Consider the following 942,570-nt stretch of genomic DNA (forward strand, 5'->3'; position numbering starts at 1 on the left):
ATCTTGTGCAGCAAATCAAATCGCTGTCTAAATGTAACGACGTAGCCAGTGACCAGAAAGTTTTAGATCTTATGAAGAGAAGTCCATAAAAAGCCGAAACATTCAGATACATTATGTTAAATACACTGTTAAAAACAATGCCGTAATCGTAAAATGAAAATATGAGCATTGTTTTATAACACAGAAGCATTTTAAATTTTATTGTCAACAAATATTGCCGATTTATGTGCTTATTATAGATTTTCTTAAAATACGTATTTACATTTAAAAAATGTGAAAATATGTGTTTTTATGTGAAATAAGATTCAGTTTTTACACTTGGGGATGCACAATAGGAATAATGAACTTCGTAACTTGCGTTAAAACTTACGCAAAAAAATTATGTAATTACATAAAAATCCGCTCCCTAGTCATGACTCTCCCACAATTTAGTCACCTGTACCATTTTGAATCTAGTGATTACTATTGTTATTCTGATTTCCTCTTCTGCCACCAGTAACGCAAAGAGACAAATAATTCCACCACCAACAGAACACCCCCATGTTGTGTACTTTGTATTACCATTTTGGCTGCCAAAGTTATTAATTTCTTGGTGGGATGGGGTTATTTGTGTAGTGGATTAGCTGCTAGTATTTCACTGAGGCTACAGAAGTTCGAATCCAATGGAACCCAGATTGGAATATTTTCCTGAAAACTATTTAGCTTCAAGAAGGGCACGCAGCTGGCGCGCTGACTTCGGGTAATTAATGGTGGGAGGCACAATTATCAAGAATATAGGCATGTAAAATGAGGAACAACTATTGATGCAAACATTCCTATATAATACAATATTCACAAACACACAGAAATAAGCAGAACAATAATAGAGCTTGTTTCTCATATACATTTTTGAGCGAGTCTTCTTTTGTACGGAATTTTCAATAATATTGACTAGTAAAGAGAAATAGAGAACTTGATTCATAATTAATATTTTGAAGGAGTGTTTTATGTAGAAAGCTATCATAAATAATCACAAGTTAAAAAATTAGAACTTGCTTAATAAATATTGTTACGAGGTATTTGTGGATTTGCAGAGGTGAAAAGTAGGTGCGGGCTTGAATGGGTCTAACTACGAAATTAAAGTTACTTAAAAACTTTCATTAAGGTTATATTTTTGAACTTAACAATTAATAACCAACAGAGTAACAACAACAGAGTAACAGGTACCAAGTAGCAGGAAAACAAGTTAAGAGATTACATTTGCTGGGCTTCAAACCTTGGGTGAATAATTCATGAGCTCCAAGCTCCACTTTACCAATATGCAACCAGACTACCTGGGGCAGAATTCCCCTGAAATCAAAGAGCACTTGCTCTCACCTAACACATTCCGGCCTTCTAGAGGCACTCAAAACACAATTCGAAACGAACGAACCGGCTCTCAGTTACTCACGCCTATTTAAGGCATCCTCGACTTTTACAATCACTTGCCTGCAGGCACAACTTACAAATTTACACAGGGGTATCATGTACCCAACCTACTGGGCCTACTCATAAAGGAACAGGTTAATTACATGGCCCAAAATACCAAATTGACTGGAGGCGTAGCTTGCACTCCTAATACACTTTTAAAACCTACTCGGCACTAGGCCGCTTACACAAGGGCTAATCCCATACTAGGGAGGTGACTCGTATAAGAAAACTTTATTACATTAAGAAAATAAGAAAATCGGTTATGAAAACGTAGTCACCTCAAAACAATATGAGTGGGAGCTCGAGAGGGTTAGGCACTCTCTATCCCAATTTGTAGTTAAAGAGACCGAATTTTTACCAAATGTCTTTTACATTTTAAAGGTAGGTTACATGAGAAAAGTTTCGAACCTGCCCCGTGGGTTAAACTGCTGAGCTAGCAAGAAATAAAGTTATTAAACGGCCATTACCTTGTCGATGAACTGCTGCCCGAAGAAAGAGGCGCTTCCCGCCCCCTGTTACATATTCACACCCTAAGCAAGATGTCGATGGAGTGGCACCGAGCCATGAACCTCAGCAGTTTTATACCCACAAGGAAGCTTCGAGACTTTTCATGAAATAAAAGCGCCACACCCCCTCCCTTTATTGGCTAACACCAAAAGTTACACCAAACATGAACAAGAAACCTGGGATTGGAGGAAAATTAATTTAGAAAATTCGGGATTGGCTGGATTCGAAACTGGCGGAAACAGAGATCAATATTGCCAACCCAAAAAATTAAAGAAAGAAATTGAACAAAGAACAAACTTATGGATACAAAGTTTCTTCAAAAACAGTCCCTTCACTTCGCACCGAAGTGCACAATCGTAGTCTTTTCTCTGTAGAGACATGTAGAAGAGAATGTCCACACTTCTTGATACAAGGCAAAACAAACACAAATCGAAATAGACACAGTTCAGAACACTTCAAAATTACAAAATTTACAGTGGTGACATCTTCTGGGCAACTATAGAGTTGCTTCAGTTATTAAAGTTCAGGGTTTCTCCTGTAGGGGATTACTAGTAGGCGTACAATTTAAATTTGCGGGGTCGGGGTGTACCAACCGGTACAGACCGCCCCCCCACCCAAAAGTCCTTCCAAGGGTGGCACCGAAAACAGTTGAAGAAAATTATTTTCCAAGATGAAGTCCCAGATGGTTGTAGATAATGTAACATTAATTAAATTTCAGCTGCGTTTAAAATAGATTTGTTGGAGTATATGGCAATGACCTTCCGAATATCCAACGTTTATAGAAGAAATTTAAAAAACTATTTAAAGCATCAAGACATGTTTAAAGTCTTCTTTGTTTTGAATAAAATAGTTAGGAGTTAGTTGAACTCCGGCTTGAGAGTGTCTTTGCTGTGGTTGGAGAAATTTTCAAAGTAGTTGAAAGCCGAAAACATTACTTCTTGAAAAGAAAAAAAAAGAAAATTTCAAGTCCACCTGATGGTGATTGCAAGCCAAAATGCAATAAATGTAGATCAGGAATGTCCGTGTAACTTCTGTATGCTGCTTGGTCTTGACGGCAAGACCTGCCGCCGCTGCCGATGTCTCACCGAGGCGCTCGGACCCCTCAAGTACCCTGAGACACCGCTCTCCCGCACAATGAGAGGGGTAGTCGTGCTGCACGCCGCCGATGCGAGATTTGTTTCCCGTCCACAAGTAGCGTGCGGGAGGTGCGCCGCACATCAGCCTTGGCCGGAAGGAGGACTCCGGCGCGCCGTACACTGGTAGACCTCGCTGGAGTGGAGTGGGCCCGTACCCCACCTCAGTGGCGGTACGGCACCGCACGGCCGCGGGGCACTGAAACAGTAAGATCTCGGCGGCAGAATTTTGTTGAAATATAATGTTTTAGGGTACAGTCTTGGAGTTGGGGCTGAGGGGCCAGCGGCGTGGAAACTTTTATTTCATTTTAATTTGCCACTGGTGAGGTTTAGCAGGAGACGGGAGCGTGGTAATGGCCGAATGGAGAGGACAGCAGAGTACCCTCGGAGGGGGTTTTACAAAATTTATACAAAGCAGATTCAACCAAATGTAAAAATATAAGGGACAGAAGGCCTTAAAATGAAACTAAAAATATAACCTTCAGGATTCTTACAAAATGATAAAGACAAAGTTAGCACGGAAATTACACAGCTTTCACCTGCGACAGGTGAACCCTGAATATCCTCTCGGTGGCTGAATTGCTTAGTAACAACGTCACCGGGGTAAGGAAATCTAAAATGATGCACGGCCCATGAAATCAGGGGGCAAGCTTGCCCGCGGAAACAAAATTCTTGACCATAACCAGGTCACCTACCTTCAGATTGGTGGGTCTCCGTCCACGATCATATCTTTCCCTAACCTTTTCATGAGAAACGTTAAGGTTGGCCTTAGCCTTCTTCCAAAGATCTCTAATATTATCTGGATCTATTGTCTCCGACAGAATGTCACTAAGAGACCAAAGGTTAGAGAGCGGCGTGTTGGGTACAAACTTAAACATTAATGAAGCTGGAGTAAATTTACGAGATTCATGAACCGCCGAATTCAAAGCGAAGGCTAACCAATGAAGGGATGTGTCCCACCTAGAAGGATCGTCGCGATGATAGGCAATTAGCGCCGACCGGAGATTACGATTGACCCGTTCAGCCAAAGATGGTTGAGGATAATACGCAGAAGTAGTTACATGCGAGATGGCTAGATCAAAACAGAATTTACGGAAAAGATTTGAAGTGAAAGCTTTAGCATTGTCGGACACAATACATTGACAAGGACCAAAAGCAGCAAAGATGGAATTTAAACAAGAAATGGTGGACTGAGCGGTAGCCAGCTTAGTCGGAAATAACCAGGAAAATCTAGTGAAACCATCCACACACACAAGGATGAATTTATTGGCATTCCCTTTTGATTGGGGGAAGGGTCCGACGTAGTCGATATACAGACGTTCCATTGGGCGCGACGCTTGATGAGAAGACAATAGGCCTACCTTAGTGGACATGGTGGGTTTACTAAGCAAACAAGATTTACAAGCTTTGATTAGTTCACGAATTTCACCGTCCATACCTTTCCAGATGAACATTTCACGGATCTTTTCACGAGTTTTGAAGATGCCTAAATGCCCCCCCCCCCCGAATGGGGTCTCGTGATAGTACTTGAAGATCATGGGCACAAGAACGGCTGGAACCACCACTTTCATCTTATTATCATGCCTCGACGGGCAACATAAAACACCATTCCTCAGCACATAAGGGACAACATGTTCCCCAGAAGAAAGGGTTTCCATGATAGGGACCAGCGTCGGATCTTCACGTTGATATTTTTCAAGATCCCTAAACAACATGGAAGCATCCGTTAGTATTGCGTTTACGCCAATAAGTATGGACTCGGGAAATGAAGAACTGTCTTCCTGTTCAAGGGGCTCTACCTTATTAGAAAATATACGGCTTAGTCCGTCAGCAACCACGTTTTCAGTTCCTCTTATATGCCTAACATCAAACTGGAAGTCAGAAATCCTGATGGCCCAGCGGGCTATACGATCCGTACGGCGCGGCCTAGCTAAGTCCCAACTTAAGGCTTGGTTATCTGTCTCCAAGTCAAATTTGACATGTTCCAGATAGAGGCGGAACTTTTCTAGAGCAAACAAAACTGCTAAACCTTCAAGTTCGTAGATGGAATACTTGGATTCTTGGGCCGATAATGTCCTAGAGGCATAGGCGATGGGTCGTCTCCCTAGTTCAGTCTCTTGAAGAAGGACTGCAGCTACCGTCGACGACGACGCGTCGGTTTGGACGATGAATTTCTTATAGATATCAGGCATGGCAAGAACAGGGGCATTACACAGAGCTAATTTGAGATCTTCAAAAGCGGCTTGTTGAGAAGGTCCCCACTCAAATTTGACGCCTTTCCTACGAAGTAAGTTCAAGGGCGCCGCTCTATTGGCGAAATTTGGAATAAATTTCCTGAAGAAATTCACCATACCAATGAACCTGGCAATACCTTTGATGTCCTTAGGAGGTTTGAAATCACGGATGGCCTGTGTTCTAGAATGATAGACTGCGACACCATCGGGCGACACAATATGCCCTAGAAATGACATAGAGGGCTTAGCGAATGCAACCTTGGACAACTTCACCGTTAACCCTGCCTTACTAAGGCGACTTAGGACCTCTTTCAGATGATCAAGGTGTTCTTCAAAGGTCTCAGAAAACACGACGACATCATCAAGATAATGATACAAGTATTCAAATTTGATGTCGGAGAAAACGCTGTCTAGCAGTCTCGTAAGCACGGCTGCCCCCGTGGGGAGCCCGAAAGGCACGCGGTTGTACTCATACAAGTTCCAATCCGTGGCAAACGCTGTCAGGTGTTTAGATTCCTCTGCTAGCGGTATCTGATTATAAGCCTGATGAAGGTCTAAGATGGTGAATTTAGCCTTTCGAAACCATGAAAAACAAGAGTGAAGGTCTGGAAGGGGCACAGATTGTAACACCACCTTCCGATTGAGAGCCCTATAATCAATCACAGGCCTGAAGCCACCTTGGGGTTTTGGAACCAAGAAAATAAGCGAGGAATACGCCGACTTAGAGGGCCGAATATTACCATCTTTTAACATTTGATCTATGATCTCTTTCAGAGCCTTCATTTTGGGCGGAGATAGCCTATACGGTGGAAATCTAACCGAAACGGAATCCGTAACCTCAATCTTGTATTCGATAAGGTCAGTAACACCAAGGGTATCAGAAAAAACATCAGGAAATGACTGACACAACTTACGAATACTATCAGCCTGCTCCTCAGGTAGATGTCTAAGGTCTAACAACATCTCATCCTGGGAAGGCGAAACCGATGAACATGATACAGAGCTACACTTTAATAGAGGGATTTTGACGTTAGTAGCAAATTTGAAGGTGCACGATTTGCTCTGAATGTCGAGCACAAGACCGGTGTGTGACATGAAATCAGCTCCCAATATAATGGGGCAAGACAAGTGCTTAGCCACAAACACTTTCATTTTCCAAGTGAATTTAGTAATTCTAATTTTGAGATACAGAAAACCTAAAATTTCTAAAGGAGATGAATTAGCCGAAACATATCGAACCGAGGTCGAACAAACATCAGGAAGATTACCCACAGATTTTAATTTAGAGTACCACTCGGCCGAAATAATGGAACACATACTGCCAGAATCTAATAGAGCTCTTACAGGCTCGTTATTCACTTCAATTTTAAGAAAAGGTACTGGTGCGTGGGAATCCGCCGCAATCCTTAGACATTCCTTAGGGCCTTCAAATGATAGATTAGAAGACTGACATTTCCCCGATCTTTCGCCGAATTTAACCGGGGCTGAGCCTTGTGAAAAGGAAGTCACGGACTCAGCTAATGCCACTAGTCACTTGTTATTAATGGCATTGGTGGAAGTAGCCCCAGAAGTTGAGCAGGAGGGGGTGCTATTCGAATTTGGGCAATTCTTGGCGATATGAGCAAATGCGCCGCATTTAAAGCAGCCTTGGTATGACCCTGCTCCATTATTCGTCCTACTAGATTTAATTAATGGACACTTATTGCGAAGATGGTCAGGCGACCCGCAAGCATAACATTTACGGGGTGTGACTGGTCGGCGAGGTGGATGCCGAGGATTACTAAAAGAAGGAGGGGGTTCCCTCGCCACACGTAGTGTGTCGGCATATCTAACGCCTTCGGCTGACACAGCCATAGCCTCAAGCTTGGAAAAGGTTTGCGGGCGTGACGCAAAACATAAATATGACCTATAGGATGGTGAAATCCCTTCCACAATAGCCTGAACAATTTGGTCTTCCGGAAAATGAAGAGCGAACACCCTCGTATAGAACTTAATGTCTTGGATGAAGTCCACAAGATTTTCATCCAGACGCTGTACACGGTAATAGTACTTTTGAATTAGAGAAGACCTAGCCCGGGCTGGGATGAAGTTAGCCAGGAGGTGTACATGAAACTCTTCAAAGGTGGATTGCTCAGAAATGGCTCTTACTATTTTGTCAGAGAGGACTCCAATGGAATAGGGATAAATAATCTGCAAGATTTGACACGGAGAAAGCGAAAATACAAGAGCGTGATCTTGGAATTCAACTAAAATCCTTAGGAATGAAATAACATCACTGGTAGAGTTGACCGAAAACTTTGAAGTGCCCCTGAGCAACATTGCTAACGGGTGAGGCAAACTGATGAACCCAGGTGACATAGTAGGTAACTGTTTAAGGGGTGGAGAAGCCCCTTCCGAAGGGGCATTATTCAACTCAAATTGGGGGATGGAAGTACGACGACCTAATGAGGCCGATGTCGGTTGGACTCCTACTGATTTCCTATGTTCTTCCCCTTTGGAAGATTCTTCCTCGCTAACTACATTTACCAGAGTCGGTTGGTCGGATTTGGGGGGTATTGCCCCAGTTAACAACAGGTTAACCTTACTGGACAGTTTAGAAATGTTTTCGAGAAGAGCACTAGCCTCTTTCCCCTGAATGTCACTCAATTTCAGAGAAAATAAATCATTAACTCTAGTGTAAAAATGGAATAGTCTAGCTTGTACACGTTTACGTTGATTTGGGGATGGATTCCCTTCTTTAAAAAACTAACTACAGATGCTAGCTCAGTAGTATTGTCCGTGATCGTTTAGAGAGAGTCGTCGATCTCTTTCTCACCCAAGGTTGGGATGGTAATAGGCAAATCAAGGGAATCTTTAAGTTTATTGGAATCCACCGCAACCGTGCCTCCAGATTGAACGTTTCTAATAGATAATTCATAAATTAATTCCTCCTTACGCAAATAGAAAGGATGGAGGACATCGCGAGAGCCGGACATGATGACAAAATATATACAAATTTAGAAAAGAAAAATTTCCAGCAACGGAGAAAATTGTTAGAGTTCGGATTAAATGCAATTACTAGTCGCCAAAAGGGGCTTAATTGAGACCCATTCAACCACGCTCTGCTACCACTTGTTACGAAGTATTTGTGGACTTGCAGAGGTGAAAAGTAGGTGCGGGCTTGAATGGGTCTAACTACGAAATTAAAGTTACTTAAAAACTTTCATTAAGGTTATATTTTTGAACTTAACAATTAATAACCAACAGAGTAACAACAACAGAGTAACAGGTACCAAGTAGCAGGAAAACAAGTTAAGAGATTACATTTGCTGGGCTTCAAGCCTTGGGTGAATAATTCATGAGCTCCAAGCTCCACTTTACCAATATGCAACCAGACTACCTGGGGCAGAATTCCCCTGAAATCAAAGAGCACTTGCTCTCACCTAACACATTCCGGCCTTCTAGAGGCACTCAAAACCCGATTCGAAACGAACGAACCGGCTCACAGTTACTCACGCCTATTTAAGGCATCCTCGACGTTTACAATCACTTGCCTGCAGGCACAACTTACAAATTTACAAAGGGGTATCATGTACCCAACCTACTGGGCCTACTCATAAAGGAACAGGTTAAATACATGGCCCAAAATACCAAATTGACTGGAGGCGTAGCTTGCACTCCTAATACACTTTTAAAACCTACTCGGCACTAGGCCGCTTACACAAGGGCTAATCCCATACTAGGGAGGTGACTCTTATAAGAAAACTTTATTACATTAAGAAAAGAAGAAAATCGGTTATGAAAACGTAGTCATCTCAAAACAATATGAGTGGGGGCTCGAGAGGGTTAGGCACTCTCTATCCCAATTTGTAGTTAAAGAGACGGAATTTTTACCAAATGTCTTTTACATTTTATAGGTAGGTTACATGAGAAAAGTTTCGAACCTGCCCCGTGGGTTAAACTGCTGAGCTAGCAAGAAATAAAGTTATTAAACGGCCATTACCTTGTTGATGAACTGCTGCCCGAAGAAAGAGGCGCTTCCCGCCCCCTGCTACATATTCACACCCTAAGCAAGATGTCGATGGAGTGGCACCGAGCCATGAACCTCAGCAGTTTTATACCCACAAGGAAGCTTCGAGACTTTTCATGAAATAAAAGCGCCACACCCCCTCCCCTTATTGGCTAACACCAAAAGTTACACCAAACATGAACAAGAAACCTGGGATTGGAGGAAAATTAATTTAGAAAATTCGGGATTGGCTGGATTCGAAACTGGCGGAAACAGAGATCAATATTGCCAACCCAAAAAATTAAAGAAAGAAATTGAACAAAGAACAAACTTATGGATACAAAGTTTCTTCAAAAACAGTCCCTTCACTTCGCACCAGAGTGCACAATCGTAGTCTTTTCTCTGTAGAGACATGTAGAAGAGAATGTCCACACTTCTTGATACAGGGCAAAACAAGCACAAATCGAAATAGACACAGTTCAGAACACTTCAAAATTACAAAATTTACAGTGGTGACATCTTCTGGGCAACTATAGAGTTGCTTCAGTTATTAAAGTTCAGGGTTTCTCCTGTAGGGGATTACTAGTAGGCGTACAATTTAAATTTGCGGGGTCGGGGTGTACCAACCGGTACAAATATATGTTCTTAATAAATGTTACCGGTATATTACTGTATAGGTTATATTATGCATTTCATGACACGGCGTGTGAAGAGCTCTATCACCAGGTGTACCGCTTGAACAGTCTGCATTGGGAAATGTCGTTCTCTGAAGGAATGCCCGCTTTCTAATCTCATTTCTTAATATAAAACCATCTACCGCCTTCTCCTGATTTAACGCCTTAACAGCCTCCGAAAACTACCAAACTCCACGTGTTAAGGAGCCTTAACATCTAGAACGAGAATTTTTATGGGGAAAATGGCACTTTTTCCCCTTAAAATTATTTGCGGGGTAGAATACCCCTTGCCCCCGCACCCACCCCCCACAAAGTTGGCGCCACTGGCAAGTAGTCTATAATCAGTGATGAATATTTCGACTCAGAGATTCCTGGATGTGAATGTCGACGTGTACAAATCCTTTATCGGCTACCGAAAAGCTTTCGATTGCGTGTTTCATGCAAAACTTGCTGAGGTTTTGAAAACTGCTGTTGTTGGTGCTGATCATCTACTTATCATCACTCCGCTATCTTGGAACCAAACAGCAGAGGTCAAAATATCGGGAGACACGACTGAGGACGTAGCTATATGAAGAGGCGTGCCACAGGGCTGTGTCCTATCCCCTCTCCTTTCTCGTATCTACCCTGAGGCTGTGTTCGGAGAAACTGTTGAGATTGTGAACCTAGGGATCAGGATAAATGGTAATGTCATTAACAACATGCGCTTTGCTAATGATACCGTTGTGTTTCCCAGTAACCTTGTTGATCTTCAGATTATCATTAATAACGTTGTAAGGATGAGTACAGCAATTGGCGTATTCATGAATATTGACAAGAACAAACTGATTGTATTTTTCAAAACACCAAAGCAGACCTCCCTGCACATCAACAATAATTATTCAACAAGTGTCATCCTTCAAATACCTTGGGACTGTAGTGACTGAGCATTGCGATCCCAAGAATGAAATATTATCCAGGACTCGGAGAGCCAAACATTCGTTCAACGGTAGAAGAGTATGCGGGCTTATTCTCCAGTTAGCTCCTAGTTCGCGTGTTGCGATGCTATGTTTTCCCTGTCCTTCTGTGTGGTTTCGAAGGCTGGACGCTCAGTCCTTTGCTGGAGAGGCAAATGTACTTGTATAGAAGAATGCTTCGAATATCCTGGATGGAAAAGAAGACCAGTGAGGAAGTCCTCAACTTGTTAAATAAGAAACAAGAGCTTCTAACAACCATCAAGGAACGACAGCTGAGATACGTCGGACACATCCTGAGAAGTGAATGACACGACCTTCTTCAACTCACCCTCGAAGGGAAAATTGAAGGAAAACGATCTGTGGGGAAAACAACTGGCTTAAAGACCTGGTATGGCGCTGTTTCACGAGTTATCATAATCAACCACCACTGCGAGACGGCGTACTAAATGAGTCTGATTGACTCATGAAATATGTCCTTCCTTTTTTCCCGTATATGTCCCCTTTTTAACGACACGAAAAGCGTCTGGGCGGATTTTCCGATAACTTGACAAATGTCCTCTTTTGGGGGGTTTTAAAAAATTATTTAAATTTCGCGCGGTGTTTAATTACACAGCACTTTTTGTTTACAACTCTTGTTTGATCCGTTTTCTCTCTAGCTCAGCGTGGTTTAGAGGTTGCATCTGTGCATAAATTGTGTATAAATTGAGTTCTGAAAGTTTTACAAAGTATTATTTTTACGTAAATACGAATTATTCTTTTGTATGACAAGTCATAATGTAAACACAGAGCTAATATTTCCATTGCTTGATTCACAGTGGACGAAGGACAGAAACAGGTTCACAATTGAGACTGTGAAAATTGTAGTGTGTTTGCAGTATAACTTTAAACATTTCTGTTGCATCCAGTTTCACTACTAAATGTTGGAGAACAAAATACTTTACAGAAGATTTCGTCGTCAAAAAAGTACGAATGGGACATGACAAACAAAAGTCAATGCCAAAAGTGATAGGCCAATGCTCTGCGATACAAGTGATTCCATCTGTAGACTGTGTCTTCTTTTTTCAGGTTGGTAATATGGCATCCCAACCCGGATCCGAAAATAAACACGATGTATTTTCATTAGTTAAAAATAATACCAGAGGCACGAATAAGGCCAGGAAACTTGTGAGTAATAGTGGCCTTTTCTTTAGTCTCCTCGTCATAGAGAAAAGTGACGAACTGCATAACAAGTTTGTTTATTTTAAACAGTCATGGTGCCTTAGTGACATCAACGACAATGAGAAGTTTTGATGCAAATCTTGGTAGCCCGGCTGTACATTTGAAATATCTTCATTTCAGTTTCGGGGTGTGCTAGCCTGCCGGGATTTCTATTGAATATTGTTGGGGGCGGGAGGTAGAATTACCATAGCATGTGCCAAGCTCGACCACGATTTGCCTTAAATTATGATGCATTGTTCGTAATTAGATCTCACGCCATGAAAACACTTATAATGGCGGCCGCAGGAGAGGAGCAGTGTATGAAGCCATCACTCTCCTGGTCCACCTGCCAGTCGAGTACAGTCTCCACCACAAGTAACATCAACTTTATAGTGTTTGAAAACTGACAACGACAATTTTCACACTATGAGAACAACGATTATCGTGATTTCTCATGTTGACCCGGCATTGTCTATGATTTTAAGGGCAAGCAAATCTAGGAGTAGTATGGTAAAAAAAAATTAGAATTTCCAAGACTCAACAGCTTTATTGACATAAATATGTCTTATGGCTGGGGGTCGTCCGAAAATTTGTGTAACGTAACGCGACAAAAAGTGTGACGGATGTGAAACCATAGCAACCGTGTAGGCAGTGATGTAAGGTAGTGTTACCTAGCAACCGTGTAGGCAGTGATGTAAGGTAGTGTTACCTAGCACCCGTGCAGGCAGTGATGTAAGGTAGTGTTACCTAGCAACCGTGCAGGCAGTGATGTAAGGTAGTGTTAGCTAGCAACCGTGCAGGCAGTGATGTAAGGTAGTGTTACCTAGCAACCGTGCAGGCAGTGATGTAAGGTAGTGTTACCTAGCAACCGTGCAGGCAGTGATGTAAGGTAGTGTTACCTAGCAACCGTGCAGGCAGTGATGTAAGGTAGTGTTACCTAGCAACCGTGCAGGCTGTGATGTAAGGTAGTGTTACCTAGCAACCGTGCAGGCAGTGATGTAAGGTAGTGTTACCTAGCAACCGTGCAGGCAGTGATGTAAGGTAGTGTTACCTAGCAACCGTGCAGGCAGCGATGTAAGGTATATTACCTAGCAACCGTGCAGGCTGTGATGTAAGGTAGTGTTACCTAGCAACCGTGCAGGCAGTGATGTAAGGTAGTGTTACCTAGCAACCGTGCAGGCAGTGATGTAAGGTATATTACCTAGCAACCGTGCAGGCTGTGATGTAAGGTAGTGTTACCTAGCAACCGTGCAGGCAGTGATGTAAGGTAGTGTTACCTAGCAACCGTGCAGGCTGTGATGTAAGGTATATTACCTAGCAACCGTGCAGGCAGTGATGTAAGGTATATTACCTAGCAACCGTGCAGGCTGTGATGTAAGGTAGTGTTACCTAGCAACCGTGCAGGCAGTGATGTAAGGTAGTGTTACCTAGCAACCGTGCAGGCAGTGATGTAAGGTATATTACCTAGCAACCGTGCAGGCTGTGATGTAAGGTAGTGTTACCTAGCAACCGTGCAGGCAGTGATGTAAGGTAGTGTTACCTAGCAACCGTGCAGGCAGTGATGTAAGGTAGTGTTACCCAGCAACCGTGCAGGCTGTGATGTAAGGTAGTGTTACCTAGCAACCGTGCAGGCAGTGATGTAAGGTAGTGTTACCTAGCAACCGTGCAGGCTGTGATGTAAGGTAGTGTTACCTAGCAACCGTGCAGGCTGTGATGTAAGGTAGTGTTACCTAGCAAGGTGTAGTGTAGTGCACCTGAGGTCGTATTATGCACACATTATGCAGAATATTTACTCTTTGTCATATATTCATTCGACAACAGTTTATAATGCCAATAAGAAGGATTCTTTTACATCGCACCGACACAGATGGGTCTTCTGACGGCGATGGGAAGAGTGGGAAGGAACGGACCGTATGCTTGATTAACAAATATCCTCGTGAGAAATCATCTTGAGGACTGCCGACATTATGCTCGAACCCATCACACAGGTTCGTGAAGCAGACCACGCAGTCAACTCGCACGGTAAAATTATTAATATTCATTTCGAAATCGCCTGTCTGGAGATCGTGATCATTCAAGTCTACACGATATGACACAGCGGTTAGGTGGTTCGAGTCCCATTGGTGGATACAAAAACACCAGATGGCCAGAGGTCGTGGTATATAATTTCTAGTTACTAAATTGGAAGCCAAAACCCTGGGCATTCCAAAACTCTCCACTATGTTCGTATGGAATGGAGGCATATGACGCTGTAGATGGTGATTCGTCCGTCGGATGGGGACGTTAAGTCTTCAGCAGACGCCTTTGTCTTCATCGACAGGAGTAGGCTACGTGGCTACAGCGGGTGTCGCCTTCCCTCTACCTTATCATCATCCTCATCCCACACCCAGATGCGCAGGTCGCCCATGGCCGTCAAGGAGACAGATCAGCAGCAACCGACACTGCTGGCACCAATAGACATACGTCTTCTTCTTTGTCGCTTTCCCACATTGGTGGGGCTGTGGGTGCGAATTATATGTATATTGCTCTGTTTTACGGCCAGATGCCCTTTCTAACACTAATACTGTGTCGAGAGATGTACTCACTATTGCGTATTTCTGTGGTGGTTCGAAATGTGGTGTGCTATGTATGTGAAGATGAGATTGTTGGAACAAACACAAATGCCCAGTTCCCCGAGCCAGAAGAATGAATCAGACGGGAATAAAATCCTTGACCCCGCCATGAACTCTACCCAAATAAAATTCTTCAAAATTCCATTTATTACCCTCATTCCATAATTGTAACAGTAGATCTGGCACTTCCCTTGCCATTCCCATCAACCACTCTTCGCTGTGGCTGGGTCACGACTTTGGAATTCACTTCCAGCTCAGAAGTCTAATTCAACTACAAAATTCAAAATTGCATGCAGAGATTACCTGTTGAATACCGCTGATTGTCTTGTGTGATTGTGGTAGGTAGGCCAGTAACAGTGGCATTGTTCTATACAGCTGAAGAACACTGTTGTTCTTATAATTAACATTAGGTTATTATTATATTTTTATTGTTATAGAGTAGCTGTACATGATATTTAGCTTTTAACTCGTACCACACTTGTATTTCCGTCACTTCATTATGTATTGTGTTCTAGTTATGTAGTTCAGTTTGTATGTAACTTTTTCATTACAACATTTTCTCATTCTTTTTTTTTTTTTTTTTTTTTACTTTTATGCTCCGGATTTCTTTTTATCTTGTTTTTATTTGTTGAGCTTTGCTTTCATTCTTCTTTTCATGTTCTCCATCTGTGTTCTTTAGGTTAGTTATCCTTGATTTCATAATAGAACAGTACGTCTCTTTAATATATATGTGAAAATGAAAATCTGCAATTTGTTTCCAGTCATTCGACCGGGTCAGGAATAAAATGAATGAAGCCCCATCTTGCGGCGAGGATAGGAATTGTGGCGGCTGCCGAAGCCTGTCGCGCTCCTCTGGGGCAATGATTAATAACTGACAGATGAAATGAAATGATATTGGAGAGTGTTGCTGAAATGAAAGACGACAGGGAAAACCGGAGTACCGGGAGAAAACCCTGTCCCGCCTCCGCTTTGTCCAGCACAAATCTCACATGGAGTGACCGGGATTTTAACCACGGAATCCAGAGGTGAGAGACCGCCTGAATCACAGAGGCTTCTTTATATATAATATGTATTAACTTGTAATTTATAAGGTTAAGTGTAAGAGAGAGCCACGAGCCCTAATTTCGCCACTGCTTAAGTCAAATAAATAAATAATGAATCGAACCCGGGGCCTTCGGAATAGTAGACCTCGACGCTGAATATTCAGCCAAGGAGACGGACAACCAAAAGCCATACTCTAAACAAATAAAATCTCGAAGTCGAACGTCAATTGCATCAAAACGTGTCTGATCTTGGTGGTCTGTAATGAAGACTGTGCACCTCGGAGTTAAACGCCCATGACTATGATAATGAGAGACACTCAGAGTCTCAGCATGTCACACAGCCATTCTGGCAGCTGGATGTGGCGCCGTATGACTCATAGATTGACCGAGCGTCGATCTCACACTCTGTTGGCCCGCCAACAAGAATGTACATGGCACGAGCTGGATACGTTCCGGAATTCGCATTGCTCTCGTCAAAGGTCTCCACCAAGTGCTGTCACTGTAAATGATCCCTTTTTATCATTATCTACAACAGTTGTTGTAAAGAAGGACTGAACACGTAACCCACTGAAATAGTGTAAGTGTGGTCTTGTTCCTCTACGGCGGTCGGGTATGAACCGAGGTGAATCTTCGTAGAGAGCTTAACGACCGGACAAACTCATCAGTGGAGTTAAAGGGATGAAATGAATGGCGTGATATACGTTAGTAGGAACGGAGAAGGCGAAGCCCGGTGCCGGCACACAGCCTACTCCTGACGAATATCGCCAAGAGGTCTGATCAAGGTTGTACGTCGCCATTCGGCGGACGATTGACCATCAAGAGCGTCATATACCCTCACTGCAGAGAGGCCAGGGGTTTGGCACGCAGGAATTGTATACCACAACCTCTCGTACCCCGCCGGCCAACGCGACTCGAACCGGATATAGACCATATAGACTTGTTGCTATTTTGCTTAACGTCGCACCGACACAGATATGTCTTATGGCGACGATGGGATAGGAAAGGTCTAGGAAGTGGAAGGAAGCAGCCGTGGCCTTAATTAAGGTACAGCCCCAGCATTTGCCTGGTGTGAAAATAGGAAACCACGGAAAACCATCTTCAGGGCTGCCGACAGTGGGGCTCGAACCCACTATCTGCCGATTACTGGATACTGGCCGCACTTAAGCGACTGCAGCTATCGAGCTCGGTGGGACCATATAGACCTCGCGCCACGAGTGAAACATTATTCAACTATTTTCCCAATACAAGTTGTTCGCTCCCTCCTGTTCTACTGGGCACAACTCAAGTACGGAAATGTCCTTTGTTTCTCGAGTGTGCGAAGACGATGCCCAACATAATATATGTTCATCGTAGGACACAAAATGGTGCGTTTGATTGGTCCTTTTTTGCCTTTATCGGTGTTTTTGGCTTATTGCTTCTTTAGCAATTTTTTAGGTCTGAACGGCTTTTTAGCAACTTTACCTTTTTCGACCACATTTTCACTGCTCATTCTCCAATCGAATCACCATTGGTTCATCCATCACCTCCTAAACGTCTTTTCTCTAGTGCCGTATCTGGAAAGACAGAAAATGAAATGAAAAATGAAACATGCTTTAAAAAACCAGGAGTATCAATTTATGTGCAAGATAAGTGAAACATTGACTAGTATAGCTTGGAAACAATTCTCTAAACTCATAGCTAAATAACGAAATATCGAGCTCGATTAGTACTTGTGAGGTGTGGCTATGAAGTTATCTACGTCTATTGAAAACCTACAACCTGTTTTCCAGTCTTTGACCGGGTCAGGAATGTAATGAATGAATCATATATAGGCTGTTATTACGATGGGTCGCCACTCCCAAAGTGATCTATATTAATGAGTGATAGATGGTATGAAATGAGAATGGAGAGTGTTGCTGGAATGAAATATGACAGGGAAAACCGAAGTACCCGGAGAAAAACCTGTCCCGCCTCCGCTTTGTCCAGCACAAATCTCACATGGAGTGGCCGGGATTTGAACCACGGTATCCAGCGGTGAGAGGCCGACGCGGTGCCGTCTGAGCCACGGAGGCTCCTCTACGTCTATTATTATTATTATTATTATTATTATTTTTATTATTATTATTATTATTATTATTATTATTATTATTATTATTATTATTATTATTATTATTATTATTGTACCGGGCGGTACACCTCCACGCCGCTTATTTAAAATTTGCGCCAGTTGAAACTCCCCTGCTGGAGGAAGTCTGAACTTTATCTACGGTATTAATTTTCTACTTTCTCAGAAGATGTCACTACCTGGAAATTTTGGAGTTTTTGAACTGTGTCATTTTCGACGTATTTTTGTTTTGCTTGTAGTAAGAAGTGTGAACTTTCTCTTCTAGAGGACACTACTGAAGATCAACAATAGTGCACCCTAGTGCGGAGTGAAAGAACTGTTTTTTTTTTGTTTTTTTTTTGAGAAAATTTAATTTCAAAAGTTTGTTCTTTGCTAAATTTCCTTCAGTCATTGTTTAAGTTGGCAATATTAACTCTTTCTTTCCCCTTGTTTTGAATTTAGCCAATCCCGAATTTCTTAAATTAATTTTCCACCAATGATGTGTTTCTTCTTCATCTTGTGTAGGGGTTTTCTTAAACCACCAATAAAAGATTGTGGGCGGGTGTTTTCCTTCCTAAAACGCCTCGAACTTTCCGCGAGAGTATATAAACTGCTGATTTTAGGGTCTCTGCGCCACTTCTGTTCCATCTTTTCGTGTGTAAAGTACATAGCAGGGGGCGGGAAGCGCCTCTTTCTTCGGCGGCAGTCAACAACCAGGTAATGGCCGATTAATTACTTCTTTTCTTTCTTGCTCAGCAGTTTAACTCTCGGGGAGGGTCCGAAGTTTTTCCATTATGTAACCTTCCTTAAAATGTAAAGAAACTTGTATCTATTCTATCTTTTAAACTACATATTGGGATAGAGAGTGCTTAACCCTCTCGAGCTCCCACTCATATTGTTTTGAGGTGAACTTATTTTCTCAACCTATTCTTCCTTAACATTATGTAAATTTGTTTCTTTCTAAAGTCACCTCTTTAGTATGGGATTAGCCCTTGCATCAGTGGCCTAGAGCCAAATTAGGTTTTGAAACAAATACATTAGGAGTGCGGATCGCCTCCTCTCAAATTGTTATTTTAGAGGTCATGTAATTATCCTTTCATCGCTTAATAGACCTCAGTAGGTTGGGTATTTTACCCCTGTGCTTACGTCCTTAGAGGACAGCTTGAAAGTAGAGTTAGGTGTGGCCTTGTGATAGGCTTAAAACTTTGAGAGCGGAACGCTCTTTTGCAATTTGTTTCTGCGTGCCTCTAGGAGGTATTACTGTGTAATTCGGAGCAAGTGCTCCTGGGCATGATTGGGGTTTTCTGCCCCTTTGCTAAACCTTATGTACATGTAAATTCGGACTAACTGCTGGAGAATTGGAAGTTCGGGGCCCGAAGCCCAAAACCTGTAAATACTATTGTTGCTCTTTGTTGCCTTGCTACTCTGTACCTGCCATTCTTGTTATTTCTGAGTTTGAAAAGAAAATATAACCTTGTTAAATTTTAAATTAATTTTACTTTCGTAGCTTGAGACCTGTTCACCACCCCGCACCTTCTTTCACCTCTAACTACCACAAAAACACGGTAACAATTATTATTTACATAGTGTTGTACGGAATTTATTTGGTATAAATCGTGGTCGTATAATTTATTATTTGTGTGTTGTGTGAGGTTATGTTACGCCTGCTGTATATATATTAATAAGAGTTTAATGTACGAACACGTAATTAACATTACCTGTAAATATGATGTATAAATCCAGTGCAATGTTGTGCAGCACAGAGCAATGGACTAGAACAACAACAAGAGTTGTATAGAATATTCTATTCATTTGAAAATAGGTTATTGGAGACTCAACAAAATTCCAGAAAATATTTTGTGTCATACATTTCTAGAAGCCTGGCCGGGCAATGTATATAAAGAGACAGTCTTGGGAGTGGAGTTGAGTTGTTAGCGAAACTTGCTAGTGAAAGTCGTTAGTCAAGTGTGTGAAGTCATGTTGTGATTTTATTGTGTTGTTAGTTGGTTGACGTGCTCATATGGCAGTCTGCGTAGTAGTAGTAGTAGTAGTAATTTGTTCAAGGTAGCGGTTCATTAATGTGTATGTATAACGTATATATAATTTGTAAAAAAAAACCAGTTCACACAATTGACATCATTTCGTGTGTGCGTCTTTGCAGTTACCTCAGTAAATTAAGGTGGACTGCCCAAGAAACGTGCTTGATTCATTAAACTGACTTGTGGAATGACCGAGGTATGAAAGAATGGCCAATTATTGTTGTACTTAGATTATAATTACTTATTAGAATTACTTTCCGAGCTACTATAATGTTCAAACATTATTGTATTTGCATTATAATTATGTATTAAGTAGTTGAAATACCACTTCTTACCTGTGTACAGAATATAAACATAACCATGTGCGAACGACACATCCCTTACAACCACCAAGAATTTCACCATTTTCCCGCCAATCAATAGTATCATTATGGTCTGAGATATTGTAGTCGGTCTTTCATTACGTGTAGGTATGAAAGGGAAATGCTCGTTGGTCATCTTACCCAGTCGACGAACTAAGTGAACCATTTGTTCATATTAAAATCGGCTCATTATTAAATAAGCTCACCGGACAAGCATCATTAAATAGCGTGTAGCTCCGCCTGGATGCTGTCAGGAAGTGGAAGTACGACGCATCCATGTTAAGCCACTCACTGAAGATTTCATTTCGCAATTCCACCAAAGTGCGGGCATGCTGATGTCGGCGTTTTACCCGCTGTTCCAACATGTCTCAATGATTTTCAATGGGCTTCAACTCAGGTAATTTTTCAGGCCAATCCAGATGTAATAGAATGGAGCAGTGTTCATAAAACCAGTCACATATGTGCCCAGCCACATGAACTTTGCTGTTGTAACCTTGAAACCTCTGGGTATCGATAGCATACTCATCATGCAGGTGTTGACCTGATCATCCAGAATGTTTAAATAAACACGCTGGTTCCTGTTAGTGGTCATCTCAGTGAGCAGGTCCAGACTCAAAACATCACAGACCCACCTCTGGCTTGAACCTGACTTTACACACATCTAGGATGAAATGCTTCATTTGACCTTCGGTGCACTGGACGATGTGCGCCATTGGAACACAGACAAAAGCGTTATTCGTCAGATTACATTACGCATGCAGTTCCCGTCGCAATGTTGGGATGGACCTTCATTCACTGACTGCAGTAGTTCCTGTCGGGTTTGGAAACGATTTTGATTCACAAGCCGTGAAACGCGTCTCTAGTCCGTCTCAGTCAGGACCTCTTTCCGACCACATTTCTGACGTATTTCGTGGCCACATCACTGCTTGTAGACACGCTGCGAAACACCAACAAATCCAGCAACTTCACGCAACGTGTGGCCATGGGCTCGGCCACTCTGTCACCCATGTTGTCGTGCCCTGTGCTCATGTAGAGGCGCCATCTGTGCCGGCGTACTAGGGTGACTAATTTTTTATCTGGTGAGCTTATAATATCGATTATAAGTCCAAAAGTTTTGCAATAATTCATCTTCATGCAAACATTTTTTATTTAACCCATTGGGGCAGACGTTGCTGGAATACTGAAAGTTGCTTTAAGCAGGAATTATTTTCAAGAAAGTTCTCTTACTAAGCACACACTTCGAAATAAAGAGAAAGAAGACGATTGTGATGATGAGGACACTGATGATAATAGTGATAATAAAGGAAAAGGAGAAGAAGAAGAAGAAGAAGAAGAAGAAAAGAAGATCTCAGTGTTTCTTTGCCATTACAGCTTTATGATTTTACTTAATTTTCTAAACCTACTACACGTTCTGTCGCCGTGCAGACATCTCAAGAAGAGATGCAAGATGAAGTAGAAGAAGATTTCAACGCTTCCTTGCTATCGAAACAAGTTAAGTTTGTACCTGGAAACGCTACTGCTGAAGCACGTATTACATCAAAACAAGTCCCGACACATCAACTGTCTGCATGCAGACTCAAAGTTCACAACAAGCCTCCGTTACCCCATGTAGACGTAAGATACTGCAAAGACCCCAACATACTCGTAAAACGTTTGCAACTGCTAAGAGCCTGTCAAGATGCTGGTTACACAGAGTATAAAGCAGATATTTTTGAAATAGAGCAAGAATTACGTCGTGTCGGTATTATTATTGAATAATAGCTCTTCAAAATGAAGGCCTTACCTGTAAGCTCTCTCTCGACAGTACAACAGCCTAAACACCTTCCTACCCCACTGTCGGCAGCCCTGAAGATGGTTTTCCGTGGTTTCCCGTTTTCACACCAGGCAAATGCTGGGGCTGTACCTTAATTAAGGCCACGGCCGCTTCCTTCCCACTCCTAGCCCTTTCCTTTCCCATCGTCGCCGTAAGACCTATCTGTGTCGGTGCGATGTAAAGCAAATAGCAACGAAAAAAGAAAAAAAACACCTTCCTACATTCCCACCTCTCACCTAAGTCATCTCATTCTCTTTGTTATAAGCTACAAATACAGTACCAGTACGCGCACGCGTGTCGTTCTCTCTGCACTATACTCAAATTTATAGTCAGAAATGGAGTGGAGCAAGGAGATTACTCTGGACTTAATTAATGATATAATAGAAAGGCCTTGTTTGGGGGATGTCACATCAAAGGAATACACAGACAAAGCGAAGAAAGCCGAGTTTTTCCAGGAACTCTCAATTATCTATAATATTGTTCCCGCGAGTAAATGGGAAAAAACCTAGCGTCCCTCCGCTCCCAGTACAGTCGAGAACTGAAAAGAATTCAAAATAGTTGGAAGTTTGGGGCAGGAGCGGACGAAATTTATAATTAAAGAGGTTTGCTTTTGAAGCAATGAGCAGGATGAGGGGAGGAAATGTGCCTAATAAAACTACATTTCTAAATCATAACAAGAAGCAACAGTGGCAATAACAAAGGCCAAATCCTCTTCATCTAAGTCCATTGTCCTTGTTTGAAGATACTAGACACCACCTAAATGTATTACCACAAATTGATACGATGAACTACCTGTATATAAACAAAGAAAGTCAAGTTTAACATGTTTATTAAGTGTGGACACAATGTTAAATGAAACAGTATGTTGATGGTGTCGCCAGTTAACATTTAACATGTTGTTAAATGTTAATCAGTGGAGACCGGCCTTTAAGCAGAGTAAAACTGGGCCAGACTCCACCACAACAGTGTCTCTAAGGATAGGGCCCTTCAAGATGGCGTCTGTGTGTAGTTAGGCTCGCTCTCGTATGCAAGGATATGACTGTGACGTCACGTTACTTGTCTGTCGGATGGAGACATAAAGCCTTAAGCTGACCTCTTTTAAAATCACAGATAGCGACTCTGAAGTTATACCCCTCCAACATAGCAACGGGAGGGGCATCTGACGGTAAAACTGGGCCCAAGATAGCGTCTATGTGTTAGGCCCCTCCAGAATGGCGGGCGGGAAGGATATCTAACCGTAAAACTGAGTCTCTAGGCCCTGTGTAGTTACGCCCCTCCAAGATGACGTCGGGAAGGGCATATGTGCTCCCTCTGGTGGGGAGGATAAAAATTGCTATGGGAAGGTCATCTGACCGTAAAACTGTGCCATGTGTAGTTGAGCCCTCCAAAATGGCGTCGGGAAAGGCATCTGACGGTAAAACTAGGCCATGTGTAGTTAGGCCCCATCTATGAGGTTAGGCATGTTCTCACATGCGAACCCCCATTGCCCTACTACTCAAAATGGCGTCGGGAAGGGCATCTAGCCGTAAAAGTGAGGTTAGGCCCTCTCCATGAGGTTAGGCTTGCTCTCTTATACGAATCCTCATTGTCCTACTACCCAAGATGGCGTCGGGAAGGGCATCTAGCCGTTAAAGTGAGGTTAGGCCCCTCCATGAGGTTAGGCTTGCTCTCTTACGCGAATCCACACTGCCCAACTACTTAAGATGTTGTTGCGAGAATCCCCATTGCCCTACTACACAAGATGGCGTCGGGAAGGCCATCTAGCCGTAAAAGTGAGGATAGACCCCTCCATGTTGTTAGGTGTGCTCTCTTATGCAAATCCCTATTGCCCTACTACTCAAGTTGGCGTCGCGAGAATCCCCATTGACTACTACACAAGATGGCATCGGGAAGGGCATCTGAACGTTAAACTAGCCCCTGTGTATTTAGGCTCCTCCATGTGGTTAGGTGTGCTCTCTTATGCGAATCCTCATTGCCCTTATACTCAAAATGAGGTCGCGAGAATACCCATTGCCCTACTACTCAAGGTGGCGTCGAGAAGGGCAGCTAACCGTAAAAGTGAGGTTAGGCCGCTCTATGAGGTTAGGATTGCTCTCTTACGCGAATCCGCATTACCCAACTACTTCCCAAGATGGCGTCGAGAAGGGCATCTAGCTGTTAAAATGAGGTTAGGTCCCTCCAAGATGGTGATTGTCCACGTCGGGAAGGCATCTGCCCGTAAAACTGAGGTTATGTCCCTCCAAGATGGCGAATGTGAGGTTAGGCTTGCTTTCTTGTGCAAAATGCACGTCGGGAAGGGCAACTAGCCGTAAAAGTGAGGTAAGGCCCCTCCAATATGGCGTCTGTGAGGTTGGGCTCGCTCTCTTATGCAAATCCGCGAATCGACATAGCCCTACTACTAGGGGCCAATGACCTCGGGCCTGTACACGCATTGGTATACTACTAGGGGTAATGACCTCGGCCGGAGGAGGAGGTGGTACCAGAACCCTTGCAAAAGTACTACTATTATCGACTACAGTTTTTCGAAGAACATCACCTAGAATATGAAAAGCTAAATATATATATCTCGAATAATCTCTGAAGTCAAAACTAACTCCGTATATCGAGATTTGTAGATTATTAAATTCAGTCGTAATGTGAGAACAGGGAACAGTTCAGTGGTCCCGCGGTAGGTCCATCGCAGTGGAGCACGGAACGGTTCCGTGAATTTTCATCAATATGTTAAAAATGAATTATGTAAATCGGTTTAGTAGGAATTGCAGGCAGACGGTCCTGAGAAATATAGATGAACGGTTTCGGCACTGATTCATCTCGGATATGTGAAAATAGAACTCAATACGCAGTCAACGCGTTCGGCTGAAGAGAAAGGGAATGAGATTTTTTATCAGCCCCACTCTACGCTAGAGAAACCAATGATCAACCTTGTGAAGAACGAAGGTAAAAATAGTAGAAAGGGGAGGGCAACAACGGGTATGAAAATGAAAACGAACTATCAAGAGAGATCGAAATGAAAGTGTTCCCCGGGTCCTCAGGAGGATATTTCTCTTTGTTTTAATTCATTACAAGTGATAAACTGTATTCACATTAGCACACATGTACGATCAAGTTCCTTTACCGCACACTTCTTGGCCTACACAGTCTTACACAATGTAGGGTAATGATAATAATAATAATAATAATAATAATAATAATAATAATAATAATAATAATAATAATAATAATATAGTAATTATTTCCGTTCAAATACAAGGGGAACGTAACATATTTTAACGTGATAATTCTTTAGTTGCTATAACATGACGGGAGATATTTCAACAACTTGATTTTTCTTTGTACATAACTTTATCCAGGATTGTTTAAAGAAGCCTGTGTACGAAAGAATATTGAGCAACGTAATACATCATAACAATATTGCCAGATATTCAGAGTTAAAATTCCCATAGGATTGCTCAAATTTCCTTCATCTACCTAATTTTTCCCACAACTCAGTTATTTATTTTCTTGAATATCAAACCAAGCTTCACACTGTCATAATACACCGAAATAAAAAATAGTGATATGAAACTAAACAGAAAGAGTAATTGTTGTTCTCCCACTTTCTCAGGCGATACTACTACTAATCACAGTCATAAACACTTCACTCTTAATATTTGCGCGTTACAGTGGACACTCATCAGATGTCGGCAGTTTGTATTATTATAGTTTGAAATGTCAAATATTAACGCGCTATGGTTATGCATTCGGGAGACGAGTGGCTGTTCTCAGAATGGTTCTCTGTGGTTTCCCGTCTTCACCTCCAGCCAAATGGCCGGGAAGCTCCTATCCAAAGGACACAGCCGATACTTTCCACATTCTTACTCCATGTCATTCATCATCATTAGCTTCATCACATCCTAAACCGAGGTTGGTGACGGGAAGGACATCCTGACGTAAAACATGCCATAACATTTCACCTCACGTCATCCCCAACTCCGTGTCAGATCGACTGATAAGGAAACAGTAAGACAAAAGTCATGATCGTGGACAGGGCGAACAACAACAACAACAACCTGCCACACATGAGCAGAGTAGTTGGATGTAGGAGATTCAGAACCTAGGAACTCTAGTCTGGAAAAATAGAGCAATCCTTATGCTGTTAAACATGCCACCTACACATTCATTGAAAATATTATTGAACTACAAACGCATTCGAAACTTTGAGCATTTAATTATAAGTATTACGGGGATACCCGTGGAGCAGAAAGAAGGTGCCGGGGTGAATGCGTCTGTCTACAATATCAAAATTAATTTAAAACTTGAACTGAAGGTTATATTTCTTTAGAAAACAACAACTTAACAATTTTTCACCTAGTGAACATAACATATCAGGTACAAAAGCAATCTTGAAACAAGACTAGGAAAATCCAAGATCAGAGAACTTTACAGATTCTGGGCTTCAAGCCCGTAGTTTTACAATTCCAGAGATACCGGATCCAGTTTACAAAACTTTAATTAAAACAAGGAATCATTTCCTCAAGGGCAGAAATCCCCTAGTTCAAGACCACTTGCTCCCAAAATACAATATCTAGCCTTTTGGAAAAAGAGCTAACAGGCTCTCAGTTTCTTACGACCCACTCAAGGCAACATTACATCAAAATTTACAATCTCTTGCCTCTCAAAGCACAACTTACAAATTGAAAATAATTTTATACAAGATACCCTACGATGTTGCTACAAAGAATAACTGATTATGGACTTATATTCCAGTATTTACATTTATGTTCGTGTTGTGTATCGTAAATCAGCTGTTTGTTTTCGTAGCAATTTGACACCACCGTCTGACTTCCGGCTAACTGTCAAGTCGAAACTCATAAAAACGGAACCTAAAATTAACCTACTATATAACTACGGAACGAAATATTAAACTAAGCTACTATAAGATCACCTGTTACACACTATTCACTACAATATAACGCGCAATACTATTAAAAATACTAAACAATACATTTATAAACTCTACACTATGAAATATAGACGAACAAAAACCTTGCACAAAGACACACAAAGACCGCGGAAAAAACTGAGCACAATACAACACACAGCTGATAGCACGTGGTTATAATAAACAGCAGATCGACAACGCTGCTAACCGGAACTGGAGTCTAACGCGCTCTATCGGAGCGATCGGCTGCCTATGATTGGCTGTTGATTAATTCGCTTGCTCTCCGCCAAAAGGCAGCGTTCAAACGTCAAGTCGAAACTCATAATAACTGAACTATAGTATCCAACCTACAGGGCCTTTGCAAAAAAGAGCAGGTTAAATAAACGGCCCGAACACAAACTGAATGGAGGCGTACTATACACTGCGCTCCGAGATAATGAAAAATTAAAATCCTACAGGGCTCGCGGTCGATGAAACAGGGGCTATTCCCAAACTACTGAGGTGGCTCGCATGGAAATTACTTTAACACATTACAGGAGAACACAGTTACAAAAGCGTAGTCACCTCAAACCAAGATGAAGGGGAGCTCGAGAGGGTAACTCACTATCTATCCCCGATTTACAGTTAAAGATATTATGAAGTTTTTACATTAGCCGAAAGAGAAGTTACATTTTAGAAAAGTAGGTTTCATAGTTAGAGATTCGGACCTTCCCCGCAGATAAGGTAGCGGAGACAGCAAGAAGGATAGAATTTTATGTAGCCATTACCTTATAGATGTACTGATGGCCGAAGAAAGAGGCGGCCTCGCCTCCTGCCTTAACACACACACAGCAAGACGATGATCAATTGGCAAGGAAACATGAAAAGCCGCAGTTTATATACCCTCAGGAAAGGTACGAGAGGATTTGGGGCTAATCAGTACACACCCTCTCAATTTTATCGATTAAGTTCAAAAGTTACACTCAAAATCGAACAAGAAGCCTGTGGTAGGTTGAAAATTAATTACAGAAATTTTTGATTGACTAGATTCAAAACTGGCGAAAATAAAAGGAAGTATTGCCAACCCAAAAATAAATGAACATAGATTCAGTTATGGAAAACCTAGGAATATGAAACTTCCTTAAGTTATAAGTTCTTCCACCTTGCACCAGAGTGCATAATCAGTTTTTTGGTAGTGACATCTGATGATCTAAGTTCCAACTTCATGTGGTATCAATTTCACCTTTTGACCGATAGAGGAGTTCATTAAGGCGCTTATTTTGAATGCGTGGCGTTGAGGTGTACCACCCGGTACAATAACAATCTATTTTTGAGAAGCTGGTCACTTTGTCGCGAATAGTTTCACAGTTTGAGCAAGACTAGAGTACATCAAAACGTAACCATACTTCACTACAGTAAACGAAAGTATCGCTCCCATTTCAATACGGTAGTTCATTTGTCCAACACATAAAGAAACAGCGTAATATTTCATATAAATACGATATGGTGATGTCAAAGTTCCCACGTTTCTCCAGACATTCTTAAAATTTACCCTTTTTCCCACGATTCCACAACCACGTCAATATTTCCCTCCTCCGTGGCAAATTTCCCTCAATCTGCCAACACTGCATCGTATTTCTATTCCCCGAGACAGTTCATGGACTACTACGTATTAGATCCTTCTCCATTTGTTTCAGAACGCACGCAGTTATGACACATAATACGAACTCTTTGACATAATATCACTACTACTGCTACTAAAATGTTTCATTCCTCCCCTGAAGGGGGAGGCGGGCCTCCTAGACGGTGACGCCGTCTCTCGGGCCAGGAGATTTGTCACGAAGATGATAGCGGAAAGCAGGCATGAAAACGTGCGATAACGTCGGTAACTCACTCTGGTGGCTCGAAGTGCGCACTAACAACCAGTATCAACAGCTGTGAAATAATACAATGTCAAGTGTGAATAATATTTAATTATTTGAAGGAAAAATGACTGGAAGAAGCAGTACTCGCGCTATGTCGTTGTAATAATTACAGACGGCAAAGTACGTGAAATTCTTTCTACAGATTTCCGAAAAATAAAGAAATGTGAGAATCAGTTGAAATGTTAGTGTATTAATACATGACACATGTGTGACAAGTTGTTATTTCTCCTTGGCCCATAACTATTTGCAGCCCTCAAAAAAAACCTTTGTAAATAAAACAAATGATTTCTATACAACTCAACAGAAAAATGTCAAATTACAGACAGAAACACATGTTAATGTGCATGTGGATCTCATTCCGGAATCAGAAGCTAAATATACTCAACCAATTTACTTGGCCACAGCTTATCTACCCATTCCATTGTGAACCTCTGAAAAAACTTGACAATGAAATTTCTTGGTGACATTGATAAAATTATAAGGAGTTCCATTAAAGGAATTATTGGATTATATCCGGCACAGGCCAGAGCAAAGTGTAGCTTCCACTGAAGTCCCAGTCTCATCCATGGCTATAACTATATGGAAGTTGCTGGGGTATCGACGGTGCCGAATAATGACATTCGGAGCACAAATAGTGTATGAGTGTTATTAAAGGTGTTGTTCATAGGGTCGATTGTGCTGCAGTGGCACATTCTGGCCCAGTGAGGAAAGCAATGGCAAACTACTTCAGTCATCTTGCCTAGTATTCCTCATTTGGGCTCTGCCATCGGTTTTTGCTGTTTCCCTCTAACTGCATAGCCTTTGGTGGTGCTATTTGAGGATCCAACCAGCCTCTGGGCTGATCACCTAACAGAGAGACATACTGACGCCCCAGATGCAATGATTTACTCACGACGCGGTCTCAGAGGACTTGGAAGTTTCAAAGCTCAGTGCGAGGCTTTCACTCAGAATACGAATATTTGCAAAAGGCTGATACGCGTGAGAAGCCACTAGATAGCTCCATTAGCTCCGCCATTTGTCTTGAACGCCTGCCGCTTAGCGAGAAACAAGTTAAACATCTCGAAAACCCTCTTCCGAAGCTCATCCAAAAAGTACTCCGCGAAGATTTCTTTAGAAGTTGGTGGACATTAGCATCCAAGGGTAAGGGGAGTGATATTCATTTCCCAGTGTAAGAAAGGAAACGTTTGGATTAGTAATAAGACAGGTGTGTTATGTGGACAATGAAGAGAAGCAATTAAAATGAACTGTAGTGCCATCCCACTTCGATCTCTTGCTGGAAGGAGCCGTAATTCATCCCGATGCAGAAGATGTGACGAGTACGAAATGATACCTCATGCAGACGTAAGGCAGGGCTGATGAGAATCAATCGGCACAATAAAGTTCGCACATTGGTTGCTGGAATACTCCGTAAACAAATGGATCCACAAGACGAGCTGATATTGTTGTCATCGACCGGGCGACTGATCCCACTGAAAGATTCGAGGAAAATTATCAGCAACCTCGCTTAATGTGTGAGAAGGAAAAGACTATATATGAACCATGCATTGATGATTTCGGAAAGAAGTACGAGATTTCAAAAATGGAAAGCCATTGGCCTTAAGATTCGCGCTAGACGGACAATTCCTAAGGAGACGGTAACTTCTTATGAATAAACAAATTCCTTGACACCATTATCCAGACCATTGCGTTGAAAAATTCATTGGCGATTGTTAGAAACCATTCCTGCTCCCTGACTTGAAGTACAATGTATTGGATTTTCCTTTTCAAATAAAATCTGAAACAGACAATCCGCCTGATGGTCGCCAATTTTAATATTGAGTTATGACTCAACCGTTGGTTAATTCAAACATCATATGAAATACATCTTATTCACGTGAACTGATTAGGAGGCCGATCTTTCGATTCCGTAATAGGGGTGGCTATCAGGTAGATTATCTCTCTATAATTGTCGTATGTGCATAGTTGTCACTCTACATACATAATCTCTGGTTATAAAACAATATCGTATGTAGGCTATGCCTAAGTGAATTTAATGGAAATAGGGTTGCATGGCCTACAGTTGAATGTAAATTGTTACAGTAATGTTTCATGTGTAAACTTTAATTTGCAGGAAATAGCACACGTACAGTAGGCTAAGTTACTTTTAATGTATATAGTTGTCATTTTTCTTACGTTATCTGAAAATTGCAGACATTATCACATGCAAGTGTAAGTGGACAATGGATGTCAAGCTTTATCTCGTGACTAATAAAATGTTATAACCCCAGATCAAACACCGTGTACTTGAAAACCTGTTCCATAACTCCTTTAAAACTTAAAGGCAATATTTTTTTTTTCGTATACAAGTGAAAGTGGTGATGATCACTGTTTTAAGAGAAAGAAGAACTAGGCAACCATCCTCTATCGAACACTAATCGGAGAGAAGAGGTTCGACACTTCGAAAAATGAAGACATCGGCCAAAGAAAGACGAGGGCCATGAAGGGCGTGAAAATGAAAGACACCCTAGTCCTCGCGACCTAATAGCGGAAAAGAACAAGAGTTGACCAATGGTGGTCGGATAGGGTAGATGAAAGTGAGGAGCCTGGCACAAGTAAGTGGAAGCAATGCTAATTCTCAAATAAGGGCCCCGTGGTCGCCAGCTCACGCTTCCAAGTTAAGATCCCCTGGGGCCCCTTTGAGTCGCCCTTTACGACAGACAGAGGATACCGTAGTTGACTCATGAGAAATTTCGACATCTCTAGCGGACGATGGCTGTACGTAGTTATAACCCGGAGCCGCTGGATAGCGTTAGTGGCGCTGACTCGTCGGAAAGATGTGCATTTTCGAGAGAGTTTCTGCTCTTATCTTTGTAACCTATTTGGCGTCATCAACTCCCGACAGTGTAGTAACCATGGCAACCAGTCTGTACATACCAGGCGTCATCTTCTCACTGTGCGCTTTCTTCCTGTAACTGAGACAGTGTTGTTAGGTCTGCAAATAAAAAAAATCGCTAGATTGTACGTAAAAATTTCGGGAGTTTTAATGAAAATTTCGGTAGTTTAGCTAGCACTGAAATGTTGTAATATAAATTAAAGAAGTCAATAGTCATTTGAAGTTATTATGAGAAAGTATACAATTTCACTCACCGTGCTTTCTAGTCACTCTATTCTTCTTCTCCAGCCTTCCTGAAGATGCCAGGTGTATAATCTGTGCGCCAATTTTGAAGTCATAGCAGGATGCAGATTTTGTATTCTATATGCGGATCGGTGATTTCCGTTCGAATGATGGAGTCAAGCGTGAGTTCCGAGTTCGATAAGAGAGGAGAGATTACGTAATTCGAGCCTAAAATGAATGCGAGGAAGTGCCGAACGAGTGTTGCTATCGATAAAACGTCACGCAGCGACACGAGGAAAAGTTTTCGGCACAAATACATTATGTACCATTAATCGCTATTATTCTTTTTCCCTAAATTTGGATTAGGAAAAATTCGGGAGATTTTTTGTTTTTTCGGGTTTTCTGGTGTGTTGCAAAACAAATCGGGAGACCTCCTGAAATTTCGGGAGAACTGGCAACACTGAACTGAGAGTTTGAGAAAATCTCGTATCAAGTAAACCCCATTCTACTACTCAGTCCTGAATGAAGTGGTCGGAAAACGAACCCAGAACCTTGGAATAAGAGACACGCACGCTACCTCTACAACATGTCTCTCATTTTCTCACAATTCATGAGCTGTTCCGAACGACGAAACAACATATCGGCCGCACATAACAAAGTTCAGTTCCAAAATACAATTTTGAAACAAATCAAATGGAGGACCAGACTGCCCCAAACGAGCAGACAAACACATCACTCACAAGGTGATTCAAACATTTATTACACATGAATAAAACACTGCATATTTACACATTATGTGCAACAAATTCGGAGGTACACCAAAACACGTGTACTGCTGCCGGTCGCCATGTTCAGTGTCTGTGTATAAAACAAAAACGCAGCAGCACATTGCCAACTGTTACAAAATGAAATGCGGCAGACGAGTACCAACATAAAAGCCGCAACATACTCCCCCCTTTGAGGGATCTCAACACTCAAAATCAAAGTCAAGTGTTCATGTTCATCACGGACAAATTAATAACAAAAGAAAACTCAGATAAACATATACAAATATACAACTATACAACATCTTTGGGCAATGGACACAATTTCACTATGGCACGGCGCAAAAGACCAGTTTTAGTCTTTACACTGACCACACGAGTAATATTGTCACAGCCAGGATGGAGCTCCTGGATTATACCAGTTTTCCAAACCAGAGGAGGAAGGTTATCCTCCCCCAGAAAACACTAAATCTCCCACAGTTGGAGTCCACTTCCCTACAGAAGACCATTTACGTCTTTGTTGAAGTGATTGTATGTATTCTTTTGACCACCTCTGCCAAAAATCGTGATACAGCTGTTGCACCAAATTCCATTTAGTTAGACAGGAGTGGGAGCTGTTGGATATGTCTGGAGAGGGGATAGAGGTCAATCGTCTCCCTACTAGAAAATGTCCAGGTGTCAAATAGCATTGATCATTGGGGTCGTCAGTCATTGAACAGAGAGGTCTCGAGTTCAACACAGACTCAATTTGATACAAAAGGGTACTCAGCTCTTCAAAATTAAGAATGCATTTTCCTAGGGTCCGCTTTAAAAGTGATTTTGTGGATTTTATTCCAGCTTCCCAAAGTCCACCGAAATGAGGACTGGAGGGTGGAATAAACTTCCAATTCACATTAAAATTAGATGAATATTCCTCTATTTCAGTAGAACTACCCTTAATAAATCTTAATAACTCATTGTTGGCTCCAACAAAATTTGTGCCGTTATCACTCAAGATGAGATTTGGAAATCCTCTACGCGCCGTGAATCTTCTAAATGCGGCGAGGAAGTCCTGAGTCGTTAGACTCTTCACCGTTTCAAGATGTATTGCCTTAGTGACAAGACAAACAAAGAGAGCAATGTACGCTTTAAACTTTATCTTACTCCTCGGGTTATCACCTTTAATGATGATTGGGCCACCATAATCAAGACCAACCTTAACAAAGGGTAATGATGGCTCAACTCTATACGAGGGTAACTGACCCATTATGTGAGTGGTGAGTGGAGGTTTGCTCCTGAAGCACTTGTAACATGAATGGATCACACCACGAACAACTGTCTTCCCACGTGGAATCCAAAATCTGTTACGCAAGGAAAACAATACAGCCTGAGGGCCGGAATGCAATAGCATCTCATGTTCATACTTAACAATCAGTTTAGTAACAAAGTGTTTCGGAGGAAGAATGATGGGGTGTTTTTCATTGTATTCCAACTGAGAATTCATGAGTCGACCACCGACTCTCAACAACCCGTAATCATCGAGGAATGGATTCAAAGTTTTCAATGAGCTCGAAGAGGCAACTACATGATTAGACCTCAAGTCATGAAGTTCCTTTCCATACTCAATAGCTTGCATCAGACTTATTATTTTCATTTCACTAATCATCAGTTCTTCAGAGGTGAGTGGACCAATGACACGAGCATCCTTAGTGGAGCGAACATTGGTAATAAATCTCAGAACATAGCTATAAACTCGCTTAAGTTTGAGAAAGGACGAAAACTTCTCTAACTCAGGTGGGTGCATATTAACTAGCAAGACTCTCAAAGAGGGTTTCGATTCTGCATTCACAGCAGATGGTGAATTACTGGCAACAAAATCAGGGTACACCGGGAATAATTCGCGCAACCAGGATGGACCATGCCACCATACATCAAGAGAAAACATTTGTGAGGGTAAAACACCTCGAGACAAGTGGTCAGCTGGATTGCTGTGGGTAGGTACGTGTCTCCAATCTGAGACTGAAGTGAGGGATTGAATTTCAGCAACTCTATTAGCGACGAAGGTTTTTCAACAATTGGCGGGTTTCTGTAACCAACACAGAACTATCGTGCTGTCAGTCTAGCAGTATGTTGAGAAAGGAATGTGCAATTTCAACGATTCAGTTACCTTACTCATTAGGCGAGAAAGCAATAAAGCAGCACAAAGCTCTAAACGGGCAATAGATTGCTGTGTTAATGGAGCAACTCTCGATTTAGAAGTCAACAGGATCACTGATACCTCATCATTATCAGATACTGTCCTAATATACACACAAGCACCATAGGCAGCTTCTGAAGCGTCAGAAAAGCCATGGATTTCAATAACCTTATTCTTAGCAAAGGGCATTACATTTCTTTGCACTCTGAGGTCATTAAGCAAGGGGAGCTCACTGTAGATAGCATTCCAAATTTCAATAATTTCAGATGAAGGTTCTAACACAAAATCCCAATCAATTTTCAACTGCCAAAGAGACTGCAGGATAAGTTTACACTTAACTACGGCACATCCTAACAATCCAAGGGGATCAAATATGGAAGCAATGATAGTGAGAATGCTTCTCTTAGTGACTTCCTTAGGTGCTTTCTTCAAATTTATTTGAAACTGAAACTCATCACATTTAGGATGCCACACGATACCTAGTGTTTTAATAGCTTCATCCTTAGTAAGGTTACAAGGTGACAACATTTCTCTATCCTCTACAGGGACATTGGCAAGAGCTTCTGGACAATTTGACGTCCACTTTCTAAGATGAAAATGTGCACTATCAAGCACAGAAGAAATTTCTGATTGAAGCTCCTTAGCTTCTTCAACTGAGCTAGTACCTGTCAGCAGGTCGTCAACATAAAAACAAGAGCGAATGATCTCTGATGCAGTGGGGTGAGATTCCTTGTGTTCATCAGCAAGTTGAACTAGACATCTCGTAGCAAGAAAAGGGGCGGAACTTGTACCGTATGTGACAGTAGTAAGACGGTAGTCCTTGATTTCTTCATCAGTAGATTCACGCCAGACAATTTTCTGAAGATTTCTGTGGTCAGGATGAATTAGCACACATCTATACATCTTAGCAATGTCAGCCGTAAGAGCAACAAAATAGGTTCTGAACCTTAAAACAATGGACAGCAAGTCAGGCTGAATAGTAGGACCAACCATTAACATAGAATTCAATGCTATCCCATTTGATGATTCACAACTTCCGTCAAAAACAACTCTCAACTTGGTTGTAGTGCTAGAATCCTTGAGCACACAATGATGGGGCAAGTAAAAGCTTAAAGAGTTAGAGGTCTCTGGAGGTGCAATTTCCATGTGACCCATTTCACTGTATTCACGCATGAAATCTACATACTTCCTTTTCAAGTCTGAAAGCTTAGCAAATTTATTTTCCATCTGTTTGAGCCTTCTAACTGCATTATGCTTAGACTCAGCCACAGGTGGCACTTCCGCACGAATAGGAAGTTTGACAACAAACCTACCAGAATCATCTCTTTGAACACTATTCACAAAGTGTTCTTCACAAGCCCTTTCTTCAGGAGTAAGAACTGGTTGATGAAGTTCTTCAAGCTCCCAAAACCTTTGGAGTTTAGTGTCAATAGAATCAAGTTTTACAAAATTGGCACGACGAGCCTTGGCATTATTCTTAATGCACGATTCAGGGAAAGTGCCTGAGAGCACCCAACCAAATTCGGTGTCTAATAAGGCGGGATAACCCTTCTTATGCAAAATGTTAGAAGACACAATTTCATAGTAGACATCAGCACCTAGCAAAATATCAATAGTAGAGGGCTGATTAAATGTCCTATCACTCAAAATAATATCATCAGGAATAACCCAATTGGAACAATCAATTTCCTGCGCCGGAAGTGGACTTGTGATTGTGTTCACTACTGCACAGTTCAACTTCAATGTATATTCTGATACGTTGGAGAATAAAACAAGGTTACATGTGGAACTTACAGGAGACACATTCGAATTGCCTATACCAACAATAGGTAGACGACAAGACCTAGTACGGATACCAAGCTTCTTGACAAGATCAGAAGTCACAAAGGATAATTGACTCGCAGAGAGTAACAAAGCTTTAACTAGTATAATCTCTCCTGAGCTATTTTTTATTCCTACACACGCTGTGCTCAGCAAAACATTAGAACCTAGTCCTGAAACAACCTTCATGGCAGTGGGTGAAACAATTGCAGAACTTGTAGCATTCATATTATTATTGTTATTATTGGGACTTGTTTGTTCCTTGTGAACCAATAAGTTGTGAGGCCCATTACACTGGGAGCATTTGTTTTGCTTACAATGTTTAGAAACATGAGAAGCGGAAAAACAGAGATAACAAAGTTTATTTTCCCTCACAAACTTGCGACGGTGATCAATGTTTGCTTGTTTGAACTTTCTACAATCAGAAATGCTGTGATTATCAAGTTTGCAAAACCTACAATTAAAGGAAGTGCTATTGTTGGCAATGTGAAGGGCTTTTAGGTTGGATTTTAAGTCTCGTTTTTGCTCAATAACAGGTTTCTTGCATTCTGTTAGCTCTAATGTTTGACATTTTCTTTCCAAGAAATCAATCAAATTATTTAGTGTGGGAATATCAGTGGAGGCAAATTTGTTTTCCCATTCACTCCTATGGTTGGACTTGATCTTACTTAGAATCAATTCCTGTAGCAAAATTTCATGTAGTGGAACCTGACCCTCTAAATTGTCAACAGCACTAAGATTAGATTTTACTTGGTTTATCAATTTGCGATATTCAACGGAAGATCCACTAGTACAATTATGGAGATTGAGCAAATGTTTTACATGCTGTGAAACAATCAAGCGTTTGTTATTGTACCTTTCATCAATTAAATTCCAAGCAACAGTGAAATTATCAGCACATATGGATAGGTTATCTAACAAATCCCTGGGTTCGCCTTGAAGAGACGACAATAGGTAGTGTAGTCTTTGCACATTGTCAATGCGGGCATTGTTAATAACCAAGCTTTGAAAGGTGTTCCTGAAACTCACATATTTTGTCAAATCTCCTTTAATAACAGGCAATTCAATGGGAGGGAGCTTCAAGCTACAGTTGGACCGAGTAGAGTTATCAGAAATAATGGATGCATTGCTTGGACTTGTGGGTCTCTCAAATGAGCAAAGCAATTCTTGAATCCTAGCAACTATTTCATGATATCTGTTTTCAAATTCATCATGCTCTCCAAAGTGAGTTTCGCTAGACTTTGAGTCTAATTCACATTCTAGATACTCCCTAACAATGCTGAATTCCTTCCAAATTTCTGGCAGCCTATTTTGCCTAGAAATTAGTTCGTGATGGTTGATGTTATCTTGCTTTAAGTAATTTTCAAGGTGAGTTAATGACCTTTTAAGTAGACCACGTTTTTGAACAGCCTTTGCTTCGGATTCAAACACCATGATGAATGGTTCAGGTAATCAATTATTGACAAGATAATAATAGAAATCAATCTTACAACAATGGTGACTATACAAACAATAAGCTCTATATTCAGTGCACTGCATTCATTTTGCATTGTTAGAATGAGTGACAGTCTTTGAATGGAACCAACAATGTAGGTAGATGCACAAAAGCATGAAATAACGTATAATAAACCACGTACGTTCTAAAATATACAAAATACACAAAGCGCCCCAACAAATTATTAGCACGAAATCGTATAATGCCCATGAGAAGTCAAGACAAGTCTGTTATTCTATACACGGAAAGTGCTAGCAGTAGGGTTAGGATATCAGGCAGGATGTCTACCCTAGTCAAGATAGGAACAATAAAGACAAATGGAACAGACTTACAGTACATGGCGGTGCTGTATCATCAATCATCACTACCACTGGAAACACTCCTTGGCTGGAATCACATGCCCAAAGTGACTGGAAAGTCCAAAGGATGACGTCTGCGATGTAATGTTCACTGGAGTCCAAATTCCAAGTAGCATTTAACATCTCGAACATCAGGGTATCAGATAAAGGCTGGCGTAAACAGCTCACAAGAACAAATGCAATAAATAGCACGTGGTAACTTCCACAGATTGTTAACGTGCGATATCAAAGCAGTTCCAAAACAATGTAGACTTCGTTGAAATCTCAATATGACGAATTCAAACATTCGTAGTAATTAGCCTTAAGCACGACATCCTGGTGCTTTTATACAATAACTGTTCACGATGCTTTTCGCGCCAAGCTCGTTGCTATGTTCAAACGGCGATTGCAGGCAGCAATTCATGACGATAACAATTTTTAGGTGACTAGCACAATGTTCAAAGTTCACAATGATTCTCATCGCGGCCCGGAAGGACCAAAATTTTATGTTGCGAACGACGAAACAACATATCGGCCGCACATAACAAAGTTCAGTTCCATAGGCGCACAAATACAATTTTGAAACAAATCAAATGGAGGACCAGACTGCCCCAAACGAGCAGACAAACACATCACTCACAAGGTGATTCAAACATTTATTACACATGAATAAAACACTGCATATTTACACATTATGTACAACAAATTCGGAGGTACACCAAAACACGTGTACTGCTGCCGGTCGCCATGTTCAGTGTCTGTGTATAAAACAAAAACGCAGCAGCACATTGCCAACTGTTACAAAATGAAATGCGGCAGACGAGTACCAACACAAAAGCCGCAACATGAGCCTTACCATATTTTTGTGGATACATCGAAAGTCTTTTTATCTCCTCTATGTGGGAGTCAAAAGATGCAGTATCTATGCCCGGGCATGTCGTAAAAGGCTACTAAGACGGGAGCTCGTTCTCTCGTCTTCTAAGACCAAACACATATCCGTGGTTCTATGATTTTCCGTGTAGCGGAAGAAAGGTAGGAGTGCGATGTTTTGTTATGGCAATAGATGAAATTATGTATGCAACTTGCGCGACGTGTGATATAAGCACGAGACGTTCTCAGGAAAAGAAAGAGAAACCTAACTGTGTCAGGGTTACGCCTGACTAGCGCGGTGGTGAGCTGTGGGAGCGCGAAATATGAAGTGAATCTGTCTTCCTCAGGCCAACACAATCCAGATAGATCATGATATGGTGCATATTTGACAGGCTTTGGCGGCGACAATAAAGTGCTTTTTAAGATCGCCGTCAATGGAGCGGCTGGTAATGAGCGGCTGGCCATGCTGATGGCCTGTCGCCCGCGGCGGCGGCCAGGGATGCCTAAACTCTCACCTTTATTTCTTCAGCTGCAAAACAATTTCCCTTTCTTCATAGCATCTAGCCTAAATCTACTCTTATCTGCATGCCCATTAACATTCTTACCCCAAAATCCCCCCCCCCCTCCTCTGTGTGGGAGCGTAGCAGAATAAGGCCACAGTCTTTTATTTAGGGCGTTCAAAAATATATTTATTTATTCATTTGTTTATTTATTATTTATTTATTTATTACACAACACCGAATTAAAAAGAATTTAAAATGAAAAATATACAAACCGAGCAACTGGCTCCGCGTAGCTATGAGCTAGTGGGTTCGAACCCCGCTGTCGGCGGCCCTGAAAATAGTTTTTCGATGGTTTCCCATTTTCACACCAGCAAAATAATTAAGGCCACGGTCGCTTCCTTAACACTCCTACCTCTTTCCTAATACTATCGTCTCCATAAAACCTATGTGTGTCGGTGCGACGTGAAGCAAATTGTAAAATACTGTATATATACAAATATTTCCAAAGGACATAAATACACACAATATAAACTGTAAAATCCCATATTTATAACAACATAAACAAAGGAAAATTCACTTAAATGCAAGAGAAGAGACAGGAAAGCACCGGAAAGAAAATTAAGTTATGAGAAATATCATGCCAGAAGGAAGGTTACGGTAGGAAGATATCTATGCCCCTTATAGTCGCCTCTTACGACAGACAGGGTATAGCGTGAGTGTTATTCTACCACCCCAAACGACAGGGTTTCTGTTAAGTGACATGGGTGGGATATGTATAGAGATGGACATTTGGGTAAGAGTAAGACAGATGAAGCGCTGGCCTTCATAACTCCAACCTGGCACGATCGATCCTGGCTCAGTCCGATGGTGTTTGAAGATGCTCAAATACGTCAGCCTTATGTCGGTAAATTTACTGGCAGGTAAAAGAACTCCTGCGGAACTAAATTCCGGCACCTCGGGGTCTCCTTAAACCGCAAAAGTAGTTTGTGGGACGTGAATCCAATAGCATTATTATTAAGAGAAAAGCGGGAGCAGGGAATGTAATAGAGGGTCCATATTCTGGTACTACGGAAGGGAACGTGTTTGATCCATGCTTTGAGGTTTCTTTGTTTCATTGTTACTGTCTTTCTATGAAAGATATAAGAGGTGTGCATGGGGTTATGCTGTAAAAAAACATAAGAATAATGTTGTTTGAAGCAGCCGAGCAGTCCACAAAGCTACCAGAGCCGTAAACATGGTCCTCTTGTGCTGGGTTAATAAAAGTAATAAGAACTCTGTGATGTGTGTGATATTTATGTGCAGGAAATATGTTAGTATTGTGATGGCAACAGATTTCTTGAGCTGGGAATGGAGACGCCATTTTGTGTGTAGATGAGTAAGGAAGCACAGTGCTGCCATCAGGTGGAGAAACAGTCCAACAAGGTTAAGTCTGGTGCTCCTGACTGTCCGTGTTCAAGTGGAGTCAACACCTACTAGATAATAAGGCCCGTGGTGACGTCACGCTAAGGAGGCGATTTCAATGCAGAGAAACGCGGAACATGGTTAAACACAGACATGATTTTAATATTTTTTGCCAATGGAACAATTTATTTACTAACAAACAGCGTTTAAATTTTGAAGGATATTGAATAATATTGTCGTTATTACCATATTTTAGTGGCTCTGCCATTAAAGAAAAACAGCAAACAGTTGTAAAACACGACAGCATTTTGCAATGTTAACTTACTTAGGCCGAATTGCTAACAGCACAACAGGATGTTACAAACATATTTAATTTAAATAGGCATTACATGATCTTAAAAGAAAACTTGCACGTAAAATATTAGCTTAGGCCTAATATCTAAGCTGATGTAGCATCACTGGCAGTATTTGCACATGACCCTTGAAGTTCATGTATGGTTTGATGAGAATTTCACCTACCATCGATGTTACCAATTTGTCATTCTGTTCGAAACCTTGAACTTTATGTTTTATGTATTCCAGAAAGTATGTAAGTTTCTGTCCTAATATTGCACTACCATTCAGACTGGAGCCTACTCTTTTAAAAGTATTGACATGTGGCAACGTTAAATTGCTATATCTCATAAATTTGTAAAATTCGCACGGCGCAACAGCCCTGAAGGTCTTGGCCTTGGCTCTGCTCGGCCCGAAGGCCTGCAGATTACGAGGTGTCTTGTGTTCGGCAGGACGAATCCTCTCGCCCGTTATTCTTGGCTTTCTAGACCGAGGTCGCTATCTCACCGCCAGATAGCTCGCAAATGTAATCACGTAGGATGAGTGGACCTTGAACCAGCCCTCAGATCTAAGTAAAAACCCTGACTTAGCCGGGAATCGAACCCAGGCCTCCGAGTAAGAGGCAGGCATTATATCCCTTCACCACGGGGTCGGCCATACATTTGTAAACATGAGGAAATATCAGACAGGAGGTTGAACAAATAACAAGAGAATCATACTCATACTCCTTTATGAACTAAGAAATGTTTTAACTATGACTATTAAATTAACTGTGGGGACATCATCCTCGGTGTTCAGTTCACCAACTAGGACTAGGATAACTTATTTTTTGAATCTTTGTACACATTGTTACACTCATTCTTTGTTATACAGCTATGATGTTTTGTAACTAAAGAATATACCGCATTTGTATTAGTAATTTTGTCCACATATACATTAGAATTTTTTTTTTCTATTTGCTTTACGTCGCACCGACACAGATATGTCGTCTTATGCTGACGATGGGATAGAAAAGGCCTAGGAATTGGAAGGAAGCGGCCGTGGCCTTAATTAAGGTACAGCCCCGGCATTTGCCTGGTGTGAAAATGGTAAACCACGGAAAACCATCTTGGCTGCCGACAGTGGGACTCGAACCCACTATCTCCCGATTACTGGATACTGGCCGCACTAAAGCGACTACAGCTATCGAGCTCGGTAGAAATATTTTATACTTTAATAAAACCCGTTTAGAATAAAGACCCTGTCTTATTAGATATGCTATGCAGTATGGTTGCCTTGATGTATCGACGTAAACAGAAATTACTTACGTTCACTTCATCACAGTACAACAACCATCAGGTAACAACACGTATATTGTACTCTTCAGCTGTGTAAGATTGTGGATTGAAATTCTGTGTATGAGATATGTACTATCTTCAATGGCTCTGTTTATTGCTCCTCTTTCTATTCACATTTTTGCCTGGTTCTTCTCTACACCTGCCAGAATGTGACGATAAATATGATGGACAGTTGGGAAAGATATAAGGCACTGCAGTCTCTGAGAGTCATGGTCTTGGAAGAGGAGTAGTTAAAAGTTTTTCCTGAGGATCACTTCCCATAAAATATTAGCGACTTTAAATGTCTGTGGCATACCTGTAAAATAATGTATCAGCGTGAGCCTACACCAGCAGCTCTTGTGGGTGGTATGTTTTAATGCGTATAATAATAATAATAATAATAATAATAATAATAATAATAATAATAATAATAATAATAATAATAATAATAATAATAATAATAATAATAATAATAATAATAATAATAATACCGTTGAAATAATGTATCCCATGATTGTAAGCTAACATAACCTTATATCATTGCAGAGTAAATATGCCTACATATCACCAGGTGTTGCGTGTAGTTAAATACGTCATAGGCCTATACTCATTATGGTTGTGTGAGAATGTAATAATAATAGTTACACACCATTGAGTTATTAGTAAATCTGTAGTCTTGTCTTGAAATTGCACGTAAACAAATCTGCCGCATAAGCTCGTCTTTCGTAAACTAAATGCATGCACTTCGTTTTCACTGTCGGAATTCTCCTTACAGTTGAGTACCCAACACATCAGTACCATTATGTACAACGGTATTAGCAACTGGCACCATTAAACGAATTAAAACTCTTCTAATTTCATCGTTACGTTGCCAAACTCATTGCTGTGTTATTACTGAAAGGGTTCAAGCTTGCCTCCCGATCCCGACGTCACAGTACATTCCCAGAACGGTTGTGAGGCCTTATATCTAGGAGGTGTTGGTGCAGTTCAACCAGTCAGAGATGATGTGAAATAAATAGTGCGGAAATTAATTACAGTACGGTAAAGTGTCATTTTCGTACTCTTGAGTGGTGTCAAATTTTCCTATGGGAAAATCAAATGATCACAAACATCTCTTTCAAAAATTAAACTGAAACCGCTAACGATTAATTTATTTCCACCTAACGAATCACTTTTCGAGAGACATTTGTGTGGAATTTGGAGTTGACAAGTGTGGGATTCAGTGCAAGGAAACGCGGAGGGGGGGGGGGGGGGCGTCCATGAAACTACCACAACATGATGAGATGAGGCAATACCTCAGGCCTATCGAAACTGCCCACACCTTGTGTTTGTTTTCATTTATGTAAGTCATGTTGCTACCAAATATTTACAGAAATTTTAATATTATTGATCGAAAATTATACCTATTTATAACATTAAAAATACTATAGGACCTATTTCAGTGCCGTAAGCAGCTGTTTGTTCATAAAAAAGCGTATGTATTCGAACAGTTCCGGTGGTGATAAGGTGATTGTCCTCATGTTCTTCTCAAAACTTGTTCTACTTACCTGCGGGTGTGTAGGCCTATGTGCTGTGTGCCCGGATATAACTCCAATCATAGGGGCAGAGCAAAAACTTCAGTGTTCACATTTCCAAAAGACCTAATATTAAGGTAAATTGGTTAGGTGCATTCACAGGGAAAACTTCGAAGCAAGTGATAGTAGTGCTGTGTGCATTAATCATTTGATATCAAATGTATTCTCAGGGAAGATATTGTACCCATAATAGGTGTTTATCCAATTCGGGTGCCACGCAAACTTCTGAGGTTACCTAATGATGCCTATCCTAGGATTTTTCCCAATCACCCAATGACCTAACTATAACATGAAATCAGTCCCGGAAATATCTGAAAAATGGTGACTCAGAATTACCGACTGTTAGTGTTTTACAACGGAGGTACGTAAATGAAATCTAACCCCATTTCTCGTGAGTTGAAATGAAGTGGATTCTGGCGAGTTGAAATTTTGTTCGATATGCATTTGTTTGCATGTTTTACGAAATAGGCTGTGATTAATGTGTTTTATGGTATTTCAGGTAAGGTTAATATTGTTATCCGTTGACATCTATTTATCTTATTTGCTGTTCGGAATTTCATACGTAAAATATTTTTATAGTGTGTGTATTTTTCAACCTCACGTTGATAAAAATGTGCTCCCCCCGTTATTTTCTCTCTGAAATTACAATTTCGCGATGACGTTGCTTTTGGTGCATAACTATTCATATTTTGAGTTAATGACTTGCATTTCAGGACGTTTGACTTGTGTAAAGAATAACTCAGAATTACCACACATAATCTTACCCTTAAACTCTCATGTCGCTTACCGATGTCCGCCATGTTTTCCTGGGTTACGGATGTAATAGGGATGTATTGAAACACTCCGAGAGATGCCTCACGAGTAGTACCCGGTATGCGCTTGTCGATCGTCATTTGATTGTATGTATGAAGTTAATATCGTTACGACAACAAAGACAACAAGAAAATTGTGATGCCTGACTATTGCTGTGTCCCAAGCTCGATCGTACTCATACCATTAATTTCCTAAGCAGGATCCTTTCCGTAAAAAGTGGTTGCATGCGGTTCGTAGGCGGGACCTACGAAATAAAAATGTGACTCCTAAATATCAAGGCCTGCTCGAAACATTTTACAGTTAAAGATTATGTCATTACTGAAACTGGTAAGTAAGCTGATTAACACTAATTAAGAAATAATTTTATAATAAGGTGGTGACACTCTGAGTAGTTAATATGACCTATTTCAATAATTTTAGGCGAAAGACGAAGACTTAAGGGGGAACGCTCTACCTTCGATATTTTCATGGTGTGGCACCGGTACCTTGGAAATAACTCCGAGAGCAAGAAGATATAGAAGTAGGAAAACAGCCATAACACCGTGTGCGGTACCCTGAATGACACAGTGACCTGTAATTTGACACTGGAGCACCATCAATTTCAGACTTCCCGAAGACGAAATAATTCATTAATTCCAAATTTGAAATCTTTATATTTGTCTTATGAACCGAAACCAGATCCTGAAACTCGTGCGCTGCGGGGAAATGAAGTTCAGTCGTACTGGATGTAGCCCCAGGCACTCCTGTCACACCAATGTACTTGCAAAGAAAAGAACAATACCGTATTAGGAATGTTTTCAAAATGCTATTTGTACCGTACTTAAAGAATTCAATCTTAACAAAAACACTCAAAGAAGAAGTTGCTGCATTTAGTCCTTACCTTTCAATCAACTCTTGCGTTTTATCGGATATTTTTCCGCCCTTTTCTTCAATTCTGCTTCCAAATCTGCAATCGCCATTGCACCTATACCATTTCCCGTCTTGTTAAAAACATTAGCAGAATATGGTAACCTCATTTTCATGCATTTAAAGGTAAAGTTTCGTTTCGATGATCACAAATGAAGGAATACTCCATATAAGTCTCATGTATAACAATCGAGCAGCGGAAGGCGCATACCGGGTATTACCGTTATGCTGCCTAGCGGACAAGTTTTACGTGAGACATTCCTATTGTAGTTGGTCTTGAATGAGCCCTCTTTGACACAAGAACCTTCTATATGTCTTTCAGTCATAGCCATCCATCAATATTTCACATCACAGTCTGCAGGGTTGCTAGGTAACATCGCTACACACATTTTGTTTCGCTGATTTCAGATGAGCCCGAGCCATAAGACATATTATGTGAATACGTGGTATAAGCAAGTATTCAACGTTAGTCGAACCCAGCATCCCCCAGCCCTGATCGGAAGCTGAGGCTACGAGTGCGACATTAACCCGGAGATAAAGTTGAGTGTAGATAGCCATCAGGGTTCACGCGCCATGCATGGCAATGAGCTGTAATAGGCTTCTTCCTTTTGTACCATTTATTGGTCCTGATCACTAATTATGGCTGTCTTGGGTTCGGACGTAACAGTGTAATAGCTTATAACGTGATCGCCTTGTCCTTTACGTTGATTGAGTGTGCACGCTAAGCAGAAACTTGATAGTCAGATACCAAGAATGCTGCCAATTTTTTGTTTTTATGTCAGTGGCGGATGGAAACAATTTAGGCTCTAATGGCAGTCTAATTAATAATAAGTGATAAATCTGAGGATGAAGCTGAGAGACCGTAAACCATACAGGGATATACATGTACACAGCTCTGATACTTGTGTGCATTAATTAATTTACTAGTGGACCCGTGTTGTACTTATAAACAGGTCAGATAACTCGCCTGTTGTACTCATATTATTTTACCTGCCATTTTCAATAGTTTTATGGAACAATTAATACCGGTTGCAGAGAGGCTGCATCCCTGACGTAAAAAAAAACCCATGGCACTACAGCCCTTGAAGGTCCTTGGTCTACCAAGCGACCGCTGCTGAGCCCGAAGGCCTGCAGATTACGAGGTGTCGTGTGGTCAGCACGACGAATCCTCTCGGCCGTTATTCTTGGCTTTTTAGACCGGGGCCGCTATCTCACCGTCAGATAGCTCCTCAATTCTAATCACGTACGCTGAGTGGACCTCGAACCAGCCCTCAGGTCCAGGTAAAAATCCCTGAACTGACCAGGAATCGAACCCGGGGCCTCCGGGTAAGACGCAGGGACGCTACCCCTACACCAGGGAACTGGCCACTGACGTACACCTTGATATTTCTTCCGTTAGTTTGTATCCTAGATCCAACACAATTCTCGTCCTTTTATGCAGACTTTCGATAATTTGAATAAGATCTTTAGGGTACCCATTTTTTACCATTATATTCCATAACTGTTCTCTATCTACCCTATCATAGTCGGCAAAGGCGACATAAGTATTCAAGTTGAATTCTCTTCTCTTCTCCAGTATCTGTTTGAGGCTAGATCCACATTGTTCTTCCAATAAAAGATTGTGTGCAATGATTTTAAGTCTGTTGTTTATTGTTTTAGCATACATTGTATAGCCAACATTTAATAAAATTCCTCGATAGTTACTGTAAAAACTTCGATTTCCTTTCGTAAAAACTGATATTATTTTAGCTTCCCTCCAATCTTCGGGTATATTTCTTATTTTCCAACAAAGATTAATTAAATATAACAATCTAAATTTAAGAATCATCCCACCATATTTGAACAACTCCATATTTATATTGTCTAACCCTGGTGCTTTTCTATTTTAGAAGGATTTCAGAACAGTATTAAGTTCTTCTATATCTATTAGGTTAATTCCTTCAACGTCGTTATCTATGTCTTGATCTTCCTGACTCTCTCCATACCCTCCGTTATGCCACAATTTTTTGTAGTGCTGTATCAATGATTCTTCTTCGATTACATTTATATTAGCAATTTCTCTTTCATCACTGCTGAGGAGCTTCATTAATTTATACACCATGGATATCATCTTCCTATTGAGTTTATTAACCTATCCCATGATTCTTGCTTGAGTTTCCTCGTTAGTGACTTGATCTTGTTCCTGCTGTTTTTATATTCTTTCTCGTTTTGTGGAGTGCGATGCTGTATCGTTTTCAAGTATAATATTTGTTTTTGCTTGACAGCTTCTGAAATTTCTTTATTGCATATTTTAAGCCCAGTTTTTCTCCCAAATTTCTTTTTCATTCCAATGGCTTCATCTGCTGTCCTCTGAATTGCTGAGGTTATGATTTCCCATTCTTTGTTAATATTAGTACTTGACGGAATCTGAACTAAATACTGTTGAAGCTGATTTTGATATAAGTATTTTATTCCGTCATCCTGTAGTAAATATACCTTATAGATTTCTTGTTTTCTGTGTATATTTCTACTCAGCCTTTTCCTCTATTTAGCAAGAATTCTGATTTTTGGAATGTATAAATCGCTGCCTCTATGTACTCTGACATCTGTTACATCTGGGCCCAACTTATTTATTGACCATTATGTAGTCAATAATTGACCGCTGTCCTCTTGCAGTCCATGTAAATTTATGTATGTCTTTCTTCTCAAAGAAGGTGTTAGTAATTTTTAATTGATTATAGGATGCCAATTCCATCTATAATTTACCATTTTAATTTAAACTTGGTTCACCTTTATTTCCCTTTATTTCTGCAATTGGTTTGTTGTCAACTCGAGCATTGAGATCACCAGCCAGAACAACAAAATCACTCTTATATATGCTATCTAACACTGATTGAAGAACTTCATAAAACTATTCAGATTCTTCCCGTTTGTTTTCTTCAGGAACATTTACGCCTACCAAGGTTAATTTCCCTCTCTCTCTACCTTCAACCTCAGCACTAAAATCCTTTCATTTATAATGGTGTAGCTTTCTATTTTGTTTTTCCGCTTCCTGTCTATTAATATTGCGACTCCTGCTGCAGCTCTTTTATCATGTGTAACTCCGCTATAAATCATACTGTATTTATCAATTTCTTTTGTCTCAGTAATTACAGCAACATTGATTTCTTTCCTAGCCAGCTTTCTATCCAGTTCGTCTTCTTTGTCTTTTATGCCTCTCACGTTCCCAGTTCCCAACTTTAATGTATCTCTAATTCCAAATCGTTTGTACTTTGATCTTGCCTTTGTCGCCATCATAGAATCCGTCCGGTTATTCATCTGAGATTTATGAGTGAGGTAAGTTTTTGAGTGGAAGAGTTACCAGCCCTTCGCTCAACCCCCAACCTGGAGGACCAGGCACTCTTCTGTCGGGGTTACCATACCTTAGCCGAGGGACCCAGTTTTAATAATAATAATAATAATAATAATAATAATAATAATAATAATAATAATAATATTTGTTTTACGACCCACTAACTACTCTTTTACGGTTTTCGGAGACGCCGAGGTGCCGGAATTTAGTCCCGCAGGAGTTCTTTTACGTGCCCTAAATCTACCGACACGAAGCTGCCGTATTTGAGCACCTTCAAATACCACCGGACTGAGCCAGGATCGAACCTGCCAAGTTGGGGTCAGAAGGCCAGCGCCTCAACCGTCTGAGCCACTCAGCCCGGCCGGACCCAGTTTTAAGGCGCCAGGTACTCTCCCTTACCCATCCCCATGAAGGGGGGGGGGGGGGATTTGCTGGTTACATTAACAGATGGACTATCAACTAAAGCATTTCTTCAGTTTTAATGGCAGCACTTACTCGACATCAGTGCAACCGCCAAGGCTCAACAACCAGCCACTGACCCTCTTCCTTTACCGGGCTTGGGACCGGCACTAGGAAATCCGAGTCATTCCTATGGGAGTTAAGAAGAAGAAGAAGAAGAAGAATGTCCAACCCCTGTTCCCTTTCTCTACGGGGTCGTGTACGAAATGAGATGAATCTTCGTAGCGAATGTTTGCGGCCGGATGCCCTTCCTGACGTAAACCTCATCAGAGCAATTATAATAATTTCGTGTGGCCGAGTGCAGCCCTTGTAAGGCAGACCCTCCGATGAGGGTGGGCGGCATCTGCCATTTGTAGGTAACTGCGTGTCATTGTGGTGGAGGATAGTGTTATGTGTGGCGTGTGAGTTGCAGGGATGTTGGGGACAGCACAAACACCCAGCCCCCGGGTCACTGGAATTAACCAATGAAGGTTAAAATCCCCGACCCGGCCGGGAATCGAACCCGGGACCCTCTGAACCGAAGGCCAGTACGCTGACCATTCAGCCAACGAGTCGGACTTAAACTCGTGTCCTCATCCTGAGGTTGTGCAGCTCTTTTCAGGCACACCCCCATTGGAGGTGAGCTGCATGTACCATTTTAACCACATACCAGCCCTCCTGCCATTCTTAAATTCCTGACAGTACCGGGAATCGAACCTGGGCCCCCGAGGACGGCAGCTAATAACACTAACTGTTACGCTACGGAGGCGGACATCAGAGCAGTTAAAGAGATGATATGAATGATGTGATGTATCATAGTAGGAAGGGAGAGGAGCCTACTGCTGTCTGCTCAAGGCTTGACGTCTCCGTCCGACGGACGAATCACCCTCACACACATTCTAGCCCTGCCGGCCAACATTCTGATGGTGAAAATGTTTTCGACCAAACCGACTAACCACGGTGTCGAAACACGCCTTAACGATCATGGCGAGCGGATAGGATGGTTTTACGTCCCAGTAGTCTTTTCGGAGACGCCGAGATGTCGGAATTTGTTCCGCAGGAACGCTTTTATATGTCAGTAAATCTACCGACATTAGGCTGCCGTATTTGAACGCTACCCCTGTAGGTAGAATAACATCCACGTTATCCCCTGCCTGTCGTAAAAGGCGAGTAGGGGCTCTCAACTTGGATGTCAACGGGTCCCTCGCGGGGTGTAGCGTTACTTCCACTTACTTGAGTCAGGCTCCTCGCTTTTTCTGTCCTACTCGACTGCCATTGGTCAGGTCTTGTTCTTTTCCGACCCCGATGCTGTTAGTTTTCGAAGACCTAGGGAGTCTTTCATTTTCACGCCCTTCATGGTCCATCTCTTCCTTTAACCGATACCTTCATTTTTCGAAGTACCGCATCGGATCTCTTCCATTTTCCTTCGATAATCACCACCACCATGTTCGAACACTTTCAAATGCTACAGGACTGAGCGAGGATCGAACCTGCCAAATTGGGCTTAGAAGGTCAGGTCCGAGCTACTTCGCCACCGAAGTCCATAAGGCGCACAGAATAACGTGGAATTACTACAACAAAAGAGTAACATCGCGTTAATACGAGTACACAGTTACTACACTACACGGCCATTCTTTTGCCGCCTCAGAAACCACATCCCTTGGAGGTCACTCTAAAATTATAGATACCGAAAAGCAAGAAAGGAAAATTCTCCGGAAAATATATGGTCCGACGAGAGGAAATGGAATGTGGATTACGAGCAGAACAGCGGACTTCTACTCATTAACCCGCCAGTGGTTGCTAGCTGAACTGTACAAGTTGCTTTACGTCGCACCGAAGATGGGACAGGAAGGGACCAGGAGTGGGAAGGAAGCGGCCGTGGCCTTAATTAAGGTACAGCCCCAGCATTTGTCTGGTGTGAAAATGGGAAACCACGGAAAACCCTCTTCAGGGCTGCCGACAGTGGGGTTCGAACCCACTATCTCCCGAATACTGGACACTGGCCGCACTTAAGCGACTGCAGCTATCGAGCTCGGTAGCTGAATTGTAACACCAGTGGTTGCACGTGAGACTTTCTCTCACATGAATCTTCATTTAAAATAAATATATCTTCTATAAGATTGCAGGGCGTAAAAGTGAAAAGAATTACGGAAATGGGATGTAAAGACTGCGTTATGCAGTTTAGATTTTTAAAAATGATTATCCATATATTACAGAAACAAATTACTCCTTAATGGAAATTAGTCATTAATTCAGTCACATGTAAGTACGTAATATTTAAGAGTGCCGGCCTGAATGGCTCAGACGGTTAAGGCGCTGGCTCTCTGGGCCCTGGTTGCCAGGTTCGATCCTGGCTCAGTCCAGTGGTATTCGAAGGTGCTCAGATACGTCAGCCGTAGCTTCACAGGCATATAAAAGAACCCCTCGCGGGACAAAATTTCGGCAACTCGGCATCTGCGAAAACCGCAAAAAGTAGTTATTGGGACGTAAAACCAGTCACATTGTAATTAATATAGAACTTTCTGACTGTCACAATACAAAAGCAAGAATAAAGCACAACAGGTCTTCTCTCTAACATTTGAGCTAACTGGAGTTTGTAACAGCATCTCTTTCCCAACATTCTTCATCTACTCAGTTTTTGAAGACTCGTTTATCAGTAAATGCAAATGGAGAACGTTACGCGCCCGACTTAAGTCAAATACTAACGCCTAAAACAGGAGAAAGTTTCCCTCTCGACTTCAACATAACACCAACGCCAGTGGTCGCGCGATGAGAGAACCTCTCACACAGGTGGCACGAACTCGTACGAATCTTTGTTCCAACTAGAGAAGGGGATGCTCATCGCCTTACTCACGACAGTTATAAACTCAGCTAGAAGAGGGAACAGTCACCTCTCTCGCATTGCTGAGAAGTAAACTCACAATAAAAAAATAATGTGAGAGAAAATCTCATAGGCTATAGCGACAATTCGCGGGTTAACTGACAGGTTCATTGATGCCGTACGCAAGAGACGCCTGAAATTCTATGGCCATATCTATAGAATGGACAGCGATAGACTCACCAAAAGATTAAAAAAGTAATCAACTCAAAGAAGGAGAAAATAACTTGCTAGAAGAAAGTAAGAAATGGATATCACGGACGACATCATAGAAGATCGTGGAGCCAATAGTAGCCAAGCACAAATTCGTGGAGAAACTGGTAGAAAGTGGTCCACAGAACGGAAGATGCAACACAGTGCATTCACGAAGAGTTTTTTTTTCCAGTATCCAGTATTTGGGAGATAGTGGGTTCGAACCCCGCTGTCGTCAGCCCTGAAGATGGTTTTCCGTGGTTTCCCATTTTCACACCAGACAAATGCTGGGGCTGTACCTTAATTAAGGCCACGACCGCTTCCTTCCCACTCCTAGCCCCTTTCTGTCCCATCGTCGCCATAAGACCTATCTGTGTCGGTGCGACGTAAAGCAACTTGCAAACCTAAAGAGATTTTGGGAGGATAAGAGGGCGAAAACTATCAGGCCAACCAACAGGTTCAAACGCGCTCTTTGAATAACACATAACGAAGAAATAATAATAATAATAATAATAATAATAATAATAATAATAATAATAATAATAATAATAATAATAGGCCTAATAATAATTTTAAAATTTAGCACCAGCAAGTATAAATATTCAACTCTAGCAAGCCAAGAATAACGGCAGAGAGGATTCGTCGTGCTGACCACATGACACCTCGTAATCTGCAGGCCTTCGGACTGCGCAGCGCTCGCTTGGTTGCCCAAGACCCTTCAAGGCTGTAGTTCCCTTGGGTTTTTTAAGTATAAATATGTGTAAAAGAGATTTCCAGTTGTAGAGGAAAACTTGTCCTAAGGTTCATTCTCACTCAGCCTCCAACAGAAACGAGAACCTGTTTAATTTTTGGGGTCAAAGGTGGTCGGGCGTAGAGGAACGCACTGTTTCCTACTTTCTGCCGAGGTTACGAACAATGGAATCCTTTACCTCCCACACCTTCAGCAGTTTCCCTGGTCTTTATGGATATGGCTTCTCCTTTTAATAATAATTATAAATATAATAATAGCAATAATAATAATAATAATAATAATAATAATAATAATAATAATAATAATAATAATAATAATAATAATAATAATAATAATAATAATAATAATAATAATAATAATAATAATAATAATAATAATCTTATTATGGTAATAATAAATACTTTGAATTCGTCTTGTCGTTAGGACTAGTTTGCTCCCACAGACTTCAGCATTGCGTCTCCAACCCATGATATGCTGTATATTCTAAGAAGGCAGATTCTCCTTGAACTTCAGAAGTTCGCGGTACTGTCGCATATTTCAGTAGCAGGTTAACAGGACAGGTGCCCACCGTGGGACGTATCAGATAGTGTGTTACCGATGCTTCAAATGTAGATATACTTCTCAGAATCTGCGGACACAAGTGAATGCGAACTATATCTCAAATAATACCGAAGAATATTCCTTTGAGTTGACGTAGAACCTTCACCAGTAGTTTGATCGAATGATGGAAATTTGAGGATACTCCTCGAGCTTTAAGCGATCTTTTAAAGAGGACAATTGAAGGCTGCTACCTTGATCTACAACTTAATGTAGACCGAGTTCGATAGGTGCCGGGGCTGTACCTTAATTAAGGCCACGGCCGCTTTCTTCCACTTCCTAGGCCTTTCCTATCCCATCGTCGCCATAAGAGCTATCTGTGTTGGTGCGACGTAAAGCAAATAGCAAAAAAAAAAAAAAAAATCTTAATGTAGCATATTTCTATTTAGTTTGTTTCGGTTTAATTCACAGGATAGTCATAGATGATTTGTGATATGATCTCGAGTTTCGAGAAATAGGAGAGGCAGACACAGCTGCCAGCTTGGATTCGGGGGATGGTGGGTTCGAACCCGAATGTTGGCAGTCCTGAAGATAGATCCCATTTTCACACTTTAATTAAGGCTACGGCCGCTTCCTTTCCACTCCTAGCCCTTTCCTATCCCATCGTCGCCATAAGACATATCTGTGTCGTTGCGACGTAAAGAATCTTGCAAAATAATAATAATAATAATAATAATAATAATAATAATAATAATAATAATAATAATAATAATAATAACTTGCAACTTGAGAATACGTGCAATGAGTATGGAATGAAAATTAGCCTTTCAAAGACTAAGCTGATGTCAGTAAGTAAGAAATCCAAGAGAACTGAATGTCAAATTGGTGATACAAAGCTTGAACAGGCAGATAATTTCAAGTATTTAGAATGTGTGTTCCCCCAGGATGGTAATATAGCAAGTGAGATTGAATCAAGATGTCGTAAAGCTAATGCAGTGAGCTGGCAGTTGCGATTAACATTGTTCTGGAAGAAGGAAGTCAGCTACTGAAAGAAACTATCTTTACAGCGATCTGTTTTCAGTCCAACTTTGCTTTACGGGAGCGGAGGCTGGGTGAACTCAGGATATCTTATTCATAAGTTAGAGGTAAAAGACATGAATGTAGCGAGAATGATTGCTTGTTCAAACAGGTGGGAGCAATGGCAGGAGCGTACTCGGAATGAGGAGATGAATGCTAAGTTAGGAATGAACTCGATAGAAGAAGCTGTACGCATAAACCGGCTTCGGTGGTGGAGTCATGTGAGGCGAATGGAGGAGGACAGGTTACCTAGGAGAATAATGGACTCTGTTATGGACGGTAAGAGAAGTTGAGGGAAGCTAAGACGACTAAATGCGGTCACAGCACTAGATGCAAATAGAGGATTGTAGCGTTGTAGCGACGTTTAGTAAATTCACAGAGGCTTGCAGACTGAGCGCTGAAAGGCATAACCGTCTATAATAATAATAATAATAATACCGGGCGAGTTGGCCGTGCGCGTAGAGGCGCGCGGCTGTGAGCTTGCATCCGGGAGATAGTAGGTTCGAATCCCACTATCGGCAGCCCTGAAAATGGTTTTCCGTGGTTTCCCATTTTCACACCAGGCAAATGCTGGGGCTGTACCTTAATTAAGGCCACGGCCGCTTCCTTCCAACTCCTAGGCCTTTCCTATCCCATCGTCGCCATAAGACCTATCTGTGTCGGCGCGACGTAAAGCCCTTAGCAAAATAATAATAATAATAATAATAATAATAATAATAATAATAATAATAATAATAATAATAACATCTTTGCTGCATCAACAACATAAAATACTTCACTTTCAAGCAACAAATCGAAACAAGAAACAGATGTGCCAACTGCTCCATCTCAAAATATGGTCATCCCGCACTAGTATAGCAGCCCGCTAACTACTGCCCCGAAATACGCCCATTTTTCGTGTTTCCTAGCCTCTTAATTTTATTCCTCAGTGACTGAATTTCTCAAACAGTTACCTCATTTGTTATTCATAACCTAAAAGAAGCCTCGCTCATGTCAGTTCCGTGGTTCCTGCGGTATCGTGATCAGTGGGAGGTGATTCGCAGTTATACAGGCTAAAGAGATAATGTATTGTAGATGTTGTGGAAAAAGAAGAATAATATAGAAGAAATGCCAACGGTTTTAAAAGGATTGTCGTTATACCTATTCCGAAGAAAGCAGGTGCTGACAAATGTGGAAACTACCGCGCCATTAGTTTAGAATCTCACGCTTCCAAAATGTTAACATGTGTTATTTAGAGAAGAATGGAAAGATGGGATCGAGCTGAATTGGGAGAAGACCGATTTAGCTTCGGAACAAATGTAGGAGCACGTGAAGCAATCCTGACTTTACGTCTCATCAAAGAGGGTAGAATTAAAAAGGACAAGCCCATGTGGACCTGCATGGCATTCGTAGTTCCAGATAACGCTGACCAGAACAAACTATTTGAGATTATGACCAGACCGAGAACGAAGGATTATCTATAATGTGCAAAAAAAAAAAAAAGAGTTGAGGGCTATGAAGAAGAAAGGATTGAGGTAAGTCTGCAGTTTGTCCCTTCTGCTTTTCAACATACACTTACAGCAAGCGGTAAAGGAAACCAAAGAGGAATTGGAAAAGGAATCATAACCCAAAGAGATTAAATGAAAACTCTGAAGTTTGTGTTACAGAAGATCTGGAAAAATTGCTGAATTGTTGGACACAGTCTTGGAGAAGGAGCACAAGATGAAAATAAATAAATAGATAAATAAATAAATAAATAAATAAATAAATAAATAAATAAATAAATAAATAAATAAATAAATAAATAAATAAATCCAAAACAAAAGTAATGGAGTGCTGTCCAACCAAGTCAGGTGATGCAGGAAATATTAGATTAAGAATTAAAGTAGATGAATATTGTTACTTTGGCAGTAGAGTGACTAGGAGGGCAAATAACGCAGACTAGCATAAGCACTGAAGGCCTTTCGTAAGGAAAGAAATTTGGTATTTTACGTCTATATAAATAAAGTTCTAGGAGATCCGTTGTCTGTAATTTCGTATGAGTGGTTTTTAGCTTTCGTGTCTGTCCGTCTATCTGTTTGTCCGTCTGTTCCACCATCACGGCGAAACTTCATATATAGAGCATACTCATCCAGATAAAGGTTTAGATATGCATATGATTTTAAAATCACTGCACAGAATAGGGGATCGTAGGGAAACCACAACAGTTTTCTTCCATTTTCTCTTATACTATTCATTTTCTCTAAAATTCGTGGGACTACATGTTAAATGTCCCCTCATTTTAAACAACTTCGCTTACTCTTCAAATGACGGAGAAAATTACTACTTTCTGCGGGTTGCATGCTCTTCAAGGAGTGGCCGACAGACTGACAACTAACCTACCGGTTAGCATGGCAACGTCTCAGGCTGTTTGCCAGCAGGGAACTAACATAGGCTAATGTCATTTTCGTCAACATTCCTGTAAAGTCGTGGTTGTTCCTTGCGTAGAAGGCGAGAGACGCGTCATCCGGCCATTCTGTGGGATATTTGCGGAATCCTGTTGGAAGTTACAATCGTCTTCGAATAGCTCTAAAGGGGCTGTTAATATTTGAACAGTACCGAGGAGTGTAGCGCATGATTTCACACCGTAAGGTGTCTTCTGGCGTTTGTTATAAATTTTACTGTATTTCTCTTCTACTTCTGTTTTCCGCTTTAATTTCTTGCCTCTGTCTTGCCTCTTTAGGATTAAGTAATAGCACCATAACTCATCTTCTCATCTGTTTACCTAAGAATCCCTGCGCTTAAATTTCTCTTCTGCCTTCTTATATCCGTAACTCATATTATTACAATTCAGTGAGGAATATATCATTTTACAATACATCCACTTGATATTTACATATTTGTCCCATCCGGCTGTCCTCAGTTTTAATTTTAATTTCGTGTGGCTATTTCTAGCCGGGTACAGCCCTTGTAAGGCAGACCCTCCGATAAGGGTGGGCAGCATCTGCCATGTCTAGGCAACTGCGTGTTATTGTGGTGGAGGGTAATTGTGGTGTGTGAGTTCGAGGGATGTTGGAGACAGCACAAATACCCAGTCCCCGAGAAAAGGGAATTAACCATTTAAGCTTAAAATCTCCGACCCGGCCGTGAATCGAACCCGGGACCCTCTGGACCAAAGACTAGCACGCTAACCATTTATTCATGGAGCCTGTCCTCAGTTATAATCCTATTTTCTATTAATTTAAACTTTCTTAACTGTTCTGCTTTCTTCTTTAATTACTCCGTATGTGTGCGAGTGCTAATTCAGAAACCTGGACACTCTTTCCTTTCGGGGAATATTCGAGGATTTTCAAATGTATAACTTTTAGGCGCCGGAAAATGTCGAAATATGAAGGCAGTTTCAATAATGGTGGAGAACTTCGTTTCGTAACTGCTTTCTCCACGGTAAGTATTTCATAAAGCAGATTACACAATCGTTGCTCAATTTGGAGAGATCTTCAACTTTGCTCCTATGTCTTATTGTCGTATCTCGATTCTTTATAATTTAGATAGTGCAGCATTTCTCGGTTACAATCAAATCTCTCCAACTCGATTGCGACTGGCGTTAGGAAAGGGTGCCTGTCATTATAATGAAAACTATCCATCTCTATTGTGAATAGCAGCTGGCAAGTGAGCCTGCCTCGACTGTGAATGGCAGTAGGATTTGTGGCCTGCCATTATCATCTAAATTCCCCCAACGTGCACCTTACATCGGAAACAAAGAATGGGGTCTTCCCCGTTTAGTTTCTCGGATAACGCTAAGAGACGTACAATGTAATTTCACTACGTGTGCAGTAACTTAAGTAGAACTCCGTATACAAGGTATAATACCGTAGCGAATCACGGGTACATTTGCTAGTCTTAGATTTTTTTTTAATACTTTCGTCTTAAGTGTGGGACTGTATGATATTGAAACGTGGACATGGACAACATGTGACTCGCAAATAAAAAGAGAACAGAAGATTTCGAAATGTGGTGTTACAGAAGAATGCTAAAAGTGTGATGGATTGATCGAATCACTAATGAAGAGATACCGAATCGAATTGATGGGAAAAGAACGACTTGGCGAAATTTGGGCAGAAGACAGAACGATAGGAAATATCTTAAGACACCCAGAACTTGTTCAGCTGGATTCTTTGAAGGAAGTGTAGGCGTAAGAACGGCAGGGATAGATTGTGTCAAACAGATCGGAGTAAATGTATCTTGTAGGAGTTACGTGGTTACCACAGAGTATGGTAGCATGGAAAGCTGAATCCAAACAATAACATGAAATGAACAACAGCAATGATCCGAATATGAGAGGCCAAAACGCGATGTATTCAAGTCGAGAGTAAACAGATGTAAAATTAATTATCTGGCAAGACACGTAATCGATTTCCACTTGGATACTTTGTAATAACATTTAACATAATAAATCCTTCAATGACGCGTGTACTCCCGCGGCTATAACTAGCACAAATCAATCACCGAGATTTCATTCATTCATCATGAGCATCTCGGCGGATTTCTCTGCCGGTGCAGTTTATTGAACATTCTATTGTATGAAAATTTATTGTGTGTATACAGACTTGAAACATACAAGCTGACGCAAAAGCCAGCTTCCCCTTACGCAGTAATTAATAAGGAGACAAGACTTGCCTAGATTTAGGTTTAATTCGGTAACAATAGTTGGCAGCACTACATGAACACATTCAATTGTCCATCGTCAGTCGTGAGTCAGATGATGTTATTACTGAGTTGTTGTTACTGTTGTGTTGTGTTGTGTTGTGTTGTGTTGTGTTGTGTTGTGTTGTGTTGTGTTGTGTTGTGTTGTGTTGTGTTGTTACTGTCGTGTTGTGTTGTGTTGTGTTGTGTTGTGTTGTGTTGTGTTGTGTTGTGTTGTGTTGTGTTGTGTTGTGTCGTGTAACGTTCTTTGAAATGACACACACGTTTTCTTTTCCTTTTTTCCAATTTGCTTTACGTCGGACTTACACAGATAGGTCTTATGGCGACGATGGGATAGGAAACGTCTAGGAGTAGGAAGGAAGCTGCCGTGGCTTTAATTAAGGTACAGTCCCAGCATTTGCCTCGTTGAAAATAGGAAACCACGGAAAACGATCTTCAGGGCTGCCGACAGTGGGGTTCGAACCCACTATCTGCCGGATGCAAGATCGCAGCTGCGCACCCCTAGCCGCACGGCCAATTAATGGTGGAAGTAATTCAAAGAAACATCGAGAATTCATTATGAGACTTCCTGATATACCGTTACCATTTCGGCAGCATTTACGGAAACTTAACCTCAAATTTGAAAGAACGGCAGACATTAGATTTTTAAAAAGTTGTTTTACGTCGCACAGACACAAATACTGTAAGTCTCATGGTGACGATGGGCTAGGAGTGGGAAGGAAGTGGCCGCCGTGGCCTTAATTAAGGTACAGGTGTGAAAATAGGAAACCATGATAAACCATCTTCAGGGCTGTCGACATAGGGGTTCGAACCCACTATCTCCCGAACTCAAGCTCACAGCTGTCCAACTGTAACCGCACGGCCAACTCGCTCGAGTCATAATGTTGTTCATGACCGACACAAACCTCTGTGCAGCGACTGTGGCTGGGGGCGTTAAGATAACATCCACGATGTCCTCTGCCTGTCGTAAGAGGCGACTAAAAGGAGTCCCAGGGAGTGTAGGTTGGCGACCACTGGTCCTTTAGCTGAGTCCTAGCATTGCTTCCTCTTACTCGTACTAGGCTCCAATCTGACCTCCCTTGGTCAACTGTTGTTCTCTTCCGATCCCGGCGGTATTAGATTTGCGAGGCCTAGAGAGTCTTTCACTTTCACGCCCTTTCTTTGGACGATACCTTCATTTTTACTCCTTGATTAGTGTTATATAGATGATGGTTGCACCACCACCACCTCGAGCGCAATCTATTTCCCAAACGTTGTTCTGTCTCTTCCTTCTTGACACCTATTTCTGGTAGGTCCTTGCAAACCTGTCTTTCTTCTTGCAGAAGGTATTCTGTTGGCCAGCCTCTCTTGATTCATCCTATAGAAGGCCAATCCCTTTTTCCTCATCATCGTTGTAATTTTTTCGATGGTTTTATAAAGTTCTTGATTCGAACTCAACCAGAAGATATCTTGGTACCTTTGAGACTTTTTTGGACTCGAGACTTTTCCAAGGAATGTTCTTTCTCTTTTCTCAACAACCGAATCTACCAGCCTTGTCGGTGCTTCTGCTCCATAAATCCACTCCGTTGTGTCCTCTGTGCAGAAATGTTTTGCTTGCTGTGTAAAGGGGCCTAACATCTAAGGTCATCGGCCCCCAGTAATGTTTTTACTTGGCTTGGATGGAAATGGACTTGGACTTGTATAAGTCGTGGCATAGTCTGAAGGCCATCTCCATTCTCCCCACTCTCTCTTTTAAAGCTTCCTTTCCATATCCATTAGGAGTAAGAAATTACCCCAGTTATTTAAATTTATGAACACGATGGATATCCACATTTTTTTATCCGTTGTGCCCAACTAAGGAACGTGTGTGAACTTATTTAATACAACGTTTCTACTTATCTTCCCAAAACCTCTTCATCCTTTCTCTTTGCGTTCTTCCGTCCATCCTGTAGCTTGATCACAAAATGTGTTTGTTTATGAGATTTAAATTTTTCTTTCTGTCTTGCAAGATTTCTTCAATTATACCAATTTTCTGAAGATCTTCGTTTATTCCTGTAAGCCAGTTGTGATTTTTTTTAGAGATACTGCGAGATTTAGTATTTTCTCTGTTAGCTTATTGTTATCCAAACTGATCAGGTGACCATAGAATTTTAATCTTCTTTTTCTAATGGTGTCTGTGATGGTGTCAGGAAGGACAACCGGCCGTAAAGTCCTGCCATATACCTTCATCTCACCGAAGCTGCGGCCTCGAATCAAAAAATTTATTATTATTATTATTATTATTATTATTATTATTATTATTATTATTATTAGGTGGTTCCGTGGTGTAGGGGTAGCGTGCCTGCCTCTTACCCGAAGGCCCCGGGTTCGATTCCCAGCCAGATAATGGATTATTACCTGCATCTGAGGGCTGGTTCGAGGTCCACTCAGCCTACGTGATTACAATTGTGGAGATAACTGACGGTGAGATAGCGGTCCCGGTCTAGAAAGCTAAGAATAACGGCCCAGAGGATTCGTCGTGCTGACCACACAACACCTCTTAATCTCGAAGCCTTCGGGCTGAGCAGCGGTCGCTTGGTAGGTCAAGGTCCTTCAGGGTAGTAGTGCCATGGGGTTATTATTATTATTATTATTATTATTATTATTATTATTATTGAAAAGAAAATCCCCGCGCTGAGTGGCTCAGACGGTTGAGGTGCTGGCCTTCTGACCACAACTTGGCAAGTTCGATCCTGGCTCAGTCCTGTGATATTTGAAGGTGTTCAAATACGTCAGCCTCGTGTCGGTAGATTTACTGGCACACAAATAACTCCTGCGGGACTAAATTTCGAAACCTCGGTGTCTCCGAATGTAAAAGTAGTTAGTGGGACGTAAGTCCAATATATGATGAAAAGAAAACCAAGTGGAGTGGCCGCGCGTGTTAGACTCAAGTTCTGTATTCGGGAGTCGTCTGGGTACGAAACCCACCGTCAGTTGTCCTGACAATGGTTTTCTGTGCTTTCATGTTTTTACTTCCAGGCAAATACCATGACAGTTCTTATTCATAGGCCACAGCAGATTCCTTCCACCTCCTTTCTGAGTTTCATTCACCATAATTCATTTCATCTTCAGTAGATCTTCAAATAAGGTTAGCGTCAGGAAGGGCAACCTGCCGTAAAACATGCCGTGTTAATTCATCTCACCGAATCTCCGACCTCGAATCAAGAAAATGGGACTAAGAGATTTACAAATAATTCTCAAAAGTTAGGAATGGACAGTAAACGACTGGCGTTATGGGCATTACGAACCCAGAACCGTCGAGGACGACAGAGAATAAGAGATGACGACAGGAAGTACGATAGGGGCGCTCAGAGTCGTAGCCAAGGGGAAAGCAATGTATTACTGGCCCTTGGTCCAAGACTAAAGGAAAGAGGGAAGGAAGTAGATCATCTGAGTGTACAACTCTAGTACTTTTGTGAAAGATATAAACAATCCAGAGGTGGCTAGTGACCGGTCGTCGCCCTGGACGCACAAGAGTGACCAAGCAGGGCCGGCGCCGGCCCGCACGCGCTAGTGTCCATTAATTATAAATACAACATTAATTTGCCTCCTTATCCACAGGAAGAGCAAACTGTGCGAAACAGAGTTGCCAAGTTCTCTCCACGTGCGTCGTGTCAATTCCATGACCATCACAGCTGTGAGCACGAGGCCCACTCAACTAGTTCATTCATAACTCTCAAACTTATCTAAAACAACACTCCGCTTTGTTCAGACTTTCCTGAAATGAAGGCAGGATGAATCACGGGTAGACACATAACAGTTCACTGAAGACAAACCTCAACATTTCCGTTGTGGAGATTGCAAACTTCCTATATCAATGTTTGACAATCTGCATTAAGACGTGTCCAACAGCAAAAAGGCTATTCATTTTAAAGTCAGCCCTGTGGTAGCATGTGGTTTAGAGAACGTCTGAAATACACCCATCTGTCCGAAATTGAAAAGATTACATCCTAAAGAGAGTTCTGTGTTCTAAATTCACGACATCATATTTTGTGTATGCACTAGCGAATGAGCATCCCTTCATCGAACAACTAAGACTGCAGTTACAGTGGGTAAAATAAGTATTCATACACTGCATGTGCGGCTTGTCACATATCTTTAATGAAAACACAATACTTCATGTCTAGTACATGAATTATATTTCTTAATGAAGCGTGAAGAACCACCCACGGATAAAAATAATGTTGTCTTTACAACAAAACAAAACGAATATAATTTTCTGTCCGCAAATCTACTATCCATACCTGTTGAAACACTGGCCTCAGACACACACAGTTTGACATCTGGTCATCTATAACTGCTTGAAGTCTTCGTGACATTGAGCTTACAAGGTTTGATGTTGTTTTCGACCACTCCTCCTTCAGATGATCGATCAAGTCTTCTTTAGACGAGCATGTCCGTTTATTTACTCTCCGTTTCAACAATGCCCACTGATTTTCTATGGGATTGAGTTCTGGGTACTGTGGAAGCGTTGGAAGTTGCTCACAAAATTTACATAGCAGCCATTCTTTTGTTATACGAACATCATGCTTAGATGTTGTCTTGTTAAAAAATGAACGCGTCCTCAAAACTGAATTTCACAACACTGGCCAGCAAATTATCACGGAGTACGTTCACATACGCTGTGGCAGTCACACTACCCTCAACAAGAAACAGTTCTCCCACCCCAGCGTACCTCATGCTTCCTCACGCCATGACATGAGCGCCGCTATGCTTGACACCTGGTACAATGTCCTTAGGGTCAAATTCTTGATTTGGTTTACGCCACACATACCTTTGCCATCAGATCCAAAAGGGTTGAACTTGCTGTCATCCAGCAATGTAACCTTCTTCCAGTATTCCATGGGTTTGTCGAGATATGAGCGAGCAAACTCCAGTGTTTTCACCCTGTTGCGATGGTTAATGAATGGTTCCTTTCTTGCCACTCTGCATTTTAAGCCAGCTTCGTGAATGTATTTCCTTACGGCTTGAGGTGTTACTTCCTTGCATGTTGCTGTTGCGACGTCTTCAGCAAGCATTCGGGCACTCATGCCCGAGGTTTTGCACCCTTGTTGTGCTACGTATCGCGATTCTCGGTCCGTTAGAGTTCTAGGACGTCCAGACCTTTGTACATTCGCCGTAAATCTTGTTCGTTTGTATTTGTTACCAACATACTGGACAACAGCATGCGAGAAGTTCAGTTTTTAAGCAATGTTTCGGTAACGAGGTCCCTCTCACCATAAGGAAACTACTGTATGTTTTCCTTCACAACAGTCTTCATATCACACCATAGTTTCAGGCACTAATACTCACTGTTATACTAGATACACGATGAATGATTTGTTTTTAGCCGTCAGTCGGCGAGGTTTATGTACGATACTTGACTACGATCTAATTGTATGAAAACTTTTGTGTGTGCCGTTAAACAATACTTTGTTATGAATCAAGGAATATAGTGCGCAGAGCCAATGTACGTTATGTCGAACAGTGCTTCTGTAATGTTACTATAAACGGCTTACCGATAATTCCCGTTTGTGTATCGTTTGAAACCGTACGTGTATCAATAGTTATTTTACCAACTGTATTGCTACACAAGGATAAGATCTGTTACGTACTATGAACCTCCTCTGTGATGTAGTGGTTAGCGTGATTAGCTGCCACCCCCGGAGGCCCGGGTTCGATTCCCGGCTCTGCCACGAAATTTGAAAAGTGGTACGAGGGCTGGAACGGGGTCTACTCAGCCTCGGGAGGTCAACTGAGTAGAGGTGTGTTCGATTTCCACCTCAGCCATCCTGTAAGTGGTTTTCCGTGGTTTCCCACTTCTCCTCCAGGCGAATGCCGGGATGGTACCTAACTTAAGGCCACGGCCGCTTCCTTCCCTCTTCCTTGCCTATCCCTTCCAATCTTCCCATCCCTCCACAAGGCCCCTGTTCAGCATAGCAGGTGAGGCCGCCTGGGCGAGGTACTGGTCATACTCCCCAGTTGTATCCCCCGACCAAGAGTCTGAAGCTCCAGGACACTGCCCTTGAGGTGGTAGAGGTGGGATCTCTCGCTGAGTCCGAGGGCAAAACCGAACCTGGAGGGTAAACAGATGATGATGATGATGACGTACTATGAATCGAAAGAGAGAACAATAGCGAATGGAATCAAGGTTTATACAAACCGCGACATCTCGGAACGAGGTTTGCAGTTCATGGATTTCATTTTAAAGTATGTAAAATTAAGAATTACCATGAACCAGGCTGACAGTGCTCTTGCATTCTTGGTCGAAACTACTGCGATAGATGTGGTGGAAACGTAGACAGAAATCTCCAACAGAGTTGTGTACTGAAATTTAATTACTGGATTATGAGTGTTTCTTAAAACGTGTACATGTTCAGAAATTTTCGCTCCAACGTTTGCACAAACATTCCGTGTCCCGATTATACAAGATTATATTTCTAACTCCTATGTCATAGTATAGAGTTTAAAACTGGTTCTTGCCGGGCTGAGTGGCTCAGACGATTAAGTCGCTGGCCTTCTCACCCCAACTTGGCAGGTTCGATCCTGGCTCAGTCCGGTGGTATTCGAAGGTGCTCAAATACGACAGCCTCGTGTCGGTAGATTTACTGGCGCGTAAAAGAACTCCTGCGGGACTAAATTCCGGCACCTCGGCGTCTCCGAAGACCGTAAAAGTAGTTAGTGGGACGTAAAGCAAATAACATTATTATTTAAAACTGGTTCTTCCTGTTTCTGGTAAAGTTGACGATTTTGATAATGAAAGTTTGCATCTGCACCACCAATGTCCAGCCTTACACAGGGTAAAACTAATACATTCTGGGCTTCCGGTGGGAAAAGAGCCCCTGCCATACTTCATTATATTGAATAATAATAATAATAATAATAATAATAATAATAATAATAATAATAATAATAATAATAATAATAATAATAATATACACACTAATTTTGAAGTTCCAAGTAATTCACGGCGGATGTGAAGGCGATGCTTCTTTTTCTACCGCTTTTCCCACATGTGTGGGATCGCGGGTGCGCGGGTGCCCTCCCTGACGCCAATGCTATACTGAACCCTTGAGCCTGTAGAATTATGGGTTCAATATGGAGGGATGTAAACACTATTGCGTGTTTCTGTGGTGGTTGGTAGTGTAGTGTGTTATCTGAATATGAAGAGAAAAGTGTTGGGATAAACAAAAACACTCAGTCCCCGGGCCAGAAGAATTAATCAGAAGCGATTAAAATCCCCGAGCAGGCCCGGAATCGAACCCTGAACCCTCTGAACCGAATGACCATTCACCCAGTGAGCCGGACATGTGAAGATGATACTGAAAACAAAAATAATTCAGCAATTCTCTATTTAACACCCAGCCGCAGGCTTCCCCGTAGTAAAACTAATATTGTAAAGTGACTTTAATAACAATAATTAATTAATTAAAATGAAGCCAGCCTACATGAAGAATCCTGAGATGTGCAATAAGAGAGCACTATCATAGGGAGCTAAGATCCGACACTATCAGACAGGTTTTTTTCTTGCTAGTTGTTTTACGTCGCACCGACACAGATACGTCTAATGGCGACGATAGGACAGGAAAGGCCTAGGAATGGGAAGGAAGCGGCCGTGGCCTTAATTAAAGTACAACCGCAGCATTTGCCTGGTGTGAAAATGGGAAACCACGGAAAACCATTTTCAGGGCTGCCGACCCACTATCTCCCGGATGCGAGCTCACAGTTGCGCGCTCCTAACCGCACGGCTAACTCGCCTGGTCTACCAGACAGTTGAAAGTCCAGAAGTTTTATATGGATCACAAATACTGAGCTTGAGAATTAAAACCTGAAAACGAGAACTGGAGAAACTAGAAGGAAGGATGGGGAGAAAGATCTTAGGACCCATTAAACAGGAAGGAACGTGATATCTCAGAAAAAAATGAAGAAGTGCATAGCAATGTGGGCAAAGTAATGGACGTCATCAGGAAAAGGAGGCTGACTTACTTCCGTATGTCTGACAGCAGGTATACCCGTAATAATGTTAATTATGTCAATGTCAGTAATGTCGCCTACTCCCTTATTCCCATTCTGACAGTTAGGACTAGAGGAGGGAGCATTGCACGTGCCTTTAAACGCTGTTGCCACATTCCTGCATTCCTTTCTTCTTCCTCACGTTTCCACCTCACTTGTTCGTTCGTTCAGAACGCTCCGGAGTGAGAGGTTTGGCAACTCCAAGCAACTCGAGCATCTCCATGTCAACCGCCAACTCCCTTACTCCCACCCACCCAGGCAGGCAGTAAACGGATCTCCGTCTAAGAACTGTCAGAATGCTTCTTTCAGTATTACGACCATAGTTTTGAATCTCAAAAGAAAACCTAGATGGCACCAAGCAGTAGTTGATGATTTGAGGCTGAGCGGGATAACGAAGCAAGATGTCCTAGATAGACACATCTTTAAACAAAAACTCCCTGGAGGGTACATGAATATGAGGTCAAACCAGCAAAATGCTCATATTAAGAGAATGAAGGACGCGAGGGCAAGGAAACGTAAACATGGTTCGAAACCTAAATGCACGTGGTCCAATGAGGCCGTAACGATGTTTAGAAATATTTGACCGAGCTCGATAGCTGCAGTCGCTTAAGTGCGGCCAGTATCCAGTATTTCGTAGATAGTAGGTTCGAACCCCACTGTCTACAGCCCTGAAAATCGTTTTCCGTAGTTTCCCATTTTCACACCAGGCAAATGCTGGGGCTGTACCTTAATTAAGGCCACGGCCGCTTCCTTCCCACTCCTAGCCCTTCCCTCTCCCATCGTCGCCATAAGACCTATCTGTGTCGGTGCGACGTAAAGCAAATAGCGGAGAAAAAAAATGTTTTCACTACTTCTACGGTTAGTCCCACAAGAGTTATTTTATGTGCCATTAAATCTACGGCCACGAGAATGACGTATTTGAGCACATTCAAATACCACCGGACTGAGCCAGGATCGAATTTGCCAAGCTGGGGTCAGAAGGCCAGCGCCTCAACAGTCTGAGCCACTTAGCCCGGCAAAAGAAGTGACTTTTATCTACATTTTGATATGAAAAAATCTTATATTACAATTGGCATTCAACAATCACTCCCAGGACGCACGGCTAGACTGATTCATTCTTGCAGCATTCCATTTACGAAAATTGTTATAATTTTTTAAAAAAATCATGCATATTTTTGCATAATATTTTCCAGCCCTATAAAGATAAATTTAGAATTTCTGGTATAGTTTCCAAGGTGTACAAAACTTTTCCGTATACAGTAGGCCACAACGTGCTGGTCAGCCACTCTTGACTGTCAACAATGTGCTGGTCAGCCACTCATGACTGTCAACAATGTGCTGGTCAGCCACTCATGACTGTCAACAATGTGCTAGTCAGCCACTCATGACTGTCAACAATGTGCTGGTCAGCCACTCATGACTGTCAACAATGTGCTGGTCAGCCACTCATAACTGTCAACAATGTGCTGGTCAGCCACTCATGACTGTCAACAATGTGCTGGTTAGCCACTCATGACTGTCAACACTGTGCTGGTCAGCCACTCATGACTGTCAACACTGTGCTGGTCAGCCACTTATGTCTGTCAACAATGTGCTGGTCAGCCACTCATGACTGTCAACAATGTACTGGTCAGCCACTCATGACTGTCAACAATGTGCTGGTCAGCCACTCGTGGCTGTCAACAATGTGCTGGTCAGCCACTCATGAATGTCAACAATGTGTTGGTCAGTTACTCATGCCTGTCAACAATGTGCTGTCAGCCACTCATGACTGTCAACAATGTGCTGGTCAGCCACTGATGACTGTCAACAATGTGCTCGTCAGCCGCTCATGACTGTCAACAATGTGCTGGTAGCCACTTATGACTGTCAACAATATGTTGGTCAGTTACTCATGACTGTCAACAATGTGCTGGTCAGTTACTCATGACTGTCAACAATGTGCTGTTAGCCACTCATGACTCTCAACAATGTGCTGGTCAGCCACTGATGACTGTCAACAATGTGCTCGTCAGCCACTCATGACTGTCAACAATGTGCTGGTGAGCCACTCATAACTGTCAATCCACTAAATCCAGAATAAAACGAAGTTTAATAGCACATTATTGTTTAACCAGAGTTTAAAAACGATAATTGGCAAAATTAAATTAATATTTTTCAAAAAGGTATAATGTAGAACGCCACTACAAAACGAAATGTGCTCATTCCCATGAGACTGTTGTAGGTGATGGTTGACTTACAATGGTTACAGATAAGTTCTAAATACGGCTTTCAGAAACTCAGTGAACAGAAAAAGTCTCATAACACTACAATACTGTGCAAAGTAAAGCATAAAACTTCTTGAATTAGTATCACCTTTTACTGACTGAATAAGAGGAACATTTTGTGGACTTTCTGTTATTTCCACCCACTTGGCCACTTACATTCCGTATCTTTGTACATGGTAACACAAAAAGTGTAACGCGTCGCCTTTCTTTTCTTCTTTATTTCTGTCCTTCTTAATTCGTTTATCCTTCAGGGTTGGTTTTTCCCGCGGACTCAGCGAAGGATCCCATCTCTAACACCTCAAGTATGGTGTCCTGGAGCGTGAGACTTTGGGTCGGGGTATACAACTAGGAAGGAGGACCGGTACTTCATCCAGGAGGCCTCACCTGCTGTGCTGAACAGGGGCCTTGTGGGGGATGGGAAGATTGGAAGGGATAGACAAGGAAGAGGGAAGGAAACTTTCGTGGCCTTAAGTTAGGTACCCTCCCGGCATCTGCATGGAGGAGAAGTGGGAAACCGCGGAAAACCACATTGAGGATGGCTGAGGAGGGAATCGAACACCCCTCTACTGAGTTTACCTCCCGAGGCTGAGTGGACCCCATGTCCGTTAACATCTAAGGCATTTCGTTGAATGGTGTGAAGAGAGCTTCGTAGTCACAACTGAACGTCACTTCCTGTCGCGTGCCGAGTGTGTTCGCGCTCTCGCTTCATTGTGATGTTCGTTTGGTACGTAAGCTGCCCGCACTTATGCCAAGGCAGCCCGGCCGCACTGGGCTGGTCCAAAAGGGCACTCAGCTACACAATTCTGTTTTAGAACATCCTTGTTCTCCTCATTGAGTATATTATCCACATTTCAATATTGAAAATGGATGACTTGATACTGAAGGCGTGAGTTAGGCATGGTGCTGACGTGGACAGCCCATTGAAGTAGATGATTATTGCATTAATGCCCGTGGAATTGGCCACTTCCAAGATACCGGTGTTTGCTCCACATTCCACGTATTTTCTACCTGTCGAGACAGTTGTAACTTATCAAGCTAGAACAGGGTTTGCCAGACTCGGTCTGTCAAGGTCACTGTGCACAGGCCGCCTTAGTGAGAGAACGCAACCCCGCTGAACACAAGTGTCGTGACGCTTCCTGTAGGAGATGGCTGCGTGTAGCGGAACAAAGCGAACACCATAATCGCAATTTGACCCTGTAGGGGAGAGTGAGTTGCTCAAGGGAATTCTGCCTACTGTTTGCTGTGCACCAATACAGTATGTATCACACTACTCAGTACCGTACTATTGGAAGACCTTTTCTATTTGTTTACAAAAGCTTCCCTCGGTTGATGGTCGCCACAATGAACAAAGCATAACGAGTCAATGCAATTTATAATTTCGGCTTATTATGATCATTTTTAATTAATGCTATTTCTTTTCACGTCCCACTAACTACTTCTGTTTTCGGAAAAGCCGAGGTGCCGGAATTTAGTCCTGCAGGAGTACTTTTACGTGCCAGTAAATCTACCGACACGGGGCTGACATATTTGAGCACCTTCAAATACCACCGGACTGAGCCAGGACCGAACCTGCCAAGTTGGGGTCAGAAGGTCAGCGCCTGAACCATCGGAGCCACTCACCCTGGCGATCATTTCCGAAAAATATTATTATTATTATTATTATTATTGTTATTATTATTATTATTATTATTATTATTATTATTATTATTATTATTATTATTATTGTCCGGCTCCATGGCTAAATGGTTAGCGTGCTGGCCTTTGGCCACAGGGGTCCCGGGTTCGATTCCCGGCAGGGTCGGGAATTTTAACCATCATTGGTTAATTTCGCTGGCAAGGGGGCTGGGTGTATGTGTTGTCTTCATCATCATTTCATCCTCATCACGACGCGCAGGTTGCCTACGGGTGTTAATTCAAAAGACCTGCACCTGGCGAACCGAACATGTTCTCGGACACTCCCGGCACTAAAAGCCATACGCCATTTCATTTTATTATTATTATTATTATTATTATTATTATTATTATTATTATTATCAATATGAGACTTGGGAGAAGTAATCCAACCTTCAGAACTCAGTTGTGCAGCAAACAAAAAAAAGGGTCTCTAAACTACAAAGAGCATACAGACTAACTTGGAGAAGATATAGTAAACATTCTATACCCCGAAATGCAAAATTAAGACATTGTAACACTGTAATCAAGCCTGAAGCACTATACGCTGATCACTGGGGGATTAAGGATGTAGAAAATCAAGAAAGAAAAAAAACCTTCTTTATCTGTTTACCCTCCATGGTTGGCTTTTCCCTCGGACTCAGCGAGGGATCCCACCTCTACTACCTCAAGGGCAGTGTCTTGGAGCGTGAGCCATTGGGTCGGGGGATACAACTGGGGAGGATGACCAGTGCCTCGCCCTGCTATGTTGAACAGGGGCCTTGGGGGTGGGCGGAAGGGAAGACTGGAAGGGATAGACAAGGAAGAGGGAAGGAAGCGGCCGTGGCCTTATGTTAGGTACCATCCCGGCATTTGCCTCGAGGAGAAGTGGGAAACCATGGAAAACCACTTCCAGGATCGCTGAGGTGGCAATCGAACCCTCCTCTACTCACTTGACCTCCCTAGGCTGTGTGAACCCCGTTCCAGCCCTCTTACCACTGTTCAAATTTCGTTGCAGAGCCGGGAATCGGGCCTCCGGGGGTGGCAGCTAATCACACAAACCACTACACCACAGAGGCGGACATCTATTTAATTCTAAATAAAATATAAATCGCGACGATTTCCATCTTCATTTAAATGTTTTATTTACGATATATAAATAATGATTTGTGTACATTGTTTCATAGCGTGGCAAGTCTTAACGTAAACGGATATGCGTTCAGGTATTATCGTACGAAGCGTTCATAAATTAGGTTTCTTAAGGCGATGTAAGCTGGGTTCCGTTATTCAAATCCTGGTCACTCCATGTGAGATTGTGCTGGACAAAGCGGAGGCGGGACAGGTTTTTCTCCGGGTACTGCGGTTTTTCCTGTCATGTTTCATTCCTGCAACACTCTCCAATATTAATTAATTTCATCTATCAGACATTAATAATTGCCCCAGAGGAGTGCGACAGGCTTCGGCATCCGGCACAATTATTATCCTCTCCGCTAGATGGGGCTTCAATTCATTCCATTCCTGACCTGGTCGAATGACTGGAAACAGGCTGAGGATTTTCATCTTCAAGGCGATAGACACTGCACAAACCTCCCTCGGTCTCACCTTACATGTGCACAACGCAACAGCAATACAGAACTAAAATACGTCGGTGCACACACGAGAGCACCCCTGGTCTAGAACAGCATTATGGTCCGTGTGTAGGAGTTGTAAAAGTTGTTTATGCAGGCCTACTCATACAAGAGTAGGGCTACCTAACTGGGGCGCGCGGCTGTGAGCTTGCATCCGGGAGATAGTGGGTTGAAATCCCACTGTCGACAGCCCTGATGATGGTTTTCCGTGGTTTCCAATTTTCACACCAGGCAAATGCTGGGGCTGTACCTTAATTAAGGTCACGGCCGCTTCCTCCCAACTCCTAGGCCTTGCCAATCCCATCGTCACCATAAGACCTATCTGTGTCGGTGCGACGTAAAGCCCCTAGCAAAAAAAAAGAACACTGGGGCTAGGTGTGGGAAGGAAACGGCTATGAATGTACCCCGACTCGCAGCTTTCAGTGCTTGCGAACCACTTATACGATGGCTAATAATAGGATTTCAACCCACTTCTCTGAACAATCACTGAACGCTGAAAGCATCCCGTTCCAGTCCATAAAACCTGCCTTTGATTCACGGATGAGTAAGGAATCGAACTCGAGCTACGACAGCTGACAAGATAAACCGAAGTGAGGAGCGCCTCGGTTGGCCACCACTCCGGGAACAATACGGTAGGCGACTCTGAAACAAAACAAATCGTTGAGACAGCACCTTGCCACACATTCACTTGTTCGCAGAATACACAGCGGTAGTTCTTCGACTGCTCGATATTGACATGTTTCAAACTTGGATGAGCTGTCATCATCACGTTCAGGCTGATGTTAGGGCAAGCCAGTAGGATTATTGCCCTTCACCTGTCGAAGAATGAAAATATTATTATTATTATTATTATTATTATTATTATTATTATTATTATTATTATTATTTAATAATAATAACGTAATGCCGGACTCCTTGGCTAAATTGTGAACGTTAAGGCCTTTGGTTCAGAGAGTCTCGGGTTCGATTCCCGGCCTGGTCGGGGATTTTAATGGCGTCCGATTAATTCTTCTTCTTCTGGCTCGGGGACTGGGTGTTTTTGTGGTTGTCCCAATACCCTCCTCTTCATATTCAGACAACACACCACACTATCAACGACCACAGAAAAACGCAATAGTGATTACATCCCTCCACATAGGGTTGGCGTCAGGAAGGTCATCCGGTCGTAAAACAATGCCAAATCCACATGCACGACACAGTTTGAACTCGCGACCCCAATGATGCGGGAAAACGCCAGGAGAAGAATAAGAAGAATGTAATGTCCAAGCAGATATCTACATGAGCAAAAGCTCGGAAGAACTTTATTCGCTAACCGAACGATTGACTTCAATAGCACGGAAAATACGTATGAAATTCAATGCATATTAAGCAGGGCTACGAATGAACGACTCACGAATCACCAAGAAAATCTCCCCCATCTTCAAGGGAATCCGAGGTACGCAGGCTAATGGACAACCAAAATAATCACACAGAAGTCAGTATTGACCCACGGACTATATATAGATAGAAAAATCAACTCACAACAAACGTTCGCACCCAAGTGACCCATGGAAAGAAGTTTGAAACTCTAAACCCCATGAACACAAGAAAGACGACAGACCCATAGCGAGAGTATGATGAGGTTTCGCGAAATAAGAAGACTAATGCCGCCTCTGTGGTGCCCCGAAATTTGAAAAGTGGTGCCAGCACTGGAACGGGGTCCACTCAGCCTCGGGAGGTCAAATGAGTACAGGTGGGTTCGATTTCCACCTCAGCCATCCTGGAAGTGGTTTTCCGTGGTTTCCCACTTCTCCTCCAGGCAAATGCCAGGATGGTACCTAATTTAAGGCCACGGCCACTTCCTCCCCTCTTCCTTGTCTCTCCCTTCCAATCTTCCCATCCCCGGACAAGCCCCTGTTCAGCATAGCAGGTGAGGCCGCCTGGGATAGGTACTGGTCATTTTCCCTGGTTGTATCCCCCGACCCAATGTCTCACGCACCAAGACACTGCCCTTGAGGTAACCTTCGACCCAATGTCTCACACTGCCCTTGAGGCGGTAGAGGTGAGGGTGCGAGGGAAAAACCAACCCTGGAGGGTAAGCAGATTAAGAAAGAAAGAAGGAAAGAAGACTAATAAATAATAATAATAATAATAATAATAATAATAATAATAATAATAATAATAATAATAATAATAATAATAATAATAATAATAATAATAATAATAAATGTTACGGGGTTACCCGTGGAATGCAGAGGTGAAAGAAGGTGCCGGGGTGAATGGGTCTAACTACAATGTCACGAATTAATTTAAAACTTTAACACAGGTTATATTTATTTAGAATTTCAAAAAATCAACAAATAACAATGTAACAGGTACCAGTAGCAATAAACAAGTCTAGGAAAGACAAGATTGGTGGTATAAACAGATCTTGGGCTACAAACCCTCACTTTACAATTTCTGAGCTCCTAGTTCAAATCTACAAAAGAGCACAATTTTACACAAGGGCAGAAATCCCCTAATACATGGAGCACTAGCTCCGTAATTTACAATATCAAGCCTCCTAGAGGCACTTTTACGACAATTGAGAAAAAGCTTACGTGCTCTTCGTTTTCCAAGCCTATTCAAGGCGATATCAGAACATTACAATCACTTGCCATCCAGGTACAACTTACAAATTTGAAACAGGGGTTTCTAGTACCCAACCTATTGCGCCGTAGCGGAAAAGAACAGGTTAAGTAAATGGCCCGAAACACAAAATGAATGGAGGCGTGTACTTGCATTCCTAAGTATGAATTCTTAAAACCTAAAGGGCACTAGGCGAAGAAACAGGGGCTATTCCCAAACTATGGAGGTGACTCGTATAAGAATAAATTAAGACTTTACGGAAAGGAAGAAAACCAGTTACAAAACGTAGTCACCTCAAACCAATATGAAGGGGAGCTCGAGAGGGTACATCACTCTCTATCCCCGATTCACAGTTAAAGATTTTATGAAGTTATTACATAAGCCGGCAAAAGTTACATTTTCAGAAAAGTAGGTTACATAGTTAAAGTTTCGGACCTCTCCCTCGGGTTAAACTGCAGAGCTAGCAAGAAATAAAGATGTTAATTGGCCATTACCTTGTCGGTGTACTGCTGCCTGATGAAAGAGACGCCGCCCGCCTCCTGCTTTGATACACACACTAGGTCAGATCACGATCAATTGGCCAAGAGACGTGAAAATTCGCAGTTTATAAACCCTCGGGGAAAGTTCGAGACCTTTCATGAATAAACCAGCCACGCTCTCTCACTTCATTGGTGAATTTAAAGTTACACTGAAAATCGAGGAAGAAGCCTGTGATAGGCGGAAAATTAAGTACAGAAATTCGTGATTGGCTAAATTCAAAACTGGCGGAAAGAAAAGATAAAGATTGCCAACCTAAAAATAAGGAACATTAATTAGTTTAAAAAACTTGTATGTGTATGTCTAGTCCTCTGCCCGAAGGCTGGTTGGATCATCAACAGTTCCGCCATCAGCTGTCATAGATGGCTTAGGCATCACTGAGAGGCGTACTAGGGAAATGAGGAGTGAGGTAGTTTCCCGTTGCTTTCCTCACCGAGCCAGAAGTTGCTATTACACATCAGTCTGCCAAGCCCACTGAAATGCATGCACCAACTGACCCTATGAGCAATATTTTCACACCATTCAAAGCAGGGACTGGCTGCAGAAGGAATGGCATTACTAGCATCACTCATACTTCAGTCTCTTTCATTTTGTCAAAGCCAAGGATAAAACTGAGACAGATCAATGAAAGTAACAAAATTGCTCTAGCCCATACCAGAAGACAAAGCGCACTGTAAACACTAGGTCCCGCCAGCAATGTGAATACAAAACTTCTTTAAATCAAAGTTCATCCACTTCGCACCAGGGTGCATGATCATAGTTTTTGTAGTGACATCTGTTGAAGAAAGTCCAAACTTCTTGATGAAGGGCAAATAAAACAAGTAGAAATTCACACAGTACTGGCAAAGCCTACTAGATACTAGAAGGCCTGGAGAGAAAGCCAATTTCTTGCATTAAAAGCGGCGTAATAGTTTTTCTCTTTTCCAACGCTAGGTTCGCGTTTATGATCTGTTGTTTGGCAGGAATTCTATGATTACGTGTGTTACAGCAACATGATTTATGAGAAGAAATAACATATTAAACTTCTTTTTTTTTTACCGGGCGAGTTGTCCGTGCGCGTGGAGGCGCGCGGCTGTGAGCTTGCATCCGGGAGATAGTAGGTTCGAATCCCACAATCGGCAGCCCTGAAAATGGTTTTCCGTGGTTTCCCATTTTCACACCAGGCAAATGCTGGGGCTGCACCTTAATGAAGGCCACGGCCGCTTCCTTCCAACTCCTAGGCCTTTCCTATCCCATCGTCGCCATAAGACCTATCTGTGTCGGCGCGACGTAAAGCCCCCACCAAAAAAAACCCTTCATTTTATAAGGTAAGGCCTTATCTAACATGAAATATGAAGAGTTTCGACGATTTTAAATTTATTTGGTCTCACGGTTTCCAATATATGGATGCTTGCTGAGATGCATTTAATATTTGTTTAGTTATGTGCTTCCAAATTACCGTGAAGGTGGTGGTGGTTATTGTTTTAAGAGGAAGTACAGCTAGGCAACTATCCTCTATATAACACTAACCAGAGAGGAAAACTGGAAGGGACCCGACACGTGGAAAATGTAAGTATCGGCCAAAGGAAGACAACGGCCACGAAGGGAGTGAAAATGAAAGACTCCCTAGCCCTCGGAAACCTAATAGCGTCGGGGTCGGCAAAGAACTAGAGTTGACCAAGGAGGGTCGGATAGGATAGATGAAAGTGAGGAGCCTGGCACGAGTAAGTGGAAGAAATGCAAGGACTCAGCTAAAGGCCCTGTGGTCGCCAACCCACGCTCCAAATTTCAGAGACCCTGGGGCCAATTACCGTCAAGTTTCTCTTTGCATTCTGTAGGTTAAGATGGTTTATTTTTGCGTGCCTAACTGCACATCTGACACAGCGAAGAAATATACACAAATATAAATGTTCATCTTTTTCCTAAAGATCCGAGTTTACTGGAGAAGTGGAGGCTTGCTATTTCTCGACAGGGCAGCAGAAAAGGATCTCTTTGGGCTCCTAGTGATAACTTCTAGTGATAACTTTGTCGAATCAGATTACAGTGTAAGTACTGTGAGGGGAATTCTGCTCCCCGACAAAGTGCCGACGCAAATTCGTCTTCTTTGTAAAAATTTATTAATACTTACAACGCGGGCGTTAGGTTATCTCGGAAAACATAACCTTGTCCGAAAGCTGAAATTCCTTACCGCTCCAAAGTTTAAAGAGACGTTTCAGTGCCGCGACTGTGATCAAGCACACATCACATACGTTGTAATCACACAATTTTTTAAGCCTGTTCTTGATAATAATGCAAAGAAAGTGACTAATGACTGTGATTTATTAAACAAATTCAACAGCAAGCCTCTGAGCAGGTTTTTTTTTTTTTTTTTTTTTTTTTTTTTTTTTTTTTTTTTTTTGCTAGCTGTGTTACGTCGCGCCGACACAGATAGGTCTTACGGCGACGATTGGAGAGGAAAGGGCTAGGAGTGGGGGGGAAGCGGCCGTGGCCAGCATTTGCCTGGTGTGAAAATGGGAAACAACGGAAAACCATTTTCAGGGCTGCAACAGTGGGGTTCGAACCTACTATCTCCCGAATACTGGATACTGGCCGCAATTAAGCGACTGCAGCTATCGAGCTCGGTCTGAGCAGAAAAGTGTTGACATTATAGAAATAGGGAAAAATCGGGTGAGTACTTCTATTTAGGCCTATTTCCCTATTCTTTATTCTTGTGTGATAAACAAGTGCAAAATGAAAGAAATCTATGAAGTATAGTGTGTTCTAAATTGTTTTATATATTTATATCTGATTCACACCCGGCATAATGATTTAAAAAATGTATTATTTCGCGTTATTGTATGAATCTTCAATGTAAGGATATAGACAGAACATGAGAACAACAGAACATAAACGCGATCCAAGCGGCCATTGCATGAACTACTTTGTTCGCCCAGAAATGCGTCGGCTTGTCCAGGCCTTCTATTATAGCGTAGGCAACGGTACTTGGAAGCTTCACAATAACAAAATTACGTCAAATTACTGTAGTGACATCTTCTGAGTAAAGGTTCAAGTAGGTCTAGTTTCAAGTTCACTGTTTCTCCTGTAGAGGAGTTCTTTTAGGCGCAAGATTTAAATGCGCGGCGTTGGGGTGTTCCTCCCGGTACAATAATAATAATAATAATAATAATAATAATAATAATAATAATAATAATAATAATAATAATAATAATAATAATAATAATAATAATTGTTACGGAGTTCTCCGTGGTAGTTAGAGGTGAAAGAAGGTGCTGGGATGAACAGGTCTCAACTTACGAAATTAAAGTTAATTTAAAATTCAACAAGGTTATATTTTCTTTTGAAGATCAAGAAATAACAAGTACAACAGGAACTTGGTTATATAGCAACAAAATAAGAATGTACAATTACAGTTTATTAATGTATATTGGGCTTCGAGTTCACAATCCCTGAGCAATGAGCCCAACTTTACTTATACACGAGGTTTAACAAAGGGGCAGAAAACCCCAATCATGCCCAGGAGCACTCGCTCCCTATTACTCAGTAAAGGCTGCTCGAGGCACACAGAAACCAAATATAAGAAAGAGCAACCCGCACTCAAAGTTCAAGCCTATCAAAGGCCACACCAAACTCCACCTTCAAGCTGTCCTCCAAGCACATGAAAACAGGGGTAAAAATACCCAACCTACTGAGGCCTACTCAATAAAGAAACAGGACAATTCCCAAAATACCAACTTGAGAGGAGGCGTAACTGCACTCCTAATACACTTCTTTAAAACCTATTTGGTACTAGGCCACTTATGCAAGGGCTAATCCCATACTACGGAGGTGACACGATTGAAAAATGTTATGACATTACGAGTAGAAGGGAAACTGTTATAAAAATGTAGTCACCTCAAAACAAAATGAATGGGAGCTCGAGAGGGTTAGGCACTCTCTATCCCAATTTGTAGTTAAGAAAACAGAATGTATACCAAGTGTCTTTTACATTTTAAAAATAGGTTACATGAGGAAAATTTCGAACCCGCCCCGAGGGTTAAACTGCTGAGCTAGCAAGCAAATAAGTTATAAAACGGCCATTACCTGATGGTTGAACTGCTGCCCGAAGAAAGAGGCGCTTCCCGCCCCCTGCTACATAATCACACAAAGAAAGATGTTACTGAAGTGGCGAGGAGACCAGAAAATCAGCAGTTTATATACCCTCGCGGAAGATTCGAGACGTTTCATGAAGGATTACAACCCGCCCACAAAATTTTATTGGATAACAGCAAAAACTAATACACCAGACGAAGAAGAAACACCTTATTGGTGGAAAATTAATTACAGAAATTCCTGATTGGCTACATACAAAACTGGCGGAAAGAAAGGATTATATTGCCAACTCTCAAACCACAGAACAGAATTTAGCAAAAACAAAACTTATGAATGTTAAATTTCTTCCGGATTGTTCATTCCTTTACACCAGAGAGCGTTATCAGTTTTGGGAGAGACATCTGTTAGAGAATGTTCAAAGTTCTTGCTATGGAGCAGACAAACACGAATCGAAATTGACATAGTTCAGAACACTTCAAAATTTACAGTAGAGACATCTTCTGAGAAACTTTAGAATTAACATGGTTGTTAAAGTTCAGGCTTCCTCCAGTAGAGGAGTTCCAAAAGGCGCAATGTTTGAATTAGCGGCGCGGAGGTGTACCGCCCGGTACAATAATAATAATAATAATAATAATAATAATAATAATAATAATAATAATAATAATAATAATAATAATAATAATAATAATAATAATAATAATAATTGTACCGGGAGGTACACCTCAACGCCGCGCATTTAAAATTAGCGCCTAAATGAACTCCTCTGTTGGTCAAATAGTGAAACTGATAACACAACAAGTTGGAACTTTAATAAGAAGATGTCAAATACTACGTAATTGTTTTGTTGTGAAGTTCCTTAACTGACTGAATTTCTCCTTGTTTGGTTTTGCTGTGCATCGGGAAGTATGGACGTTTTTCTACGGATGACACTACCAAAAAACTATGATCATGCACCCTGGTGCAAGGTGTAAGAAGTTGTAATTTAAAGAAGTTTTGTATTTCTAGGTTGTCCATAACTGATCTATGTTCATTTATTTTGGGTTGGCAATACTTCATTTTCTTTCCGCCAGTTTTGAATCTGGCCAGTCAATAATTTTTGTAATTGGTTTTCAACCAATCCCGTATTTCTTGTTCACTTTGTATCTGCCAATAAAATTTGGGGGGAGGGGGGTTGTCCTGATTGGTCTTGAATGATCTCGAGCCTTCCCTGAGTGTTTATAAATTGCGGCTTTTCGCGTTTCTTGGCCAATTGATCGTCGTCTTTCTGAGTGTGTGTGTTTAAGCAGGAGGCGGGCGGCCTCTTTCGTCGCCAGCTAGAACATCTACAAGGTAATGGCCACATAAATCATTCTCTCTTGCTAACTCCGCATTTTAATCCGAGTGAAAGGTCCGAATCTTTAGTTGTGTAACAAACTTTTCTAAAATGTAAATCTTTTTTCGGCTAATGTAAAAATTTCATAAAGCTTTAACTTAAATCGTGGATAGTGAGTGAGTTACCCTCTCGAGCTCCCCTTCATCTTGGTTAGAGGTGACTACGTTTTGTAACTGTTTTTTCCTTCTGTAATGTGTTAAAGTTATTTCTATACGAGTCACCTCAGTAGTGCTCTGTGAATTAGAGATTTGTGCCCTTGAATAAATTTGTGCTCTTTTGTAAATTTATTTGAGCTGGGAGCTCAGGAATTGTAAAGCAAGGGGCTTGAAGCCCAGGATCTGTAAAGTTCACTAATCTTGTATTTTCCTTGAATTATTTCAAAATTGTCATTGTACCTGATGTTTCATTATTATGAAAAATTGTTAAGTTTGAAGTGCTAAAAGTATAACCTTCAGTTTAAGTTTTAAATTAATTTTGATATTGTAGATAGACCCATTCACCCCGGCACCTTCTTTAACCTCTTTCTGCTCCACGGATAACCCCGTAATAATAATAATAATAATAATAATAATAATAATAATAATAATAATAGTGGCGTGTGGCCTCCGATGAGGCCAGGTGCAAGTCTTTTGATTTGAGGCCCGTAGGCGACCTGCACGCCGTGATGAGGATGAAATAATGAAGACGTCACATACACCCAGCCCCGTGTCAGGGAAATTAACCAATTATGGTTACAATTCCCGACCCAGCCTGGAATCGAACCCGGGATCCCTGTGACCAAAGGCCAGCACGCTAACCATTTAGCGACGGATCCGGACAAAGTAAACTCGTGTCCTCATCCCGAGGTGGCGCAGCTCTTTTCAGGCACATCCCCAATGGAGGTGAGGTGCATGTACCATTTCAACCACATACCAGCCCTCCTGTCATTCTTAAATTTCTGGCAGAACCGGGAATTGAACGGCCCCCAAGGATGGCAGCTAATAGTACTAGCCGTTACGCTACGGAGGCGGAAGTAATAATAATAATAATAATAATAATAATAATAATAATAATAATAATAATAATAATAATAATAATAATAATAATAATAGTTACGAAGTTTCCGTGGAACAGAGAAACGTGAAAGAAGGTGTGGGCTTGAATGGATCTATCTACAATATCGACATTAAATTAAAACTTTACAATAAAGGTTATATTTCTTTTCAAATCTCAAACTTAACAAAACTTTTCACTTAGTGAAATAACAAGGTTACAGGTACAAAGCAATGTAGATACACGAGCTTCAAGCTCCAAATTACAAGTTTATAACGCCGCTAATATAGCGTTTAGATCGACAAGGAGAGGAACTCCCAAGACAGAGCACTTTGCTCCAAGCCTTCCAGAGGCACCCCTCAATGTTACAGCAATCTCAGAAAAGAGCTTTCATGCTCTCCAACTTCAACCTAGGAGGCTGTGCTCCCAATTTCTTACAGCCTACTCAAAGCAACATTACACAAAAACCTTACACTTCTGGCCTCTCTAGGCCCAACCTACAATTTACAATTTTGTACACAGGGGTACATATTACCCAAACTACTGGGCCTTCGTGGAAAAGAAGAACAGGTTAAATTACTGGCCCGAACTCAAAGTGTTTGGAGGCGTACACTTGCGCTCCAAGAAAACCAAGTTTAGAAACCCTATTTGGGCTTGCGGTCCGATCAATGCAGACTGAGGTGACTAGAAGGAAGGTTAACTAAAGTTTTACAGGAAGAGAAACAGTTACAAAATCTTAGTCACCTCAAGATAAATTGAAGGGGGAATCGAGAGGGTAACACACTCTCTATCCCCGATTTACACTTTACGTCTTTTATGACATTTTACATTAGCAGGAAGAAAGTTTACATTTTAGAAAACAGATAGTTGCATAGTTGAAGATTAGCTACCGCGCGAGTTGGCCTTGCGGTTAGGACCGCGCAGCTGTGAGCTGGTATCCGGGAGATAGGGGGTTCGAACCCCACTGTCGGCAGCCCTGAAGATGGTTTTCTGTGGTTTTCCATTTTTACACCAGGCAAATGCTGGGGCTGTTCCTTAATTAAGGCCACGACCGCTTCCTTCCCATTCCTAGGCCTTTCCTATCCTATCGTCGCTATAAGACCTATCTGTGTCGGTGCGACGTAAATTAAATAGCAAATAGCAAGTGATTTCAGCGCTGACAAGTGGAAACTATTGGAATTTGCGATCCGAATGAAAAACCGAATGCAAACGGAAACAATCGGTTGAAACGGTAGCTGACGATTATCGAATAATTCGGTAGTTTTCATTCGATAGTCCCGTTACTACCGCAGAAGAAAGTCGTGTCTACAGCGAAAGGGTCACCATAATCACATATCTAAATTTCTCTAGTAATAATCGTATTATCAATTTACCGCTAATGTTACTGTTAATTTGCGTGAAAGCAATTATTTTCCTTCATTTAGGACAAAAAATACAATGCAATTTCGTGGATACTATTCGTTTACATAACCACCTAATTGAAGTCAAATGAGGGGTTTCATGATGATGTTACAGAAAAGTAACCGGTGGCATACTAGCAAGTAACATGTAATACACAGTACTGTGCCATCCCTGCTCATCTCTCCGACAAGGAGTTCATTGTCCCAGGGATACTCTCCCCATTGTGTCCACCATTTTGATTTTAATTGATCAGTTGCTCCTAACTATTAACACGAATCCTATTCATATTGTTGCTGAGTGAGAAATAGGAGTTAAATGATTGTCGAAGTGTTGCTGCATGAAGTAGCCACACTTCCTTCTCAAAGCTCATACCTCTCTCAAACAACGTACAAGTGTTGCGGAACTCATTCGCAATGCACACAGCATGTTATCCGTGGTTAAAAGCGGCTGTAATTATATCAAAGACGGTTTATGTCGCTCCAAAAACTAAGTGTCGCTAATTTATTAGCTACAGCTCCAAGTGCGGTCTGTTAATTGGGGAACTTTCTACTGTCACAGTCTGTGAGTGCGTGGGAACTACCGCCTGGCACCACTCGAGCTTCGACACGCCGATAATCGACAATACTGTGTAGCACCCACACCCACAACACTGTGAAAGAAACGCACCATGTTTACTTGTTATAAGCCTCTGTTTGCTGAAAAATAACCTACGTGTCGTTAATAACCTAGATATATATCTCTTTTGTCTGTACATTGCTCAGAACAAGTAACAATGTAATGCAATTAATTTTTCGTAATTTCTGTCTGTCTGTCTGTCTGTCTGTCTGTCTGTCTGTCTGTCTGTCTGTCTGTCTGTCTGTCTGTCTGTACGCGCATCACGAGAAAACGGGTGAAGAGAATTAATTAAAATCGGCACGTAAAGTCGGGGAACAAGTCGCTATAATATAGGCCATAAATGATTTTATTCACGCTGAGTGAAATGGTAGTTTAGGAGAAGGCCTAAAATTTAATTCTCAGATATTTATGTTATTAGTGATCCTATCGATAAATACCGTACTACATAACCAAAGTTCTCTTTCTTTCTTTCTTTCTTTCTTTCTTTCTTTCTTTCTTAATCTGCTTACCCTCCAGGGTCGGTTTTCCCTCGGACTCAGCGAGGGATCCCACCTCAACCGCTTCGAGGGCAGTGTCCTGGAGCGTTAGACATTGGTTCTGGAATACAACTGGGTAGGATGATCAGTACCTGCTATGCTGAACAGGGGCATAGAGAAGGATAGGCAAGGAAAAGGGAAGGAAGCGGCCGTGGCCTTAAGTTAGGTACCATCCCGGCATTTGCCTGGAATAGAAGTGGAAAACCACGGAAAACCACTTCCAGGATGGCTGAAGTGAGAATCGAACCCACTCTACTCGTTGACCTCCCGAGGCTGAGTGTACCCCGTTCCAGCCCTTCTACCACTTTTCAAATTTCGTGGCAGAGCCGGGAATCGAACCCGGGCCTCCGGGGGTGGCAGCTAATCCCACTAAGCACTACACCACAGAGGTGGACCATAACCAAAGTTATATAGTATTATTAAATTTCCGATTACATATGTCTTATACATTTTTACCGTACCAGCTATGATAACAGAGATATTCATGAATTTGGATTTTGTTGCTCTAAGTCCATATCAGCGACGAGTCACGAGAAAATGGGTAAACAGATATTAATGAAAATCGGTATGTAAAGTGTGAAGATCCTGTGGCTATAGTCACGATATCAACAGTCAGGTAAAACTACTACATTGTTTTTTATTTTAAAATACCTCTTTTCGGAGGCTTTACTTGCACCAGAGCGGCTTGCAAACAGCGTCATCTACAGCGCATGCGTGTACTCTGCCGTGGCCATATTGACATAAACCATAGTTAAGTAGAATTTCAGAATGTGCAAAAGTAAGTGTACATATACATCACCCGTTTATATCTGTACATTTTAAACTCTGTTATAGTAAATAGCAGTAATTTTTTGGAATAAAATAGCTACTTTTTTTTTTTGCTAGTTGCTTTCCGTCGCACGGACACAGATGGGTCTTATGGCGACGATGGAAGAGGGAAGGGCTGGGAGTGCGAAGGAAGCGGCCGTGCCCTTAATTAAGGTACTGCCCCAGCATTTGCCTGCTGTGAAAATTGGAAACCACGGAAAACCATCTTCAGGGCTGCCGACAGTGGGGTTCGAACCTACTATCTCCCGAATACTGGATACTGGCCGCACTTAAGCGACTGCAGCTATCGAGCTCGGTGAAAAAATAGGAATAGTAGTGATAATTATGCATGCTTTGCAAACAGTTATGTAATATTACTAAAACAGAGTTTTATCCCGTGGTATACTACCTGCCACTTGAGCACATAGACCTTAGTCTTTCTCCCCTATTATTGCTGAAGGTACCGGGCGAGTTGGCCGTGCAGTTAGGAGCGCGCAGCTGTGAGCTTGTATCCGGGAGATAGTGGGTTAGAACCCCACTGTCAGCAGCCCTGAAGATGGTTTTCCGTCGTTTCCCATTTTCACACCTGGCAAATGCTGCGGCTGTACCCTAATAAGGCCATTGCCGCTTTCTTTCCATTCCGAATCCTTTCATGTCCCATCGTCGCCATAAGACCTATCTGTGTCGGTGCGACGTAAAGCAAATGCCAAAAAAAACTGAAGGTAGTGCTTTTCTTACTGTTCGGTTCGGTTCAGTGTCGCTAACCGTAGAGTGTAGGGACCCCACTTGCGGATACGACGTCTTACAGTTACTGTTAATCTTGCACGTTGGCACTGTGTAGTCGTGACTTGCGAGATTTATGTATTGCAACTGCCGTATTATGAAGCTCACTAGTGTTACATTTGCTGGTATAAGTAAAGCATATTTTCTTTTTCTGCAAATCTGTTTGGGTAACACGAGGCAAGTAGAATTGTGGCATGTTCGAATAATGTTGGTGTTGAATGAGGAACGCAGCATTTTAATAATACGGTCTTATTTCGTCCAGTTCGTACGTATAGAATGCAATTAGGATGTATAAAAAAGAGAAATCTGCAAGAACTCCTCCCAAACGGAAAGCAGCATTACCTCTTATATAAAGAGCAGTTCAATTGAAATGGAGGGAAATTTCGTCATCAACCTAATCTAACCTAACCTAACCTAACCTAACCTAACCTAACCGAACCTAACCTAACCTAACCTAACCTAACCTAACCTAACCTAACCGAACCTAACCTAACCTAACCTAACCTAACCTAACCGAACCGAACCTAACCTAACCTAACCTAACCTAACCTAACCGAACCTAACCTAACCTAACCTAACCTAACCTAACCTAATCTAACCTAACCTAACCGAACCGAACCGAACCTAACCTAACCTAACCTAACCTAACCTTGCCTTGTCAGGAATTTGGTACGGTTTGCAGACTTAGGCTTTGCGTATTCCTGTTTACTTACGGCATTTGTACATGTAATATATTTGCGTGTGAGTATTATTACAACTTGGTTTCACTTAAGTCCGACAAGTAAGAGCAAATTTTAAGAAGGGAGCTGAATTACTTACACAGGGCAAACACCGAAGAACATGGTTATAGTAATGCGAATATCGAAATACATGCAGAAATATATAAAATTAAATTAAGCGAGGGTGAGAGAGAGTGGGCCGATTGCAGGAAAGATGACTAGACAACGTCTGCCTACAATGTCTAAGTTGTATACGATGTTCCATTGCATGCACAATGTTCAGCCGGTGTTCAGACAGACGTAGTTTAAAGTTTCAATATTAGTTCGAAAATGGAAATAGAAGTATCTTCCATGCAACTCTTTGCTTGTCACGACCTGGTGCGCGCGCCAAACGTTAATCAGACGTCGTCTTTCTACATATTTCTCAAATATGGCTAAGCACTAGCATGAATTGCCAACAAATAGGAATACTGCTTTCGGTGAAAATGTAATCTCATATAATATTACTGACACTAAAGCGACACGCCACCGTATGAGGAAGTGCAGCTTTTATTATAGTGTTGTTACGGTGAGTGTAGGTAATCCAAATAGCTTTGGCGAAGGGAAGATGAAACTATAGTACTGTGTAACCGAATGAGTTGTATGAGCCATATAGATGTAGCTTGTTTCCTGGAGATAATAGGTTCTAAACGCACCATCGGCAGTCCTGAAGATTGTTTTACGTAGTTTCCCCATTTGTAGAGCAGGCAAATACTGGTGCTGTTATTATGGCCACGGCTCTTCTTTCCCATTCTTTGCCTGTTCCTATGTCATAGTTGCCAAAAACATATCTGAATTAGCACGATGATCAACCGAGAAAAGAAATCCCTTATACAACCTGCTTTGTAGTGTAATAACTGAATCCCTCCCGGTTGGTGTACGTGACAGCCCTCTGACGATCGGGACAAGATATTCTGATACGCATGTAGTCGATGTGACCTATAACTCCAGGGAAATTATCCCAAATATAATAAAATATATTAGTTGCCAAGAATTGTAGTCAAGTTGACAGTTACCGGACTGTCCCTTCTGACATATGTTTCATGTAAGATAAAAACTTTCCAGCCTGTCAAACACACAACAATTTCAATATAAATCAAAACACCATAAACATACCTGTAAACATCCACACTATTATACGAAATGTTTCGTATGTTTCACGATACATAACCTCTAATTGTGAATCACTCCTAAAATTTGAGGTTAAACACTTTTCTCGGTAGTGTTTAAGCATGGCCGGTTGAACATGGATTTTAAACAGTGTGTAAGTCATAAATAACGTCTGTGCAATGCGGCAGCCATTCTTAGACATTGTTTAACTGTAAATATCGTGTATATTTGGGCCCACGAGAGTTGGAGTCTGACGTTTAGCGCCACAGGCGAGGAAAACTTGACTAACGCTGCTCGAAAATGGTCTGTTGCTATGGCAACGATAACAGCGATGCCACATTTAAGGAAGCTATCGCCAGGTGGGTTGGCTTGCTCTCAGTCGCTTTTGTGATATTATTCGGAGTGGTGCTGTGTTAGCTGCTGCTGGTTTATGTAATTATTTAAGTGTTTGTTTCCTGAATATTATTTTCGTTGTTAGTTTATTTTTTAAGTTAAGCAGTGGCTAGTTGAACAGTTCTATTCTCTATTTAAATGTGCATTTGTGGAGGTTATTGTCAGTTTAGTGAATATGACATCTCATATTCATCAGCAATGACGTGTCCTGTCATAAATGCCGGAATTATTAGCACGAGGTTACGAACGGGTCAGAGTTTGTTGAATTGCATTATGCCAACAAAGTTGATTAAATATGCAACCTGTATGAAAGGGTGATATGCCTCAGAGTGACGTAACTATGACAGCTCAGCGTACTTCGTAGTTACTGTTTTCGCCTCTCAAATGTCAGACTTCCGTTTCTGCAATCGGCCCAGTGCGTATTTACGTAATTCTTGATTGACCTTGAAAACTGTCTTAATTATGAATATCTTGACTGATCATTTATTTGGGTAAGGGAGCCTTTATTATTGATGCTCACAATGAGGTTAGTTTGTTGATAGTTATGCCTCGTGATTTCAATATGTAACTAGTCAAGTTGGCTGCAGTGATGAGTGATTCTACCGCGCCTTGGTGGGAAGAAAAGTTAAAGTTACTGGCCCAAAAATAAAAATGAAGCGGAGGCGGATACTTGCACTCCTTGAAACTTACACTTAGCCGCTTAAAACCCTAGTTGGACTCACTGCCCGGCGTCCTATACTACTGAGGTGACTAGATGGAAGAAAGTTAAGTTACAGGCTGAAAACGGTTACAAAATCATAGTCACCTCGAAGTCAAGTTGATAGGGAACTGGAGAGGGTGTCGCACTCTCTATTCCAGAATTTAAGCTAAGTGTGTTTCGGCTTGTTTGAAATTTACAGCAGAAATTTACAATTTAGAAAATAGGAAATTTAAGGTTACGTTATTAAAGATTGGAAACCTTCCCCTCGAGCTAGCTTTCAGAGGCTATCACATAGATATTAAATAGCTGCCATTACCTTAATCTACAGAAAAGCTCGAGGAAGGGCGAGACGCCTCCGCCTCCTCTATTAGCACACACTCAGTAAACTGGACGAGCACTAAGACAAGGAAGCTCGAAAAGGTACCAGCGTTTTATACCCGAGAGGAAGGTTCTAGAGAGATCTAGACTAAGGCCCAATTATTATTGGATAATTAAACAAATAGAAGATGAACCTTATTGGTGGAAAAATACACATACAAAATTCCCTATTATTCAATTTTGAAGTTGGCGGAAAGAGATCGAAGTGTTGACAACTGTGATACACAAATAAACAAAGACGTATCAACTCAGTTTAGTAAACCTCAAAATAACAAATTACTTTGTAATCTTAATCGTTCCTCTTCACACTAGAGGGCATAACATACGGTTTTTTGTAGAGACATCTGTGAAGAAAAATCCAAACTTTTTGCTCAAGATGTTGCAAGGCGCCAAATTTGAATGAACGGGCCGGGTGTTCCCTTGCGGTACAATATAGATGAAATATTTATGTCGTCTCTCGTGATAGAAATACTTATTCTACGGATGATCGATCCTTCCACGAAAATGTCTTTTTACTACTAGAAATACGTAACTCGCCAGCTCATTGTTAATACCAGAGACTTACCGCCCTCTAGCTGTTCTGTGTGTACTGTTAACGGGCAATGGTGACGGTACTGAAGAGAATGAAAGGGCACCACGTGAGATAGAATAAAGGTGTGATGCCACGGACGAGAACAAGTCTTAGGAAGATACAGAGCAACGTTCTAGCTTTGTGCAAGCTTCCCTGGACTTCTTTGGCAAGTGTGTTTCGATCCATTACTGACAAGTACTCTTTGTCAGCGGGATTGATAGAACACCATCCCAAGTTTATTTTAATTGGCTTCCGTCTACTGTACATATTGCCCACACAAAACACAACTCACCGGTCCACAATAGGCTCCCACGGATCAATTTTAGGACTATCACTTTCAATCTCAAATACTGGACCAATAAAATGTACCACAACGAACCCATGACCATGAATACAAGGCTGACATTGACGATCTTCCTTTGTTACAGTACACCCACTCAAGTTAAATATTTCCTTCTATAATATAATTTAATAACATACGTCAAGGTGAATCGTGACACGGTTAAGTGACACTAAAGACCTTCAAGATGTCTGTCACTTCAGCGAACAGAGACGTGGAGTAGGTTATCACTGACACAGGTATCATAAGCTTGTCGTCTGAATGCCTTCGTTAAAGTTAATCGTGAGAATTTGAGATCAATGTTTACTTCTTGACTATCGCCTCATTTCAAGAAAGAATTAATATAAGAGAAACTAATAAAAAAGCACAGCAAAATAAAACTATGCCATGAAGGCTCTTGCAGAGCGGAAGGCAAAGGCTTACGCTATTAGTAACTCGGGACTAAGTGGGGCCTAGCCTTTTTTCAGTGATTTCAAAGAAGTTGGAAATTTATCCTTCGTCCTCCGTGTAACAACCAAACCTTCTTCCTTGTGGGGTTAAATTTTCAGTTTTATTATTTTCCTGTAGGTTTCGCTTTCAATATAATAGGAGGAGCGCCAAAATGACTTGTGCACACGGCCCTAAGCACCCTAAATTCGGGCATGTGTGGCTAGTGGAAAACATCTGTTTTTTACACAATTAAATTATAAATTATGTTTAAATCTTTAATGTGCATACGAGGTTAGATATACCCATGTAAAGTACACTTTAGCCATCCTAAAAGTGCTATTTCTACAAGCAGGACGTACCCGTTCTTGACGCCGGTAATGAAATGAGTTTATTTCGCAAATTTGTGAATTATCAGGACGTACCAAGAACCGGCCAAACACTCAACCGAACAACACTTGGCTGGCGGAGCTTTGCAACCTGCGTTTTAACGCGTAGAAGCGCTATTTCCTAGAGAACTATTCGAGTTACAAATTAAATGCATACGCCCTCTTTTCTCTTAGAAAACTGAATAGTAAGCGCACGTGCCGGACTTTAAATTTTATAGCCATTCGTCCATTATTTTATTCTTTTAACGGATGGAACGCGAGCATGTTCAGTAGCCTAAATCCCTAATGGCCGCCTTTTGAAATGAGCCCGCGTTTGAGATAAATGTCCGAGGTACAACCATACCAAATTTCAACTCAATTGATTCAGTTGTTTCAATGAGAAAGAAATAGACACAGTCTCATTTTAAGAAATTGTGTGAATTTCTTTTTGCAAATCATTTCGCCAATAATATATTCTGAGGATACAAAGCTGGAGCAGGTATGTAACTTCAAGTATTTAGGATGTTTGTTTTCCCAGGATGATAGAATGGTAAGTGAGATTGAATAAAGGTGCAGTAAAGCTAATGCAGTGAGCTCGCACTTGCGATCAACAGTATTCTGTAAGAAGGAAGTCAGCACCCGGACGAAACTGTCTTTACATCGGTCGGTTTTCAGACTAACTTTGCTTTACGGGAGCGAAAGATGGGTGGACTCCGGATATCTTATTCATAAGTTCGAAGTAACAGACATGAAAGTAGCGAGATTGATTGCGGGTACAAACAAGTGGGAACAATGGCAGGAGGGTACTCGGAATGAGGAGATAAGTTAAAAATGAACTCGATGGATGAAGCTCGGATGAAGCTGTACGCACAAACTGGCTACGGTTGTGGAGTCATGTGAGACGAATGGAGGATATGGGTTGCCTAGGAGAGTGATGTACTCTGTTATGAAGGGTAAGAGAAGTAGAGGGAGACCAAGACAACGATGGTTAGACTCAGCTTGTAAAGATTTAAAGGTAGGAGGTATAGAACTAAAGGTCACAGAACTACGTGGTTACAAATAGAGGATTGTTGCGGCGTTTAGTAAATTGACAGAGGGTTGCAGACTGAAAGATGAAAGACATAACGGTCTATTATGAAGATGTATGTAAGTATATATTTTCAGGTCAATAAATTATAGGTAGTCATTTGAGTTTCCTTCTGAAAACGTTTGTGCAAATTTTGATTAGATTTGAAGTTTCGGAAGACGGACACAGTCAAAACCTTCTTCAAAGCTGCCGACAGTGGGGTTCGAACCCACTATCTCCCGAAGGTGACAGATACGTGATCCAAACCACACAGCCACTTACTCGGTGGATATAAGTTCACTTAAGGGACAAATGTGTAAGTTGTACGCCCCTTGGCGATTAAATTGCCTGTTAATTAAAAGCCGGGTTGGTCACAGGTGCTGCGGGACACAGGAGCAAGGCGTTGTTCTCACTAAACCGGACCTGCCTGGGGAACTATTACAAAAGCTCACTGAAGATCGCCATAAATACTTGACGGCGACCTTGCGAGTGTGGACCTCTTAACAGTTTGTTAGAACTCCAGGAAAGGTAATCTTGTTACAAGTATTACCAGATTATCACTCACGAGGTAAGGATCCATTAGGAACTTTCATCCGTCACCAATACATGCACTCCGATAGGCTTGCATGGGACGAAAAACGTGTGATTTGAAAAATGCTAAAAAGTTCTATTACACGTATTCCTTTCTAATCTAATCTGAGAGAGTTATGTTACTTAACCATAGTATATACCATTCGGAGCCTTCTACAGGCAGCGACTTTCTACAAAGAACCTTTTTTTTTTTTTTCATCCTCTATGTGGGTTTAATCCCAGTATATCGTCGCTGCCGGGACAAAACCTCCTATGTGAAATATTTCAGCTTAGAACTTTGGTTGGTAAGGTTCTGTCATGTAAGGTGCAATATTGTGTGAATATTGTCAAGGCATTCTCGCTCTTCATAATGTATGTGCTACGGGTCAGTATATCTCCAAAAATATTATCACATAGGAGGTTTTGTCCCGGCAACGACGATATACTATTCAAGCCATGGAAAAAGTCTAAAAGTTGAGGAGTCTAATTTTTTGTTTCAGAGCAAACAAGAACCGCTTTTAAGCTAAAAAGAAACAGCAAATCTAGTGACTGAAATTGGATGTAAAATATAGTAATACGAAAAACTCATTCTGATCGTTTCATATATGACAGGACTCGTGCACCATACACTTTCACCATGTGTTACGTGTAAACGTAAGAACAAAACAAGGTGTCCACCTCTGTGGTGTAGTAGTTAGCTACCACCCCCGGAGGCCCGGGTTCGATTACCGGCTCTGCCATGAAATTTGAAAAGTGGTACGAGGGCTGGAACGGGGTCCACTCAGCCTCGGGAGGTCAGCTGAGTAGAGGTGGGTTCGATTCCCACCTCAGCCATCCTGGAAGTGGTTTTCCGTGGTTTCCCACTTCTCCTCCAGGCAAATGCCGGGATGGTACCTAACTTAAGGCCACGGCCGTTTTCTTCCCTGTTCCTTGTCTATCCCTTCCAATCTTCCCATCCCCCCGCAAGGCCCCTGTTCAGCATAGCAGGTTAGGCCGCCTGGGCGAGGCACTGGTCATCCTCCCCGGTATTGTATCTCGCGACCCAGAGTCTCGCGTTCCAGGACACTGCCCTTGAGGCGGTAGAGGTGGGATCTCCCGCTGAGTCCGAGGGAAAAACCGATCCTTTAGTGTAAAGAGATGAAGAAAAAGAAGAAGAAAACAAGGTTAGCGAAGAATAAGCCTAAATATTATACAAAGTTTATATAATTTAGTTAAATTGGAAACACGGTAAAATCTTAAGCCATTACAAGAATTGTGCAATTTTCATTAAATTATATTGAGATTTTTCTACAGCCTTTTCCGTTGCATACTGGAACATTAACTTTTAAAAATTTAGGTACGACTATTTAACTTATAGTTAGCATGGTTGTCAATTTCTAGGACTAAGTTAGCCTAAGTTTACCAGAATCATCAAACCGTTGCAAAAGAGGATATCCACAAACAGTTTCATATTCATAAGTTTAGTATAGATATATAGTTAAGACTGATGTGGCTCAAAGAGTTCAGGAGGTTTAGGTCATCAAATTACAGTAGCTTTGTCTTTAGAATGTCTACCCGATCAGGAGCAAACTGCGAATTGAAACGTCGGCCATACCAATGCTCTCTGTTGAATCACTTGCAATTTGCCAATCAGTGAGTAAATGAGTAGCAGGATTGTTGTTGTTGTTGTTGTTGTTGTTTTAAGGGGCCTAACATTGAAGGTCATCGGCCTTTGCAGGATTGTGAGCGCGTGCAGGGGAGAGCAGAGTACCTCATGGGGGAACAATGTAAGTACCTAGGTGTTAATATTAGGAATGATCTTCATTGGAGTAATCATATTAACGAAGATGATAATAATAATAATAATAATAATAATAATAATAATATTATTATAATAATAATAATAATAATAATAATAATGTCATTTGATTTACGTCCCACTAACTACTTTTATGGTATTCGGAGACGCCAAGGTGCCGGGATTTAGTCCTGCAAGAGTTCTTGCACGTGCCAATAAATCTACCGACACGAGGCTGATGTATTTGAGCACCTTCGAATATCACCGGAGTGAGCCAGGATCGAATCTGCCAAGTTGGGATCAGGAGGCCAGCGCCTCAACCGTCTGAGCCACTCAGCCAGCCAAACAAAGTAGTTAAGAAAGATTACAGATCTCTGTTGTAGTAAGGATGTAAAGTCTCTGGTAAGACCGCAGTTAGAGTATGGCTCCAGCGACCGCCTCCGTAGCGTCCTCGGTGACCCGGGTTCGATTCCCGGTACTGCCAGAAATGTTTAAGAATTATAGGAGGGCTGGTGTATGATTGAAATGGTACATGCAGTTGACCTCCATCGGGTGTGTGCCTAAAAAGAACGGCCGTGGCCTTAATTAAGGTACAGCCCCACCATGTTCGTGGTGTAAGAATGGGAAATCACGAAAATCCATCTTCAGGATTGCAGACAGCGGGGTTCGAATCCAAAAACTTTAAGAGTACCGGTAGTAATTGGGACATAAAATCATTACATTCGCATATTATTTAGTTCACGGGGTTTTGTTTCAGATCTTCTATTTACACACACAGCAGAGCACGCTGCCAACCACTGCAGAAACACGTAGTTATTCTATACATCCTTCTATACGGGGTTGGTGTCATGTAGGGCATTCGGTCGTAAAACCGGGCCAAGTACACTCCCTAGGTCTCACAAACCTAACAACGTTGGGGTAGAATCAGAGTAAGAAATGGGCATCCATATCCCATGTTCAAGGAGCTAGGAAAATTAGAAGTCTGGCTAGGTCTCGCAACCTAAATACTGTCTGGATTGGAAGACTGGTCCGATAGAAAGATGAATGTGATGAAGCTGGCAGAAGTCCATGGAAGCAATGTCAGACATGGCTAGGGGCCCAACGGCCTCAGGTTTAGAGCTAGGGTTACCCCTTTCAGTGGCCTCTTACGACAGAGAGGGAATACGTACACATATCATACACCCCAACCAACGGGCAAAGGTTGTAGCACAGGTACTCTCAGAAGGTAACACAAATTACAGTCATAAGTAACGGCAAGCGTAACATGTAAGAAACTACAGCAAGAAGAAAGTTCACAAACTATAGCACATTTTAAAAGGCTGCGGTATCTACCAACCCACAACCATGAACCAGTTAGAGGCGGGCAACTCCTTTCTCAGAAACTGTAAGTGGGAATGAAATGAAACATTATCTTCCAGTAACGAGCTGGAATAACACTGAGCACGGGGGCGTGTTTCTCGGATGACGAAAATACGCATTATAGAATCACTCTTAGCTGAAAGCGTACAGCATGTGAATACCGCCACTTCATCCATGTTGCGGCGCGAGGCCAACATCACGATAGGGTAGTTCGAAAGATATACTGTACAAAGAGAATTGCCATATAGTGCCATACGAAATGGCCACGAAATCGGATCAAGAGCGTTGGCCTGCTTGGCTGTTGTGGTTAAGCGTAGAATACAATAACAAACCGTCGACATAAATGAGTATTTATGACGGAAATCCTTAAAATGAAAGGAACCTGTGGTAGGTTACAACCTCATTCTTCCACCGAGTGAGTTGGCCGTGTGGTTAGGGTTGCGCACCTGTCAGCTTGCATTCGGGAGATAGTGGGTTCGAATCCCACCGACAACAGCTCTGAAAAGGATTTTCCGTGGTATTGCATTCTCACACCAGGCAAATGCTGGGGTTGTAACTTAATTAAGGCCATGGCTGCTACCTTCCCAATCCTAACCCTATCCCATCCCTCCGTCGCCGAAACCTTCGAAGTGTTAGTGCGACATTAAAAAAACTCATTCTGATCATGTTTTTAAACGTATTGTATCCCCATGAATACGACTATAATTGTTTAATGTAATCATTTATTTGAATGTAGGGGACATGTAAATTTTTCCCATTACCTTATCATGACGTTCAATCGCTTCGTACAATCTCCCTGTCACCTGATCATATGTTCTCGCGCAAAATTGCTTTCTTTTGACAGCTCGAAACCTGGCTTCCCTTTATGAACTTGCTGATGTGCGTGCGTGCGTGCGTGCGTGCGTGTGTATGTGCGCGGCGTGATGCCCAGCCAAATCTACGGCATGCAGATATCTGAAATTTTTGACATAGATAGATGGAAGGAGGTCCAAATGCACCTCGAAGCCGGATTTTTAATTCTGGAGAACGTGTTTTGGGTTACGGCAATCCAACGTGCTGCGACAAGGGTTAAATGCATAGATTCACAGTCGTTATATAAGATAGGTAATACAAGTCAAGAAACCATTTTAAGTGCTTGGCATAGGAAGCCATTTTCGTTCCCTGACATGGGGAGCCAAACTTGGTCTGTAATATCCGGAAGTGTTTGTCGGTGTGTATGTGTGCGATGCCCAAACAAATCTACGTCACGCAGAGATCTGAAATTTTTGTCATAGGTGGGTACTGCATTTCACCAATCACGGATGGCTGTGTCAAAGAGAAATTCTTGCTCCAAGAAATGAAGCTGTCAACATTATCTACAAGTGACTTTTACAATAACTACCCGGTGTTCTAAAAATTTCCAAGTCTATTGACAACGTGTAATACAGATGAGGCTGTCAACTACAAGACAGAGCTTCTGAGCAACTTGGAGTCACCTGGAGTACCCACCAACATGTAGGAGTGGATGATTGTGGCATGAATAATTATCTCTCTCAGGAATATGAATCCTCCTTCCCTCTACAATGGAATATAACTCTAAGTCAAGAAACTGTTTATGCCGCGGGTGTAGTGTTCATTCCTCAAATTCAAATAATCTCTTCGGATATACCGTTTCAATTTAGACATCTGCAGTTCCCACATTCCCACATATGTGCATCAACAAGTGTAGTTGTAGGACTCGATCATTGAAAACAGTGCTTCACTTATGTTCAATAATTGTACGTGGGTTATTCAAGAGTTGGAAAGGCAATCGTACTATACAGCTTAGCTCCAAATGAAAGGACAATTGATATAGTTTATCCGGAAGCTCTATTATATTGTTTTAATATTATTTGTACCATCCACCAACCTATTACATCTTAAACATTGGAGTTACAACATTTAAAAGAATAAAACAACGTAATTAATGCAATTTATGTAAAAACTATGTCTGTTAATAAATATGTTTAATCTGCTTTCAAATAAATGGTTTTAAAAACATATAGCTGTTGAATTAATAAACACGGGTGAAGCCGCGGGTACATGCTAATAATAATAATAACTAAATGTCTTCTTCAAAATCAGGAAAGAAATAACAAATTGGCAGTTTTTTAGGCTTTGTATAAACTGAAAGGATCGTTTGTGAGTCTCTAATATAATTTTGCAAAGTATGCAGTTCTTCTGTAGTGCCATTAAACATTTCTACAAATCTGTTTACAGCCTTGTGTTTCTCACACCATCTTGTTTCACCAAGAGCTACAAATTGAGAATGCATATTTTTTTTCTGGAAGTCATCTTCAGCACAGTATTCTGTAATGTCTAAAAATAATATGTTAACTGGTCCTATACAGTTCCATATCATAGATACTTCTAACAAATGGGAAAGAACTAAATTGAGAGTATGTGCTGTATGTGTTTCATATATCAATTACAGTTTCTCGCCCACATAAAAAAAATCATTTTGAATAAGAAATGTGCATGTAGGTCTACTATCTCAATTTTGGGTTTTCAAATAGTGTTTAAGGACTTCAACTCCAGAACAGGCTTGATACCAAAGGAGAACTTTGAAATTACCGTCATTGTGAAGAGGCTTGGCGAGTGCGATAGGCCCACTGGTGCAGCCACCTCTCAAGGTGATTTCTTATCGAGCACATAGAATCAGAGTTTCTACTATGGTGGTGAGGTTTTTTTAACAATTTTCTAGATTTTACTATTTTCTGTACTGATTGCTTGTATGACATTTTGAATTTTTCTTGACATCACAGAAGAAACAAAAAAATCAGTGTTATTCTGCTTCTTCATGTTTCTCAAATGTTTCTTTTTGCATGCTTCCAATTCATGAATGGCTTCTTCGCAAGACCCAAGTTGTTGTTAACCATGACCACTAAAGCCACTTCTGAAGAGGACACAAACTCAGAGAAATGGGGACCAATGAGGTGATAAGCACCATACGTTCACACTCTGCTGTACCTCAAAAGCTGCCTGTCATACCCAATGGGGATTATCCACACTCCAAAACGCACATTATGGCAAATTGTTGTGCAACCACGCTTTGCCCGTAAATAAGATGGTCGCTAAAAAGGCAGGATCAGTGTCCACATGCTGTAGGGTCTATCGACAGAATGCCACCCGGGCTTCGAAATCATGACTATGGAGTTTCTGATGCAATGCAGATGTCATGGGTGAAAGTGGTGGGTATCTGACACCCGGCTGATGCTTGTCTCCAATTTAATGGCCCATGATTCGCGGTAAAAAAACAACTTGCGTGTGATTTGAACTTTTGAGCACTGTCCACTATCACATATCCCGTCGCGCCCTTGCCATTTGAGCTACTGCGAGGCTTGACATGTAGCACACAGTTCCCAGCCTATATAATGCCTGTTCCTGTTCTCTATGTGCACCTCCTGTTGTCAGGTACGTGTTCTTTGTATCTGTGCTCATTTTACGGGTTCATTTGAGGTACGTTAAGGAATTAATAGTGACACTCATGATTCCTGCTGTCTTCTATCCCATAACCACATATTCTTTTATTATTATTATTATTATTATTATTATTATTATTATTATTATTATTTCTGCCTCTGTGGTGTAATTAGCTGCCACTCCTGGAGGCCCGGGTTCAATTCCCGGCTCTGCCACGACATTTGAAAAGTGGTACGAGGGCTGGAACGGGATACACTCAAGCTTCGAAAGTCAACAGAGTAGGAAGAAGAGGGGGGTTGATTCCTACCTCAGCCATCCTCAAAGTGGTTCTCCATGGTTTCCCAATTTTCCTCCAGGCAACTGCTGGGGTGGTAGCTAACTTAAGGTCATGGCTACTTCTTTTCCTCTTCCTTGTCTATCCCTTCTAATCTTCCCATCCCCTCACAAGATCCCTGTTCAGCATAGCAGGTGTGGCCACCTGGGCGAGGTACTTGTCATCTTCCCCAGTTGTATTCCATGACCCAAAATCTCACGCTCCAGGACACTACCTTTGAGGCGGTAGAGGTGGGATCCCTCGCTCAGTCCGAGTGAAAAACCAACCCTGGAGGGTAAACAGATTAAGAAAGAAAAAAGGTTAGTATTATTATTATTATTATTATTATTATTATTATTATTATTATTATTATTATTATTATTACTATTATTATTATTATTATTATTATTATTATTATTATTATTATTATTATTATTATTATTATTATTATTATTATTATTATTATTATTATTATTATTATTATTATTATTATTTGGACCAGACTAAAGAGTAACTGGATGGGTTGCTTTATTTCTAGAAAATAGATCTCAGGGAATTAGAGTAGGCGAAGCTTTATCTGACCTTGTAATATATAAGAGGGGAATTCCTCAAGGCAGTATTATTGGACCTATATGTTTTCTTATATATATAAACTAGCGCTTTGCCCGCGGCTTCGCTCACGTCATAGTTGAGTTATGTCCCATTATATTATTTTATTTCCCATTTTGTTTTGAAGTTCACCGAACCAACCTTATGCGTTCATCGACTTTCGTAAGAAATGTATGAGATAAACGTAAATGATGTGTTTTCCCGTTCCGGCTTCGGCCGGAATTGAAAAATTTCACGTGTGTTCCGAGTTCGCTGTTAAATAAAATTCTCCTGGAGAACACCCTGTAATAACAGTAGCTTCTATTATATTTTTTAACCCCGTCACACGTAATCTAGTGCCGTTGTACAACATAGGTGGTTTGAGGTTACGTAACAACATTACAGGTGCTCCTACTTTCAAATTAAGTTTGTGAGATGGGAATCCTGGAGGATTAAGAGTATTTAGGAATTCTACTGGATAATTGACAGCATCGTCCGTTTGTAATACCTTGTCGGCCGATTTATACTATATCTCTTCTGCATCAAAATATGTAAGCAATGCAATATCAATTGCATTAGCAGTCTCATTAAAGTAAATCTGCAAAAATCCAGGATCTTGATGAGCATGTGGCAACAGACTGCCTATGGAATGCTAAATTTGACCTTGTGCTTTGAAAGTTGGCATAAAGCCGGGTTGGATGACTTGCTTAGCACCAAAAGATGTCATTTGAAAACAGCTGCTATATTTTCTAATTCGATCAAAAAAATGATCATGATCTGGATGGGCACTGTACAATGGTTCAGGTGGAGATTGGAGTGGTGGCAGCTGAACACATGCCTGGTGTTTCATCTTTCCACTTGAGAGCCATTTATGGATCATTGTACCAGTGGTTATCAAGCTGTTATCTTCCTAATTAATTTCAAAATCGTAAGACATCCCGGAACGAAACTTAATTTGACATGGACGCAATCGTCTTTCTTTTCGGACCCCAGAGTGATGTTGCTCATATCGCGTTTGAATTGTCCTGTGATATTCGCGATTATTTTGCTGGTGTGTAGCTTCCGCTGCTCTATGAAACTCGGGATTATTTTTCTGGTAGCGGAATGGAAATATTTTGCCTGCTGCGTCAACTCACATGTTCCACCGTAAAGTTGAATCTTTTGACACGAAAAGTCGGCACTCTTCTGAGGAGGAACAGTTATTACCAAGATGATTTTCGGACAAAATGGAGACAACTTACGAAACAATAGCTTCACGAACTTCTTTATTCCGTAACTGAGTAGAATATAAAATGTAAGAAAGAGATCTAAATAGACACGCACCGTCACCTACAATAGAAACAATGGTATGTGGCAAGACTTCCCCATTAATGTTTAGATAAGTTACTGCCATTATACTGTGTGCGTCTGCAGTCTGCAGTCTGTTATTTAGCTGTCTCCTTGAAATATCACACACCAGTACGTTGAATCTTCTGGTATGAAATGTTGGTACTCTTCTGAGGAGAAATAGTTATTAAGTAAGGATTGCCAAGGTTCAAACCCTTATTGCTCAAGAGTTCTATCACACTCACTTCATTACTGGTCGACAATATTATGCAAGTTGCCTTCGATCTCTCCTTCGTCAATATGAGCGACATATCTTCGAACCATAGGCAGCTTTCCTAATGACGCATGCGCGCGCCGAACTGGTACTTTCGCCTAGCGTTTTACCAGTTGTACGGAAGAAACACTTCATTTAAACTGTAAGTGGCTGCAAAACTCACTAACAAAATATAAAACTGCAATAAATCTGCTTGATAAAGCAGGAAAGGCCACTAACAGGGAGATTCGAACCTGCATTCTTGCAGTCTGTAGCCCGTTGACTTAACAGTTGCGCTATCAGCGCAGCGTTAAACTTCTCATTAATTCACTCACAAACATTCGTATATGTGCCTATATACTGTTAATTGTATTTTATTTTCTTTAAGAATTTGGTTTATTACCGTCTTAAAATACGCGGAAGCGAAGTTAATTGACTCGTACACTTATATGTTGGAAAGTGCCGCGGCCATTTTTAATTGACAAAAGCCAAAGATTCATGCGCGCAAGGGAAGTATTTCATCTGGAAATTCTTAAAAATAAATATATTTCCGTTGACTTTTCAATAAATGCTAGATTTTTTGCTGTACTATTGAGACGATTTGGAAGATTGAATGAATATGTATGTACAATTTGTACAATTTGTTCAAAAACGGAGATATTGAACATAAATGTAAAATCACATATCGCCCCTTTTAAATCGGAATTTTAAAAATTTATATTAAAATAGTATTTACGATATATGAAAATAAATATCTGAATGAATATTAGTACAGTATTTTTCACAGAAACGGAGAACTTCAACAAAAAGTAAAATCACATTCACCCTTTTAAAAAACCCTTTCTTAGTGCGCATCTAAGCTACGGTAGGAACATGTCCTCAAATTTTCATGCAATTATCTGCAGTAGGCTTTGCTGTGCGTTGAGTATCAGTCAGTCAGTCAGTCAGTCAGTCAGTCAGTCAGTCAGTCAGGACATATTGCTTTATATATTATATAGATGATATGAGTAAAGAAGTGGAATCAGAGGTAAGGATTTTTTCGGATGATGTTATTCTGTATAGAGTAATAAATAAGTTACAAGATTGTGAGCAACTGCAACGTGACATCGATAATGTTGTGAGATGAATAAACGGGATTAAAAGTCAGTTTGTGAGTTTTACAAATAGGAAAAGTCCTCTCAGTTTCAATTACTGTGTTGATGGGGTGAAAGTTCCTTTTGGGGATCATTGTAAGTATCTAGATGTTAATATAAGGAAAGATCTTCGTTGGGATAATGACATAAATGGGATTGTAAGTAAAGGGTACAGATCTCTGCACATGGTTATGAGGATGTTTAGTAGTGATGGGCAAGGCTCTCGCTCGAGACTCTCGAGAATGACGTCGCAGATCTCGAGACTCTCGCTAGAATCTCGAAACGGATCCTTATGTAGTGCAAGCTGTGCGACGTACCAGTAACTACGACTGTAAACTTGATAGTATATCATTGGCAGTTATTGCGTGAAATAACGTTCTTATATGAAAACGTGTAAGCCAATACATTTTGTCAAAAGCTTGGAAAAGTACTGCATGTTCAACTATGAATACCTTAATACCATTAACGAAAGTGAAAACAGAATGTTAGTATCTTAAAATGTTCACGACTTATTTCTGGTGGACATCTTAGCTGAATAACCATGCATAATTTGTGAATAACTGTAGGTAGAATGTACACCTACTTGGATACTAGAGGCGTGCATTGTTCGAACCTGAGACGAGGAAGATGTGCTTTGCTACGTATGCAAACCCCATTACACATGAGTGGAACGTGTTATCTAAAATGCCCGACTTTGCTCCAATTCTTTCAGCAGGGGTGATGGGCAACGCTCTCAAGACCGATTCTCGTGCGCTGCGAGCTGTACGACGTCCCAGTAACTTCGAGTGTAACATTGATAGTTATCATCATCAGTTCTCATATAGAAACGTGTGTGACGACAAATTTAGTCAAAAGCCTAGGAAGCACTGCATGTTGAACTATGAGCTCCTTAATACCATTAACGAAAGTGAATACAGAATGCCAGTATCTTAAACTGTTCACGAGTTATGTCAGGTGGACTTCTTAGCTGAATAACCCGTATAATTTGTTAATAACTGTTATTAGGATGTAAACCTACCTGGATGTCTGACAATCGTTGTCGGCAGGGTAGCTTCTTGTGATTCAGACCGGGCTGGAGGTGTTCTGTGACGATTGCTCTTCATTGATATTATGCGTTTGTAATTGCCGGATCGTCCCAGAAGTATTTCTGTCGACGTATATTAATTCTTTTGAATAAGCAACACAGCGGGCATCTCTTCAAAATGACAGACATCCACGACTTACGCTGCGTTTCTGACATCATCTTCAAGTTTTCGCGTACAATTAGACACAGTTCACATTGCACCGTCATATATAGAAGTACTTACTTAATTATGACGCGAATACTCTATAACATTGTAAGGAATTATTACCTTCCTCACGAAAATATCGGCAAACACAAGCAGTGGTCATATGTTATTGAATGCGGGGTCTGATAACGATGTACACCTACCTGTCGAAAGAATTGGAGAAAACTGACGCATTTTAGATTACACATTCCACTCATGCGTGGAGCATGAGCATACAATGTCAGAATTCGTATCCTTTATAATTATGTTATACTGGGTCAAAATAGACCTGGGTAGAAATGAACGCCCTAATCGCTTGTTGACACGTATGTACGAAATTGAGAAGGCCCGTGGTTGACTATTCGCATACTCGGCACAAACGACATTTAGCTCCGAATACCTGTAGGCCTACGACACGCTGCTCGCCGTATAATGCGTGGACAACGCGCTCGATAACTCTCGAAATTTCTCGCGAGAAATAGTGCCTGCGCTAGTCCCGAGAAATATCGAGACCTCGTCTCAGACTGCCCATCACTACAAAAAGGTTTCATTCTCGATCCGAAAAATAGATTTGAATCACATGCACAACAACCCGCTGAAGTATATGAAGAAAAAACCGACATTCACCAACCATTGAGTACACCCTTGATGACATCAAGGTCATAGGGCTCATGCTGGGTGAAAGGGGCACCGAACTACAAGTCACCTACTTACGTCGCTTTGGTGCGCCGAATGAGACAATTGTGAGCTGGGGCATTCGTACAGTGATTGCCTCGATATTGTGACATTTTCCACATATGGGTTTGGAATAAATGATCTTTGATTCATGGCGAACATAATTCATAGCAATAATATCTTTGAATGCGACGCAATGACAACCTATCACATTACAATTTTATTTAAATTAAATATGTGATAACATAATTTATGAATGTGGAATAATACATTATAATTCACACCATGATTTAATATAATATTGCCACATTTGTGTTTAAGAAGCTACGCATGGAAACTCAGAGCTCAAGATAGGACATGACTGAAGTTGTATTGCACTGCCCATTGTTACTCCTCACTTGATTGAGACCACTTGGTGCACTCGTAACCGCCGTGTTATCGTCACCATGTAGACAGGTCGCGAACAGTCGTACGGTCGGATTACCAGAATTCTAATGTCGGAGAAAGAACTATTAACCGTCATTCTCTGCTATATTGCATTTGCAACAATTTCTTTACCTCATATATTTTTCTAATTTAATTGTATTTGACCTACATAACAATGAGAGGTTATTTTTCAGTGTGCGATGGATGTGAACGTATTCATAATTTGTGATTGTGTCATCAAGATGGAATAAATACGTGAGGCGTACAGACATGGCCCAGGATGGATCACAACACGACACCAGACCCCGGTGGTGGCCCGTTCACCGAAAGCTAAGTCCTTGTTTCATTATTTAATAATCAGTTACTGTCTTTCAGGATGTTGAATTTCTGACAATTAGTGTAATAAATGAGATATATGAAATTGATATCAGGTCATAGAGAGAAGTAAAAGTATTCAGGGATACTAATCTACATTGAACAACCTAAAGCTACGAGAGATTTAAAACAATTTAATTGTACCTCAGTTCATATAGTTGAATCTGTGGAAGTCATTCATCAATATATATTACGTTCAATAATGTTGCATTGGTCGGGCAAAAATTAGGATCTTCGAGATAATTATACTTCGTAGAATTACTTGATTTTGTACCTGCATGGCAGTGTAGAACAGAAATTTTATTTCAGTGTAGTGTAGCAAGAATTATAGTAGAGTAGTACAGGAATTTAATTACAGGAGGAGCGAAGACTGATAGCTACGTGTTTATTGTGAATCTACATTTTATTGACATGGAGAGGAATTGAGTTGAGTAGTAGAATCTTCACTCATGAAAATGAGTAGGTCGTTTGCAGTAATGAATAAATATATGAAGGCGACAGATTATAGTGATCTTCGATATGAATCAATATAGATATTGGGAGCAGTGTGTCAGGTTCTGCTCTAGTTAATTTTTTAAGGTATATTCTACAGAAACCTGACCAGATCCTGTGACCAGCATCATAGTACTGTGCATGTGCATTGATTTATTACAACTATTCGTCACGGGGTGATCCAGCATCAATCCAGAGTGGCTATACAAATGAAGTGTATTTGGGAATGTATTTTCATCCATTCTAGGAAACGAGCCAACGCCACTTTATTATTCCTGCTCACATGTTCGCGTATAATTCCGTTATAACTTTCAGATGGCATATTTGTGTATCGTACCTTCAAAATGAGTTCTTTCAATTTAACGATATCAACATTGACATTAAACTACGAGATTTGGTAGAGGGAAATATCAGTAGTATAATACAGGGATTCTGCGGCCTCCTCCCGCGGGAAATTTGAATTTTGGCGGGAAATTTGAATTCTGGCGGGAAATTTGAATTTTGGCGGGATATTTGAATTTGTAAACAAAGCCACGTGCTTTTTGACAGCTGTCATCGACAACAACGCATCGCTAACCTCACTGCTGCCATCTTGACGGGCCTAAACCTCAGTAGTGCCAACTTAACCTAACTAGCGTGAGGTAAACAGAGCCACGTGTTTTTTTGACAGCCACGTGCTTTTTGACAGACAACAACGCATCGCTAACCTCAGTACTGCCATCTTGACGGGCCTAAACCTCAGTAGTGCCAACTTAACCAAACTAGCGTGTGGTAAACAAAGCCACGTGCTTTTTGACAGCCACGTGCTTTTTTGACAGCTGTCATCCGCCATCTTTAAACCACAGAGCACTGTGCTGCCCTCTTTATCGTAGTAGATGTAAAATTCGTCACCTGTCATCGGCAGTGCTGCCATCTTGGCGGGCCTAAACCTTAGTGCTACCAACTTAACCTCACTAGCTCGAGATAAACAAATCCACGTGCTTTTTTGACAGCTGTCATCCGCCATCTTTAATCTATAGAGCACAGTGCTGCCCTCTTTAGCTACTTACCTTTGAAATGTGGTGGCGGATAATTTGAAAAATGCTTTTTGACAACAGCCATCTTGCATCGCAAACCTCAGTGCTGCCCTCTTTAGCTAGATACCTGTGGTGGCAGACAATTCCACGTGACAGCAGCCATCTTTGAGCACAGTGCTGCCCCTCTTTGTGGCGGCGGGAAATTCCACGTGCTCTTGTTTGGAAACAAATTCACGTGCTATTTTCTGACAGCTGTCATCCGCCAGCTTGCATCACAAACCTCAGTGCTACACTCTTTAGCTAGATACCTTTGAAATGTGGTGGCGGGATATTCTACATGCTCTTGTTTGGAAACAAACCTATGCGCTTTTTTGACAGCTATCATCCGCCATCTTTAATCCAGAGAGCACCGTGCTGCCCTCTTTAGCTACTTACCTTTGAAATGTGGTGGCGGCAAATTCTACGTGCTCTTGTTTGGAAACAAACCCATGTGCTTTTCTGACAGCTGTCATCCGCCAACTTTAATCCAGAGAGAACAATGCTGCACTCTTTCGTTGAAATGTGGTGGCGGCAAATTCCGCGTGCTCTTGTTTGGAAACAAACCTATGCGCTTTTTTGACAGCTATCATCCGCCATCTTTAATCCAGAGAGCACCGTGCTGCCCTCTTTAGCTACTTACCTTTGAAATGTGGTGGCGGCAAATTCTACGTGCTCTTGTTTGGAAACAAACCCATGTGCTTTTCTGACAGCTGTCATCCGCCATCTTTAATCCAGAGAGAACAGTGCTGCACTCTTTAGTTGAAATGTGGTGGCGGCAAATTCCACGTGCTCTTGTTTGGAAACAAACCCATGTGCTTTTCTGACAGCTGTCATCCACCATCTTTAATCCAGAGAGAACAGTGCTGCACTCTTTAGTTGAAATGTGGTGGTGGCAAATTCCACGTGCTCTTGTTTGGAAACAAACCTATGCGCGTTTCTGACAGCTGTCATCCGCCATCTTTAATCCAGAGAGAACAGTGCCGCACTCTTTAGTTGAAATGTGGTGGCGGCAAATTCCACGTGCTCTTGTTTGGAAACAAATTCTACTCGCTCTTCAGCTGTCATCCACCATCTTTAATCAAGAGAGCACCGTGCTGCCCTCTTTGTGGTGGCGGATAATTTGAAAAATTCTTTTTGACAAGCAGCCATCTTTAATCCAGAGAGAACAGTGCTGCCCTCTTTAGCTACTTACCTTTGAGGCGGTTAATTTGAAAAATTCTTTTCGACAAGCAGCCATCTTTAATCCAGAGAGAACAGTGCTGCCCTCTTTAGCTACTTACCTTTGAGGCGGTTAATTTGAAAAAATTCTATTTAACAAGCTGCCATCTTTAATGAAAAGAGCATCGTGGTGCTATCTTGCGGGTAAATTTTACGTCACAGCTGTCATCCACCATCTTGCATTGCTAACCTTAGTGCTGCCCTCTTTAGCTACTTACCTTTGAAAAAAAAATTTATTTGACAAGCTGTCACCTGCCATCTTGCATCGCAAACCTCAGTGCTGCACTCTATGTGGTGGCGGATAATTTGAAAAAATCTTTTTGACAAGCAGCCATCTTTAATCAACAGAGCACCGTGCTGCCATCTTTAGCTACCGCCATCTTACATCGCTTACCTCGCTGCTGCACTCTATAGTTGAAATGTGGTGGCGGTAAATTCGAACAAGTTTAATCACGCATCAGGAAAGCTAGAGTAAGCACGTGCTGCAGTGATGACGTCATCATGCATGTTTAGACTTGTCCGTTTTCTTAAGAGTAAGTCGGTGTAAAGGAATGTGCTAGCGGTAAATACGAACAAGTTTAAACATGCATCGAGAAGGCTAGAGTAAGCACGTGCTGTTGTGATGACGTCATTGTGCATGTTTAGACCTGATCGTTTTTCTTAAGAGTAAGTCGGTGTAAAGCAATGCAATAAGTACAACATTTTTTGAATGCGATCAAATATTTATTTACAAATGTACTACAACAGTGTTCGTTTTTGCTGCTGACAAGGTTGGTGTGCTTCTTAACAACGTATGCTTCTGAAATGCCTCCTGCAACATTCAAATTAAACAAAGCATTTAGAAATATATTATACTAAGTATGTTATGCTTTACAGAGAAGATCATATACTTCTTACCTTGCTGTTATTCCTTTTCGGAATCATCATCATCATCATGAGGTACTAGAGAAAGTTCATTCATACACTGTGTACAGTGTTCAATCCTCGGATTTGGTCCATCCCAATCATCATCACCATTTTCTCCTCGATGCTTGTAATGTCGTTCACAAGTTCTGCATAAAGCTACTTCGATCGACATCTTACTGTGTAGAGGAAGGATGTCCCAAAAATTATGTACGTAAGAGGCAGCGTACGTATATAAAAATCCTGGTGGTAAGTATTGAATAAGATGTTTCGGCATCGACGATCTACGTTTATAGAACATCTTAATAGCCTCACTCACTCGTGAAAGATAAATAAGATGTTGCGTATGAGCATGCAAACAGCATGCACATTTACAGTTTTGTTCCATAGCGTACGATGTCGAAGCACACACTAATGAAAATGATAAAGATCTATTCTTATTTATAGTCTCGTAACAATATTCGTTAGCGGATGGTAAGTAACATCACTCATATGAATAATAAGACAATAGGCTGCTGTGTTAGCAGCAATGTTTTCAGATGTTTCAAATTCAAAACGAATATCAACTGGAGATTATTTTATAGATTCTTCATGATAAGAGCAGTCTATAACTAAAATCGGTGCTTTATTTTTAAATTCTTGAGGTGTAAATAGCGGACGATCTTCTTTCTGATAATACGATGATTGAAATTTACAAAACATGTCATAGAGCATCCCAAACTTATTTTTCTCAAAGTTAATGTCGATGTTTTCGTAGGGATACGTAATCCCGTTGAGATATAGTCTAACGTGTCTTAATTTGCAGTGATCAAACAGTGAGCTATCTTTTTCGTGATTGAATTTACGATTAGTTTGAAATCCAAAAAGAATGTACAAGGGCTTCTAAGTAAAACGTGATGTTTTAACAGCCCAGCTATGCTTGTTTGTAGGTGGTAACACAGGATATTCATGCAGCTCCCAACTTCTAAAACGTATAGGTAATGGTGTATCATTTTCTACAATCTTGAGCAATCGAAGTTTTTCACGATCAGATAAGGTTACATGTGGAATCCGCCACAGTATACGATGCAGTGTTATTTTCGATTCTACAGGTGTTTCTACTGCTTTAAGAGAATTGTAATCACTTCGATCACGGATTAGAATAAGCTCTTGTTTTGCGTTGATTATAATACGTGTAAAGTCTTCTGCGAATCCAAAAATATGTTTCAGTGATAACATACCCGTAAAAGTTCCATCCTCATTAATCATCCAGTTGTTAGTAGCTTTTGGACACCATCCAGCCATCCGCAAAAGATTACTTTCTTCATCACAGAAAGAAGGGTAGAGTTTCATTGCACTTGTAATACCAACATTCTTCGTTCGATCTATTTCAACATTATTTAATTCATATCGCGCTTCAGAAAAGAGAAAAGCTAGAGCATGGTTGTTTAGTTGTGAAGTGCTTGGTCCACTTCCATCAGACTTTTCTAATCGTCCTTCAATATAGAGGTAGCTTTCGTGTGGTAAGGTGTAAACATCTTGTTGATTAATAATAAAATGAATTTCATCATTGTTATTTAATCCAAACGTAAAAGGTTGATAGGAATGAAGCTCACTTCGTACTACACCTTCACGACTTTCTACTGTATTCGTAATGTCTAGCATTTCTTCCATTCTGTTGTAGTAGTGTATATCCTAAATCTTGGAGTATCTGCTTATGGGTATCTGTTAACTCGATGAGTCTCTGCACACATGTAGTATGTCTTCGGAATGTACACCGTGTTTTATAGATGGTTTTCATACTGGTTTAAGATGTAGTTTGTAAGCTACGTACGCGTGCTGATCTAAATGAATAAGCTGATTATGTTTATTTACAAGTCTAAGAGTAATGTTGCTAATGTGTTTTACAGACACAGGATGATAAAGAACTACTGCTGGTTTCTCACAAATAGTATATCCACGTTCCTCTGTAACAATAAAGTCGTGCAGGACGTGCGAAGGTTGTAGATTACTATTCAAGTCTGTAATAATATTACAAGTAATGTTCACATTATAATCATCGAAGAGTTTTATAGGTTGATCAGACTCGTAACGTACTTTCGGTAGGAGCTCCCTCGATGAAAATCCAAGCAGTGGTCCAATCGAATCAGGTTGTGATTTGAAGTCAATCTTAAATGATGATTCAATAACACATTTATGTGTGATGTTACTTATAGTGATTGAGAACTTGTAATTATGATTACTAAAACTATCTTCCCCAAACTGATCAATTAACGTACTTTCAATATAGTCGTGAATATCGTCTACTGTATAACTACCTGAGGGTAGTGTTAGCACATACTCATCGTAATAGAACTTGTTTACACCATCATGCACATTATAGATTTTATTGTAGCTTTCAAACGATACCAGTCCAAGACTATGCGGCTGATAGCTAAGTTCGATTGGTGGATTAAAATAGACGGTTGTTTCAGGTCCTTCTCCACGTACAGCAAACGTTCTTTCACTGTTCGTCATCACGTAGACACTAATGCACTTTCTCTACTGTCTGGGTTTGATATAAGAACATAAGACATAATGGTCCGCACATGCGTGTATTAAAGTTTTGCACACGGTTTTTATTGTAAACAATGTCCGCACTGCTTCCGAAATAACGTATGAGCTCAAAAGGAGGCGGTAAGTCTCCATAGCTATCAAAATACCATACTTTAGATTTACGTTTTACATAAGCAACGTAATGAGTTCCAGGTCCACGACTGTCGTCCAAGTTAATTACGGCACTTTCACGTTCACGTGGGCGTGCTGGTAGTTGATCGCGCATATACACTCCTCGAAAATAATGAATTCCTAGTTGTTTAGCAAACGTAAAAACTTCATCATGCGTTAGAGCTCGATATGGCAGTGCATTCAGTAGACGTTTTTTGGAGAAATGTAGATACCAAGCCCTTTCTTGTATGGCGCTAGCTTCATGTTCATACCTTTGCCTCGTAACGCAATTGCCTCCATCGTCTTGTTATGACGTTCACTCTCTTTCAACTGTTGTTTCGCTTCTTCTACAGCTTTGACAGTTCTCGCTACAGCACTAGCACCACCTAGCAATGACCCTAAAGCTGCTAAGCCAGCAAACAGCGCAGGAAGAAATCCTCCTCGTTTTGGTACAGGAATAATTCGTGCACGTTTACTAAATATTGCTCTGCACTTTGGAGAAATTCTCGCTCTTGCTGCGCGTAACGCTTTAGTAATAGCTACACGAGGATTGTATTCCCCTCGAATATCTTTTTGCGCAGCCTTTATAACATCTTTCCATCCAACAGTTTTTACTTTCTTCTTCATGTCGTTTGGATATCGTTGTTTTACCATGCTGGACACGACTTTACTAATCAAGAGCAAATCATAAACTAACTGTTACCTCTTGTTTCGTTTAATATATATATTACTATTACGTACTTTATGATTCAGTTACCATGAAGATTATAAAGCAGCAAGACACGCTACTTGTTACCGACATTGTACCACATCTCTTACCTAGTTCTAGTACAACTACAGGAAAATGTCATGGAACGTTGTTTCCTTTTACTGTTCGATGTATGATATCAGGCCCGTCGGGATGCGGGAAAACAAATCTTTTACTCACACTTATTATTTCTGTAAATGATGTACGCTTCGAGAATATTTACCTTTTCGCGAAGTCACTCTATCAGCCGCTATATACTATTCTACAAACTGTAATGCACGATCTAGTTAAAGATGGAATAAGATATTTTAAATTTAATTCGCATGAGCAAGTACCATCGCCAGACGATGTGCTTCCTAATTCTCTTATGATCTTTGATGATGTCGCAACAGAACAGCAAAACGTTATTCGTGCATTCTTTAGTATGGGTCGGCATAAATATGTTGATTGCATCTATTTGTGCCAAACCTATTCTCGTGTGCCTAAGCAGTTGATACGCGACAACGCAAATGTTATTGTGCTTTTTCGGCAAGATGAGCGCAACATGCGACATGTGTATAACGATCATGTTAACACTGATATGACATTCGATGACTTTAAACGTATGTGTGCTAAATATTGGTCATTACACCGTTACAGCTTTTTAGTTATTGATAAAGAAAGTGATGTACAGCATGGACGATATCGCATGGGTTTCGATCATTTTATATGCATTAACACAGAATTACAGTAACTACTTGATTAAAAACCATCATCATGTTAACATCTAGCAAGCAGATCACAAAACATATCATCCAAGCTCGGAACAATATTCGACGGAAATTTAAGGAGCTTAAACGTATTCAAGCAGACACGGATTTATTTTTAAAAACAAAACTAAGAACACCACTCAAAGAAATTTTTAATTCTACTTCATTACCGCAGTCTACTTCAAGTTTTGCTTCTATGCAAACATCATATCATAAAGAGAAGCATGAAGAAGAAAAGCATGAACAAGATAAGGAAGAGAAGAAGCAGGATGTAGATCAGGAAGAGGAAGAGGAAGATAAGGAAGAAGAACTTAATGATACATCACCAACTAAGCGTGTTGAGTTTTTACCTACAGATGTTATTGCTGAAACACCTACTACATCGACGCAAAATCTACCATCTTTGTCTGAGGTTATGATTACACCAGAGTATCGCAATCAGTTTAGAACTTTTATTCAAGATACCTATGGATCTCTCTTTGCACCTTATATAGAAAAACTTTTTACAGGACAAACTGACACTACCTACGGTATTCGCTACGAAGATGACTGTTTCCGGATAGGAAATTCAAATGTTAAGATTAATAACAACAAACTCATTGTAAAAGGTGTTACCTATAAACCTACGAAAGGACTCTTAGAACTTCTTTTCTCACGAATACCTGACAAGGATATAATTTTACAAGATGATCTTAAAAAATATAAAGCAATACTTTTTGCTACTGATGCAACACGACGTAATTACAAGAGAACAGAAGCTGTAAATGCGAATAAGAGTTACAAGTATCGTGAGTTTATTTCTAAGCTGTTTCCGACTGCACGTAGTCTTGATGTTATCTACAAGCCTCTGTTGCCGTATGTGGATGTAAGATACTGGAATGACCCAAACTTACTCGTTGAACGATTACAAGTTTTAAGAGCATCGCAAGAGGCTGGTCACACTGGTCACGGATCAGAAATTCTAGAAATAGAAAGAGAAACGTTATGCCGGTATTATTTTGTAATGGCTCGTCAAGAGAAGATCTCACCTGTAAAGGTAAACATCGCACATGAGTTACATAAACCAGCACGTCGCACCTACTGTCGCAGACGCGTTATTACACGAGGAAAAGATGATCTCTGGCAAGCAGACTTAGTAGAAATGATTCCATATGCCTCTAGTAATAAGGGGTATAAGTATCTACTTACTGTTATCAATGTGTACTCGAAGTTTGCTTTTGCACAACCCGTGCGTTCTAAAACAGCAGCTCAAGTTAAAGAAGCATTTAAACATATTGTTGAAGAATCGAAATGCTGCCCAAGGCTTCTTCAAACTGATCAAGGTAAAGAGTTTTACAACAAGGATTTTTCTTCTTACCTCAAGTTACTTGGCATTCAACACTACTCTACGTTCAGCAATCTCAAGGCAAGTGTTGTAGAACGCTTTAATCGTACACTCAAAACAATGATGTGGCGAGAATTTACAGCGCAAGGTTCATATCGTTGGATTGATCTGCTACCTAGACTTTTATCTACCTACAACGATACACCTCATCACACTATCGGAACAAAGCCACGTCTTGTTACAAAGAATACACCTCGTATAAATGCTATTCATCTTGTAATTAAAACAGCTGATCCACGTCGCCATCGCTTTAAAGAAGGTGATTTTGTTCGCATCAGCAAACACAAGTCTATCTTTGCAAAAGGATACACACCTAACTGGAGCACTGAAATTTTTCAAATCAGAAGTGTTAAGCTTACTAATCCAGTTACGTATTTACTTCGCGATCTCAGAGGACAGCCTATTGAAGGAGGATTCTACATCGAAGAACTGCAGAAAACAAAATATCCTGATCACTATTTAGTTGAACGTGTTATTCGACGTCGTGGCAATAAACTGTATGTTAAATGGCTTGGTTTTAATAACAGCTTTAATTCATGGATTAATAAAGAGGATGTACTTTAAATCTTATGTGTGTTTTCTTTTAATCCTCTACGTTTCCTTTCTTCTAAGTCACTAGGATATGCTGTAGGATTAAACAACACATGTAATATGTTTTGACAATTCATATTTATTTTAGAATATATATATACATTTTTATCCTTTGTTTATTTTACGGTCTTTGACACTCAGTTTTCGTTTTATTACACCAACAACGACAAGTGCTGCTATATTCTTCTGAGCAGCTAAAGCACTAGGTAATAACACATACACACACAGCATAACTTTACGAAGCAGATTTTAACAGCTACACGACATACTCTATGCGGGCAGCATGTAACTACGTGTCAGGCGAACGTGTTCTAGGGCCGCAGGGGAGATGAAGCACGAAGAAAAGAAGATCAATCACTCTATTGATGAGTCCACGCCCAACATGCTTCCTCATCTTTCTCCCAGCACGTTTCTTCACCTTTTCCTTGTTTACTCTCTCCACAGCCATGATAAGTGTTTATAAGCGAAGACAACTCGTTAGTTTAGGTCCGTGATACAGTTTAATTAGTTGACATGTACGGCACTGTCTCACAGAAGGTCTTCTACCTAAACTCACGTGTTCATGATGTAAACTACACGTTTGAAGCTCTGACAAAACAGGATCTTGAGTCCACTCACGAGGCACCTTATCCCAAATCTTCTTTACAGCATTCGCAGCTACATTAACCAAAAATGCCTTTGGTAATGCATTTAACACTTCTTCTGTAAAAGTGTTTAGTTTCTTTTTGCATGCGTAAAACTTTACGATCGCCTTTTCAACTGCGTTACACTTAGTATCTGTTAGAAATGACATGATGTCTTTACTCTAGAAATGTTTTTTACACTAAGGTTATTTCGACACTGCAGTTTACATATGTTGTTCACTTCCCGGCATCACTGCGACACAACCAATCAAAGAGCATGCATACATGTTGTAAAGACTGTTTACTTGTTTCTCTACTATGCTCTTTCGGAAGAGTTTTAAATGATGGGCACCCCAATTCATGCATGTCGATAACTTCACACGATGATGGTAGAAAATAACGCAACCATTCTTTCTTTTCACAACTCTTTAAAAGAACAAGATCTGTTCTTGACAAATGTGCATTCATCATTAAAGGTTGAAAACGATAAGGTATTCCTTTTTCTTCCCACTTCAAACCTAAATTGTTTTCAATCCACTGAGTCTGCTTTTTATCTTCATCTGTTTGCAAACAGTAAGGGAACGGTGGACTAAATACTAAACTAACAAGTTTTGGTGCCCACAACACACTGCAACCTAACACAGCCACCTCTTTAAACACAAATTTGTTTCCGTTTACTTTAAAGCCTTGCACATCAACTATTAATGTTTTCGTCATGTTTGCACTCCACTCTCTATCACTGTTTCTCGAAGACTAAAGCTTTTAGTCAACGAACGGGTTTTAACATGCACAATAACGTCATCACTGCAGCACATGCAAACTCTTGTTTTTATGATGCATACTTATTGCATTCCTTACACCGACTTACTCTTAAGAAAACGGACAAGTCTAAACATGCATGATGACGTCATCACTGCAGCACGTGCTTACTCTAGCTTTCCCGATGCGTGATTAAACTTGTTCGAATTTACCGCCACCACATTTCAACTATAGAGTGCAGCAGCGAGGTAAGCGATGTAAGATGGCGGTAGCTAAAGATGGCAGCACGGTGCTCTGTTGATTAAAGATGGCTGCTTGTCAAAAAGATTTTTTCAAATTATCCGCCACATAGAGTGCAGCACTGAGGTTTGCGATGCAAGATGGCAGGTGACAGCTTGTCAAATAGATTTTTTTTCAAAGGTAAGTAGCTAAAGAGGGCAGCACTAAGGTTAGCAATGCAAGATGGTGGATGACAGCTGTGACGTAAAATTTACCCGCAAGATAGCACCACGATGCTCTTTTCATTAAAGATGGCAGCTTGTTAAATAGAATTTTTTCAAATTAACCGCCTCAAAGGTAAGTAGCTAAAGAGGGCAGCACTGTTCTCTCTGGATTAAAGATGGCTGCTTGTCGAAAAGAATTTTTCAAATTAACCGCCTCAAAGGTAAGTAGCTAAAGAGGGCAGCACTGTTCTCTCTGGATTAAAGATGGCTGCTTGTCAAAAAGAATTTTTCAAATTATTCGCCACCACAAAGAGGGCAGCACGGTGCTCTCTTGATTAAAGATGGTGGATGACAGCTGAAGAGCGAGTAGAATTTGTTTCCAAACAAGAGCACGTGGAATTTGCCGCCACCACATTTCAACTAAAGAGTGCGGCACTGTTCTCTCTGGATTAAAGATGGCGGATGACAGCTGTCAGAAAAGCACATAGGTTTGTTTCCAAACAAGAGCACGTGGAATTTGCCACCACCACATTTCAACTAAAGAGTGCAGCACTGTTCTCTCTGGATTAAAGATGGTGGATGACAGCTGTCAGAAAAGCACATGGGTTTGTTTCCAAACAAGAGCACGTGGAATTTGCCGCCACCACATTTCAACTAAAGAGTGCAGCACTGTTCTCTCTGGATTAAATATGGCGGATGACAGCTGTCAGAAAAGCACATGGGTTTGTTTCCAAACAAGAGCACGTAGAATTTGCCGCCACCACATTTCAAAGGTAAGTAGCTAAAGAGGGCAGCACGGTGCTCTCTGGATTAAAGATGGCGGATGATAGCTGTCAAAAAAGCGCATAGGTTTGTTTCCAAACAAGAGCACGTGGAATTTGCCGCCACCACATTTCAACGAAAGAGTGCAGCATTGTTCTCTCTGGATTAAAGATGGCGGATGACAGCTGTCAGAAAAGCACATGGGTTTGTTTCCAAACAAGAGCACGTAGAATTTGCCGCCACCACATTTCAAAGGTAAGTAGCTAAAGATGGCAGCACGGTGCTCTCTGGATTAAAGATGGCGGATGATAGCTGTCAAAAAAGCGCATAGGTTTGTTTCCAAACAAGAGCATGTAGAATTTGCCGCCACCACATTTCAAAGGTATCTAGCTAAAGAGTGTAGCACTGAGGTTTGTGATGCAAGCTGGCGGATGACAGCTGTCAGAAAATAGCACGTGAATTTGTTTCCAAACAAGAGCACGTGGAATTTCCCGCCGCCACAAAGAGGGGCAGCACTGTGCTCAAAGATGGCTGCTGTCACATGGAATTGTCTGCCACCACAGGTATCTAGCTAAAGAGGGCAGCACTGAGGTTTGCGATGCAAGATGGCTGTTGTCAAAAAGCATTTTTCAAATTATCCGCCACCACATTTCAAAGGTAAGTAGCTAAAGAGGGCAGCACTGTGCTCTATAGATTAAAGATGGCGGATGACAGCTGTCAAAAAAGCACGTGGATTTGTTTATCTCGAGCTAGTGAGGTTAAGTTGGTAGCACTAAGGTTTAGGCCCGCCAAGATGGCAGCACTGCCGATGACAGGTGACGAATTTTACATCTACTACGATAAAGAGGGCAGCACAGTGCTCTGTGGTTTAAAGATGGCGGATGACAGCTGTCAAAAAAGCACGTGGCTGTCAAAAAGCACGTGGCTTTGTTTACCACACGCTAGTTAGGTTAAGTTGGCACTACTGAGGTTTAGGCCCGTCAAGAGCGGCAGTACTGAGGTTAGCGATGCGTTGTTGTCTGTCAAAAAGCACGTGGCTGTCAAAAAACACGTGGCTTTGTTTACCTCACGCTAGTTAGGTTAAGTTGGCACTACTGAGGTTTAGGCCCGTCAAGATGGCAGCAGTGAGGTTAGCGATGCGTTGTTTTCGATGACAGCTGTCAAAAAGCACGTGGCTTTGTTTACAAATTCAAATATCCCGCCAAAATTCAAATTTCCCGCCAGAATTCAAATTTCCCGCCAAAATTCAAATTTCCCGCGGGAGGAGGCCGCAGAATCCCTGTATTATACTACTAATATCTCTTTAGTGAATATCTGGATGTTACTGCCATTGATGTAATATTAATTTTATATGTGTTTTAACTGGCAACAACCTGAAGGCGAATGCTGATAATGATGTGAGGATTTTGCTTTAGAACCACGGGCGAACGAAACGATAACTCACCAAATCGTATATTTCATAATTTTCAAATGGAATTTCAAGTCATTTCCTTGTAAAATTGTCAGGTATAGCATTTTTAAATGTTCTCATCCGTAGATTTAGTTAGTGTAAAATTCTTCACATGGACTAACTATTATAATTATTTGTATAATGAATTTGATTTAACATATATGTCATTGTTTAGAGTATGGCATCGTTAGAGATCAGTATACCGCCATTATCGTCAACTTCTCTCATCATATCAACAATGTAATGTTGCGCCTCGACAACAATGCCAAGAAGTATGTCAATAAACCAGTCATCCCATACTTAATTCTATTATTTATATTTATCGGCAAACTTTTCATATCCCTTCATTTATATTAAATTACTGCTGTTGTACGAGACGCCTGTGTCTCAGATATTATTATTATTATTATTATTGTACCGGCTGGTACACCTCTACGCCGCACATTTGAATTTTCTGCCTTAAAGTATTCCTCTACAGGAGAAACTCTGAACTTTAAAAACTAGATCAACTCATTAGTTTCTCTTAAGATGTCACTACAGTAAATTTTGTGATTACGAAGTTGTCAATACTGTGTGGAGTTCCACTTGTTTTGTTTTCCATTGATCAAGAAGTGTGGACATTCTCTTATAGATGTATCTACTAAAAAACTATGATCATACACCCTCGTGCGAAGTGAAGGAACTTTTCTTGAAGATATTTTGTACTCATAAGTTTTCTCATAACTAAATTTCGTTCTTTCATTTGTGGGTTGGAAATACTAATCTTTTCTTTCCGCCAGTTTTGAAGTTAGCCAATCAATTATTTCTGTAATTAATTTTTGACCAATCGTGTCTTTCTTCTTCAATTTTGATGTGTAACCTTCAGCCAGCCAATAAAAGCCTATGGGTGTGGCTGTTTTATTCATGAAAGGTCTCGAATTTTCCTCGAGGGTATAAAAACGGCTGATTTTCTTGTCTCTCGACCACATCATCAACAGTTAGCTTAGTGTCTGGACGTGTAGCAGGAGGCGGGAAGCGCCTCTTTCTTCAGGCAGCAGTCTTCACTAAGGTAATGACCGATTAATATCTTTATTTCTTGCTAGCTCAGCAGTTTAACCCGCGGGGAAGGTCCGAAACCTTTACCATGTAACCTATCTCTTAAACATCTAGAATTCTGTAAAAACTATATCTTTAACTGTAAATCAGGGATAGAGAGTGCCTTGCCCTCTCGAACTCCCCTTCCTCTTCCTTAATGTGTTAAATTTATTCTGTATACGAGTCACCTCCATAGTTTGGGAATAGCCCCTGTTTCATCGGCCTAGTGCCTCTTAGGTTTTAAGAAGTTTCATTGAGGAATACAAGTATACGCCTCCATTCATTTTGTATTTTGGGGCCATTTACTTAACCTATTCTTCTCTGCTAAGGCCCAGTAGATTGGGTACAAGATACCCCCGTTTCAGTGGTGTAATTTGTGCCTTGATGGCAAGTGATTGTAAGGTATGGTACGCCTTTAATAGGCTTGGAAAAGTGAGAGTGGGTCAGCTCTTTTATGTATTGGAAATATGCCTCTAGGAGGCTTGACATTGCTAGGTGGGAGCAAGTGCTCCATGTTATTAGGGGTTTTTTGCCCTTTGGTAAATATGTGGTTGTGAGCTGAGAGCTCAGAAACTGCAAAAATTAAGGCTTGAGGCCCAGATTGTTAAATTGTCTCTAAATCTTGGTTTTCCTGGTCTTGTGCCTGATTTGACTTCTTGTTATTTGTTAAATTTTCAAATTCTATGTGAAAATTGTTAAGTTTCGCTATTTTCGAAAATATAACCTTTAATGAAATTTTAATTCATATCTTGGCTTTGTGGATAGACCCATTCCAGCCCGCACCTTCTTTCACCTCTGCATTCCACGGGTATCCCCGTAACAAGTGGTAGCAGAGCGTCGTTGAATGGGTCTTATTGAAGCCCCTTTTGACGGCTAAACATTGAATTGAATTTGAACTCTAACAATTTTCTCAGTTGCTGGAATTTTCTTTTCCAAATTTCTAAATTTGTCTAGCTTTTGCCATCATATGCGGCCCTCACGAAGTCCTCCATCCCAGCATTTGCGCAAGGAGGAATTGATTTATGAATTAACCATTAGAAATGTTCAATCTGGAGGCACGGTTGCGGCCGATTCCACCAAACTTAAGGATTCCCTTGATTCACCCGTTAGTATTCCAATTTTTGGAGAGAAAGATATTGATGAGGCTCTCTCCACTATCACTGACAATACTACTGAGCTAGCATCTGTAGTTAGTTTTTTGAAGTAGGTGATCCATCTCCAAATCAACTTAATAGAGTACAGGCTAGACTGTACTATTTTTTTAATAGGGTGAGCTATCTATTGTCTCTTCAGTTAAATGAACTTCAGGGTAATGAGGCTAGTAATTTTGTAGAACACCTTTCTAAAATGTCCAATAAAGTTAGTCAGTTGTTAACTGGGACAGTTCCTCCCAAGACCGATCAGGCCAAGGTTGCAAACATAGCTAACGAAGAGGGTACTTCCAAGGGGGAAGTAAGTAGAAAATTCGTAGGAGTCCAACAAACTTCTGCCCCATTAGAAACTGAGTCCGGTCATCGTACATCCATTCAACCATTTGTTTTGAATAATGCACTCTCTGAAACAGCTTCTCCGCCCCCTAGGCCTTTACCTACTATGTTACCCGGGTTCAGTAGTTTGCCTCATCCTCTAGCGATGTTGCTTAGGGGTATTTCCAAGTTTTCCGTTAATACCACTAATGATGTCATTGCATTCTTAAGGTTTTTAGTTGAATTCCAAGATCACGCTCTTGTCTTTTCTCTTTCCCTGTGTCAGATTCTTCAAATTATTTACCCTTACTCCATACGTGTACTCTCAGACAAAATAGTAAGAGCCATAGGTGATCAATCATGTATAGAAGACTTCCACGCCTACCTGTTAGCTAATTTCATTCCGGCTAGGGCAAGGTCCTATCTAATTCAGAAGTATTATTACCGAGTACACCGTCTGGATGAAAATTTTGCCGACTTCATTCAAGACATTAAATTCTATACTAGAGTATTTGCCCTTCATTTCCCAGAAGATCAAATTGTTCAGGCCATTGTGGAAGGAATTTCACCATCCTACAGGTCATATTTGTGTTTCGCGTCGCGTCCGCAAACTTTTGCCGAGTTAGAGACTATGGCTGTCTCAGCCGAAGGAGTTAGATATGCCGACACCTTACGCATCGCGAAGTAGCCCCCTCCGTTGTCAAGTAATTTTCGGCCTCCACATCGCCGAACCATTACACCCCGCAAATGTTATGCTTGTGGGTCGCCTGACCATCTTCGGAACAAGTGTCCATTGATTAAATCAAGTGGGACAAGGAATGGAGCAGGGTCATCCCAAGGCTGTTTCAAATGCGGATCGTTTTCCCATATAGGCAAGAATTGCCCTAATACTAATAGCACCCCCTCCTGCTCAACTTCTGGTGAAACTTCCACCAATAATAAAAAATGATTAGTGGCTTCGGCTGAGTCGGCAAATTCATCTTTCCAAGGCTCAGCCCCAAGTAAACCATCCGAAATCTCAGGCTTGGAACATGGTAGAAAGTCTTCCAACCCTACATTCGAATGCCCAAAAGAATGTCTTAGGATTGCGGCGGATTCCCCCGCACCTGTACCTTTCCTCAAAATCGAGTTGAATAATGAACCAGTTACCGCTCTATTAGATTCTGGGAGTGCATGTTCCATTATTTCGGCTGAATGGTACTCTAAATTAAAGTCTGTCTAAGTTCTCTGATTATTGTTCGTCTTTGGTTCAATGCATTTCGGCCAACCTTTCTCCATTAGACAGTTTAGGTTTCCTATATGCCAAAATTCGCATTTCGAAATTCACTTGGAAAGTAAAACTGTTTGTGGCTAAGCATTTGTCTTGCCCCATTATATTGGGAGGGGATTTCATATCGTTTACTGGTCTAGTGCTCGACATTCAGAGCAAGTCGTGCACCTTCAAGTTTGCCAATAATTGTAAAAATCCCCTTACTGAAATGTAATTCTGTGTCATGTTCATCTGTTTCGCCTACCCAGGATGAGATGTTGTTAGACCTTGGACATCTACCTGAGGAGTAGGCTGAGAGTATTCGTAAGTTGTGTCAGTCGTTTCCAGATGTTTTCTCCGATACTCTTGGTGTTACTGACCTTATCAAATACAAGATTGAAGTTACGGATTCGATTCCAGTTCGATTTCCACCTAAAATGAAGGCTCTGAAGGAGATCATAGATCAGATGCTGAAAGATGGTATAATTCGGCCCTCTAAGTCGGCATATTCATCGCCTATTTTCTTAGTCCCGAAACCCCAAGGTGGCTTCAGGCCTGTGATTGACTATAGGGCTTTAAATCGGAAGGTGGTGTTACAATCTGTGCCCCTGCCAGACCTTCACTCTTGTTTTTCATGGTTTCGCAAAGCTAAGTTTTTCACCATCTTAGACCTTAATCAGGCGTATAACCAGATCCCTCTAACTGAAGAATCCAAACATCTTACAGCTTTTGCCACGGATTGGAACTTGCATGAGTACAACCACGTGCCTTTCGTGCTTCCCACGGGAGAAGCTGTGCTTACGAGACTGCTAGACAGGGTCTTCTCCGACATTAAATTCGAGTACTTATAACATTATCTTGACGATGTCGTCGTACTTTCAGAGACCTTTGAAGAACATCTAAATCATCTGAAAGAGGTCCTTATTCGCCTTCGTAAGGCAGGGTTAACTGCGAAGCTATCTAAGGTCGCTTTCGCTAAGCCTTCCATGTCATTTCTAGGGTATATTGTGTCGTCCGATGGTGTCGCAGTGGATCATTCTAGAACACAGGCCATCCGAGACTTCAATCCTCCTAAGGACATCAAAGGTATTGCCAGATTCATTGGCATGGTGAACTTCTTCAGGAAATTTATTCCTAACTTCACTAACAGAGCGGCGCCCTTGAACTTACTTCGTAGGAAAGGCGTCAAAATCGAGTGGGGGCCTTCTCAACAAGCCGCTTTCGAAGACCTCAAATTAGCTCTTTGTAACGCCCCTGTCCGTGCTATGCCTGATTTCTCGAAGAAATTCATCGTCCAAACCGACGCGTCGTCGTCGGCGGTGGCTGCAGTCCTTCTTCAAGAGACTGAACTAGGGAGGCGACCCATCGCCTATGCATCTAGGACTTTATCGGCTCAAGAAGCCAAGTATTCCATCTATGAACTTGAGGGTTTGGCTGTCTTATTTGCGTTAGAGAAGTTCCGCCTCTATCTGGAACACGTCAAGTTCGACTTGGAAACGGATAACCAAGCCTTAAGTTGGGTCTTAGCTAGGCTGCGTCGTACTGCTCGCATAGCCCGCTGGGCCATCAGGATTTCTGCCTTCCAGTTTGAGGTTAGGCATATAAGAGGGTCTGAAAATGTTGTGGCGGACGGACTAAGCCGTATGTTTTCTAATGATGTAGAGACCTCCGAACAGGAAGATAGTTCTTCACTTCCCGAGTCCATACCTCCTGGCATAAATGCCATTCTAACTGATGCTCCCATGTTGTTTAGGGATATTGAAAAATATCAACGTGAAGATCCGACGCTGGCCCCTATTATGGAAACCCTTTCTTCTGGGGAATATGTCCCTTATGTGTTGAGGAATGGGGTTTTATGTTGCCCATCGAATCATGATCAGAAGATGAAAATTGTGGTTCCAGCTATTCTTGTACCCATGATCTTCAAGTACTACCATGAGACCCCGTTAGCGGGACATTTAGGCATCTTCAAACCCGGGAAAAGATCCGAGAAATATTCATTTGGAAAGGTATGGACGGTGAAATTCGTGAATTGGTAAAAGCCTGTAAATCTTGTTGGCTTAGTAAACCTACCATGTCCACTAAGCAAGGGCTATTGTCTTCTCATCAAACGTCGCGCCCCATGGAGCGCCTCTATATCGACTACGTAGGACCGTTCCCCCAATCAAAGGGGAATGCCAACAAATTCATCCTTGTGTGTGTAGATGGTTTCACAAGATTTTCCTGGTTGTTTCTGACTAAGCTTGCTACCGCTCAGTCCACTATTTCTTGTTTAAATTCCATCTTTGCTTCTTTTGGTCCGTGTCAATATTTAGTGTCCGATAATGCTAAAGCCTTTACCTCCAATCTCTTCCGTAAATTCTGTTTTGATCTATCCATCTCACATGTAACAACATCAGCGTACTATCCTCAACCATCTCTGGCCGAACGGGTCAATCGTAATCTGACGTCGGCTCTAATTGCCTATCATCATGATGATCATTCTAGGTGGGACACATCCCTGCATTGTTAGCCTTCGCTTTGAATTGGGCGGTTCATGAATCTCAAATTCACTCCAGCTGCATTGATGTTTAAGTTTGTACCCAACACGCCGCTCTCTAACCTTTGCTCTCTTAGTGATATTCTACCTGAGACAATAGATACCGATAATATTAGAGATCTATGGAAGAAGGCTAAGGCCAATCTTAAAGTTTCCCATGAAAAGGTTAGGGAAAGATATGATCGTGGACGGAGGCCCACCAATCTAAAAGTAGGAGATCAACTCATGATTAAGAACTTTGTTCCCCCGGGCAAGCTTGCCCTAGATTTCTTGGGCCGTGCATCATTTTAGATTTCCTTACTCCTGTTACATTATTAGTGAGCAATCCATCCACCGAGAGGATATTTAGGGTACACCTGTCTCAGGTGAAACCTGTGTAATGTCATTGTTAATTTGCCATCTACGTTTTGCAACAGTGTGAAGGTTATATTTGGTTTGAGAGGCCTTATGCCACAATTTATTTTAATTGTTATAGAAATAAGCCTTTGATGTACGATCCTCCCCTCTGGTTATTCTGCTGTCATTTTCCTTGCGGCCATTACCAAGCTCCCGTCTCCTGCTAAACCATACCAGTGGCTATAATTTTCCACGCCACTGACCCATCAGCCTCACCAAAAAGATCGTACCCGAAAATAAAAGTCACCAACAAATTCTGCCGCCGAGATCTGACTGTTTCAGTGCCCCGCAGCCGTTCGTCGCAGTACAGCCGCCGAAGTGGGGAAGGGCCCACTCCACTACCGTGATGCGCGTGTACGGCGCGCCGGAGTCCATCTCCCAGCTAAGGCTAATGTGCGGCGCACCTACCGCCAGCTTATCTAGGGACTGTAAATAAACTTCGCATATGCGGCGTCCTTCACCACGACTACCTCTCTCATAGTGCGGGAGAGAGGTATCTCAGGGTACTTGAGGCGTCCGGAGGACCTCGACTGGACATCGGCAGCGGCGGCTGGACTTGCCGTCAAACTTTTCGTAGTGTGGTTGGCATTCTACGGCAACAAAGACACTCTCCAGCAGGAGTTCAACTAACTCCCAACTATCTACTTCAAAACAAAGGAGACTTTAACAATTTTTTGGTGCTTTAAATGTTCTTCGAAATTCTTCTACAAAACTTTGGAAATTCTTAATGTGTCCTCCATATTCTCCCACAATCTATTTGCAAGGAAGCAGAAATGTTCTTCTATTGATTAAATTTTGTTAAAAAAAAAACTTCTTCTATGTCACCCCATGGAAGGACATTTGGGGGGGGGGGGATCTGTACCGACTGGTACAGATCTACACCGCATATTTGAATTTTCTGCCTTAGAGTACTCCTCTACAGGAGAAACTCTGAACTTTAAAAACTAGATCAACTCATTAGTTTCTCTTAAGATGTCACTACAGTAAATTTTGTGATTACGAAGTTGTCAATACTGTGTGGAGTTCCACTTGTTTTGTTTTCCATTGATCAAGAAGTGTGGACATTCTCTTATAGATGTATCTACTAAAAAACTATGATCATACACCCTCGTGCGAAGTGAAGGAACTTTTCTTGAAGATATTTTGTACTCATAAGTTTTCTCATAACTAAATTTCGTTCTTTCATTTGTGGGTTGGAAATACTAATCTTTTCTTTCCGCCAGTTTTGAAGTTAGCCAATCAATTATTTCTGTAATTAATTTTTGACCAATCGTGTCTTTCTTCTTCAATTTTGATGTGTAACCTTCAGCCAGCCAATAAAAGCCTATGGGTGTGGCTGTTTTATTCATGAAAGGTCTCGAATTTTCCTCGAGGGTATAAAAACGGCTGATTTTCTTGTCTCTCGACCACATCATCAACAGTTAGCTTAGTGTCTGGACGTGTAGCAGGAGGCGGGAAGCGCCTCTTTCTTCAGGCAGCAGTCTTCACTAAGGTAATGACCGATTAATATCTTTATTTCTTGCTAGCTCAGCAGTTTAACCCGCGGGGAAGGTCCGAAACCTTTACCATGTAACCTATCTCTTAAACATCTAGAATTCTGTAAAAACTATATCTTTAACTGTAAATCAGGGATAGAGAGTGCCTTGCCCTCTCGAACTCCCCTTCCTCTTCCTTAATGTGTTAAATTTATTCTGTATACGAGTCACCTCCATAGTTTGGGAATAGCCCCTGTTTCATCGGCCTAGTGCCTCTTAGGTTTTAAGAAGTTTCATTGAGGAATACAAGTATACGCCTCCATTCATTTTGTATTTTGGGGCCATTTACTTAACCTATTCTTCTCTGCTAAGGCCCAGTAGATTGGGTACAAGATACCCCCGTTTCAGTGGTGTAATTTGTGCCTTGATGGCAAGTGATTGTAAGGTATGGTACGCCTTTAATAGGCTTGGAAAAGTGAGAGTGGGTCAGCTCTTTTATGTATTGGAAATATGCCTCTAGGAGGCTTGACATTGCTAGGTGGGAGCAAGTGCTCCATGTTATTAGGGGTTTTTTGCCCTTTGGTAAATATGTGGTTGTGAGCTGAGAGCTCAGAAACTGCAAAAATTAAGGCTTGAGGCCCAGATTGTTAAATTGTCTCTAAATCTTGGTTTTCCTGGTCTTGTGCCTGATTTGACTTCTTGTTATTTGTTAAATTTTCAAATTCTATGTGAAAATTGTTAAGTTTCGCTATTTTCGAAAATATAACCTTTAATGAAATTTTAATTCATATCTTGGCTTTGTGGATAGACCCATTCCAGCCCGCACCTTCTTTCACCTCTGCATTCCACGGGTATCACCGTAACAAATATTATTATTATTATTATTAAGTGCTAATTATATGTCGTGAGAACCTACCCTTATGAGATCAGAATCTTATGTCTAGCTGGAGTTATGCGATATTTACATTGTCATGCGCAAGCCCTGCATGTATGATTAGAGTTATTTAATGACATCCTACATATTTGACAGTAATTAGGTTTCGATTATATTTAACATTCACATATTATGATAACCAGGTTTGCTAGGATGCCGTCGTATGTTATTGGTTACGTATGATTATTATTAGTGTGACATTATTTGATGCAATTAGCACCCTCATTCATTTGTATTCATTGTTTGGGATACCTGGCGCTTAACGTACCCATTTGACACACTGATGTCAAATTGATATCCGAACTTTCGATGCCATTTGTCACAATACCGATAGAGACATCTCTTCGCTCCACTAACTTAATTAAATCACTTAAAGTATTTTATCTAGTGATGGGCAACGCTCTCGCTCGATGCTCTCGAGACTGACGATCTCGAGAATCTCGAGACCGATCCTCCTGTAGCGCAAGCTGTGCGACGTACCAGTAACTACGACTGTAAACTTGATAGTATATCATTGGCAGTTATTGCGTTAAATAACGTTCTCATATGAAAACGTGTGACCCAATACATTTTGTCAAAAGCCTGGAAAAGTACTGCATATTCAACTATGAACCCCTTAATACCATTAACTAAGTCGAAACAGAATGTCAGTATCTTAAAACTGTTCACGACTTGTTTGGGGTGGACATCTTAGATGAATAACAATGCATAATTTGTGAATAACTGTAGGTAGAATGTACACCTACTTGGATACTAGAGGCGTGCATTATTCGAACCTGAGACGGGGAAGATGTGCTTTGCTACATACGCAACCCCCATTACACATGAGTGGAACGTGTAATCTAAAATGCCCGACTTTACTCCAATTCTTTCAGAAGGGGCGATGGGAAACGCTCTCGAGACCGATTCTCGTGTGCTGCGAGCTGTGCGACGTCCCAGTGACAACGAGTGTAAGCTTGATAGTTATCAGCAGTTCTCACATGGAAACGTGTGTGACGATAAATTTTGTCAAAATTCTAGGAAAGCGCTGCATGTTGAACTATGAACTCTTTACCATTAACGAAAGTGAATACAGAATGCCAGTATCTTAAACTGATCACGAGATATGCCAGGTGGATTTCTTAGCTGAATAACCCGTGTAATTTTTTAATAATTATTATTAGGATGTAAACCTATCTGGATGCCTCACAATCGTTGTCGGCAGGGTAGTTTCATGTGATTCAGACCGGGCCGGTGGTGTTGTGTGACGATTCCTCTTCATTGATATTATGCGTTTGTAAGTGCCGGATCATCCCAGGAGTATTTCTGCCGATGTATTTTACTTCTTTTGCATAAGCAACACAATGGGCTGTGCTATATGACATCTCTTAAAAATAACCGACATCCACGACTTACGTTGCCTTTCGGACATAGTCTTCAAGTTGTCGCGTACAATTAGACACAGTTCACATTGTACCGTCATTTATAGAAGTACTTACCTAATTATGACGCGAATACTCTATAGTATTGTAAGTAATTATTTCCTTCGTCACCAAAATATCGGTAAACACAAGCAGTGGTCATGTTATTGAATGCGGGGTCTGAGAACGATGTACACCTGCCTGTCGGAAGAATTGGAGCAAAATGAAGCAATTTAGATTGCACATTCCACTGATGCGTAATGGTGGTTGCATATGCGGCAAAGCGCATCTTGCCTCGTCTCGAGTTCGAATAATGCACGTTTCTAGTATCCAGTTACGTGTACCTACAGTAGCCGTCAGGTTCTGTACATAAACCACTCATTCGTGTACCTACCAGAGCATACAATGCCCGAATGCGTATCCTTTATGTTATACTTCATCAAAATAGACCTCGGTAGAAATGAACGCCCTAGTCGCTTGTTGACACGTATTTACGAAAATGAGAAGGCCGTGGTTGGGTATTCGCATATTCGGAACAAACAACATTCAGCTCCGACTACCTGTAGGCCTACGACTCGCTGCACAATGTGGGGACAACGATCTCGAGATTTCTCGCGATAAATAATGCCTGGCTAGTCTCGAGACCTCGTCTCAGACTGTCCATCACTAATTTTATCTGCTTCTTTGTCACTAAGGATTGTTTTCTCTGTATTATCACAGGAATTATTATTTATATTTTACTCTGTATTGTAATTAGTAGGGCTCGTTAACAGGATTTTTTATAAGTGTCCGAAGACGAGTCCGAACAAAATGCCGGGACAGAACTTCCTGTGAGGAATGTTTCAGCTTAGAACTTTGGCCAGTAAGGTTCTGTCATGTAAGGCGCAATATTGTGTGCATATTGTCAAGGCATTCTCTCTCTTCATACTGTATGTATTGCGGGTCAGTATATCTTCAAAAATATCATCACATAGGAGGTTTTGTCCCGTCAACGACGAGATGTTCAATCTGGATCAATGTAGGCCAGGGAAGGGTGGGTTTGATTTATCCTTTTTCGGCATTTTTGGGCTTGGTCCTTTTTTAGGTCTTAACGGCCTTTTTTTTTCAATTTCTTTCGACTACATTTTCACTGCCCATTCTCAATTAGAACATCTATCTCCTCTTACACATCTTATCTCTGGTAAATACATGTATTTGAACCATTTATGAAAAGAGAAAATTAAATGAAACTAGTGCTTGAACAAACAAGGGATATCAAATTATGTGCAAGGTAAGTGGTATATTTAAACGAGATTTTTTTTTAAAGATTCGAGCATGAAACCTTAACATTCATTGATGTGCAGGGAAATTTCTCGACATTTCGCACCCTTCTGTCTGAAAGCAGATGATCCTTTACACAACCTGAATACAACTATTGTGATATACTGCAAAGCCAGCTGAGGCAAGAATTCCGATTTCCAATTTTTGTAACTGTAGTGTGGTTAAGCCACATATGAATCCAGTTATATTAATTTCAATTTCTTTCTCCAGGATGTCCGTTGAGGGTTGGCTAAGTTCATTCAGCGTCGAAAAGTATTTCATTCTTAATTATGCAAGTTCTTTTAACAAAATCAGAATTCCTTTTAATTATGTAGATCTAAAAATATATAACTTACTGTTTGAGTAACGTTTTACATTCATAAATGTTTGCACTCCATGTCGTATACCATTTTCCTTCACTAAATGGGCAATTAAAACAAATTAGGAATGGACTTTGATCGTATTTTTACGTCCTTTTTGCCAATTTTTAGGTCCTATTTGGATATGGTTTAAGTCTTTTTCAGGCTATTTAGATGTCTTCAACTTCCTATGTCTAATAATTAGATTAGGTGCCGTACTAAATTTATTTCATGATATACTTTGTCGTTTTGGCAACCTCAATCATTTCAGTAATAAATAATACGGCTGGCAATGGGCTCTACACAATGTTGGCGATTACATTGATGGACTGTTCAAGTTTCAGGAGTTCTCTCTCTGGTACCACAATAGTTGTCACTATTAAAGTAGCAACCATCGTGTATGAACTATTTAACGAATGACACAACAAACTCTTCATATATGCGAACATCGAACCATTCGAGCAAACTCTCAATTATTACATTAACACGGAACGGATTGGAAATGAGAGACCAGACATTGACCCGAACGTTCACCGGTCGGTTGACAGTCTTAACTAGGACAGGACAATAAATTCTCAAGGAAGTGAGAAACCCTGAGGGAGCTCTAGTTTGATAAGTGTAGCGCCCCATACTCTCGCTGTATCGTACTTCATTGATGACGTCCTGGTTGTGAAGCCGCTGCTGCAGATCCTCCAGTTTAGCGGTGCGCAGTTGCATTTCGTTCCTAGCACCTGCTTGCTGTATCAGTGGAGCGAGATGTTCTTAGACCTTCCTCGGGTAGCTGAAGGTCCACGGCTCTTAGCTGCGTAGCTTTCGTCCTGTTCATTCGCCTACTGTACACACATTACCCCTCTCATACTGAGCCTTCTTAACGACGTGTAACGTACTTCTGATGCGTTCATTTTGGATATGATCATTCTTGGAAACTCCTGCTAACATTCTAAGCATCTCGGCGCAAAATTTAGGCGACGCTTGCAATGCTCTAGAATGTCCAGTATTTCGATGCATAAATCGGTGTATTGATCCCTTTCTTCCTTACTTTGCCTCTTTACCCTAATTTTTGTACAAGATTGATTTAAAATAAAATGTAGATGTCATTTGTTTCTTTTCCTACGGAAAAACAAATTCAGTGTCACGCATATTTTCAAGTGAGTCGGCGATTATGCAGACTTGATAGATTTGCTTTTACGGTAATATACCAAACTCATTTCAGAAAAACAATTTACAGAAAGAAAAATCTGGAATACACGGCAAATAAAGTAACAGCTGGATAAACAATAATAGGATAGAAATGGTGGAGGAAAAGAGTCCCATACTGATGGTTCCTTGTAGCAATGTTTTAAAAATAACACATTTATTTTAAAATGTACATAAAAACACACAATATATTATCTTAAAATAATTCATTTGACATATTAACAAAACTACATATGAATTAATAAAAATAAAATAAAAATAAAAATAGTAGTTGTAAATATAATACTTTAATGCCAATAAACCAATGTTAAGTGTAGTTCAGGAAACTCTAGAGGTAGAAGTGCTGAGAATTACTAGATGCTATTGACATTCGTTAGCATTAACCAGAGGAATTTTCTACAGACACTAAATTTAAAAAAAATAAAAAATCAGACTGCAAAACTTTGATATATCTGAACGTGAGATATACTGTAGAACTAGCCTGAAACTACAGTACGCAATAAACAGGTTAATCATACAATTTTAATTTCTATGCACTGCTCTGCACGTATTTCACAGTACTATAATTTTCTCATTTTAATCAATCTGTAGTTAATCATTAAAGGCACTTCTGACGGGAGGATGACAGTTCACATGGTCTTGTCACCTCACATAATACTGCTTTACTTTCATAACTACAAAATTTTTTAAGTAAGAACCTATCTATAACAATAGAAATATTCTCTTAGAAAAGAGTGTTAAGCAGTAGTGCCCAAACCTTCAAACTGTCAATCTAATGTTTAAGTAACAGGGGCTATGTACAATTCAAATCTATAAAAACAAATTTATATTACAAGACAACAAAAATACAATGAAAACAATTTACTACAAGTATGTGTTTGATAGTTACAGAAGAAATTGAACAATTTGATAAATGCTTAAAAATCTGTAGAAAATATAGGTCTTAGGTATCATTTCAATATAATATTCTATTCTTTCTTGTGTACAGATAAAGAAATTAACTTTGGATAATGCTGTTCATATTTGGTTTGGTCAATGTAAAGTTTCAAAGTTTAAAACTTTAATGAAAAGAATTCTAATAGAAACCTCTTATGAAGGGAATACAGCATAAAATTTCTTACAAACCCAACTTTCAAAAACAACTCGCAGGCTTACAAATACCAGGTGTAACAAAATTCAATACTCTTCTAGTGTTGACAGAAGAGACCAAATACCCACAGGTTGGAAATTAATAATAAATGAGCGACGTGATCAAGAATGTAACCACCTCGCACCTGATACTGCATTACTCCAAATGTTTACGATCTAATTGGTAATCTTTCAGCAACTAAACCAGGATTTCATTCCGAAGCTTGTATTGCAGCAGGAGGCTGCACTTTTGAACAATTTTTGTAAAAGATTACAATTAATTGAAAATTTTCCATATTAAATTTTGTTACACTTTGTATAAGATATATTTTACTCATTAACAAATAATTAAAATTTACACCAAGCAAATGGCTTCTCATACAAATCAGCTGCCACTAAAGTACATGACTGTTGAATAGACCTATAAAATTGCTCCATCAGAACCCAAGTTCGTACACACTGAAAATCCAGTACCTCAAAGTAATGTACAAAGAAAAAAAGTACAGAAATAAACCTGATAAACAACTAGAGTTTACAAACTTTAAGGAAAGAATAAATGATCAAGAGATGTATGTATTGTACCAAAAAGTGCCACATTATCTGAATTTCTATATGCATTGGACTAAAATTGAAGTTTAACTGATGGACTCTGGTAAATATTAAATTCTCAAGAAACTTACACACAGCTAGCTAAATTAACATGTATGGTCTCAGTAAGGAAAAACCACATTCTAATTCCAATTGCACAGGAAAAATATTTTTTAAAGATATCCCTGAGACTTTAAATGACAATATTGAGAAATGTATGAAAATCAGTGCAGAGAAGAACAAAACAGTGATAAGAGAAAGAAGGAATCTATAGTATTAGTGGACAAAACCTTGAGGTTGTTGAATGTGTGAAATATTTGGGAAGTGATAATGAATGATGCAAGTTTGGATAAGGAGATCAGCAGAAGGGTACAAGTGGGAAATATATTCTACCAGAGTGTAAGGAACTTCATGTGGAACAGAAAATTCAAAGAAATGTAAAGAGATAATGTACAAGATTTACTATACCCCTATATTAACGTATGTATCAGAGACTTTGACACTGACAACAAGAGATGAGAGAAATTCAGGTCAGCCAGATGAAGTTCCTGAGGAGTATGGTAGGGTAGACAAGGAGAGGCAGTAAGAAATAAGATCATAAAAGAAATAGGGGTGAGAAACAGTGATAGGATGGAAAAGAATAAATTGAGATGGCTTTGGACATTCTATGAGGATGGAGGGATACTAAAGCAAGTGTTGGAGGTGAAGATAGAGGGGAAACTCAGAGCAAGATGGGTAGACTGTCAAACACTAAGAAAAAGAAGATTGGACTGGAATACAATTACTGAAGAGGAGTGGTGGAAGGAGAGGCAATGGTGGAGAAGTGCCACCTGACCTGGCAAGAGCTGGACAAGGGGAAATGACTATTCCTGATACCATACAGCCAGCAACTCAACACTCTAAAGGGCTTTTGAGTGGGGCACCTTAAATTCAGTGTCTCCTCTGTAAAGAATTTAGTTTAGTAACATGTTTCATATACTGAATAACTAAATTGTAAGTAACATGGATGGTCAAATTTTACGGTTGGACCATGCTTGCAACGACACAATCAGAGGGCGAATGGGTGCATTACCAATTCATGAAAAAAATAAGTATGGGAGAGATGCTCCAGTGGTACAGCAAGAACAACATTAAAGACCTAAGCAACAATGGCTGGATGCGACTAAATCTGATCTAAAATGCATCAACATACAGCCAGCTGATGCGTTGGTTTCATAGAACAAGATGGCACTCTGATATCCAAAAAGCAGGCCCAGCACCTGCAGAATAGCATTAGGAGGAAGATGGATGCGTACAGTATATTGTGCACCTGAGGTAACTTGGATATTAAAGTACAAAAAAAATGGGGGAAAGAGGTGCAAGTCAATTACTTGGGCCTGTTTAACAAGACATTACATATTTGAGTCTTCTGAATGCTTTGGAGGACAAAGCTTTACCTGTTGCTTTTCACAATTCATCATCTATTAAGTAACACAAAAAAGTACACAGTTGGAAACCTTGGCCTGGCCAAGGAACTTTATCATAGTTCAGGGTGTTGGAACAGGTTTCACTCATTCGTGAGGTTAAGTGACACACAGTCTGATAAGAGAGGCAGGGGCAAACAATGCATTTGAGGAAATGATAATTGCATGCGAGAGACCAATACCTGTAGATGACTTGTTTCCTCTAAGCTACAATTACTATAATTTTAATTAACAATAGTACACATTAAAACACACATTCCATTAAACAGTGCCTGAACCACCAACCTGCATCTTTCCATTTCACGAAGTAACTTTTGATTGTAAACCTGAAGTTTGAGCTCGTACTCAAAGGACTTTAGATGCTGTTCTAGATTCCCTTTAAGGATGTTATAGAAATAGATTCCCATAGAGAACCTGAAATATTTGTCCCAAATAAGTAAATGTATAATACCAATATAATTGGTATCATTTTAAGGATTCTAGATATTTGTTCATAAGAACCGTGGATCTCCCAGACATTTCGTCCACCTAACACATTCGTCTAGTAAGTTTATTGTCCACACATTTTCCTTCCACTAAAATATTTGTTCCATTTGTCCACTTTCTAATTGTGTAGTCTATCAATAACAAAGAATCCATTTAAAATAATGATGTAAATATTTAAAAGCCTAATTTATACGAGTGTTGAAATGGACTACGCTCTAATTACACTTACACCTACATACAGAGCAACCCAAACATCTGTTCCCTCTTTTAGAAAATTAACATGACACTTTATGTAGGCAATCGATCATTCTCGCAAAATATAATAGATCTATATTCCATCGTACATGCTCGAGATGTTTCCAATTTTAATACACTTCAAGAAACGATCACACAGAATGACAAAACTTTGATAAACATGTTCATTCCATTCAGTCCATCAAAATCAATTTCAAATTCTTGTGAATACATTTTTCCTCATATGCATATGATGTAATGAGGCTGTACTGCACCCCAGTCGTCATATATATACACACACACACACATTCTGAACGAAGGAACAAAACGTGAGACTTAAGGTATTCCCGTGATTTTTCACAGTGATACCATGATATTGTGATACGAGCGATTTAAATCCGTGAAGCACTTACGTCTTTTAGAGAATATACCGATGTGTGTATTCCGAACTAAAGAATGGCTTGCGTAATTATGCAGGGTAGCTAAAACGATATAACGATATTTTGAAATGTAATGAATCTGAAATATCTGACCTAAATTGGGGCGTACAAGTGCGGTGTTGTTAAATTATCGGCCGAAGATGCTGCAGTGAATCTTTATGTATATGTCCATCTACGCATAAGCAAGGAAAAAACCAACACATTATAAAGTTTTTGCGTGCGTGTGAGACAAATTAATGAGAAAAGTAAAATTATTATGGATTATCCTCGACCAACAGAGTTGTTGGTTAAAGAACGGGCTAGTGACAAGGATTCCAAGAAGTTACGTTCGACAGGATTTCGACCCTCGAGCCAGCAGTTTATCGAACTGTTGTCAGCCCACTTGTCTCAGAGGTTTTGGATGGTTACAACTGTACAGTTCTTGCCTATGGCCAAACTGTAACAGGAAAGACTTTCACAATGGAAGGTGAAAAGTCTGATGACCCAGCTTGATGTGGCATGAGGATCCTCTAATGGGCATGAGCACTAAGTCATTTTGATGCATTTGACTTATTTCTTCAGGTTGAATATTCTGAGAGTTTCATTTTTGGAATTGTACAATGAAGAATTACTGGATTTGCTGTCTCCAGTTAATGCCAGCGAAGATGCCACTAAAGAAAGGATCGGTCATTGTTCATGGCTGCTAGAGATTATAGTGCACAAGAACGAAGGGTAAAAAGGCAGCGACCACGTTGAACACTCATTCGAGCCGGTCACCATCATAGAACTCGGAAGGCAATGAATCTGGTGTATCTAGCCGGAAGCGAGAACACTGGGCGGCCAGGTGCCACAGAGAAGAGAGCCCGCGAAAGTTGCAACATAAATGAAATGGCGGCACCAGTTCCTCCACTTCAGCATAGAAGACTCCAAAAATTTGAGAAAAATGTTTTTGTATGACCGTCAAAAATTTAAGCCATGTAACAAATCGAAACCCACAGTATCAGACCACTCATCTGTTCATATGAATATTTACTTTTTCACTATAGAAGTGAAACACTAATCAATGACGTTGAGAAATATAAACAGCTACCATGGTTACTTGTATTCGCAATATTACGCACACAATAAAAAGCCACGCTTCAGTAGCACTTTACTATCGATAAACGCCATTTTACACAATTCTGACTAAATAACGACCATGGAAAGTATTATCGAAAATTATCGGTACTGGTGACAAGCGAACGACAAACTAGTGACATTGGTCTGTCGATGGTGGAATACAGCGACATTTCTCCATATTCAGGAGTGACTAGTTATCGTGCTGGCACGATATCTAAGAAATTTAATTACTTATGTAAGCTTCCAAGATTACATAAAGTAACTGCCTTGGACAAGACCACTTTAATCTTATTAGCAGGTGCATGTGAGAATAACCCGCAAGTTCACACGTCGAACATCTAGAAGCAGCACTGATGAATTAGAAAATCGTTAGTGATACGTCAAGCTTTCAACACTATACCTACACTCATACACAGTAGTTTTTCTTAGCTTTCCATCTTCACTGTAACAGGAACCATACTTCACTCTAGGAAGATATACGTTATCATACATCAGAGACACTTGTTTAGTATTCATTTATTACTTCGCGCGCGACATTTCTGCTTAAGAAACCCTCGTATACATTTGTGACTTAAGTTCCCTTTCTTGTGGGTTAGTAAGCATTCGACAAGATCAGGGCCCTTGAGCTGACAATACTGGATGGAACAACTACCGCTCGAAGTTAGAGAGCCGTTGTGAGCGGTTTAACAGACGCCAGAGCCAGCACCTCCTCGCATACCCGCTTGTAGCACCAAGCGTCCCCCTTGAGCCGCTTGCGGCGGACGCCAACAACAGGTGCGCTGTTCCCTGCAGCCACCAAACAGACCTCTAGCTCGAAAGATAGCCTACAAGATCCTCCAGGTCGTGATGTGAGGTCTCCGGCAGTCTCCCTCTCGAAATGTGCCATCTTCCCGCGCAGAGTCAATCTGCAACACATGACAAATATCGTTTATGAAAAAAAAAAAAAAAACCGTTTTATATCTTTCAAACAAAATGCAAGGTCGCGGTGCTGATCGGCACCAGCTGGAATCTCGCGTACCAACAAAACCACCCCGGTCTGATCCACCCAGCGTTGCCAACCTCTGAGATGGTCAGAATCGTACAATAACCCCCAAAATACAGTGTTTTTCAAACCATTTAAATACCAACTTTTTAAAGTCTCTTTACAGACGCAATAGCTCACTTACGCATCAGCTTGCTTCTGAGGCTGACTGGTTCGTTTCTTGGTTAATACTACGAAATTTCCTAAAAGTCTAGTATTTCTGGTTCGGGTCGCACGTGAAACCGGACGTTCCGCGGATTACCTGTAACACCATGGCTAGGTGTGCCACTGCCGCAACTCCACATTTAAACAGGTTAGGATGGAAAATAAATAAAAGTCGTAGTGCTAATATGTGAGATACAGTATCAACGATACGAAAACAATTATTTAGATTACTGGGTAATTTGTAAAGAAGTAGTCAGCATGACGAAATCATTAAAGTGACTTACATCTTAGCTGAAAACTGTCATGTACAACTGTGCTTCTGAGCATGTTCTCGGACGGTTTGGAATCTTAACACGTACCACTGACCCGAACACACTGAATGCTCAGTAAGTAGCCATTCACCGTAGAAGTAATTAGCATATTCCTGTTTTTGACTTTAATGAGATTAATTTCGCTGAGTATTCTTTATAAAGTGACAGGGTTCAATACAATATATCAAGTAAATGATATTACATAAGTCTTGAGACTAGTTTCAGCCACTTAGTGGCCTTCTTCAGCCAAATTTAACAAATTATGTGATAACTAAAACATATGTATAACAGACGAAAGCAATGCTGAAGGAATAATTATAACATTCTTTCACAATCAGTTTTCGACGGAGGGAGTGACAAAACAGAGTAAAATTCTGGAAGTGTGGGAAACTCGCATTCATCAAAACGTGTTTTTCACCTCCTGTAACTTAGCCCAAAATTAACCTTACAACAGAGCAGGTTTTAATATCATTCCTCCAGTCACCGTCCACCTGCTGAAGGCGAATGATATGATCCGCTGATTACAGTACAGGTGCGAAACAGTGAAGTAACTCAGATAGGAAAGAGCCCATTCTTAATGAATTCCCTTTGGGAATCTCATTTGAAAAGTCTCTCTTTCCAACTTGTCATCTATGATAGAACATGACTTGCACGAATAAATGAACAAAAATCTACACGTTTTAAGGGGAAACAATACAAATTTCACTATAAGTCACAGGATCGTACAATAGGCGTACGAGTACACTGTGTGGAATTATCGTGCATGTACGATCCAGGTCGTACGGTTGGCCACCAAGCAGGGGTCGGGGTGGTCACTTTACAGGGGAAGAACGAGTAAGATTCGTAACTCTCCCCGTACGATAAAGGAACGGAGGACCGATCCTTTTAAAGTATAAGCAGAATAGAAGGGCTATGAAAAGCCTTGCAAACTTACCTAACGCACAGACTGGTGACGAAGTTACGGCTCTAGGCCATTTCTTACACTTAACCACTTATACAAGAACATGTCAAAAATACCCCCTCTCGCTTAATCTCGAAAACCATTAGATTAGGGAGAGGGTATTGTTTATTGTAACCGTTTCATAATTTGTGATACATGCAGTATACAAAATTAGGAGTAACCTGAGATAACTATTAAAAATTGTGTTAATAAATGGTACATTCGATGAATAAAACAGATGATTGGAGATTGAACAGAGAAAGAATAGTTTAAACTGAATGTTGGATTTGCGTTGATAGATGGCATTTTGAAAGAAAAACCGAAACATCTATGGATAATGATATATTTTCAGATTATAAAAAAAAAACTCAAAGAATCTCAATATTGTTTTTACGGACTATTGAGAAAAAGGAAAAGATAAAAATTAGTATTCGGCAATACGGCGGACCAATAGAACTATGACAAGGTAGTTCCATACTACACCTCAAGCCTACGTACCTAATGGCTCTAGACTTCAACGGAGCTATATTGTCTTGGTTACCTAAGGTACAATTCAGCTCCTGGCTGACATGTATCACATCCATTCCTTCCCTCAGTTTCCTACTCCACATTCCCCTATTAATGTTAAATAATTTTGCGATTCTCCCCGGGTGCATCCATTCTCTGTTCAATAACTTTACAATTGTATACAACTGATTTTCGTTCTCAATTTTCTTTACATCCTTTTAATCTATACATTTCTCGTATTTGCTTTGTCACTGGACAATCTTTTATAAGGTGTGCCCATCCCATTTCTTCAGAGCATAGTAAAGATTTATTTTCATCTCTGTTTTGCCTGTATGCTTTATTTTTATGTATCCCCATTAACCACCATATTATACCCCTAATTCCATTTTTTTGTTATAATCTCTACATTTATCCTCATTCTCCCACTTACATAACAAAATTCTTCTAATGGCCTCTTACTTTTACATTGTGCATCAATACATTGCTTTTCAATATCCTTAATCCTTAGAACTTTTTTTTTTACATAGTCTCATCTTCTCTATACGGTCTCTTTTCCAGTAATATTCCATTCCTATCGTTTCCAAAATGTTCCGTACCTCATCCACCCAGTATCTTTGACTTGACAATAACATGATTAACATCCTGGAAGATTAATAATGCACAACTGATAACAATGACAATAATAACAATAATAATAATAATACAAAATAGCACTTCTAAAACTAACCCCAACACAAAGTTTGAATTTAAGACCAACATTTCACCATTCACTGAAATCTCGCGCATCTCGCAAGCCGTTTGTACTAGTCTTGGCTACTGAATGCATAATTCGAAGCAGTGTATCGATTCATTCAAGTGTCCGAGTGAATCGATTCACAGGAACGGCGAGCTCACAGCTCATTACCGGGACACTGGACGTCGACGGGGAGCCGAGCTTCCGCTGCAGCGAGACAGTGAATCATGGCACACCGAAAGAATCGTGGGAGCAAGCACGGCTCAGTGAGACACAAGATACTCCTTATCGGTACACTGGACACTGGCGGGGAGCCGAACTTCCTCTGAAGCAATACATACAGAGTCATGGTACACTGAAAGAATCGTGTGCTATAATGGACTCTCGAGCTCAGCTCAAATGAAAGTAATAACCACTTGCATTCACTGTCCTCTTCTTACAGGGAGGTTTAAATAATAGATGGATTTATTTGCAGCATTAAAACGGTGGTCAAAACAATAATACAGTAGCTAGTAAGTAGGCAAGCTATTAGGTTATACTATTTATTAGTTTAATGAATCTTAGTATTAGAACTTAGTTGACATGTTACAATTAATTAATTCGACTCTAGCCTGCCCTATGACAGTCATGTACATGACCACTCAAAAGTACCAGTTTTATATTGGGAAGACGGCTCAGTGTTCTCAGTTCGTATGTCACATCGTTGCACAAGACTTCAATCATATGTGGACAGTAAGTGAGCCGACTGACGCAATAATTTAACCAACAGACGTTGAATCTGAAAATCAGTAGGCTACTGTACATCTCGGGTAGCCTATACAAAATATGACTATTTAAAAAATCCTCTGCTTAAAGAAAAATACATATTTTCAAAAATGACTGAGCGAGTTGGACATGCGGTTAGTATCGCGTAGCTATGTGCTTGCATTCGGGGATGGTGGGTTCGAATCCCACCGTCGGCAGCCTTAAGATGGTTTTCCGTAGTTCCCCATTTTCGCACCAGGAAATGTTGGGACTGTACCTTAATTAAGGCCATGGCTGATACCTTCCTAATCCCAGACCTTTCCCATCCTGCATCGCCGGAAACCTTCGATGCATTAGAGTGACTAGCACTTTCTTTCTAAGAAATGAGTTCATAGTATGAAGACCAGATGGCAGCAGCGAGCACTGAATGCTGTTGCTGCTGTCTTACCAGTACATACTACACAGATGCAGTAGGAGGGGTGACTAATGTGCCGTGAATCGGGTCACTGTATCGATTCAGTAACGTGAACGGAATCAAATGAATCGATTCAGTAAAATGAATCGAATGTCCCATCACTAGTTTGTACTTTGGCAATCCACCTTAAATTTCTTAAAGGAGCAGAGACTGCGAAACAGCGGTTGAAAGTGTAAAGGTATAGTGAGAAGAACAATACCACCTGAGTTGGAAGAGAACAAGAGTTGATCAAGGGAGGTTGCATAGGGGAAAAGTAAACTAGTGCAATTAAATACACACATCCATGCGATAGAATCTAAAATTAAACTGGTCAGACTATCTTCGAGGTTGATAGCAAAGTAGTGTCGTCAGTTCCTGCTTTGTCAGCAGCAGGCGCCCCAACAGCGTTGCCACAATTCGAACTATAGTCTTAAAGAAGTACCTCAGGATCAGGAAGTTGATTTTGGAGTTCTATATATTAAACGTACAATTCGCTGTGAAAGCACGTTTGGTCTGCTAACTGCGGAACGATTATACCTGTAGTGTTGACTCCTGGATTTAGATATAAGCCGGACACTTCAGGCAACATTCCCCTGAATCATGTGGATAGTATGGACTCTGTACACAAAATGGCTGAAAACCTACTGTAGTTAGGATTAGTGAGGGTCATTCCATTAGACGAATATTACCACTTAGGAGATATGGAGGCTAGATTACCCGATGCAAGGAAAGATCTTCCTGTAAGAGAGATGCATGCTTATCTTTATTATGAATGTGTTTGAAGTGTAGCATTGTATGAAGAGAAATGCCGAGGATAACCGGGTAGCACGAAAAACCAAAAGCCTTTGAAGGAGAACATTAGGGATGTGATGGGTAAAAGAAAATAGACTTAATCGAATCGGAGGGAAAAAAGAAAAGCGCAGTGTACCGTTTAAAACAATAAAATGATGATATATCTGGAAAGATTCTGTCTCCTGGTATGAACTACATCAAGTTTGTTACTTTCATTTTTTTCTGTCTCAGTTTCATCCTTGTTTATGACGATGTGAAAGTGTTGCACAAAGGGCCCGTTAGTGTACGCATTTCAACGGGCTTCGCAGACTGATATGCAACACCACCTTCAGGGGCTTGTGGGGAAAGCAACGGGAAACCAGCTCACTCATTTCCTTAGTGCGTCTTCAGTGACGCCTAGGCTACCTGTGACAGCCGACTGGACTTACTGAGGATTCAACGAGCCTTCGGGCTGAGGAATTATAATTTCTTCTAAAATTGTCTTGAGGGAAAGGAATTAATAAGACATGTCATAAAATATCCCAGGTCTTTACCTCCTGATTTTTGAAGGAAATGTCTGAGGAGAAAGGTGAAATTCATGTCTAGAAACGAAAGTGACAAAAAACAGACTACGTAAGTTTCATTAGTTACAAATCGATGGAAACACTGGCAAACAAAATCGCACATCGGACTCTCGAACTCAGAGAAAAACTGAACACATCGCATGATTTAATTAATCTTTTTTACAGGAATCAGGAAGAAAATCGACTATCATCTCCGAGTATGGTACTGTAGATCTAAATTATAGTATCTAGGGAATTTTATTTTTTGTGGTAGTGGAGGAATGATTACAAGTTTTTTTCCCTGCATTTACGAAAACGTTATTCATGAACAGTCCCACAATTTTGATAGATACTAGTTGATGTACCCGTGCTTTGCAACGGGATTCTCAGAAAGACTGACTGTGGTTTCCGTAACTAAATTCAACATAGGTCATTACAAAAACGTAAGCAGGAAATAAGCGATTAAAAGCAATGTCATCATATAAAATACTCGATCAAATGAAAAACCGCATTTTCTCACTTTTAACGAATAGCACTACGGTGCTGATCTAACTGCTCAAAGTTCCAGAGCTTGAATGACCGGGTCGCAGTCAGCCGAGAACACTCCTCTGCCATTATTCCGTTAAATATGCACACTGCTCATTCCAGTCAGTGCCTCAGTGTAGGGACTGAATAGCTCGATGGCTATGATGAACCAGTGTGTTACGTATCAGTAGTATCAGAAAATTTGTGAACTAGAGGAGTGGCATGCTAAAGAAAGTCATGTAACTCCCCAGCTACTTCCCGCTAATATTCAGGCAGGCTGTTACACTCTGTACGACCGGGCGAGCTGGAGTAGGGGCGCGCAGCTGTGAGCTTGCATCCAAGAGATAGTGGATTCGAACCCCACTGTTGGCAGCCCTGAATATAGTATTCCGTGGTTTCCCATTATCACGCCTGGGAAATGCTCGAGCTGTGCCTTAAATAAGACCAAGGCCGTTTCCTTCTCCCTCCTAGCTCTTTCCTATCCCATCGCCACCATAAGACGTATCTATGTCGGTGCGACATAAAGCAAATTTTAAAAAATACTCTTCGCAGGAGTAATTCTATCTATCGGAGATGAATGGCAACAGAAAACAAAGAAAATCACAAACAACGGTCAACGTTTATTATTGTTCAATTTCATGAGCTTTCTATAGCGGTATTATAGGCCTTCGCATTTTTTTTTGTACTCTGTGATATTAGGGCGTCTTAATAAAATCATTTATAGCGTAGACTGTAGCTCTTTATTTCCGACTTTACATACCGATTTTCATTCAATTCTGTTCACCCATTTTCTCGTGACTCTGCGCTGATATGGACTTGGTAACAAAAATCCAAATTCATGAACATCTCTCAGAAGGAGGTAGTAGAAGTGGCTGTTGCCGAAGACGATGCGGATCGAGAGCGTCATGACGGCGCTTTCAAAAAGAGCAGTAGCCGATCGGGTCGTCATAGTTGGAGAAGAGTCGACCTGCTCGTTCTTCTCAATGGTTTAGACGCTGAAGAGAAAAACGTCTACCTTCAGAAGAGAACGAAGGGCGAGGCTGGTTGCTGTCACTAGTCTACGACCTCCTACAACCACCAGGACTCCCAGCGATTACCAGGGTCGGTACTATTCACCCACGCGTTTACCGGGTGCGATACCCCCTCGGCACCGTTTGGCCAAGGAGAGACCAAAATCACCCCACTCCTGAGCAAGAGTGAGCCACTTCCTGAGCAAGTGGAGGTCTTCCTTCGGCCAGACTCCACCCCACAAGCCATGAGAGAACCAGGCATCAAGTGCTTTCTGGCTCTATATGGGGCTGACATCGCGAGGGATACTTTGGATTTCTTGAGGTATAAGACGTTTGTCACTTCAACGAGCATAAACCTCGCCCGTTTGCCACCGACGGAAGATGCCGCAGGCCACCATGCAGCAAGGTGCTACCTCAAAGTGCAGAAGTGGAGGGGAGTCAATTTGAATCCTACTATCTTCTCAGGGACTCTCCCCCATCCTCACCACCACGGTACCCGCACCTCCTGCCCGTCTGCGAAAAATTTCATGTAAACGCAAGATAGGGTGCTCCGGGATCTGCTCGTGCAGAAAGGCTGGGCTCCACTGCTTATTCCTCTGCCAGTCATGCGGTGGCAAATTGCGCATTAACGTCCCGGATGTGGAGCTGAAATGCTCGGACGATGAAGATGACCCAACTAGACATTGGGCGCCTCTCCCAGCGTCCATCACAACCATCGAGCCCAAGCCCGGGCCAGCTAAGATAAAAAGAAAGGTATGATTTGGCAACCAAAGCAGAATACCTACATGATTTATATTAGTTTCCTTTTTTGTGTAAATGTAATTTACCATGATGTTTGTACAAGCATTTTAGTATGTAGGTATATAAAACAATGTTTGATGATGACGTACTTCCCGATAGGTATATTATCTTTTTCTTTTTTATCAAACATTTTTTAAGAATAACAAATGTGACTGTTTAATAAATAAAACTATAAGAAGACCTGAGAACAGTTTATTTGCATTTCCCCCAAAACCTACTTATGACTGTTTTTAGTTATCTGTCATTTTTAACCGCTGGGCCTATAGGTACCAGTGTGGTCTCAAATGAAAGCTAATTAAATTTAAATTTACTACAACTTTATATAATATTTGAAGCGGGATGCGTATTTTAGAAGACATTTCACAAAATAAGTGACTATTTCGAAAAATAACTTTTTGGAAAAATGCCTATTTTCGAAGAACTGTATCTTGGGAAGCAATGGATGTATAGAGCTACCCCTGGTCTCAAATTGTAACAAATTTAGTCTACTTTAAAAGTATATAGAGTGACTATACCGGTCAAACCCTTCCTTCACTGAGATATTTAGCAAAACCTGAAAAAAGTCCGAAAATTTCATGGTTTTTTGGGTACACCGCCGCTCGCACAACACTTTGGAAATTGCAAATCTGTTTTTTTAATATTGGTTTAGGTCCTAACATATAAAAAATGCAGAACGACCTGACCTTTTGCAAGCACGGATGGACATCTTGACTGGACTATAAGGCGTTCTCCAGAAAATCGCAGAGAAGTTTTCGTGTCCAATATGTACCGGTGTGTTGCGATCATGAGCACGAAACTGCGGTGGTCGAGTGGTTAGCGCTCAAGCTCCGTAATCGCTGGTTCGGTGGATCGAGTCCCGGTTGTCGTTTTGTTGGGTTTTTTCCCCTTTCATATATATTAAAATACTGAACCCATGACCTTTGTGCCCTAAGAACATTATGCATTATGTAACAATTAAATTAAAAGTTGGATTCTTGATAGCATGGATTTGACACGTGACGAGGGGGTGATTACCTTCGGTCCCACGCTCTGGGGTACGTGACGTCAACCACACGTGTCGACGGCGGAAGAATCTCAAGTCATTTTTATGAACTATTTCAAAGCGCGTGTACATGGCGTGACCACGCCAAGTCAAAAAAATATAGTGCCTATCAAAGGAGGTCAATCATCTCACAAATCGAACCCGTAAAATTTTTAAATGTACATGAACACTACCGTCAGAAATGTAGCAAGCATGTAGTCACTTTCAAAACTCTTGAAATTACAGTTTAGGTAAGTCAGAAAATTTAGAGAAATTTTCTTGGCGGCAAAGGGAGAGATCCGAAGAGAGGGGGTAACTGCTATAAATATGAAGGGACGCCATGACGAAGCTTGAGTTCGACAGCCGTAGCGGAAGGACGTGTTCCTCTCGCTCGCTCTCTCTCTCCTCGCCAGGCGCTCTGTACTTTCCCAGTACTAGTCAGGCAGCTGTACTTGTTAGTACATCTTCGAAAGAGCATTTGTCAGAGCTGAGCACTTTTCAGTGCTCGCTATTTCTCTTTCAGGAGGACCAGGATGGAGAAGCCGACCCTACCAGTGAGACTGGTCGACTACGACTACGAAGGAGCCGTCGAGAAGCTACTAGACGCGATCGACACGATGGATCCCCCCCAGCTATGAACGCCCGGGGCTGGTGGTGTTCAACCGGCTGGGGGAAGACGACCACCAGGGGACGCTCCACGTATTCGACAACCTGAATGCGACTGCGGAGTACATCGGAGAGCCACTCCTGCCGATCATCGGCATTATGGTTGCTACCTGGGCGATTATCATTCGCCCTAACGACGCAGCCAGCTTCAGGGTCTACGAGGAGCGCGCGTCCCAGCAGTTCCAGGTTGCCCGGCTACCAGGACTCAGGGAGCACCTGGACGTCTCGGGCTACCAGGAGGCAGCCTCGCAGACGGAGCCAACGACCGAGGACGACGGCGGCGCTCCCGAGCGCCGCGACGGCGCGACTCCAGTTGGAAAGCTGTACTCCACTAAGTACACGCAGACCAACAAGGCGACAACCAGGGCGAAGTGGTCGCAGACGCAGGCCTACCAGGAAGGGCCTGTTACCCGGGCGCAAACCAGGAACGCGCCCGTGATGGTGGAGAGCAGCACAGCGGTGGAGAAGGACGCCCCCTGGCGTACTGAGACTGCTGCCCAGGTCCAGCCAGCCTGCACGTCTGTCGAGTTGCAGACCTCGATGTGCGCCCCCCAGGACAGGGAATGCAGTCGAGTGTTAGCACCGACCGACGCCACCGCCGCCGCCAGCCAGGAGAAAGAAGAAGATGGCGACGCAGAGGAGCCGGCAGCTACCCCGGGGTCACCAGGCCGGGAAGAGTGCCACCAGGGCGAGGCCTCTTCCCCCGCCGAGAAGCAACCCTTGGGACCGATCGACGCCACCGCCAGCCAGGGGAAAGAAGAAGATGGCAACGCAGCGAAGCCACCAACTACCCTGGGGTCACCAGGCCGGGAAGAGGGCCACCAGGACGAGGCCTCTTCCCCCGCCGAGAAGCAACCCCCGGGAAGAGGAAGAAGAAGACGACGCCGCACCAGGAAGCAGAAGGCGTCGCTGGCTCACCAGGAGAGGACCGCCAAGCCGCAACCCAGGACTGCTCCCAGGACAGCAGTCAACCGAGGAGCCAATCAGGAGAGGACCTCAGCGGGTAGCGGCAGTCAGATGAGAGTAAAACGTCCCCCTCAGCAGCTCTTGCAGTGTTTCCGCTGTCTGAGGTGGGGCCACCGTCAAGTTAGCTGTGGACTCCAAGTGAAGTGCAACCGCTGTGGTGGTGATCACCACTACACGGCCTGCGCAACACTTAAGGAGGCGCCGGTGTGCGCCAATTGCGCGGGGGGCCACCCGGCCTCCCACCGCAGTTGCCCAGTCTACAGGGCCATGGCGCGGGCAGAGAGGAGGGAGGCCCGGCGCCATGACCCACCCCATTCCAGGAGGCCCCCGCCTCGGCGGGCTTGGCCTCATTCTCCGGGATCGGAGACTGGGTACGAGGTACCCCAAGGAGGTGGAGTCGTGCGACAGGCCCTAGTGGTACTCGACGCATGGCTCCGCAGCCGGCAAGGACCGTGCTAGTCATAGCAGTGCCCAGACGGACTGATCCCCAGACGATGGAACGGCGAGGAATTGGTTTATGTTTTGTGCATGTTACCTGTTCCTAACTAACATAACCTCTGGTCTTTTTCCAGCCCACATCCTTGCATGTGCTATCAAAAGATGTCAGGTTTTACATGTAGGCTCTTTCTTCTTTCTGCCTATGTGGTTTTTCCCTGACCCTTCAATACCAAACTTCAATACCATATACCTAATACAATATCGCCTGGTAGCGTGTTTGACATGGAAACAGGCAGATACTCCTTGTATCACTTCCCACTCTTCCCTGCTATCTCTTTCTTCTTCTTAGAAATAATAGCATGTCGGAGGCCATGTAGATTGAGTCGTTGGTCACGCGGGGGGAGCGGGCTTCGGGGGCCCCCCCCGAAAAAAAAAATGACGAAGCTTCCTTCTCCGGCATTTGTGATACAAAGCGGACGAAAAATTGTTGAGCTGCTCTGCGAAATCAAACCAACGAAAGTAGACTGAGTTCAACTGCAGATTTTAGCCATTGCGGCTAAGTCTTGACTCCATGAGGAGATAGTTTTCTTGAGTGAAATAATTGTACCAGATAGGACGGTCAAAGTACTGAATAAATTCTAATGTGATTAAGTAATTCGTGTGCGGAAATAATTATAGTCCATCGTGTGCGTTCAAGCAAACAAGTGAAGGGTATTTCTTTTTTGTATGCTTTATTCCAGGAAACCTGAAGAAACAATAATCAATTGTGAAGCCATGAATGTAAAAATGGCTAAATAAAATGCCAGGGTCGCAGGTGAGCCCTAAAACGAATACTGGCATGAAGACATGAGGTAGGCGATTTTCCATCTTACTACCTCTTATATCCTGTCTCGTGATTTCTTAAAGTGTATTTGAATGGGGATATACGACGCAGTGGTCACCCTACTAAGTTTTGTAAATGTGAGAGTACGACTAAAAGTCATTTGTTTTATTTTCCACTTGGATAAAATTTTGAAGTCTTGCGAGGGCCGTATAATGTTGTAAAAAGTTATTGAATAGGGTTCCGAAGTGATATCACGTCCAATGTAGATCGTCATCCGTGTGAGTGTACTGCCTATATTTTGTGATGCCAAATTAAGATGTTCAGTCGACGTAAAATTCTTCTGTCTGCAATTTGACGTTAATAATAATAATCCATGGTCACTCATTTTCAATCGAGTGGAAGCGCGCTGTCGAGTGAGAGCCAAGGGTGATGAATTTGGTCACGGAGAGAAACGTTGTATTTAATGCCCATTTTAAACTGTGTCTGACTGACAATAAAAGATCTAGTGGAATGTTTCAGTCATTTCTCGTAAAAATCAAGTTATTAAATACGATATCATTTATGCGAAGTTATTCATGATTAATGCATTGTGCGATATTAGACGTCGGGATTTCTAGTGGGGATTTTATTCCAGTTCTTTGTCGATGATAATTGTGGAGCTGGGAAACAGAGGTTAGTTTTGTGAATCAGGTTGGACCTGTCATTGAAGCCGGGACACGGAAGCCCGAGGAATGTTTTATATGAGTTGAGATGAGATGTGCGAATCAGGTTAGAGTCCTGTCATTTGAAGCCGGGACATGATAACCCGAACAATATTTATAATGTTGAGAATGGAAAGAAATTCATAGAAATCCATAGCGGTATAATTGGCGACGCGTATCATTAGTGTGGGCATCTTGAAGCATATCTGTGCATTTTGTTGGTTAGAATATCGTATTTGTTTAATCATGTCGGCAGAGTTTAAAGGGAGCATTTTGAGAAGTCAGTCAGGTAGAACGAACCGGGTGGTTTATGTAACTGCCAAGCGAGCATGGGGTGAGAGACCTCAGCTGTGATAGCGGGAAGAAGTGGAGTTGAGATTGTACTGTAATTCTCGGCCAGGGGAAACGTTAAAATGCTGGATTTAGTTGAAATTCATAGCCGGTAATGATATAAGTATTGTGAAATACTGTAAATGGGGACGTAGTGAACATTTGAAATCACGAACTTTGAGTATAAGGAACAGAGTAACCCAATTTCAGGGTTGTCCGAAATATAGAGCGATGGTCGTGACGATCGGTTTGTCTGCGAGGGGTGTGCAAAATTCAGTGATGACGAGATATGACATCGTAATTATATGGCGAGTTGTTTGGTTTGTACGTAGATTATTATGATATCCAAGTGTTAATAACGGTTAGGACTAGATTAGATTTTTAAGCATGATATCACGAGATAGGATATATGTAGCTGGACATGAATTATGTAAAATTCTTTTCCAGCCAGATAAACATCGCAATATTGAACTCACATCACAGCTGCGTAGGAATTTGTGAAGAAACCAGAGTCCGCGGAGATAAAATTTACTGATCTTTAACATTTCATTAAATCATTTAAATTTATTTAATTATTAAATTCAGTGAAACCGCATTTTGAAATAACTTTAATCAAGCGAATAACTTGGAGATGCATTCTGGAAATTTTAGTTTGTTTTCTGGGGAATATTAACATGTAAAGTAACGATTAAGGGGACATATGCGAAGGAAATGGATTTTTCTGCCACTAAGTTTGTGAGCATTGCTATTGTTGTAATGATTGAACTTTGATTGATTGAGCAGTGAATGTGCTGGGGATAGTAAAGTGGAACTTTGGTCATAAACCGATGTAACTTAATTGTGTGTAGCCTTCAGCCTAGAAACATGGATGGTCAGGGGGTCATCAACCTCAGTGACTTAGATTAGGGCCATATGCCATCGTAGCATCATTTCCTTGCAGTCATCATCCACAGTGACTTTAAAGTAACTTAGAAGAGTAGATGTCGGTCCATGACATAGACGCAGGTCACATCGATTCAATTAAGGGTCCATGCCGTAGAACCACTGTGTGGCACACACGGATTGGACGGCCTTAATTATACTCAGAGTCCAGAGTTCGTGTTACGAGGGCTGGACCATAACGAATCACTATGATGGTACATGTGGTCTCACATGGAAGCCGAATTTAAGGATTTCCAGACTTTCCTTTCTTAAATGATTAATAATTGAGACAATGGTTTCTAGTAAGAATGCCCATCAGGCGATTACGTTAAAGTCTCACACCAGTGTTCTGACATTTATGTAAAAATGATTGTGGTGTCCAGTGGACAAGATTGATTTCTATGATACCATTGACATGCTTCAGAAATTTCCTGAATAAACAGGAATCTTTTAAACAGACCTTTCATTCCGGTAGATAGATTAGAATTAATGAACCCTACCTTTACCTCAGCAAGTGACGAAGAACCCGAAACGACCCAAGAGACAGATCTCATGAACTTTGCTGATAGGTAAGGAAGGTAGGTATCCCTCAATATGGACCTAAAGGGTTCAATACGAAGGTAAAGGTGTATTTGCATGAACTTTTATTGGATTTCCAATGTTATTTGACTCTTTACTAATGTTTATCATTACAAAAATTTCTTAATCTGTTTACCCTCCAAGGTAGGTTTTCCCTCGGACTTAGCGAGGGATCCCACCTCTAGCGCCTCAAGAGCAGTGTCCTGGAGCGCGAGACTGTATCGGGGATACAACTGGGAAGGATGACCAGTACCTCGCCCTGGCGGCCTCACCTGCTACGCTGTACAGGGGCCTTGTGGAGGGATCGGAAGATTGGGAGGGATAGGCAAGGAAGAGGGAAGGAAACGGCCGTGGCCTTACGTTAGGCATTTGCCTGGAGCAGAAGTGGGAAACCACGGAAAACCACTCCGAGGATGGCTGAGGAAGGAATTGAATTCCCCCCCCCCCCAGTTGACCTCCCGAGGCTGAGTGGACCCCGTTCCATCCCACGTACCACTTTTCAAATTTCGTGGCAGAGCCGTGAATCGAACCCGGGCCTCCGGAGGTGGCAGCCAATCACACTCACCACTCCACCAGAGAGGCGGACTACAAAAAAATATATTATTTATAATTATCAACACGTTAACGACCAAATGCATAAAGTTTTCCTGAAAATGTATGCCTGTCGTGATATGTGATATCCCTAATATCCGACTGAAATCGGGTAAGGTACCCGGAACTGCTTTGCACCTGGACGCTCTGACCTGCAATATTTATGAAAGAATATGACCAGTGTTGAAAAAAAAAGATGAGCGGGACTCGATCCAGTGATCCAGCGATTACGGAGCTTGAACGCTAATCACTCGACCGTCGCCATCTCGTGCTCGCGACCACAACGCACCGGTACATATTGGACGCGAAAATTCTCTTGCGATTGTCTCGAAAACGCCAGAGTAGTACGCCTTAATATTTGAACATTATCTTGTCCTAATGGACTACTAAAAGTCTACGAAGTTTAAAGATAATCCGTGATCCGAACGTCGTGGTCTCCGCTTGGCAAACATGTGTCGTGCGCTGCACTGTGCTCTGGTCGTCCGCGAGTACTTTTAGTTGTAAGCGGAGGGGATCAGTGGTGCGCTCTACCGCTACAACTGGATTACTCATTAGTAAGGCTCGGATGTTTAGGAAACGTCATTTTTTCTTTGACTGTTTTATTACCTGATTGGATTTTGATGCAAATCAGGTGATTTTTATTTTCGAAACCGACTTTCAACCTATTGGGTCGTGTTACGTACATTTAGTACGTCTTGAAGAGATGTTAAGTACAGAACAAAAATGGCCAACCAGACACCAGTGGGATCCGAACCGACGCGAAATCGGGAGGTTGTGGGTTCGGATCCCACTGGTGTCTGGTTGGCCATTTTTGTTCTGTACTTAACATCTCTTCAAGACGTACTAAATGTACGTAACACGACCTAATAGGTTGAAAGTCGGTTTCGATTACAATGCGGTCGTGAAAATTCAATATTCATTGATTTTTATTTGTCATATAAATGCATATTTTGGCTACTTTTTGTCATAAGGTCATATTTCGGCGGTCTGGCGACAGCTCTAGCTGTGCAAAGTCATCGTCAACTTTCCAAATGTGAACTAGTATTCACAAAACTACTTTTCTGTATCACATCGGTAGTTAATACAAGTGGAATACTCTGTCTCTTCTATCAAGTTTGCGCAGGAATTGTTTTCCTACAGTTTGTCACCAAGTCTGGCGTATATTAAGTCGAACTTTGGAATTATATCGAGTGCAATTAGTCGTTTAGAAGCTGCTAGCTTAGAAATTCATGCAAATATTGAAAATGTGAGAAGTGTTGAACTTTCAGCACAACAATCACATGGAATATTTGGCGTCAATGTAAAATGGAAACTTTAAAATGTGCTTAATCGAAGTGACGCTTTTCATTGTGTGTGCAAGATAAATGACATTCTTAGAGGAGAAGGTACCAGTACGTTTCAAGATGAATGCATACGACAGCAGTGATTTAATATTATTTAAATATGCAGCAATAACGTCTTGCGACGTAGAAAGGAGCTTCCCTTCTTACAAGAATGTGTTAAGTGATAATCGGAGGTCTTTCGCGCCTGATTCGAAGGTGAACATTGTCACACACTTCAATTCCACCAGCGGAGAAGATTGAAAAAGTTACGCGAGTTTGCACTATGTACTATGTATCGAAAGACGTCTACTTAATTCGTTTCGTGGTGCTCAATTCAAACTAACGCATTACATGTAATCTGGGCTTAAACGTTCCAAAATATTTTTTAAAAATAGATTGATTTCTAGTTTTCTCGTATTTCGAATCAACAATGAAGGGTGCAAACATGTTCAGACTTTTAACATGTTGTGTGATCTTATAATCTTAGCGAATTTAGTACTTTATAGCTATGTATTCACAAATGTTTCATAAGTAAATCGAGGACAATAGACTGAATAACTGCTGAACATGTATATTCAGAAAATTAATATGTAAGTAAGAATAAACAATTTAGTTAACAAATATGTATCAAAGGAATTGAAGTTTCGATTTATAACTTATTTTAAAACGACCATATTTAGATTAATCATTTTCGGGTCAAATTTAATATTTTTACGTCATATTTCGTCGCTTTTGAAGTCATATTTGCTTGCTTATTTGGGGTATTTTTTGGTCTTAAACATCCGAGCCCTACTTATCAGTATTACTCGCTCCGCTCCCAGCTCTACTTAATACATAAAACACAATCGAGGAAAATGTGTTTAAGATCCACGAAAAGGAGCTGAGGTACAAAATCTAGAAATCTTTGTAACTCCTTTTCCTTTTTTCAGCGTACTTTGAACAACATCCTCCGAAAACTATGCAGAACATGGGGTTCAAGTGCAACAACTCGTAGTTGCTCTGTCCTGTCTCCAGCTGACTACTGTCCATTGCCACAGTTAAACAGTGAAACAGGTCGACACTCAACAGAACCACTCCATGTGTTTGATCACTGGAACTATCAAGAGCACTCCAGTTCAGTGGTTTCTAATCCTGAGTTACATCCCTCCACCACACTTTCATAGATGCATTATCAGTTCATTCATGAACATCTCACAGGCAGACTACGTCGAGGCTATTCGCTAAGGACCTTAACGGCAATAATTTCAACGTAAACAATGGCCACACTCGAATCTCTGGGGCTCCATGGCGTGCTTGCATCACGGAATGTGTCCCTGAATTTGTTCTACTTCGAGGAATTAAGCCAGTTTATCAGAACATTGTAAATGAGGGAGATAATTTGACAGAAATGTGGGAATGTGATAGTATAAAATCAGAAGAATACAAGAAAATAACGCAAAATTACCAGAAATAATAGAACCATTAAATCCTAGAGACGCATTTTTGGTGGAAGAACAAATGCAACAAAACTCCGAGCTAAAGCAGATGATGTAAATACAAAAATACACTATTTTGATAGTAGTTTATATCCTACTGTGCAATTTTATTATTATCCTGTTGGCCAGCCTATAAAAATTTACAAACCAAAACATCATGATTCATCATGGTAGGGTCTTATAAAATGTAAAATTACAGCCACAGCATTACGAATTTAAAAGTGTAATTTTCACACATTAAACAGAAACAGGTCACCGTTCCCGTTTTAAAATAATTTTCAGTGTACAGATATTTCGCACACCCCGGTGAGAGCGCGAGACTAGTTAAAGAGGCGGCCGGTACCTTGTGATTTATTCCCCCCAAGAAGACAACACCAATATGCACAATGAGTTATGGCATCTTGAAAGGCGTACTTAGCTCCGGCGATATCGACTGAACGTTCAATTAACACTTTGTCATAAATCATTTATTATCTCGGCCCCGCTCTGCTCGCCGTAAGAGCAGATTCAATTGTGGAACATTCCGTGGGAAGACTCGACCAAGTGGTGGTGTATTTAAGCTGCGTGAGAACAAACCGTTAAAGTACTTTGTTTTAAGGTTACTACTTCTAGTTTTCCAACGAACCTTTCAACAAATTCGAAAATCAAATATTAATCCTAACTACAGAGTATATGCCTTTACCATTCAGTCTGCAAGCCTCACTCCATTTGCAACTAACTCTGAGGCCTTGTCTTTGTCTCCTACGTAACCTATCCTTCATTCGCCACACCTTATAGTAAACTATCATGTACTATGAAAAGCCTCCGTGGCTCAGGCGGCAGCACACCGGCCTCTCACCGCAGGATACCGCGGTTCAAAGCCCGGTCAGTCCATGTGAGATTTGTGCTGGACAAAGAGGAGGTAAGACAGGTTTTTCGCCGGGTACTCCGGTTTTCCCTGTCAGCTTTCAATCCAGCAACACGCTCCACTAACATTTCATTTCATCTGTCACAGTCATTTATCATTGCCCCAGGAGTGCGACAAGCTTCCGCAGCCGGCACATTTCCTATCCTCGCCGCTGGATGGGGGCTTCATACCATTCCTGACCCGGTCGAATGACTGGAAATAGGCTGTGAATTTCCATTCATTTCATGTACTGTGAATAACGCAAGTAACTACTGTAACTAGTCTGAATCAAGAACTGAATATACCACCAATTCTCACGTAAGGCCGATTGTCACCACCAAAACGTTTGATTACCTCTAACAAAATTTCCATACTCCCTCTGTACGGTTAGCATACTTTCCCTTCGTACTGTGTCAACTACTTTCTACGAAACAAACATAGCTGCATATATGTCTAACAGCAGTAAGTAATAAAAACCAAATACGATGATCGGTTGATTTCAAAAGCTATTCAAAATCTTACATAATGGTAGTTTAGATACTAGCCACAGCGAGACAAAAGCCTAACCGTAAAATACTCTCACTTTAGATAGTTCTGAGCATTATCGAATCATCAAGTTTAGAATTCCCTGTAAATTACGCCGTTAAACGGAATACGGCACACATCACCCACATATTGACGTATTGTAAGAGGCTCGAGATTTGAATGGTCAAAATAATAATAATAATAATAATAATAATAATAATAATAATAATAATGCATATATACATCATTATAGACCGTTATGCCTTTCAGCGTTCAGTCTGCAAGCCTCTAAATTTACTAACCGTCCCCACAATCCTGTATTCGCAACTAGCGCTGTGGCTTCAGTTCTCTTACTCTTCCTAACAGTCCATTATTGTTGCCATTGATGCTTTCACGGTCCGTACTTAGACATGATACTGTATAGGCTTTTGGGCTTATGCCGTGTCAAGAAAATAAGGCGAAATTCTTTATGTTTCGCAGAGAAGCCCAAAAGCCTATACAGTATAGAGAGTCCATTATTCTCCAAGGTAACCTATCCTCCTCCATTCACCTCACATGATCCCACCACCGAAGCCGGTTCATGCTTACAGCTTCATCCACCGACTTCATTCCTAACAGCATTTATATCCTCATTCCGAGTACCCTCCTGCCACTTTCCACTTGTTTGTACCAGCTATCATTTTCGCTACTTTCATATCTTACTTCTATCTTATGAGTAAAATATCTTTAGTCCACCCAGCTTTCACTCCCATAAAGCAAAGCTGGTCTGAAAACAGACCGATGTAAACATAGTTTCGTCTGGGAGCCGACTTCCCTTCTTACAGAATACTGTTGATCGCAACTGCGAGCTCACTGCATTAGCTTTACTGCACACTGATTCAATCTCATATTACCATCCTGGGAGAACACACTTCCTAAATTCCTGAAATTATCTACATGTTACAGCTTTGTATCACCAATCTGACATTCAATTCTCTAGGCTTTCTTATCTACCGACATCAATTTAGTCTTCGAAAGGCTAATTTTCATACCATACTCATTGCACCTACTTTCAAGTTCCAAGATATTAGATTGCATGCTTTCGACACAATCTGCCATTAAGATCAAGTCGTCAGTATAGGCCAGACTGCTTACTGCATTTCCACCTAACTGAATTCATCCCTGCCACTATACCCTTCAGCAGATCCAGGTAAGCTACGAATACCAGAGGTGGAAGATTACAGCCTTGTCTAACCCCTGGAAGTACCCTGAACCAAGAACTGATTCTATCAATTCTCACTACAGCCCGGTATCCTGCCATATGCTTTCTCTAGATCTATGAAACAAGTATAACTGCCTACTCCTCTCATAGCATTTTTCTATTACCTGTCGTATACTGAAAATCTGACCCTGACAGCCCCTCTGTGGTCTGAAACGACACTGGTTTTCATCCAAATTCTTCTTAACCACTGATCGCACCCTCCTTCCAAGATGCCAGTGAATACTTTGCCTGGTAATCAATGAGATACCTAGATAGTTTTTGCAATCCTTCCTGTTCCCTTGCTTATAGATAGAAGCAATTACTGCTTTTGTTCAATCTGAAGGTACCTTACCAACACCCCATGCTAACATTACTCTATGAAGCCATTTCATCCCTGCCTTTCCATTATACCTCACCATTTCGGGTCTAATTTAATCTATTCCTGCTGCTTAATGACAATGGAGTTTATTCACCACCTTTTCCACTTCCTCAAGCGTAATTTCACCATCATTTTTCCTCCTCCCCATGAGCTTGTTCGCGACACACCAGGAAGATCCCATTTTGCGTTGAGAAGATTTTCAAAATATTCCCTCCACCTGTCCCGTGGTTGCCCTGGGATCTACTATGAGTTCACCTGCATTACTCAAAACACTGTTCATTTCCGTTTTCCTCCCTTCCTAAGATACTTTATTACTGTCCAGAAAGGTTTCCTTGCTACTTGACCTAGCCTTTCCAGGTTAACAAAATCTTCCCAAGACTTATTTTTGGATTCAACAACTATTTGTTTCGCCCCGTTTCTTTCATGTACAATCCCTGGCCAAATTATTAAGGCCACTCTGAGATTATTTAGAAAAACAAATATATCTTGTTTTATATTTTAATTTTCTTGTGTTAAGTGTACAAGCAACATTTGTAAACATTTATGAACAAGACACATTACAGTTTTAAAGCGATTACACCATGTTGAGACTAACAGCTCAATATTTTGTCAAGCCGCCTCTTGCTTTAATTACTTTTTGAATTCGCGAGGCATGCTGTCTATATTGTTTACAGCCATTTGCACCAAATGTTCATTTGAATTCCAATGCCAAGTGATTCTCTCAACCAATGTCACTTTGTGATTCTTTGCCAATTTGACGCTTTAGCAGCTCCCAGATGTTCTCAATGGGGTTCAGATCAGGTGAGTTGCCAGGCCAGTCTAGTAACGGTATTTTATTGTCACCCAGAAACTTTTTCACAGATTTTTCAGTATGACATGGGGCGGAATCTTGCATAAATATTATTTCTTCATCATTTGGATACCAATCGTGTAGCTGAGGGAGGAGTTGTGTTTCAAACACCTTTTTTATATTTCACTTGATTCATCATCCCTTCGACCACGTAAAGGCGTCCAAGTCCCTTAGCACTTATCACTGACCAAATCATTACAGATTGAGGATGTTTCAAAGTTTGTACAATACAGTCTTCATTATATTTTTCATTAGGCCTACGTTTCACATACCGTTTCCTGTCAGACAATACCTCGAAAGTCGATTCATCGCTGAAGCACACCTGCAAAACAAATTACAGTGCACGCTAGACTTTGCTATAATCAATATATTAATGTGAAAATAGTTTCCAGAACTGATACTCACCTTCCTCCAGTCATCAGCAATGAAGTTCCTGTACTTTTAGGCCCACTGGAACCTTTGATTCTTCATCCTTTCTGTGAGCTTTGGTTTCTTTGCTGGCCTGCAGCTCTTGATGCCAAGGTTCTTCAATGTTCGCCGAACTGTCCTTTCAGATGCTGGAATTCCCACCTCATTTAAACTATCCGCCACATTTTTATTCGTTGCAGTTCTATTTTCTTTAATTATTTTTAATAATTTACGTTCATCTCTTGGCGAAATGATCTTTTTCCGACCACAGGAACCTTTCCTCCTAGCGCTCAAAGTCAAGCCCTTCTCTGGCTTCTTTATTCTTCGGATTGACCGTTGCGAAACATTGCATTTTCAGGATATTTCAGTTATATTATAGTTATTTTTTGTTAAAAGACGAGTTATTACAGCTTTTTGTTCTGTTAGGTCTTTGAGCTTGCCCATATCAATATTCAGAAATTCCTCTGAAAATTTTGTCCTGGTGAGGGAACTGCCAAAACTTATTTGAAAGAAACTGCGCCAATGAACTAAATCACAATAATTTCACCAAAGCCAACTTCACAGACCGCACTAAACAATGACCAGAACATTTTCAGGGAATAGATATGTCTGGACTACTTTGTTAATTTGTTACATTATTGGCAGTTTAAGAACTGGTCAACAGTCAGGATTACATATTATTGGCCAAAAATAAATGAGTGGTGCATTCCAAGTGTTAAATGACCATGAACTTTACAATAAATATGGAAACTAAAAGCATACTGTATATTTTACATCTTTTCTTGGTGGTGGCCTAATAAGCTGGCCAGGGACTGTACCGGCACGTAAAATTCCCTATCTGCATCGGCCCTTGTTTGGAGCCATTTCTGATGAGCCTTTTTTACGTTTACAAGCTGCTCTCGATCATTCCACCGAGATGTTCGCTATTTCCCGTCTCTAGACAGTTGTTCCTAGGCATTCCTTTCCCGTTTCTACTACACCCTGTATTGTCACCCATTCTCTTTCTGCACCCTAAACCTGCTTACTGTCCACCGTTCGGAATTTCTCACTAATCATATCCATGTACTAATGTAATTTCCTCGTCCTGAAGATTTTCTATCTTAATTAGTTTCCAGACAGATTTCACTTCCTCTATCCTAGCCCTAGAGATAATTTACTACAGATCAGACAGTGGTCTGTATCATCGAAAAATCCCCTAAAACCCCGTAGATTCCTAACAGATTTCCTGAATTTGAAGTCTTAAGATGTAGTCTATTATGGATCTGGTACCCCTACCCTCCTATGTGTAGCGGTGAATGGCCTTATGCTTGAATGTATTCGTAACTGCTAAACCCATACTAGCACAGAAGTCCAGCAAACTTCCCATTCCTATTAGCTTCCGTATCTTTTACACATTAACCGATCACTTTTTTTTTTTTGTATCCTTCAGTTCTATTTCCATCTCGCATTGAAATCGCTTATTAGCACTATCTTATACTTGATGTTGACTCAGCCAGTTCTTTCTTCCATAAGCCCCATTAATACTGATAGCTCCTCATCGAATTCCATTTAGTTCGCCAAGTTGTTTCCAAGGAGTCCCTCGCCTGTCGAATAGGAGTGGGACTCCGTTACTTCCAAAGGTCCGAGGCTTGCTTAAAATGTTCTGAGCTCTAAATTCGTGAAGGAGGATGCTACCCTGCTTACACATAGTCCAAGTGAGGATCTCTCCTCTAACGTGTTAGGGACCACGGTGGATTGTATAGTCCTAGCCGCCTGAGCACAAGGAAGGCCATAACACAGAATGTCCGAGATGCCCACTACCATTCCCTACCAACTGGTATCCCGACTCTCAGGACCACTCACTAAGCCACTCAGCCGTTGCCCATGGTTCACGAACTAGGACGTGACTGCAGTAACCCTAATAATAATAATAATAATAATAATAATAATAATAATAATAATGCGTGTTAACATCCCTCCAATCGCAGCGGATTTTAAGGTGATCACAGGGAATAAAATATATATTGAAATGGCATAAATATGAAGATAACAATACACTTTTGCTGAAAATGTTCATGGATTGTTAGGTTCGCATAGCCCGAAGAAGTTAACTTGAAATGGAGACGACACGTAGAGGCTCTTCTACTTACAATGATAATCTCCATACTCAGCAAATATAACAGATGGCCTAATAGTCTTATTTCACACAGTTAATGAGTAAGAACGACTGAACGGCGGCCAATATGGCTGAGTTAATTCCCTTGGGGAGATAAATGAGCCAATCCTAAATCATATCCTGGAGTAGGATGTTATCTCTCGGTGACCTTGAAGGTTAATAAGTGGATCGTGCGAGGTGCTGAGTCTGAATACCCACATACAAGTAATTCATTGTACCTCAAGGCAGCGCGGCTTTTTCACCTTAAAAGTTGCGAGCATTATGGGTAAGGTTATTAACCTTCACTTAACCTTATAAACTAAATCCTACGCCTGCTTTCTACACCGCCCAAGTCTTCATGTTACACCTTAATACTGTTATCCACTGAACAACAACGCCACAAAGTATTCAGTTATTTCATGCCGTCCCAGAACGTGATCTAGTGGTCATGTAATTTAACATCTATAGACAGATGCTTTAGAATTTCACATTATTAGAGCTTCACTTACACGATCCAAACATAGTGGCGCCAACAGTAAACCAGAGTGCGTATCTAAATTTAAGAGACCGGATCACAAAATAAGCCTCACTACGACGTAAAGCAAATCCTAGAAAAAGCTGCGACGTCAAGGAAATTCTAAAAATAGTGTCATCTAGGAAGTAAAGGACAGTCGTTCAAGTCCTTACTAATATAAATCTGAATTTAGGCCTGTTTCTCTTTCTTTCACGTAAAATTGAATTTACCATCGGTTAACATATAGGTTACTTCTTATGCTGTCATTTAAGGGGTTTATGCAGCAGGAAAATTTATACCTAGCTGGATAAACTATTAGTTGTATTAAAAATGGAACCTGCAAAGTATACTTTGAATTAAATTTCATAGAAAAATGTTTATAAGTGGTTTTTCTCCAATTCGAACAGCTTTCCAAGGAAGAAAAAAACACTTCTCCCTCTGCGAAAGGGAAATTATCAAATATGTCTTCCGATCATAGCCATCCATCAACGGTTGCTAATTTCAGATGACAATATAGCCTGCACGGTTGCTGGATAACATTGTCTGGCCGTCCATCCATACCTGCACGGTTGCTATGGTTACCCTTCCGTCACATTTTGTCAAGTAACGTTACAAAATTTCGGATGACTCCCAGGCATAAACCATATTAATGTCAAAATATTTTCGTGTTTCGGCGTGTGCTTTATTGGATGAAAACCAATATAACAGGCCAACTGTTAGTCTTACAAACAAAAGGAACAGACAGTCTTTAGGGATTTTGCCGTAACATTAACAAAGAGGAGAAATTACCGTATTTAAGTTACGCGGAGATTGCTCGGCGTCTTCAGAAGAGAATCAGGTGTGTTAACGACTAAGACTTCTCTAACAATGACAGTTGGAACTTTAATATCACTTGGCCATTTGTACATTGTGAATGATACTCTCTGCGAAGTCTCCGCGAAACTTTTGAGTTTCTACTCCGACACGGCAAAATCTCAAAGATTATCACACGTCTACTAATACAAGTTGTGAAAGTACTAATCTAAATAATCCAGCAAACAAAATATATATTGCACAGATCGAAAAAATACAAAAGAGAAGTTTAAAATACTTTTCAAAAAACCGGTAATTATCCACACATAGCATACAACGAACTACTTCTAAATTTTGAAATAAAAAGCTTGGAATGAGGAGGCAAAATGAAGTTTCTGTAACAAAACTGAATTCTATTATTGACAACCCTGACTTTATGCCTCTTGAGCTTTTACGTGCCCCGCTTTAATAAAAATGTCAGAACAACCGCTCACAAAAAATCCCCACTCTACAGGCTATGCAATGTCTACAACAGTGCAGTTCCGAAAAATAATTCTTTAGACTTCTATGTACCTCTAAACCTATTTTTACAACAATTCACCATCTCCGCGAAAACTCGCATTTTTTTAATGCTGATTTGAACCACAAAAAGTATTATAAACGTTTCTACATTAAGCCCTATCCCATAAATGTAATTTATAAGTGTTAGAACTAGAAGAAAATAGTTTAGATATGAAATTACGATTTAATTTTTTATTTTACTCTTTCATGTAAAGATCAAGTTAGATTAGATGTGAAATACTGTTCCTTTCTTATTGTAAATACGTATATTAGAATAGTTTAAGTATTAGGTTATTAAACTGATTGAAACATTTAAAGAAAACACGTGTACACATTTGCCACTGTAATTGGGATTAGAAATCCTGTAGTGCGCAGTAAATAAAATGGACATACAAACTGGATTTATAATTAAATTTCCCGTACTAACAAATATGCATTTTTTCGTAACTATAACGATTTACGAACAGAAATTGCGTTTTCTTCTTACGTGTAAGGAGCATCTTGAGCATGCGGCCGAGGGTACTAACAAATCCAGCACGGAGCTGTTGTTGGTTAGTATTCATACAGAACTCGAAAGTAGTGATGGGTTGCGAATAGAATCGCGAGGAATCAATTCCATATGCCTGGGGAATCGGGTACCCGATTCCGAGGAACTACTAGCACCATCTATGATGCAGATACGTAAACATGTGCAACACCAATATGTTCTGTAATGCGAGTTCGTTTTGCTTTATAACCAGGCTACTTTACAAGTCATGCCTACTCTCATGATAGTGTCCTGGAGTTACATACTCTAATGCGACTGTAATTTTGATCACAGAATATGATTCTCTGTTTGAAACTATTCAAATTGTCTGAATTGTCAACAAATCAAAACTTGTAGGGGGCTTATGACATAATATAATACTAATATTTCAACAAAATACAATTGTACTAAAGAGACAACCTTAACTAAGGCTAAGCAGTGGTGAAAACAAAAATAGTAACTAAGTTTCACATAATATTTAGCAGTAGTATGAAACGTTCTTTTCCTACCAACTTTCCCACACCTGTGCGGTCGCGGGTGCGAACTGTATCGCACATGTGGATTTTGGCCTTGTTTTACAACCGCATGACCTTCCTGAAGCCAACTCTATACGGAGGGATGTAATCACTATTGAGTTTTTCTGTGGTGGTTGGATAGTGTAATATATATATATATATATAGATATTACTAGCTGATGTACCCGTGCTTCGCTACGGGATTCTCAAAGACTGCCTTTGTGGTTTTCCTACCTGAAGTCGTCAGAAGGAATGTAGTGATTAATCCCCGACTTTACATACCGATTTTCATTAAATTCTGTTTACCCATTTTCTCGTGACGGCGCTGATATGATCTTAGCAAGAAAAATCCATATTCATGAATATCTCTGTTATCATACCCGATACGGTCAAAATGTATAAGACATAAATGATCGGAAATTTAATACTATGTAACTTTATTTATATAGTAATTGTCCATAAGACCACTAATAACAAATATTCGAGAATTAAATTTTAGGCCTTCCCCTAAACTACCATTTTTCTTAACGTGAATAAGGTTATTTATGGCGTAGATTGTAGCGACTTATTTACCGACTTTGCTTACCTATTTTAAGATCGGACCACTAATAACAAATATTTCCAAATACAATTTTAGGCCTTCCCCTAAACTACAATTTCTTTCAGAGTGAATAAGATTAATGGCCTAGATTGTAGCGACTTATTCCCGGACTTTACATACCGATTTTCATTCAATTCTCTTCAGCCGTTTTCTGGTGATGCGTGTAGACAGACAGACAGACATTACGAAAAATTTTTAAAAAATGCATTTTCTTGTTACTATGGACATGACTGATACAGAAATACCATTGTTTTCAAATTTTGAGCAATGTACAGACAAAACTCTTATTTTATATATATAGTTAAGGTGAGGTAAGGTAATTTGGTGATACTGTTTTGAACGAATGCCACCACAAAACCTGTTCTGTTGTCAGCTGGGTGTACTGGGTTTTTCCCTTGTCCCGCGCTCAGGTAAAATCCTTTGATTCTTTCACTTACTGAGGTATGAATTTTGTCAGCTGTAGTGATTTGGCAAGTGCAGACTTATTAAATGCAGTGTACTATTCAAGTGAAATAAACTGTGGCAATATACAGTTTGTTTTAGTTAGTATTGGTGCCAAACTGTTCCTACGAAAGCGAGTTATTCTTTTGCATCGAGAGAAATGTTTAATGCCATAACAATTTTCGGCACAAACCTTAAGATAATACCGAAATATTTAAACAGTTTCTACTCAGCAGATGGTAACCCACAATAATGTTATTTTCTATTTCCAGCTTGGTTCATTAAATGTCTGAAGTAATGAGAATTTTATATATATTTCAGTCGTAGGTAGTGTAAATTAACAAATTTCATCATCATTTTCAGAAAATAGACTCACCAAATTAGCTTACGGTCAAATGCCAAAACAAATACCAACATGAAACGAAAGCGTCGACAAGATGATAAACCTTAAGTGTACAAGCAGCACAGCAGTGCAGACTTAGTGGAGGCGGCTAGATTAGTGACTGAAGGTAAAATGACAGTGCACCGAGCCTCAAAATTCAAAGGTTTTCCATGGTCGTCTGAAACGTGAAACGTGCTACTGCAATAACCTCTCCATCGACGTTCTACGAGTTTCTGCAAACTTCGTCGCATGTACATCTCCACATACTCTACAATTTTATGTTTCTACTGGACTACATGCTATTATTATTATCTACTCTGGTTATCAATACTTCTTCCTATCATCGGAATTACCTTAACTTTTGCTCACCTGTCGTTACCCTCCGACATTTTGACACACTGACTGCTGTCGTTCTGTCTGCCTCGCACCTACTACGTCATCTGCCACGTCACATGATCTTTCTCGAATGAACTGGTCTTCGCTTCCGGGCGTGTATATATTGGACTGCTTGGCCCATCTTGGGGGGTACAGCTCTGGTTTCCCTTCAAAACGAATAAGCTCTGGTTGGAGAGGGGAACACACATAACACACGCCCGAAATTTTTCGGCTGGGTGGCCATCATCTTTAATAGCTCACTCAGTCGGCCCACTATAAACACAAACAGGCAGACGCCTAGTTGGCAGTCGCCTATCCTCATCATGACCTACTGCCTCATCCCTGGCGTGGAACTCCACATTCCCGAAGATCACATATTTGAAGACCTCCAAGCAGACGACGTTCCAGTTCTCAACGCCTTCAGACTACAGGACGGTCAGACCGCAGCACCATCTACTCACGTTTTAGTCCAACTAGAAGGAGAAGCAGCCCAACGCCGCCTGTTCACCACCGGAGCAAACATCCATAATAAAACCTACGCAGTGGTGCCAACCCCCCCATGCATCCTGAACCAAATAAAAGCCGACCCTTATCACATCCCCATCATCCAGGTGCCCCCATCGCCCCTACCAACCTTACCCACAACAACAACAACAACAACAACAACAACTACCCTCACAACCATAACTCCGTCAACTTGTACCCCCTCCCCAGACATATTCACCACCGTCACAACTTCCCACCCATCCCCAGTAATGTCATCATCCCAGCAGACCCCAGCCACCCCACCACTGCAATTTCCGCCGGACGCCGCAGTCTCACCATCAGCAAACCAACAACAGACGCCCCCACCAGCCGTCTTCAGCTGTGTACTACGTGGGATATCTCCAGAAGTTACCGAGCAAAACATAATCCAAGAACTACGGAAAACTGGAGTCAATGTACTTAGAGCCATCAGAATTTACAACAGCCATGGACCTACTTTCATGATGCGCCTCCAGATGCCCAGTAAAGAAGACGCCCAGCACCTCATCAGTACCGGCGCACAAGTCTATGGTCGCCGCCATCGAGTAGAGCCCTCCCACTCCCCACCCCTACCCCCACAAAACCGCCAACCATCGATCAATTCACACCGCCGCCCCCAGCCAACCCTCCCCTGTGTTCCCCCATATCAACAACAAACTCCGTTCCCTCTCCCAACTGGACCCATCCCTCTACCTCTCCAAACATACGACCTTCTTCGCCTCCTCATTCTATCTCTCCATAACATCACCACCACCCTCCAGTTCCTAACCTCCCATAGCTACCCCGGACCCTACGTCCGACCGACTTAGGCACATCATACTCATCTTTAAGAATTGTATCACCTCCTCCATCAGTCTGCATTGTAAAACTCACCAAAATATCAATAAAGTCTTATATACCAGCACTTAGACAAGACGCAAATCCTCTCCCATCTCCTAACTCTCCACATCCTTTACCCACCTCCTTCTTCCATCACATCTCCCCAACCCGCCCGCATCTCTTGGCCAGAGAGAGGGCGACACCCTCTAGGTGGCCCGCCCCACCCCTTCAGGGTGGGGAATGAAAGCATTGAAGCAAGCAAGCAAGCCATCTTGGGCAGATCACCGCTGCATTCTCGAGGAGCACTGGTTTCAAAAATCTCTGAAGACTCTCCTTATTTTTTGTTGCCGGCCGGGTGGCTCTACATCTTTAACTCAGCTCCCCGCCGGACTCTAAAGAATATAGGCCTGACACCGAGTTGGAAGTCGGCCGTTCCCACACCATGCGCACCTGTGTCATCCCCGATGTTAATCCTGCCATATCCGAAGAAGAGATTTGCTACGCCCTTCGCACCGCTGGCTACCCAGTCCACGATGCCCACCGGATGTTGGATGCCTCAACTTCATCACCATCATCGCAGGTTCTTCTTTATCTACCTACGTTGGACGACTGGAAGCGCCTCCTTGACACGGGAGTGTCTATTCACGACCGTTACTACCTAGTGGAGCCTACCAGCCAGCCTATATTAGCCCAGCTTACAGCAGATCCCACCACATTGCCTGTCGTCAATGCGCCCCACCACAAGCCTCTGCTACAACAAACATCGCCCTCCTTTCCCCCTCATCACACACCACCTACTACTACCACCGCGACCACTACGATGTCAGCCACTACTCGCCACCATATTCCTGTTACTACCGTTACGTCATGCCATCCTTCCCCTGTAATGATATCCTCCCTCTCTTCTACCCTGACTTCTGTACAACCTCGTCCCCAGCAAATTCCCGACAACATCCTAGACTCCCCTGCCGTGTCACCACCAGACGACACCACAACAGCCGCCGCAACATCGTCGCAACGGTCGCAACCACCACCTCTGGACACTATGTCAAGCTGTGTCATCCGCGGCGTAGAACCTACCATCTCAGAACGGGAAATTCTCCAAGAACTCCAGGAAGCAGACATCCCCGCTCGTCGTGCGTTCAGGATTTACAACGCTTCCGGCCCTACTTTTATGGTCCGAATTCACCTTCCCACCGCCAATGATGTGGAACAACTTATCAACACTGGTGCCTACATCTTTCAACGTCGCTTCAAAGTGGAGCCCTCACGTTCCCCACCCCAACCTTTTCGTCACACTTCCAACACTCCCTTTCGTCGCCCCCGGCCAGCCAGTCCTTCATTTCAACCTTGTCAACCCGTCCGTCCACCCCTACCTCCACCTAACTTCTTCTATCAACCTCCTCTGCAACTTGAACTCCTCAGACTCCTCACCACCTCCTTATGCAATATAACCGCAACATTACACCTTCTAACTCTTCAATTCCATCCTAGCCCTCTCATCTAAAACTTGTCAATCCTTGCACTCTCCTCTAAATATTTAATCCTTACACACATCTCCGATCATTCAATACTATCCGCACACACCTCCTAATTCCATACATCAAATTACCCACCTCCCTCTTTTCTCACATCTTCTCAACCCCGTCATCTCTCCTGGCCAGAGAGAGGGCGACACCCTCTAGGTGGCCCGCCCCACCCCTTCAGGGTGGGGAATGAAAGCATTTGAACAACAACCATCTTGGGCAGACTGGCATCATCTGTAAAATAGTGTGAGTGTGTGTGTGTGTGTGTGTGTGTGTGTGTGTGGAGGGGCTACGGACCTCGCACGGCTTGCCGTGTGCTGCGCCATTTTCTTCCCTACCAGCTGATGGAGTTATTCTGAAAGGACTTTGGTGAGCTAAACATATCATTTACTAAACTTGTTTTGGAAACTTTAAACTCGGCCTGTTCGGCATTTTAAGTGATGGCATGCTATGAAAACTTTCAAGGCCTTGTTTCGAGTCTAACTCTTTGCCACCTTCAAACTGATTACGATAATTGATTTTTAGTGCTGAATACTTGGTGATGTGGACTGAGCCTAAACATCGTCAAACCGAACTTTCTCAACCTTAGATGATTCTGGAAAACATCTATTGGCATATCAAACATTCTCCAGCATTACGCAGTCGGAATTCCCTTTCTTTTCATCCTCACTTGTCCTTACTGTACTGATCCTCCTTTTTACCCTACCCTTTCTCTTTTTTAGGTGTGTCTGCTTTTTATATTTGGGCGCCCTGGAGGCGTATTCGGTTTTTTAGTGTGGCCAAATATTTCTTGATCTTCATGGTGAAAGTGTACTTGTTCCCTCCAAATTTGATTAGATAATATTAATAATTATCATTTGAGGTGATTGTGTGTGTGTGTGTGTGACACCTCTCTTTTCAAAAAAAATAATTGAGAAAACTGGTTTTGTGATCTAGTTCCATTATATGGTCGAGACTCACGCTGACAGTGTTCTATGCCAACGATTTTTGTAATTTTGTCAAAACTTATTTGTGGCTTAGTCCCCTTTCGAAAACTTTTCCTCTAAACGGAGACCCGAGCTATTTTGCCTTTGTAATCAATGTCTGGGATTTTTGCTCGGACTATATCTTCTTGGTTAACAAGGTGTATATTGTGATAATCTCTCTCTCTCTCTCTCTCTCTCTCTCTCTCTCTCTCTCTCTCTATTGCTCAATTTAATTTTGTAGGGTTTAGCTTAACTGTCCCTTTGCTACTATTCCTAAAAAGTCCAGGTTTCATTTGAGGATCTATTTTCTCCAAAAATGTTAGTATGTACTGTATTCTCGTTAAAGCTGCTGTTCCAATACACTTGGTCATCTAAAATTTTTTTGAAAGGTGGTGTTCTTTTTTGATGTTTGGTACCTACCACGGTAAACCTCTCCTACTATCCACCCCTCCCCCCCCCCCCCCCAGTACTGCTTCCGCTCACTCTGCTCCTTTCTTGTTTGATGTGATCGACTCCTCGGTGCTGTGTTGCCTATGCACAGACATCGTTTGGTAGCTTTTTCTTACAACCGGGATGGAAAGATTAGTTTTGGAGAAAGCTCTCAAGATATCTTAACTATATTGCACAATACGTCGCAAACGATGGCTCCAAAACAGTGAAGAAAGAATTATTGCAGATGGTATCTTACCCAAACTTGGATAACATGCGAAATCATCAACAATAAACCAAACCAGTTTAAATTCCGTTCATTGTTCAATCCTGCATTTATTTCAAGTTTCTCCCATACCAACATAATAGGTAGATTTAGAAAGGCTGGAATAGTGCCTTTTAACCAAAATGTGCTCTCTTCTGTAACTATTGCCTCATCTCTCACAACTGAGATCTTTCTCAAAAATAAGAGAATCTGCAGACTCCAATTCCAATGCCGAGCACTTCCTTCAGCTTCCCAGCGAACCAAGACGTGAAAGACTCACAAAAAAAAAAAAAAAAAAAAAAAAAAAAAAAAAAAAAAAAAAAAAAAAAAAAACAGAAGAGACTCTTCCGCGAAGTGCCACACCCCTCCCGAGCAACGACAGTAGTAGGAAAGACGATTTAGCAGCGCTCATGTTGCCTTACTGATTCCTGGACCTTCAGGTGTAAAGTTAGATGATTGAATATGTGCCATACGCAAAAAAATCGTACTCTAATGATTCAAAACGCAAAACTGGGGTAAAGCGGATTCAATGCAGCTTTAGTACACATACTACGCATGAAGATTGCCAATCAAAAGATTCTGATGACAATCGTGTGAATGTGTCACGTGTGTTGTGAAGACTCTTCATAAGACGAAGGCATGTAGTTATACAACTCCTGAAAGTAAAAAGTGTTCTAAAATAACTATCACTAAATTACCTATATGTATCACCAAATAATCTGACTCAATTTAGTTGCACAAAATCATAAAGAGTTCAAGACGAAATAACTGCAAGAAGACATTCATGATCAAAACCTTTAGTTAACGTTTTGTTCTACATGATACATGGAATTTAAAGGAAATAAATCATGTATTTCCCCCTTTATGTTGCTATAATCCAAAAAGTATCACCAAATTACCTTACCTATAGTGTGTTGTCCTAATATGAAGAGGAAAGTGATGGGACAAACACAAACACCCTGTCCCCGGACCAAAAGAACTAATCAGAGGCGATTAAAATTCCCCACCCGGCCGGGAATCTAACCCGGGACCCTCTGAATCCAAGGCCTCAACGCTGACCATTCAGCCAACGAGTCTGATTAATTTGAAATGTTCATTGCAAATTACATGTAACGGAAGACAGGTATGCTACGAAACAAGTTGTGTATGTATTAAAAATGTGACTTAATTTTACAGACTTTATACGTTTATACTAGCGATACTTTAAAACCACATTAGAAAAATACAGTATAAGCATGAATCCGCTATTTGTTTTACGTCGCACCGACACAGATAGGTTTTATGGCGACGATGGGATAGGAAAGGCTTAGGAATGGGAAGGAAGCGGCCGTGGCCTTAATTAAGGTACAGCCCCAGCATTTGCCTGGTGTGAAAATGGGAACCCACGGAAAACCATCTTCAGGGCTGTCGACAGTGGGGTTCGAACCCACTATCTCCCGGATGCCAGCTCACAGCTGCGCGTTCCTAACCGCACGGCCAACTCGCCTGGTATAAGCATGAATAACAATGTCGATTGCTACATCCAGTGTCAAAATGTGTAATGCGATTTCCAGACTACCCGGTTAAATTGTTATTTCATTATTATGTAACATAATAATTCATTCATGAAAACCATTAAGACGTGCAATTGAAATGGGTGTTATACTACTATCATATTGTATACAAAAGAAATAGTAAATATTGCACGTTCGAATTTGTCCCACTTAATATTACGGACGACTCACTCTAGTGAGTGCGCCCAGCACACTGGTGACGTCATCAGGGAACCGATTCCTGGCATGCGACATTGAGTGCGACATCGGAGTCATAGGAACAGATTCTCGCGATTCCAGGCGTCATTCGCGCACATTACTACTGGAAAGGAAACCACGGGTAAGCTGAAGAAATTGCACGGAGTCCAGCCAACGGCCGTAGCCGTGTTGAAACACCGGATCCCGTGAGATCTCCTAAGTTAAGCAACACTGGGCGTGGTCAAGATTTGGATGGGTTGCCATGCGCTGTTGGTGGGGGGGGGGGTAAGGGAATGGAGGAGCGGAAAGGAACTGGCCACCCTACCGCACGTAAACTCCGGCTCAGGCACACCTCTGCGGAGGTTCGGACCTGTCTTCGGGCAGAATACACCCTTACCTTACCTTCCCTTCCGAGTCCAAGATAGCGAGTTTGATCTCTGCTCTGTCCGGCGATATTTGAAGGCGCTAAAATACGCTCGTGTCAGTAGTTACCTGTACTGAGGAACACGATTTTGCCACCTCAGCGAGTCCGAAAATTGTAAAAAGCAGTTAGTGGATCGTAAGACCAATAACGATTATCATCATGTCTATGTCCGTAGCGTTACGGTTAGTGATATTAGCTGCCGTGCTCAGAGGTCTGGGTTCGATTCCAGGTACTGCAAGAGATTTAAGAATGGAAGGAGGGCTGGTATGTGATTAAAATGGTACATGCAGCTCACCTTCATTAGGGGGGTACGCCTGCAAAGAACTTCACTATCTTGGGACGAGGACACGAGCTTTTTTATTATTTTATTACTTGCTGATGTACGCGTGCTTCGCTACGGAATTCTACATTGTATACCGAATTCTAAGTTAGGTAGTCTGCACGTTGTGTAAGATTGTATTAAATTGCATAGCTCTCAACGTTACCCTAAAAAAGCGTCAGGGAAGTCACCAAACGTATTTTCTGATGTTAAGACTGGGTTAGAGAATTTTCAGTGTAATGGTAGGCCCTCTTGTCTACCAGTCACAATCATGTTAGGGAGTTTTCATTATAACGGCAGTCACTCAGTTTCCAACTGCCTTTTTACATCCTCAAGAAAGACTGTCTTCGTCGTTTTCTCAATTGAAATCATCACAGGTCATTACAGTGACGCCAGTAGGAATGTCTCGATTAAAAGCAATGCCGTCATATGAAATACTCGATCAAATGAAAAACCACACATTTTCTCACTTTTAACGAACAGTAGTATGCTGCCGATCCAACAGTCCAAAGTTCCAGAGCTGGAATGACCAGGCCGCAGACAGCCATGAGCCGTGAACAACTCTAAGTTTGGGGAGGGGGAAGGTAATAGTGTATAGTCCCAGAGGAAAAATCTATGCACTTTTACTGAATCTGTTTAATACGAGTACCATGAGTCGGAAAATCTCAATTCACTACACTGACGGGGAGGGGGGGGAGGGAGGGGGATGATATCTGACCATGCAAATTCTTCCAAGCCAGAGGAGAACCCCCCAACTCCACCTGCCCCTCTTCGCTGCTAATTTGGAAAAGTTAAGAGGAAGCTTTTCTTAGAAAACTGCTCATTTCAGGGTTGAATTTTGAGTTGTATAGTGAATTGTGGTGTTATAATTCGGAATAAGCCGAAATTTTAATTCTAGACCAGGTTATAAGAGAGCCTCTGCCATTATTCCGTTAAGTATCTGCCCTGATCATTCCAAACAATGGTCAATGTAATGTTACTGTTGATCATTTTTACGAGCTTTCGATATTGTAGGCCTTCACATTTAGTTTTCTTCGGGCTCTTAAATACCACTCTTATAGTCGGTAAGGTAAAACCGAATAAAACAAATGATCGGAAATTTTATTCTCTAACTTTTGTTATGTAGTACTTTTCGATAAGACCAGTAACATAGGTACTGGAAATTTTAATTTTAGGCCTCTTCCCCTAAACTACTATTTCATCCAGGGTGAACAAAATTGTTCTTATTCTCTGACTATGTACAGATTTTTTTTAAATTCTAATGACTTTTTCGTGGCTCGGCGCTGATATGGACTTAGCAACAAAATGCAAATTCATGAACATCTTTTATATTCGATACGGTAAAAATGAAATGGCGTATGACTTTTAGTGCCGGGAATGTCCGAGGACATGTTCGGCTCGCCAGGTGTAGGTCTTTCGATTTGACTCCCGTAGGTGACCTGCGCGTCATAAGGATGAAATGATGAAGACGACACATACACCCAGTCCCCGTGCCCGAGAAATTAACCAATGATGGTTAAAATTCCCGACCCTGCCAGGAATCGAACCCGGGAACCCTGTGACCAAAGGACAGCACGCTAACCATTTAGCCATGGAGCCGGACTTTCGATACGGTAAAACTGTGCAAGACAAATGATAAATTTAGTTCTGTATAACTTTAGTGATGTATTTATCGATAGGACCACTAATTACCTAAATATTTGAGAGTTATATTTTAGGCCTTACCCTAAACTATCATTTCACTCAGCGTGAATAAAATGATTTATAGCTTAGATAGTAGTAGCTCATTCCCCGACTTTACATGCCGATTTTCATTCAATTTTCTTCAGAAATGCCATTCTTTTTTAAATTCTGAGCAATGTACAGACAAATCTTATTTTATATATATATACACACTAATAAACCCATCAAGTACTTAGGGGCGTGCATTTGCCTTCCTCTGTGCCATTTTCTTCTTTTTTTTTTTTTACTGTGGGTTTCCTTTCTGTCTTCAGACCAAGTTGTTCCAGTCTTCTTCGATCTTTCCTCTTGGTCAACTTGCCATTAGTAAATTTTGGATTTGAAGATTGCCCTTTTTTGGACATCTGCTGGTGTAATGCCTGCCTGTTTCAAATCGGCTTTAATTTCGCCAATCCATTTCATTGTCTCTTTTAGCTTTACCCCTATTTTCACAGAATTCGACTGTGTTTCGTAAGTCTGTCTGGATGCATTCTTTGAATATGACCACACAATCTTAGCCTGCGTTTAATGTCACAATATTTGTGTATTGTTTGATTTCCTGTTTGCCTCTAAGTTGGTACTGTCCGTTGGTGAGTTTTTGGCCTAGAAATATTTCTTAAGATTTTGCGTTCCTTTTTCTCAATGCTTTCATTGTGTTTTTCCTGTTCAAAATTAGCGTTCCTGATCCATAAAGACATTCTGGTTTAAGGACTGTACTGTAATGTCTGTTTTGTATTTTATTATCGTATTTCCCAGTTGGTTCAACGATTGTCACCATCTTTGATGTTTCGAACAATTCTGGTTTATTTCGTTTCGCGGTTAACTTATTTCCAGTCACTCCTACCCACCGAAGTCCAGCCCCCGTATTCACAAGTATTTCCTATTTTCTCTTTCTTCAAATGCGACCATTCACTAAGCGAGAACTAACGGAAATTGCTGAATATCTATGAATATATGTAGTCATAAAATAAATAAAATTAATGGAGCATACTGGCAAACAAAAAGACCCTTACACAATTAAGTGACAGTATTGAAAAACTCAATTTACCAACACTAGCTGCACCCCACGTCATTAACTTTAATACTTAATCGCCTCATTGCTTCAGCAGTTTAGCAAACCGACTACTAGACAAACCAACGATACACACCAACAACAATTCTTCACTGGCCTTCTGAGGATGTTATATCCGCTTGGGTTCAGTTCGGAAGCGCTACGAGTGAAATATCAGCTCCTGCGACTACGCTGTGTGATGTATTATGGTTTTAAATGACTCACAGTGCCTAACTGGTAAGGCCTTACCTTTGTGTCTACTAGACTCCTCTGTAATCTATCGCCATTCCATCATTTACTTCAAGCTGGTTAGTACGCACAGCTCCCTCTATGTACCAGTGGTAAAGTGGTGGCCTTCGGATCGCAAGGTTGCAACTTCAACCGCGGCAGAGATAGTTCGAATTTTGAGGGCAGAATAATCAATTCGGCAGGCACTCTACGCCGTGCGTACATCTAGTGCTTAACCGACAAGAACCCCTGCGGGTGGAGGCAGTACAATACACCCACTGTATCCACTGCATGTCGTGAGAGGCGACCAAACGGGGACCCCAGGACCGTCAATTTAGGAGCGTGGGTTGGCGGCCACGGGGCCCTAGCTGAATTTGGTATTTCTTGCATTTATGCCTCGTTCCTCACTTTCATCTTTCGCATCTGATTTCCCTTGGCCTGTGCTTTGTTTTTAAATGGAGAAAGGGCTAGATTGGGAAGAAAGTAGCCGTGGCCTTAAGGTACAGCCCAGCCTGGTGTGGAAATGGGAAACCACGTAAAACCATCTTCAGAGCTGCCGACGGTGGGATTCAATCCGACTATCTCCCGAAAGCGAGCTCACAGCTACGCGACCCTAAACGCACGGGCAACTCGCTTGTACTCTTTGGACCTCGCTGGTATTAGGTTCACCTCTCTATTAACCTTGAGGTTCACGAGGCCTAGGGAGGCTTCCTCTTTCACACCCTTTGTGACCCTTCTCTTTCATTAGAGAAAGGCTGCCCAATTGTATTTCTTAAAACAATCACCACCAACAACTCTTTGGATTACTGGTAATTTCATTCTTCGAAGGTTGGACCACTTCTACTTGTCCTCTAATTACTGTTAGAGGATTTCCGGTCGTACAGTCGCTCAAAAAAGAATGAGCGCATGATATTGTAAAAATTCTTTGCAGGTACACTAAACACTTGAACCTGTAGAAACAATGTTTGTTGCGAATAACCACGGAGTTCGCATCACAATGGAGGTGAGTTATATTTTGACAATAGTTAAAATTAAGTCTGATAGCATTTAATGCAAGGAACATAAAATACCAAACGCACATTCTTTTTTATTCAACAACTGTGTATCGTTTTAAAATAATGACCACCACCACCCGCCAAAATTAAAACTCAGCCGTAGGTCGTCAGAGATCCGTTTCTCTGCCATCTGGTTCAATAAAACGGAACATCGAAACTAAAATACAGGCAGCTTACTTTGCGTCGAATCAAAATCCCTGCATACGGTAGTAGAGGCCATATTATTATTATTATTATTATTATTATTATTATTACAATTGTAGATATTGTTCATAGTACGAGTACCCTCCTCCCAGCGACCATTCTCGCAATTCCAGCAGTGTTTCAATCTCCTCTCCTTAATGCATACACAGAACATGTAGTAAAGAAACAAAGATAACTTTGGGGAAGGAAAACAAAAGAATTGTCAATATTGCAGTTTGCACAGAAGTTACCAAGTGGTTTGGACCATGTCTGAAAACTGAACACTAACTTACAAGAAATGTAATGGAAATAAGTAAAGTCAGGTTAGAAAATATCTGAACAAAAATATATATGTAGCCTATACGAACACTCGTTCTTTGACAGAATACCACTAAATTTTAGCAGACAAATGTAGACAAGACCAAGCAGGGAAAGGCTATCTGAAGAGGGCAAACTTACTCAACTCCAATGTGCTAGATATATACTATTAGCATTGTTTTCTTTTTACCAGAAGATGTAAGGATTGCGGTACTGTAAGGAAATTAGGTATGGACGAAAACTGGTGCATAAAGAAAGGTTAAAAGTCTTATACATGGTCGTTTGGAAGAATGCCCAAGATAGGTATGTGACAAATGAAGAATCCAATCGAATTGGTACAGGCATTAATTCGGAAAAACTGGACCAGAAAAGACAAGAAATGGTTTGCTAGAATGCATGTTGAAGCATCCAGGACTTCTTTACTAAATGTTGCAATGCCTACTGAAAGGACTAAGGTTAATCAACGCTAGAATATGAAAGATTAGAATAGACGTAGACCGTGAAGAAGTTCGAACACTGTAGTCCATCTAAAAGTTAATCGGGTTAGAAAGTCGAGAAAGATGTCATAATATCTTATAAATAATCCTACATTTAAATGGTAATCATTTTGTCACAAAATCAACGGTACTAGTATACGTAAGTCTTTTTTCCTAGTGGCTTTACGTCGCACCGACACAGGTCCTATGGCGATGATGGTATAGGAAAGGGCTAGAAGTTGGAAGGAAGCGACCGTGGCCTTAAGGTACAGCCTCGGCATTTGCCTGGTGTGAAAATGGGCAACGCACGGAAAGACATCTTCAGGGCTGCCGACAGTGGGATTGGAACCCACTATATCCCGGATGCAACCTCACAGCCACGCGCCTCGGACCGCACGGCCAACTCGCCCGGTACTTAATAGCTGCCTCTGTGGATCAGTGGTTGAGTGTCGGCCTCCGGATACCAAGATAGCGCGTTCAAACCCAGCAGAGGTAGTTGGATTTTTGAAGGGCGGAATAAAGTACATTCGACACTCCATGTCGTACGATGTCGGCATGTTAAAGATCTCAGGTGACATCTGGTGTTTACCCAACAAAATTAATCAAATCTTAGCCAGACGCCCAAGCGAGTTTCGGTCTACTCTGCCATCTGGTAGGACTGGAGTAAAACGGAACGTCGAGCAGACAGCCAGATGGCGCCAAATTAAAGTGTCTGCACACGGTAGCTGAGGCCATACGATTATTTTTATTATTCGTACACTTAATTGCTGAACAATAGCTGGAAGGCTCGCTGATAGTGAGTTAGAATATTCTTGCATATGCACTGTAGCAGTACACGACAGTTCTATTTTTTTTTTTTTAAACGTTATACCAAAAATATTTTTACAACAAACAGAATATCACGCTCTACGGAACTATTTTAGTAACATTCTAAATATGAATGTCAAAATATAAAGGATTTAATGCTTGTGTGCCGTTTATAATGAAAGCTAGAGTAGTATGTAGTATGAAATCTTTGTAACCTACATAGAATATTTTATTAGTACATACGAGGAAACTACCGGATTCCTGCTCAGCCTCACTCATTTAGTCGCGCTATGGTCAACCTACGTAACAACGGCAGGCGCGCGGGGATGTTCTGGTATCTTTATATTGATCATACTACCAAGTGTCATTGCAACTGCAAAGTGACCTCTTTAGGCATATTTCCAGCACGGTCTTTACACCGTCAACCGAGTGGAACATGAACATAACTAACGTTGAAATAATACGAATAAGTCGAGTCCACACATTCAATTCTCAACGTCTTCACTTTTCCATTAGCACTTAATGGGACTCATCTGCGGCCAACCAACCAGGCCCAACATTTTAACAAGGACAAAGCACACACTATTTGGTTAATTCACCATAGTACTAGCACTGTAGACGAACAGGTAGCAGCATTAACCACTAAAGTGAGTTATGTAAACGAGCGGAGGCTTCGAGCACTCCACAATTAACTCCCCGGCACCTACAGTTCACTTAAATCTCTCTACAGCCATTACGCATAGAGCTGCTGCTGCTGCCGATTATGACGGGGAGTATGATAATGGAAAGGCTTCTATTTTATGGAGTCTTAACAGCATTGCCTGGCCACTTTACAACGCTGAGGATGAATAACAAGCAGGAGGTGTAGCGAGAAATGAGAGGGTCTATACTTAATTATATTATTATTATTATTATTATTATTATTATTATTAGGGTAGTAGTAGCAGTATATTTAGTCATCGACATCACGCACACTCAACAGCACAAAAATTGACCGGCAAACAAATATTTAATTTCATACATTCTCGAAACGCGGGGATATTAGTAAACCGTGGACAGCCGGTGGCCGAAGAGGTGACAATACTTGGAATCCTACCACATGCACAATATGTTCACCTTATCTCAAACGAGAGGATTTTGGAGCTGAGGGCCCTGTGGACGCAAACCCACTCTCCCAAGTTTAGAGCCCATGAGGCCCCTATTAGTCGCCCCTTACAACAGGCAGTGTACACCATGGGTGTTATTCTACCGCCAGCGCGTGTCCAGTATTTGTGCGGTTGAGGGTAGATTTCATAATAGTAATAATACCTCTTTTTTAAAAAATTAGCACACAAAAGTCGAAAATTAAGTTCATGGGAGACATGAGACCAAGGCAAGATGATTGTCTTCCGTCAATCCTCTTCAAGTGCGTCCTGGAAAAAGTGATCAGAGAATGAAGATGGGAATTCCGGATAAAGAGACTTTCACGATTTTCTTTTTGAAAGACGAGTATAGCGAGGAAACTAGCTGAAAAAATTCAAGAGAAAGCAAGAAATGCAGGGCTGAGAAGACAGTTCATGACTAGTATGAAAGAAGCTCCAAGGAAAGATCAAAAGAGTTGAGCTTCTAATAATTTCGAGAAAGAACACAAGAGGGCGCGTCGGAAAGAAATGTAATTTAATAGCAGGTGAGTAGAATGGAAGCCGGCCCCGTGGTGTAGGTGTAGCGTGCCTGTCTCTTACCCGAAGGCCCCGGGTTCGATTTCCGGCCAGGTCAGGGATTTTTACCTGGACCTAAGGGCCGGTTCGAGGTCCACTCAGCCTACGTGATTAGAACTGAGGAGCTATCTGACGGTGAGATAGCGGCCCCGGTCTCGAAAGCCAAGAATAACGGCCGAGAGGGTTCGTCCTGCTGACCACACGACACGTCGTAATCTGCAGGCCTTCGGGCTGAGCAGCGGTCGCTTGGTAGGCCAAGCCCCTTCAAGGGCTTGAGTGCCATGGGGTTTTGTTTGTTGGTTTTGAGTAGAATGGAAGTAGCGCAAAAACTGCTGAAGTTTATCTACAACAAATACAGTATTTGTTATCCTAGATCTGCATATAGTCGAAAAACCCGAATGATGGTACATATATTTATACAACTTTCTTTACATCGCACCGACACAGATCTTATGGCGCCAATTGGATAGGAAAGACGTAGGAGTGGGAAGGAAGCGACCGTGGCATTAAGGTATAGCCCCAGCATTTGCCTGGTGTGAAAATGGGAAACCACGGAAAACCATCTTCAGAGCTGTCGGCAGTGGGGTCGAACCCACCATCTCCCGGATGCAAGCTCAAAGCTGCACGGCCAACTCGCCCGGTGAATACTTGTGCCCAGGAGAAGCTTTGAATATGACAGGAAAAGGACAGGAAGAAAGGAAGGAGAAAAAGATGCTCAGCAACATTCCGAGTCCAATGACTCCAATGACGGATAGTGGGAAGAGGAGACTCAGACTTTTTAGGCTACCGGATGAGAGACGGATTAGTTAAGCGGATGAGGATGAGAAAGAGTTCTACGAAGAATAAACACGTGGGTGAAACTAGTCTTGATTTATTCAGAAAATGGAAGTCAAAATGGTTTTGAGAAGTGACAACTGACCTGGCCAAATCTAACTGGAAGAAGAAAATGCAGACAGATTTCCAGGGGAGTGGAGTGGAGCCAGTAAAAAAAAGAAATAGGAGAAAGAAAGGATATTTGCAGAAAGTGAAGTCAGAGGCGGCGAGGCATGAAGTAAAGGCTTTCAAGTTGGTTCATACACGGCAAACCGAAAACATAGAATATTCTACTTAACCAGTTGTGTGTTCAAGCTCAGTCCAGCACCGAAATAATCAAAAGTGCCGGCTGGTGATGCCTGTCGTACACTTCCAAGATGAGCAATAGTCATCAAATACAACCATGAAAAATATTGGCCTCCACTTAATCTGCTACTCATTTCACATGGAGTCATGAAGATTTAAAACGAAATGCAGCGGTGGCATGTCTACATCTGAACTACAGACTGGCCCAAGTACACCCTGATAACCTGTGTCCAATGTGTTCGTAGAAAAGTTTGTATTAGTATCCAAGGATTGAGGCAGACCTCTGGACTTATATATACGTAAGCATTTGCCTCTGAGAATGGACGAAGCTGGAAGAAGGACTGCTACAGGAATTCAGATCATAAGGCGGTGCAGTTTCCTAGTCCTATCAGAGAGTGCGCTGTGTCGCTCAACTGCTACTTGCACACCTTTCCGATAACCGTATCAAATGTATGGTATATTTATGTAATGATATAGTAAAACAGGACACGTCCTGAACATTATCGGTATCTCCATCGTACGTTTTCACGGATGAATATTCAATACGTTACAGACTTACAACTTTATTATGACTATTTCAATGAAGAAAGCTCTGTTATGTTCCACACTCCTCAACAGAGCGACAGTATCTACCGGTGGTACTTACAGCCTATGAAGAGTATTGGCCTTCGGTCCATCATTGTCTGCAGGAGTGGCACATAGCGAACGTAACATTGTCAGCAGTAATGATTGGGTTTCGTGGCCAATTTGGCTGCCTCTCGTATTAGCCAATTCCCCCGTTGGTCTCTTAAGCCCCGGGCGGGCTAGCGCTACACTACGGGACTGGCTGACTAATTCTTACGGACGAATTGGAAACATGGGAGGTTGTTTTATAACATGAATTATAAAAGAAAGTTCGTGAAAATGTGTAATTAGACTAATCTTCTCCCTGCCCTTATCTCCGGCCGGAATAAAGGCCAAGTACGCATATTTGATAAAATTCGCACCCGCGACCCCAACAAGGTGGGCAGAAGTCGGAATGGAAAAACAACCTATAAAAGATTACTTATTGAGAAAAAATTCAGAAAAGCATCTCTTCGACACTGAAACTTTCGCTTTACTGGCAGCTTCTAAACTATTAGCCATAGTATATTCTATGAACTCTCCCTGTTAGTTCTGTAATCGGCATTGATACCTGCCATATTCTATTCAGTTCTTCAATAAGCTTGCGACTGTAATTCCACCAATTATTGTCAACAATGAAGACAAGACAATCACTAAATTCCAATAATTGAACATAATTTGTTGTTACTTGTGAATTACAGACAAATGACAGAGTGTCGATGCTCAGGGTCCCTGACAACCCAATGGATTTTGAACATTTATTTCAATAAAAATTAGAGTAAGATTTGCAATTTTAAACAGGTTTATTTAAGACATTTCATTTCCGCTAGTTTGCTAGTGCTCGTGCATGTTGAACGTACGAATGCACACAATACCATTGCCTCAAGTTGTTCCTTAACCCTACACTGCGCAGTGGGTCTCACGAGACCCATACTACTTTTTGCATCCCTGAGTAACTGAATAACCGATCTTCCACATGAGGATGGTGTTCCTTGTGAGGCCTGGACTATTTGGACATTTTAGTTCAAAAATCATCCACCATAGACCAACAAAGGGATCATCTACAAAGAAATTTTATAGAGTTTCCATGACAACAGCCATTACTCCAAATACCTGTGTTTCTCTTGTTGATAGGAAGTGCATAGAGTGACAAATTTCAGTTGTTAAAATATTTTCTGTGTTACTGAGGACTTTTAGGATAATATACACATGGTTTTTTGTGGAATTATGTTTCTTTACAGCAGAAAATTTAGTGAAAACTGTTTGTTCCTTGTGAGACCCACTGCTCAGTCATGAATATTTTTATGGAGACCATGTTAGAGGTTATATGATTTTGTTATTATTGACTTGGTTTTGTTCAGGGACCGAAATGTAGTGTTTTTAAATTGCTTGACAGTGTTTCAAAGTGTGTTTATGCCTTAATAATATTTGTATTGTATTAAAAATATCATGTAATGACAAACTAACTGATAAACAATTGTTTGCTGCACTGGAAGAAATTCTTGCAGTAGCTGAAAATAGTGAAGATGGCCTGGATTATTCAGATGATAGTGATGAAGAGTTCAGGATGGAAAATATACCCTTTTCTGAGGACATAACCCCTAAGGCTTTCTCCAGACAACCACCAATTGGCCCTGAGCCTAACCAATCAACATTTGGTACCGAACAACAACCACCTACTGAGCTTTATTCCAATCAGCCACAAACATCTGTCAGTGTAGAGTCTGTCTCAGATGGTACAAAACAGAGAGGTCCTAAGCGTATTTCTACCTTAGCAAATCAAACAACAAAGTGAAATATAGGAATGTTATATGGAAAAGAGGATGTATGCAATGGGCTGACGAAGATCTCAAATTTTCTGGCACAACAGTGCTACCAGATGAAATATGTGAGCTGGATCTGTTAGTCATAAATGCTTGGCTTTTGTCTAAGAGATGCCTTACTGAAAAAGGGATACAGACTATTATGACACTTGCTGAGTTCCTTGCTGATCTTGGTGTAATACTCTGCAAGTTTGGAAAACCCATTACTCCCTCACGGGGAAGGCTTAGATTTGAAGTTGAAGTGCAGCTACAGCTAAAGGAGAGGAAAGGCCCTACTACACCAGCACCACCACAAGATGTTCGGAGTGATTAACTTTCTCATTTGCCATTATTTACCGAGAATCAGCAGCGCATTAAATTGCCTGGTTGTAGTGCCAAAACACATTCTAAGTGCATAAAGTGTGCATTATATTTGTGCCTACACGATAAGAAAAACTGTTTTTACAGTTATCACACTAATTGAAATTGAGTAGACACGATATTTCCCACTGAAAGGAAAAAATTAAATTTATTTTCAAACTGATCCTTGCTGCAGATTTTTTTTTTACTTCTTATAAAATGCTATTTATTCGGGGCGTCGATCCATGTGGATCTTTTGCCCCTACTGGCACCATATTGAATTAACCTGCGCGTAATTGGAATGGCGGTAATGTGGAATGTTGTGTGTGAGTAAAAGAAAATTAAAGACGTCACAAATACCCCGTCCCCAGGCCAGGGATATTAATCATTACAATTAAAAGCCCCTAACCCGGCCGGGAATCGAACCCGGGGCTGCCGGGTGACAGGCGGACGCGTTGCCCCCTACACCGCGGGGCCGGACATGTAATAGCCTACTATCTATGTGATAATTAGACTTATAAAAGGAAATCAAACATACATGCTAAATTTACCTGATTGTGCAATGCATTATTCATAATCAGCGTGAATGTTCATTTATCGTATTAGTTTTTTATTTTTCAAACAATGTGTTTTGTACATGCTGTATATATGTGCCCTTTAGTTTCTCGTGCTTTTTGCTTTGAAAGGTTAATTTTTTAATCGCATCTTTAAAAAGACCCCTGCAATAAAGTATTTATTTCTAAGAGTTCTCAAACATTATTTTACCCTCAGTGCGCAGTGTTCCTCCTGAGACCCAAACCCCTTTTTAAGCCATAATCTTCACATTTTGTAAATATAATTTTTTAACTATTTTTCCACAAATTAGTACATTATAAGTCATAAAATATATTGTTTTCATTAAAATTTGAAAAATTGCGCAGTGAAGGGTTAAAACGGAGCAGCACGATGCCACGAGAATATGTATCCAAGCGCCGACGTGAATCGCACAGTTAGTACGCTCAGCGGTCACCAGGTAGCACTAGCGCTCAGAGCCCGAGTGTTCCACAACGTAACTATGACGACTTGCGGGATTGACGTTCTATAAAACTAGTAAACCCAGTCTAGTCTGGCAGAGAGCACTCCGCATAGCCTACTTCACTACGGGTTGTGATTTTAACATTCTGAAATATGGAGAAAGAAAGAAAAATAGCACTCTTACCTTACAGCCGCTCAAAATGAAAATAAGTGCACGGTATTGTGAAAGTTCCGCTTAGAAACAACTGAACTGCAGATGTTGCGAGTATCCACAGGGTTTGTATATAGGGCCTACAAAGGTGAATTACTAAGTCTGATACATATTAAATGCTAAGGAACGTGAGCTAATTCTATTTTTGAGCGACTAAGCAGGAAGCGTTTATACGACTTTTAATTAAGCATTTTATACCATTCTAAAGAAAACAGCTTGTTAATTCTGCATTTCCGGGAGAGAGAAACTGTGTGGGCACATAGCCCACTCCTGTTACTCCATATGAACACTGTAGGTTTGGAATTGAATCCAGGCTTTTGACACGCTATCTAGTGATTAGAAATTTTATACCACCAACTCTCCTACCCTGCCGGCGAAAATATTTTCCACGAACGGGACTCAAACCGGCAAACCACAGCGTAACGCCTCAACAATCATGGCCACTAGGCGGGGATAGGTACGGTAACGTCCTTTAATAATATTAATTGAAATTAAAATCACATTTGCATAAATTTAGCAAAATAACAATGTAGGGTACAAAGTAGGCCTAAAGGCCCTAATACGAATTATACACTTGATCTACTCTATACAGGCTAAGCCATAAAAATTATATTAATGCATAATCAGAAGAATAAAAATACACAAAACGAGACATGTTCATGACACTGTGACACTGTTCAAGGAAATCACATTTTGTTCAGCTCTCCTAGGGCTTATAAGTACATTGCAAAGCTCTGGGCATTTTAACTTAACAGCCAACACCATTTAGAGGCTGTGAAAACCCCTGTTAAAATTTCCAGAAGAAAAGTAGAAAGGAATATAGTTTTATTCGATAAATGAAGTACAAGTCTTTATAAACAGTTCACGTAATATCACTACTGCGACATCCCCCCGTGGGTGGGTATCCTCTGCCCGTCACAAGAGGCTACTAAAAGGAGGACGTGAGTTTGGCATCGTTTCTACTTATGTCACGAACCTCACTTTACCTTTCCTATCTGACCTCCCTGTGACAACTCTGTTCTTTTCCGACCCCGACAGATTAGATTCCCGAGGTCTAGCCTCATCTTGACGTCCTTCGTGACTTACGTTTCTTTTGCCGATGGCTTCATTTTTCGACGGGACGGATCTCTCCTTTTATTCCTTTGATTATTAATAGAGAATAGATGCCCACTTGTACTTCCTCTTAAAACAATTACCACCACCTACTCATGTCACTACCCGTGTGATATTTTAAGTATGGACATTCAATATATATTTCAAAACGAACTTCGGGTAATGTCTGCTGATCGCCAAGGACTGTTTTTCGTTTTTCTCGAAAACGTGTTTAAAACAAGCATCTTCGTGTGGGAACCAAATGATAGTATATGACCGTGAAATGTAAAACAGCCCGATTCCAATCATTATGATCACAAAATTTGCACGAATAACACGTTTTAAAAATAATGTCACAGATTATTTCGTAGTTCCTTGAATACTCATGCTACACAATTTCAATGTCATTTGCACCGTAATTTTTCAAAGTTAACTATATTGCGCATGAGTACGGGAAAGGAAAGCCATCACCGGGTTTCCACTATTCGCAACCTCGGCTGTAGATTTGCCCGAGCCGTCTTTGTGGTAGGCTGAGTGAATCTCAGAGCCATGTGCGTATCTACATGCAAAAATATAGTTTGTATATTTTTTCAACTTCGAGGAGAACCGAACGCACGTCTCTCCGGGTGAATAGAGCTCACCTTTACCGCCTTGGCTACGGAACCCCGATATCGAATGTATGTATGTCCAGGCCTTAATCCTGATCCGGGGTCGGGGATGATGATGAGGTGAAATTATAGGGCATGTTTTTACGGTCGGGTGCCCTCCCTGTCGCCAACCTCACTTGAGGAGCTGATGAAGAAATGAAGAGTGAAACTGGATAAGGAGGTGGAAGGAATCTGCTGTGGCCTATACATATGAACTGTCCCGGCATTTGGGAAACCACAGAAAAAAAAGTATTCTCAGCGAGGCTCGAACCCACTCTTCTCCCGATTGTGGAACTTAACTCCATGACCATAGCGCGTTAACAAGCTCGACCACTCCACTCGGAGTACGGTAATACGTGAAATTTTAAATCCCTTCTCCGAGGAGAATTCATTAACGGTTCAATGTTGCCGCTTGTAATTCATTAAACCAGTAGCTAAACTAACACACTGAAGGCTGCCTTAGGGCTGGCTGTCACATCGTCGTCAACGACCTGGGTAGCTTTTTCGAGCCAATAGATCCTAGTTTCCGCCAGCCCGGCTCAGTGGCTCAGACGGTTAAGGCGCTGGCTCGAACCTGGCAGGTTCGATCCTGGCTCAGTCCGGTGGTATTTGAAGGTGCTCAAATAAGTCAGCCTCGTCTGCAGATTTATTGGCACGTTAAAACTCACGTGGGACAAAATTCTGGCACCTCGGCGACTCCGAAAATCGTAAAAGTAGTTAGTGGGCGTGAAGCAAATAACATTACTATTATTAGTTTCCGCTAACCCCACCTTCCTACGAATATTATCGAACTGAATGGCACGATTCTTTACTACTAGTCCTTCTGTTCGAAAGTTTACGGGTTCGATGAGGGCATTCGCTTCTCCAGCGTCTGATAAGATAGCTTACAGTTCTTTAATTGTATTTGATTTATTTTGTTATTTATTAGGGTTCTGCTGGAGAATACGATGGTAGTTCAACAGACGAAATACGGTGGAAAATTTCAATAGCAAAGGATGCTGTACCAAAGCTGACAAACTGGAAGGATAGTGCGATAAGCAGACACGCTAAACTAAGGCTGCTGAAGAAGTTATTTCGGACAATGACAACTGCCTTCTTTCCGTACTCAAAAAGGTATGGAAAATGACACTTTCCCATACCGCAATTATTTAAGCAACTATTTCATTAGAAATTATTCCTGATCGGTTGAACTGTGCTACAGCAAAACTGGTATCTCTGCATTTCCATCTGAAATAATCTGACGCTATCACCAAGTTGACTTATGTAGGCTAATCCACTTCCGGCAGATAAAATAATATCGCATACATTTCAGTATATCATACATTTCGTATTACCTTCATGAATCCTGGACCGGATAATCATGTTCAAGACTCTGGTAGTTAAGTGGACTGTTCACTGCTTCAAGTAACATTCACTTTTATATTTTATTACCACACAACTCTACGTACACAGCTCTTATGCCTTTCTTAGAGACATGCTCCCAACAAAACAAAAGGTCACTGCACGAGTCAAACATGGATGACTGCGTGAGTATATATAATTAAATGTTGAATTTAAAATGAGTAAATTCACCATAGTATGAAATAAAGTAATGTGTTCAACAACCTAATGTGATAAGTCCACGTTACTCTATATGGAATCTCATTCGTAACAAAATATTCTTCCGCGGCAGTTCCATAAATAACTATACGAATTTATTTTAATAGTGCGGAAACTTGGGCGATTAGAGCAGAAGATGTGGTCAAAGAGGAGGATGTTAAGGAAGTCTTGGAGAGAGGGAAGAACTAACACATCAAATTTCCGGTTAATTTAATGTGAAGAAACGCTATCCTCCATTTGTTACCACAGAATGCTGCAAATCTTGGTCATATAGCTCCTCGGCAAGAAGGTAACCTTAAGAAAACCATTGTTACCTGAAAGACTAAGATCTGAAGGAAGATGCCCCATGCGATGTACAGACCACGGGAAAAAGAAAACTAACAGAACGCTGGGTCAATCAAGCCATGAAGCAGAAGATCTGCTGCAATGGAGTTAATTAGTCAAACATGTTACATGTTAGGTCACTGAAAGACTGAGTTAATAATGATATACTTAACTCAAAACTCATACATTGTCTATTCGACATGTTTGCGACAATAACAGCCAAGAAACTCATAAGGTTTCACACCATTTGAAGTTCGCAGATGGAAGAGAGTTAATGAAATAGAATCAAGATGGTTAAAGTCGGTATCATAGAAGAGATGTACTCAAATTTGCGAGTGATGCAGCTGGTTACTTTGAAACCGAACTCTCCTTCCATTTAATAAGTGTTCCAAAACTAAGGATTAAACTAACAAATGTATTTTGAACTGCTTTTGAAGTGCAGGAATAAACCAGTAAATATTTCATGTTACTGAAAGCTGTTAATCAGCCCGCCTGGTGGCCATGATCGTTAAGGCGTTGAAGTGTAAACAGTCTAACACCGAGGTTAGCTGGTTCGTGTTCCATTGATGGAAAACTATTTCACCATTAGAATGTTGGCCGGCAGGGTAGGGGAGATGGTGATATACAATTTCTGATCACTTGTTTGCGTGCCAAAAGTCTGGATTAAATTCCAAACTTCTCCGTAGTGCTCATATGAGTGAGGAGATGATTATTCGTCCGTCGGATGGGGACGTTAAGCTTTGAGCAGACCCCTTGGTGCTATTCGATAGGAAAAGGCTGTCTCAGCACCGGATTTAACCCTCTCCTTTGTACTATCATATATCACGTCATTCATTTCATCTCAAATTCTAATGAGGTTGACGTCAGGAAGAGCATCCGGTCATAAAAACCCGCCACAGCAGATTCATCTCACCTCATACCTGACCCCGTAAGAGAAACAGGACAAGGGTTGGACAAACAACATAAAGCCACATAAAGAAACCCAAGTGACGCAGCTGGAGATGTAACCATGCTGATCAAGACACTCCCAATACCTGCTGACCATCTGAATGGGCAGCAGACTTTTTGGCAGTCTAACGGGTTGTAAGCACCACTCTTTTTAAACCTACCAGGAAAGGCACATTTGCAGTCTCGAATACATGTATTTGTGTACAGAGATACAGTTCTAGCGAAATTCCTTCCCTTCAGCGAAAACAGATCGAAGGAATAACTTGTCTATATCCAACGATCCAATATGATTGTGTTCCTTCACCGATGTAACGTACTTTCAAAGCTACGAACAGCTGAGACGGTTTCTGAATGCCTGCAAGTTGATTTTGGGAGCAGCACATTTTATTTATTACCTCAGCACCCCACGACATTATAAATTATTCCACTCTACAGTCATTTCAAAGCTAAAAGAGTATAATTCAAGAATTAGTCTATTCCCAAAAGACATCTTAATTTTATGAGGAAATGGCGAAGTGGATATCTCATACACAAGTGTACAATCTCAATGTATCCAGTAGGTGCCTACACGTGTGGTCATCTTATTAGTCCGTATTCTGGGGTCGGAAATAAGTAATCCACATATTTTCGAATGAATGTGAATATCATCCGACAGCAAAATATACTCACGGTAGCTAATGAAAGTCGCGGTTACTTAAGATCAAACCATTCAATTTTAATTCGAGACTTATTCTATGTATTAGCAACTGCAGCTGTGGAAGTAGGGATACCAAGGATTATTTAATTACCTCTATTGCCATGTCCCAATGATACTCTTTCTGTTGCAAACAAGTATCCCTCAGGTGCAATATCTGCCTTCCCCAGACAATGAAGTAGCGCTGTAAGTTTAAGGCACGCTACCAACCGTAGAATAAGCAGCATTCCAAATAAGGTTATCCGATACTCGCATGTTCGGTTCTGCCATCACTTCGTGGGTGCATCGCCAGATTCCCAAACAGTATGATGCAAGACTGTCTACCTTGATGGACGTCGAATCTGATTAAGACATTTCTCGAAGGTTATTTACTCCCAGTTAAATATTCTGTACTGGCATCACACACAGCATAATTATCATCATCGAAGACAAAGCTAGTGAATTCAGTAGCCTTTGCATATCGCCTCTGAAGCACAGATAAGGTTCATATACACAACTGTTATCTTTTCAATACGGTGGCTGGAGCTGGAATACGGCATAATTTGTTTTTGTTGCATAGGCTCGTCACGTCTCAGCGATTCAGATACCATGCTCAGCTTCAGAATGATAAAATTATTTGGAGGGCAAACGAAAGAGGTCTATCCTTTGAATATGAAGACATCAGCAAAAATAAAAACCGAAGCGTCATGAAAGACGTTAATAAAGCACTCCTTAGGTCCCGCAAATTTAATACCGTCGGGCTGGAAGATAATGAAAATGAAAATCGACAGTCAGTTCCCAGCCATTCCACCGGATCAGGAATGGAATGAAGCCCCCATCTAGCGGCGAGGATGGAAATTATCGCACTCCTCTGGGGCAATGATTAATGAAAGATTAAATAGAATATTGGAGAGTGTTGCTGGAATGAAAGATGACAGGGAAAACCGAAGTGCCCGGATAAAAACCTATCCCGCCTCCGCTTTGTCTAGCACAAATCTCACATGGAGTGACCGTGATTTAAACCCCAGAACCCAGCGGTGAGCGGCCGGCGCGCTGCCGCCTGGCTCCCTGGAAGATATGGGGGAAAACGAAAGTGAGAAGACACCAGTTTTAACTTGGGTCCCTGTAGTCACAAAGACACTTTCAAGTTGGAAGCCCATGAGTGAAAAGAATCCAATAATCGCGCGGCTTCATCTACCACACGCAGGAATGTTAATTCGGCACCATTTAGGCGGCCTATGAGTCAATTTTGACGTTCCATTTTACTCTACAAGATGGTAGAGAAACTGGATCTCTGTTGGGCGATCTATGGCCGAGTTTTAATTTTATCGGATAAACACCAAATGTGTCACCAGAAATATTTTACTTTACAAAAGCGCACAACGTGGATTGTCTAATGGATTTTTTTCGCTCCTCATGAATATGACTACCTCTGCCGGGTTTGAACCCGCTATCTTCTGTTCCGGACGCCAACACTACCAATGATGCATATAGGGAGCCAACAATGCGGTAGTAGAAATTTTGACCACAAAATCGCTATTTACTTTGGTTTTCTAAGTCCAGTTAAGCTAAACGTGCATGATTTAGGCTTTCTACTTAACGTCGTGATCAGGACATCAAGCTTTCCTAGCGGAGACCGATGTTATTTTAATTATTTTAATTATTTAAATTAGGTTATTTAATTATTTTAATTGCTATAATTTTATTTCACATGACTACGGACCCTAATCATGCCTGGACCAAAGCGTTTTTCAGCCCTGTCATATTGCCTACGTTCACAAAACTATCGTGACCATTACAGAGATGTAGCAAAGCATAGTGTAGCAAAATATTCCTATCCGGAGCGTACATCGGACCGAGCGAGCTGGCAATCCTGAAGGTGCTTTCCGTGGCTTCCCATTTTCATATCAGGGAAATGCTGGTGCTGTAACTCCAATTTTGTTTGCTACTTGTTTAACGTCGCACTAACAAATCGAAGGTTTTCTGCTAGTTGCTTTACGTCGCACCGACACGGATAAGTCTTACGGCGACGATGGGACAGGAAAGGCCTAGGAATGGGAAGGAAGCGACCGTGGCCTTAATTACGGTACAGCCCCAGCATTTGCCTGGTGTGAAAATGGGAAACCACGGAAAACCATCTTCAGGGCTGCCGACAGTGGGGTTCGAACCCACTATCTCCCGGATGCGAACTCACAGCTGCGCGCTCCTAACCCAAGGCTTAACCGCACGGCCAACTCGCCCGGTCGAAGGTTTTCGGCGACGGCAAGATGGGGAAAGGGCTAAGATTGGGAAGCTAGCAGGCATGGCTTTTGCCTATGTTGTCGGTATCCACAGGGTTTTCATCTAGATGAGAGGTGAATTTTTACTTTTGTCTGCAGTAGTAAATAAGACGTAATCTTATGAAAAGTGAGCAAGCCGACTTGTAGCTGTAAGCTTGCATTCGGGAGATTGTGGGATCGTACCCCATCGTAAGTAACCTTGAAGATGGTCTTACGTGGTTATCTATTTTCAAACCAAGCTAATGTTATGGCTGTACATTAAGACCATGCCGCTTCTTACCTGTCGTCGCCGAACTTAGACAGTATAATACAGTAATCAAACCTGAAGCGTTACATGCTTCAGAAACCTTAATCATTGGTGGCAGGTCTCTAAACAGACCGAGAAACAGGGAAGGAAAACGTTAAGAACAATTTTTGGCCCACGGATATGGAGGAAAAACATCCCAGGAAATGTGTCATTCTGAATAAGGCCTCACATTATATGGACACATTATCAGAATGAACAGTAACAGACAGACTAAAATAATTCTCAACCTGGATCCCAGGAAATGTGTCATTCTGAATAAGGCCTCACATTATATGGACACATTATCAGAATGAACAGTAACAGACAGACTAAAATAATTCTCAACCTGGCTTTTTCATCTAAAACCAAGAACAGAAACAAACAGATCTCCAGGAAATCAACATCTCGGAAGACCTTGTAGAGAACAGATGTAAATTCAGAACCAAAATCGACAATCACCAGTTTGAAGACAAACCCAACACCAGAGCCACTATAACTTGGACAGAAGAACAAAGGAAGAAGCTCAGCGAGAGGATAAGATTTTAGGAGAAGGCCAAACACCAGTTAAGCTGGTTCAACCGAGCTCCGAAGTAGGGCAAAACGATGTAAATAAATAAATAAATAAATAAATAAATAAATAAATAAATAAATAAATAAATAAATAAATAAATAATTAGGTGCTCAACTAGGAAATCCAAATAAAATCATTAGATTGTTTAGCTTTCGGAGATGACATGGCGTTAATTACAGACTCGATAGATAATGTTCAAGAACATACGAGAATTACAGAAAAAAGCGGCCAAAATAGGATTGCAAATATCATTTGAAAAAACTAAGTTCATGACAAACATCATTAATGCCCCTCAAAATATCACAATTAACAATCACATAATATCTCTGACAATACTTTAAATGCCTGGGAGAATGGATAACAAACACAAAAAGGTAGCGCTATATATATATATATATATATATATATATATATATATACAATAAATATATACAATAAGAAATTCTACCCTGGAACTTGAAATTAATACATTATCAAACAGTGGCCCGGCCATAAATTTGATATGCAGCAGAAACTCTTGAACTTACAGGAATTCAGGATCTTGAAAAACTAGATCAAGTTGAAAGAAGAATTTTGAGAATGCTGGGACCCATAAGAAACAACAACGCCGAATTTAGACTACGATCGAACAGAGAGCTATATTGAAAAGTTAAAAAGCCGACAACTAATGAGGCCTACATAATTATTTACAGTGATTTTATAATTTTCACTACTATTACTATTTTATTCTAACAGACAGACAATTATGATTTAGCCTAACAATATTCAAAAGTGCACAAATATAACAAGTAAAAAATTAACAGACTTTTCACACTGTCAAGTTATACTTAGCAATGTTTTATGGTCATTATGACCGCGGAAGAGCTCAACGCATTCACAGTACTGTTGTCGATATGGCTGTCTCGTTTTTGGCCAAGAAGGTCCTCCGAAAAACATGTTCTACATTAAAAACACTTGAAAAGGAAGACACACTTGAAAAGGAAGACATCACCTGCAAGCTGGTGGACGAGCGGATCCTTCCGATCAAGTCAGCAGTTTTAGAACCAACATAGGGAAGTTACTTCAAGTAGTTTGTTTGGGCGCGGTGTGCATGACTACACTTTGTACGTGATTGAAAGATACTGCTTCTCGAATAATCACCATCATTAGCAGCAAGCAGCGGCAAACTTAATATCTTTATGAAGACTTCCCAACTCGCAGTAGTAATGACAGGACCCTAAATTACATCTCGATCAGGAATCTGTCTAATTCGTGAGCGGTGCGGCTGACAAGAAGTTGCGATAAGCACATGCATGTGACGTTGACATAGTGCGGGAGAGGTAATTGGCGGCACGCCGCGCTTGGCATGCACGGGCGAGAGCCCGGGGTGTCACGTCCGCTCGTTCTCACACTCGCATTACACATTAGCATAGTGCTCCAAACACTTGTCACAAGCCAAGGTGCCTGCCTGCCTGCTGTCTAAATAATCTCACAGGGATCATGCGAGATACTCTTCCCCTATGCGCGTCTTGGACGAAACGAGATACGGAAAGAATTAAAACAAATGACTCATTTCATATGGAATATGAAAACTGACCTGCTAGTTTGAGTGAAACTTAATAGCCGATACCCTTGAGAATTTACAAAATATCCATTATTAAGAAGTATATGCTATTCAGAAAAGAAATCTTTTGGGACATTCTCCATATGAAACAGCTGCAGTCTATCAATAGCATAAAGTTTACTATTAGACTTCATGCAGTAAAAAAAAAAAAGAGTAGGGTACGTGAACAGAATGCAATGGAACCACTACTAGATAAAACTGAAGATACACTACGCTGATTTTCCTCTTTACTTTAAGGAAATCTGATATCGAAAGTACGTGAAGTGAAAGCACTTTCAAGTTAATTTTCTAAATGCATTCCTACTTCTCAAATAACGACTTAAGTCCTCGTGCATCTCCGATATGAATAATTTTTTTCACTTCTAGCTCCTTATTAACCAACTTACAAGAAATCACTTCATGAGCTTCTGTTTCCTTATCTTCATCCTAGTCCGAGCCAGACGCCGCCACGCATTGAATGGCACAGTCAAATTCCATGGATTTGCTGTGAATACAGCTGCGTCGATAGACTAGAATCAAACTGTTTTGAAAGTTCAAGTTCAGATTTAACGCTTTCATTTTTACAGCAATCACTTCTGAAATTCTGTCTACGTCCGTTATATGGAAAATATTACCCAGTAATAGTTATCTTGTAGTGCCCGCGTCCGTTACTGAGAATGTTCGCTTTCGGGAACGTTTTCTTCCATATAGAATATGTTCATGATTGAATTTCTGCCGGGAAATTGACAAATTTCCATTATCTACGAGAGAAAAGTATGCTATTCAGAAATATTCGTCACTTATGGGGAAGTGGTGGTAATCTCAAAATTTTCACATGTGTTTATAATGTAGTAGGGAATAAATTAACATTTCATTGCCATACGTGTAACATCTGCACAATAAATCAAACTGTCTGTCCATCCATAGTTAATAACACAGGTCTATCCAGCTAGTCTTGCCTTTAAATAAATAAAGTGTTGATTGCGTCCTCAGAAATAGCTACCCCTGTGGGTGGGGGCGACAGAACAAGGCCCACGGTAACCCCTGCCTGTCGTAAGGGGCGACTAAAAGGCGCTCCAGCAGGTCTTAACTTTGGAGCGTGGGTTGGTGACCACGGGCCCCTTAGTCGAGTCCTGACAGCCTCCACTTGAGCCAGGCTCTTCACTTATCTACCCTGTCCGATCTCCCTTGGTCAACTCTTGTTCTTTTCCGACACCAACTGTTTGAGTACTCGAGGCCTAGGGTGTCTCAATTCACGCCATTTGTGGCCTTCCGTCTTTCTTCGGCAGATACCTTAATTTTTCTAAGTGTCGGATCCCTTCCACTTTTTCTCTCTGATTAGTGTTATATAGAGGATGGTTGCCTAGTTGTCCTTCCCCTTAAAACAATCACCAGCACCACAACTACCTCAGAAATAGCTATTCGCGCATCATTAATCTGTGTCCAAAGCTGAACAAGTTTTAAATTTTGAACGAACCTTTGAGTGATTGCGTTGTAATTATGTTCCACTACATGCAAGGAAATATTTTAGTTCATTATCTGTAAACTGTATGAATTTGTAAGAGGTATGTGTATCACACCCACCCTAATATCCATTCCTCTCTAACTATACTCTTATTCCATGTCAATCGGGGAGCGAGACTAAAGCATACCCCACAGTTGTCGGATGGTCCAAGCGTCGAGACTGACGACGTTGCACGTCTCGTTCCCAATCCGTATACAAACGTTAACAGCCTGTCTTGTCACATTCTTTTCCTTCTCACGCACTATAACAAATTTTAACTTTGTCCTTGTATAGAACGTGTTAATTCCCGATTGTTTATGACCCAAAAGTATGGAAAATTGTCACTATGTTCCCTAAACTTTGCTTTTCTGATATAGATGATTTATATATAATTTGAATATTCTTTTCAATTTCAGACACGCGAGTGCTTCTTGTGGTGATTGTATTGCTTCAAAGTGGATTAGTCTTTTTGATATCCAGCATAAAGAGTACGGTGCAGACGACCACGAGACTGCATCAGAAGATTGCAAGCATCCAGCAGATGATTTCTGTTATGTCTGCGGCCAGTTTATTAAGACAACAGCAAAGAAAGTACTCTGCACAACAGTCTTCTAAAACGTGAGGCCTACAAAACATTTCGGCATGCATGTTTGGCACCTCAATTCGCCTGTGAATACTGTAAACGAATTTCGGAAGGTAAGGGCGCATTTAGTTTGAAAATATGGATTGAAATAAATTTCACGTTTAACTTAATATGCTGTTCTTCAGCAGGATGGTACAGGGGTGAAAAGAGGCGCATGAAGTTTGGTGTACCAACGATTTGGAGGGAGCCCACTGATCAAGCAATTGTTACTTCCGTACTGTGGATCCTTCAAAACGTAGAACTGGCAAGAACGCTCTTGGTATCAGACCTTCCTTCATCCAACGCCCCAGTACCGCATGGTACAGACCTCCCTGTGCCCATTTCGTCTGAGAAGAAACAGCAAAGTTCGGATTCAGAAGTCATTGGTTAGTCAGATGATGCGAAAGTTGTAGTTGCCGACTTTGTAGTGGAGAGGAACCCATGCTGATGAAATGAAAACCTACAACTTGTTTTCCAGTCGGTGACCGGGTCAGGGGTGGGATGAATGAAGCCCCCATCTTCCGGCGAGGATAGGAATTATGCCGGCTCCCGAAGCCTGTCGCACTCCTCTGGGGCAGTGATTAATTACAGACATATGAAATGATTGTGGAGAGAGTTGCTGGAATGAAAGAAGACCGGGAAAACCTGTCCCGCCTCCGCTCTGTCCAGCAAAAATCTCACATGGAGTGACCGGGATATGAACCACGGAACCCAGCGGTGAGAGACCGACACTGCCGCCTGGGCCACGGAGGCTAGGGATCCATACCTTAGTCAAAATGAGAGGAAGAGTCAAACTTTCTCCGCTTCTTTTTTCCTATCGAAAAGGTCTGTTTTTGACATAGTATTAACCGGTTTGTCGGATTAAATTGGAATCATCTTGAACCTGAGTGGCGCTCTTCATGTATAGCTCATCAGAGCCTCAAAGCTGCGCTACTACGTAATGGGAACGAGAATGCATCTGTTCCTATGGCTCACGCAGTGCCTCTCAAAGAGAATTACAGCAATATTAAGATCTTGCTAGAAGCCTTCAAGTTATCGGAGGCTTCAAGATGGGATTTCTAACGCGGTTTTACCAAGTTCCCCTGTTATATTTGGGATAGCAGGAACAGCATGGAGACTCTGGCCTCAGCGGACCGAGTTCTCTGTGGGGACACAATATTAAGTGGGAATCACTGGTAGAAAGCAAGAAGGTGCTTACGTCTCCACTGCACATAAAGCTAGGGCTTAAGTAAGCAATTTGTAGGAATTTTAGACAAAGATTCAGCAGCTTTCAAGTACCTTCAAACTTTCTTACCTAATTCCTACGAGGCAAAGGTCAAACAGGTTCTTGTGGGACCACAAATAAAGGAGATCCTTCAATGCAACAAATTTCCAAAGCCTGGTGAAATGGGAAAGTTGCTTGGACAAGCTTCAATGCAGTTGTTCAGGGCTTTCTGCGTAACAAGGCCGAAAACTATGAGCAACTGGTCCCGAACTTAGTGAAGAACTGGAGTGCTATGGGCTGCACAATGTCGCTAAAGGTCCGTATGCTTGATACTCATCTTTATACATTCAAGGAGAATATGGGAGCTTGCTCGGAACTAGGGGAGCGCTTCCATCAGGATATGCTGCGTTTTGAACGCCACTGCAGTATAAGGAACGTATGGTGGGAGACTATATTTGGGGGTACTTTCGTGAAAGTGATTTAGAGTATGAACTTAAATCTCGAAAAGCAACACATTTCTAATATACGCTAGCGTTTATTTTCACTACGTTTCATGCATTTTTATTGCATTCAACATATTTCTTTCTCTGCTAGTTATAACTGAAAGAAATAAATTTGTCACTGTTCTAAATAAAATTAAGTTAATTTCACTAATATGAACGTCGTGCTTACAAAAACAAAGTTTGACATGAATAATTATGTTTCCCTACTTTTTCAGACATAATTAGAAAATAACACTTGTTTTCCAATGACAAAAATTGTACTACATGGTATAATGGAGCTAATATTTTCGTGACAAGGACCAAAAGCACAAATGTTTGTGCCCTTCCATTCGCACCTTCGACTCTCCACATCTACTTAACTGATCTTCAGACTGATTCCTGTGGGAAATGCAACAGCACAAATGACCATTTCAAATCTCCATATACGTACGAATAGAGTTTAGGCAGACAACTCGAAAAGTACCAAAAAATTGGCAATTATTCACGATTACAATCTGTGAAAATAATGTAACATTATAGCGAAACTAGGACATTAGTGTACTTTAAATCATTCTGTATAATTATACTTGAATATATATAATACTACGTGCCGAACTTTGATATTAGTTTGCTTCTAATCAGTTAATATTATTGACTGCATTTTAATATGAACTTTACACTGTTACACAAATTACAAATTTATCAAGACAAAATGTTTAACCACACAAACCTGCTGACTGGTTGTGCAGCCCGAAGTTCCTAGAAATTGGGAGGGAATATTTTATTTTGAGGTTAACACAGTGTTAGAAAAGGAACGAGTTGGACTGTCCGTTACACCAAACATATACGAGTTGGATTTGTACGAGCCTGTCAACTTCAGCCAGTTCACTGTACTCACCGCCCGAGCGGGTCGAGTGAGAGCAGAATATCTGGTGCGGATGACGTATGAAGCTTAGGCCCGTCATATTCACCGAACTGAGCACGTGAGGTATAAAGTAATGAACGGTGATGAACAATGTGTGATACATTCTACTCCAAACCATTATTTCCACAGTCTCTACACGACGTAATACGTGCTCCACCGATAGTGCTATTTCCTGAAGCAACGCATTACGCTCTCGCATGGCAACAATATAACCTATTTCAAATCAATTACACTGTGCGGTTTTGGTCGCTGTGATTTTGCCCTGACGATGGTTTTTCCATTTTTACACCAGGCAGATTGTGGGGCTGTATCTTGATTAAAGGCAACGGTCGCTATCTTCTTGATCCCTTTTCCATTTTTGCATCGTCGTTAACTTCCCAATGTTAGTTCAGTTCGACGTTAAACCAATACGAAGAAACATTTAAAGAGCAACAAACAATAAGATAACTAAATTGACTTACATGACGTGGCATCCTTAGTCCTCAACAGATCACTGGAAGACGACGTATTTTTATCACTATAGTCTTAAAGGTATACTGTCTTTATTCTTCTTCTTCGTTTTGCCTCATGACTGAGGCGTCGTGACTATCATAATATTCAGCCCTCTAGCCGATGAACCAGACTCCGCCATTCTTCTCTACCTAAAGCTTTCAATGTGGTTACTCTGAGAGAACACTGTAGGGGGCCGTTCACCATGTCAATCCATCGCGTTGGTATTCGTCCTCGTTGTCTGGTTCCCTGGACTTTGACCTCAACAATCAGCTTTTGAAGACTACCATCTCGGCGCATTGTATGTCCAAAGTAGCGTGCAATCCGCTGAGAGACCTTACACGATAGACGAACTTTTATCTGAAGTTGGTTCAGGATTGATGTGTTCGTGCGATGAGCTGTCCAAGGAATCCTTAACATTTTCCTCCAGCACCACATTTCAAAGCTTTCTATCCGTTCACGATCACGTTTGAGGATGGTCCACGTCTCAGCGCCATACAAGAAGACTGAGAAGACTAGAGATTCAACGAGCTTCTTTTTTGTCTTAATGGTGATATCTTTCCAGATATTCCGCAGACGGATCATTGCTACCTTTGCTATTTCAATTCTTCGCTTTATTTCATCTTTGGAACCACCAGAATTGGATAGTAAGGAGCCTAGGTATACATACTGATGTACAACTTCACACCCTCCAATCTGTTTGATATGTGGACTGTTGTTGTTCTTACGATCAACAATCATGACTTTGGTTTTCTGTCGATTTAGGCGTAATCCAATTTCTAGGCTTGCTTCCTCTACTCTCTTGATCAGCTCTGTCAACTCCTCTTCAGATGATGCTATCAAGGTGGTGTCATCAGCAAATCTCAAGTTGTTGATCTTGCATCCCCCAATGGAAAACCCTTTGTCCCAGCCATCTAATGCAGTTCTCATTGCATATTCACCATAGATATTGAAAAGTAACGGTGACAGGATACATCACTGGCGAACTCCAGCCCTTGTACGAAACTGCTTAGACTGTTTGTTTTGAACCTTCACAGTGGCTGTATTTTCCTTATACAAGGACTTGAGATCAATCAAATGGAGTGGCAAACCCATGTCATCCAAAATTTTCCAAAGATGGTTCCATTTGACAGTATCGAAGGCCTTTTGGTAGTCAATAAAGCACAGATATACCGGAACATTGAATTCTCTAGCCTTTTCTATGATTTGTCTTAGGCTTAAGATCTGTTCTCAAGTACCTTTTCCTTTCATAAATCCAGTCTGGACTTCAGAAATTTGATACTCAGAAATGCCCGGAGTCTCTTGTGCAGGATATGAAGCATAACTTTACTGGCATGTGAAATCAAAGCAATTAAGCGATAATTTTCACATTTTTTCCTCGATCCTTTCTTGTGGATTGGGACAAAGATTGACTGTACCCATTCCTCGGGCCATCTTCTAGAATTCCACACTGCTTGGCAGATTTTCGAACAGCATTTCAATTCCAACATCGTCTGTAGCTTTCAAGACTTCTGCACTTATTCCATCAGGTCCACACGCTTTTCCAGTTTTCAGCATTTTCAAAGCCATTTCTACTTCATCTCGGAGGATGTCAGGTTCAGGATCTGACTGCTTGTCTATCTTCACTTGGTCTTGTGCATTACATTGTTCACTGTACAGATCCTGGCAGTACAATCTTCATGTTTCCAGAACATTCTCTATATCCACATCATCCCCTTTGAGTTCTGTACATTCCAGGAATATGGCTTGAATTCTCGAGTGATTATTGTAATTTTGTCAAAAAGATCCTTGCTGTGGTTTTGATTTGCATGGTCTTCAATCCCAAAACAAATGTTACTAAGGAAATTATTCTTATCTCTTCTACAATAAGACTGAATCCTATCAAGATCAGACATTTGCTCTTTTTTTCTTTAGTGTTAATGCCAGATTTAAGGCACCTTTCTTCTACAAGCTGAAGGCTCAAGTCAGAGATCCACTGTTGCCTTCTAGTATTTGGTACTCGAGATTCATTCAAAGAGGACTCTATCCAGTTTTTAGTCACATTCCACAGCCCTTCTGCAGTTGTTACTGGATCCTGTAATATGGAGGCTCTTCGCGCCAATGATTCCTTGAAGACGACATATTAACTATTTGTGGTATCCTGTATAATCTTTTAACTGGTGTTTGTTATTCTTATTTCTGTTCTAAGAAGCTGATGATTACTGCCACATACTGCACCTGGACAAGTTTTGGTGTCCATTACAGAAGACCTCCATCTTGAACTGATCAAGATGTAGTCAATCTGATTTTTATATTGACCATCAGGCAATGTCCATGTGTACATGTGCCGTATGTGATGCTTGAAGACTGTATTAGTTATAGTGAACCTGTTTTGAATTGCAAACTCAAGAAGCCTGTTCCCCCGTTCATTTCTTTCTCCAATTCCGTATCTCCTTTCGATGTTTTGACATGCTCATCATGTTGTGTTGAACCAATTTTGGCATTGAAGTCTCCCATAACAATAGTTATTTCTCTGCTTGGAAAAGCTGAAACAGTAGCATCAAGATCTTGATAGAAGCGGTCGATTATTTCATCAGATGCATCCGCTGTTGGGGCATAAACCTGAATGATGTTGATTAAAAGTGGCTTGCATTTGAGACTTAGTGTTGTAATGCGATCATTAACAGGTTTATATCCTTTCACTAGGCCATTCAGTTTGTAACTGATCACAATTGCGACCACGTTACTGCTTTTTTCTTCATTTCCAGGAAAGTAGACCCAATGATTACCACACCTAAAATGGCCATTGTTTTTCCAGTGAGTTTCACTTAGCCCAGCCACTCCTATATTATACCTTTCCGGCTCTTGTATTATCAGGAGAAGTTTTCCTGTCTTTGTACCGAGAACCAATTAGAACATAACCTGACATGACTCCCGCACTTGTTTATTCAAGTCAAAACCATCACAATAACGCGATAAAAAGTTTGGAGAGATTAATGACTAATTTACGCAAGCGAGTTAGTTTGTTTCGGACCGTGGAGTTGCGATCTTTTATTCAGAAGATGGAGGGTTCGAAGCCTACTGCCTCAGGCTTTCGTGGAATCTCATTTTCATACCAGGCAAACGTAGGCTCTACCTCCATTAAGGCCACGGTCGCTTCCTTCCCAATCCTAGCCCTCTCCTCCTCCATCGTCACCGTAAGATCTGTGTCAGTGCAACGCAAAAGAAAAAAAATCACATTTTCGTTTGTGTACTTCACATCTCTTGAAACTGAAACAAAACTTAAAAACGGCTTGTTGTGATGATTGTTTCCTCTCCCAATATACTGTGATTGTCCTTAACTCAAACATCATTCAAATATGCAGCAGGCATAACTTGATATATTAAAAGCTTGGATTTTACATTCAAAGAACTTGCACTTGACATTTTAGCTAAAAGCTGAAAGATCAACATTTCTGTTTTAACAAAGAGTATGGCATCTGATATGCCAGCAGATGCTTTCATCCGACCCGAATCATGGATTCCACGAAATAGCTAAGTTTGGAACTTCGAGATAAAAGAAACCAGCCACAGAGGTGAAAATAAAATATTTAAAAAAGCAAACGAAACAAAAAAAAAGTCTGTAAGATCAGCGAAAAGCAGGGAGAGGACAAGAACTTCCACCACTGTGAATTGAAGCGGAACTGTGCGACGTGTACCGGACGTTTCTTGTAAACAGAGAGCCGAATGAAAAAAGTAACACGGTATGTTCCCATAGACATCCGCAATATTAGTATCAAATCTAGTCGTGATTCAAAAAAGCTCATTTTCAAGCGTCAGACGTATACGCCTGCTTCCACGGTTAAGATATACAGTGCTACTTACCTCCTGACCTAGGACAACCGGAGGATGTAGAAAACGTGCTCTTTACTGTAATCTTCTGCTGATTAAGTGATAATTATCTTACGTGTTGAAGAGACCGAAATAAGCTCAAAACATTACCAAAGGAAAATTTGCTGTGAACAACTTTATAAGATAAATAATAGCATTTGTTTTATATGGTGACGAAGGGACAGGAATGAGCTACGACTGAGAAGGAAGAGACCATGGCCTCAAGGAACAGCCCCAGCATTTGCTTAGTGTGAAAATGGGAAACCACCGAAATCCTCCTTCGGGGCTGCCAACAGCCGAGTTCGAACCCACAGTCTCTCGAAATGCAAGCCGACAGCTATGTGACTCAGACCAGGTGGCAAACTAGCTCGCTCAATTTCAATTAAAACAATTACTAAAGGTCTTGAGTAAAATGAAAGGTAATACACATATTTTGCTGGCTATCTCTACTTTATGCTGCGCGTTTCTCCCGTTAAAATCTGGAAATACTACTGTGATACAGTGCTCTAATCACACAGTTCGAGTTTGTATGGCATAAATGAAACCAAATGCGCAGGAAGTTAAAACGAATAAAACCGAGTTCATGCGCATCACCAACGCCCGTGAATGCGCTCGAGCTACAAAAATCTCGCATTTGATGAGGTCCCGGATTTCAAACATCTTTGTATCATTATTTCCGAATGCATTTCAGAAGAGGAAATAGAAATTAGACTCCTAAATGCGAACAGATAATACTTCGCATTTAGAAAGCTATTAAAATCGAAATGACTAAGATAAAATTCTAAAAGACACGACAAATAGAACATCACTTAATCTTCACAATTTTAAGTATTTCCTCCAGCCAACCAACAGTTTTATTAAATACGGTTGGACCCACGCGAGTCACAATTCGTCGAAGATTGAAGCTATTTACACTTGAAACATAGACATTCATTTGCATTTGTTGTTTTTTCTGAAAGTTTTATGTATCACTGTTTTCGTATATGTCTGATCTTTGTGTTATTTTAGCCACCTCTATGCTAGGTCGAAACATGTCCTATGTAGCTTTTTGGACAGGCCATTTATCAAATGGCCAACGTGTACTGAATAGGTGGACTTTATACAATTAAATTTTAGAATTTAATTTTATTTATTTATTTTTTGTTTGCTATTTTCTTTACGTCGCACCGACACAGATAGGTCTTTTGGCGACGATGGGAGAGGAAAGGTCTAGAAATGGGAAGGAAGAGGCCGTGGCCTTAATTAAGGTACAGCCTAATGTGAAAATGGGGAAACCACGGAAAACCATCTTCAGGACTGCCGACAGTGGGGTTCGAACCCACTATCTCCCGAATACTGGATACTGGCCGCACTTAAGCGACTGCAGCTATCGAGCTCGGTAATTTTAGAATTTTATCTTAGACATTTAAAGTCAATACGGAACCGGAATGAAATTCATTACTTGTAACAAAAAATAAATAGAAATTACTATTCGAGAACATAACGTTCAGGATCTACGATACAATTATTCCACCAGTTCAGCTGTACGGTACTGAAAATTGGGGTTCAAGTACGAAAAGCAGCCGGTTACTACTCACATCTAGGTCCTTCGCAGCAATCACGACATAATACATGTAACAGCTATAATCCGAAGCAGACGTTTGATCTGGTTTGGGCATGTTCTACTTCATGAAGGTCTAATAAATTGGACACTCGCTTTGAAAAAAAACCTAAGACAGAGTAACACTTCCTCAGTGTACATCTTCGATCATAACAATAACCGTTGTATTCAGGTTTCAAGACCACCGAGAACATATTAAATAGGCGCATACGCCCGAGTCTCAATTTATATTTCTCGACCGAGTACATTTTATAATTCACTGTTCATCGCCGTAGGGACGAATTTGAGTTTTACGATCCACGACACATAGCCTAAACATAAATGTCTGTGGAAATGTACCCGAATTGAAGACAGTAAATTAAACGATCAATATTCACTTGAACATAGTAAAGATGAAAAGATACACGACTGATAAACAATTCAAACGTCAATAAAACTGTGTGTGGTTTGATTCGCTATATAAGGTTATGTTTTCTTTCATAGCCTTAAACGGCTGAGTTTTCAATTTCCCCACAGCAATTTCTCCAAAAGAGTCATTGATATTACGAGGAGTCATACAATCAGTATTAACTACTGCCCAATGCTGCACTACAAACTTCCTTCAAAATAGCAGTCCCCCCGGTCTATTTAACAAGCCTGTCACCTCAGGTAATAAAGCTTTTGAGTAGTACTTTCTTTCGTGAAGAACATTTCTAATAACTGATCCTAGTTTTCACTTTAAGCTGCATCACGCATCACTACAGCTGACGACCGAATGAATCCCAATAACTGTTATATGAAGGCAGTGAATGCCCTATATAATGATTGAAGTTTATATCCTATGAAGTAGCTGAGAAATCTCACGTATCTACGCAGCAGTAAGGATAATGTTGTCCAACCAATCTGAATGAATGTGCTAACCGTCCCTGCCATTAACAGCACAGTCACAATGCTATCGTCTAAATACATGGCATTTAGTCCTAAATTGTCAATGAGTTGGGTTAACGCAGCTGGACTTTTGTCCCTTCTATGTTTCTGTAGAAACGTATAATTTCGCATGACGTGAAAACGATATCAGTGCCTGATCTCAATATATTATTGCAGTTTACAATTTCGTAAATAGAATGCTGAAATGAGATTCTGATGAAAAACTACCACATTCCTAAACCTCTATTCATGATCATAAATAGAAGAATATATACGTAGTCCTATCGTAAGTACGGTTTAATAAGTTCTAAGGTCTAATTTAAAACGAACTATTGCAAATGATGTTTAATATTAATGATGGCCGTTAGCGAATCATAGCGGTCACCTGTAGCACTACGATAGCGGTACATATAGCATCTATAGATATATGATCTGCTGCTTTTAAACGATCCTCCTTGAAAGGATCCAAACTGTATGAAGTTTAGCGCAGTGTTTAATCTGCACGATGTCTCCGTATATAACCTCATACTGTCTGAAGATCCAAAGAGCTTCCATGACTTCAAAATTCGCAAATAGGATAATATTTTAGAAAATGTGTATCGAATTATGTAACTCGAGGAGATCGATATTTCCAATTGTGACGAAATAATATTTCCGAAACTCTGCTCCTAGACTAACAATGACACTGTTTTGAACGTTTCTTGGCCCGCTTCACACGAGGTTCCGGGTGACCAGGAACACGGGTCTCACAGTGTGAAAAGGGGCGCGCTCCGTGAACATCGGTTAGAGAAGTTTCTGTTTATTTTTGAAACATTAATTCTTGTATTTCTATCTTAGGAGCAACGAGGAATTCGATCTTTGATTCCTCTCAAATTGGATGGGACCTTACAATGATTGAACCCGAGACTGGAGTGATGTTACTGCATTTGTTGTTGAGAAGAAAGGAATATGGGTTCCCCTTCTAATTGGGGAACGTCGAACGACGGGACGATCTTTGACAGCATGGATCATCACTTCAACGTAGAAAATACGCATTATTTCATTACTTTACTGTAGTAAACACAATATCGAACAGAAGAGCTTAAATGTAACGAATAAACGATTTGCATTTTCTGAAAAATCGGACAGAAAGGATTTACTCATCAAAGTGCTTGAACTCCAAATAGTTGGAGCCAGTGAAGGGCAAACTCGACCAGTGTGGTCGAACTGGCGGCCCTCAAAGAAATGTTAAAGTTATCAAAATATTAAATCAAAGGAGGGGAAGTACAACCATTCCCTCTGAACTCATCCTGCGATGAGTGAAGCTATCGGCGAAAGGAAGAGAGGGACCACAAAAGACGACCGCAAACGTAATACCGTCGAGGTAAGAAAACAACGAGGTGACAAAGTCAGACAATTAGAAGAAATGCCGGACTCAGCCAGGGACTACGTGAACTGAGCCCCAGAGAAGACGTCCCTTTTAGTTGCCTGCTGAGACTGACAGGGTTTGCTGGGGATGCCCCCAATCACAGAGGAATATAATTAAATGACCCACCTCCAATTCGCATGCAACTTTTTGCTTCGTGTTAACGAAAGTTAAGATTCACCATCCCATTTCACAAAATATTATACATCCAATGAATAAATATTAAATATAATTTTCCAGTGTCAAATAATATGCATACACAAGTTGCCTATAATTAATGGAAAAGATGTGTAAAAACCTGAGAAATATTTAAGTTAGAATGTCATTTCGAAATGCCTGTAAAACGTATTAACAAGTGTAAGAGGGTGATCGATATTTAACTGCACGGGCCGGGCTGAGTGGCTCAGACGGCAGAGCGCTGGCTAAGTTGGCTGTTCGGTGGCATCTGAAGACACTCAAATACACTAGTGTCGTGTTTGTATATTTAACGCCGGGCTGAGTGGTTCAGGCGCTAGCCTTCTGACCAACTTGGCAGGTTCGACCCTGCTTCGGTCCGTGGTACTTGAAGGTGCTCAAACGAGCCAGCTTCGTGCCGGTAGTCTTACTGGCACGTAAATAAACTCCTGCGGGACTAAGAAGTCTCGGCCGCTCGGAGTCTCTTAAAACCGTAAAAGTATTTAGTGGGACGCAAAACCAATACCATGATTATCATTGTAACACGTATGCACGATAGAAGGGATGTTTTTCATATGTCCTTAAGGTATGAATCGTCGAACATATTTTTCTTTTAAATCGGTCTTAAGAGAATCGCTGCCAACATTGGTTCTAATGAATTAGAGTAGCCACAGTTGTTCCAGCTTTGTACTCTTATAAGTACAGATTTACGAAGTAATATTTCACTCAACTACGAAAGTATTGTTGGAGATAAGTACTAATTCCCCCGCCCTCGATGGAAAACAATTGGACCATGCTGATATAGACAAGGCACGCACGGTTTTATTATTTTATTTTTCGTTAGTTTACATAGATAAACGAGGGTTCAGGACCAGGAAGAAAGTAGCTATGGCCACAGCCCTAGTATCTGCCTGGTGTGAAAACTGCGAACCACAGAAAACTATCTTCAGGGCTGCCGATAGTGGGGTTCAAACCCACCATCATCTGAATGCAAGCTAACAGCTAAGCGGGCGTACCGTGCAGCCAAGTCGCTCTATACTTCTAGAGTACACAGCTGGAAACTCCCACGAGAAAAAAAAAGGGGGGGGGGAGGCAAATCCCGTGTACCGCGACTATTTCGACATTTGAAGAGATTGGAGGAAGAAACCACCAACGGAAACACCCGACTATTCCTCTGCGACTTTAAGGTTCCCCTCCCAGGTTGGGATGCGAGTCACCAGGCGTGCTTCCTGCAAGCAGAAAAAACACCGCTAGGAGTCCAGGTTAGCTAGCCCAGAATACACTAGTCATTCATGTTGCCGCATTTTGGGATAGTGGTTTTACTGTTAGTTCTGGGAAGCTATGACTATCTAACGAATGTAACACTATTTTGCTGTAAAATGCACCAAGGAATATTTTGTTTCATACCATGTCAAATGTCATTTCTCTACTTTAGTGTCGTAATGTTTAAGATATTAAGTTCTTCATAATAATGCGGAAAGTGGAACTTTACGATCCTGTAGTTACTTACGGCAATCATATACCAACATAAACAATTAGAAACCTTTTCTTAATATAAGTAAAACAGCTAATTCGATATCAGATGGATACACAGTCATGCAACATCTATCGACTGGTATCAAATTATATCGATTGTTTCAAGGCCTGTTTGAATGGTGGCCCTGAACTAAGCATAATGTGTTCATCTTTATATTAAAATAAAAGTAACCAGAGAGTTACATTAGTAACCTTTTATTTTTATCTTTACAAACATAGAATCGCTACCGTCGCTCAATGCATTATGAAGTGTTTGAGCCACCACCTTCTCTAATAACAGTAAGACAAATTTTTTTCTCGCGATCTTCGCGAACACTTGATTCATTTTCCACCGCCACGGTATTGGGTTTCCGAGGCCTAGGAGTTTTTATTTTCACGCCCTTCGTGGCCCTTCACTTCCTTTTTTCCGATACCTTCAAACCCCGAAGTGTCGGACTTATCCATTTTTCTTCTCATTAGTAAAAAAATAAATGAAATGGCGTATGGCTTTTAGTGCCGGGAGTGTCCGAGGACATGTTCGGCTCGCCAGGTGCAGGTCTTTTGATTTGACGTCCGTAGGCAACCTGCGCGTCATGATGAGAATGAAATGATGAAGACAACACATACACCCAGCCCCCGTGCCAGAGAAATTAACCAATTATGGTTAAAATTCCCGACCCTGCATGGAATCGAACCCGGGACCCCTGTGGCCAAAGGCCAGCACGCTAACCATTTAGCCATGGAGCCGGACTTCTCATTAGTATTACTAAAGGATGGTTGCCTAGGTGTTCCTCCTCTTAAAACAGTAATCACCACCGCCAAAAGCTAATAATATAGACGTTACATTTAAATAGCAATCCCAGTTGCTGTTTTTGAGCCACATCTTATATTCTAAGTGTATTGTCAGTTGCCCAGGTGAGTTTCATTTCGTATCACATCCCCACAAGTAGCAAATATCTGGAATCTATTTTTAAACTGAAAATATTAAAGTACTTTTGTTCTGAACCAGACATATTCTACAGACTAAGGCTCGCTGCTCCTGCCACACATTTCTGTTTCGAACCAGTCTTTACAACTCTGCGTAAGTCTTTCATTTCATCCTCAGAAGCAGGTTCTTGGGTCGTCTTTTCCTGGCAATTCTTTCTTCAATGATATATTTTCCTTTAAAAAAATCAGTGACCACAGTTTTTCTCCCATCTCTCTACGGACTTCGGCATTACTGTTCATTGCAGTCACACTTATCCTCTGTGCATTCCCCTCCAGATCCACATTTCATCTGCCTCTAATCTTTTCTTCTGTTCACAAATATTGATAATGAAAGAACATTTATAATCATAGAATTAAAGGAATTACTGTGTAATATTTAAATTAGTTACTAAATATAATCCCCTTGCGCCCTTGCGAATTTCTCGCCATCTGGTTTCAGCCATCGGAACTGACGAAAATTTCTTACCTGATGCTGACTGCCTGAAAAACTTCGTGGTGGCACTGTATCTACTGGTACAAGCTTGCCTGAAATAGCCTGTGAAAAAAGATTTGTGACTGGACGACGAGAGGCTCCTGACGATATGGCGCAGCAATACCTGCTTTAGTTTTCTCCTCGTTTGGAAGATAGGGCTTAAACTCTATTCCATCATGTAGATTATTATTTTGGAAGTTATTTTTAATCATGTAGGTTAAATTTAACATCTTTTAATTTTTCTCTGAATGGCAGGCTGGACTTTCGAATGGTTGAAAAGTGAAAGTCACTTTTCGTATTGTGGTGCATTTTTAGTTTGTGATGAGGATCATTCGAGAATATTTCTTTCGAAATACTCTTCTTCCTGTTGGATAGCAGTCTTTTAAACTAATTTACCTCGTGTATAGCTTTTCTGAAATTTTTACTCGCTGTGTAGAATAAACTTATCCCTTGAAGAATTTTTGGGTATTTGTGCCCCTTTAGGATTTATTGTATAGTGTAGTATGTAGTGTTATATGGATTACTGCGTACCCTTCTTGATCAATATCGATGCTCAATAGCCTATGGTCTATTCAAGTTCTTTTTTTTTTTTTTTTTTTTGCTAGGGGCTTTACGTCGCACCGACACAGATAGGTCTTATGGCGACGATGGGATAGGAAAGGCCTAGGAGTTGGAAGGAAGCGGCCGTGGCCTTAATGAAGGTACAGCCCCAGCATTTGCCTGGTGTGAAAATGGGAAACCACGGAAAACCATTTTCAGGGCTGCCGATAGTGGGATTCGAACCTACTATCTCCCGGATGCAAGCTCACAGCCGCGCGCCTCTACGCGCACGGCCAACTCGCCCGGTTATTCAAGTTCTATTTTTCTGTCTCTTTACTAGGTCATCTCTCCTACCAACCAGCCCAGAAACGCGCAATAGAGAACACATCCCTCCACATCGGCTTGGCGTCCCACATTTGCGATACAGTTCGCACCTGCGACCCCAGAAGGGTGTGAGAAAAGCGGTACAAGAGGAAGAAAAAACAATTTAATGAAGTTTAGAGGAAGGCCCAACCATCGTCAACGTTTTCCTGGGATTATGAAAGCTTTTCAGCAGTTATCGCTTGTCATTTTAATTAACGTACTTCAAACGTCTTTCTTTAATCTTTTTTCATTATGAAATCCATCCACACTTCTACTTTACTCGCTTTTGTCCCATTACACAATGTCTGCTTAAATTTTTTCCACAGCTTCTATAGATAAAATCTTGGAGCTCGAGACTTACCAAGAATACTGGAAGGAGGAAAAAACCTTACCGTCAAGATCTAGATTCGAATCCAATAGGCTGACACTCTTAAGATCTTCGTTTCGCATCGAAAATCAAGGAAGAAATTAGTAGAATGATTCAGTTCAAATAAGGTTCAAATCACAGATGGGTGCAACAAAATGTAGAAGTATGTCCAGATGGAAAACAAAAAGCAATTAAAGCTAGTCTGGCGGCTCATGACTCATCCACGGATCACCGCGTCCTCTGCCCATTGAGAACACGACACAGCACGACACGGTGCTACCGCTGAGTAGCGCGGCCACTGACGGCCACACTTCATTCACAAATAGCGTAGAGCCGCTCCGAAAACATCAGCCCCTCCAGTAGGGTTGCCAGGAGAAGCCAAAACCTCGTGTTTATGAAACAGTACAAAAACTTCATTTATTTTCTTTCCAAACTTCATTCTTTAAGACTTTCAGAAATTCCCCTTTCGAAAAACTAAATACTTCACCAATCAGCACTATACACAGTCTTCATTCTGCACGTTCGTCATTTATTGTGGTTGTAGGCGTACAGTATAAAGAAATTAAACTAGCAATATTGAGAATGAATTTCAATTGTAACAAAGGTTGTAATTCTACGCACTTTCCGAGTGCACTGCAGTATTTGAAGCACGCAAACGGGAGTGTAGGTAAATACATAAAGCAGTGTTCTGAAATAATTATATTTTATTGTAGATGCGAAAATTACATCTCAAATATTTTCACCTACAAAAGTACTGAAATTAAGCGATTCTCCTTCACGTAAATTAAAGAGACTCTGTAAGAAAAGATATGTTCTTGGATTGCACCCATAGAGAGCAAACTAACAATGCGAAACAGAACATTTTCTACTGCCAACTGAGAGACCATTGCTCACAAAGCTGCTTCATATTCATTATTTTCTCCTCCATGTCTTGAGTAGAGATTTCAGTTTGCTCGAATGAGTCGTACAGCATTTTGCAGTTCATAGACCAAATTTCCCCGTCCCTGAATGATTGTGGTAATATTTTTCAAGTGGTAAAACAACACTCAAGAAAGCAACCTGATGGATTGTTTCTTCTCATCAAAACTTTGCGCAATGTAGGACATGAAACTCAAGTAAAAAGATAGCCAAAACGACACATCAATTGTCACATCCCTTTTTTCTGCCATCTACAGCTGTAGCATTTCCATCTATTCTGCCTTAACAAAGTTCCGCAATTCAGTTGCTTTTGTACACCAGTCTCCTATCGAGGATCGATGAAGAAAGAATCCATCACAGCCTGAAAAATTTCTTCCAATTCATGAATCGTTCAAATTCTCCTTTCAGTTTGTACAAAAAACTGAAAGTAGTTAGTAGGTCGTAAAACCAATAACAGTATTAAAAAATAATTAGTCGGATCTGAAAATGTGAATGTTTCTTGTTATTTGCAAGTGATGCGAAAGTGATTCAAGTCCTAAAACATACCATTGTATACTGCAGCAAATGTGCGCAGAGTAGAACTTTTATCAATGGATGTTCGTGCTAAACTTAAGCAGGACATAAGCGATCTTTCTGTGTATTCTGAGCTTCTGGACTAATCTCCAGATAGGACTGAAGAAACCATCGACCAGGTTTCTTTCTTGAGTATTGTGTATTACCACTTAATCATACCACAATCACTCAGGGACCAGGAAATTTGGTCCACGAACTTGCATGATGCCGTATGACTCATTCGAGCAAACTAAATCTTTATTGAAGACTTGGGAGAAATAACGAATATCCCAAACCATGTAACGAAGATTCCTTGCGAAAATTGTCACTTTTTGTTTTACCATTTTCGGAGACGCTGACATGCCGGAAATGTGAACCGGGGGAGTTCTACGTGCCAGTAAATCTGCCGATACGGTGTTGGCATATTTGAACACCTTCAAATACCACCGGACTGAGCCTGAACTGGCCGGACTGGCTCAGAAAGCCAGTGCCTTAACCATCTGAGCCACTCAGCTCGGGAATGTTCAATTTTTTGCCCTACCTAGGATCCGGGATACTTTTAAAGACGCCTGTGTTGTCTTTTGTCCTGAGGTACCAAATACGATATCTGTTCACTCTCACATCTTCAAAGTTTGGTACTGGCATTTGTGGATTGAATACTGATTTAGGCCAGGAAATGTATGAGTGGAGCAGTACTCTAAGATACTATTTAATGTTTTTAATTCTTATTTTCCTCTCTTTTTTACATCTGACGCCGTATAAACCGTGCTGCAGGTCCGAAAAAAAAAGCATCGGGAAGCGGATCCGGACCGGAGTCCGTCCTTTGAAGACCTCAGGTCTATATGATGACACTGCTTTTATTCATCAGATAACTCATTTTACTAGGCCTATATCACAGAAAATCCAATTATAATAGCTGCCCTAATACGAGGAAAACCACAAAGGGTTAGCCTATTGATTACTTCATAAGGGAAATAAAATACTTTTAATATTGAACCCTACCCGCCTCTAGGTTAGACACAGCTATCACTCCGGCTAGTCAGATGTAGTCCCAGGGTATCCACAAGCAAGAAAAATGTTTAATTTTTCTATAAGTCAGGTTTTAGGTGAATTCCAAGAAAGACAACGACCGTACGCGATACCATCCGATGAACGTCTTCACCTTACCACATAGATTCGCAAACATCTTCGACCATAATTTCATAACGCAACTCACTTAAAAATTACCTTACATTTTAAGTCAGTCTGCTATCTATCACTATAAATGATCACTCATTGAATTATGAAAATAATCAAGAAACATTTATTAAACTAATGAATTATTGAAAGAAATGATAATGAATAACTTCATGAACTCTATAATTATTGTCTCAAAAATAAATATTATTCCGTAGAAATTAAAGTTTAAGTTAGCGCTAGCTTATTTTTAAATTATCACGATATTATGAATTCAATATTTCTGAAATGAAGTCAAATCTTCCCCAATTATCCTCGAAAATTTAAGTTATTCATATGCATTAATGTGACAATTATTTCATCATGAAGAAAAATTCGGGATTTCTCCACACAATTTACACATTTTACAATGTTAAAATCTGAATTCGTTAGCGTCGAATATAATCTTATGAAAAACATTATGACGACTGACTTGCTAAGGTTTTCGACCCTAATGCCACTTAAAATTACGGATCCTACTCTAATATCTCTTCATTTAAAATTCTAACTTAAAATATAAAACAATACTCAACATATAAAGTAACCTATCTCCCTATTCTACCTGTATAATTCTTAATTCATTGTATCACGGCTCAATATGTGTTCAGCCGCTAAGCTTATCTCACATATATTACGTTGCAAGAAATTCACCAAGTATCTGCGGTGTAACATCTCGGTATTATGATTATACGCCAGTTACATATGTCATCTTGCCTACCTCACATTCTATATTTCTGAGACTACGACATGAAACACATATCTATCTATTAACAGCTGTAATTACATCCATATCATCTTCAATTCTCAACTATATACGTATTTTAACCATCCATACCTTATAAGTTACTCCTGCGGCGTATTCCTTTTCAGTATTTGCATCGTCTAACTGCATTCCATGCATATTTAACGTCTATTCATCACATATTGAACCCTTAACTTACCGTCCCATCGTTGGTCGGCCACTGCTGCTACAGTAGAGCAATAATGAACACTTAAATCTTGGGGTCGTTGCGGGAATGTTTCGGTCACGATCTTAACCAAACGATGGGGTTCAGAAGAGAGCCTAACTACTTGAAATGAGGAGCAAATATGTGCTTACTAACTTTTATTAAATTCTTAATGGCACAAAAAATTATATGTATAAATCCTTGATCAACAATTAATTACGAAATGTTTCAACGCAGTCACATTGCATAGCGTCTATATTTTCTTTTATAATATCGAAGACTTTGCTTCGGTGAAAGTAGGAATATCTTAAATTAGTGGACGGCGAAATTGAAAAAGTGAAAGAAAAAACAACTGAAAATTCGGGCACCTATTAATCCAAACGATAACTGAGAATTAATCCACACGAATCTGACCTTCAACAAATAGAACGCCTGATTTACTCTCAATTAAGGTTATCCACCAGTCGAATACCCTTTCGGATACGGAACACCCGCCGAATGGACCCTTAATCGAACCAAATTGACTATCAGTTGCTTTGGATAGGTTGCGAAATATTATTGGAAAGCATGGTGTTCACTACAAGTTAACAGCAACATTCACAATTGAAACAAAATTCCACCATGTATTCGTCATTTCACGACACCCTTAAGTGATAAAATACAACCGATGCTAAACGTGCATCACCCAAACAGCTGTTCAGAAGGAAACAACAATACGACACGCGAGGATCTTACGTTACGTCGTTCTGAAGGAACAAAACTGCGAAAATGCAGGAAACACTTATTCATCACGCATTTAGAAGAAATGCCAAACACTGAAGTTAATTAAAAAGTGTCAAATCACTTGAAAAATATTATAAAACCGACTTTCAGGTTATGAACCGTTACGTTACGTTTAATAAACTTTTAAAGTCCACAGAGAAAAATATACACAAATTATAGAGTTGAAGAATTCTTTCCTACTTAACAATGACTACCATCACAGATCCATCTACTTATTGTTTGTCCCAACACACTACCTACAAAGCTATCAATTAATCGAATTCAACTACGTATAAAATGAAAGAACGACAAAGATCGAAAAGAAAATATATTCCTGGCTGACGAATCGAATCCACATTCGTAACTCAAGTCTCACACTAATACATTGAGTGTCAATATGCACACTATTAAAGCGAAACGGACGTCAGAACGACAAAACAATTAAGTCCGTAAAATAAAATAAAATATCGAAGTTATTTGAACTCAACACGCATGGAGAACTACAGCAAAACATTCAATCACCATTAGCTCAGCACCCAATGTTGGACAACCCTCATTTGCCGATAACGGTCCCATTAATCTTAGGGGACACCTTCCAGCTGTTGGGAGCTGCGCGCAAGTTTGGCCTCATTGTTACCGATCTAACCCTCTTCATATTTCGTATTTTACTGCAGATGCTACCATCGCCCAAGTCACTTCGAAAAAACATCTAATCTAAGACTTGAGTATGTACAGCTGACATCCCAGACCTATCGTCGGGCCTACTTAACATCTGTACACCCTAACACTAACCTCTATGTACACGTACCCTACTAATTCTATCGTTGAGCGTGAACTAGGACGTCTCATCATCAGTATACTCCTAGGATAACATGTGACGTCCTAAATCTATTGTCGGGCGGAAACTGGGTCGTATATGCTTCTCCTAGCATATCAGGCGAACCCGTAATTTCAAACAAACTCTGATATTTTTAACTATAAGTCTGGTCGCAAACGAATAACACACAACGAAACAACTCTTGCCACAGAAGGAATACAAGTCGAAAAATGCAATAAGTTTCTATCTTGTTACAAAAACAACGTGAACTTGAAAATAAATATCCCGTGACGAACAATCCCCCAAGTCAAACACGATCTCGGCCTGCGCAATGAAGTTTAGGAAAGAAATAATATCTTCCAACACACGTCTACATTATGGATGTCGTCAAAAATAATAATCATCACCAGCGCAGAAATCCATATTATAATTTTAGGATGACGCCCTCAGATTGCCTAACGTCATTTTCCACATATGCATATCCATGACTATCCAGTGAAACTAAATTCAATAAATTTACACAGTTAAACATATCGCTTTAAAAACGTCGAATATCTCATTCCACAAATGCTCCTATTTACTGATAAATTACCGCCTTGTAATTTATGAACTCTGCTGATTGGAAACTCGTCCTTACAACCAAACAACACCAACCGTGTATGCAAAGTGCTCTTTTATCCTTGAGGTCATATTATTCTAATATTCATTACTGGCTTTACGTAACTAGTCACTTGAAATTTTACTACCAAGAGTTACCCACCAAAATCGTTTTTCACTTGGGATCTTATTTGACATTTACTGTGCTTCATACAATAATTATCTCGGACCGACCTTCTCCAGGTCCCAGCTTTCGGATTGTTAGCGGAATATACTACAGCCTGCCACATAAATCTCATATTTAATATACAGCCTGTCCCAAAAATCCTTCCTCGGCAAACATAGCCTGTCTCAAAAACTCATTCTCCTCGCCTCCTCGCGGCGGTATTACGTAAAATCCAGGCTTCCTTTTGCCTTAAACATTTCTACCATTCTCATCTCCACATATATAAATTCTTCGCTCTCAATCCATTTATCTTATATTTCAAGATCCTTTTCAAATCTCAATCATCTTGTGAAAAAACAATAACCTTTATAAAATACACCTATTTTTACTGCTACAACTTTCGGACCTCGAGAATACAACAACACACCGTGATTTTCCCTATCATCGACATACACGATGTCACAAAATTTTACTTCCCATGTACAAAACATAACTTTATCGAATTTCACTGGAATTTTTCTAAATGCCCGCAATCCTTGTAGGACATACTTGTTAAATCCACTTTTAAAATTCGAAAGTTTTATCCCGCGGTAGACATTATTATTATTATTTCTTTTTTCGACAAAAATTTTCTGAATTCAAACGATATTCGTAATTAAGACATTCACCACGACTACTTTATCATGATCACCTTACTAATTTTCCTCACTTCGGACAATATCTCGAAGAACATTAACACAAGATTTAAACGTCGCATTTTATAGTTTCTTGATTTTATAAAAGTAAAGATTTTCACACGCTGACCAGAAATATAATACTTTCGCATGATCATTACAAAATACCAACCCGACACACGCCTGGAAATTTGGTTGGGACAAACAACATTCTAACAACAACATTATTAAAAGTTACCGACCTGTGATCGCAGCCATCGCCTTGGATTCTGGCTGCATTCAACCAGCAAACCTCGGGTGTTTAGCCTGCCATGGCTAACTTTATCATCATCTTCTTATAAATATATACAGCTTAGATTACACAATATTCTATAACACACTTTCGACACGGTCACCTTGTGATGAGCTCGCCCTTGAAATGGCGAATGACACAATTTTCCCAGGAGTCTGCTCTGGTTAGGCCAGGTGTTACAAACAGATAAGACACCAGACGCAGTGGCTAACTTCAAACTCTTCTACAACAAAAACACGCTGAATACCGAGAGAAATTCAATTACTTCTAGACCTTCAAAGTTTCATTAGCGGCAGCTCAAAAAAGTTTCTATCACCTTCGATTAAATAGTATATTTTAACCATAGTCACGAACATGTACTGAGTTATACTGGAGACCAACGTTTCGCACTTTCTTCTGACGAGCGTCGAGGGCTTCGCCGCTCCAATAACCAGACGGACACACTGAGAAATATACAGAGGGAGGTTTCTTTTATACTCTTATGGGGTGACGCCACTCACACCACTAAGCTTGATTATGCAATCTGCTAATTTCGCGTCCAATAGACCGATTTTTCTGAAATTTGTTCCATGATTCCGGACAGACTTGTGATTTATTTAGATGTTAATCTCATAATTTTACCCCACTCGCAACAGGTAAAATAAATTTCTGCCCGGGCGTTTCGCGGGATTTCTTCATCCACTGACCTCGGCAAGTGTAGGCAGCCCGCGGGTCTGACGCGGATTTGTCTCTAGGCTTAACTGCATTTATATTTACCCTGGGGGTTCTGTCTTCACGTAGAGTTTAAGAATAATTTAGATTATTTATTTCCGGATTTACTGTGTTGCCAAAATCTCTTGTTACGAAGAATTCCATGAATTTGAAGAATTGTTGAGTACTCGAGGTCCACCGAGGTGTCACGGTATTTCACGAGCTTGCGGCTCGGCTCGCCACGGGTAAGTTCGTTCTCACGCGACAGAGAGGCTCTTGAAATGCGAACATGGCTGCTCTCAAAAATAAAAGTAGCTTGTTATTTGAGATAAATATTGAAAAAATAAAAAATAATTTTCTCATCGTAGATTTATGGGTTTAATATATGTCTCATTAACTATCACAACGCGTAATATTATACTTAAATCATCTCTTAAAGCTCCATATTATTTATAACCTTCAATTAATACCTTCTTAACTTCCTCAATATCTATGTTCAACACGTATAACCTTCTTTATATCATTTGCTACTATTGAGACATAACGTTTTTCTCCGCGTAAATATTCCTTTTCATTGACCAATTCACTATAAAATACAACGCATAACCTTAAAATACCGTACATGTACTTTTAACACTAATATCCGGCAAGGAATAACTTGATTCTAAATCATTTCTCAATACGCGATCCACACAAGACGTAATCTAAGATTGGATGGATTTACGAAACTCATAGATATTATTCATCATTTGACACTCTTTGAAATCAGCTGTTATATTACTTTCCTTCTTAACCGTATTCTCATTTACCTCGTTGAATCACTTGTTAATACGTAACCGTACTCCACGAGATGTCCTTTAGTTCTACATTGACTTAATATATCATTAGTAACTTAAATATAATGCACTTCATTTCACTGTTTTCACTTGCACGCTTAATTATCTCATGCTTCGGCTATTCTATTCTACCACATATACCGCATAAACATATGAATTAAGAATTATATTACTTAATATAAACACTTAGCTCGTCTTTCGTCATCTCGGGCCTCAATTGCTCTTCTTCCGTTCGTCACATGGCTGGTACTGTGGCCATGGTTCGATGACTGGCTGGGTTCCTCGTCTTAGGTTGATCTGGCTGGGCGACATCCTTCTCTCATCTCGGGTAGTTTTAACTGCTCGGATGATATCTCCCTCCAGGTCGGTCCATCTGGGTGTTTAGCAGACCATCTTTTTTTAAAAACTGCCGATAAGATCAAATATTTCTGAGAAGTACATATTCATTTTAGATTTTAACTAAAGTAATATTTCTTCTAAGCTATTATTTTTTCAGTCTTCTTTCGATAAATAATCGTCCAATTCTTTAAGTTCCAATTCTTCAGAATTTAAATTATTTAATTTCGGATATATTATTTCTTTTAAGACTTCTCCTTTAATGCAGTAATTCAATGCTATTGCTTCCTCTTCCTGCGGCTTCCAGTTTCTGTTTTCGTCGTTTAACCGATCTTGTACTTCGCGACAATCAGTACACGTATTTGGATGAATTTTCGTAATTCTCAGTGTATTTTATATCCTCCACTTATTTTTATATATTGTTTCGCTGTCTTCTTCAATATTATGAAAGCTTTTCCTCGGTATTTCTATTAGAATCTTGGTAATCTCCTTATTTCCACAGAGCGATGTCAGTCCACTTCTTATTCTCCCGGGTTAATTTTTTCAAGTGATTTTTTCTCGATAATCTATTCTATTTTACTTGTTTTTGAAACAATCTACTTGACTTTACTCTGTTCTGCACCGCCTTCGTAATATAGTAGTTTCGAGTAAGTCATGGCCTCCTATTGTGTTTAATTGTTAAGACTTTGTTATGTACTCCTTTTAGCTCGAGTGGTCTATACCTTCGGCATGCACCATTTTGGAAAACGTCCATAAATGCAATGGGCACAATATTAATTAGAATTTTTTAAATGTTGCAATATTTATTAATTTCTTGTAAAACAGTAGTAGGGAGTCTAAACCTTTTGAAATTATTCACAGACGAATGTGTGATTCTTCTGCGCGCACCGAACAAGCTGCCAATAACTTCCCAGTTAGTCGACTATCCTTAGTTCATGGCGCCTGTTACTAAGAGCCGCAGAAACCAAGAATATGAGGCACTCAAGGCATCTGCCGGGAACTGCGACAACATTGCAGTTCATTTTTATGGCGTTCTTCCACTGGGAAGAAGAAAGACCAGTCTCCAATAGATGTTTTCTATAAACGGAAAAAATATTTTGTACCGGATTTTACTCACTTCTCTTTTGAGGAACTTCCTCTCATCCCCTAGCCAGAGATTAAGCTTGAACGTTACTGTTTGGTTAATATTGTAGAACTGTATACAACTATTCTAATATTCTAACAGTCTTTAAAACACACACGTTTGTATCGGGCGAGTTGGCCGTGCGGTTAGGGGCGTGCAGCTGTGAGCTTGCATCCTGGAGATAGTGGGTTCGAACCCCACTGTTGGCAGACCTGAATGCTTTTCCACAGTTTCCAATTTTCACGCAAGGAAAATGCTGGAGTGTACTTTCAGTAAGGCCACGGCCGCTTCCTTCCCCCTCCTAGGCCTTTCCTATTCCATCGTCGGCATAAGACCTATCTGTGTCAGTCATCATCATCTGTTTACCCTCCAAGTTCGGTTTTTCCCTCTGACTTAGCGAGGGATCCCACTTCTACCGCCTCAAGGGCAGTGCCCTGGAGCTTCAAACTCTTGGTCGGGGGATACAACTGGGGAGTATGACCAGTACCTCGCCCAGGCGGCCTCACCTGCTATGCTGAACAGGGGCCTTGTGGAGGGATGGGAAGATCGGAAGGGATAGGCAAGGAAGAGGGAAGGAAGCGGCCGTGGCCTTAAATTAGGTACCATCCCGGCATTCGCCTGGAGGAGAAGTGGGAATCCACGGAAAACCACTTCCAGGATGGCTGAGGTGGGAATCGAACCCACTTCTACTCAGTTGACCTCCCGAGGCTGAGTGGACCCCGTTCCAGCCCTCGTCCCACTTTTCAAATTTCGTGGCAGAGCCGGGAATCGAACCCGGACCTCCGGGGGTGGCAGCTAATCACGCTAACCACTACACCACAGAGGCGGACATCTGTGTCAGTACGAGGTAAAAAAAAGTAGTGCGAATATCTGCAGCGAGCGTAAATTGTATCCATACAGACTGCTACTTATTTACAGTATTTGTAGAATTGAATATAGCATTGAGAATGGTTCCGCTCGACATTATTCTGCAAGTAAAATGGGTAACTACAAGAATGGTTGTACCCATATGGGTCACGCTCGAGGTTCAGTGGTCGATGAAGCATAAGGATGACCGTGTCCAGGTACTTTGATCTGAGGCCATCTAGGCTGCCTCCGAGTCTCCGCTTTACTCCCAACACATGGCAGAGACACGGGCGATCTACGGCTGAGTCAGGTACCCAACACTGAATGTGTCATCGGAAATCGACATGGAGTGTCGAGTGACCTTTTTTCTCACTCTTGAGAAATCCGACCAGGCTCTTTTCTGCCTGCGATCTTAGAATCCGAACGCCGACAAACTGTCACTGGTCCACAGCGGGAGCTCTGGGAAATGGCTGGACTACCACTTTGCGTGGAAATAAGTCTCCGATGACTCAACTGCAGCATCACATTGCTCAATGAAGCAGAGCTGATTACATTTACATTAATTAGTGACTGTCTACCTTCATTAGTCGTTTAACTTAACACTTGTTATGCGAGCGCGAGCTCAAGTGACATGCATAATTAACTAGTACAACACACAGCCCTCAACACTGTTCCAGTACAGTGCCACAAGAAAACCTGGGATTTCAACGCAAGTAGGCCTAAATACCGTCAACATCTTATTCAATCTAGTTTATCTACTTATTAACGTAGATCACGTTTTTAGGAAGGCTTACTTTGTTAAAAATGACAAACGGGCAGAGTTATCAACAGCCGTATAGCGAGCGCATGCATGTTCTCTGTTGTCATATTTACTATAAAAATTCACAGTGTCAAAAATAAGTGTTTATACACTCATAAAAGAGTTAAGCATATACCAGATTCTGATCTGTTGAGTGGAACCGATATCATTACTTTGTTTGAAACTCACAACCTATATATCTGACTGATTCATCATCGCCGAGCCAAAAATACTGGACATAAAGAAATGAAATTTTGGGGATAAATTTATATTACAATGTAGGTGCTCACTAAGGGAGGATTTTGGGATATTCCGTCGCTATGGGGGTGAAAAGGGGCGGTGAATTCTTAAATTGAGTATATATCTCAAAAACACCATTTAAAGACGTGAAAATTTGCATTTGGAAACTCTTGAAAATAAGGAAACACGTATATTTTTGTTTTCACAAAATCCTCTTTAAGAAAGGGGGTGAAAGATGTTGAAAAGGTGGTTGAATGCCTTTTATGAGGATACTTGTATCTCAAAAACGGAAGATACAGCCATAAAAATTGACATTTGGAATCTCCTTTAAAAATAAACTGCTACTTTTTTGTTTTTGTAAACTCTACTTAAGGGGGCGTGAACAAGAGTGCAAAGGAGTGTATTTTTAATATGAGTATATCTACAGTATATCTCAAAAACTTAACATGTTACAGACGTGAAAAACTTATTTTAAATCTCTTAAAAATAACACATTTTCGGAAGAAACTCTTAAGGGGGTAAAAATGACTGAAAAAGGGACTGGATTCTTTTCATGAGGATACTTATAATACTGAAGATATTACCTGACAATTTGTATTTCGAATCTTCCTTTAAAAACAAGATTCTTTTGTTTGCGGAAAGTCCAATTAAGACGGGGGGGGGGGGGGGGTAAATGGGTTGTGTTGAATTCTTTGTATGAGGATACAAATAAGTGGACTTAGGACAATACACCCGTAAGGGGTTTTGACTGGAATGAAATATGCATCTATATGAAGCTGTTTGAAGTACGAAGTTAAAATTTTAAATGATATCCTAGGTATTAAATAACAGAAGGTTTGAAACAAATTTAACCCCTCTGGTTAAGATACGAAAACAAATACTTTCTTTCCTTCCTCCGAAACGGTTTAACGTTTGAAGACAAAATTTCAAATATCGGTATATATTTTAAGGCCTAGGTGTGAAATAGGAAATATTTTTAAACGTTCCACCCCTGAAGTGTTAAATAAGGTTAGCTGCGTAAACGGAATTATTTATCCCTAAAAAACAGTTTTGACGTACAAAGTTGTCATTTTACGAGAAGGGTCCTTTTATATGTCCCAGGTGTAAAATATTGTATACTCAATATATGTCTCCCCTAAGGGGTTTAGACTGAGGTATGAGCGATGCTATTAATGCCATTCCTTGTGCAGCCAGTCCCTGCTATGAATGGTGTGAAAACGTTGCTCATAGGGTCGGTTGGTGCATGCATTTCAGTGGGCTTGGCAGACTGAAATGCAATAGCAACTTCTGGCTCGGTGAGGAAAGCAACGGGAAACTACCTCACTCCTCATTTCCCTAGTACGCCTCTTCAGTGATGCCTAGGCCTAGGCCATCTATGACAGCTGATGGCAGAGATGTTGAGGATCCAACCAGCCTTAGGACTGAAGACTGAAGACACAAGGGGTTTAGATGGTGGTTAACTATCAAAAACAATATCCATTCTTCCGAAACCTTTTGAGGCACGAACTTAATTTTTTTGACTGAAAGGTGGTCTTTTATGTATATAAATAATTAAAAACACTCACCCCTTAAGAAAGTATTGATTCCTCCGTTACTGTTCCATGCACAAAATCAAAATTTGACAGGTTGCTCGCTTTTACATCCTAGATGTTAAATAAGTGTTTGAAACATTCAAATTCTTCCGTATTGGGTTCAAATGAGTTAGATAAAATAACAATTTCCCCAAAACCGTTGAACGTATGAATGAGGGCGTATTTTAAAGGCTCAGCTGACAGTGGACTCTCCTAAATGCAAAACTCTGAATTATAACTTCCAGTTTACAAGCGTAGCGAAGCACGGGTATCTTATTGTATATATATATATATATAAATAATATAAAGCAGAATGTCCATCTGTCCTTATACAAATCCATACCGTTCCACCAATCTGAACAATTTCGTATACTAACCTTTTAGGACCCTGCGGATAACCCCATATACAAGAAATTTTAATAGCTCTCTAGTTTCCCTAGATGTAGACCCTTTGGCAAATTAATATAGGCGAAATATCGAATTTGCGTACAAGGACTAGACAAAGCTCATTTTAAGCCTCATGACGCGAAGAACAAAACTCGGCAAGCCCCGCAAACCATATTATGGAGATATTGGCATCACACTACCCCGCACTAAGAATCGAATGAAAAAATGACCAGCCGTAACCATGGCAACGTCAGTTCAAGGATTCTACAGTAGAACACAGGCCTGGTGTTCGAAGTAGGCACGTGCGTAAATGTAGGCTGGACCAAGGAGAGATTCTGCTACACATATGGCTGTCTGGAAAAAAAGCATTGTGGGAGTAAGCAACCCCTATGTGTGGAAGGGGGAGAGAGGTTGGCATATAAAAATAATCGAAAACAGTGTCGAATCTATAACTTTAGGAGTCGCTGAAGTGAACAGCGACACTCCGTATTTCGTTTATGTCCAAGTTCATCCGCATCGGCACGGGGGTGAGAAGGGGTGAAAAAGAAAATATCCAAAATAACAGATTACGGATGAATGTGTGTATGCTGCAGCATAGCGCTCAGCCAAACACAGTAAACATATGGCTTACTATCGGAAAAAATGACTGGGGACAGGACTCCCCTTACACCGTGAGACACTGGATGTCATTTAAGTACCACTTCAGCTGCACAGGCATGGTGAGAAGTGGTAATTGAGAAAATGTCCAAACGAACTCAAGTTTAATTAACGAGAAACAAAATCTATACGTAAAACCTGAAATTAAACACACACAAACAATTTAAACCACAAAATAGTTCGTTGAAATATATGTCATCACAATAAAGAAATCTACAAATATTAGCTTCACACATAATTAACAGGTATTAAAATACCTGAAAGGAAAGCCTTAAAGTGTCCGGACAGCGCCGGGTAATGTAGCTAGTAATAAATACCACGAAAAAGTATACTTCTGTAACTTTGGACCCAGTGTGAAAAGAAAAACACCGAGTATGTGACTAAACCAAACAAATTAACAAGCCTCCTCAGAACATCACAAATGCAGCCACATGAGTCAAAAACGAGTTTGTCCTCAACGAACCCTGAGGCACTCTTGAATGCGACCAAATCATTGAGCACCTCTTGAGGCAAACAGCCCAATTCCTTGATAGCAACATCTTTTAGTGCCTGCAGCGTTAGTGACGGATGCGTTGACGGTTGGAAATTGTTCTTTTACGAAAGGTGAACACATGCTTTATGCAGTCCATGTCCGAGGAAGATTATGGCCAGACCATTCTGCGGATCGTGCGTGCGATGTGAACTAGTGTTGGCTAATGAATGCATGATTCGAAGCAGTGTATCGATTCATTGAAGTGTCCGAGTGAATCGATTCACAGGAATGGCGAGCTCACGGCACACGATTCAGCTTACTCCCAGCGGACAGTGCTCAGTGGCGTATCGAAGGAATCGTGAACGAGCGCGGCTCAGTGAGGCATGATACACACGGCTCCTTATCGGCTCACTGGACACGCGGAGAGCCGAGCTTCCGCTGCAGCGAGACATACAGTGAGCCATGCTACACTGAAAGAATCGTATGCTATAATGGACTCTCGAGCTCAGCTCATTTGAAAATAATACCCATTTGCATTCACTGTCTTCTTGCAGGGAGGTTTAAATAATAGATGGATTTATTTGCAGTGTTAAAAAGGTAGTCACAACATAATTCTGAAATAGCTAGTAAGTAGGTAGGCTATTAGGTTATAATATTTATTAGTTTAATGAATCTTAGTATTATAACTTAGTTGACATTTGACAATTAAACTCGACTCTAGCCTGCCCTATGACTAAGAGTTATGCTCATGACCTTTCAAAAGTACCCGTTTTATATTGGGAAAAACGGCTCAGTATTCTCTCAGTCCATATGTCACATCGTTGCACAAGACTTCAATCATATGTGGACAGACGCAATAACAGTATGTTGAATCAGAAAACCAGCGGGCTACTGTACATCTCGGGTAGCCTATACAAAATATGATTACAAAAATTCTCAGCTGATAGAAAAATACATATTTTCAAAAATGACTGAGCGAGTTGTCGTGCGGTTAATATCGCGTGGCTATGCGCTTGCATTCGGGGGATGGTGGGTTCGAATCCCACCGTCGGCAGCCGTTAAGATGGTTTTCCGTAGTTTCCCCATTTTCAAACCAGGAAATGCTGGGACTGTACCTTAATTCAGGCTATGGCTGCTACCTTCCTAATCCTAACCTTTCCCACCCTGCGTCGCCGGAAATCTTCTATGTACTAGAGTAACTAGCATTTTTTCTAAGAAAGGAGTTCATAGTATGAAGACCAGATGGCAGCTGCGAGCACTGAATGCTGTTGCTGCTGTCTTACCAGTACATACGTCCGACTCGTTGGCTGAACGGTCAGTGTACTGGCCTTCAGTTCAGAGGGTCCCGGGTTCGATTCCCGGCCGGGTAGGGGATTTTAACCTTAATTGGTTAATTCCAATGGCACGGGGGCTGGGTGTACGTGTTGTCTTCATCATCATTTCATCCTCATCACGACGCGCAGGTCGCCTACGGGAGTCAAATAGAAAAACCTGCACCAGGCGAGCCGAACCCATCCTGGGATATCCCGGCACTAAAAGCCATACGACATTTCATTTTCACCAGCACATACTACACAGATGCAGTAGGAGCGGTGACCAATGAGCCATGAATCGGATCACTGTATCGATTCAGTAACGTGAACGGAATCAAATGAATCGATTCAGTAAAATGAATCGAATGCCCCATCACTAATGTGAACTAGCTTTATCACCTACAGTCTTTGGAAAAAAACAACACTTGTTATAGATCGGAGAGGGTTGTGTTTGTACACTGCAGCCGTCAAGTTTCCGTCAATGTGAACCAGTGGTGCATGGCGGCCGATATCTGCTTAGGACAGTGCTGAGCCTTCAAGCTGTTGTTGGTGACATTCGACTGAGAATGATTCACTGTAACGTTCCGCCTCTATCTCCATATGCGATGAGCTGTCATGAGGGTGTAAACCAATACGCACTTCACCAGTGAACAACGTTCTGGACCACTGATCACGTGACCAAGTCTGATGTGCTCTATAGTGATGGGATATTCGATTCCGTTCACGTTACTGAATCGATACAGCGATCCGATTCACGGCATATTAGAGTTACCGTTACTATTGCATCTGAACACACTACGGGTATAGGCCTGAGGTAGGGTTGCTAGATCGAACTAAAAGTCGTGGATTAGCCTACGTATTCATGAATCCATGGGCGACTACCGTGGCCGTAAAGTGCAGCCCCAGCATTTGCCTGGTGTGAAAATTGAAAACAACGAAAAACCATCTTCACGGCTGTCGACGGTGGGATTCGAAGCCACTATCTAGCGAATAAAAGCTCATAGCTCCGCGACCCTAACCGCATAGCCAAATAGCTCGGTCATCTTTGAAAATGTTTTTGTCGGCGGATTATTTTTTAAAGCTTCATATTTTGTATAGGCTACCCGAGATGTACAGTATCCTACTGGTTTTCCGATTCAACACCTTTTCAGTAAAAAAAAAGTGAACTCTAGTAAACTCGTCCTCATCCCGAGGTGGTGCAGACTTTTTAGGCACTCCCCCGTTGGAGGTGAGCTGCATGTACCATTTCAAACACATACCAGACCTCCTGCCATTCTTAAATTTCTGGCAGTACCGGTAATCGAACCCGGGCCTCTAACGACGGCAGCTAATAGTGCTAAGTGCTAACCGTTACGGTACGAAGGCGAACATCTTTTTAATTGAGTTATTGCAACAGCCTGCTCACTCGATGTCAACGTGCACCGGTGATACCGACAGTCGATGATTCAAGTCTTGTGCAATTATGTTATATACGAACTGAGAGAATAGTGAGAGATCCTTCCCAATATAAAACAGGTAATTTTGTCATGGCCATGACTCAGACATAGGGTAGGCTAGAGAGTTGAGATGAATCAATTGTCGAATGTCAACTAATAATATTAAGATTCAGTAAACTAATAAATAGAATAGTCTACCTACTTGCTAGCCACTATGGAAGTACATTTTAACTACTTTTTTAACGCTGAAAATAAATCAAACTTATTTAAACGTTCCTGGATGAAGTGGACAGTGAATGCAAGTGGTTATTTTTCAGATGAGCTGAGGGAGAGTTCGTTTATACAGCTTTTCACGAGAGTTTAATCCTGATGTAAACAAATAGGCGGAGCACCTTGCCTTTGCACGTGGAAGTAGACGTAGTTGATTGGAGAAGCAACCATCGCACTCACGCGACTGTATGCGAGCTCGAAGAAAAGTAGTACGTCGCATTAATTTTATTTTATTTTATTTTATTTTATTTTATTTTATTACATTTAGGGAGTTTGGAAGAGTACGTATTCAAATTAAAATATGGTTGTCATTTATACCACTATATAATATATTCATGCTTTTTTCAAAATAAAATAGTGATTAAATAACGAGAAGTGAAGGCACAGGGCGCGGTACAGGAAGTCTTCTCATAGTGGGGAAAAGTCCCAAGCTGTAAAGCGTGGAGATAAGGTGTTGCATCTTGCAGCAGCAGTCCGTGAGTATTCGTAGTGAGAGAAATAGAGCAAGAGGTAGGACCATCGCGTGTAGTGAAGCACAAAAGAGGAAAACCGCTCAGAAGTGACCATAGGCAGTGCATTATGAATGTGTTCAAAAAAATAAGTGAACAGAATCCAGGTTTAGTGGTTTATTCAGAAGTTTAGATCTTCGCACTGTTGGCGCATGCGATGCGCAGACTTGTAAGTCCGAACACGAGACGTTGACGAGGTAGAGGTCGGTACTACACGCTCAGCGAATCGCAAGTCTTTCTTTCGCGGAGGCATAGACATATCATGTTTACATCAGGATTAAACTCTCCTGAAAAGACATATAGCGAAGATTCTTTCAGTAAGCCATGTAACTTTCTGTCTCACCCGCAGCGGAAGATCGGCTCTCCGCCAATGTCCAGTATTCCGATTTTTTTTTGTGTGGCCTCCGAAGATAAGGAACCGCGTGTGTGTGTCTCTCGCTGATCCGTGAGTGCGCCACTCAGCACTGTCTGCTGCGAGTTAGATGAATCATGTGCCGTGAGCTCTCCGTTGCTGCCATTCGATTCACTCTTGACAGTTGAATGAATCGATACACTGCTTCGAGTCCTACACTCAGCTGCCAACACTAGTGCTCTAGCCCAGGACCTCTCAAACGCCCAAAATCTCACGCGTGCAAACTGCGGCGCAGAGTTCCTGTGCATAGTGCATCGGTCCCACTCGGCTCAACTCGGACCAACGCTTCGTCTCTGGGCTACTCGGCTACGCCCGGCTCGGATTTGGAGCGCTATGGAGCAAGTGAGGAAGAGTGGGAGCGAGCGAGACAGGCGTGGAGAAAAAGAGACACAGCGCTATTGCTCCAAATCGATGAGTGTGTGTGTGTGTGTGTGTGTGTGTGTGTGGGGGGGGGGGGAGTCTGTACTCTGGTCAACCAAGCGAAGTCGTCTTTTGCACCGTGCATGCACCCTGAGAAGCCCTGCTCTAGCCACCCTGCGATTTCTTCGAAGTGGAGGAGTCCTGAAGGGTCTTCTTGAATACAGTCCCTCATCATGGAGACTACTGTACACAGTTTGGGTACTTGCAGTAACTCTTGTGGAGTCTCGAAGCTTGTGGCGCAGAGTAGTTGCTGAGCGTGTAGGGTGTCTACGTGCAGATATGCGTACACACCGGTCTTGAACGGCCGCTTTGTGTGAACGGCCCGCGCGATGTCGATCTGCTACTGAATTGCAGTCTTGGAACTTCTTCGAAGCTCTATTTGAATATTGGTAACAAGTAATAGATTAAATTGAACAATGATTTTTTTTTTTATCTAATAGCAGAGCTTCATTGCAGAAGAAAAAAATACGCGACTCTTATAAATTGAGATCATGTACAGTTTAATAAATATTACGCCGATCTGTCTGTTAGGTCATCACTCAGAGAGCTGGTTGGATGCTCAAGTACCAAAACCAAAGGTTATTCTGTTATAGGGATACAGCAAAACCCGAAGACTGAAAATGCAAGACGATGAGCGAGGTAATTTACCATTGCTTTCCTCCTAAAGATTATATACTTAGTGCACTTTTTTTCTTTTTTTTTTTTTTTTTTTTTTTTTACGCAAGTACCTCTTTGTCTAAGAACTTGTGTTAAAAGCATATCACGTTATTCAAATCGATGTGAAAGATCGCGGTCAATCTAACTGAACTTTACCACAGGTTTCTAATCCTGTTCCAGCTGGATGCTACTTCAGTGATTCAAAAAGAGTATCAGTGTGAACTAAATCAGGACAGGATGGTTCACTATCCTACAATGTAGCCGTAGCATCTTACGAGTAGATTTGTGAAGCAGTTCCATGCTCTCAGCAACTCCACGTCACCTGTTACGACCTATTCAGCTATCGATGTGCGCTTTAGACGCAGTAATAGGTTTTCGTTTTGTCTGTTAGTCTGTTACAGTCTTACTAACACGTGAGTTTCGGCGACGCAAAGACGGGAAAGTGAGGGTAGCAGCCGCAGCCTTAAAGTACAGCCCCAGAATCTGTCTTGGAAAACCATCTTTAAGCAACCAACTCGCTCGGTGGACACACTAGACATATCAGCGAATACTGATGTAGAGACATTACAGCTAATGAAAGGTGTGCTCCAAAGGTCGTGGTCGAAAGTGGCGGTGTTATCTGCTCTGATGGAATAAGAAGCAAAATGTGTTACAGCTGTGTCGCAGGTCATCTGGATGTAGAATACGTCACGTGAGTGTTAGGAATAAGTGAATGCCCGCAGAATCCAGATATCGTACAGACTAAAGTAAAGTACGTGCTATCACGTCATACCGCACGCCCCGAGCTGCGACGAAATTGCGAATGCGCGCGCCGCTCGTTATTGGGCCATGTGACCTGAGAGATATTTCAGTTGAGTCTTTGGACTTTCCTCTTTTCAAGCAAACTTATACTTGTCAGCTTTCATAATTTTGAAATTATTGAAGATAGTTTTGTGCACACTTCTATTTGGGATACTGGATTTTACAGAGGAATCCAGTACTGGAAGAGAACGACAGAAGTGTTAAGTCAAGCGACAGGTTTTCTTTCCGTACTTAAGGCACCTACCGAGATTATAAGAAAATTGTTTCGGAGTTGTGGTAGAAAGCTTCAAAACATTATATCCACATCACTAGTTTTCGTCTCTGTCATATTTCGATCTCGTAACCAAGTTCACAGAAGCCGTGCATTTTCCAAACTGTTTTGTGTCAGGCAACCGAAGAAATATTTAACTAAACCTACCTGGCATATACCGTAACCTAGAGCAACTCCTCCTGTGGGTTGGGGCGGTGGAATACCATCCACAGTAACTTGGGAGTGTGGGTTGACGACCACAGGGCCCTTACCCGAGTCCTGTCATTGGCCGGCTTCTCACTCACCTTTCCTATCCGACCTCCCTCTTGTCCTTTTCAGTATTCAGGTTTGCGAGGCTAAGGGAGTCTCACGTCCTTTGTGCTCCTTGTCTTCCTTTCACAGATTCCTTCATTCTTCGAATTTGGCCCTCTCCCTACTATCATATCACATTCATTTTATATCATTAAATCCTCTAATGAGGTTGATGTCAGGAAGGGTGTCCGGTCGATAACACTCGCCACAAAAATCCATCCCCACCCCGTACAGAAGTGGGACAAGGATTGAACAATAATGTTATTGGCTTTACGTCCTAGTAACTACTATTACAGTTTTCGTACACGCTGAGGTGCCGAAATTTAGTCCCGCAAATCTACCGACACAAAGCTGACGTACTTGAGCACCTTTAAATATCGCCGGACTGAGCCAGGATCGAAACTGCCTAGTTGGGGTCAGAAGGCCAGCGCCTTAACCGTTTGAGTCACTCAGCCGGCGATTGGACAAAAAAAAAAAACTGTAGGCGAGTTAAATTGCAATTCGTACATTCGTATCTTCACAGAACGACATTCACTTCAGTTTTAAGACTTTACAAAAAATGTTAACAGAAGCAGTATTTTTATAGGGAGCGGGCGAGTTGGCCGTGCGGTAAGTGGCGCGCAGCCGTGAGCTTGCATCCCGCAGATGGTGGGTTCGAGCCCCAGTGTCAGCAGCCCTGAAGATGGTTTTCCGTCGTTTCCTATTTTCACACAAGACTACCTTAATTGAGCCCACGCACGCTCTCTTCCCACTCCTGGGCCTTTGCTATCGAATAGTCACCAAAAGCTATCTGTGCCTGTGCGATGTAAAACAAATTCTTATTTTAAAAAAATAGAAATACATTGTCAAGTCCGCCTCCTTGTCTCAATGGTCAGTGACGGGAGTCCCAAATTCGATGTCTCGCCTGTTCGGGGATTTTAACCGAGCCTACGCGTTGTACGATGTATATCTATCCAGACACGCAATGGTGAATATATCCCTCCACATAAGGCCGTAAAACTGGACCAACTGCACCAGCAACCCCATTCGGAAAAACGGTGCTGGAGTAAGATACCAAAGCGTTCCGAATAAGCGATTTGGGCTTGTTTCCTGGCGCAAAACAATTTCATTCTTCGCCAGAACGTTGATAGGCAGATACGAAGTTCTTCCTTGATGGACAAAGTCCTGGTTTTAACGTACTTCAAACATTAAAACGCTTGTGCACATAAAATTTGGAGATCTGGAGTAACATGCTTAAAGCTTTCTGTGAAACTGTAGGAAACTCTTTCATCGATAACCGAATACGTCACAGGAATGTTTATGGAATTTTACTTTAGATGGCCGATTGCACTTCAATTCAGCCACTTACACTTCTTTCAGGCTGAATAAATTATCTAAACTGTTTGGGTACTGCATGATAGGCCGGATATGTCAGATTAACTAGGGTAAGCATACCGACACATTAGCGCCTTGCTTGACAGCTCTCCACTAAGTTACACTTGGCGTAATACTGACCTAGTCGGTCATACAAGACCGGACCCAACTGGGCCTACGAGTACCTCCATCCCTATGCAATCCCCGCACACATTTCTACACATCCTGCGAGTTTAGATTTTTTACGTCGCACCGACTCAGATAGGTCTTACGGCGACGATGGTATAAGAAGGGCTTGGAAGGGGAAGGAAGCGGCCGTGGCCTTAAGGTACAGCTCCAGCATTTACCTGGTGTGAAAATGGGAAACTACGGAAAACCATCTTCAGGGCTGCCAACAGTGGGGTTCGTACCCACTATCTCCCGGATGTAAACTCACAGTTGCGCGCTCCTGACCGCACGGCCACCTCGCCCGGTAATTGTGCATTTTCTTCTGTACAGTCGATACCTTCATTCTTCACAGGCTCGAAAATTCCCTCTTTAGCAACTATAACGAGGGTAATAATCTCAGTTTTACCCCATAAAACAGCAATAACCAATATTCACACACACACACACACACACACACACACACACACACAGAGAGAGAGAGGGAGTTAAATTGTCGATCATATAGAAGTGCAGTAAGGGTAAATGGTCTAAGTGTCATATTTGATGTATAAGCCATTAAAGTTCACAATAACCACAGCCTGGGCTGCAGCATTAGAATGACAAAGATATAATAGAAAGTGAAGTGGAGGGGTGAAAGAACATTACACCATTGTCCTGGCGTAGTGACAAATAGCCTCAGTTCTCGATCAAGTGCGCATTTCGTAAGATACCAATTGTTTTTGCCTATTACCACAGTAAAACGTTCGAAGAACTTACAGTGAAGCGTTTAATATTTTATAGTCAGGCTTTCCAGACTAATTAGGTATTTTCTATCGAGGAAAACATTACAACAGGCCCAATATTTCGATGAAAATTCTGCACTGGTCAAATGTCTAAACTGGCCTTGACTCAAATTACGCAATTTCTTAATGCAAGTATGAAGCCTGCTATCAATAAAGAAAAAGGAACGTAATTAGCAGAGCTGACAGCTGAATCTCAGTGCCTGAAAACAGACTCATTCAATAATCGGGAATGAGCAGAGTTTTAACCAGTTGTTTCGGACAAGTGTATACGGATACGATAGGTTGCATAAATCATGGCATAAATCAGCACGTTCTCGAAAGCAGGAACACGCCAGACGGAGAATTCAATGTACATGGCTCAAAAATATAGCCTATAGCACATTCAAGTTTAGTGAGCTTTTATTTTGCTATGTGTATGTCAATGTATTATAAATACGAAGGGTTTGTACATAGAAAAATAATATGTAGTCATCTGTGTAAAAACAACGGAAATGCAACAAAAGCACGAAGTTGGTAATGCGGGATATTGAGCAAAATTATCGCTGATGTGGCAGATCAGTACAATGTGTCTGATATGTACGGGGTGTGAAATCGAAGTATGCAACATTTGAGCAATGTAGGAGTCACATTAAATATTAAGATTTTGTTCTCTTTCTCTCTAATTATTTCCTCAATACTGAGAAGTGTGGTCTCCATGGAGATATTGCTTTGTCTATCTTTCCATCGTTACCGGATCTGAGCCAGGACACAAAGCCTTCATGAGGGATGTTCCAGTTACTTTTTGTGGGGTTCACGCTCTCTTGCGAGGGATATTTCCTGTAATGTTCTCAGCACGTCGGAAAATATGACCAAACAACTGTCTGCATTCTAACGACAGCCTCGTTTTGATGTTAAGATTCTCCAGAATAGAATTAGTTATACGGAATATTCTTTTCCAACACCACGTGTCAAAGGAGTCGCCAATTTGAGAACACTGAGTTTGTTTTATGGAGCGAGCCTTTCAAGATGAAAAAATTGCGTCGTTCCCATTACGGAGCCATATTCTTTTTCTACTTGTTTAATGTCGTACGAACATCGAAGGTGGCCTTAATTGAGATACAGCCCCACCATTTGTATAGTGTGAAAATGGGAAACTACGGAAAACCCTCCTCAGGGTTGCTGACGGTGAGATTCGAAACCACTCTACCGAGCGCAAGCTCACAGCTGCGCGATTCTAACCGCACGGGCAACTCGCTAGTTATTTCATGATTGAACACGGTTGAATACTTCCAATTGTCGATGGTACGATATTTTCAATCGGTGAAATCAAATGGTTCCTACTAGTAACTTCATTTTTTATATGAAAAAAAAGTCATCGGGAGGAGCATATCTCCCCTAGTGCACAGTCACTGCAGTCTAGTCAGCGTTTTGGAGAGGTAATATTTCTGTTACCACACTGGGGGGAAATGCTCGTTATTTTAAGATTTAAAAAGCCCGAATACCTTTCAATTTGTACTGCATTGGTGTTCGCGGCGATAAATCCAGATACATGGATTGACTGTACTCGTCACTTCTTAATTCTAGCTCCAATTTAGCAACTCAACACCAGAAACAAAAAGACTACAAGTAGGTAAATAAGATGCCGAGTCCCTGAAACATCACACGCCTATAAGTATTAAATAATTTAGTTATTTATTCATTCCGTAATGCCACTCCATAAAATGTTTAGGTGATAGTGGTGTTTATTAGGAGCACGTTTCCGGAACGCAGCTAACTACAGGATGGGCGGAAAAGTAACTAGATATTGAAATTCACGTTGAAGTTTTATGTTTGCCGAGATTAATATAGTATGTACACTGTTATATGGGAATATGACTGCACATCCTACAATTCCACTACATTTTGATGTAGGCACCTGTGGAGTCGACCAATCTCCTCAAACGACCTGGAATGGAATCCACAGCTTTCTGGAGGAAGTTGTGTGGGACGTTGGTAAGAACTTTCCAAATCCGTCCTTCCAATTCGTCCAATGGTTCGTCCAGTACAGCTCTTTTGCTCAGCCCCGTAAAAAAAGTCACAGGATGTCAGGTCTGGATATCTTGCAGGCCATTCATGAGGTCCACGTCTCCCCAGTCAAACGAACTGGAAACGTTTCATCCAACCAGTTCCACACATGTGCAAAGTGGCGCGGTGCGGCGTCTTGCATGAAGATAATGTCAGAGGTATTTTCCCATCCAGATACCGTGGACCAAATGTAATCCTGAAGCATTTGAAGGTAGCGTTCCCCGTTCATTGCGTCACGCAGGAGATATGGGCCGATCTACATCTCCTCCACCGCAGTTCCAGGATCCTGTGCCGCCTAGTAATGGCAATTGTGCCGAATGATGAATGAATGATGAAACCTCCCACATGGAAATTCGAAATTTTAATTCTTTACGCAATACTTGACGCACAGCTCTCACGAGCTGCCTGGCGATTTGATTTCCCCGGGCCACTTTCTCAGAACTCCGAGACGTGGATGGACGACCTGGTTTTGCTGCATCCTTTACCGAACCTGTGCTCACTAGCTTCGTGTGACAATTCGCTGTTGTCTCCGGACGAACTGTCGCATTCCTTTTCTTTACCGTACGCCACCATCTCTACACAAGAACGATCGAATTCCACATCCTCATAGCGCGAAGCAATCTGTGCTCGTTCTCTTACTGTAGGGCGATCCGCCATCCTTGTTATTTGAGTGTACCGCATCTCGCGGCCATTTGTATTAAGCGGCATGAAAAGTTATCCTATTTTCTTATTTTTAAAATTTGTTTTACGTCACACCGACAGAGAGGTCTTACGGCGACGATGGGATAGGAAGGGCCTAGGAGTAGGAAGGCAGCTGCCATGGCCTTAAGGCACAGCCCCAGCATTTGCCTAGTGGGAAAATGGGAAACCACGGAAAACCATCTTCAGGGCGGCCGACAGTGAGGTTCGAACCCACTGTCTCCCGGATGCAAGATCACAGCTACGCGCTCCTAACCTCACGGCCAACTCGCCCGGTATCCTATTTAATGTTCTGTATGTTTGCGCTATTTCCAATGTTAATACATCAATATTAAAAACTGAACAGCTATTTAATAGTTAATTCCCTGTACATCATGCACATAACGTACGTCTCTTCTGTTGGGGAAACAAGGAAGGGTGGGGTGGTTTAAACTGGCTTTAACCCCTTCCCCCTGAATAACTTTGCTTTTTTAACTGAAACATAAAACGCTGCCCTACCCGAGGAAAGTTCTTAATTAATTGAGTAGGTTTATAATGATGTAGGGTCCATCTCGTTTCCATCAACTATGGACCATGTCATTTCAACCGTCTCCTTTGGGTTCGATATTTGCCCAGTACTTCTGCATTCGTTCTCTGTGTTCCCTTCTATGTCCAGGCCTTTCCTGTTCTTAATTTTGGCTTTTCCTGGAAACCACACCATGCTTGAAGAACACGCTCCAGGATGTAATTACGTGTGATCCGGAGTTCTTCGACATCTTTCTTGTTCATTGTGAGCATTCGGCAGCGTATACGACCTCTGGTCGGATGGCACTGCTGTAGTGCCTTAGCTTCGCATTGTTGCAGACACCGTATACCATGATCTTGGCCAAGCGGCCGAGAAGTGATGCCATTTTCATTTTGTTAACGCGTGACGCGAAGGCTTCTTTCTCGAAGACCTTGTTCTATCAACTCTCCCGAGTACTTAAACTTTTCTGCACGCTTTATTTTTCCTTGTTCCAACACTAGATCTAGTCGCCGGCTTGATATTTCTTATGAACTCCGTCGTCTCGAAGATCTGGCGTCCTGCCTTTCCTCCTTGTGCCCAAAGCTGATTAGTTTCTTTTGTGTCTAGGGAATCAGAAAAAAATGCGAGATCTGCAAATGCTACACAATCGATGGCAAGGTTTAAGTTTCTGTAGTCTACTGACCGCGTTTTCGATTCCTTCCTTAGTCATATTTGCGCCACTCACGGATGACTTTCTCGAGGACACAGTTGAAGAGTGAAAACCCATCTTTTTGCCTAACTCCTGTCTGTCTCAAAGATACTTTAAATCTCTGCCCTCAATTTTGGTGTCTGAGGGTATGAAGGATAATCGCTCTTGTTCTCTAAGCCACATTATTTTAAGATTTGGATTAAGGTGGAATCCTTAATCGAGTGATAGGCCTTCTTTAACTGAGCTTCAGATAAGAAAGGCTGGATATCAGATTGAAAATCCGCTCGGCACATGACTATTTCCTGCATCCACCTTGGTACTTTCCCAGCTGTGGATCTAGTTCTTCTGCACTAGCCTGTAGAACTTTCGAAATAACTTTGTACGTTATTACGAGGAGAATGATGCCAATGTAGTTGTTCACGACCATCTTCTCACCTTTCTTGCGGCGGGGGTGAAATTAAGCCAGAAGTCCAACCATTATGAAGTTCTCGCTTTCCCTAATCTTCACGATAATACCGTAAACAACATTATTATTATTTTAATAAGGTAAATAATAACAATAGACACAATGAAATGGATTGGAAAAATCAAAATAGATCTGAAAGAGGCAGAAAATTACACCAGCAGATGTCTAAAACCAGGTAATCTGCAGACCCAAAATTCACAAATGGCAAGTTGACCAAGGGGAAAGACCAAAGAAGACGAACAACGTAGTCTGAAGACAGAAAGGAAGCCCACAATAAAAGAATGAAAGAAATATGGATATAAAGGAACGCAAATTCACGAAGGGCGTGCAAGCCTATTACCATCAAAGTCAGAAGAGAAGGGGCGTCAGGTAATATTCAAGTGCGGTAAGCACAAGTGGAAAGGGTAGCAGACTCAGCTAGGAATCCTGTGGACACCAACCTACGCTCGCAAGTTGAGAGCATCATACGACCGGCAGGAGATAGTACCGGCGTATTCCATGCCCCGCAGTGGCCCGGACTTGTGGGGCAATCACACCACAGCTCGTACAGAATAGATACATTTTTTGTCGAATTCATGCAATAATGTGGACAGAAAGAGAAATGAAGAGCAAGTACAGTATATAGTTTTGTGAACTTTGAGATGGTCAGGAAAATAGGTTAAGTGAAATGTTCCTCACGTATAAAATTAAGCCTTCAAATTAGGTTAACCGAGTTAATTTCTAAATATATGGGCTACACGAATGGAAAAAGCGATGCTGAGAAACTCCGAAAGAAGGCGTCGCGCCGTTGAATATCAGCACCCGAGGCCTTTCATAGATCCTGTCCTATAACGTTCATATCCCAGGTAATTCGATCTAGTCGATGGGTCAGTGAATACGGCCCTTCCACAAATTTCGCTCGTCATTTTTCTTTTCTTACTCATTGATGGAATTTACCCCCCTCCCGCAGCACTCTGCATTTTACAAAGGACTTAGTATCTCGGAGCACCCATCCTTCAAATGCATAATTCTACCGCTTCGAAGTTTGGAATGTTGCCCTCTTGCTTACAAACTTGAGCTTTGGCTTATTTCTTTGTTCAGTATTTCTCTTAATATATCCATTACTTGTTACCACCAAAAAATACACTTCTTGAGAATGTATAACTAAATATCCACCAAGGTTATGTTCGTGCTCAATACGTCTCTATTCACGTAAAAACGATCTGTATATTGAAAGAATTTACTAAACCGTTATCTCCAAGTCCAAGTCCGTTCGTCCTAGTGGACCGATTTGCTTCATTCTTGTTTCTCTCCGGAATCATCAGGCATTGATAGGTCTCTAAATTCAGTCAAGTTTGATTCAATGAAGTCGTACAGTCGCACACTCCAATTGTTGCAGGCGAAGGCTTACCCTAGCCTGGGATACATTCTGTACTTAGCGAGTTGCATACGTCAAGATATCAGTGGTGACACTTCGGACTCTGTTTTTGTCCAAGTTCGGCCTCCATCGGCAAGCGGGTGATGAGGGGGTGAGAAAGAAAATGTCCAAAATGATCTAGATTATCACCAAATTCGCAGCTGAGGTTCTCTAAGTTGACTGCTACCAGTCCCAATGACAGATGGAATCGTGCACATCACATCTATGGCGCTACGTGTAATTACATGAAGTTACCACGTGTTCTTTTTTTTTAATTTGAAAGGATCTGTTACATCCCAGATAACCTGAGCTCCTACAAGATCTATAACTAAAACTCTAAATTAAACACACAACAATGACTAATGCTAGAAAATAGTTTGTAATAATCAGAGCGAGTGGCTATGCGGTTTGGGTCACGCAGCTGTGAGCTTGAGATAATGTATTCGAAACCAAATGTCGACAGCTCTGAAGGTAGTTTTCCGTGGTTTCCTATTTCATACCAGGCAAATGCTGGGGGCTGTACCTGAACTAAGGCCACGCTCGCTTCCCTCCCACACCTTTCCTAACTCATCGCCGTCGTAAGACCTATCTGCATCGGTAACTGTAAGAAAGTTCGTAAATTATCAAATGTCACAATATAGAAGTTACGAAAGGATCACTTCACACTATAACAGAAAAAAAGAAATCCTGAAAGTAAACTCTCAAAAAATTGCCCGGGCAGCGCATGTAGCAATTTTATACCAAGACACGTTATCCGACCTATTGATAACGAATACTGTGGTGCAGCACGGGTCCTCTAGTATTCTTATTAAACTGAAGAAATAACCTTAGAAGGCCAACTTCCTTGCGCCCCTGTAACCTGAAAGTCGTGAAGATTAGTACAACTGGCAACGTACTGATAGGCTGGAAGAAAAGTACATAACTTGCGTATTAATATTCCCGTAGAAATAGGTTCTAACTGAATTTGACTGTGCTTAATATCAAATTCACAAACTGTTACGGCGTTGATGGTATCCTCAGTGATTTAATAGGGCCTGCAGAAAGCTACAAGAAAAAGTATTTACCATGTACCTAGGATTAGTAATGCATTTTGGTAAACTAATATCTCAACTACGGTTTATTTGACCTTCAAATGCCTCGGTGATGTGTGCCGGGCTTCAAGTTAGTGGAACAGTTTCCACATTTTCATTTCCTAGACACAAAAGCAAGGAAACAAATAGGTTCGTACCAACTTACGAAAAGATTTGTATCTAATGCAAACACTCCATGGCGAGGACAATATAGTGGTGAGAAATTCAAACAACTAGATGGTACTATTAAACTGACCGAGATTTAATTGAACGATAATAGTGCCCTTGTAAATTTCCCAATTTGCCTTCTACGGGATAATACTACACCAGTTGAAAGACAAGATCCGAATCGCAGAGAGAGAGAGAGAGAGAGAGAGAGAGAATATTTGGAAAACGAGTGCTGGAACTCATAACAAGAAGTTTTTTTAAATTTTCATGTATTTATGAATTTTTCCCATTGGCAGTACACTATGGGTGACTCATCAAGCAGCAAGGAAAGAATGCAAACACTGGTACGTTATTGCTTAAATTGATATTCGTATGTTATATATTAACTGACGCATATGGGAGTGGGTTCTTACGTTTCTTAATATGTTGTTTATTTGTGGGGAAAACAATAACATCTAAAAAGATGATGTGCGGCTTGCAGTAAACCGACCGTTTGACAGCTGAGCAATGCATCCACAGCTTAAGTTATGAACAGCGTTCGGATGTCGAGTGTAAACGTCTAGATTTGACCAAGGTGTAAAAACGTGCAGTAACTACAGTTCGGCAAGAAGACAGGCTGCAGCAGAGAATCTTCAGCCCAGGAATGTATTATAATCATAATCTCATGTGCATGTAACTATTAAATACAACGTAGGCCTACCATACGCCAAGCTTCTCGATAGTCAATAAATTCAAGAAAAAGTAATGTAACTATTGCAACTTAACTCCTCTGGAGAGAATCTTACATGTAGACAGTGATAGTGTATATTTAAATATTGGAAAACATTAAGGTAAGCTATACATACGTCGATACGTTTTCGAACTGGATAGTAGACATCCAGCCAGGACGACGATCACGAATCTCATTGCGGCGTGACTGAACCAAGCCGATGGCTCTTCAGAAGAAAAAAATGGCAGCAACAACAAACGGACTGTGGTAACATAAGAATTTACGCGAATACCCGCGATAAAAAAACGTCTTTACTCCCCCCTTGAGAAAAAGCACGACGGATAACTTCCAACAGAAAATTCAAACTATGCCCAACACACTTTAGAGGCGCTGAACACCGGAAGTGAGAGTGGCAGAGCAACAACAAGGGTAGCATCCCATGAGAGTGCAGCACAAATACCACCACCGACGTTCATTTAACAGCAGTCTACTTCTTAACAGTAGAGGTGGAAGTAAACTTTATTTTAGTTTAGTCAACCTTTATTGTATAATACTCGTATTGCTGGTAATGTTTTACAGGTTACGGATGTAACTAAGATACAGTTTCTACATAATTCTTTTCTTCCACGTTCTCTAGGAACAAACTTACAAGAGAAGTTGCAACAGACCAGTATTGCAATGGCACTTTGTCGCGCGCCTGTCTTTACACAGACTGTTCACAGCGTGATAAAATGATCCATGATTGTTGTTTAAGGGGCCTAACAGCTACGTCATCAACCCCTAACGGTACGAGGTGCAACGAAATGAATATTAAAACTTCAAAATTTATCCACTGACTAGAATCTAAAACGAATGATGAAAAAACTATAGTGAAACAAATACGAACAGTGGATCTAATTCGCAATGTCAATTTCTGGGGTGGTGCTTATCTAAAGGGGTCCAAAATCCAGGTCACTGGCCCCTCAATGGTACAAATCACTGGTAAAGCAGAACCAAGGTGCTCCTCCTATAGTGGTATTAATCACAGGTAGTGTACACCACGGTATGTCACACAATGGCGCCACTCACAGCTAACAAACCCATGGTGTTTCGTACGTAAGGGTACTACTCACAAGCAACGCAGACCCATGGTGTTCCTCACAGGGTGGAACTAATCATAGGCACTGTAGACCCACGGTATACGACACATTCTGGTACCACCCAGGGGTAACAAATCCAATGGCGTTCTTCACATAATGGAACTACTCTCAGATAACGCAGAACCCTGGTTTTCTTCACACAGCAGTACTAATCACGGGCGCCACCCAAACCCGAGCTGTTTCTCGCAGTGTTACTGATCACAGGTAACGTAGACACATGGAGTTTCTCAGAAAGTGATACTACTCAGATAGCGCAGACCTATTCTGAACACAAGGGAACCGACACATTCCAGAGCAGCGTGACGGCACATGGGCATTAGTCAACGCAGCCGAATTCCTCCCCCCCCCCCCGCGCCAAGGAATATACACGATAGTACTAAGCACGAAGTTGTGACACCTGCACGGAGATGGAATGTGTTGACACTTGCACGGAAAGACAAAAATTCCCGGAAATTACTAAGCATGGCTATTTCAAACAGTGACAATTGCACGGAGGCCCAAGGAGGGTTGGAAAACCAGAAACAGGGGAGGGGAAGGCCCACCCGGTAAGTGGAATTCATTGCTACAGTTGATACCTGTGTGACAACTAGTGTTCAGTGTTGAACTGGTGATAATTGCTCTGCAGCTATGGAGTTCACAGAGACCGCCTTTGTTGATTTACGATGGACATCAGTATATTGTGGACTATACCAATAAAGATCAAATGACGTATTTGGCGGTGTGTATATTTCAAGAAAAGTAAATGTAAAGGAAGAATAACAACGAAAAATAATACAGTTTTAGGAGAGAAGTCATGTTTGCATTCCGGACGACGCGGCGAATGAAGTGAAAAAAAAAAAAGTGTAGTAAATGAAAAAAAAACGTGCAAGGAAAACTGTTTACACCGAAGAAGTAGGCCAGCTCTTGTAACATCGCTGCCATCACATAGAAGTGCCAAACAATCATTACATCGTATCCGACGGAAAAGAAAAGACCCGATCGATTTTGGCGGTGTAATAATACAGGAAAGACACATAGCAATGAACGACGGTGGAAAATTCTTACTTGAAGACGACAACAGGGGGCTTAAAGTCAGGATATTAGTGTTTGCCAGCGAGAAAGGAAAATCTGCTTTACCAAGTTGCTCTTCCTTCTTTGTCAACGGGACCTTCAAAAGTTCAAGCAAGCAGTTTGGGCTGTTATTTAACATCCACGCCGATCTTGGAAGTTCTTGGGAAGAAACCAACACGATACCAGCTGTCTACGCGCTGTTACTAAACAAGAAACGGGAAACCTTATGCTCGTTTCTTCGAAGCTGTTAAAAACAACGTACTAGGATGGAACCCTGTGACACGTATTATGGACTTCGAAATCGCCATCGTCCAATCAGCTAAAACGCTGTTTCCTCAAGGTGAGATTTTTGGTTGCAACTATCATTTTAATCAATGTAGATGGAGGAAAGTACAAGATTGTGGCCTTGTTACTGCGTACAGGGAAAATGAAGGAATTAGACCTCATATTCGAATGTATTCAGCACTAGCGCTCATTTCCCTAGAAATGATTGATAATGGTTGGCTATGTATTCAGGAGAGCACGCCTGAAAATCAGAATCTACAGTGTTTTGCGACTATGTCGTTGGTTAATGGCTGGATAAGGAGCACATCCCAAGGAATATGTGGAACTGTTGTGGAAGGCGGCATCGGACCAATAACGTTTCTGAAGGCTGGAACCAAGTTTAAACAGTTTAATTTCGAGAGCGCACCCGAATGTATATTCGCTGATCAAGACTCTTCGAGATGACACAGAGAGAAGGAAGAAACAGCAGTGAAGATCGATGAAAGTATTTCAAAGGTCTTAAAAGTACTTGAAGTTGATGGCAAACTAAGATCATTCCTAGCTTGTGTTGCTTACGCTCAGAAACTGCAATGAAACTACCCTGGAATATCACAGGATTTGTAAATCATGCAATTATTGTAAATATAGAAATATTCTGAATCTCAATTAATAAAGAGAAAACGTGACAATGAAATACCACTGCATAACCATGCAAATATCTTGAATCAGCACTCAAAAAATAAAAAACTTTAACTTGCATAAAGTGAAAAAAAATATATGTATGAGGAACGCAAAGAGACTACCTCCCCGTGGTGTTCCCTGGAAACGGCGCTAAGTCAGCTAAATGTCTGTTACAATGAATAAAATTAACCAGAAAAACAAACCCCATGGTGCAACAGCCCTTGAAGGGCCTTGGTCTACCAAGTGACCGATGCTCAGCGCGAAGGCCTGCAGATTACGAGGTGAGGTGTGGTCAGCACGACGAATCCTCACGGTAGTTATTCTTGGCTCTCTACACCAGCGCCACTATCTCGCCATCAGATAGCTCCTCAATTCTAATCTAATCACCTCGAACCAGCCCTCAGATTCAGGTAAAAATTCCTGACCTGGCCGGGAATCGAATCCGGGGCTTCCGGGTAAGAGGCTGGCACGCTACTCCTACACCATTTATAAAATGAACGGTTACTTATAAATTGCATCTAAATTCACTACCGTGATTACCAGAGCTAGGATTTTTGGTGACGCGTCATTTTTTAATTGGTTCTAAATAGACATTGCTAACTTGTATAGAAATCCTTACGATAGTTCCCACATTGTAGAAATGCTAATTACCGAGAAAGTGGCCGTGCGGTTAGCGTCGCGCAGCTGTGAGCTTGCATTCGGGAAATAGTGGGTTCGAACCCCACTGTCGGCAGCCCTGAAGATGGTTTTCCGTTGTTTCCCATTTTCACAGTAGGCAAATGCTGGGGCTGTACCTTAATGAAGGCCCCGGCCGCTACCTTCCCAATCTCCCACCCATCCGTCGCTGAAAACCTTCGATGTCTTAGTGCGACCTTAAACAAATAGCAAAAAACATGCTAATTTATTAGGTCATTGTCATTTTTTGCCATTTTGTATTATGTCATTTTATAAAGTTGTAAGTCATTATGCGGTCATTTTATGGAATTTATTGTCCGGCTCCATGGCTAAATGGTTAGCGTGCTGGCCTCTGGTCACAGGGGTCCCGGGTTCGATTCCCGGCAGGGTCGGGAAGTTTAACCATAATGGGTTCCGAGTTCATTCCGCTGGCACGGGGCTGGGTGTACGACCCGCAGGTCGCCTACGGGACTCAAATCAAAAAGACCTGCACCTGGCGAGCCGAAGACTATTTTATACTTTTTGAGTCACTTTCTTGCATGTTGAAGCATTTATGCGTGTGGTATTGGTTTTCCAGGAGAGGCCAGTATTTATGTGCATTTTCGTCAAAGTATCTATCAAATTAGATTAGGTATCCAAAATTTATGTTAGTATGACCATTCTACTTCTGAATCATCAGGTAGAGTGAAAGCTCCGTGCAAGTGTCACCATCCTACTTCTGACTCATCAAGTAGAGTGAAAGACTCCGTGCAAATGTCACTATGCAAGTGTTTCAACCCCCTAAGCACAGGCAACGCCCATATCCGTGGTGTTCCTCGCATAAGGCTCCTAGGTAACGTAGATCCATGGTCTTCATCACATGGTTGTACTAATCGCAAGAAAAGTCAACCCACAGTGTTCCTCACGTAATGGTACTAATCACAAGTAGTCTCATGGTTCCAAAATCATCCCTTGGTCGCCCCTTTTAGTCGCCTCTCACGACAGGCAGGGAATACCGTGGATGTATTCTTCTGCGTCCCCCACCCACAGGAATTAAAATGAGCGATTCTGAACAGGAATACGACAGTTTCCTCGTTCGTGCTCAAAATACTATATCCACAGCATGCATGCTTTAATATAGACAACCAAGATTCCATACTACATAATATTTTAGCTTCCATTATAAACGATAAAGAAGTATCAAAAACTTTACATGTTAGTAAAATGGTTTTGTAGAGCGTGAAATTTCGTTCGTGTTGTCAAAATCTCATTTTCGGTATTACGTGTTTCACGTAACTTAAGGAACTATTGCATTTCAACAGCGTATATGCAAGTTCATCACAATCAGCTAACTGCCTCGCGCCGCCCGGTTATTTTTCAACAAGTAGTTGTATCACTGCCATTATTTTACGGGAAAATGATTACCAGCATTAATTTTATATGTTAATGGATCATTCACTCACGTTTCATTCAACTCTGTCTGGTCCAACTCAAAAGCTATTTCCTTCTTAAATCCTAATTCTCGGTAACAGACCATGATGTGGGGGTCAGTAAAGCAATCACAGAATTATATTCTATTTGCCATACATCATCTGTCCCGAACAGTCCCTGGTAATGAAACACGTCGCCAAGATACTTTTTTTTTTTTTTTGCTAGGGGCTTTACGTCGCACCGACACAGATAGGTCTTATGGCGACGAGCCAAGATACTATGTGCTACTGTAAACTGTTTCAGGATAACTTAAATATTATGTCCAGGTGCAAAATCCAATGAATCAAAACTTCCGTTGTTAAAAGGAACAAACTTTATAATTAAAGCTACTGTTATTTAATTCATTATTTATTACCTTTGTGTTACCTGACGTCGTTAAGGCCTCCTCTTACACAAAACCAACATTAACAATTACGTTAAACTTACAGTTGCTAGGAATTAATTTCAAACAGCCTATAACCGGATAATTGCATTCGAAATTTGGCAATATTGTTACCGTTTTATATTCGACAAAAGGAGGTGAATTATATTTCAGTTGTGCGGAACCATGCATTTGCAATCTTGTGCTGAAACAGGGCTATCGATTGTGTTATATTTATAGTGTTACGGGAATTAAGCGCTGCAGATGGCGCGTTCAGACACTTAATGCATGGTTAAGCAGGTTTGCTAACCAAAGACCGAGCTACTTCACTGTAACTCTGAAATTTGTTGAGCAACATATTCTAGTGATTGTTTAGGACCGGGCATTTTATTCTTGAGTGAGTATTATGTAATTAATGCATAGTGTATAGTGTTTGGAGTTTATAATAATTCATTGTGTAACTATTGCGCCGGCTTGGGACTAAATTTCGGCACCTCGGCGCCTCCGAAAACCGTAAAAGAAGTAGTGGGCAGTAAACCCATTATTATTATTATTATTATTATTATTATTATTATTATTATTATTATTATTATTATTATTATTATTATTATTATAACCTTTGGCTTTGCTTGATCTTTCTTGAACACTATAAATTGTGGGCAGGCATGTTTGAAAGTATTTTGAGAGAGGGAAAGAAAATACTATACCTGAATAAACCCACAATACCATTTAAAACTAACTGATGCACGTCTTACGAGTGACAATAGACTAAAAAGAAGTGTTTTGAATGAATGAATGAACTAAGTGAATAAACCACACCCAACAGCGTAGCCATGTTTGAACTCCGCATACCGTGATTTCCGAAGTTAGGCTACATTGGGCATTGTCAGCACTTTAATGGGCAGAAAGAAACTGGCCAGCCTACTGAAAGTTGGCCCTTTGTCGCCAACGACCAGGTTTCGAAAATGCAGTAGTTAAAAAGTGCCACTTATGGAAGAAACAGCCCCCAAGAACATTCTTGTTGAATGTAACGAGCTAAAAGGACTTAAATTATGTTCTTGGTACCCCAACAGCTCATACATGTAATTTTAGAATACAAAAACAATTCACTGCTCACTCACTGTGCTACGTACCACATCAACTTTTGGAAACAAAAGAGAAGTGCTGAGCGTGGGAGGAGGGAAGTTTGAGGATCCGTGAGGTAAACTAGGTAAAATACAGGTAACACAAAAAACCCATCATGGAACACGACAGAACAGTGAAAACAGATCAAATAGGCCCTAACTTTGACGGTGACTGTACCACGAGAACATCAATCTACATCGAAAATGCCACCGTGTACATTTCCTAAATGTGCTGTATTCCTTTTCTTTTTCAGAGAAGAAATTCAAATTTAATAGCTAGAAAATAAACCACACTTAGGGTAACTCACAACAGTAATATTTTCTAAATAGATTCCAGCACAGCCACTACTGAATCCCGTACGACCTCGTAAGGTAAGCAACGTAAGTCACCGGTTGGGTCTCCGGTTGATTAAACGCGGGCTACTGACCTGGAAATGTGGTTGTGGGCACTTTTTAAGCATGTTTGTAGTTCTACGTGATCGTAGGCATGGGACCTCCAAATCTACGTGGCATCAAATCAAGCAAGTGACTCTTAAATCCCACGTGTATTGGTCTAGAACATCCAGTGACAATGTCATTCATTATGAGGTCGTCGCCCCTCTCCTCCGCTTTACAGTTTTAAGGGGAAGTAAGACTTTTAAGTGAAAGGTGTCGACAAGGAAAAGGGAGGAGTCAAGAAATGCCTGAAAATAAAATACTTCCGATACTTCGCCGACCTAAACCTATCTGTTTCGAAAAAGAAGAGTCGATCAAGAGGCAGATATTAACAGCCTGACACAAATACGAGAAGGTAACATTTAGACACGGCTAGGGATACGTGGTCATCACATGAACAGTGAACTCCTGCTCAGGCGACCTCTTTGGAGGGTAAGACCTGCCTCTCAGTCCCATGGGAGCTGCGATGTTCCGGATTATACGAAAAAGAAAAAAAAGTCAACTAATCCACAGCAACCTTCAGCTATAGATTGGTAGAGTATCAACCCGTCCCAGTAAGTTAGGTAAATGTGATAGCCCGCATACCAATCAGTGACGACGACTACAGCATCGACAAGCAACCAACTGATACATGTGCAAAATTGATGAGAACACGTCTGCCTGCTTCTCACGGCTCGAATTGGGTTCTTAACGAGTACGTGTGAAAATGCTGAGCTCAAGGATTTGTTCAGCTTCCACTAGTACGGAAGTGATACAGTTTCACGACAATTATATTCCCAGGCTGGACTTTACCAGTTCATTATTTACAACAACTACGTGACGATGCGAAACCTCTTGTATTCTAAGTTAGCTGCAAGAAAAACTGAAGTGAAGTGCGCACTACAGAACGGTTACACCTTCACCGAGAATTAAGACCAACAGCACAGAGCTCAAGTATATTACAGGCCACCAGAGAACACTATTTGCGATAGGAAATGTTTAAAATTCACATCAAATTCTTAACTTGCCATGGCATGGCTATTAGGAGGTCCACGACAGCAGGTTCATCGTAAAAATACTCCTTAGGGTGGAAAATCCAGAGATTAACCAATATGCCTACAGTACATTGGAACAGATGTGGCCAAATTCAGAGGAACCCGAGCAAAGTCCTCGCGAAACGTCAAGTTTCCCTAGTTTGTTTCTTTCACGCGGTAAAAATCCACAAGATATCGTGTCTTATTCCAGGCCGTGAAATTATAAATCTAAAACATTTCACATATGGTTTTTAAAACACACAACTACAAATATTAGAAGAAAAAAAAAACGGTAACTACAACGTAAGTTAGAGTAATTTACTCATACGTAAACTGTTATCATCCCGGGTGGCTCATAGGGAGGCTCGTCGGACTTGTCCGGAAGGTTTGAGGGAAATAAAATACCTCTCGCGTACTGAAAAAGTCTCGAGGCAACCTCAAAGACTTACTCCCTCTCTTTATCGTACAAGTTGTTTTCCGTCGCACCGACACATACAGGTCTTATGGCGACCATGAGACACGAAAAGGCTAGGAATAGGAAGTAATGTTATTTGTTTTACGTCCCACTAACTACTTTTACGGTCTTCGGGGACGCCGAGGTGCCGGAATTTAGTCCCGCAGGAGTTCTTTTACGTGCCAGTAAATCTACCGACACGGGGCTGTCGTATTTGAGCACCTTCAAATACCACCGGACTGAGCCAGGATCGAACCTGCCAAGTTGGGGTTAGAAGGCCAGCGCCTTAACCATCTGAGCCACTCAGCCCGGCAGGAATAGGAAGGAAGCGACCATGGCCTTCATTAAGATACAGCCCCAGTAATTTCCTGGTGTGAAAATAGGAAACCACGGAAAACCATCTTCAAGACTACCGGTACTGTTAGTGGGATTCGAACCCACAGCTGTGTGATCCTAACCGCGCAGCCAACTTTCTCCGTTTCCACCTTCATCTGTAACGGGGAGATTACACTGATCGATCGCCACTATATTCAACTTGCTAGCGTTACGGATTCATGTAATAATGCAGCTACGCCAGGCCATGGTAGATATAGTAATTTAGCTCGGTCATCGGATTCTGGGGAACCAAGATCATGCAGGAATTATCGGAGCCTTCCAAATCTCTTCGTCCAAAGTACAAACAATTCATTAGTGGTATTTTTAACCAATACTGGAAAGCCAATTTGGCACTGGATTTGCAGTCAAAAGAAACATTCAGTACTCAACTTTACTTCTGCAGGAATTTCCATACTGTCAAATAAGGAAACAAAGCCTATACACTAATAAATGTACATGCACCCACAAGTAATTACAACCGGAAAGACTTCAAAACGTAGGACTTCTTGCACCTTCTAAAGAAACTACAACCAAAATTCCAAACATTAAAAAAATCTGTTCCCTGTGCGAATTTTATTTTTTTTATTTTTTTTTTTTTTTTTGCTAGGGGCTTTACGTCGCACCGACACAGATAGGTCTTATGGCGACGATGGGATAGCAAAGACCTAGGAGTTGGAAGGAAGCGGCCGTGGCCTTAATTAAGGTACAGCCCCAGCATTTGCCTGGTGTGAAAATGGGAAACCACGGAAAACCATCTTCAGGGCTGCCGATAGTGGGATTCGAACCTACTATCTCCCGGATGCAAGCTCACAGCCGCGCGCCTCTACGTGCACGGCCTGTGCGAAAATCAAATGATCATAAGTGTGCCTCCCGGTCATGGCCATCCATTAACTGCCACCCATCCTTACCTTACATCACTGGGTGATACAGTGATAGAAACCTTGATAAATTAAAAACAAACTGGATGACAACGAATGCGATGAATGATCTCTACTTTCCGTCAGTAAGTCAGGTAAAGATACATAACCAATTATGACGATAATAGCAATACACCTCTATGATGGCCCAAATGTTTCGAATTCGGGTCACGAGAAGTCAAAATGGTCTTGATTGGTACTGTAGAAAAAAGGCTTACTAATACCAATCGTTTGCGTCTTTTAGATAACAAAATGATACTGATGTAACAGATGTGAATATGAAAAAAAAAATGCATGCATAATTTGAAACAAATGGAAAATGAAGGGGCCCAAAAACACGATAAATGTGATGATGCTTGTGGTTTAAATGGGCCTAACATCGAGGTCATCGGCCCCTAATGGAACGAAATGTTATGGCCATTTAAAATCTAGAATCTTCCACTGACCATATTTGAAAACATGAGGGCGAAGAACGAATGGATGGCTATGAGGTTAAAACAATCAGTGGATCCCACCCGCAATGCCGTACATTCCCAGAAACTAGCGTTAAATAATAGTATTACTGACCAAGGGATTACGTCTAAAGCATAATACTGTATCGATGACAGCTTGTAGTCGAAACGGGTCCAAAATCCAGGTCATCTACCCCTCAAAATGATACTTATCGCTAGGAAAGTAGAACCATGCTATTTGTCACGTTGCGGCACTAGTCAAAAGTAGCGTAGACTCGCGGTATTCCACACAGTATGGTACTACTCACAGGTAATGAAATTCGCACATGCAACACAGACCAATGGTATTTCGCACACTGCGGCGCTATTTACATACAACGCAAACCTATGGCGTTGCTCACATAAGTGGACTAACCACAACGACCCGCACAATCCCGTGGTCTTCCTCACATAATGGGTACTAAGCACAGGCAAGGCAGAACCATGGTGTCGCTAATCCCATGGTGTTGCGCATATAGGGGTACGAATTACAGGTACTGTAGAAGCCGGCAACGTACTCTATTGCTACTAATCACAAACCTATTTGGTACGTAACATAGTGGTACTACGCGCAAATAAAAGCGACCCATGGTGTTCCCCGCGTGGTGGTAAATATCACAAGTAGTTTCATGGTTCTAATAAAATCATCCCTCGGTCGCCCCTTTTCATTGCCTGTTACGACAGGCAGGCGATACCGTTGGTGTATTTTTCGTTTGCATCCCCCACCCACAGGGGGGTTGTGTGTTCGGTCTGCGAGAGGTATTTTATTTTCCTCAAGTCCGCCGGCAAGATGGTAGGACCCCGCTATCCGCCACCTGGGACGCGCCACGTGGGAGTATCATCAGTATCGAAAATAAAAAAAAAACAAATTAGTTCAGTGCTGAGACAATTATAGTTTAGGATAAAAAGAATAATTTAGCTCAAAAGTGTCGAAGTTATAAAGCCTCAAAATACGGCTAAAATGCTCAGTATACAGCGGTTAATACGTTGTAAATATGCCAGTGTTCAATGTGTTTATTAGTTCATAATCATATACAGTACTGTGAACTGCTTTTTTTTTTTTTTTTTTTTTTTTTACTGTCTACAAGGTACGCTATGCCCAATAACTGCGTAATTATATTAAAAAAAAAAAAAAAAAAAAAAACGGCTTCATAGACTGTAGAAGAGTTTGTCACTATGTCCCATGGGCATCTCAATAACAGGCTATATATTAGGCAGAAATCAGCGTTCTTCCTTTTCATCCTGTACGGTACTGTTTGAGCAGAAGGACTTACTTCAATGCTAACATGATCCGAGTTAAGTATGTTGCCTGTTAAATTCTGTATATACACTAAATTTTTCTGAAATTAAGACCAAATCGGGCACGTTCCCATCTCTAGCTAGGAAGGTCAGACTTATTTGTCGAAGATTAAACTCACTCATTATCTCTAAAAATGTTAATACAAATTCACTTCTTTGCTTAATGACGTTACCTGGATCAGGAACCAACTCGCACTGACATGATGAAACCACCCGCAACCATAACTGTGTCACTAGAGTTCAGCTCGTTCGTTGAAAACACAGCACCCTGGCAAGGGGGTGACTTTCACAAACTCATTCCCAACAACAGCTATACCCGTAATACGTAGTACAAGACGCGTCTTAACACAGTGCTGGAAGACGGAGCAGCTGTAGTTAGTGTCATTGCAAAGGTGTCCGACTCGTTGGCCGGATGGTCAGCGTACTGGCCTTCGGTTCAGATGGTCCCGGGTTCGATTCCCGGCCGGGTCGGGGATTTTAACCTTCATGGGTTAATTCCAATAGCCCGGGGGCTGGGTGTTTGTGCTGTCCCCAACATCCCTGCAACTCTCACACCACAATAACACGCAGTTACCTACACAAGGCAGATGCCGCCCACCCTCATCGGAAGGTCTGCCTCACAAGGGCTGCAATCTGCTAGAAATAGCCACACGAAGTTATTATTATTATTATTTATTATTATTATTGCACTTGTCCATTCGTTCAAACCGCTGTGTTCTATTGTATGTAACTCACACGTGAGAAATTAGGCAACTCCCAGCAACAAGACCCGGCCAGCAGGCTTATCTCCACGACAACCGCAGTGTGTCCGCCCACATTTCCATGGCAACCATGCCCCTACTCCCTTCTCACTTGCAGGTAGACAGGCAGTAAACGGACCTCACTCTAAGAACTATCAGAACGCATCTTTCAATATTACTACCCTAGTTCTTGCTTCAAAATTTGTGCTAGTTCTGTCTACACAGCAACGAGTACACCCTTACATCATGCACTGAATGTTTATCTTTGCGAATATATAGCAATACTGACACACCCATTTTAACCACCCCAGATCTAATAGATCCTTCAACTATCAATGCGGTAGAATTCGCAATTAAGGAACTAAAAAATTATAAGGCATGTGGTGAAGACCTAGTCTCTGCAGAAATCTGGAAAAAATGCAGGGAAACCAGCAATCATAAATCTGCATCAGCATCTATTCAAAATGTGGATCACAGGAAATCCCAGAACATTGGACCTCAGGCGTAATCCATCAATTATTTTAAAAAAAAGAGAAAACTAATCCAGTTAATTAAAGAGGAATAACCCTTTTTGGACTGCACTTACAAAATTTTCTCCTGCATAATTTACAACAGGATAAAACACATTCTGGAACCATAACTTGGAGAATACCAAGGAAGATTTCGCCCAGCGCATACAGAAGTTGCCCAGACCAAATTCTCAGCCTGAAACTAATTGAATATTAGAAATAAAGCTGTTTAATTCATTCACAGATTTCAAAAAGGCTTATGATAGTATGCACAGACCCACTCTTAGATCAAATGGCCTTCATCCTAAATTAACAAAAATTATTGAACTTTAACCAACATAATTTCAAAGGTAAAGTTCAGGGGAGAAATGTCAAATGCTTTTACTATAAATACAGGCCTCAGACAAGGTGACTGATTATCCCCACTGCTTTTCAATATGGCTCTAGATTACATCATGACATTTTGGCAAAAATAAAACCCACCTAAAAATCAAAATTGAAGCAAAACCCTCAATAAGGAAAAACTGCCTAGGGTTTGCAGATGATTAAGCTTTCTTAGCCACTGAAATGGAAGAAATGCTCAGATCACCAGTCACCAGAAAATTGCATTAAAAATAGGATTACAAATATCCTCTGAGAAAACGGATCATGCCAATGAAACCCCTTGACATAAACGAAGTCATATATGATCAAAAAATTAACAGTCCTACAATATAAATACCTTGGAGAAATCATTATGCACAACTTAAGCGAGAAAGCAACATGGATAAATAGAACCAACAAAATTAAAAAAAAGCACGATTTCTAATCTGGTCATCTTAACCACAAATGCTTGTCTATAGACACTAATATCCAACACTACAAAACTGTAAGTTTGCCCGAAGCCACTTACGTTTGCGAAACGTTGTTCCAAATTAAAAAAATGAAAGAACTGATCAGCTCCTCAAAACTGAAATAATTATCTGAACGTGCATAAATATAAAGTACCAGGTTGAAGGAGTCTTGAGAATCCTCCCCAATGAAACTATCGAGATACTGACCCAGTTACTAGCATGACGAAGAAAAGAATCTCTTTCACATCTTACGATTACCAGAAAACAGGATTTTACAACTAATGATGAGAAATCTGTGAAAGAAGACAGGAGGGCATTGGATCAAAGAAACTTAAGATCTCAAAAACAGTTGGGACTCGAAATTATAGATGGAGAGAACAAGAATAAAACTACCACCCTTCTTAAGGATCGAAAATTTTCAACTGAAATGATTCACAGAAGGCCTGTAGAGATTTCAGATGAATTAAGAACACTGCGGTCAGAACAAATTAAGTACTGGACGGACAAGAATAAAACTGTACAACCTTCAATGAAAAGGTCCAATGTGACTAATAATAATAATAATAATAATAATTATTATAATAATATAATGTCATAGTTACCAACTGCACTATCGAACCAATACTAGGTCACACAAGTACAGTCGTATTCCTTGTAATATATCAAGGCTCATTATTCCGACAGTAACACAGCATACAGAAATGGGAAGCGTGCGAGGACACTTAGGACCCTTTCTTTGTGAACAGGAATATTACAATCGCCCTGCACGTCTCCCAAAGAGACAAATCCTCGGAATGAGGAATGTGAGATGAAGAATGCAAGTACTCACCCTTTCTGTCTACAATCAATTCCTTTGCTTATCAGTGCATGTCGCAGTTGCTCCAGGACATGTTCAGGATTGCTGCTGTGAGTTGTCGACACATTACACACGTCCTGGAAGAAAACCATAAACTTCAAGTTACGACTGAACAGAAATGTACTAAGAGAGGTGGCCAGGTTAGACTGGACAAGGGGATAATTACCCTCTTTAGAAATGCAGAGGAACTGTTATCTTTATAGTTTTGGCTGCTAAAGGCATTAACAAGGCATTAAAAAGTCAAAGTATTGAGGCACCAGTCACATCAACTTATTTGACATTGACATTATCATGCTCAGAACTGGTACCCTATCCAAACATAAGCACGAATTCAGCACCTTCCACCTTCATTGTGGGAACCTTCATAATCCTAAACATGCAGTTGTCCGATTCTAATGGTAGTCAATCTACTAAAACAGGGATCTATATGAATCATAACTGAACATCTTTCGAGTCCATTATAGGAACCTTCGGAATCCTCCATCATGGGTTTTAATCCGATTTTTAAAGGGAGTTGATCTTCCGTAATACTACTATTTTTTCCGTGACTGTCGATATGAGACTTCCAGTTTTACGTAGCAATCTGAACCAACCCACCTGCACTGAACGGGAAGAATTTAATTCATACCCGAGTGCTTGTTTAAACGCGGTTCTAGCGCATATGCTGCAAGAGTGACGCTTGCACTAGCCAGCACGTCCCCATATCACCTGATTCACAAGTGTTCGGAATCAAACTACGCAGACTACTTATCTCATTGTTCTAAGCAACAATCCAGTATAAGAATATCAGGAACTTAGCAGCTGTCTATCGCCACAGTACTATCGTTTTGAAAATAATCACATACGCATTATCGCACCTACCTGCAATAAATTCATCAGAATACGTCAGTCAAGCTTTCTTGCCCTCAGTTGTCTTCATTAAAACCTTTAGTTAACTCTATTATACTGTCGAAGCCGACAACACCTGTAGACTGCTGTCCGAAGAGTGTTAAAAATGATCTTTGAAGTTCAAAGTTTGAACTATTCTCGAAGACTCAAAGACGCTTACGAACACTGAAGTGCGCCTGCGCTATGATTTGAATGTATCTTATTGATACGCAATTTTCTGTTTCGACATTGGTTGTTCCCCTCCTGTTCCTTCCCCTTTCCTTCTCAAGCGTAGCCTACGTGGCTGGTTGTGTCGAGCTGTTTACTTATCGCTCGATCAGAACATCAACTTAGGGGTCCTTTTCGAACCCGAGGCTGGAGCTGGGAACGGTAGGAGCGGAGCGGAGCAGTTGTTTTCGCTCGTCCTCCGGAGACCTCCGGTAGCCCTCCGATTGAATTCACTGGCGGAAAATTCAAATGCTTTAATGCGGGCAATGTTGTAACGGTGATCTTAGGAGGATTTACAATTTAGATTTCGGTACTAATTCCACAGGAGCATGTGTTTTTCTACGTTTGTCATTCAAATGCCGGAGAGAGAGAGAGAGAGAGAGACCGCAGTCGTTTCAAGATTGCCTTATTACTTGTTACGCTATGAATAACTGATTTTGATCTGTTGAAATTCAGTTTGCGTCCGCCTCTGTGGTGTAGTGGTTACTGTGATTAGCTGCTACCCCCGGAGGCTCGGGTTCAATTCCCGGCTCTGCCACGAAATTTGAAAAGTGGTACTAGGGCTGGAACGGGGTCCACTCAGCCTCGGGAGGTCAACCGAGTAGAGGTGGGTTCGATTCCCACCTCAGCCATCCTGGACGTGGTTTTCCGTGGTTTCCCAGTTCTCCTCCAGGCAAATGCCGGGATGGTACCTAACTTAAGGCCATGGCCGCATCCTTCCCTCTTCCTTGTCTATCCCTTCCAATCTTCCTATCCCCTCGCAAGGCCCCTGTTCAACATAGGTGAGGCCACCTGGCTAGGTACTGGTCATCCTCCCCAGTTGTATCCCCGACCCAGAGTCTGAAGCTCCAGGACACTGCCCTTGAGGCGGTAGAGGTGGGATCCCTCGTTGAATCCTAGGACAAACCTACTCTGGAGGGTAAACAGATAAAAGAAGAAGAAACTCAGTTTGCAATAGGTGCAGGTGGATAGAATAATGTAGATAGAATATTGCCATATATTATGCCCTTGCAAATGCATTTACAATATTATAATAGTTAATAAGTAATAATTATATTCCATTGCATGTGAACAGGTGCTATATACGATGCTCTTACATAAATTATACTCGTAGCTCATTTATTACTGAAGAGAAAGAACTTATTGGAATTGTTTATATGCTGTACCGGGCTGAGTAGTTCAGACGGTAGAACGCTGGCTAGTGGTTGGGACGGAGCGGTGCGGAGCGAAGCAGTTGTTGTGACGTAATCACCCGGTTGTACCGAGTGAACGTACTGTAGCGGCACGTTTAAACACGTTACTGGTATGACAACGTAAAGGTATTTCAGCCATCTATTCAATGCACTTTTCTCACAACAGAACTGTTTCACTTAATACAGCAATGTTGTTTTCTGCTGCTGAAGCCGACCTGCTCATTTCATTCTTGTGATGCCTCTTGATATGATCCCACAGATTTGATGCACTACCACCCGTCGCGAAAATGCTACCGCAAAATTTGCATTTTGCTGATGTTTATCATCACTCATCAGTAATTTCAAAGAAATGCCATGCATCAGATGGTCTTCGTGGCATTTGTGGTACAAATACCTGTAAAAATTTATTAAGTTCCTTTAGATATTCTAAAAGCTGAATACCATCTAAAATGGGATTAAATGTCTAACTAATACCACAATTATTTTCTAATATACTTTGCATTATCTACAAAACACAACAAGCAGAGGAAATATAGACGCAAATTTAATAAGCACAGACTGAATACAGGTGCAATTAACTTACAAGAGGAGGCCACGACGTTCGGATCACGGACTACCTTCAAACTTTGTATACATTTGGTAGTCCATTAGGACAACATAATGTGCAAGTAGTAAGGCGTACTACTACGGCGTTCTCGAGGAAATCGCAAGAGAAAGTTTCGAGTCGCAATATGTACCGGTGCGTTGGGGTCACGAACTGAAACGGCGGTGGTCGAGTGGTTAGCGTTCAAGCTCCGTAATCGCTGGTTCGAGTTCCGCTTCTCGCTTTATTTATCAACACTGGTCTTTTTCTTTAAAATTCTATATGTTCGGGGCGTCGACCCATGTGGATCTTTTGCCTCTACTGGCACCATATTGTATGAAACTGAGTGTAATTGCAATGGCGGTAGTGTGGAATGTTGTGTGTGAGGAAAGGAAGTTTAAGAACGCCACAAACACCCCGTCCCTAGGCCAGGGATATTAATAATTACAATTTAAAATACCTGAACTGGCTGGGAATTGAGCCCGCGGCCGCCAGGTGACAGGCGGACGAGTTGCCTCCTACACCACGGGGCCGGACAACACTTGTTATCTATCTATCTAGGTGTTCTGCCTTATGGCAGGTCTTGTCATGGGATGAACCTCTTCCACTGTTGCCTGTCCTGCGCCAAGTTTTTCATGTCCGAATATTTATTTCCTTGGATATTGTCCAACATTTGATATTTTTTCCTTCCTCTTCCTCGTTTGCCTTTCACCATTCCTTCTATTCCTTCTTTCAGTAAACAGTCCCTCCTCAAACAATGTCCGATCCAATTCATTTTTCTCCTTCTAATGGTGTGTAACATACTTCGTTCTTCTCCAACTCTTCGTAATACCTCCTCATTCCTTACCCGGTCTTCCCATTTCACTCATTCTATTCTCCTCCATCCCCACATCTCCAGGGCCTCCAATCTTCTCTCATCTTTCTTTCTCAATGTCCAAGTCTCTGCGCCATACAGCGCTATGCTCCAAATGTAACACTTAGCAAGTCTTTTCCTCAAATCTTTCTTTAGTGGTCCACAAAATAATTTTGATTTTTTCCTAAAGCCTTCTTTTGCTACGGCAATTCTTTTCTTAATTTCTGTTGTGCAATACATATCATCTCTGATCATACTTCCCAAATACTTGAAGTTACTGACTTGCTCTATTTTTTCTCCTCCTATACTAATTATCATACTTTTGGTCTTCTTCTTATTAATTCTCATTCCATATTCTTCTAGTTTCATGTTGAGTTTATCTAACATTTGTATCATTTCACGTTCGCTTTCTCCCATCACAACCATATCATCTGCAAATCTTATACATTCTACTCTCCTACCTCCAACACAAACTCCACTATTTCCATTAAAACTTTCATTGATTATTTCTTCGAGATAGATGTTGAACAGTGTCGGTGATAAAGAGCAGCCCTGTCTTACACCTCTTCCTAATTCAATTTCTTCACTCAACTCATCTCCTATTCTCACTCTTGCTCTCTGGTTTAAATATATATATTACACTTCAAAGGTAATATAATAAAAAAGGTGTATTCGATTTGCATGGACTTTATTGGATATATATAAATATATATATACACTGACTGACAGAGCAAATGCAACACCAAGAAGGAGTGGTCAGAACTTTATGCCAATTGCAGGGTAGACTGACGTCACTGAGGTATGCTCATGATGAGAAATGCGCCGCTGTGCTGCGCACGTAGCGAACGATAAATGGGACACGGCGTTGGCGAATGGCCCACTTCGTACCGTGATTTCTCAGCCGACAGTCATTGTAGAACGTGTTGTCGTGTGCCACAGGACACGTGTATAGCTAAGAATGCCAGGCCGCCGTCAACGGAGGCATTTCCAGCAGACAGACGACTTTACGAGGGGTATGGTGATCGGGCTGAGAAAGGCCGGTTGGTCGCTTCGTCAAATCGCAGCCGATACCCATAGGGATGTGTCCACGGTGCAGCGCCTGTGGCGAAGATGGTTGGCGCAGGGACATGTGGCACGTGCGAAGGGTCCAGGCGCAGCCCGAGTGACGTCAACACGCGAGGATCGGCGCATCCGCCGCCAAGCGGTGGCAGCCCCGCACGCCACGTCAACCGCCATTCTTCAGCATGTGCAAGACACCCTGGCTGTTCCAATATCGACCAGAACAATATCCCGTCGATTGGTTGAAGGAGGCCTGCACTCCCGGCGTCCGCTCAGAAGACTACCATTGACTCCACAGCATAGACGTGCACGCCTGGCATGGTGCCGGGCTAGAGCGACTTGGATGAGGGAATGGCGGAACGTCGTGTTCTCCGATGAGTCACGCTTCTGTTCTGTCAGTGATAGTCACCGCAGACGAGTGTGGCGTCGGCGTGGAGAAAGGTCAAATCCGGCAGTAACTGTGGAGCGCCCTACCGCTAGACAACGCGGCATCATGGTTTGGGGCGCTATTGCGTATGATTCCACGTCACCTCTAGTGCGTATTCAAGGCACGTTAAATGCCCACCGCTATGTGCAGCATGTGCTGCGGCCGGTGGCACTCCCGTACCTTCAGGGGCTGCCCAATGCTCTGCTTCAGCAAGATAATGCCCGCCTACACACTGCTCGCATCTCCCAACAGGCTCTACGAGGTGTACAGATGCTTCCGTGGCCAGCGTACTCTCCGGATCTCTCACCAATCGAACACGTGTGGGATCTCATTGGATGCCGTTTGCAAACTCTGCCCCAGCCTCGTACGGACGACCAACTGTGGCAAATGGTTGACAGAGAATGGAGAACCATCCCTCAGGACACCATCCGCACTCTTATTGACTCTGTACCTCGACATGTTTCTGCGTGCATCGCCGCTCGCGGTGGTCCTACATCCTACTGAGTCGATGCCGTGCGCAATGTGTAACCTGCATATCGGTTTGAAATAAACATTAATTATTCATCCGTGCCGTCTCTGTTTTTTCCCCAACTTTCATCCCTTTCGAACCACTCCTCCTTGGTGTTGCATTGTCACTGTCAGTCAGTGTAAATGAGAATGTACATATTTCATACTAGCTGATGTACCCGTGCTTCGCTACGGGATTCTCAGAAAGACTGACTTTGTCGTTTTCCTAACCTGAAATCAACATAGGTCATTACAACAACGTAAGTATGAATGTAGCGATTAAAAGCAATGCTATCATATCAAATACTCGATCAAATGGAAAGCCGCACGTTTTATCACTTTTAACGAACAGTGCTGCGGTTAGATTGCAGTGCCAATCTAATAGTCCAAAGTTCCAGAGCTGGAATGACCAGGCCGCAGATTGCCATGAACACTCATCTGCCATTATTCCGCTAAATATGCACACTGTTCATCCCAATCAGTGCCTCAGAGTAGGGATTGAATAGCCCGAATGCTATGATGATCCAGTGTGTTACGCACCAGTAGTATCAGAAAATTTATAAACCAGGGGAATGGCATGCTAAAGAAGAAAGTTATCTGACTCCCCAGCTACTTCCCATCAATATTCAGACAGGCTGTTACACTCTGTACGACTGGGCGAGTTGACCGTGTGGTTAGCGGTGCGCAGCTGTGAGCTTGCATTCGAGAGATAGTGGATTCGAACCCCATTGTCGGCAGCGCTGAAGATGGTATTCCGTGATTTCTCACTTTCGCACCAGTCAAATGCTGGGCCTGTACCTTAATTAAGGCCTAAGGCACTCCTAGCCCTTTCCTATCCCATCGTCGCCATAAAACCTATCTATGTTGGTGCAACGTAAATCAAATAAAAATACTCTGTACGCAGCAGTAATCCTATCTACTGGAGATGAGGGGCAACAGAAGACACAAAGCACATCACGACAAACAATGGTCAATGTAATGTTATTGTTGATCAATGTTATGAACTTTCTATATTGTAGGCCTTCACATTTAGTTTTCTTTCGACTCTGTGATTTGTAAAATATTTTATACCATAAACTGTAGTTTCTTATTCTCCGACTTTACATACCGATTTTCATTAAATACTGTTTACCCATTTTCTCGTTACTCGGCGCTGATATGGACTTAGTAACAAAAATCAAAATTCATGAATATCTTTGCGATCATAGCCAGTACGGTAACAATGTATAAGACATGCATAATAGGAAATTTAATACCCTTAGTTATGTAGCATTCATCGATTAAACCTCTAATAAGAAATATTTAAGAATTACATTTTAGGCCTTCCCCTAAACTACCATTTCACTCAGCGTGAATAAAATAATTTACAGCCTAGACTATAGCGACTTATTTCCTGACTTTTCATACCGATTTTCATCAAGACAGGACTAATAATAACAACAATATTTGAGAATTAAATTTTAGGCCTTCCCCTAAACTACCATTTCACTCAGCGTGAGGAAAATGATTTATAGCCTAGATTGTAGAGGCTCATCCCCCGACTTCACATACCGATTTTCATTAGACCACTAATAACAAATAGTTGAGAATTCAATTTTAGGCCTTCCCCTAAACTACCATTTCACTCAGCGTGAGCAAAATGATTTATAGCCTAGATTGTAGAGGCTCATCCCCCGACTTTACATACCGATTTTCATTAAATTCTCTTCAACCGTTTTCTCGTGATGCGTGTACATACATACAGACAGACAGACAGACAGACAGACAGACAGACAGACAGACAGACAGACAGACAGACAGACAGACAGACAGACAGACAGACAGACAGACAGACAGACAGAAATTACGGAAAAGTAAAAATTGCATTTTCTTGTTACTATGGACATGACCGATACAGAAATACCATTATTTTCACATTCTGAGCAATGTACAGACAAAATTCTTATTTTATATATATAGATATTCGCCTTCTTCATACTTATAAAGTAGTATTTACAACGTCGCTACCAAATCCGTTGCGCTCCACTACTGGAACTGCAAGCCAGCACACATTCAGTACTGTGCCTCCGTCCTCCGCTCGCCCACCGAAAACACTGACTGGTTTCCAAGCAACAGTTTACTACCGGAGAATACCGGACGAAGCGCTGCACTCGCACTACCGATTGCAATCATAGGAGCAACTGCTCCGTTCCCAGCTCTACCCGAGGCTGCTGGGCTGCGAGCATCTGACTGTGAGTGTAAATCGCGAGTGTATGTTGTTTGTGTATCTTGAGTGAAAGATGAATGCTTGTGGCAGCGAATGGGCGTGTAATAGGGTAGGAGTTGTGTTTCTGCGTGTGCTGTGCTTTGTGCATGCGCCGGGCTCGTAGCCTAGGGGCCAGATGAAGGCCGTTCCTTTCTTTCATTTTTTTTCTCGTAATTTGTATTACTTTTATATCACTTTTGGTAACAGACGTTATGTTCTGCTCTATAATACGAGGCCAATAGAGGTTTATTGTTGTAAGGTGCTTCAGTTATGGTCTTGTAAATATTTTGCTACCTTAGAATAAATGACAGATGAGTTAAGGATGGAAAACTCCGTAACCTCTCTTCCCCTCTGGGTATGTTCCTTTTTCCTCGGTCCTAATGTTAGTGTCTTCTCAGGTGGTAGCATTATAGCGTGGATTCCATCTGCAAATTCAGTCTCCTCTTATTACAAGGAGCAAATGTGACCGGACCTGTAAATGAAGATAAGATACGCGAATGTTTCGGTCTCGAACTGCTACGAACCGAGGAGCTGAGATATGAACTCAGTATTAGGGGCGTTTCTTCTGCTGGCACATTAGACGATGCCATTAGATTAATTCGTTCCTCGTTAAGTAACCCTGTTAGTTTATCAAGCTGTTAACCTTCTATTGTTCTTGAAAGTGCGTTAGGTCGTATCGGGGTTTCTCTGTCTCAAATAGAGTCCACGTTGGACGAGTTTAGTCAAGGTGATGTCACTCGAAACCAGATTCATCGTATTAAAGTTCGCCTGCTTCCTTACAGGAACCGTGTGTCTGATCTCCAGTTATTTGGTGATAGTATGGGTGATGCGAAAACAGTTTTGTGGTCTGGTAAAATTGAGTCGCTTTTGAGGATGGGAGATAGTCTTGTTTTCTGTCTCTGTTGAAAATAAACCTGGTGAAGTTACTGAACAGGAGATTCGCAACCACAGCGTTTCATCCGGCGGTGATTCATGTGCGACCGAGAATGTTTCTTCAGTCGTTAATTTCACAAAGCTATCACACCCGCTGCAATTACAGTGACAGAATTTTTCGGACAGAATAATCTATACATGTAATACCCCTTTTATTAAAGAAAGAACAGGCAATAAATTCAAAATTACTAAACTATGTTGTACAACTGTCCTAAAGTTGTGAATCCTCCCCCACAAAGTTATGACATTAACCCCATAGAGAATTTATGGGATATACTGGAAAACAACATCCGGAAACTTCCCATAAATTCCAAAGCTGATGTGAAGAAACAGCTGCAAGAGGAGTGGAGAAAAATTGTCCCATTCCACCACATCAAAACTCGGGGAGAGCATGCCGAGACGCCTGACTGCAGTGCTTCGCAGGGAGGGAAGAATCACGAAGTATTAATATTCCTACATGGACTTCATCTTTCATATTTTTGTTGTACTTGCGCACTTTTGTTCCAATATTTATGAACAGGCAATTTCTTATTATTTTAATTACATTCATAAGTTACAAATTTTTTGTGTATCATGAATGAAGTCCATGTTTATTTTTTGTATCTGTATGTGTAACTATTCATTCTGAAGTAAGCAAAATTAAACTATGTATGTTTGTTATTAATCTCATTTTTTAAATTTAAATTTCAAAGTAACTCTGGCAGTCCGAAAAATTATGACGGTCACTGTACTTATTAAAGAGATGGAGTCTTAATCTGTAGAATCTATCGAACAAGTTAGAGTTCGCAAGAACTCTAACTGAATTCCTCGAGCACAGTGCTATATATTGAACCCTTTGGTCCATATTGAGGGATACCTTTCTTACCTATCAGCAAAGTTCATGAGATCTGTCTCTTGGGTCGTGTCGGGTTCTTCGTCACTTGCTGAGGTAAAGGTAGGGTTCAGTAATTCTAATCTATCTACTGGAATGAAAGGTCTGTTTAAAAGATTCCTATTTATTCAGGAAATTTTGAAGCCTTCTTTTATGTCAATGGTATCATAGAAGTCAATTGTGTCCACTGGACACCGCAATCATTTTTACATAAACGTCAGAACACTGGTGTGAGACTTTAACGTAACTGCCTGACGGGCATTCTTACTAGAAACCATTGTCTCAATTATTAATCATTTAAGAAAGGAAAGTCTGGAAATCCTTAAATTCGGCCTCCATGTGAGACCACATGTACCATCATAGTGATTCGTTATGGTCCAGCCCTCGTAACACGAACTCTGGACTCTGGGTATAATTAAGGCCGTCCAATCGGTGTGTGCCACACAGTGGTTCTACGGCATGGACCCTTAATTGAATCGATGTGACCTGCGTCTATGTCATGGACCGACATCCAATCCTCTAAGTTACTTTAAAGTCATTGTGGATGATGACCGCAAGGAAATGATGCTACAATGGCATATGACCCCTGACCATCCAAGTTTCTAGGCTGAAGGCTAAACACAATTAAGTTACATCGGTTGATGACCAAAGTTTCCACTTTACTATCCCCAGCACATTCACTGCTCAATCAATCAAAGTTCAATCATTACAACAATAGCAATGCTCACAAACTTTGTGGCAGTAAAATCCATTTCCTTCGGATATGTCCCTTTAATCGTTACTTTATTTTTTAATATTCCCCAGAAAACAAACTAAAATTTCCAGAATGCATCTCCAAGTTATTCGCTTGATTAAAGTTATTTCAAAATGCGGTTTCACTGAATTTAATCATTAAATAAATATAAATGATTTTAACGAAATGTTAAAGATCAGTAAATTTTATCTCCGCGGACTCTGGTTTCTTCACAAATTCCTACGCAGCTGTGATGTGGATTCAATATTGCGATGTTTATCTGGCTGGAAAAGAATTTTTACATAATTCATGTCCAGTTATATATCTTGTCTTGTGATCTCACACTTTTAAAATCTAATCTAGTCCTAACCGTTATTAACACATCCTAATAATCTACGTACAAACCAAACAACCCGCCATATAATTACGATGTCATATCTCGTCATTACCATTTATGAATTTTGCACACCCCTCACAGACAAACCGATCATCACAGCCATCGCTCTATATTTTGGACAACCCTGAATTTGGTTACTCTGTTCCTTATACTCAAAGTTCGTGATTTCAAATGTTCATTACGTCCCCAATTACAGTATTTCGCAATACTTAGATCATTACCGGCTATGAATTTCAACTAAATCCAGCATTTTAACGTTTCCCTGGCCGAGAATACAGTACAATCTCAATTCCACGCCTGTCCCGTTATCATAGCTGAGGCCTCTCATCCCCCAAGTTCGCTTGGCAGTTACATGAAACACCTGGTTTACTCACAGTTGACTGGCTTCTCAAAATGCTCTCTTTAAACTCTGCCGACCAATTTAAACAAATACGATATTCTAACCACAAAATGCACAGATTATGCTTCAAGATGCCCACACTAATTATACGCGTCGCCAATTGATACCGCTATGGATTTCTATGAATTTCTTTCCATTCTGAACATTATAAAATATTCCTCGGGCTATCATGTCCCGGCTTCAATGACAGGGCTCTAACCTGATTCGCACATCTCATCTCAACTCATATAAAACATTCCTCGGGCTTCCGTGTCCCGGCTTCAATGTCAGGTCCAACCTGATTCACCAATCTCATATCAACAAAACTAACCTCTGTTTCGCAGCTCCACAATTATCATCGACAAAGAACTGGAATAAAATCCTCACTAGAAATCTCGACGTCTAATATTGCACAATGCATTAATCATGAATAACTTCGCATAAATGATATCGTATTTAATAACTTGATTTTTACGAGAAATGACTGAAACATTCTACTAGATCTTTTATTGTCAGTCAAACACAGTTTAAAATGGGCATAGAAAAACGTTTCTCTCCGTGACCAAATTCATCACCCTAGGTTCTCACCCGACAGCGCGCTTCCACTCGATTGAAAATGAGTGACCATGGATTATTATTATTAACGTCAAATTGCAGACAGGAAAAATTTACGTCGACTGAACATCTTAATTTGGCATCACAAAATATAGGCAGTACACTCACACGGATGACGATCTACATTGGACGTGATATCACTTCGGAACCCTATTCAATAACATTTTACAACATTATACGGCACTCGCAAGACTTCAAAAATTTATCCCATTGGGAAATAAAACAAATGACCCTTTTAGTCGTACTCTCACATTTACAAAACTTAGTAGGGTGACCACTGCGTCGTATATCCCCATTCAAATACACTTTTAGAGATCATGAGACAAGATATAAGAGGTAGTAAGATGGAAAGTCACCTACCTCATGTAGTCATAGGGCTCACCTGCGACCCTGGCATTTTATTTAGCCATTTTTACATTCATGGCTTCACAGTTCATTATTTATTTTCTTCAGGTTTCCTGGAATAAAGCATTTAAAAAAGAGAAAATACCCTTCACTTGTTTGCTGGGCGCACACGATGGACTATCATTATTTCGGCACACGAATTACTTAATCACATTAGAATTTATTCAGTACTTTGACCGTCCTATCTGGTACAATTATTTCACTCAAGAAAACTATCTCCTCATGGACTCAAGACCTAGCCACACTGGCTGAAATCTGCAGTTGAACTCAGTCTACTTTCGTTGTTTGATTTCGCAGAGCAGCTCAACAATTTTTCGTCCGCTTTGTATCACAAATGCCGGAGAAGGAGACTTCGTCATGGCGTCCCTTCATATTTATAGCAGTTACCCCCTCTCTTCGGATCTCTCCCTTTGCCGCCAAGAAAATTTCTATAAATTTTCTGACTTACCTAAACTGTAATTTGAAGAGTTTTGAAAGTGACTACATGCTTGCTACATTTCTGGCGGTAGTGTTCATAGACATTTAAAATTTTTATGGGTTCGATTTGTGAGATGATTGACCCCCTTTGATAGGCACTATATTTTTTTGACTTGGCTTGGTCACGCCATGTACACGCGCTTTTAAATAGTTCACAAAAATGACTTGAGATTCTTCCGCCGTTGACACGTGTGGCTGACGTCACGTACCCCAGAGCGTGGGACCGAAGGTAATCACCCCCTCGTCACGTGTCAAATCCATGCTATCAAGAATCCAACTTTTAGTTTAATTGTTAATTTATACATAATGTTCTTAGGGCACAAAGGTCATGGGTTCAATATGGTGCCAAAGATCTGATTTGTCAAATCATTTATCCACATGCTTCTGGAAACTTAGCCAGTCGCATAGCTGTGGCTATGCCTGAGCGTGACTCTTGGGGATTTCCATGAGAAACTATTACGTGAATGTATTCCTATTAAAGCACTATCTTCTCTAGTGCAGCTATATTTCTTTAGAGAACAAAGAAGTAATGAATCACTTTCAGAGTATGTAGGGGACATCAATGTTTTCGAGTATTCCGCCTTTAGTATTCGGAAGGTGAGATTGAGAGTTCTACTGCTGAACGTCTGAGGCCCGAGTCTTACTTGCCATTTACATTAAGGCCTAATTCTTTCCTTGAGCTAGAAAATGCTTGTGTTGCTGCAGAAGGAGTGAAGCATGTGGACTCACCCCGTAATATTGATTACCATCATCTAGTAGCGCTTCTGCCGCTGCTTCGCCTTCTGTAGATTAAACACGACGTTGTTTTCTGTGTAAATCGGTAGATTTACGAAATGCATGTCCTCGACCGTTTTCTAAACCTGGCACTGGTAACTCCGGTTCTCAGCCCACTGAACGGATGTCACGAGTATGGGTCTGACACAAATTTACGTCCTCGCTGTCCTGTCGTACCCAATCATCTAGCGGCGATCGCAGCAACAGGAGTTGATTATAGCTCATTCCACGTTAAGAAAACAGAATTGCTCTTATGGACCTACAAGGAGTTGATGCTGATGATGCTTGTTGTTTAAAGGGGCCTAACATCGAAGGTCATCGGCCCCTAATGAAACGAGATGGACGACATGATATGATAATTAAAATTTTAAAATGTATCCAATGATTGGAGTTTAAAAAAGGTGATGAAAAACGGTTATGAGGTTAAAACAATCAGTGGATCTAATTCGCAATGTCTTATTTCTAATAAAATAATAGAAAATACAGGTGACAAAGGAATAAGGCATTGCCTGGAAAACAGATATATATAATTCAAGTTAAAAGTTAAAATGACACATTAAAATACGCAACACGAACTAAAATTAAGTCAATGGGATAAAAGCGCAGATAACACAAACACATCAGGACAAACGACATCATTACACACGATAAAAAAGACCACTGTCCCTCATAAAACGGATGACGAGGTCTACGGACTGCTCGTCATCGCGCAGGATCAGGGAGATGGTACGCGGGAGTTTTAGACTACGGCGCAGACCGCCCAGGTCCACGCACTCCGTAAGGATGTGTACCACGGTAAGATGATCGCCGCAATTAAACACCGGAGGGGGTTCTCCTTTCAATAAATGGGAGTGTGTTAGTACACCGTGGCCGATCCGAAGACGACATAATACCACTGCTTCCCTCCGAGAAGTCCGAAGGGAAGTCCTCCATACCTTCGTTGTAACTTTTATCGCTCTCAGCTTATTCGGAAGAGGAGTGGCCTGCCACTCCATCACCCAATGGGACATAACCAGATGTCTCAGCTGAGAGCGAATGTCACTTGCTGGAACCTTGTAAGGCAACGGGGGCAGTGTTACTGCCTCCTTGGCAGCCTTATCTGCTAACTCGTTTCCCTCTACACCCATGTGGCTTGGGAGCCACAGAAACGTGATTCTGGTGCCGGCATCCGAACACCTGGCCAGCAGGTGAGATTGTTGACCATATGCAACAACTTCCATCTGGGTCGTCTGTTATAGCTTGGGGTTGGAGTGCAAAATAGACTTTGAGAACTGTTGAATTTGAATAATTACTCCTGTTAATAGAATGTTTACTCATTCTTATGAGGTAATTCGAATTATTTTGTGCTGTTCAGAATGCGTAAAATAGGTAAAAATAGGTTGTACATCAATTTACGTATTTTTAGATATTATAGGTTTAACAATGTTGGCCATATTACATAATCGTATTCATGATTTCCGTGAAAAACAAAATAGGTCACTACGGGATAAGCTTTTCCTGGCTTCAGTATTACTAGACATCCCGTGCAATACGGAACACGCAACCCTGAAAATAATGACATGTCTTCGAAAACACCAAAATGTAATCTATTCAAGTCAGGGCTAATGAGCACTGAAAAAAAAATAGTATGAGCTCCATTAGACCTCAATGTAAATGACCCGGTCAGCACTACGTTTCACTTTTCCAATCATCTGTGTTTTGTGATGTAAGTGGCATGTCCTTGTGTTCTTACATTATGAAGCTTTATGCATTCGTTACGTTCGGCAAGCGACCAGCAAATCCCGGTTTATTGTATAATGCTAAACCATGATCACATCTTTATGTGAAATATATTTACTCGTCAAGAAATACGGAGTAGTGGTGTTTACCTAGTATTCAAGAAGAAACAATTTTTATCCGTATCGAGACATTTTACAGTTCCTCTTTATTATTTGTGTCTAACGTATACGTCTGCAACCGAAGAGGAATTTTATTTTTTTACGATCTGCTTTACGTCGCACCAAACACAGATAGGTCTTATGACGACGATGGGATAGGAAAGGGCTGGGAGTAGGAAGGAAGCGACCGTGGCCTTAGTTAAGATCAGCCCCAGCATTTGCCTGGTGTGAAAACGGAAACCACGGAAAACCACATTCAAGGCTGCCAACAGTGGGGTTCGAAACTACCATCTCCCAAATGCAAGCATCACAGCTGCGCGCCCCTAACCGCAGGGCCAACTCGCTCGGTAAAAAGGAATTACAGCAAGTATTAGCATGGTTCAAATTGTAGCTCAACATCACCTAGCTAGTCAAGCCAGGCGCCAGCCTGCCGCGCAATCAGACGATCCGACAATCCGCCAGTTCGACGGAAACGAGCTAGCGCTAGTTGGTTGCAGGCAAACTACGGTGAGGGAGAATTTACTTGGTGACTGACAGAGCAGGGGCTGACGTCACCTGGATGTTTAGTAGCTCATCTTCCTGTTCATGAACAGTAGTTGGCTACGACTGTGTGGTGAATAGTGATAGGATATTCGATTCATTTTACTGAATCGATTCGTTTCATTCCGTTCACGTTACTGAATCAATGCAGTGATCCGATTCACGGCACAGTAATGTTTAGCACTACAAATAAATTCAGCTGTTATTTAAACCTCCCTGTAAGAAGAGGGCAGTAAATGCAAGTGTGAATTATTTTCAAATGAACTCAGAACGAAAGACTGTCATAGGGTACCATTCTTTCAGTGAAGCATGGCTCTGCATGTCTCGTCCGCAGCGGAAGTTCGACTCTCCGCCAATGTCCAGTTTTCCGATAATGAACCGTGCGTGTTATGCGTATCAGTGTAGTGTTGGCTACTGAATGCATGATTCGAAGCAGTGTATCGATTCATTGAAGTGTCCGAGTGAATGGATTCACAGAAACGGCGAGCTCACGGCACACGATTCAGCTTACTCCCAGTGGACAGTGCTGAGTGACGCACTCACTGAACGTTGACGGGGAGCCGAGCTTCCGCTGCAGCGAGACAGTGAATCATGGCACATCGAAAGAATCGTGAACGAGCGCGGCTCAGTGAGACACAAGATACACACGGCTCCTTATCGGCTCACTGGACACGCGGAGAGCCGAGCTTCCGCTGCAGCGAGACATACAGAGAGCCATGGCACACCGAAAGAATCGTAAACGAGCCGGCTCAGTGAAACACAAGATACACACGGCTCCTTATCGGATCACTGCAGCGAGACATACAGTGAGCCATGCTACACTGAAAGAATCGTATGCTATAATGAACTCTCGAGCTCAGCTCATTTGAAAATAATACCCATTTGCATTCACTGTCCTCTTCTTACAGGGAGGTTTAAATAATAGATGGATTTATTTGCAGTGTTAAAAAGGTAGTCACAACATAGTTCTGAAGTAGCTAGTAAGTAGGTAGGCTATTAGATTATACTATTTATTAGTTTAATGAATCTTAGTATTATAACTTAGTTGACATTTGACAATTAAACTCGACTCTAGCCCGCCCTATGACTATGAGTCATGCTCATGACCACTCAAAAGTATCTGTTTTATATTGGGAAGAACGGCTCAGTATTCTCTCAGTTCATATGTCACATCGTTGCACAAGACTTCAATCATATGTGGACAGACCCAATAACAGTATGTTGAATCAGAAAACCAGCGGGCTACTGTACACCTCGGGTAGCCTATACAAAATATGACGATTAAAAAAATCCTCAGCTGATAGAAAAATACATATTTTCAAAAATGACTGAGCGAGTTGTCGTGCGGTTAATATCGCGTGGCTAAGCGCTTGCATTCGGGGGATGGTGGGTTCGAATCCCACCGTCGGCAGTCGTTAAGATGGTTTTCCGTAGTTCCCCATTTTCACACCAGGAAATGCTGGGACTGTACCTTCATTCAGGTCATGGCTGCTACCTTCCTAATCCTAACCTTTCCCACCCTGCGTCGCCGGAAACCTTCGATGTATTAGAGTAACTAGCATTTTTTCTAAGAAAGGAGTTCATAGTATGAAGACCAGATGGCAGCTGCGAGCACTGAATGCTGTTGCTGCTGTCTTACCAGCACATACTACACAGATGCAGTAGGAGCGGTGACCAATGAGCCGTGAATCGGATCACTGTATCGATTCAGTAACGTGAACGGAATCAAATGAATCGATTCAGTAAAATGAATCGAGTGTATCAGTGATCCGTGAGTACACCACTCAGCACTGCCTGCTGCGAGTCAGCTGAATCGTGTGTCGCGAGCTCGTCGTTTCTGCGATTCGATTCACTCGGACAGATGAATGAATCGATACACTGCCTCGAATCACTCACTCAGTAGACAACACTAGTGATGAATGAATAATGGTGCTCAGCGTTGTGAGGCAGTTTCTACGATAGTGGAAGGTGTTAAGGTGCTCAGTATCAATGTGATATACTGTGTGTGTTATACACAGAAGTGAGAAGTGATATCAATGTTCAATTAATCTGATCGTGAAATATGCATATCCTGGTGTAAAGAAAGTTATTTTAATTTGCATTATTCTTCAGAAGCGTTTTTGTTGTCTATAGTGTCTTGTTTATGGAACAAAAAGAGAAGGCGCATCATCTTCGAAGCAAAGCACACGAATTGATATACCTCTGAAATCGATAAGACTGGTGTACATCTTATTCCAGCTAAGTTTTCTGTTTGTTTTTGTTTTGACAGAACATGAACGGCACTTAACATACACAAGGATAAAATTGTAAATATTTGTAAAGAGAAGTATAAGAAAGAGAAGGAGGGCTGTTCATCAAAACTGAACGAGCCCCAATTTCATGTAAACATAACTGATGAAATTGGACGGAAAAAGGTCCGTGTGATTCGTTTACCTCCCAACCACTGCCACTTCAACCCGATAGATCATGGACAAAGGTAAGGAATTATATAAGCAGTCAGGACAAGATAGTTTTATCGAAGTCTAGGATCTGATTACTAAAAGGATTAACGAAGACGGTAGTGAAAGCTGGAAGAAAGTAAGTTTTCTAAATATAGAAGAGGCTTAGAGATACCACTTTGGAATCACTAAAGGCACTACCTTTTCAAGATCAACAGTCTTTATAGCATCTAAACACTCGCTAGAGAAGTTGACTGCTTCGATCTACATACCGTTCCTCACCTTAACACTGGTTCCGAGGGCAACAGATTCTCTGGCAATTACCGTTTGTAAGATTGCACTCATGTGGACCGACACCCACTCTACATCCGTCGACGACGGGCAGAGCTACGACACGACAATGCATGAGCAGGAAACATAAAATTCGACTTGTCTCATCTGTAAGCTCTAGTGGTACATTCTTGGGCGGTGTGCTTCACTGTCAATCTATTAGCACCACAATCGCACTGCGGAGAGGGTAACTTGTTCCACCTGAAGAACAAAGAATGTTCACACTCACCATAGCCGGTCCTAATACTTTTTTTTTTTTTTTTTTTTTTTTTTTTTTGCTAGTTGCTTTACGTCGCACCGACACAGATACGTCTTATGGCGACGATGGGATAGGAAAGGCCTAGGAGTTGGAAGGAAGCGGCCGTGGCCTTTTAAGGTACAGCCCCAGCATTTACCTGGTGTAAAATGGGAAACTACGGAAAACCATCTTCAGGGCTGTCGACAGTGGGGTTCGAACCCACTATCTCCCGGATGCAAGTTCACAGCCGCGTGCCCCTGACCGCACGGTCAACTCGCTCGGTCTAATACGATTTAGCCTGGATCATATCATACGGGGTAGATCGAATCGTGATTGATGGCATGTTACGTAATAATAATAATAATAATAATAATAATAATAATAATAATAATAAGCCGGGCGGGCTGGCCGTTCGGTTAGGGTGGCGTAGCTTATTTTCGGGAGATTGTGGGTTCGAATCCCACCACAGGCAGCTCTGACGATGGTTTTCCGTGATTTTCGATTTTCCTCTCGATTCTAGTCGAGAGACCATTGTTGGACTAAGTTGAAGTTACCAGAAACTAACCTCTCAGCTGTCGTAGTGGAGGATATCTCTAATGTAGCATGATGAGACATGCATCGGGTACATCAGCATGAAAAGGAAGGGCTTGATTTAGATGTACAGTAGCTAGTAGTAGTCTTTATCAGACCATTATACCTACGAAGCGTCGCGACGGTGTGGTGGAGGGATAAGACTTAAAACCGAAAGCCAGTGAGTAGAGGAGAACTTAATGGTTTCGGAGATAAGCCGGAAAGTGTTGCTAATTTGGACATCTATCTTTTGTGTGTGAGGGCTGTTTAGCCACAGTATTCAGTTGCAGAAAGAACGAAGTTCAAAGCCGAACAGTGAAGAGTTATAGCAGCGGAGCCCCATGTTGTTCCCTACAGTTTCTGAATGGTGCTGTTTGAAGTACTTAGAATGTATATTGTGCTGCAAAAGAATTTTATCAAAAAACACACCGAGATCCCCGTTAATCAATTTTTCAAATGGAAAGAGCAAACGTCAGTTTTATTCATACCCGGTTTGAGTCACCATTTGAGAAAATAGTTCCCAAGAACTGTTAAACGTCCCGTGAGCGTTTCCTCAGTGCTAACAAAGCGACTATTGTGCAGTAATCAGCGTAACCAAACTTTTTCGACTGTGATGCATGCAATCAGCTATGTATAACGTAAACAGAAGTGGGGCACGTAGACTGTAGTTCAGTTTTTTCCGCTTAGTATTTGCACGTTCCATCACAATCCTAAACAGCCTGTTACTCAATATGTTACTGATGAGGAGGGCGAGGGCTACAGCCATGCCGGGGATCACTGAGTAGTTTGTATATCAGACCCTCCCTCCATACAGCACCATAGGCAGCCTTGACATCAATGAACGTAACAGATTTTAAGGCGTTGCCGGTAACCTGTATGTTGTTAGAGACAACACCTGGTCTTCTTCTTCTTCTTCTTCTTCAACTTGGCGTTATTCCGCAGGTGCAGGGTGCGATCCGACGCAGCTGAGCAATCGTCATGTTTGCAACTAAGGTGTCTTGTCATCGCTGTCTCGGCCTTCCTCGTGGGCGCTCACCATCGACAGTGAACTTGTATGCATGACGAGCTACGGTACCATTTGCCTCTTTCAGGAAATGGCCGTGCCATCTCAGACGCCCTTCTCCCATTTTTCTTGAATGGGGAAATCTCACATCCACTGCCGGATCGTGTCGTACGTTATGTGACCAAGTAGTGAAACTCCAGAAGACCAACGTAACAGGCGCATCTCCATCATGAGCAGACGGCGCTCGGCGCTCTTGGCAACTGGCCAACTCTCGGTTGCTTACAACGCCGTTGGGCAAACTACAGCGCGGTTTGAAGTGGACCGGCACACCCCTCCAATGACTCCTCTCCATCTAAACCGCGCCTGCTTTCACTCTAGCCCGTACTTCCTGATCAATGGCACTTTCACTTTGTAGGCGGGATCCTAAATATTGGAAACAGTTTTACTAGGTCTTGACCACTGATTATGACGGTGGATGCGCTCGGGTCAGTTACCCGATATACGGCCTCAATCCTGCTTGCTCTATGGGAATCTCTTCAAGTAGTTTTCGAGAAATTATGCCTGTACCGGGACGTACACCTAAACCCCGCGCATTTAAATGAAGCGCCTTGAGGAACGCTATCACACAAAAATTGAACCAACTAGTGCAAGAATTTGGGACGTTAATCAACAGATGTCACTACTAAAGTGATAGAGTAATGTGTTATTTTAAGGTTTCATAAACTGACTGAATTTCTTTTGTTGGTTTGGTGTTTGCAACAAGTATTACAAGTAACAAGCTTTAACAGCTTCATTTTAAGTAATACTAATCCCGTATTGACTATAATCAAGTAGTGAATATTCAAGATAAACTTAAATATTATAACCAAATGGTCCGCCTATTCAATACAATATATAATTTATTATACTTAGTACATGTTTCGTCCCCTAAGGGACACCATCAGTTATAATAATAATAATAATAATAATAATAATAATAATAATAATAATAATAATAATAATAATCGTATGGCCTCAACTACTGTGTGCAGACATTTCAATTTGACGCCATCTGGCTGTCTGCTCGTCAATTTCGACGTTCCGTTTTACTTTAGGCCCACTAGATGGCAGACCAAGTAAACCGAAACTCTTTTGGGCGTCTATGGCTGAGATTTTAATGAATTTTGTCGGGTGAACACCAAATGTGCCACCAAAGATCTTTTACATGCTGACATCGTACGACATGGAGTGTCGAATGGACTTTTTTCCGCCCTTCAAAAATCCGACTACCTCTGCCGGGTTTGAACCCGCTATCTTGGGATCCGGAGGCCGACACTCTACCACTGATCCACAGAGGCAGTTATAATAAATTACCATTAATATATCAGAATACAAAACAGATATTATTAAAATTGGAAAGACGCATTACAGTATTGATGTATGCATACGACATTTAAAATAAGATCTTAGAAATTTTGTTAAAATTGTAAGTCATATGATAAATAAAAACAACTGAATTGTCCCTTATACTCTTGATGATATTCTTGGAAAATACCAGTTGCGCTTTATAACATCTTAAATAATCAGTTGTTGTGAATAGCACACTTGACTTATATCTCTTGATGAAAGATTTGTTAGATCTTTGATATGCATTCCTTAGATAGTATATACAGTGGCTCAAAAAAGTATCGGTCTGCCCATAGACGTAGTATGAACGGAACTGTATTGAGCCGTATCCTACCGGCCCATAATAATAATTGGAATATTATTTGACCAAATATGTGAAATATTATTCAGAAAAGTTACAGTCTAACATGTGAAAGCATCGTATCCTAAGATAGTTGATACCGGATGTTGAGCAAGACAGTGGATCGCTGGATGTTGCTTCATATTTCCGTATGACCATGAGAAAAGATAGCGTACCCAAGCGTTGGCAAGGATCGACACGTGTATTAGATGCTGACCAAGCAAGATATTTCAGCCAATGGGAACTTAGGGAATTGGCAAACCTGGAGGCTACACCGCGCCAAATATTAATTCCAGGATGACCAACGTGCTCTGTGGATAAAGTCAGTTTCTGTAAGAGATCGGTTTTCCACAGTTTCTGAAGTCAGATATATTTGGAAATGTATTATAAAAATTGGTGGAAGAGATTTGCTAGTGTTTGAGCTGTGTTTTGTAAATATATTCCAATAAGTATTATGTCATCATACATGACGAACTCTCTGATTGGTGGTTAGTTCAGACACCCGGGAACCCCAGCATTATTGGCGTCACCGAAGCCTCCTCAGTAACCCTAGCTCTGGAGAGCGTCATTCTGTAGTAGAAATTTGAGCAGTACGGATGTACCAACTCCGTCACTCTGTAGTAAAAGTTTGAACAGTGCGGATGCACCAACTCTGTATTCGGTAGTAAAAATTTGAGAAGTACGGATGTACCAACTCTGTATCTCCGTGGTAAAGATTTGCACAGTGCGGATGTATTAACTCTGTGGCTGGTGATCGTGATTAACGTGGTATCATTCCTGTAATAGTAACTGGTTATCATTGATACTGTAAATTGTGCAGTCGCAATATTTACTGTACTTGAGTAAATTAAATAGTACAATTTTGGCAGAGTTTACTGTCAATTGATAAAGACGGTGTTTTGTGACCGCTGAGTAACAAGTGTAGTGGAAACGTGCTATTCTTTCACTATTTCGCGACGGGCGCGTATTCGCGTGGAACTTCCGTACCGAACCGTGGGCTGCTTTTTAAACTGTATTTTTACCCTTTAAGTGAAGTGTGTTATATATATGTGAATCAGTGTGTTAGCCGATCTGGTAAAAGAAAGGGTATTGCGGCTCGCAGCATTAAGCAGCGAAGAGATCATCAATAATAGTCTTCTGTGTTCCAGTGAATTATTTCCAGCAAGAAGATGGATACGTCTGTAGAGGAAGGAAGTGCATTCCCACATGTTAATGCTGTGATTAACATGGAGTAGACCCATAAAGCAGTGGGGATGTAAGCTGCTATCCTGGTTTCCCGAGAGTCATGTAAAGTAAGACGCATGTATTATTTACGGCATGATATGTAAGTTATGTTAAGGTACTAGGGCAGTGTAGATAGAATTTTAATTTTCATTTAAAGTAAGCATGACGGCATGTTTGTTTAATTTTGTTACTATGATAGATTCGGATACGAGATTAATGCATGTTTATTTTATTTTCATTTTGCTTTATGAGTAGATGTTTGGGAAAATGAGGGATTGATAGGATCAGTTATTGTTGTAAATATAGTACTTAGCGTAGGATATTCCGAGTTTTCCTTAAATATATGCTAGAAGGGCTAGATCGACAGGTTCATTTTTATATTACGTCAAACACGTATCAATTCATTTTATTTCGGTTATTCAGAGACAGGTATAGCTATTTTGCATGATGCATGGTTTTACAGAAGCTGCCAGAAGGAGCTGCAGAACGTCGTTGTTAAATTAAGATCTGTGAAGTTAAGTTGGATTCTGTTTGCCTGATGGTCTGCCAAGGACTCGAACTGCGTCTCATTATGTGGAAAGGCCAGAGGGATTCATGAGGAATAATGAGATAATAATTGCATGCTGAATTATAATGTATTGGTGCAGGCTGATGGTATGCCTGACAAGATAAAGAGTATTGTGCAGATGTGTGTGCCTGCCTAGTGTCTTCTGAGTGTATACTGTGATCAGAATGGACAGTGATAATTCCAGACTATTGAGTCTGATGTTGTTAAATGGCCCAAGCATGCCAAGAAGGAATAAATATACGTGAGTTTCCGTATAGCCGATGATGGGCGTTATCTCATGGCAAGCTGATTCCTGGCCTGTGTCATCGGTATGGGTGAAAGAGACAGTATTTCCTTGTGGCGGCCTCGGGAGACAAAATCAAATCTTTAGCATAGTGGAGTTCAACATTTATTTACAGCTCGTAATCTACCCGGAAGTACATGACGGATGACCGCGCTGTTGAGCGCTCAAACGCAGCAGAAGGAGGCAATGTTGCCCATCGCTTTCTTCATCATATCAAGGATTATTTATATGTTTTCCCTTACAGGATGGTTTTACATTATTATTTATGATTGTATACCTTGTCTCATTGTTTTTAAAGGGAACAGCCCGAGTGCTGAAGTATTGTTGGTTTATCTAGTTCTGTCTAGATCTTTTGTAGTGAACCGGGATTCACATTAGAAGCAGTGTAGCATTTAAGACTTTACTCGATATCCGATGTATATATATGTTTAGTTTGATTATTTGAATTGTTGTATATATAGTGTAGGATTTGCCCCTAGTATTTTGCATAGCTTACATAGCGTCCGGTGCGTCTTAATTATTTTTCTTTCCGTCGTAATTTTTCTTATAATGTAACTTTTATTTTACGGAAATAGTTTGACGACTCTCGGGATTAACTTAATTTGGAAACCGTATCGTTGGGATGCGATAGTGTGAAACTCCATACGGAAATACCACATGGCAGTGTTTGCATACACTTGTTGCCATACAACATAAACATAGGACTATAAGAAGAAGCTCAGTCTTGATTTATATAAATGTTCTTTGTTGAACTTGTTTTTAATGTCAAATTTGTACAATCATTCTATTAATGTTTCTGATTTCAACTTATTTCTATACTTTGAGTTTATTTTTTACAAATTTTTATTTTTCTTGATTCAATTTATTTTCGTGTGATTTGATCGGGGATATTTGTTAATAAATCCATCTTACCCCCTATGATTGTTTCTCATTCGTGTTATACCTCCATTTCCTGTCATTGATTGCTATTTTAGTGTAGAACTTCGACTTTTTATCCTGACCCAATCGACAACCAACCCACACTCTGCCCAACCCTGAGTTAGTCGGATGTTCATACAGGAATGGAGGCATCGTCCTAGAGGGTATTTACCCCTGGGTACGGTACAGTATGGTACAAATAATGGTGAATATAATGAAATTATACGAATGCAGATATGTAAGACAGTCCAGTACATCAGTAGGTTGAATATAGAGCCAAGAAGATTCACGCAGTTTTCAAACGGACCAGTAATACAACGGCGTGCGTCATTACACGCCAAAAAAGTATTGGTTCAGTACACAATATCGTCGTGACGTCTGGAGCATCTGGCTCATTGTGTCTGTGCTGAAACGTCGGAAGGTAATATTCAGCACTGTTTCCGTGTTCAGCTAGCAATGGGAAGGAAAATGAAAGAAACAACCGTGGAAGAAAGGAGGATTGTAGTGCGACTATTTCAGGAAGGTAAATCTTTCAAGGGCATAAGTGAAATTATTGGAAGAGCTGTTACAACTGTTAAAAATATTGTGTACAGGTACAAAAGAACAAAGACAATAGAAAATAGACAACGAAGTGACCGTCCCTCAAAGTTATCAATACAAGACAAACGGCAAATTGTGCGTGAAGTGGCCCAAAATCCTCAGCTAAGTCCGCCGAAGATAGCAGCTGTGTTACAACAAGATGTAAGAATGCAAGTGTCATCTTAAACCATCCGAAATGTGCTACGTGAAAGAGGATATGCGGGCAGAACAGCCCGTAGGAAGCCGTACATCAGTAAGGCTAACAGAGAAAAGAGACTTGCGTACGCTGAAGAGCACAGAAATAACAGCTATGAGGATTGGAAAACAGTCGTTTTTACTGATGAGAGTAAATTTAACCTCTTCAGGTCAGAGAGACGAGTGGCTGTGCGGAAGAAGTAGAATTGAAGAGAAGAACCTGACAGCTACTGTGAAACATGGAGGTGGTTCCCTGATGGTGTGGGGTTGCATGAGTGCGAATGGTGTAGGTGAATTACCCTTTATGAAGGGACTAGGATCACAAAGCATACATTAACATCCTCAAGACACATCTTCCATCAAGTGTACAAAAAATGGGACTCTCAGCAAAGTATGCGTTTACGCAAGATAACGACCCCAAACACACATGCCCTGAATACGAGCTGTTATATAACACACCGCGTTGGATGGAAACTCCACCACAATCCCCCGACATCAACTCCATCGAGAATTTGTGCCACTGTTTGGAGCAAAACGTGAGAACGCATGCAATATCAAACAAAGCTGACCTGAAAGAAGCCTTACTCACCGAATGGAATAACATACCAACGAAAACTACGGAAACCTTGGTACGATCGATGCCGAATAGGTTAGCTGAAATTATAAAGAGGAAAGGAGGACCTACCAAGTACTGAAACGTTGAAGAAGGATCAAGAAATTGCGTTATGTTAATTCAGACCAGTACTTTTTTGGTGGCAAATGAAAATGGTTGTTTTAAGTTATGGCTTTTTAGTTATATAGGCATGGAAGAATTATGTTTTTCTTACAATGTACATGTTACACAATATGATAAATAACCAGGGATTCTAGTATATGCCAATTTTTATCATCATTCCCTTAGATTCCTCGTCCTCATATGTAGCATATCTCGACAGACCAATACTTTTTTGAGCCACTGTATATTGAATGCTTCAGAATTTAAAGTCAACTCTAGGCCGTAGTGGAAAAGTTCTTTGTAGCAATGAATATTATTTTATCTGAAATAAAATGAAAAATTAAGTGTAAGTAACGAGAAATGGAAGATGAATATAATGTAATATAATAGTATTTACTTACTCATTATTGGCCCAGATGTGCGGAGGACTCACTTCTGTCGAGGTAAGTGTGTATCTGTTTTAAAACAAGTACTCGTAGTTCCTACGCTGAGCGGGGAGTGTGGAGGGGAAGTAGGGGAGTGTGTCCTAGGGTGAACGACCTGAGTGTCACCAAGCGTGTGACGTATTAAGAGTCTTGACGTTTCTTCCTAACTATCGCTTTTATTAGTTCTACATATAAAATGTTATACTTCTCAGAAAGCTCATTGATATTATTTGTTGGATTGTTTCTTTGGTCTAGATAAATGTAAATTGACAATTCAATTGTTTTTATCTATCATATGACTTACAATTTTAACAAAATTTCTAAGATCTTATTTTAAATGTCGTAACCATACATCAGTATTTTAATGTGTCTTTCCAATTTTAATAATATCTATTTTGTATTCTGATATATTAATGGTAATTTATTATAGCTGATGATGTCCCTTAAGGGACGAAACATGTACTAAATATAATAAATTGTACATTGTATTGAATAGGCGGACCACTTGGTTATAATATTGATGTTCAACTTCAATATTCATTACTTGCAACAAGTATTTCAAAAAAGGTTGGACTTTTCTCCATAGATGTCTCGATTTAAAAACTCAGGTCATGCACTCTTGTGTAAAGTGGAATAACTAGAAATTTAAAGAAATTTGACTTTCCTTATTTTTGATACTTCAAGGTTTGCCACACTTCTTACTCCTCCCGCCCGCTGGGAGTCTGGTCAATCATAAATTTTGTGTATTTAATTTTCAGCCAATCATGGATTTCTTGTAACTTTTTGTATGTCCAATAAAATGAGAGGGTGTGTCCAGATTTAGTCCAGAGCCTTCTCGAACCTTCCCCTCGGATATAAAAACTGACGCCTTTTCGAGCTAACTTGTCTTATTGATCGTCGTATTACTGTGTGTTTTAAGAGAGGCGACGGGGTTCCTTATTCTTCGGCGGACAGAACACCAGCCCAGGTAATGGCCACCAGTTTTCTATCTCTGTAGTAATCTCCGCAAACTGAACTGGAGGGGAAGGTTCCAATCTGTAAGTATGTAACAGTCAATTTCCTAAAATGTCAACTTTCTTCCTTCTCATGTAAAATTTCAAGTAAGTCCTAAGGACATAAAACTGTAAACCGGAGATAGAGAGTGCGTTACCCTCTGGAATTCCCCTTCAATTAATCTTGAGGTGACTACGATTTTGTAATTGCTTTTGTCTTGTAAATTGTAAATTAACTTGTCCATCTAGTCACCTCAGTAGCTTGGGATTAGCCTCTGCGTCATCGGGCCACAAGCCCAAGTAGGGTTTTAATTTCTAATTTCGAGGAGCGCAAGAGTACGCCTCCATTCATTTCGATTTTTGGGCCAGTAATTGAACCTGTTATTATCCACGAAGGCCCGGTACAATGGGAACTCGATACCCCTGTGTAAACTGAAAATGCAAATGACATGGTGCTGTAAATTGTAAGTTGTGCCTAGAGAGGCCTAGAAATGTAATTTTATTGAGCAAAGACGCCCTAATCTTTAATGTAAACTTAAAAGTTGCCTTAATCAGGCTGTAAGGGTTGAGAGCTTCACTTCCTCGGTAGAATTATAGAGCCTTGAGGCTCTTTTTCTTCAAATGTAAAATATATTGGTGTGAATATTGAATAGTGCCTTTGGAAGGCATAACTTGTAACCTTTGGAGCAAAGTGCTCTTGAAAATTGTGATTTAAATTTCTGTAAAAGAAATTGGGAGATCCCTCTCCTTGTCTATCTGCTTTAACGCAACTGTAGTGTTGTTGGGACCTTTGTAAATTATGAGCTTGAAGCTCAAGTTGTAACCAATCTGGTCTTGATTTTTCATTTTTTTCCCTATTTAGGGATAATAAACTAGCTCTGTACCTGAAAAAACTTGTTTTTTGCCTAGCAAATTGTTAAAATTTAAGATCTGGAAAGAAATATAACCTGGATTTTAAAGTTTTAAATTCATCTGTGACTATCGTAGATAGACCCATTCCAGCCCGCACCTTCTTTCACCTCTGTGATCCACGAAAACCCCGGAACAATGTCCAACAGAAGTTCAACTAGTTTGTAGCATATATTCATAAGGGCAACCGGTCTATAGTTCTCTGGTCTATCATCAGGCGTCCCAGGCACGTAGCACAAGAGGACTACGTCCCAATCCTAAACCATGTATTGATTCAGGATGCACAAGGTTCTAGCGTGTTCAATACGAATTGAGGATAATATACTGCGATTTTGCTACGAATGAACGCCAGTGTTCCCATTGAACATTATAATCGATAATAAAAATGCTCTTAGAATTCTTCTGTCAGCAATTTTTTCCGATGACATTACAAGCAAGATTACCCCGCAAGTTACCAAGTCCGAATAGCTCAACAGACGGTGACGCCGTCTCTCAGGCCAGGAGATTTGTATCGGAGAAAGAGATGTACGGTGAAAGTGAGAGGGTTGGCGGCCGTGGTGTATACTAGGAACTGTTCCGGCATTCGCCTTATTGCACGAGAACGGATAAGCACGGAAAACGATTCTCAGGACCGCCCACGGTGGGGACCAGCCCCTCTCCGTCTCCCGAATACACAGGCGTAGAGCCGTGGCCACGTATGGGCAGAGCTACCAAACGGGATGCTGAAAATACATATTTGATGGTTAATACAGTAGGCTACTTTTATTCTTCATATGCAGAATGACAACTATCTTCGCCTTGCGGACAATGACAGCCGCTCACGTAAGTATTCGTCCATCTGTCCTTTTCATATACTGAACACCACAAATGCATTACAAATCTTAGGCTACGTTCAGAAACAAATGCGCAGTGGATATGCAATGTATACTTACAATAATAACGGCAGAATACACCCTCTTGCACGTCAAGACTCTTTCATAAAAAATGAGTGTGGCTAGGCTAGAAAATGGCAACGTAAAAGTATTCGTCCGCCTTATGCACTGGCTTGTATAACGACAACAGCATCGCGGAAGTCAGACACATCACCAACCTCAGTCACTTAGTGATACGGGCAGTGTCGGTGAGTCAACATCCAGTGCATGCCCCGAGTACAAAGGGTAAGATAAGGGAACGAACTATTGTTGAACGCCAACGAATTATCCAACACCTTCAAACTGGTGATCCTCAAAGAGTAATTGCTGATATACTAGGAATGCCGCGAATTGCAGTGGCAAGTATCATTCAGACCAATGCAACTGCACCCTACAGAACAAGAACGGGGCGGCCAAGCAAACTGACAGCACGAGACCAGCGAAGCATTATACGCACCTGTGCCTCGAACAGATGTACTGGGAAGAACATCGGCACCGACAACGTACGACGTGCCTTACATAGAGCTGGTTTGCTGGGGGACCTACAAGCCGGAAGAAGCCCTGGATGAATGAGCTGAACCGTAAGAGTTGTGGTGTGTTCTAGAGGGTGTGTGTGTGACGTGACGGTTGGTAAGAGTAGGTCTGTGTCGTATTTTTAGGAAAAGTATGTACACTCAGAATATGATCTCGCCATCCACCAAGAAAAACACAAGGCATAAACCAGTATACTAATCCAACTGATGCAGTACCAATCAACGCACGTGGTGGCGTAGCAAAAGGGGTGTAACAACACTCCAAAAAAAAAAAAAAAAAAAAGGGGGTATAAGTCCGTCCGTGCACAAGTTCACAGGTAGTTTTCAATTTTCAAGGTGAAAGGTTTTCAGCAGAGCGCATAATGGAAGCATTTTCACTGAGTCCATATATTCAGAGGAACCGAGGTAGGTACCAAATTTTGAGGGCAAGGAAAGGCGTACGACAACAAAAAAAAAAAGCAAAGAAGAAATAGTTTTTTTCATAATAACAATATATTAACAAAAAAACACCCAGAAGAAACATTTACAAGCCAAAGAAAACAACAATCATCCAAAGGTCAGTCAGTTCTGACTTCCAAAAGAGAAAAAAAAAAAACAGATGGGACGACCATGTTAATTTTCTGATCTGTTTTTCAAAGAGAACAGCTAGACTCGAAACCTTCAATAACAATACAACCTCTATTACATGAGGAGTGTCCTACACAAGGAAACAGAAATTTACGTATGAACACGAAAAAACATTAAAATTTGAAAGACATATGGGCCACTGTACAATAATACATGTAGAAGAAAAAAGGCGTGGATGGGATGCGGAATAGGAAGGTGGGGAAAGTGGAGGGACGTGAAAGAAAACAGTATCAATGGCTGCCAACAGGGATTTGGAAAAATAGGATCAGTCAGTATCGAAGAAATTCCAAAATAGCAAACAGAAGCTAGGTGATAGTTCAATTGATTCTATTCATGCGTTTGCTCGGGAAAACAGTTGAATTTTGATGGTTCATATCGCAACAATCACTTGACGTATCACAAAGTCCAACTTCGGAGTGAGATGGTAATGTAATTCCAAAGTAAGGTACCGCTATCAATAGCTGCAGTTAGCTTATTATCAACATGAACTGTCATTGATAGCCAGTAACGGCAATTTGAAAATTCAGAAAGTGCAGCATTAAAAGAAAGTTCCAAGAACAAGATGGAAATGAAATAAATTAAAGTTTTCGCTCACCCGTCCAGCAGTCGTAGCTTTTTCAATGGTATACAAAAACACATTTTAAAAGAAACATTGCACACAGTCCAGCTGGTAGCAAAATAAAAGCAAATCCTCCCTCCACACAGATCGTCGTGTTCATCCCAACTCGCTGCTCAAGCACAGAGCAGGCCAATTTATATTGAGGTAGAAGCGTCCAGAAAGGACGAGAGCATACAGTACCCAATGCGCAGCGAAACGGTAGGGGAAGGAAAGAGGGAGGGTAAGCCGCACGAGCAGTTGAAGCTGGACGGGCGAAGAGAGCACAGGCAGGTTAGTAGCGGCATATGCAGCGTAGTAAACGTAGAATCCATAAAACAGTAGAAAAATTCAGAGCACGTTATAGAGTACCACCAAGCAGTACTTAAGGAAGCGTGTTATTTACTGACAAGAGCCAATTCTGTTTAGTTGATTGCTCTGGAAAGCGACATGTATGGAGAAAGGCGAACGCCGAGCTCCAAAGTGAAATCCGCAACCAACCGTAAAGTATAGAGGTATGTGGTTGTATATCGGCGGCTGGGGTAGTTAACTGCCGTATAATACCTGAACGGATGGATAGCATGCTGTATTTGAATATATTAAAGTAACACTTAACACCCACCGTAGCAAAATTTGGTCTTCATAGTGGGTGCTCGTTACAACAAGACAATGACCCTACTGCAAGCACACTGCTAGGGTTGCTAGGGGATGGCTATTCTACAATACACATGATGTGCAGTAGACAACACCCCAGTCCCCAGACTTAAACTCCGTAGAGCATTTCTGGGCGGAATTAAAATGTAAATTGAGGAAGCAGCGTATTACAAATAAAGAAGTTCTGAAGCAATACTTCATGAAAGAATGGCACAAAATACGCCCAGAAGTGACAGAAAAACTGCTGACAACCATGCCGAAACACCTTCAAGCCGTAATTGCTTCCAAAGTATGTTCGACGCGCTAGTGATACTTAGGAAATGACTGTATATTCCTTGAGTTCTTATTGTGAATGAATACTTTTGCAACGTGACTTTCCTGCAAGCAGTGCGATTGTTTTTTATTTGCTCCAAATGCCAGTGCTCGGAGTGCTATACATTATGTTCTTAGATGTTCAGATGGCAAATAAAACCGTGTCGTCTCAAAACTCACGAGTCTCAAAACTCACGAATTCCAGGAAGAGGATTACGAAAGAGTAAGTTTCTCTACCTGCGCCAGTCTCAGAAGTCATGAGCAGAGCCAGTTCTCCTTTGAATGGATAAATGTCCACCCTATTAGTGATGGGATAATCGAATACTTTTAATAATCACATATTTAAATAATCGAATGAATAATAAAATAAAATAATCGAATGAGTTTCAAATATCATTCGGTTATATTGCGCGGAATAATAGGATGCGTCATGGATTTTTCGGTTTAAGTGTGTCGGGTAGAAAACCGATTGAAATAAGCGAACAGATGAACGCTTACGAAAATTTGAAATACGCCTTTTCCGAATGAATCTCCAAATGTTGGAATTAAATGAGTGAATTAATTGCCTTGACCTCTAATATCTCTAAATAAAATTTCTTATTCAAGTAAATGCCGCCTTCTGGCCGCATTATGGAACTAAGCCCCAGTACTAACAACTGACAGTTGCTTTTAACTAGCAGCGGGCAATATACCTACTTTAATTTTATGTCGTCCGGCTGCACGCATAAATGGTGATCATGCTGGCCTTTGGTCCAAGGGGTCCAGGAGGTCCCGGGTTCCGTTTGCGGTCGGGTGGGAGATTTTAACTTTCATTAGTTAATTCCTATGGCTCGGGAACTGGGTGTTCGTGCCGTCTTCAGCATTAGACTTCATCTTAGGCAGGGCCCCATCCTCACAGACGTGCAGGTCGCCTATACCGCGTCAACTCTAAAGACCTACACCAGACCTCTCCGGAGGCCACACGTCAGTATTATAAATTTATGTGAAAGGTAAGAAATTCATTATATTAACTTTAAGACAACAGGAAAATATTTTTAAAATAATGATAATAATACACCTCGGTCTCTTTCATTCACTAACCATTATATTTTTCCCCGTGGGCTGGGGTGGCAGAGCAACATTCACAGCATCCCCTGCCTGTCGTAAGAAGCGACTAAAATGGGGCCCCAGGGGCTCTTAAATTATTTAAGAAAACACTAGATGAACAACTGATAGACAATCTGCTACCTGGGTGACTGTCCGAAGTCGGTGGAAAAACATGGGTTGAAGGAAAGCGTGAGTCATCGCGCACTTCATCCCTCCTGCAGTCATCGCAAGCACCTGCTGTCCGGATTCGTGAATTTTGAGACTCATTAGAATGTTTGCTTTAGCTACCAGTTTGTAGTCGTGAGTTTTGATACTATTCTTTACTAATTATAGCCCGTGAGTTTTGAAACTAACCAATAAAAGATACTGTTATTTGCTTACAATTAACAGCTTTATGATATTGGTGCTATCGGCTATTGTCCTTACATGACGTGCGTGGACGAGTACTTATACGAGCAGCTGTGTTTAAACACTAATGACCGGTGGTGGCTGTTATTCTAGGAAGAGGAATGCCTGATTCACTGTCGGTCCCACTTCAAGCACTGCATACAATATTGGGATACGGAAAGAGAAATAGCGCACTAGACTTTAATATTCCAGTTGAGAAATGCAAATATATTTGGTTGATTCTTATTTTTCCATTTTGTCCTATATTGAACACTACAGCTATGCAACTCGTTTAACCTAACGCCTGAGTTGTAGTTGCGGTATATTATCAAATGTTCCAACTTTTCAGTTAAGATAATTCACAAGGGAGTTAGCACAACTTGCGATCGCAACTGTAAAAACTTTCTGGTTTGTATTTAAGTGTTTTACATGTACAATATTTACCATCGACATTTACACTGCGCATGTTCAGGCACCGAGTGTTTGCGAGGATGAGCACGTCCACAGAGTATAAAGCGCTTATCATAACACTTCATGAATGCTTGCACACGGCTTTTGAACATCTGGTCTGAAGTCAGCGAAGACTGGAGAACAGAACTGATTGTGTAAAATGCACATCAGCAATGAAATGAATCCCTCGACGATGGTGTGAACTGATAGTCGTTAAGGAGCATGTGATCTTCAATCCGCTTCAGCACCGCCTTGAACTGTTGGAAGAATAGCACATCAAGTGGCTGAATGTAAGGTGTGCACCCAGGAGGGATGGTCCTGACTGTATACACCATATTTTGAGGTCGGATAGCATCGATATGCGTTCTGTCACGATATGTCCCGAGGGAATCAACCAGAAGAAGAAACTCCTGTGCAGCATATGGGAAGTAGACGTCTTGAAAGAATTGCGTCATGATTTGTTTCGTGATTACGCCGGACTTTGAAGCAACTTGAACCAGATTTTTCGCACTCCAAAATGACCATTAGGCTCCTGGTAAATAACCAGCAATGTTGGACACACGTATCCACTTGTCGAAGTAACGGGCTGGATGGTGTAAGAATGAGTTGTTGCGTGATCACTCCGCACCGAACTTCTTACCGACTTCTTTCCCTTGTAATGGAGAGTTCGCGATGAGTGACGTTCTTTTCGTATACCACGTTGATCAGTATTATAAATCTGTATACGATCCATGGTATTCATTAGGGACATTACCTCTTTGCGAAACTCGTCACATTGTTCCTTCACGTCACCATCTGCATTCCAGGCTTTAGTGGTTACAAATTTTGTTCCTGCCCGTGAACCAAGATGGTGTCTCTGTTTAAACCGTGCAACCCATCCATGGATAGATCCAGTGAATCGAATCATTCCTATATCTCGAGGCTTTTCTAAGCCCCAAACACGAACATCCCTGTCGTGAACATTAGCGCCTAGAACAGTTCTCGCCACCCGGAATTTTCCCGTTACATAATCGTCAAGCAGGGGAAGTTTTGAGCGCTGGCCTAGTTCCCCTTTTTCTACTACGTGACGTAAATATCGGAGATGAAGTACGTCTTGCACCATACAATATCGTTTCTGTACTTATTGAAGCTTAATCGTTTGGTTTTCCCAGAATCTTGGAATGAAATTAAGTCCTTTGCTGCCCGGCTCCATGGCTAAATGGTTAGCGTGCTGGCCTTTGGTCACAGGGGTCCCGGGTTCGATTCGCGGCAGGGTCGGGAATCTTAACCATCATCGGTTAATTTCCCTGGCACAGGGCTGGGTGTATGTGTTGTCTTCATCATCATTTCACCCTCATCACGCCGCGCAGGTCACCTAAAGGCGTCAAATCAAAAGACCTGCACCCGGCGAGCCGAACGCGTCCTGGGATCTCCCGGCACCAACAGCCATACGCCATTCCATTACACCTCCTTTGCCTTTTCGAAAGATACAACACCCCACCTCTTCCTTTCCGGTGGGCTTGGCAGATACGCAGACGACTGGCTTCCATCACTTTTTATTGACGACTCTTCCTCATAGGCAGGTTCTGGATCGTCCATAATGTTTTCACAGTCAGATAAGTCTTCCTCCGCGTATTCATATTCTTCAGTATAATCTATTGTATTTTCTTGATGTATATTATTATCACTGTTTGCCACTGTTTCGTCTATCACACTGATTATGAATGCAGCTGCATATCTTTCACTTACTGTAATTTCTCTGGATCTCCGTTTGTGTTTGTAATGGCGAACAATTATACTCATTATATTGGCAGGATTCATTATCACACGATTACGGCGGCAGTGACTCGCTACAAAATTGGAAACACCACAAACATAAGGAACTTTATGAACGGTATTAAATATACTAGCTCCCTTGCTCTTATGCGGAATGTCTGTCTGGTTTCCCAAGATGTTGCATCGGCAACTGTGTCGGGTGACCTTGGACACGGCGTGGCGTGTGTCAACCATAGCATACATGTAAAATACCTAAAGTAGCTAGATAAAACGTTTACGGTGTCTAAAGTTACTAAGGCCACGACATCATGTCAGATATGATCTACTTTGAGCGGAATAGCGAATCTCCGTAACTTACAGTGTACTTGGCGATGGCACTTAATTTATACAGTGTTTTTTGCTAGTTGATTTACGTCACACCGACACAGATAGGTCTTATGGCGACAATGGGATAGGAAAGGCATAGGAATTGGAAGGAAGCGGCCGTGGCCTTAATCAAGGTACAGCCCCAGCATTTTCCCGGTGTGAAAATGGGAAACAACGGAAAACTATCTTCAGGGCTGCCGACAGTGGGACTCGAACCCACTATCTCCCGATTACTGGATATTGGCCGCACATAAGCGACTGCAGCTATCGAGCTCGGTATACAGTGTTGTAGTCAGCACCTCGAACATATTCATACAAACCACAAATCACCTGCAATTGCGATCGCAAGTTTTGCTAACTCCCTTGTCAGTACTGGACCTGGACTACAACACACACACAGTTTAAGTTGTTCCAGCAAAGAGATTATCACATCGTTCTAGGGATGTTGTAATAATGCTTCAGCCTCGACGACAGTTGAGCGTTAACCCGTATACTGGGGAGCGCGACTTGAGTCGCTCGAGGAAATAACCAGCCAGGTGGGGAGAGCGACTTCAGTCGTACGCTGCTATTTTATTTTTTTCCTCGACTCTCAGCTTAGCCAGAGTTATGAAATTCAGTCCTCGTTATCTGCATGCCCTTGTCATCAAGTGGTATTTTTAGTAAGTACTTCCGCTTAACAGAAACAGATCAGAGAGAGCTGTATATCATTCAACATAATTCGTTTCCGTGCAAAAGCGCGCTATGTGTTCGCCTCGCACGGGAACTAGGCTAATCAGATGCGTCCTTGCTATATGCTTACTCGAATGCTTTAGTGTTTTATGAGACTGGGAACTGTATTGTATATCAGTGTGAAAAGGAGTACTGTGATTTCGGGGAGGAGTGAATTTGAACTTATAAATGCGTTGCACGTCTGTTGTTTCATGAGAGTACTTTTCAGTCATAATTATGTCTTCTAAACGACATCGAGTTGAAGAATTACGTGATGACAGCTTGCGTTCACTTGTACATGAAATGTTGGGAGTTTAGCGACGAGGACAATGACTTCAGTGACTTCCATTCAGATAGTGAAGATAATTCGTTCTCTGGAGAAGGAGGCACATGTGGTACAGGACAGCATTCTGGTGCTATCACAGCGAATGGTCGCGGGTTCGAAAGTAACACCTCGGGTGACGACAGTGACGATGGAGAGATACAGGCAGATTCAAACTGCAGTGATATGTCAGGGCCTATTACGTGGGTAGAAGATGGACAGAAAAGGAGTAGATTTCCAGCAAAGTTCATTCCTGGAGTAAAATGACATTTTATGGATGTAAAGACTCCAGAGGATATTTACGAACTATTTGTGGACGATACTATCTGTCAGTATATTGCTGAGCAAACTAATATTTATGTGCAACAGAAAATACGTGGGAAAACACTGGTGCAAAAATGAAACGGAGGAGTAGGGGAAAAGACTGGATACCTACAAATAAGGATGAAATAAAACTTTTATTCGGACTTTTGCTTCTTCAAGGGATTATCCACAAACCTACAATGGGGCATTATTTTTCTCGTAACAAGTTACTTGCCACGCCCATATTTTACGAGACCATGACGGAAAAGAGGTTTTTCCTTCTCTTGAAATTTCTCCATTTTTCTGACAATGAGGCCTACGATGGGCAGATGCCTCCTAAACTATACAAGGTAAAGCCAGTCTTCGATCACTTTGTGAAAATGTTTCAACAAGCTTACATCTCGGATGACCAGCTATCCATAGACGAAAGCCTTCTTCTATGGAAAGGTCGCCTTGGTTGGAAGGTATACATTCCAAAGAAAAGGTCCCGGTTCGGAATGGAATCTTACAAAATTTGCGAAGCGAAAACGGGTTACGTGTGGAATATGTTGTGGTACACGGGAAAATCAACAGAACTCAAGAGTGAAGTCCATGGCATTGATCTATCACAGTCTTCCAAGCCGACGAGAATTGTGTGTACTCTGGCAGATAATCTACTGAAACAAGGATATCTGATAGGAATGGACAACTACTATAGCAGCCCTGAATTATACGACCTGCTAAATGACCTCGATACTGACGCAGTGGGTACAGTAAGAACCAACCGAAAAAATCTCCCTAAGGAACTTATGAGTAAAATGCTGAAGAAAGGAGAGGTAACGGCTGCTTATCGAAAGAAACTCATGATTCTAAACTGGAAGGACAAGAGAGATGTTTGCATGCTCAGTAGTATCCACGATGCTGAAATGCGAACTGTCCGTATCAGAGGAAGGGACGAAACCAAAGAGAAACCTGTAGTTTGCATAGACTACAATGATACTATGGGGGGAGTTGACCTTTCCGATCAGTACGTCATTACGTATTCCACAGCAAGGAAGCGAATGAAGAAATATTACCAGAAAATTTTCCGGCATCTCCTGGACCTCGTGGTATTCAATTCATTCATCATTTTCCGGCAACATGGAGGAAAATGCAATCACCTGCAGTTCAGAATTCACCTCATCGATAAAATCCTCGAAGAGTACACAGGTTCAACCCCCGCTGAAGCAATGCCTGTCCTTTCAGTTAGACCACTTCCTGCTGCTCCCACAGAAAGATTCAGCGGTAGGCATTTTCCTGATGTGAACCCACCATCGGGAAGAAGGCAGCATGGTGTGAAGACGTGCATGGTGTGTCTGGCGAAAAGAGAGAGACGTGAAACAATCTACAGGTGCAGTGACTGCGACGTCGCTCTCTGTGCAGCTCCGTGTTTCCGTGCTTATCACATGCAAGATGTGTAAAAACAGTGCGTGAGATGTAAACTGTGTGACTAGTGTAAATAATATAATTAGTGAAATCAGTACTGATGTGTAAATTCATTTCGATAAAGAAGTAATTATTGTGAGAAGACGATTAGAACCAGCCTACCACTGTAAGTACTTTCAACTTATTACTGCGATTGCAAACCCTGCATGAAATGTATTTCTCTCAACTGCGGTATTTATTTCAGAAATTGTAGATTAGTTAATGATAAAGTGTATTTGCAGTGTACAGGCTTTTAATTTTCTTGAAATTAATATGAAAATATAAATATTCCGAAAAGAAATTTATATTTGTAATTTACATAAGTTAGTACGAGACTTAGGTCGTTTTTGCTCCAAAACTAAAACACCCACAAATATTAACAAATAGGCAAAAAATCACTTTATACATCAGAATTAGGATATACGTAGCATTTTATTATCAAGTTTATTTAAATTTGGAAGGTTTCTTGAATTTATTTGATTATTTTTCGAGTTACGAAAATTCGTCCCCACCAGAACGGAGTTACCGTATCGCGCGCTCCCCAGTTAACGGGTTAAGAAACCGAAGACTGCCTAGTATTCACGCATTTCTAATACACAGGTGCCGTTACTAACTAAAAATGTCATTCTGTCATCCTGTACAGCACGAGTCCTAGCTGCACGAAAGACAGACGAAATTGTGCAAAACATGGAAACGCTAAGTACAACCACAAACGTACAGAAGCGAAGGTTTCGGTTCTGGAGTCAGAAGTTGAATCCCTCAAGAGTAATCGAGAGGTTTCGACAAAGTTAGAGGATGCGGGAGTCAGAATCGAAAGCTTAGATCACAGGTTGGAGGCCTGTGAAGAAATAACTCATAAGCTATAATCAAGGCAACTGAAGCGCTTGAAATACGGGAGCAGAAGACCGAAGAGTTGGAAAGAAAACTATGCAGTAAACTGGAAGAGTGCGTGGAGAGACAGTTTAAGACTAAGTTCATCGCGGATGTCAACGCGGACAAGATAGATGAACTGAGAAAGGGAGTTGAACTGTTGAAGACGCACGAGGACAGGTCCGGTACTCGAGATATTGACTTTGAGTATAGGGAGTTCGAGACCCCAGAGAACAGAGGGTTGAACAGGATGAAGGAGGAAAATTTGGCAGCCGATACGACAGCTTCGAAACTCCACATGGCAGATGGATCATCGTCGGCCTCTGCAAACCATGCTACGTCTCCTGTAGTTCATTTTAATAGGATGTCAGATGACAAACCTCCCAAGTTCGATGCTCGAGGGCAAATCACGCCCAAATGGTTCATTAGGGAGATAACGAATTACATCCAAGAGAATAGGATACCTGCCGAAAAACAACTACGGACAGTGGAAAAAATCTTGAACGGAGCGCCAGCGATTTTGTTCAGGGCGTTTCTTAATACCTTTGATGAATTCATGGGGGTACCGCCAAGCCTTTTAACAAAAGTATTGGAGTATGGAATCGCAGCAGAATCTCAGGTTGGAGTTATACTCGAGACGATACTCTACTTCTGCGCCAACAAAGTATTCCGAGTACTTCACCGCACAATTTCATAAGATGCGCGAGTTGGATAATCCGGTCTGCGAGACCGAGCTAATAAGTGCCATTGCGAAGCAGTTGCCGTTCGAAATTCAGCGAATGCTGATTGCTTCTAATGTACGCACGGCAGTACAGGCGGAAGGTCTGTTAAGACACCTTGACCAGACGACCCATCATAGGGAATGGTAGGCACCAAAGATCGTCAGAGCCGCAGGTAAATAACATAGAAATGGGGACAAACCCGAGAACCGAGTCCACTAGAGAACAGAGCACGAAAACCAGTCGTGAACTAACGAGTTCTAATCAGGAAGGCAAGAGAACGTATGAGCAGAATTGGCAACACAGACCGTGGAACCACCGAGGGGCATTTCAGGAGAAAAGAAGACCGCAGTACCGGAGAAACTTCCAGAGAGATAGGGGATACACAGGATATGAGGGAAGGAGGAATGACAGTCGGCCTTACCCGTACCCAGGACGGAACCCAGACCAGCACAGAGCTCGTCAGAATGCCAATAATTAATTGGAAGAACATCAGGAGTGCAGGCGGTATATAGATGAACTAAATAAACGAAACTGGAAGGATGCTATCCAAAATAGAAATCCAGATGAACAAGTTTCCGGAGCTGAGAGCATACAGCTACAGCAAGCCAGATCGGAGCGCAAATTGAATCCGAACGCGAGCCAATTTGAACCTTGTTCGGGGCTAAAAAAACCGCCAAATTTTAGAGGGGGTATGGACGATCGCAAAGATCGATTCATGGATTGCGACCCCGGAGGAATTGATTGACGACCCACAGCCTCTGATCGCCAAGGGCATCAGACAGTTACTCATTATCTTTACTAGGATTGGGAACTTAAAGGTACGCTCACTTATTGATACAGTCGCTAACATCTCCGTAGTTTCACATAATTTAATGGAAGAGTTGAAATCAAAATTTAATATCCCTATTATTCCAGTTTCAAGTATCAAATTCGAGGGATAGTTCCGGACAAGAATGTCGTTTGTAAGCAACAAGCTTTACTGGAAGGCGAAATTGGTCAGTAGACCTTTCCACATTCATTCGTGGTGATGGCTAAGATTAACTACAATCTTATCATTGGGGCTGATTTCATTACTGAGTATCACGCTGTGATTGACATGGGAGACAATACAATCAAGTTCAAGGGTGAAGATATTATAGAGGACGCATCAATGGACCCTCTGGAGGCTACAATAAATAACGAGGAAACTGTATGGAACACAGAGGTTCAAATTTGGGACAACGAACAAGTAGACGCAGCAGGCACTGACATAAAAAAAGATTGTCGGAACTATGGGAGAAGATGACGGGGATTGTGAGATGAATATTGAGGGAAAAATTAATGAAGCAAACATAGATCCAGAGGGAAAGGTAAAATTAGCAGACATTTTCAGAAAACATTGGGACACATTTGGCACGAAACCGGGGAAGATCAAAAATTTTGAATATGAGTTAAATGTTAACGACCGGGCGAGTTGGCCGTGCGCGTAGAGGCGCGCGGCTGTGAGCTTGCATCCGGGAGATAGCAGGTTCGAATCCCACTATCGTCAGCCCTGGAAATGGTTTTCCGTGGTTTCCCATTTTCACACCAGGCAAATGCTGGGGCTGTACCTTAATTAAGGCCACGGCCGCTTCCTTCCAACTCCTAAGCCTTTCCTATCCCATCGTCGCCATAAGACCTATCTGTGTCGGTGCGACGTAAAGCCCCCTAGCAAAAAATGTTAACGATTGGTCCCCTTATAAGAGAAAGGTCGCGGTCGCGAAAAAATTCTATCCGCAAGTCAGGGAGGCTATTAGGGACATGGAGAAGGAAGGTCTTATACCTAAGTTCCCTACGCCATTCTTGAACCCGTTAGTGGTGGTCAGAAAACTCGATGGTTCCGTGCGTGTTTGTCTGGACGCACGGGCCATAAATGAGAGACTGGTACCAGAATATGAAAAAGTGTCAGACATTAAAGAAATTTTAAAGAAATTCAGCGACATGAGGTTCTTCTCTACGTTTGATCTGACGTAGGCCTTTCATCACATAGTATTACGAGAGAAATCAAAATTGTTAACTGGATTTTTATTTGACCAGCAAACATACGTTTTAACAGGCTTCCGTTTGGTATTAAGAACGCTGGATCAGTCCTTATCCGCGCTCTTGATCGAAACCTCAGCCCTAAAGTCAGAGACACAACTATTCGGTGTGTGGATGATATTTTAATAGCCACAAAAACTCTAGAGGAGCATTTAGGAATTATCGATGAGTTCCTCACAGATTTGGGGGAAAATAACTTCAAAGTAAATCTACCCAAATCCAATCTGTGTCAAGAAGTTCTGTTTTGGGGTCACTTAGTTGACGGAGAATGGGTACGACCTAATCGCTTGAATTAGAAGCAATCATGTCATTCCCAAAACCTACCAAAATTAAACACATTAGGCAGTTCCTCGGTACGTGTCAGTTCTTCGCGGATCATTGCCCGGAGTATACATCGGCCGTGGCACCATTGCTACATCGGCCGTGGCACCATTGCAAGACCTCCTCAGAAAGAACAACCGTTGAAAGTGGGATTCGGCATGCGAAGAGGCTTTCATCATACCAAGCAAAGGCTATTACAGAGCGTAAAACTCGGATATCCAGACTACGAATCAAAATTTATCAATCACACGGACGCTTCCCGTATAGGGATCGGGGCGGTCCTATTACAAGAAGGACCAGAAACTCTAGCAAGAAAACATACATTGCGTTCATGAGCCGAAAATCGCGGAAACATGAGACGAAATACACCATCACCGAGTTACAGATGTTGGCCATCGTCAACGCCTTGCAATATTGGAGAAAGATAATCTATGGTTTCCCGATTATCATTCGTACAGATCACAAGGCATTAACGTTCACAATGAAAACAAATATGTCAAGTGAGAGGGTCAGCCGTTGGGCTCTGTTAGTTCAACAGTTCGATCTTAGCGTTGAACACTGCCCAGGGAAATTGAATGTCTTGGCGGATATATTACGTCGTAACCCAAACCCAGATGATTTCGCGATACATCGCTTGGAATTAATTGATTGATGAGGATCGTGAGGTTCTAGAAAAGTTGAGGGAAATCGGAACGCTGCAGTAGAGGGGCGAATTTACCAACTTAATGATTGATTGATTTATTTACCTAGAAACTGCAATCTGGCAGTCCCGAGTTTATTGGAGCAGGAAAAATAGCTCCAAATTACCATTACTTCAATGGGATTCTGCACAAAATCGTGGATGAAAACCATACGAAGCTGAGGATAGCCGTGCCTTCGGAGGTCCAAAAGGCACTGGTAAATGACGTTCACCGAATCATAAGCCACGGTGGAATAGAGAAGGTGTTGTCTACGATCCAGGAAAACTTTGTATGGAATAGAATGAACGAAAATGTCAGAGATGTATTGCGAACATGTGACATTTGTCAGCGAATTAAACCTAATCCATTCTTGCTTAAACAATCGCCGCGTCCATTGTTAGCTACTGAGCCAAAAGAGATGTTTGCAATGGACCTGTATGGCCCCTTGCCAAAGGCCCGCAGGGGAAACAAATTCATTTTAGTAAGCTTAGACATGTTTTCCAAATTCGTGGCGCTATATCCCAAGCAGAAACCAAACTCTAAACTTGTATTGAAGGGAATAATATTTCACATAATCCCAACCATGGGTAAGCCGAAATTCATCTTGACTGACCATGGAAGTCAATTCACGTCGTTGGCATTTGCAAACGAATTACACCGGCTAGACATCAAACATGTACTGAGCTCAATACGGCATCCTGAAGACAACTCGCCAGAAAGGATCATGAGGGAGATCGCCAAGTTCTGTAGGATTTACTGCTCAGAAGCGCATTGGCGATGGATTGTTGTGTTACCGATAATCACGGAATGTATCAATACCCCCATGCACGAGGCTACGGGACGGATACCTGCGGTGGTTCACCATAACCAATTTCCAGCCAGAACTTGGCATGAAGTCATCGTTTGCCCGACGGATCCGCGAGAGTCGCAAGAGATGTGCGTGACTAAGACGCGTGAACACCTACAAGTGCAAGCAGATAGAAGGTTGAGGAGGCTGAGGAACAAGCGGTTTCATTGCCCGTTGAGTGTAGGCGAGCTTGTGTTAGTCAAGAAGCCGACGCCATCAAATCCAGAGCAAAAGGTGTACCACAAATTTTCTCGACTTTGTGGGACCATTCAAAATTATTCACAGTTACGAGAATAATTCCTACAAAGTCCAGAGCCTGGATGGTACCACGGAAAGTGTGTACAACGCCACGAACCTTAAATTGTACCACACGCCAGCAGAGGGTATGGAAGAAGAAAAAGACGGGGCAGAAGAACATGCGGAAGGAGAAGAAGAAGAAGATGCTGAAGGAGAGGAAGAAGCCATGGAATTAGATGTCCAAATGATCCGGCCTACATTAATAGCCAGGACCTGCTCGGAATGTGGAAACCCAGACAGCGATGTCATAGAATTCATAGAAATGGTTCATCACTTACAACAAGAGAATGAGGCACTTCAAGGAGAGAATCATCAACAACGGAACGAGATTGTTAATGCCAAAGAACTGATAGAGTTTAGAGGGATGTCAGAAACCAATTGATGACGCTATATTGATTCCAAAGTTATTAAAAATTTCATGTATGCACAAAATTTGAAAACGCAGCGCGGGAAATAATGCCACCTGGTGGGGGTGTGATAGGCGTCATTCAATAGTAATTAATTATTGAAGAATATATGTTTCATTTTCAGAAGCAAGAATATCTTACTTTACATATTGTAAGTACAGGCCAGGCCGAGATGGTATTGTGAAACCTGCCACAGACTGTTGTCTCCACTAAGATTAAGAAATACAATGGCCAGCAGAATTAGAATTCTCAAAGAAATTGTGACAAGGGGGAAGAGAAAGGCAAGAGTTATTTCCAAGTCAGTGGAAAAATTTCAGAGCCGCGGGCGAAATTATAGTACGAAACACCGGATGGGCCGTGTGCAGATTTCCTAGAAATGACGTCAGGGGCTCTCCAATGTACTAGCGAGGGATGAACGCAACGTTGGTACTTAAAGAAAAAATATGAAACTTCTCAGTCCCGCGTAAGCTTGGACCAATCGTAAAATTCGCAGGCCAGAAGCAGGCACAACAACTTCGTATTGTAAGAAGCACTATCAACATTAACTCCACGGATAAAAGTTATAGAAGGAAGTGATTTATAAATTCGAGATAAGGTGAAATTTAGATGCCTCATAATATAATAAAAGCTATTAAATGAGGGAGAATGACCGGAGTAATTATGAGAATTCATGGACGCTATCCGTTGATTGGCTGCAGGCAAGTGACGCTACAAACCGGAGCGAAATCCCCGCCTGGAATACAGGAGCTAAATTCACGATTATGTTAACTACCAGCGAACGATATTATTTGAGAATTGGCATAGAGGCTAAAATAACATAATTACATCAGTGGATCCCAAGTTTAAGCTACTGGCAGGGCCGCATTTAGTCGTATGAGGATATTGGAACTGCATGCCCTAAGATGAGCTCTCGTGAACTTGGAGGGGAGGTAAAACGAATATAAATACAGGGTCGTGGAAACGGAAGTACTTACTTGTGATAAATTGTTCGTGCTGTTACTACGCCAGGGTGCGTAACTGACTTGTGATAAATTGTTCGTGCTGTTACTACGCCAGGATGCGTACTTACTCGTGGAGAATTGTTTGAGATTTTATTAAGTTACGTAGCACAGTGATCCAGGACGTGCATTAGTTCGTATTACAGTCTTAAACAGTATACTAGCAGGAGTTCGAATATATACAGAACTCATTAAAACAAAACCTACGGATAGGAGTGCGAGGTTTCATATCAAGAATAGGAAGTACGTTACGTGAGAACGGTCGTGGGTGTTCGACGGAATTTCACCAAGTAAACAGTCAATTAATAACTGATACCTGGTCAGCTACGCAAACGTGAGACAGGAGAAATCGAGTGCGCGCCGGACCGCTGAAAGTGATACCGAGATATTACGTGTTCCTAGCGTCCAGGAAAGGAACGAATAATGTATATTTACATTAAGTGGGCTAGATAAGAAGCCAAGAGTGTTAAATGTTAAAGTTACAGTGCAAATTATTACAAGTGCAAAAGTTATCTGTTTTGTTTTTATAAGATATAAAATGTGTAATCATAAAAAGTGTCAAGGATTACCTCTTCAAGCTGGCATGAATATCAGTAGGATGCAGTGCTAAAGCCGGATGGGGCTTGGCTCTTCGTCCGGTTTAGCAAACTACAGACTGAGATGAGTATCCCTTAATATAAATTTGTAGATTGCTATCGTTAGCGGGAGGAAATCATATTCTTTAATTATGGTAACTTGATTGTGAAACGAGCCGTTTCCGGGTCGCATAAATTCATAGATAGATAGACAGACAAAGGGACTAATTAATATGTACATAATTAGATCAAGCACTCATCATAATTTTGATTATTTAATTGAGTAGAGTAGGGTTGATTTGTTTATTCAAGTGCTTGAATGGTTTGTGATTACATAGGAGCACGTTTCACGTAAAGATAAGATTAGTATTCATTTTAGAAGTGCTCAAATGTGGTTTGTTTCAGTTATCGGAAACTTTATAGATATCAAGGCATGTAGTAGGATTATCCAGAGGTAGAGGGTTGCCAAGTGATTTTAATTGTTGTGGGACGGAATGAAGTCCATTGAATTGTCCGTAAATATCAATGATTATTTGTGCCGCGAAGTTTCGCCAGTGGACAGAAATATAATATTCAGTAGAAGTATCGGAGTAATAAATGAACATGGGTAATGTGTAAATACGTGTTTAATAATAATGCTTTGTGAATAATGGCACGGGCCTAGTTTGATGGAATGATTGCAAGTTAAAGTAATTTCAAAGTGGAGATAAAACGTGGCGTGTATACTTTAATTCGGGCAGTAAAAGTGAGTTTTCCATTAATTATTGATTTAACGTTTTTGGACTCCATAATAATTATAAATATTTGTCAAAAGCGATAGAGGCACTTGTACATGAGGGTAACGCTATGTTGAAAGCCCAGAGTGGTTTGAGCCAAATTTTGAGGTCGGAAGTCGTGTGGGACAAAAATACGGCATGAGATGAAAATGAATCGTACTGATGTTGATGAAGAAATAGATGGATCTTGGGGCCTACATCGATATAATATGTTGATTCCGGTGTCATGAGTGGTAGGAGTCCACGCACCGAAGATTAATTAATAAATTAAATGTTTGAAGAGTTCCAGTGGAATAAATGAACTTCAGAATGAAATGGAAGGAATAATTTAACACTTGCAGAGATTGGATGTATTTCCCCAACTGCGAGGTGCCATGGGATTTGAGATTTGCCTTGGGAGGACATTGTGTTCCCTTAAATTAACGACAGTACGAAAATAAGGTTGCGGGTTCGAATACCGTTATTATGTCCCAACCGATATGAAATCGGATCTTGGTGGCGCATATTGGAAGTTAAGATATGTGACTAAATTCTAAAGATTGAAATTAAAATATAAATTTTCGAAATAATAATAATAATAATAATAATAATAATAATAATAATAATAATAATAATAATAATAATCCAGGTAAATCGTGTTTTAATTGATTGATCAGTGCCAAACTAGACCGGAATTGTAAAGGGTTATATGTTAAACATAATAATAGTTAACTGCCACGTAATATTGAAATTAAAATATAAAATTTCGAAATAATAATAATAATAATAATAATAATAATAATAATAATAATAATAATAATAATAATATACCAAGTAAATCATGTTTTAATTGATTAAGTGCCAAACTAAACCAGAATTGTAAAAGGGGGTTATGCTTTAAACCTAATAATAGTGAACTGCCGTGGAACACTTACATTTAAAATATAGAATTTTCAAACTAATAATAATAATAATAATAATAATAATAATAATAATAATAATAATAATAATAATAATAATAATAATAATAATTTGAAGAAGTTTAAGAAAAAGAATTTATTACATTATTTCTGAGAATAATAATAATTTGAAGAATAAGAATTCCTTAAATTATTTTGAGAATAATAATAATAGTGAAAAATGAAATTAAAATATTACATCAGTGAGGATTACGGGTTACGATAATCATGATCTCTAATAATAATAATAATAATAATAATAATAATAATAATAATAATAATAATAAAATTTTAAAAATTTTTTTAGTAATTCGGATGATGACGTTGAATGATACTAGGGAAGTCAGCTGGCGAAATAACGTAATAATGTCACGTTGTTGTAAATAATAAGTTTGTTATTTGTAAAGTGATGGCAAATCCCTACATCTGGACCATTAGGTTAGAGTCCCTTTGTCGTTTCCTTCAATTAACGATTAGCATATCTTGTTTAGGAACCCGGGGAGAGTTTTGTAGTATCCCGGGTTGGTATCGTCTCAATAAAAGTGGAGGCGATGACATGATTCATGTGACCGCGCCCACTTGGCCAACAGGTAATTGGTCCATGACCATCAATGGTCATTGTGTTCACAAGGGTCGAACTGACACTTTCAGAAATCAACGGTTCCACCACCCAAATGGATGGGTGGTAAGAAGTGTAAAATATTATGCAAAATTTTCAGGAATGATTTGCCAAATAACCGGAAAATTAAGGGTCAACGAATTTTGTTGTGTGTAAAATTTTTCAATATAAATAAAATGCTCCTTTAGCATTTGCAGCCGGGCTGAGTGGCTCAGATGGTTAAGGCGCTGGCCTTCTAACCCCAACTTGGCAGGTTCGATCCTGGCTCAGTCCGGTGGTATTTGAAGGTGCTCAAATACGACAGCCCCGTGTCGGTAGATTTAATGGCACGTTAAAGAACTCCTGCGGGACTAAATTCCGGCACCTCGGCGTCTCCGAAGACCTTATAAAGTAGTTAGTGGGGCGTAAAGCAAATAACATTATTATTAGCATTTGCAAGGAAACAGTTCCAGGTTCTTGTTCTTGTAGCATAGTAAACCCTTGGTGACCGTTTAAATATCCGTCCCCATTCCTAGACCGGAGCCTTCTTATTTTTCCCTTTGATCTGATTTAAAATATTTTTTATGTGTTTTTTATGATGAGCCTTAAAGTTAATGATTAGAGTGTCCCGTTCAACCCTGTAGTACTGATTGGATGGCGCCCATACATTTAATTGGAGATCTTATATCTTCATAATGTTTTCTATTCTTTATTAGTTGCGATAGATTCGGACCGTAGCACCCCCTGAGATAAATGCTGGTTGGGACTCAGGTTTTGAGCGGGCACAGTACATTGTTTAAAATATGCTGTAACTTAAATTATGACGGTGTCGTCACTGCCGTGAATACCAATTTGAAAATATGTGCGAATATGAGGTTGAAAATATTCTTATTGAAGTGAGTTATAATTTAATACGTTTTTTATTACCTAAATGGTCTTATTTATTTATCTGATCTGTTTGCTTGTTATATTTCCACTTATCAAGTGAGTTTATAGAATACTAATGTTGGATTTAGAGAGACAACTGGGACTGAGATAGATATTATTTTTGCAGCTGGGGTAACACATTTAATATGTTCACCGCATGCCACTGCAATCGACAGCTGTGGTACTTCCGAGGCTAACCTAGTTTTCACCCTCAAACCAGTCATATTCCTGAGAGAGTCGTGAAATAAACCGAGGCCCGCCGGACGGAAAGCCATGCTAAACCCTGGGCTACAAGAAGGTGCGACTCAAATAACGCTGAATATCACAGCGATAACGGCATTCTCCTGGAAACAGAATGGTCGCAGTTCTGCTTCCTCTTAGAAAACAATCACCACCACCACATCACCTGACTGTTGTAAAGTTGTCTCTCATTATTTATTATGATCTTACACGCGACAATCTGAATGTTACTCCTTTTCAAATCGATATCACACATTTTGTAATCAATCCATTCAAAACGTTACCACAGGAACGTTGAAGCAAGTGCTCTATGGTTTGAATCAATAATATTACAAATGACAGAATGAGCTGTCCAAATACATCAGTTTCGTCTTGCAAGATTTAGAGAACGTAAAAGAACGCCTACGAAACAAAACAAAATGCGGGCACTCAGCGTCTCCGAAAGCTACAAACGTAGTCAGTAGGGCGTAAAGCCATTATTATTATTATTATTATTATTATTATTATTATTATTATTAATTCGTTATGTCCAAAAGTTAGTAATTTAAAGAGAGGTTACAACGGTTCTCTTCAAACACGTCATGATGATGTGGAAAAGAAGTCACACTTTTTGGTGTCAGGCCATCCTGGCTTGTACGATAAGCGCTTGCAGGTAACCCCCTGCAACAATGTACATCTTGATATACACTGGCGGGTCTCGGGTAACTGATTCAGACCTCAAAACGATCTATGTAGGATGCTCATTCGTTGTGTATATTAAAATTTCAGAATTTTTGAATAAGGGGTACAGGCTAGCACCTTCTACCGCCATTTTTCAACCCGAACTCTTTGCTATAGAAAAGGCAGTAAGGTGATGCTTACGAAACACCTATAGGCTTAGTGCTCAAATATCCGGTGATTATCAATCTTCCATCACCACCGTAAGAGACAACTATAATCTATACCCACTGGTCTCACACATTAGGAATTTAATCTTAGCCAGCAGCTTGCATACCTGTTTTAGTTGGGTAAAAGGTCATGCTGAAACTGTTGGAAATGAGAGAGCGGACATGTCAGTAAGATCCTCAGCTCGATAGGACACAGATTTCAGCTTCTCCACGTATCTCACGTGAAGAAGATACTTAGAAGTGAAATGGAAGAGAGATAGAACTCTGTAGCACGAAGGGACATGTCACGCGGGAGTTGTTCTTTTAGCAAACGTTTAACTTCAAAATCTTTAACCCACTTTTATACTTACACATGGACATGGTAAATTAAGAAGTTATTTTCAACGGTTTACAATATCATTACCAGAAGGATACCTTTGTAAGTGCCAATCAGAACAAACAGTAGCTCATTTAATTATCTATTATCCACTACACGCTATCAAAGGAAAGAACACCTCGGTTACTGCAATGTATTTTTCTTCTCCGCCAGTTTTTTATATATTTGTGAAAAGGTGTTGTGCTTCAGCTTTGATCTATTTCGTAGGCAATGTTTTTAACTCACTGTAATATTCTTTGCAGTATTTTGTTCTACAAGGTACTGTATTAACAGCTTTTAATATTGCATTGTTATAAACTACGGACCCAAAATATCTTTAGGTAAAATAGGGCTACCTTCCTTGGAGAATAAGTATTCAAATAATAACTGCACCGGGGGTACACCTTCTCCGTCCCGTTAATCTGCGCGCCTTATATAAGGCCATCTGTGTTATGGAACTTGAAACTAATGTAACGCAAGATACCTGGGTTGCAACTGTAAGATGACTCTACCATCGGCCTAATTGCCCCCTCTGAGAGGATTAAGGACAATTAATTCTTAAGGAAATTTCAATTTCCAATGTTGGCAAACCTTAAGTTTGTAAAGATTGTTTTGTTCTTATGTCAAAGTTGCCAACACTCTTACTGCTTCCTTCTTCCTTAGTTACTAACCAATCAGGAATTTCGTGAATATTTCCTCTAGCCAATTAGAATTGGTGGTGTGTACAGGCATCCAGCCTATCTGTAAAGAGTTCTGGAAACTTCCCCTCGTAATGCTATGAAAGCTAGGCACTTTAAGGCCATATTGTCCTCTTCATCGCTCCAGTTCAGTGAGTGCGGTGTGTTATTCGGAGGCAGGGGCCGTAAGTTGGCGTTCGGAAGGCCTACTACAGAAGGAAGTGGCAGAATTTTCTTAAACATGCGATAGTTACAGCAGATAACTTGAGGCGGAGGATTCAAACGTCTTTCATTTTATGTATAGTTCTATTCGATTGTTCAAATGTAGATTTTTGGCAACTCTGAGGACTCTGTTCAAATCCCGGCTCGAAAACATGTAAACTAAGGGAATAAAGTGCGATTACCCTCTGTTGATTCCCATTCAACTGGGTATGGGGAAACTAAAATTTTCTAAACCTCTTAAATTCTTAAAACAGTTTTGGCATTTAATATTTCTCGTTTAGTCACCCCTCTGTAGAACAAAGCTTCGAGCCATAAGCCCGCTTAGGGTTTTAAGGTTTTTTCTAAAATGAGAGCAAGTGTTTCGCCTCCTAGCCTTTTGTTCATGGCCGATAATGTTAAACCCTTTCTGTCATTAAGGCCATTTAGAATGGGCAAGCATTGCCCCTGTTTATAGACCAGTGTGTAGAGAACTGTGACTGTAAAGAGGCTGGACTATATTAAATTTTGGAGCTCAGACCCCTAGGCTATGTAAATCAAATCAGTGGAACAAACATGCTCTTATGTTCGGGGCTACAATGCTCATCCACTTGTACATGATCACGTTGATAATCTATATACCGGTATATAAAATAAGAGTTTTGTCTGTACATTGCTCCGAATTTGAAAAGAATGGTATTTCTGTATCCATCATGTCCACCGTAACAAGAAAATGCAGTTTTTACTTTTCCATAATTCCTGTCTGTCTGTCTGTCTATCTGTCTGTATGGATGTACACGCATCACGAGAAAACGGCTGAAGAGAATAAAAATCGGTACGTAAAGTCGAGAGGTGAGCCGCTACAATCTAGGCTATAAATAATTTTATTCACGCTGAGTGAAATGGTAGTTTAGGGGAAGGCCTAAAATTATTTCTCAAATAATATTTATATTATTAGTGGTCATATCGATAAATACTACATAACTAAAGTTATATAGAATTAAATTTCCGATCATTTACGTCTTATGCATTTTTACCGTACCGGCTATGATAACACAGATATTCATGAATTTGGATTTTTGTTGCTAAGTCCATATCAATGCCGAGCCCCGAGAAAATAGGTAAACAGAATTTAATGAAAATCGGTATATAGAGTCGGGGAATAAGAAACTACAGTTTAAGCTATAAAGAATATTATTCACCCTGGGTGAAATGGTAGTTTAGGGGAAGGCACCTAAAATTTAAATTTTAAATACCTATGTTCTTGGTCCTATGGAAAAGTACTACATAACAAAAGTTATAGAGAATACAATTTCCGATTATTTATGTTTTATTCAGTTTTACCGTACCGACTATGATAGGAGTGGTATTTCAGAACCGGAAGAAAAAAAATAATGTGAGGGCCTACAATATCGAAAGCGCGTAACATTGATCAACAATAACATTACACTGACCGTTGTTTGTTTTAATGTTCTTTGTCTCTTATGCTGACATTCAACCGAGTATAACAGCCTAACTGAATATTGGCGGGAAATAGCTGAGGAGTTAGATAACTTTCTTCTTTAGCATGCCATTCCTCTAGTTCATACATTTTCTCATACTGCTGGTACGTAACACACTGGTTCATCATAGTATTCCAGCTATTCGATACCTACTCTGACGCGCTGTTTTGAATTAGCAGTGTGCGTACTTAAGTCGGAGGCTCACTTAGTAGTAGTAGTAGTAGTAGTAGTAGTAGTAGTAGTAGTAGTAGTAGTAGGAACTGGTCTAGAATTACAATTTAGGCCTATTCCAAATTGTAGTACTACAATTCACTAAATAACTCAAAATTCAACCCTGAAAAGAGCCGTTTCTTAAGAAAAGGTTCTTCCTCTTCACTTTTATTAAATCTACATTCATTTTATTCCATATCAGCAGCGAAGATGTGGCTTCTTCTCTGGCTTGGAGGAAAAACTGCCTCCACGTCAGATAGTTATTTCCCCCGCTAGTGTAGTGAATTGAGATTTTCCGAGTCATCGGGTACTCCCAGGAAACAGATAAGTAAACGGGCATAGGTTTTGCCCTGGGACTATCCACTATTCGACCCCCCACCCCCACCCCCCGCCGAGAAAAGGACGAAGATTATTCACGGGTCACGGATGTCTGCGCCTTGGTCATTCCAGCTCTGTAGCTTTGGACTGTTAGTTCGGCAGCGTAGTACTGTTCGTTAAAAGTGAGAAAATGTGTGGTTTTTCATTCAATCGATTATTTCATATGAAAGCATTGCTTTTAATCGCGCAATTCCTACTGACGTCATTGTAATGACCCAGGTTCATTTCAGTTGGGAAAACCAGTAAGAGAGTCTTTCTTAGAATCGATTAAGGCAGGCGGAGAGTGAGTGTCTGCCATTATAATAAAAAGTCCCCAACCTGACTGTGACTGACGGCAGGCAAGCTGGCCTACCATTACAATGAAAATTCCCTAATCCAGTCTTCATATGAGAAAAGCAGCTGGTTCTCTCTAATTTTGTACCTGATTTATGACTAAGTTATTGTTGTTGTGGGAACTGACGAGCTCATTTGTATATTGTTGTTGTTCATTCAAATTTTCTAATTTATCACAATTTAAACTAAGAAAAGGAGGAAAGAAAGAAAACTTAAAAATGTAATGCCTTAACTTATGCCAAATAAAATAGAGACAATACGCGACACTTACGGATTTAGCCTTGCTAAAATGGGAGACAATTCGACGGTGGCGCTCCTAGTGACTTGACCTGAAAGAATCGCGCTAAATTCAAATATCAATGGAAATGTATATACGGAAATGGATAAATAAATTACGTCTAGAAAGAAAGTGTTATTGAGATATTAACTTCGAAGTTGCTAAAGCAATTCTGGATAAATTAATGAAGAATTATTTAAAAGGTTATTATTCAAAGAGTGAAATTAGACATATAAACAAGATGTGAAATGGACTGCTGTGAAATGGTTTGATCTTTCATTTATGCATTACATTTTTAACTTTAGCATTCCTGCCTGAACGTTCACGGCTAGATTTTTCTTTTTTCTCATTTAAAAGCATTGTATCATCATATTAAAACACTTGTCAACAAAAATATTGGCACATTCCTTACACACATGATGCAATGAATTAACATTTATACGCTGGACAATTTTCCTCTTAACATGAAGCCTACTAACAGAAAGAAAATCTATAAAATCCCGGCTTTAATCTGAGAAGAGGGATAAAAGAAAGAAAAGTATGAAAATATTGTCGATAGTGATTGTTTGAGGAATATTTACGTACAATTAGAGTAAAAATGTAACATACCCTTGACTTTATAGTCGAGGAATTTTGAAGTCGCTGGCCTGGAAATGATCTGAACAGATCTTATAATTCTTATATATGCGTAACGTCCCTTCTTTCTTTTACACCTTATCCAGATCACTTCTGTGACATTTCAAAACCCACAGATCACACCTACAACAACACATCGGTATTGAAGGTTAACTGCTGCACTATACAATAAAATATGCGTATTACATTTTAAGCCAATTAAAATATGGGTCGTGCAGGTCAAGATTATGAAGTACTATAAAAATCTCTGTAACCGGAAGAATATATATGCAAACACAATATTACTTACATTTTCTTGTCACGAGGGAACCTGAAGAACGACCGCGCATTCTTCTCTACTTCATAATTACTGCAGCCAAACACAGCACATATCTTTCCCCTCATGTTGAGAGGAGATATCAAGGAATGACACACGCTACTATTTAATTATGTCAACTCACTGAAAACGCACAAATAACACCAAAAACTTCACACAAAAATACACGTGCTGTTATGACACAATCAGCAGTTTTCAGGTCAACTCGCTAGAGCGAACTCCAATAGCTGTCCCTCGATATCTAGCTCAGTGTCGCGTATTGTCTCTACTGTATTTGCTTATGCTCTGGTCATTTCCTTATCCGCCTAATCACCCCGGCACCTTCTTACACCTCTGCGTTCCACGATATTCCCGAAATAAATAATAATAATAATAATAATAATAATAATAATAATAATAATAATAAAACATATGTCCAACTAAGGAGCATGTTTGAACTTATTAAGTACAATGTTTCTTCTTTTCTTCCCAATCTCTCGTTCACCGAGTTATTTACCTTTCTGTGTTCTTTTAAGTCTCTCTGCAAACTTACGTTTGCTTACTAAGCTTCTATATCTTGAATGATTTCTTCCGTAATACGAAGTTCTTGTAAATCTTCGTTTATTTCGATTAAGTTAACTAATCGTTGAGATTTCTCAGCGTTAGTGCTAGGTTTAGAAGTTTCTATGTCAGCCTATTGTTATCCATTCCCTCTCTTCTTGTTTTTCGATGTGTGTGTGTGTGTGTGTGTGTGTGTGTGTGTGTGTGTGTGTGTGTGTGTGTGTGTGTGACCTACCTCTGATTTGATGACTGAGATGTAGTGTCATAATTTTGCATTTCAAATGTAAATATGTTGCTGTATCCTTTCCGGGTGATTTTGTAAGCTCTTTGCAGTTTAGCTGTTCTTTGCTTCCTGATTTATCCCTAGAACTTGAAATGATCTACTTGGAACATTTTTCCAAATTTGGTTATTAATAGTTGATTATCGAATCGTGATTTAGCTCCTTCCAAATACTGCGTCTTTTCAAATGAAACTTGGAGTCCGCTTTTGGCCGCTATTTCATGAAGTTTTCTTTCTATGGACTGGATTGCTTCTTGTCTGTTTTCGGAAAGGTTTGCAAGGTGATCTTCAAAAGCTAAGCAATCGAGGTGGGGTTTCTTTGACCAATTATTATCCCTTTAGTTTCGTTTTTTTTTTTTCCACTGAAGAATCACTTTTTCCAAACCTAGATTGAATAGTTGTGGGGATAATCCGTCTCCTTATCGGACACCGGTTCTGATTTCGAACGGTTCAAAAATTTCCATCAGAAATAGAATTTTTGATCTTGTGTTGGTAAGAGTTTGTTTACCAAGCGAGTTGGCAGTGCGGTTAGAGGCGCGCGGCTGTGAACTTGCATCCGGCAGATAGTGGGTTCGAATCCCACTGTCGGCAGCCCTGAAGATGGTTTCCGTGATTTCCCATTTTCACACTAGGCAAATGCTGGGGCTGTGCCTTAATTAAGGCCACAGCCGCTTCCTTCCAACTCCTAGGCCTTTCGTATCCCATCGTCACTTATAAGACCTATCTGTGTCGGTGCGACGTAAAACCACTAGCAAAAAAAAAAAAGAGTCTGTTTCATAAATTCCCTTGTTTCCCTGTCGACTTGGAATTCCTCTAATGCGTTGATCAGTGTCTGCCTAATTATAGAATTATACGGCTTTTTGAAGTCAACAAAGGTGATCACTGTTTGGTTTTGAGAATTTGTAGAATGGGTTCTTAAGCTTACGACTTGTTCTGTGCAGGATCTTCCTTTTCGGAATCCTGCCTGATAATCTCCAATGAGGCGGTCTGTTCGTTTTTTAATCGATTACGTAGGCCTACGTCTTACTATTATTATTATTATTATTATTATTATTATTATTATTATTATTATTATTATTATTATCAAATGAACGTATTTTGTCACTTGAATTAAACTGAATGATTTTATTTTTATTTTACTTACAATTTGTTTACGTCGCGCCCATGCAGATAGGTCTTATGGGATAGGAAAAGGCTAGGTGTGGGAATGATGCGACTGTGACGTTAATTAAGGTACCTTTGCCTGATGGGAAAATGGGAAACCACGGAAAACCATCTGCAGGGCTACCGACAGTGGGGTTGACAGCTACGCGATTCAAACCGCGCAGTCACTCACTCTGTGGTATTAAGTTTTCACTCTTAGTTCTTCTTCTTCTTATTTCCGATGAGGCCTGCTAAGGACCACGTGCCAATTTCAATTCAGTTCGTCATACTTTGTTGTTTTCTCTTCCGCTCCTTTCAATATTCTTTCATCCTTTCACTATGCTATTTCTTTCTGTCCTCGGACCACTTTGCACAAGGGTTCTTGTTCAATCTTCCTTGGAATCCTTCCATACCTCCTACCCTCTTTCTAAAAATTTCTCTGTCCATAGTTTCTTCTTCTCTTATATTATTTCTTTCTAAATCTTTCTTTACTTCTGGAATTCAGCTAGATGTTGACCTTTTGTCCCAATGGTACTTGAAAATCCTTTATGTTAGTCTGGAATCATCCATTCTGTAAATATGTCCGAAAAATTGCAATCTCCTTGTTCTTACAGTGTTTGTTATGTTTTCTATGTTCCTGTATATTTCATCATTAGATCTTAATTTCCATACTTCTGTTTACACAGGGCCTAAGATTTTTCTCATTATTCTCCTTTCTAGTACCTCAAGTTTATCTAATCTATAGTTTAGGACCAGGCATTCGCTTGCATATAAGCATTCCGGTTTCACCACTGTAGTGTAGTGTCTTATTTTAAGATATTTAGAGACACTTTTTGTTATAAAAATTCTTTGTGATACCATATGCTCTTTCCATCTTGTGTACCCTTTCTACTGCAGAATGGTCTACAACATTTTCTTAAATTATTTTTCCCAGATATTTGAATTTCGTTAGTCTTTCCACTGGACCAATATCTGTTGCCAAACATTTTGGAGCGTTCTTGATGTTTGTAATACATTTTGTTTTTTTCTACGGACATTCTCAAACCTGTCTTGTTGGGTATTTCTTCCAAGAAATTGATCTGTGTTGTTGCACTTGTTAGATTTTCTGACAATATAGCAACATCGTCTGCAAATGTTAGGCAATTTATTTCAATGCCTTGTTTTTTCTCCCCGAAGTTACCGGCAAAATGTTTTGTTCTTTAAGCTTTACATTCCAAATTCTTACAATTTTCTCTAGAACACAGTTGACAAACCGTCACCTTGCCGTCCCCCTGTATTTATCTTAATAGGTTTTGATATCTCACCCATAAATTTCACCTTTGAAATTGTGTCAGCAAGTGTTTCACGTATTAGGTTTGCCAATTTAGTTTTCACTCCAAATTCACGAATTGTTTTATCTATGGTTTCTTAGTTCATTATATAGCTTTTGATTAAAACAGATGAGAGTGAAGGTTCATTCGCAATGAAAACCTTAATACTACAGCGAGAACATAAACGCATGAGACCAACATAAGCAGTCACCAATAAGTCATAATGAAGACTAACATCGCCACAACAAATGAATCCGATTTAAAAAGGATGCTTCCACGATAAATGACGATGTAACAGTGTCATTTATGTTTCAAGGATGTATTAGTTTGTGTTTGCGGTCTTACAAAGAAATCTAGAAGTAGACGAAGACGATGAACCAAAAGAATTTCCACAACCTCTAGCGCGAAATTGGGGACAATGACCGGGAAAAATTAACAAATTATCTTTATTGGATTTATATTTATTTTCTTGCCATAAAGACAAGGGTGATTTTGAACCGGAACGATCAATTTCTCATAGACTGATTCCATTTTAGTACGTGTTCTTGAATGTTCCTGCGCCATAGTTTAAGACATACAGACCACAACATAAACACACGGGCCGCAACCCCATTACATAACAGCGCGGGCAAGCCCCCGCTACCTGGCTGTGACATAAACTTTCCAGAAACCTCGCGAGACAGCCAGGGCTTACGCCAGCCAGATAGGCTAGGATATAAAAGGCCAAGATCAAGGCCACTCTAGTAGTGTAACTCTGCCTGGGAGACTGATTACCTCGGATCGAGTAGGGGTATTTCAGTCGCCTTGACAATGAATACTGCAATGTATTCGAAACGTCGGCAAACTGTACGTGATATGCGTACAAGTACAACACGGTTCAACCCGGAAAATAAATTAAATAAATGAAAGCTCCAAGTTTGCGAACTGCCACGTTATTATGTTACGTTTACGTTCACGTTTGCGCTTACGTATTTTGTTGTGTATGCTTTCTAACATGAGTTCAAGGCGTCACGGTAACGTTGTGTTCGCTTTCAGTGTCTGTTGAGAATAGGCCTTGGGTCAGAAGCTTCCCACATAACAATTTTGAAGTACTGTATTACATCCCTGATACTTTCATGCGATGGGCTACATACGAGTACGAAGCATGTTTGCAAGTCGTGAATAGCACACAGCGACATTATTTTTCACAAAACCGGCTGCTCAGAACGCCTTATACACAAGTTTCCACAAACAAGTAGTGTCAACAACAAGAGATGAGGAGACAGAGATATGAGGTGATACATGAGGTGGACAGGACACGCAAAGCCATTCGGTGATATTACCACATGCAAAGGTGAGTCCATTCCCATCGGCCATTCACCGGTCAATTCAGTGGTGGCAACATACCAGCATCGAAAACTTAAAACGTACACCAACATTTCAGTTCGAATAGACTGACTAATATCTATGAGAATTCAAGAAAACTCGGTTACTCACTTTGGCAGGGACGATTACAGGTTGAGGTGGACCAGTGGACGTCGCCGCTCTCTGGTTTCTTCTCTTCGGCGTCAGCACATTTCGCACTCGACTGAGACTGCGCTCGAGGCTGTCCAGGACCTTGCGAGCACATCGTGGAGAGCCTGGCAGTGGACTCATACACCCAGTCGTGCTACCGTTCCTGCAACAAAGACAAACGTCCTGAAGAAAGGAGAAAAAATATTCTAGAAAGCATTATGGCCCAACATCAAATTCTGATATGTGCTGAAGGCTCTCTCTGCCGGGCTGAGTATCTCAGGAAGTACAGCGCTGTCCTGAGCCCAACTTGGCAGATTCGATCCTGGCTCAGTCCGGTGATATTTGGAGGTGCTCATTTCAGCCTCGTGTCGGTAGATTTACTGGCACGTAACGCCTACGGGACAAGATTTCGACCCCTCGGCCTTTCCGAAAACCATACCGAGACGTATTATATGACATCACTCTACTTCCCCTTTCTCCGGAGGATTGCACGAACAATCAGACCGTGTCACATTGCTACTACACTAGGTCGTGCACAAAGACAGATCCCCAAGCCAGCGCGGAATAAATATCTTTCCGGATAAGGTGAGTTAAGAAACACCATTTTCAATACATTACTTTTCCCGCGATCTATTTAAATTCGGAGCTCTTCTATTTTATGCCATATTTTAATATATTACGATCTCTTGCTGGTTGCAGATCGTGAGGCAAGTTGGCCTAATCAGAAGACCGCCATTTTATATAACAGAGAAGCTACCATGGGACCTTTGCAATTCAAACAATCAACACATCCTTTTACTACAATCTAAAGAGCAATATTAGCAAGTCAAATAGTCAACACGGTCTTTTACCATTCTGCGAGCTAGAAAAAATAGTAATACAGATACTGAGGGACTCGCTGCAAATCATTCATTTCCACCTATACCTGAGAACGTGAGTTACATTCCTCCCCAACTAACCCTGGAAAAAAGAAGATAACAGCATTAACGAGTAAATGTTCATCTTTTGATATTTTTAAACCATTGAAATTGAAACTGTATTCCGGATCCAAATGGTCACCCTCATTGGAGGACGGATGATTTATTTCTTTAATAAATCTCTCTCTCTGAAGATACTCAATACAAAATTCAAACAACAAATACCCGAAGACTGGAATATACTGTACATAGACTTTTTATTCAAGACCAAGTGTTTTTAAAAAGTGCCTCACCATAGACGCTTGAAGATATTTTTCAAATACGCTTGAAGATATTTTTCAAATATGTTTATTAGTAAATAAGTTTTTTAACATCATGTAGACGCGAATTTTAATTTATGTATCCTTCTCACAAATGTCTGAAGACTGTTACAAACATTGAGTTTTTTATTCATGCCACCTACTGTGATTACGAAAAGTGTATCACCACAGACGCTTTTAAATATTTTAAATACGTATATTAGTTAAGTTTTTTAAACACAACTGTAAACGCGAATTGTAATTTAAGTATCATCCACACATTACTTTACCCCCCAAACTCACCCAAGCACGCCCCCTCCCCCCCTTTTCCCCTTTTTTTTAGAGCACCTAGGGCAATAGTTTTTAGATCCCAGGGGACATAGTTTTAAGGTTTAATGTGCTTACAGTCCAAATGTTTACATCTAAGCTATCTTTATACATCTGGTCGAAACATGTTCTGTGTGTACTAATGTATTTTTAATTTTCCCCAAGGCAAAAAATAAAGTAGCGATTAGGTGGTTTTTAAATTAATTTGCTGATTGTACTCATCGATACGGTCATGAAGTGGACGGCTTGCAAAATATCACCTAACAACCCTCTTCATTAACAAACAAAGTAAAAAAAAAATTAAATGGCGTATGGCTTTTAGTGCCGGGAGTGTCCAAGGACATGTTCGGCTCGCCAGGTGCAGGTCTTTTGATTTGACTCCCGTAAGCGACCTGCGCGTCGTGATGAGGATGAAATGATGATGAAGACGACACATACACCCAGCCCCGTGCCAGTGAAATTAACCAATTATGGTTAAAATTCCCGACCCAGCCGGGAATCGAACCCGGGACCCCTGTGACCAAAGACCAGCACGCTAACCACTTAGCCATGGATCCGGACACTTACAAAGTGTGACTTTGGCATTGTATTTAAAATATGATCCAGGCCCAGTCTCCAAATTAGGACACTAATCTTTAATGGATGAATGTTAAGTGTTCACAAGACCCAATACATGGCATGTAATATACCGGATGCCCAAGAAAATCCTATTCCCATCGATGGACAACAAGTCACCAAGTGTCAGCAGTACAGGTTCTTGGGTATATAGTCCAGGAAAACTTGAGTACAACATTCAACACCGCTTCGCAGCAGTGTGGCTGAAATGGCCTGAAGAAACTGCTGTAACATGTGACAGAACAATGCCTGTGGAGTTGAAAGATCAGGTATACAAAGCAGTAAGACCTGGACCAAGATACAGAGCCACATTCCAGCAGCACAGATGACCGAAATAAAGATGCCGAGGTTGACGTACGGCGTTACAAGGAGCGAGAGAATACGCAACGAGTGTGTGCGAGGTAGCCTTGGCGTACGCGACATCCCTGATAAGCTGCAAGAAAAGACACAGCACTGGTTTGGGCATGCTCGAAGAAAACCCTCCGATTACATCGGGAACACGGTATTGTACCTGCCCGTAGCTGGGCGGAGATCCAGAGACAGATCCAAAATAGGGTGGGTGAATGCAGTTGCCAAGAACATTCGGTGATGCAAACTCTCCGAGGATGATGACATCGACAGGGAGAAGTGGAAAGCTTACCCCACCACCATGTGGGATAAAAGCCAGAGAAAGAGAGAAAGATAAGTGAAAGCGTATAAATGTAATACTAGAAGTTATGTATTCGTTGTGCCCCGTTCTAGATGTACGGATAATAATAGGATCATGATACCAGAGTGGCACTGCTACTGGCTTCACATCAAGGCGGCCGAAAGTCGAATCCTGCCCTATAGCCTACAAGCTGGATTTCTGAAATGGAAGATCACGTCCTTAAGATTCGGATTCCACGTCAAACCGGAGATTACGATATAAAGTCACGCAAAACTATGGTCGTAATATTGAAGGATACGTTCCGCCAATTCTTAGAGGGAGGTCAGTTTACTGCCTGCCTGGGTGGGGGGAAGGGAGTACGGTTGCCATGGAGATAAGCCTGCTGGCCGGCAAGTGTTGCTTGTTGGAGTTGCCAAACATCTCGCTTCTGGGTTATGTACAACGGAACACAACGCTCTGAATGGATGAATGAATGAATGAATGAATGAACAAGGACGAGTTGACTGCCGTAGGGGAAGCACGTACGTGCCTCTCGCTGCGCTCTCTCTCTCCTTTCACCGAGAACTTCGAGAGACTACACTACCTGTCCCAACCGGTTACCGCCTCTCGGTACCTAGGGTTAGATAAGGATTCTGTGGCCCAGGGACCCCCGTAACAAGGGATAATCCCGCGTCCACTAGTTCGATTTCGTATGTCCCAACAGTTACACACACGGGACCAGGCTTGTTTTTCTAGAAAGAGCAATGTTACGCTTCGTAAAGAGCAATTTGTCGGCAAGCCTGGAACCATACAGACAAAACTTCAAGAACTTCAAGAAATGACGGAGAGTGAGGAGCTGTCGTTATTACGGCACTCTGACCACTCTACGGCCGTCAATACATCAGCGGAGGGGAAAGCGCAGTTATCACAGCGCCGCCCCCTGCCAAATACTCCCACCGGCAATATATTGTTTAGTAATAATATATTGAATATGTCTGCAGGGTGGAATGCTACAAGCGCACAGAGCTTGTCGCTACCGGCCCTCGCTCGGGTCAATGACCCGGCCGAGCGGGAGCTGGAGGTGACTCAGCGCCTAGCGTGCTCCGAGAGCAGGAAGCGAAATGTGCAGGAGCTGGGAGCAGGCCTTGCCCCTGACTCACAGCAAATAAACCTGACGGGAAACGTTTACCTGACGGTGCAAGCTATGCGCAACTATGCGTGCGCCACCACCACCACGACATCTCCGATTACCACCCCGTCAGTACAAGCCAGCTCGCACATACCAGTGCAGCCGCTCCCCAATCGGCCGGCCAGCCACAGGGCTGACCCCCGAAATAAGAGCAGGCGAAGCCTGGAAGCTGAGCTGGAGTGCGTGACGTTGTGCTCGGGCGACCGGGAACCGGGGCTAGCCCCTGATGTGCCGGAACCCGAACACGGGAAGGAACAGTCGTATGGCTCCACTGAGCTAGCGGCTGCGGAGCAACACCAACACAAAAGGGAGGCTAATCCTCCCCCTAACACGAACCGAACCCTCAAACCCAACCCAGTGGGTCAGCCAGTCGGACGCCGGGAAAGCGGGACCCAGTTCCGCAAACCCGAGCGCGAAGACAACAGCGCACAAGGGAAGGAATAAGAGGGAGAAACGGACTCGGCGGATGGCGCCAACTAAAGTCAAACCCCCACCCGCGCGAGCGGGAAACTCGGACTCGGAGTCGGACGAGGCCCCACTGGTGATCGACCTTTCAGGCGCATCCCGGGAGGCCGAATCTGAGAGCTCCGAGGGAGAGAGACTCAGCCAGCACGGGGTGACCGAACCTGAGGTCCCAGCCACCCAGCCGGGAAACCAGGGTGACGGCTTCAGGGAGGCAAAAGGGAGGAAGAGGGGGAAGGGAAAGGGGAAAGGAAAAGTAACTCAGCCCCTGAGCCGCAAGGCCCAGGCAGGCGGGAGAAATAAGCCAAGTACCCGAGTCGATAGTAGCACCGAAACATCTATCGGCTCAACCCAACCCCAGCACTCCACACACAAGAGGCAGACTCGTCTGAGCCCACCTCCACCACCACAACAGAAGAAACAGATCACCCGTAAGGGGTCAACCCCCCCACCCCTTACGGTCTACACTACCAACACTACGACACTCGAAACGGAGCTCCTCAAAAAGCTGCCGCATGAAGAGAGAAAATATTATTTCTCTAGGCCGAGAGTAGACGCACATGAAGCGATCCGGCTACACATGACGAGCTTTGAGAGCTATGAAACCGCTATCGAAGTGCTAAAACGGCTAAATATTACATTTGTAAGAATATTGCCCAATGGCACTATGAAGCGGTTCGTAGTGAGGACCTCCGTTAACGGAAGTAATGCGGACGAAATCCAGCTTGCATTGAAAGCACAGGATATCCCCGCATTCTCCGTTGTGCGGATGCGAGCAGGGAACAGGCCAGCCAAGAGCAACCTATTCCTAGTTGCAGTGGCGGACACCCCAGACGCGGACAATCTGCGGAAAATGCGGATGTTCGCGAACATGCTGGTGTCGGTCGAGCCATACCGCCCCCCAGCCACTGGCCCCCAATGTGGAGTGTGTCAGAGGCATGGCCATCCAGGGGCGGCGTGCCGACTGGAGCCCAGATGCCGCAGATGCGCCGCCTCGCACTTGTCCCGCGACTGCCCCCACGGCAACGACCCCGCGTACTCTAAGTGCGCTAACTGCGGGGGGAAAACACGCGGCCAATTTTAAAGACTGTCCTAGCCGCAAGGACTACGAAGCCGCTCATCAAGGCAAAGGGCCAAAGGGTAATAAGCGTGGCAACCCTAAGGCCCAAGCAGGCCCCTCAGGCACAGGCGCTTCACGCAAAAGGAACCCAGGCCCATCAGGTACAAAGGACCCTTCAGGTCTCGCAGGCCCGTCAGGCACAAAGGGCCAAAAGCAAGGTCCTTCAGACAACCAGCGCCCACCAGGCGGAGGCATTTTAAATTTCAAGCCCGTACGGACGGTAGGCAAACACAACCACGGGCCCTCAGCCCAACCAGCCCCCACCACCGTTCGAGCTAAGACCTCAAACAAGAACAACAAGAAGGCCCAGCCCCAAGCAAACAAACAAAGGCAGGTTAAGTCCACGCCAGCACTTCCCGAGCTGCTAGAAGGCCCACCCCAGGCCAGCTCCACCCCCCGCAGAGAACCTGCCGATAGTCAGCCGGCATCCGCACCACCACCCCCCTCGCCCCCACCTCTCACCACACCAGTCTCACCAACTACACCGTTACAGGCACAACAGCCAGCGGGGAACATGGCAGTAAGGGCGTTCAGGGAAAGGATAGAAGAAATCCTGAAAACTTTCTTTCCGAACCTGAACCTGTCGGTAGCCATAACCACTGGGGTTATGATGGCCAACATGCTCCCCTACCCCTGGCTAAGGGACCTGGCTAATGCAATCTCCGAACTCCTAACCCCGGATGGCTGAACAACCCAACGAAGATAATAATAATAATAATAATAATAATAATAATAATTGTTCCGAGGTATCTGTGGAACAGCAGAGGTGAAAGAAGGTGCGGGGGTGAACAGGTCTCAGGCTACGAAATTAAAGTTAATTTAAAATTTAACAAGGTTATATTTTCTTTTCAAAATCAAGAAATAACAAGCATGGCAGGTACAGAGTAGCAAAGCAACAAAGAACAATTACAGTATTAACAGGATTTGGGCTTCGAGCCCCGGACTCACAATTCTTGGGCAACTAGCCCAACTTTACCCCAAAACATGATTTAACAGAGGGGCAGAAAACCCCATTCATGCCCAGGAGCACTTGCTCTAAATTACACAGAAAAGCCTCATCGAGGCATACACACTCAATTTTCAAAAAAGAGCCACTCGCTCTCAACTTTAAGCCTATCAAAGGCCACACCAAACTCCACCTTCAAGTTGTCCTCTAAGGACATAGACACCGGGGTAAAATACCCAACCTACTAAGGTCTATCAAGTGAAAAAAAAGGTTAATCACATGACCTCCAAAATAACAATTTGAGAGGAGGCGATCAGCACTCCTAATACCTTTTGTTTAAAACCTAAACTGGCTCTAGGCCGCTAATGCAAGGGCTAATCCCATACTAAAGAGGTGACTTTAGAAAGAAACGATTTACATTACCTTAAGGAAGAATTGGTTGTGAAAATAAGTTCACCTCAAAACAATATGAGTGGGAGCTCGAGAGGGTTAAGCACTCTCTATCCCAATATGTAGCTTACAAGAGAATAGATACAAAGAGTCTTTACATTTTAGGGAAAAGTTACATGGTGGAAAAACTTCGGACCCGCCCCGAGAGTTAAACTGCTGAGCTAGCAAGAAAAGAAGTTATTAAATGGCCATTACCTTGTTGTTGAACTGCTGCCCGAAGAAAGAGGCGCTTCCCGCTCCCTGCTACGTACTTTACACTTTGAAAGTTGGTACTGAAGTGGCGCAGAGACCCGAAAATCAGCAGTTTATATACTCTCGCGGAAAGTTCGAGGCGTTTCGGAAATGAGAACACCCGCCCACAAAAACTTTATTGGCTAGGGTTAAGCAAGATATTCAAGTTGGAGAAGATACACCTGATTGGTTATAAATTAATTAAAGAAATTCGGGATTGGCTAAATTCAAAACAAGGGGAAAGAAAGGGTTATACAGCCAACTTAAACAATAACAGAAAGAAATTTAACAAGGAACAAACTTTTGAAATAAAAATTTCTCCAAAAAACAGTTCTTTCACTTCGCACTAGGGTGCACCATTGTAGTTCTTCAGTAGTGTCCTCTAGAAGAGAAAGTTCACACTTCTTACTACAGGTAAAACAAAAATACATCGAAAACGACCCAGTTCAGAAACTTCAAAATTTCCAAGTAGTGACATCTTCTGAGAAACTTGAAAATTAAAACATTAGATAAAGTTCAGACTTCCTCCAGTAGGGGAGTTTCAACTGGCGCAAAGTTTGAATTAGCGGCGTGGAGGTGTACCGCCCGGTACAATAATAATAATAATAATAATAATAATAATAATAATAATAATAATAATAATAATAATAATAATAATAATAATAATAACAATAACAATAACACGCAGGAGCTTCGAGTTCTAATATGGAACTGCCAGGGCGTCAGGTCTAGGAAATATGAACTCGAAGCCTTCCTAGCCGCGAACACAATACACGTAGCTCTCCTAACAGAGACCTTCCTTCCTCCCTCCGGGGAGGAAGTTCACTATAAGAGGCTACAAAATGCACAGAAGCGATAAGGCTAACAAAGTTGGAGGAGTGGCAGTCCTGGTAAGGAAGGACATCAAGCACATGGAGGTAGACATACCAGAGCTGGTCACGCTGGAGGCATGCGGAATAGCCCTACCAGTGCAGGGAACACTTATAAATGTCATAGCAGCATACTCCAGACCGACAAGCCTTAACACTCAGGACATAGAAACAGTACTAGGGCTAAATCGAAACACAGTGCTAGGAGGGGACTTAAACCCGAAACACGCCACCTGGGGATGCTTGAAACCAAACCCAGCAGGCACAAGGCTGTATGACCACATGCTATCCCAGGACTATGTGGTAACAGCCCTCAGTGAGCCCACGATCCTAGCACCGAACGATCACGTATCCGACATACTTGACATAGCCCTATTGCGACATATTCCTCAAAGGCATAGCATCAAGGTAGTGAACGACCTGGGGTCGAGGCACCAACCAGTGATATTTACACTAGATGCGAACCCAGAGGAATATGAGAAAAACCTCAGACGCCGGCTCAACTATAAAGCAGCCAACTGGGGCAAATTCGAACGCAAGCTAGACACACTCCTACAGGGAAGCGAAGGCATGCTAATAGACAGCACAGCCCAAATTGACGAAGCAGTCAAAACCCTCGTAGAAGCAATTCAAACAGCCACAACTGCGAGCATACCGCTAAGCAAACACAAAGAATCCCCCCTTTTCGAGATTCCAGCTCACATAAGAGAGTTAATACGCAGGCGCAACAGCCACAGGTGCAACTGGGCTCGACATCACAGAGACGAAGACCGCGAGATGAAAAACGAACTTAACACGGAAATACAAACTCAACTACTGGAATAGAGGTCGCAAAAGTGGAACAACCACCTCAGACTTTTCGACACCAACACCAGGCCAGTGTGGAACTTAGCGAGACACTTCACGCGAGAAACACACAGCATCCCTACCATCAAGGGACCTAACGGCCCAGTGTACGAGAACCGTGATAAAGCCGAAATCATAGCGGACTCCATAGAGGCGGCTTTCACTCCAAACGAAATACCATCTGACCCAGCCTTCATCAGGCAAACTGAGGCAAAGGTAGCAGAATTCCTTGAAAACGCACCTAAGCCGGAGGTTAAGAGGACAAATAGGTCATCTTAACTCCAAGAAGGCGCCTGGCCCAGACGAGATCCAGAATATAATAATTAAGAAATTAACTCACAAAGCCCTAACACTACTTACCAGCATCTTCAATGCAATGTTCAGACTTCAATATTACCCTGAACAATGGAAGAGGGCTAGGATCCTCGTATTTGGAAAACCAGGCAAAGACAAGTCAGACCCCAACAACTACAGGCCCATCAGCCTTCTGGACGCTCTCAGTAAAGTATTCGAGAAAATACTACTGAAAAGGTTAATAGGGCATATCAAGGAAAAAGGTATAATTCGCAACGAGCCGTTTGGCTTTAGGAACGGACATTTTGCCCCACAACTGCTCACTCGATTCATAGAACAAGCCACCATACGTCTCAACAAACGAAGAGACACAGGAACGGTTTTCCTTGATATCCAGAAAGCATTTGACAAAGTCTGGCACGAAGGCCTACTAGCGAAACTAATAGACCACGAATTCCACCCAGGCTATATAAAACTTATTAAATCCTACCTGGAGGGCCGAGAGTTCAAAGTAGACGTACATAACACGCTGTCAAGTACACGCAGGATTAGAGCGGGCGTAGCCCAAGGGTCCCTTATCGGCCCAATCCTCTTCGTCCTGTATACAAACGACATGCCTACTACAGAACTCACTACCACACACCTCTACGCTGATGACACCGCTATCACAGTTCAACATCCACAGCTAGCGTGCGCTCGAAAGAGGCTACAAGTAGCACTAAGAACTCTCGAGCCATGGCTAACGAAATGGCGCATCAAGGTCAATGTTGACAAGTGCCAAGCAGTGCTGTTCACTAAGAAGAACAGACTCATACGCAAACCAGTCAACATAAAAGCGCTAAAGCTTTTCAACGAAGATATAGTGTGGCATGACAAAGTCAAATACCTAGGAGTAGTCCTAGACAGAAAGCTCACCATGCTACACCACATCAATGATATCCAAAGAAAAGCACACATACGACTTAGCCAGCTATATCCTATACTGAACAAAAAGTCCAGTATTAACACGGAAGTAGCCATACACATGTATAAGGCCCTAATTCGACCAATAATCATGTACGCAGCCCCAGCGTGGGGGTTCACTGCAATGACGAACCTGGATAAGCTGGAATTAATACAAAATAAATGCCTACGAGCAGCGACCAGACTCCCTTTCGACACGCCAATACGCCAACTACGCAGTATTGCGAAAGTCAGCTCAATAAGGCACCAAATACGTAAACAGACACTAAACATGTACAGAAAGTCATGGAGTAATAAGATCAACCCGTTAATAAGCGGGATCGGATGCTACGACGTCGATCTGTACAAAAAGTATCCTACACCGAAGCACATTCTGTTCAGCCACAGGGTTGGGTGGGCGAGAGGCCGATAGCCAACCCCCTCCCGCCACGCTGACACCTATATACCACATTAACCCACACACTGCAGACACCTATGTAAATATGTAAATATGTTTCAGCTGTCCTAGACCCAGGGACCAGGCGAGGAAGATTGACAAAAAGTACAACCTAAGAAGACGACGGCAACGAAGCCAGACGGCCAAGGACGTATCAATCCACCCCCGCCCCCCTACAGAGACATGGGAGCGGAACACCAGCCCGCGCCCTATAAACAGCACTAATATCTATCTGTCTAATAAGTTATCCCACTCCTATCTAGGTTGAACGCCGGACACGAGAGCAGGCAAACAGCCGGCACTCCAATGAGAACTTGTATATACATATGTTATTAATAACCTTAGTTTTAGATCTGCAGTGACAAGTGTGTTCAAACAACACCGCATAGAGGGACATCGACAGGAGGAAGAAGATAGCCCCTTGCATGCAAGGCTTGGCTCTAATTCCCCCCTCTCCAAAAGGAGACTTGGCACCAGGGACTGCTGGCTGCTGGACAATGGGACGAACCTGTGGCCCAAAGCCCAGACGCTAGCAGACCCGAGCCGACCCGGCAGTGACAAGAAGGACTGATCCCCATAATAACAAAAATTGCAAGGAAATGGTTATGATTGCATGACACCTATTCCTAACTAACACAACCTCTGGACTTTATCCAGCCCACATCCTTGCATGTGCTATCACAAGATGTCAGGTTTTACATGTAGGCTCTTTCTTCTTTCTGCCTATGTGGTTTTTCCCTGACCCTTCAATACCATACTTCAACACCATATACCTAACACAAACGCTTGCCGTGGTAGCGAGTCTGACTCGGAAACCGACAGATACTCCTTGTATCACTTCCCACTCCTCCCTGCTATCTCTTTCTTCTTCTTAGAAATAATAGCATGTCGGAGGCCATGTAGATTGAGTCGATGGTCACGCGGGGGGAGCGGGCTTCGCCCCCCCCCCCGAAAAAAAAAAGCTCTGAATGAAAGAACAAGTGAACGGAAGCCAGGGGAAGGAGAAAGGAATGCAAGAATGCGGCAACACCGTGCAATGGCAGTACAGTTGATCCTTCCTGCAACCCTATCTGTCAAAAGAAGCTGGCACTCAACCGTCCGTATGTTACACGTCCGAGCAGAAGAATAAGGTTCGGTACTCAGCAATCGAATCAAACCCTACCACACCGTACCATACAATACCAGGGGACGGTTTTGTTTATGTTGTGTCGTCCATGTTACTCCTAAATTATCAGCACCAATCAACTGTATGAACCTGTTTCAACTTTATCTCAGCCACGAGCTACCGCACAGCACGCCTGCGCGTATTTTCACCTTTTTCAACGTTAAATAAATAGCAATAATGTTAGTCGGTGAGCACATAAGGTTTTTCACGTTTGGACCGTATACTAGCACAGCTACATGTATACAATTTTTTTGCTAGTTGTTTTACGTCGCACCGACACAGTTAGGTCTTATGGCGACGATGGGACAAGGAGAGGCTAGGACTGGGAAGGAAGCGGCCGTGGCCTTAATTAAGGTACAGCCCCAGCATTTGCCTGGTGTGAAAATGGGAAACCACGGAAAACCATTTTCAGGGCTGCCGACAGTGGGGTCGAACCTACTATCTCCCGAATACTGGCCGCACTTAAGCGACTGCAGCTATCGAGCTCGGTACCTGTATACAAAAAGTAAACAGGATCGGAATACACACCTCGAAGGGGGATTATACCTTTTTTAATGTAATATTTTAATAATGTTATTTGCTTTACGTCCCACTAACTACTCTTTTACAGTTTTCGGAGACGCCGAGGTGCCGGAATTTAGTCCCGCAGGAGTTCTTTTACGTGCCAGTAAATCTACCGACGCGAGGCTGACGTATATGAGCACCTTCAAATACCACCGGACTGAGCCAGGATCGAACCTGCCAAGTTGGGTTCAGAAGGCCAGCGCCTCAACCGTCTAAGCCACTCAGCCCGGCATGTCATATTTTAAAATGCTCCAAACTGGTACTTGGAATAGAACAATACACAGCACGACGTAGGATTTTCAAAAATAAGCTATGATAATCTGCTAACTAAACCTTGGCTTATTACTTAACCCTGCCGACTGTTCTAGCTCAAGCATGCACATTTACTGGTTCACAAATTACAAGTCGTACTTGTCTTTCACACAAACTACAAGAGATGGCACTCTGGGAATTCAGTGTTCATTCTTCCGTCACCCTTTCATATCGTAAACCCGAGAAACAGCCAGTGGCAGATAGCGGGCAGAACAATGAATTTAATAAGTATAAAACTTGCAAAATGATTTTGACCCTTTTGTAAATCCTACGCACGATCAACTTGCAGCTCAATTCGAATTAATATCAGCGCAAAATGTCACGAGAAAGTTGATATACATGTACTCAAACATTTTTCAGTTGCTAGGTTCGTGACATTAATAGCCTATACTTCGGTGAACTTCCGGCTAAGTTCGCTGCTACGTGCTACCTATTTTTGTGATCAGCTGTTTTCACAAACGAACTATGGCCAATCAAAACAATGTAACTAGACTAGTCAATATACAGATCCCATTTGATAGACAAAAATCTGCTGGTGCAGTTGAAAATACCTTTAGCTTTAATTGAAATATGCCCAGACTTTAGTGAATATAAACTGTAAATGTAAAAGGAAAGTAATTAAAGCTAAATCTTGTTGTTTGTTTAGACTAAAACTGGGTTCTATCGTCAGTCCTACTCGATATATGGGGTTACTCCAACACGCAGTGGAAAAAGAGAGACATTTCCGAAAACAAGAGGGTTAACTAATTCATGAACTCCTAAGCCGAAGAAACAAATAATAATAATTTTAAGTCCCACTAACTACTTCTGTCGATTTTCGGAGACGCCGAGATGCCAGAATGTAGTCCCGCAGGAATTCTTTTACGTGCCAGTAAATCTACCGACACGAGGCTGGCGTATTTGAGCACCTTCAAATACCACCGGACTGAGCCAGGATCGAACCTCCCAACTGGGGTCAGAAAGCCAGCGCCTCAACGGTGTGAGCCATCAGCCCGACCAGAAGAAACGTGAGCATGAAGTTCTACTACGCCGTTCTAAGGGAGCACAGCGTTAGGGTGAGCGTACTCGCCAAGACCCACCCATCAAGTCGCCACCCACATGTCAGATTATATCGTATCCAAACTCCAAGCTCCACAGAAAACGCTGATTCGTGAAATACTATCCCAAATATACGACAGAAAAAAAAATCACGAATGAGATACAGTATAAACGGCTGGAAGAAAAATCTATGCAGAGGTCAAGGTGTCTTAATTCGAGTGGTAATTGAAGTGGATAGGGGGATATAACCTCCCCATTTTCCACAACATATAAACTGCGTTGGTGATTGTCCAATTCGGAATTGGCTGCTTTATGAGGCCAGTTTAAAGTCAGATGACAAATGTGGCAGCTACGCGTAGGCAGCACCCTCCCCCTCCCGACTTTGATGTGAAGATCTCCGTCCTCGTGCACGAGAATTTGCATATAGAGTGGGTACATTAGTACAGTGAGGGTGCCTCGCCAACCACCGACAGCCTGCGCCTCCTCAGCAACACACTCGCCGAGCTATTTTATTGTCACTTCTACCACTCAAGACCCCCAAAACGGCTCCTCCGATATTTAACCGCCACGCGTAAATATGCACATGATGACAACTTGTACGATAGTCTTGGGCGCAATACTGCGAGGTTGACAGCGATGATAGGTCGATGTAACCCAAGCAAGTGTTCGTCTTGTCCTTCCCATTTGCTTGGGTTCGAAGGACAAACGGGTGCTTTATGCTTGATGCTCCAAGCGCAGTGACGGACAGGTTATTTAGTGGTTTAGTTTTTGAAGATTAGTTTATCATTAACGGTACAGCATGTACAGTGCGTTTTCAAAAATACAGAATAAATATAAAAATCTATATCCTTTGATATTGTTGTAGGTTAGAGGACTTTAACAATGCATAAATTGTATGAAAGTATTTTTTTTTTTTTTTTTTTTTTTTTTAGGAAATCAAGATATTCAATAGAAAATTGACTACATACATATGTAGTATCTTTGCCATAAATATAAATTTTCGCCAAAACAACTTGCATATTTTTAAACAGAGAAAACTTAATTTTAAATGTTTCTTTTGGTGTGAATACGACATTCAAACTACTTAGGCCTAATCTATTATTACACTATTATAAATTATCATTTTACATCGTTATACTCTACTTAGGAGCTCAACAGAACCAGCTTAGCTAATGTCTTGGCCTTCTCCTTCCAAAATCTCTTCATCCTCTCGCTGGGCTTCTTCCTTCGTCCTTCTGTCCAAGTAATAGTGGGTCTGGAGTTGGGTTTGTCTTCAAAGTGGTGATTATCGACTTTGGTTCTGAATTTACATCTGCCCTGTATAATGTCTTCAGAGTCCGGCTCCATGGCTAAATGGTTAGCGTGCTGGCATTTGGTCACAGGAGTCCCGGGTTCGATTCCCGGCAGGGTCGGGAATTTTAACCTTAATTGGTTGATTTCGCTGGCAAGGGGGCTGGGTGTATGTGCCGTCTTCATCATCATTTCATCCACATCACGACGTGCAGGTCGCCTACGGAGTCAAATCAAAAGACCTGCATCTGGCGAGCCGAACTTGTTCTCGGACACTCCCGGCACTAAAAGCCATACGCCATTTCATTTCAATGTCTTCAGAGATGTTGATTTCCTGGGATAATTCCTTCCTCCATATTCCCTCTATATAGGGCATAACGATGTAAAAATAATAAAATATAATAGTGTAATTATTATTATTATTATTATTATTATTATTATTATTATTATTATTCGAACAACCCTTTTGAGGGTACGATAAATCAACTTTGGTTACCTTTCTTTGTAATTAACTTTCTTCGTTTCCAAACTTCCTTCATTTTCTGAGAATGTTGTTTCTTTTCCTCTGTGGTCCATTTTCTTCCAGTTGTTAATTTCTTTTTCTCCTGAAATCCTGCCTCTCGTGTTACTTCTCTGAAGCATGTTCTGTTTTCTATTGTATCTATTTTAATTCCAGCGTTTTTTCATATCTTCAATTTCAATGAACCACGTTGGCTTGGATTTGTAACTGTTCAATAAGTTGAAGATTTGTTAATTCTATTGTTATTCATTCTATAAATGTGACAAGAAACTGGAGTCTTCTTTTCCTCATTACATTTGTCAGTTTTCAACTTTTAAATATAGCTCTCTGTTTGATCGCAGTCTAAAGTCAGCATTGTTGTTTCTTATAAGTCATACTTCCACCGTCTCTTCTGATACACTAATTGATCTCATGATAACCAATAATCCACACAAGGTTCTTAAACACGGTCAAATACCGGTTCCTGAAATATCAGCTCATGACCTTATATACTTAGCGTATTTGCTAACAGTTCCTAAATATAGGTCGAAATACGTGACTTTTAGAGACTTTAAAAATACAGATTTCCATCACCTAAAAGAAGATGCATGCAAATGTCCTTGGGATGACATAATACTAATGAATGATATAGATGAAAAACTGGAAAATATTAATTCTCATATTCATGGACTTCACAATAAGCATGCTCCTAAGCGCTGTGTGAAAGTAACACGCCCGCCCTGTCCGTGGCTGACAACTGAAATTAAATCTCTGATGGCTCAGCGTGATTCGTTACATAGACGTTACAAACGAAATTTATCAGCTGACACATTTGAACAATACCGTGTACTGCGAAATCGAATTAAACAAATTATCCGCAATAAGAAATTCGATTACTTCCGGGGTCTATCCAATACTATAAACGCTGATAGTACTTGGCGACAACTTCGTTCATTAGGTATTGGAAGGCCTCCTATGAACCATGCTAAACCAGAAATACCGCTTGACGAGATTAATAGGGCCCATGTTTCGAATTTCGAACTGTTTCAGAGTCTGAAGTGAGACGAGTACTGATTTCAATTAAATCTCATGCAACGGGGGCTGATGAAATCCCTATTTTCTTTATTACTAACATTATGGATATAATATTGCCGGTTAATGAATGCCTCACCCGTAGTTATTTTCCGACAAAGTGGAAATATGCACAAGTTGTCCCAGTTCAAAAAAGGTCGCCAGCTAATGTAGCATCTGACTTTCGTCCTGTATGCATTCTTTCAGCACTGTCTAATGCTCTAGAAAAATTCATCTATAGCCAACTTGAACAATACCTGGAAAAATATTCTCTGCGTAACCCCTTCCAATATGATTTCAAGAAAGGACATAGCACAGGGACGGCACTACTAAGAATTACAGACGACGTTAGACGAGCTATAGATGAGCGGAAAGTGACTATACTTATTTTACTTGACTTCAGTAGTGCGTTTGACACAGTAAATATTGACATATTATTAGCGAAACTACAAAGATTTAATCTGAGTTCCTCTGTTATTCAGCTCTTTGCTTCATACCTCACCAATCGGCGACAACGTGTTGTCATAAACGGCATCACCACAGACTGGAAGACGAAGCAAACAGGTGTCCCACAGGGATCTGTGCTTGGACCTCTTGGGTTTACTCTATATATCAATGATATATCTTCTCAGTTCAGTAACTGTAAGTATCATTTATATGCAGATGATCTACAAATATATTATCACTGTAAAGCTATTGATATTGAGTTTGGAATTCATCAGATGAATTCTATTTTAAATCTGATTAGCTCCTATTCTAATAAGAACTGTTTATTAATTAATCATAAAAAGGCACAAGCTATTATAATAGGACAACAAAGGCAGTTAAATATCCTTAATACGAAGTTATTGCCTTCACTTTTGCTTTGTGGTGTAGCTATACTGTTGTATGTCCGGCGCTCCCTTCTCGCTCCGCCAGCCAGCTACACGCGCGCCAAGTGTCATTCTTCTAGCCTCGACGCGCAGCTCTCAGTGCGCGTGCCTGAACCATCGTGTGTGTAATATAAAGAGGAACTCCCAGCCTGTCCAGAGGCCCACTTGCCCCGGTGTCCAGCTCCAGAATACACCCTACGTCGAGCACGGAGGCTACTCCTCTTGAAAATGTGCTTCGGCCAGGTGGACTGAATTTCTGGCAGTACGAGGTCTCACCTCTGGTCACCGCTCCTCTTCCGCTGCCCCTATCCAATCATACTATTACATACCGTAATATTTCCCTAATTAATGCAAGCTCCCTTGGTTTCGCCAAGTAAGAATTCTTCCAACATTAAACTCGCTTTTATGAACTCAACAAGAAAGGACTTTCCAAAACATTTATGTCAGTACTTCTGATAGTTTTCGACTATCGACTTTTCATACATCAAGGACTATTTTTTCGAGATAGAAGTGGATGTAAATACTGTAAACTTGTATATAGTGTACAGAAGATAGACTCTTTCTCAAGATTCTTAATTCATTTTGCTTCAAGTTAAATTTCAGTTTCATTTGTGTAAATAGTGTATTTTGCATTTGAAGCGAATAATAAAGTTGTGTTTTGTAAATCTCAACCTTGGTTACAACATATACCATTTCAGAAGTCGGTAACAAATCTTGGGATTATCATAAATGACACACTAGATCGGAGAGAGCACATAACAAGCATCTGTAGGAAAATTCACTCGTCCTCTCAAAACTCGCCAATCACTTCTTCCACTAAGCTTGAAAATTAAACTTATCCAGACCCTCATATTTCCCATACTTAATTATTGTGATATTGTAATGATAGATGCCACCATGGAACAGACATTGAAATTACAGAGGGCAATGAACTCATGCATTAGGTTTATATTTTCAATTAAATTTTCAACTCATATCTCCCTCTATTATGAAATTCTCTCCTGGTTAAAAATCGATAAACTACGACATCTTCACATTGCAACTCTCGTATTTCGTCTGTTGAATGAATCTAAACCCCAGTATTTATCCTCAAAGTTTAATTTACTCACCTCCTCTCATGAAAACAGCACACGATCGACTACTACACTCTCAATTCCTGTGCATCGCTCATCTTCATTTAACCGCTCCTTTCAAGTGTCTGGTGCAAGGCTATGGAATTCCCTTCCAGTTAGTGTTAGGAATTGCACTCCCTTAGCGTCCATCCAGCGGTCTTGCCGAGATTACCTATTATATGTATAACCAGCTTGTATAAATGGCAGTATGAATGGAAGAATGATTGAGGTTAGGATTTATATTTGTTATATTATTTCATTATTCTGTTTTATGAAGTTTATTAGATATGTGGTTAAGTGTAAGAGAGGGCCGTGAGCCTTAACTTCGCCACAAATGAAGGCATGAAAATAAAATAAAATAAAATACTGTAAATATTTTTTAAAATTATAAATAAATAAAACAATTTCTCAAAATACTTCTTTCAACTTTTTCTATTTTTTCAAGATCCCCAATTCTTGTAAGTTTAAGGGCGTCTGCTGCATATAAAATTTCTGGCCGGGCCATTGTTTGATGTGTTGTGTTTGAGTCATCAGTCCATAGGCAGCTTTCCATGCCACTCTATCCTGTGTTAACCTTTTCATTTCTACGTAACTACTGCATCGTACATCTGCTCTAATCTGCCTGTCATATTCATACCTCGGTTTACCCCTACCGTTTTTACCACCTACACTTCCTTCAGAAACCAGCTGAACAAGTCCTGGGTGTCTTAAGATGTGTCCTATCATTCTATCTCTTCTTCTCGTCAAATTTAGCCAAATCGATCTCCTCTCGCTAATTCGATTCAGTATCTCTTCATTTGTGATTCGATCTATCCATCACACCTTCAGCATTCTTCTATAACACCACATTTCAAAAGCTTCTATTCTCTTTCTTTCTGACCTAGTTATCGTCCATGTTTCACTTCCATACAATGCCACGCTCCACACGAAGGTCTTCAGAAACATCTTTCTAATTCCTATATCAATGTTTGAAGTGAGCAAATTTCTTTTCTTAAGAAAGCTCTCCCTTGCTTGTGCTAATCTGCATTTTATGTCCTCTTAATTTCAAGTTCCAGGATGGAGATTTTTTATTGTATATATCTTCTGTCATATAAAACATCCTTTCCATTTTGTTTACTCTTATATCAATAGCTACCATTTCTTTTGTGTTGTTTGTTATCCATTCTCCCAGGTATTTAAAGCTTTTTGCTATTTTGCTTTACGTCGCACCGACACAGATATGTCTTATGGCGACGATATGATAGGAAAGGCCTAGGAAGTGGAAGGAAGCGGCCGTGGCCTTAATTAAGGTACAGCCCCGGCATTTGCCTGGTGTGAAAATGGGAAACCACGGAAAACCATCTTCAGGGCTGCCGACAGTGGGGCTCGAACCCACTATCTCCCGATTACTGGATACTGGTCGCACTTAAGCGACTGCAGCTATCGAGCTCGGTAAGTATTTAAAGCAATATGCCCGAGATATTATGTTATTGTTAATTGTGATATTGTACCCTGGTGGGGTGTAGGCTACGTCATTCAATAATAATTATTTATTAAGGAATATAATTCATATTCGCTAAACAAGAGTATCATACATTGTACATGGTAGTTTGTAAGATGTTGTGACATCCACACAGACTTTTGTCTCCACAAGGGATTAACAATTACAATAACAAGCTGAAATTAGTATTCCGAGAACTCTTAGCAAAAAGGAAAGAGAATGTGATGGTTATTTCCAAATCCAACAGGAAAATCCACTGCCCCAGGGTCGGCCGATATACTGACCAAGGGAACACATCACGCAGGACTTCTTGGAAATGACGTCATGGATAATCCAAGGCTGGAGCAGCACCTAGAGAACAGAGCTTTTGTCAGAGCTGAGCACTTACCAGTGCTCGCTTTCTCTTTCAGGATAACCAGGATGGAGAAGCTAACGAATCCAGAGAGGCCGGCCAACTACGATTGCAAGGGAGCCGTAGCGAAACTACAAGCAGCGCTCAGCTCGGTGGCCGCCCCCGATTTTAGACTCCCGGCGCTGTCGGTGTACAACCGGTGGGGGGAGCACACCTACCGGGAGACGCTCCGCTTACTCGAACTCCTTAATGCGATCGCGTATTTCATCGACGAGTCGATCTTCGAGACCCTCGGCGAGGTGATCCCTTTCTGGGCGGCCATCATCCGCCCTAAGGACGCAAGCCGTTTCAAGGTCTACCAGGAGCTGGCGTCCCAACAGTACCAGTTTGTCCGGTTACCAGGACTCAGGGAGCAGCTGGATGTCTCAGGCAGCAAGGAGGCAGCCACCCAGACGGAGCAGAAGACCGAGGACGACGGAGCGCCGCAACGGCGCGACCCCAGTTGGATCGCTGAACTTCACGAAGTGCACGCAGACTAACAAGGCTGCCAACCAGGAACGTCGACCACCTGCCAGGGCGAAGTGGACGCAGATCCAGGCATACCAGGAAGGACCTGTTACCCGGGCGCAATCCAGGAAAGCGCCAATGACGGCGGACCCCAGTACAGAAGTGGAGGAGGTCGCCCCCTGGCGTTCAGAGGCTACTGTCCAGGCCCAGCCTGCCAGCGTGTCTGCCGAGTTGCAGACATCAATGTGCGCCCCACAGGACAGGGAACGCAGTTGGGTGTCAGCGCAGACCGACGCCACCGCCACCAACCAAGAGGAGGGAGAAGACGGCGATGCAGTGGAGCCACCCGCTACCCCTGGGTCACCAGGCCGGGAGGAGGGCCACCAGGACAAGACCTCTTCCCCTACCGAGAAGAGATCCCCGGGAAGAAGACGCCGCCCCCGAACGTGGAGAATGAAGAAGACGCAGATCCACCAAGATCGGGCCGACCAGCCGCAACCCACGACTGCTCCCAGGACAGCAGAAGACCGAGGAGCCAACCAGGAGAGGGCCTCAGCGGGTAGCGGCAATCAGGTGAGACTGAAACGTCCCCCTCAGCAGCTCTTGCAGTGTTTCCGCTGACTTGAGGTGGGGCCACCGGCAGGAGAGGTGTGGGCTCCTGGTGAGGTGCAACCGTTGTGGGGGTGATCAACACTACACGGCCTGCGCAACACCAAAGGAGGCGCCGGTGTGCGCCAACTGCGCGGGGGCCAACCGGCCTCCCATCACAGTTGCCCTGTTTACCGGGCCATGGCGCGGGCAGAGAGGAAGGAGGCCTGGCGTCATGACCCACCCCCTTCCAGGAGGCCCCCGCCCTGGCGGGCTTGGCCTCATTCTCCGGGATCGGAGACTTGTTACGAGGGACCCCAAGGAGGTGGCGATGTGCGGCGGGCCCTAGTGGTACTACACGCATGGCGCCGCAAGCGGTAAGGTCCGCGCTTGACACGGCAGTGCCCAGACGGACTGATCCCCTCGCAGATGGAAAGGCGCGACTATGGTACATGGCTGGTGCATGATACCTCTTCTCAACTAACACAACCTCTGGACTTTTCCAGGCCACATCCTTGCATGTGCTATCGAAAGATATCAGGTTTTACATATAGGCTCTTTCTGCCTCTGTGGTTTTTCCCTGACCCTTAACACCACAACATGCAAACAAGTCTTACAATACACTTGGAAAGGTTTGTTCCAGCGGTCACTACGTTCCAGTACGTGTAACCAATACTCTGTCACGCTGTAAAAGTTCGTCGAGCAGTTACTACATTCCAATACGTGTAACCATAGTAATTTGTACTTTGTAAAATTCCATCGAACGACCACGATGTAAGTGCATGTAACCAATAAAACTCTGTAACATTTGTGAGAGTTGTTACTACGTGTTTAGGGTAGTGTAACCAATCGACTCCATAAAGTTTAGTCACCAGCAGTAATTGCCTACCGGCAAATATCTAGCAATTCATAAGCTTTTGCGAAAGTGAGTAAAACTAAAACCTACTATGTCAGGATCAATGTAAGACAATTTTAGGAACCATGAAGTTTCGCCTGTAAACTTTCAGAACGGGAGGATGCCTGGTCGGTCTCGCGGACGTTAGCAGACAAGGACGCACACATTACGGGAGTGCTGGGATCGGGAAACGAGTGCGCGCCGGGCCGTTAAGGTGATCGCGTTATATCACCAGTTCCTAAGTGCCGGGAAGGAACGAAAAATGCATGTGTAAATTAGGCGGGTCAGATAAAGAGCCATAAGTGTACACTTTCATTAAAATATTTCCGTGTGTATAATTTTCAAAATGTTAAAATTTTAATTCTTAAAAATGTGTAACTCTCCAAAGTGCATTGGATTACTTCTTCAAGCTGGCATGAAAGCTAACACGATGCAGTGCTAAACCGTGAAGGGCCATGAGGCCTTTCGTCCGGTTTAGTAAACTACAAGCAGAGACGAGTACAACACCAAGTTAATTATGTAGATTTGTTACGTTAACGGGGGGGGGGGATCAAATTCTCTAATAATGGTAACTTAAGCGTCATTCAAGCCGCTTCACGGCTCGTATAGTTCAGATCTAGGTAGACAAAGGGACAAAAATAATATGTAAAAAATTGTATTGTCCCCGTCAAATCTGGCGATATTTAGTATATTTCCAACAAGTGGATATTAAAAATTTTATTTTCTGCCTGGAGCTGTAACTTGTCATTTGGGAAGTAGTGTGGCGAGCTGAAAACAAGTTTTTTTCGTCATTCAGAGGGGCGACGTATTGATCGAGCTTCGACCAAGGCCAAAGCAAATCACGTGACGTGTCCATACTGCCTGACACGCGCGGACGACAGACAGCTTGGTTCCAGACTAGTCTGAGCCAATTAAAGGAGACCTGATGACCAATTACAGTTCTCGTTGAAATACACGCCTCCCAAGCCGAGAATATAAAAAGCCTCGTTACGAGCAAATCATTCTCTGACTGTTCTGCTCTGTTCTACTCTGCTTTGAATGTTCTACGCTGCATTCTGAAGATTCTATACTTGCTACGACCACGTGGAGGAGTAATTTTCAGCGCAAGCAGACGCCCGTTCTGCCAACAATTCAGTGAACTAATTAGCTAACTCCTACGGCGTAAAAATCTTCTTAAAATCCAAGTTAAGTGGCTATCTAGAAGAATTATCAAAATTCTGCGTGTGTTTGTGCCCATATTTATGCTTGCCATCTCAGTTAAAGCTTACGTCCGGAACTTAATAGAAGTCGTCTCGAAAGCTGCAGTACACCAACATGGATAATTCTACAATCATCTGCAACTCAACGTCATCGAGGGATATCGACGACCAAGTCTCCATGGATCTCTAAAATGTGAGGCGTCTCTGGTTATGGGAAGGAAACTGACCGGGAAAATGCTGGAATGATTGACTGCTGCCGGGGATCGAACTTCATCTAAAACTTGAGTACCACTTAATTCAATTACTGTCTCATCTTTTGTAAACTAGAGGTCTTTCTTCTTTAACTCGTAGAGCTATTAGTTTTGTTGTAGTTAGAAGCATTTCATTTTTCCAATTCTTAAGGTGTCGTGGTAGACGAGTCACATGTGTGAATGAAATCTTGAACCTGTTAGAGTAGACATGTAGTTTGTCTTTGGATGATTCCCGTGCTTTTGAGCTAAATATTTAAAAATCACTGACCACGCGATAAATCTACTTTTGTGTAATGTTGAATTTTATCGGACTTGAATTTACGTGTACATTTTGTGAGATAGGGTCGAACCTAGAGTCTTTTCAAGATCACTTGCATTCCTTAGGATCGAGTCATCTGATTTTATGATATTTCACGAGGATCAGTAGATGTAATAATCACTTGACTAAAGATAGAAATGACTAAAGATCGGGTAAAAGAGAATTAAATGCTCGTGAGCCATAACTTTACAGTAGATTCCTTATATGTGAGATTGAATGTGCTCTGTTTATGAAGTGTCTGGAATATGACCAATCCTGCGGGATATTTGTTAGGTAATTGAGTTATTGGATGAGTTATTTATGATGATTGACTTATTCTTGTGTTATTGGGAGCGCAAGATAAATTATAATTATTGGAGCACGTGTTGCGTGTGTATTTCACGGACAGGGAATAATAACAATAATGCGATTGAGGCTCACGGACGCGACAGTTTCACCTGGCAACCCATGCACTGGTAGTGATTACGGATTTTGTTGAAATCTTCGATTATAATTTCAAAGTTAGATGATTTCCATCTGTATGAGAAGCATATTATTACCCAAGTGATATCCCTAATTTCGATCACTAGTCACTATTAATATCTAATAAAGATAATTTCTGTACACGAATAATCTCCTACTGGATATGACGTGCCCTGACCATTCTAAAAATCAAAAGTAAACTTGCAGGAATAGGATTCGATGTAAATATTGTATATAAAATACGTGATTCCCAGTATGAATGAGTGTGTGTGTAAATATGTGTATTTTTCTTGTTTCATGTTTGTTCAATTTAACTTAATCTGGTCATGTGCTAGTGACGACGCAGATTACACTCATCGTTGTGTGCTACCTTAAGAAATAATTTTCGTGCACGTAAGGGAAAATTTGATAAATTTAAGTCGAGGAAGACTAGGAAAGGATTTATGTTTGTTGATGAACGTGATTTGAAAGGAAAGATCATCTCGTTATCATCACAAAGGCAATCGATTTGTAAAATGAAATATTAACTAGCTCACACGTGGATATCAAAGTTTTTCTAACATATTTATATTTGAATTTTGAAGTCTTTTGAAATTAATTTGAAACATAAAATGCCATGCAAGGATCAGAAGTAGACGTTCACTAGCTGCATAATCACTTTGAATACTGGTGATAATAAGTCACAATAATTAATTGGAAAATAATTATTTGGAGTAATAATGACAATTGCTAAGTGAATGATGTTGTGAGGAATTAATTAGAAACACGATCGTGTGATAGTGAAGAACGTGTTAATTAAATAAGGAGAGAGATTGATAATAATAAAAACAATAATTAATTTTGAAGTTTTAAAAATAAATTTCGATTTTCTATTAAAGCTTATACTGGTGTTATGGACCAGTGTTAAATGTCTTAAATGATAAAACTTAGTAGAATTCAGCTTAAACCACGTGTGGAGGCTACTTTAAAGTCATGAAGCCTTTAACTACTTTATTGTAAAAATACTAGCAAGAAGTTATCAAGTTATTTTGTGAACATCTTTATTGAGTTTCTGAATTTCTTTCAGCCGATTATATTTTGATTTTTAAGGCGGTAGGCCTAATTTTTCTTTGATTTTCGTTACAGACCAGTAAGGCTGTCCATTAAGAAATACGTGCTTCTCAAAGGAGGAAGAAATAGATGTTATGAAAGTTCCAATGTTAAAAAAATTAATATCAGCCAGAATATTTTTATTTGCGATTTGCTTATGTTAATAAATGTCAGAGTGATGTTTTTAAAATTTATTTTGAGCTTGGTCATCAACCCTTTTCCCTTAAATGCCTCTAAAAAACAATAGCCAATGAACGAACAGTCCCCATTGGGATCTCTCGCTCACTGGCTGGCCTTAGCTAGGCAATAATGGGGGCAGTATCAAGCACTCTTTATATTCTTGTTCAATTTAGTAGAGTAGATTAGGGTTGGTTTTGTTTGTTTCAAGGGTTTGAAGTGTTCGTTTATTGTTTGTGACGGAGTATGATTCAGTTCAGAGAATTTTAGAGTCACAGTAGAATTGCTCCAGATGTGTTTGTCTGACTTAGGTCAGTTTCTCGTGATTTTTATAGATACTAAGGCATGTTGTAAAATTATCCAGAGGTACAGGGTTTCCAGTGAATTTTGATATTGTTTAACAGGAATGATGTTCGATTGTTTTGAATGTAAATATCAGTAATTATGTGTGCCGTGAAGTTTCGCCAGTGGAAGTCAAAAATAAGAATCATCAGAAGTATCGAAGTGATAAATAATAATACACTGTGAATAAGGCACAGGCAGTGGCGTATCCTGGAATCTCCACTGAGGCATGCAACTAGTGACCATGCAGTTAACACAATGTATTAAGTAAATTTCAATTCTACTCACCCTAATTACATGTAGGTGAACTCGAGTCAAACAGTTTTACTGTAAGTTTCTGGATTGAACGTGCGTACATAATTCTTGTTTTCTGTTTTTAAATTTACGAGGGTCCGCCTCTGTGGTGTAGTGGTTAGTGTGATTAGCTGCCACCCCCGGAGGCCCGGGTTCGATTCCCGGCTCTGCTGGAACGGGGTCCACTCAGCCTCGGGAGGTCAACTGAGTAGAGGTGGGTTCGATTCCCACCTCAGCCATTCTCAAAGTGGTTTTCCGTGGTTTCCCACTTCTCCTCCAGGCAAATGCCGGGAAGGTACATAACTTCAGGGCACGGCCGCTTCCTTCCCTCTTCCTTGTCTATCCCTTCCAATCTTCCCATCCCCCGCAAGGCCCCTGTTCAGCATAGCAGGTGAGGCAGCCTGGGCGAGGTACTGGTCATCCTCCCCAGTTGTATCCCCGACCCAGAGTCTGAAGCTCCAGTACACTGCCCTTGAGGCGGTAGAGGTGGGATCCCTCGCTGAGTCCGAGGGAAAAGCCAACCCTGGAGGGTAAACAGATTAAGAAGAAGAAGAAGAAGAAATTTACGAGGGAAGGTAGAGGTCTCCCGGCTTTAACTATTTGAATCTTTTCATCAAACGAACGGCCAGTAAATGGCTTTTCAAACTGATTTACAATTATATCCGTTTTAGACTCATCCATCGTTAATACCACATGTGCGCAAAATATAACAAAACACCGAAAACACAATGAATTAACTCACTAGTTAGCCACAACTCAAGCACTGGAGGTAAGTCACCCCAGTGGCATTGGTCAGTTTCGTCACATTGGATTCTCGCCGGGGGGTAAAGATGCCGACTTTCTCCAACTTGCCAACAGATGGCAGACGGTAGTACGGGTATGGGGTGACAAATTCTGACCAAGTTTCAATTGCAGCGACATCGTTCGGAGGGTTTCAGAACTACGTCTGCCACTGAATGCAATTTTAAGATTGAATGCCTTTCATCCTTAACTCCTGCATTCGCTGTCTCCTCCTTCCTAGAGTGGAGTAGACGGCGAGACCACACCCGCACCACACGTAGTCAAGCAACGGAACCAATACAGTTGCGCGGACCTTTTGAACTTCTGAGAGATGAAATCGTTAATATTTGACTTGAAACAACCTAAAATCGTACATCAGACAGTTCTTTGTGTTATCATAACGCATGCAATGAATGCCTTGCATTCAAGGAGAATACGCCCCTGGGCACAGGCCTGATTTATATAACGATTAAAAGTAAATTGAATGTGGAGATAACATGTGGCATGTGAAGCCTTTAATTCGGGCAGTAAAATTGATTTTAATATTATTTGTTGACTTAATGTTTTTGGGACTCAATAATAATCTTAATAATGTGTTTAGAAGTCATAGAGGAACTTGTATATGATGATCACACTGAGTTGAAAGCCCAGAGTGGGTTAAGCCCATTTTTATTTTGGAAGTCGTGCGGGACAAAAATCCGGCATGAGATACAATTGTGTCGTACTGATGTTGATGATGAAATAGATGAATCACAAGGCCTAGGTCGATGTTATATGCCAAATACGATGTCATGAGTGGCAGAAGAGTACACGCACCGAGGATTAATGAATAAAATGATTTGAAGCGTTCAAGTGGAATAAATGGACTTCAAAAAGAAGGAAGGAATAATTTAGCACTCGCAGGGACTGGATATTTGGCTTGGGAGGACGTGTGTACGAAATGACAGTACGAAGTGAGGTAAGGTTGCGGTTCGAGTACCGTTATTGTGTCCCCACCGATTTGAAATAGGATCCTGGTTGTTCATAAGGGAGTTAACATGTCTGACTAAATCCTAAAGTTTGGAAATTAAAACTTAAAAATGAATAATAATACCTTCCCTGGGAACAATGTGAACTTGCCGCGGTAAGGAGGCTTGCGTGTCCCAATGAAGCAGATAGCCGAGCCGCAGGTGCAACCATATCGGATGGGTATCTGTTGAGAGACCAGACTAAGGAATGGTTCATCGAAAGGGGGGTAGCAGCCTTTCGGATGTTGCAGGGCGGCAGTCTGGATGATTGACTGATATGGCCTTGTAATAATACTTAACATGGCTTCGCTGTGTTGATACTGCTACACGTCTGAAAGAAACGGGAAACTACAGCCGTAACTAACTCCCGAGGACATGCAGCTCTTTCTGTATGAATGATGTACTGATGATGGCTTCTTCCCGGGTAAAATATTCCGGAGGTAAACTAGTCCCCCATTCGGATCTCCGGGTGGGGACTACACGAGAGGGGGCGATCATCAGGAAGATGGATACTGACATTCTGAGAGTCGGAGCGTGGAATATTACAAGTTTGAATCGTTGTGATTGGTTAAAGAATCTGAAAAGGGAGATGGATAGACTAAAGTTAGATGTAGTTGGTATGAGTGAAGTACGTTGGCAGGAAGAACAGGATTTTTGGTCAGGCGACTACCGAATTATCAACACAAAATCAAACAGAGGAAATGCAGGAGTTTGTTTAATAATAAGAAAATAGGGCAGCGGGTAAGCTACTACGACCAGCATAATGAATTATTGTCGTCAAGATAGACACCAAACCAATGCCCACCACAATAGTGCACGTCTATATGCCTACTAGCTCAGCGGATGATGCGGAAATCGAAAGAACATATGAAGAGATAGAAGATTTAGTAGAATATGTAAAAGGTGACGAGAATCTAATTGTGATGGGAGACTGGAATGCAGTGGTAGGCCAAGGAAGAGAAGGTAATACAGTAGGAGAATTCGAACTGGGACAAAGGAACGAAAGAGGAAGTCGGCTGGTTGCATTCTGCACTGATCATAATTTAGTCCTTGCCAGTACTTGGTCCAAACACCACAAACGACGGCGTTATACGTGGACGAGACCTAGAGACACTGGAAGGTATCAAATACACTTCATTATGATTAGGCAGAGATTCAGAAACCAGGTGTTGGATTGCAAAACCTTCCCAGGAGCAGACGTGGACTCTGACCACAACTTGTTGGTCATGAAATGCCATCTGAAGCTGAAGAAATTAAAGAAAGGAAAGTATGCAAAAAGATGGGATCTAGACAAGTTCAAAGAAAAGAGTGTGAGGGATTGTTTCAAGGAACATGTTGCAAAAGGACTAAATGAAAGGGCTGAAGGGAACATAATAGAGGAAGAGTGGAGAGTCATGAAAAATGAAATCAGCAGGGCTGCTGAAGAAATCTTAGGAAGGAAGAAAAGATCAACTAAGAATCAGTGGATAACTCAGGAGATACTAGACCTGATTGATAAACGACGAAAATACAAGAATGCTAGAAATGAAGAGGACAGAAAAGAATACAGGCGATTAAATAATGAAGTGGATAGAAAGTGCAAGGTAGCTAAGGAAGACAGGCTGAAGGAGAAGTGCAAGGATGTCGAAGGTTGTAAGGTCCTAGGAAAGGTAGATGCTGCATACTGGAAAATCAAGGAAACCTTTGGAGAAAGGAAATCTAGGTGTATGAATATTAAGAGCTCAGATGGAAGGCCACTTCTAAGGAAAGAAGACAAAGCAGAAAGATGTCAGGAACATATCCAACAGTTGTATCAAGGTGAAGATGTAGATAATTTGGTTCTGGAACAAGAAGAGGCTGTTGATGCTGATGAAATGGGAGACCCAATTTTGAGGTCAGAGTTTGACAGAGCTGTGAGCGACCTAAATAGGAACAAGGCACCTAGAATTGATGACATTCCCTCTGAATTCCGAACTGCCTTAGGAGCAACCAGCATGGCAAGGTTATTCCATTTAGTGTGTAAGATGTATGAGACAGGAGAAGTCCCATCCGATTTTCGGCAGAATACCTATTCCCAAGAAAGCCGGTGCTGACAGGTGTGAAAACTATCGCACCATTAGTTTAGTATCTCATGCCTGCAAAATTTTAACACGAATTGTTTACAGAAGAATGGAAAAACAAGTTGAAGCTGAGTTGGGAGAAGATCAGTTTGGCTTCAGAAGAAATGTAGGAACACGTGAAGCAATCCTGACTTTACGTCTGATCTTAGAGGATCGAATCAAGAAGGACAAGACCACGTACATGGCATTCGTAGGTCTAGAAAAGGCATTCGATAATGTTGATTAGACCAAGCTATTTAAGAGTCTGAAGGTGATTGGGATCAGATACCGAGAACGAAGAATTATCTACAATCTGTATAAAAATCAATCTGCAGTGATAAGAATCGAGGACTTTGAAAAAGGAGCAGCAATCCAGAAAGGAGTGAGGCAAGGGTGCAGTATGTCCCCCCCCCCTCCTTTTCAATGCTTACATAGAACAGGCAGTAAAGGAAATCAAAGAGGAATTTGGAAAGGCAGTCACAATCCAAGAAGTGGAAATCAAAACCTTGAAATTTGCCGATGGTATTGTTATTTTATCTGAGACTGCAGATGATCTCGAGAAGCTGCTGAATGGTATGGACGAAATCTCGGGTAAGGAGTACAAGGTGAAAATAAATAATTCCAAAACAAAAGTAATGCAGTGCAGTCGAACGAAGGCAGGTGATACAGGAAATATTAGATTAGGAAATGAAGTCTTAAAGGAAGTAGATGAATATTGTTACTTGGGTAGTAAATTAACTAACGATGGCAGAAGTAAGGAGGACATAAAATGCAGATTAGCACAAGCAAGGAAGATCTTCCTTAAGAAAAGAAATTTGCTCACTTCAAACATTGATATAGGAATTAGAAGGATGTTTTTGAAGACTTTCTTGTGGAGCGTGGCACTGTAGGGAAGTGAAACATGGACGATAACTAGGTCAGAAAGAAAGAGAATAGAAGCTTTTGAAATGTGGTGTACATAAGAATGGTGAAGGTAAGATGGAAAGATCGAATCGCAAATGAAGAGATACTGAATCTTATCGGCGAGAGGAGTTCGATTTGGCTAAATTTGACGAGAAGAAGAGATAGAATGATAGGACACATCTTAAGACACCCAGGACTTGTTCAGCTGGTTTTTGAAGGAAGTGTAGGTGGTAAGAACGGTAGGGGTAGACCAAGGTACGAATATGACAAGCAGATAAGAGCAGATGTAGGATGCTGTAGTTACGTAGAAATGAAAAGGTTAACACAGGATAGGGTGGCATGGAGAGCTGCATCAAACCAGTCTATGGACTGATGACTCAAACAACACAATAATAATAATAATAATAATAATAATAATAATAATAATAATAATAATAATAATAATTTGTACCGGGCGGTACACTTCCACGCCGCTAGTTCAGATATTGCGCCAGTTGAAACTCCTCTACAGGAGAAAGCCTGAACTATAAAAAACTGTATTAACTCAACAGTTTCTCCGAAGATGGCTCTGTGTGAATTTTGATGTGTTTTTGTTTGTAATTGATCAATAAGTGTGGACGTTCTCTACCAGATGTCTCTACTAAAAACTATGATTACGCACTCTAGGGCGAAGGAATTAACTTTCTTGAAGAAATTTGGTATTCTTAAGTTTTGTCTTTACTACATTTTGTTCTTTTTATTTTTTTGGGTTGGCAATATTAATCTTCCTGTCCGCCAGTTCTGAACTCAGCCAATCCCGAATTTATTTAATTAATTTTTGACCAATAGTGTATGTCTTCTTCGATATGGATATGTAGCTCTATGCTATCAAATAAAGTTGAGGGGGTGTTTCTATTCATTCTTGAAAGGTCTCGAGTTTTCCACGAGGATATAAAAACTGCTGATTTTCTTGTCTCGGGGCCACTTCTGTAACATCTAACTTAGTGTGTGGATATGTAGCAGGGGGCGGGCGGGAAGCGCCTCTTTCTTCAAGCAGCAGTTCTTCAACAAGGTAATGGCCTGTTAACATCTTTATTCCTCGCTAGCTCAGCAGTTTAACTCTCGGGGAGGGTTCGAAACCTTTTAGTATGTAACCTACCTTTCAAATATAAATTCCTTTCAGTCTATGTAAAAACTACAAATATCTTTTACTGTAAAGCGGGGATAGAGAGTGCTTTACCCTCTCGAACTCCCCTTCATTTTGAAACTGAGGTGACTACGTTTTTATAACCGTTTCTTCTCTTCCTTAATATATTATAGTTTTCTCACACGCGTCACCTCCTTAGCTTGGGATTAGCCCCTGTGTTTCGGCCTAGAGTCACTTAGGTTTTAAAGGTGTATTTTGGAGTGCAAGTTTACGCCTCCAGTTCCTTCTGTACTTTGGGCCAGTAACTCATCCTGATGTTTTGTTTTCTTCATGCAAAGGCCCTGTAGGTTGGTTATTAGATACTCCTGTTTCACTGTATGTGTGCCTTGAGGGCAGTTAGGAGTAAGGGTTGTTGTGGCCTTTGATAAGGCTTGTAAAATTGAGAGCAGGTCCGCTCTTTCTGGTATTTTGGAAAGTGCCTCTAGGAGGCTTAACATTGTAGTTAGGAGCAAGTGCTCCTTGGCACGATGGGGTTTTCTGCCCTTTTGTTTAATTCTGTACTTTGGTAAAATTGGGCTAATAGCTCAAAGATTGTAATTGTGGGGCTCGAAGCCCAGATCTTGTAATTATCCCCTAACACTTATAATTTCTTTGTACCTGATTTTGACTTGTTGTTGACTTGTTAAGTTTTCAAATTCTATGTCACCACTGTTAAGTTTTGAAAATATAACCTTCGTTGAAATTTTAATTCACTTTTCGAACTTGTAGTTAGACCCGTTCCAGCCCGCACCTTCTTTCACCTCTGCTGATCCACCAAAACACGGTAATAATAATAATAATAATAATAATAATAATAATAATAATAATAATAATAATAATAATAATAATAATAAAATAAACAATATTTATTGTGAATTAATTCTGATGAGATGTTGACAGTGAATATATATTGACTATATTTGTAAATACAGGAGATATGAGTGGAATTTTGTAAACAATATGAATTTATTAAGGATGAGCTGTGTGTTTAATAGAAAAAATTGTTAGCGTAAATTGTATAGTATTGTATTCTAGTAAAAAAAAAAATCTCTTGTTAATCTAAAATGTAGTGCTTGACAATAATGTATTTTAGTATACCATTTGCCACCGAGGAAGACACCTCATTTAAAAATAAAGAGATTTTGATTTGATTTTGGAGTCAGCTGGAGAAATGACGTAATAATGTCAAGATGTTGTAAATAGATGATGATGCTTGTTGTTTAAAGGGGCCTAACATCTAGGTCATCGGCCCCTAATGGTAGGAAATGAGGCGAAATGTTATGATAATTTAAAATTCCATAATCCTCCACCGGTGAGAATCCCCCCCCCCCCAAAAAAGAGGGCGAAGAATGAATGGATGGATATGAAGTTAAAACAATCAGTGGATCCGAGCCGCAATGCCCCACATTCTCAAAAACTAGCGTTAAACAATAGTATTACTGACCAAGAGACTGCTTTTTTTTTTCCTTTACGTCGCACCGACACAGATAGGTCTTATGGCGACGATGGGATAGGAGAGGCCTAGGAAGTGGAAGGAAGCGGCCGTGGCCTTAACTAAGGTACAGCCCCGGCATTTGCCTGGTGTGAAAATGGGAAACCACGGAAAAACTATCTTCAGGGCTGCCGACAGTGGGGCTCGAACCCACTATCTCCCGATTACTGGATACTGGCCACCAAGAGACTGCTAGACTGCTTCTATAGCACGATGCTGAATCAATTATGCTTATAGTCGAGACGGGTCCAAAATCCAGGTCATCGGTCCCTCATAATGGTATTTATCGCTAGGAAAGTAGGACCATGCTATGTGCAATGTTGTGGTACTAATCAAAAGTAGCGTAGACTCGCGGTATTCCACACATTATGGTACTATTCACTAGTGATGGGACATTCGATTCATTTTACTGAATCGATTCATTTGATTCCGTTCACTTTACTGAATCGATACAGTGATCCGATTCACGGCTCATTGGTCACCGCTCCTACTGCATCTGTGTAGTATGTGCTGGTAAGACTGCAGCAACAGCATTCAGTGCTCGCAGCTGCCATATGGTCTTCATACTATGAACTCCTTTCTTAGAAAAAATGCTAGTTACTCTAATACATCGAAGGTTTTCGGCGACGCAGGGTGGGAAAGGTTAGGATTAGGAAGGTAGCAGCCATGGCCTGAATTAAGGTACAGTCCCAGCATTTCCTGGTGTGAAAATGGGGAACTACGGAAAACCATCTATAACGGCTGCCGACAGTGGGATTCGAACCCACCATCCCCCGAATGCAAGCGCATAGCCACGCGATATTAACCGCACGACAACTCGCTCAGTCATTTTTGAAAATATGTATTTTTCTATCAGCTGAGGATTTTTTTAATAGTCATATTTTGTATAGGCTACCCGAGATGTACAGTAGCCCCCTGGTTTTCTGATTCAACATACTGTTATTGCGTCTGTCCACATATGATTGAAGTCTTGTGCAACGATGTGACATATGAACTGAGAGAATACTGAGCCGTTCTTCCCAATATAAAACAGGTACTTTTGAGTGATCATGAGCATGACTCATAGTCATAGGGCAGGCTAGAGTCGAGTTTAATTGTCAAATGTCAACTAAGTTATAATACTAAGATTCATTAAACTAATAAATAGTATAACCTAATAGCCTACCTACTTACTAGCTACTTCAGAATTATGTTGTGACTAACTTTTTAACACTGCAAATAAATCCATCTATTATTTAAACCTCCCTGTAAGAAGAGGACAGTGAATGAAAATGGGTATTATTTTCAAATGAGCTGAGCTCGAGAGTCCATTATAGCATACGATTCTTTCAGTGTAGCATGGGTCACTGTATGTCTCGCTGCAGTGAGCTGATAAGGAGCCGCGTGTATCTTGTGTCTCACTGAGCCGGCTCGTTCACGATTCTTTTGGTGTGCCATGGCTCTCTGTATGTCTCGCTGCAGCGGAAGCTCGGCTCTCCGCGTGTCCAGGAGCCGATAAGGAGCCGTGTGTATCATGTGTCTCACTGAGCCACGCTCGTTCACGATTCTTTCGAAGTGCCATGATTCAATGGGTGATATGAATAAAAATGAGATGTAACTCGGAGACAAGTCTCGAAAGAGGATTGAGACGGAAGTCACTTGCGAGACAGAACTCGTCATGTATATGAATAAAGTTTGTTTCTCGCTAACGAGACTTGTCTCGTTCCGCTTGAGACGAGTCTCGCACACTGGTTCTGGTATCTGTCAGCTGACGAGTGAATTAACAATCAGAGAGCTACGAAAGTGTTGGATTTAAAAGCGAAAAAGATTGAAAGGCGACAGTGTGTTCTCGAAAAAACAGAAGAACTCATTTCAGTGCAAAAACAGATTTTGCAACTGCAAATGGAAAATATTTTACATGAAAGGGAGAAAAGAGCAGAACAAACAAGTAAAACCGAAATGGAACACCCACCGATATATATATATATATATATATATTCATTTAGAATAGTTCTTGACAGACTTTTCTTCTTCTTCAGTTATGTTTCACTTGGGAGCCTATTCTACCTATCAATATTCAGTAATCACTAGTTCTTATTTCACTTCTTTCTAGGCTTACATAAACGTAGTGGCTCGTACACTTAGTATACTTGAACCCCAGCTTGGGATCGACTGATTTAAGGTTTCTTTTCTTGTAAGTTTCCTTCAAGATATTGTGTAAGAAGTTACATTGTATTTATCATCACATTTAGGATCCACATACAAATGCATAATTTTCTGCGGTCATTGAAAGTCATTCAAACACTTTTTAAACACGCTTTGTACTTCATTCTTCACGAATATGAGAAGTTTATTGATCATACTTGTGCATAGCTAGGGGTGTTTCTGCATATAATGTACTTTTTCTACAATTTGTTTTACGTCGCACCGACATAGATAGGTCTTATGGCGACGACGGGACAGGTTTAGGAGTGGGATGGAAGCGACCGTGGCCTTAAGGTACAGTCCCAGCATTTGCCTGGTGTGAAAATGGGAAACCACGGAAAACGATATTCAGGGTTCCTCACAGTGGGGCTTGAACCCACGATTCTTTCGGTGTGCCATGGCTCTCTGTATGTCTCGCTGCAGCGGAAGCTCGGCTCTCCGCGTGTCCAGTGAGCCGATAAGGAGCCGTGTGTAAGCCCACAGCCGCGCGCCCCTAACCACACGGCCAACTCACCCGGTATATAATATACAACCAATACCTATATACTGTTGCACAAACTGTCTAAATTTCAAACTTTCAAAACATAGAAATAATACAAAATGCTGTCCATATTCATTAACGAATATAACTAACAAGGGAGTTGTTTGATTTGGACCGGACAAATTGCAATGAAACTTAGTAACATGCTGAGCTATAGACATCCGGAACTCAATGGTGATAACCGTTCTGCCATGAAATAACATTTTCGTACCGGTATTTATCGACAGTAAATTTTTGCTCCAGTTGTACATGGAACGTGGTGTGTAGATGGCAGCGATTTCAATTAAACATGGTAGGATGATCAATTAAGACATCAGAACATCGCTGCATGATTGACGTTGTTATATAGGTTACCCGCAGTGTGACAAAATGAATCACTCTCATCAAGAATCCGAAAGTTTAAGGCTATTTATAGCATGCAAGTTTATATACAAATGGCGAGGATTTCATATTACATATTTTAGCTTCAATTGTAAACGACAAAGAAGTATTAAAAGCCTAATATTTTGAAATATTCATATCCTGTGCATGTTAGTAAAATGGGTTTGACGAGCAAGACATTCTGTTCATGTTGTCAAAATCTAATTTTCACTCTATAGCGCACTGTTTAATGTAACTTTAAAATAGAACTATCAGTGCATTTCTACAGTGCATACGCGATGTCAATAGAGCTGCAAAGCACCCAGCTGTTCTTTAGCAATTAATTATAACAATGTCGTTGATTTTATGACAAAGTGAATATCAGCAATAAATTTAAGACAGGTGGATTGACAATTCGTCGAAGTTTCATCGAAATCTGTCTGATCCAAACCAAATGCTTCCCTCGTAGTATTCGGCGCAAGTGAGATTTTGGTGCGATGGTTGAGAAAGAGCAGCACTCATAGAGGCAGCAAATCATTGGCCGAATAATGTCATTATGCGAATCTGTTAAATGTTGTGAAACCAGATACAGCATATTTTTTCAAGGGCACGGGCCGCCGGTTGAAACTTTTAAATAAACTTAGAAACAGTGCAATCGAAAAAGGCATGGGCAGGGAATTTTACGGCACTTAAACATAAATGGGATAGCTTACACCAGGACCAAAGATACTAGCACATTCGTTCAATACCATTTGGCCAAGATGTGATAGAGAGCGATAATTTTCAGGCTTGAAAAAATATCCTTCCAGATATCAAAATGTGAATAATAATAATAATAATAATAATAATAATAATAATAATAATAATAGGTAATAATTTCGTGTGGCTATTTCTAGCCTGGTATAGCCCTTGTAAGCCAGACCCTCCGACGAGGATAGGTATCATCTGCCGTGTTATTGTAGTGGAGGATAGTGTTGTGTGTGAGTTGCACGAATGTTGAGGTTTAAGGTTAAAATCACCGAGCTCGATAGCTGCAGTCGCTTAAGTGCGGCCAGTATCCAGTAATCGGGAGATAGTGGGTTGAGTCCCACTGTCGGCAGCCTTGAAGATGGTTTTCCGTGGTTTCCCATTTTCACACCAGGCAAATGCCGGGGCTGTACCATAATTAAGGCCACGGCCGCTTCCTTCCAACTCCTAGGCCTTTCCTATCCCATCGTCGCCATAAGACCTATCTGTGTCAGTGCGACGTAAAGCAAATAGCAAAAAAAAAAAAAAGTTAAAATCTCTGACCCGACAGCGAATCGAACCCGGGGGCCCCCTGAACCGAAAAGTACCACGCTGACCATTCAGCTAGGGAGCAGGACAAAGTGAATAATGAAAGCCTTGAATAATTGTAGGTCATATCTTAAACATAGCTATGTTTTGTTTCGGCCTTTTCCGTGATTGTGAATTAATTTCATTTATAAAATGTTAGTCGTATTTTGTGAATAGGAAAAATGTTAACGTACAGAAAAAATCACAAATGTAGAATAGATTAAGAATAATTAAATTAATTTAATAATTACTAAGAAAATTATCAGAATTGTATGTTGCACGGTTTTGTATATTTCTGGTTTGATTTTGAACATCTTAGACTTTATGATGCACGTAACTCCTATCGCAAATGGCTATCATCGTCATCATCTTTATCATTATTGTTATATGAATATCTCGTGTATTGGCTCCAGAAAATGTGCTAACCATTCCACATTTTCTTTCCGGTAACGGTACAGATCTTTATAATCATGTTCGAGAGAATTTCTTCGTGCTTTATAAATTTTTCTTCTCCGTTGTAAAACCATCATAAACTCCGCCATGACGTTTTCAGCCTGATTCTATCGGCTTAAGTCACCTTCTGGGCTGTCTCAAGAAATTCTGAGACCAGTCTCCATTCAGAGAGACTAAACTCCAGTTTATTTATATACATTTGGAGATGTGTCTCCGGGAGAATCCGCTAACGAGCTGTGTCTCAAGGAGCAAAGGTCACTGCTGAGACATCGCTTTTTTATTCATATACATTTGAGACATGTCTTAATATTTATGAGACAAGAGATACGTCTCCGGTTTATTCATATCACCCCTGTCTCGCTGCAGCGGAAGCTCGGCTCCCCGTCAACGACCAGTGAGTGCGCCACTCAGCACTGTCCACTGGGAGTAAGCTGAATCGTGTGCCGTGAGCTCGCCGTTCCTGTGAATCGATTCACTCGGACACTTCAATGAATCGATACACTGCTTCGAATCATGCATTAAGTAGCCAGCACTACTATTCACAGGTAACGTAATGCGTACATGTATCACAGACCTATGGTGTTTCGCACATTGCGGCGCTATTTACAGGCAACGCAAACCTATGGCGTTCCTCACATAAGTGAACTAACCACAGGGACTCGCACTACCCCGTGGTGTTCCTCACATAGTGGGTACTAAGCATAGGCGACGCAGATCCACGGTGTCGCTCATATAGGGGTACGAATCAACAGGTTCTGTAAAATGCATCCTGAGCCACACACTGTCGCTACTAATCACAAACCTGTTTTGTACCTAACATAGTGGTACTACGCGCAAGTAAAAGCGACCTATGGTGTTCCCTGCGTGATGCTACTAATTACAAGTAGTCTTACGGTTCTAATGTGATCATCCCTTGGTCGCCCCTCTGAGTCGCCTCTTACGACAGGCAGGGGCGAAGATTATAATGATAATATTGATGGCATATCCCTACATCTGGATGTTCAGGTTAGAGTCCCTTTGTCGTTTTCCTTCCGTTAACAGTAGCATATCTTGGGTTAGGAACCCGGGACAGTATTGAATAATCCCGGGTTGGTCTCTCGGGAAAGGTGAAGGCGACGGCATATTTATGTGTTCGCGCTCACCTTTCAAACAGGTAAATGGTCTCGACCACAAATGGTCGTGGCATTGTCATGAGGGTCGTTATTCAACCCTTGGCAATCAACGGTTCAACCACCCAAGTAGATGGGTGGTCTGTAGTGTCAAATTTATGTCTGTAATTTTTCAGGAATGATTTGCCAATTCGGCAATAATAACGATCAACAATTTGTGTGTGTGTTCCTGTCGATATTTAAATAAAATGTTTCTTAACCATTTGCAAGGAAACCGTTCCAAGTTCTTGTTCTTGTAGAATAGTAAACCCTTAGTGACCGTTTAAATATCCGTCCCTTTTTCCTAGGGTAGAGCCCCTCGTTTTTCCCTTTTCATCAGTTTTTAGTGTAATTATATTTGTTTTTATGATGAGCCTCAACATTAATAATTTGAGTGCCCCGTTTAACCCTGCAATACTAATTTCATCACACCCACATATATATAATTTTGCTATTTGCTTTACGTCGCACCGACACAGATAGGTCTTATGGCGACGATGGGATAGGAAAGGCCTAGGAATTGGAAGGAAGCGGCCGTGACCTTAATTAAGGTACAGCCCCGGCACTTGCCTGGTGTGAAAATGGGAAACCACGTAAAACCATCTTCAGGGCTGCCAACAGTGGGACTCGAGCCCACTATCCCCCGATTACTGGATACTGGCCGCACTTAAGCGACTGCAGCTATCGAGTTCGGTCACCCACATATTACATTTGAGATTCCGTATCTTCATTTTGTTTGTTTGTTTGTTTCTTTGTTTCTTTGTTTGTTTGTTGTTTGCGTTATATGCTCGAACCGTAACAACTCTGATATAAATGCTGGTTGGGACTCAGGCTTTAAGCGGGTGCAATATTTTGAGGGGCATTAATGATGTTCGTCATGAACTTTGTTTTTTCAAATGATATTTGCAATCCTATGTTGGCCGCTTGTTCCTGTAATTCTCATATTTGTTCTTGAGCATTATTATTAATCTATCATTTACACCTCCGTGAAGGAAAATGAAAACATGCATTGTTACTGATATGCAACATCGTATATAACATTACATTTTGCATGGTACTACACGTACTAAACGTTCTGGAGGCATCCATGTCTCCCATATGCTAACAAATTGGGAGACTTCTGTTGCCTTGCGAAAGTACTGCAGTCATGCTAGACTTGCCCTCCATTGAATAACTCTTTCAGTCCCGGTGTACAGTATACTGTACATCAAAAGGAAGATAACGCGCTGTCCCTTGTAACCTCGCCCCCCTGCACCATGCATTTGTTTACATCGACCTTACATCGCTGACAATGTCTTATAATACTGGAATAACATACGATCATTTGGAAACTCGTTTGTAATATCACCCACGCGTTATCTTTTTCCCGATTTTCTTTGTTTGTATGCTCAGCGCAGTCAGGTAGTTAATTATCATGATGTAGATGCAGTGTAAACAGAAACCATGTGGAAGTAATTCCTATTCGTAGCAATCCACAGTGGCTGCAGTAGTAGCCTTCAACTGTGTTACCAACCAAGAAATATTTCCTCCGCTAAATTTTAGTTGAAAATCCACTCAATTCCGAATTAAAACAAAATAGCATATAACAGCTTCTCGTAAAGAGGAAATTAACTCGACGATCACCAATTTTAGAACAGGGGGTCACAACCTCGTAAGTTGATGTGCTGGGTTGAGGTTCTGTGGTTTCATATGAAGCCGTGGTACCATTCCTTCTCAAAATGTCTGATGGCATTTTATGATCACAGCAACACTTTGTTCACTCAATTCAATCGCGCTCGTATGGTAAACAATAGCGAGAGACATTCGAAATGCTTTCACGTAATGTAACTGGCTGAGAGCTCTTTCAAAAACAACAATGGGCCAATATTCTAACTCTTTCAGAGTAGCCGAAAGAATCTTCCGTAAAACTGCTGCATAGTCCACTTTGCAGCTCAGCAGCAAAGCACATAAGGACATTTTCAGATCTATTTTGAAAGTTATTTTCACTTTCATCACAGATTTCATTGTTTCTGATCAGTTTTCAAATAAGCTCTTCAACTTCATAACCAAGAGATATATCTACTAACAGCAGATCACCCTTGCATCCTGGAACAACAGTTTTCTGGCGATCTGGTCAGCAGAGTTCGACTCGAATGATTTATTGACTTTCCAACGTTTTTCCAAAGAGGGTTTCCGAAAAACAAGTTAAAGCTTACTAATGATATCACTGTAAATGATGCACTGAAGCTTGGTAGAGAAACATTTTTCATTTGACTCTGTGGTTACTTGAAAATGGGTCATTAACTCAAGTCATTGGGAAACGACACTATTTATTGCGACTTGAATAGACAGCCATCTTGTTTTACTTTGCAGCACCTTTTCTTTCGGAATAGACGTACGATAACACACACGGCACACCCAGCTCGTCGCGATTTTAGTAACGATTGGAACAGCAAACAAATGCTGACTGAGGCTGAGACTGCGAGCCAGAGATGGTGTAGAAAATGAGGGGGTATTATTGACTTTATGCGATGAATCATAATGCTGGGTCATCATATTTTTGTTATAGGCCTACAGTATGCTATGCGGCATAAGCTCAATTAACAACGGGCGTATGGTATGTTCTATTTAGCAAGTATAGCACGTTTTATAGAAAATCCCTAACCATTCATTTCTTTCAAGAATAGAGGTAATCTGTATGTTCCTACGAAACATGTGCAAACTTACTGAGATGTATTTCAGAGAGAATACATGTAATGGTTTAGACTGAGTTGTGAAAGGGAACATACCCAATGATGTCACAGCTCAGTTGTACGATTTTTTTTTTAGTTTAAGCTCAAATGCTTTAGATATTAATCCAAAGGACACGCACGTATATCGCCTTATTAGTGTAATTTCATCACTGTACTTGAAAGTACGTGTGAAACATGGTGTAAAAGGCTCGAATGGAAACAGATTTCACCAGATCGGTCTAAAAGATGTGGTTATTTTTAAGCATTTGTAAACTGATATACCAGTGTTTATTTTTCTTAACAGTAAAATTAAGGACCTAATAGGTCTAATTAATCAGAATTATTGCTATTATTTCCAAGTGCTTTTAATTATTTGAATTATCTCCTGTCCAATACTCCCGTTTCGGCTACTATTTTACATTAATGCATCGGGGTAGTGTAGGGACGAAGATGGTGGCGGCTGCACGCTTCCGGCTTCAGAATCCTGTTGTTCATTGCCAGTCTAAATCTATATGTCTGAGTTGGACGGACACGCCCGAATGAGCTGGGACATATCGAGACGGAGTGGTGGGGAAGAAGACTTACGTATGCGTGATATGGACGCAGTCCGTCGAACTTCTTACTAGTGAAATAATTTACGAATTTACAACTGAGCAGAGTTATGCTTACTTACTCGTACTTATACGATTCTTGTTCTGGTGTACTGATTTGGTACATACACTTGTTCTGCTATGTCCCATGGCAACTTTCAACAACAACAACAACAACAACAACAACAACAACAACAACAACAACAACAACCATCATCATCATCATCATCATCACATCATCATCATCATCTATGGCCTGGTGTAAAGGCATAGCTCAAGAGCGTGTGGTTGTACAAGCGAAAGTATCTCTAAACCAAGTGTTAGAGTCAGTGCATAAAGATGTACAGTATCAAAGTGTCACAACATGTGTCGATGATCAGAGTCGACAATTTGCGTTGATACACAAAAACCGTGAAAGAGCATATATATGTGCATTGTAACTATTGGTCATCGGGCTCACTGCAAATGGTAATGCAGTCTTCGCTATCGTTCACCACTGCTTTTGTTCTAGGATTATGTAATGTACATCGGGAATCTCCCAGCAGTTCTTAATGTTTTGAGTGTGCATTGTATATTTTTATATATTGATGAAGTGTTCATATACTATTGCTCGTCAGAATATGGTAGTTAGATTATTTAAAACCAGTGGAGGCGTAATTGGAGAACGTAGGGGCAGTTCCTACCTGTTTAATCGTTTTCAGAGGATTAGGTAAGGCCCGCAGCAACTTCATGTACACGCCCCGTGAGAGAGAATTATCGTGCTCTATCAAAATTCGAGGGATCGATTTTGGTGAACTCTGGCGCCCAAATTACGGACATTTCAGTTAATAATTTTATTTATTTTTCTTATATTTGATTATATTAAGATTTCAATTAATGCCCAAACGTGAGATGATTGTATATGCACAGCTGACACTCAACTCTAGAGATAAAATCATTGTATGACTATATACAGCTGACCATAAAGGTCACGAACAGCTACACAATGATCATAAATTTTAATAAAAATATAATATAGCCACATCAATTCTAAGAAAGTAAAACATTCTCTACTACAAAAAATACGAATGGTGATGCAAAATGTTCAGAAAGTCCCGTATCTCAAAAGAACATATCACGCAGAAAGTCGGCAGAGAAACCCAGTTGACAGGAGCTTCGAAATTTTCAATCCATTTCCCTTAAAAGTAGATAAAACGATGTAGATATTCATATCGTATCGTAATATAATAATTGAATCGGTTATTTGAGAAAGTACGCATGTCAATTTTTGGACAAAATAGGTTTAATACATATATGTTAAAATTATATGTATTTCCATTCTTCAGAGAGAAACCATACATGTCCAACTCATTAAAGGGTTTTACTGGGACCTTAAAATTTTTTCTCCCGACCTAGCGTTAATAGGCAGAATATATCTGAGGAACTTTAATAACAGATATGACGAGACATTCTCTTGGCGTTATTGTTAACAAGGAGGATGTTCCTGAGTAACTCTAATATGTGATATTGTTAAGACCGTCAATATTGGAAAATGTTCTGAATTTTGACTTTAATGTTGTTGGATGAAGAGAAATTTAATAGTACAACAATTACATAATTAAAGTGTGATATGTAGTGCGGTTAAATGTTGGCAAGTATTAAATAACCTCACTTTGTTTGTTTTTCGTTTTTTTTTTTCTCTATCAAGAGTTTATTTGAGAAATCACAGATGTCCATAACTTTCAGCCCCCATATCACTCTTTTTTGAAAACCTATTTTTGTTAAAAAATGATCACAATTATTACAAAACATCTGATAAATAATTGGTATAAAAACCAGACACAAATTCCAAACATTAGTAGCTGCATGCAGCTATTTCAACTTTTCTCAAAACTGGTAGTATTGGACAGGTGTGCTTTGTCAAATAACCGATTCAGTTCTCAATGAGCTATAAAACTCTGCCTATAACCTAGCAGAACTTCCGAATCTCTATGATATTCACATCGTAAATAACTAGTTCGTAACTGTAGATATTTTTGTTTGCAAAAAATATCTACAATAACATCACACACAACGATGTCCTCTATGATGGTGAAGAAAAATATAGATTGCGATACAGCAAACATGTTCTAAAATTAATATCTTACAGCAGAGAGAAACCAAATAACTGGGCTTTCCCAGATAACACTGCAATGTTGAGTTGTGTAGTAAGATTTATTCGTATATTTTTGCACCAGTCTGCTGGCATGCGAAAAGCCAATACATTCCATAGCCTTTTTTATTCCCCCGTTTTTATCTAGCGCTTTATCTTGTTGGTGTTTATGGACACGGCAGCCGTATATACACCACATTGTATAGCAGGCGGGGCATTTTACATGGCTTTGTGGTGGTCGCAGGATAAAGAGAATGCGGCTAAATGATGGTTTGTACGTCACACACACATATATTTATCTCAACCCCTTTCCCATCCCTACAGTGGAAATAAAATAACAAAACAGACGCTGTACTCCCTATGCAAATGTTCGGATCAATTACCATTTTCCGGTACCTGCTTTGCATACTCAGGATGTTAGTCATTTTGGTCATATTTGTTACGTGGAAAGGCAACATTGAGGGAGAAAATATACCTCTGTGTTACATAAAACCTAGCAGTTAACACAACCCTTTCATGACATAACTAAACAAGCTTCCGACTGTATAAGGAGAGGTCAATGGACGCTTGTCTGGAATATTGCATATTTCCTGGAACTCACTATCGAGACAAATTTTCAGTACATACAATAATTGTGCTCTCCCTATGCATTGTATCAGAGTTCTGTGTAATATTTTCAAGTGCTCTGGAAATTCAGAAAACTGTTCTTGTGCCAGGCAGATTCCCGCAGAGGATGAATTAGGTCTGTCCTGTCATGCGTTCGGTAGCGCAGTCAGTTGGTCGCTAGGCTTCCGGCAACAAAGTACTATTGTGGGACAAACTTGTGACATCCAGCATCTATTAAGAGACCATTCGCAATTAGAAGTGACGCTTAACTTACGTCTTAATCCATCGTGCTCGAATTGTCGTCAGCGTTAGTAACGCTACGATCGCCGTCAACTTCTATTGCTTGCATACCGTCACTTGAGTTTCTGTCAGTCCCGAAATGTTCTGAAACGTACCGCGGGTTTCTGGGTTTCTCTAATCCTTGTTTCACTTTCTTATTTTGGAGATTTTTTAGACATTTTTCCTGAAATTCAAAAACAGACTTCAATATTTTACAACTTAATCTCCCAGTTTTTAAAAATCTTTATGAATTCAATTTGTTTCGTGATTTTATCCGTGGAAACGATGTAAATGCTTTAAAATGCGAACCCACTCGCGAACTTCTCCACGATTTTACGTCGAGCTACATTCTTACACTGGCGGCGACACGTGATTTTATATCCATTTTTAGCAGCCATCTTATGTTGTGTAACGAAGTCATGGCACGTGACCCGTTCGAATATTTCTTACACATTCATGTTTGGTATTCACAATTCACACATCTCCGCCTTTCTATATTTCCAGTGCTCTTTCAGCTCGGACAGGAATTCGGACCACTCTGCGTCAGTTATTCTTGTCGCTCTTTCCGGATGACTCTTTATTATCCTAAGTGCCCAGGCCCTGAAGCAACTTTTTTCTTGAACCAGTACCTCAGATCATCCTTCACTGCAGCTGACCATGGAGCAGCACATTTCTAAGTCTCAAGATCAGAAGCAAAATCGAAGTCAGTATTTTCTTCTTTCCTGACACATTAAACAACGTTAATTTCAAGATAATATTCAGCCAATCTAGAGCCTTAATTAAAAGACAAACTATGTGAAAAGACGTTCGACATTCACATACTCCGAGAGTTGGCTGATGGCGAAACCTCACCAGAAGTACCTACTTAGGTTATAAAGTTCATCAAGCTTCCATCTGATACAATATGCTAATCTTTAGACCTGTCTACAAGAATTATATGATTTGATCCGGCTAGAAAAAGACTTGTACAATTTATAAAAAATCATTGGTGTCCAAATTAAGCAACGTACGAACATGTCTACCGAGTGGCATCCAAATGTAAACAACTGTCCGTACAATCGTATTCTGAACGACAAATAACATTCCCGTCAACTTACAGCCATGACAACAATGGTTGTCCGTGCCCGTATCAATCCTATCAGTCCAACATCAACTGGCACCGTGATGGCATTCCGCAATGAAGATTCTCTGCGGTGGAAGCGATAAGAAGAACGGAAGCTCGCCATTCTCAAGCTCATGTGGCAAGACGGCGAAATGTGCATCGTTCTGTTGTTCCTCAGATGTTTATAGAGTCTGAAACTATAACCTGCAGAGCAAGACAAGGACGATCAGGTGCGAAAATCGTTATCTGGCCATAAGGGCAAGACAATACCACCGCCATACTCGACGGCACTTGGCATCGGACCTCACAGCATTCACTGGAACAGTTATATCGCGGTAAAGAATATAAAGAAGGGTCAGGTAGAGAGGCCTTTATTGTCACAGATCTGTTGTATAGGTACCTCTGCCGCGTGTGCACAGAAGACGGTGTCTAGAGTGAAATCATCATGTCAACTGAATACACGAACAGTGGGCCAATGTTCTCTTGGGTGAGTCCAGGTTCGGTCTCCAGAGTGATTCGATAAGGATTCGCATCTGGAGGAACCACGAACACTACTTAGAGCCCTCCAACCTTAATGGAGTGCGAAGGCTTAACATCTTTCCGTGACGTAAACTGGCGAAGTTCAATAGCTGTCACGTATTGTAACGAAGTTGTGGCACCCGGTGCTCGATTGTTCAGAGGTGCTGTGGGCCCATACTTCCTACTGATGGACGATATTACCCGTCCTCCCCCGGCTTAATCCGAGAAGACATGTTCGGGATGCTGTAGGAAAACACTCTGCTTCACGTCAACATTCACCACTCACGCTCCAGGAGTTACGGGACTGAAGACCCTATTTGCAGCAGGCCTGTATTGCTGTCAGGGATGGTCGTACGCCATACTGAGCAGGCGAAAACCGTTTTCCTGGCGTTGTGCGACTGGGACTACATTTGGAAAACACTAAAATTTACTTTCGGTCTTTCATAGAAAAAATTATGAGAATGATTACTTTGTTTATGATTTATATACTACTTACAAATGCATGTTCATTCACTTCGTGCATGTCTACCCGTTAGTCCCGGGGATGAGGCGAGATGAATTTATATGGTATGTTTTACGGCCGGGTGCTTTTCCTGTCGCCGAGCTAATTTGTGCATATCTGTATATATTGCTTTAATTCTGAACAACAAATAAGTGTAAACGTTTGATAATCGCCCTAGATTACTTGCCTTCTTCAGTGTGAATGAAATGTAATCTCTGCACAACGATGTACAGTTTACACATATAAATTAGTACTATAACGTATGGATGACCGTCTCTGGCTCAGACTGTTAAATATCACCATTTCACAACTGCATTTCTGGTTCAAAACTGTATTACTCGATAATGAAATACATACTGGATATACTGTCTCATGGATCTCAAGTTTCCTCTGATAATTACAGTTTAGATATCATAAGCAACCGACATCGTCTTTGAAGACTTCATAGGCCGGCAGATTTCTACACGTAAACAGTAGTTCGGGTTGACCCGACACCTGGCTAGAACCAGTAAGCATATTATTTTGTATTACCGTACGTATATTTATTTGCTTGGTAAAGCTTTTTTCTATGGTATAACTTATCCGCATGTGGACCTGTACGAAAGTGAATATTTCATCTCTAGAGATTTCAACGCTCAAATGACTACTGTACAGTTTTCATGAAGCATTTTATAGTTCATTGCTGAACTTTACGTTGCAGGATACTAATTATTTTCATAGATAGAAGGTTTATCTTTTTAATATGCTCCATTCTGTCATTTCCTTAACAGAATGTCACTATACGAACTTAGTTCCCCATGAACATCACGATTCTCACAACTGTCATATAATTTAAAGTCACAGCAGGAATAGTACACTATTCTTGAGCAAGTCTGCCAACAAGAGATAATGCACACCTCCGCTAATTTGGTATGTACCATTCAGCAGGCAATCGTGAAAATAATTTGGCTCCCCATCAGTGACGTTTGGAGGAATTTTTCACCGATAAGCGGTGGTATTCTCATAAGAGATAGTTGTACATCTCGATGCTCCAAATACTCTGGTCGTTCGAAGAAAGGAAACAAAGACCAAGATATAAGCACAAAAACGTACTTTTACTACACAGGATTTCACTACCTGTACCAGAGCAAAACATATAGGTACTAACAACTTAAACACTCTCCCCAAACAATAAAAACTAGTGCTGTGAAATCAAACAGAAGTGGATCAAAACTATTCAATATTAGTTGAATGATCTCGAGTAAACAAACTTCTGGTGCAAATCGATTGCTCACGACTTCGAGCCTTCCTTCAATGGAACCATTCTCGGATAAGGTATTCAATCCAGACACCGGGATGACCTTGACTCCTCATATAGTACTCTAATCATGATGAGGGGAATATGGTGAGGCTGAATGCCTTGCCGAGAGCGATGGAGCGCGTTCCCTCAACTGACAGCCCCTCTACACTGAATTCCACACTCATTTGCATAAATGAGCCCGGGAGTATCCCCGCATTATACTTCACGACGTGGATCTCAGCCTCATAAACCAAGGGTTAAAGTTCTTATCCAGCCATTAGTCACCTTATTAACACTTTTAAACAACATAACGGTTTCCAACTAAGACGGCTTACTTCGCTAACGAGAGAAGTGTTTGCGTTCGGAAGCTCCGAATTGTAAGAAAAGTTCATATATATGGATGTAGGTCGTACGATTTCGGTGTGCAAAAGAACTCTGGTGACATTTCGTGTTCATCTAACAAAATTAAACTGAGCCGTCGATCCCACAAGAGGAACCCGACTTCTTATTTTTTTTAAATTGTTTTACGTCGCACCGACACAGATAGGTCTTACGGCGACGATGGGATAGGAAAGGGTTAGGAGTGGGATGGGAGTGGCCGTAGCCTTAATTAAGGTACAGCCCCAGCATTTGCCTGGTGTGAAAGTGGAAAACCATCTTCAGGGCTGCCGACAGTGGGATTCAGACCCACTATCACCCGAATACTGGATACTGGCCGCACTTAAGCGACTGCAGCTACCGAGCTCGGTAAGATCCAATTTACTCTGCCCTCTGGCCCAGTTGGCGTCAAATTTGAAAAGGCTACAAACGGTAGCTGAGGTCATACGATTATTATTATTATTATTATTATTATTATTATTATTATTATTATTATTATTATTATTATTATTATTAATTCAAGAATCAGTCGATAGAAGTAATGACACGCCCAAAGGACAGTTAAGTAACTTTTACATACGAGGTTTCTGTGTACAAATTGAATGCCATAAGTAATTACAGTATGGTAAAGAACGTAAACACAGGAAATGCGACGTAGAATGAAGTTACCTTCCAGAGTTAAAAGGGAAAGCTGGGACGTCGATAGCAGTGAAGTTCTACCCCAGAGGGGGACGTTAAACGTGGCTGACCTGGGTTGTAAACTTGTTGATTGTAATCGCTACAACGGGGCGGTTCTCAACCAAATGGTGACAGGCGGAACAGGAAGCACCGGACGAGCGGGTCAACTTTTCCTCCCTAATGTCTGTTTTGAGATTACAACCGACAGGATCATGTGATTAATAGCCGCGGTCACTCAGGAATGAACATTAACATTTCCCAAAACAAACGACGGTATAAACACTACAAAATAGTTTCACAACATAAAGGTAAATCATGCGGCTCACTTCATAACAAGGAGCGTCAAGTGGCCAGGATAGTTAAGACGTCAAGTCTCTATGGCCTGACACCGTGGTTACCTGGTTCAAGTCACATTGGTGGGAGAAGAAAAAAAAACCAGGAAAGAAACCATCAGAATATTGGCCGGCAGGGCAGAAGTGGTGTCCCCAGTGCTCATACGGAGTGAGGGCATATGGCGTCCCACGGATGGCGACGTTAAGCCTTGAAGAGACCTGTTGGTGTTATTCAAAGAAGTAGGCTATTTGCCGACATCAACTTTCACTCACTCTCTCTCTCTCTCTCTCTCTCTCAAAACCCAGATGCGCAGGTCGCCCAAGGGAGTCAAATAGAAAGACCTACATCATGAGACTCTGACATGCCCTTGGACACGGGCTGGCGACGACGCATTAGCTGAGTCCTGCCATTGCTTTCATTTGTGCCAGGTTCCTCACTTTCATCTATCCTGCCCTACATCCCTTGGTTAGCTCTTGTTGTTTTTTTTCCCCCATACCGACGGTATTAGGTATCGAGGTCTAGGGAGTCTTTCGTTATCACGTTATTCATGGTCCTTATCTTTCTTTGGCTGATACCTTCAATTTTCGAAGTGTCAGACCCCTTCCAGTTCTTCCCCCTCTGCTTAGTGTACTGTAGAGGATGGGTTGCCTACTTGTACTTCCTCTTGAAACAATCACCATCACCACTTTATGGTTTTCGGAGACATCGAAGTGCAGGCATTTTGTCCCGCGGAAGTCATGCATGTGCCGGTAAATTTATCGACACAAGGCTGGCGTATTTGAGCACCAAATACCACCGGACTGAGCCAGGTTCGAACCTGCCAATTCGGATGCATGAATTCCGTCCAGGAAAGATGGAGGCACGTAGTTATCAACACCCCTTCGAGAATATTATTCCAGTCTAATATGTAAAATAATTAACAACATGCCAAAATCGTAATATACACTACAGCCCGTATATAAAGGACAATGTTAAAGAATCATCTGCTTTTCACAGTGGTAAAATATAAGGGTGTACCTCATTTCTCTACTGGCGACTAATGTCCACCTGAACGGTTATAAAATAGGTATAGAATATCCACTGCAGTGCCAGTGTCACAGCCATGTACAGTCGCTGAGAAAAGGAATCAGCGCATGCTATTGTTTATTCCTCGCATTTAATATTTTTCCATATTTAGTTGTCATTATTATCAATCGATAATTCACCTCCCATGCACTTATAGATAGATACAAATCGTTTGGACCAGAGTTAGTAAATAATACGCTAATTTCAGATGACCCCCAGCTCTAAGACATGTTTATGCCAAATTGAATATAAAGCACAAACATAACTGTTCAGGCAATGAATATTGTCTCTTTCTTGATCTTTTTCCAATAATCTGGAGTCGACACTAACGCGGATTAAGCCCAGTTTTACGAACGGATGCCCTCCCTGGCGAAAACCGTATATGGAGAGATCTATTCACTAATTTATGTTTCTGTCATAGTGAGAAGTGTTGGTGTAGATGCGTATCAAGGCTATGGTAAGACACCTAGTCCCCAAACCAGATGAAGTAGGCCTAACTATAGCATACACCGTTAAAATACTCAATCCCACCGGAAATCGAATCCACGACCCTCTGACCGAAGACCAGAACGCTGAACATTTTCAGTCAAGGAACCGGACGTCAGGCAATATTGAAAACGGATTGCCTCATACAGCGTACTGTATAACATAACTTACGCAAAATAGTGTTACGTGATAATGCAACTGTCGGCTCTGTTGTAGACCCTTCCGTACTTCCTGGAAAAGAAGAGTGAGTTGGGCAGGAAACCTCCCGGTCATGTGACAGCCTCTCCCGCTGTGCTTTTCGTCTCGTGTCTCCGTGAATTTTCTGGAAAGAGAAACTAGAACTTCCCATTCTGGTAACATCCAGAAGATACTAGAACTTAATCACCTGGCGTTCAGCAACTGATCTTGAAAGAACCTCTTTTCATGTTAACAGTTTATGGAAAGCCCAGTGGGATCAGTCATCAGCAGTCAACAGACAGTCTAAAAGTGTACAAGGATTTGATCTTATAAGGCGACAGTTGAGAATCCTCAATCGGATAAGAACTGAAGAAGGCAGATGTGGTTATCTATTGTGCAGATGGGATTGGACTAGCTCTACAAGTTGTGATTGTCGTGCCCCTTCTCAGTCAATCCACCACATTGTTGCTGACTACCCAATTCGAGCTTTCAAAGGAAAGCTAATGGACATTCACTGCACATCGGATGAAGCAGTTGATTGGGTCAAAAAACTAGACCTAATGCCAATCCTTATGCAACCAGTCCCTGCTATGAATGGTGTGAAAATGTTGCTCATAGGGTCAGATGGTGTATGCATTTCAGTGGGCTTGGCAAACTGATATGTAATAGCAACTCTGGCTCGGTGAGGAAAGCAACGGGGAAACTACCTCACTCCTCATTTCCCTAGTACGCCTCTTCAGTGATGCCTAAGCCATCTATGACAGCTGATGGCAGAGCTGTTGAGAATCCCACCAGCGGCATCGCTGACGGACTGAACATACATACAGAGTTGTATTGCACGGACTTGTGACTACGCACATTTTTACTGGAACTTTGTATATATACATGCATATACATTCATCATGCGATAAATGAATAAATGAACTAGGTATACCAAAGTAGGCTCACCGCGCACGGTAGCAGTGTTGATCGTTGTTGAGTTGTGTTGTTGTCTTGCTGAGTTATATATGTTAAGTAGTGCATATTGTGTACAGCAGTCACGTGAGTTGATTGTGCGAGTTATCTGTCTTGTCTGGAGTCGAACCAAGTGTACATTTTGTCATGCGTTGAGATGGTCAACAGACGTGTGTTCGAACCTGTCTTGCATGGAGCTGTTGGGTGAAGTTGCTGGTGCGTGCGAAGCCAAGTGAAAGGTGAAACCTGTCAATGAAGATTACGGAAGGATCGCCCGTTCCAGGTAAATAACAGCCAATCGGAGACCCTCCGTAAGGTCAAGAAACTTTTGTAAATGGTCACTAATTAGTGAAATTTGTCATTCATTGTCAAGTATAACTGTACGTAAAGTGCGTAAAGTTTGATCAATAAAACACCTAATGTTTTATTCGTAACAGTATGAAAAGAGAACTGTACACGATCTTACCGAACAAATGTGTTTGTTTTCTCGTCTTTATCACGCAAAAGTTAATGTTCGTTCTATAATAAAATGAAATTAAATCATCAAGGGCAAGAATATGACAAAACACATTTTAATTCAACTTCAAACTTCATTTGAATGAAAACGTTGTTGTTTGGCATAAGACAATGAAACTGCGGTATTGCGGTATGGTCTTTGACATGGCAACACGCTTGTAATCTTTGATATCGAATCGGTTTCGATTTTCCATTTTGATACGAACAAAATGAGAGTGGACATAAAAGTTTTATTTTTATTTGACTTTGCAGACCCCTTGAAGCCCTTCCACGGACCCGCGTATGGTCCATGGGCCCCAGATTAAGAACTTCTGCCTCAGGCTGAAAATCACACTATTCGTCAGGTAAATCTTAGTCGAAGAAATACGCAGTTCGAAAGATCTCATTGGAAACAGTTTTAAGTTATTTCATATAAACTTCACGACTTTGTAGATGAATGTACGATATTTGATCGAAATGATATTCCACTGCGATTAACGTAGTTCAGACGAAATTAGAATTTTTAGCACAGGCGATTCTATTATCTGGCCGAGGAGGGGGAGGTGTGCGCAGTGTGGCGACTGGCGAGAGCGCGAGTGTATGCAGCAGGCTCGGCACTTTATGGGCGCGGTTTGGAAATGCTCGCTTGTTGGTAGTATACGTGTACAAGTTAAGAGCTGGGGTTACCAACTTTATTGTCGCCCAACACGGACGGAGATGCGACCCCCATGAGCCAATTACGCACACGCTCGGATGGTTTGCTATAAATACAGATCGCCCGCCGGTTAACTAGCCCTTGTCGTCGTAATCTCCGGCGTGTTACGACTACCACTTAAATAAGACCATTCCCTCATACACTCCTGCTTGAAACTTGCTCTTCCAACACGCATTTCCTCGCTAGCATATTTGCACTAAACTAAGAGAGTAAGGACACGAAACAAGCACGCAGTGTTTTAACCGGCAGAAGATTATTTAAATAATTGATTTCCTCATTACTAAAAGGAAACTGTCGCATCTCAGAAATAAATAAATAAATAAATAAATAAATAAATAAATAAATAAATAAATAAATAAATAAATAAATAAATATTATCACTGCCACAAATCAAAACCACAACCCTATAGTGGAGTAATAGTAAACTAGTTTCAGAAAAAGAGCATGCATTCTAGATAGCACGTAGAGAATTTAGAGAATTGATAGGTTCTTTCTGAGAGAGAGAGAAATAAAAAGGAGAATTAGATTGTATTCATAATTCAGGTTTAGAGGCATTAGCTCGAAACTGTGATATCCACTTCAGAGGTGAGGGATGCAAAGATGAACTGGGGATGGAGCGAGGAGGGCACTCCCATCTTGTCTCTGGGGCAAAGAATCAAAATGGAACAAAGTGGGAACAAGAACACGTCAACACAAGATGGAGACGAAACACACCTTAACACTGTCGTAACGACGTACAAATATGAAGGTAATTCTGTTATAAACATTCCTTTTTATTGTTTTGTTTTATTTTTCATCCAGTTCTCGAGAACTGCTTGAATTTTGCATCAAAATTATATCGAAAAAGACACTAACAAAGAGTGGCAGGTCATAAAGAAATGTATATATACAGTCGAACCTCGATATCTCGAACCTTTATTAATCAAATTTTCAGTATCTCGGAGTAACTATTCTTCACGTGGTCGTCAAGATAGACACCAAACAAATGCCCACCACAATAGTGCAGGTCTATATGCCTACTAGTTCAGCGGATGATGAAGAAATAGAAAGAATATATGAGGAGATAGAAGATTTAATACAATATGTAAAAGGTGACGAGAATCTAATTGTGATGGGAGACTGGAATGCAGTGGTAGGCCAAGGAAGAGAAGGTAGTACAGTAGGAGAATTTGGATTGGGACAAAGGAACGAAGGAGGAAGTCGGTTGGTTGAATTCTGCACTGATCATAATTTAGTCCTTGCCAATACTTGGTTCAAACACCACAAACGACGGCTGTATACGTGGACGAGACCTGGAGACACTGGAAGGTATCAAATACACTTCATTATGATTAGGCAGAGATTCAGAAACCAGGTGTTGGATTGCAAAACCTTCCCAGGAGCAGACGTGGACTCTGACCACAACTTGTTGGTCATGAAATGCCATCTGAAGTTGAAGAAATTGAAGAAAGGAAAGAATGCAAAAAGATGGGATCTAGACGAGTTGAAAGAAAAGAGTGTGAGGGATTGTTTCAAGGAACATGTTGCACAAGGACTAAATGAAAAGGCTGAAGGAAAGACTATAGAGGAAGAGTGGAGAGTCATGAAAAATGAAGTCAGTAGGGCTGCTGAAGAAATGTTAGGAAGGAAGAAAAGATCAACTAAGAATCAGTGGATAACTCAGGAGATACTAGACCTGATTGATGAACGACGAAAATACAAGAATGCTAGAAATGAAGAGGGCAAAAAAGAATACAGGCGATTAAAGAATCAAGTGGATAGAAAGTGCAAGATAGCTAATGAAGAATGGCTGAAGGAGAAGTGCAAGGATGTCGAAGGCTGTATGGTCCTGGGAAAGGTAGATGCTGCATACAGGAAAATCAAGGAAATCTTTGGAGAAAGGAAATCTAGGTGTATGAATATTAAGAGCTCAGATGGAAAACCACTTCTAGAGAAAGAAGACAAAGCAGAAAGATGGCAGGAGCATATCCAACAGTTGTATCAAGGTAAAGATGTAGATAATTTGGTTCTGGAACATGAAGAGGCTGTTGATGCTGATGAAATGGGAGACCCAATTTTGAGGTCAGAGTTTGACAGAGCTGTGAGTGACCTAAATAGGAACAAGGCACCTGGAATTGATGACATTCCCTCTGAATTACTGACTGCCTTAGGAGAAACCAGCATGGCAAGGTTATTTCATTTAGTGTGTAAGATGTATGAGACAGGAGAAGTCCCATCCGATTTTCAGAAGAATGTTGTTATACCTATTCCCAAGAAAGCCGGTGCTGACAGGTGTGAAAACTACCGCACCATTAGTTTAGTATCTCATGCCTGCAAAATTTTAACACGTATTATTTACAGAAGAATGGAAAAACAAGTTGAAGCTGAGTTGGAAGAAGATCAATTTGGCTTCAGAAGAAATGTAGGAACACGTGAAGCAATCCTGACTTTACGTCTGATCTTAGAGGATCGAATCAAGAAGGACAAGCCCACGTACATGGCATTCGTAGATCTAGAAAAGGCATTCGATAATGTTGATTGGACCAAGCTATTTATGATTCTGAAGATGATGGGGATCAGATACCGAGAACGAAGAATTATCTACAATCTGTATAAAAATCAGTCTGCAGTGATAAGAATCGAGGGCTTTGAAAAAGCAGCAGCAATCCAGAAAGGAGTGAGGCAAGGCTGCAGTTTGTCCCCTCTCCTTTTCAATGTTTACATAGAACAGGCAGTAAGGGAAATCAAAGAGAAATTTGGAAAAGGAATCACAGTCCAAGGAGAAGAAATCAAAACTTTGAGATTTGCCGATGATATTGTTATTTTATCTGAGACTGCAGAAGATCTCGAGAAGTTGCTGAATGGTATGGATGAAGTCTTGGGTAAGGAGTACAAGATGAAAATAAATCAAAACAAAAGTAATGGAGTGCAGTCGAACGAAGGCAGGTGATGCGGGAAATATTAGATTAGGGAATGAAGTCTTAAAGGAAGTAGATGAATATTGTTACTTGGGTAGTAAAATAACTAACGATGGCAGAAGTAAGGAGGACATAAAATGCAGACTAGCACAAGCAAGGAAGAGCTTTCTTAAGAAAAGAAATTTGCTCACTTCAAACATTGATATCGGAATTAGAAAGATGTTTTTGAAGACGTTCGTGTGGAGCGTGGCATTGTATGGAAGTGAAACATGGACAATAACTGGCTCAGAAAGAAAGAGAATAGAAGCTTTTGAAATGTGGTGTTACAGAAGAATGCTGAAGGTGAGATGGATAGATCGAATCACGAATGAAGAGATACTGAATCGAATTGCTGAGAGGAGATCTATTTGGCTAAATTTGACGAGAAGAAGAGTTAGAATGATAGGACACATCTTAAGACACCCAGGACTTGTTCAGTTGGTTTTTGAAGGAAGTGTAGGGGGTAAGAACGGTAGGGGTAGGCCAAGGTATGAATATGACAAGCAGATTAGAGCAGACGTAGGATGCAATAGTTACGTAGAAATGAAAAGGTTAGCACAGGATAGGGTGACATGGAGAGCTGCATCAAACCAGTCTATGGACTGATGACTCAAACAACAACAACATTTATTTCTCTATTACTCAAAATTCGGTTACACGAATTTCTCTATTTCTCGAATCAAACATCCCCCCCCCCCCCCCTTGAAGCAACAAATACTCTGTAACTCGAATTTTGTGCAACATTAACTGTGCAATACGGCATTTGTGGTTTGTGAGGAACAGTTAGCGAGTAAAGAAAGGGTTACAGTAATGCTGGGAGTTATAGTTGGGCCCACGAGAGTTGAAGTCTGACATTTGAGCGGCGAAAGCAGTAACTACGAAGTACGCTGCGTTGTCATAGTTACCTCACTCTGCGGCATATCACTCTTTCATACACGCTGAATATTTAATCAACTATGTTGGCCTCATGGAATTCAATAAACTTTGACACGTTCCTATGCTCGTGCTAATAATCCCGGCATTTAAGGCAGAACACGTCATTGCCGATATATATGAGATTTCATATTCACTAAACTGACAAAAACCTCAACAAATACACTTGTTAAATTGAGAACAGAACTGTACAATTAGCCACTGATTAACTTACAAAAAAAATCCTAACAACGAAAATAATATTCAGAAAATAAACACTTAAAATATTACATAAACCAGCAAAAACTAAACACTGCTCTACAGTACGCCGAATATCACAAAAGCGTTGCATCACTGTTATCGTTGCCATAGCAACAGACCAGACTACTTTTTCCCGCCGGTGGCGCTAAACGTCAGGCTTCAACTCTCGTCGGCCCTAATATAATATGACGGGAACTGAAAAACGAAAACTTCTAGTGATCGGAAAATCAGCGAAGTCTCGCTGTTTGTCGGGTGTGAATTAATTACCGGTCACGCACGAAAGCAACCCCAGAAGTCGCGGATGACAAGCTCCATTTACGAATCTCGGCTGCCTGCTATTGACGAGAAGTTTCAACGTGAAGGGAGGAAAGGTTAATAGTAACAAACAGAAGAGATAAACGGATTTTTTCCAAAGGCCTTGTTTCACTACTGTGTGTACTGTATCTTGTCTTCCATAAAGTTACTATAATATGAGTTATAAGTAAAGTGATGCAGTAAAATAGTTTGTCTTTATATTTTTAAATACTGTTGAAAACAATGTATTCAGTATAAGCCCGTAGATAGGCTACATAGATTAAATTATGTGCTATCCATGCTGAAAAACGGTATTCTCTACATCTGGAAATTTCGATAATTCGAAATAAAATTTAGCTCCCGAGGTGATTCGAGATATCGAGGTTCCACTGTAATATATATAAATAACACAGTTTCCTGTAAAATTCTACCTGCCTTCAGTGATTACAGTTAGTTCACTGCAAGAGCAAAAAAGCAAGTCAAAAGTGTTTTGATGCATTGGTTTCCCCCAGATTTATGAAGTACTGTACGTATTCTAGATGGACAAAAATTCAGGAATAATGCTTAAGAAAAAATTGCTTCCGGCAGGCGCCTCTGCCGGGAAGGTGTAGGAAAGCGATACCGAGGGTATCCGCTGCGTTAGGATTTATAACCTCAGATCTCCAAACGGTGTACAATTCCAGTTCTATATTCAAGCGAAGTCTACCACTCGGCTTCAGAGAGAGAGAGAGAGAGAGAGAGATTTAATGTCCTTACCGGGCTGAGTGGCTCAGACGGTTGAGGCGGTAGCCTTCTGACCCCCAAGTTGGCAGGTTCGATCGTGGTATTTGAAGGTGCTTATATACGTCAGTCTCGTGTCCTTAGATTTATGGCACGTAAAAGAACTCCTGCGGGACTAAATTCCGTCACATCGGCGCCACCGAAAACCTTAAAATATTAGTTAGTGAGACGTAAAGCCAATAACATTGACATGTAATGTCCTTTAAATTTCTGAAGATTTTAGGAAAAGCCGGGGAGTCGATATTTGTCCTGATGGAGTTCTTCTAAGTGCGTAAGTCAATGATACGAAGTGTCGCATATTAACCCCTTCAAACGCAACCGACCTCAGATGCGATCGAAAACCGGTTGCAGCAGAGGGGGTCGGCTACAGACGGGCGGTGTAAGTTGCACTTGGATGGGGGAGGTACCAACCGTTTGGGTCACCGTTCCTCGGTATGCGAAATATCCCAGGTGAAAATCGTTCTCAAAACAGCAAAGCGCAAAACCAACAAGGCATGTTACTATTTACGAAACAAGCATAAGTCGGCAGTGGGAGCCCCAAAATCTCGTTGTCAAAAGCTTCGGTTAGATCTTAACGTTGTGAAATGAAACGCGAAATGCATATGGGAATTTACGAATGACGCTTTTGATGGCGATACTAGTAGACATCTTAAGGGGAAGTATAAATTATTCTGATTCATTTTTTGAAAAGTGTTTTCTCAAAGCAACTGGTATTGCAGATATTATTCAGATCCGGGTTATTTAGGTAGGCCTATCTAACAGTGTCGTGGTATTTCATTTACTTATAATATTGCGGCATCGTGTATAGATCCAACTACTACTACTACTTCTGCTAATAATAATAATAATAATAATAATAATAATAATAATAATAATAATAATAATAATAATAATAATAATAACTGAAATCAAAACAGGGGGTCAAACAAGGTGATGGGCTGTCTCCGGTTCTCTTCAACTGTGTTTTGAAGATCATTTGCGAATGGCAAAAAGAACTCGATAAGAAGGGACTGCTCAACCTAGTTTATATTGGAGATCAAAAAATGGCATCAAGATCAACTGCCTTGCATTCGCAGATGACCTCGCGATCCTGTCTAGAAACACTGCCACAGCTACAGAGCAGATACACATACTAAAGCAGGATGCAGATAGAGCAGACTACAAATTTCCTATGAAAACAAATATATGACCAGCATCAAAACATCCCCTCATCACTTGATGACAGAGCGTGGTAAGATAGAAAGGGTTGACAGCTTCAAGTACCTCGGAGGAATCGCACAGCTGAAAACTAGCAAGAGAGATGTCAACTACACCAGACGAGAGAAGATGGCCGTTGCTTTGTACAGGAAGAAAGCCATATCAAGGCGAGCTAAACTAAGACACTACAGCACAGAACAGAGTGGCTGTATGCCAGAGTATGCCTCCGAATGACAGGAATGTCGGGACTAAGAGAAGCCGAGAAATTTGAGGAGGATCCTCCGCAACATAATGGGTCCAAACATCGTGCATGGCCAGTGTAAGTTACGATGAAGCGAAGAAATATACCAAGAAAGTCAATGAAGAAAAGACGATTCAAATTTTATGGACATCTGTTTAGAATGAACGAGAAGAGGCTGACAAAACAGATTTTTAAAATACTTGACAGTAGACCTAAAGTTTCCTACCAATGGTTCAGGGAGGTAAGAAAGGATCGTGAGCAGTGTGGATTGAATCGGGAAAACATCCTAAACCGAATAAAGTATAGATCAGTGATCTACAATGTCAGAGGCTTCCATGACGAACAGAAAATGAAGAGGGGATGGACAGAGGAAAGAAGACACGCTGCCAGAGAAAAACATACCAAGATTTTGGCTGCAAATAAGGCTTCCAGTAACGTGTGATTGCTGTTTAACGTGGTCTCAAATGGTCGTAAACGAAAATAAATAAATAAATAAATAAATAAATAAATAAATAAATAAATAAATAAATATCGTCGCCATAAGACCTATCTGTGTCGGCACGACGTAAAGCCCCTAGCAAAAACTAAATAAATAAATAAATAAATAAATAAATAAATAAATAAATAAATAAATAAATAAATAAATAAATAAATAAATAAATAAATAAATAAATAAATAAATAAATAAATAAATAAATAATGTTATTGGTTTTACGTCCCACTAAATATTTTCCAGTTTCCATAGACGCCGAGGTGTCGAATTTTGTCCCTCAGGAGATCTTTTATGAATTTGAGCACCCCCAAATATTGCCAACTTGAGCTCGGAAGACCCACGCTCTACCGTCTCAGTTGTTAGGTACGCTGTTTTGTAATAGGATCTTGATTTGTAATTTGGACTGTTAATGGGACGGTGTCTATGGAGAAATCAAATCAGTATACGAACTGAAACAGGAAAACATACAAAACCGAATAACGGATTACCTTGTAACCGTACAACAGGGTTACAGATTCCATTCAGTATTTATTATTATTATGATTATGATTATTATTATTATTATTATTATTATTATTATTATTATTATTATTAACCCGATTCATTAGATTTTATATATTCTGTTTCACATCATTTAGACTGTAATAATTAGGTATCACGTATATTATTGTATTTAATCATAGGTTAAGTGAAATTTATTTGTAATTATTCTGTATTGTAGTAAGTGCGATTTGTTGGTTTCATATTGTCATGCTGTGGCTTGTAACTCTGGCTAGATGAGCTGGCATAGTATTTTGCAATCGAGGCTATGTTTAACTGTGCAAGTAGATTTCCCGGTGACGCATTCAGCCTAGTCATTCTCAATCCGCTTGGGTACGCTTAGACAACACATGACTGATGACATCAGTGCGTGGGCACGTGATTGCGACCAAGTGTCAGTATTCGCCAGCTACTGTATGTTGAAGTGGAAGGGATGGACAGTGAGTAGGGAGATGAGTCATCATCGCGAGGTTATATAAGTCGAGGCAACGGTGGGGAGAGGTATTCTGTTCAGATTCAGTTCATATTATTCAGATCATATCGTGCAGATCATATGTAACAGTCAGATGTATCAAATGGAAGAAGTGGTCTTAGTGTGATGGTCAGAGCTAAGAGTTGTGTTTTCAAGAGGTCTTGTAATCATCGAGGAGGTCTACAAGTGGTGGTTGTATCCGAGCAGAGACGGGTACTATGCTGATAAAGAAACATCATCTTCTTGTGAGGATGGACTTCACAAGATGTTTCAAAAATATTTTCAAATTTCTTATAATATATTGAGTGGACGTAATTACATTGGAGCTCCCTACACGCGTACATGGTATGTAGGCCAACTCCTTGTTATATAAGAAGATAACAGCAGACGGCTCCCGACTTCAGCTCATAGGTTTTCCCAAGAATTTCAAGTTCAACAGCGGTGAATGCAGACATCAGGTAATTAAAGCATCAGACATGTTATGCATTCATAACATGAAGAAGAATGTAATCAGCGGCGATATCACATCTCACTTCAAGTTCATGCCAATAGCTTTTTTGTTTAGATTAAATTTTCCTTTTATTAGTACCGCAAATCTCACGATATATTTTTTTTGTTAAATTAAAAGACGTCAATGATTGTTCATTGTGACGTAAATTATAGTCATAAACTCAGTTTTATTTTTATTATAATAAGTGATTCCAGCTCCATGTACAATCCTCAATTGTGGAAATGCAACAGTAATTTAATATTGCCCTGATCCATATCCCTGAGCAGAGACGGGTACTATGCTGATAAAGAAACATCATCTTCTTGTGAGGATGGACTTCACAAGATGTTTCAAAAATATTTTCAAATTTCTTATAATATATTGAGTGGACGTAATTACATTGGAGCTCCCTACACGCGTACATGGTATGTAGGCCAACTCCTTGTTATATAAGAAGATAACAGCAGACGGCTCCCGACTTCAGCTCATAGGTTTTCCCAAGAATTTCAAGTTCAACAGCGGTGAATGCAGACATCAGGTAATTAAAGCATCAGACATGTTATGCATTCATAACATGAAGAAGAATGTAATCAGCGGCGATATCACATCTCACTTCAAGTTCATGCCAATAGCTTTTTTGTTTAGATTAAATTTTCCTTTTATTAGTACCGCAAATCTCACGATATATTTTTTTTGTTAAATTAAAAGACGTCAATGATTGTTCATTGTGACGTAAATTATAGTCATAAACTCAGTTTTATTTTTATTATAATAAGTGATTCCAGCTCCATGTACAATCCTCAATTGTGGAAATGCAACAGTAATTTAATATTGCCCTGATCCATATCCCTGTATATTGCCAGATATGTGAGTTTATCACCTCACGCCTTGAGATAATTGATATAAGAGGTATGCTCTACCAAATTTTGTTGTTTTTCTTAAAAAAGCAACTGGCGCTCAAACAAATGTTATTTATATTGTGTGGAAGATATGAAGGTATAAGAGTAGTGGTTGGAGTAGACACAACGTGTCGCCAGCAACGTGGGACTCGAAAGGTTCAGAAAAAGTGTTTCTGAATGGCAATATACATGGATCAGTTCTTTTAATGAGTACACACATGTTAAATTCACCGAGTAATGTTAGGAAGGTCATTTTGTTGAAGTTTGTATTTAAGGGGTAATGTCAAAGGAAGTGCAAGGGGAAATAGCTTTGAGATCGCGAAAAATTAGTAGGAAACCGAAGATGGACAAGGATAGCAATATGCAGTCAGGTGATGAGGCTGAGGTTATTGTGTCCAAGGAAATCCAAGGTGGTAACATAAATAGGAAGTTGGTGACTAAGGTGGGACCTGCTGAAAGTCAGAAAATAGTAGAAACTGAGGAAAACGCTGTCATGCAAGATCAAAGTAAAGGGGTGATTGACCTTGGTTTATTTAATTTGCTGATGTCCAAAATGACTGAGCAGAATAATGCTATGAGTGAGAAAATTGAAACGGTCATTAGTGAGAAAATTGAATTTCAGAATAATATTATGAGTGAGAAAATTGAATCTCAGAATAATATTATGAGTGAGAAAATTGAATCTCAGAATAATATTATGAGTAAGAAAATTGAAGCGGTCATTAGTGAGAAAATTGAAGCTAAGGGTATTAGTATTAATAAGAAGATCGATGATGTTAGTAATAAGATAAGGTGTTAGAAATAAGTAAGCAAATTAATAATTTAGAAAGTAAGGTAAATAGGGAGTGTAGTGACATCAGAGCTGAGATGGAATTGGGTCGGAGCAATCTCCATACGGAAATAGAGCAAGTTAGTGAGACATGCATCAAACAAGGGCATAAGATTGATGAATTAGGTGCCAAGATCGAGTCTAATAAAGGAGAAATCAATGAGTTAGTAGAAGAAAGGTTTGAAAAGATAACCAATACAGTGGGGTAAGAAACTAGGAAATGTATTAGTAGGGTAGAACATGTGGAAAGAAAACTTGGAGAAGTAGGTAATCTAGAGAGTGAACAAAAATCATTATCACAGAAGGTGAGAGAATCGGAAGAAAAGTTGCAAGAGGAATTAAGAAAAATTCAAGAAAGGGCTGAGGAAACAGTGGAAGAAAAATTTCTGAGTTGCCAGAGAGTACTCCAGCAAGAAGTGCGTGATAGTAAGAATGTATGTGAAATAATTGTAAATAATGGTTTAATCACTAGAGATCATGATTTACCTAAGTTTTCTGGGAAAGAATTTAACCCGATGGAATTTATGAGAGTAGTAGAGAAGAAATTTGCTGTTCAATTAAGAGACAATATTATTAGCTGGGAAACTGTATTGGAGATCTTATCTAATGCTTTCGTAGGAGAGACTAAGTCTTGGTTTCAAGTATATAAAAGCTCGATGTCTAGTCTAACTGAATTTAAGGAGAAATTCATGGCTAAATTTTGGAGTGAAGGTGTTCAGAGTAGAGAGAGAGAGAGAGTAATGTTTGGCAGGTATAATTCTAACGAGGGTGTTAGAATGACTGAATACTTTTTGGCTCATGTTTTGGTGTGGAGAAATTTAGAATGTATTGGACCTGAGGCTGATATAGTTAGACTTATGGCTAAGCACTATCCCGATAGAATAAGAGAAGCTGTTTGTATGCAAAGAGTGGGGACTATTAAGGAAATGGAGATTTTGTTGGAAAGTTTTGATGCTTTAGGTAGTAGCTTGAATAATAGTAGGACACTAAATAGGAATGTAGAAGGAAGGGGTAACCAATCTAATAATCAGGACAGGCCTATGAATAATCGTAACTACAGAAGAGAATATCAGGAGAGACCTAATAATAATTTCCACAGGGAGAGAAATTATCAAAATAGTTCGGAAAATTTCAGGACTGGGAGGCGTGATTATGGTAATCAACCAGAAGCTGGGAGGCGGGAGAATACAGGCCATAATAATAATAATAATAATAATAATAATGAAGCTAGAGGAACTAGGCAACAGGGGAGGCCGACTGAGGTGTGTAACCAACAAGTCGTAACCGAACCAAGTACTTTACACGCGCAACGGACTGTATAAACAGGTCACTGAGACAGTCCGTAAATGGTGAGTTCACGTATAAGGTAGATAAGTATGTTAATGTCGACCAGCCTATAGTTGTAAGTGAACATGATTGTGACCTAAGTAGCAATAATTCAAATGTTTTAAGTGACGACTTAATCGTAGACAATAAATTTTATAAGTGTAATTTAAATTTAGATATAAGGCAAGATTTGTTAAGTGATCTTATATTATGTAATGATGATAATTTAAGTAGTGTTACTGTTACACCGACGATTGAACTGCTGATATGGGGCAGAAAAGTTAAGATTTTGTTGGACTCTGGTAGTGAGAAGTCATGTGTAAATTCCAAGCTGTATGAGGAAGTTTTGAGAGAGAAGTATGAGGTAGCGGAAATTCCAGTGAGGAATACGTTCATCGTAACAGCTGTTGGAAACAAGTCTCAAAGAGTGAATAAACAAATAGCTGTCCCCATTAACATAAGTGGAGAATGTATTTTCCAACCATGCTTAGTTGTGCCTAATTTGGTTTATGCCGTTATTTTAGGTACCGACTGGTTAACGTGTCACAAGGCTAAATTAAATTTTGATCTGTGTAATGTCAATCTTATTTGGGGAAAGAGTAGCAGGGAAGTCAGGTTACCATATGATGTTTTGTCAGAAATTAGTTCTAGTACGGAAGGATCTTGTGAAATTCCTAATATTAGGAAAAATATTGATGTCTGCCATGTGTCTATACAGAGAGATTCTAGAGATGAATTGTATGAGACAGTGGAGAAATGTAATTTAGCGGAGAGTCAGAGGGACGAATTGTGTGAATTATTGATATCACAGAGTGATGTTTTTAGTGACCGGCCTGGTAGAACACATCTTTACGAACACAAATTTAATGTTCTTGATAACTCAACTTTTGTAGGACCGAAATATCCCATTCCGTTAAAATACGCTAGCGCTGTTAAAGAGCAGATTGACATTATGCTAGATTATAATATAATTGAACCATCATGTAGTTCTAATTCAAATCCACTTGTTATTATACCTAAGAAGGATAACACGGTAAGATTGTGCATGATAATTTTTGTAAGACTATATTGGATGAATTTGAGCTTGGTGACAAGGTTTTACTCAGAGTGCCACTCCCATCATCAGCAGAAGCTGGTCAATTTTCTAAGTTTTTCTTGTTATATCAGGGATACTTCACCGTAGTGAAACGGATTGGGAAATGTGCTTATTCATTAGAAGACAAGGAAGGAAATATCGTAGGCACATACAATATAAGAAATCTTAAGAAATATATCATGTGAGTTTGTTGATTAATTTTCATTATTATGTTAATTCACCAGATTTTATGAAGCTGGCATTGCGAACAGGACTTTAGTGAAATTAGCGTGTGTTGTGATATTAAGTGAGCACGGCAGTGCAATAAACTCCAGTGCTTGGAGAAAGTGTATATAATGAAATGTTTTCGAGAATTACTTTTGGACACTAAATGAACGTTTGAAACGACAGAAGTGATAAAGAAATGTAATCTCTGTATGTAAATAATACTGTATAATCAAAGTGAAAATGATAATTGATCAATGTTTTATATGTGTAACAACGAACATCCAGATGGATGATACTATGTACCCAATTTGTAAAGGGCATTTTTATACATGTATATATTGGTGTACTCGATTTCAGGTGATTATGTATATATTTCATGAATCAATCGATTCAATTAATCGATTATTTCATGAGGGAGGCGTTCTGTAACCGTACAACAGGGTTACAGATTCCATTCAGTATTTATTATTATTATTATTATTATTATTATTATTATTATTATTATTATTATTATTATTATTAACCCGATTCATTAGATTTTATATATTCTGTTTCACATCATTTAGACTGTAATAATTAGGTATCACGTATATTATTGTATTTAATCATAGGTTACGTGAAAAATATTTGTAATTATTCTGTATTGTAGTAAGTGCGATTTGTTGGTTTCATATTGTCATGCTGTGGCTTGTAACTCTGGCTAGATGAGCTGGCATAGTATTTTGCAATCGAGGCTATGTTTAACTGTGCAAGTAGATTTCCCGGTGACGCATTCAGCCTAGTCATTCTCAATCCGCTTGGGTACGCTTAGACAACACATGACTGATGACATCAGTGCGTGGGCACGTGATTGCGACCAAGTGTCAGTATTCGCCAGCTACTGTATGTTGAAGTGGAAGGGATGGACAGTGAGTAGGGAGATGAGTCGTCATCGCGAGGTTATATAAGTCGAGGCAACGGTGGGGAGAGGTATTCTGTTCAGATTCAGTTCATATTATTCAGATCATATCGTGCAGATCATATGTAACAGTCAGATGTATCAAATGGAAGAAGTGGTCTTAGTGTGATGGTCAGAGCTAAGAGTTGTGTTTTCAAGAGGTCTTGTAATCATCGAGGAGGTCTACAAGTGGTGGTTGTATCCGAGCAGAGACGGGTACTATGCTGATAAAGAAACATCATCTTCTTGTGAGGATGGACTTCACAAGATGTTTCAATAATATTTTCAAATTTCTTATAATATATTGAGTGGACGTAATTACATTGGAGCTCCCTACACGCGTACATGGTATGTAGGCCACCTCCTTGTTATATAAGAAGATAACAGCAGACGGCTCCCGACTTCAGCTCATAGGTTTTCCCAAGAATTTCAAGTTCAACAGCGGTGAATGCAGACATCAGGTAATTAAAGCATCAGACATGTTATGCATTCATAACATGAAGAAGAATGTAATCAGCGGCGATATCACATCTCACGTTCATGCCAATAGCTTTTTTGTTTAGATTAAATTTTCCTTTTATTAGTACCGCAAATCTCACGATATATTTTTTTTGTTAAATTAAAAGACGTCAATGATTGTTCATTGTGACGTAAATTATAGTCATAAACTCAGTTTTATTTTTATTATAATAAGTGATTCCAGCTCCATGTACAATCCTCAATTGTGGAAATGCAACAGTAATTTAATATTGTCCTGATCCATATCCCTGTATATTGCCAGATATGTGAGTTTATCACCTCACGCCTTGAGATAATTGATATAAGAGGTATGCTCTACCAAATTTTGTTGTTTTTCTTAAAAAAGCAACTGGCACTCAAAAAAATGTTATTTATATTGTGTGGAAGATATGAAGGTATAAGAGTAGTGGTTGGAGTAGACACAACCTCTGGATTCCATGTCATTTCCTTTACCATCGTCACCGAAAATCTTAACAGTTACTGCGCCATTAAACCTCTAGGTAAAAACAAATTTTTAAAATATTCTCTACAACCTTTGCATGTTCACTATTTGAGCGCTTGTAGAGGAAATTTGGTGAAAAGTATCTCACAAGCTGAAATCTTTTCGCGAAATAACTGCAACGACACTATGAACTGGACAGCAGATTTACAGAGAAAGGTAAAGGTGTGACAAAGAAAGATTCCTTCTGGGTGCAAAGCAAGTTCACTTTCAATGGTGAAAGCCTTGAATCACATAACAAATTTCGAGCAAGATTACTTCACATTCAACGGATCTGAGTTTTCAATCATATATGTTTTTATAGTAAGCACATGACGTAATTCTGTATCAATGTTGGAAAGTTCTGGCACTACAAACGACATCTATTTGGTATACAGTACAACAATTTGTAAGTACTACGAATTTTTAAAACTTCAGCTTTCCATTATATGTTAAATAAACGTATGTAGTTTTAGACTAGGATATTAAAGGACATGAAAACATGTAATATCCTTGAATTGTCTATTTTTAATTTTTTGAAAACTTTTTAAATTTCGTAACTTCTCAATATACAGTGTTTTACACAGAGTGAGTCCCTCCTCTACTGCAGAAGGCAAGGAGGAGGATAAGGAATATAACAGAGCCATGGTGCATAGTCCAATTCACTACCGCTTTCCTACTACAACTGCATGCTGCTAAGACAGCAATTATGCATCCCAGGCCTGCAGCTGATGATGCTAGTCCTTAGAAACACTCATAACATACGCAATTTAAGCGTAAGAGCAAAGAGCGGATGTGAAAGAAACCTATTCGTACTGCAAACTGCGGGCAAACTGTCCATGAGTGCACCTCGTACAACAGGGTCTACGCCGGGCCGGACGAGAAACGTGACAGCAGTTGCTCGAATGACTTCCTTCGGCACGCAAAAGGCAATACGAAGCGTGTTCTCCTCAAACGTTGATCAACTGTGTAATGAACAAACAATAGCACTGTTCTGTTGCTATCCAATCCTCCTTATAGTCCTAGTCCCCTCTCTGCGTTTTGCCATACAGAAGAGGCTCGTCCAGTGTATGATTAAACTATGGAGAAATAAAATAACGGCAACACTCTCGGGACGATGTAACAACACTCCGTATTCACAAACAGGCAGTGAAGGGTGTCAGCTGGAGCTTGTGCTGTTGCGTATACCGCCTGAAGCCGTCGGCGCAGCAAGTGTTGTCTGTGCGCGCATTTGTAGTGGGACGATTAAGTGTGAAAGTACCACCATCCTGAGGAATTCGAACCAGCTGTTACCATTAGTCTGTCACATCTTCTCATACGTACAGTCAACGTTTGTATCAGGTTACGTCATCTGTGTTTTGATTGTTTTAGTAAGTTTTCTTGGAATGCTTCATTTTACGTCCATAACCATGTCATAACCAGCACAAAAATTATAAACAGATCTGAATACAACTACGACCATTCTTAATCAATTAGTGGGGCTACCATCTTCATTTCATCGTCGGGCATAGATTTGATAACGAATGTCCAGCACTAATGATACACCGTCTGACCTAAAATTACCATGCCCTATTTGTTGCTAAACTATGTAAATCATATTTAGGTGTTAACATTCACGTCGGTAAAGCTCGCCCAGAAAGCAGGAGAAATAAAATATCTATGCAATATGCCATCAACGACATAGCCCCTTGTAATTCTAATTCCATGATCCAAACCGCTGAGAATAGAAACGATGACGGACGGGTAGAACCAATGCAGACTAATCCACTAGTCGAAGATATCCCAAACGAAAATGCTATTGTAATGCAGGAGTGGGAAAACAAAATCTCTAGTATCATGCAGATTGGGAATGTTGATCAGTTAGAAGCCCTGGGCTTCCAACATTTACAGTTTTTCGCCGACCAAGTAACCGCATTGCCTGGTCCTCAACAACCTACAGTCAAATACTTTAAAGCTAGAAAGCTGCCAAGTAATCATAAATACGATCATAAAACATCTAATAATCCAAAACGAAGGTCTAAGAGACAACGAGAAAGATATCGAGAACGTCATGATTACGAGGTAGCTCAATACCAGTTTTATAACCAAAGACGTTGCCTGCTGTCATTTCTTGATGGATGCAGTACTTTTGCATCCATCACTTGGCACAGGCCAGAGTAAAGTGTAGCTTCTACCGAACTCCCAGTCTCATCCATGGCTGTGACTATATGAAAGCTGCTGGGGTATGGGTGGTGCTAACTAATGACATTCGGAGCAAGACTAGTGTGTTTGAGTGTTATGCAAGGTGTTGCTCATACGGTCAGTCGTGCTGCAGTAGCACTTTCTGGCCCAATGGGGAAAGCAATGGCAAACTACCTCACTCCTCATCTTGCCTAGTACGCCTCATTTTGGTTCTCCCATTGGTTTTTGCGGTTTCCTTATAACCGCATAACCACTGGTGGTGCTATTTGAGCATCCAACCAGCCTCTGGGCTGATGACCTAACAGACAGACAGAACCAAAGAAGAAGAGTTGCCCGTAAAGTCATGGAAAAAATGAACAAGCGTTAACCTTGCAAAACTCCAATGCCAAGAATAACAGAACATTTTGAAAATGCACTGGGTGTCGAAAACAACACCCTTCTCCCAGATAAAGAAATAAATACTGGCTTACCAGCTGATATTACCATTAGTGAAAATGACGTACACAAGGCGCTTCACGGCATAAAAGTTAACCCCGATCGTATAACAGTTCGTGTTTTAAGACATCTTAAAGCCACTAGACTTCTCACGTTGCTCATTAACGCAATGCTGCAATTCTCTTATGTACCTTCACAGCTTAAAAGGGGACGAACGATATTGATACACAAAGGGGGAGAAATAAAGGATATCAAGGAATGGAGACCTATTACCATATATACTGTAGTCAGGAAAATCAAAGAACGTGTGTTAGACGCTCAGCTATGTCAACATATCATTTTAAATCCATCTCAACGCGGTTTTATGCCACTACCTCGAACGCCTATTGATGCCTCTCTTGTGAATGGTTGCCTTCAAAATGCAAAGCGCTATCGGAAGGATTGTTGCGTCATTTTTCTCGACACATTGAAAGCGTTTGATTCTGTTGGACAACAGCACATCAAATGGGCTTTTCAGCAGCCTGTCATTCCAGACAATTTACGTAAACTTACTGTAGCTTTCCTTTTGCGCAACAGCATTCAAGTAGAAGCAGATTTTAAGAAATCTAAACCTATAGAAATTCAATGTGGAGTAGCACAAGGTTCGCCTACTTCGCCATTCCTTTTCAATTTGGCAGTTAATAAAATATTACATGATCTTACCGACCATGACGTCAGCGATACGTATGGATACATTTTATCCGAAGAAATCCCGTCATTGTCTGCTTTCGCATTCGCTGATGATATAGCAATAATCAGCTGAACCGAAGAAGTTGGAACAATTTTACTTAATTTAGCCATAAGTATCTTCACAGAAATAGGTCTAAATATCAACCCACAAAAAAGTAAAAAGAAAGGAGAACTGGTTCCGGGAAAAATCACCACTCTTCAATGATCAGTAATACCATCAGTAGCATCAAATATTGAACTAATCAAATATCTTGGAATTGATTCTAATAATGAAATATCTCTTGATACATCTAAAGTAATTAATATCCTGAATTCTGATTTAAACAATTTAGTTAAAACTACACTTTTAAAACCAGAACAGAGAGTTTAAATTATCAATGCATTTATTTGGCCAGGACTGATATACGCACTACAGTGCGCACCTCTAACTCAGTTATCCAGCACTTTTATACGAAGTTCGATTAAAGAAATAATTACGCTACCCGATGATACACCAAACTCCATGTTATATAGTCCAAAAAATTCAGAGATATGGGAGGCTAAAATTTAGCACTATAATATCAGCAGTCGCTTACTCCTAATTAAGGACGTACAGCTGCACCATAAACTGTACATCAATAAAGAAAGTCTTCCCTCTGAAACCAATGGAAGTAAGCTGACAGAGAGATAATGAGAGATCGATCTTTTCAGTCGTGGTGTCAATTACCCCCAGAAAGGGAGAGGAGTGGTTTTGTACGGCGATCATCCGAAAACCAAACTCCTGCATGTCTCGCAAGCCACCTTTATCTTCATCCGAATACATAACTACTATAAAAATGTCGTGCAACCTGACCGCAGTAAGACCGGTTCCCGGCAGAACTTTCAGCTCAACCCGTTGCCGCGAAAACGGCTGCAAGACCGAAACACTTGGACATGTGCTGGGGTTCTGCAGGATGCGTAACAATCGTCACTATCGAGTAAGGACATCAACTGCTCAAGGTCAGAGGGAGGTGCACGAAGAAGTTCACACTGCGTCTCTACCGACGACTCAACGAGAAGAGTAGACATCATAGCCATCAATAAGAAAGAGATGGTGCTAGATCCTACCATTCGCTTCGAGAGGGACCTGCAACAAGCCCAGGATATTACTGTGGAAAAATAAGGAATGTATACACCATGTCTGCCATATCTATCAGCTAAATATAATATTCCTCTTGGTCAGTGAGTTATCAGAGGCCTCCTGTTTGGATCCAGAAGTTCCCTGCCGAAGAACACAGCAACTATCCTTCAAAATTTAAAAATCCGTTTTACAACATAGGGAAAATCTTATTAAATATCATAAGAGATTCTCTGCAAATTATTCAGTTTCATTTATACTTTAAATCGTAATTTCCAGAAAAAGATATGATTTCATTATTATAATTACATGTCCTCTATGGTCACCCTCACTTGGAAGGCGGATGATTCATTTTTAATAAATCTTACTACTACTACTACTACTACTACAAAGGTAAAATAGCGATCGTGGTGTCCGATGGCAAAACTGCAGGGCAAAGTTATCTAGACTACGTGAAACCTGTGGCATATCGGACTGTTGCACGTTTCGCGGGGTCCGGACGTGTCCGTGCACTTACTCCGTACAATTCCGATGACCAGGCAGTTAATACGAGGTCTCATTTTCGTACTCCACCTATGGACTGTACGAGAATTACCCCTAGAATTTGGAATAAGTCATCAACCTGGGTGGCACTCTCCTGAAGAACATTCCGAACCTGAGGAAAACTGCATCTTGTTGGTGCCCATCTTGACAGATACCGCAATGAAGAGGACGCATATCAGCAGCGTATTGTGGCCATTGTTTAAACAAGGGCACGAACGTGCGAGCCCGAACTAAAGCGGCAACCGAATGAATGGCGCCACCGAGGACCGGCGCTTCCAAAGAAAATTCGACAGGAACCCAGTAGGGCGAGGGCCATGTACACGACCCCGAAGTCACGGTGTACCCCAAGGTGGAATTGTCAACGCAGCATTTTCCTGACGAATAATCCACCATGCATGGCACTGAGTGTCGGCGTGTGGCGGAAGCAGTGACTAGCGAGTTGCGCAGGTGGCGATGGCATTTGGAAGTCTTGGAACATCCTCCATATCACCCTGACATAAGTCCTGTGACTTGTTCCCTCGGTTGAAAGAACCTCTAGGAGGCATCAAGTTTTCTGATATTCCATCAGTGCTCAGAGCAGTACAGCTGGCACACATTTGGTAGAAAGTCCAGAAATTCGCCGGTGATTATATTGGAGGGATGTAATGGAATCTTTCTGATGAGCGCAATACACTAAGTAATATCCCCGTGATACTATTTTATTTCCAACCCTTATATGACAATTTATATGTCGTTTTCATTGAATAATGTGTCCGACTCGTTGGTTGAATGGTCAGCGTACTGGCCTTCGGTTCAGAGGGTCCCGGGTTCGATTCCCGGCTGGGTCGGGGATTTTAACCTTCATTGGTTAATTCCAGTGGCCCGGGGGCTGGGTGTTTGTGTTGTCCCCAACATTCCTGCAACTCACACACCACACATAACACTATCCTCCACCACAACAACACGCAGTTACCTACCCCTGGCAGATGCCGCCCACCCTCATCGGAGGGTCTGCCTTACAAGGACTGCACTCGGCTAGTAATAGCCACACGAAATTATTATTATTATTATCATTGAATAATGTTGATCTAAAGAATTCAAAGCGCTCAAGAAGCCCCTTAAAAGTAATATAAGTAATATGAAAGGAATAGTACTGACTGGCTAAATGAATGTTAGCTTTTGTTTACGAATAATTCGTCAATACGACCTGATATGACATTCTTCCCCTTTTACGAAAGTTTTAAAAGTTAAAACGAATTAATTCTATCAATTACAACCCCTGTTTGATTTTAGGATCTCAAGAAATTTTCTGCCAAAAGTTCGCATTATATCATTCACATCTTATCACAGGGACGTGTCAGTGTGAAATACGTATAAGTCATCAGACCGTTAAGAACAGAACAAGCGGTTACGGATCATTCTACGCTGACAGAAATATCACACGCACTATGAATAATCACAACCAAAAAGATGGTGAAACGATACCGCACTAAACAAAGAAACTTTAGCAGAGAAATCGCCCGATCGAAGGGGGGAAAAAGAGGAAACTGAGTGTGCGGGCGGAGAAAGACTTGTACGTGTTTGAAGAGAGAAACTGGCCTGCTTGTACCCACCAATATTTATCGAGAAACTGCGTTAACCACGGCTGGTGACGATCTGTTACCCTGGTCGTCACGAACTTCCGTTCCCTCTCCAACAAAAAATACAGATTTCTTTTTTAAGACCTGAACAAAAACGACGAGGCTGGTGAATTATCAGAGCGTGTACTCGCTACTTCCTTCTGAAGAAGAAGTGGTGTGATGCTCGCAATTCACAGAGTAATTAGTGTGCACGTCTGAATCTAAACTATGCAACGGCGACAGTCAAAACGTATTTCCGACACACTACTTTCAGAGAAATCACTATTCGTATAGGCCCGTAACTATCTTCTAAACAAATAAAACCTATGGGAAATATGATATGCAATTGATCCCTCTTCATACTGCAGCACTGAATTTCTTATTTTGCTTCATTCGCATATAAAACGGAAGAGTCTGCCTCTGTCTCTAAATATTTATTCGTGGCGAATTACGGCTGAAATCACGCGCAGAAACTAGTTCGGAGCCTGCCACTCGTACCCGGTTAAGAAAACAAAGCAATACTCCTGAGTATGATGTCACACTCACTACAGAGTACTCCAATATCTAATGGCCATGTGCCATGCAGAATGCCTACACAAATAAGCCAGCTTGGGGAGAGTTGAACAGTCGGCTAGAAAAGCCCTATTACATAAGCAGGACAGATCTGCATTGAGTAAAATGCAGATCGCAGAAAACTATGATAAATCATCGTTTGTAAATCGGGGAATTGATTATTGGAATACATTACCTCCAGCTGCCTTAAAGCCTTTTTCCAAAAATGTAAGATGCTTCAAGAACAAGCTTAGCATTCTGTAAATTGTGTGTAAATGTCGATGTGACGGTGTTTTAATGCAACGCTCGAGCCACTGTAAATTGTAGTATTAAGGCATCTGAAAGGTGTGTGTGAATTTGTATATGAACGCGCTGTATTTACAATGCTAAGATAACAGCTAGTAATTGGAACGCTCAATCTACTGTAAGTCATAGTGTAAAATTTTGAAATACTTAACGTACGTGTGAATTTGTGCATGACGGTGTTGTAATGTTAAGCCAGTAGTAAGTTCAATATAGGGTATTGTAAGCCGTAGTGTTAAACACTGGGAAAAGTTGTATGTGAATTTGTACATAATGGTGTTGGACTTAGGTCCGGTTTATTCAATCTCAGTTAAAATAACACTAACGCTCTGTTTGTTAACATAGCGTTGAAAAATTAGCAGCATGTTAAGATTCTTGCGTTTATCCAAATATGATTTTCCTGGGAAATGTTAGTTAACACGGTGTTAACTCTCACAAGAGTCACGATCAGTGAGAATCTAGAAGGCAGTGGCAGAACCATGCATTTTTTGAGCGCGTTCCGACATGCTTTTGTTTAAAAACAGCTGTAAACCTAGGCGCGCGAAGTCAACATTTATTAGAATTTTTCGTCTTGAGCGCGAATTTCCTGTTGCTTTACAGACAAATATGAAAAAAGCCGAGAAGAGAAATTATTTCCAAGTAATAATAATTTCGTGTAGTTATTTCTGGCCGAGTGCAGCCCTTGTAAGGCAGTCCCTCCGATAAGGGTGGGCGGCATCTGCCATGTGTAGGTAACTGCGTGTTATTGTGGTGGAGGATAGTGTATGTTGGGGACAGCACAAACACCCAGTCCCCGGGCCACTGGAATTAACCAATGAAGGTTAAAATCCCCGACCGGGCCGGGAATCGAACGTGGGGCCCTCTGAACCGAAGGCCAGTACGCTGACCATCTAGAGGTAGTGCAGCTCTTTTCAGGCACACCCCCGATGGAGGTGAACTGCATGTACCATTTTAACCATATACCAGTCCTCATGCCATTCTTAAATTTCCGGCAGTACCAGGAATCGAACCCGGGCCCCCGACGACGGCAGCCAATATTGCTAACCATTACGCTACGGAGGTGGACATACCTATTATAGAATAGTAAGCAAACTAATGGATCCGTAATCAAAGCTAAAAGTGACGCTTGGCAGAAAATTTGTAGTGGATTCAATGTGCGTACTGACGTTAACCAATGTACGATAAAGCAACTGAAACAAGACTGTAATATAACGATATAACATGAAATATCCTGAATCCCTCCCTTATTTATGATCTATTCATGTTTGTGTGTTGTAAGACGCCGTGATAGATCACACTGGCGTGAAGATGTAGAATCCCGTGTCCCTGTGATAAATAAATGTAACTAACAAATGTACAGTTGTTACTAAACGTAGAAGGATATAATATTCCCAATTATATAATAAATAAACAACTTCTCCCACTAAATAGTTCGTACTTCCGTTTATTATATTTTTGTTAGTAATACGAGTACTTAAATCAAACCAGTGACTAGACGTAGTGCGCAAGCAAAGTTATAAAAAAAAAAAAAAAAAAAAAAAAATAAAAAAAAAAAAAAAAAACCGAAGAAGAACTGTATGAAACTCTGTTTCTCTTTATTTCAATTACACAAGTTCTGCATCTAATGCACCTGCCGTATTTTGAGCTAACAGGGAACCTAACTGGTTGAACCTGGGCAATTAACTGAGAGTTTAACAAATTGTTAGTCTTAACCAATGTTGATTAAATGCTAATTTGGTTAAGTTTACTGTTAAATTATTTTAACATGCAGTTAAATGTTAACTGAGGTTGAATAAACCGGGCTTTAGAATGTTAAACTGGTAGTATTTCTTGGAATATTTGCTTTCCACGGAATCGCTTATTGTACTCTCGTTGTTGTTGTTGTTGTTCTTCTTCTTCTTCTTCTTTGAATAATTATGTTTTTACTTTCCTTTATTACCACACTACCGTAAGTAATTATTGCCAACGGGATATTTCTCAATTACGATGTAGTAGTGGTGGTAGTAGTAGTAGTAAACATAATTAAAATAGGGACGGGCAAATTGCATTTGAAAAACAAGTCATGAAGATGAAGTTAAGTTTGTCTGACACACTAATTGAGAAGTAAGAGGCTGTAGCCAGTGCGTGTGGGAAAAGAACAGATGAATTATCACTTCTGGGATGGCCAAGATTGATATTCGAATTACGTTATTCTCAGGAAGCCGAGTGCATTCCGCTCTAGTCCTTTACACCAGGATTCAAACCCTCCATGGATGGACTAGAAATAGGAAACGGACCAAACAATCTAAAAGCTACAATGTTCGTATGTGACTCTGCCTTGCCCCTTGCCTATCTGGTCTGACTAGAAGGGATGAGGTTTGTAAAATAAGATAATGTAAGATGTAAGTTATACACTCAACAACACAAATACTGGACACGCAGAAAATGACTTTCCTCCAAAATCCTCTCGTTTGAAATAAAGTGAACAAATTGTGCAGGTAGTAGGATCCCAACTCTTCGACCACCGGCTGTCCACAGTTTACGGATATCCCCGCGTTTCGAGAATTGAAATTAAATCCTACTTTGCCGGTCTTTTTTTTCTTCTTTTTTTTTCAGTTGAGTGTACAAACATGTCGGTCAAAATGAAGTACTGATGAAGAAGCAATCGACACTAGATTCATAAATTATTTTGCGGTTGTAATACGATACTATACTATAAATAGGGATAGGCGTACATAATTTACGCGATTGACAGATTCGCGAAACATGGCTTTATTGTACATAAAGCTCAAGCAGTCTGTTTAAAGCATTTTTAGGTTGAAACAATATCATTCAACCCTCATAAAATTTGGTGTTTTATGCGAAATTTATATTTTAAATATGAAATACTGATTTTTTGCCTATTCTGAGTAAGTATCCAATTTTTGCGTAACTTTTAACGAACAACACTCAAATTATCAAGTTTAGTGCTGTGAACCAAAGGTTAAAAAGGCACCTGGACCATCGGGTCAGCCGGGTCGCCATTGCGTGTAATCGTATCACTCCCAGTGCGCCGCGCGAAGTGCTTAATTTTTTCGAGCAGGGATGGTAACTGTAAAAAATATATCTAATATAATTAAAACGTTACATGATCACAGACTTTATTTTAATGAAAAGATGCATGCAATAGGCTACCTTGTATTTTATATTTTAAAGGCATCTTTAATTTTAAAGATTTTAGCCTAATACATCTGTGTTTCTATACGAATAACCATAAATAACTTGCTGCTGAAAATTACAATATTAAAGTCTCAAGTTTCCCTCGATAATTCAAATATGTTGTGTTTGTAGAATGTTACACAGCGAGCGCTATAAAGCTATTTCGTTTTAATGAGAAATAACGGTTAATTCATGTTTTATACGAAATAATACCGAAATTAATCCCGTTTTATACAAAAGTCTAAGATTTTTATTCATCATATAGTAGGGATTCGAACATTAATATAGAATGTGTGCTAACAATTATTTAAAAACAATCATCGCAGACTCACAGCTTTATATTTGAGAAAAGACTTACTCCCTGAACTGTAATAATAACCAGCTCATATACCCTGCAGTTTAAACTGCAAGATTAAGTAGTTTCTAACATGAACAAGTGGTGGTAGTGATTATTATTTTAAGAGCAAGTACGGCTAGGCAACTATCCCCTTATATAACACTAATCAGAGAGAAAAAATTCAAGAGATTCGACACTTCCAAAAATGAAGGTATCGGTCAAAGAAAGACAAGGGCCACGAAGGGCGTGAAAATGAAAGACTCCCTAGGCCTCTAACACCGTCGGCGTCGGAAAAGAACGGGAGTTGACCAAGGGAGGTCGTATAGAATAGATGAAAGTGAGGACCCTAGCACAAGTAAGTTGAAGCAATGCCAGGACTCAGCTAAGGCCCCGTGGTCGCCAACCCATGCTCCCAAGTTGAGAGCCCCTGGGACCCCTCTTAGTCGCCTCTTGCGACAGGCAGGAGACACCGTGGGTGTTATTCTACCGCCCGCAACCACAGGGGGTCTCTAGGAACACCTTACTCAAGTACCACGTCTCGATTTCTTCTCATTCAACAACTAAGCCCAGATCCATTCCTCGTGAGACACAGTGTTTAATGTGTTTACTCAACACACACATACATTCAACAATATTACTCTTTTAAGGCCGTTCACATGGCACTTAAGTACCCGAAAGCTATTTCGGCATTCATCTTTATTGTAACCATTGGCCAACACAAAAAGAAATAAAGATTAATGAACTTCATTGGCAAAGTTGTGCCATTAATATGTCAGAGTTAACACAAGCAAGATACAGTCAACAACTAATTGATACATGTGCCAACATGGGAATCGAAGTCAGGGAATATTAAAAGCAAGCATTTAACAAATTATTTTCACTTGATAATTGACAACTGTCATTGATCTTGAGAGTCATCAAGAGAACACTGGTCGAGCAGACCAGAGTAGGTTCTGACTTCATCTGAGTAACTGTCGCGTAAGACTACAACCTTGCTTTTGAGTAAATGTGAGAAGCCCTATTGCTTAGCTAAATACACGGAAGTAGACATCTAGTATAAAATAAGGCAGAATTAAAGAAGTTTCTTATTGAAAACTGATGGAAAGGCAACTCAAAGGAGAAACTCCATAGCAGAAGTTACTGAAGAAAGGGGAGTCGACGACTGAGAAGTGTTTGAAGGGGAATAGTGGGCAATGGCGGCGTCTGGCATACAGCACAGAGGCAACTTGTAAACAGGAACAGCTGGAGAAACAAAAGGGCAGTGGTATCACACATATCAGTACATTTAGTTAATGTGCAAATAGAAGACCCCTTTTTTTTTTTTTTTTTTTTTTTTTTTTTAGGAAAAGCATGTTCATTTCATATCGAATTTTAAAAAATAAACATCTACCAAATTTGTAGAAAGAAAATCTGTAAAACTTTTCTGCATCAATAAAAAAAAAACACATCAAAAGATGTAGGGTAAAACTAAAGCAGCTAAATACCTTACTTACATACCAAGTCATCAGATATCACAGCTGTAGACTCCAAGAAATCCATTTGTCCCTATTTTAAAAATCGGAAAAACAATACGAGCCACTATGGTATATGTATTGCACTTTATTTTCGCACTACTGACAGCAAGGACCAAGTAAATAGCACAAAACAATATACTACACATGCAATATATAGCCTCCGAGGACACGCTAAGATCACGCGTTAAAGAAAGTAAAGAAATGACTACTGACTGCGCATTCCACACCCACTATTGGAAGTAAGGAACAAGAGCGGTCACTGAATATATTGCAATACGTTTTCCCTCGAAATACTATTACCATCTAAGTATATTTTGCCGGAATTTCAAAATGTAAGTCTGGATTGAAATTCGTTAACACAGGCTTCATCCGCAGAGTTGCAAAATACGACAAAGAGTTAAAGTTGACAAGCATATAGGCCTAAGTGTCTTGTCAATTTTAAGAAGAGAAATTTGGCATGAACGACCACCTTAAGATTAGGATGACCAGACGTCCTACATTTCGGTCCTATATCCGAGAAAATGTGTCCTACATGTCAACTGTTACTAGAGTTTGCTTCCTCGTTTTTGATTTGTAAAACACATTTCTTGTTGTAACATGAAAAATTATCATGAAAAATATCCCCGATAGTTGAAAATAAGTTGATGTATCTCCAAAAAGATATGGGCAATAGTAGGGTCTATGTTTGTTGTGTAGATATTTTCGTCAAAGTATAAAGTGTTTCAAAAAAAAGATACGTAGAGTATCTTGAACATTTAAACAAATATTTACAAAGCAATAGCAAACATATGTCAAGAGAAAGGGATTTTTTTTAATCAACTTGCAGGCAAATATTCTGAATTTCTGAGATAGCTGAATACTTTTCATCTGGTCGTAGCAGCAGTACGGAGAGAATATTTTTTTTAATGTCCGTTCAGGGGACAAATGCTAAAAATCAGCTAAACATTATTACTTACATGCTGGCAAGATGTGATTGGGATCTTAACTTTTCTGATCCACGGATACCAGTAATATTGCCTATGTATGTCAGGGCGAGCCTTGCTGATCTGAATGCGAACCCCTTGTCTACCAGAAAAGAAACATTCACAGTGAGGAACTCTTGCTGTTTTGCGCATTGAGAATCATTTGATTCATTTTGGAAAGTTGAAATAATTCTCAGGAATTTCTACGCAATTTTTACCGTGATCAGTATTCTGTTCCTTCACCTTGACTAGATGTTTGGAACCTGCTACTTCTTGCCAAATGGATATTAAAGCCCCTTCTGGTAAAGATCTTCCCACGGAGTGATGAACCGGCCCACCAAATGACGTAGTTGGTTACTCTTCATTTGTACTCCTTGATACGTATTTATTGTAGGTTAGGACGAGAACGAATTGTTTCGCGAAAGTAGTTTTCAATCCAGTAATAAAGTTCTAATTCAGAAACAAGTTGCCATGGTTATATAAATTGCATTATAACATGTAATGTGTCATAACTTCATATTCTCAATGGAAAACGAAATGTGATATACAAACTTATGGTTAATACGTAATCAGATATTCGTCATGGCAAGCACAGGAAAACATCGTTAAGGAAAATGTTACTTATAACTGTATCAAACTGCAGTATATCAAAGTCATCGATATTCACTTTTCAAAATACCAATAAATAAAGCACTTATAAAGAAAGTATCCCTAAAAGTCATAATTCAGAAAACAATATTCTAATACCTATAAAACAAATGAATAATCAAAAATAGCCTCTGTCTTCCTGTATTATTATTATTATTATTATTATTATTATTATTATTATTATTATTATTTACGGATTAAACCGATAAAGTTTCTGAATTGATTCGACCGTAGTTTGGAGTCACCCGTCGCACTATGACATATTCATTATCTCTCGCTAATCACCGGATCCACATGCTGAAGAGACGTCTGATGAAGAGAATTCGTGCCTAGGAACTTCCTCACAACATGGCAGGTATTCAGGAGAACAGCCTTTTGAATTTCTACAGCAAAGCAATGCCTTTTTTGGGGAGACCTAGTGTTTGCGTTTCGGTATGTCTTCTGGTATGTGGTAGATCAAATTTGTTACTTTCATTGACCTGTCTCAGTCTTATCCTTGGCTTTGATAATGTGAAAGTGACTGGTGGTTACAGAGTGAAGTTTCCATGTGCGTTGTATTTCTATTGGCGGTTCCGTGCACTCTGCTATTGTTGTTGCTACTGTTGTCTACAGATTGCAAATGTTTTGACCGGTAATCTCTATGAGAAATGCAGTTTTTCTAGCATTATCAACAATATATATCTGGTCCGTTATTACCAACTGTAACATCCGTTATAACATTTCTGTCCCAAAGGAGTTTGTGAGTTGAGTTGTCAAGAACTGCTTCTGGTGTGTATTTCCAACAGCTAGACGATGTTGAAAGAAGTTTACACCAGAGGGAAAATTTCTGGTGAATGATTTATGCTATTTGACCGTGTCGACGCTTCTCGTCTGAATTCGCTACGTGTCGCAGTTATTTGATGAAATCGTGGGATCCTTCAAAATAAATTTCTGATAACTGCAAATGGCTAGGACCAGATATTATTATTATTATTATTATTATTATTATTATTATTATTATTATTATTATTATTATTATTATTATTATTATTATTATTATGGAGAAGCAACAGGCCTCCTGGCCCTGCACACATCCATTCCCTAGGCGGACATTAGCGATATGAGCACAGCACATCGATCTTCTCTTGATATTTCACGCTCCTCTGAGCAGGCAGATTAAAACTGGGAGCAGGGGAGAAGGGGACTCGAGCCATCCCGCCAGGAGGATGAATGGAAATTTGCGATTTAAATGTCACCGCTATTTTAATATGACTCTCCGCTTCTTGATGGATTCAAGAGAGGACCATTGTGCCGCGTGATTGTGATCATTATTATGAAGATTAAGCAGGGGTAGTGGAGTGTTTATGGAGATTATGAGCTGGATTACACATCCCTGTACACCATTAAAACTCTGTTTACCGATATCAAGGGACGTATATAGCAACAATTCGAAACGAAGCAAATCAAATACAACCAATCAGCAGCTTACTACATCGTCTTGTCTTATATCATAGCGGAAGTTGCTTCTTTTCGTCTAGTGGATTCTAATAATAATAATAATAATAATAATAATAATAATAATAATAATAATAATAATAATAATAATAATAAGCCAATGGTCTCAGCCAGCGTGTTGTCCGGCTCTATGGCTAAATGGTTAGAGTGCTGGCCTTTGGTCATAGGGGTCACGGGTTCGGAGATTTTTAACTATAAATGGTTCATTCCCTTGGCTCGGGGACTGGGTGTCTGTGCTGCCCCAACATCCCTGCACCTCACACACCACACATAACCCTATCCTCCGCCACAATAAAACGCAATTACCTATCTACAAGGGCTGCACCCGGCTAGAAATTACCACACGAAATTATTATTATTAGCTAGCATGTTGCAAACATTTTGATTTGAGGCCATTCCGCTACCTCCGTGTCAATTTCGACGTTCCTTTTTTACTCGACCAGATGGCAGCGACCAGATGGCGGAGAATCCGGGACTCTATTGGGCGACAGCCTATATGGCTGATTTTAAAAACAACAATTTTGTCAGGTAAACGCCAAAAGTGTCACTACAAATCTTTTACATGTCGACTTTTACGACATGCAGTGTCGAACGGACTGTCTTCCGCCCTTCAATACTACTTCTACTACTACTACTACTACTACTACTACTACTACTACTACTGAGTTTGAACCCAGAACTTTGCGATCTGGAGGCCGACACGCGCACTCTCGTACACAAATGATCATTAACATACATAACTCATCTACGTGCAAAGTAAAATACCTTTCAAATCATTACAACTGACTTTTTGTTTGTTGCTATTTTGCTTTACGTCGCACCGACACAGATAGGTCTTATTGCGACGATGGGATAGGAAAGGCCTAGGAAGTGGAAGGAAGCGGCCGTGGCCTTATTTAAGGTACAGCCCCGGCATTTGCCTGGTGTGAAAATGGGAAACCACGGAAAACCATCTTTAGGGCTGTCGACAGTGGGGCTCGAACCCACTATCTCCCGATTACTGGATACTAGCCGCACTTAAGCGACTGCAGCTATCGAGCTCGGTCAACTGACTTTAATAAATGACCATAACAAAAACATTCGTTTACACGGCACGGTTCTACAAGCACTTCAACTTCAACAGTGTCTTACTTACATCGCCAGAGAATATTTCAATCATGCTGTTAAACGTGAAGTGATCATAACATTCAACGTCCATTAAAGCCGACTTTGAAGCACGATACTGTAGACTTAACTAAAATCTCTCAAATAGTTTCCATCATTTCCTCCAAAGAGATTTACTTTAAAGTTTCCGACTTCTTGTGGTGAGTTAACGTCCCACTAACACATCGAAGGTTTTCGGCAACGCGAGAAGAGGAAAGGGCTAGGAATGGGAAGGTAGCGGGCTAGGGCCCCCCAGAATATGCCTGGGGTGAAAATGGGGAAACCGCGGAAAACCATCTGCATGCTTGCCGACGGTGAGATTCGTCGCAATCTCCCGATGTCTTGTATTCACTACGAAAGGTTTATATGGATCTTGCTTCATGATTGTGTCCAAGACTTGCAGGGTAATGTCGCACTGGCTCTCTTGCAGCCTCAGAGACCACGCAACACGAGAATACGTGTACATAACGAACGAATGTCGAAAACTTTTTTTTTTTCACATTTTTGAAAAGCAGTTCTTTTTCTTATTCGAAAGCAAAATCATTGTTTCTAACGTCAGTTTAAGAAAGGAGCTTTCGAACCAGTGCACCATTTTAAACACTGAACCCACAGTTTCTTTAGGTCATATTACTCTTGTGTTCAATACATACGTAATACTAGCAGTTACCCGCGGCTTCGCTCGCGTGGATTTCGTAATCTGATAAAAGTAATCGTTCCTCGGTACTGTAGTAAGCCATTATTTGAAAATCCCTAACGTATAAAAACTCACCAAAAACTTGAGTTTCATTTACTCCAGAAACTCTTTGTAAACCACGTTTGTGGCATTGCCTTTTGGGGCTAAAGTGACCATGCGACATAGAACTGTACATTTGAGAAACAGTCTTCTCTAAAGTAGAAGGGGAGGGTCTTTATTTTTAAAGGAGATTCCAAATACCAATTTTTACACCTGTAAACATTTAAGTTCTTGAGATATAGATATACTCATTTAAACAATTCACTCCCCTTTTCACCCCCTTAGCGACGGAATATCCAAAAATCCTCCCTTAGTAAGCACCTACACTCTATATATGTATCCCGAAAATGTAATTCCTTTATGTCCGGTAGTTTTGGCTCGGCGATGATGAATGTCATGCCATGCCATGTCATGTCATGTCATGTCATGTCATGTCAGTCAGTCAGTCAGTCAGTCAGTCAGTCAGTCAGTCAGTCAGTCAGTCAGTCAGTCAGTCAGGACATGATATTTTATATACGGTACACAGATTAATAATGATACATTTTGTACTGGAAACTATACAAAGTAAAATTTATTCCTCGTCTTACATTATATTTTTTTAAACAGTATTCCTTCCAATAACAGCAAACTAAATTATTGTAATAAAATGCAGACGAACACTAATAAACTAATCAAAAATAAAATAAACAGACCCGGTGACGAAGCCTAGTTTAAGCATTGTAGGCACTAATTTCGACAACATGTTTACATAAATCGCGCATATATAACTTTTGTTTAATGAATATCCATGACGAATAAAATAGGTTTCTATGTAAAATCCGAGGTCTGGTGAGCAAACATGCCTCTACGGTAGTCACTAAAATGAAACGAGCAATAACATGCCTATTTTCTCGCTGATGGACCCGACAATTTCTAACATTATTCTAAATGAGTTCCAAGTGGCCTGTGTTAGTGTGATTCATTTGCATTATAATTGTGGATAGGGCGCCCCACAGCATGACAGATACATTTCTACATAGCAGCACGTCATTAGCATTGTGGTGATTGGTTCCCCTCCACCACCAACAGCAACAATTTTGGGAGTCGGGGTCGATTGATTGCTCTGTGACTTAACATGACATTAAAGCTAAATTCACGGCAGAGTAGGAGAAGAAACTCAAGGCTTCTTCATCTCTTGAATTTGAAAGAAAGGGGGAAAAAAAGGTATATTCTTGAGTGGTGTTGGGTCTCCATTGAAGAATGAAATTACATCGTTAGCTAGTGAATGAAGTCTATTGTGATGTATCGCCCGGGCTGTATAATGAAATCGTTCTTAACAACTCAATACATGTTAACTGTGTGACGTCTGCGCCAGCACAGATTGCTTCAGGCTAGGCGCCAATTAGTGAGAGGCCTTGGATCACCACTACTAGCCAGGGTTAGACAGCGGGTTCTGAACTACGAAATTACGGTATTGGTACCACGTTACAATAATGCTTCATTCCTTCGTCCGAAAGTCACATGGTTCGCATAATAAAGGTTCAGAGTGAAAATTCATTGATGATGATGATGATGATGATGATGATGATGATGATGATGATGATATGATGTAGATGATAATAGTCCGACTCTTTGGCTGAATGGTCAGCGTTGAGGCCTTCGTTTCAGAGCGCCACGGTTGGACTTCCGGCCGGGTCGGGAATTTTAATCGCGTCTGTTTAATTCTTCTGGCTCGGGGACTGGGTGTTTGTGTTTCCCAACACTTTCCTCTTCATATTCAGGCAACACACTACACTGCCAACCACTACAGAAACAGGCAATAGTGATTACATCCCTCCACAGAGTTGACGTCTGGAAGGGCATCCGACCGTAAACAGGGCCAAATCCACATGTGCGACACAGTTCGCACCCGCGATCCCACAAGTGTGGGGAAAGCTGTATAATAATAATAATAATAATAATAATAATAATAATAATAATAATAATAATAATAATAATAATAATAATAATAATTCGATACATCCCCGTGGGGGTTTTGCCTGTTCCCCTATCGGGCGCGTCCCAGGTGGCGGATCGGGGGGCTCGCCGGACTTGTCCGGAGGGCTTGAGGGAAATAAAATACCTCTCGCGGACCAAAAACAGGCACAGCCAGAAAACATCTTGAGGCAACCTCTGAGGCTCAATACCTTAGTTGTAACTATGAGATTGACAAAGATCAATCTCCCCATTATCTTCAACTTACTAGCATGATGGCAACGTCAGTTAATGATACTACTACCCCAGGCCCTAGTATTCATACTAGGTTTTCTCGGTCATCGGATTCTGGGGGACCGAGAACATCATGCGGGAATGTATCGGAGCTTCCCAAATCTCTTCGCCCAAAGGAAAAACATTTTATTGGCACTTTAAACATCAACACGCTTCGCAAAATTGGAAAGTTGAAGCACTTAACAGACACATTAGACCAACTCAACATCCAAATTCTGGCACTCCAAGAAACTAGGTACAGTGACGAAAATCATTTTGAATCAGGAAACTATAGAATTTATAAAGGTAAACCAGCTACCCTCCTCCCTAACAAAATATTACAATTTGGCACTGGTTTTGCAGTGAGAAAAAATATCACAAATTCGGTATTATACTTTACATCTCCTTCTGAAAGAATTTCGCTAATGACAATCAAATCAGGAAACAAAGCTTATACACTAATCAATGCACATGCACCTACAAACAATTACAATCAAAAAGACCCACAGAAGGTAGATGACTTCTAGGAATTACTAGAAGAAACTACAGCCAAAGTTCCAAAACATCATGTCAAAATTCTGCTGGGGGACTTCAATGCACAAATTGGCAAAGAGAAGAAATTTAGGACCACTGTAGGACTTTACCCTGCTCACAAAAGAACCAATAAAAATGGAGAACGTTTAATTGGCTTCTGCGAGAATTTCGATCTAAAATTGATGTCAACCCATTTCCTGGCACTTCCACAAAAGAAAATGACATGGAGATCCCCGAACATGCATTTAGGAGAATTTCAACTAGACCATGTGGCTATTTCCAAGAAAAACCAAAAAGAAATTATGAACGTTAAAGTCAAAAAGGGAATTATTGACTCCGACCACCACCTATCTCTTGTTAAAGTAAAGTTTCAACCCAACAGGAAGAAAACCAAAACAATCAGAAACCCAAGAATCGACCCTGAATTTCTGAGACAGAACTCAGACAATTTCCTTGCGAATATCTCCAACGATGCTCCTTCAAACTGGCTAGAACTCAAGGACACACTCTTGAAAGCTTCACAAAACATCAGCAATCCCCCAAGGAAACGCAAACACAGGTGGTGGAATGACACCTGTGACAAGGCCATAGAAGTCAGAATTAGGTCCTGGCTAAACTGGAGTTCCCATAAAACTGATCAAAATCGTGATGAATTCTTCAAAACACAGAAACAAACCTCAAAAATCATCAGATCTGAAAAACGAAAATATGATCAAAACAGACTGGTAGAAATAGAAGAAGATTTCAAGAAAAACAATACACGGAACTTCTACAGAACATTCAGAGAAGAATTATCCAATTACCAGGCACCTAGTCTCTGTTTCAAACGTACAGATGGGACTTTGGAAACAAGTAATAAGGGAAATTGTGAACTCCTAGCAAACCATTTCATGGACCTTTTAAACTGTGAATCTCCAAAGGAACAATTCACCTATGAAAAACCAACACCTAATCCAGATTCAGAACCCCCCACATTACAAGAAGTCAAACAAATAATCAGAGATTTAAAAGACAACAAAGCACCAGGAGAAGATGGAATAATCGCTGAAATGTTGAAAATTGGTGGTGACAAACTGGCCCAGAGTATTCAAAAAATCTTACAGGACATTTGGTTTTCTGAAGAAATTCCGGAGGATTGGAAATGTGCATTGATTCACCCACTTCACAAGAAAGGAGACAAATCAGATATTAACAACTACAGAGGAATTTCTCTCCTCTCACTCGTATATAAAATCTTCTCTAAAGCTCTACTTAATAGATTAGAGAAACAAACAGACCACCTGATCGGAGATTATCAGGCTGGATTCCGAAAAGGGAGATCCTGCGCAGAACAAATCTTAAACCTAAAAACCATACTACAGATTCGCAAAACCAAACAAACAGTAATCACCTTTGTTGACTTCAAAAAAGCGTATGATTCCATAGATCGGCAGACCCTGTTCAACATACTAGAGGAATTTCAAGTCGACAGGAAAACGAGGGAATTGATTAAACAAACTCTGACCAACACAACATCAAAAGTTAAGTTCTTGGGAGAAATTTCTGAACCGTTCGAAATCAGAACTGGCGTCCGACAGGGAGATGGACTATCCCCACTACTATTCAATTTAGTTTTGGAAAAAGTGATTCGTGAATGGAGAAAAGAAACTAAAGGTATAAACATTGGCAGACTTCTTAAAGACAAAATTCACCTTGACTGCTTAGCTTTCGCAGATGACCTTGCGATCCTTTCGAACAACAGACAAGAAGCAATCCAATCCATAGAAAAATTGAATGAAATAGCCGCAAAAACCGGACTTCAAATTTCATTTGAAAAGACGCAGTTTATGGAAGGAACTAAATCAAGATTCGACAATCAACCATTAATCACCAACTGTGGAATAATTTCCCAAGTAGACAAATTCAAATATCTAGGTGAAATTATTCAGCCAGCAGGGTTAAATCAGGAAGCTAACAAAGAAAGAACTGCTAAACTGCAAAGGGCTTACAAAATCACATGGAACAGATACAACAAAAGATGTATATCAAAAAATGCAAAATTACGACACTACAATACAGTCATCAAACCAGAGGCACTTTATGCATCTGAAACACTGATCATTGGCGGCAGGTCACAAATGAAAAGCATTGAGAAACAAGAGAGGAAAATTCTCAGAAAAATCCTAGGACCAAAGTTCGAAAATGGAATTTGGATGAAAAAGAAACCATACGAAATTTTTCAATTCACAGAAAAAATCACAGATACCATCAGAAAGAGACGACTAAAATTCTACGGACACCTACACAGAATGGATAACAACAGGCTGACAAAGAAAATTCTAAATCTAGCTCTAACCCTGAAAATCCGCAACAATTGGTTAGCAGAAATTCATGAAGATCTACAAGAAATGGGTATTGAGGACGAAACCATTCAAGATAGAATGAAATTTAGAAGCTTAGTAAACAAACATAAATTTGCAGAGAAACCAACAAGAAAAAATACAGGCTGGACAGAAACACGCAGAAAGGAACACAGTGAAAAAATGAAGAGATATTGGGAAGAAAAGAAGAAGAAACATTGTGCAAAATAAGTTCAAACGCGCTCCACAGCTGGGCACAACGAATCAAAAAAAAAAAAATTCGATACATCAAAAACCTCGGGTAATTCCGTATGGAAAAACCTCTCAAGTATATAACTTCAGATACTCAGAGGGAATCATCTAACCATCCAGATTAAATCGTAAAGCAAAGAGAGAATTTCTAAATTACAAAAAGCCTATAGAATCACATAGAACAGGTACAACAATAACAAAAAGTCAATATATCGGAAAGCTAAATTAAAACAGAATGTTACTGGTTTTCTACGTGCCACTAACTACTTTTACAGTTTTCGGAGACGCCAACCTGCCGGAATTTAGTCCCGTAGGAATTATTTTACAGTAAATATACCGACAGGAGGTTGACGTATTTGAGCACATTCAAATACAACGCAACTAAGCCAGGATCGAACCTGCCAAATTCGAGTCAGAAAGCCAGCGCATCAACCGTTTGAGCCACTAAAATTAAAAAAAAAAAACACTGTAATTAAGCCCGAAGCATTATACGCATTAGAAACCATGGAGGCATATCGCTAAATAAAAATTTAGAAAAACAAGAAAGGAAAATCCTTAGGAAAATCTTTGACCCAGTGTGCGTAGTAGTGTGGATGAACAGTAATTCACTAGCTTTATGAGAACATATCAGACGACGATTGAAACTTTACGGCCGTATTCAACGAATGGACAATGAAAGACTTCCTAAAAAGATATTTAATTATGCCTCCTCACTAAAATTCAAGAATAACTGGTTAATCGAAACTGAAATAGTCCTTCAAGGAAACAATAAAAGAAAGGAAATTATATGGAACAGGAATCGGTTTGTTTTGCGCTAAATTGATAGAGCAGCGGCGTCCTTATCCGTATTGGAAATGCCTTCCCACGTGTGTGATTCTAGAGACTCAAACTCGTTCTGGTAACTATGGACATCATCATCATCATCATCATCATCATTATTATTATTAATTATGATGACTGTTTAACGGCCTAACATCTAAGTCATGGGTCCATTATTATTATTATTATTATTATTATTATCATTAATAACAAGAGCGCGTGGCATTCATATGATAACTGTGGTTAGGGTCGCGCAGCTGTGAGCTAGCATCCGGGAAATAGTGGGTTCGACAGCCCTCAAGATGGTTTTGCGTGGTTTCCCATTTTCACACCAGGCAAATGCTGGGGCTGTGCCTTAACTAAGGCCGCGGCCGGTTCCTTCCCACTCCTAGGCCTTTCCTGACCCATCGTCGCCGTAAAACCTATCTGTGTCGGTGCGACGCAAACGTAAAAATCGGGATGTTCCTAAGCGCTGAACTCACAAACTGATATAAAGTTAAAAATACAGATTAAGGAACAAATGACAAAATGTCAATTACTTTCCAAGTAATCGATACTGGTATTGTAAGAAAAACAAAATCAACGATTAAATTAGATTTTCGCGTCATAAAAAATATTTCAATCATAGCAGATTTACAAAAATCCTTCCAGAAAACACATTGTCGTTGATTTCTCTTTTTAACAAAATGTGTAAAGCCTGTTTAACAGTGTGATGTGAGCTATGCAGTGGTCTAACCAGTTGTGGCGAGCGACACCCACCTTCAGCACTTTTAATGAAGCAATCTCCAGTTGTGAGTGCTGTTGTGTTTGTAACTTGGACAAATTTAAGAAAATGTAATTTCAGTGGTTTTTCATTTAAATAACATTTTCCTACTGAAACTGCTGGAGAGTGGGTAGGTAACGAGTCAAGGCAATTTGCCTTAACTGCACATTGTCATCCAACTGAACGAGCGAAGGGGAGGCGATTTCTGAGCATTTGTGGCATACGAGTTGTCCTGAATTGCAAAAGAGAGTAGGTATACGTACATAGCTGTCGTAAGTCGCTTCAGAATATATCCTCAATGGAACACCTGGTTAAAGATGAATACCATAGGCTAACACGACCTACTGCTCTATCTATACTATCCGAAAGAGAATACTGGTCGGGATTCCACTAAATACAATTATTATTGACAAGAAAGCAAAAAAAATCAAAATTTGGTTTTAGACGGATCTTGACGTTTTATGAAAGTGGGTTTCACAACACAACGATGGTGTATGGTGTCATGGGGTTCCTTTTGAGGCATTTTACGTGATACTCGGGTCCCATGTCCCGGTTGAATCTGGATGAAATTTGCTAATTGTCCTGCCGGAGTCTCGGAATATTGGCTTATTTACGAAATCTGACACTACTGCTGCACTTCAGAGATATTAAACATTAAGTGACCGTGCCGGGATTTGATTCTGCAACTTGTTTGCGTATAGGGGGAGCGCCAATCATCAACGCTTTACAGACCGTTGAAGGAATATAGAACGCCTTATGTGGCAAAATGACTTAGTAGTCGGGAAAGCGCAATGTTGTTGGTATCGTTGGAAGCGCCAGTGTTTCGTTACCTACCAATCTACGTTTGTTGGTTGTACAAAACCTTTCGTCTCGGGAAGAGATCGTGTAGCAAAGGTGTATTCTAAGGTTTGTTCATTAGATATGAGTTTTAGTAATCACCCAGGATATCCCGCAATCTACGAGCTAGATGTTGCTGGAAAGGATGTATATTTGTAAGTCACTCAAAAAGAGAATGAGCGCATGGTAGCGTATGTTCCTCGCATTTAGTATTTTATCAGATTGAATTTTAATTATCAAAATATAACTCACCTCCCATGTTGATACAAACTTTGTGGATATCCAGAAAATTTTACCTGCGGGGAACTTATACAAAACCATATTCTCATTCTTCCTTTCAGCGACCGTACAAACTCATATAACAGACTTTTTTGTCATCTTCTTCCCTTTGAAGACGAACCACGGTTGAAGCCCAACTTACACATATATTCTATGTTTAATGTCACATGAACACAGGTATTTTCTGACACAGCTGTGGCTGAGATAAGGCAGCCAGGACTTGGAGTGAAAATGACAAACCAGGGGGTGATCGTCAAAGCTGCCGACAGTGGAGTACGTCACCATCTTCCAAACCCAACACGATCTCTTCTCTGTCTAAAATGACTCAATTTGGAGTTAGTCGAAATGAGTTGTGATTTATATTTCAAGGTCCAAATTTCCAGCGTTAAGTAAACTCGAGTCCTCCAGCTGGCGGAGCTCTTGTCAGGCACACTCCTACTGGACGTGAGTAGCATGTATTTTCTTAAACACATATCAGCCTTCCTGGCAATCCTAAGTTTGCGACAGTACCGGTAATCGAACCCGGGCCTCCAAAGTCGACAGTTAACAGCGCTAACCATTACACTATGGACGTAGATACCTCCAGGCTTATATGCTTTGAGAAAAACTTACAACGGTCAATTCCGCGCCAGTCTTGTAAATATTTTCCGGGCCAGTTTTATTTCGTCTACCCCCTACGTATAAAGTGAAATTTACCATGCATATCCTCATACCTATCACACAATTGTTTTAAAATAATGATGACGATGAGTAAAGAAGTGGGAGAAGAACGTATGTTTATACTGTAGTTAGAGCCCTGCACGGATGCGGATATCCGCAAGTTAGTGTCTTGGCGGATGCAAACTGTATGGCAGCTCGGATAATTTTTCTGATAATTTCTAAATAATGAAGTTTATTAATTTTCACACAGGTATACTTTAACTTCGGTTTGTGGTTAGGCGACCCTTGAGACTGATATGTGAGAATGGTGGTAAATAAAAATTCCTGAGACCATGAAGGCTGACAAGCGTAACTGGCTCCTGCTCGCAATTAATGGAAGGAAGGGACAACGAAAGGGAACCGCTCAACATGTCGGTAGTGGTGTCCGGACATTTGCGGTCACGGACAATTGCGGTCATCACAAAATCACGGACATTTGCGGTCAATGAGATAAACTTGTCCCCAGTCACAGAAATTCCCCAATTGTCATAGGACATTTGCGGTCACTGCAGCAGGGGGTGGGTCTCATTAGTTTAATCTCGGGATATCCCCGCTAACCTGCCTGATCTCCTGCTCGCTCCTTGCAGATCAACATTTTTCTTTCGCGGGCATTATTTAGAGACTGATACCTTAAGACACAAACACAATTCTATATCGAAACTTCCTGGTGTAATTATTTACTGTTGTAAGCTGTAATGTATTTGACAGTTACTAATAAGGCAAATGGTTATATGTACGTAAAGTAGACCTATAGGGAAAGTCAACATGAAATCGTCACCTGGGTGTGTCTGAAGGAGAACAAGCCATGTCATATTTTTGGTAACATAGAGTTCTTTAGATGATAAAAAATATACTCTATTCTATTTCCTATCCGTCCTCTCTTGGTCAACTCTTGTTCTCTTCCGACCCGAACGGTACTATATTTGCCAAGCCCAGACAGTCTTACATTTTCACGTGCTTCGTGGCTTTTCCCTTCTTTGTCCCTAAAAGAGAGTCGGATCTATTCGACTTTCTTTTCTGGTTAGTTTTAAGGGAGGATGGTGACACCGTTCTACTTTCTCACAAAAACAGTAATCACCAACACCGCGAAAAGGTCTCGTGGCTACTACGATATAAACATTCTCGCAGATATACAAGCTGGTATATTTGATATTTAAACTGTAATACAACACAAAGTGTATTTTATATACAAACATCAGAGGCTAATTCAAAAAATAAGTTTCATATTTATTTATGGTGGAATAATTAAGGGTCGGCCAGGGTACAAGAGACACTGTTTTATTCTGCACCAGTCCTTCATTTTTAGAAAAAACAAAAGTTAATCCATCGTTATTTAATTAATTCAAATTTCTTTTATTTATTTATTTATTTAATTAATTAATTATGGTAGTCTAACGTCACTTTAACATATTTTTCGGAGAAAATGGGACGGGAAAGAATTAGAAATGCCGGACTCAGTGGCTCAGTTGGGGCGCTGGTCTTCTGGTCTCAGCTTGGCGAGTTCGATCCTGCCAATCCACGCTTCCAAGTTGTGAGTCCCCGGGACCCTTTTAGTCACCTCTTACGACAGTCATGGAGTACCGTGGATGTATTCTTCGTCTGTGTCCCCTACCCGCAGGGGGTCAAAACCTCCAAACTCGAGTACATACAATAATTTGGTCGACAGTAAATTATATGTTTTAAAATACTGATTAGTATCATACTTTATCTGCGCTTTGGACTGGCAAAATGATTTTAATACAATCATTTTGGCGTGTTTAAAATCAGCTGTAACTAAGCTCCGTAAATTATTTTTGTCGGCTTTAGGTAAGCGTCGTTATAATTTTGTTCCTTTGTACATACCTATTTACATTAGGAGTACCTAAAGCAGCAAGAAGATTACGCAAGATTTTCTGTGTAAGATTTTCTGCCTTTAAGCAGGACCTGCTGTCACTAGTTTCTTCATATTTCTTAGGAGTTCTTTCAATCCTGTCATCTTTCTTCACATATTTCGTCTTTCTCCTCTTACCTTCAAGACTGAGCTCCAGTTTCAGGTACATGCAGTGCGTCGCTTCTGCTTTCTTCTTTAAACAAACCACCAAATCGTCGAACCGAGGATGTGGATTTCCAACTAAAGAGTTGATCTTGTGATGCCATCCCTCTACAGCATTTGTTGTTCGATGTCGCTTTTTTGTAACAGATCCACACAGTGATTGGTATCTCGCTGTTTTCAAGCCATACATGTACAAATTAGTCGAAGAATCCATTAAGTTTTTCTGTAGAAGGAGCATGAGAATGTATCACCAACCATCCCTCACTGACGTCATCTGACTTCAAAAATGCCAGAGTAGTGCACTACATCGGATGTAGAGGCGTATATCGTCGTTTTCCTTGTATTCGCTCGTCAGGCCAAGTTCCTGTACTTTTCTCCACAGACATTGCTTCATATGAAAGAAACAGCCACTTAACTCTGCTGACGGAAATACTTCTCGTAGCTGCTTCGAAGTCAATAGTGATTTTCTTAGGATTCCATTGATGGAACCGCTTCCAAGATAAGGTGAAACAAACGAATATAAGTTTCTTTTTGTTTCGCAGGAACGCAAAGACGACTGGATAAACGTTGCTTTCATCACTCCGGCCTCCAAGGTCTGCGTGAATGGTGTATATCTGAGCGAATTGTTTGCTGCAACTTGTAACGTGTCATAAAAAAAAAAAGAAAGCTCATAATGTCTCGGCACAAAAAAATCATAATTCTTTATCCTATGCCGTCGTCAGCTAAACGAAACGGTCTGCCATTATTCATCCTTAACGCCTCTTCATTAAGAATAATTATCTGAGCACTTGTTTTTGGCTCTGCCTGAAGTGCGCGTACATGATTTCGTTGCCGACACACCGTTCTTTTTAAGGTTTCTTGAGCTGGCATGTCAGTGACAAAGTCGTAGCCCCTGTTATGCAGATCACGCAACATCTGCACGTAAATATGTGATAGTGGAGTCACTTCTTCTCTTGCTCTCTTATTTCCATCTTGAACTTGCTTTTTCACTGTGAAGGCCGCTTCTTCAGGTGGTCCACGCTGATGAACGACGGCATGAATCATTTCTTCGCCTCTTCTCCTCAGCCGTCCTTTACACTTGTTCTTCTCCTTCAGACACACCCAGGTGACGTTAACAGGTTGACTCTCCCTATATTTTCTGTACAGATAACGTTTGTAAAGTGCACAAAGATTTTCCTGACTAGTAACTGTCAACTTCATTACAGCACACAATAGCAAATACAGTACTCACACCAAGAAGTTTTGGTATAGAATGGTGTTTGTGGCTGAACGTATCAATCTCTAAATAATGCCCGCGAGAGAAGAATGTTGATCTGCAAGGAGCGAGCAGGTGCTCAGGTAGGTTAGCGGGGACACGCCGAGATTGAGCTGCAGTGACCGCAAATGTCCTGCGACAACTGGGGAATTTCTGTGAGTGGAAACAAGTTTATCTCAGTGACCGCAAATGTCCGGCGACCGCAAATGTCCGTGACCGCAATTGTCCGGCAACCTCGGTAGTTGTCGCGAGAGGAAAATCCCTCATAAACCTGTGACTGGCTGGTGCCAGGTATCATGATAACAGATATATCCGTTTCAATACCCTTGATGTAATACACTTCAATATTTACAATATCCGCGGATGTGGATAAGCATTCGCGGATGCAGATGAAAGGAAGTGCGGATTCGGAGAGGATGCGGATAATATTTTGTATATCCGCGCAGGGACATACATGTCAGTAGTTGTCGCAAAAGGATGTATAATGTCTAGAATGATTGAAGATTGATGTCTTTGGCTGCAAATTATCAAACTAAGACCACAGAAGCAACAACAAACACTAGTCCACAGAAAGAAACTTTTCGAACCTCCGTTCTGAGGAAGTATCCACGATGATTCGCGGTCCATCTTCTAATAGCATCATGTAACAAACACACACATGTCACGAAGAATTATCGTTAATTCATGTGAAGAGGACTTGGCATATTCAAACGTGGAAGCTAACATCAAAAGTTCGTGTTCGGCCAACGAAAATGAAGTAAAGGAAAAATATACAGGGTGAGTTTCTCAAGTGTCGTCCTTCCTGTACTTCGATGAAAGGTTAATCAATATACAACAAAACTTACTACGCTACAGTACGTGTTGTAAACGTTCTTTCTCAAGCTGGGTTCACACGGTGCGAGTGAACTCGCATGATGCGTGCGCATGTTTGGCCCGCCACTCGCATCATGTGAACAGTTCATGCGAGTCCAGTTGCCTGAGTTTGAGAGAAGCGAGTCAACTCGGACCGTGCCCAACTTTCTACAAGCGAGTAGCAAGCGAGTAACAAATTCAAGATGGCGGAAAGCTTGAAGACGGTGCAAGGAAGGAAGTGGAGCGATATGCAGACAATAAAATTTGTACAATTATACGAATCTGAAGAAGTGTTGTGGAATGCTAGGTTTCCAGTTATAAAAGATGCCAGGGATTCAGCGTTGCTACGGATTGCTGAAAAAATGAATATTCCTGGGGTAGGCGTCGAAGAAATCAACAAAAACTGAAAACTTTCGTAGCACGTACAGAGAAGAACTATTAAAAATTAAGAAATCCAAGAAGTCAGGCACATCACCCGAAGAAATTTATTCACCGACAATTTAATGGTTTAACATCGCTGATAGATTCCTGAATGGAGTAATGAATACGAGAAGCAATTTCACCAACTTGGTAAGAGTGTGATATTTATTTATTTATTTATTTATTTATTTATTTATTTATTTATTTATTTATTTATTTATTTATTACTCCGTTGTTGTCTATCATTTATTAAAGGGTCAAAGAATATAATACCTACATTGTAAACAATTCAATATTACCGGGCTGAGTGAATGTTTAACAATGTATTATATTCTTTGACACTTAATAATTGATACATGCGAACACACTATGATGCATTCTTTCAGTGCATCATAGATCGCATCCAATACAGCCGACACAAACGTGGATATTGTAGTCTTTGGAACTCGATATAAATATTCCAAAGATCTGAGACAGTCACAAGTTGCCAAGTACCTTAGTGTAACCTGGAGTTTCAGACGGGCAGTTGAAGCCGCTCTCATATTTATGTTGCGTTTCTGTATTTGTACTTTAATCATCTGTAGAAGTTAATCGAACTGGATAGCTGTGAGTCGTAAGTGATTTTTGAATGTGTTTTCATCCCCCTCTAGAACTTCACGTAAAAACTGTGTCGACGCACCGAATGCACTACGTCATGCAATCCACTCTCGCGCTCACATTACATTTTCCTTTCTATTTATTTTTCCAACACTGTTTACTAACTCGACAATTAACATATCAGCAACAGCTTACGAGGTCCGCCATCTTAATTTAGACGCGAGTACAACGTCGTGTGAAGACACATTACATGCGAGTAGCTAGCCAGAAGATGCGCACGCATCATGCTAGTCCACTCGCTCCGAGTACACTCGCACCGTGTGAACCCAGCTTCAGCCAGTATACAAGCGTTGTAGCATGTGATCATATTCCGGTCTACTTTGCAATTAAGCCTCAAGAATCTTCAAAACGTCGGTGCGAATTGCATTTAAAAATATAATTCAGAACCAATGAAATGCATTAAACCGATCAATTATTTCTGCTGTATAGGAAGCTTGACACAGACTAGCTGGGACCATGACATCACTATATGGGTCAGGCGGCTATTGCATCATTCACTCGGCCAGACACAGCACCGGTAACTCGACTGGGGCTCACGCTGCATCTTTTTACGTGACTGTTGATATCAAGATCACAGCCACGAGTCCTCCAGTTTTACGTGGAATCCAAACCAGGACTTTTCCGGAAATGCCAACATTCAAAGGTCGGTGTCCGACGTAACATGGCCGGCTGCAGACAAGTCAACGGAAGTAATTATCAGCGCAGGCAACTCATTACTGAACCACAGGCAATAAGAGCAGAAATGCTCGGAATCTGCATTCACCAAAGAATATTAGCTTCCTATACAGCAGAAATAATTGATCGGTTTAATGCATTTTATTGGTTCAACCAAAAACAACAACAAAAAAAAGAAATAACATTCAACACATATAACGCTCGTATCGTCACAGTTTGTACAAAAAGATGACGTGCGCATTGATATTTCACATAGCATACACAGTCACACGTTTAACTGAAAAAAACATACCATTTTTTACAATTCGCTTTAATTCGCACCGACACAGAGGGGTTTTATGGCGACGATGGAATAGTGGGATAGGAAAAGGTTATGAGTGGGAAGGAAACGGCCGTGGTCTTAACCAAGGTACAGCCCGAACATTTCACTAGTGTGAAAATGGGAAACACCGGGCGAGTTGGCCGTGCGCGTAAAGGCGCGCGGCTGTTAGCTTGCATCCGGGAGATAGTAGGTTCGAATCCCACTATCGGCAGCCCTGAAGATAGTTTTCCGTGGTTTCCCATTTTCACACCAGGCAAATGCTGGGGCTGTACCTTAATTAAGGCCACGGCCGCTTCCTTCCAACTCCTAGGCCGTTCCTATCCCATCGTCGCCATAAGACCTATCTGTGTCGGTGCGACGTAAAGCCCTTAGAAAAAAAATGGGAAACCACAGAAAACCACGTTCAGGGCTGCCAACAGTGGGGTTTGAACCCACTATCTCCCGATTGCTCCTAACCACGCGGCCAACTCGCTCGGTACTTGACTGTTTCACAAAACACGTGCTTTAGTGACATTTTCAATAGTCCTGGACTGTTTTCGGTAATACTGATTTGATGCAGATTACTTTTGTCCGCATCGCTCAACACTTCGTTGTTTTCGCATTTAGACGACATTTTGTTAATTCATTTAATGCTGTTCTTCACTTCACCGAAATAAATGCTTGCACACAAGACACACATGTGCAACAAAAGCAGGCAACGGAAGTAATTATCAGCGCAGGCAACGGAAGTAATTATCAGCGCAGGCAACTCATTACTGAACCACAGGCAATAAGAGCAGAAATGCTCGGAATCTGCATTCACCAAAGAATATTACGCTCGCTGTTAAGGTTGCAGATACAATAATGTCAATATCTTGTCATTTTTAACAAACCATTTTCGAATTGTGATAATTTAGGTTTTTATTCATCCTCCATTGCAATACATATTCACACTCTTTCAGGGGGGGGGGGGGGGGGTGTTAAAAGGTCATGTCATAAAATTCATACATGTTTCAGCCCTATCTGTGGATCATCTTCGGTGAAAAAATCAGCTTTAAAATTTTTACAAAGGTGCAGTGTTACAATTTTATGTTTGGGTAAAATCTTTAAAAAACACATTGCAAAGATCATTGAGCTTATTACACACAAAACTTACCGCTTAAAATGATGTGATTGAAAAAAGTTAATGTTCAACTTTCTAACGTGTAAGGCCATGGAATTGATTTGTAAAATTAGTAACTATGATTGTCTACAGGTGTAATGTTGTGAGTTTATAGTGCAATCTAGGAGTGAAAATTCTAAATGTACATAGATTATATTGTGCTACATGAAAATATAGTGCATTACGATCTTATACAATGTGGTAAAATGACATAAAATATCTTGTCTTGTGTATAAAGTTACAATAAACTTAGTTTATTCTTCTTATTGCAATTTAGAATTTTCAATCTAGATTGAATCACAAACTCACAGGCATAACAACCTTTCAGCAGGTCCGAACATTTTCTAGAAATCCAATATAAAGAAGGAAAATAGATCTAGCTAATAAGCAAATAACATGACAGAAGAATGAATTACATTCAAATTAATAATAATAATAATCTATATATAAAATAAGTTTTTTGTCTGTACATTGCTTAGAATTGAAAAGAATGGTATTTCTGTATCGGTCATGTCCATAGTACCAAGGAAATGCACTTTTTACTTTTCCGTAATTTCTGTGTGTCTGTCTGTCTGTCTTTCTCGTACACGCATCACGAGAAAACGGCTGAAGAGAATTTAATGAAAATCGGTATATGAAGTCGGGAGATGAGCCACTACAATCTAGGCTATAAATCATTTTACTCACGCTGAGTGAAATGGTAGTTAGGGGAAGGCCTAAAATTGAATTCTGAAATATTTACATTATTAGTGGTCCTATCGATAAATACTACATGAGTAAAGTTATACAGAATTAAATTTCCGATCATTTATGTCATACATTGTTAACGTACCGGATATGATAACACAGATATTCATGAATTTGTACTTTTGTTGCCAAGTCCATATCAACGCCGAGCCACGAGAAAATGGGTTAACAGGATTTAACCAAAGTCGGTATATAGAGTCGGGGAATAAGAAACTACAGTCTAAGTTAAAAACAATTTTATTCGCCCTGTATGAAATTGTAGTTTAGGGGAAGGCGCCTAAAATTTAATTTTTAAATACCTATGTTCTTGGTCCTATCGAAAATACTACATAACAAAAGTTATAGAGAATATAATTTCGGACCATTTATGTTTTATTCCATTTTACCGTACCGACTATGATAAGAGTGGTATTTCAGAGTCGGAAGAAAACTAAATGTGAAGGCCTACAATACTGAAAGCGCATAACAATGATCAACAATAATATTACATTGACCATTGTTTGTGGTGATGTTCTTTGTCTCTTATGATGCCGCTCAACTCCGATAGATAGGATTACTGCTGCGTGGCTGAATATTGGCGGGAAATAGCTGGGGAATTAGAAAACTTGCTTCTTTAGCATGTCATTCCTCTGGTTCATACATTTTCTGATACGGTACCGTACTGCTGGTACGTAACTCATTGGTTCACCATAGTATTCCAGCTATTCGATCCCTACTCTGACGCGCTCTATTGAATGGGCAGTGTGCACTCTTAACGCAGAGGCTCACTTAGTAGTAATAGTATGACCTGGCCTAGAATTACAATTTAGGCATATTCCTAATTATTGCACCACAATTCACTAAACACCTCAAAATTCAACCCTGAAAAGAGCCGTTTCTTAAAAAGAGCTTTTTCCTCCTCACTTTTATTAAATTCTACACTCATTTTATTCAAAATTAGCAGTGAAGAGGGGGTTTCTCCTCTGCTTGGAGGAAAAAATTGCCTCCAAGTCAGATAGATTTTTCCGCCGCCAGTGTAGTGAATCGGGTACTCCTAGGAAACAGATTAGTAAAAGGGCATAGTTTTTGCCCTGGGACTCTCCACTATTCGATCCCCCCCCCCCCCCCCTCCGAAGAAAGACTAAGAGTGTTCCTGGATCACGGCTCTCTGCGACTTGGTCATTCCAGCTCGGAACTTTGGACTGTTAGATCGGCAGCGTAGTGCTGTTCGTTAAAAGTGAGAAAATGTGTGGTTTTTCATTTGATCGGGTATTTCATGTGAAATCATTGCTTTTACTCGCGCCATTCCGACTGACGTCATTGTAATGACCTATGTTCATTTCAGTTGGGAAAACTATTAAGACAGTCATTCTGAGGATGTAAAAAAGCAGGTGGAGAGTGAGTGTGTGCCATTATAATGCAATTCCCCAACCTGATTGTGAATGATGGTTGGTAAGCGGGCCTACCATTACAATGAAAATTCCCTAACGCAGTCTTCATATGAGAAAAAACGTTTGGTGATTTCCAGGGTAACGCTAAGAGCTAAGCTACAATTCTGTATACAATGTAGAATTCCGTAGCGAAGCACGGGTACATTAGCTAGTAATAATATAATAATCATTTCTTGAGTTCTACCAGGCAGATTTTAACAATTTTCATATCATTCGAATGCTCTGACCAAAGGGATTCCAGAAAAGTCTTTAAGTGTGAGGTTTCTCGGAAAAAAACCTCACCGAAAAAGTTGAAAACCTAACTTCTAACTGTTTAAGATATCGATTCCGTGACCGAGAAAACTAAAGGTATTTTGTACCAAAACGCAAATAACACAAGCGTTACCCTATACTTTTCTTTAAATTGTCTTAAATGAATAATAATGGCTGATTTGAATAAAGCTACAGTATTAAACGCGCTCCCTCTGTTTTCAATTTTCAGCGGAACCGAGCATCACGACGTCACGTGATCGTGATATAGGAACACTATTCGGTCAAATGGTTTGAGCTGCGTTCAGAGCAGAATACGATTTGCATGTGTTTCAGTTTAAAGAGCTACGAAGGAAAAAACACAAAAAAAAAAAACAGTCTAGAAGTAACGTAAATAGTTTAAAATTGGAATGGAAGAACGTGTTTCCACACCACTTTCCATATCACAAAAACTAACCATTTGCTCATTTTCAGCTTTCAGTTAAAAAAACTGCCAAGAATATTCTTTCGTACATTCCGTTGTATTTTTCAACAAGAAGGAATGTATTGCTTGTAATAATAATAATAATAATAATAATAATAATAATAATAATAATAATAATAATAATAATAATAATAATAATAATAATAATAATATAATAATAATAATAAGTAGGTCTTTCGAGTTGACTCCATGGGCGACCTGCGCGTCTGAGGATAGAGCTCCACCTATGAAATCTAACGTAGAAGCGGCAAAAACGCCCAGCCCCTGATCCAGAGGAAATAAACACTGGAGATTAAAATCCCAGACTAGGCCGAGAGTCAAACTCGAGACCCCTTGGACCAAAGGTCAGAATGCTAACCAGTCACCCATACAGCCAGAGAACATATAATTGAAAAGTATGAATATATGTACGAACGACTAAATATGGCATTTCTCCCTCGAAAGTTTCAAAGTTTCACACCCTTGTATTCGAAACACTAATGTGGAATACAAACTTCTTATTCTTACCCTCCTACCACTTTACCGACACCTGTGCGGTCGCGGGTGGGAACTTTGTGGTACATGTGGATTTGGCCCTGTTTTACGGCCGGGTGCCCTTTCTGAAACCAACCCTACGTGGAGAGATATATTCACTATGGGGTGCTTCTGTGGTGGTTGGTAGTGGAGTGTGCTGTCTGAATACGAAGAGCAGGGGACAAACACCAACACCCAGTCCCCGGGCAAGAAGAATTAATCATACGCCCCAACCCAGCCGAGAATCGAAACCGAGACCCTCTGAACCGAAGGCCACAACGCTCATCATTTATCCAAGGAATAGGATGGAGTACGAACTCTATTATATATTCAGGTGGGGGTGGGGAGAATCAGGCCAATTAAGTCATTACCTTTCCAGCTTCGTCATTGCCTCTTCCGAAAGAAGAAAGCTTTCAACAGCAGAAATAATCCTGTAACAGTTAAACTGAGATCTCGAGGCTCAGAAATCTTATTCAGAGGCAGTGAATTGTAACTGATAGAAGTCACACTAATTTTTCAAGATACGGAAATACTATATAAATTCAACGATTTGTATGAAATCTTACATTTGAACCCATCTAATGACCACACAAGAAGAAATTCCACAAAGAGGCATTACTGTAAAACAGAACGCAACAGAGTAAGAATGGACATGACCATGACATTCTGTATTTTTGACAATTTACATCAAATGTAACACACTTTGCTACAACAGTAGATAAGAAAAGGTGAAGAAAGGAAAAAAATCAGAATTCAGACATAATAGTATATTTCACACGACTGATTTTCAATGAACGGGAAGTAACGCATGAACCAGACATAACTGAAGATGATTGCAAAAACAACATAAGATTTATCTACAGATGTTCATGGCGCAGAACTCTCAAATATTATACTGGGCATTAACATCAACCGCCGTGTAATTTAACAAGGAGGTGAAGATATGGAACCTTCCATCCTAGTAGGAATCTAAACCATTAAGAACCCATTTTTATCCTGAACACCTCAGTGCACAGCTGGAATTTCCAGTATGACTGCCTTTGAACGATCACAATGTGCCTCTTGTGTTACAGAAAATGACCAGAAGACCTACAGTCTTAGAGCAATTTATGTTTGCCCGCGACTTCACGGGCATGCAATTCCTTCCAGGTTAATATGAATTTCAACCAATGGCTTCCCCTGGGACAGCGCTCCATGTGTACAGTATATGAAGCTTGTCACTGTAAGCACAGCTGGCGGAGGCAACACATAAGGCAGCTGAGAGAAATGCTAGGAACCGCAAACGCTGTGGCAGTGGGTTACCTTTCCCACACTGACCACGTTTTCAGGTGGTACTCGAACAATCGAGAGACACAACCACCTTGGCGTATTTCTGTAATAGTCGGCGTTTCGGCTTCAAGATGCTCAATAATCATTAGATTAAATAAGTCTTTTCAGGGAATTAAGAGTTACCTTGTTCAATTAAATCATGCAAAATCAATGTATTGTTTGGCATATTTAAGAGACTGACTCTCTTAATTCGCCTTCAGAAAAAGATATTTTTATCACCTATTTTTCAGGCTGCACATCAGGCACCACCAAACGCAGGGAGGAACTAAACATTTTTCCTCAGTATTTCAGCGAGGGGAACTGCTGTGCTCAGAATACATGTACAGATCATATTGTCTCCATCTTTTCATAGGTTCAAAAAAAAAGATTTCATGAATTAGACAAGCTGGGCAACATTATCACAACAGCCCAATACATCGCAATGTTTCAGGATTGATCTAAACCAAGATTACTAGATGCAAAATAAAGCCTGGCACGGTCTAACGAACGTTTCCCATGAGAAAGTTGTCCATAACTTCGTAAGTTAGCTGCAAAATTGATATTAATTTGTTCGGTTTCCCCTATATGTGCGAACATCTTCAGACACTAAAATAAAGCTAAAATGCCATTATTTATCATTTATTTGGTGCAACTGTTTCGTGAATTTACACTGGCGGAAAAAATATATCCGAACACCATGAAATAAGGAGTGTACAATGCGGAAATTTTGGCAATGTATTTGTCGAGGTAACATATTTAATTGATTAAAAGTACAAGAGTACAGGTTAATATCCGCACGAGAAAAGCCATCGCAAATGCGCCGTGCTGGTCCATTAATAACCGGTGTAATCGCCTGACTGTTGAATGCAGGCATGCAAACGTGCATGCATTGTGTCGTAAGGGGGCCGGATGTCAAGTTGTGGGATGATTTTTTTTTTTTTTTTTGCTAGTTGCTTTACGTCGCACCGACACAGACAGGAAAGGGCTAGGAGTGGGAAGGAAGCGGCCGTGGCCTTAATTAAGGTACAGCTCCAGCATTCGCCTGGTGTGAAAATGGGAAACCACGGAAAACCATCTTCAGGGCTGCCGACAGTGGGGTTCGAACCTACTATCTCCCGAATACGTTGTGGGATGAAATTCCATGCCTATTGTAATTGGTCGGTCAATACAGGAACGGTTAATGCCGGTTGTGGATGACGCTGGAGTTATCGTCCAATGATGTCCCATACGTGCTCGACATGGGGGCGTGCATTATCCTGTTGGAAATCCTGTTCATGAATGGCAGCACAACAGGTCGAATCATCTGCAGTCAGGGTGCGTGGGATAACCGCGAGAGTGCTGCTCCTGCTGTCATAGGAAATTGCTCCCCATCCCAGAACTCCCGGTGTAGGTCCAGTGTGTCGACGCCGCAGACAGTTGGAATGCAGGCCCACAACTCGCCTCCTAACCAACACACGGTCATCACTGGCACCAAGGCAGAACCGACTTTCATCGGAACACACAACGGACCTCTACTCCATCCTCCAATGAGCTCTCGCTGGACATCACTGATGTCGCAAATCTAATACCGTCGGTGTCGGAAGAGAACAAGAGTTGACCAAGGGAGGTCAGACAGAGCGAGGAACCTGGCACAAGTAAGTGTAAACAACGCCAGACTCAGCTAGGGGAACCGTGGTCCCCATTTTAGTCGCCTCCTCTTACGACAGACAGGGGATACCGTTGACGTTATTCTATCACCCCCCACCTAAAGGCGGATGGAAGATTAAGTACAGATGTGTGTTTACATTAAAACATCTTTATTATTTTAGTGCCCACTTTGTCATTATAATTGCCTATTTTAATTGTTTACTGCCTATTTCCTAAATGTAAAGTGCTTATTTGCCTGCCTATTTTAGCAAAAATAAATGACAACTTCCGGGCTCTACTCAACACTGATGACAATACATACTACGCGGTATGTACTACGGTATTCTAGGACAAAACTTGTGGCCGAGAGCCCCACAAAGCCCCGTTCAACATTATTTTACTTTCTTAAATAAATAAAAAAGCCAAGTGAATCCCGGTGTCATGTACCTCCACAGAAGTACAACTCTCGTTTCTACTTTTCTCGCGTTCCTGACGATAAATGGAACCCATGTTCTTCCGGGCGAACCCAGTATTGGCCAGACAGCCTCCCCGGGCAATTCTTCAGTTAATTACTTGTTCCAGTTTTCGCAGGATTATGACTGTTAATGGCTTATCCATTCTTTCACTCGACAAGCATCAGAACTTTTTTTATATACGTACGTTAATTTACCAGGATATTACGAACTATATTTCCGCAGGTTGAGCAGTAAATCAACTATACCATAATGTCTACTGCTCTTTACCAAGTGGTAGAGACCCGGGGCATTGCAGATGCTGAAATAAAGAGAAAATTAATACAGGACTATACAATATACCTGGAAAGCGGAAAAAAAGAATGTCTCCTGGGGGACAAATGGTGCAGAATAAGTACTGAACACAGAAGAAAAGAATTACTAGCTGAAATATTTTGAATCATTAGCAAAGGCTTTTGCAATAAGCGTTTCTGGAAAGAAGGAAAGAACAAGTGGAACGTCTAATGCAGTACTGTAAAACAGAAACAAGGCAAAGCAAAGACACGATACGAAATATGCAATTATAGGGGGCAGTAAAGCAGACACCAAACACGAGAAAATACATTGCTACAAAGGAGAAGGGTTCATAAAACAACCGGGATGGATAAAATTAGTCCCACCATCCGTAACCTCGGCACTAAGTGGGATACGCCCAGTCGTCACTTGCACTCACTTGTAGTGTAAGCTGAGTGAACCACAGAGCCATGTAACTCAGTGGACGTAGAAAACTCGTTTCTAATGTTTTTCGACTACCTCAAGGACATGATCCGAGGATGTATTTACCTTCTCGCTTAAAAAGCCCTACGTTTAAAAGGCTGTGTCAATGTCAACTTCCATGATGATAGAAGTTGATAAATTGGAAAGAAGGGGTAAGAAGGAGAAAAACGGATTGAACAACAGATTGTGAGCAGACCGAACAAGGGGGAAGACCGAAATTTGTGGAGGAGCAGATTATAGGAAAATTAGCGAATGGAAAATAAAGAACAGAACACGGTTCTAACCGGCGTCCGTGCTTCTGCACAAACTGTACGTAGTTTGCTGCATAGTACCCAGTTAATGTGATTTCGTGCGATTCGATGTGTTCCATTACAGAATCGCCATCGTGTTGAGAGGAGAAAATGGGCCATCCAACATCTTATTGGGGGTTGGATGAATGACGTAAGGTCATGTTTGCAGATGAAACATTGATATCATTTAAGGTGAGATACACGACAAAGGGTGTGAAGGTGCAAAGGACGCAGTGGAAAGTACTAGCATGTCCAAGAAGTGGTAGTGTAATGTTTTGGGCTGGCATTATGCATAGTCGTCATGCACTTTGGATACCAATTCGAGGGACGTTAACTGCCCGGTGGTATACCGATAAAATACTTCGACGATTTGTACAATCCTTTAGGAATGCATAGTGTGCTAAATCTTAGCCTACAAGGAATACAAGGCCTGCCCAATAGCCACTCTTAACTGTCCGCCCTGTGGGTGCTATATTTTCCGCTAGAGACGCTGCAATTCAACCTCACATGAACACCTCTCTTGGCGGTATTTCTACACGTTGTATGCTTGGTGACGTCGTATTGTTAAAATACGTCAATTATATTACAATAGTGTACTGTTGCGTACCGTTTTCTAAACAAGGCTCTAGAAATAAAGTTCCTGGAACTAGTTTCCATGAATTCCCTTGCCAAGAGCCAACTAGGGAATTACGGATTAAAGCAGACAAGGTATGGTACAGTAAATACGCAGACCATGTGACGGCAAAAATTGGATTAATTATTATTATTATTATTATTATTATTATTATTATTATTACTCCCGTCCTGATGATAATTTCCTTATTCTGTTGTATAGGTGATACCAAGGATAAGTTATGGAACCCTAGTGACCATTCCGTCGTGTGCAGTAATCACTTTATGGAATGTGATTACAAACCTGAACCAAAACTAAAGCAGTTACAGCCTGATGCGGTGCCCAGCATCTTTACTGATTACCCGCCAAGTAAGAAAATTAAACTCTCAGTGACAAGAAGATGTATGCAAAATTTTACCAGAACATCTCCCAATGCTGGTTCTTTTCCGAATAATTCTTGTGCTCCTGAAGAAGCCTCCCCCCGCAAATGGTATCTCAAGTGGTAGTGATTTAGCCAAGAAAGATGTGTCTACACAAACAAAGTTACATGTGCGACATATAAACTCGCGGAATAGAACATTACAAACACTGCGTAGGTCACTTTAACGTGCAAAGCGGAAGATATCTGCACTGAGGCGTTACCAACAACAACTCAAAAAAACAAGTCAGTAGGCTAGAGAAAAAAATGGTCGATTATAATCTAGACGCAGTTGAGGCTTCGAGTGCTGAAGGAAATTTAAAAGCAAAGTTTCTGCAAGAACAGCTTAAAGTATTTGTACAAAAAAAGCCCAGGGGGAGTGATATAACTGTCAGGTATTGCATTATCTGGCACAGTAAGTCCCCGGCAGGTTACAGATTTATACGAAGTAGCGAACTGTTAAGCTTGCGTTGTAAGTCTATCAAACGTTATGTTGGAAGCAGTACTGGCGTAGGCCTAATGGTTTCAAGCTTTATAGTAAAGAGACTGCACGAAGAAGCAAAATGCACCGAGGGAATAAATACATTTGGCTCGATTATTGTATATGAGATGGCTATTCAACCCCGCGCGCTTTACTGTAAAGCAGGGATGTATGTCACTGGGTGGACTGGAAAAAGATTTAGGCCTAGAAAAAGTTATTGCAACAAAACTTTTGTGTTTTATGCTCGTTGGACTTGCTTCTCATTTTAAAATTCCTGTAGCGTACTTTTTTACTAAAGAACCTCATCAACTTGCTATTGAAGTTATTGATAAAGTGGTAAAGGCTTCTTTTCGAGTTGTACATATAGTGGCAGATAATCACTCCACAAATGTGAAACTTTTCCGTTTGCTTTCTGGACGTAGTACCCCTCTACCCGTTGTGCCACATCCGTCGGACAGCTCACGGAATGTATTCCTCTCTTACGACTAATGTCATATATTGAAAAATTTAAGAAATGCATTACTAGACGTGAAGAAGCATTTGGTCAAGGATGGGAAACCCATATCTGGTAGGTTCATCAGGAAGTTGTACGACTTACAGAAGGGTATGAAAGTAAAATTAGTAAGACCGACACATAAACATGTCTACCCGACATTTGAGAAGATGCACGTGGACAGAGCCGCGGATATTTTCTCTTCAGGTGTCATTTCGGCGCTCGACTTCTTGAGACAACACGGGTCTCAGTTTGGAATAAAAGAATTTCAGGATGCTGAAGGTACTATTGAGTTCTTGAAGATAGTTAATAAATGGTTCACCGTCCTCAACGTGAAGAACACTTTGCAGCATATTCGCTCTCGGAATGAAGACGCAATGCATTTCTTCTCAGTTGATCATGAAAGACTGGAATGGCTGGAGAATGACTTCATTTCCTATCTATTTTTTTAAAAAAATTTCGTGTGGCTATTTATAGCCGAGTGCAGCCCTTGTAAGGCAGACCCTCCGATGAGGGTAGACGGCATCTGCCATGTCTAGGTAACTGTGCGTTATTGTGGTGGAGGATAGTGTTATGTGTGGTGTGCGAGTTGCAAGGATGTTGAGGACAGCACAAACACCCAGCCTCCGGGCCATTTAAATTAACCAATGAAGGTTAAAATCCCCCCGACCTGGCCGGGAATCGAACCCGGGACCCTCTGAACCGAAGGCCAGTACGCGGACCATTCAGCCAACGAGTCGGATATTTCCTATCTGGAACTCTGGGAGAAAGCATCAGCAAGTCCGGTGGAATTCATAAGTAAAGAAACTTATCAAGCAGCTTGTATGACAACAAAATCTGCCATCCTGTGAGTCAAGCATCTGCTCGAAAATGGCTTCCATTTTGTAGTAGCCAGAAAATTTTCTTCTGATGAAGTAGAAAGCTTATTTAGTTGCATGAGACAACTTGGAGGTAGCAACGACCAAACAGACGCTGCAAGTGTTACACAGGCCCTACATAAAATTTTAACAACTGGACTCGTTAGTGCATCTCTCACGGGAAATGTAGCACAAAAATCCGCCTGCAATGACTGGATGGCAACTTCTAATTCAAAAAGGAAAAAAAGTACTAGCTCAACAATTCACGCAGATGAACCGGCAGCAACGAATCCTGAGTTAGTGAGAAATTTTCAAACACACCTGGAAAGCATCGAAAAGGAAGCCGAAGAAGCACCATGCGTTTCTATGTCGCGTGTTACAATGGCATATGCAATTGGAGGGTATTTGGTAAGAGTTGTCGAAGACCACATGCCATGTCAAGAGTGTGTTGATAAAATTAGTAGTATCCAGAGTCCATCTTCACTAACGTCATTCATAAAAATCAAAGACAGAGGTGCTCTCTGGTATCCAAAGCCAAGTTCTGCTTCACTGCTCGACAAAATTATTTATTTATTTATTGCACACTACAGGAGTGTCCCAATTACAGTGGCAACTACGACAGATAAGCTACAATTAACATGGTGAAACTTATATCTAAACTATATTCTACAATTTTATCTAATCTCCTATACTATTGATATAAAATATGAAAGTATTTTTCTAAAGACTAAAGAGGCTTATGTTAATGCGGTGGAACAACACACGACAAAGTAAAATGATAGAATAAATAAAGCAATACATTATATTGCATAATATTGATATAAAATATGAAAGTATTTTTCTAAAGACTAAAGAAACCTTATATTAAAGCGGTGGAACAACACACGACAAAGCAAAATGATAGAATAAATAAAGCAATACATTATATTGCATAATATTGATATAAAATATGAAAGTATTTTTCTAAAGACTAAAGAAGCCTTATATTAATGCGGTGGAACAACACACGACAAAGTAAAATGATAGAATAAATAAAGCAATACATTATATTGCATAATATTGATATAAAATATGAAAGTATTTTTCTAAAGACTAAAGAAACCTTATATTAATGCGGTGGAACAACACACGACAAAGCAAAATGATAGAATAAATAAAGCAATACATTATATTGCATAATATTATAGAACTTCACCTACTGCTGATTAAACTGGGGCAAGAAACGGACGAAATAATATCCGTAACGCTGGGCAGTACAAAAATAGCACAATCATTAACCGAAATACTGTTGGCCACATGTTGCTAAAAATCCTATTCTACAGCGTGGGAAAAGTGATCATCCTGAGGAACTAAGCAGAATAATACTGCAGAAGTTTCTGCGCCCCTCTGTCACTAACTACGCTAATGGCATGACAGATGAGTATCGCCAAGAATACTTCTTGAGAAGAAAAACAATTTATGAGAAGAGAATATCAAGAAAAATGGTTTAAGTCGTTTATTTTCACTGAAAATCTACGGTGCGGTAGTAAAAATATCTAGTGCAGACCTTATGTCCTTTTAAATGCCAGACATCAATTTCGACAGTTATGTGTGTTATCTGAAATGAAAATCCACAGCTGAATTGAACTCCTAGGGGTTTGTTATTTTCTACTTCATTCTGTTCAGTAACGTATATATTATACAGGAAGTATAGTGTAGAGATAAGTTTGTGCTGGTTTCAACTCCAGTTAGCACTGCTAATGAGTGCTGATGTGAGGTGGTATACTAACGCTGCAGTGGTCAAGACGCGCACTGCCAGGCTGAAGAGAGCATTGCGAGTGAGCAGGCTTTGTATTCCTTGTAGGCTAAGGCTAAATTCACTTTCGTCCACGACAGTGCTCGACCTCATCGAGGTGCACCAGTGAGGAGCTTCACGGGAGAGGCGGGTCTTAAGGATATGAACTGACCAGCATCTGTTTCTGATCGTCCACAACTTCCATAGACACTTCTAAAGTTGTTCATATGGAATGGTACCTTCTTCCTCAAAATGACGTCAATGTAGGGAATGATAGCAAGCATGCCACTGCGCGACACAGACCTAAACAATGTCATACACGGTACTTGGGCGGGGTGAAGAAGGGACAACCTTCACACACATAAATATTATAACCGTTTCATGATTACTGTTAATTTGCCTTAAATATTGGAAGAAAAACATCTGAGTTTGCAAAAGTACATTTTCAAGTAGTGCGTTTCTGAGATACAACAAATAACATTCTCTAGTTTTATTATTTCATGGCATCTTTGGAATTCCAAATTTATTTTGCCGGGTGGAGAAATATATATTCCATGATCATGGACACATGTGAAACTACCGAAACAGGAATATTCTAGAAATAATCCCTGAACACAAGAGCTGGAGAACTAGCGTGAACTATGCACCCAGCGTCACGCGTCACGAAGGCGCCATCACGCCCGTCTCCTCGAATCAGGCTGTTCATTATGCAGCGATTTGTTCTGCTTATGGATTTAAATTACACGGCACTAGCGTGGGGTAATTAAGCTAACGACCCGCCACCGCCTGACGACACAGCACAGCCTGGCGACAAAGGCAAGAAAAATTCCAGATTGTTTACCGCACGTTCCCTAACCATCACAGCAGTGCGCTGTGTCGATCTATCCATTACGAGAACGTAACAAGGCACATACAGTGAAGTGGTAGGATAAAATATCAGCACAATGTTGGTTTAAAACAAATAGGCACTGTTTTGAGAGCACTATTCTCATGATAACGAAAGTTATTGAATGCGCTTAGTGTACAGTACTACAAGTACATTTTCACTAGTAGGTTATATTATACCAATGAACTGATGTTGGGAACGGAGATTAAACTCCTCTGGTACTCAGCAAAAGTGTTGCGGTGTACTGAACTCCAGTCAAAAAACTCCCTGTCAATTTGGTAAATGTCAATGGAATTGCTTATCTCACGATGAACAAGAAGCATTACTAGATGCTCGTCACTTACTGTCGAACGGAGACAGTTTTTTGGCGACGCAAACTATACATTGAACGTCCTGCTGGCCAAGTTGAATAGGAACTGTACCTACTCTTTGTACAAATCAATAGAATTCACAACAAAGTTCATGATAAAAACATTGCTCTAAGAATTTAAAAACATACTACCGGTAGGTCATTAAAACTATACACTTTGTCATCTTCCTGTCTGGCATGACCCAAAAACGTGTCTTTCCGAAGAGTTAGGAGTTGTACATCAACATATAACTGGGAGAACTGATCAACATACATTACATCCTGTCTTCCAGTAGCAACAGTTTCCATGTCCACCATCTGCTGAAGAGTGTCAGAATTAAATGTGGTTTTCAAGTCATTTTTGTTTGTTTGTTATTGTCGCTCATCAATAATAACAACGGTAAATGATACGGCCAAGATGATGATATGAACTTATAACAGAGTAGCTTGAAGTATTCACGATACAAAGAAAACTTTTCCCGGGATGAGCTGCTTTGGTCTGGCGCAATGCACCCTAGGGAAGAATACCTTAGAGACAGGTCCTCTTGTTCCATTTAGTCCACGCGGATGCTTTAATATTCTGGAAGTATCCTGAATAAAAATACAACATACCTGTCAATCTTCAAAAGCCAAAAACGAGGAGATTACGGAGAAATAAATCTGGGAAAATCAGGAATAACATTTTTGGCAAAAACGTTAATATCTTATGGATAATAAGCAAGCCCATCTTTCTTTTCCACTATAAAAACAACGCATCTAAAATCACTCAAAATAAATTAAAATTTAAAAAAGGAAAACATGTATATTCAAGAAAGACATATTCAAAAATCCAAAACAACTTTACAGGTTCATAACGTCCAACTCGGCTGAACCATCAACCAACTGGCCTCCGAATCAGAGGACTCGGGTTCGATTCCGAGCTGTCTGGTGTGTACGATTAATGGCTTGGGGACTATGTGTTTGTGTTGTCTTAATACACTTCACCACACAGCCCTAACACCACAGAAACACGCATCAGTGAAAGGGAATGTGGGCGTAAAACCGGGCTAAATCCACATCCATTACCGACCCCAATAAATGGGGGGGGGGGGTTAGGAAGAATTAGACGACGAAGTAAGTTCACTTACATTTCCAACAGAATAAACACATATATTCTTTCTTATTTAAAACAGTATATATATATATATATATATATATATATATATATATATATATTGCAAGTTGCTTTACGTCGCACCGACACAGATAGGTCTTGTGACGACGAACAGGAGCACCAAACTGCTGATGCTTTTTAAGGAAACAAGGCGCGCTGGCGCTCAATTCTTATTGTTATACACGTAAGTCTTTATGTATACGGGTTGATTTTTTCTGTCTTTGCTAGTGGTTTAACGTCCCGCTGTCACATCGAAGGTTTTCGTCGACGCAAGAATGGGACATAGCTATGAGTGGAAAGGTAGCTGCCGTGCCAGCATTTGCCTGGTGTGAAAATGGGAAAGCACGGAAACCCATCTTCAGGGCTGCCAACGGTGGAATTCGAACCCATCGGCATAATTAATAATAAAGAGAAGAAAAGAGCAGCATATGTAGTGGAAGTGTTTCTTCTTCTTTCTCGTGTTTTTTCCAATTTATTGGGGTCGGCACTTGGAGTACATACGACCCAGTTTTACGTCCATATGCTCTTCCCTGACGCCAACCCTATGTGGAGGGACTATTGCGTGTTTCCGTGGCGGTTGATAATCTGTAGTCTGAATATGAAGAGGAGAGTGCTGGGACAAACGCAAACACCCAATTCCCAAGCCAGAGGCAACTGAAATCCTCCGCGCGGCTGTGAATTGAACCAGAGATCCTTTGAACACAAGGACACGAGGCCAAGGAGCCGATGGTAAAAATAACTGGTTAAATCAAGTTAAATTTCCCCATCTATGACTGCATATACGTCACAGCTTAGGCCTATTTCTACGTCTGGAGAGTAGTAGCAGTGCCAGATTTTCAGAAAACTGATGGTAAATATTTGCTCAAAACATTTAACTTCGTCTTAATTTACAGTTAAAAATAAATAAATAAATAATAATAATAATAATAATAATAATAATAATAATAATAATAATAATAATAATAATAATGGCAGGGTGTTGGTTTCGGAAAGGCCTGATGTAGATCTTTCGAGATGACACCTATAGGCGACCTGGGTGTCTGTGAGGAATTCTAATATTGAAGACGGCACACACACTCAGTCCTCAAGCCAGACGAGTTAATTCATTCATTCATTCATGAATAAAGGTTAAAATGAGCCAAGAATCAAGCCCGGGACCCCTTGAACCCAAGGTCAGCAGGTTAACCATGGAGCTGGACATTTCACAGTTAACAGATTTTTTTCTAAATTCGCATCACGTGTTGTTTTAGTTCTTGCAGTCACTGACTTAAAATCAGGACAAAACTCATCGGGAGGTCGCAAATGAAAGAGTTGGCAGATATGTCGCAATAAGAAAATTTCACACACTAGCCGAAGTATTTCAGTTGAATATGTGAAAGAATAAGTAGAAAAGTGTAATGCTTTCATCGGACCCGTGCCTGCAAACGGCACAGAAATGAAGTCTGCGTCATCACAAATCTACTTCCATAGACGCCACGAAAGGAGCCAATAATGACAACCAACAAGAACAGTTCAAAGCCGGACGATGGAGATATTCAAACTAGGTTCCAAGCTCACTTGAAGGATGTGTCCAGGATAGTGCACCATTCCACGTACTAGGACAGCGCTTCCCACCCTAGGCCTACGGTTATACATACATGGTATAACAATAGTAAGGACTATTTCGCTGCAGCATTTTATTTCAATTAAGTAGGCTTATTTCAAAATTAGCTTCTTTTATAAATACGTAGGTCGAGTCATAAGTCATGGCAACTATTTTTTTTTCTCTCGCGAACAGGAGACAACACGGAAAATCTAAGATATGCATTTGGAAAAGTACGGTATGTACTTGCGTATGATGCCACTAGATGGTGTATATAAACAACAGTGTGGGTCTAAGCATGCCCCCAAGTTCAGTGTGTGAGTGAGAGCGTCACAAAATGGAAGTCAACAAGCATGAGCAACGATCGTATATTAAAATAGCTGTTCTCCGCGGCAGAAATGCACGTCAATGCCATGCAGAGCTGCGGGAAGCATTGTGCGTGCATGCCATGCCCTAATAGAACAGTGGCGAGGTGGGTGGAGACGTTCAAACGGGGTAGAGTATCAACTGCCGATTTGCCTCGCCCAGGCCGTCCAGTGTCCATCGACAAAGATGTACGGATAATGGTCATCGATCAGTGTATACATGAGGACAGGCGCTGGACTCCATAATCCTACACAATAATGCGACAGCTAACATAGCAGCCATCGTTCAGCGTCGCTTACAACAGTGGGGATGGGAGGTTCTTCCACACCCGCTTTATTCGCCTGATCTGAGCCCATGTGACTATGATCTAATCCCCAAAGTCAAGAAGCCATTACGTGCAGAACGGTTTGCTAACAAAGAGGACATCGTAACAGCATTTCGGAGAGAGGTGTCACACGTTGATACACATGCAGCGAATGGTATTCAGCACCTGCTCCACTGCTGGCATTCGAACTCACTATCTCCCGAATGCAAGCTTACACCTGCGCACCCCTAACCGCACGCCCAATTCGATCGATCTTTTTTTTTCACTGGAATTTTCAACTGTCAACTTGCGCTTGTCAGAAGCCTGAAGCAAGAATATGGAAAGAGAAGACAGAAGTAGGTTGCTTGCAGACTGCAATTTAGTATACATTTGTGTTCAATTGTCACATGTACAACATCATTAATGAACAAACGTTTGGTGAACTATATACTGAACTCGAAACAGGCTTTCAACGTATTAGGTCGTGTTACGTACATGTAGTACGTGTTGAAGAGAGGCCACCATAGCTCAATTGGTAGAGCAACCGACGCGAAATCGGGAGGTTGTGGGTTCGGATCCCACTGGTGTCCGGCTGGCCATTTTTGTTCTGTACTTAACATCTCTTCAACACGTACTACATGTACGTAACACGACCTAATACGTTGAAAGTCTGTTTCGATTACAATGCGGTCGTGAAAATTCAATATTTATTTATATACTGAACTGTTCGTTTTTCTGTTCCACAGTAGCAACTTGGAGGGGGGGGGGGGAGGGGAGTGGGCCTGCACCATTTATGCAATGAGTCTGCACAATTGCCACAGTTGGTCCTTATTCTATTAAGAGTACCATATCTGGTACCTCAATATTAGCGAATGCAATCGGATAAAGAAAAACGTCTAAAATCAACAGCTCAGTAACAGTTCTTTGTCACATGTAAACAATATGATGGCGATTGTTTCAAAATAAGATAAAATGCAACATGGCTAATGAAGATCCGAATTGTTACAGATCAGATTGTTACAGTTCAGATAAACGCATGAACTCAAATAGAGAAATTGGGAGAAATGTGTTGCTGTACCTAGTTTGAACATACACTAATGGAATGAAAATGAAAACCTACAACCTGTTTTCCAGTCATTGACCGGGTCAGGGATGTAATGAATGAAGCATATATAGGCTGTTAGTACGATGGGGTCGCCACTCCCAAAGTGATAACTTATATTAATGACTGATAGATGCTATGAAATGAGAATGGAGAGTGTTGCTGGAATGAAAGATGACAGGGAAAACCGGAGTACCCGGAGAAAAACCTGTCCCGCCTCCGCTTTGTCCAGCACAAATCTCACATGGAGTGACCGGGATTTGAACCACGGTATCCACGGTACCGACGCGCTGCCGTCTGAGCCACGGAGGCTCCACTAATGGAATATCATGTAGAATTGAATTTTGAGGTAGTGCATTTTTACTAGTTTTTTTTTTTTTTTTTTTACTTCATTGCGCACGGGGCCGCACCAGGATGGGCGGTTAATCCGACGGCTGGTTAATTCAAGCCCGGTCAAGCGAACGTTCATTATAATGGCGTTTAGCAGAACGTTTCGTTAGTATTATACATTCTTTTGAAGAAAGCAATGGCAAACAACCTCAATCCTCATCCTGCCTGTTGTGGTGCCGCCATTGGCTTTTGCACTTGTTTCATAACTGCATAACCTTTGGAGGTACTATTCGAGTATCCAACCAGTCTTATGGCGGAAGACTTGACAGACAGCACACATTCTTTTTAGAGCGAAAACGTGATCATGCTCAGGGTCGATGTGTACTTTGTTCCTAGGTTATTCAACGTGCATAGCTCCCGAACGAGAAGTGAAGCGACAGTTGGAGCCCTAGCAGCACGTCAAATACAAATGGAAACCGGCCGCAAAGGGATTAGGAAGTAAGAGAAATTCACAGCAAGTCACTATTTTTCTACGACCTTTTTAGACTAAATCTTACGTCAGAACTGCATGAAACTCACCCATCTGAGGAGCCAGGAGTATCAGTCAGACGTCCTCTCCCAGGTGTCATCTTCGCGGGTACTAAAACAAATAGTAAAAAAATATATATAACTCAATGTTTCAATGAATATCAACATAAGGAAACACTCATCATCAGAACATAAAAGTGTTCACTAGCTTCTCACCGAGGTGGCCGCGGTTCGAAAACGAACAAATTCAAGTGGGAGTTTTGAACTGCGACTTCTGCCACAGTGGTTGGACACACACACACACACACACACACACACACACACACACACAAGTTTGCTTCATTTTTCGAAATGTGCATGCCAGCTTCTATATTAGCGAATGCAATCGGATAAAAAAGCCAAAATCAATTGCCTGGTAACACTTTTTTTTTGTCAGTGAAATCGTTCGATTTAGTGTCACAAATAATTACTTCAGGACTGTGAACGCACCCTCACCTATGAACGGCCAACAATGGGTCAAAACTATTTAGTAAATTCTTCATCCACATGGTCCATGACTTGGGATAAAATGTATAAAGTTCAGATCCCGCGTGTAACTTCTCGTTGCATTGGGTGTTTCAGATACATAGCCTACTCCGCAGTTGATCGGGTAGTCTACTTTGATCCTCTGTAGTAGACATCATTCTCATGCACGAAACGGCAACGTAAAGTTAGAGAAGTTTCAGAGCTGCACGGGCTGCAGACTAACTGGAAACTCAATATGCTGAAACGCGTGAAGGTTACGAGTAAGGCTCAGGGTTCGAATGACGACCTTGCCGATACGCTCCTTATATTTGGAGAGCGTTATCGAAATAATGGACAAACAGCTTCGCATTATCCAGAGAGACGACAACCAGATCACAGTATATTCCCGAATATAGAGAAGTAACTACGCTTCCTGTGGCAACTCTTCCATTGAGGACACGGGAAAGGCAACCGAAGAACGTGAATTTGTTGCCGCAGAACCTCGTAAGAAAAGGAAAGTTATGACACACATGACGGTAATATACCATACTTACCTGCACATAATTATTGAACATAATCTGCAATGGTACCCGTTCAAACGGCAAACAACTCAACAACCGGATAACCATGTTCGTCACGAGGTTCTCAGTAGATCTGTGAAAGAGTGAATACAACATACCCGGGCTTAAATTATATTGTTACTTAAATGTCATAGATATCAACAGTTCACTACCAGACAGGACTCAAGCTACGTATAAAGAAATCAATCACCTGCGGCGACTCCGGTACAACAGATGCCGTGACTACAGGTGAATGGAAGGACTCGGGATATGAACAAGACACCGTGACACAGTCTGCAGTGGATGGTTTTCACCACAAACTTTGCCCACCATAAAAAGTGTCTATGACCCAGATACAAATTTTACAATTTAGTTCATGTCGCACCGATACAGATAGGTCTTATGGCGACGACGGGATAGGAAAGGGCTAGGAGTGAGAAGGAAGCGACCGTGGCCTTAATTAAGGTACAGCGCCAGCAACTGCGATGGGAAACCATCTTGAGGTCTGACGACAATGGGGTTCGAACCCACTACCTCCAGAATGCAACCTGACAGCTACATGATCCAAACTGCGCAGCCATTCGCTCTCGGTCCATGATCCAGATATGGTCTGCATATGTGAACTGCGTGGTTGGTTGAAATTGTGATATATATCACGCCAAATGGGAAACAGCCGTCTAACATTTCCAAGTGAATTATGTTCATAATTATGTTTCAATCAAAGTTAGCATGAAAAACGCTACGGAGGTGGGGGGGGGGGCTTATAGTAGTAGCATGACGAATATAAGAACCAAGTGTGATGACTCATCGAGTTCATGCGCGCTCCGCCAGGCAGCGTTAGAGTTTGGTAGCTCCACAATACCTATCAGCTGGTCTAAGGAATGGTGACACAGGACACGTATTACTCCGTAACTGATAAGTATATACACTGTCTTTTATTTTTAAAAATGAGAGATTACAATTAAAATACCACGGCAGAGAACAATAGAAAAATATCATACAAGGATAAAAGAGCTACGACATTCATCACATGTTGCGAAAAGCACAAGTTACTCGAGTGTATATATACATAAATAACACAACTCCCAGCATATTAAAAAAACACCCATGAACCATTTAAAGGTAATACTCTACTTACCATCTCAGTCTGTCGGTTACTGGACTTTCGGAAGCGTGCGTGAAGATTTGGCGGATGTTCGAGATTGTAAATCTCCCCGGATTTCTTTCGCTCTGAAGAAAAATCGGCACTTCAGACAATGATAAACAAGTCTGGGGATTATATCCATAATATGTTGAAGACAACAGCCAGCACCTGAAGGATCAACTGAAATTTTGTCTATAGAATCGATACAATCAAAAAGTATTTCGCTCCACATAGATTTTGAGTTCAGTTTTTCACTGGCCTGGAAAAGAATGTCACATATACTTTTCGAAGGGCGTGTTAAAAACACTTCATTACTGCTTGAACCGTAGTCTGTTATTTCGGAGAGAACTGAGAATGTACTTTGATTATTGTCACGTAGAGAATGGGCACAGGGCGAACACTTTATAAGTGATTAACAACGTACCCAGCCAAATGGTACATTACACACTTCTCAATCGTAGAGATTCGAAATGTGTATTTCTAACCTGCTTCTCCAATACATTAATTCTCGATTTTGCTAAGTTTAGACTGGATCTAGCTCGAATTAAATTTCGATTAGCATTTTTAGGCGCCTTTTGAGCGATAATATTGTCTTTTCGGCATCAGAAAGCACACTAGAATAACCCAAATTTTGGTCAACATTAGACTGACCTTTTAATTCTCCATTTGCTACTAAACTCCCGTCTTCAATCTTCTTTCTTCTTCTCCTAGTAGTGTATAGATTCTTTTTCCAGTTGGGAGTTTCACGGGACTTAATCTCACTTGAAAGGTATTTCGGCAAATTAGGGAACATGTGAGGCACTGCTCCTGGACGTAATTTCCATCTCTCACGAGGCATAACCACGTTTTCACCATTCACTATAAAGTTATCTGATTTTACTATCAAAACGTCAGAGAAATGAACTTGACAAATTCTACTATTACGCGTTAACACAGTATCCTTTCGTGGAATATCTCTGGCCCATTTTTCAAATTTATTTCTATCCTTCGGTTGTGAAAAGAATTGTATTCCATTAACTACTCTACCATAGCCTGACTTACAGCCCGGCACAAAACAGTATGGCATGTTGAACTATTAATTTAATCAGGCCACATAACACACGTGCTTTAAGTGCACAACACACAATGAACTGAGTTTAGGAACTGAAAGCAAACGAAATTCAACTTGTTGACTTGAAATATCTCACACAATAACATCTCCCCGCACTTTCAAACACATGGTTTGCCGGTCTACTGAAGCACGTGTTGGACACCGACGTTTGCAGTGCTCCCAGTGGCGGGTCCACAAACTACTACGCTATAACAGTTGAGTCATCACACTTGGTTCTTATATTCGTCATGGTAGTAGGCTGTGAGGATTCAGACGGGGAGCGTATCACTCCCACATTTAAGAGACGGAAGGAAATTGCGACTGTTTAGATCAGGGCCTCTCAGGGTGCATGCGCTTGGTGCATGCGCTGTGCACGGTGCAAAAGACGACTTCGCTTGGTTGACCAGAGTGCAGAACCCCACTCCTCTTTCCCTACACCTGTCTCAGACGTTCGGCCTGTCTCCGCTTTCCTCACTTTCACCGCTGTTTCTCCCCCACTGCGAAAAGTTTACGTGTGGTGAGGGCAGACACTCAGTTGTATGGGACAAGGTTACCAGTGCTATTAAAAACATCCTCTTCTTTCAGTTTAGTTTGAGGGTCCCATTTCCGAAAGGCGCTGGAACAGGGTACTAAATAACTTTACAGGTGATGCAATGCACGGTGGATATTTGTCGGCATATACTGAAGATTACGCTTGGTTTAAGTAGTGTCCTTCTCTACCTCTTCTTTTCCGTTTTCCTTGCTATTATACCAGTAATGTCTGGAATAAGAGATCGGCTGACAGCAATTCTGAGAGCGTTCTTTAAATTACAATCAGAAATACTAGCACGCAATGTAGTTTTCGTACAAGTCAAAACCGAAAAAAACCTTTCACATATACATGTGGAATCAAACATAGAAATAATCTCAGCCGCGTCTCGATATAGCTTAGGAAAATCTTCCTTCGAAAAATTCCGGTAGAATTCGGACAAAGTCTTTGTATGGAAAAAAAGATCGTTTTGACGATCATCGTTTTGCAAATCTATTAATTCAAATTGCAAATCAGGAGAGACACTTTCAACTGCTATCGAAAAGGGCTTTACAAACACATCAAGCATTGATGCAGGTCAGTAATACCCTGTAACGAGAAACACAATTTTTAAAAATAAAAGTTATGTTTTTAATATATAAAATTACTTTCGAGTACCAAAAGGTACATATTTACATAAAGAGGTATTGTGGACGAATGTTTTCTAATTGCATGTTACGCTTGCGCACTTAAAATCATCTACTTTTTTTACAGTTGGCGATATACCGGTACTTTACCTGGAATCGGTCGCTAAAATCGTTTTCAAGAGAATGTAACACCTCGACGTACTTTTCAAAACCTAGAGTATTACTAGGTATATTGGATGGTTCGGCCGCCGCCGCCGCCACCGGGCTCCCAGGGGACTCCTCCTCCGCACTGGAGGACTTCCGGGGGGCCCGCTCCTCCTCCCGCGGGAAATTTGAATTTGTAAACAAAGCCACGTGCTTTTTGACACCTAACACCGACAACAACGCATCGCTAACCTCAGTGCTGCCATCTTGACGGGCTTAAACCTCAGTGCTGCCAACTTAACATTACTAGCGCGAGATTTGAATCGGTAAACAAATCCACGTGCCTTTTTTGACAGCTGTCATCCACCATCTTTAATCAACAGAGCACCGTGCTGCTATCTTTAGCTACATATCTTTGAAATGTGGTGGCGGATAATTTGAAAAATGCTTTTTGACAGCAGCCATCTTTAATCGACAGAGCACCGTACTGCACTCTTTAGCTACATACCTTTGAAATGTGGTGGCAGACAATTCCACGTGACAGCAGCCATCTTTAATCAAGAGAGCACCGTGCTGCCCTCTTTACCTACATACCTGTGAAATGTGGTGGCGGTAATTTGAAAAATTCCACGTGCTCTTGTTTGGAAACAAACTCACGTGCTTTTTTGACAGCTGTCATCCGCCATCTTGCATCACAAACCTTAGTGCAGCACACTTTAGCTACATACCTTTGAAATGTGGTAGCAGCAATTTGAAAAATTCCACGTGCTCTTGTTTGGAAACAAACCCACGTGCTTTTTTGACAGCTGTCATCCGCCATCTTTAATCAAGAGAGCACTGTGCTGCACTCTTTAGTTGAAATGTGGTGGCGGACAATTTGAAAAATTCTATTTGATAGCAGCCATCTTTAATCAACAGAGCATCGTGCTGCCATCTTTATCGTAGTAGCGGGCAATCTGAAAAATTCTATATGCTTTTCAAACAGCTGTCATCCGCCATCTTTAATTAACAGAGCACCGTGCTGCCATCTTTAGCTACATATCTTTGAAATGTGGTGGCGGCAATCTAACATTTTATCCAGCAGCCATCTTTAATCAACAGAGCACCGTGCTGCTATATTTATCGTAGTAGCGGGAAAACAGTAACCATCTTTAATCTACAGAGCACCGTGCTGCCCTCTTTAGCTACATACCTTTGAGGAGGGCAATTTGAAAAATTCTATTTGACAAGCTGCCATCTTTAATCAACAGAGCATCGTGCTGCCATCCTTAGCTACTTACCTTTGAAATGTGGTAGCGGGCAACTCCACGTGACAGCGGTCACCCGCCATCTTGCATCGCTAACCTTAGTGCTGCCATCTTTACGACGCTGCCGGTAATTTAAAATCCACGTGATTTTTTTAACAGCTGTCATCTTCCATCTTGCATCGCAAAACTCAGTGCTGCCCTATTTAGCCACTTGCCTTCGAAATGTGGTGGCGGACAATTTGAAAATTCTATTTGACAAGCTGCCATCTTTAATCGACACAGAACCGTGCTGCCATCTTTAGCTACTGCTATCTTACATCGCTTACCACGGTGCTGCACTCTTTAGCTACTTACCTTTGCAATGTGGTGGCGGACAATTTTAAAAAAATCTACGTGCTTTTTTTGACAGCAACTATCTTTATTCAACAGAGTACCGTGCTGCTATCTTTACGGCTACTACATCGCTAATTAGCACTTAGAGGCTACTACACAAGATGGCGGTGGCTGTTATAGCCTCTTCCTCTGTTGAGGCATAGCCTTATCGAACAAGTTTAACCCTTTGGATGCCGACCCATAATAGGTCATCATATGCATAGAATGCCAAGCATGTATCAATGGACTTTCCATTACTGTACAAAATTTGTTATTTGTGTCTCATTTTAAAAGATATGGAGGTCAAATTTGGTATGCGAGCTCGATATACTCCAAGGAATATAAACATGTGACTTGCATTTCAAAAAACAAAATTTTGTGGAATATTGTGCACAAAAATTATATTATTGTTTATTTAAAGAAAGGATAAACATAATTTGAAATGAATTACAACACTTTACACTAAATCCAAAGTGACTAAGTGAAGATATTTCATCTTAACACTTATCTGGGATGATATATACCAATTTATGTTGTTAATGTAGGTCTATTTTCCAATTTATAAACTAATTTCCACAAACATTGAACATGTGGAGAGAAAGACACCAACAGTGTAACCTGTCAACGATTGGATATTTTATGAATGTTGTGAGAGTAATAGTAATCATTTGAGAGAACTGTGTCTAATAGTAGTATTTGTTACTACAGAACAGTTCAGAAGATCAGAACAACATACAAAATCAACTAAAAGTGTCAGGAATGAAAGTGTAAAGAACAGATTGAAATATTCTATGGGTGGAGCATCAGGATGAGGTAGGCGTACATGTTTTGGCCCTGGGATTTGATAAAAATGGTGGGGATGGACAACATTATTTTCAGGGAATATGCTTTCAGTCCAATAATAATCTAATTCACTGTCACTGACATTTTCATTAGCACTGTTACCATAACTCTTTGACGTTGCACGATATGTTGTAAGCCCATTAGCCAATGGCACGGCTTCATCATCCCTGGTGCGCTATCTGAAGACCCCTAAAACATCATAATCATCACTTTCGCTAAAATTAGAGTCGCTTACATCTTCAAAGCACCCCAAAAGTTCCTCAATTTCTCCTCCCGAATTAGGCCTACGTGACGACATGCCTTGTTGTGATAAATGTACTATTTTCAACTTTACTACGACCTAAATACATTGCTAAGTAACTATAAATACAGTAGAAATAATAATAAAGTTTATATATTACGATAAGTAACTCAAATGCGTCAATTAGAACGTAAAATTAATGAAAACAAATCAACACACGCGGACATAAACAAACAAGGAGGCTGCCATATTGGATCATAGACGTCAAGCGCTCACAGATCATACACTCACAATAGACGAGTAAACTAGCAAAAATGAAGCTATGTCAGTGCCATCTAATGACATAAGAGGGAATTACGAACATTCTACCTTCTTTCTACTTGATTTGTGGCGCAATCTAGTGCCTTACTGCATAACTACACCACTTATACGAGGGTGCCGATCGAATCGGCATCCAGGCATTTTTCGTACAGAATGTCAGTGCCGATGCATCGGCACCTTGGCACTGTAAGAGTTAAACATGCATCGGGATAGCTAGAGTAAGCACGTACTGCAGTGATGACGTCATTGTGTATGTTTAGACTTGATCGTTTTCTTAAGAGTAAGTAGGTGTAAGGAATGCAATAAATATACATCATAAAAGCGAGAGAGTGCATGTGCTGCAGCGATGACGTTATTATAGGTGTGCATGTCTAAACCTGTTCGTTGACTAAGAGCTTTAGTCTTCGAGATACAGTGAAAGAGAGTGGAGCGCAAACATGACGAAAACATTAATAGTTGATGTACAAGGCTTTAAAGTAAACGGCAACAAATTTGTGTTTAAAGAGGTGGCTGTGTTGGATTACAGTGTGTTGTGGGCACCAAAACTTGTTAGTTTAGTATTTAGCCCACCTTTCCCTTACTGTTTGCAAACGGATGAAGATAAAAAGCAGACTCAGTGGATCGAAAACAATTTAGGTTTGAAGTGGGAAGAAAAAGGAATACCTTATCGTTTATTATCTTTAATGATGAATGCACATTTGTCAAGAGCACCTTGTTCTTTTAAAGGGTTGTGAAATTAAAGAATGGTTGCGTGAGTATCTACCATCATCGCGTGAAATTATCGACATGCATGAATTAGGGTGTCCATCATTTAAAACTCTTCCGAAATAGCATAGTAGAGAAACAAGTAAACAGTCTTTACAACATGTATGCATGCTCTTTGATTGGTTGTGTTGCAGTGCATGCCGGGAAGTGAACAACATATGTAAACTGCAGTGTCGAAATATCCTTAGTGTAAAAGAAACATTTCTAGAGTAAAGACATCATGGCATTTCTAACAGATACTAAGTGTAACGCAGTTGAAAAGGCAATCGTGAAGTCTCATGCATGCAAAAAGAAACTAAACACTTTTACCGAAGAAGAGTTAAATACATTACCAAAGGCATTTTTGGTTAATGTAGCTGCGAATGCTGTAAAGAAGATTTGGGATAAGGTGCCTCGTGAATGGATTTAAGATCCTGTTTTGTCAGAGCTTCAACCGTGTAGTTTACATCATCAACACGTGAATTTAGGTCAAAGACGTTCTGTGAGACAGGACCGTACATGTCAACTCATTAAACCGTATCACGGACCTAAAACTAACGAGTTGTCTTCGCCTATAAACACTTATCATGGCTGCGAAGAGAGTAAACAAGGAAAAGGTGAAGAAACGTGCTGGGAAAAAGATGAGGAAGCATGTTGGGCATGGGGTCATCAATAAAGTGATTGATCTTCTTTTCTTCGAGCTTCATCTTCCCTGCGGCCCTACAACACGTTCGCCTGACACGTAGTTACATGCTGCCTGCAAAGAGTATGTCGGCAAAACAATCCTAAACTAAGACGTGTAGCTGATAAAATCTGCTTCGTAAAGTTATGCTGTGTGTGTTATTACCTAGTGCTTCAGCTGCTCAGAAGATAGCAGCACTTGTTGGTGGTGGTGCAATAAAACGAAAACTGAGTGACAAAGACTGTAAAATAAACGAAGGATAAAAATGTATATTTATTCTAAAATACACTGACTGACAGAGCAAATGCAACACCAAGAAGGAGTGGTTCGAAAGGGATGAAAGTTGGGGAAAAACAGAGACGGCACGGACGAATAATTGATGTTTATTTCAAACTGATATGCAGGTTACACAATGCGCACGGCATCGACTCAGTAGGATGTAGGACCACCGCGAGCGGCGATGCACGCAGAAACACGTCGATGTACAGAGTCAATAAGAGTGCAGATGGTGTCCTGAGGGATGGTTCTCTATTCTCTGTCAACCATTTGCCACAGTTGGTCGTCCGTACGAGGCTGGGGCAGAGTTTGCAAACGGCGTCCAATGAGATCCCACACGTGTTCGATTGGTGAGAGATCATGAGAGTACGCTGGCCAAGGAAGCATCTGTACACCTCGTAGAGCCTGTTGGGAGATGCGAGCAGTGTGTGGGCGGGCATTATCCTGCTGAAACAGAGCATTGGGCAGCCCCTGAAGGTACGGGAGTGCCACCGGCCGCAGCACATGCTGCACGTAGCGGTGGGCATTTAACAAGCCTTGAAAACGCACTAGATGTGACGTGGAATCATACGCAATAGCGCCCCAAACCATGATGCCGCGTTGTCTAGCGGTAGGGCGCTCCACAGTTACTGCCGGATTTGACCTTTCCCCACGCCGACGCCACACTCGTCTGCGGTGACTATCACTGACAGAACAGAAGCGTGACTCATCGGAGAACACGACGTTCCGCCATTCCCTCATCCAAGTCGCTCTAGCCCGGCACCATGCCAGGCGTGCACGTCTATGCTGTGGAGTCAATGGTAGTCTTCTGAGCGGGCGCCGGGAGTGCAGGCCTCATTCAACCAATCGACGGGATATTGTTCTGGTCGATATTGGAACAGCCAGGGTATCTTGCACATGCTGAAGAATGGCAGTTGACGTGGCGTGCGGGGCTGCCACCGCTTGGCGGCGGATGCGCCGATCCTCGCGTGCTGACGTCACTCGGGCTGCGCCTGGACACCTCGCACGTGCCACATGTCACTGCGCCAACCATGTTCGCCACAGGCGCTGCACCGTGGACACATCCCTATGGGTATCGGCTGCGATTTGACGAAGCGACCAACCTGCCCTTCTCAGCCCGATCACCATACCCCTCGTAAACTCGTCTGTCTGCTGGAAATGCCTACGTTGACGGCGGCCTGGCATTCTTAGCTATACACGTGTCCTGTGGCACACGACAACACGTTCTACAATGACTGTCGGCTGAGAAATCACGGAACGAAGTGGGCCATTCGCCAACGCCGTGTCCCATTTATCGTTCGCTACCTGCGTAGCACAGCGGCGCATTTCACATCATGAGCATACCTCAGTGACGTCAGTCTACCCTGCAATTGGCATGAAGTTCTGAGCACTCCTTCTAGGTGTTGCATTTGCTCTGTCAGTCAGTGTAAATATGAACTGACGAAACGTATTACAGGTGTCTTTTAATCCTACAGCATGTCCTAGTGACTTAGAAGAAAGGAGAGGAGAGGATTAAAAAACACACATATTTAAAGTACATCCTCTTTATTAATCTTTGAATTAAAGCTGTTATTAAAACCAAGCCATTTAACATACAGTTTATTCCCACGACGTCGAATAACACGTTCAACTAAATAGTGATCAGGATATTTTCTTTTCTGCAGTTCTTCGATGTAGAATTCTCCTTCAATAGGTTGTCCTCTGAGATCGCGAAGTAAATACGTAACTGGATTAGTAAGGTTAACACTTCTGATTTGAAAAATTTCAGTGCTCCAGTTAGGTGTGTATCCTTTTGCAAAGATAGACTTGTGTTTGCTGATACGAAGAAAATCACCTTCTTTAAAGCGACAGCGACGTAGATCAGCTGTTTTAATTACAAGATGCTCCTTGTAACAAGACGTGGCTTTGTTCCGATAGTGCGATGAGGTGTATCGTTGTAGGTAGATAAAAGTCTAGGTAGCAGATCAATCCAACGATATGAACCTTGTGCTGTAAATTCTCGCCACATCATTGTTTTGAGTGTACGATTAAAGCGTTCTACAACACTTGCCTTGAGATTGCTGAACGTAGAATAGTGTTGAATGCCAAGTAACTTGAGGCAAGAAGAAAAATCCTTGTTGTAAAACTCTTTACCTTGATCAGTTTGAAGAAGCCATGGGCAGCGTTTCGATTCTTCAACAATATGTTTAATGCTTCTTTAACTTGAGCTGCTGTTTTAGAACGCACGGGTTGTGCAAAAACAAACTTCGTGTACACATCGATAACAGTAAGCAGATACTTATACCCCTTATTACTAGATGCGTATGGAATCATTTCTACTAAGTCTGCTTGCCAGAGATCATCTTTTCCTCGTGTGATAACGCGTCTGTGACAGTAGGTGTGACGTGCTGGTTTATGTAACTCGTGCGATGTTTACCTTTACAGGTGAGATCTTCTCTTGACGAGCCATTACAAAATAATACCGGCATAACGTAATTCTCTTTCTATTTCTAGAATTTCTGATTCGTGACCTATGTGACCAGCCTCTTGCGATGCTCTTAAAAGTTGTAATAGTTCAACGAGTAAGTTTGGGTCATACCAGTATCTTACATCCACATACGGCAACAAAGGCTTGTAGATAACATCAAGACTACATCAAGAAACAGTTTAGAAATAAACTCACGATACTTGTAACTCTTATTTGCATTTACAGCTTCTGTTCTCTTGTAGTTACGTCGTGTTGCGTCAGTAGCAAAAAGTATTGCTTTATATTTTTTAAGATCATCTTGTAAAATTATATCCTTGTCAGGTATTCGTGAGAAAAGAAGTTCTAAGAGTCCTTTCGTAGGTTTATAAGTAACACCTTTTACAATTATTTTGTTGTTATTAATCTTAACATTTGAATTTCCTATCCAGAAACAGTCATCTTCGTAGCGAATACCGTAGGTAGTGTCAGTTTATCCTGTAAAAAGTTTTTCTATATAAGGTGCAAAGAGAGACCCATAAGTATCTTGAATAAAAGTTCTAAACTGATTGCGATATTCTGGTGTTATCATAACCTAGGACAAAGATGGTAGATTTTGCGTTGATGTAGTAAGTGTTTCACCAATAACATCTGTAATTAAAATCGCAACACGCTTAGACGGTGATGTATCATTAAGTTCTTCTTCCCTATCCTCCTCTTCCTCTTCTTGATCTATATCCTGCTTCTTCTCTTCCTTATGTTGTTCACGTTTTTCTTCTTCTTCATGCTTCTCTTTATTATGTGATGTTTGCATAGAAGCAAAACTTGAAGTAGACTGCGGTAATGAAGTAGAATTAAAAATTTATTTGAGCGGTGTACTTAGTTGTGTTTTTAAAAATAAATCCGTGTCTGCTTGAATACGTTTAAGCTCTTTAAATTTCCGTCAAATTTATTTCGAGCTTGGATGATATGTTTTGTTATCTCCTTGCTAGATGTTAACATGATGATGGTTTTTAATCAAGTAGTTACTGTCATTCTGTGTCAATGCATATAAAATGATCGAAACCCATGCGATATCGTCCATGCTGAACATCACTTTCTTTATCAATAACTAAAAAGCTGTATCGGTGTAATGACCAACATTTAGCACACATACGTTTAAAGTAATCGAATGTCGTATCAGTGTTAACATGATCGTTATACACATGTCGCAGGTTGCGCTCATCTTGCCGAAAAAGCATAACATTTGCGTTGTCGCGTATAAACTGCTTAGGCACACGAGAATAAGTTTGACACAAATAGATGCAATCAACATATTTATGCCGTCCTATACTAAAGAATTCACGAATAACGTTATGCTGTTCTGTTGCGACATCATCAAAGATCATAAGAGAATTAGGAAGCACATCGTCTGGTGATGGTACTTGCTCATGGGAATAAAGTTTAAAATATCTTATTCCATCTTTAACTAGATGGTGCATTACAGTTTGTAGAATAGTATATAGCGGTTGATAGAGTGACTTTGCTAAAACGTAAATATTCTCGAAGCGTATAGCATTTACAGAAGTAATAAGTGTAAGTAAAAGATTTGTTTTCCCGCATCCCGATAGTCCTGATATAATACATCGAACAGTAAAAGGAAACAACGTTCCATGACGTTTTCTTGTAGCTGTACTAGAACTAGGTAAGAGATGTGGTACAATGTCGCTAACAGGTAGTGTGTCTTGCTGTTTTATAATCTTCATGATAACTGAATCATAAAGTAGGTAATAGTAATATATATATTAAAGGAAACAAGCGGTAACGGTTAGTTTCTGATTTGCTCTTGACCAGTAAAGTCGTGCAAGGCATGGTGAAACAACGATATCCAAACGATATGAAGAAGAAGAAAGCAAAAACTGTTGGAGGGAAAGATGTTATAAAGGCTGCGCAAAAAGGTATTTGAGGGGAATAAAATCCTCGTGTAGCTATTACTAAGGCATTACTCGCAGCAAGAGCGAGAATTTCTCCAAAGTGCAGAGCAATATTTAGTAAACGCGCACGAATTATTCCTGTCCACGAAACTATATTCGACGGAAATTTAAAGAGCTTGAACGTATTCAAGCAGACACGGATTTATTTTTAAAAACACAACTAAGTACAACACTCATAGAAATTTTTAGTTCTACTTCATTACCGCAGTCTACTTCAAGTTTTGCTTCTATGCAAACATCATATCATAAAGAGAAGCATGGAGAAGAAGAAAAACGTGAACAACATAAGGAAGAGAAGAAGCAGGATATAGGTCAAGAAGACGAAGAGGAGGATAAAAGAAGAACTTAATGATACATCACCATCTAAGCGTGTTGCGTTTTTAATTACAGATGTTATTGGTGAAACACTTACTACATCAACGCAAAATCTACCATCTTTGTCTGAGGTTATGATAACACCAGAATATCGCAATCGGTTTAGAACTTTTATTCAAGATACTTATGGATCTCTCTTTGCACCTTATATAGAAAAACGTTTTACAGGATAAACTGACACTACCTACGGTATTCGCTACGAAGATGACCGTTCCTGGATAAAAAATTCAAATGTTAAGATTAATAACAACAAACCGTGAGAGAGCCAGAAAAATGGAGCTTGCATTCCACCTTACAAAAAACACATATAACAAGAAAGCAATCTCTATTAGGACAAAACTACGCCACTATCAGGCAGTAATTCAACCAGAGTGCTTGTATGCTTCAGAATGCCTGGGATTAACAACCAGGAAAGACATTGAAGAAATCGAGAAGAAGGAAAGAAAGATTCTAAGAAAAATCCTCGGTCCAAAGAAATGTACGGACACATATCGATTACGCAGTAACAAAGAAATATATAAAACATGCAGTAGGATTTCAGATGTCATTCGAAAGCGAAGAGTTAAATTTTTTGGACATATTTCAAGAATGCCTGATAACAGACTTGCCAAGAAAATCTTTAACCACTTCAATAAGCCCAATAGGAAAGGCAGCTCTTATGAAAAATGGTTTGTTAACACGAAGAAGGATTTGCAAGAAATGAACATCACACATCAAGACATCCACAATAGAACCACCTTCAGAAACAAGCTACACACATTTAAGGGTTTCCTAGAGCCAGAAACAGCGACCAAGAAGAAACAACAATGGACGGCTGAAAGAAAAGAAGCAGCAAGCAGGAGGATGAAGGAGTACTGGCGCCAAAGAAAGTTTAAATCATGAGGAGTTATTTACGTGGTCCACAGCTGGCCAAAATCGATAGAAGAAGAAGAAAATAATTGTAATCGTCGCCATAAGACCTGTCTGTGTCGGTGCGACGTAAAGCCCCTAGCAAAAAAAAAAATTGTAAAAGGTGTTACTTATAAACCTACGAAAGGACTCTTAGAACTTCTTTTCTCACGAATACCTGACAAGGATATAATTTTACAAGATGATCTTAAAAAATATAAAGCAATACTTTTTGCTACTGATGCAACACGACGTAATTACAAGAGAACAGAAGCTGTAAATGCAAATAAGAGTTAAAATTATCGTGAGTTTATTTCTAAGCTGTTTCCGACTGCACGTAGTCTTGATGTTATCTACAAGCCTTTGTTGCCGTATGTGGATGTAAGATACTGGAATGACCCAAACTTACTCGTTGAACGATTACAACTTTTAGGAGCATCGCAAGAGACTGGTCACACAGGTCACGAATCAGAAATTCTAGAAATAGAAAGAGAATTACGTTATGCCGGTATTATTTTGTAATGGCTCGTCAAGAGAAGATCTCACCTGTAAAGGTAAACATCGCACGAGTTACATAAACCAGCACGTCACACCTACTGTCACAGACGCGTTATCACACGAGGAAAAGATGATCTCTGGCAAGCAGACTTAGTAGAAATGATTCCATACGCATCTAGTAATAAGGGGTATAAGTATCTGCTTACTGTTATCGATGTGTACACGAAGTTTGTTTTTGCACAACCCGTGCGTTCTAAAACAGCAGCTCAAGTTAAAGAAGCATTAAACATATTGTTGAAGAATCGAAACGCTGCCCATGGCTTCTTCAAACTGATCAAGGTAAAGAGTTTTACAACAAGGATTTTTCTTCTTGCCTCAAGTTACTTGGCATTCAACACTATTCTACGTTCAGCAATCTCAAGGCAAGTGTTGTAGAACGCTTTAATCGTACACTCAAAACAATGATGTGGCGAGAATTTACAGCACAAGGTTCATATCGTTGGATTGATCTGCTACCTAGACTTTTATCTACCTACAACGAAACACCTCATCGCACTATCGGAACAAAGCCACGTCTTGTTACAAGGAGCATCTTGTATTTAAAACAGCTGATCCAAATCGCTATCGCTTTAAAGAAGGTGATTTTGTTCGCATCAGCAAACACAAGTCTCTCTTTGCAAAAGGATACACACCTAACTGGAGCACTGAAATTTTTCAAATCAGAAGTGTTAAGCTTACTAATCTAGTTACGTATTACTTCGCGATCTCAGAGGACAGCCTATTGAAGGAGAATTCTACATCGAAGAACTGCAGAAAACAAAATATCTTGATCACTATTTAGTTGACGTGTTATCCGACGTCGTGGGATTAAACTGTATGTTAAATGGCTTGGTTTTAATAACAGCTTTAATTCATGGATTAATATAGAGGATGCATGATGAATATTGAATTTTCACGACCGCATTGTAATCGAAAGCGACTTTCAACCTATTAGGTCGTGTTACGTACATTTAGTACGTGTTGAAGAGATGTTAAGTACAGAACAAAAATGGCCAACCAGACATCAGTGGGAGGTTGTGGGTTCGGATCCCACTGGTGTCTGGTTGGCCATTTTTGTTTTGTACTTAACATCTCTTCAACACGTACTAAATGTACGTAACACGACCTAATAGGTTGAAAGTCGCTTTCGATTACAATGCGGTCGTGAAAATTCAATATTCATTGAATTGGCCCTCAACGGGCAACTTGAACGCACTCTACAGTGTGATGGTAGTAGTACCAGACCTGTAGCTTAGATCCTTTCCAACAGAACAAAGATGGCGTAGGCCACCATAGCTCAAGTGGTAGAGCAACCGACGCGAAATCGGGAGGTTGTGGGTTCGGATCCCACTGGTGTCTTGTTGGCCATTTTTGTTCTGTACTTCACATCTCTTCATCACGTACTAAATGTACGTAACACGACCTAATAGGTTGAAAGTCGCTTTCGAAAAGAGGATGTACTTTAAATCTTATGTGTGTTTTTTAATCCTCTACTTCTCCTTTCTTCTAAGTCACTAGGACATGCTGTAGGATTAAACGACACCTGTAATACGTTTCGACAATTCATATTTATTTTAGAATAAATATACATTTTTATCCTTTGTTTATTTTACAGTCTTTGTCACTCAGTTTTCGTTTTATTGCACCACCACCAACAAGTGCTGCTATCTTATGAGCAGCTGAAGCACTAGGTAATAACACACACAGCATAACTTTACGAAGCAGATTTTATCAGCTACACGTCTTAGTTTAGGATTGTTTTGTCGACATACTCTTTGCAGGCAGCATGTAACTACGCGTCAGGCGAACGTGTTCTAGGGCCGCAGGGAAGATGAAGCTCGAAGAAAAGAAGATCAATCACTTTATTGATGACCCCATGCCCAACATGCTTCCTCATCTTTTTCCCAGCACGTTTCTTCACCTTTTCCTTGTTTACTCTCTTCGCAGCCATGATAAGTGTTTATAAGCGAAGACAACTCGTTAGTTTTAGGTCCGTGATACAGTTTAATGAGTTGACATGTAGGGCACTGTCTCACAGAAGGTCTTCGACCTAAATTCACGTGTTCATGATGTAAACTACACGGTTGAAGCTCTGACAAAACAGGATCTTAAATCCACTCACGAGGCACCTTATCCCAAATCTTCTTTACAGCATTCGCAGCTACATTAACCAAAAATGCCTTTGGTAATGCATTTAACTCTTCTTCAGTAAAAGTGTTTAGTTTCTTTTTGCATGCATGAAACTTCACGATTGCCTTTTCAACTGCGTTACACTTAGTATCTGTTAGAAATGACATGATGTCTTTACTCTAGAAATGTTTCTTTTACTCTAAGGTTATTTCGACACTGCAGTTTACATATGTTGTTCACTTCCCGGCATGCACTGTAACACAACCAATCAAAGAGCATGCATACATGTTGTAAAGACTGTTTACTTGTTTCTCTACTATGCTATTTCGGAAGAGTTTTAAATGATGGACACCCTAATTCATGCATGTCGATAATTTCACGCGATGATGGTAGATACTCACGCAACCATTCTTTCTTTTCACAACCCTTTAAAAGAACAAGGTGCTCTTGACAAATGTGCATTCATCATTAAAGATAATAAACGATAAGGTATTCCTTTTTCTTCCCACTTCAAACCTAAATTGTTTTCGATCCACTGAGTCTGCTTTTTATCTTCATCCGTTTGCAAACAGTAAGGGAAAGGTGGGCTAAATACTAAACTAACAAGTTTTGGTGCCCACAACACACTGTAATCCAACACAGCCACCTCTTTAAACACAAATTTGTTGCCGTTTACTTTAAAGCCTTGTACATCTACTATTAATGTTTTCGTCATGTTTGCGCTCCACTCTCTTTCACTGTATCTCAAAGACTAAAACTCTTAGTCAACGAACAGGTTTAGACATGCACACCTATAATAACGTCATCGCTACAGCACATGCACACTCTCGCTTTTGTGATGCATATTTAGTGCATTCCTTACACCTACTTTCTCTTAAGAAAACGATCAAGTCTAAACATGCACAATGACGTCATCACTGCAGTACGTGCTTACTCTAGCTATCCCGATGCATGTTTAAACTTGTTCGATAAACCTATGCCTTAACAGAGGAAGAGGCTATAACAGCCACCGCCATCTTGTGTAGTGGCCTCTATGTGCTAATTAGCGATGTAGTAGCCGTAAAGATAGCAGCACGGTTGAATAAAGATAGCTGCTGTCAAAAAAGCACGTAGAATTTTTTAAATTGTACGCCACCACATTTCAAAGGTAAGTAGCTAAAGAGTGCAGCACCGTGGTAAGCGATGTAAGATAGCAGTACCTAAAGATGGCAGCACGGTGCTGTTTCGATTAAAGATGGCAGCTTATCAAATAGAATTTTTAAGATTATCCGCCACCACATTTCGAAGGCAGCACTGAGTTTTGCGATGCAAAATGAAGGATGACAGGTGTTAAAAAAAATCACGTGAATTTTAAGTTACCATCAGCGTCGTAAAGAGGGCAGCACTAAGGTTAGCGATGCAAGATGGCGGATGACAGCTGTCACGTGGAATTGCCCGCTACCACATTTCAAAGGTAAGTAGCTAAAGAGGGCAGCACGATGCTCTGTTGATTAAGGATGGCTGCTGTAAAATAGAATCTTTCAAATAGTCCGCCACCACATTTCAAAGGTAAGTAGCTAAAGAGAGCAGCACTAAAGTTAGCGATGGAAGATGGCGGATAACAGCTGTTACGTAGAAACTACCCACTACTACGATAATGATAGCAGCACGGTGCTCTGTTGATTAAAGATGGTAGCATGTCAAATAGATTTTTAAATTGCCGCCACTACATTTCAAAGGTAAGTAGCTAAAGAGGGCAGCACGATGCTCTGTTGATTAAAGATGGCAGCTTGTCAAATAGAATTTTTCAAATTGCCCTCCTCAAAGGTATGTAGCTAAGGAGGGCAGCACGGTGCTCTGTTGATTAAAGATGGCTGCTGGATACAATTTTAAATTGCCGCCACCACATTTCAAAGATATGTAGCTAAAGATGGCAGCACGGTGCTCTGTTAATTAAAGATAGCGGATGACAGCTGTTTGAAAAGCATATAGAATTTTTCAGATTGCCCGCTACTACGATAAAGATGGCAACACGATGCTCTGATGTTTAAAGATGGCTGCTGTCAAATAGAATTTTTCAAATTGTCCGCCACCACATTTCAACTTAAGAGTGCAGCACAGTGCTCTCTTGATTAAAGATGGCGGATGACAGCTGTCAAAAAAGCACGTGGGTTTGTTTCCAAACAAGAGCACGTGGAATTTTTCAAATTGCTGCTACCACATTTCAAAGGTATGTAGCTAAAGAGTGCCGCACTAAGGTTTGTGATGCAAGATGGCGGATGACAGCTGTCAAAAAAGCACGTGAGTTTGTTTCCAAACAACAGCACGTGGAATTTTTCAAATTACCGCCACTACATTTCAAAGGTATGTAGGTAAAGAGGGCAGCACGGTGCTCTCTTGATTAAAGATGGCTGCTGTCACGTGGAATTGCCTGCCACCACATTTCAAAGGTATGTAGCTAAAGAGTGCAGTACGGTGCTCTGTCGATTAAAGATGGCTGCTGTCAAAAAACATTTTTCAAATTATCCGCCACCACATTTCAAAGATATGTAGCTAAAGATAACAACACGGTGCTCTGTTGATTAAAGATGGAGGATGACAGCTGTCAAAAAAGCACTCGGATTTGTTTACCGATTCAAATCTCGCGCTAGTAATGTTAAGTTGGCAGCACTGAGGTTTAAGCCCGTCAAGATGGCAGCACTGAGGTTAGCGATGCGTTGTTGTCGATGATAGCTGTCAAAAAGCACGTGGCTGTTTAAAAAAGCACGTGGATTTGTTTACCGACTCAAATCTCGCGCTAGTGATGTTAGGCAGCACTGAGGTTTAGGCCCGTCAAGATGGCAGCAGTGAGGTTTGCGATGCGTTGTTGTCGATGATAGCTGTCAAAAAGCACGTGGCTTTGTTTACAAATTCAAATTTCCCGCGGGAGGTGCGGGTCCCTCGGAAGGCCTCCAGTGCGGGGAGGCCTCTGGGAGCCCGGAGGCGGCGGTGGCGGTCGAACCATCCAATATACGTACTGGTATTTATCAAAGATTATAATATGTATATATATCGCTTACTTAGCTCAGGGAAGTGTTCCGTATGTTTTTTTTTTTTCCGAAAGGTTGTGTTTGAGAAGTTGAAGTTTCTGTTGGAAAGCCTTAATCTTGCTGACCATGTCGTTGATTAGATGATTTTCTTTTTGGAGTTTCAGACTTATATCATTTAGAAGAGCCATAATATCTGCTAAAAATCCTAAGTCAGCTGCCCATTCAGGGTCATGTAAAAGTGGCTCTGGGCGTCATTTTTCTACCAAAAACTCAGCAACGGCGTGGCGTATTCGAAAAAATCGTAAAATCACCTTTCCTTTCCTTAACCACCGTACCTCTGTATGGTAGGGGATATCGAGATACTCTTCCTCAAGAGAATCCAAAAATTCTTTGAATTGGCGATGAGTGAGCCCGCGAGAACGAATATAGTTCACGATACGCACCACTACGTTCATCGCGTCTTGAAGACCGATAACTTGCGCGAATACAGCTTCTTGGTGAGAAAAACAATGAATGGATGGCAAAATCGGCATATTAAGTTTTTTCCGTAGTAAGCTAGTAAACCCTTTTACTTTACCGCGCAATGCTGGCGCCCCGTCTGTTGTCACGGAAAATAGCTTTTCCCAAGTGAGTCCTATTCCTTCAGCTGCCATTTCGACCGCGTCTAAAATATCCGCACCTGTAGTAGTGTTCTTCGTTGAAATCATATCTAGGAGCTCTTCGGTTACATGCAGGTCGTCGTCTACGCCACGTAAAAAAAATGGCTAAGTGGGATGTTTCGCTAATATCCGTTGACTCATCGAGTGCAATGGAATACGCAAAGAAGTCTTGAGTTTTGGCTGAAAATTGTTCACGCGAATTCCCTACAATGTCGCTGATTCGTCGAGTTATTTTCATAGTGGACAGTGGTATTCTGCTCTATGCTAGAACTAATGTAGGATTCATTGTCTCTACTACGTCCAACAAAATACTCTTTATTAGTGGCCCTTCCATAAAAGGCTTCCCAGCTCTTGCTAGCCGTAGAGCAACTTTATAACTAGTTCTAACTTTATAACTACACCCTTCATCTTCTTCGCCCTAAATTAGATATATTTAAAAAAGGCGAATTAGAAGTACACATACATGTTTGAGAGGAATGTAAACATAATTTAAAAAATTGCAGAACCCGTAACCAAAATGAAAATGCTACAGTACTGGAACAGACCTCATTTGTGGGTATAGAATGCTCTTCTTCAAGATGTTTCAACTTCCTTAATTCTTTCTCTCTGGCGTCTCCTATGATTTCACAATAATTTTCCGAATGTAGTCTATTGTAGTGTCTTTCAATAGACGATTTTCTTACTCACGTAATTATCGCCCCACAGATTAAGCATTTGGCTTTATCGTCACGACAAACAAACAAAAACAAAAAAACGAAAGTTCCCAGTTCGATTGAAATGGACTTTCGGAAGTCTTTGCTTTCTTCGAAACAGGTTGCTCCATTATTGTTGTCGTGCGCTTATCTATTTCACTGATAAACACGTCGTCTACCACCAAACGCTTCGTCGCTCTCAGCACACTACACCATCCGAGTCAAGCCGAGTTGAGGCGAGTCGGACCGATGCACAGTGCACAGAGCCTATGCACCTCGCTCTGCACGCGTGAGAGTTTGAGGGTTTGAGAGGCCCTGGTTTAGATGAAGGTCGAATTCATCACTATGCTGCATGGTAGTGATATTCCCAAGGTTTCGGAAAAGGTGGCCCCCTGAGCAGACAGTTCGATTAATTGGTGAAGAGGCACTAATCTGGCATGGAGAAATTCCGGCTACTGAAAAGAACAAGGGCCCCTATCTACGCTCCTTCAAACAGCCCCACTTGTTTGGACACTATAAGCGAGGATACGCATTTTAGCGCATAAAAATGACAACGGACTGACTGAGTGTATCGCCACTGGTAGCAATAAGGTCATAAAATGTGCATACACAGTGTCTCGTGTTATTCTTGTTTGCCAAGTTACGCCTCCAGGAAAGTACGGTTTAACCTCCATTCACTTTTTATCAGGATGTTTGAGCAATCAAATTTGTACAATATTGCTGCAAGCAGAGATGGCCATGTGTATTGATCTCGTGCAGCAACAGCAACTATCACTGTGGCAATGTTAACAAGAGCACAAGGAGAAAAGTAGTACTGTATGCAGAACAGGGAGGGGCTATTCTCAACATCGTGCAACAATGTTCAAACATATTGTGACTGTTTTTTCTTTCACTTTCCCGTCCGCATGAATGCTCCTGTCCAGTGAGAGTACGAGCAACCCCTCTTCCCGGCGGGGGGAGGGGGACTTTTCAATTTTTAATGGACCTGTTATGTGCTGCAACCCAACATACTGCGGAGTAAGCACGCGGTAGGAATATCAGTTCTTTATAGGCAGGTAACTGTACATTAATCAGATAAATATATAAATATAACTACCGTTTTTCTGTTACTTACACCAGTCTTATACCTTTCTAAATCATAACTGTGGCACCTGAACAAAATAGGGGTCGAGTTGAAAATTACTTCTTCCTGACCTTTCCCCCAGTTTGTAGAGGTCGGCACTAACCGAGCGCAGTGGCCGCGCGTTAACGCGCTATGGTCATGGAGCCAAGCTCTGCATTCGGGAGATGACAGGGTTCGAACCCCACCATCGCCTGTCCTGAAAATGGTATTCTGTGGTTTCCCATTTTCATTTTCAGGCACATGGCGGGACAGTTCCCATTCATAGGCCACAGCCGATTCCCTCCACCTCCTTACCCAACTTCATTCACCATCATTCATTTCATCTCCATTACCTCCTCACCTCAAGTTGGCGTCAGGAAGGGCAACCGGTCGTAAAACATCCCATATAACTTCATCACACCTCATCCGCTACCGACAAAGGAGTAGGCATACATTCGTTGAGGTCGGAAATTGACGTACATTTGGCCCATTCTTATGGCCAGAAGCCCTAATCCTACGTGGAGGGATGTATTCAGTAATGCGTGTTTGTATGGTGGTTGGTAGTGTGTGTATGAAGAGAAGTGAGCAAAACCCCTAGTCCCCAAGCCAAATGAATCGTTGAAATCCTCAAACCGGCCGGGAATCGAACCTGGGGGTCTGTGAACCGCTGACTATTCGGCTATTTCGACTTATCACTGATGTTTGATCTCTTCAACAAATTGACATAATTTGTGATTATGGTGACGTTGAGGATGAACGACAAGTTCCTGCAACTCATGAGTTCCAGGCGTAAGAGCAGATTCAAGCATGAATATTTTCTTAATATGAATTTGTATTTTAAAATATCCCAACTAATGTATTTTGAGCATACACTCTCTTATAATGTAAAACAATAATTCAAACTATGATAAACAATTATTTATATTTATGAAATGTTGGTGCAGTCCTGTATCCTGTCATGTTGCTCTCCCACGTGTTTTAAACCGCTTCTGCGAAGTCAATTCAAAAGTAATGAATTGTTTGCGACCGAAAATTTATTAGATAATATGCTTTTGGAAAACGAGCAATTTTCTATCATTCGACTGCTTATGCAGTATAACGCCATGAAACGTACGTATCTTACAGGAAACGCTGCCAAGTTAAGGGCCAATATAGTCATCATCGTGACCATATTATTTGATACTTCTCAAGAATGAAACTTGGCTTTTCATGTTCACGTTATGCAAAGAAGGGAACCATCAGGTTCAACCCTCCGAGGCGACGAACTGAGGATATAAGGAGTATGAATTGAAGTTTCAGCTGCCGAGAACGAAATTATAACTGAAGCCAGATGAAAGATGAAACAAGATACGATCTCAATTTCGGGGTTAGCAAGTGATCCATATTCAATGAAGAGAAATAAAAAACCTTCGCACAAAAATAACAGCAGACATGCGTGGTAGTTGCCTTTTTTTTTTAGGGCCAGGAGTGGGAAGGAAGTGGCCGTGGCTTTAATGAAGGCACAGCCCCAGCCTGGTGTGAAAATGGGAAACCACGGAAGCCCATCTTCAGGGCTACTGACAATGAGTTCGAACCCAACTTGCTTGGTAGTTTATAGTTCCAATTCACATGCTCGTCGCAACACGAGAAATCTTGTAAAACTAACATTAGACATGTTCGTTCATACTCTAGAGTGAACAGTGACGTAAAAATACAAATCTAGGATTAGCGTGGAAAATATTTAAGGAGTTCGGATCGTTACTATGCCAATCGTCCTCCCGCATGCGCAGGAACGTGCCCGCAAATTCTGAAAATAGTTCTTCATTGTCAGCCTTCCTAAAACGACATCAGCCTCTTCTGGTGTCGTCGCCTCACAGACAGTTAGCGACCAACATGGAGTAATTTATCCAGTTTTGTTCTAAAACCACTAACTTAAAAAAAATAGCCGTTGAGCATGACATATTTGTCGTTCTTTGAGACAATATTGAATCCACTGTCAAAACACACACACACACACACACACACACACACACACACACACACACACACACACACACACACACACACACACACAGACAGACAGAGAGAGAGAGAGAGAGAGAGAGAGAGAGAGAGAGAGAGAGAGGGTACATTATATAACTTGAGAAGAAAGGGGATCTACTTTTTAAACAGGGTCTATCCCCCCAGAGATCCTCACTCTAGACACATTCATTACTGGTAAATAATTACAAAGAGTTAACAAGCAATCAAAGTTGGTAATTACCTACAGCGGTGTAAATAAAAACGAAGCGCGATACGTGTACGTACGGCCATCTTGGGCACCCAACGGACTGCGAGCCGTATTTCTCCCAAAGGAACAGCTGCTTCGCCACAAGTAAATCTCCAGTCTTGAACCCTCCTAACAAGAAGTTAAGACAACATACAAAATAAACACTTCATAAATCTCACAGAAATTAAGTTATGGTAAAGAACCTAAAAAATCCAAACAGTTTGCAGCTTTGTGTAACGACTGATATTGTCCTCGTAGTCATAAGATTTCCAGCTCTTCGTGGAATCAAAATCACAAGGGTGTGACGTCTCTTTCTAGAAATTCCAAGTAGATAAAGAACTCGTGCTACAAAATGTCCTGCTTCTTCGAGAACAAGGTTTATATACTAACGTAAAATATACATCAAAAAAGAATATTGAAATTAGTTTACATGTTCGGACCGAGCAAGTGGCTGCGTGGTATGAGTCACGTAGCTGTCAGCTTGCATTTGGAGGGCAGTGGATTTGAACCCCAGTGACAGCAGTCCTGAAGATGGTTTTCCGTGGTTTCCCATTTTCACACCAGTCAAATGCTGGGGCTGTGCCTTAACTGAGACCTCGGTCGCTTTCTTCCTTACCCCATCGTCGCCACAAGACATATTTGTGGGTTCGATTACGGAATGTAGTCTCTCCGTTTTATGATTTAGTGCACAATGACACCGTACTTTCCCGAATTATGAGGACTAGGTATCTTCCTTGCTGGTATGATTCCGAACTCACGAACAAATTGTAGGAAAAAAGGAGAAGAACGAAAGGAGTGAGGAGGTCTCCAATTCCCTCCGATTACAGCGAATTACACCAGTCAGATACAAATCGCATTAGTGATTGATGCAAAAAGTGGGAATTACTCCGGGAGTATTGAAGGCAGAAACAGCAGGACTTTAAGGCTTAAAATTTGTGTTGAGCTATACCAGAATGAGGAGCTATATCACAGATTGTTGCAATGGGAACAGGCATGGTTGTCCTCAGAAATACTTCAGAAATGTATTTAAAATCAATTAACTTAAACCACAATGTGCAGTATTTCAAACAGAACTACAAGGAATTCACACTGAAACACGCAATAATTAGTGCATCCCTGAACACGGCATCCGGCCGAAAAACAAGTCAATACGTACAACACAGTTCGCACTCGCAAACCCACCACGGTGCAAGAAAATCAGCGGAAAAAGAATAAAACTGGATTCTATGGAAGACAAACACCTAATCTGACGTGACTTGTAACGGTCGCTTAAAATAACATTCCCGCGCAAGCGACTCTAAACAAGTTTCCACCAAGCCACACCTTCGAACAAATCGTGGAAGTTCCTAACTGATTTGGTCAATGAGTAGCGTTGTACCAACATGAAAAATTGCATTGTATGAAAATTTCATTCAAAATAAAATTATATCATTTAGCAGTTCTCTCACTGCTCTTTCACAAATAAACAATTGAAAAGAAACAGTCCTCCGAAAATCCAACATTCAGGAAAACTGCACAATCGAGAAGTTCGCTGCAAGTATCCCGTAACCCTACTTAGGAGTTTTTCCATTTTCCTTTATCACAGACATCCTCTTATGACCTGCTGTACGTTTACAAAATTAGAAAATGCATGCGAAACATACAGCAGCTAGCCACACAAAGGTATGCAGTACGCGTCCGTTCGTAAAATACACGGTTCAAAAAATTTAGGGGAACATGTTTTTGAACGTATGCCATGCTCCACAAAACAATACCTCACACTCAAGTATATTAGTAATAAACCTTTATTCTTTACCGTTGAAGTATACAGAAGAACATCGATGGATTCGCGTTCATTTTCAGAATACAAACGGAAATGTCCAAATACAGGTGAAAACAAAGTGATAACAGTCCCCCAAGGTGGATTTTTATCACATTTGGAGAGTTTCAGTAAGGCATATGTCCTTCACGAGCATTTATCACATCTGGCAACTACGTGGCATGCTCCGTAAACGTTGACGAAGGTCACGTTGCGGTATCAGGTCCCATTTTTCAATGAAAGCCTATTCGAGATCTTGGAGAGTCTGTGGGGAACAGGACGCCCACGAACACTTCTGTCAAGCCTATCCTACACATGCTGGAAGGGATTAAGGGCTGGGCTCACTGCTGGCCATTTCATCTCTTGAATGTCCAGTTCTCGCAAGACAGCTCTGGTGATCCGCGCTACATGAGCCCTGGCATTGTCGTGTATGAGTACGAATTCAGGGCCAACACCGTATGCAACAACTAACACATGCTGTAGCAGTATCTGCTCGATGTACCCCGCAGCGGTAAGATTACCACGGACGACAACAAGATCCGTACGGCCATTAATACTGATGCCACCACACACCATCGCAGGACCTTGTCCGAATTGGTTGCCTTCCTGGACATTTGGCAAGTACCGCTCACTACGGCGTCTCCATACACGCTGACGTCCATCGCGCTGTGTCAGGGGAAATCTGGACTCGTCTGTGAACAACAAAGGTCTCCATTGGCGAAGTCGCCAGTTGACGTGGGTACGGGCAAACAGAAGGCGAACTGCGCGATGTTGCTGCTTTAAACGGAGCACTCGAACGGGACGTCTGGGTCGTAAGCACACTTCTCTTAACCTGTTCCTTACTGTCTGGTCAGACAACTGACTCCAGTGACCATCCTGAGGTCTTGTTGCAGTTCTCTGGCAGTTACTGAACGACGGTGCAACGCACAGACGGTCAGATATCAGTCATCCTGTGGGATTGCCATGCGTCCACGACCTTGTCCAATCGTCCTTATGAACTGGCCTGTTTCATTGTAGCGATTCCACAAACGTTGAATAACTGACGGAGAGACGTTGACATCTACAGCAAAACGACGAAAAGGCCATCCTTCCTGGATCAAAGTGACGGTCGTTGCGACTTGAACCTCGTTAAGATGTCTCATGGGATGTCCTGGTTTACGTACAACGTGCTCAAATGACCGCAGTAGTCTGTGTGCCTCACAACGACATACGGACGCACCGCTATTCACTTTGTTTTGAGCGGTTACCTGAGAGTTTAATGCATGGCTACGCATACAAATAGAGTATAACTTCGATTTGACATATCCTGAGCAGCTGTACGACCATTGGAACCCCATCTACCAAATTAACGTTCACATACCAGACGTTACAAAGCATAATCCCTTAATTTTTTTGAACTGTGTATTACCTGAGGCAGCTCGGAATCATTTAAATTTATTTCAAATATTAAACGTAATTTCCGTTCGTAAAATATGACTTGAAGTAGCTCGAAATCATTTTCAGTATTTTAAATATTAAATTAATATTAGTAAAATATTAGCTGAAGTAGCTTGGAACCGAATAAAATTCAGGAAACTCAATCGTTAAAAATTACCAGTGTTTCGCCCCAGTGCGGTCTGATGAGGCCATGGCGCGCTGGGGCGAAACACTGGTAATTTATGACGATTGAGTTTCCTGAATTTTATTTAGCTATCTGAATCGGAAGCCATATTTTTGGTCACAGCTTGGAGCCATTTTATTTTATTTCCTTAAGATATTAAACAATTAAATTTGCCTTTGTAAAATATTAATTGAATTAGAGTGTAACTACCTTATTACACTTAGGCCTATATTTTAAAATAAATTAAATGTACAAACTAGTCAAGTTCATTTCATGGTTCATGGTGTGGGTTACTGTAGTCACGTCCTAATTCATGAACCATGGGCAACGGCTGAGTGGCCTAGTAAGAGGTCCTGAGAGTCGGGACACCAGTTTCTAAGGAATGGGAGTGGGCATCTCGGACATATTCTGAGTCATGGCCCTGCTTGTGTTCAGGCGGCTAGGACTATACAATCCACCGGTGGTCCCTAACCCGTTAGAGGAGAGATTCTCACTTGAACTATGTGTAAGTAGGGTAGCATCCTGCTTTACAGAATTTACCGAGCTCAGAATATTTTAAGCAAGCCTCAGACCTATGGGAGTAACGGAGTCTCACTTTCACTGAACTGGCGAGGGACTCCTTCGAAACAACTTGGCGAATGAAATGGAATTCGATAGGGAGCTATCAATATTAATGGGGCTTATGGAAGAAAGATAGTAGAACTGGCTGAGTCAGCAAAGAGGATGCATCTGGATGTGCAAGGAGATTATAAAGTGTACTTGACGGGTGTTAAAAAGGGAATGGCAGAGTGTTGGGTAGGGCTTTTCATTAGGAATACTATTGCACGCAACATAGTTTCTATTTTATTTTTATTTTTTTTGCTAGCGGCTTTACGTCGCACCGACACAGATAGGTCTTATGGCGACGATGGGATAGGAAAGGCCTGGGAGTTGGAAGGAAGCGACCGTGGCCTTAATTAAGGTACAGCCCCAGCATTTGCCTGGTGTGAAAATGGGAAACCACGGAAAACCATTTTCAGGGCTGCCGATAGTGGGATTCGAACCTACTATCTCCCGGATGCAAGCTCACAGCCGCGCGCCTCTACGCGCACGGCCAACTCGCCCGGTACATAGTTTCTATTAGGCCCGTAAGCGAGCGAATGATGTGGGTAGATTTGGCAGCTGGAATAATTAGGACGTAAACTGTCTCACCATGTGAGGGTGAAGATGAGGATGAAATTGACAAGTTTTATGAAGCATTGAGTGACATCGTAGTCAGGGTCAACAGCAAGGACAGGTTAGTGCCAATGGGCGATTTCAAAGCGAAAGTTGGAAATAGAACTGAAGGATACGAAAGGGTGATTGGTAAATGTGGTGAAGATACGGAAGCTAATAGGAATGGGAAACGTTTGCCGGATTTCTGTGCTAGTATGGGTTTAGCAATTACGAATAAATTCTTCAAGCATAAGGCTATTCACCGCTACACATGGGAGGGTAGGGTTACAAGATCCATAATATACTATATCTTAACCGACATCGAATTCAGGAAATTTATTAGAAATATACGGGCTTTCCGGGCTTTTCGATGATCCAGACCACTACCTGATCTGTAGTGAACTAAGTATCTCTAAGCCTAGAACAGAGAATGTGAAATTTGTCTGCAAACCAATAAGGGCAAAAAATCTCCAAGACAGGAAATTAGAAATACATGGATATGATTAGCGAGCAGTTCCGAAAAGTGGACTGTAAGCAGCTTCAGGATGTCTGTCTGTCTGGTCATCAGCCCAGAGGCTGGTTGGATCCTCAAATAGCATCACCAAAGGCTATGCAGTTAGTTATAGGGAAACCACAAAAACCAATGGCAGTACCAAAATGAGGCGTACTAGGCAAGATGAGGAGTGAGGTAGTTTGCCATTGCTTTCCTCACTGGGCCAGACAGTGCTATTGTAGCACAACTAACCCTATGAACAACACCTTTCATGACACTCTTGACACACTGGTTGTGCTCTGAATGTCATTAATCAGCACCACCCATACCCCAGCAGCTTCCATATTGTCACAGCCATGGACGAGACTGGGACTTCAGTGGAAGCTACATTTTACTCTGGCCTGTGCCAAGAGATGGATGCAAAAGTACTGTATCCATTAAGAAATGACAGCAGGCAGGAGCTTCAGGATATAGAACGAGAATGGGTGGCATACAGGGATGCTGTAGTAAAAACGGCAAGAGAATGTCTAGGAACAACTGTGTATAAAGATAGGAAAAAGCGAACATCTTGGTGGAACGATGAAGTGAGAGCAGCTTGTAAAAGTAAAAAGAAGGCTTACCAGAAATGACTCCAAACAAGGGATGATGCAGACAGGGAATTGTGCGTGGATGCAAGAAATGGAGAGAAACAAATAACTGTTGAGTCCAAAAAGAAGTCGTGGGAAGATTTTCGTAATAACTTGCAAAGGCTAGATCAAGCAGCAGGAAGTCCTTTCTGGACAGTAATAAAGAATCTTAGGAAGGGAGGGAAAAAGGAAATGAACGGTGTTTTGGGTAATTCAGGTGAACTCATAATAGATCCCAGGGAATCACTGGACAGGTGGAGGGAATCTTTTGAAAATCTCAACGTAAAGAGAAATCTTCCTAGAGGTGTCGCGAACAACTGAGCTCATGGGGATGAGGGAAATGATGTTGGTGAAATTAGGCTGGAGGAAGTGAAAGGATGGAAGTGGAAAGGATGGTAAATAAACCCCATTTTCATAAAGCAGCAGCAATAGATGAAATCACACCTAAAATGGTGAAGTATAGTGGGTATGAAATGGCTTCATAAAGTAGTAGATAATATTAGCATGGAGTGTAGGTAACGCACCTTCATATTGGACAAAAGCAGTAATTGCACCTATCTATAAGCAAGGGAACAGGAAAGATTGCAACAACTTCCGAGGTATCTCACTGATTAGTATATCAGCCAAAATATTCACTGGCATCTTGGAAGGGAGGGTGCGATTGGTGGTTGAGAGGAAGTTGTATGAAAACCAATGAAGGCCACAAAGGGGGTCAGGAACAGATTTTCAGTATGCGCCTGGTATTTTAAAAATACTACGAGAGGAATAGACAATTATATTTATGTTTCGTAGATCTAGAGAAAGCATATGGCAGGGTAGCGAGGAAATAGAAGTTCGCCATACTGGGAGACTATGGGATTAAGGGTAGGTTATTAAAATCAAAAATGTTGACAATTCGGCTGCAGTGAGAACTGTTTTCTGGGAAGTGTTATATTTCGTTATATTTGGTTCAGAGTACTTACAGGGGTTAGGCAAGGCTGTAATCTTTCACCTTTGTTGTTTGTAGTTAACACGGATCATCTGCGGAAAGGTATAAAGCGGCAGGGAGGGATTCAGTTAGGTGAAAATGTAGTAAGCAGTGTAGCCTATGCTGACGGCCTGGTCTTAATGGCAGATTGTGCCGAAAGCCTGCCGTCTAATATCTTGGAACATGAAAATAGGTACAAGAGTATGGTATAAAAATTAGCCTTTCAAAAACTAAATTGATGCCAATAGGTAAGAAATCCAAAAGAATTGAATGTCAGATTGATGATACAAAGCTGTAACAGGTAGTTAATTTCAAGTATTTAGGATATGTGTTCTCTCAGGATTGTAGTATAGTAAGTGAGATTGAATCAAGATGCAGTGAGCTCGCAGTTGTGCGATCAGCAGTGTTCTGCTAGAAGGAAGTCAGCTCGCGGACGAAACTACCTTTACATCGGTCTGTTTTTAGACTAACTTCGCTTTACGGGAGTGAAAGCTGGGCGGACGCAGGATATCTTATTCATAAGTTAGAAGTAACAGACATGAAAGTAGCGAGAATAATTGCTGGTACAAACAGGTAGGAACAATGGCAGGAGGGTACTCGCAATGAGGAGATAAACGATAACTTAGGAATTAACTCAATGGATGAAGCTGTACAGTCTAGCTCGAGCGGTCGAGGAGAGAGGTTGCGTAGTGAAGTGCGTGCTGTAAAGATGGTCGGCATTGAACAGTACCGGGCCGCTATTGGGAAATGGCAGGCAAGGCAGAAGAAGGAGACCAGGAATGGATTGGTGATAAGTACGGACGGATTAAAAATGAGTGAAGCGGTGCTGGTAGTGACAGTGATAGCGGTGCTACTGGTTATTGGGGGGGGGTGGAAGTAAACCCAGGCCCAAATACCAGTGGAAAATATAGTACGGAGGATTTGGCCGCACTCAGGGTGGTTGTAAGTGAAGTTATGCAGGAAAAGTGTCAATGGGATAAGGTGCAGGAAATAAAGGACATGATGGAGGAGCAGAGAAAGGAGATAGGGAACATGAAGAAATGGCTTGAAACGAAGACGGAGGAATCGAGCAGGAGAGTGGACAATAATGAGAAAGAAATCGAGCTATTGACAGGGGAAGTGAAACATCTGAAAGAGGAGGTGATGAAGATGAAGAAAGAAGCGGAAGGGTACAGGCAGGAGAGATTGAAGAAAGCCATATTTATATATGGAGTTGAGGAAGGGTCGAGGGAGAGCAAGATTGAACTGGTATCTAAGGTGGTGGAAGTTATACGTGATACAATGAAGATAAACTTTAGTCAGATAGACATAGACGATGTAGAGAGAGTTGGTAAAACCAAAGGTCGGAGGCCAATTAGGGTTAAATTTTTCTCAACCTTAATGGCAGAAATTGTGTTAGGTAATAGTAAGAATTTACAGGGACTGAAAATGGGGGTGAAAGGAGACATGGGAAGAGAAGGAAGTGAAAATATGAGGATCTTGAATAGGCACTTATGGAGAGCGAGGAACCAGGGGCTAAAGGCCCGAATAAGAGGACTGAGGTTGGAGGTGACAAACGGGCGATGGGTTAGAGTGCACTCAGTGGCGAAGCTAAAGGAGATGGACGCAAACGAGAGCGCTGAGGGTGGCGAGATGACAAGGCAAGATGAGAAGAAGAAGGAAGAAAAGGGGAGGAGGAGAGACGTGGAAAGGGAGGAGATCATCTCAGAAGAGAACGGGCAGTGCAGTCCGGATACAGAAGATCAAGATAGTGAAGTGGTCAGCGAGAGAGAACAGCAAGAAACCGTGAGAGCAGAGTGTAGTGTTTTAGTGAGCGAAAAAGGACAAGGGAAGACGAATCAACAGGAAGGTAAAGCAATTTTGAGTAAGAAAAGAAGTATCAGTCTGAAGGATCTATGGGGAAAAGGTCGGAATGGCAAGGAGGATAGGGAGGAGGGGGAAGGGAATAGATCGGTTAAAAGAGATGGGAGGGAGACAAGAGATGAGAGGGCGATAACGACTGATAGGTCGATAATGACTAGGAGCAAGAACAGAGGGGGAGATACAGAAGGGAGTGAGGGAAAGTTATAACTATATTGGAAAATAGGATGTGTAAATATAGAGGGTTTAATGAACAAATTAGGAAATAAGAAAGTGCGGGAAGAAATTAAAAGTTTCGATGTGGTGGCACTACTGGAGACGTGGCTGGAAACAGGGAAGGAGATTACATGGAAGGGGTTTGTGATAAAATATAAATATAGAAGAAAAGAGAGGACTAGAGGCCGCGCACCAGGAGGGATGATAGTTCTAATTAGGGAAGAAATTAGTGAAATGGTGGAGGATATAGAGACCGATATGAAAGAAACCATATGGATGAGATTGAATATGGGAGGGGTTGAGGGAAGGAGGAGAAAAATAAATCTAGCCTTTGTTTACTGCCATCCTAGTAATTCAGCATATGCAAATAAATATTTTTTTGAAGAGTTACTGGTAGATATTGGTAGGATAAGAGGAATGTTTCCAGGGGAAGAGGACATGTTGTTATTCGGGGATTGGAACGCGAGAATAGGGGAACAGAGCCCAGTATATAGTAGGGAGGATGGAATGTGTATGCGGAAAAGTAGGAGTGAGGACAAAATTATAAATAGTTATGGAGAGAAGCTCCTGGAGATGTGTGCGGTGGGAAATTTGTATATTCTGAATGAGTGGATAGAGGGGGACAGGGTGGGGAAATTGATATATGTTACTGAGAAGGGTGGTAGTGTGATAGATATGGTTTTGAGCTCGGAGGGGATGATTGAGGATATTGTAAGAATGGAAATAGGAGACTGGATTGAATCACACCATTTCCCGGTGGGGGTTATGTTGAAAAGGGGGGAAGAGAAGTGCACAAGGAAGTTGGATGGGACGAGTGATAAACGGGGGAGTGGATATAATAAGTATAAATGGTCAAAGAAAGTGGGCCGAGATTGGAATAGAGTAGTAAAAGAGGAGTTACAATTCCTGAAATATGGGTGGGAAGGGGCCTTAGAAGAGAATAATACTGATAAAGCCTTAGAGTTGCTGCTACATCCAATAAAGATAATAGCGCAGAAGACGAGATCTAGTAAGAGAAATAAGAAGGAGGGAGAAGAATGGTTTAATAAAGAGTGTGAAGGAATGCGGAGGAAGGTGATGATTGCGTTAGAAGATTGTAGAAGGAAAGGTGGGGACCAAGGAAGGGAGATTTTCTGTAAATTGAGGAAGGAGTATAAAAAGAAAATTTGTGAGACAAGAAAGGCGTGGCTAGAGGAACAAATTGAAGCCATAAATAAGGATTGCAAGACAAATAATTTTGAGAGAGTTTGGGACATTATTAAGGGTGGAAGGAATAAAGAAAAAACGAGTACTGAGGAAGAGCAATGGGTGAGGCACTTTGATGAATTACTAGGGGAAAAGGGGGAAGAAGGATGGAGAGGGACGGGGAAAGAGGTAATTTGGAGGAATAGGAGAGTGGCAATATATGATCTGGATAAAGAAATCTCAAGGGAGGAAATCCTGGGAGTGATAAGCAGAGTTAGAGCCAAGTCGGCCGGGGGATGTAATGGTATAAATAACAAGTTTTGGAAAGAAATTGGCAAAAATGAGATAATGATAGAGGGTATAGTTAAACTATTCAATAAGATATTTGAGGGAGGGAAGTTCCCGAAGGAATGGGAAACAGGAATTATATGCCCAATATACAAAGGGAAGGGTAGTAGGAGTAGTGTGAACAATTACAGGGGCATATCTCTGCTGGATTCCTTAAGTAAAATATACCCTGGAGTGCTAGCGAACAGGATAAGTAGGTGGGCGGAAGAAAATGAAATATTGACAGATTATCAAGGAGAATTTAGGAAAAATAAAAGAACGGTGGACAATATTATGATAGTAAAGACTATTCTAGAAAAGTATAAAAGTATTGCTAGAAGTACGGTTTACGTAGCAGCAATAGATTTTGAGAAAGCTTTTGACAGGGTGAATAGAGAGGCCCTATTAGAGAAATTAGGCAGGTTAGGGATTTCGGAAAAGATGTTGAGGGCAGTGGAAGGAAATATAGGGTGGTTAGGTTTTAGTGTAAAATTGGGAGAAGAGAGACTGAGTAGACCCTTAGAGTCCAGGGTGGGTTTAAAGCAAGGGTGTAAATTACCGCCAATACTGTTTATTTTATTTATCAACGATATTTTAGAGGGGTTTGGGGCAGAAAATTGGGCTGTGCCGGTAATTAATGGTTTAGAGGTACCAGGACTGATATTTGCGGATGATGTATTATTGATGACGCTAACTTCAGGGGGGATGAATAGAGCGTTAAATGCAGTGACGCTATTTGCGAGGAAATGGGGATTGAGAATCAATGGAAATAAGTCTAAAGTATTAGTAGTCCAGGTAGACAAAAGAAGAAAGATAGAAGGTAATTGGGTAATGCAGGGAGAAAGTTTGGAACAGGTCAGGAAGTTGGAATATCTAGGAGTTATTTTTAATGACAAAGGAACGTGGAATGACCAGATCAGAAGGGCGAAAAACAGGGGATTGGCAGCCCTAGCCTCAGTCAGAAACATGCTAACCAAATATCCGGGTATCAGTTATAAAACCCTGAGGCTAGTGGTAAGGTCGGTAATTTTTGGGAGGGTATTGTACGGCGCAGAAGTTTGGGGGCTGGATGAGAAAAGAGAGGAACTAAGAAGGATTGTTAGTAGTTTTGCTAAGTTAGTAATGGGCTTACCGAGGTGCACAGCAAATGCAGGGGCGGAACTAATGTGTGGGGAGGATTTGGAATCATAGGGGGTAAAAAGAATAGTGAGATACTAGATGAATTTAAAAAGACAGGAACGTGGGAAGATATTGCAGGCAGCGTATGAACAGCAATGTAAGAGCATGTATAGGGGGGGGGCTAGAAAAAATAAAGGGATAAGTGGAGAGGATAGGATTAGGACACCTGTGGGGGGAAGTATGGTCGAAGACAGAAGTTAGAGGGATGAAGATACTGGAAAGGAGGATTAGAGATATCCATAGGCAGAAATTATTAGGGGAAAGCAGACTGAGAAATTCGTTAAACGTTTTGACGAAAATAGAGGAGATAGCAGGGTTGAATATTAGATACGTTGATAGGTCAAAACGATATGGAATGATGTGGTAGTTGTTAGGTTTGCCAAGGAATACAGGTTGGATGCAGGGGAGGGACAAGACAAGGTGTATACTTTGTGGAGCAGTGAATGATGAACTTCATTTGCTAAGAGATTGCTAGGAAACGAGGGAGATAAGACATGGATTATTGAGTGAAGAGCATCGGAAAATATTGGGAAGAGGGGATGAGAAAGCAATCTTGAGATGGATTATTATGCAGTGGGAAAAAGGGGGTGAATTGAACAGGTATTTATGCGCGGCAAAAAAGGCCTGTGAGAGTAAAATGAAGGAGGCTGAGTTAGAGGTTGGACAAGGGAGTAGGGGGGGTGGAATAGTTTTGTATGTATATGGGAAGAGTGTGTATATAAGGGAAGGGGATAGTATGATCAGATTCAAATGAGCTAGGGAAGATAGGAGTTGTGTACTTAGTTGAGTATGGGGAGTTGGGTAATGATATGGGATTACATGAAGGCAAGGTCTTTCTGTTTGTGTTAGAGTTGGTGGGAATGCAAGTGTTGAAATGCTGAGTGGTGTTGTTTGCAGTATTGATTAGGTGTAGGTCAGTAACAATAAAGTGACGAAAGCGCAGAACGAAATAAGGACACTTGATGAGCATGCTTGAATATTGAGTAAGAGACTGCTACAGCAAATGACTGTTACGAATAATATTCTTATACATAGATTATTATTATTACTATTATTACTACTTTCATTATTATTATTATTATTACTATGATTATCTCTTTTAGTTTTACTCTCTTGATTCTGGGGTGTTAATTCTACGGAATGAGGGGCATGGCACGAGGCTCTGCGGATGACTGCTGTGGTGGCTCTACTTTAGGGGTTTCACGTTTCCGGAGTGTCCAACGAGCCTTATGACATGCCCAGGGGATAATTTTCTCTTCTTTTTTCTTTTTTTGGTGATCTGAGTGGTTTATTATTATTATTATTATTATTATTATTATGAAATTAGGGCAGGTGCCTTTTCTCGCCATTCATGCATATTAGGGGGGGGGGATAAGGGAGGATGGGCAAGGGAAAATGACGGGGTGGGTAAGGCCCACTCCAAATAAGCAAAGGAAGGGAAGAATGCGATAGGTGGGATAGGAGAGGAGAGTGGATCCAGTTAGATGTGGTTTGTTGCAATGGAATGGTGAGAATAAACGCACTGTCATCTGGTTAGGATTGTTGGGGTTTCGCCTTAGGGCCCCACAGTTAGTGCCGGCTGTGTCATCATGAGGAGGGCGGCCTTTTTCTCACCAGGGTGATGACACGGCCGGACGGTAGCAGTAGTTAGTAAATTTGTATTCTCTATTGTTTATTTTTCCTTTTCTCTGTATGTGAACATGTATAGGGGCGAAATCGCCTGTTATGTTCAATAAATGTTCATAACAAAGGATGAAGCTGTACGCATACGCACAGGAGGATAGGCTACCTGCGAGAATAATTGTGGGTAAGAGTGGTAGAGCGATTCCAAGACGACGATGGTTAGACTTAGTTTCTAACGATTTAAAGACAAAAGGTACAGAACTAAATGATGCCACAGCACTAGTTGCAAACAGAGAATTGTGGCGACCTTTAGTAAATTAGAGGCTTGCAGACTGATGATGTATGTATGTACTAGTTCATTTCTATATCCAATAATCAAACTAAAATTAAAAATAAATAAAAATTTGTTCGAAGTGGTTACGTTTATTCTATAGGTGTCTACTTTATATAAGAACCCCTAAAAACTCTCCCCAGCTAACTCATTGATGTATTTTAGAAATAAAAAGAGATATTTGAGTCGTAACCTTCTCGGTTATTTTAGTTACGTTTGTTACCAATTTGTATAACATATTTTGTACCTGAAAACTAAAGCCGCCAATATTTCTATTTTATGTTTTGGGGGTTAGGGGTTTATTGCAGACACTTTAACAAGCAGACATTGACACCAGCACAAAGTGCAAACCACTTTGACCACTAGGAAGTCTCACAGAATGTACGAGTGAATTTAATTTGTGGTTGGGAGTCGTATGTGTGGTTTCATTACTGCCCTCTATTTTGGATACGGTCCCAAGAACACAATTCCTCTAGCTCCCAGAGGAACACAAAAAAGGTCTCGTTCGTTTCATGTCGCAACTGGCAGCATGATTTGTAACAAGCATACTCACTCCGTAATAAGGAGCTATTTTTAACATTTAAAACATATGCTCGAGTGATATTACACTTGTTACAAACCACCTAATACTGGGAGCGAACTACATTCATTAGGGTCGGAATTACACTATCCCCACATACAATGAGAAACTTTTAAGGCTGGTATTATGCTATGAAATAAATTTGTCACAGATCTTTGCCAAATATTTGAGAAATGTACAGTAACTTATATAAAAGATTATACCACGCAGTGATACATCAACTATTTTATAACAGTTCAGCAAAAATTGTTCAGCTACTAACAGTTCAATAGTTACAAAATATCTGTGTGTTAAAACCATGGATTGTAAAACGTGCACAGAAGGAATCCATCAAAACTTACAGAAAGAACAGCAGTACTAGGACATGAAAAGTGACATAAATTGTTGGAAATTTAGTTCGTCGCTTCAAAAGTATCACCATTTGCCGTTAAACAAAGTTCTCACCTGAGAAATTCTATGTAAGTTGACGACCGCCTTATGGTTACCCAGCCGTTTCTAGTAACAGGAGAAAGTTATTTAAGTCTGCAATCCAGTCTTTAGCATTATTCCAGAGACTTTTGAGATGAAGAAGAGTTTATAAAGGTAAGAATATTTATTTTATTTTTCTCTCACTTAAATAGACATAAACTAAAACATCGCTTACCTCACTGCGTGAAATAAGCAATGTAGTTACAGCAACATTCCCGCTGAACTTACGATCCACCATTTTTTTATTCAACCTAATCAAATCTTTTACAAAAGATGAGCACACATTTTACCAAAAAATGATAAAATCAACTTTTATAAAATATTCTCTTATTACAATGCCATATTTTTAAGGAAGATATTTAACAAATAAATATCACACATTTCTTTGATCGTGTAATAATAGCCAAGCAGAGGGTCAAGAATCAACAGAAAGGGTGTCACTTAAATATTTAATGTTGTAATGATAGAAATTTCTATCAACTTCAGGAGAATTTTCAAAAAGAAAATTGGAAACAGTTAGTGATCAGAAGCGAATTTGACTGCCGGCTGCACTTCATTGTGCTCATGATGACGACGATGATGATGATGATGATGATGATGGACCGATAGTTGAACGTGATGAGAACGACACTGAGGTGCAAAAAATAACACAACACTGAACGAAATTTCATAATCGCACTATTATTACAGCTAGTCCGCAGCGTGAAACTGAACATGCCGAAAATGAAATAAAAGAAGTAGACGATAAAATGCGAGGGGTGTGGCAGAGAAAGCATTTCTACAGCAAATATTATTCTGTTCCTCTGAAACTGATAAAGAAGCTAGTACGGCCTGGTTAACGAAAGGTAGATTTACACTACCCGGAAACAAAGATTTGTGGTGGCAATTCACGATAGTGTCATACAAACCCTCATTTCCAGGAAGTACATCATTAAGATCAATCATCACCTGATACATGTCGGAAGTCCCACGGCAAACACGAAGCCCAATATTTGCACTGAAGGACTACGTACGAAGACATGACAATGTAACTAAAATAATATAATCTACCAAAACAACTGTGTGAGTAGCTACAGATGCAGAGCCACAGAACAGACCCCAACCACAAGTTATAACTTCAATTCGAAGTTATAAAATACAGTATACTGGAATTCCTCTTGTCATTGCTAAAAGCTGCTATCACACATAAATTCCATAAGACAACATGGATCGTAGAAACCACTATACCGAACTAGTATAATATGAAACTATAGTGAACTGGCAGCAGAAATCAAACGCCTCTGGAAACAACAAACAATCACTGTTGTTGCAATTGCGATATCACCAACTGAAGTCGTACCAAAACCGTTACACTCAGCTCCATACCATGCATCATCTATGAGCAACTACAGAAGGCACTCACACAGCTGTCACACAGTCAGAACAATCATCAATTCTGACTCGGTAAAAGTTCTTAGTGTAACCAGCGAAGCTTTACTAAAGGAAGGAATGAAGGGAAAAATAAGAAATTAATAATAATAATAATAATAATAATAATAATAATAATAATAATAATAATAATAATAATAATAATAATAATAATAATAATAATAATAATAATAATAATAATAATAATAATAGCGGAATAGATTTATTGAAACAAAATTAGTCCATTTCCTGGAAAACGATTAATTTAAACATTCTGATTTATTCCAGGCAGATGTAAGGTAAGCTTTCCCCATCCCAACAAAACTAAAAAGGTACGGAGAGAATGTTTTGCTACAGTGTTTGGAACTTAAAGAACAAACGAAAGAGATGCGTTTGTATTCTACCACACTGTACCGAGATGGAAGCTGTCAGAGTGAACGAGATTGATGGGGAGAATTGAGTGAGCATGCTCATGAAGAGAGAACAGAATTGAGAATAAAAGGAGACGGATAAGTAGTGATATGCGAGAAAATCGAAGCTTTTGTACACTGGTCCACACAATTCAACCTGTTACACCAGAGAGAAGACGCCGAGTCATGAGCTCAATGTGTGCTCGCCGACAGATTGCGGCACCATATCGTCTTCCAAACCGTAACATTCACAAGGCGTGTGATACCAGGAGTGATCATCTGAAAGAATAGTCAAAGACATCAGCTTCTTGACTCTCACAAGTCGACAAACATGTACAGAGAAATGCCGTATAACTGATGTTGACGCATAAATACACATGTTGTTTGAGTCATCAGTCCATAGACTTGTTTGATGCAGCCTTCCATGCCACCCTATACTGTGCTAACATTTTCATTTCTACATAACTGCTGCATCTTACATCTGCTCTAATCTGCTTGTCATATTCATACCTTAGTCTACCCCTACAATTCTTACCCACTACATTTCCCTAAAAAGCCAACTATCTATCCAACCATTCTATCTTTTCTTCTCGTCAAATTTAGCCAAATCGATCTCCTCTCACCAATTCAATTCAGTATCTCTTCATTCGTGATTCGATCTATCCATCCCACCTTCAGCATTCTTCTCTAACACCACATTTCAAAGCTTCTATTCTCTCTCTGAGCTAGTTATAGTCCAAGTTTCACTTCCATACAAAGCCACGCTCCAGACAAAAGTCTTCATAAACATCTTTCTAATTCCTATAGCAATGCTCTAAGTGAGCAAATTTCTTAAGAAAGACCTTCCTTGCTTGTGCTAGTCTGCATTTTATCTCCACCTTACTTCTGCCATCGTTAGTTATTTTACTACCCGAGTAACAATATTCATCTACTTCCTTTAATACTTCATTGCCTAATCTAATATTACCTGCATCACCTAACTTCGTTCGACTGCAGTCCATTACTTTTGTTTTGGACTTATTTTCATCTTGTACTTCTTATCCAAGACTCTGTCCATACCACTAAGCAATTTCTCTAGATCTAATAATTGTATACAACAATAACAATAATAATACTATAATATTTATACATCTTCATTATAGACTGTTATGCCTTTCAACGTTCAGTCTGCAAGCCTCTGAATTTACTAAATGCCGCCACAATTCTCTATTTGTAATTAGCACTGTGGCCTTGCTTAGTTCTATTAATGATAATAATAATATACAATAGTATATATATAATTGTATATAAAATTAATATAATTATATATATGTAATAATAATAATAATAATATTCAACGAATACAAAATATTCACAAATAAATTTAAAACGTTTTAGTAAGGAACTGATAGCTGCGAGTAACTGTCCGTAGAATAAACGCATTCAATTGCTAAGAAGGCCAAGACAGCAGGAGGAATTGAAAAGTATTATCACAAGACATGCTTTATCTCCTAAGAGATATTAATAAGTGATGGATGCTAGGTATGTGTTGACATAAAATACATATTCAAGAATGTCTGGAAGTGACTAAATAGGAAAAATGCAGTAAATGTTTACTCAAAGAACCGCAATGTACAGATGGTTGTAGAGAAAGGAACATGGAAATGAACGGTACAGCACTCGGGAGTTTTACAGGATTTACAAGCAACGAGGAAAGGATGTAAGGAGATGTAAAGCCCATATCGTCCTTCGGAAAAATACGGATTTAAACCTGAGCGCATGCAACGTATACATACGTACTACGGCTTAGCTGGACAACAAACTGAACTCATTGGTACTTGCTGCGTTCTGGTCAAATTTATTAACACATTCGTCCAGTGCGTCAGGCACACTCGTCAAAGTGGCTGAATTTTCAGTTCATACGCCTTATACCTTACTAATACTTGGTTTGAGACATACTCACACAGGAGGTATACCTGGAAAAGTCCTGGCGATAGAGGACGCTATCAGATTTTTTGCATTGTTGCCAAGCACAGATAAAGGAATCAACTACGAAAGTAGTGTCCAGGTGCGGACACTGACCATCCAATGGTTTTAGCAATGATCAATGTTAGGTTTAAAAAGCTGGGATGTTTCAAGATCAAAAAGTAGAACATTGAAATATTAAGCAATCCATTAAAGAGAGGAAAATGTCAACTAGAAATTAGCAGAAGGCTAAGAAAAATTCCCATTCAAACCACTCAGGTTGATTCAAGGTGGTGCAACCTACGGGACACTGTCCGCGATGCGGCAAAAGAAGTCTTAAAAAAATTTCAAAGCCAGCTGCGAGAAAACCTTGGGTCACGGCAGAAATATCGGAGAAGATAAAAGAGGAATGGAAATCGATAAATACAAAGGAAGGTGAAAGGAACTATAAGGAACTTGATAATAAAGTTTAAAGATTATGTAGAGAAGCTAGTACTCGCTTCGGCGGTACATATACTAAAATTGGAACGATACAGAGAAGATTAACATGGCCCCTGCGCAAGGATGACACGCAAACTCGTGAAGCGCTCCACTTTTTGCCGATAAAAGTGAAGCTGGTTTCCACCCTGATGGCGGAAGTAGTGATAAGATGCGCAGACAATATACGGAACACAAAAATTTGTATTCAAAGTGACATGGGAAGAGAAGGGATAAAGAATATAAACACTCTGAAGAAACGTTTGGTCAGGGCTAGAATGCAAGGGTTAAGAGCCTACATTAAGAGTCAACAATTAGTGGTAACCAATAGACTATGGACCATATTTTGGACAGCGATGAAATTACGGGAAATGGAAGAGAATATGAAGAACGAAGTGGTAATGGGGAAGAGAATGGAAGAAAGGCAAGTCAGAGACAGTGAAGTTGGTGAAGACGGGCATGGAGATAAAGAAAAAACCAAAGAAAATAGGGCACTGGAACAGAGCTTGCAGCAAGAAGAAATTAGCAGGACAGAGGAAGGCGTGCATGCTATCTTCGAATCGATCGTAGAAGGAGCCAGGGAAGCAGCAATTGAGATAAGGAGGGGGATAAGGAAGGAGACCAGGGAGACCAGGGCATTAGTTAAGGAGCTGAGGACGGAGGCCAGTGTGAGAGAAGAAAGGAAGATACAGGGAGTGATTGTGGGGGCGGAAGCACAAGATGTGACAAGTGCACATAAACGAAGTGTAAATACGGCTTGGAGGCAGGAAGAAGAAGCAAGAGGTGCCTTGGCGAAAGGGAGAAGCTTGAGCCTAAGAGAGACATGGGGTAAGAAGAACAAATTGGACGAAAGCATAGAAAAAAAAAAAAAGCAGTAGTAAGTAAATTGTTTAAACACATGAGAATAGTGGAGTGTGTGTGTTATTCGTAACTGTGACAAGAGCGATTAAGTAGTTAAATTAGTAGGCGGTAAAGTGTGTATATTAAGTTCTGTCATTAGATGGTATTGGAAGGCTGTAATTAAGCTGAGGCGGGTATTTGGTTAGTGAATAAGGAAGAGAGTGATTGTAAAATGGATAGGTGATAAGGGTAAAAGCTAATGGTAAGAATACAATTGGTTGCAGGATGATTGTGATTCAAAGGTGTGATGGCATGTGTGGTAACTCTGTAAATAATCGTGAGGTTTCGTGATAAAGTTCATTTGTGGAGATGGATGGTATATGAACTTATGGTCTAAATTAACTGTGAGTGAATAAGGTAGTAGAGTGGATGTAAAAATTGTGATGAGTTAAGGCTGTCGGATGAATAGGAAGATAGTGATGTTTGGTTGGTAATGTACGGAATGGCAAGAGAGATGGTTTCATTTAATGTGGTGAGTTGTCTGGAATTTTAAAAGATAATAAGTGTAGCGAGATAATAGAGTTTAACAGTGGACAATAGCAATGAAACGTAAGGAGAATAATTGCACACCGCCATTACAGTGGATGTAACACGAAGCCAGATATGAAACTTAAGTACAGCAACAGAGAGGTCAGTGTTCAGGAAGGATTGCGCTGAGTTGCGGACCCGGCCGGAAGTGATATACACTTTGTTTAAAGTGCAGATGTCGTCTGCCGACACTATTGTACTCTTCACAGTAATATGTTGTTATTTTAGTTTCTTATTATCGTACTGCCATACTGCCTTATGCCATGGCCAACAGACTACCAATAAGGGTTGATCTTGGGCCAGGCGACAGTGTTTATCCTGCCTCATTGCCATTTTATTGTTATTATTTATATTATTATTGTCTTTTTCCCTTGTTTTCATTTATTGATATATTATAATGGCTATCGGCTCTCGGTGAGGGAGATGTCCGTGCGCCAATTGGCAGCAGGTACCGATTATGTTAGTTCTATTTATTTTACGAGAATTGTTCTATGTGTATGTCAACATAAGCCGTCTAGGTTGGGCATTATTATTTTTTTCCTATAATAGATCAATATCAATACTGTAGATCTGGAGGAGAATATAGATGATATGATATGATATGATATGTAGAGAAGCTAAGAGTCAGTGGTATGATGAGCACTGCAAACTTGTAGAGGAGCCGATTAAAAACGGCAGAACAGAAAGCTTATACAAAGATTAAATGCTTCACGTCCTCTAGAACTAGAACCTGATGTGCACTTATAGGGAAAAACGGTGAACAGCAGGTGGACTTACGAGAGCAGCGACAACGATGGGAGCAATATCTTGAAAACTTGTATATGGTGAGCCCGCAAGCATTCCTGATTCCATATTAGCGGATCATGAGAATGATATTCTCCCAATAGAATTTGATAAGACACTGAAACATATTCACGAAAGGACACCTCCAGGAATTGATGGTATTCCCATAGAGTTATGGAAAGAATGAGACGCCTTACATACTGCACTGTCAACTAGTAAAACAGATATATGGGTAATACCGGAATATGGCTTGGTGAACACTGTATGTTTCCCTATACCCAAGAAAGACAATGTTCTAGAGTGCAAGAACCACCGTACAATGAATTAATAACATAATAAACTCATCAGATGACTGAAAGTAAGTACTGGTCTCTCAAACCATTTTATAGTACATGCATTCAAAATACTGTTGGGTATCCCGAAAATTCTGTTAAAATGATTATTAGATCATTATTTGGTCGATTCCCAGTTTGGATTTCGGAAGCAAAAGTCAACCAGAGATGAAGTCGGTTGTTTGTAAGACGATCAATTAATTCCAACCGAACTTTGTATGCCTGCTTTATTGATTATGAGAAAGCGTTTAACCAAGTAGCGTGAGATACATGTTTCCTTTTATAAAATAAAGTTATGATTAAAAGATTAAATGTGTCAACTATTCGTTCGCCATCCTGTATAATATGCGTGTTACTGTCACTGTTTTGATTGCCGTTAGTTTAATTCAGACACCCCCCCCATGCACTGCTATCTTCGTCTTTGAACCGGTTCTGAATGCCACAAATTTTGTCTTATTAATCTGTTTCTTCTTCCAGAAGGATTTATTTGAATAGTTACCTTTATCCGAAAAGTAGGATGCAAAAAACAGTTGGATTTTTGAACGAGTTTTCTGTTTCCGTGGGGGGGGGGGGGGGAGGGTCCATCAGGGATCTGCCCTCTCACCTCACCTCTTTATCAAAGTCGTGGCACCTTCACAACAAATATGCAGAAAACTGTTCCTTGGACCCTAATGTATGTTGTCGATGTAGTGTTGACCCGTGAAGATAAGACTGACCTCAGCACAGATCGAAGCATGTTACGACTGCCTTGCACAAATCTGGCTACGGGTGAATTTAAAAAAATCAGAATATACCTGACAACGTATCTAAGTTATTTGATTATCGCCAAAACCAACGACGAGGACATAGTACCTCGACTCGACATTTGCTGCTGACTGAACCCTCAGGATGGCGTGCACCAACCAAGAGTAAGTTCGACTTCCGTAATAAAGTCAGCATTCGGCGACTTCCATACGAGAGTAAATTACTTCCGAAGTATTTTAGTCCTTTCAGATACTCCTGGACTAAATTATACAAGAGTAAAATGTTGAAGAGCACCATCTTGTAGTATATTACTAAAGAAGTAAATAACGCACGAATATAGGTTAGAATTTACTCTCACGTCGTGCATGGAGTAAGCTAAGTTTAGACTTGTTGACTAATGATAATATCGTGCCGTATATGAGAGGAGAGACGTTTCAAACGTGTTTGTGGGTTACTTAGATTATATTGACGATCTCGACGCAGAAAACGATGGGAAATGTAATAGTGCGTGAAAGGCGAGAGCCGTATAATGTGCACGCGGAGAGTTTCAGAAACGTTTTTGGTCTTAGGAGGAAAGAATCCTTTACTTTCCTTCTCAATCTACTTGGAGATCACTTACAGCTGAATTCCTGTCTTAATTTTGTTGTATCTCTCAAATTACAGTTGCTGTGTGCCCTACGAGTGTTTCGTATCGGAACATTTCAGTATAGTTGCCGATGATCTAATTATCGTTTACCGCACGACTGCTGGCCGTAATCTACCATCGCGTGGTTAAAGCACTAGTTGAAACTAAGAGGGAGGTACGCCTGCAAATGATGATGATTGTTCGGAAAATAAAAGGATATTCTTCACGTTGGCAGGTTTCCACACATCGTGGTGCAATTGACTGTGACTGCGCGCATATTCCCATTTTGTGCCCTCCCGGTGACAACGGTGAACTTTTCAGAAATCGGAAGAGGTATTTATCTTTTTTTTTTTTTCAATTTGCTTAACGTCGCACCGGCGGGGTAGAAAAGGCCTGGGGATTGGGAAGCGGCCGTGGCCTTAAGTTACAGACCCAGCATTTGCCGGATGTGAAAATGGGAAAATTTCGCTGTCGATGTAGGCGATCTGACAAAGAAACCACCATCAGTTTTAATTTTTCCCGCGTGTCCATGACTTTCTGCTTTGCTTCCGCCTTCGCTTTTAAGTTCTTCCACAGAATCTTAACTTGCTCTTCACTGTGTTCACTCGAAGCATTGAATTCTTCTGTCACAACTTTCCATAAATTTCTTATCCACCATCTTTATGTTGTGTTTCGTACACCCTATATCCTTTGCATAGATCGTCATTATCTGTATTAACAAGCATTTATGTTTTTCGCTTACGTTTTTTCCCCATTTCCTATCGCACATAACCTTATCCTTTTAGATTTCTTTAAAGAAGATACACGAACACAGCACTACTCCGCGAGTAACGAACGCTACTTCTATAGTAGTAACTAAAAGAATAAATTGTACTTCAACTCTCCGACGTTACTTCCGGAATAAATAACTCCCGTAGTAATTTACTTCTGTAGTATGGACTTCTTTAGTAAACGCTACTTCCGTAGTAATTTACTCCAAGATGGTGCACGCCACCCTCAGTGTTGAAATCTCTACGACTTGAACAGCGCATGGCTTAAATGGCGGGCTGTGACTGGAATACTCTCGTGAGACGAAGATTTTAGACAGAGTCGAAAGAATACCATTCTGAAGTCCACCCAGCTGTCCTGCATGGTGCTAAATAAGTGGAACAACGACTTTCTGTCATGGAAACCAAGATGGTCAGGTGGACATCTGACACTCCATGATTGTGTCACAAAGTTCCTAAGCGAAATGGAGTGGAACAAATCGGTGAAAAGAAAAGACGGACACATACTGCGAGCTCAAGCAGCAACAGTGGCAACGATTGGATTTACTTTGCAAGTAGATGCGAAACGGCCGCTAGGACGACCGATGGCCTGACACGGTACACGAATATCTCGAGGTTGCAAACTGCAGCCTGATCAGCCACACCATCGCGTAAAGTGGCGTCGGAGAGCCAAAACAGTGGACCACACCAGTATGTGAGACAAACGCTAAGGAAGAACAAGAAACATGGACCTTGTAGCAGAGGGTCTATATCTTCGTTAGTGATCTTACCTAGAACCCATTTCAATGTCTATTTTCTTCTAGGCATCAGTTCGTCTTGACTTCCCTCCCATACAATATCATGTTCCACGTAACGTATTTGCAATGTCTTTCGAACAGTGTGTAGACGCAAATTAATCCTATATCATTCACAAAATACTTCCTAGTATATCACATCGCCCTTGTTTCTGCATCACTGCCTTCTACCTAACCATTTATTACTCTTTGTTTTAAGCTACTTCCAATAGGCACCAAGCGGAGTGGCACGGCCTGCGGCTATAGAGCCAAGCTCTGCATTCAGGGCTTCGAACCCCATCCTTCCACTTCCCTTCCCAATTTCATTCACCATCATTCATTAGCTCCTCAACAGTGAGGTTGACGTTAGGAAAGGCGACCAGCCGTAGAACATGTCATATTTGTATATCCACGACCCCACATCAAGAAACGGGTCTAAAGGGTTCCCATTTCCATTAGGATTAGGATTTCGTTTCCCAATCTTTTTATATTTCAAGCTATCAGACTGTACTCCACTGCTTTTATACCATATTTATTTATAGGTTCATTTTCATCCTCTACCACAGAAAAACCTGCCTAAACCGGAGCTCCTACTTACCAGAAATCTGTACAACAGGAGAATAAACTTCGGAATGGAGAAATTTCTTATGTTGACAATACTTTAAAACGGTAAGCCACCTAACGCGCGGAAACAGTACCATTTGCTAAATAGCCTGATGAAAACGGAACAACTTAACCGTAACTGCTATTATACATTATGCGATCATTTTAAATTTTGCAATGAAGACCGCGGGTACTCGGACTTCCAGGAACCATTAACCCTACCCTCTGTAACCGCCTTCTTGAAGGACCCTGGAAGATTCCATGGTCGGCTGTTGAAAGTGCCCTTGTATTATCGTATTTATTTATTTATTTATTTATTTTACGTGTCCAGGATAACAATTTTACACAGAGAAACCTGTAAGTATATAAAATACATTACTAAATGGAATGTGAGAACCAATATTCAGCAGTCTTGATGGCCTTATCATTAGCAGAAATTAAATCGTCCATGCGTTATCGTAGCGGTAAAGTAGTTAAAACCTACTGAAACTGTTTAATTTTGTGTATGTGATCCATTTAGTGCTAATTGGTGTTTAGAGCTCGTTGGTAGAAATTAGTAGTAGTGATATTTATTTGAATTTTGAATCAAGTAGTTCAGTTTGTGTTCAGTAGATTGCATTTTCTAGGTTAAGTAGGCTAGTTGGGTGTACTTCCTTTCGAATTTAGGTTTAAGAAATAATTTAGGTAATAATATAAACTGTTTTAACATCTAAATATCTGTAGGTTCGTTGGTATAAGACTTACAAAGACAGATTATCACAAGGAGTTATAACTTCCGCAGCTTTTAAATTCGAGCAGACAATAGACACGGTATTTCGTATAGGTATCCGTTCAAACTATCACGAAGGTAAGAATTTATTCAATTAAATAGCACGATACGCCTGTAAACTTCGATTTTAAAAAACGAAGTTAAAGAGAATACACGGTATTTAACTGGAGAATTACTCAACACTCTTTGGATTGTTGACGATTGTTTGCTGCATTCCGACGAGATCAAAGAGCAGATGGTAGTTGAGTAAACAAATACAAGAATCAGCTGATTACTGTATTCCGATAATTTGTAGATCCAAGTCCCCGGCATACTTTGTACTTTCGATTATTCATCGAGTAAAAGTTAATGATCAAATCCCTACATCCCAACAATTGCAATTCAAGTTACGGTACTGGCGTAGTTTTGACAAGTTTTTTAGAGAGAAACTGTCGTAGACAAACTGTTATTTTTCAGCATTTAAGGACACTTCCATTCTCCGGCCCGCGTAGTAGGGAAAATAATAGTAATCCACCAGCTGTAAAAATCACATAACCACATTTCAGTTGAGAACTGTAGTGTAGACACAGTATATTGCCTGATTTACGGTAACCCTCTCAATACTTCAATATTTAACCAAACGGCAGTTTTCATTTCTATTAGAGCATAGGCCTAGTAGGATAGAATAGTACTAATAATAATCTGTCTACGAATTTTGCTTTGTTGGTAATCTTTGAGCGGTTCTTGCGAATTTCGAACTTCCATATTTATTTATTTTTCTGCTTTACGTCGCACCGACACAGGTAGGTCTTATGGCGACATCGGGTCAGGAACGGCCTAGGAATGGGAAGGAAGCGGCCGTGGCCTCAATTAAGGTACAGCCCCAGCATTTGCCTGGTGGGAAAATGGGAAACCACGGAAAACCATCTTCAGGGCTGCCGTCAGTGGGATTCGAACCCACTATCTTCCGGATGCGAGCTCACAGCTGCGCGCCCCTAACCGCACGGCCAACTCGCCCGGTAATTTCGAACTTTAATTGCAATTTCAATTTCTGCTTGCACTTAGTAATAAACTATTGTAATTACGATACGTATGAACGTAGTTTAACATTATTGTAGTGTATTGTAGTATCTTATTAGAAATTAGTGTGTTTATTCTATTTCTGTGAAATGTGTGTGTAGTATAGTAGAAGTACCTGTAGAAACCCTTTTACTAGAATTCTGTTGTTGTAATTAGGATAGGCTTAACTGCAGTTTACAATTGCGTAATTCTTGTGTATTCCTTTCGATATTCAGTAATTAACGGCAGTTTTAATCCTGCAAGGGTGTTATAGGATTAAAATTTAGTACGACTAAGTTGTATTGTAGTGTAGTAGTATATTCATTACCTTATTGTCTTTGTGTACTATCGTAGATAATATTTCTTACCTTTCTTTCTTTTGCATAGAATAAGTTACTTGATTTTTATTTTCCTTTTCATTATTCCGTAAAGAATGACTAAGGAGTGCAAGTGTAGGAACTGTGGGTGTGGCCACGCATTAAGGAATATGAAGGAAGAGTTGGAGAGTGTGAGGGAGATGATTAGGATTGCCTCAGAGGACAGGAAGGAAAGTAGGCCTCCCTCAAACAATGTACAGGATACAGCAGGTGTAAAAGAGGGATGGGAAGGTTGTAGAAGACAGGTGGTCTAATGTTCTAAGTGAAAGGAGATTGTAGGCTAAGAGCTCTATTCAGGATCAGAATTCAAGACAGGTGTCTGTCAGAAATCGGTACGAGTCACTGCAGGTAGAACAACAGAGGGAAAAAGAGGAACAGGGAACTGTTGCTGAGAAGTGTGGAAGTAGGAGGAAAGGAAAATGTCGAAAAGGGAAATGTACAGTAGAGGATAGGAAAAGACAGGTGGAATACGGTCAGGGAGGGAGAAAAGGTAGGAGAGAGTAGCTTCTGCAGCAGTGAGGAAGATACGGCTGACCAAGAGGGGAGGGGATAAATGAGGTGGGTAGGGTCCAGGCTCTGGTCATGGGGGATTCCATTTTTAGGCATGTGGAGAAGGTGTGTGGAGGAAAGGAAACCAGGGTAGAGTATTATCCAGGAATTAGGTTAAGGCAGATGTTGAGGAAAGTGGGAGGAGGGAAAGGAGAAGGTGGTAGTGTTTCACGTCGGTACCAATAACGCAAGGCACGCAGGTATGAGTACAAACATAGTTGGGGATGTGTGGGATCTCGTAAATGCAGCACGGGTAAAGTTTAAGGAAGCGGAGATTGTTATCAGTAGAATACTGATTAGGAGAGATAATGTCTGGAAGGTGATCGGGGATTTAAATGAGACTATGGAGTGGGTATGTGGGAATTGAGAGTGGGATTTCTTGATCCTAATGGGTGGGAGATAGGGATCTGTGCTCAGATGGCCTTCACTTAAACCGCAGTGGTACGTATAAGTTAGGAAATTTGATGGGAAGGGTTATAGGGAGGTTACATTCAAGGAAAAGAGCTGTTCTAGGGAACGGTGATAAGGATACAGGGATCTGGAAGTCAAGAAGGGATGACATAAAAATATTAGTGTTAAACCGGAAGTATTGTAAAGAAAGGAATGGAGAGTTGCTATAGTAGCTCCGTATTAAGAAAAGAGTGACAGACAAAGCTGAAAATTACAGGCCAGTCAGTTCGACATGCATTGCATGTAAGCTTAGGGAAAGCATTATTTCTGAATATATTAGACATGTTTGCGAAATTAATAACTGGTTCAATAGAAGGCGGTTCGGGTTTAGGAAAGGTTATTCCACTGAAGCTCAACTTGTAGGATTCCAACAAGATATAGCAGATATCCTGGATTCAAGAGGTCGAATGGACTGTATCGCGATTGACCTGTCTAAGGCATTTCATAGGGTAGATCATGGGAGAATACTTGGCAACTTGATGTCTTTGGAGTGTACAGACCGGGAAAGGGTAGCGCTGGCACTGATTCAGAATTATTTGATAAGATAATCAGCTATGTGGGAAACTATATGGGAAGGAATGTGATTGTAACGGGTGATCTCAATTTACCAAATGTCAATTGGGAAGGTAATGCAAACGACAGGAATCGAACCCAAAAAATGGCAAATAAGTTAATATGGGAAGGGCAGCTGATTCAGAAAGTAATTTAACAAGCTAGAGGGATGTGGATGTGGCGCTGGGAAAACCACGTGAGCTGTATAGAGAAACCGAAGTAACAAATGGCATTAGTGACCACGAAGCTGTTTTTATGTCATAACTGAAAATAAATGTGATAGAAAGGAAGGTCTTAAAAGTAGGACTATTAGGCAGTACCATATGGTCGATAAAACAGGCATGAGGGAGTTTTTTAAAAAGTAATTATGATCGGTGGAAAACGGTAAATAAAAATGTAAACAGACTCTGGGATGGGTTTAAAGCATTTGCTGAGAATGTGAAAACAAGTTTGTACCTTTAAAGGTGGTAAGGAATGGTAAAGAACCACTATATTATAACAGAGAAATAAAGAGACTAAAAAGGGGGTGCAGGTTGGAAATAGAGTTAGAAATGGTTGTGGAAGTAAGGAGAAATTAAAGGAACTTACTAGGAAACTGAATCTAGCAAAGAAGTCCGCTAAGGATAATATGATGACAAGCATGATTGGCAGTCATACGAATTTTAGTGAAAAATGGAAGGCAGAAACAGGTTCCAAGAAGGACATTCCAGAAATCACGAATGAACAAGGGAGCGTGTATGCGAGATTCTTCAAAGGGCAGGAGTATTCAGGCAGCAGTATGCAAAGATAGTTGGTTGCAAGGATAATGTCCAGACAGAGGAGGTGATTAATACTAAGTAAGTATTAAAATTTACCTATGACAATAACGACATTTAGAATGAGATACAACAGTTGAAAACTAAAAAAGCAGCAGGAATTCATAAAGTTTCGGGGGATATACTAAAGACAAAGGGTTGGGACATAGTACCATATCGGAAGTACTTATATAATTATTGTTTGCATGAAGGAGCTATACGAAATGAATGAAGAGTTGCTACAGTAGCCCGTATAAAGAAAATGGTGATAGACATAAAACAGGCCAGTCAGTTTGACAGACATGGAATGTAAGCTTAGGGAAAGCATTATTTCTGAATATATTAGACATGTTTGGGAAATTAATAACCGGTTCGATAGAAGGCAGTTCGGGCTTAGATAGATAGATAGATAGATAGATAGATAGATAGATAGATAGATAGCTCAACTTGTAGGATTCAAGCAAGATATAGCAGATATCCTGGATTCAAGAGGTCGAATGGACTGTATCGCGATTGACCTATCTAAGGCATTTGATAGGGTAGATCATGGGAGACTACGGGCAAAAATGAGTGCCATTGGACTAGACAAAAGTGACAATGTGTTACTATATTTCTAGAAAATAGAACTCAGAGAATTAGAGTAGGCGAAGTTTTATCTGACCCTGTAATAATTAAGAGGGGAATTTCTCAAGGCAGTTTTATTGGACCTTTATGTTTTCTTATATAAATGATATGAGTAAAGAAGTGGAATCAGAGATAAGGCTTTTGCGCATGATATTATTTTGTACAGAGTAATAAATAAGTTACAAGATTGTGAGCAACTGCAAAATGACCTCGATAATGTTGTGAGATGGACAATAGGCAATGGTATGACGTTACACGGTGTTAAAAGTCAGGTTGTTTCACAAATAGGAAAAGTCCTCTCAGTTTTAATTACTGCGTTGATGGGGGTGAAAGTTCCTTTTGGGGAACATTGTAAGTACCTAGGTGTTAATATAAGGATAGATCTTCATTGGGGTAATCACATGTGATTGTAAATAAAAGTTACAGATCTCTACACATGATTATGAAGGCATTTAGGGGTTGTAGTAAGGATGTAAAGGAGAGGGCATATAAGTATCTGGTAAGACCCCAAATAGAGTATGCTACACGTGTATGGGACCGTCACCAGGATTACTTAATTCTAGAACTGGAAAGAATCCAAAGGAAAACAGCTCGATTTGTTGCGAGTGACTTCCAACAAAAGAGTAGCATTACAAAAATATTGCGAAGTTTGGGCTGGGAAGAATTGGGAGAAAGGAGACGAGGTGGTCGACTAAGTGGTATGCTCCGAGCTGTCAGAGGAGAGATGGCTTGGAATGACATCAGTAGACGAATAAGTTTGAGTAGTGTCTTTAAAAGTAGGAAAGGTCACAATATGAAGATAGAGTTGGTTTTCAAAAGGATAAATTGGGGCAAATATTCGTTTATAGGAAGGGGAGTTAAGGATTGGAATAACTTACCAAGGGAGATGTTCAATAAATTTCCAATTTCTTTACAATAACTTAAGAAAAGGCGAGGAAAACAACAGATAGGGAATCTGCCACCTGGGCGACTGCCTTAAATGCAGATGCTTTCATTGTTGGCAAAGTATTTTTTTTTCTTTTGAGCTACAGAAGATTATGAAAGGTTCTTAACCCTACTGGACTGTAAACAGTGTATAGCTAATCCTTGCATCTCTCTTGCAATGCGCATTGCCGATTAGTTACGGTTCATTTTCAGTTTTGTGCAAGCAGACAAGCAGTGGATGCCATAAATAAAACTGTGAACCGTGGCGATTTCTTAATTTTCGTACTGTATTTTGTGGTACAAAAAAATCCTCGATATATAAGACTCTAAAAACTAGGAAAGACCGCAACCATGTCAGTTAACGGAATGAAACTAACTTTTTCTTTTCATTCTTCCTTTTACAGTAATGCAGTACTGCTTTAAAACACAAACCCCTGTAAACCGGAAATCTACGTTAACGGAGTAAAAATACCAGAAAAGTACTGTGTTCCCGTAAAGCTGCAATTTCTCAAAATGTTTATTTTCATTTAGTTTTTGGAAAATGGTTAGTTCAGATAGTGAACTGACAATCCGTTATAGTTTATTTTGTATTTATAAACAAAGTAAAGTGGGACTGACAATTTCTTAAACCTGTGTAGCACTTGGGTAAACGGATGTTATCCGGGCAACAGACTTGTTACTTTTCTGTTGGAAGTGCGTGTACAAGTCAGTCGTGTGCGTACCCAATCGCTTACAAGCAATAGTCGTGACGGGTTAACACTGTTCTGAATATATTTTCTTATTCACGAGTGACGAGCCTGGTGATTGTGAGAAACGGCGTGCTGTTCCGCTCAGCCTAATCAACAGTCAGGATACATGGCTAGCAGCTACGGCAGAAACACTACTGTACATATCATCGACAAAACGTCGAAACTTTGTCCTGTAGCCAACACTCGATAACTACGTTTTGCTATTAATTGATATTTTTATTCCGTTTCGCTGGCCGCGTGGTGTAAGGGGTAGCGTGCCTGCCTCTTACCCAGAGGCCCCGGGTTCGATTCCCGGCCAGGTCAGGGATTTTTACCTGGACCTGAGGGCTGGTTCGAGGTCCACTCAGCCTACGTTTGAGGAGCTACCTGACGGCGAGATAGCGGCCCAGGACTAGAAAGCCAAGAATAACGACACCTCGTAATCTGCAGGCCTTCGGGCTGAGCTGCAGTAGCTTGGTAGGCCAAGGCGCTTCAAGGGCTGTAGTGCCATGGGGTTTGGTTTGGTTTTTTTATTCAGTTTCAAATCTAAACCTGTAAACATCAAAGTAAATATCCACAAATGTATTTCCTATCGAATTCTACCCATCTTTCCAACCCCCGAAGGCTTGTGCACCCTCTCATCTTCCCGGCATGCATATAGTTTCCTTTTCTTGACCCGTTATTCTCATTCTTTGAAAATTCGAAACTACGTTCGTCAATAAGCTGTCAACCACAACCCTTCAACCTAATGCACTTTTGATGAGTTTCGATGTGGAGTCCTTGTTCACTAAAGTGCCGATTGACTCGGTCATGACTCTCATTGAACACCTGTTCCCCGAGGACATTACTAAGCTATTTTACCACTGCATGACTTTCAGCTATTTCTTGTGGGGTGGGATTTTTTACGAACCGACGGACGGAGTGGCTATGGGAAGTCCATTTTCGCTCGTAATGGCTAATTTCTTCATGGGGCATTTTGAGGAGGAGGCTATTGCTTCGGCGCCCGTCAAACCTATGACATGGTGGAGGTTTGTGGTCTGGACAGAAGGTCCTGAGAAACTTCATCTATTTCTAAACCACCTAAATCAGCAACATCCTTCAATTAATTTCACTATGGAGATGATCGGACGGATGCCTTCATTTCTTGTATGTTCTAGTAAGAAAGAAACCGGACGGCTTCTTGGGACATACCGTCTATGTAAGCCTACCTACACAAATCGCTATCTTCATGCAGATTCTCACCACCATCCAGCACAAAAACAAGGCATTCTCACGACACTCACCAAGAGGGCGAGACGAATTTGTGAGCCATCAAACATTCAGGTGGAGATGGACACACTCGAAGTCACGTTCAGGGGTAATGGTTACAGCGATTTGCAGATTCATAGAGCCCTGCATTCCAGAAAAACGACCAAGCAAAGTTCACAGAAGGAAGAAGTGAAGGGAACTGCCTACCTGCCTTACATTGATAACACCACAAATCGAACTGCCAAGGTCCTCCGCAAACACAATATAAAAACAGTGTTTGGCACAGTCACTAAAACTGCTCACAGTCTGGGTAAAACAAAAGACAAATTGTCCCCATTTTTACATCCTGGAGTATACGAAATTCCCTGTACTTGCGGTAAGGTAGACATTGGTCAAACATGTCGGTCCATTGGCACTCGTATCGAGGAACATAAACGTAATATTCGTCTCAACCAGCCAGACAAATCAGCAATAGCTGAGCACGTTCTATCGTCGGGTCATGTCATGTTCCAAGATGCTCGAGCTCTTACTCACACAAGACACTGCAGGTCCAGGATTATACGGGAAGCTGTGAAGTACGTAAAAATCCTAATAATTTCAACAGGGACACTGGCTATCAAGTAATACCTGGTTGCCAGCCATTAAGGATTTACGTAGGTAGTTCCCTTCCCTATCCCTTCACTACTGTTATTTCGTTTCGGTATTTTCCAAATTCGCACGTTCCTCATCGCCAAATGTTTCATTTCAGACTTGTGTCAATGCCATACCTCCATATGTGCGTACGCCTGTTATGTTATGTGACCCTCTCAAACTAATTTTGATGGTTCCGTCAGCTTCCGCTTCAAACGCTAGCGCTGTACCGCGTCCGAGGAGCCATCTGGTGAAGAAAGAACGTACCCTTTCCACTTCTATTGGGTAACGTCTAAATTCAAAGCTCATTGTTTTAGAAGCCTTTCTCGAGGACAGTCGTGATTTTCTTCTGATGACGCAGAGCATAGTTCTCTGCGAAACGTAAAGAATTTCATCTTATTTTCTTGATACGGCATAAGCCTTTAGTATTTAGTCGTGGGGCCAATTACCTCCACGTTTGTAACTTTAAACTGAATCAATAGCAGCGCCTGAAGCAATCTATGAAAAAATAGGCTAATTGATATAGCCGTGTTTTCAATGTGTTTTTACTGTCCTGAAACAATACGTGATCATTTCAACGCCACAAGTAACATGAACATCTTTCTATTCCCGCTTGTTTATACCACAGTAGCGAACTTGAGAAAAATTACTACTTTAAAAATTGAAATCATAAACAATCTCTATAACTGTTTGTGAAACGAAAGAAATACCCTATGGCAAGACATTTCTAGTAGTCTACAATTCCTCCATATGATAATTAACAGAGATACCTGAGAATGTTATTTTATTTCTGGTTCTAAATTATCACTCCATCCCACACAGCTCATTAGAGCCTGCGTTACAACCCCTCTTTCCTTCAAATTTAATACCGAGTTTCGTAAAATAACTTACATCTAGGTATTCATTTGCCATCACGTTATGCCAGAGCAAACAAAGAGAAACCCAATCGAACCCGTGATTTAAAATGTCCGTACGCTTAACCGAGATAAAAACGATGTATGAGAAAAAACTGAAGTTTGCAAATAAAAAATGATTTCATATTAGCAGATTTTGGTCCTTGACTATAGATTGTTGGTACCACAACAGAAGATGTGGAGAAATTATCTCCGAATGTTACCTGAAACTATACGTTCACTAAGAAATGTAGACGTCGAGTAGTTTTAAGAACTTTGAGAAGTCCTCGGTCAACAGCCCCGTGAACATGTGTACTCTTCTAACTGGAGTTTTGGAGTCGAAACAAAGTGACACTCCGCCGGGCTGAGTGGCTCAGACGGTTGAGGCGCTGGCATTCTGACCCCAACTTGGCCGATTCGATTCTGGCTCAGTCCGCTGGTATTTGAAGGTGCTCAAATACGTCAGCCTCGTGTCGGTAGATTTACAGGCACGTAAAAGAACTCCTGAGAGACTAAATTCCGGCATCTCGGCGTCTCCGAAAACCGTAAAAGTAGTTAGTGGGACGCAAAGCCAATAACATTATTAAGCTGCACTCAAACTGTGGTTGGTACACGAATTCTAATATTGCTGACCGCATCAACTTTTTCGCAAACATATCTATGCAAGAGCGGCTCTTCATCAATTGTGTAAAAAAAATCATTTTCTAGTGCTGTATCCGTCATCGGACGTTGGCGATCATTTTGGGTGTAAGTCTTATCTAAAAAATAAGTACGGCAATAAGCTAAGAGCCGGGGCCTCTGCATGAAAGACAACCAAACATCAGAACACTGTGTCAAGCATTTTTTTTTTTTGCTAGTTGTTTTACGTCGCACCGACACAGATAGGTCTTACGGCGACGATGGGACAGGAAAGGGCTAGGAGTGGGAAGGAAGCGGCCGTGGCCTTAATTAAGGTACAGCCCCAGCATTTGCCTGGTGTGAAAATGGGAAACCACGGAAAACCATTTTCAGGGCTGCCGACAGTGGGATACTGGATAGTGGAAACCGGCCGCACTTAAGCGACTGGAGCTATCGAGCTCGGTCTGTGTCAAGCTGGGTAAGCACACCCATCTCACAGAAAACTTCGATGATTTTAATCTGTGAACTCCACAATTAGAATTAAAAGCACTCGTTCTCAGTAATTCTTATTCATACAAGCAAGGAATGATGTGTTATTTTATTATCATTGCGAAGTACCTAAAACTCATACACCCTTACAACTGCTGTGATGTGCTATAATTTCCTTTCACAATGTTGTCTTACTGTTTACAAAGTGTATTTAAAAGAAATATTTCCAATAAATTAACAACTGCGTTAATAATCTGCAGGTACTAATTCTTTTAACCGGTATGTCACTCAGGGGAATTTTATCGTAACGGTACATTAAATTTTTAGTCGTGATAATCTACAGTCTAAAGCAATTAAGTGCAATTATAACTGGGTCGATAACGTAAGAGAAGCCCCGAGACTTCAAATAAACTTTCCTAGAATTCGCTGGAGGAAGCACGAACACCACCAGCTGCCAGCGCCAGGATATGCACTTAAGATCTCCGAACAAGTGGATCTTTCCAGTCCCACTGAGGACGCAGGTTTAAACCCGGCGGAGATAGATAGATAGATAATCTTTATTGGCGTAGAATTTTGAAGGGCGGAAAAGTCCATCCGGCACTCCATATCGTATGATATTGGCATGGAAAAGATCTCTGAAGACACATTTTATGTCTACACAACAAAATTCATTTAAACTCGGCCATAGCTCGCCCAATAGAGATTAGGTTTACTCTGCCATCTGAAGGAGGAAAATAGAACGTCGATACTTTGTTATTCCTTTGCTAGTGGTTTATTTTAACGTCGCACTAACACATTGTAGGTTTTCGTCGACGCAAGGATGGGAAATGGCTAGGATTGGGAAGCGGCCGTGTCTTTAATTAAGGTACAATCCCAGCTGTTGCCTGGTGTGAAAATGGAAAACCATGAAAAACCATCTTCAGGGGTGCTGAACATCTCCGTAATGTAAGCTCACAGTTACGCGGCATCCTAAACGGCATCGAATAAAAAATGCCTGCACACGGTAACTGAGGTCATACGATTATTATTATTATTATTATTATTATTATTATTATTATTATTATTATTATTATTACCTGTATTGTCTTATTTTTTCCGAAAGTCCTCAAACTGGCAGCTCTTGTGATATTTTCTGACAGACGTGCGGCTTGAATTTCCGATTACTTTTCACTGGGTGCCAACGGCCGTAGCCGTGTTGAAACACCGGATCCTGTGAGATCTCCAAAGTTAAGCAACATTGGGCGTGGTCGAGAAGTGGATTGGATGCCACGCGCTGTTGGTGGGGGGTAAGGGAATGGAGGAGCGGAAAGGAACTGGCCACCCTACCGTACGTAAACTCCGGCTCAGGCACACCTCTGCGGAGGTTCGGACCTGCCATCGGGCAGAACACACCCTTACCCTTACCGTTCACTTGGTCATTTACATGTTTATCTCGCAGAGAACACGCATGCGCTATACGGCTGTTGATAACGCTTCTGATCAAGAACGTCCTCAAAAAAAAAAGTATTCAACTTTAAAAGTTTCAGTAGTTACCCAAATTAAGGAACGTTTACCCTGTTCATGTCAGTGTTGGTATTTGAAGAACAAGAAAGTCACATAGCAGTCGCCGATCTTTGTTCACTGTAAACAAGAGAAGGTTAGCAGCAGCACGTCATGGAGAGCGGGCACAGAAGATCACAAAACAAGCGCTTTGTTACCCAAGTTATTGTTGGCAATGACGCAGTGATTGCTTCGCCACACTCATAAGTGTTCGCTAATTACATTCACAAGAGCATATCACTGTTTGCATTGTATATCATACCGCAGGAGATTGACAACCAAGATACACTGACTGGCTACAGTCTGTCAGCTCGTATTTTAAGTAGCCAGTAAGAAGAATACGCCAGCTAGCCCGATGCGCACCAAATGCGAGAATTACAAAAACGAAAGTGAGGTGATGAGAGAAGAATAATAATTAGCGACGCACATAAGAGATGTGAAGCGTTACGCGAGATCACAGGAGCGAGGCAGGAGTAGCCGATGATAAAAATACCATTAAATTATGGAAAGCCAACTCCAGCCAGCTCTTACACTCATTGCGGATGAGAAAGGTTCTTTTTCTAACTTCATTCCAGAGTTGAAATGAAATTAAGTTAGAATTAAATGTTCCCGATTCGACTTAGATAATTACCATTACAACTATGGTCATGTGAAACCTATGAGTCTCGCTCGCAAGTTCTTTCATTGCATGCTTGCTTTGCTGGCATCCTGAAGATCTCTACCTATTTGATCATTCCACCAAAGTCTTGGTCTGCAAACAGGTTATTTTCCAATTGGTTTTGCCACTTAGAGCTTCATGAAGTAGGCAGCATATGCCCAAACCAACTCAAACGTTTGCCTCGATTATAGGAGTTTTCTTTTACAGGACCAAAAAACTGTCTCGGAATTTATTTTTTTCAAATGCGATTATTGACAGGATGCTTCTTTTACTTAGAACCCGGACTGCTAGAATTACAGTTTCTCGGCGGTAATTTTGATCTTGAAAATCTGTTTGCATTTACGAGTCTAATTTATTGTTATTTCGTTTTCTTGTTCGCAGTTGCATTCAGTACCTGTGACATCAAGACAATGAAATCCGCAACCTTACTAAATGAGATATTTTGTACCTTGAGTGTATTGGTTGATTTTGTGGCTTTCCTGGTGAAGCACATAAACCTGGTATCCTTCTCATTAACTGAGTTATGATCATTTGGTTCTATCAAACCATTCTTCTGTCGGATGTGTGAGTTTGTTCACTGTATGTGCAGCCAACCCTTGTCCCGTTTCTCCACGGTGTCGCGTATGACCTGAGATGAATCTTTGTAGCGAGTTTTTATCGTCGAATGCCCTTCCTGACGTCAACTTCATAGGAGAAGTTAGAGATGAAATGAATGATGTGATACATCGTCGTTCAGCCTGCGAAAAATTTCAGCTTGGAAGTTTGGCCGGTAAGGTTCTGTCATCTAATATTCAATATTGTGCGAATAATGTCCCTCTGTGTGTCACATGTGCTGCGGGTCAGTATTTCTCCCCACAATATTATCACGTAGCGGTTTTCGCAGGCGCAACGACGATAAGACAGTAGGAAGGTAGAGGCTTAAAACCCGGTGCCGGCACATAGCCTACTCCTGTCGAATAGCACCACTTTTCGTCCCCAGTCGACGGACAAATCACCATCAACAGCGTCATATGCCGTCACTCCGTATGAACGCTGCGGAGAGGTTCGGAATTGAATCCAGGTTTTTAGCACACACTCTGGTGATTAGAAATTGTATACCACCACCTTCCCACCCTGCCGGCCAACAGTCTGATGGTGACTTCTTTTCCACAAACGGAACTCGAACCGGCTAAGTACGGTGTCAGGCCATAAAGCGGCTTGATCATGGTCACCAGGCGTCAATGCGCTTCATTTTTATCTTCTTGCGAGTCCAGGATTCCGATATATGTAGAAATACGGAGAATATTAGCGTGTCAAACTTATGGTGGTATCATCTTCTTGGCGTCCGGCTCCATGACTAAATGGTTAACATTCTGGCCTTCGGTCCAGGGTGTCACGGGTTCGATTCCCGGTAAAATTGGGGATTCTAAACTTCATTTGTTAATTCTGACTGCTCGGGGACTGAGTGTGTGTGCAGTCTTCTTCATTAGAATTCATCACAGAAGCCCCATCCTCATAAACGCGCAGGTCACCTATACGGCGTCAACTCAACCTGTAAAAGGCCTCTTCGGAGGTCAGTAGTGCCACCACCTTTCCGCCATCTCAGCTCTGCAGTAACATCCACTGTATTGTGCTGCAATAGAACCTTTTGGCCGAGTGAGGAAAGCAATAGCAAACCACCTCACGCTTCGTCCTGCCTTGTATAGCTCTTTTGACGCCGTCGTCGGTTTTTGTGGTTTCCTTACAACGAAAATCACACAAAGAGGTCAGTATGAATGAGCCACTTACGAGTAATGGTAAATGTTGTGCGGCTCGGGCTGTGTCTGCGCAACGGTTGGCTGTTCTAGGTGCTTAACTCTAACGAATTTCACCCTGGCACGTATTGGTTAAACACAATATAACACGATCATTACTGTATATTATTTATTTAAATTTCTTTCTGCCACTGCAGACTGCCATATGACAAAGATTACAACTTCCATTTTTTAAATGAAATTACATCATTTTTATGCCAAACTGTTCGATAAATCTGCATATACTCCTAGTTGTTAATAATTAACAATATAAATGTTTCCACACAATTAGTACTGAACTTTTCAGTGCGAGAATAGCCAATTCTTGGATTAATTGCTGATAAATCGAAAATAACTTGCAGAAATGTCCTTGGAATAAGTCCACGGGTGCCGATCATTAAGCCAAAGACAGAGACTTTCTCCAGTGCGTACTTCGTTTTGAAATATACCGCTGTAGGTTATTGTAGGCCTATATTTTCTTCTCAACTTCTCGTGGCTGTTCAGAGTCTGTTTCAAATCGTGGTTGGATCGATAATGAAACCCCACTTGTTTTTCTTGTCGATTGCAATGATGTTCGCTTTTCTTATACCCCCGTTGTCAGCAATGCAGTGGACTTCGTTTCTGAAAGGGAAGCTCATGTCTTGTTCCTAATTCGATGGTGGTGAGCGTAACGCCTAGGACGTGTGCTGATGTGTCGGCAGCGGATTCAGTTCAGCCTTCGACCGTGGATAGTCCCTGAAGTATGATTACACCTCTCCATTAAGAACTGCTGATTTCCTTTCTTGTTTCCACCCATATGTTAGCGAAGGGACAGTCTTCATAGAGAATCACGCCTTTACCATGTGTGCGTAGGTGACACCAAGTTTTAATTTCCTCTCTTTTTAAATATCCCGGTGTGTGTAGAGATTTTAGATATCATGGAATCTCCATCAACTATACCTAGCTCTTTCAAACATTTTAATCTCTCAGCTTGTACATCTCTGCTGGCATTAATGTATTAATCACGAGAATTTTCCACGATTTGACAATTAACTTACTGAACTTAAGCTTCCCATTGAGCCTTGAAGATCCCAAGTCCTTTTACTCCTCTTGACGTAGAAGAATAATTTTCTCTGCACACTTCAAATGTTTTGCCCCATCTCGGATTGCGTGTACAAAGTCGAAAGTAGGTTCAGCCGTTGTCTACGTAGGCAACGGTTCAGTTCAATTGTTGTCAGTCTACCTGTCTGTTACAGTAGGCTATACCACCGGTTCATACCGGGTTCATACTAGACCCCACAATTAGAACCGAGGCATCATCTACTCAACCACATGATGAACACAAGGAGAAATGTGATATATATGAACTTACAATTCCGTATTACGCTGACAAAAATCAGCTGGACTCCATATAGGTACTAGGATTGATGATAGGAGCAAGAGACACCATTACTCACATATTTCACAACTTTTGTAAGAAATTTAATTTGGATAACTAATTTATTAAGGACATTGGGTTAGCAACCCTGAAAGGTTCGTTAACAATAGAAAGATATCATTTATACTCTTAGCTATATCTTTGTCCTAAAAGGCGTTCCTCATGGATATCAAAATTATTCATTGATACGATTTTACAGAGTAACAGGTAGGCTATAATACGGTATACTCAGGGCTGTAGTCGAGAGTATACGGGGGTATGTCCGGCCCCATGGTGTAGGGGCATTGCGTCCGCCTGTCACCCGGCGGCCCCGGGTTCGATTCCCGGCCGGGTCAGGGGTTTTTAATTGTAAATGATTAATATCCCTGGCCTGGGGACTGGGTGTTTGTGTCGTCCTTAATGTTCCTTTCCCCACATTCAACACTCTACATTTCCGCAATTACAATTACACGCAGGTTCATATCATATAGTGCAAGTAGTGGCAAAAGATCTACAGAGGTCGACGCCACGAGCAAATATTTTTTTTTATTTTTTTTTTTTTTTTAATACGGGTGTATACGCCGAATGCCTTTTGCTTAACTTCATTCAGAAGAGTAAACCTTCTGATCTTTTTTCCGTATACTTTCTGCTTTACTTTATTGATTTAATTTCGCTTTTCTGCCACTGAGTTTTAACATTCCTACTTAAAATACCCCCATAACAAACATGAGCGTTTTAACATACGTAACATCGAAATATCTAGCAAGTTGCTAGTAGCAACCTAGCCCTGTGCGGAATAGACGGCAATCGTTGGTTACAGATGATACAAACACAGTTCAACCCACCATGACTTTAGATTACGAGGTATCGAACATGTCCGGTCGATCGATTTGTACCTGTACCTAGTGCTACCAATATTGTTACTTTACCAATATATTTTACTGACGTATTTTAACATGCAGTGTCTAAAAAGGAGCTACCTATTGTACAGGACGGTACTGTTATTGCACAGTTTTGAATATTTCATAAATACATATAACATCATAAAACATTGGTATATCGATCAGTCCATCAGAGAGTAAATTATTCATAAGTTTGCAACACTGTCCTGTAGAAACTTAGGGTTAGTAAGTTTTCTTGTGACTTGAAACAAACAACGCGCTGTTTAGCAACAAGAAAGAAGGATCGTTGGGTGAAAATGGTCAGTTTGATTTTAAAAAAAGAAAATCAGAAAGCGAAGACAGTGATACTAAAAAGAGTAAACCATCACATTGCAGAAAATCATTTGCATATGAAGCACCGACCACTAATTTTAGGGACAGTGGCGATCTGAAAATCGGAATTACCTGTAAAATATTTGGGACTAAAGCCTTGGGTATACCAATCATTTACAGACATATTTTACATGACCCTTGTAGTTGTCAATCCACATTTTCTGTAAGCTTTCTCTTTTTGGAAACCTCCAAATGGGGGAAGCAGAAATAAAACGCATTTCACTCTCTTAACAGGATTTTTCGAAACTCTGTATTTAAGTTCGGGGGAGTACTCCGCTGTATATTAACGTGGATCGGTGGTAGAGTGTCGACCTCCGGCACAGGAATACGGATTTTTCAAGGGAGGAAAAAAAATCCATTCGACCTCCATGTCGTACGATGTCGGCATGTAAAAGTGGTGGTGGTGATTATTATTGTCATGTTCTACTAACTCTAATCAGAGGGAACATTAGAAGACGTCCGACACGTCGAAAATGAAGGTATCGGCAAAAAATAAAAGGGAAGGGCCATAAAGGGAATGAAAATGGAAGACACCCAATGCTTCGAAAATCTACCACCGGGGTCGGAAAAGAAAAATCTCACCAAGGGAGGTCGGGTGGGAAAGATGAAGGCGAGAAACCAGTGGCAAGGGAGTGGAAGCAATGCCAGGCTCAGCTAGGGGACCTATGGTCACCAAAACAAAAGCTCCTGGTCCGCCTTTTAATCGCCCTATTGATAGGCAGTGGATACCGTGCATGTAGTCTACCAACCCCACCCACAGAGGGATCGGCATGTAGAACGTCTCGGGTGATTACCCGATAAAATTAATGAATACTCAGTCATTGGTCGCCCAACAGTTATCCGCTTTACTCTGCCAAACAGAACGTGGACAGTGACGCGCAGGTAGGCTAGATAGCGGCAAACAAAGAAAATCGTTCCACATGGTAGCCGAGGTCACAGATGATATTATTATTATTATTATTATTATTATTATTATTATTATTATTATTATTATTATTATTACAGTCGCAAAGCAATATTAAGTGGGTTAAAATAGAAAATGGTATATGGCTTCGTTAATTGTAAGTGCTACAAAAATTTGTTCAAAGTATTAAAAACAAAATGTTTGATCTTGTTTAATTCGTGCGTCTTTACTGGACAATAAATAATAAAGGAGGTATTCGCGATTAGTTCATGTTTTACCAACTTACAAGTATCTCCAAAAATATGCTCTACCTCAAAAGTGCACGTAAAGAAAAATAAAGCCTTAACATTACTTAAGGGTAATAGGGAGGTACATTCAGGGAAACAGTGTTGTCTAGGGAGCGGTGATGAGGGTACAGAGATCTGGAAGTCAAGTAGGGAAGACAAAAATGTTAGTGTTAAACTGTAGAAGTATTGTAAAGAAAGGAATAGAATTAAGTAACTTAATAGATATATATTTACCAGATATTGTAATAGGAGTTGAATCATGACAGAGAAATGATATAATGGATGCAGAAATTTTCTCACGGAACTGGAGTGTGTATCGTAGAGATGGGATAGGAATGGTGGGAGGGGGAGTATTCATTCTGTTGAAAGAATAATTTGTAAGCTACGAAAAAGTTAAAGATGAGAAACATGAAATTCTAGGTGCAACAAGGCTCATTTCTAAAGATAACAGTTAACTTGATGTCTTTGGAGTGTGCAGACCGGGAAAGGGTGGTGCTGACACGGATTCAGAATTATTTGATAAGATAATCAGCTATGTGGGAAACGACATGGAAAGTAATGTGATTGTAGCGGGAGATCTTAATTTACCAAATGTCAATTGGGAAGGAAATACGAACGACAGGAAGCATGACCAACAAATGGCAAAGAAGCTAATGTGGGAAGAACAGCTGATTCAGAAAGTGACGGAACCAACTAGAGAGAAAAATATCCTGGACGTGGTGCTGATAAAACCAGATGAGCTCTATAGAGAAACCGAAGTAATAGATGGTATTAGTGACCACGAAGCTGTTTTTGTCGTAGTTAAAAATAAATGTGATAGAAAGGGAGGTTTTAAAAGTAGGACTATTAGGCAGTATCATATGGTTGATAAAGCAGGCATGAGGCAGTTTTTAAAAAGTAATTATGATCGGTGGAAAACGGTAAATAAGAATAGAAACAGACTCTGGGATGGGTTTAAAGAAATTGTTGAGGAATGTGAAAACAGGTTTGTACCGTTAAAGGTGGTAAGGAATGGTAAACACCCACCTTATTATAGTAGAGAAATAAAGAGACTAGGAAGGAGTGCAGATTGGAAAGAAATAGAGTTAGAAATGGCTGTGGAAGTAAGGAGAAACTGAAGAAACCTACTAGGAAATTGAATCTAGCAAAGAAGGCAGCTAAGGATAACATGATGGCAAGCATTATTAGCAGTCATACAAATTTTAGTGAAAAATGGAAGGGTATGTATAGGTACAGTATTTTAAGGCAGAAACAGGTTCCAAGGACATTCCAGGAATAATTAATGAACAAGGAGAGTGTGTATGTGAGGATCTTCAAAAGGCAGAAGTATTCAGTCAGCAGTATGTAAAGATTGTTGGTTACAAGGAAAATGTCCAGATAGAGGAGGTGACTAATGCTAAAGAAGTATTAAAATTTACATATGATAAAAATGACATCTACAATAAGATACAAAAGTGAAAACTAGAAAAGCAGCTGGAATTGATAAGATTTCTGGGGATATACTAAAGGCAATGGGTTGGGATATAGTACCATATCTGAAGTACTTATTTGATTATTGTTTGGTCGGAGGAGCTATACCAGATGAATGGAGAGTTGGTATAGTAGCCCATGTATGGAAAGGGTGATAGATATAAAGCTGAAAATTTCAGGCCAGTAAGTTTGACATGCATTGCATGTAAGCTTTGGGAAGGCATGCTTTCTGATTACATTAGACATGTTTGCGAAATTAATAACTGGTTCGATAGAAGGCAATTCGGTTTTAGGAAAGGTTATTCCACTGAAGCTCAACTTGTAGGATTCCAGCAAGATATAGCAGATATTTTGGGTTCTGGAGGTCAAATGGACTGTATCGCGATTGACCTGTCTAAAGCATCTGATAGTGTAGATCATGGGAGACTACTGGTAAAAATGAGTGCAACTGGACTTGACAAAAGAGTGAGTGAATGGGTTGCTATACGGTATTTCTAGAAAATAGATCTCAGAGAATTAGAGTAGGCGAAGCTCTATCTGACCCTGTAATAATTAAGAGGGGAATTCCTCAAGGCAGTATTATTGGACCTTTATGTTTTCTTTTATATATAAATGATATGAGTAAAAGAGTGGAATCGGAGGTAAGGCTTTTTGCGGATGATGTTATTCTGTATAGAGTAGTAAACGAGTTACAAGATTGTGAGCAACTGCAACGTGACCTCGATAACGTTGTGAGATGAACAGGAGGCAATGGTATGTTGATAAACGGGGTTAAAAGTCAGGGTGAGTTTCACAAATAGGAAAAGTCCTCTGAGTTTTAATTACTGCGTTGAGATGGGGTGAAAGTTCCTTTTGGGGATCATTGTAAGAATCTGGGTGTTAATATAAGGAAAGGTCTTCATTGGGGTAATCACATAAATGGGATTGTAAATAAAGGGTACAAATCTCTGCACATGGTTATGAGGGTGTTTAGGTTGTAGTAAGGATGTAAAGGAGAGGGCTTATAAGTCTCTGGTAAGACCTCAACTAGAGTATGGTTCTAGTGTATGGGACCCTCACCAGGATTACTTGGTTCAAGAACTGGAAAAAATCCTAAGAAACGCAGCTCGATTTGTTCTGGGTGATTTCCGACAAAAGAGTAGCGTTACAAAAATGTTGCAATGTTTGGGCTGGGAAGATTTGGGAGAGAGGAGACGAGCTGCTCGACTAAGTGGTATGTTCCGAGCTGTCAGCGGAGAAATGGCGTGGAATGACATTAGTAGACGAATAAGTTTGAGTGGCGTCTTTAAAAGTAAGAAAGATCACAATATGAAGATAAAGTTGGAATACAAGAGGAGAAATTGGGGCAAATATTAATTTATAGTAAGGGGAGTTAAGCACTGCAATAACTTACCAAGGGAGATGTTCAATAAATTTCCAATGTCATTGAAATCATTTAAGAAAAATGAAAATAACAGACAGGGAATCTGCCACCTGGGCGACTGCCCTAAATACAGATCAGTATTGATTGATTGATTGATTAATAGATTGATTGATATATTTTTGTCGTAATATAGATAGTCACGAATTTACGTTTTTATTACCAAGTCCATCCACGACGAGCATTCATTTAAATGAACCTTTTTTTTTAATTTGAAAGCGTTTGTATTTCAGCAGCAAGCAAACCTCTGTTCTTCATCCTCCAACTTTCCTTCGTACTTCACCAATCCTCAAAGCCCCTGGGGATACAGAATAGGTCCGCAATGATGAAATTGCAATGTATCGTCCGTTCAAACACGAACTGAAATGAACGCGAAAATTGACTTTGTGACAAGGTAGTGAAGAACTTCCTTGAAGAACCAACACCCGACCAGCGCCTGCCAGTATTTATAAACATAAAAAAAGCAGCAGCAAGGTTTCCCACGCTTTTACAAGTAGCCGTGGATCGGCCCACTCAAGCGTACTTCTCAGCCTCGTTTTTAGCTTACCTGCAGCTTCATTCACAAGGCAGGCAGCCGGAAGTGCAACAAATGAACCAGAAGTGGTAATGGGTTTCACTCCCACGACATTAACATCCAGTCTCAAAACAATGATTAGCACACACAATAGAAGTGTCCGCACCGAAAATGACTCAAGACTGCCGCAAGGAAAACACAAACAAAAGAACGTTTCACAAAATACTTCATAATGTTAGATGTCGATTATTGCTCGTTAGGGACCGGCGCAATACGAAGGAAATTTTATCAAAACCTAAAATGTATAGGCCTATATATATATTTATTTGTTTGCTACTTGTTTAACGTCGCACTAATACATCGAATGTTTTCGGCGGCGCAAAGATGGAAAAGGGAACGTAGCGGTCGTGGCTTTCTACAGTATAACATCATCTGCAAAAAGCCTTATCTGTGATTCCTCCTCGGAGGCCCGGGCTCCATTGCCGATACTGCCAAATTTTTTAGAATGGCATAAAGATTGGTATGTTATCATACAGCTCGCCTCCATTGGGGTGTACCACCTCGGCATAAGGACACGAGTTCACTTTTTACTCATACCATTTACATACATAAGAAAACAAGGTTCCAATAAAACTACCCTACAGGACCCTCTTAATCGTTATAGGATCAGATAATGCTTCACCTAGTCTACTTTTCTGAGTTCTATTTTCTAGAAATTAAGCCACCACTTCAACCATTCCTTTGTCTAATCTAACAGGCCTCATTTTCGTCAACAGTCTCCCATGATCTACCAATCAACAGCCTTGGATAGGTCAACAGCGATACAGCCCTTTTGATCTACTGAATCTCCTACTGTATATCTTACTGGAATCCTACAAGTTGAGCCTCACTTGATAACCTGTTGAAACCCGAAGTGCCTTCTATCAAAACCGGTTAGTAATTTCGCAAACGTGTCTAATACAATCAGAAAGAATGCTTCCCCACAGCTTACATGCACCACATGTCAAGCTGACTAGCCTGTAATTATCCGCTTTATGTTTTATCACTATTTCCCTAGTACACTGGGGTCACTACAGCTACCTTCATGCAAACAGTTATCGAGTATTTCAGATCAGGCACTATATCCCAACACATTGTCTTAAGTATATCCCCAGAAATCTTATCCCAGCTGCTTTTCTAACTTTCAACTTTATCTTTTTGTACATAGCTCTATTATCATACGTTAATTTCAGTACTTCGCCAGTATATATTCCTTTGCATACTGCTCTGCTTTCTGTAAGTTGTCTCATATCCCTCGTACATTAATAATCCCTGGAATGTCCTTTCAGGAAACTGTTTTTGCCTTAAAGTGTCCTTCCATTTTTCCCTGCAATTCATATGACAGCCAATTATTGTTCTCAGCTGACTTTAGTTGTTTTTTTTTTCTTTTTCTTTTCTCAATTTCCTTCAACCTCTCCTCACTTCCATACCCGTTCCTAAATATATTTCTAACCTGCATTGCGTTCTCTTCCATCCCATACGTTGTGTACATTTTAATTTACCATTTTCCATTGATTTTAACTACTTTTTAAAACTTCCCCATGCATCTCTTAACGACCATATGATACTGTCTAACAGTCCTAACTGGTTAACCTTTCTTTCTATGGTATTTACATTAAACTAAGACAGGGGGTCTCAAACTTATTTTCATTCGCGGCACATTGTTTCGCTATGCTGAACATAGCGGCACACCCCAACGTAGAAGTAATTGTGCCTGCTTTAGAGGAACTTCGAACGCAACAGAGCAGTCTCGAAAGAATGAGAACCCTACGTTAGTAGAGGAACATTTCAATCACTCGCGAACCTTAGTGGAGCACACACAACCCTAGAGGATCCATACATTGTTTTTTTTTTTTTTTTACATCGGGCTTTGGTGGCAAAAAACATTCCTTCATATCTAAGGAACGTAATGAGCTCGGTTGTTGAAATGGTTAATTGTATTAAAAGTAGAGCTCTGTATGTATGTTTTTGTTCCTTAGATATGAAGGAATGTTTTTTGCCACCAAAGCCCGATGTAAAAAAAAAAGTATGGAACCTCTAGGGTTGTGTGTGCTCCACTAAGGTTCGCGAGTGATTGAAATGTTCCTCTACTAACGTAGGGTTCTCATTCTTTCGAGACTGCTCTGTTGCGTTCGAAGTTCCTCTAAAGCAGGCACAATTACTTCTACGTTGGGGTGTGCCGCTATGTTCTATATACTATATACTTCCCAAATTCATGTGTCAAGAAGCAGGAGCTGTTCATGAAACTCTGGTCCTTTACACCGAAATTCACTGGTTGTCCAAAGGCTACTTTCGAGATTTCATGAACTTAGAAATGAGTTATTACAAACATTTGCCACAGAAAAACCTGAGTTTGCTGACCTCATTAGCGACGAAACTTGGTGTTCCAAAGTTGCATACCTAGCTGATATTTCTGGACATTTGAATAATCTCAATGCCAGTATGCAGGTCAAGAAAGAAAGTATTCTTACATCAACTGACAAGCTGAATGGGTTCTTAAGAAAAATTCAACTGTGTAAGTCAAAAGTTGAAAAAGTGGTCTTGAAAAGTTTCTTCTCACAGCTGATACCGACATCTGTTCCAGTCTGATTTTAGAACATCTTTCTGTTTTCGAGAATAAACTGCAAGAATGTTTTCCTTCCCTCAACGTGAACGAATGCAACTGAATTTGCAAACTCTTTGCCGTTACTGCTGAGGAGACAAAACTACCAATAGAAGAGGCAGAAGAATTGGCTAAACGTCAAGCCGATCGAACTTTGAAGCTAAAATTTAGGGAAGAAACAGTACTTCAGTTCTGGATTTCAATGAAACGAGAGTTTTCAATTATATCAGAGCATGCCATATCTATATTAATACAATTTTCAACTACATATCTGTGCGAACAGGGATTTTCGGCACTGACCTGCATTAAAAATAAGAAACGTGAGCGATTTCTTTCTGTAGACCAAGAATTACGGGTGTGTTTTTCTGCGATGCCTCCCCCCATCGAACAGTTGTGCAAAAGTAAACAAGCTTACATTTCCCACTAAACTCCAACAATAGTGTAATATTATTGACAGAACATCTTATTTTTAAAGTTCTAACTGCATGCAGGGTTACGCCGTTCTGTAACGTTAATAAATAGTATTACTAAAATATTGAAAACACAAGCAAATTTTTCGTGGCACAGTCCAACAATTTCACGGCACACTAGTGTGCTTGAGAACCCTTGAACTAAGACAAAACCAGCTTCGTGATCACTTAAACCATCTGTCACTTTCGTTTCGCTATAGAACTCATCTGGTTTTATCAGCACCAGAATATTTTTCCCTCGTGTTGATTCCGTCACTTTCTGATTCAGCAAACCTCCCAGTTAACATTAATTTGGTAAATTGAGATCACCTGCTACAACAACGTTCCTTTCTGTGTCGTTCTTCAATAGTATACTATCAAATAATTCCGCATCAGCGTCGCCCTTTCTAGGTCTGTATACCTCAAATACATCAAGTTGCTTATTATATTTAGAGATGAGACTTACACCTAGATTCCATATTTCTCATGTTTAACTTTTTCGTAGCTTACAAATTCAAATTCATTTTTACAAGTATGAATACCCCCCCCCTCCTCCTCACCCTTCTACCGTTCCCATCATTTTCTCTCTCTCTCTCTCTCTCTCTCTCTCTCTCTCTCTCTCTCTCTCTCTCTCTCCCTCTCTCCTTTTACAATTGCTAGGGGGTGGCTAGCCGCTGCTAGCCCTTTCCTGCGCGATCGTCAGTCTTCCTGACAACGTGTAATTACATGAAACGTAAGGATCTGGCCGGATGCCCTTCCTGACGGCATAAGTTGCCAGGATTTGAAACGCGGTATCCATCATTGTGTCTGACTTGCGTGTATGCAGGAACAAGGTCATGCGTATTTTTTGCTGAGATAACATGCTACTTCCGTTCACGTTCTAAGCAAGCAGAAAACTCACAGAACTGCGTCCATTTGGTCTTGGAGGAGACAACATGCACAGAAATAATTTATGATTTTTCATCCTCCCATTTTTTAAACATGGAAGTATGTCAGGTGTAGTATCTCGCAACATTCTTGTCCGTGTGTGTTTCGACAAAAAGAGTAACGTGTATGCGAATATCAGTGTTCTAGTCGTGTTGTGATGTATTTGCAATTACTAAGCGAGTGACCAAGCGAGTTGGCTACGCAGTATGGTTTTCTATTTTTACATAACGTATAGGCCCTATTAGTGTTCTAGTGTATTTGCAATTACTGAGCGTCTTAGCAGAACAGTGGGCAAGTTAGCTACGCAGTATGTTTTTTATTATTTTCGCACACAAAACAAGGCAAATCATTTGAAGTGTTGCTATATCGTTTACTGAGCGAGTTAGCTACGCAGTATGGTTTCTTTAAATTTCGCACTAGGCTAATCATTGAAGTTATATATCGTTTACTGAGGGAGTTAGCTACGCGATACGTGCACAGTGTGTTTTTGATTTTCGTACTAGGCAAATCATTGAATTTGTACTTTTGCTCTGAACACATCAATCAATGTTCTGATCACATGCTGTATCGAGTACAGTGTTCGATTCTAGTCTTGTTATGTTACAATCTGATCTTCTTAGAACAAAGGTATCCCCTGACATGTTCTAAACACATGTTGTATCGAGTACAGTGTTCTATTCTAGTTAGTGTTTTGAACACACCAATCGATGTTCTAATCACATGTTGAAGTTAACAACATGGAGTGCAGTGTTCGATTCTAGTCTTGTTATGTTTCAATCTAATCTTCTTAGAACAAAGGTAATCCTTGACATGTTCTAAACACTTGTATCGAGTACAGTGTTCGATTCTAGTCTTGATCGCTTATTTAGTGTTTTGAACACAATCAATGTTCTAATCACATGTTGAAGTTAACAACATCGAGTGCAGTGTTCGATTCTAGTCTTGTTGTGTTTCTTTTGTAATCCATAAGTCTAAACATGCACAATGATATTATCGCTGCACACTCTTGCCCTGGCGATGCATGTTCGATAAAGCTATGCCTTGACAGAGGATGAGGAAGAGGCAGAGGAGGCGGAGGAGTTAGAGGAGGAGGTGGAGGAGGTAGCCATAACAGCCGCCGCCATCTTGTGCTAATTAGCGTCGGAAAGACCATCTTGTCGTAAACTAAGTATAGTCTCCTTCAAGATTAGCTAACGGAATTCTTTTCAAATTACCCGCCACCACATTTCCAAAGTAGTAGCTAAAGATAGCAGCACGGTACTCAGTAGATTAAAGATGCCAGCTAGATAAAATTTCAAATTACCGCCACCACATGTTAAAAGTAGTAGCTAAAGATAGCAGCACGATGCTTTGTTGATTAAAGATGGCGGATGACAGCTGACGGATTTTTTAAATTACCCGCAGTGCCGTAAAGATAGCAGCACGGTGCTCTCTTGATTAAAGATGTCAGCTATAAAAAAGCATGTGGATTTTAAATTTCCCACCACCACCACCACCACGATAAGGTTTAGTACCGTAAAGATAGCAGCACTAAGGTAAGCGATGTAAGATGGCGGATAACAGCTGTCAAAAAACACGTAGAATTTCTCAAATTATCCGCCACTACATATCAAAGGTAGTAGCTAAAGAGGGTAGCACTGAGGTTTGCGATGCAAGATGGAGGATGGCAGCTATACAGCACAAAGGTAAGCTATGGAAGATGGCGGATGAGAGCTGTCACGTGAAAATTACCGCCACCGCATTTCAAAGGTAAGTAGCTAAAGAGGGCAGCACGATGCTCTGTGGATTAAAGATGGCTGCTGTGAAAAAAGCACGTAGGTTTGTTTCCAATCAAGAGAACGTGGAAATTGCCGCCACCACATTTCAAAGGTAAGTAGCAAAATTCAAATTTCCCGCGGGTGGTGGAGGCCTCTGCGGATGGCCGGTGGCGGTGGTGGCGGCCGAACCATCCACTTATACTACCGCTGACCTTCCATACTTCACGTGAAAACTGCACGTCTGGATTCAAAAGTCGGTCATCAGGGTGGAAATCAATAAATCACTACTGATCTGCATTTAATGCAGTCGCCCATGTGATAAATTCCCTATCTGTTATTTTCCTTGTACTATCTGATATGATTGCAAAGAAATTCGAAATTTATTGTACATCTCCCTTGGTAAGTTATTCTGATCCCTAACTCCCCTTCCTATAAAGGAATATTTGCCCCAATTTGTCCTCTTAAATTCAAACTTTATCTTCATATTCTGATGTTTCCTAATTTAAAGACACCACTCAAACTTATTCGTCTACTAATGTCATTCCTTGCCTTTGCTGGCGAGATGTAGTGTTTTCAGTGCACTATGTCTTCTGGTGTGGACTAGAATAAATTTGTTACTTTCATTGACCTGTCCCAGTCTCGATTTTGGCTTTGCCAACATGAAAATTAACCGACGTATGAGCGATGCTAGTAATACCATTCCTTATGCAACCAGTTCCTGTCATGAATGGTGTGAAAATATTGCTCATAGGGTCGGTTGGTGGATGCATTTCAGTGGGCTTGGCAGACTAATATGTAATATGGCTCAGTGAGGAAAGCAACGGGAAAACTACCTCACTCCTCATTTCTCTAGTATGCCTCTTCAGTGACGCCCAGGCTATCTATGACAGCTGTTGGTGGAGCTGTGGACGATCAAATTAGCCTTCGGGCTGAATACCCATCATACATATAATGTCATTCCACGCCACCTCGCCACTGACAGTTCGGAGCATGCAACTTAGTCGAGCAGCTCGTCTCCTTTCTCCCAATTCTTCCCGGCCCAAACTTGGCAACATGTTTATAACGCTACTCTTTTGTCGGAAATCACCCAGAAAAATCAAGCTGCTTCTCTCCGGATTGTTTCCAGTTCTTGAATCAAGTAATCCTGGTGAGGGTCCCATAAACTGGAAGCATACTCTAGTTGGGGTCTAACCAGAGACTTATATGCCCTCTCCTTGACATCCTTACTACAACCCCTAAATACCCTCACAACCATGTGCAGAGATCTGTAACCTCTATTTACAACCCCATTTATGTGATTAACCCAATGAAGATTTTTCCTTATTTTAACACCTAGGTACTTACAATGATCCCCATAAGGAACTTTCACCCCATCAACCATCAACACAGTAATTAAAACTGAGAGGACTTTTCCTATTTGTGAAACTCACAACCTGACATTTAACCCCGTTTATCATCATACCATTGCCTGCTGTCCATCTCACAGCATTTATCGAGGTCATTTTGCTGTTTCTCACAATCTTGTTACTTATTTATTACACTACAGAATAACATTATCTGCAAAAAGACTTATCTCTGATTCCACTTATTTACTCATAGCATATATAAGAAAACATAAATGTCCTTGAGGAATTCTCCTCTTAATTATTACAGGTTCAGATAAAGCTTCGCCTACTCTAATTCTCTGAGATTTATTTTCTAAAAATATACCCACCCATTCACTCACTCTTTTGTCTAGTCCAATTGCACTCATTTTTCCCAGTAGTCTCCCTATCAAATGCCTTAGATAGGTCAATCGCGATACAATCCATTTGACCTCCTGGTTCCAAGATATCTGCTTATATCTTGCTGGAATCCTATAAGTTGAGCTTCAGTGGAATAACCTTTCCTAAACCCGAACTGCCTTCTACTGAACCAGTTATTAATTTCACAAACTTGGCTCATATAATCAGAAAGAATGCTTTCCCAAAACTTACATGCAATGCATGTCAAACTGACTGGCCTGTAATTTTCAACTTTATGTCTATCATTCTTTCCTTTATACACATGGGCTATTATAGCAACTCTCCATTCATTTGGTATAGCTCCTTCATGCAAACAATAATCAAATAAGTACTTCATATATGGTACTATATCCAGTTGCTCAAGTTAGCAATTAAGTAACGACTCCACCTCCCAAGAAAAACTCTTAACACGAAATATTAATTTAAAAATCTGTGTGTGAAAAAGTGAGCAGCATCGATCAGTGCGCTGTAAATAAAAAAAAGAATGGAATAAAAGAATAATGAGGGAGATAATCAATTCTTCAATGTAAGTGCATATTGTAATCATCGGCACAATCCGCCCTACTTGGTTGGTAGATTTCGAACACGCTAATACAACGCTAAGTTGGTAGAGCATTTACTGGTTGAACAAACGTTGCGTTGCACGACAATGTTCCACATTGACGGTCTACTTTTGATCGATTTATTCGACGAGGAGAGGTTACGACAAGCAACCCCTACACTGCATGAATTTATTTAATAGCCACAACTCTGACGTGAAAAAAATATTACGGGGAGATTTGATATGTAAAAGCACACTGACAACAGATTTTTTATGTTTTTGATCATACTGGTGAACAAAAATGGAAAATTTCAGGAGTGTGCAAAAATGCTACTTCATGCATTGAAGGCTACTTATACACAAATGTTACCCAGTGCAGTATTTTTTGCTAGTTGCTTTACGTCGCACCGACACAGATAGGTCTTATGGCGACGATGGGACAGGGAAGTGCTAGGAGTTGGAAGGAAGCGGCCGTGGCCTTAATTGAGGTACAGCCCCAGCATTTGCCTGGTGTGGAAATGGGAAACCACAGAAAACAATTTTCAGGGCTGCCGACAGTGGGGTTCGAACCTACTATCTCCCGAATACTGGATACTGGCCGCACTTAAAGCGACTGCAGCTATCTATCGAGCTCGGTGGTGCAGTATTTGAGAAGAAGTTTGCTTAATACCCGTAAGAAGATAGAAAATTAATATAATGATTTTAAACGGCTAAAAGAGATTTATTATACTGATAGAACTGGAAAATAATAGCTTGCTCAAATGGATAGGTTCTTGTCCACAGTTCAACTGATGTGACAGCGTTTGAAACAATCTGCATTCTTGTTCAAATACAGCGCTGCTCGGTCATGGTCATCAATACACGGCTACTAATTTCAGATGACCACAGGCCATAAGACACAGATTCCACGGTTGCTAGGTAACACTGTCTGGCCATCCACCCACAATTTACATCACAGCTTGCACAGCTGCAAGGTAACATTGTCTGATCATCCATCCACGCCTGCACAGTTGTTAAGGTTACACTTCTGTTAAGCTAATTTCCGTAACGTATATTTTCAGATGATCCTCAGTCATAAGACATTTATGTCAAAAGGAATTGCGAATATATTTGCTAAAGGTAAACAGCACCATCTTGAGAAAACATAACGCACATTATTCTCATTCTTCTTCGAATGACCCTTTTGAGGGTACGATAAATCAATTTTGGTTACTTTTCTTTGTATTTAACCTTCTTCGTTTCCAAACTTCCTTCATTTTCTGAGAATGCTGTTCCTCTTCCTCTTGAGTCCATTTTCACCCAGTTGTTAATTTCTTTCTCTCCTGAAATCCTGCCTTTCGTGGTACTTCTCTGAAACATGTTCTGTTTTCTATTGTATCTATTTTAATTCCAACGTTTTTTCATATCCTTTTCAATTTCAATGAACCACGTTGGCTTGGATTTGTAACTGTTCAAGATTTGTTTAGCTAAGTCTATTGTTATTCATTCCATAAATGTGTCCAAAAAGCTGGAGTCCTCTTTTCCCCATTACAGTTGTCAGTTTTTCGTAGTCTAAATTCGGCATTTTTGTTTCTTATAGGTCCCAGTATTTTTCTCAAAATTATTCTTTCAACTTTTTCTAATTTTTCAAGATCCCCAATTCTTGTAAGTTTAAGAGTTTCTGCTGCAAATAAAATTTCTGGCCGGGCCACTGTTTGATTATGTCTTAATTTCAAGTTCCAGGAAAGAAATTTCTTACTGTATATATTTTTGTAATATGAAACATCCTTTCCATTTTGTTTACTCTTATATCTCTAGCTACCTTTTCTTTTGTGTTGTTTGTTATCCATTCTCACAGGTATTTAAAGCAAACTGTCCGAGATATTATTATTATTATTATTATTATTATTATTATTATTATTATTATTATTATTATTATTATTATTATTATTATTTGAACTTAAGTCTTGCAACATTAATCAAATAATCATCAAACAGAACGTTATCAAGAAGTACTTCAAGTCATTCCTGAAAAGAAATACCTTAGCTGCATGATGTAAAAAACGCTACATTCATATTCCATAAACTTTTAGTAACAAATATTGTAAACTGAATATTACTAGACATTTATGCTAAAAGATATAGTGGAGAGGGCAGTAGTTTTGTTAAACTTCAATCAGCGAATCACCTAGAATTATATTTCAATTCTACTCATGCATGTACAGCCGCCATGACACATGACTAGAGGCATGAATTTTTCGCATTAACGATAAACGCGACAAAAAATATTTTGAAGCGATTTTGCGATATTTTTACGAATCACATGTTTCCGGTTAAGAAAATATGGATATTATGTTCGAGAATCAAAGCGAATTAAAGCGATAAGGCCATTTTAAAGCGAAATTCAATTATTTCGCGATAAGCGCGATATTACAGCGAAATCTGTAGTGAATAACGAACTTGACATTTTATTCTAAGATTAATGTTCTGGAAAATCTCTTTAAGACATGGCATCAAAGAAAAGGGGTTGGCTCCAGGTTTCTTGTCAAACGAAATATTTGGAATGTTGTTCTTGTGGTGGCTGGTAATCTTACCCCAGCATGTCTCCTCACGGCATTGTGCAATCCTGGAATCCCTAATGACGTCTACAAGCAGCACAATTGACTGGTGTATTTCAGCTTCGTGGTCAGGTAAAATTAAGAAAATGATCACAGACAGTAACGAAGATGGGTCGCTCGACAAGTGTTACGGTGCACAGCAGAGTTAAACAGTTTGCGAGTGAAGGTTTATACGTCTCGGAAAGCAATTTTGTTTCAATCAATCAATACTGATCTGCATTTAGGGCAGTCGCCCAGGTGGCAGATTCCCTATCTGTTGCTTTCCAAGCCTTTTCCGAAATGATTTCAAAGAAATTGGAAATTTATTGAACATCTCCCTTGGTAAGTTATTCCAATCCCTAACTCCCCTTCCTATAAATGAATATTTGCCCCAGTTTGTCCTCTTGAATTCCAACTTTATCTTCATATTGTGATCTTTCCTACTTTTATAGACGCCATTCAAACCTATTCGTCTACTAATGTCATTCCACGCCATCTCTCCGCTGACAGCTCGGAACATACCACTTAGTCGAGCAGCCCTTCGTCTTTCTCTCAATTCTTCCCAACCCAAACATTGCAACATTTTTGTAACGCTACTCTTTTGTCGGAAATCACCCAGAACAAATCGAGCTGCTTTTCTTTGGATTTTTTCCAGTTCTTGAATCAGGTAATCCTGGTGAGGGTCCCATACACTGGAACCATACTCTAGTTGGGGTCTTACCAGAGACTTATATGCACTCTCCTTTACATCCTTACTACAACCCCTATACACCCTCATAACCATATGCAGAGATCGGTACCCTTTATTTACAATCCCATTTATGTGATTACCCCAATGAAGATCTTTCCTTATATTAACACCTAGATACTTACAATGATCCCCATAAGGAACTTTCACCCCATCAACGCAGTAATTAAAACTGAGAGGACTTTTCCTATTTGTAAAACTCACAACCTGACTTTTAGCCCCGTTTATCAACATACCATTGCCTGCTGTCCATCTCACAATATTTTCGAGGTCACGTTGCAGTTGCTTACAATCTTGTAACTTATTTATCATTCTATAGAGAATAACATCATCCGCAAAAAGCCTTACCTCCGATTCCACTCCTTTACTCATATCATTTATATATATAAGAAAACATAAAGGTCCGATAACACTGCCCTGAGGAACTCCCCTCTCAACTATTACAGGGTCAGACAAAGCTTCACCTACTCTAACTCTCTGAGATCTATTTTCTAGAAATATAGCAACCCATTCAGTCATTCTTTTGTCTAGTCCAATTGCACTCATTTTTGCCAGTAGTCTCCCATGATCCACCCTATCAAATGCTTTAGACATGTCAATTATGTGTAAATTTTGTAATGTTCGTATCGAGTGGGAGAAAAAAGATACTGTCTCAAAACATTGCTTTAAAAATAAGGAACATTCAGAACGTAAATTTAGCACTCCAACAGTGAAACGGCATGCAACAATAGAACTCTCATTAGATATGCAAAAGAAAGCTAAGAGTGAAAGAACAGAATTTATTACCGAAACAACAGCGATGGTACTCAAAGCCAACATCCCGCTGGAGAAGTTGGACGACCCTGCAGTCCGGAAATTGCTTCAAAAGTATGTATCAGGTATGTACAGTCTATCAATTAAACCTCCACAATCAACGATCAGTGATAGTAAGACTAGGTTTTCTCTTTCTGATAAAGATTTTTCTTTTTTCTATTGGTTAGGATTTGCAGACCTTCCCACAGCCAACCAACTAAGGAAACAATATGTCTCCCGTTCCTCAAACGAAGTAGTAGCAAGCATCAAACATACTTTGGAAGGGAAAACGGACTTGGCTCTTATCTGCGACGAAACTACCGACTCGTCAGGCCGCTGTGTGTTCGCAATCTTGATCAAAACTCAAGATCCAGTATCTGAACAGGAAATATTTTCGTTAGAATGTGCGTTTCTAGATGTTGCGAACAACAGAACGTGTTCTCAAGCAATCCTGCATGTTTTGCATAATAATGAAATTAACCATGAGAATGTAAAGTATGTGACAACTGATTCCGCCCCGCATATGTTAAAATGTTGTGAACTGCTTAAGGGAATTATGGGAGAACATTTAATTCACATCACTTGCTGGGCTCATAAATTCAGTTTGGTCGATGATGTCCTGCAAAAGAATTTGAAAGAACTTAATGACATTGTGTCCAAAACAAAGAACTGTTTTCATATGTCAAGGAAAATCAAACACATGTTTCGTTCATATCCAGACGAGGTCAATTCCATTGCATCCCGAGCCTGTGTTGAATAGATGGGAAAGTTGGTTTAAAGCTGCCTCTTTCATACATGCGAATGTAGATATTATCCTCCACTCATTTTTCAAACAGTTGTCACTGAAACCTGTACCAGTGGTAAACTGGTTGGCAGAAATGGAAGATGCCAGATTTTGCAACCTGGTACAATCCCAAGCAGCATTTCTTTTTGAAAATTGCAAGTTTATTGCAGACGTTATTTTGGAATTAGAAGGGTCTAATTATCCATATTCTCGCTTGCTTGTTTCGAAAATAACAGAACTGAATGTAATTGCTTCTGGCCATGTTGGTAAACTAGTTAGTAAGATTATTGAAGAGTTTAGTGAACCGTTAAAAAGTGACGCGACTCTTCTCTTCCAAAATGTTAGTGTCTAAGTTGTAAAGAAAATTGAAAAGCACATGTCCCCAAGTGATGCTAACATTTTATTTTGGCTTTTGAATGATTTGTCTCATCCAACTAATGTAATTCAATCAAACTATACAAATGTTTCGTCACTGAGTGAAAAAGTACAAAAATTGTCTGGCCTTAAAATGTTGAAGCAGTCTGATATCATTGCTGGGTACCTTGCTTTTAAAAATATTCTGCGAAAACAAATTTAAGAAAATTTCGGTCAACAAGTTGAAATAATTCAGTCACTGCTAGCATTAAAATTAATGCACCTGAAATTTGCAAATTATGTTTTAAAGTCTATTTGGGTTCCCTGTTCATCCGTTGATGCAGAGCGATTGTTTTCGAAGTACAATTTGATTGTCAATGACCGGAGACGACTAATGAAAGAGAGCTCCATTGTAACATGTGCTATGTTAACTTTTCACGAAGTAAGGAATGGGTAGGATGGCCCAATGATACTGTAATGTAAGTGCTATGTAATCATAATCAGGAATAAAATGAAATATATTGGATGCTTACTAGTAATTTGTATATCTACCATTCATATAAATAATTCAGAACCACAATTAGGAAACCTTTAATGATTCATTTTAGAATTTCATTAAAACAAAACTAAAGCGATACGGCAATATCTATTTCGCGAAATAACGCAATTAGTATCCTTCTCGCGAAATCGTTCAAAAATTAATGCGAAAAAATCATGCCTCTACACATGACCAACTGCCTCGAGCGAAGATAACATAACACGTAGATGGAGAAAATTATTGCCCCTACCCCCCTGTAGCATCATTTCTGGACGTACAGATGTCAAGGATATTATCTGCATAGTTAGGTTTGCCATCTTTTAACTTGTTATTGAACTACAAAAAGAAGTATATTATGTACCGGTAGCGAAAATGCTACACCATGCAGTGTAGGGTTAACACCTTTCCCAAAGATATGACGGTCTGAACGGCATGCCCGTGTTGTTGCATTGCTCCATCCGGTTCGTAATGGCGGCATCGGGTTTCATCCATGAAAACAAACGCATTGCCCTTATCCCGAAAACGCAACATAAACGCGATGCATGTCTCCTGATAATGCAACATATGATGAAATTATTAAATTGCGCACCTACACTCTGGCATTTCATGCCCACATTCAGTATCTTAGAAACCAGTTAAGCACCGAGTACGCAATAGTTCAGAAGTTTGTGAATGCCATGATTAGCATTCACTACTGCAGATTCGATCTTATTAAACCAATGTATCATCTGTGTAATTGCATCTAACGTTATGATGCTGAGGTTTCGTCCAGATCGTTGGTCATCCCAGCATCTGGCACGTTCTTCGCGATAAAGTAACCAACAACCTGCAATGTCCGCCACAGATTAGACATGTAGCGATACACCTCGTTTTGTGACGCACCTTCACCAGTCAAAAATCTCACCGCATCATGCCGTTGTTCTTTTGGAGCCTATTGTGTTGAGCGTATTATTATAACTACAACTAAGAGAACAAATTGTCCTATTGATGGTTCACGGGTCTGATAAAGCCAAGTGTACGGAAAATCCCTCCCCCACCCTGTGGGTGGGGGACGGTAGAATAACACCCACGATATCCCCTGCCTGTCGTAAGAGGCTACTAAAAGAGGCCCCAGGGGCCCTTAACTTGGGAGCTTTGGTTGGCGACGACGTGGCTCTAAGCTGAGTCCTGGCATTCCTTCCTCACTTTCATCTATCGTATACGACCTCCCTTGGTCAACTCTTGTTCTTTTACGAACCCGACGGTATTAGATATGCGAATCCTAGGGAATCTCTCATTTTCACGCCCTTCGTGGCCCTTGACTTTCTTTGGTCGATACCTTCATTTTTCGAAGTTTCGGATCCCTTCAAATTTTTCCTCCCCGATTAGTGTTAATAGAGGATGGTTGCCTAGTAATACTTCCTCTTAAAACAATAATCACCGCCACCACCGTACGTAAAATCACAAAAAGAGGCGATGATTATTAAATGATAAAATGATAACAAATAACTCAATCACGAAGTAACGAAAGTGGATATACGAGGTAGTGTACTGTACTATCGATATGTAGGAAATCGATGTGTGTGTGTGTTGTAAGATCAGCGAGAAGAGAATTGTTGTTTATGCTTTGAATGTAGATATAGCATAACCTGAACTAGCAAACTCAAAGCGTATCAGCCAATATCATGCAGTTCATCTTCGAGTGTCTAAATAAAATAATCGTAAACTTATTTTGTTTTCTCCATCCACAGCTCCAAAAATAGAAGAGACCAAAAAAATTAAAATATGCCCAATTTCTTCAGTGTAGTCTGTAATAATTATAGTGATTAAGAAACAAACAGAATACCGGTACAAGGATGCATGCCATTACGGTTTTTGTTTACGTTGGTAGAGTAATCCCAGGTCCATTGATAAAAAGTGGCAGTGCAATTTCTATATTATTGTCCACAAACAACATCAACATCAGTTTAAGAAGCACGAAGAAGTGCAGCCTGTATATAGCCGTTCACTGACCAACGACGACCAGACTTCTCAATGAAACAAATTAAATAGTCAAAATGAATGACGGTTCGTGAAAATGAGTCACGCCGGCGGAGATTTATTACAAACCTTCAAGCAATGAAAAGGAACCTGAATATGAGAACACGTTGCTAGACAGTTCCACTGGAGCGTCAAATACCGGTGCGGGAGAACAAGCTTGGCAATATAAGCAAAATTAAATAATACTAATGCTTCAACTCCGTAATGAAAAATAACGCAACGAAGTGATTTCAGGCACCATGTCTTATTTCAGAAACAAAAGGGATTCCAAGAACGGAAACAAGTTCTGAGGATAGAATAGCTTCAAATATATTACACTGTACGAAAAACATATAACTGAAAGAAATGACCCTCTTTTTCTCAAATGATGGCCACGTCACATGGGATCGCTATACCTGTATAATCCGTTGCGCTTTTCTCTTTCTTTTTCAAACTGTCGGTCTGAATATGAATTCAAAGTACTTTGCCGTACCTTTGAAATGCAGGTTTAGTGGGGTATATTTTCTGAGGCTGAGTTTAAAGTTTTGCAGAAATCTCGGGTGTTGTTTTTCTTGAAATTTTGGTCAGTCTATGCTCCAGGCGGTTAAACGTTGCACTTTAACATACTTTTTTTTTTTGCTAGTTGTTTTAGGTCGCACCGACACAGATAGGTCTTACGGCGACGATGGGACAGGAAAGGGCTAGGAGTGGGAAGGAAGCGGCCGTGGCCTTAATTACGGTACAGCCCCAGCATTTGCCTGGTGTGAAAATGGGAAACCACGGAAAACCATTTTCAGGGCTGCCGACAGTGGGGTTCGAACCTACTATCTCCCGAATACTGGATACTGGCCGCACTTAAGCGACTGCAGCTATCGAGCTCGGTCTTTAACATACTAACGTAATTACAATTTTTATAGGAAAAATCATCATCTTCAGTACTGACATACATTACCTACAGATGAAATGAAATAACGTATGGCTTTTAGTGCCGGGAGTTCCGAGGACATGTTCGGCTCGCCAGGTGCAAGGGCCTGTTCCACGAACGAACTTTGCAACTTTTTAACTTCGCACTTTTCACTTCTCAATTCTTGCAAAGTGCAAGGCTTTAATATAGCGACGGGATTTCTACGATTTACGATCCAAGAAAACTGTTGGCAGTATTGGCTGCAATAGCATGCTCAATATTCATAATGGCTGCCAGCCGTGAGCTTGAGTCACAAGTTAAATACTTTAAAGCTAATAAAAGTGGGGAGAGGGATTAAGTAGGATATATAAACAAATTGTTATGAACGTTTCCAATAGCCTACGAGATGAGAATCTGCTGTGGACTGTGGAAGAAATGGTGGCGAAAAAAACGCGCAGCAGACCGGCGTTTCTACGTAGTGTTTACACGGCTCGCGCGGAATTTAAAGGAATTCGTATGTTTCCTTGTGGTACCATATCTTATATGCTGGCCTGTTGTTGTTTATATATGTCGTGAGTGTTTCTGACGATACGTCTCCCTAAAGTCGCTGAAATTTTAGTTTTAAGAAACTGTCCGAATTATGTCAACAAGCAATCAAGGCAATAAGGAAAGTGAAACAAAACGTAACTCAGCTAAGCTGAATGCCAGATTTGTGTGACAGAAAAGATTTGTTCGTTTGACTGTTCGTCAGTAGGCCTATGTGTCAGCTCAGTTCGAACTATGCACTCGCCTTAAGTAAAACAGGAAGGGCCTTAACACGGTATGGGTATAGAATCCTTAGCGTATTCGAAATAATAATAATAATAATAATAATAATAATAATAATAATTTGAATTTGTACTTCATTTTCGTAACTGCCCTCTATCTGCAGAAATGTTGTCATGAGGGGATCATGAGTTCGTTTTTACCTTCCGAATGAAGAGACCACAATATTTACAACATGTTTGGAAACACTGTATTTTGCAATCCCTGTCATAGATGGGTTTTCAGCTTGTTGAACTGACAGTCGTTGCGCGAGTGTGGAATCGTATACTTACTTTGTATGTTGTAAGTTCCCATGTGCCTCACACAAATTGCACACAATATTTTACAAGCCGCTGGGTATCATTTACGAATATGAAAACAGAATACCGATATCTTTAATGGTTTAGACGTTATTTCCGTGTAACATCTTAGGTGAATAACCCTGTATGTATTCAGTGTCAAGGGGATACACAAGAGGTGAGAAAAATTCTGAACAACTCTAAGGCCCTTCGAACAAAAAGCCATTTCACTAGTCTGGAGTGTTATCTGCTGCGTACTGCATACAGCAGTGATCCTCAAACTGGGCCATGCGTACCTCTAGGGACACAAGAGAGACTTTTTAGGGCGTACGCGAGCACCTTTCAAACGTAAATCTGAAGAACATAAAATGAGATACAAAGAAATTGAAAATATTTACACTGCTGCCGACAGTAGGGTTCGAATTCACTCTCTCCCGAAAGCAAGTAATTATGTTTTTACACGGTATCCCTAGAATGGATAATACTCTGAATACTATGAAAAACATACTCCTGCATATTTTATACCTAGAAGCCTAAAGCTAACAAACGGACATGATAATAATAATAATAATAATAATAATAATAATAATAATAATAACAATAATAATAATCGTATGGCCTCAGCTACCGTTTGCAGACATTTCGATTTGACGCCATCTGGCTGTCTGCTCGTCAATTTCGACGTTCCGGTTTACTCTGTCTGCCATCTAGCGGACCTAGAATAAACCGGATCTCTCTTGGGCGTCTATGGCTGAGATTTAATTAATTTTGTCGGGTAAATACCAAATGTATCACCAGAGTTCTTTTACATGCCGACATCGTACGACATGGAGTGTCGAATGGACATTTTTCCGCCCTTCAAAAATCCGACTGCCGGGTTTGAACCCGCTATCTAGCGATCCGGAGGCCGACACTCTACCACGGATCCACAGAGGACATGATTATGGGATTAGATAGCACCATCCTGCATATTCTTCCACATGCCATGTCATGAAAAATGAATGTGATATACTAACTTAAGCAACCTTCTTCAAAATAAAGTTCACGCTCTACTTCAAAATTTTACACAAGAAATGCTTAAAGAATACTTTTCATATTTAAACACTATCACATAAAAAAGTTCAAGAGAAATTAAGTTACCAGCTTGAAATGAATCTCTCTTTGAAAGGCCAACCAGTTGCGCGGGTATGTATGTTTGCATTCACGGTAAGACAACGAGGAAGTACAATCAGAAAAAAGGGATATCGCACTGTAACATGTAGCGAATTAGTAAAGAACGAAGAAAATATTACAAAACTAGAATGAACTAATAACATTTAATTTTTCGCGTGATCAACTCCTTATAAGCATTTTCTAGTTTAGGCCCAATAGAAACTAGACTTAATTCGTAACCGATGAAAATTTTCGTCATTTGAAATACTGGCAATGTATCACATTTTCTTTATTGTAATGGGGCGCTCACCGTCACCTGATCTTAACGAAGCAGAACAGGCACGGCACGGCACGGCACGGCACGGCACGGCAAATTAACCGCTTGTGCCATCTACTTGTCGCATCCCAAACTACATTATCAATGTGCTGAATCACCCAACGCGAGATAAAATAATTACGGGGGATATTTAAATCTGCCGAAATGCTATAATGAAACATAATGATAAACTTTAAAATGAATTATTTCACAATTTTCCTTTACTTCGCGCCGACGATGGAATAGGAAAGGCTTAGGAATGAAAAGGAAGCGGCCGTGGCTTTGATTACGGTACAGCCTGGTTTGAAAATGGGAAACCACGGAGAACCATCTTCAGGGCTGCTGATAGTGGGGCTCGAACCCACCATCTCCCGGATGCAAGCTAGCTGTGTGCCCCTATCCGCACGGCCAACTCGCCCGGTAAAACTCACGTTTCATTTCTGAGAAAAAAGATAACGAGAGGAAGGGATACCATAAACCTTTGCTTTGATAGTGCATGTGTTAGTGCAGAGACGAAAAGTGGGAATTTTCTCTGTGTAAGCCGATTTCCTGATTAGCTTTCCAGAATGATTTTATTGTCCTACCTCTTTCAATCAGTTTACTTTTACTTGTGTTCAGCAGATGGCTTACCTTTAACTGCTAATGGTATAAGAATTTAAATCACAGTTAGGCCTACATACGTGACATAAAATGTAAGACACCTATTTTAAGCTATATATAACATCAAGTTCACAAATAAGAAAAGAAAAACTTGATTTGTCCACTTATCCAAAACTTCGTAATTCAATCTATAAGACTGATACATACATACATACATACATACATACATTATCATATCATTATAAATTGTTATGCCTTTCAGCGTTCAGTCTGCAAGCCTCTGAGAATTTACTAAGCGTCGCCACAATCCTCGATTTGCAACTACTGTTGTGGCCGCATTAAGTTCTATACCTCTTATCTTTAAATCGTTAGAAACCGAGTCTAACCATCGTCGTCTTGGTCTCCCTCTACTTCTCTTACCCTCCATAGCAGAGTCCATTATTCTCCTAGGTAACCTATCCTCCTCCAGTCGCCTCACATGACCCCACCACCGAAGCCGGTTTATGCGTACGGCTTCATCCATCGAGTTCATTCCTAAATTAGCCTTTATCTCCTCATTCTGAGTAACCTCCTGCCATTGTTGCCACTTGTTTGTACCGGCAATCAATCTTGCTACTTTCATGTCTGTTACTTCTAACTTATGAATAAGATATCCTGAGTCCACCCAGCTTTCGCTCCCGTAAAGCAAAGTTGGTCTGAAAACAGACCGATGTAAAGATAGTTTCGTCTGGGAGCTGACTTCCTTCTTACAGAATACTGCTGATCGCAACTGTGAGCTCACTGCATTAGCTTTACTACACCTTGATTCAATCTCACTTACTATATTACCATCCTGGGAGAACACACAACTTAAATACTTGAAATTATCGACCTGTTCTAGCTTTGTACCACCAATCTGACATTCAATTCTGTTGAATTTCTTACCTACTGACATCAATTTAGTCTTCGAGAGGCTAATATTCATACCATACTCATTGCACCTCTTTTCAAGTTCTAAGACATTAGACTGCAGGCTTTCGGCACAGTCTGTCATTAAGACCAAGTCGTCAGCATAGGCCAAACTGCTTACTACATTTCCACCTAACTGAATCCCTCCCTGCTATTTTATACCTTTCAGCAGATGATCGATGTAAACTACGAACAACAAAGGTGAAAGATTACAGCCTTGTCTAACCCCTGTAAGTACCCTGAACCATGAACTCATTCTACCATCAATTCTCACTGAAGCCCAATTGTCAACATAAATGCCTTTGATTGATTTGAATAATCTACCTTTAATTCCATAGTCCCCCAGTATGGCGAATATCTTTTCCCTCGGTACCCTGTCATATGCTTTCTCTAGATCTACGAAACATAAACACAACTGCCTATTCCTCTCGTAGCATTTTTCATTTACCTGGCGCATACTGAAAATCTGATCCTGACAGCCTCTCTGTGGTCTGAAACCACACTGGTTTTCATCCAACTTCCTCTCAACGACTGATCGCACCCTCCCTTCCAAGATGCCAGTGAATACTTTGCCTGGTATACTAATCAATACTCGATAGTTGTTGCAATCCTTCCTGTTCCCTTGCTTATAGATAGGTGCAATTACTGCTTTAGTCCAACCTGAAGGTACCTTACCAACACTCCATGCGAATTTTACTACTCTATGAAGCCATTTCATCCCTGCCTTCCCACTATACTTCACCATTTCAGGTCTAATTTCATCTATTCCTGCTGCCTTATGACAATGGAGTTTTTTTACCATCCTTTCCACTTCTTCAAGCATTATTTCACCAACATCATTTTCCTCTTCCCCATGACCTTGGCTGTTTGCAACACCACCAGGATGATTTCCTTTTACATTGAGAAGATGTTCAAAATATTCCCTCCACCTCTCCAGTGATTCCCTGGGATCTATTGAGTTCACCAGAATTACTCAAAACACTGTTCATTTCCTTTTTTCCTCCCTTCCTAAGATTCTTTATTACTGTCCAGAAAGGTTTCCCTCCTGCTTGACCTAGCCTTTCCAGGTTATTACGGTACCAAAACCTTCCCATGACTTCTTTTTGGATTCAATAACTATTTGTTTCGCTCTGTTTCTTTCATCTACGTACAAATCCTTGTCTGCCTCGGCCCTTGTTTGGAGCCATTTCTGATAAGCCTTGTTTTTACGTTTACAGGCTGCTCTCACTTCATCATTCCACCAAGATGTTCGCCTTTTCCCATCTTTACACACAGTTGTTCCTAGGCATTCCCTTGCTGTTTCTACTACAGCATCCCTGTATGCCACCCATTCACTTTCTATATCCTGAACCTGCTTACTGTCTACTGTTCGAAACTTCTCACTTATCATATCCATGTACTTCTGTCTAATTTCCTCATCCTTGAGATTTTCTATCCTTATTCGTTGGAAACAACTTGGCGAACGAAATGGAATTCGATGGGGAGCTATCAATATTAATGGGGCCCTTGGGAGAAAGAAGGTAGAACTGGCTGAGTCAGCAAAGAGGATGCATCTGGATGTGCTAGGAGTAAGTGATATTCGGGTAAGGGGAGATAACGAGGAAGAGATAGGAGATTATAAAGTGTACTTGACGGGTGTTAGAAAGGGAAGGGCAGAGCCTGGGGTAGGGCTCTCTATCAGGAATAGCATTGCAAGCGTAATTATTTTAATAAGTTCAATTATTCAAATTACACAAAAATATTGTCAGTATTAACAAAAACAAAAAAATTTTACTAACCAAAATCTGCCACCCTCACCAACATTGCTGCACATGCCTAGTGAGCCTACATTATAAATCTGCTCTGGCGTGGCTCCTCCTCACTCACCCTCAATCAGGTGACCAGGGCAGGCTGAGTTCTCCCCCCTGGCACTTAAGCAAAACAAAACACTGTTTGCTTGCTAGGTAGGGCTGAATAGAGAGCACTGGTGGAAAAAAAAAGGATAGATAAACTGACCACACACAGAAGAGATGGGAAAAGGTTCAGCAGAGGAAAAGAAAGCATGCATGCTTGTAGTTTTACATGACTGTTGATATCATAATCAAAGCCAAACGTTTCTTGTCTTACATAGTATCCAAACCACAGGATCAAAACTCTTCATTGCCAATGATTATTCAAACGCAGCTGCATTGGTGAGAAACCGCAACAATGTTAAAGTAATACAGTGACCGCCAAACAAAAATTTATGGCAAACTCAAGCAACAGAAACAGATCAGATGTAACGTGCACATAGGAAGGACAGGCTTTATTCACCAACTCAAGGGGAAAGCTATCTGGCAGGAGACGATATCACCTTTGTCACATCCAATGTCCTGTAAGGCTCAAAAATTAGTAGAACTCTGAATTTTTTACAAGTGAGACAGGTGATTTACTTGACATGCTCAGTTATTCTTCTTCCTTTTATTTTTCTTCTTCCTCTTCCATGACCGCATAGGATCACTTAGTCCATTATCGAAGTCTCTCGCTATGCTGCTGGCTGCTATCCTCACCACATCGATGGTCTCAAACAAGTTTGTTTTCGGAGCCTCGCTTTTATTCCTGCTATGGGTGACAAATATCAATACCTTCTGTCTTTGAAAGAATTGCAATTTGGAACCAGCGGCATGCGGATCATCACAACAGAAGTGAAGCTTCCACGGTGTGTAGAATTATTTAGTTCTTTTTTTTTTGGTTGAACCGTGTTCTTGTTTTCTATACATTACGTACAATTTGCCGACGTTTGAAATACATTGCAGTATTCTTTGTCAAGGCGACTGAAATACCTCTACTCGATCCGAGGTAATCAGTCTCCCAGGCTAGTTTCGACCTATTTTTTAATTCACCATCAGCCAAATCGCGAGTTGCACAATGTATCTGATAGTTCATAGAAATTGTAAAAAAGGCATGAAAACACAGTGGTTTGACACTATAAATATGAAAAAGTCAAAATTGTTGTAAAAGTTTTGGCTAATGCATAAAATGCATAAATTAATGCACTTAGCTGTTGAAGGAAGAATTCAAGAAGAAGAATTTGGGCGTTGAAGATTCTTGAGGTTTGTATATATCACTCCTTATGAAGTTCTGATAGTTGCGCTGCGATGTGTTGGACGTATTGCAGGTAAGATCTCATTGGTGATCAAAGTTTCAGATTATGTTTAGCTGGTAGTGTGCAACTCACACACCACTGCGCGAAGTCCAATTTGTTTCCACTATGAACCAAGAGTTCCACCCATTAATATCACCACGTGCAGTCTACTTTCTTCTCAAGAAGAATTCTAAACCTTCGTATTCAGTCTGCACAATTCCAACAATCAACCATGCAGACCTATCAACATAGTTTGGTTACTTAATACACCAAGTATCAAATTTTCTGCTTAAGCTGATGCAGTGTATAATCAACTCTTTACAGATTCTTCTAGACAGTATCATCTACACATTTGTTACTCAAACATTGTACATACTTGTACACTTTTATTATATGTGTCATGTTATATTGTGTTCATTCTTAGTACCATAGCACTCGGTCCACAACCATTATGTATTACCAGGACCTACTGAATTCCATCTGATACACCATATGTCTAAAATCATACTGAAATTGACCTACAACAAAGAGCATCTCATTTGTACTTTTATACCCAGACTTTTTAGATACAATTTTAAATATGGTGGAGAATATTCTTATCTTTATGAATAAGATTACACACAAAAATAAACTGGACAAACATATGGTACATTTGAACATAATGTGATGTGCCAACTTTCCCCACTTAACTGTTTTACCAATCTCCTGCTCAAAATTGTGATACTGACACTTGATTAGTCGTTGTTCAGCACATTGATGATGATGATGATGCTTGTTGTTTTAAGGGGCCTAACATCGAAGGTCATCGGCCCCTAATGGTACGAAATGAAAGAACAAAAATTGCAAAGGCATCCACTGACCAAAATAAAAATAAAATATGGCATGAAGAATGAATGGATGGACAGGAACTCAACAAAACACAAAACAAACAAACAAAAACCAGTGGATCGGACTCAATTGAGATCAAAAATAACATTACTACCGACCAAGGAACCACTTACAAAGCACAATGATGCTTGGTGTCTAAAGGGGGTGCAAAATCCACGTCTAAGGCCGCACAGAATGGTACATGTCGCGAGTAAAATAGAACCATGGTATGTGTCATGTTGGGGTATTAATCAGAAGTAGCGAAGACTCACGGTGTTCCACAAAAGATGGTACTACTCACAAGTATTGCAATACGTACAAGTAACGCAGACCTATGGTGTGTCTCACACAATGGCCCAACTCTGAGTTAACGCAAACCGAGAAGGTTCCCCACCTAGGTGTACTAAACACGGGCGCCGGTATTCCCGTGGTGTTCCTCACATAGTGGGTACTAATCACAGGCAACGCAGACCCACGGTGCTGCTCATATAGTGGTACAACTCACAGGCTACGCCCAGACCCGCGGTGTTGCACACATGGGTACGACGCACGGGTACTGGAATCCACCAGGCCAGGCTTTTACTGCTACTAATCACAAACCTATTTCGTACCGAATTTAGTGGTACTACTCGCAAGTACAGGCATCCTATGGTGTTCCCCGCGTGATGGTACGTTTCAAAAGTAGATGCATGGTTCTAATTCAGTCAGCCCTTGGTCGCCCCTTTTAGTCGCCTCGTACGACAGGCAGGGGATACCGCGGGTGTATTCTACATGTGCGTCCCCCACCCGCAGGGGGTAGTGTGTTTGGTCCGCGAGAGGTATTTTATTTCCCTCAAGTCCGCCGGCAAGCCGGTTAGGACCCCCCTATCCGCCACCTGGGACGCGCCACGTGGGAGTATCACCTCTCCCCCTGCTACGTCTGCGTAGCAGGTTCGTGGGTTCAGCATATTAGTAGCAGTTCCAGTAATACACAATATGAAATAATTTGTAGTCAGGTTATCAAAATAAGAATGACTGGTATCTTTAATATTTTGTTGACATTTCACTCCTGTGTAATAAGGAAAGAGTTAGTGGAATATTTAGGTATAAGCCATACAGGTCCAGACCCAGAGCAGCAAATTTTTATAACATGAAATGCCACTTGAACTCATAGGAGAAATATACTTCTATGGTTCTAGTCAGTTTAAACTGTAAGCATATTGCCATTTAATTATATTCTTCATAACAAAGACAATGACACACACATCCACAGAAAGCTATTTTATTGTTAACTTGACACATAGGAAAGATATTGGAGTTGAGAAGGATGGATGCTAATTAATTTTGAGATGGCATTTTTCTTACTCAGTACCATTTGACAGACAAGAATAAAAATGGCAGTAGAATCACTTGTACATTGTGTAAATTAGAACATCGTTTCCTTCTTTATTACAGTAAAATGTTGTTATAATGATCGCCAGTAAGATATGGGAGACATTTTCCATTTTGTACACGATTGGTCGAGCAGGATATGGATTCGAAAGTGACCAATACCCTTTGCGCATCTTTCAATGTAAGAAGTCGCGCTTTTGGTTGGGAAGGAGCGTAAAGTTTACAGTCAATCGATGAATGTTACAATTTCGTATCTCTACCCTATGATTTTGTTTATTCACATCGCATCATGTGTTCATTGTTTGTCTGTAATTTGTAAAGCCATGTGATTATTATTGTATCAGCAACAAACAGAGAAGAAAATTGAAGACTACCTTACTACATAGGATACGCAGTGGCGTGTGGAGAATATATTCATTACCCTAGCTGCAAAAAAGTGTTTTAAATATAAACAATCGTAGCCCCACTACACTATCTAAAGTTAACATTACCATTTTATAAGGCTGAGTTTTTCGTGGAAAGTTCTATCTGAGAAAGATCTTTCAAGAATATTTTCAACCACACGCTTGCACATACTTCCAAATTGATATCCAAGGCAGTGACGACACCATCATAACTTAATCTATAGCATATTTTAAACAATGAACATACAGTTTCATCCGGTGACGCTTCGTGAGAGTACAGTCATGGCTTTCACAAAAATACACTGGGACTGTCTATTTGTTTTTTACTTAAAAAGCCTAATCTAAACTAATCAGCTAAATTTAACTGGTATTTTACTGTCGCTGAAGTTTGATAGTTTCACTCGCATACTGAGTGTACGTGCATCAACGACAAATGAGGGAAAATATTTGTCTTGACGTATAACACAAGTTATATTCATGAAGAATGCCACAGAACTTGCAAAATCTTCACCTGTAATCCAAGGGGAACACTACAAAAATTCACCATATACAGTCGAACCTGCCCTAACGGACATCCTTATTCAGCGGACACCTCACTATACGGACAATTTTCCTCGGAACCGGCTTTATTTTACATAAGACAAGTGTTAAATTGGCCTCATTTAAGCGGACACCTCGAACTCCGGATAGCGGACATCACCATTTGTCCCGTCCACTTGACTTAAGCGGACACTTTACATGTTGCCGGAAAATTTATTACACCGGACCAAATGTCATCCTTTCTTTTAAAACCATTCTTCAGACATAAGGAAATCCCTTTTGAATGTTGGTACTATTTCGAGTGCAAGGGGAGAGAAAGTACATCGGAATGCAGTTCTACCTGGTGGTGTATAGGCCTATTCCGAGAATTCTAATTGCCCAGAAATGCTGCCAGAGATTGTTGACTTACAAGTTACCTGAGGATTTTCCTCCTTTCTTGCATCATTCTATTCATAACTCAGATTGTCACTGAGGTCGAGCTCAGATAGTCAACTTGAGAAAGAAAAGACAGTACAGGCACTAACTAGTTAGACAGAAATACCGTAGTTGTCTGTTAAACGTGAGTAACAAGGGATGATCATGTTTAGATCTCGAGGCAAGAAGAAATGTGATTATAGAAAGTGACAAGGGACTTTCAGTGAGAATTTGTGTCTCACGCTGGACCGCGAGTACGGCTAGAACACTATGGAACCATTTAACAGACTTTATTCCGTTTTCGAGAATATTGCAGTTAAGAAAACATGCTAAATTTACATAGACGAAGCTTCACGATTACTTCACGAAGCTGTAATGTTTGTAAATGATGTAAAATCACTTCTAATAATTCTCTATTTAATACTAACACAGAAATGACTTAGAATAATAAAAATAAAGATATGTACGCTTATATTTAAGGTGGATGTTCTTTGCTGTTAAAATGTTCGATTATTTTTACAAATTGTTTTAGCGGACACCTCTCGTAACGGACATTTTTCCTCGGAACCGACGGTGTCCGCAGAAGGGAGGTTCGACTGTACCACCATCACAGATAACCAAATGCAAAATTCTTTTACTTTGCGCGTAACTCTGTGTTCATGCTGGGCAACCTAAATATTTTTCTGTGGCTATCGGAACACATACTCTACATGTGCCGTCAATGAATTGCTCGAGAAAACTGCATACATGCCGAAACCCAAGACTAAAATATATTCTTCTATATTACAATTGATTTCATATACTGGCTCTATTTTTACTAGCAAGACGATGTGTACAAGTGGCTATACTGTTAAAATACTGATATTTTACTTACAGTCTCTAGTGTGTGGTGCTGAAGACTTCAAGTGTCAAGTATTAAAAAAACTAGCATTACTTTACCTAAGCTAGCTGGCCTGTCACTGTAAATTGCTGTCGGGGAGTGCTCAAAGTCCCACCCTGTTCCCAGGACAAGGAAGCTTCAAGTGCATGCGCCACCCAAGTGACCTTAAATTTTGCTGGGGTAGCTCTCTATCGCGCCGGCAAGGCAACCCAGCTCGCTGGAGAAGCTGAACTGCGGTAGTGCGAACAGATTGTCGAGACACCTGGCTTAGATGTTCGCAATTTTTTAAACATGATAAAAAAGCGTTCTAAGGAATAATTAGAAAATGTTAATACAAAGTTCTTTACCCCAGCGGCGCTGGAGTAGATGGGGTTCAGTGCAAGTGTTAAAAACTTCACGTGTATTATTCATCACAACTAATATTTTCCACTATCGATTCAGAATTAATCTCTTAATATATCTAGAAATCAATTCCACCATTTCAGAAATCGATCTCACAAAATGGCTGTAAATGTAACACCAAAAATACAGTATATACCCTGTTCAACATACTTCTTTTACAATGCAAAACTTACTTCTTGGTTCCAAAAAGGGCATGATGAATGAAAAATGTTTGTAAGAATAATATTCAATTCTCCAATATGTAACTATGTATAATTAATATTATTGTACTGATTCTTCTTGAAGTTGCAATATAATATGGGTGCAACCTAACCTAGGTACAGTAAGTTATCTGTATTGGAAAAGAATAAACAAGTGTCAAATCCAGTCTTTTACAGAGACGGGAACAAGAAAATGAGCACATATCATATTTATACTAAAATTTTCAAAAAATTGTACGGCGCAACCATTGCGCAAAGATTTTTTAAATACCAATATTTGTATTATACAAAGGCTGCACTTATAACTAAACTGTATTTGATAAAATAAATAAATAAATAAATAAATAAATAAATAAATAAATAAATAAATAAATAAATAAATAAATAAATAAATAAATAAATAAATAAATAAATAAATACATAAATAAATAAATATACAAATAAATAAATACATAAATAAATAAATAAATAAATACATAAATAAATAAATAAATCTATATATATAAAATAAGAGTTTTGTCTGTACATTGCTCAGAATTTGAAAAGGATGGTATTTCTAAATCAGTCGTGTCCACAGTAACACAAGGAAATGCACTTTTTACTTTTCCGTAATTTCTGTCTGTCTGTATGTACACGCAACACGAGAAAATGGCTGAAGAGAATTTAATGAAAATCGGTATGCAAAGTCGGGGAATAAGTTTCTATAATCTAGGTCATAAATAATTTTATTCACGCAGAGTGAAATGGTAGTTTAGGGGAAGGCGTAAAATTTAATTCTCAAATATTTATGTTATTAATGATCGTATCTTAACGAAAATCGGTAGGTAAAGTCTGAGAATAAGTCGCTACAATCCAGGCCATAAATAGTTGTATTCAGGCTAAGAGAAATGATAGTTTAGTGGAAGGCCTAAAATGGAATTCTCAAATATTTGTTATTAGTGGTCCTATCTTAATGAAAATCAGTATGCAAAGTTGGGGAACAACTCGCTATAATCTAGGCCATAAACAATTTTATTCGCGCCGAGTGAAATGGTAGTTTAGGAGAAGGCCTAAAATTTAATTGCCAAATAACTATGTTATTAGTGGCCGTATTGATAAATACTACATAACCAAATTTATATAGTACCGGTAAATTTCCGATCATTTACGTCTTATACATTGTTACCGTACCGACTACCGTCAGAAGGGGTGAAGTCGATCAGGTGGGGTGAAGTTGATCGCCAATATATCATTATGATTTTCGCTACTGCTGCCTGTTGGCAAATCTGGAAACTTTATGATATATATTCTCTTTGAAAGCCAATGAGTTGCAGAGTATTTTCTATCTGTGGAATGTTCTCTGTGGATAACCGTTCAGTGGCACTTTGGGAAATAAACACATGCATTTTGGCGGCCTGTGAATGAAGTCAGACAAAAAGTGTCACAATACCACATTATAGGCATATAATTCAGCCGTTTTCGGACTGTTAGTTGGTAAGTGAATGCATTGTCATCCGTTTTATGTATTTGCAAAGGCTGAAGTTTGTCGTAAGGACGAGTACTGATCTATTACTTGAATTATTGTATTTTGCAGGGCGAAGTCGATCATGCCGCGAACGTACGTAAAGAAGATGGGCAGGGAGGGAAAAAGGAACTACAGTGCAGTATATCTGGAAAATGCCATTCGGGAAGTGAAGAAAGGAAAGTTGAGCATTCGTAAAGCATCCGAGTGTTACGGTGTGCCTTATACAACGCTAAATGAGTGGGTGAAGGGCAAACGTAAAAACAGTTATGGTGGGCAGCCTGTTCTAAATTCAAAAGACGAAGAATGTTTAACACATGGATTGATCAAGTGTGGAGAGTGGGGTTTTTCTTTGAAACGACATGATGTGAGAAATGTTGTACAGGGGTATTTGAATCGTTTTGGGCGAGTTGAGAAACGTTTTAAGAACAATAAACCAGGAAGAGACTGGTTCTTAGGCTTTATTAAAAGAAACAAGGAGCTTACTGAAAGATTAGTGCAAAATATCAAGAGGAGTCGTGCTGGAATTAGTGAGGAAGTTACTCATGATTATTTTGATAATCTGGAGGTATATGTTGCAGATATGCCTCCTAGTAACATAATAAACTTTGATGAGACCAACTTTACAGATGACCCAGGCCAAAGTAAAGCACTGGTTAAAAGAGGAGTAAAGCATGCAGAGAAAATCGTGGATTCGTCCAAGACAAGTGTTAGTGTCATGATTGCAGCTACAGTTGAAGGTGTTGTTTTGCCACCATATGTGGTATATAAAGCAAAGTATCTCTACCCAACATGGATTGAAAATGGCATTCCTGGCAGTGGGTATAACAGGAACACAAGCGGTTGGTTTGACCTTGAGATATTTGAAGACTGGTTTGAGAAAATTCTGCTCCCGTTTGCTCGTAAGCAGAACGGTAGAAAAGTTCTGATTGGAGACAATCTCTCAAGTCATCTTTCTCTCCATGTTATTCAGTTGTGTGAAGAGAACGAAATTGACTTCATTTTACTTCCACCAAATACCACCCACATTTGCCAACCACTTGATGTAGCGTTTTTCCACCCACTAAAAGTAGCTTGGAAAAAGTGCTTAGAAGAATGGAAAATGAAAAACAGAGGAATCTTGCCTAAGTGTGAGTTTACCAAGATGCTGAAAAGACCTTCGAGGAAGTGGGTGTTTACCTAACATCCAACGTTGTGGCAGGATTCGCGGCATGTGGCATTGTTCCTCTAAATCGAGAAGCTGTCCTTAAGAAACTTCCAAAATCTCCGAGGGAAAATGAAGGATTGGAAAGATGGTGGAGTGACACATTGGTGGACCACCTAAAGGAACTAAGGAAGGAAACCACTGAGAGTACCGAGAAACGCCCAAGGCAAAAACGTCTCAATGTTGCAGCTGGCAAGGGAATAGTAGTTCGTGATCTAGTAGAGTCGGGTGATGATATGGAATCAGGATCATCAAACGACAACCAATTGCATTCTGATTCAGAGCTATTTGTCGAGGATGATACCGGTAGGTCTAGTGTCATAGATTATGGTGGAACTACTGAAGAAGGTGAAAACTGTAGTTCTTACAAGAGTGGTGAATTTGTATTGGTATCATTTCCAACTGGCAACAGGAACAGACATTTTATAAGTCAAATAATTCAGATGGCTGAGAGTGACGCTGAAGTCAGCTATTTAAGGAAAAGCGGATCCAAGCAGGTTCATTTTGTATTTCCAGATGTTCCTGATGTAGACAAGACTCCCCTCACGCAAATTGTAACAAAAGTGAAGCCTACGGGCATCAGTCGTGGACGCTACATTTTCCCAGATATTGACATTTCAAAAAATGAGTGAAAATTCTTCATGATGTAAGATAATTTTATGTATAGTGGCTATTTTTTAAATGAAAATACAATGTTCTAACCATAAAATATTCTATTTGTTAATTTACATACATGTTAGTCCCTGAAGAATAGCCTCTAGTATTTTAAAATGAATGTAAACATAGCCTAGCATACCTTTCGAGCTATTTTAACTTAAAAATTGATCGGTTTCACCCCATTACCTGGGTGAAGCCATCATATGCCTTTAAAAAAGCAGTGATCGGCTTCACCCCACTGGGTGGGGTGGGGTGAAGCCGATCGACTTTTCAATTAAAATAACTCCAAAAGTACAATAGGCTATGTCTGTATTCAGCATTAGATATAATGTCGAAATGCTAAGGATTACATGTAATTTTTTTAAAACAAATTCTTCAATATATTCCCCCTAAAATAAAAGAAAAACTACATTTTTTGATCGACTTCACCCCTTCTGACGGTATAGTTACACAGATATTCATGAATTTGGATTTTTGTTACTAAGTCCATATCAGCGCCGAGTCATGAGAAAATGGGTAAACAGGATTTAATGAAAATCTGTATGTAAAGTCGGAGAATAAGGTACTAGAGTCTACGCTATAAATAATTTTATAAGACGCCCTAGTATCACAGAGTCGGATGAAAACTAAATGTGAAGGCCCACAATACAGAAAGCTCATAAAATTTATCAACAATAACATTACATTGACCATTGTTTGTTGTGATGTGTTTTGCGTCTTCTGTTGTCGCTCATCTCCGATAGATACGATGACTGCTTCGTACCAAGTATTTTCTTTTAATTGCCTTACTTCGCACCGACACAGATAGGTCTTAACGCGACGATGGGATAAGAAAGGGCGAGGAGTGTGAAGGAAAGTGGCCTTGGCCTTAATTAAAGTGCAGCACCAGCATTTGTCTGGTGTAAAAATGGGAAACCACGGAGTACTATATTCAGGGCTGCCAGCAGTGGGGTTCGAATCCACTACCTCACGGATGCAAGCTCACAGCTGCGTGCCCCTAACCACACGGCCAACTCGCCCGGTCATACCGAGTGCCTGAATATTGGCGGGAAGTAGTTGGGGAGCTAGATAACTTTCTTCTTTAGCATACCATTCCTTTGGTTCATAAAGTTTCTGATACTACTGGTAAATAACACACTGGTTCATCATAGCATTCGAGGTATTCAATCCCTACTCTGAGGCACTGATTGGAATGAGTAGTGAGCATATTTAACGGAAAAATGGCAAATGAGTATTCACGGCTGCCAGCGGCCTGGTCATTCAAGCTCTGGTACTTTGGACTGTTAGATCGGCACCGTAGTACTATTTGTTAAAAGTGAGAATATGTACAGTTTTTCATTTGATCGAATATTTTATGTGATAACATTGCTTTTAATCCTACTTTCCTACTGACGTTTTTGTAATGGACTTCAGTCAGAAAAGCCACAAAGTCAATCTTTTTGAGAATCCCGTAGCGAAGCACGGGTAAATAAATAAATAAATAAATAGATAGATAGATAGATAGATAGATAGACAGATAGATAAATAAATAAATAAATAAATAAATAAATAAATAAATAATACGGGCATACATACGATGCATAACAACTAGAGTACGATTTCAGTGTATGAGACCCTCACCAGGATTACTTGATTTGAGAATTAGAAGAAAAGTCCAAAGAAAAGCAGTATGATATGTAGTTCGACAATGTGGTCACAAGACAATGTACAATTTATACAGCCGTGATATGAGTTCTCATTTTAAATACATAAGGCTGTAAGTTATCGCTGTCGGCAATGTCGCCGGGAAATGCCGGCATTGCACACACTTGTTTTCTAGTATGGTAGAGCTTTCAAAGCCCTGCTACCAGATGTACACTGGTATCAGAACTCGCAGGTAAATGGCGACAAAATGAGTTACTGGGAATCAATATTCGTTCCTATCACTGGTAAACATCAAAATTAAGGGTATATATATATATATATATAACTGTGATGTAATCAGCCACCATGGGCCACGTCCTTGTGGTCTGCCATAGCCTAATACATAATCAAACATTCCCCGCTTGCAACCCTTGTAGTTCACCTCAAGTGGACATGTGAAGCATTTATTTGTGATAATGGGTAATTACAGAAACTATTCTGCAGGCTTCAAGCTAAACGTAATTGTCTTCGCCGAACAGCACAGAAACAGAGCCATGGAAAGAACATTTTCAGAATGAAAAGTTGGTATGTGACCGGTGGTAATTAAAATACAAGCTAAAAAACACAAGCGCATGTGTCAGATGGAGCAGCATCACAGTCTGGTGTCACGCGATCACAGATGATTAACATAGTGGGGTCCCGGTCCTCTGAAGCAGTCTCTGAATTGTCGATGGTGATGTATTTGGTGAAAGTTGTAGGCTACGAACATCTTGCAAACATGACTGTGTTGCTTAACACCCCGTAAGTCATATAGTCTACGCGTTTAAATTGTGTTTTCACATGCATTTTATATTACAGTTCCGATTTATCTTTTAATCAGCCAGGGGAACAAAATTTGAACATGCGACGATTATGCAATGAAATTTTAAAATCAGATTTTTATATAGGAAATAAAGGATGCGACGATTATGAGTGAAATACGGGAACAAGACAAACATAATGATACTGTATCTGTTATTCCTTTTTATGGGACACAATTTCTAGGCAAATTTATTCAATTTTCAGTTGTTGTTGCTGTTGTTGTTTGAGTCATCAGTCCATAGACTGGTTTGATGCAGCTCTCCATGCCACCCTATCCCGTGCTAACCTTTCCATCTCTACGTAACTACTGCATCCCACATCTGCTCTAATCTGCTTGTCATATTCATACCTTGATCTACCCCTACCGTTCTTACCACCTTACACTTCCTTCAAAAACCAACTGAACAAGTCCTGGGTGTCTTAAAATGTGTCCTATCATTCTATCTCTTCTTCTTGTCAAATTTAGCCAAATCGATCTCCTCTCACCAATTCGATTCAGTATCTCTTCATTCATGATTCGATCTACCCATCGCAACTTCAGCATTCTTCTGTAAAGGTGCGGTTTCCTATGTGCAGCGGTCGCATGCGATTGCTGCATGCAGGGGGCGCATGCGTTGGGCGCATGGCCTTGTCAGTTTCCATTGTGCAGTTGGTGCGCGCGCCTCAGAAGGGCCAGTCTACTCGCGCAATGGTGAGTGTTGTGACACAAGCTTGGTTGTACATTTTAAAACAGGAAATGGAAGACAGTATCATGATGGAAATAGAAAGAAAGAGAAGGAAGAAGGTAGATAATATGTATTTAAGGAGAAATGAGGAAGGGTATCATTCCAATTTAATTTCCAAGCACCTACTGGACGACGAAATAAAGTTTCATCATTTTTTTCGTTTAACGAGATATCAGTTTCAATTGTCCGACTCGTGGCTGAACGGTCAGCGTACTGGCCTACGGTTCAGAGGGTCCTGGGTTCGATTCCCGGCCGGGTCGGGGATTTTAACCTTAATTGGTTAATTCCAATGGCACGGGAGATGGGTGTATGTGTTGTCTTCATCATCATTTCATCCTCATCACGAGGCGCAGGTCGCCTACGGGAGTCAAATAGAAAGACCTGCACCTGGCGAGCCGAACCCGTCCTGGGATATCCCGGCACTAAAAGCCATACGACATTTCAGTTTCAATTTGTATTGTCTGCAATTAAAAATGACATAGACCAACAGAAAGTATTTGGAAGTCGAACGCCACTGAATTTTGGGAAAGATGGCAATTTCCTAATTGTGTCGGAGCAATTGACGGAAAACTTATCCGGATTGTATGCCCTTCGAAGAGCGGGTCTCTGTTCTTCAATTACAAGAACTTTTTCTCCATTTTTCTTTTGGCAATCGTGGACGCGAATTACAAGTTCGTTGCAGTTGACGTCAGATCGTATGGAAAAGAAGGTGATAATGGAATATTTGCAAAGTCGAATATGGGCAAAAAGTTGTATTCGAACAATTTCGACTTTCCACCAGAAGCAAATTTGCCAGGTTCTGAGAGGGTTCTGCCACATGTAATTGTTGGGGATGAAGCATTCAGGCTTCACAAGAACATTCTGAAACCATTTAATAGGTCACAGGCAAAGGAAAATTTTGAAAAGGCAATTTTCAATTACCGTCTATGCAGAGTCAGGCGTGTTTCTGAGAATGCTTTTGGTTTACTGTGTGAAGTTTTCAGATTGTTTTACTCCCCAACCGGAGTTAAACCTGAAACCGGTGACAAGTTAGTATTAGCTGCAGGCTGCCTCCACAATTTAATTAGGGAAGATTGTCAATCACTTTCGACTTCACAGTGAAACAGCTGTGAGGAACATGACACCTCTTAGTAGAAATGGAGGATTCGCCCAGGCAGAAGGATTCCAGGTTCAAGATTCTTTCATGGATTTTTTTGTAGCAGAAGGCAAAGTTGAATGGCAAGAGAGAGCAATTCAAGGCACATAATTAGACCAGGGATATGGTATGGACAGCTATATTTTTCACTACACAGTAAAACCTCTTCAAGACGAAAGCTTGTCCGAAGTGGAAATGTTTCGCAGTTCCTGTGATTATAACAGTCTTTATTGCGTTATGAAATTTGAGTAAAGTGGAATCTGCATAACACGTGAGTGGAAAAGATTTTATTTACGGATAATATTATTGTAAAATGCGGATAAAATTATTGTGGCAATGAAATCATTTAAGCTCTGTGTTGTACTGTACGAGCAAATACTGGCCATGACGGCCACATTATGTTCAAACCATGATCATATACACGAACTTCGGTGCAAAAGTGACGCAAACCAATTTACCATTCATTGATTCTCACTCTTCCAAACTGTTTAAATTATCGTACACAATTCACGGGTGTATTCATAACAAGAAATAAAAACCAAGTGCGTGGATGTGTAGTGTTGTGAAATATTATTATTATTATTATTATTATTATTATTATTATTATTATTATTATTATTATTATTATTATTATTATTATTATTACTGAAATCCGTGGATCACATGCATACATCAGTCAAGATATTCGAGTGGCATTCAAGAATAGATATTGATATGTTGTTAATGTTTTCTTTCATAATTTTCCGTTTTTTCCGAATGCAATGCAGAAACAAATCTATCGGAAAGGAAAATCGGTTCCTTGGAATTCCGCCTTCATCTGTATATATGTTTTGTACATAACGCACTTTTCTGCTTGTATAAACATGTTCCATTTCAATATTTTAAGCAGTTGTGAAATTTTGTAAACACTGTCAAAATAATTCAAAATAGAGAATATTCATATCAATTGGTATTCACAAAGCAATGTTTCCGTTGTACGGTATGAGCAAATAATATACTAATTTTTGTTTACTACTATTCATAAAACGCTATGCAGAGGTGCCAACCTTTGAAGCTGATTATCAGTAATCGCCCTCCGTCCCCGAGAAAAATGTAGAGTCAAGTCCAAAGCGCCCTTCTCGATAATGACATCCCTTTTGCCCTTCCCTCTAGCAATCTATTTGAAAGAATATCATATTAAACAATAACATTTGCACACAACCTGTTAATTCTGTAAAAAAATATTCCTTGTACCTTGTTTCTCACGCAGCAGCTCGTTTTCACTGTAGTTTTTCTTGAAGCATCCTTCCCACTGTGATGACATTTTCGTCTTCTCAACCACAAGTGATTCCAGTGCAGATGTGCTTAATGTAGGCCTCACTTCTTTCTCAATCATTCTGTCAACTGTCAGTACCGTACACTTAACACAGCAAATGCAACATTACTGAAGGGTTTATAGTGGAAAAGATCAGCTCCTGAGCTCCCTCATTCACAATGAATTTTTCAACGCTTACGGGTAGCAAAAGGAACTCACGATCGAATAAGTATCGTTGCCAACTCACAAGCAATAAAACGGGGACCATTTAGGAGAAAGGCTCAAAAGGATTGAACATTTTTCCTTATTTTCTTTCTTTCCTTAGAAAATTATTTTTTCGTGATAATGTCAACTTCTCCGTAATAATTTCCCCTTTGACCGTAATCCCGTAATCGTGAGGGAAAATCCGTAATAATTACGGACAATCCGTAATAGTTGACACCTCTGGCTATGTGACTTGAAAACTTTTGTAAATACGTTGTGTAAACATTTTATAAAAATGAAACCGTGGGGCATTTTAAAATAATCACTCATCTGTTTTATCATTGAAATTGGAGGCTATTTCTTCCCAGATTTTGTCTCGGAGCACAATATTTTTATAGTCCTGATGGGAGCAGTCATATAGTTCCCGTCTTCCGGAAACAAACTCAATAAATCTCGCCTCTTCGTCTTTAGAAAAGCTCATCATGAGATAATACACGCATGCGTCCGCTGCACCCGACTGGTATACTCAGCACTGCCTGCGTCTACTGCATGCGATGATTTCTAGGAGCTGCATGAAGGAAACCAGTCCTATAGCATTCCATTGTAGGAGTCAGGGAGGGAATGGATGCAGTAGCGGTCGGCAGCAGACGCATGCGACCGCTGCACATAGGAAACCGCACCTTAACACCACATTTCAAAAGCTTCTATTCTCTTTCTTTCTGAGCTAGTTATCGTCCATGTTTCACTTCCATACAATACCACGCTCCACACGAAAGTCTTCAAAAACATCTTTCTAATTCCTATATCAATGTTTGAAGTGAGCAAATTTCTTTTCTTAAGAAAGCTCTTCCTTGCTTATGCTAGTCTGCATCTTATGTCATCCTTACTTCTGCCATCGTTAGTTATTTTACTACCCAAGTAACAATATTCATCTACTTCCTTTAAGACTTCATTTTCTAATCTAATATTTCCTGCATCACCTGCCTTCGTTCGACTGCACTCCATTACTTTTGTTTTGGGCTTATTTATTTTCATCTTGTACTCCTTACCCAAGACTTCGTCCATACCATTCAGCAGCTTCTCGAAGTCCTCTGCAGTCTCCGATAAAATAACAATATCATCGGCAAATCTCAAGGTTCTGATTTCCTCCTCTTGGATTGTGATTCCCTTTCCAAATTCCTCTTTGTTCTCCTTTACTGCCTGTTCTGTGTAAACATTGAAGAGGAGGGGGGACAAACTGAAGCCTTGCCTCACTCCTTTCTGGATTGCTGCTTGTTTTTCAAAGCCCTTGATTCTTATCACTGCAGACTGACTTTTATAGATTGTAGATAATTCTTCGTTCTCGGTATCTGATCCCAATCACCTTCAGAATCGTAAATAGCTTGGTCCAATCAACATTATCAAATGCCTTTTCTAGATCTACGAATGCCATGTACGTGGGCTTGTCCATTTGATTCAATCCTCTAAGATCAGACGTAAAGTCAGGATTGCTTCACGTGTTCCTAAATTTCTTCTGAAGCCAAATTGATCTTCTCCCAACTCAGCTTCGACTTGTTTTCTATTCTTCTGTAAATAATACGTGTTAAAATTTTGCAGGCATGAGATACTAAACTAATGGTGCGGTAGTTTTCACACCGATCAGCACCGGCTTCTCCTGTCTCATACATCTTACACACTAAATGGAATAACTTTGCCATGCTGCTTTCCCCTAAGGCAGTAATTCAGAAGGAATGTCATCAATTCCAGGTGCCTTGTTCCTATTTAGGTCTCTCACAGCTCTGTTAAACTCTGACCTCAAAATTGGGTCTCCCATTTCATCAGCATCAACAGCCTCTTCTTGTTCCAGAACCAAATTATCTACATCTTTACCTTGATACAACTGTTGGATATGTTCTTGCCATCTTTCTGCTTTGTTGTCTTTCCCTAGTAGTGGCTATCCATCTGAGCTCTTAATATTCATACACCTAGATTTCCTTTCTCCAAAGGTTTCCTGATTTTCCTGTATGCAGCATCTACCTTTCCCAGGACCATACAACCTTCGACATCCTTGTACTTCTCCTTCAGCCATTCTTCCTTAGCTACCCTGCACTTTCTATCCACTTGATTCTTTAATCGCCTGTATTCTTTTCTGACCTCTTTATTTCTGGCATTCTTGTATTTTCGTCGTTCATCAATCAGGTCTAGTATCTGCTGAGTTATCCACTGATTCTTAGTTGATCTTTTCTTCCTTCCTAACATCTCTTCAGCAGCCCTACTGACTTCATTTTTCATGACTATCCACTCTTCCTCTATTGTGTTTCCTTCAGCCTTTTCATTTAGCCCTTGTGCCACATGTTCCTTGAAACAATCCCTCACACTCTTTTCTTTCAACTTGTCTAGATCCCATCTTTTTGCATTCTTTCCTTTCTTCAATTTCTTCAACTTCAGACGGCATTTCATGACCAACAAGTTGTGGTCAGAGTCCACGTCTGCTCCTGGGAAAGTTTTGCAATCCAACACCTGGTTTCTGAATCTCTGCCTAATCATAATGAAGTCTATTTGATATCTTCCAGTGTCTCCAGGTCTCATCCACGTATACAGATGTCTTTGTGGTGTTTGAACCAAGTATTGGCAAGGACTAAATTATGATCAGTGCAGAATTCAACCAGCAGACTTCCTCTTTCGTTCCTTTGTCCCAATCCAAATTCTCCTACTGTACTACCTTCTCTTCCTTGGCCTACCACTCCATTCCAGTCTCCCATCACAATTAGATTCTCGTCACCTTTTACATATTGTATTAAATCTTCTATCTCTTCATATATTCTTTCGATCATCCGCTCAACTAGTAGGCGTATAGACCTGCACTATTGTGGTGGGCATTGGTTTGGTGTCTATCTTGACAACAATAATTCTTTCACTATCCTGGTCGTAGTAGCTTACCCGCTGCCCTATTTTCTTATTCATTATTAAACAAACTCCTGCATTTCCCTTGTTTGATTTTGTGTTGATAATTCGGTAGTCACCGGACCAAAAATCCTGTTCTTCCTGCCAACGTACTTTACTTATACAAACTACATCTAACTTTAGTCTATCCATCTCCATTTTCAGATTCTCTAACCTACCACAATGATTCAAACTTCTAACATTCCACGCTCCGACTCGCAGAATGCCAGTATCCATCTACCTGATGATCGCCCCCTCTCGTGTAGTCCCCACCCGGAGATCCGAATGGGGGACTAGTTTACCTCCGGAATATTTTACCCGGGAGGAAGCCATCATCAGTACATCATTCATACAGAGAGAGCTGCATGTCCTCAGGAGTTAGTTACAGCTGTAGTTTCCCGTTGCTTTCAGCCGTGTAGCAGTATCAACACAGCTAAGCCATGTTGAGTATTATTACAAGGCCATATCAGTAAATCATCCAGACTGCCGCCCTTGCAACCTCCGAAAGGCTGCTACCCCCCTTTCGATGAACCATTCGTTAGTCTGGTCTATCTGCGTCATTGGGACACGCAAGCCTCCCCACCGCGGCAAGGTTACATGGTTCATAGAGGAGCCAATTTACAGTATAATGTAATTTCACTTTGTTTTGTTTTTGTTTGTTTGTCCAACCCTTGTCCTGTTTTTCCATGGGGTCGGGTATGAGGCGAGATGAATCTGTCTTGGTGGGTTTTTATGACCGGATGCCCTTCCTGACATCAACCTCATCAGAGGAATTAATGAGATGAAGAATGACGTGATATGTGATAGTAGGGAGAGGGTTAAGCCCAGTGATGGCACATAGCCTACTCCTGTCGAACAGCACCAAGGGGTCTGCTCAAGTTTTAACGTCCCCATCCAATGGACGAATCACCATCAACAGCGTCATATGCCCTCACTCCATACGAGCACTGCGGAGAGGTTTGGAATTTAATCCAGGCTTTTGGCACACAATCTAATGATTAGAAATTGTATACCGCCACCTCTCCTACCCTGACGGCCAACATTATGACAGTGGAAATTTTTTTGACCAACGGGACTCAAACTGGCTAACCACGGTGTCAGACCACTTAGACTTCAACGTCTTAAAATCACGGCCACCAGGCGGGCTTTGAGTAACAAAATTTTATTTCAAGTCAAAATCAGGTTTGTTAATTATTGTCAACATTCCAACACTAACTATCATAATAGGTGTACAGAATACAGTATATATGTGTGGCAGTTAAGGCATGCTAAGTAAAATTATTTTTTAAGCTGTAATATTTTAAAACACCAAGAGTGACTGTAGAAAGTGATCCAGTGGCAGTGAATATAACAAAGAGGGAAAAAGGAAGGAAACTAAAATTAATGAAGGTGTGGCATAGAACGTTCTAGAGCATTCCGGGGGAGCTGAAGGCATTCATTCCAAATGTACAAGATTTATAGATTACTAGCTGTAGTACCCGTCGTTGACGGGACGTTCACTTAGCATGTGATAATGCATTTTGTTCCCCAGATTTTGAGGCACATTGGTGGGCATGCCTCTGCCTGTCAGTGGTTAGTCGTGACATACTCGCATCCTTGCTCTCGTTCATTTTTTTTTTTACATTATTGCTGATCATGAATTGATCTCTTCCCTCCTGTATAAAAGAAAGTCAAGAATCCGATTAATATTACAAACAGTAACAGATGTACTAAGACTTTGAAACGTTGCCGGAACGATCTCCATAGCCACTCTCTTTGCAGTCTACAGAGTTAGTTACCGAATCTTGGATTTAAACTTTAACACGTCTGCCAAAGATATTTCCCTTATTTTTGGCTGTATCAGAAATAAGTATAGAACAAAAGATAGCCATGAACTATTCTCGTGTTAAGCCAACTGCAAGAGAGATACATCTAGTTTTATGCTTTAGGCCCCTTCCAAAGCATCCCCAACTGCTGAAATTTTTAGAACATATAGCTAAGATCCTGCTCGACCTTATTCTAAACTGAAATACCAAATTGCATTAAAACCCACCCATCCATTTTTCCATGATGCTGTAACAAACACCAGCTCGACATTGGCTATTACAATGGTGTGAGTATTCTACATTAACCAATTGGAATATCATGTTAAAAATCAATTCTATCACATGAAATACTCAATCGAATGAAAAACGGCAGAGTTTCTCACTTTTCACTAACGGTACTAAACTGACGTTCCAACCATACCAAGTTCCAGAACTGCAATGATCCGGCCACAGACAGTGGTGAAGACTGGTCTGCAGTTTTCCATTAAGTGTGCATACTTCCCATTCCTATCAGCCCAAGAGATGGGAAATATATAAATACACCACTAAGAAGAGTTATAAGTAAATATTTGGTTCATACATTTTTAAGGACACTATCAATGGACCATAATTGGAGGAACTGTGATCCCACTGTGATTTTAAAATGGAGACAAGAAGAAATCAAAGTTACAGGGTAGTAATAAACAAAACAAACTCATCTGCAAATAAGGTTATTGCATTTTAAAAACCGCATGCACTATGAATTAAATGCAATATAGTCCTGCACTAATTCTTATAAATGCATGATCTGTTTAACATACTGATGACCGGACCTGTACAGAGCTGCTATACCATGTTGAAAGGATAGTTCAAGCCCCCAAGAAAAAAAATTACACTGCTGCAATCAAACTACTGTAAACTGAAAAATGTTCAAGATATCAACCTCACACTTGGAACATGTATTCACCAGGTTGATTAGTAAGCTGTACAGAGTGATACCTTGCAAAACAGTATCCTTTGTGGCTTCATTTAGTAGTCTTTCTCACCAGGGTGTAGTAGGAAAGATACCAATCTGTCCTGTCTGTGCCTTTCATGTACTTACTGTATTAAAGTATGCCAGGATTTTTGTTCATGGTTACTCCCCGTTTAGTGTTAGCCGTTCATTATTAGAAATACCCTATTCCCAGTCACTCAGTACATCTGAAACTGGTCTGCATACAGTAAATCACAAATATCAGTATCCGTCAGCAACTGAACGTGCTGATCCATGCTAGCATCCGCACTGAAGCTTCAGTGAATAGCTCTTGCTTGTTGTTTTAAGGGGCCTAACATCGAAGGTCATCGGCCCGTGAATAGCTCTAAATTTATGATATTATTATCAGTATCCGTCAGCAACTGAACGTGCTGATCCATGCTAGCATCCGCACTGAAGCTTCAGTGAATAGCTCTAAATTTATGATATTATTTTGTTAACTACATGATTTACAGAAAGAAAAAAAGATATAGCAATAGCTGCCTTATACTCTATACTCCATGACTACACTGTTGAAACTTATAATTGAATGGCTAAATGCAGAAAGGGAACATGTCCACTTTTTCATGAAACTCGTTTTTAACCGGAAATGGCATCTTTGGACCTAGCCGCTTCGTTCTCTACAAAAAGGGAATATCTTCCATAAGTAGACATCTATGAAATAAGCATGAGGAATATGCATTTGATGCAGAAAGGGAACATGTCCTGTACATGTTTCCTTTCTGCAGAGAACAGTTTTGTACGATTGGTAGACCTGTCATATCTACAACTCCTTCTGATAAAACAAAAGAAGGTTTATTTGATTTATGGAAAATGGCTACTTCAAGTGATGATGGCATGTGTAGTTCTCCAGACAGAAAGAGAAAGAAAGGTGTAAGGAATCCCGATACTTATAAGAGAAATGTAATTCGAGTTGCTAGGGTGAAGGGTGAGCCTTACATCAACTGGGCAGGCAAAAATGTTCCTGGAAGAAAGAAATAGGATGTGGGTATATATAACCTTAAAGTGTTTCTTCATATTATTCCAAGTCCTGTTGTTGTTGGAAATATTGTTGTCGTATGTAAAAGCTGACTCCTAAGTTATAGAACTCTTTCAACAGATGTCGATGCGGCTGTTTGGTTGAAGTTACGGATGAAGAAATGCTGCAAATCATGGAAACATTCAATGGAATGAACACAAAAGACGAGCAGGATATACACTTACAACGACTCATAGAAATGGAAAAAGTGAGACGGAAATGTTCTAGGGAAGATACTAATATAAAAAAACCAAGATCTCTCTCTGCGAAGTATCACGTGCTTTGTGGATCGAGTCGTGTTCGAGTTTGCAAAACTGCATTTTAGCAAGCTCATGGTGTAACACCTAAGAGGGTTTATCATCATTTGCTGATTCTAAAACAGGGAAAATCACCCAGTAATTTACGTGGTAAATCCTCAAGTGCAAATGCTATTTATGGAAATGTGTGCTGTCAAATTCATGATCATATATCGTCATTTCCCCACAGAGTCTTCACATTACGCGGGAACAGAAATAAAATATTTAGATGTAAGATTATCTCTGAAGGAGGTGTACGAAATGTTTATGGTACTGTATCCTGATTCTAAGGTACAGTTCCAGTTTTACTGGAAGTATTTTAAACAGAAATTTTATCTGCGGTTTGGCAGACCTGAAAAGGATACCTGCAGTACTTGTAAGGAACTCACTTGTAAAATCAAGAGTACGTTTCTGTGTGATAGTGCCAAAAGAGTTGCTGCTGAAGAATTGTTGATACACAAGCGCAGAAGTCAGAAATTCTATTGTGCATTAAAAGAAGTGACTGCAAGATGTGAACATGAGGAGTGTGCTTAGTCTGTATTTCGATTACATGGAAACTGTTTCGCTGCCACATATTCCTGTGCAAGACATATACTATTACAGGCAGTTAAGTGTGAATACGCTTGGTATACATAATTTGAGAACGCACAATATGAAATGTTATGTGTATCATGAAGGAATAGCAAAAAAATCACTAGATGAATTGTGCAGTTTCCTGAAAGACTACATTGACAATGACGTAAGCCCAAGCATATCAGAACTTAACTTGTTCAGTGATAACTGTCCTGGACGAAATAAAAACAATACTTTAGTGAGATTCTTGATGGGTTTAGCTGAAACAGGCTGGTTTAGGGTAATTAAACAGTACTTTCCCCAGAGGGGCCACTCATTTCTGCCCTGTGATAGGGACTTCGGTCTCATTAAGAAAGTAGTTTGTAAGGCGGATAGAATATACACAGTTAAGCAATAATGTGAACTCATACAAAGAGCATCTGTCAAGAAGAACAAGTTCAAGGTTTTCGAAGTTAATCAAGACAGTATTATTAACTGGAAAGCATGGTGGCCATGTTTGTTTAAGAAAACTTGTTACTCAAATGGGAAATAATGTTCCAAGTCAGAACAAGGGATCGTTTGGAGTTTCCAAGTACTTTTATTTTGAATATTGTTCCACCAAACCAGGGTATGTGATGACTAGCGATTTCCTTGGTGGCTTAATAAGCCATACTTTCAAACCTAGGAATACTGTTTGCAGAAAAATTGAACTGCCAACAGAAAATGCCTACTCTGGGAAACTTCCCATCCTAAAGCAGAAGAGAGAAGATCTACAGAAATGTCAACAGTACATTCCAGACACATACATTTTCTGGAGAGAGTCGTTTGATTGGCCAACATACTAGGGTAACATCATACACCATGATATCATGACAGTGATATACAAGAGAACACTTCCCTAACCTCCAGTGTGTGTAATGGCATAGGCCTATAACATTTCTTAAATGTAACATAATCTGAAATCAAGTGTATTTTATGCATAATTAAATAATCACATAACCTTCATCTGTGCTTTTTGTACTCCCCAGCCAATATAATTAAATATAATTAAAAATGTGATATTGTTAAGTGCAGAAAGGCAAAACATGTCCCCAAACTTCTAGTGATGATTCGGAGTATGTCTGTTAAAATGGATGACTAAAAATACATGTAAAATCATTCCGATAATATACCTTTAATCTCCCATTAGCACAAAGATAATACTAAGTACCATACGGACGTAATATTGTTTTTAGTTATTTACCTAAAATTTGTCAAGCTGGACATGTTTCTTTTCTGCATTTAGCCATTCAATTACACTACCAAATTGTAGCAATGATCAAGGAAAAACGAGAATTCTCATAGCCCGTTACCCATGTGGCATATCAGATAATAATCTGCGTATGCATCTTGAATGTAGAATTGAAAGGAATAAACTAAGATGGTTTGGACATGCAAAGAGGATGGAGGAGGAAAGAATACCAAAAACAGATGATGGAAATGAAGTTTGAGGCAAAGAAAGTGAGAGGGAGACCTAGAGCAAGGTGGATCGATTCAATAAAGAGGAGTGCAAGAAGAAGAAACCCTGACTGAGACGAAATGATAGAAGAGGAATGGTGGGAGAAGCGAGGAAGGTGGAGAAGTGCATAAATGTCCAGATCTAGCAGAAGATGGATAAGGGGAAAGGAGGAGGATAATAAATCTTGAAACATTTTGTCATCACACAAGGCATGTTGCATTGGGCAATGATCAAGGGAATCAGAGGTGCATAAAAACTAGAATTCTCGTACATTGACTCTTGGCATGTAAGAACACCTATGTATATACTTTATGTAGTTTTCATTGCTAAGAAGAGCGTGTTGGTGGAAAAATATATTGGCACGAACATCTACAATCCCACTACTCTACGACATGCTTATAAGTATTACAAGTTGTCCATTTCATGACCGTATCGATGTTTAATCAAGAAGTAAGTATAAATAACCATCTAATCGATACTTTATTAATGCCTCAGGCAAAATTGAATAAAATTAAAACTTACAGGACATGTTTCGACCACTTAGTGGTCCTCTTCAGCTGTATAAATAAAGAACTGAAAAGAAAAACATTGACAATAAGCACAAATAAAAGTTCTTTGGAGACTCCTTTGATAAAAATGGTGGTCGTCAGAATAGGTCATCTTGCCTTTCGTTCTTGTTTGGAAAAGATGTTTATTCTGCGCTGTCTAGAGGGTCTGTCTTTGAGCGCGACCTGGTGAAGTAACGATGTGATACAGTTTGACAGTTCATGGAAAGCTCTGGAGAGAAGGGAAGTAGAGTTTCATCGTCATCTAAAATAACATGTGAGGGAGGAGGGAGATTGGGCTGTGCTTCTGCGATGTCGTGTTTGATTATATCTCTTGTTCGTCTAGTCTGTTTCATGTCTACCCATTCTAAGTATTTGCTAATATTCTCATATAAGATGTTTTTATGCTCGTTGTTTTCGTTGAGATTCTCTTCACCGTTTTCCAATTTATCAAGAACGATGTGGATGTTTTCCAGGTTGTTCATACGATTACCTTTATTAATCATACAGATAATTTGAAGGTCCTGTTTTATATTGGTGAATTTGTGGTTGGACTCTTTCATATGGGATCCCATGGCAGAGAATCTTTTGTATCTTTCAGCATTGACATGTTCTTGATATCTAATTGAGAAGTTCCTTCCAGATTGTCCCACGTAAGTTTTTTTACATTGAGCACAAGTCAGCTTATAAATACCCGATTCCTGGAATTCGTCATCTTTAAGTTTATTAGCTTTATTATGACTAAAGAAACTATGTTTCATGTTGTTGTTTGTAGAGAAGGCTACCTTGGTATTGTGTTTCTTGAATAAGTTGGTGATTTCGTAAATCTTTGGGTTATTAAAGGTGAATTTTACATATCCTTTTTCTTTTTCTGAATGCTGTTTAAGTTTAATTTGTTGTTGGTATTTGCATTTAGTGATGATTTTATTGATGAATTTCAAACTGAAACCATTATGTAGAGCCTGTTGACGAATGAAAGAAAGTTCCTTTTTTCTGTCTGTTTCTGTTAGCGGAATTTCAAAGGCTCTGTTGACGAAACTATAATAAGCTGATTTCTTTTGCGAGATGGGATGTAAAGAATCACTTTTGATTGTAGTCGGGGTAAAAGTGGGTTTCCTGTATATTTTAAATTGGAAATGGTTGTCTTTACGAATTGTTTGGATATCCAGAAAATTGAGTATGCCTTTCTCTTCTTCTTCAGCTGTAAATTTTATGTTTGGGTCTAAATTATTCAAAGTATTAAGGATACTGTGACTATCATTTATTTCCTTGTTAATTATGGCATAGGTATCGTCAACATATCGAAGCCAGAGATCGAGTCCTTTAATGTGACCTACTATCTGAGTGTGTTTCAAAAAGTCGAGGTAAATGTTAGCTAAAATTCCAGAAGCCGGCGCTCCCATTGGAAGTCCATCTTGCTGATATATTTTATTATTAAAAGAGAAGAAATCGTGGTTCAAAACGAATTCCAAGATAGTAATGAAGTTTTCTATTTCAGGTATACTGATACGTTTGTGAAATAATAAATTCGTCTTTATAATCTCAATGGTGTTCTTAATAGGAATGTTCGTGTACATGTCCTTGATGGAAATTCTAAGTTCCCATGGAGGGAATTAGATTCTTTTCCACCAATAGAGCATATCAAAAATCAGATGGATGGCTTTTCCGGCGTTTGCTCTATTAACCAGCGCTTCGTCTTAGGTCTGACACTAGACTCTTCAGAGTGGGATGTGTCAGACCCTACCCACTGACGCTGGGGTGTATGCAGGTGAACTTATCAGAAGCTTATTTATGAAGCACAGTCTGATAACTGCATACGGGAGATAAAACTCCACAATGGAATTAATGCCCGCCTAGCAATTCCAAATGGAAATTCTAAGTTCCCATGGAGGGAATTAGATTCTTTTCCACCAATAGAGCATATCAAAAATCAGATGGATGGATTTTCCGGCGTTTGCTCTATTAACCAGCGCTTCGTCTTAGGTCTGACACTAGACTCTTCAGAGTGGGATGTGTCAGACCCTACCCACTGACGCTGGGGTGTATGCAGGTTGTTCACAAACGTATCAGTATACCTGAAATAGAAAACTTCATTACTATCTTGGAATTCGTTTTGAACCACAATTTCTTCTCTTTTAATAATAAAATATATCAGCAAGATGGACTTCCAATGGGAGCGCCGGCTTCTGGAATTTTAGCTAACATTTACCTCGACTTTTTGGAACACACTCAGATAGTAGGTCACATTAAAGGACTCGATCTCTGGCTTCGATATGTTGACGATACCTATGCCATAATTAACAAGGAAATAAATGATAGTCACAGTATCCTTAATACTTTGAATAATTTAGACCCAAACATAAAATTTACAGCTGAAGAAGAAGAGAAAGGCATACTCAATTTTCTGGATATCCAAACAATTCGTAAAGACAACCATTTCCAATTTAAAATATACAGGAAACCCACTTTTACCCCGACTACAATCAAAAGTGATTCTTTACATCCCATCTCGCAAAAGAAATCAGCTTATTATAGTTTCGTCAACAGAGCCTTTGAAATTCCGCTAACAGAAACAGACAGAAAAAAGGAACTTTCTTTCATTCGTCAACAGGCTCTACATAATGGTTTCAGTTTGAAATTCATCAATAAAATCATCACTAAATGCAAATACCAACAACAAATTAAACTTAAACAGCATTCAGAAAAAGAAAAAGGATATGTAAAATTCACCTTTAATAACCCAAAGATTTACGAAATCACCAACTTATTCAAGAAACACAATACCAAGGTAGCCTTCTCTACAAACAACAACACGAAACATAGTTTCTTTAGTCATAATAAAGCTAATAAACTTAAAGATGACGAATTCCAGGAATCGGGTATTTATAAGCTGACTTGTGCTCAATGTAAAAAAACTTACGTGGGACAATCTGGAAGGAACTTCTCAATTAGATATCAAGAACACGTCAATGCTGAAAGATACAAAAGATTCTCTGCCATGGGATCCCATATGAAAGAGTCCAACCACAAATTCACCAATATAAAACAGGACCTTCAAATTATCTGTATGATTAATAAAGGTAATCTTATGAACAACCTGGAAAACATCCACATCGTTCTTGATAAATTGGAAAACGGTGAAGAGAATCTCAACGAAAACAACGAGCATAAAAACATCTTATATGAGAATATTAGCAAATACTTAGAATGGGTAGACATGAAACAGACTAGACGAACAAGAGATATAATCAAACACGACATCGCAGAAGCACAGCCCAATCTCCCTCCTCCCTCACGTTATTTTAGATGACGATGAAACTCTACTTCCCTTCTCTCCAGAGCTTTCCATGAACTGTCAAACTGTATCACATCGTTACTTCACCAGGTCGCGCTCAAAGACAGACCCTCTAGACAGCGCAGAATAAACATCTTTTCCAAACAAGAACGAAAGGCAAGATGACCTATTCTGACGACCACCATTTTTATCAAAGGAGTCTCCAAAGAACTTTTATTTGTGCTTATTGTCAATGTTTTTCTTTTCAGTTCTTTATTTATACAGCTGAAGAGGACCACTAAGTGGTCGAAACATGTCCTGTAAGTTTTAATTTTATTCAATTTTGCCTGAGGCATTAATAAAGTATCGATTAGGTGGTTATTTATACTTACTTCATGCTTATAAGTAGTTCAAAGTTTAGCCAAAAGATAGCTCAACAAGCTGCAAACAATGCCCATATGTAAAAAAAGATTTCCGGGGCCCGTCAACCACTGCTGGATGCAGTAATATGGAGATCTCCAGGGCTCGTCATCAATGTGTTAAAAACCAAAAGAAAAAATAATCTAAAGTATATAGTGAGAGTTTAAAATATTAACTAAATATGATTAATTTGTAAATTATTATAAGGAATGAAACAGTGCAATACCTGAGCTGCTTTGATAGGAACATGTGCACAAATTAAGGCTCTACTGTCACTTTATGAAATTACAATAAACTCACCTGGTGAAGGAGGTTCATCCAGGCCAGGGCTCCAGTAACGCTTGTGGGGTTTGCGATGTGGCATCGGAGGTACAGGCTCCAAAAAACCTTCTTGTTTATTCTCCTTTTCAGCTGATATGTTCTTATTCCAGTCAACGCCATTCAGAGGAGTCACACCAAGATTCTCTGTTGAGTAAAATAAATATTAATTTTTACAATGTCAAATAAAAACATGCGCCATTACACTGCAGTAACTATGACGAGTTATTCTTTAAGTATGGTTAAACTGAATCTATAAATGCTCAAGTGATCATAAGACCTGTTGTAGCCCCCTTCACTATTTACTAAAAGGGATGAAATATTTAGGCCACAGATCTTCCAGACAGCTTTCATCTGGTTTCCCTGTGGGCCTTCTAGAATGCAAAATAAGAATGTTCCTTCTCTAGTCGCATTGTGAAGGTTCCAGTAAGTACTTCATCAGCAGGAATGTAAGGAGGAGGCTAGCCGCAAACAAGGGAACTCAAGCTGGATAGCAGTCCTCGCTGTCGTCGGAGTTGTTGTGAGTGGTCGGTGTTTTACCAGGGTCAGTGCAGAGTTGTTGGAGCAAAGATGTGAGAGCTGAGAGAGCGTCATCAAGGTGAAGTGTTGGGTCAGTGTCAGTAGTGCTGAACTGTCGTTCTTGTTTTCATACTCTGGAGCTAGACAGCAGTGGTCCTAGTGGAAGTGAATGAGCAGTGTGGTTCATGTTTGTGGGTTACTGTATTCATGTCCTAGTTCGTGAACCATGGGCAACGGCTCAGTGGCCTAGTAAGCGGTCCTGAGAGTCGGGATACCAGTTGCTATGGAATGGGAGTGGGCATCTCGGACATATTCTGAATCATGGCCCTCCTTGTGCTCAGGCGGCTAGGACTATACAATTCACCGGTGGTCCATAACCCGTTAGAGGAGAGATCCTCACTTGGACTATGTGCAAGTAGGGTAGCATCCTGCTTCATGAATTTACTGAGCTCAGAACATTTTAAGCAAGCCTCGGACCTATGGGAGTAATGGAGTCCCACCCCCATTTAACAGGCGAGGGACTCCTTGGAAACAACTTGGCGAACGAAATGGAATTCGATGGGGAGCTATCAATATTAATGGGGCTTATGGAAGAAAGAAGGTAGAACTGGCTGAGTCAGCATCTGGATGTGCTAGGAACACGTGATATTAGGGTAAGGGGAGATAACGAGGAAGAGGTAGGAGATTATAAAGTGTACTTGACGGGTGTTAGAAAGGGAAGGGCAGAGTCTGCGGTAGGGCTCTTTATCAGGAATACCATTGCAAGCAACATAGTTTCTGTTAGGCAAGTAAATGAGCGAATGATGTGGGTAGATTTGTCAGTTGGAGGAATTAGGACAAGAATTGTGTCCATGTATTCACCATGTGAGGGTGCAGATGAAGATGAAGTTGACAAGTTTTATGAAGCATTGAGTGACATCGTGGTCAGGGTCAACAGCAAGGATAGAATAGTGCTAATGGGCGATTTCAATGTGAGAGTTGGGAATAGAACTGCAGGATACGAAAGGGTGATTGGTAAATGTGGGGAAGATATGGAAGCTAATGGGAATGGGAAGAGTTTGCTAGACTTCTGTGCCAGTATGGGTTTAGCTGTTACGAATACATTCTTCAAGCATAAGGCTATTCACCGCTACACATGGGAGGCTAGGGGTACCAGATCCATAATAGAATATATCTTAACTGACCTTGAATTCAGGAAATCTGTGAAAAATATACAAGTTTTTTGCGGATTTTTCGATGATACAGACCACTATCTGATATGTAGTGAACTAAGTATTTCTAGACCTAGGGTAGAGAAAGTGAAATCTGTCTGCAAACAAATAAGGGTAGAAAATCTCCAGGACGAGGAAAATAGACAGAAGTACATGGATATGATTAGTGAGAAGTTTCGAACAGTAGGCAGTAAGCAGGTTCAGGATATAGAAAGTGAATGGGTGGCGTACAGGGATGCCTAGGAACAACTGTGTGTAAAGATGGGAAAAGGCGAACATCTTGGTGGAATGATGAAGTGAGAGCAGCCTGTAAACGTAAAAACAAGGCTTATCAAAAATGACTCCAAACAAGGGCCGAGGCAGACAGGGATTTGTACGTAGATGAAAGAAACAGAGCGAAAAATAGTTGTTGAATCCAAAAAGAAGTCATGGGAAGATTTTGGTAATAACACGGAAAGGCTAGGTCAAGCAGCAGGGAAACCTTTCTGGACAGTAATAAAGAATCTTAGGAAACGAGGGAGAAAGGAAGTAAACAATGTTTTGAGTAATTCAGGTGAACTCATAATAGATCCCAGGGAATCACTGGAAAGGTAGAGGGAATATTTTGAACATCTTCTCAATGTAAAAGGAAATCATCCTGGTGGTGTTGCGAACAGCCAAGCTCATAGGGAGGAGGAAAATGATGTTGGTGAAATTACGCTTGAGGAAGTGGAAAGGATGGTAAATAAACTCCATTGTCATAAGGCAGCAGGAATAGATGAAATTAGACCTGAAATGGTGAAATATAGTTGGAAGCCAGGGATGAAATGGCTTCATAGAGTAGTAAAGATAGCGTGGAGTGTTGGTAAGGTACCTTCAGATTGGACAAAAGCAGTAATTGCACCTTGAAATGGTGAAATATAGTTGGAAGCCAGGGATGAAATGGCTTCATAGAGTAGTAAAGATAGCGTGGAGTGTTGGTAAGGTACCTTCAGATTGGACAAAAGCAGTAATTGCACCTATCTATAAGCAAGGGAACAGGAAGGATTGCAACAACTATCGAGGTATCTCATTGATTAGTATACCAGACAAAGTATTCACTGGCATCTTGGAAGGGAGGGTGCGATCAGTCGTTGAGAGAAAGTTGGATGAAAACCAGTGTGGTTTCAGACCACAGAGAGGCTGTCAGGATCAGATTTTCAGTATGCGCCAGGTAAATGAAAAATGCTATGAGAGGAATAGGCAGTTGTGTTTATGTTTCGTAGATCTAGAGAAAGCATATTACAGGGTACCGGGGGAAAAGATTTTCACTATACTGGGGGACTATGGAATTAAAGGTAGATTATTCAAATCAATCAAAGGCATTTATGTTGACAATTGGACTTCAGTGAGAATTGATGGTAGAATGAGTTCATGGTTCAGGGTACTTACAGGGGTTAGACAAGGCTGTAATCCTTCACCTTTGCTGTTCGTAGTTTACATGGATCATCTGCTGAAAGGTATAAATGGCAGGGAGGGATTCAGTTAGGTGGAAATGTAGTAAGCAGTTTGGCCTATGCTGACGACTTGGTCTTAATGGCAGACTGTGCCAAAAGCCTGCAGTCTAATATCTTAGAACTTGAAAAGAGGTGCAATGAGTATGGTATGAAAATTAGCCTCTCGAAGACTAAATTGATGTCAGTAGTAGGTAATAAATTCAACAGAACTGAATGTCAGATTGGTGATACAAAGCTAGAACAGGTCGATAATTTCAAGTATTTAAGTTGTGTGTTCTCCCAGGATGGTAATATAGTAAGTGAGATTGAATCAAGGTGTAGTAAAGCTAATGCAGTGAGCTCACAGTTGCGATCAGCAGTATTCTGTAAGAAGGAAGTCAGCTCCCAGACGAAACTATCTTTACATCGGTCTGTTTTCAGACCAACTTTGCTTTATGGGAGCGAAAGCTGGGTGGACTCAGGATATCTTATTCATAAGTTAGAAGTAACAGACATGAAAGTAGCAAGAATGATTGCTGGTACAAACAGGTGGGAACAATGGCAGGAGGGTACTCAGAATGAGAAGATAAAGGCTAATTTAGGAATGAACTCGATGGATGGAGCTGTACGCATAAACCGGCTTCGGTGGTGGGGTCATACGAGGCGAATGGAGGAGGATAGGTTACCTAGGAGAATAATGGACTCTGCTATGGAGGTAAGAGAAGAAGAGGGAGACCAAGGCGACGATGGTTAGACTCGGTTTCTAACGATTTAAAGATAAGAGGTATAGAACTAAATGAGGCTACAACACTAGTTGCAAATCGAGGATTGTGGCGACGTTTAGTAAATTCACAGAGGCTTGCAGACTGAACGCTGAAAGGCATGACAGTCTATAATGATAATGTATGTATGTATAAATTTCATCATTTAACTTTATATATGTTGCCTGTTATTTATGAATAGATTTATTAAATTTATTTTATTATAACTGATCTTGCTCATTTCATGAGACATAGGTAAGAGTGCTGAAACCTTGATTTAATAGTAGATCCCGGCCTTTTGATTTATCTAGTACTGGGATGGGTTGTGCCGCTTTCATATGTAATAATTGTCAGTGGTAAGTATAGTAATGTTTTTGTGACAGTAATTTGTGTTAGCAGTAGGCGTGGTTGTATTATTTTCTTGCCTTGTGCTACTGTTTACATGCCACTGCTCTTGCCTTAAATCTTTCATATTATCAAATCTCTTTGCCGATGAATTGTGAACTAAGGTCATAAGGTAGTGTTAAATTGTTATTTAAGGCGAAGATAACTTGTCTCATACTTTTTTTTGTTTTCTGTTACATGTAAAAATGGCTATGATCACACGCTTGATTCCAGAGCCTTATCTGTTAAGAAAAACTGAACTCTGTTATGAGTTGTCCATTCGTAAACTGCAATCCACTGGCACTAACCAGGGAGATATTGCTCTGCCCAAGGATTCTATGCAGGTTCCTGTTATCATCCCCAATCTCTCTGAGGAAGAGGGGAGTAGGTTGACCTCCTTTATTGCAGATGCTGTGAATGAAATAAGACGTTGTATTCCTTGCTTAGAGGACAGTTACCCATCAATGAGTCAATTGAAAAGATTAAAATCCTGTACGTCACATTACCTGAATAGAGTAAGAGATCTCTTAAAATTGAAACTCAACCCCAGTTATTGATGCGAGCTGAAGAGAAGACTAGCGGGGCGTGAGGTGGGACACGGGGCAGCAGCTTTCTCTCTCTGTCGTCTCGGCTATGGCTCTTCCTAAAACTATCGTCAGCCAGCCTGCAGCCAGTCTGCCTTTGATGATGCAAGTGGCCAGTCGAACAGTTCGGTAGCGTTCATCTTGTCTATGTGTCGTAAGTGTTGAACAGCGATTTATATACTGAGGCTTACATAACTGTGTTATAAAACATTTATGTTATTATAGTGCTACTTTGTATTACTATTATGGAACCCTGCCGGAAGAAAGGAAAGACTATCCACAGCGAAGCTAGGGAGGTTATCAGACATGTTATCCAAGAATGTGATGAAGAGGCACGAGAAGGGCAACTGAAACACTTACTGAGGCAAACTAATTTGCGTATATCTAATTACACGGGCATTTCAGTCAGCACAGTGAGTAGAATTCGCAAGGAAAGTACAGCAGCTGGCGATACGTCACTATCAACACCAGGGAAGCATCGCCCACAGCCCGAAGAAAGAAAAGTGCAATGTGATGGGTTAATAGAGATGTAATAAGAGAAGTAATTCAAGACTTTCATGTAGTCCAGAAGAAAGTGCCTACTTGCCCCAAGCTTTTGAGTGCCATCAAGGAGAAAATCGAATTTCCGTGGGGCGTTCATTCCTTGAGGCGAATTTTAAGAGACATGAGATTTAAGTGGAAGAAGTGTCAGAATTTCAGAAAAATTTTGGTGGAGCGCCCAAACATTGTCAGTTGGCGCTGTAGGTATTTAAGAGCTATGCGGCATTATAGAAGTGATAATCGTTCTATTGTTTATATAGATGAAACATGGGTAGATAATAATTTAACATTTAATAAGTGTTGGCAAAGTGACAATCAACCTGGTGTTATGACCAACAGAAGCTCATCGAATCGCTTAATTATTGTACACACGGGATGTGAAGATGAGTTCCTGGAAGGAGCATTGGTTATTTTTAAGGCCGGGAAATCGTCAGGAGATTATCATGGCCAGATGAACGCAGAGAATTTTGAGAAGTGGATTCGTGAGAAGCTGTTGCCTAACCTCCCTAAGAACAGTGTTATAGTGTTAGATAATGCTTCGTATCATTGTGTGCAACAGAACAAACCCCCCACGAAGTATGCTGTTAAGAAGGAAATGAAAAGCTGGCTAGAAAGGAACTATGTGCCATATGGTGAGGATATGAGAAAATCCTCATTTGATTGAAATTAATAAAGGTCCCGAGAAAATCTTCCGGATTGATGAGATGTTAAGGTCGCATGGGCATGACGTAATTCGTTTGCCGCCTTACATGTGCGAGTTTAATGCCATTGAACTGGCTTGGTCAAAGGCAAAGAGGATTGTACGGGAAAGCAATGTTACCGGGGACATTTCCATGACAAAGCTTGAAGCCGTAACGAGAACTGCAATTTCTTCTATTACCAAAGCAGACTGGGAAGGATATTGTTCCCACGTTCGTAACAGTGAGGAAGAGTACTGGAAGAACGATGGACTGATGAAAGACGCGCTCGAAGAATTCATCATATCTCTGGATAGTGACTCTAATGAATCAAGCGATGACCAGTTTTCCTCGTCCGAATCCGAACTTGCTCATCCCCTAACAGACAGTGAGTAACCCATCGAAGATGCTCTTCAAATACTTCTTCGTAGGGTTTCTGTTAATTCGTTCGTGTAATTTTAAGTAAGTGTTCACCTTAGGAAATATTGTTTTTAATGATATTTTACTTCGTTATTTTGTGTATCATCAAGAAAAGTGACATAGGGACACAAGGCTTGCTGAACCTAATTTAGGCCTACAGTCTATTGTTTCAAATGTTAATTTATTTCATAGTATTGTGTATAAAAATGTGACATAGGGACACAAGGCTTGCTGAAGCTAATTTAGGCCTACAGTCTATTGTTTTAAATGTTAATTTATTTAATAGTATTGTGTATAAAAAATGTGACATAGGGACACAAGGCTTACTGAACCTAATTTAGGCCTACAGTCTATTGTTTCAAATGTTAATTTATTTCATAGTATTGTGTATAAAAATGTGACATAGGGACACAAGGCTTGCTGAAGCTAATTTAGGCCTACAGTCTATTGTTTTAAATGTTAATTTATTTGATGGTTGTGTGTGTCAAAAAAGTGACATAGGGACACAAGGCTTGCTGAAGCTAAGGCCTACAGTCTATTGTTTTAAATGTTAATTTATTTGATGGTTGTGTGTGTCAAAAAAGTGACATAGGGTCACAAGGCTTGCTGAAGCTAATTTAGGTCTACAGTCTATTGTTTTAAATGTTAATTTATTTGATGGTTGTGTGTGCCAAAAAAGTGACATAGGGACACAAGGCTTGCTGAAGCTAATTTAGGCCTACAGTCTATTGTTTTAAATGTTAATTTATTTAATAGTATTGTGTATAAAAAATGTGACATAGGGACACAAGGCTTGCTGAAGCTAATTTAGGCCTACAGTCTATTGTTTTAAATGTTAATTTATTTGATGGTTGTGTGTGTCAAAAAAGTGACATAGGGACACAAGGCTTGCTGAAGCTAATTTAGGCCTACAGTCTATTGTTTTAAATGTTAATTTATTTGATGGTTGTGTGTGTCAAAAAAGTGACATAGGGTCACAAGGCTTGCTGAAGCTAATTTAGGCCTACAGTCTATTGTTTTAAATGTTAATTTATTTGATGGTTGTGTGTGTCAAAAAAGTGACATAGGGACACAAGGCTTGCTGAAGCTAATTTAGGCCTACAGTCTATTGTTTTAAATGTTAATTTATTTAATAGTATTGTGTATAAAAAATGTGACATAGGGACACAAGGCTTACTGAACCTAATTTAGGCCTACAGTCTATTGTTTCAAATGTTAATTTATTTCATAGTATTGTGTATAAAAATGTGACATTTGATGGTTGTGTGTATCAAGGAAAGTGACATAGGGACACAAGGCTTGCTGAAGCTAATTTAGGCCTACAGTCTATTGTTTTAAATGTTAATTTATTTGATTGTATTGTGTATAAAAATGTGACATAGGGACACAAGGCTTATTGAACCTAATTTAGGCCTACAGTCTATTGTTTTAAATGTTAATTTATTTGATAGTATTGTGTATAAAAATGTGACATAGGGACACAAGGCTTGCTGAAGCTAATTTAGGCCTACAGTCTATTGTTTTAAATATTTTGTGATTAATAATATTCTATAAAATTATGTTCTTCAGTAAACTAACTGGTCGAATAATGAATAAGTTATTTCCTCTCTCACCCATTTCAGACGGTACAGCACTGGGTTTCTGAGCTTACAATAAGTTCGTGGGTTCAATGTTCAATCTCGGCTAAGTGAAATGGTATTTGAAGGTGCTGAACTACGTCAGCGTCGTGTCGATAGCTTTAACGACACATAAAGTAACCCTTGCGGCACAGAATTCGTGACGCACAAGCGGGAACATTGTTATACAGAATAGTAGAATCAATCAATCAATCAATCAATACTGATCTGCATTTAGGGCAGTCGCCCAGGTGGCAGATTCCCTATTTGTTGTTTTCCTAGCCTTTTCCTAAATGATTTCAAAGAAATTGGAAATTTATTGAACATCTCTCTTGGTAAGTTATTCCAATCCCTAACTCCCCTTCCTATAAATGAATATTTGCCCCAGTTTGTCCTCTTGAATTCCAACTTTATCTTCATATTGTGATCTTTCCTACTTTTATAAACGCCATTCAAACTTATTCGTCTACTAATGTCATTCCACGCCATCTCTCCGCTGACAGCCCGGAACATACCACTTAGTCGAGCAGCTCTTCTTCTTTCTCTCAATTCTTCCCAACCCAAACATTGCAACATTTTTGTAACGCTACTCTTTTGTCGGAAATCGCCCAGAACAAATCGAGCTGCTTTTCTTTGGATTTTTTCCAGTTCTTGAATCAGGTAATCCTGGTGAGGGTCCCATACACTGGAACTGTACTCTAGTTGGGGTCTTACCAGAGACTTATATGCCCTCTCCTTTACATCCTTACTACAACCCCTAAACACCCTCATAACCATGTGCAGAGATCTGTACCCTTTATTTACAATCCCATTTATGTGATTACCCCAATGAAGATCTTTCCTTATATTAACACCTAGATACTGACAATGATCCCCAAAAGGAACTTTCATCCCATCAACGCAGTAATTAAAACTGAGAGGACTTTTCCTACTTGTAAAACTCACAACCTGACTTTTAACCACGTTTATCAACATACCATTGCCTGCTGTCCATCTCACAACATTTTCGAGGTCACGTTGCAGTTGCTCACAATCTTGTAACTTATTTATCACTCTATAGAGAATAACATCATCCGCAAAAAGCCTTACCTCCGATTCCACTCCTTTACTCATATCATTTATATATATAAGAAAACATAAAGGTCTGATAATACTGCCTTGAGGAATTCCCCTCTTAATTATTACAGGGTCAGATAAAGCTTCACCTACTCTAATTCTCTGAGATCTATTTTCTAGAAATATAGCAACCCATTCAGTCACTCTTTTGTCTAGTCCAACTGCACTCATTTTTGCCAGTAGTCTCCCATGATCCACCCTATCAAATGCTTTAGACAGGTCAATCGCGATACAGTCCATTTGACCTCCTGAATCCAAGATATCTGCTATATCTTGCTGGAATCCTACAAGTTGAGCTTCAGTGGAATAACCTTTCCTAAAACCGAATTGCCTTCTATCGAACCAGTTATTAATTTCACAAACATGTCTAATATAATCAGAAAGAATGCTTTCCCAAAGCTTACATACAATGCATGTCAAACTTACTGGCCTGTAATTTTCAGCTTTATGTCTATCACCCTTTCCTTTATACACAGGGGCAACTATAGCAACTCTCCATTCATCTGGTATAGCTCCTCCAACCAAACAATAATCAAATAAGTACTTCAGATATGGTACTATATCCCAACCCATTGTCTTTAGTATATCCCCAGAAATCTGATCAATTCCAGTCGCTTTTCTAGTTTTTAACTTTTGTATCTTATTGTAAATGTCATTGTTATCATATGTAAATTTTATTACTTCTTTGGCCTTAGTCTCCTCCTCTATCTTGACATTATCCTTGTAACCAACAATCTTTACATACTGCTGACTGAATACTTCTGCCTTTTGAAGATCCTCACATACACACTCCCCTTGTTCATTAATTATTCCTGAAATGTCCTTCTTGGAACCTGTTTCTGCCTTAAAATACCTATACATACCCTTCCATTTTTCACTAAAATTCGTATGACTGCCAATTATGCTTGCCATCATATTATCCTTAGCTGCCTTCTTTGCTAGATTCAATTTTCTAGTAAGTTCCTTCAATTTCTCCTTACTTCCACAGCCATTTCTAACTCTATTTCTTTCCAGTCTGCACCTCCTTCTTAGTCTCTTTATTTCTCTATTATAATAAGGTGGGTCTTTACGATTCCTTACCACCCTTAATGGTACAAACCTGTTTTCGCATTCCTCAACAATTTCTTTAAACCCATCCCAGAGTCTGTTTACATTTATATTTACCGTTTTCCACCGATCATAGCTACTTTTTAGAAACTGCCTCATGCCTGCTTTATCAGCCATGTGGTACTGCCTAACAGTCCTACTTTTAAGACCTTCCTTTCTATCACATTTATTTTTAACTACCACAAAAACAGCTTCATGATCACTAATACCATCTATTACTTCAGTTTCCCTATAGAGCTCATCTGGTTTTATCAGCACGACATCCAGGATATTTTTCCCTCTGGTTGGTTCCATCACTTTCTGAATCAGCTGTCCTTCCCATATTAACTTATTTGCCATTTGTTGGTCATGCTTTCTGTCGTTCGCATTTCCTTCCCAATTGACATCTGGCAAATTCAGATCTCCTGCTACAATCACATTTCTTTCCATGTCGTTTCCCACATAGCTGACTATCCTATCAAATAATTCTGAATCCGCGTCAGTGCTACCCTTTCCCGTTCTGTACACTCCAAATATATCAAGTTGCCTATTATCTTTAGAAATGAGCCTTACACCTAGAATTTCATGTGTCTCATCTTTAACTTTTTCGTAGCTTACAAATTCTTCTTTCACCAGAATGAACACTCCGCCTCCCACCCTTCCTATCCTATCTCTACGATACACACTCCAGTACATGTAATAAATATCATTTTTGGTCCGTATTGATGATATTAGATTGAAATAATAACATTAAGTTATTTATTAGACCACCTAATCAATACAAAATCGTCTTGGATGATTTACATAAATTTGTTAGCTAGACATGTTTCGCCTTCCCTGAAGGCATCATCAGCCATAGTCTTAACCTTAAATTAAAAATAAGCGTCTAAATAACATGTAGTAATGAAATGAATTTTAAAAATCTTGAAGAGATTTGAAGTAAAATAACATTAAAAATAACAATGATGGTTTGAAAATACAATGTGATGAGATACAATAGTGGAAGTATTAACAAAATTAACATTAGAAGGCTGCTAAAATAAGTACAATGGATAAAACAACAGATTGTTATACAATAAGTAGTAAGATTGCATAAAAGTAAAGTTGATAGTCAAGGCGGTTATAATTAGACAATGGCGAAAAATCTTATATAATCAAAGTAAAGAGGAGAGATTAAAAGTCGAAGTTAGTCGAGAGATCCAAAGTTCATCATGATCTTGAAGATAAAAGACGAAAGTCAGATGCATATGGTGAAGTTGAAGAACAGTTTCAAATAGGATCACTATGGACCATCTCAAAATTTGAAGTGATGTTCAAATGTTGTAAATTGTGAGTTTGTAGATATTCTAGTTGAAAAAGCATATAAAAGTGGAATCTGTAAATGGAAGCAAGAAACGTAGAGTTAATTGTGTGAAAAGATATTTGAAAAATATTGAAGTAGAATCGTATGCACTTACCATTTGACGGTGACAAAGATAGCTTGTAATATTATGAGTTAGAAGAATTTGCAACCGTAGACTACTTGCTACGTGTGTTATAACTGAAGTTTTGTGCTGGAGGGGGATCTGTTTGCGTTGACGTAACTATTGGAGGGGGGCTGCTATTGGTGGGAGGGAAGGAAGAGAGTGTATTACTGCGCGTGTTGTAACGGTGTAAGGCTATTGGAGGGAGCGATGTTCCGGTGGGTGTGGCTATGGGTTTATTGGTTGTATTTGAATTAGCGGTACTAGCGGCGGCGACTTCCAAATATACAGAAAACCCACCTTTTCTCCAACAACCATAAAAAATGATTCTTTACATCCCAACTCACATAAAAAAGCCACTTATCACAGTTTAATATATAGAGCATTAAAGATCCCTATGTCCTCTACTAATTTAAAGAAAGAATTACTATTCATCAAGGAAATAGCTAAATTCAATGGATTTAACACGAGTATGATTGATAAAATCATCAATAAAACCAAACTGAAACTAGCTACCAATTTAACCCCATTAAAACCCGTCAAACCAAAATACGCTAAATTCACGTTCACTAACCATAGCATTTACCCGATAACCAATTCATTAATGAAGCACGAAATAAAAATAGCCTACACAACAAAAAACACTAATCGTAATTTATTCTTCAATCACAACTCTATCAACATCACAGACAATAGTTACTCTGGATCAGGAATATACAGATTGAAATGCTCTACATGTAATTATTCTTATGTTGGCCAAACTGGCCGCAGCTTCTCTACCAGATATGCCGAGCATTACAATGCCCAAAGACACAACAAATTCTCCGCAATGGCCAACCATATGAGGGACACCGGGCATAAATTCACCACAATAGAACAAGACCTCCATATCCTAAAAAGAGTCGATAAAAGCAAACTCATGACAGAATATGAAAACTTATTTATTTTCCTCGACCAACATTTTAATAAAGATAAAAATCTAAACGACACTATTGATAAAAAAAGCCCCTTGTATGAACAGATTATTATTTTATTACGAGAATCAACTTCCCTCACCAACAAATTCTTAAAAATCTTCAACCTCACATCAATTAGAGTTCCCACCTCCCCTACAGCTAATATACCCCCCTCCCTTCCCCCCGCCGCTAGTACCGCTAATTCAAATACAACCAATAAACCCATAGCCACACCCACCGGAACATCGCTCCCTCCAATAGCCTTACACCGTTACAACACGCGCAGTAATACACTCTCTTCCTTCCCTCCCACCAATAGCAGCCCCCCTCCAATAGTTACGTCAACGCAAACAGATCCCCCTCCAGCACAAAACTTCAGTTATAACACACGTAGCAAGAAGTCTACGGTTGCAAATTCTTCTAACTCATAATATTACAAGCTATCTTTGTCACCGTCAAATGGTAAGTGCATACGATTCTACTTCAATATTTTTCAAATATCTTTTCACACAATTAACTCTACGTTTCTTGCTTCCATTTACAGATTCCACTTTTATATGCTTTTTCAACTAGAATATCTACAAACTCACAATTTACAACATTTGAACATCACTTCAAATTTTGAGATGGTCCATAGTGATCCTATTTGAAACTGTTCTTCAACTTCACCATATGCATCTGACTTTCGTCTTTTATCTTCAAGATCATGATGAACTTTGGATCTCTCGACTAACTTCGACTTTTAATCTCTCCTCTTTACTTTGATTATATAAGATTTTTCGCCATTGTCTAATTATAACCGCCTTGACTATCAACTTTACTTTTATGCAATCTTACTACTTATTGTATAACAATCTGTTGTTTTATCCATTGTACTTATTTTAGCAGCCTTCTAATGTTAATTTTGTTAATACTTCCACTATTGTATCTCATCACATTGTATTTTCAAACCATCATTGTTATTTTTAATGTTATTTTACTTCAAATCTCTTCAAGATTTTTAAAATTCATTTCATTACTACATGTTATTTAGACGCTTATTTTTAATTTAAGGTTAAGACTATGGCTGATGATGCCTTCAGGGAAGGCGAAACATGTCTAGCTAACAAATTTATGTAAATCATCCAAGACGATTTTGTATTGATTAGGTGGTCTAATAAATAACTTAATGTTATTATTTCAATCTAATATCATCAATACGGACCAAAAATGATATTTATTACATGTAATGTCAATGCCAACCAGGCAATAATAAAACCTAACAAGTACTTGAACCTAAAAATTAAAATAGGCAAGATTTCTAGAGATATCAAGTTTCTTAAAGATTGCTTGAAATTAGAGTTGGTACCTAAATTTCTCAAATCTTTACAAAGAAAAAGTCATCCTTATTCAAAATCTAATGCCACTCAAAAGAAAGTAAACAACATATGGTTGAAAAATGAAATTAAACTATTATACAAGAAGAAATCTTTACTAAATTTACAATTATATAGGACTCATTTGACCATCTCTCAGAAATTACCCCCACTTGAATGGAGCTCATTTTTAAGATACACTGACATCAAACTATCTTACGTATTAGACAAGAAACAGAAAACCCTAAACCATAAATTACTTTGTCTTCAAGAAAACAAATGTAAAACTCCTGACCAAAATACAAACAACAAAGTGTCCCCTTCCCATTTGACTAACATTCCCACTACAATCAACCTATCTAATGCAACCTTCTCTAACCAAGAATTAAATCTATTAGATAAAGGCATCAAACATAATTGGCCCAATCACAAAAAGGCAGAAGACATCATCACTACCATCGCTGAAACTGAAACTGATATCGATAAACAAATCCCAATTGATAAACAGAATGACGTACGATATGAAGTAAAAAAGAAACTCCCAACTTTGATTAATGAGATAACATCTAATAATAACTACAATGTCTCGAAACAAATTCTAAACCTGAAATCCAAAATCCATAACAACAACGTAGTAATTACAAAAGCAGATAAGGGCAACACCATAGTAATAATGAACAAACAAGATTACATCAATAAAACTGAAAACTTTTTTTCAGACAATACCTATACCTTAATTAACAAAGATCCAACAAACAAAATACAGCGTAACTTAAAGAACCTTCTTAAAAATTCTAACTTCATTTTAAATGATCAAGATTATCAGAAATTAACTGTAATGAACCCAAAATTACCTACAGTCAGATCACTGCCCAAAATTCATAAAAATGATGTCCCCATTCGGCCTATAATTAATAGTATCAATAGTCCTACCTATAAAACCTCTCAATTCCTACACAAATTCCTAAAAAAACACTTCAAATTTCACAACTCCAACCCCATAAAGAACTCGATCGAACTTTGTAATTCCCTAAATAATTTCAGTCTACAACCAAACCACGTTTTATGTTCTTTTGACATCACCAACATGTATACTAATATCCCTATCAACAATACTATTAACATCATAAAAAACAATCTGTTGAAACATAGCACATTGAGTAAAATCGAAATTGATGAATGGTTAAAATTACTTAATTTCGTTTTAGACAACAACTATTTTACCTTCAATAAGAAAATTTACAAACAAGAAGGTCTAGCGATGGGAGACCCATTGTCTGGAATACTAGCCGATATATACTTAGATAATCTCGAACATAGTAAGATTATTAATAACATCAACGGACTCTGCCTTTGGCATCGCTATGTTGATGATACCATAGCTATCATTGATAAACAAATCAACAACAGCAATAACATACTATCATTCCTCAACAACTTAGATAATAATATTAAATTCACTAAAGAAGATGAGTTCAATAACTCTTTGAACTTCTTAGATATCAAAATCACACGAGCATTGAACAAATTCGACTTCCAAATATACAGAAAACCCACCTTTTCTCCAACAACCATAAAAAATGATTCTTTACATCCCAACTCACATAAAAAAGCCACTTATCACAGTTTAATATATAGAGCATTAAAGATCCCTATGTCCTCTACTAATTTAAAGAAAGAATTACTATTCATCAAGGAAATAGCTAAATTCAATGGATTTAACACGAGTATGATTGATAAAATCATCAATAAAACCAAACTGAAACTAGCTACCAATTTAACCCCATTAAAACCCGTCAAACCAAAATACGCTAAATTCACGTTCACTAACCATAGCATTTACCCGATAACCAATTCATTAATGAAGCACGAAATAAAAATAGCCTACACAACAAAAAACACTAATCGTAATTTATTCTTCAATCACAACTCTATCAACATCACAGACAATAGTTACTCTGGATCAGGAATATACAGATTGAAATGCTCTACATGTAATTTTTCTTATGTTGGCCAAACTGGCCGCAGCTTCTCTACCAGATATGCCGAGCATTACAATGCCCAAAGACACAACAAATTCTCCGCAATGGCCAACCATATGAGGGACACCGGGCATAAATTCACCACAATAGAACAAGACCTCCATATCCTAAAAAGAGTCGATAAAAGCAAACTCATGACAGAATATGAAAACTTATTTATTTTCCTCGACCAACATTTTAATAAAGATAAAAATCTAAACGACACTATTGATAAAAAAAGCCCCTTGTATGAACAGATTATTATTTTATTACGAGAATCAACTTCCCTCACCAACAAATTCTTAAAAATCTTCAACCTCACATCAATTAGAGTTCCCACCTCCCCTACAGCTAATATACCCCCCTCCCTTCCCCCCGCCGCTAGTACCGCTAATTCAAATACAACCAATAAACCCATAGCCACACCCACCGGAACATCGCTCCCTCCAATAGCCTTACACCGTTACAACACGCGCAGTAATACACTCTCTTCCTTCCCTCCCACCAATAGCAGCCCCCCTCCAATAGTTACGTCAACGCAAACAGATCCCCCTCCAGCACAAAACTTCAGTTATAACACACGTAGCAAGAAGTCTACGGTTGCAAATTCTTCTAACTCATAATATTACAAGCTATCTTTGTCACCGTCAAATGGTAAGTGCATACGATTCTACTTCAATATTTTTCAAATATCTTTTCACACAATTAACTCTACGTTTCTTGCTTCCATTTACAGATTCCACTTTTATATGCTTTTTCAACTAGAATATCTACAAACTCACAATTTACAACATTTGAACATCACTTCAAATTTTGAGATGGTCCATAGTGATCCTATTTGAAACTGTTCTTCAACTTCACCATATGCATCTGACTTTCGTCTTTTATCTTCAAGATCATGATGAACTTTGGATCTCTCGACTAACTTCGACTTTTAATCTCTCCTCTTTACTTTGATTATATAAGATTTTTCGCCATTGTCTAATTATAACCGCCTTGACTATCAACTTTACTTTTATGCAATCTTACTACTTATTGTATAACAATCTGTTGTTTTATCCATTGTACTTATTTTAGCAGCCTTCTAATGTTAATTTTGTTAATACTTCCACTATTGTATCTCATCACATTGTATTTTCAAACCATCATTGTTATTTTTAATGTTATTTTACTTCAAATCTCTTCAAGATTTTTAAAATTCATTTCATTACTACATGTTATTTAGACGCTTATTTTTAATTTAAGGTTAAGACTATGGCTGATGATGCCTTCAGGGAAGGCGAAACATGTCTAGCTAACAAATTTATGTAAATCATCCAAGACGATTTTGTATTGATTAGGTGGTCTAATAAATAACTTAATGTTATTATTTCAACACACTCCAGTGCCGTGAGAAAATTTCTGCATCCATTATATCATTTCTCAGCCATGATTCAACTCCTATTACAATATCTGGTGAATATATATCTATTAAATTACTTAATTCTACTCCTTTCCTTACAATACTTCTACAGTTCAACACTAACAATTTTATGTCATCCCTACTTGATTTCCAGTTCCCTGTTCCCTTATCACCGCTCCCTAGGCCATCCCGTTTCCCTGAATGTACCTCCCTATTACCCTTCCAAACAATTTTCCTAACTTATACGTACCACTGCGGTTTAAATGAAGGCCATCTGAGCGCAGATCCTTATCTCCTACCCACCCATTTGGATCTAGAAATTTCACTCCCAGTTTCCCACATACCCACTCCATAGTCTCATTTAAATCCCCAATCACCCTCCAGTCAGTATCCCTTCTACACAGTTTTCCACTAATAACAATCTCCGCTTTCTTAAACTTCACCCGTTCACCCCTTCCCCGAGTTCCGGATCGGCTGGAAAGAGTAATCATTTATTGCTATTTTTGATATGAATGCCCTTCTTGTATCTATTACCACATTAAACATTATAATTTCTCCTAATCATTATTTACACCCAATTGCAGTTTTTAATTTTGTTTCCTTATAATTCTTTTTGTCCTAGACATTAACAGTGTTATATTGTCTAGAACAACACGTATCTTACCCGTACTCCTATTATTAATTAGTGTAAAATTGTTTATAAGTCCGAACAGATTTCTCCTTAGCTTACAATAGACATTATATATTAACTGAATGAGGGAATGACTGCATGTCTGGATGAGTTGCATGATTGGATCGTAATCATAAAAATTGTTATACGCGCACATATTCAGTCTGGTTCATTATTATTATTATTATTATTATTATTATTATCTTCACGTAACGAACACGCCGGTACATGTGTGTGTGAGAGAGAATGCATTCGTAACTCGGCACACTGATGAACGAAATTGACCTGCCTGTAGCTCACTTCTTGAAACTTACTACATTTGAAATATAGGAAATAAATATCGTCCTCTTTTTAGTGATCTAATCGTCATGGGACATTTTGTAAAAATGTGTAAAAAGTATTATAATAATTAATGCAGTATATATATTAAAATAAAAAATAATAACAGAAGCTCTTTCGATTTGCACCTTGAGGATGGACTCCGCTCCTGATAAAATCGAATGTTGGTATAAATTCCCAGTGTCAGTGGAAATTAACCTAGATTACTATTAGTTGGAAACTGCCTTGTCTTACTATTTCGCTGGTCAGATGTAGTCTATTAACAGATGAATAATGTTACCCACCTGCGATATATAAAAATACATCGAGTGCCTCGCAGGAAGAGACCAGCTAAGGACACTGCGACTGCGAGGACGAACGTTTTCAGAAACGCAAGTACATACACCAGCTTGGTGACGTGAAGCCAGGGACGAGGGGAGAAGCGAGGCCTAACACATTCCCGGCCACATTCCTAGCGGAACTCTTCTCTTTAGCTCCCATCAATACCTTGATAAATGTTCAATGCTTATATGTGAGGTTACTACCCTATCATTATACTGACATCTTAATTATGAATGTGAAGTTGCAAAATTTTTCTATAACTTGTTCAGAATCCTTACATGACCAGAATAAGTGTGATGGGAAAAGTAATTTTGCTTCATGGTCTCCACACCACTGTTCTTGTAAAACAGATGCCAAGGACTGTGTTATTCCTTTAGATGAGCATGCCTTAATGAAGCTAGATGCTATCCCTACTTTAATTACGGATTTATTTCAAAAGATTTCCGATTTTACTGTAGAATCAGTAGAAGAAACTGTCCGTTTCCTAAGATTTTTTGTGGAACTGTTAGAATCTGCTAATTTTTTTAACCTGAACTCTTCAAGTTTTTTTTTTTTTTTGCTAATGGTATTAAGTCTCACCGACACAGATAAGTGTTATGGTGACGATGGGATAGGAAACGCCTAGGAGTTGGAAGGAAGCGGCCGTGGCCTTAATTAAGGTACAGCCCCAGCATTTGCCTGGTGTGAAAATGGGAAACCACGGAAAACCATCTTCAGGGCTGCCAACGGTGGGATTCGAACCCACTATCTCCCGGATGCAAGCTTACAGCCGTGCGCCCCTGACTGCACGGCCAACTCGCCTGGTCGAGTATTTTTAGGGTCTTGTTTCCACATACAATAGGTGTGTTAAAATATGAGATATCGAATGCTATATCACAATGTTGTCCCATTAGTGATTTTCATGAAGTGATCCATAAGAAATATATTCCTAATTGTGCCAGAAGAACATTAATTCAACGTTGTTGTGAGAGACCACAATCGTTAAATGAAAAATTGCCATCTTATGTGCGAGATGTTAAATTTTATTCCAAAGTCTTTAAAGGTGTCTATGCCAGAAGAAGAGATAATACTGTACACGGTATTTCTCCATCGTATAGGTCTTATTTATTTTTTATTTTGAAACCTCAAAATTTTATTCAACTTGAAGCTGCATGTGTTGATGCCGAAAGTATTAGATATGATGATTTGTGTCGTCCTGTGGACATTCCCCTGCTAGTTCCTCCTAGTAAGAGTTATGATCCTGGTAAACCCGTTATGCCTACTACTGAAAGAAAATGTTATGCTTGTGGATCAAAGGATCACCTCAGGACTACGTGTCCCTTAGTAAAGAGAAATACTACCAGTAAATTAAATCCTAATGCTGCATGCTATTTATGTGGATCTAAACAACATATGAAGGGATTCTGTCCTTTGGCCTCCCAAAATGATTCTAATAATTCCTCGTTTGAGTTGCAAATGTAACTAAGAAAGAAGTATGTAGAAAAATCAGAAGCTGACTCACTACATAGAATTCAAAGAATCTAAATAGTTTCTCTGCTGGTGCTGATTCCATATGTCATGCTGATTGTCAAAGAATTTCAGCTAATGTGTGCCATAATCTACCTTTTATTTCAGCTGAGGTTAACAGTTAACCTGTGTCAGCATTGGTTGACTCTGGCAGTGTCATGGTATAACTGTTTTAAGTCACCCTGCAAGCTACCTTCAATTCAACCTATGTCAATTAATTGCTTCACTGCTAATGGATCAACTGTTTCTGTGTTAGGTTATATTAATGACAAAATTCGCATTGAAAATTTCACATGGAAATTTAAACTTATTGTTGTGAAGGACTTTACTATGATATGATTTTGGGGTCTGATTTTTATCTCATGTTGGGTTCATAATTAACTTTCAGGGAGGATCTTACTTTTCAAAATTGCTACTAATTCTGTGATTCCGTTAATTGGTCAGCCCTTCTAAAATCAATTTAGATCATCTACCAGGCATGCAGGCTGATGAAATACCCGCCTTATGTGCCAAGTTTCCTAAAGGAAGGAGTCGTCCGTCCCTCAACCTCAGCCTATTCATCCCCTATTTTCCTGGTTCCGAAACCTCAAGGTGGTTATAGAGCAGTTTTGGATTATAGAGCCTTGAACAAAAAGATAATTCCACAATCTGTACCACTTCCTGATATCCATACTTGTTTCTCCTGGTTCCATGATGCTAGATTTTATACCTCATTTGATTTTAACCAAGCGTATTATCAGGTTCCGCCAGCTGAAAAGTCAAAACTCCTAACTGCATTTGTACAGACTGGAACCTCTATGAATTTGTACGTGTCCCATTCGGTTTATCGACAGATGCGGTGGGTCTCACTATGCTTCTAGATTCCATTTTATCGGACATTAAATTCTCTTATGTCTACAATTATTCGGACGATTTAATCGTGTACTCAAAGATATTTGAAGAACATGTCCAGGATCTCGAGAATTCCTCAGTAGATTACAATGTGTTGGACCAACTGTAAAATTGTCTAAGATCTCATTCGCTAAGCCGCAGATTTCCTTCCTAGGATACCTTGTGTCTCCTAATGGGGTAACCATTGATAAAAGTTGAACTCAAGCTATTCATGACTTTCCCCAACCCAAGGATCAGAAAGGTAACATTCGTTTTGTTGGCATGGCTAATTTCTTCCTAAAGTTTGTCCCAAATTTTGCTGAGATTGCTGCTTCTCTCAATTCCCTAAGATGTAAGAATACTAAATTCATCTGGGAACAATCGCAGGAAAAGGCCTTTGAAACAATGAAACTCGCTCTTGCTAATGCTCCAGTCCTTGACATCCCAGATTTTGAATTTCATGTTTTTGGTCCGTATTGAACTGAGAATAATATATAAGTAATAATAACGTAAATGTTTCCACCTTTTCAATACAATATATTCACAAAATTACAAAATTACAAAATTATACGGTACTAGTTTCGACCCATCTAGGGCGAAATCCTAAGACAATATTATTTTAAAGAATAACAAGTGAAATGAGATGTTATGATAATAGTTAATAATACAAGGAATATACATACTAAGAGGTTTTTAACAAAGAATAAAGTATAAATGGGGTGTTGTAAAAATTATAATCATGGAAATCATTAAGTTCTTGTATTGAAATGAAATATGGCTTAGGAAGAGGGCTTAAGGTGGGGCTGAAGGGTGCGGGAGAAAGTGTAAATGTCTTGGAAAAGTACCTTTGATTAAATTTAGGATTGAGTTTAGGTTGGCTGCATTATTGTTTCTGAGGAAAGTGATAAATAGATCGAAGAGTATGTTGGGTTTCTCTGAGATTTCATTGAGATTGTGACTGGCATTAAAGTATTGGTCTAGGTGTATGTAGTAATTTTCCATTATGTTCAGTAAAGGGCCCTTGTTTGCTAATACGAGGAACATAATGGAAAATTACTACATACACCTAGACCAATACTTTAATGCCAGTCACAATCTCAATGAAATCTCGGAGAAACCCAACATACTCTTCGATCTATTTATCACTTTCCTCAGAAACAATAATGCAGCCAACCTAAACTCAATCCTAAATTTAATCAAAGGTACTTTTCCAAGACATTTACACTTTCTCCCGCACCCTTCAGCCCCACCTTAAGCCCTCTTCCTAAGCCATATTTCATTTCAATACAAGAACTTAATGATTTCCATGATTATAATTTTCACAACACCCCATTTATACTTTATTCTTTGTTAAAAACCTCTTAGTATGTATATTCCTTGTATTATTAACTATTATCATAACATCTCATTTCACTTGTTATTCTTTAAAATAATATTGTCTTAGGATTTCGCCACAAATGATCTTTGCTCCAATACGGCTGATGATGACCCCTAGATGGGTCGAAACTAGTACCGTATAATTTTGTAATTTTGTGAATATATTGTATTGAAAAGGTGGAAACATTTACGTTATTATTATTATTACTTATATATTATCCCAGATTTTAACAAAACCTTCATTGTGCAAACTGATGCGTCCTGCTCTGCTACTGCTGGCGTCCTTCTTCAGGAAACTGAACTAGGAAGGAGACCAATTGCATACACTTCTAGAGCACTAAGTTCACTTGAATCTAAGTATTCAGTATATGAATGGGAATGTTTAGCTGTGATGTTTTCATTGGAAAACTTTTGCTCATATATTGAGCATTCTCATTTTCTTTTGGAGACCGACAATCGGGTACTCAATTAGACCCCATCGTTCTGGTCGTCTGACCAGATGGGCCATTCGAATTGGACCTTTCAATTTTGATGTTCGACGCATCCGTGGCACAGATAATATGATTACGGATGGCTTAAGTCATATGTTTGGTGATGTTTCGGACAATACCAATGAAATTTGAAGCCCCTAAATCGACAAATCTACACCAGAAGAAGCTATGGAGTGGTACTGTTCTAATTGTAATTCTTTAGTTTTATTACAAAAGTCTATTGAATTTCGTACGGACTTATTTGCTTGAAAAGTTTCTAAGAAATTTCTGAATATATTTAGAAAGTTTATATGTGGGACTAGTTCTGTAATTTATAATGGTTCTCATAGGTGTGTTTTCTTTATGAATTTTTGGAAGGGTTTTTGCATTACGTAGAAACACGTCGAGGTACAGAGTCAATAAGAGTGCGGATGGTGTCCTGAGGGATGGTTCTCCATTCTCTGTCAACCATTTGCCACAGTTGGTCGTCCGTACGAGGCTGGGGCAGAGTTTGCAAACGGCGTCCAATGAGATCCCACACGTGTTCGATTGGTGAGAGATCCGGAGAGTACGCTGGCCACGGAAGCATCTGTACACCTCGTAGAGCCTGTTGGGAGATGCGAGCAGTGTGTGGGCGGGCATTATCCTGCTGAAACAGAGCATTGGGCAGCCCCTGAAGGTACGGGAGTGCCACCGGCCGCAGCACATGCTGCACGTAGCGGTGGGCATTTAACGTGCCTTGAATACGCACTAGAGGTGACGTGGAATCATACGCAATAGCGCCCCAAACCATGATGCCGCCTTGTCTAGCGGTAGGGCGCTCCACAGTTACTGCCGAATTTGACCTTTCTCCACGCCGACGCCACACTCGTCTGCGGTGACTATCACTGACAGAACAGAAGCGTGACTCATCGGAGAACACGACGTTCCGCCATTCCCTCATCCAAGTCGCTCTAGCCCGGCACCATGCCAGGCGTGCACGTCTATGCTGTGGAGTCAATGGTAGTCTTCTGAGCGGACGCCGAGAGTGCAGGCCTCCTTCAACCAATCGACGGGAAATTGTTCTGGTCGATATTGGAACAGCCAGGGTGTCTTGCACATGCTGAAGAATGGCGGTTGACGTGGCGTGCGGGGCTGCCACCGCTTGGCGGCGGATGCGCCGATCCTCGCGTGCTGACGTCACTCGGGCTGCGCCTGTACCCCTCGCACGTGCCACATGTCCCTGCGCCAACCATCTTCGCCACAGGCGCTGCACCGTGGACACATCCCTATGGGTATCGGCTGCGATTTGACGAAGCGACCAACCTGCCCTTCTCAGCCCGATCACCATACCCCTCGTAAAGTCGTCTGCTGGAAATGCCTCCGCTGACGGCGGCCTGGCATTCTTAGCTATACACGTGTCCTGTGGCACACGACAACACGTTCTACAATGACTGTCGGCTGAGAAATCACGTTACGAAGTGGGCCATTCGCCAACGCCGAGTCCCATTTATCGTTCGCTACGTGCGCAGCACAGCGGCGCATTTCACATCATGAGCATACCTCAGTGACGTCAGTCTACCCTGCAATTGGCATAAAGTTCTGACCACTCCTTCTTGGTGTTGCATTTGCTCTGTCAGTCAGTGTATATTGCATCAAGCGCCCGCGTGATTATGCGAGCGCAATGTTATTTTTATCAAGTAATAAATTAAAATTCGCCAGAATTGTCTCCAAATGGCTCCTAAAATCTCTAGAAAAATCACTGGTTGCTATCTTTGAAATTCTGCCACTAAATTACTTAAAAGGACTCCAAATCTAGCAACTAGTCTCTAGAATCAACTAGACTGATGTGAACGAACACAAACATAGCACGCGAGAACGAGAGATGACATTCGATATACGCGTCGCGATATACAGGTATCAATAAACATCGCACATTCGCCACATTTCTCGAATTAATAAACGTCGATATTTAATTTGAAAGTGGCCAATGAGCCGAGGACTTCCGGTCACTTACGTAAAAATCTGAAATTGCAGGATTTGAAAACAAATGTTTCAAGTTCACCAAAAAACTAAAATCGGGAGAAATAATAGAATAATCAGTAGGTGGGAAAAAGTGTCGAAAATCGGGAGTCTCCCGCCTAAATCGGGAAAGTTGGCAGGTATGGTAAGTGATAACGCAAGAGCCTTTACTTCTGCCCAGTTCCGGAATTTCTGTTTTGATCTATCCATTGCTCATGTAACCACTACCCCGTATTACCCGAAGCCCAATTATGCTGAGAGAGTGAATCGTAACCTGTGATCTGCCCTAATCGCTTATCACTCTTCAGACCACTCCAAGTGGGATTCCTCATTGAATTGTTTGTCATTTGCATTTAACACTGCTGTCCATGAAAGCCACAAGCAAACCCCTGCTTCGTTGATGTTGGCTTTTACTCCAAATTCTCCTCTATCTAACCTATGGTCAATTAATGATCTTCTGCCCGATGATGCCAGCCCAGAAAAGATCCGAGCTAATTGGCACTGTGCACGAAAGAACTTGAAGGTTTATTACACTAAGGTTCAGCGTAATTACAACCACGCTCTGCTACCAAAATGCTACCTCAGACTACAGGGGTAACACCAAACAAGGCACAAACACAGTTAAAAGGGGAAGGTAAGAGTACAATACACAATATAAGAAATCACTACACACTCGGAAAAACAGTAGCTGGCATTACTCGGATCTCCAATAAAACATGTATGAAATATCAGTAGGGCCAACTAGTGAACAACAAACCGGGAAGATGAAAAGGCTGGGAACCTACCAAAGGCATGGACATGGCTTAGATAGCGGATTCCGAAATGAATCACCGTGATCCTTAGTTTTTTAAAATATTATTTACAAGATAATTTTACAAATACATTCCAAGTTATGAGCTATAAGTTCAGTGATATACATAGGTTATTCGTAGCAGTGTAAATTCAAATTACAAATCAACTGTACATCCAGTTACCAATGCAGTAGTACAATGCAATTTACAGGTTATCCAAAATCTAGCGTACCTCAAATGATACAGAACTACCAGAGGCAACCCCCAAGGGAAATAATGTTAAACTACAATATACATATTTTAGTGAAACAAGAAATGGGAATGCCTCGGAAACGAACAGGTAAGTCCAGCTGAAAATCTAAGGCGCCATAAGTAACTAATTTGGTGAATCTAGGCGAGGTTAGGGCAGACTCCTGTATGAAAACCAAATCGGAACAATACGGAAATTTTAGCAGGAACGGAATTCAAGAGTGCTTACCCGAGCAGAGTGCCATCCCGGAAGCCGGGGGACCAGACAGGCTGCTCGCAGACAGGTAAACCGAGACCGACAGAATTCAGGATACAGAATTAATTCGAACACTGCCTCGCTCACTATATATAGGAATTACTGGCCTTGGAGGCAGCCAATCAGCGTGCACGTGTTCCCTATCGCCACCTAGACTCACCAATCACAACCTTACTTTCGATCGCGAACTTTGAATAACATTCTAGAATACGCATGATCGCGAAAGTCGTATTTTTCCAGAATAGACAGAACACTCTTTCTAGAACACATACCAACAAAGTAACACACCCTGTACAAAAGTTATGTAACTTTCTGGATCTTTCCAGGAACTATAGACAGAATTCTACTATTTACAAATGCCTATGTTACAACATTATACAGTACAGGTAAGGTCAATAAAAATAAAACATCATATTGTAATTTACAAACAAAGACTTCAAAAAAAATACATTCCACTCGTATTACATAGTTCACTTGTAACAAAACTAAAGAATTACAATTAGAACAGTACCACTCCATAGCTTCTTACGATATAAATAACATGTACCCAAACATCCCCACTAAAGAAACTATAAGTATAATCAGAACTAATCTAAAAACTTACAGTACGTTAAGTACTTTTGAAATCGAAGAATTCATGACATTACTCGAATTCGCAGTCAGTAACAACTTTTTTAAGTTTCACGACACTATATATCAACAAACAGGTTTACCAATGGGGTCTCCCGCATCTGGCATAATAGCAGAAATATACAAAGACCACCTTGAATACAATTCTATTTGCAAAATAGAAGGAATATTCTTCTGGTGTAGATTTGTCGATGACGTATTTGTCGTCATCGACAACAGAATAACCAACGATAATATTATACTAGATAAAATAAATGCCATAGACACGCATATACAATTCACTAAAGAATCTGAGAATAATTGTAAGCTAAACTATCTTGATCTGACGATTACTAGGCATGAAAAACACCTGACCTTCAAAATTTACCGTAAGCCCACTCACACAATAAATACTATAAAGACGGACTCCATTCATCCTGACTCCCATAAGAAAGCAGCATACCAAGGCATGATTTACAGAGCCTTTAATTTACCTTTATCAAAAACAGACCTCAACGAAGAGTTACAATTAATTCATGAAATAGCCAGAAAAAATGGTTATAAAAAAGAGACGATAAATTCCATTATTCGTAAGATCGAATCCCATCCCAAAAACTACACTGCTGAAACCAGATAAACCTAGAAAAGATTTTGCAACTTTCACTTTTAATAACACGTGCATATATTCTCTATCTAATGTCTTTAAGAAGCATAATCTTAAAATAGCTTTCAGAACTACACAGAACAGCAGGCATATTATACATAATACCAAATCAGTTAACAATAACAACAAATATTTTCAATCAGGAGTATATCGAATTAGATGTAACAACTGCCTAACAAGTTACATAGGGCGTACTGGAAGAAATTTTGCAATAAGGTATAATGAACATGTCAACGCTATTAAGCATAATCATTTCTCTGCAATAGGACAGCACATGCACGATTACAAACATAATTTTACGGACATAGATAATGATTTGAAAATATTAAATACAAATCCGAAAGGCCCTTTGCTTAATATATAAGAGGAGTTATACATAACATTTGATCAATATACAAATCCCAATTATAATATCAACGAACTAACTGAGAAAACCAACATTTTATTTAATAAAATTATCCCAATTGTAAAGAATAATTACATCAAATTAGTTAACAGTGCCATACGCAAGCCATAGTGCAGACAGCGGACACGCCCGGCCCCGCCCATACACACAACAAGGCTTCCCCCACACACCCCTCCAGCCCCTCCACAACAGCCGACAACATTATCAGAAGTACAAGGTACAATACGCGACAGACAGCCAAACAGCAAACATCTCAACCACCCCACAGCAGTAAACAAATTTTCATAGAACTCACACTAGTATACAACTTTTATTTCAATCAGAATTTCTAATTCAATCATTTTGTCTTGCAGATATTCACCATCATAAGAAAGGAAAGAGCCACCATTAACGACCTTGGATTCAAAAAGTGAACAAATTTCTAGAACATTAATCAACATCAAACTAACAAATTATAAAAGGTTGTTGTTGTTGTTGTTGTTAGTCGTTTAGTCGCTTTCGACTCTCCGTGACCCCATAGACCAAAGTGCGCCATTTCTTCCTGTCGTATACAATTTTCCGAAGTCTTTCTAAATTGAGAGCCGTGGCTTCCTTGATGTCATCAATCCACCTCATCCGTTGTCGCCCTCTTCTCCTGTTACCATCAGTCTTCCCCAGCATTAAGGTCTTTTCCAGTGAATCATGTTTTCTCATGATATGACCGAAGTACTTTAGTTTTTGCTTGAGTATTTGACCTTCCAGTGAACAGCCTGGGTTGATTTCCTGTAATGTGAACTTATTAGATCTCTTCGCAGTCCACGGAACTCTAAGGAGTTTTCTCCAACACCATAGTTCAAATGCATCTATTCTTCGGCGCTCAGCCTTTCTTACTGTCCAGGTTTCGCTTCCGTACATTGCTACTGGGAAGACCATAGCCTTCACTATACGAATCTTCGTTCTTAAAGTTACGTCTCTACTCTTGAAAACGTTATCAAGGTTGGCCATTGCCTTCCTTCCAAGGAGCAAGCGTCTCTTAATTTCATGGCTGCAATCGCCATCAGCAGTTATTTTGGAGCCCAAGTAGATGAAACTAGGAACAACCTCCATTGTTTCACCATTTATATGCCAGGAGGTGATAGGTTTAGTTGCCATGATCTTTGTTTTCTTGACATTCAACCTTAGTCCAGCTTTTGCACTTTCTTCTTTCACCTACTTAAGTTGTTCTTCACTTTCTGCCAACAGGGTAGTGTCATCAGCATATCTAAGGTTATTTATATGTATCCCACCAATTTTAGCTCCAGTTTCTGTTACAAAATACTAAATTGAAAGTGGCAATGATTACAATATTTTAAGCTTAAAACTTGAAACAACATAGAAGGTGTCCGGCTCTTATTAATTTGGACTGTCAACTGAAGTTTACATCCAACGCACATTACAGTGATTTTAATGTTTTAATGTGTTTAAGAGTTTTGCTTATGAGCTATTTCAGATAATTCTAACATAATACGCACTGCAACAATGCAAGAACTACTATTATCTGCAGCGTTAGACAGTCAACAGTGCAATTAAGTTAAACCATGTCCACTAATTTTTATTGTGACTTTTAATGTTTTAATGTGTTTAAGTGTTTGTTTATGTGCTAACTTCTTATTATTCTAATATAACATGAACTGTACAACGCAAGAACCACTATTACCTGCCGCATTAGACAATCAACATTGCAGTCAAGCACGTTAAATTATATTTACTACTGTTTTATTTTGGCTAGTCATTTGTTTTATTGAACTATCAACATGTATATTTCTACATTTAGTGTAAATTATGGTTAAAACGGCTATAATACTGATTATTTCCAATTGTTCAACTAAGTTCATTTCATACAGGACTAAATATTCATAAGATTAGAGATCAATTAAACTGACTAGGCAAATGCCTATGTTTAAAAATACTCCGACATACTCATCACACTAAAGAAAAGACGAACTCATATTAGATTCTTACATATGTACATTGAGTATAATAAGAGCAATTAATGTTTGTAATTGTATAATATTGAATTCTCAGCATGGGTATAACCACTTTAAAATCGTTGAATTCTAGAGTATGTCATTAGCTCTCAATAGGAGGCATAATATGTAAATGCAATTCTAGTGTAGCTGAGGATGACCTTTTGAGAGGTCGAAACCGGTCCTACATGTGACAATAAAATAGTATTGATTAGGTGGAACTTTTCTTTCATTTATGACTTATGGTGACTGTCAATACGGAATAAAAATGAAATTTATCAATCAAGGATGGAAACATAGTTAACCAGATTGATCATGTGTTGATAGATGCAAGGCACAAGTCAGATCTCTTGGATGTGAGGAGTCTCAGATACTCAAATATAGACTCAAACCACTTCCTGGTACGTGCGTGAATTAGGGCTAGGATCTTCCGTGCATTCAAAGGAACCCGAACCAACATACCAAAATACATAACAGCTCTAGAATCATCTGAAGTTAAAAAGCAATATCAGGAGAGGATAATACAGATCCTTGAAAATACTGAAGAATGCAACGACATTGAGTATCAGTGGGAAATGATTAAATATGCAGTGGAGACATCAGCAAATGAAACACTGGGAATTGAAACAAGATATAAAAGATCTCCTTGGTTTGACACTGAGTGTGAAATAGCAACAGAAGAGAAGAACATGGCATACAGAAAGAAATTACAATCAAATTGTACAAGAAGAATGAAGGAAGTCTATAAAGAAAAACGGAGGATTGAAAAGAAGATCCATCAGAGGAAAAGGAGAGAGTGGATGAAGGCAAATATCGAAGAAATGGAGCTTCTGAGAAATCAAAATGAGGTGAGGAAATTTTATAGAGGGGTAAATACTGCACGGAAACCCTTCTGTGGCAAAACTAGCCTGATAAAGGATGAAACAGAAAAAATTGTTAGCGAGGGGAAAGAGATATGTGAAAGATGGCGGCGACATTTTGATAGACTCCTGAATTTCAGAATGATAACAAGGAGAAAATGACCCTGACAAAAATATAGGTCCACCAACTTTAGAAGAGGTGATAACTGCCATGAAGAAATTGAAGAATAGCAAGGCAACAGGAACAGATTATATTCCAGCAGAACTGCTCAAGCAAGGTGGCAATGAATTGGAACGGACTTTCCTAAAAATAGCTACTTCAGTATGGGATGAGGAGAAAATGCCTCAACAATGGGAAGAAGGAATTATATGTCCTATATATAAGAAGGGGGATTGGCTTGAATGTGGTATATAAAGTATTCTCCAACATTCTATTTGACCATCTTCTCCCAATTGTTCAGAGAGAGACTGGGATTTATCAGTGTGGATTTATCCCAGGAAAGTCCACTATAGATCAGATTTTCACAATAAGACAAATTTTAGAGAAGACAGTCGAATTTGGGATTGGCATGCATCACCTCTTCATTGACTACAAAGGAGCGTATGAAAGTATAGACAGAGAGCAATTGTACCATGCTATGATTGAACTGGGAATTCCTGGAAAATTGGTAAGGCTGGTGAGAATGACAATGAGTGGGACACGAAGTAGTATAAGAATGGGAGGAATGATGTCTGAGATATTAAATTTTCAAAATGGGGTACGGTAGGCAGATGCGCTGGCATGTCTCCTTTTTAATGTTGCCTTGGAGAAGGTGATGAGAGATGCAAACCTCCTGAATAGGGGAACAATTTTCTATAGACCAGTGCAGATACTTGCTTATGCTGATGATATAGATATAGTGGCAAGAACTCAAAAGGCAATGGAAGAGACATTCATCACCCTTGAACAGGCCAGTAGGCAAATGGGACTGAACATCAACCAGCAGAAAACTAAATATATGGTTGCTGGGAAAGCATGTAAGGAGAACATGCCACCCTCAATAACAGTGGGCAATTACACCTTTGAGAGAGTTGAGCAGTTTAAATATCTGGGATCGACAGTCACCTACTCAAATGATACCTCTCATGAAATTAAACAGAGATTAATAGCAGCCAACAGAGCCTATTTTGCTCCAACAAGGCTTCTCTCCTCGAGGCTCTTGACCCGTACCACTAAATTAACCATCTATAAAACACTTATAAGACCTGTGCTTACATATGCCTCAGAAACTTGGCCATTAACGTCAAAAGATACTGGAATGCTGGATGCCTTCGAAAGAAAGATACTTCGAAGAATTATCGGCCCAGTCTGTGAAAGAGGAACATGGAGGAGGAGGTAGAATCATGAATTGTACAACATTTATAAAGACCCACCTATTAGAAGAATAGTGAAATCAGCCAGATTGAGGTGGGCCGGGCATGTAGCACGGATGAGTGATACGGAAGTACCTAAAAAGATATTAAATGGAAATCCAGGGGGACAGAGAGGACGAGGTCAACCGAGAACCACATGGATGGATGGAGTTATTGAAGATCTTTGAGAAATGGGCTATAGGAATTGGAAAGTTTTAGCGTTGGATCGAGAAATATGGCGGAAGATTGTTGAAGAGGCCAAGGTTCACAATGAACTGTAGAGCCATAGAAAAAGAAGAAGAAATAAGAAATGTAGTGTTACATTCTTATTTGATTATGAGCGGAAGCAGAAGCGGTACCGGTTTCAACCACCAATCTGGGTCTTCATCAGCCGAATAAAAATACTAAAACAATGCATAGGAAAACAAGAAATTAAAGGACGAGTCTTTCACAAAAGCAGTTGAAGAAGCAATATAAGATAATAGGGATTAGCACTGCGTGATTTCAAATCATAAAATCTAAAAGAAGCTAAAGGTCAGTCACTTATATGAAGTAAGGCGCAATCCTCTGAAAAGTAGCACAACACATGCAATGTTCGGCACTGTGCCTCAAAACGTTTACGAGAAGAGGTGAACAGTTAAGTGAGCCAGCCTGCATATACTATCAGGTGCAAAGTCACAACACAATTTAATAAATATGAACTCCCAAAATTCTGTAGAAGTCGAAGACGAGTCGCTTGAAGCAAGATGCTAGCTCCTGAAGATCAGCGTAACATACTCAATGTTCAGCACTGTGCTTTCAAATGCTGACGAAACTTGGTGAATTGAAGTATATTAAATTGTATTATATGTATTTTCGCAACCGAAACAATTACAGGCTTGGTCATTAGGTATTCTCAGTTTTAAAACAAAATGGTTTAATTTAATATTATTTAGTAACTTATCTGTTCCTTAAATTTTATTTCTCATGGATTTTATAATTTTAAAAGGACAATTCTGTTGTATATATTAATGAATTTCAAATCTTCATTCTTTAACTAAATATTCATGAAATGTTATCTTATTTATTTATTTATTCATTCATTTATTTATTTATTTATTTATTAATTAATTAATTAATTAATTAAGTGTGGGTTACTGTAGTCACGTCCTAGTTCGTGAACCATGGGCAACGGCTGATTGGCCTAGTAAGTGATCCTAAGAGCAGTTGCTATGGAATGGGAGTGGGCATCTCGGACATGTTCTGAATCATGGCCCTCCTTGTGCTCAGGCAGCTAGCAGAATACAATTCACCGGTGGTCCATAACCCGTTAGAGAAGAGATCCTCACTTGGACTATATGCAAGTAGGGTAGCATCCTGCTTCCTGAATTTACCGAGCTCAGAACATTTTAAGCAAGCCTCGGACCTATGGGAGTAACGGAGTCCCACTCCCATTTGGCAGGCGAGGGTCTCCTTGGAAACAAATTGGCAGACTAAATGGAATTCGATGGGGAGCTATCAATATTAATGGAGCTTATGGGAGAAAGAAGGTATAACTTGCTGAGTCAGCAAAGAGGATGCATCTGGATGTGCTAGGAGTAAGTGATATTCAGGTAAGGGGAGATAACGAGGAAGAGAGAGGAGATTATAAAGTGTACTTGATGAGTGTTAGAAAGGGAAGGGCAGAGTCTGGGGTAGGGCTCTTTATCAGGAATACCACTGCACGCAACATAGTTTCTGTTAGGCACGTAAATGAGCGAATGATGTGGGTAGATTTGTCAGTTGGAGGAACTAGGACAAGAATATTCTCCGTGTATTCAGCACTCATACATGAGGATGAAGCATTGAGTGACATTGTGGTCAGGGTCAACAGCAAGGATAGAATAGTGCTAATGGGCGATTTCAATGCGAGAGTTGGGAGTAGAACCGAAGAATACAAAAGGGTGATTGGTAAATGTGGATAAGATATGGAAGGGAATGGGAAGCGTTTGCTGGACTTCTGTGCTAGTATGGGTTTAGCAGTTACGAATAAATTCTTCAAGCATAAGCTATTCACCGCTGCACATGGGAGGCTAGGGGTACCAGATCCATAATAGACTACATCTTAACCGACTTCGAATTCAGGAAATCTGTTAGGAATGTATGAGTTTATTAATGCTTACAATATAGTGGTTATTTTAATCCACCTTTTCAATACAAATTGGTTTTGTGTTGCTAGTTCATAATACTACAATGAATTTACAGGGACATGTTTCGCTTTATTTACAAGCATCTTCAGCCTACATAATTGTCTCAAGGTTAAGACCTGCATATTTGGATTGTTTTTACAAATTTTTTGTTTGAGTATAAGTCCATGTTTAGTAATAATATGTAAAAAAAACATAGGAATTATGTACACATTAAAAGTATGACAATATGAATTACAATGTTGAATTGAAGTAACCCTTAATTCTAAAATACATTGATGTCCAAAACATAGTAACTACAATTTAAAAAATTTTGGTTAAAATTGTTTTCACAATTACAATGTTGAATTGGAGTAACCCTTAATTCTAAAATACATTGACGTCCAAAACATAGTAACTACAATTTGAAAATTTGGCTAAAATTGTTTCACAATGCTGTGGTTGATTGAATCAACTGTAATATGGCTTTGAATTTGAGTCATAAATATAAAATGAAGGTTAAAATATAGGAGCCATTTTTTCTAAAATCCATTGATTTCTGGAACACAGTAACTTCCAATATTGAGAATTTGGTTAATAATTGTGATCTCCAATGCAATTATTTAAAGACAACTATGATTTGACTCCACGTGTAATTTGAGTCGAAATGATATTCTAAAAATTAAAATCTTGGAACCGTTGGAGACCAGCTTCTAGAATTTTCGAGGCTTGCTGCAGTTTGGTGATTTGATCAGTGAAAGTTATTAGAATGATTAGTTCATGTTTATTTATTCACTCATTCTATTACCTCGAAAGAAACATAAACAGCTACTCAAGATTTGGATAGAAGCCCCCCCATTTAACTACAACTATATTAATACAATCTGCTACCAATGGATATTCAAGTCACAATAAACAAGAACTAATTATTCTAATACTTTCACTGATCAAATCACCAAACTGCAGCAAGCCTCAAAAATTCTAGAAGCTGGTCTCCAACCGTTGCAAGATTTTAATTTTTAGAATATCATTTCGACTCAAATTACACATGGAGTCAAATCATAGTTGTTTATAAATAATTGCATTGGACATCACAATTATTAACCAAATTCTCAATATCAGAAGTTACTGTATTCCAGAAATCAATGTATATTAGAAAAAATGGCTCCTATATTTTAACCTTCAGTTTATATTTATCACTCAAATTCAGTTGATTCAATCAACCACAGCATTGTGAAACAATTTTAGCCAAATTTTCAAATTGTAGTTACTATGTTTTGGACATCAATGTATTTTAGAATTAAGGGTTACTCCAATTCAACATTGTAATTGTGAAAACAATTTTAACCAAAAATTTTTAAATTGTAGTTACTACGTTTTGGACCTCAATGTATTTTAGAATTAAGGGTTACTTCAATTCAACATTGTAATTCATATTGTCATACTTTTAATGTGTACATAATTCCTATGTTTTTTACATATTATTACTAAACATGGACTTATACTCAAGCAAAAAATTTGTAAAAACAATCCAAATATGACAGGTCTTAACCTTGAGACAATTATGTAGGCTGAAGATCCTTGTAAATAAACCGAAACATGTCCCCGTAAATTCGTTGTTGTAGTATTATGAACTAGCAACACAAAACCAATTTGTATTGAACAGGAGGATTAAAATAATCACTATATTGTAAGCATTTATAGCAAATTTCATGAGATTAGTCACATGTAAAATGTACGAGTTTTCCGGGGATTTCTCGATGACACATACCACTATCTGATCTGTAGTGAACTAAGTATCTCTAGACCTAGGGTAGAGAAAGTGAAATCTGTCTGCAAACGAATAAGGGTAGAAAATCTCAAGGACGAGGAAATTAGACAGAAGTACATGGATCTGATTAGTGAGAAGTTTCGAACAGTAGACAGTAAGCAGGTTCAGGATATAGAAAGTGAATGGGTGACATACAGGGATGCTGTAGTAGAAACAGCAAGGGAGTGCCTAAGAGCAACTGTGTGTAAAGATGGGGAAAGGCGAACATCTTGGTGGAATAATGAAGTGAGAGCAGCTTGTAAACGTAAAAACAAGGCTTATCAAAAATGATTCCAAACAAGGGCCGAGGCAGACAGGGATTTGTACGTAGATGAAAGAAACAGAGCGAAACAAATATTTGTTGAATCCAAAAAGAAGTCGTGGAAAGATTTTGGTAATAACACGGAAAGGCTAGGTCAAGCAGGAGGGAAACCTTTCTGGACAGTAATAAAGAATCTTAGGAAAGGAGGGAGAAAGGAAGTAAACAATGTTTTGAGTAATTCAGGTGAACTCATAATAGATCCCAGGGAATCACTGGAGAGGTGGAGGGAATATTTTGAACATCTTCTCAATGTAAAAGGAAATCATCCTGGTGGTATTGCGAACAGCCAAGCTCATGGGGAGGAGGAAAATGATGTTGGTGAAATTACGCTTGAGGAAGTGGAAAGGATGGTAAATAAACTCCATTGTCATAAAGCAGCAAGAATAGATGAAATAAGACCTGAAATGGTGAAGTATAGTGGGAAGGCAGGGATGAAATGGCTTCATAGAGTAGTAAAATTAGCATGGAGTGTTGATAAGGTACCTTCAGATTGGACAAAAGCAGTAATTGCGCCTATCTATAAGCAAGGGAACCAGAAGGATTGCAACCACTATAGAGATATCTCATAGATTAGCATACCAGGCAAAGTATTCACTGGCATCTTGGAAGGGTGGGTACGATCAGTCGTTGAGAGGAAGTTGGATGAAAACCAGTGTGGTTTCAGACCACAGAGAGGCTGTCAGGATCAGATTTTCAGTATGCGCCACGAATTTGAAAAATGCTACGAGAGGAATAGGCAGTTGTGTTTATGTTTCATAGATCTAGAGAAAGCATATTACAGGGTACTGAGGGAAAAGATGTTCGCTATACTGGGGGAGTATGGAATTAAAGGTAGATTATTCAAATCAATCGAAGGCACTTATGTTGACAATTGGGCTTGGTGAGAATTGATTGTAGAATGAGTTCATGGTTCAGGGCACTTACAGGGGTTAGACAAGGCTGTAATCTTTCACCTTTGCTGTATGTAGTTTACATGGATCATCTGCTGAAAGGTATAAATGGCAAGGAGGTATTCAGTTAGGTGGAAATGTAGTAAGCAGTTTGGCCTATGCCGACGACTTGGTCTTAATGGCAGATTTTGCCAAAAGCCGGCAGTCTAATATCTTGGAACTTGAAAATAGGTGCAATGAGTATGGTATGAAAATCATCCTCTCGAAGACTAAATTGATGTCAGTAGGTAAGAAATTCAACAGAAGTGAATGTCAGATTGCTGATACAAAGCTAGAACAGATCGACAATTTCAAGTATGTAGGTTGTGTGTTCTCCCAGGATGGTAATATAGTAAGTGAGATTGAATCAAGGTATCATAAAGCTAATGCAGTGAGCTTGCAGTTGCGATCAACAGTATTCTGTAAGAAGGAATTCAGCTCCCAGGCAAAACTATCTTTACATCGGTCTGTTTTCAGACCAACTTTGCTTTACGGGAGCGAAAGCTGGGTGGACTCAGGATATCTTATTCATAAGTTAGAAGTAACAGACATAAAAGTAGCAAGAATGATTGCTGGTACAAACAAGTGGGATCAATGGCAGGAGGGTACTCGGAATGAGGAGATAAAGGCTAATTTAGGAATGAACTCGATGGATGAAGCCGTACGCATAAACCGGATTCGGTGGTGGGGTCATGTGAAATGAATGGAGGAGGATAGATTACAATAGGACAATAATGGACTCTGTAATGGAGGGTAAGAGAAGTAGAGGTAGGCCAAGACAACGATGGTTAGACTCAGTTTCTAACGGTTAAAGATAAGAGGTATAGAACTAACAACACTAGTTGCAAATCGAGGATTGTGGCTATGTTTAGTAAATTCACAGAGGCTTGCAGACTGAACGCTGAAAGGCATAACAGTCTATAATGATAATGTATGTATGAAATATTTTAATTTAAACTTTAATTTTGACTATTAATTGGTAGTTAGTGATATTGACCTGGCAAGTATTCATTTAAGATCCAGTCCTTTTATGTCTTTATGTTCTGGGCCCTGCACGCCGAATATTTAATGCTACTGCCCCCAAGGTAAGTAATTTCGTGCCTTGTGTTCATATTGCCATTTCATGTGTACTCATTGTTGTATGTGTCCTTGGGCATTGCACTGATCACAAACCTGTTGTGTACCTAATATAGTGGTACAACTTACAAGTAAAGGCGATCCACGGTGTTCCCCGTGTGATGGTACTAATCACAAGTAGATTCATGGTTCTAATACAATCATGCTTCGGTCACCCTCTTTTAGTCGTCTCTTACGACAGGCAGGAGATACCGTGGGTGTATTCTTCGTCTGCATCCCCACCCACAGGGGGTTGTCTTGTATCTTGAGGCTAATGATATCTGTGATGGAATTTTAATGTTACTTCGAGAATTTGTAACTTTGTGCACTGAATGGTTAGTTGGTTTGGGACATGACCCCATTCTTACTACCCGGGAGTGGCTCTACACCTGTAGCCTCAGCTGACACCGGAAGTCTTAGCAGCCAAATCTGTTTAGTAGTGTCTTCATTTTAAAACTCTAAATAATGAGACCTGCATCTAATTGGTATTTCAGTACTATTTATATATGGCACTTTCAAGGAAACTGGCAAGGTTTTACAGGATGAGAAAAAGACATGGTATACTGAGAAATATTCACTTTTCAATTTCAGCACCATATCAGCCTGACGCTGATGTCAATGCACTGGAAAGAGTCTAAAACGCACCTCAACACAGGTTACGTACACTAACAAATTCAGTAAAATATGTCTAACAATGTTAAATGTACAGCAGATGTTCTATTTTCAAGCTAAAAATGTCAGGTTTTTAACAAACTATCGAAATATTAAATAGACTAAAATGAAATTTTCTGACTAAAAGTAGTATTTCCAGAATTGAGTATAAGTAATTGAATTACGTGTAACGACTATTTTTTAACCAAGTTTTTCTTGTAATCATTACTTTCATAAAATTTTTACTCGTAATTTACTTCCTGAAATAAAAATGTAATCATTTCGTTCTACTAATCAATATACAGTTTGGCAACATTGAGCCTCAGCACTCACAAAGCGTCACACCAAGGACATGGTGTGCACTTGTCATTTCCTTGTTGTGGTTACGGGTTGAGATTTACAGTAGATAATCATGTACTATGCGGTCGAGAATGGAACCAGAATAAACACGTTTTGAGGAAGTGGTTAAGGGATTTCCATTCCCCTATTTGGATAAACATTTTGAAATAGTTGGCCCTGAAAATAATGAAAACACAAAAGTGACATGTCGACGGTGTTATGCATTAACCGGCTAAGCGCCAATTTTTGCAAATCGTGATTTTAGCACCATCTAGTGTGTACGGTCAGGAACTACACATTTCTTGTACATTGATGTCCTTTATTACAATGTTAACATTAATATTTTAGTAAACGCTAACCACCCATCCCTTTTTTCTTGGGTTAGGAGTTTTGCATCAATCGGCTATGAGACAAAACTATGAAGCAATTACTACAAACGTCATAATGAGTTCTGCATGAAACGGCTGAGCGATAGTTTATTGCCCCTTAGACTCCCAGACTCTGCTGTTAGTGTTACGCGATAATTGGCTATGCGCCAAAAGATCTGTTCTCTGTTGCTGTCTTTAATCTTGTGGGAAAATATTCTGCGTGTACTGAATGAGAGTGTGTAAACAACATGGCATTTTTTCTTACAAAATTGTACAAAACTATTTTAACCCTCCTAGTCAATACTTGTATATTTTTACGTCCAATTAAGATGAAAGTTCACACATAAATACACATGTTTCGACCTGGCATTGGGTCATCCTCAGTAAAATATGTATGATGCATGTGGACGTAAAAACATATAGTATTGACTACGAGGTTTAAAACAGTTTTGTACAATTTTGTAAGAAATTCAACCGTCGATACGGATTTAACAATGAGATTCATAGTTTGTAATACATCATGGAAAGCAGAGCGCAGAAAATTCTTTTTCTTCTGAAGAAGAATCAACCTGTGGATTCAGACACTTGACATGAATACATAGCAAGTCTTCAAGATTACTTTTTATATTACAATAGCAAATCTCTGAATATAAACACTGATGTGTGATGTTTTTAGAAATTATTTGCAGTGTTGATTGCAATAAACACTGAGCTTGATAGCTGCAGTCGCTTAAGTGCGGGCAGTATCCAGTATTCAGGAGATAGTGGGTTCAAACCCTACTGTCGACAACCCTGAATATTCACAATTAGAAATAGGAAAGGATTTCCACCTATCTGTAATGTGTGTCCTCCGAAGCCGGCAAGCTCCGCAGCCCGCCCAGCATCGACGTTTCGAGAGACCACAAGGAGGACTGCAGTGCACTGATGTAATCGTCTGCGACATCAGCCAGCGCTATAAATTTAGCGACGTTTCCACCTCTGCAGGCACTCCCACAGTGTCCAGCGATCAGACTACACCGTATGTCAGACATGGAGGTACAATCTTAAATAAGTGTTCTGAACAGGTGGACTAACTCTGGTCAGGAGGTGTCACCTCAGGACATTGCCTCATGTATCCTGCCTCCCGTATCGCCGTCATGCATCCTGTCCTAGCATTCTGCTACTCATGAACTTTAACACAAGTTCCCTGCAAGTTCTCCGACTTCAATCCAAGAATTCTGCTATTTATGAACTTTACCGCAAGTTCCTTGCAAGTTCTACACCTCCTAACTAGCATTCTGCTACTACGGACTTTCTACAAGTTCCACTTGTTATTCTATCAACTACAAATAGTCGTCAACTATCACAGACATTCATTCATCCGAGTAGACTATCTTATCAAGATAGAACTCAATGTACATAGAAATATTAATGTGTATAACTGTAAATAATTGTCAGACCCTCAGTCTACTAATTTATGTTATCACTGAACATGTGCAGCACATTAAACATCAAGACAAGTTTCGTTCTTTTTGTGTAATACTGTATGAAAATTTCCAAGTAATAAACTTTTATGTTGTGCCTTGTATATCAAGCTCCTTGTATACAACACTATCAAAACTTATTTATTTCACTTATTATGCTACAGGACCAGTTTCGACCCCTTACATAGGGTCATCTTCAGCTGAACCATACACTGTCTAGGGAACGCCATATGACAATAAACATTTGGTCACATCCAATGGGGCATGTCGAAACGGGATCTAGCGTGTATGTCACTATGTGCGACAATGCAATTGAATGTCTACAACGATATGTTTTAGGTCTTAAAATTAGTTTATAAAACACATCTCTACTTAAAACTAAAACTTGGGCTCATACACGAAGTAGTACACAACAAGCTCACATATCAAACACAACTCAGCCACACCAATAACAATAATATAACATCACTGCATAGCTACAAATGGGAAAGGAGCCACTACTTCGAACCCAATGTCACCCAAATTTTATGGACGTCACAGGACAACATATTCGATTTTAACATAAAGCAACAAGATTCAACACACAGCAGAGCTGAACATATTTTAGCCTAATTCTATCCATACGTCTGGCACCTTTTTTAAAATTGGAAAGTGTTTTATTCTTTGTATATACATGAAGACAAAATCTTTTACTCATACAACGTGACAATGTTACAAGCAAATCATATCATTTAAACTCCAGGAATAGCAACCAAGTGTACAACTATGTAAATAAGACTTGAACACAGAAGTCAACCGATGAACTGAACAACACGCAAGACACGAACGTTCATGTGCATGAAGTGTTCATATACACATTGTATTCATCTTATATATATGTTAGTTTTAAGTAGAGATGTGTTTTATAAACTAATTTTAAGACCTAAAACATATCATTTTAGACATACAATTGCATTGTCGCACACAGTGACATACACGCCAGATCACGTTTCGACATGCCCCATTTGGATGTGACCAAATGTTTATTGTCATATGGCATTCCCTAGACAATGTAATCTTAATCATAGCTTCATGACATAGATGTGAAGGTATGGTTCAGCTGAAGATGACCCTATGCAAGGGGTCGAAACCAGTCCTGTAGCATAATAAGTGCAATAAATAAGTATTGATAGGTGGAATCCTTTCCTATTTCTAATTGTGTAATTCGTCAATACAGAAATGAAGATTATAGATTACGAAACCCTGAATATGGTTTTCCCATTTTCACACTAGGCAAATACTGGGCCTGTACCTCAATTAAGGCCATGGCCACTTCCTTCCCACTCCTAGCCCTTCCCTGCCCCATCGTCGATATAAGACTTATCTGTGTCGTTACGACGTAAAGCCAATTGTAAAAATTGCAAAAGGCAGGCTGAAGTTTCACAGAATTATTTTATTTACAGGGAACACAAGTTAATGACACGAGCACCATGCAAGACTACTCCAGTACTTCAAGCTCAAGGCTAGGAGCTGTTTGACCGATCTACTGTAACTTCTCTACAAACTGTTTGTGGCAGTAGTTATGATGTAATTTATTCCATAATTCACAACACACTTCAGCCACTTCAGCTCAATTGCCCTACAAGGCAGGTATTTTGTCGTCATTTCACGGGACTGACTATTTTTCAGAGCAGTCAAGTACTGAAGTGTGTGGATTGTCTTCTGTTCAAGTGAATTTAAGTGATGTCAGTGCTACCGCCATAGAAAATTAAAGTCGTGAATTTCATCCACACACTAATTTACTACACATTAACAAGTCCGAGTGTAGAATCTTCCGAAATTAACACATCAAATTCTGTAACTGGTACTCCTAACCACCAGCCAACTAGATATTATACTGAAGGTACAGCATGTAATACAAATATTAGAGCCCGTAGCATTGTACCTGCAACTTCTGACCCCGTTCCTACAGTATCGTTAGGAGATGAATATAACGGAATTGCCAGCTTATCAGTGAAACAAACCAGTGATAATGCAGAATGCAATGACCAAAACTACTAGTTTACTGATAGATCAAGGAAAGGACAAAAAAGAAAGCATCCACATCAGAGTAGAGAAGAACGAAAGAAAAGATGACAGCGGAATGAATCGTACATTAGCCAACAAAGAAAAGACTGTCAGTGGCTCCAAGTAGCTTACACGTAGTGGCCTCCACAGTATACAGTACCCATGCGTCTTGGTGGGTGTGCTAAGTACCAACTCATGAGCCCAACTTAGCACACGGGGGCGAAACGCTGGCAGCCAGGAATGAGTTAGCTGGAAAACTTATAATGTCCAGTAACAGACCATTTATACTGGTATTATAAATTTACTCATTCGGGACAAATGTTTCAGGTTCCCTATGGGAATCAACATCTATATCATCTGATGGCCAAGCAGGGATTAATTTTTGGGAAAGAGACAAAGTCTATCACAGTACACTGGCATTGCCGGTGGCTCCAAGTAGCCTACGCAGTGACCTCCACAGTATGCAGTAGCCATGCGTTTTGGTGGATGTGCTAAGTACCAACTGACGAGCCCAACTTAGCACATGGGGGCGAAACGCTGGCAACCAGGAATGAGTTAGCTGGAAAACTTATAATGTCCAGTAATGGACCATTCATTTTGGTATTCAAGTTTCTCTCTCATGCTATAAGCAATTATTTCATTCCAAATTCCAAGAAAGACATTTGCAACTTCTGAGACTATAAACTCTCAAATAAACAATAGCAATAGTAATGCCAAAGCACTAAAGATGAAGTTGCTTGTTCATCAAGAGAATGCAGAAAATGCTCGAAGTCTAATGAAGAGTGACTTCAAAAAAAGCAAGTGAAATTAATGGACTGTCAGTGCTAATCTTTGACATGCAGAGAACACTGCCCCTGCCGAGAATTCCAACAAACGTTATATTCTATAAATGTCAGTTATGGTTGTATAACTATGGAATTCATGACGCTTCATCGAACAAAGGATTCTGCTACCTGTGGCTGGAGGGTCAAGCTGGCCACCATACACTGTCTAGGGAACGCCATATGACAATAAACATTTGGTCACATCCAAATGGGGCAAGCTACCAGCTACCAGCAAAAAAAAAAAGATTTCTCGTTTCCGGGTGGTAAGCCAGCTAAAAATGCGGCAAATGGAAATAAGTAAGCTATTTACCCAATAATGATGATTTTTGGAGACAAAGCGCCCCTAAGTTCCTTTTTTTTTTTTTTTTTTTTTTTTTTTTTTTTTTTTTTTTTTTTTTTTTTTTTTTTTTTGCTAGTTGTTGCAGGCTGAACGCTGAAAGGCATAACAGTCTATAATGATAATGTATGTATGTATGTTTTATGTCGCACCAACACAGATAGGTCTTACAGCGACGATGGGACAGGAAAGGGCTAGGAGTGGGAAGGAAGCGGCCGTGGCCTTAATTAAGGTATAGCCCCAGCATTTGCCTGGTGTGAAAATGGGAAACCACGGAAAACCATTTTCAGGGCTGCCGACAGTGGGGTTCGAACCTACTATCTCCTGAATACTGGATACTGGCCGCACTTAAGCGACTGCAGCTATCGAGCTCGGTCCCCTAAGTTCCAGCAAAGATTATATTCCACTGGCAGATTATATGGAAGTTACGAGGAAATGCCGAAAGAAGAACAAACTTGTGGTCAAAGAAATGAATAAAGTGGATTTTAAGGGCACATTTTCTACTGAAAAACAGATAAACAGGAAGAAAGGCACCAAGGGCAACGTGGTAAGCCGGTTAAAAATGCAGCAAATTGAAATAAGTAAGCAGAAGCCATGGTTGCTGACTTTTAAACGAGCTTTTGATGACACAGAAGAAATTAATTTGAAGAGGAGAAGCACATGCCAGGGTGACCAGAACAACTTTAGTTTTTGCCTTGATGATCTAAGGCCAAAAGGCTATATCGCTGCCAGAACTGCAAGATATTAAGAGTATCATGCATCGGATACCGTCCGATGCCAAGGAGTTCTACGAAGGTCTTCATTCAGAAGGGAACAGTTTTGACGACATCAAGGGTTTTGGTAGTGAGCTTGATTTCTCGATAGAAGATGAAACCTAAGACAGTATCGGTTTCTTATCAGTTTAGCAACAGTTCATTTTGTATTGTTATTTTACTTATTATTTTATTATTAATTTAAACAAGGTACAAACAGGTGGGAACAATGGCAGGAGGGTACTTGGAATGAGGACATAAAGGCTAAGTTAGAAATGAACTCGACGAATGAAGTTGTACACATAAACTGGCTTCGATGGTGGGGTCACGTGAGGCAATTGGAGGAGGATAGGTTACCTAGGAGAATAAGCCGACGATGGTTAGACTCAGTTTCTAACGATTTAAAGATAAGAGGTATAGAGCTTGATGAGACCACAGCACTAGTTGCAAATAGAGGATTGTGGTGATGTTTAGTAAATTCACAGAGGCTTGTAGACTGAACGCTGAAAGGCACAACGGTCTATAAAGATAATGTATGCGTATGATTAAGATATATATTCAAATTTATTTGTGCTTTGACTAAAATATTGAAAAGAAAAACTGCTATTGTTTTAAAACAAAAGATTTCTCAGTGTACATTTCAAGTTATTTGTCCAGGATCCTGAAATGACAACCTACAATCTGTTTTCCAGTCATTGACCGGGTCAGGGATGCAGATATAGACTATTAGTATGATGGGGTCACCACTCCCAAAGTGATTTATTAATGACTGATAGATGCTATGAAATGAGAATGGAGAGTGTTGCTGGAATGAAAGATGGCAGGGAAAACTGGAGTACCCGGAGAAAAACCTGTCCCGCCTCCGCTTTGTCCAGCACAAATCTCACATGGAACGACCAGGATTTGAACCACGGTATCCAGCGGTGAGAGGCCGACGCGCTGCCGTCTGAGCCACGGGGGCTCTCCAGGATCCTGAAATAGTCTAAATTAATGTATGAATAAAAAGGGAAAACTAAAAAAAAGGGTGCTTAGCAGTTTTATGCATAACTGCTGTGTTTGATAGAATAACATAACAACAAGACATGCGCTGAAAATGGCGCTTAGTACTTTTAAGCGCAACACTCACAAATAAGATAAAACATCTAAGTGACAAATGCTCTTAAGTAAATTTCCTGAAGTATTTTTCTGATTTAAATGCAAGAACTGTCAACATTGCATAAAAATAAGACTTTATGTGTTTTTGAAACTCAAATAGTGCCAACAGGGGAGATTTAAGAGTTGTTTAAACATCCAAACTTTCAATCGCATTTTTCTCAACTTCAGCATTTGGCGGATAGCTGTTTAATGCATAACACTGTCCATGTATGCTTTGCTTGAGAGCGATCATCTTGATCGTGTTTTTGGTCTCTTTTAGTGATGACAGCCACTTAATATCTCCGTTAAAAAATTTAAAATGGACTCAAAATGGAGTACTTGCAAACTTCAGTATTATTCCAACCCATGTGACAAAAATGTCAATGATTTCCTAAGACTTGCATTCTGTGAGGTAATTGTAATGTAAGTACTTGTTGAAAAAGTAATTAGTAATTGTAATGAAGTAAAATATCTCTCAAGTAACTGTAATCAGCCCAATTACTTTTATTTTGTACTTTTCTCATCACTGGGTAGGACATGTTCATACATATAAGATAATTAACTTGTTTACCTTCATCATCTTGGGTCATTTCTTTTCCTCGTAAAGCAACATAATTAGAGATATCAGGTCTCTTAGGTGAACTTTCTGCATTATTTTCATCATTACTGAGCATTTCAACCACCTGCAAAAATAACATTATTAGACATGAGCAGGGTGCAAGATCAAAGCTCGTAGAATTCTGTAATCAAGTCAAATAAGAAAATGCAGTTGATAAAAGAACGATTATGCCAGATAATACTTAAAATTCAAACAAAGAACAATACATGTCTGCATATAGAGGGTACATTATTTGTTATTTGGAAATAACACACGAAGGACATAAAGTACAGTCAGTAGGCAGTTTTAAATATTTAGGAAGTGTCCTTGAAGAAAGTGGGAGAAACAGGAGACTGGTCAGCAGACAGGTAGTTCTTTTTATGAAAGTTATTTATACATTGGACAACATCGGAAGAAATCAATGACTGAGCTCTTTAATTGGTTACACCTGGACTTTGCATGCAGGTAAGTGTAGTTCCTACTGGGCTAAACTTGCTGACTCTGATGTTAATTTCAGCTGCCTACCTCCCAGATGCTCGAGCGTAAATGAGCCACACTGGAGAGAGACATTTCGAACATCTGCTCTAAGGCACTGTGCGTAAGTCCCTTTTCACCATCTGCAACTAACCACACATACATTATAGACCGTTATGACTTACAGTGTTCAGTCTGCAAGTCAAAATGTAAACGAAAAGCAAACAGTGTGGGAAGTTTAAGCTCGAGCGTCTGGGAGGCTAGCAACCAATCTGAAATCTTTAAGCGTGCGCTACAACAAATCTAATCACCACAGACCTATGGTTCCTATGTTCACAATACTTGTATTTGTACCATCTAACACACTCCTTTAATTTATAATTTATTGCAGCCAATGGTCATACACACAATTATTCACAATGATTAGATTACATAGGTAATTAAATTCCATAGAGTAAAAAGGTACAATGTCAGATAGTCATTGTCAGGTCTTTACTAGCAGTCATAGTGGGAATCGACTTCCGTTCTGCTTGTAAGCAGGTCCGTACAGTGGTGCTCGTGTGTCCATGTGTTCCATCTGTGACAGGACATTTAGAGCTGAACTCTGCCTCACACATATTGTAACGCACAGTGATGGGAGGCCGTTTGCTTATCTAATTTGCGACACTGTATTGAGATCGCATTTTGCAGGGCACAGGGTCTGCCTAATTTGCAACACTCTGTTGAACATGCCTCTTCCGCTTGTAGGTGCAAGCGGTTCCTTTTTACCAGTCTTTAGCGAGTGCGGTAATGGATATTGTTCTTGCGGTGCAGTTGATGAGGTGGTACCTGAGGCATTTTCAACCACAGAACCGGCAGGTACATTCTTCGTCTGGTTCGTGGTATCCAGCAGTTTGGCATACCTTTCCGTGGAACCCGTGGACGGCGAATCGGGTGAAGGTGTGGCGTAGGTTGAAGCCTGGCCCTTTCCATTCGTCGTTTCTCGCTGCCTCAGTTTCATAGAATTCTTCCGGGATTTGCTGTGCTTTTCGTCGTCTTTCTTCCAGGACTGCGGCGGATGCTGCGGTGTCGGGAAGGTTGAAGGAGGTTTTTATGTCCTCTAGGAAGAACGGCTCATCCACCAGGGTGTACACCAGTCTGTTCTTTGTATATTTTGATAGTTGGAGGATTCGCTTGAGGTATCTGGCTTTGATATTTTCAATCCTTTTTAGATTCGCTGTGGTTAGTTTGTGCCAGACTAACTGTATACCGTACGTGGCTACCGGGGCAACTTTTTAATTTATGAAATTAAGTTTTTCTGCACCCTGTATATATTTCACCATTGCATTCATTACATACCACAGTTTATTTTTATGTGAAACTGATGGGAAAAAATAATCCCAATTTATATCACCCTTCAGTTTTTCTTCATGTGTCAGTATGAATACAACTGTCTCCGGTAATTGTCCTCTCATTTTAGCTGCAGTAGCCGTCTCCCCTAGTTTGACAAAAGGCAGGTAATATATAAGTAATAATAATAACAACGTAAACGTTTCCACCTTTTCAATACTACAATATATTCACAAAATTACAAATTACACGGTACTAGTTTCGACCCATCTAGGGGTCATCATCAGCCGTATTGGAGCAAAGATCATTTGTGGCGAAATCCTAAGAAAATGCTCCAATACGGCTGATGATGACTCCTAGATGGGTCGAAACTAGTACCGTGTAATTTGTAATTTTGTGAATATATTGTAGTATTGAAAAGGTGGAAACGTTTACGTTGTTATTATTATTACTTATATATTATTCTCAGTTCAATACGGACCAAAAACATGAAATTCATAACCATCAAAAAGGCAGGTAGGTAATTCCGGATCCTGACCTAATGTGCCACATGGAATGTGACATGGCTGAACGGGCTGCAATTTCAGTATACCAGTATGTACGAGGAACAAGATGTATTAATAAACTTGCTGCAGTATTTTGGATCCTTCTGGTCGTCTGTGATTTCAGGCAGATTACATTGTATTCCACTTAAGGTTTGAATTTTTTTTCTTTTTTTAAAAGAAGAAACCATTTTCCTTTCAACCAAGTAAGTTGGCCATGCGGTTAGGGTCACATAGCTGTGAGTTTGCATTCGGGAGACAGTGGGTTCAAATTCTACCATCGGCAGCCCTGAAGATGGTTTCCAATTTTCACACCAGGAAAATTCTGGGGCTGTACCTTAATTAAGGCCGCGGCCACTATCTTCCCAATCCTAGCCCTTTTCCGATCCTTGCGGTGCAAAAAACCTTTGACGTGTTAGTCATCATCATCATGTTCATTTCCCCTTGTCTGGCCCCTGCCAGATTGATAGCACTTCAACACCACTGCCTCTCCTTCCACCACTCCTCTTCAATAATTGTATTCCAGTCCAGTCTTCTTTTTCTTATACTGTTCTTGACAGAGTCCATCTATCTCGCTCTGGGCCTCCCTCTTTCCTTCTAAGCCTCCAACACTTGTTTTGGTATCCTTCCCTCATCCATCCTTATAACATGTAGAAACCATCCGAGTTTATTCTTCTCCATCCTATCACTCAGTGTTTCTACCACTATCTCCTTTCTGACCTCAACATTTCTTACTGTGAATATTGAATTTTCACGACCACATTGTAATCGAAAGCGACTTTCAACCTATTAGGTCGTGTTACGTACATTTAGTACGTGTTGAAGAGATGTAACGTACAGAACAAAAATGGCCAACCAGACACCAGTGGGATCCAAACCCACAACCTCCCGATTTTGCGTCGGTTGCTCTACCAATTGAGCTATGGTGGCCTAGGCCATCTTTGTTCTGTTGGAAAGGATCTAAGCTACAGGTATGGTACTACAACCATCACACTGTAGAGTGCGTTTAAGTTGCCTGTTGAGGGCCAAGTCAATGAATATTGAATTTTCACGACCACATTGTAATCGAAATAGACTTTCAACCTATTAGGTCATGTTACATACATTTAGTGCGTGTTGAAGTGATGTTAAGTACAGAACAAAAATGGCCAACCAGACACCAGTGGGATCCGAACCCACAACCTCCCGATTTCGTATCGGTTGCTCTACCAATTGAGCTATGGTGGCCTAGGCCACCTTTGTTCTGTTGGAAAGGATCTCAACTACAGGTATGGTACTACTACCATCACACTGTAGAGTGCGTTTAAGTTGCTCGTTGAGGGCCAAGTCAATGAATATTGAATTTTCACGACCACATTGTAATCGAAAGAGACTTTCAACCTATTAGGTCGTGTTACGTACATTTAGTACGTGTCGAAGAGATGTAACGTACAGAACAAAAATGGCCAACCAGACACCAGTGGGATCCGAACCCACAACCTCCCGATTTTGCATCGGTTGCTCTACCAATTGAGCTATGGTGGCCTAGGCCATCTTTGTTCTGTTGGAAAGGATCTAAGCTACAGGTATGGTACAACTACCATTACACTGTAGAGTGCTTTTAAGTTGCCCGTTGAGGGCCAAGTCAATGAATATTGAATTTTCACGACCACATTGTAATCGAAAGCGACTTTCAACCTATTAGGTCATGTTATGTACATTTAGTACATGTTGAAGAGATGTTAAGTACAGAACAAAAATGGCCAACCAGACACCAGTGGGATCCGAACCCACAACCTCCTGATTTCGTATCGGTTGCTCTGCAACTGAGCTATGGTGGCCTAGGCCATCTTTGTTCTGTTGGAAAGGATCTAAGCTACAGGTATGGTACTACTACCATCACACTGTAGAGTGCGTTTTAGTTGCCCGTTGAGGGCCAAGTCAATGAATATTGAATTTTCACGACCACATTGTAATCGAATGCTTTAAGTGAATCAATGTATTTCAGTCGCGCGCAGTTGAAATTCATCCGGCCGCGGGGTAGGAAGCTCTTTAAATGGCTGAGACGCTGAGGGTTAATCATTGCCCCAGACGAGTGCGACAGGTTTTGGCAGCCGGCACAATTCCTATCCTCGCTGCTAGATGGAGGCTCCAATCATTCCATTCCTGACCTGGTCGAATGACTGGAAACAGGCTGTGGATTTTCATTGACAATTTATCACTACCAAAGGGTAGAGAAGGGTCCACATATTCAATACCATTAGCTTAGGGTGAGCCTTGTATAGCTGTATATTAATCTCTATCTTCTAGCTTCTCTTCTTTTCACAACTATTTACTTCAAATATTTTCTTTTCAGACATTCACTTCAAACCAGATTAAACAATAGATCACTATATCTGATGAAAAGGAATACTTATTCAAGTTATGAATGTTCCCCTTCAAGCTACATACAAACCATTACCCATACTATTCAACAAGACATAATTTATCAAACAAGTGATTCGACTATACAGATGGGGAACGCCAACTCCCAGATCAACTCAGGAACGTTTGGTTGCTGTGGGAGTGACGATATAGTTCGGCAACAGCCGCAGCAATTTTGATGTGTCATTTGGTTTCAATGTTGGATGTGTTGTCGAACTTCACGAATGTTTTAGACTTGGATTTTAAATCGAGACATAGCAGATTGTTTTCTTTATTATTGGGTGTAAGTGAGCATATGTTTTCCAATTTGATCGTGGCTGAAGATGACCCAATTTATGTGGGGTCGAAACTAGTACCAATTATATAGGACACTGTATTAAGCTAATGGTATTGAATAAGTGGACCCTTCTCTACCCTCTGATAGTAACCTGGAAACATCCTGACAGAAAACACGAATGGCAGCTAGACCATGTCTGCAAGGATAAATATCACCATCGAGAAAATCTACTGAAACTACTGAACGCATCTCGATACAATTCCGAGACTACAACCATTCAATAAATTACCACAAAATTAACTCGTGGGCAAAAGCTAGTACAGAATACACTAAATAAAAGCTAAACCGATACATAAAACTTACCACTTTTGTTTTGAGGGGCAGTCGGGCCAGTCTGACGGGCAATCCTCGTTTCCGTCTAGCCAGGAGTAAGAAGTATGTTGCAGTATCATAATCATAATTCCATGAACTTAGCTGAGACCACATTTCCTCAACAGACTTCCCATAATACTGAGCCATAACTTTTACACAGTGGTCATCCCTCTCGTGCATCTAAAACATAGATATAAGAATAACTCAAGACGTGTAACAAGGAAGAATGAACTTTAGGTATACTAAAATGATTAGAATTATTAAGTATTCATGTTCTTTAGACCTTTTGCCCCAGTGTGACAGCGGGCTCAGCAGGTCAACTGCATACCTTTTGAAGACGCCAGCAGCTGCTGCTCTAAAATTATTCATTATTAAAAATAAACAAGAGTGCTTATTTTGGATGTATACCATATCCGGAACATGGCATTGTATGGAAGTAAAACACAGGCAACAAGAAAGAAAGAAAAAAAAAAAAAAAAAGAAAAGCTTTTGAAGTGTGGTGTTATAGACGAATGCTGGAGGTGAGATGTGTAGATCGAATCACGAATAAAGAGATGCTGAATTAAACTGGTGACAGAACGGTTTGGTAAAATTTGACCAGAAGAGATAGAATGACAGGAAACATCTTGTGACACCCAGGTCTAGTTTTTAGGTAAGACCAGTAGGCATGAATATGACAAAGAGATAACAGAACGGTGCGCCGGAAGTGTCCGAGGACATGTTTGGCTTGCCAGGTGCAGGTCCTTTGATTTGACTCCCGTAGGCGACCTGCGCGTTGTGACGAGGATGAAATGATGATGGAGACGACAGATATACCCAGCTCCCGTGGCAGCGAAATTAACCAATGATGGTTAAAATTCCCGACCCTGGCAGGAATCAAACCCAGGACCCCTGTAACCAAAGTCCAGCATGCTAACCATTTAGCCATGGAGCTGGACACTCTGAGGGAAATGCAGCTTTACAATTGGCAGCAACTTACATCAAGCAGCAGACAGAAGCAACAGCAGTTGAGGTAATGTTTATAAAGAAGTGGCATGATTTTGCTTCTAAAAAAGCAATTGACACAAAAAACAGAAAAAGATAATGGATATCTTTTAATTTTTTAATTCTGCAGAGTTTATGACACAGTGCTATACTGTAATGTGAGTCCTTTTGTTTACGACAGTCTGTGATGTTTATACGAAGTGTTAGTGTACCTTTACAAATTAAATTGAGGTTTTGTAATATGTTTTTCTGCATTTTATTTTCCACCATGAGTTTTAATCTCTCATCAGGAGTGAAATTTCAATAATGTATGGAGACGACATAAAGACATCAACTCATTTTGAGTGAGTATACTTGGTAGACACAACCACACTACTTGCGTTATACTTGGTTCTATTTTATGTACTGTATTTCACTTATGCTAAATATTGGTGACCGAACTAGGGGAGACTTCTGCATGGTGAAATGAAAGAGACACAATCAAGGACAGGAAAGATCTACTGTACCACATCCCATATCTTAAATGGCTGACAATAAGGTATTGCCTAAATAATAGCCATTGTTTCAGTTAACCCATATGCACCCACCCGCTCTTTGCTCTGACATTGCTAGGAATCCGCTAACTTTTTAGTATGCAAACTTGGTATTGCAAACTTTTGGTTAAAACAATATAGTGGGTAATCGACTGCACGTATTATCATGGGACCTGTTATATATTATTGATAAATTTCACGTTATTGCTCATGACACAAAAAAAAGAATACAGAAATATAACAAATAAAAAAATCCCTTTGAAAACTTAAATTTTTCATTATCTTACCTTGGAAGTTCTTTCGTGTGTGGTATGGCCTTAATTATACGACACGAACCTAACATTTGCCTGATTTGGAAACAATGAGAAACCAATCGCAGGGCAGCAAATTATGAGATTCAAACCTATCTCCCAAATGCGAACTTGCAGCCGTATGTCCCACTCGGTATATTATTATTATGATTATCATTATTGGCCGGCCCCGTGGTGTAGGGGTAGCGTGCCTGCCTCTTACCCGGAGGTTCTTGGTTCGATTCCTGGCCAGGTCAGGGATTTTTACCTGGACTTGAGGGCTGGTTCGAGGTCCACTCAGCCCACGTGATTAGAATTGAGGAGCTATCTGACGGTGATATAGCGACCCCGGTCTAGAAAGCCAAGAATAATGGCCGAGAGGATTCGTCGTGCTGACCACACGACACTTCGTAATCTGCAGGCCTTCAGGCTGAGCAGCGCCATGGGGTTTGGTTTGGTTTGGTTATTATTAAGATTCAGTCAGAGGATCAGTGGTAAGGTGTTCGCATCCAGGCACCAAGATTGTAGGTTCAAATCCGGCAGTCGTAATCAGATCTTGAGGGGCGGGAGAAAGTCCATTCGGCATTCCATGTTGTACGATATTACTACGCGAAAGATCTCTGGTGATACCTTTCGTGTTCATTCATGCACAGGATCATTAATAACTTCTTCCTCACTATCACTGCTAAAATCAGAGCCTAAAACATCAAGTAAGCTTTGAATTTCTCTATTACTGAGCATATCGCGCGAGCAAGCAAATTCCTTCTCAGCCATCTTCTCAACAACAGAAGACCGATATTTCGATCGATATTTTAATAAATTCTTTTTGCCAGAGAAGCCTACCACAGCACTCTGGTGACACTCTGAGACACCAAGAACAGATTTCAAGTAGAAATGTTTCCAGAAAAAGCCAACAGATGTCACAAACGTCTCCAATATGCAACCTTCCACCCTGGCGTATTAGTCCGCTTACGGATGCATAGGAGTTAAAAATATTAGAATTTCTACCTATTTCCATTGCTTCCCATAATATGACCAAAGACCTAATGTGCTTCTTTCTTGATCTCCAGCTGGTGACTGGGAGTGTGGAAAAGCCCCAATGTCAGTATACTGCTGTGGGTGCCGATGGACTCCAGACAATGTATACACCGTTCTTCCATTCTTTCCAGTTGGTGGCTAAGATTTTTTTTTTTTTTTTTTTTTGCTAGTTGCTTTATGTCGCACCGACACAGAGACACAGATAGGTCTTATGGTGACGATGGGACAGGAAAGGGCTAGAACTGGGAAGGAAGCGGCCGTGGCCTTAATTAAGGTACAGCCCCAGAATTTGCCTGGTGTGAAAATGGGAAACCACGGAAAACCATTTTCAGGGCTGCCGACAGTGGGGTTCGAACCTACTATCTCCCAAATACTGGATACTGGCCGCACTTAAGCGACTGCAGCTATTGAGCTCGGTAGGCTAAGATCTTGGCACCACTGATATTTCAGATCTTCCTCGATGTTCTCGAGCCACCTTTTCTTTGGGGCCATTCATTGGGTATTCCACAATGTTTGGCACTCTCACCAAGAGTCGAGTGGTGCTTACTTCAAAATTTACTATTTTCATGTTCCGTATTGATGACAATATAATTATTGTAGATAAATCGATGCAATATAAAATTAGTACTTCAATTCATTTTAATCATGGTACTAGTAATAATAATCGTATGGCTTCAGCTACTGTGCAAGACATTTTAATTTGACGCCATCAGTCTGTCTGACATTCCGTTCTACTCCAGATGGCAGACAAAGTAATCCAAAACTCTCTTGGGCGTCTGTGGCTGAGATTTAATGGTACCATCAGCCTAAGGTCTTAAAATACTTAAAAAACAAATTGACAATACATATAATAAAAATAGATAGCATAACACTTGAAAATAGTTTCATCTAATATTCAATATACAATAAAATAAGTCACTGTGTTGAAGATGCATACCTGCCAACTTTACAAAACCAAAAATCAGGAGATTCTGAGATACAATTGGTCAAAACTGCTTATTTTACATGTCTTGCATTACAGAAGGTTTATTTATTTGCTTTACATCGCACTGACGCAGATAGGTCTTATGGCGACGATGGGATAGGAAACACCTAGGAATGGGAAGGAAGCAGCCGTGGCCTTAATTAAGGCACAGCCTGGTGTGAAAATGGGAAACCACGGAAAACCATTTTCAGGGCTGCCGACATTGGGCTTCGAACTCACTATCTCCTGGATGCAAGCCCCTAACTGCCAACTTGCCCGGTCAATAGAGGAGTACTATGGAATATATTATAACATTTATTGTCTCAAAACCCAACTGTTGCTATACAAGGCTACAAGCCTAAAAATTACACGTCTCTATTCACTCACAGGAAGTATGTGAGTGAGTAGATTGGTCTCTGATAAGTCTTCTGAAAATAGTATGAAGTCGTGCTCCACATGTGTGAATCAGTCATGCACTCAGATGCCTTTACTTAGCAAATGCATAGATTAATATATTGCATCAAGCGTCCGCGCGATTATGCGAAGCACAATGCTATTTTTATCAAGTAATAAAATAAAATTTGATAGAATTGTCTCCAAATGGCTCCTAAATTACTAAAATAGACTCCAAATCTAGTGACTAGTCTCTAGAATTGACTACGCTATGTGAACGAACACGAACATAGCACGCGAGAACGAGAGATTTACAATCTATATATGTATCGCGATATACAGGTTTCAATAATCATCACATATTCACGCGCATTTCTCGCATTAATAAATGTCAATATTTCATTTGAAAGCAGCCAATGAGCGAAGGATTTCCGGCCATTGACGTACAATGCTGAAATGGCGAGATTAGAAAACAAATGTTTGAATTTCACCAAAAAATAAGCTAAAATCGGGAGAAACAATAGAATAATCGGGAGGCGTGAAAAAATGTCGAAGATTGGGAGTCTCCCCCCTAAATCGGGAAAGTTGGCAGGTATGAGGATATAACACAACACTTGAAAATTATTTTTTGGTATACTTCAATAAATATAAACCACTGTCTTGAAGATATATAAATAATTTGTTGCACATAAAAGCAATTTGCGAAAAATCTTAGTTGAATATTGGTTACTGATTACTAGGGCTCGGATGTTTAAGACCTAAAAATAGCCCAAATAAGCAAGCAAATACGACATCAAAAGTGGCAAAATATGACCTCAAAAGTGACAAATATAACGTAAAATGACAAAAAAATGACCCAAAAATGATTAATCTAAATATGGCCATTTTAAAATAAGTTATCAATTGAAATGGCAATTCCTTTGATACATATTTGTTAACTCAATTCTTTATTCTTACTTTCAAATTAATTTTCTGAGTCGCCATAAGACCTATCTGTGTCAGTAAAGCCACTAGCAAAAAAAACAAAAATCTTTGTATATATGTTTAGCAGTTATTCAGTCTATTGTCCTTGATTCACTTATCAAACATTTGTGAATACATACTGTACCAGGAAGGCATAGGCCCTGGCACATACGAGCGAACGGCTAAGTTACGATGCACAAACAGCTGTGCGAGAGAAGGTTCTCATTCTCACTGCACTGCCTGAGGGAGACCGCATGAGTGGAGCAAGGTCAAGTGACGTCAGCACTGAGTGTAGCTTCCCTTACCTTAGAATTCTCTCGAAACCATTTTTAAACTTCTCAATGCCAGGATCAATAAATAAGAGACCAACACTAAATTGTAGCCCATATTTAAAAGTACAATCCTGCAAATTTGAGAGTAATCCGTCCAGTGGTTTCCAAGATATAACAAGTTAAATTTTGGGAAGTATTATCACCCCTTCATCACCTGACTCAGAGTGCTGCTCGCAGCCGGATATAAATAGGTCAACGAACCGAGCGTATAGCCAGTGTGTTCTACGATTATGACAGAACGACAGTATTCTCCGTTGCGATCCACAAAGACGTAGAAGTCACACTCGAACACTTTGAAATTGTGCGAAGACGTCGACGTAAAGTTTCTACCGCGTCGTGACGAATGATTTGTTATAAAAAATTTCTCAGACTAAATCGTCATTATATAATATTTAGGAGTGTGTTAACCGAGTGAAGTTGCAATAGAAATTGTGATTTGAAATGTAATTGGAGATTTAAGTATTTCATTTACTAGTTAACGATATTGTGGACTTTGTCATTTTCATGTAATTCTGAACTTTGTCATTAACTGTGACAGTATTCTAAGACATTACGTGTGATAAACTAAACTTCTAATTTGTGACCATTTTAATGATTCTGAGACACATTTCTCCTATTCTAGTACAATTTTGAACTGTGTGAGATACTATTCCACTAAACAAAATGAAATGACGTATGGCTTTTAGTGCCGGGAGAGTCCGAGGACAAGTTCGGCTCGCCAGATGCAGGTCTTTTGATTTGACTCCCGCAGGCAACCTGCTCGTCGTGATGAGGATGAAATAAGATTATAAGATTCAAGATACCCGTCTCCCTTAGTCTCGAAAATCATAGATTAGGGAGAGGGTATTGTTTATTGTAATCGTTTCATAATTTCATAATTTGTGATACATGCCGTATACAAAATTAGAATGAGTAACTTAAATAACTATTGTGAATAGTGTTAATAATTGTTACATGCAATGAATGTTCATATAAAGCAGGTGCATAGAAATTGAACAGAGAAAGAATACTATAAACTGACTGTTGGAGTTCCATTCATATATAGTATTATGGCAGAAAAAAAAAAAAAAAAAAACACAACATCTATTTATAGTGATATCTTTTCAGATTATCAAAGATAATACTGCTTTTGCAGGCTGTTAAGAAAAGAGAGAAAACAGAAATTATTGTTCTACAATACATAAAACTATTAGAACTAATGTAACGAGGTAGTTCCTTTCTAACCCTTAAGCCTATGTACCTAATGGCTCTAGACTTCAACGGAGTTATATTGTCTAGGTTGCCTTAGGCACAATTCGGTTCCTGGCTGACATGTATCACATCCTTTCCTTCCTTCAATTTCCTGCTCCACCTTCCCCTAATAATGTTAAATAATTTTGCAATTCTATCCGGGTGCATCCATTCTCTGTTCAGTAACTTTACAATTGTATACAACTGATTTTCATTCTCAATTTTCTTTACATCCTCATCGTCTATGAATTTTTCTCGTATTTCCTTTGTCATAGGGCAATCTTTTATAAGGTGTGCCCATCCCATCTCTTCAGAGCATATTAAACATTTATTTACATCCCTGTTCCTTCTATATGCTTTATTTTTATGTATCCCCATTAACCACCATATTATACCCCTCATTCTCTTTTTTGTTATAAACTCTACATTTATTCTCATTCTCCCATATATATTACAAAATTCTTCTAATGACCTCTTATTTCTACATTGTGTATCAATGTCTTGTTTTTCAATATCCTTAATTCTTAGAATTATTTTTTCACATATTTTCCACTTCTCTATACATTCTTTTTCCCAGTAACATCCCATTCCAATCGTTTCTAAAATATTCTGTACCCCATCCACCCAGTATCCTTGGTTCTGATGTTTCATTTGGTGTTGATATGCTATCTGTAAAATTTCGCCCCCTTCTCGCAACTTCATTCTCAACCAATACTTTATTATCCTTTTAATAATGTCCACTCGCAGACTTATATCTTTGCACATCATTCTCACTCCACAATTAGCTGTACAGCTGGGTAGACCCATAATTATTTTCCAAAATCTACTCGTAATTGTATCAAGTGAGTCAACCCTTTCTTCAACTCCCCAAATTTCTGCTCCATACAACACTCTAGATTTGACTACTGCATTAAAAACATTTTTATGCACTCTGTAGTCTGTATTGGGCATCTTCTTCTCCAGTATGCTAATAGCTGACAGTGCACTCATGCCTTTTATCTTTGATCTATTTATTTGCTTTGACCACTTTCCGTTTCCACTTAAAATCATACCCAAGTATTCTACTTTATTGACAACATCTAACCTCGTCTCGCCCATCCACCATTTTTCATTCTTTGATAATTTATGACCTTTTTTACACACCATTACCTTAGTTTTCTGTACATTAATTTTTAAGTTCCATTCTTGACAGTAGTTTACCACTACATTTATACTACCTTGCATACTATTGGGTGTCAAAGTGAGCAGAAGGATGTCGTCAGCAAAAATGAGGCCCGGAATATCCCGGTTCTCAAGACTTGGGTAAACCCCTGCCTCGAAGCCTTTCGATTGAAAGATATCATTTATAAAGAGTAGAAACATTACTGGTGACAATTTACAACCCTGTTTTAATCCTACATTAGAGAATATTTCTCCAAATACTACGCCCTCCTTAGTTTTTATTGCGCACCTTACTTCTGCATATATATTTTCAACCACTGTTATCATCTTCTGGGACACCCCTATCCCTCTCATCTTGGCCACGACCGCCCCTCTGCTCACAGAATCAAATGCTTTCTCCAAATAAATAGTAGTAATATATACTTTTCCTCCTTTCTTTTTTACATACTTATCTATTATTGTTTTCACTACAAAAATATTATCTGTTGTCCTCATCCTTTCTCTAAAACCTGCTTGCAGCCTCTCCAGAATCAACTCCCCCTCCGCCCACTTCATTATCCTTTTTGCTAACACCCCTGTATATATTTTACTTAATGTATCTAGCAACGTTATACCCCTGTAGTTGTTAGGATTATTTTTATCTCCCTTCTTCTTATAGATTGGGCAGATCACTTCCTCTTGCCAAGATTTTGGGAACTCACCTCCTTCAAATATTTTGTTAAATAGTTTCGCCATACTTTCTAGGATATCCTTATTTTGCGCCAGCTGCTTCCAAAATTCGTTAGTAATACCCGAAATAGCTCCTGATTTGCCTTTCCTGGCTTTCCCTAGTACCATCCTTATTTCTTCTTTCGATATTTCCTTATCTAATGCCGGCACCGTACACCCTAGCCCTACCGATATACCAGTATCGTTTAATCTCGGTCTCCACCTATCTTCAGCCTCTAATAGTTTCTTATAGTGCTCCACCCAGATAGCCTGACTTATTACCGTCTGCCGCGGCAGCTTCCGTATTCCACAAATCCCCTTAATTGTACTCTAAACTTTTCTACTATCATTCTGTTTTGCATTGCTATTTAATTCGACAACTCTCTGCTCCTGCCATTCAGACTTAGTTGCATACAGTAATTCCCTATATTCTCTTCTCAAGTTACAGAATCCCATGAGGATGAAATGATGAAGACAACACACACACCCAGCTCCCGTGTCAACGGAATTAACCAATTATGGTTAAAATTCCCGACCCTGCCGGGAATCGAACCGGGATCCCTCTGGCTAAAGGCCAGCACGCTAACCATTTAGCCAAGGAGCTGGACTCCACTAAACATTCAACCAATAACAGGGCTAAATGTGACTTTTTTCGTGCATTTTCTCGAACTTTCGATCACTACTACGAGAAACTAACTGAATGTTAAGAATTTTTTTATGACAATATTAAGTCGTACGGACTCATGTTATCCAAATTCAGTCATAAAATCTTAATCTATGAACAGTATTATTCCAGAAACTGTTGTAGAGACTGTTGTTAATGGCATTTTTTCAAGTGTTTTATGAACTGTGATGATTATTCTATGGTCGAACCTAAGACATAATCAGTGACTATTATGAACTGTGACAGTGTTCAATCCTTATTTTACAAACTGTGTGTGTGAAAAACTGAGTTTTCCGTTTTGAAAGTGACTGTAAGTCATTACTTCATTAACCTGGCTTACAAATCATACTGTAGCATAAACTGTGATATTCTAAGTCACGTATTCGACACCGTAAAACAAACGTGAGAATACGAACTGTGCACTGAGACTCGTGTTAGTGTATAGTACTAATCTTAATGATAACTGAGAGCTCTATAGTGCCAATTGAACTTATCATGTTCCGACATTATCTCTAAAAGAACATCGAAATCTTGGCGTCGTCGAACGTCATTTCCAGCGTGGGATCGATTAACGTGGTTTCTTCGATCATGGTATCTTCATTGAACAGACTTGTCACGCTGCTGGTGCCGAGTTCGAGCCTTGGCTGCACGCAGCAGAAGCCGCAGGACAGCACTACACCAACACTTATAGGCAGATTCCAGGTGATTTTCTTATATTTTGAGTGAGTAATTCCACTTAAACTTTAACTGACTTTTAACAAAGCACTCAGTTTATCATAGAGCTCCATCCAACAACAGAAAAGTGCTTCGTGTGAATTTCAGCTTGTTGTTCATAATAATTCAAGAAGGCTTCATGTCTTGCTTTTGAACTTTAAATTCTTCTTTAAAATCTTCTATAACTTGAAGTAATTTCACGTAGATGACCTTTAGGGTTTGCAAGTGCAATATTTTATTTTCTTACAAAATCAACTTAGCAAGTGATCAAATATTTTTTATTTGAACTATCAACTTATTCATGGATGTGTGTGTTAATATTATGTTCAAAATATTAGAAAAACTGTAGGTTTGCATCACAAGTGATGGACTTAATGAAATTCAATGTGCAAAGTGTTATTTATGAGATCTTAGATGACCTGTAGAGTGTTTACGGTCTCAAAAAAGTGATATTTATTTTGGACATTTTTTTAAGTAGATGTCTCAGAATACAACAGCACCGATATTTTAGTTTTGAAAATATTGGCTGAAAATTTATTTTGACGATTCAACTGCAGAGTGATTTTCATGAACATTTTAAATAAATATTGTCAAAAAGATTTTACCATCTATTATTTGCCCTGCGAAACTATCCATCTCTGTACCTGCTCCAATAAGTAACCGAACACTACCCGAGATCCTTCCCATGCTCCGGCCCCATATTAACTTCCTGGTACGATACCTATAAAGTACTATGTTCGCTAAGAATATCAGATCACACAATATTTTAAAAGTCAAAACATGTTTGCACCCTGCATTGGTGGTTTGAAATACGAGAGAACAAGATATCTATCTATTTTTAAATATTTTGGAATGTTTAAGTCCAGATTTCATTAATATTACTCAAATGCATTAACGTTTAAATTGAGCACCACGAAATGAATTAAATAGATGTCATTCAGCACATTACGGTAGGGCGGCAGGGCACAAAGTGCAAACTCGGGTACCTTTTTCATTCTTCTCCGCGGGTGGAATTGAGTGTATGACAAGATTCATCTTCAAAGCATTAGGTGCAAAAGACCTCCGATTATCACTTAACACATTATTGTAAGAAGGGAAGCTCCTTTCTACGACACAAGACGTTATTGGTGCATATTTAAATAATGTTAAGTCACTGCTGTCGAGTATGCACTCATCTTGAAATGTACTGGTAAAGAACTTCATTTAACTTGCACACACAGCGAAAAAGTGTCATTTCGATTAAGCACGTTTTAAAGTTTCCATTTTACACTGTCGCCAACTATTCCATGTGATTGATGCACTGAAAGTTCAACACTTCTCACAATTTCAATACGTGCATGAATTTCTAAGCTAGCAGCTTCTACACGAGGAATTGCACTCGACATAATTCCAAAGGTAGACTTAATATATACCAGACTTTCTGACAAACTGTTGGAAAACAATTCCTGCGCAATCTTGATAGAAGAGGCAGAGTATTCTACTTGCATTAACTACAGATGTGATGATATAGATGTTGATTCCCATAGGGAATCTGAAATATTTGTTCTGAATGAGTAAATTTATGATACCAATATATATGGTCCGTTATTGGACATTATAAATTTTCCAGTTAACTCATTCCTGGTTGCCAGCGTTTCGCCCCTGTGTGCTAGGCTGGGCTCATCAGTTGGTACCTAGCACATCTACCAATACGCTGGCCAGTGCATACCGTGGAGGTCACTGCATAGGCTAATTGTAGCCACTGGCAGTGCCTAGCACACGGGGGCGAAACGCTGGCAACCAGGAATGAGTTAGCTGGAAAATTTATAATGTCCAATAACGGACCATATATATTGGTATTACAGACATGATACCGAGGAACAGTTTTGTGAATACTAGTTCATATTTGGTAAGTTGAAGATAAATTTGCACAGCTACAGCTGTCGTCAAACCGCCGTAATATGACCGAAATATGACGTTTCTACGAAAATAGCTCAAAATATGACCTTATGACAAAAAATAGCCAAAATATGCATTTATATGGCAAATAAAAATCACTTAATTGTGACGGTAATCACTTGATTTGCACCAAAATCCAATCATGCAAGAAAATAGTGACAAAGAAAGAAATATGACTTTTCATAAACATCCGAGGCCTACTGATTACTTAGTTGATTAATTAACTAACATGACCGTCGCAATCATCACATTTGAATGAATTCTTCAATGGGTGCCTCGTTTCAAACATAGTCACATATAGAAATTTCCAGTATCCAACATAGGCACTGCATTTGGAATACCTCTAGCTCGCCGAGGTCAGTCATGAGGAGTGTCAAGTCTCAGACCCATACAGGAATAGTGGCAGTACTGAGTGCAATATTATTATTCTTCCAAAGACACCATTTAAGTGAGGCACTTGTTATGAGTTAGTGTACAAACATCCTGGCACATGATATCTTGACCTGAAGATAGGACATATTCCCTCAAGTTGCCAATTTGTCTGATTGGTTGTTGAGACAGCTACAGTAGAAACTCGATAATTCAAAATCGGTTAAATCAAAATCACGCCTAATTCGAAGAAGCTCTCGTTTCCGGAAACATGAGGTACAGTTTTGCACGTTATGTAAATTCGAAGAAGCTCTCATTCCCGGAAACATTATGACTGGAGTAATGTATTTAAACCCTCTCTGTAAATATTTTAGTGCTGGCCGCACTGCTGTTGAAATTCGTGTCTCTGGCATTATTTGCTGCTGCGTTATTTATTATGTGATTCCTGGTCATATTTTACCATATTTTTCACTACTTACGAGTATGAACTTCTCCTGGCGTGAATGCCTCATACGTCGCCATCTGCTGTGTATGTCAAGCAAGTGCCCGGTCCTATATACTGCTGCACTCCGGTGCCGTCTGTGTAAACTAGCTCATCTCTAGTTCCTCCCTTCCACCGGACCAATCTGCGCAGGAAAACATTTGAGACTGTGGACACATTTGATTTGGTTTTGTGAAGTCAGCCATTAACGTTTTGGTGGTCGACGATGGAAGGACGTGATCCTTATCCACTCTGCGTGATGGCTTGTGAGATTCTCATGGATCCGGGATGAAGTTTGGTTTGAGAGGGTTGCCGTCCTCAAAGGTTTTTAATGTTTAATAATTCCTTTTTTTTTTTAAATATCCTCGTTTGGAATTTCTTCATGTGATTTGAGTTTATTGGACATGTCATCAAATACAATACTTTCATCACTAACATACTTGAAGGGAAAGTGCTGGGAAAGAAAGGCAGAGGAAGACCTAGGATGAAGTATTTGGACGACATCAAGAAGAGGTTAAGTTGTGTCAATTACATGGAACTGAAACAAACAGCCAATGAAAGAAAAGAGTGGTTGCATCAACAAGGCATTAGCCTTTAGAATATTGATATTGATTTGAGTGTCTTTTGACGACTGCTTCTACTGTAAGTAAGGATATGCTAATCAAGCACATTTACGACTCCTGAAAGATGCTACCACTGTAAGTGTTATCCAAGCTATTGATTATTTCTTCTGCGTGTTTGAACGAAGAAGCTCTCGTTCCCGGAAACATGAGGTACGGTTTTGCATGTTATTTAAATTGTTTAATTCAAAATATGGATAATTCGTCATTCGAAGAATAATGTCGGTCCGATTACTGAAAATTTAGACTTTTAATTCATAACTGCCTTTACATTTTTAAAAAATTGTAATTTTTAGAGTAATTTAAAGTCAAAATTTATCCGCGTCATGCGAGAACGCGTCTTCTGGAACGTGGTGGGGTACTTTCCGTACTTCCATTCACTTCGGTGCATCTACTGTGTGCTTCAATTTGCCAAGTCCGAGTAAAATCGTAATCCTTTTGTATTCAGCATTTTATGGAACACCACAATATCACGTAGCAGGCAGTGTGCGGAAAAGCAGAATCCGCGAACACTGGCGATGTCGACAGTTGACAAAAGAGAGTGCCTCATATAATCAATTCGTAAGCACCGAACAATATTGTCAATGCAGATGAAACTTCATTGTTTTTTTAAGTCGAACCCAAACGGACTTATGTTTCAAAGGAGAAGATTGGCAGCTGGGAAATCGTACAAGGGTGGGATTTATTGTACTGTGTTGCAATGCACACAGAAGCAAGAGAATTCCTCCCCTCGTCATAGGAAAGTTTGATAAGCCATGATGTTTTAAAGGCGTCCACTAATCCAAAAAATAAAGCATTTACACAGGAGAGCCAGCATAATTTGTCCTCGTCTTTGATTCGTGTGGTTTTTTCTTTCGTTGCATGAGATTATGTTTGCCAGTGATTTATCCAAGTGCTTTATTTTAATAATGTAAATGCACCTTGTTGGATACATTTCGGAAATAGTTTTTCCATGGCATTTAAAAGGTTTAAACTGTGAATCAAGGTTAATTGCATGCAGTAACGGGTCTTAGATTATTTTATGACGCGGCAAGTGTTAGCATTTCTGAATTACGAGTTGGCGATTAATTCGAAATCACGTAATTCGAAGTCACATTTTTGCATCCCAACGATTTTGTATTTCTTTTGCGTTCCTTGATGTGTGTTTGAACAGACCAACATATTTGACCAATATATAACATTTTGTAAGTAACATGAATTTTGCCAACTCCAGGATGTAATATTGGGGACATTGTACCAAATGATTACCAATATTTATTACCGTGCTCCCAGAGGATCTTATCCAATAGAAAAGCAAAGGAATCACTCTGCTGGAATTCCAAGTATACAAATACAGTGAAAGGAAGAATAGTGATTTCCGACTAGTTTCAAATAAAACCAGAAGAAGACAGGGAAAGATTATACTCCTAGTTCAGACTCCTTAAAAATGGTTGGTGATCATTATGGAACGTGTCCTGAGCTGTTGTAGACTCCGGCTTGTCCACTGCAGTATATCAGAGTCGGAAAGTCCTTCTACTGACTTTTCTTCTTCTTCCTCTCCATTATAAGCTGAGACACTTTATATCTTTCATACCTAAGGACATAACGAACATACTGTACTTAATCACATAATTTTCCTGCTCTTTTAGCAATTTTTAACCTCAAAGAAGGGGAGAGGTAAGAAATATGCAAATTTATGTTTAAATCTAAAATACCGATGGAATTCCATCACTTTTCAGTATGGTCCTTCGGCAATCACTGATACACAGATGTTTTAAGAGAAAGGTTGTTCCTTGTCATCAATCTACACAGCCACTCTCTGCCTACTTCAATTACTGTGAGATTGCTTTTCTCTGCACCTCCAGCACCTATAATAATTGTAACATATCATCCGAAACTGAATAGCCGCTGTTTCTATTTCCAATTACATATTTTAACAGTTATTTTTAGCTTTCTGCATACCGGCCGGATTTTGGTCCGTGGTCTTCTTACCACAGAGCAAATGTCATTTTTATTATCCAGTAGTATACATGCGATGGTTTTACACAAAACTCACAAGTTGTAGCATGATTGCCGTTATTTTCTGTCAACGTGATCACTGTTAATTTAAACTGTGCTCTGTTAACTCCTGTTTTCCTTACCCATCACTAAGCTCTATCCACTCATATGTGACGCTTTCCAGGAAATCATACTTCAAGTCGTGTGACAAAATTTTATGCTATGAAGGAAAAACGGGGAAAGGGAGAGAAATATCTATTTTTCGATTTGCATGCCATCTGTTAGCCTGAAGACTTCACAATGACCTTGGAAAGAGGCTGTGCGGTCCAACAAAACCATACCTTAAGTCGCAATTGAAATTTAAGATTGGCAACTTAACCCATTTTAGGCCAATGGATCATATACGATCCATAGTGCTTGGATCTTATTTCTCTCATAAAATGCTTGTTCCACATTAATGATCACGAAAAGGACATATCAGAATGGATATTATTATTTTTAAGAAATAGTCCCAAGCATGTAGGCTTTGGGAAGTGCTGTACAAAACCTGTTTTGAGGTTCCTGGAAGACGGAGTTTTGAAATTAATTTCAGTTACAATAAAATTCTAAAATATTACTTTTATTATTCTTTTTGAATAGCGACGAATTATCGATAAAGGTATGTCTCAGTGCTTTGGAAGTGATATTTAATGCCTAAGTATGTCGGTAAACATCAAATTGAATGCTGGGGTCAAAAACAACCCATGCTGTAAATTATTTTTGAAATTCCTTTTTATTTGGAATAATCATCATCATTTCCCATTATCCAGCTGTGGCTGGGTAGGGACAAATATAGTTCCTCTCCACTTTCTTCGGTCTTTCCACCACTCCTCCTCCAACACTGTGTCCCAACCCAGGTTTCTTTCTCTAATACTGCATTGGATTGTATCCTTCCGTCTCAATCGTGGTCTTCCACAGCCTTTCCTTCCTTGCATTTTCATAACCTTTTTTGGCATTCTTTCATCACTCATTTGCTTTATGTACCCAAACCATCTTAATCGGCTCTTCTCTATTCTATCATTTATTTTTTCCACTCCAATTTCTTCCTGGATTTTCGAATTCCTTATATTGTCTCTTCTACTCTTCTGTATCATACACCTCAAGAACTTAATTTCGGCTGCCTGTATTAGACTCTCATCCTTCTTTGTCGTTGTCCAAGTTTTTGCTCCGTAAGTTGTTATGGGTACATAACACATCTTGTACATAGTTTCCTTTGCTTCCATTGGCAAATCTTTGTCCCATAACATGTTTCTTACACTATAATAGAAACAACTTCCAGGTTGAATCCTCTTACTAATTTCAGCATCCAATTGAGCATTCTCCATTAATTCACTCCCCAGGTATTTGAACGTCTCCACTACTTCCAGGGACTCGTCTGCAAGTCTAATCTGACCTTTCCCTTCCATCTCCCCTCTAGTCATAACAAGAGTTTTACCTTTTTCTACGCTTATTTTCAACCCACATTCTTCGATCTTCCCATTCACCACATCCAACTGTTCATGAACCTTTATGTCGTCTTCTCCCCAAATCACAATTTATCACAAATTATTTGGAATAAATTACCCTTAAATGAATGGATAGTTACGATATGGTTTCTTAAATGAAATTCCCACATTGTCTTCTTGTATCAAAATATGAAATAACCAACTTGAGCATCAAGATAATGTAAGGTTACCATTATAGACATTTACTGGGCTGCATATTGTCGTTGCTGGGACAAAACCACCTATGTGATATTATTTTTGGAGATACACTGACCCGCAGCACATACATTATGAAGAGCGAGAATGGCTTGACAATATTGTACAACGGGTGATTGTTTGGTCCGCCCTGTCAATATATTATTAGTATTTGAATAATTTATACGTACATGTTTCGGGAGCCTTAACTCCCTTCATCAGCATATTTACATCAAAATCTACCTTATCCAAGTCTCAAGATACAACATCTCATCACATTACCATTAAGCATTTTCCTGTTTAACCTCAACACTAGGCACTATATGTACACTTTGATGTTTTTTGTATAATAATGCCTGTTGTAACCCAACACATAAGACATGGAACATATTTAGAAACACTCTTGAACTGACCATTTATTCCTCCTATCCTTTACACTCTTACAACGTGTATCATCACCCTGGATGGATCCATTAGCTGAGTCAGCCACTGATAAAATGTACCTTGTCACTGCTTGTATTGTTGCTGCCACTAGGAACCTACCATTTTAACATCCAATTTGACATCCTTTGAAGTTAATACCCTTATAGGTTGCAATTGATATGTTCGTCGTCGTATACATATTCAACGTTTTACCCATGTATGTGCCGTCAGGGCAGAAGACGTTTGCTTGATTGTTCCAAGACCAGACATTTTGAATCAGAGCGGAACAAACCTCCCGTTATGTTTCTGCAAATGCTCCTCTAGTAATACTGATAAAGCGGAGGAAACCTATCTGCTCGCCGACCAGCCATTACGAGTCAGTACGGACCAATTAAGGACTGATATGGTCAAGTTTGTCGACTTTGACAACATTCACACAATATTGCACCTTAGATGACACAACCTTACCGGCCAAAGTTCTGAGCTAACATATTTCACATAGGAGATTGTGTCCCAGCAGCGACGATATTTTATAACAAACTAAGGATAAGGAGCCCGGTCATACTATTGTGATTTGTTTCTTCATTGCTGACAAGTGCGTCGCACAAAATAAAAATACCGTAACATTATCACGTGAAGAATTATGTCAGGTTTACATGAAGAAATAAAATTCATTTTCTGCCAGTGGATAATAAAAAATTTTTTTGCGACTGGGCATTTGGTCTTATGAAACACATACCTGTCAACTTTTAGGAATCAAAAATAGGAAGATTTTTAATTCTTGGATTTCATCACATATATTGGATCACAGTCTAGGTGACAAAGGTCAGGATAAAAGGCATGCATATCTACAGCTACAATGTGAATTGACCACTAAATTTAAAATCTTACACTAAGAAAACATAAAAATGGTTACAAGAAAATGTACCTAATCATTCTCATTTATGATACGAATAATAATATTTATGTCACACCAACACACACAACAAAATGCATAATAGTTCCCTTTATTAGACGGTAAAATGAAAGGAATTATAGGTATCTCTGAACACTTGGAGATAACGTTTGTTATATTTTTTGGCCATAACGAGAAGAGAAAATACCAGAAACTGTCACCGACACAACTCGCTGAAATACATTAAACTCAATAAAATTATGCATTGAAATATGAGAAACTACCACATACAAAACAATTCAATATGTCCCATATATTATTAACATACAACCTCGACAGGGGGAGGGGAGCACAGAAGCGCAAGAAAATACACGTGGCCTACAACACCAACGAAACTACGCACAGAAACGATGTTAACAGTGCGCGAACCACACAATAACAAACTCATTCTTTCGTTCCGATTAACCGAGTCGCTAGTGCGTGCTAGCCTCTCTTGCTTGCAGCACGATTGCCATCCAAAATCCCCAGCTGGATAAAGTACACACGCTGCTGTAGTGAGCTGGAAACACGATACACAAAGGCGACGGACGAAACACTCGCAAAATAATCAAATAAATACGCTTGAAAATGAGGCTGCATAATTTACACAAGCACATAAGAATTTATCCTTTATCCTAGGGGACGAGTATTGACCATACTGGAGGTTATAAAACCAAACCCCATGGCACAACCACCCCGAAGGGTCACGGCCTACCAAGCGACCACTGCTCAGTCAAAAGCCCTGCAGATTACGAGGTGTCACGTGGTCAGCACAACAGATCCTCTCGGCCGTTATTCTTGGCTTAGACTGGGGCCGCCATCTCATCGTCAGATAGCTCCTCAATTGTACTCGTGTAGGCTGAGTGGACCTAGAACCAGACCTCAGATGCAGGTAAAAATCCCTGACCTGGCCGGAAATGGGACCCAGGGCCTCCAGGTAAGAAGCAGGCACGCTACCCCTACACCGCGGGCTGGCACTGGAGGTTATACTGGTCAAAAATAGGAAGAAGTAAAAATAAATAGGAAAATCGGAAGAAGAGTTAAAAAACTGAAAGCTTCTGAGTAAATCGGAAGAGTTGGCAGGTATGCAAACAGAAGTACCACACGACACGTACTTCTCTGACAGATATTGTCTCAGTCATTGAAGATAGTACCAGAGTCAAAACTTAACTAAGCTGTCATCGGAAAAGAAACTGGCAAACTGTTAGTAAATATGTATGACTGGCAACATGGTTGGAAAAAGTTTCCCAAATCACATCTTTCAGTTATTTTACTGTCAACAAAAATTGGATGGTGCAACTGTAATTGTGAAGATTTGCAAGGCAGATAATCTACCTCAAGAATCTACCTTAAAAGCTGAAAGACGTGACTGCAGAAAGGTCGAAATATATGTTCGACAACATTCGAGAGTACTGCACAGCAAAAACAAGGGATTTGTTGTGCCCACAGCCAGGTGACATTAAGGTCGTGAGTGCGTAGTTTCAAAATGATCTTTCAAAATATCCAACATTATTATTATTATTATTATTATTATTATTATTATTATTATTAGACGTAGAAGAACTGGGCATGTTGAGGAAAGAGCCTACAGGATATGAAGATGTGGGGATTGTCCTTGTCCTTTTGTGTTTCTATGTTTGTCCTCGTCCGTTGCACCTGCTTCCCACACTGACCTACCATTGAGTTTTTCCTATTATGTGTGTTCTTTTCTTATTCCATTCTCTCTTTCTCTCTCTGACTTCAAAGTGTGTTAAATATTGGAAAGGAAAAACAAGTGTCAACTCAAGCAATAATATATACAGCAGAACCTCGATGCATCGTTTCCGGAACTGTCGTTTTCCCGTATCCATTGTTCAATTTATTCTGTCCCAAAAATGTTCCATATAAACCAATGTTAAATTTCCCCGCATCTATCATTCCTCGAACTATCGTTTTATCGCATCGATCGTCAAAAAAATATTTGTCCTCTGCCACAATTTAACCGCATGGATCGATTGTATGTAAGAAAACTATACGCAGAAGTTTTTTTAATTTAAAGAGACAGCTGAATAATCTAGAGCATATAATAGCGGCAACCTGTTACGCGAGAATGTACGAGCGACCACGAGTTGCTAGTATTAAGCAAGGATCTCGTAGGCTAGAGTGCTGTGCGCAGGTCATTCTCGCGCAACCTCACTACAAGCTTCCTGGCGCCAATGCTTCTCCTCGACCCATTAAGCGGCACCTAGAAGTATTCTTATTTACAAGAATTAAAACAGGGGCACTCTAAAACTCAAATTTGCCACCATTTTCTGTGTTGCTATTGGTTGGCTAGGGCTACCAGCTTTGTTGAAAATGAGAAGATCACGCAGTTTAAAATAGTCACGGCGTGCGCCGGGTAAGTTTTATTTAGTCACAGGGTTATTAATCGCGTCATACCTTGTGATGCGTGTGGGATGTCGCAGGCCTGTTGATCACCTTGTTGCCCCCTGCCCAGTTGTCTTGTTAGAAGCCAGACCAATAATCTGTTCACTAGCCTGGTCTTGAAACTACGGTAATTCCTAAGTTGGCACCAACACTTAGCCCACTGTGACATCGTCCGAGGTTCGCCATGTTGAATTTCTAACCCCAGTGACATCGTCCGAGCCGCGCCATGTGGGATCTAAGATCTAAGAACGTATCGTTCGCAAACATGGTTTACGAAGGGTCAACAGATTCTTTACCAAAATACAGGTTATCGCTATAATACCCACAGATATCATTAATTTGCAATACGAGGATGTTGAAGAGCTGGGGGAACATCCTTCAATATGGAAATATTTGCTACTGTAGTTGTAACTGTCGTCGCTATTGTTGTTGTAGTATGGTGATGGTATGGCCTTGGCTTATGGAGACGTGCATTGAAGGTGCCTGAGGAAAAAGAGAAAGACAGAATGAGAAACTGTTGTGTTTGTGTTCGAGTTAAAATGAAATGTTGTTTTTATTAATTTACTCACTCCGTATCTGCTCAAGCTGACCAGCCGTTTGAAGAGTGGGTTGCGATCTGTTCAGCTGTGTGTGTGTGCGCGCGCGTGCGTGTGGTGCTATTCTTGGTTGGGAGAGGGGTGTGTGTGTGGCTTGCTTTGGCTTGGTTGAGGTGTGGAAGGGGTGTGTGAGGGGGGTGGGGGGTGGAAGTGCTTTGTTGTCGAGCTGTTTTGTCTACATAAGTCTTGATGATGAGGGGGTGAGTGGCCTCGTAAAGAATGTTTGTTTTTTCGGTGGATTCGTTCAGATTATGATTAAAATTAACTTATTGGTCTAATGATATGTAAAATATTTCTTTGATATTGAGTAGGCGTCCCTTTTCCAAGTTTCAATAATTGCATGTCTTTATCTATGTCGGAGAATTTATGATTGGATTCGTGCATGTGTAGACCCATGGCTGAATGTCTGTTATGTTTAACTGCATTAATGTGTTCGGTGTACCCGGTGTTAAAGTTCCGTTCTGTCTGTCCGATGTAGCTTGCTGTACAAGTTTGGCACTGTAATCTGTAGATGCCTGATTTGCCAAATTTTTCTGATTTATTCAATGTCCCTGGATTGTGGAAATGAGAACGATTGTTGTTGGTTGTTTTGATGCTATTTTTACCCCGTGTTTCTTAAATAGGTTTATTTGGTAAACTGAATCGTTGTTGAAGGTAAAAACTGAAAAGCTGTCTCTTTGTTTCTTTTCTTTGATAAGAGTAGATTTAGGTTTGTTTTGGATTTTAGAAATAATTTGGTCGATGAACCTTTTGTTGTATCCATTGGAAAGAGCGATTGTTCTGATGGTGTCTAGTTCCTTTTTTAGGTTGGAGCGAGTTAATGGAATATTAAAAGCCCTGTGGACTAAGCTATAGCAGGCTGCTGTTCTGGGAGCTAGGGTGGACTGAGTGGTGTTTTATAGTGTTGTTAGTTTGCGTAGGTTTCCTGTAAAAGTCGTGAGTGAGTGTTGATTTCTTGTGACTGTTAAGTCTAGAAAATTTAGAGAACGGTTGGACTCTGTTTCCATTGTGAATTGTATATGGGGATTCAGTTTGTTCAACTCTTCAAGAATGGTTAGGCTGTTGGTGTGTCTGCCATCTATAATTGTGAAGGTGTCATCGACAAACCTGGTCCAGAAAACAATGTGTTTCATTTTGCTGATGTGTGTGTGTTCTAGGTGGTCTAGGTAAATGTCAACCATGATGCCCGATGCGGGTGATCCCACTGGAAGGCCATTTTGTTGATATATTATTCTGTTAAAAACAAAAAATTTATTGTTAAAAGTAAACTTAAACAGACTGATGAATTCTTCTATTTCAAGTTTACTCAGTTTACTATGTTGGTGCAAGTTACGTTGTATGATGGAAATGGTCTCATCTAATGGAATGCTAGGGTACATATTCTTAAAATCGAAAGATGCTAGTGAATGGTAAGACTGAATTTTAAGGTTTTTGGTGTTGTTGCAAAATTCTATTGTGTTTTTAATGGACGTTTTTGCTTGATGGACATAGAGTTTTTTAAGGAATTTTTGGATGAATTGGGCAAGTTCGTAGGTAGGGCTGGGTCTGAAATTTATTATTGGTCTTATCGGGGTGTTTTCTTTATGAATTTTGGGGAGTGCTCGTGCTGTTGGAAGTTTGGGGTTCATGTTAATTAATTTACTGGCATCCTGTTCACTGAGGATGAATGAAGTGTTCTTAAGTAAGAGTTTCAGGTTTTTTTGGATTTTTTGGGTAGGTTTTTTTTTTATTGTTTTGTAATTTCCTTCTTGAAAAAAGTTGGGTTTTTTGGATGTAGTCTTCTTTGTCTAATATGATGGTGGTATTTCCTTTATCTGCTTGTGTAACTATGAGATTGTTGGATTTTATTTTCTCTTTTAACTGTTTGATTTGTTGCTGACAATTGGTGCTATTGTTAGGTTTGTTGTTTTTTTTTTGTTAATTAGTTTCGTTAATCTTTTTCTGGCTTCATATCTAATTTCTTCTTGTTGTTGTGTGGGGATTTTACTAATTGCGTGTTCAGTTTCTGTAACTAGGGTGTTTAATGCATCACATCTGGATTTCGGACTCCAATTGAATTTCGGTCCTCTGCTTAAAATTTCAATTTCAGTTTCATTAAAGGTTGTTTTGGAGATATTTACGATTGGTGGGTTGAAATTATGCTCCTTGTGTATCTCTTTGTCCGTGTTTGAGACTGTTTTGTTCAATTTGGGTGATGTGGAGTGATTGATATTGTCGTTCGCTTTTTTGAGGTTATCTATTTTCTTGTTAAGATTGTCTAGTTTCCTAGCGGCAATGTTTTCCATTACGTAAAGTGAGTGTCTTAGAAAATCATCCCAATAAGTTGGGGGAAGGTTGCGGGCTGTGTCTAAGTGTGCCTCGTAGAGTTGAGTGTTCACAATTGTCTTCACAAGACCGGGGTTCCTATTCGACCCATAATAAACTACAGACCTAGTCCTCTATATAAATTAGCTAAGTCCATTTAGAAATTCCTTAAACAACACTATAAATTTACGGCAAACAAATCCATTAAGAACTCTATAGAAATGGTTAATAAATTAAGCAATTTCAAATTACAAGATCACCATACCTTACATTCATTTGATATTGTCAATATGTTTCCGAGTATTAGTACTAATAAGTTGCTTCCCATTGTTTTTTTAGCTAAGTGAACTTGAAATACAAGATTTCATGAAATTGGTTAAGTTACTTGTAAACAATAACTACTTCGTCTTTGAGAAGGTCACTTATAAACAAGATGGATTGGCAATGGGATCTCCGTCCTCGGGAATCTTCAATGTAAGATTATTAAAATTTTATTAGTCAACCTATTCAATACAAATGATATTTGCAAAGTTAGGACTTACATCCTATTAAACTAAGGTCTAAAGGGACATGTTTCACCCTTTAAAAGGGCATCATCGGCCTTTTTACACTCATGCTAAAGGTAAAAATCAGGATCCTGATTGTCGATATAAGAAAAAGTATATAAAATGAGAATAAAAATTAGAATGAATATTATACAATATGTGCAATCATGAGTTCTTAAATGACAATTGACAATTAAAAATCATTTAAAATGTTTGCGAAGAAATAAGAGTTGGTATGGTAATTACATCAGCAATCTTAAAATGATCTTATAAAACTGTACAAACTAGGCCTTTACCAAATAAATAATAAGAAAGTATATGGCTAAAGTTGCCGTATCAAGGTTCGTGATATTCGGACCAAATATGAAGTTTGTAACTCGGGAATCTTGGCGGAGATTTATCAGAATTCTTTAGAAACATACATGATGGAGAACAACAAAGTTTTTGACAATATTCTATTTTGGTTTAGATTTGTGGACGATACAATAGTAATTTTGGACGAACGTGTTAGAGACGCAAAGGCTACTCTAGAGGTACTTAATAACATTGACGCACAGATTAAGTTTACGTTGGAGTCAGAAAGTAATAAATCTATTAATTTTCTTGACCTAAAAATCAACAGATCGGGTTCTTCTTTTGTGTATAGTATTTTTAGAAAGCCTACACAAACAGCAGTTACTATTAGACAGGACTCAGAACACCCACAGAGTCAAAAAAGCTCTACATACAATAGTTTAGTAGAGCGGGCTCTTAAGATCCCTATGACAAAAGCTAATTTGAATAAAGAACTCAATATAATACGTTCAATAGCTAAGGTTAATGGTTTTAGTGACTGCTTTATTGAACATATTATTATTTATTTAGCGTATGATGAATGCAATATTATTTACAATATATACAACTACCATCTCAAGCTCGTAACTAAAGTTCCATGTCAAAATTTAATAGCCAGAGAAGAGCTTCGTTTGAGACACAGTTTAAGTCCTCAATAGAGCCTCTGTAACTACGCAAAGGACACTCAAATGCAAGGTGTTCCACTGTCTGTTCCCCTTGTCCGCAGTCACATTGCGGTGATGTCTTCCATCCCCATTTGAAGAGAGTGGCTCCACATCTACCTTGGCCGGTCCTAATTCGATTTAGCATCCTCCACTGCCGTCTGGGAAGAGAAAAACCATCTGGGCACTTGCATGGGTTCTCAATGATGTGGTGATGTGGTAATGCGGATTGCTGTTGCCATTGTTCTTTCCAGGCGTCCGATACATTAAAGGAGGTGTCCTGTAAATTCATTGCAGTACGCCAAGAAGGGTGTCTGGATTTCAGTCGTTTAGCTGGGGAAGCTGCTATGTCAGAATGAATAGGAAGGTGAGGATTGTTTTCAATTTTCTTCCACAAGTTAAGCAGTGACTGTGATCTTCTTAGGGATGGAGGTGGTATGTGGCTTAGGGTGGGAAGCCAGTGTGTGTTAGTTGGTCGGATGCATCCTGTAATGATACGCATTGCTTGGTTCAGCTGGGTGTCTACTAATCCAGTGTGAGCACTGTTAAGCCAGGTAGAGCAGCAATATTCAGCGACGGAATAAGAGAGTGCAAGAGCAGTGGATCTCAGGACTTGGGCATTAGCACCCCAGGATGTACCTGCCAGCTTTTGGAGGATGTTATTTCTGGTCTTGATCTTGGCTGACACATTATAGAGGTGATTCTTGTAGGTCAAGGACCTGTCCAGGGTGACTCCCAGGTATTTTGGGTTACTACAATACTGTAGATTCTCTCCTTTGAATGGTATGGTTGGTTTGTACCCAGCACTTCTATTCCGCAAATGGAAGGTAGACACAACAGTTTTCTTGGGGTTTGGTCTAAGGTTGTTGTGATAAAAGTAACTGTCTAGAATCTTTAAGTCTGATGTAAGCGTCGACTCAGACTCATCGAAGCGTTGATGTTGGGCAACCAATGCGATGTCATCTGCGTAGATGAATTTTCTGGATTTAGTTACAGGAAGGTCATGTGTGTACAGGTTGAATAGAAGAGGGGCCAATACAGAGCCCTGAGGGAGTCCGCCATTTATCTTATGTACTTTACTTCTGGAGTCTTCGGAAAAAATCTGGAAGTACCTATTACTCAGCATGTTACTGAGTAATGTGGAGAGTTTCAGACAAGGGATGATGCTGATAAATTTGAGAAGGAGCTTATCTTGCCACACGGTGTCATATGCAGCTGTCAGATCTAAGAAGACGGCCGTGCTTACCATTTTGTTCTCAAATCCATTTTCAATATGGGTAACTAGTGCTAAAACCTGTTCTTCACATCCTCGTCCAGGTCTAAATCCAGCTTGCTCGACTGGAATATGCTGGTTTATTGTCGCAAAAATCCTGTTATATATCAGCCTTTCCATAAGCTTCATTGTAACACTGAGTAGTGCTATTGGCCGGTAACTCTCAACTTTTGTTGGGTCCTTAGATGTTTTCAATACAGCTATTATTTTTGTTTTCTTGAAGACTGAAGGTAGGTTACCTGTCTCTAGTATGTTTGTGAAGAAGTTAGTAAGCCATTTAGCAGCAGCTGGTCCAAGATGAAGAAGGAACTCTGGATATATACCATCAGCGCCTGCCGCTTTGCCAGGTTTTAGACTTTCTAAGGCCTGCTTAGTTTCTTGTAGTTGAAATGGGGCAGAGAATTCAGAGGATCGTTGAGCCGAATGTTTCTTTTCCTTCAGGAGGTGCTTTACATGCCTTCTATGATGCTTTTCAACTGAGACCTTTGAGGTACAGATCATATGCTTGGCCATGTCGTCTAGACTGATGCTTGTTTTCGGTCTAATTTTGCTATTTGGTGTGTCCAATTTCCTGATCAGGCTCCAAGCTTCTCTGCTGGAGTGAGTGAAGTCTAGGGACTCTACTGTTTCTTGCCAAATTCTCTTCCTATTTTCATCTAGGGATTTTTTTTTTTTTTTGCTAGGGGCTTTACGTCGCACCGACACAGATAGGTCTTATGGCGACGAGGGGATAGGAAAGGCCTAGGAGTTGAAAGGAAGCGGCCGTGGCCTTAATTAAGGTACAGCCCCAGCATTTGCCTGGTGTGAAAATGGGAAACCACGGAAAACCATCTTCAGGGCTGCCGATAGTGGGATTCGAACCTACTATCTCCCGGATGCAAGCTCACAGCCGCGCGCCTCTACGCGCACGGCCAACTCGCCCGGTCATCTAGGGATTGTAACAGTTCCGAAGCTGTATCTGGGTCACCATTGGCCTCAAATTCTTTGAAGAGCCTTTCACTCTCCTCGTTCCAGCCGGGGATGTATTGTTTACGATATCCTCTTGGGATACATCGTTTTGCTGCACTTTTAACCACACCGATGAATCTGCTGTAGTTACTATGAATAGGTCTTATCCATCGCAGGTTGGAGTCAATCTGTTTAGAAAATTCTTCCCAATTGGCTTTTTTAAAATTCCATCTCTTTTTCGGGCAGGAGTGAACGATGGGCACAAGCAATCCAGACTGGATAATTATTGGTCTGTGCTGACTGTGAGGAAATTTGTTAAGCACTGTGCGTCGTATGTTGCTGAGTGGGTGTTGTGACTGCGTTACAAAACAGAGATCCGGGGTGTATTCTTTGTTCCATCGTGCAGAAGAGAAGGAAGCCTTATCCTTGGCATCATAGATAAGCTTAAGGTTTTCAGTTTCCATCCAGTCAGTGAGCTTTTCCCCATTACTGTCATTCTCTTTGTATCCCCATAGTGTGTGATGGCTGTTGAAGTCGCCTGCAATTATACTTGGATTTTGCAGAGATGGAATTGGTGGAGACGGCCAGGGAGTTCCAGGAGGTTTATATACGTTAACTACTATTATTAACAAGTTCAGATACCGCTTACAAACCACTTTGGTCAAGGACAAACCCAATCATAAGGCATTCGCAACTTTTACTTATAATAAAGATATATATAGGTTTACTAATGTTTTCAAGAAACATAATGTGAAGGTTTCATTTCGTACTGATAATAATAATACAGTTGTATTGCACAATTCAACTTCAGTTAATAGATCGAACCCATATACGAAATCGGGAGTATATAGATTTAAATGTAACGACTGTGGGTGCACATATCTAGGTCAAACAGGACGAAGTTTTAAAATTAGATACACAGAACATACTAATGCAATAAAATATAACAGATTTTCCACGGTAGGTCAGCATGTATATGATCTAAAACATAAATTCACATCTATAGAACATGACATTGAGATTTTGGAGAACTTAGGAAAAGGAGGTTTGCTGGATGTTATGGAGGGCTGTTATATACACCTGGATCAGTATTTTAATCCAAACCTTAATTTAAATGAAATTTCCAAAATATCAAATATTCTTTTCGATTTCCTTATTGAGTTTTTTAAAAATGTACATATCCCGGACAATAAGACGGTGTTTCATATTATGCGCAATAGCTTTACTTGTTGCCTTTTACGATCACGCCCTCCGGAGCTCCAACAGGTTGCCATCCCTCAGTTGCTCCTCCCTCTTTCCCCTAGTTCCCCTTTTCGGCCCAAACCAACCTTGGACACTTGATTGCTAACACAACACGGCTCACTAAGCTACTCGGTGCTTCGCAAGGACAACGATCTTTTGAGGTGAGTCACATAAAGGTTTGCGTTATAAGACGTAAATTTCATATTCCTGCATTTTCAGTTAAGCGATAGTTTACGAGATTCTATTATTTCAGGTCCGCATTGAACTGGGAATGAGATAATTGTTAACATCTTAAAGTATCGACTGCTCGTTTCCACCTCACTACGATTGCTACATTATAACGCCTTGAAGATTTTATTGAATTATTTTAATACGGTTCTACATCACGGTTAAGGAAGTGTTAAACTGAGCTAAAGTTTCTTGAAGAAGATTGTGTTTTCAGTGGTTGTTTTTGTTAAACCCACATTAATTTATGAGGAAGCAAACCAACTTACATCGGACCTCATCAACTTAAAGTTTAATACTCACAAGTCTCAGATAATATGGACTTTGAAACAATATAATTTTAACACGGTTTTTAGATCATCAATATGTTTTTTAAAATTTGTTTTATGTGATGTAGATAAAATTATGTGTTTGCCAATATTTCCTAAAATGTATATCAGCTGATGATGATGCAAAAAAAAAGCGCTGAAACTAGTTCTGATAAAATATATGTTGTAATTTCATCTTAACAACATTTTAATGTATTGAATAAGGTGGATACAAATTTTAATAAATTGTAATCTTGGTTCAATACGGACGAATAATGAAATGTATTAACTTAACTTCACCCGCATTTATCGTTTTCTCCTATCCATTTTCATTTTCCCCCTCCTCCTCGAAAAACGATGCATCGAGGTTTTACTGTATATAGAAAGACAGAAAGAGTTAACCGACTATAATACGACCACTATAATAATGCTAACCTGGAAAGAATGCTGCTATCTTGTGAAAGATACCCCAGTTTTCACACAGTACAAGCCATTCTTTGCAGAGACAAAGCAAAATATGAAGTTTTTAAGCCTGTACTTTCTCCAGAAACATTTGTTTCAACGGAGACTCTATAACATGGTGTGATAACAAGGCGAAACACGTAAAAGCATTTCATTTGGCACTTTGTATGTGATCATCTAGTAAAATTTCATCGGCAGGTACACGTAATTTTATTCCTCCCTTTTTTTCTCATAAATACAAAATGTCCTTAACTGATTGCCTATTATTTTTTTCATTTACAATATGCATTGACTGGCTTTTCACCATGATTCAAATTCTGCCAAAGAATGGAGGATTTTGTTAGTGGAATTCAAGTTCCTGTGGTTTGGGTTCAATGTTAAAACTGAAGGTCCCAACGTGAAGATCATGATATCAGATATGTAAGACAATAAATTAAACTCATTTCAATAATACAAAATTTAAAATCTCAACCAAAAGTAACTTACCTCAAACAAACTCTCCTTGCTAACAGGGTCACCATAGCCTACCAGAAGCCATGGATGACATAACAACTTGTCAATTGTTATTCTCCTCTTAGGATCAACTTGCAACATGCAGCGGATGAGGCGTTTACTCTCAGCGGAGAGCCAAATGGGCTCATCATACCGACCACTCTGTAATGGAAAATGTTAGATACTTTCAGGAAGCACTAACAAACAGAATGAAGAGGTAAATATAGAAGAAATTATTTTTTCTAGTTTGTAAGTATCAGCTTCAGATACACACGAAATAGTGTAAGATGTGCTCCCAAGTAGCACATACCAAGAGTGAACAACATCAGTAAGAACACACACACACCTATTCCAAGTTGAATAGACATTCCAACTTGGCAGGCCAAATTTCTTACATTTTATTTTCTATTTTTACAGATACTAAACATATCCAACAACAAAAATGAAGAAGGAGCCTTCACGCTAATCGTATAACGTATGGTATGTCAAAATCAAGCAACACGTAATGACATTTTAACAAAAAAGATAGATAACATAAAGACCAAGGAAAGCATGTCACAAGACTAACGATCTATCCATAATTTTACACAAATTCTACTAAGATTTATGGTAAAATTATAAATTTTTTAACATGGACTGCAAACAATAAAATGTAGATCCACGAAGTTCCACATCATCAAATACCAGAGAACAACCTTGACTTCAACATAAGTGTTAACATTACTTCAAGAAACTTACACCATTATACCATCAGAAGACAGTGTTATTGATGTGTTGTACTTGATTATTTGCATATCAATGTAATTTCCATTAAATCAGCTGACCGTGTAGCGTTGGTGTTAGGCTCCACTAGCAGCACATGATATAACATAATTACATAAGTACAATACGCCGTATGAACTCATTTGTGCCTCAAAATGTTTTATTCAATCTAGCTATAAGTTTTAATGTGGAACAGTGAACGTTTACAATTTAAGAATATTGTATTTTAAACATATATCATCCATATACATAATAGTAATGATAAGTTTTAATTCTCATATCATTAAACGTAGACGGATGATTAAGCTAGGACGAAGAATATTGCAAATTGACAATGTTTTTACCTATACTATGTGACATTCTTATTGTATTAATTAAATGTTATGTTAGTCAGCTAAGGATGACCTTCACAAGGTCGAAACCGGTACCATGATGAATAGAATACCTAGTGAGATCACTCACCAAGTTCAAGCCCTCTCCCGCAGAGCGCCGCTAGTGGAGCCTAACACCCACGCTACACGGTCAGCTGATTTAATGGAAATTACATTGATACGCAAATAATCAAATACAACACATCAATAACACTGTCAGAAAGTTATAAATAATATTATCAGTCCGCATGAAGAAATATCTTTGAACTTTAATAAAAGAACACACGAAATAAAATTAAACATTACATAAAGCAAAAGCAATATTGTGCTTTACATACTTAAAGAATCCTTTTTAAACAGAGCAAATTAAACATACACCAGACTGTAAAAAACACTGACACTTTTCTCAAATAAATTAAATGAAGTAAATTACTCATTAATTTGAGGCCACTTTCGATAGTTTACGAGTAGACTTAGCAGATTGTCGAGCTTTGCATTTCTCTGTGGATTTATCCCGCTCTGAAGAAGAATCGGCACTATAGTGGGAGACCAGATTTTGGAATAATGTCCAAAGTGTGTTCAATACAACAGCTAGCTCCTGATGGCACAACTGAAATCACCTCAATCTAGTCAAGACACTCGTAAAAAATATCGCCCCATATTAAATTGAATATCTTCTGTTAGTTTAACCTCACTGAATATAACTATCCCGTACCGTTTATTCTCCATAAGTCAGGTTAGGAGTGATCCTGCTACTGTATGCGACAGTAGACGGTACTACCTGCGACTGTCTGGCCGAGGGTTGGGCGGCCGACACCAAACCTGACAAACTAGGGGAAGACAAACAGCTACGGGTGGAGGAGTTTTCCCCTAGAAGGTTTGATGAGACCCTTGTGTAGGAAATGACTCAAATTCATCAGCTCCTGCCTTGCAGTGAGGTAGGGGACTGCCAAAGGCTAAGGGAGAATACCCCTGACAGAAATCCCCAGCAGTGTTAGGCTTAGCAAGTCAACTGAAGGGTTATATTGATTGCTTTCAACTACAAAACGAACCTCGGAACGCAAAAAATACCGGAGAGACACATCTTCTCAAACATCTGCAACGTATGATGACCGTAAGGCTGATGTTCAAGTACGATGTTCAGAGAAGAAGCCCAAAAGAAAGAGTCCTAAACACAGAATTGGAACATTAAATATCCTGACCCTGACTGGCAGAAGCGAGGAGCTGATAGATATGATGGAAAGGAGGAACCTCTGTATTCTTGGCCTGAGTGAGGCAAAGTGGAAGGGAAGAAGAACAAGAAAGCTAAGAAAAGGATACAAACTACATTGGAATGGAAATAAAACAGAAGCCAAAAATGGTGTAGGTTTTATATTAAGAGAGGACATGGATGTCATCAGGGAGGTAATATATGTTAAAGAAAGAATAAGTTGAACATCTCTCTTAACAAGAGTGTGCTGACTGTGCTGAGTGTGTTACTGGCTGTAACGAAGAGTAAAAAGAACAATTCCAAACTGATTTAGAAGAAGCTATAGAAAGAGAGGAAAATATCACAGTAATGGGAGATCTAAATGCTCAAGTTGGATCAGACAGGCTTGGGTATGAAAATGTACTAGGTCCACATGGTTATGGAGACAGGAACCCAGAAGGAGAAAGTCTTCTAGATCTATGTGTAAGGAATGGCTTGAGAATAAACAACAGTTGGTTTCAGAAGCAGCTAAGTCATAAACTAACAAGATACAGTTGGAATGGAGATACTAAAACTCTGATAGATTATTTTATATCAGACAATGAAGCAGGAAAGACCATATGTGATGTCAGAGTTATACCAAGTGAAAGCCTGGTCAGTGACCACAGACTTCTCCTCGCAACAATAAAGCACATTGAAATTTATAGACCTCAGAAATACAGGAAACAAAAAAAAAAAATCAAGACATGGGAGCTAAAAAAGGCAGAGAAACAAGTTGAATACACAAAAAAAGTGACCAATAAATTACCATCAGATGCATTACAAGAAGGCAACATCGAGTGGACTAGATTCAAAGAAAGCTTTGTCAGAGCTGCAGTAGAAGTTTGTGGTAAAACTAATAGTAAAATGAAGGCAAAAGAAACTCCTTGGTGGAACGATCGGGTGAAGATTGCTGTGAAAGCGAAAAATGAAACCAGAAAAGCCAGAGACAAAGTAATGCAAAAAGGAAGTCAAAGGAATAAATCTGGAGTAAACGAACTGCAGCAGAAATACAGAAATCAGAAGCTACGAGTAAAGAAAATTGTGGCCGAAGAAAAACAGAAAGCTTGGACTGATTTCACAGATAAACTAGAGCAAGACAGCAAAGCTAATTCTAAACTACTTTACCAAACAATACGAAATATAAGAAGAGACAATGAATACATAACAGCAATAGAGGAACCAGATGGTAATATAGTTAGGGAAGAGACAGAAATAAGGAAGATCATGAAATCCTAGTTTGATAATTTGATTGCCCACACAAAGAGCACTGCACAGATACTAACAAGGACTTTCAGGAAATATTAAAACAAACTAATAGGCATTAAAACTATCACCACAACTTCGTGCACGCTCACTATACCATTGCCGATAACTGGGCGCATGTGTCGTTGCAGTTGGATCGTTGAGACTGCAGCACCACACTCCGGCAGGACCACCAACTACAATGTTAAGAGAGCAAAGTGATTACACTTGGTATTCTATTCGTCATGCCGGTACTACAAAATAACAATACATATATAAAGTATTGATTAGGTGGAAGCTTCAAAACTTCATATCTGTGTATTCCAACGTTTCAACAGAAACTCAATTCTCAAGGGGTACGCTCTTCCCAGAAGATCGATAGTAACAGGAAAATATTCTCTTCTATATTCAACAAAACACCAGCCATGAAAATCTAAGCTGTTATGAGAGAATAAAGAGATTGTTTTCACGACCGAATAGCATTTAAAACTAGGTATTTTAAATTTCTAATCAATGTCTCTGATTAATGAACTGGAGAGGACTGAATTCATATCACACAGATGTAGCATGAACGGTCAAACAAGTTTAATGAAACAGATCGTAATTTACAAGCACTAAAATATACAAAATATACGCTTATTCCTGTAATGTGCCATGCTGAACTTTGAATACTGAAATGCACATCACTTCATCACATTGCAACTGTTCGTGACCACAACTGAAATAGGAATTGCCAAGCTAAAGCGGCAAGTTCCGGCCGCACACTCATTATGATCTAAAAACAGTGCGCTTCCTGTCACCTGATGACAAACCAGAGTGTTATAACAAACTGTCACATTGACAAACAAGAATGTACAATTCTAAATAATGCATAACACACATAAAAAACATGCAAAAACTGAACAGAGATATTAGGTTACTTCTTTCTTACTAATCAGGAAACAATCCCCCCGCCCCCTCTCTCTCTCTCTCTCTCTCTCTCTCTCATTCTGTCACAGAAAAATTAGAAATCTTTTGAGAAGAACCAAGGAAACATTTGCATTTCCATTTGCCACAAACAACTGGACTACACTGAAAGAGATAAGAAGACATCTGCCAAGATTAAGACAATGAATTTCTAGTAAGCTCAAACAAGGCAGACTATTACATCAAATGACCGGGCGAGTTGGCCGTGCGCGTAGAGGCAAGCGGCTGTGAGCTCGCATCCGGGAGATAGTAGGTTCGAATCCCACTATCGGCAGCCCTGAAGATGGTTTTCTGTGGTTTCCCATTTTCACACCAGGCAAATGCTGGGGCTGTACCTTAATTAAGGCCACAGCCGCTTCCTTCCAACTCCTAGCCCTTTCCTATCCCATCGTCGCCATAAGACCTATCTGTGTCGGTGCGACGTAAAGCCAATAGCAAAAAAAAAAAAAAAAAAATTACATCAAATGTGTATTCAGCACATAATTATTATTTTATTTATATTGTTTTTCAATTTGCTTTACGTCACATCAACACAGACAGGTCTTGTGACGACGATGAGATACGAAAAGGGCTAGGACTGGGAAGGATGAGACCGAGAACTTAATTAAGGTACAGCTCCAGCATTTGCCTGGCATGAAATGGGAAATCAAGGATAACCATCTTCAGGGTTTGAACCCGTAATCTTCCAAATGCAAGGTGACAGCTATTTGACTCAAACCGCATAGCCACTTGCTCGGTGCACCACATAAAGAGTGAAATGTGAAGTCCTGAAATTGAGAGAAAATGTCTGAAGTTAAAAGCTCAAATCAAGGAGAAACAACTCCGGAAACTTCCCAGTTCACAACTTGCTGTCAATCTACATAAAACTAAGAGGTCTCGTGAATATGATCACAATATTATCCACAGCCACATAAAACTACAAGTTTGCTTTGATTTGTGTTCATCCATCTTGCATTCCCTAGTCCTGAAAGCTTACCTACCTTTTCGATTGAAATTAATTCTGAAAGGACAACAACTTCAGGCAATTAAATATATCAAAGATAAATATTAGACAAATGTAAGTACTGCCCCTAAAACAGCTTCAAGAATTAAAAATAGCATTGGGAACAGTATATCAAAAGAAGAGGAGAGTAGTCACTTTAAAAAAAATAAAAAAATAAAGTGAATGGAATGGGCTTGTGTTGGAATTACGGCTACGAGTTCTGTTGTAGAATATGTACCATATGATATGTATTGTCAAAATGAAGTATCTAGTCAGCAGGATTTTTTTTCTTTTTTTTTTTTGCTAGAGGCTTTTCGTTGCACCGACACAGATAGGTCTTATGGTGACAATGGGATAGGAAAGGCCTAGGAGTTGGAAGGAAGCGGCCATGGCCTTAATTAAGGTACAGCCCCAGCATTTGCCTGGTGTGAAAATGGGAAACCATGGATAACCACCTTCCGGGCTACCGACAGTGGGATTCAAACCGACTATCTCCCAGATGCAAGCTCACAGCCGCACGCCCCTAACCTCACGGCCAATTTGCCCGGTGGTCAGTATGAATTTTAATCTTCATTGTTGGCATTTGATTTCTTAATACTAAACAAATTTATACATAGACATGATAATCTTTTGGGTTTTTGCTGTGTCAACGGAAAGAAAGAGAAATTCTATACCTTCCATGGAGACTTTGCTCCATGTCTTCAGACAGAAAACTCATCTGTCCAAAGTTACAGAAAACTTCTCATGGACAAACATGTTTTCTCTTCTAAAGACGTGAATCAAAGTCTCTGCAAAACAGAGACAGATGTGTATTCTCTTCTGAAGACCAGGAACTAGGTCTCAAAACATAATTTCTCTTTGTTTACTTTCACAAGGGATTATCACATCCTTCAATACGGTATATAATGGATCAACCTTATCAATACAAGTAGCAATAGAAATGTAATGTTACATTCCTAGTTAATTACATGCGGTACCGGTTTCGACCACTGCTCCGGGTCTTCATCAGCCGATCACATAAAATATAAAATCAATGCACGGGAAAACAATAGCAATTGCAGTTCATGAAGCATAACACTTTAGGGATTAGCACTGAGTGTTGAAAGTCACCAAAATCCTGAAGAAGTCGAGGAGCAATCACATAGATGAAACCAGAAGCAAGTTCTTGAAGGGCAGCAGAACATACGTGCTGACTGCCACTGTGCTCCGAAATGTTTATGAAACTCGATGAAAATAGTTCTAGGATCAGGCCTGCAAACGTTGCTAGGCGCGAAATCATATAATATAGTTTAATACTGTATTTACACGAATAATCCCCGCATATTTTTTTTAAAATTTTGAGACACAAAATTGGGGTGCAGGTTTTATTTGTGTAAAGGTTGGCAACACACTCCTGGTTCACATACTTTTCGATGTTGAGTGTAAAGTTATGCTTTGTGTAACTGCAGATGGAAGAAAACTGCCCCCATATGTCATATTTAAACGGAAAACAATCCTGACTTTTAATTCAAAACTGCCTTTACACTTTAAAGAGTAGTATTTTACAGGGTAATTTAAATTTAAAATTTCTCGGCGTCATGACAGAATGCGTCTTCCGGAACGTGCAGGGGTAGCTTTCCGCACTTTCACTCGCTTCGGTGTGTCTACAGTGTGTTTCATAGTTGCTAAGTTTGAGTGAAATTGTAATTTGTTTGTATTCAGCGTTTTAAGGAACGCCACATCACATAGCAGACAGTATGCAGAAGCAGAATCCACTAACACCGGCGATGCAGACAATTGGCGAAAAAGCCTGGCTCATATTTATAATCAATCCGTACGCACCGAACAATATTATCAATGCCGATGAAACTACATTTTTTAATGCCGAGATCAACAAAACTTATGGTTTTAAACGAGACGGGGTCACTGTACTCTGTTGCAATGCAGACGGAAGCGAAAGACTTCTTCCGTCGTCATAGGAAAGTTCAATAAGCCACGATGTTTCCGTGCAAGTACAAGGCATCTAAAAATGCAAACATTACAGTAATCCAAAAAATAAGGCACTTGCTCAGGGGAGCCAGCATAATTTGCCCTTATCTTTGAATATTATTTTTTTTCTTTCGTTGCATGAGGTTATATTTGTCAGTGATTTATCCAAGTGCTTTATTTTAATAATGTCAATTCACCTTGTTGGACACATTTCGGAAACAGTCCTTTCCATGGCATTTGAAAGGTTTAAATTAAGAATCAAGGTGATTGCAAGCATTAATGGGTCTTAGAATATTTTGTGACACAGCAAGGGTTGGTATTTCTGAATTACAAGTTGGTGGTTAATTCGAAATCAAATTTTTGCGTCCCTACCACTTCGAATTAACGAGGTTTTACTGTATCGCAAAAGGAGTTCGCAGGTGTGTCTGTTTCAAGTATTTACACTGCACGAAAAGAATCATCCACCACTGGTCGTATTACTATCCGAGTAAAAAGAGTCCACATGTGTGAAGTGTTTTAGACGTGGTGTGTGACAAATTTGTAATTTAGTAGAGAATTCTAGTGATGCGGAAAACAAAGAACCTTCCAATCTACGGCGAATCGAGCCTATTGCAAGTTCAGATTAATGAAATATCTGTCACGTAAGAAGGCCTACTTGTTCATCTTCATGGCCAATATATTTTATATCAGTGATAATGCATTTTTATCATCTCAAATATGTTCAAACTAAGTGGCTATATCCGTCATGTTCATATTTGCGTAAATACCACGTGGAACTCGAGGAGTGATATTAAATGTTTGTTTATGCCTACGTTACTCTTTCAATGGAAGAAATTTTAGTTCATTTCATTTTTTCAAAATGGTCCTTCCTAAAATTAGGGTGCAGGGATTATTTGGTGGGGGGGAGGGGGGTATTCGCGTAAATACGGTACATTTGACGATAGAAATATATATTTATGTTTATAGAATCTCGTATGTCAGATTCTTGAAGATGGAAATGACGAACAGTTGACATAAAAAACAATTGTGAAAAGAAAAAAGTTTAAAAGTGCAATATTAGAAAAAATGAGAAACGCATTTACGCAGTGTGTGGCTTCCTGAAGATAATTGTAATGATATGAATCGTGATATTATAATACACAGTTCAATGCAGAAAAGAAAGAGAGAAAAAACAAAGATGTTAACAGAAGATAAATAGTAGTGGATTTTTAAAATTATGTTTTTTATTAGAAGAGTAGAATTAGATAGGAGGTTATTAATAGAAATGGAATGAAGAAAGAAAGGAAAAGACATGACAGGGAAATAAAGGAGGAGGAGTAGTTTAAGGTGGGGCAGGAGGATGGGTTACTGGAGGTAGAAAACGTTGGTAGGAACTGTGTAAGGCATAGAAAATCGAATTCAGGTTTGGAAATTTAGCAATTTTGAAAATGAGAATGAGAAAGTCAAATAGAATATTGGGTTTTTCAGAAATGTCGTTTAAATTGAAATTAGGGTTGAAGTATTGGTCATGGTGAATAAAACAATTTTCAGTTGCTTTTAGAAGGGGGCCTTTGTTAATAATTTTAATTATTATTATTATCATTTCGTATCGCAAAACAAGGATACATTATAAGTACATATAAATACATATTTCTTAAGTAAGTATGTGATTTACAAGTCAGCATTCAAAACTTAATATCCAGACTTTTCAGCCAGTCCACTGCTTCTGTAGAGGCACTATGTAATTTTAATTATTTCCATGTCCTGTTCAATTTTGGTGAAATTATAATTAGTCTTGTATGTGTTGTCCTATTGCAGAGAATCTGTTATATTTTATGGCACAGACATGTTCAGAGTATCTGATAGTAAAGTTACGTCTAGTCTGTCCGATGTACGAAGAGCTACAGTTGTTACATTTGAATCCGTATGCTCCAGATTTAGAAAAAGCATTAGATTTATTTAATTAGTTAGAGTTGTGTAATATGTCAAGATTTCTGTTAGTGGTTCTAACAGATAGTTTCATATTGTGTTTTTTAAGAACGTTGGTGATTTTATAAGCGTCTTGAGTGAAAGTAAAAGTTTTGGTTTTATCTTTTGTTAATGTGGTTTTGGGGTGATGTTTGAATTTGTTAATAATGCGGTTTATGAAAGAGTTGTTAAAGCCATTAAATTTAGTGATATTACGGATGGTGTTCAATTCATTATTATTATTTTTTTTTTTTTTTTTTTTTTTTTGCTAGGGGCTTTACGTCGCACCGACACAGATAGGTCTTATGGCGATGATGGGATAGGAAAGGCCTAGGAGGTGGAAGGAAGTGGCCGTGGCCTTAATTAAGGTACAACCCCAGCATTTGCCTGGTGTGAAAGTGGGAAACCACGGAAAACCATCTTCAGGGCTGCCGATAGTGGGATTCGAACCTATCTCCTGGATGCAAGCTCACAGCCGCGAGCCTCTACGCACACGACCAACTCGCCCGGTAATCTTTTTTCTTTTTCTTTTTAGACATAGGAGTGTTGAAGGCACGAAAAATTAAGCTGTTAGTTAATTAGTTCATTGTTGGATGTACTCCATTGAATGGCAAAAGCGTGGTCTGCCTCATGCGCACATTTTGGTTTGGATAGTTGATAAAATCAGGCCGGATGAAATCGATGATGATGATGCTGTTGATCCGAAATTGCATGCAGTGGTAACTGAGAATATGATCCATGGACCTTGGGGAGTTTTGAACAAAGGTTCGCCCTCTACGATCAATGGTAAGTGTTCCAAATTATATTACTGACACCATCACAAGCAATGACAGATATCCACTGTACTGTTGGCGATCAGTCGCAGACAACAGGCGATCTGCAGTTGTGAAGGTCAAAGTGCAAAATGTTAATGTGGACAATCGTTGGATTGAAAGTACTTGTTCCTAAAAGAAGCAACAGTTAGGCCTATATTTATATAAATTCCACGTACTTACCAAAATCTTTTTGTACAAACTCTCAATGTTGTCATCATCAAAGGGTAGAAACCCACACAGCAAAGCATACAGCAACACTCCCATGCTCCAAATGTCCACCTCTGAACCTAAACAGTAAGAGTAAAATGTATCAATTTGAGACAATTAAATCACCCCTACAAATACTGACTGGACTGAAAATCTTCCAGTCGACCTGCTAATGTGTAGCTATGCCATTCAATAGATAAAAATAAATAACAATTATATATCATCAATACCTAAAAAGTATTCAATTTAAAATTGATAGGTATATGAAAATATAAACATGGCAAAACAATGGAAGAATAATAGGTCACTGTCAAACATGAACATAAAATCACCACAATACTGTAAACTATGCTCACAAGAGCAGAGACCAGCAACGGCTCATGCTGAACTGTGCTGGTGGTTCTGCTCTGTGATGCCCAGTCCACTGCAGTAAGTGTAATAGACAAATCTAAATTTGCATTGCATTCGAGAAGTGCCAGTTGACCTCATGTGCATCCCTTACTCCATGTCCAATCAGCTTTGAAGTTCCCGAAAATGTACAGAAAAAATACAGGTAAACATACATCTCAATTTGTATGACCCCGATTTCAAGGGACGTCAATGATATAAATAACCAACTTGTACAAAAAAAAGTTATAAAAGTTCCAAAAAGGCCTTTCTTCTGCTTATCAAAAAAATATTGATCTAGTATCGACACACTCATATTTACAGAGGTTCCGAGACCTGCACACATCTTTGGGAGCCGGCTTTCTTAATGGATGGGGAACATCATCTGATGGTACTAACGTTCCTGTTTTCATCTTCATGACTACCTAAGTCGGAAGATTTCACTAGCATTATGGAGAAACATATTCATGATTACTTGTAGGCCTAACAACTTGCTCGTTCACTTCGTATGAGAGAGAATGTTTTCGGTCGTTGGATAGAATTCTGCTTAAGTCCTAGCCATTTACACAAAAGATAGAGAAATCTACACACCCCCAATCTTAAAGTATGTTTGAAGACTTAACATGAACAGTAAACTGATTTTGTGTTACTTAATCACAACCATCCTATTTTACCATGCATTTCTCCTGTATTTAAGCTATTTGGGCTTTTTTTCTATGTAACCAAAACATCACAACTACAGTGGAACTTCGATTCTCCGTTTTTGGAGGGGCCACGGAAAAGAGCGTACAACACAGGAAAACGGAATATCCGGGAACAATTGAACCATCAACAATTTGGCTAGACATCACAAAAAAGAAATATGTATACTTATGATCTTACAAGCACCCCTAAACCAAACCAAACTACAGCCCCAATGGGCCTTCCGCCTACCAAGCGACCGCTGCTCGGTCCGAAGGCCTGCAGATTATGAGGTGACGAATAGTCAGTGTAACGAATCCTCTCAGCCGTTATTCCTGGCTCAATAGACCAGGGTCGCCAACTCACCACATTAAATAGCACCTCAATTAAAGGTAATCGTAGAATGAGTGAACCTGGAATGAGCCCTCATATCCAGATCAAAATGCCTTACCTGGCCGGGAATCGATCCCAGGCCCTACGGGTGAGACAGGCAAATTCGACCAAGGGGCCAGCTTCAAACATTAATTACCGGTAAGCGACTTAAAAATTTTGAAATTTTACATTCAGTTTTACAGGGGGAACTTCGTCAGTTTCCGCTGAAAACTTCTTTCAGTTCAGCAACTTTGATCAGGCAAACTATTCAAAAAACCTAATAACACAAAGCCAAACAACAATCGACCACAAGTAGTTTTAAATTCTCTAATCTAATAAATAAAATACAAAAGTGCCCAACATGATGGCAAAATCCCTTTTCTCTTATTTTTCTTCCATTGTAATTTGGCCACTGGCATAACGTTCGTAGTCAGTTTATGGAAATCTTGTACTGCATAAATTAGGCATACATCGACTTTTAAAGGTTATGTAGAACTCGAGAACATGGTTTTGAATGTAAGTATCGATTCTCAAGTTTTCAAATGCATTATATTCAATTCTGCCCATCACTGATCACAATCAAATTGGAAAGAAAAAAAATATCATCAAAACTTCCAAAATTACGGTTATTCGTGACCTTGAGCTCAGCTGGAAAGCGCGCTCGCTGTACAAGTCGGTACGAGTGCGAAATGATACAAAGTTTTTAAATGTAACGTGCGCAGATAAAACGACTGCAGTTTAAATAACATTTTAACACAAAAACGTGAAATTCCCAGTCTTATATTAGGACCAAAACAGTAATAGGCAATCCTAAAACATCCCATGGCTTTATGTATGTAAGGTGTGCAACATCTGTTCTGGTCTTGATAACGTGATCATATACGATAATATTAAAATACTAAATTTGTGTTACTTAAGAAGGAGCAGTTTTGATTCCTGCCTGAAATCTCAGTGCCCTGAGGGAAGTGCCGAAAACCCATTCAGTGATACACTCGAAAAAAGTAAAAAAATAAACATCTAACTGTGGACATAATGTAGACGTTTAGCAAGTACGAACATTTGACGAAACTCGTTCCGTCTTCAAGCAGAGACTTCGAAATGTGCTCTGTCTCCTTCCAATTGTTGTGGACACACTCTGATTTATGATTTTGATTCCCTAAACAATACCACCCAAACACGATGCTAAGATTGTCCCTTATGCAAGTTCACCGCCGATCACTTTTCCGGTATAGTCACCATCATCATCATCATCATCATCATCATCACCATTTCTTCACTCCAGCAAGCCGGGTGCGGTTGTGTACGAGCCTCCTCCAGTTTGTCCTATCCATCCACAGATGCTGCTCATATATGCGACGCCAGTTCACATCTCTAATTTCAAGGTCCTTCAATATCTGTTTTTCCCAAATATCACGAGGTCTTCCTCTTGGTCTCTTCCAGGAACAATGTGGTCAAAGTATGTTCAAGGAGTCCTCTGAGGGTTCGTTCTTTTCATGTGACCATACCATTGCAATCTCTTCACTTCTAGAGTCTCCAGCAAGCTTCTTTCCAATCCAAGCTGTTGTATAGTACTTCGTTAAATTAGCGCAATGGCAGGACTTTAACACCGAGATCCGTCAGTATGCCGTAGCCGTCCTTTCATGAGATACAGTTTCTTGAAAAACGCGTGATCAAGGATTTTGCGTTGATGGGACTGACATTTCTGGACGACTGATACGAGAAATCGTTTCTTCGAGGAACGGATAATGCAGGGTTTTTACAATGAGATTTAATTAGGATGCTCGCAGGACCACGTAATTTGAACGAATAATACGGGAAAACGTAGTTACTGGGAAAGTATAATCGAGGTTCTACTGTATCTGAGAATGTTGACATGTAAGAATTTTAAACCATATCAATATCCACACACTTTTAAAAGTTCTCTATTTACACTGGATACAGCAGAGGGAGATTTTTGTCAAAAGTTGAGATTTCAATATGCTCTGCTCGCTGCAGACGGCGGCACTGGTGCTATCTCTAGTGTGTTATTTACTAACTCTATGGTCTCAGCAACACAGCTCCTCTAGTACACGCGTATAGGCCAGCCTTGCTGCAAGGCGTGCAGTTCATACAGAATCTTATTGGCAACTCTTAGCCACCTATCAGAGAAAGCTGTAGCTAAGTGCACTCTCTCATGCTTTCAACCTGATGTTCTGGCGTTCACAGATCCTAAAAAGATTGCCAGATCACCAGTATCTGAATGGACATGGATTTTTGGCTCGATTACAACACTCAATATGAAGGATGGTATCGCTAATCTTTCATTCTGGTGGTTCTGCAGTTCGTATTATGAAGCCGCGCTTGGCAGAGACAAAACACAAACTCATTCCATAAATGAAATATTTTGTGAAAACAAATAGTTATTAACTCCGGAACTGGCAATGTGGACGAGAGTTCCGCATATCACTGGAAGCAAAATAAGCCTCATTTGAACAGACAAGCAACCACCCCATGCATTTTGCAGATGCAAAGCAAAGTTTCCAGAAATCAAAATGAGGATATGCAAATATGCAACTGGAAAGATCCAGTTTGAATATGTGGTCATGAGTATGTGTGTCAATTGAAAGCTATAACAAAAGCAAGAGAGTTAATACTTCTTGGATTGTAACGCTATTCATGGATGACTCCAACAGCATGAATACAGATTTCCTCTATCTCTTCAATAATGTGGAGCTTTTCTTTAGTCACGAACGAGAACTCACACGTGTGATATTACTTAAACAGACACTACCTAAATTACACAATATGTACACAGCGCAATTTTCAGTTTTGGCAGGAACAGATTTGCAAGTAATCAGCTTCATTTTCCGTATCAAAATCTAATCACAGAGAGTTACAATAATTGAAAGACGTAAAGCAGCATCAAACGTTCCCCCTCCAGGGTCACAGTAGAATTGGAGTCTAACAACAGTAAGAAATTGAGACGAAGCTCCCTTCCTAAAAATTTGACCAGCAATCAGCTTCAAAGTTCCGCATTAGACTCAATTTAGGGCAAATTAAGCAAGCTCATAATAAATAACAGCCTACCTGGAAGGAGTGAAAGAAAAAACATTCAACAACAATTTGAACAGTGTCATGAAGCCAATCATTTTTAAAACCTTTTAAGCGGAAGACAAACAGACATTTTTAATGTAACAAAGTGAAATTTTTAACAACTATTCCAATGAATAGATATAGTTTTTAAGCTGACCAACTATGTAATCATCCAGTCTCATTTCATTAACCCATTAAACCCCACATTGTTTTAACATCATTTTAATTTAATTTGTATTCAAGTAGTCTTTAAGAGGATCAATGCACTTGCAAATAACGTGTTCAGAAACTTAGTGATTCACCTAAGCTTAACAACAGCTGAAGATGTTCCCAAGTGAGAACGAAACATGTACTGTTTACAAATAATAATTTGCTAAAAAGCAAATAAAAAGTATCAAAAAGGTGGAAGATTTTCAATTATTGTAACTCTCTGAGGAACAGATTTGTCGACACTGTGTGCAGAAAAATACAATCGTACAGATTTCTTTATGTCAGGAGAATTGTACCAACTTCGATGCAAATAATACCCACACCCCAAATTTTGGAAAATATTTGCGGGAATTATTTGCGTATATACGGTGCTTCACTTTCTTCTTCCATAATATAGTGGATTTGTTTTTAAACTTTAATTATGAAAAACCAGCTTGAGATGGCTGCTACCTCATTATTTAACACAGCTGCTTTTAGGGTTAAAACAGGAATATTTTTAAAGTCAAAAAATAATATCACAAATCCTAAACAATACTTCCCTGTACATTATAAATAAATTTTAGATGGACTCATCATTGTTGGAGAGAAAATTGGGAAACACTCAATACTCACCCAAATACTTCTTGCCCAAAATTAGTTCTGGAGCTGCATAAGTGGGAGATCCACAAGATGTATACAAATGAGATTCCAGTCCTCCAGTTGGCTTTGCACAGAGACCAAAATCAATAAGTTTCAGGTTTTGGTCTTTATCTAGCAAGACATTTTCTGGCTTTAAATCTCGGTGGGCATAACCATGCTCGTGCAAATAGGCAACAGCAGACACAATCTGTCTGAAGAACGAGCGGGCATGCATTTCCCCAAGACGATTTCTTTCCACTGTAAGAAGAAAGACAGAGCTATTTCACAACTATTCCACATTGCTTAAGATACCAAGTAAATTTATTTTCGTTCGTAAGTTCAACCAGTCTAGAATGACACTGCCTTCAAAGCAAAGCCAATGTTCACTACATTTTTAGAGTTGTTTATGACTAATTAATGAGTATACGTAAAGTACATTGAAGAAGAAAAAAGAACCAACATGAAACAAAGTGTCATAAGACAACGCAGCATGCACAGTCTTCTGCTGTTAGTCATGTTTGTGTTATGAAGGAAGAAACACAGATTTTCAACACCAGCATGCAAATCTGAAATACTGACAGTGTTTGAGTGAAACACCTTGGGAGACTTTCACAGTGCTAACAGCAATGGCAAAATCAAAACTGTTTTCAGTGGCATCACAGTTTCAAAGAGGACCGAGAAATTACTACTAATGAGTGTTCTGGTCGAACCACAATTACATGGACAGATGAAATCATTAACCACATGGGAGGTTACAGTGAGTGCGCCAGAACTGTTGTCAAACCACGTACGACATTGTTAACACTACTCAGGTATCGCTGACTACTCACAATAACATTTTCGGCGAACGCGTCTGCGCATCGGCCCCTATTGTTCTTCGTGTTTCTCGCCATTATGGAACTTCTATGCTTCAAGTCATCAAACTTAGCACCACCCCCACTTCTACAACTTTTACCTATATCCTTCCTTGTACACTGTATTTTACATTCTATAAATAATGGAGATAAGTTTAATTCATACATAGAAAGACAAGAACAAACATGAAAATACAAAAGCAAAAGGGCAACTTTCACATCTTGTGATGTTATGTATAACATCCAAAGAGGCCTTTCCAGTTGCAGCCTATGGGTGATCCGAGTATGGGTGTGACATGACGATTTAGATGATAATTAGGTAGGAAGAGAGTGAAACCCGTTATCAGCACTTAGCCTACTCCGGTCAAATAACTCTATGGGATCTGTTCAAGGCTTAATGTCCCAATCCAACAGACAAATCATCATTAACCTTAACCAAGCATTACATGTCTTCATCCGAAACCCGTCTACTCCCGCGTTGGCGATAGACGTGTTTATTCGGTATTGTGAGTTACGCGCATTTGTAACCGTATGTTTCCTTTTAGGGTTGAAATATTAGCCAACAGATTCCAGGAGCGTATAGACAGGGCCTTTAACTAGGTTAAACACAGGGATTTGGAAGCTTGGTTTCCATGCTGGTGTACTTCATATAAGTGTGTTGACATTATGGTTTTTTTTTTTGCTAGGGGCTTTACGTAGCACCGACACAGATAGGCCTTATGGCGACGATGGGATAGGAAAGGCCTAGGAGTTGGAAGGAAGCGGCCGTGGCCTTAATTAAGGTACAGCCCCAGCATTTGCTTGGTGTGAAAATGGGAAACCACGGAAAACCATGTTCAGGGCTGCCGATGGTGGGATTCGAACCTACTATCTCCCGGATGCAAGCTCACAGCCGCGCGCCTCTACGCACACGGCCAACTCGCCCAGTGTTGACATTATGAAAGTTCATGTTTTTGCCTTTTCTAGACGTTATGTTGTGAAAATATATTCAAAATGAGAGTGAAATAGAGTCACAATTATTAAATAGTGATGATGAATATACGGAAATTAGTGAAAACGAGTGGGAAAACGAGGAAAGTGAAATCGTTGCAAGTGAGTGCGAAAATAACCTAAGTGACAGAGCAGACACAAGATGATGAAAGAAGGGTTCTGTGGCCTGTGTTGTCTGTAAAGCACAAAAAGTAAGAAAAGAGACTATTTATTATTGTAAAATTTGCACAGCAAAGCCATGCTCTGAAATGTATCACACAAGGGAAAGTTTCTAAACTGTCAACATCATGTGTATAATATTGTATCATAAATACTAGTTACAATGTTACTGTACATGTTTATTAGTGTATTTGCCAGTTCAATGTTTATAGCAGTAAATTATGAAGTACGGTAGAAAGTGAATTACAGCTCAGTTGTTTAGTGATCTTAATCAAGACTACTTAGTGTTGTGCCTTGTGCTATTTTTTCACTATACCAGCAGTTACGGATTATTTCTTTCAAGATCATATGGATACCTACAAGCTGACCTCCTGAAATTAGGTATGAATGACTTAATAAACCTTAGAGTACTTACATATTTGCATTTTCAGGTGTGTTAAGAATAAAAAATATTTTTACAAAAAATAATTACACTCACAAGCAAAAACTTATCCACTTGGCAAGGGTTAACAGCATCATATATAATTTCTCACTCCATATGAATCCTGTGAAGAGTTTTGGAATTGAATCCAGGTTTTTGGCACGCAATCTAATGATTAGAAATTTTCCACTTCTGCATACACTGCCATATTCAAATAGACAGCCTTCCTTCACATAAACCCGGTCCACTATATCCATTTTTTATTCATTCTTGACAAAGCTCCTTTCTGTTTCCTGGCTTCGTCAGGAGGGTGGACTTAAACTCTAATTGATTGATCTTCATTCTTGATGAGGGAAGAGAAGGACAAGAAGAAAATCGGATAAAGACAGGATTTATATTGAAATGTTGAGTTCCTTTCCTTCTTTTGTGTTTCCAGTCTTTGAGCACCTGTATTCAACTTTATCTTTTTGTCTCATCCATTTTTCTGTTTTTATCCAGCTTTCTTTTTATCCTACACTTCCTTCATCCCAAATGAAGATCTATTAAGATAGCCCATCACTGATGTTGAAACCTGCCCACCTGTTGAAGCTGAGAAGCAAAAACAAGCTGTCGAGGGCTGAAAAGAAATACATGTGGAGGGACTGGGATTAATGAGGAGAGAGCCTGTCTATTTGAAGATAGCAGTGTATGAAGACATGGAGATTGTCCTCGTCCACGTACGACAATGTCTTCTCTTTTCCAGCGCTTACCTGCCATGGTGATTATCATAATGTGTATTCCTATCTTTCCATGTTATTATTATTATTATTTAATTTGTTCTGGTTTGTTCTTTCCTACCGTGGTTCAAATCCCGGTCACTCCATGTGAGATTTGTGCTGGACAAAGCGGAGGCGGGACAGATTTTTCTCCGGGTACCCCAGTTTTCCCAGTCATCTTTCATTCCAGCAACGCTCTCCACTATCAGTTCATTTCATCTGTCAGTCATTAATCATTGCCCCAGAGGAGTGCGACAGGCCTCGGCAGCCGGCACAATTCATATCCTCGCCGCAAGTTCGGGGCTTCATTCATCCCATCCCTGACCCGGTCATTGACTGGAAAACAGGTTGTAGGTTTTCATTCGTTCTTCCCTATTACAGATGTAGGCTTTTTTTTTTTTTTTTTTAATTTGCATTATGTCGCACCCACGCAGATAGGTCTTATGGCAACGATGAGATAGATACGAATGGGATCGGGAAGGAAGTGACCGTGGCCGTAATCAAAGTGCAGCCCCAGCATTTGCCTGGTGTGAAAATGGGAAACCATGGAAAACCATCTTCAGGGCTGTCCACTGCGGGGTTCAAACCCACGATCTCCCGAATGCAAGGTGACAGCTACATAACCAAAACCATGCAGTCCCTCGCTTGGAAGATATAGCTTTAATGTTATGCAAACATTTAAATATAGTTTAGACATGACTAGGAAAAATTCATGACAATGTTTGAAAGAGTTGTTTTCTTAATGCCAGGTTTTGGTTCAATCTCACAACCACAATTAATGAGCAAATAATGAAATAGTAATGGAGCAAAAATCACTCTGGATGTGGACTGAATTCACTGAATTGATTTATGCAATTTATTTATAAAATCGGCCTTATGTCGCACCAATACAGGTAGGTTTTATGGCGACAATGGGATAGGAAAGGGGTAGGAGTTGGAAGGAAGTGACCGCAGCCTTAATTAAGGTACAGCCTCAGCATTTGCCTTGTGTGAAAATGATGATGATGATGATGATGATGTTGTTTAAAGAGGCCTAACATCGAAGGTCATCGGCCCGTGTGAAAATGGGATACCGTGTAAAACCATCTTCAGGATTAACAATAGTGGGAGTTGAACCCAATATCTCCAAAATGCAAGCCAACAGCTACACGACCCAAACCACATAGCAAGTTGCTCGGTACAAAACTGTTTGCCAGCAAGTCTTCTTAAAGCATTCAAGCCATAAACCTCAGAATGACTAGGCAATATGTTTTACAAGGACAATATTCAGATGAATTACCTATATGGTCAAAAAGCTCCCCGCCAGAACAATACTCCACCACCATAAAGAAGTGAGTGTCTGTTTCGATAATCTGGTAGAGCTTACAAATGTGGTGATGAGATAAAGTCTGTAGAGCCTGCAGCTCTAACTTCACTCTTGGAAGATCAGCCTAAAATCAAATAAAAGGATATTAATTACTTTTTTTTTTTTTTTTGCAGGTGTAAATACAAAGAATAATATTCACAATCCCTTTTTAAAAACATGATACAACAGCTCAAGGCCTGCCAAGATAATTGCTAAATTCTTGCCAAAAAGATTTTGAGAAAGATTTCCACTGTGAACTGTGAACTAACTGAAAAAAAAAATCAGACAAATAGGAGAGTGATTACTGGTATCACAATCAATAGTTTTCCTAAGCAGATAGGTGACAATTATATAGAAAATATTCTGGTGAATTGGCTTAAAATATCATCACATTTTGTTTCAGACTGTTCATCTGGTATACAAATTTGTCTCCCAATTCATAGCTGATATAATCTCTCCTACATGTAGATCTCCAATACCATTACCATCATTATTATTATTATTATTATTATTATTTCTTTTTACATACTCTTTCAGCCACTTAGAACCATAGACATCACTTGTCACCCATTTTGGATTTCCAGCTCTCCATCTCAGAGAACGTAGATTTTCACTCTTCAGACTACTTTTTGCCAGTTCTCTCTTTCTGGAAGATTCTTTATCCCATGTTAGGCTTTCAAGACAGATGACCGTAAACATGAGACAGCTTCTCAAATTTAGAGTACAAGTCTGCATTTGACCTGAGGTGATATTTGCCCTCAGAACTTTAAAGTGGACCAAGGAACTTTCGTACAAATTTCCTCTCTTTCATTTGGATCCTTTCTATCTCACCGCGGTGAGTAAGAGCCAAGTACTCAGCAGCATAATGTGGTAGAGTTGTGGAAAATGACATGCAGACTCGTTCAAACTCATTTAAAAGAAATGGATCCCGCTCAGTCTACACTCATTAAGAGCTTCCTGCTCAAGTAATCTGCTCACTGAGTATTTGGAACAACTTCACTGAAAGAACGAGTTTACCAAACTGTCCATGCTGTCTGAACACAATAAGCAGAAATGTCTGGATAGAACAAGTAGCTCAAAAACTTGAAAGTTTGAGTGACTAAGTTATTGATGCACTGTTGCCACATGCTTTCGTTCTCCGCACATCTTTCGTGTACAGATGCTGCATATAAAACTCATAATGCAATTACACAAAGTAGAAATGTGGCAATAACTCTCAGTTTGACCACCCACCGAGTGACTGAAAAATTGAGTGGTGTGGTGTGGTATACCAAGCCTGTTACCGAGTTTAAGTTGACCCTCACTGCTCACTGTTCAAATACTATCCACCTTGACTGAGCAGCAATGAGTCCAGACTTATTCATTTATGAGTCTGTCACTTCGTTTTTGCAGCAAGCTCGATCTCTGACCAAATGAGCTCAGACTCATTTACCGCACGACTCTATACTCAGGTATAGTTTTTTTTTTCTTTTGCTAGTGGCTTTACGTCGCACCAACACAGATAGGTCTTATGGCGACGATGGGATAGGAAAGGCCTAGGAATTGGAAGGAAGCAGCCGTTGCCTTAATTAAGGCACAGCCCCAGCATTTGCCTGGTGTGAAAATGGGAAACCACGAAAAACCATCTTCAGGGCTGCCGACAGTGGGATTCGAACCCACTATCTCCCAGATGCAAGTTCACAGGTGCGCGTCCCAAACCGCATGGCCAACTCGACTCTGGTATAGTGGCAGTATTTGGTCTGCCAGGAGATCAATCATATCAGTAGGTTTACAGAAGTGAAAAGCTATTTCCTCATGCATCATTATTATTATTATTATTATTATTATTATTATTATTATTATTATTATTATTGGTAGGGGTAGACCAAGGTATGAATATGACAGGCAGATTAGAGCAGATGTAGGATGCAATAGTTACGTAGAAATGAAAAGATTAGCACGGGATAGGGTGGCTTGGAGAGCTGCATCAAACCAGTCTATGGACTGATGACTCAAACAACATTATTATTATTATTATTATTATTATTATTATTATTATTATTATTATTATTATTATATAAAAAATTCGCTGGGGCCATCAAGGACCACATTAAGTCTTGTTGCATTTGACACTGAACTTGGCCTTCTTTAGAGCCCAAATTTCCTTCATTCTTTGTGAGTGGGCCTGCTTACGCTCCTCTGTCCAAGGGGCACCGTGTCTTCTCTTAGTTTGCTCGTCTCGGTTTAGCCCGTTCGTCAATATTTTCTTGCGGAAGAGATCTCTGTTAAGGGCGTCTTCAGCTGAGATATGTAGCATTTGCAGGTCTTCTTTGGTATTTCTAAACCAGGGAATTGCGGTTTTGGGGTTTGAATCAAAAAAGTGAAAGATTTCTTTAGTTAACTATCTTCCATCCATTCTTTTCAGATGACCGTAAAATCGTGCCCGTCTTTTCCTGATTGTGTCGGTAATTTTCTCTATTTTGCTGTAGACTTCCTTGTTGGATCTCTTTTGATGGATTCCATTTCTGTACTTTGATCCCAAGATTTCTCTCACAATTTTGTGTTCTCTTTTCTCCAGTTCTTCAAGGAGTCCTTTGTTGGCATTTAGAGACAGGGTTTCGGCTGCATATAGAACTACTGGCTTCAGAACTGTTTCATAGTGACGTATCTTGGTGTTTTGGGAAAGGCATTTTTTGTTGCAGATTATGCGGGATGTTAGGTAGGCTATTTCCAGTTTGCGTACTCGCTCCTGAAGTGCTTCTTTGTCCAGTCCATTTTCCATGATCTCACCCAGGTATTTGAATTTGTCTACTCGGGTGATGTCCCCGTATTTTGTATGGAGTTTTGGTGGAGCCTCTTTGATGTTAGTCATTACTTCTGTTTTCTCAAACGATATCTGCAAACCAGTTTGTTCGGCAATTTCCTTTAAAATTTCAACTTGAGCTCTAGCGTTTCTATGTTGTTTGAGAGAACAGCAATATCATCGGCAAATGCTAAGCAGTCTGTTGCGATCCCCTTGGATTTGGTTCCTATTCTCAATGGACTGTAGTTGATTTCCTGTAATCTCACCCGCCAGGTTCTGATGATCTTTTCAAGAACACAGTTGAAGAGTATCGGGGATAGCCCATCACCTTGTCGGACTCCTGTTTTGATGTCAAAGGAATGCGAGAGACATCCGTGGAACTTCACCTTGGATTTTGTATCGGTCAGGGTGGCTCTAATTAATGCCAGCAGTTTCAAATCAACTCCAAATTCATTTAAGATGTTTAGCACGACTTCCCGGTCAATGGAGTCATACACTTCCTTAAAGTCCACAAAGACAGACACATACTGCTTGGACCTTAGTGTACAATATCTGATGATCGTTTTGAGATTTTGGATCTGTTCAGCTGTTGAGCGACCTTTTTTGAACCCTCCTTGGTATTCACCTATTTGATGTTCGACTTGTGTTTCCAAAACGCTCCAGGATGGCAAGTGATAGAATTTTGTAAGTCACGGGTAGCAAAGATATTACTCTGTAGTTGTTAATGTTCTTCATGCTGCCTTTTTTGTGTAATGGATGGATCAAAGCTATTTTCCAATCTTCGGGTAGGGTCTCCTTGTTCCAAATTTCTTCTATTTGCTTTTGCAAGATATCAAGTGATTCCTCTGGGGCATATTTCCATAGTTCTGCTACTAATGAGTCTTCCCCCGGTGCTTTGTTATTTTTGAGACGGGCAATGTGGCGTTTGATTTCATCTCTGTCGGGTGGTCTGGAATCTGGGTACCTGAGTAAGGGTTCCTTGGTCTCAATGGCACTTCGCGGTTTAGAGCAATTAAGTAAATTCTTGAAGTAATCTGCCAGAATGCTGCAATTTTCTTCATTTGACATCGCCAGTGTGCCGTCCTTTCGGTCAAAGCATAGAGATGGTGGTTTATAGCCAGTGAGTTTGCGTTTTAAGGCTCTGTAGTACTCTCTGCTTTCATTCTCCTAAAGTTTTGTTCTATCTTTTCAATGAGAGATTTTTCGTATTTACATTTCTCAGTTCTGAACACCCTAGCTGCTTGGGCACGTTGGATTTTGTAGGTTTCCCAATCATTTTCTGATTTCGTAGAATAGTACTGTTTCCACGCATTGAGTCTTTCTTGGAGGACTGATTCGCAGGTACTATTCCACCAGGGATGCTTTTTGCTTCTCTTGATTTCTGCAACGTCTTTGGCGGCCTCAACAAAGAGACTTTTGGCGTTGTTAAAGTCACAGTCATTTGGTCTAGCCTTCTCCTGGAACTCCTCGACCCTTTGCCGAAGTTTATCATTGTCGAAGTATGTGATCTGTTTAGTTGTCTTCCTTGTGTTTGCGGGAATTGGTTTGAATTTGATAAGAGACATATAATGATCTAAGGCCACACTGATGCCTTTCTTTACCTTGACATTCATAATCTCAGGGCTGTTTCTCCTGGAGATTGCAACATGATCAATTTGGAACTCTCTGAGAGCTTGGACGGGAGAACGCCAAGTCATTTGCTTTCTGGGTAGATGACGAAAGTGGGTCGACATGACCTGCAGGTTGTGATTTTCGCAAATGGACACCAGTCTTTTGCCATTGGGATTGTGGGATTCGTTCTTTTGTGAGCAGGGTAATGTCCTATAACTTTCTTATACTTCTGTTCACGACCTAGTTGGGCATTGAAGTCACCCAAAAGAAGCTTGACATGGTGTTTGGGAATTTTGTTTAATTTTTCATGCAGGAGGTCCCAGAAATTATCAACTTCGTCTGGATCAGACTTGTTCTTATCGTTTGTAGGAGCATGTGTGTTAACTAGGGCGTAGGTTTTGTTCGCGCATTTAATTGTGAGTATAGATAATCTGTCATTCACAGGTACGAAATTTGCAACCGATTTAAGGATCTTGGTCCTAACAGCAAACGCGGTTCCAAGCATCACAGCTCCATTGAGAATTCCTCTTTGCGCTTTGCTCTTGAAAAATCGGTAGCCTTCGGATTCAAAAATCTCTTCATCTGGGTACCTTGTTTCCTGTAGAGCCATTATGGATATCTGATTTTCGTGAAGAGCTTTGGTGAGGGTTTTCAGCTTGCCAGTTTGTGTAAGTGAATTTATGTTGAAAGTTGCTAGAAAGGTTTTTGATTTTGGCCTGAGTTTTTGACTCTTCGGGGTACACTAAGACGCTCCGACTCGTCTCTTGCATGATGTCGAGTCTCCCCCAGAATCCGAACGAGACTCTTGCGCCGTGGTGTTCACGACGAGGGATTTATCCGAAGATTTACCCCCTGGGGTATGTTTCTTGAAATGTTGTGCCATAATGCTTTTTGACTTGACTTTGCTTCGGATGGGTACCCATCCTTTTACAACTAGGGTTGTTAGCCCTAGAGGTTGCCTCAAGATGTTTTCTGGCTTCTGGTCATTTACCAGTCTTCGCCGTAACCCTGGCAAGGGACCAGTTTTTTTTTCACGGTGGTATTTTATTTCCCTATTATCCTCTGACTCTGCTGGCGGCAGAGCCAGCGAGCTTCCCCAATTCCAATGGGACGCACCCGATGGAGGTAACCGGTAAATCCCCACACGGGTATTATTATTATTATTATTATTATTATTATTATTATTATTATTATTATTATCAGCATAACTAATATAATTTGTGTGCTGCAGACTAGAATTTGGCTATACCAAATGCACACTTTACACAAAGCAATCTTTCAGAGTCCTCAATAAAGGCTTGAATAAAATCAGACCACAAACATGTTGTATATCCGAGTTGTAAGCAACAATGAACAGCAGAATGGACATAATCTAGCATGAGGTCATCCACAGCAAGGGCACCCAGAAGAGTTTATAAGATGGAACATGCATGCAAACCATGTACTTTCATCCTGAGCGAAACCTATCTACAGCTCGAAATTCTATAGTTGAAAAATATGCAAAATAGATGTGCGAATTTTTTAGAATTCGCTTGACGTTACACCGACACACATAGGTCTTATGATGCTGATGGGAGAGGAAGCAGCCGTGCCCATATTAAGGTGCAGCCTTTTGACTGATGTGAAATTGGAAACCATGGAAAACAGTCTTCAGTGGTGCCGACAGTGGGGTTAGAACCCACTATCTGTCGGTGAGTAGTGTCTAATGTACTATGGCAGTAATGTCATTGTTCGTCCCCATTTACTCTGATGTTATTGATACATTCTTCCATTTTTTCTTTTGCAAATGAAGGCACAGTTAGTAGGATATTGTTAGTAATATCATCCGTCTGTTAATATGCACCGCATATCCTGCACTAGGTCTCTTTTTTTTTTTTTTCATTAAATTTTCCATCACTCAGAAGCATCATTTAGTTATTAAATTTGTCTGAGAAATCTTCCTCAATTCTGGACTGCATTTATTATGATAATTGAATGCTGATAAAGGTACATGATTAAATGAATATAAAATATAACACTTCCTTTTCATAAATCCTCTTTCCAAAGCACAATATTCTAATTCATAGCATCATTAACCCAGGAGTGGTAACGCAGGGTGCTGCCAGACCTCCACGGTGATATCTGTAACTACTGCGTCCATAGCTGAATAGCAATTCTGTTAATACTTTGTCTATGTCCATTCACACATATTCTCTAAACAAGTTCCTGCAGTGTTCTTTGTCACAGAGGACAAAAACTGCCATTTAATGTGACTAGGGTGCCCAGTAGCAGTGACTAAGGAAAAATATTACATTTTTATTCCATTTTAGCCGGCTGAACCTAGGGATTATAGGAATTATTAAAAGAAAATAGTTTGCGCATTTTTTTAATTATTAACAATATTATCGAAAATTTCGTAAAAATTGTTGTTCGTCACAGCTAACCGATTTGTATAGCGCCACAGCAAGTAGTGGAGACTTCGCAAATACTATGAGGAAGGGTAACAGGATTTTTTTTTTTTTTTCCAAGGTCGTGGAGACAAGGTATGATTCACCTGCTTGCCGCGTGCATTCGTCAGTCTGGCAGTCTCTCTAACATTGTCTGTTAGTTTCTTAGAGTGTAGTCAAATACTAAACGATTTTTTAATTTTATAATCACGCTGTACTTCTATTTAATTGTAATATGTGTGTAATATTGTTTCTTTGGTGAAAGTTTTATTGTATAGTATTGAATCAAAATCTCAAAAAACTATTATTGCCGCACTTAAGTTAGGAAACTGTCAACCTTTGCCTCTCTGTCGAAATTCGCTCAAAGGGCATCAAAAACTTATCATTTTGTAGCTTTTTTGTTGTCTGTATATTTTTTTACCCCCTCATTTCTAATTCCCAATCGCCACTACTGAGGGTGCCCACGGACCCTCACGTTACCATGTGGAACTTTTCATGTAGGGCCTACATTATTCTTGGTCATTTTGTTGTAAGTGCTTACAATATTTATATGGCGAGAAGCACATGAAAAATGTTTGTGAGCCTTGCACTGATGCTGGAGAGCACACAACTACTGAATCTGAATGTGACTTACAACAAAACAGGAAAAAAAAATGAAAATTCAAATGATGGCAAACGATTGGTGTATCTGTGATTTGTATCTGTTTGTTGGCGTGACAGTGAAGTACTTTATACAACATTGTAGTATTGCTCTCTGTTGAAACCTCTCTTACTGTTTAACCCAGCATCACTCCCTAGGTCTTAACGTGCATCATTATTCGCTAGTGAGCACAGCGCTCACCTTTATGTGTTTTTTTTTTGCTAGGGGCTTTACGTCGCACCGACACAGATAGGTCTTATGGCGACGATGGGATAGGAAAGGCGTAGGAGTTGGAAGGTAGCGGCCGTGGCCTTAATTAAGGTACAGCCCCAGCATTTGCCTGGTGTGAAAATGGGAAACCACGGAAAACCATCTTCAGGGCTGCCGATAGTGGGATTCGAACCTACTATCTCCCGGATGCAAGCTCACAGCCACGCGCCTCTACGCGCACGGCCAACTCGCCCGGTACCTTTATGTTTAAAGGCCAAAATACCCATATTTTTAATACGTCAATTTCAGATATTTATGTATTTATTTAGGAACACAGCTGAGCAGAGTGGCTATGGAGCCAAGCTCCACATTCAGGAGATGCGTGAATTCAAACCCTGTCGGCTGTCCTGTGAATGGTTTTCTATAGTTTCCTGTTTACGCTTCCAGACAATACCGGGAGGCAACAGGAGATTCCTTCCACCTCCTTACCTAATTTCATTCATCATCATTCATTTCATCTTCATTAGCTCCGCAACTGAGGTTCTCATCAGGAAGAGCATCCGGCCGTAAACCAAGCTATATTCATCTCACCTCATTCCTGACTCTGTACTAAGAAACGGGACTAAGGGGTAGACAAACAATTTAGGAACACAAATACTTCAATTTAGTCGAATTTGAGATAGGAGGAGTATGCTTAGTATGAACTAAATAATGCAAGCATTTATCCAGCATAATAGGAAACACAAATTTTATGCAGTGAGTCATTACTCCTATTGCTTTCAGCATCCTACCTGGAACACCGTTTGCAAATTTTGTTTCCGGTTTCGAACATCTGTAACGGGACCATGGAGGCCCTAGTTGGTAATTCTATCCTTTCCTAAAATTAATGGAATACAGCCTTCAATCAACGAAAGTGCCTCTTCTTCCTCAGAACTTGCAGACACTCAATTTCAGAGTTATGATCACTTTCATCTGTTTCATTACCATCACTTCCGTTGTTCAAGGCCACTTCCTCCAAAGTTACACCCAACACAAAAGTGTCTGATCAATGGATGCCATTATAAAGTGTATAAATTAACTAACAACAGTCACAATATAAACATTTCACATTAAACACAAGCATAAAACAAACCTTGACTTAATACAATGCGCAAAATGAGAGTAGCACTGTTACTACTGAGCGCACCGCTCACCCAACATGCACTGTCGTGCCTAATAATGGATCAAGGATCTTGGTGTTTTAAAGATAATGGAAATGACATCACCTTCCTAACAATCAGTTTAAAAGGTACAGAGAGTTTCAAAAGAAGACATAACATTCCAGCAAAAAAGCTATAGCCTATACTACAGAGCTGAACGCCACAATAATCAGGCGAGTAACCGCGGGTTAAATATTAAAATTAGATTTTATGTTCATTCCAGTATCACATAAAACAAGAAACTGATGGGATCCAAAGACACCCCACGTTGCTATTAACGTTACGAAAAGTCATGTTACCTCCCTCGAGTTTACTTAGGATGTGACCTGACCACAACACAATACAGTTGTCAATCACAGATTCTATCCACCACAGAAAATCAGAACACAAAACATCAAATTTAACTCTTAAAACATTTTAAAATCATATCTTTCCCAGTTGGAACTTGTTTAAAATTCTACAACAGATACACAAGTCAAGATATAGGAAACTGCAAATGAACCTACCAACTTCATTTCTGTCCAGTCAGGAATCAAACATCACTATTAGATAGTTAATCTGTTATTCAGTACTTACTCCAAGACAGGCCTTCTCCATAATTTTAACGGCCACCTTCTCTCGAGTCAGACAGTGAGTAGCAAGTTTCACCTTTGCAAAACCACCACATCCTATAGTTTTCTCAAGGTCGTAAAGACCTTTCAATACAGCATAACGAACCATTGATAAGCCTACCAAAGCTACAAAACCTGTCAAGAGAAAATAAGTAATATTGTATTTACATTTACAAATATAAAAACAACACTAGCAACGTGAAAATAAATGTCAGGAATAAAGCATAGAGAACTAAAAGACATCAGCAATGCAATTACATAGACATTAATCAGTGCTGGAGAATACTTCACTCTGGCTATTAACGAATAACATTTAATGAAGCTCACAGCTACTTAACTTGACACCACGTAGCCAACTCGCTAAACAGTACGTGTGTTTACGGTACTTATGATTCCTTGTAAAGTCCAAACACAATTTCAATTACCATTCCCGGGTGTACAAGTTCGAAGCTGCACAACATGGTCTTTAAAATAAATTTTAGGATATGAAAAGTGATCAGCCCAAGAAAATGGTAGGAATTTCTTACCGCTCTGCGCAAAAGGCTGCTAAAATGATGATGTGCTAGTCTCATGCACACTTGTGCGCATTCTCTTTTTATTATTATTATTATTATTATTATTATTATTATTATTATTATTATTATTAAAATTTGACAAACAGTGAGTTGGCCGTGCGGTGAGGGTCACGTACCGGTAGATATAACCTTGCAATCGGGAGAGAAGATTCGAATTCCACCGTCGGCAGCCCTGAAGATGGTTTTCCGTGTTTTCCCATTTTCAGACTACGCAAATGCTGGGGCTGCTCCCTAATTAACGCAACGGCCACTACCTTCCCAATCCCAGCCTTTTCACATCCTTACGTCGCTGAAAACGTTGGATGTGTTAGTATATAACTTAACCACAAAGAAACCATACAAACCCATTTAACACAGTAAATTATCACGGCCAATAAATAACATATATCAAACCAGTCACTTAACTACTAGGTATTAGAACTCATCATATATCACAATAAATATATTATTAAATAGCACACGCCTTGCCTTTAAAATTGTTCACCAACAGTTTCAATAAGTCACAAAACACACTGTGAGTAACTTAAAGAAGAAAAACACATCAAAAATTATTGGTTAAATCCCAAAATATAACTTACAATTCAAAATTCATACGATTTCCCACATTCAAAACTTCAAACTGAAATCGACATTCCCTTGCCAACGTAACGAAACAAATCAGTAAAATTCCCAACAGTACATAAGGAGAATGAGCTGCCAATATGATTATCTATCGCCTTTAACGTTTATTTAAGTTTTTCGAAATAATTATAAATACGTGAGTTTTCTTAAATTGGTTTCGAAAAAACAGTAAATTATAGCAAACTGGGTCACATCTATCATGCCCAGATCCAGGGTCTACTACCAACTTCTGCTATCAGCTGATTAGGAAAGTGTAACTCCAAATACACTATTCATTTATTCATTCATTCCTTGAACTTCTAATGAACAGCAATCTCCTTGATTAATAATGCCGTACTTCAAATAGAAATTGATAGAAAGATATAAGAAAAATACACAACCTTAACAATAGGAGAAATAAACACAATATTAATGGAAGATTAAGTCATTCCTTGTAGAATTCTCTCAAACATATGTTTATATTGGTGCACACAAGAGCACGCATGGTACCGTATCCATAACATTGCCTTGCATTCAATTCACAGGAGAGTGGAGCAGATGATGGGTGGTGATGATTATTGTTATAAGAGGAAGTACAACTAGGTAACCATCCTAACACTGATCAGAGAGGAAAAATGGCAGGATACGGCACTTCGAAAAATGAAGATATCGGCCAAAGAAAGACAAAGGTCACGAAAGGCGTGCAAATGAAAGAACCCTTAGAATCGAATTCTCTTGTACTATCGGGGTCGGATAGAGCAACAGTCGACCAAGGGAGCTCGGATAAGATAAATGAAACTGACATAAAATATGGAAGAAATACAGTACTCAGCTAAGGACCCCGTAGTCACCAACACACGCTCCCAAGTTGAGAAATCCTGATGTCCCTTTTATTCGCCTCTAACGACAGACAGGAGATATCGTGGCTGTTCTTCTATCGACCCCACACATCTGGTGATGAGGAACGTGCGAATTTGGAAAATACTGAAACGAGATAACAATAGTGAAAGGACGAATAAGAGAACTACCTACAGATAACCCTAATGGCTGGCAACCACGTATTACTTAATTGAAATTGTTAGGATTTCTACGTATTTCCACAGCTTCCCGTATAATCCTAGACCTGTAGTGTTTAGTATGAGTAAGAGCTCGAACATCTTGGAACACGACATCATGACCCGACGATATGACGTGCTCAAGCTGTTGATGATTTATCTGGCTGGTTGAGGCGAATATTTCGTTCATGCTCAATTGATACGAGAACCAATGGACCGGCATGTTTAACCATTGTATACCTTGCCGAAAGTGATGGTGCCAAACACGGTTTTTATATTGTGCCTGCGGAGGACCTTGGCATCATATGGGAAGATCGTCTTAAATCGAACATCGCTGATAATGCTTACATATCGTTTGCCGTGCAGTAATAAACAAAAAAACGGTCCACTTCCTTGAGATATTTCTCTTGCAATTCCCTCGTATCCTGAACATATGCAGGTACCGGCATGTGCCTCATACTTAGCAGTTAATACACACACAATATCACTCCAACATTTACACCAGTGGCGTTTCGTGACATATTACTCTGAAAGGGCTGTGCAGCCTTCTCTTACCCCTCTCCAATCGGTCCAGTTTTCACTGACCAGCAACACGATACTTTTAAATAAATAAATAAATAAATAAATAAATAAATAAATAAATAAATAAATAAATAATAGTAATACGATGATACGGCCGGAATAGAAATCTGCTCGCAATACAACATTAATTAACTACACTACAATGGCATTTATGCACACACATTAACAGACTAACAGCTAATGCAATTCCGACTACTATTACACTGCACTGGTACTATGTTCACAATCACAGTGATAATAACATTCACGAAAACAAATAAATAGTGCACTCCCGAATTTTCTACCTCCTTGCTCAAATTTCAAAGCATCACAACGTATTTAATAATTAGACCACCCCAGAAATAATGCCGTCACATTATGGTTACATTTTGAATCTTTAGTTTCCTTATAGAAATGAAACGTTTAAATAGTCAGTATAATAGAATTCATTGTTTTGTAAAATATTTTGCAATTAAGTAATATTAGACGAAGGGGGAAAAGACTAGTTACTTTGCAAAGTGGTTAGCAATGTTGTTGAGGGCTCCACCGTTCAGCGCTTACACCCGCCTGCACTCTTTCTTCCCCTGAGAAGCCAATATTATCCTTCCAGGCTCCTCTCGCACGCCACACACTTGCTAACTAGTGGAGCCTACTGAGGGCTCTGTCGGACAGACATACACCAGCCTGCACTCTTCCTTCCCCTGACAAACCACATCGTCCATCCAGGCTCCTCCCGCAACCCGCACACTTACAAAGTCAAGGGATGTACTCAGGGCTCCGCTGCCACAGTCCGAGCGCCTCACGACTAAAAAGAAAACATCGTACTTGCTGGACAGCAGCCACGGTCTGAAAACAATATATATATTCAGAGCATTAACACTTCCCCCATAAGGAGGTTGCCCATGAGGACAAAGTATAATAAATACATGTATGACTATATAAATTACTTCTCAGTATGGATAATGATCCTTCCAAGGCTTTGAAGACCATATTTTTCGTCAGCGACTCTGGTAGTTTAAATCTTGAACGGAATTCTTCGAAGAACTTAGGTATTGTTCACTTGCACCGATAATGAGGCCTATAACTTCGATGTATCCAGTCCATATTCACGTCAGTTGAAGGGGATAGTTGGTACACAAATGCCTTTCTTTCCCTCATTTACTTCACTGAGAAGGTCAGCGTGTGATTCAAACCGAACCGTAGGGTCAATAATAAACAGTATACATTGTTGTTATTTTTAAGGCAATATTATCAATCCTACGGGTACTGCTGTTCACCGACAATCCATGGACATCTTCGTAGCATGTGTAAAAAGGCGTCTCTCAATGCCTGAGCAATGGAGTCATATCCCAGGGTTTCGCCATAGAGAAAGTATCCCTGAACATCAAAGAGGGTAATGATGCCGACAGCGGTTATTGTTCTGGGACCATCCCAGCACGGCTCGAACGGCTGCGACGTTAGCGGGTCATCTTTAGAGCATCACGCCAGACACTGCAAGATAGGCATCATGGTATGTTATCTACCTGTTCGCTGAAATGTTTTCTTTAAACCAGATAACACCGTTTCCCTTTTGAAGAAGATGACACCATTTTTGAAATACCTGATCTCTCAATAATTGTCTTACTTTCTTGGAATCCAAAAGGCCATTCTTGGAATTTAACAAGCTGACACAAGGTTTAATGTGCAGAGAGAGATGCCTACTTCCCAAAATGTAAGGGTTGCCATTTATTTGTAGGGTAACAAGGGCGCTACTTCCTTGTAGGGCAGCTTCCCATTGTGATCAGAAAAGTCCTAGACCTTTCAACTTCTGGTGAGTGTATATCATACCGTCAGGTGTGTTGGCAGGAAGCTAGACGATTTCTTTCAGCATGCATTTTATAATTTGTCGCTGTCTTTCAGAAATTTCAGAGGAATAAAATTCAGTGCAACTGTCTGAAATGGATAAATTATTTTGGGCTAACGAAAGAATTTATGACAGTGAACTTTTGGTCTGCTTGAAGGGGAGGAGAAGATGACAGTAACACCAATTTGAGACGTAGATCCTGCATCGTTTTGTGTGTGTCAGAGGTAATTCCGTTCCGAAAGTTCACTCCAAAATATCTGACAGATTCATCTTGCGATATCGCTTTTATATCTCCACCGCAGACAGACATTACGCCATCAGTAAGCTGACCTTTAGATATGTCAATAGACAATGATTTAGACATACTGATGTTCCATCCTCTCTCTCTGTACGGCTGTTTCAATCAGATCTAGTCCAAAAGCTTTGTCTTTACCAACAAAACAGTGCCATTGGCAAATCCCAGTACTGTGCGAGGTTTAAAGGTTCTACGAGTGGAAATACTTATTCCTAGCTATTGGGTAGTGTGAATAAACATGAGTCTGAGCGAGTGAGCGTGTGCTTGCTGAGTGCCTGAGTGTCTTCCTGCCGATGAGCTTCCACTCCGCATTTGCGGTGAATAAAAATATAGAGCGGAAGTACAGCGTACACTCGAGTATCTGGAGCAGCCACTCAATGTCACTGATCAAGGTCGTGCACGTGCCATGTATATAACACCTTAGACTCTGATAACACTTCGATGACTTCCGGGTAGTTCAATGCTTAACATGACAGAGGACAGTGTGGAATTCCAGTCCGCTTTTATCTCCATTTTGAAGGAGCATACAATTATGTTTTCAAAGTCACAGTTACCGAATAAGAAGCACAAGAAAACAAGTCAATATATGCAGTTCAGTTTGAACTACTCGCTAAATTTAACTCAAACATTTCCGTCCAACAACTGTCTGCTTGGCTGAATGGTCAGCATTGAGGCCTTCGCTTCAGAGGGCTCCGGCTGGGTCGGGGATTTTAATCATATCTGATTAATTCTTCTGGCCCGGAGACTGGGTGTTTGTGTTTGTCCCAACACTTTCCTCTTCATATTCGCACAACACACTACGCTACCAACCATCACAGAAACACGCAATAGTGATTACATCCCTCCATGTAGGGTTGGCGTCAGGAAGAGCATCCGGCCGTAAAACAGCGCCAAATCCACATGTGCGGCACAATTCACACCCAGTACCCCACAGAGGGGGGGAATCGGTAGAAGGAGAAGAAGAATTTCCGTCCAACAACTGTTGGTAAAAAATTACAAAACATGAAAACAAGACTGAAATATAAAGTAGAATTAAAGCGTACGGGAAACAAATGCATATCGTCAAAATGGGAGAAGCGGCTGATGAATCTGATGCAGGGGGAGAATAATTCTACCATCGGCCGTCTGAAAGATAGGAAATCATAGCCTGAATATTACGACGTTAATAAATTGAGGAAAATGGTAGGCCTATGACGTAAATAACAAACATTAATTATGATAATAATAATAATAATAATAATAATAATAATAATAATAATAATAATAATAATAATAATCGTATGGCCTCAGCTACCGTGTGCAGACATTTCAATTTGACGCCATCTGGCTGTCTGCTCGTCAATATCGACGTTCCGTTTTACTCTATGCCCCCACTGGATGGCAGACCGAGTAAACCGAAACTCTCTTGGGCGTCTATGGCTGAGATTTAATGAATTTTGTCGGGTAAACACCAATTGTGTCACCAGAGATCTTTTACATGCCGACATCGTACGACATGGAGTGTCGAATGGACTTTCTCCGCCCTTCAAAAATCCGACTACCTCTGCCGGGTTTGAACCCGCTATCTTGGGATCGGGAGACCGACACTCTACCGCTGATCCACAGAAGCAGACATTAATTATGATGAAAATAATATATTGACAACTGAGTGAAATTTTTAAGGAGCCAGATCTGCAGGCCCGGATGAGTTGGCCGTGCGGTTAAGGGCGCACAGCTGTGAGCTTGCATCCGGGAGATAGTGGGCTAGATCCCCACTGTCAGCAGCCTTGCAGATGGTTTTCCGTGGTTTCCCCATTTTCACACTAGGCAAATATTGGGATTGTACCTTAATTAAGGCCACGGCCGATACTTCCTACTCCTACGCAATTCCTATTCGATCGTCGCCATAAGATCTATCTGTGTCGCGTGACGTAAGCAAATTGTAAGATCTGCAGAAGTTGTCATCCCTTCGACTTCCTACAGGCGTCATAATTCTGCAAACATCGGAGTTTCTCCAAATTCGGAAGTCATAGACAGAGTCAGGCCGTGATGCATCTATGCTGGTTGAATTCTTCCTTTCCATTGCAAGTGGCGTGTGCATTAATGCTAGGGACGCCTTTTCTGTAAATGTAGTAATTCCCATGAACATGAGCCTTCTGAATTTGTACATAAGTACAGTCTACAGTTCCGACAGCATAAGGGAAGCTCAAACGTTCTTGTCATTTAGCCCGTGCTTCCTGCATCTAAGCAACATTTGTTGGAATTTTATCTAATAATCTGCTTTCATTTCTGTTCATGTCAAAACCTGTGAAAATGTTTTTGACACAGTTCTCCGAGATGTCTTCACCAACTCCACTCTGAAACCCAGGGTCACCAACAAAACGCAAGAAGATTTACATTTTTTCTTCAATTGTTAGGGCACCACCTCTTGTTTCTTTGGAGTGCCCAAGGAAATGCTCCGCTAACCATTCAGCATGCTCCTTGAAAATCCACAGTCTGTTTCCAGTCATCTGACCGGATCAGGAATGGAATGAATGAAGTGGTGAGTATAGGAATCGTGCCAGGTGCCTGAGCCTGTCGCACTCCTCTGGGGCAATAATTAATGACTGACAGAAGAAATATAATATAATATAATATAATATAATATAATATAATATAATATAATATAATATAATATAATATAATATAATATAATATAATATAATATAATATAATATAATATAATATAATATAATGCTGCTGGAATGAAAGATGACAGGAAAAACTGCAGTACCCGGAGAAAAACCTGAGAAAAACCTGTCCCGCTTCCGCATTGCCCAGCACAAATCCCACATGGAGTGGCCGACATTTGAACCACGGAACCCAAAGGAGAAAGGTCGGCGCGCTGCCATCTGAGCCACGCAGGCTCTTCAGCATGCTCATTACTGGACCTTTATAACACTCTGTAATCAAGTTGAGGTCATTCTCTGCGAAGTTTAAATAATTTTCTTTTCCGATTAACCACCACCATCACCTCTGCCATGCTACTGAACTTGACACTATCATTTGGAGTCACCTACTGAGTTAGCTCAAGGAAACATGAGCAGGTGCTTACCGGAAAGAGTGCCTGCTTCATCTTTATTCACCAGAAATCTGGAGCGCCCACTCTGCTATTCGAGCGACTGGAGCGTGTGCTCAAGGTCACAGGTCTGCTATGAGAGACTGCTTCCGACAGGCGGTTTTTATTCACCTCATTGCGAGTGCCTGCTCTAAATTCGCGAGTAAAGAGTGCGTGCTCATTTTTATTCACACCACCCATTAATTCCTCTGAGAGTTCATTCAGAATATGGTCCGTTGCGATATTATAAAGCGTAGGTGACAATGGTGAACCTTGCATAACATCACTCCTCAGTTTTATGCTCTTAGTTTTGTATGGTATTGTATTGTATTGTATTGTATTGTATTGTATTGTGTTGTGTTGTATTGTATTGTATTGTATTGTATTGTATTGTATTGTATTGTATTGTATTGTATTGTATTGTATTGTATTTCGTCCAACTGATCATACAGTGATATGGGACACGTCAATAATCATATTTACAGTAACAAACGATAAAACAGTAATATACATGCCATGATAAATAAAGAGAAATATACAATGTGGTAAAGAGGCACAGATTTAAAAAAAAGTGATACATAAGTTAATTTTCAAGAGCTAAGTATTCTTCAATAGAATAAAAACAATGGTTAGAAACAAATTTGAATAATTCTTTCTTAACTTTTGAACATGGTTTTATCTGCTTAATGTAGTCTGGTAATTTATTAAATAAATGTACTCCTGCATAACTCAAACTTGATTCATATAGCTTAGTTTTGTGTGGTTCTATGTGCAGACTGTGTTTATTTTTAGTATTATACCTATGTACATCAGAGTTCATGGTGTAGCTGTTTACATTCTCCTTCATATATACAAGTGTATGGAAGATATAAAGGCTAGGCAATGGTAAAATAAAATAAAGTTTAAAGTATTTCTTGCAGCATGTCCTCCTGCCGACACCGGGCATTCCTCTAATTATTTTCTTTTGTAACTTAAAGATGACTTCGCTATATCGTGAATTCCCCCAGTAAATGATTCCATAGGTTAGTATGGGATGGACATATGCAAAATACATAATTTGGCAAGCCTTTAAATTAAAACTATTTTTCAAAGATATTATCATGAAATAAATTCTACTAAGCTTTTTCCCTATAAACTCTGTATGTTTTTTCCAGGTTAATGATTCATCCATCCACAAGCCAAGAAACTTTGTTGATGATGAGTACTCAATTATGGTCTCTCCAAATGATATCGGACTAACTTCCATATTTAAATTAATCTTATGGTGAAATCTAATCACAGAGGTTTTCTGTTTACTTAAAATTAATTTATTATCTTCAAGCCAGCTCAGGATATTACTCACTATATTGCCTGCCTTCAATTCTAACCCTTCAGAACTTTCATCAGCTACAAAAACAGTAATATCATCTGCAAAAAAAGTTAATTGCACTCCTTGAATATCATCGACAATTTCTACGATATCATTAATAAATACTAAAAATAATAATGGTCCCAAAAGTGACCCCTGTGGCACACCATGATCTATGTTTCTGGCGCAGGAATGCACATTCTTAATTACATTTTTGCTCAAATCAGTACCGGTATATGATATTTCAACAATCTGTCTTCTATCCCCTAAAAATGATTTGAACCAGTCATAGGCCATTCCCCGAACTCCATACATGTATAACTTTTGTAAAAGCAAGCTGTGGTCAATTATATCAAAAGCTTTTGTTAAGTCCAAGAAAATACCTAAACATTCACCCTTCCCATCTAGTGTGTCATATATCCGTTCAATAAAGTTAATGAATGCTGTGGTAGTTGATCTATTTTTACGAAAGCCATTCTGGCAACCAGCTAATATATTATGCTTCTCTAAGAATGATAACAGTCTATCGTATATAATTCTTTCCAGTATTTTGGAGAATACAGATGGGAGGCAGACAGGCCTATAGTTACCAGCATCTTCTTCACTACCCTTTTTATGTATCGGAACAACTTTGCTTACCTTGAATTTGTCTGGAAATTTACCAGTGGTTAGTGACAAATTTATCAAGTAACAGAGAGGCTTGATTATGTATTGGTAACAGCATTTAATAAGGTAGTTTGAATAACCATCTAAACCAGAAGACTTCTTTTTACCCATCTGTTTTATTATCTTATCTATCTCTTGCTCAGTCACAGGAGTAAGAAACATGGATGATACACTCCTGTGAACTGTATTCAAGCCTGTTCTTGTCACTGATGTTTGAAAATTTTCCGTTAACCTAAAAACTGCTTCTATAAAATAGTTACTAAATATTTCTGCAACTTCTTCTGGATCACTGATTTCTTTCCCTGCATTTGTAAGAGTAATATTATTTTTTAATGGAACTAGAGTACCTTTCTCCCTTTTTATAATGTTCCACATACATTTAGACCTGTTTTTAGAATTTTTTTAGCTCATTCTCATTATGCAATCTTTTGGCAGCCTTCAAAACTTCTTGATATATGTTCTTATATTTCTTATAATAATCCTTCAATTCAGATGAGGTGTTACTCCCTTTCACACATTTGCTTAAAAACCTTAATCGTCTACTTGAATTTCTAATTCCTGTTGTAATCCACCCATTCCTATTATTCTTTACAATTACCCTTTTGACTGGTATTGCCACTTGATAATAATAATCGAACAAACCCAAAAACTCACTGAAGGCCTCATTAGTTGAGTTATTTCTATATACAGTCTCCCAAGTTTCCTTGGCCAATAACTGGTTAAAATATGAAATACTTTCCTTGTTGCACATTCAAATTTCCCTGTAAATTACATTGTTATTTTTTAAATTATGGTTTCCTATTGCCCTAAAATTTAGATGCACAATTTGAGCAAAATGATCTGAAAAACCTGTATCATAAACTTCTATTTCATAGTTCCACATTTCCTCATTCAATACAACTTGATCTACTGCTGACTTTGTATCCCCAGATATTCTAGTTGGTTGATTTACAACTGCCTTTAGTCCGTACAAGGAAAACAACATTTCTAGCCTTTGCTTATCTCGCCTACCATTATTCCCTAAAAAATCTGCATTGAAGTCACCCATGATTATTACATTTTTGTTATGATTCTGTAGGTCATCAAAAATAATTTCAATATTATTATAAAAAGTTTCAACATTACTAGAAGGGTTTCTATAAATGCATATAAGTATTAACTTATAATCCACTAGTTCAACAAAGCTAGCCTCGAAATGCTCCTCTACATTCAGATATTCAAATTTATCCAACTGCTTACATTTGATATTATTATTCACATATATCCATGAACCTCCACACTTCATTTTCTTTCTACAAAACTTACTTGCAAGAGCATAACCTTCTAATACAAAATTTGAAATCTCATCCTCTATCAACCAATGTTCAGTTAAGCATAAAACATCATACCCTTGTAGGTTATCTGCCAACAGAACCTCCATACTTAGAATTTTATTTCTTAAAGATTGAACATTATGGTGGAACAAATTTAGCTCTCCCTTTAGGTTATAACTATTGCTACCTTTTACCGTAAAAAAATCCTGCTCTAGTAATACTGGTCGTTTCCTTGTCCTACTTGACGTTCTTATATCTGGTTGTTTAGCTTGCCCTCCTTCAGTTCGGCCTGATGGTGCTCCAACATCCAACTTCTCCAGTAACTCCTCTCCTCGTTCATCCAACTGACTGCTACTGATGATCTCAATGGTTTCCTCACAAGTTTTCCCTGAGTACTCGGTGCTTTTTGGTATTGCTGACTCTGATGATTCTGGTAGAATCACATTAATCCCTTTCAGCTGATTTTCTTCTCCTAGACATCCTTCTTTAGTGGTAGAACTCACCTCAACTACTTTCTCAACTCTTCTTACTTTCATTACCTGCAAATGTTCTGCAACTTCCTCATCTTTATCGAACAGCAGTGGTATGGCATTAGTTGTGATAGTTGTTCTTGGAGTCTGTTGTATTTTCTTTCTTATCATATTACATAGCTGCTTTTTTCCCTCTTCTGCTAAGATGCATGCCATGATTTGTGAAATATCCTCGATCTATATTGCTCATATCAATTATTTCTGTATTTTGAAAGCATTTGACAATTTTCTGTAGCCGCCTGTTTGTATCATCAACCAACTTATTTACAGTGGACCATTCAATTAAATCATGTCGATGTGGAATATTACATAATATTACATTGGTGGTCTTTAATTTGCTCTCGGGAGAGGCCTCCACCTCCCGCGGGAAATTTGAATTTTGGCGGGAAATTTGAAATTTGGCGCGAGATTTGAATTTGTAAACAACGCCACGTGCTTTTTGACAGCTGTCATCGACAACAACGCATCGCTAACCTCACTGCTGCCATCTTGACGGTCTAAACCTCAGTGGTACCAAGTTAACCTAACTAGCGCGAGATTTGAATCGGTAAACAAAGCCGCGTGCTTTTTGACAACCACGTGCTTTTTGACAGACAACAACGCATCGCTAACCTCAGTACTGCCATCTTGACGGGCCTAAACCTCAGTGGAACCAACTTAACCTAACTAGCGCGAGATTTGAATCGGTAAACAAAGCCACGCGTTTTTTGACAGCCACGTGCTTTTTGACAGACAACAACGTATCGCAAACCTCAGTGCAGCCATCTTGACGGGCCTAAAACCCAGTGCTACCAACTTAACATCACTAGCGCGAGATTTGAATCGGTAAACAAAGCCACGTGCTTTTTAACAGCTGTCAACCACCTTCTTTAAACTACAGAGCACCGTGCTGCCCTCTTTATCGCAGTAGCTGCAAATTCGTCACCTGTCATCCGCAGTGCTGCCATCCTAACGGGCCTAAACCTCAGTGCTACCAACTTAACCTCACTAGCGCGAGATTTGAATCGGTAAACAAATCCACGTCCTTTTTTGACAGCTGTCATCCGCCATCTTCAATCTATAGAGCACAGTGCTGCCCTCTTTAGCTACTTACCTTTGAAATGTGGTGGCGAATAATTTGAAAAATGCTTTTTGACAGCAGCTATCTTTAATCTAGAGAGCACCGTGCTGCCCTTTTTAGCTACATACCTTTGAAATGTGGTGGCAGACAATTCCACTTGACAGCAGCCATCTTTGAGCACAGTGCTGCCCTCTTTGAAGTGGCGGCAAATTCCACGTGCTCTTGTTTGGAAACAAACTCACGTGCTTTTTTCTGACAGCTGTCATCCGCCATCATGCATCACAAACCTCAGTGCTGCACTCTTTAGCCAGATACATTTGAAATGTGGTGGCGGCAATTTGAAAAATTCTACATTCTCTTGTTTGGAAACAAACCTATGTGCTTTTTTGACAGCTATCATCCGCCGTCTTTAATCCAGAGAGCACCGTGCTGCCCTCTTTAGCTACTTACCTTTGAAATGTAGTGGCGGCAAATTCTACGCGCTCTTGTTTGGAATCAAACCCATGTGCTTTTCTGACAGCTGTCAACCGCCATCTTTAATCCAGAGAGAACAGTGCTGCACTCTTTAGTTGAATTGTGGTGGCAGCAAATTCCACGTGCTGTTGTTTGGAAACAAATCAACGTGCTATTTTGACAGCTGTCATCCGCCATCTTTAATCAACAGAGCACCGTGCTGCACTCTTTAGTTGAAATGTGGTGGCGGCAAAATCCACGTGCTCTTGTTTGGAAACAAATTCTACGTGCTCTTCAGCTGTTATCCACCATCTTTAATCAAGAGAGCACCGTGCTGCCCTCTTTGTGGTGGCGAATAATTTGAAAAATTCTTTTTGACAAGCAGCCATCTTTAATCCAGAGAGAACAGTGCTACCCTCTTTAGCTCCTTACATTTGAGGCGGTTAATTTGAAAAATTCTATTTGACAAGCTGCCATCTTTAAAGAAAAGAGCATCGTGCTGCTATCTTGCGGGTAATTTTTACGTCACAGCTGGCACCCACAATCTTGCGTTGCTAACCTTAGTGCTGCCCTCTTTAGCTACTTACCTTTGAGGCGGACTATTTGAAAAATCTATTTGACAAGCTGTCACCCGCCATCTTGCATCGCAAACTCCAGTGCTGCACCCTTTAGTTGAAATGTGGTAGCGGATAATTTGAAAAAATTCTTTTTTAGTCAAGCAGCCATCTTTAAACTACACAACACTGTGCTGCTATCTTTATCGTGGTAGCGAGCAATTTAATATCTAGATGCTTTTTTCTAACAGCTGCCATCCGCCATCTTTAATCTAGAGAGCACCGTGCTGCCCTCTTTGTGGTGGTGGTAAATTCCACGCGCTTTACAAACCCACGTGCTTTTTTGACAGCTGTCATCCGCCATCTTTAATCAAGAGAGCGCAGTGCCGCACTCTATGTAGTAGCGGATAATTTGAAAAAATCTTGTTGATAAACAGCCATCTTTATTCAACACAGTTACCGCAATCTTACATCGCTTACCTCGGTGCAGCACTCTTTTGTTGAAATATGGTGGTGGTAAATTCGAACAAGTTTAATCATACATCGGGGGAGCTAAAGTAAGCACGTGCTGCAGTGATGACGTCATCATGCATGTTTAGACCTGATCGTTTTTCTTAAGAGTAAGTCGGTGTAGAGCAATGCAATAAGTACAACATTTTTTGAATGCGATCAAATATTTATATACAAATGTACTACAACAGTGTTCGTTTTTGCTGCTGACAAGGTTGGTATGCTTCTTAAAAACGTATGCTTCTGAAATGCCTCCTGCAACATTCAAATTAAACAAAACATTTAGAAATATATTATACTAAGTATGTTATGCTTTACAGAGAAGATCATATACTTCTTACCTTTTTGTTATTCATTTTCGGAATCATCATCATCATCATGAGGTACTAGAGAAAGTTCATTCATACACTGTGTGCAGTGTTCAATCATCGGATTTGGTCCATCCCAATCATCATCACCATTTTCTCCTCGATGATTGTAATGTCGTTGACAATTTCTGCATAAAGCTACTTCGATCGACATCTTACTGTGTAGAGGAAGGATGCCCCAAAAATTATGTACGTAAGAGGCAGCATACGTAGATAAAAATCCTGGTGGTAAGTATTGAATAAGATGTTGCGGCATCGATAATCTATGTTTATAGTACATCTTAATAGCCTCACTCACTCGTGTAAGATAAATAAGATGTTGCGTATGAGCATGCAAACAGCATGCACATTTGCAGTTTTGTTCCATAGCGTACGATGTCGAAGCATACACTAATGAAAATGATAAAGAGCTATACTTATTTATAGTCTCGTAACAATATTCGTTAGCGGATGGTAAGTAACATCACTCATATGAATAATAAGACAATAGGCTGCTGTGTTAGCAGGAATGTTTTCAGATGTTTCAAATTCTAAACGAATATCAACTGGAGATTCTTTTATAGATTCTTCATGATAAGAGCAGTCTATAACTACAATCGGTGCTTTATTTTTAAATTCTTGAGGTGTAAATAGCGGACGATCTTCTTTCTGATAATACGATGATTGAAATTTACAAAACATGTCATAGAGCATCCCAAACTTATTTTTCTCAAAGATAATGTTTATGTTTTCGTAGGGATACGAAATTCCTTTGAGATATAGTCTAACGTGTCTTAATTTACAGTGATCAAACAGTGAGCTATCTTTTTCGTGATTGAATTTACGATTAGTTTGAAATCCAAAAAGAATGTACAAGGGCTTCTCAGTAAAACGTGATGTTTTAACAGCCCAGCTATGCTTGTTTGTAGGTGGTAACACAGGATATTCATGCAGCTCCCAACTTCTAAAACGTATAGGTAATGGTGTATCATTTTCTACAATCTTGAGCAATCGAAGTTTTTCACGATCAGATAAGGTTACATGTGGAATCCTACACGATGCAGTGTTATTTTCGATTCTACTGGTGTTTCTACTGCTTTAAGAGAATTGTAATCACTTCGATCACGGATTAGAATAAGCTCTTGTTTTGCGTTGATTATAATACGTGTAAAGTCTTCTGCGAATCCAAAAATATGTTTCAGTGATAACATACCCGTAAAAGTTCCATCCTCATTAATCATCCAGTTGTTAGTAACTTTTGGACACCATCCAGGCATCCGCAAAAGATTACTTTCTTCATCACAGAACGAAGGGTAGAGTTTCATTGCACTTGTAATACCAACATTCTTCGTTCGATCTATTTCAACATTATTTACTTCATATCGCGCTTCAGAAAAGAGAAAAGCTAGAGCATGGTTATTTAGTTGTGAAGTGCTTGATCCACTTCCATCCGACTTTTCTAGTCGTCCTTCGTGTGGTAAGGTGTATACATCTTGCTGATTAATAATAAAATGAATTTCATCATTTTTTTAATCCAAACGTAAAAGGTTGATAGGAATGAAGCTCACTTCGTACTACACCATCACGACTTTCTACTGTATTCGTAATGTCTAGCATTTCTTCCATCCTGTTGTAGTAGTGCATATCCTAAATCTTGGAATATCTGCTTATGGGTATCTGTTAACTCGATGAGTCTCTGCACACATGTAGTATGTCTTCGGAATGTACACCGTGTTTTATAGATAGTTTTCATAGTACTTTGTAAGCTACGTACGCGTGCTGATATAAATGAATAAGCTGATTATGTTTATTTACAAGTCTAAGAGTAATGTTGCTAATGTGTTTTATAGACACAGGATGATAAAGAACTACTGCTGGTTTCTCACAAATAGTATATCCACGTTCCTCCGTAACAATAAAGTCATGCAGGACGTGCGAACGTTGTAGATTACTATTCAAGTCCGTAATAATATTACAAGTAATGTTCACATTATAATCATCGAAGAAATTTATAGGTTGATCAGACTCGTAACGTACGTTCGGTAGGAGCTCCCTCGATGAAAATCTAAGCAGTGGTCCAATCGAATCAGGTTGTGATTTGAAGTCAATCTTAAATGATGATTCAATAACACATTTATGTGTAATGTTGCTTATAGTGATTGAGAATTTGTAATTATGATTACTAAAACTATCTTCCCCAAACTGATCAATTAACGTACTTTCAATATAGTAATGAATATCGTCTACTGTATAACTACCTGAGGGTAGTGTTCATGGGCGCCCGCAAGGGGGGGCAAGGGGGGGCACTTGCCCCCCCTGGAATTCTAAAGATGTTGATGTTCAATTGTTTAATATCATACCAGATTATTTAATAAACTGAAATTACTGACAGTCATCTAGCATATGTTATAACTGGAAGTTTCTGTAAACAATTTAATGTTGCTGACGTTATATTGCTTTTTATATTCAAGAAAATTGTTAATGTCCCCCCCCTGGAAAAGATCCTGCGGGCGCCCATGGTAGTGTTAGCACATACTCATCGTAATAGAACTTGTTTACACCATCACGCACATTATAGATTTTATTGTAGCTTTCAAACGATACTAGTCCAAGACTATGCGGCTGATAGCCAAGTTCGATTGGTGGATTAAAATAGACGGTTGTTTCAGGTCCTTCTCCACGTACAGTAAACGTTCTTTCACTGTTCGTCATCACGTAGACACTAATGCACTTTCTCTACTGTCTGGGTTTGATATAAGAACATAAGACATAATCGTCCGCACATGCGTGTATTAAAGTTTTGCACACGGTTTTTATTGTAAACAATGTCTGCACTGCTTCCGAAATAACGTATGAGCTCAAAAGGAGGAGGTAAGAGTCCATAGCTATCAAAATACCATACTTTAGATTTACGTTTTACATAAGCGTAATGAGTTCCAGGTCCACGACCGTCGTCCAAGTTAATTACGGCACTTTCACGTTCACGTGAGCGCACTGGTAGTTGATCGCGCATATACACTCCTCGAAAATAATGAATTCCTAGTTTTTAGCAAACGTAAAAACTTCATCATGCGTTACAGCTCGATGTGGCAGTGCATTCAGTAGACGTTTTTTGGAGAAATGTATATACCAAGCCCTTTCTTGCAAGGCGCTAGCTTCATGTTCACACTTTGCCTCGTAACGCAATTGCCTCCATCGTCTTGTTATGACGTTCACTCTCTTTCAACTGTTGTTTCGCTTCTTCTACAGCTTTGACAGTTCTCGCTACAGCACTAGCACCACCTAGCAATGACCCTAAAGCTGCTAAGCCAGCAAACAGCGCAGGAAGGAATCCTCCTCGTTTTGGTACAGGAATAATTCGTGCACGTTTACTAAATATTGCTCTGCACTTTGGAGAAATTCTCGCTCTTGCTGCGCGTAACGCCTTAGTAATAGCTACACGAGGATTGTATTCCCCTCGAATAGCTTTTTGCGCAGCCTTTATAACATCTTTCCATCCAACAGTTTTTACTTTCTTCTTCTTCTTCTTCTTCTTCATGTCGTTTGGATATCGTTGTTTCACCATGCTGGACACGACTTTACTAGTCAAGAGCAAATCATAAACTAACCTTTGCCTCTTGTTTCGTTTAATATATATATATTACTATTACGTACCTAATGATTCAGTTATCATGAAGATTATAAAGCAGCAAGACACACTACCTGTTACCGACATTGTACCACATCTCTTACCTAGTTCTAGTACAACTACAAGAAAACGTCATGGAACGTTGTTTCCTTTTACTGTTCGATGTATTATATCAGGTCCGTCGGGATGCGGGAAAACAAATCTTTTACTCACAATTATTACTTCTGTAAATGGTGTACGCTTCGAGAATATTTACGTTTTCGCAAAGTCACTCTATCAACCGCTATATACTATTCTACAAACTGTAATGCACGGTCTAGTTAAAGATGGACTAAGACATTTTAAATTTAATTCGCATGAGCAAGTACCATCACCAGACGATGTGCTTCCTAATTCTCTTATGATCTTTGATGATGTCGCAACAGAACAGCAAAACGTTATTCGTGCATTCTTTAGTATGGGTCGGCATAAATATGTTGATTGCATCTATTTGTGCCAAAGCTATTCTCGTGTGCCTAAGCAGTTGATACGCGACAACGCAAATGTTATGTGCTTTTTCGGCCAGATGAGCGCAACATGCGACATGTGTATAACGATCATGTTAACACTGATATGACATTCGATGAATTTAAACGTATGTGTGCTAAATGTTGGTCATTACACCGTTACAGCTTTTTAGTTATTGATAAAGAAAGTGATGTACAGCATGGACGATATCGCATGGGTTTCGATCATTTTATATACATTAACACAGAATGACAGTAACTACTTGATTAAAAACCATCATCATGTTAACATCTAGCAAGGAGATCACCAAACATATCATCCAAGCTCGAAACAATATTCGACGGAAATTTAAAGAGCTTAAACGTATTCAAGCAGACACGGATTTATTTTTAAAAACACAACTAAGTACACCACTCAAAGAAATTTTTAATTCTACTTCATTACCGCAGTCTACTTCAAGTTTTGCTTCTATGCAAACATCGTATCATAAAGAGAAGCATGAAGAAGAAGAAGAAGAAAAGCATGAACAAGATAAGGAAGAGAAGAATCAGGATGTAGATCAAGAAGAGGAAGTGGAAGATAAGGAAGAAGAAGGAGAACTTAATGATACATCACCATCTAAGCGTGCTGAGTTTTTAACTACAGATGTTATTGCTGAAACACCTACTACATCGACGCAAAATCTACCATCCTTGTCTGAGGTTATGATTACACCAGAGTATCGCAATCAGTTTAGAACTTTTATTCAAGATACCTATGGATCTCTCTTTGCACCTTATATAGAAAAACTTTTTACAGGACAAACTGACACTACCTACGGTATTCGCTACGAAGATGACTGTTTCTGGATAGGAAATTCAAATGTTAAGATTAATAACAACAAACTCATTGTAAAAGGTGTTACCTATAAACGTACGAAAGGACCCTTAGAACTTCTTTTCTCACGAATACCTGACAAGGATATAATTTTACAAGATGATCTTAAAAAGTATAAAGCAATACTTTTTGCTACCGATGCAACACGATGTAATTACAAGAGAACAGAAGCTGTAAATGCGAATAAGAGTTACAAGTATCGTGAGTTTATTTCTAAGCTGTTTCGGACTGCACGTAGTCTAGACGTTATCTACAAGCCTTTGTTGCCGTATGTGGATGTAAGATACTGGAATGACCCAAACTTACTCGTTGAACGATTACAACTTTTAAGAGCATCGCAAGAGGCTGGTCACACTGGTCACGGATCAGAAATTCTAGAAATAGAAAGAGAACTACGTTATGCCGGTATTATTTTGTAATGGTTCGTCAAGAGAAGATCTCATCTGTAAACGTAAACATCGAACATGAGTTACATAAGCCAGCACGTCGCACCTACTGTCGCAGACGCGTTATTACACGAGGAAAAGATGATCTGTGGCAAGCAGACTTAGTAGAAATGATTCCATATGCCTCTAGTAATAAGGGGTATAAGTATCTACTAACTGTTATCGATGTGTACTCGAAGTTTGCTTTTGCACAACCCGTGCGTTCTAAAAGAGCAGCTCAAGTTCAAGAAGCATTTAATAATATTTTTGAAGAAACGAAACACTGCCCAAGGCTTCTTCAAACTGATCAAGGTAAAGAGTTTTACAACAAGGATTTTTCTTCTTACCTCAAGTTACTTGGCATTCAACACTACTCTACGTTCAGCAATCTCAAGGCAAGTGTTGTAGAACGCTTTAATAGTACACTCAAAACAATGATGTGGCGAGAATTTACAGCACAAGGTTCATATCGTTGGATTGATCTGCTACCTAGACTTTTATCTACCTACAACGATAAACCTCATCGCACTATCGGAACAAAGCCACGTCTTGTTACAAAGAATACACCTCGTATAAATGCTATTCATCTTGTAATTTAAAAAAGCTGATCCACGTCGCCATCGCTTTAAAGAAGGTGATTTTGTTCGCATCAGCAAACACAAGTCTATCTTTGCAAAAGGATACACACCTAACTGGAGCACTGAAATTTCTCAAATCAGAAGTGTTAAGCTTACTAATCCAGTTACATATTTACTTCGCGATCTCAGAGGACAGCCTATTAAAGGAGAATTCTACATCGAAGAACTGCAGAAAACAAAATATCCTGATCATTATTTAGTTGACGTGTTATTCGGCGTCGTGGGAATAAACTGTATGTTAAATGGCTTGGTTTTAATAACAGCTTTAATTCATGGATTAATAAAGAGGATGTACTTTAAATCTTATGTGTGTTTTCTTTTAATCTTCTACCTCTCCTTTCTTCTAAGTCACTAGGACATGCTGTAGGATTAAACAACACCTGTAATATGTTTTGACAATTCATATTTATTTTAGAATATATATATATATATATTTATCCTTTGTTTATTTTACGGTCTTTGTCACTCAGTTTACGTTTTATTACACCAACAACGACAAGTGCTGCTATATTCTTCTGAACAGCTAAAGCACTAGGTAATAACACACACTCACACAGGATAACTTTACGAAGCAGATTTTAACAGCTACACGACGTACTCTATGCAGGCAGCATGTAACTACGTGTCAGGCGAACGTGTTCTAGGGCCGCAGGGGAGATGAAGCGCGAAGAAAAGAAGATCAATCACTCTATTGATGAGTCCACGCCCAACATGCTTCCTCATCTTTCTCCCAGCACGTTTCTTCACCTTTTCCTTGTTTACTCTCTCCACAGCCATGATAAGTGTTTATAAGCGAAGACAACTCGTTAGTTTTAGGTCCGTGATACAGTTTAATTAGTTGACATGTACGGCACTGTCTCACAGAAGGTCTTCTACCTAAACTCACGTGTTCATGATGTAAACTACACGTTTGAAGCTCTGACAAAACAGGATCTTGAGTCCACTCACGAGGCACCTTATCCCAAATCTTCATTACAGCATTCGCAGCTACATTAACCAAAAATGCCTTTGATAATGCATTTAACTCTTGTTCAGTAAAAGTGTTTGGTTTCTTTTTGCACGCATAAAACTTTACGATCGCCTTTTCAACTGCGTTACACTTAGTATCTGTTAGAAATGACATGATGTCTTTGCTCTACAAATGTTTCCTTTACACTAAGGTTATTTCGACACTGCAGTTTACATATGTTGTTCACTTCCCGGCATGCACTGCAACACAACCAATCAAAGAGTATGCATACTTGTTGTAAAGACTGTTTACTTGTTTCTCTACTATGCAATTTCGGAAGAGATTTAAATGATGGACACCCTAATTCATGCATGTCGATTATTTCACGCGATGATGGTAGATACTCACGCAACCATCCTTTCTTTTCACAACCCTCTAAAAGAACAAGATCTGCACTTGACAAATGTGCATTCATCATTAAAGGTAGAAAACGATAAGGTATTCCTTTTTCTTCCCACTTCAAACCTAAATTGTTTTCAATCCACTGAGTCTGCTTTTTATCTTCATCTGTTTGCAAACAGTAAGGGAACGGTGGGCTAAATACTAAACTAACAATTTTTGGTTCCCACAACACACTGCAATCTAACACAGCCACCTCTTTAAACACAAATTTGTTTCCGTTTACTTTAAAGCCTTGCACATCAACTATTAATGTTTTCGTCATGTATGCACTCCACTCTCTATCACTGTTTCTCGAAGACTAAAGCTTTTAGTCAACGAACGGGTTTAAACATGCGCACCTACAATAACGTCATCGCTGCAGCACATGCAAACTCTTGTTTTTATGATGCATACTTATTGCATTCCTTTACACCGACTTACTCTTAAGAAAAACGATCAGGTCTAAACATGCATCATGACGTCATCACTGCAGCAAGTGCTTACTTTAGCTCCCCCGATGTATGATTAAACTTGTTCGAATTTACCGCCACCACATTTCAACTAAAGAGTGCAGCACCGAGGTAAGCGATGTAAGATTGCGGTAACTGTGTTGAATAAAGATGGCTGTTTGTCAAAAAGATTTTTCAAATTATCCGCTACTACATAGAGTGCGGCACTGCGCTCTCTTGATTAAAGATGGCGGATGACAGCTGTCAAAAAAGCACGTGGGTTTGTAAAGCACGTAGAATTTACCACCACCACAAAGAGGGCAGCACGGTGCTGTCTAGATTAAAGATGGTGGATGACTGCTGTTAGAAAAAAGCATCTAGATTTTAAATTGCTCGCTACTACGATAAAGATAGCAGCACGGTGTTCTGTAGTTTAAAGATGGCTGCTTGTCAAAAAAAGAATTTTTTTCAAATTATCCGCTACCACATTTCAACTAAAGAGTGCAGCACTGAGGTTTGCGATGCAAGATGGCGGGTGACAGCTTGTCAAATAGATTTTTTCAAATAGTCCCCCTCAAAGGTAAGTAGCTAAAGAGGGTAGCACTGAGGTTAGCAATGCAAGATGGTGGATGACAGCTGTGACGTAAAAATTGCCCGCAAGATAGCAGCACGATGCTCTTTTCTTTAAAGATGGCAGCTTGTCAAATAGAATTTTTCAAATTAACCGCCTCAAATGTAAGGAGCTAAAGAGGGTAGCACTGTTCTCTCTGGATTAAAGATGGCTGCTTGTCAAAAAGAATTTTTCAAATTATTCGCCACCACAAAGAGGGCAGCACGGTGCTCTCTTGATTAAAGATGGTGGATAACAGCTGAAGAGCACGTAGAATTTGTTTCCAAACAAGAGCACGTGGATTTTGCCGCCACCACATTTCAACTAAAGAGTGCAGCACGGTGCTCTGTTGATTAAAGATGGCGGATGACAGCTGTCAAAATAGCACGTTGATTTGTTTCCAAACAACAGCACGTGGAATTTGCTGCCACCACAATTCAACTAAAGAGTGCAGCACTGTTCTCTCTGGATTAAAGATGGCGGTTGACAGCTGTCAGAAAAGCACATGGGTTTGATTCCAAACAAGAGCGCGTAGAATTTGCCGCCACTACATTTCAAAGGTAAGTAGCTAAAGAGGGCAGCACGGTGCTCTCTGGATTAAAGACGGCGGATGATAGCTGTCAAAAAAGCACATAGGTTTGTTTCCAAACAAGAGAATGTAGAATTTTTCAAATTGCCGCCACCACATTTCAAATGTATCTGGCTAAAGAGTGCAGCACTGAGGTTTGTGATGCATGATGGCGGATAACAGCTGTCAGAAAAAAGCACGTGAGTTTGTTTCCAAACAAGAGCACGTGGAATTTGCCGCCACTTCAAAGAGGGCAGCACTGTGCTCAAAGATGGCTGCTGTCAAGTGGAATTGTCTGCCACCACATTTCAAAGGTATCTAGCTAAAGAGGGCAGCACGGTGCTCTCTAGATTAAAGATAGCTGCTGTCAAAAAGCATTTTTCAAATTATTCGCCACCACATTTCAAAGGTAAGTAGCTAAAGAGGGCAGGACTGTGCTCTATAGATTGAAGATGGCGGATGACAGCTGTCAAAAAAGGACGTGGATTTGTTTACCGATTCAAATCTCGCGCTAGTGAGGTTAACTTGGTAGCAATGAAGTTTAGGCCCGTCAAGATGGCTGCGCTGAGGTTTGCGATACGTTGTTGTCTGTCAAAAAACACGTGGCTGTCAAAAAACTCGTGGCTTTGTTTACCGATTCAAATCTCCCGCTAGTTAGGTTAAATTGGTACCACTGAGGTTTAGGCCCGTCAAGATGGCAGTACTGAGGTTAGCGATGCGTTGTTGTCTGTCAAAATGCACGTGGCTGTCAAAAAGCACGTGGCTGTCAAAAAGCACGTGGCTTTGTTTACCTATTGAAATCTCGCGCTAGTTAGGTTAAGTTGGTACCACTGAGGTTTAGGCCAGTCAAGATGGCAGCAGTGAGGTTAGCGATGCGTTGTTGTCGATGACAGCTTTCAGAAAGCACGTGGCTTTGTTTATAAATTCAAATCCTTCGCCAAAATTCGAATTTCCCGCCAAAATTCAAATTTCTCGCGGGAGGTGGAGGCCTCTCCCGAGAGCCAGAGCTGGAAGCGGGGCCGAACTGTCCTATTTACACTACTCAGGCATAATGTATCTTTCGATTAGAGAAAGCGTTTTTAGAATCGGTTCAGTAGTTGCTGAGATTATCCACCAGATATACACAAACTCACAAAATCCGCACTTTCTCTTTATTTTATTAGTATAGATTTCGTTTCGAAATGATCATTACGTGTATATTCCTACTGACCCTAATTTTGAATCTAAATATTGCTGAAGTTCCCTAAACTGTTTCAGTGGCATTGCCTGTTACAATAACGGAAACACGCGAAAGTCTCCAAGGAAGTAACAGTAAATTTCAGGTAGAACAACCAAACACATGTACAATAAAACACCTACATATACCCTTATATCGTCAGCATTAATATTTTGTCAGTGTCAATTTTTCATTGTAAATATTCGACATGAATACTCGTTTGGTTTGCTAAAAGCACATACAATTTTCATCTCACAAATGTATGTATTCCCACCTTGGTCCGTTTCTCTCCGGGTGAAGGAAGGAGAACGATATTGGAAGGCATTCAAAGACGGAAGAAAAATTGGTTGGGCCACTGCAATTGTTTAGTAACTGAAGCATTGGAAGAGGAAGGAAGAGGTATCAGTGAGTGGACAGTGTAAAGGTGAGTAGAAGCTATTGGAATACAAAGGGAATGGCTGAAGACAGAACAGCGTGGAGAATTCATGCGAAGACCTGCCGGTTATTGATGGGGCATTCGATTCATTTTACTATCGATTCATTTAATTCCAGTCACATTACTGGATCGATACAGTGATCCGATTCACGGCACATTAGAGTCACCACTCCTACTGCATCTGTGTAGTATACACTGGTAAGAGAGCAGCAACAGCATTCAGTGCTCGCTGCTGCCATCTGGTCTTCATACTATGAACTCCTTTCTTAGAAAATGCGATACTCACTCTAATACATCGAAGGTTTCCAGCGACGCCGGATGGGAAAGGTCTGGGATTAGGAAGGTAGCAGCCATGGCCTTAATTAAGGTACAGTCCCAGTATTTCCTGGTGTGAAAATGGGGAAATTACGGAAAACTATCTTAACGGCTGCGGACGGTGGGATTCGAACCCACCATTCCCCGAATGCAAGCGCATAGCTACGCGATACGAACCGCACGTCCAACTCGCTCAGTCATTTTTGAAAATATGTATTTTTCTATCAGCAGAGGATTTTTAAAGTCGTCACATTTTGTATGGACTACCCGAGATGTACAGTAGCCCACTGGTTTTCTGATTCAACATACTGTTGGTTGTTATTGTGTCAGTCGGCTCACTTACTGTCCACATATGATTGAAGTCTTGTACAACGATGTGGCATACGAACTGAGAGAATACTGAGCCGTTCTTCCTAATATAAAACAGCTACTTTTGAGTGGTCATGAGCATGACTCATAGTCTTAGGGCAGGCTAGAGTCGAGTTAATTAATTGTAAAATGTCAACCAAGTTATAATTCTAAGATTCATTAAACTAATAAAAAGTATAACCTAATAGCATACCTACTTACTAGCTACTTTAGAATTAAGTTTTGACTACCGTTTTAACACTGCAAATAAATCCATCTATTATTTAATCCTCCCTGTAAGAAGAGGACAGTGAATGCAAGTGAGTATTATTTTCAAATGAGCTGAGCTCGAGAGTCCATTATAGCATACGATTCTATCACTGTACTATGGCTCTGTATGTATTGCTTCATAGGAAGTTCGGCTCCCCGCCAGTGTCCAGTGTGCCGATAAGGAGTAGTGTGTATCTTGTGTCTCACTAAGCCGTGCTTGCGCCCACGATTCTGTCGGTGTGCCATGATCAGAGATATATAGATTATAGACTCGCAATGAAGAGCAGGCAATAAGCAACTAGCTGTACGTGGTTCGAGCATAAAATCAACTACTCCCGAGGACGACTACATCATCTGTGACGGTAAGTGTCATAGAAAACATCACAGAGCGTGTGTTAAATTAAATCAACGGCAATTCAAGACACTAATTGAGGACAAATCAAACAAGTGGTACTGCGGCAAGTGTGATAGTGTGAATGGCGATCTGGCTACGGGGCAGAGTGAATATAAGCTTGGGGATATGGAATCTGTAGTTAGGGACATCCACAAAAAGCTATGTAAACTAGAAGGAATCGAAGCTGAACAAGCGGAAATTATAAAGTCGGTAACCTTCTCTGCCGAGAACTTCGACGATATTAAGCGTCAGCTGCACAAAATAACTGATGACTTTAAAAACGCTATGGCAGAAGTAGCGTCATTGAAGTCTAAGGTTATTGTCCTCGAAAGGGAAAAGGCAAGAGCAGATGAAGAATTCTCTAAGCTTAGAGAGGAAAATCAAGACCTCCAACAGTAGGTCCGGAGGAACAACGTAGAAATTCATGGATTGCCTCAACTTGGTGACGAGAATCCAGGCGCAGTTATGAAAGCACTTGGCAATGCGCTCGTTGCGAAGTGACCGACGGTGATATTGATGCGTGTCATCGTCTAGCCGAAAAGAAGCAGGAAATCCCTCCTCCTCTCCTTGTAAAATTTTGTAGCCTGTTAAAAGAGGAATAACTGCTTGCAGCAAGGAAGAATAAATAAACACTAAGCTCAAAAGATTTTGGTATCCAAGCAGCTAACCGAGCTGTACATATCAATAAACATCTGATATCGGGGAATAAATATCACCACAAAATGGCCAGGGATCTACGGCAATATGGATATAAATATATTTGGACAAGGGACTGCAAAATCTACGTAAGAAGGACTGAAAACCATCGATCAGTGCGAATTAGGAGCATTGATGATATTAGAAAGTTGCAGAGCGAAGACACAAGTGTAACGGCACAGCCAATATATACCAACACTCGTTAATGGCAATACCTAAGCGTTACAACAAATATTCCATTTTTTCCATTAGGCTGTTATGAAATTCAATAAGATTCCATAAATAATTTTTTTACAGAACATCAGTTCATATACAGTTGCTTCTCACCTGGACGGAAACAGCTCTACTCCGTCAAAATCTTACAGTGCGGTTTGGTGCATGTACCTAAACAGCAGGAGTATCCAAAACAAACTTGAGGAAATAGAAATTCTGTTGCATATTATAGGCCAGGTAGATATATTGGTTGTGACAGAAACCTGGGTAAAAAGTGAGGAGGCGAAATGCTATAATATACCAAATTATAGAAGCATCTTTCCACACAGAGACGGCAAAGCTGGAGGTGGCTTAAGTATTTACATTTCGCACTGTTGGAAAGTAAATGTGAAAATGAATTGTGAACTTGATGGGTTGAAATTTATAGGGAAAAATTTAGTAGTAATAAATATAAAAGTATTTATTTAATAGTAGGATATAACCCAAAAAGGAATAATGCCACACGATTTCTAGCATCCCTCGAAAATTTCCTAAGTAAAATAACTAACAATTTATGCCTGTTTTTGGGTGACACGAATATTGATATCTTAACTAGTGACCAACTAAAAAGAAAATACATGAACCTGCTTTCTTGCTATGATTTCAAGCAATGCAGTAATGTATATCAGACATGAATATGTGATACCACAAGCACTTTAATAGATAATTCTGGAATATATTATTTATCAAATGTTGGTAGCTATATAAGTGACCATAATATATTAATATTTGATATTCTTTTGCCAAATTCTGAATCTCCATCACAATCGTTTGAACTGAAAAGGCTGAAAGCAACTAATGCAGAACGAAAAGATGGTAGACCTGAAAGTAGTAATATCACTGAACATAACACAGAAGTAATAAACAACACTACTAGTAGGGATAATATAATATATAATTCCATCATTGACCAGCTACCGCTTAGTACACAAAGACAGAAAGCAGAAAGTCATCGAACGCAAAGAACCGGTAGCTCGCCACGGATATCTTCTGAACTTCTCAGCCTTATTAAGCGACGTGACATTTTACATGCGAAACTTAAAAATCCCACCCTAAAGAATAACATCAATCTCAATCAGGAATTTCGCAAGTGTAGAAATAATGTAACACATTTTAAAAGGAGCTTAAAAACAAATATTACTCTGAGAAATTTATAATTCATAACAAGAACCCAAAGGAAACGTGGAAAATAATCAATGAAATCATACATAACAGAAAACATCAAAAGGAGATAATTTTACGTCTCTAGAAATAGATAACAAGATAATTACAGACAGTCAGGAAATATGTGAATCATTAAATTTATATTTTTCAAATATTGCTAAAAACCCCGGCTTCAGCAATCCCTCCCCGAAGCACTGAAACACTTGGGGTTCCTAGTTACTTGAACTCATTTTACCTATATCCAACTGATGAAACATAAGTAAGATCTATAATATCAAATCTAAAAAACAAGAGTAGCTGTGGGCAGGATGGTATAACTGCCAACTTTCAAAAAAGAATTCAAGTATTCTTTAAGCGGGATGCTAACATAGATCATTAACGAATCCTTGGCATCTGGTACATCACCTAGTGAGCTAAAAGTACCTCAAGTAGTTCCTGTCTTCAAGGGTGGGGATGGGAGGAAACCTAGTTAATATAGGCCTATCTGTATTCTCTCCATAATCTCCAAAATATTAGAAACTATTGTTAAAAAGAGACTTCTCACTTTTTAAACAAAAATAATTTCTTTTACAACGCACAATATGGCTTTCGTGAGGACTCTAACACTGAAATTGCAACGGTAGATCACATAAATCTGCTGTAAGAGACAATAGATTTGAATAATTTTGCTGGTGGATTGTTTATAGATCCAAAGAAGGCCTTTGACACAGTGGACCATGAGAGACTGTTAGCTAAATTAGAGAGAGCAGGAGTTCGTGGTGTTGCTTTGAAGTGGTTTGATAATTAGCTGTCTGACAGAAAACAGTATGTAGTGCTGAATAGCTGTAGGAGCTCAGCAATTAGGGTAATTCATGGCGTTCCATAGGGGTCGGTATTAGGGCCGATACTCTTTCTAGCCTACATCAACGACATTGCAACTTGCCGTTTGAAAGGACGTATCACACTATATGCCGACGAAACAAACATGCTCTATACTGGTTGCAGTATTGACTCCATTGTTAAATATATGCTGGAAGACATTAATACTCGGTGCTTTTGGTTTCAAGCAAATAAATTAACAATTAATGTGCAAACGACTAATTATATGATAATGACAAAACAAGGTCAGAATAAAATCCCACACAGTAACATATATATGCAGAATACTGAAATAAAACTAGTTAGTTCTGTCAAATATCTTGGGTTGGTAATTGATAGGAACTTGAACTGGACAAACCATGTTGAATACATTACTAAAAAGATCACACCTGTTGCAGGAATTTATTGAAACTTAGTTATCTTATCCCACAACATCTTCTAAAAGAGATCTATTACTCTTTAGTTCATAGTAATCTACAATATTTGAATGTAATCTGGATGCGCTGTAAGAAGTCTGACTTGAATGAGCTAATGGTAGTACAAAATAGAGCTGTTAGAAATATACTTAACCTTCCCTACTTAATTCCAATAAAATATATATACCTAAGTGCTAAAATACCACCCCAAAGCATGAGTACATTATTCAATACAGCTGTACTCATGTATAAAATGAAACATAAATTTATACACCACAACACTACATATGCTCTGAATTCAGACAACCATCCATATAGTACAAGACACGCAAATGATTTTGCCTTATACAATGTTCGTTCTTATAAATATGGTATAAACAGTTCGAAGTTCTCTGCGATCCAATTATTTAATAACATCCCTGTGAAGGTAAAAGCAGCACCAACATTGGGAAAATTCAAACAAATAGTCAAGCATTCTTTTTGGGAAAGGTACAGTGTTGTTTATATCAAAATGTCAGTTATTTAAGTCATTCTCCCAAACAATCTTGCAAACTGCCCAGAACTATTCTTGTACCTCTGCAACTTTTATGTTATGTAAATATAAATACTCTGTAATCTGTTCTTTTACCTCTGCAACTCTGTGTTATGTATATGTACTGTAAATACTCTGTAATCAATTCTTGTGCGTCTGCAAATTTATGTTATGTTATTGTAAATAATCTGAAATCTTTTCTTGTACTTCTGCAACTCTTATGTTATGTAAATGAAAATACACTGTAATCTATTCTTGTACCTTTTCAACTTTCATGTATTCTCTGTAATCTCCGTAATCCTCATATTGATTATCTACATATTTTATATATTGTATGTGTTTATATGTTCAACCGTTTACTAATAATCGTATTTACACAAAGTATATTTTGATATGTAAGTGCCCGCCAGTATGTAATGTCCTGTACAATTCCTATGTATGAGCCTGCAGGCCCGCTGGAATTAATTGAAATAAACGAATGAATGAAAAAGTCGGAAGCGTGCGGCCGCCGCCATCTTACGTCACTACACTATCCCGATGCATTAATGTAAAATATTAGCAGAAACGGGATTATTGGACAGGATATAATTCAAATAATTAAAATCACTCAGAATTAATATCAATAAATCTGATTAATTAGACCTATTAAGTCTTTTATTTTACTGTTAAGAAAAAAGAAACACTAATATAAATGCTTAAAAATAGCTACCAGTTTTAGACCAATCTAGGGTCAAACCTGTTTCCATTCAAGTCTCTCACAGCATGATTCGCACATGTTTTCAAGCACGGTGATGAAATTACACTAATAAGGCGATAAACGTGCATGTCCTTTGGGTTTAGATCTAAAGTATGTGAGCTTAAAAAGTTTCGTACAACTGAGCAGTGACTCAGCTTAAACCATTACATTTTTATCTCTGAAATACATCTCAGTAAATTTTCACGCATTAATTATGCGTGTGGCTATTGCTAGTCCAGTGCAGCCCTTGTAAGGCAGACCCTCCGATGAGGGTGGGCGGCATCTTCCCTTTGTATTGTGGTGGAGGAAAGTGTTATGTGTGGTGTGTGAGTTGCAGGGATGTTGGAGTCAGCACAAACACCCAGCCCTCGTGTCATTGCAATTAACCAATTAAGGTTAAAATCCTGACCCGGCCGGGAATCGAACACGAGGCCCTCCGAACCGAAGGACAGTACGCTGATCATTCAGCCAACGAGTCGGACAGTTTTCACGCATGAACATCTTTCGTAGGAACATCCAGATTACCTCTATTCTTGAAAGAAATGAATGGGTAAGGATTTTCTTTCACGTACATCTACTTCCTTACAAGTGTCACATTGTAGAGCACTGACTAACATATTCACCACAAATCCTGTCCGACTCGTTGGCGGAATGGTCAGCGTACTGGCCTTCGATTCTGACGGTCCCAGCTTCGATTTCCGGCCGGTTTGGTGATTTTAACCGTCATTGTTAAGTCCAGAGGCTCGGGGATTGGGAGTTTGTGATGTCCCAATATCCATGTAACACACATAACTCTATCCTCCACCACAATAACACGCAGTTACCTTCACATGGCAGATGCCACCAACCCTCATCGGAGGGTCTGCCTTAGAAAGGCTGCACCCAGTTAGAAATACCCACACGAAAATATTATACCACAAATCCTGAGATATATTTAATAATATTCTGTGATAATCCTTCCACTCTAATTTTCACAGTAAGTTTGACACCCTTACAATATGTCTTTAAGAATTAGAAGAGACCGAGTCTACCATTATTAAATTATTATTATTATTATTATTATTATTATTATTATTATTATTATTATTATTATTATTATTATTATTATTATTATTATTATTATTATTATTATTATTATTATTTCTTAATTCATTTACCCTCCAGGGTTGATTTTTCCCTTGACTCAGCGAGGTAACCAACCTCTACCACCTCAAGGGCAGTGTTCTGGAGCGTGACACTTAGGATCGGGGGATAAAACAGGGAAGGAGTACCAGTACCTCGCCGAGGCAGCCTCACGCACTATGCTAAACAGGGGCCCATGTTGTGGATGGGAAGATTGGAAGGGATAGACAAGGAAGCGGCATATGCCTGGAGGAGCAGTGCGAAACCACGGAAAACCACTTTGAGGATGGCTGAGGTGGGAATCGAACCCTCGCTACTCAATTGACTTCCCAAGGCTGAGTGGACCCCATTCCAACGCTCGTACCACTTTTCAAATTTCGTGGCAGAGGGGGGAATCAAACCCGAGCCTCCGGAGGTGGCAGCTAATCACAGTAACCACTAGACCACGGTGGCGGACATTATTATTATTATTATTATTATTATTATTATTATTATTATTATTATTATTATTATTATTATTATTATTATTATTATTATTATTATTATTCTCTTTGCCACACTCCATCACAAGGCGGATAACGCCAACAAATATATATCGAAAGGAAGTGATCTCGGTCTCTTACATAATTCGGCATCTTTAACAGTGAATTTAACTGCATTAATAAGTAGATAAGTAGTGTACCGGTACATGACCATATGTAAGCCACTAACCAGTGCATTGAAACTCTTATTCCTTCATCCTTCTTTCTTCATGAATAGGAAAAAGTCCACCCAAACATTACGCGGGTATTCACCATTCTGCCACACAGTAGTTTGCCGAAAAATTAACTGAAATGTACATAAAAACAACATAAACCAAAACTGCATGTAGCGCAGTAACATGTATGTATATAGTGGATCTGTAGTAACGTAGCACCAATACTACGAGATACAGCGCTGCCAGTCTACTTACTATATGTCTGTGGCCATGATTCACTGTCTCGCTGCAGAAGAAGCTCGGCTCCCCGCCAACATCCAGTATCCCGCTAGTGATGGTGGTGGTGGTGGTGGTGGTGGTGGTGATTATTGTTTTAAGAGGAAGTACAACTGGGCAACCATCCCCTTCCCGCTAGTGAGCCGTGAGCTCGCCGTTCCTGTGAATCGATTCACTCGAACACTAGAATGAATCGATACACTTCTTAGAATCATGCATTCAGTAGCCAACACTACTGCCGATAGGCAGACCACCAGTGATGATGATGATTCTTAAATAACTGCATCATCAGGTATGATCCCTGCAGATATACAAAATAACAAATCAGAAGAAACATTATTGGAAAATAATGTCCTTGCTTAGGTACCCTCATTTTTTCATAGGCATTTGAATCTACAGTCTTCATTGTAAAGTTTGGAAATAACACAGGACCACATTTTTCTTGGCGTTCTACCAAACTAGTGACATATTTAAGCGACATTGTTCCAAACTTCAGTTTTATGTTGATTACAATATTTTCAGGCAAGTTGATGTCTTGTTTTAAGAAACAGTTTCTGATATTTTTCAGAAAGTTTGGGACATCAGCTACAAAATAAATGCTTTCTTCTGGCTTACAAGGATGTGAAATTTTACAGTTAATTTTTGTTCCTAATAGAATGGACCCCAACCACCCCCGACATACCACTGTTATTCGAACTCACATCACTAGACACGCACTTTACAAGTAGAGTATATGAATATAAATTCGTTGTGCGATTTTTAACAATCTCCCACAACTTGACAGGATTTGTAGTTTCCTGTAAAAACATAGACTACAACTTATTTCCAGTGTAAAGTTAAACCTCTTACAATGAAAACAAGGGCATAAATTGGAATTTCAGGTTCACGAGAAGAACTATACTCACTGCTAACAAAGCTAACGTACATTTTCAGATTTTATCGTATTCAATATGCGGTCTTAATTGCATTTCATCAAGTGACAAAACACAGGTTTTACCATAATCACCAACAGACTAGAATTTAATATCCAGCCATTGAATTATGTCATACTGAATCCCTTGCATAAACTTGCAATACTCAATCCTTCTGCTTGCTGACTTTGGGGAAGCTCAACTATGTGAAACACTCTTCAAAAACTCATAACCCTTATTACCAACTGCACACTTCGTTTGCAAAGCATGACTTATTGTCTGGTTTGACCATTTGTTAGGGTTTGTTCCAGAGACTCTTTATAGATACTCAATCTGGTCTAGGTTTAAGAAGTTGTTGACATTCCTCTCCTTGGCATTTTGTTTCTCTAGTTGTTTTATCTAAAAAATTGCATTTAAAAGTCATTTTCATGTGCTAACTAATGTAAATTCACATAAGCAAAGTAAAAGTTAAAACAAAATTATTTCTGTGCAAGCATAATAAAAAGGGGTCAAGATTTGCATTTATTACTTTATACATACTCGACATTTAAGTTTTTTCTTCTCTGCTTCAAGCATTGCCATTTCATCTGAAGAGTCATTACGAGGTTCCCAACACTGTCAGGCCAAATTCTTCAGTTAGGTTTAACTGTGTTCCTGTAGTCTCCTCTGAATATCGTAATAACTATGCATGCATATAATAATAATAATAATAATAATAATAATAATAATAATAATAATAATAATAATAATAATAATAATAATAATAATAATACGAAGAAGTAGAAGAAGACCATTAAAGCCATTGGTAGACACGATTCCAAAAGAAATAGAAGTTCAGTCACTATTAAGTTGAGTTAACCTACAGTAGGTTAGGCTATTATTTTAGGGATTACATTAGGATATTATGTTAGGCTACGGTACGCTAAATTACATTAGTTGGTTAGTGCGAGTGAAGTGAGTGTTGTCATTTTTAAGTATTTAAGTATTGTTGTAATGATGGCAAGCTGGACACTAATTGTTGGTTTGAAGTGATAGGCCATTTATTTGTTGTGATTGTAATTGGTAAATGAAGAGGAACAAGGTTTTCAAATATCTGTGAAACATTTCTACAAGCACAACTAAATGTAGAGTTGGGAAGATACTTTCTGTAGTTAACATGAAAAGGAAACTTTCATAAATATCATTACTACTAGATATGATAGTGTTTAGGCTTTTGGGCTTATGCCGTGTCAAGAAAATAAGGTGAAATTCTTATTTCGCTGAAAAATGTGCTCTGCGTTCTCCGAAGAAATCTCGACTATCCACGAGAAAGGCTTCTTAAACAAAGACATTTTGAATTTCGGAACGTTATAATAGAAGTGGAAATGGTACGATCATTCGCCACCAGATGGCGAACATGGCACAACGCTAGCGTTTGAAGCGGAAGCTGACTGAACATCACAATCAGACTAAGCGGTTCACATATAGTGTTTGCGTAACATATGGCAGGTGTAAGTCATAGAGATAAGCCTGGAATGAAACATCTGGCGACGAGGAACGTACGAATTTCGAAAACACCGAGACGAAATAACAATAGTGAAGGGACAGGGAAGAGAACTACCTACGTAATCTTAATGGCTTGCAACTAGGTATTACTTAATTGATAGCCAGTGTCCCTGTTGAAACTGTTAGGATTTCTACGTATTTCCGCAGCTTCCCGTATAATCCTGGACTTGTAGTATCCAGTATGGGTAAGAGCTCGAGCATCTTAGAACATGACATCATGACCCGACGATAGAGCGTGCTCAGCTATTGCCGATTTGTCAGGTTTGTTGAGACGAATAATACGTTCATGCTCTTTGATGCGGGTACCAATGGACCGGCATGTTTGGCCAATGTATACTTTACAGCAAGCACAGGGAATTCGTATACCCCGGGATGCAAAAATGGGGACAATTTGTCCTTGGTTTTACTCAGACTGTGAGCAATTTTAGTGGCGGTGCCAAACACGGTTTTGTATTGTATTTGCGGAGGACCTTGGCAATTCGATCTGTGGTGTTGTGAATGTTAGGCAAGTAGGCAGTTCCTTTCACTTCTTCCTTCTGTGAGCTTTGCTTGGTCGTTTCTCTGGGATGTTGGGCTCTATGAATCTGCAAATCGCTGTAATCGTTACCCTTGAACACAACTTTGAGCGTGTCCATCTCCATCCGTATATGTGATGGCTCACAAATTCGTCTCACCCTCTTGGCGAGTGTCGTAAAAAAGCCTTGCTTTGTGCTGGATGGTGGTGAGAATCTGCATGAAGATAGCGATTTGTGTGGGTAGCCTTACGATAGACGGTATGTCCTAAGGATCCGTCCGGTTTCTTTCTTACTAGAACCTCCAATAAAGGAAGGCATCCTTCCGACTCTACCTCCGTAGTGAATTTTATTGACGGATGTTGCTGATTTAGGTGGTTTAGAAATAGATTACGTTTCTCAGGACCTCCACCATATCATAGGCTTGACGGGCGCTGAAGCAATAGCCTCTTTCTCAAAATGCTCCATAAAGAAATTAGCCACTACGTGCGAAAGTGGAATTTCCATAGCCACTCCGTCCGCCTGTTCGTAAAAATTCCCACCCCACAAGAAATAGCTGGAAGTCATGCAGTGGTAAAATAGCTTAGTAATGTCCTCAGGGAACAAATGTACAATGAGAGACATGACCGAGTCAATCGGCACGTTAGTGAACAAGGACTACACATCCAAACTCACCAAAAGTGTATTAGCTTGAAGGGTTATGGTTGACAGCGTGTTGACGAAATACCGAGAGTCCCTGACGTATGATTCAGTACGTCCTATGTGTGGCTGAAGCAATTTGCTTAGGTATTTAGCCAGAGCATACGTAGGACAACCTACGTAGGGGAACATCTTTTTTATAGGCCTTAGGAAGTACATATAATTTCGGTGGCACTGTATCCCCCGGAGACAGATGTTTAGCCTCCTCTTTTGGAATTGAAGATTGCCTTAAGAGGTTCACGGTGGCGTTGGACACACGAATGGTGGGGTCTTGTGAGCTCAGTCTGTAGAAAGGCTCTGACAATATAGCCGAGATCTTATTCTTATACTCGTCAGTGTTCGTAACCACTGTCGCATTACCCTTATCAGCTGAGAGAATGGTCAGTTAAGAATCATCTCTAAGTTCCTTCAGAGCTCTCATTTCGCTTCTTGTTAAATTGGACGCGGGTACAACAGTGGACCTTATGACTCACACATTTCTGTCTTAACTCCTCAGCCTAATCCGTAGGTACTTTGTGGATGGCTGCCTCAACGGAAGTGATTAACTCCTCATTGGAAATTTTAGAGGAAGCGACAGCAAAATTAAGACCCATAGCTAGAACTGCCGTTTGGTTCTCGTCCAAGGATTTCTTGGAAAGATTGACGACAGTTTTACTAGCATTCGGGTTCGTGTTAGAGACCGCCTGTTTCTGAGCTAAACTGAGGAACTTTGATTTCTGTCTGAATGACACCTGGTTGAATTTTCGTTCAGCCTATATAACAGTAATGCGATCGAAATTCAACCACAATTCCCGCGAGAGATCGTTGCTTAACAGCAGGTGTAAACGAAACAACTCTCAGGAGATTGAATCCAGTTCCCTACGAGTGTTATGCACTCTCTCGATTACACGAGCCTTGCTAGCGCATTGATATATTCTCCTGGCTTTTGGTGTATTTAACGTGTGCTTCAGCTCCACACAGTTGGGAATTATGTTATGGTCCCTGCATCTCAGTAGAAAGCTGAATTTTGAAGCCTTCTTGAATGTATCTTCCCCATAGAGGTTTTTAATGTTGCCATTACTACATCATTACTACTATTACACATTTCCTCTTAGCTTTCTTGCTACTTTGTAAAAACAATGCTCTTTCTTTGGGAGGTTTCATATCATATGTCAAAGACTTGGGTGGATTAGGGACATTGAAAATTGTTGGGATGGAATTCCATTTGGGTAGTTTCCGTCCATCTGCCCTCTTTAGTTTAAATTGCGATTCTTCAAAATGTTGCTCTAAGAAAATACTGTTACATAATAAGACCCATAAATAAAAAACATCGTTCATATAAACATATTATTATTATTATTCAGGAACAATACGAATGTGTATCTTCACTAACCTTGCATAAGATGTAATTATCTATAGGTTGCCAATTGTCACGCCTACTCTTTTTTTTAACCGCTGAGCTCTTCTTTGCTTACCTCTCGGGATGCGAAACACTCGAATTCCGTCTGTTGTCTTACTTTTACAATTTGGTGCGGCACAGCATCCCACTTTCCTTCAAAATTCAAGTAATAACTCACATAATCACATCGGGCACGCCCACATAACGATATTTAAGACCCAATATGGCCGCCACCACAAAATATTTAGGCAGCGTGACCAGACCCCCTACACGGACCGTGCCGTCCGGTCTACACCCCCAGCTAGATCCTTAAGGAGCGCAGCGAGGGATCCAGTCGGCCGTGGTGTGTATAAAAGAACACCATTCATCTTGCACGTTCGTTCGCGCTGGTTACTGGTGGTGAGTGGACGTGTGTTTCTAGGCGCTAGCATTTTACTGTGGGTGGTGCGCAAGTCGTTTTCGGATTGGTGTTGTGTTCAATTCTTTCTCTCTCTTAATTGGGAGTGATGAGAGAGTTTTGTAATTGTTACATGTGTTGATTTCCTACCTCACTCTGGCCTCATGGTGGAGTCGAGTGGGGGAAATAGTATGGAGTAGGAGTCTGTTGTAGTTGACAGTCGAGAAATACCTATGGAGGAAACTATTGTGCTTAATGATAAAACTCCACCTGAACGTAATTCTGCTCTCCCTACTAATATCGGTTTCTCTATTCTAAAACCTGAAGCGCAGACATACGTGCCCGTCATACTGGCCAATATATAGTCTTTGTGGAAGCCTTTGACGTAAGTAGAAAATTGGGTAGTATACATTCAATTGCTCTTGAATAAATTAAAAAAATATGACCGGAAAATTGAGGGTGTTACCCAAATCTCTCGTAGAGGCAGACATCGGATCCAAATTGAATTTCAGACCCAAACCAAGGCCAATCAGTTCCTAACAAATCCTATTTTAAAGGAAAAGCATCTCAAAACTTTTGTTCCTTCAGGGTCTCTCTATAAGGTTGGAATGATTAGAGGGGTAGGCAGGGTTTTGACCGAAGATGAAATTTAGCAAATTCGCTGAAACGTCCATACCTATATTCGGAGCTCAGCGGACGAACAGACGCTCCATGAAGAACGGAAAGGTAACATATATTCCCAAAGACATGATTAATTTTTCGTAACCAGACGCTACCCTCCTTAATTTCTATTTATAGGGTTCGAACCCAGGTTGAACCTTTTGTGTTTCAACCTACTATTTGCCGTAAATGTGAGCGCTATGGACATACTAGGAAAACGTTTAGAGCTCAGAGCCCTAGACGTGCCAATTGCGCCCACATTCACGAAAACCAAGAATTTACGGATTCTCGTAGACAATGTATCAACTGTTCTGGGGAACATTCAGTGGGATCCCTTCACTGCTCCGAACATAATCGCCAACAAGAATTGAAGAAAAAGCAGGCTATGGATGTTTCTACTTTAAACTCTGAGTCTTTTTACACTCATGTAGAAAATCGATTCGGCCGACTCTTGCCCCTCCAACAGTTTCCTCCTCTCCCGCGAACTTCTCAAGTTCTTCAAACTCCGCCGTCCAGGAAAAGAAAATTCACGACAGTTGTTACATCGCCTCCGCCTAGACATTATTGTTCCCCTGGTTACGATGTACAGGAATACCGTGCATTTCTACAAATGCCTTCCTCCTCCACGAGTGCAATACCTCCCATGTCTTCTGTATCTGGGAAGACCTACCGGTTATTCCCAAGCGGGTTGATTCTAATGATACCTCGTTCCAAGAACGATTCCGGGACTCGACTCCGGTAATTGCCACAATTACAGCTATTTAAGATAAAATATCTGCTTATGCTAGGGCAGCGGAGAACGATTCTAAATGGTCAAAGATCCTCCTCACCATGCAGGAGGAAGTAATGGCACTTCTCAATTCATTAGCACTATCTGTCTTCCCTCATGATAATTTTACAGTTGAATGCACGTAGTGTCGTACATAAGAGACACGAACTATTTTTACTGATTGATTCATATCACCCTCATATAATTTTGATTAGTGAAACTTGGTTGGCTCCAGCCAAACGATTTCACATACCAAAATATACCTGTATTCGCCATGACATCTATGGATACGATGGGGCTAGTATTTTGGTATCTAACAAACTACAATTCTCTTCGACATCTTTGCATTATAGAATATCTGATACACAGGTGGTCGCCATTGTGGTCGCTAACATAGATTTTACTTCTATCTATTGTCCACCGAAAATCCAAGGCACATATTCGAATTGGACGAATTTTTTCTCTCAATTTCCGCACCCCTTTATCCTTGGGGACAATCTTAACGGGCACCATCAGAGCTGGAGATGCGAGGTCTCGTGTCCTAAAGGGATTAAATAGCTAAAATAGCGGCCTTATATCATTTACGCATTTTGAATGACGGCTCACCTACTCGAGTGACGTCACCTCTTGCAAATAAGAGTGCTGTAGATTTAACCATATGTACTAGCGATCTGGCAAACAGAATCGAATGGAAGATAGTCAAGGACACTCATTCGAGTGATCATTCCCCTATCTTTATTGGGTTTGCTGACAGTCACCCATCCGCTCTGCTCCCGCTTAAAGTGAGTAGGCACATGTTCCCCTTCAATACCACACAGTTTCAACAGTTTTTGGTTCAAAAGTTATCTGATTTTGACGGTCAACAGATGCCCTGTAATACTTTCACATCAATTCTCACTGAATATTTATTTTTGTACCATCCGATACAGCCACATTTCCTACCCAACTATTCTTATGCACGCTGGTGGGATGCTGAGTGTGCGGCTTTAATATCACAACGTAAGGCAGCACTTCGCTCCTTTCGCCGTTTTGGAACGTTCCAAGCGTACTTACACAATAAAGTACTGGTCTCCCAAACTTAACGCCGAACGACAAACGCCGCCTGGCTTGGAAAGTTTTAATTCTCTTAATAGACAGTCGTCGTCCAATCATATATGGCGAGCGATTGCCCGCCTGTCCAACTGTCTTATTAGTACTCCATCTACTGTACAATTCAATATGTATGCTCTTTTACGCTTCTTTCAGCAACTTACTGCGGATTTTGTAGCCCCACATTATAGTTTCTATATTCCTCCCAGCTCCAATAAATTCTCTTCGCTCATTGGCCCAGTTGATATCAAAGAATTAAATCTGGCCATCAATACATCCCATACTTCGACCCCTGGATGGGATGATATCTCGTATTCAGTATTAAAGCAACTCCCCCCCCCCCCCTTGGCGCGCCAGAACTTACGGCAGATATTCAATCGTTGCCTCGAATCTGCTTACATCCCTTCCACCACGAACGAATTTTATGTGCCCCCTGTTGAAACCAGGGAAAAACCCTGTACTTCCCGATAGTTATAGGGGAATATACCCGGGACAATGCCATCGAAAAATTTTCCAAAAAATTCTTCTTGAGCGCCTAAAATGGTCTCTAGACTTTTATAATTTGCTGCCCAAATATCAATTTTCCTTCCTGCCGGGTGGCTCTGCCACTGATGCCATTAAACTTTTGGTAACTGATATCTGCCTAGCACGCTGTCGGAAAGAACCCTTGCTGGCTATCTTTTTGACTTACGTGGAGCTTATGATCATGTTGACCTCCAAGTGCTACTCCAAAAATTGCTCCATTATAACTTCTCGCCCCTCTTTGTTAATCTTCTCTTGAACATGCTGACGCACAGATTGCTGCAATTACATCATTTTCCTCATATTCAGGCACGTGAGACGTCTACGGGCCTCTCTCAGTCCTATTTTAATTACACTATATTCTATGTCCCTAGGGAAAACTATAACATGCAGTGCACGCATGATACAATTTGCTGAAGATCTAATGATATATCTTAGTCTCCCATCACTTGAAGCTATTTACAAGTCCTTACATACGACTCTTTTGGATTTCGATACTTAGCTTCACGATCATCAGTTAGAAGTGGCCTACGATAAATGCCAAGCGGTTATTTTTTCTTGGTCCCAGCGTACTGATCACCCGCCTATACGCTTTCAAAGTTTTTTGATCCTCATTGTCCAGTCGACTAAATATCTAGGTATTTACCTCGACAGGAAATTATTATGACAATCTCACGTTCAACACCTTGTGGGAAAGTCTCTTCCAAAAAACTCTATTTTTTGCCCTATGACAGAGATCTTGGGGATCGGATCCCAGTACTATGCTTCTGTTATATCGCAATATTATTCGTTCGACCTTGTATTATAGCTCGGGGTTGATAGACACGGCGACAAATCAAAAGCTTGCTAAATTAGGTTCGCTTCAGGATCAATTTATCAAACTTTGTATTGGGGATCTGCAACCTTGCCCCAACAATGCAACATTGGTCGAGGCTGCGGAATTCCGATAAAATCTGAGGAGATAATTGCTTGCCTCCAAGTTTTTCTAAGGACTCTCTCTCTCTCTTTTACCTAAAACCCAATCCTTCCTAAATTATCATTACTAGCACGTTACTATCAAGATAAAGGTACCCAACTATGCCGTTACCCAGCACTTGCATGGGCATATAATTACTTTAGTTCCCTTTGCACTTCTATTATTCGTACCCCGTCCACAGCTAATTACATTCTTCCCTTTCAAGCAAACTATTGTGTCCCTTCCCTTTTTTTACCAGCATTCGGTGGTTCTCAATCCTTTGGCCCGGCCCGGACACACGGTGCTAGGAGATATTTCTGTCTAGCTTTGTCCCAGGATGTTCATTCTCTTTCACCAATATTCTGTATTGACGGGTCAAAAACTCACACCCCTCCAGCAGTGGGGGCTGCATTTTTCTCACCCGATTTACACATTTCAAAACAACTTTCACTCCCATCGGAGACAGCTATTTTTACTGCGGATGATTTTGCAATCCGTCAAGCCTTATTATACATCAAGTATTCGCATCTAGATAGTGCCTACATTGCATCCGATCCCCTGAGTGTGCTCCAGGCCATTAATAATCCCAGTTTCCGGTCAAATTGGTATATTCAAAATCATCGTAAAATCTGTTTCATTTTCCACCAATTAGGAAAAGAATTACCTTACTTTGGGTTCCGGGTCTTTCAAATATCACAGGTAATGAACAGGCTAATACCTTGGCTCAGGCGGCAGCCCAAGGTCAGGGTGTTGAGTACCATTTGGCGTTACCCTTCACTGATTATTGGAGCGGCTGTCGAGAGAAGATAAGACAGTTATAACAGGATGAGTGGAGCCACTCCTCTTGTCGTACAGGACGGAGTTTGTTTACGATCCTTCCGAACGTTCTGCGCTCGCTGTAGTTTACTAAACATTATCATACTAGACGTCACATTACTAATATTATCCGTTTGCGGCTAAATTATATGTGGACGACTAGTCAATTATTTTGTATGAAGTTGGTTGAGTCTAACATCTGTAAATATCGTACTTCGTTTGGTACAATTAACCATGTACTGTTTCAGTGTCCGTTGCTCGAAGTTAGTAGACTAAAATGGTTACAGCCGTTTTTTCGGAAACAATTCGCGTTACTCACTCAGTATCACAGTCAATCACTACTGATCTGCATTTAGGGCAGTCGCCCAGGTGGCAGATTCCCTATATGTTGTTTTCCTAGCCATTTCTTAAATGATTGTTAAGAAATTGGAAAATTATTGAACATTTCCCTTGGTAAGTTTTTCCAATCCCTAACTCCCCTTCCTATAAACGAATATTTGCCCCAATTTTTCCTCTTGAATTCCAACTTTATCTTCATATTGTGATCTTTCCTACTTTTAAAGACACCACTCAGACTTATTCGTCTACTGATGTCCTCCCACGCCATCTCTCCACTGACAGCTTGGAACATACCACTTAATCAAGCAGCTCGTCTCCTTTCTCCCAAATCTTCCCAGCCGAAAATTTGCAACATTTTTGTAACGCTACTCTTTTGTCAAAAATCACCCAGAACAAATCGAGCTGATTTTCTTTGGATTTTTTCCAGTTCTTGAATCAAGTAATCCTGGCGAGGGTCCCATACACTGGAACCATACTCTATTTGGGGTCTTACCAGAGACTTATATGCCCTCTCCTTTACAATCTTACTACAACCCCTAAATACCCTCATAACCATGTGCAGAGATCTGTACCCTTTATTAAAATCATGTGATTACCCCAATGAAGGTCTTTTCTTATATTAATACCTAGGTACTTACAATGATCTCCAAAAGGAACTTTCACCCCATCAACGCAGTAATTAAAACTGAGAGGACTTTTCCTATTTGTGAAACTCACAACCTGACTTTTAACCCCGTTTATCATCATACCATTGCCCACCGCCCATCTCACAACACTATCGAGGTCACCCTGCAGCCGCTCACAATCTCTTGTATCTTATTTATTTATTACTCTATACAGAATAACATAATCTGCAAACAGCCTTATCGCTGATTCCACTTTTTTACACATATCATTGATATATATAAGAAAACATGAGGGCCAATAATACTGCCTTGAGGAATTCGCCTCTTAATTATTACAGTGTCAGATAAAGTTTCGCCTAGTCTAATTCTCTGAGTTCTATTTTCTAGAAATGTAGCCATCCATTCAGTCACTCTTTTTTTCTAGTCCAATAGCACATTTTTTGCCAGTAGTCTTCCATGATCTACCCTATCAAATGCCTTAGATAGGTCAATCGCAATACAGTCCATTTGGCCTCCAGAATCCAGGATATCTGCTATATCTTGCTGAAATCCTACATGCTGAGCTGCAGTGGAATAACCTTTCCTAAACCCAAACTGCCTTCTGTCAAACCAGTTATTAATTTCACAAACATGTCTAATATAATCAGAAAATGCTTTCCGAAAGCTTACATGCAATGCATGTCAAACTGACTGGCCTGTAATTTTCAGCTTTATGTCTATCACCCTTTCCTTTACACACAGAGGTTACTATAGCAACTTTCCATTCATTTGGTATAGCTCCTTCAACCAAACAATAATCAAATAAGTATTTCAGATATGGTACTATATCCCAACCCATTGCCTTTATTACGGTATATTCCCAGAAATCTTATCAATTCCAGCTGCTTTTCTGGTTTTCAACTTTTGTATCTTACTGTAAATGTCATTGTCATCATAGGTAAATTTTAATACTTTCTTTAGTATTACTCATCTCCCCTATCTGAACATTAGACTGAATACTTCTGCCTTTCGAGGATCCTCGTATACACACTTCCCTTGTTCACTAATGATTCCTGGAATATCATTCTTTGAACTTGTTTCTGCCTTAAAGTACCTATACAATTGTCATGTTGGATACTCAATCCCACGTCAACTACAGTCGTAGCTTTATCGAATTTCCTTTCTGACACCTTACATTTAATTTATGTCCATTTGTCCCTTCCTTATGTGTTGGCCAGGTTACGTTCGTTTGGTAGAAAGTCGCCGAGACAGGTCCCTTTGGCGTGAAGCTTTGTACCTTGTGTCTTTGTGTTACTCCTGTGTATTGTAGATTAGTAGTTAGTAGTTGAATTCATAACCTCCCTTTTAACATTATCTTTTGAGTTCTAGGCCGATTGTATAAACATCACTGACTGGAGATCAGTTTTAGTCTAAGTTCAGAAAAGGAACTGAGATCAAACCGGTGTCGTGTTGTATAACACTGATCTATGATCAACTATTCGAAGTTCAATTTTGATCCCAGTTCATATGTGAGCGCTTGGAAACAGCACAGAAACAGTCGAGTGTCACGAGTCGCAGTTGAGCAGTGTGAATGTTTTCATTCGTATTCGTATTCTGTGTGCCGAGCGAAAGAGAGAAATAAAGAAAAATGACTGAAATATTTGTATTGAACAAGTAAGTAGGGAAATCATACATTAATCCTGTATTATGTATGTTACATTTTTCGGCAAGCAATAGGCCTACACTTCTTTATTTCTTCTATTTCAGGCCCCTACTTCCAAATCAGCTGATCTCCACACCTTGACCTCGAAAACAGCTGATGTGCGCACGAAGTCACGGTCGTCTGGCATAAAATGAAACTGAGACCTTAAAACATGATAATGAAATGTAAAACATGGACATTTTAATGAACAGGAGAAAGTTAGTCCTGGACAATAAGGAAGACTGGGTTTAATTGCATAGTTCAGTGGCGTTATTAGACGCATATAGTTGTAAAGTACATTATGTTTTTGGCTATTTTTGTTGCAGATAAACTGTCCGTATAATTTAGTTTGAACCACTTTTCGTAATAGTCAACTGTATTTTTTTTTTTTTTTGTAAATATTGTTACCTAAATACACTACGGTACTCATTGCTGCCCTTATAGCAGTGTTTTCTTTTCCATGAACGTCATTTGCAGCAGGTACTGGAATTTCTTCAAACGCTCTTCTTGCAACGAACACAGCCTCATCTCTTTCAGGGACCTCATCTACTGCATTTACAGCGATATTATGCGAGACGAATGCTGCAACTAAGATTACTGGAACACGAGCTAACTTCACACTTAGCCCACACTAAGACAAGGGAACCGTCTTTTCACAACCCCAAATGTTCTTTCTATTGCTGACCTGGTTGCTTTATGGGCTCGATTATAAGCTATGATATTTAGGGACCTGAGCCTAGCATCACAAATAACTTGAATATTTAACGAAAACTACCCATGACGATTCATATAAACTTCTGCGTTATCTCCCTCAGGAGATATTATAGGTATGTGGGTACAATCTATAGCGCATATAACACCAGGGAAGTGTTTTACATCGAAAAAATCACGCATGATTTTCCTCACGTCATTTTGTTCGGAAGGCATTTTGATAAACTCGTGTTTCAGTGCAGCAATGAGATTAGATACGTGATGAATGGCTCTGCAGACTGTCGCTGCGTCTACATGCAGTAAATCACCAACGACTAACTGAAAACTTCCCGTGGCAAAGAATCTCAACGTTAGTAACAACATATGCATTTGAGTAGGTTTTAAGTAGAATATCACGCAACCTGAGTTCTAGCTATTCCACGGTACCTTTTCCCAAGTGATCCCTCAGTTTTATCTTCTTATCACTCAATTCTCTCATTGGATTTCCTCATTCACAGAACACACGAAGAGCCCGACATAATTAATCATTTTCATCATCAGAATATTTATCCGAGAAATCAGAGTAATCAGACATCTGTAAAATACGAACGAGATATATATTAACGTAAGCAATTTATCGAGGTTATGTTATAAAATTATTACATTACACTGCAGTAAAAGAAGCGTAATATTGCCTATATACGGACAACTATAGCCTTCAATGTATGAGGTTAGTCTTCAGTGTATTTTTTTACCATTTATCGTAAAAACACAGGTAATATTTTATTAACAATCAGCTGTTCTTGTATCCCAAGTAGGAAACAACTCCTTGAACTAAGATCAAAGAGTTTGATCGGAGAAATTTCTCCAGTCAAAGTTAATCATAGTTCAGTGCGAATTGATCTTAAAATAACGTTTATACAATACAAATGTACGAGTTTTGCGTGAACCGAGATCAATTTCGTCTCTAATCTAAGATCAAACGGTTTATACCATCGGCCCTTAGTCTCCTCCATACCGTGATGTGAGTATAATGGTGTGTCATTGCGCATCCAGTCTACCGTAGTGACGTCACGCTGGGAGCAAAGCAGGGAAGGCGGTAACATTTCTCGCGCTGTGGAGAGAGCGCATCGTTCAAAATGTATTTATTTACAATCGAGAGACCTCAGATCTGTTACTACTGTCAATTTATGTAATGAATGACTTATACATAAGCATTATAGCTCTAGCAGTTTGTAATTTTTGACATTTTCTTGGACGTTTTTCTACGTGAATATACGAATGTTCTTCCTGTTTAATTGTTTTAAGCGAATATAAGATCTTGTGCGCGCTAAGGTTAAAATCACTTCTCGAGGAATTTTCACTGCTGGCGGTAATTGCTTCATGGTTCTCTCTGTCAGTTTGTCAAACATGCAGGGTTCCCCACAAAGATAATTACCGTGAAGGTCATTAAATTCTTTCTCCAGTATATTTGTAACTTCCAGTAAATCGTCACTGGGACTCAATAAATTTCCTCTTGACATACATTGGAGCCAGTCTGGTTGTTTGTTTGTTGCTTCTGGCTGCTGAGCAATTGTGCCTAAGTAGGAATACTTGTTGCGAAACTTGTGAGCGATATAGCCAGCAATGTATTTCAAGCCTTCCTGGGTAATTGTTTCTTTTGATAACATATCTTCAAAAGCCTCAAGCACATTTGCGTGTTCTGGAGTCATATTAAAATATGCCATGTCCACCTCGTTTACACTCTGATATTCAGACTGAACGAAAATATTAGCATTGATTTCCTCTTCTTCGTAACTCTGTCCGTTTTCATCATCCAAGCTTTTGCTTAGCTGAGCCAGCATGGTTTGTGTAAAGCAATAATCGTCGTCTTTTCCATCGCCATTACGTAAATTGTCACAATCACGTAGTGGTTTAATTAAACACGATTCGTTGTTGTCCACGGTGTTCTTATTCTGAGTAAACACAGCAGCAGAATGTTTTACCCAGAATGTACCACCTTAATCTATGTTTGAAGTCCAAGGGACTTGGATGATCATGAGGACCTCCCATTCCTCTTATATATGAAAATAAATTTTCAACGACGTCCTGATTCAAGCGATATGTTAAGACATATTCCAGGCTGTATTTAGATACCAGGTACCGATACATTTCTATCAGGGACGCATTGTTAAGTAGGATTCCTTTCTGGAAGGGCAACAAAGACTTATGCTTTCCAACAGTCATTGCTAACACTTATTCCGTCACCTTGCTTAAAAGAGCAGTCTGGTTTGTCAAATCTGTGCCAAAAGCATTAACACCCGAGTGGGCTCCATATTTTGCCCACGAATTGAAAAGATCGAACCAGTCATTGAACAGCTGTACCAGGAGAGCTACTTGTTTCCAGTTAATATCTGGCATCAAACCGTGGCTGCCACAATATTCGATCGCTTTTGAGACTGTCCTAGACAATAACTGAGCAGCAGGTCGTACCTTTTGTCTCTGAGATCCAGACACGTCTAAATGGTACCTAGTAACCTTGTGAGCAAGTGTTATTTCACTGCTTGATGCGCACAGCAATTTTTCAAAAGGTGATCTGTCTATTACTGCACCATTCACATTGAAACCTTGATCAAGTAGATGATTTCGCACAAGCTTCAGTAAATGCGGCGCATCTGCATTAAAAAATATTTTCAGTGACTCTTCACTAGGATGCTGTATAAAACACTGCTTATTGTATCCAATGTTCAGTCCTGAATAAAGTTTCATATTCCCACCACCCATGTCACAAGTTATGGGAACAACAGTGAAACCGATATTGTACAATTCTACCAGTATTTCGCGCAGAATATCTTGTGTCATCACCTGATCAAATTTGTAATAGATGGGTTGTTTCCATACTTTAAGTAAGCCTCTTGCTATGACAGTTTGACAAGTCTTGTGTGGTCCTACCCTTTGCTGGAGTTTCTTATCGATGCAAATTTCATTCGATATATACATTTCATCAAATACCAGAACAGTTAAACGCTCCTGACTACTTAATTGGGAACATGCATCATTTTCAAAAATATTTTTTTTGAAAAGTACACCAATGAAATAGTACGTAAACGTATTACATTGTGGTATGTTGCCTTGTTTTCTACCATTAAAAAAATATTTAATAGTGCCTTTCCGCAAGGCGAGTGAAACGGCCTCTGACGTAAGCGGCGCGCTGTGACGTCACGATCCAGTACCGCATGGAGCTCTACCAGCCGTTGTGCATCAGCCGTTGCTAAAAGCCGATTGTTTATTATTCATGATCGCGAATAACTTCAAAATGACAGAAGAAAGGTTCAAAACAGCACAATCAGACAATCTATCATGTGTAAATGTCATCATTCTTGAAACATAGTGACTTTTGTGGCCGCAGAAATTCGCGGATAACAAGCAAGTTTGTAAGTGGCGTCTTTTATATACGTGCAATGTACTGTAACCCATAGTATTAGGATAACAACGAACCTGGATAGATATCACATCACTTTCAACATTTCCTTCTAGACTGATTCCCCTATTAAAGAATAACATTACATTTTCGGGCTTTCAGCATTAGTAAAGTAAGAAATCGGATTTCAGCACTAACATAAACATATAGGTAGCATTATAGTACTAGTCCGCTTCTGTGGTGTAGTGGTTAATGTGTGCCACTCCCGGAGGCCCGGTTTCGATTCCCGGCTCTGCCATGAAAGTTGAAAACAAATAGTACGAGGGCTGGAACGGGGTCTACTCAGCCTCGGGAGGTCAACTGAGTAGAAGGGTTTCGAATCCCACCTCAGCCATCCTCGAAGTGGTTTTTCGTATTTTCCTACTTCTCCTCCAGGCACCTAAGGCCAGGGCCGTTTCCTTCCCTCTTCCTTGTCTATCCCTTCCGATCCTCCCATCCTGCAAAAAGGCCCCTGTTGAGCATAACAGGTGAGGCCGCCTGGGCGAGGTAATGGCCCTCCTCACCAGTTTCATCACCATACCCAAAGTCTCACGTTCCAGGACATTGCCCTTGAAGCGGTAGGGGTGAAATCCCTCGCTGAGTCCGAGAGAAAACCAACCCTGAAGGATAAACTGATTAAAAAGAAAGAAAGAAGGAAAGAAAGAAAGATCATAGTACTATAGGGCTATAATCTATCATTCCCAAAAAAATATCTATTTATGGTTGGGACAACTGGCCTACCCACTTCCGGGGCCCATGAAAGAGAATTAAATATCTTTGTGGAGGGAAAAAGTTAAACATGATAAAGATAAATATGACTTCATCTAGTTTTCACAAGTCGGGCTGAGTGGTTCAGACTGTTGAGGTGCTGGCCTTCTGACCCCAACTTGGCAGGTTCGATCCTGGTTCAGTCCGGTGATAGTTGAAGGTGCTCAAATACGTCAGCCTCGTGTCGGTAGATTTACTGGCACGTAAAATAACTCCTGCAGGACTAAATTCCTGCACATCGGCGTCTCCGAAAATCGTAGAAGTAGTTAGCGGGGCGTGAAGCCAGTAACATTCATTACATTTGGCTTTTAACAAGCTGAGCTTATCAGGAAAGACAAGTGTCCTGGTGACATTTTAGTCGCTCAATACAGGAATGACTTTGGGTGCTGTGACTTTTACTTTTTTTTCTGTTTGCTTTACGTCACACCGTCACATATAGGTTTTATGGCAACGATGGGACAGGAAAGGCCTAGGAATGGGAACAAAGCGGCCGTGGCCTTAGGTACAGCCTCAGCATTTGCCTGGTGTGAAAATGGGAAACCACGGAAAACCATCTTCAGGGCTGCCGGCAGTGGGGTTCAAAACCCACTATCTCCCGGATGCGACCTCACAGCTGCGCGCTCCTAACCGCACGGCCAACTCGCGCGGTATTTTTACCCTTCGGTTTATTGACTTGGCTTGTATAACCTAAAACTTAGGCTAAGTTGGATAATATTTTAACCACCTACATCACTATTTTCACCTGTGTGCAATTATGTTATTTATTTCATTAATATTATGATAATTATTATAATTGAGCATTGTTAACTTATAAGACCCCAACAGACAAGCATTGGTTTTGTGTAGAGTTATACATTTGTTAAATTCACGTTGTTTCCTTTCATGGTGTACACGCCTATTCTTTGTTACATTATAGAGTAGCCTATTTAGATATAGACTAAATTTCTTTACCAATTAAGCTCTTCAATAAAGACATACATAACTGTCCCATGCCAAGATATATTGGTAGAATTAGAGCTGTCAAAATGGTTCATAACCCCTTTGATTTATTATCTTGACATGGATCACACAAAACATAGGTTAGGTTTGGAGAATACTTTAATAATCAGCATTATTTAATGCACTGTTTATTACTTTTTTTTTTTGCTACGGGCTTTACGTCGCACCGACACAGATAGGTCTTATGGCGACGATGGGATAGGAAAGGCCTAGGAGTTGGAAGGAAGCGGCCGTGGCCTTAATTAAGGTACATCCCCAGCATTTGCCTGGCGTGAAAATGGAAAACCACGGAAAACCATCTTCAGGGCTGCCGATAGTGGGATTCGAACCTACTATCTCCCGGATGCAAGCTCACAGCCGCGCACCTCTACACGCACGGCCAACTCGCTCAGTGTTTATTACTTTCATATTCCAAGATGTAATTGAAGCATTTAAATAAAGCATCATACATTAAAATTTAAAGTTTTACCACTAGAACAGCTGACATGGAAAAGTGATTTGAAAATTCAAACAAATTCATCTTACGTTAAAATCTTCAAAAAAAATAAACTGTAGACTTTTCCGATATATCACCAGCATTTCTCCAGCTCGCCAAAATCCATTTCTCCCTAGTTTTAGCGTCTTTCGAATGTTTATAAACAATTTGTTTGGTATGGTATGCGATGTGCTATTGCACATCGGAACTCTACACCATTTATAAGTTTTCTGCCTCACTGTCTGCGCAGGATTCATTTTACGTCTAAAATATACCACTCAGATTATTATCCAATGTATAGACCTCGAATTTAACCATACTAGACACTAACGTAAAGTAGAAATACGCAAAGTGTATCGTGCTTCTCACAGCACACTATGTGTTATTTCGTCTGCTAATTCAGTCAACCTGTACGATGACGTCAGGCCAATGAGATCGCGTACTTGCGTGACGTGACATTTTCGTAGATTTTTATCATGTTTGGAGTTATTATTTGTACATTCTGATCACATTTTTGAATTCTGCATGCAATTTTGAATCAGATTAGCATATTTTTAATTAAAACCCCAGATCATGCATGTTCCCTATTCCTGGGCCTTGATTTTCATTAAAACAAACACATCGCGTAGTATACCCTGTTCTACATTGAAACATGCCGAGCGTAGAGGCGTGCGACTGTGAGCTTGCATCCGGGAGATAGTAGGTTCGAATCCCACTATCGGCAGCCCTGAAGATGGTTTTCCGTGGTTTCCCATTTTCACGCCAGGCAAATGCTGGGGCTGTACCTTAATTAAGGCCACGGCCGCTTCCTTCCAACTCCTAGGCCTTTCCTATCCCATCGTCGCCATAAGACCTATCTGTGTCGGTGCGACGTAAAGCCCCTAGCAAAAAAAAAAGAAACATGCCGCCCATGTGCGCAATGTTGAAGGAGCCGGAAATGGGTAGTGATGTGCTCTTAAGTAACGGTATGCCTTTGGACTAACACTTCGCAATGATATCGCTGCTGCTATATCGTCAGAAGTCCAACGAACTCTTTTACTTTCACTTTTATTTTCACGGTTCATTAACACTTTTTTTTGCCCTGGAGAAAAGATATGTCCGAATATTGAAGCTATTCTCTCAGAAATGTCATTTGCCTTTTTTAGTTGTAGTAATTCTCCTTCATTCTTCAATAGCTGTTCACATTTTTTCCGTAAGTCACCATTTTCTCTTTCCAACAGTAGGATCTTCCTTCTCAAACCTTCCAGTTTGTTAATTCCATTGTCTCCGTTGTAGTCCTCCTTTGCTTCAGTTCCATCTTCCCTAAAATCAATATATACACGTTATTTATTCTTTCAGTTGAAAAAAAAGTGGGAATGTTACATTTAAACATAATTATTGTACCGTATTTCCTCACTCACCTGTTCAAAACAGCAGTCGGCGATCTTAGAAGCTCAGCTACATCCTTATGTCGATTTCTCTGTTTTTGCCCTCTTAACCCTCCTGTCATTATTGGGAGTTAAGATGTTTCGTGCTAGTGGTAAATTCTCAGTGGGAACTGCATCCGGTTTTAAATTACGGCTGTTTTTATTCCGATAATTTAGTAGTTGTTGTCTTAGAGCGATTTCAAAGCACGTCGTAGCAAAATGAAGCGAGCAAACTCGACCTAAAGCAATAAGATACTTTTGTATTAATTTAATACAGCATAAATAGAATAACGACATAAATAATTTATCATATTTTATAAGTACGTAGCATATTTCAAACTAAATTTGTCATTGCGCCGACATGCGTTTTCCCACACTCTGGCAAGTTCTTCATTTTTCGGGAATGAAAAATACTTTATGTCTGATCCTTTGGTTTTTCTGGAGTAGCTTAAACAACCTGCTACTGCACAGCCCGGCATTCTCAAAAGTGTGATCCGTGTACATTAACGAGAATACTAACATAGCTTCAAATTATATGTGACACGTATTTCAATAGATAACGCAGGTTTATCACACAAAACATACAGTACAATAGCGGCAAGCCATGTGGTCGTGGAGCCGGTTTCTCGCAGTGCTCCCCGCGTGACGTCACCTGCGCAGCAGCAACGCGTTTTCGTCTCTGTTACTGACACACCATTATATTCACATCACGCTCCATACCTGTTTTTTGCTTGTCGGGTCTGTGACTGGGTACACCGTTGTCTCGCGAAGCCCATCAAATTATCAATACAAGACAAGATCTCTTACGTTCCTTGGTGTGGAAATCCTCTCTCTACTACCGTTTACTCTTAGTTCTCTACGATTTCGCCTTATCTTAGGAAGGCGCATGGGTTAGTTTTGTACTGCGACTAATCGCGAATGAAGATGAATACTTCCGATTCCGACTCGAGTAGAATGTATTCAAACCAAGATCCTGGTATGAATATTCCAGGTAAACACTTGTTTTGTCAGTAGTTTGTGCGTTTCGTAATTGTGTATTTTCGGGAACATTGTGTGGTTAGGTTCCTGGTAAGAAGTGACAAGTTAAGGACATTTTACATAATCAGTGTGACGACTCATTTTCAAGGGCGTTATCATCGAGGTTATTTTCACCGTCTGGAACGTCACCTGCAACTTGTTTCTGTTTCCTTTCGTATGTTTTCATGTTCATCGCTTCGTCTTTTACCTCCGGGGTGTTTATGTCATATTTGTTTGTTTTGTAGTTCACTCCCAACAAAACTTGGCTCAACTCTCACCGTACTTGAACTTCAATCCTGTTTACTTGCCACAAAGTCAGCCTGAGTTCATCTTCCCCGAAGGAGCAGCACGTCAAAGGGGTCGATTTGAGTTGGCCTTTTCTCAGATTGGAGCATCATGTATGCTTGGTGCTGGTGTGGGCGGTATTGGAGGCTTCTACAACGGTTTGAGGAACACAACGCTGGCTGGACATACGGGAAAACTTAGACGTACACAGTATGTTATTGAATTTATAAAAATGTTTTTAGTATGAGTACACTATGTTCTTTCTAACATATATCTCATTAATCACGTCTGTGAATTAGTCTCTAAATGTATATGTTTATTCTGCAAGTGCTTCAAGATTAGTTATATAAACAGCTCTGACAATAGGCCACATTGTTTCCCGTAGGACCTTTTGTAGTGGGCCCACCGCCCAGCCGTTTTCACTGACCGCCTGGCTATCATAACTGAGATATGTTCTAGTTACATAATATTTCAAGTTGCTGTATGTCGCACCGACGCAGATAGGTCTTATGGCAACGATGGGATTGGATAGTGGTAGGAGTGGGAAGGAAGCGGCCGTGGCCTTAATTACGGTACAGCCCCACATTTACCTGGTGTGAATATGGGAAACAACGGAAAACCATCTTCAGGGCTGCAGACAGTTGGGTTTGAACCCACTATCTCCCCAATGCAAGCTCACAGCTGCGCACTCCTATCTGCATGTCCAACTCGCTCGGTTTACATAATATTAATAGTTATTTGAGTTGTGTGTATCCAAATTATAATGTAAATACTGTAAAACTGTTTATTTAAATGAAAAATCTTCATTATTGTTTGTATAATTGCACGAGTTATATCGTAGTTTAAATGTTCAGCTTATCACGTAGTGTCTTGCGCGAGCGGCATCTGGATTAGCATGGAATCGCATGCGAGCAGTCTATTCTGCGGGACATAACAAATCCGTCTGGCTCTCCACAGCAACCGAATAATTATGAACGAGCAGTAGAACACTATAGAAGTTCAGAATACCGGTTATGTTTTCTTCGTGATAACACTAAAATAGTTCATTTATCATTAGTCCAGCCCGGGGGCCACCCACACGTAGCGACTGTCGTTTGTTTCCTCGCTCGCGGCCTACTCGGAAAGGATGTTCTCTAGCAGTGCTCAGTGCTGCCAACCTCTGTACTTAGGAACTATGCTTGCTTTGCTAGCTAGTGGTGGTGATTATTAGATTCTTGCCTCTGGACGGAAGACTATTGGTCTGGACGGTTAGGATTCTTGCCGTGGACAAGACCATTAGTCTGGATAGTTAGGATTCTTGCCATAAACAAGATCATTGGTCTGGATAGTTAGGATTCTTGCCGTGGACAAGATCATTGTTCTGGACTGTTAGAAGCGGTGTTAGGCCCCTAGTTTCGTGAGGAAAGACGATTGGTCTGGGCGGTTAGGATTCTTGCCATGGACAAAACCATTGGTCTGGAGAGTTAGGATTTTTGCCGTAGACAAGACCATTGGCCTGGAAAGTTAGAAGCCACTAAGCTGCGTTTGGCCCCTAGTTTCATGAGGAAAGACGATTGGTCTGGACGGAGAACACGTTTCTATTGTGCTGCGGTTGGTAACGCATTATGATTAAGTTCCTTTGCGGGAAGGAGATCACGTGCCATTTTACATTGGCCAATAGGAATACAAGAAGCTACTTGAGAAATGAATATGGCGTGTAATAATCTTAATTAGGTTATAAAAGTAAGTGTACTTCTTGGGGTGGGATGGTGGGTTCCTGGCCATCGCAATGAACTCATCTCTCCTCTCAGACGCTCTCCAAGTAAGATTGCATTAATTTCCACTCACTTATAACATTACAATTGTAGTGGCCCCCGGGCTGGATTAATACCGTTCATTTTTGCAGTTAATGTTTACCTGTCTAATATTATTGTTAATCGTCTGAAGGGAATAAGCTCAAATTTTATCATTTATTTTTTATGTAGTATTCCTCACCTGGCTGCTCATTCTGCTACCCAGCTGACGAAAATTCCTGGGGTGGAATGGAATGAATAGGGGCCCCCAACTAGTGGCGAAGATATGGATTGCGCCGGCTGCCGAAGCCTGTTGCACTCCTCTGGGGCGTTGATTAATGAATGATAAATAAAATGATACTGGAGAGTGTTGCTGCAATGAAATATGACAGGATAAACCGGAGTATTCTGCTTTGTCTAGCACAAATCTCACATGGAATGACCGGGATTTGAACCACGGAACCCAGCGGTGAGAAGCCGGCGCGCTGCCACCTGATCCACGGAGGCTTCTCTGGGGAGAACACTGGGCTGAATTGTTTTTATACACACACCTCAGGCAAGACCGCTGCAGATTCCCACAGCTCGATACTATTTTATTTCTAGCTGAATTGTTAGTAGCTTGCACAACTGTCTTTCATGGTACCAATTGTTAACGAGATGCGGGTTGGCGAAAGTCCTTTGTTCCAGATAGACCTGGCTCATAATGACATGCCTGTGCTCTAAATCATGGGTGCATTTTAAAGAGCCTACCCAGCAACTGAGAGGGAAGTGGTGTGCTTGCATGCCGCATCATTTTAATAAGAACCTTGGCTGATTCTTGTCTCTGTTGGCAGCCACATTTATATGTGTTGAGTTCTGGGTGTGTTGCCATTGCGTGGTAGGCAAAAGTTAGTTTTGAGATCCTACACGGTGTGGCTTGGATGACATCACAAGACGTTGAGCAGGCTTGCCTACTTTGGTGCGCAAGTAAAGGGAATCTGTGGGCGTTTCACTGTTAACACAATCTTGGTTTTCTTTTCTTTTTTTTTTTCATCTTATCTGAATAGCAATACTTCTTTGGGCAGGATGGTGGGAGCCTGACAAGCATAAAGAAAGCATCTCCTTTCTGATACTGAAGGAATCTCTTCACATAAGTTTCTCTGCCTTTTCTCTTTCCTAAACATGCACACCGGGTACAGTAATATAATCTTTAGTGGCAGTGACTTTTGACATGCATTTTTTATAATATTTTGGTAAAGTAAATACATTTTTTGGGATGGGTTGGTGGGACTCTGGCCTTGTCAACAACCAATCTCTTACAAGTTAAAGATGGAAAGATTTATTTGATTTACTCTAATGTAACTTCTAATGCAATGCTTATAGTACAGTTTCATCCTGGCAATGTCCGACTCGGCTGAACGGTCAGCGTACTGGCCTTCGGTTCAGAGGTTTGATTCCTGGCCAGGTCGGGGATTTTAACTTTAAATTGTTAATTCCAATGGCACGGGGGCTGGGTGTATGTGTTGTCTTCATCATCATTTCATCCTCAGCACGATGCGCAAGGTCGCCTACAGGCGTCAAATAGAAAGACCTGCACCTGGCGAGCCGAACCCGTCCTGGGATATCCCGGCACTAAAAGCCATACGACATTTCATCCTGGCAATGTAGTTCTTGTCCTGAAGATGGTTTTTCTGTTGTTTCCTTTCCCATTTTCAGACCAGGCAAATACTGCTGCTTCCTTCCCAGTCCTAGCCATTTCCCATCCTTGCATCACCAAAATCCTTCAATATGATAGTGCAATATTAAACCACTTGCAAAAAAATGCATCTTAATGTGTCTTGTAAATTATCTTAACTGCAAAAGTTTCCTTTATACCAACTTGCAAGTTGTAGTGGTAGAATTAGTGCCCCACTCGCTAACCTTAGTAGCATTATTAGTGAGTAGAATTTAAGCAAATCTTACTTGGAATTTCTTTCAGAGGAGTGATGTGTTCATTGTGATGTCTTGGAACCCACCATCCTGCTGCAAACACTACATTTACTTTTATAAGCTAAGGAAGAGGAGCACTCGCCATTGTCCATTGCTAAACTACGAACTTGCATTCCTCTTGGCCAACGTAAAGCTGCACGAGACATCATTCACATCAATCATAACTAGATTGTATTACCAACCCCAGCAGAAAAAAAACCCACAAAGAAACAGGACATATATAGGAAACAATGCTGAATACAGGATAGGAATGATTTTGTATCAAACTTACCTTAATGCAGAGGGGGGTACAGTGCTGCCGCGGCAATAAGGAATTCGTGTACACTCTGTTCTTAGGGGAAGGAGCTTTCAAACAGGAATCAGCAAGATATCCCACAAGGTAATTGAATGCGCAGTTATCGCCTTCAAACACTCAGTGTTATGAAAAAGCACTGGAAAAAGTTGTAATTCAGCTTTGCACCACTAGACCATATAGAACACACTGTAATCTCCACATCAATCTCATTTATGAAGAAAGTATTGCCATTGCAGGCCACTGGTGTCTGCACAAGGGAAACTACAAGGTGAAACTAGAGGCCTAACCTGGGGGCCTTTGCTTGTCCTCAAATCACTGCTCTTGTCCACCCCTACCCTAACCTATCCAGACCAATGGTCTTGCCCACCCCTACCCTAACCTATCCAGATCAATGGTCTTGTCCACCTCTACCCTAACATACCCAGACCATTGGTGTTTCTACGGGAAACTAGAAGCCTAAGGCCGCTTTGCGGCGTCTCTAGTCCTCTTTGCTTGTCCTCAAATCACTGCTCTTATCCACCTCTACCCTAACCTACCCAGACCAATGTTCTTGTCCACCCCTACCCTAACCAATCCAGAACAGTTATCTTGTCCAGGCCAGTCGTGTTCACACAGGAAACTAGAGGCCTTTCGCTGCTTTGCGGCGACTCTAACCTGGAGACCCTCTTTGCTAGTCCCCATATCACTCGTCTTGTCCATCTCCAGCCTAACTAGTTCTTAACTAGAGAGTTTGGCAGCCTTGTTGACCACCCTGACCACATCCCCTGCGAGAAAGCAGCAAGAATTAAACAAAAGGCAACCACTCTGCACGGAACACAAACAGTAGTGATGATGTAGTGTTCAAAAGATGCTTTTAGTGACAGGATAGGTCTGGTGTGTCAAAATGTTACTAGTGATGAATAGTTTTAGTTAGGGCCCACCAGAAAGTACCGTAATACGTTGTATAACTCGTAGCTTGTAATGAAGACTTGGTGCGAATGTAAAAAAATTTTCGACCAGTTGTATTTTGCTATCTGGGGCCTGTTTCACAAACGAACTTTGCAACTTTTCACTTTGCACTTTTCAGTTCAGATTTTGTTCCACCATGACTTTTCAGATTTAGCATGCAAAGTGAAAAGTTAGGAATCTTTTCACTTTTCAAGCCTGGTACAGAAATGCAAAGTGCAAAGAAATTAAGTGAAAAGTTTTCATAAATCTTGCAAAGAGATGATTCCCTTTTCATCTGTTAATTAACAAGTATGTACACTAGTTTCTCGGCGTAGAATTTTGTTTAGTGGTATAAACACGTTACAACGTGAGCTTTTGTTAGCATCAAGTGAGGACAGAGGTAAGGAATCCAATAAGAGAACGTACAAAGACGAGATTAATTTTCATAACCTCATTTCGACGGACTTTCGCGAGTGATTTCGTATTACCCCAACACAGGCTGACTATATTCTTGAAATGATCGCTCATTTATTGAAACATGCAACAAAAAGAAGTCAATTCCTGTCCAAAAAAGAACCAATGCATGGGACATCGAAATCAATTATTTGCAGAATTGTTACCAAAGTCGTAGATGTTATAGTAAATGTAATATTTCCTAACAGTACGTTGCCTAATAATCCACATAATATAACGACGGGATTTCTAATGAAGGGTGAATTTCTTTCTGTATGTGGATGTGTTGACGGTACTCTCGTTAACTTTGATGTGTGTCATCATTTGAGAGGTTATCTTTAAAGTTGTCAAAAAAAGGATGTCACGTTTCTCTTTGACAACTTCCAACACAGCCAGCTTCTTATAACACTAACCTTTCTTTCTCATCATAAAAACTTAATAAACGGTACCACAATTATACCGTCAAGTTTGCAGCAAAAAGTAAAGTATTAAAATCATAGAGTACCGTATTAGGCCTATACAGTTTGCTCGTGGAATAAACTCGATCGGATCAGTCATTCGCAAAGACTTTTCACTTTGCGAAGAAATTGAAAAGTACAACCTAGATCATGGTGGAACAGAAAGACTTTGCACTTTGCAAGAATTGAGAAGTGAAAAGTGCAAAGTTGAAGTTGCAAAGTTCGGTTGTGGAACAGGCCCCTGGAAATTGATTCAAAGACGGCAAGTAGGGTAAAAAACATTATTTTACTATACAGCCAACTTGTTTGGCTGGGAAGTATTGGCTCATTGGTTTTCATGGTTTTCAGTAATTGCTGTATCCTCCATGTGGTGACCATTAAAATTGTTCGTCACTAGGTGAACTGGACATAGAATTAGAAGACCTGGTTGCATTCTCCATTAGAGTATTTATTGACAGTACCAAATATAAGTCTAATGATATTGGAGATAACTTAAGATAACTTACATCGGCACATCATGATGCAGCTGTAGTTGGTCTTTTCAATGTTATAGGCCCTATTCGTAGAGCAGTTCATTTATTTTATTAGTATCTATAAACAAGGATTGTAGATTAAATTTGTGTATACAGAAACATTATTGTAAACACAATTAAACAATTGAGAAAATCATTTCAGCAAATATCATCTGTACAGACTATAACGTGGCATCTCAATGAAATCATTTCATGCTTTATTCCATTGCATGGCACACGAGAGAATGAAGGTGGAATAATTTCGAATCTGCTATCTTTCTGTTGGGCTGTCTCAAGCAGGAATTGTACTGTGCTGTAGTGAACGGTACTGGGGAACTTGGCTAGCTGGTTATAGCCTAGTGGCAAAGTAACTGGATTATTAGCCTCTAGCTGTTTAATTGGCCCCAACAGAACAGAATAGTTTCTTAACAAAAATGTGCGGTGTTTGAACTCATTTTCTAATTGTGGTGCATATTCGAACAGGTTGCTGAATTATGTGATGAAGCAAGGTGCAGCAACAGCTAATACCTTGGGAGTTTTGGCTGTCATGTACAGTGGATTTGGTGTATTGCTCTCTTGGGGAAGAGGAGTTGATGATGAAGCCAATACACTTGTGGCTGCCACAGCAACTGGTCTTCTATATAAATCATCAGGTAATATTTTAATACGTGCTTTAAGATATTTAACTTACTTTTTAACATTATTATTAATATATATATGCTGCATTGCACAAGACTTTCTTTACTAGGGCACTGAGTTTTATCATGTCTTTTGTTACATGTTTCATAACATGTAGACCGTTCTGGCTCTTTGCTAGGTTACAACACACATTAGTGTTAGTAAAATTTGATACAGTAAAATGTCATTGTAACGAACGCCAGTTTAACGAAATGTTCAGAATAGCAAAATTATTTTTAGGCCCTTTCCCTTTTTGCTATTTAATGTGTGCTAAAATATTTCATTGTAATGAATTTTGAACTTTCAGCACAACAAATTAAAATGTAGCCTTTTTGTTTATATTTAACATCTTTTTTCTTCAAAATAAAATTGAAATTCGTCCGTTTTAATCGCCGGGTGTTTCGCATAACATGCCTCTATATAGCTAATACTAGACGGTACACTCTATACAACATACAGGCGAAACTACCCGATTACAAATTGGGGAAGGTAAACAAACACATCAGCTTTGGTGTACCGGTACTGAACGTCATTATGTAGGTTTAATTTCTTATACAAAAGAAAGCAAGTTAAAGCCAATTTTCTAAATGAAAATATCTTCAATAATGGCGTGCATGGATTGGATTACAGTATTCGCGTTTACAGAATATGGTTCAGGTAGCCATTTTCCATATATGTGCGCGATTGGTCGAGCTGGATATCGATTTCAAAGTAACCAATATGTAAGAAGTAACTCTATTGGCTAGGTTGGACCACCACATTTACCATCAACCAATGAACGTTACGGTTTCACATCTCTATCTTCAGTACTGCATTTCGTTTATTCACGTCTCATGACGTGCCTGTTGTTTATCTTTCGTTTGTGAAGCAATGTGTGTATTAGTGTGCCAGTTAACTGTTTCGCCAATATGGATCAAAAGAAGCGAAAGTAGTTTTCTTTAAAAGAAAAATGTGAAATACTTCAGGAGGTGGAAAAAGGAGGAAAGAAAGGAGAAATAGCGAAGTATGGCAACAACCCTTCAAAGTTGTGAAATTCCTTACTAATGAAGACAAAATTAAAATCTGTCAAAGTGGACTAGGCATCCGCATCTTGAAGCACGCAGAGATCACGAATGTTGAACTTGCACCTTTGAGTTTTGACTCGATTACTTAAGTTGGTCGAAGGTTTGTATAATTCAAAATGGTGGCCAAAGTCATTCCTGCCAGTCGCACATGGTCGAGTGTAACCTCCAGTTCATTGTGAAAGAGTGTGACCAGAGAATAATGTTTATTATTAACCTCCTGCTCTGAAGTAAAAGGCTTCTACTAACATTTATTTTAGAAAGATATGCAAAAATACTTAGATATTTTTATTGGCCCCAGTGCACAAGTTTTCATATTCGTTGTTTGGTGCATTTCACAACTTTCAGTGCACTTGTCATTTTATAAGCCCCAGTGGAAAAGGTTTTCATATTTGTTCTCTCGTGTTTTTCACACCTTTTAATAATACTTCCCTCACATCTTTAGATAGATATAGTTTACACTGTACCTGTGGATATGCAATGTAAAATGCCATCATGTCGGATAGTTTTTATTTGTATATTCAGTAGTATGTTTTCTTGCGTAACATGTTCTTTTTTTTTTGTTGTCCCCTGCAGAAACGTCTTAGCAAGGTTTTACTGTATGTCATAAATGTCATAAGAGTACTAAAAGTACTAAAACTACACTATTCATAATTCATAAAATAAACACACCTGTAAGTTCGTAGTAAATTTTAAAAATAGTCCAGCCTAAATGACAGCAAAGTTTATACAGATATTTTAAAGAATAAGTTTACTTCGACAGCAGTTCTCAACAACACAATTGAATTTTGCAACAGAACTAAGGATTTTGAAATAAAGTAACACAGTTCACGGTCTGGACATGAAAGACATGTATTCCAACATACTGATATCTAAAACAATAGATATACCGGGCGAGTTGGCCGTGCGCGTAGAGGCGCGCGGCTGTGAGCTTGCATCCGGGAGATAGTAGGTTCGAATCCCACTATCGGCAGCCCTGAAGATGGTTTTCCGTGGTTTCCCATTTTCACACCAGGCAAATGCTGGGGCTGTACCTTAATTAAGGCCACGGCCGCTTTCCAACTCCTAGGCCTTTCCAATCCCATCGTCGCCATAAGACCTATCTGTGTCGGTGTCACGTAAAGCCCCTAGCAAAAAAAAAACAATAGATATTATAAGTGATATGAATCCGTGTGATGATGAGGTGGAAGAAGATGATGTGCCTCAAAGTGTTCAGCAGAGTTTGACTCTTGTGCAGGCAACAAACAGGATTTACTTCTGTCATGAAGTAATGTGCCAGAATCTGTGTTGAGTTCAAGTGCAGTGGTTGCTGACTACCTTGAATATACATTTGTATCTCTGAGTGTTCAGAAGAAAATCGTAGACTTTTCAAAAAATAAAGTCGAGGACATAATGTACTGGTACAGGGTAAAATTTGAGATGCTGAATGATATGGAAGGGGGTTATTTATACTGGTGAAAGAAGAATTTGTAAGCTACCAAAAAGGTAATGATGAGGAACATGAAATTCTAGGTGTAAGACTCATCTCACAAGGAAATAGGTTCCAAGATGTTTTAGGGGTGTACAGACCTGACTGACGCTGATGCAGAATTATTTGATAAGATAATCAACTATGTGGGGAACAACACAGAGAGGGACATTATTTTAGCAGGTGTTCAGAACTTGCCAAATGTTAACTGGGAAGGGAATGCAAACGACAGAAAGCATGACCAACAAATGGTGAATAAGTTATGGGAAGGACAGCTGAATCAGAAAGTCTCTGTCAGATAGACTGTGTGACACTGGACTGAAGCAAAGCTTTCGACCAGGTGTCACATTAAAGACTTCTGTTGAAACTTAACCACAGAATTTAGGGTAAACTGCTGGCATGGCTGAGGTCATATTTGGTGGGTCAAACACAATGTCTTGTGTATGGAGGAGCCAAATCGGACCAAACCACAATTACTTCTGAAGTACCGTATTTACTCGTGTATTAGAGCATCCCTCCCCCTGGCTTTTCCAGACAAAGAAAATTAAAAAATAAATTTCGTATACAAAGACAACCCCCCCCAACGTAATTAGTCAGAGAAGAATGATTTCGCTTTGAAGCGGGCACAAGCCTTACTGCAGCTCTGATGATATTGCACAAATTTGTGAATAGTTTCGTCCATACGACCCACGCAATGAAATCTCTCATCGAAGTCATGCGGTACATCTGGGTTTCATATTTAAGAAATGTCCTGTGTAGCATAGGCCTACTGCAGCTCTGCTGGCGCCGCACAAATAGGTGAATAGTGTCATGTCCAACCCATGCATTGCAAGCACGCATCATGCATTTTTGTGTGTGTGTTTTGTAGTTAAGAATGTCCACCAGCGTAATGGTTAGCACAATTAGCTTCCGTTCTCGGGAGCCTGAGTTTTATTTCTGGAAGCGCATTGCCAGAGATTTACGAATGGCAGGAAGATTGATATACAGTAAAAATGGTACTTGCAAGTCCCTTCCACTGGAGGCCTATCTAAAAAGAGCTGCACCACCACCGGATGAGGAAACTAGTTTACTTTAGTTAAGAAATATTCACGATTGTTGCTATTAATATAGCAGGCGAGATCATTAACAAAGTGATCGTTTAATATCTCATGACTCGGGCCAGTATAGTTTTTTGTTGTTGTTAGAACTAGGTTTAAAATGCGAGAAAAACAATCCAATCATAACTATTGTTTAACTTGCCAACGTACCTCGTAAATAATAATAATTTTTCGTCCCCACTTACCGATTTTCAGATACAACAAACATAACGTACTAGGCCTATGTGTTAATAAAAAAATGGGGACAATGTTTTTAAGAAATTAAACATTATGATAATAAAACACATTACTGCCACACCTGTAGATATCCATAAATACGGTAAACTTTCCTGTTATTTATTTTTAATCTTCCTGTCATGGAACTTCTGGCACTATGCGGGCACGTAATAACGTACCTAACTTAAACAATGTGATCTCTCTTATCTCATTTACAGCTGTACAGAGTTCCAAGAAAACATCTAAACAGTTCTACCAAAGACAGATGAAAGAACAGTTGATGAGGAATGGAAGGATCTTAAAGAAAATCTAGTAATGATAACTGAGAAGGTATGTGGACGAACCAGTGGCACAAAAAGATGGAAGGAAACTAAATGGTGGAATGACAGAACAAGAACTGCTGTCCTGAACAAGAACAACATGTTTAGAAAATATTCCAAGGACTGGACTGACCATAATAAGGAACTATACAGGGTTGCTAACAAAAAAGCAAAAGAAGTTGTTACAGAAGAATGAGAGAAGTGGTTGAACAAGTGGAGTGATGAATTGAAAGAGGATGTTAATGGTAATAAGAAAATGTTATATGGGATGATGAAAAATAGAAAGAGATAAAGAATACTCCAAATAGCTAAGAGATGATGATGATGAAAATCTGGTTACTGAAGATGATAATATCAAAGAGACTTGGAGGACTTAGTTTGATGAATTGCTACATGTGAATTGCATGCAGCCTACACAAGAAAACTACCCGCGCTATCTCCTATAAGTCTGCCTGTGACAACGAGTTAGACTTAACATGGAGTGATGTAGAATATGTCTGGAACATCAAAACTGGAAAATCAGCTGGTGCTGATGAAATTAATGGAGAAATGATCAGGGCTATGGGCATTTCTGGATAAACATTGCATCTGCAGACTCTTTCGTAAGATTCGGAAAGAAGGGGACATACCAATAGATTGGAAAACAGGCATGATAATTCTTGTTTTCAAGAAAGGAGAAAGAAATGCTTCTACTATAGAGGCATCATTTTAACATCTCAAGTAAGTAAACTTTATGAAAGAATTATAGAGCGTAAAATCAGACCCCTTATTGAAGTGAACCTCTTCAAAGTACAGTATGGATTCGGGAAGGGGAGATCAACAACTGATTTAATCTTTACAGTCGGTCACTTAATGGAAAAATAATACGAACACAACCAAGATGGTTATCATTTTCTATTCTAGTATGTTCAAGAAAATCAAGATATATATCAGCCAAAATACCAGACGCTGGTGACCCCATGGCCAGTCCATCTTGTTTGTATATCACTTTGTCGAATGTAAAGTAATTGCTATTAACCAACAGTTTAAGGATGGTCATAAAATCTGCTATTTCTAATTAACTGAGTTTGCTGTAAGTACGTAAGTTTTTTGAAATTATTGGTAGTAATTTTTCTGGTTTTATGTTTGCATACATGTTGATAATATCAAATGAATGCATCGTATAATGGGGTTGCATTTTAAAGTTGTCTAGTTTTTTAACTAATTCTAGAGTGTTCATCGCGGATTTGTTTGCTTGGAAAGTATAGTGTTTTCTTAGGAACTGTTGTATAAATCGCGCTGTCTTGTAGAGAGGGCTCGGTCTAAAATTTACTATGGGACGTATAGGTACTCCTTCCTTATGGATTTTTGGTTGGGCTTTGACCGTGGGGAGATCAGGATTCATGTTGATCAGCTTGTTTTTTTCGCTATCAGTCAAAAGGAAGGTTATGTTTTTTAGTGTCTGTTTTAACTGTTTTTGAATAGATTTAGTTGGATCTTTTTCTATTATTGTAAACGAACTGTCAGTAAAAAAGTTTTTTGTTTTGAATATATAATCAGTTTTGTCCATTATAACAGTGGTGTTTCCTTTGTCCGCTTTGGTGATGATGGTTTTTGTATCTTTAATCTTATTCTTAAGCTGTAGGATCTTTTTCCGGTCTTCGTGTTGCATTGAATTAGTGGTGTAAATTGGTGCATTGAGTATACTGTTTAATTGTTTCTTCGCTTCATATCTAACCTCATTCTGAGTATCAATAGGTATTTTGTTGATTGCCGCTTCTGTTTCTATTACTAGTTGTTTAGTCATGTTCGCTAAGTTATAGTTAGGCCAATTATACTTGGGGCCTTTGGAGAGAATAGCGATTTCTTCTTCGTCAAAGTTAGTGTTGGAAAGATTAATGAGGGGTGGGTGAAATTGAGCTAAAATTTGGCTATGCGCGTTATTAGGGGTAGCGTTCCTGGACGGTCTATTTTCTGTATTTGATTTATTGATTAGGATTTGGAATTTATGGTCTATTGTATGCTGTTTCTGAGAAAGTGTAGTGGTTAGCTTGCTGTGCACTTTTTCTTGAAAAATATTCCATTGTACATTGGTCAGCAACGCAGCGACTTCAAGGTGGGTTTCATATAGGCGATTGTTTAAGAAGGATTTTTTCTTGTATAGAAACTTAAGTTCGTTTTGCAGCCAAAGTTTGTTTGTTTTTTGGTGTACTCTTCTCTGATGTGGTAAAATATGTTGTTTGTTATTCTTCAGAAAATTTGGCGTCAGGTTATTTACGATACATTTTTTAATAAAGTTTATGTCCTTGCCTAACTTTCCTATTTTTATTTTTAAGCTCATATAATGTTGAGCTTTAATCTTTGCTTGGTAAGCTGTTCTATTTAAAGTTAAGAACTTCATTTTGGTCCGTATTGAATTTAGATTTACACTATAAATTGAGGATAGTTATGTCCACCTTTTCAATACAAAAACAATGTGAGGTCATTAACACATCACATATTTATTACCTTTCAAACATTGGGACCGGTTTCGGCATTATTTGTATGCCATCATCAGCCATAGGAAACTTAGTGACAAGGCCTAAGTACAATATTAACATAACTTACAACATAATCGTAGTTTCATAGAACGAATAATTTATAAGTTCAAGCACAGACCGAAATCAAACCTACAAAAAGAAATAATTAGACCAAAAGTCTACTCAATATTCACATTTAACCCTAATGTCTATAGAATCACAAACATTTTGAAGAATAAGATTAGCATCTCTTTTAAAACCAACAACAGAAATCTCGACATATTTCATAACGCTAAACTGGTCAACGCACCAAACTCATATGATAAATCGGGCGTATACAGATTTCACTGTAACAGCTGTAATAGTACATACATTGGACAAACAGGGAGATCCTTTAAGGTTAGGTACAATGAGCACGTCAACGCCATCAAATATAGGAGATTTTCAGCTATAGGACAACACATCAATGACTATAAACACAGTTTTCATGACATCAACCATGATATTGACGTCGTAGAAATAATGGAAAAAGGGCCCTTACTTGACATAACGGAACAATGTTTTATATCATTAGATCAGTATTTTAACCCGAATTATAATCTGAATGAGGTTTCCGAAAAACCCACGATATTGTTTGATACGCTCATTTCAGTGATCAACAGTCTAAAAAGACCAATAAATCAACCAGTACACAAAATGGTGCGCAATATGCTCATATACCATCCCCTCCGTAATCCACGCCCTCCCGACCAATAACCTCGCATTATCGCGATCCCCCTTCCCCTACATAACATGCTCCGCCCCTCTTCTAATACTCGTAGTCTGCTTTCTGCCTTTCCGGTAGACAGTTCCTCATCGGCTTCATTCTCGACAACACAGTGCTTAGGGTGAGTTTCTACTTAAACGAAAATAATGCCTATTAAACTTAGTTATTCTTACGCTAATACATAGTATATATATTCTTTCTTCTTAGGTCCGTCTTGGATCGAGATATTTCTAGAACCTCAAAGACCTTGAATGTTATGGTCCAAGAAAATTTGATTCACCAGTCCACTTCGACCAAGTCGATCTACATTTTATCAACATTAGCATAAATGACGGAAGTATTACATTACGATCATTGCTTAACGACATTACATTGCGAAATAAGAAATTTATTCAACCCAAAATCCACCTAAAATAGAGTGAACCTGCAATCAATTCTAAGAGGAACTGCTTTACTCACTATATATCTTCTCTGAAAAAGGGACCTCTACAATGGACAATTAATATTTTAAAGTTTAAAATATCAGCCGAATTTATCATTTTATTCGACTTGTTATTAAATAACCAAACTATATTAACGCAAGTTATAGAATTACTACAGACTTATAATGTAACTTATCTCCATACCTAGTACAAATAGGTCACTGTTTCCCATCTGACAGTAGGCGATTTCATTTTAATGCATGTCAATTTAGCACTATTGACCAAACAAATGTACTATTATCTTTAACGCCTAGGAGTTATAAAAGTTTTTAAAGATTGAAAATTGTTATCTGGATGCTCTTTTAACATTTGGTAATATTTAGAAAAACTGACAATAAGCTTTAACTTTAGTCAAATAATTGTATAAAGTCATAATATATCGCATAAAATATGCTACCAATTTTAATATAAGGTTTTATGGTGTACACCAAACATTTTTTAATAGTCATTGTAAGAATATGTTCATTTTTATATATACATATAATTATGTTGTAAGTTATGTTAATATTGTACTTAGGCCTTGTCACTAAGTTTCCTATGGCTGATGATGGCATACAAATAATGCCGAAACCGGTCCCAATGTTTGAAAGGTAATAAATATGTGATGTGTTAATGACCTCACATTGTTTTTGTATTGAAAAGGTGGACATAACTATCCTCAATTTATAGTGTAGACTGAGCAAATGTCGTGGGATAGCTGAGCACTGATGCAGAGGTGTGTTGTCTGCGCACCACACGCCCCCTGTGCCAGCGGCAGTTGTATAAGAGACCTTGCGAGCAGTGGCTGTGTATGTGACAGGTGTAACATGGAACGTAGTCGTGAGCTGACACCGTTCGACCGGGGTATGGTGGTCGGTGCCCGATTGATGGGAAGTGCGATTTCGGAAGTGGTGCGGGAATTCGGCTTCACACGATCAACTGTGTCCAGGGTGTAACGTGAATGGTTGAATGCGGGTGTCGCCGTCCACAACAGACGAACGACCGGCCGTCCAGCTACCCTCGATGACCGTGACTGGCGACATCTGAGACGGATTGTCAATAGTGACAGACGGGCAACCGAGCAATAAATCACGGCTCAGTTTAACACAGGCTGTGCTCGACACGTCTCCCAGTGGACAATCTGTAGGAACATGGGTTCTATGGGGTATGGGAGCCGGCGCCGCACACGGGTGCCACTGTTAACCCAACGTCATCGGGCACAACGATGCGCATTTGTCACCAGTCACCAGGGATGGACACTGGAACAATGGTGTAACGTGATATGGTTGGACGAATCACGATTTCAACTGTACCATGCCGATGGGAGGCGCCATGTGTGGTGCAGACCACATGAAGCGATGGATCCTGCCTGCCTCGGAAGGTGTGATCGAGGGCGCTGGTGTCTGTTATGGTCTGGGGTGCATTTTCCTGGTATGGAATGGGCCCCCTAGTTGTTCTGGAAGAGACTTTGAACAGTACACGGTATGTTGAACTGCTCCGAGACCATCTCGACCCATTTTTGGCCTCCCAGCTCCCAGATGGTTCTGCGGTGTTTGAAGATAACGCGGCTGCCACATCGCTCCCACGTTGCCCGGGAATTGTTCCAGGAGCATGCAGCGGAGGTCCAACGACTGCCAGGCCACCCAGGAGCCCCGATATGAACGCTATTGAGCATATCTGGGATGTCCTGGAACGCAGGCTCCGTGCTATGGATCCTGCACCCATGAACAGACCAGCATTGGTGGTCACTCTGCAAACAATTTGATGTCAGCTGCGTCCAGAGGACTACCAGGGACTTGTCGACTCACTTCCACGGCGTCTCACTGCAGTTCGCAGGGCCAGAGGAGTCCCCACACGCTATTAGGTGACTATCCCATGACATTTGCTAAGTCAGTGTAGTTGGGATGGACAGTATGGAACACCCATCGATTTTATAACAGCAGACCAAGAATGGGGAAGATACGTCATGAATACGAAGATAATCCCCAGTGAAGGTATGGAAGGTGATCATAGATTATTAATTGTGGAATTAAAACAAGTAAAACTTCTTAAAATTGTACTGAATATTAAAATTAGAGAAGAGCTAAATATAAAACCGTTAGTACAGAAGATACAGAAAGCAAGACTGAGATGGTTCGGACATGTAAAAAGAATGGGAAAGGAACTGGTAGCAAGAAGGGAATTAGAAAGAGACCAGTTGAAAGACAAGAACAAGGTTAATGGATCAGATTTGGAAGGACATTAGAGAAGCTGGATTGGATGTGGTGGAAGTAATGGAGCAGGAAAAGTGGAAGGACAGATAGGAGTGGAGGAGGCTTTTTTAACCACACCCAGGCGACTAGAGTGGAACATTGATGATGATGATGATGAATTACATTCGGAAGTACAACTCGTAACATATGCTAATTATCAGCTGGGGTTTGGCACGCTTTCTGCAGCACGTCTTTATTCGGAAGGAGTGGCTTCTGCTACACACGCACAAACACTCCAGAATCCATTTGGGAATCGATTCTCACTGTTTGGACTCAGTAGTCTGGAACAAAACTATTTTTAAAAGTTTCAAAAAGACGGGACCTCGAATGCTCTCGATGCATGGCTGACGAGATGCCATAGAAGAAACGACTGGCCATTAAGTTCTTTTCTATCGATATTGCATAATGTGATAATCCCTTTTCTCTACGGGGTCGAGTATGAAGTGAGGCGAATTTTCGTAGAGTTTTCACGGTTGTATGCCCTTCTTGACATCAGCCTAATCAGAGGAATTAATGAGATGAACCGAATGACCTGATATGAGTAACTAAAACTGACTATATTTACTTCATATGTAGGCCTAAAAATCGTATTCATTTGTCTTTTTACATTTAGAAATACTGCCTTCAAATGAAAATAGCTAGTATAACTTAAATACATTCATAAGTTTGTTAAAGAATAGTGTAGAATGTTTGCATGTATAAATTATAGCCTAGAAGGCATGTGTTCACTGCACAAAATTTGAGGTTCTCGCATATTGGACCCTCCCTTACTTTTTTGCTGTAAAAGTGGAAGAAAAGGGGTCTGTGATATGCGAGTAAACACGGTAACTCAGAGCAGTATGATAGGGCCCCTACTGTACGCGATTTACGCTTTCGACTTTCCGGATTATGTAAATTAGACCATGCTGCAGTTTGCCGATGACAGCCATTTACAGAGCCATGAAAAACAATGATGATATTGTACAATTCCAATCTGTTCTGGATAGTATAGCTCTGTGGTGTGATGTAAATAAAAAAAGAAGTGTAAATATATACGACTAAGCAGAGCTAGACAACCATTCCAGAACCAGCCTACTCGGTGGAATCCAATTACCACCTGCTAACTCCACCAAACTGCTCGGTATTCACATTACGGACAATCTGAAATGGAATAAGCACGTGGAGGAAGTTAGGTGTACGGCATACAGAGTGCTAGGTTTTGTCCGCTAATGTCTCTCGGGGGCGTGGGCAAGTAAAGCCCTATGAACAGCCCATGCTACTATTTATTTATTTATTAATGTTTTTCTGTACATGGCGGGGCTCAGGCTATGAAGCCTGCTATTATTCTAAACCATATAATTATGCACCTTGATAAACATAACATACTGAACATTATAACTACTTAAAATTAAAAATAAGTTTGTTATAATTTAAAGTTAACGTGAAATGTAATTTAACTGAAATTTAAAGCATCATAAAAATTTTAACACTTTAAAATGAATTTATAGTATTTACTATTACCGTATTTACTCATGTATTAAACCCCCGCGGGTTTTTGAGACGAAGAAAATTAAAAAAAAAAAATCTCACATATAAGATCCCCCAACGTAATTCATCAGAGAAGAACATTGATTCCGCTTCGAAGTGGGTACAAGTCTTATTGCAGCTCTGCTGACATCGCACAAATTTGTGAACAGTTTAATCTGTATGACCTACGCAATGGAAACGCGTCGAACCCATGTGATACATCTGTGTTTCATAGTTGAGAAATGCCTGCCTCCGTAGCGTAGGTCTACTGCAGCTCTGATGACGTCCCACAAATAGGTGAATAGGCCTAGCTGTGTGTCCGACCCGTGCATTGCAAGCATGCATCAGTCATGCTATATGTCTGTGTTTTGTAGCTAATAATGTCCGCCAGCGTAATGGTTAGCATCAGCATAATTAGTTGCTGTTCTCGGGAGTCTGACTTTGATTCCTGGTACCATACTGCCAGAGATTTACGAATGGCAGGAAGGTTAATAAGCGGTAAAAGTGGTACAAGTAACTCCTCTCCACTGGGGGTGTCTAAAAAGAGCTGTACCACCTCGGGATGAGGAAACGAGTTTACTTTAGTTGATAAATATTCACAGTTGTTGCTATTTATACAGCGGGTGAGATCATTAAAAAAGTGGTTGTTTAATATCTCGTAACTCCGGCCAATATAGGTATATATTTGGAGAGAAGTAAGTTTAAAACGTGATAAAAGCTATCCAATTAAAACGATTGTTTTACTCGCCAACATACCTAACATATAATAATAATTTTATGTTCCTACGTACTTTAAACGATTTTCGGAGACGCCAAACAAAACATACTAGCGTGTGCGTTAATAAAAAAAAAAACAAGGAATGTACGAAATTAAACATTATGATAATAAAACGCATTACTGCTACGCCTGTAGATATCCATAAATGCGGTGTATTTTCCTGTTATTTATTTTTATTCTTTCTGTCGAGGAACTTTTGACACTATCAGGGCGATAATATACCTAACCTAAACAATGTGGTCTGTCTTATCTCATGGACAGCTGTTTATGTAAATCCTGATGTGATAAATGTAGAGAACAAGCATGAAATATACTTAAAAATAAAGCGTCTGTGGACTGTTTTTCAACAGCCGCAGTTATCAAAAGAATGTTTCCAGTCACTATGTATTACATTCAGAAGTACAACTCGTAACATACGCTAGTTATCAGCTGATGGTTTGGCATACCTTCTGCAGCACGGCTTTATTCGGAAGGAGTGGCTTCTGCTACATATACACCGACTGGGAATATCAGGGACCCTCTCCAGAAATCATTTGGGAATAGATTCACACTGTTTAGGTTCTATGGTCGGGAATGAAATTATTTTTAAAAGGTGACAGTGAAGATGACGTCACTTGGAATGCCGACACGCCTGTAACAGGGCAGGGAAGTTGGCGGCGCAAGGCAATAATTCAAATGAAAGCAGGGATCAGGTTTACTGTGTGGTAGGCCTACTGCTGAACTGACAGAGACAAATGACTGGCCATTAAGTTCTTTTGTATCAATATTTAATTATATAACAACATGATACCCTTATCCCTTTTTTCTACGGGGTCAAGTATGAAGTGAGACAAATCTTCGTAGCGAGTTTTTACGGCCGTATGCCCTTCCTGACATCAACCTCACCAGAGCAATTAATGAGATGTGACAAATGACGTCCACCATTCATTGTCTTTTTACGTTTAGAAATGCTGCCTTCCGATGAAAATAGCCAGTATAACTTAAATATATTTTAAGTTTGTTAAATAATAGTATGAAATGTTTACACGTACAATTTATAGCCTATAAGTCAGGTGTTCGCTCCACAGAATTTTGAGGTTATCGCATTTTGGACAAGACCTTTACTATTTTTGGCTGTAAAAGTGGGGGGAAAAGGGGTCTAATACGCGAGTAAAAACTATATCTAATTGTATCTCGAAAAATATGAACTATAATATTTCTAATCTAACATTTACATTTTATTCATTTAAATAATCTAATATTTAAGGGTGCTTGTAAGAATAAATTAATCTGAATGTAGGTAAAATTTCCAGCACATTCTTCTAAATAATATGACAATTCTGCCCTTACAACCTCGCACATACTCCTCGAACTAATCATTGTAAACAATAATGACTGTATTGACAGATGACTGTGCCAGGCCTTTCCCGTCACGATATGACACGCTGAATACTCTTTAAAGTGTCCAAAATACAGGCCTAAGATAATCACATACAGGGATTTCAAAAATTTGAACGAAGAAGCCCTCATCGAGGACGCTCTGAGCACACCATGGCACACAATTCAGTACATAAAGGACATCGACGACAAAGTATCTCATTATAACGAACTACTCTTAACTTTATACGACAGACATGCCCCATTACGTACTGCTCAAGTAAAGCGACCCTCTAACCCTTGGCTCAATCAAGAAATTTGTGATCAAATGAAAGACAGAGACTCAGTCCTGTAGATACTATGTGAAACATCCAGCACAGGAAAATTTTGAGAATTATAAAAGACTTCGAAATAAAACCACATAGATGATAAGAAACGCTCAAATACGCTACTCGTACAAAATTTTAAATACACATGACTGTTGTTGTATGGAAGACTCTCCGTGATATGGGTCTAAATAAAACGAAGACAAAGGACAGTAACTGTAATGTACCTTTGGATGATCTGAATTATTATTTTAGCTCAAGAAACGTTCAGATGAACGAAAATACGAAGAGAGCCACTATTGACAGAATATCTTCAAAGGGAAAGCATGGTGGAGAAACATTCTACTTCTCTCACGTGACTCCAGGTGATGTAAAGAGCGCCCTCAATGACATAAAATCAAGGTCTACTGGGCACAATGGAATAAACCTGTCCCTTTTAAGAAGAATTCTAGACGTCATTCTTCCTACAATAACGCACATTATTAACACCTCTCTTATGACGGGAATCTTTCCTGAGAACTGGAAAAATGCCACCATCCGACCCTTGCCGAAAAACAGTACCCCCATAACCCTTGACGATTACCGCCCTATTAGTATCCTCCCTGTACTAGGAAAAGTACTGGAGAAACTAGTACACAAACAAATGACAGACTATCTTACATCATAACTTACTCGACAGATATCAATCAGGGTTCAGATCGAACTACAATACCAATACAGCATTAGTAAAAGTAACTAACGACATTCAGCTAGCAATGGATAACGGACAAATGACAATTCCTATTCTACTCGACCTTACAAAGGCATTTGACTGCGTAGACAAAGACATTTTACTAGCCAAATTAGAAATGATGAAATTTTCTAATAATGTATTATGCTGGGTACGTTTCTATCTCAGTGGACGTAAACAATGTGTGTCAGTGGGAGATAATATGTCTAGATGGCGAAATACTGAGATGGGGGTAGCACAGGGTGGGGTGTTATCACCCCTTCTGTTCTCCTTATACATGAATGACCAATCAGAACAACTGACGAACTGTAAATATCGCTTATACGCAGATGACATCCAATTGTATATTCATACCAAGCTGAATGACATACAAGAAAGCAACCATGAAATTAACGAATGGACTAGTAGCCACTGCCTGAATGTAAACCCATTAAAATGCATGTTCGTCTCCTAGTCTCAGTGGTTTCATTTGTCAGGTCAGTGTTGAAGTCTCCCATTAAAATCATATGTTCATACCTGGATATTCAATCCTGTAGCGCTTCTTCTAGATCTGTTGTGTTTCCAGTCTTCGGTGGGCGGTACACTATACCGAGTAAACACTTCGTACCACGAACTTCAATTTCTACGAACAAGAGCTCCGGTCTGTGAGAGTATTCACTTGACAATTGAAATATTACCTTGTATTTCAAATCATCACGTATGAATATTCTGCCTCCCGGCTTTCCCTCTCTATCGTTCCTAATGTATATCCACTCATTTTAACCAGTGCTGAAGGGATATTCTGACAGAGCCATGACTCTGAAATCATTATAGCATGCAGATTACAGGTTGAAAATATTTAGGAGAATTCTGAGAAATGTGGGACAATGCTCTGTGTATTGACATGTGCTATTTGTAGGGAGGTAGGGTAGGGCGAAAGAATGTCTTTGAGACGGTTAGTGGTATTCTGCAGGGGGGAGGGACTGGCATGACAGGGTAATGACCTGCCTGGAACAGTGGTGAAAGGAGGCTGAAATTAGACACATTTGTTTCCTGGTTGCTTAATGTTGCCAACTTGAAAGTTAAATGATGACAACTGATAGTAAGAAGTACGTACTACAACTATAAGATTAGCACCTAATCAAAACAACTGTAGAAAATTAACTTAAGTGAACTAAAATAACTGTGGCGGTCCTTATATTGCCTAGAGTCTGTTCGTGACTAGCGAATACTGTTCAGATCTGAACAATTAGTTATGGCTATTTTACGGTTCCCTTGTTTTACATATATGATCCCATCACTAGATCATACGTTGTGGACGGTAAATTTTGCGACTGCTTCCTGAAGAAGTCGGAGTCTTGCTGGAGTTCAGTCCTCGCGGATTGTTTTATTCGAGCCCTTAAGTTTATTTTTGTTCGTGAACGTAGCGTTTCCATACCTGCCAACTTTTACTGTTTGTCCTTAAAATTTACGGAAATTGCAGCATTTTACGGTTTTATGGATGGACAGTGTCATTTTACGACTTTGCGGACAAAAATTTGAAACGTTAACATTAGATAATCGCTCCACTTCCGTACATTCAATTGTTTGCATGGGTCGAAGCACGCTCGGTCTTGGCAAGACCGACTACAATATATCGTAGTCTGTCTTGGTCGAAGGCAAGACCACGATAGTCGATAACTCATTCTTTGATATGATTGGCAGTTTTAATCGTGTGATGTTTGTGTCATTGTTGGAATTGAATTTAAAGCCGGGATAACAGTTCTTCCGTGTGAATCTTAGGTGATATACTAACAATTTGTTGGTTATTTTGATCCACCTTTTCAATACAAATTACAGTTTGTGTTGCTAAGTTGTAATGTTACAACACTAATTTATCGTTGACATGTTTCGCTTTTATTCACAAGCATCATCAGCCTATAGAATTGCCTCAAGGTTTGTCATATTTGGATTGTTATTACAAATTTCATTACATTGAATGTAAATCTAATTTCAGTGATAATATTTAAAACACAAGAATAATATACACATTAAAAATTATGACAATATGATTTGCAATGTTAAAATGGAGTAACTCTTAATTCTAAAACACATTGACGTCCAAAACACGGTTTTTACAATTTGAAAATTTGGCTAAAAATTGTTTGCAATGTTAAAATAAAGGTGGAACAAATGGAAATGAACTTAGGTAATATTGACATAGCACGTCAATAGCAAACGCCCCGCCCAACATCTCTTCCCCTCAACCCCCTACCCGCCCTTCACAACAGCTCTTTCATACGTACAACACAAGGAGTAGAGCCACAACAGACAATAGTCACACTAACGCAATAAGGTCCACAAGATTCTGTAGCGGCAGACAAAGGGGTAAGTGATAATGCAACATCAACACTCACATTACAAGCACAACACACACACAATATTACTTCAGTTCATTTCCATTTGTTCCAGATGCTTCTTCCATTCTATAAATCGAAAGAAACATAATCAGATACTCAAAATTTGGATTGAAGCCCCTTTTAACCATAACTTACATCAAAACAATCAACTTCAAACGGAGAGTCTGGTCGCTACAAACAAGAATTAAATATGTCAATACTTCCTCTGATCAAATTGCCAAACTGCAGCAGCAAGCCTCATCAAATCTAGAAGCCATTTTCCAACGAACCCAAGACTTCAATTCTAGATTATCATCTTGACTAATCACGCATAATGCAAAATTCCAGTCTTTTTAAATAACATTATTTAGAGAGCACAATTCTTAACTAAAATTCTCAATACTGAAATTTTACTGTATTCTAGAAACCAACGCACTTCAGAAACTGTGGCTCCTATATATTAACATCCAATATTTATATTTATGACTCAAATTTTAATGCCAAATTATAGTTGAATCAATTTTATTTTAACATTGCAAAGATTTTTTAGCCAAATTTTCAAATTGTAAAAACCGTGTTTTGGACGTCAATGTGTTTTAGAATTAAGTGTTACTCCATTTTAACATTGCAAATCATATTGTCATAATTTTTAATGTGTATATTATTCTTGTGTTTTAAATATTATCACTGAAATTAGATTTACATTCAATGTAATGAAATTTGTAACAACAATCCAAATATGACAAACCTTGAGGCAATTGTATAGGCTGATGATGCTTGTGAATAAAAGCGAAACATGTTAACGGTAAATTAGTGTTGTAACATTACAACTTAGCAACACAAACTGTAATTTGTATTGAAAAGGTGGATCAAAATAACCAACAAATTGTTAGTATATCATAGCATAGTTCAATACGGGTCTAATAATGAGATTAGTTACATGTAATGAATCTTAGGTGTCAGTAGGCTCTGCTCCGCAAATGCTTTGTTCCGCTCCGTTCGTTGGATTGTGAAGTGAAATGTCGGAGAGTTATAGGCTGCTCTTTCCCTTTTCGTAATCATTTTTATACAAACTATTATGATGCTCCGTTCGCTTGTGATTTAACCTATATTGTTTGACCAAGTGATTGTTGTTCTTTGGTGGCCTTTTGAGGTTATGACATATTTTAATGAAGGGTTCCAGGTTTTGTGTTATAACTTCGTGCTTCGCAGTTTCCTGTATTCGTTGGACTAATCACACTCGTTCCAATGACTGGGTATACCGCTATTAGTGAAGCCCCTTAAATTACAAAGAAGAAAAATAATTACATTCGTTCCACGTGTGTGTGTTTTTTTACCATGTGCACTTTCGTCATTCACGAGGTTGGCGTCGTGTTCATTTAAACTTTTAAGGCTTTGTGTGCTTTGCCATGTTTTAATGAAGTGTTTGACTGCCTTGAGTGTTTGTTATAATTTTATGTGACGTTCAGTGATCGATGTTTGAATGGATATAGAGACATTTTTTTCTCAGACATTTTCATACGCTATATTCCTGTTATAGGTTATCATGAATAAATCCAACAAGAAACAGTACTTCCAGACATTTAAAGAATCATATTCTGTTGATTTTCCGTGCATACTAAAATCAAGAAAGGGAGAAAAATTTGCCTTTTGTACGGTATGTGGGTGTGATATTAATATTGCACATGGTGGAAGAAACGATTTAAGTAATCATGTGAAGTGCGGTAAGCACGTAAGTTACGTTAAATCGAAGGAAGATAACAAGAAAATCAACACCTATTTTGCCAAGTCTGGAAACGTCGACAGTGACGTAATTAGGGCTGAGTGTCTGTTTACTTCCTTTTTGGTGGAACACAGTGTGCCTTTAAATGCGGCTGATCATGCTGGGGCTTTATTTAAGAAGATATTTCCCACATCAGAAGTTGCAAAGAAATACAGTTGTGGTCGCACAAAAACGGCATGCATTGTAAATAAAATGGCAAAAAATGCATCATCTGAAGTTAAGTGCCTTCAGATTGGACCATTTTCTTTGGCAACAGATGGAAGCAATGATACGAATGGCAAGTTGTATCCTGTTGTTGTTACATTCTACGATATTTCGCGGGATAAAGTATTGAACACTGTGCTATCCATACCAGCGTTAGAGGGTGACTCAACAGGGCGAAACATAGGTAACCTGATGTTATCACAGCTGAATTCTCATAACATACCAATTGTAAACTGTGTGGCTTTCTGCTCCGACAATGCTCCTGTTATGATAGGACACAAAAATGGGGTTTCAGCAGTTCTGAAGGAAGTTCAACCAGGTATTGCCGTCATTGGTTGCATTTGCCACCTGATTAATCTAGCAGCTGAAAAAGGTGCTGGAAGATTACCACTTAAAGTGGATGAGATCCTTGTTGATATATTTTATTTCTTAGAGAAGAGTGTCAAAAGGAAAGAACGCCTTCAGAAATTTCAGAACTTGCAGAATAAAGAGGCAAAGAAAATTCTGAAACTTGTATGTACTAGGTGGTTATCTTTAGGCAGATGTTTGGATAAACTATTTGACCAGTGGGATCCGCTTCTTTCTTTCTTCAAGGAGGAAGTAATATTATGTAGTACCCAAAACATTTCCACAAGCTTGATATCTTTCAAAATACCTAGAGTTGAACAAAGTGGATCCAAAGAGTATCAGAAGAAGAGAATTCTTGATTCTGCTACTACACATGCCCCTAAAAGAATAGCATATTCTTCCAAATGTGACAAACCCATCCTAAAAAGCAAGACTTCTGTTACAACACATGAGGAAAAATTGTTTTTGTTCCTATCCTCAAACTTGAACAAGGCCTATTGCACTTTCCTTCATGTGACTATTCCTGTATTTGACAAATTCAATGTTGCCCTTCAGACTTCTTCCCCACAAGTCCATTTTTTATTAGAATTTCTAATGGATTTGCTAAAGCAGTTGTTCACCAAGTTTATTAAGCCCAAAATTGTCAAAAGCTCCTCATTGCTTGAAGTTGAGTACAACTTGATTCAAAATCAAAGAAGTGATGATGAGTTAGTTATTGGCATTCAGACTTCGAACATAGTGAATGATCTCCAAGGTACAGATAAATCTCTTTTCATCAGTGAGAGAAACTACTTTTGTACTGCCTGTGACTACATCAACAACAAGTTTCCACTCAAGAATGATGTGTTAAAGCATGCTCAAGTTGCTAGGTTAGGCAAAATTGAAGATGCACAGTTTTCTTCCATTCGTTTTTTCTTGGAAAAATTTCCTATCATGTTATGCAAGGAAGAGAATGAAACTACAGATGAGGTGGTGAATGAGCTTCAGAGGCAGTTCACAGCCCTTCAGGTAGATGACACTTTGGTTGCAAATCAAGATGCTGCGAGTGATTCCAGTTGGGCACAAATATCAAGAATTCGTGGAGCCGATGGACTTCTTAAGTATAACTGAATTTCTAGGGTAATGCTCTCTATTCCAGATAACGGGAATACTAGCCGTTATATACTTAGATAATCTCGAACATAATAAGATTATTAATAACATCAATGGACTCTGTCTTTGGCATTGCTATTTTGATGATACCATAGCTATTATTGATAAACAAATCAACAACAGCAATAACATACTATCATTTCTCAACAACTTAGATAATAATATTAAATTCACTAAAGTAGATGAGTTCAATAACTCTTTGAACTTCTTAGATATCAAAATCACACGAGCATTGAACAAATTCAACTTCCAAATATACAGAAAACCCACCTTTTCTCCAACAACCATAAAAAATGATTCTTTACATCCCAACTCACATAAAAAAGCCAGTTATCACAGTTTAATATATAGAGCATTAAAGATCCCTATGTCCTCTATTAATTTAAAGAAAGAATTACTATTCATCAAGGAAATAGCTAAATTCAATGGATTTAACACGAGTATGATTGATAAAATCATCAATAAAACCAAACTGAAACTGGCTACCAATTTAACTCCATTGAAACCCGTCAAACCAAAATACGCTAAATTCACGTTCACTAACCCTAGCATTTACCCGATAACCAATTCATTAATGAAGCACGAAATAAAAATAGCCTACACAACAAAAAACACTAACCGTAATTTATTCTTCAATCACAACTCTATTAACATCACAGACAATAGTTACTCTGGATCAGGAATATACAGATTGAAATGCTCTACATGTAATTTTTCTTATGTTGGCCAAACTGGCCGCAGCTTCTCTACCAGATACGCCGAGCATTACAATGCCCAAAGACACAACAAATTCTCCGCAATGGCCAACCATATGAGGGACACCGGGCATAAATTCACCACAATAGAACAAGACCTCCATATCCTAAAAAGAGTCGATAAAAGCAAACTCATGACAGAATATGAAAACTTATTTATTTTTCTCGACCAACATTTTAATAAAGATAAGAATCTAAATGACACTATTGATAAAAAAAGCCCCTTGTATGAACAGATTCTTATTTTATTACGAGAATCAACTTCCCACACCAACAAATTCTTAAAAATCTTCAACCTCACATCAATTAGAGTTCCCACCTCCCCTACAGCTAATATACCCCCCTCCCTTCCCCCCGCCGCTAGTACCTCTAATTCAAATACAACCAATAAACCCATAGCCACACCCACCGTAACATCGCTCCCTCCAATAGCCTTACACCGTTACAACACGCGCAGTAATACACTCTCTTCCTTCCCTCCCACCAATAGCAGCCCTCCTCCAATAGTTACATCAACGCAAACAGATCCCCCTCCAGCACAAAACTTCAGTTATAACACACGTAGCAAGAAGTCTACTGTTGCAAATACTTCTAACTCATAATGTTACAAGCTATCTTTGTCACCGTCAAATGGTAAGTGCACACGATTCTACTTCAATATTTTCAAATATCTTTTCACACAATTAACTCTACGTTTCTTGCTTCCTTTTACAGATTCCACTTTTATATGCTTTTTCAACTAGAATATCTACAAATTCACAATTTACAACATTTGAACATCACTTCAATAGTGATCCTATTTGAAACTGTTCTTCAACTTCTATTCACCATCTTCATATCCTCAACGTGTTCTACAACGTCACCATATGCATCTGACTTTCGTCTTTTATCTTCAAGATCATGATTAACTTCGGATCTCTCGACTAACTTTGACTTTTATTCTCTCTTCTTTACTTTGATTATATACGATTTTTCGTCATCGTCTAATTATAACCGCCAGACTATCAACTTTACTTTTATGCAATGTTACTACTTGTTGTATAACAATCTGTTGTTTTATCCATTGTACTTATTTTAGCAGTCTTCTAATGTTAATGTTGTTAATACTGCCACTGTTATATCTCTTCACATTGTATTATCAAACCATCATTGTTATTTTTAATGTTATTTTACTTCAAATCTCTTCAAGATTTTAAAATTCATTTCATTACTACATGTTATTTAGACGCTTATTTTTAATTTAAGGTTAAGACTATGGCTGATGATGCCTTCAAGGAAGGCGAAACATGTACCACTATTAGCCAACAAATTTATGTAAATCATCCAAGACGATTTTGTATTGATTAGGTGGTCTAATAAATAACTTAATGTTATTATTTCAATCAAATATCATCAATACGGACCAAAAATGATATTTATTACATGTAAAGCCGGGGTATGTCGAAAATCTTAGATTTTTCGTTGCGCGTGAGTTTTACTGATAGCCCTTTTCAAAAGTTGGCAGGTATGCATTTCTCTTATGGTACGATACAAATTTGACGATTATAGGTCGCGGATGCCCGTTCTGATTTTTCCCAACGCTGTGAGACCTATCAATGTCATCCACAGAAAGACTGACCCCGATTTCTTTCGCAATGTCAAGAACTAAATTGCCAGTGTTCTTGTTCGCAGTTTCAAGTATACCGAACACACGTAGGCACTGCCTTCTTGGATACTGTTCCAAACAGTCAGTTTTATCCTGCAGTTCAGTTTTTAAATCACTGATTGTTTTGTCCTGCTCCTCCAGAGCCCTCCTAAGTTCTTCAATTACACTCATATTAAAATTAATAGTTTCTTTTAATTGATCAACAACTGACTTTGTTACCTGGTCCTGCATAAGGTTGGCAAGTGTGCGAAGTATCTCCTTGTTGCTCAGCGCTTCCTGTACAGCCTGCTTAACTATGGCTTCCATTGGCACTTGCTTCACCTTGCGTGGCATTATTAATTTATTGGATTTCTTGCCTTTTGCTTTCACTAATCACTTCACTAACACTCACTCAGAACCACTGCACTGGTAGAGATAATGTAATACACTCTGAGCTGCCACACTACAAAAATTCACCTGCTAAATTCACGTTCGCCACGAGCCGCGTATTCTGCGTCTGTGCACTGTCCGCCATATATGCACTATATGGTCTTTCATCCTGGCACCCAACAACAGTGGAAAATGTGAGGAAACTAGGTGGTGTCCAGCGACGAGCTGAACATATAAGTATCAAACACATTCCTCTAAACACAGCCATGTCATTGCCACCAGTGAACTCGTTATGTAAACAAATAGACGTAGCCTTCCTTAAGAAATCCCTTACAGACAACACACACCTCTCTCCTTTCCACCGACTGCAGGTTAATTACAGCTCTGTTAAGAGAGGCCAAGGAGTTATTCTTGTCCCTCCCCTCGCCAGAAGAGCCTTATATTTAAATGGATTTTATGCAAGGTCTGCTCGTATCTGGAATCTTCTACCGTCTGAGGTAAAACTGCTTCCTCTTCCTCACTTCCTCCATGCAATAAAGAAAATATATATGTAAATAGAACCCCATATGTGAAGTATATTACTTGTATAAATAAGAATTGCAAGAAAAATGTGGGCGAATGTGTATGTGTGCGCGAACTGGGTTATCTGACATAAACGACATTGAAGCATACAATATATATGACATGGAAACCATGTTTACTTGGTGACTGATGGATGATGACGTCATAGGGTGTTAGAGACAGGCAGAGAATTAATATCCAAAAATCTAAGTCCAAATTTTTGCTACTACCGATGAGCGACTAATTTAATTACTTAACATTTCACCTTGGACTAGAAAAAATTATTGTGATGACGTAAGTATGAGGCTACATAACCCCTGTTCATCTATGTGGTACACCTGCAAAAATGTGACGTAAGCCTTCCTCGAGGAAGCAAGGGGGTGTAACACCTGCGGTTCTTATGAGCTTGGGCTCATCTAAATATGTACATATCCATGGCATATCATGGATTATTGAAAAAACTGCATAACCATGGCTTATAAACAGTGTGAAATTTTTAAGTAAAAATATTCAGGAAAAGGTAATCGTATGATTTACTTTCTTCGTCAATAAACATGTAAGTAGGTGGTGGGTTGAAGGGAATCACCAAGTGGTTATGTTCGTTAGGTTGGTACTTAATCTATTACAGAACTATTTAAAATAGTTTTACTTGAGTCAAACACAATACCTATTATGGTTACGTTTATCAACAGGTTGGTACTTCTCGTGCGCATTTGTAGATCGAAGATGGAGGGGCCGTTACTTTCAGCTCTGGTCGCCATTAACACGTGGTCGTGATAGTGGGGCCATTACTGTCAATTCAAGTTTTAATATTTATTTTATTAATGATTCGTACGTTCAAGGTGGATTTATGTGCGTTGTTTTAGGTGGTGTTTAATTGTGTATCTAAATGCAATAAAACTAACCTCGTGAGTGCTTTCAAATTAATGCTGGCTGGCTTCGTAGACAGTACGTGCAGTGGATATCAAAATAACCTTCCCTATTAATATGTGAGAATCATTTGAACACACTATTATCTATTCCTGCAACGATGTGAACTTGCAATGTAATGTAGCCTCAGTTTAAATTTTTCTGTGTGAGTAATAACACTTTTTGGGGTAGGTTGGTAGGTCACTGGCAAGCATAAAGGAAGGATCTTTCTTCATTGGTGCTGCACATATTGTTTCATATCGTTCGCTCATGCTTTTCTGGTTCCTAAACATGCACCTGCATTCATAAATTGGGAACTGTAAATTGTTCTTTAATGACCTGGTGCCCAAGGGGTATTGAAGCGATATCTGATGTTTACTTTGTTTTTAATTTCTAGTATTTTATGGTTCATTGCAATTTTTATGGTGAATTTATATCAGTATGCATTATGTGATGTGATCATTTTCTGCAGTACCGGACGCGTTAGCCGTGTGGTTAGGGGCCCGCAGCTGTTGAGCTCGCATCCGGGAGATAGTGGATTCGAACCCCACTGTCGGCAACCCTGAAGATGGTTTTCCATGGTTTCCCATTTTCACACCAGGCAAATGCTGGGGCTGTACCCTAATTAGGCCACGGCTGCTTCCTTCCCATTCCTAGACCTTTCCTGGCCCATCCAATTATTCTCTCCAGTCATTCGATATTGTAAACATGATGTATCCTAGCATACAAATCTCCAAGGTATACCCCATCATTCAAAACAATTTAAGCAAATGCAGCGGCCTAAGTATATTAGAAATACAGGATTTCATGTCTATACTTAAATTAGTTATAAGCAACAATTATTTCACTTTCGATAATGTTATTTATCAACAAGAAGGATTGGCTATGGGATCGCCGGCCTCGGGCATCTTAAACTGTATATAGGATAATATTTTTTGTTTATTTCCACCTATTCAATACATTACAATGTATGTATACATATTGAATAGGTGGAAATAAACAAAAAATATTATCCTACATACAGTTTATGAAACTTTCAATACGGACGAAAAATGATTTTCATCACTCGGGTATCTTAGCCGAGATTTACTTTTTTTGGAACACATCAAAATTGATGATGATAATAATAACTTTGCAACATCCTTTTCTGGGCAAGATATATAGATGACACGAAAGTAATTATGGATGAGAGCATCACAGACGCTACTACCATCCTCATGAATCTAAAGAACATTGACCCGCATATAAAATTCACACTTCAATCCAAAATTGAACAGAAAATTAATTTTTTAGACTTAACTATTATCAGGCACCGAAGCTACTTAAGATATAAGATTTTCAGAAAACCCACCCAAACAGTCACTACAATCCGTCAAGATTCTTCAAACCCCCAAATTCACAAACAAGCAGCGTACAACAGCATGGTGTACCGAGCCTTCAAAGTTCCAATGTCTAAAAGAGACCTCAAAATGAGTTGAACACCATTCTAAATATAGCTAAATCTAATGGATACAGCAGTTTCTTTATTGAAAAAATAATCATTATATATAAATATCGCCCCTCTACCACTTTGAAAAAAAAGATAAACAAAACAACTCCTCCCTTTCTGTCTTTACGTTCAACGATCACAAAGTCACCAACATCTTTAAAAAGCATGAAGTAAAAGTAGTTTTCAAAACCAACAATAGGAATCCACAAGTCTTACATAATGCTACATCCATAAACAAGTTCAATAGTTTTTCAAAATCAGGGGTATACAGGATTATTTGCATCAGTTGTAATTCTTACGCCAGACAGACCGGGAGAAATTTTAATATAAGGTTCCCGGAACACATCAATGCCCTGAAGTACAATAAATTTTCAGCTGTAGACAGCATATGTATGACTATAATAACAAATTCACAGACATAAAACAAGATATGGAAGTTCTCAAAATCATCAACAAAGGACCCCTCCTGAACACTGCTGAAAGCTGCTTCATACACATAGATCAGTATTTTAACCTGGATCATAATCTTAATGACAATTCAGAAAAGCCAAATATCTTATTGGACCTTCTCTAATTCCCATTTTTAGAAACGTCAAACCAACAAGTCATAATTCAGTTTTTCATAATATTCACAGCACCTTTCCTCAACAACCATCTCTTTTCCCACATCCTTCGGCCCTGCCTTAATCCCCACGTTCCCCTCCACCCCCTCTCCTTTCCCCGACCTCTCCCCTCGCTCCGCCTCTCTCTCCTTGCCCTGCCCCTTCCTTTTCCTTTGTATCTCACAACCGTTAGTATGAGGCACACAACAATACACCACGCACCACATGCCGCAATGAGAGGTAAGTCTCATATAACCTATGGCATTTGACTAACACACACTCTCTCACTCTCTTTCTATTAATTAATTTTATCTATCATTTATTCAGGTTAATTTCATGGACACCGCAATGAATTGCGAATTTATACCAGCCACAAATTAAGAATGTGTCAGTTTTAACCATATCATCATGTGCCGTCGTGACAATGTCCAACTGCATTTCAGCATGATTTTAACAAGCACTACGGGAACATTTCATTTTATTTACGTTGGTCGATGTGGAAACACCATCTAGCAGTTCTGCATCAGCTGGTGGTTATTTACAGTGGCATCCAGTGGCTTGCATGCTGCTAACACCACTCAAGTAGATTTGGTGATTGATGATCTTTACAATGGCGAAAAATGAAAGTATCCTCCTATTCAATACATCATATATTCCGTCATTAGACGGAGTAAACAAGTTCAGACATGTTTCGGCTCGTTTGAGCCATCTTCAGTGAAAAAATTAGGGGGGTTGGAATAATTATTTACATAATATGAGTTGAAAAAATGCTAAAAAACATAATGAAAGCGTAAATGAAAAAACAAACAAAAGAGAGCCTAGATGGAAACAAAATAGCACAAATATACAATATTTACATCAATATGCAGAGCAAAACAACTTATTGCGACAAAATTCAGTGAAACAGGTGTTAATTTGAAATAATAATTGATACTAAAAACTGCGTTAACCTAAGAAACAAGGGAATAAGAAAACAAATGATGCAGATGGAAATGAATAATAGTAGCACATGGTGGGGTGTGGACCTCATAGTTTACAAATTATTAGTTTATAAAAACGACAAAACAGTTTGAAATCGCTGTCAAAATCCTAGTGGAAACCCATCACATCAAAATGGTCAGGAGGAGAGCGGGAGCAAACATTTTGAGAGAAACCAAGCCTGAATTAACCTGCAGGCGAAAAGCCTGTGATAAGGAGAAAAAACACCTTAAATTTAAGGCTTTAGAAATAGCAGCATTCTTAATATCTTCTCAATCTAGCGGTCCCTTTCTTCATTATTGTTTCATAATGTTGGCTGGTGTTTTGCCTTATTATAGAGGGGTCGGAAGGGCCGCATATAAAATATGAGAAGCTGTGTTAGGTAGAAGACAGATGCATAGTAAATTGCAGTAATCTAGTGGAAACCGTCAATGAAGTTCTAATGGTGTGCAGTGGGTGGTTGTCCTCTCTAGTGGCCTGGCTTTCTTTGAGAACTTTGAGAAAGCCAGGCCACTAGAGAGGACAACCACCCACTGCACACCATTAGAACTTCATTGACGGTTTCCACTAGATTACTGCAATTTACTATGCATCTGTCTTCTACCTAACACAGCTTCTCATATTTTATATGCGGCTCTTCCAACCCCTCTATAATAAGGCAAAACACCAGCCAACATTATGAAACAATAATGAAGAAAGGGACCGCTAGATTGAGAAGATATTAAGAATGCTGCTATTTCTAAAGCCTTAAATTTAAGGTGTTTTTTCTCCTTATCACAGGCTTTTCGCCTGCAGGTTAATTCAGGCTTGGTTTCTCTCAAAATGTTTGCTCCCGCTCTCCTCCTGACCATTTTGATGTGATGGGTTTCCACTAGGATTTTGACAGCGATTTCAAACTGTTTTGTCGTTTTTATAAACTAATAATTTGTAAACTATGAGGTCCACACCCCACCATGTGCTACTATTATTCATTTCCATCTGCATCATTTGTTTTCTCATTCCCTTGTTTCTTAGGTTAACGCAGTTTTTAGTATCAATTATTATTTCAAATTAACACCTGTTTCACTGAATTTTGTCGCAATAAGTTGTTTTGCTCTGCATATTGATGTAAATATTGTATATTTGTGCTATTTTGTTTCCGTCTAGGCTCTCTTTTGTTTGTTTTTTCATTTACGCTTTCATTATGTTTTTTAGCATTTTTTCAACTCATATTATGTAAATAATTATTCCAACCCCCCTAATTTTTTCACTGAAGATGGCTCAAACGAGCCGAAACATGTCTGAACTTGTTTACTCCGTCTAATGACGGAATATATGATGTATTGAATAGGAGGATACTTTCATTTTTCGCCATTGTAAAGTGAAAACCGTCAATACGGAATGATTCTAATATCCTGTAATGATTGATGATCTGACTACAGAATCAACATGTACCAGTTCATGTTTTGCAATTGAAATTGTAATGATTAGCAGTGATGGAACTAACAGTTCTATGAATATCAATACAAGAAAGAGTCTGGATGATGAGCATACTCCAGATGCTAAGAATTTAGAGCCTAATGTATTTTTCAGATTTTACACTTAGTTCATCCCAGATTTTAATGTTAATTGCGTGTTTGTACATTAGTTTTCATGTCAATTGTGTGTTTTTACATTTGTTTAGTTATTAGATGTATTACATTAAGGCTGAAGATGGCCAGCCAAGGCCGAAACTAGTCCCTAGTTTAGTAATGTACAGTAGAGTCTCGCTCATCCGACCTTCGCTTATCCGACATTACGTGTTATCCGACACTGGTAGACTTAATTTGAACTTCTGGTGGAGACTAAATTCAGGCACACCCGCTGTGGAGGTTGCGACCATGGGACAAGCACTGGCCTGACCGCTGGCAGTAGGACAGCTTGTTTTCTCAAGGACAGGTGCAGTGAATCTCCAGTCATTGTTCATTGTACTATTGGTTGGGTGCGGATGTTATAGTTTTCATATCCTCTGTGAGTATGCCGAGTAAATGGAAGAAAGTGATTGTTTCTATGGAAGACAAGTTGAGTGCATTACAGAGACTGGACAAAGGGGAAATTCTTCAAAATGTGGCTTCAGATTATGGTGCTGGATGTATTACAGTGGAAGGCTGGAAAAACAGAGGGAAGAAATTTGAAAAGTGGTGCTCTACCAGAGCAGAGAAGAAATGAAAAATGTGAGTACGAAAAAGTAAGTGAAGCACTATTTCTTTGATTATCTCAACACTGGGAAAAGGGCCTGTCAATATCTGGCCCCATTCTGCAGGAAAAGCCTGTGTATTTCCAGAAGGAGTTTAATGAAGGGGACTCTAATTTTCCTGCCAGTGCTGAGTGGCTTGATCGGTGGAAAAAAACGGTACGGCATTAGGCAGCTTAATATCTGTGGAGAACAGTTTCTTTTCGTAAGACATCTGGAATGTTTTCGTTCAGTACTCCATGTACTGTACAACTGAATTGATAATTCAATAAACAGAGTACCGTAAAACATGTCCTTGTTTTAGTACTCGAGTATAGCCTTCCTGTTTGTTTCAGTTCGTTTTCAAAGTTATTCTGTATTATCCGACATTTTCGGTGATCCGACGTACTCCAGGTCCTGTTTAGGTCGGATAATCGAGACTCTACTGTAATTCAATAATATTGCATAATATAGTATTGAAAAAGATGAACCACACGACATTAATTTAATAATTATTATTGTGATCACAATTCAATACAGATCAAAACCATGAAGTTTATATCCTATGATTATCAAAGAGCCAGTCTCGTTCAACACAAACAAATCAATGTCGATCGAATGGGATTCAGGACGCAACCTGTATTCCCAGTCAAAGACTCTTAACGATCAGATGAATATAAATCAGAGCGATGTATCGAGTCACAGTATTGGCAGCATGCGAAAGCTTGTTCCGGCGTGAATTTTAGAAAGAGAATCTTGGTATTAGAAATTGTAAAAATGCATCAATGAAATCTATTTACACAATGTAATTTGTTTATGCACGCGATTAATTAAAACTTTGAAGTAAAAAGACCCTAGGTTATGTTGTAGTTACGAAAAAATGTGAATTATGTTAAAGATATTTGTGTTAGTTTAAATGAGGTGAAATATTTTGTTCCTTATAATGTCATTGTTTGCATATAGTGTTTTATATTAATGCAGTTAAACTCGTAGTTACCTGAAATGAAGAAAATACGTGAATTTTGCCATGTTTTACTACATTTTGCTGTATTGGCTTCCCGCGTATTTTGACGTACAGGGATTTTACTGCTAGGTCATTTGGAAAGTTGGCTGCCATCAAGAGCATTCGCGATCCTGTTGTTTTTTTTTAAATTTAAAATTAAGTTTTGCTCCTGATTACCTCACTTGCTATATTAATAGCAACAGCCATGAATATTTCTTAATTCATCCCTAGATGGTGCAGCTCTTTTTTAGGCATGCCCTCAATGGAGGTGCGCTGCATGTATGATTTTACCGCATACCAACCTTCATGCCATTCTTAAATCTCTGGCAGTTCCGCGAATCAAACTTGGGACCCGAGAAGAGCAGCTACTCTTCCTGCTCAGAGACTTGTGAGATTGGACACCAGTCCAGCCTACTCATGCCTGAACATCATTCGGCCTCTCCTTGGGTCCCTCTTTTCCCTGCTTCTTTCTGTTGCTAACTCATCCTCTACCTGCCTTTCTTACTTTACTCGTCTTGTCCAGAATGCTTGCCAGTGACTCGACACAATATTTGTCCTTTTCTTTGTCTGATGAAGATACTACACAGTGTCATTCTTGTGTATTTTCATCCTAGAATAGATAAATTTGTTTTCTCCTTTATGTTTCACTTATCCACCTTCTCATATTTACCGTATTTCCTTGTGTATTAGACCGCCCTGGCTTTTTGAGACAATCAAAACAAATCTTGCATATAAGATCCCCTATGTTATTTGTCAGAGGAAAAAAAAAATTCCGCTTCGTAGCAGGTATGGCTACACTACAGCTCCTGTGCCATCACACAAATTGCTGAAAAGTTTCGTCCATCCGACCCGTACAAGGCAAGTGTGCATCAAAGTCGTGTGGTACATCTGTGTTTTGTAATTAAGAATTGTCCGCGTCCGTAGTGTATTACAACTCCGATGACTTCACACAAATAGGTGAACAGTTTCGTATGTTTGCGGCCCGCACATTGTAAGCATTCATGAGTCATGCAATATGTTTGTGTTGTATAGTTAAGAATGTCCGCTTCTGCAGTGTAACGTTTAGTACATTTAGCTGTCGTTCTCAGGGCCAGAGTTCTATTCGCCATACTGCCAGAGATTGAAGAATGGCAGGGAGGTTGGTACACAGTAATATGATACATGCAGCTCACCTCCATTGGGGGCATGCCTGAAAAGAACTGCACCACCTCGGGATGAGGACACGAGTTTACTTTAGTTAAGAAATATTCAAGGATATTGCTATTAATAAAACAGGCGAGATCATTAACACTGCTGTCGTTTAATATCTCATAGTCCGGCCAATATAGGTAATTCGTCGAGGCATAGGTTTAAAATGTGATAAAATCATACTACACGTGGGACAATGAATGTGCAAAATTAAACATTATAATAGTAATGCACATTACTCCCCACCTTTAGATATCCACAAATATGACAAGCTTTCCATTTACCATATTTTCTCGCATTATTAATGCCGTTGCGTAATTTACGCATCCCAATATTTTTGGGTCCATAGTGGAGAAGAAGAAATGTTCACGTATTTGAACATCCATCACACAGCTATGGATGCATTTCGAAATAAAGATGTCAACCACTCAGGTAGCCGCTTTCCTATTGTGAAACCGGGTATTCCAAATACCGGGCAACGTGCTGTTATCAGCCAGTAGAAAATACCACTGCACTAGTTTAGTGAGAGAATCAGCGCAGAAGTGACTAGTGACACTCTATTCCAGTTTGGTACAAACGTATTTTGTGAGTGTTTCGGATACGGGACGTGCATTTTCTTTGATCTCAAAATTGTTTTTCAGTCCACAGTGAGCAAGTATTCGAGTAATACTGCATCATATAAACTCATGGTGATCAGTTACAATTTGCAACCTCACCATAAGATGTGTCCAAACGTCCCGGTTAATGAAACCGTCAATATCATTATACTTAATCTTTCCAGATATTGTAACTTATGTAAATTTGAAATAGAAAAATTCATTAACTTATTAAGATTTGTTTTAAACAACGATTTTTTCACTTTTAACAATAAAATTTATCATCAGGTGGGTTTAGCAATGGGCGACCCCATTTCAGGTATATTAGCTGATATTTATATGGAAAATTTGGAACATAACAAAATAAAGACATATAAAAGGGCTCTGCCTTTGGTTTAGGTATGTCGACGACACGTTCGTTTTAATAGACAATCAACACAACAATAGTGAGAAAATTCTGGAAACAACCATGGCCGTAATATAAAATTTACAAAACAGGATGAAAATAACTCAATAAATTTTCTTGATGTCAGTGTAACACACAGGTAACAAATTTGATATTCATATATACAGAAAACCGTCATATGCCCCAGTAATAATAAAAAATTATTCACACCATCCAAAATCTCATAAGCAACTCAAGGATTCCTATCTTTAACATTTTTTTAATGCGCACTGGACTTTTTACATCTATGAATATCTTGAAAAACGACGTAACTTCGTCCCAGTTGTTCTTCGAATGTACAACAGCACATTTAAGGAGCAAGCATATATTGAATTCCTTGAAAGATCTCCATCCCTAACAACTTTTTAATGCTGCACGGCGCACTGGACTTTAATCGTAAATAACGACGTGACTTCGGCTCAGTTGTTCTTCAATTGGTTAACAGCATCTTAAAGGAACAGGCATATACTAATCTCCTTATCCAGCAACTCAAGGATTCCTATCTTTAACATCTTTTTAATGCTCACTGGACTTTTTATGAATCTGTCATGGAGTTATTTTTTAACATAGTGCTGCATGTCTCTATAATTCTTTTCTCAACATTTCACATTATATGTATATTTACGAGACCTTATGTGTCCTTACATTGTTTGATTTCTTCAGTATTTATGTTTTAATTTTGCTTTAGGCTGATGGCCTACAATGTGCGTTCCATAAGTAATGCAACCAATTTTTTTCTGACACAACTGTACACCGCAGCGTGTTTTAACCTGCTGGGCTAGGTGGAGGGGGGTGTTAGATTCAAACGATCTTTGTCTCATTTGGCATATTCGTATCCAAGGTACAGGGTGGATGGACACGTCACTCGTACAAGATTGGATACGAACGGTTTGGGGAAATATGGCAGGGGTCCTTCCTTCGATGCCCGGCCCTTCTCGTGTTGGACAGTTTTCCTTTTTAGCCTGTATGTCATTATTATGTACTTACATGAATTGTACTTTTATTAGCACATGTTTATTTCACTTCAGGTCATATTGTCAGCTCGTAATGGGAAGAATAATTTCCAGAGCCGGTACTTCAAACCCACATGTCCAACTTACCTGATGTACCCTATTTGATTTTTTTTTTATCTCACGCCAGAATTTTACGCCAAACAACGATTAACTACAAATGAGTTGAACCAATTGCGTGTATATTATATTTGATGTATCTTTAAAATGTAAATTAATTGTAAATAATTTTTTAAATATCTGAATTCCTCGAATAATTTACGCTTCCAAAGTTTTCGCCTGTATTTTTCGTCAGAAAAGTGCGTTAATTACACGAGAAAATATGGTGTTTATTTTTTCCTTTGAGGAACTTCTGGCATTATCCAGGCACTTTGAGATAGCATACATAACTTATACAGTGTTGTCAATAACAGCTGTTTAGATAAATCCTGATGTGATAAATGGAGAGTACTAGCATGAAATATATTTTAAAAATAAATGTCTGGCTTTCAACAGCTGCAGTCATCCAAGGAATCCTTCCATTCACCATATACTGTATTGCATTCAGAAGTACAACTCTTAACATTTGCTCAAACCATCCCAGGCAATCAGCTGGTGGGTTGGCACGCTCTCTAAGCATGGTTTTATTCCGAAGGGGTGGCTTCTGCCAAACACACACCCCCCCATTGGGAGAGTACAAAAATCACCTCTAGAAATCATCTGTGAATAGATTCCCACTATTTGGACTCTAATTGGGAACGAACACATTGTAAAAACTTTCAAAAAGAGCAGAATCTCGATGGTAGCCAAGGCGACGTCATTTGGAATGGCGGCAGCTGCAGTAGCAGTGAAGTTTGCGACCCAGCCGATAATTCAGATGAAAGCAGTGATTAGGTTTGCGGTGTAATAGGCCTACTGCTCAACTGGCAGAGACAAATGACTGGCCATTAAGTTGTTTTTTGTTCTTTTGAATTAATGTTGCATAATACAATAAATAAAACTGTATGTCCAAACCCTGTCCCATTTCTCTATGGGGTCTGATATGAAGCGAGATGAATCTTCGTAGCAAGTTTTTAATACCGGATGCCCTTCCTGGTATCAACCTCCTCGGAGGTTAAATTAATGATGTGATATAAGATATAACATTGACTGATTATAGTTGCAGTATATGTAGGCCTAAAAATCATGTGTTCACCATTTATTGTTTTCCAGATTTTAATACATTTATATATACTGCCTTCCTATGAAGGTAGCCATTAAGATTCAGAAAACAATCATAAATTTGTTAGGGAAGAGTGTAGAATATACACATGTACAATTTATAGTTCTCTACAGCCAGAAGTCTTGTTTATTGCACGAAATGGGAGGCTGTCGCATACTGGACACCCCTCCTGCCTTACTATTTGTGGCTATAAAAGTTAATGAATATAGGTCTAATATGCGAGGAAATACAGTATTGTCCTGATAACAGTTCTAGTCAGTAAATATATTGAAGTTTGAAAATGTGAAAACCTTATTTGTAGGAAAAGATGCTGGGGTTATTTTTTACAGCACTCCTGGCATTAGCAAAGAAATATTATATTATTATAATATATTATGAAACTTACGGATGGGCCTAATGACAGCATTGAAATGTAAAAAAGTATGTTTTCCTTCTTTTCTGCATGATTGTCTGTACCCAAATGTCTGATATTGTATACTTTTAATATGATAATGGGAAACACAGGTGCTTTTCTACAAGACCTTTCCTCTTCATTCTGTGCTGTGATATTTCCACAATTATGTTGATTAGTACTCGGAAGGTAGAGCACTTGAAATGTTATGCTTATAAAACCTTTGCAAATATTTGTAATACAGTATTTATTTTTAATTACAGCTGGCCTGAGGAAATGTGCCATCGGCGGTGGAATAGGATTTAGTCTTGCAGCCATGTATTGCCTATGGACAGCTAGAGACAAATTACAGGATTTTCGACCAGAATATAATCCAGCGTAAGGATGTGTCTTTAGTTGCAAATTTGAGAAGTGAATCAGGTGTATGTTGATTGTACTCGCACGCATTTACCATAGTGTGCAATTAATGTAGACCATCTGATTCTTACATATAGTTATTGACTTTATAGACAAAAGTACAACAGTTGCCCTTGTTTGATTTCCGAAGCTTGAACCTAAGTTCCCATCAAGAAATAACATGTTGAATTTACTTCACAGTGTGTACATTTTTCTGTTATTGTTGATGCCTAATATAATCATAAAACTGTAAATAGCATGTGAAATGCCTGCACTTAGTATGTAGAGAACAAATATAAGAGTTGTGAATCTCCAAACCCTTCTATATCCCTAAGTTATTTCTTCAAAAATGCAAATATCTCTTACCACTAGTGTTACTGAGCTGTTAATACTAAAATGCAAGTGAGGGGAAAGGTCAGGATACTTCTTTTATGAGAAAGTACAATTTCATTATGAATCTTGGAACCATATTTTACCGGGGAAAAAATGTCTGTCTTTGGGGCCGCTGATACTAGCTTGAAGAGCGTGGAATATTTCTAAGGGTGTGGCATGAAAACATTGGAGTTGGTACAGAGAGGGGTATTAGTTCGTTGAACTTAGATTTTTTTGAGAATCTATTTTTATTGTTCATTGAAAACAAATTCATATCACCTTTCATACAAGTTGAGTTGAAGCGTTGTAGCAGACTCCGGGATGGTTGCTGGGCACAGCCTGGGCAGGAACCACGCCCGTCCTGGATGTGAAGTTCTCGACGTTCTGGAATTTCTCAAATCTAGGTGCACACATTGCGGGGTTTGATCTCACATGACAGTGTTGATGAAAGGTGAGGCGTGATTCACACACAAGTCCCCCGTATGGCATTCAACTTACTTGTAGTACTGTTAAATAAATTGACCTTTAAATATTGCGTTCACTCATTGCAAATGGAGTATGTCAAATGTTAATGAAATTGACACTAGAATCTTGATTCAAGCACCTTGCTGAATCACAAATGTTCATAAATTATCACTTGAAAATAAGATGATTGAACTGAATATCTGACCTCGTGTTAGATGTCAGTCGAATTATTTCTTGGGAAAATAATAAACAATTTATAATGTCAAGTTCATGACATGAGTTTCCTAACATTGGCATGGCAGACTGGAATGTTCTATTGGGTCACTAATCATTGTCATCCTTGTTCCTAACTCACTGATCTCATCAGTTTATGATTAGAACACAATATTAAGCACAAAATGCACAGTTCATGCAAGTTCAGGACACATTGGCACGTTTGTAATAAATTAAGCAAATTAAATGATGCTTGGAAATGTCTTATTCCGTCGATAAACAAAATTACGTCTACCTGAAGACTGTTAAGCAATGTCATTAAAGTTAAACTGCACTTGGAAAGAGTCTAACACTGTCCATGAAAAATGATTACGAAGTATAAATTATAAGTTCAATTATGACACTGAAAAGTTCTATGTTCCCTTGAAACTTCACGAGAGGAAAACACAGACTCAGATATGGCATGGGTACTCTGTTTCCACAGTCTGTTATGATGACACAAGTTTAAACACAAGTCCAGATGCGGCACTCGAAAATTATTCCATGTTCCCGCAATTTGTTATGAAACATAAGTTTGAACGTAATACTCTGAAATACTCTTAAGTTTCCACAGTTCGTCACAAAACACAAGTTCAATGTGGTACTTGAAAAATTGAAAATTGAAAAATTGAAAAATTCACAAGAAAAATTTTTATGTTTCCACAGCTTGTCGCAAAATATAAGTTCAAATGAGACACTCAGAAAATTTCTATGTTCCCAAAGCCTGTTTAAGAAATAGAAGTTCAAAATACAGGTTCAAATGTAGCACTTGGAAAAGTTACGACACTCACGAGAGAAATTCTAAGTTCCTTCAGTTAGTCACTGAAACACAAGTCCTAACATGGCACTTGAAGAAAATAAAAGTTCCAATTGCGGTGCAACCGAACACTCGAAATGCAAAGACTCGTCCGACCATAGGTTCTGCCTTGGTAAGAAGCCCGTGACAATTGTAGTATTTGCTGCAATTCTTCCTCAAGTCTGTTGGCTCTGTGGAGATGTCGCTGATGATTGATCTAGCCAATCTTTGCATGAAACATGCGGCCACACAGGCCACATGTAGAGGTGGGTGGAGGATGCGGTTGGATTTGACGTAGTTTCCGCTTTTCATGGGTTTCGATTCCTTGTCTGTGATGTGCCTCCTCAAACAGTGAGACACCTTTTGCAGTAGCTTTGCGCCAAAGAACACGGTTTTGTGCCGTCGTTGCCCAGGTGTTTGCATTTATGCTGGCGCTATTCATAGTCTTCTTAAGCTGGTCTTTATAACGTTTCAATGGAGCACCTTGAGGCCTTTTGCCATGACCATCTCACCGTAGAGAAGTTGTTTATGCAGTCTGCTACCTTTCATTCGCTGGATGTGACCAACCCACCTAAGCCAATGAGTGATGTTTAAAGCTTCTGTGCTGTTCATGTGCACCATGTCAAGAACTACCACAATGTAGTCATCCCATTTGATTTCACGATGGATATAAGTTTCTGATGGAAGCGTTCCAGTTTCTTTATGTCACGATAAAGTGTCCGAGTTTCACATCCATATAGTAATGTTATGACTTGTTGCGATACATTGACACAATTAAACATGAGTATGTATTTCCAAGTACTTGCAGCAATCGCTAGGCAAAAACCAACGAAAGTTCTATATGAAGGAAGCGAAAGACTCCGAGTAATATGTGCTGGTATGCCGCACAGAGAACTTAGCAAAGCAGAGCGCAGGGAAACGTGTAGAATGGGGTAATGGCACTATTCAAATGTCATGCTTTCGAATAACCACAAACAGTGCAGATCACATCCCAAGTCATGTGCCGATTACAATTATGGGCCTTTTCCCAAGGGGAATTTCCGCGGTAGGTATATATTAAGCAAAACAAAAGAGAACACAAAAATGAAAACTCCCACAAGCACAGGTTTAGAAAAGATGAACATATATATTGTAACAACTTCAAAGAGATAACAAATGTTTTCACAACAGAGAGTAAAATTAGACCATTTGATACACCATAGAAAAAGGGAATCGTACAAGTTATTGACAGGTCTTATTTTGGTTCATACAGGCACTAAAAGGAGTAACCACACAAACCACTATAAACCTTTGGTGTGCCCAAGTACGAGATAAGGGCTATAGGAATAAATTAATGTTCTCATTATATTCAAGTTCCAATATGACAAATGTTCACATGAATGCCGCGCAAAAAGCAGCAAGAAATTATGAAAAGGAACAAGTAAAAATAATACAAGTTAAAGGGAACTTTCCAGTACCCCAAATGATACGTAATAAAACGACACCATATCCCCCTAAAATCTAACACACACTTGTTTAAGACAGGAAGATACTAGAACATTCGAAATGTAAACAACAGACGCAGTGCGTATTTGGCAGAGCACAAAGTTACCAAATTTTTATTAGCATATTATGAGAAAATACGAATGGCAAACGAAAAGGAGAATGGAAAGAGAAACGGGAAAAGAAAACCAAGCAGGGAAAGGGAAATGATCAGGCTATCAAGTCCCACTTCAAACGAGGAAAAACAAAGTTCCTGTACAACACTTTAAAAGTTGGTCACCATAGTATCGCTAGTCCAGCACACTTCTTCCTTCACATTTCCACCACAAGTCTAAAGCCAATAGTTTGGCACAGCGAAATTTCGTAGAGTCCTGAAGGGACTAGAGTTCGAAATCCCAGCATTAGCCAAGCCCATATGGTGAGAGGGCAAAATTGAATGGATGACAATAATAATAATAATAATAATAATAAAAGTCTGCTCACCCAGTACGTAATGAAGAATGAAGTAAAATTGAAATGCACACGGTCCAGCCGCGTGCACTGCTCAAGCTCTCACTGCCGATTACAACATAGCAATCACACCTGATCGCCGGACAAGAGAAAGCGGCGAGTATATATACGGAAGCGAAGCGAGCTCGAGAAAACACTGGAACCAGGTGACGTCACGGTGATTGCGCGTGGAGGGGCAACAGTCAAAGCAGTGGTGAGACAGACTTGTAAGCTGAAGGTTCGTGAAACAGCGCAATATAGTGTGCACTAAATCGGAGCGGAGAAGTATGCATAAGGTAAGCGAAGTTGAGCTCGTAACAGACTACAGCTTGGTACACCATTAGTTTGGTATATATTTTGAGAGCTTTATTCAAGAAAACTCTGTGGGAGAGGTGGCTACAAGCTGCATGAGGAGAGCGTATTCTACTTTCCACATCCTTTTCTGAGTTTCAGTGTGTAGTTAGAATACTACCAAAGTAGGTGAATTGATCTACTTGTTCAAGAAGCGTTCCCACTATGATGACATGTAATTTAATCTTATGGGTGTTGATTGTTCATAAGTTTCCTTAAAACAGTTGATGGATGTTTGAAGCTCCTGAGGTGTATGGGTAGGTGTGGCATGGTCATCAGGATGTCGAAGCTCCACTATTCGAGTATTATAAGTCAATCTCTGAGAACGGAGCCTGGATTGGTTGAACAGTCTGCCATTATACCGGAACTTAATTCAACTTAATGCCCCTCAGCTATCTGCCCTCCTATAGTCTGACCATGCAACATAATCCTTTGCGCTCTTGTCCTCATGAGTATCAATGATATGTAGCTCGAGACTCGCCTGTTTGCAACAGTTGTACCTATTCCAGTTCTAGTGAGACAATCACGAACTTGATATTCCATGCAACAGTAAAAGACAGCCCAAAAGGGAGGGCTATTTATACGAGGCCACCTCTATCATAACCACGAGACTCTGAACAGTTTTGAAATAATCAACTGAAACAGTTAAGTATTAGAACAAACAGTAAACCTCCCAGTTGTTATAATTTAATTCCCCATTTTAAGCAACACTTCACTCAAAGAAAGATTTTAACATTAAGCATTCAAGAAAATTCTATGTCCTGATAGAAGAAAAAAAATATGCGAACAACAGTTCTAAAATATGTTGCTTCTAGACAAACCCTTTAAGAGCATAGAAAGCAAATGAATTGTACAGAGAAAAACTACATTTCTGCATAGGCCAGAGAAAAACTACATTTCTGCATAGGCAGAGCTGGTTTTTGGCATGTGCAAAAATAAAATCTTAAACTGATGTACAACCAGAAAGCAACACAAGACCCAAATGGCACATTACCAAGGAACTCATACAAGATGAAATACCACAGCAGAAAACACAAATATCCTCGGCACTTGATTATGAATGCCTCTTTCTTCACAAGTGTGAGTTATCTGATTCTGCTTGAATAACTGATGCATTTTTTCGTGATCAACGTAATTTCTAAAATTCAATCATTTGATCAGATTTCAGGTATAATTGAGAAGACATAACAGTCACAATGTATTTCAGTAATTCAGCTCTTGCCCATCATAGGATCACCTCACCGACGGAGTTCATTCTGTTGTTCTAGATAACAACTTCCTATAAAGCCACTTCCGAGACCACTACAAGTCACTTAAGTTTACTCCTGCCGACTGAAAGTCAGTCTTGGAAGCTCATAAGAGGTGCTGAATCAACAAATATTTTTGCAGGTCAGGGTGTCAATGTGCACAAGTTTCCACTGAAGACTGCAGCCTCTCAATCCCTTGTGTGTGTGTGGGGGGGTCAGTAGAATAACACCCACGGTATCTCCTGTCTGTCATAAGAAGCGACTAAAAGGGGCCCAAGGGGCTCTGAACTTTGGAGCGTGGAGTGGCGACCACGGGGCTCTCAGCTGAGTCCTGGCATTGCCTCCACTTATGCCAGGCTTCTCACTTTCATCTATCCTATCTGAACTCCCTTGGTCAACTCTTGTTCTTTTCCAACTCCGACGGTTTTAGAGTACTCGAGGCGTAGGGAGTCTTTCATTTTCACGCCCTTCGTGGCCCTTGTCTTTCTTTGGCTGATGTCTTCATTTTTTTGAAGTGTCGGATCCCTTTCATTTTTTCTCTCTGATTAGTGTTATTTAGAGGATGATTGCCCAGTTGTACTTCCTCTTAAAACAATAATCACCACCACCACCACCATGCAGCCTCTCACCTTACTCTAAAATTCAAATCACTGAGAACAAACTAATTTTCTTAACGTTTACAACTAAGAAAACTACAACTAGCAATCTAGTTTCATTTTCTCTCTATTCCTATGCTACTTGAACACTACAACTTCTAGAACAGACGACCAAGTTTTTCTCTAGCATTCCATAAAATATGTGTCCAAGCAGCTTTTTATTTGTGCATACGAATAGTTTTTTTTTTTTTTTCCAAGTGGTAACATTATGTCTACTAGTGCTTTTTGTGAAATCCAGCGTTCTTGTGGTCACACTGAGTACGTGTGCTCGTGTTGTTCTGAATATATATATCTGTTAAATTTTAAATCCTGCTGCAGCACTATAAAATATTTGAATAGCCATTAAAAAGAACAGAAGCATGTTTAAATGCACAATCATAAGAATTGTACAGAAATTGTGAAAATATAACACTTTTTTTTACAAGTTGCTTAACGTCACACCAACACAGATAAGTCTTATGGCGACAATGGGATAGGAAATGCTTAGGAGTGGGAAGGAAGCGGCCCAATGAACTCGGATGATGAGCCGCCCGCTTGCGCGCACATGGCCTACAACTCGGATGACGAGTTGGGCCCACGCATTGCCAATGCTCAGATATATTTCTATAGTCCACTCAGTTTGTAACAGATGGTCTTGCGTTAAGATTTTCCTATACTAGAAGGTTGACGCGAGAGTATGTCGAAGTTTCCCCTGGTTTGACCTTCACACCACGTGAATTGGGTGACTCGGAAGTATTTCAAATACCTTTCAAGCCACTAGTCAATATGGCAACTAGCAGCGCGCGCATTTCTGAACATGAAGAATTAGTGAAGTTAATTAACAGTATTTTAGATAGTCATTCCAACGGTCGTTTAAGTGAAGACCTACAGAAATTAGATGATGATAATTTGTGTGGGGAATTGTTGAGTGTAAATAGTGTTAATGAGTCAGGAAATGTATGTATCACTAGTGATTCAGAGAGTGATGAGGTTTCTGAATTTAGTGCTAGTTTACCAAGAAAAACAAGTATGAAACTCTTTCCATAGAGAAGAAAAAAATCAATTACCCTAACAATAAGTTTTATTTCTAGATAAAAAAGGTAACTTTTTCAATAAAATTTACACTACCAGTTTCTAGAATACAATATTCAAAAGAATTAAATGGGGAAAAACTTATAAACAATTTTATTTACAACATACGTACGTTGGGGTACTAAAAATACGATGAAGACTTGATAACCAAGTCAGTCAACTTCAAAATTATCTTCATGAAAAAGAGTAAAAATGTTACATTGCTCTGGATTGTGATAACAGTTGACCTTCCTGAATCATAAAATGGCAATCAATTACTTCATAAGAATTTTTACTGTAAAAATATAGTCTCCTTTCAGGAAGATTCCTTTTGATGAAACTTTCTTTTTCTTTATGACAAAGATTAAAACGGCTGCTTCAGTATATGTTTAATCAGACACATGGCATATTTAATTATAAGAAAAATTCTATAACGAGAACTAATATTACCTATATTTTCATATACTGTAGAAAGGAAACTTTGTGCTTATCTGAATATATTACTTTGACACTTGTACTACTGTAACTGCTAACTGGGGTATTCGGCATAATTGGTTAAGTGTACAAGTTTGCATGTGTTTTTATAGTAATTTTTTCAAGGGCAAAAAGTGATATCATTTTATTCGTAGGTGGGGAACAAATAGGAGGGATAACAAAGTCAAAAGACCTGCTTCTATCTAGACAATGCCTTTGTAAAGGCATGAGCACTCAGCAGAAATGTTTATTAGCTATAGAGTTCCAAACGGTCATATGATGAGAGCTTAAGAGGTCTAGTCTCTTTGGTTCAGAATACATTTACAACCAGAGGTCCTGTGGGTATGATCACAACGTCAATAGTCATTTAGCTTGCTAGCTTTTGAAGGCAAATGAACTCTTACACTTCTTTCTTCCCATCTTTGATGTACCTTATTTCCTCACGTGCATTTCACACTTTTCCCCAAAAAGACTCGAGACAAAAATCGGGGTGCTAGGTATGAGGCACATTTTTTAAGGACTTGTTTTGATATAGAAAAAAGTAATGCAGTTTTTTAAATAATTGTTTGTTTACATGTAAGCGTGTACCTTAAACTACATCTCAACATGAATTCGAAGCATATTAAGGCACTTGTCATTTTGTGAACCCAGCTTCTGAACTCCATCATAGAAATCTGCCGCCTACGTGCCAGCCACTGCAGCACGGTCGTTTTTAGCTCATCGTCATGGCACTGACCTTGTAAGTGCTTTTCGAGTGCAGGAACAAGTGGTAGTCACTGGGTGCTTGGTCCAGACTATACAGAAGATGATCAAATTGTTTCCAGCCAAATGAAGCGATTGGGTCTCTGGTTCGATTAGCCGCATGAGGTTGCAGTGGTCGTGAAGCGAAAGAATCCCCCTTGTGAGCATGCCACACCGTTTGTTTTGGATTTCACTATGTAGTTTATGTAAGATCTCGAAATAAGCCTCAGCATTTATTGTGTCAACCTGGTGGAAAAAATCCACAAGCAATACTCCCTGCCTATCCCAAAACACAGTGCACATGAGTTTTCAAGCTGAAATTATTTGCTTGCATTTTCTTGGGTGATGTTGAGTGTCTCCATTCCATGGATAAGACATCAGTGTTGCATCGCCGATAACAATTCAGCTTAGGAACGCATCACCTTTATTACTGTACCGCTCAAGGGAAGTCAAGCACTGCCTATGCGTTTGATTTTATGCACCTTTGTCAGCATCCTCGGTACCCAGTGTGAGCACAACTTCCGATAATCTAAGCAGCCTGACACAATTTCATAAACAACACACCTTGAAATTTCAGGCAACTCGTAACTTAATGAGGAAATGATGAAATCCTAAAGAATCTGTTTTTCTCGAACCTTTGCATCAACTTTTTGCACCAAGTGTTCAATAATGACAGACGGTTGCCCACTACACTTCTTGCTTATCCATTATCTTACTATTCCTTAGTTCATAGTGTGTTCTCCTTACACTTCACTAATCTGCCGACAGCTTTCACGTCTTTTGCATTTAGAAAACAAATCACAGCGCGTACTTCATACTCATAGGTAATAAATTTCATATTATTCCATACTGAAGAGCAATAAGGTTACAATAAATAGTATTGAATAGGTGGAAACCTTTGGCTTTTGTTTTACATTACTTCACACTCGGCGGGACCGTTAATTTTCAGATGTATTTTCAATATGCACAAATAAACGTAAATACGGGCGAATGCTTCCGTAATTACATTTTTTGGCTTGCCTACAGATGCACACATGGAGCGCACATACTCTGAACAACGACCAAAGCGCTGCAGCAGCCATATTTAAAAATGCTACGTACTTAAAAAGCATGCTTCGTGTATGCAGGATATTGAACTCTCTTACATTTAAAAAGTATTGTAATGAAGTCTCACAATTTTGTACATTAGATTGCATTGTATAATGTTCCATAACATATAACTGAATATTAACAAGAGTATTCAAGTTAGTAGGATTCCATTTGTAGCAGAGTACGCTCCCCTGTACAGAAAAGAAAAACATGATTAGGCCTGCTACCAGTACTCGTCATGTAATACGTTTTTTTATTTATTTACAGGTATACCTGAAACTGATTATTAAATATTAATATACTGTAGTTCTTTTAAACATACCTGTTTAATTCAAACAAACGGTACAAGCCTACAATTCAACTCGCCTACTGCTCAACATTTATTGTGTCACCCTGGTGCAAAAAATCCACAAGCAATACACTGACATCAAGTTCCTAACTAATCTGCTGTCCGTAGAGCGTTGTCTTTACATCCATCCAGACCAGTTGCAGTTCCAGTTTTAATGAAACATTTTACGATGACCTCTGCTGGCACCCTATTCAACGCATACACAATCCATTCACACAACAGTTCAATTGAAGACCCTCTCGCCTTGCAGGTCAGCGTCAGTTGATTTCTGCCATTTGCTCAGTTTTGCACATAATCCTTGATGGGCGTATTTACGAAAACATTAAGAGGCTGAAATACATGTTCAAGCTCACCAGGAATAACAGCAAGATTTACATGCCTTTAACAGAGGTGCCAACTATTACGGATTGTCCGTAATAATTACGGATTTCACCTCACGATTACGGAATTCCGGTCAAAGGGGAAATTATTACGGAAAAGCAGACATCACGAAAAAATAATTTTGAACGGTAAAAATAAAAGGAAAAATTTTCAATCCTTTCTAGCCTTTCTCCTAAATCGTCCTCGTTTCAATGCTTGTGAGTTGGCAACGATACTTATTCGATCGTGACTTCCTTTGCTACCCACAAGCGCTGTAAAATTCATTGTGAATGAAGGAGCTCAGGCGCTGCCCTTCTCCACTATAAATCCTTCAGTAATGTCGTATTTGCTGTGTTAAGTGTACCTGGAAAGAAGTAAGGCCTACATTAAGCACATCAGCACTGGAATCGCTTATGGTTCAGAGGACGAAAATACCATCACAGTGGGAAGGATGCTTAAAGAAAAACTACGCTGAAAAGCAGCTGCTGCGTGAGAAACAAGCTATCACAGAACTGACAGGTTGTGTGCACATGGTATTGTGTAATATGGTATACTTTCGAATAGATTGCTAGAAGGACAAAGGGGGTGTCATTATCGAAAGGAAGGAGCATGCTTTGGACTTGACTCGAAATTCTTCTCGGGGGCGGAGGGCGATTACTGATAATCCACTTCAAAGGTTGGCACCTCTGCTTTAAGGATTTTCCTGTTTCATCCCCTTAAAAGTCCTCAGAAACTGCACTATAGAAGCAGAGCTCAGAGCCAAAGTAATGACCCTGGTCGTTTACTCCAGACTACGGATGCAGTCTTGCGCTTGAGCTGTATCTATCCCCTCCGGGACTCTCACGTGGATTCCATTCTGAAATTTGCCTGTCAGCATAGTCTTTCCTTTTAAAAATTATGTACAATAGCAATCCAATACTGCGTGTTTCTTTTATACTCAGTTGTGGGAATAAGAACACTGGACAATCCGTCTTCCTACTCCGTTTTGTTCTCAGCATATCAAAGTTAAATGGAGTCTGGTGTGCTTTGTCAATTTGGGATAGGAGGTAATTTTTTTCTCTTTGTCAACTGAAAAACATATTTATGAAAAGACAAGATTTTCTTAGTAATCTTCTAGCATCTTCTGACACAGAGATGTTTGCCAGCAAGGAAAGTCCTTTCTCTTCATGAATTAGGCTATCCATCCATGGCTCAATTTCAGTTCTATAAAGCTAATACCCTGCTTAGTCGCTATTTCACGTGCCTTAAATTGTTGCATGACACGTGAAAAAACATTTGACATACTGAAGGAGTTTATTTTCGAACTCAAAGAAATTTTCCTCCTTTTGGCCCTGGGAATACTTCTTGGTTTATTGGTGGTTACAAGAGCAACTTTCTGTTTTTACCTGTAGCATACATTAAACTTGGTCATATTAAATTTTCGGCCTGCGCACGATTTATTCACCAACGGAATTGCTCGAATTTTAATATCTGCCGTAATACTTGAACGCTTCTCCGTAACACACTTATTAACAAAGTCATGCTGAAAAGCAAATTACAGTATCCTAATACACTGGACACGCATTTACTGTATATTAGTATGCTGAAATTAGTCATTTCAACTGTGTCTCTTTCTCTAGCTCATTAGGTCGGGGAATACTGTAGGATTATGGATTATATACGTACTTTTCACCAAAGAAGCTGCTGCAAATAAATTAAGGGGTGAATTAGGGAAAGCAGTTCGACCTTTAGCTGAGAGCAGGCATGCATGCCAGTTGTTGTACCTTGTCCCATTTCTACTGACACATGAAGAAAAACCAATGTAAGATCCAAGGAAGGATTATTTTTCTCTCTCATTCCGTAATAAAAAAAGTTACGTTGTGAGATGTGAGTAAATACGCTATACTCTTGCTCTTATTAATTCTAATTTACTTTTATCATGATGAATATAATACCTAGTGTGATCACTCCACTCTCGTAACGTTGTTGGTGGCTCCGCCGAAGTGTGGTGCTGCAGTTGCAACGAACCAGCTGCAACAATACGTGCGCCAAATTGTCGACATAAATAATAGCCTGCGTGCAACAATTTTAATGCCTATCGAGGAAATTTGTTTGCTTTGATATTTTCCAAAAGTCTGTATTAATACCTGTGCTGTGCTTCGTGTGTGCAATCAAGTAGTTTTCTATTATTTAGAAAAAGCTAACTGATGTACCCGTGCTTCGCTACAGGACTTTCAGAAAGACTGACTTCGTAGTTTTCCTAACTGAAGTCAACATAGTTCATTACAAAAACATTAGTAGGAAAGTTGCGATTAAAAGCAATGTTATCATATAAAATACTCGATCAAGTGAAAAACCGCACATTTTCTCACTTTTAACGAACAGTACTACGGTGCCGATCTAACAGTCGAAATTTCCAGAGCTGGAATGACCGGGCCGCAGACAGCCGTGAACACTCCTCTGCTTTTATTCCGTTAAATATGCACACTGCTCATTCCAATCAGTGCCTCAGAGTAGGGATTGAATAGCTCGAATGCTATTACAAACCAGTGTGTTACGTATCAGTAGTATCAGAAAATTTATGAACGAGAGGAATGGCATGATAAAGAAGAATGATTTCTAACTCCCCAGCTACTTCCCACCAATATTCAGACAGGCTGTTAAACTCGGCACGACCGGGCGAGTTGGCCGTGTGGTTAGGGCTGCTCAGCTGTGAGCTTGCATCAGGGAGATAGTGGATTCGAACTCCACTGTCGGCAGCCCTGAAAAATAAAATAGTTGGTACACAGCAGTAATCCTATCTGTCGGAGATGAGTGGCAACAGAAGACACAAAACACATCGCAACAATCAATGTTCAATGTAATGTTATTGTTGATCAGTTTTATGAGCTTTCTATATTGTAAGCCTTCCCATTTAGTTTTCTTTCGACTCTGTGATATTAGGGCGTCTTATAAAATTACTTATAGCGTAGACTTTACATACCAATTTTCATTAAATTATGTTAACCCATTTTCTTGTGACTCGGCACTGATATGGACGTAATAAAAAATTCAATTTCATTAATATCTCTGTGATCACAGCCGTAATTTAATACTATATAACTTTAGTTATGTAGTATTTATCAATACGACCACTAATAAATATTTGAGAATTAAATTTTAGGCCTTCCCCTAAACCACCATTTCACTCAGCTTGAACAAAATTAATTATAGCCTAGATTATAGCGACTTATTCCCCAACTCAACATACCAATTTTTCATTAAATTCTCTTCAGTCGTTTTCTCGTGATGTGTGTACATACGTACATACAGACAGAAATTACGGAAAAATTAAGAAGTGCATTTCCTTCTTACTGGGGACACAACTGATACAGAAGTACCATCGTTTTTAAATTTTGGGCATCGTACGGACAAAACTCTTATTTTATACATAAAGATGTACCATTTCATTCCTGGCTGTAAATTGGATTACGGAAGGAATTCTGATGGTAGACTATTTTTATACTGCCAAAAGAAAATCATCTGTTTGCGAAATGGACGAGAGTTATTCCGTGGAAAGATATGCATTTGTAAGCTAAAAGCAGATTTAATTAACTCAAAAAATGTAGACTGTTCCTTTGTGAACAGTAAAACGTTGAACTTTCTCATGTGAGATGGGAATTAAAACCAGGAGCGGTGTCTCGTATTTTTCCAAATTTACTGAAATACCTATCCACTGAGATAACATCACGCAAGGCACCGAGTAGGAAAAGTAATTGAAGACTGTGTCAAGAAGAAGAATCACGATGTGAGTGAAGCAATGATGGCAACAGTGAGTGGTAAGGTTCAAGGTCAGCCTAGTTGTAGTCTAATTCATGGCCAGTCTAGTTCTCTTACCGATGCCCAAAAGCCAATAGTGTCTCTCAAAAGGCAACTGAAGTATGCAGCTCATAATTTAATGGGAGCTAAATGTCTTTTTCCTCAAGTCAAAGCTAGGATTAATTTTCCACAGGGACAGATTAAGAACACAGAATGTTTTATGTGGTCTGTTTACATCTTTTTTTGTGTGTGTGTGTTGTATTTGGTTATTTGCGTATCAGTGTAACCTCCACAAAAACTGTTGCCTGTGTCGCGTTGGTGATTGGCTGCACTAGTTCCGCTCTACGGCAGCGCACTTGAACTCTTTGAGTGATCCCACTAGGTGTTGTATTCATCATGCTTTTATGTTTGAAAAAATATATTGTTAGGACTGTTGTTAACTGATTGTAAATGGAAAAAGGTTTTTTTTACTTTCATTGCACTATTTCTCCTGAATAAATATTTTTAAGAGTTTTCCCCTATTTGATTTTAAAATGGACCTATTGGAAATGCAAGCAGAAGTACCATATAATTGTATTGAAGGTGCTCAGGCATCTAAGTATAGTCCTGGCTGACTGTCTTTTAAGCAGCTTCAAAACTCACCTGCTACCAGTACATGAAGCATGTCCTTACCTCACTTAACCTCATATGCCATTGGCCAATCCCACGTGTTTATCCTCTTTCACTACATGTTGGGCACCAATCTAATAGCCTGACCTACATCTTGTCGGACCTCACTTGAGGGTGCAAGAAAACAAAAGGAGTGAGTTCCAACTTCAACTGGCCACACTGCCTAGCTGCTGTTGATAGCTTCTTCTGAGAAGCATACAGTGAAACCTATTTAGAAATGTTGAAGGGGTGTAACAATTTTTCTCATGTGAGAGGTGTCCTTTATTGGGAGGGAGGTTGCCCAATCTAACTCTAAATTTATTCACCACATTACCAAGCCCACAAACACTGTATATAGTTATTTCCGATACACTTGAATTCAATTTTTTTCGTGGATTGTCAAACCTTTACAGATGCCATGATACTTGAGACGATATCTACTGACAAGAAAGAGTTACGTGTGTAGAATTGAGCACAGCAGTTGGACTTCAGACACATCAGTCTGGCAATATTTCTTGACTCTTTATTTATCCACTTCAGTTAACATCACTGTAAGGCTAGCAGGCATGCAGAGTATTTCTATGGAATGCTTATTGTCTTCTTGGCAATACAGTGCATTTCTGTACAGTCCTCAAAATTAATTTTTCCATTTTGACATAAATATGTCTTATTTATTGAAAGAAATGTTTAGGGACCGGGCGAGTTGGCCGTGCGCTTAGAGGCTGTGAGCTTGCATCCGGGAGATAGTAGGTTCGAATCCCACTATCGGCAGCCCTGAAGATGGTTTTCCGTGGTTTCCCATTTTCACACCAGGCAAATGCTGGGGCTGTACCTTAATTAAGGCCACGGTCGCTTCCTTCCAACTCCTAGGCCTTTCCTATCCCATCGTCGTCGTAAGACCTATCTGTGTCGGTGCGACGTAAAGCCCCTAGCAAAAAAAAATGTTAATGGTCATATGATTTTCCCAAAGGGAAATTTGACAACATTTTTTGGTAACAGTACAGTGTATTAGATCTGACTACCCCACTTCTGCTCGTTGTTAAGAGATAAAGTAAGCTTTAGGGCTCACAAACAGCTGTCAATGTCGTTACCCAAGTGCATCCCTAGATGAGAGTTTATATTTCTATGTTTTTTCCATCGGGACATAAGAATCTATCCATACTTGAGAGCAGTGGCGTGTGGTGAACGCATTCGTTACCCCAGCGGCAAAAATGTTCTACACTCTCTAAAATCAACATTACCATTTAATAAGGCTGCATTTTGCGCAGAATGGTCTTTCAAGAATATTTTCAACCACAAACTCGCACATATTTCTAATTGATATTTACGGCAGTGACGACACCATCATAACTTAATCTATAACAGATTTTAAACAATGTACTTACAGTTTCACGGCTGACACTTCGTGATAGTACACTACAGTCATGGTTTTCACAAAAATACACTGGGACTACATTTGTTTTTAACTTAAAAGCCCAACCTAAGCTGAATCAGCAAAATTTAACTGGTATTATACCTTCGCCTAAGTTTTATAGTTTCACTCCTCTACTGAGTGTACGGGCATCAACGATAAATGAGGGAAAATAATCGTCACATTGTATAACACACGTTATATTCGTGAAGAATGGCACAGAACTCACGGAAACTTCACCTAAAATCCAAGAAGACAACCAAATATAAAATTTTTTTACTTCGCACTTAGTTCTGTGTTCATGCTGGGCAACCTAAATATTTTTCTGCAGATATCAGAAAACATACGCTACATGTGCCATCGATGAATTGCTCAAAAAAACTTTATACATGCAATCCAGGAATAAAATATATTCTTCTATGTTGCAATTGATTGCATAAACTGGCTCTACTGGCTATACTGTTAACATGTTAATATTTTTATTGTCTCGGGTGTAGCGCTACACTTCGAGTGTCAAGTATTGAAAACTAACATACCTTTCCCAAGCTAGCTGGCCTGTCGCCATAAATCGCTGTAGGGGGAGGGTCCACAGCCCCGTCCCGCTCCGCTCCCAGGACAAGGAATCTTCAAGTAAATGCGTCAACCAAGCAATTTAAATTTTGCTGGGGTAGCTCTTTTTCGCACCGGCAAGGAAACCCAGCTCGCTGGAGAACCCCTGAACTGCGGTAGGAGGAGCAGATTGTCGTAACAGTTGTACTTGGCTTGGCTTAGATGTACGCAGTTTTTAAACTTTATAAAAAAAAAATGTTCCAGTGATAATAAGAAAATGTAAATACAAAGTTATTTACCCCAGCAGTGCTGGTTCAGTGTACACCACTGTTTGAGGGGTGTTTGGAAGGGAAGGTTTCTCAGTATCTATTTTGAATGTAGATTTACGTTGACTTGATTCCATGTTTTTCATGATATTACAGTTATACAGTAAAACATAATAATATTATTGTTGGCTTTACGTCCCACTAACCTCTTGCACGGTTTTCGGAGGCGCCGAGGTGCCGGAATTTAGTTCTGCAAGAGTTCTTTTATGTGCCAGTAAATCTACTGACACGAGGCTAACGTATTTGAACACCTTCAAATACCACCGGACTGAGCCAGGATTGAACCTGCAAAGTTGGGGTCAGAAGGCCAGCGCCTCAGTCAGTCTGAGCCACTCAGCCTGGCTACAGTAAAACCTGTACATCATGGACCTTGCCTGAGAAGGTAACCTGTAAATACAGGTGGGATTATCAGAATAGTGATTTTATATGTAAAAATACCTTGTATAAGCCAGAAAGCTCCACAACATGGAAACAGAGCTGTTTTCAAAGAACCCTGAATTGTTTTCTTTTCGTAAGACAGAAATTTAGTTTTAATCTGGCGGTATGTATTGCATATTACCACAGGTGATAATAAACTAAAACACACTTTTTGTATTCTGGTATTCGTGATTTACTCCTTAACTCAGTACAGGATTATGTAATTTTATTACACATTGGTGTTGTGCTTTGTGATCAAGCAGTTAACATATTTTTGTCTATTGCCATCTTCTGATTGATGTCAATGCCAGTATGAAAATAAAGTGCGACATGGTTTATCGTTTGTATTTTTCAGCATAATTTGTGTTACCATTAAGCGAGAACTTCCCTTTGCCCAACAGTAGAGTTTTAAATTTGAAATTATCGTGTTGCTCATGTTTGCACTAATTGAGCTAGGAACCTAACCTAACCCTATGGCACTACAGCCCTTGAAGGGCCTTGGCCTACCAAGCGACCGCTGCTCAGCCCGAAGGCCTGCAGAATACGAGGTGTCGTGTGAACGGCACGACGAATCCTCTCGGCCGTTATTGTTGGCTTTCTAGACCGGGGCCGCTAACTCACCATCAGATAGCTCCTTAATTCTAATCACGTAGGCTGAGTGGACCTCAAACCAGCCCTCAGGTCCAGGTAAAAATCCCTGACCTGGCCGGGAATCGAACCCGGGGCCTCTGGGTAAGAGGCAGGCAATAATTGAGCTGGGAGTGTGATGTGATTTCATTCTGCATTTTCATTGTATCATTGTCTAGAAATATCTTCGAAATGTACCTATAAAACTCTTCCATTGTAGGAGCAAATTAAAGTGATATGGAACGCAAGAAAGAAAACTTCAACTTTCTGTAAGATGGGAAACTTTGAAAGGAACCACTGTGTTCCGGGATAGACAGATTTTACCGTATTTAATTGCTCCCTACAGTATTGCATTTTACTGTATTCACTGTGTCATAATTTATGACTTGGTCTTCATATTCTTTGAGCTATGCATTAAATGAGGGGGAAATATAAAGTAGGAATATTGCAAATTCTTAATAATAGGATTTCCCTGATATATCTAACCTTTATCATATATTTCAGGTAAAATCCTGCCCTGTCGCTCCTTCCTACTTCCGTCTTTCCCCGGGTAAGTGTGGAAATATTTCAGTTGCTCGTGACTAACATTATCCATATAAAATCCTATCATTATAACCTGATACAGTATAGTAAAGTCTTGGTATTTTGAGTCTGGATAGTCTAATGGCTCTATAAATCTGAGCTGAAAATTTTGAATTAACAAAAATAAGAAAGAGGTGAAGAGGTGAAAGCTGAAACAACACACAACAGACTGACCTTGAATGTTGTCTGGCAGTTCTATCCGCCTTCTAACGTACATCATGCCCTGTTCTAAAATTGAATAAGTCATACTGTTTGTGCACGTTGTTGTGGTTCATTACGTTCGGTCCAGCAGTTAATGTTTTGTTTTTATTCACTATGAGTGCAGACAAAAGTACAAAACAACACATGGTTTTCTGCGGTTTTTCATTTTCATGCGAGGCATATGGAGCTGTACTTAAATCAAGGCCACGGTTTATTCCTTCCCACAAAGTTCTTCTCATCACAAAAAGAGCAAAGAATGGCTCAGAGTTCCAACGCTTTGGGAAATCATAAGCTTAAAGTTAATGGAAATTCTCCTAAGCTTATAGCATTTCAACACAAATCCGTGGCAGTGCTGCTTATCACCTAATCACATCAGAAAAGTGTGCAGATGGACCAGGAAATATTTAAGAGTTGTTTTTCTAATGATTGACTGGTGAAAAAGAATCTGAATTGAAAAGGTTTGCCATACAAAGCATTTTGAACACTAGACAATGCAAGCTTACACCCAAGTAAGCATGAAGTGCAGAGTGATGGTATCTGTGCCTTATTTTTGCTGCCTAATGTCACAAGCTCAATTCATTTAGTGTGAGGCATCTGTATGTTTTTGTTTTCTAAACTACTGTGCTGTAATGTTTAGCATAACTCACTTTTTCCATGCAATTTCTTAAATACATTTTTTTGTACTTTGAGGTAGTCTCGGTCCTGTCCACCTCAAATTACCAAGAATCTACTGTAGTTTTTAAAAATTTGAGTTTTGTACTCAAACTATTACATAATCATAATAACATATAGCCCATTTGTTCTAATTTCTTGCCTCCTGTGAATTATTCTCTTTGACATACATTCAGTAAAACAAGCTAATGTTAATTATAACACACTTGTAAAAAAATACATACTTTTTTTGCAGGGTTGTCATTATTGTTTTTGACAGACTATTAAGCTTACATTAACTGAGTCGACACTTAGAAGTGATGGCTTCCTTCTTAACAAATTATGCTTCAGTTCTCAATTCACAGCATTATTGAATTGAGAGTTCTGGAAAGAATCTATGTAAAATGATTGCATACTTGACGTGAGTAATTTTTTGTAACTTTGTTTACTCCGGTACTGCTATTGAAATCTGCTCGAATGTTTTATACATAGATTGTAGGGAGTACCGGATAGTTTCCAAGTGATGATTCCTGTCTGCAAAGTCAAGAAAATTCTGAATGATCATATGAACATTCTAGTCACTAAACTGTTTCTTTCACTCTACGATTAGGAAAAATTGATGGCAATATTATTGTGTGTCTCTGTTTGTATAATATAATCAGTTCTGTTTTTCTTTGCCATTTTAAAAAAATTTCCTTCAATATCCGAAAGAATAATCATGACGTGCCATGTAATTGATATTGTGCAGTATTTCCAAACAGCGAAGGAAGTGAAGTATGAGAAGTGTCACTGTTTTGTGGGAATGTTTTAAACATACACAGTACTGCCATATGTTCTGTCTGTACCTTCAATGCATATAACTACTAAATAAAACTGCGCACACCCATTAATGCACATATATTCTGAAAAAACACAAAAATGCTACAGAATGAACAACACAGCGGTGAAGACGTCGAGGCCACTCATCCTTAGCTGCACGAATCATGTCCAGTGGAATCTTTTTAACAGCTGACGTGATTGATTTTTTTTAACATCTGGATGTAGCGGTGCCGTTTTTGACATGCTATCGCCTCGAGCTTCTGCCACAGAGAATAATCCAATGGATTGACGTCTGAAGTTGCACTAGGCCAATCAGCATTGGGACATTGGGTGCCAACCATCATTGCGTTGTTTTTGCTTTGTATGCAGGAGTTGTGTCCTGCTGAAACATCCACAATTTCCCTTCAAACAGCTTCGAATTCATACGTGGTATCACCTTTCACAACAATGTCTGGTAGACAGCTGCAGAAGTCTTTACTCCACCTTCGCAAAAATGCACCTCTGATGCTCCCCGCCAGGAAACTGCCCACCATACCATGACAGAAGCAGGGTGAAGTCCACGCTGCACACATGGAACTTTCTCTATTGCTTCCTTGGAGGACCGTGCGTACGCACAATCATTTTGCTTGTTAAACAACTCTTCCACAGTGAATATCCTTTCTTCAGTGAATAGGATGTCGTGATACTGGTTCTCCCCATACGTCGTTAAGAAAGCCTGGGACCGAACCCGGCGCATCTCCTTTTAATTTTTCAGTTAGTAAATGACGTGTGTATCTTTTATATGCACCAGCATATAAATCAGCCTTCAAAATATGTAACATAGTTCATGGAGTTATATTCATTTCATAAGACAAAACACTTTGTTTACGCAAAGGATTGCATTGAATCCTTGTATGAACAACATTCAAAAATTCTTTTCTGCGTACACACCTAGCACAGCCCGATCTGACGTGATCAACAGTTGCACCCGTTTGCTTAAATCATGCTATTGTCCAAAACACAAATTGTTCATTGATACCGAAAGGTTTTAGTATAGAAAAATCTTCCGTAACTCGCTTTCCGCAATGATATAACGCCAATACAGCGACATGATTCTCATACACTCCCCACTCCATCTTTCACTGCTGCCTGCTATTGACTCACTGTGATCCAGTTACTGGCGAAGTCGTGAAGGTGACCTTGTGGACAACAACATACAGCATTGCCACGCTTCTTCATTCACAATTACCATACTACAGCGCGTTTAGATTTTACTGACAGAAGTTATGGCAGTACTATGTATGGGGGGGATCAGACAGAATTGAAAGGAACATTGCCTTCTATCGCTTAGATATATGGGGAAGAAGTGCTGACAGTCACTCTTCATGTGCATACTAGGTATTATACAACCTGTGACAATAAAGTTTGGTGAATGAAGCAGCAGGTTTTGACCACCTGCTCCCAACGTTGTCCAGTTGAGCATCGTGTATGTGTTGTGTAAGACCTGTTTAACACAGTGCATGTTTAGTGTGTTGGTTCTGATCTGCGAACTGGACCATGAACGACCAAAAGATCAATGTACAATTTTGTTTTAAGCTTGGCAAGACACCGAAAGAAGTGCATGCGATGCTGGTACATGTTTATGAAGATCAAGCCCTGTCCTTGAAGTGTGTGTACGAGTGGTTCGCCCATTTTCGAGGAGGCCGGGAAAGTGTTTCTGACAACCGATGTAGCGGAAGACCGGCGACTGCCGTCAGTGACGAAAACATTGAGAAGGTGAGGACATTAATCACGAACGATCGGCGATTAACTGTGCGATGATAGCGGATAAACTGCAGATTAACCGTGAATCCATGTGACAGATCGTTACCCAGAAGTTAGGGAAGAGGAAACGTGTTCTTGTCTTGTGCCACATCACTTGATGGAAGATCAGATCTCAATCCTCCAGACTTCTTCCTGTTCCCACGACTCAAACTCACTTTGAAAGGAAAGAGATTTGATGATATTCCTGACATCGAACGAAATGTGACAAGACTTTTGAACACCATCCCAAAGGAAGCCTTCTTGCAAAGTTTCCAGGACATGTATCACTGATCTCAGCAGTGCATAATTATGGGATGGAACTATTTCGAAGGACAGTAAGGTCACTGCCATGCATTGTTCATCTATGTTGATAGTACAGGACTATTCACCAAACTTTGTCACAGGTTGTAGTAAGCAATTCTTGACAACTTATGAGGTGGTCAGGTTCTGGCTGCCCTCAACTTGTATTTCAGTGTAACATTCTACCAACCTGTACTAAGTCTTAGGCGAATCTTCTAGTTGGGTAAGGATATCCCATTGAATTGTATTGAAATGTAGTGTGGGGTCTGTAGTCCTTACTATGTTTCTTAGCATACAGCTCCACAAAGCAAGGATGTCATAAAAAAATATGAAGTGCTTTCTCTATTTATATCATATTTTGCATTTATGGTAAACCAAATACGCCTCTTTGCTGTATAGTACCTTCTTAGACAACTGCTATTCTCTCTTTCTCGCCATCGAGCAGGTGCGTGCAGTGTACGATACATGAAGTGTGTGTTGCTGAATTCTCAAGTTTTAACATACTGTTCACAGAAATTGATTTATTTACTATTGTTCAAATTTCGACAATTGATGTATCTGTTGAAATAACACAACGTATGTAGTTATTAACCATTACCGCTACTCTGCTGCGTCCATAATATTACAATTGAAACATGCATCCAATTATACAAAGGGCACTAGGAAAGTTTTGCAATACGCAAAAACGGTTGGCTGGACACCCCTGTTATGGTGAGGGATGAAAAGAGGGGTGAAAACCGACCTAGAAGACAGCAAGCCACGACCTTCACACCAGTTGTTACCAAGCAGTGGGATTGAAAGCAAGGTAAGATGTCAGTATGGTCTAAAGGTGAATATCGTGCAATTATCCGCTACAATTTTGCTCGTGGTTTAACTGTTGACCAGTGCCTGGAGGAAATGACTCCTGTGCTGGGGAAAAACTGTCCAGTCCACATTGGACAATGATTTTCCACTGGTACAAGTTCCAGAGGGGAAATTTTTGGGTTGAAGATGATCCTCGTTCTGGGCGACCGTCTGAATCAGTGACTGAGGAAAACCTTCAAGCTGTGAGGAAAATGTTGCAGCAAGAGAGGTGGTTGACATATCGGCAGGTAGAAGAGACCCTCCACATCCCTGCACCAGCTATTCATTCAATTCTACATGACCATTTCCATGTTAGAAAGGTTTGTTCCCTTTGGGTGCCCCATTCACTTTCAGAGGAACAAAGGGCACATCAAGTGAAATTTTACCGAAAAATGCTATTGCGTAACGTCAATAGCATCGTTACAGGTGACGAAACTTGGCTTTATTATTACGATGTCCCAACAAAATCCCAGAACAAGGTGTGGCTGTTTGAATATGAGGGTACTCCAGTGACCGTGCGAATGTCGAGGTCAGTGAAGAAAAGGACGATTGCAGTATTCTTCACTAAACGGGGCATCCTGACTCGGGTTGTGCTAGAAACACAAGGACAGTTACTGCAAAGTGGTACAGTGAGACTTGTCTGCCTCAGGTCATCCAGGCTCTCAGGCAGCTCCGTCCAAGGTCACGGCTCAACACTTGGCTCTTGCATCACGACAATGCTCCAGCACATCGTGCTAATGTAACAGTGGATTTTTTTGCCAGATCAGGGTTGACTGTGCTTGATCACCCTCCATACAGTCCTGATCTTGGCCCATGTGACTTCGCACTCTTCCCAGAAGTGAAGATGAAGCTGAAAGAGCGGCGTTTTGCATCCGACGAGGAGCTTCTGGCAGCATTGTATCAAGAGCGTGAAAATATAACCGAAGAAAAGTGGCAGAGTTGGTTCAGTGACTGGTTTCGACATATGGAGAAGTGTATTGAGTATGGTGGAAATTTTGAAAAAGTCTAAAGCGTTCACTCACATTGCAAAACTTTCCTAGTGCCCTTTCTAACTGTACAGTACTCGCAGTATACCTCAGTCTTTCTACAATAGATAGAAAGTTGTGTAATGATTATCCATTGATTCAGTCATGAGTTATTACTACAAAAACAACACACTCTGGGATGTCCAGTGCGCAAGTTGGCAGTGTGGCCCGCGTCAGAGTGAGTAAGTGACGTCATCCATCAGCAAAGAGCGCACGCACTCTTGCTGAATCTGAGGTTATAAGGGTTTTGCCAATTTAGAATCTGAAGATGATTATTCCAATTTTAGTGATTTCAAGAATAATGATGGTAATGACAGTGATTACAAAAGTGCTTATGTTTATCAACAAAGTGCACAAAGCCTGAGGAAAAGAAGCCATACATAACCTCCAATGCTCCAATGGCAGGGTAATATATTTCGTCGTATCGTGCATGATTTTGATGACTCAAGACTCGAACAGTGTTATTATCCTAGGTCTATGACAGAACGTAACAATGGCTGTGGACATTTTTGTTATTATTATTAAATCATTTCATACCAATGAGCATAGGAATTTTTAATACATTCTCATTGTTTATCGTGAATGATATATTTTTCTTTACTGTAAAGTTTAGATATATTTTTACTCAAATTGGACAGCCCTGAAGTTACTGTATTCAGTGTAGTTATACTGTGTGATTCAGCCACCCCTTCCAATGTAGTTTTATGCAACTCAAGTAACGTGCGATATGGTTATAAGGTGGTTAATTCCCCTGCAGGCATATTGTATGGTACTAATGTCCAGTGAACATATTTTGTACTCGATTCTGAACCCTACCGACAGGTTATATCGCCCGCTCGCAAAACATGGCGCCTTAAAATTTTGTAGGAACGTCCTTTTACCATGTAACTGTGTTAATGTGTCATGCCTCGTGACCGGGTGTAATGAAGAGGGGAATCGATGCATAAGACTAGATAATAGAGCAGTAATTAATGTCTTAAACACCGAACCGGATGGCGTATGTACTCTACTCGTCGTACTGTCAGTATGTTCCCAGCAGTGTAGCGTAGTAGTGGTTAAGCGTTAGCCTAACAATCGACTAAATATGTTATCGGCGGTTCGAATCTTGCATCGTTGAAATATTTTTGTATTGGTACGATGTTTGAATGCGTAAACACAGGCCCACGTTTGCCACATTCAGCGGCTGTTACAACATTCTGCCATGTTGAAAGACACCTAAGGACAACAGGTGTGATTTCCAAACAGCCACCAGGCCGCAATAGGGCCATTACATCGGGTGAAACAGACAAGGCCATTCTGGAGACAGCTCGTAAAAATCCACACAGCCCTTGCACAATCATTTGATGATGTGGTTGCAACAGAATGGAGCACCGCCACATTCGACTTTACCCGTTCGTAACCATCTGAACGAGGAACTGTCAGGGAAATGGATAGGCCGAGAAGGCCCTGTTTCTTGGCCCGTCAGCTAACCAGATTTAATGCCGTTAGACTTCTTCTTGTGGGGGTATTTTAAGAACGTTGTTTACACTCAAGCGCTGGAAAATCTCGACCAGCTCCAGCAACTCATCACGGTCGCCTGTAAAGCAATTACACCTGGAATGCTTCAGCACGGAAGACAATCTGTTGGACACCAGGCCCGAATATGCATAAACCCAAACAGTCCAAAACGGTCATCGCAACGACCATTTGCTGTGATAAAGCATTGTCAGGGCAGTTGGGTTCCTATTATTTCCGGTCCATATGTGTCCAGTCTGCTAACTATTCGGCCCTTCTTAGGGCCACAGACACATTTATTCACACACAGTTTGCATAAAAGTTGATATTGAACTTACATTACATGCGGTACGTATTAAACAAATATTTTAAAAGTATGGAATCTTCACCCCGGACTCGAACCTCACACGTAAGCCTCTCCACCGCGCCTTTACCAACTACACTACAGTTCTGCATGGCACACTGTGCAGCTTATAGCATGTATTAGGTTTACTGCAGTTACGATATTAATTTAGTGTTTCCCTGGTGTGTCAGGTTCATAATATGATCTAGAAGGCACACGCATGCCTTCCAGTGTTTAATACGAGTATATTATTACAGCGTCCTATCATGGTGATTCAAAGATGTGAGCTTCATTGATGTTCCCGTATTGAACTGAGATCACAGAGATGAGATATCTATTAGGTTCCACCTATTCAACATGTAATTAGTACTGAATAGGTGGAACCTAATAGATATCTCATCTCTATCATGGTGAGGCGGTAAATACCAAGATATCTGGTTGTGTTGTCTGGCCATACCTGCAGGGCAGACAGTTCCAGGATGGAAATAATATTGTGGGTTGCATGAAACTACATTGGAAGGGGCGGCTGAATCACACACTATATGTGTTCGAAAGTGGACAGTTGTAACCGCCAGAAACATGTAAGTTGAGCCCTTTCATTATTTTTATGTTGGACAACTTTGAATTTGCTTTACATAGTGTAATTATATTTTGTGTTAGAAAGGACCTTTAGTACAGAACTTTGAGAGACCTAAATCGGAACAAGGCACCTGGAATTGATGACATACTCTCAGAATAACTGACTCCTTTAGGTGAAACCAGCTTGGCGAGGTTATTCCATTTGATGTGTAAGATGTATGATACAGGAGAAGTGCCATCTGATTTCCGGCAGAATGTTGTTATACCTGTTCCCAAGAAAGTTCGTGCTGACAAGTGTGAAAACTACCACACCATTAGTTTAGTATCTCACCCCTGCAAAATTTTAACATGTATTATTTACAGAAGAATGGAAAGACAAGTTGAAACTGAGTTGGGATAAGATCAGTTTGGTTTCGGAAGAAATGTAGGAACACCTGAAGCAATCCTGACATTGTCTGATCTTAGAGGACCAAATTAAGAAGGACAAGCCCACGTATGTGGCGTTCGTAGATCTAGAAAAGGCATTCGATAATGTTGATTGGACCAAGCTATTTGAGGTTCTGAAGCTGATTGGTATTAGAACTCAAGAAAAAGGAATTATCTACAATCTGTTCAAAAATCAGTCTGCAGTGATAAGAATCGAAGGCTATGAAATAGCAGCAGCAATCTATAAAGGAGTGAGGCAGGGCTGCAGCTTGTCCCCCCTGCTTTTCAATGTTTATATAGAATAGGCAGTTAAGGAAATCAAAGAGAATTTGGAAAGGGAATCACAGTCTTTGAATCAGAGTTCTCAAAGTTGTTTTGGTCCACAATGCCTCCTTTAGGTATCCCAGGGTGAGAGTCCTAGAAAATGTATATAAAATGACATAATAATATAGAAAAAACTGACAAAACCGTGATTATTTCCCCTGAGAGTCTAAATCATGCCAGCACAGGGAAGTGAGTCTACAAACTTGACCATATCGGTCCTTAATTGTTCCGTATTGACTCGTAGTAGTAGTAGTAGTAATGTACAATGGGTGATTGTTTGGTCCGCCCTGTCAATGTATTATTAATATTAGAATAATTTATACGTACATGTTTCGGGAACCTTAACTCCCTTCGTCAGCATATTTACATCAAAATCTACCTTATCCAAGTCCCAAGATACAACATCTTATCATATTAACATTAAGCGTTGTCCTGTATAACCTCAACTCTAGACAACTATATGTACACTTTGCTATTTGTATAACAATAACAATAACAATGCCTGTTGTAACCCAACATGTGAGACATGGAACGTATTCAAAAACACTCTTGAATAGTTCACTCATTCCTCCTATCCTTTACACTCTTACAACGTGTATCATCATTGTGGATGGATCCATTAGCTGAGTCAACCACTGATAAAATGTTATTTGTCACTGCTTGTATTGTTGCTGCCACCAGGAATGTACCATCTTATCGTCCAATTTGACATCTTTTTGAAGGATGCATTGATTTGTTCATAATTGTATGTGCCGCCAGGGCAGATGACTTTTGCTCAACTGTAGCAGGACCAGACTTTTAAATCAGAGCGGAACAAACCTCTCGTATGTTTCTGCAAATGCTCCTCTAGTACTATAAAGAAGAAAAAAGAAAGAAAATCTATTTTACATAGTTAAAATGTATGTTAAAATACTTTTATGATATAAATTATGAGGAATTACATTGTTAAAGCGGAGGAAACCTATCCGCTCGGCGGCCAGCCACTAACAGAAAGTATACTACCCATGTAACCTGACCATTTAAGAGAGGTTGGGAGTGGGTCAGACAGTTATACTTTTTCTTTTTCACATATATGCTAGCCACCAACTTAGTCCAGTCAAGATGTACATCCGTGCTTGCAAAAGGTCCGGTCGTTCTGAATTTTTATATGTTGTTAGGACCTAAACCAATATTTTAAAAACCGGGTTTGCAATTTCCAAAGGCTGTGCGAGCAGCAGTGTACCTAAAAAACCATGACATTTTCGGACTTTTTTGAGGTTTTGCTCAATATCTTAGTGAAGGAAGGGTGTGGCTTTTATCGTCACTCTATATACTTCTAAAGTAGACTAAATTTGCTACAATTTGAGACCAGGGGTAGCTCCATACAGCCACTGGTTCCCATGATACAGGTCTTCGAAAATAGGCAATTTTTTTTCCAAAAAGTGAAACTTTTTTGGAATGGTCACTTATTTTGTGAAATATCTTCTAAAATACACATCCGACGTCAAATGTTATATGAAGGGAAGTTGTAGTAAATTAGCTTTCATTTGAGACCAGACTGGTACCTATAGGCCCAACGGTTCTCTCAAAAATGGCAGATAACCAAAAAGTCATAAGTGGGTTTTGGGGGGAAATGCAAATAAACTGTTCTCAGGCCTTTTTATTGTTTTGTTTATCAAACAGTTACATTTTTTATTGTTAAAAAATTGTTTGATGAAAAAAAGAAAAAGGTAATGTACCTATCGGGAATTACATCATCGTCAAACATTGTTTTATATACCTACATACTAAAATGCTTGTACAAACATCATGGTACCTACTATAAAAACAAATTACATTTACACAAAAAAGAAAACTGATATAAATCATGTAGGTATTGTATTTTGGTTGCCAAATCATGCCTTTCTTTTCTCTTAGATGGGCCGGGCTTGGGCTCGCATGAAGATGGTGTCTCGATGGCTGTGATGGACGCTGGGAGAGGTGCTCAGTCTGTAGTCGGGTCATCTTCATCGTCCGAACACTTCAGCTACACATCCGGAACGTTAATGCACAATTTTCCACTGCATGACTGGCAGAGGACTGAGCATCGTAGCCCAACCTTTCTGCTCGTTGAAGTGACAAACGTCATATACCTCAGGAAATCCAAAGTATCTCTTGCGATATCGCACCCATATAGAGCCAAAAAGCACTTGATGCTGCTTCTCTCATTGCTTGTGGGGGGGAGTCTGGCCGAAGGGAGACTTCCACGTGCTCAGCAAGTGGTTCAATTTTGCTCAGGAGTGTTGTGATTTTGGTCTTTCCTTGGCCAAATGGTGCTGAGGGGATATCGCACCCAGTAAACACATAGGTGAATAGTACCGTCCCTGGTGATTGCTGGGAGTCCTGGTGGTTGTAGGAGGTCGTAGAGTAGTGACAGCAACCAGCTTCGCCGTTCGTGCTCTTCTGAAGGTAGACGTTTTTCTCTTCAGCACCTAAACTGTTGAGAAGAACGAGCAGGTCGACGTCTTCTCCAACTATGATGCCCCGATCGGCTACTGCTCTTTTTGAAAGCGCCGTCATGACGATCTCTTGATCTGCATCTTCGTTGGCAACAGCCACTTCTACTCCCTCCTTCTGAAAGGCATCACAAAGAAGAATTATTAGGTGTCTCTTGTTGTTCTCATTGCCCAATACATGCTCTTAAGCAATTTGAATTACTGTGAATTCATCGAACGTCAGTTCGTAGCTGGAATGAGCTGCGCAGTGCCGGAGTTCCGCTGTGGTTTTTTTTTTTTTAAAGCATCTTTGGGGTAGCCGCCATAAACGATGGAGATGTTCTTCCCAAAGTGGTTACGGACATAAGTGGTATTACGCGCCAAAAGTGCTCGAACTGTGCTCTTCCACTGCCGCACGACCTTGTGCAAGAGGTAGCCACCATCCAGAACGATGCGAGTGCTGGCATCTATTGGCGTGTGTCTGGAAAGAGGAGTGAAGGCACAGTACAGTGTGGATTTTGTGTTCTTGTGCATCGAACAGAGACATCGGGAACGGTTCCAACTCATACTTGAAGTCATCCTTTAAATCCTCAGGACCTGTCAGTAAACCACTACTGATAGAAGCAAACTGTCAGTTTTGGGAAATGGAGGGTGGAGAGCAAACCAGTTTTTGAGTTTTTCCACATCACTGTTATCGCGGACGATTCTAGAAGGTCTCGTGTCTACATGCTGCTCCCCAGTAGGATATGAGATGCTGCAAAAACTTTCAAGCTCTTCACATAGCCTATGTTCACCATAAACACTATTCCTGTTGTCCACCTTGCCAGCACACTGTCTTCATGGATCACATCAGCTTCTGTTCAGTTGTTAGGTCTGACCACAACCCAGACCAAAACTTGTCAGACTGGCTAATGGTGAATGATCCTTTTGTGAACATTTCGTATTCACTTTTATCCATCCGATCTTGTAGAGCCATCATATCCTGAAGGTAGAGGTGCGCGCTGTTAGCGTACAAAATGTCTAGCTGCGTGGACTAGAGGGAGCATCTTATGGACATAGTACAAATGAAGGTTCCAATAAAAAATAAATAACTTATAAAAAGACGTGAGGACAGTTTATTTGCATTTCACCCCAAAACCCACTTATGACTGTTTTAGGTTATTTGCCGTTTTTGAGAGAATCGGGGGGCGTACAGATACCACTCTGGTCTCAAAGCTAATTAAATTTACTACAACTTCATTTCATATAATATTTGACGTGGGATGCGTATTTTAGAAGATATTTCACAAAACATGTGACCATTTTGAAAAAAATAACTTTTTTGGAAAAAATTGCCTTTTTTTTAAAGAACTGTATCTTGGGAACCAATGGCTGTATAGAGCTTGCCCTGGTCTCAAATTGTAGCACATTTAGTCTACTTCAAAAGTATATAGAATGACTATACCGGTTAGACCCCTCCTTCACTGAGATATTGAGCAAACCCCCCCCCCAAAAAAATATCCGAAAATTTCATGGTTTTCTGGCTACACCGCCGCTCGCACAGCACTTTTGAAATTGCAAATGTGTTTTTTTTAATATGGGTTTAGCTCCTAACAAATAAAAAATTCAGAACAACCGGACCTTTTGCAAGCATGACCCCCTTTTCATGTTTAACTTGACTGGACTAACTTAAATAACGGATTTTCTTCATTAATGTGTTCATTTAAATTGTTGTCAATATTTTGTTTCTGATCTATGTAGATTTCTATCAGTCACTACTGATCTGCATTTAGGGCAGTCGCCCAGGTGGCAGATTCCCTATCTGTTGTTTTCCTAGCCTTTTCGTAAATGTTTGCAAAGAAATTGGAAAATTATTGAACCTTTCCCTTGGTAAGTTATTCCAATCCCTAACTCCCCTTCCTATAAACAAATATTTGCCCCAATTTGTCCTCTTGAATTCCAACTTTATCTTCATATTGTGATCTTTCCTACTTTTAAAGACACCACTCAAACTTATTCGTCTACTGATGTCCTCCCATGCCATCTCTCCACTGACAGCTCAGAACATACCACTTAATCAAGCAGCTCGTTTCCTTTCTCCCAAGTCTTCCCAGCCCAAACTTTGCAACATTTTTGTAACGCTACTCTTTTGTTGGAAATCGCCCAGAACAAATCAAGCTGCTTTTCTTTGGATTTTTTCCAGTTCTTGAATCAAGTAATCCTGGCGAGGGTCCCATACACTGGAACCATACTCTAGTTGGGGTCTATAAAGAACATATAAGCGCTAAAATGTACAGAAAATATTCAGCCATGTGCGAATACATGCACGAAAATAATCATTCATTCACCAACATCGAACAAGACATGAAATGAATACATTCAACAAAGGGAAATATATGGACGTCTTGGAGAAATTAGAAATGTACATAAATCAGAAACAATATATTGACAAGAATTTAAATGGACACATTAATGAAGTTATTTAAGTTGCCTAACCAATATGTGAAGAGAAAGAAAAAGGATAATAGATAGCATCAATTATAACTGTTTGGCCCACTCCCCACCTCTCCCCTCCTCTTAAATGGTCAGATTACATGGGTAGTATACTTTCTGTTAGTGGCCGGCCGCCGAGCGTATAATATATATCATAAAAGTATTTTAGCATACATTTTAACTTTGTAACATAGCTTTTTTTTCTTTTTTGTAATAGTACTACTAGAGGAGCATTTGCAGAAACATAACGGGAGGTTTGTTCCGCTCTTATTTAAAAAGTCCGGTCCTGCTACAGTTGAGCAAACGTCATCTGCCCTGACGGCACATACAACTATGAACAAATCAATGCATCCTTCAAAAAGATGTCAAATTGGACGATAAGATGGTACATTCCTGGTGGCTGCAACAATACAAGCAGTGACAAATAACATTTTATCAGTGGCTGACTCAGCTAATGGATCCATCCACGATGATGATACACGTTGTAAGAGTGTAAAGGATAGGAGGAATGAGTGAACTATTCAAGAGTGTTTTTAAATACGTTCCATGTCTCACATGTTGGGTTACAACAGGCATTGTTATTGTTATACAAATAGCAAAGTGTACATATAGTTGTCTAGAGTTGAGGTTATACAGGACAATGGTTAATGTTAATATGATAAGATGTTGTATCTTGGGACTTGGATAAGGTAGATTTTGATGTAAATACCCTGACGAAGGGTGTTAAGGCTCCCGAATCATGTACGTGTAAATTATTCAAATATTAATAATACAGTATATTGGCAGGGCGGACCAAACAATCACCCGTTGTACATTAATATTACAGGGGGTTGATGCCATTATAGTCTGGACACACAGTGTTACATTTGATGTAAAAAACATTTTATTAACTGCCGGACTGAGTGGCTCAGGTGGATGAGGCACTGGCCTCCTGACCCCAACTTGGCAGGTTTGATCCTGGCTTGGTCCGATGATATTTGGAGATGCTCAAATACATCGCCTCATGTCAGTAAATTTACTGGCACGTAAAAGATCTCCTGTGGGACTAAATTCTGGCACCTCGGCATCTCCGAAAACCGTATGGTCACTGGTTTTATTGTTTCATAAAGAATGTTCATGTGGGTGAGTAGTGTGTTTTGCCGGTGTTGTCTAGGCTTTCTGCAGGGGCATAACGATGAAGTTGTAGGCATAGCAAGCCACGGTACCTGTTGCTGCTGTGAGGCTCCGCATTTTCTCCTGAACAGGAGCAACTCCTATCCTCAGCCATATCATATCAGTGGCTGTGTGATCAACGAGAGAGAGAGAGACCTGTGTAACATTCACATCTCCATTGTGTGAAGAGTTCACTCTGCACTTTTAGTGATTGACCAAGTCCAATACACCACCACCAGAAGGGCCCTAGTTTGATTTGAGGTAACTGGCATATGCTTATCACACAGGACCCCTTTGACTCCCTTCTATCTAAGCTATACTTTTAGTCACAATTGCATACACATTCTGGTCGATGTTACCATCACTATGCAGGTGAAACCCTAAATACTAGAAAGCTAGTTTTCACTAGGTCTTGATCCTTGATGTTGATAGTTTCCACATAATCAATCTTGTTGACATTTAGACACAGACTAAAATGGCTTAGACAATCTTTGAACACAGTCCCTGCAGTTCCTCTTAAGTGGTGACCAGAAGTAGGTTATGATCAGCATACAACAGTTTCCAAGGAACGCACTGATGCTGGGTATCCATAACAAATATGAAGAGCAGCAGCAACAGTGCTGACCCCTGATGAGCTCAGGCCAACAACAAACCTTACTCTGTCCTGTAAACCGTCCAGATCCAGTCAATGTGCAACTCTTGACACGTCGTGGATCTCTCATGCAGTTGAAATTCCCAGCCTAATTTATGATCTATGTTCTGGTTTTTCTTGCCAGCTATAATAGGTAAAGGTAGGATTTTGTTTCTTTGAATCCATTTTTAATTTACTTCAGATGCCTTAGCGGATCAGTGGTAGACTCATGATCCGAAGTTTGCAGGTTCAGTTCCAGCTGAGGTAATCAGTTGTCGAAGGGCAGTCAAAATTCTTGGCACTCAAGTGATCCGTGTTAGAGATCTCTGGTTGTGCACTCCATGTCAACCGAAAAAATTAAATTACCTCTGCTTTCATTGCAAGGCAGCACGATTGGAATGTTGTAATTGGTAGTCAAAGTGCCTAGATGGCACCACTTCAGAGAGTCTTGCAACTTACTAGTCAAGCCCATACCCTTGTTCTTGTTATAATGATTATTATTATTATTATTAATATTATATTACGGAGCAAGTTGGCTGTGCTGTTAGGAGCGCACAGCTGTGGGCTTGCATTTGGAAGATAGTGGGTTCGAACCCCACTGTCTGGAGATGGTTTTTCCGTGGTTTCCCAATTTCACACCAAGCAATGCTGCGGCTGTATCTTAATTAAGGCCACAGACGCTTCCTTCCCACTCTTTGCCCTTTCCTATCCCATTAACGCCATAACGCCATAAGACCTATCTGTGTCGGTACGACATAGAACAAGTTGTAAAAAGAAATTATTAATGAAGTATTTAGGAGAAATTATAACTTATAATCTTAACAAGAAATCAGCTTGGCATAACAAAATAAATAAATAAATTGAACAAAGCAAATTATATTACCTGTTAACTACATACAACCAGAAAAGCTTATCGATGGGAGCAAAATTAAGACATTATAAAACAGTTACATAGCCTGAAAAAACTCGTGCTAGTGAAACTGTTTTTGAAACTACTAATACAGCTGAAATAGACAGAACAAAGAGTAATTAGAACATGCATAAATAAACAATATCAAATTCAAGGACAATGGAAAATAGCATCAAATAAAACAATTTATAAGGAAATTGAACTGGTATTGAGCACGATTAGGAAAAAACCATATATATTCTTGGACCATCTTACCAGAACACCAGACAACAGAATAAGCAAAAGAATTGAAAATTATGAAATAGCAAGACCAAGATTAAATGGATTATGGAAATTAAGGATGATATTAAAGAACTCCAAACAGTGCCCAGGAAAATGGAACTGTAATGATGATAATGATTAAAGAACTCCAAATAGCAATAGATGATCTTAAGAACAAAACAGACAAAATTAAGATACTTCAAGACATACACAGCAGGCTACACACTGAGATTAATTAAAGGGTCAGATGGAAGGGTGTTTTCAATAGAAGAAAAGAAGGCAGAATCTCTCAGAAATATTGGCCTGATAGAAAAGCAAAAGAAAGTCCTTTGTATAATTGACTAGAGGGTGCAATGAAGGCCATAAAATGTAAAATAAATTTATTATAATAATATTGTCCTCTTCTGATTTCTCATTGATCTTATTTTTATAAGTGGTTTTAGAATATAAATCTGCTCAGCACATGAACGTCCTTTCCTGAACCCGGCCTGGTATTCACCAATGTTTATCTAGATGTGTTTCAAGCCTCCGCTGCTATGCTTTGGATAGGATTTTGTATGCTATAGGAAGAAGGGAGATACGTCTGTAGTTGTTAGCTTGGACAATCATAACCTTCGTTGATTTCAAAAAGGCATATGATTCCGTAGATTGTGGAGTGCTAATGAACGTTCTGCAGGAGTTTGGAGTGGATGAGAAATCTCTGGCCATAATTCGACAATCTCTTACAAACACCTTTTCTCAAGTCAAATTTATGGGCGAACTCTCAAATCCATTTGAGATGGGTTTGAGGCAAGGAGACAGCCTTTCTCCATTACTCTTTAATTGCATTTTAGAAAAAGTTATTAGGGAATGGAGGTTGAGAATGACTGAAAATGGAATGAAGAATGGGGTAAAGATAGGTTGTGGAAAAAATGCGATAATGTTGGACTGCCTTGCCTTTGCAGACGATGTCGTTCTAATTACATACAACCATCAAACAGCCAAGAAACAAGTTGAAGAATTACAAAATGTTGCATTCAAAACAGGGTTAAGAATCTCTTTCGAAAAAGCAGCATTCATGGATTCTATAAAAAAAAGGTGACAAACAGACTTGTTACACTGTATGGGGATATCTAGCATGTGCAAAAATTTAAATACCTGGAAGAAATACTTACCCCCAATGGGGATTAAAGTAGAGGGTGAGAAGGGTAGAGTTGGCATTCAGACTACGTCATGACGCCTATAAGTCCAAGTCCCTCTCAATTCAGGCCAAGTTAAAACATTACTGCACAATGGTTAGAACAGAGTGCCTTTATGGAGCAGAAAGCATGACGAGGATGGCTGACCCAGTCCTTGAAAAAAGAAGATTCTTACGAAATCTTAGGCCCAAGAAAGTCGATGAGTGACCCAAACACATTTCGGTTAAGATCAAATTTGGAGCTCTACAAGACAGTAGAAAGAATCACGACTGTTATAAGGAAAAGGAAACTGACGTTTTATGGGCATATCAAAAGAATGAACCGTGAGAGATTGGCCAATAGAATACTTCTTCTGCAGGAAAAGTGGAAAAAACACCGGGATGGCTTACACAGGTGCACAATGACTTGGCAGAAATAGGTATCAAGGAGGAGGATATAAAAGAAAGGACATCATTTAGGAAGAAGGTTGCGGGAATGAGGGATGCGTCTGAGGAGCAACATGCGAAGCCGCGGAACATCTTCATGGAAGAACAAGCAAAAAGAAGTCAAAGACTCAAGAATCTTTGGCGAGAGTGTAAAGAGAAGGGTATTGGTCTGCATGATAGAAGGAAAATTGTGTAAACGTGGCCCACAGGTAGCCGTATTATTATATTGTTCAGACCAGCCATCACCTTTGTGTCTTGTCTTCTCTTTGTCTTTAAATCAAGAGATTTTGTAATGGTGGTTATGGCATTGTGAGAACCTCAAATCTGAAACATTACTCTTTTTTTCCTTCCCATTAATCAATATCAGTGTCAAATTGTGTAAATTGTAAACTCTTATATCACCTTAAAGATGAAAGAGAAAGAATGGGCTCTATCTCAATACTAAAAAGACTAAACTCGTGTCTACGGATGAAGGTGGAGATTGTGGTCGGTGTCGTTGCCTGATACTCGTATTCGAGTATTCATATCTCTCCTGCGATTCTTCTAGTATTTGAATTTGGGGGGTGCAGATGCCTTTGATGGCTAAGGAGATCAATCCTGGTATGAAACATATGACCACATTGGTTGCACCTTACAGAGTGTGGAAACCGTGGTTGAGCCTGGCGTTTATGCCCCGGATGTTTTTCTGCTTCCTATTTATGATGTTCACTTTCTTATTGTGTAACAGCAGCTGCAATAGTTGTGTGCCAGTGATTGTGGTCTTCTGCAATGATATACCAAGTACTTGGATTACTGAGCGAGTTGACCATTCGGTTAAGGCTTGTGCAGCTGCGAGCTCACATTCAGGAGATAGTGGGTTCGAATCCCACTATCGGCAGCCCTGAAGATGGTTTTCCGTGGTTTCCCATGTTCACACCAGGCAAATGCTGGGGCTGTACCTTAATGAAGGCCACAGCTGCTTCCGTCCCCCTCCTAGCCCTATCCTATCCCATCGTTGCCATAAGACCTATCTGTGTCGGTGCAACGTAAAGCAGATTGTAAGAAAGTACTTGGATCAATGTCGGTGATCCTGAAGGTCTTCTTAATCTGATCTCTATAGCGCTTCAGATGGGCATCATGGGGTCTTCTGCTTGTACTGATTTCACTGCACAGAATTTTTTGAGGAAGTTGTCATTTTTTGTGTGTTGGACATCCAGCAGTTGAATGTGGTACAGCTTGTATAAAGCTGAATGAAGAAGAGATAGTGTGGAGGACTTCACTTTTCTAGGAGCCAAAATCAGTCAAAGCAGAGTCTGCGGTCCTGAAATAAAAATATGAATATAGCTTGGTCAACATGCTATGACTTTAGCTACCAAATACAGTTTAGTCCATCTGATCATCTTCTCATTATTTATGTATGGACACGAGAGCTGGATGCTGAAACAAGCAGTCTGGAGAAAGATGACAATTTTGGGCTCTGGTGTTGGCAAAGGCTCTTGCGAATAATATGGAATGCAAAAGTTGCCAATAAGGCAATTTTGGAGCACATCAAGCCACATGTCACTGGTTGGGAAGATTATGAAGCTCCGACTTGCATTCTTTGTCCATGTTATGTGATCAAGGTCCTTGAAAAAAGCAGTCATGCTTGGAATGATCAGCAGAACAAGGAATACCTGGCTACCAGAGGACACATTGAATAAATACCATTAAAGCAGATACCACCCTCACCCTGGTATAACTAAAGGAGGCCTTGTGGACCAAAACAACTTTGAGAACTCTGATTCATAGAATTGCCAAATATTGGACTCAACTGAATGGATGATATCATGTAGCGTATGTGTGAAGGGAGAATTAAAATTTCAGACAAGTTAAATTTCTTTGCAAGACCGGGGGAATGATAACAAAATTTGCCCACTAAATTGTGGTAAGAAGTTGCTTGGACTGAATTATTCAATTTTAACTTTGAAACTTGCTCATGGTCTATTATTTAACTGGCAGGACAGTATTGTACTCGTATTATGAGCATGTTTGGTGAGCATATAAAAGGCCGATCTTTCCATTTGACTTTACTTTCAGTAGATTGATGTTCCTGAAGGTAGGGTTATCAGATTAAATTCAATCTAGGTATTTCTTTCTGCTGATTTTAGTTGTATCTTACTAAATTGCTTATCTTTAATGTAATGTGTATCCCCTCTGTTATTATATTTTGAAAGAACAATGTAATTTGATCCAAATTAATTTTTCTAGTCTCTTTTACTTTGCTTTCTTTCTTTTTCTTTTTACAACATTCAGAAGTAACAGATAGCAGCCCGCCAAGTCCGCCTGAGAAGTGATCGTCCTCAAGACTAGCAGTATGTGTTGTCATAATAGAGTAAAAAATTAACAATCCCTGTGGAAATAAGGGAGTGAAGCTCCTGATGTGAAGCCATTCGCAGAACTTCATAATGTACATACCAAGACATTTGTATATTTTTTTGTATTTAAAATAAAAATATATTTATTTTGTGGTATTTATTCTCAACATCTCATTTCCATTGAAGATATTTCCACCACTTTGTCTTGCAAATGACAGGAATCTTTTGTTTTTGAACGATACATTTCTTGAAGGCCTGAATCATTCGACTCTCAAGTCGGATATTTTCAGAATCATCAAATGAAGAGTTTTCTCATAAATAGAATCATCAGACTTTTTTAATGAAAAAAAAAACCCATTGTAAACGTTTATTGTAAATTATTAAGGAGCAGAATTAACTACCGGATGGCAGGCTCAAATGCAAAGAGTGAAAGTTTGCAAGGTCAGGGCAGATGATGCATTAGTGGCAGGTTCAGCAAGCAGAGTGACGACATGGTTATGTGTGAATGTAAAACTTAACTCTCTTCAAAATGTGTTCATTGGCTAACAAGATAAAAGACAAAAGGCAGTATTTGATGTAATCAAGCATAGACTGTATTTAAATAATAGTAGTGAAGGAAACCATACCCTCTTTATCGTAGGAAAACGAACTACAAAATTAAATACCCACCTCTCCTGATTCATAAGTGTAATTGTACCTAATTTTTTAGTAACAAGTGTAAACCACATCCTCTGCCATGTATGAAATTGCAATAGAAAAATAAATGTTATCACGTGTATTTTATAATTCTTAGTCTTCTTCTTTTCCTACCGCTTTTTCCCACACCTGTGGGGTCGCGGGTGCGAACTATGTGTAAGTACTTGTGTGTTGCTGTGGTGGTTGGTTGTGTGGTATGTTGTCTGAATATGATGAGGACTGACATATTTGAGCACCTTCACATACCACCGGACTGAGCCAGGATCAAACCTGTCAACTCAGGCTCGGATAGCCAGCACCTTAACCGTCTGAGCTACTTAGCAGATCATCAGTCTTAAGTAGGAAGTGTAGTATAAAATAGAAACCAGATTAACACAGAAAGAGGGAGTCTAGGTCCTTTCTCTTTTATATATGTGCTCTTGGTCTTCTACCACGTGTACAAAGGGCTCTAGGAAAGTTTTGCAATACGCAAAAACGGTTGGCTGGACACCCCTGTTACGGTGAGGGATGAAAAGAGGGGTGAAGACCGATCTAGAAGACAGCAAGGCACGACCTTCACTCCAGTTGTTACCAAGCAGTGGGATTGAAAGCAATTTAAGATGTCAGTGTGGTCTAAAGGTGAATATCGCGCAATTATCCGCTACAATTTTGCTCGTGGATTAACTGTTGACCAGTGCCTGGAGGAAATGACTCCTGTGCTGGGGAAAGACTGTCCAGTCCACATTGGACAATGATTTTCCACTGGTACAAAGAGTTCCAGAGGGGATATTTTGGGGTTGAAGACGATCCTCGTTCTGGGCGACCGTCTGAATCAGTGACTGAGGAAAACCTTCAAGCTGTGAGGAAAATGTTGCAGCAAGAGAGGTGGTTGACATATCGGCAGGTAGAAGAGACCCTCCACATCCCTGCACCAGCTATTCATTCAATTCTACACGACTATTCCCATGTTAGAAAGCTTTGTTCCCTTTGGGTGCCCCATTCACTTTCAGAGGAACAAAGGGCACATCGAGTGAAATGTTACCGAAAAATGCTATTGCATAACATCAATAGCATCGTTACAGGTGACGAAACTTGGCTTTATTATTACGATGTCCCAACAAAATCCCAGAACAAGGTGTGGCTGTTTGAATATGAGGGTACTCCAGTGACCGTGTGAATGTCGAGGTCAGTGAAGAAAAGGACGATTGCAGTATTCTTCACTAAACGGGGCATCCTGACTCGGGTTGTGCTAGAAACACAAAGGACAGTTACTGCAAAGTGGTACAGTGAGACTTGTCTGCCTCAGGTCATCCAGGCTCTCAAGCAGCTCCGTCCAAGGTCACGGCTCAACACTTGGCTCTTGCATCACGACAATGCTCCAGCACATTGTGCTAATGTAACAGTGGATTTTCTTGCCAGATCAGGGTTGACTGTGCTTGATCACCCTCCATACAGTCCTGATCTTGCCCTATGTGACTTCGCACTCTTCCCAGAAGTGAAGATGAAGCTTAAAGAGCGGCGTTTTGCATCTGACGAGGAGCTTCTGGCTGCGTGGGATCAAGAGCGTGAAAATGTAACTAAAGAAAAGTGGCAGAGTTGGTTCAGTGACTGGTTTCGACGTATTGAGTATGGTGGAAATTTTGAAAAAGTCTAAAGCGTTCACTCACATTGCAAAACTTTCCTAGTGCCCTTTGTACATGAGTTTGGTATTTTTCTCTCTTTATTTTTTCCTGTGTTAATCTAACCATCTTTGTATCCTTTGCTTCACATATGTAGCCTGATCTATCAAGAATGACCCGTTCAATGAGAGTGGGTACCTGAACTGAAATGATGTTAGGAAACAGAAACGAGTTTGTCAGAGGCTAAGAAGATATTAATTAGAATTAGGATAGATGAAGAGAGAATGATTTTTAAAGTAGACTTACATTCCTCAACAATAAGTACATGGAAAGAAACATAGACTCTCTTAGTGTTTGGGTAGATGTGTATATCGCTGAGAGTATTTAACTTACGATTATGTTTAATGTCTCAATTGTCAGATAAAAAAATAATTATTGAAAATCCATGAAATAGCGCTTCAAAGTAAGGCAAAATTTGTGCTAAATTTGCGATGTCACACACTGTTGTAAGATGGCACTGTTGCACGCTCAGTTGGGAGTTAGCTGAAACAGCAAAAACAATCTAATAAGTAAGTCTACAAAACCCTGCGGTGTTACAGTAGTGACAACCTATCGCCAATTTTTTTAAATAGCTATTTGAACTAATTCCCAACATACTCGGAACTATGGGCTGTTTTATCTTGCTAACAATTTTTCCAGCATCGCTAGAAACTTCTTCACAGGGAAATGATGTGGCTGATATGCAAAGCAACTTCTTGGCTATGGCTATGAGATGTAGAACCTAGACAGACAAAAACTGAGGATATTTCCAATTTAAAAAATTTGGAGCAAGAGATATGTTCAGATAACATTCAAATGTTAAACAAAATGCATTCTTGCAAATTCACTGCTCCATCAACCAGATTATTATAATATTATTTCTTATTATATCAGCAGATATTTTCTCATCATTTATTCCTCACAGCACTTCACAACATTCACACTGTTTGACAACACCGTTTTCCTGCATGGAGGTGCTTGTTCATTACCAACATCAACAGATAACGTTTGCTCAGGAAAGAATGAGGCGCACTTTCAGCCAAATGTTTCCGGTGAACAGAGTACACCTGCAAAGAGAGCACGTATCATGTTACCACCGCCTTTCAGTCTCTCCCCTTGATAGTGTGTCTCAAGTTAACTTATACAGGATTTACCCCATGATGATTGCCAACCTTGTGTAAAGAGGAGAAGATGCTGCTCTTTTAACATCATGCTAAGGTAGGTAGGCTACAACCTCTGAAGGTAGCAGTTGTTGTCTTAAGTACAGTATAGCCCTGGCATTTGTCTGGTATGAAAATAGGAAACCATCTTCAGGACTGCCAACAGTGAGTATGCACCATCTCCCAAATCCAACTCCCTTGTGGGTGGGGGGACACAGACGAAGAATACACCCACGGTATCCCCTGCCTGTCATAAGAGGCGACCAAGGGATGATCAAATTAGAACCATGATACTACTTGTGATTAGTGCCACCACGCAGGGAACACCATGGGTCGCTTTTACTTGCGTGTAGTACCACAATGTTAGGTACACAATAGGTTTGTGATTATTAGCGACAGTGTGTGCTCAGGATGCATTTTAAAGTACCTGTGATTCATACCACTATATGAGCAATACCATGGTTCTTCCATGCCTATGATTAGTACCCACTATGTGAGGAACACCATAGGATAGTGCAAGTTCCCGTGGTTAGTCTATTTATGTGAAGAACACCATAGGTTTGCGTTGCCTGTAAATAGCGACACAATGTGCTAACCACCATAGGTCTGTGTTACATGTGCGCATTACATTACCTGTGAGTAGTATCCTAATGTGTGGAATACCACGAGTCTACGCTGCTTTTGATTAGTAACGCAACATGACAAATACCATGGTTCTATATTCCTAGCGATAAGTACCATTATGAGGGGCCGATGACCTGGATTTTGGACCCATTTAGACTACAAGCATCATCGATTCAGTATTGTGCTTTAGAAGCAGTCCCTTGGTCAGTAATGCTATTGTTTAACGCTAGTTTCTGGGAATGTAGGGCATTGCGGGTCGGATCCACTGATTTTTTTAACTTCATATCCATTCATTCTTCATCCTCATGTTTTGAATTCTGATCAGTGGAGGATTATGGATTTTTAATTGTCCTTACATTTCGTCTCGTTTCGTGCCATTAGGGGCCGATGACCTAGATGTTAGGCCCCTTTAAACAACAAGCATCATCATCATCATCATCATCATCATCATCAACCAAATCCAACTTTACATTTCACCCACACTGTTTAGCCCCTGCTAACTTTGAATAGACTGGCTCTCTCTTTATCAATTCTATAGTAGTTCTGTCTGTTTCTTTTCAACCCCCGATCAGCTTGTCCCTGTTTTGCAACCTCACCAGGAGGGTGGGGGAATCGATACTCCTTGAGGCGTGATTTTGAACCTTGATGTAGGAAGTGTAGGAGAAGAAGATACATAAGAAAAGATAACAATGAATACAGATGGTAAAAGAGTAGAACCACAGGATAAATTGAAAAGCATAAAAGGAACCACCGAGAGAGTTGGTTATGCAGTTCGGGTCACATAGCTGTTAGCTTGCATTTGTGAGATGGTGGGCTCGAACCCCACTGTCAACAACCCTGAGGGCGGCTTTGTATAGTTACCCATTTTCACATCAGGCAAATGTTGGGGCTGTACCTTAATTAAGGCCACGGTTGATCCCTTCCTAATCCTAGCACTGTCCTATCCCATAGTCTTCATAAGACTTGCCTTTGACATACAGAGTAAAACAAATAGCAGAAGAAAGAAAGAAAAGAAACCCGAATAAGTAACGGAAAAGAAAAAACAAGTGAAAACGTATACTCAGCTGCACAAAAATTGACCGGCAAAGGAATACTGTGTACATTTTTATACATTTTTGAAATGAGAGGATATTTGTAAACATGATGGTGAGCACAAAAAAGTAAACATTTAAAACAAGGTCTAACACTTCGAAAACATGTAGATAATGTCTTATTTATGGCTATTTGTAACAGCTGAAGATGGCTCTTAGGAGGCAAAACATGTACTGTATTTTTTGTGAGTATAATTGATCATTAAGAGTAATTGTAAGGCTGTATTGATTTGGTAGATTTCCCCAACCATTATAATTGTAAATTTCAGAGACAGTACAGAACAAAGATGAAGTTTTTACAGTAACTTGTCAATTTCTGTGCAGTTAGTTTACATATAAAGGTAGAAACATGAGATATCAGGTGATGGGACGAAAAGCAGTGAAATCAGTAGCAGAGAGCAGGTAACAGGAGGGTTCTGTCAGAGCTTAAGAGGACTGGTCTGGAATAATGATGTGTCTCTGGATTCCAAAGAAATAAAGACTTCTTTGTATCAGTCCTGACTTATGGAGCAGAAACATGGGTGACCACCTGGCAGTGTTGCCAATGTAGCCATTTTATAGCTAGTTCTAGCTATTTTGAAAAGTCATTTGCAATACATTTTTGAGTTTAGCTATTAACAAAATTTTTACCTACACATTTCTGAAACGATATGAGAAATTTGGCATTCTTCCAGTTTAATCATTTTCTTTACAATTCATGCATATTTTTCATATTGCAAGTGTGAAATAAAATCAAAGATCACATCCAAAACGTGATAACCTTTGAAAGAGTGGCCAATCCCTTCACCAGTCTGCATCAGCAAGCAACACACTTCCATTAGGCGTACATGAGGCAGAAGATAAAATAGAAATGTTTGTGTCAGAATATTTTACTCCACTCGCAAGTGATCCGGCATAGCCTCATAATTGACATTGAGTTTAAGATTAGCCAAACAATGAAGAAATTTTACTGTAAAATTGACCTATCAATCAATCGATGGCGTATGGCTTTTAGTGCCAGGAGTGTCCAAGGGCATTCGGCTCACCAGGTCTTTTGATCTGACGCTCATAGGCAACCTGCGCATCATGATGAGGATGAAATTCTGATGAAGGCGACACATACATACAGCCCCCGTGCCAGCGAAATTAACCAATGATGGTTAAAATTCCCGACCCTGCTGTGAATCGAACCCAGGATTCCTGTGACCAAAGGCCAGCACGCTAATCATTTAGCCATGGAGCCAGACAATTGACCAATAAACTGCGGTCACGCCTTCCACGTGATATAAATACTACGCAAATGACAAAACATTTTGTTGTTGTTGTTGGAGAAACCCTGAAACTACGGTACTGAAACCTTCAGTTGTTGATATCACATGTGACCTTGGTGTTGTTTCTAATAATATAGATTTACTGGTAACCCAGTGAAAAAATATTACACTGAATAGCAAATACAATAGAGTTTTGGGTTGAGGTAGGTGATAGTGAAGAAAATCCCTGTCAAGAATTTGTATTCTTCGCATTTCCTTTATTAAGACTACCACATTCAAATGCCAATGTACAACATGTCTTTGGTCACCTTAATATTGTAAAATCAAAACCGAGAAAGAGAAAGAAGGCACAAATATTAGATGCCATTCTGCTTGTACGTTTTGGCCCCAGAAGGACTAATGGCTGCTGCCATTCATACAAACTCCCTACAAGTGTACTTAAAATAATTGGCACCATAGCAGCAGGTGCTTCTAATATGCTACTGTATCTTCTGCTACCTCTAGCAGTGCTGTTGGAGTTGAAGAGCAGCACGAGGAGACGAAATTTTTCAATATTTGGGTGAGATCATCTAGCCTATTTTAAGCCATTTCAGTCTCTAATTTTTCCCACTTTCAGCTATATTTTTAATAGAGTTTAGCTACTTTTTGTACTTCTGAGTTGGCAACACTGCCACCCGGGGTCTCGAAAAGCAAAATATAGGCCAAAAAAAAGAAGTTCCTTGGAAGAATGCTGGGAAAAACAAGTCGGGGTCTGTAAGGAATGCAGGTGCAAGAGAGACACTCAGAATAAATGGTATGTCTGAGATGGTTTAGGCACCTGCAGAGAATAGAGGAAACGAGAACCCCAAGGGAAGCATTTAAAATTAAAGTAAAAGGCACAAGATCCAGAAGCTGATGGTTGGAGCAGGGAAGAAGAGTGTAAGATGTTTGAACAGGAGTGGTGGCAGAACAGAAGCAGATGGAAGTCATGGATCGACACCTAACTTACACTTAGTAGGGAAGGAAAGAAGAAGAGAACATAAGTAGGATAAGCACAATGACAGGTCCTTGTGGGAAGAGGGGGGGCAGCAGTGTAAGAAGATGTGGAGATTGTCATTCCACGCCATTGGGCTTACCGCTTATATGTTCACATTAAATAAAACTCTCCACTGACAGCTCGGAACATACCACTTAAAACTAAGAAACAATGTTAGGTTTTGGTCCACCCCATCAATACACATCACTTTACAAGTGAAGTATTTAATTAAAAAACACATTAAATATATTTAGGGACGTTTTTCGTCTCTATTTGAGACATCATCAGCCATAAAATCACGTGGTAGATTACAAAACTCATTGTTCAGAAAATGAAAAAAATGGAAGAACACAGTGCCTTTTTAAGGACTATTTGAGAAACGCAAAAGGTATATATATATATATATATACACACACACATTATTCACACTATTACATTATTTATTATTGTTTCTTAGTTTTAACTGTATCAATACGGATCTATACAATGAAGTTCGTAAATATACTACATACCACTTAGTCAAGGAGCAAGTCTTCCCAGCCCAAACTTTGCAACATTTTTGTAACGCTACTCTTTTGTCGGAAATCACCCAGAACAAATCGAGCTGCTTTTCTTTGGATTTTTTCCAGTTCTTGAATCAAGTAATCCTGAAGAGGGTCCCATACACTGGAACCATACTCTAGTTGGGGTCTGACCAGAGACTTATATGCCCTCTCCTTTACATCCTCACTACAACCCCTAAACTCCCTCATAACCATATGCAGAGATCTGTACCCTTTATTTACAATCCCATTTATGTGATTACCCCAATGAAGACCTTTCCTTATATTAACACCTAGGTACTTAAAATGATCCCCAAAAGGAACTTTCACCCTCATCAACGCAGTAATTATAACTGAGAGGACTTTTCCTATTTGTGAAACTCACAACCTGACTTTTAACCCATTTAACCATTGCCTATTGTACATCTCACAACATTATCAAGGTCATTTTGCAGTTTCTCACAATATTGTAACTTATTTATTACTCTATACAGAATAACATCATCCGCAAAAAGCCTTACCTCTGATTTTACTTCTTTACTCATATTATTTATATATATAACAAAACATAATATTATATAAGAAAACATAAAGGTCCATACTACTGGACTGAGCCAGGATCAAACCTGCTAAGTTTGGGTCAGAAGGCCAGAGCCCCAACCGTGTAAGCCACTCAGTGCAGCATGTAACAACTTAATTTGTCTTGTCACTTGTCTGCTCCTTTCCATTACTTACGCACATAGGATTGATGATCAAACTATCCTGAACCTCTTATATAAAGTAGCAACAACAATACTCATGAATGACTTGATGAATATCTAAGGTCTGTTTGTGCTGGTTGCCTGTTGATATGGCAGTGGAACATGTTTTTAGAAAAATCTAATTGAAAATCACACAGGTGTGTATTTGTGGTTTACCTCAGGGATGTTATCCCATCTGTAAGCTCATGAATGATGACACTTGCTTCATTTCATAGAAGGTGTGATAAAATGATAACATTATCAGTTTGTTCACTGCACACACTGTTGATAAGGAGAAAGTTTTTCTCTGGACCAGAAGACATCCTTTGTCAGGATAGCAGAATACTAGTGGCTTACTGATGTATCTTAGGAATAAGACAAGTTGTACAGAGAATATTTCTCATCCTATTATGTAAGTAGTAATCACACAGGCAGGTATATCTATGGGAAGCCATTAATTCCCAATTCATTTTGAAAGGAAATGGATACATTTTTTGTAAAGAGACCACTAATGCTGAACTGAACTGAACTTAACTGAACTGTCTCAAAGTGAGATTTAGGAAGAGAGAATATATGAGTATGACTGGTGATTTCTGATGATACTAAATGTGAAATTAAAATCACATTTGTATTGTGCTAATAGTGGAATAAAAATGCAGTATGTTTATTTTAATTTATAAAGGCTAAAGCATGACATAGAAGTAAAGGAAAAAATATTAATGCAAAATGAGAATACTAAAAAGAAAATATACACAATTAACTTTGTCATATTCATGAGTCAGTGACACTGTTGGAGGAAATAGTGGAACACACTTGAATACCTACTTCATTTTGCCATTCATGTCCTTTGATCTTTTACAATTAAATTGTATTTTGAAGGGTTTATTGGAGGAGTTACTTCCACATTTCAGAATAATGGTCTACTGCATGTCATTACAAGGGTGCAAAAATTCCACAGTTCAATTTTCCAGGGCCCCTTTAAACAACAAACATCATCAAATTTCCAAGATCATCATTTTCATATTTGATTTTGAATTCAAAGCATATTAATAAGTGGTTTACATCCCATAAAAAATTAAAATACAAAATTGCAAGCCTTTGTAAACATTTTGTATATTACTACTATTGCAAAAAATCACCAACCCTACACTTGAAAGAAAGATAACTGGGTAGAGAATGGAGCAGAAGTTAATCCTTGTATATGAATGATGTGTCTAAACAAGTAGAATACTTACAAAACTACACAATATGTTGAATGCCAAAAACTGAACATATTTAGAAGACTCCATTCCTAAAAATGGTAGGGCCTGTTAAAAGTAGGAAAGATCACTATATGGAGATAAAATTGGAATTCAAGAGGAAATATTGGGGAAAATATTTGTTTATAGGAAGAGGAGTTAGGGATTGAAATAATTTACCAAATAAATAAACTCAGTAAACAACAGATAGGGAATCTGCCACCTGGACGACTGCTCTAAATGCAGATCAGTGGTGATTGATTGATTGATTGATTGATTGACTGACTGACTGATTGATTGATTGATTGATTGATTGATTGATTGATTGATTGATTGATTGATTGATTGATTGATTGATTGATTGATTGATTGATTGATTGTAAACAGATTCCGTGTATATTTATTATGAAAGGCACAAAGTATGGTACGTAAGTTATGTTTTGTATTTATTGTGGGAACGTTCTTCTGCAACTAATATTATGTATTCCATCAATTCATTTTAAAAGATAGGAACATGAATGGGAGGACACAATAGGATAAACACAGTAACAGGTCGGTGTGTGAAGAGGGAGCAACAGAAAGTGGAGAGAAGAAAAAATATGAGAACAAAAATGGTCAAGTATAATCTGCACATACACTGCCAAGATAAGCTCTGTCCTCAACAATCCCATTTCCTCATAATATAGAAATATAAGAACGGTGGTGGTGGTGATTATTGTTTTAAGAGGCAGTACAACTGGGCAACCTCTATTAATACAGCTCACAGGGAAAAATGGAGAAATGAAGGTACATACATACATATCCCACATTGTTCCATCTTAAGCGATGGGTCGGCGAACGAGGCTTCTCCACCAGTTGTGGTCTCTGAACTTCTCTCTTTCTTCGATGCTTCCAAAAGTATGTCCTCATTGTTCAATGTCAATCTTCACCATATACTTGTACCTGAATCTTGGCCGCCCTCTTGGTTTTTTGTCTTCAAGTTTTAGATCATACATTTGTTTCAGTAATCTGTTATTTCCCATGCGTCGCAAGTGTCCATATCATCTCAGTTGCTGCACTGTTATTCTGTCCTGGAGTCTTACAACTTGAGCCTGCTTGCGGATTTCCTCATTACGGACTCTGTCCCTCCGTGTTTTACCGATCATGCTACGGACAAATCTCGTTTCTGCTGCCTGGATTCTACTAACATCTTTATTTCTCATAGTCCATGTTTTGCAACCATAGGTCAGAATTGGTACGTAATAGGTTTCATATATGACTCTTACATTTTGTTGATATTTTCTTGTTCCATATTATGTCTTTAACTATTTTGTAGAAGTTGCTATCTTGTCTGAATTCTGTGGGAAATTTCCTTGTCTATAGAACCAGTATCAGAGATAACACTTCCAATATATTTGAATTGATGGTTCATCTGTAGTTGTTTCCCCTCCATTTCAGTGTGTCCTACTGGTTATCTGCATCTTTTCATGACCATAACCTCACTTTTCTCTTGGCTGAAGATAAGTCCTTATTCTTTAACAGCTACTGTCCAGGAGTTTATTTGTTCTTGAAAGTCTTCTTTAGAGTCTCCCCACAAGCATATATCATCAGCGAACAAGATAACTTTCATTTTCTTACCTCCATTGGTTTGGTGAACTTTTCTCTGAATCTCGTTCTTCACAGTGATGAAAAGAAGAGGAGACAAAACACCACCCTGATTTAACTCAGATTTTATATCAAATATTTCAGTCATTCCTACAGGTGTTTGGACTTTACTGCGGGTATCTTCATACAAATTCTTGATCTTGTGTATGAAGATATTGGCCAAAAAAAGAAGGACCATGAAGCGCATGAAAATGAAACTCTCTCTAGACCTCGAATGCCCTAATACGGTTGAGTCAAAAAAGAACAAGAGTTGACCAAGGAAGGTCAGATAGGATAGATGAAAGTGAAGAACTTGGCACAATAAGTGGAAGCAATGCCAGGGCTCAGCTAAGGGCCCGGAGTTGCTAGAAACACTTTATTTCCATGTTAGAACTTATTTTCTATAACTCTACATAGTACATTAATCATGGAAAACACACAGGAACAAAACATTAGGGCCTGCAATGCAGATGGGCTCGGACCTTTAAGGGTCCCCAGAGGCTCCTCGCAAAATGATAAGAATTATATACATATATCTAGCCTTACGTCACTCTGCATGGATATGATCAGGGTGTTTTTTTAAATCAGTCGAAATAGGTTTTCAGTTAATTTTTTATTACAATTTGTACATTGAGGATTGGTTTCACCTAGCAGCAGTTTATTATACTGAGTGTAACGCCGCACAGCTGTGAACAATGCTTGGATTAGAGTCACAATCACTACACAATCACTACTGATCTGCATTTAGGGCAGTCGCCCAGGTGGCAGATTCCCTATCTGTTATTTTCGTAGCCTTTTCTCAAATGATCGCAAAGAAATTGGAAAATTATTGAACATTTCCCCTTCCTATAAACGAATATTTGCCCCAATATGTCATCTTGAATTCCAACTTTATCTTCATATTGTGATCTTTCCTACTTTTAAAGACACCACTTAAACTTATTCGTCTACTGATGTCCTCCCACGCCATCTCTCCACTGACAGCTCGGAACATACCACTTAAAGTCAAAGAAATATTAATGTTTATTTATTCCACCTATTCAATACATAAAAAGTGATTTGAAATTATAGGGACATGTTTCGCCCTTTATTTAAGGGTATCTTCAGCCTAAATCTCAATCTGAAAGATAAAAAATCAGGATCCTGTTTGTTCTTAATTGTGGTTGATTGTTTAAAAAAATAAATTACAAATGAATGTGAGGATGATCTAGGAAATAGTTAAGAAATTCTTAAAAATAAATCCTTAATAAAGTCTTACAAACAAATAGACAAAATTTATACACTTTCTTGAATGTCCTTGTCAAAAAATGTGGTAACAAGTTGCATATTGGTAGTTCTATAAGAACGCAAATTGCTACGTTGAATCTTGTAAAGCGGCGCCCTGTGTTGCTTGAGGGCGTTAGAGATAAATTTGGATCCTAAACAGTTCAAACGTCAGAATAATGATGAAGAATGTTGCTGATTACTCCAAGTGGAGTTTAAATACATTTTAAAGCTAGTAATGAGACGTTCCTGCCGCTCACTCAAATTATGCTGTAGGGGCGAGGGAAATGCTTGATACTTTAAGTGGGGTTTATAATAACATATAAAGTGGTTAGATTGTTGTAAATCTCGTGTGAAGAGATAAATCTGTAGTCTTCTTAAAGCACGAGTGACCGGGCGAGTTGGCCGTGCACGTAGAGGCGCACGGCTGTGAGCTTGCATCCGGGAGATAGTAGGTTCGAATCCCACTATCGGCAGCCCTGAAGATGGTTTTCCGTGGTTTCCCATTTTCACACCAGGCGAATGCTGGGGCTGTACCTTAATTAAGGCCACAGTCACTTCCTTCCAACTCCTAGGCCTTTCCTATCCCATCGTCGCCATAAGACCTATCTGTGTCGGTGCGACGTAAAGCCCCTAGCAAAAAAAAAAAGCACGAGTGAAGAAGAGTGCTCAATGATAAGCAGCTGTGTTAAATATTAGGTGGAAGTAGGGACTGTAGCTTCTTGTGTAGAGTCGAAAGGGAAATTTGGTTTGAAGTCTGTAACAATAGGAGATTTACGTATTAAGGAATGATTTTGGAGAAAAGGAGAGTTCAAAGAAAAAACCGATGTGTGTAAATTCACTTACCTCTTTATTAATGTTAAATTGGTTAATGTAAAGTTGAGTTGGAGAGAAAACGTTGTGTGTAATTTAATTTATTTTCGATTGTAATTCAAGATGGCGGTAACTGGGAACGGGTGCGTTTTTGTACCTCCGACATATTACTTTCTTTTCTTAGTCTTTCTTGTGTATAGAAGTGTGTCGTACTGTGCTTTCATATCTACAACCATCCCTGAAGCAAGTGAAGTGTCGTGTGATTCAGTACTGCAATGGTGCTTCGCTGAACGGCATTATATTTTCTCTGCTTTGTCCGTCTCTGATCTCCCTGTGCTTTGCCATGCCCCTGTCTCTTCCAGTGAAAGGACGAAAGGTTGCCGTGCTTCCTCACGTGCTGTGTTCGTTATCTTACTACTTCCTTCCGGCGACATTCATTTAAATCCAGGACCGCTTAATGTTTATTATCAGAATACCCAGAGCCTGAAAAACAAACTAACTGACTGTGTACTCAGTGAATCTGAATTTAGCGAGTTTGATATCTTATGTTTCACGGAAACTTGGTTACCTGATTTTGTCTCGGACAGTGAACTTCCATTCTCGTCTAACTTTTCAGTGTTCCATAAAAACAGAGGTACCGGTAAGCGTAGGGGTGGTGTTATGATTGCAGTAAATAATAAACTTAAAGCCTGTCACAGGCCCGACCTAGAAACTGAATGTGAGATAACCTGGGTTGAAATTACGATCTCCAGAACTAAAAACTTGTTAGTTGGCTGCTTCTACCGACCACCCTCCGGTGATATCACAGCATTAGAAAATTGCTTTAATTCAACTGTTTTGGCTCTGAATAAATCCAACGATATTGTGCTAATCGGTGATTTCAGTTCGCACATATCCTGGCAATCTACAACCACTGGAACAGTAACCGACCCTGTGGACTCATTTATTTTGTCTAATTTCATAAACGGTCTTCATCTACATCAGTTCTGCTTAAAACCCACCAGAAATCTGGCAACATTGGACCTCCTCTTCAGTAACTAGTGTTAGTGTATCTGTTGGCAGAAACATTCTTAGCGCTGACCATGACTCAATCGAAGCTACCCTCAGCCTACCTGCTTATCAACATAAAGACTTCCCGCCCGCTGCGAGGCAAACATTTCCTCTGTGGAGTAAAGTGGACTGGCTAGTCGTCAACCAGGACTTGTCATCCCTCCCTTGGTGCTGGTTATCAGCTGAGCGTGACGTCAACAGTGCGGTTTCCCTGTTTGAGGATTTAATATTTACCACTATTAAACAGCGCGTACCTTTCTCCCAACCCAGAACACACAAATATCCCCCCTGGCTGAGTGCCGAAACTAAATTACTACTAAAGAACAAAACCCGTGCGTGGTCACTCTGGAAGACCATCCCCAATTCACACACGTATAATACTTTTAAACACCTCAGGAAAATTTCAAAATTGCATGTTAAAAATGACTACAACCGGAACATCACTTCTATAACTGGAAACCTTAAAAATAACCCTAAAAAATTCTGGACCCTCATTTCATCACGTAGAAAGTCACCCCGGATATCACTGAATCTAGAAATACATAGTGATGATGTCCCAACTGAATTAAGGTCTCAAAAATTCAATGAGTACTTTCACTCCACCTTTACCCCTCCTGCACCTCTCACAGAACTACCACAGATCAATAGTGTTTGCAGTCACTCTCTGTCGCAAATATCAACGACCCCTAATGAAGTTCAAAATATTCTCAGTAGTCTCCCAACAAACCGCTCCACTGAGTCCAATGATATTAGCCCTTTATTCCTCAAAAATACTTCTGCATCTCTCTGTGCACCGGTATCTACTGGCTACTGGTACATTCCCCGACAGCTGGAAACAAGCTGATATCACACCTATTTTCAAATCTGGCAACAAACGTGATATCTCATACCGCCCAATATTTATCGTTCCAATACCATCCTCTGTCCTTGGAAGAATAATCCACCGCCGACTCCTCTTTTTCACACAGCCGTACCTCTCTGAAGAACAACACGGATTCACTCCCGGAAAATCATGCCTCACTAACCTCACTGTTCTCAATCACCACATAAATACAGCAATGGAAAATAAGTCTCAGTTAGATGTAATCTATATAGATCTGGCCAAGGCATTCGACTCAGTGGATCATGCACTTCTTCTTCATAAGCTCGCTACCAGTTTTAATATCCATAGCCCCGTCTTGTCATTGATAACAAGTTTCCTCTCTGGCAGAAAACAAAGAGTGGTACTCCCCGAATCTGCCTCATGGTTATCTGTATTATCAGGTGTATCTCAGGTGTATCCTAAGAGAAGTGTCTAGGCCTGATGACTGTGATGAATTACAGACTGTTCTCAATTCGTGTGGTGACTGGTTTAAGAAATGGAATCTTTCTCCCAATGTTAAGAAGTGCAATACAATCTCCTTTTAATTTGCTAAAGCAAAGAATGAACACTGCATATACCATCCAGGGAAATACATAACAATCGGCTTCTCAGGTAAGAGACCTAGGCATTATAATAGACTGTAAACTAACCTTCTCTGCTCACATTCACTCTATAAAATCCTGTGCTATGCGTACTCTAGGCATTCTTTACAGGTTTACTGAAATTAATGATATTAATGCCTTAAAATTATATTTTGTCTCATACGTTCTCCCCATTATTGACTTTTATTCCCCTATTTGGTCCTCATCTGTTATCACAAACATATCTCAACTAAATAGTATTTTTAACTTTTTCACTTTCATTGTTAAGACTCGCAATCCTGTTTTTAAGAACAAAACTAGATCGTACATTATGAACGATCTGGGTAAACTTGACCTGAGAAGCCATTTACAGTTTTCTGATCTATGTTACCTTCACAAAATAATCAATGCCTACACCAAATGTAATACTCTTCCAGCGTACTTTCCTATACACGTTCCTCCCCGCCCTACACGCAACTGGCGCACTCATCATGTGTCCCTTCCGCGCCTAACTTTACAACAATGCTCTATCTCCCACCGTCTTCCTACTCTTGGTAACTCACTACCCGATATTGACATATTCACACCTTTCACATCCTTCAAACAAAAAATTAGAAGATTCCTCTAAGTCCTCCCCAGGTCTTAACTTTCTACCGTCCCTCCAACCCTCGACCTTTCTTCTTCCTAATTTCAGTAACCGACACTTGCCAGTTGCCGTTGTCATTGTTGTTACATTGTTACTGTTAAAATTGTTAATTTATTGCTGTTACTTAATATTGTTGTTTATACCTTTGTTATCTTTCATACGTATTTAAACTTATTATTATTATTAGTGTAAAATGGCCCTCCATAGGCTGTATCTAATAATAAATTAATTAAATAAGTAAATAAATAAATAAATATGTGAATACCCCAATGAAGGTCTTTTCTTATATTAATACCTAGGTACTTACAATGATCCCCAAAAGGAACTTTCACCCCATCAACACAGTAATTAAAAATGAGAGGACTTTCCCTGTTTGTGAAACTCACAACCTGACTTTTTACCCCGTTTATCATCATATTATCATTGCCCACCGTCCATCTCACAACACTATCGAGGTCACACCCTGCAGCCACTCACAATCTTGTAACTTATTTATTACTCTGTACAAAATAACATCATCTGCAAACAGCCTTATCTCTGATTCCACTTCTTTATACATATCATTGATATATATAAGAAAATATAAAGGTCCAATAATACTGCCTTGAGGAATTCCCCTCTTAATTATTATAGGGTCAGATAAAGCTTCGCCTACTCTAATTCTCCGAGTTCTATTTTCTAGAAATATAGCCACCCATTCAGTCACTCTTTTTTCTAGTCCAATAGCACTCATTTTTGCCAGTAGTCTTCCATGATCTACCCTATCAAATGCCTTAGATAGGTTAATTGCAATACAGTCCATTTGGCCTCCTGAATCCAGGATATCTTGCTAATAATAATAATAATAATAATAATAATAATAATAATAATAATAATAATAATCGTATGGCCTCAGCTACTGTGTGCAGACATTTCGATTTGACGCCATCTGGCTGTCTGCTCGTCAATTTCGACGTTCCGTTTTACTCTAGGTCCGCTAGATGGCAGACAGAGTAAACCGGATCTCTCTTGGGCGTCTATGGCTGAGATTTAATTAATTTTGTCGGATAAATACCAAATGTATCACCAGAGATCTTTTACATGCCGACATCGTACGGCATGGAGTGTCGAATGGACTTTTTTCCGCCCTTCAAAAATCCGACTACTGAAATCCTACAAGCTGAGCTTCAGTGGAATAACCTTTCCTAAATCAAAATTGCCTTCTGTCAGACCAGTTATTAATTTCGCAAACATGTCTAATATAATCAGAAAGAATGCTTTCCCAAAGCTTACATGCAATGCATGTCAAACTAACTGGCCTGTAATTTTCTGCTTTATGTCTATCACCCTTTCCCTTATACACAGGGGCTACTATAGCAACTCTATTCATTTGGTATAGCTCCTTCAACCAAACAATAATCAAATAAGTATTTCAGATATGGTGCTATATCCCAACCCATTGCCTTTATTATATCCCCAGAAATCTTATCAATTCCACTGCTTTTATAGTTTTCAACTTTTGTATCTTACTGTAAATGTCATTGTTATCATAGGTAAATTTTAATACTTCTTTAGTATTACTCACATCGCCTATCTGGACATTATCCTTGTAACCAACAATCTTTACATACTGCTGACTGAATACTTCTGCCTTTTGAAGATCCTCGCATACACACTCCCCTTGTTCATTAATGATCCCTGGAATGTCCTCCTTTGAACCTGTTTCTGCCTTAAAGTACCTATACATACCCTTCCATTTTTCACTGAAATTTGTATGACCACCAATTATGCTTGTCATTTATGTTATCATTAGCTGACTTCTTTGCTGGATTTAATTTCCTAGTAAGTTCCTTCAATTTCTCCTTACTTCCACAGCCATTTATAACTCTATTTCTTTCCAATCTGCACCTCCTTCTTAGTCTCTTTATTCTCTGTTATAATATAGTGAATCTTTACCAATCCTTACCACCTTTAAAGGTACAAACCTATTTTCACATTCCTCAACAATTGCTTTAAACCCATCCCAGAGTCTGTTTACATTTTTATTTACCATTTTCCAGCGATCTGCAACATTGCCATATGTTCCTCACAAAAGACCTGCACCAAATTAATGAAAAATAATTACAGGTCATATTATGCACAAATTTTGCTGAACATTTAACTTTTGTCACACATTTATTAGACAACAATGTATAATGCCAATAAGAAGTTGGTGGGGTAACAATCAGTCAAGTCAGTTTTAAACGAGCTCTCTCTGCGCCAAGTTAGGCTTATCAGTTGTGCGGTTTCATATTTTTCAAACTTCACTTGAACAGTTCTTGATTTAATTTTGTTTGTATATTTTTTTGTTTTGTAATAGAGATTTTGGTATTGGTTACAGGTATAGTTCTGTAGTTGCTGAAAAATGAAAATTAAAGTCAAATACAAACATCTGAGTGGTGTATGGTTGGCATTTCAGCAGCTCAGCCGTTAAATCATAGAGGCAGTCAAATAAAACCTATTAAATATTATTTTAATAATCTTTCTGTAATGAGTAATCCCTTTTTTGTCAATATAACTTGACTGTCCCATGGTTTAAAAATATATTAGAAGATTCTTGAGAAAAGATTAAGGAACATTATTGAACCCCAACTGCATGAAGAACAATATAGATTTAGGAAAGATAGATCAACTATAGACCTCATATTCACACTGAAAATGATATTAGAAAAGCACTGAGAGAAAGATCGTAACTTGACATTTGTGTTTCTAGACATTGAAAAAGCATTCGATAGTGTTCCTAGAACAACTATATGGGAGTGTCTTAAAAAGAAGAATGTATCTATAGAACTCATTCAGAGAATAAAAATACTTTATGATGACTGCCACAGCTGTGTTCAAGTAGTAAATGGATATTCAGATTGGTTCCAGACATCTAGAGGAGTGCAACAAGGCAGTGCCCTTTCACCATTACTATTCATCACGATCATGAAGCAGTGAAGCAAAATACCAACATGGATCTTAAAGCATTTGTTTTTGCAGATTATATAGTTATCTGGGGAAATAGCGAGATGGAAGTCCAGGAAAGGCTGAACGTATGGAATGATCATATGAAAAAATATGGTCTGAAAGTAAGTGCTACAAAAACTGCTGCAATGTCTCTTAATAGACAGAGAAGTGAAGATAATATAATGCTGGAGGGTTTACAATTGGAAACAGTAAACCAATATCAGTACCTTAGATGCATAATATCAGGTGACAACAGAATACAGCTTGAATAAAATTAAATTGAATTAAATTAAATAACCATATTCAGAAAAGGTTAGCACAGGATAGGGTGGCATGGAGAGCTGCATCAAATCAATCTATGGACTGATGATTCAAACACAACAATTCAGAAATCCAAGAGCCTCGGTGTCTCAGCGCGCCGGCCTCTCACCGCTGGGTTCCGTGGTTCAAATCCCAGTTACTCCATGTGAGATTTGTGTTGGACAAAACGGAGGTGGAACAGGTTTTTCTCCTGGTACTCCGGTTTTCCCTGTCATATTTCATTCCAGAAACACTCTCCACAATCATTTCATTTCATATGTCATTCATTACTCATTGTCCTAGAGGAGTGCGACAGGCTTCGGCAGCCGGCACAATTCCTATCCTTGCCGCTAGATGGGGGCTTGATTCATTCCATTCCTGACCCAGTCAAATGACGGGAAACAGGCTGTGGATTTTCATTCAGAAATCCAGTCAATTCTATCAGGAAGTTTGATATCTGCTCTGGAATAAACAAGTGCCACCAAGATCAAAACAAACTCTGTTTCGAACATACTTTGTCCCTATATTGACTTATGGGTTGGAAACATGCACAACTATCAAAAAAGATGACAGCAGACTCCAGGCTTCTGAAATGAAGTTTCTAAGAAGCATGCTTCAAAAGACTAGGAAAGACAAAGTAAGAAATTAGAAGATTAGAGAACAAGCTGGAATAAATCAGTCCCTGAAGGAGACCATAACTAGGGCACATTTGCGATGCTTTGGTCACGTCAAATGTATGACAGAAAAAAAGAATTGCAAAACATTGGCTGCATACTGAGATTACTGGAAAGCGACCTGTTGGAAAACCTAGGAGGAGATGGTTGGACCAAGTGAAGGAAGATGTCACATCCAAAGGAATCAACTGGGATGAAGTCTTGAAGGAGCAGTGGTACATGAATAGACTAAAATGGAGAGTGCTCGTAAACCACACCTGGGAAACTGGAGTGGAAACTTGATGATGATGATGATGATGATGATGAACTTGACAATATATTGCATTACGTCTACATGCTGTAATTAAATTTGTATTGGTTATTCATAGGTTCTTATATTTTATTTGGGGGGGCTGTATCAGATTCATTACATCCTAGTACCAGCGTACTACATGAAACCTTTTCTTATATGAAATGTTCAAAATGCCCTCCGTTAGCATCAGTACTTGCGTCAGACCACCACCAAATTGAATCTTAGATGATATGTTTCATTGATTCCATAATTCAATCTATACGTGAAGGGAATGTTCCACCTGATCAACATAAGATTTAAAGTTCAGTTATGTTTTATATTTAAAATACTAGTGCTAGTTTTGACCTTTTAATTGGGTCATCCTCAGCTAGAGTCAAAAATACTCAAATACTAAAAATAGCACTCTTTGATGTAAAAATTGTTAAACAATTATTAAAACTTTTCACGGTTGTTGTCCATAAAATGTTCACTATGGTTGTTAAAAGTATCTTGTGTGGACCAGCTATTGTGAACTGTGCTTCAGAAATAGTGCTTAAACTGTGTAGAAATATAGTATATACACTACTGTGGAACTTAGCTTAATGCAGGTATAGTTTGTTACATTATAATAACATCCTAGGTTGCTATGAAGATATTGGTAAAATTGAGAACTTTTACCACTTAAGGAATCATCAATATGTGTATAAGTATTTGTGGAGTGGGAATGAGAGGAATCTTTCTTCTAATGTTTACAAAGTACGTATAGCAGTAATATGTCAACAAAATATAAAAATAGCAACATTGTAAATTGATCAGTAATGCGCACACGGTCTTGGCTAATAAATGAGATGTTATTTCTGCCCTTCCAAATTGTAGAAATCGTTGAGTGTGATGCACCCAATTCCTTTGCGATGCTGATGTTTGTTTCCCCATATAGTAATTGCCATATTATTTGTGACATTTCTCAGTATTAAAGATTTCCCTTTCTTTTCGACATCTTCACAGCAATGCTTGCCTGGACAATTCGACAGGCAGACTGATTTGAAATCTACAGTCTACTTAAAACAAGAGTTTAAAAGTAACATTTACATTCTTGTCAGCAATCCCCGAATGCTTAACAAACAAAAATCAACATTGGACGTTATAGTCGATGCATTTCCCCAAAAATGTGATAAAAATATGCCGTTTCATACAAAATGTCGTACTAAGCGTTTTTTTAAAAACTGTGTTTATATAGGATGCCAATGAGACCATTGTATTTTGCCATTGTATGAAATACCTAGTTAAAAGCGATGCTGCAATAAACGGTTTCTACTTTACTATGTTCTAACATGGAAATGACCTGTGTGTGAGGAATCCGTCTTGCCTTATCGTTACACCCTGTACTACGATAAAGACATCGTTTGTTGTATTTTGTGTTTCTTTTCTTATTCCTGTCTCTCTGCCTGTGACTTGATAGTGACAGGTCAATATAAGAAGAGGGACAAATAGAAAGAAATTACAAGAGGTCAATGGCGGTCTCCACATCTTCAAATAGATTGGCTCTCCCCTCATCAATCCCATTTCTTTTAAATGCATTTCTTCTCAGCCCTTAATGAGCTTGATTCTGCTTTGCAGCTTTCTGTTTGTGTTTGTTCCTTTCTATTACTTCATTCTGAAACAAAACCAGAATTATGATGATGATGATGATGATGATGATGTTTGTTGTTTAAAGGGGGCTGGCATCTAGTTCATCGGCCCCCAATATTACAAAATGAGACTAGATGCAATGACAATTTAAAAGTCCAAAATTCATCCACTGACTAGAATTTTAAACGTGATGATGAAAAATGAAATGATAAATATGAATTTAAAATAATCAGCAGAGCCAACTCACAATACTGAAAGTTAAAAATAATTCCAAAATTCATCCACTGGCTAGAATTCAAAAAGATGATGATGAACAAATCTTATGAACTTAAAACAATCAGTGGATCCGATCGGCAATCCCTCACCTTCCCAGAAACTATTTTGAAAAATGAGTATTTCTGACCAAGGGACTGCTTACAAAGCACAATTCTGAATCGATGATTCTTGTTGTCCAAAGGGATCCAAAATCCAGGTCAACGGCATCTCATAATGGTACTTATCGCTAGTAAAGTAGAACCGTGGTATTTCTCAAGTTGCGGTACTAATCAACAGTAACGTAGACTCACAGTGTTCCAAACGTTATGGTACTACTCACAAGTATTGTACATCACACAGCAAACGCAGAACTGTGCTGTTTCTCACGTAATGGCACCACTCGCAGCCAATGCAAATCCATGGTATTCCTCACATAGCTGTACTAATCGTAGGAACTCGTACTATCCCGTGGTGTTCCTCACATAGTGGGTACTAATCACAGGCAACGCCCAGACCCATGGTGTTCCTCACAATGCTACTAATCACAGGTAACGCAAGCCCGTGATGTTCCGCATATAGTGGTACTAATCACAGGTAATGTAAACCCATAGTGACCCACCCACTATTGCTACTAATCACAAACCTATTGTGTACCTAACATAGTGGTACTACTCGCAAGTAAAGGCAACCGATGGTTTTCCCCGCGTGATGGTACTAACAACAAGTAGTTTAATGGTTCTAATTCAATCATCCCTTGGTCACCCTTTTTAGTCACCTCTTACGACAGGCAGGGGATACAGGCATTAAATTACTGCAATACAGCCTCTATGATTAGATTGAGTGGTCAAACGTCATGGGGAGACACTGAATGTGATGTTAATAATGAGTTGCTCCTCCTCGAGCCCTCAAAACGGCAGCAATACGGCGAGGCATCAACTTTACAAGGTGTTAGAATCCTTCTGGAGGGATCTGGACCCACGCATCTTGCACTGCTACCCACAGTTGGTGTTGTGTAGTTGGTGAGGGGTTCATGGAGTGTACACCAGCATTGACAGCATCCCATAAATGCTTGATTGGATAAGATCGAGGGATCTGGAGGGCCAATGCATGGTCATAACTTCACTGGAGTGCTCCTCCAACCACCTGCGTGCCACTACAGAGCGGTGACATGGCGCATTGTCCTGTGGAAACATGGCATCTCCATCAGGGTACTCTAGGGCCAGAAAAGGATGCAGATGATCTGAAAGAATGTCTACATAACATGCAGCTGTCAGCACTCCCTGCAGCCGGACAATGGGGCCTAATTGAGGCCATGGGAACACCACCCAGACCAGAACTGAGACACCTCCCGCATGGACACAACCTTGTTGACATCCAGGATCCATACGTTCATGGGGCATACGCCACACTCTCATGCGCCCATCAGGTCAATACAACTGCAACCAAGATTCATTGGACCATAGCACATGCCGCCACTGTTCCATGGTCCATTGCCGTTGTTCACGGGCCCATGCACGTTGTTGAGCTATATGTGGAGGTGTTGGCAAACGGATATGAGTTGGTTGTCGGCTAGTGAAGCCTGTGCAGTGCAGTTGCCTCCTTATAGTCCTGATAGAAACAGGTTCCTGATTCCCAACATTCAACTGGGCGGTGATCTGACTCACAGTAGCACCCAGTATGGTTCTGTGGAGGCGACGTGATTTCCGTTCATTAAGTACCTGTGGTCTTCCCGTGCGGTGATTTATGCAGGTGATAACATTCTCTCTGCGATATTGAAGATCCACCTCGACAATGTTGACCTTGGAAACCCAAATTCGCGTGTAATCTCTGCAATGCTGTAACCTATGACACCAACACTGCCTCCCCACCCATCCCTCCTCCAATCCCTGCCATCATAAGCTATGCCTCTGCTCCCTCCTGGCAATCAGTTTGGTGTTGGTGTCCGTGCTGAGTGCATGGAGGTGAGTCTCATATTGCTGGATGTTATATCTCAATCTTTTAGCTTCCCTTCTTTTCTCAAATTTCACTTCAAAAATTTTCTCGTTTTCAGACATTCACTTCACACTGAATTCAAACAAAGATCATTTCATCGGATGGAGAGGCCACTCATTCACATTGTGAATGTCCCCTTTAACGTCATATAAACGTCCACAACACACACAAATGAAGAATTATCAGCTTCAAGATCAATTTAAGACTGAAGAATACTTGTTTACTATAAAGATATTGGCATAGTTCATCACAGTAACAACAGTTTTAATGTGTTATTTCAATTCCATTTTTAAAATATATAGTCAACATTTCATCCACACTGTTTTAGAATAAGACGTTACTTACCAATGAAGATAAGATATCATTACCCCATTGGACTTCAGATATGTGTATAACAACATCCGATTGGACAGTGCTTACGTGTGTTGTCAACATTATCTATATATATAAAATAACTTGTCCTGACTGACTGACTGATTCATCATCGCCGAGCCAAAACTACTGGACATAAAGAAATGAAATTTTGGGGATATATTCATATTAAGATGTAGGTGCTCGCTAAGAGAGGATTTTTTGATATTCCGTCGCTAAGGGGGTGAAAAGGGGGGTGAAATTTTAAAAAGAGTGTATCTATATCTCAAAACTTTAAAAGTTTACAGATGTAAAAATTGGTATTTAGAATCTTCTTTTAAAATAAGGATACACGTATTTTTTTGTTTTCTGAAAACCCCAATAGGAGGGGTGAAAAAGGGTGAAAATGGGGAAAAATGGGTTGAATGCCTTCAATCAGGATACCGGTACTTATATCTCAGAAACTGAAGATAATACAGACCTGAAAATTGGTACTTTTGATCTCTTTTAAAAATAAAGTACGTATTTTTTTGTTTTTGGAAAATCCAATTAATGGGAGGGTGAAAAGGGGGTGAATGTTTAAAATGAGTGTATCTATATCTCAAAACTTTAAAAGTTTGCAGATGTAAAAACTGGTATTTAGAATCTTCATTAAAAATAAAGAAACACGTATTTTTCTGTTTTCGGAAAATCGCAATAGGAGGAGTGAAAAGGGGTGGAAAATGGGTTGAATGCCTTTAATGAGGTTACTTATATCTCAGAAACTGAAGATATTACAGACCTGAAAATCGGTGTTTGGGATCTCCTTTAAAAATAAAGAAACACGTATTTTTTTGTTTCTGGAAAATCCATTTAAGGGAGGGGGTGAAAAGGGGGTAATATTTTAAAATGAGTGTATCTATATCTCAAAACTTTTAAAGGTTATAGATGTGAAAATTGGTATTTAGAATCTCCTTTAAAAATAAAGAAACACGTATATTTTGTTTTCGGAAAATCCAATTAATGGCGGTTAAACAGGAGTGACAAATTGGGGTGAATTTTTGAAAGACTATATCTACAGAATATCTTGGAAACGTAAAATGTTACAGACGTAAAAAGTGGGTGTTTGGAATCTCCTGTAAATGTAAAGAAACATAGGTGATTTGTTTTTGGAAACTCCACTTAAGGGGAACTCTAAGGGGTGAAATTTTGAAATGAGAATTTTTACAGTATATCTAAAAAACTCAACATGTTACAGAAGTGAAAAATGGTATTTTTTATCTCTATTAAACATAAAGAAACGTGTATTTTTAGTTTTCGGAAATATCACCTGGGTGGAGGGGGGGGTTAAAGTGACTGAAAATGGTGTTGAATTCTTTTAATTAGGCTACTGATATATCAAAAATGAAGATTTTACAGACGTGAAATTTGATATTTTCAATCTGCTTTAAAAGTAAAAATACACGTATTCTCTTAAAATCCAATGAAGCGGGAGGGGGGGGGGTGAATGAATTGAAAAATAAATTGGCTTAATTGTATGAGAATACATACATCTAATAAAAACTAAAGTTATTACAGATGTGAAAATTCGTATTTGGATCTCCTTTAAAAACAAAGAAAAACGCGGTTTGGGCGGGAAACCATCTTGGAGGGCAGGAGTGTAAAGGAGTTGAATTCCTTTCATGAGGACACATAAATCAAAAACTGAAGAAGTTAGAGTCGTGATAATTGGTATTTAGAAGATCCTTTACTATTAAAGAAACAAGTATTTTTTTCGGGAAAGTTCATTTAGGGGGGGGGGGTGTGTGAAATGAAGTGAAAAAAGTAAATTACTTTTATGGGGATACTTATATCTCAAAACTGAAGGTAAGAGACGTGAACATTGGTGTTTGGAATCTCCCTTAAACATAAAGAAACAAGCCTTCTTTTCATTTCTTTTTGTGGGGGGGGGGGGGGGGGGGTGGCGGTAAATAAACTTAACGGCGGTGGGGTGTAGAAGGAGGTGAGACCAATTGATTTTACTGTTATTAATGTACTTACAAGGATCCTCCGTTGTTCAGGCGGCACCGCGCCGGCCTCTCAAAGCTGGGTTCCGTGGTTCAAATACCGGTCACTCTATGTGACATTCGTGCTGGACAAAACGGAGGCGGGACAGGTTTTTCTCCGGATACTCCGGTTTTCCCTGTCATCAGCCATTCCAGCAACACATAATAATAATAATAATAATAATAATAATAATAATAATAATAATAATAATGTTCCGGACCGTCGTCAAATGTGCGGACCGCGCTGGCAACGGCTCCTGGACGGGTAATGACTAAGAATGCAGTCCGGCCGCGGGTTCAGTGTCTTCTAGGCACCCAATATGACACCACGCCGGATCTCCTGAAGGATTTTATCCATATTTAAAATGATTAAAGGAAAAGATGGCAAAGATTTACGGACCCAACTGACCAGGAGGAATACCTGAGCCTAGCCCGGGAAGTACGAAATCGATTGCTGGAAAGGAATATTGAAAAATGGGAGGAAACGTGCTGTAAAATAATGGAAAACGAGTCAGATCGCGAATTTCGGCGGATTATATATCTAAAACAATAAGCATTCAATTATAAATTTCAGTATAATACCGTAGCGAAGCACGGGTATCTTGCTAGTGTATTACAAATTAAGACATACCAATTGTAATATTTTATTGATGTTCATCCATATGCATGCTATTTTCAATTTTGATCATGGCTGAAGATGACCTAATATAGCAAGGTCAAAACTAGTACCAAAATTAATAAGTAGATAACATTAATCTAATGGTATTCAATAAGTGGACCTTTCTCTACCCTTTGATTTTGATCAATTATCAATACAGACCATAATGAAATTTATAACTTACGAGACTATAGGTGTTGTGAACACCAAATTACTGCAAATTAAAATTTCTCTGGGCACTCAGTGCCCCGGTGTATGCTTCCAGGGTTAAGGAAAGTTCTCAAATGAAGAAAGAAAAGATTTTTAGAAAACGGGAAATGTTTGGTATACTTTGTCTCATAGCAACCTTACATTTTGTGGCCCCCTGTCCACTTTTCTGTTTATGACATTGGTTACCCTGATTCGCATTTCAGGTGATGGGTCAGTACGAGACAGAACGAATTCTAGCAGTTTTACATGTATTATCTGCTTGTTCTGCAATCATCAGTTTGTCATCTACAGCAGCTGCCTGGACTCACTGGAGTGAAGTACTAGACACATGTCCCGACTATCGTTGTGGATGCATTCTCTATGGATACAGCAGCTTTGACTCGTTCAGAGGTGGGCGCAATCCAGCCTGCCACTTCACTACATTTGCTCCCATCCCAGTAATTATAATTTCCTTTATACTTGCTGGTTACCATGGCTATCATGTGTGTATAGTGACCAGACGCAGAAAACCCTCCCCGAGAAGAACACAGCGAAGTAGAAGAGGGTAAGTACTTGATTAAGCCACAATTAGTGCAGTTGTATCATTCATATGTCTGCTCCACGGCTAACTGTTAGTGTGCTGGCCTTTGGTCCAAGGGGTCCTGGATTTGATTCCCAGCCGGGTCAAGGATTTTAATCTTCATTGGTTAATTCTGATGGCTCGGGGGTCAGGTATGTGTGTTCGTCTTCTTCAGCATTAGAATTTATCATAGATATCGTCCTATCCTCACAGAGGCATCAATAATAATACTGAAAATGAAATGGCGTATGGCTTTTATTGCCAGGAGTGTCCGAGGACAAGTTCGGCTCGCTAGATGCAGGTCTTTTGATTTGACACCCATAGGCGACCTGCGCGTCGTGATGAGGATGAAATGATCATGAAGGCAACACATACACCCAGCCCCCGTACCAGCGGAACTTGGGACTCCTGTGATCAAAGGCCAGCACGCTAACCATTTAGCCATGGAGCTGGACAATAATACCGGTAATACTCAAGTGGGTGGTCTTTATTGGTTTCGCCCTGTCAGTACTTAAACAATGACAAACAAAGTTGTTGTCTACATTAAACCAACATGTTTCATTAGCTATCACAAATATGAAAAACATCCATACATATCCGGACCCTCAAAATGATTACAACTCATAATAAAATATATTAAAGGGCCGATGACCTTCGATGTTAGGCCCCTTAAAACAACAAGCATCAGCAAAATATATTAAACATACATGATTAAAACCCGTTCTAATGTTCTCATTACTGGTATTGTAATGCTTCCAAATTTATGATGTGAACACACTACACCAAGGAATCAAAGGAGTTATGATGTACAAAGTACCACAGAGATCTTCTGGAAAGTTCAAATACACTAACTGTTTAGAACAGTGTTGCCATATATGCTTATATCCTTGAGTTAAATTTATATCACACAATTCAATTCAGTGCCGTGCTTGGATTATCTAGTGCAGAGGTGCTCATGCTGGGCATTCCGTCCTGCGGGTGCCCAGCACTCTAAGCGGCGGGTGGGCAGGCGATGAGCATATGCTATTCAACCACAGCGACGTTGTGGCTACGTCGCAGGCCGTGAAGGTCGGGCGAAGTTCTTCCAGTCACTCTCAATCCCTGCAGCGATACCGGAGTTTGAAATGGAGGCAGAAAATAATGAAAGAAAGAGGGCAGATATCCACGTAATTTTCAATGTACGTTGTAAGAAATGAATTATTTATGTTCATTGCAATATATGTATTTTGACTGGTCAAACCCGCACTGTCCTCAAGGCCAACAGAACAGCTCTTCGGACGATGGGCAGATAACATTACACGCCTAGGAGTGAGGCCCCCAGGTGAGAAGGTTGGTAGTGTATTCGCCCCAAAAGGGAGATAAAGTGAACACAAGAATGAGAGACCAAAAACGGTTGGGTAAAAACAAACATAACACAGCATAAAATCACCAAAAGGAGAAAAACACACTTACCTGAAACGGTGGAAGGAAGCGGCTTAAGGTCGAGGTCAAAAAGGTACAGTGGCAGTGCTCCATTGAATCCGCGAAATGAAAAACAACATCTAGGTAACACAAGATAGCTTTAATTTATAAGGAATTAGATTGCAACAACTCCAAGAGGAAATAAAAATTCTAACAGAAATTAAATCCTATGAAAGCATTAAATTAATTGAGAAAATAGAAAAATGGTTTGCAACAAAATAAATCAGATAACATGTTGACCTCCATACCTTTCTAATAAAATGCTACTGATAACTAACATAAAATTGTGAAAGAATTAACGTAAAGTTGTGATCGATCCCCGGTTAAAATAAATTAAATTAAACTTTAATTCAAATAAACTACGGTTTAATTAGATGCTGAGGACTTCACTCCAACTTCGTCACTTCGAGTAGTTCACACCATTACTACCAAGGGACCGTCCCAAGATAGGTACACGTAAGAAAATGGAAATTGCAACACCATGAAGGCATTGGTCGTTTGTGTTGATTTTCAAGATATGGAACGAAGCCTGAAACATGCATAGACTTTGCTTCATCTAACAGATGACTTGACTTGTATTGATAGGTGGATTTTATAAATATTTTCTTTTGTAAAGTGATAACCGTCAATACGGAATGAGATTCATAACTTGCAATGCCATGTAGGTATGTAAACGATCAAAGTTTCAGACCCATTGGATTGTTGCTACAGGTCTCCCCACGTGATTGGTCGTGGAGGAATCACCTCCAGTATACGGATTCTGGTGTAGCGTAGTTGACTTGCAGTCTGTGCAGTGAAATGTTCCCAGTCAAACATGCCTCGACGACAGAGAAGAGCATGCTATCAACAACTGTTGCCGTTTGAGAGGGCTCGGATAATTGGGCTGTGTGAGGTTGGATTATTGCTAAGGACTGTCGCTGCACATGTTGGCCAACAGGCATCTACGGTACGTGTATGGCAGCAGTGGTCAAATGAAGGTACCCACACTCGTAGACCTGGCACAGGCCCAGCGCGACAGACAACTGTGAGAGAGGATCGCCGCATCATTTGGATGGCCCGGATGGAACCCCATGCAACAGCAGCGCAAATTCGAGCAGCTGTGGCACCCCACGTTACATAACAAACAGTTGGTAATCGCCTGCGTGCAGCTGGCTTACGAGCCCGTGTCCCTGCAGAAGGTGTTCCATTGACCCCACAACAGCGACGTGTAAGGCTGGCCTGGTGTCGACAAAGATCGACGTGGGTCGACGAATGACATAGAGTCGTCTTTAATGATGAATCGCGCTTCTGTCTTGCCCGCAGTGATCGCCGGAATTGTGTGCGCCGAAGTACCGGGGGAGAGGGGCCGCCCAGATCTTATTGTCGAGAGGCACACAGGGCCAACACCAAGCATTATGGTCTGGGGAGCTATTGGCTTTAATGTGAAATCACAATTAGTGCTTGTTGAGGGCACTATGACTGCTCGACAGTATGTTGATAGGGTACTCAATCCATTGGTTGTCCCTATGATGGCGAACATTGCTAATGGGATGTTTCAGCAGAACAATGCCCGGGTTCACACTGCACGCATCTCCAGAGAAGCTCTCCACGACATCACAACCTTAGAATGGCCCGCCAGATCCCCGGACCTCAGTCCTATTGAACATGTGTGGGACATGATAGGTCGACAACTGGCCAACCGTCCTCAGCCACCCACAACTCTGGAACAACTGACCCGTGCAGTGCAACAAGCATGGGCCACAATTCCTCAGGAAGCGATTCAGGGCCTTATTGACTCCATGCCTCGACGAATTCATCAATGTATTGCAGCTTGTGGTGGGCACATCCTGTATTGATTGTTGTCCAAACTTGCATCAGAGGGACCTGAAAGTGTAATCATCGAATTACAACTGAACACTCGTCCTGCATGTTCAATTGCAGCAATGTAGCATCACTCCTTCTGGGTGTTGCAATTTCCATTTTCTTCAGTGTAATTACTTATAAGAGAAATTTAAACACACGCCCCCACAAACTAAATTGAAAGATAAATAGGTGGCGAAAATGAATTAAAGAAAAAAATCACCAACAGATTCCACCAAAACAATTAACATCCATCGAGAGCAACCCAAATCCACGTATCAGTTTTTATATCGCCTCTTCTACTGATCCGGAGTGATCTTGATCTTTTATTTTCTTTTTCCTATGCATTGTTTTTCATGTTTTAATCGGCTGATGATGACCTGGACTAGGGTCGAAACCGGTACCACTTCTACTTATTAAATAAGAATGTAATCACTGCATTTCTTATTCTTTGGTATTGAATAGGTTGAACCTCTTTATTTATTATTTCAATTTTAACTATCAATTCACTTAATTCAATCACTAACAACAATCGAATCAACATCCTGTTGCTAAGGCAACCCAAAACAATGCCAAGCCCCCTTCCCGAGCAAGGAGGAATAGAACCCGGCACAAGGAAAAATATGTCCAGGCATGCACAGACCGGCAAGAAAACATACGAATGAGAGCAGAAATGCACACTAAATTACAGGCAGGAAAACCCCCTAAAAGATGTAATAAGGGCAATACATTGGAAAAGCCATCTTGGTTCACAAGAAAATATTACAATACAGGCCTAAAACAAAAATTATTAAATATAAAATTAAATTTTGTCAACCAGTTCACCGTGCATTTTCCACGCTCCGAGGAATAATTTGGTTAGTAGAACGCATCACTCAGTAACACATGAGCACTCACAATGCCAAGTCAGAATTCGATATTATTATTATTATTATTATTATTATTATTATTATTATTATTATTATTATTATTATTATTATACTCAACCTGATTAAAGTACTTTTGGCATACACAACGCACTTTTTCTTCACTGGGTATCAGAATATAATTCCATAGGTACATACCTTTTCCAGACTCAAAAATTTCATATGTCCAAACCTGGCCATTATTGATGCTGTGACCACGAGGTTAAAAAAAAAAAAAAAAAAAAAAAAAAAAAAAAAAAAAAAAAAAAAAAAAAAAAAAGGTAGTAGAAACATATCGGCAGAAGGTCAGTCACAAACATGACGGGTAATGATCTCTGACGAAGGTGAAATTCACCCAGGATCTAGCATAAGGTCCCACGCCATAGCGCAGAAAACCTTTTTACGTCTACACTTCATGGCTTCTCGGCTCGCACCCAAGCATCCGCACACTAGACCGAGTAGCTTCGCCAGGGAACTCGTGGCGCATGTTCAGATACGCAGAGGCAGTCGCGGAGAACACAAGGCAACAGCGATCGCCACTTTACAAGAATGAATTAGAGTTCTTTGGCAGAAAGCCGGTTGATACAAATTTCAATGGTAGTCATACCAGTCCAAAAAGGTTAGCAGGAGAGGGGTCACTACACTTAATACTGTTACACTGGATACAATAAAGAGTTAGGCCTACAACCTCAAAAATTTTATAATGCACATAATGAATTACAATTTTCACTATAATTACTTTTTAAGAGGTGCTTTAGAAACACTTCTAATATAATACAGAATTAAGGTTGATAAGGTGTGGCTGGTGGTTGTTTGCTTTTAAATTATCTGATAAACTCACTAACAAGCCAATCATGCTTACTGGGAATAACATCAATGAGGTTGTTTATTTGAAGGCATACTGTATATATATCTGGTAGATATATTTACATTGTTGTTGTACTTTAATCTTGGATAGTAGATATCTACAGTATGTCCTCACTCATGATGAAACTCCCTCTTGCCATTTAGAGGCTAGCTGTTATCACCGGACGCCTGTTTCATTTTAAATACTATTTTCAGAAATTCAGTGGAATGGGAAAGTCACACAACACTACAACACTTTGCACAGTCAAGCAGTAAGCTTGTTGAATTATGTAATTATATTACTTTTTGTTTAATGAATAACAGGATTTTTAATTTTTTTAAAATACTGTCATACCTATCCAAGGAATTTTAGATCATAGCTTGTATGCTTAAACTGTGTACCTTTGTAGATTGTAACACAAGAATTATAATGTGTCAGTTTTATTTGAATGAATAAATATAAGAAAATAAAACTGACCATTTATATCGAGCACAGTATAAATCAAATCAGAATATTTTGGAAAGATCAGTTTTTTTACGATTATAGCATTTTATTTTAAATACTGTACCCCAGTCAGCATTTCCCCGCGTAGTGGAGGAGAGCCTTGTAATCACAATCAAACGTCAATGCTCCCTCCATTCCCTGCAAAGTGTGTTTGCTCTCTCGCTTCACTGTGACGTATGCTTGCTACGTGAGCTGCCCGCATTTACGTCAGGCCGCACTGGGCTAGCCTCGACAGGCGCCCAGCTGTGCACCTCTGATCTAGTGCCATGAAGTTCAGTGCCCCTCAAAGTGACCATATTGACTAGATTTGAAAATAATAATTTGACCTTGTTCTTTGTTGTTAGTAAAGCAGCATGGATCCAATAATGTTCCGATCTGATTTTAGTATTAAGTTCATCTTAATTTCTAAATATGAGAGGAAAATCAAATTAGTGAGTGTTTAAAATCTTGAAAATTAACACAAACGCAAAGCAAATCAGTGAGGGAGACTTAGATGTTTTAACGTGGTGGCGTGTTGTGGGTTGCTTTGCAGTCAGACTGGCACTGAATGATATGTATGGATGTTTTTAATATTTGTGGCAGATGATGAAAAGAATTGTCCTTTCTCGAAACATGTACGTTTAATGTTTGTTTGTCATTGTATATTCACATCCTTACAACAAGTTATATGTATTTTTGTTGTTTTTGCAATCTTTAAATTTATTTTCCCACATTCTTCTGATAATATTACTATTATTATTAATAAGAAAAGTGCCCAAAAGTGCAAAGAGTTAAGGTTCATTGTTCTTTGCTATATTCCATTAGTGATTTAGTGCGGTTGTGGTGGAAACCGTGCACCGCGAGCCTAGCTATGGCGCTTCGTAAGTCCTTGTTCGTCCCATCCAGTTCCGATTCTAGTATCGCATCCATTGCGTAGATTTCGAGCCAGATGTCCGCTCTCTTGTTTTGTCTGTCCCGAAGTAGGTCTGACTCTTGTTTCGTCACTGGCAGCTGTTGTCTGAACCTCAAGTCTTCTATGAGGAAGCGCGTTTTTGCAAGTTCGTAAGCCAGTCTCGAAGGGGCGTATTTTGATATTCTTAAAGTTCTCTTTAGGTATCTTGCTTTCACACACTCAAGGGTTGAGAGATCTCTAGATGATATAGATGTTGTTTCCCATAGGGAATCTGAAATATTTGTCCCAAATGAGTAAATTTATAATACCAATATAAATGGTCCGTTATTGGACATTATAAATTTTCCAGCTAACTCATTCCTGGTTGCCAGCATTTCACCCTTGTGTGCTAGGTTGGGCTCATCAGTTGGTACCTAGCACACCTACCAAGACACTGGCTAGTGCATACTGTGGAGGCCACTGCGTAGGTTACTTGGAGCCACCGGCAGCGCCAATGCATTATGAGAGACTTTGTCTCTTTACCAAAAATTGATGCCTGCTTGGCTATCAGATGATATAGATGATGTACCAACTGATGAGCCCAACCTAGCACACGAGGCCGAAACGGTGGCAGCCAGGAATGAGTTAGCTGGAAAATTTATAAGGTCTCTAGATGTCAGGTTGTTCCATATGAGCTCAATGCCATAGGTCAGAATATGTATTATTTTTGCGTAGAAAAGTGTTAATGCGGTTTCTAAAACTAGTCTTGTCAGATTTTTAATGTCATAAATGGCTTTTATGGTAGCGGCTGCCCTCTCCCGTATGTGAATTTTGTAAGATGATCCCAATGGTTGTAGGGTGATGCCCAGGTACTTGAATGAGTTTACAATCTTTAACTCTCCCGCTCCGTAGTATATTTAGTCTTGTGCAGAGGTTCTTCCTCCCCTCCTGAAGATCATTTGCACTGTCTTGTTGGTATTCAACTGGAGTTGGTTGTTTTCAACCCATTCCTGGAACCGATCTACAGTGTCTCGAAGGGCCTTTCTGTCGTGCGAGTCTAATACGATGTCATCTGCGTAGAGGTACATTTTCACTGAGTCCTGTTGTAGGATGTCTGTGACGTCTGTCATGACGATGTTGAATAGAGTTGGGCTAATTGGGTCTCCTTGTAAAATGCCGTTGGTCTGTACTATGTTTTCTGAGGTTGTCACGCCATCTTTGATTATGATTTTGTTGTAGGTGAGCAGGGTTTTGATGGCAGCTGTTGTTGGGTTATCCTTTCCTGTCATACTTTCAAGTTTCTTCATGAGTATCTGTCTGTTCAGCAGGTCAAAGGCTTTTGTGAAATCTATGAAGACTGCATAGAATTTCCTCGATGGGTGTCTTAGTGCGTTATGTATATCTTCTAGAAGGCTTCCAACTGCGTGAAGGATTCCTCTTCCCTTCCTGAATCCAAACTGTGTTTCTGGCATAAAGGCTTCTGTTAGTGAGTAGAGTCTGTTCGTCAGGATTTTGGAGAATATCTTGAAGATGTTGTTCTTAGGTGCAATTCCTCTCTATGCATTGAGATCCTCTATGTCGCCTTTGCCCTTGTATAACAAGATGATGTTTGACTTTCTCCAATCCTCTGGTATTTTTCCTGATGTGAGGCATTTGTTAAACAACATCGTCCACAACTGGGCAAGTTGTTCAAGAGTTTCTATGAGGTTTTCATTGAACACCTCGTCTGATCCTGCTGCTTTTCCTTTTTTAGTTTCTAGGGTGGCCTTCTTACTTTGTCCTCGGTTTTCTGGTAATATTACATACTGTAGTTCTGCTGTTCTCCCTGGTTTCTTCAATTCTCTACTTAATACCTTTACAGGAGTGTGAAGTTCAAGTTCTTTTTCAATTTCATATTTAACTACCTTTGCATGATTTTATGATCTAAATATTTTTGTCTGATTTTTCTTATTTCTTTTTAGTCTTTTGTTACGTGTCACACTTCCATATTTTTATTAGAAAAAATGCATTGATTTTCCTTACATAACACATTAAAACAATCCTTTAAAAAACTACATGGTATACTTTTTATAGTCTTAAAAATTGTTTTTGGTTGGCTAATTGGAATGAGATGAATGCACTTGTAAAATGGATGTAAAGTAGAAAGTACATCAAATGAGGCTGGAAAGAAACTATTTTCAAGTAGTGCAGTTGGTGTTACTGCCTTTACAAAACTGAAGATGGTCCAAATGAGGATTGAAACATGTTCTAACATTTAACATGACTATTCATTTTTAATAAACAGTTGATATTGGACGGTTTTGACTAGATAGACCCAGAAAAACAGTTCTTAAAAAAAAAAAAAATAATGTTCAAAATTTCATCAGAATGTTGGCTGGCAGGTCAGGAGAGATGATATACAATTTATAATCACCTGATTGCGTGCCAAACGCCTGCATTCAATTCCAAACCTCTCCACAGTGTTCATATGGAATGAGGCATATGACACTGTTGATAGTGAACCGTACATCGGATGGAGACATTAAGCCTTGAAAAGATCCCTTAATGTTTGTTATTTAACAGGAGTAACCTATGTGCTAACAACAGGTCTTTTTCCTTCCTACTACACATCATTTATTAATTCTTCTCATGAGGTTCATATCAAAAAAGGACATCTGGTCATAAAAACTTCCTACTTATATTCCTTTTATTTTTATTTTTTATAACTGTTAGGTTTTTCAGTCTACCAACACTAATGCTGAGTAATAAATTCATAAAATATCTGCAGAATTAAACATATGGTAACAGTATTATGCCTGAAAAAAGAAACTCAAAATTAGTTTTGGCAGACTTAAGAACTTCACAGTTATAAATTAACTGAGTTGAAACAGAAAAAAGATGGCTTGGAGAGAAACGGGACATGGGTTTGACTCTCTCTCTCTCTCTCTCTCTCTCTCTATCAAAGAGAGTCTCTCACAAAGAGTCACATTTGTTGATGGATGATCCTCTAGCTGGGAATCACTAAAATGGGGTGGACCACAAGGACCAGTCCTTGGACCATTATGTTTTTAAAATTTTTTATTAATGACATCCCTTTAAAAGCAGTGCCTTTCACATGAATGCTTCAACTTCAGTCCCACTAATGCAACTTTTTGTATAATGCACTTTATTTTGCAAGCAACTATTCTTATTTTAGATCCCGTATTGAAAATCAATTGAAAGGAGAATAATAAAACTTTGTTTTTCACCTATTTCACCTATTTCACCTATACGACTATAGAAAGAGATTTAAAAACAATCAGAAAGATTGAAAAAAGGAAAACTGATGAATGAACTGGAAAATATATATATCCACTTAGACAAACACTTCAACAAAGATAAAAACCTGAATGATGAAATCAAAGTTAAGAACCCTTTAATTGAACAATTACCGAATTTAATACAAACATTTAAACTTGATAGACAAAAATTTTCTAATATTTTCATTCCTGACAATATTAATAGTCAATCCAAGAGAACAAACACCCCCTCCAATACTATTTCTGGATATTCCCCTTCACAAACCACTCCATCCGTTATGAAGCCGCCCCCTGCTACTTCCCCTCCCCTACTCCCCGCGGTTATGTACCCACATATACAACACAAGGATTGCTAGTAGAACGACAGGCAGAAACGTAGGCAGGAGTTGAAGGGGTAAGTGTTGATCCTTTAATGTGAGGCCTTGATATTACATCATATATAGTATATCCTTACAAAATTTTACCTTGTTACAGAAATGTCAACAAGCATAGTTGGGAGAAATCAGACCTAGACCCTGCTCACTCAAATCTGGATTAGACAACAGCAAATGTTGAATTTAACAAGTTTCAACAAAAGTTAATTTCAAACTGTGCAACATCATCGCCTATAATAAATTACAGCACATTAGAGTTTCAGATATTATGATGACGAATACAATAATAATTGCGTCTCATCTTACGATTTGTTTTGAGAGTGCAATATAGTTAATTTCTCAAGTTTATATGAAATGACAATGATTCTTCAAGATTTTAATAAAACATTTTAAGTTCAAACAACAAACTTTTAAGACAATTAATAGTTTTAATAGAATGTGAAAAAAAATTGTTACACTTAGATTAACTAATTGACGTCACATACGGGAATATTGTAATAGTTTTAATTTCAATGTTAATAATTTTTATATCCTATATCACAGCCATATGATGTAATATATAAGATAATTATATTTAATCAGGTGTCTTAAAAATTGTATTATTTGCTAATGACAAATCATGTATACAAATTCAAGATCAATATTAACCTTGTGATGACAATATGGCTGAAGATGTTCAGAAAATGAATGAAACATGTACCACTTTTTTAATAATTTATCAAAAAAATAAGGATGAAATCCTAATTTTGTGTACTAGTTAAGTATTGAATAGGTGAAAAACAAAGTTTTATTATTCTCCTTTTAATGCATTTTAATCATGGCATCTCTCGATTGATAGAATGGAACGGAAATCATAACCTCCAATTAAAAATGGCTAAGACCCAGCTTATTTACATAGGTTACACAAAACTCCTGAAAACTATTCATCTCAAATCCCTCCCAGCAATAAAAATTCTAGATACAGATATCCATTAAGGCGACGCCGTTAACAATCTAGGTCTAATTTTCTACAGAATCTTATCTTGATCTGATAATACATCAAATGTGATCGATGCATATTTTGAAATGTAATGTCTCATGTACATCACTTTTCATATGAAAACAGATTGTTCAAAGTCTTATATTCCCAATCATTCACTATGGTTCAGTTGTATACAACGAATTGTCTGAAACTTTGAACATAAAACTACAGTGGGTACAAAATGTGACCGTGATGAACACATAACACCCTATTATATATGTTACGGGGTTACCCGTGGATGCAGAGGTGAAAGAAGGTGCCGGGGTGAACGGGTCTAACTACAAAGTCAAGAATGGAATTTAAAACTTTAACCAAGGTTATATTTTCTTTTCTTTTTTTAGAATTTCAAACTTAACAATCTTTCACTAAGTGAACACAATAATATTTCGGGTACAATGACAAACTAGAAACAAGACAAGAAAGATCCCAATTTTAGTGATTTTTTACACTCTTGGGCTACACGCCCCTAGTTTTACAATTTTGAGCTCTTAGCTCAATTTTACCAAAGCACAAATTTTAATGCAAGGGCAGAAAATCCCCAATACCTGGAGCACTAGCTCCAACAATGACAATTTCAGGCCTCCCAGAGGCACTATTACAACACTTGAAAAAGAGCTAACGTGCTCTCAGTTCACAAGCCTACTCAAGGCAATATCAGACTTTACAATTACTTGCCATCAAGGCACAACTTACACAAATGAAACGGGGATACCTTGTACCCAACCTACTGGGCTTTAGCAGAAAAAGAACAGGTTAAGTAAATGGCCCGGAACACCAAGTTAAATGGAGGCGTGTACTTGCACTCCTAAATATGCATTCTTGAAACCTAAAAGGCACTAGGCCAATGAAACAGGGGCTATTCCCAAACTGTGGAGGTGACTCGTATAAGAATAATTTAAGACATTACAGAAAGGAAGAAAACCAGTTACAAAACGTAGTCATCTCAAACCAATATGAAGGGGAGCTTGAGAGGGTAAATCACTCTCTATCCCCCAATTACAGTTGCAGATTTTATGAAGTTTTTACATAAGCCGGCAGAAAATTACATTTTTAGAAAAGTAGGTTACATGGTAAAAGTTTCGGACCTTTCCCGCGGGTTAAACTGCTGAGCTAGCAAGAAATAAAGATGTTAAACGGCCATTACCTTGCTGAAAACCTGCTGCCTGATGAAAGAGGCACCTCCTGCCTCCTGCTTCACATACACACACTTAGTTAGATGTTGATCAAGTGGCCAAGAGCCGTGAAAATCCGCAGTTTATAAACCCTCGCGGAAAGTTCAAGACCTTTCATGAATAATCCAGACACACCCACAGAATTTTATTGGAGGATACAAAATTTACACTAAAATCGAAGAAGAAATAGTGATTGGTTGGAAATTAATTACAGAAATTCTGGATTGGTTAAATTCAAAACAGGCGGAAAGAAAGGATAAATATTGCCAACCCAAAAATGAATGAACGAAATTTAGTAAAGGAAAAACTTATTAATACAAAATTTCTTCAAAAAGGTTCCTTCACTTTGCACCAGGGTGCATGATCATAGTTTGTTGTAGTGACTTCTCTGAGAGAATGTCCAAATTTCTTGATGAACGGAAAACAAAACAAGTTGAAATTCACACAGTACTGGCAACTTCATAATCACAAAATTACAGTAGTGACATCTTCAGAGGAAATGTTTAAATAGGTCTAGTTTCAAGTTCAGTGTTTCTCCTGTAGAGGAGTTTTAATTGGCGCAAGATTTAAATGTGTGGCATAGAGGTGTACCTCCTGGTACAATATACAACTGCAATGGTTATAATAATAATTTTGTGTGGCTATTTCTAGCCGGGTGCAGCCCTTGTAAGGCAGACCCTCCGATGAGGGTGGGCGGCATCTGCCATTTGTAGGTAACTGCGTGTTATTGTGGTGGAGGATAGTGTTATGTGTGGTGTGTGAGTTGCAGGGATGTTGGGGACAGCACAAACACCCAGTCCCCGGGGCATTGGAATTAACCAATGAAGGTTAAAGTCCCCGATCCAGCTGGGAATCGAACCCGAGACCCTCTGAACCAAAGGCCAGTACGCTGACCATTCAGCCAACGAGTCAGACACTGCAATGGTTGAAACTCCATGAATGTTGGGAAAACTCAGTAGCACAGAATTCTCAAACTGAAGACCCCATCCTACCTTTATAATGCATTTAAATCTATGGAGTGGGTACATAACAGAGATAATAGCTTTACAAAAACTACCGTACCCTTCAATTTTCCCTCCATCGTATCACTAAATTTAACAAATCCTGTGTTTGCACTGCATTACGTATCCTTAACGTCTTTAATCTTCACCGTTTTGCAAATAACACTAACTGTACTCAACTAAAACAGTCCTTAACATCTATCTTCCTGGAGGAACACACAAGGGGATGAGATCAGGCATTCTTGTGTCTGACAATCAGAAATATGTATATTTCTTAGAGAATTGTTTTACTCTCTCTTTCATCTTTAGATTCTTGTAGTCTAAAATAATAAATAGTCTTAATGTTTTACTTCCTTACCTATTATATAATATATGTTTTAGTTTTACTGGATTTAGTATCTGTATTTTAATTCATTTTTCAAGTCGTCGTCATCATCATCATCATCATCATCATCATCATCATCTTCTTCTTCATTTCCCTTTCTCAGCTTCCCGGGTCGGGTTGTGAATCCAGGACCTCCATCGCTGCCTGTCTCTCCACCACTCTTCTTTTTTAAGTACATCTGATTTTCCTCCCCTCTTCTCTATGCACTCCTACACCGAATCTGTCCATCTCTTTCAGGGTCTTCCTCGTGGTCTCTTTCCTGTTAACTTCTCTGAAAAAAACTTTTTTTGGCACTCTCTCTTCTCCCATTCTCATCATATGCCCATACCACTTTAGCTTTGTTGTTTCTATCCTGTCTTGAAGTTTCAAGATTTCTGTCCTTTTCCTGATCTCTTCATTTCAGTTCTATTCTTTCTGGTCTTGCCCTCAACACCTCTTAGGAATTTCATCTCTGCTGCCAGTATTTTTAAGTTTAATGTTTAATTTAATATGTTAATATCATAAAAATTTAGTTTGTTCACAAACTTGTACCTTATTATATGAAGATGCTACATAAAGGGTCTTTCCAGCCTCACTGGCATGCAAATTATCAATAAATCCAATTCAACTCCCTCTCTCTGAATTTCACCTCAACCATATTCATACTGTTTGATATAATATTGATTCAATTTATTCTTACATGATTGGAATTGTTTCTTACGTCTAACGACAGCAAGTAATATTCTTTTATTACAGAGGAAATGATACCTTTATTTCAAATGTAATAGTACGCAAAGGTTTTGTGATAATTATTTTTAACACTCTTGTTTTGTTCTGCTTCAGGAACAGAGATGTTGCCATAGAAGAGCCAGCTTGGGCTGGATCTGATCCTGCCTGTACTTGCTGGATAGCCCTCGCCATTCTTGCAGCAGCTGTTGCATGTCTTCTTGTGGTTAATGCCGCAATATTAACCCACGGTTTCTTTGAGACTTGCGACGAGTACAGCAGAACACTTGTGAAGTACCTGGTAGCAACCGGACAGACAGCAGCTGTTATATATGGCCGTCTATCCTGTGGAGCGATATACGACTTTATGGACTATTTGGAGCCTGTCACTCGACCATTCAGAGAACTGGAAGGAGTCGATTATGGACCTAGAACTGAGCGACGAGACTTCTATAGAGGAGATTTCATCAATACTGGAGTCGCCCTTCAGTTAGCTATGGCTTTTACGTGGATCAATTTCATAATCTGGTTTGCCGCTATTGTGTATTATTCAATATTGGCTCGTGAAAATGGTAGATGTTTGTGCTGTAATAAGTGATAAACGAAACCTTTGAAAGGGACTAACATTGTTTGTTATTCTCAAAAGACACTTGAATTTCTTGATTTTGTGTATTAATAATTTTTAAATAAAATACATTAGGTTGATTTTTTTAGTAGTGACAACTATTTATTTTCTATATATACAAGGTGTATTATAATAAATAGCACAAATTGAAACAGTTGTAAGTATACGACGATACTAGAAGCAAAAAAGGTCTTAGTAAACATGGGTCTGCAAATCGGCCAGATAATTTAGAATTTGTGGTTACCAACCACCACTGTCTTAATTGTGTGTAAACATCATCCTAGTTATGAAAAGGTACCAATACAACATTAAGAAAAGTTATTAGATACTTTGGTAGAAGTGCAGTTGTTTTTACTGAACAATAAAACCATCTTACTTAATATGTTACAGTGACTGTACAGTGTACTTACTCATAGTTAAAGGAAGTGTTCAAAGTTCGTCCTTGTACCTGAATGCAGGTAATCCTGGAAGATGATGCCACAAAAACCGAAGATAATTTCCTCCACCGAGTTTGTTTGGTAAAATGTACGGTCCAATGAAATAATCACCTAGTGCCCCTAACCACATGTTCATTGAGAAACATCGCTGATGTAACTCATGCACAGCATATGAGTTTAAACTTCGATGGATCCAAACGTGAGAATTATGATAATTAAAAATACCATCACGGGTGAAACCTGCTTCATCTTTACAATGGTAAAAAGCTGTTATTGTCAAACCGAGGGTTGCCTACAGCTTGTTGTTGCATCCACTGACAAAACGTTTTCTTGTGCATTAAAAACAACTGCACTTCTTCTGATGAATCGTGAACATGTGTTTGTCAAAAGTATTTCACGTACAGTTTTCGAGTTTCCTTAGCTGATTGGTGACAGTTGCAATGGTAGCTGTAATTGTGTTCATCATATCTGTAGCATGATGTGTTACCACTTACTTTTATTATTTGCAAGGAACATCTACCCAGACAATTTGGGCTACCAAAAGGACAAAGTTGCACGTGAAACAAAATAATGTAAAACTAAAACTTTAAATTAAACCGAGCGAGTTGCTATGTAGTTTGGGTCACGTAGCTCGGGAGAAAGTGGGTTCGAACCCCACTGTCGGCAACTCTGTGGTCCTATTATCACACCAGGCCAGGCTGTAGTCATCTCTACACTTCTCTATGGCTGTGAAACGTGGACCTTATACCGCCGTGACATCAAAAAGCTGGAACGCTTTCACCAGTAAAACATCAAGTGGGAAAACTACGTCTCTAATATTGAAGTTCTCGAGAAAGCATGTGCTAAAAGTGTACAAGCATTGGTCGTTGGCCATCGCCTCAGATGGATAGGACATGTGCACCGTATGAATGACACCAGACTACCACGCCAAATCCTCTATGGTGAACTTGGCTCCGGTTCAGGACCACGGGGTGCTCCCCTGAGACGATTCAAAGACCAACTGAAACAAACCTTAAAGATGGCAGAAATAAACCCACAAACCTAGAAAACACTTGCCAAGGACCGTTTACTTTGGCGGCAAAGTGTTTGTGCCTCAGTTCAACACTTTGAACAAAAACGCCGCAGACATGAAGATATTAAGCATCAGGAACACAAACTTCCCCATTAGCATCATTTTACCTTTAGTTTCGCAACTATCCAAGATCTCCCCCGTCCCTCAGCTACACAATGTGTGGACGTACGTTCTATGCAAGAATTGGCCTGTACAGTCACTGGAAGTTTAAACACAAACTGCTGTGAATTGAAGTGAGCTATTAGCCAGGAAATCTGTAAACTCGGAAACGAGTAACTACCCCCGATGACGATGGCGATTTTCACACCAGGTTCTGTACCTTAATTAAGCCCACAGTCGCTTCCTTCCCACTTGTAGCCGTTTCCTGTCGCATCGTTGTCATAGACCTATCCGTGAAAGTGCGACATAAAATAAACTGTAAAAACAAAAAACTTTGTAAAATATCATTCATTGTCACAATAAAGACATCTACAAAAATTCACTTCACACATATTTAACAGGTAATTCAAAAGTGTTTGAGAAAGTACCCAGGTAGCACACGGAACAATTTCATATCAAGGCATATTACCTGACCTATTTATAACGAATGCTGCAGATCAGTGCAGGTCCTCCAGTTTGTATTTAATTACTTACACAACCATTAACATAATTTTACCTTTAGTTTCCCAACTATCCAGCCTCAAGATCCTGGAAGTTACTGTTTTGATTCTCCTTTTGCACATAATGACCAGAGGCTATTACATGATGATTTAAAGCTGGAATTCATACAGATAAGGCAAGCTCCTTTCTAAATATTTTAGGGATATAAACAGAGATTCTGAAGGTGATTGGAATTAAGTTCAGAAAAAGAAAGACTGTCTGCAGTCTTAACAAAAATAAAAATATAAAGGGATTATAGAAGAGAACGAAGTAGGCCTACTCAGAAAGGAATGAGGCAGTGTTGCAGCTTGTAGCTTCTAATGCTTACATACAACAGGCAATTATGGAAAACATGCAGAAATTTAAAAAGGAATTACAGTCTAAGAAGAAAAGATCAGAAGTCTAGGATTTGTTGATAATTTTCATCAGAGTCTGAACATGAACTGGAGGTATTCTTGAATGATATTGATATAATCTAGGAGAAGGAGTGTAAAGAGTTAGGAAATGCATCCAAATAAAGGCAGGTGAGACAGGAAGTATCAAAATAGGAAATTATATCTTAAAGGAAGTGTGAATGTTGTTAATCGAATGGTAGAATAACCAGATGTAAGGACAAAAAATATAGACATGCCCAGCTTACCTAAAACATACTGTAGATTTGTACATTATTAAGGTTGCTTCTGAAGACAACACTATCAATAATCGTAGCATACAACTTAATGGTACCAAGCAAGTTGGCCGTGCGGTTAGGGGTGCGCAGCTGTGAGCTTGCATCCGGGAGGTAGTGGGTTTGAACCCTACTGTCGGCAGCCCTGAAGATGGTTTTCCATGGTTTCCCATTTTAACACCAGGCAAATGCTGGGGCTCTACCTTAATTAAGGTCACGGCCGAGACCTTCCCACTCTTAGCCCTTTCCTATCCCATCATCACCATAAGACCTACCTTTGTCAAGTGCGATGTAAAGCAGCTTGTTAATTAATGGCCATGTACAGTGCCATGATTTACAGATAATGGAACACTGATAACTGAAAATGAAAAGGATATGGAAGAAGCACTAAATCACATGAATGAACTGCTAAAAGAGAGATGCACTATGAGAATAAACAAAAAAGAAAACCTGTACAAGGGATAATTACCAAATTGCCAATTGTGCTGATGCATAGAGAAAAACTAGATCAAGTAAAGGAATTCAGATATGGTATCTAGAAAGTCTGATCACATCTCACAGAAAAGAGAGAAGTAAACACAGGTGAAGGAAGCTTTCTCAAAAAGAAAAGAAAAAAAAAATCTCTACTAACATCCAAGATCATCCGCATAGAGATACGAAAGCATTTTATGAAAAGTTTTGTATGGAGTGTTGTAAACTATGGGTCATAAACATTGACCCTGAAAAAAGCAGAATTGCTGAAACTCAAGGCCTTTGAGATGTGGTGCTAGAGTCGACTTCTAATAATACCTTGAACTGATAGTAACAAATGAGAATGTTCTCAAAAAAAAACCTTGGTTGAAACCGTAAACAGGAGAAGAAAACTTTATTTGCCATCCTGAGTGGTGCACCACTCTGTTTAAAGGGAAACTGGAAGGCAGAAGGAGCAAAGGAAGACCTAGAGTGTAATTTATAGACAGCATTAAAGGCAAGCACGCTTAAAATCTCTGGGTGTTCACACAGAGCTGACTGCAGATAAAAAATCTGAGGTTCCTCAGTCGGTCAACAGGAGCTCAGTTTGCCTATATTGTGTCACCTCTTTGGTTCATTAAGCAATATTATGTTACACTAGTGATGGGATATTTGATTCATTTTACTGAATCAATTCATTTGATTCTGTTCACGTTACTGAATCGATACAGTGATCCTATTCATGGCACGTTAGAGTCACAGTTCTTATTGCATCTCCAGTAGGTACATCAGTACTTCCTTATTAAGTTACAAAATTACGTACTGATTAATAATAATTGACATTACTCAAATTTTATACACTAACTTATGGTTTTCCACAGTTCTCTGAAAGTCACAACTATATTATTTATATACAGAATTAGATGTAAAAATACCTGTGTTCCCAATAAGTAGCCTACAGTACATATTCAAAATAAATCAAATAAGTTGCTTGTCGCACCGACACAGATAGGTCTTACGGCAATGATGGGAGAGGAAAGGATTAGGAGTGGGAAGGAAGCGACTGTGGCGTTAATTAAGGTACAGCACCAACATTCGCCTGGTGTAAAAATGGGAAACCATGGAAAACCATCTTAACGGCTGCCAATGGTAGGATTTAAACTCATCCCCCAAATGCAATCTTATAGGTACGCGAATCTAACCACACAACCAACTCTTTTGATCATCTTTAAAAATATGTTTTTTTCTATTAGATGAGGATTTTTTAAATCATATTTTGTATAGGCTACCCGAGATGTACAGTAGCCTCCTCATTTTCTGTTTCAACATAATTTTTTAAGCTATTGCATCAGTCGGTTCACTTACTCACTGTTCACGTACACGGGTATGAAATGGAAAATGAAATGGCGTACGGCTTTTAGTGCTGGGAGTGTCCGACGACAAGTTCGGCTCACCAAATGCAGATCTTTTGATTTGACACCCGAAGGCAACCTGTGCGTCATGATGAGGATGAAATGATGATGAGGACGACACATACACCCAGCCCCAGTGTCAGCGGAATTAACCAATCATGGTCAAAATTCCTGACTCTGCTGGGAATTGAACCTGGAACCCCTGTGACCTAAGGACAGCACGCTAACCATTTAGCCATGGAGCCGGACATGTACACGGGTGATCTTGTGATTCGATTGTTGAAGTATTGTGCAGTGATACGACATATGAACTGAGAGAATACTGAGCAGTTTTTCCCAATATAAAACAGACAATTTCAAGTGGTCACGAGCGTGACTCATAGTCATAGGATAGGCTAGAGAGCTGAGCTGAATTAATTTTTGAATGTTAACTAAGTTATAAAAATACTAATTCATTAAACTAATAAATAGAAGAACGTAATAGCCTACCTGCTTACTAGTAAGGTACTTTGGAATTATGCTTTGACTACATTTTTAACACTGCAAATAAATCCGTCTATTATTTAAACCTCCCTGTAAGAAGAGGACAGTGAATGAAAGTGGGTATTATTTTCAAATGAGCTGAGAGCAAGATTCCATTATAGCGTATGATTCTTTCAGTGTGCCATGGTTCTGTATGTCTCGCTGCAGCGGAAGTTTGGCTTCCTGCCAATGTCCAGTGTGCCGGTAATGAACTGTGTGTGTATGTTGTGTCTCACTGATCTGTGATTGCGTATGATTCTTTCAGTGTGCCATGGCTCTGTATGCCCTGCTACAGCGGAAGTTCGGCTTCCCGCCAATGTCGTGATGAATGAAATCGGTTTGCCGTGTGTATGTTGTGTCTCGCTGATCCATGAGTGAGCCACTCAGCACTGTCTGCTTTGAGTCAGCTGAATCGTGTGCTGTGAGCTAGCCGTTCCTGTGTATTGATTCACTGAGACACTTGAATGTATCGATACACTGCTTTAAATCATACACTCAGTAGCCAACAGTATGTTACACGTCCGACTGTCAACAGCGCTATGTGGTTAGTCAATTAGCCACTCCATGGTAAAAGCTATGCAATATGTGCTGCCATTTTTGGGATTTGAAAAGAACTTTTAGAGAAGGCATTGGAGGCGGGTTAGCGGTTCGTAATCCACTGCCTGCTCAATATGAAGCAGCCATCAGATGCATATCAAGCAGGCAGTTCCGTGATCACACAGTAAACTATGATCATATTCGCCATATCCACAGCATTGCCCCTTCAAGACGCCAAAGATTGTAATTCAAAACGGGGTTGTGATTGGCTGGCATGGTGCGTGATTCAAATGAAAATGGAAAGTGAATCAGCACTTACAACTTCGTAGAGAAATCTTGTTCACATCATACAATATTGTGTAAATTTCAAAGAGTTTTGGGATTGCCAAGGTGTTCACATGCTCGTGTGATCCTTAAGATGAGACACCCCTGTTATTGGCACTGGAAGTTGCATGTTGCTCACCAACCTTGGAGTTGAGAAGATGAAGATAATACTATCGTGGGTGTGATTATTGTTTTAAGAGGAAGTATAAGTAGATAACCATTCTTGCTTAACACTTTCATTCTCTGGTCTCCCTTTGCTGTTGTGCACATTGAGCAACAAAATGCCTCCACTGGTGTTGGTTTTCTGCAAATGCTTCTGCCTCATTCCAGGAGAAGCCAACAAACTTTAGGTCGTTGGTAAAAGTCTGCCATCAGCTGTTCTGGAGGGGTCGAGAGAATAGACACTCAAGGCATCCGATGCCCTGGCATACATAAAACATGACCAGCTAACTGGAGTCAATGTCGTACAACTGCAACTCTTCTTCATTAGTAATGCAGTCGATGTAATGGATTTTTAGTATCCATTGCAAGCAACAATGATGAAAAATACTGAACTTCCTAACAATACTGTACTTCCAAGTTTCACAGCCATAGATTGCAGTTCGGATTACAGTGGCCAAGAGGTGCAGTATAATAACAATGGCATGTGGCCTCCAGAGACATCTGGTGCAGGTCTTCGAGGTGACCTGCCCGTCTATGAGGATGGGGCCCTTCCTATGGTGAATTTGAATGCTGAAGATGGTACACACACACACCCAGAGCCATCAGAATTAACCAATGAAGGTTAAAATCTGTGACCCAGCCAGCAGTCGAACGCAGGACCCCCTGGAGCAAAGGCCAGCACACTAACCACTTAGCCATGGAGCCAGACATGTAGACTGGGTTAGGAAGTGAAGAACGACTTAATCAGAAAGTTGCTTTGCGACTTGACCTGTTTATACCACTACCTGAAATATGAAATATATGTACAGGATCTCTCATATAAACTAAGACCGAACACACGGAAGCTGCCTTAGCTGAACTTACGCCACATTCGGCCACCCTGCTTTAAGTGTGTGTACAATCTTATATGAAATCTTACCTTATAAAAGATGCTGGAAGTGTTATTCATCCTGGGTTATACAGGCATTGTATCTGGTAACCACATTCTGGCTGATGTGAGTGAGTACTGCCACTGTAATGTTTCTGATTTCATTTGTAACGTTTTCTTTCAGTTCCTCCAATGTGTGAGGATTTGTTTGATACACTTTTTCTTTCAGTTTACCCCGCAAGTAAAAATCACACACTGTTAGATCTGGAGAATGAGGGGGAAATAGACCAGCACTGATCACTCTGTCTGCAAACACTTCTGAGATTGTAAGAGTGTGATCTTCTGCTGTATCAGCAGGGGCTCAATCTTGTTGAAACCAACCATGTGATTTTTCTTCTTCCGTTAACTGATGGAAGAACGGCGTCAGAATGTCATCTTGGTACCTCTCTGCATTTTCAAAAAAAAGGCCAAATTATTCATCTTGCACTAACAGCACACCAAACACCAATCTTCCTATCATAATGAGGGACTTCATAAAAACCATTAGGATTTTCTGCACACCAATAGCGATAGTTATGACTGTTCACACGACCATTAAGATGAAACCACAACTTTTACATACAAAAATATGGCTTTTCAATGATAACTGTCTCACAATGTTAACAGCTAAGATTCAGACTGGTGACCGATGCTTGCAGTGTTTCTTAGCACACACAAGAGTAATTCAGAGAGATATTCTAACTAGATGGGAGACCAATTCAAGATTCAAGTCCAATGTGTTTACACGATAGCTGTACCGCAAGCATAATTCCAAAACACGTTTAAAATGACAGTATATGGGTGTGGATCATGTACCTACAGGGACACTACTGGAAAGTTTAAGTTGCCATCCAGATCAGTTGGAGTTGAGAATAAAGCTGCAGCTCAGAGTTCAGTTTCTGTGTTGCCATCAGGAGTGATATTTTAACATTAATCAGAGGAAAAAAATACAAGAGGTGAGGAACAGAAAGGGAAGGGTCACAAAGATGTGGAAATGAAAGACTTCCTCATAAAGCTAACACTATCACAGTCAGATGAGAACAAGTGTTGACCACGGGAAACTGGGTAGGAAAAATGAAAATGAGGAACCTGTGAAAGCAATGCCAGACTCAACTATGGGAACCTGAGCTCACTATTTACAATAGAAAAGTTTTTGTTACGTCCTCTTGTTCAACGCATGTATCCATCTTTTGATGGAGTGATATTTAATCAAACATGTTTTGGCTCATTTTGAGCCATCTTCAGTGGAAAAATATATTAAAAGCTACATGAATTGATGTTGAAAGAGTGTTATCAAAACCAATGAGAAAGATTATATAAAATCCATTGAGACATGATGATAAATGTAAAACAAACAAGGTTGTGGTGAGGTTGGAAACCTCTTAGTGTGAATGTTTTGTATGCCACTCTAAAACGAGGACAAAATCAAAAATTAAAATGTAAGAACAGTCCGTCTTCAATAAGTCACATGTTCATGTAGTCTGGAGGGCAACAGAAGCTAAGGGACGTTTTGTGTCCACTCCAGCATATTTCAAGTTCCTAATTATTTAAACAGAAAGAAACATAAATATTGATACATTTCTAAATATTTGAGTGTGATTTGATAGAATCTGATGATGTTCTTTTAAGAATGAAACATTTAATTGAGCTGTTTCTTTTTCAGGTGTGTACTGTTACCATATGTTTTCTTTTTCAGATAGTTTATAGATTTATTACTCAAAATTACTTTTGGCAGACTGAAGAAACTTAACAGTTATAAAATACTGGACTTAAACAAAACATTTCAGGGAAACAGGGGAAGCCCCAATAGTATTATGAAACAGATAAGGAGTCACATGATCACTGGTTCCCTGAGTTATCAGCAGATACCTCTCTCAGTAGTGTATTGACTCAGATATGAGCAGGAATTATGGTAGATAACTCAAGGTAAGCTAGAGGGAAAAGTTCATCACTATCAGGTACTTTTACTTAAGTGTATATGGTATATTAGTTTTTAAAAATCAGTATAATACGTTTATTACAGCCAAATAGCCATAAAAAAAAGAGAGGTAGAACACACTAAAATTGCATGCCTGCACCTTGTTCCGTATAGTCTTTAACTGATTTTGTTCTTTTACTGCAGAGTTGTAAGTGGTACCATTCACACATAGTTTACATTCACACATCTCTGTTGGTTCATGGTAAGATGTGTTGGTGCAAATAATATGGTGAAAACCATGTAGTGGCAATCTTGTAAACACATACCTCATCTCACAATTGAATGTTGTCTACATCCAATCTATGATGGCCCCAGTTTCATAGAATTTTTTTTTTTTTTGTTCAGTGATGTTAGTTTTTCTGAGGCTCTAGTGTTAGGTAGAGGCAAACGTGTTCTGAGATCTTCAATGAAAATGATTCTCGTACGAGGAGGTGGGCATATTTTTTGTTTGTAGTCTTTGATACTCCGATCGCTCCTTTGATGTATAGCACTTTTACGTTTTCTACTGCTGATAGGCTCTTTTCTGTGAGGTTTGGACACATGATTTCTATCCCATACATCATCATCGTCATCATCATCATCATCATCTGCAACAGTTTCCAATCACAGGCTGGGTCTGCTTGGAACATAAGCCTCTCCATCGTTTTCTGTCCATTCACCACTTCTCTTCTGTTACTGTCCAGTTCCCTCCTCTTGCCTCGTGTAAACCTTTCAACCATCTGTCCCTCAGTTTTCCTCTAGGTCTCCATTCCTTCAACTCCATATCTAACATCTTTCTTGGAATCCTTTCTTCTCCCATTCTCTTAACAGGTCCATACCACTGCAGCCTTGATTTTTCTATATTTTCCTGCAGGGGTACATTATTTACCATTTCTCAAACTCTCTCATTTCTTACGCTGTCCATTCTTGTTACAATTTTTACAATTGGCTTTACGTCGCACTGACACAGATAGGTCTTATGGCGACAATGAGATAGGGATGGGCTAGGAGTGGGAGAAAAGTGGCCGTGGCCTTAAGCAAGGTACAGCCCTAGCATGTGAAAATGGGAAACCAAGGAAAACCATCTACAGGGCTGCCAACAGTGAGGTTCGAACCCACTATCTCCCGAATACTGGATACTGGCTGCACTTAAGCGACTGCAGCTATCGAGCTCGGTCCCTTTTCATTCTTGTTGAACCTACGTGACACCTGTCTGAAACATCATTTCCTCTGCTTGTATTCTACTTTTATCCCTCTCCCTCATCACCCACATTTCTGATCCATATCCAGATTCTATCAAATCACACTCAGATATTTAGAAATGTGTACTTATCTTAATGAAGTCATGTTTTCTCTCCTCTCTATCCCATATGTTAGTTAAAAAAATCAATATTCTTAATGAATGGGCAATATACAGGATGTCCGCAAAAAACACCGACAAGGATTAGTATGTTTTGCGGAATTACAGACTGATCGGTTTTCAAGAAGGAGGCCCTGTCTGGAAATGCACGGTTTGGGCGCTGGAGAGCATCAAAGTCTGAGAACGGTTGTGATAATATGTTCTGATTTGGTGTCTTAATACGTAACGTATGCAACCCTATAGCCATCTGTGCACTGCGGATGGATGATTTCAGCCTAATAACATTTCTGCGCAAGTGCTACATTCCTCCATACAGTCCTTCATGCCCTACTGTGTTACGTGTACTCTGGTCTGCCACTTCAGTAATGTTGTTAACGGCGTGTACAGTATACCAGTATACAGTTGCGGAAAAGACCAACATGATCTTGCATAAGGCAAAGTGGATTGCAATGGTGGGGCTGCTGCAAGATTATATGCGGAACGTTTTCTAAACAGACTTATCCTCCATCATTCCATGTTCACCGCCATCGAGAGACGACTAAGAGAAGTCAGACAGTTCCACATAGTAAGTATGAAGAGTATGGTGTATGACACTCCTGTAACGTCAGCGGAGGACTATATTGCTCAAGTCCATGGAGCGATTGAAATTCTTTTTAAAGACACCCGCATGAATTGGGTCATGTGAGTGAGGTTCAGCACCGCTGATGTAGGCTCTGCAATGACGTGGGAGGTAACGGTTCGAACCCCGTTTGTAATGAGCCCGATGTGTTACTCTTTTTGGGTTTATTGACGACATGCGGAACACACAACCATCTCACACTTCAATGCGCTACAGCATCCAAGACGTGCACTTCTGGATATGGGTCTCTTCTTGAAAATGGATCAGTTTACCTTCCCACACAACATACTAAGCGTGTCAGTGTTTTTTTTTTTTGGACACCCTGTATTTTTGTGTGTTGCATGAAAGAGTATAGATTTAGTAAATAAACTCTGTTCAAGTAATGGAAAGGAACAAACAATTGAAAAATCAAGTCATATATAGAAAGGAAACTGAAGAGGAGAAACAGAATGACATGTCAGTGTGGTAAAAAGGAGATAACTTCATATACTACTATCTCCAATTAGCAACTGTTTTGACTCCATATGGGTCATCTTCAGCTAGTATACCTAGGTACATGGAAACAATGAAGCTTTTCTAAACATACTAGAAAACATATAAACCTTAACGAAATCCAGGGAAAAACTAACATTCTTTTTGGCAAAAAAACAGAAATAAATTTAAAACAACAAACCAACAAGTCTTTAACAACACGTAATACACGTGCAGCTCCCAACCTTTCAATTCTCCTCCCTTTGCCACCTCCTCTGTTTCCCCTCATAAACAACAGTTCAAGGCAATCGCCAGTCAATGCTCATTCTATCATCAGCTCAACTTGAGTACCCCACTCAAGGGGCTGGAGTGGAGAGTGAGTACTTGTCTCAGCATCTTGACAAGTTTTTTCAATAGCAATATGTTTTTCTTTGTCATTCCTTTTCAGATTTCATTTACTTTTCATAGAAGAGGAATAATATCGGGGTGCACAAACTTCATATTGACGGCCACATTTTACCATACACGTGTTTTAAATTAAGTCCACGAATACCACAAGAATCTCCTCCACCAGGTTTTAAAAAAATTATTTTAATCAGTGTTGGATTGTAGCCATCTCAATAGACCATAATGGTCATCACAGGCTCTTAGTTCTCATTTTAGAATTTCATGAAAATCCTCAGTCTGTTTCTAGTAATTTGAATGAATGAATGTAGCCCCATCTTGCAGTGAGGATACAAACTGTTTCAGTAACTGTAATTTGTATGTGTTGATTAGGTGGAACATGGAAATCATGAAAATCATACATAAACCTGTCGCAATCCTCTGGAGCAATGATTAATGACTGACAGGTGAAATGAAGTGATATTGGAGAGTGTTGCAGGAATGAAAGATGACAGGAAAAACTGGATTGCCCAGAGAAAAACCTGCCCTGCCTCCATTTTGTCCAGCATAAGTCTCACATGGAGTGACCAGGATTTGAACCATGGAACCCTAGCATATTTGTGTTAATTGTCCGACGTCCTGGATAGGAACACATATACAATGGAATCTTTTGATTAAGTGTGTTTACAACTTTTGAAGATTCATGGTCCTAGTTGACCTTTTAATAAGACATTTTTTATTTTTAAAATATGCTTTGTCCTTCATGGATTCTATCTTGTCGAAAAGTAGCTGAAGATGACCAGTTCAGCAGTCGAAATGAGTCTTAACTAAATGAATTAATGTAATGAATTGATTACGTGGATAATAAATTCTTTTAAATAAGAAATAAGTCTTACCTGGAGGTCCTGGGTTTTATTCCCAGCCAGGTCAGGGATTTTCGCCTAGATCTGAGGGTAGTTCGATGTCCACTCAACCAAAGTGATTACAATTGAGGAGCTATCTGACGGTGAGATAGTGGCCCCAGTCTAGAGAATCAAAAAGAACAACCAAGAGGATTCGTCATGCTGACTGCATTATTATTAATTATTAATAGAGAAATGTACACTCAAGTTTGAGCATTAAATAAATTTCACATTTCAGTCTTCGCTATAGTCTGTAATTGTCCTGGTTCTTTTTGTGCATGTTATGATGTGATATCTACTACACTTCTGTCCACACAAAATGCACTTACAATCTTCGTCTGGCTCATGGAACTTCTGGTTTACGCATATCTTGTGGTGAAACCCATGTATGGAGAGTCGTGTTATCACTTGGCGTTGTGTGTTGCACTCTCTAGTCCATCTATCATCCGTCATTGCTGGTGAGGCGTAGAAGTCGAGGTCGATTTCACTTTTCTTCCTTTCCTTGATGTTTACTAGTGCCCTGCTTGCTTCCGTTGATTGTAGGTAGAATTGTGATCGTATGTCTTCTATGAAATACGTCTCCCGCATCATTTTGTATACCATCCGGGATGGCGCTGTCTTTCCGACTCGGGTAATCCTCTTCATGAACATTGCTTTTATTCTTTCTATTCTCATCAGGTCTCCGATCTTCAGCTTTTCCCACACAATCTCAATTCCATATGTTATCAATGGCGCTACTGTCGTCTTGAAAAGTCTCATCGCCGTGCTGATTGATAGGTTTGAAATGTTTTGGATGCTGTATGAGGCTCTGATTGGTGCTGCCGTTCTTTCTTGAATATGTATACCAAAGGACGCCGCCGTTGTCTGTAGTGTTATTCCCAAATATTTGTAATTTTGTACCTTTTGTAATGGCTTTTGGTGTAATGTTTATGTTGTCTTTGGGCGTTGATTTCCCACCTTTTCTGAAGTTCATTTGTACTGTCTTTTCTTCATTTATCTGTAGGCTGTTTTCCTCCGCCCAGGTCTCTAGTCTGCGGACTGCCCTTTGCACATCCTCCTTTTCTTTCGCTCTGATCAGCATGTCATCTGCGTATAGGATCAGCTCTGCTTTTGATCCTTCCTCTACTATGCGGTTCACATCTGCTGTATAAATGTTGAAAAGTGTGGGATTCATGGGATCCCCTTGCATAACTCCGTACGTCTGTATTATGTCTTCAGAAATTTCTACGTTGTTGTTTATTTGGATTATGTTCCTCTGTAGACATGCTTCAACTATTCTCACTAGTGGGTCTCTCTCGCCGATTGTCAATTTCATTTTCTCGATTAGCTTTCACCTGTCGATTGAGTCGAATGCCTTCTTGAAATCAACAAAGACTGGGTGATATTACCCTCCTTTGTGTCTTAAGGCTTCTTCTACCTGATTTATTAGGTATTTCACTGCCTGGACTGTGCTCCTGCCTTTCATAAAACCGAATTGATTTTCTGGAATGTACCCACTGAAGGCTTCCAGTAATCTTTCATTTAGTATCTTCGTGAAAACTTTAAAGGATGCATTTTCTAGTGCTACTCCTCTAAATGAGTCTAGTGATGTTCTGCTCCCTTTTCCTTTGAACAATATCTTTAGAGTTGCTGTGTTCCATCCCTCTGGTATTTTCCCAGTCTGTATACATTTGTTCATTAGGTCTTTCCACAGTTCTTCCATCTTGCCAAGTGAATCTTTTAAGTGTTCCATGTAAATTTTGTCAGGTCCTGCGGATTTCTTGTTTCTCCCTCCTTGTATTGCTTTCCTAATTTCATACGTTGTTATTGGCTCCACAGCATGTGCGAGTTCTGCTGTTCCTACGTCATATGCTTGCTTCAGCCCTTCCTTATTCAGTATGTTCGAGAAATGATGTTCCCAGTTCTCCATATGAATTTCTCCTGTTGCGATTGATGTCTTCTTTTTCAGCGCTATGTATGGGTCTGATTTTGCTTCCTCGGCTTGTTTCCTTCCTTGTTTCTCTGTATATTCTTCTTTTTTATTTTTTATTAGTTCTTTATATTTTTTCCTTTTCTCTGCATATGCTGTTAAGTCTTCTGGGCGTTTGTATAATTTTGCTGCATTCAGGGCCTTTAGAGTTGCTTTTCTTTCCTTGTAACACTCTTGGTCAAACCAAGCTTGTGCGTGTCTTCTTTCCTTTACTATTATAGCTTTCGTTATTACTTTGGTGGCTCTTGCTAGGGCTTCTTCTAGTCTTTCTTCTTCTATTAGGTTTCTAGCTTTCCCGATGTTTTCCTCGCTTTCTTCTACTGTTTCCCGCTGGATTTTTCTAGTATATATACTTGGTCTTTTTGCTTCCTTCCTCTTTTGTTGTATTTCCATGCGTAGGCGTGTCATTATAGGTATGTGTTTCCTTATTGGTGCTGCCAATGAGTTCCATAGGCCTTCTTGTTTACACAATTGTAGTTGTGCTCCTCTAAAAAATAGTAGGTCGATGGCGCTATGACCGTTCTGTGCAAAGTAGGTTGGTGTTCCTTTTTTGTTCGCTATTTTGAAGCCTTCTTCTTCCAGTGTCTCAAGAAGGATGCGAGTTTTGGTATTTTCTTTGTCTGTCCTGCAGTTAAAATCTCCGGCAATTATAACGTTCCTTTCTGCTTTCGATTGTTCTATGGCTATAGATATTTTATCCATTATGTTTTCTATAGGTGTATTTGGCTGAATATAAATTCCTATTATCGTAATTTCTGATGTGATTATTGTGACCATGTTTTCCTCCTTGATGATTCGCTTGATATCTCCCAGTTTCCCTTTTATGAAGATTGTGACTTCCCCTGCTGGTCTTCCTTCCGTCGGGGTCGCTAGCGTGTGTATACCACAGTAACCTTGCAAGTCCATTTGTTCCGTGAGGAATGTCTCTGTCAGTATCATAACATCTGTGTCGTCTATTGTCTTCTGTGATATGTGGGGTATTGCGTTTCTTATTCCCTCTATATTCCATAATAATACACTTATTTCCGCGCTCGACCAAGGTCCCTTCTTCTTTGGCAATTGGGTGAGATGTTTACCGAAGTTCCATCCCTCGTTCTTCCTCTGGTCTCCTATCATATCTCCGAAAGCGAAATCTCCTGACTTTTATTCCCTGTGGCCAGAAATCCGCGCTCTGTGCATCTTCCAGATAGATATATGGGAAACCGACCTTAAAAGCTTTTCTGTCTCCCAGTGTATGAAGTTCTTCACATTCTATGTGTCCTATGATGCCATTCCTTTCCAAGAATTTTCTTATATTTGTTGCCGTGGTGCTCTGTTTAAGCCGACCTACGTGCAGCCATGCCATTTTTTCTGCCGCTTCTAGTTCACCGTCATCATTTTGTCTTTGATTGGTTAAGGGCGATATGTTATTCCATTTGTTTCTCGTTTCCCTTATTGTCTCTCTGGCGATTTTGATTCTTCTCTTCGCATGTACTGGTGCTTGTTTCATCGAATGCATTTTGTGCTGTCCTGACCGTGTGGTTTATTTCTGTTGTAATTTTGCTTTTTAGACTTTGGTTAACTTTTTGCTCAATTATTTGATCTAGCTTGTTTTCCAGGAATTCCATTATGCTTTCTAATTTCTCATTTACTGTCTCGACATTTATTGTCGTCTGCTTGACTATAGCGTTATTACGTCTCTTGCCTTGTGTTATTGGAAATGTAGAATTTGCTGCGTGTTGTATTCTTTCTTGGTGGTTTTCCTCGTCATCGGCAGATGGTGTGCTATTCTGACTCTCAGTTGCACTTTCATTTATGCGGCCGAGAGATGTCCTCGTGTTATTTGTTTCCCCGAATGTTTTCTGGGAACGATCTATGCCCTCTATATCTTTACCATCCGGATTGCTGCTCTCTCCAGTAGTTGGCGCCTTTACCTGGTTGTCTTCCCCTCGTGTTTCTGTTGTTGCGTCTATAGATGGTGCCACCTGTCTCGCGCTGCTGCTTTCGTCCCCTTCTTCTTCTTCCAAGTCAATGTGATGTTTTCTAACCTCTACTGTTGTATTTGCTTCGAAAATATCCACGCTATTTCCTGGCTTCACTTTTTCCTCTATTGCTTTTATATATTCTGTTATAGTACTCACTGCGTTCAGAATGTTGTCTTTGGTGTCCTTCTTCATATATCCTCCCGTTTCAGCTATATTTCTTAGTTTTTGTAGAGCGCTTTTTGCTTGCACTTCCATTTCTTCCGCCATGACTTCTGCACATTGTCGCATTTGTAGCCACTGCATGACTGCATGACACCTCATAATCTGCGAGCCTTTGGTTACCAGCAGTCGCTTGGTAGGCCATGGCCATTTAGGGTTGTTGCGCCAGGGGTTTGGGTTTTTTTTTTTAAATTTTTTAATTAGTTACACTCATGTTTATAAAAACTAGAACACCTTGAAAGACTAGAGATAGGAAGTTCATATTCACAGGACATGTGCATTAGTATGTTCTGAAAAAATTATTAGCATTTGAACCATGTCGGCCCTAGGTTCAAGGTCCACATCGATATCTCAGCGCACCACCACCGATTGGTAAAATGTACCTGCGGCTGTCGTTGTCGCTATAAACTGAAGGTAATGGATCTTTTTTCGCTAGGGGCTTTACGTCGCACCGACACAGATAGGTCTTATGGCGACGATGGGATAGGAAAGGCCTAGGAGTTGGAAGGAAGCGGCCGTGGCCTTAATTAAGGTAGAGCCCCAGCATTTGCCTGGTGTGAAAATGGGAAACCACGGAAAACCATTTTCAGGGCTGCCGATAGTGGGATTCGAACCTACTATCTCCCGGATGCAAGCTCACAGCCGCGCACCTCTACACGCACGCCCAACTCGCCCGGTGGGTAATGGATCAGAGTGACTTGAGCAGATGTGCAGGATGCCTTGCAGATGTATGTGAGAACTGTACCGTCAAATGAGTGAGCGCGTTACTGGCATGAGGAAATTGCTGCTCGTGTGGGACGAAGTGTGTTGGCAGTGCAACTGGTGTGTATAGAATGGTTCACAGAAGGCTGTAGAACATGAAGAGATTGGTCTGGTCGCACCACCCAGACCCCCCCCCCACCCCACCGAGAAGGTCGACACCTCATCCGAATGGCATTGCAGTACAGATCTGCGTCCTCCTCGGCTCTGGCGCAACAGTGGAACACATCATACACTAACAGGAGTGACAGGAGTGACAGGAGTGACAGTCCGTTATCGTTTATTACGGTCTAGGTTACTGGTGCGTCGTCCACTTCTCTGCCTAACTTTGACTAATGTGCATAAACATGCTAGAATGCAATGGTGTATGGAACAATGTTACTGGGGACAGGAATGGCAGCAGATAGTGTTTTTGGACGAATCAAGGTTCTGTCTGTTTGAAAATGATGGCCGCATTTTAGTTTGCTGCAGACAGGGGGAGAGGTATCACATTGACTGCATTCGCACAAGACGTACAGCGCCAACTCAAGGCCTTATGGTGTGGGTTGCTATTGGGTACAACCACAAATCACAGTTGGTGCGTGTCTAGGGCACTGTGACCAACTTGACCTACATGAATGACATCCTGCGACCCGTAGCCATACCCTTTCTGCACAACACCCCAGGCGCCATATTTCAGCAGGATAATGCGGGACCACATGTTGCTGCACAAACACGTGCCTTCTTGTTGACGCAGAATGTCAGACTGTTGCCCTGGTCCACCCGATCACTGGACTTGTCGCCAATGGAAAATGTATGGGATATGGTGAAATGACGGGTGCGGCGCTGTGACCCATTGCCAACCACCAAAGATGAACTGTGAAGCCAGGTGAATGCAGCATTGATGGCTATATCCTAGGACGCCATTCGCGCCTTATACGCGTCAATGCCATGACGCATGGAACAAATTATCAGTGCCCATGGAGGACCCAGTATCTACTAGGCAACAGGACATATGCTGAACCTAGGTGACTGAAATGCTAATTGTTTCTGCAGAACATATTATTGAACATGTCCTGTGAATATGAACTTCCTATCTCTAGTCTTTCAAGGTATTCTGTTTTTTAGGAACATGAGTGTATTTATCTGAAACTGATGCAATTTCTGTGTTATAATGTGATATCTTATTTCACTGCCAAACACAACCGATGCATACTCAGGGCAGAGATGTACTTCCTGCACTGTGTGGCCATGAGAGGTGATGAGGAAACAAACCTATTGTTCTGCTGCTAGACCCGTTTGTATATAGCTTGAGTATATGCCGTTGCCATGGCAATGCAAGGTTAATTCGCCTTGTCGAAGTCTGTGGGCAGGTGAGACCGACGTCATGGAGGATGTTTTGCAGTGAGGTGGGGCATCTTCTTTCTAGATTGAAGACAGTGACTTGTAAAAACAAATTAATTTATAATACTATAATATTATGGCAATATCTGAGATTTCTTGAAATTGATATTATGAACTACTTTAGCTTTAGAAAATAATATATGACAGAATGTTTTTCTTCAGCTTATCCCAATTAATTCTGGGGTTATTGGAGGCACCCAGGCCTGTTTTAGTTTTGGCCAGTGGTTTAAGGCCAGATACCCATCCTGATGCCATGTGATTTTTGAGATGAAAACCCAGAATCGACTGGAATTTGAACTTCAGCCTTCCAGGTGGGAAAACAAGCAGGCAAGTTACTGAATTAATCACGCCCCCATATGACATAACACATGAGCAAATAAAATTTTGTTAAAAGAAATAAACAGGAGACCTGACACTAATGTAACCTCCAAGCATGCCTTAGTAGAAACCTTATTAATTCCTGCAAAATTAGGTAGTTGGGCATAAGTTGTTGATGCGAAGACTCAAGTTAAAGGTTCTATATTTTGGGGCATTAAATATAAGGGGAAAAATGGACCTTAAGAAAAATAGTAAGTCATCACCAGATTTGAATCTACGGCAAATACAAAGGGAGTGCAAAGGATGAGTGGCTTATTCAAGAAAGTTTGATAGATGCACTTATGATGGGACTCCTTGGGTATGTGATTGTGAAGAAACCAATTGTTTTTTACAGTTTTGGCTCTCTCCTCTTTGGTGTTTGTTTAATATACACTGGCAGAAAAAAATACCTCAACACCATGAAGTAAGGAATGTAGAATACAGAAATTTGGCAACATATTTGTCGAGGTGACATATTTAATTGATTACAGGTACAAGACTAAGCTAATCACACTAACCACTACACCACATGATTACTTCCCAACTCTGTAGATCTCTGAAAGCAACTGTAATAAGTAGACTCGAACACAAAAATATTTTGCTGTTATGCCTTCATTAGTTAAGACAGAAATAAGTCTTCTGCGAGGTGATCCTACCTGAAGGAGGGAATATTAACAACATCAAAAGTGGAAGGATCAAAGATTGGCACAGCAGAAAAGGTACTCAAGGATAGCATTCGATATAATAACAAGGAAGCTAACCGAGATTTAGTTCGCGACCCTCAGTCAATACTCTCACTTCCATGAGCACACAATTCTGTCAGGGTATTTTCTATGTTATTTTTATAGTGCAAATATCGTTATCATATACATTAAAGATCTTATAATTTACCCAATTTATTCCCAGATTATAATATAGGAGCTGAAAGAATCAAAATCGTTAACGAAATGCATGGCCTTAACCTAAAATAATCGTTCAGTGAAACGGGGACAGTTGTCCATTAAGAAATACAATTTTTAACAACCTGAAAGTGATAGCAGGCCTACTTATGCCATATACTGTTATTTCAAAAATCAAAAGGTATCCCGCAATGCCTAGGTCATAGGCCTAGTATCTATTGATCATGTCGCGGTTCGATTCCAGGTACTGTATTACTACCCAAACATTTGTCAGCATGAATACGTTTGGAATAGTATTCACAGTAAGATAATCGATTTAAAATTGGTTTTTAATCATTCATGTAACTAGGTAACACTGGGAATCTATGAAAATGATCAAGAATTGTGTTGAAATGTCTGAACGACCAGCGCGACATTTCTAGGAAATGTAGCTCCGCCCATTTCAAGGAAATATCCCGGCCGAATACCGGGAATAGGAAATGTATTGTCGATTGCCTTCTACGTGAAAACAATATTTGGAAAGAGGTTTTCATTCCATAAGCTTCAGTTACCGCAAGAGACACCTTGTCGTAGTCCCATTCCACGGCAGATCCAAGGGTCTCATTCATTAACACCGATCATTCTCCTACACAGCACGTGTAAGTACAAAATAAACAACGAGCAGTCAGCATTAATGAAATGAACTAAATGTCATGGAAATAAGATGGTGGAGGAGCTGAAAATCTCATTTAGATTTATTGCACTAGTAGTGCAGAAAAGGGTTGTTCTACGTTCCCAGCAAAGCTTTTGTGAGTATGTATTTTTTATTGGCGCATTATTTTGAACATCATTGCGTCATAACCGGTCGTATTGATCTTGTTGATTCACAATGCTTTCATGAATGACAGCGGCAAAAGAAATGGTTCCGGAACATGGGCCTAAATGTTGATAACATTGTTGATACTCAGTCGACTGACACTCATCTCGCGATGTTAAGTTCATTGATTTGAGAACTGCCTTGTTTTATTTTTAAAAAAGTCCTCTTCATTTCAAAATTTTGCATACCTATGATGTTTGCTAACACCTGAACTAGACGTCACATGGGATTTAACGCCGGCTTTCATGTGATTATCACTGTTTATGTTCTTAATAATAATAATAATAATAATAATAATAATAATAATAATAATAATAATGTGCTGTGTATTGCCATCTCTTGATTGACGTGGAAGTTTCTTCTTCTGTTTTTTCCTATTATTTAATTTTAAAAGGCCATAGGCTAGACCATAACTTCCACTGATGTCTCGCCACTGTTTATGGCTAGTGAGGTATTACAGTAGTATAGAAGGTGAAAGTATGAATGGTACTGAGTAATGAAATTCGTGGTATGCCCATTCCTGTGCTGTGAAAAGCAACATAAGATTGAAATCATTTTCTTATACCGCCCTCATTCAGATGTTAATACTTTCACACAAAGGTGGGATATTTAAAAAACTCTTATAAAAATACGATAATCTTAACATTATCTGTAACTTATACGGGATATTAAAATAAACATTCTACAGGAATCAAAAGATACATTTTTTTCTGAGACTCATACCTCATAAATTATCAATTTGTCTAGACAACATAATCACAAATGTACATAAAAATAATTAACACATGTGGTCATAGAGCCTCTAATGTCTGACCATAAAGGTCTCTGGCTTAAATTTCCATTTGCAAGTCAGGGAGGATATAGGCTAATACCAAGCAGATTAAGTGTGATGAACATACTTCTCCTTTACAAGCATTTTCAGATAACATTCATATATCTCACACCGGGTGAGTTGGCCATGCGGTTAAGAGCGCGAAGCTGTGAGCTCGCATCCGGGAGATAGTGGGTTTAAACCCCATTATCGGCAGCCCTGAAAATGGTTTTCTGTGGTTTCCCATTTTCACACCAGGCAAATGCTGGGGCTGTACCTTAATTAAGGCCGCGGCCTCTTCCTTCCCATTTCAAAGCCTTTCCTGTCCCATCGTCACCATAAGACATATCTGTGTCGGTGTGACGTGAAACAAAAAGTATATATCTCATTTCACCAAGTAGGCCCTAATACAGAGACTTTTTTATGGCTTGCTCCGTGTGTCAGGGGAACACGCACGGAAGGCGATAGCCAGGTGATTCATTTGCCGAGAGATATATATTGCTCTGAGTGGTGCTGCGGAGCCAGCTGAAAAAAAGACCCTGTATTTTACATGGCCCTGCCCCCTGTCTTAGAATGTTACCCTTGGAGCCATTAGGAAATTAATGATACCCCTGAAAATACGTTATGATTTTGCGGTGGGTTGTACGTACTATTTCTGCCAGTTTTCGTACTTCTGATAAAGCTGTTTCCAGATTGTTTTCCTTCATTAGGATCCAAAGACACTCGTTACACTCACAAATGTCTTGTCATTCCTATAAAGCACAGTTAGTTTTCACTTTCTAACTTATCCATCATAAGCATGGGATAATATTTCACTGGACTGGTTACAAGATTTCTAGTTCCATAGGAAAGCAATTTTGTGTTCTACGAAATATTATGGATCAATTAACTTTGGTTTTGTTTACAATTTGCTTTATGTTGCAACAACACAGATAGGTCTTAATGGCGACGATGGGATGGGAAAGGCCTGGGAACAGGAAGGAAGCGGCAGTGGGGTTCGAACCCACTATCTCCCGGATGTCAGCTAACAGCTGCACGTCCAACTTGCCCGGTCATGGATCAATTATGGAAAAGCGTTGTGTGTGCTGTGGTTCTTTGAAACAGTGTTTCATGAAAATTCACAATTATGTCACACGCTTCTCTAGCATCGGCAAATATGTTCAGTTATTTCTGTGCACGTTTAGTTGGGCATTCCAAATTTTTTCCCAGCTCAAGTAAGTTCCTTCTGATGTAATTTATTCTTCTTTCTTTCTTAATCTGTTTACCCTCCAGGGTTGGTTTTTCCCCCGGACTCAGCGAGGGATTCCACCTTTACCGCCTCCAGGGCAGTGTCTTTGAGCGTGGGACTTTGGGTTGTGGAGGAGGACTATTACCTTGCCCAGGCAGCCTCACCTGCTATGCTGAATGGGGGCCTTGTGAGGGGATGGGAAAATCGGAAGGTATAAACAAGGAAGAGGGAAGGAAGCAGCCGTGGCCTTAAGTTAGGTATCATTCCGGCATTTGCCTGGAGGGGAAGTAAATGAAATGAAATGGAATGAAATGGCGTATGGCTTTTAGGTGTTCGGCTTGCCAGGTGCAGGTCTTTCGATTTGACGCCCATAGGCGATATGCATATCATGATGAGGATGAAATGATGATGAAGACAACACATACACCCAGGCCCCGTGCCAGATAAATTAACCAATGATGGTTAAAATTTGCAACCCTGTCGGGAATCGAACCCGGGACCCCGCAACCAAAGACCAGCACGCTAACCATGCCATGGAGCCAGACGGAGGAGAAGTGGGAAATCATGGAAAACCATTTCGAGGATGGCTACTCAGTTGACCTCCCGAGGCTCAGTGGACCCTGATCCAGTCCTCGTTCCACTTTTCAAATTTCGTGGCAGAGCCGAGAATTGAACCTAGCCTCCAGAGATGGCAGCTAATCACACTGACCACTCTGTTGAAGGTTAAAATCTCTAAGTTTGTGCACGCCAAGTCTTTTACTTCTAATTTTTCTCTAAATTTAATGATGAGAATGGCGATTTCACAAGAGTATCTACCCTGTTCATAATAAAAGACAAGTTATTAATTAATATCACTATGCTATTCACTATTTTAAAGGCCACATGCTAATTATTGTTAAACAAAAACTATTCAGAACTTATTCTGCCCACTCCGCAACTGCTAAAAGTGAACTGTAAACCAAAATTTGAAGTGTGTAGAAAGCTTCACTCAGAGAATGGACACCAGAACGTGTTACATGAGGTTAGAAGAATATAAGTGAGTTTGCAGTAACATAGCCATAACACCTGCTTCTACAGCTTCGTCTGTATTGTTCTTTTTTATTGCGGGCAAGTCAAAGCTAGCTCCTAGCTTGACATTTTAAAATGCATTGAAACTTTCACTCCCTCAAAGGTTCACTGACCTTCAGAACAATTACCAATAGTCACTGTGAGGACTGAGAGCGAATTAGCCCCTGTGTCAGGATACATGTACTACAATCATACTTTCATTTTCTCATATCATTAATTACTTCAGGTACTTAGATATAAATTTGGTCTCATTAAATTAATTATCTAAAATATAAATAATATGACATTTTAAAACTCTTATGCCCTAAAATGTGGTGGGGCTAAACCCCTTTAGCCCTTAATGATGCACCGCCCCTGCCATTTCCTAGTATTTAAAACAATATTGCGCTGTAGGTGGCGGCGTTCATGGCATTGAGTTCTGCTGACTTTAAGGTGATAGGTGCTGCATGCGTGATGCTCTTACCTAGTGTATGGAACCCTGTGGTTGGCCAAATGAAAAGATTATTAATAGAAGAAGGAAATCCAGTTTTGCCCTAGATGCCGTAAAGGTTATAACCTTTTAATAAGCTTCTCAGCGTCATGTGTATTAGGTCAACCACAGGGTTGTGATCAAATGCTACATCTGCACTTGGGTAAGTTTTGACCAAGGTTTCGATGTTTCTGAACCTTTTGTTGATCATATGTTATTGATCTGCTTTCTGATTAGTTTATTATCAGAGTTTGCAGGCGACTTCCACGTGTAAAGTCTTCTACATAAGAGAGGTAACTTATAGGGTTCACCTTTTCAATATTTGTATTTTAATATTTGTATTGAAAAGATGGACCCTTAAAGTTACCTCTCTTACGTTCTCAGTTCAATACGGATATAAGATGAAATTCTTAAATTTAAATAAAGCCTTCTAAAGCCTTCTAGATAGTACAATTAAAACCTGGTGAGTTGGCCGTGTGGTTAGGAGCGCGCAGCTGTGAGCTTGCATCCGGGAGATAATGGGTTCGATTCCTACTGTCGGCAGCCCTGAAGATGGTTATCCATGGTTTCCCATTTTCACACTAGGAAAATGCTGGAGCTGTACCTTAATTAAGGCCAAGACCAGTTCCTTCCAACTCCTAGCCCTTTCCTATCCCATCATCGCCATAAGACCTATTTGTGTTGGTGCGATGTAAAGCAACTAGCAAAAAAAAAAAAAAAAAAAAAAAAAAAAAAAAAAAAACCACTAGTTGATTGTGGCGACATTTAGTAAATTCACAGAGGCTTGCAGACTGAATGCTGAAAGACATAACAGTCCATAATGATAATGTATGTATGTATGTATATGTTAAGTAGTCTTCTGACATGAGTAAATACCCCAAAATAAAATTTTCAGTATCATTTTCATCATTTTTATTTTTATGACACAATTTCAGTTTTGAACTTGTAACTCATATATTGAAGTAAAAAATTAAACAGGTTTATAAGCTGCAAAACTGCAGGGTGGTTAGCTCCTATTCATCATGAAGATAATGAAGATGACTATCAAAATGAGGAGAAAAACATGAAGAAATATCACTGGAAGAATGAAACCATTAAACTAAATGTGATAGTCTACATTGTCCAAAGCTCATAAAAGTGATTAACATTACATTGACTACTGTTAATCAAAATATGTTCTGTCTCTTCCGTTGCCCCTCATTCCGCTTGATGGTATTACTGTTCCAATTATGAAAGCTAATCTGTCAACGGTGGGCATAATTGGCTAGTATATATATATATATATATATACAGTATATATAAAATCCCTTTTGTCTGTCATTCACAGTATTATTGAGAAAACGAGAATGTTTCAACAGCTGAAATGGGTACCAGTTATAGTTTCTTGTGTCTTCTGCACAAGAAAAATACAATGAACCTCTCATTATCACGATTTTAGTACTTTTTTAAAAGAAAAATACGCTTCTATCGGCAAAGTTATTGTCACATGATGTAGGTCCACAGCTATATCTACGAGTTCAAACTACGTACATCCTGACTTTTGTTACCTGCCGCAGACATATAGAGAAAAGTGGAACATTTGAGAGACTTAAACTGGTACTGGTTATGGGTTACAAGAACAATGCATCAGTGAAATATACTATCTTTGAATAAAATTAATGAATCATTTTTTCCATTCTGGGGCTTGTCTCCGTCAATAAGTACCAGAAGAGCAGCCTATCTGGTGGCCATAGTAACGCGTCATTTCTATATGGTCTGACAACATGGTTAGCCGGTTCGAGTCCCTTTTGTTGAAAATAATTTGACCATCAGAATGTTGGCCACCAGGGTAGAGGGGGTGTTGTTATACAATTTCTAATCACTAGAATGCGTGCCAAAAGTCTGGATGAAATTCCAAACCTCTCCACAGTGCTCATATGTAGTGAGGGTTGATGATTCGTTTTGGACAGTTGTATGTAGCTTTCTCAAGAGTATGTAGATCAACAGACGTCAAAGTACAACTCCAAGCTACAGCTGCACTCTATATGGTTTGTAAGGAAATACTATAATACCTGTTTTGGTTCCATTGGAACGCCATCTGAAACCTGGAAAGTGTAACTTTTTTTCATAAGATATATTAATAATCCATTTAGAATTTACAATCACAGTAATTTGTAGATAGTAATATTGACTGTTGAGGACAGGCTTATGTACTAGTGAGTCATAAAATTGTTGTTTTTGGTATGTTTTAAAATGAGTGGAAGTTATTCAGAGTGCTTAAATACATAACATTTTCTTTTATATGCCGGCCCCGTGGTGTAGGGGTTGCGTGCATGCCTCTTACCCGGAGGCCCCGCTTTCGATTCCCGGCCAGGTCAGGTATTTTTACCTGGACCTGAGGGCTGGTTCGAGGTCCACTCAGCCTTTGTGATTAGAATTGAGGAGCTATCTGATGGTGAGATAGCGGCCCCGGTCTAGAAAGCCAAGAATTATGGCCGAGAGGATTCGTCGTGCTGACCACGTGGCATTTTGTAATCTGCAGGCTTTAAGGCTGAGCAGCGGCCGCTTGTTTGACTCGCCAGATGCAGGTCTTTTGAATTAATGCTCCTAGGTGACCTGCGCCTCGTTATGAGGGTGAAATGATGATGAAGACGACACATACACCCAGCCCCCGTGCCAGCGAAATTAACCAATTATGGTTAAAATTCCCGACCCTGCCGGGAATCAAACCCGGGACCCATGTGACCAAAGGCCAGCATGCTAACCTGTTAGCCATGGAGCCGGACATTTCATTTCAGTGTCTAGATCTTACGTTTCTCCTGGCTTTGACATTCTCCCATTATTTCTTGACCCCATCAGCCAGAGTGTTCTTTTGCTCTTCAAGTAGAGTTCCTCCCTTTGTGATCCTGTCATTAAGTTTACGTTGTGGGATACTGATCTGTCTTACGTCCTTTTCACCACCTCAGCCTTGTTGACTTTGGTTTGATGAAATTACATATTCTTTTTGTTAGTTGTTTATCTGGCATCCTGAAAATGTGTCCGTAGAGTAGCAGTCTTTTCTTCTTAATGCTATTCTCAACATTACTTTCATGGATTCCCATTTACACAACAGAAAAATGCTGGACCTAAACCTTAATTAATGTCTTTTCCTATTACATTGTCACTGAAAGCCTATTTGAGTTAATGTGTTCAACCACTGGTAGCCAGGCTAACTAGCTCACACAGTAGATCCTGGTGCTGTGCAGTGGTATTTGAAGCTGCTACTCCAGCCTTGTGTTGGTAGATTTACCAGAACGTAAAATAACTTCTGTGGAGCAAAATTCTGTCACCTCAGTTTCTCCAAAACTGTAATAGTGGTTATTAGGATGTGAAACTAATAACAGAAGATGAAGTTGGAATTCAAGAGGACAAATTGGGGCAAATATTCATTTATAGGAAGGGGAGTTAGGGATTGGAAGAACTTACCAAAGGAGATGTTCAATAAATTTCCAGTTTCTTTGAAATCATTTAAGAAAAGGCTAGGAAAACGACAGACAGGGAATCTGCCACCTGAGCGACTGCCCTAAATGCAGATCAGTATTAATTGAAAAAGTAAAGCCACTAGCAAAAAAAAAAAAAAGTACAATTAAAATTAAAAGTACAGTAGTTCTACCTTTTCAATACAAATTCAAGTAAAGCAGGTTACTTTACAGAAGAAACATTTATTAGGTAGTAGTTTCAACCCATTATCAGGGTCATCATCAGCCAAAAGCATGAGTTGCACAATGTAGCAAATAGTCCATATAAATTGTAAAAAAAGGTCACAAAAACATAGTGGATTTAATACTATAAAAATGAAGAAATAGCCATAATAATCATAGTGATGAAAGTTTCAGATAATGCATAAAATGCATAATGCAGTTAGATATTTTTATTTTTATAAAATTTAAGAATTTCATATTGTGTCCGTATTGAACTGAGAATAACCGAGAAGTAAAGTTAAAAGGTCCACCTTTTCAATACAAAATATGTTATGCTGATTACAACATTTCACTTGGTGCTAGTTTCAATGGTGATATGCATCATCTTCAGCCAATCTTGGGAAAAGGCAATTATACAAATATATATCCATATAAAAATACACAACTCATTATAACATTACACTTGAAGACATAGTTAAAATAATACAAGTTACAGCTGAAATGAAACATAAAACTTCTTGTAATCACGAGTTAAAATCCTGATAGTCACTATTCAAGCAACACTCCGAACACTTTAAAAGGTGATGTTATGCTTTTTCGTTCAAGTTAAAACTTTGAGAGTCTTGGGTTAGACCTGGAGTAACACATATTTTCATTAGATAAAAAAATTGTCGTTCTTGACTAGTATGCAATGATTAAATGTTATGATACAGATGTTGATTCCCATAGGGAATCTGAAATATTTGTTCCGAATGAATAAATTTATAATACCAATATAAATGGTCCGTTATTGGACATTATAAATTTTTCAGCTAACTCATTCCTGGTTGCCAGCGTTTTGCTCCCGTGTGCTAGGCTGGGCTCATCAGTTAGTACCTAGCACACCTACCAAGACTCATGGCCAGTGCATACCGTGGAGGCCACTGCGTAGGCTAATTGTAGCCACCGGCAGTGCCAATGCTCTATGAGAGACTTTGTCTCAATTACCAAAAATTGATTGGTATTATAAATTTAGTCATTCAGAACAAATATTTTAGATTCCCTATGGGATTCAACATCTGTATCATCTGATGGCCAAACAGGCTGGGATAAGAAACAAACCTAGAGCTTTCTGAATTGAAGGCCAGTATGCCAAGGAGCCGGAAAATATGGGGGAGGAATAATAAACTGTGTTCTCTTTTACAGGTGATGGGTCCATTTACAAAGGAATACATCCTGGCCATGCTGTATCTGATGGCGGCAGCTTTCTCGGGTGTTACCGTGATATCTGTTTCTCGAGTATGGACCCACTGGAGTCCTGTTCTAGATACGTGCATTGATATTCGTTGTGGCTGCATTCTTTATGCTACCAGGAGTGCTCATTTGGCAGTTGGAGGAGACAACTACCTGTGTCACTTCGCTTCTTTTTCATCAGTTCCTGTTGTTATTCTGGGCCTGTTGCTGGCTGGTTACCATATTTTCAGAGCATGCACCATCAAGGCAAAGATTACAACTCTTGAGTCTATGTACAGGTATCAATCAAGGTAAAATGTACATTTTATTTTGTTGTTATTTGCTCATGGGTAAGAGTATTGGACAGTAGATGCCACTGCCATTAACCCATCTTGACTAACGGTGAATTTCACATATGTCTCTCTCTCTCTCTTACTTCTGCAACAAATTTCAAATTTCTTTCTCTTGGTCCCAGGGTCTCTTAATTTGGGAGTGTGGGTTGGTAAATACGTGGTCCTTATCTGAGTCCTGGCATTGCTTCCACTTACTTGTGCCAGGCTACTCACTTTCATCTATCCTATCCAACTCCCTTGGTCAAGTCTTGTTCTTTTCCGACCTTGACAGTATTAGAACTTTCAAGGCCTAGGGAGCTTTTCCTTTTCACACCCTTTGTGGCCCCTGCTTTTCTTCAGCCAACACCTTCATTTTATGAAGTGTTGGACTCCTTCCATTTCTTTTTTTTTTTGATTAGTGTTAATAGAGGATGGTTGCCAGTTGTACCTCCTCTTAAAACAGTAATCACCACCACCACTTGTCTCTTTCTCTCTCTCTCTCTCTCTCTGTTACCCACCACCTACTGCCCCTAATAAAGTCAAATCTTTTATGACTCGCTTTATTCAGCATATATAGGCTGATAATCAGACATTCTTCAAAAATTCTTCCATATTTTTCACGACATTCAACTTGTTCTTGTTCATGCTTAGTTATTATTGCTATAAATTTTTGGAAATGACATGGCTAGTATTTAAGAAAGAAGACATTTCATCCTGGTCAGTGAACATAGGCTATTTTTTAAGTAAGGTCCATGTGTCAATAGAAACAAAAGTGATAATGATATTGCTAAAACCTTTATATTATGTCGTCTTTATAGATTAAGCTATTTTTCTACATAGTTACCGTGTTTGTTTAAACATTTATCATAGTGTTCCCCCCAATTTTTGTATCCCCTCATTGTAGAACTCAGCTGCCTGTGACTGAAGCTAATCTTCAACTGCCCTTTTGACTTCTTTGTTGGTCTGAAACCGCTGACCAGCGAGGAACTGCTTCAGATAACGAGATGTAGCTGAAAAGACGCACACAAAATTCTGTCATATGGTACACTTATTTACTTAGAACAAATTATTTACACATTACACAATGAACACGCACGTAACCTACTCAACTGCCGTCACAAACAAAACACTACTATGGAAACAGCAACATACCACCATTTTTAACAACTGTCTATCACTAAGCACATGGAGACTGCAACCTTGAAATAGTTGACTGCTGACTGCTACATTAGCATGTCGGCCTAAACACAACACAACACAACTCCTGTTAAACAATAACTCCTCTCCACCATCGAGACAGTCTCTTTATATAGGTTCCTTGGCCAGGCTTCTAGAAGGATATGTCATAACATATCTTCTAATAATTTCTAGAGTGCCTAATGCCTAGATATAATGTAAAGAATATTCTACATAGTTCTCAGCAGAATGTTGTTATACCTATTACCAATAAAGCCGGTGCTGACAGGTGTGAAAACTACTGCACCATTAGTTTAGTATCTCATGCCTGCAAAATTTTAACGCGTATTATTTACAGAAGAATGGAAAAACAAGTTAAAGCTGAGTTGGGAGAAGATCAATTTGGCTTCAGAAGAAATGTAGGAACACGTGAAGCAATCCTGACTTAACGTCTGATCTTGGATCGAATCAAGAAGGACAAGCCCACGTACATGGCATTTGTAGATATAGAAAAGGCATTCGATAATGTTGATTGGACCAAGCTCTTTAAGATTCTGAAGGTGACTGGGATCAGATACGAGAACGAAGAATTATCTGCAATCTGTATAAAAATCGGTCAAATTAATAAATTTCATTGTTTGTCTGTATTGAACCAAGATTACAGAAATCGGTCTGCAGTGATAAGAATCAAGAGCTTTGATAAAGAAGCAGCAATTCAGGATGGAGTGAGGCAAGGCTGCAGTTTGTCCCCCTCTCCTTTTCAGTGTTTACATAGAACAGGCAGTAAAGGAAATCAAAGAGGAATTTGGAAAGGGAATCACAATCCAAGGAGAGGAAATCAAAACCTTGAGATTTGCCAATGATATCGTTATTTTATCTGAGATTGAAGAAGATCTCGAGAAGCTGCTGAATGGTATGGATGAAGTCTTGGGTAAGGAGTAAAAGATGAAAATAAGTCCAAACAGAAGTAACGGAGTGCAGTCGAACGAAGGCAGGTGATGCAGGAAATATTAGATTAGGAAATGAAGTCTTAAAGGAAGTAGATGAATATTGTTACTTGGGTAGTAAAATAACTAATGATGGCAGAAGTAAGGAGGACATAAAATGCAGACTAGCACAAGCCAGGAAGATCTTTCTTAAGAAAAGAAATTTGTTCACTTCAAACATTGATATAGGAATTAGACAGATGTTTTTGAAGACTTTCATGTGGAGCGTGGCATTGTATGGAAGTGAAACATGGACGATAACTAGCTCAGAAAGAAAGAAAATAGAAGCTTTTGAAATGTGGTTGTTAGGTAAATTTATTCCCTATAATAGTCTTTGTCTTGTAGGTTGGCAGCTGTATAAAATGTGTGCATTATTGAAAATACAAGATGTCGGAAATCTTAGTTCACATTTATTTTATGGTCCTCGCAGCCCAGATGAACTTGCCTCAAACTCCTACAATCCACCGTCCTATGTAAGGTAATTAATGCAACCATTGGATTACAGTCACTTAAGTATAAAATTTCAGGATTCTGATCGAATTCAAACGAATATTAGATGCTTGACCAAGTTAACCTAGCACAAACTTCACCCAAAGTTACAATTTATCAAGGAATTTGCAGCTAGGTTATGGTACAACTAGCGCTACCTTTCACCCAAAGTCACAACTTCTTACAAGGTCCACAACCGTCCACTGCTACAACTACCCTGGCTAGTACCATCTATTAACAAATTCACGAACCTTTATAAAATCTTGTAATTAGTTCCTACTTACTCTTCCGTTCATCCAAAAAGTTACGTGTTACCTCGGAATTATTATCCACTACACTGTGATAACTTATCGAAATCTAACTCATTTTATAGCACCACGATATTCTATAAATATGGAAGACTCCAACAAACGAACATTAACCGAAAGGAGAGCAACCTTGAAGGCTTGTGTAACTCGCATTCAACACTTCGTTTGAGTCAGAAATAAATTCTGCCGATATCAACCTCATTCAGGTTAAATTAAACAGATTGCTCTCCACCAACGAAGAATTCAAGCAAATTCAAAGCCAACTAGAGTCGTATGGTGAAGAAAATGAGGAATCTAACACGATCTACCGAGAAGAATTCGAAGACACAATCGACTTGCTGGAGGCTAAATTAAGGAAGGCCACCAATCCACAAAACATGTCAGGTAATGTTGAAGTGCTCACTCAGTCATCACATGACATGCCTAGAAATATCAAATTACCGAAAATAAATCTCCCTACCTTTAGTGGGACTCTAATTACCTGGCTGCACTTCAAAGACACGTTTGAAGGTCTGGTGGTCAACAATAATAACCTCTTAAACATAGAGAAATTCCACTACTTGCTCTCCTCTCTGAAAGGTGAAGCCAAGGACAGCATAAGAAATATCAGCATTTCTGACTCCAACTTTCAAGTAGCCTACAACATTCTGGTCATTCGTTATCATTCACCCAAATTAATTGCAGCTGAACACATCAGGCAAATTACGGAAACTTCACATAAAATAGGTTCAACGGAGAGTGAAATACACAAACTGATCAATATATTCAAGGGCAGTATAGATGCTCTTAATGCCCTAATCGCCCAACCAAGTGTCCTAGATTTACTTCTTAATGAACTCCTACTCTCTCGACTAGACAAAAAACTAAGGTTAGAATTTGAAAAGGAGCATTCTCATTCTGATGCAGAATTCGAGGAGCTCATTAGTTTCTTGGAGAGACGCTGTCAGATACTACAACTCTGCTCTTCTACTCAACCACCTGCAGTCAGTCTTAACAATTACCCCAAATCAGCGCCATGCTTGATAACACAACAACATGATGTAGATGTTGATTCCCATAGGGAACCTGAAATATTTGTCCTGAATGAGTAAATTTATAATACCAATATAATGGTCCGTTATTGGACATTATAAATTTTCCAGCTAACTCATTCTTGGTTGCCTGCGTTTCGCCCTCGTGTGCTAAGTTAGGCTCGTCAGTTGGGACTTAGCACACCACCCAAGACGCAAGGCTAGTGCATACCGTGGAGGCTGAGTTAGCTGGAAAATTTATAATGTCCAATAACGGACCATTATATTGGTATTATAAATTTACTCATTCAGGACAAATATTTCAGGTTCCCTATGGGAATCAACATCTACATCATTTGATGGCCAGGCAGGCATCTATTTTTGGAAATGAGACATAGCTCTCATAGTGCATTGGCACTGCTGGTGGCTTCAAATAGCCTATGCAGTGGCCTCCACGGTATGCACTAGCCTTGCGTCTTGGGTGGTGTGCTAAGTCCCAACTGACGAGCCTAACTTAGCACACGAGGGCGAAACGCAGGCAACCAAGAATGAGTTAGCTGGAAAATTTATAATGTCCAATAACGGACCATTATATTGGTATTATAACACAACAACAGTCCTACATTTCGACAGCAGAGAGATGTTACATCTGCTCAGAAGAGCACAGGCTGTATAAATGTCCTGATTTCCTCAATTTGAGTTCTGGTGAAAGGTTCAAATTGATCAAAGATAACAAGCACTGCAGTAACTGCCTTAGTCCATCACACACTTGGAAGGCATATAGATCCAGTACTACATGTAAGGTATGCAAGAAATACCACCACACATTGCTACACCAGAACGATCAGAATGAGGAAAAAACTAACATAAACAACACTATGGTACAAAACCCACAGGGTGACGACACACTCCAATCGTCGTATCACTCTCTCAGAAGTACTCCAAACACTCAGGTTCTTCTAAGCACAATCACGGTTAAAATCTAGGATTCAGACAGAAGATATCATTGCATGCGAGGCGTATTAGATAGCGGTTCCCAAAGCAACTTCACATCCGAGCAGGCGGTACAACAACTTAAGAAGAAAAGAACGACCGTTATATCCCTGAAAGCATTCGGTGAACTGACATCCGAAGCTGATTCATCGGTAAACGTAGAAGTGCACTCGACAGTCAGTGACTTTCATTTCAATATGGAATGTATAGTACTATCTAGGATAACTGGCAATATCCCTGCATCGAACATCGACCTCAAGGAATGGAATATCCCAAAGGATGTCATCCTCGCTGATCCAGATTTCCACCTTCCTCAGAGTACTCACTTACTAACCGGAGCTCAGTTCTTTTTGCATCTCATGAAGGAGGGGAGGAAATTTCGCGCAGGATATCCCACACTGCAGAACACTCAGTTAGAATGGATTCTAAGCGGGGAGTATCCACAGCAAATGAATGAAGGAGAAGACAATGGGCAAAGATCTAATTCATTCTTTATTAGGTCTGACCTCAATCTTGAGAATCAAATACAACGATTCTGGTCCATAGAGGAAATAAGTCATGAAATTTGTTCACCAGAACATGCAGAATGTGAGAAAAATTTCATCGACACCCACTTAAGGGATGAGATATGTGGTAGAATTACCCCTGAAAAAGGAAATAGCTCAAAGGAGACTGCAAGACAACGTTTTCATTTCCTGGAGAGAAAATTGCAATTGAAGAACAACCTTTGTCAAGATTATGTCGAGTTTATGAGGGAATATGAAGCACTTGGACACATGGTCGAACTTCAACCAAATTCCACGCTAAGACAAACAGAATATTACCTTCCTCATCACGCGGTTCACAAGCATTCAAGCAGTACTACCAAGACAAGGGTGGTTTTTGATGTCTCTACAAGAAGTGACAATGGCGTGGCACTAAATGACATTTTAAGGGTAGGACCAACAGTACAAGACGACTTATGCTTATTGGTCATGAGGTTTCGTATGCATAGAATAGCCTTTACAGCTGACATAGAGAAAATGTACCGACAAGTAAGAGTGCACCCAAAACATCAACCCCTGCAATGCATATTATGGCGAGAAAGTCCTCAGGATGAACTAAAATCCTACGCCCCCACTACCGCCATGTATGGCACATCATCGGCAGCTTACTTAGCTATAAGATGCCTGGTACAGCTGGGTACGGATAAACCAACCAGATTCCCTCGAGCGGCTTCAGCCCTTCGCCATGATTTTTATGTGGATGATTGCATCTCAGGAACAGAGACTTTGGATGAAGCTCTAAGGCTGCGAATCGAACTTCAAGACCTTCTTCAGCTTGGAGGATTTCCTTTGAGAAAGTGGTTCACAAATAGCCCAGAACTCCTTGAATCAATCCCAGAGAACTTACGAGAATATAAACATTCATTGACTGACAGTGAGAACAGCATAGTAAAAATGTTGGGTTTAACTTGGCACCTTTCAACGGATCAATTTCAAATCAACTGTAGCCTGAAGCCACATCAGTCGATCTCAAGGGAATCCAAGTGCTCAAAACGTATGGTGCTGTCCATAATATCATCAATTTTCGACCCACTAAGGGCTGATAACTCCCATAGTTGTTCTCTTCAAAGTCTTCATGCAACGCCTGTGGCAAAAAGGTTCAGGATGGGATGATCAACTACTCGGGAATTTGCTCGATACCTGGATTGACCTATATCAACAAATACCACTACTTAATAATTTCAAAATTCCAAGACTGGTCCTCAGTGAAGGGATAGTAAAGAATATCGAGATACATGGCTTCTGCGGTGCTTCACAGACTGCTTACGGGGCTGCCGTGTACATATGATCTGTTAACCAAAAAGCCGAGGTTCTCACGAGACTTCTTTGTGCAAAATCAAGGGTTGCACCTCTAAAACAGATTTCAATTCCTCATCTCGAATTATGTGGTGCCTTAATTTTGGCTCGCCTTATCAAGGAAACGCTTGAAACTCTACGCACTGCCCCCGATGGTGTACTGCTTTGGACTGATTCAGCAATCGTATTAGCTTGGTTAATACCAATATAATGGTCCGTTATTGGACATTATAAATTTTCCAGCTAACTCATTCTTGGTTGCCTGCATTTCGCCCTCGTGTGCTAAGTTAGGCTCGTCAGTTGGGACTTAGCACACCACCCAAGACGCAAGGCTAGTGCATACCGTGGAGGCCACTGCATAGGCTATTTGAAGCCACCAGCAGTGCCAATGCACTATGAGAGCTATGTCTCATTTCCAAAAATAGATGCCTGCCTGGCCATCAAATGATGTAGATGTTGATTCCCATAGGGAACCTAAAATATTTTTCGAATGAATAAATTTATAATACCAATATAATGGTCCATTATTGGACATTATAAATTTTCCAGCTAACTCATTCTTGGTTGCCTGCGTTTCGCCCTCGTGTGCTAAGTTAGGCTCGTCAGTTGGGACTTAGCACACCACCCAAGACGCAAGGCTAGTGCATACCGTGGAGGCCACTGCATAGGCTATTTGAAGCCACCAGCAGTGCCAATGCACTATGAGAGCTATTTGAAGCCACCAGCAGTGCCAATGCACTATGAGAGCTATGTCTCTGCAGTGGCCTCCACGGTATGCACTAGCCTTGCGTCTTGGGTGGTGTGCTAAGTCCCAACTGACGAGCCTAACTTAGCACATGAGGGCGAAACGCAGGCAACCAAGAATGAGTTAGCTGGAAAATTTATAATGTCCAATAACGGACCATTATATTGGTATTATAAATTTACTCATTCGGAAAAATATTTTAGGTTCCCTATGGGAATCAACATCTACATCATTTGATGGCCAGGCAGGCATCTATTTTTGGAAATGAGACATAGCTCTCATAGTGCATTGGCACTGCTGGTGGCTTCAAATAGCCTATGCAGGGGCCTCCACGGTATGCACTAGCCTTGCGTCTTGGGTGGTGTGCTAAGTCCCAACTGACGAGCCTAACTTAGCACACGAGGGCGAAACGCAGGCAACCAAGAATGAGTTAGCTGGAAAATTTATAATGTCCAATAACGGACCATTATATTGGTATTATAAATTTACTCATTCGGAAAAATATTTTAGGTTCCCTATGGGAATCAACATCTACATCATTTGATGGCCAGGCAGGCATCTATTTTTGGAAATGAGACATAGCTCTCATAGTGCATTGGCACTGCTGGTGGCTTCAAATAGCCTATGCAGTGGCCTCCACGGTACGCACTAGCCTTGCGTCTTGGGTGATGTGCTAAGTCCCAACTGACGAGCCTAACTTAGCACACGAGGGCAAAACGCAGGCAACCAAGAATGAGTTAGCTGGAAAATTTATAATGTCCAATAACGGACCATTATATTGGTATTATAAATTTACTCATTCGGAAAAATATTTTAGGTTCCCTATGGGAATCAACATCTACATCATTTGATGGCCAGGCAGGCATCTATTTTTGGAAATGAGACATAGCTCTCATAGTGCATTGGCACTGCTGGTGGCTTCAAATAGCCTATGCAGTGGCCTCCACGGTATGCACTAGCCTTGCGTCTTGGGTGGTGTGCTAAGTCCTAACTGACGAGCCTAACTTAGCACACGAGGGCGAAACGCAGGCAACCAAGAATGAGTTAGCTGGAAAATTTATAATGTCCAATAACGGACCATTATATTTGTATTATAAATTTACTCATTCGGAAAAATATTTTAGGTTCCCTATGGGAATCAACATCTACATCATTAGCTTGGTTACGCGCATGTCCTACAAAATGGAAAACATTCGTGGCAAACAGGGTGGCAGAAATTCAAGACACTGTACCAGCCTCCCATTGGCGTCATGTTGGATCACTGGACAATCCTGCAGATCTTGCATCACGAGGAGTACAGCCACAGCTTCTTCAAGACAGTGCACTATGTTGGGAAGGCCCCAGCTGGCTGCATCTAGACCCTGCATCATGGCCAGCACAATCAGGATGTGACACCTCAAAGATCCCTGACCAAAGAATTATAACATCACTTATTGTTATAAAACATGATGATACATTCCTGAATAAATTCTCATCCTTAAACAGATTACTCAGAACAGTTGGTCAGTGTCTCAGATTCTCTTCCAATTGAAAGAAAACTCGCAGTGAGCGCAATACATCACCACTGATACCACAAGAGGTAAATAGTGCCTTCAGGGTCTGTATCAAAATCGTACAATCGGTCTCTTATCAAAGATAAATACTCTGCCTCAAACAAGGTAAAGCTGTTGATGCAAATAGCACGCTGAAGAGTCTGAGCCCAATTCTGGACCAAAATGGTTTTCTTCGAGTCGGAGGAAGACTACAAAACGAAGCCAAGCATCAACTTATATTTCCTCCTGAACATCACCTCACCAAACTTGTCTGCCTGAGTGAACATGTAAGATTACTACATGCAGGACCTCAATTACTCATTTCATCGCTGCAACAGAGATATTGGATACCGAGGATTTGCCGAATCATTAAAAAATGCATTCATTCGTGCTACACATGCTTCAGACTGAGAAAATCAGCAGCTCAACAGAAAATGGCAAACCTCCCAAGATTTAGGGTTACTCCTACTAGAGCCTTTATGAACGTTGGAGTAGACTACACTGGCCCATTCCTAATACGGATAGGCACATGACGAAGTAAGACAACAGGAAAGGCTCACGCTGGAATATTCACATGTCTTTCGATCAGAGCTGTGCACATCGAAATCATCTCTGATCTTACAACAAGTGCATTCATGGCAGCACTACGTCGTTTCACCTCACGTCGAGGTTGTCCTGCCAATATCTACAGCGACAATGGCACCAATTTGATTGGTGCATCGAGGGAATTAAAGGAACTTCAGAAGTTCTTACAAGATCCGAAGCAAGGGAAAGAAATTGTGAAGATCGCAGAAGGAATAGGCATTACCTGGCACTTCATCCCTCCATCTGCACCTCATTTTGGAGGTGCGTGGGAATCCATCGTAAAAGCATCTAAATTTCATCTTCGAAGAACGATGGGAACAACAATACTCACCTTTGAAGAATTAACTACCCTATCTTCACAGATCGAAGCTTGCCTGAACAGTCGCCCTCTATCCAGATTTAGCGATGATCCGACAGATTCATCCTATCTCACTCCATCGCACTTCCTTATCGGTGAGCAACTCACGGCACTTCCCGACCGCGATCTCAAACCTTGTCCCATCAATAGTCTCTCTAAATGGAGACATATACAAAGAATCAAGAATGACAACCTGCCTCCTCTTCAATGGGGAAGAGGATTGGTGGAAAAGGTCCATCTCGGAGATGACGGTCTTGCCAGAGTAACTACTGTCAACACCACTTCTGGTGCCATGATGCGTCCTATCAACAAGTTGTGTGTATTGCCAGAAACGAACTGGGAATGATCATCAAACTACATTTTGCTTGAACATTATCAACGTATTGTTATAAAAATTGCATTTGCCCTATTTTTGACTAGTGCATTTGTGTGTGCATATGTTCCATTTTATTATTTTTCTGCAAAAGGCCAATACCTTTTGGTGGGGCGGTATGTTAGGTAAATTTATTCCCTATAATAGTCTTTGTCTTGTAGGTTGGCAGCTGTATAAAATGTGTGCATTATTAAAAATACAAGATGTCGGAAAGCTTAGTTCACATTTATTTTAGTGGTGTTACAGAAGAATGTTGAAGGTGAGATGGATAGATCGAATCACGAATGAGGAGATACTGAATCGAATTGGTGAGAGGAGATTGATAGGACACATCTTAAGGCACCCAGGACTTGTTCAGTTGGTTTTTGAAGGAAGAGTAGGTGGTAAGAACGGTAGAGGTAGACCAAGGTATGAATATGACAAGCAGATTAGAGTAGATGTAGGATGCAATAGTTACATAGAAATGAAAAGGTTAGCACAGGATAATTCCCAATAGGATAAAAAACATTCTGGAACCACAACTTGGAGAATACCAAGGAGGATTTCGCCCAGACCAAATTCTCAGCCTGAAACTATTAATGGAATATTACGAATACAGAAATACACAACTGTTTATTTCATTCATAGATGTCAAAAAGGCTTATGATACACAGGCTCACTCTTTTGAAAATCCTCAGATCATATGGCCTATATCCTAAATTAACAAAAATTATTGAACTAACTTTCACCAACACAATTTCAAAGGTAAAGTTGAGGGGAGAAATGTCAAATGCTTTTACAGTAAATACAGGCCTCAGACAAGGTAATGGATTATCCCCACTGCTCTTCAGTGTGGCTCTAGATTACATCATGAACATTTGGCAAAAAGAAAACCCACATAAAAACAAAATTGGAGCAAAACCCTCACCAAGGACAAACTGCCTCGGGTTTGCAGATGATTTAGCTCTTTTAGCCCTTGACATGGAAGAAGTCTGTGCTCAAATAATCAGTCTCCAGAAAATTGCATTAAAAATAGGGTTACAAATATCCTTTGAGAATACTGAGATCATGCCAATGAAACCCCTTGACATAAACGAAGTCATCACAAATGATCAAAAAATTAACTTAGTCCTACAATTAATATACCTTGGAGAAATCATTATGCAGTACTTAAGCAAGAAAACAACATGGATAAATAGAACCAACAAAATGAAAAAAGCACAATTTCTAACTTGGTCAACTTATAACAAAAAATGCTTGTCAATAGACACTAAAATCCAACACAAAACTGTAACTTTGCCCAGAGCTGCTTGTGCTTATGAAACCTTGTTCCAAATTAAAAATGAAAGAAGAACTGATCAGCTCCTCAAAACAGAAAGAAGATTATTAGAACTTGCATAAATAAAAGGTGCCAGGTTGAAGGAGTCTTGAGAATCCTCCCCAATGAAACTGTCTATCAAGATATTGACCCAGTGACCAGCAAGATGATGAAGAAAAGAATCTCTTATTTCTTTCACATCTTACGATTACCAGAAAACAGGATTTTACGACAACTAGTGATGAGAAATATGGGAAAGAAGACAGGAGGGCATTGGATCAAAGAAATTCAAGAGGCTCTCAAAACAGTTGGATTCGAAATTACAGGTGCAGAGAACAAGAATAAAATTACCACCCGTCTTAACCCTGACAATTGCACCATACGATTTTCTGACGTGTCGTGCGAATGAATGCCATCTAGTACTCATAAGGGGGAGAAGAGTTATTCCCTCCACCACCTCTATTCTTTGTTCATTCTGTCTGGTAACTTTAACGTAACTTTAAATAATAGGCTTTGAGTGGCACGTCTTCAAGACGTGTGGTGTAACTAAAGCAATATTTATAGACGTGTTACTGTCAGGGTTAAGAAACACAAATTTTCAACTGAAATGATGCACAGAAGGCCTGTTGATATTTCAGATGAATTAAGAACACTGCGGTCAGAACGAAAGAAGACGTACTGGGCAGATAAAAAGAATCAAACAGTACAATCTTCAAAGAAAAAGTGTACATGGAAGACTCAAGTGGTCCAATGTGGCCAATAAAGTTAATAATAATAGAAAATGAATATTATACAAATTCAGTTTCGTACAGTACATACAAAGTTGGAGTAAAAATGAATGAAACATTTGAAACTGCTTTTACTTGTTAATAATGCAACAGTGCACAGTGGTAGGAGTATCCTTCACCACCGCAGATTTCTGTGGTTGGATTAGACAAGAGTGATATTTCTGTTCATTCAGCCTGGTGTTATGCTGCCTTCGATGGTCGCGATATAAGCCTTCCTGTACAAACAGGAAGATGGTACATTCCTGGGATGGAAAGAGGATCCCAATGGTTCTTAGCTGAGTGTAACTGCTGGGATGTTTTCTTTGTTTTTGTAAAGTTGGTCGTGATGGTGTGATGCTTTAAAACCTTGCCAATTCTGTTCTATTACATTACAATGTCTGTTTTTCCTTGGTCATGAAATAAAATTTGAGGAAACCATAATTCTGGCTACAACCTGTCTGGCTCATCTCTCTGTGGAGGTAATGAAACATGACAACTCTTTCTACAAGAAAGAAGAAGGCCTACAGATTAGCAGAGTATGGCAACTGTTGACAGAAGAATGACCACAATGAGTCACACTGCACAGGTTTTAGGGGCACCTGTCGCCACCATGTAGGCTTACTGCTTATAGAAGTATGCACAGGGCACAAGATGAATAACAGTGTCATTCTACTATTTGAATGTGGCAAACGTGGGTCTGTGTTTACGTATTCAAACATCATACCGATGAAAAAAATATTTGAACGATGCAGGACTTGAACCACCGGTGGCACATTCCATTGATTGTTAGGCGAACGCACGTCCGCTACGCTACATTGCTGTATGGAAGATAGGAAAACTTAAAGGGTCCACCTTTTCAGATGATTCAGATTGCCACCAGTTCAGATTGTAGAGATGCTCACCAGCAGAACTTATAATGGACCAGCAGAATGTCAATCTGAATGGAACAGTGCTGGTCTTGGTCTCCCGCAAAGAATTTTGTTTGCCCTGATCAGAATCTTAACCAACGATGGACAATGTGGTTCGTTGCTTTGTAAGTGGGGTATTTCAACTTCCTCCAGTTGTGACTGGTCCAGTGAATCAAATTATTCACTACATCGTTGTTGAATAATCAAGGAGAGCATACTCTGGATCAGTGGAGGACTTAGTGAGAACAACTAGAAAGGTTACGTGTTGGATGAACAAACTGGAAATACGCCTGTGAAATCCATAAGGCTAATTTTATTGTTTCAATAGTTTGCTCCAATTCTTGTATTTATATGCATGTAAATGTGAAGCTAACATTCAAAAGTGACTTTGTCTTAGCTCTGTTGGTCTCTGAAAGTAGACTATTCATTCAAAAAACCACTTTGTCCACTGCTGTATTCATTGAAGCAAGACTTAGTCATCTTCAGCCAATCAGAACACTAGCATCATACACATTGATTCCCATCATGCATTGCGTGAACAGCAATGTTTATCATGATTATTGCTTTTGGTCTTCAATCCAATTTTTGATTAAATTTTCCTTTGTCATATTTGTTATTCACTATTCATACATTATGGATTCTTGTGAAACAGTTTTAGTTAGAGAATGCAACAAAGGGACACAAAAGGGATGCTCAGGTTTAACAGCAAGAGGAGCAGAAAAAAATAAAGAGGTATTGGAAAGGTGTTGGACAAAACCTATTTGTTCCATGTAAACGTGTAAACAAATGCTATCAGTGTAAAATGTTCAGACCTTCAGATTGTTCTTTTGTAAGGTATAAGTTAGCATCAATCCCTGATAAAATTTCTCAATGTAATTTTATTGCAACAAAACTTACCGTTAAATCGGTTAACAGAAGACGACCACAACAGACAGTAAATAAACAACCACATGCATACAGTCTGAAATTTCTTTTACCAACAAAACTAGGGAAGCCAGTGAATGTCTGTAAGAAATTTTTTATATCTGTGCTTTTGGTAAAACAAACAAAGCTAAGAAATATAGCACATAAGGTTAAATGTGGTGAACACTTGATTGAGAAGCGAGGTAGTGATAGAAGGTCTAGCAAATCTATACAGAAGAAGGAAGAATCTCAAAGGTCATGAAAGCCATTACATTAGGCAGAAGTCAAAGAGGATATACTTAGATTTCTCACTTAATATAAGTAAACTCTATATAATCTATAACAAAGATGCGATTACTGAGCTGAGAGTCAGCTTTGCAAGGTTTTGCCGTATTTTTGTGTCAGAATTTAACTTTGGTTTCAGAACACCAGCTTCAGATATTTGTATCTATTGTGCCAAATTATCATTCCTAATCAAAACCAGTCAAAATCCAGAAAAATCAAATTATGTGATAGAAAAGACAGCGCACAGATTACGTGCTAATGCATTTTATGAAAGTCTTCAAGAAGATCAACCGCAAGATATAGTCACATTACAGTATGTTTTGACTTCCAGCAAGTACAACCTCATCGTCGCCATAAGACCTATCTGTGTCGGTGCGACGTAAAGCCCCTAGCAAAAAAAAAAAAAAAAAAAGTACAACCTCTTCCCAAGACACCAATTCAAGAGGCATACTATTCGAGACAAATAAGTTTGTATAATTTATACATTGTTGACCCTAAGCAAGACCACTCTCCAGTATTTTATGTATGGACTGAAAACCAGGCTGGTCGAGGTGCTAAAGAGGTATCCAGTGCTCTTTTACATCACTTGAGTTCACTAGATTTGGAGAATAAGAAAAAAATAATTATTTTGTGACGAGTGTGCAGCTCAGAACAAAAACAATCACATTCTGCGTACTCTTTTCATTTTATGTTGAGAACAACAGGCATTGAAGATATTGTAATTACTTATCCAGTGATAGGTCATAACTATATGCCAGCAGACTGTGTTTTTGGTCAGATAGAAAAACAGTTGAGAAAGAAGCCTACAATTATTTCAAAAGAAGAATACTATGATGTGTTTAAAACAGTGGGTGATGTTTGGATACCAGGTAGAGATTGGAAACTGTATGATGTTAAGAAGCTTGGAAAGTGTTTCAAGAAGTTAGATAGGGTCAGTGAAATGAAACAAATTCACATTCGTAGTACAGTAAATCAATGTGGAGAACGTGAAGGTAATGTAAAGGCCTAATAATGTTATTTTTTGCTTTACGTCCCACTAACTACTTTTACGGTTTTACAGAGACACCTAGGTGCCAGAATTTTGTCCCGCAGGAGTTCTTTTACGTGTAATTAAATCTACCGACACGAGGCTGAGGTATTTGAGCACCTTCAAGTACCACCGGACTGAGCCAGGATTGAACCTGCCAAGTAAGGGTCAGAAGGCCAGCACCTCAACTGTCTGAGCCACTCAGCCTGGCATGTAAAGGCCTATGAACATGGTAGATTTGAAAGTGAACTAAATATACTTCAATCAGTATTAAAGAGAGGTTGGAGCTCAGACATAAGTAGTGGTTTCTGTTTACAGGAAGTTCAGCCATCTCACCCACTCTCAACTGAGAAAATTCAAGATGTGAGGAAACTTCTCCTTCTTTGGTGAAAATTGGTATAGGCAAAAAGATTTGGAATGGTACAAGAGATTGTTAATGGATACATCTGCAGCAAGTGTTCCTCCTGAAGAAGTATTATGTGACTGTTTGGAAGATGATGTGGGCTTCCATATATAAAGATAGATATTTCTGTCTTTAAGTTTCATAAAAATAGATACTGTGATTATTATATGAGTAAATGACACTGTGGTTGAATGTTCTGCTTATTACAAATGTTCAAAATGTTTTAGACTTATTAAATTAATGTACAGTCAAAGAGGACTATGTCCCGTGTTCATGCAAACAGAAAGTATTATGTCCTCTCAGTTCAGTTAAAAACCACTATATCCAGAATTTTGTATGTTAATACTGAATTTCTACTGTAGTTTGATTTGATTATGGTGTCGTGTTACATTTGTATAACCTATATGTATGTACTTCAATGCATAAAGTAAGCAATAAGATGTTAATTTGAGAAAGACCTGTATTTTTGATCATTCCTTAAAGTTGTATTTGAGTGACAGTCTCTTTTGAATGTTAGCTCGACAAATAATGTATCACATTTTGTGTACAATGTCATAATAAGTTATTATTCCTCCATTAGGATCTTCTAGGGACTACATGCCAATTTCAATGCTTCATCTTTTGTTGTTCCTTCTTCCTCCTCCAATATTTTTTCATCTTCTCATTATGTCTTCTCTTTCTTTCCTCAGACCACTTTGAGCTTGTTTTCTTTCCTTTCTGACCTTGGATTCCTTCCATTTATAACACGTGCTTTCTAAAAATCTCTCTTCTTCTTCTTCTTCTTCACCTCCTTCTCCTATGTTGTTTCTTTCTGAATCTTTCTTGACTTCATGAATCCAGGTTGTTGTTGACTTCTTGTTCCAAAGATATTTGAAGTTCTGTTTGGTTAACTTGTCATCCATTCTGTATAAATGTCCAAAGAATATCAATCACTTCTTCCATACTGTTTCTATTATCTTTGATATGTTCCGATATATTTCATCATTACTTCTTGATATCCAGTGTTCTGTAGTTCTTAGCGGACCAAGTAATTTCTGTATAATTCTTTTTTCCAGTATTTCTAATTTAATGAGCTTGTAATTCAGTACTATATATTCACTCATGTATGATTATTATTATTATTATTATTATTATTCCTTTTGTTATTATTCCGAGACTAAAGTGATGTCTGTAGGTAAGAAATCCAACAGTATTGAATGTCAGAGTGGTGATACAAAGCTGGAACAGGTAGATAATTTCAAGTATTTAGGTTGTGTGTTCTCCCAGGATGGTAATATAGTAAGTGAGTTTGAATCAACATGTAGTAAAGCTAATGCAGTGAGCTCGCAGTTGCGATCAACGGTATTCTGCAAGAAGGAAGTCAGCTCCCGGACGAAACTATCTTTACATCGGTCTGTTTTCAGACCAACTTTGCTTTACAGAAGCGAAAGCTTGGGTGGACTCAGGATATCTTATTCATAAGTTAGAAGTAACAGACATGAAAGTAGCGAGAATGATTGCTGGTACAAACAGGTGGGAACAATGGCAGGAGGGTACTCAGAATGAGGAGATAAAGGCTAAGTTATAAATGAACTCGATGGATGAAGCTGTACTCATAAACCGGTTTCGGTGGTGGGGTAATGTGAGGCAAATGGAGGAGGATGGATTGCCTAGGAGAATAATGAATTCTGTTATGAAAGGTAAGAGAAGTAGAGGGAGACCAAGGCGACGATGGTTGGACTCAGTTTCTAATGATTTAAAGATAAGAGGTATGGAACTAAGTGAGGCCACAGCCTTAGTTGCAAATAGAGGATTGTAGTGACGTTTAGTAAATTCACAAGGGCTTGCAGACTGAATGCTGAAAGGCATAACGGTCCATAATAATGTATGTATGTATGTATGTATGTATGTATGTATGTATGTATGTATGTATGTATGTATTTCTTCACAACTGGTGGTAAAATTGGAAATAACTTTCTTTCTTTATGTTTGTTTTTCTTCAGAAATGGAGGAGATGTCGTGCTCCTTAATTCCCACCATCACCAACACATTGCTGTCATTGGTAACCCAGATTGGAAGCTGCTAGCATTACTTTCTGGATTGGTGTCAATTTTGCTGGCTGCTAATGCTGCCATTCTGACCGAAGGATTCTTCGAAACATGTCAAGAATTCAGGTCAGCCCTGGTAAAGGCTCTCTCAGGTGGAACACCTGCCCTTGCAGCTGTTGTCCGGGAAAGACTCTCTTGTAATGCTGTGTTTGACCTCATGGATTACATGGAGCAGAATATTGTTAAGAATGGAACCCAAGGCAAATTGGAGTACTTCCATAAAGAAATATTAGACACCTCCTTTTATCTTCAGATAGGGATTGTAGCATCCTGGTTTAACCTAGTCATTTGGGTTGTAACTCTGACCTGCAATTCACTCCTTGCTAAATCTGTTGCTCAGTTTGTCTCCCGAATTGCCAATTGAATGTGATGTATTGATTTTATCTGTTCATAATCTGCATGCTTTGTGTACAACCAGACCTGCGTCACTCATAACCATTTATGAGTGAATATATGACTAATATTCACCGCTCCTCTGTTATATGTGCCATACATGTGAAGTCTTCTCGATGTGAAACATCGCTTGTCACCCATGTACCGTTTTGCACTGTCGATGTTGGCCAGAAATGAATCACTCACTATTTTTTATTCTGTTTATTCTCTTAAGAGAATTAATTGACCAAAGTAATTTGTATGCTATAACCAGTCATGTAATTTATTGTGAATCTGACCATAAATGCTCAAAACATGACCTTTCTTTACAGAGGTTTACAAATTCATAGGTATTGTGCATGCAAGATATTGACCAAGAATGGTAGACGCAATAAGGCTTCTGCACTTTGATTGTGGTTACTTCATAATTCTTTTTAGCATACATTTTTGGGCCATACTTTCATAGTTTCACAAAACGGTTGTTTAATTTGGATATGGCAAAACTTGGTTATAACAACATCCAAGGGACCTGATTAATTGTATCGTTATAACTGAGAGATCCGTTGAGTGAGGTGGAAAATAATGTAGAACAAAACTTAATTTGGCTTATTTTAGATTTTAGTCCAGTGCTTAATTTTGAATGGAATGCAGAGGAACAGCATTCCGGCACATCCCAGGAATTTTTTTGCACACTGTTTTTAAGGGGATTGCTCCATAAAAAGTTACTGGAACATATATGATCATACATGCTTCATACAGTTTTCTAATATTGAAACTTGTGACTTCTATAGGGGGTCGGGGGATGGGGTATTGGAGTATGGTCAGAAAGGGGGCCAAATGTGTGGGTATGCGTTCTGGCACCTAAAATTTTAGAAAGTAAGCACTGTTTTAGCCTACATATTTACTTTTAAGGTTGATATTATGAAGTGTTGAATTTAAGCACATAAAAAACTGCAATACTACAATAATGAAAAGGAGTTAAAAAAAACGGAAATATGAAGTGGAGAAGAAGAGTGAGACAGACATTTGAGGAAGGAGCAATTGAGTTATTCCGAAAAAAGAAAGTAAAGGTTAAGGGAAAGGAGACACGGTAATGGACACACAAAATAAAAGAAATAAAATAAAGGAACAAGGTGAAGAGACATAGATAAGGAAAAGCAAAAAAAAGTATCAGAAGGATGGGAATAAGATAGAAAGGTTACATGTGGAATACAAAAGATTAAAACTACAAGGAAAGAGAAGTATCAAGGAAGAAGAGTAAGATAGTCGAGGAAATCAGAAACTATTATACAGAGTAATAAAATCGAAAAGAATAAATCAAGAAAAAATCAAGGCATTAGAGAGAAAAGATGGATCAATAGTACATGATGAGAAAGGTCTTCAGAAGGTGATGGAAAAGTATTTTGAAAAACTTTATAATGAGGATGACTGCATGGAGGAAGAAGGAGATAAGAAAATGGTAATAATAGATGGAGATAAAGAAGAGAATCCGATAACATGGTTGGAACTTGAAAGGGGAGTGAAAGCAATGACCAAAGGTAAAGCAAGTGGAAAAGACTAATTCAATGCTGATATGATTAAAGAAGAAGGAAACATTGAACTACAGTGCCTATACCGAGCCCTCAAAGCCATATGGAAGGATGAAAGGATACCCGAAGATTGGCAACAAGGAAGCATTGTACCATTGTTCAAAGAAGGAAATAGGAAGAAATGTGAAAGTTATATAGGTATAACCCTATTATCACATGGGCTAAAAATAATGGAGAAAGTCATAGACAAAAGAGTGAGGGATATAATAGAAACACAGTTAGAGGAAGAACAATATGACTTTAGACCAAATATATCAACAATAGACTTGATATTTACAGTGCAAACAATAATGGAAAAACATCTGGAAAGGAACAAGGAAATCATCTTTTTATTTTTGGATTTGAAAAAAGCTTATGATACAGTTAGGAAAATACATGTATGGGAATGCCTACTGAAAAGGAGTGTACCAAAATTATTAATTAACAAGATAAAAATTTGTATCATAAGAGTAAAAACAGTGTACAAGTGGTGAGTGGTGACTCTAAAACATTTTATACAAAGAAAAAGGTCTCAAGTGAGAAAGTGCACTGTTGGCATTATAGTTTATTGATGGATGAAATCATAAAACGTATAGAACAGAGTATCAGTAGTGATGAAGTGAATGCTTTGGTATTTGCAGATGATGTGATCAATTGGGGAAAGGGAGAAAAGGAAGTACAAAGGAGACTGGACATTTGGAATGAAAATCTAAAGGAGTTTGGAATGGCAATTAGTAAAAGACAACTGTAGTCATGCACTGTGGAAAAGAGAAAAAGAGAAGCCAAGTGAACATAGACGGAGAATGGTTAGAGAATGTAGAACAGTTTACATTTCTGGGTAGTAGCATTATTAATGGAAGTAATGAAATCAACCTAGAAATTAATAATAGACTAAGTAAAAGTACAATATTTTATCATCAAGTCAGAGAGCTTTTATGGAATGACAAAGTACCCAAGAGAACAAAATTAACATTATATAAACAGTATTTCATACCAATTGTAACATATGGATAAGAAACACTGGTAACTAATAAGAGACAATATAGTAAGATCCAAGTAGTAGAAATGAAATTTTTAAGAACATTGGTTTAAAAAGACAAGAAGAGATAGAATTCAAAATATTAAAATCAGAGAAGAGCTAAATATAGAACCGTTAGTACAGAACATACAGAAAGCAAGACTTAGATGGTTCAGACATGTAAAAAGAATGGGAAAGGAATGAGTAGCAAGAAGGGAATTGGAAAGAGACCAGTTGGAAGACTAAGAAGAAGGTGGATGGATCAGATTTGGAAGGATATTAGAGAAGCTGGATTAGATGTGGCCGAAGTAATGGAGCAGGAAAAGTGGAAGGACAGAAAGGAGTGGAGGAGGCTTGTTAACCACACCCGGGCAACTGGAGTGGGACATTGATGATTATGATGATAATGAATAAATTTTATGATACAAAATTCCCTTGAAAAAAGGAAAAAAATTAAAAAGTCCACCTCAGTCAATACAGTTTAATATAGCCTCTATTAAAACACCTTAAAAGGTCATGATTAAAAAACTTTGGTCATGTTTCGGCCAAATATTTAGGCCTTCTTCAGCTACATATAAAACAATGAGTACAAAAACATACAAGGTAAAGTTAAAAATAATCAAAACTGACAAAAAGTATCATATGGAAATATCCATCTTGTTGAAAATGTATGTCAAGTCTTTTTCAAAAAATGTTTGTCTGGGTTCTTCATGAATGAGTTCTTGAATGTTGCAGACAATATTCCTTTTATGTATGTAAATCTAACAATGTTAAAAACTGAGGACAAACACTGGAGATTAATAAGTAAAGCAGCACACTTGGTGGAAAAACAATTGTGTATAAACAGGGTTTCCCTTCTGAAGTCAATACGGAACATTGCCCAAAAAAGTTAATGTGAAAAAACAGGTATGGCGTTCTATTAATTCATTCTTAGGATCTCCACTTCCATTACCCTCTTCAAAAAGAGACTTCTTCAAATCATCTTCCTCTTCCTCCTGTTCCACTGTTGTTACAGTGTCTGGTATGAAGAACTTCTCAGTCTTGATATCATCATCCTCATTGATTGATGTCCTCTGATCCTCATTTTAATATGTGATATGTGGCTAAAGGTCTAAATATTTGGCCAAATCATGTACCAAAGTTTTTAAATCATGACCTTTTAATCATGTTTTAATATAGGCTATATTAAACTGTATTGACTAATGTGGATTTGTAAATTTTTTTTTTCAAGGGAATTTTGTATATTATACGTCATCAGTACGGACCATTGTAAACATGAGATTCATAAACTGTAATGTTTTATGAAAGAGTTTTAGCTTGTACAACTGAAGCTTTAGCCAAACTCCTTGGGTTAGGAATAATAATTTTTGTCTGTCTTCTTCTGCTTGCCCAATACATACTTTTTATGTTCATTTTGCATCACAATTTAACTGCACCTTCCTCCAGCTTCGAAAGAACATGTTCACAGCTCTGATGGCTTCTGAAGCATCAGTCTGTGTTGGGATGGACTTGTCTTCATCTTCCTGATCACTGTGCCCCTTATTCTTCACTTACAGTATTATCCTGTGTAGCTATTCTTGCCTATGTTTCATAGTCACTTTGCTTCAGAATATCACAGTCTGCTTTTTCCATTTGTTATCTTGCTCTTGATCTCCTTTCTACAGTGTCCATCCCATCTCATCCAAAATTTTTAAAAGACCATATTTGCTCCAATGTTTTTTCTTCTATCTCTGCATAGATATTTTCAGGTTGTGCTGTTGGTATTTTTTGTTTAAAAGGAAGTACAACTGGGAACCATCCTCTATTAACACTAATCAGAAGGGGAAAGGAAATTGTCTGGTCCTTCAAAGAATCAACTTATTGGCAAAAGAAAGGGAAGGATGTGAAAAATGACAGACTTCCTAGGCGTTGCAGACCTAATGATGTTGAGGTTGGAAGTGAACAAGAAGTGTCTGACACAAGTAACTGGAAACAGTGCCAGGCTCAGGTGTAGTTACCAACCACACTCTCAAGTTGAGAGCCCCTGGGGTCCCGATTTATGACAGGCAATGGATAACATGGATATATTCTACCATACCCACCCATGTTGTTTTGAGATTTTTGTCACTTTTGACTTTCTTCATTCATTTTTTAAAATTTTATTACTGTTAGGTTCCTCAGGTTGCTGGAACTAATTCTGAGTAATACATTAAAAAGTTCCTGCAAGAAAACGTATAGTAACAGTATTATACCTCAAAAGGAAACAACTAAATTAAAAGACAATTACATTTTTTGTTCTTAAAAGATCATCAGATTCTGTCTTCATTTCAAACTTTTTTTAGCGTTTCACCTAATTTTGAGTAGAAATTGATGCTCGCCTGTTGCTTAAACTGCAATGTTCCACTTTTCCACCGCTCTCATTCAGCTACCCTTCATGGGCACCATCCCCTGGTGCAACCCATCTGTCGTAGTCCAGCACAGCGACATTACATGGCCAGTCTGCAAACCTAATGACTGTACTACGTGCATTTATTCTGTTTTCATGTTCTAGTAGGGCTAAATATTAACCACTGAAAAAAAAAAAAAAAAAAAAAAGAGTTGTGAAGTCAGTCACAGCTTTAACATCACTATGCTAAGGACACTGTATTAAAAAAATTAAATGGAATGTTAAGGGAAACCCTCTTGTCTTTGTCAAAAAGAAACCTGAAAAGATAAACTGTCTTCTTCATATACAGTAATATGAATATTTTAGAGGAAATTACCCTGTACTATATTTTCTAACAGTAATGTAATCAAAATCATATTTTTGTACCAGATTTTTATCTATTTTTGGGACTTAAATTTGTTGGTATGTTATAACTTAGGCTTGAAAGTTGTGGCTCTGTCAAGTAGAGAGATATGATCTGAAAGGGTGGAAATACAAGAGGCCATTTCTACTCCAGAAATGTACAGCAGTAAAACTATAAAACTTAAGAAATATGATAAGAAGTTTTGATGAAGTGTGATAATGAGAAATTTCTAATTGACTTTTGTTTTTTGATACTGTTGTCTTTATAATTGAGATATGGTAGTAGTAGACATGCTGTCTTCCTTCTCACCTATGTTGACAATTAGAGGTCTTCTTGTCTCTTATATTGTTTATGAAAGACAGTACACAGGATTGTATCATTATAAGGTGTGTGTTTAATGTTCTCCCTAATGAGTTGAACTAAGAAACGTATTTAATTTAATATTTAAGATGTCCATGTACCGTATAATAATTGATTTGGTAATGTTCTAAAGCCGTTAGGGCTGTTTACTCAGTAAATGTCGACCTACAAAATTCAGTCAAAGAATTACTAAATTAATTCAGTTATTATTTTTAGTGATTGTATTGCATGAAAGCTCAAGTACATTTTTGACATTCAAATTTTAAAATACTGTTATTTTTCCAACACTAAAATTATAATACATATGACAGATCAGTATATGTTTAACATTGTTTTAATTTATAGCAGGTGTAACAAAATTCAGTGCTCAGTAAAAGCTCTGCAATGATGTTCCATTGCCTATGGTAGACATTCAAATACTGCAGGTAGGGTTGGGAAACAAGACTGCTAGTCTCCTGGACTTTTTTAATGTCTTGCTGATGAGAAATGCCTCACGAGACCCGAGAATAATAAGTGCCTTTCTGACATCAGAATTTATTATTTTAACCATAATGGTTTAACCCCTTAAGCGGGGAGCTCGGCACACACTAGCTCACTCTCAGGTGGGGAGCGATTTCCCTGATCGAAGAAAATATTTAATTACTTGATTAAAAACAATCCTAGACTAAAATGAACTATTGAAGGGCCAAAAAAGAAATATATACTTGAATATAATGTATTTAATTCTTGAAAAATTATATTATTTGTGCAAAAACGTACTAAGTGCTTTCACACTGTGATATCGAGATTGCTTCTTCCTAACAGCAAAGCTCTGGTTTTTGTGTATACAATAACTTTCACCTGAATATTTTAGGCAGTTTACTATCAATCTCTGCCTGGAAATAAATGTTTCTGTATATGTAAATTGTAGATTTACAAAGTTTACATATACTTAAAAGATGTGCAATGGAATAAATTATAATACTCACGAAATTTTCTGTTATGTTGATTAGCGCTTTCGAGGGATCAAGTTTATATAGCCTCCCTACAATTGCTTGGTGACATAAACGGACTACTTTACACTACAATACAAGTAATATTTACAGTATTTACAGTCTTCACACTGTTATGTCTTTTGCAGCTGTTCATTATGATACACATGGAAGCAGGTCATGTTATATAACCTGTCTCGCCTTCGCATAATTTATATAATTCCATTCCGAAACGTGACCGTTTTCTTGTTATGTAAACTTTACACCCTAGGCACCCTTTCCATAGAAAGAGGTTCTCATCAGTTTACATTTTGCCATCAGGGGCATAAGCTTCCGAAAATTTTGCTAACAGGTGGTCAAATACTGGATTTATCTTGTATATTTTTGGAGAAAGTTTTGCATTATTCACCTCATTGTCAGAGATATGTATAAAGCTGTGGAGGGAAATATAATAATAATAATAATAATTTATTGGCTTCACGTCCCACTAACTACTTTTATGGTTTTCGGAGACACTGAAGTGCCGGAATTTAGTCCCGCAGGAGTTCTTTTGCATGCCAGTAAATCTGCTTACAAGAGGCCAACGTATTTGAGCACCTTAAAATACCACCAGTCTGAGCCAGAATCGAACCTGCCGAGTTGGTGTCAGGAGGCTGGCCAGGCCACTCAATCTGGCGAGAAAAAAATCTCTTCTGTGTCATCAGCTCATAGAAAATAGGCGTAGTGAACAAGAGATTGTGAGAAATAGTGTCCTAATTTAGGTTTCTGTACAATTCCCTGCGGCAACAGTATGGCCATAAGAAGCTTTATTTCGTTCTTATTTGTTCGGACACGATCTTGATCTCGATTCCTACCTTTCGTCTTACTAAACTGGGTTTTATGTGCGATTTCCTGCTCGGCATCTTTTGTCTATTCAGCTATGTTCTGGCATATCTCGTCATAAAAAGTAATTAAAATATTTTGCTCAGTTTTGTTTTCCCTAAAAACACTCCCTTTACATCACAATGGAAATTTGGATCAAAGCAGGAATTTCTTTGTCCATTTTCAGTATAAGTTGATGAAGAACTTTCAATGGTTGGATTGTAATCAGTATTATCGTCACAACTGTCACTGTCATGATCGCTACTTGAACTGGAATCGAACATGTGTTGTCTATTTTGCGACTGCAGAACATTTGCATCAGATATGCCCAAACCCTGTATATTCGAGTCTGCAGTACTTATTCCAGGTAATTTCCTGTCACTTACGAATTCTCCTTCGGCAGAACTTACTTCACTAATACCACAATTCTCCCCACTAAATTCCAACATTTCGTTTATCATCACCTGTAAATCATCTTTCTCTAACAGTGGGGGCCGGTGATTCGTTATAGATATTTTAGCGGAAAAAATGTAAGAAAAAAGATCGAGTAGGACACTGGTCTCAGCAGTTTGGACGGAAATCATAAAATATTACGGATGCATACGATAATAAAATGTTGTGTAACTCGCGATAAACACATACTCCAGTCGTGAAGAAAGGGGATAATAAATCAGGTCACAAATCTAAAATGTTATCAGAGATGTCTTTTCAGTGTCATAATAACTAGAAATCCCTTCAACAGCAATATTATTACATCCAAGGGACGATTAGGCGATGAGCTAAAGCTTCAGCGTGGAGCTATGAGGCCTTAGGTCGTTCTTGCCCGGACGTCAGTTGCGTTCTTTATGTTGCAACTCATGGATGACACATTGGTATTGGGAGAACATTGTTGAAAAAATTTACATCGGAGGGCAGACTCATCCGGAATACGCTGCTGAAAAGAAAATAAACCTCTGCAGGCAGGCAACTGAGGAAAAAAAATTGAATCGGCAGATATATCCGCGTTCCCCACCGAGCAAGCGACTTGTAGCCGCGGATCTCGCCGTATCGCCCACCCAACGGGTTAATTTATGTGGTCCGTATTGACTACACGCTAGTCTATCACTGATAACTTATAATTTATATTCCACCTGTCATTACTTATTTCAATCTTTATTGTTGGTTAATTACCATACATGTTTCAAGAACTTATTGTTCTCTTCTTCAGCGGTTTTGCAATCCTCACAGTACTGCCATAAGTTCTGTGATTAAAATCTAAACGCGTTGTGGTATGGTAATTGTGAACGAAGAAGTGTGGGAACACTGTATGTCATCGTCGTTCACAAGGTCACCTTCACGACTCCGCCAGCAACCAGCTTGCAGTGTGCAAGCAGCAGGCAGCAGTGAAAGATGGAGTGAGGAGTGTATGGGAATCGTATCACTGTAATGGCATTATTTTGTTGAGGAATGCGAGCTAAGGACATTTTTTTCTATGTTGAAACCTCTCGGTATCAATGAACGATTTGCGTTTTGGACAGTTGCATGGTTTAAACAAACGGGTGCAACTGTTGATCGTGTCAGATCAGGCCGTCCTAGGTGCGTATACAGAAAAGAAGTTGTGAATACCTTTCATGCAAGGATTCAGCGCAATCCTATGTGTAAACAAACAGTTCTGTCTCGTGAAATTAATATATCTCTATCTACATAACGTTATTGAAGGATGATTTATGTGTTGATCCATAGATACACAAAATTATGCATTTCCAGACTCACATAGTCGTACCCCCCCCTCTTTTTTTTTTTTCTTCCCCTCTCGATATAAGAAATACATTCCTTAAGTTTTGCCTTACAGTTTTGATACATCCTATAGATTATCAACTCCGTTGTCACAAAGTTTACACACTCCGTTGTGTCGTACATACTGATATTCTAACAGCTGAGAAAGTGCCAAAGTAGATATGTCTGATGAGCTTTGATCAGTCCCCATGGACTAGACGGTTGTGCATACCGTAGCTGGCAGATTTGGAGGTTTGCACTTTAAAAGGCAAATTTCAGCATATAATTGTTCATTTTTAATCAAAGAATTATTCATTGTGCACATAATAATGCATACAACTAAGTCAAAAATGGACTTGACAGCTTTCACATCTAGGCATCTCAAGTAATAATGAGGAAATAAAGCAAAGATCTTTGTGAAATGGCAAGGTGTGCAACCTGTTTTAGCACAGGCCATTAAAACATAATACATTTTTTTTAAACTGCAAGTTCCCTTGGTTATGGTTTTCCTTGATAATTGGCAGCTTTCTCTCTCTTCAACTATTCTTCCTCATTCATCAATTTTTTAAGATGTAGGTTATTCCAACAATCAATAATTATTTCAACATGGCTGACTAAGCCTTTGCTGCAGGAAATTTTTAGTATAAAATAAAATATGGAAAGTGCACTATTAATAAAGTTTGTGACATAGTTCAATTCCGAGTAAATTGTTAATTCTGCTATGAATGTAATTGTTCTCTTTTGATGTACCGCCTTTTATTGTTAACATTAACCAGAACTAGAATTCCAATGGTTGGCAGTACAGTATATTTATATGTTCATCAGGTGTTGATAATATTTATTTCGGTGTTATAATTGTGAAAATGAAGAATATATACCCATTAGCTGTCCGTTAGATTATGTACTGAAGTAACGTTGAATGAAGATTTAATTTAAACTCATGTTAAAAATGGTTGAATCCTGCATGTTATATTTATGAATTAACTCAGTTAAAAAATGTAATTGCTGTGAAGTACCTGGAAATATATTTATTCATGTAGTAAATATACCGTTTAAAATGCATATTATTTTGAGAATATCTGTGACTAGTGGCCGTGTCAGTGTATTGAAAAAAAAGAAGAAATGTTATGCTCCTGTCATTTTGTGCTTTCCATTACTTACAAAGTAATTACTGTATGTTGGCCTCTTAAGCGAGTACGTCTATGTTTATTTTAAAACACTGTAATGATGCGATTAAAATATATTTATGTACAATAAGCATCAGTAGTCCTTGTAGCCAAGCACACAAAAGAACAAAACTCAATCTTGAATTACTAGATTAAACCTTAACAGTGGTGATTTTCCAGTCATTTGAATGGATTTGCCTAATTGAAAAAGGATTTTTTGTTTGTTTGTTTGTTTGTTTGTTGAGTCCTCAAGGCTGTTTCATAATATTGTTATTGTTTTTACATCCCACTAACTACTTGGAGATGCCAAGGTGCCAGAATTTTGTCCCACACGAGTTCTTTTACATGCCACTAAATCTGCAGACCCGAGGCTGACACTTGAGAACCTTCAAAAACCATTGGGCTGCACCAGGATCGAACCTGCCAAGTTGGGGTCAGAAGGCCAGCGCCTCGACCATGTGAGCCACTCAGCCAGCAGGCTGGTTTGATCCATAACATTTCCACCATCAGCTGTCATAGATAGCCCACGCATTGCTCAAAAGGTGTACAGGGGAAATATATGCTGTTTCCCCACTTTCACACCAAGCAAATGCTAGGGCTGTACCTGAATTAAGGCCATGGTTGCTACGTTCCCAATCCTAGCCCTTTCCTATCCTTGTATTGCCCAAAACCTTTGATGTGTTTGTGCGACATTAAAAGAACTAATAAAAAACCTACTAGAGAAATGAGGAAAGAGAGAGTTTCCCCAGTCTTCCTACCAGACCAGAAGATTTTGGAAAATAGAGCTCTACAAATCCATTCCATCCAGCCTGCTTCTTGAGCTACGGGCTTCCCATCCCATCCTCTTGAGAAGCATAGGCTGTTCTTTCCATCCATCCCATCCCACATCCTGATCGTCCTGTATATTTTTACAGTTATGGGATGAATGGAATTGCAGGCGCACAGGCATTGTTTTCAGGTGAGGGAAGATCTGTGCAACTGCTCACTGAGATATGAAGCAGTGTAGGTGTCCACACACGCTAGGTCTCCCCTTTCTTCTTCTTCTCCTTTCCTGGCTGACAACGTGCCCGTAATTGACACTCATGAAAATCACACATTGAATTGGCTCCTCTGATCCTCAGAGAGTTTTCCCTTCAGTTTGATGTCTGCACCTCTGGAATGCCATTCCTCTTCAAAGCCTTTTCGACTGTTTCCTTATTGCTCTAGGACGTCCTCGTCCTCTCCTTGGTTCCTCAATAGCAAGAGCTCTCTGTATGGGATGATCTTTATCTCAACGTTGTACATGCCCGTACCAGCGCATCTGCTGCTTCTCCATTTTCTCACTAATAGTGATAATATTACATGATCCTCACGTGTTCATTGTACAGTTGGTCAGAGTGACGCGCTATCGCAGCATCCGCATGTCCGTGATGCACATTTGCCAATTGTGCTTTTGCCTTGCCCAATATTCAGAGCATTACACAAAGGCAGGTCTGATGACAGTCATATATATCTTGCCTTTCAGCTTTACAAGCATCTGCCTGTCACACGTGTCAGTAAACTCCATTTTGTCCATTTAACACTGATGCGGTATTTCACGTCATTCGTGGTATCTGTGGCAATAACAGAGCCCAGGTATTAAAATTTTTTCATTATTACCAATGGTTCACACGCTAGGTAGACTGTATTAGGTGGACTTTGAACTTCTGGCTTGGTGAAGTTACAGAACATATACTAAAAGTCTTTCTACTATTAATTCTGATTCCATTTGTCTCCAATGCTACCCTCCAAAGCTCATAGACTGCCTTGACCTCTTCACATGTTTCACCAACTAGCACGATGTTGTCTGCATATACAAGAGTCCATGGTAGTTCTGGCATCAGCTGTTCTGTCAGATAGTTAATGACAGTGTTGAATAGGATGGGGCTTGTGGCTGAACTTTGATGTGTGCCAACTTCAACAGGGAGGCTTCCAGAGATACCCGACCTAGATTTTTCTTTCGTAGACGGACGGACAATCCTGTCCTAGATCATTCTCGCATACTCCTCATCAACATTTTGACATCTCAATACAGCCCAGATGATCTCCTCTGGGACACAATCAAATGCCTTCTCTAGATCGATGAAATTTAACAGTGTGTTTAAAAAAAATTATGGATGTCATACTACGTGGGGTTGTCAAAGTTGTGGAAGAAGACATTGGTGAAATTGAGAATGTGTGAGTAGGAGTGAAACTTTCAAGACTTCCATTGGAACACTGAATGGCCCTCCTTCCAGTATTGTGCATTGCTCCGAGACAACTAACATTGGTTTGTGATGGAAAACTTTTGAGTTATTTTAACCCACCACTGTCTGAACATGGCTGGTGAGAGATTTTTTTTTTTTGTACATAATATTTTGCATTGCTGAAACAAAATATTTTTATAACTTTGTACATATTTATGGAGAACATAGGCAAGTGAGCATTAAAAAAAACATGAACATTTTCAAATCAAAATAAATACTAGAAAACATGTGATGGCAGTGTTCAATATTTCACATCTATTATTTCACACCTATTATCTGCCTCCCAAAGGACTCGGTATACCCACAAGACAATAATAAACATTAAAATTATAATTACAAAATATATGATAGGATATAGGAGGGATTTGATTAACTACAGGGTCTCTCTTAGAACCAGATCATCCAGCGGCGTTTCTATTCTTCGAGACCTAAGCAGGTGCACGGAAAACATACGCATAGTTCTGGAACTTGCAAGGAGCGTGCACGTTTTCGACCTAGCATCAATAGCCAGACTGAATCCCAGCTGTTAACTTGGTGACACAGTTATCATTGTAACACCGTATTTTCGTATGTAAAAGTTATTTTAAGTACGAGTCAGCTCAACGGGTACGCGATGCATTTGTTCAACAATTTTCTGGTGAAGGGCCACCTTCTTGAGCACAGATTCACATAACTGTAAATAAATTTGAAACTGCTGGCTCAGCGCTCAATAAAAAACGTGCACACTCGAATCAGTTTTAACAGAGGAAAACCTAGATGACATTGGCGAGAATCTTGAACAGTCACCGAATAAATCACTCACAAACTTAACACAAATAGGGGTTTTGGTTTCTGCTGTACCAGCTAAAAAGCTGTTAGACATCAAACTGTACAGTTTTATACGGACCCATTGTTTAAAACCTGCTGATCCAGCCACAAATGTGAGATATTTTGAGTGATATCTTGCATCATTGAATAATCATTTGTTTGACCCACAGCTTGTGTTCTTTACGGATGTGTGGAGAATATCCTAATGGTGTTTATGAAGTCCCTCATTATGAAGGATGACAGTTCCAAACATCTTTTATAAGGTAAGATTGTATACATGTTTAAAGCAGGGTGACAGCGCGCGACACAAGTTCGGCTGAGGCAGCTGTTTAGCGCAGAGTACAAACACCATGAGCTTGGCCTGGGTTTATATGAGGGATCATGTATTTGTTCTATGAAACAACAGAAAGTTCTTTGGTTTATATTCTTTATTTCATCCTATTAAAATAAGATCTTAATTACATTAAAATGCAAATAGGAATTCACAGCATAGTGAACGATAAACATGTAACAACAATGAAAAACGATTCCTTAAAATCAGCAAAGCTCACAATACTGTACATAGATAAACCTTTAAAACTGCTGACAATCTCTTAATTACTATCAGCTTCTTACTTGTTCTTTATCACAGACTTTTGACTAGATATGATAATTATTACATTAAGTCTGATCAATTAATGTGAGGCTAAAGTTCTGTTCTCGATACTGTAAATAGACCACAACACAAAAACAAAATATATTGAGCACCACAGTGTAAATACAAGACTGCTCTCGTGCTGTAACCAATGTAATGCATCTGATAGCAGCCATAGGTTCTCCAGATGGCTTTCCTCCTCTCTATCACATGGAAAGAAACTTTTCCAATTCCAATAACACTGGTTTTATAATTAGAATATGAAACTTTTTGATTTATTGCACTGAAAATTCAAACTAACAGTTAAAGGAATTGCATTTAAATCTGGTGGCAACATGGAAGTTGGATGTATTCATTACTCTAGGTTACCACTTTTCATTACAGCAAAACAAAAAGATCCCAAGGCAGTACCAGCTGCATTAAACATGGCTCTTTTTACAGAATAACACTTAACGCTTGTTATACAAAAATAAAGAAAAATAAAATATTTTTCAAGTTTCCACACTAAATATAGAAGAGATCACAGCATTAATAATGCACAACAATAAATTATTGAAATTGCAACAAACTTCACAATAACTGTAAAAGCACAGAATGCAGTAAAATTTTTACAAAAACTGTATAGCAAAATAGTTGTCAACCACACAACAGTGTACCAAAATAATGAGAAGGGAGCAAATGATAGAGGACAAACGCATACAGGAAGAAAATAAGGACAGGTCAGTATGAAGAGGAGACTGAACACCAGATGATAACGATGTGATGCTTGTTGTTTAAAGGGGCCTAAGATGTAGGTCATCGGCCACTAACGGAATAAAATGTAATGACTATTTAAAAGTCCAAAATCATCCACTGACCAGAATTCAAAACATGATGATGAAGAATGCATGGATGAATATGAATTTAAGACAATCAGTGGATCCGACCTGCAATGCCCCATCTTCCCAGAAACTATCTGAAAACAATAGTACTGCTAACCAAGGGGCTGCTTCTAGAGCACATTCTTGAAACGATGATGCTTGATGTCTAAAGAGGTCTGAATTCCAGGTCAACGACCCCCTCATAATGCTAGTTATTACTAGAAAAGTAGAACCATGTTATCTGTCATGTTGCAGTACTAATCAAAAGTAGCGTAGACTCACGGTGTTCCACTCATTAGGGTACTACTCGTAAGTATCGTACGTCGTACAGGTAATGCAGACCTATGGTGTTTCTCTGATAATGGTGCCACTCATAGGCAACGCAAACTAATGGTATTCCTCACATAGGTGTACTAATCATGGGCGCCGGTATTCCCGTGCTGTTCCTCACCTAGTGTGTACTAATTGTACTACAGTGGTAACACCAAACAAGGCACAAACACAGTTAAAAGGGGAAGTTAAGAGCACAATACACAATATAAGAAAACACTACACACTCGGAGAAACAGTAGCTGGCATAACGCGGATCTCCAACAAAACATGTACTTAAATATCAGTAGGGCCAACTAGTGAACAATAAACCGGGAAGGTGAAAAGGCTAGGCTGGGAACCTACCAAAGACATGGACATGGCTTAGATAGCGGATTCCGAAAATAAATCGCCGTGATCCTTGGATTTGAAAAATATTATTTACAAAATAATTTTACAAATACATTCCAAATACAATTCCAAGTTACGAGCTATAAATTCAGTGATATACATGGCTTATTTCGTAGCAGTGTAAATTCAAATTTTAAATCAACTATACATCTAGTTACCAATGCAGTAGTACAATGCAATTTACAGTGATGTGAAACAGGTTATCCAAAATCTAGCGTACCTCAAGTGATACAGAACTACAATCTACATATTTTAGTGAAACAAGAAATAGGAATGCCTCGGAAACGAACAGGTAAGCCCAGCTGAAAAACTAAGGCGTCATAAGTAACTAATTTGGTGAATCTAGGCGAGGTTAGGGCAGACTCCCGTATGAAAAGCAAATCGAAACATAACGGAAATTTAGGCAGGAACGGAATTCAAGAGTGCTTACCCGAGGAGAGTGCCATCCCGGAAACCGGGGAACGTCAACCAGATAGGCTGCTCGCAGACGGATAGACCAAGACCGACAGAATTCAGGATACAGAATTAATTCGAACACTGCCTCGCTCACTATATATAGGAAATTCCGGCCTTTGGAGCAGCCAATCAGCGTGCACAAGTTCCCTATCGCCACCTAGACTCACCAATCACAACCTTACTTTTGATCGCGAACTTTGACTAGCATTCTAGAATACGCCTGATCGCGAATGTCGTATTTCCAGAACAGTCAGAAATATTTTCTAGAATACATTACTCACAAAACAACACACCCTGTTCCATAATTCATGTGACTTTCTGGATCCTTCCAGGAAATATAGAACAGAATTCTACTATTTACACATGCACGTCACCAATCTTACACAGTACAGGTTAGGTCATTACGTTATATTATGCTCTACAAATAACAGTACAGGTTAGGTCATAATAAGTAAAACCTCATACGTAATTCAAAATAAAGTCTTAAAAAAAACACTTTCCACTTGCACTACATAATTCACTTGCGACATCATCTTCCCCCCGAAAGTCGAGCCATGCTCGACCATTAATATAACCTCACTGGGGAGCAAGCGATGAAACGTTCTCACACAGTACAGATAGTAAGGGTACCCTCACTCTAACACACATGATTTCTTGAAGTAAACTTTCTGATAACAAACAACACAAACTGTTACATAATTTTCAAAACTAATATAGATCCACCCCTGTCTTAGCGCTACCCGTATCGAGTTGCATAACCTCTACACAACCGGTTAATGCCCAAATGGTCTCTCAGATTAGTGAGAACCTTTCTCAAATTAGGTTGTCTGCGCCCGTAACATTGCAGGATAATGTTAGTCCTAACCTATCCTGTACTCCATCCTTTTCACAAGGGCACCCAAATCAAAGGCACGAGGCCTCACTAAACCCTCTGGACTATTCTAAGCCTCCCCAAGCACCCCCTACACCTGTTTTTCCCCACATTTTCTCCAATCTGCCTCACCCGTTGACCACTGTGTTTAAGGGAGACTCAAAATTTTCAGCTAACTCCGTTGATGAAGTTATTTCCTTCCTTCGGTTCCTAACTGAATTCAAGGATCAGGCAATTGTGTATGATCTCAGGAACGACAACGTATTTCAAATTCTATACCCACATGTCTCTGGAGCTCTTTCTGAGCACATTGTCAGGGCCATTGCTGAAAGATGGTCAGTAGATCATTTTCATGCCCATGTTCTTGAATATTTCATTCCTGCTCGTGCCTTGTCTGCATTAGTGCAGAAGCACTATTTCAGAGTACAACATCTTAACGAGTCGCTATCTGAATATGTTCCAGACATTAAGCTCCAAGCTAAGATTTTCCGGCTCCACTATTCAGAGGCCCAGATAGTTGCCAACATAATTAAAGGTCTCGCCCCGAACTATAGATCATATCTGGCTCTTTCACCCCGACCAGCAACGTTCGCCCAGTTGGAAGCCGTTACAATGTCTGCTGAAGGCATTCGATATGCTGACCAGTTACGCCGTGCATTAGCCCCACCTCCTATAACCATACCCCCTACTCAGGATTCTAAAACCACCCCGTCACCTGCTTCCAACTCGCGTAATCCCCGTTCATGTTTCAATTGTGGCTCCACGGCTCATCTCAAGCGGGATTGTCCCAAGGCCGGGACATTAGGCAATAGGAAACCTGCGATGGGTGGAGGCTCTTCCACCAATACTTCTTGCCGTAACTGTGGATCAACTAGGCATTCTCTAGGCAGTGCCCACGTAACACTTCTGGCTCTGGATCCCCAGGCCATAGTAGTGCTAGATGACTAACCGCCGGTTTTGATGACAAATCCCAAAGCATGGCTCCTTGTCTTGTCGATCGTGACTGTACCTTGGTTAATCTACTTAATTCTGAGGCTAATGATTGCTCCCAGTGTGACTCTGGTCTTCATTTCTTACAATCTTGTAGGATTTCTGCTATACCTTCTTGTAAACTACCATATTTATGCATTGAGGTAAATAATGAACCTGTCCGTGCATTGCTAGACTCTGGGAGTAGTGTCACCTTGATGAGTGAGATCTGGTATGATTCGATGAAAACTGTTTGCAAGCTACCTACATTACAACCCGTGTCCTTAACCTGCCATACTGCTAATTCCAATTCATTGAATATTGTAGGATCACTAGAGGTCAAGATTAGAGTCCGTGATTTCACCTGGAAAATGCCAGTTCTAGTGGCAAGAGATTTATCCTGCCAATTTATATTGGGTGCAAATTTTATTGCTAAAACAGGCATGATTTTGGACCTCCAGTTCAACAGATTCCATTTTAAATTTTGTACAAGAACCTTTGAGCTGTGTGATCGCTCCCCGATTCTGCCTTGCCACGTTAACGCTGTTCCTGAAGACTCTGATGAACCCAAGGCTTTTGATTTTAATTACTTACCCGAAGGGCAGGCCAATCAACTTAGGAAACTCTGCGATAAGTTCCCTGATGTCTTCACCGACAGGTTAGGCGTCACCAATGTATTAGAATACAAAATTGAGGTTACAGATAACATACCTGTTTGCTCTCCTCCGTACCGGTTGTCACCTCCCAAAATGAAAGCCCTGAAGGCTATCATTGATCAAATGCTCGCTGACGGAGTGATACGGCCTTCCAAGTCAGCCTATTCTTCTCCAATGTTTCTGGTTCCCAATCCACAAGGTGGTTATCGGCCTGTAGTCGACTATCGGATGTTGAACCGTAAGGTAGTCCTTCAATCTGTCCCACTTCCTGATTTGCACTCTTGTTTTTCTTGGTTCGCTAATGCAAAAATTTTCACCACTTTCGATTTGAATCAGGCTTATTACCAGATACCCCTTGCCGAAGAATCCAAGCATCTCACTGCATTCGCAACCGATTGGAACCTATATGAATTCAAACGAGCCCCTTTTGGTCTCGCAACTGGAGCGGCCGTCCTTACACGGTTACTAGATTATGTCTTATCGGACATTAAGTTCAAGTTTGTTTATAATTACCTCGATGATCTGGTAATTTTTAGCGAAACCTTCGAGGGACACTTACTCCATCTCAAGGAAGTGCTGGAAAGACTGCGTAAAGCAGGTCTAAACCTCAAGGTATCCAAGGTTTCCTTTGCACATCCGCAGATGTCCTTCTTAGGACATATCGTGTCGGGGAGGGGTATCTCAATCGATCAGTCTCGTACTGCCACCATCCAGAATTTTCCCCATCCAAAGGACGTCAAGGCTGTAGCCAGATTCATTGGCATGGAATTTCTTTCGCAAATTCATTCCTAATTTTGCTGAACGTGCAGCTCCATTAAATTATTTGAGAAGAAAGGATGCCAAATTTGTGTGGGGTGATGCCCAACGTGAAGCCTTCATGGACTTGAAATCTGCCTTCTGTAACGCCCCTGTACTGGCTATGCCAGACTTTTCTAAACTCTTCATCCTTCAGACTGACGCCTCTTCCTCAGGCATATCCGGAGTTCTTCTGCAGGAATTTCAAGAAGGGCGTCGTCCTATTTCTTATGCTTCCCGTGCCCTGAATCCTGCTGAGCGCAATTATTCCATTTATGAGTTGAAAGCCCTGGCTGTTGTCTTCTCCTTAGAACATTTCAGAATGTACCTGGAACATCTCCCTTTCGATCTGGAAACTGACAATCAGGCGTTGAGTTGGGTACTGACCAAGCCGCGAAAGACCGGTCGTCTAGCACAATGGGCAGTGCGCATCTCAGCCTTCTAATTTGAAGCCCGCCACATTCGTGGTACCGAAAACGTTGTGGCTGATGGCCTCAATAGGATGTTCCATCCAGACAGCTCTGACCCTCAATCCGAGCCAGTAGACTCATCTCCTGAACAAGTATTAGCTTTTGTCAATGTAGTTCTCACTGACTCTCCCTTCCTTTTCAAGGATATTGCCAAACATCAAGAGGACGATCCTGAGTTAAAGGCCATTGTCGATAAGATTAAATCCGGTGAGCATGTTAAGCCCTATATTCTGAAGAATGGTGTCTTGTGTTGTCCTGCTCATGGTCGCAGAGACCCCAAAATTGTAGTCCCAACTAACCTGGTCCCGGCTCTCATCAAATACTTTCATGAATCCCCAGTGGGCGGTCATCTGGGCGTTTTCAAAACGAGAGAAAAAAAATCCGTAACCATTTCATTTGGAAATCCATGGATAGTGAGATCCGTACCCTTGTCAAGTCCTGTAAGATTTGCAACATCAGTAAACCTTCCCCGAATACTCGTCTAGGTCTCTTGTCTTCTGAGCAAGCTTCTCGCCCCATGGAAAGACTGTTCATAGACTATATTGGGCCTTTCCCGAGATCTCGGAAAGGTCATCGTTTCATACTCGTGTGTGTTGACGCCTTTTTGCGTTTTACGTGGCTGTTCCCCACTCGCATGGCTAACGCCAACACCACCATCTCGTGCTTGAAACAGATATTCGCCTCGTTTGGACACTGTCAATTTTTGGTAAGTGATAACGCAAGAGCCTTTACTTCTGCCCAGTTCTGGAATTTCTGCTTTGATCTATCCATTGCTCATGTAACCACTACCCCTTATTACCCGAAGCCAAATTATGCTGAGAGAGTGAATCGTAACCTGCGATCTGCCCTCATCGCGTATCACTCCTCAGACCATTCCAAGTGGGATTCCTCATTGAATTGGTTGTCATTTGCATTTAACACTGCTGTTCATGAAAGCCACAAGCAAACCCCTGCTTTGTTAATGTTGGCTTTTACCCCAAATTCTCCTCTATCTAACCTATGGGCAATTAATGATCTTCTGCCCGACGATGCCAGCCCAGAAAAGATCCGAGCTAATTGGCACCGTGCACGAAAGAACTTGAAGGTTTATTACGCTAAGGTCCAGCGCAATTACAACCACGGGCAAAGGCCGCACGAGCTCTCTGTGGGTGACCAGGTGTTTACTAGAACACATCCCATCAGTAGTGCTGCGGATCATGTTATCAGTAAGTTGGCCCCCAGATTTTGAGGTCCCTGCACCATCTTAAAGTTCCTTACCCCGGTGACATTACTGGTGAGCGATCCTGAAAGGAAAAGGATCAGCAGAGTCCATCTCTCCCAGGTCAAGGTACCTTAAGTCTGGTAAGGAAGGGTAAATACCATTGTTGGTGACCTTGTAGATTTAGTTGTAAGTTATTTGTAAGGATTTAGTTATAAAATAATTTTATTGTAAGGTTATTTATAAGGTTTTAGTTATAAGATAATAATAAGTTTTATTGTAAGTTAGTTGTAAGTAATTATGTAAGTGAATACTTTAGGTACCCTCTAGTGTAATAGATTTAGTATTATAAGTTAGGTAAGTTTTAGTTTAGGGTCACTACTTGGAATTTTCTTCCCCTTACTGTCAGGTTTAGGGCACCCTCCTGTAGTTTCTTTTCACCCCCACCATAATCTTGTCACGTGAATTGTAGATAGCAGTGCTTACCCTGGGGCTAGTGCCCTAATATCCCTGGTGTGCGAGGGAGAGTCCCTTCTGCATACTTATTAAGCCACCCATCGGGTGACTCTACGCAAGATCTTGAGCCCAGCAGCATACTTTTGCCTCAAAGTATTCCTCTGTCTGCTGTGGTTTGTGTGTGTTACAGCGACTGCGGTGACCAGCTTCTTCGGACAGCAACCTGAAGTGCCAAATTGGGAGGCACAGTGTGTGCCTTGGGCGTTACCATCCGGCACCACTATCCTGCGGGGAACATGCTATTGGTGGCAGGTGGACTGGACGGTGTCTCGCCCCTGCTTAGTTGGTGCAAGAGACCACTGAACTGCATCTCACCTAGGCGTCGGGTTTGGACTGACATAGAATGGAGCTGGCGGCAAACGGCCGTGTCGGCAGCCGCATCATCAGCAAGAACCTGTGGCCTAGCTGTGCTGTGACTGGTGGAAAACTAGTGCAAAAATTCTTAGTCCATGACTCGCCTAATAGGAGGCTTTGAACGCTGTTTAGCAACAAGCGAGAAGTTTCGGTATTTCTAACATTTGGCAGAAAGTATGGTGTACATGATTTGGTGGACAGAGTACAAATTGTCTAATCATCTGTGAAAGAAGGCATTTTGAAGTGACTATCCATGTGGATTTTGTGATATTTATTCAAGAGGTGGATCTATATTATTTTTGAAAATTATGTGACAGTTTGTGTTGTTGGTTATGACAAAGTTTACTTCAAGAAATCAGGTGTGTTAAAGTAATGTACCTTTACTATCGGTACTGTGTGAAAACGTTCTATCGCTTGCTCCCCAGTGAGGTTATATTATTGGTCGAGCAGGGCTCGACTTTCGGGGGGGGGGGGGGGGGAGGAAAATGTTACAAGTGAACTATGTAGTGCGAGTGAAATGTTTTTTTTTTTTTGAAAACTTCATTTGTAAAGTACGATATGATGTTTTATTTTTAATGACCTAACCTGTACTGTATAATATTGTAACATAGGCATTTGTAAATAGTAGAATTCTGTTCTATATTTCCTGGAAGGATCCAGAAAGTCACATAAATTATGGAACAGGGTGTGTTGTTTTGTGGGTAATGTATTCTAGAAAATATTTCTGACTGTTCTGGAAATACGACATTTGCGATCAGGCGTATTCTAGAATGCTAGTCAAAGTTCACGATCGAAAGTAAAGTTGTGATTGGTGAGTCTAGGTGGCGATAGGGAACTTGTGCACGCTGACTGGCTGCCTCCAAGGCCGGAAATTCCTATATACAGTGAGCGAGGCAGTGTTCGAATTAATTCTGTATCCTGAATTCTGTCGGTCTTGGTCTATCTGTCTGCGAGCAGCCTATCTGGTTGACGTCCCCCGGTTTCCGGGATGGCACTCTTGAATTCTGTTCCTGCCAAAATTTCTGTAATGTTCCGATTTGCTTTTCATACGGGAGTCTGCCCTAACCTCGCCTAGATTCACCAAATTAGTTACTTATGACGCCTTAGTTTTTCAGCTGGGCTTACCTGTTCGTTTCCGAGGCATTCCTATTTCTTGTTTCACTAAAATATGTAGATTGTAGTTCTGTATCACTTGAGGTACGCTAGATTTTGGATAACCTGTTTCACATCACTGTAAATTGCATTGTACTACTGCATTGGTAACTAGATGTATAGTTGATTTAAAATTTGAATTTACACTGCTACGAAATAAGCTATGTATATCACTGAACTTATAGCTCGTAACTTGGAATTGTATTTGGAATGTATTTGTAAAATTATTTTGTAAATAATATTTTTCAAATCCAAGGATCACGGCGATTTATTTTCGGAATCCGCTATCTAAGCCATGTCCATGCCTTTGGTAGGTTCCCAGCCTAGCCTTTTCACCTTCCCGGTTTATTGTTCACTAGTTGGCCCTACTGATATTTAAGTACATGTTTTGTTGGAGATCCGCGTAATGCCAGCTACTGTTTTTCCGAGTGTGTAGTGTTTTCTTATATTGTGTATTGTGCTCTTACCTTCCCCTTTTAACTGTGTTTGTGCCTTGTTTGGTGTTACCACTGTAGTAGAGGTAACACTAATCACATGTACTGTAAACCCACAGTGAACCACTCTCTCCTGCTACTAATCACTAACCTGTTGTGTACCTAACAGTGGTACTACTCGCAAGTAAAGGCGACCCATGGTGTTCTCCGCGTGATGGTACTAATCACAAGTAGTTTCATGGTTCTAATACAACCATCCCTTGGTCGTCCTTTTGAGTCGTCTTTTACGATAAGCAGGGGATACCGTGGGTGTATTATCCGCCTGTGTCCACCACCCACAGGGGGTTTGAACACAAGACAAAGATGTAGAGATTCTCTCTTCTCTTCTTCCCAACCATTTATTCTTATGTACGCACCTTCTTTCCTCGTCATATTGTGTACACCTATGTAGATCAATGATTAGTTGCTGTTCTTTGAGGGTTCGGTTCCTGGTACTGCCACAAATGTAAGATTGGCAGGAGGGATGGTATGTATTTAAAAAGGTACATGCAGCCCACCTCAATACGAGGAGTGCCTGAAAAGATCTGCAACATCTTGGGCCAAGGACACAAACGTACATCATTATATCATGACAGGTATTGGACAAACACCAATGATCAACAAATAAGTTTATATTAAGATTAAATTTATGTTTCATTACAAGTAATCAATAAAAGTATAAGCTTTACACTACTGTATGCACCGTATTTATATTCCTGCTGCCTTAGTTCATACAAACTGAAAATGAAGTTGACTAGCTTCAATTTACTAAATTATATTCACATACTGTGAATTGGCAAGGAAATCTCCCGTGCTTACAAGATGGATAGCCGGTTCAGCTCTAAAGGCTTCTCCACTTCTCCTGAGAGTGGTAGGATTCAAGCTCTTCTGGGAGCAGGTTGATACTTGCTCATCAGGTACAGAGCTCACAAAAACTGTTGCATACACTACTGTAAATATGGAAAGCATACTCTCTCAGAGTAGCTTGAATTCATCGAAAGGAAAGTAGGACTTGCATGAATACATTCCTGCAAATATAACAATGTTTTAAAGAATAATGTAAAAAGTACATATGTATAGCAATGATTCAAGACCAGCTTGATAACAGTTCAGAACCTGTTTGGCTCTCCCAACTGTAACACAATGGAATTACGAACAAATTGGCATTGTTAAAGAAGCTTTTCTCGTGGACAGTCTAGATTTTCTTCTGATGACACAGAGCACAGTTCTCTGTGAAAAGAAAAGAATTTCACCTTATTTTCTTGACACGGCATAAGCCCAAAAGCCTATACAGTATCATGTCTATAAGTATGGACCGTGAAACCATCAGTGGCAAAATTGGCACTGTGTCTATGCAGAAATGATTTAATTTTCTGTATGATATTCCTTGAATATGCTACTTGTAAAAGTCTAAAAGTTATACTACTTCAACATTAAAAATGTACATTCAAGTTATTGGCAATATAACTCTTATAGGTCCATTTCTAACTTCATTTCACAAGCACAATGGGCATGGAATCATTTTCAATATAAACAGATGCAGGATAATGCAGCATTATCCTGAGCTCCCTCTCATACTAGAGTAAGAAATGTTCTTGGAATGTTTGCTCAAAAACTTCCAACACTGCATGGTTGGCAGTCCTAAAAATAGGAGATAGATGTAGTCTAAATTTTAGTGGTGTGGTTAACTTACAATTATAATCAAAATCCAACAACAATAGCCATATAAAAACCAAGTAATTCATAAATATACACCATGAAAAGAAAAATATTTGTGCACCTATCAGACTATCAAGTAGATTAATGGAAGTGTACCCAACACACCTCAGTTCAATGACAGCTATTAAGAGAAGACCCTACATGTATATCATTTGTTCAAAAGAGAGAAGCTGCTATATTCTTCTCAGAAACACTACAGTTAAAAAGAAAAAAAAAGTACTCTTCAAGAAGAAGGGAGTAATCAGGTATATCTCAAGAAATGGCAAGAATGGCACAAGAAATTTTCACAACATGCAGAAACTCTCCAAATTCTCATCCTCTAAAGTTTGAAAACATCTAAAGCCCACGTTTCCAATTTATTCAGTGGCTATTAACAGCAAATAGCATCATTTTGCTGCAAATTTATAATTTGTATATTGTTTACTTTCAAAAAGTGAGATTATCAGCAAAGGCCTCGTCTCCAACAGAGTTACTAAGAACAGAATTATACCTTTCCATACCAATAATATGACCACAAAGGTATGTCACCTACTCTGGAAAATATTTTATACTTTATTCTAGGGTAAATGTTATTCATAAAAAATATATCGGTAATACTGATCAATTTCTTGTTCACTGATTGTAGTTATGGAAATCTGTGGAAGAGAACAGGATCAATAGTTAAGTTGCCCAAAATTGAAGTTTTAGTACAGTTTGAGCAGAATTAACCACGATAAAACCTGAGAATGGAAAATGGAGAAATATGAAGGAAATGGGAGAAATCTCATTCACACTCATTAGTCATTTAGGCTAGAACACAAGAAGAAATAAGAGCAGGGTTGGTTGCTGAACAAATAGAAGACCAAATCGTGTGAAGTGAAAGAACTGAGGATTGCAGAATGAAAATTACTAAAGAAAAAAGAAAGACGTTTGTAACAAGAAAGAAAAGGGATGGAAGGTGTTTGGAAGTGAAAGGTGAGCCACTGGAGGTCAAGGTAACTAGAATAAAAGGTAGGCTACTCTGGCGGTTGAAGCTTCCATTGGCTGGAGCGTATGACGTCACGCGATATGAACGATAGCGAGTAAGGTACACAGTCGCAGTACAGCAAGCCTGTGAGTTCTCGTGCCTGTGAATCATCATCTCAATCTTTCATAAAATAGCAGTCTGGTTTAGTCCGTTTCGATAAGTAACGTCACTTCCAATAGATTTAAAAACGTTAAGATGCATTAAATTTTGTCACATGCTGAGCAGGTAGAACGTCAACTATCAAATACATGACATACAGTATAATACGATAAGAAATAAAATATTGCCATGCAGCTCAAAATAAATAATTTATTTCCTGATGAAGTAAATATTTATAGCAAATGGCATAGGAAAATACACATCATATCGACATCTTTATGTAATTATATTAATTATTAAAACGTACGTGTCAGGAGACTTAATTACTTGATGAACCAGCCCAAAGCTTAGCCTTCTTATTGGCATATTTTCTCAGTGCTAGCTCCTTACTCTTTGCATTAAAATGCCATATCCTAATAAATGTCCTGGTCATTACGTAGAGACAAATTGTCATGGAATACTGGAAATTTTGACTTAATAATAGAAATAAGAGTTTTCATTATGTTTTTGCATCTGGATACAGTCTTATCATGAAACACACCAAATGAAATTTCGAACTGGTCTATGTTTTTAACCACTCATGACTGGGATGTGTGAGGCCCCCTTTTGAAATAACCGAGATCCAGTAACAGGTCTCTTCTTGCACGACATTTTTGTCTCTTTCTTCATATTTACTGTATATCGGATCATGGATACTGTATTATTTCACAAGCTTCGAAATATATTCAGAAATATAAGTTATTAGCACATAATAGTGTTAATGTTATTGGATTTTACGTCCCACTATGTATTTGGGCACCTTCACCACCGGACTGAGACAGGATTGAACCTGCCATGTTGGGCTAAGAAGGCCAGTGCTCTACCATTTGAGTTGCTACTCAGCCTGGCTATTACCACATAACAATAAATACTGGCTATGATGATTGTCGTTATTGTCTTTATAATATGCAAAATAATAATAATGTTATTTGTGTTATGTCTCACTAACAATATTTACGGTTTTCTGTGACTGGAGGTGCCATTATTTTGTCCCACGGGAGTTCTTTTATGTGGCGACAATTTATAGCGCCACACACGTTTCATAATATGTTGACTGCATTTTAATCAGTACAGTGGTTCTACTTCACATACTGACAACACAAACACTGTTCACGTAGTGAACCACTATAAAATTATTATGTATCTGTGATCTGATATACAGTAAATACGTAGAAAGAGACAAAAATGTCGGTCGGTCATTTGCTTTCTTGGCTTACGCTGCGTGAACCATCAACAATAGACCCCAAGTGTAAGCGTACGAATTGTAGAGCATAGAAACCTCTACAAAAAAGTCCGCAATGGCACATACCTATTTCCAACCGGCTGCCCTTTAGAAGCGATTTTATGCTACAGTCCGTGGTAAAAAATATAACTCCTTAAAATTAAATAAATATTTCGATATTATCCTCGAGTTCCTCATCAAAATGAATTATTTGACCTCCCCCAGTATTTTATAAGGATTACAATAACCTTGTCAGGACATTATTTGCATGAATGGTTCAGAAGTTATGACCATTTTAGACTGTAGTGGTAATACGTGTCAGCAGGACGGGCGAATGCGGTCTCATATCACATGACGTCACGCAGAAAGCGGCCAGGGAGAGAAACAAGCGAGCGCGATGCGGGAAGAGACCCCCCTCCCCCCCTGACTGGAGGTAGTGAAGAAGTTTAAATACTTAAAAGCAAAAGCAAAGTCATCTCCGTACAGGCCTTTAAGGCACTTGGAGGAGTGGAAGGTAAATGCTTCCACCATTCGTAACCTCGGCACTGGATGGGGTAGAGTGGTTAGCTCTACACCCGGCCGTTCTTGCCCCCAGGAATTAACCTGGTACTCATTTTTTGTGTAGGCTGAGTGAACCTCGGGACCATGTGCACCTCCGGAAGTGGAAATCTTGTTTTTTAAATTTTACGACTTCTGGACGGGGATTCGAACCCATGTTCTTCCGGGCGAACTGAGCACGCCTTTACCGCCTCGGCCAGGCAGCCCCTTTGTTTAAATATTTAGGGCGTGAGATATTGGAAGACAGGAGGGGATCAGTACTGAATGTAGTTAGCAGGAGGGTTCTTTCGGAGTGTAAGAGACTGGTGTGGAATAATATGCTATTGGAATGCAAATAAACCTTTTACAAAAGCTATTTTTTACCAATCCTGATGTGGAACAGAAACTTGGGTGACCAATAAGGCCCAAGAAGCAAAATACAGGCAAACAAAATGAAGTTTGTGATAAGTACACTGGGAAAAATGAGAAGGGATCATGTAAGGAAATCAGATGTAAGAGAGAGATACAGGACCAACAGTTTCAGTTGAAGGAAAGAGCAGTCCTGTTTGAGATGGTTTGGGCCCCTACACAGAAAGGAGGAAAAGAATAGGTACCAAATATGAAATGAAAGTAAGAGGCTTAAGACCCAGAAGATGATGGGTGGAGCAGGTTAAGACAGATTTGGGAAAAAGGGAGATGTGGACGAGGTTTTTGAACAAGACTTGTGGAAGGACAGAAGCTCATTAAAGTCAATGATCCACAACCTGACTCAAACTTAACTGGAGAAGGGAAAGAAAAATGCATAAAGAAAGTCAAGGTGTGAACACCAAACTACAATACAGTATTCAAGTTGTGGCAACTTGTTATACACAATGAAGATAGAAATGGACAAAGAAATGGAAGAAATTGTGGAATCAATTAGAAAGAGACTAATCCTGTTTCACCTATGATCAGAATGAACTAAGAAAGGCCCGCATAAAAGATTCCAATCAATTTTGAAAGGAAAAAGATTGCACCCGAGTCATTCAGTGAAACTCAAGTAGATAGACTAAATGGGTGTTCAATAGAAAGGTATCCAGGAGAGGAATCATTTTAGAGGAATAGTATCAGACATAAGAGCCTCTGTGGCTCAGGCGGCAGCACGCCGGCCTCTCACCACTGGGTGCTGTGGTTCAAATCCTGGTCACTCCATGCCAGATT

At 40.1% G+C, this 942,570-nt stretch overlaps 4 protein-coding genes and 3 non-coding genes across 10 annotated transcripts; 5 read left to right on the forward strand and 2 right to left on the reverse strand.

The window, feature by feature from the left end:
- Positions 1–137,949: 137,949 nt before the first annotated feature.
- LOC136879281 (maternal embryonic leucine zipper kinase) lies at positions 137,950–682,868 on the reverse strand. Its single transcript, XM_068228854.1, has 14 exons — positions 682,725–682,868; positions 673,215–673,365; positions 668,751–669,014; positions 663,390–663,496; positions 652,920–653,087; positions 622,687–622,875; positions 617,272–617,383; positions 570,117–570,281; positions 446,194–446,254; positions 323,664–323,844; positions 262,337–262,440; positions 230,260–230,272; positions 223,294–223,307; positions 137,950–140,620 (listed from the first exon to the last, which is right to left on the reverse strand). Exons 1-14 carry the CDS (start codon positions 682,866–682,868, stop codon positions 140,458–140,460), a joined length of 1,836 nt encoding a protein of 611 aa, XP_068084955.1. The 3' UTR covers positions 137,950–140,457.
- TRNAS-CGA (transfer RNA serine (anticodon CGA)) lies at positions 444,700–444,776 on the forward strand. The gene has a single exon. It is a non-coding gene; the product is annotated as a tRNA-Ser (tRNA).
- LOC136879434 (U6 spliceosomal RNA) lies at positions 490,221–490,327 on the forward strand. Its single transcript, XR_010860929.1, has one exon. It is a non-coding gene; the product is annotated as a U6 spliceosomal RNA (small nuclear RNA).
- Positions 621,095–621,168, reverse strand: TRNAL-CAA (transfer RNA leucine (anticodon CAA)). The gene has a single exon. It is a non-coding gene; the product is annotated as a tRNA-Leu (tRNA).
- Positions 682,869–737,875: 55,007 nt separating the features above from the next.
- LOC136879250 (mitochondrial import inner membrane translocase subunit Tim23) lies at positions 737,876–821,081 on the forward strand. Of its 4 annotated transcripts, none has more exons than XM_067153061.2 (6): positions 737,876–738,031; positions 738,303–738,552; positions 745,211–745,380; positions 781,681–781,795; positions 800,246–800,291; positions 820,864–821,081. In XM_067153061.2, the coding sequence occupies exons 1-5, from the start codon at positions 737,959–737,961 to the stop codon at positions 800,247–800,249; spliced, it is 612 nt and encodes a 203-aa protein (XP_067009162.1). In that variant the 5' UTR covers positions 737,876–737,958; the 3' UTR covers positions 800,250–800,291; positions 820,864–821,081. The 4 variants fall into 4 exon arrangements, with proteins under 4 accessions (XP_067009162.1, XP_067009163.1, XP_067009161.1 ...); XM_067153062.2 differs by lacking the exon at positions 820,864–821,081 and adding an exon at positions 811,007–812,666; XM_067153060.2 differs by lacking the exon at positions 800,246–800,291.
- An 8,873-nt stretch (positions 821,082–829,954) lies between these two features.
- On the forward strand, positions 829,955–864,714 carry LOC136879249 (uncharacterized). The gene is made up of 3 exons (XM_067153057.2): positions 829,955–830,092; positions 849,291–849,631; positions 864,127–864,714. Exons 2-3 carry the CDS (start codon positions 849,294–849,296, stop codon positions 864,605–864,607), a joined length of 819 nt encoding a protein of 272 aa, XP_067009158.2. The 5' UTR covers positions 829,955–830,092; positions 849,291–849,293; the 3' UTR covers positions 864,608–864,714.
- A 20,623-nt stretch (positions 864,715–885,337) lies between these two features.
- Positions 885,338–913,111, forward strand: LOC137501846 (uncharacterized). The gene is made up of 3 exons (XM_068228949.1): positions 885,338–885,644; positions 894,283–894,620; positions 912,610–913,111. Exons 2-3 carry the CDS (start codon positions 894,286–894,288, stop codon positions 913,076–913,078), a joined length of 804 nt encoding a protein of 267 aa, XP_068085050.1. The 5' UTR covers positions 885,338–885,644; positions 894,283–894,285; the 3' UTR covers positions 913,079–913,111.
- The last annotated feature ends 29,459 nt before the right edge of the window (positions 913,112–942,570 follow it).

The sequence above is a fragment of the Anabrus simplex genome, chromosome 8 (assembly GCF_040414725.1).
Source record: "Anabrus simplex isolate iqAnaSimp1 chromosome 8, ASM4041472v1, whole genome shotgun sequence".
NCBI classification, from domain to species: Eukaryota; Metazoa; Arthropoda; class Insecta; order Orthoptera; family Tettigoniidae; genus Anabrus; species Anabrus simplex.

What these genes read in the sequence shown, in the direction of transcription:
- LOC136879250 (XM_067153058.2), top strand. Translation starts at nt 737,959, where the DNA reads ATGAAGATGAATACTTCCGATTCCGACTCGAGTAGAATGTATTCAAAC. An exon ending in TCCTGGTATGAATATTCCAG is followed by an intron (nt 738,032 to 738,302) that starts GTAAACACTTGT and finishes TTTGTTTTGTAG; the next exon opens with TTCACTCCCAACAAAACTTG. An exon ending in GGAAAACTTAGACGTACACA is followed by an intron (nt 738,553 to 745,210) that starts GTATGTTATTGA and finishes ATATTCGAACAG; the next exon opens with GTTGCTGAATTATGTGATGA.
- LOC137501846 (XM_068228949.1), top strand. Translation starts at nt 894,286, where the DNA reads ATGGGTCCATTTACAAAGGAATACATCCTGGCCATGCTGTATCTGATG. An exon ending in ATGTACAGGTATCAATCAAG is followed by an intron (nt 894,621 to 912,609) that starts GTAAAATGTACA and finishes GTTTTTCTTCAG; the next exon opens with AAATGGAGGAGATGTCGTGC.
- LOC136879249 (XM_067153057.2), top strand. Translation starts at nt 849,294, where the DNA reads ATGGGTCAGTACGAGACAGAACGAATTCTAGCAGTTTTACATGTATTA. An exon ending in ACACAGCGAAGTAGAAGAGG is followed by an intron (nt 849,632 to 864,126) that starts GTAAGTACTTGA and finishes GTTCTGCTTCAG; the next exon opens with GAACAGAGATGTTGCCATAG.
- LOC136879281 (XM_068228854.1), bottom strand. Translation starts at nt 682,868, where the DNA reads ATGGTTCGTTATGCTGTATTGAAAGGTCTTTACGACCTTGAGAAAACT. An exon ending in TGGAGAAGGCCTGTCTTGGA is followed by an intron (nt 673,366 to 682,724) that starts GTAAGTACTGAA and finishes ATTTGATTTTAG; the next exon opens with GCTGATCTTCCAAGAGTGAA. An exon ending in CTGTAATCGTCCCTGCCAAA is followed by an intron (nt 262,441 to 323,663) that starts GTGAGTAACCGA and finishes GTTTTCTTCCAG; the next exon opens with GACGTGTGTAATGTGTCGAC.